Consider the following 1,153,433-nt stretch of genomic DNA (forward strand, 5'->3'; position numbering starts at 1 on the left):
ACCCTCCGGCAATGGGCAATGTGCACCCAGGTGGCACGCTCCGCGACCTTCACGGCGGTGTGAGTCGTCAGCAGAACCTGAAATGGCCCCTCCCACCGTCTCGCCTTCCAGGATTTCCTCCTCAGGTTTTTCACCAACCCGAAATCTCCTGGTTTGATGTTGTGCAAAGGTCCCTCTGCGGGGCATGGTAGTGCTGCTTTAACCTGTTTTGAGATATTTTGAAGGATAGAAGACATAGAAATACAATACTGCAACATGTCATTTTCATTTCGAAGGGTATCACCTGTCGCCCTGTGTGGTTCCCACCCCATATGTGGGAGTCTTCCAAAAAGTATTTCAAAAGGGGACAATTTTGTTCGGTCTCTGACCCTCATTCTCATGTACATGAGTACCAGTGGTAAGCACTGAACCCAATTCAATTTTGTTTCTTCACACATTTTGCTTAGTTTTGCCTTGATGGTGCCATTCTCTTTTTCCACTGCACCTCCACTTTGTGGGTGGTAGGCGCAGTGATTGGTCAAATTGATTTGCAAAAATGTACCCACATCTTTCACCACCTGAGCAGTGAAGTGTGCTCCATTATCACTGGAAATTTTGTTTGGGATTCCCCATCTGGGAATAATGTCTTTCAACAACATTTTTGTCACTGCCTTGTCAAGCACTGTCTGCATGTTTGGTGGGCGTGGCTTCAGTCCACTTCGAAAACATGTCTGTCATCACCAAACAGTAACGTTTACCTTCTGCTGGTGTCAATTCAATGTAATCCATCATTACATGTGTGAATGGTCCCTCAGGAAATGGGATGCCCCACAGGTGCGGTTTTTACCCCTCTTGCAACATTATTACCCAGACATATATGACAGTTTTCACAATGTCTCTGTGCTACAGGAGAAAAACCCTTTGTGAACCAATTTTGTGCCATGGCTGTCAGCATTCCTCCTTTGGACACATGGTCTAAGCCATGTGTCAACCTAGCAAAATGGGAATAAAAGTGTTTAGGTAAGCAAGGTTTTTGATTTGGACCCATCCAAATCCCTTCAGGAGTTTTGGTAGCTCCACACGATTTCCATAGAGCTATTTCTGTTGGGAGAGAAAATGTTTGCATGCTTATTGGTGACTCCTGTGCTGTTTCAGCTTCCTTTTCCTGGGAAATCTGTGTAAGAGAAAAATCAACGTTAGTAGAAATGAGAGATGCCTGCTTTGCCGCTGCGTCCGCGCGTGCATTGCCTCTCGAGGCCACGTCCTGTTCCTTGGTGTGTGCTTTGCATTTACACACAGCTATTTGAGAAAGGAGTACAATTTCCTCTAAAAGAGAAACAAGCAGTCAATGTAAATGGTTATAGATTGATTAGTAGCAATTTTACAAGCTTGTGTTATTGCATGCAATTCAGCCACCTGTGCAGATTTGTGAGGTGGTAAGCATCCGGATTCTACAACTTCAAAGTCAGACACAACCGCCCACCCCACCCTGTTTATACCTCTATCATCTCTGGAAGAGGACCCATCCACATAGTATGTGAGGGTGCAATTAGGTATGGGTGTGTCAGCCAGGTCAGGCCTTGGTGTACATACTTCCCGTAGAGCAGACAAACAACAGTGTGGTGTACCTTCATCAGGTGTAGGTAACAATGTCGCCGGGTTCAGAACTGTACATCTTTCAACTGTGACATTAGACATTTGTAACAATGCACAGGAATAACGCAGCCACCTTGCTGCAGACAAGTGAGATGTGCGCTGTTCAAGCAGTATATGAGACACAGAGTGAGGGACCAGCAGCCGCGGCTGGCGTAACCCACAAACTCACTGCTGGCTTGTACAGCTTTCTCTGCAGGTGCCACTGCCCTGAGACATCCTGGTAGGCCCCTGGCCACCGCATCAAGGCGACCTGAAAAATATGCAACTGGTCTCAACTTGTCACCATGTTCTTGCAACAAAACAGATGTCATACAGCCATTTCTTTCATCCACAGTTTGAATAAAAGGCTTTTTTTTTTTTTCTTCTGGCAATCCTAAAGTGGGTGCCTGCTGTAATGTCTGTTTCAGTTCCATAAATGCCCTTTCAGCCTCCTCTGTCCATTGTACCTTTTCTGATGGTGCTAAAGGTTTTTCATAAATCATGTCATGCAATGGTTGTTGCATCTCAGAATAATTAGCAATAAAAGTCCTGCAATAAGATGTCATACCCAAAAATGACATTACTTGTTTCTTTGTAATGGGTTTTGGTATGTTAGCTATCGCCTCTATTCTCTTTGGAGAGAGAGACTTACCCATTGGTGTAATTTCGTGTCCTAGAAAGGTTACTTTCTGGACAGAGCACTGTACCTTCTTGGGGTTGACCTTGTGGCCCTCCTCAGCTAGATGAGTGAGCAACCGTATGGTGTTGTCTGTGCACGACTGCTGAGTCGGTGCCGCCACCAAGAGGTCATCCACGTACTGCAATAAAGCAACATCATCATCCAACACAAGTTTCTGTAATGAACAATGCAATGCAAAGTTGTAAATCGTGGGGCTCTCGCTGTACCCCTCAAATGTAAAAGTAAACGAAAACTGGCTATCAGGATGGACAGGAAACACTGAAAGATGCATTTGAAATATCCACTACAGAAAACCACTGGCCGTCAGCTGGTATCTGTGAGAGAATTGTGTAAGGGTTCGGCACGTTTGGTGCCCTTACCTGCACCGCAGCATTTACTGCTTGGAGGTCTTGAACAAACCTCCACTCTGTGGGCTGACCTGCATCTCTGACCTTTTGTACAGGAAAAATGGGTGTTCTCACAGGTGAGTTTGGGCAGGGAACAATTATCCCTTTCTCCAATAAGGCCTCAAATACTGGCCTTGTTCCCTCAAGCGCCTCCCTTTTCAGAGGGTATTGAGGTTTGCATGGTCTGTAATCAATCTTTGGGGTGATAACTACTGGTTCACACCCTTTAATCAAACCCACATCATATTTATCTTTAGCCCACAGGTAGTCAGGTACTTTGTCAAGAACCTCTTGCGGTAAATCAATGCTAGCACACGTCATGTGTGCTGGCAAATGTTTTGTAAATTTGAATCTGCAGAAACAGCTTTCTGTATTACAACGCTCTCTCTCTCAGCAATGAAAAAAGAAACACAACTTCTCCTGTGTGCCGTTATCTGCTCTGAGAACTGCACGTTATCTGACAACATTTCCCAATCAACAGCCTCGCTACAGGCCTTTGGAAATTCACCTGCTTTTTCCCATGGCTGACTGGTATTTTTTTTTGCAATGGAAACATGGGGTACCGAATTTTCAACATCAAAAATTTGTTCTTGCTTTTCTGTCAATTTGAACGAGTGCCACACACCACGAGTCATTCCAGCATTTACGGGTTATAGTCAAACCTTCTGTTTTTACAGAGAACCATTTCTATGAGCTGTGCAATGCATGTTATCAGCTGGAATGACCTCGCTGGCTTGTGGCAATCTTATCTTCCGTTCAGCATGCAACTCTTCACTCATACACAGGCCCATTCATACACATACAACATAGACACACACATAGATGACATTCTGGGATCCCAACAAGAAATATCCAGGCCTTGGTTGTTACGTAAGATGCTAGCATTAATTTTACACATCAAATCCCTCCCCATGAGGTTTACCGGACACGCGTCAGATAAGAGGAACATATGCATAAACTCGTTACCGTCATGCATACAACAGAGTGGAGCAGTAAATTCTTCCCTCACTATATGCCCCGTAGCACTCATAGATGAGTTAAACTGCCCACTCAAGGTGACAAATGGGAATTCATCTTTGCGTATGACAGAGTTAGTTGCATCCAGAGTCTACCATAAAACAACAAACGCCTGTCCCTCAACCATTATTTCTTCGAGAGGCAATTTAGCGTATGCCTCTCGGTCAATTTCAAGCAAAGCAAGTCCTTCATTGCACAGAGCATTTCTTTCCCTATCACACACATCAGAAAAATCAGAATCAGCAAGCAGATAATATGGCATTTGAACCGCAGAAAAAACAAGACTGGACTTACCCGCCTCCGTACGATGCTCCCCTTCCCCCTCCTGGCTTCAGTCGCCCCTTTCTTTACACACCGGCAGGTTTCCCGCGCTCCCTTGGGATTCCGGTGTCCCTTTAGTTTTCAGGAAATGGAAACATTAGTTTTTCAAATGTCCTTTCTGTCCGCAATACCAGCAAACATTTTCTTTCGGATCTCCTCTCCTCTTCTCTCATTCTCTCTGCTGCCCGTTCTCTCAGGAGCGTTGTCCTTGCGAAGAGAAATTGCGTTGTTATGTTGTGGCTGTGCCCATTCTCCTATCTTGGCAAAAGCTGAAGATAGCTGTTTCTCTGGTGAACGGCTTCTCTGCTGTTTCCTTAGGCCTTGCCTCCCGTTCCGTCTTTATCTGAACATCATCTTTGTCCTCTTCAAAAGTGCTGTCAAGGATGTGGATGATCTCTGATTCTGGTCCACGTGGCAGTTCTTGCATCGGCGGTGGCGGGGGTGGAGAAGGTGGTGCTTGTCATGCTGGCTGTTGTATCTGTGCGATTTGTTGAGCAGGTGGTGGTGGAGGGCGACGTTGTGGAGGGGGTTGGAGGTCATCGTCCAGAAGCGGTACCCTTGTGAATTGGAAAATGTACCCCAGGTGGGGTACGTGCAGGTGCATAGGGAGGAGGAAAAAAAACAGAAAGTTAGGTTCATCATGTAATGAATCTGATGTAGGAAAACATTTGCTTAATGTTTAGCTCTGACTTAGTCTGAGTCAGTTCGTCCTTGGTCTTTATCTTACTCTGTGCTCTCATTTCTCTGCCATCCGCAATGATTTTTCCCTTAATAAAATGAGTGCTTTTACACTCAGTGTTCCTTTAGGAGGAAAATCATACCTTTTCTCCCAGATTTTACGCTTTCCAACGCCCCCGTGCCCTTTGATTTGATCACTCGAGCATACACACCATTTTCCAGATCCATTGACTTTGTACTCCCTTTCGAATTACCCTGACCCATGGTCATGAACGAAATAACGCTTACCGTATTATCTATTCAGATGCCACCACAACGGTTCTTTTCCAGATTCCGTCAGCTTTGACTCCAGAAATGGTTGAGACTCTCCCTTCCCTTAGGCCTGGGGTACGGAGCCCGAGACCTCTCGTCTCAGGGGTGATCAGTCAGTCTCTCCCAAACCTTCTGGAGTCTTCAGCTGTGGAATCCCATCCTCGTCGCCATTATTGTCGTGGAATTTTAGCCGCATCAAATAATACTCACTAAGAGTCAAAGTCAAGGATCACACAGACACACTGTCGACAGAATTTTCTTTGTCTGAATTTTATATATTCTGCAGAATAGGCTCTCACTCCCTGGTGCTAGAAGTCTAAACCCAAGAGCCCCGATCACAAGGTTGAACACACATTTATAGTAAGATGCTGAAATACGTACAATCATCCGTTTCTACGTCATTTAGAAGATAGCCTTCAGCTGTCAGTGATTAAGAACATAAACAGTTAAACACAAATCTAGTGAAATCATAAAACGTATGTCTTGTTCTCAGTACATGATGTTTAAGTCCTTGGACATTGTACTTTGCTCAAAAGACAGAAAGAGCATAATTCTGTACGTTAGCAGAAAAACATGATCTTCATATGAATCACAATTTATGAGCTTATGATTGTAATTAAAAAATGAAAAATAGGATGAATAATATGAAAATAAAAGCATAATAAAAGTCCTCCACTACACAACCCTGTTCAAACCAGCAGAAACAAAGCTAATGTAATCTCAATGAATCATGTTCAATAAGAGATTAACAAAAACCACTGGCAATATGATTTAGCATTGTTAGCAAGGAAAAGTTTATTTATTTTGCACATTTCATACACAAAAGATGATTCAAAGTGTTTAACATAGAAATGATTTACAAAGAAAAAGGATATTAAGTGAACATTACAGTAAAATAAGCGATATTTAAAATTCAAAAAATTTAAATGAATTCATAAAAAACTTATAGAAATAAAGTGGAAATAAAGTTAGAGATGCCTCTCTTTCAGATGTGAAATCTATAAATCAAAAATCTTGAAATTACGCACTGCTGAAAAGTTTCAAATCTCTGCCTTTAAATGATGCCTTAATTAATGTAAAACATGTAAAATAGCCCACCAATTTTTAAATCCATTACAAGCAGCAAGAATTGCTTTTATTTAAAAAAACCTGCAGCACTCAAACAAGAGAAAGTGCTTACATCTGTTCAGACCCAGATGAAGTGCTAAGCTCTTTTCCATGTCAAAGACAGATAACTATGGATTAATTTTAATAAGGATAAATATGAACGTTGCCGTGGTTTTGTGCATACACACACTCTACAATCAAATTTGTACATACACACGCTTAATAAAATTTCTTCTGGAAGTTGATTTCAGCTATGAGTTGTCTTGTAAAACCTTGTCTTTCGCTGCAATTGAGGAGTTATCTCGTCAATCAAGAGAAAACGCTTCCCTGCCAATGACGAGTTTTTCTTGCTTTCCACAATACCGCTCTTCCACAAGTTATAAAACCCGGAAGTATCGCCGTAGGGCAAACAGCTGTATGTCCATGTAAGTTTTGAGGATCGCTCTGAATCTGATCTCTATTAAAAGTCCTTCACAAAATTGGAATTATCTCAGCTTTTTTGCTCAAAATGTATTGTTTTGTAGAACAAATGAAAGTAGGATGAAACTTTTTTTAAAGCAGAGGGTCTGTTCTTTCATTTGATGCATTGTTTATATATTTAAAGAAGAAAATTTTCTGTGAGGCATTAAACTTTTGTGAAAATCCTAAAAAATGCTTTAACTTGTGTATATTCGGCAGTTTTGCAACAACGGACCGAATAGCTTTACTCACGTCTTTCACCGCTGCCATTACTGAACTACAACTCAAACTGACCCATAACATCAACATCATCGTTCTCAGCCACTCCCTCTGTTCGCTGATTGGTACAAAAATTTGATTTCTCGAAACACTAGAATAGACTGAAATCCCAGAGGTAGCACTGAAGGAAAATGAAATTGAGCGGAAGTGTGTAGGAGGCCGCAGCCAGGCTAGGGAACACTGAGATACAAAGACATTTTGCCAGTTTCTTAAAGCAGAATTAAAAAAAAAAAACATTTTACTGTCAACATTGATGTAACAGAGAAAATTTGATTAAATTGGTCACATAACTAAAATGAGAACCATATACTACTGACAAATTAAGTAGGCTATTTTTTACTAAACTACTTTAAACATCCATGCAAGAAAAGAAAAAAGAATGAGGTTGACTGACACTGGTTTCAGTAAAGAACAGTTCCTCAGATGTGTCTGAACAGAGGTGGTAAGTTAAAATGAATAAAGTGTGGATAGTCGGGAGTGAACTATTCCCAGAATTCTGACTGCTAGTCTTTTATTTAATAAAAGACAACAGAATTTGAAAATGGCATCTACTCCACTAAATGTTTTTTCCAGGGTGCGAAAACATTGTTTTTTTGCTTCCAATCCCCATATGATAATCATGTACAGGTTGGCTTGATGGTGAGTACATGATGGTTTAATTTTATGTAAGGCATATTTCACCTGAATTTTTTCAATGCACATTTGGGATCTTGTATTAAATCATGGATGAGTTTGACTCCTGATTTTCCAGGATCATTTCCACTGAGATCCAGCTCTATCAGATGTGATGGGTTTGATCTCACAGCTGAACATAAAGCAACATAACCTTCTTCTCCAATACTACAGTCTGAAAGTCTCGAAAATAAAAAAATGGTTTGTCATTAGCCATGGAATTGGTAAAGAAACCTTTTTCCCAACCCTAAAGTTCAAAAGTTATAAATACAAACATAAGTAACACTTTAAAGTGTTGTTGGCACTCGAGGAGTTTAAGATCTCTGGTGTTAATCAAACTGACTCTTCATCTGTGTGCCACATTTCAGCATTTTTTTTTAATTAAGTGGTTGCAAAAGCAGTGGATACAACAGAGGTCAAAACCTGAATTAAATCTTTTCACAAAGTCAGAATGTGCCAATAGTCAAATAAGAATGAAAATGTTGCATCAACATCAACAGACTTTTTTTCTCATTAAAATTATTATAATGAATTAGATATTTGCACATTTATATAAAAAGCAGTACCTGAGTTTCTGTAGTTTGCATTGTGGATTGGTCAACAGATGAGAGATCTTCTTTATTCCTGAGTCTTCAAGTTTATTTCCACTCAGATCCAGATGTCTTATATGTAAAGGATTTAAAATAAAACCTGACATCAGATCAGCACAACCCTCAGATGTTATACAGCTTTTATTCAACCTAAAGAGAAAGAAAACAAATGACAAAATAAACATCTACTGATCACAGTCAACTAAAGCCCTATTTGGACGGGATTAGTTTTTGTAATGATCAGTCTTGTCTTGTGTTTCTCCTGTCCATGTGTCTCATTTTGAAGATTCTGTTTTGTCACCCATGTTTGTAGTTCTGTTTTTATTGGCCCTTGACCTTAATTGTTTCTCTGTGATTTCAGTCCCATATGAATGCGTCATGTCAGTAATCATTACGGACAATGTCAGTAAAGCTTTCTTCGACTTTTACCTTCTAAAGAAAGGTCCGGAGGTATTACAGCAGGTAATACTAATCCCATGCGAAAAGACCAGCTGTAAATATTCATGTAAATATCAGTCTAAACAGAAGAAACATCATCATCATCATCATCATCTACTAATACATCTGTTTGTACTATACTGTACTGTATGAAGAGTCAACTCACATGATTTTCTTCACTTTACACAAGCTTCTTCTGCAGCATCACTCTTCTATAATCTACAGACACAACAACATCACTTTACATCTCAAAATCATAACGATATTGTGTTATAGTCTATCTATTGGTACAGTGGTGTATAAAGTTAAATGGTTCAAGTGTTATTACAGTAAATGTGTTAATTAAAGTAAAATACGACATTGAAATGATTTACTTTTACAGAAGATAAGTTTTGTGATTTATAGAGAGTCTGATAGCAGATCGATCTCTGCTCTGTCAATTAAAATACTTACAGTATGGGGATGTGTGAGGTAAAGCATTAACAAAATTAATCAACTAATTTCTTTTTTAATAATATTAAAGTCTGTGCAAAGTCCAATATTAAATGTGTTTTCAGTTTGTCACACTACAATAATAATAAGTTATTAACCACCCAGACAAATCTGAATGACAAAAAGACAAGTAAATAACATAAGTTTTTATTTAAAACCCTGGAAAAATTTGCAGAATTCTATGCTCTATCACTGGGAAGGGTGTCCACTGTTCGTGCTGAAACCACACCCACTTACTGGAAAGCTGCCGTCTTACTCAACTTTCACATTTTAAATGTGCTCAGGTGCATCATCAACTTCAAGCCACCCTTTAAGCCCTACACAAACAATCCTTAACTGAGAAATGAATAAAACTGTTTAACAATGTAAAACCACAATTCAGTACATAGTTCACAGTCTTTGTAGTGTGTTTCAGCAAGACATTTCTAACATTTATAATACTAACATAAATCATGACATAAGTTTTTATGTTGTATAAGTGAAATTCTTCTGTTCTTTGAATTCAGTAAATTCATTCATCACTCCATTTAAAGGGCACCTATAATGCAAAATCCACCTTTACAAGGTCTTTGGACATGTGTGTTGGCAGTGTGTGAACAGATCCACCCCAATTAAATTTATTTCGGTTTATTTATTTATTTATTCTCTCTTCTTTCTCGGCGTACATGCTTACATGAAAATAGTGAGACTGCTCATGTGAAAAGGATACCCACTAATGCCTAAAACCCTGCACTTACAAATTATTGTTTAAAAGCTCACCACTGTGTTGAAAATTTAAATGTTTTGTTTGTTGTTGTTTTCTCTCTTTCATATTATTAAAAAATTATTAAGAAAGTTAATAGTATCTTAATCTGTTGGTTGTTTTTTCTTACAAATATTAATTTTTTATTGTATGTATCTGGTGGCTTTTTAAAAACTTAAAACTTTAAGTATGCTGGTCATTAGTGTGACTGCAAGTATACTGAAGTATATCAAAATTAAATATATTTAGCATACTATTTTTTCACCAGAGATAAAAAACACAATGATGACCAATTATGAGATGTTAGAAGGCGTAAAGATCTGCTTCACAAGTAAACTTAAAATTAAAATAACTGGCGCAAGGTCTTGATCTATGACTGTCAGGAGTTAAATTACTTCAAAAGTAATTTTTAAATGCTGTAAATGTCTATATTAATGTCTTAGAAAATAAAATAATAATTAGTCATCAACAATGTCCACCAACTTGTTTTTATTAAAAAATGGTAAATATCAAAAATATAATCATCTTAAATATTTACTGTAAATAGGGAACGTTTTGCGGACAGGGTTTAAATTAATCCAGGACTAGCCCTTAGTTATATTAAAGGTTTTTACAAACATACCTGAAAAAAAAATACTGCATGTTGAAACAATGGCACCGATATATGTTAAGATATACAGTAGTTTTTTTTTTTTTATTAAGGCAGGTCAAACATGCATTTTAGTTTAGAGCTAGGATAAGCCCTGTCCGGAAAAACGTCCCATAGTGTTGTAATGGTAATAAATATTTAGACATAACAGTTGAGAAAAAAGACCCTAGTCTCTCCATCAAAGAGTCGTCTGGTTATGTAAACAGTACCCTCCCCTCACCTTTTAAAGGCACTTTTTTATACATGATGATATATGAGGGATACAAATCTGAAAAACCTATAATGAGTATTACACATGATAAGATTTTTTTTTTGTGATTTCCATTCTTCACCACTATCTAATTAGCTATAAAAGTTAAACAGTTAGATATGTAACAGATAAAACATTTTAGGAACTGATAGAATAAGTCACTTTTCACAACAAAGTTGTTTAACATCTGGAACAACATGATGGCAGAAAATTCAACTTTTGGATGAAGTGCTCCTTTCATTCCACAAGATTAAAACTTGCTCAGTACAGTTAAGATATTATACGAGTCAAGCAGTTTCTTTTGTAGCTCTCACCATGAGCACTCAATGAGATCAGGTCAGATGCAACCGAAATACAAATGCATTTACATGAAGATATAGTGAATCAACAAATGTGAACTGTCCATTACTGGAAAAAGCTACTTAGTAAATGTTAGTATGTATAAATCTAGTGGTAATACATACAAATTCTTTTGATTGTGTGAAATATAAACAGCTCTCAGTACACATAATTCAGCACAAACACAAAACTTTAAAATAATTCATTAAAAATATAAATGTTATAATAGCAAAAAAAAAACTACTATAGGCAGTGGACTTTCTAGAAACAATAAGTTATCAGATGAGATCCCCGATACAATTAATTTAAAGCTGTGTCATCAGCAAGTCTTTTTACATCATGATTTAGTGGTACACATACTAGCATATGTAACAAGCAGTTTCCCAGACAGGGTTTAGGTCAATTCAGGACTAGGTCTTAGTTATTTTGGGACATTTACAAACATTACAAAAAAAACAAACAAAACAATAGCACTGATATATGTTATTATATGTCAGAGTAAGCTGTTTTTAAACACTCTAAAATTCTGCTGGGTTATTTTTAATTTCCAATACTGGAAATTTTTGGATAATAATAAACCTATGCTCGGTTGTTTCAACTCGTGGTTATTTATAACCCAACATGTGTTTTGTCCAATATTTACCCAGGTTAAAAATAACCCAGCAGAATTTCGAGTGAATTAAGGCAGCTCAAACATGCATTTTAGTCTGGGATTAGGATAAACCCTGTCCAGGAAACCTCAACATAAAATGTTAAAAGTGGCATATAATGCAAAGCTGTATTTACATAGGAATAGATGAATAATAAGTTATGTACATGGTAATAACATATCGTGAGCCTCAAACACGATTGTTTCCTCTTTCTTATGTAAACCTTGTCCACACAAAAGATCGCTGGAAAACAGACCAATCTCAACATAACACCAACTGTAAAGTTACAGTCCAGATATACACCCCAACATTAAATTACACATTAAATTAATTACAATGTTATTACAATGCTAAAAACAAAGTTGTGACTGCTGAGTTAGCGCTATATGCTAGTTTATGCTACATGCTAGTTAATGCTATATGCTAACATTTAAGCTGAAGTTCTACTATTGACGTTACAGTTACGTTTTGCAGATTTATATTGAAAAAAAACCACAAACTTACCACTCAGAAACGTCCATTAACAATCTCCAAACAATTGATTACTCCTCAAAATCTGATAGAGACTCAAACATAAGATCTGTTTACACACACAGAGCTACTGAAGGAGAAACAGCCAATCAGAGCAGAGCTCAACATTATTATTCATGACCCTTTCAAATAAGGTAACAATAGACCATTTCATTATAAAGACAAATCCTAGAGTTGTAAATGGACATGAAAAACTGACTCTGGATCATTTTTGCACTTAATAAAGCCACAAACCTTCTGTGTAGATATCAGAGAACAATGTTCTTTGGAACCTTTAAAGCATTATTTTTTATCTTTATCTTTACTGACAGAAGCACTGAAGCTGAATAAGACCTCATGAGAATGATCCACAAAACTGTTTGATAGAAACTATTAACACAGATAAGAGTTCACAATCACTGCCAAAGATGTGCTGATCTGATTTTGACAATAAACACATTTTAAATCTTTTTAAAGTTCAAAAAAAGTTTTTTTCATTTTAAAGGCTTTGGGAACTCTCTGTTATGTGTCGTATGTGAGGAAGAAATAATAAATATATTGAAATTGTGAAAACAGCGAGGAGTGTAATCTTTTCAAGACTTTATGATACTTCAGTCCCCTCCTGACCAGGGTCTGTAGGCACAAAGACAAACAAAATTAAAATCTTTATGAATACCATACTAACAGTATTAACTATTTAATATCAATCAATCATGTGTACATTTGTGTTTTACCAAAGAGATTAGGGCCAAGCTAAAATAAGAAAAATAAAACCATTTCGAAATTAAAGTCATTAAAATTACAAGCATAAAGGAATTATTTAATGAGAATAAAGTCATTATTTAACGAGAATAAAGTCGTAAAATCTCGAGAATAAAGTCAATATAAAATGAGAATTTTCGGTTTTAAACTCTGAAAGCTAAATACACTAAATTCACTAAACACTATAATATATTATTAATAAGCATCAATCAATCAATCAATCAATCAAGCACTTTATTGTCACATGATACAAGTACCAGTGAAATTATCCATCAACCTGTCCATACATACAATACATAAACTGACAAGGGGTAGACAGAACAGGTTGACAGGGCATTAGGAAGAAATACAGCATTACATGAGGGAGGGTAGGTTAAAAAAACAAAACCCCCAGACTATGCTCCAGAGGGAGTACAGTCTGGGAACAGGGAAAAAACACCTCAGCAACATAAGCACATAGTACACTTACAACATGAACAACACACAAAACTTGCAACACGTTAGGTAAGGAATGGGGTTGGAGATAGCCCAGCAAGGCCAGCAGCCATCCGGTCCTGCAGCCATGTTAGGCGCTGGTCACAGACCCGTCTGTCCCGCTGAGGGGTGCAAAGCTGCGAAGGCGAGGGATTTGGGTACTGGGTGGTGATTGCATGTATATATATATATGTGTGTGTGTAAGAGTTCGTGTGTGTGTAGGCCTTGAGAGAGTCGCTTTGCCCGGCATCCCAAGTCTCGGTGCCTCAGTCCGCAGGTTGTTAAAGCGTTAACACAGCAATTGCCATGGAGACAACCTTGATTAGGTCCAAACAGAGTCAACAATCATCAGGTGTCTGTGGGAGAGGGGGTAGGTAATGCAAGAGATGTCTCGCTGCAGTGCTCTTCTGAGGGAGTTGTTGTTCCAGCAGCGGCCTTGGCCGAGGCCAGTGCTGGATAAGGGAGGCCGAAAGCAGATAAGATTGCAATTATTTGGTCTTGGGGCGAGTAGCTGCATTCCTTTACACAACTACTCTCTTAGTCCATTCTGGTCCATCAGTCTTTTCAAATCCATTAACATCTCCTTGATGTTTTTCAAATCCGTTTGCATCTCCCTGATGGTATCCATATTGCGGGTCATTTCCAAGTTGTTATCCAAAATGCGGTTAATAGTCCCAGCCTGAGCGCTGACCGCTCTGCCCACCGCTTCAATCATCCCGGGCAGCTTTTTTGGACTTTTTGCAGCTGTCACCGTCTTCTTAATTTCTCGATAAACCAGGGCAAAGCACAATCCATTCAGCAAACCCCAGGTTATCATGATTCCGAATAGATAGATATCTTCAACGTCCTCCACGGAAAGAGCCGCCAGACACACGACCCGCCACTTCTCCCATGCGTCCATCGTGTAGCCAGCAGCGAACGTTCCAGCAGGGCAGACAGGTTCCCCCGAACCCAAACTTCTCGTCGAGAATATGGTGTCAATTGCGTTGAGAGACCAGTTGATCAAATCCATGATTTTAGTTTTCAAGAGCAGTGCGGAGAGAGTCTCTCAAAGTTAAGACACAAACTATACAACACGATAGGAGCAAAGCAGGGAAGGTTACGGGGAGGAGAGGAGATAAAATGCGACCGCCTTCGCTGAGAGCCAAACGAGAACCTAAGCATGTATTAATAAGCATGTATGGTCAAACAGAAAAGCCCAGAATGTGCTTGTTTTCATTGAAACGCCCTTTAGCGTTTTGTGTTCTTATTATGGGATCTTCTGCTTGCCTGTACACAGAATATTTTATTAATAAAATGTTTGCTTTACTTTGTGTTTTAATATTACTGTGTAGATGCATTAAGCCACATTCAATGTTGTCTTTTAGGGTCTATAAGAGTTTGCACTTATCGTAAAGCTTGTAAGATTAAAAATATAGGAATGTATTACTTCATCACAACTTGTCACAACCCCCATTTCCATCCTGTACCATCTGCATTCCTGTGCTTACTGATAGTGATCAAAGACTATTGTCACAGCTGATTATCCAATACAGTGGGGGTTAAAGGTGATCTTCTGATTGGTCAGTTTGAATGTATGATGTTAGGTTTAGTCACATGGTCAAGGGATAGAGAATAAAGGTCTTGGTTTTCATGAGCTTTGGGTTTTTTGCCTTTTGCATTGGCCTTTTTCCTTTGCTTTTCTTCTTCACCTGAGTTCTTGGGTTTAGGCCTTTAGGCCGAGATTTCAGTTCTCAAGGGTGAATATCGTTCTTCTAAACTTTCTTTCTTTCTCTGTTCTCTATACTATCAGGTAATATCTCACATACATTGGAAACAGTTAATTGTGCTACGTATTATTGACCATTTCATGCATTTATAGTGTAACCATTTCAATTGTAACTTTAAGTCAGTACTGTTATTAAACCTTTTCATTTACAAATCTGTTGTTTAGTTTTGATTTAGTGTTAATACTTAAACGGTACATATTGCAATTCAATATATTTATATTCTAGCTATGCTCTCCCACATAGTTTCCTATTATAACTGCACTTATTTCCGTCGTTGGTTTAGGTTGCAGAAGGGTGATAATTGACCAGAAATACACAATTTTACACCATCTTGATGTTAACATTTCTCAGTCATTTCGGCATTCCTACAGATTGAACCACTGTAGTGAATCCACCCTTACAAACTTTTATATTGTTGCTTTCATAAGAACACGCCAAAAGTGAACCATAGCCTACTTGTTGCATTTTAACGGCGGGACCGAGCAACAGAGACGAAGATACCAGGATGTCCATTAAACAATACTTTATTTCAATATTAAAAACAAACAGCATAATATAAAACAGACAACCCCCCCTTTATCCCTTTGTGCAAACTGCAGGCAGGCAGGTGGTCTATAATAAGAGAGGCACAGTTGGTGCTCAGTCCAGGAGCAAAGTCGATCCGCCAAACGTGTCGTAATCGCAGTCCAATGTCACAGCTCCTGACCAGCTCTACAGCCGGTGTCATTAACAATTCTGTCCCCCCTGGCAATTCTGCCCCCTTAGGACCCACTTGTGATTCCTACAAAATCGTGTTATGATTTATGTAGTTAGATTGTTGTTAAAATTACAATTGATGTCTTTTAAATGATATGTTTCATATAGTAGTATAAATGAGGCTATAGGTGGGAGATCTACACATTGCTTGTGTCATTTTATTATTTAGATTATTATACTGTACCATTTCCGCTTTTTTACTGTGTAAAGTTAATAAATTACTTATACAAAACATGATTACTACATAGTTGAATCACACATTAAAATTAAATTTATAAGCCATGACACTTTTACTATTAAAAAAATATGTTCCGTTAATAATGTTAATAATTTACAAAAATTAAAATATTGTTTATGTAAAGCAGATGATGACACAAAAGTACTGACATGTCTGCAACATGAATATTCGTTTATTATATTATTATTATGCTAAATTTTATTTTAAAAAAATGTTATGCTTTTATTTTCTACAACGTAATTAGCTTGCTAGACTGCTAACGCAGATGATGTGTTACTGTGGAGTCTCTAACGTCATCACCTGGCGGCCATCTTACCTCAGACAGCTCGCTCACTCATAGCATTGTGTTTAATGGTGCAGGTACTTTTAAATGATAATTTTTCTACCAATTTTCAAACAGTTTGGTTTCTTAGGGCGTTTTCACACCTGTAATTCGGTTCATTTGGTCCGGACCAAAAGCAAAAAATTATACATTGTAACTTTTTTAGCAGATTTGGTTCCATTTCACACCACACTGATTGCTCTGATCCGCACCAATTGAAACGAACCAAAATTCTGTCATGTGATAAGATCAACATCACTCATTGGCCACATGTATTTGAACGCATTTCCTAAACGGCTTCACGATTGGTCAGAATCAACGTGCGGCAAATTCCAACGGAACCCCGGAAGTAAACAAAAGAAGGATAATACAGCAGACACCATGGACAGACGGCTGTGCGCTGTAATTATGTCTCCGTGGTTGTTATACATAGTTTGTATACAGCACTCTAGACAAACTGTTCATTTTCAGAATGAATCGCGGATGCGGCTTGTAATCAACGGTTTAATGCACTACAAACGGCGAACACAAAAAATTTCCTCGCAACTCCAGGTATGTCCGCGATTTGTCATTGTGCTAATATTGCTAATAGAAACGGTCAACAAACACTTCCTCATCCGATATTGCACTGCGCAGTTGACTACGGCAGCTGGTTTAGTTCAAAATGCGCAGTACTTTTGCAGTTACGTCGGTTCGATCTCGGATCGTGTTCTCACCACAAACGAACCGCTCTAGAGTTCGTTTGAAAGCGTACCGATACCACCTCTGCAAGCTGGTCTCGGTCCGCTTGTTTGGTCCGCTTTTGGTGCGCACCAGAGTTCGATTGCTGCATTCTCACCTGCCCAAACGAACTGCACCAACTGAGCAATCGAACTCTGGTACGATTCAATCGAACTAAACAAGGCAGGTGTGAAAACCCCCTTACAAACGTTATTAATGTGGCTATAATTCTGGATGCTTTAACATGATTCATGAAAATTATTCATTAAGTATGCAGTGTTATAGGTACATCTTTGATGTTTATAACAAACCAAACCGTTTAAAAATTGGTAGAAAATTAAGGAATTAATGGTCATTCAAAAGTACATGCTCCATTAGAACACAATGCTACGAGTGAGCGAACTGCCTGTTGTAAGATGGCCGCCAAATGCGGACGTTCCCCTCAATTGGCCAGCAGCACGGGCGAGACATCTAGCCTTTATTATACATATCTATGGGGGGGACCGAATTGCTCATGACACCGGCAGAATAAATGCGAGTGAGAGGCACAGTATCAGCTAGTGATGGCGAAGTGAAGCTTTCTTGAGGCAGTGAAGCTTTCAACCCAATTGTATCGGAAAAAGGTTCATTATTCGAAGCTTTTCAAATCAGACCTCGATGAGGACTTCTGCTGGTGAAAGCGCTGTATCACAGAATGTTCCACAACCAAACAATGTATTAATTTAAGAAGCAAGAATCAATATATTAAATACATGACCAAAGCATGTTTCATAGCATACCCACTCTAAACAAAAATTTATTAAAGATAACTGTCTTATTTGTAAGTGTAAGCTCTAGAAATGGACATTATAAGTATTCTTGAATGAGTGATGCTTAAAGTTCAAATGACAGATGAAAATGAGAGTGATATTGCTTGAAGAAATGCATACATCAAATGTAAGCTCGCTATACAGTAATCGATTCAGTGTAACGGAATACTCCAATACAACCCACAAGGGCATGCCACGCATTGCACAATTTTAAACCTTTGAATCAGATAAAGAAGCAGTCACGTGGGTGTATGTGAAACAAGGCTTCAGACCTTCAGAAAGGCATTGATCACATGATTTTGCCAGAACAAATCAAGCTTCTATACAAAGTTTCGATGAAAATCGTTTAATTTTTTTGACACACGCCTTGAAGCTTCGGTGTCACTGGTAACATCACTAGTATCAGCCAGCAAAAGGATTGCGTGACCTAATATCGTTAGTTCACAAAAGCCGCAGAGTCTTTCCATTCCTCCCATTCCTTAACAAAACCCTTTATTCATCACGATTTTCTGTTCATTGCATGCCTGTTTTATTAGTGTACCTAATTTAGTTTGTTCGCAATAGCTCCCCCATATTACTATTTATATGAGAGAGATTCCTTAAAATTGCCTTTTTAAAATCATTCATTGCTCACTCAGAAATGGATGGCTACTACAAGGAGGAAGCTTTCAAAGTTTAAAATCTTGTTAAATGATGACTTTATTCTTGTTAAATAATGATTTTTTTTCTCGTTAAATAACGACTTTATTCTTGTTAAATAACGACTTTATTCTCGTTAAATAATTACTTTATTCTTGTTAAAAACGACTTTATTCTCGTTAAATAACGACTTTATTCTCATTAAATAATGATTTTATTCTCGTTAAATAATGATTTTATTCTCCAAATTATATTTATTCTGACTTTATTCTCATTAAATAATGACTTTATTCTCGCATTTCAATGCCTTTAATCTCAAGATGGTTTTATTTTTTATTTTAGCTTGGCCCTAAATCCTCCTTGGTAGTGTTTATATTAAGGCTGTGTGTTTTTAATTTTATGAATAATCTTCGAGTCTATTACAAGTAGTATAGTTACTAATAATTATTAAATAATGCAATGTTACTTGAAGCTGTTTAAACTATAAATGTGCACTGTAAAAAATGTCTGTAGAAATTACAGTATTACTGCACTGTAAAAAAATTCTGTAGAAATTACAGTATTACTTGGTATTACTGGCAACTAGCTGCCAGTAACTTACTGTAGATTTTACATTTATGTTATTTACTGGCAACAGTTTGTTTAAAGTTAAATGAACATGAAACATTTTCATTCTTTATCTTTTACAGTAAGTTACTGGGAACCAGCTGCATAATTACAGCATTTTTTTACAGTGTGGGTATTACTGGCAACTAGCTGCCAGTAACTTACTGTAGATTTTACATTTAATTAGTCGCAACAGTTTGTTCAAAGTTAAATGAACATGAAACATTTCAGTCTTTATCTTCTACAGTAAGTTACTGCCAACCAGCTAAATAATTACAGCAATTTTTTACAGTGTGGATAAACAAAAATTGTAATAGCTGTAGATTTTTAAGAGACTGAATTCAAGACAAATTACTGTAAAACTGAGGGTCCTCATCTTGTGACTTTGGGTTTTCCGGTTTTCTTGTAGACCTCCGGTCCCAGAATTTAATCCACGACCACATACTGACATTTCCCAGTCTGTATGCAAAAATGTAAAACAACATACAATATAAGCCCAGATCTCTTTACCCATTATATCCTTGCATATATTCTCTTCTTATTACATGCAAAGAGTTAATTCTACTTTAATAGTATAACAGTAACATTTTCATACGTACTATTACTGTATATGTTTAAAATGCTGCAGTGACTAGTCTTTTAATACCTGTAAAGCATCAGTTAATATGTATAAACATGTCTAAACATTATCAAAAAACAATAAATCAAAGACCAATTCTGACAACACTACAACTTTGTCATAGACCTCTGTTTGTTAAGCTCTTTCAGCAAGTAACAGATAAAAAAGGCAAGTACTTTTTTGTGAATAAATCTGAAATTACAACTGTGTCACTACCATACAAATACACAATTGTTAAATACCATTCCAGGTACAAGTTGTGAACGTGGACCTATGGACAATACCTCCTGTTTATTTAAGATGCATTATCTTGGACATAACCAGGATGTCATGCTGCACCAAAATCCATTGACATTATAACACTTTCTGACAAAAATGTACTTACGCTTTTATTTAAAGGGATAGTTCAGCAAAAAATTAAAACAGTCCCATGATTTACTCATCCTCAAGCCATCTGAGATACACACGTCCATCATGTTTCAGATGAACACAATTGGAGTTTATTCTTTCTTAAAAAATATCCATATTTGAAACTTTATAAAATATAATAACTAGCCTATCAGACAAGCCTATCAATAAAAAAATTATCACGAGAGTAAATTGCCAGCGTATGATGTAGGATGTAGTGTACTGGGCATAAGATCAGGTGAGAATGACTTATGAGAACCGTGCTTTGTGAGTCGTTTTAGCTACAGCCTCACTAAACCCAATATCCTCTTGTTTATATCGTAATCCTCCATCATCTCATTAAAATCTTTAGTTTAGATAACTTTATATTTGTGACTGACGTTTTGTTTTTGTCTCTCCTCTGCGCCTTCGCATCCGCCACTACACATCGTATGATGCCCACACACTGAAAACCTCACTCTCGTCAAAGAGTATAGAAGCCTTGTGACTATCTCTTGGCCGTTACCGATGCTAGTTATTATAGTTTTAAATATTGGAATTTTTCTAAATTGCATTGATTATCCTGAGAAGTCCTTTATAAACACCCTGGAGTCTTGTGCATTACTTCTGTGAGGATGGATGCACCTTTTTGGGCTTTTAAGTCAGAAGTTGTTCCCTGATCCCTGTTTACCATTATAAAGCTTGGAAGGACATTTTGTAATAAAACTCTGATTGTGATAATATGCACATCAACAATGGCTTGAGGGTGAGTAAATCATGGAGTAATTTTCAATTTTTGTCTAATCTAACCTCTCTTTATACACTTTTAGTCCCACGTTTGTCACCATTATAGCACAAAGGGTTTTTTGTTTCCTCACCTCAGGTTACAGCTTGAGTTTTGTAGTACATCACGAAGCTTCTTCTCTGATGAGGGTTTTATATCATTGTTCCTCAAATCAAGAATATTAAAAGACCTCACTGCTCTTGCCTCAGCCAAAGAAGATACATCTGTAATGTTACAGTTACTCAGGCTAGAAAAAAAGACAAGCACAGAGAGACCTTAAATCCACCAGATCACAAAACATTTATACAAATAATTGCACCTGAGACAGTAAACATAATATGTCTTGCTTTAAAATGTTGAAATGTTTTTCAACATTTTGTAAAGGTCAACACGCCACGGATCTACTGACCCGTCCCTCAAACGTGATGCCTGCAAAACGACCACTGGCTGAACCCGTCTAATCTCCTTAGCCGTTAACATATATTTATATATCTTCCAACTTTTTCCTCCTAGGACTTTCCCCATTGGGTTTTTCTCCTAGGTTTTTTTCCCATCCCTGGGATTCAGACGACTTTGGCTTAACGTAGCACCCCCTTCTATATATATTACTATGCTTGCTTGTTCAGTTTAATCTTAGCTGTTGTATTTTGCTACTATTTCAGTGTTTCCCCTGCTTCTATTAATGTAAAGCTGCTTTGAAACAATTAGTTAATGCATTAGTTAACATGAACTAACAATGAACATTACTTCTGCATCATTTATTAATCTTAGTTGATGTTAATTTCAGCATTAATAATAGACTCTTTTACTGTTTGTAAACAATGATGACGTGGCAGCATATGCGCCCATTTTGGCAACGGAAGTATGGCAAGAATCAGCAGTGAAGCAACATAGACAGAGAAAGTTATTTTAATAAGTTGACTTTATCAACATTTTCAACACAGCTACCAGATCCGTGTACTATAGTGAAGTGGATAAAAGACGTTAGCAGATGGCCAAATATAAAGTGGCCAGATACATATAAGTATATTACTATATTATATTAGTACAACCAAACGCAACAACCAGACATTTTGATGCTGGGAAACCGTTTTCTGGGTTGCTAACATGCTAGAACCGATGGGGAATAACACCACTTCTGTTGCCTAAATGCGTGCGCAGGCTATTTGATCACTTGGGCTGTAAAAGGCTCTATACATTTCAAAATAATAAGTTGTACACTATCTGTTAACATTAGTTTTTGCACAATGAACTGTATTGACATTAATTAACATTAACAAAGATTTATAAATGCTAAAAAAGCTTAATTGCTCATTGTTAGTTCATGTTAGCAAATACATTTATAAATTTTAACAAATACAACCTTATTGTAATGTATTACCAAAATCTTTCATAAAGCTGATTTTAAAATGACAAAATCATTCAGAACTTTTTCTTGTTTTTATATTTAGTATTTGAGTGACTCACTTCAGTTTCACCAGTCTGCAGTGTGAATGATTCAGTAGATCACATAAGTGTTTCACACCATCATCCATTATTTTATTTTCGCTCAGGTTCAGCTGTGTCAGGTGTGATGGGTTTGAATTCATAACTGAAGTAAAAGCAAAACATCCTACATCTGTCAAACCACATGCTTTTAACCTACAGTAAGAGTGAGATAGAGAGGGAAAAAGTGAGTGAGAGAATATGAAAGTTAAAGAATTACATCAAAACATCAGTTAGATGAAGGTTTTTCATTCTAAAATAAAGTTTACTCACTCTAGTTTCTCCATTTTGCAATCTAAATGTTTCAGTAGATTACACACGTGTTTCACTCCTAAGTCTGTAAGTGTATTCTCACTGAGGTTCAGCTCTCTCAGATGTGAAGGGTTTAAACACAGAGCTGAAATCAGTTTATCACACATTGTCTCTGTAATACTGCATCCACACAACCTGCAGAGAAATCAATTATGGTAATTCTTTACTGACAGAATTAAATTACAAAAGTGCTTTCAACCATCTGTATGCTTGAAGCTATTGATATGTTTAAAATATAAACCAAACATTCACTTAATACATAACAGATTTTATGTGCGTGAATTCTGGTCAAAACAAATATTTTAAAAACTGTATTTCTGTCTATGTGTGTATATCTCATGGGTTGAGCACTCCCATGCCTGTGTGCATGCTTCAGATCAGTCAGTCAGCGCGAGAAAGATTGTTTTCATGTCTTATCCCTCTTAATAAATCTTTTAACATCAATCAAGTCCCAAATTTTATCTCTCTTAATAACTCTTCAGGCAAGTACTGCACTTTATTTACTAATTCCTGCATGTTTTAAAACCAAAATGTCAGTCATGCATGTGGATGGAGACGCATCTTTGCATTAGATTAAGCATTTAAAGGAAAGTACATCTCTCAGAAAACATACAAATAATTTTAGATGATAATGACTATTTAGAGCATTTGGGATCGCTAGATGAGGGCTTAATGTACTTATGAAAACCTCAATTTTAGCCATAATCAACATTTATACTTTCTTTTCTTTCTAGCTTTCTTTTCTTATTCTTTCTAGAATAAATGGTACTTTAACCTTGAAAATAGTGTTCTTTTACTCCCACCCAAATAGGGCATTTTATGCAAATGTTTTGGGAGTGACTACCAATGAGTGAAGCAGTGGAGCTCACATCATCATTCTCCCATCAGTTACTGGAGTGGACGGTACTCATTTGTTTATGACAACCAGATTTAAAAACACCTCATAGAAAGTCTTGCCAGTTTAAGTTGAGACATTCATACACTGTTAATCTTGAGTCCAGCTGTGACCCCAACCCAGTATTATCCCATAATGCTACTCTAACCCAAAGTTAACTAGCAGATGCAAAATAATCATTATATAAACCAGTAACTGCTAAGCTTGTTTTAACACAATGTGTTCAATAGTATGTTACTAACTTGAGTGTTTCCAGCTTGAATTGTGAATTTCTCAGTAGATCACAGAGGTTTTCAACTATTGAGAGTTCTAGTTCATTTTCACTCAGGTTCAGCTCTCTCAGGTATAATGAGTGTGAATTCAGAGCCGAAGTCAGTGCAGAAAAACATCCACGTGTCAAATCACATGCTCTTAACCTACATTGAGAGAGAGAGAGAAGTATACAATATAAAAGTAAAAGCATGAATCAGAGCTAATCTTACATTCGCCAGACGACAAAACACCAGTAAGATGATTTTTCTTTGCTGTAATTGAATTTGACTCACTTTAATTTCTCCAGTCTGCAATGTGTATTTCTGAGTAGATCAGACAATTTTTTCACTCCTGACTCTCTTATTTCATTTTCACTGATGTTCAGCTCTCTTAAATGTGAAGGGTTTGAACTGAGAGCTGAAATCAGTTGTACACACTGTTTCTCTGTAATACTGCAACAACACAACCTGCAGAGAGAAAGAGAGGATTAAATAAGTTATGTCTATGAAATACATTGTACTTTTTTATTTAAATGTAAATTTTCAGTGAAAAACATCTTGAACCACTTTTGTCCATTGCTGCATTTATACATTTGACAGATGGTTTTATCCAAAGTGATATACTGCTAAAATGTTTATCTGTGGGGATTTTGAGCCTATAATCTTTGTGCTGCTTACGCAATATCTACCAATTGAGCTACATGAACGTTAACCCTGGAGAACCCAGGAAAATTCAAAAGCCCATTTATTCTAACGAACAAATTTGAACCCGTGGGTTCTCCAGGGTTATACACAGTAAACACCTCTGTATGGGCAAACTAGGGTATTTCACATGACACAAAAGCATCAGTGAAACCTGATGTTCAGCGATAACATGATTTATCTCAAAGATGATCAACAAGCTATCAGTAGTGGATCATGTGGGTTTCTTTTACACCAGACTTATTCATTCTTAGTAAACCACTTCCTTAATTTACATTTACATGTAGTAATTTAGTAGACCCCTTTGTCCAAAGCGACTAACATATGTGGTAACAGTAGAAATTATAGCAACACAAGAACAGCAATAGTGCACTAGAACTAGTCACATCAAGTCTAACACAGTATACATAGATGAGGGTTGGTTTGTATTTTTTTTAAAGAATGTATGTAAGAATGTAGAGATAAAGGAAAAAAGAAGAAAGTAGAGAAAGATAGTAAGCCCTATGAGGTAGGAAGATATTGGCGGAAGAAATGGTTCTTTAACTGATTCTTAAAGACAGCTATAAAGTCAGCAGATTGTGTCGTGACCAGCAGATCATTCCGCAGATGTGGAACAGCTCCAGAGAAGATACGCGAAAATATTTTTTTGAGTTGGCACCACAAGCCGTCGCTCGTTGACAGAGCGCACTGACTTATCTTTCTGTAAAGGGGCCATTTTTTTACTGAGATAACAAAAAAATGAAAAGATACTAACTTGAGTGTTTCCAGCTTGAATTGTGCATTTTTTAGTAGATCACAAAGGTTTTCAACTCCTGAGAGTTCTAGTTTATTTTCACTCAGGTCCAGCTCTCTCAGGTGTGATGGGTTTGAATTCAGAGCTGAAGTCAGAACAGAACAACCTTCATGTGTCAGACCACATGCTCTTAACCTACAAAACAAAAATACAGAGAAAAGCTGTAACACTAATGTGGCTTAATATACGATTTTCCCTGTTTTCACAGGAATCAGTTTTTTTACTGAAAGCAGTAGCTTATTTGCATGTAAAGTTAAGTTACACATATGAAAACAGCACTTTTGGACATGCTATAATAAATGATCTGCGGGGTATTTTGAGCTGAAACTTCACAGAAACATTCTAGGCACACCTGAGACTTATATTGTAAAAATGGCCATAATAAACTCAAAAAATGGCTGGGTTGACCCACAATGGGTAAATATTTGACAGAACACAACACTGGGTTAATAATTACCCAATGCTGGTTTAAATATGACCCAATGTTGGGTTGGTTTGTGCAACCATGGGTAATAATAACCCAGCAGTTGGGTTAAAACAATCAAGCATTTGGTCAATGTTAACCCAGCAGTGTGTTCTGTCCATTATGGGTCAAAAATAATCCAGCTATTTTAGAGTGTATGGGACCTTTAATTTTTTATTTAATTTAATTTATTCTTCTCCTGCCCTAAACTCAGCAGTTGGTTATTCTCCTGAATATTTCGGTCATAGCACTGCAACTGAATCAAATTAATACTGACCGTAGTTTCTGCAGTTTACAATCTGAATTCTTCAGTAGAGCCCCAAGCTGCTTTATTCCGTCATAACTAAGTTTATTGTCACTCAGATCCAGATCTCTCAGATGTGAACCGACTGAAGACAGTGCTGATATCAAGACATTACTGTATTCCTGTGTAATGTGGCATCCAGAAAACCTGTAGATATAGTGAGAGTCATAACAGATCAAAGGTCACATAACACACAGTTTCTGCAAATCTCATGTTAATCTTGAGTACCTATATAAGACCTATAAAAGACAGATCAGCTGTACCGCTTCTTTCTGAAATCAGCAGAGCTCCTGGAGGGGTACTGTGGGCGGGGCTAAAGAGTCATAAGTACGACATGCACACAATATACCTTTGCATTATCCCTTCATAACTTTTGATTCATTATACATTTGTGTTGTTTGCCAACAAAACACATATATTTGATCTGATGTATTTTATTTCAGTTTCACTTTAAAAGGAAATTCAGCATCGAACTGGGGCCTTGTTAATAAAAAAATATGTCACAACAAACACAAAGTTATCTTTCCCTCACAAACAAAAACACACTTCCTTGGTGACAGTAATTTCGTGATATCTAAAAAACAACAAAACTGTCTTGATCAAGTCCTGTGCAGCAGTTTTGGCTAGAGGGAATACAGCAAACGCCCAAATCTCACAAGATGTTTGGTTTAGGGGTAGGTTTGGGGGTAAGACTAGGATAAAAAGTAATCCAGCGAGATTTCAGCATTTGCTGTATCCCCTCTAGCCACTTTGATAAGTGCGCTCTTGGCTCTCCTCTTGTTGATATGTGTGTGCACTCTTCCGGGATAAGTGCCTATACAAGGACTTCCACAGTACTTCCACCAATCTGGAGATGGTCCTCACTGCGGAACACAACATCCAGGGGGCGGGGTTGGATCTAGATCTTAAGTCCAACAGTTTTTTTTATACTTTGCCTATGTTTAGCATGAGAATCCAACTCTTTAACTGTCAGAATGAGTAAGTCAGAATGAAAAATGGCATTAGACCCCCCAACAAATAATTAGTTTTTCCTATTAATAATGTAAAGCTAACACTTTTAAAAATGTGTTTTCATTAACATTAGCTGTTACACGGCTCTCTGGAATACTCGATCCTGATTGGTCAGTGGCAACCAAGGGACCACCTTTCGGTCTCTAAAGTTAAGCCAACACAGAAGTGACTTAAACTGCAATTCATCGAATGGCCGCTAGAGGCACCAAAAGGGAGTCAATTCCCATAGACCTCCATGTTAAAATGACCAACTAATCACACCTGAAATTGTTAACCCTGGGTTATCTGAATCCTGGGTTATCTTTTTCATGTTTCACACTGTTCAAACTTAACAAGTGGTTAAGAGATAACCCCAGATATTCATAATCTGACATTTTACACTGTGCATTCCTAAACCCTAGGTCAGTAGTCTCCAACACACCTGTCTGTAACTATCAAACAACCCTGAACACCTTGATTAGCTGCTTTTCCTGTGTTTAATTAAAGTCATTACATTCTAACCCTGCTTCATTTCACACTGCATGCGTTTGGCAGAACAATGCAGTGTTAACCCCACAAAATCACTGAAGTTGTGGTTTGTGATCAAGCCATAAGAGTGTTAGGAGATCTTCCCCCTGATAGTGGTAAACATCTCTGGCTTGAGTTAACTGCTACAGAATCAGAACAGGTCCAGAGTCTTTTAACTTGCTTTTGTTCAGTGTTTAGTAAGGATAAGGGAGATCTTATTTAGTTCCACATGAATTAACTGTTTTTGAAAATGCCCCCATTTACAGCGCTATCTTCATCTCAATATGAGCAAGTAAAAGCACATATTAATGAACTGCTAAGGAATAGACCGTCCCAGTTGCAGTACATATTCCTCACCTATAGTTTTTGTACAGAAAAAGGATGGTGAAATATAACTCTGTGTTAATTATAGGCCACTTAATGCCAAGACGCGAAAGAATGCTTATCCGTTGTCACAGATCAAAGAATAATTGGATGCTTTAAATTGTGCTCAGTGCTTTACGTGGAGCCTTTAAGTGGATATAATCAAGTTCCCGTTGCCCAGAAGGACAAAGAGAAAGCGCCATTCTTTACACCTTTTGGCCTTTCGAGTACAATCGATTGCCCTTTGGGCTTTGTAATACACCAAGTACTTTTTAACAACTGATGGAGAGAACTTTTGGCGACCAGCGTTTTCAGTCTTATTTAGACAATGTTGTAATTTGTTCCAGTTCTGTTGAGCAACATTTTTAGAGATGGTACTTAGTCATATTTAACAATAGAATTTGAAATTCAAATTCAAATAATGTAATTTTTTCCAGCAGCAAGTCAAATATTTAGGCCATGTTATTTCTCCCCAAGGAGTATCTACAGATCCAGATAAAATGAATACAGTGGTTGAATAGAGACGTTAGACTACTGTATATGAGGTGCATTGTTTTCTTGGTTTTGCTTTCTACTATTGCAGGTTTGTAAAAGGCTTTGCTAAATATGCTGCTCCTCTACATAAACTTGTAAAAGATCTTCAAGGAAAGGGGAAGAAGCGAAGCTGTACTACTGTACTACTATACCATTTTTTATTAACAATTTAATGTTGGTTAAACAAACTATGTGCAAAGTTAGATACTAGTACTACATTACTTTCAGAGATATTCTGTGTCAAAGCAACAAAAACATCTCAGCTCAAAAAACGCTGCACCTTAAGTAGAAAAGTGCCTTGCATATCAGCAGCATTTATAAAGCTTTAGTGGACATAGAACCTAAAGGGAGTAAGAATGTGACAACTTAAAATCCTCACCTGAGTGTATTGAGTCTACAGTGTTTATCCTTCAGTAGATCACAGATCTGTTTCACTCTTGTGTTGTCTAGTTTATGATCACTCAGATTCAGTTCTCTCTGGAGTAAAGGATTTATATCAAGAGTTTCACTCAGATACTTGAAGACTTCAACTGCAGAAGAACTTTTCAATAACCTGAAGAAAACAAAGTTACAAAACTTAGATTCAAGTAAACTAAACTTGATGTAAAAAATATAGAAAATGTTGCTGATGCTGAAGATTACTAGGGGAGAGCGGGGGCGAAAGTTAAATTTTTCAGTAAAACTGAATTTTAAAAGATAATGTTTTAGACGGAGATATATATTTTGATGTGGTTAGTAACTCGCAAGTGTGGTCTATCAATACCAGGTGGAATTTTGAACCAATGTAAAAGGACTTCAGTATAATTTCACTTTGAACATAAGTAGCGTATTGTAACACAACAGAACAAGATAGATTTTTGTGTAACACTTGTTTTTAGTAAATATATGGGACTTTGACCTTGTTAACACTCTGGGGTCGACTGCGGCGCGGGCGCCACAAGCTCTTTATTTTTCATTCACTCCGCAAAGAGACTTAGATAACTCTGCTGATTTTGGACATACAGATATGATTTATACATCATTTAAAACGTTAAAGTGTCTAGTTTTTTTCTGTCCACTCCCAATAAAAACAGAATGTTGTGCTTTTCGCAAAATTAAGAAAATAAACATGATGCGCGTTTTGTTCTCTGTCCCTCAATGAAGTCCTTTCTCAAACGCATCAGAAAAATAAACTGTAACTTAACAAATACATGTCATAGAAACAAAAGATAAATGTCTACATAATGCTTGGAATGTCAGCTTTTAAATGATGTAAGTGAGATAATAAACATATATTGTCATTCGGTGTAAACTGTATGAGAAGGAGGAGAAGTACCGTCTCTCTCTTGTTACATGATTATCTGTAATGAGGTGAGATCGCCACACCCCCGCGCCATTGAAGTGAATGAGCAGAGACATCCATATGCATAACTCGTGCATCCTGCAGTAAATGGATACGCAACCCACAACCCAGTCTCTCCATTCCTTGTCGTTTCATCCGAATGCACCAAACACGACATCTAAATCCTTATTTACTTGCGTATGTGTGTCACTATCTCCAGACGCGAGTGTTTCTTTGTTCTTCCGTCAAATATTTCACGCGAGGGGAACACGCATAAACAAACACACGAGTCAGGAAACTCGACACGGATTTTGGTATTCTTATAAAATATGCGATTGCAAACAATACAATCTTTATTTAGTTGCGTCTAAGCGCATATTGCCGCACAGCAAGTTTATTAAACACAGGATCACTCGCGTGTGCACGCATACTCTGTTTACTACAGAGAAAGTTATATTCCTCTTGAACATCCCCACAAGGCTCATTATGTGGCTCATTATGCAACCCTTTTGTCTCTTAGCTGTCAATCACTGATTATTCAGGAGCTATCCCGCCTCCACGCATACAGCCTTTCCCAAGCAAAAGTGTCTTAGAACTTGTAAATCAATATATTGCTTTATGTGAATGAGTAGGCCGAATGATTTTCACATTATTTTGAAGAAAAAACTCTAGACTACTAGATCCTGTTTTGAAAAGTCTTGGGAAAACATGTTTAGAATTAGTTTTGTGGACTTATATCAGTGACTTAAAAATTTAGCTTTTTCAAAAACCACGCATAAACAGGGCCCTAAAGACTGCAAACATATTCTGTCATTTTTCTTTGTAAAAAATAATGAAATTACACTTTCATTTTAAATTTCAGTTTTATTAAATGTTTCAAAAGCAACCAACGGTACTAGTACTAGTACAGTATTAGCAGTGGGACAAAAGTAACAAGTGATATTTTCATCCTGACATGATCTCCTCACATTTAAACCCGATTAACTTTTATTTTGAAAAACTCTGAGAGGTCAAACTTTAGGATATCTTACAGCAATAAATAACCTGTAGATTGATCAGTACTGTAACACATGAAACCAGAAACACAATGTGTTACAAGAAAAAATGACTGCTTTAGCAATTTACTTATCATGGTTGAGAACAGCTTTCTGGTTCTACATGGGGAAAACGGTGAGTAAATAACGTGATATTTGTCAGCTCTGTCAAGGGTTTGCGTGCTAAAGATATGGTCATAGTTTGGGATGCAAATTTTATCAGGGCTCGGAGAAAATCGCTTTATTACTTTCATCCCGCATTACTTTTGCCACTGTTCTCCCCTATATATATATATGTGTGTGTGTGTGTGTGTGTGTGTGTGTGTGTGTGTGTGTGTGTGTGTGTGTGTGTGTGTGTGTGTGTGTGTGTGTGTGTGTGTGTGTGTGTGTGTGTGTGTGTGTTTGTGTACCTGGTAATTATCACGTTGTGGGGACCAATTGTCCCCACAAAGATAGGAATACCAGTATTTTTGTGACCTTGTGGGGACATTTTGATGTCCCCATGAGGAAAAAAGCTTATAAATCAAACAAAATGATTTTTTTTTGAAAATGTGAAGTAGGAGAAAGGTTTCTGTGATGGTTGGGGTTAGGGAATGGGGTAGGTTAGGGGAATAGAATAAAGCAATAAACCCCGAGAAGCAGTGGGTTACCAGTGCATTTTATAACAGCTAAGGGGCGTTGTTAGGCACGACGCGAAGCGGAGTGCCTAAACCCCCTTAGCTGTTATAAAATGCACTGGTAACCCAATGCTTCGAGGTAACCCAATCGACGAGATGACTCAACAATATTTATTGACATTCATCTGGATATCGCCATTAATTGTGCAATTGTAGACAAATTAAAAATATGATTAAAGACTGTGGTGTTTATTTTCATAAATCAATACGCAGCAACAGTGGCGCAGTGATACTTATGTAATGTGGTCTGAACCGTGAGGTTACCGGTGTATTTTATCACGGCTTAGAACGCGTTTCAACCAATCAGAATGAAGAACCAGAACTGCCCGTTTTATAATATACAGTTTGTATGGTATAAAATGCATTACGTCTATGGAATGTCCCCACAAAACATGGAAACCAGAATGTGTGTGTGTGTGTGTTTGTGTGTGTGTGTGTGTGTGTGTGTGTGTGTGTGTGTGTGTGTGTGTGTGTGTGTGTGTGTGTGTGTGTGTGTGTGTGTGTGTATGATTTATTTTGTATTTTTTTAGCACAGCTCACCTCACTGTCTTGAGAGCACAGTTTTGATCTTGTATTAAATCATAGATGAGTTTGACTCCTGATTCTCCAGGATCATTTCCACTGAGATCCAGCTCTATCAGATGTGATGGGTTTGATCTCACAGCTGAACATAAAGCAACATAACCTTCTTCTCCAATACTGCACTTGGACAATCTAGTGAAGAGTACAAAACACATAGTATTTTTACAATTAGCATAACTGCAAAAAAATCAATTGCTGTAGAAGCAGGATAGATCATGCTTTTCACAAAACATGACAAGATTTTATTACAGAGCTAACATGCTTTAGTGCTTGCATTTATGCTTAAGTAGGAGTATAGAAGATGATGTGATAGATGTTTTCTTACTTGAGTATCTGTAGTTGACATTGACGTTTCTTGAGTTCATCACAGATCTGTTTAACTCCTGAATCCATCAGACGACTGTTGTTCATCTCAATCTCTTTCACACAGAAGAGAAGAGCAGCTACAGCTGAACATTGTTTCTCTGTCAGCTCACAATCATTCAGTCTAAACAGAAGAAACAACATCATCATCATCATCATCTGACAGTCTGTACTATACTGTACTGTATGAAGAGTCAACTCACATGATTTTCTTCACTTTACTATGAGAGTCCATCAATAGAGCTGAGAGTTTCTTTCCATCCAGATCTCCCAGTTTATTATCACTCAGATTCAGTTCTTTTAACAGTAATGGATCAACATCAAGAACTTCATTCAGATAAACACAAGCTTCTTCTGCAGCACGATTCTTCAATAATCTACAGACACAACAACATCACTTTACATCTCAACATCATATTGTTTTTGTGTTAAAATAATTATTGCGGTTCACATCCTTCTTACAGGTTCAGTATAGTTTTGGGTTAAATTATGACAACTCAAGTGCTACTGCAGTAAATGCGGAAATAGAGAAATTTCTTATATACTACTGTAACTGATAGATTCAGTTTAAAAAGTGTCTAACAAACCCGGTGATAACAGCATGATTTCTTGTGTGTTAGAGACATTGGGTCAGTTTCCCGGTCAGGGTATCCAGAACTAGGCCTTAGTTATATTAGGACATGAAAGTAGTTTTTACAAACATATCTTACAAAAACATTAATGATGTGCATCTTGAGAAAAAACAATGGCACTGATATATATAACTGATATAACCATTATATTTGGTTATGTGTACAGTAAAACAGTCTTCTGCATTATTCTAAACTAAATCTGTCAAAATAAGCTACAAAATTGTAATTATAGTTTAAATTTAATAAACTAGTACAACGGCTGTAAATTTAGTTTTTGATACATATTTAATTTTTGATAATAGTACTAATACCTCAAATTACATGCTCTGCATCAGCTTATTGGTCTGATATATTCACTGTAGTTTAATACACTTTATATCTTTACATCTGTGTCTGGTGTGTTAATATTTTAAAGTTGTAATCACCTGACTTTCTTCAGTGCACATTTGGGATCTTGTATTAAATCATGGATGAGTTTAACTCCTGATTCTCCAGGATCATTTCCACTGAGATCCAGCTCTATCAGATGTGATGGGTTTGATCTCACAGCTGAATATAAAGCAACATAACCTTCTTCTCCAATACTACAGTCTGAGAGACTAGAGAAAGAAAAGTGTGTCAATGTCTGTACAAAAGTAGAAGAGGTATGCTTTGTCATTTAATTAGAAAAAAGTAAATTAGGTAGTGACATCATGCATGCAATTTGTTTTGTTGAGCACAGATGTATGATTTGTACAGATCATAATTTTGTAATTGAATAACAGAAATTTAACAAACCAGAGTTTACTTAAGTTCCTGTCCTTAAACATGGATATATATATATATATATATATATATATATATATATATATATATATATATATATATATATATGAAGAGTTTGGTTCCAAAACGCGATAAACGCCATTTTTGAAAAAAATGAGTTACTGCCAAAATCAGTATTATATCAGGTCATTAGTTAAAAGTAAATTCTTAATTTTACGCAAAATCCAATATCCGCCGTGTTATTCTGTCATCTTTTCTCCCTTTTTTCCCAAAATGCGACAAACGCCACTCCTCCTTTTTTACAGAACGCAATAAATCCATTCCTGATATTACAGCCCACCAGTCACGCAATGTAAACAAACAATGGCCGCGCGCTGAGTACATGGAGTCCTAGTTTTCCTCATCTACTTTGTACTTCGTGATCAACAAACAAAACAAAATAATACTTTAATTGCATCGCTAAACCTGTGATGGTTTTCTGTGACGGGAAAGAAACGTAAGCCATCAACATCTAATAATTTCCGCGAGAGGCACTCGGTTGCTTGTTCTCCAGACAGTATCAAGCTTCTCATGCTAAAACATTGACCCCAGGGGATCTTATGAAAACTTTAAATTATTTTACTCAAAGTCAACGAAAATCGAGCGGGACCAAAACATTTTACAGCTGATCGCTGTGAAAATGTAAAGAGACTACGTCAAGTATAACCGCAGCAATGTGTTCTTAATATAACAAAGTAAGTGTTTTGGTTAATGCCATTAATGTTTATTTTTTAATCATTGTATACCACTAGTCAACTAAATAAATATAAAATGGTAAAGATGAATGCACATTTATACATTGATTTAATAGATTTATAGCATTTTGAAATAAAAAATTGTAATGGATTTATTGCATTTTGTGGAATAAAATGTTTTCATAATAAATCTTTGAAAATCAAGTTATGGATTTGAATTTTTTATGTTTATATTACCTAAAGATGCTATGTGAAAGTTTGTAACAGAAAATAGTGGTTTTCATCTTGTCACTTTCTTGGTATAGAAAACACGTTTTTACCGAAATTTGTCAAAATGGATTTATTGCATTTTGGAACCAAACTCTTCATATATATACAGGATTAATAGTCTGATTAAACTAGAGATAACATGACAGGTTTAAGACCTTTCTTTATATAGAACTATTTTTTGTAAAACCACCTACTTCAGTATCTCTAATTCACACGTTGTGTTCTTCAGTCCATCACAAAGCAGCTTGACTCCTGAATCCTTCAGTATATTATTGCTCACGTTGAGCTCTTTCACATTGCTGTCTGATCCCAGAACATTAGCCAGAGCTGAACAACTCTTCTCTGTTAGATTACAATCATTTAGCCTACAAGAAAACATGTCAGAAAACGGCATTATTGATATTCCATGGGTCTGTTGAATGCTTTATTCTGATTAGTTGAAAAAAGTTCCACAGGTGTTGATTATTTTTTCTGTAAATGCACACCTTACCTGTTAAATGTCTTAAAATAACCACCAGAGGAATATTTCTTGTAACCGCAGTATAAGCAGAAAAACTGACTTGTCCTTTGAGTTATTTGAAAATTATGCACACCCATAGTGTGTAATATTTACACTAACACAATGAAGACGATAGACTATTATATAAAAACACACTGGAGATTTATTGAACACTGACGACGAAGAGTAAGTATCACAACATACAGGAACAAAAACAGATAAAGACAGGAACACACGAGGGCAATACAGAGGAACACAGGTGAGGGAAATTAAAGGCGGAAGGCACAATGTTTGAAAGCCAATGTTGATATTTGAATTCACCTAAACATACACGCCCCTACCCCAATAGAATCTGGACCTTCTTTTGATAGACCCGCCCCACACATACGCAACCCCGGCAAGGACGTCGGTTAGTAGACACGCCCCTTACTGCTGATTGGCTACAAGTGTGTTTTGGTAGTCGGCCCGACTCCCTTTTCCAAAGCGTTTTTCAAACATTGTGCACTCCGCCTTTAAAGGTGACATAGAATGATCGAATGGGGTATGTATCCTTGTTCTGTGATGTGACATGTAGGCAACAACATTTTGTTTGGGTCTGTAATGCCTTAAAAGCTTCCTAAAAACCTCTTTCAGAAAGCTATATTAGGGTGGGGGTTTTTAACGCGTGATTTTTCACCTATGTGGCATCGCTTCGTGCTTAACTGGCAACCTCAATATGAAATTCAAGCACTTGACACGGATTGGCTGCCTTTGATGCCACTCAAAAGAATGTAAACTTTGCCGCAAATTATTTTGAAGGGGAGGGAATTGAATGAGAGTGGGGGTTGAGACGCATTTTATGTAACATGTATCCGTGTTCAGATTGGGTAATTTTCTGGCGGACATTTATAAAGGAGGAAGTTCTATGAGAGGGAGATGTCATAATGTCTAGCACTTTTCATATGTTCGTGAATGCGGGTAGACTACCATTATTGAAGAAATGGTAAAAAGTGTTTTCATTCTCTGTCACCTTTAACTATAATTAACAACACACAGGTGAAAATAAGGCATTTCAGTTACTATTACCTTTTCATTAGCATTAAACTGAAATAACTAAACCTAAACATAACAGCCTGATAAAAAAAATGCTAATTTACAAGAAAAGATGTCAGTCGCACATAGAGGGTTTTGCATCTAAAATATTAATTTGTAAAACTGTTTAGAACAGAGGAAAATTTTTTTATCCCATTATGTAGGGCGCTGTAAAGGTTTAAATCACTTAAATTTTAGCATTGTACCACAGTGTTTGCCAGAAACATATATTTAGCATGTTCATGTAAATGCACTTTTCATATAAGAGCAAAAACTGATTTTACTACTTACAGAGCTCGTTTGGCGGTTTTGATAACTGGTGATAGTCTAATGAGACATTCATCTGATTTCTTGAATTTCTGAAGCTCAAAGACCTCCAGATCTTTTTCTGATGTCAGCAACACAAAGACCAGAGCAGACCACTGAGCAGGTGAAAGATCAGCAGATGAGAGACTTCCTTTTCTAAGATGCTTTTGAATCTCCTTCACCAGAGATTGATCATTCAGTTCATTCAGACAGAAAAACAGATTGATGGATCTCTCTGCTGATGAATTATCTTCAAATTTCTGCTTGATGTACTCCACTATTTCCTTGTTGCTTTGTTCATTACTCTCTTCTTGTGTTAAGAGACCTCGTAAAAGTGGCCGATTGGACTTAAGCGTCAGACCGAGAAGGAAGCGAAGGAAAAGATCCAGATGTCCATTTTCACTCTCAAGTGCTTTATCCACTGCAGTCTTTAGTAAACCCATCATTGTTTCATTGTTTTCCTGTCCTGTGTGATCTTGAGCAAACACATTTTTCTTTGAGATGTCCAGTAATAGATGTGCATACAGAGCTGCAGTAAACTCCTGAATGCTCAAGTGAACAAAACAGTAAACACTACCAGTAATGATCCCTGTTTCCTGTTTAAAGATCTGTGTGCACATCCCTGAGTAAACTGATGCCTTAGTTATATCAATGCCACAGACCTCCAAGTCTGTGTCATAGAAGATCAAGTTGCTTCCTTCCAGCTGTTGAAATGCCAGTTTTCCCAGTGAAAGGATTGAATCTTTATCCCAGCAAATATCAGGTGAATATTCTCCTTCATACTTTCTTCTGCTCTGTTGAATCTGAAAGCGAAAGAAATGTGTGTACATTTGTGTCAGAGTTTTAGGAGTATCTTCAGATGTTGTGGTTGTGTCATCAGACTGATCGTTTCTCTTCTTCTCCAGAATGTTCTGAAGGACAGTGGCTGAAATCCAGCAGAAGACTGGGATGTGACACATGATGAAGAGACTCTTTGATTTTTTAACATGATCAATGATGGTGTTGGCCATATTCTCATCAGTAAATCTTTTTCTGAAGTACTCCACCTTCTGTGCATCATTGAATCCTCGAACCTCTGTCACCCGGTCAATACATTCAGGTGGTATCTTACCGGCTGCTGCTGGTCTGGTGGTTATCCAGATGAGAGCAGAAGGAAACAGATTTCCTTTGATGAGGTTTGTTAGGAGAACATCCAGAGAAGCAGGAGAAGTGACATCACACAACATCTCATTACTGTCAAACTTCAGAGGAAGACGACATTCATCCAATCCATCAAAGATGAACAGCACTTTTTTGTTATTTCTTGTAAGGTTCAGTCCTTTAACCTCTGGAAAAAACTGACTTATAAGGTCCATCAGACTTACTCTTTCTTTATCCTTTAAGTTCATCTCTCTGAAGGGTAGAGGGAATATGAAGCTGATATCTTTATTTTCCTTTCCCTCTGCCCAGTCCAGAACAAACTTTTGAACAGAGACAGATTTTCCAATGCCAGCAACTCCTTTTGTTAACACAATTCTGATGTTCTGGTCTTGTTCAAGGGGGTTAAACATATTATTGAATTCTATTTGTGTCTCTGATGTTTCTAGATTCCTCGAAGTGACTTCAATCTGTCTTATCTCATGTTCAGTATTGATTTGTTGACCTCCACCCTGAGTGATGTAAAGATCTGTGTAGATCTTATTTAGAAGTGTGGAGTCACCATGATTTGTAATTCCTTCAAATACACGTTGATACCTCTTCTCCAGGTTTGATTTCAGTTGACAGATGTAGACCAGCTCATCTACAACACAGGAAATAAAAAGTGATTCATACATGTCTCCCCTACATTTTATAAGTAACAATATGACAAATTATGATGTCTTGAGCTTCTTACCTTCCAGCTTATCAGCATGTTCATCTTGTTTCAAACATCTAAGAAAGTGGAGTGTGATATCAAGAAATGCTTCTCTGATTTGGTTTCTGTCCTTATAGTCTTTTACCAAGTCTTGTAACATTTCATTTCTTAATATCTTCTGAAACCTTTCCAGCTCTTTCTTCTGAAATGTGTTTATTTCATACTCAAGATCCTAAACAAAAAAGTCATTTTAATACATAGAAAGTGCTGCATAAAGCTTGAATTGGAGACTATACTGATTCTGTCACTGACACCTGTGCTGTTTGTCACAAAACATAAACTGTGTTTACCTTGGCCTCTTGTGACTGTCCCATAGACTGCAGTTTAATTTTCACAATAAAGCCCAGAAAAGAATGAAAGACATCACCCAAAAGGTTCATGTGCCAACAGTCGTTCAATAATAATATTATGAAGCAAAATGGTGCTTCAGTGCTGCTAACATGACCTGTTGACATAGTTTCCAGTGAATTCTGTGTCTTTACGCTGGTAACTATGTCAGCAGGTCAACAGCACTGAAGCACCAAGGAGGAGAACAAATTGTAACTTGTGCACGTATACAGGCTGTATAAGTATTGTTTAAAATGTTTGCATATTGGCTTAAATAAAAAAGAAAACAAAATAATTTGCAACTACGTCAGCAGGTCACATCAGCAGTATGCGCTGTAGTCTGGTCATGAATGCGCACTTAAGAACAGAGGAGAACAAATTATTGAATAATATCATTCATTTTGTTTTCTTTGCACACACAAGTGTTCTCTCCACTTTATAATATTATTATTGAACGACTGAGGGCACATGGACCTTTTGGGCAATGTCTTTCATTATTTTTGGACTTGATTGGGAAAATTAAACTGCAGTCTATGAGACATTGAGCATAAATCACTACTGTGCTTATGGTTATTTATTTATTTTATTATTTATTCATTTCAAAATGTACATGTACAAACAACAAGGCACCAAAGCTTAATCTACAATACACCTTCACATTACATTGTAGGGAACAGGCGCATACTTCAAGTAGAAGGAAAACAAAACAAAAACAATATGGTTATTTATTTAGCTTGTTATCAGCAATAATCAGTGTTGGGCAAGTTACTGAAAATTAGTAATAAGTTACAGTTACTAGTTACTTCTTTTAAAAGTAATTGAATTACTCTACCAGTTACTGTATATCAAGTAATTAAGTGACTTTTATGTCTGCTTTTTAAATGTAAATATGAACAGTACTGAACAGTCAAACAATAAAATTATATGGGTGGGTTATTTTACACATAAGACTCTAATATATCACATACTGTAGGAGCCTATTTTGTTTTAGATTCAGCCGTTGAATATTTTGTTAGAAATTATCATAATATGTAAGTTTAGTTTATTTATGTATATCATTTAAACCATTTAGACAAATATTCTGTATGTTTACTAAGGCTGTGAAGGTGATTATATAACCGTGAGACCGACGGTTATATTTGAACACCGTCATTAGAACTCTTTAACCGCTAAAACCGTGTTATTAAAAAAAGGGGAAAAAAATGTATCATAGAGAACCGTGTTATTAAAAAAAAGGGGAAAAAATGTATCATAGAGAATGTTTAAATACTGATTAAAAACAATTAACAGTCTGTGTTATTAATGGTCTACATCGTTTCCAACTGTATTTGATTCTTTGAAAAACGGCATAAGTGAGATGACTCATAAACATAGAGAATATATCAGGTCAATTGACCGTTCGCAAAGACCAAACTCCCTTAATTACTGCCGCTATGTCCGAAAAGATACGCCGCTCTCACACCCCACCATGTTCTCACACAAAATACATTGCGGAGCAGAGAGGACACTGACAACGCACTGACAGACATGACAGACCAGGTTACTTTTGATATTAACTCTTTCCCCGCCATTGACGAGATATCTCGTCAATTAAGAGAAAACGCTTCCCCGCCAATGACGAGATTTTCCGTCTTTCCGCAACTTTTTAAAACCGGAAGTATTGCCCTATGACAAGCTGCTGCATGTCCGTGTCTGTTTTAAAGATCGCTCTGAATGGGATCTCTATGAAAAGTCTGTCACAAAAATGGAATTATCTCTGCTTTTTGCTCAAAATGTGGTGTTTTTGCAGAAACCTACCCATATTCAAACGCTGATTACAAAAGAACCACTGAAGGTAGGAAGAAACGTTTTTTTTGTTGTTGTTTGAAAGCAGAGGATCTGTTCTTTCATTTGGTATATTGTATGTTTATATATTCAAAGAAGAACATTTTCTGGAAGGCATTGAACTTTGGTGAAAATCATGAAAAACGCTGGCGCTGGCTGGCAACTTTTTTTAAAAACGCTAGCGGTGAAAGAGTTAAACAAAGTCTCACCTTTCTTTTAATTTATAGCATCATGAATGATCATAAGATGGAATGGTGTTTTAACCGCGGAAAGGCGTCAGTACACTCCACTTTTCAAGTTCAAATCCTCTCATGTTAATGTAGCGTTACTAACTCTCCTGACTGCTTTGGATGGCGAAGAAGTATGATTGGTCAGATCACCTGTCAAGGTTTTAGATGATGGGTTAGAGGTGGGGATCGTTCGGTGAAAGGACATTCACCGCTAAATGTCTTTGCTGTTAGTTTAAACGTAGAGCAAGAAGGGCCCTATAAATTCCGTTTTATTTTTCCCCAAATTCCGTTTTATTTTTTCCCAATTTCCGTTTTCTCCGTTTAAATTTTTGCTAAGTCCGTTTTATCTGTTTAATTTTTTTACCCTTTACTGTTATTTTAGTCATAAAAAGAGTGTGCCTTTAATGTTGATGATTAAAATGTAAATGATTTGGGGAAAAACGGGATAACACGATTACTTAATGACTGTAAAACATGCATTTACACACGGACATGCACACGCACACGCGCACACCCACAACTCAATTCAATGCATTGTTTAGTGTTGTTGGCAGGAGGCTACAACAAGGTGTCAAAGCAGTGGTGCCTTCAGAAGTGCCTTAAACACATCAATCCAGCGGAACGCGATCCATATTTTATACACAATCGCTTGAAATGCATATAACTTTACAAACATACACAGGATAGTGATCTGACTTAGGACAGCATGAGCATGCAGCTCTTTGCACGTGCGAGCGAAAGCGAGACAGAGAGCGGCGCCATGATGCAGATGATTATATTTTCAATGCGAGGGATAGTTAGTTTGCCTCAGCTCGCTTGAAATGCATAAAACTGAACAAATACATGAGGATTTGTGTTCGCACTTCGGACAGATGCCTGAGCGCGTGCACGTGAGAGGTACAGTGAGACAGACATGGATGAGAGAGTGCATGTATCTTTGCGCTCACAGTGAACAGAATGTTGACAAAACGTACAAAATAACAGTACTCCGGTCACATAAAAGTCATGTGAGAACTGCTTGGAACTAAGTGCCTAGCGTCAAATTGCTTAATTTTTCGCTGACGAAAGCAGAGTCGTGGAGAGCCGCTTCGCCATGGTTTCAGTGTTTTGAAGGGGGTCTGATACGACGGGAGGGGGTGTGTCGCCAAGATTTACTTCCCCCAGTCTGCATTTCCCCCAGACATACGTTCGCCTCCCACACAAAAACATTATTTTATTCAAAATATTAAAAATTCCGCGTTAATACTAGATTCCGTGTTAATTTGCCAATTCCGCGATTCCGTCCGCAATTCTGTGATCGCGGAAATAATAGGGCCCTAAGCAAGTTGCTAATCAGTTTCTGCTCATTTATTCAAACTAGTTGTCCCATAACAGACGAATGTCACAACGCGCAACCCCCCCATGACGGTTATGTTACGAACTGTCACATTTGCCTCACGTCATAACAGTCATCACCAATTCTGAAACCGGCACACCCCTAAAGTTTACATTGAAAATATATAATGTGTTAAAATTGTGTACTGTCTCTTTAAGAATTTGGAGACAATTGTGTCAATGTGTCATATTTTCTAAAATAAATTATCATTGTTCTGTTAATAAGTTAAAAAACGTCTCCGCTGTGTCCTGCTGACAGGCCCGGTCTGGGCGTGCAGCAGCTGGCGCAAATTATGGGTCCTCCAAACGTTAGACCGTCTCATTTCAGTTCTCTTCGCGAACTTCTGAGGCTGCACCTTGAAAGACAGAGTGCTCAACTCTTTATGCCGCATGCTTAGCAGGGCACAGCCCTTGAATCGGGACACAGCTTGTGGCGGGTAGTGTGCTGTTTGGTCATATATTGTTTGTATATTTTTTATGTTTGTTTTAAACGATACTCAGGATTAAAAGAAGATATTTAATCAGAAAACGGAGTACGTGGATTGCTTTGTCGCACATACTATGGAGTTTGAACAGTTGTACAGCCCAGTGTGAATATTTTTCTGGAAACAACAATCGCGGATCATTCTCTTCCATGAAGGCCGATGTAAACATCTAAGATATATGTTAACATTTCTCAGATTTATTGCTTTTGTGGACTACAAATCCAAGTTGATGTCAAACTGGGATTGCTTGACAAAGATAATTTACAAACATGAGACCGGATGGATTATGACTTGCGCACAATTTTTAAACAAAGGTATGTTGTCCCGTTTAGATTTTTCATGTTCATTCTATATGCACTGTCAGCCATGATGAAGTTTAATGATTCATTGCGCCGCCCACCACGATCATGCGACGTTAGATCAGAAATGTATTTTCTGCAGGTGTTATTTTTTTACAAAATAGAGTAACGCGAGTAACAAACTCATTTATATTTCAGTAATTGAAATTGCGTTACTTGATTTTAAAAAATACTTTGTTACATGCGTGTTACTGATAAAAGTAGTGGAATTACAGTAACTGGCAATAATCTACTCAAGAGCGACTCTGTTGTTATTGATTATACGGTATGCGGAAGTCTACCAGAAGATACATTTGGGCCACAAAAGAATGGTTAATGAAACACAACAAAAAAATAAACAAACAACATTTGTAAATAAGACATTTTGAATTGATCACAAATTCTGTGCAATCAAACATCAGTAAAAAATGCTTTGTAAAAAAGTTTTGTAAAATGTTTTCTGTTGTGGTTTAATTTTGGGGGGGCCCAAAGAGATGGGTCATACACAAAAGGTCTGAAAAATGTAATCATTTAAATTATTACAACTTTAGACAAAATAAAAGTGGGGCCCTGGCCCCAGTGTAGAAATGATAGAGAATTTAATTAAAAACAACTTATTTAATGATAAAACCCCTAGTTTTGGGCTTGTTTTATTGTATGGACTCTGGGAGAAGAATTAAACATTCTGTCGAGTGCTTTACTTCGTATAGTCTGTAAAACTTTGTTTAATAATCAATGTGTTGTATTAATTAAAATCATTTTTCTATACCTTGAAGATCCAGGGAAGATCGTCTTCACAATTCTGAATATCTGCCTCTGATGTCTCATACTGAAGCCTGTTTGAAAAAGCATTAGATTATTAGATTATTATTAATAATGTTATTATTTCATGTGCATACAGTATGTGTTTTATTTTTCACATAAGCCACACATTTTACAAGAGCCACAATTTAAACTGAGACACAACTATCTGAAAGTTGTGTACTCACCTGTTGATCAGAAAAGTTGCCAGTTCCTCATCACTCTTTATTCCTCGCTGTTCTTTTAATGCTTTCCATCGGTTAATTTCTGAACCAATATTTACTGAGGTCACCGGTCTCTGGTTACTTATAAAAAATGCAAACATAAACAAATAAATCACATGGAAACTAATGCAGCTTAAGCTTAGTCTTTAGTGTAATATCATGGTTGTGGTGGTCAAAAGTGTATACACCACCTTTTTTTAAATAAGGTTTGTTTTTATTTAGTACTGCCAATTAAAGTGGAGGAAGGGCGGGACAAATACCACACTAACCCTACACTCTAAATTATTTTGGGTTATTTATGCTGGGTAAATATAATAAACATGTTTATAAATATACAGACTGATTGCGTCACAGCAGCGCAACTTGAGGTTAGTAAGGCTGTCCTAATTCAAAGGATGCTTAGAATGAAGCCTCAAAATGCGTCCTTATTTCTCAGCACTGTTAAGGATAGAACGAATGGATCCTTAACAGGCGAGGCTATCCCAAGAGTCATTGCGCGCCTGCAACGACTGCATATAATGGCTTGATATTCTAAAATAAACTATTAAAACCTTTATAAAATAAAAGTGTGTATTTATCAGAAAAAAAATTTTATTGTCACAGTTTAAGTATTATAAGTTATGTTTTGTGTTAATATCATTCTTCTTATGTTACGTATATGCGTATATTTCTAAGGTTGATTACTTTAATATACTGTTGAATAGTTTATTCCACATCAACGTGTCATATTTTCTAAAATAAATTTAATATTTTTCTGATTTCATATTTATTTTAAAAAGTCAGAAATGTCTCCGCTGTGTCCTGCTGACAGGCGCGTGCAGCAGGTGACGCCAATTATGGGTCCTCCGAAGGTTAGAACGTCTCATATCATTTCTCTTTGCGGACTTCTGAGGCTGCCACCTTGAAAGACCAAGTGCTCACCTTTTAAGGTCTCTTAAATTGGGACACAGCTATAGACATTCGTCTGCCACCTATTGGTCATTAATGATCCAGCAACATTTGATTATTTTTGATCCGGTACGAGTGACTTTGTGTTCAACTACTGATCCAATAACATTTAAAAAACGAAAATGAAAGTTATGTTATCCTAAACTTTATTTCGTTTTAGTTCGTTTTGCAGGTCCACATTATAGTAGTAGTTTAGTTTTCGCTTTTTTAGTTATTTTATTTCAGTTAACGAAAATATTTTTTCACTAATAGTTTCAGTTTTAGTGATAGTTTTCGTTTACGACAATAACCCTGAATGTCAGTATAAATCCAAGCAATTTTTGGAAAATTACGTAATGTTTTTTTTACCAGGACAGTGCATATTAACAACAGTACACCTGTAACATGCCAGATTTAGCCAAAATTTTCAATTTTCATTCACTGTAGTCCTAATTGCCAGTTGTACATTGGCACCCTAGGAAAAAGTATGTTTTTGCACTGTAATTGTAACAAGTTAAAATAAAAAGATAAAGACATTAAATGTTAAATTGGTTAAAAATAAGTTTTAACATCATTTACAAGTCCTTACAGTAATACAGTAATTGCAGTTTACATCACACAAAACATTCACAACTGTAACACAAACGAGCAACAGCAGAACTTTTAGTGTTGATTACAAATAAGCCAACGTTTCAGATGTGATCGAAAGAGGCTGTACAGGGTATCTGCACATTTTTAACAGCAAATTTAATGACTTTTAAGACCTTTTTAAGTCCTCTAAAATAAAAATTTAAGACTTTATCAAAAAAAAACAGGAAAATGTTCAGCGCGACACGACACAGAATTGTGTGTTGAAGCATAGCACGGCACAGCTCGCCTGAGCCACACTCAAGACACATCACAGGGAAACAACAACTTTTATACTAAGTGCTAATGCGCCTAACAATTCTGACATGGTTGACTGTGTATGTAAAAATCTGCCTTTAAGGTACTTCAGTTAATTTCAAAATTCTGGCCCCTCTTAGCATTTTGAAAAAGACATGGAGGACAGCCCAGAACATTACAAAATAGGGGTGTGACGGATCACAAAACTCATGGTTCAGATCACATTACAGTTTTTGAGGCACAGATCTGATCATTTTTCAGATCAGCAAAAAAGGGGTGGGAAAAATTTAGTAACAAATTAAGAAATTACAAACATTTATAAAAAAGAACAAAGTTGCACATTAGGTAAAGTCTTTGTATAAATTAAATATGATTATTTTTTAGAGCTACAGAAGGGATTTTCTCTTTGTCTTGGGTTGTTTGATTAACATTAATGACACAGACTTAAGTAGGTTAATTGAGTTATATTGTATTTTAACACAACTGGTCAGGAGAGGGGTACTACAATATATGGTGTAAAAACGTGCTGCCCTCTTCAGGTTGAACGGTGGCTTTTGCAGTTGAATTTTCCTATTGGATGTTGGGTCCAAAAAATAACTCGTGATGTAAGCAGGTTCAAGCTCACCACGCCCTTGTTACGATCTCACCACACACTTGGTATGAGATTAGTTCGTCCCCTCTATCTCCGTTGGGATCTGCCCACTTTTCTCACATTTTTCAAATATTGCCAGTGGGTGGAGTCAGGCTCTGAACAGTGGTTAAGTTACGCTTTAATTTTACCTAATGTTTAGTAAAAAAACCGTTAATGGGCCACATTGAATATCATATTATACTTTATCCTACTATGGAAGAGAATGGGGCTCATTAAAGGTTTGCTTACAAACATTCCTCAAAATATCTTCCTTTGTGTTTTTTAGAACAAAAAATTTATACAGGTTTGTAAAAACGTGAGAGTGAGAAAAGTATGACAGTATTGTTATTTTTGGTTGAACTATCCCTTTAAAGTGCCCTATTTTCACAAAATAGTTTTGTACATAATACAAAGTTTCTACTTTAGTACTTAAGATAATCTTAAAAACATCTAAGTGTCATACTCAGTGTTATTTTGAGATTACATTAATATGAACTGAAATGCATTTAACATATCTCGTATTGCAAAAATGTTTACCACTTGAAGTTAACGTGTACTCATCTTTCATACAAAGATGGGTTCAAATTTATTTCAAGTGGTACCTAAATACATTTTTAAATTACATTTTAGCATATTTCATATTAATGTACTAAAGAACAAAAAAAATGTAGGCTATATTAAGTACAACATTAGTACATAAAAATAGAGCACATTAAGTGGATTATGGAATTGTACTCTTTTAACTTGAGCTTACTGTACACATACAGTATTGCAGAACATTTAATAATGAAAGGGCAATAATAATGAAATGCATCTCTATTACATTTTATGTATTTCAGGAAGCCTCTAGTACTTTTCTTAATTTCAGGTAACTAAAGCTTCTGGTTGCAAAGCTGTTGGGAGTTTTTGACTGAATCAATAATAATTTAGCACAAATTTGGCTTTATTCCCCAATATTAGCTTTCATTGTCTTTGATCAAAGGCAATGATTTCGTCCAGGAATCGTAAAATCAAAATGCTTAAAAAATGGGTTATATCTACCGCATTCATCGGATCTTGCTCATCTAACTTCCACTCCGTTAAATCCATGTTAGTAATGAACTTGCTAGCAGCGGGATAACATCACCAGAAACAACTTCTCGTTTATTGCCTGGTAGGATGCATTGTGTGAACGACTTCATTAGGCGCTGCAAAAAAACGACAAGTGGATGACATCAGAGTAACGCGAGAGCGATTTGAAATCAGCCTCCTTCGCAGGATTTCTCGCGGTACCCTGATGTCATCTGCGTGTCGGTTTTGTGGCGCTGCGTAAAGTTGAAAGCACATTTACAAAACTCGAAGGAAGCAGCTGAACTCAACCGAACTGCCATGCGCCTCGTCCATTTATTGAATATAGCAGGACAATTTATTTCTTACTTCTCAGCGTGAGAAATACAAGGTGTGGCGTGTGAACTGACTGAAATGCGTGTGTCTCACGGTCAATGCGTGAGACTTGAGAGCCTGTGTATATAAATAGGGTTACTGACTAAAAAAATTGTGACTAAACACGACCCAATAACACGACCCTCGTGTTTAATCCAACCACTTTACTTACTGCTTAAATCCTGATTTATAGCTAAACTCTTCTGACAAGATCACCATATATTTACATTTAAGACAGTGGCGGATGCAGAACGTGACATATGGGTGGGCATGGATTAAGTCCGGGTGGGCCTGAATCTATGGGTGTCACTTTTGAATAAGAAACTATAACAAGTCTATAAAATTCGTCAAAACTTCAGAACACTAATTTAAACAGCATACACACACACCCGAACTGCACGTCACATTTTTGACATTATTGATACTTTAAATTGTAATGCAACGTGACATTTATTAAGCCTTTTTGGTAAAAAAATATTGGGCTCTCATAGCCTACAAAAAAGAACCTGCACACAGTGACAGGAAATATAAATGAACCTAAAAAAACCTTATACTTTTTTAAATAACCTATTAAAGTGTTTAAATAAATACGGCTACTAAATGCTTAAAATGAAGCTTCTAACATCATATTCTCTTCATGCAAATCACTAAAAATATATTTTCGTTCTCACATATTTAAGTTAACTTACTAAATAAAGAAAGAAAAAGGGAATTGCTAGAATAATGTTAGACTCTGGGGTTAAACGAAATGACAAATAAATAAACATTTAATATACTTTTTGATGAGCACAAGAGCAAGCCTAATCGTGAAGAGCGGAGCCGAGGAGCGCACATATCAGACGTGAACGAAAGGAATAATGGATTTAATGCTTTCACTTCATTTTCTGACAGTTTCACTTGTTAGTGAGGATAGTAATGGCTAACAAGATGACGCCGAATTACATACAACATAATTACCTAACTAAATCTGAGAGAATGCAAACACATTACAATATTTTTTCCTCCGCCCGACGGCCAAGGCGCATCATTTTTTTTTAGCCCGACAGGAATTCGCCATAGCCCGTAATGGACGTCGGGCAAGCGATTTTGCGAGGTTTGTTTTGTAGAAAGACTTTCTTTAAAGTGAATTTCGTTTTGTATAAATTGTATCTTAATATTAATCAATGTTTGATCAAACAATTGCCTCGATTTAATAAATAAGAAGCAAACCAAGAACGTCTGTGGTGTGGATTGAAGTGAACCCACTATATTTCCGCAGCCTACGTCTTTCTGCTTTAATGCATTTCTTAAATGAATGTCTCAATTACACAGTAGGCTTATAGGTTGTTATGATAGGCTATTTGTTGCTTAAAAGCAATAGGCTATATTGTATAAAGTGTAGCAATAAACGTGGCGTGACTTATAGTGCTGCTATATCGCTATATCAAACAACATCACTATGATCAGATGTTTTCTTTCTATTTTTTACCCCGCTGTCATATTTGTTGTGTGTTTATGTTATTGAGAGGAAAGCGCGCAGCACATATTTATAACGTGTTGTTATTCAAAATACGTTTTCTACTTGCTTGCAAAAAAAGTTCTCAAAGTGATCATGGCTGAAAGCTGCTCGGGAATATTTCATTATAACGCAACATTCAACTGCTTTAATAGTTTTTAAATAGTTATCAGGCTTACTTATAATTTTACTGTTTTTAACATACACATGCAATAGATAAATTACACCACATAAAGTAGTATACATGTCTAACTATACAGAGTAGTATTTTTTACATTTCTGATTGGGCGGGCCAGCTGTCAATCTGGGCCCGCCCCGGCCCGCCCATAGCTCCGCGCCTGATTTAAGAGCTGATATAACATTATGAGGTTTATCTTTGTATAATCAGGACGAGAGCACATAAGGGAGTGGGGTAAAAGTGACAAGACACTGGGAACATGTGGCCAAAGCATACAAAGATACTCCACATGTCCCCACACAAAACACAGTACTGCCAGGATCTTGCCCTATGAAATCAGACCTGAATCTAACACAGAAGGTCTGACAAGACCATGACAGTGACAAGACACTGGGAACACGTAGAAACCACACACACAATGTGACTCCACGTGTCCCCACACAGAACATAATACTGCTGTAACAGATGGCTCGGAGTCAGATCGAGGCCATTGGGCATCTGGATTGCAACAGCCCTAAAATTGTGATAATTAGATAACCCTGTCTCCTTTGTTGACAATCGTCGAGATCTCTTATCACCTATCAAGGCTGTAAAGTGGGCGACAATTAAAACAAATGCCATCGTAAAAGGAGGTTCAAAGGAATTCCACCATTCTGACCATCGCCAGAGACACAGCAAGGGGCACAGACTATATGCCTGTGATGAAACCACATTTAATGATCACAATGAGCTGTTTAAATGTATATATATATATATATATATATATATATATATATATATATATATGTTATATCCCTTTACTGCATGATCATGTATGTGTGATGTAACTGTGTGTTAACACTTTAGTTAGATTTTGTTCACTGTAGCATGATTCATATCTTAGGTATGAAATTATTATTCAACGTGATCTTAAACCCATGTCTTGTCTAGTATCAAATTAATCTACTCTTTATTTCCCAATCATTTCTATGTATCATATTACCATAAGCCGCATCAATGTCATTTAATATCGATTTGAAGAGTTATGGAAACAAACTTTTATCATTATGCAATTACGCAAATGTGATGTCTGAAAGTACAAAGGCTTGTTTCCCCGCCCGATCAAACACTTCACACATTGGTCATTCACCTAAAATGGGTCAAAACGGCCTATCGCCCAAGCCCAATCGCGCAGTTCGCTCAATCTCTCAATCGGTTAATCGCTCACTATCTCAGTCAGTGGCTTAGTTCACTCATGAGCGCTCAGTCGCCGGGTTACTTAGGTAACCCGCCAGCACAGTTTGGAAACTCGCTGAGACTCACCCAGAATCCCTCGGATTCATCATCTTTTCTCTGAGCCCTGTCCTACTCTTCGGGACAGTCCTTCCTGGCTTTGTGCTAGAGTTCGGAAAACCACGCGGACCAATCCGCCCTACGAAACAACTTAACGGACTCCTTCATCTTACACGAACGCACCTGGACTCTCTCTCTCTCTCCTTGCTCGCACCGCGCGCAACAGAAACTTCGCAACGCATCACAAAGAGCCAAATGCAAGTATAAACTTTACTCGCTGATGTTTAAGCTTTACCCCTTATAAAATTAAGGTGCTCCTTAGAGATTTTCCGATGGTTTGTGCAGATGTTAAAGGAATAGTCTACTCATTTTCAATATTAAAATATGTTATTACCTTAACTAAGAACTGCTGAATCATCCCTCTATCATCTGTGTGTGTGCACGTAAGCGCTGGAGCGCGCTGCGACGCTTCGATAGCATTTAGCTTAGCCCCATTCATTCAATGCTGCCATTTAGAGATAAAGTTAGAAGTGACCAAACACATCAACGTTTTTCCTATTTAAAACGAGTAGTTATACGAGCAAGTTTGGTGGTACAAAATAAAACGTAGCGCTTTTCTAAGCAGATTTAAAAGAGGAACTATATTTTATGGCGTAATAGCACTTTTGGGAGTACTTCGACTCGCCTGAAAAGTCCGCTCCCCTTCTCACTCTCATAATGGGAGAGGGAGGGTGTTACTGCGCCGAGTCGAAGTACTCACAAAAGTGCTATTACGCCATAAAATATAGTTACTCTTTTAAATCCGCTTAGAAAAGCGATACGTTTTATTTTGTACCACCAAACTTGCTCGTATAACTACTCGTCTTAAATAGGAAAAACGTTGATGTGTTTGGTCACTTCTAACTTTATCTCTAAATGGTACCATTGAATGAATGGGGCTAAGCTAAATGCTATCGTAGCGTCGCAGCGCGCTCCAGCGCTTACGTGCACACACACAGATGATAGAGGGATGTATCAACAGTTCTTAGTTAAGGTAATAACATATTTTAATATTGAAAATGAGTAGACTATTCCTTTAAGTAATAGTGCGATTGCCAATCTTTTACTCTCTCTAGCTATTTCCAATCTTTTCTTTCTCATCTATGTTTTATGTTATTGTATGTGTGTATGTTTAGTTAGTCGTTATGTGTACTTCGTTTTATAGTTAATAAACCGGTTTTGCATTTTCACAATTGAATTGTTTCTGTGTTCAATGCTCATGAAATTAAAGTCACTATTTCTGCCTTTTGATCCAGCTACACGCTGCGAGTAGCACTGTATATCAGTGAGAAGGTTAATTTTAAAGGCCATGAAATTAACATTTCTTAGACGTTAATATACGATTATGGATATATGTCTTCGGTGGACGAACATATTAATTAATTGTTATTATTAATTCTGCTACGCCAGGTAAAACCTGATAAACTTGTATAATTAATTACAGTTAATTATACATAATATTCCCTTTTGAGCTAAAATCTAAGATTCCCTTGGGAATCCCCGTAGTGTTTCGGTTGGAGGTTCATAGTGTTTCAAATAACGTTATTTCCCTCCTCCCGCTAATTCGCTACACTGCCATGATCTTGCCATATGAACTCAGACCTGAATCTAGGTCTGGCAAGACCATGACATTGACATACAGCAGCCTGGCTAAATTTAAAATTTGCAGTTAAAATATATTCCAGTACTTCCTAGCACAGTCCAAGTGTGCCAAGCAATAAGAAACACATGAAATACCTTTTAGTAGCTGTTGGTGTTTCCTCACTGAAGTTTGGTAAATCACCTTTGGAGTGGTCACTCTTTATAGACACAGAGCTGAATACAGGTGATCCTGGTCTGTCTCTAAAGATGCAAAAACAAACAGAAATAAAAAAATGTACTATATAATAATCTGTGAACAGACATTATAAGCAGACAATAGTGCTTGTGTAAGGGATTAACTACAGACAAACGGTGGACACTACAGCAACACTTTCTCATGTCAATCTCCGTTCAAAACTCTGCTTTAGGTGAGACTTCACAAAAATTAAAGCACAGCTGAATCTTAACACAGTCTAAATGTGACAGACAATAAGAAACACATGAAATACCTTTTAGTAGCTGTTGGTTTGTCCTCACTGAAGTTTGGTAAATCACCTTTGGAGTGGTCACTCTTTATAGACACAGAGCTGGATACACATGATCCTGATCTGTCACTAATAACACAATAAACCAAAAGAAATACAAATATTTTACTACATAATAATCTGTTGAGCAGGCATTATAACCAGACAACAGTTCATGTGTAAGAGATTGACTGCAGACAGACGGTGGACAATAGCCTGACGTTGTCATACTCAATTCTAGTCAGAATTTGAGTCTGATACCGCTCCATTGGGGTATGATTATGGGGCATCTCAACAAAAAAATGCCTCTGCACTCAATTGGATAGACCTACAACCAATCAGAGCAATGGAGTGTGTGATGTATGTTGAAATGGCGTCTTTTGCAGCCTGACGAACTGCTGGTTATTTCGCTACAATGACACTAACATTGTGATTATACTTAGTCTGAGTTAGCGAATATACATCAACACCTACTATGTTTACAACATTTCATTTATATCACAACATTAAGTCTTACAGTAAGACTATCTCTTACCATTTGTACATTAGTTGAACTTCATCCACGACGATACCCATTACGTTTGCTTGAAAAATATCGGAGCCTAGCATGTCCCTCCACTTATTCAGAAGCCACGATTCCGGGCTTCCGAAAAGAAGCTGGCAACGACCGCTAATTATATCCATCAGGTCGTGCACGCAGAGTTGCATTGCCGTGATACCCATTTCAGTTGCTTCTTTAAATTGGTCCTCCATAAGTGCGACCGACTTTTGCCGAATCCCGTAGGAAGGACGGCAAAAACATCTTTCCGATCAACAAATGCCCTGCTCGAGTTTCTCTGTTCCTCTTTTTAAATCAATGCTCTGTCGATATCTTTTACAACAGACTCAATGTCAGAATCCACACATCTGAATTCTACAGTGCCAGCCGTTTCGTTGTAAATAGATTCAACACGCGCGCTCTTTGGTGATGTGGTTGATTACGTTACTGTTGATCATCTGTCCATCATCGTATAAAGCCCGCCCTGACAATTTGATTGGTTCGACCAGCTTTGGGTCTCGCATAGGCTGTTTCTCAATATGCATTCTTCAGCGATCTTGGGTCCTTGTGTCCTCTCTCTACGTCATCATTAACAGTCGAAGTTCAATTCCAATTCTCAAGAACACAAGTACAGAGGATGCATGAAAATACCCGGATGTGTTCTTGATATCGAGGATGCATCGAGTGCAGACTTGCGCGTTGAAATCTGGGGAGGTCACGTAACCAGCATGAAGGTCGCACCCATCTCAATTCTCACAAGTGCGTTCTGTGTTCTCGCAACCTTCTGAGTTCGTTCTACCACGGTCGCCTTGCAAAACCAGTCTCCATGAGAACGCAAGTCCGTTCTTTGCGTTCTTAGAATTGAGAAACAGCCATAGTAGCTCCTCAACGGAGAAACCCTAGACCGATCTTCCCGTCTTTTAAAATGTTGTGGGCGGGGCTAAAATCGGCTGGCACCCAGGCTAGGTGGACAGTACAGCAAAACTAGACTTTAGGGCGCACTCACATTATCCAAAACAAACCAAACCATGCAGCAGCGCGATTGTCCCCACTCCCTGTCCCCCCAGATGCACGCACTCACACAGTACACTGCAAAAAATGACTTTCTTACTTAGTATTTTTGTCTTGTTTTCAGTAGAAATATCTACAAATTCTTAAATCAAGATGTATTTTCTTGATGAGCAAAATGACCTAAGTAAATAAGTCTAGTTTTAGGACAAATTAATATACAATTTAAGTGAAATTGTCCTTAAAACAAGCAAAATTAACTGCCAATGGGGTGAGAAAAAAAATTGTGAAATAAGATTTCTTTTTTCTTAAACACTTAATTCAAGTAAAATTTTCTCACCCCATTGGCAGATATTTTTGCTTGTTTTAAGCACGAATTCACTTAAATTGTATGTGTTTTGTCTAAAAACTAGTATTATTTACTTAGGTCATTTTGCTCATTAAGAAAATACATCTTGATATAAGAATTTTTAGATATTTCTACTGAAAACAAGACAAAAATACTAAGTAAGAAAGTCATTTTTTGCAGTGTACTTTTATCGATCTGAGCCCTGGCGTGCTTTCGTCATTAGGATGTGATTGTTTTGAACAAAGCAGGAAGTAAAGTGGTCTCTTAAGACTGGAAACCATCGTTATGTTAACTCTGTGTTTTATTCGGGGTCGTTTGGTGCGCAATGACACACAGCCCTCTCACACGTCTATCATATTGCTCAGTTGATCTGTCACGTGTGGACAGTAACCCTGCTGCGTGAATCATAAGGTTTTTACGGAGGCAGATGAAGGTGAGTGGTCGCGCAATTGACGTCTCTCCTTTTGAAACACGCACCGGTGTGATTGCGCTCACACCATAGCATTCCACACCTGAGCTCAAGTAAACCATGCTCCAGCCCACCTCTGCAAGCTGGCCAGGGCACAATTAAACAATCCGCACCTGGGCGCAGTACAGAGCAATCACACTAACCAAACGAATCAGGCTTTGGGGTCAAACGCGCCTGAGCACAGTTTGGATGTGAGTACACCCTTACGGCGCATTCACATGAGGCGTAAGCTTTAACGCTTAACGGAAGGCTTGTCTGAAGCGTGGCCAACAGCCAATCACAGTGGCCGCTACACATGCTCCGTTCGTCCATAAACGTAATTGGCTGGCTCTGTCTAGGTTGTTTGCATAAGTTGATCTGATTGGCTGACGCACGCGTTGCCGCTTGAAAAGTTAAGAAATGTTCAACTTCTGTCACGAGCAACGGCACTGACGCGGCGCCGACGGATCCACAATTCAGTTCGGCAACGCATGACGTCACTCAGTAAAAGTGAATGGGAAGCGTTAACGCTGACCCCCGTGTGAATGCGCCATTAGAGACAAGGACTCAGCCTTCAAAGCTGTAAAGTTTGCATCTTTCAAAGGATTTAGACTTCATGCAGCAACACTCTTACCTCTGTTTCTCTGTTTCACTCATCTTAGGTGAAGTTCAGCACTGATATATGTGTTGATGAAAACAGTCATGACCTGGAGATCACAATGTGTGTGTGTTAAATACAAAAACACTTCACAATGATAAATGCTGCTAACAAGGGAAATGAGCCACAGATAAGAAACAGAAAATCTAAATTATTTAAAAATATGAAAATGCTAAAACTATATTGGCCTGCAGATTAACCAAACTCTGTCTTCCCTTCAGATCATTTATTTATTTCAGTTATACAGTAGCACACTCTTTGGTTTAATAAAAAAAAGACTGTGATTCTTATAGATACAATTCATCTTTTACCATTTACAGATATAGTTTAAAGATAATATATTATGATAGAAACTTCAGGTACTGTAATGCAGGGTTAATGTTTATATTAATTCATCCCACAATAAAAGACAGTAGGCTACTCACGTGATTCGCATATCTTTACTGTTAAACAGTTTTTGTTTTCTGACTGATTTGTTTGCTGTTGAAGAGCTAACGTTACTTTACTTTTCAACGAACCTGCGCGTCGAAACATTTTACTTTAAATCATAGTGTGAAAGGGTCCGCTTATTGCATCTTCCTACACATTATATAAAACTATAGCGCTAAATGTTAAGTTAAGCCAGTTGTATTGATTATAGAAAAAAAATGAGAACACGCTGAGTGACAGTCATCCGCTTCAGCTCGTGCGGAAGCGCGAGGAGTGTTTTATATTGCGGAGTGATATGGTTATAAGACAAAAACAAAAAGCCTTCAAATAGTCCCGTTGTGTTCTCTACTGATCTTTGTTCTTTAATTTAACCTAAATGAGTTTCCCTATAAAGCAGTTTTTATCTTATTTTATTGTCATTCCATGTAACGTTAGCAGAGGTCTATTGATTACCTTCAGAAAAGACCTCCCACAAAAATGACTTGATATATATGAACACAAACATATTTTACAGCCATATTACCTTTAATAACATTATTTTTAACATTAACCAAAGCTGTTCATTAAATCACTTACATGTTGAAATGGTTTTGTCTTCGTGTGGCAGAAAGTGTAATGTTTGCGAATACTTTCGGTTTCACTTTAACACAACGACATTATTTCACAGTCAAAAATAAACAAAAATGAGCGATTTAAACTGTACATTTGTAATAATTTTGTTTTACCTTTGTGGGGTTTGTTCAAAATTATAACAGCTTTGTCGCCTGCAGGTTAATTAAACTTATTTTAAACCATAAACACGAGAAATCCAGTTTCTTACCGACGCCACTCGTCCCACGTTAAAAGAAGAGGTGCTTCCGCATAGGCAGCTTAACTTTTAAGAGGGACCGTGCTTTTCTCTTATTCGCGCTGTTGTGAGGGATCTTTGTTGTGTTTCTTTAGTTTTTGTGAGAGTGAAAGTATACAATAAAAAATAAACAGAATAACAGAGTTATGAGAGAAAACAGAGAGTTAAAATGTAAAGGTATTCCTAAAGTATTTAGTCTTTTTCCTTTTTCATTAGCCTACACATTCTGCCACAGGAAGACAAAACCATTTCAATGTATAAGTAGCCTAAATGTCTTTAATGACCAGCTTTGGTTAATTGTAAAGTTTATGTTATAAAGGTAATGGGGCAATAAACAATATTTGGGTTCATACATTGTAACTAATTTTTATAAGAGGGCTTTTTCTAAAGTTCATAAATAGACCGTTACTACATTTTGACAGCAAATAAAGATAAAAACTGAAATATAGAGAAATAAATAGCGTTAGTAACTGCGAATATGAAGCTGTATTCAGACTTAAGTTTGAATTCGATTAAACCTGATCATATTTGCAGATTTGTATTCAAATCAAACTTAGCATATAGAAAACTGTTATTGTCACACTTTAGCCTAAATCACGATTGCACATCTCTTAAATTACTACAACTTTTTTTACCTTTTTGGTCTTTTGAGCTTAGAATTTTTTTTTCTGAAAGCAGATCAGTCCGTTCACCCAACAAGTGAGGCCAAAATAACACAGTCTGCCCTTGTGGACTTTTACCCTTGTAAACATTACTTTGTCAGTAAATAAATACCGCTGTGGGGGGTACATGTCCCCATCTGAGGGTTGCCCCCTAAAAATATAATTAAAACCAGGAATGTTATAAATAATATGGAGATATATAATTTAAGCAATTGTGTAGTAAAACAAATGCATGATTTCCACCTATAGTTTATTTCATCAACACAGAGAGAGAAGTTCAGTAGTTACAGTGAAACTCCAGTAAGTAGACTGTGAAAGTAATTTATTAACTTTGAACATCATTCTCTTTGCTGATTCATTAATAAATTGGTCAATACATGAATAGTCTTTTATAGATAACTGTTATTCTGTACTTTCCACAACAACAACAACAACTTGTACCTGCCTTAAAATGTTTAACACGTGGTTTTGCATAATTTCAAATTAAGTTTTAACACAAATGCAATCCATTGGTGAACTTGATAAAAAAGAAAAGTAATGGGGAAAACATGTTTGATAACTGTAGTGCTTAAATTATTTCTTACAGGGTTGGAAAAATTATCAAAAAAATTCTCACATTCTCCTGAAAATTAGAGGTTTGTGAGGGGCCTCCAACATAAATTTGGCCTAGGGTTTCCAAATATCTAGAACCGGCCCTGGGTGGTCATAATGTTATGGCTGATCGGTGTATATGTCCCCACAAAGTTAGGAATACCAATAAATGTATGATCTTGAAAGGACATTTTGAAACAATCTTATAAATCAAACAGAATGATTTTTATTGAAAATCTAAAGTACAAAATAGTTTTCTGTGATGTTGTGTGTGTGTGTGTGTGTGTGTATGTGTGTGTGTGTGTGTGTGTGTGTGTGTGTGTGTGTGTGTGTGTGTGTGTGTGTGTGTGTGTGTACATTTTAGACAGCATTTGATCTAGCTTCGCAAAGTGATCCACCTTGAAGTTATTAAAACACCTTCGCGACACCTGCTTGTGAAAAAAGATAAAAAAATAAAACAATGATTTTTTTTACAAAACATAGTTTTCTTATATGTAATGTTTTGTTGAATAAATCATAAACTATGAAAATGCTGAGCTCTGCTGTGTGTTTCAGAAACTTGATAACTCTCAGTGAACTTGCTGATATAATGGCTAGTTATTTATCCATATTCATGGATGCCCATCTGTAAGATGAGTTTTTCATTCCCTCCAATCATCTTTTCTTGTTTTGTATTTTTCAGCATGTGTTCTTCAATGAATGTTTTGTATAAAGTACACACGCTGGGTCAAGTTTCTTTACAAACATCCCAAATCTCTCATCCTCCACCACCACTAAAAACAGTCGTGAATCCTTCACATCAGAATCTGATGAATTGTATTATATAAACACTGCTGGTGTAGAGTATGAGTTTAATCCACAGGTTATATAACTTTACCAGCAGTGTACATTAACTACTGATGTACTGATTAACACTGATGTGTGATGATCATGTCCATTAAAGTCTAATCAATGTACTTTTGTTGCAAAATAAAAATATATACTTTTTGAAATTAATTTATTGTTATTTGTTGTGTGCAGTGCACACAATCAATAGACCTTGTTTTTATTTTTATTTTCTAATTGTTTTTGTTGAGTTAATAACTACATGACTGTCTGGGGATCTCCAGGGACATGGTTTGGATTAACATGGTTCTTCTCCTGCCCCTTATTAAATAAAATCACATAATGACATAATAAATTAATAAATTCTTATATTTTCTATTTAAAAGAACATAATACTACAACTTTCTATAATAAATACCATCTTCTGTCTCACATCTACTGCAGTTTCCTCATCTCACCACTAGAGGTCACAATCACACAATCATATGACTGCTTGCAAAGAAATTACACTTAAAAGTGTAGTTGTATTTAATGTAATGAATATATAATGAAATCTAAATTATAACATTGATTTTGATGCCCTTTAACGTTAATCCATCTGAACAAACTAGCATGTTTTTTAGTTGATTAGTTGAGTGAGGTTAGCTAATTAGTTATTTGCGTTAATAAGCAACTGGAAAGTTGTACCTAATAAAGTGACCGGTCAGTGTATATCTTCTGAATACGCTTATGAAAAATAACCATGGTTTAACTACATTTTAAAAAATATGTTTACTGTAGTAAAACCATGGTTTTGCTAGGAATCAATACACAAAAAAAAAACGGTTACTACACTTTTAACACTATAAAACCATGGTTAATTTTCATAAAATAGAAACAATATACAAATACAAAATATAAAATCAATTAAACATAACATAAGTAAAGAATTATTGACGACGGGCGTTGAATTATAAGAAAATAAGGCACACCCAAGGTGGTAATGTAGCACGAGGCGAAGCAGAGTCAATTATTTCACTTATACCACGGTTACCACAAACATTGCTCTGGTGCCTATTTTTAAGACATTTGACAATTTAGGTGTGCATTTTTCAGAAAATAATAATGCATACCCATGAAACATTTCTCAGCCAATCAGAATACAGCATTTAACAGGCAGTGGTATAAAATAAAAAAGTTCAACACTGTGTACACAGAAAAACATTTTTCATTTCTTTAAAAGTGTGTCTTATTTTGTTAAAGGGATGTACACCAGTGTTGGGGAAAGTTACTTTTAAAAGTAATGCATTACAATATAAGTTACTCCTAAAAAAAAGTAACTAATTGCATTACTCAGTTATTTTTCATGGACAGTAATGCTTACATTACTTTTTAGTTACTTTTGCGTTACTTTTTCTTGGCTGAGGTTTGATCTCTTTCAGGCCTTGCAGGTGTTTTTATGACTGAAAAGTTCTGCATTCATTGCATATTTCATCACAAAAATGTTGAGCTCTGGCCTGCCATCTCAGTTTCTGACTCTAACTGTTCCCACACAGGCGTGTACGCATAGAGTGCATAATGTGACTATCTTCAGTTTAATTCAGTACCTATTTTTTATCAAATTAATTAAACTAAAAAGTAACTTGTATTACTTTAAAAAAGTAACTTAAATATTAATGTGTACATTTAAAAAGTAATGCGTTACTTAGGTTACTTCAGAAAATTAATATTATTATGTAATGCACGTTACTTGTAATGTGTTACACCCAACACTGATGTACACAGTGTTTAACTGATGAATATACAGTACTGTAAGAGAAAGTGTTGATCTGATTGATGTATTTCTGTGAATATTCTCTATATAAGCTCTGATTAATGTGAATGTGAGGTCTGAACACAATATGTTTGTATAAGACATATGAAATGATGCTGTTCTAAACCTCATGTACAGAAGATTGTGTAGATTATTCAGGCTTTATGTACAGAAAACAATGAGTTTGAGTCTGTATGAGATTCAGGTTTCCAAGTCCCTTTATACAGTATTGTTCAAAATAATAGCAGTACAATGTGACTAACCAGAATAATCAAGGTTTTTAGTATATTTTTTATTGCTACGTGGCAAACAAGTTACCAGTAGGTTCAGTAGATTCTCAGAAAACAAATGAGACCCAGCATTCATGATATGCACGCTCTTAAGGCTGTGCAATTGGGCAATTAGTTGAATTAGTTGAAAGGGGTGTGTTCAAAAAAATAGCAGTGTGGCATTCAATCACTGAGGTCATCAATTTTGTGAAGAAACAGGTGTGAATCAGGTGGCCCCTATTTAAGGATGAAGCCAACACTTGTTGAACATGCATTTGAAAGCTGAGGAAAATGGGTCGTTCAAGACATTGTTCAGAAGAACGGCGTACTTTGATTAAAGAGTTGATTGGAGAGGGGAAAACATATAAAGAGGTGCAAAAAATGATAGGCTGTTCAGCTAAAATGATCTACAATGCCTTAAAATGGAGAGCAAAACCAGAGAGACGTGGAAGAAAACGGAAGACAACCATCAAAATGGATAGAAGAATAACCAGAATGGCAAAGGCTCAGCCAATGATCACCTCCAGGATGATGAAAGACAGTCTGGTGTTACCTGTAAGTACTGTGACAGTTAGAAGACGTCTGTGTGAAGCTAATCTATTTTCAAGAATCCCCCGCAAAGTCCCTCTGTTAAAAAAAAGGCATGTGCAGAAGAGGTTACAATTTGCCAAAGAACACATCAACTGGCCTAAAGAGAAATGGAGGAACATTTTGTGGACTGATGAGAGTAAAATTGTTCTTTTTGGGTCCAAGGGCCACAGGCAGTTTGTGAGACGACCCCCAAACTCTGAATTCAAGCCACAGTACACAGTGAAGACAGTGAAGCATGGAGGTGCAAGCATCATGATATGGGCATGTTTCTCCTACTATGGTGTTGGGCCTATTTATCGCATACCAGGGATCATGGATCAGTTTGCATATGTTAAAATACTTGAAGAGGTCATGTTGCCCTATGCTGAAGAGGACATCCCCTTGAAATGGTAGTTTCAACAAGACAATGACCCAAAACACACTAGTAAACGGGAAAAGTCTTGGTTCCAAACCAACAAAATTAATGTTATGGAGTGGCCAGCCCAATCTCCAGACCTTAATCCAATTGAGAACTTGTGGGGTGATATCAAAAATGCTGTTTCTGAAGCAAAACCAAGAAATGTGAATGAATTGTGGAATGTTGTTAAAGAATCATGGAGTGGAATAACAGCTGAGAGGTGCCACAAGTTGGTTGACTCCATGCCACACAGATGTCAAGCAGTTTTAAAAAACTGTGGTCATACAACTAAATATTAGTTTAGTGATTCACAGGATTGCTAAATCCCAGAAAAAAAAAATGTTTGTACAAAATAGTTTTGAGTTTGTACAGTCAAAGGTAGACACTGCTATTTTTTTTGAACACACCCCTTTCAACTAATACCCCAATTGCACAGCCTTAAGAGCGTGCATATCATGAATGCTGGGTCTCGTTTGTTTTCTGAGAATCTACTGAACCTACTGGTAACTTGTTTGCCACGTAGCAATAAAAAATATACTAAAAACTTTGATTATTCTGGTTAGTCACATTGTACTGCTATTATTTTGAACAATACTGTATAAAAGTGTCTGAATAAATATAAATTGTTTCTTTTTTTCTTTCCTGTAAAGTCACATAATGTTTTTATCACAACATGTTTAATGTATTATTTGCCTTCATGATGCCAGAATAAATCTCTCAGAATTATAAAAAGCAGTCTGATAGTGTTGTGTTTAAAGTTAATCTGATAGTTTGTCGTGTAATCAGATGTAAATATAAATCTTAAATGAGCTTTTAATTCAGATGTGACACTGTATTCTGTATTAACACCACTGTTTTATATAGAGTCTTACTGAACACGCAAGGTTTATTTCTATACTACACAATACATGTGAATGGGTTCAGTATCAACTAATAAACACTGCCTTGTGTCATGATTTACTGGTATCCATTTTGACGAGAGGTTTTTAAATAACAATACATATTTAGAAAATTACTGTCATGAGATTAAGACTTTAAAAGGAAAGAATTTGTTGAAACTAAAAACTAAATACACGAAATCAGTGAATTAATGTCTTATGTGATATTTGTTTTAATATTTTGAGATTGAAAGCAGATGAAAAACTCCCTGATGAAGAACCTTCTGTTAAAATGTACAGTCCGATTTGCACCCTTTTCGTCAGAAAAGGGTCATGGCCGATTAGTGCTTTACAGAAGCAGATTTTTTTGTCCAGCAAAACCTCTGGTGTGTGTGATGTCATTGCGATTATTTTGCCTCCCCGATCCCAACATATTTGATATTGACGACTCTTGATCAGGCTGGCTCCTCCTCCTCCGACAGCTGCAGTATCCAATGAGAGTGTGCAAGATTCAACCAAATTGTATAAAGAAATAACATTGACTTGCTTTTATAAAGTCTCATGCAAGAACTACCACAACATTTGTAGATCTTATATTAAACCAGTTTATAACACAGAATATTCAGTAAACCCTGAATGATAAATGAATGTGAGTCACTTCAAATGTATTAAAAAACAACAACAGTCTGTAATTTTTTTTAAACAGTCATTCAGACTTTCATCACAACCACCTCAGAGATAATTGTACTTTTTATATTTAAATATTGAATTTCAGACAATTGATCTCCAAGATAGTAGATGATATGCGCTTAAATCTGATTCAGAGAAGATAGTAGTGCTGCTATTATTAAAAAGATTCCCACTTTGAGTCTCAAGGTCGACAGGTTGTGACTAAGACACCCTTGAGCAAGGCACATAAACCCTCCTGGTGATATCTGCAGTTAAAATTACTTAATGCTCAAGGTGCGTGTGTTTACTACTCACTGAGATGAGTTAAATGCAAAGGTCACATTACGAGTATGGGCTACCAATCTTGAAAAATCACGTCACTTTCACTTTAAATCTCAGTAACATCACCCTATACGCATTATTAATGAATCACACTGGACAGCTTTGTAGGGCTCTCTGGATTGGTCCTCGCAGATAACCTGAGTGGACATTTATGATTTGTGGAGTCCCACAAGGCTCAGTTCTTGTACCACTTCTGTTTAATTTGTATATGTTTCCACTTGCCAATGATGAAAAAGAATAAATTTGCTAACCACAGCTATGCAGATGACACCCAGATTAACTTAACCCAATCACCCAGCCAGATAGACTTTAGGGCGGATCTGTTCTGAACTCAACAGTGTGGATCTCTGTGGAGTATATATTGATATCTGGGCAATGATTGCAGCATCACTGACTCCCTATTTCAGTGCATAGATGTGCAGTTGTGTCAAAACTTACACCAGTTAAAGACTTACATATCAGCTACAGGTGCTAGTTTATCACATGTATGACCTTTTAAGAAATGACAGTAAGATCAAATTAATTCAATTAAATTTTATTTATAAGGCTCTCTACTACATTTTTGTCAACACACAGCAAAAGTAACACTAAAACACACAAACTGTGTATATCAAATCAAATTTAATACAAATCTTTTTTTTTAAATGTATGTGAATGAACTCAACTCTCCATTAATGTCTGTACAAGACAAGTATTCAGTGTGCATGGTTTGTTTTAGCTGTAATGACAGCAGTAACTCTCTACCTGTTGAAGAGTCAGGTAATCCAGAGGATCTCAGAATGTTAATGAAGATAATGTAATTATTTACACAGACTCAGTGTCACAGATCTTTATACTGTAGGTTTATTGATTAGCAACTTAAGCAATAGGAATGTTCTTAAAATTTATGCATATGTAACGGGGTGCTTTAATGAAAGCGAGTGAGAGGTGAATCCATCCAAGGTGGTTTATTGTAAAATCCCAATAGGGCCAGCAAACAAATCCAGAAAGGGTATATCCAAACAATCGTAATCCAAATAACAGGCTAAGGTTCAGGGCAGGCAGCAAAGCAATCAAAATCCAAAATACAGGCAATGGTCAAACACAGGAACAGATGCAAAACAGGATACAGATAAACAGATAAACAGATGAACAGATTACAGGCAGACAGGCTGTGCATACAACTGTAATAATCAGCCGTGAACAGGTCTACAGGAAGTGCTTAAATACAAAAACAGACAGGAAGTGTGAAATGTGACATGGCATGATGCATTTCAAAATAAAAGCCGGAACAGAACAGAGTATCAAAATAAAAGTCCTAATAACAAAAATACACAGAACACAACCAGGGGCCTCATTTATAAACGTTGCGTACGCACAAAAGAAGGCGTACGCCACTCTCTACGCAATAGTTGTTATTTATAAAAAGCAAACTTGACGGGAAAATGTGCTGTCCGTCACGCAAGCTCTGACACAGGCGTACGCACAAAAACGGGTGAAATGAGAAATGGCGACACCGACGGCAGATGGAAGAAACACGTGAAAGTAAAAATGACAACACTACCTCTCATAAATAACATGAAGACTTCACAAAGCAAGTCTTACAATTAACAGCCTACACGAACACCCGTTTGATCGATCAGCAGTGAAACAAAATAAAGAAATAAATAAATCGAAAATTACAACAAAAATTCAAATGAACACATATTTGCTAAAAGAAAAGTGAAATATGTTCTGCAATAATATTGGCATGTTGTGCAATTCATCCTCATAAAGAATATAGTTAACAGAACGAAATAATGTACAAAACTGATATTCTCGTCAATGTGTCCGTCTGGCGGAGCAGATATAGATGCAATTACATAGACAGATAGATAGATAATTAAGGAGATATATAGATAGATAGATAAATAAATAGATAGATGTATTAATTGTCCACTGGGGAAAGTTGTTTTCATAGTAAACCATATCTTCATAATCTACGGAATTATGGTATTCATGCATATGCCTTTAGTGTGTTTTATTTTTGATAAAACAATGTATGGCGTATGTCTCAAACATTCAGGAAGCAACAAGAAATTACATTTGCGCTGAACAATGTCCCATTTCCAGGTCGATTATTACCGACATCTGTAGCTTGTCAGATGCAATTAAATGAATGGAAATAAAATGCCCCATCACAATGCGTAATGCCCACACTGTGCCCTCCAAACAACGTTTTTCTCCTCTTTTCCCCCTCGCCAACGATAACTTCTACTTCACATTGAGTGAATTTACGTTTTTTTTATGTCCTCTATGTGTTTGCCATGATTTCGCAATCAATGCATATTAACTTGTGGGCGTTTCACGGACTATTTATGGGCAACTATGGGCGTGTCATGAAGCCGCAAAAGCTGCGCTACATTTAGAATTTATTGTGATTTATTAAGGAAAAAAAGCGTAGGATGTGCGTGCGCACGGTTTTATAAATCCGAATATTTCTGTTCCGTACGCCACTTCTGACGCAAATCCTACGCAAAGTTTTATAAATGAGGCCCCAGAACACAGAATAAAACCTTACAGCATAATACTTTTATAATAACATTTAAAAAATATTGCTTAATAATATTACATACTGTAGAAATTCTTGTAACATTTGTTTATTTTTTATAAAATGTAATTTATAATAGCTGTAGATTATTGAGTGTTTGTATTCAAGTACTATTTTCAGATGAAGTGTCCTCCTCATCTGATGATGACCAGAACACGGGCATTTTGATTCTTCATTAACAATCTTTACTTTGTAGTCTGTAAGGAGAAACAGAAACAAAATAAAACATTACAACAATAGCAATGAACAGACAGGAGGTTTATTTAAATATTACATTTTGATCAATCACAAGTATAACAGTAATAACTTTTATTAAACAGTATTGTGGTCATGTGCTGATGTTATAAAGTACAGAATGGCACATGATGAAGAAAACAGTGTTGATGTGTTGTGTATAAGTGATCATTCAAGTATACAGTACTGGGTGTTAAGAGGTCATTAATTTGAAGGTCACAGCAAATATAGCAGGGCTGTATGTTACATTTTTTGCACATAGTACTAGTGAGATGCAAAAACATTGCCATCTTAGTCGCGTTCACATTCAGGATGAGAGCTTATGCAGTTTACGGAGGTTACTCTGCTGCTGTTCTGTGCCCCTGCCTTCCGAATTTGTCACAAAAAAAGGGCATACACTCCACTGATACTCTCTCCAGAAGAGGAGTCTAAGATGGCGGCGCTACCGGAAGGTAGTTATTTTCATTTATAAAGTTTATAAAGTGGATATTTCTACAACAACACCAAGCGCATTACCCTCAAAAGACCTTTATTTATCACACTGGAGCCATTTTGGATTTATTTTGCGAAGGATGGAGGCCATTTTTTTTTGGACTTGAAGGAGTGGACCCCATAACTTTACATTTGATTAACTGAAAAATTTAAAACATTTTCCAAATAACTGAAAATGTGTTCGTCTGAAAAACGATGGACATATGCAACTCAGACAGCTTTGGGGTGAGTAAATCATGGGTTTAATATTATTTTTGACCAAACTATCCCTTAAGCTTCACTTCACAAACCTATGGGTGACGTCAAGGACACTACGTCCATTTGTTTTACAGTCTATGTATTTATTTAACTTGCATTATCCCCATCAACACGCTTAACTAGCAGCGGTGTAGAAATTATGGGCACGTTACTTAGGAATTGTGGGAAATGTAGTTGTAGGAAATAACTCAATGTAACACAGACGCGGGTTTTAAATGCACAATAAACTAGAACTAAAATGTATAATAACAGTGCGCCGTCAATATCACACAAGAACAAACACAAGGAGATCACTAAACACTATTAAGTGGCTCTGGCAAAATTTGCAAAACTGTACTTTCACATGCGTGCTACAATAGAAAATGTTTTCAACACACAGACCAGTTTTTATAGCACATGCGACATTTATATAATAGCTGTCCAGAGCACTCTGCTTTGACTCCACTGTGCAATACCCTGAAAGGAAGAATAATCCTCACCCCAGGTCAGTATTAAATGCACACAGGAGGTTATCCCCTACCATAGCACCACTTTTTGACAAGCATTTTGCATCACTTTTTAAGGCTTGGGCTTCCCCCTTTCACATCATTTTTTGATATGCAAAATAATTTCAGTTGTTTGACTTATTCACTGCATGTGTAGAAGTAGAAATCAGGGGCGTTGCTAGACATAAAGCTCTACTGGGGCACGGGCCCCCCATTTTTTTTTTTTTTACTTTTTCTTGAAAGCCTGCGGTGTGCAAGATACAATTTCCTTTGCTTAACCCACTATTCCAATATTGCAACAAGTACTGGGAAAGACAAACATTTATTTAAAAATATTTAAGTATCATCTTCATATATACATATATACAACCAGGGGCGATTCTAGGGTTTTCATTTTAGGGGGGCTCAGCCCCCAGTAAGGGTATGATTAAAAAATATTATTTAACTATTAGGTTGTATACTACTAACCTTATTGCAATCCACTATTCCATTGTATTCCCTGTGTGTCATATATGGAACTAGAAAATTTTCATTTAGGAATGGAGATTTTTTTACAATGAAGACTTCCTGATTCATTATTCACTGTGCAAATACACATACACATTTCCAGTACAAACACATCATTTTATTGTTTGCATTTCTATGCTCACATAGAAACCTTAGCCAAGGATTTTTTTGACAAAATAAACTTTTAACCAGAAAATAAGATAAATGTGTGTGTTAACATAAATGTAAACATAAACCGGATTTGCTAATCTTATAGGTTAATATTATTAGTTGATAGCCACTGTGTTAATCTGGGAATTATACAGATCTAAAATATAGAAAAGGGGAATGACCAACAAGTGATCTACCTTAATACTGAGTTGTCAAGATGCATTATGATGTGGTTTTCAGGACAGGGTTTAGATTAAGCCAGGACAAGGCCTTAGTTATATTAGGATGTTTATGTAGTTTTTACAAGCATACCTTACAAAAATATTACAGGTGTGCATCTTGAGACAAAACAATGTGACTGATGTATTTTAAGATATGTTAGTGCAAGCTACATTTAGTTAAGAACTAAAACTCAAACAGGCATTTTAGTCTTGAACTAGACTTAAGCCCTGTTTGGGAAACAGCCCCTATGTCTATACTGTAGGTCAGGGGTCTCCAACCTTTTTATAAGCAAGGGGTACCACAATGGATAAAACTCTGGATGGGTACTTACTTACTTCTTTCTGATATAGTTTAATCAAAACTTTTTTCTTTTACTTGTTGTTTTATTTTCTTTTACTTGTTGATACGTTTTAGTATTGTTTAAAATGTTAAGATAGGTAAACCAAGCCAAGCTAATATTAAAAATACCATGTTGAACCCTCAAAAACTTAATACACAATGCCAAAGACAAATACACAAGTGCCTTACACTTTTTAAAAGGAAGGAGTTCAAATGTTGAAATATTAATATTTTAAATGAAATGAATTAACATATTTAATAAGCTATAGGCTACTTTACTTATATTGTTAGATTTTAAAAAAGTTATTTTACTGCAAATATATGGTGAAATGCCCATTAAAAGCTCGATTTGCACGTTTGATCCAGTTTTTCCACACAAAAAATAACTAGTTTTATAAAAGGATACACTTCACAATAACCTGGTATTTCGCTGCATGCAATTATCTGCCTGATGCGTTCAGTACAACAACTGTAAAGCAATGCATCACGCCAGCACCTGACTTTAAAACATGTAACGTTAATAAGCAATATAGATGCGTGCTTTTACTGGTAACTTGACTGACCTTCTTGGCTAATATTTCTGTGATTGATTTTGCAGCATCTCGCTGCGTCTGTCTCTCTCTGCGTCTCCTTTGCGCTGCATATTTGTTAGATAAAGCCAAAAAGCAGTGGGTTGCCGCCGTTTGGTCATGTGGTGGCATTTTCTCACCGCGATTGACTGACTCGTAGATTTTAAGAGGTCCGTCATTCATTCATATCATATTATTTCACGTCAACCTGAGCTGACTGCATGGCAGGTTAGAACAGCCGCCAGGTCAAGATGGCCAGTCCGCCCTGTACTACTGATGTTCGCTCTGCTCGGCCCCCCTGCGGATTGAAAAACGCGCTAAATCCATGCTGACTCAGATCAGGGGAGGAGCCGAAACTTGACGCAGCATGCCGCCTTTTCTAAAGAGTTTTTATAGGGGACTGAAGCGATCACAAATTAATGAATCAAATATTTTTTTAGGGGGGCTGGACAGAATTTTAGGGGGGCTGAAGCCCCCCTAAAATGAGCCTAGTGACGCCCCTGTATACAACATTATTAACATGTTTAAAGGCATAAAATGTTTATAATAATGGCAGGAGAGAAAATATTTTTATGCACATTTGCATTTTACATAACAATGATTAATAACTTTCTTTTTTCATTTTATGACTGCTACTAAAAAATCTATCTTAGTTACTGCTAACTATTTATGTAATGACCTAGAGCTAGTGAACTAAATATTAATTTCATATCTGAAAATACAGAACACAGTTTTTGTATGTGAACAATGCAATTTTATAGACATTGACAGAGGTTTTTCTGTGATTTTCCCTCTAATGTTTGAGCCCTGACAGGGTAAGATGTTATGTGTCTTTACTCCCTTAAATTCATCATCTCTCATTTTTGCTTCCCTTTTCCTGCTTTGCACAAAACATTTCTGATGTCCATCACATGCGTCAATGATCGGGTGAAAATAAGATTTTCATTATTATTTAGAAACTTACTTTATTCTCGTCATGTTTTCATAAACCAACTCAAGCGCGTGTACTTTGTATGCGGCTGCGCACGGCAAAACAGTCGCGTGCACGCCTCAATTCATGTCCGCGTCCGCGCACCAATTCATGTCCGTGCGCGGACGCGTCAGTGCAACTGCTGCGTCGCTTTTTCAAACGTGAATTGGGTAACTACATTGCATATAGATCCGTTTTGCCGCGATTGTCTTTGTAAATGAATAAACTAGTTAACTGCTAAAATGTAAACTTGAGATTTACACAGGGGCACAAAAGATTTACACTGGGGCACGTGCCCCAGTAAAAGGGGTCTAGCGACGCCCCTGGTAGAAATCATTTTTTAATAAAGGCGACAAAATTTTTTATAGATCACTACAGTTTTGTCTTTTATAATCATGTCTACATGTTATCATTTCAGTTCAGTGTCTGTTGACTTCCAACAGTGAACCTCAGGAGTGATAAAGTCAACACAACAGCAATGTACAAGACTGAGAGCATAAAAGGACTCATGAAAGATGTTTTTAAAAATCAGGGTTGTTTAATCAAATATTCACTTTTGAATTGTTCCTAAAATAAATATGAAAACATTGGCAATGTGTTGTTAAAAATGAATTTAAATAAAAATGATTTTAAAAATGATTTTCTTTTTTGCAGTAAGCCTAATCAAAATCTGAATCTTTTTATTTATTTTGACTCATTTTTTTCTATTTCAATTTTCAGTAAATAAATGCAAATAAAAATATTATTTTTATTAGGAATTTGGCAAAAATGTTTTTTGTTAGTTGATAGAATGAAACAAATAATTATAATTTTTACTGAAACACATAGCTATAGTACATTTAGATAAACTGAAAACTTCAAATTGTCTCTTATGTTTTTCTGCTGCTGTATATTTTACCTTTAAAGATATAACTTTCAAAACTATTACCCTTAAAGGTGCAGTGTGTAAATTTTTGCGACATAGTGTTGAGATTACGCATTGCAACCAACGGCTCAGTCCACTGCTCACCCCTTGCTTTTGAAATGCATAGAGAAGCTACGGTAGCTGCCACCGGACAAACATGTCATTGTCAGAGGCAACTTAGTAAAAAAAATGTGTCCCTTAAGCAGGGGCGTCATGCACAAAGGGGGCACAGTGTGCAAAGCTCACAGAAATTTGTGCAAACACATACATCAAACGAATTATATTATAGAGCTTTCAGTCTTTTCCATGGCACTTACATTTCTAACATTCTAAACGCCTCTGCCATAGTGCAAAAAACTCCAAAATAAAAGTGTTGACTAACTTTCATATCAAATACTAATCAATCAGATTAATGACTTATTGGCATCATATTTACATCTGAAACGGTATGTGTTCTATTTACGTTTTGTTTAATGACTTGTTTAATTCTGTCATTAATGCATTTTGCACAACATCTGCATTATCCCATGAAATTAATGTAATTTACATCCATAACATATATAAACAACGGAAATGCCATAAGCTATAGCCACGTGATTGATTTTAATGTTCAATAATGATTTAAAAAAATATGTTTAGATAAAATTATTAGAGGAACGGATTTTTGCATTAAATTTTACCTTATATGTGAACATGTGATTCCACGCCCCTGTGAACTCTGGCGTTGTGCCAAGAAGATGAATCTAGAAATCTCTACTAATCAGTGGCGGCGTTTCACGAAAACCTAGGCTAGGGTTTATTCGTACAAGAAGGCCATTCTCAAATAACTAACCTATAAAACCACATATGTGTACATACTCCACCAACCTCCCTTACGAAAAAGAAGTTTATTCAAGTGTGCTGTAAGTATACTTATTTTAAACTTAAAAAAAGAAAGTATACATTTTTATGTACTTCTCTAAAATGTACTTTAGGTACTTCTCAGAAATATACTTAAATTGTACTAAAGTATACTTGACCTATACTGACAGAAATGTCTAAGTATATTTGGCCTATACTTGTTTACTGACATATACTTAAAAGTATAAAGTAAAAATGCAACAATGAAAGCTACATCAAGAAAGCTGCAAAAAGCCATATGAATAGCCCTGGTGAAAAATAAATATACTTTATTGTATTTCAAGTATATTTAACTTTGCAATAGTACATTACAAATATACTTAGAAAGAAATGTACCATCTTTAAATATAGTGAAAGTATGCTTACAACATATTTGCTTACAATTAAACTTTTAACATATTTCAAAATAATTATAATTTAGTATATTTTCTAAAAGTATACTTTAAAAAATAAACTTGGAGTTAAAGTTCTGTGCAATTTTTTTAAGTATTTGAACTTATTTTAAAGTTTATTTTAGGTATACTTTATCTGTTAAAGTTATCATCATAATAATGCACTGACAGCATATTTATAAAATACATTATTTAGCATAATTTAGAAACAGTATATTTTAAGTAAATTTTGAAAGTATATGTAGTGTACAAATGTATATTATCTTTATGGAGAATCTTTAGTGTTAAACTAGTAAGTTATTAATTTTGTGCTGCAGGTATACTTGCAAGTATTCTTTTACTATACTTTTAGTTAACTAGTGTACTCATACTGAAAGTGTACATGCAAGTGTTCTGTTAGTGTACTCTTAGTAAACTAGTAAGTTACTAATTGTGTGCTGCAGGTATACTTGCAAGTTTTCTTTTACTATACTTTTAGTTAACTAGTAGTTTACTACTCAACTTTACTTTAAGTGAACTTAACATCATACTATAAATATATAGTTGCAAATTGGTCCTTTAGTTGTTCCTTATATGTACATTTAACTTTTATACTCTTATTGCTACCTGTCCCAACTTTTTTGGGAATGTGTAGCTCTCATAAAACCCAAATTGAGCCAATATTTGGCATGACATTTCAAAATATCTTACTTTCAACATTTGATATGTTATCTATATTCTATTGTGAATAAAATATAAGTTTATGAGATTTGTAAATTATTCCATTTCTTTTTTACTCACAATTTCTACAGTGTCCCAACTTTTTCTGATTTGAGGTTGTATATATATATCTATATATATATATATGGCTGAATCCCCTGAATATTAACTTTTGTTCTGGACTCCATTTCCCACAATCCCTCATACCTGGACTGATTACTCTGCCACCTGAAACTCATTGGACAGCCTATATAAACTCTCTGGAAACATTCAGTCATGATTTGTACCGGCTGTATTTATTGATCTTAATCTGTTTTACCCGGTTTATGAGTATGTTTGTTGACTGCCCGGACCCTTTTGCCTGTTTCATGACTACGAGATTTGCCTGCCCTACATTGCTGTGTTTGCTGTTGTTTGACCTTGCCTGTTGGAATATGTGTGTTTAATAAAACCTGCAGATGGATCCTCAGTGTCAAAGTGCTTTGTTACACAAGCAGTATACAATAAGTAACCTACTAGTTTACTAAGAGTACACTAACAGAACACTTGCATGTACACTTTCAGTATATGACTAATAAACTACTAGTTAACTGAAAGTATATTAAAAGAACACTTGGAAGTATACCTGCAGCACACAATAAGTAACCTACTAGTTTACTAAGAGTACACTAACAGAACACTTGCATGTACACTTGAAGTATAAGTCAAGAAAACTACTAGTATACTCATGAGTTCACTTGCAGTTAAGGGTGTCACGATTTCGATTTTAAATCGAAATCGATCGAAATTAAGTCACAACCTCGAACTTCGAATTAAAAAATTGGATCGTCGATGCTGCCACGCCCCCATGTCACGTCCGGTCGGCTTGCCAAGCGGGGGAAAATAAACTCTCAGAAGTGCCTTTAAAAACATCCATCCAGCGGAACGCGATTTATATTTTAAACACGAGGGATGTATTGCTCCTTGAAATGCATATCATAAACAGGAATACTACCTAGTGATCTGCCTTCGGACAGAGCGCAGCTCTCTGCACGTGCACGAGAGAGCCGCCAAGATGCAGCGGGTTTACTTTTAAACAAAAGGTATAGTTTACCTCAGCTCGCATGAAACGCATAAAACTGAACAAATACGTAAGGATTATTACTTTAGTTTATGTTTAGACTTTGGACAGATGCGAGATGCGCATGCACGTGAGACAGAGAGAAGCGCAGCTGCTTATGACGCACCGGTTTTAGTTCAGATAATAGGAGTCCAAGACGCGCGCATTAAGTCTATCTGCGTGCAAGAAGGAATTCTCTCTCTACAAGCTCTCTCGCGTAAAGTAAAGCCCACAAACCCCCATGCGAGGAAAAGCACGCAATGTGCATGTTAATGTGAAACTATAATAATAATAATAATAAAGGCATATAATTTTTTGTCTTAAAAAAATCATTTAAAAATCGAGAATCGAATTGAATCGTGACATCAGAATCGAAAATGTAATCGAATCGAGGATTTGGAGAATCGTGACACCCCTACTTGCAGTACAAATGAAGAACTAATTGTGCACTAGTTGTACACTTAAAGTTGACTACTCTTACACTTATAGTACACTTAGAAGTATACTTTTATATTATAAAAGTGGGCCAATTTAGTCCCAAGAGGTATTCAACCAGTACACTTACTAGAACATAAATGTTAGTACACTTACTACATAAAGTATACTTAAAGCTATACTCCAACATGACTTAAGTATACCTAATAAAATGAACTTGAAGTATACTTCTTTTTTGTAAGGGCTGTACAAAATCATACTACGATTGCACTGATGTACACTTACTGACAACAATACGGAAGCAATACAAATGAAAAACAACAATAATAGAACAATAGAAATCATGGTTATTTAAAATGTTTTTCAAATAATTCTTAACTAAGTACAACTCCAGCAACAGATAAACTAAAACAAGATAATATCAAAACAAAACATACTGTGACATCCCTTCACAAATCTTGTCACAACAACCGGCAAAACCACTTATAAACACACAATAAAGACTTTTAAATGATGTGATAGAGCACACATAGTTATCCAACACTAAATAAAACTCTTAGTAAAACAGAGCTAAATGCAAAAACAAGTCTTACCTTTTGTCGTTGTGCAGTTTTTATTCCACAAGTGGCCATGTTCAAAAATGCGTGCAAATAATTAATTCAATTCACTTCGACTGCGCTACATTGTCCCAGTGGAAGAGAACATGTTTATTTATCCACAGAGCAAATCATATTACTTCTGGAATAATGTTTGCAATATGCAAAGCGCCATTAGTTTGTTTAAATGTTAAAACAAAAAAGGATTTTACTTGCGAAAATAAAGATTATAAAAGCAGCGGTCATCATGAGACCTCCTGCAGCGTGAACCCCACTGTAGAATGTGTTCGACTTCAACTATGCTGCAAGAACGACAGGCTAATGACGTCAAAGTACCGCGAGGGTGAGTCAAGAAATCATCGGAAGAGTTTGATTTCAAACCGCTGTCGCGGCACGTTGATGTCATCCGCTTGTCGGTTCCAGTGTTATAGCATAAAGTCGAACACACGTGTAAATGATCCTTATTAGTGATGTACCAATGTTTAGATATGTCCTACTGAAAATATTTAAAATTATCTTTAATGAGCATCATTATAGCCTGTTGATTTCTGGTGTTTTGTCTGAATGCTAGGGTATGGCAACTGCCATACACAAACGCCGCCCCTGCTAGCAACAGCTAAGCTCGTGAGCGCGCTCAGACGCTGACGTCTGCGGTAGTGATGCGCGGGTCGTCTCGTAACCCGCGGGCCCCGCGGGTAACCCGCGGGTCGGGTTGGGGCGGGTAAAGAAATTGTAGGGGAGACCGGGGTTGGTTGTCACAATTTTTACTCATGCATGAATTGCTCATCTTCAAAAAATCTTTCAGCAGTAATTCCTACATGAAATGAAACTTTGGAGTCTTGGCTTTAAATTTGTATACTTTTTACTTTTCGATTGTATTGTAACAGGAAGTAATTAACCATCAAAGACACTCTGACACAATGTGACAACCAACCCCATCACGGGGTTGGTTGTCACAGGGTATGGGGTTGGTTGTCCCTATAGAGGTTCAATAGGATTTCAATGATAAATTGGCATCTGAAAAGATAATGTGTAACTTTTTAGTTTTTTAAGCTAGAAACTGCAAATAAGTTTTAATATGAATACCACCCCGATGATAGTTGTTATTAATGCCCCTTATGTTTAAACAATGGAATTAAAGTGGGTGATCAGTTACTTGAATAGGCTTTATGCCCAGCTGCACTATGAACTTCAGCCAGCTCCTTGTTTCCTGTCTGCCTTTAATGGACAAACTGATTAATCCAGGTGTGTCTGAATATTGTTATTGTGACTACTGTGGTCAGGCACACCTGGATTAATCAGTTTGTCCAATAATGGCAGACAGGAAACAAGAAGCTGGCTGAAGTTCAGGAAGTAGTGCAGCTGGGCATAAAGCCTATTGTCTACTGTGTTGAGAAATAAAATGATATAATTTTTAGCGTTAAAACCTCTTTATTTAATGCTTTACTTTATTTTAACAGCAAACAAAAACAAACAAACAGACAAACAGTCTTAAAAGGTCTATATGTCCAATATTCTTATGTGACAACCAACCCCGCAAGCTATGTGACAACCATCCCCAACTGACTTCTTGACAAACATGCTAAGCTAGCTGCCACACGGCTTTAACTTGATCGCTAAAAGATGACTCAAATAAAGCTAATACTTTTGGCTTTTTAATGAGTGTTTTGTTTTTGAATGACTAATATCATACAAGATCTCAACACAAAAACAACACCAACATAAAAATTTACTCTAACCCATAAAAATAAAAAATTGTCTCCTAACATCAATGTTTTCCCACTGAGCAAAGCGTCTTAAAAAGACGTCATTTCAACGTCCCATGAGGAGCCAGAATGAAAGTTTTTATGACGTCTTTTTATGACCTGTTCTAAACATCCAAGATTGATGTCAAGGGGACCTCCACGCAAAGTAAAACTATTTAAAATGTGGCCTTTTTAAACATTATATGTGTATATATAATCTTTATATATGAATAAATGTTACAAAATTTTGCTTATGGATAATTCCCAAATATACCAGTTCCACCTTAACTGTCTGCGTCTGCAATCTTGCTCTCTCTCTCTCTCTCTCTCTCTCTCTCTCTCTCTCTCTCTCTCTATCGTTCAATAATTGAAGTGAAGTGACGTGAACTTCACTCTTCCTCCCACACTTGCTCTCGCTGGATAATTGTTACATGTACATTCTCTAAAACAATGTCATCACCATTACAAAAAGTTTTTTAACAAAGCATTGTTTTGAAGTAGGACCATACTGACTAAACAAACCAAATTCACTCTATTTTTTGTCATTTCTACCTGCTCGTTTTTGAGAATTTACAAGATTCTGATGTTTTATTGAACATGTTTTGTCACCATCATGGTGATCAGTGTTTCCTTTAGTTGGGTAGTTTGACTCTTTGTTTTTATATTGTAGTGTGTGTGCTTGATGATGGTGTTTTTTAAAACACATTATTATTGCACCAAGTGTTTGTTACCAATGCAACTTACTTGTGGCTTCACATTAATTACATTGATGGTCAGAAGTGATGATATAATGTAACGTAACTGAACTAACAACACAGATAAGGCATCATAAATTTAGTTTAGAAGTAAACCTCTATCTCAGTTTTGTTTGAAGCTGCAATGAACATACTTCTGTGCATACTGCTGCCTACTGAAAATGAAACCTCGTGGCTGTAATCAAAAATGTAAAGTCTAGATTTTTTTGACACAGATGCAGACATCAAGAATCAGCTCATGAATCACAACGATGGTGAGTTTTCTAAATGTTGCAGTGCATTGCACCAGCGTATTATAAAACTCATGAGTCCAGAGAGTGTCACCACTGTTGTGATTCATGGGCTGATTCTTGATGTCTGCATATGTGACAATGAAATCTGGACTTTTAATTGTATATAAGCGCTTCCCAGTGGTGGTATGAACCTAAATAATAAGTTGTGACACCTCAAATCATCTGAGAAATTGAGACAATACTACATGGTTTACAAAATGAATTTACAGAGTTTACATATGTGGTATTACTCTTGGTAAACTTTGAATGAAGTTGTAAGATCCACATGTGACTTTTGTTTAAACAAATTTTCTTTGCAGCAAATAACATGCTTTAGCAAACACTCTTACAAAGACCAAACACTACTATGAAAAGTCAAAGAGTCAAACTACCCAACTAAAGGAATCACTGATCGTCATTATGGTGACAAAACATTTTCAATAAAACGTCAGCATATACATCTCTGTTAATTAAAGAGAGAGAGAGAGAGAGAGAGAGAGAGAGAGAGAGAAAGAGTGAGAGAGAGAGAGAGAGAGAGAGAGAGAGAGAGAGAGAGAGAGAGAGAGAGAGAGAGAATTTAAGGTGGAACTTTATCTATGAGCAGTCCTATGTTTTTGAACACTCATTCATATATAAAGATTACATTATTTTATCAGCTTAACAAAATTTTTCTACAAAAATACACGTGATGTTTATGTTTTTTGACTCAGAACTCATAGACCACATTTGTATAAAATGTTTTTGTATTGATTTCCCGAACCCCTTTTGGACGTCTACCTGACGTCCAAGAGGGGTCATAGTCAGACGTCCAGATACTGTACCAGATCTGCACGTTGTATAGACATACAGATAAGGGCCTGGACCAACCGACCTAATATAGACATGATCTGCACGTCGGGGAGACGTCTCATGTTTGGTGGGTTGTGTCTGCTCAGCAAAATTACAAGTGCAAATGAGTAAGCTATTAAAGGCTAACAAATTGATATCAAAATTGTACCACAGTGCCATGTAGTATGTCTGGAATAAGCAATGTGACAACCAACCCGTGAGACAACCAGCCCCGGTCTCCCCTAACTTTAATGCGGTGCGGGTCATTAAAAACAAAATTAAAAAACTGATATGTTGCGTCTAATTCCCTGTAGCATATATATTAAATATTTGGGAATATATATTTTTACATTTAATTACATTCTTTGATAAGGTTAAATTACGTAGGCCTATGTGGCAACGTAACTTCCGCAACGTAACTTGCGCAACGTAACTTGATATCCCCAAACCTTTGACGTCACGGAAGCGCCAAGTAGCTCCCGCTGCCAGCCACAACAACAAAACAAACGGAGAATTAAAAGATGAAAGACGATCTGCAGGAGAAATTAAGGTAGGGAATTTGTGAATAGATAATACAAATGCGGCTTTTTTGTGTGGTGATCTACTTTTAAAATGATAAAGCCGACAAGTTCTACATGCTAAAAACACCTTAAATGCGTGGATTGTACTGCATATATCTCTACATTGGATTTAGGGATGTCACCATTACTCTATTTTCTTGAGGAGTTAAAAAAATCCTGGAGCACATGTCGAGTACGGTTTAAAATAGCGGAGATTTAGTGAAACAAACTTGAAAGAAAATTACAATAGTATCAGAAGCATATATCAGCACAACGCTGCCTCTCTCTCTCCCTCGTTCGCTCGCTCTCGCGTGCTTCAGCTCGTGCATGAAAGCAAGAAGAATGCGATGCAATTGCATGCTTGTAAATTTCGGAAGTTTACACGACTGAGCTGCAGCGGCAGGCATAAGATTTATAAAAACACATATGAGAAGAAAGGCACAGCAACTCAAAAAGACTTAAGTGTTTCACAATTACTCATAATGCCAATTTTCCCGTGGAGGCATGGAGCAGCATGAGAATACACAGTTAACTTATGTGCGATCTACCGGCATTGCCTTTGCGATCGATGTATTGGACACCCCTGGTTTATCATTATCCTATCTCTATATTAATATGACCATGCTGGTTTCTATGGCTCATTGGTGTTGCCAGTTTACAGGGCGATGTAATCTAATGGCTGTTTCCAAGCACTCTTAGGCTGAAATAAAGCCTCTTTTTATTTACATTAAAAATGCCTAATATGTCTATTTTAATGGTCGCGGGCGCGGGGCGGTGCGGGTTGTAAAAATAGATACAGTGTTGCGGTGCGGGTTGGGGCGGGCCAAATATTTCATAAAAGCGGGACCCGCGGGTTGGAAAAAACGCCGACCCGCGCATCACTAGTCTGCGGCTGTGCCGACTGCCGCCAGAATAAAGTAATGTACACGATCAAAACACTATCAAAACTCTGAAAAGTGACACGGATGCAGCACAAAATTGATAATTTGGGCATTTTAAACAGATTAAAAGATTAATGGACGCTTTTTTGATTTTTGAGGTTGCCTGCAAAATCCATTTGGCTCAAAAATCCGAGAGGGCACATGCCCCCTCAGTTTCAATGGGCATGACGCCTCTGCCCTTAATGCCTTCTATAGAAACATGGCTTCACAAAATGTTGACTTCCGTGTAAGTGGACCCTCGTAGTATGTAGATAAAACATCTCATTCTAAGGTTATAAAAACATAACAGTCTATTATGAAAGGTGTCTATACACCCCTGATCATAGAGTTTTGTATATTATTTTGCATTTATGTGAAGAGATCCTTCTAAAAATTACACACTGCACCTTTAAGTGTAACGGTTCAAATTACTCACGGTTCCGTGCGTATCACAGTTCTAGGGTCACGGTTTCGGTACACTTTGGTCACAACAGGCTTATTTACAAAAATTAAAACCTTAGCAGTTTTTAACCTCTGCCAAAAAATTTATTTTCTTGATTTTGTCTTAAATTGTCTTAAGAGTGCTACTTTTAATCATTTTATTTTATTAATTTGTTGCACTATGTACAGCACTTTGGTCAGCGCAAGCTGTGTTTTAGATGTGCTATATAAATAAATTTTACTTACTTACTTACTATTCCATGTTAAGGTGGAACACGACAATGCTGATGGTATGTTTTTAAAAACATTGCCTATTTAGTAGTAATAGCATCCTGGTAATGCAGTTATCAATACCAATATATATTAGCCTTCTATATTAGGGTCACTTTTGTAATGTCACAATTAATCAGTGTTTTATATGTTTGCTATATTTTCTATTGTAATCATAATCATGTTACCTTTAATTGTTAAATTATTATTGCTGCTTATATAATATTACAGCATTTGGGTATTATTTTAGGAATCTATGCAGCAAAAAATACATAATTTCAAATCCTGGCCATAGGATGTGTAAAGCCCAGTTGTGGCTTTTAATTTTTAATAAAATAAATCTATTAACTTATACATTGTAGTTGTGGTGCTTCATAATTTTTGGATGAGTGCGCCTAAATTTTTGCGCACTCATCCAAAGCACCAGTGTTACCAAATAAATAAAAGTTAATTTTGAGCCCTGCTGGTATCAGACACTCTTCTTCAGGCAGGGGGAGGGGCGGGGCTGTGTGCTCCACCCTCCACCACCACTTTCAGAGTGTGCTTGTAGCAGCTAGGAGGCTGCTCAGGTTGCAGCAACAGTACAATTTGTCCAGTTAAAAGTTGTTCTATCACTGAAATAATTTTAGAGACATTATTTAAAGGTAAAAAAACTACATAGTGTTGCTTTAAACACAGAAAACAATGTGTGCTGTTTCAGTCTGACCTGCGATCGCGTGCTATCAACAACACCCTAGTGATGACGGCGCAACAAGCAACTCGTCATATTATTAGATGAATTGCCTTGAGCATACGGCAATCCCGAATTTTACAGTTTTGTCCACGTTTTCTTGAGCATCGCTGCTGCAGTAGACTTAAATGAAGCTGGCAGTTCCTCTATAAGCGGCTTTTCTCCTTCGCTTGCTGCGCTAAACGGTCCACAACACACACACACCAACACCTGAGGAGGAACTTTGAGGATGGCAACAGATTTGCATATTACGAGTTGATTTGACAGGTACTCTCACCTAAACACATGCAGAGCTTATTCAGAACCATACACCATACATTAGCAGTTGTATGCGTTGTTTTTTCATCAAACTATATTAGAAATGCGTGGTCGAATCAAACACTGTGCACCGTGGTGCACGTGCGTCCCGAACCGTGGGAGGAGACCGGGACATTTCGATTCTTTACAGAGAACCATTACACCCACTAATAAAGATAAAGTCTAAAGTAAACTTTAAATTTTTTTTTTTGCTCAAAATGACACCTGTATGTGGTTTGGGTTTTCCATTTGAAGCAATAATATTCCTCGTTCATCTACGGGGTACCAGCAGTGGGCAGCTGCATAAACTTTAAAGACTGGTCTTAAAATTTAGTCATGTATTTTTTCTTCAAGACCGATCATAACTAAGTTAAGTATGTTACACAAAAAGGTACATTGGTCTAATTTAAATCCAAATAGTTATTCTGCGTTGATACTCTAATGTTTAGAAAAGTGATCCTCTGGATATTTTAAACAGTCATTGGTGGGCTGTAAGATCCAAATGGTTGAGAGCCCCTGATCTATAGGAGACCTCTGACATTTGGTTGAATTTGTTTTCCTGTAAACACACTGCTGGCATTGAACTTTTTTCATATAGGTTTGCAGATTGCTTTGTATGAAACCTCATAACAGTTTAACTCAATATCAACTTTTGTTAGTTTTTGATGATTTGTATGGAACGATATTCCGGACAATATTAAAAAGGAATTGCAAATTGTATTTGCAATTGCGTTTCCTACTTGTGGGTGTAAAAACTGTGACTTAATTCAAACGCAAATGCAAACTGTTTGCATTTCCGTTTACGCGAACGTACAATATATGCCAAATTTCCAATGTAAAATCAAAGTCCATTTGCAATTGAATTTCCTATGTCTTTCGAGTTATGACCCTGCCATATTTCAATCTCAATTGCAATTCATCATTTGCTATTTCACTTCCTCTAGCGTCGCATACTGATCTTGCCAAAACTCAAATGAAATCGCAATCCTCTTTGCATTTGCATTTCCAATGCCTGTACTTAAACTTGTCAATCACAGTGTTGGGGGTGGGGTTATATTATAGGGTGTGTTTGGAAGCGACGTCACTCACAGTCGACCACGCTTCACTGTGCTTAAACGGCCACAAGGGGGAGCACAAGAAAAGCTAAAATAATAACGCAGAAAATATTTTATACATTAATTTATATATTACCTCAGTTATATTTCAGCAATTAATCAAATAAGCTTTAGCACTGTTTATTAACTTGCATAAACTTGCATTAACTTGCTAGTAAAGAAAGATGCCATTTTAAAGCATTTTAATAAAAAAAGAGCTCATTCTGTGTTAATCAGATGTGATATGAGCTAGTGAAGTATCAAGTAAATGTGGGTACATTACTTTAATTCATGCTAATAACATTTTATTTGAATAGTGATTGGTTATGGAAGGACGGGGATGACTGGCTTAATGCGTTTTAACTGAGAACAAAAAACACCCGCTTCTTGCGTTCTCCTTCAATAAATAATCTTTCTTCAGGGTTCTAGAGCATCAGTCCACATACATTTCTCTCACCCTCTCCAGAAAGATCGCATTTGCAGCTTTTATCCTGTTTCCCCACGACGATAAATGACGAGAAACATCTCATGCTGAACCTGACCCTTACGAAAATTAACCATGGTTTTACTACATTTAAAAAACATGGTTTTGACAGCCATGGTTTTTAAAAATCATAGTTAAACCATGGTTTTGCTGATAGTAATCAATACACAAAAACCATGGTTACTACACTTTTACCACAATAAAACCATGGTTAATTTTCGTAAGGGGAACTTTGGGACCGCTCGTCTTCCGACTCACTGTCACTCGTTGCTGACTCCGTTGAGCCACCGACCACTCTTTGTTTTGTCAGACAGATTAACATTTTTATATTGTTTTACTAAAAATACCAAGGTTACAAAATATTTGTTAACCTTTTGAAGAAATGTAGGTTATATGATATTTTGATACATAATAGACTGCATTAATTTTATAATACATTTAGTCAATAAGTCAGCTAAATGTTCATATATTATTTTTCTGATCGAAATATTATTTAGCATACTTCATTGACTGATTTATAAAAGAATACCTTTTCTAATAAAACACAAGTGTTTAAAATAATGCACTTGATGATACACTTCTAATAATACACTTATAGCGTTTGACATGAGATATTGTCAAAACATTCTGCCATATTATTACTGACAAAATCAATTGAAGGTCAATAATCAATTAATGAAGATGCGTTCATTTAATTCATAAAACTCACACTTTTGAAACGGTGCTTATCAGGTTAATAACTGCTGCAATATAACTGAGGTAATATATAATTTAATGTATAAAAATTTGTCTGCGTTATCATTTTAGCTTTTCTTGTGCTCCCCCTTGTGGCCGTTTAAGCGCAGTGCGTGGTCGACTGTGAGTGACGTCGCTTGCAAACACGCCCTATAATATAACCCCACCCCAACACTGTGATTGACAAGTTTAAGTACAGGCATTGGAAACGCAAATGCAAAGAGGATTGCGATTTCATTTGAGTTTTGGCAAGATCAGTATGCGACGCTAGAGGAAGTGAAATAGCAAATTATGAATTGCAATTGAGATTGAAATATGGCAGGGTCATTACTTGAAAGACATAGGAAATTCAATTGCAAATGGACTTTGATTTTACATTTGAAATTTGGCATATATTGTAAGTTCGCGTAAACGGAAATGCAAACAGTTTGCATTTGCGTTTGAATTAAGTCACAGTTTTTACACCCACAAGTAGGAAACGCAATTGCAAATACAATTTGCAATTCCTTTTTAATATTGTCCGGAATATCATTCCATAGATTTGAATATGATCTTGAAGTTTGTAAAATATCTCTTTTAATAATAAAAAGACTTGAAAGAGGTAAATTATGCCTTATAATAAACATCACAATAATAAACTTTTACTCACATGAGTTCACAGTTTGATCTCTTCAGTACTTCACGAAGCTGATTCAATGATGAGTCGTTTATATCATTGTTACTCAGATCAAGTAACCTCAATGATGTTGTTGTTGTTGTTGTATCAGCCAAAGTTTTAGCTAAAGAAGCAACATTTGTAATTTCACATTTGTTTAGGCTAGAGAGAAACAAACAGAGATTATTTTAATTTTAATAGACCATAAATAACATTTCAATAATGTTTCACAAATATAAATCTGCATTCTGCCAAGCATAAAGTGATTTTATCTCCAAAAACAAATCTTCTCTTACACATCTGTCAATTAAACATATTTGTTTTACTCACTATAGTTTCTCCAGGCTGCAGTGTGGATTTTTCAGTAGATTACATAAATGATTTACTCCTGTGTCCTTTATTTGATTCTGACTGAGGTTCAGCTCTCTCAGATGTGAAGGGTTTGAACACAGAGCTGACATCAGTTTAACACAATGTTTCTCTGTAATCCTGCATCTACATAGCCTGCAGAGAGAGAGAGAAAGAGAGACTTTTTGACTTTTAACATGTTTTATTGAACCATCTGCAAAACACTGCATTATCAGAACAAATGTATGAATATGAAGAAAAAAAAGGAAAGAAATAAAATGTTAAAATTATATATATATATATATATATATATATATATATATATATATATATATATATATATATATATATATATATATATATATATATATATATATATATATATATATATATATATATATATATATATATTAGGGCTGTGAAAATAACGCATTAATTCGATTAATTAATCTGAGAAAAAATAACGCGTTAAAAAAAATAACGCAGATTAATCCATTCCGTATTGAACCTGGATACATTCTAGCCACCATTTGACTGTAAAATAAAGGAGGTAGACGAGAATGCGCTGGCGGTGACTGGATCATTGACTGGAACATTTACTTATAAAAAAACGGCCTGATGGAAGTGATGATAAAAATAAAGTATGCAACGTCTGCAGCAAAGAATTTGCATATCATAGAGTTCGTCCACTCTAAAGTACCACATCATACAAAGCACATGGATTAAAGTTCTCCGTCCTTACACGGATTTCCGTCAATTGCAAAATTATTAAATTAACTTTTCATAAATACGACGTGTATTCAGCTTTTTAAGTGGGATGTGATCAAAGCCTGGAGTGGAGCAAAATCACGTTCCTCTCCCCACTGTAAGCTTTCTGTAATCACTACGCACCGGATCCACTCCGGGTTTTCTGGCTGTAGCGCGTAAGATGAGGTAAAACTTTATTTCAGCTAGCATGGTCAAACTTATAATGCAGGAAGGCTCCGATGTTTTGGAGATCGATAAAGGTGTAAAAGACCAATGGAGATTGACTTGGCTTAGCGGAATGATGAAGATTGGGATCAGAAAACCAAATATAGCACAGTATAGGTGTCCTGTATTTTGTGGGTAAACGATTTCTCTCGTACGTGATTACTCGCATCCCGTTTTTGACTGCTACGTTGATCTAACCAGTGGCTGATAAAACGGGTTTGTTAAACTAGTGAGTACACTTTATGTGGCGCCACAAGAACCAAGAAGCAGATGACATCCAAATCCCGTGAGAGCAGTTCGAGAAATCATAACAGAAGACTGCTTCCTAAATGCTCTCGCGGTACTTTGATGTCATCCACCTGTCGGGTTCTTTATTTAAGGTTTATGTTCAATTGCACAAAAAAGCCCTGCAATTGCTATTGCACTGTTAAACTTTTGGTAAATAATCTTCCTGAAGCACTTTATTTCCTTAGCATATTACTTTTTGTTGATTGTTATAGCCATTATTTGAACAGTGAAAATACTGTAATAATAAAAGAGTTTTTGAGCTTCATTGTCACTAATGCTGATTATTCACTGATTTATTTAAAAATAAATATTTAATACTTTCACAGCAAAAATTATGTAGGCGATTAATTTAGATTAATTAATCACAGAGTATGTAATTAATTAGATTAAAAATTTTAATCGATTCACAGCCCTAATATATATATATATATATATATATATATATATATATATATATATATATATATATATATATATATATATATATATATATATTAAGCAATATCGCTCAAGTAGGAGGGTGATATAGCTCTATATCCGGCTCTATATATAGAGCTATATCACACGACTCCGAGAGCGATATTGCTTTTATACAACAGTTCGACGGCACACGTTTGAAAAAAGAAAACTAGAAAACAACAACTGAGTTTGTTGAGTCAATGAGTTTATTATAAAAGCGCAATCTTAGCCTATACTACTGCAAAGGGTTTTATTAGCCACTCTCTTATAAAACAGTAGTAACGCATTTGAGAAGAAACACGACAAAGATTTGCATGTGAAAAGTGTATGTCTAGAGAAGAGATACAGCTACTTCAAACTATATCTGTCACATTAATAATCTGATTTCTATTAAATAGTATTAAGTCTGACTGCATGTTTATACATATATTCATAAATGTAGAATAATGAGAGACAAGAGTAAGGCACCATCTTTGTAAAACTGCTTTTAAAATTGGTATTTTAAATATTTCTAATAGCTAATAAATGAATGGCAAAAACACAACTGTTAAAACACTGCTTATTCAGTGTACAATAAACAGATAATACTAAAAATAATAATAATAATGTTACTAAATTCTGAACGAAAATGTAATTCAAAATAGTCTTGTATCGGGATACGTATCATATCGGGGAATTGTTGGCGATATACAGCCCTAATGTATATACATATATACACAAATACACATATACACACCCATATGTTCATACACACATATACACAAATAACACCACCCACACACAAAAAAAAGAAAAAGCAATACATGAAATAACATCTATTTTAAGATGTAGAATAGACATCACCAGTTAAAGGTTATTTCATCATCTTCACCAAGTAACAAAAGAGCTCAATTAACAGACCATTGTTTTGAAATCAAATTCAAGTAAGTTTCCAGTCATCTGAAAGAATCTGTGCTCCACTCTAAACTCTAGATTCAACCAGAGCAGTGAAAACCTTTAAAATATTCAGATTTCGACCTTCAGCAGCCGAAATAGCTAACTTGGCTTGTCCAATTATAAAATTAGCCACCGTACACTGTTGTCTGTGCGCTCTTGAGTATTTGCATCCAAACACAAAAAAGTGGTTCATCAAACACAAACCTCAAATCTCCAAGTATTTTCCCTAGCAAAACAAATAATGGAAACAATCTGGAGCACTCAGTAAAAGCATGAAACACTGATTCAGGGTTGTTAGTTGGCAATACACAATGTAGTAATCTCCACTGTTAAATCCCCTGATCGTTTAGATAAAGGACTCTTATAAAAAAGCCTCCAGGAAGCCGAGAGTCCAGCAAAAACCATTAAAAAATCTCTCCATTTTGTGTCACATCTTTTGTTAATGTCTTCAAAATAATCTGTTTTAACACAAATTTGATAGAGTTCATTTTTTCCGGTCTCCTGGAAAACAAGTTTATGCAACCTTTTAACTCTTTCACCGCCATTGACGAGATATCTCGTCAATTAAGAGAAAACACTTCCCGGCCAATGACGAGATTTTCCGTCTTTCCGCAATACCGCTATTATCCACAAGGTGGCACCTTCCACCACTTTTTAAACTCGGTAGTATTGCCCTATGGCGAGGGCTGCATGTCCGTGTATGTTTTAAAGATCGCCCTAAATGGGATCTCTATGAAAAGTCAAAAATGGAATTATCTCTGCTTTTTGCTCAAAATGTGGTGTTTTTGCAGAAACCTACCCATATTCAAAAGCTGATTACAAAATAACCACTGAAGGTAGGATGAAACTTTTTTTGTTTGAAAGCAGAGGGTCTGTTCTTTCATTTGGTATATTGTATGTTTATATATTTAAAGAAGAACATTTTCTGGAAGGCATTAAACTTTGGTGAAAATCATGAAAAACGCTGGCGCTGGCTGACAACTTTTTTTTTAAAACGCTGGCAGTGAAAGAGTTAAATGTCAGCAGTTTCCTCACACTCATCCTCAGGAAAAGCTTTAGGAGACACAAGTAACTTAGGAAATTAACATTTATCAGAACCTTCAGCAAGGAAAGAGTTAAGAAAACAGAGGAGTGGGAAGGGAAGAGCTTCCTTCAACCCTGCTATAATCTGCTCTATGATCCTAACCGATCTGAAACCAGACTGCTTACAGATGTCCATCACTGACCTCCATGTTTTAGAGCAGGGGTGTCAAACTCAATTTCATCCCGGGCCACATCAGCATTACGGTTACTCTCACAGGGCCGGTTGTATTTGTATGACTATATGAATGTATCAACTCTTTTATTACTATACATTGCATAATTCTCTCTGCATTTGATTAATATTGGTTTTGTTAATAACTAAATTAATACCTAGCTTTGAAAGTAGAACTGCGGGCAAATAATGACAAAGTGTATAGAGTACAACCATTCTACAGATTATTTTAAAAATAATTGTGGTGACAAAAGAACATGTTACACTCAAAATGTTCTGTTATCCTTCATTGTGCAGGACAGGTAAGAAAATGAGAGGCATTTTTAGATAAAGAGTTTTATAATCTCCACCACAATATGCATTTATTAGACACATATACTCTCGCTTGTCATTTCTTGCCCTCTTTACAAAAAAGCTGTGATTTTTTTTACCTGGCTTTGAGTGTCTGATTGACTGACGTCTCATGAGTTCAGTGTTGTAGGCTACAGATCGTTTTAATCGTTTATTAAAAAGTAATCGGCTCAGATGAGTCATTAGTTCGCGTGTTTAGCGGGAATATGCGTTGTAAACTAATCCTAGCGCGAAACATTTCTGTAAACGAGACGGAAAACATTTTCTCGCTGATCCGCGTGAGCGTGCGTGAGAGAGGGGAGAAAGAACGAGCAGATACTGTCCGTTTCCATATGCGGAGGTCGCATATTCAGCGTCATCAAGCCTGGTTTATATAAGTTAACTGAGCATTACACTGAAAAAAAAGATTATGGCCCCAATTAAATGAAGCATAATTCAATTTAGCTAGTTTTAATTATTTTATTTAAGTTTTTGATTTTAATTAGTATATATTAATAGGTTTTAAGCAAATTACGTGTGCTTTAAATCCAAGTCATTTTAATTAATTAAATTCAGTTTAAAAAAATAGTTTGGTTCTTTGCGCATGCGCACAAATGCACATTTTCCCTGACGCTATAAGGAGTTTCCAGTCAGGTTCACGGTGGGAAAGGAAGACGGGATATTTTAGCCCCGGAGTTTTGCTCAGTCGGTCTATTTGCACAGTAAGTAATATTTCATGTAATACAACACCTATTTTTTACAGTGAATATTTGTATATACTTAAAATACGCCGTTTATAAGATAGCTCCTCCAGGCCGAGTGCCGGAGGCAATCACAGCCGTGATGATATAAGTTAAACAAATACCACACGACTCCGAGAGCGAAATTGCTTTTATACAACAGTTCGACGGCACACGTTTGAAAAACGAAAACTAGAAAACAACAACGGAGTTATTTTAAAAGCCTCTTTGTTTGGGAACTACTTTCTTCCGCCACAGATTTCACTCGGCTGTTTTGAATCTCATAACAAGCCGTTTCTTAATATTACCATTTCTTTGTCACAAGATGTAGTTTTAAGATTAGTTCAGTCGAGAATATATATGTATAATATTCAAATATGCAGTCGATTAGTTAAGATAGCGCCTGTTTGAACGTTTGCTTAAGGAAGCTTCGGTACGTGAGAACTAGAGAGCGGACGTCAGTGTTTACTCGCCCCGTTGACCACCGCCCTCTCTGGGCTACATCTCTGACAGGGATTCCCTGGCTCTGATGTTGGCCTTGTCTGTTGTTTTTTTTTTATGGTCAAAATTGAGATCAAATCAGCAGTATTTGCTGTCATGAAACTATTACTTGTTTTCTTATTCATATTTAGTGTCTTTTGTGTTGTTATTGTTTTGGCGCGCGGTTTTATTAACAACTATACTTATATAATGTTACTATTGGTTTACCATTTACTCTTAACGCGCTACGAGCACTAGCTTATTATTAGACTTTGTGCTTGTCAGTACTATATTAAAGTTTTTTAAAAGTGTCAGAGAGATGTTTTTGCATGCTGCTTATAAATATATCAGTGGCGATATCTCATAACGTGTTTTAATATTCACATCACGATAAATTCGTTATCAATTGTCCAAATTTAAAAGCTGCAGTGCTTACCTGCAGTTCCACTATGTTTTCGCTTTCTCTGAGTTGCTTATACAAACACACACACACACACACACACACACACACACACACACACACACACACACACACACACACACACACACACACACACACACACACACACACACATATATACACACACACAAAGTGCCCTTCATAAATATTGGGATATGTTATTATATATGTAAAAATGTATTTCAGTGTATTTCAGGTCCAAATATAATGGGACAGTTCGCTTAAAAGCTATTTTATGGACATTAATTGTGTACATGATGTGTGTTCACAGCCACAGCGTCCAAATGCCAAACTTCAACTTCAGCCCACAACATGCTTCATATATGAGGAAATTATTTAACAAATACAAAATTGATGTCCATTAAACCGCTTTTAAATCAACTGTCCCATTACGTTTGGCCCATTTAAACGACTGTAATTTCTAAATCCTAAAGACAAATTGGAATTTGTGAATACCCTCTAAATACAGCTCAAAGTGTGCACTCTGTCCCAATATTAATGGAGGGCACTGTATAATATATGGGCAACAGGGGTGTCATAGTTTTTGTTATTACTCTTGCCTGTAGACTTGTCAAAGTGTTATGAATCAGAACAATCTCTAATAACAGCGTATTTTTATTTAAATGTAGGACAGTCAACAAGATGACTTATTGAAAGACCCAGAAAACATCACCATGGGCATATGTGTAATCAAAAAGAAAGAAGGTGTTCTTGGCGACTATGACGATGTTGGAATCATTGTTGGAGTGATGATTCTTGAGCAGCTCAAATCTGTGGCACAAGCCTGCATTGATGCTGGGTACAATCTATGTGCTTAATTTGGCGTACCCCAAAGAACTAAAATACTACTATGAATTTTTAGAAATTCATTATGCAGAGCACTTGTTTTAAACACTAAAGAAATTGTTATTGAACATGCACTACATTTGCTGACATTAAAAAATAACATTAAACTTACCACTTGGTGTATTTGCAAAGCCATTTAAGGGTCATTTTTATATATTGTTTTAAAGGTTAGTGATTGCAAACAATTTCCTAAAATATGTTGAAAGTTAGTCAATGAAATGTGTTCATTTAAATGTAGCTAAAATAAATTGATTGCAACCACTCACCTTAAAAAAATTAGTAAATTCAATTAATAATTTTTCATCAGTCATAAATAAATAATATACGAGAATGTAGCATAATTAAATAGGGCTGAAATTACTAAACTTTTTTATACTAGGGTAACTAAATAAAATTGATTAAGTTCAACAATTTTTTTTGTTTAATGTAGCTTAAATAAATTGATTGCAACCGCTTACCTTAAAAAATTGATTAAATTGAATGAATCTTTTTTTCAGTGTACATTCGCAAGTCATACGCATATTACAACATTTACTATAAACAAAGAATAATATTTTACTTTATAATTGTTAATATTCTGAAACAAGACAGTCTTGATGACGTATGCAGCCTGGAAATGCGACCTCCGGACGCTGCAGCCTTCGCATTAAGACAGGGCCACTCTTGCAGTGCGCGCGTGCGGAGCACTGCTCGTTCTCTCATGCAATCATTAACATTATGACTATAATTACATTACAAAAAGACTTTGGCGGGACAAACATTTGTTTTGGTGGCTGCTAAAAAAATCAATGTAGGAAATAACCTGCATAAAAAAACTTAAAAAAAAAATCTGTAAACTCTCACGGGCCACATAATTAACATAATTTGTAAACTCTTGCGGGCCAGATGAAATGAGGGGGCGGGCCGGATTTGCCCTGTGGGCCTTGAGTTTGACACCCTGTTTTAGGGGAAAAATCAATTAAATGAGAGACCTTGGTTAACCCTTTTCCCATAAAGGTTCTCACAATGATGTACAAGAAATGCCACCTAAAAAGGAATTATAAAACAGAGGTCCACCAAGCCCATAATGATCATTATCATTCCTAAGCAGTTTAAAAATTGTCCAGGACCTTAAACAGAAACATAAAATTTTGCATCAGCCAAAGAAACCCTATCATCAAAGGACATTAAAAACAGTTGCCTATCAAAACCGAACCCACTGAAGGTTCTAAGCAAGGCAATGCCAAACGAAACCCAAGGCCTAACTTCCATGGGGTAAAGCAGGCTTTGGGCAGTTCTCAACCTCATGGCCTTAATCTTTGCTGCTAGATCAATTAACCCCTGACCTCCTTCAATAACTGGCAAATAAAGAACTGCAGGGGGAAGCCAGTGATAACCATCCCAGAAAAAGTTGACAAAAACCTTTTGCAAACGTTAAATCAATTATTTTGGTGGGTCAAGCACATTCAAACGATGCCACATCACAGAAACTTCTAACAATGAGGACCCTTCCACTATATGATAACTGAGGTAGAATCCATTTCTGTAAGCGACCAGAAACTTTTTCAAAAACACCCTTCCAATTTTTCTGCATATAGTGATCCGTTCCAAGAAAAACTCCCAGCACTTTAAAAACTTCCAAACTCCAGGTACAGCGCTAAGGAAGATCTGGATGGCCTCTGTCTTCCCATTCACCAAGCAGAAAAGAAGCACTTTTTTGCCAGTTGATTCGAGATGATGAGGCTTTCTGATAAGTCTCAAGGGATTCCTTTCAGTTCTTAACATCCTCATTGCCTCATTATAATAACAGTAACATCATCCGTGTAGGCAGCAAGCCTGACAGTTTCCAAATCCGTAGTGGACGGACACACTGTTGATATGCCACAGAGCTTGTTTCTTAAAACTACCAGAAGTGGTTCAATAGCAATAGCATATAAAATCCCAGAAAGACCACACCCTTGACGTATGCCCCTGCTTACTTTAAAAGGTCTAGCGAGGGAGCCGTTGATTTTTAACATGCTATGAACATCCGTATAAAGCAGTTTAACATGATCAATCAAAGAAGGACCAAAACCCAATGCCTCCAGGTGATCAAAGGTCTTCTCCTGATCCGAAGAATTCAATTAAAAAATCTTTCCTCACTTATCTTATTTAAATACAAAAACACTTAAATCCATTAATTAAAATACTGTATGTTTGACTCACATCAGTTTCTCCAGTCTGCAGTCTGAATGTTTTAGTAGATCACACAAGTGTTTCACTCCTGAGTCTTTAGGTTTATTTTCACTGAGGTTCAGCTCTCTCAGGTGTGAAGGGTTTGAACGCTGAGTTGAAATCAGTTTTACACAGTATTTCTCTGCAATCCTGCAACCAGACAACCTGCAGAGAGAGAGAGAGACAGAGAGAGAGGGAGAGAGAGAGAGAAAAATCAAGTCTGGGCCAAACACTGCCTATAAATAAACATTATAAATAAATAAACATCTGACATTAATTTAAACAATGTATATGGACTAAAATGATGCTTTGAATAATTAGGATAAGAAAATCACAAACTGAACTTTTAATCCAGTTTAATCCACTGATAAAGTAACTCTGTGGCTTAAGAAGATATATAAACAAACAATCCGCAAAAAATGCTAATATTATTTTGAAATTATACTCACCTCAGATTCACAGCTGACAATCCTGACTACCTTTTAACTTTTTTTGAAGTTTTATAAACAGAAATTATTGTTGGCCAGCCAGCTCTCCAGACTCATTCTTCCCAATGAAACTTTATAAGTTGGTCGCATTGACTTCTAATTTAATCGCACCTTTTTATATTTATCATAATGACTTTACATAATATACAAAATATTTAAATCTGATAATTTTCTGTGTAAATGCGCTCCAGATGGACGTGTTTGACCATACGCTTGCGTTTCGCGTCTTTTGCAGCATTTTGCACAATTAATAATAATAATATTATCTTTATTTTGTAGCGCCTTTAAAACTCATTTTTCAAAGTGCTTAACATAAGTAAAAAAGTAAGATATATAAAATATACATGGTGATAAAAACACATAACATAAATATAAAACAGTGGAAGTAAAAATTAATGGGAAGAATAAATAAAAGTAATAAAAAAACAATGAATAGTAACACTTAGAAACCATAAAATAAACACTTAAGATACAACCATAAAAACCACAAGAGACACTATATCACCCAAATGCTTCCTTAAAATAATGAGTAGTAAGGGATGTTTTAAACCTTTTCAGAGAAGCTGCATTTCTGATCTCAGAAGGCAAAGAGTTCCATAACTTTGGGGCAACAGATGAAAACGCCCTATCACCCATTGTTCTTAACTGTGTTACCGGAACAACTAAAAGACCAGCATCAGCCGAGCGAAGATCACGTGCCGGAATGTAGGGTTTTAAAAGCTCCAAAAATATTGAGGAGCAAGGCCATTTAGTGCCTTGTAAGTCAAGGCTGACAGCAAATGCTCCGCAACATAGGCTGCCAATGCAGCGGAGGAAGAACAATTCAAACCATTACGCATTTTTGTTCTGAAGGCCTTCCATACTGCCACTGCTATGGAGCATCAGTCGGAGGCTGCAAGCCGACTTGCGAGTCTGCTCTCCGTGCTCTCCCTGGAGAGGAAAGAACACGAGAGGATACATGCTCGATACGAACACTTTAAAATCTTAATGAACGTATTAGGTGTCGCCCAACCAGCAGCTCTGCAGATGTCTGTTAGCGAGGAACCACGAGCGAGAGCCCAAAATGAGGCAACACTCCGTGTGGAGTGCGCTCTCAAATTAAATGGACAAGGAATACCCTGCAGATTATAAGCCAGGGCGATAGTATCAACTATCCAAAGAGACATCCTCTGCTTAGTGACAGCTTCCCCTTTCTGCTGACCACCATAACAGACAAAGAGCTGGTCTGAGGTCCTGAGGCTTTGCGTGCGATCCACAAAGAGTTCGCAGTGCGCGTACGGGGCACAAAAAAACATGGTTGGGTCTGCCTCCTCCGGGGGCAGCGCTTGCAAGCTCACCACCTGATCTCTGAAGGGAGTGGTGGGAACTTTGGGCATGTAGCCTGGTCTGGGTCTAAGTGTAACCCTCGAGACAGCAGGACCAAACTGAAGGCATGAATCGTCAACAGAGAATGCATGTAAATCCCCTACTCTCTTCACAGAGGCCAATGCTAGCAGGGTCAGGGTTTTCATTGACAAAAACTTCAGACTCACAGACTGCAAAGGCTCGAACGGAGGTCCCTGCAGGGCTTTCAGCACCATGGACAGGTCCCAGGGAGGAATAGAGGGATCCTACGAGCACCTCTTAAAAACCTAATAACTAAATCATACTGGCCAACTGATCTGCCGTTGATAAGTGAGTGATGAGCAGAAATAGCGGCGATATTAACTTTAATGGTGGAGGGTGACAGCCTACCATCTAACCTATGTTGAAGATATAAAATCACAATGTTAATGGGGCATTCTCTGGGGTCCTCGTGTTGCGAAGAGCACCAAGTGATGAAAAGATTCCATTTAAACACGTAAGCCCGTCTTGTGGACGGTGCTCGTGCCGTGTTGATGGTGTTAGATACCGCTTGCGATAAATCATCTAAATGACTCAATGACCATACATGGAGATCCCACAGGTCGGGGCACGGGTGCCATAATGTGCCCCCTCCTTGAGAAAGAAGGTCCTTCCTGAGGGGAATCCGCCAGGGAGGGGCTGTCGCGAGGAGCATTAACTCTGGAAACCAATTCCTGGTCGTCCAGTATGGGGCAACCAATAAAAGGCTCTCCTCGTCCTGCCTGACTTTGCACAGTGTCTGTGCGATTAAGCTCACTGGAGGGAATGCGTATTTGTGCATCCCCCAAATACGGCCAGCTGTGTGCCAACGCATCCACGCCGAGGCTGCCCTCGGTTAGTGAATAAAATAGGTGACAGTGGGTATCGTCCGGTGACGCAAACAGATCTATCTGCGCACGACCGAACTTCTTACAAATTAGCTGAACCGTCTGGGGGTTGAGTCGCCATTTGCCGGGGCGCGCAGCTCGGGAAAGCGTGTCTGCCGCTGTATTGGGCGAACCCGGGATGTAAATGGCACGAAGGGACCTCAGATGCTTGCAAAGTTGACGGTGCCGTCTAATACATCCTTCCCTCGCATCTCCATAGCGGAGCGTACAAGTCCCAGATATACAGCCCAATGCTTGCGGCAGTTGGGGTGCTATGCACACCCCTGAGACTGCAAGGCCGTCATACGTGGCTGCTCATCCCATGCTGGGGGCATCGTATGTGCTACAGAATGCCAGGAGACCCCTCAGGGGCATATCTTGCCCTCAGAAATGCTGGGTCTGACCACGGGGTAAAATTTAAATGACACGCAGGTGTAATGGTTACACAGTGTATGCCGGTGCGCCACGCTCTCCTCGAGACTCGATCGTAAAGCCAACGCTGAAGCGGTCTCATATGAAGCAGCTCGAGCAGTGTCACAGCCACAGCTGCTGCCATATACCCCAGGAGCTTCTGAAATTGTTTCAGAGGGGCTGCGTTCTTCCCTCGAACAGAACCGAGGCAAGTCAGAATTGACTGTATGCGCGCTTCTGTAAAACACGCCGATAAATCGAGTCTATTTCCATACTGAGAAAAAGGATCCTCTGCACGGGGCAAAGTACTCTTTTCCCAGTTGACCTGACGACTTAAACGAGTGAGATGCCGAAGCATTAACTCTCTGTGTTTGCGCACGTCTGCCAAGAACAAGCTATTATAAGTCGACGTAAATATAAGCAGAATGCGAACAACGCTCTCTCTCTGAGGGTTTTAATGCTGTGACTAGCACTTTTATGGAGACACGGGGAGAGAGAGACAGCTCGAATGGTTGTACTTAGTATTAATATGCTCACCCCACGAACGCAGAGCGAAGAAAGGTCTGAGGCGAGATGGACACATGAAGCACACGTCTACAGGTCTAAGGCTGCAAACTGATCTGAACACTGAAATACGTGCCTCTGCGTTATCATCCTGAAGGATCTCATTTATAGAGCCGGTGCGTAAATCAATCGGTCGTAATCCGCCGCGTATTTTGGTACTATGAGATAAAGCTGGTGTGTGCCCGCTCACGGCTCTCTCGATCCTCTGGAGACCTGGAGAGGGAAGAGGAATGCACTCTTAAATGTGGTTAAGTGGGTACCGGACAGCCGGTAGAACACATGTAAAGCCAAGGATTTTCCACCCGACCCTCTTACGGGGGAAGGAGCGGATCTCCGTCTCCTGAAGAGTGATCCTCTCCAACTCCGGGTCACCCGTCTCGGCCACTTAAACTCCCGATTGTCACGGGAAGCGGCTGAGCGGGCGGGGCGAGCTGCTGACAACCGGTTCCCCTGCGCTGCCGAGATGGGGTCCGAGGAGGGGAACAGAGGTGGCCGCTGCAGTGCTATGCATTTTTCGGAAGCCAGTTTGAAGAAGCTCAAAAAGATTATTTGCAGAGAGATGGGAGAGCAATTGTGCAGCAACAATACGTTCCAAAATTTTAGCAATGAAAATGGAGATTTGAAATTGGACGGAAATTATTTAAATTCTCAAGGTCAAAGCTATTTGTTTTTGGAACAGGGGTTACAGCTGCAATTTTAAGTGCAGATGGCACCATACCAGAAAGCAAAGAATCATTTATAATACTCAAAGTAGCAGGACACAAGGAAGAAAAACATGACTGAAACAATTTAGTAGGTATGGGATCAACTATCGAGGTGGTAGCTTTCATTTTTAAAACCACATTACACAGATATTGGGAATCTAATGTGGAGAATTTTGAGAGTGTAACGCCAGAGAATTCTGTGTTATTTACTATAGAACTAACAGATGCATGTGACATAGCAATCTGATCTCTAATCACCTCTTATTGCTGAAGTACACAAGAAACCTGTTACATAAATAAACAGAAGAAGAAACATTAGACATGTTATTTCTGTTTTAAAGTGTGTTGATTGTAGGAAGCAGTTTTTTTTAATTATCTTGATTACTTGCAAAAATCTGAAAGAAATGAGCAGAACATGTTGATGCAATTTCAGACCTATATTCACACAAGCTTTCTTTCCAGGCCTGATGATACACAGTTAAACCCGTGAAGCGCCACATGCGCTCCATTTTGCGATACTGGGTTTTCATTGCATGCAGATCATCAGTATACCAGGGGGCAGATCGTTTAAAAGAAACAGTTTGTGTCTTCGAAGGAGCCTTTCGTGTCTTCAAAGGAGCCAAAGTAACTTTGTCATCCAATGTACCAGTTGGTAAAATACAGCTTGTAGCAGAGTCAATAAAGTCAGAGAAGTCACTGGGCGCAATAGATCTTCAGTTGCGGTAGATGTTAATACGGGATGTGGAAAAAATATCAGGTAGCTCCAGATTAAATAGTTTGGCTAGCCCAAAATCAGAATGTGCCATTTTGAATCACAAGGTCTAACATATGGCCTTTGTTGTGTGTGGGACAGTTCACAACTTGGTGAACCTCAAAGCACTCTAATGAAGATGTAAAGTCTTTTGTGGTTGCAGTTTCTTTCTTGTCCATGTGAATGTTAAAATCACCAAGAATAAGAATTCTCTCAATTCTCCAAACCAACACAGACAATAACTCAGCAAAGTCAGATGTAAATTCTTTTTGTTACTCTTGGGAGGCCTGCACACAGTCACAATGACAGTAGGTAATGAGGCAGAAACTCTTAAGGGGAGGCATTCAAAAGAAGCAAACAGAGGGATATCCACAGAACATAGTCCATAGAGCTGTTTAAACGGCACAATGATACCACCTCCTCGCCCCTTTGAACGTGGGAGATCGCATAATCCATAACCCCCAGGGGTCAGTTCATTAAAAAGCAGAATCTTTGTGCCAGGTTTCTGTTAAACAAATAATAATCCAAGTTGTAGTCTGTAATTAAATCAGATATGGACAGGGCTTTGTTGTTTACAGAGCGCACGTTTATCAGCGCAGATTTTAACACTCACAGCGGAGCGGCCAAGCCCGGTGCAACCTCTTTATGCACGGCTGCCAAGTTATTAAGCCCCCGTTGGTCTCAAAGTTGACTTAAACGGTTTGCACAGGGCAACTGGATAAAATATTTTTTGATATGAGCAAAGATACCAACAGTGTGATGATCGATGTAGATAGTGTTAAGAACAAAGAATTCCATAGGTGTTTGCGAGTGCGCGTGGTCAGTCCCCAAAGCATAATTCCCATTTAGGTTCAGCAGCTGGCGAGAAGTGTACCTTATTATAGCCATGCGATTCCACATCACGAAGCAACACAACAATAGATAAAATATGAACAGACTTGTTTCCTCTGTCAAATATCTGGGAATTTGGCTTGATTCAGAATTAAATTTTAAAGTGCCCATCTTATGATTGCTTTTCCACAAGTTAAATAGGTGTATGAGTTCCATAAAGCATGTTTCAAAAGTTGTTTGCTCGAAATAGCTTGTAGGAAAAGATTGTTACCCATCTCTAGGAGCCTCTGTTTCAGTGCATTTCAGATTGTGCCATTTTGAGCTAGTCATTACATATTTATGAGCTGCTGCTCCTTTGATCATGCCCCACTACTAACGTCATGTGCGCGTGCATAGTGATATCGTGAGCAGTACAGACCATTCTGTGTTATTATTTATATATATTATTATTATTAACGGTTTATGTTGCCAACAGACAAATCATGCAGAAAAGTATCACTAATAAGTACACTACAGGAGAAGAAACTCATGACACACAATGATTCCAGAGTAAATTGTGATGTAGCAGTCTCAACAATACACTCGTTTTCCCTGGACAATACTAACATATTCCCGTTATAAACATTTACAAACGCATTATTTTCGCAAATGACAGAAATTAACTCTTTCACCGCCATTGACGAGATATCTCGTCAATTAACAGAAAACACTTCCCCGCCAATGACGAGATTTTCCGTCTTTCCACAATACCGCTATTATCAACAAGGTGGCGCCCTTCCGCAACTTTTTAAACCCGGAAGTATTGCCCTATGGCAAGCGGCTGCATGTCCGTAGCTGTGTCTGAAACCGTTCCCTCGTTCACTCATTCAATATTCCCTATATGGGGAATGACAGTTAAGTTCACTATATGGGGAAGAAGCAAATGAAAATGAGTGAGCGATTTCGGACACTGACGTAAATATCATGCGTCAGAGCTGTCGCAGAGATTCATCATAAACACCTGTGTGGCTTTTGATTGTGCTGCGAAATGGTAAAGTTTACTTTCTTATTGTTTTTCACATTTGTCATGTTTATTCTATTAGTTGACCATAAAGAGAGCAAACAACTGGTTATAATATTTATTTCTGCTGATTTTTGATTGTTTAATAAAAAAATTTATTAGATTTTAAATAAAAGATAACGCAATTATTTTTAATTTGTTTATTTTCAAAAAGCAGAAAATAACTGACAAATTATAAACCTAAATGTTTGGTGTTTACTGTCAGTATCCTTCAGCTGATTCAAGTTACGCATTCGTCTCCCGTTGCATCATGGGAAATATGAGTGAACGAGTGTACATCGAATGTACCCTCAAAATCAGAGTGCATTGTGGGTAAAAAGTAGTGAATGAATGTAGGGAATGAAGTTGTTCACTCAGGTTTCGGACGCCACTACAAAATGGCCGACACCCGAAATAGTGCACTATATAGTGGATAGGAAGCGGTTTCAGACACAGCTCGTGTCTGTTTTAAAGATCGCTCTGAATGGGATCTCTATGAGAAGTCCGTCACAAAAATGGAATTATCTCTGCTTTTTGCTCAAAATGTGGTGTTTTTGCAGAAACCTACCCATATTCAAAAGCTGATTACAAAAGAACTACTAAAGGTAGGATGAAACGTTTTCTTTTTGTTTGAAAGCAGAGGGTCTGTTCTTTCATTTGGTATATTGTATGTTTATATATTTAAAGAAGAACATTTTCTGGAAGGCATTAAACTTTGGTGAAAATCATGAAAAACGCTGGCGGGCAACTTTTTTAAAAAACGCTGGTGGTGAAAGAGTTAAGACCCGGCGGGGGATATATACTACTTGTGGGTCGCGTGCTAATTGCTAGAAGCTAGCGAGAGGTCCGGACCATAAAGTTAATAGACTCGGGGGTATGTTGGCCTCGTCAGAAAAGCCGGATCGGTAAGGCCCGGTCTCGGTTAACTTAGTTTGGCAAAACACTTTTAGTTTGGCAAAGCACTATTACTTATAATAAAGCCGTTAAATTTTTTTTTTACTTTCGAAACCACGCTGCAAACTATCTAGCCTGCAAAAAAATATCTATATATCCTACTTTATACAAACATTAAAGGAACAGTATGTAGGATTGTGGCCAAAACTGGTATTGCAATAACAAAACTTGTGGCTAAAACTGGTACTGCAATCACACAACTGATGGCCAATACACAACATGACAACATAAACATCAGTTAAGGGCTGCAACTCCACTTTTTAAATGCCAATATCCTGGCCAGACCACTGTTGTCAGTGATATAAGTATTTGAAATAAAAATGATTTCTTAATGTTTAGTGACATATCAGGGCCCTTTTATGATTAATTGATATAAATTTCTTACATACTGTTCCTTTAACATATATATAAAAGGTATAATTTACGGGATTAGCATCAATGTATGACCTCTGTTTCGAGATACAGATGCAAATGTAGTATTTTGTGACAGAAGATGACAACATGCAAAATATAACGTGACTTCTTACCGTTTGTGTTGATATAGCGATCGCGAATCGAATCCAGTCTGTTTCAGATGTGTGAATAATCCATGAAAGTCCAATAAAATACATCCAATGACCATTTTTGTCCACAAATGCGTATAATCCATGAAAGCTACATAGTCTGTTGTTTACATCAGATTTCGCATGAACGTCTTATCGCCGTTACAATCTGAGGACAATTTGCGTTGTAACACACTGTATATGAGATCACATTTTAGGTGTAAATAAACACGAGTTTAAACTTTGTTTTTAAAAGTAGGCGGGAATATAATCCATAATATCCAAATAGTGCTGTTATTTCCGTGAGCCATGATAACAGTATAGAGGATATAAGCGAAGTGACTTCTCGCTCTGTGCTCTCTCTAGCTCCTGGTGGGTGGAGACCTGCGAGTGGGGTGGTGGGTGGGAAAATTCAAACATAATGTGACGAAACGGCTAGTTACATCACAACGGAGCTGAGTTTGAACTTGCGCAATCTGAGACTCAAGGCAGAGGACATTCAGAAACGTGTATCTCACTCAAAACAGCATGGATGGATTTTTTCTAAGTTTGTATGCGTGTGGAAGCATCAGAGACACAAAATAACACCCCAAAACCCAGAAAAAGTGAGTTTTTCATAATATGGCCACTTTAAACAACACGTTGATTACATAATAAAACGAACATACTCTTGTTTAATGCCTCTATACAGGTCATCAGATTGTTTTACATCTAGAGTACTGTAAGATAATTTCCTGAATAAATATAGCACCTCCCCAAAGGACACTGCATTGGGGCAAAGTGAGTGCCCAGGAAGGCAACCCTCTACGATTCACAGTGGATTTCCGACACATTTGGGTTTCAAGACACACCTTTAGGGTGTCATACATTTGTATTCTTATTCTCTCATCTACCATTTGTATGGAGATGTGATGTTTGACAATCAAGAGTATCTATCTGTATGCAGATCTACCATTTGTATGGAGATGTGATGTTTGACAATCAAGGGTAGCTCTTTTCTATTGAAATGTCTCAGTGCAAGTGGTTACAATGGTCTCACTCATGTAACAACAGAATTCAATGTTAAAGTATGTGAAATTTCATTCAATGTTGATAGACACCTCCCATTCTAAGCATAAACCAATCACCCACTGTATACAAATTAAGGACAGCCTTTAGTTTGACAACAACCAATCAGTACCAAATTCCTATATGCTTTGTTCTCTGGTTATTTAAGGAGGTGTGTAGAAGATTTAGACGGGACTTTCGATATCTAGAAATGCACCCCCATGATGCTGTATCTTTGATACAGCATCATGTTTCTTTTTATTTTATTTTGAGGAATCTGTAACCAGATCTTCATCTCCTTACCAGGTATGCAATGGTTTTTCGTTTGTTTCGTATTTGAATTGGAATGTAAATTGGCTTCTGAATTATGTGCTACCTACCTGGTTAATAAATTGTTATGTTTGCATTCATTCTAATTTGCTCTGTATTATTGACTCTTCTAAGTTACTATAAAGTATTAAGATATCCTTTGTTACCACATATCTTTGATCGGGGTTAATTCATGTTAATTAAGTTCTACCTCTAAGTAAGTTGTTACGCAGTCTTGTTTATATGTGGGCCATCAGGGTGATGAGTCATAACCTCTAATCATTGCCTTTACTTTGATTAAGTTGTATATAGTAATATGATTTAACTATATTCGGCTAGACGGTGCTATGCCCAAACCTCTGGTCATTGTAGAGCTTGAATTAAGTTGTATATAACAGGTTGTGTGAGGCTATATGGATACGTTTTAATGAGAGTCCGTACACATGAAGCGGTATTGTTAAAATTGCTTTAGTCATGAACCTCTAGTTATTGCATGGTAGATTAATTATTTAACTTTCACTAAGTTGTTGGGTAATCGTATTTGTATGTGGGCTATCGGAGTGATAAGTCATAACCGCTGGTCATTATTTCTGCTATAATTAAGTTGTATATAGTAATATGATTTAACTATATTCGGCTAGACGGTGCTATGCCCAAACCTCTGGTCATTGTAGAGCTTGAATTAAGTTGTATAGCAGATTGTGTGAGGCTATATGGATACGTTTTAATGAGAGTCCGTACACATGAAGCGGTATTGTTAAAATTGCTTTAGTCATGAACCTCTAGTTATTGCATTGTAGATTAATTATTTAACTTTCACTAAGTTGTTGGGTAATCGTATTTGTATGTGGGCTATCGGAGTGATAAGTCATAACCGCTGGTCATTATTTCTGCTATAATTAAGTTGTATATAGTAATATGATTTAACTATATTCGGCTAGATGGTGCTAAGCCTGAACCTCTGGTTATAGTGTGAAATTTGTACTAAGTTGTATACAAACGATTGCATGAGGCTATATGTGGACTTTTAGCAAGATATCGCGGGAGCGGCATTGTTAAATTGTGTTAGTCATAACTTCTAGTACGGTCAGATATGTGTTCGGAATCTGCATAACGGCCGATGTGGACTGATACGACATGGGTAATCGAATGAATGAGTTAAATATTATTTTGAGTCAAAGAGAATGATCAAACGTTTATCCAAATTCCAAAATTACATCCATTTTAATGTTATGTTTTATATCCTTGGAGTCAGATGTAAAGTTGTGTAACGTTAATTTGTCTTTATAAGCGCCGGAAAAGACCGAACGCGCTATAACCCTTCGTTTGGATTCCGTCGTTGGGCCAAACGGATGGATGGGGTCATATTTGGTCCCCCTACAGTACGAAAAAGATAATTACCCACTTAATCTTAACAATTATTGATTATGCTGATATAATTTATCAAAGCATGTACAATGTATATCTGAAACCACTAGATGTTCTATTTAATAATCTGTGTAGGTTCATTTTAAAGTACCCATATAGAATTCATCATTGCCAATTATATAATCAGCTTAACTGGTTGTTGCCTGATTAAAGACGACAGTATTACTGGTTTCGATTTATTTTTAAATGCATCTATTTGAACTTACCATCATATTTGAAAAGTGTTTTTTTACAATATACTACAACTAATTTTCTTCGACACTCTCAATGTTTGACCTTTACTACCCCTGTTATGTGCAAAGTAGTTGGTCGGAGGTCCTTCTGTTTTAAGGTTCCTTCACACTACAGACTTCAGACTGCCTCCATCTGTGAGATCTAATACTACTTTATGCTTCTTTAGAACATCTTTGTTAACCTATTTGAAAAATGATTGTAAATGCTTTTAATTGTAATGGCTCCTTGAAATATTTTGTTCTTGATTGTCAGTTTTTGTAATTGCTATGGTTCCTGAAACAACCGTCTTTGTAAACACTTGTATAATGCAGACTTTTAAATGGCCCTGGGAGGAGACGGGGATTTGTGAGAAGAATTGTCTAGTAATGTTTTGTTTGTATTGTATTGAATGTATTGTATTTGTTGTATGTTTTTGGTCCCCCTTGAAAACGAGATGCTGCATCTCTCAAGGGGTTTTCCAACAACAACTTTCTTTACAGGAGGAAGGTGCGGCAGCCAAACGCGCCACATGCCCTTTCAACCAGAAGTTCCGAATTATTAATTTAACTTTTACTGCAGCTCATCAGTGTCATTTTACAGCTGAAGTCAGAAGTCACAACACAAACTCCTTTTCTACAAGTGATGCTCAATTCAACCTCCTGTGTTTACCTGCGCAGACATTAAAAGCACAACTGGGTTGAAACTTGTATGATGTGTTGATTGAGTACGCTGTGTTTCCTGCAAGATCTGTCGACTGGACCATCAAGGAATAATATTTTGATGTGATTATTTATATAATGAGGTTTGGGCAATTCATAGTACAGGGGCTTCCCAGGAGAAATAACAAAAACAGGAGGGGGTGAGAGACGGGTGCAAAATATGGGAGACTTCTAAAAATATATGGATGACATACTTTGATCTACATCATGTATGTTACTAACCCAAGTGTTTCCAGCTTGAATTGTGGATTTCTCTGTAGAAAACAGAGAGATTCAACATCAGTGTCTGATTGTTTTTTTCCACTCAGGTCCAGATGTGAAGGATTAAAATTTAGAGCTGAGGTCAGAGCAGAAACACTTTCATCTTTCAAACCACACTGTCTTCAAGGTTCAATTTATTGCCATATAGTGTAAAACACAATTGGAATTCTTTACAGCCAGTCATGCATGGATGTTATGTGGCAGACAAAACATTAAGACAGAACAGGATATAACAATACACAGTGCAATAGTGCTTAAGCAGAATGGAAGGTGCTAAAAGTAATAATAATACTTATACTAATACTGAATGATATTAGTAGGAGTAATAGAAACAATAAAGTGCAAACAGTGCGTTCAGTCCTGAAGAGGAATTAAACTGTTGTTGAGCAGCCTGGTGGCCGTGGGAAAGAAGCTCAGGCGATGCAGGGATTTTGCAGTTCTCAGGAGCTGAAGCCTTTTACCTGAAGGGAGCAATTGAAACATGGCACAACCTGGATGAAAAGGGTCAGACTCAGCCATAATTTTTCTTGCCATTCTCACAGCCCTGATGTTGTGAAGGGATTCAAGAAAAGGTAGAGAGGTGTTGATCACTCTCTCTGCTGAGCAGATCACCCGCTGCAGCTTGGCCTTGTCCTTGGCTGCTGCAGCAGGGAACCATGTAATTATTGATGGTGTAATAATGGATTCAATGATGGCAGAATAAAACCGGATTAATATTGACCTGGGCAGCCTGAATTTTTTCAGATGCCGTAGAAGGAACAACCGTTTGTGGGCCTTTTTCATGAGGGCCGTGGTGTTCTGGCTCCATTTAAGATCACGGGAGATGGTCAGCCCAAGGAAACGGCAGGACTTCACAATAGTCACAAAAACCTTGGCCTTCTTGGGTATAGGGATGATGGTCGCAGCCTTGAAGCACGCTGGGACACGACACAGCTCCAGTGAGATGTTGAAGATGTGGGTAAACACCGGTGTGAGTTGATCAGCACAGTACTTCAGGGCAGACAGTGAGACAGAGTCAGGGCCGGGTGCTCTCTGGGAGTCCTGGCTCCTGAGCAGTCGTATCACCTGGCTCTCAGTGACAAGGAAAGGAGTGATGGGCTGGTGAGGAGGGGGATGGGGGAAGTGGAGAACGGAGAGGGAGGGGACAGGAAATGAGTGACAGGAGGGTGAAGCCATGATTGTGGCCCGGGGGTCTAGAGAAAGGGGCGGGGGGCTCTGTCTCGAACCTGCAATAGAAATCATTGAGTTTGTTGGTGAGGGGCAGGCTGATGGGTGTCGGTGGGGACTTGGGTCTGTAGTTGGTAAGTTTCTTCAAGCCCTTCCAGACAGAGGAGGGGTTGCCATCGAACAGCTGCTGCTGCAGCCTGTCTGTGTAGTATTGTTTGCCTCTCTTACTGCTTTAGCAAATCTGTACTTAGCCCGTTTAAACAGATCGCCTTTCCACTATGTCTGGCCGCCTACTTTCCCTTCCTCAGCCACTTAAACAGAGGGGATAACCAGGGCTTATCGTTTTTACAGATTTCTGGAGCGGAGAGGGACACAAACTTCCTCACAGAAGCCGATGAATTATGTCACGGTATCAGTGTATTCATCCAGATTGTTGTCAGCTTCTGGGCCTGCCCACTCGAAGGCCTGGTCACAGCCCGCCCACTCAAGGCAAGTGCAAAGTCACTCTTGTTCTTCACTGGACCACACTCTGAACTGACTCACTACAGGTTTAGAGTGTTTTAATTTCTACCTGTAATTGGGTATCAGATGGATGAGGTTGTAATCACTGTTGCCCAGCGCCGCACGTTGGACCGAATGATAAGCCTGCCTAATTGTGCAATAACAGTGGTTGAAAGTATTCACTCCCTGAGTGTTGCATGTGACTTGTTGCCTGTACCTAGGAAGCGACCAGCTAAGATTTGCCCCGTTAAAGTCGCCCACAACTATAACAAAGCTGTCTAGGTGCTGGCATTCCACACTCATTATTTGCTCAGCCAGTGTGTCTACCGTGCGGTGACGTCAGCAGATGGTGGAATGTAAACACACACGAGTTTTGACTTTTGGGCTAGTGTGTTTTTTTTTTATAGTTTTAGCCCGACACAGTTGTCATTTACACGTCCAGCTTCATGTTGTTTACAGTAAATAGCAAATGTATTTGCGCCCAATTTTGTACCCATGGGCGTTCTGGTCTAAAAACGAGGTGTGTTCAGGCGCATTGCCAATTTGAGGCAACTAAAATAAACTACGCCATTGACCAACAAAAACCTGCTCTAAAGTCAACTGCACAATATTGCTTTTGTTATTTAATGAGCGCGTTAGAAATATGCACCTATAAACGGGACGACAACACGCATTTGCTTATCACATACATGAATAAGCATGTAAAAATTGAAGGATTAAAATGTAAAATATTATTATTGAGTCTCTTGGACATAATGAGGAGAGTTTACAGGACTTTAGAAGGCATGAAGTTGAGATCAGCAGGCAGAATAGCTGCTTCACATGTAGTCTGTAAGTAAACAGATATTTTTTAATGCTACCCCACGAATTTATTGTATGATGACTTTGTATCTTTGGATATGATATGATGAGATCAGTACCAGTGCTAAAGCGCCTCTCTACACGTTTTTTCATTCTTCATCTCCTGTTTGTTACAAATAAAGTATTTTTCTAATCTTGCCTCATACTTTAACAGCAATTAAAATACGGCTTATTTTACTTATTACTTCATTACTAAAATAACAACGTTTAAAGAGTAACAACACTTTATTTACAAAAACAACCATTTCAATGAATAAAACACAACCCAATTTTTCTAACATCAACCTTAAGCTGGTGGTCTTCTTCCTCTGCTTACAGTTTTTCATTTTACAAACTCCACCATGTAAATGGGGAATTCGCCTTTTAAAGGGGATGAGAGATGAGACTCTCATTGGTTTATTGCATGTTACGCCCAAAACACTCCCATTACTCATTACAAGAATAGGAACAACCCTTTTAGACTGTGTGCCAGGTACATAAACCCTTTCTCCCATCATTAAACTAGTAAAAGTGAATTCAGACACACCCGTTTAGACCGTGCATTGTGCGCTTTAGACAATGCACTCAGATCATTAAAATAGAGCCCCATGTATTTCATAAACCTCATTTACACACTGATTTCAGAAAAGTCCCATAAAGTTGCCAGTGTGCCTTCTGTGTGAATGCAAACACGTCCCGTAATTGTTTATGGGATGCCTGTACAGTAAAATAACTTTTTTTATCAGCTCTACAAAAGAGTTTATTTTGCGTTTATTTATTTATTCTTCACGCCATTCCAGCATCTATGGCTATATTTTAATCCTTGCATATGTTGATCAAAGTAAACCCACACTAACACATGTAGAACATGCAGACTTCACAGAGAAAGGCCACCTGATAGCCAGGACTTGAACTGAGGATCTTCTTGATGTGAGGCAACAGTGCTACCCACTGAGCCGTATTTTGTGTTTAAAACACTAAATGAGTCGGTATAATGTACAGTAACTCCCTGAGGAGATAATAAATGCTGTTGGAACTGAAATTTTCTTTTCTGTCTGTCGAAAAAAAAAATTACATTTGCAATTTGTTGCTTTTTCTGTTGAACTGAACCATGATGCCAAAACCGAGTTACATACAGAATCATGACTTCTGTGTACCATAACACCAGAACTTGAGTTGATTTAACCACAACTGAACTCACTGCCTTTTCAGACAACTTTAAAAAGAAACTTACATTTTAAGACAACAAAACATTGTGGCTCTGAATGTGTGTGAAAGTGTGATCATTAAAAATCCTCACCTGAGTGTGTTGAGTCTACAGTGTTTATCCTCCAGTAGATCACAGATCTGTATCAGTCTTGTGTTGTCTAGTTTATGATCATTCAGATTCAGTTCTCTCTGGAGTAGAGGATTTTTACCAAGAGTTTCACTCAGATACTTGAAGACTTCAACTGCAGAAGAGCTTTTCAAAAACCTGAAGAAAACAGAAATTCAAATTCGACTGAAAGTTGTCGGCCATGGTCAAAGATTTTCAAATAAATGTACTGCAGCCCCGTTATGCATTAAAATGAAAAAAATATAAATCTGTGACTCCGTTATTTTATACTCTGCGAAGCCTGTACCGGGTCCAAAATTACTTTAATATTGATTTATTCTTTAATATTCTGCCATGAGCCTAGAACCCCAAATGTGATATTGTTTTAAGCTTAGAATTTCTATTTTCTGCAGATATGCATCACTTTGATTATGGGTCGGGTAATATATATATATATATATATATATAAGCATGGCTGTTTTATATGACAAAGATGGTCTAATGTATCTAAAATTAACAAGATTAAATTTAACTTTTGATATGATTTTTAAAAGACAGTGTAGAATCTAACACAATGCCGAGGTATTTGAATTCATTTACCAATTGTAATTCTTCTGGATTTAAAAAAACATTAGAACAAGTAATTTCAGTCTGTCGCTTAGAAAACATTAAACGGACAGTTTTTTTTGGGATTCAAGAGTAGACATGATTCAGTTAACCATTCCTGTACACGACTCAGTGCAGATGTCAGTGACTGAGAGGCTTGTTGTACAGTTTTTGTATGTGTAAAAATTACGGCGTCATCTGCATACATGCCCTTTTCAGATCCAAAAAAAACAGCACCCACAACAGAATGAGTGTCTAGCGATTGTTTGACCTTTTCGATAAAAACAGTAACTGCCGTTTCAGTTGAATGGTGGGCGCGAAAGCCAAAACACTTAGGATGCGGAGAAGATGTACATATATTTAAGTGCGTTATTAATTTTTTAGCTACTCACTTTCAAAAACTTTAGATATGACCGGTAAAATGCTGATAGGTCTATAATTGAAGAGTTTCGTTGCAAAACGAGATAAATCCATTTTTTAACATTTTTGTCAAAACATGTTTATTATTATGTTATCATGTTATTATTTTGTTTTATAGTACTACTTAGCTGTATTTTTAAGTTATAAAGGTTTAAATCAAAACAAACCAACTGCAGTTGAATTGAAATTAATTGTAATGCACAACCAAAAAAAACGAGATTTCTGAACAATTTAAAAAACGGTGGTTATCTCGTTTTGCAACAAAACTCTTCAATTATTAATATCCAATTTACTCCCTTTTTTAAAAATGTGTATAATTGTGGCCATCTTCCAGTCGGGTGGAACAACAGATTATCTTATTGACAGATTAATCATATGTGTAATAGGACATATTAAAGACTCTTTATGCAATTTAATAAAATTGGTGTCCAAACCCATCCTTGCTTTTGGAATTATTACATTGACATTAAGTACTGTTATGATATTCAAAAAAAGTTTATTTCCCCACTCTTCAGTTGAATAAGAATAATTTTTGCATACTACATGATAAAGAAAAAATAAATTTTGGTCCTGTTTACTGTCACCTGCTGGTAACAACCAGAACTGTCTCCAGTCTGCTAGAGCACTTCTGATATCACTCATTAGCCACATGTCTTTGAACGCATTTTCTAAACGGCTTTTCGATTGGTCAGAATCAACATGTGGGAAATTCCAATGGAACCCTGGAAGTAAACAGAAAGGAGGAAAATACAGCAGACACCATAGACAGACGGCTGTACGCTGTAATTATGTTTGTGGTTGTTATACATATTTTGTATACAGCACTCTAGACAAACTCTTCATTTCCAGTATGAAGTGTGAATGTGGCTTGAAAACAACGCTTTAATGCACTGCAAATAGTTTGTCTTGGATTCTTGCTCGGACCTGAATGCGCACAGCATAGCAGGACACCTGTTAGCACCTGAACTAGTAATCCACTCAGTCTGACATTTCCTTGCAGGTTGTTAGGCGCGCAGAGAATAAATAAATGTGTAAACTACTGCCATGGTCCTGATACAATCGTGAATCGCCAATCTCACAGACTGACGATAGGATGATCTCAAAATGGGGCATATCGACCAACACTAGCAGGGTTCCCCAAATCTCACCCTCAAGGGCCGAAGCACTACAGAGTTTAGCTCCAACCCTAATTAAACTTACCCACTTGTGATTTTTTAGTGATCATGAAGACATTGATTAGCTTGCTCAGGTGTGTTTGATCAGGGTAGGAGCTAAACTCTACAGTGCTCCGGCCCTCCAGGGTAAGATCTGGGGAACCCTGCTGTACAGTGTTAGAGACAGTAATTTACTTTCGTATGCTTCATGGCAACTTTAAATAAAGCTGCATTGCAGGATCTTTTAAGTGTGTGCTGTAATATGATTCCATATATTGTTTTCATGCTTGTTTACAAACGAGGACGCGTGATCTCACGTAATGGCGGATATCTGTTACATGCTATACAGTGTTATGCTGCGTTCCAGACAACCTGTAACCCATAAATCACAACTTCAAAACCATGACTCCCGACTCTGAACTGGGAGTACATCGATCTAGTACGAGTTCACAGGTGGGAAGTCACGGGTTTGACTGCCGTTCCAGTCCACTTTCACTGGTAGAAGGTTGTAAAAACACGAGTTACAGGCAAACAAGAACCCATACTCCCAGTTTAGAGTCGCAAGTCGTGGTTTTGAAGTCGCAATTCACATGTTCAAAAACCTGCCTGAAACGCAGCATTAGACACAGTAATTTACTTTCGTATCCTTCATGGAAACTTTCAGTTAGGCTGCACTGCAGGATCTTTTAAGTGTGTGCTGTAATATGATTCCATATATTGTTAACATGCAATGCAATTCCATACAATGTGCTTTACACGCGAGACCGTTTTTTATGAGCGCCGCATTGTTTACGCAGAGAGGCGAGCTCGCGCACGTGGTCGCCATATGCAATGTGTTTTTAAAGTTCATGCTCGCTTACAGAAACGCGTTAAAAACAGAAACTATACGATCAGGCGATGGGCATCTGAAACAGCTTTTTATAAAACTAATCACTGCAGATGACTATCTAAGATGTTCTGAATTTAGTTTATGTACATGATAGTTTATCTGAATGTAGTGCTATCAGTGATATTTACCCATTAGTTATATATGTAAGGGTATTTCTGTGGACAATTTATGCTAACCGCTGTTTATAACTCTCTTACAGGTCTGCATCCCTCTCATCAGTACAAAACAGAGGTGTATAATACTTAAGTTTTTAGTTACATTTTCCAAGCATCTATGCTTTATCAGAGTGTTTGTCTTTGGAAAAAATGTACTTTTCTTTACTAAAAAATGTTCACTAAATTCTAAAGCATAAAATCATACTGTGTATTCATTATATATTGCATATTCAAATTGATTTAATGCCTAATTACATAAAAATTGTGTACTTTTACTTTCTTGAGTAAAAGTACGAAAAATTACTAGATGTTTAATGTACTTAAATATTAAATATAAACTCAAAACTTGAAATTATGAAATGTGGTGGAGTAAAAATTATGATAATATGTTTTGGAATGTTTGTTTTCCAAAGAAAAACACTAATAAAATACGAATAATTGAAAATGTACTTTTATGTAGAAAGTAAAAATACTTAAGTACTATACAACTCTGGTACAAAACTATGAAGTGGAAAAACACTTTTTGGACATGAAGTTAAATGGTAACATGAGGCACATGAGCAGCTCTGTTAGGTATCAGTTTCTCAGTTTATACAAGTTAAGTTTTTGAATAGAGTTTGTTTCCAAATAAACTTAAAATGTCCTACTAACCATCATTTCTATTTGGATTATATTGTTAACTTCTTAATAAACCACAAACAAACATGTATACATTTGTCCTCACATTCTTTACTGTAGTTTTCTCTTACATTCCTGCCTCATTATGCAGCTCATTATGCAGCTCATTGTTTGCTAGCTGTCAATCAATCCTTCTCGCATACGGCCCCTCTAAACAAAAAGTGTCTTACAATTTCTAAATCAATATATTGGTTTATGTGAATGAGTAAGCAGAATGATTTTCACATCATTTTAAAGAAAAAACTCTAGACTACTAGATTCTGTTTAGGAACGTCTTGTTATATCATGTTTAGTATGGGTTTTGTGGAATTATATCAGTGATTTAAAAATTGTGCTTTTTCAAAAACCATGCATAAACATTTTTCTCTCAAAAATACAAACATGTACATACATGTAGCTCATATAATATTTTATATGCGGAAAACACGGACAGCATCGCAAAATGCATACAAATGGAATTAACTGCACAACGCGGAATGTCATGAAGTTGGCAGATTTTGGATTCAGTCATTTTAAAAACCCATTATAACTCATTAACCGGCAAATGAAAGGACAGAAATGCGCGAAAACATTTCCCTTTTGTGTAATGTTGGACTTAAAGAAAGGTGTATATACGTCCGTTTCTCGTCATGCATCGCAAACAATGACAAGCGCCTCATCAGACTATAAGCAGGTTTCATTAAAGCCCGGAACACAGCAGACGAAAGAGGTACATTATGCTTTCTTGCACGCGCACATCTGCACCGCTTTGAATATTTACAGACACGAGGGTTGATGAAGCGCGCACACAGAGAGCAGTCAGCACAGCTCTTTTATTATATACTAATGAATCGCAATTTTGATCAGGAAAAAAAAAATCGCAATTCGATTTTTTCTCTGAATCGTGCAGCCCTACTGAACGCAGTGGTATGAGACACTTGCCATTATTATGTTTTAAAGCAACTGAAAAAAGACCAAATGTAAGAGCATGTCACAACCTCTGACAGTGTCCCAAAATGGTCAGACCCCAGAGGCTTAACGGCACTGATACCCCTGTGGTGGTTTTCTGTGACGGGAAAGAAACATTAAGCCGTCAACATCTAATCATTTACGCGAGAGGCACTCGGGAGCCGGTTGCTTGTTCTACCGACAGCATCAAGTTTCTGTCATGCTAACCCATTACCATTACACATTACCAACTTACGATAATATTAATTAAAGTCAACGAAAATCGAGAAGAACCAAAACATCTTACAGCTGATATATATATATATAGGGATGGGCAGTATTTCAAATACATTTATTTAAAATACGTATTTGAAATACAAAATAGTATTTTGTATTTTAAAGCCTTTAAAAAAAATGAAATGTAATTTGTATTTAAATACATTTAAGATGAGTATTTTTGTATTTTTAAAATTTTTAAAATACTTCGGGGTGCTGTTTTCATGCATCAACTAGTTCAGACCAGACACCAGAGTTCAGGTAAGCAAATATATCTGTGCAGCTTTTAGTGGGCAATAATTGAAATGTTGGAGTGGGAAAAAAGCAAGGGCAATTTAATTATTAGTTGTGATGTGATTTGTGTTATTATAACTGTCGCGAAAGGAAATTCAAATTCACACTTGCACGTTGCAGTTGCACGACTGAGACAGAGTGTGGAACGCTGACAAATAGGCCTACACTTTTGACTTAAAGGAAAACCACCATTTTTTTATATTTTACTATGTTCTTACCTCAACTTAGACAAATTAATACATAACTATCTATTTTCAATGCATGGAGGAAGAGCACTTAGTTTGCAGCATTTCGACTTCAGCGCGCAGTAACATCTTGACAGGAGTGATGATGTTACTGCGCCAGAGGTCGAAGTGCTGCAAACTAAGTGCTCTTCTGCCATACAATATAGTTCTCCTTTTTTATTCACTTAAAAATCACGTTTTATTTTTTGCCACCATACTTACTCGTCATGTAACAGTCTTTGAATGGGGAAAACATGGAAGTGTTTGGTGGCTTCTAAATTCTTCCCTGTTTGGATCCTAAGGAATAAATGGGACTAGGCTAAATGCTAACACATTCATGACACGCTGTGCAAAGATGAAGTGCACATATTGAAAAAAGATAGTTTTATAACAGCATCATGAATATTCTTCAGTTCATAATGTTTATTTGACCGAGTATTAATAATATTTGACATAGTATTAACACTTAATGACATAAATCACAGTTTAATGTAATGTTAACCCACAAAGAAGTTTCTTAAGTTTGATAATTATTGTTTATGATATATAACAAGTTGTGTTGTATTGGTTTATGTGTCAAGTTGTCATAAAGATATCTCAAACAATGTCATCTTTGCATTAAAAATGACATAATTGAGTAAATGACACTTAATGACAGTTGTCATAAATGTGCATAAAATCTTCTTCATGTTCATGACACATGCCATGTTATGATTATGAATGTGTCATGTCAGTCTTATGCACACCCCTTCAAGTAAAGTGTTACCAAGGTTTTTTCTAGTTTTTTATTTCCTACAGGGCAGGGGAAAGCAAGAGGAATGTAAAATAAAACAAACGTTACTAAGCAGTTGCTTTTTGGCATTCAGAAACAGACCCAGACAGATTTAAGCCTAATAGGGATACTTGCACTGAATCACCAATTTCACATGTATTTTGTGTATTTTCAAAATACATTTTTCGACACGGTATTTGTATTTGAAATACATTTACATGTATTTATGCCCATCTCTGTATATATATATATATATATATAACAGCATATGACAGTAAGCAATGACTATATGACAAAGTAAGTGTTTTGGTTGATGCCATTAAAGGAACAGTATGTAAGAAATTTAAATCAATTAATCATAAAATGGCCCTGATATATCACTAGACATTAAGAAATCATTTTCCTTTCAAATACTTATATCACTGACAACAGTGGTCCGGCCAGGATATTGTCATTTAAAAAGTGGAGTTGCAGCCCTCGACTGATGTTTATGTTGTCATGTTGTGTATTGGCCACCAGTTGTGTGATTGCAGTACCAGTTTTAGCCACAAGTTTTGTTATTGCAGTACCAGTTTTGGCCACAATCCTACATACTGTTCCTTTAATGTTTATTTTTTTAATCAGTGTATACCACGAGTCAACCGAATGAATATAACATGGCAAAGATGCATGCACATGTATATATTGATTCAATAGATTTATAGCATTTTGTGGAAAAAATAATTCGTTTTTATAATAAATCTTTGAAAATCAAGTTATGGATTTGAATTTTTTTTATGTTTTTATAACCTAAAGATTCTATGTAAAAGTTTGTAACAGGAAATAGTGTTTTTCATCTTGTCACTTTCTTGGTATAGAAAACACGCTTTTACCGAAATTTATTCCACCATATGTGGGGATGGGGACACTTCAAATTTGGGTAGCCAAGTACGACTCAGAATAATTTATAAGATGCTCACATTTGTTTTTAAAGCCTTGCACAATTTAGTTCCTGTATATCTGTCCAGTATGGTGGTACTTTATACCCCCTTTTGATTCTTTAGATCAGAGAATCAACATCTGCCCTGCTCTACTAGGACAAAATATAAGTATAGAGGCGACAGAGTCTTCTAACAAGCAGGTCCTAAATTGTGGAATGCCCAACCTCAATTTATTCCATCTGCCAAATCCGTATCCATGTTTAACGGTATGTTAAAACTTTAATTAAATTAAAATCTTTTAATTACGAATGGGGAGCCATTTAAATTGGGTAAACTGTTTATCTGTGTTTTTTTGTGATTTGGGTGTTTATATTATTGTTATGTTTTCTGTGGTTTTTTAGTTCCTGATTGTGAAGCATTTTGAGCCACGCAAGTTGTACTAAATCGTGCTATATAAATTAATAAAACAAAAACAAACAAATAGACTTAGTGCATAGATCGCGTACACGTCTGAAACTTTGTACCTGCACATACTGTATATTGTTTTTTTTTTTATCTGAACAATAATCTATAAAAATTATTATCCTGTATTTTGTATCATTTCAACAGAGCTCACCTGACTTTCTTCAGTGCACAGTTTTGATCTTGTATTAAATCATAGATGTGTTTGACTCCTGAGTCTCCAGGATCATTTCCTCTGAGATCCAGCTCTGTCAGATGTGAAGGATTTGATCTTATAGCTCTAGACAAAGCAACATAACCTTCTTCTCCAATACTACAGTCTGAGAGACTAGAGAAAAAAAGTTTGTTAATGTCTGTAAAAAAGTAAAAGAGATGTAATTTTTAATGTCATTTAGACATATACACAGGTGCTATTTGTTTTGTTGATTTGAGCTTTTTTTAGATCTGATTTGTCCAGAATTAAAAGAAGAAAGTAAAGTCAAAGGACATTAATGTCATCTTGCAATATTCTCCACTGTCAATGTTTGTCAGTGGTTTAAAGTTTATGTTTAAAACATTTGTAAAATATTTAAGTATATGTATAGTCTGACCTCAAGATCTCTAATTCACAGTTTGTGTTCTTCAGTCCATCACAGAGCAGCTTGACTCCTTCATCCTTCAGTTTATTATTGCTCATGTTGAGCTCTGTCAGACAGCTTTCTGACCCCAGAACTTTAGCCAGAGCTGAACAACTCTTCTCTGTTAGATTACAATCATTTAACCTACAAAAAAAACATTTCAGCATTAGATTATATTGAAAATAACATGAACAGACACTGGGTCTTATTCACTAATAATTGCGTACGTTTTTCATATTTATACGCACACTTGAACTTCTCATAAAATCTTTCCGCCTAATTCACAACACGTGTGTACACACATGAATTTGTTCTTATACTTGTTCTTACGAATTTGGAGTGTTCTGCATGAGTGGCCACGTGCACGAGGTCGGTAATTTGCATAAAACACACCCAAACCAGCTCCATGTAAGGGCTTTTTGCCTCAGCGGTCCATAGAAAATTTTTAAGCAGTTTGTCACTAAAGCAAAATAGCTCGAAAAGAAATCCACAATCATATTTATTATCGGCAAAGTTCCGTTTTGATTTGCATTTCTTATTTGGGAGGTTTTGCTGTCGCTGGAGGACGCCAGTGCTGTCTAATGGTAGCCTAGAAATCTAGACGCACCCTAGCGGCCGCAAAATATATTTGCTGCCAGGGTTTAGTCTAGGCACTCACAATACACTTAACAGCTCCAAAAACCAAAATTTGGTCAGGCCAATCACATCGTGTGTAGCGTCTGTGGGGCGGGCTTAACATGATGACGACAGAGCTACGACGGTTCCTACTTGAAAACAAAGAATGGCTGCTGCTGCTGGCGAACAGCTTTCTTTTGAAGCGGCTTTGGCCGCGACTCTGGAGGACTTAGACTTATGTTTTTCTTTGAGAGAAGAGCACATAACCCTACTGAAGTCCTTTTTAAGCAAGAAAGATTTGTTTGGAGTTTTGCCGACTGGTTACGGTAAAAGTTTGATATACCAATTAGCTCCACTGGTGGGGAAACGCATGGGACTCATACGTCACCTTCTTCTTTGCTCTGATTGGTCATAGCGCTATCCTATTGCGTGCAGAGGCATTTTGAGGGACAACCTTATATCCCGCCCCTTGCATTGAGCCGTTTGTGTGAAGAGTTGCCAGACCTCACATCTTGATGTAGGTCTGGCTAACCAGGCTAGTCTAATGGAGTAACATTACATAAGTATTGGATGCATTAACAAATATGACAGACAGAAACGTGCATCTGTATCTAAAATAAAACAGACAGGAGATCAACTTAACTTGTCTCTGATATGATAATGTGTGTTTTATGTTTGGATGTGGTTGAACCATGTGTTTTTATTCTAGCTGCTGCCTGTCTTGGCCAGGTCTACCTTGTAAAAAAGGTTTATAATCTCAATGGGACTTTAACCTTGTTAAATAAAGGTTAAATAAAAAATAAATTCATTTGAGAAGCGAATATGACCTCATCAGGATCTGAAAAGTAGAAGAGTGGAAAACTGCTTTTGTGGCCCCTACTGGACACTTTAAATATATAGTCATGCCATATGGATTAGTTAAAGGTGCAATTTGTAAGATATTTGCAGTAAAATCTCCAAAAACCACTAGGCCAGTGTTATATATTTTGTCCAGCTGATTACTATCAATATTTGTAATGTTTTCTACTACTTGTAAATCGTGAGAAAATTTCCATTCAAAACATTGACACGGGGCAGTGCAGTCTCCTATCAATGACGTTAATATCCATGTGACCCTTTGTCACCGCCTTAATTGACGTAACCCACATGAGAACACTGGTCGAGCTCGAAAAAATAAAATGGCGGCCAAGGAAGCGGCTGGAGCACAAATTTAGTGAAAATAAACGTATATTTTCACTTTTTAAGCATTTTAATTTCATTTCTAGCGAGAAATTAGTATTGTAGTTTTCAAATATGTGATTAGTTATCACAAAGGCGCTCTCTGTTTTTATTTCAAACACGCTGCCTTTGAAGTGCGTCGGAAAGCCTTTCTCTGAGCGGCCTTCAGGCCTCCGAGTCCGAAGTCATGTCCTCATGAGGCAGCGAGGCCACAAGTCCTCACAGTACTCACTGCCTTGAGTTTTCGGACGCAGCCAACTCCCACTACAGTAAAAGAACTTCAGAAATTCCTTAGTTTTGCCAATTTCTATCATCACTTCATCAACAACTTCAGTATTAATGTTTCCCTCTCATCATGCAGTTAAGAGTTAAACCCAAAACCTTGTCATGGACTCCCAAATCAGATCAGGCTTTTTAAAACTTAATAACTGCTTTCTGAATGGCTCCCATTCTAGTCCACCATGATGCAAACAAGCCATTTTTAGTTAAAGTCAACGTATCCCATACTGGCAGAGGTTGTCCACCTCAGTGCCGGAACTAGAGGTCGACTGACATGGCTTTTTCTCTGGCCGATGCCGATATTTAGAAATCAGGGCAGCCGATGGCCGATATGTTTGGCCAATTTTCTATAAGTACATAATAATCAAAATGTTCTCATCATTAGCAGATATTTTAAATGTAAAAATGTCACTATTTAAGTCATCACTTCACAGACATCAAGGAAGTCAACGCCGCCCCGGAAGATGCCTTGGATCGGAGCAAGTGGAAGAGAATATGCCGGAAAGCGGACCCCGCGCCAAGACGGGACAAACGCTAGGAAAGAAGAAGTCACTATTTAAGTCAAAGTATTTAAAAAAAATATGACTGGTCTTTCTGAAGAGTTTTACAACCTCCTCTGCACCATGCATTTATCAGACACAGATATTACCTGACACTCTTCTGTCATCATCTTTGATCAGTTTTTAACCTTGACTGTTATTGCGTTGTAGGATAAAATCCTCATTTGTTAGACCTGATAAATTATTTATTCATCATAAAGTTAACATAGTAAATGTCTATGTTTTTTTTAGTTGAGACTGTTATTTAGGGCAAATCTTTCTAAACACATTTACATTCTCATTTCTGAGGCGCTATAAGTGACTGATTGTGCTGACAGTGACGTCTTGTGAGTTTAATGGTGGGACAGATCTTTTGTTTCAACCGTTCATTCAAATGAATCCGTTCAAAGGAGTCAGTTCGTGAATCGAACGCACTATGTTGTAATCCAGGCTGAGCTGTGCAAAACTGTAAACAAAGTGTTACTGTTACAACACAAAAAACATTTCCTCTGTGGATATGATTTGGTCTTCCGACCTTTCGCAATCGAGTCAGTTTTGCTTTGAGTAATAAAAGCAGGGAGACAGTTTAAAGACAGAAAGCGTGCGCGCGCGGCTCTGCTCTCTCTGTCACGCAAACAAAACTCATCATCACTCATTAATAACATAAAATGAGCCTACCTGTAACCTTTGCACCGACAGTGCACCGTGAGACATAAGCCCGTTGCGCTGTTGTACTGGCTGCTTAATTCGCGTGATCCCACCATCATTTAGTAAAGCTGTTTGTGAACAAGGCACGGCTGCACACACACGGGAGCGATCTGTTTGCAGCAAGAGGCAGCGGCACGAGTTCTACAACAGCGCTTAGGTGCCCGCAGATGCGCCTGCCTATTAATCGGCCTAATTTTGCAGCAAAATCGGCCAGCCGATAAATCGGTCGACCTCTAGCCGGAAGTCCCAACCCCACTCAGATGTAGACCGTGGGGTGTCTTGTTATGGATTCGCCAGGTTCTTTACTCACTCTTCCTCAATGATCCACATCACCTGAATTTGAATCACCGTCACCTAGGGGTGGGCGGTATGAGCAAAAATTCATATCAAGGTATTTTTCACTCTTCAGCCGGTATAACGGTATTACGGTATGTCGCCATATGAGATAAAACAATTTGGAGTCACACTGTAGTAAACCTTAGTTAAATTACAGACAAAATTTGTATTTTTAACCTTATGTTACTAATAAGTGAGGGATTGGACATAGACATAATTTTTTATCTTTTCCCATTTTTTCCTTTCAAAGCGCCATTGTGTGGATGGGTGGACTAATCTTCTTATGCGTATTGTCACTAATATGGAAAGTATGAAAATATGGTCATTTGCTGGTAGGCTATGTGCCTTATTACAATGTTTTACGCTACGTCCAACAACTTTAAAGCTGTGTGCTGTATATCTTGTGTCTGTTTGATTTATAAATATACAAAGAACGATTTTCTTTTTGTTGTTAATATGAACATCTGATGGGAGATGCCATCTCACTTTAAATTATTATTAATCCCTGACTGCATTAATGAATGCATTAATGATTGCATTTAATTGCATTTGATTTAATTAACCAGCAGATTCACATTGCCAAAAACACTCCACTCATACGTTTTTATGCGTAAATATGCACTATGTATTGTTTAATAGCCTCTCTAATTAATAAATCTGCATTAAGAAAACGAAATTTACCATTAAAGGCTGTTTTTAATGTGTTTGGTACGTTGCTTACGTTGTCCGCTAAAGCACTCTGAAAGCGCTATTCATTTAACCGTAACTCCTCAACCATTTGCGCTATCAAAAAAGGAATGGTTCCTAAAAGAAGATAAATTGCACTTTTTGGCAAATTATGGTTTATTACGGTAATTTCTAGTCATCCAATCGCTTACCTGGAGAGCGCGTGCAGGGCGCAGTAGAGAGAGCAGATCTGAGTGAAAAGGGAGTAACACCGTTAAACGCCTTTGAAGCAGTGAGGTAAAAAAAGCCTCCTAAATGTATAACACTGTTGACGCGCTGTTGGTGCCTTGGGACTTGACAGTCCGACTGTTTAAGTTGATTTTCAATAAAGCAGTGTTGATTTTGTTCGCTTCTGGGTCCTGTTATGTTTCAGAACCTGGTAATGCTTAGGTAAACCACGGGCTTGTTTCTCGCCAAACTCGCTGAAATATAGTCTTTGGCAGGATTTGCGCGCACTATTATGTGCATCCTCTTAAAAAAAATGATGATTAAAAATGGATTGAAGTGCGGTCGGAGCTTTTCGTTATGTGTTTCTGTGGACAGCGCATCTCGGGAACGGAGGTATGACTTTTAAGACTTGGGTAAACTCCCGCGGGGTCTTAAAAAAATAACATTCATAAAGTTAAATTTAAGTCCTAGAATGAAGATCTGGGCGTTTTAAGGCCATAGATATAACTTTCTGAAGGTTAGTTTTTTGTAACAACCCGCAGGAACCCTGATAAGTGCAAAAATAGAATTTAAAATATGTAACGCCGGTATCAACGGTTTTGCGAAATCCATATCATGGCGTGACACAATACCGGTAATAACTATCATACCGGTTTATTGCCCACCCCTACCGTCACCTGTTCCCAATCACCTGCCTTCCCTACAAAAGATTCTCACTCACTCTGTCACCTTCCAGTCTTGTTGCTACATACGTCTTCCAAGAGTGTACTGGATTTCAACAGTGTTTTATAAAATTAAGTTATGTAGGGAGAGTAATTGATTAATTTATGAAGAGAGTGTGCCTCAAAACATTTATCTCCTGCTAAATGTCACTGTCCCACCAGCAGGACACCTCCCTGCTGAAAAAAAACAGCATCAAACCAGCATGAACCAGGCTTGGGAATTATGCTGGTTTAGCTGGTGGTCACCAGCATACCAGCACCAAAACACAACATATGCTGGTCTTGCTGGTATGCTGTTTTTTTCAACAGGGCTACGTTTACTTAAGTGTTTTGCATGTGAATTCTTATCTAAATATGCCCAACATGTATATTGTTTGAATGCTCCAAGAGTGTAGATTTAGGGTGGGGTGATGCCTAAGGGGTTAATCAAGTTAAGGAAAGTCTTTATTGTTGCCTGTAGCTGTCAGGGGTGTTTGTGTGGAGTTGGTATCTGTTATCATTAGCAATGCTTACTGTTGTCATCATTCGTTCTTTTTTATACTACCATATCATCTGATCTGATCTGCCTGTTTTGTGTTGTGTGTATCAATAAATGTCTGTGGTTTTACTTACTGTGGTCATATCCCTCTGTCTACCATAACAGTTCTACTTCTTAATCTGATGAACTATCTGACTGCTTAAAAGTGTAAAACTGTTAAGAACTATTGAGGAAATTCAAAAACAATTGTTCTATTATGTAGGGCACTGCAAATGTTTAAATCACTTTAATTTTAGCATTGTACCACAGTGTTCAGCACAAACAAATCTACAATGTGCTCAAGAATTACATAATTAACTAATTAATCATTTTTTAGACGAAAGCAAACACAGACTTTTACTTACAGAGCTTTTTTAGAAGTTTTGACAACTGGTGATAATCTAATGAGACATTCATCTGATTTCTTGAATTTCTGAAGCTCAAACTCCTCCAGTTCTTCTTCTGATGTCAGCAACACAAAGACCAGAGCAGACCATTGAGCAGGTGAAAGGTCAGCAGATGAGAGACTTCCTTCACTAAGATGCTTTTGAATCTCCTTCACCAGAGATTGATCATTCAGTTCATTCAGACAGTAAAACAGATTGATGGATCTCTCTGCTGATGAATTGTCATCAAATTTCTGCTTGATGTACTCCACTATTATCTTGTTGCTTTGTTCATTACTCTCTTCTTGTGTTAAGAGACCTCGTAAGAGCGGCCGATTAGACTCGAGCGACAGACCGAGAAGGAAGCGAAGGAAAAGATCCAGATGTCCATTGTCACTCTCAAGTGCTTTATCTACTGCAGTCTTTAGTAAACCAATCATTGTTTCATTGTTGTTTATCTGTTCATTGTCCTCTTGAACAAAAGCATTTTTCTTTGTGGTGTCCAAAAACAGATGCGCATACAGAGCTGCAATAAACTCCTGAATGCTTAAATGAACAAAACAGTACATGGTACCAGTAATGATCCCTGTTTCCTGTTTAAAGATCTGTGTGCACATCCCTGAGTAAACTGATGCTTTAGTTATATCAATGCCACAGGCCTCCAAGTCTGAGTCATAGAAGATCAAGTTGCTTTCTTCCAGCTGTTGAAATGCCAGTTTTCCCAGTGAAAGGATAACATCTTTATCCCAGAAAATATCAGGTGAATATTCTCCTTCATACTTTCTTCTGCTCTGTTGAATCTGAAAACGAAAGAAGTGTGTGTACATTTGTGTCAGAGTTTTAGGAGTATCTTCAGTATTTAATTCATCAGGTGTTGTGGTTGTTTCATCAGACTGATCGTTTCTCTTCTTCTCCAGAATGTTCTGAAGGACAGTGGCTGATATCCAGCAGAAGACTGGGATGTGACACATGATGAAGAGACTCTTTGATTTTTTAACATGATCAATGATGGTGTTGGCCAGATTCTCATCAGTGAATCTTTTTCTGAAGTACTCCACCTTCTGTGCATCATTGAATCCTCGTACCTCTGTCACCCGGTCAATACATTCAGGTGGTATCTTACCGGCTGCTGCTGGTCTGGTGGTTATCCAGATGAGAGCAGAAGGAAACAGATTTCCTTTGATGAGGTTTGTTAGGAGAACATCCAGAGAAGCAGGAGATGTGACATCACACAACATCTCATTACTGTCAAACTTCAGAGGAAGACGACATTCATCCAATCCATCAAAGATGAACAGCACTTTTTTTCTTGTAAGGTTCAGTCCTTCAACCTCTGGAAAAAACTGAATTATAAGGTCCTTCAGACTTACTCTTTCTTTATCCTTTAAGTTCAACTCTCGAAACGGAAGAGGAAATATGAAGCTGATATCTTGATTTTCCTTTCCTTCGGCCCAGTCCAGAACAAACTTTTGAACGGAGACAGATTTTCCAATGCCAGCAACTCCTTTTGTTAGCACAGTTCTGATGTTCTGGTCTTGTTCAAGGGAGTTAAACATATTACTGAATTCAATCTGTGTCTCTGATTTTTCTAGATTTCTCGAAGTGACTTCAATCTGTCTTATCTCATGTTCAGTATTGATTTGTTGACCTCCACCCTGAGTGATGTAGAGATCTGTGTAGATCTTATTTAAAAGTGTGGAGTCACCATGATTTGTAATTCCTTCAAATACACGTTGATACCTCTTCTCCAGGTTAGATTTCAGTTGACAGATGTAGACCAGCTCATCTACAACACAGGAAATAAAAAGTGATTCATACATGTCTCCCCTACATTTTATAAGTGACAATATGATAAATGATGATGTCTTGAGCTTCTTACCTTCCAGCTTATCAGCATGTTCATCTTGTTTCAAACATCTAAGAAAGTGGAGTGTGATATCAAGAAATGCGTCTCTGATTTGGTTTCTGTCCTTATAGTCTTTCACCAAGTCTTGTAACATTTCATTTCTTAATATCTTCTGAAACCTTTCCAGCTCTTTCTTCTGAAATGTGTTTATTTCATACTCAAGATTCTAAACAAAAAAGTCATTTTTAATACATAGAAAGTGATGCATAAAGGTTGAATTGGAGACTATACTGGTTCTGTCACTGACACCTGTGCTGTTTGTCTTGAACATAAACTGTGTTTACATTGGCCTCTTGACTGCAGTTTAATTTTCACAATCAAGACCAGAAATGAATGAAAGACATCACCCAAAAGGTTCATGTGCCATCAGTCGTTCAATAATAATATTATGAAGCAAAATGGTGCTTCAGTGCTGCTAGCAAGACCTGCTGATGTAGTTTCCAGTGTATTCTGTGTCTTTACGCTGGTAACTATGTCAGCAGGTCAACAGCACTGAAGCACCAAGGAGAACAAATTGTAACTTGTGCACGTATACAGGCTGTTTAAGTATTGTTTAAAATGTTTACATATTGGCTTAAATAAAAAAGAAAAATAATCGGCAACTACGTCAGCAGGTCACATCAGCAGTATGCGCTGTAGTCTGGTCATGAATGCGCACTGAAGGATCAAAGAGGAGAACAAATTGTTGAATAATATCGTTCATTTTGTTTTCTTTGCCCACACAAGTGTTTTCTCCGCTTCATAATATTATTATTGAATGACTGATGGCACATGGACCTTTTGGGCAATGTCTTTCATTATTTTTGGACTTGATTGGGAAAATTAAAGTGCAGTGGTTATGGTTATTATTTATTTATTTTTTAATTATTTATTCATTTCAAAATGTACATGTACAAACAACAAGGCACCAAAGTTCAATGTACAATACAACTTCACATTACATTGTAGGGAACAGGCGCATACTTCAAAAACAATATGGTTATTTATTTAGCTTGATATCAGAAATAATCTACTCAAGAGTGACTCTGTTGTTATTGATTCTAAGTCTAGCAGACGTGTATTCCAGAAAGCAGGGTTAATTTACCATCAGATTAACTCTAAACTTTGGGTTGATCAACCCAAACTTGCTTACTCGGGGTATGTCGGTTCCAAAACACAGTTTAAGAGTTAGTTCAATCAACTCGCTGAAAGTAACCCAGAGTTAATGTGCGCTCACGGTAACAACATAAAGGCATTGTCAATGGATCGCAGATTTCACGAGTCACCATGGAAACGTCAGAGAACTTAAAAGTTTTTTAAATGAGAAATAACATTATAAACCAATACTTTGTCAAAATCAACGTTTTATAATCACCTTAAGTGTGCGTGATTACAAAACAGATAAAATGAATGAAATAAATTATTAATACGAACCTATTTTACCCCATTTAAGTCCAATATTATGTGTGTCTCAACGAAAATACACACAATCTATTTTAATATTATTTAAAGCCTGTGAAAATAATCATAGATTTTATATATGATTTAAAACATATGAATTATGAATATCTTATTAATAATAAAGGGTTTTACTACAGTTAAAACCATGGTAACCACAAAATAACCATGGTTTTCCAAAACCATAGTTAAACCATGGTTAGTGTAGTAAAACCATGGTTTTATTGATATTAATCAATGCACCAAAAAACATGGTTACTACAACTTTACACCAATAAAACCATGATTAATTTTCGTAAGTGTTGTGGCACATAAAGTGCATAAATCTGTCATAAGGCTTATTTTTACAGTTTTTTTTTTAAAGATATGATTGTATTGTGTAGGCATAAAATGCACTATGATAATATTCACTATATTGTACTTATTTCACTTCTGCTCCTTTGGGTGACCCTGTTTAGTTTTTGCACTTTCTATTGTATGACACTGTATCACCATCCTTTTTAACATTTACTTGATAGCTGATAAATGAACCCTCTTAATTGTAAAACTTCCTTACAGTCCTTACAGATTTTCAATAATGTTGTGTAATGCTTTTCATTACACTACACTGTAATGCTTTTCATTACACTTCATTTGCATTGGACGATTAGTATCTGCTGTGACAGAAGTGGAGAATAGAAATGTTACATTAGTGTCAATAGTAACATGTTGTAATATGTCCTGTATCATCTAATATAACCAAATATCTCAATTTCCCTTTGGCTCAAAAATGATAGCTCAGGAAAGCACAAAATGCCCATTTTAAAAAAAGAAAAGGTGATTTAGAAAGACACCAACAATAGATCAAATGTAGAGAGGGGGCTACAGATCTGAAGTGCTTGTTTAAGAAATAAATATAATACTATGGAATATATATTTATAATTTCATTTCATTGTGTACATGATCTAACTGATAATAAAAAATCTCTGACCACTCTGCCGTGTCTGTGATTCAATGGCATCTGTGTCATTCTGTGGGTCAGTGTTAAATCATGCCTGTGCTTCATGGGTGTCATTCTGTGGGCCAAGTCAGATGCACATGCCTATCAGAGACTGCAGGCAGGGGTAACTTCTGTCCCTCAGTAATTATTATCATGATATGCATCATGTGTTTTTATTTGTTATTCCCATTTACCACTGTTACTTAATTGCCACTTAAGTAACATATGTTAAGATTTCTGTCTCAATAATGACAATGTATTTGCACCAAGCGTTCCGCACAAGCCCTGAAAAGTGAAGCCAAAATGTCTCGATCGCTCCCCAGTGACTGATCCCAGTATAGGTCATAAAGCCCGCCTCCCCATGTTATTCAATGGGACTTGAGACCAACTAAAAAATTTAATTACACTTCAATAATCTTTTTTTCGAAGCTGGTTTCTGTCATTTACTGTAGTTTTTATCACACTGATGTTAATTCAAATGTTTGTTTTTAAAATAAGTTTGTTTTTAGTTAGTTATTTAATGATATAAAAACGGTGGTGTCACGTCATGATTGACAGCTGTGATATCGTGTGATATACGCATTCTCCGAGAGCGAGGGTGGGGTCTTTTTTGCGCCATTACTTCCTGCTGTGCTCACTACTGCGCATGACTGGTCACAAAATCGCTACTGCGCAGACTCAAGACCCAAGATGTTAGCGCCATATCGGGACACTGATGGCTTCACTTTTCAACAATGGAAGAGAGCGAACAGGCTTCGTTAGTGATGCAACGAAATGAAAATTCTTGGCCGAAACCGAAAACAGGAAACCAAGGCCGAAAAACCGAAACACCGAAATAAAGTATTATGCCAACTATTAGTACAATTGCATTTAAGGCTATCACTGTGTACTAACTTTACTAGGGGTGTGTGACGGATAAAAAAAACTCACAGTTCGGATCACATTACAGTTTTTGAGGCAAAGATCAGATTATTTTTCGGATCAGCAAAAAGCAGATGGGAAAAATCTAATAAACAATAAAGAAATTGCAAACATTTATAAAAAAAGAACAAAGTTGTACATTAATAAGGTCTGAAATTAGCATTATGTACAGAAATCAAATTAAATGAATCATAACACAATAAATTAAATATATTATTATTTTTTAAAGCTATTTGTCTCTTTGTCATGGGTTGTTTGATCAACATTAATGACACAGACTTAAGTAGGTTAATCTGACTGACACACACAGAGACCGAGGGTGAATCCCAAACAGCGCAACAGTCGCTCCACATAAAAACGTTACATTGTTTTTCATTGCTTTATTCGCCAAATGTATGTTAATGGATTGCAGTACGAGACACATTAGGCGTTGCTAAACATTAAGCTCTACTGGGGCACAGGCCCCCCATTTTTTGCTGACTTTTTTTGTGCAACACTTCTATACAATGTCCTTTGCTTAACCCACTATTCTACAGTGCAAAAGATACACATATAGTAAGTAATCTTCATCATACCTAACATTATTAACATGTTTGGAGGCATAAATGGCATAACATGTTTGGAAATAATAATAGCAATGATTAATAACTTATTTTTTCAAGAATATTTTTACAAGAATATTTTAAGAAACCAGTCATTTAATGACTCCTATACTAAATAATATCAGTCATAGTTACTGCTAACTGTTTATGTAAGTTAGTGTCCTAGTTAAACATTAGTAAACTAAATATTAATTTCATATCTGAAAATACAGAACAGTATAACACATACATCTGTTGATTTTCTCAGCAACAATGCAATTCTATAGACTTGACAAGAGGTTTTCCTGAGATTTTTCCTCTAATGTTTGAGACCTGACAGGGTGAAGAAGATGTAGTTTGTCTTACCTCCCTTATAAACTCATCATCTCTCCTTTCTGCTTCCCTTTCCCTGCTTTGCACAAAACATTTCTGATGTACATCTACAGTACAGAAGCCAATAATGATCGAATGATCAAAATAAGATTATCATTATTATTTACAAACTTACTTTAGTCTCGTCATGTTTTCATAAGCTAGCTCACCCGCGTGGCGTCACCTTTTGAATGCGGTTGTGCGCGGATAAAAGCAAAGACGCGCGCAGACATGGATACTTGCGTGCACGCGTCAGTGCGGCTGCTTCGTCGCTTTTACAAGCGTACATTGGGTAACTACATTGCATTTAGATCCGTTTTTGCCGCGATTGTCTTTGTAAAGAATTGCACTAGTTGCACTGAGATTTACACCGGGGCACAAAAGATTTACACTGGGGCACGTGCCCCAGTAAAAGGGGTCTAGCGACGCCCCTGCTCGGACTCTCTCTAAAGTTTACACATCAAGACATGCTTAAATCTTTGCAGACGCGTGCAAACAGCTAGACCGTGAGTGAAACCTGCTTGAGCACGAAGGGGAGGGGTGGGAGACGACTGATCACCATGAGTGAAACCCAAGCGCTAGCGCACGGATGGGAGGGGCGCGGTTGACATTCATTTTCGGCTGGATTTTTTATTTCGGCCCGAAACCGATAATGCCATTTTCGGCCGAAATGTTCGGCGACCGAAATTTCGGTGCACCTCTAGGTGTCGTCCATCTTTTTTACAGCCTATGATTTGCACACACATTTATTATAACTTTAGATTCATCTAAAATTATCTAGTAAGTGAAAGAGAGTGATTATGTTATTTATGAATTGACAAAATTGATATGGAAATGTACTTTATTGTTAACATTAATTAACTGATGGAAATGTGTTTCATACATCCCCTGATATTTGGAGATATATTAATAATGAACATATTAAAGGTATAGTATTTAGTCCAAACACAAATATGGATACATTTAATTATGTCCATTATTAATAAAAATGTATCGTAATTAGTCCAATCACAAATATCAATCCATGTTATTAAAAAAAAATGTTTCTTTAAAGAAAATATCATAAATATTTTAAGACAGCAATAAATATTCGCGACTATAAATGTATTAAAATAAATGCTTTAACATTGTAATATTATGCAAAATATATGCTTCCACGCCTGCTGCACGCTCATCATAAGTACACACATGCGCAGACATCCTCCGGAGCCTCGTTTCATTAACTAAAATGAGAGTCAGTTGCTATGGTTACTTACATAACCCGAAAGTAACCTCCGTTTTTGGAACCGAAAGCAGAGGTTATCCGCTTTCTTACTCCTAAACTTACCCGGGTAAGTCACATAACCTGCTTTCTGGAATACACCCCAGAAGATACGTTTGGGCCACAAAAGAATGGTTAACGAAACACGACAAAAAACAAACAAATGACATTTGTAAATAAGACATTTTTAATTGATCACATATTCTGTGCAATCAAACATCAGTAAAAAAGCTACCAACTTAAAACTTTGTAAAATATTTTCTGTTTTGGTGTAATTAAAATTCTAAAAGATTAAGATTGCTTTGCATCTTGAATTTTCTTTGGGGGGGACACAAAGGGATGGATCATACACCAAAGGTCTGAAATATGTAATTATTTAAATTATTACAACTTTAGACAAAATAAAAGTGGGCCCCTGGCCCCAGTGTGGTAATGATATAGAATTAACAATTAAAAACAACTTATTAAATAATATAACCTAGTTTTGGGCTCTTGTTTTACTGTATGGGCTCTGTGAGAAGAATTAAAGATTCTGTTGAGTGCTTTACTTCTGTAAGTCTGTGAAACTTAATAATCAATGTGTTGTATTAATGGAAATATTTTTTCTATACCTTGAAGATCCATTCAGAGTTCTGAATGTCTGCCTCTGATGTCTCATACTGATGCCTGTTTAAAAAAGCATTAGATTATTAGAGAAATCTTAGTATTATCTCATTATTAATAATGTTATTATTTCATGTGCATACAGTATGTGTTTTTTCCACATAAGCCACAACATTTATAAGAGACACAATTTAAACTGAGACACAACTATCTGAAAGTTGTGTACTCACCTGTTGATCAGAAAAGTTGCCAGTTCCTCATCACTCTTTATTCCTCGCTGTTCTTTTAATGCTTTCCATCGGTTAATTTCTGAACCAATATTTACTGAGGTCACCGGTCTCTGGTTACTTCTAAAAATACAAACATAAACAAATAAATTACATGGAAAATAATGCAGCTTAAATCAACTTCATAATTCAAACAATACATGATCAAATTTGCTGCTTATCTGAAGCCAAGTGCTGTTCATAGTAAAACCTTTATTCATTACATGGATTTCTACAAATAATTCATCAGTAATGAACAATAAATTTTTGCTAGTGAAGAAACAATACAATTCTTAATAAAATAAATAATATCTGCAGCTGTTCTGCGTGTTTTAATACTTTACAGATAAAACTTATATCTAGACAAAACACTGACACAACGATATATGATATGATGCTGTATTTGTCAGTAATACCATTATTTTTGAGTAAAATGTAAATAATTATTGCAGGATTTAAGATGCCCCTCAATTTTCTGCTAAATTTCATAAATTTCCAAATCTGATTTTAGCTCACTGCCTACATTGTGTATCACAACTTTTCAGATACGATCTGTGCGTCCTGTAGCGTTGTGCCATGTTCTGGATTATCTGCACTGTTTCTGTAGCAATGGCGTTGCACTGGCACGACAATCTGCCTCAACGTCCAAGTGTTTCCATCAATAAGAAACACGTGAAATACCTTTTAGTAGCTGTTGGTTTGTTCTCACTGAAGTTTGGTCCATTATCTTTGGAGTTGTCACTCTTCATAGACACAGAGCTGAATACAGGTGATCCTGATCTGTTATTAATGACACAAAAAACAAAGATCTCTGGAGCAGACATTATAACCAGACAACAGTGCATGAGTAAGGGATTGACTGCAGACAGACGGTGGACACTACAGCAACACTTTCTCATGTCAATCCACACTTATACAAACTGACATGGTAGAAAAATTGTTCAGTAAAGTTTTTTTCACACAAACAATAAGTTCAGCTGACCTTTAACACAGTGACCAACAATAAGAAACATGTGAAATACCTTTTAGTAGCTGTTGGTGTTTCCTCACTGAAGTTTGGTCCATTATCTTTGGAGATGTCACTCTTCATAGACACAGAGCTGAATACAGGTACAAACAAAGTTCAGCTGACCTTTAACACAGTCTAAATGTGACCATCAATAAGAAACACATGAAATACCTTTTAGTAGCTGTTGGTGTTTTCTCACTGAAGTTTGGTCTAACACCGAAGGAGTTATCACTCTTCATAGACACAGAGCTGAATACAGGTGATCCTGATCTGTTATTAATGACACAAAAAACAAAGATCTTTGGAGCAGACATTATAACCAGACAACAGTGCATGTGTAAGGGATTGACTGCAGACAGACGGTGGACACTACAGAATAGGGATGCACCGGTTGACCGGCCAGAGATCGGAACCGGCCGGTTTTTGCGCGATCGGCAACCGGACGTTTTTTGTAATTTTTTTTCGGACGATTTTTCCGGAAGTGTCCCCGCGTGCACAGACTACATTTTTATCATTCGCAAACATGTCTTTTGTGTAAAAGCATTTCGAAATCTGTGCGCAGGACATTAAGATTGCAAGCTGCAATGTCTGTAAAGGACAAGTTTATTGCGTAGAAACAACAGTACATTCGCATGGCTCTCAAGTCTCACGCATTCACTGTGAGAGACACGCATTTCAGTCAGTTTACACACTCACTCCTTGAATTTCTAAGAGACTAAGTTTTCCTGCTATATACAATTAATGGACGAGGCGCAGGGAAGTTATCTGTCGAGTTTAGCTGTCTCGAGTTTTTCTCGCAGTCCTCTGATGTCAATCACGTGGATGCGCGGCGCGTGCACGCACAGAGTGCAAGTTAGAAGAGCAAGATCCGATAAATGCTGTAAATAACGTAGGTTTCTTGAATATAGCCAAATACGTGTTCAATTATGCTTGATTTATTAAAAAACTCTCCAAATGCTTTGCAATCAGAAGCTTTAGCTTACCTGAAACTAACGTAGAGGCTTCCTGAAATTAATGAAAGGACTGAAGATGCATTTCATTATTATTGCCATGTAGTACTGAACATGTAACCTTATCTCTCTCTTAAACACAGCTTAAAATACACGCTGATGGCAAGTGCTGCAATCCTACTGTATATAATACAGATTTCATTTGAATTTTGATACATTTGTATTTTTTAATATGTAGAGCAATTTCTTTAATTTGGATAAATTTGTCTGTCTTTTATCAGACTTACCAATTGTTATCATTAATATTTGTGCTGGTCAGTTATGAATAAAGGTAACATTGAACTGCTAGCAAAACTTGAGAATTTGGTGGGGCAGAGGGGCTCCTCCCCTAACAGATGTTATCTCACTCCAAACTTTTAAATAAAACCTGAGAGCCCTGCATTCACCACAACAAACTTGGTCAGACATTTAAGTTCATCACCTGATAGAACACAATAAGTATGAAAAGTCTGTTCATAATGCAAAACAGGCAAGACCATCAACCCTCACTCAACCATCCATGTCATGGTCTCATTTAACCACTTATGTTTGTATTGAATGTAGCCTACCGCACAGTTACTGCTGTTAATTTTAGATGATTACACTCAGGGCTTCAAATTAACACCCGCCAATCTGCCAAATGCTGGTAGCTTTCGGCTGTGGCGGGTAAGACAGCCAATCCCACTAGCCACTTTGGCAGGTTGAATTAAATTTTTTAATTGTAGTTTTCTTAAAAGTTATGCGAAATGATAAACAATGCGCAATGTGAAACTGGAAACTACAACTCCCCTGAGCACTCTGCACCCAGCGTAGGGTGACCAGACGTCCCGAAATCTAAGCTGCCGTCCCGAATTCTGCTCTAATTGTCCCGAAAATTATACTGAAGCAAAATCTTAATTCCGAAACCTGCTCTAATTTTCCCGAAAATTGTACTGATGCAAAATCTTGAGTAATTGTCTGATAAAACATGCGCGAGGAGTTTGAGTCATCCTGCAGCCAGCCCCCACTGGCTGCAGCATCTTTGTTTTTTATATAGGCTGATAAGGCACGGGAGTGCTGGCCGCAGTTAAAACCTCCGATGGCGTCGAGCCTCCACAACCTCGGTAGGCTATAGCTCAAGGTTGAATTTGAAGTTGTATTGTTTCTATTAATTTATCTAATTCGTCTATATGCACAGAGACAATATGACCTTTTTGTTTTATAGAGTAGATTAAGACAGAAAGTGAAAGTTACAGCAGCCGCGAGGACAGTTGAAAGTGCAGGCAGTAACAGCCAGTCGCGTGAAGGAGTCAGATTGGTCGAGGGCGAGGCACTGTGTTAAAAAAAACTACTTCTATAAGTATTATATAAATGTACACTGTAAAACCTAAAAGTTAACTCAACTCATACCATTTAAGTAAACCGGTTGCATTAGTTTTAAAAGACATACACTTGAGTACTGTGAACTTAAACAAATTGAGTCATATGCAGTTATGCACTTATATTTAAGTTCACACTACTTAAATATAAGTGCATAATTGCACATGACTCAAGTTCACAGTACTTAAATGTATGGGTTTTAAAACTTAAATGGTCTAATGCAACTGGTTTACTTAAATGGTTTGAGTTAAGTTAACTGTTTTACAGTGTATGCATATGTTCTTATATAATAATAAAAATATGATTGGTTCAGTAACTTCAGTTTGAAATTCATTGTCTTTTATAAGTACATTAAATAAAGAAAACTATTGGATTATCTAGCTATTATTGTATTAAGTATAATACTTCTATAGCCTACGTATTATATAAATTTATTTATATGCATATGTACTTATTAATATGATTGGTTCAGTTTGAAATTCATTATCTTTTATTATTAAATAAATAAATAAATAAATAAATAAATAAATAATACTATTACTGGATGATCCGCAAACTGGGAAAGATAAAACAATTGCATGGAAGTGATTGAAGACATATAAATTGCGTGCACACTTTCAGGGCAAGAGCGGATAGAAATTCCACGCATACCTGGATGCACATGAAGTCAAAGGAAACCCGCCAGCTGAGAGGTTCACGCATCATTTTAATGTATGCTAATTTGGGCAACAATAATGCCCTCTTGACATTTGTCATTAAAAGTCTTAAAACACTTTTAACAGAAACCACAATCAAGCTTATAAAATACAATCTGCATAAAAGAAGTTGACAGTAAAATTCATGTCCATTTCTTGACAGTATTTACTGCTGTTGTTAATAAATATTTAAAGTGGTTGTCGAGGGGTTTTGTGTCTATCTTTTCAGTTAATCTTCACTACCCCTGCTCCACTTTTAATATATTCATTCAAAGTTAATCTATTTATGTCTTACTAGCATATTTTTCATGCACCTAAATATATGATATGATCTATACTGATATACCTGCTATATACCAGCTAATAAATGTTGTCTTAATTTGGGTGGTCAGACTGAATTTGAAATTCAATCAGCATCTAATTTAGCTAAACCAAGTAAATTTGCTCGTATTAAAGTCATTTTAGGATGCCAAAGTCAAGTTTAATCATATAAAATGTATTTTACCAGCAACAAAATTGTGGCCAGTGAAAATGCTGAGTGGCTAGTAACTTTGGAAAACAACTAGCCACTTCGGCTGGTGAGCAAAAAAGTTAATGTAAAGCCCTGGTTACAGTTATTGTTTTAAATAGCCAAACCAAGTTTAGCCTGTTAAATACCAAATAAACATATTGTTTATGTATACTTTCATTCTTTCTTGTTTGTTGCTTGATAAGAAAAAAAAAACGGAAATCGAATCCGAATTGGCCAATTTGCTTGTTAAGAAAATCGGTGTAAAAACCGTCCATGAAAAATCAAGATCATGCATCCCTACTACAGAAACATTAGACTTTAAAGACAACAACAATAATAATAATAATAATAATAATAATAATAATAATAATAATAATAATAATAAGTTTAATTTATATAGCGCCTTTCCCAAGCTCAAGGTCGCTTCACACATTACAGAATTTCAACAAAAGTACACAATACAAATTCATATTCGTCGGACATTTGCCCAGGACGAGAGTCACATGCAGCTGCATGAGAGAACAGTAGAAAACAGATATACATATACAAACCACAAAACAATCAGTACAAGTGATAGGACTCTACATAGATGACAGTACATAAACCACAGACTCAACATTGCAGTTAGCATAAGTGACAAGGACTCAGACTTAAAGCTGTAGCTTCATGCATCTTTCAAAGGACTTCATGTAGCAACTCTTACCTCAGTTTCTCAGTTTCTCTCATCTTAAAGGTGAAGTTCAGCACTGATGTGTTGATGAAAACAGTCATAACCTGGAGATCACAATGTGTGTGTTAAATATCCAAAGAAAATGAGCCACAGATAAGCTATAGAAATCTAATTTCTTTTTAAATATGCTATAGTTGCCTAAATGCTAAAACTATATTGGCATGCAGATTAACCAAACTCTGTATTCCTTTCAGATCATTTATTTATTTCAGTTATACAGTAGCACACTCTTTACTTTAACAAAAAAGACACAATTTATCTTTCATCATTTACAGATACAGATTAAAAATAATATATTATGATAGAAACTTCAGGTACTGTAATGCAGGGTTGACGTTTGTATTTAATTCATCCCACAATAAAAGACAGCACTCGCATGATTCGCATACCTTTACTGTTAAACAGTTTTTGTTTCCTGACTAATTACTGTTGAAGAGCTCACTCTTTTCAAAGAACTTTCGTTTACAATATACAAAACTATAGCGCTGAATGTTAAGTTTAACCAGTTTTCTTGATTATGGCAACAAAATGAGAACACGCTGAGTGACAGTCATCCGCGTCAGCTTGTGCGGAAGCTCGAGTAGTGTTTGATATTGCGGAGTGACATGGATATAAGGCAAAAAGCCCTCAAATAGTCCCGGTGTGTTCTCTACGGATCTTTGCTAAATGAGTTTCTCTATATTGTAGTTTTTATCTTATTTTATTGTCACTTCACTTAGTAACGGTCTATTTAAGACCTCCCACAAAATGACTTAAAATATATGAACACAGATATATTTTACAGCCATATTACCTCTAATAACATTCATTTTAACATTAACCAAAGCTGTTCATTAAATCACTTACATGTTGAAATGGTTTTGTCTTCCTGTAGCAGAAAGTGTAATGTTTGCGAATACTTTCGGTTTCACTTTAACACAAATCACAGTCAAAAATAAACAAAAATTAGCGATTTAAACTCCACATCTGTATTAATTTTGTTTTACCTTTGTGTGGTTTTTTCAAAATTATGACAGCTTTGTCGCCTGTAAGTTCATTAAACGTATTTTAGAAGAAAAATCCAGCTTCTTACTGACGCCATGCTTCCCACTTTAAAAGAAGCGGTTAAAAGAAGCGGTGCTTCCTCATAGGCAGCCCAACTTTTAGGGAGGGGCCGCGCTCTTCTCTTTTTCGGACTAATGTGTGATGGATCTTTATTGTGTTTCTTTAGTTTCTGTGAGAATGATATACAATCAAAATAAACTGAAAAACAGAGTTATGAGAGAAAACGGAGTGTTAAAAAATGTATTCCTAAAGTAGTTTCTCAGCAAACATTAGCCTACACATTCTGCCACAGGAAGACAAAACCATTCAAATGTAGGCCTTAGTACGTCTTTTATGAGCAGCTTTGGTTAATGGTAAAATTTATGTTATAAAATGTATTATGTTGCTTACTAATGAATGTATATAAAACAATTTTATCGTAACACATTGAGCAACACTCACGCTGTTTGAAGATTCACTCACTTCTTCTACTTTATTCTAGAGATGCTGCCGCGAAACTAACGTTTCGACACTCTGTCGAGATCCCGAAGCGTAGATGTTTCGAAACACGTGCTCCGAAATGTGATTCGAAACACAAATGTCACGTGATGAAGTAATTCGAAACACCAAAGTTTATTCAGTACAGAACTCACCCAAATACAGAACACTGTTTCCCCCTAGTGGTAACTCTTCATATAGCACAACATTTAGCTATATATATAACAAAAGGTAATATGGCTGTAAAGAATATTTGGGTTCATACATTTTAACTAATTTTGTGGGAGGTCTTTTTCTAAAGTAAAAAAAGACCAGAACTACATGAAGTGACAATAAATAAAGATAAAATCTACAATACAGAGAAAATAATAGTGTCAATAAAAAACTGCGAATTTACAAAGCTGGATTCAGCCTTGTCCGAAAAACCCTTAAGTTTAAATTCCATTAAACGCCATAATATTTGCAGATTTATACAATTTAAATCACACTTACATATAGAAAACTGTAATTGTCACACTTTAGCATAAATCACGATTGCACATCTCTAATTATTAAATCACTACAACTTTTCTTTTGAGCTGGGTTTTCAATTTTGAAAGCAGATCAATGTGTTCAGTATGGAGCGAATTTTGTGCCATAATTATACAAACAAATACAGCATTTTGCAAACAAAGTCAATCTGCTTTGCAAAGGGAAATCTCAACTCGCAAAACAACAGAAAACGCTTTGCAAATAATAAAGGCAATTTGAGAGAAAATGCAGAGGTGGTACTGTGTTTTGTAAATGTGATCATGGTTTTTTCACAAATGTGACCATGATTTTCTCACAAATGTGGCCATAATTTTCTCACAAATTTGGCCATAACTTTCTCACAAATGTGACCATGCAATTCAAAACAGCAGATGGCGCTGTTTCAACTTTTTCAGGCATTTTCAACTAGTCTCCCTGAAAAGGCCCTGCATTTTAACTTACATATCACTCCTGGCAGTGCCAGCAACTGAATAAAGACATATTTAACTTGCTGGGCTTCATTCTGTTAATCTCATTGAATTTATTGAAAGTGTTAATAATAATAAATGTTTGTTAATAGTAAACAAATTCTGTGTGTCAAGACATTGAATTCAACTTACAATGCTTATCAAAAGATGCAGGATAACAAATAAAACTCTTTGGAGCAAGAGTGTGGTAGGGACACAATAAACCCAACATCGGCTGTCTGGACAGAGTGGCCGGTTCAAGCAACAGTAACCAACCAACCAGGATCATAGTTGGTCTTAGCTTGTCAGGCTAGGAGGACCAGTTTAAAGGAACACGCCCACATTTTGGGAATTTAGCTTATTCACCGTATCCCCCAGAGTTAGATAAGTCCATACATACCTCTCTCATCTCCGTGCGTGCTGTAACTCTGTCTGACGCAGCCCCCGCTAGCTTAGCTTAGCACAAAGACTGGAAGTGGGTGGCTTTAGCTAGCATACTGCTCCCAATAAGTGACAAAATAACGCGATCATTTTCCTATTTATGTGTTGTGATTTGTATAGTCAAACCGTGTACAAATAACAAGGTGATATGAGACACAGCGATCTTTTAACAGTATACATACTGAGAACTATATTCTCTGAAGACGAAGCACTGCCGCATGGGCGGAGTGATCTGCTCGCAGCACACGAGAAGCCCCTGGTGAGGAGCAGAGAGTTCGGTCAGAATTGTGCAAATCACTCCGCCCATGCGGCAGTGCTTCGTCTTCAGAGAATATAGTTCTCAGTATGTATACTGTTATTGCTGTGTCTCATATCACCTTGTTATTTGTACACGGTTTGACTATACAAATCACAACACATAAATAGGAAAATGATCGCGTTATTTTGTCACTTATTGGGAGCAGTATGCTAGCTAAAGCCACCCACTTCCAGTCTTTGTGCTAAGCTAAGCTAGCGGGGGCTGCGTCAGACAGAGTTACAGCACGCACGGAGATGAGAGAGGTATGTATGGACTTATCTAACTCTGGGGGATACGGTGAATAAGCTAAATTCCCAAAATGTGGGCGTGTTCCTTTAAACCTGCTACTTTCACCCTAGCCAAGCTGGCAAAGCTTCCAGCCTAGTCAAGCTGGTTTTGGCTGCTGTGATCACATTTACAAAACACAGTACATATTTGTAACACCTCTGCATTTTCTCTCAAATTGCCTTTATTATTTGCAAAGCGTTTTCTGTTTGTTTGCGAGTCGAGTTTTCCCTTTGCAAAGCAGATTGAGTTTGTTTGCAAAATGCTGTATTTGTTTGTATAATTATGGCACAATATTCGCTCCATAGTTCAGGCCCCATCTGAGGGTTGCCCCCTAACACAAAGAATGTTATATAAATAATATGAAGATATACTTAAAGCAACTGTGTAAAACAAATGCAAACAGGGTGTAGCAGGGTGACTGAATTCGTTAGTGAGGATATCATTCACCTGTGCTTTATTTAAGCCCCCGCCCCTTTCTTGGTTGATATGTGTGTTTGTCATATGGCATGCGTCTTGGGCTGTTTCTCAATTCCAAGAACGCAAAGAACGGACTTGCGTCCTCGTGGAGATCGGTCTTGCCAGGTGACCTGGGAAGAACGAACTCGGAAGTTTTGCCGCAATGACTTCTGGGGCGTAAAGCGATTTCAGCAAGGCTGCACTCGATGCATCCTCGATATCAAGAACACATCCGGGTATTTTCATGCGTCCTCTGTCCTTGCGTTCTTGAGAATTGGAATGAACTTCGACCGTTAATGATGACGTAGAGCGAGGACACGAGGACGCAAGATCGCTGAAGAACGCATATTGAGAAACAGCCTTGGTATCGGCCTTGTGGCGTCATCCGTGGTTGCCGCAGGCTTGGACTGTAAGCTGGCTTCCTCGTCTGCTGTGTGTTGGCTGCATACGCCACACAGGTATGAGTAGCCGGTTTTCTTTATAGCAAAAAAATTGACCGTGGCCAATAATTTACATTTTTGTTTTCGGTGGCATTGATAGCATGTCATTGACAGCATGGTGTTCATTACTGAACTGTTGCACTGCAAGATGATGCGCGACTGCAAAGCGGTTTGTGCGGCGGGATCATTCTGCGGTATGTACCCTTATAGATTCGTGTGTTACTAATTTGTTTCTGTTTTTAATATTATCTTTCTGCTCAGCAGGACTTCCCTGCATAACTGAGAGCCTTTGGGCTATTCGCCAGAGCGTGCCAATGCTGAACTGTGACAGTGTATAATTGCGACTGCGTCGCTGTTTTGCCTCGACGTTCATCCCCTTAGCAACCGTTGTGACTCGACTGCACGTTGCTATCGGGTATTGTGCCCGCTATTCCTCTGACTGTGCAAACTGGTTGGGTGTTTCATCTGGCCCCAGTCTATTTAACTCCATTGGTTTGAAGCTCTTCGTATGTATGTTTAATTGTTTTAATGTCAATTTGTTTTGTGGTATTGGGTCCTAATTATGTAAAGTGGTTAGACCCTTGAATTATTTGATTTGTTTAATTTTTTTTGATTGTATTCATGTTTTGTGTGCTCAGTTTTTGTCTTGTTACAGGAGCTAGGGGGTTTCTGGAGGATGCAAGCATCGCGGCCATTGGTGTGGTGTATTCACACTTAGTGCTGTGTGTCTTCTACCATTTTAACCCTTCACGTGTGGGTATTTGTAGTGGATTATTTGGGGGAGTTTTCCAAATTTGGCGGCGGCCTGGACCTCCAGATACCTCTGCTCTTGAGTTTCTTAAAATTGAGAATTGTTGTGTTTGTGTCTTGAGTAGCTTCTTATTGATGTTGTTGATCATGTTTATAATGCCAGTCTAAATTTTAAAGGGAAATTTCCAACTATTTATTGAAAACTGACGAATAAAGCTTTTCTACTTTTTCTATACCTGCCTCATGTCCTCTCAAACACCCACTCAGAACGAACCTGTGTGCCCTTAGGGCTATTTCCCTGGGTTTCCAGGGTGGCGTAGTCGATCGTATATTGTCATCTGGTAAAAGTGTGGTAAATCTTAATCAATTCTAGTACCCACTCGGTGCCGTACTGCTACAAGGGCAAAAATGCTTTTTAAGTTCATTCTTATCTCACATGGGTTTGGTCCGCTGCATGATTTCCTCCTTTTTTTCCTCTACAAATGAAATTCCAGAAACACCAGTAAGTTTACTGTAAAGCTATTTATTAATAATTATTATAACTTAGACTTATATAGCGTAGGACAGGTGGACAAGTTTTGTTTTTGGAGCTGGACCATAAAACAATAAACACATTCTGTGTCTATTTTTGAGAGACCTGTTGTCTCTCTCCGCAGGGGTCACAGATACCCAGGAACTGATCTGTATTTCACCCCCTCTCTCTTCTCCCTTAAGGTTTTGGTTACTGGAAATATACTAAAAACATGTAACATTGGGTATATCATATGTTTTGATGCTACAAAGGTTTCATCTTCATGTTTGGTGTTGTTTTAAAGGTGATGGTGCAATGGTTAATAATTAGTTACATTTATATAGCGCTTTTCTCAGTGCTCAAAGCGCTTTACATATGAATGGGGGAATCTCCTCAACCACCACCAATGTGCAGCATCCACCTGGATGATGCGACGGCAGCCATATTGCGCCAGAACGCTCACCACACACCAGCTTATTAGTGGAGAGGAGACAGAGTGATATAGACAATTAGTATGAGGGATGATTAGTAGGCCAATGGGCAAGTTTGGCCAGGATGCTGGGCCACAGCCCTACTCTTTTTCGAAGGACTTCCTGGGATTTTTAATGACCACAGAGAGTCAGGACCTCGGTTAAAAAGGTCTAATTTCTATAATGTTAAGAGAAAGTATATCAAAGTTTAAAACTTAAAGACATAATCTGTACTCCTGTGATGGGTGTCAACTCATGAGGAGATCTAGATCACAGATGGTTAACAGTCCCATTTGGTGCTCCTTTAGGTCACGAGAACCGACCAACCAAATCCTGTTTTGAGATGTTATTATTCTTTGTCTCATTCTGTGTATATAAGGTGGCTTGGCAAGAGACTCTGGGAAGTATTCTTTAGCAAGAATCTTCCCCACACTTTGGGTGTGTGTATTCAAACATCATGGAAGAAATCTTTAACAAGAATCTTTCTAGACCACTTTATGTGTCTTTAATTGTCAGGTATGAATTGTATTTTGTGAAACGTTCATTTTTCTATGCTGATCTTTTAGTGAATGTTTTGATATATTTGTAATTGATTGATTTGAATAACCAAATTATTGATTTAAGTGTAACCTGCCTGGCAAAATAAATTGTTAATCTTTACTCAGTTTAAACTTGTCAAGTCTTTTCTTGTATTCTAAGTATTTAAAAGAAAGATACCGAAGGGGGCCTAGATTAGGAAAATTACCTCTATTAAAAATATGATGTGTATAATTGCCTCACTTTATAGGTTGGATGGAGAAATGCCTCAACCTAAACTATAGATGGATCCTCTTATTTTCAATGTGTTTTGGAGAAACCTCTACTTTTAATTTAAGTAAGAAGGAGAATGCCTCTACGCCCAGCTGTATGGAACTGCCTTAGCACCTTCAGGATTATAACTTATTCTCTATGTATATTTAAATAATTAAGAGAATGAAAACATAATAATAATAAATATAAATTATGATCAGCATCAGAATAATATTGATAATTTATGAATTGGAGTCAGATTATAATTTAACTACCAAGGTAAAATAAATCAATTGAAACCTAATAAATGGAATTATTATTGTAGAAGCTCTGAGGAAGGAATGAACACGAGACCCCTTCACCCACTCCACTTGCATCCGTCGTTGGGCTTGTGGGTGGTACCTTACAATAGCGCCTTTCATGGTACCCAAGGTCGCTTAACTTATTAACTTTGAACATCAGATGCACTGATTACATTCTCTTTAATTCAGTTAATGCTGATTTATTGTGTCATTACACTTTAACATGTGTTAAACACATACACATTCCGCCAACTCTGTGTTATTATTGAAACAACACATTTTGTGTTACTTTCAACAAAAAAAATCAACAGAAAATTGCACATAATGTGTTAAAGCTCCCATATTACTAAGCTTTCTAGAGTTTTATTTTAGGTAATGATGTACTTAATAATATATATTTGCAGTTTAAGTACCAAAAAAATTCTGTATATATTTTTACAGCTCCTCTTTCAGGAGCTCTGCTAAGAACAGGTGGTTTTGACCTTTAATAAGTTATATTCATGAACCTCTCTTCTGATAGGACTGTTGTTTTATAAGTGAAATACGAAGTTAAAATAAAGCTACCTATGGAAGTACACTAAGTGTTAGTTTCTATACACTAAATGTTAGGTTAGTAAACCAACAGACACAGAGAGACTAAAAGTCTAACTAAAAAACAGTAGTAGAACACAAACTTAGCTTTAAATGTCATTTCATTACTTGTAATATCTGTATTTTTTAAAATATAAGGATGCATTTTCTGTAATGCAGCTTTAAAACAATATGCATTCATGTGTAAAGCACTATACCAATGCTCAAACATGGTGAACACAAACTCCCGCCTTCTTTTATTTTATTGTTGGAATTCTGCTCAGCTCTATAATGTGATTGGTTGGAATTGGTGTTTCGTCTTAAGAAACACCCAACTTCTTTCATTTGATTAGTTCTTGCTTGGCCGTTTAATTTGATTGGCCATGAACAGAATTCAACTCCTGCCTTCTTTAATTTAGATTTTTTTTTAAATGTTGACACTGATGTGCGCTGTTAGACCGCTGCACTAAGCGACTCTGTGTTTTAAAGGAGGTAGCAACGACAGCATTGAGTTACAATGGGTCCAGAGAAAAACACTGTAATGGATGACTAGCAGTTAAATCGAGGTCATTCACTCATTTGGATTGTATATGAAGAGTTTGGTTCCAAAACGCGATAAACTGCATTTTTGAAAAAAATTAGTTACAGCTAAAATCAGTATTATATCAGGTCAGTAGTTAAAAGTAAATTCTTAATTTTACGCAAAATCCAATATCTGCCGTGTTATTCTGTCATCTTTTCTCCCTTTTTTCCCAAAATGCGATAAACGCCACTCCCCCTTTTTTACAGAACGCAATAAATCCATTCCAGAAATTACAGCGCACCATTCCCGGCAATGTAAACAAACAATGGCGGCGCGCTGAGTACACGCATAAACATTAATAGCACAAACATTTAAATGAACTGAACTGACGGTTCTGACAGTTTTTAGCTTGAATGCCAGCAACAGCAACGCTCAACCTGTTGAAGACTCATGTAATCTGTATGAAATTTATGTCAGTATCCATCTTATGATGTTTTCAGTAAAAACAATAATATCTAACTATTTACACAGGCTTAGTGTCAGAAATGTGCTTGTTTGAACTGTGACAGTTGTATGAATGTATCTTTAGTTTTATATTAGTTTATATTGCTCCGATCAGCTTCTGCTTCATGCTTTGGTGTAACTGTAAAGTACAACATGATGTTTTCAGTCAATGCATGTAGAGTCAATATGACTATAAAGTGCTTTTGCTGTCCTCATCAGAGTCATCATAAATATAATCCAAAATAATGAATGTCTGCGGTTTTATTAAATGGCCAAACATTTGCACACATACAAGTACAATGATAAGTCTCTTGAAATATGTTTTTCCCAATTTATACCATTTTCTTTGATTGGATTAATGCGATTTTTGCATGTCCCGGACACTGCCCAGCTAACTGTAAAAAGTGAATAAATTCCAAAACTTTTAGATTTTTCTTATTATCATCAACAAGATAAACAAAACATTTTAATAATTTATATTCAATTTTCATAATAATATTAAGCATTTTGCATGTGTACCCGAAATTGCTGTCCATCCTGTCATTGTAAAATAATAACATAATAACATTAATATATTAATATTGATTTTACATTGAATTAGCATGACAGGGTGGACATATTTAGAAGTTCATTTGTATGGTATCTGCTTGCAGTTAATTTATAAAAAGTGCTGGAGCTTGACCAATATGCTTATACTTAATGCAAAACATATGAAGTTCAATGGAAAATTTTAGATTTTGGGGAGTGGATTAACAGTCTCAAAGGCACTTTATAGTGATATTAACCCATGTTTGAGTGCCTTCATTTAAAAATATCTTGCATTGAGATATATATATATAGACGGTTTCATCGGACGCACGTAATACACGTCTGGATCTGAACCTTACTTCCGGTTTCGTTTTTTTTAATGGTCTGACTAGTTGCTAAACTGATCTCTTGAACAAATGCCTCGTCGAAAATAACAAATGTTTTGGTTTCCTAGGTAATCTATGTGGGTTTTTTTTGCTTGTTATATAAATAAACTACGTTTAAAGAACTTTGTTATTTATTCTTAGCGGACTTTACCGGAAGTTACGTGCAAACCGCGACAGGCGCTTGTTTATGTTGTTACTGCTGAAACCGTCTGTATGTGTGTATGTTTTTGTAAGTTTTTTTTGTAAAAAAAATACTTCAATGTCCGAATACCTAGGCCTAGTTCTGGATTAGTCTAAACCCTGTTTGTTTTGTAGACACAGCAGGGCTGGTTTTAGATATTTGGAGGCCCTAGGAAAAATTTATATTGGAGACCCCTGGCATCCCTCTAATTTTCAGAATAATGCTGAGAGAAAATGTCAAAAAAGTGTTTTTCCTACCCTATAAGAAATAATTTAAGCATTAAAGTTATCATACATGTTTTACCCATTACTTTAAATTTTTATAAAGTTAACAAATTAATTAAATTTATGTTAAAAATTTGAAATGATGCAAAACCACATGTGTGTTAAACATTTTAAGGCAGGTAAAATCCACAATTTTTCAGATAACACAGGATAACAGATTTGCATTCCCCAAAGTAAAATTAAAAAGACACTATAAAACCCTAACCATAAAAAACTATAGATGAACACATCCTATTATTTTTACAATACCTTATATACACTTTAATAATTATACAAATTATACAAATCAGCTGCTACTGGAAGTTAAACAGACAAACTACTAATCAGAATAATTAAATTGTTGAATAATTTTTCAATAAATATATATCATGATTTTATGATTTGAAAACTAAAAAAATGTGTAAAGGACTTACAAGATATACAGTTTAATTTAGGTACTTTAATAACGGCAGTTTTGTTTGCTGTTTGACTTTAAATACAAACCTTTTTAACTTGACTATTTTGATAGTCAGCAATGCTATCATGCACATGCATTTAAAGTGTCTAAACAGAGTCAGCAGCGCTCAGGTTTGATCTTTCCTGAAATTATGTTGATACATAGAACAAAGCCAAGTTTATTTTAACAATGCATTACAATCATTTAAAATACATGCATCATGTGCTGCACTGTCTTTCCATGCCGGTTCGCTTAGCAGGAAACAAAAGAATGTGATAGCTGCTTTCAGTGTCACTTAAAGTCAGTCAGCTGCAGAGATCTGAATACTGTTCATCATATAGGCTAGGCTCCTTCGACTTCATGCGACGCTTCAAGAACCGACAGGTGAATGACATCAAAGTACCACAAAAGATATTCAAGAAATCATATCGTTCTCGCGTTACTTGGATGTCATCTGCCTGCGGTTCTAGCGGGTCCACATAAAGTCAAACTCACCTTAAAACTTTATTTGTTGCTGTCAGTTGTGATTGTCGGACTAGCATACATGGATTTAATGGTTATGGAGGCCCTGCGAGCTTGAGGCTCTAGGCATTTGCCTACTCCGCCTATATGTAGCGTCAGCCTTGAGACACAGCGCTTATTTAACGGGGTAAAGTTAGTTTTGTTTTGGACATTCGTGACACATTCAGTACTGAACGGCAATGAGCCCAAAATAAAACATATTTATAAAAAGAGCAAAGCTGATAATGTTTCACAACCTTCATTAACAATGGTTTCTGTCGATATAATAACCACTGACCCGCAGAAGCCGTCACAATCTCAATTGTGCTGGAGAAGCGCTCTATTTGTGGAGCCGCAAATAAGGGGCCGTGGGGAAAGTGCAGGTTTTCTTGTTTTTTTCTTAACTTGATGTTTTTGTAATAGCTTTTTTGTAAAATGTCCTATGAACAACAAACCAGTGTCATTCAGTACAGGGGGACAGGGGACAGCTTTCACAACTTCTATTTTAACCCCTACTGGTGAAAAATGGAATTGCATGTCTAACATTAACACTCTTTTTGTAATAGCGTTGTCCATCGGGGAGACAGACACATCAAACAAGTGTCATTCAGTACAGAGGAACAGGGGACAGCTTTCACAATATCTCTTTTTAACCCCTACTGGTGAAAAGCGGAACTGCATGTCTAACATTAACACTCTTTTTGTAATAACTTTGTCCATCGGGGAGACAGAGACATCAAACAAGTGTCGTTCAGTACAGAGGGACAGGGGACAGCTTTCACAACTTCTATTTTAACCCCTACTGGTGAAAATTGGAATTGCATGTCAAACATTAACACTCTTTTTGTAATAGCGTTGTCCATTGGCGAGACAGACACATCAAACAAGTGTCATTCAGTACAGGGGGACAGGGGACAGCTTTCACAACTTCTATTTTAACCCCTACTGGTGAAAAATGGAACTGCATGTCTAACATTAACACTCTTTTTGTAATAACTTTGTCCATCGGGGAGACAGAGACATCAAACAAGTGTCGTTCAGTACAGAGGGACAGGGGACAGCTTTCACAACTTCTATTTTAACCCCTACTGGTGAAAAATGGAACTGCATGTCTAACATTAACACTCTTTTTGTAATAGCGTTGTCCATTGGCGAGACAGACACATCAAACAAGTGTCATTCAGTACAGGGGGACAGGGGACAGCTTTCACAACTTCTATTTTAACCCCTACTGGTGAAAAATGGAATTGCAAGTCTAACATTAACACTCTTTTTGTAATAGCGTTGTCCATCGGCAGGGCCGCCTTAACCTAATGTGAGGCCCCGGGGCTAAGAGGTTTTGTAGGCCCCCCTTCCCCTCGATTTATAGTCTCTTTTTTAAGTGTATTATCTAGGTAATCTACATCACAAAATGCATTAGTTTCTTTCGAGACATACAACAGTGAGTTTTCCCTCTTTGAGCCAGAAAACACCATAATATTGTCATTAACATATCACTGAGTCCACTTGAGCATAAACACAAGACACTTTATTTAACAACCACACACACAACTTGTGATGATAATAAAACCAAAATGTGTGAAAGTTTATATGTTTATAAGCTTCATGTTTATATAGTTTTTGGAATATAATTTGCAGAAAATTGCCACTCACTAACTAAATGCTCACCACAGTTTTAAAAATATAATAAGTTAAAGTTAGTTTTAAAGTGAAAATGCATTAATGATAAGAAAAGATAAGTCTTTATAGACAGAATCTTGTTAAATGCATTAATGATAACAAAAGATAAGTCTTTATAGACAGAATCTTGTTTTTTAATCAGTTGTTTATTTTGTAGGCTATTGAAGATGCATTGTATTTAGTATTTATGCATACATAAGCATGTAAAACGACCAAGTATGAATATGCACAAGACAGACAGGGAACATACCTGTATATAAGATCTTAAGATAAGGAGATTATAAATATGACTGGTGCTATCAGGGGATGATCATTTGAGATGGTCTTGTCGCTCTTTACTTTCTTAGACTTGCACCTTTACCGTTGCGTCTCTTTCTCGTCTTTCTACCAACAGATGTGTGTACTGTGAGCTGACGTCGCGTCAAACTACATCGCTCCAGCTGCGCACGCGTCACTGATATAAACGCGAGTAAACTTAAACTTTATAACAACTAACAGCATTATATGCGGGAACTCCTTTCTTAATTTAGCGGCACAGTTTCTTGTGCACGGGTCAGAGACTTCTGCATGCCAGAGAGCTGAACAAGCACAGAGAGAGCGAACGAGCGAGCGCGCGCACGAAAGAGAGAGAGAGAGAGAGACCTGCACCTCACTAGTGCTTATTATGAAATTTCAGAAATGACTCTTTCATTTGTTGGTGGATTATTTCCCGTTTCTCTGTCACACTCAGTCTAACGTGCAGGAATGTCAAGTTGACAACGCGCACTTAATTACATTACGCGGAATAAAAAATATGTTACGTCTGACATTTTATTTCACGTTAAGTTACAACGGACCAATCAGCAGCCATGTAACGTGCAATTAGAGTGATTGACAGAAAACCCGACAAGTTACAAAACAATATGACATTTTCAGCTCGTCATGAACGCAAACTTGGGAGGCCCTTGAACTTGGGAGGCCCCTGGGCTTCAGCCCAGGTAAGCCCGTGCATTAAGGCGGCCTTGTCCATCGGTGAGACAGGCACATCAAACAAGTGTCATTCAGTACAGGGGCACAGGGGACAGCTTTCACAACTTCTATTTTAACCCCTACTGGTGAAAAATGGAATTGCAAGTCTAACATTAACACTATTTTTGTAATAGCATTGTCCATCGGTGAGACAGACACATCAAACAAGTGTCATTCAGTACAGGGGGACAGGGGACATCTTTCACAACTTCTATTTTAACCCCTACTGGTGAAAAATGGAATTGCATGTCTAACATTAACACTCTTTTTGTAATAGTGTTGTCCATTGGCAAGACAGAGACATCAAACAAGTGTCAGTCAGTACAGGGGGACAGGGGACAGCTTTCACAACTTCTATTTTAGCCCCTACTGGTGAAAAATGGAACTGCATGTCTAACATTAACACTCTTTTTGTAATAACTTTGTCCATCGGGGAGACAGACACATCAAACAAGTGTCATTCAGTACAGGGGGACAGGGGACAGCTTTCACAACTTCTATTTTAACCCCTACTGGTGAAAAATGGAATTGCATGTCTAACATTAACACTCTTTTTGTAATAGTGTTGTCCATCGGCGAGACAGAGACATCAAACAAGTGTCGTTCAGTACAGAGGGACAGGGGACATTTTTCACAACTTCTATTTTAACCCCTACTGGTGAAAAATGGAACTGCATGTCTAACATTAACACTCTTTTTGTATTAACTTTGTCCATCGGGGAGACAGACACATCAAACAAGTGTCGTTCAGTACAGAGGGACAGGGGACAGCTTTCACAATATCTCTTTTTAATCCCTACTGGTGAAAAATGGAACTGCATGTCTAACATTAACACTCTTTTTGTAATAGCGTTGTCCATCGGCGAGACAGACACATCAAACAAGTGTCATTCAGTACAGGGGGACAGGGGACAGCTTTCACAACTTCTATTTTAACCCCTACTGGTGAAAAATGGAATTGCATGTCTAACATTAACACTCTTTTTGTAATAGTGTTGTCCATCGGCGAGACAGAGACATCAAACAAGTGTCGTTCAGTACAGAGGGACAGGGGACATTTTTCACAACTTCTATTTTAACCCCTACTGGTGAAAAATGGAAATGCATGTCTAACATTAACATTCTATTTGTAATAACTTTGTCTATCGGGGAGACAGACACATCAAACAAGTGTCGGTCAGTACAGAGAGACAGGGGACATCTTTCACAATCTTTTTTTAACCCCTACTGGTGAAAAATGGAATGCATGTCTAACATTAACACTCTTTTAGTAATAGCGTTGTCCATCGGCGAGACAGACACATCAAACAAATATCATTCAGTTACAAAAAGAGTGTTAATGTTAGACATGCAATTCCATTTTTCACCAGTAGGGGTTAAAATAGAAGTTGTGAAAGCTGTCCCCTGTCCCCCTGTACTGAATGACACTTGTTTGATGTCTCTGTCTCGCAGATGGACACCGCTATTACAAAAAGAGCGTTAATGTTAGACACGCAGTTCCTCTTTTTACCAGTAGGGGTTAAAATAGAAGTTGTGAAAGCTGTCCCCTCTTCCTCTGTACTGAACAACACTGTTTGATGTGTCTGTCTCCCTAACGGACGAAGCTATTAGAAAAAGAGTGTAAATGTAAGACATGCAGTTCCAAAAAAAGAGTGTTAATGTTAGTGTAACCCACCTTAAAGTTTGGTTACTAAGACCATAACTTTAATATTAGATTGGTCAATAACTATATAAATATATACAAATTAATACACAGAATAAATATAAATATAGCAAGAACAAAAAGTTGTTTACATTATATTTTATATAAACATTATATTGAAAGTGTTTAATAAAAGACTTTAATTTTGTTATAGTCAACTCCTAGGTGACTGGTTTGTTTTTGAATATATTTGAAAAGACTGTTATTTTGGTGCAGTTATCTCCTAGGGGACGGGTTTGTTTGTCATTCTGGAGACTCCACTTGAAATGTAATTAGAAGTTATTGACAACCCTTTTAAGAAAAATTATACTTTTGTAATATAATCTAACTATTTTTCTAAATCTGAATCATCTTACCATTCCTTGTTGTACATATTTTGTCTACATATTGTTGAGGCTAGAAGACTTCTGTTGTTTTATCCCAAATTCCGATTGTTTTTTTTATTGAGCTGGAACACTGAGCTGGAACACTGGATGGCAAGTCAGTTCTTTTAATCATTTTATTGAAAAGCTTTTATTTGAAACTTTGGGAAAAGAGCTCTTATTTATTTATTTTATTATTTATTTATGTGTATTTATTATTATTATATATTTCTCAATATTTAACTGTGGTTATCTCTTTTGTGATCAGAATGAAATATTTTAAATAATTTATTGCTGTAATAAAGCTACTGCATTTTTCTTCCACTCTTACACATTGTCCTTGTCAATTTACTCCCCCCTCAATGCTGAACCTAGAACTAGCCTAAACCTAATCATAACCTATAGAGGCACCTCCTTTTATTTTAAAGCAATACATTTTTATTCTAGTTAAGTAGAGCAGAGAGGTGCTACATTAGACATGCAGTTCCTCTTTTCACCAGTAGGGGTTAAAATAGAAGTTGTGAAAGCTGTCCCCTGTCCCCCTGTACTGAATGACACTTGTTTGATGTGTCTGTCTCACAGATGGACAACGCTATTACAAAAATAGTGTTAATGTTAGACATGCAATTCCATTTTTCACCAATAGGGATTAAAATAGAAGTTGTGAAAGATGTCCCCTGTCCCCCTGTACTGAACAACACTTGTTTGATGTCTCTGTCTCGCCGATGGACAACGCTTTTACAAAAAGATTGTTTATGTTAGACATGTAATTCCATTTTTCACCAGTAGGGGTTAAAAAGAGATATTGTGAACGCTGTCCCCTGTCCCCCTGTACTGAATGACACTTGTTTGATTTGTCTGTCTCCCTGATGGACAAAGTTATTACAAAAAGAGTGTTAATGTTAGACATGCAGTTCATCTTTTCACCAGTAGGGGTTAAATAGAGACATTGTGAAAGCTGTCCCCTGTTCCCCTGTACTGAATGACACTTGTTTGATGTGTCTGTCTCGCCGATGGACAACGCTATTACAAAAAGAGTGTTAATGTAAGAACTACAGTTCCATTTTTCACCAGTAGGGGTTAAAATAGAAGTTGAGAAAGATGTCCCCTGTCCCTCTGTACTGAACGACACTTGTTTGATGTCTCTGTCTCGGCGATGGACAAAGTTATTACAAAAAGAGTGTTAATGTTAGACATGCAGTTCCATTTTTCACCAGTAGGGGCTAAAATAGAAGTTGTGAAAGCTGTCCCTTGTCCCTCTGTACTGAATGACACTTGTTTGATGTGTCTTTCCTGCCGATAGACAACGCTATTACAAAAAGAGTGTTAATGTTAGACATGCAGTTCCTCTTTTCACCAGTAGGGGTTAAAAAGAGATATTGTGAAAGCTGTCCCTCTGTACTGAACGACACTTGTTTGATGTGTCTTTCCTGCCGATAGACAACGCTATTACAAAAAGAGTGTTAATGTTAGACATGCAGTTCCTCTTTTCACCAGTAGGGGTTAAAAAGAGACATTGTGAAAGCTGTCCCCCTGTACTGAACGACACTTGTTTGATGTCTCTGTCTTGCCGATGGACAACGCTATTAGAAAAAGAGTGTAAATGTAAGACATGCAGTTCCATTTTTCACCAGTAGGGGTTAAAAAGAGACATTGTGAAAGCTGTCCCCTGTCCCTCTGTACTGAATGACACTTGTTTGATGTGTCTGTCCCGCCGATAGACAACGCTATTAACTTCAACTTCAACTTATTTATTTATAAAGCACATTTTTCTGCAACTATGTTGCCCAAAGTGCTGTACACAATTTAAAAAAGAAAATCATAGACACACTTTATATAGCACACACTAACTAATCGACGTAAAAACATTAAACCCATAACAAGTACAAGGAATAAAACATTTTAAACACATAATACATTTACAGACTACCCAATAAAAACCAGCAATCACTCCTCTTCAAAGGCCAAACTAAAAAAAATAGTTTTTTAGCTGGGATTTAAAGATCACTAATGATGGTCCCTGACGGATGTACATTGGTAGACTATTCCACATTTTGGGGGCTATAACGGAGAATGCCCGATCCCCTTTTGCCTTCTTTTTGGATTTTGGAACAGTCAACATCAACTGGTTTGCAGATCTTAAAGGCCTTGCTTGTGTGTACAACTCTAAGAGGTTAGAAATATATTTAGGGGACATACCGTGTAGTGGTTTAAAAACCATGGTTAAAATTTTAAACTCAATTCGAAACTTAACTGGTAGCCAGTGTAGTGACGATAAAACCGGTGTGATGTGCTCTCTCTTTTTTTTCCCCGTCAGTAGTCTAGCGGCAGAATTTTGTACTAGCTGTAACCGTTGTAATTGCCGTTGACCGATTCCTACATACAACGCATTACAGTAATCCAGTTTAGAAGTAATAAAAGCATGGACCACTACCTCTAGATCTTTAAAACTCAAAATAGATTTTAATTTTGAGATCATTCTTAGTTGATAAAAACTACTCCTTACCACCAGATTTATTTGTTTCTCAAAGCTAAAAACAGAATCAAAAACGACACCAAGATTTCTCACCGTCTCCTTTACAGTCATGTCTAAAGGGGCTAGGGCTTTTGTTAATTCCTCTTTCACATTCTTTGGGCCAAAAATTAGGATCTCCGACTTCCCTTCATTTAGCTGTAAAAAGTTATTTGCCAGCCAGGATTTTATCTCCTCTATACATGTCAGGAGGGACTGTAAAGCTGATTCCTCCCCAATTTTCAGCGGAAAGTATAGCTGAGTGTCATCTGCATACATGTGATATGATATATCGTGACGCTGACATATAAGGCCCAAAGGGCGCATATATAAAGCAAATAGTGAGGGACTTAAAATAGAGCCCTGGGGGAGGCCATATTGTACAGAAGCCACGGACGATGGGACATTTCCGACATTTACATAGAAAGATCTATTTTCGAAATATGACTGGAACCATTTCAAAACAACGCCACCGAACCCCACTTCCCTCTCAAGCCGATTTAAAAGAGTATGGTGGTCCACAGTGTCGAAAGCGGCACTGAGGTCCAGCATAATTAACACTGAAGCCATACCGGAGTCTGCTGCTACTAACAGGTCGTTTAAGACCCTTACCAGTGCAGACTCTGTGCTATGACCAGTTCTGAACCCTGACTGGAAGTCATCTAGCAGATTATTCTCCTTTAAAAAGGGTATGATTTGAGTTAAAACAGCCTTTTCTATCACCTTAGAAAGAAAGGGGAGCTTGGAAATCGGACGGAAATTCTTTAATTCTAAGGGGTCTAAACCAGGTTTTTTAATTAAGGGGGACACCACTGCCTGTTTAAGACATGAGGGAACCCAACCAGTTGTTAGAGAGCTGTTTACGATAGCTAAGATAGAGGGCCCCAGGATGCTGAACATCTCCTTTAAAAACCGTGGAGGGATAGGATCAAGTGGAGTAGAGGAGGGTTTTAGCTGTTTTACATGATCTGCCAGAGCTGGAAGAGAGATCAAATCAAAGCTCTCCAGTTTACATGAAGCTAGCATCAGGACTTCCAGATAGACATTTGTGGTAGAAATACCTTCTCTGATCAGTTCAATTTTTTTAACAAAGAAACTCAGAAAATGATTACTGGTAAATGGGTTCAGACATGACGAAGAATCTATATCCGGGTTTAGCACTGTGTTTATAGTGCTAAACAAGGTTTTTGGATTTTGATGCGATCTGTTTATCAAGTCTGAGAAGTATTTACCTCTTGATGATTTCACAGCACACTGATAGTTGTTTAATGAGGTTTTAAATATTTCATGAGATATTTGCAGTTTATCTCTCCTCCATCTACGTTCGGCTTTCCTACAGTTTTGCCTAAGAGCACGGGTGTCATTATTAAACCATGGCTGGGGTTGCAATTTCACATTTTTGATCCTGTAGGGGGCAATTTTGTCCATAATATTTACACATGTTTCATTAAAAACAGTAGTTAGCTTCTCTGTATCAAGGGTGGATTCATAATCCTCCATAATAGCCAATCCAGGGCTTACAGCATAAGCATCCGCAAAAAGCTGAGCAATGCTGTCATTTACAGAACGAACATAGCGAACAGCAGGTGCACAGTTTGAGATCCCTGATGGCAAATCAAGATTGAACATTACAGTTGCATGGTCAGATATACAGTTGTCCGCAATAGATAAATTTGTAATACACAAGCCCATGGATATAACTAGGTCTAGGATGTGACCATGTTTATGGGTGGGCTCTTCCACTAGCTGTGTTAAATTGAAAGAATCCACGAGGTCCAGAAACTGTTTTGCCAGTATAGTAGATGGACAACACACATGAATGTTAAAATCACCAATAATAAGAAGATTGTCAGTGGCTGGCACAATGATTGATAAAAAGTCAGCAAAGTCCTGTATAAAATTGTTATCATATCTGGGCGGGCGATAGACAAGAACACAGTATGTAGACAAATCCATTTTGAATGTCTGAAATTCAAAGCTTGTGTATTTTCCTATTTGTAACTGGACACATTTAAAACTGTTTTTATACACTGTGGCAATACCTCCACCCCGACCTGTAGATCTCGGGGTATTTAGAACACAGTAGTTCATTGGCACCAGTTCAGAAAATAAACTATGATCCCCCTGCTCCAGCCAAGTCTCGGTTAAAAACAGAAAGTCCAGATTTTGGGAAACAATAAGATCTTGAAGTATAAAAGATTTATTTCCCACTGACCTCGCGTTTAAAAGAGCTGCTTTTACCGAGGGACGTTCAATGGGCTGTGGAAGTCCTGCCGGGGAGTAGCGTAGTTCTTTCAGAAGTCCGTGATTTTGTTTTCTATTCCGAGGGTGTTTCATAAATAGCTGGCGGGATAATAGCGGCGATTGGTCTGGATATACCGATCGGAGCCACACGCGTTGTGGCCGCCTATCGACACGGCCCTCGCGTGCCTTCCTCGCCAATCTTCCACCACGCAAACCCCGTCTTTTTTGCCGCTTCCTCTTAGGAATCCAACCTCCGTAGAACCGCGATATCTCCGGCGGAATAGACCATGGGTATTTGGGGAAATTGAAGTTGTCACTATCTGCATTTACCAGGCAATCTCCGCTGACAATGACTGATTTAATGTCCAAAAGTGTTGCGTAGTCGTACCTCAGCACAGATAAAGCAGGGCTCATCCACAAAGACATTAACATTAAAATCCATACAATCACACACAAACTTTCGGGAAGTCGACGAATCGCCGTGCAACACGCTGGCGCCATCTTGTGCTAGTGTGCTCAACATAGGAACGGTCCTCTTTCAACACACTTGTAAACACTATTACAAAAAGAGTGTTAATGTTAGACATGCAATTCCATTTTTCACCAGTAGGGGTTAAAATAGAAGTTGTGAAAGCTGTCCCCTGTCCCTCTGTACTGACTGACACTTGTTTGATGTCTCTGTCTTGCCGATGGACACCGTTATTACAAAAAGAGTGTTAATGTAAGACATGCAATTCCATTTTTCACCAGTAGGGGTTAAAATAGAAGTTGTGAAAGCTGTCCCCTGTCCCCCTGTACTGAATGACACTTGTTTGATGTCTCTGTCTTGCCGATGGACACCGTTATTACAAAAAGAGTGTTAATGTTAGACATGCAGTTCCATTTTTCACCAGTAGGGGTTAAAAAGAGATATTGTGAACGCTGTCCCTCTGTACTAAACGACACTTGTTTGATGTGTCTGTCTCCCTGATGGACAAAGTTATTACAAAAAGAGTGTTAATGTTAGACATGCAGTTCCATTTTTCACCAGTAGGGGTTAAAAAGAGACATTGTGAAAGCTGTCCCCTGTCCCCCTGTACTGAATGACACTTGTTTGATGTCTCTGTCTCCCTGATGGACAAAGTTATTACAAAAAGAGTGTTAATGTTAGACATGAAGTTCCTCTTTTCACCAGTAGGGGTTAAAAAGAGATATTGTGAAAGCTGTCCCCTGTCCCTCTGTACTGAATGACACTTGTTTGATGTGTCTGTCCCGCCGATAGACAACGCTATTACAAAAAGAGTGTTAATGTTAGACATGAAGTTCCTCTTTTCCCCAGTAGGGGTTAAAAAGAGATATTGTGAAAGCTGTCCCCTGTCCCTCTGTACTGAATGACACTTGTTTGATGTGTCTGTCCCGCCGATAGACAATGCTATTACAAAAAGAGTGTTAATGTTAGACATGCAGTTCCTCTTTTCACCAGTAGGGGTTAAAAAGAGACATTGTGAAAGCTGTCCCCTGTTCCCCTTTACTGAATGACACTTGTTTGATGTGTCTGTCCCACCGATGGACAACACTATTACAAAAAGAGTGTTAATGTTAGAACTGCAGTTCCATTTTTCACCAGTAGGGGTTAAAATAGAAGTTGTGAAAGCCGTCCCCTGTCCCTCTGTACTGAACAACACTTGTTTGATGTCTCTGTCTCGCCGATGGACAACGCTATTACAAAAAGATTGTTTATGTTAGACATGCAATTCCATTTTTCACCAGTAGGGGTTAAAACGAGATATTGTGAAAGCTGTCCCTCTGTACTGAATGACACTTGTTTGATGTCTCTGTCTCCCTGATGGACAAAGTTATTACAAAAAGAGTGTTAATGTTAGACATGAAGTTCCTCTTTTCACCAGTAGGGGTTAAAAAGAGATATTGTGAAAGCTGTCCCCTGTCCCTCTGTACTGAATGACACTTGTTTGATGTCTCTGTCTCGCCGATGGACAACGCTATTACAAAAAAGAGTGTTAATGTTAGACATGCAGTTCCTCTTTTCACCAGTAGGGGTTAAAATACAAGTTGTGAAAGCTTTCCCCTGTCCCCCTGTACTGAATGACACTTGTTTGATGTCTCTGTCTCGCCGATGGACAACGCTATTACAAAAAGATTGTTTATGTTAGACATGCAATTCCATTTTTCACCAGTAGGGGTTAAAACGAGATATTGTGAAAGCTGTCCCTCTGTACTGAATGACACTTGTTTGATGTCTCTGTCTCCCTGATGGACAAAGTTATTACAAAAAGAGTGTTAATGTTAGACATGAAGTTCCTCTTTTCACCAGTAGGGGTTAAAAAGAGATATTGTGAAAGCTGTCCCCTGTCCCTCTGTACTGAATGACACTTGTTTGATGTCTCTGTCTCGCCGATGGACAACGCTATTACAAAAAAGAGTGTTAATGTTAGACATGCAGTTCCTCTTTTCACCAGTAGGGGTTAAAATACAAGTTGTGAAAGCTTTCCCCTGTCCTCCAGTACTGAATGACACTGGTTTGTTGTTCATAGGACATTTTACAAAAAAACCTGCACTTTCCCCACGATCCCTTACTTGCGGTTCCGCCAAGAGAGCGCTTTTCCAGCACAATTGAGATTGCGACGGCTTCTGCGACGGCTTCTGCGGGTCAGTGGTTATTATATCGACAGAAACCATTGTTAATGAAGGTTGTGAAACATTATCAGCTTTGCTCTTTTTATAAATATTTTTTTATTTTGGGCTCATTGCCGTTCAGTACCGAATGTGTCACGAATATCCAAAACAAAACTAACTTTACCCCGCTAAAGGAGCGTATTTTAACGATCTGAAACGCAAGTGCTTTTCTTATGAAAACATTTTATTATTTACATAAACGTAATACAGCCACACAACAAACTTATGAAAATATTGTAATCATTATTTGCATGATAATTTTTTAACGCAGCCAAACAAAATAAATAAAAACTATCAGCACAATGCTCACCACAATGATTTCCCTTATCTCATGTGTTACTATTTTTTTATTGTAACAATTTATGATTTAATGATTTCCCTTATCTCATGTATTAATATTTTTTATTGTAACAATTTATGATTTGCAAAAATAACTGTTGCATCTGTGTAGATTAGATAAGCAAAGTGTGTGCGCGTTGTGCACGCTATACATTATGGTCAAGCATGCGCCCTTAAAATAGCATAATGAACCACGCGCAACGCGCCACTGACTTTAGACTAGTTTTTTCTGGTCAGTGGCGCAATTGTTTTTTGAAACTTCAAAATAGCATCAGGTATGGTTTGCGCCGGAACACGCCTCCTTTTTTGCGCTGAACCGCCCAGGGAGCGCAAGTTCATTCCCTAGTTTGCCGACGTGTGTCTGTGGAGGGAAAACCCCGCTGTGCGCCGCTGCAAAATACGAATGATACATGCGTCACTGACAAAGTCAATTGCGCTGGGTGCAAGATAGGGCCCTATGTGTTCTACTCTTCTTGATGAGATCATGATTGTCCAAACCAAAACGAGAAGAATTTAGACAGAAAACCTTGACTCTCTGGCCTGTAAAGAGAAACAGAAACAAAACAAAAATTTTAACAGCACCAATATAAGGACCATTGAAATATTGATCCATTACAAGTTTAACAACAGCATTGTGGTCATGTGCAGATGTTATGAATGAAAGGAGGACACATGATGAGGAAAACAGTGATGATGTGTAGTGTAAAAGTAAGAGTTAAACTAATCATGTATAATGTTATGAGCGTTAATGTGAAAAACAAAAAATTCATTTGTTAGACTTGTTAATATCATTGCTGGAACTGAACTGATGTGTCTCTGTATTGATTTCTGTGCATTTAAAGGTTGTCCATGATGTTAATTTTCCTCTTAATCCTGAAAGTTTCTTTTGTTAAATAATAATAATAATAATAATAATGCATTTTATTTCATGGCGCCTTTCAGAACACCCAAGGTCACCTTACAAAAAGAAAAAATAATAAAAATATACAAGTACTGCATAAGACAAAACACACATCAAAGAAACAGCATAAATTAACTTCTAATGTTTTTTGTTACTTTGTATATGCCTAATATCAAATAATAGTTTAAACCAGCATTTCTCAGCAGGGGCGGTACTGCCCCTTAGGGTGCATTTAGAGGGTAACAGGGGGTGCTCAAAGCAAGATTGAAAGGTGACGTTCAGGTGTTCTTGGGGGGCGTTTTTGAGTGTACACCAAAAATCAAGACAAGACTTTATTAAACTTTAAATAATGTCTGCAACAATGTGCAAAGCAACCGCAGGCCATGGACTGGATAACACGTACCAGACCACACACTGCCACCATTCTCGTTTATGTTCTCTGATTTGTTACTTACATTTGAGTTAACTAACATTCACCCAATCAACACATATCATGCAATTCAATCTGTTTATTCACTGCCATTTTTATGATCAGTAAATTATAGGGCTCTATCTTATACCCGGCGCAATGCAGTGCAATGTGCGACGCAAGTGTCTTTTGCTAGTTTCCACCCTGTGCAATTATCATTTTCACGTTTAGTGCCACGTTGTTTAAATAGCAAATGCATTTGCTCCCCCTTTTGCGCCCATGGGCCTTCTGGTCTGAAAACGAGGTGTGTTCAGGCACATTGTTGGCGTGTTGCTATTTTGAGGCAACTAACATAGACACGCCATTGACCAAAAAAAAACCTGCTCTAAAGTCTAAAGTCAATGGTGCAATATGTTTTTTGTTATTTAAAGAGTACATTAGTAATATGCGCCTATAAACGGGAGGACAATGCAGGTTTGCTTATCACATAGTAGCTACATGAATGCGCAGCAGCACAAAAATGCTTTTGAATATGAAAGATTAAAGGATTGAATGTAAAAGATTATTATTGAGTCTCTAAGACATAAATGAGGACTAATTATGAGACATTAGAAGGCGTAAAGAGCTGCTTCACCTGTAGCCTGGTAAATAAATAAATGCTTTGTTTTAAACAAATGCATCTGTTTTTAAATATTTTTTTAAAATGCTACCTTACAGATTTATTGTGTATGATGACTCTGTACCTGCGGATATGATGAGATGAGAAACATTTTAAGTAATGCTTTTTAAAAATCCCATGGCGCTGTTCTAGTGCTGAAACGCTTCGGCTCTCCACACGTTTGTAAATTCTTTATCTCTTGTTTGTATTTTTAGAGTACAAACCTTTTCTTGCATATTTGCAAATTATTTTATGAGATTACAATGATTATGTAGGATATCAATACATGTACAGCAATTAAAAGCCTGCTATTTGTACTTCTATGACTGAAAGAAAAAGGCTTTTAAAATGTATAATCCAAAAAATTTAAATTTCAACAAAAATGAAAAAAAAAAACCCAAATTTTTTAACATTAATCTTAAACTGGGGGTCTTCTTCCTCTGCTTAGTTTTTCAGTTTACAAAGTCCGTCATCTAAATAGGGATTAGACATAGCGCCAGCTGAGAGTCTCATTGGTTTATTGCACGTTACGCCCAAAACACACTCATTACTCATTAGGTGAATATGAACAACCCTTTTTGACCCTGCGCTCGGCGCACAAACCATTTTTCCTGTCATTAAATTAGCAAAAGTGGCATTAGACACGCCTGTTTAGACCGTGCACTCTGCACTTTTGACAATGCGCTTAGATCGTTAAAATAGAGCCCTTAATTTCCATATTAGTTATTATGGGACGAGGGGAAGCGGTAGGTTTGTCCCCGTATTTATATTAATTTATATTTGTAATAAAAATAAATGCTGCATCCTGTACTGTATCAAATCAATCTACTAAAGTCAGGAGGAGGCCAAGCCTTTGCTGTGGCTGCACCAAGACTCTAAAATAGTTTACCCATTTTAATTAGAACTCCCTCTACAATACTGTATATGAGTTTGAAACAAAACTCAAAACCCATTTCTTTTCTCTTGGTTTTAATTGCTGATGATGTGTGCTATGTCTGGTTTGTCCTGCTATGAAATGTTCTTATATTTGTTTATTATAGCTACTGTGGAGCATCTTGGTCAACAATTGTTATTTTATTGGTGCTATATAAATAAAGGTGAGTTAAGTTGAGAATTAATCAGCATATATTCAGCAAAGATATTTATACATTTTTTTGGTGGGGGTTGGTAAGGGACTTGGTAAATGGATAGGGGGCACTGGCCAAAAAAAGGTTGAGAACCACTGGTTTAAACTATGTAAAGTTTTGTCGTGTTCTGTCATGTTTTGTCTGTTGTACTTTTATTTTGATACCCTGTTCTGTTCTGACTTTTATTTTGATACCATGCCATGTCACACTTTACATCCCACTTCCTGTTTGTTAGTATAAAGCCACTTCCTTTTGTTCATGTCTCTGTGGATTATTACTCTGTATGTCCAGCCTGTTTAACCTGTTTACCTGTATCCTGTTTTCTGTCTGCCTGTTTTTGACCTTACCTGATTCTTGGATATTGTTTGTTTTGCTGCCTGCCCTGACCTTTTGCCTGTCTTTGGATTACGATTTGGATTGCCCTTTATTGGATGTGTTTGCTGGCCCTTTTTGGGATTTACCCAATAAACCTCTTTTTGCACATGGACTCTACTCTCTTTCGCTTTCTTTAAAGCACCCCAACATTACAAACTAATATTTATAAAAACTAAAAATTATTAATAAAAATTATAAGAACCTTTCAATAATTAAAAGATATACTAAAGGTGAATTATGCCCTATACTAAACACCATAATAATAATAATAATAATAATAAACATTATGATGTTAATGGTGTTATAATAAACATCATAATCTTTCCTTACCTGAGTTTACAGTTTGAGCCCTTCAATACTTCAGAGAGCTGATTCAGTGATGAGTCGTTTATATTATTGTTACCCAGATCAAGAAGCATCAATGTTGTTGTTGTATCAGCAAAAGTTTTAGCTAAACAAGCAATATCTGTGATTCCACACATAGTTAGGCTAGATGAAGACAAACACAAATTATTTTACTTTCACAAAACCATAAATAACATTTCAATAAACTGAAGAATTATCCACAAACATAAATACAATCAGCCTTTATCTTAACAAGCAAAAAGTGATTTCCTTTTAAAAAAAATCTTATTCAGCTGTCAATCAAAGTTTTTTGTTTTAATCACCTCAGTTTCTCCAGTTTGCAGTCTGAATGTGTCAATAGATCACATAAATGTTTTACTCCTGAGTCCTTGATTTTATTACGACTGAGGTTCAGCTCTCTCAGGTGTGAAGGGTTTGAACACAGAGCTGAAATTATTTTATCACACCGCGTCTCTGTAATACCGCATTTACACAACCTGCAGGGAGAAAATAAAACTAGTCATGTAGTTACAGTAAATTTTCACCCATGAGATATGCACAATACAATTCACAGTCTGCTTTAAACCTGACAACATTAACTTTGTGTACTGGAAGCCATTATTGTGTATTTTTTGTCTCTCTGAAATATTTCTACAAGATTTATTAGAAGAACATTCTTTGTTAGAAGATATAGTTATAACATGGATTTACTGGATAAAATATAAAATGAAGAAATGTCAAATGAATACACTTAATATAAAGCACACAATAACTCTTGTAACCTTGTGTGTTGTTGGGGATGTTTTCATCCACTAGAAGGGTTTTTAACTCTTAATTTGGCCACAACTTTCTCTGTTTTACCAAATTGAATGATTTTGGTGACAAATCTTATATTTACATATATTTTTTACAAAATGCTTTGAAATTTTTCAAAAACTCAACCATAAACCATGGACAAATTTACTACCCTTTCGTGTTGTTAGTGGATTAATTTTTTTTTTCATAAATCTGTTAATCAACCTCAGTACTAATCAAAACTACCTTTTTTGAAATCTTCACAAAAATTCCATGATTTTAACTCTTTAATTGCCAAGTTCATAAGTGGTGTCACCGATTTAGGAAAAAACACACACTGTAAACTGGTGTAAATGATTGTAAAGTGGATTTTTGTTTACCTTTTTCACAGTCTTGGGCATGTCAAAGATTGGTAAAATATTGGCTTTGAAGAATTTTTAGTTTTTGTGTAGCATCAGTTTTTATTTTTCTCCCTTATTTATTGTTAGTGGCTTTTTTGATTGCAGAGCTATGGCACCTTTTTATCATGCATTTTTGAATTTTGGTGTTTTTTCCTTTTGCTAAGAGGTCAAATTTGTCATTTTTACTGTTGATCATCATGTGGCACTATTAACCCTTTAGTAGCCCTGTGCAAAAGCAAAGCTTGATTTGTGGCTTGTACATTGTGTTTTATGGAGTATAACTCCATAATAAAAGCATATTAGGATAGGGCTATACGTCCGGGTTTTATAAGTTGCGGAAGATAATAGCTGTATTGCGGAAAGCAGGAAAAACATTGGCAGGAAAGCATTTTCTCTTAATTGACGCATTAACTCGTCAATGGCGGCAAGAGTTAAGACCAATACAAAGAAAGGATTTTTAGAAATCTTGGCCAACTGAAAGTATGATCATAAAAAGTATGAGCATGTACAGCACTGAATACTTAGTTGGGGCTCCTTTTGCCTGAATAACTGCAGCAATGTGGCGTGGCATGGAGTCGATCAGTCTGTGGCACTGCTCAGGTGTTATGAGATCCCAGGTTGCTCTGATAGTGGCCTTCAGCTATTCTGCATTGTTGGGTCTTCCTCTTCAAAATACCCCATAGATTTTCCATGGTCCTTAAAGCAAGTACTGGTAGCTTGTGTGCAGGTGCCAAGTCCTGTAGGAAAATGAAATCTGCATCTCCATAAAGTTGGTCAGCAGCAGGAAGCATGAAGTGCTCTAAAACTTCCTGGTATACGGCTGTGTTGACCTTGAGCCTCAGAAAACACAGTGAACCAACACCAGCAGATGACATGGCAACCCAAACCATCACTGACTGTGGAAACTTTACACTTGACCTCAAGCAACGTGGATTGTATGCCTCTCCTCTCTTCCTCCAGACTCTGGGACCGTGATTTCCAAAGGAAATGCAAAATTTACTTTCATCAGAGAACATAACTTTGGTCCACTCAGCAGCAGTCCAGTCCTTTTGGTCTTTGAGACCCTTCTGACGCTGTCTGTTGTTCAAGAGTGGCTTGACACAAGGAATGCGACAGCTGAAACCCAGGTCTTGCATACGTCTGTGCGTAGAGGTTCTTGAAGCACTGACTCCAGCTGCAGTCCACTCTTTGTGAATCTCCCCCACATTTTTGAATGGGTTTTGTTTCACAATCTTCTCCAGGGTGCGGTTATCTCTATTGCGTGTACACTTTTGGCTACCACATCTTTTCCTTCCCTTCGCCTCTCTATTAATGTGCTTGGACACAGAGTGTGAACAGCCAGCTTCTTTTGCAATGACCTTTTGTGTCTTGCCCTCCTTGTGTAAGGTGTCAAAGGTCGTCTTTTGGACAACTGTCAAATCATCAGTCTTCACCATTATTGTGTAGCCTACAGAACTAGACTGAGAGACCATTGAAATGCCTTTGCAGGTGTTTTGAGTTAATTAGCTGATGAGAGTGTGGCACCAGGTGTCTTCAAAATTGAACCTTTTGACAATATTCTAATTTTCTGAGATACTGAATTTAGGATTTTCCTTAGTTGTCAGTTATAATCGTCAAAATTAAAAAAAATAAACATTTGAAATATATCAGTCGTGTAATGAATGAGTATAATATACAAGTTTTACTTTTTGAATGGAATTAGTGAAATAAACTTTTTGATGATAATCTAATTATTAGGGGTGTCACGATTCTCCAAATCCTCGCTTCAATAACATTTTTCAATTCTGATGTCACGATTCAATTCGATTCTCGATTTTTTAATGAATTTTTTAAGACAAAAAATGATATGCCTTTATTATTATTATTATAGTTTCACATTAACATGCACATTGCGTGCTTTTCCTTGCATGGGGGTTTGTGGGCTTTACTTTACACAGGAGAGCAGCATCGACGATCCCATTTTTTAATTCGAAGTTCGAGGTTTTAACTTAATTTCGATCGATTTCGATTTAAAATTGAAATCGTGACACCCTTACTAATTATATGACCAGCACCTGTATATATAACTGAATATATTTACTACAAACATCTATGAATATTATAGTGTTTATTTGTGATGTTGTGGATGTTTTTATTTTATGCGACAGACTAACACTGATACAGTAACTCTGTGCCTGAAGAAGATATATGAACAAATAATCCCCTAAATATGCAAATCTAGATTGTTTTTGAATTTACACTCATACTCACCTCAAACTTACTGGCTACCTTTACTTTATTTGAAGTTTTTATAAACAACAATATAAACAACAATTTTTGTTGGCCATCCAGGTCTCTAGACTCATCCGTCCCAAATAAAACTTTCTCGGTTTGTTACACAGACACTGACAATTTAGTCACCCATTTTTATATATTATTCGTAAGGACCTTACAGAATATACAAAATATTCTGATCATTTTATGTGTAGATCCGCTTCAAATGGATGTGCTTGACCATACCTCTGCATCTTTTGTCTTTTGCACATTAAAGAATTTAATGTTTATGTGCAGCTAATCAATGTCATTTTACAGCAGTGGACCAATCAGAAGTCCCTGATTCGTTTTCTTTTGTCTGTTCTAAACTTTGTTTGTGATAGTAGATCTGGGGCCAGTATCTAAAAGGAGGTTCACTCTGGGTTAAAACTTGAACTCTGAGTTGATTTACTCTGAGATGGTAAAGTTTTTGGTTGCAGAACAGCTGATCTGAGTTAGTTCAATCGACTCTGAGTAGGTTGACTCTGAGTTAAGCACGTGCACAACAACTATGAAAATATAAGGATATTTATATATCTAAAATGACTGCAAAGAAAAGTCATACCACTCACATAAATGCAAGTGGATGACAAAAGTCACTTCCTACAAATGAATGCAACATCATCATCTACAGCAGGGGTCTCCAACACGTCGCTCAGCTCGCGTCTTAATTGCAGGTAGCTCGCTCGCGGGTTTATTTATTTATTTATTTTCTGTGGTTATGGCGCATTTGGATGTCTGGTTAGTGTTACAAGCGCTACAAGCGCCTGTGGTAGTAAAGACTGGGTACGTGTTTGACGTCGCGTTTAGCTGTGTAGACCGGCGTATCATATGATATCAGTAATTTAACATGTATGATTAAAAAACAAACAGATAAGTCCGCGCACCCGCACCGGACAATCTCCGCAACGCTGTGAAGCCCGCGCCGGGGCAACCGGACGATCCGCGCAACGCTGTGAAGCCCGCGCCGGGGCAACCGGACAATCCGCGCACATCTCGAGTCGAGGCACATGGTTAAAATGGATGCCGTCATTTTCGGATTCATTTTTGATAAAACGAAAATACAATCGTCGTCACAGGTTCAATGAGTTATCATCTCATATTTAAACATCAAATGTCAAGAGATACAAGAGAGCCATACGTGACATACATGCAGATCCCTATTATGAATCCAAAAGCAGTAAATACTCTATGTTTGGATCATCTTTCTAAATCTGATCTTTAATAATTGATTTTTTTTATTCAAAATGTGGTATTTTTGGAAGAATCCTACAAGAGGTGATAAAAAAGTATAAAGACAACATGAAGGTTTTTTTTCTTTTGTATATTTATCGTATGTTTATGTTTAAAGAAAAGCATTTTCTGGAAGGTATTACAATTTTGTGAAAACTAAAAAAAATGCTTGCACTGGCTGGCAACTTAAAAAAAAAATGCTGGCAGGAAAGAGTTCAAATCACAGTGAGTTAATAGACCGGTGTCTATTAACTCACAAATTGAGGTATAACGTGACACAAGTAGCTCTCGACCACTTTTATTTTTTAGAAAGTAGCTCTCCAATGAAAAAAGGTTGGAGACCCCTGATCTACAGGATCCTCTATAATAGCACATGACATTTTAGTCATTAGACGGTCTCTGGACATAAGTATATCATATTAGATTTACAAGTCATTTTAATTTACTGTTAAAAATGTTAGTGTAAAAAATATAAAGTAGTTGTTAGGGTTTGTAGGACGAACCCAAATGCAGACAGCAGGTGGATATACACAAAAGACTTTTATTATAACAAAACAGAAAACAAAAGCCCACGTGGGGGCAAAACAACATAAACAAGATACTAATACACTGTGTCGAGATCCCGAAGCGTAAATGTTTCGAAACACTGCTCCGAAATGTGATTCGAAACACCCATGTCACGTGATGAAGTGATTCGAAACACCAAAGTCACGTGACTATGGCTAAACGAAGCAATGCATTTCACAAGTGTTTCGAAAGGTGGCGTATCTGTCGAATCTGCGTCGAATCTTAAACTAACAGGGTAGGAAACAATCTAACAATACCTCATAAATGCCTTTTTGGCAAGATCAAATACTATAAATTACTGAAAAGAAGTAATTTTTCCTCATAGGTATGTAACACTTACAAAAAAATACATGTCGGCAACAAGTGTCCCTTGTGTGAGAATGTTTTCAAAGGCTGGAGAAATTATATGTAAAAAAAGAAGCTGAATGAGTTTATCAACACAGAACAATTTATATATTTGAATAAAGATATTTATATGTAAACCATGTGGCATATTATGGCTTGATATATTTTATGAATCTCTTATTATTTATTTGGTATATCTCTATTCTATTTTTTTTATTAAATAGACCCGAATAGCCTATAGTTATCGACAATTGTGAGCCTAAAAGCTCATGTAGTTGTCAAACAGATGTTAAAACAACAACAACAACAAGCATTTTATTATGATGACTTAGCGCATGCATTTCCCGGGTTCGATCCTAAGATCTTTACATGGGAGTCGAGAACACTATCCACTCTCCCATTCTATCACTTGTGTGTCAACCAAATAACATGTGGGATACAATTTGTCAGCGCTCGTCTAAAATCTTGTCAAGGCTGCTTCATGTAAAGACATGCAAACGACCGCTAGGTGTCACTGTGGAGGCGGTTTCGGATTGATGTTTCGAAGCCTCGAAACATACGGCACAATTGATTCAACTGTTTCAGTGTTTCACGAAGCCTCGCTCTGCCCACCACTAATACAGAGGATAAGAACACTGAACAGGACAAGATCTTAACTACACTTAACAGTAAACAGGATAACACTAACCAATGAACTTGACAAACACTAAATATCTAACACACTTGACTTAACTAGACTAGACTCTTTAAACAGCGTAGTCACAGGAATAAGGGACAATGCACAAGCACAGGACAATGAATACAAGAGGATTAAATAGGGGAGCAAATCAAGAGGGGAACAGGTGATATAAATCAAACAATAATGAGGAGAGGATGGCAAGGGAGCGGGGCAAAAGTGACAAAACACGTGGTCTAATGCTGCGTTCCAGGCAGGTTTTTAAACCCGTGAGTTACGACTTCAAAACCACGACTCACGACCCTATGCGTTCCAGGCAGCCTGTAACTCGTGTTTTTACAACCTTCTACCGGTGAAAGTGCACTGGAACGGCAGTCAAATCCGTGACTTCCCACTCGTGAACTCGTACTAGATCGATGTACTCCCAGTTCAGAGTCATGAGTCGTGGTTTTGAAGTTGTGAGTTACGGGTTACAGGTTGCCTGGAATGCAGCATAATATAACAATACTAAGACCACGCATTCCCACACAAAACATTGTACTGTCAGAACCCTGCCATACTGAACTAGATATTAACAGAGGTGGGTAGTAACGAATTACATTTACTTCGTTACATTTACTTGAGTACATTTTTCGGGTAACTAGTACTTTTAGAATAAATTTAAGGATGGGTACTTTTACTCTTACTCAAGTACATTTCTAGTGAAAAAACTGTACTTTTACTTCGCTACATTCGGCGGCGTTACTGCGCTACTGTCAAATGGTAATAATTAATGAATATACATATATTTTTTAAGTTTATAGGGCGTGTTCGAAAGTTGCGCGAAGAAGGCTGCGTCACCCTTTAGCGCGCGACCGCGAGGTCACCCTTTTAGCGCGCGCGACCGCGCGGCCGCGTAGATGATAGGAGAAGCAGATGAGGGCGCGTGTGCGTCGTGTGAGTTATCGGAGGCAGATCATGCGTGGCTTCAAGTTCGGTCTATGTTTTCACTCCAAGAGGTCAAAAAGAATAGTTTCATAATGTGATGCGTGCTTTGTTCAATAAACGAGCTGACATCTCAGCGAACAGGAATTCAAGATCCAGCCTGAAGTAAGTGTCACAGTATTGTCTATTTGAACAGTATTAATGGTCATTTCACACACTGTCCGAGTTTTTTTGCCATATGCACTCTTGTGCAAGCGATTACAAATCCTAATGTAAGTTAAACCATAAACAGCAGGTTCACATCTGCACATTTCCATATCATTTCCCCACAACTAAACAAACTTAACAGCATAATGTAATGACTGCATTTATTACTAATGTGTAGAAAATACATTCAAATAAAAACGGGATTGTATTTATTTAAATCCTTCCTAAAGAATGAATTAATAAAAATAAAAGAATAAAGATTGATTTGAAAGTATAATAAATGTAGAGTTAATTTGCACAAACAGATAAGTTCCATATGAAATTCTAAAATGATCATTTTTATTAAGCTCCTGTTTATGTTCAGTAATTGCACTTTATTGGCAATGAAAATAACCTATGCATATAAAAGCATGATAACAAACAGACACACACGTTCTTATTTGTTTACTGTTTGCATGTTTAAAGGCAGAACCTGACAAGTTTGTGTTTTGAACATGAAAATAAATACAGAGTTAATCGTCAGAAAAACATCTGTGTGTGTGTGTGTTTGAGATTTTTTCTCAAATGACACGTTATGTGATGTTAATGTCCCATTGCAGGACTGAGATAGGCTGCTTTACTTGTATATAAGCAGAACAATGAGACTTTTAAGGAGAGGTTTGTGAAAACCCTCCAAGTAGTCTGAAATTCAGTGCTTTTGCGCTTACTTCTCTATCAGATCGGAAGTAACGAGTAACTAACTACTTGAGTAGTTTTTTCATCTAATACTTTTTTACTCTTACTCAAGTAAATAATTAGATTGATACTTTTACTTTTACTTGAGTACATTTTTGTATAAGTACTTGTACTTTTACTTGAGTACAGATTTTGGGTACTCTACCCACCTCTGGATATTAATACCAAACAAGACTCTGGCAAAATCCTGACAGTAGTAAGTTAAAATTGCACTGGAAATTTTATTATACTTAAAGACAGCTAAAAAATGTTTTACAGTGTACATAATAAAAGACTATGCAATGATAAATGTACTAAATGAACTAACGAGATAGCTAACCACCGCTACTCATTTAAAAAGGGAGGAGACAGCCAGAAACACAGAGTTTACAGAATAAAACCAGGGGTTCGTTCGTGGATTACTCGGTTAGCTGGATTTGATTGTTGATGATTTGGTTTGATTTTGGATTATTTGGTACTTCGATGCTCATCCTAGAGTTGCTGTTATAGCAATGGGTCCGTAAGCCTAAATCTGCTCGGGACAGACTTATTTCATGTAAACAAGATTAGTTTGCACCTTTTTTAAGATGAGGTTATGCGTAAAGTCTGACGTGGTCATGTATTCTCCATTATAAGAGCATAAGATGCCCGATTAATATGAAGAGCTTTTCAAATTCAACACGTAATAAAAAAGATAGATTTAATCTTTTAGCGATGTTATTTAAAAATATATAAGATAAAAAACATAATGTGTATGTACAGTAGTTGTGCATCTTGTTTTTGTTTAACAGATTTGATTATTATTCTTAAATGAATGACAAGACAAGTATGCTTATGATCACATTCATTTAAAATTTATTTTAACTTTCCTTTATAAAAACAGCAATTATTAATTTTTAACCAGCAGTAATACTGTAGGTGTGATCTACAATAAAGAATATTATCCGGTGTGAAATAAGTTTCCTTTTAATAAACTCATCTCTGATTTTAGTTTTGTCTTTAGATTGTCATTGACAATGTCATGCATGAAAGGTTTGCTTAGTAATTTGTTCTTTACAACTCTGTCTACAAAGATGTTGCCCTGTTCCTTCCTGTGACAAAAATGCCAATAACCAAATAAGTTTTTTTGCAAATTTTTTCACATATCTTTATCTTCTTTACTACACTTTTCTGTGTAGACTCTGCAGATGCAGGACTTTTAGTTAATGTGGACTACTAGTATCGTTGTAGTTAGAAATCAGTTATATAAGAATATTGCAATTTAAGTAAACTTATTTAGTTCATTGAAGATAAATGGCTATTTAAAGAGTTGCACTTTATAATCTTTTGATGTAGAATAACATTTACATTCCCTTACTGCATATTTTACTTCATTTAACACATTATTGGGAACTACTGAAAGTGTTGGTGTATTATCTACAACTGCACAAAAGAGAGGAAAAACACCATCTTATAATAAACTACAATTCAAAGTTTATTTATCAGAAATCAAATTGTTAATATATAAAGAGGGGAAAAATATATTCAATTCTATTTCACCAAACTCATTTTTAAAGTGCAATGTACGGCCAGTTAATACTTCACAATACTAACACTGATTTACTTTGCTATTAGTGTCAACTGATAGTAACATACTGAATAAAACAAAATCACTCTTTATGACACATTATACTTCAATAGCCATCACAAAACACATGGCATTATTTACTTAATTTTGTCAGTGAAATGAATTTATATTGGTAGGGACATGTGATCAAACACTGAGTGCTGCTCCATTTTGCATCTTGTCTCGTCATTGCTTATCTCCTGTGCTTATCCCCCAAACCGGAAAAATGTATATTTATTATGAATAATGTAAAAAATAGAAGATTTACAAAATTGTGAACATCATACTGCCATAGTGTGAATAAAATGTAATCATGTAATCCATAAAAAAGTAACAGTACTGATTACAAGTATTTTGAAATGTAGTTTAATCTAATTGCAAGTACTTCATTTTTGGAATCTGATTAAGTAATCCAGATTACATGTAATCTGTTACTACCCAGCTCTGTCAATCAGTTTAGAGACATCACTCCTGCCAGCACATTACATCTGTGTTTACCAATCCTGGTCCTCGAGGCCCCCCTGCCAGAAAGTTTTAGATGTCTCCTTAATCAACACACCTGATTTAACTCATCAGCTCGTTAGGGAAACATGTTTACCATTTTTGAAGGAGATTGATAAGTTGAATCAGGTGTTTTAAATAAGGAGACATCTAAAACTTCCTGTCAGGGGGGCCTCGAGGACCAAGATTGGGAAACATTGCATTACATTAAGATGCAGGACCACCACCTGTTTTGAACAATATCAGAGAATTTCTTTTGATGTGATGGGTACAGGGGCAGCGGCGGCGGCAGAAACGGCTGCACCCGCACCCATCACATCAAAAGAAATGCTCTGATATTGTTCAAAAAGTTTTTCTCTTACGCTTTCTCTTATGTTTTCGATTTACAAGTTGAAAACATTAGAGATAGTGATAGTAATCAGCTGAGCAAAATATATAAAACTGGCCTAGTGGTTTTTGGATATTTTACTGCAAATATCTTACAAATTGCACCTTTAATAAGAAGCAAAGCTTTATTTACAAAAATAATCATTTTAATAAATAAAACACAATGTGTTTATGTTAACATTAATCTTAAACTGGTGGTCTTCTTCCTCTGCTTACAGTTTTTCCGTGTACAAATTCCACCATGTAAATAGACAATCTGCCTTGGCGTGAGTGCAACTGGCTTTGAAAAGGGATGAGAGATGACTTTCTCATTGGTTTGTTGCACGTTACGCCCAAAACACACACATTACTCATTACGAGAATAGGAACAAGCCTTTAAGAATGTGTACCAGGCTCATGGACCATTTTCCCCCATCATTAAACTGGCAAAAGTGGATTTGGACATGCCTTAAGTGCACTTGCGGCGTGCGCTTTAGACAATGCACTTAGATCTTAAAAATCATTCACACAGCACAATGATCCTGGAAAAGTCTCTTAAAATTGCCAGTGTGCCTTCTGCGTGAATGCAAACACATCCTGTAATTGTTTATGGGATGCATGTACATGTCATATAACTTGTGTTTTTATCAGCTCTACAAAAGAGTGTATTTTGTGCTTTTTATTTATTCTTCACGTTATTCCAGCATCTACGGTTATCAGGGTTTGAACCAGATTTTTTCCCCAATTGGTTCGTTCCAAACAGAAACAGTATTTTCCGGTTTTCAGTTCAACTCTAAAATTGACTTTCTTGAACCGGTTAGAACAAAAAATAAAGTTCCTGAACCGGTTAATAATGTTCCATGTCAGCTGTGGGACATACAAATAAGTAGGCTGATCATTAGGACATTAAACTTAAATTCACAAGTTTGCATTAAATGTATTCGTTGGGAGTGAGATAAAGCATTTTTGGTGTGCTGTCCAAGGAGAGGGCTCCAAGCTTGGAATTTTATCCCGAACCCAGAGTACTCCCCTCTCTTTAACTGTGATAAATGAATCGAGATGAGAGTGAGGTGATGGGGTGGAGGAGGGATGCTGCAAAAAATCTGTCACAGGACAGAGGTGAGGGACTGCTATTTATAGGCACCTCTTTACACTGATTGCTTGGATCACATGACCATGCTCCTCCAGAACTTAGTTAAATAAACTTCATTTATTAGTCTACATAATTTTCCTTAAGTCTCGATCTTGTCATCAAACATTAAAAAGAGTTACATTATGTAAGTGGCATAACTGTAATTCTGACATGCCTAGCCTATATTTGTTGAATGCACTTAAACACGAGCACACACAGGAGAAAGAATTGCAAACAGCGCTTCAGGAAGAAGATGTAGCATAAACAGTTGCTCCACATAAAGTGAAAATTATGTTGTTTTTCAGTGCTTTATTCACCAGATGTATTTTAATGGACTACAGTATGAGACACAGTAGCACAACTCTCTCTCAAGTTTATACATATATAAGAGTTCTGATCTTTGAACGGCATAGAGATAATCACGTTTGATTTGGACCAGACACATTTAACCGCATGTGTGTCTGAGCGTACAGAAAATTTTCACTTTAGCATCTTTTTGTGGTTAAATTGTTTAAAATCACTTAAGTGTTAACATTTGCAAGCCTTTGAAACACGTGCAAATGATCAACTTTCATCCTATTTAAATTTGTATATTAATCCGCGAATCGCATGCGAGCCGAACCGTGGGTCGTGATCTGTACGGATCAACTGCGATCCGTTACACCACTAAGGCTATGTCCACACGAAGCCGGTGCATTCCCTATCCGATCATTTTTTTTCCTTGCTTTAAAAAAATAATCCGTAAACACGAAACCACTGAAACCGACTGAAAGCGGTGTAGTATATATGCCGGACCAGTATGGGGCGCTGTAATTCTGCCACAGATATACACTATACACGGAGAAGAAGACTTTGAGCATGCGCATAACCAACGTATGGTGTTGTCCATTATCGCTTGTTGGTCACCACAATTGCATAGAAGCAATAGATTTTGCTGTAATAAAGCTAGTAGGCTTTAGTTGCTTCTGTAGCACGAACACAATCACGTAGTCCGCCGTTATTATTGTTGCTGTTACGTGTGACGCTTCCGACACGTGATGTGATGACGTTTTCGCTTCACAAAATATACGGATTGGCTGTACAGACGAAACCGCAAGGGTGTCGGTTTCAGATTTATCCACTTTAGGACCCGGTTTCAAAAAATAGCGGATTCAGTCTCCCAAAACGCCGGATCCGTGTGGATGAAACGCCAATACGATAACAAATTTATACGTATACAGTGATACGCGTCTCCGTGTGGACAGCCCCTAATTAGTATTAAAATAACAAACATCTTGAGATACTTTGTACATATTTGTACATATACTTTGATACTTTGTACATATACTTTGTACTTTGTACATTGAGCATTAGAGCCTTGGGCTTGAGTAGGCTACTTGCTGGTGTCAAGCTTCTCATTTCTCTGATCAATGACGACCGGTAGTGAACGTCACCAAGTCATATTGCACAGAAATCTTAAAATAAGAGTATTAACCGGTTACCATTATTTTCAATAAACGTTTCTGTTCCGGAACATATATTTTTTGAAACTTTCTGGTTTCGATTCTGTTCCTTGCAAAATATCAAAAGTTTCTGGTTTTGTTTTCGTTCCGTGAACCGGTTCAAAGCCTTGATCAGAACAAACACATTTATACAGGTTTGCAACAACATAAGAGGGAGAAAATGATGACAGATTTTTTATTTTTTGTGTGAACTATCACTGTAAATACAGTATTATTGCTTAGAATGTGTGTGAAAGTGTGATTATTTAAAATCCTCACATGAGTGTGTTGAGTCTACAGTGTTTATCCTTCAGTAGATCAGAGATCTGTTTCAGTCTTGTGTTGTTTAGTTTATGATCATTCAGATTCAGATCTCTCTGTAGTAAAGGATTTATACCAAGAATTTCACTCAGATACTCAACAGCTTTCAATGCAGAAGAGCTTTTTAAAAACCTAAAGGAAAGAATAAGTGAAATTAAATGAAACTCAACTTGATATGCATGACAGTCATAGAAAACACGCCAGATGAAAGCTATTAAAACATTTTTTTTTTTTTTAGAGCCTGAGCACTGAAAGTTGTTGATCATGGGCAAAGGTTGTCAAATGAAAAGGACAGGATGTCTTGCAGCCTTTTTATTCGTTAAATAGACTTATAGATCGCACACACGCCCAAAACTTGGTACGTGTACATACTCTATATCAGTGGTTCTCAACTCCAGTCCTCAGCCCCCCCTCCCAGAATGTTTTAGATGTCTCCTTATATGAAACACCTGATTCCAATAATTAGGCTCCTTCCAGAATGTTTGAAACTTTTCCTTAATTAACACACTTACAAGCTGATGAACTGAATCAGGTGTTTTATATAGGGAGACATCTTCAATGTTCTGGGAGGGGGGTCCCCGAGGACTGGATTTGAGAACCACTGCTCTATATTGTTCTTTTTAACCTGAACAACAATCTATAAAAATGATTATCCTGTATTTTGTATTATTTTAATTCACAGCTCACCTGACTTTCTTGAGTGCACAGTTTTGATCTTGTTTTAAATCATAGATGTGTTTGACTCCTGATTCTCCAGGATCATTTCCACTGAGATCCAGCTCTGTCAGATGTGATGGGTTTGATCTTACAGCTGAACATAAAGCAACATAACCTTCTTCTCCAATACTACAGTCTGAAAGTCTAGAGAAGACAAGTTTTATTAATATTCACATCCATTGTCATGTTTTCATTTGTTCACTGTCTGTGTCGTGACTTTGGTTTTTGTGACTGCTGTATTTTTGTTTCTTTGTTCATGTTTCTGTGTTGACTGTTTCACACATGCGCGGCTCTGTCACGGGTGTCATTAGTGTCATTTCTTTCACCTGCGTCTCTCACCTGATATTCATTTGATGCCCAATCGGTTTAGTATTTAATCCGTGTGTGTGTGTTTGTTCTTTGCAAGTTCGTCTGTGTATGTTCTCGCCATTACTAGCATCGCTAGTTTCTAGTCTTGTCCTGTGTTCGTTTCTAGTTTGGATTATTTTTTTCTTTAATTTGTGCTCTCTGCTGTCCAGGAAGTTTCGCTGGGATTTTGTTTATACCTTCAGCTCACTGGACTGTTTCTCTGCTGCCTGTTACGGACTGTCTTCAACCTCAGTTGGATTAATAGACTGGTCAATCACTTGTTACTGCGGTCGCTCATTGCGGCTTAGTTGCTGTCCACTGGAGGAGTCCTTCATCTCTGGAGCTGTCCAGCTTCTCTCGTCAGCACCACTAACGCTCTCTCTCTCTCTCTGCCCGCCGCAGGATTTCCCTCTACCACCTGTCTCGTGAGCCAGCTGTCGGGTTGACTTCGACTCTCCCTGCGTGAGGTGTTCTGGCCATATTTATACTCTCTCCCACCGTTTGTTGTCAGGCCGGAGCCCGAACGTGTGTGGTTCATCGCCCCAGTGCCCGTGTGTGCTCCCCACTCCCAGCCGTCTGCCTTGGTGTGGCTTTGAGCCCAGACGTGCTTCTGTCATTTTACACACATTATTGTTTAAATAAATCTTCTGTTATCCGCACTGGGATCTTCTGTTTTCATTGTGTGACACAACGAACTTGCCATCATGGATCCCGCAGATGCAGATTCCGTTCGTTCAGCGATCGCTCAGCAAGGGGCTTGGCTGGGTAGACACACCGATCAGCTCACTACAACAGCCCGGGAAATGGAGGATTTGTCCGCTCGTTTTAATGAGTTTTCGTCACGTCTTGACCGGACTCATCATTCCCGAGATTCGGAGCCCATGCCGCCAACCCTCCACCTTACGACGGTGACCCCTCCTCCTGTCGGGCGTTCCTGTCCCAGTGTTCACTGGTATTTGCCCTCCAGCCTCGTCGCTATGCGACTGAGCGCACTCGGATCGCCTATGTTATCACCCTGTTGGTTGGGAGAGCACGCCAGTGGGGCACCGCTGTTTGGGACGCCCAGGATCCTTGCTGCCATTCTTTTGAGGAGTTCCGTGAGGAGATGGTGAAGCTCTTTGACCGTTCGGCTCGCGGAGATGCCGCCGCTGCCCGGCTGGCCTGCCTCACGCAGGGAGCTAGCTCCGTCACTGACTATTCCATCCAGTTTAACACCTTGGCAGCAGCCTGCAGCTGGAACGAGCCGGCACTCTGGGCACAATTTCTTGAGGGTCTCAGAGACAACATTCAGGATGAGATTGCAACCCACGATTTGCCCCACACTCTTGACGGCATCATCGAGTTAGCACTGAGGGTGGAAGCTCGGATGCTGTTTCGCGATCAACGCCACACACTGCGTCATCGTGTCCATCAGAGTGAGATCTCTCAGTCCAGTCAGAGCAGTGTTCCTTTAACTACGGAGACTGAGCCCATGCAGTTGGGTAGAATGCGACTTTTGCAGAGAGAGAGAGAGCGTCGCCTTCAGAACTCCCTGTGTCTTTATTGCGGCAAGCCGGGACACTTTGCCATAGCCTGTCCGGTAAAAGGGACCGCCCATCAGTGAACCGGGGAGTCCAGGTGGGCGCCACTTCAAGGAAATCCTCCCCGACTTCATGCACTCAGCTTCCTGTCACCCTGTCTTTTGCTGGCCTCGATCATTCCACTACTGTGTTGCTCGATTCGGGCGCTGAGGGCAACTTTATTAGTGAGGAATTGGCTCGCGAGTGCGGCATTCCTGCTGTTCCTTTAAAGGTTCCACTGGATGTCTGGTCCATCAGAGGTCAGCAGATGGCACAGATCACGCACTGCACTCCTTCTGTAAGTCTTTTTATTTCTGGCAATCATCGTGAGGAGATTGTGTTGTACATCCTTCATGCCTCGCTCTCACCCATTATTTTAGGGCATGCATGGTTGGCACAACACAATCCCCACGTTGATTGGCAACTCAATGTCATTTTAGCTTGGTCTCAGTCGTGTCATGTGTCTTGTCTTGGTTCTGCTGCTTCGGGTTCTGTTTCTTCTCTCCCTCAGGTTTCGGCGGTTGATTTGACCGGGGTTCCGGCGGAATATGCCGATATCGGTCAGGTGTTCAGTAAAGCCCGGGCCACCTCCCTTCCTCCCCACCGGTCATACGACTGTTCTATTGAACTTCTCCCAGACACTTCTCCGCCTAAAGGTAGACTTTATTCTTTGTCTGGTCCGGAGAGAGAGGCTATGGACCGTTATATTAGTGATGCCCTTCGTGCTGGTCTCATCCGTCCCTCCACCTGTCCCGCAGGGGCGGGGGTTTTTTTTGTTTAAAAAAAGGATGGCTCCCTACGTCCCTGTATTGATTATAGGGGTTTGAATGACATTACTGTTAAGAATAGGTACCCTCTTCCTTTAATGTCTTCTGCTTTTGAGCGTTTGCAGGGAGCGCGGTTCTTCACTAAGCTAGATTTGCGCAACGCCTATCTTTTATTGCGCATAAGAGAGGGCGATGAGTGGAAGACAGCATTTAATACCCCTACTGGTCACTTTGAGTACTGCGTTATCCCTTTCGGGCTTTGTAACGCTCCGTCTGTCTTCCAGACTTTGGTTAATGATGTGCTGAGAGACATGATTAACAAGTTTGTCTTTGTGTACATTGATGATATTCTCATCTTTTCTTCCTCCATGCAGGAACACACTCAGCATGTCCGCCGAGTCTTACGCCGCTTGCTTGAGAACAAGTTATATGTGAAGGCGGAGAAGTGCGAGTTTCATAAGAGGTCGGTTTCGTTTCTGGGTTTCGTGATAGCCGAGGGTGAGATTCGTCCCGATCCAGATAAAGTCAGAACGGTGGCTAAGTGGCCTGTCCCCGACTCTCGTAAGGCATTACTGCGTTTCTTAGGGTTCGCCAATTTTTACCGGCGATTCATTAGAAACTTTGGTCGAATTGCTCAAATCCTTACGGCTCTCACCTCCACTAAGGAGAGGTTTGTCTGGGGTAAGGAGGCTCAGGAAGCCTTTGATAATTTAAAGTACCGGTTTATCACTGCTCCTGTTCTTTCTATTCCAGATCCTACCTCCCAGTTCATTGTTGAGGTGGATGCTTCAGATGTTGGGGTTGGTGCCGTTCTGTCTCAGCGATCACGTAAGGATGGCAAGGTGCATCCTTGCGCTTTCTTCTCACACCGGCTTAACCCTGCGGAACGGAACTATGACATAGGTAATCGGGAGCTGCTGGCCGTCAGATTGGCTTTGGGTGAGTGGCGTCACAGGTTGGAGGGGACCTCGGAACCCTTTCTGGTCTGGACGGATCATAAAAATTTAGAGTATATCCGTTCAGCCAGAAGGTTAACGTCTCGCCAGGCTCGCTGGGCACTTTTCTTTGACCGGTTTAACTTCGTCCTCTCGTACCGGCCTGGTTCAAAGAACACTAAACCCGATGCTCTCTCTCGCTTGTTCGATGTTTCCGATTCTGTCAGAGACGAAACCATTCTTCCGGAAGGGCGAGTGGTGGGCGCTCTGCGTTGGGGCATCGAACAGCGGGTGAGAGAGGCCGGACGAGAGGGGGAAGTGCCAGAGGGGTGCCCAGCGGGTCTGCTTTGGGTTCCTAAATCGCTCCGTTCCGAGGTCATCCGGTGGGGTCACGAATCCAAGTTAGTCTGTCATCCTGGGGTTCGGAGATCGCTGGCTGCCGTCCGTCAGCGATTTTGGTGGCCCTCTATGAGTTCCGATGTCAGACAGTTTGTGTTAGCCTGTCAGGTTTGTGCTCGCAATAAGGCTTCTCATCAAGCCCCAGTAGGTCTGCTTAAGCCCTTATCTGTCCCTTCCCGTCCCTGGTCTCACATAGCCATTGATTTTGTTACCAATTTACCCAGTTCTAGAAGTAACACTGTAATTTTGACCATTGTCGATCGCTTCTCTAAGGCAGCGCATTTTGTCCCTCTGCCCAAGCTTCCTTCTGCCAAGGAGACGGCTCAGATTATGATAGAACACGTCTTTCGCTTACATGGTCTGCCTTCTGACGTAGTTTCTGATAGGGGTCCTCAATTTATCTCCCGTTTTTGGCAAGAGTTCTGTAGACAGATCGGCTCCACAGCCAGCTTGTCTTCAGGTTATCATCCACAGACCAACGGGCAATGTGAACGGGCTAACCAGGATCTTGGTCGTGCGCTCCGCTGTCTGACATCTCAATATCCGAGCTCTTGGTGCCAACAGTTACCCTGGGTAGAATATGCACATAACTCTCTTCCTGTTTCTTCCCATAAGATGTCTCCGTTTGAGGCTTCCATGGGGTTTCAGCCCCCTCTTTTCCCAGATCAGGAACTCGATGCGGTGGTCCCGTCTGCGCTAGCCTTTGTTCGATGTTGCAGACGCACCTGGAGGAGGGCTAGAAATACATTACTCAGGACCTCCAGACGGACCAAAGCCGCGGCTGATCGTCACCGTAGACCCGCGCCCCGTTTTATCTGTGGGCAGAAGGTATGGCTTTCTTCCAAGGATCTGTCTCTCCGAGGGCCATCCCGTAAGCTGGCACCTCGATTCCTTGGGCCATACAGTATTGAAAAGGTTATTAACCCGGTGACGGTTAAGCTCAGATTGCCTCCTGCTCTCGGTCGGGGTTCATCCAGTTTTTCATGTGTCAAAACTGAAGCCTGTTTTCTTTTCTCCCCTTAACCCTGTCCCTTCTGCTCCCACCCCTCCCACCCCGCAGCTTCTGGACGATGCCCCAGTTTTTACTGTTAGATCCCTTTTAGATGTGCGTCGGCGGGGCAGGGGTTTTCAGTATTTAGTGGATTGGGAGGGCTATGGTCCGGAGGACAGGTGTTGGGTACCGGCCCGGGACATCTTGGACCCTGACCTGATTGTGGACTTCCGTCGGCGACGAGGTGAGCCCTCCCATGGACCGCCTGGGGGCGGTCGTGGGGGGGGGGGTCCTGTCGTGACTTTGGTTTTTGTGACTGCTGTATTTTTGTTTCTCTGTTCATGTTTCTGTGTTGACTGTTTCACACGGCTCTGTCACGGGTGTCATTAGTGTCATTTCTTTCACGTGCGTCTCTCACCTGATATTCATTTGATGCCCAATCGGTTTAGTATTTAATCCGTGTGTGTGTGTTTGTTCTTTGCAAGTTCGTCTGTGTATGTTCTCGCCATTACTAGCATCGCTAGTTTCTAGTCTTGTCCTGTGTTCGTTTCTAGTTTGGATTATTTTTTTCTTTAATTTGTGCTCTCTGCTGTCCAGGAAGTTTCGCTGGGATTTTGTTTATACCTTCGGCTCACTGGACTGTTTCTCTGCTGCCTGTTACGGACTGTCTTCAACCTCAGTTGGATTAATAGACTGGTCAATCACTTGTTACTGCGGTCGCTCATTGCAGCTTAGTTGCTGTCCACTGGAGGAGTCCTTCATCTCTGGAGCTGTCCAGCTTCTCTCGTCAGCACCACTAACGCTCTCTCTCTCTCTGCCCGCCACAGGATTTCCCTCTACCACCTGTCTCGTGAGCCAGCTGCCGGGTTGACTTCGACTCTCCCTGCGTGAGGTGTTCTGGCCATATTTATACTCTCTCCCACCGTTCGTTGTCTGGCCGGAGCCCGAACGTGTGTGGTTCATCGCCCCAGTGCCCGTGTGTGCTCCCCACTCCCAGCCGTCTGCCTTGGTGTGGCTTTGAGCCCAGACGTGCTTCTGTCATTTTACACACATTATTGTTTAAATAAATCTTCTGTTATCCGCACTGGGATCTTCTGTTTTCATTGTGTGACAGTCTGTATATATTGCCCTCATGTATCCATTGTCTTCTGTTGGTTATTGCATGTAGTTGTATGTGCTGTCTTAATGTCAAGGCCATGAATGTCATCATACCATGTATTATGTTTATTGGATTATATTTAACATCACTATCTGCACTTAGATCATGTCTCATCTCATGTTTGGACAGACAGTAATTTACATTGATTTAATTGTAAAAAACAGAAAGTTTTTCATCTTTTAAAGGACAAGTTGGGTATTTTACACTTAAAGCCCTGTTTTCAGATTGTTTATGATGAAATAAAACGGTTTTGACCGAAATTTCGACATATGCGGCTGCCCCGAGAATTTTCGGGTGTTTGTTGTTTCACCTCCCACCTCTACAATGGGTTTATAGGTGCACTGGAACAATCCTTCCTAAAATGCATTAAACTTTCTTTTACAAAGACGTGAAACTCACCGAGTGGTCAGGGGTGTTTCACTGATATGCTCACACAAAAATCGCTGCAAAAGATGCTTTCCAACAGCTGTTTTAGCATTCGTTGTTAACTTGTGGACCTATTTTTCCAAACGCCTCACACCCGTACATTCTTCCGCTTAGAGCTTGAATAATAGACACTCCAGCCCAGTTAGTGGCGCTAATTCACCTTTGCCAATTGCAAGAATACAAACAAAGTTCCCAGCGTGGAGTAATACCGTACCTCACAGCACATCTAATACAAGTCAATGGAGTTGGACAAAAACTACGATAAAACCTGTTGGAATGCGTATTTTGCAGCGATTTTTGTGTGAGCATACCAGTGAACACCCCTGACCACTCGCTGAGTTTCACGTCTTTGTAAATGAAAGTTCAATGCATTTAAGGAAGGATTAGGAAGGCCGCATATGTCCAAATTTCAGTCAAAACCGTTCTATTTCATCATAAACAATCTGAAAACAGGGCTTTAAGTGTGAAATACCCAACTTGTCCTTTAAAATCTTTAATAATCCCACACAGAGTAATTTCTTGATGTAATGTTGTTACCTGAGTTTGTGTAGTTGACAGTTTGTATTTTGTAATCCGTTGTGAAGTTTAATGACTCCGGAATCCTGTAGTTTATTGTTGCTCATGTCGAGCTCTTTTAGACCGGACTTTGATCTTAAAACTGAAGCTAAAGCTGAACAACTTTCTTCTGTAAGACCACAACCACTCAATCTGAAATATTACACAACACAAACATCATTTACACACAACACTTTTATAATGGGTGTGTATTATTTACTTCATTCATAAACTTATTTCAATACAACACAAACATAATTTACAAACACACAACACTCTTATCATGGGTCTGTATTATAAGACTGATTTGATTAATTCATGAACTCATTTCAATACAAGACAAATAATAAAACATCACAACAATAATACACTTCAATTCATCATTTCCTCTTCATTCAAACCCATAATATTAAATGATGTCCTCTTTGTATGTCACATATTTGCCAGGTTCTCCCCTCACTCAGCACAACAGGGGCCTCATTTGTAAAACTGTGCGTACGATCCTTAATTGTATAAATCACAGATCACCTGAAATTACCGGCTGTTGACATGGTAATTAACAGACGAGCAGTTCAAACCATAACAACACAAAGCATAAAGTTAGATCAGATTTACAGACTTTACTGCATGTTTGGATGATAAACTTTATACACACATGTGAGGAATATCTTCATTAATGTCTGGACATTGAGGAAGAGAAGCGTTTATCTTTAACGTTACCTTAGAAGAAGAACAATGGAATACGCACTGGATGAGGATATATACTTGAAGTAATTTATCCTCATTTATATTTGCTATCATGTAATATGCTTATGGTTTGTGCAGTTCAGCCTACATAAGCGACCTCAGCAGAATGGTAGATAACTGTTACATGTCGTACAGTGTTAAACACAGTTATTCACTTTCGTATCCTTCATGGCAACTTTCAGTGAGCCTGCACTGCAAGATCTTTTAAGTGTGTGCTGTAATATGATTCCATATATTGTTTACATGCAACGCAATTCCATACATTGCGCTTTACACGCGACACCGTTTTTTATGAGCGGCGCATTGTTTACTCGGAGACGGGAGTACTCACCACATGGTCGCCATATGGGATGTATTTTTAAAGTTCATATGTGCTTATAGAAATGCGTTAAAAACCGAAACTAGACGATCAGGCGATGGACATCTGAAACAGCTTTTTATAAAACTAATCACTGCAGAAGTTTTATCTGAGATGTTCTGAATTTAGTTTATGTACATGATAGTTTATCTGAATGTAGTGCTATCAGTGATATTTGCCCATCAGTTGAACAAAGCCCTTTTTCTTTTGGATCCTCTTAAAGTAAAGCTGAATGGACTGTCAGTATTTTATCAGAACCTTTTCAAGGTATAGAGTTTACTTGATCTAAAGAGAGATGGAACGACTTTTTCCCTTCAATGGCTTTTGGAAGAACCTTTAGTCAATGGAGCTCGTTTTGACATTTCAAGGGACAATCATACTTTTCATGGTCTGGACATTGTCTTACGAAACGAATGCATTGTTACACTCGGACATCTAATTTGTGTGACTGGAATAGACTTTAAAAGAACTGAACAAGTGGTTTACATTTTGAAAGTCAAATCCTCACGAATAGTTGGACTAATGATGAGAGGATGGAAATCATTATTGCAACATAAGGAAAAATGTTATTGGTGGAACATAAAAGAAATATGTACAATGTTCAGTTCGATGGATGATTTTCCCATCTCTGATTTTTCCCCTAGGTTGGACGACTGTAATGTTTTTTGTTAAATCATGAAGAATTTGTATGTTGAAATTTTTATGCTGCCACTAGAAAAGATTTTTATAAAGCTTGTGTTAAGGTTTTCAATAAAAAAGTTTAAATGGTAGAATTGATACGCTGTGGCCAGTGATGCCAAGTCCGCTTATTATACGTGACTTTGGGCTTATTTTTCTGTAAGTCACTTACAAATATTGGTAGTCGTAGGTTTTTTTTGGGTCTTGTTTCTTAAGTGTACTTGCTTATTTGGGCTTGATCCCAGCTCCATAATAAGTTGTCAATCGGATATTTTCTATATGTTATTTAAACGTAGGAGTCTGTCTAGCCTGTTCTCTCTGTTCCTCCCCTTTCCCCATACACACAGGAGTTTTTTCCCACCCATATCCTGCTTCTAATTGGCTCTGACCCAGATGGCAACGAGTACTAGCCAATCGGAGGCAGAGCAGTTGCGACTGATGGGACTTTAGGAGAGTTTTTGGAGGAACAAATGCCTGGGACAAAGTGGGCGAAATATGGGAAAAATATAACAAAGAAGAAAGAACTGGGAGAAAGAGAAGGGAGTAAAAGAATGGATTCAACCAGTCATGTGGGATGACTCAAAAGCACTGTGCAGAGTATCAGCAGAGGTGGACACTACTTAAAGTAAATTTTCCAAGCATCTGTGCTTTATAAGAGTGTTTGTCTTGGGAAAAAAATTACTTTACATTACTAAAAAAATGTTGTATCATACTGTGTATTCCTTTTATATTGCATATTAAAATTGATTTAATACCTAATTACATAAAAATGGTGTACTTTTACTTAATTGAGTAAAAGTACAAAATAACTTTTACTTAAGTAAAAGTAAAAAAATACTAGATGTACTTAAATATTAAATATAAACCAAAAACTTGAAATTGTGAAATGTAGTGGAGTAAAAATTATGATAATATGCTTTGGAATGTAGGTTTTTCAAAGAAAAACATGAATAAAATACAAATACTTAAATATTTACTTTTATGTAGAAATTAAAAATACATAAGTAGTGTTCACGTCTGAGTATTAGTTAAGTGTGAAATATGTGCACACCATGCGGACCTCGTACAACATGCTAGAGAAACATGAAGAAATGCAGCACCGTTCTCCTCAATGAGGCTTACAGACATGGTGGGGGGGGGGGGGGCGTAGAAAAGTCGCTAGTTTTGGGCTTGTTTTCGCAGACCTGGTTGCTTATTTGTCTCGCGAGATCTGGCAGCACTGGCCATAGCATAAATTTCTTAATACTGAGGAGAGTGTAAAACCTGAGTGGAAGACCCTGTATAAGCCCCCGTTGTCCAAAAGGGCTGGGGATTTACAATGAAAGGTACTGCACTGTGCGATTGGGGTAAATGCTTTATTTTAGTTATTAATTCTGGTTTTAGTGATGAGTATCCTTTTTGTTTTAAAAGAGAACCCGTTTTTCATGCTTTTAAAGAATGTGACAGGTTGAGATCTTTGTTTTCTTCTTTCAATAGAATGTTCACAATGTTGATTTTAATTTTTGGTTTTCAGTTTGTGCAGAGTAAAATCTTTACCTGTCAGCTGTTCATCTTAGGTCAAGCCAAACTGGCTATTTACATAAGCAGGAACATTTACATTTAGCAGATGCTTTTGTCCAAAGCGACTTACAAATGAGGTAAACAACAGAAATAATTATAGCAACACAAGAACAGCAACACATAAGTGCACTTCACTATTGCACTATTCTAATTTTGTTTTTTAATTTGGTTAAATCTCGTATTTTTGTTGACTTTTTTGCATTACATGTGAACGGCCCCTACGCTAATAGGATTCTGTTTCTCTCTCCCTGTCTCGTCCTCGACCCCGAGGACAATGAGACAAACAGACCCAGTTCCTGCAGCTGTGAAGGTCATCACACCACTGATCTACTGACTGTCCTTCAATGTGATGCCCAGCCGATGCCTGACCAACGACCACCGGCTGAACCAGTTTAATCCGCTTAGCTGTTCACATACCCCAGTAGTATTTATATATATAAATATATATGTATCTTTCTCAGGGGTTTTTCTCCTCCTAGGAGTTTTCCCCCTGGATTAGCCATGAAGGTTTTTCTCCTAGGGGTTTTTTCATCCCCTGCAGAGTCCGCCATCTTTGGCTTAATTTAATACTTTACTGTATACGTCACATTATTACAACGCTTTATTTTCGCTTTATCGCTTTTTTACGCTTTTCCTATCTATTAATGTAAAGCTGCTTTAACTCTTTCCCCGCCATTGACGAGATATCTCGTCAATCAAGAGAAAACGCTTCCCCGCCAATGACGAGAATTTCCGTCTTTCCGCAATACCGCTATTATCCACTAGGTGGCTAACTTTTTAAACTTTTTAAAGTTTCTGCAAAGTTCTGCAACTTGTCATATAATGTAGTGTGTACTGTAACATGAGCCACGTTAATAAAAGGCTTTTAAATTCTCTAATTTCTTTCTCTCTCTCTCTCTCTCTCTCTCTCTCTCTCTCTCTCTCTCTCTCTCTCTCTCTCTCTCTCTCAAGTTTCAAGTTTGTATTTATTTATTTAGCACATTAAAAAACAGCAACCAGGGATGGCCAAGGGGCTGGACAATATAGACAATAAAAAGAAAAACAGAAATAAAAGGCAATTCCATAGCAAGCGATCACATTGAGTTAAAAGCTAAAGAGAAAAAATAAGTTTTAAGAGAGGATTTAAAAACATTTAAAGATTTAGCTGTTCTAATGTAAATGGGGAGACTGTTCCACAGCCTAGGCCCGGTAACCGCAAAAGATCTATCTCCTCTTTTCTTTAACCGTGCCCTAGGGGCAGACAAAAGGCCCTGATATCCAGACCTCAGGTTTCGTGAGGGATTATGAGGACAGAGAAGGTCAGACAAATATGTCGGTGCCAGATTGTGAATGTATTTAAAAACAAATACAAGAATTTTAAACTGAATTCTAAAATGTACCGGTAACCAATGCAATGATTTTAGGATTGGTGAAACATGATCAAACTTAAGTTTTTTTTGAGGAACTTTGCAGCAGCATTCTGTACTAATTGGAGACGAACAATAGAATGTTTGGATATGCCATAGTAGAGGGAGTTGCAATAATCCAACCTCGATGTAATGAGGGCATGGACAGCGATCTCTAAGGTTTTCTCAGAGAGAGAGGATCTGACCTTAGAGAGAAGACGTAGCTGGAAAAAACAGGAGCTAATCAATGCATTTATTTGTTTATCAAATTTGAGGTTGTGGTCCCAGAGAACACCTCAGTTCTTAATGCAAGAAGAAAATGGAGGAGGATAGTCCAGATCAATGCTACTGCAATTAAAATTATCATGGGGACCAGTGTTGGGTGTAACTAGTTACTAAGTAATTAGTTACTGTAATTAAATTACTTTTCCCTTGAAAAAGTAAAGTAAGGGATTACTCTTATTTTTCTTGTAATCTAATTACAGTTACTTCTGATGTAACTAAATACTGTGTATGGACTCTAAAACTATTATGTTAACTGTAATACAAAGGTGGATTTAACATGGTTTAAGTTTAAAATTCTCACTATTTACGGGTTGATTATTAGCATTAATATTATTGAGATGCTGGCTGTTTATTAATGCTTAGCACATATCTGATTCTGCAAAACCTTATTCTACGTCCTTTACCCTCCCCATTTCTACCAATACTTAAAATTAACAACTTCTTTAGTATTAATAAGCAGTATTTGGAGTATATTGAGGCAAAAGTAGTTAATAGTTAGTAAATGGAGATAATTGGACCCTAAAGTGGGACCAGAATAATTGATGTACTTTTATATATTATTTTTTTGAGCCATTTCAAGCCTATCCTTGTATCATGTACTAAATAGGATTTAGAAAGTAATTAGTAATAAGTAATTAAATACTTTTTGGATAGAGTAATTTGTAAAGTAATCTAATTACATTATTAAAGATGTAATTAGTAACTAGTAATTAATTACTTTTTTTGAGTAACTTACCCAACACTGATGGGGACCAAAGACAATAACCTCGGTTTTGGATTCATTCAAAAATAAGAAATTTTGAGAGAACCACATTTTTACTTCCTCTAGGCATGCAGAAAGAGAATTAACAGCAGAGTCTTTGTTGCGTTTCAGAGGAAAATAAATTTGAGTATCATCTGCATAACAGTGAAATGATACACCATGTTTTCTGAAAATGGAGCCGAGAGGAAGTAAATATAGAGAAAAGAGAATAGGAGTCAGAATAGATCCCTGCGGCACTCCACATGAGAGTTGGATTGGCGAGGAAGAAAAATTACAGAGTTTAACGGAAAAACTTCTATTTGTTAAATAGGACCTAAACCAACTAAGGACAGTTCCCTGGATGCCCACATTAAATTCTAGTCGAGCTAAGAGGGTTTTATGATCAACTGTATCGAAAGCCGAGGTTAAGTCTAAGAGTATTAGGATCACAGGGTCACCACCAGCATCAGTCGCTAACAGAATATCATTAGACACTTTTAATAAAGCAGGCTCCGTGCTGTGCAGAGGTTTAAAACCAGACTGAAAAGTGTCAAAAATCTGAGTTGAGTTAAGAAAAGTTTGAAGTTGATTAAGAACCGTTTTCTCCAACATTTTTGTAATAAAAGGAAGTGTTGAAATAGGTCGAAAATTATTGAAATCTTTATCATCAAGTGAAGTTTTCTCTCTCCCCACAGGTTTCCTGTCATCACCGTCGTTGTCTGATGGATATTTGGATTCCTTGGTTTACAGTCTGACCCGGAGTGTGTGTGCACTCTAAAAAATGCAACCCACCATTTTTTAGAGTGTGTGTGTGTTTGTGTTTATTGTTAATAAAGATGAAATCTTCACCTGAGTGTGTTGAGTCTACAGTGTGTATCCTTCAGAAGATCACAGATCTGTTTCACTCTTTTCTTGTTTAGTTTATGATCATTCAGATTCAGATCTCTCTGGAGTAAAGGATTTATACCAAGAGTTTCATTCAGATACTGATGAGCTTCTTCTGCTGAAGGACTCTGTAATAATCTGGAGACAGAAGTTTATATTATCAGTTTAATAATCATTTACTCTAACAACATTATATAACACGATTTTAAAGATTCAAAAAAGATTTGAACATTACACATTTAAAAGCTTTTAAAAAAGCTTCTTGTAGATTAATAGTAAGGAAAAACAAACTGATTTAAATCAAATAAACGTCTCGGTTACGGATGTAACCCTCGTTCCCTGAAGGAGGGAACGGAGACGTCACGTCGTGACCGACGAATTGGGAACTCGCTTAGAGAGACCAATCTGCTTCGAATACTACAAAAAACGCCAATGAACTTGGCATTGAGATATTTGCATAATGCTGGCGCCGCCCCGCCAGGTGCGTATATAAGGCGCACGTGCAAATAAGGAAATCAGCTTCTGTTCGCTGAGAAAGCCGGAAGGTGACCGGCCTAAACAGCAGGTGGCAGCACCTGTGGCGACGGGACGTGACGTCTCCGTTCCCTCCTTCAGGGAACGAGGGTTACATCCGTAACCGAGACGTTCCCTTTCAGTCGGTCACTACGACGTCACGTCGTGACCGACGAATTGGGAATCCCTACCAAAACGCCACTAGGGGCTGACCTCTTCCAGTGTCTGCGTAAAGCCCTCCGGTTCCACTTAAGGATAAGGAGAATTAGGTTTTAAGGCAGAAGGCCGGGCACTAGATGTTCCTTTAACCCACAGTAGTGCCAGCGACTGGGAAGCGCCCTATCTGAGCGGTATAGGGACGCTGCGGAAGCCACCGCCCCGTTAAGGGCTATTGGTGGGCGAAAGTCAACCGTAGTTGAGGTCTAAATGACAGCCGTGGCTGTGTAAGCAAAGCAGTGCTCTGCTAAGGGAAACGTGGGCTAGTAGGATTAACCCCACGGAATAATACTCACAAAGGAACCCGTTGGGACGCAATGTGGGGCCCTGGCCAAACACGTAGGTTCGTAAGAATACAACTAGTGAAAGGCTGACAGCCAATGCTCCGCAACAAAGGCTGTCAAGGCAGTGGAGGGAGCAAATCAAACCATTACGCATTTTTGCTCTGTTAGCCTTCCATACTGAAACTCAATTTGGAGCCTCAGTCGGAGGCTGCAAGCCGACTTGCGAGTCTGCTCTCCGTGCCCTCCCTGGTGAGGAAAGAACACGAGAGGATACAGGCTCGATACGAACATTGTAAAATCTAATGAACGTATTAGGTGTCGCCCAACCAGCAGCTCTACAGATGTCTGTTAGCGAGGAACCACGAGCTAAAGCCCAAGATGAGGCAACACTCCGTGTGGAATGCGCTCTCAAATTAAAGGGCAAGGAATGCCCTGCAAATTGTAAGCTAGGGCGATAGTATGAACTATCCAATGAGACATCCTCTGCTTAGTGACAGCTTTCCCTTTCTGCTGGCCACCATAACAAACAAAGAGCTGGTCTGAGGTCCTGAAGCTTTGCGTGCGGACCACGTAGAATCGCAGTGCGCGTACGGGGCACAACAAAGCCTCGGTTGGGTTTGCCTGCTCCAAAGGCAACACTTGCAAGCTCACCACCTTATCTCTGAAGGGAGTGGTGGGAACTTTGGGCACGTAGCCTGGTCTGGGTCTTCAGTGAGACAGCAGGACCAAAAGCTAAAGGCACGAATCGTCAACAGAGAATGCATGTAAATCTCCTACTCTCTTCATGGAGGCCAATGCTAGCAGGGTCAGAGTTTTCATTGATAAAAACTTAGACTCGCACACTGCAAAGGCTAAATCGGAGACCTGAAGGCTTCAGCACCATGGACAGGTCTCAGGAAAAAAGAGGGAGGGCGCGAGGGGTTTAGCCTGCGAGCGCCTCTTTAAAATGTAATAATTAAATCATGCTGGCCAACTGATCTGCCGTAGATAAGTGAGTGATGAGCAGAAATAGCGGCGATATCAATTTTAATGGCGGAGGGACAGCCTACCATCTAACCCATGTTAAAGATATAAAGCATCATGTTAAAGGGCATTCTCTGGGTCCTCGCGTTGCGAAGAGCACCGGGTGACGAGAAGGATTCATTAAGCGCGTAAGCCCGTCTTGTGGACGGTGCTCGGACCGCGTCGATGGTGTTAGATACCGCTTGCGATAAATCACCTAAACCTTGCGCGCGCTCAACGACCGTACATGGATATCCACAGGTCGGGGCGCAAGTGCCAAATGTGCCCCTTCCTAAGAAAGAAAGTCCTTCCTCAGGGGAATCCGCCAGGGAGGGCTGTCGCGAGGAGCATTAACTATGAAAACCAATTCTTGGTCGTCCAGTACGGACGATTAATAAAAGGCTCTCCTCGTCCTGCCTGACTTTGCACAGTGTCTGCGCAATAAAGCTCACTGGAAGGAATGCGTATTTACGCACCCCCCGCGGTCAGCTGTGTGCCAACGCATCCACGCCGAGGCTGCCCTCGGTTAGTGAATAAAATAGGCGACAGTGGGTATCGTCCGGCGACGCAAACAAATCTATCTACGCACAACCGAACTTCTTCCAAATTAGCTGGACCGTCTGGGGGTGGAGTCGCCATTCGCCGGGGGCGCAGCTCGGAAGCGCGTACCGCTGTATTGAGCGATCCCGGGATGTAAATGGCACGAAGGGACCTCAGATGCTTCTGACTCCAAAGGAGGAGATGACGAGCGAGATGCGACAGGTGACGAGAGCGCAAAACCGCCTTAACGGTAAATAACGCAACAGTCGCAAAGTTATCGGTGTCGACAAATACATCCTTCCCTCGCATCTCCATAGCGGAGCGTACAAGTCCCAGATATACAGCGCACCGCTCGCGGCAGTTGGGGTGCTATGCACACCCCAGACTGCAGGCCCGTCATACGTGGCTGAACATCCCGTGCTTAGGGCATCGCATGCTACAGAATGCCAGGAGACCCCTCAGAGGCATATCTTGCTATCAGAAATGCTGGGTCTACTACGGGGAAATTTAAATGACACGCAGGTGTAGTGTTTACACAATGTATGCCGGTGCGCCACGCTCTCCTCGAGACTCGATCGTAAAGCCAACGCTGAAGCGGTCTCATATGACGCAGCTCGAACAGTGTCACGGCTGCAGCATGCTGTCATATGTCCAGGAGCTTCTGAAATTGTATCAGAGGGACCGCGTACTTCCCTCGAATTAAACCGAGGCAAGTCAGAACTGACTAGTTGCGCGCTCTTGTAAAACACGCCAATTAGTTGATCGAGTCTAATTCCATACTGAGAAAAAGGATCCTCTGCACGGGGCAAAGTTGCTCTTTCCCAGTCGACCTGATGACTTAAACGAGCGAGATGCCGAAGCATTAACTCTCTGTGTTCGCGCACGTCTGCCAAGAACGGGCTATTATAAGTCAACGTAAATAAAAGCAGAATGCAAACAACGCTCTCTCTCTGATATTTTAATGTCGTGACTAGCACTTTCATGGAGACACGGAGAGAGAGAGACAGCTCGAATGATGTACTTAATATTAATATGCCCACCCCACGACGCAGAGCGAAAAACGGTCTAAGGCGAGGGAGATGGACACAAAAAGTACACGTCTTACAGGTCTAAGGCTGCAAACCGATCTGAATATTGAAATACGAGCCTCGGCGTTATCATCCAAAAAAGACCACCTTTGTGGAGCCGGTGCGTAAATCAAATCGATCGTAACCCACCGCGTATTTTGGGTACTATGAGACAAAGGCTGGAAAAACCCTATCATCATATCATCATCTCGGTAAGAGGGACCGGCTCGATAATCCTTCGCCAGCAGGACATCGACTTATGCACGCAGTACATGTGCATCGGACACTTTCACTATAGTGAAAACGAAAGCCCGAGAATTTCGGGGTTGTGCCGGTAATTGTATTTCGTAACCGAGGCGGATCGTGCGTAAAACCCAACGAAACGGGCTGGGAACTGAAGCCAAGCACCCAGGCACCGTACGAGGAGAATTAACGACACTACCAAAGTACCCGCGGTGGGGCAGCGAAGCGAGACAGGTGAGACTGCCGGTGCGTCTGCCGTGACAGCATAAGCATCACAGTATGTGTGTGTGTGACACTGACCTGAGCCCGCTGAGGGAAACGGTCGTCCGGTCTCCTCAGCTGAGGACGCAGACACCGAAGGGGTTGCTGGTGATCCGGTCTCCTGAGTGGAGGGCTCGGACTCCTCAGAACACCCGCTGGCGATAGAGGAGAGGTAGGGTGAGCTGGTGTGTGCCCGCTCACGGCTCTCTCGATCCTCTGGAGACCTGGAGAGGGAAGAGGAATGCACTCTATGTGTGGTTAAGTGGGTACCGGCTAAAAGCCGGTGGAACATATGCAAACCAAGAATTTTCCACCCGACCCTCTATCGGGGGAAGGAGCGAATCACCGTCTCCTGAAGAGTGATCCTCTGCCAATCCGGGTCGCCCGCTTACTGGCCACTTAAACTCCCGATTTCACGGGAAGCGGCTAAGCGGGCGGGGCGAGCTGCTGACGACCGGTTCCACCGCGCTGCCGAGATGGGGTCCGAGGAGGGGAACGAAGGTGGTCGCCGCAGCACGCCGACGGCGAGAGGCAGACTGAGGAGCCGGCGTGGTGGTTTTTACCAAGGGCAGCTCTCCTTCGCCGGGCATGACCTAAGAGATCGCCTCAGTCTGCGCAGTGGAGCTGTACGACTCCACGGCCTCGCCGAAGAGGCCGGTCTGTGAGACAGGAGCATTCAAGAAGTTGTTCTCGCCTGCGTCCGTCAGCCAGACACAGCCAAAGGTGGCGATCTTGAACCACTGTGGTGAACATCGCACGACTGAAGGTCGCGGCTTCCCTCGTAAATCCTTGGTGAACCTGTAGCAACGTTATTGCGTGCAGGGCTGAAGCCGCCTCTCCGCATGCCTGACAGACAGCGCCCGTAACCGGACGACTGTCTACAAACACGGGAGGGAAGGGTTGGGTGGTCCCTCCAGGAACGCAGCTGCATCGCAACCCCCCGCTCCACTGAAGGGGTCCCCGCCCTTAGCGGCTCCCCTGGTGAGGGAGATGAGGGGTGAAAGCTGAAGCTGAACGACCGGATGGCCGCAAATCACGTCAGCTCTTCGTGCCGTCGGGAAGAAAGGCACAGGAGCAGAGGACTGAGAGGCCCGAGCAGCTCCGAAATACCAATCACGTGGGCAGTACGGTTCGGGCGGAGAGGGGTTAACCTCTCCAACTCTACCGTTTCCGCCGCTCGAGCGGGCACGGCCGCCATCTCCGGAACGACTCCACTTCGGAGGAAATTGGACACCCCTCTGATGCTGCAGAAGTGAACGGGACCAGAAGGAGGTCCAATGGATCGGCAGAAATCGTAGAACACGACTCTGCCGTCTCCACCGGAGCCTCAACCGGCTGAGGATGAAAGGCCGGTAGGTGGAGGACGTATCCTCCGTCCTACTCAGCGTAGTGATGCGAAGAGCGTCATGCGAGCGCTTGACAGCCGCACCATGGCGGTGTCAGCACTGCAAAGGCGCGGACAGCATTCCCGTAGAAACGTCAGTCGTCTCCGCAATCCAAGAGGGTTATGCTCTCACAGAGAGAACAAAAACTCCCCACGAGCGCAGCCTCAGAGTGCTTGATGCCCAAGCATGAAGACAGCGCTCGTGACCGACACTGGAACCCTTATACCTCTCACATCCAAGATCGCACGGACGAAAAGCAATCCTGAAAAGGACGCCGATCTCCGAATATACGAGAGAGTGGCTGTCTTTAAAAAGACACAGAGCTCTCACGTATCACTCTTTAGGGAAATCACTCTTTAGGTGCTCAGCTGATGATGCGCACAGGGAAAGGCAACGCACACACTAAACTCAAAACAAAAAATATGCAGAGCAGTGGAATACTGCGAGCGTCCGCTGTGTTAGTACTGCTTGTCAATCAACTTCAGCAACCGTTCCCAGAAGAGCAGAGAGTAGCTTCTCAGTCAGATAAAGCCGGCTTTCGAAGCGAAAAAAGCTGATTTCCTTATTTGCACGTGCGCCTTATATACGCACCTGGCGGGGCGGCGCCAGCATTATGCAAATATCTCAATGCCAAGTTCATTGGCGTTTTTTGTAGTATTCGAAGCAGATTGGTCTCTCTAAGCGAGTTCCCAATTCGTCGGTCACGACGTGACGTCGTAGTGACCGACTGAAAGGGAACTACATATTATTGAGAATCCTCACCTGACTTTCTTCAGTGCACAGTCTTGATCTTGTATTAATTCATAGATGTGTTTAACTCCTGATTCTCCAGGATCATTTCCTCTGAGATCCAGCTCTGTCAGATGTGATGGGTTTGATTTCACAGCTTTAGACAAAGCAACATAACCTTCTTCTCCAATACTACAGCATGAGAGTCTAGAAATAAATAATAAAACTTTTGATTAGTTAGTTCATTTATTTACTTTTCATTCCAAAATTAAGATTATAAAAACTGGAATCAAAACCCAAATAGAAAAAAAAGATGTAATGTAGAGTACTAAAATTTTTGCATTGTTATTATTTAAATACTACATTAAAGCTGCCAATATTAAACTTCAACCACATAGTATCTTAAAAAGATTTGTGCATGAATGATTTAATAAGTTCATTATAATGGAAAAACATACATCAATATAAATATCTACCTGAGTGTCTGTAGTTTGCATTGTGGATTTGTCAACAGATCAGAGATCTTCTTCATTCCTGAGTCTTCAAGTTTATTTCCACTCAGATCCAGATGTATTATATGTGAAAGATTTAAAATAAAACCTGATATCAGATCAGCACAACCTTCTGCTGTAATACAGCTGTTATTCAACCTAAAGAGAAAGAAAACAAAATAAAGTTTCTCTGTTTAATTCAGACACAACAAATATCTACATGACCAGAAGAACTAACAACTACACATTTACTGATCCCAGTCCTCTAAATCTTTTTCATGAGAGTCTTCATGAGAATCAGATGTCACACAATGTTAGATAAAATGTAAAAGAGTATTGTAATCCTCACATGAGTGTGTTGAGTCTACAGTGTTTATCCTTCAGTAGATCACAGATCTGTTTCACTCTTGTGTTGTTTAGTTTATGATCATTCAGATTCAGATCTCTCTGGAGTAAAGGATTTATACCAAGAGTTTCACTCAGATACTTGAAGCCTTCAACTGCAGAAGAGCTTTTCAATAACCTGAAGAAAACAGAAAGTCAAATTCAATTAAATTTGATGTGTAGGAAAAATACAAATCTTGATAAATATTGTAAATGCTGGAAACACCTGATATACAATACACAAGCAAGGTTTATGGAGTATGCAGGGGAAACAGATGGAAAAATAAAAATCATTATCTTATTTTTTATAACTTAGATCATGTATATTTCCAAATAATGTATAGGCCCACATTGTGTCAAAAAAGAACCAATATATAAATTTCAAAAACTGTCAAAATGTACTTTTAGTTGAGAAAACACATTCATATATAACTTCCAATAAACTGATGAGTTTTCCACCAGAAATATTTGTTTTACTTTTGCAAATAGACCATTTATTGTTACATCCGTTGAATTATCAGAAAATAATGATTGACTCCAGTCCTTTGAATTATTTGAAAATAATGCACACCCACAGTACAACGGCACTCCATGAGGCAGTGCATTATTTTCAAATAATTCAAAGGACTGGAGTCAATTATTCAGCTTATACTATGGTTACCACAAACATTGCTCTGGTGCCAATTTTTAAGACATTTGACAAGTTAGTTGTGCGCTTTACAGAAAAATAATCAACAACCATGGTACATTTTTCAGCCAACCAGAATAAAGCATTTAACAGACCTGTGGTATAACTGTTGTTAAACTATGATCAGCAGTATTATTATTATTATTATTTAAAATAGGAGTCAGATTACGAAACAGAGACAATTGAACAAAACACGCTGATACCTTCACCCACGCCATTGGATACTGTCGTTGGGCCGATGAGTGGTTCCTTACAGTATCAAGTCTCACTTAAGTTTATTTTTAAATCTAGACTCGCGGCAAGCCCACTGAAATATAGACGCGTCTGAAACAAAACTCGTGTTCACAGGCAAGCTATGCAAGCAGTGTTTAATGGACACTAATGCAAGAATTCTTCCAATAAGTGGTCGGGACTCTGGACCCAATCAACTTGGGCATAAAGCAGTGAGAACATCTCCCATCCCCTAATTACGCGAGTCGGGCTGAATACTGTATGTGCTGGCAGGCTAGGGACAGCAAACTTTCAACCCGGTGGCATGACAACACCGGCCCTCGTAGCTAAAAAAAACAGACCGGCCCACCAGGAATTCTCCCGGTCCTCCCTATGGCAAGTACAATTTTGGTTGTGTTATTTGTGTCACTTTCTAAAATTGCTCTTTAGAAATTTATGTTTATTGTCCCCCCAACTGTTAGATTAAATTTATGTCCATGATTGGGACATTATAATACTAAAAGAATATCTATATGAATAATTATCCTGTGTATAATTAATTTAATATTTTTTCAACATGACTCACCTGACAGTCTTCAGTGCACATTTGTGATCTTGTATTAAATCATAGATGAGTGTGACTCCTGATTCTCCAGGATCATTTCCACTGAGATCCAGCTCTGTCAGATGTGATGGGTTTGATGTCATAGCTTTAGACAAAGCTTCATAACCTTCTTCTCCAATACTGCAGTCTGAGAGTCTAGAGAAGAAAAGTTTTCATTAATATTCACATATATTTTATACCACAGGTTTGTTGAAAGCTTTATTCTGATTGGTTGAGAAATGTTCATAAACGCACATCTAACCTTTCAAATATTTTAAATGACAATCAAATAACAATCAGAGCTGTCTGTGGTAACCGTGGTATGTAAGGGATCAGGGGTGAAAAGTAGTAACGAATTCAATTTCCTCCCGTTAATGTAATTGAGTAGTTTTTTGTGTACTTTTACTTTTTTTAGTAGTTTTTAAAATCTGTACTTTTACTTTTACTTAAGTATGTTTTGTTTAAAGTATTGTACTTCGCTACATTTTAAATCATATCTGTTACTGAGTAAAAAATAAATAAAAAAGCAAAGTGAAAGAAGTGCCACGGATGATTGATTGATGGGCGGGCAGGGGAACGCGCAAAAAGAACCATGGAGAGGGACGAGACAGGCGCGGGCTAATGCAGACCCTCAATTCAATTTGTATGAAAGAATCCCCTGGCCATTGAGGCGAAGCAGTTGTTTAATTCAGGTAGGATTCATGCTCTTGAGTACGGAATTGCCAACCGGGTTTTTACCGCTAATTTGCACAACACGTTTTTAATACATGCGTATTTTCTTCCGAGCGTCAAGTCAAACACAACTTAAGAACGTCCTCGAGAATTCGCAGGTCATTATACATTGCAGAGAGAAAGAGCGAGAGAGATTGAAAGACATCAGGTACAAGGTCTGGGAATCTAGAATACAATAAACGTGTAAAGGATAAAAGTACACTGTAAAAAAATTCCATAGAAATTGTAGATTTACATTTATGTTATTTACTGGCAAGAGTTTGTTCAAAGTTAAATAAACATTAAACATTTACAAGTCTTTGTCTTTACAGAGTAAAACTAAAAAAAACAGCATCAAGCATAACATTCTGGGAAACCAAATCGGTAACACTTTATTATAATGTTCATGATTTAACATTAGTTAATGTATTAACTAACATGAACAAACCATGAGCAATACATTTGTTACAGTATTTATTCATCTTTGTTAATGTTAGTTAATTGAAATAAAGCTGTTCATTGTTTGTTCATGTTAGTTCACGGTGCATTAACTAACGTTGACCAAATTTTAATAAAGTATTAGTAATTGTTGAAATTAACATTAATAAAGATTAATAAATGCTGCACAAGTGCAGTTCAGCATTAGTTCATGTTAACTAATGTAGTTAACTAATGTTAATTAATGAACATTATAATAAAGTGTTACCACAAAATCTGAAGCAAAAACAGAAAAAGGTTGATGATGATTTCTGGTTCCCAGAATGCTTTGCATGAGGCTGTTATTGTATAGTTTTATTCTGTAAAGATAAAGAGTTGTTAATATTTAAAATTGATTTAACTTTGAACAAACAAGTAAATAACATAAATGTAAATCTACGGTAAATTACCGGCAACCCAGCTGCAATAACATTGTAATTTCTACCGAATTTTTTTACAGTGTACACTGCAAAAAATGATGTGTTCTGTTTTTACACATTTTGTGTGTCATGCCATTTAAGGCGTTATTTCATGTTAAAATAAATGAAAGGGCCAACACAAGTTGTGTTAAAAACAGTGACGGGAGTAACGCGTTACAAAGTAATTCCGTCACTGTAATTCCAGTACTTTTAGCAGTAACGAGCATGTAATGAAGTAGTTACAATTACTGAAATTTAAATGAGTTGGTTAATTGTGTACTCTATTTTGTGATAAATGAACACTTGCAGACAAGACATTTCTAATCTAATGTTGCAGGACCGTGGTGGGGGCACAATGAATAATAACACAGGAGGTGCGTTAGTATAGGGACAACACATTAATAATGCAGTACAGTAACACATTTACAGTAACGGAATTACTTTGTAACACGTTACTCCCATCACTGTTTTAACACAACTTGTGTTGTCCCTTTCATTTATTTTAACATGAAATAACGCCTTAAATGGCATGACACCCACAACTATAAACTATTTGACTGGCCAATCAGAATCTAGCATTTTAGAGAGCCGTGTAATAAGAGTAGAATAATTGACTCTGGTCCTTTGAATTATTTGAAAATAATGCACACCAGCGGTGTAACTCCACTTTGCGTCGTGCTGCATTACCACCTTGGGTGTGCATTATTTAAAATATTCACCTGCCTGTCGTCAATTATATCTTACTTAAAGGCAGGATAGACAGGAATAAAGTAAAACCTTTTTTACAAATTTGTTTAAACTGTCTTTATATACCAATACATAAGTAAAATGTAAGTACTCTGAAAAAAAGAGTATAAATGTTTTTCCATTCACTTCACCCCCTCCCTTCTGGGTTTCTTCTAAAGCCACGCCCCCAAAACACATGAACGTGCGACGCTGACCGGCTCTGCTGGGAGAAGCATTTACCTCAGACAGGCGGAGAGGAAGGAGCGTGGTGCATGTAGTAACATCATGTCACAATCACATGTAATAATACACCTAACTTTATCACTATGAATATAAACAAATAGGATGGCTTTTAGTACTCACTATTAAGCCAGTGTTTTGCATGGAAGAGTTTTTGTGATGAAAGGATTGTTGACTGATGAGGACTACACTCCGGAGACAACGCATGTGTGGGCAGATCCCGTAGCAACAGGGGTGGTGCAATGGTCGCGCGAGAGAGTGATAGTCGCGCAAGCCAATCATTTGTTTTGTCCCGAATGGAAATAATTAGCTGTGTTAAAACAATGGTGAGAGGTCTACAGACACTCGAGTTTTATACTCTCTTTTTCAGAGTACTTACATTTTAATTATGCATTGGTATATAAAGACAGTTTAAACAAATTTGTAAAAAAGTTTTTTAGATAATGCCTGCCTATCCTGCCTTTAAATGTATTTTCTTTATATTTTGGTAAGTGAAAAATAAAACAATTTACTTGTAATTTACAATGATTTATTTGTTAAGAAAAGAGAAAGTTTTTCATCTTTTAAAATCTTTAATAATCCCACACAGAGTAATTTCTTGATGTAATGTTGTTACCTGAGTTTGTGTAGTTGACAGTTTGTATTTTCTAATCCGTTGTGAAGTTTCTTGACTCCTGAATCCTGTAGATTATTGTTGCTCATGTCGAGATCTTTTAGACCGGACTTTGATCTTAAAACTGAAGCTAAAGCTGAACAACTTTCTTCTGTAAGACCACAACCACTCAATCTGAAATATTACACAACACAAACATCATTTATACACAACACTCGTATCATGGGTGTACTGTATTACTTTACTTCATTCATAAACTCATTTCAATACAACACAAACATAATTTACAAACACACAACTCTCTTATCATGTGTTTGTATTAAAAGACTGATTTACTTTATTCATAAACTCATTTCGATACAAAAACACAATAATACACTTCAATTCATCATTTCCTCTTCATTCAAACTCATGATATTAAATGATGTTGTGTTTGTTAAGAGACTTTAAATAAAGATGAAATCCTCACATGAGTGTGTTGAGTCTACAGTGTTTATCCTTCAGTAAATCACAGATCTGTAACAGTATTGAATCTTGTAGTTTATGATCATTCAGATTCAGTTCTCTCTGGAGTAAAATCTCTTTATCAACAACTTTATTCAGATACTGATGAGCTTCTTCTGCTGAAGGACTCTGTAATAATCTGAAGACAGAAGTTTATATTACCTGAAATTATCTGTTTAATAATTATTTACTGTCAAAACACTATATTGCAAAAATTAAATATTTGCATTTTAATAACTAAGATCTGAAAATCTGAAACCTTAAAAGCACACATTTAAAGGCTTTTTTAAAATGTTTTGTAGATTCAACCATAAGTATAAACAAATTGATTTAAAACAATTTAAAAAAACATAACTATACTGTTATGAGAATACTCACCTGACTTTCTTCAGTGCACAGTTTTGATCTTGTATTAAATCACAGATGAGTTTAACTCCTGATTCTCCAGGATCATTTCCACTGAGATCCAGCTCTATCAGATGTGATGGGTTTGATCTTATAGCTCTAGACAAAGCAACATAACCTTCTCCTCCAATACTACAGTCTGAGAGCCTAGAAAAGAGAAAAGTTTGTTCATATCTGTACAAATGTAACAAAATAGATGCATTTTAAATGTAATTTAGGTTACATCATAGTCAGGGTCAGAGTGAGACTCATTTTCAGCCCTGGAAGTTGTCGGCCCACTTTAGTTCACGACTGACTATATTAAAGTAATATAATTAAATACTCAGTAGTATATAAGTATGCAAAAGTGCACTGTTCTCTGAAGCCTTGCAATTCATTGTATTTTTCAAATATATCATTTACTGTACAATTCAATGCAAATACAGTAGCCTAAACAATTATGATTTTTGCCATGCATGCCCTACCATAAGTTTTTTTTTATATTATTCAATTAAACTTATTCAAAAACTACTCAAAGGGAACAAATGTGTTTGTGTTTTCTCCTATATTTCTATTTTCTTATAAAATAGTGGGTCTTGAGATTACCTGTTGGTTGAAAAAGCTTGGAAGCCACTGATATACAATACACAAGCAAGATTTATCAAGTATGCAGGGAAAGCAGATGGAAAAATAAAATCTTTATTTTAATTTTCTAGTATTTAGATCATGTGTATTGTTGAATAACGTAAGATAGACCTAGTTAGTGTCAAAAATATATATATAGATTTTCAACATTTTGTTTTACTTGAAAAAACATCATATTCATATGAAGCTTACTTTTATCCAATAAACTTAGAGGAGTTTTGCATAAAATAGAATTTTGTTTCTTGTAATAGAGGATGAATAGGCAAATACTTATTAATAGACGATTCATTGTTACACCAATGACTTAGATTTTTAAAAAATACGATTTGTAGATAATTTTCTTTTTAGAGGTCATTCATATGAAGTCGCGTTCAAGTTTATTTTAAATCTAGACACGCGGAAAGCGCACTCAAAAAAAAAAAAAAAAAAAAACGCGTCTGAAACTAAACTCGTGTTCACATGCGAGCGCTTTTAAACGTGACACGTCCTGCGGTTTCTATGCAGATGTTAATGAACCCTAATGCAAGAATTCTTCCAATAAGTGGTCGGGACTCGGGACACAATCAACTTTGGCATAAAGCGGTGGGGACATCTTTTACCTGCAAATTACACGAGTGGGGCTGCTGTGAGTACTGGCAACATAGTGACAGCAGCAACCTTCAACCCGTGGCATGACAGTGCAAAGAACAGATTTACTACAGCTCCTGTCCTTAAACTTTAACTTTATGTCTAGCAACATCCTGAGTAACTGAATGATTCTCAAATGATGCAGCTTATTCCATGTTTTATCTTTGTTTTGTATGTTTTACTTGAGAATATTGTAATATGACAGAGTTAGGTAACACCGAGTTAGGTTTAAAACATTTGTCAAATATTACAAAGTATATTATGTTTAGTCTGACCTCAGGATCTCTAATTCACAGTTTGTGTTCTTCAGTCCATCACAGAGCAGCTTGACTCCTTCATCCTTCAGTTTATTATTGCTCATGTTCAGCTCTTTCAGACAGCTTTCTGACCCCAGAACTTTAGCCAGAGCTGAACATCCTTTATCTGTTAGATTACAATCATTTAACCTACAAAGAAAACATTTCAGCATTAGACTCTATTGAAAATAACATGAACAGAAAATATCCTTCTGTATGAGGACTGTATGCTTCAGAACAGGATGTTGTGCTTCCTGCTCTGCTAACTAAATAAACATGGCTTATTACTGCACATGAGGGGTGTAACAGCAAAGTGCATTTCAAACTCTGTTGTTTACATGTTATAATGTAAATGGAAAATCAATAGTATGCCAAAACAATAACAACACAAACAACTCTAAATATGAATAAAAGAAACTAGCAATAGATTCATTAGACCACATACTGCTGCTTTGATCAACCTAAAACAAATAAAATCTTAATTTTGAACATCAAACACAGATACAACAGAGCCAGTGGAAAACAATAAGGGCCCTATCATACACCAGGCGCAATGCAGCGCAATGTGCAACACAAGTGGCTTTTGAGTTTCAACATGGTGCAAATATCATTTTCAAGTTTACCACCACGTTGCTTAAATAGCAAGTGCATTTGCGCCCAATTTTGCCCCCATGGACATTCTGGTCTGAAAACGAGGTGTGTTCAGGCGCAATGTTGTCGTGTTGCTATTTTGAGGCGTGAAGATCGGGCTGCCTGTGAGTGCCTTGGATAGGGCTAGAACAGCAGCAGCACCCGCTGCTTGTTGAGAAGAGAGAATGCTTTCACACCAGTCTCTAAAAGTCTCCAACCACATCAGAAAAGGTCGCTAGATTTGTCCTAGTTGCTTTTTTAAAAATAAAGTCGCTAAAGGGGTCTAGAAAGTTGGTAAATCCAGCGACAAAGTTAGCAACACTGCTCAGACTTCTTTTACACTGTTTAAACTGCTCGGACTGACTGTGCGTGTGCTTGTGTATGAACTCTGCCTTTGATTGGCTAACAATGGTCTACAGACACACTAAAATTAAGCCAATCATCATCAGCTATGTGGTTGTCCCACCCCCAACACACACACACTCACACACACACACACACACACACACACACACACACACACACACACACACTCACTTAGAAAAACATTGCCTGTCTGGCTGAGAGAGAGCACCTACTCACTGAAAATCGCTTCTTCAGTGAGATTAATTATAGTAACATGCAGCATTTTAATGTCAGTAACGATAACAGCGTTACAACGGGAAAAACAGTAATTTACTCATTACTAAAAAATTATGCACTTAGTAACACCGATTACTTTTAACACCGTTATTCCCATCACTGTCAAGAATTAACTAAGTTACCTATTGAATGTATTGCTTTTTCAGATGAAAGCAAAAATTTACTATTACTTACAGAGCTTGTTTAGAAGTTTTGACAACTGGTGATAATCTAATGAGACATTCATCTGATTTCTTGAATTTCTGAAGCTCAAAGACCTCCAGTTCTTCTTCTGATGTCAGCAACACAAAGACCAGAGCAGACCACTGAGCAGGTGAAAGGTCAGCAGATGAGAGACTTCCTTCTCTAAGATGCTTTTGAATCTCCTTCACCAGAGATTGATCATTCAGTTCATTCAGACAGTAAAACAGATTGATGGATCTCTCTGCTGATGAATTATCATCAAATTTCTGCTTGATATACTCAACTATCATCTTGTTGCTCTGTTCATTACTCTTTTCTTGTGTTAAGAGACCTCGTAAAAGCGTCCGATTGGACTCAAGTGTGAGACCGAGAAGAAAGCGAAGGAAAAGATCAAGATGTCCATTGTCACTGTCAAGTGCTTTATCCACTGAAGTCTTCAGTAAACCAATCATTGTTTCATTGTTGTTTTCTGTGTGCTCTTGAACAAACACATTTTTCTTGTTGATGTCTAAACACAGATGCGCATACAGAGCTGCAGTAAACTCCTGAATGCTCAAATGAACAAAACAGTAAACACTACCAAGAATCATTCCTGTTTCCTGTTTAAAGATCTGTGTGCACATCCCTGAGTAAACTGATGCCTTAGTTATATCAATGCCACAGACCTCCAAGTCTGAGTCATAGAAGATCAAATTGCTTTTCTCCAGGTTTTGAAATGCCAGTTTTCCCAGTGAAAGGATTGACTCTTTATCCCAGCAAATATCAGGTGAATATTCTCCTTCATACTTTCTTCTGCTCTGCTGAATCTGAAAGCGAAAGAAATGTGTGTACATTTGTGTCAGAGTTTTAGGAGTATCTTCAGACGTTGTGTCATCAGACTGATCGTTTTTCTTCTCCTCCAGAATGTTCTGAAGGACAGTGGCTGAAATCCAGCAGAAGACTGGGATGTGACACATGATGAAGAGACTCTTTGATTTTTTAACATGATCAATGATTGCATTGGCCATATTCTCATCAGTGAATCTTTTTCTGAAGTACTCCTCCTTCTGCGTGTCATTGAATCCTCGTACCTCTGTCACCCGGTCAATACATTCAGGTGGTATCTTACCGGCCGCTGCTGGTCTGGTGGTTATCCAGATGAGAGCAGAAGGAAACAGATTTCCTTTGATGAGGTTTGTTAGGAGAACATCCAGAGAAGCAGGAGATGTGACATCACACAACATCTCATTACTGTCAAACTTCAGAGGAAGACGACATTCATCCAATCCATCAAAGATGAACAGAACATTTTTGTTATTTCTTGTAAGGTTCAGTCCTTTAACCTCTGGAAAAAACTGAATTATAAGGTCCATCAGACTTACTCTTTCTTTATCCTTTAAGTTTAACTCTCTGAAGGGTAGAGGGAATATGAAGCTGATATCTTTATTTTCCTTTCCTTCAGCCCAGTCCAGAACAAACTTTTGAACAGAGACAGATTTTCCAATGCCAGCAACTCCTTTTGTTAACACAGTTCTGATGTTCTGGTCTCGCTCGAGGGGGTTAAACATATTGTTGAATTCAATCTGTGTCTCTGATGTTTCTCGATGCCTGGAAGTGACCTCAATCTGTCTTATCTCATGTTCAGTATTGATTTGTTCACCTCCACCCTGAGTGATGTAGAGATCTGTGTAGATCTTATTTAGAAGTGTGGAGTCACCATGATTTGCAATTCCTTCAAAGACACGTTGATACCTCTTCTCCAGGTTTGATTTCAGTTGACAGATGTAGATCAGCTCATCTAAAACACAGAAAATAAAAAGTGTCCATGATTCATAAATTTCTCCCCTACATTTTATAAGTGACAATATGACAAATGATGATGTCTTGAGCTTCTTACCTTCCAGCTTATCAGCATGTTCATCTTGTTTCAAACATCTGAGAAAGTGGAGTGTGATATCCAGAAATGCTTCTCTGATTTGGTTTCTGTCTTTATAGTCTTTCACTAAGTCTTGTATGTTTTCATTTCTCAATATCTTCTGAAACCTTTCCAACTCTTTCTTCTGTAATGTGTTTATTTCACATTCAAGATCCTAACAAAAAAACTCATTTTTAATACCTAGGATCTGCATAAAGGTAAAAATTGATACTGTACTGATACTGACACCATGCTTTTTGTCTTGAACATAAACTGTGTTTACATTGGCCTCTTGACTGCAGTTTAATTTTCACAATCAAGTCCAGAAATGAATGAAAGACATCACCCAAAAGGTCCATGTGCCATCAGTCGTTCAATAATAATATTATGAAGCAAAATGGTGCTTCAGTGCTGCTAACATGACCTGCTGACGTAGTTTCCAGTGTATTCTGTGTCTTCACACTGGCAACTACGTCAGCAGGTCACGTCAGCAGCACTGAAGAACCAAGGAGGAGAACAAATTGTTGAATAATATCATTCATTTTGTTTTCTTTGCACACAAAAGTGTTCTCTTCACTTCATAATATTACTATTGAACGACTAATGGCACATGGACTTTTTGGGCGATGTCTTTCATTCTTTTTGGGCTTGATTGTGAAAATGAAACTGCAGTCCATGAGGCACCAAACATAAATCACTGCTGTGTGCACATGAGGTTTGGCACTTTGGCAGCCAGGCAAATAATTCAAGGATCTGTCGCTAACATTATATACACAATAACGTTAGCTTTGTGTAATAGTTGATACGCTTTAGCTATGATTTGAACTATGGTATATAGTTATGGTTATTTATTTTGCTTGTTATCAGAAATAATCTACTCAAGAGCGACTCTGTTGTTATTGATTTTATCCAGAAGTCTACCACACTAAAAAAAATTATTCATTGGATTTAATCATTTTTTTTAAGGTAAGTGGTTGCAATCAATTTATTTAAGCTACATTTAAACAAGAAAGATTAGTAACGTAAAATAAAATATAAAACTTTTGTTTAAACGTAGCTTAAATAAATTGATTGCAACCACTAACCTTAAAAAATTATTAAATTCAATTAATCATTTTTTTCAGTGCAGAATAAAGCAATAAACCCCAAGAAGCAGTGGGTTACCAGTGCATTTTATAACAGCTAAGGGCGTTGTTAGGCACGACGCGAAGCGGAAACCCCCTTAGCTGTTATTAAATGCACTGTAACCCCACTGCTTCGAGGGGGTTTATTGCATTTATAAAACGGTTGCTTCATATGCATAACGTTAGAAGGATTTTATAAAATAAAACACAAATAAGTTGTAATTATATTAGTACAAATATTACTCTTCCGCCAAACAAAGTAGTTTCTCAAAATCAAGTGTGACTGAAACAGAGCGCAGTTCACAAACAACACAGACGCAGCAAAGACACAATCAAAATGTGATTAAAGACTGTGGTGTTTATTTTATAAATCAACATTCATCTAATTTATACATTAACATTTATATTGTGCAACTGTTGAAGTGATGATCAAATATGCTTGGAAGCATGCTCTCTTTCCCCGTCAGTGTTTTTTTTTTAAGTTGCCACCCAGTTTTAGTTTAATGCCTTGCAGAAAAATTATCTTCTTTAAATAAACTTATAACACGGGTCTGTTGAATGCTGCATTCTCATTGACTGAGAAATGTTCTATGGGTGTTGATAATTTTTCTGTAAACCGCACACCTAACTTGTCAAATAATGCACACTCCGCTTCGCGTCGTGCCGCAATACCACCTTGGTGTGCATTATTTTCTTATAATTCAATGGCCCGTCGTCAATTATTCCTTACATAAAATATCAAATGAAATATCAAATGAAAGAACAGACCATCCGCTGTCAAACAAAAACAGACAAAAAAAAAACATTTCATCCTACCTTCATTTGTTCTCTTATCACCTCTAAAATTTTTTAGCTAAAAGCGGAGATAATTCCATTTTTGTGAATAACTTTTGTAAGAGATCAGATTCACAGCCATGAACAGTACTACACGGTGTTGAGTGAATGCGTCAGTGATTAAGTTGGGTAAGATCGGCATCTAGTGGATAATAGCGGACGTATGAAGTTGAGTTATAAACTCCTTCAGACAATGTTTTCTCTTTATCGATGAGATGACTCAACAATATTTATTGACAGTTATCTGGATATCGTCATTAATTGTGCAATTGTAGACAAATTAAAAATATGATTAAAGACTGTGGTGTTTATTTTCATAAATCAGTACGCAGCAACAGTGGCGCAGTGATACTTATGTAATGTGGTCTGAACCGTGAGGTTACCGGTGTATTTTATCACGGCTTAGAACGCGTTTCAATGAAGAAAGAAGAACCAGAACTGCCCGTTTTATAAGATACATTTGGGCCACAAAAGAATGGTTAATAAAACAAGATAAAAAACCAAATGACATTTGTAAATAAAACATTTTGTATTGATTACAAATTCTGCGCAAACAAACATCAGTGTAAGGTGCTTCAAACTTAAAAATTTGTAAAATGTTTTCTGTTTTGGTTTAATTAAAATTCTAAAAGATTAAGATTGAAATTTGTTTGGGGGGACACAAAGGGATGGGCCATACACAAAAGGTCTAAAATATGTAATTATTTAAATACTGTGAAAATGATATAGAATTAACAATAATTAAAAACAACTTATTAAATAATATAACCTAGTTTTGGGCTCTTGTTTTACTGTATGGGCTCTGTGAGAAGAATTAAAGATTCTGTTGAGTGCTTTACTTCTGTAAGTCTGTGAAACTTAATAATCAATGTGTTGTATTAATGGAAATATTTTTTCTATACCTTGAAGATCCGGGGAAGATCGTCTTCAGAGTTCTGAATGTCTGCCTCTGATGTCTCATACTGAAGCCTGTTTGAAAAATCATTAGATTATTAGAGATATCTTATCATTAATAATGTTATTATTTCATGTGCATACAGTATGTGTTTTTTTCACATAAGCCACAAAATTTATAAGAGCCACAATTTAAACTGAGACACAACTATCTGAAAGTTGTGTACTCAGTTTATCAGAAAAGTTGGCAGTTCCTCATCACTCTTTATTCCTCTCTGTTCTTTTAATGCTTTCCATCGGTTAATTTCTGAACCAATATTTACTGAGGTCTCCGGTCTCTGGTTACTTATAAAAATGCAAACATAAACAAATAAATCACATAGAAACTACTGCAGCATAAACCATATTCATTATTTAATCAATACATGATCATATATAATGATTAAATAATTAATCAGTAATGAACAATAAATCCTTGCTAGTGAAGAAAAATACAGTTCTCAATAAAATAAATAACATCTGCAGCCCTCATAGCTGTTCAGCATGTTTTTAATACTTTACAGATAAAACTTATATCTAGACAAAACACTGACACAACGATATATGATATGATGCTGTATTTGTCAGTAATACCGTTATTTTGGAGTAAAATGTAAATAATTATTGCAGGATTTAAGGATGCCCCTCAATTTTTAGTCAGGAGCTACAGTGCTACTCTCACATTAAAGAAAGTTATTCTGGAGCCCTGAAATAGCATTTTAACTGATCCATTCAGAGTTTTTGAAAAGCCCAGTCTCAGAGAAAAACAAAATACAGAGAAAAGATAAAAATAGGAGACATACAGACTAAATTTAGCCTGGCAAAATTTAAAATGTGTTTGTTTCTCAAATTAGCAGTTTATATATTTAGTATATATTTTCGGTACTTCCTAGCATGACCAAGTGTGACCAGTAATAAGAAACACATGAAATACCTTTTGAGAGTTGTTGGTGTTTCCTTACTGAAGTTTGGTAAATCACCCTTGGAGTGATCACTCTTCATAGACACAGAGCTGAATACAGGTGATCCTGATCTGTCACTAATGACACAATAAACAAAAATAAAAATATTTTACTACATTATAAACTGTGAGCAGACATTATAACCAGACAACAGTGGATGTATAAGAGATTGAATGAAGACAGATGGTGGACACTACAGCAGCACTTTCTCATGTCAATCCACAAACAACTGATACTGTACACAACTCTTCTTCTGTACTGTAAGTGAGATAAATAAAGTAAATAGAAAAAAGATCTGCACACTGTTATGTTCCCTTTATTTCAGAAAGTTAAAAAGCAGCAACGTTTCAAAGACCTTCGTAAGACAAACTTACACACAAGCATGGAACTTTGTTCATCAACTAGGCTACCCACAGGTTTAAACAATTTCAATTACTGACACCTGTCAGTCAAGTGAGCAGCTCTAATAAAATCATATTAAGACACCACCTCAAAAATCTTGGGATAACTCCTAAACATTCCCCCATCTCTCTTCCTAGATACAGTCAGGAAAGTATTTGAACACCCTGCTATTTTGCAAGTTCTCCCACTTAGAAATCATGGAGGGGTCTGAAATTGTCATCGTAAGTGCATGTCCACTGTGAGAGACATAATCTAAAAAAAAAACAGTAATCACAATGTATGATTTTTAACTATTTATTTGTATGATACAGCTGCAAATAAGTATTTAAACACCTGTCTATCAGCTACAATTCTGACCCTCAAAGACCTGTTAAGCCCGGAATACACTGCAGGATTTTTGCTGTCTTAAAGATCATATGCTTATCACACTGTGCGACATGAATCGTTGAAACTCGGGTACAACAGGCATGTAGACTGTACAAAGATGACACGGAAGCTTCGGCGGCAGCGTCACACATTGCGCAACGTCACCAGCATGTGCTAGTGGGAAACAAATAACAGTACGCAGGTCGTAGCAACAAACACACTTTGTGGTGATCATGCTGAATTTTTGACAATGTCAGAACCTTTGCATCTTTGGATGCAAGACCAGGCGGCCGTCTTTGAACCACTTTCACTGTACAACATAGGATCACCGATGAAGAGCCACGATAACATCGCGGCGATGGTTTCACGATTGCAATCTTTCGTCTGGGACAGCCAATTATCGTGCAGTGTATCCCGGGATTTAGTCTGCCTTTAAAATGTTCACCTCCCCTCCATTTATTATCCTAAATTAGATGCACCTGTTTGAGGACGTTAGCTGCATGAAGACACCTGTCAAGCCCATACAATCAGTAAGAATCCAACTACTAACATGACCAAGAGCAAAGAGCTGTTCAAAGACACTACAGACAAAATTGTACACCTCCACAAGGCTGGAAAGAGCTACGGGGAAATTGCCAAGCAGCTTGGTGAAAAAAGGTCCACTGTTGGAGCAATCATTAGAAAATTGAAGAAGCTAAACATGACAATCTCCCTAGGACTGGGGCTCCATGCAAGATCTCACCTCGTGGGGTCTCAATGATCCTAAGAAAGGTGAGAAATCAGCTCTGAAAAGAGCTGGGACCACCGTTTCCAAGGTTACTGTTGGTAATAGACTAAGACGCCATGGTTTGAAATCATGCATGGCACAGAAGGTTCCCCTGCTTAAACCAACACATGTCCAGGGCCGTCTTAAGTTTGCAAATTATCATTTGGATGATCCAGAGGAGTCATGGGAGAAAGTCATGTGGTAAGATGAGACCAAAATAGAACTTTTTGGTCATAATTCCACTAAACGTGTTTGGAGGAAGAAGAATGATGAGTACCAGCCCAAGAACACCATTCCTACTGTGAAGCATGGGGGTGGTAGCATCATGCTTTGGGGGTGTTTTTCTGCACATGGGACAGGGTGACTGCACTGTATTAAGGAGAGGATGACCGGGGCCATGTATCGCGAGATATTGGGGAATAACCTCCTTCCCTCAGTTAGAGCATTGAAGATGGGTCGAGGCTGGGTCTTCCAACATGACAATGACCCGAAGCACACAGCCAGGATAACCAAGGAGTGGCTCTGTAAGAAGCATATTAAGGTTCTGGCGTGGCCTAGCCAGTCTCCAGACCTAAACCCAATAGAGTATCTTTGGAGGGAGCTAAAACTCTGCGTTTCTCAGCAACAGGCCTGAAACCTGACTGATCTAGAGAAGATCTGTGTGGAGGAGTGGGCCAAAATTCCTCCTGCAGTGTGTGCAAACCTGCTGAAAAACTACAGGAAACGTTTGACGTCTGTAATTGCAAAGAAAGGCTACTGTACCAAATATTAACATTGATTTTCTCAGGTGTTCAAATACTTATTTGCAGCTGTATCATACCAATAAATAGTTAAAAAATCATACATTGTGATTTCTGTTTTTTTTTTTTTTTAGATTATGTCTCTCACAGTGGACATGCACATACGATGTCAATTTCAGACCACTCCATGATTTCTAAGTGGGAGAACTTGCAAAATAGCAGGGTGTTCAAATACTTATATGTTTAGGAGTTATCCGATGATGTTTTGAGGTGATGTCTTAATATGATTTTATTAGAGCTGCTCACTTGACTGACAGGTGTCAGTAATTGAAATTGTTAAAACCTGTGAGTAGCCTACTTGATGAACAATGTTTCATGCTTGTGTGTAAGTTTGTCTGATAAAAAACTTTGACCGAAACGTTGCTGCTTTTTAACTTTTTGAAATAAAGGGAACATAACAGTGTGAGATCTTTTTTAAAAAATGTTATTTGTCCTTTGATCTTGCACCTGGTTAAGACTGTTTTGGATGTGTGTATTTTGATCCTTCCTTATACAGGACGCATAACCCTTAAAGGTCGAATACGTAGTATTTTTACCACTAGATGGCGCCAAAACACAATAACATCAAATGATGTTGTTTAATGATGCTCTGAAGCAGCGTGGAATCATGGGATTTTTAGTCTTTAAGTCAACCGCTGATGGCCATCAATCAGACGAGAACGAGAAATCACGTTGACGGATAAGATAATCAAGTCTTATAAATGACATTGTTTATTTCATTATGTAAGTTTATATGTGATGTTCAAAACTAAATTGTTAGTCATAGATATCACAGTATTAGTCCAAATTCAATGGTTAACGCAGCACAGAATTAAGTTTTCAATTTACAATCTACAATGATTTTTCACATAATGTATTGACAGTACAAATCTTATTGTGAAGTGTCTTAAAATGACCATTTATATTGCTGTACAATACCTTTTGATGTGCATATCCTCCGCGGGAAGACACGCTGATTACAGTCTACACACTAATGATGTGATCAATATAATAGCATACGTTTTTTGAAGGGTTACGAATCAAAACAACTCACCCATCGCGTAAAACACAAGCAGGATCAGAATCTCTGTCTAGTTTAATGTTGTCGTGAAGCTCTCTCCATCCAGATAATGCAACAACAAATTGATCCTCTCTCGTTTTGTTCCAAACTCTTCTTGGGTCGTTTGGTTGACCTGTACGTTTACGGGAGCTGTCTTTGCTGACACAATCAGCCGCAGACAGTAAAAAGTAATCCATAAGTCCATAAGCAAGCGCGTAGCCCGACAGGCGCTAACACATAGTTCCGCATTTGTCCACAACACTGGCTGCGTCCAAAAGACTTGTTGCATCGCTGCCTCATGAGGCCATGACTTCGGAGGCATGAAGGCAGCGAAGGCATGAAGGCAGCGTGTTTGAAATATAAACAGAGAGCGCCTTTGTGATAACTAATCACATATTTGAAAACTACAATACTAATTTCTTTCTAGAAATGCAATTAAAATGTCTAAAAAGTGAAAATATACATTTATTTACACTAAATTTGTGCTCCAGTCGCTTCCTTAGCCGCCATTTAATTTATTTTTTCGAACTCGACCACTGTTGTCATGTGGTTTACGTCAGTAAAGGCGTTGACAAAGGGTCACATGGATATTAACGTCATTGACAGGAGACTGCACTGCCCCGTGTCAATGTTTTGAATGGCAATTTTCTCACGATTTACAAGTAGTTGAAAACATTACAAATATTGATAGTAATCAGCTGGACAAAATATATAACACTGGCCTAGTGGTTTTTGACATTTTACTGCAAATATTTTACAAATTGCACCTTTAACACAGTCTAAATATGATCAGCAATAAGAAACACATGAAATACCTTTCAGGAGTTGTTGGTGTTTTCTTCCTGAAGTTTGGTAAATCACCCTTGGAGTGATCACTCTTCACAGACACAGAGCTGGATACAGGTGATCCTGATCTATCACTGACACAAACAACAAAAATAAAAATATTTTACTACATTATAAACTGTGAGCAGACATTATAACCAGACAACAATGCATGTGGAATGGATTGACTACAGACAAACGGTGGACACCACAGCAACACTTTCTCATGTCAATCCACAAACAACTGATACTCTACACCAGGGGTCTTCAACGTTTTTTGGGTCGGGGACCCCTTAGATGAGAGAGGCATGGAGCAGGGACCCCCTGATACTAAATGTGTAAAACTGATATATTTAAGTAATCAGTAAGGTACGAGAGGCTGCCTTTTCGTATTAGGCACAACGCAAAGTACAACTATTGACCAATCAGAATCAAGGACTGGAACTGTTTTATAAATAGAAACAAACCATATTGTCACACAGCCATACTATATTAAGACAGTACATTGGCACTATTATGCTGTTGTTGTACATGCATAATTTTTTTGTTAAAGTAGATTTAGTTTTTATATGAATATAATAATAATAATAATAATAATAATAATAATAATATAATATAATAAAAATAATATAATATTATTTTAAGGTATTTGCAGTGTAATATATTTTCATTTTACTGTGAATTTACCTGAACCTGGGCTTTCAGTTTATAAAGATGACTGATCATGGTGAATGGCACAAAGAGACTCTCTATTCTGGTGGGGATAGAGGTTGGGCTACTTTATAATTAAGAGGTTTGTTGTCTTTCTCATGTATCGTCATTGTCACGAGTTTGAGTAACGCAGGTTTATTTTCTGCATAGCTTCATATCAGACTCAGGAGAACAACATGCATTGAGTCCGCGCGCATCTCTTTGGGACAACTTTTTGAGAGGCGGATTTCAACCTGACTATGAATCTTGCACAAAGCACCATTACGGTGCGCGTTTCATACATTTTTAAATGCGATCGATAGTTTTGTCAAAGTTTATAATGCAGACGCGGTCTGGCGTCATTTGCCTTTTGAGTTAGTGCTTTAAATCTGAACCGCGTGAAACAGCCGTCCAAGTTCAGAAATATAACTTCGATGAGACAATGTCGCACTGATCCTAAAATAACTTTCTGAAAGAAAGACACACATGCCTATAAGATTTACCTGTTATATGATGCGTTTTCTGTCGCTACTGCTGCTTCCTGAGTGAACATTTATAATCTTCAGATATTTTATTTTGGTCCGCTTGTTAAACTGAACGCGCGCCTTCGCGGCCACGCACGTGCACAACTTAAAGGGGACATGTAACGGTTTTTTTTACATATATTTTATGTTTTTAGCAAAAAATAGCTTGTGGTCAAACATCATTTGGCGGACCCCCTGCAGTTCCGTCGCGGACCCCCTGGGGGCCGCGGACCCCCGGTTGAAGACCCATGCTCTACACAACTCTTCTTTCTGTCTTTTCTTTTAAACGCCATATCAGCTTCTAAGGCTATATTCATATTAAAGATGTTTAAAATGTATTTCCTCTAGAAATCTTAAAACCATGTTTGGATTCACTTGATTAAAAACCATTTTAAAAGTATCAACAGAGTAAAAAAGGTTTTTCACATGGACAGATGAAATACAATCTGGAAGGATATGTATAATGGACAATAGATTTTGACAAGATGAACATTTTGGATGATTTTCTCCCGAGAGTAAAAATTGATGTGTCATTTTTTAATGTCCTATTCTGCATCTTGTATAAATTCCAATTCCAACATTTATCAAATTCCAACATTTATCAAAACAGGAATCATGTTGTTTCCTCACATCAGGATTTATTTAATGCAACTTATTATTTAGACATTGATCCCATTCTGATTGCCATTTATTTCTGATGTATAAATTTTTCGTTTGTTTTAAATCTGTAAAAGGTATATAACACTTTTGTAACACCCGCCATTCATTCATCCATCACCCAGAGGGCGCCATCGCCCGAAAATTAACTGTGCTCTTAGGCTAAGTTTACACGTGAGCGGCTATTTTCATAAACGGACATTTCAACCTCTCCGGTTTCAAAAATAATATTGTGCACACATGTCAGTTTTCAGAAAAGTGTTTATTTGCACGTCCCCGTGCATTTATGCCATCAAGAGAAGCTCAAGCCCACGTAAGCCAATCACCGGCAGCGCTGGTGGTGACGCGAACTGGTTCTTCATGTTGGAGGGAGGAGTTGTTGCAGTAGGTGATCGATGACGTCAAAGTACAGCGAGAGCGAGTTGAGTAATCACACGTAGAGGTCTAATTTCGAATCGCTCTCGCGGTACTTTGACATCATCCGTCTGTCGGTTCTTGCAGCGCCGCATGAAGTCAAACACGCGTAAAATTGCTGACCTCCGAGCACTCGTCTCTGCTCCTCAACATAATGGAGCAGCTGTATTTGCAAATACAAACACACAAAACGAGTTTGCACGAACATAAATGTGATCATGGTAGCATTCAGAGTAGCAGTCACATGTAAACATAGGTCGCACTATTGACGTAGGTGCGAGCTCTGGCGCATACTCTGTGACGTTGCCTGCTTAAACATCCGTTTGTCTCACTTTACATGCAATCGTGCAACCAAAGATTTTCAAGATCTCCACTCAGGCTGGAGTTTTTAGAAACAATCGGTTTCAGAGGCGAGTTCTCCGTTTGCGTGTAAACGAGGGGCACAAACGAAGGTAAATCTCTCAGTTTTTAAAAATAACCATGTACCATACTTACGGTGTTTCACTGTCTTAAGCCCCCGTTTAAGACTAAGATGGTGCAAAGTATTGCCAGCTCACCACCGTCTCTACCAAGCGTTTTTCTCATTGCCTTCATTGTTTGCTACGTGTATGATTACTGCCTGTTTTTGACCTTGTTCTCTTGGATTGTGTTTTGGACTTGTTTGTTATACGGATTGCCTGTTTGTTATCGAACCACTGCCTGCCTTATCGACCACGATTCACTTCTTACCCTTTGTTTATACTGTGTTTGTCTCAATAAACCTTTGCATATGGATTCTACTACTCCTCCGAGTTGTTCTACAAACTTTATTGATTCTGTGAATAGCCCTTCTTTTGCTGCATTGTCCACTTTCCCATTTCCAGCAATTACTGAGTGTCCAGGTACCCTACAAAAAGTAGACGTTAAAAGCCTTTGATTTCAGCATTGATAATTTAACGAAGATCTTGACTCAATGCCTCAACTACACCATTAGCTTGCCTGCAAAATATCAAATTTTTATGAAAAATTCACATAAATTATTATCTAAATTTGATTTAAATTGTTTTTGGATATTGATCTAGATGTTATGTGTTGAAAAAAACTGTTTTATGGTTACAGTTTAGGAAATACATAATTTTGACCAGCAGATGCCCATAGAGACCCATTCATTTCACTGGATGTGGCCAACTGCTCAACATCAATACTTTAGTGATACATTTTGTGAATTTATGTTTATATAAACATCAGAAAGGTCATTAAAAATTAATATTATTTCAAATAGTATAATTTTTGTAGTTTTTGATGCATTTTGAAATGTCTGTTTTTACAAATTGCCACAGAAATTTGACTAAATGTAAGGGTGTTTGTTTGTCTGTGTGTGTGTGTGTGTGTGTGTGTGTGTGTGTGTGTGTGTGTGTGTGTGTGTGTGTGTGTGTGTGTGTGTGTGTGTGTGTGTGTGTGTGTGTGTGTGCGTGTGCGTGCGTGTGTGCGTGCGTGTGTGTGTGTGTGTGTGTGTGTGCGTGTGTGTGTGCGTGCGTTTGTGACTTTTTGTGTGTGTCTGTGTCTTTTTGTGTGTAAGTTTTACTGCGTCTTTGTTCGTGTGTGTGAGAGTCTGTGTTTGTGTGTGTTTGTTCGTGTGTGTGTGTATGTGTGTGGGCACGCACACACCTGTGTGATCATTTTACATCTTTGTTTTACATCTGTGGGTGTTTTTGCCAAATTCTGTAAAAAAATCTCTCTGTGGCAGTCATACCTTTGTGTGTTTGTGTGTGTCTGTTTGTGATTGAGCATGTCTTTTCTATATTGAATTTGTGCTTTAGTACCAGGCCTACCTTTTGGTGTCAAAATTTTCAGATTTATTCTGGATCCATTGATTTTAATTGATGAATAACAAGAAAAAATGATTATTTTTTTTGCATTTCCCATTCATTTCAATTGAGGTCATTTTTAGCCCCAAAGGGCCTCTTCTGGTGAATTTTTTTTACACCTCTTTAGAAAGACCGAATCAAGCCCAGTTTTTTATATGAATCTTGAAAGATAATCTGGAAAAGTCAGAAAATCTTAGTCCACTGTGATGAAGGGAACTATGTTTTTTAACTAAATAAAAGTGGCTTGGGGGTAAGATTGACCCCAAGGGACTTATTAGGGTTAATCGTCTGTTTTCCAAGAAAGGTTCATTAGCTTCTACATATAGACTTTGAATTGGTGATGTTCTATAAGCTCCCAAAGCTAGCCGTATGCCTTGATGATGTATAGTATCCAAGGATTGTATGTATGATTTCCTGGCAGATCCATAAACAATATTTCCATATTCCAACTTTGATCGAATCAGAGTTCTATATAAGTTCATAAGTGATGTCATATCTGCTCTCCATTTAGTTTTGGACAAAACCTTTTAAATGTTCATGTCTTTAGAACGCTTCTTTTTAAGCATTTTAATATTTGGAATAAAGGACAGCTTATTGTCGAAATTTTGCCATGGAATTTAGTCTCCTTTGCGGAGTTCCACCCAAAAATTATTCGGGTTCATTGTGCAATGAACAAAGCTGACAAAAATGCATACAGACAGATTTTGTTTATAAAATTTAAACCCATTTGTACTGACCATGAGAGCATTTTATTTATTTTTAGTTGGATTTTTTGTTCAATAATGTTAATATGCTTGCTTCTATAGCAAATGCATATATCATCTACGTATAAACTACAAAGAACATCAGAACCAATAACTTGAGCAATACTGTCAATTTTAATACTAAAAAGAGTTACTTATAGAATACTTCCTTGAGGTACTCAAAGTTCTTGTTTATCCGGTTCGGATACAGTATTGTTTACCTTGACTCTAAAATTCTATTCCAAAGAAATCTTCCAATAAAAATTGGCAGATGTCCTCTAAAATGTAGTTGATACAGATACTTTTAGATTCTATGCTTCCAGATGGTATCATAGGCTTTTCCAAGTAAAAAAAACAGCTACAGCATGTTCTTTTTTAATAAAAGCATCACGGATATAGCTTTCAAGACTGACATGGTGTTCTGTTGTGCTTCGACCTTTCCTAAAACCACATTGAGCCTTACTTATAAGTTGTTTGGATTTCAGAAACCAGACTAGACAATCATTTACCATCCTGTTGTTACAACCTTGTTGTAGTTCTTGTTTTCTTTTTGTGGGAAATGTTTTGTGTTATCTCTGTTCTGTCCAGGAGAAACCTTATTGATTGACACCAGTTGATTGCTAAACCCTGTTATTAGACCCTTGCCTGATTATTGACTGTGAGTTTTGCCTAACCCTTTTGATTTGTTAGCCCCATTTAATGTACATATTTTAAATAATTGAGAAGTAGGGAGTTTGACGCCACCAATCACTTATCTCCGTTTAAACACTGTTTTTCTTGTTAAGGAGTTAGGGAAGCAGACTGTATTTTTGTTTGTTTTAAAGACTGTATTATTTTAAGTTAGTTTGAAGAACTTTATTGTTTAGTTATTTTTAATTATTTGTTCTTTTGGCATATGTCAACTCCTGAAGAGATTCTCTTTTTTTTCTTATATTCTTATATTTCACAAGTTCTACTATGCTTCGCCTTTTACCCATAGACTGGGCGTAACATAGAAATTGGGGGCTCGTCCTAAGAAAGGCTCGTCCTTAGTAGTTGTTAGGGTTGTATCTAGGGCTGACTTCTTATAGTCGAGGATTCTACAATTCGATTTGGAGAGGTCTGATTCGACTATGACCCTCATAGTCGAATAGTAGGGAAGTGTTATGTAACCAATGAGCAGCAGCACTGAGAAGCTTAACCGCATGGATGACAAGTAACCGCAACAACCACGCTTTTTACGTTAAATTCATATATAGCTATGCCCTTCTTGTTTTCCACATCATATGTACAATAAAGGCAAAATAGAAAGAGTTAAGAGAGTAACTTGTTTTTCATACATTTCTATTCAAAATGTAATACTGTGCAAAAGTGAAACTAAGATGACAGAATAACTGTAGCGTAAATTAAATTACTTTAACTGATCAACACAAATACAAAGCGCCATAATATAACCGATTGCTTACCAGCATTAAAACCACTTAAAATAAAAACTATTAGGATAGTTTTTTTTCTTTGTATACAGCATCCGCTCCGTGAGCTGCAGCCAAAAACGCTGGTTGCTTTATTATTAACTGACTGAACACTTGACTCTTACCTGGACATTTAGATATGAAAGTTTTTCATCAACAGTATCTACGTAAAACATTATAAACCTTGAAAATCACCTGCGACCGACTATTCCAGCACGTCAACTATGTTGCAGAGAGTCCGCTTAATTAATGGCTTTTCGTTCAGTCCGTGTGAGTTAACATTTATGTTCTGTAATTTTTTACTCACATAGGCTATATTTCTACATACACTGAAAAAAATGATTCATTGAATTTAATCAATTTTTTTAAGGTAAGTGGTTGCAATCAATTTGTTTAAGCTACATTTAAACAAAAGTTTTATATTATATTATACGTTACTAATCTTTTTTGTTTAAATGTAGCTTAAATAAATTGATTGCAACCACTTACCTTAAAAAAATTGATTAAATTCAATGAATCATTTTTTTCAGTGTATAAGTAACATTCGGATATAATGTAAGCTGTTTTGTTATGCAAGTTCATTTTAAGTTGTTCTGAAATGATGACAAATCTTTCTGACTAAAAAGGATCTATCCAGCTTAATTTAGCCAAAATAATGATTTATTCGTTTTCATATTTTATAGATACACATAAATTTATCTACTAATATACTATTGAAAATGCCATAAATAAATATTCATTGCCTTCTGTACAGGGTGCATAAATACTGTCTTAATTTTAATTTCTGTTAGACACTGCTTTGTTCTGTATTTAAATTCCTTCACCGCGACAGCCCTAGCTGCTATCTAAAAAAAAAAAGGTTAGACTATCAGTCGACTATGGCAAAATCTAACGAATCAGATTTGAGTATGAAAATCCTTAGTCGAAAACAGCCCTAGGTGTATCTCCCTTATCCTTGGTAATGATTTAGCGAGGAGCAAAGTTAACAGGTTACCTGAAGTTACTGATGTACCCGTTGAATTTGGGAAAGATGATGTGTTATTGGAAGAATTTCCAGATGTATTTCAGTCATGTGTAGTCACTCGTGCACAGTCCCGTAAACGTGAGGATGAAATGTGTGTTGATGTCAATGCTAGTGTCAATTCTGAAGTTAAGTCTGATGTCCAGAATGAGAGTGTACAGAAGGTGATCATCGAACCAAGCTTTAATTTTCCTTTTGTCAGAGCACAGTTAACGTTGCTCAAAATGCTGATGAAACACTGAAGATAAGCATTTCTTCAGTAATTAATAAATTGCCGCCACCAATCACTTATCCCCGTTTAAACACTGTTTTTCTTGTTAAGGAGTTAGGGAAGCAGACTGTATTTTTGTTTGGATATTTAACCCTAGGTAAGTTAGTTTGAAGAACTTTATTGCTCAGTTAATTTTAATTATTTGTTCTTTTGGCATATGTCAAGTCCTGAAGAGATTCCCTTTATTTTTCTTATATTCTGAGTTTTCTATTAAAATACATTTATTTATTCCAAGAGTTTTGCCGTCATTTCATAAATTCTACTACACTGAAAAAAATGATTCATTGAATTTAATCAATTTTTTTAAGGTAAGTGGTTGCAATCAATTTATTTAAGCTACATTTAAACAAAAGTTTTATATTTTATTTTACGTTACTAATCTTTTTTGTTTAAATGTAGCTTAAATAAATTGATTGCAACCACTTACCTTAAAAAAATTTATTAAATTCAATGAATCATTTTTTTCAGTGTATGCTTCGCCTTTTACCTCTAGACTGGGCGTAACACTCTCCATAGTTTTACATAAACAACTGGTTAAAGCTAAAGGTCAATAATTTATTGGATCTCTATGGTCTTTTCCTGGTTTTGGGATAGAAATAATTTCAGCTTCAAGCCAAGAAGATGGGATATTTCCTGATCCAAATAGAGTTACAAGTTCCCAGAAGCTTCTTCATAAAGAGGTGAGGTTAGTTCTTTATAAATTGATAATGAACTTTATCTGGTCCAACCGCTGTATGTACACAACTCTTCTGTAAGTGAGATGTCAGAAAAAATAAAGTACACCTGACCCTTAACACAGTCTAAATGTGACCAGCAATAAGAAACAAATGAAATACCTTTTGAGAGTTGTTGGTGTTTCCTCAATGAAGTTTTGATCACCAATGGAGTGATCACTTGTCATAGACACAGAGCTGAAAACAGGTGATCCTGATCTGTTACTAATGACACAAACAATAAACAAAAATAAAAATATTTTACTACATTATAATCTGTGATCAGAAATTATAACCAGACAACAGTGCATGTGTAGGGGATTGAATGCAGACAGATGGTGGACACCAGTGGCGGAGTGGCAACCGGGAGAGTCAGGACTTTTCCTGGTGGGCTGGTAGGGTTTTGAGGCCGCGAGGGCTGGTCTGATAATAGCCGTGCTTTCAGTCTTTAGTCATGCACTCCCACCACACTAAAAACTATTTATCATATATTTAATATCCTGCAGAGCTCAAAATGTACCGTGTCTGGCCACACCGTTCTCTCTATCAAGCCCGTCTCCCCTGGAGTTCTAGTTGAACATGCCACTTATCAGCCAATAAAAAAAGAAAGAGGCCACACAACAGCCAATCAGAAAATAGCACTGTTGTATCTGGGTAAGATTTAATGCAACAACCAATAAAAAAGCATAGCCTCGCACACCCACAGAGGAACGGAGCTCTGAGTGTCATTGAGCAGCACAGAGTAAGTCTGATCTCCTGTTTTAATGTTACAACAAATGCACAACTTTGACACAAACAATGACAACTTGACTGCTGTTAGAGAATGTTTCCCAGATCAGTTTTTCCCAAGTGTATGCAACTTAGCCAACAGTTTACAGCCTGTTCACTGACAACACCTGCTCAGAACATGCAAGTTAGTCTAAGCCTTGTTATATTTCCGTTATCACATGATGACTGACATTTTGTCACATTAAACATCTCTCTCCAAACAGGCTTAATAATTTTATAAGCAACTTCTTTGCAACCAAATGAAGCTTTAGCTAACCTAAAACTAGGGAACTGTTGACTTTAAGATCTTTTAAATAATAATTATTACACCTGGTTTTCATGTTGTTGTGCAGTCATGTTATTGTAATTTTAGATATCAGCATTTGCTTATTTACAGGGAACCATTTTCTTTTTTTTTCTTTTTGACCACAGAGGGCTGGTGGTCTATGAAATTTCCCGGTAGATTGTTGGGTCCCACTCCGCCCCTGGTGGACACTACAGCAACACTTTCTCATGTCAATCTACACACAACTGATACTGTACACAACTTTTCTGTAAGTGAGATGTCACAAAAATAAAGCACAGCTGACTCTTAACACAGTCTAAATGTTATCAGCAATAAGAAACACATGAAATACCTTTTGAGAGTTGTTGGTGTTTTCTCATTGAAGTCTGGTCCATCATCTTTGGAGCGGTCACTCTTTATAGACACAGAGCTGGATACACATGATCCTGATCTCTCACTAAAAACACAATACACAAACAGAAATATAAATATTTTACTACATTATAATCTGTGAGCAGACATTATAAGACAACAGTTCATGTGTAAGAGATTGAATGAAGACAGATGGTGGACACTACAGCAACACTTTCTCATGTGAATCTACACACAACTGATACTGTATACAACTCTTCTGTAAGTGAGATGTCACAAAAAATAAAGTACACCTGACCCTTAACACAGTCAAGATGTGATTAGCAATAAGAAACACATGAAATACCTTTCGGTAGTTGTTGGTGTTTCCTCACTGAAGTTTGGTCCATCACCAATGGAGTGATCACTCTTCATAGACACAGAGCTGAATACAGGTGATCCTGATCTAATGACCCAAAAAAAACCAGAGAAAATATTTTACAACATAATAATCTGTGAGCAGAGAGCCGTCAGTATAACCAGACATAAATGCATGTGTAATGGTTTGACTACAGATAGAGGGCAACATTAGACTTCAGAGTTCAAAGCTGTAGCCTCATGCATCTATCGAAGCATCCAGACTTCATGCAGTATCACTCTTACCTCTGTTTCTCTGTTTTACTCATCTTAGGTGAAGTTCAGCACTGATCTATGTGTTGATGAAAATAGTCATGACCTGAAGATCACAATGTGTGTGTTAAATACAAAAACACTTCACAATGATAAATGCTGTGGACCAAGAATCTAAAAAGACACTTCATTCTGGTGAGAAACTAAAAAGATCTCATCAAGCTCATATATATCTCAAAGACAATCACCCTTTGTTATAACACAGAGGATCAAAAAAGATCTAATCAAATTTACATCTACCCCCAAAACAGCTACCCCACTGTGCGGAGACAGAAGTCTCACACCTCACCAACCTTATCTCCCCCTCTCCTCATTCTCTTATTGTCTTAGGACAAACTGTATCTGTCTTGACACAGCATGATCTTCATCCTTTCCAGGTATGCAATGATTTTTCATTTGATTGTTTCATATTTGAACTGGAATGTAAATTGGCTTCTGAATTATGGTTTTCCTACCTGGTTAATAAATTGTTATGTTTGACTTCATTCTAATTTGCTCTGTATTATTATTGACTCTTCGAAGTTACTATAAATTATTACGATATCCTTTGTCACCATAAATCTATGATCAGGGTTAATTCATGCAAATTAGGATCTGCCTTTTAACTAAGTTGTTGTGCAGTTGTATGGGCTATCACGGTGATAGTCCTAATTATTTATATTATAATCAAGTTGTTATATAAAAGGGGGGGGGGCTATGTGAGCAAAATAATATTATGCCTAAAATACATCTTTATTTGATGTAATAAAGATGTCATCGTCGATTGTGTTTTGGCTCATTTTTGCCCAAAACCTGTAATCAGTTCCTTCTTACTATCATGTGCACCGCTACCTGATTTCCCAAGCCATTCCCCTCAGAATGGTTGTTATTAAGGCTCTTGTAAAATGTTTCTCTACTTTTGGTAGAGAGGTCCCGGGTTCAAATCCCGGACGAGCCCCCACGTAATGTTACGACCCCAGATGGTAATCAAGGGGAAAAGGGGGTCGGAAACATATATTATTTATGAAAGGTGTGGAGGAAAAAAACAACCAACAATATTGATGCGGTGCAAATCAAGCAATATGTTTATTTACAGTATTTACTGTAAAATGTTTAGATGCAAAAATGTGGAAAGTATTTACAATATAATCGCCATAAACATATACATGTATATAATATAAAAAACACATAAAGGAAGGAGGGGAGAGAAGGGACGTGGACGGCAGCCAAAGGAAAGAAATAACAAAACCCGTCTGACTTTGATTTACCCTTCTACACTGATTATACAAAGAAAATAAAGAGAGGTTCCTTCAGCGTCCAAGACGCCCTGTCTAATCTACACTCTCTAACAAAAATACAGTGGTTGGTGCTCGCCCCTTTTCTAGTGTGTCTAATACAGTAATAGTAGAAAACAGACTGCTTGGGCACGGTGTATGTCGTGTGACGTTCTTACCTGTCCACTTTAAAATTACGACTATAAAAATGATAAACATTTAAACTACAAGAATTCCTGCTTAGGCGCAAAAATACAGTTTCTACCGGAGCAGCAGGAGTCTCTCACAACCGTTACACGTTGCCTTTATTGGTTATCAGTTTTAATAAAATATATAATTTTAAAAATATGTGTATGGTTAATTACAATGGAACCATTAAAAGTATAATTACATAATAAGGGACCAGTGCATTATATTCTGGGTCCTGATAAATAACATGTGGGCTTCATTAGGTGGGGGCAAGTTGCCCAGCTGGGCCCCACATAAGCCCCACTCAGTTTCTATATCAAATTCACATGGGCTAACACTGGTGTGTTATATAGGATCCATATATACTATGTTATTACCTCAACCTAGACGAATTAATACATATCTATCTTTTTTCAATGCGTGCACTGTACAGCGCGTTGTGAATCTGTTAGCATTTAGCCTAGCCCCATTCATTCCTATGGTACCAAAAAAAGTTTTATTTTGTGGCACCATACTTACATGTATAACTCCTTATATAACAGTCTTTAAATAGGGAAAACACGGATGTGTTTGGTGGCTTCCCTGTAGGAATGAATGGGTCTAGGCTAAATGCTAACACATTCACGACGCACTGTACAGTGCACGCATTGAAAAAAGATAGATATGTATTAATTCGTCTAAGTTGAGGTAATAACATAGTTTAATATGGCAAAAGGGTAGACTATTCCTTTAAGCCCATATTGGTAAAAAGGAAAGTTGGAAAGTAAAAATTGGAAAGTAACATTCTTGTTGAACATTCCTACAAGGCTCATTATGTGGCTCATTATGCATTCTTTTGTTTCTCAGCTGTCAATCATTGATTATTCAGGAGCTTTCCCGCCTCCACGCATACGGCCTTTCCTAAGCAAAAGTGTCTTAGAAATTGTAAATCAATATATTGTTTTATGTGAATGAGTAGGCCGAATGATTTTCATATCATTTTGAAGAAAAAACTCTAGACTATTAGATCCTGTTTTGAAGGTCTTGGGAAATCATGTTTAGAATGAGTTTTGTGGAGTTATATCAGTCACTTAAACATTTTGCTTTTTCAAAAACCATGCATAAACATTTTTCTCTCAAAAATACAAACATGTACATACATGTTGATCATATAATATTGTAGCCCAGTTTGTGCTGAACGCAGTGTTATGAGACTTTTGCCATTATTATGTTTTTAAGCTGAAAAAAGCACAAATATCAGTGCATGTCAAAACTTCCACAGGGCCCTAAATACTCCTTAGACCCCAGAGGGTTAACTCTAAATTACTAAAAAACAAAAATGAATAAATAGACCATTACTGCATAAGGTGACCGAGACATCAAAATAAAAAACTACAATACAGAGAAAATAATAGCGTCAATAAGGTTCTGCGGATACGAATTCAGCCTTTTTTTCAGGAAAAAAACCCATTTAACATTTAATTCAATTAAACGTAATCATATTTGCAGATATCCTGTGTAAATTCAAATCACACTTAGATATAGAAAACTGTAATTGTCACACTTTAGCCTAAATCACGATTGCACATCTCTAATTATTAAATTACTACAACTTACTTTTTAGTAGTAGCACCTGACGATCTTTCGAGCTTAGAAAATGTTTTTCAATTCTGAAAGCAGATCCTTATCAGTGCGTTCAGGCAACCTGTGAGACCAAAACAACACCTTCAGGCCAAAACAACACCGTCTGTCCATGTGGACTTTCACCCTTGTAATCATTACTTTGCCAGTAATATAAAACAATAGGCGTACATACCAGTGTGTGGAGGGGGTCTATGGATACAGGCAGACATGGGGACTTGTGACTTGGTGACTTGGACTCGAGTCGACTCGAGTCGCTATTTTTGTGACTTGTGACTTGACTTGACAAAAAATAAAATACTTGAGACTTGACTCGGACTTGGAAGTTAAAGACTCGGGACTTGACTTGACTTGAGACACGATGACTTGAATGACTTGAGTGTTAATCACATCATGTTTTTAGTTTGAATATAAAATATATAAATCATTTTAAAAAATAAAGTTGACGCAGCTGGAGCGCAGGCTAAGAATGGCGTTGTCATGACTGAATCACGACACTATTATCAGCTCTCGTACCTTACGCACGCCACGCCCATATCAACATGTCAGCCGGAGGGGTACCGAGGGTCATCGCTTTCGGCTTCAACAAGATGTCAAAAGACGAACAGTGCATTGCAAGACATGCAACATTAAAATCACGGGCAGCCACGTGACAACCTCCAATTTTGTCCGTCATTTGAAGAGCCATAGTAAGTGCTTGTCATTTTTTTAATGTCTGGTTAGTTGGTAGATAGCTAATGTAATAATCGCTAAAGTAGCCATTAACCCTCATCAAAGATGAGTCATTATACCGTGTTGGGGACAAATGTGGGCAAAATAATGTAGATTTTTTTTAAATACTTCCCTTGATCCGAGCAGTATGAAACTTGGCTACTTTTTCTAAGTTTGTAAGCGTCTTATGCGCGCTCAAGTTCGTTATTTCAAATGTAGGTGCACGAACGGAAGAGACGCGCACCGCGGTGCGACGCGCTCGTTTTTCTGGGCGAAGCCTTGAGCATTCAGAGCATTACACAAGTGTGTGTGTGAGAGAGAGAGAGAGGAGAGAGAGAGAGAGAGAGAGAGAGAGAGAGAGAGAGAGTTTGTGTGTGTGTGTGTGTGTGTGTGTGTGTGTGTGTGTGTGTGTGTGAGAGAGAGAGAGAGAGAGAGAGAGAGAGAGAGAGAGTGTGTGTGTGTGTGTGTGTCAGAGAGAGAGAGAGTTTGTGTGTGTGTGTGTGTGTGTGTGTGTGTGTGTGTGTGTGAGAGAGAGAGAGAGAGAGAGAGAGAGAGAGAGAGAGAGTGTGTGTGTGTTGTGTGTGTGTTAACTATGTTTGAGAGAGAGAGAGAGAGAGAGAGAGAGAGAGAGAGAGAGAGAGAGAGAGAGAGAGAGAGAGATGTTCAGAGAGGAGTCTGTTGGATGTTAAGCTGTTATTTGTTTTATGGACTCAATGTTGAAAATTTCAAACATTTCAAACACAGTTGGCAGAAGTGAAAAATAAATAATTTATGAAGTTACAATTTTGTTTGATTCCATGATGTATTTTACTGAACATGAGTATTTACAATGCAAATCCAAATTATTGTAATTAACTGTTAGTTACTTACTGTATATCTTGTCTTTTCACTTTATTAAGATCAGATTCTGCAGGTAAAATTACAATAATAAGGTGACTTGACTTGGACTTGACTTGACCTACTACAGGACTTGACTTGACTTGACTTGATATAGCCTGTGACTTGACTTGACTTGACTTGCCCAAGACAAAAAATACTTGGGACTTACTTGAGACTTGAAGGTTCAGACTTGAGACTTACTTGAGACTTGCACATGTGTGACTTGGTCCCATCTCTGGATACAGGTTTCCATCTGAGGGTTGCCCCATAAAAATATCATTTAAACCAGGCATGTTATAAATAATATGAAGATATACTTAAAACAACTGTGTAGTAAAACAAATGCAAACAGGGCAAAAATGGATTTTAAGTTTATTTGGCTGATGCATGATTTCCTCCTACACAGAGAGAGGACAAAGCAAGTAGAAAAGTAATTTATTAACTTTGAACATTAGATACAGTGAATACATTCTCTTCAATTCAGTTAATGCTGAATACACACTAACTGATGTGTTAAAAACAACACATTTGTGTTGATTCTGGGACAACACACTAAATGCTTTGTCCAAGAATCCACCATCTCGGTGTTATTACTGAAACACATTTTGTGTTACTTTTAACACGAAATCAACAGAAAATTAAACATAATGTGTTAAAGCTCCCATATTTCTAAGCTTTCTAGAGTTTTATTTTAGGTTATGATGTCCTCAAGAATATATATTTTCAGTTTAAGTACCAAAAACAATCTCTAGATATTAGATATATTACAGATCCTCTTTCAGGAGCTCTGCAGGTGGTCTGGGCCTGTAATAAGTAATATTCATGAGCCTCTCTTCTGATAGGCCTGTTGTTTTATGAGTGAAATACACAGTTGAAATAACATTACCGATGGAAGTACACTAAGTGTTAGTTTCTGTACACTAAGGGGCGGTTTCCCGGACAGGGATTAGACTAGTCCTAGAGTTAAACACTTTTAAGAGCTCTCCAAACTGAAAACAACTTGCACTAACATATCTTAAAATACATCAGTGCCCTTTGTTTTACCTCAAAATGCACACAGGTAATGTTTTTAGTAAGGCATTTTTGTTCAAACTAGTTATATTTCCTAATTAAACTAAGGCCTAGTCCTGGATTAAGCTAATCCTGGTCCGGGAAACCATAAATGTTAGGTTAGTAAACCAACAGACACAGAGACTAAAACAACATCTAACAAAAAAAAACAGTAGCTCTAATAACACAAACTTAGACTTAAATGTAATTTCATTACTTGTAATATCTGTATTTTTTAAATGTAAGGATGCATTTTCTGTAATGCAGCTTTCAAACAATATGCATTCATGTGTAAAGCACTATACAAACGCTCAAACATGGTGAACACAAACGCCCGCCTTCTTTCATTTTATTGGTTGGAATTCTGCTCAGCTCTGTACACTGAAAAAAATGATTCATTGAATTTAATAAATTTTTTTAAGGTAAGTGGTTGCAATCAATTTATTTAAGCTACATTTAAACAAAAAAGATTAGTAATGTAAAATAAAATATAAAACTTTTGTTTAAATGTAGCTTAAATAAATTGATTGCAACCACTTACCTTAAAAAATTGATTAAATTCAATGAATCATTTTTTTCAGTGTAATGTGATTGGTTGGAATTGGTGTTTTGTCTTAAGAAATACCCAACTTCTTTCATTTGATTAGTTCTTGCTTGGCCGTGTAATTCAATTGGCTGGAAGTCATTTACAAAAGCCGTGATTTCAATTTCAAAAACAAATCTTCTCTTATTCAGCTGTCAGTCAAAGGTTTGTTTTACTCACCAGAGTTTCTTCGGTTTACATTCTGAATCATTCAAGAGATTCACTCCCATGTCTTTGATTTTATTCCTACTGAGGTTCAGCTCTTTCAGGTGTGAAGGGTTTGAACACAGAGCTGAAATCAGTTTATAATACCTTGTAAGATTAATACTGCATTTACACAACCTACAAAGAGAGAACACTAGTCATGTAGATACCTGTTGTTAGATACCTGTCTACACTGAAAAAAATAAAGGCTGGATTTACTTGAAAATATAGTGCATCATTTTTGCATCCACTTTATTCAGTAAGTTTTACATGGAATTTTAAGCAATTGCTTAAATTGTGCCCCACTCTCCTCTACACACTTTATTAGTTAGTTACATATAACATAGATTTACTGCATAATGGATATAATATCAAATGAAGACACTTTGTGGACCCTGTACAGGGTCCAAAATGGTACAAAATGACTTTTAACGAAATATTCCTTTAAAGGGACTGTAAGTAGGATTTTAAGTGTTTTATTAATCAAAATCATTGTCTTTATTCATAAATATGTCCTCATTCACTCTGCCAGTGATCTGACTTTTCTTTGTAAGCTTAGAATTTCTTCTCTTTAATTACATTGAAGTCCAAGGAGGTTCCATGTCGTTCCGGCGTATTGATAAACTATAATAGCAGAGAGGGACAAAAAGCACTAACCTACCAAAGCGTTTCCACAACACATTTTCATTCAGAACACGTGAACCAGCTGAAAAAGACAAGCAGATCAGTGATTAAATAACGGCTACCGTAGTTGCAACACTCATTTGGAAAAGCGAGGCGCTAGAGAGCACTGTTCGTTTAAATGCAAAATAAAATTTCACCACTAGATGGGGGTAAATCCTACTTATTGTCCCTTTAATATTTAATGGTCTGTCACGGACACTGTTTGAAAGCTTAGAATCACTTTGACATATATTTTACTGTAAGAAAGTTAATTACACTTAATTTACACTATTCCCCCCAATTTGTATACTGTTTAATATTCATATTTTTCAAATATGACACACATGTGCAAGTATCAAATTAAAGCTCTCATTCCCAGGAATAAGGTTCCATTGTTATTTTTGTTCTATTATCATCAGATATCCAACAATCGTCAAATGAATAATGAGGTAGGAACTGGTCTTTTGTGAACTTACAAGTGAAACTTGAGCGTCAGTTGTCTCAGATATCACAGATAGCCACAAATGCTACACCATCTTTTATCTTTGGCCCAACTCTACAAAATGAGTCCATTCACAGCATTTTCTTTTGGTTGTGTGCATGAATAATCCCTTACTATTTATTATATGTGCAAAACACAACAAATGACTGTTATGATATTCAAAAAGAAAAAACTATTTCCCCACCCTTCAGTTGAATAAGATTAACTCTTGCATACTACACGATTAAGACTCAGTTCTTTTTCAGGCATTTACTGCCACTCGCTGGTAACAACCAGAACTGTCTGCAGTCTGCTAGAGCACAGAGAGCCTGAGATATCCACTTTCAAAGACAGTGTTTAGAACACAAAAAATATTTTTGGTGTTTCATCATATAAAAAACAACATAAATAAGAATATTTGTCACAATCAGCAGCTTTTTCTGTAACTTCAAAGGGTTTTCTTTAAAATGATATAAAGATATTGCATTTATTCTACTGTATGTGGTTATGGGAGCACTTCAAATGTTTTAGGTGGAAATTAAATACAAAAAGGGTATTATTCCTCCCTTCAGTTGGAGTAAAATAACTTTTGCATAGATTAAGATTAAGATTAAAAATCATTTTTCCTCTGTAAGCTGACAAGTTCTGGAATCAAACAAAACTGTCTGCAGGTTTTGTTCCCACTCAGGGCCAGAGTTATACACTTTTAAATACAGACTTTAAAAAAAAAAACAAAAAAAAAGTGCCTATTTATTTTTGTGTTTATTAGAGGACTGACAACACATACAACCATGTTTATCTTTTTCTACATAATAACTAACTCTATCAAAACACATCAAACCTGATTTAAAATCAAGTGATTTGGTCAAAACATTAGCACTTGTTTTCTATCCAACAAGAACATATAGTCAATCATTGCGCATAGACTAAATGAAAATGTTAACAATTAGTGGCATTACAAAAACTGCATTACTTGTCATGGTTCTGTTTCACCTGTACAATATGAAATTAATAAAAAAAAAAAATTCAGTCAGCTTTAAACACTCTAAATTTTTGTGATGTGTGTACTAATTTTGGATCGTTACACTTGTACAACATAGTGAATGAGCCATCAGATTCTAAGACAGCACACCACACACAAACAGATTTTCAACCAGAGTCTCGACTGTGAACACAGGAAATCCCACAAAATCTCGCGAGACTTCAGAATAAGCATGGCAGACGATATGCAGGAAGACATTTCAATGATAGTGCTTGGAATAATTTTTACAAGACACATTGTATAAACATTCGTGCTGTTGCCACAAATCAACAAGATGATCATCCATCTCTGCTGTCCACGTCAAATTCACTTTGGCCGTTTCTCAATCCAAAGGTTATAGCCTGTGGAGGTCGCATATGCAGGCTGCATATGTCATAAAACCTGGTTTATTCAAGTTAAATAAGCATTACATTGGCAAGTAATAAGTATATTACAACAATATACGATAATGTAATGTCTGAGCAAGATCAGACACACAATAACTTATTATATTTCATAAATATAAGTGCAGACCCAACAAGCAGGCCAGGCACCGGGGGTCTGTAACACTAACCCCAAACTGCTTTTAACACTTCAAAGCAGAACAGATCTCTCGTGACTACGGCAACACATCAAGATTAAAGTTTTATGACCACAAAAGAATGTGAGTGATTTTGAGACAGACAAAGAAACTTTCTATTTAGTCATGCATGTATTCACTTATAAATGTATAAGGGAAATGTTTTAATCAACTATTTCTAATCTCATCATGGATTATGTCTTGGTGTTAATGTTATATCAGTATATTAACCCAAAATATATTTAGACCTTGTTTTTTTGATTTCCTGAATGATAATATGCATTATGTTTAAGAAACTCTTCTTCATAATAATATTATGAAACACTTTAACATTTCCACCTCAACACCCAATTGAATTCCATATGCAAAGCAACATGTTGGAAGACAAAGACAGTTATTGGGTCAGACACCTCTTTAAGGCCCTGTTTACATTAGAGCATTTGAGTTTTAAAACGAATTAAAAATAATCTTCATCCACACTATACACGACCATAAATGCATGAAACATGACCAATCACGTAACTGGGCATGCGCATAAAAGTGTAAAATAACATTACTCTAATAATAGCTTACCTTTGCGCATTTATGCAGCCTAGGGGTGGATATTGACAAAAATTCATACCTGCATCCTTTGCCGGCAACTACAACAGACACTATTTTTGAATCTATAAAAATGCGTTTGGGAAAGTCTTCAGCTCCCCTTACAACATATTAATATGATTAATAGGTTAATTTTGATGTTATAAACCAAACAGAATTCTTTATGATTTAAAAAGGGAGCATTCAGTACTAAACAGTAGCGAACTTGAAGCAAAAATTCATTTCAGCAAATGCAAACTTAAATCAAACATAATAAGAGGTAAACACCAAATAACTTATCTTCCCTTACCTGTCGCTGTTCAGTGTGCAATTAATTAATAAAAATTAATATGACGATGTTTTTAAAAGTATGCGAGGTCAATGCACGTCCTCCGCTAGCAACACAGAAATAGCAAAAAGCGCAATCGGCTAAACGAGCATTAAATATGAATATGACGTTGATTTTATTGTTTTTATTCATTTATATTCACAAAACTTATCAACAAAACATCAATTAAAATTAAGAGACAAATGATATGAAACGAAATTAATTTTAAAGTAGAAAACAAAACTTAAATTAAACTCGAAAATAATGTCTGACCCATTACAATTCTCACTTTATATTGGCCTTTACAACGCCCTATATGGCGTTTAAAATTACAGTCTGTCTTTCGTAATAAGCTAACTAAATTTAAACAAAACATAAACAACATCACAACAATATTCAAACCCAACAATACTCAAACATAAATATAAAACAGACATTATCTATAAGGATACATGTTAAAACAATCTGATATAGCGTGTATAATAGCTGGTTGGTATAGATGTTTACTATTTTTGGCAAAACCTCTGTTGCAAACCTCCATTTACCTGAATAAAATAATTTTTACTTTGAAAATAATGCGCTGTCACGTTAACATCAGCTGTTCGTTTACATAAGACTCCGTCTACGTTCATTTACACTCAGAGCAACGTCTGAGTTCTCAAACTAAAACAGGGTCTGCAGCGTTTGCGAACGAATCCGTTTATGAGGGTCGAAAACGGTGGTGTAGTGTAGATGAAAGACGTAAACGTAGCAAAAGTAACGCGTTATAAAGGATAAACGCATTAATGTAAACATAGCCTAAGACAGATTAAAGACCCCTGCCTAAGAACACAGACAGAGTTAAGGAGTTCTCTTTTCTTCAGTGATCATCGCCTCATCTCTTCTACAAGTGAGTTCTTCCAGCAACCTCCGCCCCCCTGGGGGAGGGCAATTAGGCCTAGAAGCCTTTCTTTTGTTCTGTGAGTTTTAGGCCAAACTCACCTGAGTTTGTGACCAAGAATGGATTTTTAACAATTAGAAAACCACCAATTCACATCTAAACCTTTCTGAACAACTGTTCAAATGGACTGGACGCTCGGTTCACACACCGACAACCTGGTCTGTTCTTCCAGCATAAAACTGTTGCAATTGGACACTGTCTTGAGATTCTTCAAGAACCTGCAAAGCCATCTTGTTCCATCTAAACCTAAAGGCCAATTTATACTTTTGCGCTAGGTGCGCGTTATAGGTACGCCGTAACATACGCATAGACGCGAACCCTGTCGCCGTAGCCTTCGCAGTACCTGACGTGCACCTCCTCAAAAATGTAACTACACGTCGAAACGACGCGGACCGCAAGATCTGTGATTGGTCGGCGTGAATGCATTATGTTTCCTCCTACGCATTTCGGCGGTGTAACTGCAGAGCAACACAAACGCAGAAGTATAAATGCTCATGACGGCGTTGCCTACGTGCGTAGCGTCTGGCGTACCCTACGGCGTTACCCTGACGCAAAAGTATAAATTGGCTTTAAGACTTTCAAATGCCTTCAACTGCACAGACATGCAAGTATCCGAGAATTATTCTAGATCTTAGAATATAGCTGCATTTAAGTCGGTTAAGTAAGGTGAATGTTGGTTTATGCAACTCTCTCTCTCTCTCTTTGTTAAATGTTGTTTGTCTAAAGTCAGTTATGTCTCATATAATCCCAGTAGAGTAGTCAATAAATATATATGCATATTCATCCATGGATGCCTCTGAGTTCTGATTAAATTCAAAGTCACTTTAACTTTCGATAAATGCTACCTCACGCTCAAGGTTCCTCAGAATTGATGTACAAGTATGGATATGTTCACTGGACGAATTAATTAATTGTTATGATTCATCATAACAATCCTACAAAATATATATGTGACCTGATCCAGCAAAATGAGTCACAGTGATCCAAATTTCAAAATTGAGATTTTGGTATACATAAGCTTTCAAATGATATCCTAGTCAAAGTCATACCTTGAATGGTTTTAAAGATATAGACAATTGAATTAAGGTTGTTTGTCCTCTTTTTCCAACTGAAAACCTGAGAAAAACACCTTTAAAGTTTTTGGGGATATCTTTCAAAATCCATTGCATTTTTAAAGGGATAAACAATTTATTTTACAGCTTAATTTGACAAAAGACATTAATATAAATGCTATTACAGTAAACCAAGAAACAAGCATATAAATCAAACAGAATGATGTTTATTGAAAATGTGAAGTTACAGAAAGGTTTCTGTGATGGTTGGGGTTTGAGTTAGGGGAAGGGAATAGAATATACAGTTTGTACAGTATAAAAACATTACGTCTATGGAATGTCCCCACAAAACATGGAAACCAGAATGAGTGTTTGTTTGTGTGTGTGTGTGTGTGTGTGTGTGCGCGCGTGTGTGTGTTGCGAGAAATTGAGAGAGGAAGAGAGACAAGCAAAAAGAAAACAAATAATGTTTGCCTATGCAGTCATATCTTTGTGTAGGTTAGTTGACAATAACACTGTAAACAATTCAAAAAGGAGTTAAATAGGAGAGGAGAGTGCTTTGAGTATGACAGGAGGATGGCTGGACCAATCGGTTTCCCATTGACAAATGATCAGCGTTTATGAAGATTTCTTATTGGCTCTAAAACAACATGTAACACCAAATTGGGGAGATAGTGACGTTTCAGGGGATACCCGGGAAATGCTCGGAGGTGACGAGAGGATTTGAGAGAAGCAATGTTCATTTCCCGCAAATTTAGTAAAACTGTTTCAACTTTAATAGTCATATAAACACCTTTACTCAATTATTTGGACTACGAAACTTTGGGAGATTATTTTTTAATGTCTGTTCTTTGAAATTAGCTAAAAATATTTTTAAAACGGAACGTTGTGACTTCCGACTCATTTTGCCAGAGCGGGTCACATATAGTTAATGACGATTAATTGTATGTACGGTATTTGCATTTGAGCTAAATCAACAATTCCCTGAATTGGAATAGTGATAAACAATAATTTCCCTTAACAGGGTGGTGGAGAAATGTGATAACTTCAACTTAATGACAGCATTGTAACATTTATGTGGCCACACACACAAAGTCACCAGTGAAAGGAGTGCTATCGGTCTGACGATGAGAAAGCAGCAGGTACACTCTTAAAAAGTATGTGTTAATCTTTTACACATCTTTTTGTGTTAAGCTTTTAACAAATTATGTGTAATTTTAACACATCATGTGTCATTTTGTGTTGATTTTGTGTTAAAATAAAACAAGTTGTGTTAAAAGTAACACAAAATGTGTTGTTTCAAAAATCGTTTTGAAAGCGTGTGAAAGTTGCGCGATCCTATTTCATCAATTGCGCTGAAAATTCAGAGAAAGCTCTTACAAACAAACATACAAAACTCTGTGCAGCATGTTTACTTGCTAAACAAGCAGTGGACTCGGACATAATATAAGTTTGCGTCCATATAAACTTATCATTACTCCCGCTCGCGTTTGAATGACAGCAGAGAGACTCGCCCACCGTCTCACAGACCACCCCCTCACAGTATTCAGCACAGAAGCGGTCGAAAGTGGACAAAAGAAACGGATTTAAATACCAGGTGTAAACGTAATGTGTCTCTCTGATCGATCCGATCGATGAAAACACATCTTAATACGAAGTGTAAACAGCCCCTGAGTGTGTTGTCCCAGAATCAACCCTAATGTGTTGTTTTTAACACATCCATTCTAAGAGTGTAAGATGCTAACATTAGCTACTAGTTTAGGGTGACCAAACGTCCTGTTTTCCCAGGACATGTCCTGGCTGTTTTTTATAAAGTGATGAAAATGTCCTGGTTTTCATTATTTTCATTGGGCCATTAAGCCTGTAGCCTACTTTAAATATATGCTTGCCTTTGCACACAAAACATATGAAACAGGCTTCGCCCCGTCTTGTTATAATTAGGGCTGTGACGGTGTCAGTTTTTTACCACCGCGATGGTAATGCATTGCGGTGGTTATAGATTGTGTGTGTGTGTGTGTGTGGGGGGGGGGGGGTGCGTGCATGTGCATATAGGTCTTATACATAATGCATACATATATTTTGAAATATAAAAATGTAAACGAGGATCAGATATACAAACGTGCGTGTTCATAGGCACCAAACTCTTTCTCCGCTGGTGGGTGTTCGTCACAGTGTCAAGCAATGCTTAGATTACTTCGCAACGAAAGACGCTCTGAAGCGCCCAAGCGCTTTGAAGAGGAGGAAAGCGGCACGGTCACGTTTTCCGCGTGGTTTTAGACGCGACATGTGAAGTAAATGTAAAGCAACTGTGCGTATATGCTTGGCCATTTTGGTGGCTTCTCGAGCCGAGCCCCGGAGCACCCAGGGGATCGGCACATATCTGTGTGTTTATTGTAGCACTTCCACTCATGAAACAACAAGTTATAAACCTTTTTGGGGTTATAATGTTTCCAGCCACACTGAAAATGCGGTCTGATGGTGTACTGGCAGCGCAGATTGATACTTTTTCGCAACTTTGACCATGAGAGAACAGCGTTTTTTTTCAATCGGAAGGCTGCACCCTCCTGAGGTCGCATATGCAGGCTGTATGTCATCAAGCCTGGTTTATTTTTTTCAGGCATTTGCAAGTCATAAGCATATTGCAACAATGTATGATTAACAAAGAATAGTCAACTTTATAATGGTTAATGTTATGAAAGTCTTGATGACGTATGCAGCTTGAAAATGCGACCTTCGGAGGCTACACTCTTCAGAATGAGAAACGGCCAATATCTTGCCTCATTGTTCCGCCCCCAAGCCAGCGGGTCATCACTGATATCAGTTGCCTTCCCTTGCAAATAGCGCATTAACTCCGCGTCTGCTGGCTGTTTGCATTAACCTGAAGACATCTGAAGACATTTCACTGGCCGAGATTGTAGTTTATATTTTTCATAATTTGTGACGTGCACACTACCGCAGGTACTTCCCTTCTGTACTTTTCTGTTCTCTCTGTAATTGTTGTTGTGGTGCCTTAATTCCCCCATTAAAAATAAATTACACTATCTTATCTTGGCTAGTAACTAACACTTTATTATCTTTCTTTTTTGTTGCATAATACAAGTAGTGTGTAGTAAAATACAGGCATGTTGGGTGGGTTAGAGTCCCCTCTAGTTCCTTCATCCTGTTTGACTTCAGGTGAGTGCTCTCTGCTTGCCGCTGCAGATTGAGTGCTGATTATAAAAAGAGACGGGGTGAAGCCAGTTTCATATGTTTTGTGTGCAAAGGCAAGCATATATTTAAAGTAGGCTACATGCTTAATGGCCCAATGAAAATAATGAAAACCAGAACATTTTCATTACTTTATAAAAAACAGCCAGGACATGTCCTGGGAAAACAGGACGTTTGGTCACACTAAACTAGTAGTTAATGCTGTCATTAAGTTGAAGTTATCACATTATAAAGTACAGTCCTCGCACCGCCCTGCTCACTCGCTGTTTGGTTTCATTACAGTGTACTTAGTACTGGGAGCTCCCTCTGCTTTCCATAAGGTGCCTCTGCGCAACAGCCATTTCAAACCCAGCCTCCAGTATATTGGCCACGCCTCCTTATTTGCATACACTCCTCAATCCTCAAATGCCCAATCCTAAATCCTCAATAGCTAAATGACCAATTGCCCGATCCTAAATACAAAATGCCGAATCCTAAATACAAAATGCCCAATCCTAAATACCAAATTCATTTTCGACTTTGAGCAAATATTGTCTTAGTTTTTTTAGCAAATGTTGTCTTAGTTTTCTGAAATTAAATAACAATCTGAACTCAAAATAACTCCATATTGATTGGTCTGGCTCTGGCTCTGGCTCTGGCTCTGAAACTATTGATTTTGTATATAAAATATAAATAGTATACAAAATATAAAAGTACAACACTAAAAACAAAAAATGTATTATGATAAAGAGATCTAAATAGTCTTTCTGATGTGTACTTGATGTGTCTCCGCCCTGAGCGGGCCTTGAGCCTCCTTTGCTCTGAGTGGCACTTGTTCCATCTCCGCCCTGAGCGGCACTTGATCCTTTGCTGCTTTGACCAATTTTTGTTTTATCCTTTGGTTCAGCTGCAAATACACCAGATTACATTACAATTAATGTAATTCCCATACCAACTTAATTAAATCTTCAATAACACCCATGAAAAGGTAAAAGACTCTGCCCAGCCCTTACTATATATATATATAATCCTGCTAATATATAATTTTTTTTGTAAAAATAAATAAATACTACTACATATTGTGTCGTTTTTTTAATTAAATAGTCTTTAAATTAAACTGGACACATATAAACACACATACAATTTATAACAGCTGTAGGTTATTGAGTGTTTGTATTGAAGACATTACTGTTTTGAGATGAAGTGTTCTTATCTTCTTCTTCTGATGAAGACTGTTCAGCCCTCCATGAGCTCAATGAGAACCATGAGAAAAAACCTTTACTTTCTAATCTGTAAGGAGGAACAGAAAAAAATAAAAAATTACAACAACAATAAAAATAAACAGACGATTAATTTAAATATTGACCAATCACAAGTTTAACAGTTGTACCAAGCAGAATTGTGTTCAAGTGCTGATGTTGTGAAGTACAGAAGGACACATCATGAAAAAAACAGTGATGAAACAGTTATGATGTGTAGTGTATAAAAGTGACAATTCTTATAATACTGTATAATGTAGTGGGCAGTAAAGTCCACATGAAATCAAAATTAAACTTTTACCTTTTAGTATAAATGTGTTAGGCTTAAGGATATAGTTATATATTCCTTATTCCACATACACTGAACAAAAATATAAGTCAACACTTTCGTTTTTGCCCTAATTTTTCATGAGCTGAATTCAAAGATTAAAGACATTTTCTTTGTACAGAAAAGGTCTACTTCTCTGAAATATTGTTCACAAATCTGTCTAAAACTGTGTTAGTAAGCACAGAGATAATCCATCCACCTCACAGGTGTGGCATATTAAAATACTGATTAGACATGCACTGGTGTTCTTTAGGCTGGACACAATAAAAGGCCACTCTAAAATGTGCAATATAATTTTGTTCACTGTATATATAATCAGGTATGCAGGGCTCGCAAAATTTTAAAATCCCTGGTAGCCCTTCAGGCAGGCACTTTTTAATTTTTGGTAGCCCGAAATTAATATAAGTAGCCTGAATAAAAAATACATTGTTTAATGTAGAATATTAATAAATCCTGGATTTCCATGTAAGCCAACTATTCCTGCCCATCCCCAGCTTTGGTTCCCAAAACGTTCCCCTAACATTAGTTTTTGGTTTCTAGAACGTTATTTTACAAGGTTTTTGGTTAGCCAGGAATGCTTCCCTTAAGACAATAAACATTCCCCTAATGTTATTTTTAGGTTCCATAGATTTCCATAGTAGGAATAAAAAAATACGATGGAATGGAATGGTCAACTGTTTGCTTATTATACATATATATTCTCGACTGAACTAATCTTAAAACTACACTTTGTGACCAAAAACCGGTAAAATTAAGAAACGGCTATTCCGTCTATTGAGTTATTATGAGATTCAAAGAACCAACCTATTTTTTTAAACTAAATTTAATTAATTGACATGACTTGAATTTAAAACATATGTAATTCGCTTAAAACCTATTAATATATATTAATTAAAATCAAAAACTTAAATTAGTAGTTACAATTTTAAAAGTTAAAACTAGCTAAATTGAATTATGCTTCATTTAATTGGGGCCATAATCATTTTTTTCAGTGTACATACTGTATATTGTTCTTTTTAACCTAAACATCTATAAAATATTATCTTGCATATGATTTATTGTGTATTATATAAATTGACAGCTCACCTGACAGTCTTCAGAGCACATTTTTGATCTTGTATTAAATCATGGATGAGTTTGACTCCTGATTCTCCAGGATCATTTCCACTGAGATCCAGCTCTATCAGATGTGATGGGTTTGATCTCACAGCTGAACATAAAGCAACAAAGCCTTCTTCTCCAATACTACAGCATGAGAGTCTAGAGAAGAGAAATCAAGAATCACAAGCTTTTTGAAAAATTCCAATCTGGCTTTAAATCAAAACACATCACTGAAACTGCACTGTTAAAAGTTTCAAATTACATCTTTCTTGAAACAAATAAAGGGAACACGGTGGCCCTAGTGTTGCTAGATCTCAGCTCAGCTTTTGATATGATTGATCATAAAATCTTACTCTCTAGACTTGAAAACACTTTAGGATTACAAGGTACTGTGTTGAACTGGTTTAATTTGTTTCCGAGTAACAGATTGTTGTGTCTATTGATAAATTTAGCTCCCCAGCACATCCTCTCCCATGTGGGGTACCCCTTTCTAGCTCCTATTCTCTTTTCTATTTTTATGCTTCAGATGGGTGCCATTTTTGAGAAATATGGTGTATCATTCCACTTATATGCTGATGACACCCAACTTTCCTTTCCTTTACAGCATAAACATAAGAAATCTGTTGAGCCTCTACTAACCTATCTACATGAGCTACACTCATGGCTAAAACAGAACTCCCCCCCCCCCCCCCCCCTTAACAATTTGCTCCCTATGTTACATTGTGTGCAAAAATCTTGATGTGGCATTTGACTGTAACCTAAATTTTGATATAAAAAGACAATTGTAATTCTCTTTATGTTAGGATGAGTCAATCTTTTATTGCAAGGCTACAACTTGTTCAAAATGCAGCTGCCAGACTTCTTACAGGTAGACGATGGTCTGAACACATCTCCCCCACTTTAACCATGTTATATTGACTACCCATCAATTCCAGAATCGTTAATAAAATTTTAACATTCGTTTCTAAATCGGTTCATAATCTGGCACCATCATATCTCACCGATGAACTTACTGTCCACAACCCCAGCAGAACCCTCAGGTGAAGTAATCTAAACTTTCTGTCTGTACCCACATCAAATCCAAGATTTGTTGTTGCGAGCCCAAAACTTTGGAACAATTTACCTCTACCTATTAGGACTGCTCCGTAACTCTCTGATTATGTTGGCTTGACAAAGCCAACATACTGTTCTTCGATCTAAGCTTATTAGTGGTGCTTGCATTTATGCAAGGCATCACTATTATTATTGCTCATACTTATTATTATTCTTATGTCTGGACACTTTTTCGGCGCGTAACTCGTCCCGCACGGTTTGTTGTAGTCCCACGAAAGAGGGCTCAAATTGACCGGATTATTGAGGAGAGGTGTGCTATGACTTTTATAAGCGATCGGGTGCAGGATTTTAGAAAGGGGGGCGAAAAACCACCCGAAAAATCCCATTGACTTAACATTGCGCCCAACTTTGACGAGTCATAGCTCCGCTTGAGGATATTGTAGGAACATGTGGGTTACATTATTTGAAGAGGTTGGTAGACTCTGTAAGAACATACATCACATTGGGGTGTAAGTTGTACCCCTGGGGTGTAAGAGGCACCCGAAAATTCCCATTGACTTATAATGGGGCAGGAAACATGCCCATATAAGGGAATACAAACATTTTCAGATGGGATATCTTCGCTTTACAATGTCGTAGATACAAGGGGGTGGGCTCATTTTACTCAGACATCCAATCAGTCTATCAGGGTAGTCCCAGAGCTATTAGGCCACGCCCCTAGCAACCATTTTAGGCACCCTAGCAACATCTCCCATAGACTGCCATTATAAAATGTCCAGATGGATATCTTTGCAGCACAGTGTCATAGAGACATGGGGGTGGGCTCATTTTACTCAGGCATCCAATCAATCTCTCAGGATCCTTACATAGGTATTAAGCCACACCCCTAGCAACCACTTTTGAGCACCCTAGCAACATAAAATTCAAACGGTTATATCTCAGCATCAGAACATTGTAGAGACACGGGGGTTGGACCGTTTGACTCGTGACTCAGAGTGTAATCACTATGGGATGCCATTTTTTCCCCTAGCAACCAAATACAGTACCCTAGCAACAGAGTAAACAAAGCCTTATATCTCCCCATCAGAACATCGTAGAGACACGGGGGTTGGACCGTTTGACTCGTGACTCAGAGTGTAATCACTATGGGATGCCAATTTTTTCCCTAGCAACCAAATACAGTACCCTAGCAACAGAGTAAACAAAGCCTTATATCTCCGCATCAGAACATCGTAGAGACATGGGGGTTGGACCGTTTGACTCGTGACCCGGAGTGTAATCACTATTGGATGTCAAATTTTCCCCTAGCAACCAAATACAGTACCCTAGCAACCAAATAAACAAAGCCTCATAACTCCGCATCAGAACATCGTAGAGACACGGGGGTTGGACCGTTTGACTCGTGACTCGGAGGGTAATCACTAGTGGATGCCAATTTTTTCCCTAGCAACCAAATACAGTACCCTAGCAACAGAGTAAACAAAGCCTTATATCTCCGCATCAGAACATCGTAGAGACACGGGGGTTGGACCGTTTGACTCGTGACTCGGAGGGTAATCACTAGTGGATGGCAATTTTTTCCCTAGCAACCAAATACAGTACCCTAGCAACAGAGTAAACAAAGCCTTATATCTCCGCATCAGAACATCGTAGAGACATGGGGGTTGGACCGTTTGACTCGTGACTCAGAATGTAATCACTATGGGATGCCAAATTTTTCCCTAGCAACCAAATACAGTACCCTAGCAACAGAGTAAACAAAGCCTTATATCTCTGCATCAGAACATCGTAGAGACACGGGGGTTGAACCGTTTGACTCGTGACTCAGAATGTAATCACTATGGGATGCCAAATTTTTCCCTAGCAACCAAATACAGTACCCTAGCAACAGAGTAAACAAAGCCTTATATCTCCGCATCAGAACATCGTAGAGACACGGGGGTTGGACCGTTTGACTCGTGACTCGGAGTGTAATCACTATGGGATGCCACATTTTTCCCTAGCAACCAAATACAGTACCCTAGCAACAGAGTAAACAAAGCCTTATATCTCGGCATCAGAACATCGTAGAGACACAGGGGTTGGACCGTTTGACTTGTGACTCAGAGTGTAATCACTATGGGATGCCAATTTTTTCCCTAGCAACCAAATACAGTACCCTAGCAACAGAGTAAACAAAGCCTTATATCTCTGCATCAGAACATCGTAGAGACACGGGGGTTCGACCGTTTGACTCGTGACTTGGAGGGTAATCACTATTGGATGCCATTTTCCCCCTAGCAACCAAATACAGAACCCTAGCAACAGAGTAAACAAAGCTTTATATCTCCGCATCAGAACATCGTAGAAACACGGGCTTTGAAACGTTTTACTCGTGACTGGAAGTATAATCATATACTGTCGCCCGAAATTTGCCACGGCAAGCACCACTTCACATTTTCTTCAGGAAATGTACCTATCTAGTTATTATTATTAGTGGTGCTTGCATTTATGCAAGGCATCACTATTACTATTGCTCATACTTATTATTATTATGTTGGCTTGACAAAGCCAACATACTGTTCTTCGATCTAAGCTTATTATTAGTGGTGCTTGCATTTATGCAAGGCATCACTATTATTATTCCCCATACTTATTATGTTGGCTTGACAAAGCCAACATACTGTTATTGCTTTTAAACTTATTATTATTATTATTATTATTTTTCTTCTGAGACTAAATTTCTGCAATTAATGCGGCCTACAGCTTTCAAGCTACATCCACCAAATTTTCCACGGACATTCTGACTAGTCTGAAGAAGTGTGCTATGACTTTTTGAAGGAATCCGACTTACAGAATTCCTAAAACGGGACATTAAAATTCCGAAAGTCCCATTGACTTAACATTGGACAAACTTTGACGGGTCATAGCTGCAAGCGAGAAATTTGTAAAAACTTGTGGGTTACCACATTTGAAGAGGCTGGCAGGCTGTGTAAGAACATACATCACATTGGGGTATAAGTTTCACCCCTGGGGTGTAAGAGGCACCCAAATTTCCCCATTGACTTATAATGGGGCAGGGAACATGCCCATATAAGGGAATAAAAGCGTCCCAGACGGAATATCTTTGCTTTACAGTGTCGTAGAGACATGGGGGTGGGCTCATTTTACTCAGGCATCCAATCAGTCTCTCAGGATCGTCCCATATCTATTAAGCCACACCCCTAGCAACCATTTTTGGGCACCCTAGCAACATATCCCATAGACTGCCATTATAAAATGCCCAGATGGATATCTTTGCAGCACAGTGTCACAGAGACATAGGGGTGGGCTCATTTTACTCAGGCATCCAATCAGTCTCTGAGGATTCTTATCAAGGTATTAAGCCACGCCCCTAGCAACCAAATATGAGCACCCTAGCAACATAATAAACAAAGCCTTATATCTCTGGATCCGAACATCATAGAGACATGGGGGTTGGGTCTTTTGGTCATGTTAGCTTCATGCTAGCTTCAAGCTAAGTCATACTAGCTTCATGCTAGTTTCATGCTAGCTTTATGCTAATTTCATAATCAATCTTGCTAACTTCATGCTTATTCATGTTAGCATCATGCTAGCTTCATGCTAATTCATGTTAGCATCATGCTAGCTTCATGTTAATTCATGTTAACATCATGCTAGCTTCATGCTAATTCATGTTAGCATCATGCTAGCTTCATGCTAATTCATGTTAGCATCATGCTAGCTTCATGCTAATTCATGTTAGCATCATGCTAGCGTCATGTTAATTCATGTTAGCATCATGCTAGCTTCATGCTAATTCATGTTAGCATCATGCTAACTTCATGCTAATTCATGTTAGCATCATGCTAGCTTCATGCTAATTCATGTTAGCATCATGCTAGCTTCATGTTAATTCATGTTAGCATCATGCTAGCTTCATGCTAATTCATGTTAGCATCATGCTAGCTTCATGCTAATTCATGTTAGCATCATGCTAGCTTCATGCTAACTTCATGCTAATTCATGTTAGCATCATGCTAGCTTCATGCTAATTCATGTTAGCATCATGCTAGCGTCATGTTAATTCATGTTAGCATCACGCTAGCTTCATGCTAATTCATGTTAGCATCATGCTAACTTCATGCTAATTCATGTTAGCATCATGCTAGCTTCATGCTAATTCATGTTAGCATCATGCTAGCTTCATGTTAATTCATGTTAGCATCATGCTAGCTTCATGCTAATTCATGTTAGCATCATGCTAGCTTCATGCTAATTCATGTTAGCTTAATGCTAGCTTCATGCTAATTCATGTTAGCATCATGCAGGCTTCATGATAATTCATGTTAGCATCATACTAGCTTCATGCTAATTCATGTTAGCATCATGCTAGCTTCATGCTAACTTCATGCTAATTCATGTTAGCATCATGCTAGCTTCATGCTAATTCATGTTAGCATCATGCTAGCTTCATGCTAATTCATGTTAGCATCATGCTAGCTTCATGCTAATTCATGTTAGCATCATGCTAGCTTCATGCTAACTTCATGCTAATTCATGTTAGCATCATGCTAGCTTCATGCTAATCATGCTAACTTGATGCTAGCTTCATGCTAATCATGTTAGCTTCATGCTAGCTTCATGCTAATTCATGTTAGCATCATGCTAGCTTCATGCTATTTCATGTTAGCATCATGCTAGCTTCATGCTAATCATGTTAACTTGATGCTAGCTTCATGCTAATCATGTTAGCTTCATGCTAATCATGTTAGCTTCATGCTAGCTTCAGGCTAATCATGCTAACTTTATGTTAAATCAGGCTAGCTTCATACTTAAACATACTAACAGCCAGATAGCCTACTAAACTAAACTTCTGTCAAACCGTTTTTAACGTTCAGGCCAGGCTTTGTCAAGCCAACATAAAGTTTGTCAACAAACTTTTCTATCTAGTTATTATTATTCTTCTTTTTCTGGACACTTTTTCGGCGCGTAACTAGTCCTGCACGGTTTAACGTAGTCCCATGAAAGAGGGCTCAAATCGACCGGATTATTGAGGAGAGGTGTGCTATGACTTTTATAAGCGATCGGGTGCAGGATTTCTGAAAGGGGGGCGAAAAACCACCCGAAAAATCCCATTGACTTAACATTGCGCCCAACTTTGACGAGTCATAGCTCCGCTCGAGGATTTTATAGAAACATGTGGGTTACAACATTTGAAGAGGGTGGTAGGCTCTGTAAGAACATGGATCACAATGGGGTGTAAGTTGTACCCCTGGGGTGTAGGAGGTGCCCAAAAATGCCCAATGAAAAGTCAATGGGGCAAAATCCCATAGACTTACCATTGCAAAAACTTTGACGGGTCATAGGTACGAGCGAGGATTTTGTAGAAACATGTGGGTTACTAAATTTGAAGAGGGTGCTAGGCTATGTAAGAACATACATGACATTGGGGTGTAAGTTGTACCCCTGGGGTTAAAGAGGCACCCGAAAATTCCCATTGACTTATAATGGGGCAGGAAACATGCCCATATAAGGGAATAAAACAGTTCCAGATGGGATATCTTTGCTTTACAGTGTCGTAGAGATAAGTGGGTGGGCTCATTTCACTCGGGCATCCAATCAGTCTCTCAGGATTATCTCAGAGCTATTAAGCCACGCCCCTAGCAACAATTTTGGGCACCCTAGCAACATCTCCCATAGACTGCCATTATAAAATGCCCAGTTGGATATCTTTGCACCACAGTGTCATAGAGACATGGGGGTGGGCTCATTTTACTCAGGCATCCAATCAGTCTCTCAGGATCCTTACATAGGTATTAAGCCACGCCCCTAGCAACCACTTTTGAGCACCCTAGCAACATAAAATTCAAACAGTTATATCTCCGCATCAGAACATCGTAGAGACACGGGGGTTGGACCGTTTGACTCGTGACTCGGGGTGTAATCATTATGGGATGCCAATTTTTTCCCTAGCAACCAAATACAGTACCCTAGCAACAGAGTAAACAAAGCCTTATATCTCCGCATCAGAACATCGTAGAGACACGGGGGTTGGACCGTTTGACTCGTGACTCAGAGTGTAATCATTATGGGATGCCAATTTTTTCCCTAGCAACCAAATACAGTACCCTAGCAACAGAGTAAACAAAGCCTTATATCTCCGCATCAGAACATCGTAGAAACACGGGGGTTGGACCGTTTGACTCGTGACTCGGAGTGTAATCATTATGGGATGCCAATTTTTTCCCTAGCAACCAAATACAGTACCCTAGCAACAGAGTAAACAAAGCCTTATATCTCCGCATCAGAACATCGTAGAGACACGGGGGTTGGACCGTTTGACTCGTGAATCAGAGTATAATCACTATTGGATGTCAAATTTTTCCCTAGCAACCAAATACAGTACCCTAGCAACAGAGTAAACAAAGCCTTATATCTCCGCATCAGAACATCGTAGAGACACGGGGGTTGGACCGTTTGACTCGTGACTCAGAGTGTAATCATTATGGGATGGCATTTTTTCCCTAGCAACCAAATACAGTACCCTAGCAACAGAGTAAACAAAGCCTTATATCTCCGCATCAGAACATCGTAGAGACACGGGGGTTGGACCGTTTGACTAGTGACTCAGAGTGTAATCATTATGGGATGCCAATTTTTTCCCTAGCAACCAAATACAGTACCCTAGCAACAGAGTAAACAAAGCCTTATATCTCCGCATCAGAACATCGTAGAGACATGGGGGTTTGACCGTTTGACTCGTGACTCGGAGTGTAATCATTATTGGATGCCATTTTTTTCCTAGCAACCAAATACAGTACCCTAGCAACAGAGTAAACAAAGCCTTATATCTCCGCATCAGAACATCGTAGAGACACGGGGGTTGGACCGTTTGACTCGTGACTCAGAGTGTAATCATTATGGGATGCCATTTTTTCCCTAGCAACCAAATACAGTACCCTAGCAACAGAGTAAACAAAGCCTTTTATCTCCGCATCAGAACATCGTAGAGACACGGTGGTTGGACCGTTTGACTCGTGACTTAGAGTATAATCATATATTGTTCCCCGAAATTTGCCACGGCAAGCACCACTTCACATTTTCTTCAGGAAATGTACCTATCTAGTTATTATTATTCTTCTGGTCCACACTTTTTCGAACTGTAACTCCTCCTAGAGCTTTCAAGCTACACCCACAAAACTTTACAAAACTTTTAAGACTGGTACGTAGATTTATGCTATGACTTTTCTAACTGATGGGACCTACCGAATTCCTAAACGGGGCGCTCAAACACCCCAAAATTTCCATTGACTTAACATTACGACCAACTTTGACGGGTCATATCTGCGAACGAGAAATTTGTAGAAACTTGTGGGTTATCACAGTTGAAGAGGCTGGTAGGCTGTGTAAGAACATAAATCACATTGGGGTGTAAGCTGTACCCCTGGGGTGTAAGAGGCACCCAAATTTCCCCATTGACTTATAATGGGGCAGGAAACATGCCCATATAAGGGAATAAAAGTGTCCCAGATGGAATATCTTCATTTTAGAGTGTCGTAGAGACATGGGGGTGGGCTCATTTTACTCAGGCATCCAATCAGTCTCTCAAGATCGTCCCATAGCTATTAAGCCACGCCCCTAGCAACCATTTTTGGGCACCCTAGCAACTTATTCCATAGACTGCCATTATAAATTGCGCAGATGGATATCTTTGCAGCACAGTGTCGCAGAGACATGGGGGTGGGCTCATTTTACTCAGGCATCCAATCAGTCTCTGAGGATTCTTATCGAGGTATTAAGCCACGCCCCTAGCAACCAAATATGAGCACCCTAGCAACATAATAAACAAAGCCTTATATCTCTGGATCCGAACATCATAGAGGCATGGGGGTTGGGTCTTTTGGTCATGTTAGCCTTATGCTAGCTTCATGCTAAGTCATACTAGCTTCATGCTAGTTTCATGCTAGCTTTATGCTAATTTCATAATAAATCTTGCTAACTTCATGCTTATTCATGTTAGCATCATGTTAGCTTCATGCTAATTCATGTTAACATCATGTTAGCTTCATGCTAATTCATGTTAGTATCATGCTAGCTTCATGCTAATTTATGTTAGCATCATGCTAGCTTTATGCTAATTCATGTTAGCATCATGCTAGCTTCATGCTAATTCATGTTAGCATCATGCTAGCTTCATGCTAATTCATGTTAGCATCATGCTAGCTTCATGCTAATTCATGTTAGCATCATTCTAACTTCATGCTAATTCATGTTAGCATCATGCTAGCTTCATGCTAATTCATGTTAGCATCATGCTAGCTTCATGCTAATTCATGTTAGCATCATGCTAGCTTCATGCTAATTCATGTTAGCATCATGCTAGCTTCATGCTAATTCGTGTTAGCATCATGCTAGCTTCATGCTAATTCATGTTAGCATCATGCTAGCTTCATGCTAATTCATGTTAGCATCACGCTAGCTTCATGCTAACTTCATGCTAATTCATGTTAGCATCATGCTAGCGTCATGCTAATTAATGTTAGCATCATGCTAGCTTCATGCTAACTTCATGTTAATTCATGTTAACATCATGCTAACTTCATGCTAATTCATGTTAGCATCGTGCTAGCTTTATGCTAATTCATATTAGCATCATGCTAGCTTCATGCTAATTAATGTTAGCATCATGCTAGCTTCATGCTAACTTCATGCTAATTCATGTTAGCATCATGCTAACTTCATGCTAATTCATGTTAGCATCATGCTAGCCTCATGCTAATTCATATTAGCATCATGCTAGCTTCATGCTAATTAATGTTAGCATCATCCTAGCTTCATGCTAATTCATGTTAGCATCATAATAGCTTCATGCTAATTCATGTTAACATCAAGCTAGCTTCATGCTAATTTATGTTAGCATCATGCTAGCTTCATGCTAACTTCATTCTAATTCATGTTAGCATCATGCTAACTTCATGCTAATTCATGTTAACATCATGTTAGCTTCATGCTAATTCATGTTAACATCATGTTAGCTTCATGCTAATTCATGTTAACGTCATGCTAGCTTCATGCTAATTCATGTTAGCATCATGCTAGCTTCATGTTAATTCATTTTAGCATCATGCTAACTTCATGCTAATTCATGTTAGCATCATGCTAGCTTCATGCTAATTCATGTTAGCATCATGCTAGCTTCATGCTAATTCATGTTAGCATCATGCTAGCTTCATGCTATTTCATGTTAGCATCATGCTAGCTTCATGCTATTTCATGTAAGCATCATGCTAGCTTCATGCTAATCATGTGAGCTTCATGCTTGCTTCAGGCTAATCATGCTAACTTCATGATAAATCAGGCTAGCTATATACTTAAACATACTAACAGCCAGATAGCCTACTAAACTAAACATCTGTCAAACCGTTTTAAACGTACAGGCTACGCTTTGTCAAGCCAACATAAAGTTTGTCAACAAACTTTTCTATCTAGTTATATCTTATTCTTATGTCTGCACACTTTTTCGGCGCGTAATTCGTCCCGCACGCTTTGCCGTAGTCCCATGAAAGCGGGCTCAAATCGACCGGTTTATTGAGGAGAGGTGTGCTATGACTTTTATAAGCGATCGGGTGCAGGATTTCCGATAGGGGGGCGAAAAACCACCCGAAAAATCCCATTGACTTAACATTGCGCCCAACTTTGACGAGTCATAGCTCCGCTCGAGGATTTTGTAGAAACATGTGGGTTACAACATTTGAAGAGGGTGGTAGGCTCTGTAAGAACATACATCACATTGGGGTGTAAGTTGTACCCCTGGGGTGTAAGAGGCACCCAAAAGTGCCCCATTGACTTATAATGGGGCAGGAAACATGCCCATATAAGGAAATAAAAAAGTTCCAGCTGGGATATCTTCGCTTTACAATGTCCTACAGACAAGTGGGTGGGCTCATTTCACTCGGGCATCCAATCAGTCTCTCAGGATCATCTCAGAGCTATTAAGCCACGCCCCTAGCAACAATTTTGGGCACCCTAGCAACATCTCCCATAGACTGCCATTATAAAATGCCCAGATGGATATCTTTGCACCAGAGTGTCATAGAGACATGGGGGTGGGCTCATTTTACTCAGGCATCCAATCAGTTTCTCAGGATCCTTAAAGACTTACTAAGCCACGCCCCTAGCAACCACTTTTCAGCACCCTAGCAACATAAAATTCAAACAGTTATATCTCAGCATCCGAACATCGTAGAGACACGGGGGTTGGACCGTTTGACTCGTGACTCAGAGTGTAATCATTATGGGATGCCATTTTTTTCCCTAGCAACCAAATACAGTACCCTAGCAACAGAGTAAACAAAGCCTTATATCTCCGAATCGGAACATCGTAGAGACACGGGGGTTGGACCGTTTGACTCGTGACTCGGCGTGTAATCATTATGGGATGCCAATTTTTTCCCTAGCAACCAAATACAGTACCCTAGCAACAGAGTAAACAAAGCCTTATATCTCCGCATCAGAACATCGTAGAGACACGGGGGTTGGACCGTTTGACTCGTGACTCGGCGTGTAATCACTAGTGGATGTCATTTTTTTCCCTAGCAACCAAATACAGTACCCTAGCAACAGTGTAAACAAAGCCTTATATCTCCGCATCAGAACATCGTAGAGACACGGGGGTTGGACCGTTTGACTCGTGACTCGGCGGGTAATCACTATGGGATGTCAAATTTTTCCCTAGCAACCAAATACAGTACCCTAGCAACAGAGTAAACAAAGCCTTATATCTCCGCATCAGAACATCGTAGAGACACGGGGGTTGGACCGTTTGACTCGTGACTCGGCGGGTAATCACTATGGGATGTCAAATTTTTCCCTAGCAACCAAATACAGTACCCTAGCAACAGAGTAAACAAAGCCTTATATCTCCGCATGAGAACATCATAGAGACACGGGGGTTGGACCGTTTGACTCGTGACTCGGCATGTAATCACTAGTGGATGCCAATTTTTTCCCTAGCAACCAAATACAGTACCCTAGCAACAGTGTAAACAAAGCCTTATATCTCCGCATCAGAACATCGTAGAGACACGGGGGTTGGACCGTTTTACTCGTGACTCGGCGTGTAATCACTAGTGGATGTCATTTTTTTCCCTAGCAACCAAATACAGTACCCTAGCAACAGAGTAAACAAAGCCTTATATCTCCGCATGAGAACATCATAGAGACACGGGGGTTGGACCGTTTGACTCGTGACTCGGCATGTAATCACTAGTGGATGCCAATTTTTTCCCTAGCAACCAAATACAGTACCCTAGCAACAGTGTAAACAAAGCCTTATATCTCCGCATCAGAACATCGTAGAGACACGGGGGTTGGACCGTTTTACTCGTGACTCGGCGTGTAATCACTAGTGGATGTCATTTTTTTCCCTAGCAACCAAATACAGTACCCTAGCAACAGTGTAAACAAAGCCTTATAACTCCGTATCAGAACATCGTAGAGACACGGGGGTTGGATTGTTTTACTTGTGGTATGGAGTATAAACATATACTGTCCCCCGAAATTTGCCACGGCAAGCACCACTTCACATTTTCTTCAGGAAATGTACCTATCTAGTTATTATTATTCTTCTGGTCCACACTTTTTCTAACAGTAACTCCTCCTATAGCTTTCAAGCTACACCCACAAAACTTTACAAAACTTTTAAGACTGGTACGTAGATTTATGCTATATCTTTTCTAACTGATGGGACCTACCGAATTCCTAAACGGGGCGCTCAAACACCCCAAATTTTCCATTGACTTAACATTGCGACAAACTTTGACGGGTCATAGCTGCAAGCGAGAAATTTGTAGAAACTTGTGGGTTACCACATTTGAAGAGGCTGGCAGGCTCTGTAAGAACATACATCACATTGGGGTGTAAGTCTCACCCCTGGGGTGTAAGAGGCACCCAAATTTCCCCATTGACTTATAATGGGGCAAGGAACGTGCCCATATAAGGGAATAAAAGCGTCCCAGATGGAATATCTTCACTTTAGAGTGTCGTAGAGACATGGGGGTGGGCTCATTTTACTCAGGCATCCAATCAGTCTCTCTGGATCGTCTCATAGCTGTTAAGCCACGCCCCTAGCAACCATTTTTGGGTACCCTAGCAACATCTCCTATAGACTGCCATTATAAAATGCCCAGATGGATATCTTTGCAGCACAGTGTCACAGAGACATGGGGGTGGGCTCATTTTACTCAGGCATCCAATCAGTCTCTAAGGATTCTTATTGAGGTATTAAGCCACGCCCCTAGCAACCAAATATGAGCACCCTAGCAACATAATAAACAAAGCCTTATATCTCTGGATCCGAACATCATAGAGACATGGGGGTTGGGTCTTTTGGTCATGTTAGCCTTATGCTAGTTTCATGCTAAGTCATACTAGCTAGTTTCATGCTAGCTTCATGCTTATTTCATAATAAATCTTGCTAACTTCATGCTTATTCATGTTAGCATCATGTTAGCTTCATGCAAATTCATGTTAGCATCATGCTAACTTCATGCTAATTCATGTTAGCATCATGCTAGCTTCATGCTAATTTATGTTAGCATCATGCTAGCTTAATGCTAATTCATGTTAGCATCATGTTAGCTTCATGCTAATTAATGTTAGCAACATGCTAACTTCATGCTAATTCATGTTAGCATCATGCTAGCTTCATGCTAATTCACATTAGCATCATGCTAATTCATGTTAGCAGAATGCTAGCTTCATGCTAATTCATGTTAACATCATGTTAGCTTCATGTTAGCATCACGTTAGCTTCATGTTAATTCATGTTAGCATCATGCTAGCTTCATGCTAATTCATGTTAGCATCATGCTAGCTTCATGCTAATTCATGTTAGCATCATGCTACCTTCATGCTAATTCATATTAGCATCATGCTAGCTTCATGCTAATTCATGTTAGCATCATGTTAGCTTCATGCTATTTCATGTTAGCATCATGCTAGCTTCATGCTAATTCATGTTAGCATCATGCTAGCTTCATGCTAATTAATGTTAGCATCATGCTAGCTTCATGCTAATTAATGTTTACATCATGCTAGCTTCATGCTAATTCATGTTAGCATCATGCTAGCTTCATGCTAATTAATATTAGCATCATGCTAACTTCATGTTAATTCATATTAGCATCATGCTAGCTTCATGCTAATTCATGTTAGCATCATGTTAGCTTCATGCAAATTCATGTTAGCATCATGCTAGCTTCATGCTAATTCATGTTAGCATCATGCTAGCTTCATGCTAATTCATGTTAGCATCATGCTAGCTTCATGCTAATTCATGTTAGCATCATGCTAGCTTCATGCTAATTCATGTTAGCATCATGCTAGCTTCATGCTAATTCATGTTAGCATCATGCTAGCTTCATGCTAATTCATGTTAGCATCATGCTAGCTTCATGCTAATTCATGTTAGCTTCATGCTAATTTATGTTAGCATCATGCTAGCTTCATTCTAATTCATGTTAGCATCATGCTAGCTTCATGCTAATTCATGTTAGCATCATGCTAGCTTCATGCTAATTCATGTTAGCATCATGTTAGCTTCATGCTAATTCATGTTAACATCATGCTAGCTTCATGCTATTTCATGTTAGCATCATGCTATCTTCATGCTAATCATGCTAACTTGATGCTAAATCAGGCTAACTTCATACTTAAACATACTAACAGCCAGATAGCCTACTAAACTATACATCTGTCAAACCTTTTTAAACGTACAGGCTACGCTTTGTCAAGCCAACATAAAGTTTGTCAACAAACTTTTCTATCTAGTTTCAAATTCCAACTTAAAAGACACTTACTAAGGGCCATCTGACCTCTAACTGAGGCTGTTGAATTTGGACTTTTCTTATTGGTTTTTCTTAATTATGTAAGTTTTGTGCTATGTAAGTGCGTTACAAACAAAGGAAAGGAAAACATCTATTATACGTCTATTAAATGTATTACTAAACTGATTTACAGTGATTTAACTGTTAATTTTTTTTTTAACTGTTTAATAATCCCACAGAGACATTTCTTGATGTAATGTTGTTACCTGAGTTTGTGTAGTTGACAGTTTGTATTTTCTAATCCGTTGTGAAGTTTCTTGACTCCAGAATCTTGTAGGTTATTGTTGCTCATGTCGAGCTCTTTTAGACTGAAGCTGTTTGATCTTAAAACTGAAGCTAAAGCTGAACAACTTTCTTCTGTTAGACCACAACCACTCAATCTGAAATATTACACAACACAAACATTATTTACAAACACACACAACACTCTTATCATGGGTGTATTGTTATTATTTCACATGATTCACATGTTTTAGACAACAGGCCTGTGACGACATCCATGACCACGGAGTTACACACAACAAGTTTGTAAAACTGTTAGGTCCATTCTTTGATTCTGATAGGTCAATGTCTAAGTTTAATTTATGATTGATGAAGTTGTATACAGGTATATAACAGTAAGTGCTGAGAAACATCTTGTTTTATAGCCTTGTTTTATAACTTGCTGTAGATTATTTTATTTATAGGATTTATGCTACACAGATTTTCAAACAGCATACAGTGTATGTTTCTGTTAGATCAAAAAACAAATCTGAATCAGTTACAAGTGATCTACGGTGTGTGAATTTATGACCTTTTAATAGTAAATCACATGATGTTTGACCCACATCATTGTTAATGTACATAATGACATATCATCTGCAGCATGATACATAGATTTGTTTGAAAGGAAGGCATAAAAAAGCCTTCTTAGTATAAATAAATAACAGACAGTACTATAAAATACTTGTAGCATATAAATATCAGAGAGCCTACAAGAAAACAGTGACTGATACCCATGAAATATACAGTCACATGTTTTTCTGTAAACATTTTGATAAAAGAAAATAAAGTTAAACCAGGCCCATCCTAGATCAGAAGCAGATATTAAACTTAGTTTCATGCATGCAGAGTGTGTGCATAAGGTGAGTGATATAATTCACTTGTCCTTGGTTGCAGTGGGTTGTTTTACTTTGACATAACAGATCAGTGTCTTACTTATTTTGTTATATTTCAAAATAATTCAAATCTTAAATCAAAACTTGACCGCTTGAAAATTAACAATGATTTTATTATAGTATAAAGTACTATTCAAACAGGATTCATATTATAGGGACCTTGTGTGATTTAGAAATTCCCTTCCTACATCTGAGTTTTGTGTGCCCAGTTTGCACGGGATAAGCAAACATTCTGAATATTAATCATTAAACAGTCTCAGGAGAGACTGATGGACATTTAAAATCAGAAATATATAATAATTCCCTCAACTTTCCCCTGTATGTGTGCTCCTCAGCTTCAGTGTGAGGGGCGCAGAAACAGAGAAAAACCTAATAAAAAAGGCACACAGGTAATATTAGCACTAAAAAATGATATATGACCCATCCAAATCCTGGTCAAATTACAGAGATGTCAATTTGCACGGGACTAATATTATCACAGGACCTTGGTGTTCTGCAAAATATAGTAATGAAGGTCATTTGCGGGGGAATAAGAGTAAGAATAAGAATCGCATGGGATAAGATCACAGACAACCTCCGCAATTATTACAAATCACTAGAGGTCAGCAGGTGATACTAATCCTGTGTAAATAGGGCTAATGTATCGTATAAATGTATTTGACTCTATTGATCATTACCACAGCTTTAGTACACATATTATGGTTACACTATGATGACTGTATTGGGACAATGGTAAATTTGTTTATCTTCAGATTCCATAGATTGTTTTTGTAACGGTGCACAGCATTTTCAGCAGCTCATGGTAGACTGCCATATGTGGCAGGTGCTGACATGAAACTAAATTAATTAAATCCTGTTTGTAAGGAAAACATTTAGAATTTTTAGCTGTTGACTGTCAAATGCACATGTGTTTTTTTTTTGTTTACATGTATTTCATTGGGCATTATGGTTTATTACCAAGACTGTGAGAAGGAAATGATATTTGATGTATAATTGAAAGATATTCTGTCATCATGCTGTTAACTAATAATGCATTTCAAACAATAACATTCTAATATTAAATGATGTCTTCTTTGTTAAGAGACTTTAAATAAAGATGAAATCCTCACCTGAGTGTGTTGAGTCTACAGTGTTTATCCTTCAGTAGATCACAGATCTGTTTCAGTCTTGTGTTGTTTAGTTTATGATCATTCAGATTCAGTTTTCTCTGGAGTAAAGGATTTATACCAAGAGTTTCACTCAGATACTTGAAGCCTTCAACTGCAGAAGAACTTTTCAATAACCTGAAGAAAGAGATTTTCTGTCAGAAAACTTGTCTTGTTGTAGAACAAACCAAACTACTTGCTAACATGTCTGAAAAACTCAAAAAGAAGTAAAAAAAACAGTTTATATTATTTGTTTAAAAATAATTTATTGTGACATAGTATCATAAAGAAATTTAATGAGGAAAAAGAAATCAAATAATTTCATTGCAGAGCTCACCTGACAGTCTTGAGTGCACAGTTTTGATCTTGTATTAAATCATGGATGTGTTTGACTCCTGTTTCTCCAGGATTATTTCCACTGAGATCCAGCTCTATCAGATGTGAAGGGTTTGATCTCACAGCTTTAGACAAAGCAACATAACCTTCTTCTCCAATACTACAGTCTGATAGTCTAGAGAAGAGAAATTAAATAGGTCATTACAACATAAATGTACAGTAACAGTTATGAACAGATTTTTATTTAAGAACTCTTTTAATTTAGGATTCGTCTTACAAATTTTTTTCGCAAATGGAGTGAAAGTCGCAATGAAATTGAAATGAAAAACTATATATATTTTTTAATATTGTGGTATTATAACCAAATGACTTATCTGTGAGCTTCATTATTTTTAAAAAATTTGTGTGTGCTCATAATCTTTAATCAAAAATGCAAATCTCCTCCCCTCCTCAAAACAATCTCTCTTCACTTCCGGTCATAAGTATGGCAGGTGGGCGGGGTCCGGGAGAAAATCGCAGCGATTAGCAATTAGCAACACGACCCAACTTCAAACGATCCAATCAGATCTCGATGGACAAATTCAAATCCAGCCCTGCCTTATTTAATCTCAAAAGCCTTTTCATTCGGATATACGTCACCACGGGGAAAATAAGGCAATCGCTACTTCCGTTTCATGGCGACTTTAAGACAATCCTAACAATTTAATTAATCCCCCTAACCTGTATATTTTAGCATCACTTAACCTGCATGTTGGTAGGTGTCAGTATAAACAAGTACTACTGTGGGCGGCGACTGTAAGAAATAAATTATCTAAATGTTGTATTACTTAGTATTAAACAACAATAAACCTACAGTGTGGAGTGTGAAGGAATGTATTAACTAACATGAACAAACCATGTGCAATACATTTGTGACAGTATTAATTAATCTTTGTTAATGTTAGTTAATAGAAATAAAGCTTTTAATGGTTTGTTCATGTTAGTTCACACAGTGTATTAACTAACATTAACAAGATTTTAATAAAGTATTAGTAATTGTTGAAATGAATATTAACAAAGATGAATAAATGTTGTATAAGTGCAGTTCATTATTAGTTTATGTTAACTAATGTAGTTAAGGTTCATTAGTTAACATTAGTTAACTACATTAGTTAACTAATGTTAACTAATGAACCTTATTGTAAAGTGTTACCGTATATTTATTTGATGCATTTGAACAAATTATGACAAAAACAAACCCAAAACAGCTCTAAAATGCCCCAAAAGGACTCATGTAATGCCGTTCTTCATCTCCACTTTCTACCAATTGAAACGCGTATCAGGTACAAGTCGCTACTACTTACTTACAAAACTTTCACTGGGATCACAACGGCATACTTTCACACCTTTATAAATACCTAACATTATGTTCAGCAAATAAGCGCCACCTTCAGGGGTTAAAGCAAAAAAAAATCCTGAGCCTGAACTTTTTCCAGGGGGTGGGGATGGACACATTTTTGAAAACATTGTTGACACTAACTAGTAACGTATCTGCCATTAACACTACAGATTATGATGGGCTATTTGAAACAGCAATACAAAGAAATGTTACTCAAAATGTAATTCACTAAAATATGGTGCAAACACAAATTTTTTTAAACTTTTTTGTCATCATTTACTATATGCCCCAAAGTAAACCATCAGACTGAACAAAATCAGTCACTTTGTGCATTTAAAGGTAAATACATTAATGCGGTGCATTATAAGAGTAAAAATAAGTCGCTAGATCTATGAGGAATTTTATGTTCTTATAAACAATTTTGTGCTCTATTAGTAAAATCTTTGGTTGCAAATGTATGGTAATAATAGGGCACATAAGCCACATATGTTAAATGAGATTCATTGTGGGTCAAAACATGTTTAATGTTTATATAATAATTAGAGTGAGCATTTAATAAATATTTATTAGTGGTGTGACGAGACACGAGATTGGGTTTATGAGAACGAGACGAGATTTTTAAACTTTTTAAGAAATCCTCAGTGATTAAATAAATGTGAAAAACTGAAATCACATTTGAATTCATTTGAATCTTTAATATTTGTCCAATTCTTTACACTAGAAATGGTACACTCACTGTCATTCTTGAACAAGAGCATGCAGAGATTAAATCATGTAAACTCAGATAAGGGTTTAATCTCCTGACTGAGACAGAAACATGTATGATCAACAGACAATCAGTCTCAGTCTTTATACGATCTGGTTTCTCAAACAAACATTATTGGAAACCCAAACAAAAAAGCACATGCACTACAAGACAGAATATAATGCAAGCACTGTAAAATGTTCAAACACAAAGCTGCATCCTCCGGACGTCGCATATGCATGCATGGGTCATCAAGGTTTATATCAGTTAACTGAGCATTGCATTCGCAAGTCATAAGCATATTACAACAACGCGATCAACTATATATATTTAGTAAACTTTATAATTGTTAACATTCTCTAATAAGACACGTCTTTATGACGTATATGCAGTCTACAAATCCGACCGCTGAAGGATGCAGTCTTTAATTTGAGAAACGGCCAGCATTTCACATCCACGAAAAATCTTGTGACTTAATTAATTTCACGAGATCTGGTCACACCCCTAATGTTTATTATTGATCTAATATTTATTACACAATCTTTGCACCCTTCATTTGAAGTGGATAATGTAACATTAAAGTTACTAAATTCAAATGATGTTTCGACTTAAACATTTCTAGGTGTCTGGAAAGCCAGTCAAGTGCACTTATCTTTTGCATCAAGAGCTCCGCATTTCTCTCTCTCTCTCTCTCTCTCTCTCTCTCTCTCTCTCTCTCTCTCTCTCTCTCTCTCTTTCACACACACACACACACACACACACACACACACAAACGCACGCACGCACGCGAATGTGTGTGTTTGTTATCATATTATTCTGTAATCGCATGCACGCCCCAGATTAACTGATTAAAGGAAAGTTTTATTTTGTGGCACAATACTTACTGGTATAACTCCTCATGTAACAGTCTTTAAATAGGGAAAACACGGAAGTGTTTGGTGGCTTCCCTGTTTTGTACCATAGGAATGAATGGGGCTAGGCTAAATGCCAACACATTCACAACACGCTGTACAGTGCACGCATTGAAAAAAGATAGATATGTATTAATTTGTCTAAGTTGAGGTAATAACATAGTTTAATATGGCAAAAGGGTAGACTATTCCTTAAACCATCAAAAGCCGCGAATGTATGCGTGTGTTCGTCAGGATGATGTTTTGCGTGGATGCGTGCGTTAATGCATGTAATTACAGAATTATATAACACAAGCAAAACATTTTGACACAAATGAAACTTTATACTGAAATAGCGAGACCATACGGACTACCGGCACATCCGGGAACTTGACTGTAAATTTCGTCACCGCCCCTTTTTGGGGGATAAAAACCAGACCTTCCATTGACTTCCATTCAAAATAGCGGAACAAAGCAACGTTTTTACACAGCCGGCAGGCGTAAATAATTTATGAAATCACTCAGATTAAAAATGTTGAGTAATCATCTGTACACCCTGCCTGCCATAGAGCCCGAAAGATACATTAACACATTTAATTTGGTCAATATAAAAACATGTCCCTTTCATTCTCATTTTTCTCATTTTGAAGACAAAAAAAACAAATAAAGAAATTATCTAAAAGTACACGGATCAAAATGCTTATGCTACGGCTTTACTCAGAAAATTCCATTCTACAACTAGAAAATGCACTTCCGGAGGAACCGCAAATGTGTGCTTGCTCTGGAGTGGTCAATGACGTGATTTGTGAAATGTAAAATTTTAGAATTTTTTTAATCTAGTGCATCCTTGCATTGGAGTCCCAAGTTCATGTACAAAGTTTGGTTTCAATACGTGAAAGCATTCCTGCGACACACACACACACACACATGTATACAGGCTTGTAACCAGGGGTGTTTCAAGCATTGAAGGACATCCGGGGCTTAGCCCAGACCATTTTATGTAAATACAGGAATCACTAGCCTAGATCATCCGCTCTAGCTAGCCTAGAACCAATTATAACAGCTGTGCTGCAAGTGTTTTCTTATTACAATTTTTTAGAATTGTAATTTAAATAATTAAAATAATTTTTGGGTGAACAATCCCTTTCCCTTTAAAGTGCCCTATTTTCACACACTAGTTTTGTACATAATATACCAAAAATTATTCTTTAGTACTTAAGATAATCTTAAAAACATAGGTGTCCTTATCTGTGTTATTTTGAGATGTCATAATAAGGAACAGAAATGCATTTAACATACTATCTCACATTTCAAAAATGTATACCAGTTGAAGTAAACTTGTTCTAATCTTTCATACAAAGGTGGGTTCCAATTTATTACAAGTGGTACCTAAATACACTTTTAAATTACATTTTAGCATATTTCATATAAATGTACTAAAGAACAAAAAAAGTAGGCTATATTAAGTACAACATTAGTACATGAAAATAGAGCACTTTAAGTAGATTATGGAATTGAGCTAACTGTACACACACAGTATTGCAGAACATTTAATGATGAAAGGGTAGGGGTGTGACGAGACACTTAATCCACGAGACGAGACGAGACACGAGATTGGGTTCACGAGAACGAGACGAGACGATATTTTTACCTCGATGATAAAATAAATGACTGAAATCATGTTCTTTGTAAATGTTTTAACTAATCAAGGACTGGTCCTAACAATTATTTTACTAACTGATAATGAAGTAATTTGTTATTTTTGGGTAATAAAAATAGACCCAAGTGAGCAGTAGCCTTTAAAATGACATAATAACGAAGATGCAATAATAATTGGTTCAAATAAAGTATTAAAACCAAGTTACATTAAACAACATTACATTAACAAACACATTACATTTGTGGTCTATAAATAAAAAGCATTATATATATATTATAACAAATGCCTGTAGGGGGAGATAGTTGACTCCTGACTCTTCACTTTCACTTTAGACGGAGAGAAACGCTTATTTTTTAACCAAACAATGTTTAAATTCATTTGAATATTTAATATACGTCCATTTCTTTACAATAGAAATGAACATGCAGACATTAAATCATGTAAACTCTGTGATGGTTTAATCTGCTGAGACTTCACATCTGACAGTGATCAACAGACAAACACAACACGTCTCAGACTTCATACGAGCTCCCAAACGAACATTATTGGAAACCCAAACAAAAAAGCAAATGCAGTAAAAGACAGAATATAATGCATGCACTGTAAGAGGCTAATTACACCAACCACGCTTTAAACGCTTGGAAACGCAAGGCGCGACGCACTGCCTTTTTTAAAAAAGAGCAGTGCGAGTCGACGCGGCTTTTAATATTGCTAGGCAACCACCTAGTCAGCTGTCTTGTCAATCAAATATTGAAGCGTGCGCTCTTTTGCTGTTAACTGTCACATTAGCAGAAACTTTAAAAAGATGACGCTTGCTCTGTTTGAGGGTAAGAGGTGCACAAACAAGCAGGAGAGAGTGAGCGAGTGGAGTCCGGTTCTTCAAAGCAACTGTAAACTTCCCTCACCACCAGGTGGCAGAGATTTAGAACTGCGATGACAGTAAAATTATATCTTATATCTCTTGATTTTGGTTTGTTTTACAAAGACATTTTGTATGCCATGTTTTGGGTGTGTGATGAAGAGAGGGATAATTTTAGTAATTTAAAATTATTTAATTTATTTCAGTGTGTATTAGCCAGATTCTATCAGATTCTGTCTTGAAGACGTGATTGCATTCAGCCGATATGCTGTAATAGGCATAAGCATAACACACAAGCACGCACACTCACAGCCACATACTGAACGCCGAATGAGTTTATCTATCAGCTTCGCAATGTCTCAAAATATAATTTTGGATTTTTTTCAATCACACAAAGCAAAATTCCCGAGGACTAGTTATTAAGGCATGTATTGCTAATACATTTTTACAATGATTCGCATTGATTTACAATGGTCGCACTATATAAATAACATTTTAGTTGAATAACGGGTAGATGAAACACATATAAAACGAACAAGAATGAACTGTGGAGTGTGGTTGGCCTATATGAGAAGGTCTACTACTCTTAAAATGATTTAACATGGTTTTAGAATATATTTTAATCAAAATATGTTGGCCCATTTTTATATTTTAAACACATTCCGATGGAAAAAAGCTAGGTTCAGTAAACGATTTTCTAGTTCGTCATCTTTTCAAAAATATTTAAAAATATAGCCAAATTGTTTTGTGGTGTTTAACGCACTTGTAAATGTTACAGAAAATGTGCTTTATTGAATGAAAGTATAAACGGTTGAATTAAATTATTAAAACGACGTAAAAGGAACTAAATTATATATGTACAATAAGGAACATGCGAAATTTAAAAGGTATTTCAAAAAAATTATATAAATTATTCCCATGCATCGATTTTAATGTTAAACGTCTATAAATTCAAATGAATCCATTTGGAATATATTCCGACAATTTAGGACATGATTTTGGAATTTTAAAGTCGAAAAATGTCTTATTTTTACACCGCAGGACGCATGGCAAAGTGAAACAAAACTTAAAGACACAAATATTACATTTACGTGTAAAAATAGAATTAAATGAAACCCGTGAATTGAAAGGTCCACTATAATCGCCTTAACTCGAGTAATGTCAATAAAGTTATTATGTTAGAGTTTAGAAATATTAAAAACTTAACCAAAGGACAACAAAAAGGCGTACTACTGGGACCAGTGAGAATGCATGTGTGTACATAAACTGGTTCCATACCTCCGACTTTCCTCCAAACTTGCTCAAAGTTAATTCTCCTGTTTTTCTTTTTTCTTTACATCTTCAAACTCCATGTTGCACTTAACCCTATAACTGCCACTGCCCCTTTTGAGTGGGGGGGTGAAAAGGTGATCTGCACGTTAAAATGACTACTCTGGCATTCTTTGGTTTAGAAGCAAAATCTTGGTCTCTTTTTTAAGAAGACAATTTATAGTTTTACACTGAGGTGTTTGAAGTTGTAAATATTAAATGACAAAAAAGTTATACCCGTTTAAATTTATTTTCAATAATAAAAATAATGCAATAAAGTATATACTCTCTAATTAAATGTATATAAAAATTTAAATGTTTTACTCTCAAAACACCACACCAATAAAGACACAAGTCTCAACTAGTTCTGAACCAAATTTTAGGTGAAAATAACAAAAAATGAAGTTTCTGTCACACTTTTAGTGGTTTTACCAACCAAGGCCACTAGGTGTCAACGGTTAGTTGCAATATCTTGTCAAAAGTTGATAAATTACTGTCTCTGCATTGTGTTTAATGCAAAAAGGTTTTGAAATATGAAAACTACATTCTTAGAGCTTTCCAACGATATATAGTTTGTCAAGATTTTTGAAGATTCATATATTCATTTTGAAGAATATTAGAATTATGAATATATACGAGTTCATATGGACTCCTACTGGGTCAGTGACAAATAACAAAATGACTGTCCCTACTAAATTTCCATCATCAAATGGCCTTGAAATATGAAAACTACATTCCTAGAGCTTTCCAACAATATATAGTTTGTCAAGATTATTTCAAGTTTATAGGGTATTAGTGTTATAAATTTATAATCATTTATATGTATTCCTATGGGGTGAGTAACATTTAACAAAATAACTGTCCCTATACAAATTCTATCATCAAATGGCCTTAAAATATGAAAACTACATTCCCTGAGCTTTCCAACAATATATAGTTTGTCGAGGTTATTTCAGGTTAATGGGATATTTACAAATAAATATGTAATAACATTTTGGGCCCAACTGTTGGTCTGCGACATTTTAGAAAATGACTCTTACTACATACTTTTTTTTTCAAAATGGTGTTGATATATTAAAACTACATTCTTAGAGCTTTCCAACGGTATATAGTTTGTCAAGATTGGTGTAGGTTTAGACTATGTAATTATTGTTTTAAATATGTAATGCCAAACGTCCCACCTGTGGGACAGTGACAGTTATAGGGTTAAGCTCCACCATACCGCACAGCATGCCCCGTGCGTGATGCGTGCCAGAGGAGACTCCGCACCTGACTCGCGTTGCATTTTGTAACTTTTACAAATCATTTTGTAATTTGTAATTTGTGTAACTTTTTGGAGACATTTGTTACTTTGGCCTGAATATAGTATATATCTATAATATTTCTGATTATGGCATAGCTTTTTCCCCAATTGGGCTAATAAAGTAATGATTAAAAATATGCTTATATCGGCTGTAGGCTATGGATGGGAGGGGCGAGTGATTTTTTTAAAAGAAGACATAGGTAGAGTGGTCTGCAGAATACAGAGCTTGTGAACAACATTAGAATTCTATAACTCTATTCTATAACCCCCCCCCCCCCCCCCGCACCCCCTACCGAAAATATCTTCCCGCGCCTCTGCTCACCACAACGTCAGGCCCGCATCTCCCCTCATTCGAGTGGACAATAGAAAGACGCGAATGACGTCGGGCGCTTCTCCGCTCTTGGCGTTCCTTCAAAGGCCGCCGGCAAAAACCGCAAGGCGCTCAGCGCGCATAAACAGCGCGCAAACGCTCCATGCCCATAGAATATCATTTAAAAAAGGCACCTGCAACTGCCATAAACGCCTTTGGTGTAACTGGCCCCTAAAAGGGTCAAACAGAAAGCTGCATCCTCCGGAGGTCGCATATGCAGGCTGCATACGTCATTAAGGTTTATTTCAGATCATTTACTGAGCATAACATTTGCAAGTCGTGAGCATATTACAACAATTTGCGATTAACTAAATTATTAGTAAACTTTATAATTGTTAGTAGTCTCTAATAAGACAGTCTTTATGAAGTAAATGCAGTTTAAAAATGCGACCTCCAAAGGATGCAGTCTTTTATTTGAGAAACGGCCAGAATTTCACCTACACAAGAAATCTCGCGAGACACACTTAATCTCGCGATACATATTTAATCTCGCGAGATCTCGTCGCACGAGATCTCGTCACACCCCTATGAAAGGGCAATAATAACAGGGCTCTACGCTAACCTTTTTCCCAAGGAGTACATGTGCTCCTAAATGAAAAAATTTAGGAGCACACAAAGAAATATAGGAGCACAGTGAAAAAAGTTGATTAAACTGCTCAATTCATAAGGATATTCTATTCCTGCGCTATATGCAGATTTAATGTAGGCCAGAGTTCACGTCACCAAAAGCAGCAGATATAAGCTGCATTTTATTGATCATACGCTCATTTTTAAAATAAGCGATAGGAGAGAGCGACAGCAGCACTGATAGCCTAATATCATTTCATTTCTTTACTATTTATGAATATGATTGTGTATTGAGCGTCCACGACAGGGCTATTCAATTAGTTTGTCATGGGGCAAAAGCACCTCAAATGAGAGGCCAGAGATATATCAATGATGATGACTACATTTTCCTACATTTAAACATACTTATGTTGTATTTTGAAACTGCATAACAACAAAATCAGTGCATTGTACAATAGTTTTTTTTCTACAAACATGTATTTTCAAACTACATACAACAAAACTTGTGCATTGTAATATGACCAAGTAGGCTTGACATGTTTTTTTGAGTCAATTCACAATCATTTAAACCATGCAGCTGTAATAGAGCCGACGCCAAACGATCACTGCTACGCGAGCGAGGACGCGATACTGACGCGTGCGAAACCTACGTGTCTTTACAAACGAATACGTTTACAATGTATTACATTGATGAAAAAGGGAATTAAACTTGTCATGCCACATATCACTGAAATTAAAGAAAGGGTCACTTACAGTCTTTATGCTAAGCTAGCGAGGGCTGCATCAGACAGAGTTACAGCACGCACAGAGATGAGAAAGGTATGTATGGACTTATCTAACTTGGGGGGGATACAGTGAATAAGCTAAAGTCCCAAAATCTGGGCGTGTTCCTTTAACAGGTAGCATCTCTTTAAAAAGCTGAAACATTCACATATTTTTAGCCTCCTAAAGACAAATCGTTTTTTTCCCTAATTTTTTAAATGTAACTTTGGGATAAAAGTGTCTGTTTAATGCCTAAAAGTAAATGTAACCATGTACTCTATGCTACCATGCAAAATCATTTCTGACCCATCACATTTTTCCTTTCTACTAAAAGCAGTATTCATTAATCATTTAACTGTGTATGAATGATTTTGTGTTTAGTTTCACACTTACCTCAGGATCTCTAATTCACACTTTGTGTTCATGAGTCCATTACAGAGAAGCTTGAGTCCTGAATCCTTCAGATTATTATTGCTCATGTTGAGCTGTTTCAGATGGCTATCTGATCCCAGAACTTTAGCCAGAGCTGAACATCCTTTATCTGTTAGATTACAATCATTCAGCCTACAAAGAAAGTCATAAAGAATTGGATTTAATACATACCATGTATTTTTTTTATTTTAGATGCAAAACTCTAAGTGCATCTACAGAACATGATGTTGTGTGTCTTTGCTTAAGAAGCATTTTCACATAACTTTTCAATATAATATTTCATTATAAGCAATACATAAATATAACTCTATAAAAATACTTGCATTACATTTTAATTGCACTTCATTGAGCCCTACATTGTAACTGAACCAATTAAAGTTGAAATAACCTGTAAGACACTTTTAAATTTAGTGTGATTAAAAAAGTTTTGACAAACATTTTTAAAAGGTCACGCTTTTAATCCCATTTTTTTAAACCCTAGATGGTGTGTAATGTTGCTTTAATAGCATGAATAATACCTGTAAAATGATAGAGCTCAAAGTTCACTGCCAGGCGATATATTTTCTTCATTAGAATTCACTTTTCAAAGCCTACAGCGAACGGACGGTTGGACTACAGCCCTTTACTTCCTGCTTTAATGACGTCAATATAGAGAGAGCGCAGCGCGTCATAACCTTAAAACCACACCCATGGGGGGGGGGCAATCCATCCATCTCCATTGACTTTGTATTGCGAGAGGCTGCGTCCTGGATACAGAGTTTTACGGCTCGACAGCTTATAAAAACTTATTTCTGTGTTTTTTGGCTTGTTAGCTGTACATATTGTCACACAGCAGCTTTTAAGGATTATTCAGTTTTTTGTTATAAGCCAGAAATGACAAGGAGGCAGTCTCACGCAATACAAAGTCAATGGAGACAGTTGGATTGATTTCACCCGGTGGGCATGGTTTTCAAATTAAAATAAACATGCTCTGTCTCTTTTGAGTTTTTGACTAAACTCCGCATGCACAGGAATACGTCAGTCGCCAGCTAAGCTCAAACGCCTCTGCTAAGCTAAGCTGCTGTCCAATCACAACACACTAAACAAGCTACACAATCAGAACTCAATACGAACCCTTCTGAAAGAGGGACTTCATAGAACAAGGAAGACATCAGCACATTTAGAGGACAGTGAAAATAGCGCAATACAGATAAGTCAATTGTGTGAAAAATACCACGTTTTTTATAAATGAAACATGAACAAATGATATATTGCGTACTGTAAACACAATCAAAGCTTCAAAAACACAGAAAGAACGGGACCTTTAACATCATCATTTACTAACTCTCATGTCATTTAATACCCATATGGATAACCTTTTCAAAAAGGAGAATTTAACTTACATATCCATCGGGATGAATTTAATACAGTGCACATTATAACAAAACCACCTGACAAGTAACATTAATAGTTAATAGGCCAGATTTATTAAAGATGAGATTCAGTGCTTTTGAATTTTTCAAAGTTTTTAGCTTTGAATATTCACAGGAATTCTGAATTTCAGATAAAACGGGAAAGATCATACACCAGCAAGGAACATAGAACAATAATTTTCTGGTCAGCGATGTATTGCCTCTCTGTCATGATACCACAAGTATCTGTGTATGGTACCACAAGCCTTTACTCATTTAGTGATCACAGGCTTCTGGTAGGGATGTAGACTAAATCTCATCCCATAAATGTGGAATCTGAAAAAAAAAATGCAGTAGAGTCAAATAACTATAACTATGCTTACGCCAGGCCAAGGCAACGACTCATTTGCATTCACATTTCAAAGAACACCATTAACAGACTCATGAAAATGAAACCAATGGAATGAGAAATGTTTGGCACGGCCATAATGTGGTGCTAAAACAATACCCCTTGATGCATCTTATGGTCACATGATGATCTGAGCTCATGTCATGAATATTGTGGCAATTTTACAGTCAGATATGAGTAAAAGCAATCTAAGTATAATCAATTAACTAAACACACATTATACTTTTTACAGGCTTGGAGGTAAATCGGCATGTATTGGCACTGTATTGAATTCACCCAACCAGATATTTGTGAAATTATCTCCCTTTGTGCTCTGCAGGGCATGAAGGTCTTTTATGAAACTTGCAAGTTTAAAATAAAGGTAAATGAATGCTAAAAATGAATAGAAGAAAATAGAAGACTATCAATAAATTTATTTTAAACAATGCAAAATCAATACTTTACACAATAGGAATCGGAAGCAAAAAAGATGCTATTTTGGTTGCTTTCATAGCCTAAATGCTGGCTGTGTTACAGGCGTGCAGCAGGCAAAAGTACTAAAAACACGAGTTTAATTTATATTGACTCTAAATGAGGACGCAGCAGCATGAAAGTCAGGGTTGTAGCTTAAACGTGAAGCAGAGTTTAATTTATTAGAGCATTCCTCTAATGGAATGAATTTGACTGATGGCACTCTGACAAGTGAACAGACATACAGTATAATACTTCTGACACCCATGCTTTACATTAGATTACTTACAAAGCCTTTTTGGCTGTTTTGACAACTGGTGATAATCTAATGAGACATTCATCTGATTTCTTGAATTTCTGAAGCTCAAACTCCTCCATTTCCTCTTCTGATGTCAGCAACACAAAGACCAGAGCAGACCACTGAGCAGGTGAAAGGTCAGCAGATGAGAGACTTCCTTCATTAAGATGCTTTTGAATCTCCTTCACCAGAGATTGATCATTCAGTTCATTCAGACAATAAAACAGATTGATGGATCTCTCTGCTGATGAATTTTCTTCAAATTTCTGCTTGATATACTCCACTATCTTCTTGTTGCTCTGTTCATTGCTCTCTTCTTGTGTTAAGAGACCTCGTAAGAGCGGCCGATTAGACTCAAGCGACAAACCGAGAAGAAAGCGAAGGAAAAGATCCAGGTGTCCATTTTCACACTCAAGAGCTTTATCAACTGCAGTCTTCAGTAAACCAATCATTGTTTCACTGTTTACTCGTCTTGTGTGATCTTGAACAAACACATTTTTCTTGTTGATGTCCAGAATCAGATGTGCATACAGAGCTGCAATGAACTCCTGAATGCTCATGTGAACAAAACAGTACATGGTCCCAAGAATCATCCCTGTTTCCTGTTTAAAGATCTGTGTGCACATCCCTGAGTAAACTGATGCCTTAGTTATATCAATGCCACAGGCCTCCAAGTCTGATTCATAGAAGATCAAATTGCTTTTCTCCAAGTTTTGAAATGCCAGTTTTCCCAGTGAAAGGATTGACTCTTTATCCCAGGAAATATCAGGTGAGTATTCTCCTTCATACTTTCTTCTGCTTTGTTGAATCTGAAAGCGAAAGAAATGTGTGTACATTTGTGTCAGAGTTTTAGGAGTATCTTCAGATTTTTTGTCAGACTGGTTGTTTCTCTTCTTCTCCAGAATGTTCTGGAGCACAGTGGCTGAAATCCAGCAGAAGACTGGGATGTGACACATGATGAAGAGACTCTTTGATTTTTTAACATGATCAATGATGGTGTTGGCCATATTCTCGTCTGTGAATCTTTTTCTGAAGTACTCCACCTTCTGCGTGTCATTGAATCCTCGTACCTCTGTCACCCGGTCAATACATTCAGGTGGTATCTTACCGGCCGCTGCTGGTCTGGTGGTTATCCAGATGAGAGCAGAAGGAAACAGATTTCCTTTGATGAGGTTTGTTAGGAGAACATCCAGAGAAGCAGGAGATGTGACATCACGCAACATCTCATTACTGTCAAACTTCAGAGGAAGACGACATTCATCCAATCCATCAAAGATGAACAGCACTTTTTTTCTTGTAAAGTTCAGTCCTTTAACCTCTGGAAAAAACTGAATTATAAGGTCCATCAGACTTACTCTTTCTTTATCCTTTAAGTTCAACTCTCGAAAAGCAAGAGGAAATATGAAGTTGATATCTTTATTTTCTTTTCCCTCTGCCCAGTCCAGAACAAACTTTTGAACGGAGACAGATTTTCCAATGCCAGCAACTCCTTTTGTTAACACAGTTCTGATGTTCTGGTCTCGTTCAAGGGGGTTAAACATATTGTTGAATTCAATCTGTGTCTCTGATGTTTCTAGATTCCTCGAAGCGACTTCAATCTGTCTTATCTCATGTTCAGTATTGATTTGTTCACCTCCACCCTGAGTGATGTAGAGATCTGTGTAGATCTTATTTAGAAGTGTGGAGTCACCATGATTTGTAATTCCTTCAAATACACATTGACATCTCTTCTCCAGGTTTGATTTCAGTTGACAGATGTAGACCAGCTCATCTACAACACAGAAAATAAAAAGTGTCCATGATTCATACATTTCTCCCCTACATTTTATATGTGAAATACCTTCCATACCTTCCAGCTTATCAGCATGTTCATCTTGTTTCAAACATCTGAGAAAGTGGAGTGTGATATCAAGAAATGCTTCTCTGATTTGGTTTCTGTCCTTATAGTCTTTCACCAAGTCTTTTATGTTTCCATTTCTTAATATCTTCTGAAACCTTTCCAGCTCATTCTTCTGAAATGTGTTTATTTCACATTCAAGATCCTAACAAAAAAGTCATTTTTAATACATAGAAAGTGCTGCATAATGGTTGAATTGGAAACTATACTGGTTCTGTCACTGACACCTGTGCTGCTTGTCACAAACATAAACTGTGTTTACCTTGGCCTCTTGTGATGTCCCATAGACTGCAGTTTAATTTTCACAGTCAAGCCCAGAAAAGAATGAAAGACATCACCAAAAAAGTCCATCAGTACTTCAATAATAATATTATGAAGCAAAGTGGTGCTTCAGAACTGCTGACGTAGTTGCCAGTGTATTCTGAAAATTAAACTGCAGTCTATGGGACATCACTGCTGTGGTTATGGTTATTTATTTTATTATTATTTATTAATTTAAAAAGGTACATGTACAAAGAACAAGGCACCGAATTTCAATGTACAATACACATTCACATTACATTGTAAGAAACAGGTGCATACTTCAAGTAGAAGGAAAACAAAACAAAAACAATATGGTTATTTATTTAGCTTGTTATCAGAAATAATCTACTCAAGAGCGACTCAGTTGTCAGTCACAAATTCTGTGCAATCAAACATCAGTAAAAAAATGCTACCAACTTAAAGATTTTGTAAAATGTTTTCTGTTTTGGTTTAATTAAAATTTTAAAATATTAAGATTGCTTCGCATCTTGAATTGTCTTTGGGGGACACACAAAGGGATGGGTCATACACAAAAGGTCTAAAATATGTAATTATTTAAACTACTATGTCTTTATACAAAATAAAAGTGTGTCCCTGGCCCTACTGTGGAAATGATATAGAATTTACAATAATTAAAAACAACTTATTAAATAATAAATAACCTAGTTTGGGGCTCTTGTTTTACTATATGGACTATGGACTCTGGGACTCTCTTATGTTGAGTGCTTTACTTCTGTAAGTCCGTAAACTGTTTAATAATCAATTTGTTGTATTAATGAAAATAATTTTTCTATACCTTGAAGATCCAGGGAAGCTCGTCTTCAGAGGTGTGAATGTCTGCCTCTGATGTCTCAAACTGATGCCTGTTTGAAAATGCATTAGATTATTAGAGAAATCTTATTATTAGTGTTGTAGTCAAGACCACCTAAACCGAGACCAAGTCATGACCAAGACAGGCCGAGACCAAGTCAAGACCAAGACCAGTGCAAGTCACTGCATTAAAACACTTATGATAAAATGTGTAATATGCTATGATTAGGCACTTCTTGTATGTATGTATGTGTGTGTGTGTGTGTGTGTGTGTGTGTGTGTGTGTGTGTGTGTGTGTGTGTGTGTGTGTGTGTGTGTGTGTGTGTGTGTGTGTGTGTGTGTGTGTGTGTGTGTGTGTGTGCGCGCGTATGTCAGAGAAGTTGATAATCAAAGGCATTGCAGATATGTGGGAATTTATCTTTGTTTATAAGCAAATAAAAGTGAACAAACACTAAAGAGCTGAAATCACCTAAATAATTTATTCTGAACTGTCTTTCCATGGCTTGCCATCCACTTAACACAATGCAGATGTTTTTAGTATTAAAATTAGAAAAACTTAGACAATGCCAACATCATATGCTAAACCTGAATAAACTGCATAAAATTAATGATAAAACATAAATTTGTGATGTGCAATCAGTTGTGGTCTTGACCAGTCTTGAAATAAAATTCTGAGTCCTCTTTGTCTGAGACCGAGACGAGACAGAGTAAAAATGCGGTCGATTCCAAAACGAGACCAAGACCTTTAAAAAGTGGTCTTGAGACCGGTCTTCAGAACTACAACACTACTTATTATTAATAATGTTATTATTTTATGTGCATACAGTATGTGTTTTGTTCCACATAACCCACAAAATTTATAAGAGCCACAATTTAAACTGAGACACAACTATCTGAAAGTTGTGTACTCACCTGTTGATCAGAAAAGTTGGCAGTTCCTCATCACTCTTTATTCCTCTCTGTTCTTTTAATGCTTTCCATCGATTAATTTCTGAACCAATATTTACTGAGGTCACTGGTCTTTGGTATCTTATCAAAATACAAACATAAACAAATACATCAAATGGAAAATACTGCAGCTTAAATCATCTTCATTATTTACACAATACATTATCATATTTACTGCTTATCTGAAGTCAACTGCTGTTAATAGTTTAATCTTTATTCATCACATGGATTTCTACAAATAATTAACAATTATCATTAATTAACAATAATGCTATTGAAGAAAAAATACAATTCTCAATAAAATACATAACATCTGCAGCCTTCATAGCTGTTCTATGTGTTTTTAATACTTTACAGATAAACGTATATCAAGAGAAAACACTGAAACAACCAGGGGCGGAGTGGGACCAAAAAATCTACCGGGAAATTTCGTATACCATCGGCCCTCCATGGTAAAAAAAATGTCTCGTAGCCTATTTGTAGTAAAACTAGGGTAATACAAATCGTAATCAATTTGCCCAAAAAAAAAAACATTTTCATAATATTAATAAAATCATTAAATCATGGATAATTTTCCTAAATGAGTAACTTTACAAAATGATACCTGTTTAAAAGACGGAGATGCGCACCTGTCAATCAGCTATTACATAACAGAGCGAGACCAGAGAAGAATGTGCTCATAAACGGAGTAATATGGAATAATTTGTGCATCTTTGAATAACTGTAAGAATATTTCCTTTAAATATAATTTTTGTCATATAAAGTTTTAAGAGATAATAATGTTTTTCCACGGTTGTTGCTTATTTATTTTAACGTGTTTGGCGCATTACCTCAGAGTTTATTTCAGTAATATTGCTTTTTTACCGCTAATAATAATACAATTTACATGCCTATCCTGCTTCCTTTTCTTTTTATTAATTTCATTATGCTGTAATGTTAATTTATATGTGGATATGAGACGTTTATTGCCGTTATATTATCTCGTCTAATATTAAAATCATATCGGGAATAATGTGTGCATCTTTGAATAACTGTAAGAATACAGTTCATTTGAAAATAATTTTTGTCAAAGTTTTGAGAAATAATAATGTTGTGAGGATATTTATATATTTCAGTTGAATACTCTCGTCTATTAATATGGAAATCTAATAGAAATCTAATAGTAGGAAATATAAAATGTGATACTGCAAAGTTACCCTTCTAAATTTTATTTATTATATATAGCCATATGGAGATAAACCTTTGCAAATGTGCTGATTTTATCCATTCAAGTACTGACCACCAGGCTAGAGATTTTAAACATCCTTAATTCACACTTTCTATCAAATAGTCTCCGCTTGATGGATCAATCCGACCGCGTATGTACTGAAATAAACAGGCATTCGGCGACGCAGCTTTTCACATCAAAGGCCGACAGGCTATGCAATTTGGAGAGGGGCCGTTCAATAATCCCCCTATATTTAAAAAAAATCCTAAACATGGTTGGACCTGCCCAACAGGTTGAGCACTTTTATATAGCCTACTGTGTTGAGCAAAGAGGCTGCACAGTTTGACCAGAGGGAAGTGGCCGCACATCAGGCCGCCAGACGGGGTTGCTATATAACTTGCAATGTATAACTATTATCCATTATCAGACCGGCCCTCGCAGCCTCAAAACACTACCGGCCCACCGGGAAATGTCCCAACCCTCCCTAATGGACTTTAGCTTAATCTAATCTTAATCTAAGCATCACAGCACAGAGGCAGTGCTCATTAAGATAATAAATGATATTCGCTTAAACTCTGATTCAGGTAAAATATCAGTGCTGGTGCTACTAGATCTTAGTGCTGCCTTTGACACAGTAGATCACACCATACTCTTACATACACTGGAAAACTGGGTAGGGCTCTCTGGGATGGTCCTCAAATGGTTTAAATCATACCTACAAGGAAGAGGTTACTATGTGAACATGACATGTGGAGTCCCACAGGGTTCAATTCTTGCACCGCTTCTGTTTAATTTGTATATGCTCCCACTTGGTCAAATAATGAAAAAGAACCAAATTGCTTACCACAGCTATGCAGATGACACCCAGATATACTTAGCCCTGTCACCCAATGACTACAGCCCCATTGACTCTCTATGTAAATGCATTGATGAAATTAACTGTTGGATGCATCAAAACTTCCTCCAGTTAAACAAAGACAAAACTGAAGTCATTGTATTTGGAAATAAAGATGAAACTCTCAAAGTTAACACATACCTTGACTCTAGGGGTCTAAAGACACAAAATAAAGTCAGAAATCTTGGTGTAATTTTAGAGTCTGACCTTAATTTCAGTAGTCATGTGAAAGCGATAAGCAAATCAGCTTACTACCATCTCAGAAATATTGCCAGAATTAGCTGTTTTGTATCAAGACGGGACTTAGAAAAACTTGTTCATGCTTTCATCACCAGCAGGGTGGATTACTGCAATGGACTTCTTACTGGGATCCCCAAAAAGACCATTAGACAGCTGCAGCTAATACAAAACACTGCTGCCAGAATTCTGACCAGAACCAAAAAATCTGAGCACATCACTCCAATCCTCAGGTCCTTACACTGGCTTCCTGTTTCATTTAGAATAGATTTTAAAGTATTGTTACTCGTTTATGAATCACTTCATGGCTTAGTTATTATGCCACCTCTAGCTGGAATCAGCTTCCAGAAGAGATCAGATGTGCTTCAACAGTAAACACTTTTAAATCTAGATTAAAAACACATCTGTTTAACTCTTCATTTACTGAATGAGCACTGTGCTGCTTCACACTGACTGCACTTTTAACTCAAGTCACTTTCACTCCTGTTTTATTCTTTTTAACATTTTAAACTGTTTTTATTAAAATCACATTTATTTTTAGGGGCCAAGCACCGAAGGTGCTGAGGCACCTATTGGAACTGTCAGTATTATTATTCTTCATCTTCTTCCCCAATGGGAGTCTATGGCAGCCCTATGAACCGTACGTAGGAAAATGATGAAATTTGGCACAGTTGTAGAGGTGGTCCTGAACAGTCAAGTGACCAAAAATGGGGTCTCTAGCACTAACTCTATAGCGCCACCAGCAGTGCACAAATTCAATGTTCAAATGGTTATAACTGCTGATCCGCTTGATCTATGAAAATTCTACTTAGTACACGTGATTGCTCTCCTCATGCTTGTTGTTTTTAATACCTTACAGTAAAACTCCACCCATTACAGTAGTGGCCATTTTGAAATGTACAGTATTCTGTTTATTCGCTACTCCTCCTTCAAATTTTGTTCAATTGTTATGAAATTTGGCACAGGTGAACTTCCGAGTGAGCCGCACAGAAATGACCGAACAGAATTTTGATATTTATCTTTGTTCAAAAGTAATAAATGCGCAAACTTAACAAGGTTGACGCAAAAATGGTTCTGAAGCTGTAGCTCGGTCATTCTTTGATCAATTGAAATGAAATTTGGTACACTTCATGTGGACCATGAACTTGGGGTTCATGCCAAATTTGGTGACAGCGCCACCTATGGGTCATGAGATATGAAAATAGGCTATTTTTGCCCATAACTTCTGAACTGTTTGTCAGAAAATTATGATCTTGATGTCTATGGATTGCTTACCTCATGCCGCATCTGTCGATGTGTATTATGCCGGGTTTGACCGAACCGCCTGTCCGCCATTTTGAAATTTCACATTATTTGTTATTTTTTTTAACTATTGGACATATCCGTGCAAAAATTAGTAAGGAGCTTTGACATGATGTCCTGAAGGTACCTAGGAAGTCAGAGTACGGCGCCACCTAGGGGTTATAAACTATAACAGTTCTTATGGAACTGCTTATAACTTCTGAATCCTTTGTCTGATATTAATTTCTTTGTGAAATTGTTTCACTGGTTTATGCCGAATGCAATGATACCTTGTTTGTCATTTTCCAACATTTTGTTCATGTGTTATTGTAAAGCATATGGTAGATGATTTTTTCGCTACTCCTTTTACAAATTTTGTTTATTGCCAGGTACTGTTCGTATAATGTTTGGAGCAATCCGCACAGAAATGACCGAACAGATTTTTGATATTCTGTTCTCTTTCTTAGAAATACCACTCCAAAGTTGACCGTGCCTGTGACGTTGTCTATTTGTCATAGTAAATTAATGTGACTGTATATTACATTGTATAGCATTACTATACAGAATGATCTCCTTGTCTTTCAATCTCACTTGAGCTTTTTGATTCTCATATACATTGTATTTCTGTTAGTTCTGCTCTGCACTGTCAGTTCTGCATCTGTGTTGATTGGCATATGTCAATCCTTGCAGCACCTAAGCTGTTTTTTGCTGCCCTTTGAGCTCTGTTAACTGAGTTGCGCATCTGGTTAACCACATGCCATGAGATTCTGAGGTCATGGGTTCGAATCCCATGTGCAGTGGTATTTTGGTTTGTGATTTTCATACTATACATTGTATTTCAGTTATTTGTGCTCTCTGTTGTCATTTCTGCACTTTTGGTAATTGCTGGATATCAATGTTTACAGCTCTAAATCTCTATTCTAAAGCTTGGACACACCAACTCAGTGGTCTAATCGTTTACTCAGTGGCGCATGCGGTAAAGGCTGTGCTTTGGGAACCTGAGTACATGGGTTCGAATACCAGCTCTTACTTTCACTTATTGAGATTTCCTTTTGTGTTTCCTTTAACACGTTCTTCTCGACCTGTCTGGTTTTCCACACGTGTTATATTTTTGCCATCTTTACTGTTGTTGCTCCGCACTGCAGTGGTTCTGCTCTGCATTTGCTTTGCTTCGGGTTCGGGCTCTGTATTGCGCGCTTTCTGCGCTTTGCACAGTTGCTGCGTCGTGTGGTTTTTGCTGTGCTTTGGGTGCTCATTGCGCTGAAGGTGCTTGGCCCCGCAATTGCTGCTTGCAGCTATATTTCTGCTTCTTCTTCTTCTTCTTAGCCATAGGCGTCTATGGCAGCCCTATGAACCGTACATAGGAAAATGATGAAATTTGACAAAGTTGTACAGGTGGTCCAGAAAAGTCAAGTGACCAAAAATGGGGTCTCTAGCACTAACTCTATAGCGCCACCAGCAGTGCAAAAATTCAATGTTCAAATGGTTATAACTGCTGATCCGCTTGATCTATGAAAATTCTACTTAGTACACGTGATTGCTCTCCTCATGCTTGTTGTTTTTAATACCTTACAGTAAAACTCCACCCATTACAGTAGTGGCCATTTTGGAATGTACAGTATTCCGTTTATTCGCTACTCCTCCTTCAAATTTGGTTCAATTGTTATGAAATTTGGCACAGGTGAACTTTGGAGTGAGCCGCACAGAAATGACTGAACAGAATTTTGATATTTATCTTTGTTCAAAAGTAATAAATGCGCAAACTTAACGAGGTTGATGCAATAATGGTTCTGAAGCTGTAGCTCGGTCATTCTTTGATCAATTGAAATGAAATTTGGTACACTTCATGTGGACCATGAACTTGGGGTCCATGCCAAATCTGGTGACAGCGCCACCTATGGGTCATGAGATAGAAAAATAGGCTATTATTGCCCATAACTTCTGAACTGTTTGTCAGAATATTATGATCTTGATGTCTATGGATTGCTTACCTCATGCCGCATCTGTCGATGTAAATTATGTCGGGTTTGACCGAACCGCCTGTCCGCCATTTTGAAATTTCACATAAATTGTTATATTTTTTGAACTATTGGACATATCCGCGCAAAAAATGGTAAGGAGCTTCGACATGATGTCCTGAAGGTACCTGGGAAGTCAGAGTACAGCGCCACCTAGGGGTTATAAACTATAACAGTTCTTATGGAACTGCTTATAACTTCTGAATACTTTGTCTGATATACATATTCTTTGTGAAATTGTATTCACTGTTTTATGCCGATCGCAACGATACCTCGTTTGTCATTTTCCAACATTATGTTCATGTGTTATTGTAAGGCATATGGTAAATGATTTTTTCCCTACTCATTTTACAAATTTTGTGTATTTTATGTCAGGTTCTGCTCGTATAATGTTTGGAGCAATCCGCACAGATGTGACCGAACAGATTTTTGATATTCTGTTCTCTTTCTTAGAAATACCACTCTAAAGTTGACCGTGCCTGTGACGTTGTCTATTTGTCATAGTAATAAATTAATGTAACTGTATATTACATTGTATAGCATCACTATACAGAATGATCTGCTTGTCTTCAATCTCACTTGAGCTCATGTACATTGTATTTCTGTTATTTCTGCTTCTGCTGTGTCTTTCCTGCATCTTTGGTGATTGACATATGTTAATCTTTTCAGCTCTCTAATCTCTTGTCTGCTGCCTCATGAACTGTGTCAACTGAGTGGCGCATCTAGTTAGACCACATGCATTGAGATTCTGAGTTCCTGGGTTTGAATCCCACCTGAGTCATGACGTTTTGTTCTTCCTCATCAATTCTTCTCAACCTGTCTGTAGTTCACATGTGTTCTATTTTTCCATGTTTGCTGTTGTTGCTCTGCTTTGTGGTGCTTCTGCTGTGTCTTTCCTGCATCTTTGGTGATTGACATATGTTAATCCTTTCAGCTCTCTAATCTCTTGTCTGCTGCCTTATGAACTGTGTCAACTGAGTGGCGCATCTAGTTAAACCACATGCATTGAGGTTCTGAGTTCCTGGGTTCGAATCCCACCTGAGTCATGATGTTTTGCTTTTCCTCATCAATTCTTCTCAACCTGTCTGTAGTTCACATGTGTTCTATTTTTCCATGTTTGCTGTTGTTGCTCTGCATTGTGGTGGTTCTTGCTGTGCTTTGTGTGCTTGCTGTGCTTTGTGTGCTTGCTGTGCTTTGTGTGCTTGCTGTGCTTTGTGTGCTTGCTGTGCTTTGTGTGCTTGCTGTGGTTTGTGTGCCTGCTGTGATTTGTGTGCTTGCTGTGATTTGTGTGCCTGCTGTGCTTTGTGTGCCTGCTGTGCTTTGTGTGCTTGCTGTGCTTTGTGTGCTTGCTGTGCATTGTGAGCTTGCTGTGCTTTGTGTGCATTGCGCCGAAGGTGCTTGACCCCGTGTTGCTGCTTGCAGCTATATTTAGCGGCCAAGCACCTATGGTGCTGTGGCACCTATTGTTATTGTCAGTATTATTAGGGGTCAAGCACCGAAGGTGCTGAGACACCTATTGTTATTGTCAGTATTATTAGGGTTTCGAGCATGAAGTGCTGAAAACCTATTGTATTTGTCTGTTTTATTTTTATTATTAGAGTTTCGAGCACGAAGTGCTGAAAACCTATTGTATTTGTCTGTTTTATTATTAGGGGTTCAAGCCCGTAGGGCTGAAACCCTATTGTATTTGTATGGATTTTTATTAGGGGTTCAAGCCCGTAGGGCTGAAACCCTATTGTATTTGTATGGATTTTTATTGTTAGGGGTTCAAGCCCGTAGGGCTGAAACCCTATTGTATTTGTATGGATTTTTATTATTATTAACTATTTTTATTATTTTTCTTCTGCCGTAAAACGGATCGTGCAGACCAAACTGTAAGGCCTAGAGACTTGAGACTTGGCCAAATGGTAGGTCTCATTCGTGCGCGAAGTTGACAGAGTGTCATCCCAATCGGCCTATGGGGGGCGCTACAGCAAAGGCAAACGCGTTGATGCTCATAACTTCCACAATTCTTGTCTAAATGTCAAGTGTCTTATATCACTGGAATCCTTGCGTCAAGACGAACAAAATGTATATCTCCGATTTCATTTCCGTCATGAAAAATTTTCCGCTATTTTCAATTTTGTCGAAAAAAATAAAAACGAACTAGTCCTAGGTTTTTTGTCCGATCGGAACCGTTCCAGTGCTGTAATATTCCTTGGAGTGTGAATATCAAAAGTTATCAAAAAAAAATTGAACTTTCGACTCACCATCGTAAAGCCACGCCCAAACGCCCCCAATGGGCGGAGCCTCTTGGACTTAAATGGCTATAACTTGGGATTGGAAAGAGGTATTGACACCAAATTTGGTACACATATACAGGGGACTATTCTGGGGTCACGTGTAAAAAATTGCGCCGCTTTACCACTAGTTGGCGCTATAACACCACCTCAACTTTAAAGGTCTGTAACTTCAGAAATATGGGACCGATCAATTTTACATTTGGCATCGGTGCTCCTGGTCGAGGGTACTATCAGTGTCTAAAATGAATTTCGCATACATGGCCGCCATCGGCCAATCAAGAAAAAGCAGCTATTAGACAGGGTTAACGAAGCCCGATCGAAACAAAACGCGGTGGGCCTGTTTGTCTCTTGGCCATGAAGGTCTGTGCAGAGTAAGAAAAAATTCGGCCTCCGGGAGGCGCTATAACGTTTTTGCGGTGTTTAAGTGATTGTGTATTATGCAGTGTTTCAGATATCAACAAGATCTTTATATCATTTAATAGAGGTACTTACAATGAATAACTTTTCCTCAAGAAGCACTTGTCTCAGTCGAATCGTTTAGTAGATATTCATCATTTTCTTTGAAACCTACTTTTGCTAACTAGTCCTAGGTTTTTTGAGCAATCTGAACCAATCAAGTGCTAGAACATTCCTTAGACACTGAATATCAATAATTATCAAAAAAAAGTTGAACTTTGCACTCGTGGTCGCAACACCACGGTCAAAAGTACGAAGAGGCGGGGCCACAAATACTTAAATGGCTATCATTTATGATAGGAATGAGATATCAACACGAAACTTGGTACACCTATGTATAGACCTAGGCCGAGGTCACATGCAAAAAATTGCAGAGATTGTCCACTAGGTGGCGCTATAACCTAAGAACAAAGAACAATGACTATGGCATATGTATACGACACATAAATATTTGTCTGACCTACTTGTTTTTTAAGCACATAACATCTGATTTCAGATTCTTATAAGGGTCTATTATGATAATTACATATCTTAGAAAACATGCCGACCAACAGTCAGCTAGCATTAACCATGTACGAGTCCAGCGTAATGGTGTGCGATTACAACTAAACTGAGGGGCCTGTTTGTCTTATGTTCTCAAGTGTCTGTGAGGATTTTTGGCTCATTATTCCGGAAATATTTGTATCTAGAACAACGGGTGTTACGTTAACTGTCCCCTAGATCAGTGATTCTCAAAATTATTCCTGGAGGCCCACTGCTCTGCACATATACAAAAGTCTTCTATTTTAAACAAATCTACTTTAATCATTAGTAGAGATTTGTATGAACTGAACTGATTGTGTCAGATGAGATAATCATACAAAATGTGCCGAGCATTGGGTCTCGAGAAACTACTGCGTTTCGCTGAGTTGAAAGTACTGCTCTAGATGTTTATGTTTATATGAAAAACAATTTTGTGAATTTGCTGTACTATCTGGGCAAATATCAATATGAAACATAAAATAAACTTTTGCCGTTGTATTCCTAGATTTGATGTGATGTCACATAGTGATGTGGGCACCATTTGTAACCTGTATTCGTTATTTCATTTGTAGCTGCTGTTATGTTCCTTTTGTCCATGGGTTTGCATCTGCATGAAATTTATTATAAGATTCAATGATTTGCAGTCATTTACCTCAAAGACTTGAGGTAATAAATTCAAGCATTTTGAAATGTGACATTTTCAAAATGGACCAGACTAAGTATATCTAACTAATTAACTAGTAATGTGAAGCTTATGACAAAATATTAATAGTTTTATTAAGATCAGACAATATATGTCTTTCCAAGACTAGGGCTGGTTGAATAAACATAAAGTAGCCATTCAGTTAAGACTGTGTTTTAAGGACTAGTCTGAATCTCCACTTCTGTTATCAAATTAAAATATGAATAATTTTAATATGAATAATATTAAAATGAAATAGTTTAAATTAAAACTTGTTTAAAGGTTGAACTGTAGATTAGAGTTAGACCAACATTAAAATCCAAACTTTGACATTTTATCCACTAGATAGCAGTAGAGGATTAATAATTGGGTAGTTGTTAAAAGCTTTTTTTTATTATTCATTTCAAGATCAAAAACATTGCATACATACAAGAGGTTTACAATGTGCTTATTTAACATTCAACATAACAATGGATCAAATAAAATAAAACAAATAATAAATAAATTAACAACAACATGGGGATATTCTACAATAATTCAATAAAAGAAAAGGTTTAAAAAATGTTATATATTTGCTTTGCTTTTTTATTTTTTAGACTTTTAATAGTTTCAAAATAATTTCTTAATTCCGTTCTAAATAAAATGCTATTGGGTTTATTATTTGCCCATTTTTGTTTATGGATGTGAAATTTTCCATATATAATCATTAAGTTGATTAACAAGTCTTTCTCCACACAGTTACTTTTATAATACAAAAATATATCCTTACCAGATAACTGAATTTATATTTTGTGAGTTTAAATATCAAGTATTCCACATCAATCCAAAAAGATTAAGTAATTATACATGGATAAAATAAATATTTTATGGATTCTACTTCCAAATTGCAAAAAATACAAGTAAATTCTATATCTCTTTAGAATCTGAAGACTACTTGTTTCACTGGATAAATTAAATGAATCAATTTATAAGTTATTTCTTTAACCTTATTCATGAGACAGTATTTATGTGATAACCTACAAACCTCTTTCCATACACGTTGACTATATAAGGAGTTCCAGTATGGTTTACATCTAGGCAAATATTCATTTCTACATAGTGTTCTTATAAAAAAGTTATTAATTTTTTTTCTAGAATATTTACTCCATTGATACATAACTGAGTATTATGTAAGGAGTTACAATCATAAGATGTATAACCTTGAAATAGTTGAATAAGTCCACTAGGTATGGCATCAAATACAACTGCAAATTCCTTAGCAGTTACTGGAATCTTATAGTGATTGAGGAATTCACAATAATTAAAGAGGTGACCATCATCTTTAAATAACTGCCTCACTAATATTATTTTATTATCATACAAATTTCTATAAAATAAGGATTTGTTTTTGTATATAATATTCTTGTTATTCCAAATAACAGATCTATGTGGAGAAAAGTTTATATCAAAATTGTATTGTATAAAAATTCCAAACCACCCAATTTCTGAAAAATCATTTCTGGTTTGATGTTCCATATACTACCTTTGCAACTTCATTAACTTTTTATCCACTTATTTAAAAAAAAAAAAACACAGTTAGCAGTATTAAAATCTAGTACATTTTAAACTCCTTCCTCAACTGGATTGCATAGAATTGACTTTTTAATGTAGTGCGGTCTGTTCTTCCATATGAAATTAAACAAAATAATATCCACCTCTTTTATAACTGATTGTGGGACTTCTAAAGCAAGAGCTGTATACACTATAGTTGTTAAAAGCTTTCACTGCTGGGTCCGTTGTTCATACGTAGATTACTCGGTTAGCTGGATTTCATTGTTGACAATTTAGCTTCATGTTGAATTATTTGGTTCTTCGAAGGTCATCCTAGAGTTGTTGTTATAGTAACATGTCCGTAAGGTTAAAACTGCTCAGGATTCAAATTCAACTCGTAATAAAAAATGATACATAATATATTTTAGTAATGTTATTTAAAAAACGATATAATATAAAAAATATAACTAAGACTTTAAGGACTAGTCTGAATAACTAGTAGTTAGTTAGGGCTAATCAGTCTTACTATTTGGATTTAAATATAATTTAAATAATTTAAATATTTTTTCACATGATAATTAAAACAGTGATTTTCAATCAAAAAGGTAAAAATGTATTACTAACTTTGAATACTAGTCTTAGAGATTAATGTTAATGACCATTGGTTTAAGTGTAGCTCCAGACTAAAATTTAGTCTTCAGTTTTAGTTGTCTTACTTGAAAATAGCTTACACTGGCCTACCTTTAAATATATCAGGGCCATAGTTTTGTCTTAAGATGTACACCAGTAATGTTTTTATAAGGTTTGTTTGTAAAAAGTACCTAAATGTTTTTACATAACTAATGGCTAGTCATGCATCCATTTAAACCTGTGGGAAACAACCCAATAAAGTTATAAAGCTTCAAATGTTGTCTTAGAATTCTTAAAATCCTGACGGTATGAAAAAGATTGCTGTAAATATGTGGATCCTTAAAGAACAATTATGGGCCAACATTAGAAATAATAACTAATAATCAAACATAAAGAGAATATATATTTGGTTATCAGTAGCTTTAGTATTCTGATACAATTCGTTGTTTTAAATGTAAATGATTTACTGAAAACTTACTTTAGCACAGCACATGTGTGAACACAAATAAGTGCTTAATAGCCAATCTTACTGACATTTCCTTAATGACACCATATTTGTTATTAACTCAATTTGATATAAACAACACATTTTGATCAGTTATGTATGGGAATAGCCAGTTGTTAAATATAAAAAAATGTAGAGCTTTAGTACTATTTTTAGGCCTACTATAATATGACAGAGGCTGTCATATGAAATACTTATATGTTTGCACATAATATATATGTCAAAGAATATATATGTTCTATAAGAACATATACTTTTGTTAAAAAAAAAATAGTCTAAAAGATTTTAACAAGCAACCATTTAGTAAGACCTAGAGAATAGATCTTTATGAACTAAAATGACTGTTTCAGATGAGAGAAACATACAAAATGTGCAGAGCATGTTTGTGTATATGCTCCTTTTGTCCATAAAAATATATACGGATTAATTACTTGCATACCTCACTTTATTTACCTAATTAAAACAGAAAGCCTTCATGGTACTCGATTAAAGGACATGAACATGACTATACTCAAATTCCCTATTGTGGTTTTTAGGTGCAATTTTCCGTTATGTCCACTAGATGGCAGAAGAGGATCAATCACTGGCTGACATTTGCACTCACAGAAAACACAGAAGATGATTACTCTTTAACTAAGTCTACTATTAATAGAACTCTGTTTACATTTAAATCTGTTCAAATTTTAGAAGGATCTCTTGACAGAAATGCAAAATGATATACAAAACTATATATTTCAGGGGTGTATAAAGACCTTTCATAATGAACCGGTATGTGTTTATTACCTTAGAACGAGACCTTTTTATCTACATACACTGAGGTTCCCCATACATGGAAGTCACCATTTTGTTCCGCCATTTTTCTACAGAAGCCCTTAACGGACAATTTTTTTACTAAGTTGTCTCCGAAGATGAAATGTTTGTCTGGTGGCGGCTCCGTAGCTTCTCTATGTGTTTCAAAAGCGAGGGGTGAGCAGTGTACTAAGCCATTGGTTGCATTTCGTGACCTCACCACTAGATGCCGCTAAAATTTACACACTGCACCTTTAACTTCATGATTTTACTGTGATAACTCAGAACAATTGAAGTGGTAGTCTTTCACTAAATGTAATTTTAATATTATAAGTTTTAACACTCATGTCACTTTATGATAGCTGTGAAACGTGAACATAATTTTGGAGGCACTTACACGACATTTGCAGTAAGACTTTTTTTATTTAAAAAAACTACATACCAAATGAGTGTGTAACCATGTCAATATTAAGTCTTGTTCTTTAACTGTCTTATTTCTCCTTTCTCAGGTAAATGTGTGTGTGTACAATATACAATGCAGAATATCTATATGGCCATGTCCTTAAACGTCTTGTGATCTAAATGGCTTGAACCCCGGTAATCGCTGCTTGCAGCTATATTTATTATTATTTTTCCACGGTAAAACGCGTTGCCCAGCCCAAACCGTAAGTCGTAGAAACTTGCCACTTGGTCAACTGGTTGTATATTAGCAGGCTACTCAGATACAGTGCATCAGCCAAATCGGCCCATAGGTGGCGCTATAGCAATGCCCGACGCGTTGGTGCTCATAACTCCTAAACCGGACATCAGACAGTCAAGTGTTTGGTATCATTGTAATCCCTGGTTCCAAACTTAAAAAATGTATATCTCCGATTTTATTTCCGTCATAAAATTTTTTCTGTATTTTTGATTTTGTCGAAAAAAATAAAAACGAACTAGTCCTAGGTTTTTCGCTCAATCAGAATCGTTCCAGTGCTAAAATGTTCCTTGGAGTTCGAATATCAATAATTATTAAAAAAAAGTTGAACTTTCGACTCACGGTCGATATGCCAAGCCCAAACGTCTGAAGTGTGCGCAGCCAATTGGACTTTTTTGGCTATAACTGGGGACAGAAGTGAAGTATCAACACGACACTTGGTATTTGTGATGACAGTCATGGCCTGAGGTTGCGTGCCTCGTTTCGTCACAGCGCCACCTAGTGGTCAGACGAATCATGTAAATGCTTATAACTTAGGCTGAGTTTGACGTATTTTCATGGGACTTTTTTACTAAGAGTTTTGAGTTGTTGCCGAGTCCAACGATACCAAACATGCCAGGTTTCGCCTCACGGTTAGCCCTGCACAGCAAAATAGCGTTTAAAAAACATGCGCAAATAACTCCGCGAGGGTTATTCCGATCGACTCGAAATAACCATAGGAAGAAATTAACTTGAACTTCTGAACAAAAAGTTCTATTGGTGTTATGTTAAAATTTCCATCAGAAATGGCCGAAAATTGCAAAAAACGAAAAATTACATTCATTTTTTGTGTTTTTTAGATATAAATGCTTATAACTCTGCAACGAAATGACATTTTTTCACCAAATTTGATACGCTGATGTCTGAGCAGAGTCTGAGGCAATACAAAAAAATGGTATTCCTGCACCACTAGTTGGCCTCATAATTGAACAAAACCTTTGACATTGAGTAAGCCCAATGGTCATACAACTGTTTCTTTACTAAACTAAAGTGAATAGCCGTGATTCTAGCTACAAGTAACACAGTCATGACTTGAGAATGCATGCACGAGTCTGTCATAGCGCCAGCTAGTGGTTATTTGTTTTTTTCACTTAAAAATACTGCAAAATTACATCTAAAATCATGAGTCATCATGGATTATGTCTTTCATGGCTTTGAGTATAATCATTGGTGGATTGCAATTCCCTCCCTAGCAACCGATGAGAATACCCTAGCAACCATTTAACAAGAGCTGTATCTCTATATCAGAACATTGTAGAGACATGGGGTTCGGCTCTTTTGACTCATTAACACTATTTTAACATTTTGTGACCCAAGTTTTGCCACTGCAAGCATCACAAACATTTCCTTCAGTGTTCTGTTTGTCAATGTTCCGTGAGAAGAGAGGGAGACATTTCACTGAATGATAACACATTTTTTGCTGACAACTTTAAACACGTGTGTCTGGTAGCTGCGAATGACTTCACATTAAGGACGTGACATGTTTGTCTTATAGGCGCACGTGTGTTTAAGCATACATAGTCTGTGTGAACCGTTTCTGACCACCTCTTTTGTTTTTGTGGATGCTGGATCAGCCTGGTCGGCGATGTCTGACGTTTTTGACGTGCTTTAATGCTCGAAACCCGGTAAATGCTGCTTGCAGTTTTAATTAGGGTTTCGAGCACGAAGTGCTGAAAACCTATTGTATTTGTCTGTTTTATTAGGGGTTCAAGCCCGAAGGGCTGAAACCCTATTGTATTTGTATGGATTTTTATTAGGGTTTCGAGCACGAAGTGCTGAAAACCTATTGTATTTGTCTGTTTTATTATTATTATTATTATTATTATTATTTTTCCGCCATAAAACGCATCGCCCAGCACAAACCGTAAGTCGTAGAAACTTGCCACTTGGTCAACTGGTTGTATATTAGCAGGCTACTCAGATACAGTGAATCAGCCAAATCGGCCCATAGGTGGCGCTATAGCAATGCCCGACGCGTTTGGGCTCATAACTCCTAAACCGGACATCATACACTCAAGTGTTTGGTATCATTGTAATCCCTGGCTCCAAACTTAAAAAATGTATATCTCCGATTTCATTTCCGGTATGCAAATTTTTTCGCTAATTTGCATAATATGCATTTCAAGCCAAAATGAACTAGTCCTAGGTTTTTCGCCCGATCGGAATCGTTCCAATGCAGGAGAAATCTGTGGAGTGAGTAGGTAAATAATTATCGAACAGAATTTGAAATTCCGCTTCAGGGTCACTAGGGGGCACCAAAACTCCATACAGGAAGTAGCCTATCGTCACTGAAATGGCTATAACTCGTGAACGGTTTGAGATATCTTAACGAGGTTTGGTACACATATGTACCAGCTCACTCCGGGATTACAGTAAAAAAGATGCGGATTTTGGGCACTAGGTGGCGCTGTAACAGGCCTGAGATCGGGAATGGCTATTACTACACAACCGTTAGCCCGATACACTTAATATTTGGTATGGTGTGTCTTTGTGCAATGTACCATGAGGGTCTGGAAGGACATTGGCGTATCTCCAAAAACATGGCCGTCATCGGCCAATGAAGGTTGAGGACTGATTTGACAGGGTTAACAAAGGTCGATCGAAACGAAACGCATTGTGCTTCTTCGTGTACTGCTCCTGAAGGCCTGTAAGAATTATGGTGTCATTTGGCCACTAGGGGGCGTAATACCGTATTTCGGTGCCTGTATCACGTGACGTTTGACATACACAAACAAACATGACATCATATGATAGATCGGCTCATGACGAAAAACTTTGCCTCTTGAAGCGTTGCTGTCAATCAAACGGTTCGTTAGTTATTGGCAATAACGTTCAAACCTACTTTTGTGAACTAGTCCTAGGTTTTTCGCCCGATCTGAACCTAACCAAGGCTGATTGATTCTGTGGAGTGTGAATATTAATAATTATCAAAAAAAAGTTGAAATTTGTATTCAAAAACGCAAGGAGTGGCCAAAAACTGAACTGGGCGGAGCTTAAAACATTTAAACGGCCATAACTCGAGAGGTGTTTGAGATATCATCATGGGGCTTGATTTATATGTGTAGGCCATCGGTCTAAGGTCGTGATATAAAAAGCTTGCCGATCGGACACTAGATGGCGCTATAACGGGGAAAATGGCACTAAATACTGTGATTATGCAACGGTTACACGTATATAAGCCTATAACTTTATCTGTGATCAACACATTTTCATGGTCGTTGTTTTTGTATGATCCTGAATTGTTTTCGAATCCTATGATACCAAGCATGACAGGTTTTGAGTTACGGTTCGACCAGAACTGCGTTTTAGCTCATAAAAAACAATCACTAATATCTTCGTAACCGTAAATCCTATCCACTCGAAAACACCATAAGAAGAACCTTACTTTACCTTCTGAACAAAAAGCTTTATTGGCGTTATATTAAAATTTTCATCAGAAATGGTCAAAAAATTCGACAAACCAAAATTTACTTAAAATGTTAATGTATTCAAGGTTGTATCTTCAAAAAACCTATGCGTAATGACACGGTGCTTGGTAATTGTGATGGTAGTCAGGACCTGAAGGAGTATGCACAGTTTCGTTTGCAGCGCCACCTAGTGGTCGGATGCATATTTTACACGCCAATAGTCAATGTATTTTAATGGGACTTGTTTCATAGGAGTCCTGAATTGTTGCAGAGTCCAACGATACGAAACATGCCAAGTTTCGCCTTACACTTAGTCCTGGGGTTACCAGAACACAATTCAGGAGGACATTAAATATGTCAAGCATAATCTTTGCAGCTGTGTTTGCTGTCCACTGTACGTCTTTGTCGTCTGCTGCGCTGCAGAATAACTCATTCTCGTTAACAAAATATCCTCATAACGTCACATTAAGGACGTTACATGTTTGTCCTATAGGTGCACGTGTGTGTAAGCATACATTGTCTGTATGAGCTGTTTTTGACCATCTCTTTTGTTTTGTCTGGAGCGAGGTGGTCTATCAGTCATTGTGGCTGTGTTCAGGTGTAACTCCTCAGCCTGGTCAGCGACGTCTGACGTTTTTGATGTGCTTTTATGCTCGAAACCCGGCAATTGCTGCTTGCAGCTATATTTAGTTATTATTATTCTGCCGTAAAACGGAACGTGCAGACCAAACCGTAAGGCCTAGAGACTTGAAACTTGGCCAAATGGTAGGACCCAATCTGGGAAGAGGTTGATAGAGTCTCAACCCGATTGGCCCATAGGTGGCGCTATAGCGATAACAAACGCGTTGATGGTCGTAACTTCCACAAATCTTATCCTAATGTCAAGTGTCTTATATCCCTGGATTCCTTGCGTCAAGACGAACAAAACGTATATCTCCGATTTCATTTCCGTCATGAAAATTTTTTCACTATTTTCGATTTTGTCGAAAAAAATAAAAATGAACTCGTCCTAGGTTTTTCGTCCGATCGGAACCGTTCCAGTGCCGTAATATTCCTTGGAGTGTGAATATCAAAAGTTATCAAAAAAAAGTTGAATTTTCGACTCGCCGTCGTCAAGCCACGCCCAAACGCCCCCAATGGGCGGAGCCTCTTGGACTTAAATGGCTATAACTTAGGAATGGAAGGAGGTATTGACACCAAATTTGGTACACATATACAGGGTACTATTCCGATGTCAGGTGCAAAAAATTGCGCCGCTTGACCACTAGTTGGCGCTATAACAGTACCTCAACTTTGAAGGGCTGTAACTACCGAAATATGGGACCGATCAACTTGACATTTGGCACGTGTGCTCCTGGTCTGGGGTACTATCTATGTTTAAAAGGAATTTTGCGTAACTCAAAAAACATGGCCGCCATCGGCCAATCAAGAAAAAGCAGCTATTAGACAGGGTTAACTGAGGCCGATCGAAACGAAACGCGGTGGGCCTGTTTGTCTCTTGGCCATGAAGGTCTGTGCAGAGTAAGAAAAAATTCGGCCTCCGGGGGGCGCTATCACGTTTTTTCAGCGTTTAAGTGATTGTGTATTATGCAGTGTTTCAGATATCAACAAGAACTTCATATCATTTAATAGAGGTACTTAAAATGAACAACTTTCCCTCAAGCAGCACTTGTCTCAGTCGAATCGTTAGTTAGATATTCATCATTTTCTTGTAAACTTACTTTTGCGAACTAGTCCTAGGTTTTTTGACCGATCTGAACCGATCCAGTGCTGGAATATTCTTTAGACACTGAATATCAATAACTATCAAAAAAAAGTTGAACTTTGCACTCATTGTCGCAACACCACGGTCAAAAGTACGAAGAAGCGGTGCCACAAATACTACAATGGCTATCATTTATGATAGGAATGAGATATCAACACGAACCTTGGTACACATATGTATAGACCTAGGCCGAGGTCACATGCAAAAAATTTCAGAGATTGTCCACTAGGTGGCGCTATAACCTAAGAACAAATAACGATAACTATAGCATATGTATACAACACATAAATATTTGTCTGGCCTACTTGTTATTTTGTACACAACATCTGCTTTCAGATTCTTATAATGGTCTTTTAGGATAATTACATATCTTAGAAAACATGCCAACCAACAGCCAGCCAGCATTAACCATGTACAAGTCCAGCGTAATGGTGTGCGATTACAACTAAACTGATGGGCCTGTTTGTCTTATGTTCCCAAGTGTCTGTGAGGATTTTTGGCTCATCATTCTGGAAATATTTGCAACTAGAACAACGGGAGTTACGTTAACTGTCTCCTAGATCAGTGGTTCTCAAAATTGTTCCTGAAGGCCCACTGCTCTGCATATATACAAAAGTCTTCTATTTTAAACAAATCTACTTTAATCATCAGTAGAGATTTGTATGAACTGAACTGATTCTGTCAGATGAGAGAAATATACAAAATGTGCTGAGCATTGGGTCTCGAGAAACCACTGCGTTTCACTGAGTTGAAAGTACTGCTCTAGATGTTTATGTTTATATAAAAAAACAATTTGTGAATTTACTGTACTATCTGGGCAAATATCAATATGAAACATAAAATAAACTTTTGCCATTGTATTCCTAGATTTGGTGTAATGTCACATAGTGATGTGGGCACCATTTGTAACCTGTATTCGTTATTTCATTTGTAGCTGCTGTTATGTTCCTTTTGTCCATGGGTTTGCATCTGCAGGAAATTTATTATTAGATTCAATGATTTGCAGTCATTTACCACATTAAAACTAAAAGACTTGAGGTAATCAATTCAAGCATTTTGAAATGTGACATTTTCAAAATGGGCCAGACTAAGTATATCTAACTAATTAACTAGTAATATAAAGCTTATGACAAAATATTAATAGTTTTATTAAGATCAGACAATATATGTCTTTCCAAGACTAGGGCTGGTTGAATAAACATACAGTAGCCATTAAGATAAAACTGTGTTTTAAGGACAAGTCTGAAGAACTAGTAGCTAATTAGGGCTATTCAGTCTTTGTCACGATGCTGCACACAATTGAGTAAGGACAGGAGAGAGTGGATCCAATATGCAGTATTTTATTCAACTTGAAAATATAAACAAAACAAAACACGAGAAACTCTGGGCAACACCGAAACATATGTGGAACACGCAACAATGAACCGTACAAGACAGGGGAAACAGAAGTGAATTTAAACAACACAATGACCAATGGGTAAACGGAAACAATGAACCACCAAGACAACAAACAAGGGGAGGAGCGTAAAAACAAAAATTAATGTTTTTTAAAAGGTTTGTTTGTAAAAAGTACCTAAATGTTTTTACATAACTAATGGCTAGTCATGCATCAATTTAACCTGTGGGAAACAACCCAATATGTTATAAAGCTTCAAATGTTGTCTTGGAATTCTTCAAATCCTAAACATATGAAAAAGATTGCTGTAAATATGTGGATTCTTAAAGAACAGGCCAACATTAGAAATAATAACTAATAATCATACATAAAGAGAATATATATTTGGCTATCAGTAGCTTTAGTATTCTAATCTATTTTCCATGACATAAACACGTCATGCTGTGTCTTATAAAGTTTTTAATAATTGTTTGTAGAATTATTGCAATGAAATTGTAATGTTATGATACAATTGGTTATTTTAAATGTAAATTATTTACTGAAAACTTACTCTAGCACAGCACATGTGTGAACACAAATAAGTGCTTAATAGTAAATCTGACTGACATTTGCTTAATGACATCATATTTGTTATTAACTCCATTTGATATAAACAACACATCTGGATCAGTTATGTATGGACATAGCCAGTTGTTAAATATAAAAAATGTAAAGCTTTAGTACTATTTTTAGGCCTACTATAATATGGCAGAGGCTGTCATCTGAAATACATGTATGTTTGCACATAATATCTATGTCAAAGAACATATGTTCTATAAGAACAATTACTTTTGTTAATAAAAAATAGTCTAAAAGATTTAAACAAGCAACCATTTAGTAAGACCTACAGAATAGATCTCTATGAATTAAAATGACTGTTTCAGATGAGAGAAACATACAAAATGTGCAGAGCATGTTTGTGTATATGTTCCTTTTGTCCATAAAAATATATACGGTTTAATAATTTGCATACCTCACTTTATTTACCTAATTAAAACAGAAAGCCTTCATGGTACTCGATTAAAGGACATGAACATGAATCTGCTAAATGAAATGATATTTGTTATTGACACAATTTAATAACACCATCCACCATTCCAGATAACGTATCTGGTTTTGTTTTATTAAATTGTTTCAGTTCTTACACTCAACAACAGTAAAGCCAGTGCAGTACAATTTTCTCTACACTGTATAATATATATATATCAAATACAAAAACAACTTTGCAGAAGTATAGCTATCACACAGTCATTTTGAAAACGGCCCTGACGAACGGCCCCTAAAGCTTATGACAAAGCATACAAGTATTATTGAGATCAGGCAATATACTCAAATTCCTTATTGGGGTTTTTAGGTGCAATTTTCCGTTATGTCCACTAGATGGCTGAAGAGGATCAATCACTGGCTGACATTTGAACTCACAGAAAACACAGAAGATGATTACTCTTTAACTAAGTCTACTATTAATAGAACTCTGTACACATTTAAAGGTGCAGTGTGTAATTTTTAGAAGGATCTCTTGACGGAAATGCAAAATGATATACGAAACTATATTATCAGGGGTGTATAAAGATCTTTCATAATGAACCAGTATGTGTTTATTACCTTAGAACGAGACCTTTTTATCTACATACACTGAGGGTCCCCTTACATAGAAGTCACCATTTTGTGCCGCCATTTTTCCACAGAAGCCCTTAACAGACACATTTTTTTACTAAGTTGTCTCCGACGATGACATGTTTGTCTGGTGGCGGCTACCGTAGCTTCTCTATGTGTTTCAAAAGCGAGGAGTGAGCAGTGGACTAAGCCATTGGTTGCAATTCGGGACCTCACCACTAGATGCCGCTAAAATGTACACACTGCACCTTTAACTTCATGATTTTACTGTTATAATATTAAAATCACATTTAGTGAAAGACTACCACTTCAATTGTTCTGAGTTATCAATTTTAACACTCATGTCATTTTATGATAGCTGTGAAACGTGAACATAATTTTGGAGGCACTTACACGACATTTGCAGTAAGAATTATATATTTTTTGTTTTTTTATAAAAAAAACTACATACCAAATGAGTGTATAACCATGTCAATATTAAAGGAATAGTCTACTCATTTTCAATATTAAAATATGTTATTACCTTAAAGCTCCACTGTGTACTTCTTTTAGTTAATTCTTAGCAAAAACCCATGTTTTCTTTCAAAAGTATGTGCTCATTCATGTGTAATTACTTCCACCCCACTAATCAAAGTATTCGCGTAAGTGTAGAATCTGCTATTTAAAATACATACCGCCGTATCGCTCTCTGGCGAATCCATGTTGTGCCTCCATCTTTGAAATACATTCGCCGACGAGGGACATTCCTGAAATTCAAGCTTCGCCTTTCGCGCTTTCAGACTACACGTAAACGCTGGTTGCACGGAGGTTGCATGCGTAGGCGGTATACGTCATCAAGACTGCGTAGACTGAATCCTTCGGCAGCACGCCGTGATAAACCTGCGATCTAATGCTCTGATTTGAAAGCCTGTTAAAGACATATTCTCGAGGACATTAAAACAAGTCGCCAAGGAAGCGAAACGGGGATTTTAAACAACAACGCGACAGGAAAAACATCAAGACCAAAGTCAATATTGGAGTTAGTTTTCCAAGATGGGGCCTCAATGGACACTGAAGTTGCTAAGTTATTTTATATCTTCACCACAGGTAATTCAGCATATTCGTTTACATCTATACAGTCTATGTTGTAAACTTGAAGTTTTATAGTTCCTTGGCTAACTATAGCATGGATATGCAGTTAGTGTAAACACGCATGTGGTTTTGTGTGCTGGAACAGCCACACGCCGTCTCTCCGCCCATTTATGTAATCTGAGGTACTGAGATAAATGTTTTTCATATTTTCTGACCTCTAGCACAAACACACGGTGACAGCGCTATTTTTAGCCTTTCATTGATAAAACGCCGCTGATCTGCGCGTCGTTCGTTTCATTTTACAAGCGTGCGAAAGTTGTGCAATCTTATTTCACCAATATCAGAGAAAGCTCTTACATATACACGGACATGTAACGTTTACTTAAAACATAAGCATTGGACTCTGACATATTAGTTTCGCGTCCATTTAAACCTGTGATTACTCTAGCTCATGATTTAATGACAGGAGAGGGTCTCGTCCACAGACCATCTCCTCAGTAATCTGGAAAGAAGCGGTCGAAAATGGACAAAAAGAGACGGATTTAAACACCAAGTGTAAACGTAATGTCTCTCTCTCGTCCACTTGTGATCTGATCGACGAAAACACATCTAAATACCAAGTGTAACAGCCCCTGTGATATTTTTCCTCGCGTGGATGAAAAAGGAGTGTCTAAGCTACGTTTATGGTTGTTTTTTGTATGTGATTTTAAACGGACATATCATGACAATCAGACTTTTTAACATGTTTAACATAAATCTGTGTGCTTTGACGGATCACACGATTGCAAATTGTTCATTTTTTTCATTGCTTTAGCTACTGGAAGCCATGTTAACCTTGACATGACAGGGCCACCGTACTAGTTAAAACGCGTTCCGAATGGTGGGGGCTAGAGCGTATTAATCAGTTGGTTGTCATATAGATTTCTACCGCTAGATGGGAGTAGATCCTACACAGTGGGGCTTTAACTAAGAATTGTTGATACATCCCTCTATCATCTGTGTGCGTGCACGTAAGCGCTGGAGCGCGCTGCGACGCTTCGATAGCATTTAGCTTAGCCCCATTCATTCAATGGTACCATTTAGAGATAAAGTTAGAAGTGACTAAACACATCTACGTTTATCCTATTTAAGACGAGTAGTTATACAAGCAAGTTTGGTGGTACAAAATAAAACGTAGCGCTTTTCTAAGCGGATTTAAAAGAGGAACTTTTTTTTGTTGGTGTAATAGCACATTTAGGAGTACTTCGACTCGGCGCAGTAACACCCTCCCCCTCCCATTATGAGAGTGAGAAGGGGAGCGGACTTTTCAGGCGAGTCGAAGTACTCCCAAGGACTAGTTCGCGCTTACGTGCACGCACACAGATGATAGAGGGATGTATCAACAATTCTTAGTTAAGGTAATAACATATTTTAATATTGAAAATCAGTAGACTATTCCTTTAAGTCTTGTTCTTTAACAGTCTTGTTTCTCCTTTCTCAGGTAAACGTGTGTGTGTACAAAATAGAATGCAGAATATCTATATGGCCATGTCCTTAAACGTCTTGTGATTTAAATGGCTTGAACCCCGATAATCGCTGCTAGCAGCTATATTTAGGGGTTCAAGCCCGTAGGGCTGAAACCCTATTGTATTTGTATGGATTATTATTGTTCTTTTTATTATTTTTCTTCTGCCGTAGAACGGATCGTGCAGACCAAACCGTAAGGCCTAGAGACTTGAGACTTGGCCAAATGGTAGGACCCAATTTGGGGAGAGGTTGATAGAGTATCAACCCGATTGGCCTATAGGTGGCGCTATAGCGATAACAATCGCGTTGATGCTCATAACTCCCACAAATCTTGTCCAAATGTCAAGTGTCTTATATCACTGGAATCCTTGCGTCAAGACGAACAAAACGTATATCTCCGATTTCATTTCCGTCATTAAAATTTTTTCGCTATTTTCGATTTTGTCGAAAAAAATAAAAATGAACTAGTCCTAGGTTTTTTGTCCGATCGGAACCGTTCCAGTACTGTAATATTCCTTGGAGTGTGAATATCAAAAGTTATCAAAAAAAATTGAACTTTATACTCGTCGTCGTCAAGCCACGCCCAAACGCCCCCAATGGGCGGAGCCTCTTGGACTTAAATGGCTATAACTTGGGATTGGAAAGAGGTATCGAAACCAAATTTGGTACACATATACAGCTGACTACTCTGGGGTCACCTGAAAAAAATTGCGCCGCTTGACCACTAGTTGGCGCTATAACACCACCTCAACTTTGAAGGTCTGTAACTACAGAAATATGGGACCGATCAACTTGACATTTGGCACCGGTGCTCCTGGTCTAGGGTACTATCTATGTGTAAAAGGAATTTTGCGTAGCTCAAAAAACATGGCCGCCATCAGCCAATCAAGAAAAAGCAGCTATTAGACAGGGTTAACGGAGGCCGATCCAAACGAAATGTGGTGGGCCTGTTTGTCTCTTGGCCATGAAGGTCTGTGCAGAGTAAGAAAAAATTCGGCCTCCGGGAGGCGCTATCACGTTTTTTCAGTGTTTAAGTGATTGTGTATTATGCAGTGTTTCAGATATCAACAAGATCTTTATATCATTTAATAGAGGTACTTACAATGAACAACTTTCCCTCAAGAAGCACTTGTCTCAGTCGAATCGTTTGATAGATATTCATCATTTTCTTTTAAACCTACTTTTGCGAACTAGTCCTAGGTTTTTTGACCAATCTGAACCAATCCAGTGCTGGAATATTCCTTAGACCCTGATTATCAATAATTATCAAAAAAAAGTTGAACTTTGCACTCGTGGTCGCAACACCACGGTCAAAAGTACGAAGAGGCGGTGCCACAAATACTTAAATGGCTATCATTTATGATAGGAATGAGATATCAACACGAAATTTGGTACACATATGTATAGTCCTAGGCCGAGGTAACATGCAAAAAATTTCAGAGATTGTCCACCAGGTGGCGCTATAACCAAAGAACAAAGAACGATGACTATAGCATATGTATACAACACTTAAATATTTGTCTGACCTACTTGTTATTTTGCACATAACATCTGCTTTCAGATTCTTATAAGCGTCTATTAGGATAATTACATATCTTAGAAAACATGCCGACCAACAGCCAGCCAGCATTAAGCATGTACGAGTCCAGCGTAATGGTCTGCGATTACAACTAAACTGATGGGCCTGTTTGTATTATGTTCTCAAGTGTCTGTGAGGATTTTTGGCTCATCATTCCGGAAATATTTGCATCTAGAACAACGGGTGTTATGTTAACTGTCCCCTAGATCAGTGGTTCTCAAAACTATTCCTGGATGCCCACTGCTCTGCACATATACAAAAGTCTTCTATTTTAAACAAATCCACTTTAATCATCAGTAGAGATTTGTATGAACTGAACTGATTGTGTCAGATGAGAGAATCAAACAAAATGTGCCGAGCATTGGGTCTCGAGAAACCACTGCGGTTCACTGAGTTGAAAATACTGCTCTAGATGTTTATGTTTATATGAAAAGCAATTTTGTGAATTTGCTGTACTATCTGGGCAAATATCAATATGAAACATAAAAAAAATAATTGTTTGCCGTTGTATTCCAAGATTTGATGTGATGTCACATAGTGATGTGTACCATTTGTAACCTGTATTCGTTATTTAATTTGTAGCTGCTGTTATGTTCCTTTTGTCCATGGGTTTGCATCTGCATGAAAATTATTATAAGATTCAATGATTTGCAGTCATTTGCCTCATTAAAACTAAAAGACTTGAGGTAATCAATTCAAGCATTTTGAAATGTGGCATTTTCAAAATGGGCCAGACTAAGTATATCTAACTAATTAACTAGTAATCTCAAGCTTATGACAAAAAATTAATAGTTTTATTAAGATCAGACAATATATGTCTTTCCAAGACTAGGGCTGGTTGATTAAACATACAGTAGCCATTAAGTTAAGACTGTGTTTTTTAGGACTAGTCTGAAGAACTAGTAGTTAGTTAGGGCTAATCAGTCTTACTATTTGGAATTAAATATAATTTAAATAATTTTAATATTTTTTCACATGATACTTAAAGCAGTTATGTTCAATCATGAAGACAAAAATGTATGACTAACTTTTAAGACTAGTCTTAGAGATTAATGTTACTGACCATTGCTTTAAATGTAGTTACAGACAAAAAATTAGGTTTATGTTTTAGTTGTCTTACTTGAAAATAGCTTACACTGGCCTTTCTTTAAATATATCAGGGCCATAGTTTTGTCTTAAGATGTACACCAGTAATGTTTTTTAAAAGGTTTGTTTGTAAAAAGTACCTAAATGTTTTTACATAACTAATGGCTAGTCATGCATCAATTTAAACCTTTGGGAAACAACCCAATAAAATTATAAATTCTTCAAATCCTAAAGGTATGAAAAAGATTGCTGTAAATATGTGGATTCTTAAAGAACAGGCCAACATTAGAAATAATAACTAATAATCATACATAAAGAGAATATATATTTGGTTATCAGTAGCTTTAGTATTCTAATCTATTTTCCATGACATGTCATGATGTGTCTTAAAGTTTTTAATAATTGTTTATAGAATTATTGCAATGAAATTGTAATGTTATGATACAATTGGTTGTTTTAAATGTAAATGATTATCTGAAAACTTACTCTAGCACAGCACATGTGTGAACACAAATAAGTGCCTAATAGCAAATCTGACTGACATTTGCTTAATGACATCATATTTGTTGTTAACTCCATTTGATATAAACAACACATCTGGATCAGTTATGTATGGGCATAGCCAGTGGTTAAATATAAAAATATGCAGAGGTTTAGTGCTATTTTTAGGCCTACTATAATATGACAGAGGCTGTCATCTGAAAAACTTGTACGTTTGCACATAATATCTATGTCAAAGAATATATGTTCTATAAGAACAATTACTTTTGTTAAAAAATAGTCTAATACATTTAAACAAGCAAACATTTAGTAAGACCTACAGAATAGATCTCCATGAACTAAAATGACTGTTTCAGATGAGAAAAACATACAAAATGTGCAGAGCAGTGGTCCTCCAGAAACGGAGTAGAGAACCACTGCTCTGATGCTCTATATGCTCTATATAAAAAACATTTTTGTGAACTAATACTTGGTTTTTCACTCAACAACACTAAAGCCAATGCAATACAATTTCCTGTAGTCTGTGAGCAAATATGAATGCCAATTTGTGATCACCAATTGTACATCTTATTCCTTTAGTTGTTTAACTTTGAATTACAAAAACAACTTTTCAAAACTACTAGAATTTTTTCAGTCAACAACAATAAAATCAGGGCAGTACATTTTTCTGTCCTCTGTGTGTAAAGGTATATCAAATACAAAATGCAATGAATTTGAATACCTGCTGTTGTAAGCATAGATTTCATGTGATGTCACACATTGGTGTAGGTGCCATTTGTACGACTGAATTGCAGCACGTGTGTTTAAAGGAACTCATAAAGATATGGATTAAAGTTTTTCATTATCCCCATTTATTTACATCAGTAGCATTAGGATTCTATTTTACCTTCCATGACATAAACGTGTCCTGACATTATGTATAATACAAAGTTGTTAAATTTTTATATGTTCTTTTTCAAATATTGCACCAAAAATTATCATGTGATAATGCAATTGGTTATTATTCACATAAATGACCTGCTAGAACTCAACTAAATAGCAGCACTTTATGAAATTGAACGCAGACAAATGCTTACCAGCAAATCTTCTGCAAATCTACTAAATAACATGACATTTGTTATTGACATAATTTGATATTGAAAACATATCTGGATCAGTTATTTATTGGCCCAGCCTAAAATCACATGAAAATAATTGCAGAGCTATACCACTATTTGACAATTTAACATGACAGAGCCTAAAAATACTTCTATTAAAATATGTAACTTTGCTTTATTGTTTCCAAATCCAAAAATTTGTATTCTCTTACAATAACACAATAAAAGGATTATATGAAAAATATATACTCTCTGTGTGAAACACAGACCCTCATTAATATACTTAAGAGCATGCTTATCAGGATTTGAGGTAAAAATTTGTCTATCGTTATTTACTTTTCAATATTCAATATTAATTTTATGTTAAATTAATTGTAAAATGAAAAAAAAATTATTTTAGCCAGCAGATGGCAGAAGGTCATCTTCTGCCATCTGCTGGCTAAAATTATTATTTATTATTTAAAGGGGTCATATCGTGAAAATGTTAGCATTGCCACTTTGTAGGTGTGAGCAAAAATAGGTCATTGAAATTTGGCTTTCCTTATGATGTCATAAGGATATCTTATTAGATTAATACCGCCCACTTAATGTGCACTATCCAACCACAGCACTGCCATTCAGGGGCGCGGTAAGTGGGGGTGCTGGGGGTGCTCCAGCACCCCCTGGTGGCAGAGATTTAAAACTGCGATGGCAGTAAAATTATATCTTATAAATATCTCTTGATTTTGGTTTGTTTCTGTACAAAGACATTTTGTATGCCATGTTGGGTGTGTGATGAAGAGAGGGATACTTTTAGTAATTTTAAAATGATTTAATTTATTTCAGTGTGTATTAGCCAGATTCTATCAGATTCTGTCTTGACGACGTGATTGCATTCAGCCGATATGCTGTAATAGGCATAAGCATAACACACAAGCACGCACACTCACAGCCACATACTGAACGCCGAATGAGTTTATCTATCAGCTTCGCAATGTCTCAAAAGAGAATTTTGGATTTTTTTCAATCACACAACGCAAAATTCCCGAGGACTAGTTATTAAGGTATGTATTGCTAATACATTTTTACAATGATTCACATTGATTTACAATGGTCGCACTACATAAATAGCATTTTAGTTTGCATGCGTAAAAAGTGCATGCAACAATGAAACACATATAAAACAAGAATGAACTGTGGAGTGTGGTTGGCCTATATTAGAAGGTCTACTACTCTTAAAATAATTTAACATGGTTTTAGAATATATTTTAATCAAAATATGTTGGCCCATTTTGATATTTTAAACATATTCCGATGGAAAAATGCGTCCAAGCTAAGCTAGGTTCAGTAAACGATTTTCTAGTTCGTCATCTTTTCAAAAATATTTAAAAATATAGCCAAATTGTTTTGCGGTGTTTAACGCACTTGTAAATGTTACAGAACATGTGCTTTATTGAATGAAATGATAAACGGTTAAATTAAATTATTAAAACGACGTAAAAGGAACTAAATTATATATGTACAATAAATAAGGAACATGCATGCTACATTTAAAAGGTATTTCAAAAAAATTATATAAATTATTCCCATGCATCGATTTTAATGTTAAACGTCTATAAATTCAAATGAATCCATTTAGAATATATTCCGACAATTTAGGACATGATTTTGGAATTTTAAAGTCGAAAAATATCTAATTTTTACACCGCAGGAGGCATGGCAAGTGAAACAAAACTTAAAGACACAAATATTACATTTACGTGTAAAAATAGAATTAAATGAAACCCGTGAATTGAAAGGACCACTATAATCGCCTTAACTCGAGTAATGTCAATAAAGTTATTATGTTAGAGTTTAGAAATATTAAAAACTTAACCAAAGGACAACAAAAAGGCGTACTACTGGGACCAGTGAGAATGCATATGTGTACATAAACTGGTTCCATACCTCCGACTTTCCTCCAAACTTGCTCAAAGTTAATTCTCCTGTTTTTCTTTTTTCTTTACATCTTCAAACTCCATGTTGCACTTAAGCTCCACCATATCGCACAGCATGCCCGGTGCGTGATGCGTGCCAGAGGAGACTCCGCACCTGACTCGCGTTGCATTTTGTAACTTTTACAAATCATTTTGTAATTTGTAATTTGTGTAACTTTTTGGAGACATTTGTTACTTTGGCCTAAATATAGTCATAATATTTCTGATTATGGCATACCTTTCTCCCCAATTGGGCTAATAAAGTAATGATTCAAAATATGCTTATATCGGCCCGGCCCGAGGATAGTAGCGGAAAATAACGTCCTGGGCAGAGAATCTCTACTATGTTGCAATAGGCTATATAGTTTGTATGCCCCGTCAGCTCAGCTGTAGGCTACTTTATGGATGGGAGGGGCGAGTGATTTTTTTAAAAGAAGACATAGAGTGGTCTGGAGAATACAGAGCTTGTGAACAACATTAGAATTCTATAACTCTATTCTATACCCCCCCCCCCGCACCCCCTACCGAAAATATCTTCCCGCGCCTCTGCTGCCATTTGTGCAGAGAGAAAGAAAGAGAGAAAAAATAATTGACAGCACAATTGAGTTTGAATTGCATCAAACCACCATCATTGTGATCAGTGTTTGCACTTCATCAGCTCATTTGCATTTTAAAAGACACACCCAAAACGACAAATTTTTGCTCAAACCTACAAAGTGGCAATGCTAACATTTTCACGATATGACCCCTTTAAAATGTATACTCAATAAAATTGTGTTCACAGGTTTCATCAATGGATGCATGATTTAACTTTATGAAGTCAGTATTATTATGTTAAAATAACATTTCGTCAATCATTCTGACGGTATCCGTTTTAACAGTCATGTGACATTCGAACATAGGATAACTCTTGAACTCTTGAAGGACACCAAGCATATGGAGATTGGTCATTTATTTCAAAGTCTTATTTCCTAACCCTGCCATTTCTGCTTCTGTGTGTAAATGCATGTATGTGTTTTAGCTTATTCTTCATCATTGCTGTGTTATAGATTAGCCATGTGAGACCTAAATCTCTATATCAGAGCATCGTAGAGAAATTGCGGTGGGCTGTTTTGTCTCATGCTAACAATTTTTGAAACATTTTGTGTGGCAAATCTTGCCATGGCATGCACCACATCATATTCTCGTCAGAAAATGTACCTAATTGGTAACATGTTAGTATTCCAGATTCTAAGTAGATTTGATAACAATGCAGCAAATCTACACAGGCATGCCCTTAAAGGTCCTAAAGGGGTCATATTATGAGATTTTTTTAAGTGAGTGTGAATGTGAAGTGTTACCTCAAAATATTCCACAGATCATTTATTATAACATGTTAAAATTGACACTTTGTAGACCTGAGCAAAAGTATGCCGTTTTGGGTGTTTCCTTTAAAATGCAAATGAGCTGATGAAATGCAAATTGATCACAATAATGGTGGTTTGTTGTAATTGAAACTCAATTGTGCTGTCAATTATTTTTTTCCTTCTTTCTCTCGCACTAAATGGCAGTGCTGTTGTTGGATAGCGCAGATAAAGGGGGCAGTATTGTTGTAATTCGCTTTGCTACCTACCTCACAAAACAGGCAAAAGTTGAACGACGTAATTTTTTACATGCTTACAGAGAATGGTTTCCCCAAACAAAGTTACTGGGTTGATCTGTTTCACATTTTCTAGGTTGATAGTAGGACTGGGGACTCAATTATAGCACTTAAACATGGAAAAGTCAGATTTTCACGCTATGACCCCTTTAAGGTCCCAGATCGCTTGAACCCCGGTAATCGCTGCTTGCAGCTATATTTATTATTATTATTATTATTTTTCCGCCATAAAACGCGTCACCCAGCACAAACCGTAAGTCGTAGAAACTTGCCACTTGGTCAACTGGTTGTATATTAGCAGGCTACTCAGATACAGTGAATCAGCCAAATCGGCCCATAGGTGGCGCTATAGCAATGCCCGACGCGTTGGGGCTCATAACTCCTAAACCGGACATCCTACACTCTAGTGTTTGGTATCATTGTAATCCTTTGCTCCAAACTTAAAAAATGTATATCTCCGATTTCATTTCCGGTATGCAAATGTTTTCGCTAATTTGCATAATATGCATTTCTAGCCAAAATGAACTAGTCCTAGGTTTTTCGCCCGATCGGAATCGTTCCAACGCAGGAGAAATCTGTGGAGTGAGTAGGTAAATAATTATCGAACAGAATTTGAAATTCCGCTTCAGGGTCACTAAGGGGCGCCAAAACTCCATACAGGAAGTAGCCTATCGTCACTGAAATGGCTATAACTCGTGAACGGTTTGAGATATCTTAACGAGGTTTGGTACACATATGTACCAGCTCACTCCGGGGTCACAGTAAAAAAGATGTGGATTTTGGCCACTAGGTGGCGCTAAAACAGGCTTGAGCTCGGGAATGGCTATTACTACACAACCGTTAGCCTGAAACACTTAATATTTGGTATATGGTGTGTCTTTGTGCAATGTTCCATGAGGGTCTGGAAGGACATTGGCGTATCTCCAAAAACATGGCCGTCATCGGCCAATGAATGTTGAGGACTGATTTGACAGGGTTAACGGAGGTTGATCGGAACGAAACGCATTGTGCTTCTTCGTGTACTGCTCCTGAAGGCCTGTAATAATTATGGTGTCATTTGGCCACTAGGGGGCGTAATACCGTATTTCGGTGCCTGTATCACGTGACGTTTGACATACACAAACAAACATGACATCATATGATAGATCGGCTCATGACGAAAAACTTTGCCTCTTGAAGCGTTGCTGTCAATCAAACGGTTCGTTAGTTATTGGCAATAACGTTCAAACCTACTTTTGCGAACTAGTCCCTGGTTTTTCGCCCGATCTGAACCTAACCAAGGCTGATTGATTCTGTGGAGTGTGAATATGAATAATTATCAAAAAAAAGTTGAAATTTGTATTCAAACACGCAAGGAGTGGCCAAAAACCGAACTGGGCGGAGCTTAAAACATTTAAACGGCCATAACTCGAGAGGTGTTTGAGATATCATCATGGGGCTTGAATTATATGTGTAGGCCATCGGTCTAAGGTCGTGATATAAAAAGCTTGCCGATCGGACACTAGATGGCGCTATAACGGGGAAAATGGCACTAAATACTGTGATTATGCAACGGTTACACGTATATAAGCCTATAACTTTATCTGTGATCAACACATTTTCATGGTCGTTGTTTTTGTATGATCCTGAATTGTTTTCGAATCCTATGATACCAAGCATGACAGGTTTTGAGTTACGGTTCGACCAGAACTGCGTTTTAGCTCATAAAAAACAATCACTAATATCTTCGTAACCGTAAATCCTATCCACTCGAAAACACCATAGGAAGAACCTTACTTTACCTTCTGAACAAAAAGCTTTATTGGCGTTATATTAAAATTTTCATCAGAAATGGTCAAAAAATGCGAAAAACCAAAATTTACTTAAAATGTTAATGTATTCAAGGTTGTATCTTCAAAAAACCAATGCGTAATGACACGGTGCTTGGTAATTGTGATGGTAGTCAGGACCTGAGGGAGTATGCACAGTTTCGTTTGCAGCGCCACCTAGTGGTCGGATGCATATTTTACACGCCAATAGTCAACGTATTTTAATGGGACTTGTTTCATAGGAGTCCTGAATTGTTGCAGAGTCCAACGATACGAAACATGCCAAGTTTCGCCTTACACTTAGTCCTGGGGTTACCAGAACACAATTCAGGAGGACATTAAATATGTCAAGCATAATCTTTGCAGCTGTGTTTGCTGTCCACTGTACGTCTTTGTCGTCTGCTGCGCTGCAGAATAACTCATTCTCGTTAACAAATTATCCTCATAACGTCACATTAAGGACGTTACATGTTTGTCCTGTAGGTGCACGTGTGTGTAAGCATACATTTTCTGTATGATCTGTTTTTGACCATCTCTTTTGTTTTGTCTGGAGCGAGGTGGTCTATCAGTCATTGTGGCTGTGTTCAGGTGTAACTCCTCAGCCTGGTCAGCGACGTCTGACGTTTTTGATGTGCTTTTATGCTCGAAACCCGGCAATTGCTGCTTGCAGCTATATTTATTATTTTTCTTCTGCCGTAAAACGGATCGTGCAGACCAAACCGTAAGGCCTAGAGACTTGAGACTTGGCCAAATGATAGGTCTCACTTGTGCGCGAACTTGACAGAGTATGAACCCAATCGGCCTATGGGGGGCGCTACAGCGATGGCAAACACGTTTATGCTCATAACTCCCACAATTCTTGTCCAAATGTCAAGTGTCCTATATCCCTGGATTCCTTGCATCAAGACAAACAAAATGTATATCTCCGATTTCATTTCCGTCATTAAAAATTTTCCGCTATTTTCGATTTTGTCTAAAAAAATAAAAACAAACTAGTCCAAGGTTTTTCGCCCGATCGGAATCATTCCAGTGCTAAAATGTTCCTTGGAGTGTGAATATGAAAAGTTATCAAAAAAATGTTGAACTTTCGACTCACGGTCGACATGCCACGCCCAAACGTCTGAAGTGTGCGCAGCCACTTGGACTTTATTGGCTATAACTGGGGATAGAAATGAAGTATCAACACAAAACTTGATATTTGTGATTAGAGTCATGGCTTAAGGTTGCGTGCCTCGTTTCGTTACAGCGCCACCTAGTGGTCAGACGAATCATTTAAATGCTTATAACTTAAGCTGAGTTTGACGTATTTTCATGGGACTTTTTTCCTTGGAGTCCTGAATTGTTGCCGAGTCCAACGATACCAAATATGCCAGGTTTTGTCTTACGGTTAGCCCTGCGCAGCAAAATAGCGCTTGAAAAACATGCGCGAATAACTCCGCAAGGGTTATTCCGATCGACTCGAAACGACCATAGGAAGAAATTAACTTTACCTTCTGAACAAAAAACTCTATTGGCGTTATGTTAAAATTTCCATCAGAAGTGGCCGAAAATTGCAAAAAACGAAAAATTACCTCCAAATTTTGTGTTTTTTACACATAAATGGTTATAACTCTGCAACGAAATTACATTTTTCCACCAGTTTTGATACACTGATGTCTGAGCAAAGTCTAAGGTAATACAAAAAAAATTGTATGCCTGCACCACTAGTTGGCCTCATAATTGAACAAAACCTTTGACATTGAGTGAGCCCATTGGTCATACAACTGTTTTTTCACTAAACTAAAGTATAAAGCCATGATACTAGCTAGATGTAAAACTGTCATGACTTATGGTTGCATGCAAGAGTTTGTCATAGCGCCACCTAGTGTTTTTTTATTTTCACATAAAAATACTGCAACCTTACATCTAAAATCAAATGAGTCATCATGGATTTTGCCTTTCATGGCTTTGGGTATAATCCTTGGTGGATTGCAATTCACTCCCTAGCAACCAATGAGAATACCCTAGCAACCATTTAGCAAGAGCTGTATCTCTGTATCAGAACATCGTAGATACATGGGGTTCGGCTCTTTTGACTCATTAACACTATTTTAACATTTTGTGACCCGAGTTTTGCCACTGCAAGCACCACAAACATTTCCTTCAGTGTTCTATTTGTCAATGTTCCGTGAGAAGAGAGGGAAACATTTCACTGAATGAAAGCACCTTTTTTTGCTGATAATTTTGAACACGTGTGTCAGGTAGCTTATTTTTCATTATTTATTTTGTACAATTCACCGAATCTACACAAGCATGCCCTTAAAGGTCTTAATGTCCCAAATCGCTTGAACACCGTTAATCGCTGCTTGCAGCTATATTTAGGGGTTCAAGCCCGTAGGGCTGAAACCCTATTGTATTTGTATGGATTTTTATTATTCTTATTCTATTTATTATTTTTCTTCTGCCGTAAAACGGATCGTGCAGACCAAACCGTAATGCCTAGAGACTTGAGACTTGGCCAAATGGTAGGTCTCATTCGTGCGCGAAGTTGACAGAGTGTCACCCCAATCGGCCTATGGGGGGCGCTACAGCGATGGCAAACGCGTTGATGCTCATAACTTCCAGAATTCTTGTTCAAATGTCAAGTGTCTTATATCCCTGGATTCCTTGCGTCAAGACGAACAAAATGTATATCTCCGATTTCATTTCCGTCATTAAAAATTTTCCGCTATTTTCGATTTTGTCGAAAAAAATGAAAACGAACTAGTCCTAGGTTTTTCGCTCGATCGGAATCGTTCCAGTGCTAAAATGTTCCTTGGAGTTTGAATATCAATAATTATTGAAAAAAAGTCGAACTTTCGACTCACGGTCGACATGCCACGCCCAAACGTCTGAAGTGTGCGCAGCCACTTGGACTTTATTAGCTATAACTGGGGACAGAAATGAAGTATCAACACGATACTTCGTACTTGTGATGAGAGTCATGGCCTGAGGTTGCGTGCCTCGTCTCGTTACAGCGCCACCTAGTGGTCAGACGAATCATTTAAATGCTTATAACTTAGGCTGAGTTTGACGTATTTTCATGCAACTTTTTTCCTTGGAGTCCTGAATTGTTGCCGAGTCCAACGATACCAAACATGCCAGGTTTTGTTTTTTGGTTAGCCCTGTGCAGCAAAATAGCGCTTAAAAAACATGCGCGAATAACTCCGCAAGGGTTATTCCGATCGACTCGAAACAACCATAGGAAGAAACTAACCTTACCTTCTGAACAAAAAGTTCTATTGGCGTTATGTTAAAATTTCCATCAGAAATGGCCGAAAATTGCAAAAAACGAAAAACTACCTTCAAATTTTGTGTTTTTTACACATAAGTGGTTATAACTCTGCAACGAAATTACATTTTTCCACCAGATTTGATACACTGATGTCTGAGCAAAGTCTGAGGCAATACAAAAAAAATGTATGCCTGCACCACTAGTTGGCCTCATAATTGAACAAAACCTTTGACATTGAGCTAGCCCAATGGTCATACAACTGTTTTTTCACTAAACTAAAGTATATAGCCATGATACTAGCTAGATGTAAAACTGTCATGACTAATGGTTGCATGCACGAGTTTGTCATAGCGCCACCTAGTGGTTTTTTATTTTCACATAAAAATACTGCAACCTTACATCTAAAATCATGAGTCATCATGGATTATGCCTTTCATGGCTTTGAGTATAATCCTTGGTGGATTGCAATTCACTCCCTAGCAACCAATGAGAATACCCTAGCAACCATTTAGCAAGAGCTGTATCTCTGTATCAGAACATCGTAGAAATGTGGGGTTCGGCTCTTTTGACTCATTAACACTATTTTAATATTTTGTGAGCCGAGTTTTGCCACTGCAAGCACCACAAACATTTCCTTCATTGTTCTGTTTGTCAATGTTCCGTGAGAAGAGAGGGAGACATTTCACTGAATGATAACACCTCTTTTGCTGATAACTTTGAACACGTGTGTCAGGTAGCTTATTTTTCCTTATTTATTTTGTACAATTCAGCTAATCTACACAGGCATGCCCTTAAAGGTCTTAATGTCCCAAATCGCTTGAACCCCGGTAATCGCTGCTTGCAGCTATATTTATTATTATTATTTTTCCGCCTTAAAACGCGTCGCCCAGCCCAAACCGTAAGTCGTAGAAACTTGCCACTTGGTCAACTGGTTGTATATTAGCAGGCTACTCAGATACAGTGAATCAGCCAAATCGGCCCATAGGTGGCGCTATAGCAATGCCCGACGCGTTGGGCCTCATAACTCCTAAACCGGACATCAGACACTCAAGTGTTTGGTATCATTGTAATCCCTGGCTCCAAACTTAAAAAATGTATATCTCCGATTTCATTTCCGTCATTAAAAATTTTCCGCTATTTCCGATTTTGTCGAAAAAAATAAAAACGAACTAGTCCTAGGTTTTTCGCTCGATCGGAATCATTCCAGTTCTAAAATGTTCCTTGGAGTTCGAATATCAATAATTATTAAAAAAAAGTTGAACTTTCGACTCACGGTCGACATGCCACACCCAAACGTCTGAGGTGTGCGCAGCTAATTGGACTTTTTTTGCTATAACTGGGGACAGAAATGAAGTATCAACACGACACTTGGTATTTGTGATGAGAGTCATGGCCTGAGGTTGCGTGCCTCGTTTCGTCACCGCGCCACCTAGTGGTCAGACGAATCATTTAAATGCTTATAACTTAGGCTGAGTTTGACGTATTTTCATGGGACTTTTTTACTAAGAGTTTTGAATTGTTGCCGAGTCCAACGATACCAAACATGCCAGGTTTCGCCTTTCGCTTAGCCCTGCGCAGCAAAATAGCGCTTAAAAAACATGCGCGAATAACTCCGCGAGGGTTATTCTGATCGACTCGAAACAACCATAGGAAGAAATTTACTTTACCTTCTGAACAAAAAGTTCTATTGGTGTTATGTTAAAATTTCCATCAGAAATGGCCGAAAATTGCAAAAAACGAAAAATTACATTCATTTTTTGTGTTTTTTAGATATAAATGCTTATAACTCTGCAACGAAATGACATTTTTTCACCAAATTTGATACGCTGATGTCTGAGCAGAGTCTGAGGCAATACAAAAAAAATGGTATGCCTGCACCCCTAGTTGGCCTCATAATTGAACAAAACCTTTAACATTGAGTAAGCCCAATGGTCATACAACTGTTGACTGGTGACAACTGTACTAAACTAAAGTGAATAGCCGTGATTCTAGCTACAAGTAACACAATCATGACCTGAGGTTGCATGCACGAGTCTGTCATAGCGCCACCTAGTGGTTATTTGTTTTTTTCACTTAAAAATACTGCAAAATTACATCTAAAATCATGAGTCATCATGGATTATGTCTTTCATGGCTTTGAGTATAATCATTGGTGGATTGCAATTCACTCCCTAGCAACCGATGAGAATACCCTAGCAACCATTTACAAGAACTGTATCTCTGTATCAGAACATCGTAGAGACATGGGGTTCGGCTCTTTTGACTCATTAACACTATTTTAACATTTTGTGACCCAAGTTTTGCCACTGCAAGCACCACTTTCACTGAATGATAACACCTTTTTTGATGACAACTTAGAACACGTGTGTCTGGTAGCTGCGAATGACTTCACATTAAGGACGTGACATGTTTGTCCTATAGGTGCACGTGTGTTTAAGCATACATAGTCTGTATGAACCATTTCTGACCACCTCTTTTGTTTTTGTGGATGCTGGATCAGCCTGGTCGACGATGTCTAACGTATTTGACGTGCTTTAATGGTCGAAACCCGGTAAATGCTGCTTGCAGCTTTAATTATTAGGGTTTCGAGCACGAAGTGCTGAAAACCTATTGTATTTGTCTGTTTTATTAGGGGTTCAAGCCCGTAGGGCTGAAACCCTATTGTATTTGTATGGATTTTTATTATTATTAGGGGTTCAAGCACGAAGTGCTGAAACCCTATTGTAATTGCCAAGGTTTTTATTATTATTAGTTATTATTATTCTGCCGTAAAACGGAACGTGCAGACCAAACCGTAAGGCCTAGAGACTTGAAACTTGGCCAAATGGTAGGACCCAATTTGGGGAGAGGTTGATAGAGTATCAACCCGATTGGCCGATAGGTGGCGCTATAGCGATAACAAACGCGTTGATGGTCATAACTTCCACAAATCTTATCCAAATGTCAAGTGTCTTATATCCCTGGATTCCTTGCGTCAAGACGAACAAAACGTATATCTTCGATTTCATTTCCGTCATGAAAATTTTTTCGCTATTTTCGATTTTGTCGAAAAAAATAAAAACGAACTCGTCCTAGGTTTTTCGTCCGATCGGAACCGTTCCAGTGCCGTAATATTCCTTGGAGTGTGTTTATCAAAAGTTATCAAAAAAAATTTGAACTTTCGACTCGCCGTCGTCAAACCACGCCAAAACGCCCCCAATGGGCGGAGCCTCTTGGACTTAAATGGCTATAACTTAGGAAGGGAAGGAGGTATTGACACCAAATTTGGTACACATATACAGGGGACTATTCTGAGGTCAGGTGCAAAAAATTGCGCCGCTTGACCACTAGTTGGCGCTATAACACCACCTCAACTTTGAAGGGCTGTAACTACCGAAATATGGGACCGATCAACTTGACATTTGACACGTGTGCTCCTGGTCTGGGGTACTATCTATGATTAAAAGGAATTTTGCGTAACTCAAAAAACATGGCCGCCATCGGCCAATCAAGAAAAAGCAGCTATTAGACAGGGTTAACGGAGGCCGATCGAAACGAAACGCGGTGGCCCTGTTTGTCTCTTGGCCATGAAGGTCTGTGCAGAGTAAGAAAAAATTCGGCCTCCGGGGGGCGGTATCACGTTTTTTCAGTGTTTAAGTGATTGTGTATTATGCAGTGTTTCAGATATCAACAAGATCCTCATATCATTTAATAGAGGTACTTAAAATGAACAACTTTTCCTCAAGCAGCACTTGTCTCAGTCGAATTGTTTGTTAGATATTCATAATTTTCTTTTAAACCTACTTTTGCGAACTAGTCCTAGGTTTTTTGACCGATCTGAACCGATCCAGTGCTGGAATATTCCTTAGACACTGATTATCAATAACTATCAAAAAAAAGTTGAACTTTGCACTCGTTGTCGCAACACCACGGTCAAAAGTACGAAGAGGCGGTGCCACAAATACTACAATGGCTATCATTTATGATAGGAATGAGATATCAACACGAAACTTGGTACACATATGTATAGACCCAGGCCGAGGTCACATGCAAAAAATTGCAGAGATTGTCCACTAGGTGGCCCTATAACCCAAGAACAAATAACGATAACTATAGCATATGTATACAACACATAAATATTTGTCTGACCTACTTGTTATTTTGCACATAACATCTACTTTCAGATTCTTATAAGGGTCTTTTAGGATAATTACATATCTTAGAAAACATGCCAACCAACAGCCAGCCAGCATTAACCATGTATGAGTCCAGCGTAATGGTGTGCGATTACAACTAAACTGATGGGCCTGTTTGTCTTATGTTCTCAAGTGTCTTTGATGATTTTTGTCTCATCATTCCGGAAATATTTGCATCTAGAACAACGGGAGTTACGTTAACTGTCCCCTAGATCAATGGTTCTCAAAATTATTCCTGGAGGCCCACTGCTCTGCACATATACGAAAGTCTTCTATTTTAAACAAATCTACTTTAATCATCAGTAGAGATTTGTATGAACTGAACTGATTGTGTCAGATGAGAGAAACATACAAAATGTGCCGAGCATTGGGTCTTGAGAAACCACTGCGGTTCACTGTATTACTAGATTTGATGTGATGTCACATAGTGAGGTGGGCACCATTTGTAACCTGTATTCTTTATTTCATTTGTAGCTGCTGTTATGTTCCTTTTGTCCATGGGTTTGCATCTGCATGAAAATTATTATAAGATTTAATGATTTGCAGTCTTTTACCTCATTAAAACTAAAAGCCTTGAGGTAATCAATTCAAGCATTTTGAAATGTGACATTTTCAAAATGGGCCAGACTAAGTATATCTAACTAATTAACTAGTAATGTGAAGCTTATGACAAAATATTAACAGTTTTATTAAGATCAGACAATATATGTCTTTCCGAGACTAGGGCTGGTTGAATAAACATACAGTAGCCATTAAGTTAAGACTGTGTTTTAAGGACTAGTCTGAAGAACTAGTAGTTAGTTAGGGCTAATCAGTCTTACTATTTGGATTTAAATATAATTTAAATAATTTAAATATTTTTCACATGATACTTAAAGCAGTAATATTTAATCATGAAGACAAAAATGTATGACTAACTTTGAATACTAGTCTTAGAGATTATTGTTACTGACCATTGGTTTAAGTGTAGTTACAGACTAAAATTAAGGCTTAAGTTTTAATTATCTTACTTGAAAATAGCTTACACTGGCCTACCTTTAAATATATCTGGGCCATAGTTTTGTCTTAAGATGTACACCAGTAATGTTTTTTATAAGGTTTGTTTGTAAAAAGTACCTAAATGTTTTTACATAACTAATGGCTAGTCATGCATCAATTTAAACCTGTGGGAAACAACCCTATGAAGTTATAAAGCTTCAAATGTTGTCTTAGAATTCTTCAAATCCTAAAGGTATGAAAAAGATTGCTGTAAATATGTGGATCCTTAAAGAACAAAAATAGGCCAACATTAGAAATAATAACTAATAATTACACATAAAGAGAATATATATTTGGTTATCAATAGCTTTAATATTCTAATCTATTTTACATGACATAAACACGTCATGCTGTGTCTTATAAAGTTTTTAATAATTGTTTATAGAATTATTGCAATGGAATTGTAATGTTATGATACAATTGGTTATTTTAAATGTAAATGATTTACTGAAAACTTACTCTAGCACAGCACATGTGTGAACACAAGGCAAGGCAAGGCAAGTTTATTTGTATAGCACATTTCATACACAGAGGTCATTCAAAGTGCTTTACATAGAAATGAGAAAACAATATATAAAAGAGAAAAAAGAAAATGTAAAAATAATAGATACACAAAAAAACACAAAAAAAAGATACATGAGAATTTAGAATAACAATTAAAGAAAATGAATGTGATTTTAATAAAAACACTTTAAAATGTTAAAAAGAATAAAACAGGAGTAAAAGTGGCTTGAGTTAAAAGTGCAGTCAGTGTGAAGCAGCACAGTGCTCATTCAGTAAATGCAGAGTTAAACAGATGTGTTTTTAATCTAGATTTAAAAGTTAGTATTCTAATCTATTTTCTATTTACAAATAAGTGCTTAATAGCAAATCTGACTGACATTTGCTTAATGACATCATATTTGTTATAAACTCCATTTGATATAAACAACACATCTGGATCAGTTATGTATGGACATAGCCAGTTGTTAAATATAAAAAAATGTACAGCTTTAGTACTATTTTTAGGCCTACTATAATATGACAGAGGCTGTCATCTGAAAAACTTGTATGTTTGCACATAATATCTATGTCAAAGAATATATATGTTCTATAAGAACAATTACTTTTGTTTAAAAAAATAGTCTAAAAGATTTAAACAAGCAAGCATTTAGTAAGACCTAGATCTCTATGAATTAAAATGACTGTTTCAGATGAGAGAAACATACAAAATGTGCAGAGCATGTTTGTGTATATGTTCCTTTTGTCCATAAAGATATATAAGGTTTAATAACTTGCATACCTCACTTTATTTACCTAATTAAAACAGAAAGCCTTCATGGTACTCGATTAAAGGACATGAACATGAATCTGCTAAATGAAATGATATTTGTTATTGACACAATTTAATAACACCATCCACCATTCAGATAACGTATCTGGTTTTGTTTTATTAAATTGTTTCAGTTCTTACACTCAACAACAGTAAAGCCAGTGTAGTACAATTTTCTCTACACTGTATATATATATATATATATATATATATATATATATATATATATATATCAAATACAAAAACAACTTTGCAGAAGTATAGCTATCACACAGTCATTTTGAAAACGGCCCTGACGAATGGCCCTTAAAGCTTATGACAAAGCATACAAGTATTATTGAGATCAGGCAATATACTCAAATTCCTTTTTGTGGTTTTTAGGTGCAATTTTCCGTTATGTCCTCTAGATGGCTGAAGAGGATCAATCACTGGTTGACATTTGCACTCACAGAAAACACAGAAGATGATTACTCTTTAACTAAGTCTACTCTTAATAGAACTCTGTACACATTTAAAGGTGCAGTGTGTAATTTTTAGAAGGATCTCTTGACGGAAATGCAAAATGATATACAAAACTATATTATCAGGGTTGTATAAAGACCTTTCATAATGAACCGGTATGTGTTTATTACCTTAGAACGAGACATTTTTATCTACATACACTGAGGGTGCCCTTACATAGAAATCACCATTTTGTGCCGCCATTTTTCTACAGAAGCCCTTAACGGACACATTTTTTTACTAAGTTATCTCCGACGATGACATGTTTGTCTGGTGGCGGCTACCGTAGCTTCTCTATGTGTTTCAAAAGCGAGGGGTGAGCAGTGGACTAAGCCATTGGTTGCAATTCGTGACCTCACCACTAGGTGCCGCTAAAATGTATACACTGCACCTTTAACTTCATGATTTTACTGTTATAATATTAAAATCACATTTAGTTAAAGACTACCACTTCAATTGTTCTGAGTTATCAGTTTTAACACTCATGTCATTTTATGATTGCTGTGAAACGTGAACATAATTTGGAGGCACTTACACGACATTTGCAGTAAGAATTATATATTTTTTGTTTTTTATAAAAAAACTACATACCAAATGAGTGTATAACCATTTCAATATTAAGTCTTGTTCTTTAACAGTCTTGTTTCTCCTTTCTCAGGTAAACGTGTGTGTGTACAATATACAATGCAGAATATCTATATGCCCATGTCCTTAAACGTCTTGTGTTCTAAATGGCTTGAACCCCGATAATCGCTGCTAGCAGCTATATTTAGGGTTTCGAGCACGAAGTGCTGAAAACCTATTGTATTTGTCTGTTTTATTATTATTATTATTATTATTATTATTATTATTATTATTTTTCCGCCATAAAACGCGTCGCCCAGCACAAACCGTAAGTCGTAGAAACTTGCCACTTGGTCAACTGGTTGTATATCAGCTCGCTACTCAGATACAGTGAATCAGCCAAATCGGCCCATAGGTGGCGCTATAGCAATGCCCGACGCGTTGGGGCTCATAACTCCTAAACCGGACATCAGACACTCAAGTATTTGGTACCATTGTAATCCTTGGCTCCAAACTTAAAAAATGTATATCTCCGATTTCATTTCCGGTATACAAATTTTTCGCTAATTTGCATAATATGCATTTCTAGCCAAAATGAACTAGTCCTAGGTTTTTCGCCCGATCGGAATCGTTCCAACGTAGGAGAAATCTGTGGAGTGAGTAGGTAAATAATTATCGAACAGAATTTGAAATTTCGCTTCAGGGTCACTAAGGGGCGCCAAAACTCCATACAGGAAGTAGTCTATCGTCACTGAAATGGCTATAACTCGTGAACGGTTTGAGATATCTTAACGAGGTTTGGTTCACATGTGTACCAGCTCACTCCGGTGTGACAGTAAAAAAGATGCAGATTTTGGCCACTAGGTGGCGCTATAACAGGCTTTAGCTCGGGAATGGCTATTACTACACAACCGTTAGCCCGATACACTTAATATTTGCTATGGTGTGTCTTTGTGCAATGTACCATGAGGGTCTGGAAGGACATTGGCGTATCTCCAAAACATGGCCGTCATCGGCCAATGAAATTTGAGGACTGATTTGACAGGGTTAACGAAGGTCGATCGGAACGAAACACACTGTGCTTCTTCGTGTACTGCTCATGAAGGTCTGTAAGAATTACGGTGTCATTTGGCCACTAGGGGGCGTAATACCATATTTCGGTGCGTGTATCACGTGACGTTTGACATACACACACAAACATGACATCATATGATAGATCTGCCCATGGTGAACAACTTTGCCTCTTGAAGCGTTGCTGTCAATCAAACGGTTCGTGAGTTATTGGTGATAAACTTCAAATCTTACTTTTGCGAACTACTCCTAGGTTTTTTGCCCGATCGGAATCGTTCCAATGCAGGAGAAATCTGTGGAGTGAGTAGGTAAATAATTATCGAACAGATTTTGAAATTTTGCTTGAGGGTCACTAAAGGGCGCAAAGCTCCATACAGGAAGTAGCCTATTGTCACTAAAATGGATATAACTCGTGAACCGTTTGAGATATCTTAACGAGGTTTTGTACACATATGTACCAGCTCACTCCGGGGACACAGTAAAAAAGATGCGGATTTTGGCCACTAGGTGGCGCTATAACAGGCTTGAGCTCGGGAATGGCTATTACTACACAACCGTTTTCCCGATACTCTCAATATTTGGTATGGTGTGTCTTTTTGCAATGTACCATGAGGGTGTGGAAGGACATTGGCGTATCTCCAAAAACATGGCCGTCATTGGCCAATGAAGGTTGAGGACTGATTTGACAGGGTTAACGAAGGTCGATCGGAACGAAACGCACTGTGCTTCTTCGTGTACTGCTCCTGAAGGTCTGTAAGAATTACGGTGTCATTTGGCCACTAGGGGGCGTAATAACATATTTCAGTGCCTGTATCAAGTGACGTTTGACATACACACACAAACATGACATCATATGATAGATCTGCCCATGGTGAACAACTTTCCTCTTGAAGCGTTGCTGTCAATCAAACGGTTTGTGAGTTATTGGTGATAACCTTCAAAACCTACTTTTGCGAACTAGTCCTAGGTTTTTCGCCCGATCGGAACATAACCAAAGCTGGTTGATTCTGTGGAGTGTGACTATAAATAATTATCAAAAAAAATTTGAAATTTGTATTCATACACGGAAGGAGTGGCCAAAAACATAAATGAGCGGAGCTTAGAACATTTAAATGGCCATAACTCGAGAGGGGTTTGAGATATCATCACGGGGCTTGAATAGTATATGAAGGCCATCGGTCTGAGGTCGTGATATAAAAAGCTTGCCGATCGGACAATAGGTGGCGCTATAACGGAAAAGATGGCATTAAATACTGTGATTATCCAACGGTTACACTTTATAAGCCTATAACTTTATCTGTGATCAACGAATTTCCATGGGAATTGCTTTTATATGATCCTGAATTGTTTTCGAATCCTATGATACCAAACATGCCTCGTTTCGAATTACGTTTTACAACATTAAAAAAAATAACTAATAGCTTCGTAACCGTAACTCCTATCGATTCGAAAACACCATAGGAAGAACAATGCAATAGCTTCTGAACAAAAAACTCTATTGGCATTATATTAAAATCTCCATCAGAAATGGCCGAAAATTGTGAAAAACCAAAATAGTCCTATAGGTGCACGTGTGTTTAAGCATACATAGTCTGTATGAACCGTTTCTGACCATCTCTTTCGTTTTTGTGGATGCTGGATCAGCCTGGTTGATGACGTGTGACGTCTTTGACGTGCCTTAATGCTCGAAACCCGGCAAATGCTGCTTGCAGCTTTAATTCTATTTATTATTTTTCTTCTGCCGTAAAACGGATCGTGCAGACCAAACCGTAAGGCCTAGAGACTTGAGACTTGGCCAAATGGTAGGTCTCATTCGTGCGCGAAGTTGACAGAGTGTCACCCCAATCGGCCTATGGGGGGCGCTACAGCGATGGCAAACGCGTTGATGTTCATAACTTCCAGAATTCTTGTCCAAATGTCAAGTGTCTTATATCCCTGGATTCCTTGCGTCAAGACGAACAAAATGTATATCTCCGATTTCATTTCCGTCATGAAAAATTTTCCGCTATTTTCGATTTTGTCGAAAAAAATAAAAACGAACTAGTCCTAGGTTTTTTGTCCGATCGGAACCGTTCCAGTGCTGTAATATTCCTTGGAGTGTGAATATCAAAAGTTATCAAAAAAAAATTGAACTTTCGACTCACCGTCGTAAAGCCACGCCCAAACGCCCCCAATGGGCGGAGCCTCTTGGACTTAAATGGCTATAACTTGGGATTGGAAAGAGGTATTGACACCAAATTTGGTACACATATACAGGGGACTATTCTGGGGTCACGGGTAAAAAATTGCGCCGCTTGACCACTAGTTGGCGCTATAACACCACCTCAACTTTAAAGGTCTGTAACTTCAGAAATATGGGACCGATCAATTTGACATTTGGCATCGGTCCCCCTGGTCGAGGGTACTATCAGTGTCTAAAATGAATTTCGCGTACATGGCCGCCATCGGCCAATCAAGAAAAAGCAGCTATTAGACAGGGTTAACGAAGCCCGATCGAAACAAAACGCGGTGGGCCTGTTTGTCTCTTGGCCATGAAGGTCTGTGCAGAGTAAGAAAAAATTCGGCCTCCGGGAGGCGCTATAACGTTTTTGCGGTGTTTAAGTGATTGTGTATTATGCAGTGTTTCAGATATCAACAAGACCTTTATATCATTTAATAGAGGTACTTACAATGAATAACTTTCCCTCAAGAAGCACTTGTCTCAGTCGAATCGTTTATTAGATATTCATCATTTTCTTTGAAACCTACTTTTGCGAACTAGTCCTAGGTTTTTTGAGCAATCTGAACCAATCAAGTGCTAGAACATTCCTTAGACACTGAATATCAATAATTATCAAAAAAAAGTTGAACTTTGCACTTGTGGTCGCAACACCACGGTCAAAAGTACGAAGAGGCGGGGCCACAAATACTTAAATGGCTATCATTTATGATAGGAATGAGATATCAACACGAAACTTGATACACCTATGTATAGACCTAGGCCGAAGTCACATGCAAAAAATTGCAGAGATTGTCCACTAGGTGGCGCTATAACCTAAGAACAAAAACAATGACTATGGCATATGTATACGACATATAAATATTTGTCTGACCTACTTGTTTTTTAAGCACATAACATCTGATTTCAGATTCTTATAAGGGTCTATTATGATAATTACATATCTTAGAAAACATGCCGACCAACAGTCAGCTAGCATTAACCATGTACGAGTCCAGCGTAATGGTGTGCGATTACAACTAAACTGAGGGGCCTGTTTGTCTTATGTTCTCAAGTGTCTGTGAGGATTTTTGGCTCATTATTCCGGAAATATTTGTATCTAGAACAACGGGTGTTACGTTAACTGTCCCCTAGATCAGTGATTCTCAAAATGTTTCCTGGAGGCCCACTGCTCTGCACATATACAAAAGTCTTCTATTTTAAACAAATCTACTTTAATCATTAGTAGAGATTTGTATGAACTGAACTGATTGTGTCAGATGAGATAATCATACAAAATGTGCCGAGCATTGGGTCTCGAGAAACCACTGCGTTTCGCTGAGCTGAAAGTACTGCTCTAGATGTTTATGTTTATATGAAAAACAATTTTGTTGTACTATCTGGGCAAATATCAATATGAAACATAAAATAAACTTTTGCCGTTGTATTCCTAGATTTGATGTGATGTCACATAGTGATGTGGGCACCATTTGTAACCTGTATTCGTTATTTCATTTGTAGCTGCTGTTATGTTCCTTTTGTCCATGGGTTTGCATCTGCATGAAATTTATTATAAGATTCAATGATTTGCAGTCATTTACCTCAAAGACTTGAGGTAATAAATTCAACCATTTTGAAATGTGACATATATATAATTATATAATTATTGCAATGAAATTGTAATGTTATGATACAAGTGGTTGTTTTAAATGTAAATGATTTACTGAAAACTTACTCTAGCACAGCACATGTGTGAACACAAATTAATGCTTGATAGCAAATCTGACTGACATTTGCTTAATGACACCATATTTGTTATTAACTCCATTTGATATAAACAACACATCTGGATCAGTTATGTATGTGCATATCCAGTGGTTAAATATAAAAATATGTACTTTAATACTAATTTTAGGCCTACTATAATATGACAGAGTCTGTCATCTGAAATACTTGTACGTTTGCACACAATATCTATGTCAAAGAATATATATTTTCTATAAGAACAATTACTTTTGTTAAAAAATAGTGTAAACGATTTAAACAAGCAAACAATTTTATGTAATTAAGGTGATGTGACATAATGCTTGTGTAGGAATTGACCTTTGCCCTGCTAAAAAACCTTGTTTTGTCTTTGTTGGTCTCTAATGGTATGTATTGGTTTTATTGGTTCTATGTATTGGTTTTGTTGGTTCTATGTATTGTTTCTAATAGAATATGGCCCAAAATACACTATAGTGTAGTGGTTTTAATGGTAAAAGCTAATGGTTCCTATTGGTATTTTAATGGAAACAATTAAAATTTTCTGTAATGGTTTTATTGTTTTTTTTTCAGCAGGGTGGTTTCTTTCTGAAAAGAAATATGAAAACTAAGAAGTAGAAATCTTACTCTAGACTGACTTTACATGTTTTATCATCTATCTTACTTTTATAACCTATCTTATATTTATTTTATTTTATAATCAAATCATCAAAATGTATTAAAACTGTTTTTAAAAAACAACAATAGTATTAAATGACAAATGTGTCTATTAACTTGAAATAAAATCTAATTATCTCCACTTCTGTTATCAAATTAAAATATGAATAATTTTTATATATATATAAATTTTACAAACTCACTACCATAATATTAAAATCAAATAGTTTAAATTAAAACTTGTTTAAAGGTTGAACTGCAGATTAGAGTTAGACCAACATTAAAATCCAAACTTTGACATTTTATCCACTAGATGGCAGTAGAGGATTAATAATTGGGTAGTTGTTAAAAGCTTTTTTTATTATTCATTTCAAGATCAAAAACATTGCATACATACAAGAGGTTTACAATGTGCTTATTTAACATTCAACATAACAATGGATCAAATAAAATAAAACAAATAATAAATAAATTAACAACAACATGGGGATATTCTACAATAATTCAATAAAAGAAAAGGTTTAAAAAATGTTATATATTTGCTTTGCTTTTTTATTTTTTAGACTTTTAATCGTTTCAAAATAATTTCTTAATTCCGTTCTAAATAAAATGCTATTGGGTTTATTATTTGCCCATTTTTGTTTATGGATGTGAAATTTTCCATATATAATCATTAAGTTGATTAACAAGTCTTTCTCCACACAGTTACTTTTATAATACAAAAATATATCCTTACCAGATAACTGAATTTATATTTTGTGAGTTTAAATATCAAGTATTCCACATCAATCCAAAAAGATTAAGTAATTATACATGGATAAAATAAATATTTTATGGATTCTACTTCCAAATTGCAAAAAATACAAGTAAATTCTATATCTCTTTAGAATCTGAAGACTACTTGTTTCACTGGATAAATTAAATGAATCAATTTATAAGTTATTTCTTTAACCTTATTCATGAGACAGTATTTATGTGATAAACTACAAACCTCTTTCCATACACGTTGACTATATAAGGAGTTCCAGTATGGTTTACATCAAGGCAAATATTAATTTCTACATAGTGTTCTTATAAAAAAGTTATACTTTTTTTCTAGAATATTTACTCCATTGATACATAACTGAGTATTATGTAAGGAGTTACAATCATAAGATGTATAACCTTGAAATAGTTGAATAAGTCCACTAGGTATGACATCAAATACAACTGCAAATTCCTTAGCAGTTACTGGAATCTTATAGTGATTGAGGAATTCACAATAATTAAAGAGGTGACCATCATCTTTAAATAACTGCCTCACTACTATTATTTTATTATCATACCAATTTCTATAAAATAAGGATTTGTTTTTGTATATAATATTCTTGTTATTCCAAATAACAGATCTATGTGGAGAAAAGTTTATATCAAAATTGTATTGTATAAAAATTCCAAACCACCCAATTTCTGAAAAATCATTTCTGGTATGATGTTCCATATACTACCTTTGCAACTTCAGTAACTTTTTATCCACTTATTTAAAAAAAAAACACAGTTAGCAGTATTAAAATCTAGTACATTTTAAACTCCTTCCTCAACTGGATTGCATAGAATTGACTTTTTAATGTAGTGCAGTCTGTTCTTCCATATGAAATTAAACAAAATAATATCCACCTCTTTTATAACTGATTGTGGGACTTCTAAAGCAAGAGCTGTATACACTATAGTTGTTAAAAGCTTTCACTGCTGGGTCCGTTGTTCATACGTAGATTACTCGGTTAGCTGGATTTCATTGTTGACAATTTAGCTTCATGTTGAATTATTTGGTTCTTCGAAGGTCATCCTAGAGTTGTTGTTATAGTAACATGTCCGTAAGGTTAAAACTGCTCAGGATTCAAATTCAACTCGTAATAAAAAATGATACATAATATTTTAGTAATGTTATTTAAAAAACTATATAATATAAAAAATATAACTAAGACTTTAAGGACTAGTCTGAATAACTAGTAGTTAGTTAGGGCTAATCAGTCTTACTATTTGGATTTAAATATAATTTAAATAATTTAAATATTTTTTCACATGATAATTAAAACAGTGATTTTCAATCAAAAAGGTAAAAATGTATTACTAACTTTGAATACTAGTCTTAGAGATTAATGTTAATGACCATTGGTTTAAGTGTAGCTCCAGACTAAAATTTAGGCTTCAGTTTTAGTTGTCTTACTTGAAAATAGCTTACACTGGCCTACCTTTAAATATATCAGGGCCATAGTTTTGTCTTAAGATGTACACCAGTAATGTTTTTATAAGGTTTGTTTGTAAAAAGTACCTAAATGTTTTTACATAACTAATGGCTAGTCATGCATCAATTTAAACCTGTGGGAAACAACCCAATAAAGTTATAAAGCTTCAAATGTTGTCTTAGAATTCTTAAAATCCTGACGGTATGAAAAAGATTGCTGTAAATATGTGGATCCTTAAAGAACAATTATAGGCCAACATTAGAAATAATAACTAATAATCAAACATAAAGAGAATATATATTTGGTTATCAGTAGCTTTAGTATTCTGATACAATTCGTTGTTTTAAATGTAAATGATTTACTGAAAACTTACTTTAGCACAGCACATGTGTGAACACTAATAAGTGCTTAATAGCCAATCTTACTGACATTTCCTTAATGACACCATATTTGTTATTAACTCAATTTGATATAAACAACACATTTTGATCAGTTATGTATGGGAATAGCCAGTTGTTAAATATAAAAAAAAATGTAGAGCTTTAGTACTATTTTTAGGCCTACTATAATATGACAGAGGCTGTCATCTGAAATACTTATATGTTTGCACATAATATGTATGTCAAAGAATATATATGTTCTATAAGAACATATACTTTTGTTAAAAAAAAATAGTCTAAAAGATTTTAACAAGCAACCATTTAGTAAGACCTACAGAATAGATCTTTATGAACTAAAATGACTGTTTCAGATGAGAGAAACATACAAAATGTGCAGAGCATGTTTGTGTATATGCTCCTTTTGTCCATAAAAATATATACAGATTAATTACTTGCATACCTCACTTTATTTACCTAATTAAAACAGAAAGCCTTCATGGTACTCGATTAAAGGACATGAACATGACTATACTCAAATTCCTTATTGTGGTTTTTAGGTGCAATTTTCCGTTATGTCCATTAGATGGCAGAAGAGGATCAATCACTGGCTGACATTTGCACTCACAGAAAACACAGAAGATGATTACTCTTTAACTAAGTCTACTATTAATAGAACTCTGTACACATTTAAATCTGTTCAAATTTTAGAAGGATCTCTTGACAGAAATGCAAAATGATATACAAAACTATATATTTCAGGGGTGTATAAAGACCTTTCATAATGAACCGGTATGTGTTTATTACCATAGAACGAGACCTTTTTATCTACATACACCTAGGGTCCCCTTACATGGAAGTCACCATTTTGTTCCGCCATTTTTCTACAGAAGCCCTTAACAGACAATTTTTTTACTAAGTTGTCTCCGAAGATGACATGTTTGTCTGATGGCGGCTCCGTAGCTTCTCTATGTGTTTCAAAAGCAAGGGGTGAGCAGTGTAATAAGCCATTGGTTGCATTTCGTGACCTCACCACTAGATGCCGCTAAAATGTACACACTGCACCTTTAACTTCATGATTTTACTGTGATAACTCAGAACAATTGAAGTGGTAGTCTTTCACTAAATGTAATTTTAATATTATAAGTTTTAACACTCATGTCACTTTATGATAGCTGTGAAACGTGAACATAATTTTGGAGGCACTTACACGACATTTGCAGTAAGACTTTTTTTTATTTAAAAAAACTACATACCAAATGAGTGTGTAACCATGTCAATATTAAGTCTTGTTCTTTAACTGTCTTGTTTCTCCTTTCTCAGGTAAATGTGTGTGTGTACAATATACAATGCAGAATATCTATATGGCCATGTCCTTAAACGTCTTGTGATCCCAAATAGCTTGAACCCCGCTAATCGCTGCTTGCAGCTATATTTAGGGGTTCAAGCCCGTAGGGCTGAAACCCTATTGTAATTGTTAAGATTTTTATTTTTATTAATTATTATTATTTTGCCGTAAAACGGAACGTGCAGCCCAAACCGTAAGGCCTAGAGACTTGAAACTTGGCCAAATGGTAGGACCCAATTTGGGGAGAGGTTGATAGAGTATCAACCCGATTGGCCTATAGGTGGCGCTATAGCGATAACAAACGCGTTGATGATCATAACTCCCACAAATCTTGTCCAAATGTCAAGTGTCTTATATCACTGGAATCCTTGCGTCAAGACGAACAAAACGTATATCTCCGATTTCATTTCCGTCATGAAAATTTTTTCGCTATTTTCGATTTTGTCGAAAAAAATAAAAACGAACTAGTACTAGGTTTTTTGTCCGATCGGAACCGTTCCAGTGCTGTAATATTCCTTGGAGTGTGAATATCAAAAGTTATCAAAAAAAATTTGAACTTTCGACTCACCATCGTAAAGCCACGCCCAAACGCCCCCAATGGGCGGAGCCTCTTGGACTTAAATGGCCATAACTTGGGATTGGAAAGAGGTATCGACACCAAATTTGGTACACATATACAGGGGACTATTCTGGGGTCACTTGCAAAAAATTGCGCCGCTTGACCACTAGTTGGCGCTATAACACCACCTCAACTTTGAAGGTCTGTAACTATAGAAATATGCGACCGATCAACTTGACCTTTGGCACCGGTGCTCCTGGTCTAGGGTACTATCTATGTCTAAAAGGAATTTCGCGTAGCTCCAAAAACATGGCCGCCATCGGCCAATCAAGAAAAAGCAGCTATTAGACAGGGTTAACGGATGCCGATCAAAACGAAACGCGTTGGGCCTGTTTGTCTCTTGGCCATAAAGGTCTGTGCAGAGTAAGAAAAAATTCGGCCTCCGGGAGGCGCTATCACGTTTTTTCAGTGTTTAAGTGATTGTGTATTATGCAGTGTTTCAGATATCAACAAGATCTTCATATCATTTAATAGAGGTACTTATAATGAACAACTTTCCCTCAAGAAGCATTTGTCTCAGTCGAATCGTTTGTTAGATATTCATAATTTTCTTAGAAACCTACTTTTGCGAACTAGTCCTAGGTTTTTTGACCGATCTGAACCAATCCAGTGCTGGAATATTCCTTAGACACTGAATATCAATAATTATCAAAAAAAAGTTGAACTTTGCACTCGTCGTCGCAATACCACGGTCAAAAGTACGAAGAGGCGGTGCCACAAATACTTAAATGGCCATCATTTATGATAGGAATGAGATATCAACACGAAATTTGGTACACATATGTATAGACCTAGGCCGAGGTCACATGCAAAACATTTCAGAGATTGTCCACTAGGTGGCGCTATAACCTAAGAACAAAGAACGATGACTATAGCATATGTATACGACACATAAATATTTGTCTGACCTACTTGTTATTTTGCACTTAACATCTGCTTTCAGATTCTTATAAGGGTCTATTAGGATAATTACATATCTTAGAAAACATGAGACCAACAGCCAGCCAGCATTAACCATGTACGAGTCCAGTGTAATGGTGTGCGATTACAACTAAACTGATGGGCCTGTTTGTCTTATGTTCTCAAGTGTCTGTGAGGATTTTTGGCTCATCATTCCGGAAATATTTGCATCTAGAACAACGGGTGTTACGTTAACTGTCCCCTAGATCAGTGGTTCTCAAAGTTATTCCTGGAGGCCCACTGCACATATACAAAAGTCTTCTATTTTAAACAAATCTACTTTAATCATCAGTAGAGATTTGTATGAACTGAACTGATTGTGTCAGATGAGAGAATCATACAAAATGTGCCGAGCATTTGGTCTCGAGAAACCACTGCGTTTCAATGAGTTGAAAGTACTTCTCTAGATGTTTATGTTTATATGAAAAACTATTTTGTGAATTTACTGTACTATATCTATTTTATTTTATAATCAAATCATCAAAATGTATTAAAACTAATTAAAATCTAATTATCTCCACTTCTGTTTTCAAATTAAAATATGAACAATTTATATATATATATATATATATATATATATATATATATATATATATATATATATATATATATATTAATTTTAGAAACTCATTACTATAATATTACAATCAAATAGTTTAAATTAAAACTTGTTTAAAGGTTGAACTGCAGATTAGTATGGTTTACGTCTAGGCAAATATTCATTTCTACATTCATTTCTGTTCTTATAAAAAAGTTATTAATTTTTTTTCTAGAATATTTACTCTATTAATACATAACTGAGTATTATGTAAGGAGTTACAATCATAAGATGTATAACATTGAAAGAGTTGAATAAGTCCACTAGGTATGGCATCAAATACAACTGCAAATTCCTTAGCAGTTACTGGTATCTTATAGTGATTGAGGAATTCACAATAATTAAAGAGGTGACCATCATCTTTAAATAACTGCCTCACTAATATTATATTATTATCATACCAATTTCTATAAAATAAGGATCTGTTTCTTGTATAGAATATTCTTGTTATTCCAAATAACAGATCTATGTGGAGAAAAGTTATGTTTATATATGAGCATCCAAGAAAAACAAACCTGTTTATGGAAACCTGACAGTTTTATGGGAAACTTGTTTATATCAAAATTGTATCGCAAAAAAAATTCCAAACCACCCAATTTCTTAAAAATAATTTCTGGTATGATGTTCCATATACTACCTTTGCAACTTCAGTAACTTTTTATCCACTTATTTTTAACTCATTCACCGCCATTGACGAGTTATCTCGTCATTTATGAGTTCATATTTAACTAATAAAAATGCCTTTCTGGACGAATTTCAAAGTGAAAGTGTAATACCGCTTTTATCCACCAGATGGCGCCAAAACGAATTTATCAAAAACGGATGTTAAAAAGATTTTAAGATTTATTTTAAATGCCTTTATGTTTGATAGTCATTCTGAGTCTGATCTCTAACATAAATTCCTTTAAAAAAACGCAATTTTTAAGCTTTTTGCTCAAAATGTTGTATTTTTGAAGAGAAATATCCATATTTCAGTGGTTAAATTAAGTGGAAAAAGTAAATATATAATGAAACGTTTTTTTCCCCATTTTGTTTGTTTGTTTGTTTGTTTATTGTTTGTTTGAAAGCAGAGGGTGTGTTCTTTAATTTGATATAATTTGTATGTTTATATATTTATAGAAAATAATTTTTCCTGCAAGGAATTTTGTGAAAATTTTGTTAAAATCACAAAAATGCAGGTGGGCAACTTTTCTCAAAAAGGCTGGTGGTGAATGAGTTAAAAACACAGTTAGCAGTATTAAAATCTAGTGAAAAAAATGTATCCTCCTTTCTCAACTGGATTGCATAGAATTGACTTTTTAATGTAGTGCTTCACTGCTGGGTCTGTCGTTCATACGTGGATTACTCAGTTAGCTGGATTTCATTGTTGACGATTTAGCTTCATGTTGAATTATTTGTTTCTTCGAAGGTCATCCTAGAGTAGTTGTTATAGTAACATGTCCGTAAGGTTAAAACTGCTCGGGATTCAAATTCAACTCGTTATAAAAAATGATACATTTAATATTTTAGTAATGTTATTTAAAAAACTATATAATATAAAAAACATAATTAAGACTGTGTTTTAAGGACTAGTCTGAAGAATTAGTAGTTAGTAAGGGCTAATCAGTCTTACTATTTGGATTTAAATATAATTTAAATAATTTAAAAAAAAATTCACGTGATAATTAAAACAATCAATCGTGTTTAATCGTGAAGATAAAAATGTATGACTAACTTTGAATACTAGTCTTAGAGATTAATGTTACTGACCATTGGTTTAAGTGTAGTTCCAGACTAAAATTTAGGCTTAAGTTTTAGTTGTCTTACTTGAAAATAGCTTACACTGACCTACCTTTAAATATATCTGGGCCATAGTTTTGTCTTAAGATGTACACCAGTAATGTTTTTTATAAGGTTTGTTTGTAAAAAGTACCTAAATGTTTTTACATAACTAATGGCTAGTCATGCATCAATCTAAACCTGTGGGAAACAACCCAATAAAGTTATAAAGCTTCAAATGTTGTCTTAGAATTTTTTAAATCCTAAAGGTATGAAAAAGATTGCTGTAAATATGTGGATCCTTAAAGAACAATAATAGGCCAACATTAGAAATAATAACTAATAATCATACATAAAGAGAATATATATTTGGTTATCAGTAGCTTTAGTATTCTAATCTACTTTCCAGAACATAAACATGTCATGATGTATCTTATAAAGTTTTTAATAATTGTTTATAGAATTATTGCAATGAAATTGTAATGTTATGATACAATTGGTTATTTTAAATGTAAATGATTTGCTGAAAACTTACTCTAGCACAGCACATGTGTGAACACTAATAAGTGCTTAATAGCAAATCTGACTGACATTTGCTTAATGACATCATTTGTTATTAACTCCATTTGATATAAACAACACATCTGTATCAGTTATGTATGGACATAGCCAGTGGTTAAATATAAAAAAATGTAGAGCTTTAGTACTACTTTTAGGCCTACTATAATATGACAGAGGCTGTCATCTGAAATACTTGTATGTTTGCACATAATATCTATGTCAAAGAATATATATGTTCTATAAGAACCATTACTTTTGTTAAAAAAATGTCTAAAAGATTTAAAGGTGCAGTGTGTAATTTTTTGAAGGACCTCTTGACAGAAATGCAAAATAATATACAAAACAATATTATCAGGGGTGCATAAAGACCTTTTTATAATGAACCGTTATGTTTTTATTACCTTAGAATGAGACGTTTTGATCTACATACACAGAGGGTCCCCTTACGTGGAAGTCGCCATTTTGTGCCGCCATGTTTCTACAGAAGCCCTTAACGGACAAACTAAGTTGTCTGTCAATTACATGTTTTTCCGGTGGCGGCTACCATAGCTTCTCTATGCGTTTCACAAGCGAGAGGTGAGCAGTGGACTGAGCCGTTGGTTGCAATTCGCAACCTTACCAGTGGATGCCGCTAAAATTTACATACTGCACCTTTAAACAAGCAACCATTTAGTAAGACCTACAGAATAGATCTCTATGAACTAAAATGACTGTTTAAGATGAGAGAAACATACAAAATGTGCAGAGCATGTTTGTGTATATGTTCCTTTTGTCCATAAAATATAAACGGTTTAATAACTTGCATACCTCACTTTATTTACCTAATTAAAACAGAAAGCCTTCATGGTACTCGATTAATTTTTTTACTAAGTTGTCTTTGACGATGACATGTTTGTCTGGTGGCGGCTACCGTAGCTTCTCTATGTGTTTCAAAAGCGAGGGGTGAGCAGTAGACTAAGCCATTGGTTGCAATTCGTGACCTCACCACTAGATGCCGCTAAAATTTACACACTGCACCTTTAACTTCATGATTTTACTGTTATAATATTAAAATCACATTTAGTGAAAGACTAACACTTCAATTGTTCTGAATTATCAGTTTTAACACTCATGTCACTTTATGATAGCTGTGAAATGTGAACATAATTTTGGAGGCACTTACACGACATTTGCAGTAAGAATGATATTTTTTTGTTTTTTATAAAAAAACTACATTCCAAATGAGTGTGTAACCAAGTCAGTATTAAGTCTTGTTTCTTCTTTCTCAGGTAAACATGTGTGTGTACAATATACAATGCAGAATATCTATATGGCCATGTCCTTAAACGTCTTGTGATCTAAATGGCTTGAACCCCGGTAATCGCTGCTTGCAGCTATATTTATTATTATTTTTCCACGGTAAAACGCGTCGCCCAGCCCAAACCGTAAGTCGTAGAAACTTGCCACTTGGTCAACTGGTTGTATATTAGCAGGCTACTCAGATACAGTGAATCAGCCAAATCGGCCCATAGGTGGCGCTATAGCAATGCCCGACGCGTTGGGCCTCATAACTCCTAAACCGGACATCAGACACTCAAGTGTTTGATATCATTGTAATCCCTGGTTCCAAACTTAAAAAATGTATATCTCCGATTTCATTTCCGTCATTAAAAATTTTCCGCTATTTTCGATTTTGTCGAAAAAAATAAAAACGAACTAGTCCTAGGTTTTTCGCTCGATCGGAATCGTTCCAGTGCTAAAATGTTCCTTGGAGTTCGAATATCAATAATTATTAAAAAAAAGTTGAACTTTCGACTCACGGTCGACATGCCACGCCCAAACGTCTGAAGTGTGCGCAGCCACTTGGACTTTATTGGCTATAACTGGGGACAGAAATGAAGTATCAACACGACACTTGGTATTTGTGATGAGAGTCATGGCCTGAGGTTGCGTGCCTCGTTTCGTCACAGCGCCACCTAGTGGTCAGACGAATCATTTAAATGCTTATAACTTAGGCTAAGTTTGACGTATTTTCATGGGACTTTTTTACTAAGAGTTTTGAATTGTTGCCGAGTCCAACGATACCAAACATGCCAGGTTTCGCCTTACGGTTAGCCCTGCGCAGCAAAATAGCGCTTAAAAAACATGCGCGAATAACTCCGCGAGGGTTATTCTGATCGACTCGAAACAACCATAGGAAGAAATTAACTTTACCTTCTGAACAAAAAGTTCTATTGGTGTTATGTTAAAATTTCCATCAGAAATGGCCGAAAATTGCAAAAAACGAAAAATTACATTCATTTTTTGTGTTTTTTAGATATAAATGCTTATAACTCTGCAACGAAATGACATTTTTTCACCAAATTTGATATGCTGACGTCTGAGCAGAGTCTGAGGCAATACAAAAAAAATGGTATGCCTGCACCACTAGTTGGCCTCATAATTGAACAAAACCTTTGACATTGAGTAAGCCCAATGGTCATACAACTGTTGACTGTTGACAACTGTACTAAACTAAAGTGAATAGCCGTGATACTAGCTAGATGTAACACAGTCATGACCTGAGGTTGCATGCACGAGTCTGTCATAGCGCCACCTAGTGGTTATTTGTTTTTTTCACTTAAAAATTCTGCAACCGTACATCTAAAATCATGAGTCATCATGGATTATGTCTTTCATGGCTTTGAGTATAATCATTGGTGGATTGCAATTCACTCCCTAGCAACCAATGAGAATACCCTAGCAACCATTTAACAAGAGCTGTATCTCTGTATCAGAACATTGTAGAGTCATGTGGTTCGGCTCTTTTGACTCATTAACACTATTTTAACATTTTGTGACCCAAGTTTTGCCACTGCAAGCATCACAAACATTTCCTTCAGTGTTCTGTTTGTCAATGTTCCGTGAGAAGAGAGGGAGACATTTCACTGAATGATAACACCTTTTTTGCTTACAACTTTGAACGTGTGTGGCTGGTAGCTGCGAATGACTTCACAATTTAGGGACGTGACATGTTTGTCTTATAAGCATACATAGTCTGTGTGAACCGTTTCTTACCACCTCTTTTGTTTTTGTGGATGCTGGATCAGCCTGGTCGGCGATGTCTGACGTCTTTGACGTGCTTTAATGCTCGAAACCCGGTAAATGCTGCTTGCAGCTTTAATTAGGGGTTCAAGCCCGTAGGGCTGAAACCCTATTGTATTTGTATGGATTTTTATTATTAGGGGTTCAAGCCCGTAGGGCGTAATAGCACTGTCGGAGTACTTCGAACCGGCGGAGCAAGTTATGTCACGCCTGAAACATCCGCTCCCCTTATCACCCTTCTATAATTTACCATCCAGTACGGCAGGTGGCGATAATGATCCTCATGAGTTATTCGCCATTTAACGAGAAGAAGATGAATCCGCTCCCCCTCTCATTTTTGTCTATAGAACAAACGTGACTTTTACTTCCACCTGTGCTTGATAGTAGCAAACAGCAAGAGATCATTTGCAATGACTGACCTTATAGACGATGACGACTGCTTTGTAGCAGACCCAGAGCCATATCTGTTTGAACCCGAGTACACAGAGGAGGAACTAGCTGCTATGGACCGTGAGAGGGAAGAAAGATCTGAACCAGAACAGACCGGAGCCGGCGAAAGAATACGGGCAAACAGCAATTGGTGGTGCAAGTGTGACTGTTGCGGACAGATGCCGACTGAAATTGAGAGCCTGTGCTGTTTAGAATGGGACCAGGTGTGGCCATCAATGGTGGGGGTCAATGTATATCCAGAGGACCCTGGACACATCGCCTGTGTCGCGGCAAGCGACGCCTTTGCAGCAATGATTCACCCAGCAGTAGTCAACTTTTTCTTTCAACGTGACAAAGTCAATTGGAAGAAACGTCCCACGCCGAGTGGACCAGATGGCAAGCTATCCTCGGAGTAAGTGCTATCTGAAACCATCGAGATATGCCTATGTATCATGTTTTCATAAATAAATGTATGTACTTATTCTATCGATGGAAAAATGTAAAAAAAAAAAAACACAATATAAAAACCAAAAAAAATGTCCTTAATAATAGTACAATAACGTAATAATGTGCCTTCTACACTTACTATGTCAGTATAAGTCCCCTCCTGTGGTTTTTCAATGGCACAGGTTACCTTTCATGTCAGCTGTAAACTAGGGTTACAATGTCGCCGATGGACCTTTGAATCTTGATGTGTGTGATTGTATGACCTCCTCTTTGCTGGGCTTTGGTAGCAATGCAATGTTGGCAGCTAGGCGAGGTACTTTGATATGGGCTGATGAATCTCTGACTCTGACGGTGGGGTCAAGTCTTCTTTGGATCACTCTGTCTATGAGGTCATCTCTGAATTTTTGAGTCGTCTTTACATAGATTGGTTTAGCAATCCACTGCTTCGACTGCTTTTGAAAGACAACATTGTGTCTTTTTTGGCCTGAAATCAAAAATGGTATGAACAAATGGGCTGTAATTATTGTAAATTTATCATTTTATATTTTTGAAGAAATTACACATGTTATGACTATTTTAATAGTAGTCAGTCATATTTGTACCATCACTTATGTGAAGATCACGTTCATGTATAGATGCCACATCAAGAGGTGAAAACAGTGCAATTATAGTAATTTGGATTCCTTTAGTACCCACCAGCTGCTGTTGTTGCCTGTTCCCGCTTTGTGGAGTGATTCTCATTGTGATCCATAATGGCTAGCATAGTGCGTGCCTTCATTGAAGGGTATTGAAAATGAAGTCGCTTTGGACAGTACTTCAAAAGGGCATTGTGGAACACCTCAATTTGTCCTGAAAAATAAATGAAAAGAAAATTATTTTCAATGTAAAAACGAGCATGATAAGTTGTGCGTTTATTGAAAGCACCGTGTCATGAATGGGATGCATAGTAATATTGGTCAAGTCTGGTGTTATACCCCCCCCCCCAATACCATACCTATGGCAAAATACTTTCCCAGAACCCATTTTCACTGAGACAGACATGACTTGAACCATATTACTATTAAACATGTCCAACTTATGTGATACACATACCGGTGTGTTTGAACAGTGTCATCTGTTGTAGGTCTTTTAGAAGACGCTTGTCCATAATCATTGCTTGAAGAGCTTTGAAGGCAGGGGAATTCCCTTTTAGCCACCTCTTCGTTCTTTGTTCCTCTGCTGACAAGTCATTATGGAAACATCTGTATTCCGTTCCGTTTTCTTCCCAGCGATGGACCCCAGTGACGTGGTGTTGGAGAGACATCCATCGTCTGAGCAGCTCCTGACAACAAAGAGGCACACTTTCAACCATCTGTAATACAATACAGTTGTCTTCCATGTTGAAGACCAAAAATTTGCTGTGCATTTAAACCTGCATATAGCATTTGATGAACGTAATAACAAAGAATAACATTTTTATGAGTTGATTCAGTATGCTTGGGTACCTTTGGATCTCCTTTGGAGGTGCAACAGCTCCACCACATGTGGTTACTTACACTCCTGACCCAAGGAGTAAGATCCTTGTTCTCCTTTCTGTTGGATGCTGCAACCAATTTTTTTTTAATCCTGAAAAATGATAGAAAATTATAAGTGGTAATCCCATTCATTGCATAGACTACGGTGACGCAACATTTGAGCTATATTTATTACATACATACTTGTTTTTTAGTTTCTTTTGCATGTCTTTTTCTTTTGCATTAATTTCAATTTCATCAGTTACAATTTAGGTATATTTAGTTCTAGAAACATGTACATGAAATTTTTGTAAAAGCAGAGGAAATGCACAGCACACATTCTACAGACCCCTACAAAGTCCTGTGTGAACAACTGGTAACAAGCAATAACGAAGATAAAATATTTGTGGTTGTTCTCTTGCTCTACAGCTTAGACTAACAGTAGACTAACCTTTGGCGACATGCCACGGATCAAATTGATGAATGATTTGTGGATATTCTTCTCTCATTATTTTTCTTATGGATGGATGCCTGTCTGTGGTGACCACTTTTACATCGATGCCCTCATCCAGGATCTTCTCCAGGCCTTTCTTGAAGGCCAATGGTTCCATTGCGACAGAACTGGAGGCCTGGGAAACCTAGAGAGCACAAATGTATGGACAATGACATCTAAAAACATGTTCGAGAATTGACCATAGACTTGTGGAAATAATTAACAATTTACCTGCATCAGCTCAAACGCCACAATCTGTTTATTGGATTCGTCCATGAAAGAATACGTGTTGTATTTGCTGGAGTATCCGGGGCTGTCACTTCTGCCATCTCCACATAGCTGCACTCCTTCACCGTCTTCAGTTTGGCAAATTAATTTTGCTTTGATTATGTTCTCCTGTTGTGTGTATGCTTCCTCAATCACTGGGAACAGATAGCTTGCTTGTAAGTTGTGGAAATTTGCATGCTTGGGCAACTGCAGGTTTAAAAGTCCAGCCCAGTCAGCTATGTCTGTGTATGTTGATCCAGTAAAGAGAGTGGCAGCTGCTGTGAGAAGATTATTTTCCCCCATTCCACGTATATTGGGACATGATTCCCATTGTCCTATATGACCATTGCTACATTGCCAATTTATATTTATTCTACTGCCGAAATGTGAAATTGTCTGGTTTAGGTCACACATCGGAGCACCACAGGTTGTACATTTCTGAAAGAGTTCCATGAGTTTGGACTCATTAACAATCCACCTCCTCTCCTTCCATCCACTGGGTTGTCCAGAGAGGCTTGAGGAACTTCCTGTGGTGGTGGTGGAGGGGCTTGAAAATGGCACAAAACTGGTGTCTGTGGGATCAACAGCAGGCTCCGAGGTCATGCTAACATCAAACACTGATGTTGCACTTGTATCCATGCCAGTAGCTTCAATGTGGTGTGTTTCCTGTTTTAGACAAATAAAAATGTGCATTGGTTCAGCATACAAGTGACACATACAAGAAAATTCTGAGTAAATAATTACCTGACTTGATAGTAAATAAAGTTTAATGGTTTCCATAAATTACATTATGGATAATCGATAGCAAACACAGAAGTTGGCCACTCACCTCAAATACAATAGTTTTTCTTGAAGTACACCTGGACATGATTGTGGATGAAGATACACATGAACGTGGGTACTAGACATGAAACAGATCACAAAAAATCTAGGTCATATTGTCATCATACAGTAAAAATGTATAAAACATGAAGATTCATTAGCTTACCGATTGCTTTGTCCATGTGGGAGCCAGTGCAACCGCTGGTTTACTTGAACGTGAAGGACTGGTTAGCTGTACAGACAAGGGCACTTGGAATGACGCAGTAGACGCTTCAGCTCTGTGCTTCTGGGGGGTTGAATGAGGTACACCAGCAAAAAAGATTTCTTCTTGTTCTGGCATATCTTCATGCACGTCACTCAACTCTGCCTGTAAAAATAATTGACACAATTATGACAGAAGTTACAATCTCAATAAAATTATTATGAAAAAACTACCATAATTTATAAAACACATTTTTCTATACATTATTCAGAATCTGGAACATATCTTGTGATCAGCACATTGAGTAAATCCGTCAGGGAAAATAATCACGTGATCAATAACTCTGCACACTGGTATTTATTTCTATACAGTTATATGGGTGCACATTTTAGTTCTAGGGAAATGACACTTTGAGTTATCTAAGGACATGTTCTATGACCTAACTACAAACGCTCTGCAGAAGGGCTAAAAGGATATTTCATAATACCTTTCCAGTCTTGGCATATGCAAGCTAAGACTAATGAAAGTTTATCATTGCTTCATTGATCAAACAAGGGTAACAATAAAGAATATACATGGATATATGAAAATATATCAAATATATAAATGTGGGGTGTGGGGAAATAATATTTAGATTCTAACAACTGGAGACAAAAATACACCTCCCACTGCCATTAGTCTAGGTATTATTATTATGGTACACATAACTTTGGAGTCTCATGATACAGAGAATCAGGGATGCGTCTCCCAAAAGCATCGTTGCTAACCTTTTAGCAACTTCGTTGGTTGACAATGAAAAATTAGGCTTATACTTCATTTTTATTTCTGAGCTCAGTGCTCATGCGCATCAAACAGTCAAAAACTCCTTATTGCCTGTCTCTGAAGCACACTACCGGTTTGAACTACACTAAAGTTTGATTAGTAAAGGTTACTGCCACTTCAAGGACAACCAAATACAATGCAAAAGGATACTTACAGTGTTCGGTGATGATCCACTTTGTTGTGTTCGTGATTGAAGTATTGTCGGATAGGCAGTATCCTTTATGCGAAATCCTGTGTCGGAATAGTCATCCGGTATGAAATGATCGGAGCAAACACGACACTTCTTCAAAATCCGCCACGGTGTCGTTGTATCCATGTTTAAAGCAGATAACCATGCTTTTCGCCGATTGGGGGAAGTTGGAAATCTATGAAACATAACGTCACTATGTACATTCGGCTTATTATCACAACCCTTTACGATGCACGTAACAACCATTATTGTTCACAAACTATCTTCCTATAATCTGAAACTCCGTCAACTCTCCTCAAACTAAATACTACTACTGGTGCAGGTGTGCAGGGAGAGGGGGAGCGGATTCATCTTCTTCTCGTTAAATGGCGAATAACTCATGAGGATCATTATCGCCACCTGCCGTACTGGATGGTAAATTATAGAAGGGTGATAAGGGGAGCGGATGTTTCAGGCGTGACATAACTTGCTCCGCCGGTTCGAAGTACTCCGACAGTGCTATTACGCCATACAATATAGTTACCCGTTTAAATCTCCTTAGAAAAGCGCTACGTTTTATTTCGTGCCACCAAACTTCCTCGTATAACTACTCGTCTTAAATAGGAAAAACGTTGATGTGTTTGGTCACTTCTAACTTTATATCTTTTTGGTACCATTGAATGAATGGGGCTAAGCTAAATGCTAACAGAGTGTCGCGGCGCGCTCCAACGCTTACGTGCACGCACACAGATGATAGAGGGATGTATCAACAGTACTTAGTTAAGGTAATAACATATTTTAATATTGAAAATGAGTAGACTATTCCTTTAAGGCTATTGGGTCTATTTGATATTGTTCCACAATAATCAAGCTCATCTTCTCTTAATACAGACGAGATTAAGGCATTAGGCTACTGCTCCCCTCGACTCAAATCTACGTGCGGCTCGGGGCAGGACAGATGTCATGTCAACAAGATGGCCGCGGCTAGCGACTTCTGGTGTTTGCGAATAAGCCCTATACTAATTTTATGTTAAATTAATTGTAAAATGAAAAAAATAATTTTAGCCAGCAGATGGCAGAAGGTCATCTTCTGCCATCTGCTGGCTAAAATTATTATTTATTATTTAAAGGGGTTATATCGTGAAAATGTTAGCATTGCCACTTTGTAGGTGTGAGCAAAAATAGGTCATTGAAATTTGGCTTTCCTTATGATGTCATAAGGATATCTTATTAGATTAATACCGCCCACTTAATGTGCACTATCCAACCACAGCACTGCCATTTGTGCAGAGAGAAAGAAAGAGAGAAAAAATAATTGACAGCACAATTGAGTTTGAATTGCATCAAACCACCATCATTGTGATCAGTGTTTGCACTTCATCAGCTCATTTGCATTTTAAAAGACACACCCAAAACGACACATTTTTGCTCAAACCTACAAAGTGGCAATGCTAACATTTTCACGATATGACCCCTTTAAAATGTATACTCAATAAAATTGTGTTCACAGGTTTCATCAATGGATGCATGATTTAACTTTATGAAGTCAGTATTATTATGTTAAAATAACATTTCGTCAATCATTCTGACGGTAAACGTTTTAACAGTCATGTGACATTCGAACATAGGATAACTCTTGAACTCTTGAAGGACACCAAGCATATGGAGATTGGTCATTTATTTCAAAGTTTTATTTCCTAACCCTGCCATTTCTGCTTCTGTGTGTAAATGCATGTATGTGTTTTAGCTTATTCTTCATCATTGCTGTGTTATAGATTAGCCATGTGAGACCTAAATCTCTATATCAGAGCATCGTAGAGAAATTGCGGTGGGCTGTTTTGTCTCATGCTAACAATTTTTGAAACATTTTGTGTGGCAAATCTTGCCATGGCATGCACCACATCATATTCTCGGCAGAAAATGTACCTAATTGGTAACATGTTAGTATTCCAGATTCTAAGTAGATTTGATAACAATGCAGCAAATCTACACAGGCATGCCCTTAAAGGTCCTAAAGGGGTCATATTATGAGATTTTTTTAAGTGAGTGTGAATGTGAAGTGTTACCTCAAAATATTCCACAGATCATTTATTATAGCATGTTAAAATTGACACTTTGTAGACCTGAGCAAAAGTATGCCGTTTTGGGTGTTTCCTTTAAAATGCAAATGAGCGGATGAAATGCAAATTGATCACAATAATGGTGGTTTGTTGTAATTGAAACTCAATTGTGCTGTCAATTATTTTTTTCCTTCTTTCTCTCGCACTAAATGGCAGTGCTGTGGTTGGATAGCGCAGATAAAGGGGGAAGTATTATTGTAATTCGCTTTGCTACCTACCTCACAAAACAGGCAAAAGTTGAACGACGTAATTTTTTACATGCTTACAGAGAATGGTTTCCCCAAACAAAGTTACTGGGTTGATCTGTTTCACATTTTCTAGGTTGATAGTAGGACTGGGGACCCAATTATAGCACTTAAACATGGAAAAGTCAGATTTTCACGCTATGACCCCTTTAAGGTCCCAGATCGCTTGAACCCCGGTAATCGCTGCTTGCAGCTATATTTAGGGGTCAAGCCCCGAAGGGGCGAAGACCCCTATTGTATTTGTTAGTTTTCTTATTATTATTAGTTATTAGGGGTCAAGCCCCGAAGGGGCGTAGAACCCTATTGTTATTGTTAGTTTTCTTATTATTATTATTATTATTTTTCTTCCTCGTTCTTCCGCCGAAAGTCAATGGCAGCCCATAGAACCGTACATAGGAAAGTTATGAAATTTGGCACACATGTAGAGGACAGTCTCAGAAGTTACTATAGCAACTTTGGTGTGTCTGACTCAAACCCTCTAGCGCCACCAACAGTCCAAAAATCCACTTATGTTCATGCTCATAACTTCTGACCCATGAGTCCTAGAAACTAAATTCTTGTTTCCTCTGAATCCTTGGCTCATGATGATTCAAATGCACACATTGATGTCATTTGTGTTATGCACATCTTTCCGCCATTTTGAATTTTCCGTAAAACCTACTTTTTCGAACTCCTCCTAGAGCGTTTGTCCGATTTGCATGTCCTTTGGTATCTAGCATCTATAGACACCCCTGACAAAAAGTTATCAAAAGCTTTTTGATAGACCAATGCGTTCTTGTATACCGTGACAACATATACGGCGGCGAGCACGCCAAAACGGACGTGAGGCCGTATCTTCGCAACACTTTGGTGTATCGACACGAAAGTTGGTATATGTCATTACAGTCATGACCTGAGGTTGCTTGCAACGTTTCGTCACAGCGCCACCTAGTGGTCACGAGATTCGAAAAATGCCTATTTTCGCTTATAACTACTTCAAACTTGAGTCTAAAATCATGAAGGTGGTCTTGTTAGATTCCTTGAGGCATGCCGAGTCAAACGATACCAAACGGTTTTCGGTCGGCCATTTTGGGTGTCGGCCATTTTGAATTTTCTCATTAAGTTCAGTATTTCACAAACAGAATGGCGTATCGCTACGAAATTTGGCATGGTTCATCAGTGACATGTTCTGAGCGCACCTATAAATCTTTAGGACGGCGCCACCTAGTGGTCAGGATATGTAAATTAATTGTTTAAAATCTTTATTTCATTTGATTATATTGCCACACTGACATGAGACTTCACTCTATTGATTCCTTGGCTCGTGCTGAGTCCGACTGTACCAAATATGTCTGAGTCAAACCTACTTCCTGTCGGCCATTTCGAATTATATTGAACACCTACTTTTTCGAACTCCTCCTAGAGCGCGCGTTTGATTGGCTTGATTTTTGGTAGGCATCATCTAGAGACACTCCAGACAAAAAGTTATCAAAAGCTTTTCGGTAGACCTATCCGTTGTCGTATAACGCATCAAAGAATGCGAGGGCGAGCACGCCAAAATGTGTTTGAGCCTGTATCTTCGCAAAACTTTTGCGTATTGATATGAGACTTGGTATATGTCATAACAGTGATGATGTAAGGGTGCATGCACCGTTTCGTCACAGCGCCCCCTAGTGGTCACGAGATATGAAAATTGACTATTTTTGCTTATAACTACTGCACGCATGTGTGTAAAATTATGAGAGTGGTTTTGTTATATTTCCTGAAGCATGTCGAGTCAAATGATACCAAATGGTTTTGGTCGGCCATTTTGGGTGTCGGCCATTTTGATTTTTTCTTTAAGTCAAGTATTTCATAAACGCAACTGCGTATTGTTATGAAACTTGGTATGGTTCATCAGCAACATGTTCTGAAAGCACTTGTAAACTTTTTGGTGCCCCCTAGTGGTCAAAACGATTTGAGGCTATATCTCTGCATCTCTTTATCGTATTTACACCAAATTTGGTGGGTGTCATCTCAATCAAGACCTGAGTCACAATCTATTGTTTTGGTCAGTGCCCCCTAGTGGTCAAGTCATTTAAGGCTATATCTCCGTATAGCTTTATCGTATTTACACTAAATTTGGTATGTGTCATCACAGTCATGACCTGAGGCACCATCTATTGTTTCAGCACAGTGCCACCTAGTGGTCTCAAGATACAAAAAAATGATATTTTTTTCCTAAAACTAATGCAAACTTAGATCTTAAATCATGACAGTCATCACGTATGAATAATTTTTTGCCATGTTTGGCTTGACCCCGGTATCGCTGCTTGCAGCTATATTTCTTCTTCTTCTTCTTCCGCCATTGCGGTCTATGGCAGCCCATAGAACCGTACGTAGGAAAGTTATGAAATTTGGCACACTGATAAAGGACAGTCCAATGTGTCCCCATAGCAAATTTGGAGTCTCTATGTCTAACCCGCTAGCGCCACCAACAGTCCAAAGTTGCACTTATGTTTTTGCTTATAACTTCTGATCCGTAAGCCCAAGAAACAAAATTCTTGCTTCCTCTGATTCCTTGGCTCAAGACGATTCGATTGGACCCTATGACGTCATTTTCCGTCATGAAAATTTTCTGCCATTTTGAATTATTCGTAAAACCTACTTTTGCGAACTCGTCCTAGACCTTTTGCCCGATTGCCACGAAAATCAGTATGCAGCATCTATAGACACTTAAGGCAAAAAGTTATTAAAAGAATTTTGATAAACCAATCCTTTGTCGTATGGCGCATCAACAAATTTTACGTAGAGTGCAAAAAAACAGGTTTTTGTCTGTATCTTCGCCAAACTTAAGCCTATTGACACAACACTTGGTACTTGTGATGCCAGTCAGGAACTGAGGGTGCATGCACAGTTTCGTCGCAGCGCCACCTAGTGGCCAGACGAATGTTTTATACACCTATAACTTTGGCTGCGATTGACGTATTTTCATGGGACTTGTTTCTTTGGAGTTCTGAATCGTTGCCGAGTCCAACGATACCAAACAGGCCAGATTTCGCCTTACGGTTAACCCTGCGTAGCAAAATAGCGCTTAAAAAACACGCGTGAATATCTCCACGAGCGTTTTTCCGATCGACTCGAAAACACCATAGGAAGAAACTAACTTTACCTTCTGAACAAAAAGTTCTATTGGCGTTATATTAAAATTTTCATCAGAAATGGCCGAAAATTGCAAAAAACGAAAAATTACCTTCAAATTTTGTGTTTTTTACACAAAAATTGTTGTAACTTCATGACGAAAACATATTTTTTCACCAGATTTGATACGCTGATGCATGAGCACATTCTGAGGCTACACAAAAAAAAATTGTATGCTTGCACCACTAGATGGCCTCATAATTGAACAAAACCTTTGATAACAAGCCAGCCTTATGGTCATACAACTGTTTCTTAACTAAACTAAAGTGTATAGTCATAAAACTAGCTAGACGTAACACAATCATGACCTGATGTTGCATGCACAATTTTTTCATTGCGCCACCTACTGGTTTTGAGATAGAATATGGTATTTTTGCCTAAAACTACGGCAACAACACATCTAAAACCATGAGTCATCATGAATTATTCCTTTCATGGCTTTGACTATAATCACTGGTGGTTGCCAATTCACTCCATAGCAACCATTGAGAGTACCTTATCAACCGTTTTTGCAAAAGCTATATCTCTGCATCAGAACATCGTAGAGACACGGGGATGGTCTCTTTTGACTAATTAAACTTGTTGTAACATGATGTGACCCATGTTTTGCCACTGCAAACATCACTCACATGTCCTTCAGTGCTCTAATGTTCCATGATTGTTAATAACAGAAGGACGATTGCAGTAGACAAGAACTTAGATTATTTTTGTTGATAACTTTTTTGTTTTTTCATCTAAATTTATTAGGTTTACCTAGGTTCTTCAATCTGCTTATCCAATCTCAATTTTACATCCTTTTGTGCCCTTTTCGGCTTGACCCCGGCATTGCTGCTTGCAGCTATATTTAGGGGTCAAGCCCCGAAGGGGCGTAGAACCCTATTGTTATTGTTAGTTTTCTTATTATTATTATTATTATTATTAGGGGTCAAGCCCCGAAGGGGCGTAGAACCCTATTGTTATTGTTAGTTTTCTTATTATTATTATGTTTTCTCTTCCGCCATTGAAGTCAATGGCAGCCCATAGAACCGTACGTAGGAAAGTTATGAAATTTGGCATACATGTAGAGGACAGTCTCAGAAGTTACTATAGCAACATTGGTGTGTCTGACTCAAACCCTCTAGCGCCACCAACAGTCCAAAAATCCACTTATGTTCATGCTCATAACTTCTGACCCGTGAGTCCTAGAAACTAGATTCTTGTTTCCTCTGAATCCTTTGCTCATGATGATTCAAATGCACACATTGATGCCATTTGTGTCATGCAAATCTTTCCGCCATTTTGAATTTTCCGTAAAACCTACTTTTTCGAACTCCTCCTAGAGCGTTCGTCCGATTTGCATGTCCTTTGGTATATAGCATCTAGAGACACCCCAGACAAAAAGTTATCAAAAGCTTTTTGATAGATCAATGCGTTCTCGTATACAGTAACAACATACAAGGCGGCGAGCACGCAAAAACGGACGTGAGGCCGTATCTTCGCAAAACTTTAATGTATCGACACGAAACTTGGTATATGTCATTACAGTCATGACCTGAGGGTGCCTGCAACGTTTCGTCACAGCGCCACCTAGTGGTCACGAGATTCGAAAAATGCCTATTTTTGCTTATAACTACTTCAAACTTGAGTCTAAAATCATGAAGGTGGTCTTGTTAGATTCCTTGAGGCATGCCGAGTCAAACGATACCAAACGGTTTTCGGTCGGCCATTTTGGGTGTCGGCCATTTTGAATTTTTTCATTAAGTTCAGTATTTCACAAAGAGAATGGCGTATCGCTACGAAATTTGGCATGGTTCATCAGTGACATGTTCTGAGCGCACCTATAAATCTTTAAGACAGCGCCACCTAGTGGTCAGGATATGTAAATAAATTGTTTAAAATCTTTATTTCATTTGATTAAATTGCCACTATGACATAAGAATTCACTTTATTGATTCCTGGGCTCATGCTGAGTCCGACTGTACCAAATATGTCTGAGTCAAACCTACTTCCTGTCGGCCATTTTGAATTATATTGAACACCTACTTTTTCGAACTCCTCCTAGAGCGCTCGTGTGATTGGCTTGATTTTTGGTAAGCATCGTCTAGAGACATTCTAGACAAAAAGTTATCAAAAGCTTTTCGGTAGACCTATCCGTTGTCGTATAACGCATCAAAGAATGCGAGGGCGAGCACGCCAATATGTGTTTGAGCCTGTATCTTCGCAAAACTTTTAGGTATTAATATGAGACTTGGTATATGTCATAATAGTGATGACCTGAGGGTGCATGCACCATTTCGTCACACTGCCCCCTACTGGTCACAAGATATAAAAAATGTCTATTTTTGTTTATAACTACTGCAAACTTGAATGTAAAATTATGAGACTGGTCTTGTTAGATTTCTTGAGGCATGCCGAGTCAAACGATACCAAATGGTTTTTGGTCGGCCATTTTGTGTGTCGGCCATTTTGAATTTTTTCTTTAAGTTCAAGTATTTCAGAAACGCAATTGCGTATTGTTATGAAACTTGGTATGGTTCATCAGCAACATGTTCTGGGAGGACTTGTAAACTTTTCGGTGCCCCCTAGTGGTCAAGAGATTTGAAGCTATATCTCTGCATCTCTTTATTGTATTTACACCAAATTTGGTGGGTGTCATCACAATCAAGACCTGAATCACAATTTATTTTTTGGTCAGTGCCCCCTAGTGGTCAAGTCATTTAAGGCTATATCTCTGCATCTCTTTATTGTATTTACACCAAATTTGGTGGGTGTCATCACAATCAAGACCTGAGTCACAATTTATTGTTTGGTTAGTGCCCCCTAGTGGTCAAGTCATTTAAGGCTATATCTCTGTATTGCTTTATCGTATTTACACTAAATTGAGTATGTGTCATCACAGTCATGACCTGAGGCACCATCTATTGTTTCGGCTCCGCCCCACCTAGTGGTCTCAAGATACAAAAAATTGCTATTTTTTCATAAAAATATTGCAAACTTAGATGTGAAATCATGACAGTCATCACGTATGAATCATTTTTTGCCATGTTTGGCTTGACCCCGGTATCGCTGCTTGCAGCTATATTTATTATTATTATTATTATTTTTATTATTTTTCTTCTGCCGTAAAACGGATAGTGCAGACCAAACCGTAATGCCTAGAGACTTGAGACTTGGCCAAATGGTAGGTCTCATTCGTGCGCGAAGTTCACAGAGTGTCACCCCAATCGGCCTATGGGGGGCGCTAAAGCGATGGCAAACGCGTTGAAGCTCATAACTTCCAGAATTCTTGTCCAAATGTCAAGTATCTTATATCCCTGGATTCCTTGCGTCAAGACGAACAAAATGTATATCTCCGATTTCATTTCCGTCATTAAAAATTTTCCGCTATTTTCGATTTTGTCGAAAAAAATAAAAACGAACTAGTCCTAGGTTTTTCGCTCGATCGGAATCGTTCCAGTGCTAAAATGTTCCTTGGAGTTCGAATATCAATAATTATTGAAAAAAAGTTGAACTTTCGACTCACGGTCGACATGTCACGCCCAAACGTCTGAAGTGTGCGCAGCCACTTGGACTTTATTGGCTATAACTGGGGACAGAAATTAAGTATCAACACGATACTTCGTACTTGTGATGAGAGTCATGGCATGAGGTTGCGTGCCTCGTCTCGTCACAGCGCCACCTAGTGGTCAGACGAATCATTTAAATGCTTATAACTTAGGCTGAGTTTGACGTATTTTCATGGGACTTTTTTCCTAAGAGTTTTGAATTGTTGCCGAGTCCAACGATACCAAACATGCCAGGTTTCGCCTTACGGTTAGCCCTGCGCAGCAAAATAGCACTTAAAAAACACGCGCGAATAACTCCGCGAGGGTTATTCCAATCGACTCGAAAAGACCATAGGAAGAAATTAACTTTACCTTCTGAACAAAAAACTCTATTGGCGTTATGTTAAAATTTCCATCAGAAATGGCCGAAAATTGCAAAAAACGAAAAATTACCTCCAAATTTTGTGTTTTTTACACATAAATGGTTATAACTCTGCAACGAAATTACATTTTTTTACCAAATTTGATACGCTGATGTCTGAGCAGAGTCTGAGGCAATAAAAAAAAATTGTATGCCTGCACCACTAGTTGGCCTCATAATTGAACAAAACCTTTGACATCGAGTAAGCCCAATGTTCATACAACTGGTTCTTCACTATACTAAAGTGAATAGCCGTGATACTAGCTAAATGTAACACAGTCATGACCTGAGGTTGCATGCACGAGTTTGTCATAGCGCCACCTAGTGGTTATTTGTTATTTTCACTTAAAAATACTGCAACCTTACATCTAAAATCATGAGTCATCATGGATTATGCCTTTCATGGCTTTAAGTATAATAATTGGTGAATTGCAATTCACTTCCTAGCAACCAATGAGAATACCCTAGCAACCATTTATCAAGAGCTGTATCTCTGTATCAGAACATCGCAGAGATATGGGGTTCGGCTCTTTTGACTCATTAACACGATTTTAACATTTTGTGACCCAAGTTTTGCCACTGCAAGCACCACAAACATTTCCTTCATTGTTCTGTTTGTCAATGTTCCGTGAGAAGAGAGGGAGACATTTCACTGAATGATAGCTACTTTTTTGCTGATAACTTTGAACACGTGTGTCTGGTAGCTTATTCCTCATCATTTATTTTGTACAATGCAGCAAATCTACACAGGCATGCCCTTAAAGGTCTTAATGTCCCAAATCGCTTGAACCCCGGCAATCGCTGCTTGCAGCTATATTTCTAGTTATTATTTTTCTTCTGCCGTAGAACGGATCGTGCAGACCAAACCGTAAGGCCTAGAGACTTGAGACTTGGCCAAATGGTAGGACCCAATTTGGGGAGAGGTTGATAGAGTATCAACCCGATTGGCCTATAGGTGGCACTATAGCGATAACAAACGCGTTGATGATCATAACTCCCACAAATCTTGTCCAAATGTCAAGTGTCTTATATCACTGGAATCCTTGCGTCAAGACGAACAAAACGTATATCTCCGATTTCATTTCCGTCATGAATTTTTTTCGCTATTTTCGATTTTGTCGAAAAAAATAAAAACAAACTAGTCCTAGGTTTTTTGTCCGATCGGAACCGTTCCAGTGCTGTAATATTCCTTGGAGTGTGAATATAAAAAGATATAAAAAAAAAATTGAACTTTCGACTCACCATCGTAAACCCACGCCCAAACGCCCCCAATGGGAGGAGCCTCTTGGACTTAAATGACTATAACTTGGGATTGGAAAGAGGTATCGACACCAAATTAGGTACACACATACAGGGGACTATTCTGGGCTCATGTGCAAAAAATTGTTGCTATAACACCACCTCAACTTTGAAGGTCTGTAACTATAGAAATATGCGACCGATCAACTTGACCTTTGGCACCGGTGCTCCTGGTCTAGGGTACTATCTATGTCTAAAAGGAATTTCGCGTAGCTCAAAAAACATGGCCGCCATCGGCCAATCAAGAAAAAGCAGCTATTAGACAGGGTTAACGGAGGCCGATCAAAACGAAACGCGTTGGGCCTGTTTGTCTCTTGGCCATGAAGGTCTATGCAGAGTAAGATAAAATTCGGCCTCCAGGAGGCGCTATCACGTTTTTTCAGTGTTTAAGTGATTGTGTATTATGCAGTGTTTCAGATATCAACAAGATCTTCATATCATTTAATAGAGGTACTTATAATGAACAACTTTCCCTCAAGAAGCATTTGTCTCAGTCGAATCGTTTGTTAGATATTCATAATTTTCTTATAAACCTACTTTTGCGAACTAGTCCTAGGTTTTTTGACCGATCTGAACCAATCCAGTGCTGGAATATTCCTTAGACACTGAATATCAATAATTATCAAAAAAAAGTTGAACTTTGCACTCGTCGTCGCAATACCACGGACAAAAGTACGAAGAGGCGGTGCCACAAATACTTAAATGGCCATCATTTATGATAGGAATGAGATATCAACACGAAATTTGGTACACATATGTATAGACCTAGGCCGAGGTCACATGCAAAACATTTCAGAGATTGTCCACGAGGTGGCGCTATAACCTAAGAACAAAGAACGATGACTATAGCATACGTATACAACACATAAATATTTGTCTGACCTACTTGTTATTTTGCTCTTAACATCTGCTTTCAGATTCTTATAAGGGTCTATTAGGATAATTACATATCTTAGAAAACATGAGACCAACAGCCAGCCAGCATTAACCATGTACGAGTCCAGTGTAATGGTGTGCGATTACAACTAAACTGATGGGCCTGTTTGTCTTATGTTCTCAAGTGTCTGTGAGGATTTTTGGCTCATCATTCCGGAAATATTTGCATCTAGAACAACGGGTGTTACGTTAACTGTCCCCTAGATCAGTGGTTCTCAAAGTTATTCCTGGAGGCCCATTGCTCTGCACATATACAAAAGTCTTCTATTTTAAACAAATCTACTTTAATCATCAGTAGAGATTTGTATGAACTGAACTGATTGTGTCAGATGAGAGAATCATACAAAATGTGCCGAGCATTGGGTCTCGAGAAACCACTGCGTTTCAATGAGTTGAAAGTACTTCTCTAGATGTTTATGTTTATATGAAAAACTATTTTGTGAATGTACTGTACTATATCTATTTTATTTTATAATCAAATCATCAAAATGTATTAAAACTAATTAAAATCTAATTATCTCCACTTCTGTTTTCAAATTAAAATATGAACAATTTATATATATATATATATATATATATATATATATATATATATATATATATATATATATATATATATATATATATATATATATATGAAGAGTTTGGTTCCAAAACGCAATAAATCCATTTTTACAAATTTTGGTAAAAACGTGTTTTCTATACCAAGAAAGTGACAAGATGAAAACAACTATTTTCTGTTACAAACTTTCACACAGCATCTTTAGGTTATAAAAACATAAAAAATTCAAATCCATAAGTTGATTTTCAAAGATTTATTATAAAAACGGATTATTTTTTCCACAAAATGCAATAAATCCATGACAAGTTTTTATTCAAAATGCTATAAATCTATTGAATCAATAGCCTATATAAATGTGCATTCATCTTTGCCATGTTATATTCATTTAGTTGACTAGTTGTACACAACAATTAAAAATATAAACATTAATGTTATTAATCAAAACACTTACTTTGTCATATTAAGAACCCTGTCATTGCGGTTATACCTGACGTCTTCGCTTAACGTCTTTCACAGCGATCAGCTGTAAAATGTTTTTGGTCCTGCTCGATTTTCATTGACTTTGAGTAAAATTATGTAAAGTTTTTCATAAGATCCTCTGGGGTCAATGTGTTAGCATGAGAAGCTTGATGCTGTCGGGAGAACAAGCACCCGTCTCCCGAGTGCCTCTCAGGGAAATTATTAGATGTTGATGGCTTACGTTTCTTTCCCCATCACAGAAAACCATCACAGGTTTATCAATGCAATTAAAGTATTATTTTGTTTTGTTTGTTGATCACAAAGTACAAAGTAGATGAGGAAAACTAGGACTCCATGTACGCAGCGCCCCGCCATGTTTGTTTACATTGCGTGAATGGTGTGCTGTGGGATTTATTGCGTTCTGTAAAAAAGGGGGAGTGGCGTTTATCGCATTTTGGGAAAAAAGGGAGAAAAGATGACAGAATAACACGGCGGATATTGGATTTTGCGTAAAATTAAGAATTTACTTTTAACTACTGACCTGATATAATGCTGATTTTGGCAGTAACTCATTTTTTTCAAAAATGGCGTTTATCGCGTTTTGGAACCAAACTCTTCATATATATATTAATTTTAGAAACTCATTACTATAATATTACAATCAAATAGTTTAAATTAAAACTTGTTTAAAGGTTGAACTGCAGATTAGTATGGTTTACGTCTAGGCAAATATTTATTTCTACATTCATTTCTGTTCTTATAAAAAAGTTATTAATTTTTTCTAGAATATTTACTCTATTAATACATAACTGAGTATTATGTAAGGAGTTACAATCATAAGATGTATAACATTGAAAGAGTTGAATAAGTCCACTAGGTATGGCATCAAATACAACTGCAAATTCCTTAGCAGTTACTGGAATCTTATAGTGATTGAGGAATTCACAATAATTAAAGAGGTGACCATCATCTTTAAATAACTGCCTCACTAATATTATATTATTATCATACCAATTTCTATAAAATAAGGATCTGTTTCTTGTATAGAATATTCTTGTTATTCCAAATAACAGATCTATGTGGAGAAAAGTTATGTTTATATATGAGCATCCAAGAAAAACAAACCTGTTTATGGAAACCTGACAGTTTTATGGGAAACTTGTTTATATCAAAATTGTATCGCAAAAAAAATTCCAAACCACCCAATTTCTTAAAAATCATTTCTGTTATGATGTTCCATATACCACCTTTGCAACTTCAGTTAGCAGTATTAAAATCTAGTGAAAAAAATGTATCCTCCTTTCTCAACTGGATTGCATAGAATTGACTTTTTAATGTAGTGCTTCACTGCTGGGTCTGTCGTTCATACGTGGATTACTCAGTTAGCTGGATTTCATTGTTGACGATTTAGCTTCATGTTGAATTATTTGTTTCTTCGAAGGTCATCCTAGAGTAGTTGTTATAGTAACATGTCCGTAAGGTTAAAACTGCTCGGGATTCAAATTCAACTCGTTATAAAAAATGATACATTTAATATTTTAGTAATGTTATTAAAAAAACTATATAATATAAAAAACATAATTAAGACTGTGTTTTAAGGACTAGTCTGAAGAATTAGTAGTTAGTTAGGGCTAATCAGTCTTACTATTTGTATTTAAATATAATTTAAATAATTTAAAAAAAAATTCATGTGATAATTAAAACAGTTGTGTTCAATCGTGAAGATAAAAATGTATGACTAACTTTGAATACTAGTCTTAGAGATTAATGACCATTGGTTTAAGTGTAGTTCCAGACTAAAATTTAGGCTTAAGTTTTAGTTGTCTTACTTGAAAATAGCTTACACTGGCCTACCTTTAAATATATCTGGGCCATAGTTTTGTCTTAAGATGTACACCAGTAATGTTTTTTATAAGGTTTGTTTGTAAAAAGTACCTAAATGTTTTTACATAACTAATGGCTAGTCATGCATCAATCTAAACCTGTGGGAAACAACCCAATAAAGTTATAAAGCTTCAAATGTTGTCTTAGAATTTTTCAAATCCTAAAGGTATGAAAAAGATTGCTGTAAATATGTGGATCCTTAAAGAACAATAATAGGCCAACATTAGACATAATAACTAATAATCATACATAAAGAGAATATATATTTGGTTATCAGTAGCTTTAGTATTCTAATCTACTTTCCAGAACATAAACATGTCATGATGTATCTTATAAAGTTTTTAATAATTGCTTATAGAATTACTGCAATGAAATTGTAATGTTATGATACAATTGGTTATTTTAAATGTAAATGATTTGCTGAAAACTTACTCTAGCACAGCACATGTGTGAACACTAATAAGTGCTTAATAGCAAATCTGACTGACATTTGCTTAATGACATCATTTGTTCTTAACTCCATTTGATATAAACAACACATCTGTATCAGTTATGTACGGACATAGCCAGTGGTTAAATATAAAAAAAATGTACAACTTTAGTACTACTTTTAGGCCTACTATAATATGACAGAGGCTGTCATCTGAAATACTTGTATGTTTGCACATAATATCTATGTCAAAGAATATATATGTTCTATAAGAACCATTACTTTTGTTAAAAAATGTCTAAAAGATTTAAAGGTGCAGTGTGTAATTTTTTGAAGGACCTCTTGACAGAAATGCTAAATAATATACAAAACAATATTATCAGGGGTGCATAAAGACCTTTTTATAATGAACCGTTATGTTTTTATTACCTTAGAATGAGACGTTTTGATCTACATACACAGAGGGTCCCCTTACGTGGAAGTCGCCATTTTGTGCCGCCATGTCTCTACAGAAGCCCTTAACAGACAAACTAAGTTGTCTGTCAATTACATGTTTTTCCGGTGGCAGCTACCATAGCTTCTCTATGCGTTTCACAAGCGAGAGGTGAGCAGTGGACTGAGCCGTTGGTTGCAATTCGCAACCTCACCAGTGGATGCCGCTAAAATGTACATACTGCACCTTTAAACAAGCAACCATTTAGTAAGACCTACAGAATAGATCTCTATGAACTAAAATGACTGTTTAAGATGAGAGAAACATACAAAATGTGCAGAGCATGTTTGTGTATATGTCCCTTTTGTCCATAAAATATAAACGGTTTAATAACTTGCATTCCTCACTTTATTTACCTAATTAAAACAGAAAGCCTTCATGGTACTCGATTAATTTTTTTACTAAGTTGTCTTTGACGATGACATGTTTGTCAGGTGGCGGCTATCGTAGCATCTCTATGTGTTTTAAAAGCGAGGGGTGAGCAGTAGACTAAGTCATTGGTCGCAATTCGTGACCTCACCACTAGATGCCACTAAAATTTACACACTGCACCTTTAACTTCATGATTTTACTGTTATAATATTAAAATCACATTTAGTGAAAGACTAACACTTCAATTGTTCTGAATTATCAGTTTTAACACTCATGTCACTTTATGATAGCTGTGAAATGTGAACATAATTTTGGAGGCACTTACACAACATTTGCAGTAAGAATTATATTTTTTTGTTTTTTTATAAAAAAACTACATTCCAAATGAGTGTGTAACCATGTCAGTATTAAGTCTTGTTTCTCCTTTCTCAGGTAAACGTGTGTGTACAATGTACAATGCAGAATATCTATATGGCCATGTCCTTAAACGTCTTGTGATCTAAATGGCTTGAACCCCGGTAATCGCTGCTTGCAGGTATATTTAGGGTTTCGAGCACGAAGTGCTGAAAACCTATTGTATTTGTCTGTTTTATTAGGGTTTCGAGCACGAAGTGCTGAAAACCTATTGTATTTGTCTGTTTTATTATTATTATTTTTCCGCCTTAAAACGCATCGCCCAGCCCAAACCGTAAGTCGTAGAAACTTGCCACTTGGTCAACTGGTTGTATATTAGCAGGCTACTCAGATACAGTGAATCAGCCAAATCGGCCCATAGGTGGCGCTATAGCAATGCCCGACGCGTTGGGCATCATAACTCCTAAACCGGACATCAGACACTCAAGTGTTTGGTATCATTGTAATCCCTGGCTCAAAACTTAAAAAATGTATATCTCCGATTTCATTTCCGGTATGCAAATTTTTTCGCTAATTTGCATAATATGCATTTCAAGCCAAAATGAACTTGTCCTAGGTTTTTCGCCCGATCGGAATCGTTCCAATGCAGGAGAAATCTGTGGAGTGAGTAGGTAAATAATTATCGAACAGAATTTGAAATTCCGCTTCAGGGTCACTAGGGGGCGCCAAAACTTAATACAGGAAGTAGCCTATCGTCACTGAAATGGTTATAACTCGTGAACGGTTTGAGATATCTTAACGAGGTTTGGTACACATATGTACCAGCTCACTCCGGGATAACAGTAAAAAAGATGCGGATTTTGGCCACTAGGTGGCGCTGTAACAGGCTTGAGATCGGGAATGGCTATTACTACACAACCGTTAGCCCGATACACCTAATATTTTGTATGGTATGTCTTTGTGCAATGTACCATGAGGGTCTAGAAGGACATTGGTGTATCTTCAAAAACATGGCCGTCGTCGGCTACTGAAGGTTGAGGACTGATTTGACAGGGTTAACAAAGGTCGATCGGAACGAAACGCACTGTGCTTCTTCGTTTACTGCTCCTGAAGGCCTGTAAGAATTTTGGTGTCATTTGGCCACTAGGGGGCGTAATACCATATTTCGGTGCCTGTATCACGTGACGTTTGACGTACACAAACAAACATGACATCATATGATAGATCGGCTCATGACGAAAAACTTTTCCTCTAGAAGCGTTGCTGTCAATCAAATGGTTTTTGAGTTATTGGCGATAACGTTCAAACCTACTTTTGCAAACTAGTCCCTGGTTTTTCGCCCGATCTGAACCTAACCAAGGTTGATTGATTCTGTGGAGTGTGACTATAAATAATTATCAAAAAAAATTGAAATTTACATTCAATCACGCAAGGAGTGGCCAAAAACCGAACTGGGCGGAGCTTAAAACATTTAAACGGCCATAACTCGAGAGTCGTTTGAGATATCATCACGGGGCTGGAATCATATTTGTAGGCCATCGGTCTTAGGCCGTGATATAAAAAGCTTGCCGATCGGACACTAGATGGCGCTATAACGGGGAAAATGGCACTAAATACTGTGCTTATGCAATGGTTACAACTTTCATGCCTATAATTTTATCTGTGGTCAAGAGATTTTCATGGGAGTTGTTTTTTTTATCATCCTGAATTGTTTCCAAGTCCTACGATACCAAACATACCAGGTTTTGCCTTACGGTTAGTTCTGCATTGCAAAAACTGTGCTTACAAAACATGCGTGAATAACACCGCGAGGGTTATTCCGATCGACTCGAAAACACCATAGGAAGAAATTTACTTTACCTTCTGAACAAAAAACTCTATTGGTGTTATGTTAAAATTTCCATCAGAAATGGCCGAAAATTGCAAAAAACGAAAAATTACATTCATTTTTTGTGTTTTCTACACATAAATGGTTATAACTCCGCTATGAAATTACATTTTTTTTACCAGATTTGTTATGCTGATGTCTGAGCAGAGTCTGAGGCAATACAAAAAAAATTGTTTGCCTACACCACTAGTTGGCCTCATAATTGAACAAAACCTTTGACATTGAGTGAGCCCAATGGTCATACAATTGTTTCTTCACTAAACTAAAGTGAATAGCCGTGATTCTAGCTACATGTAACACAGTCATGACCCGAGGTTGCATGCACGAGTTTGTCATAGCCCCACCTAGTGGTTATTTGTTATTTTCACTTAAAAATACTGCAACCTTACATCTAAAATCATGGGTCATCATAGATTGTGCCTTTCATGGCTTTGAGTATAATCATTGGTGGATTGCATTTCACTCCCTAGCAACCAATGAGAATACCCTAGCAACCATTTAGCAAGAGCTGTATCTCTGTATCAGAACATCTTAGAGACATGGGTTCGGCTATTTTGACTCATTAACACTATTTTTACATTTTGTGACCCGAGTTTTGCCACTGCAAGCACCACAAACATATCCTTCAGTGTTCTGTTTGTCAATGTTCCGTGAGAAGAGAGGGAGACATTTCACTGAATGATAGCACCTTTTTTTGCTGACAACTATGAACACGTGTGTGGGGTAGCTTACTTTTCATCATTTATTTTGTACAATGCAGCAAATCTACACAGGCATGCCCTTAAAGCTCTTAAGGTCCCAATTCGCTTGAACCCAAGCGAATGACTTCACATTAAGCAAGTGACATGTTTGTCCTATAGGTGCACGTATGTTTAAGCATACATAGTCTGAATGAACTGTTTCTGACCATCTCTTTCGTTTTTGTGGATGCTGGATCAGCCTGGTCGACGACGTCTGACATCTTTGATGTGCTGTCCACTGTAGGTCTTTGCGGTCTGCTGCGCTGCTGTTTGTGTCGTATATGCACGTCTGCAGTCTGTTTGAACCATTGATGACCATACCATGACTCAATGGCCTTTTAGTTAAACTAAACACAGCCATTTCTGAATTGTATGTTTCCGTATAAATCTGAATAACTAATTCTCGTTAACAAATTATCCTTATAACTTCACATTAAGGACATAATGGGGCGGTTTCCCGGACCAGGATTAGCTTAATCCAGGACTAGGCCTTAGTTTAATTAGGAAATATAACTAGTTTTAACAAACATGCCTTACTAAAACATTACCTGTGTGCATTTTGAGGTAAAACAAAGGGCACTGATGTATTTTAAGATATGTCAGTGCAAGTTGTTTTCAATTTGGAGAGCTCTTAAAAGTGTTTAAGTCTAGGACTAGTCTAATCCCTGTCCGGGAAACCGCCCCTAAATGTTTGTCTTATATGTGCACATGTGTGTAAGCATAAATAGTCTGTATGATCTGTTTTTGACCATCTCTTTCGTTTTTCTGGAGCGAGGTGGTCTATCATTCATTGTGTCTGTATTCGGGTGCAACTCCTCAGCCTGGTAAGCGACGTCTGACGTTTTTGACGTGCTTTAATGCTCGAAACCCGGCAATTGCTGCTTGCAGCTATATTTATTATTATTTTTCCGCCTTAAAACGCATCGCCCAGCCCAAACCGTAAGTCGTAGAAACTTGCCACTTGGTCAACTGGTTGTATATTAGCAGGCTACTCAGATACAGTGAATCAGCCAAATCGGCCCATAGGTGGCGCTATAGCAATGCCCGACGCGTTGGGCATCATAACTCCTAAACCGGACATCAGACACTCAAGTGTTTGGTATCATTGTAATCCCTGGCTCAAAACTTAAAAAATGTATATCTCCGATTTCATTTCCGGTATGCAAATTTTTTCGCTAATTTGCATAATATGCATTTCAAGCCAAAATGAACTAGTCCTAGGTTTTTCCCCGATCAGAATCGTTCCAATGCAGGAGAAATCTGTGGAGTGAGTAGGTAAATAATTATCGAACAGAATTTGAAATTCCGCTTCAGGGTCACTAGGGGGCGCCAAAACTTAATACAGGAAGTAGCCTATCGTCACTGAAATGGCTATAACTCGTGAACGGTTTGAGATATCTTAACGAGGTTTGGTACACATATGTACCAGCTCACTCCGGGATAACAGTAAAAAAGATGCGGATTTTGGCCACTAGGTGGCGCTGTAACAGGCTTGAGATCGGGAATGGCTATTACTACACAACCGTTAGCCCGATACACCTAATATTTTGTATGGTATGTCTTTGTGCAATGTACCATGAAGGTCTAGAAGGACATTGGTGTATCTTCAAAAACATGGCCGTCGTCGGCTACTGAAGGTTGAGGACTGATTTGACAGGGTTAACAAAGGTCGATCGGAACGAAACGCACTGTGCTTCTTCGTGTACTGCTCCTGAAGGCCTGTAAGAATTTTGGTGTCATTTGGCCACTAGGGGGCGTAATACCGTATTTCGGTGCCTGTATCGCGTGACGTTTGACGTACACAAACAAACTTGACATCATATGATAGATCGGCTCATGACGAAAAACTTTGCCTCTGGAAGCGTTGCTGTCAATCAAATGGTTTTTGAGTTATTGGCGATAACGTTCAAACCTACTTTTGCGAACTAGTCCCTGGTTTTTCGTCCGATCTGAACCTAACCAAGGTTGATTGATTCTGTGGAGTGTGACTATAAATAATTATAAAAAAAAATTGAAATTTACATTCAATCACGCAAGGAGTGGCCAAAAACCGAACTGGGCGGAGCTTAAAACATTTAAACTGCCATAACTCGAGAGTCGTTTGAGATATCATCACGGGGCTTGAATCATATTTGTAGGCCATCGGTCTTAGGCCGTGATATAAAAAGCTTGCCGATCGGACACTAGATGGCGCTATAACGGGGAAAATGGCACTAAATACTGTGCTTATGCAATGGTTACAACTTTCACGCCTATAATTTTATCTGTGGTCAAGAGATTTTCATGGGAGTTGTTTTTTTTATCATCCTGAATTGTTTCCAAGTCCTACGATACCAAACATACCAGGTTTTGCCTTACGGTTAGTTCTGCATTGCAAAAACTGTGCTTACAAAACATGCGTGAATAACACCGCGAGGGTTATTCCGATCGACTCGAAAACACCATAGGAAGAAATTTACTTTACCTTCTGAACAAAAAACTCTATTGGCGTTATGTTAAAATTTCCATCTGAAATGGCCGAAAATTGCAAAAAACGAAAAATTACATTCATTTTTTGTGTTTTCTACACATAAATGGTTATAACTCCGCTATGAAATTACATTTTTTTACCAGATTTGTTATGCTGATGTCTGAGCAGAGTCTGAGGCAATACAAAAAAAATTGTTTGCCTACACCACTAGTTGGCCTCATAATTGAACAAAACCTTTGACATTGAGTGAGCCCAATGGTCATACAATTGTTTCTTCACTAAACTAAAGTGAATAGCCGTGATACTAGCTACATGTAACACAGTCATGACCCGAGGTTGCATGCACGAGTTTGTCATAGCGCCACCTAGTGGTTATTTGTTATTTTCACTTAAAAATACTGCAACCTTACATCTAAAATCATGGGTCATCATGGATTGTGCCTTTCATGGCTTTGAGTATAATCATTGGTGGATTGCATTTCACTCCCTAGCAACCAATGAGAATACCCTAGCAACCATTTAGCAAGAGCTGTATCTCTGTATCAGAACATCTTAGAGACATGGGTTCGGCTATTTTAACTCATTAACACTATTTTTACATTTTGTGACCCGAGTTTTGCCACTGCAAGCACCACAAACATATCCTTCAGTGTTCTGTTTGTCAATGTTCCGTGAGAAGAGAGGGAGACATTTCACTGAATGATAGCACCTTTTTTTGCTGACAACTATGAACACGTGTGTCTGGTAGCTTACTTTTCATCATTTATTTTGTACAATGCAGCAAATCTACACAGGCATGCCCTTAAAGCTCTTAAGGTCCCAAATCGCTTGAACCCAAGCGAATGACTTCACATTAAGCAAGTGACATGTTTGTCCTATAGGTGCACGTGTGTTTAAGCATACATAGTCTGAATGAACTGTTTCTGACCATCTCTTTCGTTTTTGTGGATGCTGGATCAGCCTGGTCGACGACGTCTGACATCTTTGATGTGCTGTCCACTGTAGGTCTTTGCGGTCTGCTGCGCTGCTGTTTGTGTCGTATATGCACGTCTGCAGTCTGTTTGAACCATTGATGACCATACCATGACTCAATGGCCTTTTAGTTAAACTAAACACAGCCATTTCTGAATTGTATGTTTCCGTATAAATCTGAATAACTAATTCTCGTTAACAAATTATCCTTATAACTTCACATTAAGGACATTAAATGTTTGTCTTATAGGTGCACATGTGTGTAAGCATAAATAGTCTGTATGATCCGTTTTTGACCATCTCTTTCGTTTTTCTGGAGCGAGGTGGTCTATCATTCATTGTGTCTGTATTCGGGTGCAACTCCTCAGCCTGGTAAGCGACATCTGACGTTTTTGACGTGCTTTAATGCTCGAAACCTGGCAATTGCTGCTTGCAGCTATATTTAGGGTTTCGAGCACGAAGTGCTGAAAACCTATTGTATTTGTCTTTTTTATTAGGGTTTCGAGCACGAAGTGCTGAAAACCTATTGTATTTGTCTGTTTTATTATTATTATTATTTTTCCGCCTTAAAACGCGTCGCCCAGCCCAAACCGTAAGTCGTAGAAACTTGCCACTTGGTCAACTGGTTGTATATTAGCAGGCTACTCAGATACAGTGAATCAGCCAAATCGGCCCATAGGTGGCGCTATAGCAATGCCCGACGCGTTGGACCTCATAACTCCTAAACCAAACATCAGACACTCAAGTGTTTGGTATCATTGTAATCCCTGGCTCCAAACTTAAAAAATGTATATCTCCGATTTCATTTCCGTCATTAAAAATTTTCCGCTATTTCTGATTTTGTCGAAAAAAATAAAAACGAACTAGTCCTAGGTTTTTCGCTCGATCGGAATCGTTCCAGTGCTAAAATGTTCCTTGGAGTTCGAATATCAATAATTATTAAAAAAAAGTTGAACTTTCGACTTACGGTCGACATGCCACGCCGAAACGTCTGAAGTGTGAGCAGCCAATTGGACTTTTTTGGCTATAACTGGGGACAGAAATGAAGTATCAACACGACACTTGGTATTTGTGATGAGAGTCATGGCCTGAGGTTGCGTGCCTCGTTTCGTCACCGCGCCACCTAGTGGTCAGACGAATCATTTAAATGCTTATAACTTAGGCTAAGTTTGACGTATTTTCATGGGACTTTTTTACTAAGAGTTTTGAATTGTTGCCGAGTCCAACGATACCAAACATGCCAGGTTTCGCCTTAGGGTTAGCCCTGCGCAGCAAAATAGCGCTTAAAAAACATGCGCGAATAACTCCGCGAGGGTTATTCTGATCGACTCGAAACAACCATAGGAAGAAATTAACTTTACCTTCTGAACAAAAAGTTCTATTGGTGTTATGTTAAAATTTCCATCAGAAATGGCCGAAAATTGCAAAAAACGAAAAATTACATTCATTTTTTTGTGTTTTTTAGATATAAATGCTTATAACTCTGCAACGAAATGACATTTTTTCACCAAATTTGATACGCTGATGTCTGAGCAGAGTCTGAGGCAATACAAAAAAAATGGTATGCCTGCACCACTAGTTGGCCTCATAATTGAACAAAACCTTTGACATTGAGTAAGCCCAATGGTCATACAACTGTTGACTGGTGACAACTGTACTAAACTAAAGTGAATAGCCGTGATTCTAGCTACAAGTAACACAGTCATGACCTGAGGTTGCATGCACGAGTCTGTCATAGCGCCACCTAGTGGTTATTTGTTTTTTTCACTTAAAAATACTGCAAAATTACATCTAAAATCATGAGTCATCATGGATTATGTCTTTCATGGCTTTGAGTATAATCATTGGTGGATTACAATTCACTCCCTAGCAACCGATGAGAATACCCTAGCAACCATTTACAAGAGCTGTATCTCTGTATCAGAACATCGTAGAGATATGGGGTTCGGCTCTTTTGACTCATTAACACTATTTTAACATTTTGTGACCCAAGTTTTGCCACTGCAAGCACCACTTTCACTGAATGATAACACCTTTTTTGCTGACAACTTAGAACACGTGTGTCTGGTAGCTGCGAATGACTTCACATTAAGGACGTGACATGTTTGTCCTATAGGTGCATGTGTGTTTAAGCATACATAGTCTGTATGAACCGTTTCTGACCACCTCTTTTGTTTTTGTGGATGCTGGATCAGCCTGGTCGACGATGTCTGACGTATTTGACGTGCTTTAATGCTCGAAACCCGGTAAATGCTGCTTGCAGCTTTAATTATTATTATTAGGGTTTCGAGCACGAAGTGCTGAAAACCTATTGTATTTGTCTGTTTTATTATTATTATTATTATTATTATTATTTTTCCGCCATAAAACGCGTCACCCAGCACAAACCGTAAGTCGTAGAAACTTGCCACTTGGTCAACTGGTTGTATATTAGCAGGCTACTCAGATACAGTGAATCAGCCAAATCGGCCCATAGGTGGCGCTATAGCAATGCCCGACGCGTTGGGGCTCATAACTCCTAAACCGGACATCCTACACTCTAGTGTTTGGTATCATTGTAATCCCTGGCTCCAAACTTAAAAAATGTATATCTCCGATTTCATTTCCGGTATGCAAATTTTTTCGCTAATTTGCATAATATGCATTTCTAGCCAAAATGAACTAGTCCTAGGTTTTTCGCCCGATCGGAATCGTTCCAACGCAGGAGAAATCTGTGGAGTGAGTAGGTAAATAATTATCGAACAGAATTTGAAATTCCGCTTCAGGGTCACTAAGGGGCGCCAAAACTCCATACAGGAAGTAGCCTATCGTCACTGAAATGGCTATAACTCGTGAACTGTTTGAGATATCTTAACGAGGTTTGGTACACATATGTACCAGCTCACTCCGGGGTCACAGTAAAAAAGATGTGGATTTTGGCCACTAGGTGGCGCTAAAACAGGCTTGAGCTCGGGAATGGCTATTACTACACAACCGTTAGCCTGATACACTTAATATTTGGTATGGTGTGTCTTTGTGCAATGTTCCATGAGGGTCTGGAAGGACATTGGCGTATCTCCAAAAACATGGCCGTCATCGGCCAATGAAGGTTGAGGACTGATTTGACAGGGTTAACGGAGGTCGATCGGAACGAAACGCATTGTGCTTCTTCGTGTACTGCTCCTGAAGGCCTGTAATAATTATGGTGTCATTTGGCCACTAGGGGGCGTAATACCGTATTTCGGTGCCTGTATCACGTGACGTTTGACATACACAAACAAACATGACATCATATGATAGATCGGCTCATGACGAAAAACTTTGCCTCTTGAAGCGTTGCTGTCAATCAAACGGTTCGTTAGTTATTGGCAATAACGTTCAAACCTACTTTTGCGAACTAGTCCCTGGTTTTTCGCCCGATCTGAACCTAACCAAGGCTGATTGATTCTGTGGAGTGTGAATATGAATAATTATCAAAAAAAAGTTGAAATTTGTATTCAAACACGCAAGGAGTGGCCAAAAACCGAACTGGGCGGAGCTTAAAACATTTAAACGGCCATAACTCGAGAGGTGTTTGAGATATCATCATGGGGCTTGAATTATATGTGTAGGCCATCGGTCTAAGGTCGTGATATAAAAAGCTTGCCGATCGGACACTAGATGGCGCTATAACGGGGAAAATGGCACTAAATACTGTGATTATGCAACGGTTACACGTATATAAGCCTATAACTTTATCTGTGATCAACACATTTTCATGGTCGTTGTTTTTGTATGATCCTGAATTGTTTTCGAATCCTATGATACCAAGCATGACAGGTTTTGAGTTATGGTTCGACCAGAACTGCGTTTTAGCTCATAAAAAACAATCACTAATATCTTCGTAACCGTAAATCCTATCCACTCGAAAACACCATAGGAAGAACCTTACTTTACCTTCTGAACAAAAAGCTTTATTGGCGTTATATTAAAATTTTCATCAGAAATGGTCAAAAAATGCGAAAAACCAAAATTTACTTAAAATGTTAATGTATTCAAGGTTGTATCTTCAAAAAACCTATGCGTAATGACACGGTGCTTGGTAATTGTGATGGTAGTCAGGACCTGAGGGAGTATGCACAGTTTCGTTTGCAGCGCCACCTAGTGGTCGGATGCATATTTTACACGCCAATAGTCAACGTATTTTAATGGGACTTGTTTCATAGGAGTCCTGAATTGTTGCAGAGTCCAACGATACGAAACATGCCAAGTTTCGCCTTACACTTAGTCCTGGGGTTACCAGAACACAATTCAGGAGGACATTAAATATGTCAAGCATAATCTTTGCAGCTGTGTTTGCTGTCCACTGTACGTCTTTGTCGTCTGCTGCGCTGCAGAATAACTCATTCTCGTTAACAAATTATCCTCATAACGTCACATTAAGGACGTTACATGTTTGTCCTGTAGGTGCACGTGTGTGTAAGCATACATTGTCTGTATGATCTGTTTTTGACCATCTTTTTTGTTTTGTCTGGAGCGAGGTGGTCTATCAGTCATTGTGGCTGTGTTCAGGTGTAACTCCTCAGCCTGGTCAGCGACGTCTGACGTTTTTGATGTGCTTTTATGCTCGAAACCCGGCAATTGCTGCTTGCAGCTATATTTATTTATTATTTTTCCGCCTTAAAACGCGTTGCCCAGCCCAAACCGTAAGTCGTAGAAACTTGCCACTTGGTCAACTGGTTGTATCTGGGCAGGCTACTCAGATACATTGAACCAGCCAAATCGGCCCATAGGTGGCGCTATACCAATGCCCGACGCGTTGGGGCTCATAACTCCTAAACCGGACATCATACGCTCAAGTGTTTTATATCATTCTAATCCCTGGCTCCAAACTTAAAAAATGTATATCTCAGATTTCATTTCCGGTATGCAAATTTTTTCGCTAATTTGCATAATATGCATTTCAAGCCAAAATGAACTAGTCCTAGGTTTTTCGCCCGATCGGAATCGTTCCAATGCAGGAGAAATCTGTGGAGTGAGTAGGTAAATAATTATCGAACAGAATTTGAAATTCCGCTTCAGGGTCACTAGGGGGCGCCAAGACTTAATACAGGAAGTAGCCTATCGTCACTGAAATGGCTATAACTCGTGAACGGTTTGAGATATCTTAACGAGGTTTGGTACACATATGTACCAGCTCACTCCGGGATCACAGTAAAAAAGATGCGGATTTTGACCACTAGGTGGCGCTGTAACAGGCTTGAGATCGGGAATGGCTATTACTACACAACCGTTAGCCCGATACACTTAATATTTTGTATTGTATGTCTTTGTGCAATGTACCATGATGGTCTAGAAGGACATTGGCGTATCTTCAAAAACATGGCCGTCGTCGGTCAATGATGGTTGAGGACTGATTTGACAGGGTTAACAAAGGTCTATCGGAACAAAACGCACTGTGCTTCTTCGTGTACTGCTCCTGAAGGCCTGTAAGAATTTTGGTGTCATTTGGCCACTAGGGGGCGTAATACCGTATTTCGGTGCCTGTTTCACGTGACGTTTGACGTACACAAACAAACATGACATCATATGATAGACCGGCTCATGACGAAAAACTTTGCCTCTGGAAGCGTTGCTGTCAATCAAACGGTTTGTGAGTTATTGGCGATAACGTTCAAACCTACTTTTGCGAACTAGTCCGTGGTTTTTCGCCCGATCTGAACCTAACCAAGGCTGATTGATTCTGTGGAGTGTGACTATAAATAATTATCAAAAAAAAATTGAAATTTACATTCAATCACGCAAGGAGTGGCCAAAAACCAAACTGGGCGGAGCTTAAAACATTAAAACGGCCATAACTTGAGAGTCGTTTGAGATATCATCACGGGGCTTGAATCATATTTGTAGGCCATCGGTCTAAGGCCGTGATATAAAAAGCTCGCCGATCGGACACTAGATGGCGCTATAACGGGGAAAATGGCACTAAATACTGTGATTATGCAATGGTTACAACTTTCACGCCTATAATTTTATCTGTGGTCAAGAGATTTTCATGGGAGTTGTTTTTTTAATCATCCTGAATTGTTTCCAAGTCCTACGATACCAAACATACCAGGTTTTGCCTTACGGTTAGTTCTGCACTGCAAAAACTGTGCTTACAAAACATGCGTGAATAATTCCGCGAGGGTTATTCCGATCGACTCGAAAACACCATAGGAAGAAATTAACTTTACCTTCTGAACAAAAAACTCTATTGGCGTTATGTTAAAATTTCCATCAGAAATGGCCGAAAATTGCAAAAAACGAAAAATTACATTCATTTTTTGTGTTTCTACACATAAATGGTTATAACTCCGCTATGAAATGACATTTTTCTACCAGATTTGATATGCTGATGTCTGAGCAGAGTATGAGGCAATACAAAAAAATTGTTTGCCTACACCAGTAGTTGGCCTCATATCTGAACAAAACCTTTGACATTGAGTAAGCCTAATGGTCATACAATTGTTTCTTCACTAAACTAAAGTGAATAGCCGTGATACTAGCTACATGTAACACAGTCATGACCCGAGGTTGCATGCACGAGTTTGACATAGCGCCACCTAGTGGTTATTTGTTATTTTCACTTAAAAATACTGCAACCTTACATCTAAAATCATGAGTCATCATAGATTGTGCCTTTCATGGCTTTGAGTATAATCATTGGTGGATTGCAGTTCACTCCCTAGCAACCAATGAGAATACCCTAGCAACCATTTAGCAAGAGCTGTATCTCAGTATCAGAACATCTTAGAGACATGGGGTTCGGCTATGACGACAACTATGAACAAGTGTGTCTGGTAGCTTACTTTTCATCATTTATTTTGTACAATGCAGCAAATCTACTCAGGCATGCCCTTAAAGGTCATAAGATACCAAATCGCTTGAACCCAAGCGAATGACTTCACATTAAGCACGTGACATGTTTGTCCTATAGGTGCACGTGTGTTTAAGCATACATAGTCTGTATGAACTGTTTCTGACCATCTCTTTCGTTTTTGTGGATGCTGGATCAGCCTGGTCGACGACGTCTGACATCTTTGATGTGCCTAAATGCTCGAAACCCGGCAAATGCTGCTTGCAGCTTTAATTATTATTATTAGGGGTTCAAGCCCGAAGGGCTGAAACCCTATTGTATTTGTATGGATTTTTATTATTAGGGGTTCAAGCCCGTAGGGCTGAAACCCTATTGTATTTGTCCTGATTTTTATTATTATTTTTCTTCTGCCGTAAAACGGATCGTGCAGACCAAACCGTAAGGCCTAGAGACTTGAGACTTGGCCAAATGATAGGTCTCATTCGTGCGCGAACTTGACAGAGTATGAACCCAATCGGCCTATGGGGGGCGCTACAGCGATGGCAAACGCGTTTATGCTCATAACTCCCACAATTCTTGTCCAAATGTCAAGTGTCTTATTTCTCTGGATTCCTTGCGTCAAGACGAACAAAATGTATATCTCTGATTTCATTTTCGTCATTAAAAATTTTCCGCTATTTTCGATTTTGTCGAAAAAAATAAAAACGAACTAGTCCTAGGTTTTTCGCTCAATCGGAATCATTCCAGTGCTAAAATGTTCCTTGGAGTTCGAATATCAATAATTATTGAAAAAAAGTTGAACTTTCGACTCACGGTCGACATGCCACGCCCAAACGTCTGAAGTGTGCGCAGCCTCTTGGACTTTATTGGCTATAACTGGGGACAGAAATGAAGTATCAACACGATACTTGGTACTTGTGATGAGAGTCATGGCCTGAGTTTGCGTGCCTCGTTTCGTCACAGTGCCACCTAGTGGTCAGACGAATCATTTAAATGCTTATAACTTAGGCTGAGTTTGACGTATTTTCATGGGACTTTTTTCCTAAGAGTTTTGAATTGTTGCCGAGTCCAACGATACCAAACATGCCAGGTTTCGCCTTACGGTTAGCCCTGCGCAGCAAATTAGCGCTTAAAAAACACGCGCGAATAACTCCGCGAGGGTTATTTCGATCGACTCGAAACAACCATAGGAAGAAATTTACTTTACCTTCTGAACAAAAAACTCTATTGGCGTTATGTTAAAATTTCCATCAGAAATGGCCGAAAATTGCAAAAAACGAAAAATTACATTCATTTTTTGTGTTTTTTAGATATAAATGCTTATAATTCTACAACAAAATGACATTTTTTCACCAAATTTGATACGCTGATGTCTGAGCAGAGTCTGAGGCAATACAAAAAAATTGTATGCCTGCACCACTAGTTGGCCTCATAATTGAACAAAACCTTTGACATTGAGTGAGCCCAATGGTCACACAACTGTTTCTTCACTATACTAAACTGAATAGCCGTGATACTAGCTAGATGTAACACAGTCATGACCTGAGGTTGCATGCACGAGTTTGTCATAGCGCCACCTAGTGGTTATTTGTTATTTTCACTTAAAAATAGTGCAACCTTACATCTAAAATCATGAGTCATCTTGGATTATGCCTTTCATGGCTTTGAGTATAATCATTGGTGGATTGCAATTCACTTCCTAGCAACCAATGAGAATACCCTAGCAGTCATTTAGCAAGAGCTGTATCTCTGTATCAGAACATCGTAGAGACGTGGGGTTCGGCTCTTTTGACTCATTAACAGTATTTTAACATTTTGTGACCCGAGTTTTGCCAATGCAAGGACCACAAACATTTCCTTCAGTGTTCTGTTTGTCAATGTTCCGTGAGAAGAGAGGGAGACATTTCACTGAATGATAGCAACTTTTTTCCTGATAACTTTGAACACGTGTGTCTGGTAGCTTATTTTTATCATTTATTTTGTACAATGCAGCAAATATACACAGGCATGCCCTTAAAGGTCTTAATGTCCCAAATCGCTTGAACCCCGGTAATCGCTGCTTGCAGCTATATTTCTTATTCTATTTATTATTTTTCTTCTGCCGTAAAACGGATCGTGCAGACCAAACCGTAATGCCTAGAGACTTGAGACTTGGCCAAATGGTAGGTCTCATTCGTGCGCGAACTTGACAGAGTGTCACCCCAATCGGCCTATGGGGGGCGCTACAGCGATGGCAAACGCGTTGATGCTCATAACTTCCAGAATTCTTGTCCAAATGTCAAGTGTCTTATATCCCTGGATTCCTTGCGTCAAGGCGAACAAAATGTATATCTCCGATTTCATTTCCGTCATTAAAAATTTTCCGCTATTTTCGATTTTGTCGAAAAAAATAAAAACGAACTAGTCCTAGGTTTTTCGCTCGATCGGAATCATTCCAGTGCTAAAATGTTCCTTGGAGTTTGAATATCAATAATTATTGAAAAAAAGTCGAACTTTCGACTCACGGTCGGCATGCCACGCCCAAACGTCTGAAGTGTGCTCAGCCACTTGGACTTTATTGGCTATAACTGGGGACAGAAATGAAGTATCAACACGATACTTGGTACTTGTGATGAGAGTCATAGCCTGAGGTTGCGTGCCTCGTCTCGTTACAGCGCCACCTAGTGGTCAGACGAATCATTTAAATGCTTATAACTTAGGCTGAGTTTGACGTATTTTCATGCAAATTTTTTCCTTGAAGTCCTGAATTGCTGCCGAGTCCAACGATACCAAACATGCCAGGTTTTGTCTTTTGGTTAGCCCTGTGCAGCAAAATAGCGCTTAAAAAACATGCGCAAATAACTCCGCAAGGGTTATTCCGATCAACTCGAAACGACCATAGGAAGAAACTAACCTTACCTTCTGAACAAAAAGTTCTATTGGCGTTATGTTAAAATTTCCATCAGAAATGACCGAAAATAGCAAAAAACGAAAAACTACCTCCAAATTTTGTGTTTTTTACACAGAAATGGTTATAACTCTGCAACGAAATTACATTTTTACACCAGATTTGATACACTGATGTCTGAGCAAAGTCTGAGGCAATACAAAAAAAATTGTATGAACGCACCACTAGTTGGCCTCATAATTGAACAAAACCTTTGACATTGAGCTAGCCCAATGGTCATACAACTGTTTTTTCACTAAACTAAAGTATATAGCCATGATACTAGCTAAATGTAAAACTGTCATGATTAATGGTTGCATGCACGAGTTTGTCATAGCGCCACCTAGTGGTTTTTTATTTTCACATAAAAATACTGCAACCTTACATCTAAAATCATGAGTCATCATGGATTATGCCTTTCATGGCTTTGAGTATAATCCTTGGTGGATTGCAATTCACTCCCTAGCAACCAATGAGAATACCCTAGCAACCATTTAGCAAGAGCTGTATCTCTGTATCAGAACATCGTAGAAACGTGGGGTTCGGCTCTTTTGACTCATTAACCCTATTTTAATATTTTGTGAGCTGAGTTTTGCCACTGCAAGCACCAAAAACATTTCCTTCAGTGTTCTATTTGTCAATGTTCCGTGAGAAGAGAGGGAGACATTTCACTGAATGATAGCAACTTTTTTCCTGATAACTTTGAACACGTGTGTCTGGTAGCTTATTTTTCATCATTTATTTTGTACAATGCAGCAAATATACACAGGCATGCCCTTAAAGGTCTTAATGTCCCAAATCGCTTGAACCCCGGTAATCGCTGCTTGCAGCTATATTTAGGGTTTCGAGCACGAAGTGCTGAAAACCTATTGTATTTGTCTGTTTTATTATTATTAGGGTTTCGAGCACGAAGTGCTGAAAACCTATTGTATTTGTCTGTTTTATTATTAGGGTTTCGAGCACGAAGTGCTGAAAACCTATTGTATTTGTCTGTTTTATTATTATTATTATTATTATTATTATTATTATTATTATTTTTCCGCCATAAAACGCGTCGCCCAGCACAAACCGTAAGTCGTACAAACTTGCCACTTGGTCAACTGGTTGTATATCAGCTCGCTACTCAGATACAGTGAATCAGCCAAATCGGCCCATAGGTGGCGCTATAGCAATGCCCAACGCGTTGGGGCTCATAACTCCCAAACCGGACATCAGACACTCAAGTATTTGGTACCATTGTAATCCCTGGCTCCAAACTTAAAAAATGTATATCTCCGATTTCATGTCTGGTATGCAAATTTTTCGCTAATTTGCATAATATGCATTTCTAGCCAAAATGAACTAGTCCTAGGTTTTTCGCCCGATCGGAATCGTTCCAACGCAGGAGAAATCTGTGGAGTGAGTAGTTAAATAATTATCGAACAGAATTTGAAATTTCGCTTCAGGGTCACTAAGGGGCGCCAAAACTCCATACAGGAAGTAGCCTATCGTCAGTAAAATGGCTATAACTTGTGAACGGTTTGAGATATCTTAACGAGGTTTGGTACACATGTGTACCAGCTCATTCTGGGGTCACAGTAAAAAAGATGCGGATTTTGGCCACTAGGTGGCGCTATAACAGGCTTGAGCTCGGGAATGGCTATTACTACATAATCGTTAGCCCGATACACTTAATATTTGGTATGGTGTGTCTTTGTGCAATGTACCATGAGGGTCTGGAAGGACATTGGCGAATCTCCAAAAACATGGCTGTCATCGGCCAATGAAGGTTGAGGACTGATTTGACAGGGTTAACGAAGGTTGATCGGAACGAAACGCACTGTGCTTCTTTGTGTACTGCTCCTGAAGGTCTGTAAGAATTACGGTGTCATTTGGCCACTAGGGGGCGTAATACTATATTTCGGTGCGTGTATTGTGTGACGTTTGACGTACACACACAAACATGACATCATATGATAGATCTGCCCATGGTGAACAACTTTGCCTCTTGAAGCTTTGCTGTCAATCAAACGGTTCGTGAGTTATTGGTGATAACCTTCAAAACCTACTTTTGCGAACTAGTCCTAGGTTTTTCGCCCGATCGGAATCGTTCCAACGCAGGAGAAATCTCTGGAGTGAGTAGGTAAATAATTATCGAACAGATTTTGAAATTTCGCTTCAGGGTCACTAAGGGGCGCCAAAGCTCCATACAGGAAGTAGCCTATCGCCACTGAAATGGCTATAACTCGTGAACGGTTTGAGATATCTTAACGAGGTTTTGTACAAATATGTACTAGCTCACTCCGGGGACACAGTAAAAAAGATGCGGATTTTGGCCACTAGGTGGCACTATAACAGGCTTGAGCTCGGGAATGGCTATTACTACACAACCGTTTGCCCGATACTCTCAATATTTGGTATGGTGTGTCTTTTTGCAATGTACCATGAGGGTCTGGAAGGACATTGGCATATCTCCAAAAACATGGCCGTCATTGGCCAATGAAGGTTGAGGACTGATTTGACAGGGTTAACGAAGGTCGATCGGAACAAACGCACTGTGCTTCTTCATGTACTGCTCCTGAAGGTCTGTAAGAATTAAGGTGTCATTTGGCCACTAGGGGGCGTAATAACATATTTCGGTGCCTGTATCACATGACGTTTGACATACACACACAAACATGACATCATATGATAGATCTGCCCATGGTGAACAACTTTCCTCTTGAAACGTTGCTGTCAATCAAACGGTTCGTAAGTTATTGGTGATAACTCCTATAGGTCCTATAGGTGCACGTGTGTTTAAGCATACATAGTCTGTATGAACCGTTTCTTACCATCTCTTTCGTTTTTGTGGATGCTGGATCAGCCTGGTCGACGACGTGTGACATCTTTGACGTGCCTTAATGCTCGAAACCCGGCAAATGCTGCTTGCAGCTTTAATTATTATTATTATTATTATTATTTTTCCGCCATAAAACGCATCGCCCAGCACAAACCGTAAGTCGTAAAAACTTGCCACTTGGTCAACTGGTTGTATATTAGCAGGCTACTCAGATACAGTGAATCAGCCAAATCGGCCCATAGGTGGCGCTATAGCAATGCCCGACGCGTTTCGGCCCATAACTCCTAAACCGGACATCATACACTCAAGTGTTTGGTATCATTGTAATCCCTGGCTCCAAACTTAAAAAATGTATATCTCCGATTTCATTTCCGGTATGCAAATTTTTTCGCTAATTTGCATAATATGCATTTCAAGCCAAAATGAACTAGTCCTAGGTTTTTCGCCCGATCGGAATCGTTCCAATGCAGGAGAAATCTGTGGAGTGAGTAGGTAAATAATTATCGAACAGAATTTGAAATTCCGCTTCAGGGTCACTAGGGGGCACCAAAACTCCATACAGGAAGTAGCCTATCGTCACTGAAATGGCTATAACTCGAGAACGGTTTGAGATATCTTAACGAGGTTTGGTACACATATGTACCAGCTCACTCCGGGATTACAGTAAAAAAGATGCGGATTATGGGCACTAGGTGGCGCTGTAACAGGCTTGAGATCGGGAATGGCTATTACTACACAACCGTTAGCCCGATACACTTAATATTTGGTATGTTGTGTCTTTGTGCAATGTACCATGAGGGTCTGGAAGAACATTGGCGTATCTCCAAAAACATGGCCGTCATCGGCCAATGAATGTTGAGGACTGATTTGACAGGGTTAACAAAGGTCGATCGAAACGAAACGCATTGTGCTTCTTCGTGTACTGCTCCTGAAGGCCTGTAAGAATTATGGTGTCATTTGGCCACTAGGGGGCGTAATACCGTATTTCGGTGCCTGTATCACGTGACGTTTGACATACACAAACAAACATGACATCATATGATAGATCGGCTCATGACGAAAAACTTTGCCTCTTGAAGCGTTGCTGTCAATCAAACGGTTCGTTAGTTATTGGCAATAACGTTCAAACCTACTTTTGCGAACTAGTCCTAGGTTTTTCGCCCGATCTGAACCTAACCAAGGCTGATTGATTCTGTGGAGTGTGAATATTAATAATTATCAAAAAAAAGTTGAAATTTGTATTCAAACACGCAAGGAGTGGCCAAAAACCGAACTGGGCGGAGCTTAAAACATTTAAACGGCCATAACTCGAGAGGTGTTTGAGATATCATCATGGGGCTTGAATTATATGTGTAGGCCATCGGTCTAAGGTCGTGATATAAAAAGCTTGCCGATCGGACACTAGATGGCGCTATAACGGGGAAAATGGCACTAAATACTGTGATTATGCAACGGTTACACGTATATAAGCCTATAACTTTATCTGTGATCAACACATTTTCATGGTCGTTGTTTTTGTATGATCCTGAATTGTTTTCGAATCCTATGATACCAAGCATGACAGGTTTTGAGTTACCGTTCGACCAGAGCTGCGTTTTAGCTCATAAAAAACAATCACTAATATCTTCGTAACCGTAAATCCTATCCACTCGAAAACACCATAGGAAGAACCTTACTTTACCTTCTGAACAAAAAGCTTTATTGGTGTTATATTAAAATTTTCATCAGAAATGGTCAAAAAATGGGAAAAACCAAAATTTACTTAAAATGTTAATGTATTCAAGGTTGTATCTTCAAAAAACCTATGCGTAATGACACTGTGCTTGGTAATTGTGATGGTAGTCAGGACCTGAGGGAGTATGCACAGTTTCGTTTGCAGCGCCACCTAGTGGTCCGATGCATATTTTACACGCCAATAGTCAACGTATTTTAATGGGACTTGTTTCATAGGAGTCCTGAATTGTTGCAGAGTCCAACGATAAGAAACATGCCAAGTTTCGCCTTACACTTAGTCCTGGGGTTACCAGAACACAATTCAGGAGGACATTAAATATGTCAAGCATAATCTTTGCAGCTGTGTTTGCTGTCCACTGTAGGTCTTTGTGGTCTGCTGCGCTGCAGAATAACTCATTCTCGTTAACAAATTATCCTCATAACGTCACATTAAGGACGTTACATGTTTGTCCTATAGGTGTACGTGTGTGTAAGCATACATTGTCTGTATGATCTGTTTTTGACCATCTCTTTTGTTTTGTCTGGAGCGAGGTGGTCTATCAGTCATTGTGGCTGTGTTCGGGTGTAACTCCTCAGCTGGTCAGCGACGTCTGACGTTTTTGATGTGCTTTTATGCTCGAAACCCGGCAATTGCTGCTTGCAGCTATATTTATTATTATTATTATTATTTTTCCGCCATAAAACGCGTCGCCCAGCACAAACCGTAAGTCGTAGAAACTTGCCACTTGGTCAACTGGTTGTATATTAGCAGGCTACTCAGATACAGTGAATCAGCCAAATCGGCCCATAGGTGGCGCTATAGCAATGCCCGATGCGTTGGGGCTCATAACTCCTAAACCGGACATCCAACACTCAAGTGTTTGGTATCATTGTAATCCCTGGCTCCAAACTTAAAAAATGTATATCTCCGATTTCATTTCCGGTATGCAAATTTTTTCGCTAATTTGCATAATATGCATTTCAAGCCAAAATGAACTAGTCCTAGGTTTTTCGCCCGATCGGAATCGTTCCAATGCAGGAGAAATCTGTGGAGTGAGTAGGTAAATAATTATCGAACAGAATTTGAAATTCCGCTTCAGGGTCACTAGGGGGCACCAAAACTCCATACAGGAAGTAGCCTATCGTCACTGAAATGGCTATAACTCGTGAACGGTTTGAGATATCTTAACGAGGTTTGGTACACATATGTACCAGCTCACTCCGGGATCACAGTAAAAAAGATGCGGATTTTGGCCACTAGGTGGCGCTGTAACAGGCTTGAGATCGGGAATGGCTATTACTACACAACCGTTAGCCCGATACACTTAATATTTTGTATTGTATGTCTTTGTGCAATGTACCATGAGGGTCTAGAAGGACATTGGCGTATCTTCAAAAACATGGCCGTCGTCGGCCAATGAAGGTTGAGGACCGATTTGACAGGGTTAACGAAGGTCGATCGGAACGAAACGCACTGTGCTTCTTTGTGTACTGCTCCTGAAGGTCTGTAAGAATTACGGTGTCATTTGGCCACTAGGGGGCGTAATACCATATTTCGGTGCGTGTATCACATGACGTTTGAAATACACACACAAACATGACATCATATGATAGATCTGCCCCTGGTGAACAACTTTGCCTATTGAAGCGTTGCTGTCAATCAAACGGTTCGTGAGTTATTGGCGATAACCTTCAAAACCTACTTTTGCGAACTAGTACTAGGTTTTTCGCCCGATCCGAACCTAACCAAGGCTGATTGATTCTGTGGAGTGTGAATATGAATAATTATCAAAAAAAAGTTGACATTTGTATTCAAACACGCAAGGAGTGGCCAAGAACCGAACCGGGCGGAGCTTAAAACATTTAAACGGCCATAACTCGAGAGGCGTTTGAGATATCATCATGGGGCTTGAATCATATGTGTAGGCCATCGGTCTAAGGTCGTGATATAAAAAGCTCGCCGATCAGACACTAGATGGCGCTATAGCTGGGAAAATGGCACTAAATACTGTGATTATACAATGGTTACAACTTTCTTGCCTATAACTTTATCTGTGGTGAAGAGATTTTCATGGGAGTTGTTTTTTTAGCATCCTGAATTGTTTCCGAGTCCTACGATACCAATCATGCCAGATTTCGCCTTACCGTTAGTTCTGCACAGCAAAAATAGCGCTTACAAAACACGCGCGAATAACTCCGCGAGGGTTATTCCGATCGACTCGAAACGACCATAGGAAGAAATTAACTTTACCTTCTGAACAAAAAACTCTATTGGCGTTATGTTAAAATTTCCATCAGAAATGGCCAAAAATTGCAAAAAACGAAAAATTATCTCCAAATTATATGTTTTTTACACATAAATGGTTATAACTCCGCAACGAAATGACATTTTTTTTCCAGATTTGATACGCTGATGTCTGAGCAGAGTCTGAGGCAATAAAAAAAAATTGTTTGCCTACACCACTAGTTGGCCTCATAATTGAACAAAACCTTTGACATTGAGTGAGCCCAATGGTCATACAATTGTTTCTTTACTAAAATAAAGTGAATAGCCATGATTCTAGCTACATGTAACACAGTCATGACCCGAGGTTGCATGCACGAGTTTGTCATAGCGCCACCTAGTGGTTATTTGTTATTTTCACTTAAAAATAGTGCAACCTTACATCTAAAATCATGAGTCATCATAGATTGTGCCTTTCATGGTTTTTGAGTATAATCATTGGTGGATTGCAGTTCACTCCCTAGCAACCAAAGAGAATACCCTAGCAACCATTTAGCAAGAGCTGTATCCCTGTATCAGAACATCTTAGAGACATGGGGTTCGGCTATTTTGACTCATTAACACTATTTTAACATTTTGTGACCCGAGTTTTGCCACTGCAAGCACCACAAACATTTCCTTCAGTGTTCTGTTTGTCAATGTTCCGTGAGAAGAGAGGGAGACATTTCACTGAATGATAGCACCTTTTTTGCTGACAACTATGAACACGTGTGTCTGGTAGCTTACTTTTCATCATTTATTTTGTACAATGCAGCAAATCTACACACGCATGCCCTTAAAGCTCTTAAGGTCCCAAATCGCTTGAACCCAAGCGAATGACTTCACATTACGCAAGTGACATGTTTGTCCTATAGGTGCACGTGTGTTTAAGCATACATAGTCTGTATGAACTGTTTCTGACCATCTCTTTCGTTTTTGTGGATGCTGGATTAGCCTGGCCGACGACGTGTAACGTCTTTGACGTGCCTTAATGCTCGAAACCCGGCAAATGCTGCTTGCAGCTTTAATTATTATTATTATTATTATTATTTTTCCGCCATAAAACGCGTCGCCCAGCACAAACCGTAAGTCGTAGAAACTTGCCACTTGGTCAACTGGTTGTATATCAGCTCGCTACTCAGATACAGTGAATCAGCCAAATCGGCCCATAGGTGGCGCTATAGCAATGCCCGACGCGTTGGGGCTCATAACTCCTAAACCGGACATCAGACACTCAAGTATTTGGTACCATTGTAATCCCTGGCTCCAAACTTAAAAAATGTATATCTCCGATTTCATTTCCGGTATGCAAATTTTTCGCTAATTTGCATAATATGCATTTCTAGCCAAAATGAACTAGTCCTAGGTTTTTTCGCCCGATCGGAATCGTTCCAACGCAGGAGAAATCTGTGGAGTGAGTAGGTAAATAATTATCGAACAGAATTTGAAATTTCGCTTCAGGGTCACTAAGGGGCGCCAAAACTCCACACAGGAAGTAGCCTATCGTCACTGAAATGGATATAACTCGTGAACGGTTTGAGATATCTTAACGAGGTTTGGTACACATGTGTACCAGCTCACTCCGGTGTGACAGTAAAAAAGATGCAGATTTTGGCCACTAGGTGGCGCTATAACAGGCTTGAGCTCGGGAATGGCTATTACTACACAACCGTTAGCCCGATACACTTAATATTTGCTATGGTGTGTCTTTGTGCAATGTACCATGAGGGTCTGGAAGGACATTGGCGTATCTCCAAAAACATGGCCGTCATCGGCCAATGAAAGTTGAGGACTGATTTGACAGGGTTAACGAAGGTCGATCGGAACGAAACGCACTGTGCTTCTTCGTGTACTGCTCATGAAGGTCTGTAAGAATTACGGTGTCATTTGGCCACTAGGGGGCGTAATACCATATTTCGGTGCCTGTATCTCGTGACGTTTGACATACACACACAAACATGACATCATATGATAGATCTGCCCATGTTGAACAACTTTGCCTCTTGAAGCGTTGCTGTCAATCAAACGGTTCGTGAGTTATTGGTGATAACCTTCAAATCCTACTTTTGCGAACTACTCCTAGGTTTTTTGCCCGAGCGGAATCGTTCCAATGCAGGAGAAATCTGTGGAGGGAGTAGGTAAATAATTATCGAACAGATTTTGAAATTTCGCTTGAGGGTCACTAAGGGGCGCCAAAGCTCCATACAGGAAGTAGCCTATCGTCACTGAAATGGCTATAACTCGTGAACGGTTTGAGATATCTTAACGAGGTTTTGTAGAAATATGGACCAGCTCACTCCGGGGACACAGTAGAAAAGATGCAGATTTTGGCCACTAGGTGGCACTATAACAGGCTTGAGCTCGGGAATGGCTATTACTACACAACCGTTTGCCCGATACTCTCAATATTTGGTATGGTGTGTCTTTTTGCAATGTACCATGAGGGTCTGAAAGGACATTGGCGTATCTTCAAAAACATGGCCGTCATTGGCCAATGAAGGTTGAGGACTGATTTGACAGGGTTAACGAAGATCGATCGGAACGAAACGCACTGTGCTTCTTCGTGTACTGCTCCTGAAGGTCTGTAAGAATTAAGGTGTCATTTGGCCACTAGGGGGCGTAATAACATATTTCGGTGCCTATATCACGTGACGTTTGACATACACACACAAACATGACATCATATGATAGATCTGCCCATGGTGAACAACTTTCCTCTTGAAGCGTTGCTGTCAATCAAACGGTTCGTGAGTTATTGCTGATAACTCCTATAGGTCCTATAGGTGCACGTGTGTTTAAGCATACATAGTCTGTATGAACCGTTTCTTACCATCTCTTTCGTTTTTGTGGATGCTGGATCAGCCTGGTCGACGACGTGTGACATCTTTGACGTGCCTTAATGCTCGAAACCCGGCAAATGCTGCTTGCAGCTTTAATTAGGGTTTCGAGCACGAAGTGCTGAAAACCTATTGTATTTGTCTGTTTTATTAGGGTTTCGAGCACGAAGTGCTGAAAACCTATTGTATTTGTCTGTTTTATTATTATTATTATTATTTTTCCACGGTAAAACGCGTTGCCCAGCCCAAACCGTAAGTCGTAGCAACTTGCCACTTGGTCAACTGGTTGTATATTAGCAGGCTACTCAGATACAGTGAATCAGCCAAATCGGCCCATAGGTGGCGCTATAGCAATGCCCGACGCGTTATGGCTCATAACTCCTAAACCGGACATCATGCACTCAAGTGTTTGGTATCATTGTAATCCCTGGCTCCAAACTTAAAATATGTATCACCTCTATTTCATTTCCGGTATGCAAATTTTTCCACTAATTTGCATAATATACATTTCAAGCCAAAATGAACTAGTCCTAGGTTTTTCGCCCGATCGGAACGTTTCCAATGCAGGAGAAATCTGTGGAGTGAGTAGGTAAATAATTATCGAACAGAGTTTGAAATTTCTCTTTAGGGTCACTAAGGGGCGCCAAAACTCCATACAGGAAGTAGCCTACCATCACTGAAATGGCTATAACTGGTGAACGGTTTGAGATATCTTAACAAGGTTTGGTACACATGTGTCCCAGCTCACTCCGGGGTCACAGTACAAAAGATGGCGATTTTGGCCACTAGGTGGCGCTATAATCGGCTTGAGTACAGGAATGGCTATTATTACACAACCGTTAGCCCGATACACTTAATATTTGGTATGGTGTGTCTTTGTGCAATGTACCATGAGGGTCTAGAAGGACATTGGCGTATCTCCAAAAACATGGCCGTCATCAGCCAATGAAGGTTGAGGACTGATTTGACAGGGTTAACAAAGGTCGATCGGAACGAAACGTACTGTGCTTCTTTGTTTACTGCTCCTGAAGGCTTGTAAGAATTATGGTGTAATTTGGCCACTAGGGGGGCGTAATACCGTATTTCGGTGCCTGTATCACGGTACGTTTGACATACATACACAAACATGACATCATATGATAGATCGTCTCATGATGAAAAACTTTGCCTCTTGAAGCATTGCTGTCAATCAAACGGTTCGTTAGTTATTGACGATAACATTCAAACATACTTTTGCGAACTAGTCCTAGGTTTTTCGCCCGATCCGAACCTAACCAAGGCTGATTGATTCTGTGGAGTGTGAATATGAATAATTATCAAAAAAAAGTTGAAATTTGTATTCAAACACGCAAGCAGTGGCCAAGAACCGAACTGGGCGGAGCTTAAAACATTTAAACGGCCATAGCTCGAGAGGCGTTTGAGATATCATCATGGGGCTTGAATCATATGTGTAGGCCATCGGTCTAAGGTCGTGATATAAAAAGCTCACCGATCAGACACTAGATGGCGCTATAACTGGGAAAAAGGCACTAAATACTGTGATTATGCAATGGTTACAACTTTCATGCCTATAACTTTATCTGTGGTGAAAAGATTTTCATGGGAGTTGTTTTTTTAGCATCCTGAATTGTTTCCGAGTCCAACGATACCAATCATGCCAGATTTCGCCTTACAGTCAGTTCTGCACAGCAAAAATAGCGCTTACAAAACACGAGCGAATAACTCCGCGAGGGTTATTCCGATCGACTCGAAACGACCATAGGAAGAAATTAACTTTACCTTCTGAACAAAAAACTCTATTGGCATTATGTTAAAATTTCCATCAGAAATGGCCGAAAATTGCAAAAAACGAAAAATTATCTCCAAATTATATGTTTTTACACATAAATGGTTATAACTCCGCAACGAAATGACATTTTTTACCAGATTTTATATGCTGATGTCTGAGCAGAGTCTGAGGCAATACAAAAAAATTGTTTGCCTACACCACTAGTTGACATTGAGTGAGCCCAATGGTCATACAACTGTTTCTTCATAACTAAAGTGAATAGCCGTGATACTAGCTACATGTAACACAGTCATGACCCGAGGTTGCATGCACGAGTTTGTCATAGCGCCACCAAGTGGTTATTTGTTATTTTCACTTAAAAATACTGCAACCTTACATTTAAAATCATGAGTCATCATAGATTTTGCCTTTCATGGCTTTGAGAATAATCATTGGTGGATTGCAGTTCACTCCCTAGCCACCAATGAGAATACCCTAGCAACCATTTAGCAAGAGCTGTATCTCTGTTTCAGAACATCTTAGAGACATGGGGTTCGGCTATTTTGACTCATTAACACTATTTTAACATTTTGTGACCCGAGTTTTGCCACTGCAAGCACCACAAACATTTCTTTCAGTGTTCTGTTTGTCAATGTTCCGTGAGAAGAGAGGGAGACATTTCATTGAATGATAGCACCTTTTTTTGCTGACAACTATGAACACGTGTGTCTGGTAGCTTACTTTTCATCATTTATTTTGTACAATGCAGCAAATCTACACAGGCATGCCCTTAAAGCTCTTAAGGTCCCAAATCGCTTGAACCCAAGCGAATGACTTCACATTAAGCACGTGACATGTTTGTCCTATAGGTGCACGTGTGTTTAAGCATACATAGTCTGTATGAACTGTTTCTGACCATCTCTTTCGTTTTTGTGGATGCTGGATCAGCCTGGTCGACGACTTCTGACATCTTCGATGTGCTGTTCACTGTAAGTATTTGCGGTCTGCTGCGCTGCTGTTTGTGTCGTATATGCACGTCCGCAGTCTGTTTGAACCATTGATGACCAATTGTATGTTTCCGTATAAATCTGAATAACTAATTCTCGTTAACAAATTATCCTTATAACTTCACATTAAGGACATTACATGTTTGTCTTACAGGTGCACATGTGTGTAAGCATAAATAGTCTGTATGATCCGTTTTTGACCATCTCTTTCGTTTTTCTGGAGCAAGGTGGTCTATCATTCATTGTGTCTGTATTCGGGTGCAACTCCTCAGCCTGGTAAGCGACGTCTGACGTTTTTGACGTGCTTTAATGCTCGAAACCCGGCATTTGCTGCTTGCAGCTATATTTATTATTATTATTATTATTATTTTTCCGCCATAAAACACGTTGCCCAGCACAAACCGTAAGTCGTAGAAACTTACCACTTGGTCAACTGGTTGTATATCAGCTCGCTACTCAGATACAGTGAATCAGCCAAATCGGCCCATAGGTGGCGCTATAGCAATACCCGACGCGTTGGGGATCATTACTCTTAAACCGGACATCAGACACTCAAGTGTTTGGTGTCATTGTAATCCTTAGCTCCAAACTTAAAAAATGTATATCTCCGATTTCATTTCTGGTATGCAAATTTTCGCTAATTTGCATATTATACATTTCAAGCCAAAATGAACTAGTCCTAGGTTTTTCACCCGATCGGAACTGTTCCAATGCAGGAGCAATCTGTGGAGTGAGTAGGTAAATAATTATCGAACAGATTTTGAAATTTCGCTTCAGGGTCACTAAGGGGCGCCAAAACTCCATACAGGAAGTAGCCTATCGTCAGTGAAATGGCTATACCCAGCCAACATTTGTATATAGGGCCCATATGGGTATGAACTGGGCTGAAAAATGGGCCCTATATAGGATTGTCCGCGGGTTCCATAATGGCCTCATGCCAGTTGCCCACATGGATTTCATGCAGGATTGCACTTGCTACTAGGTGGGCCCCACCTGGGCAACATGCACGACACCCATATTGGGCCCAGATTTGAGTTTTATATGGGTACTACATAGGGACAACATGGTCATGAAGTATGGGTTGTAAGTGGGATTGTCCACGGGTTCCATATTTGCCCCTTGTCAATTACCCATGTAGGTTATCTGTAGGATTCCACTGGGTGTTTGGTGGGCCCCAATTGGGCAATATGCATAATGCCCATGTTGGGCCCAGATTTGAGTTTTATGTGGGTACTACATAGGGACAACATGGTCATGAAATATGGGTTGTAAGTGGGATTGTCCGCTGGTTCCATGTTTGCCCCTTGTCAATTACCCATGTAGGTTATCTGTAGGATTCCACTGGGTGTTTGGTGGGCCCCAATTGGGCAATATGCATAATGCCCATGTTGGGCCCAGATTTAAGTTTTATGTGGGTACTACATGGGGACAACATGGTCATGAAATATGGGTTGTAAGTGGGATTGTCCACGGGTTCCATATTTGCCCCTTGTCAATTACCCATGTAGGTTATCTGTAGGATTCCACTGGGTGTTTGGTGGGACCCAATTGGGCAATATGCATAATGCCCATGTTGGGCCCAGATTTGAGTTTTATGTGGGTACTACATAGGGACAACATGGTCATGAAATATGGGTTGTAAGTGGGATTGTCCGCGGGTTCCATGTTTGCCCCTTGTCAATTACCCATGTAGGTTATCTGTAGGATTCCACTGGGTGTTTGGTGGGCCCCAATTGGGCAATATGCATAATGCCCATGTTGGGCCCAGATTTGAGTTTTATGTGGGTACTACATGGGGACAACATGGTCATGAAATATGGGTTGTAAGTGGGATTGTCCGCGGGTTCCATGTTTGCCCCTTGTCAATTACCCATGTAGGTTATCTGTAGGATTCCACTGGGTGTTTGGTGGGCCCAAATTGGGCAATATGCATAATGCCCATGTTGGGCCCAGATTTGAGTTTTATGTGGGTACTACATGGGGACAACATGGTCATGAAATATGGGTTGTAAGTGGGATTGTCCGCGGGTTCCATGTTTGCCCCTTGTCAATTACCCATATAGGTTATCTGCAGGATTTCACTGGGTGTTTGGTGGGCCCCAATTGGGCAATATGCATAATGCCCATGTTGGGCCCAGATTTGAGTTTTATGTGGGTACTACATAGGGACAACATGGTCATGAAATATGGGTTGTAAGTGAGATTGTCCGTGGGTTCCATGTTTGCCCCTTGTCAATTGCCCATGTAGGTTATATGCAGGATTTTACTCGGTTTTAAGGTAGTTCCCAAATGTACAACATAAGCAAAACCCATCTGGGACCCATCTTACAGCTCTAAATGGGTGCTACACGAAGACTACCTGATCTAAAATCTGGGTTGCTGGTGGGATTGTATGCGTTTCTGCTACATCTACATGAGTTTCAGCTTTGAAAAGCTGTGGCAGAGGTTAAACCAAAAAAATTAAAATGTTAGTCTGAACTTGCATTAAACTACACAAGAAAAACTTTTTGAGTCTGTTACCATAAATACATTTGTTGCAGAATTGATCAAACTTTCAGAATAGGAAGTTGTGAACCAAAGAATCATACAACCCCCTTGACTATATTTAGACAAAAAATACCCCAAAAGACACAATTCACAACAAAAGGTACAGCAAAATATAGATTTCTTTAAAATTATAACTATAAATCCTAGGTCAGCAGCTAGTAAATACAATAACTATAGTTAGGCTGTAATTAATTTGTTGCAGGTAAATACATTATTTTAGTAAACTGCATATTCAATAAGACATATCCAGTGTTATCCAGTTAGCGTATTGTAATGAGAGGAGTGTGATGACGCCCTGTATTAACAGGGCAGAAAGAAGTAAAGCACACAGTGACACTGAAATCCTTTCAAATTCCATTTTTATTTAACTAACCATCATGCCACATTTGTTACAATGGCACAAAACTATTTTAGAACCTTTTAGAGTCTTGAGTGTTTTGAAAAGAAGTATGTCCTTCAAGAAATACAGTAACAAGATAAAGTATATTAACCTTTTGGAATTTCATAGCTTTCTAAATAAATTTGTCATAAAATGTGATCTGGTCTTCATCAAGTCAAGGGTATTGACAAACATAATGGTTCTAAAAAAACAAAACAATAAAGACATGAAAGAACAGAATTATTTAAGAACAACCTAAAAACTCATAGTGCTTGTGAAAAAAGTATGTGAACTTTTAAGCGAACGAGACCTCGAAAAAGCAAAATGGAGTCAGGTTTTATCACACCTGGAGTCTCTTTAAGATAATGTATTTGGAGGTGTGGACTACAGCTACTTTAAAGTTTACTTTTGGAGTTCATTTTTTTATATGGGCCATGCCTCACCAAAAAGAGCTATCAAAAGAGCTTTAATCAAGAATTGTTGCTTTACATGGAGCTCGAAAGGGTTAAAAGTTATGTCAAAGACTGTAGAAATTCACCAGTCTACAGACATACAATCTACAAATGGAGATGCTTTGGGACTGTTGCTACTCTACCAAGAGATGGACACCCAGTCAAAATGACACTAAGAGCACCACGAAGACTCATTAAAGGAATAGTCTACTCATTTTCAATATTAAAATATGTTATTACCTTAACTAAGAATTGTTGATACATCCCTCTATCATCTGTGTGCGTGCACGTAAGCGCTGGAGCGCGCTGCGACGCTTCGATAGCATTTAGCTTAGCCCCATTCATTCAATGGTACCATTTAGAGATAAAGTTAGAAGTGACCAAACACATCAACGTTTTTCCTATTTAAGAGGAGTAGTTAAACGAGCAAGTTTGGTGGTACAAAATAAAACGTAGCGCTTTTCAAGCGGATTTAAAAGAGGAACTATATTTTATGGCGTAATAGCACTTTTGGGAGTACTTCGACTCGGCGCAGTAACACCCTCCCTCTCCCATTATGAGAGTGAGAAGGGGAGCGGACTTTTCAGGCGAGTCGAAGTACTCCCAAAAGTGCTATTACGCCATAAAATATAGTTCCTCTTTTAAATCCGCTTAGAAAAGCGCTACGTTTTATTTTGTACCACCAAACTTGCTCGTTTAACTACTCCTCTTAAATAGGAAAAACGTTGATGTGTTTGGTCACTTCTAACTTTATCTCTAAATGGTACCATTGAATGAATGGGGCTAAGCTAAATGCTATCGAAGTGTCGCAGCGCGCTCCAGCGCTTACGTGCACGCACACAGATGATAGAGGGATGTATCAACAATTCTTAGTTAAGGTAATAACATATTTTAATATTGAAAATGAGTAGACTATTCCTTTAATGAGGTATAGAAACAACCCAGAATGACAGGCAAAGATTTGAAGGCATTATTGGAACTCTCTGTATTTGAGTCTACAACACGTAAAACACTGAACAAGCAGTGTATTCACGGCAGGACACCAAAGGAAGTCACTAATTACAGTACTAAAAAGAACATTGCTGCACGCCTGAAATTTGCAAAAGAACAAATTGACATTCCAACAGTGGTATTTGGCAAAATGTTTTGTGGACTAATGAAACGAGATTGAACTATTTGGAAAAACACACAGCACTACATCTGGCATAGAAAGGGCACGCAATATCATTATGAAAACATCATCCCAACTGTAAAGTATTATGGAGAAGACCTGTTGATTTGGGCCTGCTTTGCTGCATCAGGGTATGGCCAGCTTGCAATCATTGAGGGGAAGATAAATTCCCAAGTTTATCAGACAATTCTTCAGGATAATGTGTGAATGTCTGTAGGAGGAATGTCTGGGTGATGCAACAGGACAAAGACCCAAAACACCGGAGCAAGTCCAGAGGAGAATGGCTTCAGAAAAACAAAATCCGCCTTTTGGAGTGGCCAAGTCAAAGCCCAGACCTCAACACAATAGAGATTTTATGGATTGACTTGAAGAACGGCATACACATGAGACGTCCAAATATTGAAGCGTGAGCGCTCTTTTGCTGTTAACTGTCATATTAGCAGAAACTTTAAAAAGAGGGCGTTTACTGTGACCTTGTTTGAGGGTGAGAGGTGCACAAACACGCAGGAGAGAGTGAGAGAGTCCGGTTCTTCAAAGCACTGTAAACTTCCCTCACCACACCGTAAGGCCTGCCTCTCCCCTCATTCGATTGGAAAATGGAAAGACGCGAATGACGTCGTGCGCTTTTCCGCTCTCAGCGCTCCTTCAAAAGCGAGTGCTGCGACTGGCAGCAAAAACCGCAAGCCGTTCGGCACGCATAAACGCTCCCTGCCCAAAAAATATCATTCAAAAAAAGGCGCCTGCAACTTCCATAAACACGTTTGATGTGGTTGGCCACTAAGTGTGTTCAATAAAGACATAAAAGATCAGAAGTTGTGTTATTTTTTTAGACACATTATGTTAGATGGAAATCAGATCACATTTTATGAAAAAATTATTTTAAAAAAATGAAAATCTAAAAGATTCACATTTTTCCTTGCCACCATATATAGTATAAGGAGGTATGTACTTTGATAAGTATATTGCGAATACAATTAGAAAAAAAATTATATTTAAAGGGCCCATAGCATGAAAACCTGGTAAAATGTTCGCTGCAAGCATGTCAAAAATAGGTAATATAAATGTGGCTCCCCTTGTGATATCAGAAGGGGATCTTATTATAATAATAACACTCCTTAATCTGCACTATCCAAACATGGCACTGCCATTTAGTGCAGAGAGTGAGAAAAAATAATTGACAGAACAACTGAGTTTCAATTTCAACAAACCACCATCATTGTGATCTGTGTTTGCATTTTAAAGGACACGTTTAAAGGACGCAGTTTTGCTTGGACCTACAAAGTGGCAATTTCAACTTGCTATAACAAATTATCTATATATACGATATTTTGAGCTAGAGTTTCATATATGTACTCTGGAGACACCAAAGATTTATTTTACATCTTAAAGGGGCCATTTCACAAGACCTTTTTAAGATGTCAAATAAATCTTTGGTGTCCCCAGAGCACAAATGTGAAGTTTTAGCTCAAAATACCATATAAATAATTTATTATAGCATGTTAAAATAGCGACTTTGTAGGTGTGTGCAAAAATGTGCTGTTTTGGGTGTGTCCTTTAAAATAGGGGTGCACCGAAATTTCGGTCGCCGAAATTTTCGGTCAAAAATGGCATTATCTGTTTCGGCCGAAATAAAAAATCCAGCCGAAAAAGTCAACCGAAAATGAATGTTAACTGCGCCCCTCCCATCCGTGCACTAGCGCTTAGGTTTCACTCACGGTGATCAGTCGTCTCCCACCCCTCCCCTTCGTGCTCAAGCAGGTTTCACTCACGGTCGAGCTGTTTGCACGTGTCTGCAAAGATTAAGCATGTCTTGATGTGTAAACTTTAGAGAGAGTCGCGCTAATGTGTCTCATACTGTAATCCATTAACATACATTCGGCGAATAAAGCAACGAAACACAACGTAACGTTTTTATGTGGAGCGACTGTTGCGCTGTTTGGGATCCACCCTCGTTCTCTATGTGTGCGCGCGCGTTTAATAGTGCACATACGAGAGAAACGCGTTTAAAAAAAAAAAACAAGCAAACATAAAATCTCTCTGTTATTGACAGGGCACATATAAACAAAATTATCTCCACAGTATTCTTTTTCTAATAAAAACATTTGTTTATGTCTTAAGTGTATGTATAGATTACAGTCAGATTAACCTACTTAAGTCTGTGTCATTAATGTTAATCAAACAACCCATGACAAAGAGACAAATAGCTCTAAAAATAATAATACATTTAATTTATTGTGTTATGATTCATTTAATTTGATTTCTGTACCTAATGCTAATTTCAGACCTTATTAATGTACAACTTTGTTCTTTTTTGTAAATGTTTGCAATTTCTTTATTGTTTATTAGATTTTTTCCCACCTGCTTTTTGCTGATCCGAAAAATAATCTGATCTGTGCCTCAAAAACTGTAATGTGATCCGAACTGTGAGGTTTTTTTATCCATCACACACCCCTAGTAAAGTTAGTACACAGTGATAGCCATAAATGCAATTGTACTTATAATTGGCATAATAATTTCTTTCGGTGTTTCGGTTTTTCGGCCTTGGTTTCCTTTTTTCGGTTTTGGCCAAGAATTTTCATTTCGGTGCATCCCTACTTTAAAATGCAAATGAGCTGATGAAATTCAAACACTGATAACAATGATGGTGGTTTGTTGAAATTGAAACTTAATTGTGCTGTGAATTTTTTTCTCTGTCTCTCCCTCTCTGCACTAAATGGCAGTGCTGTGGTTGGATAGTGCAGATTAAGGTGTGGTATTATTATAATAAGAGCTCCTTCTGACATCATAAGGAGAGCCAAATTTCAACTACCTATTTTTTCACATGCTTGCAGAGAATGGAAGTTACTGGGTTGATCTTTTTCACATTTTCTAGGTTGATAGAAGCACTGGGGACCCAATTGTAGTACTTAAACATGGAAAAAGTCAGATTTTCATGCCATGGCCCCTTTAAAAAATTATTGAAATGGGGCCCTTAAAAGTAAATGAAAGTAAGATAATTACAAACACAGTTTTTCAATATTTTACTATGTTCTTCCATCAACTTAGCCGAATAAATACATATCTCTCTTTTCTCAATGCGTACACTTAAACTTAACTTGATATTTCGCAGAGTCTGCTCAATGTACTAACATTAGTACAGGCATGTTGGTTATGTTGACTGTAGTTTAAGCAAGAGGGGGAGTAGTCAGGAGTGATGATGTTACTGTGCCCAAGGTCGAGTGCTACAAACTAAGTGCTCTTCCGCCATACAATATAGTTATATTTTTTACCATACTTCCTCGTGTAACTACTCATGTAACAGTCTTTGAATAGGGAAAACATGGAAGTGTTTGGTGGCTATTAAATTCATCCCTGTTTGGATCCTAATGAATGAATGGTGCTTGGCTAAATGCTAACACATTCACGCCACACTTTACAACAAATAAAGGCAGGGTGCATGAAAGCCAATGTTGATATTTGAAATCATCTAAACAAACACACCCTTACCCTAATAGAATCTGGACCTTCTTTTGATAGACCCGCCCCACACATACGCAACCCAGGCAACGATGTCATTTAGTAGACATGCTGCTAATTGGCTACAAGTGTGTTTTGATAGTCGGCCTGTCTCCCTTTTCCAAAACGTTTTTTTTTAGAAATTGTGCACCCCACCTTTAAGTGCACACATTGAGAAAAGAGAGGTTTGTATTAATTCATCTAAGTTGAGGGAAGAACATGGTAAATATTGAAAAATGATTGTGTTTTCCTTTAAGAAAAATTAAAGAACTACAACAGTTCAAATCAACAACTGTAGTTTTAACCTTTCTCAAACAGACATCCTTTTCTGCATTCTTGATGCTCTCTGTCCTCCTCTGTCCCTTGCCCCAGTAAACCATTTTGGCAGTGCCTTCTCAGCTTCTTGCTGGTTGACCTTGGACATCAGGGCGTTGTTCTTAAGAGCATCTGCAAAACCAAATAAATTTTTAAGATAAAGAAATATTAAAAATGGCACATTTGTACTTTTTACAATGACAGTCTTTGGCATACAGTGGGTATTAAAGGATGGATCCTCGAACCGAGCCAGCGGGACCCGACGGTACCCGACGGGCCGGGTTCGGATAGATATTTAGAAATTATGTTCGGGTTGGGCTCGGTGCAATAAGGCATTGAACATTTGAAATTTAAAACAGCTTATTATAATATGTAGGCAGCCAATGGGCCTGTTTATAGCGATAGTTCATCTTAAAATGAAACACGCGCATTCACACATCACCTTCTTATTCATCTAATGTTTAATAGCGGGTTGCAAAACAACTTCATAGGTGCATACTGCCACCTACTGTATCGGGTGCACAGAATGAGGGCGTAGGGGCTGCCGTTTCTCTGGGGATAATGTTGTATTAGAGGTAAAAAATTATATAAATACTGTTCGGTTTCTCGCACAAACCGAAGGTTTTGTGTCTTAAGTAGGACACGGATGTGTCGTCACGAGCTGCAGGGTTTTATTTGGATTTGTCTGTGCATGTTTTTTTTCTCTTTCGGTTTTTGTTACCATCCACTTATACAACTGACAGACTGAAACTGTTGGAGTTAAAAATCTACATTTGTGTTCTACTGAAGAAACAAAGTCACCTACCTCTTGGATGGCCTGGGGGTAAGCTGATAAACATAAGTTTCATTTTAAGATGAACTATCGTCATCCATCTTCATGTGTGCGGAAATGTGTTTATGTTGAATAACAGCTACTCAGGATCTGAAAAAAATCCATAAAAATGACAAAATTATATGAGTTAACAGCTACTGTTAAAGTTCACTAACCAAGTCTATACTATACAGTATGTACGCTAAAAAAAAATTCATGTAAAGGTAGGCATAGAAGTCAATAGTCTTGTTATAACGCTGCACCTAATTGCTTCCCTACATCCAAAATGACATTAAAACTTGTAATAGATATCAGTGATCAAACTGAGCAAACAAAATAGTGCTCTTACTAGATGCAGCCAAACGAAAACGTGATTTCCATAGGAGGGGACAGCAGTCAATATTTTACTTGAGTAAAAATACAGTAATTCGTGTTATCTAATATTATCAAACTAATGTGTCACAAAAAGCACTCACATCTGAACAAACATTACTTTTTAGAGCGAATCAGACGCCAATCGTCGATGGATTTTCTTCCTGCTGTGATTCAAGTGAACATTTCTGAAAGCGCGTTAACTTACTTTGTCAGCTCGCGTGCGTTTATCCGGGTCTGACGCACAGGTCGCGCGAGCATTTTCGTCTTCGAATACATTTCCCGCTTCTGTTTCAGTAGATTGATAGTTCACTTGCATCCACTCCTTGGCGTGTTTTTAAGTTTCACGTTACGAGCGAGAAGTGCTGCAGCCTGCAGATGTACAGATGATTCAGATCTTGCAGCACACGGAACAAATCATTCAAACTGATTCAAACCGTTCAATCAATAGCTAGTTTAGAATCGACCCGGTACAAAACAGTAATTCATTTGCAATATTTTGTGAAGAACCGACTCGTTCAAAAGAGTCATTCATTCACAAATCAAATGCTTTGGCAAATTATGAAATAATAATAATAATCTGAAGTTCGCATTTCGTACTGCATCGTGCGTCGTGCAAAACTGAGGGCATGTCAATAGAAATATCATCGAGTTACGAGTAAAAGTAAAAATACCCACCATAACTGTTATCCTAAAGCGCTTCTTAAGTAAATGTTACGTTAACAGAGTAAATGTAATGTTTTAAAACTCTAACAATTTAAACACAAGGTTGATTTTCGCAACCTCGACCGTACGCATTCACCAAACGTTATCCCGGCGAGCTTCGCCACTGATTTAGAATAACATCCAAGAATATTTTAATGTTTGACTACTTGAATATACTTTTTATCAACAGTTTAATGTCATATATTGTAATAAAACAGATCTACTCACCACACTTCGAGCTTGCAGCACTCCAGTGAAGACAGCAATGTACCAGCTCTACGTTAACTGGCTCAGGAGGAGAACAATGCGCATGTCCTTTCTTTCTTGGCGCCGTTTTTTTAAACGAATACAACATAGTGATGATGCAGGACAAATCACTTTTTAGCATTAATACTGCATTTTCTGTAGGATACACATATAATTCGAGTTTATTGCAATACACGTACACACACACACAAACACACACACACACACAATGTCTACGGTTTAGAATTTGTATGGGCCTGTATCTGCATAAATATACCCCAAAACACAATGTGCATATAGCCCTTACGAAAATTTACCATGGTTTTATTGTGGTAAAAGTGTAAACATGTTTTTTTGGTGTATTGGTTACTAGCAAAACCATGGTTCTATTATGTTTTTTGTTTTTGTTTTAACTATAGTAAAACCATGGTTAATTTTCTACATGAAAGTATAATAGCCCATTGAAAAAAGAGACAGCATAGCTAACGAAAATTAAGCATGTTTTTTTGTGGTACAGTAAAATGTTTTTTGGTATTGATTAGGCCTACTATTGGCAAAACCATGGTTTTACTAGAGTATGTTTTTTTTTTTTAAACTGTAGTAAACCATTTAATTTAATTTAATTATTTAATTTTCATAAGGGTATATTTTGGAAAACTGTAGCCCATAGACCCCAAATAAATAAAATCCAGTAGCCATTTACGCAGTGACGGCCGCGTGGTGACTTCTTTATCGAGGGCACATGATGCAAATCTCATCACAACATGTAGCCTGTCATGTGTGTGGCATGAATTTAGTGTAGTGTCTTGCAAGTATTTTGTGAGCGCCTCTTTAATTACAAATCCTTTCGATGTGTGTCCAGCAGGCACGATGCATGATGCACATGGTTCACATGACGCAACAAACACATATTTTGACATGATGAGCAACACACATGACACCCCAAACACAAATTTTTGAATCCTTCACAAGAGAAGTCACCAGCCACCCCTGCACCACACCATAGTTGGTGAAACAAACTGTAAACTTATTTCTGAAATCTGATTGGTTGATTGAAATGTTACCCCCGGGTCAACATAAAGTTGCCCTGAGGACATCAACCACTTGGCAAAATCAGGAGAGCCTAGTTGCTCAATGCTCTTCTCATGGACCTAAACTCATGGACTCAGCATGACTCAGCTTGTCTCAATAACCTCATTCACACAGACCTCTGGTCCCAGAAAATACCCGTAAAATTGCCAGACAAGGGTCTGTGTGAACAAAAACTCGTTCCGTTAATCTTCTGGGATCGTTGCCGGAAAGAGGACCTAGTCAGATACACGGGTAACCCTCTGTGTGAACAGAAGCCGCAACAATGCCATAAAGGGCGTGTCGAAGTGAGGACGCGCGCGTCATCATCACAACGCAAGTTATGGTTCAGCTCCTTACAACGAGAGATAACGTGCATATAAACATTCACCACGAGAAATGTTGCAAACTAGATTGAAGCAGTTATCAGGAAATGATACATGAGATGCATAAACAATGACGCACGTGCCGTAGTGAGGACGCGCGTGTCATGGCAACATGAAGTTGGTTCAACTCTTTAAAATGAGGGATTTACAACATTCACGACGAGAAATAGCAGCAAACTGGACTGAAGCAGATATCATGTAAGTTAGCTTATTACTTACTGTGTTGAAACGGAGATCATTCAGCAGCATAAAAGAATATCGCGTCACGTGCTCATTTGAGCTATAATAAACGAAAATACCCGCACGTCATGCCAACAAGATAATATCGTTCAGCTCCTCAAAATGCGGGTTTTAAATGCATATAAACAATCACGATGAGAAATGTCTGAAAACTGTATCAAAGCAGAAATCAGGGAGCTCGTCAAATACTCGTACATTATACGTCACACCCTCACGTGTCTATACGGGAATTATCCGGGATGTGTCTGAACGCTCACACAGATTCCGGAAAAAGACTGTCTGTGTGAACAAACCAAAATCAAACTAATCCCGCAAAATACCCAGACACGTTTTACGTGTATTTTCCGGAATTACTGTGTGAAATGGGCTAATGTTGGCTAAACATTCTAAACACTTTCAGTATTGAAGGTCTGGCCAGAGCATGATAGAGGCCTTTGGTGTATGGTGATAATTCACTTAGTATCTATCAAAACATAAAATTAGTTCTACATATGAACAAATCCTCTCAGTATAGCAAACATTGGAGACAATGTAAATAAAAGATTTTTGTGCAGTTTTGACTGTTTAATTTATTAAAATTACACTCAGACATCCCACCCTACAAAAACTGATTGGGAAGGAAGCTCACCAACAAGCCCCCGCAAAAAAAAACATACATTTAAAATAATTAAATCATCAATATAAATTATATATTGTGTTATATTGTTTATTAGCCTACTTTAATATGGTTGCTCTTTTAACAGCTATAAAATATATGTACAATTATGAAGGACACCTTAAACTCCTTTGACCCTATATTTATAAAAAACTACACATATTTAAAATAAGATAAAAAGGAACAAATAAAGATAGGATCAAATGTTTTTGTTTTGTTTAAAAGCAGAGGGTTTACACACAGATACACTTTTATGTACTTGAAAAATAAAGTAAATATTGTATTATTTTCCAGTGTTTTTTTTGGACACTCTGTCATTTACTGTACATTGTAAATAAACTACTGTACAGTGGTTTACTGAGCTGAAGAGAGAGGTTGATTGTAAGCCTGCCCACAGTGAAAACTGATTGGTCTAGATATCAGAATACGGTGAATATGGTCTCTTTCTCACTTTTGCTAATTATGTTAGATCGCTTTAGACTTGCAGGAAAATTTTAACCTGAGCCTGAACCTAACTAATTTTTGCAATGTTTTGTCATCATATTACAAATAACATTTTAAATGCACTAATACAAGCTTTGGGTAAAAAATGCAAGGCTTCTGTTACATTGATGCAGCCGTCTTTACTTAGAAGTTATCCTGCAGTCCTTTGGGACTTCATAAACTATTAGGCTACATGTCTTGCTTTTAGCGTCACCATGGTTTGTGAAGTAAGACAGTCTGAAAACATAGGCATAAACCTTTCAGGATCCCTGTTTAAAACAGGGCATGAAATGACAATTACATATGGGGGTCCATGTCGGGAGCTTGTATGGGACTGATTGTGTTTGCCCATTTTGGTCTAATATGATTTGACAGAAAGGGTCCCATAAGTGTTTCCTTATTTAGAATCCATATACTCATGACCTATGTGGGTCCCACTTTGGGCCCATATAAGGAGTCTTTATAGGAATTATTGTGTTTGCCCATGTTGTACCCATATGGTTTGGCCGAAAGGGTCCCAAATGTGTATCCTCATTCAAAACCCATAAACTCATGACCTATGTGGGTCCCACTTCAGACCCATATAAGAAGCCTACATGGGAATAATTGTGTTTGCCCATGTTTTACCCATATGGCTTGGCCCAAAGGGTCCCATATGTGTTTCCTTATTCAAAACACATATACAGGTGACCTATGTGGGTCCCACTTCTAAACCATATAAGAAGCCTATATGGGAATAATTGTGTTTGCCCATGTTGTACCCATATGGTTTGGCCAAAAGGGTCCCATATGTGTTTCCTTATTCAAAACACATATACAGGTGACCTATGTGGGTCCCACTTTTAGCCCATATAAGGAGCCTGTATGGGAATAATTGTGTTTGCCCATGTTGTAACCATATGGTTTGGCCAAAAGTGTCCCATATGTGTTTCCTTATTCAAAAGACATATACAGGTGACCTATGTTGGTCCCACTTTTGGCCCATATAAGGAGCCTATATGGGAATATTTGTGTTTGCCCATGATGTATCCATATGGTTTGTCCAATAGGGTCCCATGTGGGTTTCCTTATTCAAAACACATATACAGGTGACCTATGTGGGTCCCACTTTCAGCCCATATAAAGAGCCTATATGGGAATAATTGTGTTTCCCCATGTTGAACCCATATGGTTTGGCCAAAAGGGTCCCATATGTGTTTCCTTATTCAAAACACATATACAGGTGACCTATGTGGGTCCCACTTTCAGCCCATATAAAGAGCCTATATGGGAATATTTGTGTTTGCCCATGTTGTAACCATATGGTTTGGCCAAAAGTGTCCCATATGTGTTTCCTTATTCAAAAGACATATACAGGTGACCTATGTTGGTCCCACTTTTGGCCCATATAAGGAGCCTATATGGGAATATTTGTGTTTGCCCATGATGTATCCATATGGTTTGTCCAATAGGGTCCCATGTGGGTTTCCTTATTCAAAACACATATACAGGTGACCTATGTGGGTCCCACTTTCAGCCCATATAAAGAGCCTATATGGGAATAATTGTGTTTCCCCATGTTGAACCCATATGGTTTGGCCAAAAGGGTCCCATATGTGTTTCCTTATTCAAAACACATATACAGGTGACCTATGTGGGTCCCACTTTCAGCCCATATAAAGAGCCTATATGGGAATAATTGTGTTTGCCCATGTTGAACCCATATGGTTTGGCCAAAAGGGTCCCATATGTGTTTCCTTATTCAAAACACATATACAGGTGACCTATGTGGGTCCCACTTTGGACCCATATAAGGAATCTATATGGGGATAATTGTGTTTGCCCATGTTGTACCCATATGGTTTGGTTAAAAGGGTCCCATATGTGCTTCCTTATTCAAAACACATATACAGGTGACCTATGTGGGTCCCACTTTCAGCCCATATAAGGAGCCTGTATGGGAATAATTGTGTTTGCCCATGTTGTAACCATATGGTTTGGCCAAAAGTGTCCCATATGTGTTTCCTTATTCAAAAGACATATACAGGTGACCTATGTGGGTCCCACTTTTAGCCCATATAAGGAGCCTGTATGGGAATAATTGTGTTTGCCCATGTTGTAACCATATGGTTTGGCCAAAAGTGTCCCATATGTGTTTCCTTATTCAAAAGACATATACAGGTGACCTATGTGGGTCCCACTTTTAGCCCATATAAGGAGCCTGTATGGGGAATAATTGTGTTTGCCCATGTTGTAACCATATGGTTTGGCCAAAAGTGTCCCATATGTGTTTCCTTATTCAAAAGACATATACAGGTGACCTATGTTGGTCCCACTTTTGGCCCATATAAGGAGCCTATATGGGAATATTTGTGTTTGCCCATGATGTATCCATATGGTTTGTCCAATAGGGTCCCATGTGGGTTTCCTTATTCAAAACACATATACAGGTGACCTATGTGGGTCCCACTTTCAGCCCATATAAAAAGCCTATATGGGAATAATTGTGTTTGCCCATGTTGAACCCATATGGTTTGGCCAAAAGGGTCCCATATGTGTTTCCTTATTCAAAACACATATACAGGTGACCTATGTGGGTCCCACTTTGGACCCATATAAGGAACCTATATGGGAATAATTGTGTTTGACCATGTTGGACACATATGGTTTGGCCAAAAGGGTCCCATATGTGTTTCCTTATTCAAAACACATATACAGGTGACCTATGTGGGTCCCACTTTGGACCCATATAAGGAATCTATATGGGGATAATTGTGTTTGCCCATGTTGTACCCATATGGTTTGGTTAAAAGGGTCCCATATGTGCTTCCTTATTCAAAACACATATACAGGTGACCTATGTGGGTCCCACTTTCAGCCCATATAAGGAGCCTGTATGGGAATAATTGTGTTTGCCCATGTTGTAACCATATGGTTTGGCCAAAAGTGCCCCATATGTGTTTCCTTATTCAAAAGACATATACAGGTGACCTATGTGGGTCCCACTTTTAGCCCATATAAGGAGCCTGTATGGGAATAATTGTGTTTGCCCATGTTGTAACCATATGGTTTGGCCAAAAGTGTCCCATATGTGTTTCCTTATTCAAAAGACATATACAGGTGACCTATGTGGGTCCCACTTTTGGCCCATATAAGGAGCCTATATGGGAATATTTGTGTTTGCCCATGATGTATCCATATGGTTTGTCCAATAGGGTCCCATGTGGGTTTCCTTATTCAAAACACATATACAGGTGACCTATGTGGGTCCCACTTTCAGCCCATATAAAGAGCCTATATGGGAATAATTGTGTTTGCCCATGTTGAACCCATATGGTTTGGCCAAAAGGGTCCCATATGTGTTTCCTTATTCAAAACACATATGCAGGTGACCTATGTTGGTCCCACTTTGGGCCCATATAAGGAGCCTATATGGGGATAATTGTGTTTGCCCATGTTGTACCCATATGGTTTGGCCAAAAGGGTCCCATATGTGTTTCCTTATTCAAAACACATATACAGGTGACCTATGTGGGTCCCACTTTGGGCCCATATAAGGAGCCTATTTGGGAATAATTGTGTTTGCCCATGTTGTACCCATATGGTTCGGCCAAAAGGGTCCCATATGTGTTTCTTATTCAAATACATATACAGGTGACCTATGTGGGTCCCACTTCGGGCCCATATAAGGAGCCTATATGGGAATAATTGTGTTTGCCCATGTTGTACCCATATGGTTTGGCCAAAAGGGTCCCATATGTGTTTCCTTATTCAAAACACATATATAGGTGACCTATGTGGGTCCCACTTTGGACCCATATAAGGAACCTATATGGGAATAATTGTGTTTGCCCATGTTGGACCCATATGGTTTGGCCAAAAGGGTCCCATTTGTGTTTCCTTATTCAAATCACATATACTTATAACCTATGTGGGTCCCACTTTGGACCCATATAAGGAACCTATATGGGAATTATTGTGTTAGCCCATTTAAGACCCATATTGGTTGCCCAAGAGGGCCCCATATGTGTTTCCTATTATGAGCCCATGCCCTCATTTCCCATTAACATCCCAACTAGGACCCATATAGGGAGCCTATGTTTTTTAACCCATGTGGGGCCTACTACACTAACCCAAGTGAGTCCCATATAAGATGCCCATAATAGGACCATGCCCACTTGGTACCCATGTAGCCCAAGTAAAACCCATGTGGGGCCCACATATACATGTTGGCTGGGTAACTCGTGAACGGTTTGAGATATCTAAACGAGGTTCGGTACACATGTGTACCAGCTCACTCCGGTGTCACAGTAAAAAAGATGCGGATTTTGGCCACTAGGTGGCGCTAAAACAGGCTTGAGCTCGGGAATGGCTATTACTACACAACCGTTAGCCTGATACACTTAATATTTGGTAGGGTGTGTCTTTGTGCAATGTACCATGAGGTTCTGGAAGGACATTGGCGTATCTCCAAAAACATGGCCGTCATCGGCCAATGAAGGTTGAGGACCGATTTGACAGGGTTAACGAAGGTCGATCGGAACGAAACGCACTGTGCTTCTTTGTGTACTGCTCCTGAAGGTCTGTAAGAATTACGGTATCATTTGGCCACTAGGGGGCGTAATACCATATTTCGAAGCGTGTATCACGTGACGTTTGAAATACACACACAAACATGACATCATATGATAGATCTGCCCCTGGTGAACAACTTTGCCTCTTGAAGCGTTGCTGTCAATCAAACGGTTCGTGAGTTATTGGCGATAACCTTCAAAACCTACTTTTGCGAACTAGTCCTTGGTTTTTCACCCGATCTAAACCTAACCAAGGCTGATTGATTCTGTGGAGTGTGAATATGAATAATTATCAAAAAAAGTTGACATTTGTATTCAAACACGCAAGGAGTGGCCAAGAACCGAACTGGGCGGAGCTTAAAACATTTAAACGGCCATAACTCGAGAGGCGTTTGAGATATCATCATGGGGCTTGAATCATATGTGTAGGCCATCGGTCTAAGGTCGTGATATAAAAAGCTCACCGATCAGACACTAGATGGCGCTATAACTGGGAAAATGGCACTAAATACTGTGATTATGCAATGGTTACAACTTTCATGCCTATAACTTTATCTGTGGTGAAGAGATTTTCATGGGAGTTGTTTTTTTAGCATCCTGAATTGTTTCCGAGTCCTACAATACCAATCATGCCAGATTTCGCCTTACCGTTAGTTCTGCACAGCAAATATAGCGCTTACAAAACACGCGCGAATAACTCCGCGAGGGTTATTCCGATCGACTCGAAACGACCATAGGAAGAAATTAACTTTACCTTCTGAACAAAAAACTCTATTGGCATTATGTTAAAATTTCCATCAGAAATGGCCAAAAATTGCAAAAAACGAAAAATTATCTCCAAATTATATGTTTTTTACACATAAATGGTTATAACTCCGCAACGAAATGACATTTTTTTACCAGATTTGATACGCTGATGTCTGAGCAGAGTCTGAGGCAATACAAAAAAAATTGTTTGCCTACACCACTAGTTGGCCTCATAATTGAACAAAACCTTTGACATTGAGTGAGCCCAATGGTCATACAATTGTTTCTTCACTAAACTAAAGTGAATAGCCGTGATTCTAGCTACATGTAACACAGTCATGACCCAAGGTTGCATGCACGAGTTTGTCATAGCGCCACCTAGTGGTTATTTGTTATTTTCACTTAAAAATACTGCAACTTCACATCTAAAATCATGAGTCATCATAGATTGTGCCTTTCATGGCTTTGAGTATAATCATTGGTGGATTGCAGTTCACTCCCTAGCAACCAATGAGAATACCCTAGCAACCATTTAGCAAGAGCTGTATCTCTGTATCAGAACATCTTAGAGACATGGGGTTCGGCTATTTTGACTCATTAACACTATTTTAACATTTTGTGACCCGAGTTTTGCCACTGCAAGCACCACAAACATTTCCTTCAGTGTTCTGTTTGTCAATGTTCCGTGAGAAGAGAGGGAGACATTTCACTGAATGATAGCACCTTTTTTTGATGACAACTATGAACACGTGTGTCTGGTAGCTTACTTTTCATCAATTATTTTGTACAATGCAGCAAATCTACACAGGCATGCCCTTAAAGCTCTTAAGGTCCCAAATCGCTTGAACCCAAGCGAATGACTTCACATTAAGCAAGTGACATGTTTGTCCTATAGGTGCACGTGTGTTTAAGCATACATAGTCTGTATGAACTGTTTCTGACCATCTCTTTCGTTTTTATGGATGCTGGATCAGCCTGGTCGACGACGTCTGACATCTTTGATGTGCTGTCCACTGTAGGTCATTGATGACCATACCATGACTCAATGGCCTTTTAGTTAAACTAAACACAGCCATTTCTGAAATGTATGTTTCCGTATAAATCTGAATAACTAATTCTCGTTAACAAATTATCCTTATAACTTCACATTAAGGACATTAAATGTTTGTCTTATAGGTGCACATGTGTGTAAGCATAAATAGTCTGTATGTTCCATTTTTGACCATCTCTTTTGTTTTTCTGGAGCGAGGTGGTCTATCATTCATTGTGTCTGTATTCGGGTGCAACTCCTCAGCCTGGTAATCGACGTCTGACGTTTTTGACGTGCTTTATTGCTCGAAACCCGGCAATTGCTGCTTGCAGCTATATTTAGGGTTTCGAGCACGAAGTGCTGAAAACCTATTGTATTTGTCTGTTTTATTATTATTATTTTTCCGCCTTAAAACGCATCGCCCAGCCCAAAGCGTAAGTCGTAGAAACTTGCCACTTGGTCAACTGGTTGTATATTAGCAGGCTACTCAGATACAGTGAATCAGCCAAATCGGCCCATAGGTGGCGCTATAGCAATGCCCGACGCATTGGGCATCATAACTCCTAAACCGGACATCAGACACTCAAGTGTTTGGTATCCAGTGATGCCGGTAACGCGTTACTTAGTAACGCGTTATTCTAATTTGACCACTTTTTTTAGTAACGAGTAATCTAACGCGTTAATATTTCCAAACCAGTAATCAGATTAAAGTTACTTATCCAAGTCACTGTGCGTTACTATTTTTGAAATTTTCCTTAGTTAAATAAATATATATTTTCTTGTAAATTTCTTCTTGCGTCTCGGGAAGTGAAGTCAGGTGTGCGACAAGTCACGTTTTCAGCACGAGGACAACTCAGGTCCGTGTAAGCGACACAAACGTAAACAACGTACAATAGAGAAAGAAGAGAGATGCAGCTACAAAAACACTACGTCAAATTAAAAAAAAAACATTTGGAGTCGCGGCACGGCACAGACAGTCAAACTTAAGAGCAAGTCCCACCCGGTGGTGAGAAGCAGTGAGCAGGAGTTCATCCACTACCCAAACAACAAAAGCTGGACTTCAGTGCAAAACCAGTAAGTGTGGGAGAGTTGAAGAACGAAAGTATCAAAGCGATTTTCTCCGAGCCTTGATAACATCTGCATCTCACTATGACAGCATATTAGCACATAACCTCTGAAAGAGTTGACAAATATCGCGTTATTTACTCACCGATTTCCACGTGTAGATCCAGAACTGTGTTTTCAACCATGATAAGTATATTCCAAAAGCGGTCTTTTTTTCTTACAACGCGTTGTGTTTCTCGTTTCATGTGTTACAATACTGATAAATCTACAAGGTATTTACTATATAACATCCTGAAGACTTCTCAGTTTTTCAAAATAAAAGTAAGTCGAGTTTAAACTATATTTAAACTTATTTTGTGAGTAGATCTTGTCGGGTCAAAAGTAACACTTGTTAGTTTTTGTCCCGCTGCTAATACTGTGTATAATATGTTAAAAAATTGATATTATTCTAATTTGATTTAATTTTATTTTCATAGTGTTCAAACTATTGCATTTTTTTTTTTGTCTCAGCAATTTAAGTTTGTACTGTTGGTTGCTTTTGAAACATTTGATAAAACTGAAATTTAAAATAAAAATGTAATTTAATTATTTTTTACAAAGATAAATGAAAAAATAAGTTTGCAGTTAGTTACATATTAAAGAGGTCATAATCATATATATTTAATAAAAACAAGTGTAACACAAAAATCTATTGTGTAACAATTCACTACTCTTGTTTAAAGTAAAATTATAAAGAAGTCGTTTTGCATTTGTTCAAAATTCCAGCTGGTTTTGATAGACCACACTTGTGAGTTATTGACCACAGCAAAAATATCTCTCTTTCTAAAACATTAACTTTTAAAATTAAGTTTTTCTGAAAATGGCCCCTGGTCTTCCCTATTTATGTTAAGTGAAGTCAAGAAAGACTCATATATATATATATATATATATATATATATATATATATATATATATATATATATATATATATATTTTTTTTTTTTTAGTTTTTTAAAACACAACAGTTCAACTTACAATGTCAGGAGATACATTGTTTACGTTACTGTTAAAAATGCACTTCCAATAAGGTGAGTGTTGGCAAAACCGGTTGTCATTTTTAATGTTGAGGCAGTGGGGGTGTTGGCAGCTACTGGAATGTAACTAACAAAGTAACTTGTAATCTAACTTAGTTACTTTTAAAATCAAGTAATCTGTAAAGTAACTTAGTTACTTTTTAAAGGAGTAATCAGTAATCAGTAATCAGATTACTTTTTCAAAGTAACTGTGGCATCACTGTTGGTATCATTGTAATCCCTGGCTCAAAACTTAAAAAATGTATATCTCCGATTTCATTTCCGGTATGCAAAGTTTTTTTCGCTAATTTGCATAATATGCATTTCAAGCCAAAATGAACTAGTCCTAGGTTTTTCGCCCGATCAGAATCGTTCCAATGCAGGAGAAATCTGTGGAGTGAGTAGGTAAATAATTATCAAACAGAATTTGAAATTCCGCTTCAGGGTCACTAGGGGGCGCCAAAACTTAATACAGGAAGTAGCCTATCGTCACTGAAATGGCTATAACTCGTGAACGGTTTGAGATATCTTAACGAGGTTTGGTACACATATGTACCAGCTCACTCCGGGATAACAGTAAAAAAGATGCGGATTTTGGCTACTAGGTGGCGCTGTAACAGGCTTGAGATCGGGAATGGCTATTACTACACAACCGTTAGCCCGATACACCTAATATTTTGTATGGTATGTCTTTGTGCAATGTACCATGAGGGTCTAGAAGGACATTGGTGTATCTTCAAAAACATGGCCGTCGTCGGCTACTGAAGGTTGAGGACTGATTTGACAGGGTTAACAAAGGTCGATCGGAACGAAACGCACTGTGCTTCTTCGTGTACTGCTCCTGAAGGCCTGTAAGAATTCTGGTGTCATTTGGCCACTAGGGGGCGTAATACCGTATTTCGGTGCCTGTATCACGTGACGTTTGACGTACACAAACAAACATGACATCATATGATAGATCGGCTCATGACGAAAAACTTTGCCTCTGGAAGCGTTGCTGTCAATCAAATGGTTTTTGAGTTATTGGCGATAACGTTCAAACCTACTTTTGCGAACTAGTCCCTGGTTTTTCGCCCGATCTGAACCTAACCAAGGTTGATTGATTCTGTGGAGTGTGACTATAAATAATTATCAAAAAAAATTGAAATTTACATTCAATCACGCAAGGAGTGGCCAAAAACCGAACTGGGCGGAGCTTAAAACATTTAAACGGCCATAACTCGAGAGTCGTTTGAGATATCATCACGGGGCTTGAATCATATTTGTAGGCCATCGGTCTTAGGCCGTGATATAAAAAGCTTGCCGATCGGACACTAGATGGCGCTATAACGGGGAAAATGGCACTAAATACTGTGCTTATGCAATGGTTACAACTTTCACGCCTATAATTTTATCTGTGGTCAAGAGATTTTCATGGGAGTTGTTTTTTTTATCATCCTGAATTGTTTCCAAGTCCTACGATACCAAACATACCAGGTTTTGCCTTACGGTTAGTTCTGCATTGCAAAAACTGTGCTTACAAAACATGCGTGAATAACACCGCGAGGGTTATTCCGATCGACTCGAAAACACCATAGGAAGAAATTTACTTTACCTTCTGAACAAAAAACTCTATTGGCGTTATGTTAAAATTTCCATCTGAAATGGCCGAAAATTGCAAAAAAACGAAAAATTACATTCATTTTTTGTGTTTTCTACACATAAATGGTTATAACTCCGCTATGAAATTACATTTTTTTACCAGATTTGTTATGCTGATGTCTGAGCAGAGTCTGAGGCAATACAAAAAAATTGTTTGCCTACACCACTAGTTGGCCTCATAATTGAACAAAACCTTTGACATTGAGTGAGCCCAATGGTCATACAATTGTTTCTTCACTAAACTAAAGTGAATAGCCGTGATTCTAGCTACATGTAACACAGTCATGACCCGAGGTTGCATGCACGAGTCTGTCATAGCCCCACCTAGTGGTTATTTGTTATTTTCACTTAAAAATACTGCAACCTTACATCTAAAATCATGGGTCATCATAGATTGTGCCTTTCATGGCTTTGAGTATAATCATTGGTGGATTGCATTTCACTCCCTAGCAACCAATGAGAATACCCTAGCAACCATTTAGCAAGAGCTGTATCTCTGTATCAGAACATCTTAGAGACATGGGTTCGGCAATTTTAACTCATTAACACTATTTTTACATTTTGTGACCCGAGTTTTGCCACTGCAAGCACCACAAACATATCCTTCAGTGTTCTGTTTGTCAATGTTCCGTGAGAAGAGAGGGAGACATTTCACTGAATGATAGCACCTTTTTTTGCTGACAACTATGAACACGTGTGTCTGGTAGCTTACTTTTCATCATTTATTTTGTACAATGCAGCAAATCTACACAGGCATGCCCTTAAAGCTCTTAAGGTCCCAAATCGCTTGAACCCAAGGGAATGACTTCACATTAAGCAAGTGACATGTTTGTCCTATAGGTGCACGTGTGTTTAAGCATACATAGTCTGAATGAACTGTTTCTGACCATCTCTTTCGTTTTTGTGGATGCTGGATCAGCCTGGTCGACGACGTCTGACATCTTTGATGTGCTGTCCACTGTAGGTCTTTGCGGTCTGCTGCGCTGCTGTTTGTGTCGTATATGCACGTCTGCAGTCTGTTTGAACCATTGATGACCATACCATGACTCAATGGCCTTTTAGTTAAACTAAACACAGCCATTTCTGAATTGTATGTTTCCGTATAAATCTGAATAACTAATTCTCGTTAACAAATTATCCTTATAACTTCACATTAAGGACATTAAATGTTTGTCTTATAGGTGCACATGTGTGTAAGCATAAATAGTCTGTATGATCCGTTTTTGACCATCTCTTTCGTTTTTCTGGAGCGAGGTGGTCTATCATTCATTGTGTCTGTATTCGGGTGCAACTCCTCAGCCTGGTAAGCGACATCTGACGTTTTTGACGTGCTTTAATGCTCGAAACCCGGCAATTGCAGCTTGCAGCTATATTTAGGGTTTCGAGCACGAAGTGCTGAAAACCTATTGTATTTGTCTGTTTTATTATTATTATTTTTCCACGGTAAAACGCGTTGCCCAGCCCAAACCGTAAGTCGTAGAAACTTGCCACTTGGTCAACTGGTTGTATATTAGCAGGCTACTCAGATACAGTGAATCAGCCAAATCGGCCCATAGGTGGCGCTATAGCAATGCCCGACGCGTTGGTGCTCATAACTCCTAAACCGGACATCAGACCGTCAAGTGTTTGGTATCATTGTAATCCCTGGTTCCAAACTTAAAAAATGTATATCTCCGATTTTATTTCCGTCATAAAAAACTTTCTGTATTTTTGATTTTGTCGAAAAATATAAAAACGAACTAGTCCTAGGTTTTTCGCTCAATCAGAATCGTTCCAGTGCTAAAATGTTCCTTGGAGTTCGAATATCAATAATTATTAAAAAAAAGTTGAACTTTCGACTCACGGTCGATATGCCAAGCCCAAACGTCTGAAGTGTGCACAGTCAATTGGACTTTTTTGGCTATAACTGGGGACAGAAATGAAGTATCAACACGACACTTGGTATTTGTGATGACAGTCATGGCCTGAGGTTGCGTGCCTCGTTTCGTCACAGCGCCACCTAGTGGTCAGACGAATCATGTAAATGCTTATAACTTAGGCTGAGTTTGACGTATTTTCATGGGACTTTTTTACTAAGAGTTTTGAATTGTTGCCAAGTCCAACGATACCAAACATGCCAGGTTTCGCCTTACGGTTAGCCCTGCACAGCAAAACAGCGCTTAAAAAACATGCGCGAATAACTCCGCGAGGGTTATTCCGATCGACTCGAAATAACCATAGGAAGAAATTAACTTGAACTTCTGAACAAAAAATTCTATTGGTGTTATGTTAAAATTTCCATCAGAAATGGCCGAAAATTGCAAAAAACGAAAAATGACATTCATTTTTTGTGTTTTTTAGATATAAATGCTTATAACTCTGCAACGAAATGAAATTTTTTCACCAAATTTGATACGCTGATGTCTGAGCAGAGTCTGAGGCAATACAAAAAAAATGGTATGCCTGCACCACTAGTTGGCCTCATAATTGAACAAAACCTTTGACATTGAGTAAGCCCAATGGTCATACAACTGTTTCTTTACTAAACTAAAGTGAATAGCCGTGATTCTAGCTACAAGTAACACAGTCATGACTTGAGGTTGCATGCACGAGTCTGTCATAGCGCCACCTAGTGGTTATTTGTTTTTTTCACTTAAAAATAATGCAAAATTACATCTAAAATCATGAGTCATCATGGATAATGTCTTTCATGGCTTTGAGTATAATCATTGGTGGATTGCAATTCACTCACTAGCAACCAATGAGAATACCCTAGCAACCATTTAACAAGAGCTGTATCTCTGTATCAGAACATCATAGAGACATGGGGTTCGGCTCTTTTGGCTCATTAACACTATTTTAACATTTTGTGACCCAAGTTTTACCACTGCAAGCACCACAAACATTTCCTTCAGTGTTCTGTTTGTCAATGTTCCGTGAGAAGAGAGGGAGACATTTCACTGAATGATAACACTTTTTTTGCTGACAACTTTGAACACGTGTGTCTGGTAGCTGCGAATGACTTCACATTAAGGACGTGACATGTTTGTCCTATAGGTGTACGCGTGTTTAAGCATACATAGTCTGTATGAACTGTTTCTGACCACCTCTTTTGTTTTTGTGGATGCTGGATCAGCCTGGTCGACGATGTCTGACGTCTTTGACGTGCTTTAATGCTCGAAACCCGGTAAATGCTGCTTGCAGCTTTAATTAGGGTTTCGAGCACGAAGTGCTGAAAACCTATTGTATTTGTCTGTTTTATTATTATTATTAGGGTTTCGAGCACGAAGTGCTGAAAACCTATTGTATTTGTCTGTTTTATTATTATTATTTTTCCGCCTTAAAACGCGTCGCCCAGCCCAAACCGTAAGTCGTAGAAACTTGCCACTTGGTCAACTGGTTGTATATTAGCAGGCTACTCAGATACAGTGAATCAGCCAAATCGGCCCATAGGTGGCGCTATAGCAATGCCCGACGCGTTTGGGCTCATAACTCCTGAACCGGACATCATACACTCAAGTGTTTGGTATCATTGTAATCCCTGGCTCCAAACTTAAAAAATGTATATCTCCGATTTCATTTCCGGTATGCAAATTTTTTCGCTAATTTGCATAATAATATTTCTTTCCAAAATGAACTAGTCCTAGGTTTTTCGCCCGATCGGAATCGTTCCAATGCAGGAGAAATCTGTGGAGTGAGTAGGTAAATAATTATCGAACAGAATTTGAAATTCCACTTCAGGGTCACTAGGGGGCACCAAAACTCCATACAGGAAGTAGCCTATCGTCACTTAAATGGCTATAACTCGTGAACGGTTTGAGATATCTTAACGAGGTTTGGTACACATATGTACCAGCTCACTCCGGGATCACAGTAAAAAAGATGCGGATTTTGGCCACTAGGTGGCGCTGTAACAGGCTTGAGATCGGGAATGGCTATTACTACACAACCGTTAGCCCGATAAACTTAATATTTTGTATTGTATGTCTTTGTGCAATGTACCATGAGGGTCTAGAAGGACATTGGCGTATCTTCAAAAACATGGCCGTCGTCAGCCAATGAAGGTTGAGGACTGATTTGACAGGGTTAACAAAGGTCGATCGGAACGAAACGCACTGTGCTTCTTCGTGTACTGCTCCTGAAGGCCTGTAAGAATTTTGGTGTCATTTGGCCACTAGGGGGCGTAATACCGTATTTCGGTGCCTGTATCACGTGACGTTTGACGTACACAAACAAACATGACATCATATGATAGATCGGCTCATGACGAAAAACTTTGCCTCTGGAAGCGTTGCTGTCAATCAAACGGTTTGTGAGTTATTGGCGATAACGTTCAAACATACTTTTGCGAACTAGTCCTTGGTTTTTCGCCCGATCTGAACCTAACCAAGGCTGATTGATTCTGTGGAGTGTGACTATAAATAATTATCAAAAAAAATTTGAAATTTACATTCAATCACACAAGGAGTGGCCAAAAACCAAACTGGGTGGAGCTTAAAACATTAAAACGGCCATAACTCGAGAGTCGTTTAACTTGTTTGACTCTGTGGACCCTGTACCGGGTCCAGAATTATCTTATTTTGACTTAATATAAAATATTCCTTTCATTTTTAATGGTCTGTCATGGACCCAGTACCACATATGAGATACTGTTTGAAAGCTTAGACTCTCTACTTTCTGCAGATATGCATCACTTTGAGATATGTTTTACTGTAAGAAAGTTAGTTACACTTAATTTACACTATCACCCCCCCCATATTTTTAAATATCATTTAATATTCACATATTTCATATTTTTTAAGTATGACAAACATGGGCAAGTCTTATATCAAATGAAAGCTCTCATTCTCAGGAATAAAACTGCAGCGTTATTTTTGTCCTATTGTTATCGCACATCCTACAATCGTCGAATGAATAATGAGGTAAAAAATCGTCTTTTGTAAACATATGGGAAACTTGGGTGTGGACTGCCTCAGATAGCACATATAGCCACAAATGATACATCATCTTTTCTCTTAGGTCCTACTCTAAAAAATGAGTACATTCACAGGATTTTCTTTGGTTGTGTGCATAATTAATCCCTTGCTATTTATTATATGTGCAAAACAAAAAATTAATATTTATATGAAAAATGTATTTTCGCACACTTCAGTAAAATGAGAATAACTTTTGAAAGTGACATGCTAAAGAGTTCATTCTTTTTTTGCGTGTTTACTGTCTGCTGCTGGCAACAACCAGAACTGTCTGCAGTCTGCTAGAGCACCCAGAACCAGAGTTATACACTATCAAAGACAGTATTTATGACATAAAAAAATACAATTTGGTGTTTTATCATATGAAAAACCACATAAATAACAATATTTGTCACAAACAGCAGCTTTTTATGTAACTTCAAAAGGTTTTCTTTAAAATGATATAAAGCAATTGAATTTATTCCACTGTATGTGGTTATGGGAGCACTTCAAATGTTTTTAGGCAGAAATATATATACAAAGTATACAAAAAGCGTATTATTCCTCCCATCAGTTGGAGTAAAATAACTTTTGCATTTATAATGATAGAGAAAAAATTCCTTTTTCCTCTGTAAGCTGGCAATTTCTGGAATCAAACAAAACTGTCTGCAGGTTTCGTTCCCACTCTGGGCCAGAGTTATACACTTTTAAATACAGACTTTAGAAAAAAAACACCAAAAAGCGCCTATTTATTTTTGGGTTTATTAGAGGACTGACAACACATACAACCATGTTGAGCACTTTTAACAGTGTTTTATGTAATTTCAGAGGGTTTCCTGTAAAATGATACCAAACTTTTGTATGTGCACCTCTGCTTGTGGGTATGAGAAGCTTTTGAAATTGGGTAGGCCAAATCCAGGCGAAAATCCCCAAAATAGCCTCAGAGTGTAAGAGGTTAAGATATCATCACGGGCTTGAATCATATTTGTAGGCCATCGGTCTAAGGCCGTGATATAAAAAGCTCGCCGATCGGACACTAGATGGCGCTATAATGGGGAAAATGGCACTAAATACTGTGATTATGCAATGGTTACAACTTTCACGCCTATAATTTTATCTGTGGTCAAGAGATTTTCATGGGAGTTGTTTTTTTATCATCCTGAATTGTTTCCAAGTCCTACGATACCAAACATACCAGGTTTTGCCTTACGGTTAGTTCTGCACTGCAAAAACTGTGCTTACAAAACATGCGTGAATAACTCCGCGAGGGTTATTCCGATCGACTCGAAAACGCCATAGGAAGAAATTAACTTTACCTTCTGAACAAAAAACTCTATTGGCGTTATGTTAAAATTTCCATCAGAAATGGCCAAAAATGGCAAAAAACGAAAAATTACATTAATTTTTTGTGTTTTCTACACATAAATGGTTATAACTCCGCTATGAAATGACATTTTTCTACCAGATTTGATATGCTTACGTCTGAGCAGAGTCTGAGGCAATACAAAGAAAATTGTTTGCCTACACCAGTAGTTGGCCTCATAATTGAACAAAACCTTTGACATTGAGTAAGCCTAATGGTCATACAATTGTTTCTTCACTAAACTAAAGTGAATAGCCGTGATACTAGCTACATGTAACACAGTCATGACCCGAGGTTACATGCACGAGTTTGACATAGCGCCACCTAGTGGTTATTTGTTATTTTCACTTAAAAAATACTGCAACCTTACATCTAAAATCATGAGTCATCATAGATTGTGCCTTTCATGGCTTTGAGAATAATCATTGGTGGATTGCAGTTCACTCCCTAGCAACCAATGAGAATACCCTAGCAACCATTTAGCAAGAGCTGTATCTCAGTATCAGAACATCTTAGAGACATGGGGTTCGGCTATGACGACAACTATGAACAAGTGTGTCTGGTAGCTTACTTTTCATCATTTATTTTGTACAATGCAGCAAATCTACTCAGGCATGCCTTTAAAGGTCATAAGATCCCAAATCGCTTGAACCCAAGCGAATGACTTCACATTAAGCACGTGACATGTTTGTCCTTTAGCTGCACGTGTGTTTAAGCATACATAGTCTGTATGAACTGTTTCTGACCATCTCTTTCGTTTTTGTGGATGCTGGATCAGCCTGGTCGACGACGTCTGACATCTTTGATGGGCTGTCCACTGTAAGTCTTTGCGGTCTGCTGCGCTGCTGTTTGTGTCGTATATGCACGTCCGCAGTCTGTTTGAACCATTGATGACCATACCACGACTCAATGGCCTTTTAGTTAAACTAAACACAGCCATTTCTGAATTGTATGTTTCCGTATAAATCTGAATAACTTATTCTCGTTAACAAATTATCCTGATAACTTCACATTAAGGACATTACATGTTTGTCTTATAGGTGTCTGTATGATCCGTTTTTGACCATCTCTTTCGTTTTTCTGGAGCGAGGTGGTCTATCATTCATTGTGTCTGTATTCGGGTGCAACTCCTCAGCCTGGTAATCGACGTCTGACGTTTTTGACGTGCTTTAATGCTCGAAACCCGGCAATTGCTGCTTGCAGCTATATTTATTTATTATTTTTCCACGCTAAAACGCATTGCCCAGCCCAAACCGTAAGTCGTAGAAACTTGCCACTTGGTCATCTGGTTGTATATTAGCAGGCTACTCAGATACAGTGAATCAGCCAAATCGGCCCATAGGTGGCGCTACAGCAATGCCCGACGCGTTGGGCTTCATAACTCCTAAACCGGATATCTGACACTCAAGTGTTTGGTATCATTGTAATCCCTGGCTCCAAACTTAAAAAATGTATATCTCCGATTTCATTTCCGGTATGCTAAATTTTCCGCTAATTTGCATAATATGCATTTCAAGCCAAAACGAACTAGTCCTAGGTTTTTCGCCCGATCGGAATCGTTCCAACGCAGGAGAAATCTGTGGAGTGAGTAGGTAAATAATTATCGAACAGAATTTGAAATTCCGCTTCAGGGTCACTAGGGGGCGCCAAAACTCCATACAGGAAGTAGCCTATCGTCACTGAAATGGCTATAACTCGTGAACGGTTTGAGATATCTTAACGAGGTTTGGTACACATATGTACCAGCTCACTCCGGGATCACAGTAAAAAAGATGCGGATTTTGGCCACTAGGTGGCGCTGTAACAGGCTTGAGATCGGGAATGGCTATTACTACACAACCGTTAGCCCGATACACTTAATATTTTGTATTGTATGTCTTTGTGCAATGTACCATGAGGGTCTAGAAGGACATTGGCGTATCTTCAAAAACATGGCCGTCGTCGGCCAATGAAGGTTGAGGACTGATTTGACAGGGTTAACAAAGGTCGATCGGAACGAAACGCACTGTGCTTCTTTGTGTACTGCTCCTGAAGGCCTGTAAGAATTTTGGTGTCATTTGGCCACTAGGGGGCGTAATACCGTATTTCGGTGCCTGTATCACGTGACGTTTGACGTACACAAACAAACATGACATCATATGATAGATCGGCTCATGACGAAAAACTTTGCCTCTGGAAGCGTTGCTGTCAATCAAACGGTTTGTGAGTTATTGGCGATAACGTTCAAACATACTTTTGCGAACTAGTCCTTGGTTTTTCGCCCGATCTGAACCTAACCAAGGCTGATTGATTCTGTGGAGTGTGACTATAAATAATTATCAAAAAAAATTTGAAATTTACATTCAATCACGCAAGGAGTGGCCAAAAACCAAACTGGGCGGAGCTTAAAACATTAAAACAGCCATAACTCGAGAGTCGTTTGAGATATCATCACGGGGCTTGAATCATATTTGTAGGCCATCGGTCTAAGGCCGTGATATAAAAAGCTCGCCGATCGGACACTAGATGGCGCTATAACGGGGAAAAAGGCACTAAATACTGTGATTATGCAATGGTTACAACTTTCACGCCTATAATTTTATCTGTGGTCAAGAGATTTTCATGGGAGTTGTTTTTTTTATCATCCTGAATTGTTTCCAAGTCCTACGATACCAAACATACCAGGTTTTGCCTTACGGTTAGTTCTGCACTGCAAAATCTGTGCTTACAAAACATGCGTGAATAACTCCGCGAGGGTTATTCCGATCGACTCGAAAACACCATAGGAAGAAATTAACTTTACCTTCTGAACAAAAAACTCTATTGGCGTTATGTTAAAATTTCCATCAGAAATGGCCGAAAATTGCAAAAAACGAAAAATTACATTCATTTTTTGTGTTTTCTACACATAAATGGTTATAACTCCGCTATGAAATGACATTTTTCTACCAGATTTGATATGCTGATGTCTGAGCAGAGTCTGAGGCAATACAAAGAAAATTGTTTGCCTACACCACTAGTTGGCCTCATAATTGAACAAAACCTTTGACATTGAGTAAGACTAATGGTCATACAATTGTTTCTTCACTAAACTAAAGTGAATAGCCATGATACTAGCTACATGTAACACAGTCATGACCCGAGGTTACATGCACGAGTTTGACATAGCGCCACCTAGTGGTTATTTGTTATTTTCACTTAAAAATACTGCAACCTTACATCTAAAATCATGAGTCATCATAGATTGTGCCTTTTATGGCTTTGAGTATAATCATTGGTGGATTGCAGTTCACTCCCTAGCAACCAATGAGAATACCCTAGCAACCATTTAGCAAGAGCTGTATCTCAGTATCAGAACCTCTTAGAGACATGGGGTTCGGCTATGACGACAACTATGAACAAGTGTGTCTGGTAGCTTACTTTTCATCATTTATTTTGTACAATGCAGCAAATCTACTCAGGCATGCCCTTAAAGGTCATAAGATCCCAAATCGCTTGAACCCAGGCGAATGACTTCACATTAAGCACGTGACATGTTTGTCCTATAGGTGCACGTGTGTTTAAGCATACATAGTCTGTATGAACTGTTTCTGACCATCTCTTTCGTTTTTGTGGATGCTGGATCAGCCTGGTCGACGACGTCTGACATCTTTGATGTGCTGTCCACTGTAGGTCTTTGCGGTCTGCTGCGCTGCTGTTTGTGTCGTATATGCACGTCCGCAGTCTGTTTGAACCATTGATGACCATACCACGACTCAATGGCCTTTTAGTTAAACTAAACACAGCCATTTCTGAATTGTATGTTTCCGTATAAATCTGAATAACTTATTCTCGTTAACAAATTATCCTTATAACTTAACATTAAGGACATTAAATGTTTGTCTTATAGGTGCACATTTGTGTAAGTATAAATAGTCTGTATGATCCGTTTTTGACCATCTCTTTCGTTTTTCTGGAGCGAGGTGGTCTATCATTCATTGTGTCTGTATTCGGGTGCAACTCCTCAGCCTGGTAATCGACGTCTGACGTTTTTGACGTGCTTTAATGCTCGAAACCCGGCAATTGCTGCTTGCAGCTATATTTAGGGTTTCGAGCACGAAGTGCTGAAAACCTATTGTATTTGTCTGTTTTATTATTATTATTATTATTATTATTATTTTTCCGCCATAAAACGCGTCGCCCAGCACAAACCGTAAGTCGTAGAAACTTGCCACTTGGTCAACTGGTTGTATATTAGCAGGCTACTCAGATACAGTGAATCAGCCAAATCGGCCCATAGGTGGCGCTATAGCAATGCCCGACGCGTTGGGGCTCATAACTCCTAAACCGGACATCCTACACTCAAGTGTTTGGTATCATTGTAATCCTTGGCTCCAAACTTAAAAAATGTATATCTCCGATTTCATTTCCGGTATGCAAATTTTTTCGCTAATTTGCATAATATTCATTTTTAGCCAAAATGAACTAGTCCTAGGTTTTTCGCCCGATCGTAATCGTTCCAACGCAGGAGAAATCTGTGGAGTGAGTAGGTAAATAATTATCGAACAGAATTTGAAATTCCGCTTCAGGGTCACTAAGGGGCGCCAAAACTCCATACAGGAAGTAGCCTATCGTCACTGAAATGGCTATAACTCGTGAACGGTTTGAGATATCTTAACGAGGTTTGGTACACATATGTACCAGCTCAGTCCGGAGTCACAGTAAAAAATATGCGGATTTTGGGCACTAGGTGGCGCTATAACAGGCTTGAGCTCGGGAATGGCTATTACTACACAACCGTTAGCCCGATAGACTTAATATTTGGTATGGTGTGTCTTTGTGCAATGTACCATAAGGGTCTAGAAGGACATTGGCGTATCTTCAAAAACATGGCCGTCGTCGGCCAATGAAGGTTGAGGACTGATTTGACAGGGTTAACGGAGGTCGATCGGAACGAAACGCATTGTGCTTCTTCGTGTACTGCTCCTGAAGGCCTGTAAGAATTATGGTGTCATTTGGCCACTAGGGGGCGTAATACCGTATTTCGGTGCCTGTATCACGTGACGTTTGACATACACAAACAAACATGACATCATATGATAGATCGGCTCATGACGAAAAACTTTGCCTCTTGAAGCGTTGCTGTCAATCAAACGGTTCGTTAGTTATTGGCAATAACGTTCAAACCTACTTTTGCGAACTAGTCCCTGGTGTTTCGCCCGATCTGAACCTAACCAAGGCTGATTGATTCTGTGGAGTGTGAATATGAATAATTATCAAAAAAAAGTTGAAATTTGTATTCAAACACGCAAGGAGTGGCCAAAAACCGAACTGGGCGGAGCTTAAAACATTTAAACTGCCATAACTCGAGAGGTGTTTGAGATATCATCATGGGGCTTGAATTATAAGTGTAGGCCATCGGTCTAAGGTCGTGATATAAAAAGCTTGCCGATCGGACACTAGATGGCGCTATAACGGGGAAAATGGCACTAAATACTGTGATTATGCAACGGTTACACGTATATAAGCCTATAACTTTATCTGTGATCAACACATTTTCATGGTCGTTGTTTTTGTATGATCCTGAATTGTTTTCGAATCCTATGATACCAAGCATGACAGGTTTTGAGTTACGGTTCGACCAGAACTGCGTTTTAGCTCATAAAAAACAATCACTAATATCTTCGTAACCGTAAATCCTATCCACTCGAAAACACCATAGGAAGAACCTTACTTTACCTTCTGAACAAAAAGCTTTATTGGCGTTATATTAAAATTTTCATCAGAAATTGTCAAAAAATGCGAAAAACCAAAATTTACTTAAAATGTTAATGTATTCAAGGTTGTATCTTCAAAAAACCTATGCGTAATGACACAGTGCTTGGTAATTGTGATGGTAGTCAGGACCTGAGGGAGTATGCACAGTTTCGTTTGCAGCGCCACCTAGTGGTCGGATGCATATTTTACACGCCAATAGTCAACGTATTTTAATGGGATTTGTTTCATAGGAGTCCTGAATTGTTGCAGAGTCCAACGATACGAAACATGCCAAGTTTCGCCTTACACTTAGTCCTGGGGTTACCAGAACACAATTCAGGAGGACATTAAATATGTCAAGCATAATCTTTGCAGCTGTGTTTGCTGTCCACTGTACGTCTTTGTCGTCTGCTGCGCTGCAGAATAACTCATTCTCGTTAACAAATTATCCTCATAACGTCACATTAAGGACGTTACATGTTTGTCCTATAGGTGCACGTGTGTGTAAGCATACATTGTCTGTATGAGCTGTTTTTGACCATCTCTTTTGTTTTGTCTGGAGCGAGGTGGTCTATCAGTCATTGTGGCTGTGTTCAGGTGTAACTCCTCAGCCTGGTCAGCGACGTCTGACGTTTTTGATGTGCTTTTATGCTCGAAACCCGGCAATTGCTGCTTGCAGCTATATTTATTATTAGGGGTTCAAGCCCGAAGGGCTGAAACCCTATTGTATTTGTATGGATTTTTATTATTATTATTATTATTATTTTTATTATTTTTCTTCTGCCGTAAAACGGATCGTGCAGACCAAACCATAAGGCCTAGAGACTTGAGACTTGGCCAAATGGTAGGTCTCATTCGTGCGCGAAGTTGACAGAGTGTCACCCCAATCGGCCTATGGGGGGCGCTACAGCAATGGCAAACGCGTTGATGCTCATAACTTCCAGAATTCTTGTCCAAATGTCAAGTGTCTGATATCCCTGGATTCCTTGCGTCAAGACGAACAAAATGTATATCTCCGATTTCATTTCCGTCATTAAAAATTTTCCGCTATTTTCGATTTTGTCGAAAAAAATAAAAATGAACTAGTCCTAGGTTTTTCGCTCGATCGGAATCGTTCCAGTGCTAAAATGTTCCTTGGAGTTTAATTTTCAATAATCATTGAAAAAAAGTTGAACTTTCGACTCACGGTCGACATGCCACGCCCAAACGTCTGAAGTGTGCGCAGCCACTTGGACTTTATTGGCTATAACTGGGGACAGAAATTAAGTATCAACACGATACTTCGGACTTGTGATGAGAGTCACGGCATGAGGTTGCGTGCCTCGTCTCGTCACAGCGCCACCTAGTGGTCAGACGAATCATTTAAATGCTTATAACTTAGGCTGAGTTTGACGTATTTTCATGGGACTTTTTTCCTTAGAGTTTTGAATTGTTGCCGAGTCCAACGATACCAAACATGCCAGGTTTCGCCTTACGGTTAGCCCTGCGCAGCAAAATAGCGCTTAAAAAACACGCGCGAATAACTCCGCGAGGGTTATTCCGATCGACTCGAAAAGACCATAGGAAGAAATTAACTTTACCTTCTGAACAAAAAACTCTATTTGCGTTATGTTAAAATTTCCATCAGAAATGGCAGAAAATTGCAAAAAACGAAAAATTACCTCCAAATTTTGTGTTTTTTACACATAAACGGTTATAACTCTGCAACGAAATGACATTTTTTCACCAAATTTGATACGCTGATGTCTGAGCAGAGTCTGAGGCAATACAAAAAAAATGGTATGCCTGCACCACTAGTTGGCCTCATAATTGAACAAAACCTTTGACATCGAGTAAGCCCAATGGTCATAAACTGGTTCTTCACTATACTAAAGTGAATAGCCGTGATACTAGCTAGATGTAACACAGTCATGACCTGAGGTTGCATGCACGAGTTTGTCATAGCGCCACCTAGTGGTTATTTGTTTTTTCACTTAAAAATACTGCAACCTTACATCTAAAATCATGAGTCATCATGGATTATGCCTTTCATGGCTTTGAGTATAATAATTGGTGAATTGCAATTCACTTCCTAGCAACCAATGAGAATACCCTAGCAACCATTTATCAAGAGCTGTATCTCTGTATCAGAACATCGCAGAGACATGGGGTTCGGCTCTTTTGACTCATTAACACGATTTTAACATTTTGTGACCCAAGTTTTGCCACTGCAAGCACCACAAACATTTCCTTCATTGTTCTGTTTGTCAATGTTCCGTGAGAAGAGAGGGAGACATTTCACTGAATGATAGCAACTTTTTTGCTGATAACTTTGAACACGTGTGTCTGGTAGCTTATTTTTCATCATTTATTTTGTACAATGCAGCAAATCTACACAGGCATGCCCTTAAATGTCTTAATGTCCCAAATCGCTTGAACCCCGGCAATCGCTGCTTGCAGCTATATTTATTATTATTATTTTTCCGCCATAAAACGCATCGCCCAGCACAAACCGTAAGTCGTAGAAACTTGCCACTTGGTCAACTGGTTGTATATCAGCTCGCTACTCAGATACAGTGAATCAGCCAAATCGGCCCATAGGTGGCGCTATAGCAATGCCCGACGCGTTGGGGCTCATAACTCCTAAGCCGGACATCAGACACTCAAGTATTTGGTACCATTGTAATCCCTGGCTCCAAACTTAAAAAATGTATATCTCCGATTTCATTTCCGGTATGCAATATTTCGATAATTTACATAATATGCATTTTTAGCCAAAATGAACTAGTCCTAGGTTTTTCGCCCGATCGGAATCGTTCCAACGCAGGAGAAATCTGTGGAGTGAGTAGGTAAATAATTATCAAACAGATTTTGAAATTTTCCTTCAGGGTCACTAAGGGGCGCCAAAACTCCATACAGGAAGTAGCCTATCGTCAGTGAAATGGCTATAACTCGTGAACGGTTTGAGATTTCTTAACGAGGTTCGGTACACTTATGTATCAGCTCACTCCGGTGTCACAGTAAAAAAGATGCGGATTTTGGCCACTAGGTGGCGTTAAAACAGGCTTGAGCTCGGGAATGGCTATTACTACACAACCGTTAGCCTGATACACTTAATATTTGGTATGTTGTGTCTTTGTGTAATGTACCATGACGGTCTGGAAGGACATTGGCGTATCTCCAAAAACATGGCCGTCATCGGCCAATGAAGGTTGAGGACCGATTTGACAGGGTTAACGAAGGTCGATCGGAACGAAACGCACTGTGCTTCTTTGTGTACTGCTCCTGAAGGTCTGTAATAATTACGGTGTCATTTGGCCACTAGGGGGCGTAATACCATATTTCGGTGCGTGTATCACGTGACGTTTGAAATACACACACAAACATGACATCATATGATAGATCTGCCCCTGGTGAACAACTTTGCCTATTGAAGCGTTGCTGTCAATCAAACGGTTCGTGAGTTATTGGCGATAACCTTCAAAACCTACTTTTGCGAACTAGTCCTAGGTTTTTTGCCCGATCCGAACCTAACCAAGGCTGATTGATTCTGTGGAGTGTGAATATGAATAATTATCAAAAAAAAGTTGACATTTGTATTCAAACACGCAAGGAGTGGCCAAGAACCGAACTGGGCGGAGCTTAAAACATTTAAACGACCATAACTCGAGAGGCGTTTGAGATATCATCATGGGGCTTGAATCATATGTGTAGGCCATCGGTGTAAGGTCGTGATATAAAAAGCTCGCCGATCAGACACTAGATGGCGCTATAACTGGGAAAATGGCACTAAATACTGTGATTATGCAATTGTTACAACTTTCATGCCTATAACTTTATCTGTGGTGAAGAGATTTTCATGGGAGTTGTTTTTTTAGCATCCTGAATTGTTTCCGAGTCCTACGATACCAATCATGCCAGATTTCGCCTTACCGTTAGTTCTGCACAGCAAAAATAGCGCTTACAAAACACGCGCGAATAACTCCGCGAGGGTTATTCCGATCGACTCGAAACGACCATAGGAAGAAATTAACTTTACCTTCTGAACAAAAAACTCTATTGGCGTTATGTTAAAATTTCCATCAGAAATGGCCAAAAATTGCAAAAAACGAAAAATTATCTCCAAATTATATGTTTTTTTACACATAAATGGTTAAAACTCCGCAACGAAATGACATTTTTTTTACCAGATTTGATACGCTGATGTCTGAGCAGAGTCTGAGGCAATACAAAAAAATTGTATGCCTGCACCACTAGTTGGCCTCATAATTGAACAAAACCTTTGACATTGAGTAAGCCCAATGGTCATACAACTGTTGACTGTTGACAACTGTACTAAACTAAAGTGAATAGCCGTGATACTAGCTAGATGTAACACAGTCATGACCTGAGGTTGCATGCACGAGTCTGTCATAGCGCCACCTAGTGGTTATTTGTTTTTTCACTTAAAAATTCTGCAACCGTACATGAGTCATCATGGATTATGTCTTTCATGGCTTTGAGTATAATCATTGGTGGATTGCAATTCACTCCCTAGCAACCAATGAGAATACCCTAGCAACCATTTAACAAGAGCTGTATCTCTGTATCAGAACATTGTAGAGACATGGGGTTCGGCTCTTTTGACTCATTAACACTATTTTAACATTTTGTGACCCAAGTTTTGCCACTGCAAGCATCACAAACATTTCCTTCAGTGTTCTGTTTGTCAATGTTCCGTGAAAAGAGAGGGAAACATTTCACTGAATGATAACACCTTTTTTGCTGACAACTTTGAACACGTGTGTCTGGTAGCTGCGAATGACTTCACATTAAGGACGTGACATGTTTGTCTTATAGGCGCACGTGTGTTTAAGCATACATAGTCTGTGTGAACCGTTTCTGACCACCTCTTTTGTTTTTGTGGATGCTGGATCAGCCTGGTCGGCGACGTCTGACGTCTTTGACGTGCTTTAATGCTCGAAACCCGGTAAATGCTGCTTGCAGCTTTAATTAGGGGTTCAAGCCCGAAGGGCTGAAACCCTATTGTATTTGTATGGATTTTTATTATTAGGGGTTCAAGCCCGAAGGGCTGAAACCCTATTGTATTTGTATGGATTTTTATTCTTTTTATTATTTTTCTTCTGCCGTAAAACGGATCGTGCAGACCAAACCGTAAGGCCTAGAGACTTGAGACTTGGCCAAATGATAGGTCTCACTCGTGCGCGAACTTGACAGAGTATGAACCCAATCGGCCTATGGGGGGCGCTACAGCGATGGCAAACACGTTTATGCTCATAACTCCCACAATTCTTGTCCAAATGTCAAGTGTCCTATATCCCTGGATTCCTTGCATCAAGACGAACAAAATGTATATCTCCGATTTCATTTCCGTCATAAAAAATTTTCCGCTATTTTCGATTTTGTCTAAAAAAATAAAAACGAACTAGTCCTAGGTTTTTTCGCCCGATCGGAATCATTCCAGTGCTAAAATGTTCCTTGGAGTTTGAATATCAATAATTATTAAAAAAAAGTTGAACTTTCGACTCACGGTCAACATGCCACGCCCAAACGTCTGTAGTGTGCGCAGCCATTTGGACTTTATTGGCTATAACTGGGAACAGGAATGAAGTATCAACACGACACTTGGTACTTGTGATGAGAGTCACAGCCTGAGGTTTCATGCATCGTTTCGTCACAGCGCCACCTAGTGGTCAGACGAATCTAATAATGCTTATAACTAAGGCTGAGTTTAACGTATTTTCATGGGACTTTTTTCCTTAGAGTTTTGAATTGTTGCCGAGTCCAACGATACCAAACATGCCAGTTTTTGCCTAACGGTTAGCCCTGCACAGCAAAATAGCGCTTAAAAAACACGCGCGAATAACTCCGCGAGGGTTATTCCGATCGACTCGAAACAACCATAGGAAGAAATTAACTTTACCTTCTGAACAAAAAACTCTATTGGCGTTATGTTAAAATTTCCATCAGAAATGGCCGAAAATTGCAAAAAACGAAAAATTACCTCCAAATTTGGTGTTTTTTACACATAAATGGTTATAAGTCTGCAACGAAATAACATTTTTTCACCAAATTTGATAAGCTGATGTCTGAGCAGATTCTGAGGCAATACAAAAAAAATTGTATGCCTGCACCACTAGTTGGCCTCATAATTGAACAAAATCTTTGACATTGAGTGAGCCCAATGGTCATACAACTGTTTCTTCACTATACTAAACTGAATAGCCGTGATACTAGCTACAAGTAACACAGTCATGACCTGAGGTTGCATGCACGAGTTTGTCATAGCGCCACCTAGTGGTTATTTGTTATTTTCACTTAAAAATACTGCACCTTACATCTAAAATCATGAGTCATCATGGATTATGCCTTTCATGGCTTTGAGTATAATTATTGGTGGATTGCAATTCACTTCCTAGCAACCAATGAGAATACCCTAGCAATCATTTAGCAAGAGCTGTATCTCTGTATCAGAACATCGTAGAGACATGGGGTTCGGCTCTTTTGACTCATTAACAGTATTTTAACGTTTTGTGACCTGAGTTTTGCCACTGCAAGCACCACAGACATTTCCTTCATTGTTCTGTTTGTCAATGTTCCGAGGGAGACATTTCACTGAATGATAGCAACTTTTTTCCTGATAACTTTGAACACGTGTGTCTGGTAGCTTATTTTTCATCATTTATTTTGTACAATGCAGCAAATATATACATGTATGCCTTTAAAGGTCTTAAGTTCCCAAATCGCTTGAACCCCGGTAATCGCTGCTTGCAGCTATATTTATTATTATTATTTTTCCGCCTTAAAACGCGTCGCCCAGCCCAAACCGTAGGTCGTAGAAACTTGCCACTTGGTCAACTGGTTGTATATTAGCAGGCTACTCAGATACAGTGAATCAGCCAAATCGGCCCATAGGTGGCGCTATAGCAATGCCCGACGCGTTGGGCCTCATAACTCCTAAACCGGAAATCAGACACTCAAGTGTTTGGTATCATTGTAATCCCTGGCTCCAAACTTGAAAAATGTATATCTCCGATTTCATTTCCGTCATTAAAAATTTTCCGCTATTTCCGATTTTGTCGAAAAAAATAAAAACGAACTAGTCCTAGGTTTTTCGCTCGATCGGAATCGTTCCAGTGCTAAAATGTTCCTTGGAGTTTGAATATCAATAATTATTAAAAAAAAGTTGAACTTTCAACTCATGGTCGACATGCCACGCCCAAACGTCTGAAGTGTGCGCAGCCAATTAAACTTTTTTGGCTATAACTGGGGACAGAAATGAAGTATCAACACGACACTTGGTATTTGTGATGAGAGTCATGGCCTGAGGTTGCGTGCCTCGTTTCGTCACCGCGCCACCTAGTGGTCAGACGAATCATTTAAATGCTTATAACTTAGGCTAAGTTTGACGTATTTTCATGGGACTTTTTTACTAAGAGTTTTGAATTGTTGCCGAGTCCAACGATACCAAACATGCCAGGTTTCGCCTTACGGTTAGCCCTGCGCAGCAAAATAGCGCTTAAAAAACATGCGCGAATAACTCCGCGAGGGTTATTCTGATCGACTCGAAACAACCATAGGAAGAAATTAACTTTACCTTCTGAACAAAAAGTTCTATTGGTGTTATGTTAAAATTTCCATCAGAAATGGCCGAAAATTGCAAAAAACTAAAAATTACATTCATTTTTTGTGTTTTTTAGATGTAAATGCTTATAACTCTCCAAGGAAATTACATTTTTTCACCAAATTTGATACGCTGATGTCTGAGCAGAGTCTGAGGCAATACAAAAAAAAATGGTATGCCTGCACCACTAAAAATCTAAAATCATGAGTCATCATGGATTATGTCTTTCATGGCTTTGAGTATAATCATTGGTGGATTGCAATTCACTCCCTAGCAACCAATGAGAATACCCTAGCAACCATTTAACAAGAGCTGTATCTCTGTATCAGAACATCGTAGAGACATGGGGTTCGGCTCTTTTGACTCATTAACACTATTTTAACATTTGTGACCCGAGTTTTGCCACTGCAAGCACCACAAACACTTCCTTCAGTGTTCTGTTTGTCAATGTTCCGTGAGAAGAGAGGGAGACATTTCACTGAATGATAACACCTTTTTTGCTGACAACTTTGAACACGTGTGTCTGGTAGCTGCGAATGACTTCACATTAAGGACGTGACATGTTTGTCTTATAGGTGCACGTGTGTTTAAGCATACATAGTCTGTATGAACCATTTCTGACCACCTCTTTTGTTTTTGTGGATGCTGGATCAGCCTGGTTGGCGATGTCTGACGTCTTTGACGTGCTTTAATGCTCGAAACCCGGTAAATGCTGCTTGCAGCTTTAATTAATTATTATTATTTTGCCGTAAAACGGAACGTGCAGCCCAAACCGTAAGGCCTAGAGACTTGAAACTTGGCCAAATGGTAGGACCCAATTTGGGGAGAGGTTGATAGAGTATCAACCCGATTGGCCTATAGGTGGCGCTATAGCGATAACAAACGCGTTGATGATCATAACTCCCACAAATCTTGTCCAAATGTCAAGTGTCTTATATCACTGGAATCCTTGCGTCAAGTCGAACAAAACGTATATCCCCGATTTCATTTCCGTCATGAAATTTTTTTCGCTATTTTCGATTTTGTCGAAAAAAATAAAAACGAACTAGTCCTAGGTTTTTTGTCCGATCGGAACCGTTCCAGTGCTGTAATATTCCTTGGAGTGTGAATATCAAAAGTTATCAAAAAAAATTTGAACTTTCGACTCACCATCGTAAAGCCACGCCCAAACGCCCCCAATGGGCGGAGCCTCTTGGACTTAAATGGCTATAACTTGGGATTGGAAAGAGGTATCGACACCAAATTTGGTACACATATACAGGGGACTATTCTGGGGTCACCTGCAAAAAATTGCGCCGCTTGACCACTAGTTGGCGCTATAACACCACCTCAAATTTGAAGGTCTGTAACTATAGAAATATGCGACCGATCAACTTGACCTTTGGCACCGGTGCTCCTGGTCTAGGGTACTATCTATGTCTAAAAGGAATTTCGCGTAGCTCAAAAAACATGGCCGCCATCGGCCAATCAAGAAAAAGCAGCTATTAGACAGGGTTAACGGAGGCCGATCAAAACGAAACGCGTTGGGCCTGTTTGTCTCTTGGCCATGAAGGTCTGTGCAGAGTAAGAAAAAATTTGGCCTCCGGGAGGCGCTATCACGTTTTTTCAATGTTTAAGTGATTGTGTATTATGCAGTGTTTCAGATATCAACAAGATCTTCATATCATTTAATAGAGGTACTTATAATGAACAACTTTCCCTCAAGAAGCATTTGTCTCAGTCGAATCGTTTGTTAGATATTCATAATTTTCTTATAAACCTACTTTTGCGAACTAGTCCTAGGTTTTTTGACCGATCTGAACCAATCCAGTGCTGGAATATTCCTTAGACACTGAATATCAATAATTATCAAAAAAAAGTTGAACTTTGCACTCGTCGTCGCAATACCACGGTCAAAAGTACAAAGAGGCGGTGCCACAAATACTTAAATGGCCATCATTTATGATAGGAATGAGATATCAACACGAAATTTGGTACACATATGTATAGACCTAGGCCGAGGTCACATGCAAAACATTTCAGAGATTGTACACGAGGTGGCGCTATAACCTAAGAAGAAAGAACGATGACTATAGCATATGTATACGACACATAAATATTTGTCTGACCTACTTGTTATTTTGCACTTAACATCTGCTTTCAGATTTTTCTAAGGGTCTATTAGGATAATTACATATCTTAGAAAACATGAGACCAACAGCCAGCCAGCATTAACCATGTACGAGTCCAGCGTAATGGTCTGCAATGACAACTAAACTGATGGACCTGTTTGTATTATGTTCTCAAGTGTCTGTGAGGATTTTTGGCTCATCATTCCGGAAATATTTGCATCTAGAACAACGGGTGTTACGTTAACTGTCCCTAGATCAGTGGTTCTCAAAGCTATTCCTGGAGGCCCACTGCTCTGCACATATACAAAAGTCTTCTATTTTAAACAAATCTACTTTAATCATCAGTAGAGCTTTGTATGAACTGAACTGATTGTGTCAGATGAGAGAATCATACAAAATGTGCCGAGCATTGATCTCGAGAAACCACTGCGTTTCAATGAGTTGAATATATATATATATATATTAATTTTAGAAACTCATTACTATAATATTACAATCAAATAGTTTAAATTAAAACTTGTTTAAAGGTTGAACTGCAGATTAGTATGGTTTACGTCTAGGCAAATATTCATTTGTACATTAATTTCTGTTCTTATAAAAAAGTTATTAATTTTTTTTTCTAGAATATTTACTCTATTAATACATAACTGAGTATTATGTAAGGAGTTACAATCATAAGATGTATAACATTGAAAGAGTTGAATAAGTCCACTAGGTATGGCATCAAATACAACTGCAAATTCCTTAGCAGTTACTGGAATCTTATAGTGATTGAGGAATTCACAATAATTAAAGAGGTGACCATCATCTTTAAATAACTGCCTCACTAATATTATATTATTATCATACCAATTTCTATAAAATAAGGATCTGTTTCTTGTATAGAATATTCTTGTTATTCCAAATAACAGATCTATGTGGAGAAAAGTTATGTTTATATATGAGCATCCAAGAAAAACAAACCTGTTTATGGAAACCTGACAGTTTTATGGGAAACTTGTTTATATCAAAATTGTATCGCAAAAAAAATTCCAAACCACCCAATTTCTTAAAAATCATTTCTGGTATGATGTTCCATATACTACCTTTGCAACTTCAGTAACTTTTTATCCACTTATTTTTAAAAACACAGTTAGCAGTATTAAAATCTAGTGAAAAAAATGTATCCTCCTTTCTCAACTGGATTGCATAGAATTGACTTTTTAATGTAGTGCTTCACTGCTGGGTCTGTTGTTCATACGTGGATTACTCAGTTAGCTGGATTTCATTGTTGACGATTTAGCTTCATGTTGAATTATTTGTTTCTTCGAAGGTCATCCTAGAGTAGTTGTTATAATAACATGTCCGTAAGGTTAAAACTGCTCGGGATTCAAATTCAACTCGTTATAAAAAATGATACATTTAATATTTTAGTAATGTTATTTAAAAAACTATATAATATAAAAAACATAATTAAGACTGTGTTTTAAGGACTAGTCTGAAGAATTAGTAGTTAGTTAGGGCTAATCAGTCTTACTATTTGGATTTAAATATAATTTAAATAATTTAAAAAAAAATTCACGTGATAATTAAAACAGTTGTGTTCAATCGTGAAGATAAAAATGTATGACTAACTTTGAATACTAGTCTTAGAGATTAATGTTACTGACCATTGGTTTAAGTGTAGTTCCAGACTAAAATTTAGGCTTAAGTTTTAGTTGTCTTACTTGAAAATAGCTTACACTGGCCTACCTTTAAATATATCTGGGCCATAGTTTTGTCTTAAGATGTACACCAGTAATGTTTTTTATAAGGTTTGTTTGTAAAAAGTACCTAAATGTTTTTACATAACTAATGGCTAGTCATGCATCAATCTAAACCTGTGGGAAACAACCCAATAAAGTTATAAAGCTTCAAATGTTGTCTTAGAATTTTTCAAATCCTAAAGGTATGAAAAAGATTGCTGTAAATATGTGGATCCTTAAAGAACAATAATAGGCCAACATTAGAAATAATAACTAATAATCATACATAAAGAGAATATATATTTGGTTATCAGTAGCTTTAGTATTCTAATCTACTTTCCAGAACATAAACATGTCATGATGTATCTTATAAAGTTTTTAATAAATGTTTATAGAATTATTGCAATGAAATTGTAATGTTATGATACAATTGGTTATTTTAAATGTAAATGATTTGCTGAAAACTTACTCTAGCACAGCACATGTGTGAACACTAATAAGTGCTTAATAGCAAATCTGACTGACATTTGCTTAATGACATCATTTGTTATTAACTCCATTTGATATAAACAACACATCTGTATCAGTTATGTATGGACATAGCCAGCGGTTAAATATAAAAAAATGTAGAGCTTTAGTACTACTTTTAGGCCTACTATAATATGACAGAGGCTGTCATCTTAAATACTTGTATGTTTGCACATAATATCTATGTCAAAGAATATATATGTTCTATAAGAACCATTACTTTTGTTAAAAAAATGTCTAAAAGATTTAAAGGTGCAGTGTGTAATTTTTTGAAGGACCTCTTGACAGAAATGCAAAATAATATACAAAACAATATTATCAGGGGTGCATAAAGACCTTTTTATAATGAATCGTTATGTTTTTATTACCTTAGAATGAGACGTTTTGATCTACATACACAGAGGATCCCCTTACGTGGAAGTCGCCATTTTGTGCCGCCATGTTTCTACAGAAGCCCTTAACGGACAAACTAAGTTGTCTGTCAATTACATGTTTTTCCGGTGGCGGCTACCATAGCTTCTCTATGCGTTTCACAAGCGAGAGGTGAGCAGTGGACTGAGCCGTTGGTTGCAATTCGCAACCTCACCAGTGGATGCCGCTAAAATGTACATACTGCACCTTTAAACAAGCAACCATTTAGTAAGACCTACAGAATAGATCTCTATGAACTAAAATGACTGTTTAAGATGAGAGAAACATACAAAATGTGCAGAGCATGTTTGTGTATATGTTCCTTTTGTCCATAAAATATAAACGGTTTAATAACTTGCATACCTCACTTTATTTACCTAATTAAAACAGAAAGCCTTCATGGTACTCGATTAATTTTTTTACTAAGTTGTCTTTGACGATGACATGTTTGTCTGGTGGTGGCTACCGTAGCTTCTCTATGTGTTTCAAAAGCGAGGGGTGAGCAGTAGACTAAGTCATTGGTTGCAATTCGTGACCTCACCACTAGATGCCGCTAAAATTTACACACTGCACCTTTAACTTCATGATTTTACTGTTATAATATTAAAATCACATTTAGTGAAAGACTAACACTTCAATTGTTCTGAATTATCAGTTTTAACACTCATGTCACTTTATGATAGCTGTGAAATGTGAACATAATTTTGGAGGCACTTACACAACATTTGCAGTAAGAATTATATTTTTTTGTTTTTTATAAAAAAAACTACATTCCAAATGAGTGTGTAACCATGTCAGTATTAAGTCTTGTTTCTCCTTTCTCAGGTAAACATGTGTGTGTACAATATACAATGCAGAATATCTATATGGCCATGTCCTTAAACGTCTTGTGATCTAAATGGCTTGAACCCCGGTAATCGCTGCTTGCAGCTATATTTCTTATTCTATTTATTATTTTTCTTCTGCCGTAAAACGGATCGTGCAGACCAAACCGTAAGGCCTAGAGACTTGAGACTTGGCCAAATGGTAGGTCTCATTCGTGCGCGAAGTTGACAGAGTGTCACCCCAATCGGCCTATGGGGGGCGCTACAGCGATGGCAAACGCGTTGATGCTCATAACTCCCACAATTCTTGTCCAAATGTCAAGTGTCTTATATCCCTGGATTCCTTGCGTCAAGCCGAACAAAATGTATATCTCCGATTTCATTTCCGTCATTAAAAATTTTCCGCTATTTTCGATTTTGTCGAAAAAAATAAAAATGAACTAGTCCTAGGTTTTTCGCTCGATCGGAATCGTTCCAGTGCTAAAATGTTCCTTGGAGTTTGAATATCAATAATCATTGAAAAAAAGTTGAACTTTCGACTCACGGTTGACATGCCACGCCCAAACGTCTGAAGTGTGCGCAGCCACTTGGACTTTATTGGCTATAACTGGGGACAGAAATTAAGTATCAACACGATATCCAATCGACTCGAAAAGACCATAGGAAGAAATTAACTTTACCTTCTGAACAAAAAACTCTATTGGCGTTATGTTAAAATTTCCATCAGAAATGGCTGAAAATTGCAAAAAACGAAAAATTACCTCCAAATTTTGTGTTTTTTACACATAAATGGTTATAACTCTGCAACGAAATGACATTTTTTCACCAAATTCGATACGCTGATGTCTGAGCAGAGTCTGAGGCAATACAATAAAAATTGTATGCCTGCACCACTAGTTGGCCTCATAATTGAACAAAACCTTTGACATCGAGTAAGCCCAATGGTCATAAACTGGTTCTTCACTATACTAAAGTGAATAGCCGTGATACTAGCTAGATGTAACACAGTCATGACCTGAGGTTGCATGCACGAGTTTGTCATAGCGCCACCTAGTGGTTATTTGTTATTTTCACTTAAAAATACTGCAACCTTACATCTAAAATCACGAGTCATCATGGATTATGCCTTTCATGGCTTTGAGTATAATAATTGGTGAATTGCAATTCACTTCCAAGCAACCAATGAGAATACCCTAGCAACCATTTATCAAGAGCTGTATCTCTGCATCAGAACATCGCAGAGACATGGGGTTCGGCTCTTTTGACTCATTAACACGATTTTAACATTTTGTGACCCAAGTTTTGCCACTGCAAGCACCACAAAAATTTCCTTCATTGTTCTGTTTGTCAATGTTCCGTGAGAAGAGAGGGAAACATTTCACTGAATGATAGCAACTTTTTTGCTGATAACTTTGAACACGTGTGTCTGGTAGCTTATTTTTCATCATTTATTTTGTACAATGCAGCAAATCTACACAGGCATGCCCTTAAAGGTCTTAATGTCCCAAATCGCTTGAACCCCGGCAATCGCTGCTTGCAGCTATATTTAGGGTTTCGAGCACGAAGTGCTGAAAACCTATTGTATTTGTCTGTTTTATTAGGGTTTCGAGCACGAAGTGCTGAAAACCTATTGTATTTGTCTGTTTTATTATTATTATTATTATTATTATTATTTTTCCGCCATAAAACGCGTCGCCCAGCACAAACCGTAAGTCGTAGAAACTTGCCACTTGGTCAACTGGTTGTATATTAGCAGGCTACTCAGATACAGTGAATCAGCCAAATCGGCCCATAGGTGGGGCTATAGCAATGCCCGACGCGTTGGGGCTCATAACTCCTAAACCGGACATCCTACACTCAAGTGTTTGGTATCATTGTAATCCTTGGCTCCAAACTTAAAAAATGTATATCTCCGATTTCATTTCCGGTATGCAATTTTTTTCGCTAATTTGCATAATATGCATTTTTAGCCAAAATGAACTAGTCCTAGGTTTTTCGCCCGATCGTAATCGTTCCAACGCAGGAGAAATCTGTGGAGTGAGTAGGTAAATAATTATCGAACAGAATTTGAAATTCCGCTTCAGGGTCACTAAGGGGCGCCAAAACTCCATACAGGAAGTAGCCTATCGTCACTGAAATGGCTATAACTCGTGAACGGTTTGAGATATCTTAACGAGGTTTGGTACACATATGTACCAGCTCAGTCCGGAGTCACAGTAAAAAATATGCGGATTTTGGGCACTAGGTGGCGCTATAACAGGCTTGAGCTCGGGAATGGCTATTACTACACAACCGTTAGCCTGATAGACTTAATATTTGGTATGGTGTGTCTTTGTGCAATGTACCATGAGGGTCTAGAAGGACATTGGCGTATCTTCAAAAACATGGCCGTCGTCGGCCAATGAAGGTTGAGGACTGATTTGACAGGGTTAACGGAGGTCGATCGGAACGAAACGCATTGTGCTTCTTCGTGTACTGCTCCTGAAGGCCTGTAAGAATTATGGTGTCATTTGGCCACTAGGGGGCGTAATACCGTATTTCGGTGCCTGTATCACGTGACGTTTGACATACACAAATAAACATGACATCATATGATAGATCGGCTCATGACGAAAAACTTTGCCTCTTGAAGCGTTGCTGTCAATCAAACGGTTCGTTAGTTATTGGCAATAACGTTCAAACCTACTTTTGCGAACTAGTCCCTGGTTTTTCGCCCGATCTGAACCTAACCAAGGCTGATTGATTCTGTGGAGTGTGAATATGAATAATTATCAAAAAAAAGTTGAAATTTGTATTCAAACACGCAAGGAGTGGACAAAAACCGAACTGGGCGGAGCTTAAAACATTTAAACGGCCATAACTCGAGAGGTGTTTGAGATATCATCATGGGGCTTGAATTATATGTGTATGCCATCGGTCTAAGGTCGTGATATAAAAAGCTTGCCGATCGGACACTAGATGGCGCTATAACGGGGAAAATGGCACTAAATACTGTGATTATGCAACGGTTACACGTATATAAGCCTATAACTTTATCTGTGATCAACACATTTTCATGGTCGTTGTTTTTGTATGATCCTGAATTGTTTTCGAATCCTATGATACCAAGCATGACAGGTTTTGAGTTACGGTTCGACCAGAACTGCGTTTTAGCTCATAAAAAACAATCACTAATATCTTCGTAACCGTAAATCCTATCCACTCGAAAACACCATAGGAAGAACCTTACTTTACCTTCTGAACAAAAAGCTTTATTGGCGTTATATTAAAATTTTCATCAGAAATGGTCAAAAAATGCGAAAAACCAAAATTTACTTAAAATGTTAATGTATTCAAGGTTGTATCTTCAAAAAACCTATGCGTAATGACACAGTGCTTGGTAATTGTGATGGTAGTCAGGACCTGAGGGAGTATGCACAGTTTCGTTTGCAGCGCCACCTAGTGGTCGGATGCATATTTTACACGCCAATAGTCAACGTATTTTAATGGGACTTGTTTCATAGGAGTCCTGAATTGTTGCAGAGTCCAACGATACGAAACATGCCAAGTTTCGCCTTACACTTAGTCCTGGGGTTACCAGAACACAATTCAGGAGGACATTAAATATGTCAAGCATAATCTTTGCAGCTGTGTTTGCTGTCCACTGTAGGTCTTTGTGGTCTGCTGCGCTGCAGAATAACTCATTCTCGTTAACAAATTATCCTCATAACGTCAATTAAGGACGTTACATGTTTGTCCTATAGGTGCACGTGTGTGTAAGCATACATTGTCTGTATGATCTGTTTTTGACCATCTCTTTTGTTTTGTCTGGAGCGAGGTGGTCTATCAGTCATTGTGGCTGTGTTCGGGTGCAACTCCTCAGCCTGGTCAGCGACGTCTGACGTTTTTGATGTGCTTTTATGCTCGAAACCCGGCAATTGCTGCTTGCAGCTATATTTATTATTATTATTATTATTATTATTTTTCCGCCATAAAACGCATCGCCCAGCACAAACCGTAAGTCGTAAAAACTTGCCACTTGGTCAACTGGTTGTATATTAGCAGGCTACTCAGATACAGTGAATCAGCCAAATCGGCCCATAGCAATGCCCGACGCGTTTCGGCCCATAACTCCTAAACCGGACATCATACACTCAAGTGTTTGGTATCATTGTAATCCCTGGCTCCAAACTTAAAAAATGTATATCTCCGATTTCATTTCCGGTATGCAAATTTTTTCGCTAATTTGCATAATATGCATTTCAAGCCAAAATGAACTAGTCCTAGGTTTTTCGCCCGATCGGAATCGTTCCAATGCAGGAGAAATCTGTGGAGTGAGTAGGTAAATAATTATTGAACAGAATTTGAAATTCCGCTTCAGGGTCACTAGGGGGCACCAAAACTCCATACAGGAAGTAGCCTATCGTCACTGAAATGGCTATAACTCGAGAACGGTTTGAGATATCTTAACGAGGTTTGGTACACATATGTACCAGCTCACTCCGGGATTACAGTAAAAAAGATGCGGATTATGGGCACTAGGTGGCGCTGTAACAGGCTTGAGATCGGGAATGGCTATTACTACACAACCGTTAGCCCGATACACTTAATATTTGGTATGTTGTGTCTTTGTGCAATGTACCATGAGGGTCTGGAAGAACATTGGCGTATCTCCAAAAACATGGCCGTCATCGGCCAATGAATGTTGAGGACTGATTTGACAGGGTTAACAAAGGTCGATCGAAACGAAACGCATTGTGCTTCTTCGTGTACTGCTCCTGAAGGCCTGTAAGAATTATGGTGTCATTTGGCCACTAGGGGGCGTAATACCGTATTTCGGTGCCTGTATCACGTGACGTTTGACATACACAAACAAACATGACATCATATGATAGATCGGCTCATGACGAAAAACTTTGCCTCTTGAAGCGTTGCTGTCAATCAAACGGTTCGTTAGTTATTGGCAATAACGTTCAAACCTACTTTTGCGAACTAGTCCTAGGTTTTTCGCCCGATCTGAACCTAACCAAGGCTGATTGATTCTGTGGAGTGTGAATATTAATAATTATCAAAAAAAAGTTGAAATTTGTATTCAAACACGCAAGGAGTGGCCAAAAACCGAACTGGGCGGAGCTTAAAACATTTAAACGGCCATAACTCGAGAGGTGTTTGAGATATCATCATGGGGCTTGAATTATATGTGTAGGCCATCGGTCTAAGGTCGTGATATAAAAAGCTTGCCGATCGGACACTAGATGGCGCTATAACAGGGAAAATGGCACTAAATACTGTGATTATGCAACGGTTACACGTATATAAGCCTATAACTTTATCTGTGATCAACACATTTTCATGGTCGTTGTTTTTGTATGATCCTGAATTGTTTTCGAATCCTATGATACCAAGCATGACAGGTTTTGAGTTACCGTTCGACCAGAGCTGCGTTTTAGCTCATAAAAAACAATCACTAATATCTTCGTAACCGTAAATCCTATCCACTCGAAAACACCATAGGAAGAACCTTACTTTACCTTCTGAACAAAAAGCTTTATTGGCGTTATATTAAAATTTTCATCAGAAATGGTCAAAAAATGGGAAAAACCAAAATTTACTTAAAATGTTAATGTATTCAAGGTTGTATCTTCAAAAAACCTATGCGTAATGACACGGTGCTTGGTAATTGTGATGGTAGTCAGGACCTGAGGGAGTATGCACAGTTTCGTTTGCAGCGCCACCTAGTGGTCCGATGCATATTTTACACGCCAATAGTCAACGTATTTTAATGGGACTTGTTTCATAGGAGTCCTGAATTGTTGCAGAGTCCAACGATAAGAAACATGCCAAGTTTCGCCTTACACTTAGTCCTGGGGTTACCAGAACACAATTCAGGACGACATTAAATATGTCAAGCATAATCTTTGCAGCTGTGTTTGCTGTCCACTGTAGGTCTTTGTGGTCTGCTGCGCTGCAGAATAACTCATTCTCGTTAACAAATTATCCTCATAACGTCACATTAAGGACGTTACATGTTTGTCCTATAGGTGTACGTGTGTGTAAGCATACATTGTCTGTATGATCTGTTTTTGACCATCTCTTTTGTTTTGTCTGGAGCGAGGTGGTCTATCAGTCATTGTGGCTGTGTTCGGGTGTAACTCCTCAGCTGGTCAGCGACGTCTGACGTTTTTGATGTGCTTTTATGCTCGAAACCCGGCAATTGCTGCTTGCAGCTATATTTAGGGTTTCGAGCACGAAGTGCTGAAAACCTATTGTATTTGTCTGTTTTATTATTATTATTATTATTATTATTATTATTTTTCCGCCATAAAACGCGTCGCCCAGCACAAACCGTAAGTCGTAGAAACTTGCCACTTGGTCAACTGGTTGTATATCAGCTCGCTACTCAGATACAGTGAATCAGCCAAATCGGCCCATAGGTGGCGCTATAGCAATGCCCGACGCGTTGGGGCTCATAACTCCTAAACCGGACATCAGACACTCAAGTATTTGGTACCATTGTAATCCTTGGCTCCAAACTTAAAAAATGTATATCTCCAATTTCATTTCCGGTATACAAATTTTTCGCTAATTTGCATAATATGCATTTCTAGCCAAAATGAACTAGTCCTAGGTTTTTCGCCCGATCGGAATCGTTCCAACGTAGGAGAAATCTGTGGAGTGAGTAGGTAAATAATTATCGAACAGAATTTGAAATTTCGCTTCAGGGTCACTAAGGGGCGCCAAAACTCCATACAGGAAGTAGTCTATCGTCACTGAAATGGCTATAACTCGTGAACGGTTTGAGATATCTTAACGAGGTTTGGTACACATGTGTACCAGCTCACTCCGGTGTGACAGTAAAAAAGATGCAGATTTTGGCCACTAGGTGGCGCTATAACAGGCTTTAGCTCGGGAATGGCTATTACTACACAACCGTTAGCCCGATACACTTAATATTTGCTATGGTGTGTCTTTGTGCAATGTACCATGAGGGTCTGGAAGGACATTGGCGTATCTCCAAAAACATGGCCGTCATCGGCCAATGAAAGTTGAGGACTGATTTGACAGGGTTAACGAAGGTCGATCGGAACGAAACACACTGTGCTTCTTCGTGTACTGCTCATGAAGGTCTGTAAGAATTACGGTGTCATTTGGCCACTAGGGGGCGTAATACCATATTTCGGTGCCTGTATCACGTGACGTTTGACATACACACACAAACATGACATCATATGATAGATCTGCCCATGGTGAACAACTTTGCCTCTTGAAGCGTTGCTGTCAATCAAACGGTTCGTGAGTTATTGGTGATAAACTTCAAATCCTACTTTTGCGAACTACTCCTAGGTTTTTTGCCCGATCGGAATCGTTCCAATGCAGGAGAAATCTGTGGAGTGAGTAGGTAAATAATTATCGAACAGATTTTGAAATTTCGCTTGAGGGTCACTAAAGGGCGCAAAGCTCCATACAGGAAGTAGCCTATCGTCACTAAAATGGATATAACTCGTGAACCGTTTGAGATATCTTAACGAGGTTTTGTACACGTATGTACCAGCTCACTCCGGGGACACAGTAAAAAAGATGCGGATTTTGGCCACTAGGTGGCGTTATAACAGGCTTGAGCTCGGGAATGGCTATTACTACACAACCGTTTTCCCGATACTCTCAATATTTGGTATGGTGTGTCTTTTTGCAATGTACCATGAGGGTGTGGAAGGACATTGGCGTATCTCCAAAAACATGGCCGTCATTGGCCAATGAAGGTTGAGGACTGATTTGACAGGGTTAACGAAGGTCGATCGGAACGAAACGCACTGTGCTTCTTCGTGTACTGCTCCTGAAGGTCTGTAAGAATTACGGTGTCATTTGGCCACTAGGGGGCGTAATAACATATTTCAGTGCCTGTATCACGTGACGTTTGACATACACACACAAACATGACATCATATGATAGATCTGCCCCTGGTGAACAACTTTCCTCTTGAAGCGTTGCTGTCAATCAAACGGTTTGTGAGTTATTGGTGATAACCTTCAAAACCTACTTTTGCGAACTAGTCCTAGGTTTTTCGCCCGATCGGAACATAACCAAAGCTGGTTGATTCTGTGGAGTGTGACTATAAATAATTATCAAAAAAAATTTGAAATTTTTGTATTCATACACGGAAGGAGTGGCCAAAAACATAAATGAGCGGAGCTTAGAACATTTAAATGGCCATAACTCGAGAGGGGTTTGAGATATCATCACGGGGCTTGAATAGTATATGAAGGCCATCGGTCTGAGGTCGTGATATAAAAAGCTTGCCGATCGGACAATAGGTGGCGCTATAACGGGAAAGATGGCATTAAATACTGTGATTATCCAACGGTTACACTTTATAAGCCTATAACTTTATCTGTGATCAACGAATTTCCATGGGAATTGCTTTTATATGATCCTGAATTGTTTTCGAATCCTATGATACCAAACATGCCTCGTTTCGAATTACGTTTTACAACATTAAAAAAATAACTAATAGCTTCGTAACCGTAACTCCTATCGATTCGAAAACACCATAGGAAGAACAATGCAATAGCTTCTGAACAAAAAACTCTATTGGCATTATATTAAAATCTCCATCAGAAATGGCCGAAAATTGTGAAAAACCAAAATAGTCCTATAGGTGCACGTGTGTTTAAGCATACATAGTCTGTATGAACCGTTTCTGACCATCTCTTTCGTTTTTGTGGATGCTGGATCAGCCTGGTTGACGACGTGTGACGTCTTTGACGTGCCTTAATGCTCGAAACCCGGCAAATGCTGCTTGCAGCTTTAATTATTATTATTATTATTATTTTTCCGCCATAAAACACATCGCCCAGCACAAACCGTAAGTCGTAGAAACTTGCCACTTGGTCAACTGGTTGTATATCAGCTCGCTACTCAGATACAGTGAATCAGCCAAATCGGCCCATAGGTGGCGCTATAGCAATGCCCGACGCGTTGGGGATCATTACTCTTAAACCGGACATCAGACACTCAAGTGTTTGGTGTCATTGTAATCCTTAGCTCCAAACTTAAAAAATGTATATCTCCGATTTCATTTCTGGTATGCAAATTTTTCGCTAATTTGCATATTATACATTTCAAGCCAAAATGAACTAGTCCTAGGTTTTTCACCCGATCGGAACCGTTCCAATGCAGGAGCAATCTGTGGAGTGAGTAGGTAAATAATTATCGAACAGATTTTGAAATTTCGCTTCAGGGTCACTAAGGGGCGCCAAAACTCCATACAGGAAGTAGCCTATCGTCAGTGAAATGGCTATAACTCGTGAACGGTTTGAGATATCTAAACGAGGTTCGGTACACATATGTACCAGCTCACTCCGGGGTCACAGTAAAAAAGATGCAGATTTTGGCCACTAGGTGGCGCTAAAACAGGCTTGAGCTCGGGAATGGCTATTACTACACAACCGTTAGCCTGATAAACTTAATATTTGGTATGGTGTGTCTTTGTGCAATGTACCATGAGGTTCTGGAAGGACATTGGCGTATCTCCAAAAACATGGGCGTCATCGGCCAATGAAGGTTGAGGACCGATTTGACAGGGTTAATGAAGGTCGATTGGAACGAAACGCACTGTGCTTCTTTGTGTACTGCTCCTGAAGGTCTGTAAGAATTACGGTGTCATTTGGCCACTAGGGGGCGTAATACCATATTTCGGTGCGTGTATCACGTGACGTTTGAAATACACACACAAACATGACATCATATGATAGATCTGCCCCTGGTGAACAACTTTGCCTATTGAAGCGTTGCTGTCAATCAAACGGTTCGTGAGTTATTGGCGATAACCTTCAAAACCTACTTTTGCGAACTAGTCCTAGGTTTTTCGCCCGATCCGAACCTAACCAAGGCTGATTGATTCTGTGGAGTGTGAATATGAATAATTATCAAAAAAAGTTGACATTTGTATTCAAACACGCAAGGAGTGGCCAAGAACCGAACTGGGCGGAGCTTAAAACATTTAAATGGCCATAACTCGAGAGGCGTTTGAGATATCATCATGGGGCTTGAATCATATGTGTAGGCCATCGGTCTAAGGTCGTGATATAAAAAGCTCGCCGATCAGACACTAGATGGCGCTATAACTGGGAAAATGGCACTAAATACTTTGATTATGCAATTGTTACAACTTTCATGCCTATAACTTTATCTGTGGTGAAGAGATTTTCATGCGAGTTGTTTTTTTAGCATCCTGAATTGTTTCCGAGTCCTACGATACCAATCATGCCAGATTTCGCCTTACCGTTAGTTCTGCACAGCAAAAATAGCGCTTACAAAACACGCGCAAATAACTCCGCGAGGGTTATTCCGATCGACTCGAAACGACCATAGGAAGAAATTAACTTTACCTTCTGAACAAAAAACTCTATTGGCGTTATGTTAAAATTTCCATCAGAAATGGCCAAAAATTGCAAAAAAAGAAAAATTATCTCCAAATTATATGTTTTTTACACATAAATGGTTATAACTCCGCAACGAAATGACATTTTTTTACCAGATTTGATACGCTGATGTCTGAGCAGAGTCTGAGGCAATACAAAAAAAAATTGTATGCCTGCACCACTAGTTGGCCTCATAATTGAACAAAACCTTTGACATTGAGTAAGCCCAATGGTCATACAACTGTTGACTGTTGACAACTGTACTAAACTAAAGTGAATAGCCGTGATACTAGCTAGATGTAACACAGTCATGACCTGAGGTTGCATGCACAAGTCTGTCATAGCGCCACCTAATGGTTATTTGTTTTTTCACTTAAAAATTCTGCAACCGTACATCTAAAATCATGAGTCATCATGGATTATGTCTTTCATGCCTTTGAGTATAATCATTGGTGGATTGCAATTCACTCCCTAGCACCCAATGAGAATACCCTAGCAACCATTTATCAAGAGCTGTATCTCTGTATCAGAACATCGTAGAGACATGGGGTTCGGCTCTTTTGACTCATTAACACTATTTTAACATTTTGTGACCCGAGTTTTGCCACTGCAAGCACCACAAACATTTCCTTCAGTGTTCTGTTTGTCAATGTTCCGTGAGAAGAGAGGGAAACATTTCACTGAATGATAGCACCTTTTTTTGCTGACAACTATGAACACGTGTGTCTGGTAGCTTACTTTTCATCATTTATTTTGTACAATGCAGCAAATCTACACACACATGCCCTTAAAGCTCTTAAGGTCCCAAATCGCTTGAACCCAAGCGAATGACTTCACATTACGCAAGTGACATGTTTGTCCTATAGGTGCACGTGTGTTTAAGCATACATAGTCTGTATGAACTGTTTCTGACCATCTCTTTCATTTTTGTGGATGCTGGATCAGCCTGGTCGACGACGTGTGACGTCTTTGACGTGCCTTAATGCTCGAAACCCGGCAAATGCTGCTTGCAGCTTTAATTAGGGTTTCGAGCACGAAGTGCTGAAAACCTATTGTATTTGTCTGTTTTATTATTATTATTTTTCCACGGTAAAACGCGTCGCCCAGCCCAAACCGTAAGTCGTAGAAACTTGCCACTTGGTCAACTGGTTGTATATTAGCAGGCTACTCAGATACAGTGAATCAGCCAAATCGGCCCATAGGTGGCGCTATAGCAATGCCCGACGCGTTGGGCCTCATAACTCCTAAACCGGACATCAGACACTCAAGTGTTTGGTATCATTGTAATCCCTGGTTCCAAACTTAAAAAATGTATATCTCCGATTTCATTTCCGTCATTAAAAATTTTCCGCTATTTTCAATTTTGTCGAAAAAAATAAAAACGAACTAGTCCTAGGTTTTTCGCTCGATCGGAATCGTTCCAGTGCTAAAATGTTCCTTGGAGTTCGAATATCAATAATTATTAAAAAAAAGTTGAACTTTCGACTCACGGTCGACATGCCACGCCGAAACGTCTGAAGTGTGCGCAGCCACTTGGACTTTATTGGCTATAACTGGGGACAGAAATGAAGTATCAACACGACACTTGGTATTTGTGATGAGAGTCATGGCCTGAGGTTGCGTGCCTCGTTTCGTCACAATGCCACCTAGTGGTCAGACGAATCATTTAAAAGCTTATAACTTAGGCTAAGTTTGACGTATTTTCATGGGACTTTTTTACTAAGAGTTTTGAATTGTTGCCGAGTCCAACGATACCAAACATGCCAGGTTTCGCCTTACGGTTAGCCCTGCGCAGCAAAATAGCGCTTAAAAAACATGTGCGAATAACTCCGCGAGGGTTATTCTGATCGACTCGAAACAACCATAGGAAGAAATTAACTTTACCTTCTGAACAAAAAGTTCTATTGGTGTTATGTTAAAATTTCCATCAGAAATGGCCGAAAATTGCAAAAAACGAAAAATTACATTCATTTTTTGTGTTTTTTAGATATAAATGCTTATAACTCTGCAACGAAATGACATTTTTTCACCAAATTTGATATGCTGACGTCTGAGCAGAGTCTGAGGCAATACAAAAAAAAAATGGTATGCCTGCACCACTAGTTGGCCTCATAATTGAACAAAACCTTTGACATTGAGTAAGCCCAATGGTCATACAACTGTTGACTGTTGACAACTGTACTAAACTAAAGTGAATAGCCGTGATACTAGCTAGATGTAACACAGTCATGACCTGAGGTTGCATGCACGAGTCTGTCATAGCGCCACCTAGTGGTTATATGTTTTTTTCACTTAAAAATTCTGCAACCGTACATCTAAAATCATGAGTCATCATGGATTATGTCTTTCATGGCTTTGAGTATAATCATTGGTGGATTGCAATTCACTCCCTAGCAACCAATGAGAATACCCTAGCAACCATTTAACAAGAGCTGTATCTCTGTATCAGAACATTGTAGAGACATGGGGTTCGGCTCTTTTGACTCATTAACACTATTTTAACATTTTGTGACCCAAGTTTTGCCACTGCAAGCATCACAAACATTTCCTTCAGTGTTCTGTTTGTCAATGTTCCGTGAGAAGAGAGGGAGACATTTCACTGAATGATAACACCTTTTTTGCTTACAACTTTGAACACGTGTGTCTGGTAGCTGCGAATGACTTCACATTAAGGACGTGACATGTTTGTCTTATAAGCATACATAGTCTGTGTGAACCGTTTCTTACCACCTCTTTTGTTTTTGTGGATGCTGGATCAGCCTGGTCGGCGATGTCTGACGTCTTTGACGTGCTTTAATGCTCGAAACCCGGTAAATGCTGCTTGCAGCTTTAATTATTATTATTTTTCCACGGTAAAACGCGTTGCCCAGCCCAAACCGTAAGTCGTAGAAACTTGCCACTTGGTCAACTGGTTGTATATTAGCAGGCTACTCAGATACAGTGAATCAGCCAAATCGGCCCATAGGTGGCGCTATAGCAATGCCCGACGCGTTGGTGCTCATAACTCCTAAACCGGACATCAGACAGTCAAGTGTTTGGTATCATTGTAATCCCTGGTTCCAAACTTAAAAAATGTATATCTCCGATTTTATTTACGTCATAAATTTTTTTCTGTATTTTCGATTTTGTCGAAAAAAATAAAAACGAACTAGTCCTAGGTTTTTCGCTCGATCAGAATCGTTCCGGTGGTAAAATGTTCCTTGGAGTTCGAATATCAATAATTATTAAAAAAAGTTGAATTTTCGACTCACGGTCGATATGCCAAGCCCAAACGTCTGAAGTGTGCGCAGCCAATTGGACTTTTTTGGCTATAACTGGGGACAGAAATGAAGTATCAACACGACACTTGGTATTTGTGATGACAGTCATGGCCTGAGGTTGCGTGCCTCGTTTCGTCACAGCGCCACCTAGTGGTCAGACAAATCATGTAAATGCTTATAACTTAGGCTGAGTTTGACGTATTTTCATGGGACTTTTTTACTAAGAGTTTTGAATTGTTGCCGAGTCCAACGATACCAAACATGCCAGGTTTTGCCTTACGGTTAGCCCTGCACAGCAAAATAGCGCTTAAAAAACATGCCCGAATAACTCCGCGAGGGTTATTCCGATCGACTCGAAATAACCATAGGAAGAAATTAACTTGAACTTCTGAACAAAAAGTTCCATTGGTGTTATGTTAAAATTTCCATCAGAAATGGCCGAAAATTGCAAAAAACGAAAAATTACATTCATTTTTTGTGTTTTTTAGATATAAATGCTTATAACTCTGCAACGAAATGACATTTTTTCACCAAATTTGATACGCTGATGTCTGAGCAGAGTCTGAGGCAATACAAAAAAAATGGTATGCCTGCACCACTAGTTGGCCTCATAATTGAACAAAATCTTTGACATTGAGTGAGCCCAATGGTCATACAACTGTTTCTTTACTAAACTAAAGTGAATAGCCGTGATTCTAGCTACAAGTAACACAGTCATGACCTGAGGTTGCATGCACAAGTCTGTCATAGCGCCACCTAGTGGTTATTAGTTTTTTTTCACTTAAAAATACTGCAACCTTACATCTAAAATCATGAGTCATCATGGATAATGTCTTTCATGGCTTTGAGTATAATCATTGGTGGATTGCAATTCAGTCACTAGCAACCAATGAGAATACCCTAGCAACCATTTAACAAGAGCTGTATCTCTGTATCAGAACATCGTAGAGACATGGGGTTCGGCTCTTTTGACTCATTAACACTCTTTTAACATTTTGTGACCCAAGTTTTACCACTGCAAGCACCACAAACATTTCCTTCAGTGTTCTGTTTGTCAATGTTCCGTGAGAAGAGAGGGAGACATTTCACTGAATGATAACACCTTTTTTTGCTGACAACTTTGAACATGTGTGTCTGGTAGCTGCGAATGACTTCACATTAAGGAAGTGACATGTTTGTCCTATAGGTGCACGCGTGTTTAAGCATACATAGTCTGTATGAACCGTTTCTGACCATCTCTTTTGTTTTTGTGGATGCTGGATCAGCCTGGTCGACGATGTCTGACGTCTTTGACGTGCATTAATGCTCGAAACCCGGTAAATGCTGCTTGCAGCTTTAATATTACACTTAGTTTAGTAGATTATTAGAGTAAATTATACATAGCCTAGTTCAGTAGATCATTAGAGTAAATTAGCATATATCTAGTTCTAATACCTATAATACGTAATTATATTATTATATATATAGCCTGTAGTGTTATTATTATATATATGATTGCTGTTATTATTATGATTATTATAAGACTAGACTGTATTAGGGATAGCCTAGAGGGACTGATGATCCATTGGGATATTGGAACAAACAGAAGCTCCAATATCCCAATTTATATAAGCTGGCACTGACCTTCTTATGTTGTCCAGCATCATCAGTGCCCTGTGAAAGGGTGTTTTCTAAGGCTGGAGAGGTGCTTTCTAAAAAGAGAAACCGTCTCAATCCAAATACTGTTAAAAAACTTGTTTCTAAATAAAAACCAGTAAACACTTTTGTTGCAGTTTGCTGTTACACACTTGCAGTCCCATAAGCACTGCATTATTGCACCCCCAGTTCCATAAGCACTGCACTATTGCATTCCCAGTCAGCACTGCACTCACAATAATTTTATTACACTCATTTGGGACATTCACTGTTATCACTAACCCAAAGAACTACTGAATAGTTGAACACAAAGTTGTGTATGTATGAGTTGTGTGTACATAGGTTAACACAAGCAGAGTAAAATACTTTATTTAATACACAGGCAATAGAAAAAGGCCACACCATGACAATTTGGTTGCTCAGGATGAATAGATTTGTGTGCGATACATTGCTTTGCACAGCAGGTGTCACTAGAGAGCACACTGTTTCATGAGGCTTCGGGTAAATGAACCTTTTGGCGAACCTACATTCAAATGGCCACAACTTCTCCAAATCTTATCAGATTTCCATGTGTTACACATCGTTAGAAAGCTTAGAAACTGCACTTTCAGAATATATGAATAACTCAAAATGCCCCAGATCCGACTTGTGTCCCTACTTTCCGTGACTGGTCACAAATATTTCTAGTTTTGGTAAAGAGATGTAAATAGTCTTTCTGATGTGTAGTTTTTATCTCTTGCCTCTTTGTTGTGTAGCTGTACATTAATAATGTTTTATTAAATATACAGTATGATTCTGCTGTTTTCTTATAGATTTCACACAAACCAGACAGAATGAGTCACAGAGTCAAAGCTCTCCTCTGATGAATGATGACAGACAAAACTTTAGTATGGCGACTTTTTAACATCAGCAACATTTAAAGCAAATGTCAAACACAAGCATGAGGCACATGAAAGAAAAGCATGTGCCATGTATTATTTATTATTGATCAATGATAATGTACAGATTATATACAGTACTGAAAAAGAAAGTGTTTCTCTGATTTATGTAATTTGGTGTATATTCTCTGTGTTCTGACCCTACATTAATCTTATATAATGTGTTTGTGTAGGACAGATGAAATAAAGATGCTGTACTGAACCTCATGGAAAAAAGTTTGTGTATGTCCTTCAGACTGTATGTACAGAAAACAATGAAAGAGTCTTGTAGAGACTCAAAATCTGCGATACTTCTGCTGTGACGACTTCATTTTATTTTTACGGCCCCGCCTCCGCCCTGAGCGGCACTTGATGCGTCTCCCCACTGATCTGCACTTGATCCGCCTCCCCACTGAGTGGCACTTGATGCGTCTCCCCACTGATCTGCACTTGATCCGCCTCCCCACTGAGTGGCACTTGATGAGTCTCCCCACTGAGCGGCACTTGATGCGTCTCCCCACTGAGTGGCACCTGATCTGCCTTTGCCCTGAGCGGCACTTGATCCCCCTCTGCCCTGAGCGGCACTTGATCCCCATCCGCCCTGAGCGGCACTTGATCCGCCTCCGCCCTGAGCGGCACTTGATGCGCCTCCGCCCTGAGCGGCACTTGATGCGCCTCCCCACTGAGCGCCACTTGATGCGTCTCCCCACTGAGCAGCACTTGATCCGCCTCCGCCCTGAGCGGCACTTGATGCGTCTCCCCACTGAGCGGCACTTGATCCGCCTCCGCCCTGAGCGGCACTTGATCCGCCTCCGCCCTGAGCGGCACTTGATCAGCCTCCGCCCTGAGCGGCACTTTATCCGCCTCCCCACTGAGCGGCACTTGATGCGTCTCCCCACCGAGCGGCACTTGATGCGTCTCCGCCCTGAGCGTCACTTGATCCGCCTCCGCCCTGAGCGTCACTTGATCCGCCTCCGCACTGAGCGGCACTTGAACCGCCTCCGCCCTGAGCGGCACTTGAACCGCCTCCGCCCTGAGCGGCACTTGAACCGCGTCCGCCCTGAGCGGCACTTGAACCGCGTCCGCCCTGAGCGGCACTTGAACCGCGTCCGCCCTGAGCGTCACTTGAACCAACTCTGCCCTGAGCGTCACTTGATCCGCCTCCGCCCTGAGCGGCACTTGATCTGCCCTGAGCAGCACTTGATCCTTTGCTGCTTTGACCAATTTTATTTTATTCTTTAGTTCAGCTGCAAATACACAAGATAAAAACAAAATAATTCATGTAAATCCCATACCAACATAATTAAATCTTCAATAACACCCATGAAAAGGTGAAAGACTGAGCACAGTCCTTACTATATATATTATCCTGCTAATATAAATAAAATAAATAAATACTACTACATATTGTAAATTAATCTAGTATCATTTCATTTTTTGTTTTATTTCTAATTAAATAGTGTTTAAATTAAACTGGACACATGTATAAACACACATAAAATTTATTACAGCTGTAGGTTATTGAGTGTTTGTATTGAAGACAGTACTGTTTTGAGATGAAGTGTTCTTATCTTCTTCATCTGATGAAGACTGCTCAGACCTCCATGGGCTCAATGAGACAACCCATGAGAATAAGCCTTTAGTTTCTAATCTGTAATGAGGAACATAAACAAAATAAAAAATTACAACAACAATACAAATAAACAGACGATAAATTTAAATATTGACCAATAACAAGTTTAACAGTTATACCAAGCAGTATTGTGTTCAAGTGCTGATGTTGTGAAGTACAGAAAGACAAAAAAACAGTGATGAAACAGTGATGATGTGTAGTGTATAAAAGTGACAAATCTTATAATACTGTATAATGTAGTGGGTGGTAAAGTCCACATGAAATCAAAATTAAACTTATATCTTTTAGTATAAATATGTTAGGCTTGAGGATATAGTTATATAATCCTTATTCCATATACACTGAACAAAAATATAAGTCAATACTTTTGTTTTTGCCCTCATTTTTCATGAGCTGAATTTAAAGATTTAAGACATTTTCTTTGTACAAAAAAGGCCTCTCTCTCTTAAATATTGTTCACAAATCTGTCTAAAACTGTGTTAGTGAGCACAGAGATAACTCATCCACCTCACAGGTGTGGCATATTAAAATGCTGATTAGACAGCATAATTATTGCACTGGTGTTTTAGGCTGGACACAATAAAAGGCCACTCTAAAATGTGCAATATAATTGTGTTCACTGTATATATAATCAGGTATGGTCCAAAATTCACATGTTGAAGATGTAAGCATTCAAAACTTAGGCTGTTTCTCAATTCCAAGAACGCAAAGAATGGACTTCCTTTCAGAAGGTCGCGAGAACACACTTGTGAGAATTGAGATGTGTGCGATTGGTCCTGTTGGTCACCTGACCTCCCCAGATTTAACATTGCAACACTCACAAAGTGATGAACATAACATTATCTGCATTATTATATTAATATATTATAATATATACATATTTTTAATATGTAATTTTGTAATGGCAAATACGTAAATATTTCAGATACCTTGTCAAGAAATAATAATATAATCTAAAATAAGAAACTCAATTAAGATGAGTTGTTCTATGTCAATAAAACATACATTTAAGTATCAATTTAGCATTTTTTATGTATTTAATACTTAAAATGTCTACAAAGAAATGTTTACTTTAACCAGCGTCTCATTCTCGCTCGCTTGCAGTGGGAAACAGTTGTGTGTAGCACTTCCTTCCTGCGCCATTGTTTTGCCGCAATTAATTCTGGGGCATAAAACTTGATGCATCCTTGATATCAAGAACACATCCAGGTATTTTCATGTGTTCTCTGTACGTGAGTCATGTACTGTTCTTGAGAATTGTAATTGAACTTCAACGATTAATGATGCAAGATCACTGAAGAATGCATACTGAGAAACAGCCTTAGTTTGGCACATGTGCTAAAAAGTCTAGAATTTTTATGACATCATCCTACACTAAGCTTCTCATCAAATTTCCTGTCCAATCAAATGCTCTCTAGACAACGAAGTGCCACACCCCCTACACAATGCAGCAACTGCGCTTAAAATCACACGCACCTGAGAAGACACTTGTTAATACATTAACTAGTTTTCATAGCACACTATGAAAGAGTTAAGAAACGATTTGGACCATGTAAATTTGCTTTTCATTGAGGTGAATAAAGTCTGATTTTGCACCAAGTGTCACATGATGAGCAGAGCAGATCGAGAGCAGATCTTGTGAATCTGTGCAGACAACAAAATGCATCTGACCCATTTAAATTTTACACAGATTGAAGAGGAGATTAAACATCACAAACGTTTAGGCAGCTTCAACATTATAAACAGCAGCAACGTTTTTTATTTGTTATATGAAATTCTAACTAGAGATGCACCAATACATCAGCCAATAATCTGTATCAGTCCATAAAAGCTATTTTATTAGCAATAGTCATGATTGATATATCCTGTCAAACAAAAGAAAGCTCAAATTCATAGCATTTTCTTGATCTGTGTATAGAAAATGTAAAGAAACTTCCCTAGTTTAATGTTCAATATTAATGGTCATTATATGATTGACTAACATTCAGAAAATGAAATGTTCAGAATTTAGGTAGTTCAAGCTAATATAACCACAAGATCCATTTTAGTAACCAACAGACTTAGTAAATGATGCCCTATAATAATATTTATAATATTATAATTATAAAAAAATGACAATAATAAATCTTTACTCACCTCAGTTCACGTTTTGGGCTCTTCAGTACTTCATGAAGCTGATTCAGTGATGAGCTGTTTATTTTATTGTTACTCAGATCAAGGATCTTCAATTTTTTTGTTATATCCAAAGTTTCAGCTAAAGAATCAACATCTGTGATTTTACACTTATTTAGGCTGGAAAGAGACAAACAGAAATCATTTTACTTTCACCAGACCATAAAACAACATTTCAATAAACTGAAGAATGATCCACAAATCTAACTTGCTCAGGGAAAGCCTGAATGCACATTGTGTTTTCTTTTAAAAACTTCTAATCCTCTCTCATACAATTAGAATTTTTTTTGTTTTACTCACATCAGTTTCTCCAGTTTGCAGTCTGAATGTTTCAGTAGATCACATAAATGTTTTACTCCTGAGTCCTTTATTTTATTTCCACTGAGGTTCAGCTCTTTCAGGTGTGAAAGGTTTGAACACAGAGCTGAAATCAGTTTATCACGCCTTGTATATTTAATACTGCATTTACACAACCTGCAGAGAGAAAATAAAATGAGTTATGTAGTTAAATGAACCTCTGACATTAAATATATATGCTGGAAGCCATTGTTGTGTAGGGTCATCATGTCTTTAAATAAAAAGCTATAGAGTAAACTTTAAGACTTTAAGCACACAGTAACTCATGTACAATATAGTGTATGTTACTTACTCAAGTGTTTCCAGTTTGAATTGTGAATTTTTCAGTAGATCACAGAGATGATTAACTCCTGAATATCCCAGTTTATTTCCACTCAGGTGCAGATGTGTCAGGTGTGATGGGTTTGAATTAAGGGCTGAAGTCAGAACAGAAAAATCCTCATCTGTGAAACCACACGCTCTTAACCTGATTTAAAGAAAAAAGAGAAAGATGGACAAGGAAAATTGTAAGATTAAAAATGTAGGAATTTTTTTACTTTGTCACAACCCCCATTTTGGTCCTGTACCATCTGCATTCCTGTGCTCATTGATTATTGATAGAGCTGTTTATTCAGTACAGTGGGGTTAAAGGTGATCTTCTGATTGGTCAGTTTGAATGTATCATGTTTAGTTTAGTCACATGGTCAAGGGATAGAGAATTAAAGGACAAGGTTTTCATAAGCTCTGGACGTTTATCTTCTTTGCTGCTGCTTCTTTTCTTCAGGCTGGTCTTCAATGAGCTCTGCTCTTGGACTCGGTTTATTCTCTATGCTTTTCTTCACCTGAGTTCTGGGGTTCAGGCAATTAGGCCAAAATTTCAGTTCTCAATGGGAATTCTCTTTCTTCTAAACTTTCTTTCTTTCTTTCTCTGTTCTCTATCTTATCAGGTAATATCTCACATACATTGGAAATAATTTATTGTTTGTATTATTTTACATGTCATGCATTTATAGTGTAACCATTTCAATTGTAACTTTAAGTCAGTGCTGTTATTAAACCTTTTCATTTATAAATCTGTTGTTTAGTTTTGATTTAATGGTAATACTTAAACGCTACCTATTGCAATACAATATATTCGTACTCTAGCAAAGTTCTCTGACATCTTGTGTACCAAACCAGTTTTGTTTTTTTTCCGAAACCTGAGATCCCTTATAAAATTATTAAAAAAGTTATATCATGAATGCATACTTCTGACTTTGATGAAAGTGATAAAACAATTACATAGAATTCTCCCTCGCTTGAATCTGACATTTTACAACATCACGAGTCTCATCTGACTGTTGAGTATCTGACCATATGTGTCAGGTGCTGACATGAAACTACATTTTAATTAAATCCTGTTTATAAGGAAAACATTTTGATTTTGAAGCTGTTGACTGTCTAATGCACATGTGTTTTCTTTATTCACAAGTATTTCATTGGGCATTATTGTTTATTACCAAGACTGTGAGGAGGAAATGATATTAAATGTATAATTGAAAAATATTCTGTTCACACTTACAACCCATTCCAAACTATGAAATTCTAATATTAAAGATGTCTTCTTTGTTAAGAGACTTTAAATAAAGATGAAATCCTCACATGAGTTTGTTGAGTCTACAGTGTTTATCCTTCAGTAGATCACAGATCTGTATCAGTCTTGAATCTTGTAGTTTATGATCATTCAGATTCAGATCTCTCTGGAGTAAAAGATTTATACCAAGAGTTTCACTTAGATACTTGAAGCCTTCAGCTGCAGAAGAGCTTTTCAAAAACCTGAAGAAGAGAGAAGTTTTAATGTCAGAAAACTTGTCTTGTTGTATAACAAATCAAACCACTTGCTTACATGTCTGAAAAACTCAAAACTCAGTGCAAAAAGTTTATATTATCTGTTTAGTAAAAATTTATTGTGATAACCTTGGAAAAAAATCAAATTATTTCATTGTAGAGCTCACCTGACTTCCTTCAGTGCACAGTTTTGATCTTGTATTAAATCATAGATGAGTTTAACTCCTGATTCTCCAGGATCATTTCCACTGAGATCCAGCTCTATCAGATGTGAAGGGTTTAATCTCACAGCTGAACATAAATCTTTATAACCCTTTTCTGTTATACTGCACTCAGACAATCTAGGGGAAAGTACAAAGATGGGGTTAAAATGAAAGCCTTCATCAATATCAAAAGCTAATATTATGCTGGTTAACTTTATTTATACCACTGGCCTGTTGAATGCTGTATTCTGATTGGCCGAGAAATGTTCCGTGGGTATGCATTAAGTAAGGGATAATGTAGAGGCAGCCGGTAGTTATTGGGAAATAAGCCCCGACAGTGTGATCAGGACCCGACGCGAAGCATTATCCCGCTTATTACACTGATACTTGCCACATAAGAAAAAAACCGGACATGAATATGAATTTGAAACATTTTATTGGCATATTTGTTTTAAATTAACATTTTTATCCTTCCGCGAAACTTAGCACAGATGCATAAAATGATCGTAATACCTTATTAAGATCCTCTGCTTCATACTTGTCTGTCTCCATTTTTTCTCTTTTAGCCAGTCTTTGAGAAGTTTTAATGCCCATTCTGTATTTTTTGAGTGTTGGCTTCGTAGCTGTCATGCTCTATTTTGTCAAGTTCAGTCTCAGTAAGCTCTCTGTGTCTTGTCGTGGTTGTCCAGTGTTTGTCACAAGATGGCGCCAAACAGTAATCTTTATTGATCTTTATTGGCGCGGAGCGATTTTACTCGTGCAAGTAGTCCGGCTATGCGTTATTAATTTGGAGCGGTTATTATTTGAAAAGAACGAACCTGCAAATGTCTCAACTGACCAATCAGAATCAAGCATTCCAGAGAGCCGTGTAATAATTTCTGATAACTGCACACCTTACTTGTCAAATGTCTTAAAAATAGGCACCAGAGCAACGTTTGTGTAAGTATAAGTGAAATAATTGACTCTGCTTCGCGTCGTGCCACATTGCACCTTGGGTGTGCATTATTTTCTTATAATTCAATGGCCCGTCATCAATTATTCCTTACGTACTAAATGTAAAACTACCTATATAACTATAATGATCAGAGGTGGAAAGTAACAAATTATATTTACTCATGTTACTGTAATTGAGTAGTTTTTTTTGTGTAATTCTACTTTAAGTAGTTTTTAAAATCTGTACTTTTACTTAAGTATGTTTTGTTTAAAGTATTGTACTTTGCTACATTTTAAATCATAACCGTTACTATAGAAGGTAGCAGGGGCGTCGCTAGACCCCTTTTACTGGGGCACATGCCCCAGTATAAATCTTTTGTGCCCCAGTGTAAATCTCAAGTTTAGATTTTAGCAGTTATCTAGTGTATTCATTTAGAAAGATAATCGCGGCAAAGACGGATCTACATGCAATGTAGTTTGTTACAATGCAGTGTGTTTTTTATGCAGTTGTGTTAGTCACGCTTGTAAAAGCGCCGCACCAGTCAAAAGTCCAGGTGGCGCCACGCGATTGAAATCCCTTATAAAAACACGACGAAACTAAAGTATTTTTATATAATAATGATAATCTTATTTTGACTCAATCACTATTGGCTCGTGTAGCCTATATAGACATGAATGTTTTGTGCAAAGCAGGGAAAGGGAATCAGAAAGGAGAGATGATGAGTTTAAGGGAGGTAAGACAAACTACATCCTCACCCAGTCAGGTCTCCAACATTAGAGGAAAAATCTCAGGAAACCCTCTGTCAAGTCTATTTAGATGCATTGTTGCTGAGAAAATCAACACATGTATGTGATATAATGTTCTGTATTTTCAGATATGAAATTAATATTTAGTTCACTAGCTTAAGGACACTACATAAACAGTTAGCAGTAACTATGACTGAGATTATTTTAGTAGCAATATTGAAATATTGTTATTGTAAAAATGTTCTTGTAAAAAGTTAATCATTGTAATCACTGTATAATATAAAATGCAAATCTGTGAAAAAAATATTTCTCTGCTGCCATTATTTCCAAATATTTATGCCACCAAACATGTTAAGTATAAGAAGATGATACTAAAATATTTTTAAATAGGCTACATGTTTATCTTTCCCTGTACTTTTTACAGTGTAGGAATAGTCGATTAAGCAAAGAAAATTGTATATAAGTGTTGCACACAGCAGGCTTTCAAAAAAGTCTGAAAAAATAGGGGGCCTGTGCCCCAGTAGAGCTTTATGTCTAGCAACGCCCCTGGAAGGTAGGATTCATCCTCTTGAGTATTGCTGATCGGGTTTTTACCGTTCATTTGCATGACGCGTTTTTAACACCATGCGCATTATCTTCCGAGGTCTAGCAGCTTCACGTCAAGTCAAACACAACTTAAGATCATTCTCGAGAATACGCAGGGTCATTAGACATTACAGAGAGAGAGAGAGAGAGAGAGAGAGAGAGAGAGAGAGAGAGAGAGAGAGAGAGAGAGAGAGAGAGAGAGAGAGAGAGAGAGAGAAGAATAATGATGATAAACATGTAAAGGATATAAGTATATAGCCACAGCACTCATCTCATTAAATGCTCATATAAACTTTACATGTATAGTTTAATAAAATTATGTATGTTACCAGTAATAGATCATTTACAACCTTACTATAGTGATTGTATTTACTAGCTGCCCTCATTTATTTATTTAAAAATCATTAAACAATTCCATAAATGTTTCTTAGTTGTAAAAAAGCTTATTTACTTCTTAACTTCTTTTTGCACTTTAATTGTTAAGGTGTTCCTACAATTAAAAACAACTAGTTTGTGATTTATATTCCCTTGTCGTTTTTGAACTATACTAGAACCCTCCACCTCACACCGCTGTAAAAAGTAACTTTTACTTTGAGTAAAGTTAAAATTACTTTTTACTTCAGTAGATTTTTAGACCAGTAACTTTACTTTTACTTAAGTAGAATATTTATTACTCTTTCCACCTCTGATAATGATTAACATTTAAAAAGTTAAACACAATAATAAAAATTCTTTAATTACAAAGAAGATTAATATTATGATTATCTGACCACTTATCGGACCGATTTCATCACTAACAATATAAATGTGTTGAGACACTTTTACATAATTGTAAAAGATTGTTTATATTGGCCATATTGTATACATACATACATGCATACATGCACATGTGCATATAAAGTCTCAAAATAATCATGTCAAATTATTTGAAACTAAAGATATTATTGCTAATAAAAAAGTTTTTTATGACCCCTAAGCAGATTTTAACTGTAAATGATGATGTGATGCTAGATGTTTCCTCACCTGAGTATCTGTAGTTGACATTGAGGATTGTAGAGTTCATTACAGATCTGTTTGACTCCTGAATCCATCAGACGACTGTTGTTCATCTCAATCTCTTTCACACATGAGAGAAGAGCAGCTACAGCTGAACATTGTTTCTTTGTCAGCGTACAATTATTCAGTCTAAACAGAAGAAACATCATCATAATCATCATCATCATCATCATCATCATCATCATCTACTAATACATCTGACAGTCTGTACTATACTGTACTGTATGAAGAGTCAACTCACATGATTTTCTTCACTTTACTATGAGAGTCCATCAATAGAGCTGAGAGTTTCTTTCCTTCCAGATCTCCCAGTTTATTATCACTCAGATTCAGTTCTTTTACCAGTAATGGATGAACATCAAGAACTTCATTCAGATAAACACAAGCTCCTACTGCAGCTTCACTCTTCACAAATCTAAAGACACAACAACATCACTTTACATCGTAACATATTATTATAATTACTTTATATCTATTTTAAAAGACTAATAATCTAAAAGTTAAAAAGAATAAAAATCTTTTATACTAGTGGGTCATCTTCAATGTAATTATTGTCATAGTCATTCGTTGTTCAGTTTTTGACTAAAATGGCACAATATTATTCAATATAAAACACAATTTTGGTTGATGAGAAATAACACAATTCATCCAAAATATTTCTTCAAATATTAAATGAAATTAAAACACAGGGACACTGTTGTAATAGAAAAAACAATAATGTGAAATAATAAAAATAACTGAAATGGAATTTAGTATTTACATATCTCTACATTCAGTTTCATATACCACACTTCACACCGATGTCTGATGTGTTAATATTTTAAAGCTGTGATCACCTGACTGTCTTCAGTGCACAGTTTTGATCTTGTATTAATTCATAGATGTGTTTGACACCTGATTCTCCAGGATCATTTCCACTGAGATCCAGCTCTATCAGATGTGAAGGGTTTGATCTCACAGCTCCAGACAAAGCAATATAACCTTCTTCTCCAATACTACAGTCTGAGAGGCTAGAAATAAAAATAAAGTTTTTTATGAATTCTTAAACTTAATATAGTTTCAATCATTAAGTTAAGCCTACTAACACCATATAGTCAAATGTTTTTGAGGACAACAACAAGGCTCCAACGTTTTTTATTTTACTACACTACAAAAAAATGGTGCTAAATAGCACTGAAAGTGATTTATTGGCTCATTGAGGAATCACATGGAAACCACTTTAAGTACTATATACACTGTAAAAAAGTTGGTTCAACTTAAAGTAAATTAACTTTAAATTAACTAAAATATTAGTTGACAACAATTTTTACACAACTTTTCTTAGTCAACTAATATTTGTTTAATTAATAATTGAATTAACTCCAAATTTTAAGGTTTTTAAGTTGTACCAACAAATCTTTTTTACAGCGTAGCACCATTTTTTAAAGTGTAGGGGCCCTGTAGCCTTTTATTAGAAAAATTCTAGGGGGACAAACAGAAGACTTAAGTGCACACGTATGAAGGTAAATCAGTAGCAAAACTTGACACCTTGTTTTTACTTGCATATGTGTGTCAGTAAAAGTTATCTCCAGACGCCAGTAATGTCATAGTCCTTCTGTCAAACAATACACATGATGGGCACACACATATACAAACACGAGGCATGAAAGTTGACGTGCTTTGGTATTCTTATAAAAGACGTGATTGCAAACAGCACATCTAAATCCTTTTACCCGTGTCTATGCCTATACTGTATCTCTGCACAGCAAGTTTATAAACACAGGATCACACGCATGTTCATGCATTCCTTTGTGCTGCTTTCAGCATCAACACGCAGGGCTCTCAAGTCTCACGCATTCACCGTGAGACACACGCATTTCAATCAGTTCACACGCTCACACGCCACACCTTGTATTTCTCACGCTGAAAAAATAAGAAAACTTTTCCCACTCTATACAATTAATGAACGAGGCACAGGAGAGAAGTTCTCTGCCGAGTTCATATCTGTCGAGCCGCGGACACGGTCACACTAGACATCCTGATATAATTGTCACCTACCAGCCAATCAGAAATCAGAATTTGTTGTTTCTGAGTAAATTTCGTGATCCTGCTGCAAGCACATTCATTACTAGGCAACATAGATTCTCACGTCACACAGAGGAAGTGGCAGTTGGAAGAGAAGAATCCGATGAAAGCGGTAGGTAACGCATTCTTTTTTATAGCAATTTGATTTTACGATTCTTGGATGACATCACAAAAATGTGATCAAAGATAATAAAAACTGTTGTTGGGAAATATAGCCGAGGTAAATTATTATTGATTAAAAAAATCGAACTGCTTTGCAATCAGAATTAGCTTTAACTTTAGGAAAGTACTAAACACTAGAGGCTACCTGAAACAATCCCAGGTGAAAAATATTATAGGAAATACTATAGTGTTTTTGAACCATACTATAGTAAATTTTAGTATATTATAGTATTTACAACACTTTGTTAATGATTGCTACAGCATACTCTGTATTAACTATAGTAGTGAACTGATAAACTGTTATAAATACTCTAACGTTAGTATTCTTTAGTTTATACTACAGTAATCTGTAGTGTATATTCTAGTATATTATACCCTATAGTTGTAGACAATGTAGTACAGTATTGGATAAAGTAATACGTTTATATTACTATAGTTGTTATGTTATCACAGCAACAATGTATTTAATTTCTATGACTTTGTCTTTAATTAGATTTCCCAACTGTTATAATTTCTATTTGTGCTAATCAATTATAAACAATATATTAAATTTAACTGCTACCAAAAACCTGAGAGAATTGGTTGGGGCCGAGGGGTCGCTGCTGCAAATATTTAAGTGGCTCCTCCCCTAACAGATGAAATCTCACTCCAAACTTTTGATAAAACTTGAGAGCCCTGAACACGTGATAGAGTAATGGCTTCTGTTAACATTTATAAGTTGACCACGCTCATCCCTTGTTTTGTTTGTACTATAATGATAAAAAAAACACAAATAAGATTCCAGACAACAACAGGCAGTTCTCTTTTGAGCTTTTTCCTGCGCAAAAGTAAAACTCTCGCTGGCCAATCAAAAACTAACCCTGTGTTAATTTATACGATGGCCAAACAGTACTTTATCAGGGTTCACTAACAATTCAATACACTACATCCCTTACTGTACAACCATGTACAAAATCATGGTTGCACTTTTTCTGTAGTACTTTTTCTGTAGTATTTACCTCAAAACTATCGTGTTTAGTGTGTATGTCTTATTCCCTCTTTGATGATTTATGTTACAAAGCCATTACATGCATCATACTTTGCATACTTCCTATAACTTGGATTAAAATGTTACACACACGCAATTAGCTCATTAAACATCCAAGAGGTTTGACAGACAATAAGGAGACCGCAACCCAAGCAACAAAACCATTGGTCAAGCTTGACCTCATAGGGCGTGACCTTTCAGAAGGTTTCAAAAAGGGGTTAACCTTGGATACACTTCTTCCCTCTCTTGACTTATTCTTTTGCTAACTCTTGCCAGTTGACCTTTACCCCCTGGGGTCCAAAAACGCGGTGCAGCGTTTTGACGTGTTTTCTCTTTATCATGGTAGAATCAACTTAAAATAATCCATCATAAATAATCATAAACTTACGTGTTTGACATCATTTGAAACTGTGAAGGGTCTTCTTTACCTTGTGTACATTCACAATAACAAGAGATCTTTGTGTTTTTGTCAAATACTTAAAATAAACAGGGTGTGCATCCAGACATTTCTGTCTCCGCCAGCTGTCTCTCAAATCACGTTACAAAAATCAATACTCGTCACACAAACATGATACACATATCCAAAGAAAGCCTGAAATGTCTACTTTTAAACAAGCTAATTATAATCGAAAACAAATAATGCCTGTTTATGTAATCTGCATTGAAGTAAAGAGAGTACCGTTTTTCCTGGGTGAGCTCATTATCTTTAATGCGGTCACGCCCTCAGGCTGTTGACATGGTAATGAAGAGACAAGCAGTTACAACAATAATAAACAAAGCGTAAAGTTTTATCAGATTTTAAGACTTTACCGCATGTTTGGATTATAAACTTTATACACACACGTGAGGAATATTTTCATTTATGTCTGGACATTGAGGAAGAGAAGCGTTTATCTTTAACGTTACCTAAGAAGAAGAACAATGGAAGACGCAATGGAGGAGGATATATTCCTGAAGAAACTGTAAGTCATTTGTCTTCATCTATATTTGCTATCATGTTGTAATATGGTTATGGCTTGTACAGTTCAGCCTACATAAGCGACCTCAGCAGACTGCACGCTTCGGATGGAAAATTTTTCGCATTGTTTACAAACGAGGACGCGTGATCTCACGTAATGGTGCATAACTGTTACATGTCATACAGTGTTAGACACAGTTATTCACTTTCATATCCTCATGGCAACTTTCAGTAAGGCTGCACTGCAGGATCTTTTAAGTGTGTGCTGTAATATGATTCCATATATTGTTTACATGCAACGCAATTCCATACATTGCGCTTTACACGCGACACCGTTTTTTATGAGCGCCGCATTGTTTACGTGGAGACGCGAGTACTCGCGCACATGGACGCCATATGTAATGTGTTTTTAAAGTTCATACACGCTTACAGAAACGAGTTATAAACAGAAGCTAGACGATCAGTCGATGGGCATCTGAAAAAAACTGTCATTTGGAAACAGCTTTTTTATATAATTAATCACTGCAGATGTTTATCTGAGATGTTCTGAATTTAGTTTATGAACATGATAGTTTATTTGAATGTAGTGCTATCAGTGATATTTACCCATCAGTTATGTATGTAACGTTAAGCTTATATGGTATTTCTGTGCACAATTTAGGCCAACAGCTGTTTATAACTCTCTTACAGGTCTGCATCCCTCTCATCAGTACAAAACTATTAAGTGGAAAAACATATTCACACTTTTTGGACATAAAGTTATATGGTAACATGTTTTTTAGATGTGTGTACATCTAAAATATTGTACAGTATGCAGAGTAAATGAAATAGCAGTTACAGTTTATGCAATAAACAGATGCAATGCAATTCCTTCGCACTGAAACATGCATGGAGAGGTCAAGGCTGGATTTGTGCAACGTTTGCTCCTAAAGGATTAATCTGTTCCTACTTTGTTGAAACCTCGCGCTTTAGGATCACAACCAGTATACATTATTATGTGTAGATTTATTAGGTGTGTACGATCGTGATGCTGTGGAAAACATAACAAATAGTTATGTTAAACTGACATCATATATGTGAGTTTTTCACGCGTATTTGCGCCATGTTGTGTGGAGAATTCAGTAAATCATACAAAACAATATAAATGTTACAGTGTAATCATTTCAAATCATGCAGTACAGTGTTACATTGTAAACTTTGCCTTTTTAGAGGACTGTAAAATAGATTGTCTCTTGTCCGTGCACGTTAAATGAAGCCTGTTAAACATACTGTAGCCTACTGTATGTCTAAACTCAACCGCTGTTTAAACCTGTGTAGCTCTAATTCGACAAGCAAATGTATAAACAACGACAATAATATTGTTGGTGTATAAAACAAATGGAGCAGTTCTCATTATACAAACTCATTTGACAAGAGCCGTGCCGCGGTAAAAGTGTAAATCTAAGTAGTAAGTGAAGAGAGACGGAGCTACCTAAAACCTCATAACACCTTACATTTATACTCAGGGCTGCATAGTTCAGCGGCAACCAGTCGGAAGGCAGAAACCAATAGAAGTCTTCTGCTTGAGAGGATTCAAGAGAATGCATTCGGGCGTCAGAGCGTCCACTAATCTTTTTCTATAGCGTCGCTGACAGAGAGCCAGAGCGTTTTTTGAAGCTCTCGTCGGTGGCGGTGTGAACGCACTGATAGGAGAAAAACCCTGTGGGGAAAAAGTCCTAGGTAGGAAAAAACCTTGAGAGACAGCCAGACTAAGCTGATCCTATAGAAAATATTCTATATATGAAATATTGTATTATGAAATTTTATATGAATTTAGAAGGAAAAGTCGATGTTGAAGCAGGCAGGTTAAGATGTATTTCTGTGGAGAATAATAAAGTCTATTGTCTATGAAATCATTCATTTCATTATTTTTCATGTTATAAATAAACGTTTTGAGTATTGTAAATTGAAGGCTTTTAATGGTTATTGTCATTTGTACACTCATGACTACTTTAACGCTCTATATCTCAAAATTAAATTACGTGACTTTAGTCCGGGTTTCACAGATGGTGTCACATTTATATAAGGAAGTAGAAATGTACCTACATTTTATTTACCTAAACAATAAATAATAAATATGTACCTGAGTTTCTGTATTTTGCATTGTGATTTTCTCAATAGATCAGAGATCTTCTTCATTCCTGAGTCATCAAGTTTATTTCCACTCAGATCCAGATGTCTTATATGTGAAGCATTTAAATGAAAACCTAACATCAGATCAGCAAAACCTTCTGCTGTAATAAAACTGTTATTTAACCTAAACAGAAAGAAAACAAAAGAAACATCCACATATTGCTTTACTGGTCTTCATGAGAATCAGATGTCACTCAATGTTAGATGAAACGTAAAAGAATATTGTAATACTTACATGAGTGTGTTGAGTCTACAGTGTTTATCCTTCAGTAGATCACAGATCTGTAGCAGTCTTATCTTGGCTAGGTTACGGTTACTTAGATTCAGTTCTCTCTGGAGTAAAGGATTTATATTAAGAGTTTCACTCAGATACTTGAAGCCTTCAGCTGCAGAAGAGCTTTTTTTAAAAAACCTGAAGAAAACAGAAAGTCAAATTAAATTAAGCTTGGGTGATGATGTGTATGATATACAGAAATTGCATCAGTGTAGCAGAATTAACTCTAACACTATTTTTCAATCTTGAATTTGTCATGGTGTAGAGGTGGATGGAACTCAAACGCAGAAAGCTCATAACTAAAAGACGTTTATTTTAACATAAAAACCCTTAAGGGGGCAAACAATGACAATAACTTAAATGATACTCATGACAAGACAGACAAAACACGCAATGGTATCATACGATACACAATGAACCAGCACTAAGGAAGGGACGGTTAGAAAATTTCATATCATGATTATAGTGACCAAAGTTATCACGGTTATCAGTATTATTATGGTTTTCTTAAATTGAGATGGAAATGTTCAAAAAGAACTGATACACACACTGAAAACATTTTAACAAGTTTTATTTTTTAAAATCAGTAAACAACAAATATTAGCAGCTATATGCACTTTTTAAAGCCTAAACATTAAATCATGGGTGTCCAGCCTTTTTTGTGTGGCAATCTACTTTTGAAATGATAACCCAGCTAGAAATAAAAAGTTCTAAGAACGTTCCCTGAAAGTTCCCGAATGTTCCCAAAAACATTCTGCCAACGTTAAAAGCGGCTAGTTTTTTTTAAGTTCTAGGAACGTTTCTGTTGTCTGAACGTTAGAGTAATGTTACATTTTACCATTTTAAACGTTATGACAATGTCATGTTTTAATGTTCAAACAATGTTTAAAACAACAGCTGTTTATTATATTGACTTGTTTAATTGTTATGTAAATGATAGAGAAACATTGCATTTTATTATTTTATAAAACATTATTTCTGTATGCAGTAAATATATTGCTGTAGAAAACTCAATTCACTTACTAGGTTTAGATGTTGATGTTTGTTTCATTTTAAGTCACCCTTATTGTGATTAGTGTTTGTTTTAGTTGGTCTCTTGACACTTGAATTTTTGCTTTCTAGTTTTTTTCCTGGTTGTGTTAACTTTGTGTTAATGAACCACATTTGTTATGAAAATTAATAGTGTAATTCTGTGGTGTTTGGTACATAATGGTAAAGATCATCACCTAATTCATTTACTAATCAAAACTTTATTATCTGTCAAAAATATAAATGAGATCCAGCACTTTCACAGCAGTTTGTCATTAAAGAGTTTTAGAAACTTTGGACAAAAAATTTCCACTGTATAATTGGGACGCACAAACATCAAGAATCAGAGTATGAATCTCAATCATGGTGACAAATAAAATTGTAAAAAAATCCTTATTTATCCATGCTGCAGTGCATGTTGGGAATCCTGAATGAGATTTGTAATTTGTTAATACCCATCATGCATTGCAGCATGAAGTTTTTCATTTAATTGTCACCATGATTGAGATTCATAGTCTGATTCTTGATGTTTGTGCATCCCAATTATACAGCAGATATTTTTTGTCCAAAGTTTCTAAAACTCCTTAATGACAAACTGCTGTGAAAGAGTTGGATCTAATATACAATATTGGCAGAAAATAAACTTTTGATTAGTAAATGAACTAGGTGATGATCTTTACCATTATGTACCAACAACCACAGAAATACACTAATAACTTTTCATAACAAATGTGGTGCATTACCACAAAGTTAACACAACCAGGAAAAAACTAGTAGGCAAAAAGTCAAGTGTCAAGAGACCAACTAAAACAAGCACAAATCACAATAAGGGTGACTTAAAATGAAACATCAACATCTAAACCTAGTAAGTGAATTGAGTTTTCTACAGCAATATATTTACTGAACATTCAGAAATAATGTTTTATAAAATAATAAAATGCAATCATTCTCTATCATTTACATAACAATCAAACAAGTCAATATAATAAACAGTTGTTGTTTTAAACATTGTGTGAACATTAAAACATGACATTGTCATAACGTTTAAAAATGGTAAAATGTAACATTACTCTAACGTTCAGACAACAGAAACGTTCCTAGAACTTAAAAAAAACTAGCCGCTTTTAACGTTGGCAGAATGTTTTTGGGAACATTCGGGAACTTTCAGGGAACGTTCTTAGAACTTTTTATTTCTAGCTGGGAAAGCCGACAAGACCTACCTGCTAAAAACATTTTTTAACAAAACACTGTTACATTTTTAATAACACTTTAAATGTGTGTTAGGAGGACTATCTCTACGTTGAATTTAGGGCTGTCACCATTACTCCATTCTTTTTGAGGAGTTAAAAAAAATCCTTGAGTACATGCCGAGTACTCCTTATAGCGAATTAGCGGAGATGCGGTTTTGATGAAATAAACTAGAAAATGACAACATTATCAGACGCATCTCTCTCTCTCTCTCTCGTTCGGTTGGTCGATCGATCGCGCGCACATACACCGTACGTGTGGATCAACTCCTGCATGTATGTGCATTTAAATTTCGGAAGTTAGACGACTTAGCTGCAGCAGGCAGGCATAAGATTTATAAAAACACACTTGAGAAGAAATGTGCAACAACACAAAAAGACTTGTTTCTAAGACCATAATGCCAATTTGGCGCTTTGTTTTCCGAAGCTCGTGGAGGAGTGGAGCAGCATACACAGTTATTAACTTATGTGCGATCTACCCGCATTGCATTTGCGATCAACTGGTTGTATTGGACACCCCTGCATTAAATGAACATTAACATAGAGCCCTGAGATGTATGAACCTGTTTTAAAGAACAGTAGCTTAAATAAGAACATCAAATGCACACATAAGATTCAATCTGATTCTGGCTGGACAGGATTTACAGCGAGTTTTCAAAATCACGGTAATCAAACACGGTTGTAATGATAATTACATTTTAAACGATAATACTAACCGTCAGGACAATTTATCATGGTTAATCGTGAAACCGGTAATCGCCCCATCCCTAACCAGAGGCGGCCTTAGCTATGTTTCAACCGTTTCAATTGAAACGGGCCCCACCCTAAAGGAGGGCCCCAGCCTGGCGCAAGAATGTTTGAATGGGGGGCTATGATTCCTGCACGGGGGAGCTCACATTGTCAGTGCCAGTGGATGTTAAGCAATCACATATCTTTCATTGTAAATCAATTAGTTTCTGCTCTTTATTTTCTCTCGGACGTTCATACGCGCTTTAGCCTATAGAAATCAGATTATTAATATGAAATGAGCTGAAATGAATGTATTTTATAAAAAAATTGTAGAACTGCATTAATATTTATTATATGTCATTTAAATTATTTTTAAAAGTCAATTCTTTCATTTTTATAAATCAATGTAGAATCGTTTACAGCAGCATCACAGTGCTTCATAAAAACTCTCAGAAAACGTGCACATGTGGATAATTCTAGAAGTTTAATTATTCTTTAGCATCGGGATCACTAGACGAGAGCTTAATAGCCTTCTTTTTGTGAAAACCGACATTTCTTAATTGTGTTACCTGTCGTAGTTAGCCCGTGCGCATTCATTCCGACAAATTTTCCGTCACAAATGGAGAGAATATCAATTGGAAGTACTCATCGCTATATGCCCTATTTATTCCCTTCGAATATCAGAGCTGTGCAGAGAGTTGCGCAATTGTGTCTCATTGCATGACTGTGACCGCTACTTGGAGAATAGAGCAATGAAAACATTGTCATTTTAATTTGATCTGGAGTGAAAGTTTAAGCGGCTCCCTTCCCGAAGTGCCCTTCAAGGCGCAAAAACGCAGTTTTGAATTCGACCATCTCATCAGGCTTGGCTGTGCAAGTGCGATTCTATGTTTTAAATAATAGTTTTTAGGGGCTGATTTCAATGGTGTTTTTTTTAAATAATATGATTGGATTTTATACTAACCTTAATGCAGTATTTAATTGTATTAAAACATATGTGTATAACATCTGTGTGCATTTACTGACTGCCTTTAATATATTTTGTGCATGACTGCATTTTCCTATAACGCAACATCCACACAATGTTCCATTAAATGAACATAATCACCAAGAACTTTAGATAAATGCACAGTAAAACTCCCAGTGTTAAATTAACACTGCTGGGAGCATATATGGTCCCACTCTACAGGGTGTTAAATTTACACTGAAGCAGTTTTAAAGTTAATGAGGTAATGAAGTGATGATTAAGACATTAATGGTGAACACCTGCTGGTCATTCTGTGTCAAATTAACTTCATTTTAGAATTGTTCCTGTCTCTAAGTTTTTATTTTCTTTTTCTGGAGAAAGTAATACTAAAATGATGAAAAAGGTCAACATATTAAATGCAATAGATATATGAAAACTGCTGAGTGTATATATGAGTCTATCTTACAGAGTTTTAAAAAGTTACACTGAAGCAGAGTAAAAAGCTGCCAATATCATCATCTCTGTTTGAAACCCAATCTTAATTTTGTTGTAGAGCTATTTTGTAGAGGATAAGTTTAACTTCTAAACAACTGTTGTCAGAAAAAATAAAAGTGCTCAACTATTCCAGCATCCACACGTGTGATTTAGTAGACAAATCTTCTTTCTGATATGATGTAATCACAAGTCAAATGGATATTTATCACAAAAATTATCACAATAAATCTCCAGTTTGTGTTTTAGATTTATTTGAAGTCACCATTATTGTGATTAGTGTTTCCTTTAGTTAGGCGTTTGTCCCTTGACCTTCACTAGACTAACTCTCCAATATTAGCAATTGCAACAGTGTTTCAATAAAAGCACTTGTTTGTTGCTTGATGTAGAAAAAATCTTATCAACCCATCTAAAATTGCTTGTTTTAAAAATATTAAGATATGATATGATATGAGAAAGGTAAAGAAAAAAGCATAAAAATGTTTCTCTATGCAAATGACACAGTTTTGGATAAGGGTGTTTTGATTCTATAGTTATTTTTGTTTTTGTTTAAAGAGACTTCATGACTTCGGATACAAATCTCAACAATGGTGAATGTAAATGGTAAGAAAGTTGCACAATTGTGTCATGTTGCAATGCATGATGGGAATTATGAAGGAGTTTTCTACAATCCTGGTACACAGCATGCATTGCGGCATGAAGCTTTATTGTTGATTGTCACCATGATTGTGTTTTGTAGGGTAATTGTTGATGTCATGAAGCTTTGTTGTTTATTGTCACCATGATTGTGTTTTATAGGGTGATTGTTGATGTCTCAGGGTGTCCGACTGAAACCACAGATTAGATTTGTGTAAAAAAAATTAACTCTTAAGGGTATGGATTTAAAGCATAGGAACATCACAGGTTTGACTGAACATAAAAAATGTAACTTACATTTGGTGTTTTTTTTTAGTTTGAGATCAGTGAATCACAATATTTAACAACTACTGTAGCACTCCAACAGTTTATAACTTCAGCTGTGTCACCTCCCTCTGCTCCAACAAATGTGTTTAATGAACACAATGAACAAAAGAAGGCCAACTCTAATCTTCAAGACTCAAGTGCCCAACTAATGGAAACACTAATCGGCACAATGGTGACTCGCTTTATTAACCAGAAATACAGCTGTTGTATAGAGATTCAACTTATCATCCATGTAACTCTACAAGCAAGTTGTAACTTTATGTTTCAAACAGAGATGATGATAGAGAGGCAAAAGTTAAAGATGGCAGCTTTTTACTCTGCTTCAGTGTAACTTTTTAAAACTCTGTAAGATAGAATCATATATACACACAGCAGTTTTTATATATCTATTGCATTTAATATGTTGACCTTTTTCATCATTTTAGTATTACTTTCTCCAGAAAAAGAAAAGAAAAACTTAGAAACAGGAACAATTCTAAAATTAAGTTGATTTGACATGAAATGACCAGCAGGTGTTCACCATTAATGTCTTAATCATCACTTCATTACCTTATTAACTTTAACACTGATTCAGTGTAAATTTAACACCCTGTAGAGTGGGACCATATATGCTCCCAGCAGTGTTAATTTAACACTGGGAGTTTTACTGTGTGAGGGGTGATTTTTTTACTATGGCTTGGAAATCTTTTTTTTTGTTTTGCTCCCGCATAACACTATGTATCTGTTTTTATAATAGCCTATTAAACACAGATCCCGTCAGCTCTCGTTCAGATTTTAATTGAGCACGAGGCGACAAAATTGCTGGACAAAGATGAACTTATCAGGGCATTCTCAGCAGGGCCGCATTAATGCATGGGCTTACCTGGGCTTAAGCCCAGGGCCTCGTGCTGGGAAGGGCCCCGAGATGCCGGAAAAAAATAACAACCGCATTTTATAAAAAGTTGATACTCCCTTTAAAATTATGCTTAATCGCTTTGCTTTGAATGTCCGTGCGTGAATGCAGTTCCTGCGCAAGAAAATCTCTCACTTACTGTAGGCTACCCTGCAATCATTAGTGAGCTTTTTAAAATGTCTGTCTGAAATATCCATTATTGCATTTCTGAAGGCAACACAAAGACAGCTTTCTGATAAAGTGACCACAAGTGCCTTTCAAGTGATGAACAAAGACGAAACTGAGGACGCGTTTTTATCTTAATATGAAAGACAACGTGTATATAACATTCATTAAATGACTCCTCATAACATTTTAAAGCCAATATGTACAGAACAGCACACAAAGATATTACACAAAACATTTTTGATAACTAAATCTAATAAATAACAAATTAGATTCTGTCTCGGAAGCCTATAAGTTCAGCGATCTTATTTCATTTTGAGATTTAGCGGGCAGGGAAATAAAAGACGAGAAATTACATATAATTTGTTACTGTAAATTATAAAAAAAACAAGCTTTATATACAATTCCTTAAACGGTTCATTTATAACCAAAAAACACTGAAATTAATGATTTTATAGACACTATTGCTTTGATCATCTCTGTATTCACTTGAAACACCTGACGACTCTTATAACATTTGTTTCAGGAATCTCTTTTCTATCATTTGAAAGTTAACACCGACCATAATATTAAATCACAAGAGAGACCAACCCGGAGAGACAATTGTGTCAGATATTTTTGGTGTCATCACCAAAAAAAAAAAAAAACTGCTTACCTGTTTTGTAGCTCAACCTTTGACAAGTTAAGCAACCTTTTTAAAAACATTTTAAAACTTATACTTGCCGAAAAAATCCGTTTGTTGATGTTTAGTTTGATAAACCCCTAAATACGATCACGCAGAGCACCTAGCACGTTCGGCTAAATTTAATGTGAAAGCATGCAACAGCGCAACATCGACACAACGGAAAGCAATCCATAACTTACAGAACTTAAATTAGATCAGAATTTACCTTTACATTTAATAAAAAATAAAAACAAAATGAAGTCAGAATCAATAAGGTACAGAACATGGGTGCAAAATGCCTAAATGCGCAGGGGAATAAAACACAAGCCACAAATAGTTTAATCAGATAACACTAAATAATCTATCAATTAAATAAAAACAAGGAAATATTAAAATTAATTTTAAAATAACGAAAGTATAGAATTGCCTGTTGAGTGACATTTTCTACGCGTCCCTTATTTAGAGACGCAAGCTGTTTTGGAAGTAATTTAAAATCTTAAAAAACGCTGCTAATATCAAACTTCTTTAAACCCAGATGTAAAAAATACCCTTTTAGTTTTTTTTCTTTTTATTTAATTACACAAGACCAAAAAAAACTTGATAAAATGTTGCACTCTTATAATAAAATATTCATGAATATCTCCGTGTGACTCCGGTAGATGATCTTTTAATTACTTCTAGTCGAAGCAAGCTTTATGGTCAATCTAGGGAATATAAAATAAATAAGTAAATAGATAAAAATATGAAAATGTAACATTTTAAAAGCTAAATTTAAACTGAAGATTACTATGAAATGAATTGAAATTAAAATAAAGTAAGCAAATAACAACTGAAACATTGGATTAAATCTTTCTAATTACCTTATTGTTTAAAATCATGTTGCTTGTTTTGAACTAAGTCAAAACTGATTTTTAAATAATAGAGAATACTGTAATTGTAAACGAATATCTGATTATTTATTTATTTAGGTAAAGATATTGTAAACGAATATCTGATTATTTATTTATTTAGGTGGAGATTAATGAGAGAGTTTTTTTTTAAACAATTCGATATGTTGGCACAAACGCTGTATGGACATAGATAATAATGAGCTCAGCAAGTTTGTTGTAATGCTTAATATGCTTTTGTAAATTCTTGTCAAAACGGGTGTTTTTGCGTTTCGGATCTATAAGTCAGCGTGAGTCTTGTTGATTTTAATAACTTTTTTACATAAATCAGTTCCCGAACTTTATCTGCCTTAATATCTCTGTAAACATCAAGCAAGTCCTGCATTTTATTTTCAAATTCCTGCATGTTTTTAAACCGAAACCATGTCAGACATGTGGATGTATGAGTAGTATTAGGTTATATTTCACTCTCAGACAACTTACAAATAACGATCATTTTAGATGTTTAATTAGTATATTTATATCGCTAGACGAGGGATTAATGTAGGCTACTTATTTTTTTCTGAAAACATCACACTCATTAAGACAGAATGGGTCTCATGATGGAACTGTGCTGACAGACACAATAAACGTTTAAAGGTGATGTAGCCTACAGTTTTGTCAATGTGCTTTCAAGTTTGTTATTTTAATGCTACAATAGAATGATGCATAGGCACAAGTTGTATGAGGCTTTAAAAATGAGATGTTTGCTTTCCATGCATAATAGTAACGAGAATCAAGTTATTGTCTATTTGATTAAAATTTTGTATTATTATTTTTATTAAATGTTTACAGTTATTTAAGTTATAATTATAATAAAAAGCTAAAATGCGTTTAAAATGACATTTTCATGTAATATGACAAACTTCCGGTTTAAGACCCGCCACTTCCGGTTCCATCAGAATACAAATACAGATACAAATAATTTTAAGACTGTTACAGATACAAATACAGATACAAATACTGACTCCGCTGCACACCCCTAGAATGTAGGCTGCAATTCTGGCGGACGAAGGGCCACACAAAATGGTAAAGCCCAGGGGCCCCTTATAGAGTTAATGCGGCCCTGATTCTCAGCACTCAAAGAAAGAAGGGTGGATTTCTAAAAAGGGCTCAGGTGAAATCTACGCTCGCCGTCAGGTGAGCTGTCTACGGTGCTGAAAAAAACGCGGAGCCCATCGTTATTTGAAGAGTTTCGTTGCAAAACGAGATAAATCCGTTTTTTTTTTTATTGTTTAGAAATCTCGTTTTTTTGGTTATGCATTCCAATTAATATCAACTCAACTGCAGTTGGTTTGTTTTGATTTAAGTAGCACCATGAAACAAAATAATACCATGATAACATAATAATAAACATGTTTAGATAAAAATGTTAAAAAATTGATTTATTTCGTTTTGCAACGAAACTCTTCATTATAAGTTCGGTTCAGTGTCAGTCAGACACTTTTTCTTCTTTGCTTTTGTTAAATAATTCAAGTTGAGGGGATGTTTGAGATGTTTTTTTTAAAGTCAGCCCAGACAGCTGAAAATATACTGCGCAAATCAATTAAGCAGAGAATTTAGCATCCATGATAGGGCGAGGCAACTATAATTGTATAGTTTTAATTAAATAAGGTTGGATCATTTCTGTTGAGCTGCCTGTTCGTGAATCTGAAAGTGCACGTAATAAAATAATATACCATTGATGCAAACCAACAGGAATCCTTGCTTTTTGCTCTATTGTGCTTATGTTTTATGTGGATAGGGCCCCCTATTAGTTATTGAAACGGGCCACCAGATGCTTAAGGCCGGCTCTGTCCCTAACCAGCACAAGACATCAGACACAATGGTATTAAATAGGGAAAACTAAACTAGGGAACAATTACAAACAGCTGTGGTGATAAACTAATCATGAATAATTAACAATTAACAAGGAAACAAGAGGGTGGGGTCAAGACTAAAGACAGGAAAGCACGAGGCACGCATAAAACAACACAGGTCATGTGACTCTCCACACAGACACAAGACAAGTATACAGGGCTGTCAGGACCCTGTCACTAAAAACAAGACTTGCATAAGCATGACTGAAAGGATCCTGACAAAATTTGCTTTATGTTCATTATGATTATATTAAGACTGTAATAAAGTCCGTATATAATTATCCTGCATATCGTCACTGTCCGATGAAAACCACGTATGTCCATTTTGCCGATTTTGAGATTTTTCGACGGATTGAATGTCCAGGTTCATTTCTGTATACAGTATGCTTCACATTTATAAATGGTCAATGAAAAGTTGTGAAATCATGTCATCTGATTTTCACGTTTATCCATTTGGTGTCAAAGCTGTCCATCACGCTGCGTATCTCCCGCCCTGTGGAAGCATCTCGCCGGTCTCATGAAGTTTCATCGAACCTCAGCACTGGATATAGCCGAATAAACATAGGCTGGTGAGACAATGACTTTCCTTCATCGAGCTAAACGTTCCCCCTGACGCCAGACGTACGTCTAGGAGTGACAAAATTACGGTAGGACTGTGCAAACAAAGTATCTGTCTAGCATAGGTGTTATTTACACTGGGGACGCTGGGGACAAGCATTTGGTTAAAATGTTCTGAAAAATCAAGCGATGCTTAAGATTGGTTTTGTGGTCCAGGGTCACATATGTTGCGTTGTATGCTTATGGTGTGTTTTCTTGTACATATGTAATGAATTTCATCGTAATCAGGGTGCGATTTGCCGAGGGGGATGCGTGGGATTTCCCCCTTTCTGGTCAATGTATCCCTGCCTCTGCTTAATTATTTTCATCCCCGGTGGGGATAAATTTATCCCCCCCTCAAAGTGATCAGTGCTACACTAGTGGCGAGACGCATCACAAAACTTATCACAGATCCGTGGTTTGATTAAAGTCAATTTTATTTTAAAATGCGCTACTTTGGCTGGCTCTGATACAGCTGCCGCGCAGCCTCTCTGTATTCACCACTCTGCAGACTTGCTCAATGTCCCTCCCACGGCGCTATCTGATTGGTTACACACCCGGTTACAACTCACGAGTAATAGCCTATCAACACTTGCGAGATGTTTTTGGAGCTGTGTGTCGAAACGAAGGAAGGCAGCATATTCAGCAGCATATTATTCAGCATATTAATAAAGCAGGAATAAACATCACAATCTGATTATCTGTTTATGATGACAAGCAGAGTTAGTGTCCCCGTCACACCACTGAGAATCGCCGAAGTTACACATGTAAGAGGCATTTAGCGAGGTGCGGCCCAGCTAACAGAAAAAAGTTCTAAGAACGTTCCCTGAAAGTTTTTAACATAGATATCATATAGAAGACTAGATGCCCTATTGGCCGCTGGGGACTGAGAAATACGGCGGCCATCTTAAACCGGTCGTACTCCTAGTTTCGTTGCATGGCAGCAGATAAGATGCCAGAGCACTGTGGAGCATTTTCCTGTTCTAATCGGCAGACCATCGCAAATAGAGGCCGGAGGATTATTTTCACAAGTACTTTTTAACATTGCGGTACTATTGGTTGTATTTTGTGAATAGAATATTACCAGAAAATTGAGAAAGAGCCAGGATTATTGATTTTACTGTACTGAAATCGTAGCCAGCTAACGTTCGCTAGGCTATGTTTACTGCACCAGTCGCTGTTCACCCTGCAAGGAGAGGTGGAGTAAAGTAAAGTAATAATTACAAGAGTTTCTCTGTTGTGAGTATTGTGTAAGGCGATATAAATGTGTATTATTATTATTATTATTATTATTATGGTGCTGTGAGCTGCGTGATATGCCGAGCTTTAAAAAGCTAAGATGTCAACAGTCGTGCGGGAGGATCTGGAACAGAGGATGTTTTCCTTCGTAGGGAGGACATTGAGGAGACTCGGTTTGGAATCGACAACTATCAGTCTGACTCGTTGTCATTGGTTGTGTCTGTGTTTTTAAAGATAAGGCTCTACCATGTAACATGGTCCATGTTGCCAAACTCACCTCTCTTGAACTACAGAAAAGTAGCACGGGAAAGATGCTCTGCAAAACAGTCCTCTGTGTGTGTGTGTGTGTGTGTGTGTGTGTGTGTGTGTGTGTGTGTGTGTGTGTGTGTGTGTGTGTGTGTGTGTGTGTGTGTGTGTGTGTGTGTGTGTGTGTGTGTGTGCGTGGGTTTGTGTGCGCGCAGAGAGAGGGGGGGTTACAAATCATTTAAAATTGTTTCTTCGCCTTATTAAAAAGTCTTATTTTACTGCAACTATCTGTTTCTGCATCTTTGTCATATTTATAGTGTGTGATTTATAAAATATTTTATATCCTACACCACATATTTTGATTTCGGACTCACTTAATATCTTATATCACAATATTTTATTACTGTTTAGTGAATATTCATTCATTCCTACTATGAACATTAAGTGGCGCTGTCCACATTAGTGTTTGTAACACTTATATTCTAAACCTAAATCTTGACAAACTATATATTGGAAAGCTCAAAGAGTATAATTTTCATATTTCATTACCATTTGGGGAAAATTATGACATAGTGACAGTCAGTTTCTAAAATGTTACGGGCCCACAGGTAGGCCAAATTTTTTTTGCATATAACACTAAAACCCTACTCTAAACCTAAAAAATCATGACAAGATATATATCATCGGAAAGCTCTCAGAATGTAGTTTTAATATTTCAAAACCTTTTTGCATGAATAATAATGCGGTGACAGTAAATTATTAGTTTGTGAGTATACAAAAGTACAAGAGTATGTGGCAAAATCTAGTGGCAGTTGTAGGTAAAACCATTAAAATTGTGACACAAACATCATTTTTTTGTGATTTTAACTTGAAATTTGGATCACAACTAATTGAGACATATTGCTTCATGTTAACATTATTTATTGTGTGAAACGTGAACTTTTATGTAATTTTATTTATAAATTAATATGTAATACTGCATTATTTTATATATTATAATAAAGGTAAACGGCTATAAAAATATTTATATTTAATATTTTTACTTTCTAACTCATTTGTGGAAAAACCCTAAATTGTCTGCTTTAAAACAAGACCAAGATTAGGTTTCTAGCCCAAATAATCCCAGAGAAATATTCATTTAAAGATGTACATCACATTGTCACCCTCCACTCAAACGGGATTTGCGGCACATAAGGGGTTAAAATACGCCGAACCATGTGTCCTGTATCATAGGTCCATGAATGACCTTTGCAGCAAAAAAACCCGCGTGAAAATCAGTTCGGTATTCACTGAGATATGATTAATTAAATGCGCTGATAGCTCATTCCACCAGTCATACAGATTACACTGAGTGGAGCGGGTGACCGATCTAAGGCTGGGTTTACACTTTGCATTAACATGCGATCTCGGTGATCCGATCACGCAGATCGGATCATCAGTATATCAGGACACGGCGCGTTTACATTTGTCACATCAAAGTGGCTTCTGCACTGCAAAATCCCGGGAGTTAAATTAACACTGCTCAGTGTTTATATAGGTCCACTCCCCAGAGTGTTAAAAAAGTAACACCGGAGAGAGTTAAAAGCAGCAATCTTTGACTTTCTCCTCTCTATCACCATCTCTGTTTGAAACCTAAAATTGCATTTTACATCTTACTTGTAGAGTTATTTTCTTAACTTAGGATTAGATGTTGGCTGTTTCATTTAAAGTCACCATTATTGTGATCAGTGGTTGTTTTAGTTGGACTTGACTCTTGACCATTAGCTGGTTAGTTTTTTCTAACTGCTATATCTTCGTGGGTTTAAAACACGTTGTTATAGCAAAGAAAAGGTTATTGTGTGATTGAATATTGATGGTTAAAACAAAATGTCAAACATAATCATTTAATGAACAGATTTTTTAATGTAGTTTTCCTCCCTGATCAGGAGCATCATTTTCTGTTAATAATAAATCACTACAGTTCAAGGTCCAGAACTCTCATAGCAGTTTGACATTCTGAAGGATTTTGATAGTGTGCACATAAAACATTAACCACTGAACAATGTAGATCCATAGACATCAAGAATTGGAGTATGAATCTCAACAATGGTGACAAAGAAAATGGTAAAAAAGTTCATTATTTATTCATGCCGCAGTGCATTCTGGGAGTTCCGGATGAGATTTGTAATTTGTTAATACCCAGCATGCATTGCAGCATGAAGCTTTTCATTTTACTGTCACCATCATTGTGATTTATACTCTGATTCTTGATGTTTAAGTGTCTACGTTATAAAGCAGTTAATCTGTAAGTGTCCGTTTTTAAAAATGGTTCAGAATGAAAAACTGCTATGTGATGTCTGGATCTCATACTGCAGTATCATATTATTGACAGAAATAAATACTTCCAATACAAAATCCCTAAATAAATTATTTTTTAAGAGTGTTATTTAAAAGTATATCCTAAGAACCATTACAATCATAGAAATGCACTAGTGTCTCCTCTTTGGCCACAACAAACATGTTTTAAACACATGCAATTATAACAGCCAGAAAGAGCTGAAAAGCTGAGACTAAGACTCAAGGGTCCAATTAAAACAACCACTGATCACAATAATGGTGACTTTAAATGAAACAGCCAACATCTAATCCTAAGTTAAGAAAATAACTCTACAAGTAAGAACTAAAATGCAATTTCAGTTTTCAAACAGAGATGGTGATAGAGAGAATAAAGTCACAGATTGCAGGTTTTAACTCTCTCCGGTGTTACTTTTTTAACACTCTGGGGAGTGGACCTATATAAACACTGAGCAGTGTTAATTTAACTCCCGGGATTTTGCAGTGTGTATCTGGATGTGTGATCGGATCCCGTGCGGGGGGAGACGCGCTGGATGTATAGCTGTCAATCAAAATGGCTACAGCTGTCTTTAGCCACATGATTTAGGGTTGTCGCGTTAACCGCAATCCCGCATTGTACAGTGCTTCTGAGAAGCCAACAACATAACAACCCCAATAACCGTGATGTTCACATTTTAAGCGTTATTATTTTTTAGCTTTAAAGGCTTTATCTTTGATTATCTGCAGCGTCCGCACCGCGGATGAACGTTTCAGCCGGTGTATCTTAATGTTACCTGAACTTAAAGGGGTCATATTATGAGATTTTTTTAAGATGTAAGTTAAATCTTTGGTGTCCCAAGAGTGTGAAGGTGAGGATTTAACTGAAAATACCCCACAGATAATTAATTACAGCATGTTAAAATTGCAAATTTGTAGGTCTGAGCAAAAGTGAGCCGTTTTGGGGTGTTTCCTTTAAAATGCAAATGAGCGGATGAAGTCCAAACACTGATCACAATGATGGTGATTTGTTGTAATTGAAACTCAATTGTGCTGTCAAGTTCTTCTTTTCTCCCTCTTACTCTCTGAAATAAATAGCAGTGCTGTGGTTGGATAGTGCAGATAAAGGGGGCGGTATTATTATAATTCGCCATGCTACCTACCTCACAAAACAGGCGAAATCTGAACGACCTAATTTTTCACATGCTTGCAGTAAATGGCTTACCCAAACAAAGTTACTGGGTTGATCTTTATCACATTTTCTAGGTTGATAGAAGCACTGGGGACCCAATTATAGCACTTAAATATGAAAAAAGTCTGATTTTCATCCTATGACCCCTTTAAATTTCACCCGCATGCTTTTCATCAACAACAAAATCCGTGTGAAACATTAGATGACCATAACGAGTCCACTGTTTTAGTCTGCCTTAACAACGGGCTTTTGCTGCCTGAACTTATATATACTTATATTTCTATTTTAACCATAAACTGTTGTTAGTTATGTTTGCTGGAAATTTTAATATGATTTAAATAAAAGAGCTAACAATTTCCTACATTTCCTGTTTATAGTGCGTAAGAAGTTAAGTAATATAATTTACAAACACATTTATAAATAACTTTCTTTGCATTAAACAAACACTGAATAAATGTATTTGGTTAATGTTATTATGGTTTGTACGTGTTTTCAAGTAACTTAAGATGTGTTAAATGAAATAGAAACAGTCGACTGACCAGAAAGAAGCGCAACATTCACGTAATGTCGCCATGGAAACTCAAACATTATAACGATCCATTAAATTCTGCTGTTAAATATTAAATCTCTCCATGAATAGTTGGAACATATTAAACATATGCCTGAATAAGTTTTATACAGTCAGCAGTGTTAAAATGCTTTTTTATATCGATTTATTTCAAGATACTTTCAAGCTTAGCTAGCATTGCTCCACAAATATGAATTTATGCGTCTCTCACCTGCGCTCCATGACCTAACGTCCTTAATTTTTAACAGCTGTCAGTGGGAGGAGATGATAGTGGGCGGGTTTTGTGTGACGTTGACCTGTAAATGCAGATACGATGGCTGGATTGCGTTTACATTACACTGAGATCCGATCACAAAGCTTCCTCGACTACCTCTGCATCAGAGGGCTATTTCATAAAACTAGATTACAGAATAAGCCAGGCTTATTTTGTTAAGTCTGGCTTATTGCCGGTGGATTTCGTTTCATAAAACAAACTTAAACTAGCTCAACCCCGGTTACTATGGAAACTTATGCTTGCAAACTAGCCTGGTCCGGAGCAGGCTAACTGTCAGGCTAAGCCTCAGTTGTTGCTTAACTAGACTTCCACTAACACTGAAATGTAAATGCAATGATATTACAGCTGACTCTTTGACATTTTATTTGACTTTATTAACCACTATTAATCTAACAATTAAAGAAAATCAACTTAACTCAACTTAAATTTTGTTACAATAATAATTAATAAAATATAGACATGTGTTTCATAATATGGTATATAGGCCTATCAAATGTTGAATATAAATGATAATCTTAACTACCTCAATATAAGGATAATAGTTTATTAACAAATTTAAGATGTATCTAAATTCATATAATTGCAACGTATTGATGAAATATATATATATATATATAATTATTATTTTTTTTTTATTTAGATTGTCTGTCACACAAAGAGGAAATTTAATTTAAATATACAACACACAAAAGTCAAGTACAGCCATTTAATTTTTTTATGCTTGGTGTGCATAAAAATGCACATTATTTTAAAGATCTACAGTATTTGTATCTTTCTCTAGTTGTTACATTTTTCTCGAAATTTAAAACAAAATTATGGTGTCTGCATGGCTGAAGGAATACAATAAAATTATGTGATGGTATGCTCTTGGCATTTTGTTGTAATGAGTTAAAATTCTTTTTTATCACAGAGAAGATTGTTAGTGTCCTGCATACAATAATTTTTTAGCTCACAAGGCTTGTACTGTAGACTTACAGTATAATGTGCTTATACCTCAGGCTTTTCTTCAACTGATCCTCACCCTGTAACCATTCATAAAACTCTGTTTATCTATCAACACCTAACACTACACTGTTAAAAAATTATGTAGAACTTACAGTATTACTGTCAGCTGTTTGCCAGTAACTTACTGTAGATTTATATGTATGTTATTTGGCAACAGTTTGTTTAAAGTTAAATGAACATTAAACATTAACAAGTCTTTTTATTTACAGAATAAAACCATCAAATAACAGCCTCATGCAAAGCATTCTGGGAACCAAAATATGAAGGAAACAACAGAAAAAGGTTCATGAGGATTTCTGGTTCACAAAATGCTTTGCATGAGGCTGTTATTTTATAGTTTTATGCTGTAAAATCATAGACTTGTTAATGTTTAATGTTGATTTAACTTTGAACAAACTGTTGCCAGTAAATAATAAACCTTTAAATCTACATACGTTACTGGCAAACAGCTGCATAACTACAGCTAATTTTTTTAACAGTGTGATAATAAACCAGTGGTTTAAAATCTCTCATACTCCCAGGGTTTAACATGATGACTTGTGGCTCTATAACGCACACATAATTTGCCATCAAAAATGTTTTGAGTAACATGTCAAGTAATAATGATCGCTCAAGAATATGTGTAACATATATGATTTTACACAATCATTTCTTGTACTACTGTAAATTCAGAAATGCATATGCTGTTCACCCACCATGCTCTCAGTGACCCCATTTTTTTCTTTCAAGAACAGTTCATCTGCAGGAGTAAAGCTGTGCTGCTGATAGATGACAGTGCTCTCCTCATTGCCAGTCAACATCTTTGGCAGCTAACATTATGAGATTAGACACTTCTTCTAGCATATGATTATGCTTAAATCAACTACACTTCTTATGAACAATATATTTATATTTTATTTTCACCTGTTACTTTATTGTCCACTTAAGTTGCTGCTTTTGAAATGTACCCCCAAATAAAAAAAAAATTTAAGTTACATTTAAAGTTACTGTAAATGTATTAAAATCATTCATCTGCTAAATATGTATTATATAGGTTACTTAGTAAACTACAAATTGTCTTTTAAAAGTTAAGATTTGTGTTATTTTTAAAAAGTACAGTATATAAAAATTAGCAAAGCATAGCCACATAAGCATTGACGGGGATCGAACCCGGATCCCCGCATGCGCTGCTGAGAGCACTAACCACTAGGCCATCATTTCTAACAGTGTTTCATGCTTTCATGCGATCACTTTAAAATAAGACAATATATTTAAATTTAGTTTCTGCATGCAAGGATTTAATCCATAAGGACTTTCCAACTATTTTATGGGTTTCTTTATTGCAGTAGTATTATAATTTTCAGTCAGTAGTACATTTTCATACATTTTTACCAAAAATTACCGCTTTCTCTTTAACTTTGATCGATTTGATCCACGCTCGACCTCTAGGGCTGCTCAAGAATAGCGTGCACGCGCAATTATCTTGACTAGGGAAATCTGGATCACATTAGTTGGATTGCGTAAGGTTCATTTGCCTTTTTTGAAACCGCTTTAGCCTCGCCTCATTTGTTAGGTTAATTCAAGTCGAGTTTGTAACTTTAATCCTCGCTTTTCCAAGCGAGTTTTATGAAATAGCCCTCAGGACACACAGATCGGATAACATTCCGATCACAGACGCGTTTACACTTGTCTTTTCAATGTGTATGTGGACAACATCCGGATACAGGTCGCATGTTAATGCCAAGTGTAAACGCAGCCAAAGATGGCGGCCCCATATCTCGCCGCGCTAGTAGGCAGTAGCGGTCGATAGGGCGTCTACTTATATGATGTCTATGGTTTGTAACGTTCCCAAAAACGTTCTGCCAACGTTAAAAGTGTCCAGTTTTCTTGACGTTCTAAGAACGTTTTTGTGTTGTCTCAACGTTAGAGTAATGTTACATTTTACCATTTTTAAACGTTATGACAATGTCATGTTTTAATGTTCACAGTCACACAATGTTTAAAACAACAACTGTTTATTATATTGACTTCTTTGATTGTTATGTAAATGATAGAGAAACATTGCATTTTATTATATTTATTTTTTATATTTATATTATTTTATTATATTTATTATATATTATATATTTATTATATATTATATATCTATTACATGTAAGTTTAGATGTTGATGTTTTGTTTCATTTTAAGTCACCATTATTGTGATTAGTGTTCGTTTTAGTTGGGCTCTTGAGCCTTGTCTTTTGCTTGCTAGTTTTTTCCCTGGTTGTGTTAACTTTTTGTTAATACACCACATTTGTTATGAACATGTTAAGTTAGTAGTGTAATTCTGTGGTGTGGTGGTTGGTACATAATGGTAAAAAATCATTCCTAATTAATTTACTAATCAAAAGTTTATTTTCTGTCAATAATGTAAATGAGAGCCAGCACTTTCACAGCAGTTTGTCATTAAAGAGTTTTAGAAACTTTGGACAAAAAATATCCGCTATTTAATTGGGACAATCAAACATCAAGAATCAGACTATGAATCTCAACCATGGCAGAACGTTTTTGGGAACGTTAAAAACTTTCAGGGAATGTTCTTGGAACTTTTTTCTGTTAGCTGGGGGGCACGTCCAGTTCATGACTAACACATAATGCATCTGTCTTTTCTATCATTTCACTGTAGCTCAGCATAGCGGTGTAAAGTTAATGTTATTACCTTAAAAGCAGCAGTAAAACTGTTTCTACTGTAATGGTTTAACTTTGCAACCAATCCATTGTTCATATTTATGTTTAAGTTGACACTACGTTGTGCCATATAATTTTGCCATTCAAGATTTAATTCTTGCATGTTTTTTCGTTGTGCATGATCACAGTTCATATGTGTAAGGAAAGAAAAGCTATTAGAGTAAAAATATTGCGTTAGGCTGCTTCATGAGTTAATAAGAAAAAAGATTTTACAATTCCTGCAAATGCAGTGATGAGTTCATGTTCTCATGATTTATTTTTATGAATTAAAATGTTTTGAAATGTGCTGTGGACAGAGAAGCATTCATTCGCGCAGGTTATGTTTGGAAAGATGATGTCCTGCAGGCACAGCCCCACTTTTCAACAGGCCCACCAAAAACTTTTTTTTCCAAAATTTTTTTTTTTACTATATTCTAATTTTGTCAAGAATTATAAACATTTTTTTAGTTTTAAAACCGTTTTAAAAAGCTGTTTGTATTTTGATGTTTCTGCGCAAATTCAGCAGACAGTGAGGTTCGGGTTTGTTCCGATCAGAGCTCGTGAGCTGAGAGCACATGTCTGAATATAAAAAATATTTTAATTAGAAATATTTAAAAAAAATATATATAATGGATTTAAAAAAATATATATATTATAATGGATTTTTGTTAGGTCGGACAATGATTACCAAATTTCTCTCTCATGCTCCTCATAACCACTGAAAACAGTCAAAATTATTATGGACGGAAGTTAAAAGTGGTGGGTACAAAATGACTCATGACGAAATGTCACCGAAATAGACGCCTATGAAAACATCCCCTCTCTGTTTTTTTCACAAATCGCACCCTGATCGTAATCATTGACTAAACACGCTGCTGTTTTCTATGGTATGGTGCTTTGGCACTGTTCGGTTGAGCTGGTGTTGCAGGGACTGTTACATGTGTGCAGTCAACATTGTTAAGTGTTTTATGCTGAGTATTTTCTTGTTGTTGACCGGCCTACGCTATGCCCATTTTTGATGCGCCGTTATTCAATATTTTTCCCGTCCTGCAATAATGTTTTTATCTGATACCCCACCACTTTTCAACACACCCTTGCTGTCTAGCATTACCATGTCAGTGTATTGATTCATTGTCCCTTCATACTGTAGTTTGCAAGAGACATTTAATACATTTATAATTAATATTAAATAAACTAAGCGTATTTAATAAACTAACACGTAGGCTATTTAATAAACTGAGCGTCTTCAATATGAAACGCGACTTGGCCATTCTAATTAATGATCAGAAAAACGCGTATGCACGTATGTCCATATAAACTCAATTTTGGTCAAATGTGGATTATATCATTACACCTTGGTGACATATGTGTTTCATTGGGCAGCGACATGTTGTATTTGCATTACAGCTCACCTGACTTCCTTCAGTGCACAGTTTTGATCTTGTATTAATTCATAGACGAGTTTGACTCCTGATTCTCCAGGATCATTTCCACTGAGATCCAGCTCTATCAGATGTGAAGGGTTTGATCTCACAGCTGAACATAACGTAGCATAACCTTCTGCTCCAATATTACAGTCTGTTAGTCTAGAGAAGAAAACAGGTCATTACAACATACAGTAAAAGTTGTGAACAGATTTTTATTTAAGAACTCTTATGTTTTAGGATTCATCTTTCAAATGGTCTTGTTCAAAATTGTTTAATTTATATGATATTCATACAATTCATTTGCAATGTGGTAGAAGATGTGAGAAACTATTGCTAGTTAAGTGCAGTCAGAAAGTAAACTACTGTCATGAGGAAAATGCTGTTGCTGGTGTAAAATGTTAATGCTACAGCTGACCTCAGTATTTTCAGTCGACATTTAACATTCATCAGTCCATCAGAGAGCAGCTTAACTCCTGAATCCTTTAGATTATTATTGCTCAGATCAAGCTCCTCTAGACTGATGGAGACTGAACTGAGAACTGTAGATAGAGCTGAACAACTTTCCTCTGTCAGCTCACATTTATTCAGCCTGAAAGACAGCAACATATAAATATAACTGTGCTATTATCTATTCCAAATATACATACAGAAGGTAAGCAGATTACCATGAATTAAACAGACTGTAGATGCTCTCAGTGTTTAATTAACTTGTAATTTTTGAGTATACAGTATTTGTCTTTTCCCAACCCACCCCTAATTCCCTGATACTACTTAAAGGACAAGTTGGGTATTTTACATTTAAAGCCCTGTTTTCAGATTGTTTATGATGAAATAGAATGGTTTTGACTGAAATTTGGACATATGCGGCTGCCCCAAGAATTTTTGGGTGTTTGTGTTTCAGCTCCCACCTCTATAATGGGTTTAATGGTGCACAGGAACAATCCTTCCTAAAATGCATTAAACTTTCATTTACAAAGACGTGAAACTCACCGAGTGGTCAGGGGTGTTCACTGATATCCCAGCTAACAGAAAAAAGTTCTAAGAACGTTCCCTGAAAGTTTTTAACGTTCCCAAAAACGTTGTGCCAACGTTAAAAGTGTCCAGTTTTCTTGACGTTCTAAGAACGTTTTTGTGTTGTCTCAACGTTAGAGTAATGTTACATTTTACCATTTTTAAACGTTATGACAATGTCATGTTTTAATGTTCACAGTCACACAATGTTTAAAACAACAACTGTTTATTATATTGACTTCTTTGATTGTTATGTAAATGATAGAGAAACATTGCATTTTATTATATTTATTTTTTATATTTATATTATTTTATTATATTTATTATATATTATATATTTATTTTATATTATATATCTATTATATATAAGTTTAGATGTTGATGTTTTGTTTCATTTTAAGTCACCATTATTGTGATTAGTGTTCGTTTTAGTTGGACTCTTGAGCCTTGTCTTTTGCTTGCTAGTTTTTTCCCTGGTTGTGTTAACTTTTTGTTAATACACCACAATTGTTATGAACATGTTAAGTTAGTAGTGTAATTCTGTGGTGTGGTGGTTGGTACACAATGGTAAAAAATCATTCCTAGTTAATTTACTAATCAAAAGTTTATTTTCTGTCAATAATGTAAATGAGATCCAGCACTTTCAGAGCAGTTTGTCGTTAAGGAGTTTAAGAAACTTTGGACAAAAAATATCTGCTGTATAATTGGGACGCACAAACATCAAGAATCAGACTATGAATCTCAACCATGGTGACAAAGAAAATTGGAAAAAAAATCATTATTTATCCATGCTGCAGTGCATGCTGGGAGTCCTGAATGAGATTTGTAATTTGTTACAGTTTTTCTCAGTCGCTTTGGTACATTTCTCAGATCAGAATTGAAATTCTCAAAACTGCTTGTTCAATTCTCACATCATTGTGTCACTTGTGCACATCAAAAAAGCAGTTTCTCATTTCTTTGAACAAGTTGCAAATGCTTTGGTACATCCATGCAAATGATTATGTACAATTCTCTGCTTTTTCCTACATTATCAGTTGCTTATGTCATGTTGATCAAAATGTATTATAATGATTCTCTGTTGAATAGTCTCACCCCCCACAACATTTAGGCATTAGTTCATAGTATAAGTCTTTACATGCAAAATGGTTGAACATGTTGTCAAAATACAGTATATCTGGTCAAACATATTTCTATACATTTCCATTAGACATTTTTTCTAAATCTGTCCTGAATTGGTAAATTGCTCCCTGGTGAATCTTGACTTTCTCTAACAGACAGAAACGTCCCCAGCAAGCAAAAACCGAGACGTTGAAATGATTGCTAACTATTGACCCAATATAGTCTGGCTATGAGTAACCCACTTCTACCCTAAATAACCTTGAATTTGGTTACATGCCATTTTTGCCAAAATAACTTGAAGATGTATGATATTCTAACATGTAAGCAAAGTGTGTTCAAGGTGTTTGCTTTCATTTCTTTTACATGTTCTAAAAGTATATGCATCATCTATTCTTGGGCTATGGTTAGACATCTTTTAGACATCTATCATGTTCACATTTCTACTTTTGTTTTGTTTTTCTCTTTATGCTATGTAGTGCTTGCAGTGTTGTCTTTATCTTTCTTTATGACAATGACATGGTCTTTCAACGAATTACAGTACAAACAGTAAAAGCGTAAATGTAAATTTTGTCAAGTCTCTTGCAATCAAACTCACACATAACTTATAGTAAGTGTAACTTACAATTTACAATACTTGTGGTCAAAACTTTAGCCATAGTTTACATGCAGAACATCACTTCAGAGTAAACTGTTATATTGACAACATGACTAAACAATTTGACTGTCTTATCCGTACACAATGACACAATGACTTGTTATTCTGATGGCACTGACATGTTCATTGACACAGATATTTAATTTTGAGAGATGAACTAAGTATTTTGAGTAAAAGAGTGGCTTTTGCAGGTTATCCATGATGTTTTGCTATTTGTACAAATTGTTGTGAGAAATGCACTTACTGTTTTGCAAATTGTGAGTATGATTCGAGAAATGTACCAAAGCGACTGAGAAAAACTGTAATACCCAGCATGCATTGCAGCATGAAGTTTTTCATTTAATTGTCACCATGGTTGAGATTCATAGTCTGATTCTTGATGTTTGTACGTCCCAATTAAATATCGGATATTTTTTGTCCAAAGTTTCTAAAACTCTTTAATGACAAACTGCTGTGAAAGTGCTGGCTCTCGTTTACATTATTGACAGAAAATAAACTTTTGATTAGTAAATTAATTAGGAATGATTTTTTACCATTATGTACCAACCACCACACCACAGAATTACACTACTAACTTAACATGTTCATAACAAATGTGGTGTATTAACAAAAAGTTAACACAACCAGGGAAAAAACTAGCAAGCAAAAGACAAGGCTCAAGAGCCCAACTAAAACGAACACTAATCACAATAATGGTGACTTAAAATGAAACAAAACATCAACATCTAAACTTATATATAATAGATATATAATATATAATAAATATAATAAAATAATATAAATATAAAAAATAAATATAATAAAATGCAATGTTTCTCTATCATTTACATAACAATCATATAAGTCAATATAATAAACAGCTGTTGTTTTAAACATTGTGTGACTGTGAACATTAAAACATGACATTGTCATAACGTTTAAAAATGGTAAAATGTAACATTCCTCTAACGTTGAGACAACACAAAAACGTTCTTAGAACGTCAAGAAAACTGGACACTTTTAACGTTGGCAGAATGTTTTTGGGAACGTTAAAAACTTTCAGGGAACGTTCTTAGAACTTTTTTCTGTTAGCTGGGATGCTCACACAAAAATCGCTGCAAAAGACGCTTTCCAACAGCTGTTTAAGCATTCGTTGTTAACTTGTGGACCTATTTTTCCAAACGCCTCACATCCGTACATTCTTCCGCTGAGAGCTTGAATAATAGACACTCCAGCCCAGTTGGTGGCGATAATCCACCTTTGCCAATTGCAAGAATACAAACAACGTTCCCAGCGCGGAGTAATACCGTACCTCACAGCACAACTAATACAAGTCAATGGAGTTGGACAAAAACTACGATAAAACCTGTTGGAATGCGTATTTTGCAGCAATTTTTGTGTGAACATATCAGTGAACACCCCTGACCACCCCTGTTCCTGTGCACTTATATACCCATTATAAAGGTGTGAGCTGATACAACAAACACCCGAAAATTCTCGTGCCAGCATCATATTTCCAAATTTCAGTCAAAACCGTTCAATTTTATCATCTAAAACAGGGCCTTAAGTGTAAAATACTGAACTTGTCTTTTAATTGAATATGTCTGGTTTAGATTTTATGTATTCACATGAGATTTTTTGTAAGGAAAAATATCCCTATTTTAAACTTATTTACTACTCTATTTTAAACTATAATAACTAGCTTCTGTTAATGAACCCATTTTGGACTTCCGTCATTCCATTAGAGAGTTGTAGCGTAGGGAGTTTTTTGAGTACAGGTGTAATAGCAGCAGTCTTAAAGAAATCGGAAGATTAGCAGAAATAAGAGATGTGTTAACAAGATGTGAAATAGGTGCAGAAATGACATTTATACAGTGTTTCAGAAGAAATGTAGGTGCAGGGTCTAACTGGCAAGAAGAGGAATTCGATTTTTTGATTATAAGACTTATTTGAGTGGGGTTTGTCAGTGTAAAGTTGTTCAGCAGATGAATAGGCTGAGCTTGCTCCAAGGAGGACATGGTCGGCTCGATATCAAAAGCGCCGCATAGGGCATCTAACTTATCTTGAAAATGGGTCAGGAAGGAGAAGCACAAGTCATCAGATTCCTGTAGACTGGTGTTATGGATGGGTGAGTTAGTTAACCTGTTAACCATGTTAAACAGGGATTTGGGCCTGTTGTTAGCTTTATTAATGATATTGGAGATGTAGGATGAGTGGGCATCAGCTAAAGCTGCCTTGTAATGGTTAATATATTCGGAAAATACTTGAAAGTGTATGGTTAGGCCCGTTTTCCTATAGAGGCGTTCAAGTTGTCTGCCTCTTGCCTTCATAGCTCGAAGCGCAGGATTAAACCAGGGACAGGGACATATGATGTATGATGTTCAAAGATGAGTTTTAGGTAATAAAATTATCAACTACAGTACTGGATAAAGTTTATGCATTGTTCTGCATTGACAGATCATAGATGAGCATATACAGATGAGAATTCTCAACTAGATTCACCTCCATACATGCAATTCATTTTAAAATATGGAGCCATGTGGAAAGTTACAAAAAACATGAAATGTGCACTGCTCACTCTGTGATGGTGTTATTGTTACCATGCAGATGCCAAACTATATTAATGTTAGTATTGTTATATTTAACAGTGTAGATGATGTGATGCTAGATGTTTCCTTACCTGAGTATCTGTAGTTGACATTGAGGTTTCTTGAGTTCATCACAGATCTGTTTGACTCCTGACTTCTTCAGACGACTGTTGTTCATCTCAATCTCTTTCACACATGAGAGAAGAGCAGCTACAGCTGAACATTGTTTCTCTGTCAGCTCACAATCATTCAGTCTAAACAGAAGAAACAACATCATCATCATCATCATCTGACAGTCTGTACTATACTGTACTGTATGAAGAGTCAACTCACATGATTTTCTTCACTTTACTATGAGAGTCCATCAATAGAGCTGAGAGTTTCTTTCCATCCAGTTCTCCCAGTTTATTATCACTAAGATTCAGTTCTTTTAACAGTAATGGATGAACATCAAGAACTTTACGCAGATGAACACAAGCTTCTTCTGCAGCATCACTCTTTAATAATCTAAAGACACAACAACATCACTTTACATCACGTCATATAATGTATGCCAGATAGACTGTGTTATCTGTCTGCTCCACCAAGTTTCATATAAAAAACTTTACATTTGTGTCTAATGTTATAAATATTTCAAAGCTGTAATCACCTGACTTCCTTCAGTGCACAGTTGTGATCTTGTATTAAATCATAGATGAGTTTGATTCCTGATTCTCCAGGATCATTTCCACTGAGATCCAGCTCTATCAGATGTGATGGGTTTGATCTCACAGCTGAATATAAAGCAACATAACCTTCTGCTCCAATACTACAGTCTGAGAGTCTAGAAATAAAAATAATAAAGATTATCTATTGATTAATTATTTTATTTGTTTAGTTACATACATCAATATAAATATGTACCTGAGTTTCTGTATTTTGCATTGTGATTTTCTCAACAGATCAGAGATCATCTTCATTCCTGAGTCTTCAAGTTTATTTCCACTCAGATCCAGATGTCTTATATGTGAAGGATTTGAATTAAAACCTAACATCAGATCAACACAATCTTCTGCTGTAATACAACTGTTATTCAACCTAAAGAGAAAGAAAACAAAATAGATCTACATGATCAGAAGAAACATCAACATAATGCTTTCCTGATCTTCTTCATAAGAGTCTTCATCAGAATCAGATGTCACACAATGTTAGATGAAATGTAAGAGAGTATTGTAATCCTCACATGAGTGTGTTGAGTCTACAGTGTTTATCCTTCAGTAGATCACAGATCTGTTTCACTCTTGTGTTGTTTAGTTTATGATCATTAAGATTCAGTTCTCTCTGGAGTAAAGGATTTATACCAAGAGTTTCACTCAGATACTTGAAGCCTTCAGCTGAAGAAGAACTTTTCAATAACCTGAAGAAAACAGAAAGTCAAATTAAATTAAACACAGATGATGATATAAATTATAAATGCTGCAGTGCTGTTGAAAACCATTTTTACTGTATTTACTTTCTTAATGGGTTTGTTCATTCAAACTATAAATAATGAATGTATGTCTAGCAATGTTTGTCATTTTAACTATTTTCAAGCCATTGACGAGTTATCTCGTCAATTAAGACAAAACGCGTCCCTGCCAATGACAGTAATTAGTTTTTACGGTAATCTATAATTCTGCTATTATCCACTAGGTGGTGCTTTAACCCAACTTATAAAAAAACTCATTATACTCAACCAGAGGTGGGTAGTAACGAATTACATTTACTTCGTTACATTTACTTGAGTACATTTTTCGGGTAACTAGTACTTTTAGAGTAAATTTAAGGATGGCTACTTTTACTCTTACTCAAGTACATTTCTAGTGAAAAAACTGTACTTTTACTTCGCTACATTCGGCGGCGTTACTGCGCTACTGTCAAATGGTAATAATTCATGAATATATATATACATTTTTTAAAGTTTATAGGGCGTGTTTGAAAGTTGCGCGAAACAGGCTGCGTCACCCCTTAGCGCGTGACCGCGCGCTCACCAAGCGCGCGCGACCGCGCGGCCGCGTAGATGATAGGAGAAGCAGATGAGGGCGCGTGTGCGTTGTGCGAGTTATCGGAGGCAGATCATGCGTGGCTTCAAGTTCGGTCTATCTTTTCACTCCAAGAGGTCAAAAAGAATAGTTTCACAATGTGATGCATGCTTTGTTCAATAAACGAGCTGACATCTCAGCGAACAGGAATTCAAGATCCAACCTGAAGTAAGTGTCACAGTATGTCTATTTGAACACTATTAATGGTCATTTCACACACTGTCCGAGTTTTTTTGCCATATGCACTCTTGTGCAAGCGATTACAAATCCTAATGTTGGAGTGCAAGATGGCGCCGTTGTATGTGGCATGCCGTCTACCTGTTGCGTTGTCTGTCTATGTTTTCACACTTATGCTACTACAAATAACGGGTTTTTTTCAACATACCTCTTCTCTGCTGGTTTATGACCGTTCTCAGCTGTTATCCATCCAAGCTACGGTTGAGACCCTCTTTAAAAAAGATCACAAAGACTCGCATTTTCCTCCACCACCACTGCTAGAGGATATTCCGTGCTGCCTGCGGCGACTTCCCTTCGTCATCAAACGATGTAGACGCGTCAGGAAGCGTGGAAAGCGTGGCGGCATTATTACCAGACTAAAGCGTAGTCTTGGAGCCCAGAACTTCATTAGATCGTCAAGACAAACTACGATTGAAATGAAGGGGCGGAAAATTTTGTGGCGGTCGTGGGAAGCGCTGGGTAGTTGGGTTGTACCGGTTATACCTGACACAGTGGCCGCTCCAGGCCGCGCTGCGATGGTTCGGGTCTACGCGAGAGGGGTTAACCAGAAAAATCTTCGACCATTAACCTGTGAACAGCGGATGTCCAGCGGCGAAACGCAACTGAACATGGCGTTACTAAATGTACAGGCGGTTGGAAGCAAAACCTTTATACTGAACGATTTTATGGCGGAAAACAAGCTGGACTTCTTTTTCTTGGCTGAGACATGGCTGAAGGTAGGAGATATTTCACCAATGTCAGAACTTTTGCCGCAAGACTGTTTGTACTTTAACACGCCGCGAGAAACCGGGCGTGGAGGTGGCATTATGACTATTTTTAAGAACGTTTTTAAATGTCGACAAATAATGTTTGCACCCTACAACAGCTTTGAGCTACAAGTATTTCAAATCATGTCAACAAATCCAATCACTATTGCATTGGTATATCGCCCACCCAAGGCAAACAAAGATTTTATCTCGGAATTCTCGGATCTTGTAGGTAGACTGACAACGCAGTTTGATTACTTTTTAATCCTGGGAGACTTGAATATACATATCTGCTGTGCTAAGGATGCAATCTCAAAGGAGTTTGTGAATGTGATGGATTCGTATGACTTAATACAATGGGTAAACGGGCCTACTCATAGATGTAATGTTTTAATAAAGCTACACTTGTCCAAATGTTTCTACTTTATTAACATCATATATTATGAAACGTACAGGAACATCCAGTGACTACATTCACAGCTCGTGCTTGCATAAGTCCACAACAACTCTTCTTCAGTACTAACACATGCCCACATACTCCACACTCTATTGCCATCTAGTGGACAAGATACACATTTCGTATATAACAGTAACCTGTTTATATCACATCACCCTTCCTTATGAGTTACTTAACATGTAACAGAAAGTACTGTATGAAACAATATAACACTTAACAACTTTTAAATCAAGTCATACAGGATCTAGCTTAACACATTTCTCTATTATGCCATTTTCACTTAACCTCTTTTGCTATTTGTTTTCTTTAGCCATTTACACAAAGTCTTTATACTTCTGTGGAATTAAGACAGATCGTCCAGATCTTGTTTTTACCACGTTTGGTGAATGAACTGTTGCTTGGCTAGAATCAGACTCAGGTAAATTAATGACAGGTTGTTCAACAGACTCTGGAATGTTTGGAACAGCATTAAACTTTTCATTTGCAAAATGGTCAGGACTGTCAATTTCTTGCTGTACTTGAGTTTGTGAAGCTGAAGTAGATGTTTGTCCATTGTCACTGGGTGTAGGCATAAGATGTCGCCGGTTTCGTCTGAGTAATCCAGACTCAGATTGGATAATGTAAGACCGCGGTGACTCACACTTCTCAAGTACTGTTCCAGACCTTATCCATCCTCTCTCATCATCCAATTTCACTGCCACAGAAGCACCAGGTAGGATCTCAGGTAATGTACGAACATTGTTTCTCTTGTTGTAATATTTTTGATAGCTTGCTTTAGCTTTTCGATCCAACTTTCTCACCTGATGAAGATCTGGCCACCCGGGCTGCAGGTTTGACTCTAATGTGGGAACAGTGGTTCTTATCTGTCTACCCATCATAAGCTGTGAGGGACTTACACCTGTAGCCTGAATGGGTGTGGCTCGGTAGCTCATTAGAGCTGCAAATGGGTCTGACTGTTTCAAGATCTTTTTAGCTGTTTGTACAGCTCTTTCAGCCTCACCATTTGATTGTGCATAGTGAGGACTCGAGGTGATATGCTGAAAATCATAGTCCTTTGCAAAGTCTTTAAAAGCTCGTCCACTAAACTGAGGCCCATTGTCCGAAAACAAAACGTTGGGACAGCCCCATCGTGCGAACATGTTCTGCAAACACGCACGTGTTGTTTTTCCTGACAAGTCTGAAAGATGAGCTATGTCAATATACCTCGAGAAATAATCCACAACTATCAAATAATGCTGCTTATCCACTTCACATATATCAGCACCAATTTTCTCCCATGGGCGGTTTGGCAGGGGAGTGGTTAGAAGTGGCTCATTTTTCTGGGTAGGTCTTGTTTCCAGACAGTCTTTGCAGTTATTAACAAGCGACTGGATTTCTTTACTTAAGCCTGGCCACCACACACTACATTTCGCTCTTTCCCTGCATTTCACAATGCCTTGGTGACCGCTATGCAACCTCTGGAGTATGTCTGACCTCATTGTTTGGGGAATTATGATCCTATCATCATAGAGCACAAGGTCCTGGAAAACTGACAGGTGATGACGTGCACTGTAGTATGATTTTAAATCTTGAGGGACATTGGCTGCATATCTAGGCCAGCCATCAGCCACGTACTTCTTCACCATTTGTAGGTCATGATCCAGTCCTGTCTCTCTTTTCACAGAGTCCAGCTTAGGTTGAGAGATTGGCCATGCATCACTGACAACATTCTCGTAAGACTCCACTTCCAGCACTAGTTCAGAGACGTCTGCTGAAATGGTGGGCTGAGGGTGTCGAGACAGCGTGTCGGCGACCACCAGTTGTTTACCTGGTACATACTGAGCCTCTGGGTTGTACCGCATCATTCGCAGTAACAGCCTCTGACATCTGAGGGGAACTGCATCCAAATCCTTTGCATTGATCAACGGAATAAGTGGTTTATGGTCAGTTTGCAACACAAAACTTTCCAGTCCATACAAGAATCGTGAAAATTTCTCACAGGACCACACGGCTGCCAAGCACTCTTTTTCGATCTGGGCATACCGTTTTTCAGCATCTGTCAGCACCCTGGAGCAGTATGCCACTGGTTTTAGCTGTCCGTCGTGGTCTTGCAGCAAGACGCCCCCCAGACCGTAGCTGCTGGCATCTGCGCTGACAACCGTGGGCTTTGTGACATCGTAAAACGCAAGAACAGGAGCTTCTGTGATTACTTGTTTCACGTTATTAAACGCCTCCTCTTGCACATGACCCCAGTACCAGATGACATCACGTTTTAACAGCTCATTGAGAGGTCGAATGATGTCTGAGAGATGAGGAACATACCTGCCCAGGTAGTGAATCATTCCCAGCATTCGCCGTAGTTCTGAGATGTTCTGTGGCTTTTCCAGGTTTGTAATAGCTTCGACTTTGGCTGTATCAGGTCGTATGCCATCCTTGTCTATGACGTGTCCTAAATACTTGAGTTGTTTCTGTCTCAGTAGACACTTTTCCTTATTCAGCTGCAAACCTGCCCGATCAATGGCTGTCAGAGCCCTCTGCAATCGCTGCTCATGTTGCTCAGGAGTGTTGCCATAAACTAAAATATCATCCATGAACACAGCGACTCCTTCTTGGTCGTTGAGGATTGCTGACATTTCACGTTGAAAGATTTCTGGTGCACTAGTTATTCCAAATGGGAGCCTTCGGAAGAAATATCTCCCAAAAGGAGTGATAAATGTGGTTAGTTTTGCACAGTCCATATCAAGTGGCAGTTGCCAGAAACCACTGGCAGCATCTAGGAGTGAGAAAACTTGAGCATGTGCTAACTTAGGAAGAATGTCGTCGATCGTTGGCAGCACAAATTTCTCCCTTTTGACAGCTTTATTCAGTTGCTTTAGATCGACGCAGATTCTGATTTGTCCCGTCTTCTTAGGAACGGCTACCATAGGGGCGCACCATTCAGTAGGTTCTGTGATTTCTTGAATAACACCACATTTAACCATTCTCTCCAGCTCTGCCTTGACTTTTGAAAGTAAAGGTAGGGACACTCGACGTGCAGTGTGTACACTGTAGGGTACTGCATTCTCTTTTAAGCAGATTTTGATAGGTTTGATCTTTACTAAACCAAGTTCAGGTGAGGAAATGGGCTGAAGCTCTTCCAACCTCTTCACTAAGCCCATAGCACTGGCTGCATCTCGCCCAAGAAGATTGTTTATGTGGGGGCCAGCCACGACAAAAGTATCAAAACTGTACTGCTTATCTTTGTAGGCTGTGACGGCTTTAAACTGTCCTTTGCAGTGCAAAGTACCCCCAGGGCTCTCAAGTTTCACTTTTGCATTTTTGAGTTGTGGCTTGTACTGTAGAACAGAGAACGTTTTCTCTGAAATTACACTTATGTCTGCACCTGTGTCGATTTTAAAGTCAATGTCTGTGCCTTGAATTGAAAGTGTGACCATCCATGCTCCATTTACATCATTTATTTGTGTCAACTCACCAAGGAAATGTGTGAGGTTGCTGCCCTCTGGTGGTTTGAAGACTTCATGGACTGCTCGGGTTCTACAAACTGCAGCAAAGTGACCCTTTTTTCTGCATTTGCGACATTCAGCACCTCTTGCTGGGCATATGTCCCCTTTTCCATGATTTCTTCCACATCTTTTACATCTCCGTTCTGTTGCCTGCTCTGTCTGATTCCGTTTTGAGCCAATATGTTGTCTACCTCTTTCATTGTAATGTGGTTTTCCTCGGGCACCAGTCACTTCGCTGATTTGAGTAACACATGCTGCTTGCTCGTTAACGTGTCCACGTACCTGTTCAGACTGTCTCACGAGCTCTATGGCGTGTTTGAGTGTCAAATCGGGCATCAATTGAAGCTTTTCCGACAGTTTTCTGTCTAAAATCCCAATCACAAGCCGATCGCGAATGTTTTCATCCTTTGCTGCCCCGAAGTCACATGTACCGGCTAGCTCATGCAGGCTGCGAATATATTCTTCGGCCATTTCCCCTGGCCTCTGAACTCTCATGTGAAATCGTGCACGCTCATGAATAACATTAACTTTTGGCACAAAGTAGTCATCAAGCTTCTTGATCACGTTATCATAATTCTCTCTTTCTCTCTCACCCTCTCCGAACGTAAATGTCTGATACACTTGTTCCGCTTCTTTTCCCATCGAATAAAGCAGCGTACAGACCTGTACTTCAGCCTCTTCCTTATCCAGTTTAGTGGCTATTCTGTAGCGGTGAAACCTTTGACGCCATTCTGGCCATCTTTCTGGGTGACTGAAGTCAAAATTGTCCGGGGGTTGAAACTTTGCCATCGCGTCAATAGCGCTCCACTTCTGACACCATGTAATGTTTTAATAAAGCTACACTTGTCCAAATGTTTCTACTTTATTAACATCATATATTATGAAACGTACAGGAACATCCAGTGACTACATTCACAGCTCGTGCTTGCATAAGTCCACAACAACTCTTCTTCAGTACTAACACATGCCCACATACTCCACACTCTATTGCCATCTAGTGGACAAGATACACATTTCGTATATAACAGTAACCTGTTTATATCACAATAGATTGGGCCATATGTTAGATCTGGTTTTATCTCATAATTTGCCCATTCAGGACCTAAATGTCGAGGAAGTCCCTTTTTCAGATCACAAATCAGTGGCTTTTAATTTGTGTCTTGCTAAGACCTTAATGAGGCCTCGGATAAAAAAGCGGACTAGAAAAATAACACCAGCGACGAGTGGCGAGTTTGCAGAGCTTTATGATAGAAAGTATGCAACCATATGCTCTGAAAATGCACTTTGCTCTCTAAGGATTGAAGAACATCTAATGCAATTTAAGACAGTCTGCTCTGAAATTCTTGATGTTATTGCTCCTCTCACAGTTAAACATGTTAGTCATATTTCTCCGCCATGGGTAAATGATGACATTCGTAAGCTTAGACGGCTGTCTAGGCAGGCAGAGAGGAGATGGAGAAAATCTAAAATTCAAGTACATTTTGACCTGTTTAGAGAATCTTTGGTTACATTTCAAATGGCCTCAAGGGACGCCAAGCACAAATTTTATTCTGAGACTATTTTAAAGAATGTTAACAATCCCAAAGTGTTATTTGACACAATCAATGCGGCTATAAATCCGATTCAAAATATGCATCCGGACTCCTTAACTATCACCTGTGAAGAGTTTCAAACATTTTTCCAAGGGAAAATTGCAAACCTCCGTGTCCATATACCACAGATGGGAGCTGATGTTTTTTTGCCATCACCATCGACTTCCCCCAGGGACTGGAGTGACTTTTATCCTTTGACTCTGTTTGATTTAGCAGATATAATTACACATTTAAAACCTTCCTCTTCAAAAGATGACATTATGTCACCACGGCTTTTTAAGCAGATCGCGGATACTGTGGTTTTTAATATTATGAACTTAATTAACAAATGCCTTAGCCAGGGCATTTGTCCAGTTGATTTTAAACATGCGATTGTGACACCATTGTTAAAACGGCCAAACCTCTCTATGGACGACCCAAACCACTTTAGGCCAATCTCAAATCTGCCCTTTTTGGCAAAGGTGCTAGAAAGAGCTGTTTTCAATCAACTTCAAGACCACCTACAGTCAAATTCTATAACTGAGGTGTTTCAATCTGGCTTTAAGTCAAAGCATAGCACTGAGACAGCACTGGTGAAGGTGCTTAATGACATTTTCTTATCTCTGGATAAAGGGGAAAATGCTGTATTAATGATTCTTGATCTCAGTGCTGCGTTTGACATGGTGGACCATAATATTTTACTGCAGCGTTTGGAATCCTGGGTTGGCCTGAAGGGGAATGTCCTTAGGTGGTTCAAATCATATCTTGCTGACAGATCTGTATCTGTGTGTGTAAAAGACTGCATGTCCAGGAGGTCCCTGTTATTGTGTGGGGTCCCCCAGGGTTCTATTTTAGCTCCTATTTTATTCGCCTTATACATGCTACCTCTTGGTTCTATTTTTAGGAAACACAACATGTCTTTTCATTGTTACGCAGATGATGTTCAGATGTATGTTTCGGTAAAACGGTCAGATTTTAATGCATTCGGCAACTTATTATCTTGTATTCAGGAGGTGAAAGACTGGCTGGCAGCTAATTTCTTAAAACTAAATGAGGAGAAAACGGAGGTTATAGTTTTCGGTTCCAACTCTCAGTTAGTCTCTGAGCGACTAAAAGAAACCCCCCTGGCAGCTGCGATCTTTGATAAGGTTAAAACCCTTGGATTTATCTTGGACTCTGAGTTAAAAATGGACAAACAAATCAACTCTGTGATTAAATCAAGTTTTTTTCACTTAAAGCTTTTAGCAAAAACCAAACCATTTTTATCTCCGGCAGATTTCGAGAGAGCTATTTCTGCTGTAATTTTCTCTAAAATGGATTACTGCAATTCACTGTATGCTGGGATTGATAAAAAAGCTTTGGCACGCTTGCAAAATATACAAAATGCTGCAGCCAGATTGATCAAGTCAGCCAAAAAAATGGATCACGTTACACCTTTATTGAGATCCTTAAACTGGTTGCCAGTCCAGTATAGAATACACTACAAGATCATTGTTCTGGTTTTTAAAGCACTACACAATTTGGCACCAACATATTTATCTGAGTTATTGTCTGTGTACATCCCGCCCAGGTCACTGAGATCAGAGAATTTGAATCTCTTGGTGACTGTAAGAACAAATTCAAAACGAAAAGGTGACAGAGCGTTTTCTCGAGTTGGTCCCATATTGTGGAATGAACTCCCCTACATGATTAGGTCAGTAAAGTCGCTGGCTGTGTTTAAGTCACTGTTGAAGACACATTTATTAGAGGTAGCATGGGGGCCAGTTGGAAGCGACTTGGCCATTGTGTGAAAGTGTGAAAATCTGTTGTTGTCTCTTGTTTTTTTATGTTGTCTCTTGTTTGTTTATGTTTGCTTAAACTGCATTGTTTGTATCTATGTTTTTTTAAGTGTTTTAGCTTGTCGTTTGTGAAGCACCTTGGGCAACTTCTGTTGTATTATGTGTGCTATATAAATAATAAAACAAACAAACAAACAAACAAACAATAATGTAAGTTAAACCATACAAACAGCACGTTCACATCTGCACATTTACATATCATTTCCCCACACCTAAACAAACTTAACAGCATAATGTAAGGACTGCATTTATACACAAACTACACTAATGTGTAGAAAATACATTCATATAAAAACGGGATTGTATTTTAATTAAATCCTTCCTAAAGAATGAATGAATAAAAATAAAAGAATAAAGATTGATTTGAAAGAAACATGTATTATATATTATAATAAATGTAGAGTTGATTTGCAAAAACAGATAAGTTCCATATGAAATTCTAAAATGATCATTTTTATTAAGCTCCTGTTTATGTTCAGTAATTGCACTTTAATGGCAATGAAAATAACCTATTCATATAAAAACATGATAACAAACAGACACACACGTTCTTATTTGTTTACTGTTTGCATGTTTAAAGGCAGATGCTGACAAGTTTGTGTTGTGAACATGAAAATAAATACAGAGTTAACCGTCAGAAAAACATCTCTGTGTGTGTGTGTGTGTTTGAGATTTTTTCTCAAACGACACATTATGTGATGTTAATGTACCCATTGCAGGACTGAGATAGGCTGCTTTACTTGTATATAAGCAGAACAATGAGACTTTTAAGGAGAGGTTTGTGAAAACCCTCCAAGAAGTCTGAAATTCAGTGCTTTTGCACTACTTCTCTATATCAGATCGGAAGTAACGAGTAACTAACTACTTGAGTAGTTTTTTCATCTAATACTTTTTTACTCTTACTCAAGTAAATAATTAGATTGATACTTTTACTTTTACTTGAGTACATTTTTGTATAAGTACTTGTACTTTTACTTGAGTACAGATTTTGGGTACTCTACCCACCTCTGTACTCAACATAGGAAATGTGTATGTTTTGATCATTGTTCTGAATCTGATCTCTAACAAAAGACCTTTACAAAAAATTATTTCAACTTTTTTCTCAAAATTTTGTATTTTTGATGAATCCTACCCATATTTGAAAGTTGATAAAAGTGAACAAATGAAGATAGGATGAAATATTTTTGTTTATTTATTTTTTGTTTTGTTTGTTTGTAAGCAGAGGGTCTGTTCTTTCATTTGATATATTGTATGTTTATATATTTATAGAAGAAAATTTTCCGGAAGGCATTTTGTTAAACTTTTGTGAAAATGCTGGCAGGCAAATTTTAAAAAATGCTGTCAAGTAGTGAGTTAATATGAAGGTACTTTAATCTATGTTGTCTTTTCTACTTGCAATAATTCAGCTGGTGTCAGTCATCTAATGTTGTATACATGCATCTAGGTTTAACCAGTTGTCTTACTCAAGTTTAATGTGTTTGTCTTATAAAGCAGCAGACTGAGGATGATGTTCATCAGCAAACACACACAGACAACAGCTGTTGAAACATTTCACTTACAAATACATTTAATACTTAATATATATATGTAAAATAAAATACAGAATGGCAATGCTTTTATATTATTAGCTTATATTGATATTGAACTTTATTAATAAAATTGCATGTTATTATTTTTGCATGCTTTTGTGTTTTGGTACCAAGAACCGTGATGTTTTACTGGTATTGGTACTGTGACAACACCATGAGAAGAATAACAGCATGGCCTCCATGCTACACTTGCAATAGTAGTAAGGCTTTCCACTGTGTACACATACAGTATCCTTAAAATAAAATGTTGTCTTTATTGTTTATGTCCCCTTCTAAAATTGCTCTTGAGAAATCTTATGTTTCTTTGTTCATTGTAATGTTGATTTACCCCCAAACTGTTGATTACATGATATGACCATGTTTGGGTCATTATAATACTAAAAGAATAGCTATAAATAGTAAAAAAAAAGGGTAAAATGGACTGCATTTATATACACTCTAAAAAAATAATCCGTAAAAAAACGGATAATGTCCTGGCAGAAAATTACCGGTGCCTTTTCCGTTATGTTTACAGACATTTCCGTTTTTTTCAAAAACTGAACATTCTGTAGATTTATAAAACACTGTCCGTAGATTTACAGAACATTTTCCGTAACCTTTATGGACACTTCAATCCGCCTATGAAACGCAACGATGGTGACAATCAACAACGAAGCTTCATGCCGCAATGCATGCTGGGTACCAGGATTGTAGAAAGCTCTTTCTTAACATTTACTCTCACCATTGTTGAGATTTGTATCCAAAGTGTTGATATCTCTGAAGCAAAAGCCACAGCTGACAAATTTTCAGCCATCTTATTCAATACAGTGTGTTTTTAGATCAGCATACAGTCTCACTCTTATACACTTCAGTTCTTTATTCTTATTTTATCATTTCATATTTAAATGTTAGACAGCATAACATAAAAACAACTAAGCTTATATGACATCACAGACAATTCTCCTTCCTCAAGCAACAAACAAGTTGTAATTGCTACAAGCAAAAACACTGTTGCAATGCCAAAAGAGAAGAGTCAGTTCTGGAAGGTCAAGGGACAAAAGCCTAACTAAAGGGAACACTAATCTCCATAGTGGTGACTTCAAATGAGTCTAAAACAAACACAAACTGGAGATTTAATGTGATAAATTTTGTGGTAAATATTCCTTTGACTTACACGTCACGTCAGAAAGAAGATTTGTCTACTAAATCACATGTGTCGATGCTGGAATAGTTGAGCATTTGTATCTTGTTCTGACAGCATTTGTTTAGAAGTTAAACATCATCCATGTTAGAAAATAACTCTGCAAGCAAGTTGTAATTTTAGGTTTCAAACAGAGATGGTGATAGAGAGGCAAAAGTGAAAGATTGCAGCAGGAGTTGTTGCACCCATAATGCAACATGTTATTTAAAAAACGGATAAATGCCTGTAAAACATAAATACGGAAAATTCCTTCATATTTACACAGTACTTTGTCCGTTTTTTTACGGATTTTTTTTAGAGTGTAGTGCTTTCATAGACCCATGGCCATCCAAAGCGTTTTACATATTGCCTCACATTCACCCATACGTTCATTCATCAACGGCCGTGTCAGCCATGCAAGGCGCCATCCAGCTCATCGGAAGCAGCTGGATTAAGTGTCTTTCACTTGGTCAGGTGGAACCGGGGATTGACAAACCAACCTTCCAATTTGTAGCCAACCTGCATGAACCACTGAACCACTGCTGCCCCATTAAATAATGATCTTTTGTTTGATTTGTTTTGTATTATTTGAATTGACAGCTCACCTGACCTCCTTCAGTGCACATTTAGGATCTCGTATTAATTGATAGATGAGTTTAACTCCTGTTTCTCCAGGATCATTTCCACTGAGATCCAGCTCTGTCAGATGTGAAGGGTTTGATCTCACAGCTGAATATAAAGAAACATAACCTTCTTCTCCAATACTACAGTCTGAGAGTCTAGAGAAGAGAAGTTTCAATTAATAATCACATTTATTACACGGCTCTCTGGAATGCTTGATTCTGATTGGTCAGTTGAGACATTTGCAGGTTCGTTCTTTTCAAATAATAACCGCTCCAAAGTAATAACGCATTGCCGGTACTAATTGTACGATTAAAATCGCTCCGTGCCAATAAAGATTACTGTTTGGCGTCATCTTGTGACAAACACTGGACAACCACCATTAAGAATGGAAAATTTTGACATTAATTTTAACATGTACGGAATAAACAAAACATTTAAACAGTGGATAGAATAACGAACAACGACAAGACACAGAGAGCTTACTGAGACTGAACTTGACAAAATAGAGCATGACAGCTACGAAGCCAACACACAAAAAAATACAGAATGGGCATTAAAACTTCTCAAAGACTGGCTAAAAGAGAAAAAAAATGGAGACAGACAAGTATGAAGCAGAGGATCTTAATAAGGTATTACGATCATTTTATGCATCTGTGCAAAGTTTCGCGGAAGGATAAAAATGTTAATTTAAAACAGATATGCCAATAAAATGTTTCAAATTCATATTCATGTCCAGTTTTTTTTTTCTTATGTGGCAAGTAGCCGTGTAATAAGCGGGATAATGTAGAGGTAGTTATCGGGAAATAAGCCCCTTCAGTGTAGTGTTGTTTTTGGGGGCCTGTTTTAATTTTAGTTTTAGTCTAGTCTTTGTGTCAAGCTGACATTTTAGTTTTTATTAGTTTTAGTCATTTCATACTCTTTTTAGTCTAGTCAAGTTTTAGTCGACTAAAAGTCTGGGCATTTTAGTCTTATTTTAGTCAGAATTATCCTTGACTATTTTTGTATAGTTTTAGTCGACGAAAACTAGTGACATTTTTAGTCTAGTTTTAGTCAATGAAAATTGTATTTTAGTCTCTTTTTAGTAATGCAATTCTATTTAACCCAGTCAATATAGTATAAGTAGCTAGCAGTAGTATAGACAAAACCAAAATTTTCTTTTAGCCAAACCCATTAAAAAAAAGTTATCTTGTTATATTATACCTTATAGATATAAGAATACATCCATTTCAGACATGGAAGATGCTCTGATTGGAATTAACTTGATTTGAAGATGTATATTTTACTATGAGTGAGTGACTTGACTAGGTAAAGAGTCTACATTAAAGTCTACTCTATATAATCCAAACAGAGTAGTCTAAGCAGAAACACACACACAGGGCCACTGCTGGTCAGATGGGTGCCATAAGCGTAAAACTGTTTTCTTTAATCGGGGAAAGCTCATAAACGGCGTAAGCAAAAACCGATCGGCACAGGTAGTTTTTTGCTCATTACGCCGATTTTGCGTGGCATGTAAACACCTTAACCCGCTTTCTCACGGTTTTGTCCATGTGCGCATGTCACCGCGTATGAAAGCTAAAGGGCGATTTATAGTCGTGCGTAGGGAGACAGGGGTAGCTGCAGCTTGGAGCAATGGGCGTGGCAAGAGGTAGGGGCGTGGCAGGAGGTAGGGGCGTGGTAAGAGGTTTCTCATTGGTCAAAGGAGCTTCCTCCTGGCAACTGCGTTGGCCAATCAGCCGTAACCATAGTTATACGTCATTTCCTTTAGCTAAAATGAAATCGTAATTTTCTTTTGATGGAAAGAAGAAGATGGATATAATACATGTGCGATATAATTTGATGGTCTCTTTGCTTGACGTCTTTTCAGCTTCGGGGATTATTTAATTGTTGTTGACAGAAACATTTTGCAGTGCGAAAAATTAATGACTGCATTTGCATCGAAGACATCCGAGTCGGCGATTTATGTCGATGTCCATTCTGTGCTCTCAGTGTTGTTAGACCGTGTGAATATCGCAAGATACAAAGCCATTTGCAAAGCCACAGACTTCACGCGGTTCGCCATGAAGGGCCTGTGTACCTTTTGATAGTTTGTTTTTCAACTTCTAATGAAATAAGCAGAAACGAGAAAACGGCCCCTTTTTTCGTTTTTTTACCGAAAGACGAAAAACGAGATTTCAGGTTGATTTTTTGTTTTTTTTGTTTTTTGGTACAAAACGAATAAACCACTCTAAAATTCGTTGTGACATGTGGGCGGTCGCTAGACGCACCTCTCCGCCAATTGGTCAACCAAAATGTGAATATGTGACATCATCCGTTGTTCCTCAAGTCTGTTCAACAAAATAAAAGTCCTCCGCTGCTGTAGCAATAGGCTACTAATCTTTAAACTTTACAGGTCAGGTATTAAATTGTGCTTTCTTCTGTGTAACTTAACGGGTTTCGGACAAATATTTATTTCATAAATATTAATCTGCACCTGCATGGTTTTATTTTATTACTTTAGATATTTGGTGAAGCCGCGCTACCCTTTATAAACAGCGCAAAGAGGATGTAGTACAGGGCCGGGTTTCCCAAAAGCATCGTAAGGCTAAGTAGATCGTAAAAACCCTTACGAAAATTACGAAACACTAACCATGGTTTAACTATGGTTTTTAAAAACCATAGTTGTCAAAACCATGGTTATTTTGTGGTTACCATGGTTTTACTACAGTAACCATGGTTTTTTGGTTTTAACTGTAGTAAAACCATGGTTAATTTTTGTAAGGGAACGATCGTACGAATCATCTTAGAATTTCCCAAAACCTTCGTAACAAGTAGCACTTGAAAATCATCGTAGATCTACGAGTGGTCTGGAGTAATCGTTAATTCTTAAAGGAATAGTCTACTCATTTTTAATATTAAAATATGTTATTACCTTAACTAAGAATTGTTGATACATCCCTCTATCATCTGTGTGCGTGCACGTAAGCGCTGGAGCGCGCTGTGACGCTTCGATAGCATTTTGCTTAGCCCCATTCATTCAATGGTACCATTTAGAGATAAAGTTAGAAGTGACCAAACACATCAACGTTTTTCCTATTTAAGACGAGTAGTTATACGAGCAAGTTTGGTGGTACAAAATAAAACGTAGCGCTTTTCTAAGCGGATTTAAAAGAGGAACTATATTTTATGGCGTAATAGCACTTTTGGGAGTACTTCGACTCGCCTGAAAAGTCTGCTCCCCTTCTCACTCTCATAATAGGAGAGGGAGGGTGTTACTGCGCCGAGTCGAAGTACTCCCAAAAGTGCTATTACGCCATAAAATATAGTTCCTCTTTTAAATCCGCTTAGAAAAGCGCTACGTTTTATTTTGTACCACCAAACTTGCTTGTATTTACAGCAGTTCTTTAGAAGTTAAACTTATCATCCATGTAACTCTGCAAGCAAGTTGTAATTTTAGTTTTCAAACAGAGATGATGATAGTGTTTATTTAACTGTGGTGATTTCATCTATTGCATTTAATAATTTGGCTTTCTTCCTCATTTTATTATTACTTTCTCCAGAAAAAGAGTCAACAAAATAAAAATTTTAAGACAGGAACAATTCCAAAATTTTGTTGATTTGACACGGAATGACCAGCAGGTGTTCACTATTAATGACTCAATCACTTCATTATCTTATTAACTTTAACACTGCTTCAGTGTTTTTTAACACCAATCTTGGTGTGGATTATATAAACACCGAGCAGTGTTAATTTAACACTGGGGATTTTGCTGTGTATGTTTTATTACTCTGAGTTTGGGAAATAGAATTTGTGGAATTATATGAAAAATATTAAAATATATTTAAATAATAAATATATAATATATAAGTTTACTATATTTAACAATTTTTTGTTATTATTCGAAGGTTTATGGAGAAATATAAAAATGTTGGCCTACTCTCTATTATATCTGCAAGAGTCATATTTGCAGGGGTGGAAATACTGAAAAATCTACTTACGTAAAAGCATTGTTACTTCCCAAACATGCGTGACTGTCCTCAATACAAACAAGCCATTTTAGTCATGTACTCATACAGCCAGTAGCAAATATTGCACTGTGAATATTATTCTGCCTTGCTAAAAACTAGAGATCTGCCCGAAGCCGAATGCATTATTATGTAGGTTATTATATAGGCTATAATATAAAATAGATAAAGAGCTTAAATAGATAAATAAATATTATTATGTACATTTTTATGAGCAAAAATTTAAACTGTAGGCAGTTACTATAGCCCTATTTCAACGAAATTGTTTTCATGAGGATGTCTGTAGAAATATGTATGCATCATTCGTGATAAATCTAGTGCGTTTGGATGAAGATTTTGCGGTGGATATGGGAGTTTATTCGAAACACCCAAATTTTGTGCTGCACATTCATGTTGTTAATGATCATTCACATTGCTTAAAAAAAAGAAAGACACTTTATTCAGTGTAAACGCAAAGCCCGTGACCATACGCTGTTGATCTAAAAGGATGCGCTCTGTACCAAAAATCCTGCAATGTTTGACGGTATGAGCTTGATAATTTTAGCCAAGCCAATGCGGGTGATCTCCGACAATAAAGAAACGTGAAGCTCAATCAGGAGCAGTTCCGCAGAACTGTTTCTGTCTGGATATTTTAAGTTTCTCTGTTTTTAGAAATTGGTTAGTTATTATTTACTATCAGGTCCAAATTATTTTCTTTGTGTGTTTATTAAAATTGTGTACTGTATATAGTAAGAGACTGTAAGATTATGTACACATCAATTATTTATCACATCAAATATAATAAATAATTCCGGACAATCCTGTATTTTATGTGATATGTGGCAACGCTGTTGCTGCAGCATCCATAAAACTTTTCACTTTTACCTCCATGATTTTAAGAAGTTTAAGAAAAGTTATGACTGTATTACACTTGGCTGAACATTTATCTACATCCTCTAGTCGGCGCTGTATATAATGGGAAGCGCGCTTTACCAAACATCTAAAATAAAATAACATAATAACATTAAACAGTCCAGGTGCAGATTAATATTTCTGAAATAAATATTTATTCAAAACTTAGCTTACACAGAAGATAGCTCAATCTAGGACCTGTACATTTAACAGATCAGTAGGCTACAGCAGCGGAGGACTTTTATTTTGTTGAACAGACCTGAGGAACAACGGATGATGTCACATATTCACATTTTGGTTGACCAATTGGCGGAGAGGTGCGTCTAGCGACGGCCCACATGTAACAACGAATTTTAGAGTGGTTTATTTGTTTTGTACCAAAAAACAAAAAAACTAAAAATCAACCCGAAATCTTGTTTCTCGTCTTTCGGTAAAAAACGAAAAAACGAAAAAAGGGGCCGTTTTCTCGTTTCTGCTTATTTCATTTGAAGTTGAAAAACAAACTATCAAAAGGTACACGGACCCACTGTGCGATCTATTTAGATAGAGAGCTTGATGGCTTCTGGGTCCGGGTATCATTCGGGGTCAGTGTATGTTTTGGTCATTTGATATCCTATCTGAAATTAAATAACGAGAAATGAAAAATGGCTCGTGTTTCATTTTTCCGTTTAATTTAACAAACAAAAAACTAGATTACGGCTGAATTGTTCATTTTTTATTTGTGGTATACAAATCAGTTCATGGTTTCTATATTTCATTTACAGCAGTGATTGGCGCTAAAACGCCCCTTTCATCTGATTGGCCAAACCACGGCCTGGATTTTTTCTGTCAGGCAGAATAAGAGTCCGCAGGGTGCTGTCAAGTTCTTTAAGTTTCCGATGTGAAGGAGCATTTAATGTTTAACCCGCATGATAACTGATGCAGAAATATTTCTGAACACATAAGTGCTGCGAAGTGTCGCCTCTACGACATTTGAGAGATCAGAAGCCATGTATGCTGACACATAGTTTCACAGTATCATTTATTATTTCTGTAAAGGAGCATAATTTTTGTGTAGATACTGTAACATTATTACAATGATGTCCATCTCCCACATGTATTTTAGAGAGCTTAAAATTATCTGACTATGTTCTGAAATTTTAGAGTAAAAAGACAGTAGCGGTCGCAGATCCATCGTGGACGGTTTTCAGAGGAGAGACGCTAAATAAACGGTCTTCGAAACATTATTTTGTTAAATAGGCTAGATGTCGGTTAAATAATTTAAAGCTAATTTCACTTAGCACTAAAGTTACAGGCTATTTTTTTTCTTTTCATATTTAGCTAATAATGAGTGAAAGACTGAATTTCATTTTCTGTGACATTTTTCCCTATTCTGTTGACAATGTTAAAATAATTTTCATATTGACACGTCGACAAGCGCAGACCTCTATTCATATCTTAGGTGTGTGTGTCATAACCGAATAAATAATAATAAAAAAGAAATAAAGTTCAAATGTTGGACTGTAAGCGTATGCGACTGATTGCTCTGTCATATTAACACCCTTATTAAAATGGATGTAATCTGTTACACTTAATCTGTTTAAAATGACTTCATTGGCATATGTCTACTAAGGTGGACAGGACTTCAAATGGAAACTGTTTAAAAAACATATAAAAACATTGAGAATATTACATAAATTTGACCTCACAAAGATGTTTATAATTGCTCATACAAAAATACTGCAGGAATTGGAAAACACAAACTTTCTACACATAATTATGCCAGAGCCCTTTGTGATTTCTAGAAGATTACTTGAACCTTGCTAATAATACCAAGCAAAAATTATCACATGAATGTTATAAACATCCAGAACTATTATTTTCATTTAAACTAACACGCATACAGTCTGATTTTTGAACTTCCTTTCTATCTTTTATTATTATTTTTATTCGGGTGTGACACACGCACACCGAGGTTGTGTATTAAATACGAGTGCGAGATATTGTAATATTTCATTTCATTTGACGTAAACTACAAAAATGATACACTGCTCCTAGACACATAATAAATGATACACCAAACTTTGTGGCAGCATACTGTTGGCTTGCGATCTTTTAAATGTGGTACATTAGACGCGAAGCTTTGCAGCAGCACTAATTATGTGTTGAGAAATATATTTCAGCTGTGTGCCGAGTTTAACATTAAATGCTGCTTCACGTCGGAAACTTTAAGAATTTGACAGCACCCTGCGGACTCTTATTCTGCCTGACAGAAAATATACAGGCCGTGGTTTGGCCAATCAGATGAAAGGGGCGTTTTAGCGCCGACCACTGCTGTAAATTAAATATAGAAACCATGAACTGATTTGTATACCACAAATAAAAAATTGAGCCGTAATCTAGTTTTTTGTTTGTTAAATTAAATGGAAAAACGAAACACGAGCCATTTTTCGTTTCTCGTTATTTGATTTCAGATAGGATATCAAATGACCAAAAGATACACTGACCCTTTATACAGCCAAAACATTTGCTGTACCATTTTTATAAAAATAACATTACTTTTAGAGACATTTTTATCTTTAAAATAATAATTTGTTTTTTAATGATTTTTTTTATTTTATTATTTAGTTCAAATACAGACATTTCAAGTATAATGCAATAAAAAACGATGAATACAAAGCATTGTAAATACAGCTCAAAATGTGTAAATCGAAGAATAACAAGTATAAAATGAAAAATACAAATGAATACAAAAATTAAAGTTTATGAATCAAAGTAGTTATAGATATTTTCAAAAACTTTTTGTTTTGTGATCTCATGTTTGAAAGGGTTTCAAAGTATACTGCTAGGTCTTATAAAAGGTAATATAGGAGGGTTTCTTTTATTTGTGTATTATGCATTTAAAACGTCGACAAAATAATTTAATTATATATTTTTTTTCCCAGAAAAATATGGGTTTTGGAAACAAAGTAAAATGTCATGAGGTTCTAAATTCTAATACTGGGAATTTTTTATTTTAGGAATATCTATTTTGAAGTCAGTCCAAAATGAAATAGAAAAAGGGCAATACAAAAATAAATGTTTAATATCTTTAAAGGGATACTTCACCGATTTAGCATTCAGCTTTGTATCTGTAGAAACCCGGCAGTATTACTGAATGACCATGTTTCCCTCCATCATTTCCCCCTGAGAGGAGAGATATCTGCATTTTGGTTCTGCAAAAAAGTCCTCCGATGATGCAAAAATCGTCATATTACATCATCGGAGGACTTTTTTGCAGAACCAAAATGCAGATATCTCTCCTCTCAGGGGGAAATGAGGGAGGGAAACATGGTCATTCAGTAATACTGCCGGGTTTCTACAGATACAAAGCTGAATGCTAAATCGGTGAAGTATCCCTTTAAGTGATGTTTTACAAAAAGGGCATTTATCACAAACATTATGAATGTTTTAAATTATTGATCCTGAAAAAGTTGCGGTGGTGATGACGTCATGTAACCGGCGCCATACAGAAGGTGTCGAAGGTAACGTACTTTTGAATGAATTCTCAACATCATTATTGTTATTTTAACAGTGAAAGAAATGTATTTTGTATAGTGTTATATATGCAGCTAAATGTTGTGCTATATAAAGAGTTGCCATTAGGGGGCAACAGTGTTCTATATTAGAGTGAGTTCAGTACTGAATAAAGCAGTAAAAGAAGTGAGTGAATCAGCAAACAGTGTGTGAGTGTTGCTCTATGTGTTACGATAAAATTGTTTATATACATACATCAGCAAGCAACATAATATATAGTGATTAAGTTTATGGCTCGCTTTTATGCGGATCAGGAAGCTTTTCGCGTCCAATTGAAAAGACCTTACGGCACGCCCCATTCCTCGTGGCACGCCCCATTTCTTTCCGACCTCTTGCCACGCCCATTGCTCCAGCCTGCAGCTACCTCTACTTTTGCGTAGGTCCTACAGCTATGTTTATACTCGACGCGTCCGCACAGGCGCGTTGGTGCGAGCGGCAAAAATGACGTCAACGCGGAGTGGGCGGTCGCGCGCGTTGGGTGCGCGAGACCCCATTTCGCGTGGCGCTGTGCACGGCATTTAGCCTTGTTAGAAATTTTGTGAGGTGCGCGTCAAGCTATGTTTATACTCGACGCGTCCGCACGGGCGCGTTGGTGCGCGCGGCAAAAATGACATCAACGCGGAGTGGGCGGTCGCGCGCGTTGGGTGCGCGAGACCCCATTTCGCGTGGCGCTGTGCACGGCATTTTTTGTAACTTTCCGCGCGGCTCCGCATCCGAAAATGACCGAACTCGAGGCGATTCTGTCCGAGCAGGCAAGCCTGTGACGTATCTCTTTGATCAATCCAAGCAAAACAATGTATATATTTATCTGACACTCTGTAAGTAAAGTATGGAAACTTTGCAGTTTAAAACACGAATTCTTTTACATGATTCAGAATGTTTGGCTTATATTTGTATTGAATGAACCTCTAGACGAGGAATAAAATACAAACCATAAGATATCTGTACTGTTTGTTTAGTAAAAAACGTTAATGAAATGATAATGTTTAATAAATACATATTTAAAAGATTGTTGTTTTATTCATGTTCTCGTATTTATATATCAAACTCTGATGTAAAAAGCACCAGGGTTGTTCCAGCGGACGACTTCTTCTATCCTCTTCTTTGAGTTTGATTTTGACTTTATTGCTCGCGTCGCCCCCTGGTGGTTCAAAAAATAGTGCAACAGCGAGCGCGTCAACTATAAACGCCTCGTCCGTTTGGTGAGACGCGCGCGCGATCCGCGGAGGCTTGCGTTGCGGACCAAAGCGCGAGTATAAACAAAGCTTAAGGCTACGCACAGGCTACGGATAGCCCTACGCACGACTATAAATCGCCCTTAAACGTCACACGTGGAAGTAAGCGCAAAGTAAAGCATTAAAGTCTCCGCTTGACTAAAGCAGTTGGCAGAGAAACTGTGAAAATAGAAGCTTATGTTACATTTACTGGTTCTGTAGACACGAGGAGAGATACAACAGTACAGCTTAAGACAGATATGCCGTTGGCTTTTTGAACGACTATTATGTACTATAGGTGGTGACGTCACTGCCTGCGCGAAAACTGATAATTCTCCAAGTACCATGTAAACGCAGTTGTCTGCATAGCCGGTTTATTGATTTGCATGTAAACGCATGAAAACAGTTTTCTATAATAAGCAGATTTTTGATAGTTATCCGCTTATTCTGTGCATGTAAACGCACTCACTATTAAAATGCTATAGCACTTTTTTAAATGCTATTGTTATCATTTATAATTGTATTTTGACAGCAACACAAACTACAATTATACAAATATGCAATATAGTATATCTGTATTTGTGTAGCTAATGGCACTATAATGTGACAAAGCTAATTTTACGTGTCAGTATAAATCCAAGCAATTTTGGAGAATTACTAAATATCTTTCTTGTAAGTAAATTAAAAGCCAGCTTTAAGAAACATCAGATGTCTATTAACAAAAGCAAAAGTTTGTATGTATGGTTATGTTCTTAATAATACAGCTGTTTGATTGATTTAACACTCAAGCATTCAGTTAAGCAAGTTTAGTTAATTCAAATAATAAATAAGGACACAGACCCTTGTAGTTAGCATATAAGTTATAAAACAACGTCTTTAGCATATATATATTTACCATGCTTCAAAACACAACGCAGCACATGTCATTTAAATGATTGAAGATGCAAACTGGTACATTGTTATATTATTTAAATCACACAGATGAGTTTGCGGTGCCAGCAGTCAACGCTATTCATATTAACAGGCTTGTGAACTCACCTGAAAACGATGCACGGGTTTCATTTTGGACTTTTCGTTTCCATTTGAAGACTTGATGCGGCTAAGTATTCGCGGGCGCAGCTGGCCATCAAACGTGACGTGTTGCGTGTTACTGCGCAAATGGATTGCGTATGATATCAAAGCATCGCGAGAACAGACTGCTCTTCATGCTTTCTAATCGCTCTCGCAATACGTTTACGTATTTTTGCGGATCGATTTGCAGAGCGCCATTGAACACACATGATAATTTGCAGTCAGGTGGCGGGGTGCCAGGAGATGGCTAGACGAAATAACGTTATAACATTTCGTCTCGTCTCGTTTTGGTCAACGAAAATGAAGACACATTTCAGCATAGTTTTTATTTAGTAAACCATATTTAGTCTCGTTTTTATTCGTCAACAATACTGTATTATACATTTTATTATAGTTTTCGTCACATGACCAGCATTTACGTTGCGTCTCATCTCGTTTCCGTCACGTGATAAAGGTTCGTTGACGAGGATATTTCGTCATACTTTTCGTTGACAAAAGCAACACTACTTCAGTGTGATACAAGACCCTCCGCTTTGCGTCAGGTCCTGATCACACTGTCTGGGCTTATTTCCCGATAACTACCGGCTGCCTCTACATTATCCCTTACGTATTATAATCTATTATACAACAGTTCTTTCTGGTTCTCAAATCTTCCCAGGCATGCGATATTGTCTTGATAACATAACAGTAACCGCTTCACCGTTTGTATCATTCCACCACCTACTGCTTATTTTATTATTAGTGATTGGGGCTTCTTTAAACACTGAGCCATTCGCTCATCTCTGACTAGAAAAAAGCTGCTACCAAAGCAGGTGGTCACACGGACACACGCGCTGTTTTTAAACACTCTCTGTGTGTCTCAATAAGTTCCCTAGCTTGTGAATAAGTCTGTGAATCCCAATCAGAAGTGATTATCCCTATGCCCATCGAAGATCAGCACTCTTGGATGTAAACTTAAGTGCAATAATGTAACATTGTGTGGACGATAAACATACACTTGGAATAAAGCAATGAAAACAATCATTTTCTCTTGAGTGATCTGTTTGTGCAGTATCTCTCCCCCCATCAAAAGGACGCAAAACACCGTTTGGAACTGCAGATAAGGATACTGATTTATTTTCACGTGATGTGACTATTAAAGAGCACCTATTATGAGATACACGTTTTTAAACATCCTTTTGTGTGTAAGTGTGTATTAGTACATGCTAACGATATTCAAAAAGTACATACCTCAAAGAAAACGATGACGCGAGTTATCGTCTCTAACGTTCGAGGACTACAAAAAACACTCGGATTGTAGGCAACAGTTTACTTCCTGGGATTAGTGACGTAGAGAAGACCAACATTATCATAGTTCAGCCCTCTCTGCTTTGCTTGGGTACGCCCTCAAAGACGGGTGTGGGGAGCGCCGAGTCAGAAGAGAGCTAAAATGGCGGAGGTTGGGAGTCCCTGCTTTGACTCTGTTTGCAAAATCTTGTTTCATCGTTTAAGCGATTAAATCTCTCGAGTAGACGCTGTCTCTTTAGATGCGAGGGCAAAATAGCACTTTATGGACTTCCACAGAGGACATCATGTTTAATACGGTTCCGGAAAAATCCAGTCAGAAGTTGTTCACAATAACTGCTTCTCATGAACCGAAGCTGGATTTGCGCGACGTCTCCTATAATTGACTCCGTTCCTTTGAATTATTTAAAAATAATGCACACCCACTGTATAACTCAAAACTTCGCATTATGGTGCATTACCACCTTGGGTGTGCATTATTTTCGAATAATTGAACAGCCCATCGTCAATTATTCCTTACCTAAATGTATTTTTCTTTATACTGGTAAGTGAAAAATAACAATTTATTATAACTGAATCCAAATCTTCTTTTTACTACATTGTTTAAATTGTTAAGAAAAGAGAAAGTTTTCTATCTTTAAAAATCTTTAATAATCCCACACAGTTATTTCTTGATGTAAGGTTGTTACCTGAGTTTGTGTAGTTGACAGTTTGTATTTTGTAATCCGTTGTGAAGTTTCTTGACTCCTGAATCCTGTAGATTATTGTTGCTCATGTCGAGCTCTTCTAGACCGGGCTTTGATCTTAAAACTGAAGCTAAAGCTGAACAACTTTCTTCTGTTAGACCACAACCACTTAATCTGAAATATTACACAACACAAACATCATTTACAAACACACACAACACAACACTGTGTATTATTTACTTAATTCATCAACCTTCTATACAAAAACATTACAACAATAATACACTTCAATTCATCATTTCCTCTTCATTCAAACTCATGATATTAAATGATGTTGTGTTTGTTAAGAAACTTTAAATAAAGATGAAATCCTCACATGAGTTTGTTGAGTCTACAGTGTTTATCCTTCAGTAGATCACAGATCTGTAGCAGTATTGAATCTTGTAGTTTATGATCATTCAGATTCAGATCTCTCTGGAGTAAAATCTCTTTATCAACAACTTTATTCAGATACTGATGAGCTTCTTCTGCTGAACGACTTTGTAATAATCTGGAGACAGAAGTTTATATTATCTGATTATTATTCCTTTACTGTCACAACATTATATTGCAAAATTAGAAAAATATCTACATATTAGAAAGCTTAAAAGAACACATTTAATGTCTTTTTGTAAATTACATAGGAAAAACAAACTGATTTAAAACAATTAAACTACATATCATTGAGAATGCTCACCTGACTGTCTTCAGTGCACATTTGTGATCTTGTATTAAATCATGGATGTGTTTGACTCCTGATTCTCCAGGATCATTTCCACTGAGATCCAGCTCTGTCAGATGTGAAGGGTTTGATCTCACAGCTGAATATAAAGCAACATAACCTTCTTCTCCAATACTGCAGTCTGAGAGTCTAGAAAGGAGAGAAGTCAAACAGGTCATTATAATGTACAGTAAACATTAAGAACAGAACTTTTTATTTAAGAACTATTTTGATGTAGGATTTGTTTTTTCAAATTGTGTCATCTTAAATTGTTGAATTTATACAATATTTATACAGTTGCAAAATGGTACAAGTGGTACAGTCAGAAAGCAAACCACTGTCATGATAACAAACAAGTTATATTAGAAATATAAGTTAAGATTTTATGTGAAAAAAGTTCCAAGTTGTTCTAAGACAAGTATGGATATTAGTTATTGGTTTTAAGAAGGCTTTAATGAAAGGTTTCGATCCACTTCAAATGTTAACTAGTGCAGATTGGTGTAAAATGTTAATGCTACAGTTCACCTCAGTATTTTCAGTCCACATTTAACATTCATCAGTCCATCAGAGAGCAGCTTAACTCCTGAATCCTGTAGATTATTATTGCTAAGATCAAGCTCCTTTAGACTGATGGAGTCTAAACTGAGAACTGTAGATAGAGCTGAACAACTTTCCTCTGTTAGCTCACATTTATTCAGCCTGAAAATAAAATAAGTTAGAGCACATTCTGAACCCTGTGGTCATCGGATGAATGACGCTTGTGTTACTAAAGGAAACAAAATCACTTTCCTATTCATTCAGCTTCACTGTTATTTACTGGTTTAATGACCTTTTAAACTTTGTCGGGTTATTTGCATCCCTCACAACATTTATAAAAAACAAGACAGTACTTGACAGAATCTTACTAACTGCTCGGCTTACATGAAAAAACTCTTTTTTCTCCCTTAACAGGTAACATTTGTATAAAAAGCTGAAAGTAACTTTGTATAGCACTTCTCAAATTATTTGCCATATTATCTTGTGTTTTTCTCATTTTTGAAAGTAACTTTAGGATAAAGTGTTTGCAAAATGCCTAAGAGTACACGTATATCATACAAAACCATATCTGACCCAGCACATTTATACTTTCTGCTAAAGGCAGCATTTATAAATAATTTTACTGTGTATGATTATTGTGACACACCTACCCTAGGATCTTTAATTCACACTTTGTGTTCATGAGTCCATCACAGAGCAGCTTAACTCCTGAATCCTTCAGTTTATTATCGCTCATATTGACCTCTGTCAGATGGCTATCTGACCCCAGAACTTTAGCTATAGCTGAACAACCTTTATCTGTTAGATTACAATCATTTAGCCTACAAAAACAGACATAACAAAGAATTTGATTTAATACATTCCATATATTTTAAAAATATATATGTTTTCCAATAATATCTACAGAACATGATGTGTCTGACTAGACAAAATAAGGAAAAACAAAGCTATGCAGTCAGCCACCATTTTATCCAATAATACAACAGAATGCCACATGAACAACTTGAGTCATTCAAAGCCATTACACTGGAGGAGCTCTTGACACTAATAAAATCATCCAAATGTGTCAGAAGCAGCACATAATATAATTAACTCGTCGTTGGAATTAGGAAACATTCATACAGCCTTCAATATGTTAGTTATCAAGTTCAAGTTCAACTTTATTTATATAGCACCTTTCTTTAAAACCACATGGCTGACCAAAGTGCTTCACAGTGCATCTAACATTTCACACACAAAAAGATACACACATACACAGTTCAATACATTCACAGCTAAAATAACAATTCTTTAAGAAAATATAAAATAAAATATGAAAAAAATAAACAATGTATTCATTGAAATGTTTTCATTCATTGAGCAGATATGAACCCCTGGGCAGTCATGAAAAGGCTTGAGAGAAAAGGAGGGTCTTCAACAATGACTTAAAACTAGAGATGGAAGGTGCCATCCTAATTTCTAAAGGCAGAGCGTTCCATAAGCGAGGACGGCCACAGAAAAGGCACGCTCTCCTCTGCGCTTGAGTCGTACATGAGGGATCAATAACATAGCCTGGTCAGATGAGCGAAGATTTCTGAGAGGAGAGTAGAGATGTAGAAGTTCAGATAGATATAGGGGAGCGGTATTATGAAGAGACTTATAAACAAAGAGTAGAATTTTAAAATCTATTCTCTGTGAAATCGGCAACCAGTGTAAAGATTAGAGAATCGGAGTAATGTGTTCATATTTGCGGGAACTAGAAAGAAATCTGGCAGCGACATTTTGAACTAGCTGAAGGCGCTTGATCTGAAATTTAGATATACCACAATATAAAGAGTTGCAGTAATCTAAGCGCGAGGTTACAAATGCATGAACAGCCATTTCTAGAGTCTTAGGAGAGAGAAAGTGTTTAATTTTGGAGAGAAGCCGTAATTGGTAAAAGCTAGACCCAATTACTGAAGAGATACGTTTGTCAAATTTTAAGTGTTGATCAATGAAGATGCCAAGATTCTGCACTCGTGAAGATCTAAATACCGATAAACTCTCTAGAATAATGTTTAAAGACTGAGGGTTCTCATTTGTGTTGAATACTATAACCTCAGTCTTTCCTTCATTTAAGAACAGAACATTTTGTGTTAGCCATAATTTGACCTCTTCCAAGCATTGAAGAAGAGATGAAATTGCAGTCGGATTATTTTTCCTGATTGGTAAATAGATTTGTGTGTTGTCCGCATAGAAATGGAAGGATACACCATGTTTCCTGAGAATCGAGCCCAGCGGAAACATATATACCGAGAATAGAGAAGGAGCTAGAATCCCAGCTAACAGAAAAAAGTTCTAAGAACGTTCCCTGAAAGTTCTTTACGTTCCCAAAAACGTTCTGCCAATGTTAAAAGTGTCCAGTTTTCTTGACGTTCTAAGAACGTTTTTGTGTTGTCTCAACATTAGAGGAATGTTACATTTTACCATTTTTAAACGTTATGACAATGTCATGTTTTAATGTTCACAGTCACACAATGTTTAAAACAACAACTGTTTATTATATTGACTTCTTTGATTGTTATGTAAATGATAGAGAAACATTGCATTTTATTATATTTATTTTTTATATTTATATTATTTTATTATATTTATTATATATTATATATTTATTATATATTATATATCTATTATATGTAAGTTTAGATGTTGATGTTTTGTTTCATTTTAAGTCACCATTATTGTGATTAGTGTTCGTTTTAGTTGGGCTCTTGAGCCTTGTCTTTTGCTTGCTAGTTTTTTCCCTGGTTGTGTTAACTTTTTGTTAATACACCACATTTGTTATGAACATGTTAAGTTAGTAGTGTAATTCTGTGGTGTGGTGGTTGGTACATAATGGTAAAAAATCATTCCTAATTAATTTACTAATCAAAAGTTTTTTTTCTGTCAATAATGTAAATGAGATCCAGCTCTTTCACAGCAGTTTGTCATTAAAGAGTTTTAGAAACTTTGGACAAAAAATATCCGCTATTTAATTGGGATGCACAAACATCAAGAATCAGAGTATGAATCTCAACCATGGTGACAATTAAATGAAAAACTTCATGCTGCAATGCATGCTGGGTATTAACAAATTACAAATCTCATTCAGGACTCCCAGCATGCACTGCAGCATGGATAAATAATGATTTTTTTCCAATTTTCTTTGTCACCATGGTTGAGATTCATAGTCTGATTCTTGATGTTTGTGCGTCCCAATTATACAGCAGATATTTTTTGTCCAAAGTTTCTTAAACTCCTTAATGACAAACTGCTGTGAAAGTGCTGGATCTCATTTACATCATTGACAGAAAATAAACTTTTGATTAGTAAATTAATTAGGAATGATTTTTTACCATTATGTACCAACCACCACTCCACAGAATTACACTACTAACTTAACATGTTCATAACACATGTGGTGTATTAACAAAAAGTTAACACAACCAGGGAAAAAACTAGCAAGCAAAAGACAAGGCTCAAGAGCCCAACTAAAACGAACACTAATCACAATAATGGTGACTTAAAATGAAATAAAACATCAACATCTAAACTTATATATAATAGATATATAATATATAATAAATATATAATATATAATAAATATAATAAAATAATATAAATATAAAAAATAAATATAATAAAATGCAATGTTTCTCTATCATTTACATAACAATCATATAAGTCAATATAATAAACAGTTGTTGTTTTAAACATTGTGTGAACATTAAAAAATGACATTGTCATAACGTTTAAAAATGGTAAAATGTAACATTCCTCTAACGTTGAGACAACACAAAAACGTTCTTAGAACGTCAAGAAAACTGGACACTTTTAACGTTGGCAGAACGTTTTTGGGAACGTAAAGAACTTTCAGGGAACGTTCTTAGAACTTTTTTCTGTTAGCTGGGATAGAGCCTTGTTGAAGGCCACAGGATAGCAAGGCAGGTGAGGATATAAAGTTACCCAGTTTCATTATGAACTTTATGTCGGTTAGGTATGACCGAAACCAGCTCAAAACATTTTCTTTTAGACCTACCCAGGTCTCAAGCCTTGATAATAAAAGACAGTGGTCTATAGTATCAAATACAGCTGATAAATCAAGAAGAATGAGAATCACAGAGTCAGTAGAAAGATAAATATAATTTAAAACTTGCAGAAGGGCAGTCTCAGTACTGTGAGCAGATTTAAAGCCTGATTGAAAAATCTCATAAATACAATTTGTATTCAAAAAACTTTGAAGTTGATTTAACACAACTTTCTCCAAGATTTTAGACATGAAAGGCAGGACAGAGATAGGTCGAAAGTTTTTTTGGGGAGTGAGGGGTCTAGTGACGGCTTCTTGAGTAAAGGGGTAACAGTGGCAATTTTAAGATTGGCAGAAACTGAGCCAGTTTGCGGGCACTTGTTTATCAAAGACATCAGGCCTAGACAACTACGCAGTAGTGGCTAGACAACTACGCACATTCTTATTAAATAACGTATTAAAAAATTCCAATCAGGATTCAGGCCCCACCAGAGACAGCACTGGTTAGAGTAAAAAAAAAACTCATTTCCGTTCATGGTGCATTCCCGCTTCTTATATTAGTAGACCTTCCGTAGCTTTTGACACAATAGTCCCTTTCACACATACAGTCTTTACTGGTAATTTATTGGTAAATTGCAGTTAACATGTCACGTGTGAACAGAACCTTTCCGGTAAATCAGTGCTCCCAATTTACCAGTGAAACCCCATTCACACAGACCTCTGGTCCCAGAAAATACCCGTAAAATTGCCAGACAAGCGTCTGTGTGAACAAAAACTCGTTCCGTTAATCTTCTGGGATCGTTGCCGGAAAGAGGACCTAGTAAGATACGCGGGTAACCCTCTGTGTGAACAAGAATGCCGTAAAGGGCGTGTCGAGGTGAGGACGTGCGCCATCATCACAACACAAGTTATGGTTCAGCTCCTTACAACGAGAGATAACATGCATATTAACATTCACCACGAGAAATGTTGCAAACTAGATTGAAGCAGTTATCAGGAAATGATATATGAGAGGCATAAACAATGACGCACGTGCCGTAGCGAGGACGCGCGTGTCATGGCAACATGAAGTTGGTTCAACTCTTTAAAATGAGGGATTTACAACATTCACTACGAGAAATGTCAGCATACTGGACTGAAGCAGATATCAGGTAAGTTAGCTCGTTACTTACTGCGTTGAAACGGAGATCATTCAGCAGCATAAAAGAATATCGCGTCACGTGCTCATTTGAGCTATAATAAACGAAAATACCCGCATGTCATCCCAACGAGATATATCGTTCAGCTTCTCAAAACGCGGGTTTTAAATGCATGTAAACAATCACGATGAGAAATGTCTGAAAACTGTATCAAAGCAGAAATCAGGGAGCTCGTCAAATATCCACTCTGAAGCTGAGATCATTCACCAGAATAGAACTGTGCGTTCACGCGCTCCTTTGTATCATAAACAAAAATGCACGCGAGTTGTTTCTGGAGAGAGAAATAATATATAATATGCAAACTTCAGACGCTGCGTAGAAGAGAGGGCGGGACTTTCAATAGGTCGCGTGTCTTTCCGGGACCGTCACATGCCGGATAAACTTGGCAGTGTGAATGAAAAAAAATCTAACTATTCCGGAAAAATCCAGGATGCATTTGTATTTTCCGGAATGTCTGTGTGAAAAGGGCTTAAGACAGGTTGTAAGATTACCAGTAATTTACCGGTAAGCGCTATGTGTGAACGAAAAATATAGGATTACCGGCATTTAGAACGGACGACGTCAGACCGCGCTGACAGATCGGGCCAATCAGAACGTTTTTAAACAGATGATGCGTGCACCAGCGCGCTGTTAACATTCATTTCCACACCCATGCTGCTTAAAAGTCGAGCACAACTGAAGTTAACATCCACATTTCTTCAAAGTTGTTTAAAACAGCTTACCATATATTTGCCAAATTGCGGACGTCCTTAGCACACCCTCGGTGAAGCCTAATGTGCAAACACAGGTTCCGTTTGACGCCGCCTAACGCAATGTTGTTTGGTCACGAGCAACTTCACGACCGTTTGCCACAGACGTAAAAACAACAAAATACGGACCGACGATATTAAGTCATAACCCGCCATTGTGTACAAATACGACACGGAGCTCGCGGCCGTGTGCCACAGGTAACTTCCGCTTTCTCTCAGAGTTTACCGGTATTTTGATACTAATGTGTGAATGATGTCTTACTGGTAAAAAGACGGAACGTCACTGCATGTGTGAACAGCACATTTTTATATTTACTGGTAAATTCATTCTGGTAAATTCATGGTAATTTACTAGAATTACTGTGTGAAAGAGGCTACTATCTCATACAACTCTAACTGACGGACTAGAAACTATGTTGGCATTTATGAGCAGGTGTTAGCCTGGTTTAGGTCCTAGCTGTAAGAATTTATAGTCTGCCATGACACAGATTCCACTCTAACTTAGCTGTTGAAACACACTCATCGCTCTAAAAGTATTGATGATCATAAAGGTAATCTCAGATCAAGCAATACAATAATATAACCTGAAGTGATATTTTTTTAATAGTAGTATGGGAGCCAAAGTGAGACTTTGAGAACCAACACAGGTCGAAGGGGGTCTAGAATAATAAAATACATCTGTATAAACATTATTCAATCAGTTGGGTGAGCACACAGTTGGGTACCAAGATAGTCTGATACTATAAATCCGATGACCCGTTTGGGCACACAGTTGGGGATAGGGGTCATTTCTGGTACTAGTCTTAATTCCCTTATTATCATCCGGGATGGGAAAACAGGTTCAAACAGTTGAAACTAGTTCAATCTGACTCCGCTGGACCCAAAGTAGGATGTGCTTTGTCACTGCTACCACAATAAACTACTATTATCAAGATTTTTTATATCCTAATCATTTTTTCTTATATAATGGACTACTATCACTTTGTTTACGTAAATGAGGAAAAATCATGTTACATATTAAAAATGGCATACCGCAGGGGTCAGTTCTAGGCCTTATCCCTTTCTTGTTACACATGCTACCTCTAGGAGATGTTATCAGGAAACATCAGTTTTTGTTGATGATTTCAATTATAATAAAGCATTTAACAGCTCTGTGGTACAAAAAAAGGTAAATTATTGATCAAAATTAAAGTAAGGGGAAAGGCAGAGGACTATTAATAAATGTATTTAAAGGCACACCGCGGAACTTTTTGGCCACAAGGGGGCGCTAGACATGTATTTTTCACACCTAGCGCCCCTAGAGGCCACAAGCGCCGCAGCACTGTCGCAAAGGAAAAGAACTGGCCAACCTTAAAACTTAAAACTAAACTAAAAACTAAACCTTTAAAACACTTAACGATCAACATTTTGAGGCATCAGGGAGAAACGCAGACATGTTACAACTTTCTGATGAGAAACTCGTGGCAGAAGCCATTTTTCAATCTGCAGCCTCCGGATGTCGTATTTCTAAGCTGCATACGTCATCAAGACTGTCTTATTTCACAATATTAACAATTATAAAGTTGACTATTATACTTAGTTAATCGTAAATTGTTGCAGTATGCTTATGACTTGCGAATGTAATGCTCAGTTTACCTTAATAAACCAGGCTTGATGACGTATGCAGCCTGCATATTTGACCTCCGGAGGCTGCAGGCTTCCAATTGAGAAACGACCAGAAGTATTTCCTTGCCTTTTTCCAAACAAATATTGTTGCATCGTCCCTCTATCCCTGGCCACCAGGATTTTCCGCAATGGCCCTGGTTCTTCCTCTCTTTTGTGTGAAAATTGTCACTCCAAATCCAAGTAAACCGATGTGTTTAGGTCTGCCGCTTTGTAATACGTCACGCGAGTGACAGCGGAACGCAGCAAATAGGGAAGAGAGAAATGCTTGGATCTGATTGGTGAATGAATAGGGTTTGGTTTTACACTGTGTGAGTTTGAGCTGTTTGACTGCTATAGCCTCCTGGATTGTAATGTAAATACCATAGACAGTAAAAGAAAGGTAAATACATAAACACGTGAATGCAGCATCTGAATACAGGTAACTATATGCAAGATAATCGCCGTCATTTATAAAGAAGATCGCATTTATGTATGAATCAAGATTGTGAGTTTATATAAAAAAATTGCCTTAAAGGGGAATAGAACCCGGGTCGTAACACGGTGCCACAGAGTCACATAATAGAAGTTGCTCTCTACACTCCTTAAGTAGCCTCCAGCAAAAATCACGTAAAAAAAATGTGTTGAGGAAGTGGAGGAAGTGACGTATGCTGTAAAGCAGTCGATTTTGTAGTTTTTTTGTGCTCTGGTTACTACCCGAAACCCTAAGTGTTAAAGTACGAGTCAAAGCGATACAGACCCCCTCAGGCTATGGTAGACATGTCATTCAACCTATTTAAAGTCAATGTACTATCACAAGGGTCTTGAAAATGTATTATGAAGGTTGAAAAACTACATGGTGTCGCTTAAAAAAAAACTTTGAAAACAATATTTTACATTTTAATACTTACAAAGCCTTTTTGGCTGTTTTGACAACTGTTGATAATCTAATGAGACATTCATCTGATTTCTTGAATTTCTGAAGCTCAAAGACCTCCAGTTCCACTTCTGATGTCAGCAACACAAAGGCCAGAGCAGACCACTGAGCAGGTGAAAGGTCAGCAGATGAGAGACTTCCTTCATTAAGATGCTTTTGAACCTCCTTCACCAGAGATTGATCATTCAGTTCATTCAGACAGTAAAACAGATTGATGGATCTCTCTGCTGATGAATTATCTTCAAATTTCTGCTTGATGTACTCCACTATTTCTTTGTTGCTCTGTTCATTGCTCTCTTCTTGTGTTAAGAGACCTCGTAAGAGCGAACGATTAGACTCAAGTGACAGACCAAGGAGGAAGCGAAGGAAAAGATCCAGATGTCCATTTTCACTCTCAAGTGCTTTATCCACTGCAGTCTTTAGTAAACCAATTATTGCTTCATTGTTATTTTCCTGTTCTGTGTGCTCCTGAACAAACACATTTTTCTTGTTGATGTCTAGAAACAGATGCGCATACAGAGCTGCAGTAAACTCCTGAATGCTCAAGTGAACAAAACAGTACATGGTACCAGTAATGATCCCTGTTTCCTGTCTAAATATCTGTGTGCACATCCCTGAGTAAACTGATGCTTTAGTTATATCAATGCCACAGGCCTCCAAGTCTGAGTCATAGAAGATCAAATAGCTTTTTTCCAGGTTTTGAAATGCCAGTTTTCCCAGTGAATGGATAACATCTTTATCCCAGAAAATATCTGGTAAATATTCTCCTTCATACTTTCTTCTGCTTTGTTGAATCTGAAAGCGAAAGAAATGTGTGTACATTTGTGTCAGAGTTCTAGGAGTATCTTCAGATGTTGTGTCATCAGACTGATTTCTCTTCTTCTCCAGAATGTTCTGAAGCACAGTGGCTGAAATCCAGCAGAATACTGGGATATGACACATGATGAAAAGACTCTTTGATTTTTTAACATGATCAATGATGGTGTTGGCCAGATTCTCATCAGTGAATCTTTTTCTGAAGTACTCCACCTTCTGTGCGTCATTGAATCCTCGTACCTCTGTCACCCGGTCAATACATTCAGGTGGTATCTTACTGGCTGCTGCTGGTCTGGTGGTCATCCAGATGAGAGCAGAAGGAAACAGATTTCCTTTGATGAGGTTTGTTAGGAGAACATCCAGAGAAGCAGGAGATGTGATATCCCGTAACATCTCATTACTGTTAAACTTCAGAGAAAGACGACATTCATCCAATCCATCAAAGATGAACAGAACATTTTTGTTATTTCTTGTAAGGTTCAGTCCTTTAACCTCTGGAAAAAACTGAATTATAAGGTCCATCAGACTTACTCTTTCTTTATCCTTTAAGTTTAACTCTCTGAAGGGTAGAGGAAATATGAAGCTGATATCTTTATTTTCCTTTCCTTCGGCCCAGTCCAGAACAAATTTTTGAACAGAGACAGATTTCCCAATGCCAGCAACTCCTTTTGTTAACACAGTTCTGATGTTCTGATCTCCGTCAATGTGGTTAAACATATTACTGAATTCAATCTGTGTCTCTGGTGTTTCTAGATGCCTGGAAGTGACTTCAATATGTCTTATCTCATGTTCAGTATTGATTTGTTCACCTCCACCCTGAGTGATGTAGAGATCTGTGTAGATCTTATTTAGAAGTGTGGAGTCACCATGATTTGCAATTCCTTCAAATACACGTTGATACCTCTTCTCCTGGTTTGATTTCAGTTGACAGATGTAGACCAGCTCATCTAAAACACAGGAATAAAAAGTGTCCATGATTCATACATTTCTCCCCTACATTTTATAAGTGACAATATGACAAATGATGATGTCTTGAGCTTCTTACCTTCCAGCTTATCAGCATGTTCATCTTGTTTCAAACATCTGAGAAAGTGGAGTGTGATATCAAGAAATGCTTCTCTGATTTGGTTTCTGTCTTTATAGTCTTTCACTAAGTCTTGTATGTTTTCATTTCTCAATATCTTCTGAAACCTTTCCAACTCTTTCTTCTGTAATGTGTTTATTTCACATCCAAGATCCTAACAAAAAAACTCATTTTTAATACCTAGGTTCTGCATAAAGGTAAAAATTGATACTGTACTGATACTGACACCTATGCTTTTTGTCTTGAACATAAACTGTGTTTACATTGGCCTCTTGACTGCAGTTTAATTTTCACAATCAAGTCCAGAAATGAATGAAAGACATCACCCAAAAGGTCTATGTGCCAACAGTCTTTCAATAATAATGTTATGAAGCAAAATGGTGCTTCAGTGCTGCTAACATGACCTGCTGACGTAGTTTCCAGTGTATTCTGTGTCTTCACACTGGCAACTACGTCAGCAGGTCATGTTAGCAGCACTGAAGCATCAAGGAGGAGAACAAATTGTTGAATAATATCATTCATTTTGTTTTCTTTGCACACAAAAGTGTTCTCTTCACTTCATAATATTACTATTGAACGACTAATGGCACATGGACCTTTTGGGCGATGTCTTTCATTCTTTTTGGGCCTGATTGTGAAAATGAAACTGCAGTCCATGAGGCAGCGAGCATAAATCACTGCTGTGTGCACATGAGGTTTGGCACTTTGGCAGCCAGGCAAATAATTCAAGGATCTGTCGCTACACTGTAAAAAATGTCTGTAAATTAAACAGTAAAATACCGTATAAGTGATACAGAATAAAACCGTATTTCACAAAACATGTGATAACCGTAGGATTCACTGTGAAAAACTTTAATTAGTTTTACAGACTAAGACCTTACATTTAACAGTAAAAAACATATAAAAATATGGTTTATTGCAGTAAAATTAACAAGATACTGTATTACCATAAAAATGAAAAAAAAAATCTTGATCAATATCAGTGTAATAGATATGGCATTATGCGTTATTGATGTAACATTAAAACTTTTAGAGAATATATTTGTTACCAATATACTGAACCATCTGTTTATATTTTACTAAATCCTTGTTGATAGAGTTTAAAAATTAGAATAATATCAGTCTGCACTATAGTGGTCATCATGCAGGCATTTGTCATCAAGTTCCTAATTTTATCACACTAAAATTACTTTTAAACATAAAATTACAATTATTTTCTAAACATGGACGATAAGTTTACAACTGCTGTCAAAACAAGATACAAGTCCTCAACTATTCCAGCATCCACACGTGATTTAGCAGACAAATATTCTTTCTGACGTGATGTAATCACAAGTCAAATGGATATTTTCCACCAAATTTATCCCATTAAATCTCCAGTTTGTGGTTGTTTAAGATTCATTTGAAGTCACCATTATTGTAATTAGTGTTTCCTTTAGTTAGGCATTTGTCCTTGTAACCTTCATTGACCTAACTCTCCTCTTTTAGCAATTGCAACAGTGCTTTATTAAGACCACTTGTTTATTGCTAGAGGAAGTAGAAAAAACTATCATGTGATCTATTGATTGCTTGTATGTCATGCATATAATTTTATATGCATAAAATCTTATAAATATTTTATGAACATGAAATGATAAAAGAACAATAAAGATATAAAGCACAAAAAAGTGATGCTCTATGCAAATGACACTGTTTTGAACAAGACTGCTGTAATGCTTTAGTTAGTTTCTTTTTTTAGTTTCTGTAGACATCAACACTTTGGATACAAATCTCAACGATGGTGACAGTAAATGGTAAGAAAGTTGCACAATTTTGTCATGTCACAATGCATGATGGGAGTTATGAATGAGTTTTCTACAATCCTGGTACCCAGCATGCATTGCAGCATAAAGCTTTGTTGATGAATGTCACCATTGTTGCGTTTCATAGGCGGATTAAAGTGTCTGTAAAGACTACGGAGAATTTACTGTAAATCTACAGTATTTTAAAGGAATTAAAGGAAATGTCTATAAACATAATGGAAATAGTACTGGTAATCTATTTTACTGATTTTTTTACAGTGTAGCATTTAAATTAGACAGTTCTGAGCTGTAAAATAGATGGTACTGAACCGTCATTTGTACAACATAAACCTTTACAATAAATAGTTTTGAGCTGTAAAAAATGGTAATGAACCATAAGTATTACAATGTTAACCCTTGAATTTGACAGATATAAACTGTTTTAGCAACATAAACATGTTAAATAGACAGTTATAAACTGTAAAAAAAACATTTAAAATAACCAATAACATTGCTACCGTATTTTTGACGGTAAAGATCTGGCAACCACAGCTGCCGGTTTTCTACCGTAAAATGTACGGTTTATTTTTAACAGTGTAACATTATATACACAATAACGTTAGCTTTGTGTAATAGTTGATACGCTTTAGCTATGATTTGAACTATGGTATATAGTTATGGTTATTTATTTTGATTGTTATCAGAAATAATCTACTCCAGAGCGACTCTGTTGTTATTGATTTTATCCAGAAGTCTACCACACTAAAAAAATTATTCATTGGATTTAATCAATTTTTTAAGGTAAGTGGTTGCAATCAATTTATTTAAGCTACATTTAAACAAAAAAGATTAGTAACGTAAAATAAAATATAAAACTTTTGTTTAAACGTAGCTTAAATAAATTGATTGCAACCACTAACCTTAAAAAATTATTAAATTCAATTAATAATTTTTTTCAGTGCAGAATAAAGCAATAAACCCCAAGAAGCAGTGGTTTACCAGTGCATTTTATAACAGCTAAGGGGCGTTGTTAGGGACGACGTGAAGCAGAAACCCCCTTAGCTGTTATAAAATGCACTGTAACCCCACTGCTTCGAGGGGGTTTATTGCGTTTATAAAACGGTTACTTCATATGCATAACGTTAGAGGGATTTTATAAAATAAAACACAAATAAGTTGTAATTATATTAGTACAAATATTACTCTTCCGCCAAACAAAGTAGTTCCTCAGAATCAAGTGTGACTGAAACAGAGCGCAGATCCCAACCAACACAGATGCAGCAAAGACACAATGAAAATATGATTAAAGACTGTGGTGTTTATTTTATAAATCACCATTCATCTAATTTATACATTAACATTTATATTAATCTATAAATTTGATGCAACTGTTGAAGTGATGATCAAATATGCTTGGAAGCATGCTGAACTCTTTCCCCGTCAGTGATTTTTTTTTTAAGTTGCCCGACCCAGTTTTAGTTTAATGCCTAACAGAAAAACTATCTTCTTTAAATAAACATAAAATGTCAAATGAAAGAACAGACCATCCGCTTTCAAACAAAAACAAACAAAAAAACATTTCATCCTACCTTCATTTGTTCTCTTATCACCTCTCAAATTTTTTAGCTAAAAGCGGAGATAATTCCATTTTTGTGAAGAACTTTTGTAAGAGATCAGATTCAAAGCCATCAAAACGTACACGCTGTGTTTTCAGTGTTAAGTGAATGCGTCGGTGTTTAAGTTGGGTAGGATCGACATCTAGTGGATAATAGCAGACGTATGAACTTGAGTTATAAACTCCTCAGACAACGGTTTCTCTTTAACGACGAGATGACTCAACAATATTTATTGACATTTATCTGGATATCGCCATTAATTGTGCAATTGTAGACAACTTAAAAATATGATTAAAGACACTGTTGTTTATTTTCAAAAATCAGTACGCAGCAACAGTGGGGCAGTGATACTTATGTGGTCTGAACCGTGAGGTTACCGGTGTATTTTATCACGGCTTATTACACGGCTCTCTAGAATGCTTGATTCTGATTGGTCAGTTGAGACATTTGCAGGTTCGTTCTTTTCAAATAATAACCGCTCCAAAATAATAACGCATAGCCGGACTACTTGCACGAGTAAAATCGCTCCGCGCCAATAAAGATCAATAAAGATTACTGTCTGTTTGGCGCCATCTTGTGACAAACACTCGACAACCACGACAAGACACAGACAGCTTACTGAGACTGAACTTGACAAAATAGAGCATGACAGCTACGAAGCCAACACACAAAAAAATACAGAATGGGCATTAAAACTTCTCAAAGACTGGCTAAAAGAGAAAAAATGAAGCGGAGGATCTTAATAAGGTATTACGATCATTTTATGCATCTGTGCAAAGTTTCGCGGAAGGATAAAAATGTTAATTTAAAACAAATATGCCAATAAAATGTTTCAAATTCATATTCATGTCCAGTTTTTTTTCTTATGTGGCAAGTAGCCGTGTAATAAGCGGGATAATGTAGAGGCAGCCGGTAGTTATTGGGAAATAAGCCCCTTCAGTGTGATACAAGACCCTCCCCAGCTAGCAATAAAAAGTTCTAAGAACGTTCCCTGAAAGTTCCCAATGTTCCCAAAAACATTCTGCCAACGTTAACAGCGACTAGTTTTTTTTAAGTTCTAGGAACGTTTCTGTTGTCTGAACGTTAGAGTAATGTTACATTTTACCATTTTTAAACGTTATGACAATGTCATGTTTTAATGTTCACACAATGTTTAAAACAACAACTGTTTATTATATTGACTTGTTTAATTGTTATGTAAATGATAGAGAAACATTGCATTTTATTATTTTATAAAACATTATTTCTGAATGTTCAGTAAATATATTGCTGTAGAAAACTCAATTCACTTATTAGGTTTAGATGTTGATGTTTTGTTTCATTTTAAGTCACCCTTATTGTGATTAGTGTTTGTTTTAGTTGGTCTCTTGACACTTGACTTTTTGCCTGCTAGTTTTTTTCCTGGTTGTGTTAACTTTGTGTTAATGCACCACATTTGTTATGAAAAGTTAATAGTGTAATTCTGTGGTTGTTGGTACATAATGGTAAAGATCATCACCTAATTAATTTACTAATCAAAAGTTTATTTTCTGCCAATAATGTAAATGAGATCCAGTGCTTTCACAGCAGTTTGTCATTAAGCAGTTTTAGAAACTTTGGACAAAAAATATCCGCTTTATAATTGGGATGCACAAACATCAAGAATCAGACTATGAATCTCAATCATGGTGACAATTAAATGAAAAACTTCATGCTGCAATGCATGCTGGATATTAACAAATTACAAATCACATTCAGGACTCCCAGCATGCACTGCAGCATGGATAAATAAGGATTTTTTAACAATTTTAATTGTCACCATGATTGAGATTCATAGTCTGATTCTTGATGTTTGTGCATCCCAATTATACAGCGGATATTTTTTGTCCAAAGTTTCTAAAACTCCTTAATGACAAACTGCTGTGAAAGAGCTGGATCTAATATACATTTTTGACAGAAAATAAACTTTTGATTAGTAAATTAATTAGGTGATGATCTTTACCATTATGTACCAACAACCACAGAATTACACTATTAACTTTTCATAACAAATGTGGTGCATTAACACAAAGTTAACACAACCAGGAAAAAACTAGCAGGCAAAAAGGCAAGTGTCAAGAGACCAACTAAAACAAACACTAATCACAATAAGGGTGACTTAAAATGAAACAAAACATCAACATCTAAACCTAGTAAGTGAATTGAGTTTTCTACAGCAATATATTTACTGAACATTCAGAAATAATGTTTTATAAAATAATAAAATGCAATGTTTCTCTATCATTTACATAACAATTAAACAAGTCAATATAATAAACAGTTGTTGTTTTAAACATTGTGTGAACATTAAAACATGACATTGTCATAACGTTTAAAAATGGTAAAATGTAACATTACTCTAACGTTCAGACAACAGAAACGTTCCTAGAACTTAAAAAAAACTAGTCGCTGTTAACGTTGGCAGAATGTTTTTGGGAACATTGGGAACTTTCAGGGAACGTTCTTAGAACTTTTTATTGCTAGCTGGGCTCCGCTTCGCGTCGGGTCCTGATCACACTGTCGGGGCTTATTTCCCAATAACTACCGGCTGCCTCTACATTATCCCTTACTTAGAACGCGTTTCAACCAATCAGAATGAAGAACCAGAACCGCCCGTTTTATAAGATACATTTGGGCCACAAAAGAATGGTTAATAAAACAAGATAAAAAACCAAATGACATTTGTAAATAAAACATTTTGTATTGATTACAAATTCTGTGCAAACAAACATAAGTGTAAGGTGCTTCAAACTTAAAAATTTATAAAATGTTTTCTGTTTTGGTTTAATTAAAATTCTAAAAGATTAAGATTGAAATTTGTTTGGGGGGACACAAAGGGATGGGCCATACACAAAAGGTCTAAAATATGTAATTATTTAAATACTGTGGAAATGATATAGAATTTACAATAATTAAAAACAACTTATTAAATAATATAACCTAGTTTTGGGCTCTTGTTTTACTGTATGGGCTCTGGGAGAAAAATTTAAGATTCTGTTGAGTGCTTTTTCTGTAAGTCTGTGAAACTTAATAATCAATGTGTTGTATTAATGGAAATATTTTTTCTATACCTTGAAGATCCGGGGAAGCTCGTCTTCAGAGTTATGAATGTCGGCCTCTGATGCCTCATACTGATGCCTGTTTGAAAAAGCATTAGATTATTAGAGAAATCTTATCATTAATAATGTTATTATTTAATGTGCATACAGTATGTGTTTTTTCCACATAAGCCACAAAATTTATAAGAGCCACAATTTAAACTGAGACACAACTATCTGAAAGTTGTGTACTCACCTGTTGATCAGAAAAGTTGCCAGTTCCTCATCACTCTTTATTCCTCTCTGTTCTTTTAGTGCTTTCCATCGGTTAATTTCTGAACCAATATTTACTGAGGTTTCCGGTCTCTGGTTACTTATAAAAATGCTAACATAAACAAATAAATCACATAGAAACTACTGCAGCATAAACCATATTCATTATTTAATCAATACATGATCATATATAATGATTAAATAATTAATCAGTAATGAACAATAAATCCTTGCTAGTGAAGAAAAATACAGTTCTCAATAAAATAAATAACATCTGCAGCCCTCCCCAGCCAACATTGCTTTGTGGGGCCAATGTAGGCCCCATATGGGCTTGCAATATGGGCCCCAAGTTGGTTTGTCCACGGGTTCCATGCTGGCCCCATCTGACTTAGCCCACATGAACCATCTGTAGAAACTGAAGCCAATGTGGACTAAACCAAAGTCAAGTATGGGTGTGGTTGGGTTGAAGAAGTGATGAAGTTAATTAGATAATGAAGAGATGAATGAAGGGATGATTGACCATTAATGATAAACGCCTGCTGTTAATAAACAGAATCACTAAAGAAAGATGAACAAGAAGAGAATAAAGAGAAAAGACCAGCAGAAACACAACAACTACAAACATTCTATAAAAATTATTGGTGGAGCTAATGTAGACTGCAAAATCCCCAGTGTTAAATTAATGCTGTTCAGTGTTTATTAAGGTCCACACAAATGAAATAGTGTGGAGTTAATCTGTGACTTTATCTTTTTTTTCACCATGTCTGTTTGATTTTTCTGTTTTTGATCTCTTTGATTTATTTAAAGTCACCATCATGGTGATCATTGTTTGTTTTAGTTGGACTCTTGACTCTTGGGTTTCAGCTTGTTTGTTAATTTCTGGCTGCTATAACTTTGTGTTTATATTTGTTATGGCAAAGAAGAGACCATGTTGCACTACTGTTATGGTGGTTGATACATAATATTCAACATTATCATCTAGAAAATGATTTTTATTAATTTAGTGTTTACTCATTTAGCAAATGTATCGTTTTCTCTCAGTAATGTGATAATACAGTGTGATATCTGGCACTCTCAAAGCGGTTTGTCTTTCTGAAGATTTTGAAACAATGTGTACTTAAAAATTAACCATGGTGTAATTTTTTACACACAAACATCAAGTCTCAGAGTATGAATCTCAACAATGGTGACAAAGAAAAATGGCAAAGTGTTCATGATTTTTTCATGCCGCAGTGCATTCTGGGAGTTCTGGATAAGATTTATTGATACCCAGAATGCATTGCAGCATGAAGCTTTTCATTTTATGGTCACCATTATTGAGATCCATACTCAGATTCTTTATGTTTGGGTGTCTAAAATAAAGAACAGTTAATTTTGAACTGTACAGTGTTACAACTTTCTTTAAAATGACAAACTTATATGAGAGTGCCAGATTTCATACTTCAGTATCACTTTATTGACATAAAAAATATTTATAACACTCAGTTTTTTTACATGACAATATTTCCCACTATATCCTAACCACCACCATAGAATCACACTTGACACTTTTATCTCTTTTGTTGCCATAACAAACATGTTTTAAACACAAAAAGTTATAGCAACCAGAAAATAATAAATAATTTAAAAAACAGAGTCAAGAGTCCAACCAAAACAACCACTGATCACAATAATGGTGACTTTAAATGAAACATCTAAACCTAAGTTAAAGGCGGAGTCCACAATGTTTGAAAGCCAATGTTGATATTTGAAATCACCTAAACAAACACGCCCCTACCCCAATAGAATCTGGACCTTCTGTTGATAGACCCGCCCCACACATACGCAACCCGGCATTTGATTTGATTTGATTGGCTCTAAGTGTGTTTTGGTAGTCGGCCCGTCTCCTTTCCAAACCGTTTTTCAAACATCGTGGACTCCGCCTTTAATAAATAACTCTACAAGTAAGATGTAAGATGTAAAATGCTTCAAGTGTTACTTTTTAACAATCTGTAGTGTGGATCTATATAAACATTAAGCAGTGTTAATGTTAATTTAACACTGGGGATTTTGCAGTCTACATTAGCTCCACCAAGAAATGTTTATTTATTTTTTTGTAGTTGTTGTGTTTCTGCTGGTCTTTTGTCTTTATTCTCTTCTTGTTCATCTTTCTTTAGTGATTCTGTTTATTAACAGCAGGTGTTTATCATTACTGGTCAATCATCACTTCATTCATCTCTTCATTATCTAATTAACTTCATCACTTCTTAAACCCAACCACACCCATACTTGACTTTGGTTTAGTCCACATTGACTTTAGTTTCTACAGAAGGTTCATGTGGGCTAAGTCAGATGGGGCCAGCATGGAACCCGTGGACAAACCAACTTGGGGCCCATATTGCAAGCCCATATGGGGCCTACATTGGCCCCACCAAGCGATGTTGGCTGGGGATCATAGCTGTTCAGCATGTTTTTAATACTTTACAGATAAAACTTATATCTAGACAAAACACTGACACAACGATATATGATATGATGCTGTATTTGTCAGTAATACCATTATTTTTGAGTAAAATGTAAATAATTATTGCAGGAGTTAAGATGCCCCGCAATTTTTAGTCAGGAGCTACAGTGCTACTCTCACATTAAAGAAAGTTATTCTGGAGCCCTGAAATAGTATTTTAATTGATCCATTCAGAGTTTTTGAAAAGCCCAGTCTCAGAGAAAAACAAAATACAGAGAAAAGATAAAAATAGGAGACATACAGGCTAAATTTAGCCTGGCAAAATTTAAAATGTGTTTGTTTCTCAAATTAGCAGTTTATATATTTAGTATATATTTTCGGTACTTCCTAGCATGACCAAGTGTGACCAGTAATGAGAAACACATGAAATACCTTTTGAGAGTTGTTGGTGTTTTCTTCCTGAAGTTTGGTAAATCACCCTTGGAGTGATCACTCTTCATAGACGCAGAGCTGAATACAGGTGATCCTGATCTGTCACTAATGACACAAACAACAAACAAAAATAAAAATATTTTACTACATTATAATCTGTGATCAGACATTATAACCAGACAACAGATCGTGTTTAAAGGATTAAATGAAGACAGATGGTGGACACTACAGCAACACTTTCTCATGTCAATCTACACACAACTGATACTGTACACAACTCTTCTGTACTGTAAGTTAGATGTCACAAAAAATAAAGTAAATAGAAAAAAGATCTGCACACTGTTATGTTACCTTTATTTCAGAAAGTTAAAAAGCAGCAACGTTTCAGTCAAAGACCTTCGTAAGACAAACTTACACACAAGCATGGAACTTTGTTCATCAAGTGGGCTACTCACAGGTTTAAACAATTTCAATTACTGACACCTGTCAGTCAAGTGAGCAGCTCTAATAAAATCATATTAAGACACCACCTCAAAAATCGTGGGATAACTCCTAAACATTCCCCCATCTCTCTTCCTAGATACAGTGAGGAAAGTAAGTATTTGAAAACACTGCTATTTTGCAAGTTCTCCCACTTAGAAATCATGGAAGGGTCTGAAATTGTCATCGTAAGTGCATGTCCACTGTGAGAGACATAATCTAAAAAAAAAAACAGTAATCACAATGTATGATTTTTAACTATTTATTTGTATGATACAGCTGCAAATAAGTATTTAAACACCTGTCTATCAGCTAAAATTCTGACCCTCAAAGACCTGTTAAGCCCGGAATACACTGCAGGATTTTTGCTGTCTTAAAGATCATATGCTTATCACACTGCCCTGCTGAAAAAAACAGCATCAAACCAGCATGGACCAGCATGGGAATTATGCTGGTCTATGCTGGTTTAGCTGGTGGTCACCAGCATACCAGCACCAAAACACAACATATGCTGGTATGACCAGCATGGGATGCTGGTGCTAATGTTGGTTTAGCTGGTGCTAATGCTGGTTTAGCTGGTGCTAATGCTGGTTTGATGCTGGTTTAGCTGGTGCTAATGCTGGTGCTGATGCTGGTTTAGCTGGTGTTCACTAGCAAACCAGCACCAAAACACAACATATGCTGGTCTTGCTGGTATGCTGGTTTTTTCAGCAGGGTGTGCGACATGAATCGTTGAAACTCGGGTACAACAGGCATGTAGACTGTACAAAGATGACACGGAAGCTTTGGCGGCAGCGTCACACATTGCGCAACGTCACCAGTATGTGCTAGTAGTCAACAAATAACAGTACGCAGGTCGTAGCAACAAACACACTTTGTGGTGATCATGCTGAATTTTTGACAATGTCAGAACCTTTGCATCTTTGGATCCAAGACCAGGCGGCCGTCTTTGAACCACTTTCACTGTACAACATAGGATCACCGATGAAGAGCCACGATAACATCACGGCGATGGTTCACGATTGCAATCTTTCGTCTGGGACAGCCAATTATCATGCAGTGTATCCCGGGCTTTAGTCTGCCTTTAAAATGTTCACCTCCCCTCCATTTATTATCCTAAATTAGATGCACCTGTTTGAGGACGTTAGCTGCATGAAGACACCTGTCCAGCCCATACAATCAGTAAGAATCCAACTACTAACATGACCAAGAGCAAAGAGCTGTTCAAAGACACTACAGACAAAATTGTACACCTCCACAAGGCTGGAAAGAGCTACGGGGAAATTGCCAAGCAGCTTGGTGAAAAAAGGTCCACTGTTGGAGCAATCATTAGAAAATTGAAGAAGCTAAACATGACAATCTCCCTAGGACTGGGGCTCCATGCAAGATCTCACCTCGTGGGGTCTCAATGATCCTAAGAAAGGTGAGAAATCAGCTCTGAAAAGAGCTGGGACCACCGTTTCCAAGGTTACTGTTGGTAATAGACTAAGACGCCATGGTTTGAAATCATGCATGGCACAGAAGGTTCCCCTGCTTAAACCAACACATGTCCAGGGCTGTCTTAAGTTTGCAAATTATCAGGGGAGAAAGTCATGTGGTAAGATGAGACCAAAATAGAACTTTTGGTCATAATTCCACTAAACGGGTTTGGAGGAACCCAGCTAGAAATAAAAAGTTCTAAGAACGTTCCCTGAAAGTTCCCGAATGTTCCCAAAAACATTCTGCCAACGTTAAAAGCGGCTAGTTTTTTTAAGTTCTAGGAACGTTTCTGTTGTCTGAACGTTAGAATAATGTTACATTTTACCATTTTAAACGTTATGACAATGTCATGTTTTAATGTTCACACAATGTTTAAAACAACAACTGTTTATTATATTGACTTGTTTAATTGTTATGTAAATGATAGAGAAACGTTGCATTTTATTATTTTAGAAAACATTATTTCTGAATGCAGTAAATATATTGCTGTAGAAAACTAAATTCACTTACTAGGTTTAGATGTTGATGTTTGTTTCATTTTAAGTCACCCTTATTGTGATTAGTGTTTGTTTTAGTTGGTCTCTTGACACTTGACTTTTTGCTTGCCAGTTTTTTCCTGGTTGTGTTAACTTTGTGTTAATGCACCACATTTGTTATGAACATGCCAAGTTAATAGTGTTATTCTGTGGTTGTTGGTACATAATGGTAAAGATCATCACCTAATTCATTTACTAATCAAAAGTTTATTTTCTGTCAAAAATGTAAATGAGATCCAGCACTTTCACAGCATTTTGTCATTAAGGAGTTTTAGAAACTTTGGACAAAAAATATCTGCTGTATAACTGGGATGCACAAACATCAAGAATCAGACTATGAATCTCAATCATGGTGACAATTAAATGAAAAACTTCATGCTGCAATGCATGCTGGGTATTAACAAATTACAAACCTCATTCAGGACTCCCAGCATGCACTGCAGCATGGATAAATAAGGATTTTTTTTAACAATTTTAATTGTCACCATGGTTGAGATTCATAGTCTGATTCTTGATGTTTGGGCATCCCAACTATACAGCGGATATTTTTTGTCCAAAGTTTCTAAAACTCCTTAATGACAAACTGCTGTGAAAGAGTTGGATCTAATATACATTATTGGCAGAAAATAAACTTTTGATTAGTAAATGAACTAGGTGATGATCTTTACCATTATGTACCAACAACCACAGAACTACACTATTAACTTTTCATAACAAATGTGGTGCATTACCACAAAGTTAACACAACCAGGAAAAAACTAGTAGGCAAAAAGTTAAGTGTCAAGAGACCAACTAAAACAAACACGAATCACAATAAGGGTGACTTAAAATGAAACATCAACATCTAAACCTAGTAAGTGAATTTAGTTTTCTACATCAATATATTTACTGAACATTCAGAAATAATGTTTTATAAAATAATAAAATGCAATGTTTCCCTATCATTTACATAACAATCAAACAAGTCAATATAATAAACAGTTGTTGTTTTAAACATTGTGTGAACATTAAAACATGACATTGTCATAACGTTTAAAAATGGTAAAATGTAACATTACTCTAACGTTCAGACAACAGAAACGTTCCTAGAACTTAAAAAAAACTAGCCGCTTTTAACGTTGGCAGAATGTTTTTGGGAACATTCGGGAACTTTCAGGGAACGTTCTTAGAACTTTTTATTTCTAGCTGGGAAGAAGAATGATGAGTACCAGCCCAAGAACACCATTCCTACTGTGAAGCATGGGGGTGGTAGCATCATGCTTTGGGGGTGTTTTTCTGCACATGGGACAGGGTGACTGCACTGTATTAAGGAGAGGATGACCGGGCCATGTATCGCGAGATATTGGGGAATAACCTCCTTCCCTCAGTTAGAGCATTGAAGGGTTGAGGCTGGGTCTTCCAACATGACAATGACCCGAAGCACACAGCCAGGATAACCAAGGAGTGGCTCTGTAAGAAGCGTATTAAGGTTCTGGCGTGGCCTAGCCAGTCTCCAGACCTAAACCCAATAGAGAATCTTTGGAGGGAGCTCAAACTCTGCGTTTCTCAGCAACAGGCCTGAAACCTGACTGATCTAGAGAAGATCTGTGTGGAGGAGTGGGCCAAAATTCCTCCTGCAGTGTGTGCAAACCTGGTGAAAAACTGCAGGAAACGTTTGACCTCTGTAATTGCAAACAAAGGCTACTGTACCAAATATTAACATTGATTTTCTCAGGTGTTCAAATACTTATTTGCAGCTGTATCATACCAATAAATAGTTAAAAAATCATACATTGTGATTTCTGTTTTTTATTTTATTTTTATTGTGTCTCTCACAGTGGACATGCACATACGATGTCAATTTCAGACCACTCCATGATTTCTAAGTGGGAGAACTTGCAAAATAGCAGGGTGTTCAAATACTTATATGTTTAGGAGTTATCCGATGATGTTTTGAGGTGATGTCTTAATATGATTTTATTAGAGCTGCTTACTTGACTGACAGGTGTCAGTAATTGAAATTGTTAAAACCTGTGAGTAGCCCACTTGATGAACAATGTTTCATGCTTGTGTGTAAGTTTGTCTGATAAAAAACTTTCGCATAAAACACAAGTAGGATCAGAATCTCTGTCTAGTTAAATGATGTCTTGAAGCTCTCTCCATCCAGATAATGCAACAACAAATTGATCCTCATTCTTTCTCTCGTTTTGTTCCAAACTCTTCTAGGGTCGTTTGGTTGGCCCGTACGTTTACGGGAGCTGTCTTTGCTGACACAATCAGCCGCAGACAGTAAAAAGTAATCCATAAGTCCATAAGCAAGCGCGTAGCCCGACAGGCGCTAACACATAGTTCCGCATTTGTCCACAACACTGGCTGCGTCCAAAAGACTTGTTGCATCGCTGCCTCATGAGGCCATGACTTCGGAGGCATGAAGGCAGCGTGTTTGAAATATAAACAGAGAGCGCCTTTGTGATAACTAATCACATATTTGAAAACTACAATACTATTTTCTTTCTAGAAATGCAATTAAAATGTCTAAAAAGTGAAAATATACATTTATTTACACTAAATTTGTGCTCCAGTTGCTTCCTTAGCCGCCATTTTATTTTTTCAAAATCAACCACTGTTGTCATGTGGTTTTTACGTCAGTAAAGGTGGTGACAAAGGGTCACATGGATATTAACGTCATTGACAGGAGACTGCACTGCCCTGTGTCAATGTTTTGAATGGAAATTTTCTCACGATTTACAAGTAGTTGAAAACATTACAAATATTGATAGTAATCAGCTGGACAAAATATATATAACACTGGCCTAGTGGTTTTTGGACATTTTACTGCAAATATCTTACAAATTGCACCTTTAACACAGTCTAAATGTGATCAGCAATAAGAAACACATGAAATACCTTTTGAGAGTTGTTGGTGTTTTCTCACTGAAGTTTGGTAAATCACCCTTGGAGTGATCACTCTTCATAGACACAGAGCTGAATACAGGCGATCCTGATCTGTTACTAACACAAACAACAAACAAAAATATTTTACTACATTATAAACTGTGAGCAGACATTATAACCAGACAACAGTGCATAGGGGATTGAATGCAGACAGACAGTGGACACTACAGTAACACTTTCTCATGTCAATTCACACACAACTGATACTGTACACAACTCTTCTGTAAGTGGGATGTCAGAAAAAAATAAAGTACACCTGACCCTTAACACAATCTAAATGTGACCAGCAATAAGAAACAAATGAAATACCTTTCGGGAGTTGTTGGTGTTTCCTCACTGAAGTTTGGTAAATCACCCTTGGAGTGATCACTCTTCACAGACACAGAGCTGGATACAGGTGATCCTGATCTGTTACTAATGACACAAACAACAAACAAAAATAAAAATATTTTACTACATTATAAACTGTGAGCAGACATTATAAGCAGACAACAGTGCATGTGGAATGGATTGACTACAGACAGACGGTGGACACTACATTAACACTTTCTCATGTCAATCCACAAACAACTGATACTGTACACAACTCTTCTTTCTGTCTTTTCTTTTAAACGCCATATCAGCTTCTGAGGCTATATTCATATTAAAGATGTTTAAAATGTATTTCCTCTAGAAATCTTAAAACCATGTTTGGATTCACTTGATTAAAAACCATTTTAAAAGTATCAACAAGAGTAAAAAAGGTTTTTCACATGGGCAGATGAAATACAATCTAGAAGGATATGTTTAATGGACAATAGATTTTGACAAGATGAACATTTTGGATGATTTTCTCCCGAGAGTAAAAATTGATGTGTCATTTTTTAATGTCCTATTTTGCATCTTGTATAAATTCCAACATTTATCAAAACAGGAATCATATTTTTTTCCTCACATCAGGATATATTTAATGCAACTTATTATTTAGACATTGATCCCATTCTGATTGCCATTTATTTCTGATGTTTTAATTTTTCGTTTGTTTTAAGTCTGTAAAAGGTATATAACACTTTTGTAACACCCGCCATTCATTCATCCATCACCCAGAGGGCGCCATTGCCCGAAAATCAACTGTGCTCTTACTCTCTCCATACTTACGGTGTTTCACTGTCTTAAGCCCTCGTTTGAGACTAAGATGGTGCGAAGTATTGCCAGCTCACCACTGTCTCTACCAAGCGTTTTACTCATTGCCTTCATTGATTGCTACGTGTATGATTACTGCCTGTTTTTGACCTTGTTCTCTTGGATTGTGTTTGTTATACGGATTGCCTGTTTGTTATTGAACCACTGCGTGCCTTATCGACCACGATTCACTCCTTACCCTTTGTTTATACTGTGTTTGTCTCAATAAACCTCTGCATATGGATTCTACTACTCCGAGTTGTTCTACAAACTTTATTGATTCTGTGAATAGCCCTTCTTTTGCTGCACTGTCCGCTTTCTCATTTCCAGCAATTACTGAGTGTCCAGGTACCCTACAAAAAGTAGACATTAAAAGCCTTTGATTTCCGCATTGATAATTTAAAGAAGATCTTGACTTACCGCAACTACACCATTAGCTTGCCTGCAAAATATCAAATTTTTATGAAAAATTCACATAAATTATGATCTAAATTTGATTTAAATTGTTTTTGGATATTGATCTAGATGTTATGTATTGAAAAAAACCTGTTACATTTCACTGGACGTGGCCAACTGCTCAACATCAATACTTTAGTGAAACATTTTGTGAATTTATGTTTATATAAACATCAGAAAGGTCATTACAAATAAAAATTATTTCAAATAGTATAATTTTTGTAGTTTTTGATGCATTTTGAAATGTCTGTTTTTACAAATTGCCACAGAAATTTGACTAAATGTAAGGGTGTTTGTTTGTCTGTGTGTGTGTGTGTGTGTGTGTGTGTGTGTGTGTGTGTGTGTGTGTGTGTGTGTGTGCGTGTGCGCGCGTGCGTGCATGTGCGTGCGTGCGCGTGTGTGTGCGTCTGTGTGCGTGTGTGTGTGTGTGTGTGTGTGTGTGCGTGCGTTTGTGACTTTTTGTGTGTGTCTGTGTCTTTTTGTGTGTAAGTTTTACTGCGTCTTTGTGCGTGTGTGTGAGAGTCTGTGTTTGTGTGTGTTTGTGCGTGTGTGTGTATGTGTGTATGTGTGTGGGCACGCACACACCTGTATGAGCATTTTACATCTTTGTTTTACATCTGTGGGTGTTTTTGCCAAATTCTGTAAAAAAAATCTCTCTGTGGCAGTCATACCCACTGAGCAAAGCGTCTTAAAAAGACGTCATTTCGACGTCCCATGAGGAGCCAGAATGAAAGTTTTTATGACGTCTTTTTATGACCTGTTCTGAACATCCAAGATTGATGTCAAGGGGACCTCCACGCAAAGTAAAACTATTTAAAATGTGGCCTTTTTAAACATTATATGTGTATATATAATCTTTATATATGAATAAATGTTAAAAAATATTGCTTATAGATAATTCCCAAATATACCAGTTCCACCTTAACTGTCTGCGTCTGCAATCTTGCTCTCTCTCTCTCTCTCTCTCTCTCTCTCTTTCTTACTCTCTCTCTCTCTCTCTCTCTCTCTCTCTCTCTCTCTCTCTCTCTCTCTCTCTCTCTCTCTCTCTCTCTCTCTCTCTATCGTTCAATAATTGAAGTGAAGTGACGTGAACTTCACTCTCCCTCCCACACTTGCTCTCGCTGGATAATTGTTACATGTACATTCTCTAAAACAATGTCATCACCATTACAAAAAGTTTTTTAACAAAGCATTGTTTTGAAGTAGGACCATACTGGCTAGACTAACCAAATTCACTCTATTTTTTGTCATTTCTACCTGCTCGTTTTTGAGAATTTACAAGATTCTGATGTTTTATTGAACATGTTTTGTCACCATCATGGTGATCAGTGTTTCCTTTAGTTGGGTAGTTTGACTCTTTGTTTTCATATTGTAGTGTGTGTGCTTGATGATGGGTTTTTTTAAAACACATTATTATTGCACCAAGTGTTTGTTACCAATGCAACTTACTTGTGGATTCACATTAATTACAGTGATGGTCAGAAGTGATGATATAATTTAACTGAACTAACAACACCAATAAAACATCATAAATTTCGTTTAAAAGTAAACTTAGGTCTAATTTTTGTTTGGAGCTGCAATAAACATACTTCGGGGCATACTGCTGCTTACTGTAACTGAAAATGAAACATCGTGGCTGTAATCAAAAATGTAAAGTCTAGAATTTTTTTGACACAGATGCAGACATCAAGAATCAGCTCATGAATCACAACGATGGTGAGTTTTCTACATGTTGCAATGCATTGCACCAGCGTATTATAAAACTCATGAGTCCAGAGATTGTCACCACTGTTGTGATTCATGGGGTGATTCTTGATGTCTGCATATGTGACAATGAAATCTGGACTTTTAATTGTATATAAGCGCTTCCCAGTGGTGGTATGAACCTAAATAATAAGTTGGATGTGACACCTCAAATCAACAGAGAAATTGAGACAATACTGCATGGTTTACAAAATTAATTTACAGACTTTACATATGTGGTATAAATCTTGGTAAACTTTCAATGAAGTTGTAAGATCCACATGTGAGTTTTGTTTATAACAAATTTTCTTTGCAACAAATAATATGCTTTAGCAAACACTCTTACAAAGACCAAACACTACTGTGAAAAGTCAAAGAGTCAAACTACCCAACTAAAGGAATCACTGATCGTCATTATGGTGACAAAACATTTTCAATAAAACGTCAGCATATACATCTCTGTTACTTAAAAAGAGAGAGAGAGAGAGAGAGAGAGAGAGCATTTAAGGTGGAACTTTATCTATGAGCAGTGCTATGTTTTTGAACACACATTCATATATAAAGATTACAGTATTTTATCAGCTTAACAAAATTTTTCTACAAAAATACACGTGATTTTTATGTTTTTTGACTCAGAACTCATAGACCACATTTGTATAAATATTTTTGTTTTGATTTCCCGAACCCCTTTTGGACGTCTACCTGACGTCAAAGAGGGGTCATAGTCAGACGTCCAGATACTGTACCTGATCTGCACGTTGTAGAGACGTACAGATAAGGGCCTGGACCAACCGACCTAATATAGACATGATCTGCACGTCGGGGAGACGTCTCATGTTTGGTGGGTACCTTTGTGTGTTTGTGTGTGTCTGTTTGTGATTGAGCATGTCTTTTCTATATTGCATTTGTGCTTTAGTACCAGGCCTACCTTTTGGTGTCAACATTTTCAGATTTATTCTGGATCCATTGATTTTATTTGATGAATAACAAGAAAAAATATTTTTTTTGCATTTCCCATTCATTTCAATTGGGGTCATTTTTAGCCCCAAAGGGCCTCTTTTGGTGAATTTTTTACACCTCTTTAGAAAGACCGAATCAAGTCCAGTTTTTTTATATGAATCTTGACAGATAATCTGGAAAAGTCACAAAATCTTAGTCCACTGTGATGAAGGGAACTATGTTTTTTAATTAAATAAAAGTGGCTTGGGGGTAAGATTGACCCCAAGGGACTTATTAGGGTTAATAGTCTGTTTTCCAAGGAAGGTTCATTAGCTTCTACATATAGACTTTGAATTGGTGATGTTCTATAAGCTCCCAAAGCTAGCCGTATGCCTTGATGATGTATAGTATCCAAGGATTGAATGTATGATTTCCTGGCAGATCCATAAACAATACTTCCATATTCCAACTTTGATCGGATCAGAGTTCTATATAAGTTCATAAGTGATGTCATATCTGCTCCCTATTTAGTTTTGGACAAAACCTTTAAAATGTTCATGTCTTTAGAACACTTATATTTAAGCATTTTAATATTTGGAATAAAGGACAGCTTATTGTTGAAATTTTGCCATGGAATTTAGTCTCCTTTGCGGAGTTCCACTCAAAAATAATTCAGGTTCATTGTGCAATGAACAAAGCTGACAAAAATGCATACAGGCAGATTATGTTTATGAAAATTTAAAGCCATTTGTTCTGACCATGAGAGCATTTTATTTATTTTTAGTTGGATTTTTTGTTCAATAATGTTAATATGCTTGCTTCTATAGCAAATGCATATATCATCTACGTATAAACTACAAAGAACATCAGAACCAATAACTTGAGCAATACTGTCAATTTTAATACTAAAAAGAGTTACTTATAGAATACACACTTGAGGTACTACAAGTTCTTGTTTATGTGGGTCGGACACAGTATTGTTTACCTTGACTCTAAAATTCTATTCCAAAGAAATCCAAGTAAAAAAACAGCTACAGCATGTTCTTTTTTAATAAAAGCATCACAGATATAGCTTTCAAGTCTGACATGGTGGTCTGTTGTGCTTGGACCTTTCCTAAAACCACATTGAGCCTTACTTATAAGTTGTTTGGATTTCAGGAACCAGACTAGACAATCATTTACCATCCTCTTGTTACAACCTTGTTGTAGTTCCTGTTTTCTTTTTGTGGGAAATGTTTTGTGTTGTCTCTGTTCTGTCCAGGAGAAACCTTATTGACTGACACCAGTTGATTGCTCTGACTTTTCGATTGGACATCCTGCCATCTGCCGCCCTTAAAAGGACTTCCTGTTCACGTCCTCGGGAGCAAGCTGGGTTGCTCATTGCTGTTGTGCGTTTAATTACTACATTGTTGTTCTCAATAGACTTTGATTCGTAAACCCTGTTATTAGACCCTTGCCTGATTATTGACTGTGAGTTTTGCCTAACCCTTCTGATTTGTTAGCCCCATTTAATGTACATATTGTAAATAATTGGGAAGTAGGGAGTTTGACGCCACCAATCACTTATCCCCGTTTAAACACTGTTTTTCTTGTTAAGGAGTTAGGGAAGCATGTTTGGATATTTAACCCTAAGTTAGTTTGAAGAACTTTATTGTTTAGTTATTTTTTAATTATTTGTTATTTTGGCATATGTCAACTCCTGAAGAGATTCCCTTTATTTTTCTTATATTCTGAGTTTTCTATTAAAATACATTTATTTATTCCAAGAGTTTTGCCATCATTTCACAAGTTCTACTATGCTTTGCCTTTTACTCATAGACTGGGCGTAACATAGAAATTGGGGGCTCGACCTAAGAAAGGCTCGTCCTTAGTAGTTGTTAGGGTTGTATCTAGGGCTGACTTCTTATAGTTGAGGATTCTACAATTCGATTCGGAGAGGTTTGATTCGACTATGAACCTCATATTTGAATAGGAGGGAAGTGTTATGTAACCAATGAGCAGCAGCACTGAAGAGCTTAACCTCATGGATGACAAGTAACCGCAACAACCGCACTTTTCACATTAAATTCATATATAGCTATGCCCTTCTTATTTTTCACATCATGTACAATAAAGGCAAAATAGAAAGAGTTAAGAGAGTAACTTGTTTTTCGTACATTTCTATTCAAAATGTAATACTGCGCAAAAGTGAAACTAAGAAGACAGAATAACTGTAGCATAAATTAAATTACTTTAATTTAACTGATCAACACAAATACAAAGCGCCATAATATAACTGATTGCTTACCAGCATTAAAAACACTTAAAATAAAAACCTTTATAGGTTTTTTCGTTGTATACAGCGTCCGCTCCTTGAATAGCTGCAGCCAAAAACGCTGGTTGCTTTATTATTAACTGACTAAACACTTGACTCTTACCTGGACATTAAGATATGAACGTTTTTCATCAACAGTATCTGCGTAAAACATTATAAACATTGAAAATCACCTGCGACCAACTATTCCAGCAGGTCCACTATGTTGCAGAGAGTCCCTTTAATGAACGGCTTTTCGTTCAGTCCGCGTGAGCTAAACAATTATGTTCTGTAATTTTTTACTCGCATTGGCTATATTTCTACATATTTTTGACCAAGTAACACTCCGATATAATGTAAGTTGTTTTGTAATGCAAGTTCATTTTAACTTGTTCTGAAATGATGACAAATCTTTCTGACTAAAAAGGATCTATCCAGCTTAATTTAGCCAAAATAATGATTTATTCGTTTTCATATTTTATAGATACACATTAATTAATCTACTAATATACTATTGAAAATGCCATAAATAAATATTCATTGCTGTAAGGTTTTGTTCTGTGTTTTCTTGTATTCTGTGTAATTTTGTTATTTGTACTTGTATTTTGATTCTCTGCTCTGTTTGGACTTTTATTTTGAAACTCATCATGCCATGTCACGCTTCACACTTCCTGTTTGTTTTTGTATTTAAGTCACTTCCTGTACACCTGTTCCCTGCTGTATATTACACTCGTATGCCCAGCCTGTTATCTGTTATCACGTTCTGTTATCTGTTATCTTGTATTCTGTATCTGTATCTGCCTGTTATCTGACCCACGCCTGTTTTATTGGATTATTTGCCTGTCTGCCGCCTGCCTTGATCTATCGCCTGTTTATCTGGATTTATGATTGTGACTCTGCCTGCCTTGACCTCTCGCTTGTTTTTGGATAACGTTTACTGGATTTACCCTGTTTGGATTTGGTTGCTGGCCCTTTATGGGATTTTACTAATAAACACCTTTCGCACATGGATTCACTTCTCACTCGCTTTCTTTAAAGCCTCCATTACAGAATATACAGCCTACACCGGAATCCAGCGAAGGTCAGTAATCTCCCACCAGCAATATGAAACCCGTCTACACCCTGCTTGCACTTCGTCAGAACCACCGCCGCATTGAGGATTATGTTCAGGACTTTTTGGATTTAAGCTATCAGGTACATTTCGACAACACCACGCTCAAGAATCTATTTTACAATGCTTTGGACGAACACTTACGTTTACTTATGCCACGGGATATGTCTGTTTGGTCACTTGAGGAGTATATTGACTTTGCACTGTTGTTATGTGGCTCACCTTTCACTGTGGGTGTTGGGGATACACCTCCGGTGAGCACACATAACACTCCAAGCCATGATCTGCCTGTTCTGCCCAAGTCAGTAGATACCATGCCTGTTCATAAAATGGCCGCCATCCTGCCTAGTCCCAAAATGGCTGCCATCCTGCCTGTCTCTGCACCTGCACCTGTTTATATGGAAACCACCGTCATCCCAGCACCTGTTATTCAGAGGGCCATTGCCACCACCACACCTGCACTTAGGAGAGCTATTATTCACCCTGCACCTGTCGTGAAGATGGCCGCCATGCCTGAATCTACCGCTGAGGTATGTCTACTGGACTATAGACTCTCAGAATTTGCCATAGCCCTGTGGTGCTTTTGGTCTGCTGTTTGCTCTGGTATTTCCCATGTTTCTCAAGGCCCTGAACCCGAACCCCTGGACTCATCTGATCTGCCTGATTCATCCGACTCATCCGATTCATCTGATTCATCCGACTGCTCTGATTCACTCGACTCCTATGATTCATCTGATCTGCCCGCCTCATCTGATCTGCCAGCCTCATCTGATCTGCCCGCCTCATCTGATCTGCCTGCCTCATCTGATCTGCCCGCCTCATCTGATCTGCCCGCCTCATCTGATCTGCCCGCCTCATCTGATCTGCCCGACTCATCTGATCTGCCCGACTCATCTGATCTGCCCGACTCATCGGATTTGTCTGTCCTGCCTGATTCACCGGTCCCGTCCAATTCATCCGATTCACCTGGCTCAAAGGACTCATCTGGTTCACCATCTGGGACATCGCCACCTTGTAAGTGGAAGCTTTCCCAAGTTTTTTTTGGGGGGGGGTAGTACCCGGACACAGGAAGGAGGCAGAGGACACCAAGGCGGAGGCCGAAGTGTCCTCGGACCCTTCCTCTCCTTGTGTTCCAGGTCTATTCATGCCCTATGATATAGCTCCATGTCTGCCTAATGATCCTGCTCCTAGCCTGCCCCATGACCCAGGTCCAAGCCTGCCCCATGACCCGGGTCCAAGCCTGCCCCATGACCCGGGTCCAAGCCTGCCCCATGACCCGGGTCCTAGCCTGCCCCATGACCCGGGCCCGCATCTGCCCCATGACCCGGGCCCGCATCTGCCCCATGACCCGGGCCCGCATCTGCCCCATGACCCGGGCCCGCATCTGCCCCATGACCCGGGCCCGCATCTGCCCCATGACCCGGGCCCGCATCTGCCCCATGACCCGGGCCCGCATCTGCCCCATGACCCAGGACCATGCTGGCCCCACGACCCTGGACCATCCTGGCCTTATGACCCAGGACCTCTCCTGAACTGCCCTGCCTTGCCAAGAGGTCCTGGCAGTTACTGATGTACCCGTTGAATTTGGGAAAGATGATGTGTTATTGGAAGAATTTCCAGATGTATTTCAGTCATGTGTAGTCACTCATGCACAGTCCCGTAAACGTGAGAATGAAATGGCTATTGATGACTCTTTTATGTGTGTTGATGTCAATGCTAGTGTCAATTCTGAGAGTGTACAGAAGGTGATCATCGAACCAAGCTTTAATTTTCCTTTTGTCAGAGCACAGTTAACGTTGCTCAAAATGCTGATGAAACACTGAAGATAAGCATTTCTTCAGTAATTAATAAATTACCGCCACCAATCACTTATCCCCGTTTAAACACTGTTTTTCTTGTTAAGGAGTTAGGGAAGCAGACTGTATTTTTGTTTGGATATTTAACCCTAGGTAAGTTAGTTTGAAGAACTTTATTGTTCAGTTATTTTTAATTATTTGTTCTTTTGGCGTATGTCAACTCCTGAAGAGATTCCCTTAATTTTTCTGATATTCTGAGTTTTCTATTAAAATACATTTATTTATTCCAAGAGTTTTGCCGTCATTTCATAAATTCTACTATGCTTCGCCTTTTACCTCTAGACTGGGCGTAACACTCTCCATAGTTTTACATAAACAACTGGTTAAAGCTAAAGGTCAATAATTTATAGGATCCCAGCTAGAAATAAAAAGTTCTAAGAACGTTCCCTGAAAGTTCCCGAATGTTCCCAAAAACATTCTGCCAACGTTAAAAGCGGACAGTTTTTTTTAAGTTCTAGGAACGTTTCTGTTGTCTGAACGTTAGAGTAATGTTACATTTTACCATTTTTAAACGTTATGACAATGTCATGTTTTAATGTTCACACAATGTTTAAAACAACAACTGTTTATTATATTGATTGTTTAATTGTTCTGTAAATGATAGAGAAACATTGCATTTTATTATTTTATAAAACATTATTTCTGTATGTTCAGTAAATATATTGCTGTAGAAAACTCAATTCACTTACTAGGTTTAGATGTTGATGTTTGTTTCATTTTAAGTCACCCTTATTGTGATTAGTGTTTGTTTTAGTTGGGCTCTTGACACTTGACTTTTTGCTTGCTAGTTTTTTCCTGGTTGTGTTAACTTTGTGTTAATGCACCACATTTGTTATGAACATGCCAAGTTAATAGTGTTATTCTGCTGTTGTTGGTACATAATGGTAAAGATCATCACCTAATTCATTTACTAATCAAAAGTTTATATTCTGCCAATAATGTATATTAGATCCAACTCTTTCACAGCAGTTTGTCATTAAGGAGTTTTAGAAACTTTGGACAAAAAATATCCGCTGTATTGTTGGGATGCCCAAACATCAAGAATCAGACTATGAATGAAATGACAACTAAATGAAAAACTTCATGCTGCAATGCATGCTGGGTATTAACAAATTACAAATCTCATTCAGGACTCCCAGCATGCACTGCAGCATGGATAAATAAGGATTTTTTTAACAATTTTATTTGTCACCATGGTTGAGATTCATAGTCTGATTCTTGATGTTTGTGCATCCCAACTATACAGCGGATATTTTTTGTCCAAAGTTTCTAAAACTCCTTAATGACAAACTGCTGTGAAAGAGGTGGATCTAATATACATTATTGGCAGAAAATAAACTTTTGATTAGTAAATGAATTAGGTGATGATCTTTACCATTATGTACCAACAACCACAGAAATACACTAATAACTTTTCATAACAAATGTGGTGCATTAACACAAAGTTAACACAACCAGGAAAAAACTAGCAGGCAAAAAGTCAAGTGTCAAGAGACCAACTAAAACAAACACTAATCACAATAAGGGTGACTTAAAATGAAACAAAACATCAACATCTAAACCTAGTAAGTGAATTGAGTTTTCTACAGCAATATATTTACTGAACATTCAGAAATAATGTTTTATAAAATAATTAAATGCAATGTTTCTCTATCATTTACATAACAATTAAACAAGTCAATATAATAAACAGCTGTTGTTTTAAACATTGTGTGAACATTAAAACATGACATTGTCATAACGTTTAAAAATGGTAAAATGTAATATTACTCTAACGTTCAGACAACAGAAACGTTCCTAGAACTTAAAAAAACTGGCCGCTTTTAACGTTGGCAGAATGTTTTTGGGAACATTGGGAACCTTTAGGGAACGTTCTTAGAACTTTTTATTTCTAGCTGGGATCTCTATGGTCTTTTCCTGGTTTTGGGATAGAAATAATTTCAGCTTCAAGCCAAGAAGATGGGATATTTCCTGATCCAAATAGAGTTACAAGTTCCCAGAAGCTTCTTCATTAAAATGTGAGGTTAGTTCTTTATAAATTGGTAATGAACTTTATCTGGTCCAACCGCTGTATGTACACAACTCTTCTGTAAGTAAGATGTCAGAAAAAATAAAGTACACCTGTTCGTGTGTAAGAGATTGAATGAAGACATATGGTGGACACTACAGCAACACTTTCTCATGTGAATCTACACACAACTAATACTGTATACAACTCTTCTGTAAGTGAGATGTCAGAAAAAATAAAGTACACCTGACCCTTAACACAGTCAAGATGTGATTAGCAACAAGAAACACATGAAATACCTTTCGGTAGTTGTTGGTGTTTCCTCACTGAAGTTTGGTCCATCACCAATGGAGTGATCATTCGTCATAGACACCGAGCTGGATACAAGTGATCCTGATCTATCACTAATGACCCAAAAAAACAGAGAAAATATTTTACAACATAATAATCTGTGAGCAGAGAGCAGTCAGTATAACCAGACATAAATGCATGTGTAATGGTTTGACTACAGATAGAGGGCAACATTAGACTTCAGAGTTCAAAGCTGTAGCCTCATGCATCTATCGAAGCATCCAGACTTCATGCAGAATCACTCTTACCTCTGTTTCTCTTTTTCACTCATCTTAAATGTGAAGTTCAGCACTGATACATGTGTTGATGAAAACAGTCATGACCTGGAGATCACAATGTTTGTGTGTTAAATACAAAAACACTTCACAATGATAAACGCTGCGGACCGAGAAAATGAGCCACAGATAAGCAACAGAAAATCTAAAAAGACACTTCATTCTGGTGAGAAACTAAAAAGATCCCATCAAGCTCATATCTACCTCAAAGACAATCACCCTTTTTTATAACACAGAGTATCTAAAAAGAGCTAATCAAATTTACATCTACCCCCAAAACAGCTACCCCACTGTGCGGAGACAGAAGTCTCACACCTCACCAACCTTATCTCCCCCTCTCCTCATTCTCTCATTGTCTTAGGACAAACTGTATCTGTCTTGACACAGCATGATCTTCATCCTTTCCAGGTATGCAATGAATTTTCATTTGTTTGTTTTGTATTTGAACTGGAATGTAAATTGGCTTCTGAATTATGGTTTTCCTACCTGGTTAATAAATTGTTATGTTTGCATTCATTCTAATTTGCTCTGTATTATTATTGACTCTTCGAAGTTACTATAAATTATTACGATATCCTTTGTCACCATAAATCTATGATCAGGGTTAATTCATGCTAATTAGGATCTGCCTTTTAACTAAGTTGTTGTACAGTTGTATGTGCTATCACGGTGATAGTCCTAATTATTTATATTATAATCAAGTTGTTATATAAAAGGGGGGGGGGCTATGTGAGCAAAATAATATCATGCTTAAAATACATCTTTATTTGATGTAATAAAGATGTCATCGTCGATTGTGTTTTGGCCCATTATTGCCCAAAACCTGTAATCAGTTCCTTCTTACTATCATGTGCACCGCTACCCGATTTCCCGAAGCCATTCCCCTCAGAAGAATTACCGCTCCGGTTGTTATTAAGGCTCTTGTAAAATTTTTCTCTATCTTTGGTAGAGAGGTCCCGGGTTCAAATCCCGGACAAGCCCCCACGTAATGTTACGACCCCAGATGGTAGTCAAGGGGAAAAGGGGGTCGGAAACATTATATATGATTTATGAAAGGTGTGGAGGAAAAAAAACAAGCCAACAATATTGATGCGGTGCAAATCAAGCAATGTGTTTATTTACAGTATTTACTGTAAAATGTTTAGATGCAAAAATGTGGAAAGTATTTACAATATAATCGCCATAAACATATACATGTATATAATATAAAAAACACATAAAGGAAGGAGGGGAGAGAAGGGACATGGACGGCAGCCAACGGAAAGAAAATAACAAAACCCGTCTGACTTTGATTTACCCTTCTACACCGATTATACAAAGAAAATAAAGAGAGGTTTCTTCAGCGTCCAAGACGCCCTGTCTAATCTACACTCTCTAACAAAAATACAGTGGTTGGTGCTCGCCCCTTTCCTAGTGTGTCTAATACAGTAATAGTAGAAAACAGACTGCTTGGGCACGGTATATGTCGTGTGACGTTCTTACCTGTCCACTTTAAAATTACGACTATAAAAATGATAAACATTTAAACTACAAGAATTCCTGCTTAGGCGCAAAAATACAGTTTCTACTGGAGCAGCAGGAGTCTGTCACAACTGTTACACTTGTAATTTATTTCCAGCTGTGTTTTTAGAAAATGTAATAGTACGGTACAAGTTCACGGACTGCACAGCAATTAATCAAAGCAAACGTGCAAGGACATTTAATGAGTTTGGCTGTGGATGCTTTGGAAGTTCTTCATAAAACTGTTCACCAAATTAGAATTAAGACCATCTCCAGAACAGTGAGCAATGTTTGTGCTGTTTTTAAATCCCAAGTATTTTAAGAGTTGTACCGATGTTTGTTGTACTGTTTTTTATGTGGCAATTTTCTAAGAACAACACAATGGCCCTCATTTATCATTCTTGCGTAGAAACGGGCGTATCCCTTACAAAAAATAACTGCAGTACACTGAAGTACAACTACAGTGAACCTGCAGTACAAAGTAGTACAACTGCAATAAAATGAAATACAGCAGTAGGTTTGCAATCTTTTGAAGTACAACTGCAGTGAACCTGCAGTACAAAAGTAGTACAACTGCAGTAAAATTGCAGAACAAAGTAATATAACTGCAGTATAACTAAGCACACCTGTAGATTTGCAGTATCATGAAGTACAGTAGGCTATAGTTGCAGTACATTTAAATTCAACAGCAGTAAAGTGCAATAGAAAAAAACTGTAGGTTTCCAATATAATGAGGTATAAATACAGTACAACTGCAGTCCACTAATGTTGCACTGAAATGCATGTATACGCCTACCAAGCATACTGCGTTACTGCAGGCATGCTGTGCCTGTATTTTTTTAAGTGACAATGTGTCAACAGATCATTTGGGAAGGAATCATCCTGTTATTTAAAGTTAACAAAGAGGAACTGTCATGATACTGTCAGCCCTGTATGTATTTTCCTTGTTTAATGTGACAGGATTATGGCAGCCCTTATTGTTGTCTTGTTTTGTTGGGAGTCCTGTCTTAAGTCTTGACCCTGCCCTTGACCCTGGGTTATATATAAAGACATAACAATGCATATAAATTTATATAAATGCTTTGGAGTTTAAATGTCATGTAAATAAGTTAAAACTAGTAATTCGTAAAGTTCATAAACTGTTTAAAATTTGTATCTTGTAAAAATGATGAGCGTTTGTTCTGACCAATCAGACCGTAAGTAATAGGCTCCGCCCACCTGCTTCACGTGCTGTTGCATTCAGATTGCGCAATACCAGAGAGGAGAGAAGACCGGAGGAGAAATTCAACTTTAGTAGTGGATGTATTTGAGTAAAAAAGTTGAAAATAATCTTAAATATACTTAAAGTTAAACATAATACGAAGAGATTGAGTGGATTCAGCTTTTATTTTGTTTCGATGGGTTAATTATTCCGTTGAGTTGCTGAAACATACAATTTGGACGTGGTGAGTTCATTAAATGCAAATATAAATGTTTAAATGATGAATCGACACCAGTTGTTGTAAAAACAAATGTTTATTATGTTATTTTGGTTGTACAACTGCTATATTTTATATCTTTGAGTAATATAAATCGATGTTGAGCTGGTTGCATGTGCAGTAACCCACATAGCAATGTTGTTCCGGCCCAGCTCCGGCCCACACAACCAGTTTTCCTCGGGCCACATACAACGAAGAATGACGGCCCTTCAATGGCCCAGTTCTGGATTACAGACAATAGCACATAACTGGCCCAGACCTGGGCCCGAACAGGCCCTACAAACAAGCCTACCATGGCCATTGCAGCCCTTTCTTAGCCCCCAGGAAGTCCTCATGCAGAAAAATCCCCAGAGTTAAATAAACACTGCTGGATGTATATATTGTCCCAATCTTACAGAGTGTTAAAAAGTAACAATGAAGCAGAATTAAAAGCTCTGTTATCCTCTCTCTCACCATCTCTGTCTGAAACCTAAAATTGCATTTCACATCTTACTTGTAGAGTCATTTTCTTACTTTATGTTTAGATTTTGTTCCTTTTAAAGTCACCCTTATTGTGATTAGTGTTATTTTAGTTGGACTTGACTCTTGCCTCTTCCCTTATTTAGTTTTTTGACTGCTTTAACTCTGTGTTTTAAGACATGTTGTTTACAGCAGGGAAAAGACAATGGAGCAATTCTTTGATGGTGGTTAGCACTGTTAATAAAGTCTAAACATCATCAACTTGGAAACGTACGTATTAATTTAATGTTTGAATGCTTATCGGAAGCATCTTTCTCTGACAATTATGTGATACTACAGTATGAGATCCAGCTCTCTCATAGCAGTTTGTTATTTTGAAGAATTTTGAAACACTGACACAAAAAATTAACCAGTTTGTTATGTAGGCACACAAACATCAAGAATCAGAGTATGAATCACAACGATGGTGACAAAGAAAATAGTAAAAAGTTCATTATTTATCCATGCTGCAGTGCATGATGGGCAGGGCCGGAGTGGGACTCATTTTCAGCCCTGGAGTTTCATGCCTTAGACCAGCCCACTTTAGTTCACGACTGACTATTAAAATAATATCTTTAAACCCTCAGTAGTATAAGTCTGCAGTAGTGCACTGTTCTCTGCAGCCTTGCAATTCACTGTATTTTTCAAATATATAATTTCATATTCCGTGCAAATGCAGTAAACAATTATAATTTTTGCCATAATCATGCAGCCCTACCATAAGACCATAATATTACTAAAGTAAACTTATTCAAAAACTAAAGGAAACAAATGTGTTTGTGTTTTCCTCTATATTTCTATTTCTAAAAAATGGTGAGTCTTGAGATTAACTGTTGGGTTGATAACGTTTGGAAACCCCTGATATACAATACACAAGCAAGATTTATTAAGTATGCATTGGAAACAAATGGAAAAAATCTGTATCTTTTTTTAGAACTTAGATCATGTCTATTGCTAAATAACGTAGGCCTACATTGTGTTAAAAAAAGGAAACATCATGGATATACTTTTGAAACTACTTTTTTAAAATAAACTAACGAGTTTTGCATCAAATAGATTTTTGTTCCTCTTGCAATAAACGATGAATAATGACTATTCATAGAGAATTCATCTATGACTTGGATAAAAAATACGTTTTGTAAATTCTTTTCCTTTTAGAGGCCAGCCCGTTTGTATTAAGACGCGCTCAAGTTTTTTTTAAATATAATAGACGTGCGGCCGGACACGCTCAAGTTTATTAAAAATATAGACGCGCGGCCGGCAAGCGCACTCAAAAGACGCGCTCAAGTTTATTTAAAATATAATAGACGCGCGGCCGGCAAGTGCACTCAAAAGACGCGCTCAAGTTTATTTAAAATATAATAGACGCGCGGCCGGCAAGTGCACTCAAAAGACGCGCTCAAGTTTATTTAAAATATAATAGACGCGCGGCCGGCAAGTGCACTCAAAAGACGCGCTCAAGTTTATTTAAAATATAATAGACGTGCGGCCGGCAAGCGCACTCAAAAGACGCGCTCAAGTTTATTTTAAATATAGACGCGCGGCCGGCAAGCGCACTCAATATAGACGCGTCTGAAACAAAACTCGTGTTCAAGTAAGCGCTTTGAAAACCAGAAGACAGCGGCACGTCCTGCGTTTCCCATGCGTTTTAGATGTCAATGAACCCTAATGCAAGAATTCTTCCAATAAGTGGTCGGGACTCGGGACACAATCAACTTGTGCATAAAGCGGCGAGGACATCTCTCACCCGCAAATACGCATCATCCCGGTGGCATGACAACACCGGCCCTCGTGGCCAAAAAAAACAGACTAGCCCACCGGGAATCCTCCCGGTTCTCCCTATGGCCAATCCGGGCCTGATGATGGGAGTCCTGGATGAGATTTGTAATTTGCTGATACCCAGCATGCATTGCAGCATGAAGTTTTTCATTTTATTGTCACCATCATTGTGATTCATACTCTGATTCTTGATGTTTGTGTGTCTACATAACAAACCGGTTAATTTTAAGTGTCAGTGTTTTAAAATTCTTCAGAATAACAAACTGCTATGAGAGAGCTGGATTTCATCCTGTAGTATCACTTTATTGTCAGAGAAAGATGCTTCTGATAAGTGTTCAAACATTAAATTAATACATACGTTTTCTAGTTGATAGTGTTTAGACTTTATTAACAGTGCTACCACCATCAAAGAATTGCTCCATTGTCTTTTCTCTGCTGTAAACAACATGTCTTAAAACACAGAGTTAAAGCAGTCAAAAAACTAAATAAGGGAAGAGTCAAGAGTCAAGTTTAACTAAAACAAACACTGATCACAATAAGGGTGACTTTAAATGGAACGAAATCTAAACCTAAAGTAAGAAAATGACTCTACAAGTAAGATGTGAAATGCAATTTTAGGTTTCAGACAGAGATGGTGAGAGAGAGGATAACAGAGCTTTTAATTCTGCTTCATTGTTACTTTTTAACACTCTGTAAGATTGGGACAATATATACATCCAGCAGTGTTTATTTAACTCTGGGGATTTTGCTGCATGAGGGCTTCCTGGGGGCTAAGTAAGGGCTGCAAGGGCCATGGTAGGCTTGTTTGTAGGGCCTGTTCTGGCCCAGGTCTGGGCCAGTTATGTGCTATTGTCTGTAATCCAGAACTGGGCCATTGAAGGGCCGTCATTCTTCGTTGTATGTGGCCCGAGGAAAACTGGTTGTGTGGGCCGGAGCTGGGCCGGAACAACATTGCTATGTGGGAATCTAGCTCATGCACGTGTAGCTGTAACACACGTGTCTGCAAAAGTAAAATGCAATATTGTTAATGCTGAAACAAATATTTTAAATTTATTTACTAAACTGTAAAGTTATACTTACCAAAGGTATGTTTGTAAAATGTTTTGATATAATATGCATAAAAGTGTATGTATGTAAACAAAACTTTATTGTTGAAGATTTATATTTGTTTATATTAATGTTATCTACTGGATTGTAGTGACATGTGAAAAATGACTGTTTACTAAATGCTCTCATGCATTTCTGACCATTTAAACAGGTCAGGTTTTTTTTGTTGGAGTTAAAAGGGTCATTGATGGCGAGTCAACCCAGTCGAATTCTAGAAAGGGAGAAGAGGAAATTCATCTAATCCATTCAAGGGAGTACCTTGTGTTTTGTTTATATCTTACTCAAAGTAGATAGCACTTTGAGTCTTCAACTGCTCTACACGTAAGTGGACAACAGTAAATACTTACCTCTGGAACTGAGAACTGGGCCCGTATGTATAAAACATCTCAGAAATGCTCTTAAGAATAGTCTTAAGCTATGACTTAAGCACACCCGTCGCTATGGGCGGGCCTTAGGGGGCCGGGCCCGCCCTCAAGGACGCTTGTGCCCCCCCAGTATTTAAAAAAATACTGTCATTTTAAATTATTAATGTTGCTAATTTTGTGTTGCATTAATGTTGTATTCTTTATAATTAAAACATTAAAAATATAAAAAACAATGGTGTGATTTTGTTTGATTGATGGGAATCTAGCTACACTGCAACAGCCTATCACGAGGCTACGTACGACACGTACGTGACGTAACCTACGTCAGTGTAGCCGCTCAACAGTTACCGCACTTTTTTTAAACTGGATGAGTTTTCGCTTAGTTATACTGCTTTAAGATGGATATTATCCGCAAATGGTTAAAAGCCCAACAACAGTCTCCAAAAGACGCGCAGCAGTCAGACAGAAAGAAACTCCGGTGGCCTTGCAACCAATTTGGCGAGCTGCTCCATTGGTTTTACTTTGTTATCTGACGACGACACCAACGTAACCGCTAAAATGTAAATTTATAATTGACTGACATGTTTGTCTCAACGACAATGAACCTTCCGACAACCACACAATGTCGCAGGCGCTCTTGGCAAACAGATGAGAGGTTTGAAAAGGAGATTGACGCACACAGGCGAGAGAGTTCGGGTCTTCTCGGGTCCGTTCAGAAAAAACACATTCATTTTTAAATTACCCGAGACCCGATGCCGCTATTGTCGTACCCGACCCGTGTCCGAGGCACTTGTGAAACTTTTAGACCCGAACCCGATCGGGTCTCGGGTCGGAACTGGGGTTTTCGGATCTAAGTGGACCCGTGAAGACCTCTACCGAGGAGCCCGACCCCGGGCCTAACAGACTACTACATTCAGAAGATATGGACTTGTTCACTGCGGTGATTCAGCTTGCTTCTGAAAAGGACCTCACTCACAAGTTTAATTCCGAGTGGACACTTTATTAATGAGGAGCTTCTGCTCGGAGAAACGCCGCCTGCCGCTGTACTGACAGGAGGGAAGGGAGAGACGACAGCGCTGCCTCCACAGTACCGTAGGTTCAAAGTCTGCGTGCGTATGTGTGTGTGTGTGCACGTGTCTCATGGCAATGCATATCCCTCTGTTGACTGCTTTAAAATGCAATGTTTGAGAGATGTCTCTGGTGCAGGTGCGGCGTTTGCGTATGGCAGGGTATGGCAGTTGCCATACCCTAGCATTCAGACAAAACACCAGAAATTAACAGGCTATAATGAAGCTCATTAAAAATAATGTTAAATATTTTCAGTAGAACATTTCTGAACATTGGTATATCACTAATATGGATAATTTACGCGTGTGCTCGACTTCATGCTATAATACAGGAACCGACATGTGGATGACATCAACGTGCCGCGAGAGCGGTCTGAAAGCAAACTCTTCCGATGATTTCTCGCCTCATCCTCGCGGTACTTTGATGTCATCAACCTGTCGTTCTTGCAGCGCAGCTTGAATTGTGCAGGAGGTTTCATGATGACCGCTGTTGTTATAATCTTTATTTTAAACAGACTCACGGTTCTCCCCCACACTCGCGCAATGCATATTGCATACATTATTCCAGAAGTAAAATGATTTGTTCTCTGTGGATAAATAAACATGTTCTCTTACACTGGGAAATTGTAGCGCAGTCGAAGTGAATGGTATTAATTATTTGCGCGCGTTTTTGAATATGGCGACTTGTGGAATAAAAACTGCACGACGACAAAAGGTAAGACTTGTTTTTGCATTTAGCCCTGTTTTACTAAGAGTTTTATTTAGTGTTTTAGTCTTAGTTGGTTAGCTGGTTGGGTTAACTACGTGTGCTCTATCACATCATTAAAAGTCTTTATTGTGTTTTTATAAGTGTTTATTGGCGGCTGTCATGACAAGATTTGTGAAGGGATGTTACAGTATGTTTTGATATTATCTTGTTTTAGTTTATCTGTTGCTGGAGTTGCACTTGACAACATTTGAAAACCATTTTAAACAACCATGATTTCTATTTTTGTTTTTCATTTGTATTGCTTCCGTATTGTTGTCAGTAAGTGTACATCCGTGCAATCATAGTATGATTTTATACAGGTTGATGGAGTATGTACACATATGGATATAATGTGGTTTCATAGATTCGTTATTTGAATGGCCTTCTTGTACGAAGAATTTTTGCCATACCCTAGGTTTTCGTGAAACGCCGCCACTGCTCTGGTGTTACATGTAATATGTTGTATAGATTTATGGATATTCATAAAATTGTTTCTATATGTAATGTGGTGTGTAGGCTATAGGCTCATATTGCTAATGGTTGTTTAACGTGGTGATTACGTGCTGCGCGAATAGAGTATATATTATTATAAGTATACGTACTGTAGGCTAATAATAAGTGTGCCCTCCCATGCATTTCATATGCCCCCCTTAAGACTGAGGTCTGGCGACGGGTCTGGACTTAAGTGTCAAAAAATTCTTAGTAAGGACTGGAGTAGGACCAGTCTGAGATTAGGAGACGTTTATAAAGAAGCTGAAAGCAACTTTCAGTAAAGTGTAAGACTCATTCTTAAGTGCTGACTTAAGTGCCGCAAACTGAGAACTACAATGATTTCAACCTAAAATGGCCACCCTTAACCTCTGAATCAGCCAATAGAAAGCCGGAAATGTTATACAGTCACAGCAGCATGTGACACCATACATTTATGAATCATGAAGACATTCAAATTATATTAGTATTTAAATATTTAAATTTAAATTTGCTTCACGAAATGTTTAACAATATTACAAATAAGTACACGCATTTATTTTACACAATTTTGCACCATTTTGATTAAGTTTCAACATGTTAATGAAATAGACAAACAAACGTAATGCTATTTAAAAAAATAAAGATGATGAATCATTTTGATTTCACTCACAAGCTGTTTATAAAGAATAGACCAAAGTTTGCAAACACTTAGATAAAAATACTTTGATCAAGCCTGAACAAGATTATCAAGCTAAGTTGGATTTCTACACTTAAACACATTATTGTAATTTTTGCCATCTTTGTCACTTTCACCTTTTGCTTGCTCACTGCTAACATTGCTAACATCATGTTTTGGGTCAGGGTTGTATACTCTATTAATATCACTTTACATGTAATAGTGTCACTGCAATCTTGTAGATACTTCACATTTTTTATTGTAGATTTTATTTACATTTTATGGTATTTTATTTACCTATCATAAACTATAAAATGTAAAGCGGCTCTACTTAAAAACTTACTTTAATTGGTAACACCTAATATTTAAACATTTTTAACTTTAATTATTTCACTTAAACTGAAAAATTTAAGTTGAAAAACATTACATTTTTAGGCATTATCAATAATTTGATTCAACTTTAACTTTTTACAGTGTATTTTATTCAAATTTATATATCATTTAAGTATATACCATTGCTGTCTTGATAATCCCATAAAAATTCTTGGTACTGTGCAAGCACTTGAATAAGTTTCACTAATATACATCTAATACTGTATATTATATTTTGTAATATAATATACATTGTATAAAAAACCTTATACTCTTTATATTTCATGTTATATTAATTTCAATCTACTGTCTATATACTACTAACATGTATTTATTGTTTTTCTGCTCTGCAACAATGCAACAATAATTTTTTTCAAAAGTGCTACAGAAATACATTTGAATTAAAGTAATTCTAGCACATTCTTTGTGCATGATCTCCGCCTCTCTGCTGCCCTCTTGTTACTCTTAACTAGGTTAAGAGACCTCTCCAGCTCTCTTAAATAATTTAGGAGCTGAGACCTAGTCTTAACACTTAGGATGCTTTATAAATCAAACGTATTCTTAAGTCTAAGAATAAGAGTAAAATGACGTCATTCTTAGAATTTTGACACACTTAAGACTAAAATTTTACTCTGAGCGGCTTTATACATACGGGCCCTGATCAGTATTGAACTGCCTTAGCTGGAACTGAACTGGACGGTATTTTACTGTTGCTGTTCTAACCAGTTTTACACTGAAAAAAGGATCTGATATCAGTCAAATTTGAAAAAAAGTCTAATTGTCTATTTGTCTGTGTTTTGTCATATGTTTTGTTAAGGGTAGTGATTTGAGGCCACTGATGTTAAAACATATTGTTTATTTTACATCAGATGATGTAATTGATTTGTTGTTTTGTTTAATGTAGTTTTGTAATTTTCTTTTAAAGGAAAAGGCCTATAACAAACAAAGGAGGGGAAAAGTTTATAAACATCTTACTTACTTTACAAGCAGTATCTTGTCATTCATCAGTATTAACCCCTACCTCCCTAGACGAACTAAGTATCTTCTGAATCCATTGCCAGCGAATCAGTCTTTATCTTCTTATTAATCTATAAGAGTACACTTTATATGTTATGTATCACTTAAGGCCCTGTTACATTACGTCAAGTTATGTTATTTATTTAGATTATTGTCTTTGTTTGCCCCCCTCAAGGGTGTTTTTGTTATATAATAAAAGTATTCTTGTTCAAGAGCTGTCTGCAATTGGGTTCTGTCTTCCCCACACATGACAGGAACATTTGTTTGTTTTTTTTTTGTTTTTTTTTGGCCCGCCACCACCCCCCCCCCCTCTTCGGAGGACAACTTTTTTTTTTTTTTTAATCTAAAGTACATTTTTTTTACAGTACGGAAAATAGGAATACTTATTTACAGTGCACATAAGGGGAGGGGGATTAAGCACCACGTAAAAGTGTAACACATAACATACATACAACAAAATAACAGACAAATTACAAAAGGACAATACAGTTGCAGTGAGACATTATTATTGCTGGTTGAATAGAATGATCTTGAGGTTCACGTTCGTTAGTCACAGTTAGAGTATTTAAGCAGAAATGGGTTTAAAAAGGGTTGGAAAAACATGTTATGCATGAGTTTAAATAGTGTGTGCCTATAGAGATAAAATAAATAAAATTACATAATAGAAGAGAGAGATGTGTGATTGGTAATGTGATTGGTAATGTACACGGCTTGTAGCTATGTTTTTGTGTTAAGAAATGATAGAAATGGGGACCAGATGTCTTCAAAGGCTGATATCTGCTTCCATCTGCGTGCATTATATTTCTCTATTGAAATGTGTTCAGAAATTAAATTTATCCAATGATTGATGTTGCAAGATTTCTTTGATTTCCAGTTTTGGAGAACTACTTTCTTAGCGACAGCTAGAGAGACGAGCAATGGATTCCTGTATTTTTGGGGGATATGGATTTCAGAAATGTCGCCAATGAGACAGGGTGTTGGAGATAATGGGATTCTGTGACTCCGGACGGTGGATAATGTCTCAGTGACTGTAACCCAAAATAATTGAACTGGTTGGCATTGCCACATGGCGTGTAAATAATCATCTATCCTACCTAAAGTGCATTGTGAACAAATATTGGTGTTGTGTAGGCCCATTTTAAACATTTTACTTTGGGTGATGTGAGTTCTGTGAATGACTTTATATTGTATAAGCTGCAGGTTTGTGTTATTGGTCATGAAAAATGTGTTCCTGCAGATTTGTTCCCAGTACTCAGGCTTGGAAGATAAGGCCAAGTCAGCTTCCCATTTGGTTGTTGGGAGTGTTATTGTTGTGTTTTGGTGGGAAATCAGTGTGTATAGTTGGGAGGTTAATTTTTTGAAGGTATTAATTCTCATAAGTTCTTCTATAAGTTGAGATGGTTGTAATGTGTTGTTGATAAATCTGGTTTTGTGTTTAATTCTAAGTCTAAGTTGTTGATATTGAATAAATTGTTCTTTCCCAACCCCATATTTCTGTGTGAGTGTGTCAAATGACATGAAGTGGTGGTTCTCAAATACATGGTGAAGATGTGTGATTCCTTTTTGTGCCCATGTCGGGAAAAAAAGAGGTTTATTTTGAATCTTGAATTCTGGGTTGTGCCAAAGTGGGGTAAACTTATTTAATTCTAGTGATGATTTTGTGATTTGATTTGTTTTCCACCAGGCTGTCAGAGTTGATTGTATAGTAATGCTTTGGAAGAGGTTGAATTTCTTAATTGATTGTGAGAGGAAGGGGAGATCTGAAATTGGGATATTTATGCATTGGTTTTGTTCCAGTTCTAGCCATGGGTAATTATGCTTGTGTATATTGATCCATTTAACTAAATACTGTAATTGATTCGCCAGGAAGTAATGATGGAAGTTTGGAGTCTCAAGCCCCCCATGTGATTTTTTATTTTGTAGTGTTGAGAGTGAAATTCTGGGTTTTTTATTTTTCCAATAAAATTGTGTTGTTAAAGAATTAAGAGTTTTGAACCATTTATCTGTAGGAGTGACGGGGATCATAGAAAAAAAAAAAACAGGAACATTTGTGTTGCGTTACAGTTTGAGAAATTCACTGTTTGTTCCCAGCTAACAGAAAAAAGTTCTAAGAACGTTCCCTGAAAGTTTTTAACGTTCCCAAAAACGTTCTGCCAACGTTAAAAGTGTCCAGTTTTCTTGACGTTCTAAGAACGTTTTTGTGTTGTCTCAACGTTAGAGGAATGTTACATTTTACCATTTTTAAACGTTATGACAATGTCATGTTTTAATGTTCACAGTCACACAATGTTTAAAACAACAACTGTTTATTATATTGACTTCTTTGATTGTTATGTAAATGATAGAGAAACATTGCATTTTATTATATTTATTTTTTATATTTATATATTATTTTATTATATTTATTATATATAATATATATTTCTTATATATTATATATCTATTATATGTAAGTTTAGATGTTGATGTTTTGTTTCATTTTAAGTCACCATTATTGTGATTAGTGTTCGTTTTAGTTGGGCTCTTGAGCCTTGTCCTTTGCTTGCAAGTTTTTTCCCTGGTTGTGTTAACTTTGTGTTAATGCACCACATTTGTTATGAACATGTTAAGTTAGTAGTGTAATTCTGTGGTGTGGTGGTTGGTACATAATGGTAAAAAATCATTCCTAATTAATTTACTAATCAAAAGTTTATTTTCTGTCAATAATGTAAATGAGATCCAGCACTTTCAGAGCAGTTTGTCATTAAGGAGTTTAAGAAACTTTGGACAAAAAATATCTGCTGTATAATTGGGACGCACAAACATCAAGAATCAGACTATGAATCTCAACCATGGTGACAAAGAAAATTGGAAAACAAATCTTTATTTATCCATGCTGCAGTGCATGCTGGGAGTCCTGAATGAGATTTGTAATTTGTTAATACCCAGCATGCATTGCAGCATGAAGTTTTTCATTTAATTGTCACCATGGTTGAGATTCATAGTCTGATTCTTGATGTTTGTACGTCCCAATTAAATAGCGGATATTTTTTGTCCAAAGTTTCTAAAACTCTTTAATGACAAACTGCTGTGAAAGCACTGGATCTCATTTACATTTTTGACAGAAAATAAACTTTTGATTAGTAAATTAATTAGGAATGACTGTTTACCATTATGTACCAACCACCACACCACAGAATTACACTACTAACTTAACATGTTCATAACAAATGTGGTGTATTAACAAAAAGTTAACACAACCAGGGAAAAAACTAGCAAGCAAAGGACAAGGCTCAAGAGCCCAACTAAAACGAACACTAATCACAATAATGGTGACTTAAAATGAAACAAAACATCAACATCTAAACTTACATATAATAGATATATAATATATAAGAAATATATAATAAATATAATAAAATAATATAAATATAAAAAATAAATATAATAAAATGCAATGTTTCTCTATCATTTACATAACAATCAAAGAAGTCAATATAATAAACAGTTTTTGTTTTAAACATTGTGTGACTGTGAACATTAAAACATGACATTGTCATAACGTTTAAAAATGGTAAAATGTAACATTCCTCTAACGTTGAGACAACACAAAAACGTTCTTAGAACGTCAAGAAAACTGGACACTTTTAACGTTGGCAGAACGTTTTTGGGAACGTTAAAAACTTTCAGGGAACGTTCTTAGAACTTTTTTCTGTTAGCTGGGTTGAACCTTTATTCATCATATATTGTAGAAATGCAATAAAAGTATTACTTAATAAACAATATTGAATAAAAGTTGCTGTTCTGCATAGTCCACCTTTATTTGTACTGCATTTTAATAACATTCCACTTTGGTAGTATTGTATTTTAGTTGTATTATGTATTGCTGTATAATGTTAGTACTACTACAGCTGTATTGCAGCAGTACTGCAGTTCTAGTGCAGTTGTACTTCAGTAACGCTTCAGCTGTACTGCAGTTGTACTTCAGTAATACTTCAGCAATTCTAGTGCAGTTGTACTCCAGTAATACTTCAGCTGTTCTAGTGCAGTTGTACTCCAGTAATACTTCAGCAGTTCTAGTGCAGTTGTACTCCAGTAATACTTCAGCAGTTCTAGTGCAGTTGTACTTCAGTAATACTTCAGCAATTCTAGTGCAGTTGTACTCCAGTAATACTTCAGCAGTTCTAGTGCAGTTGTACTCCAGTAATACTTCAGCAGTTCTAGTGGAGTTGTACTCCAGTAATACTTTAGCAATTCTAGTGGAGTTGTACTCCAGTAATACTTTAGCAATTCTAGTGCAGTTGTACTCCAGTAATACTTCAGCAGTTCTAGTGCAGTTGTACTCCAGTAATACTTCAGCAGTTCTAGTGCAGTTGTACTCCAGTAATACTTCAGCAGTTCTAGTGCAGTTGTACTCCAGTAATACTTCAGCAGTTCTAGTGCAGTTGTACTCCAGTAATACTTCAGCAGTTCTAGTGCAGTTGTACTCCAGTAATACTTCAGCAGTTCTAGTGCAGTTGTACTCCAGTAATACTTCAGCAGTTCTAGTGCACTTGTACTCCAGTAATACTTCAGCAGTTCTAGTGCAGTTGTACTCCAGTAATACTTCAGCAGTTCTAGTGCAGTTGTACTCCAGTAATACTTCAGCAGTTCTAGTGCAGTTGTACTCCAGTAATACTTCAGCAGTTCTAGTGCAGTTGTACTCCAGTAATACTTTAGCAATTCTAGTGGAGTTGTACTCCAGTAATACTTTAGCAATTCTAGTGCAGTTGTACTCCAGTAATACTTCAGCAGTTCTAGTGCAGTTGTACTCCAGTAATACTTCAGCAGTTCTAGTGCAGTTGTACTCCAGTAATACTTCAGCAGTTCTAGTGCAGTTGTACTCCAGTAATACTTCAGCAGTTCTAGTGCAGTTGTACTCCAGTAATACTTCAGCAGTTCTAGTGCAGTTGTACTCCAGTAATACTTCAGCAGTTCTAGTGCAGTTGTACTTCAGTAATACTTCAGCAGTTCTAGTGCAGTTGTACTCCAGTAATACTTTAGCAATTCTAGTGGAGTTGTACTCCAGTAATACTTCAGCAGTTCTAGTGCAGTTGTACTTCAGTAATACTTCAGCAATTCTAGTGCAGTTGTACTTCAGTAATACTTCAGCAATTCTCAATTCTAGTGCAGTTGTACTTCAGTAATACTTCAGCAGTTCTAGTGCAGTTGTACTTCAGTAATACTTCAGCAATTCTAGTGCAGTTGTACTTCAGTAATACTTCAGCAGTTCTAGTGCAGTTGTACTTCAGTAATACTTCAGCAATTCTAGTGCAGTTGTACTTCAGTAATACTTCAGCAATTCTCAATTCTAGTGCAGTTGTACTTCAGTAATACTTCAGCAGTTCTAGTGCAGTTGTACTTCAGTAATACTTCAGCAATTCTAGTGCAGTTGTACTCCAGTAATACTTTAGCAATTCTAGTGGAGTTGTACTCCAGTAATACTTCAGCAGTTCTAGTGCAGTTGTACTCCAGTAATACTTCAGCAGTTCTAGTGCAGTTGTACTTCAGTAATACTTCAGCAATTCTAGTGCAGTTGTACTCCAGTAATACTTCAGCAGTTCTAGTGCAGTTGTACTTCAGTAATACTTCAGCAATTCTAGTGCAGTTGTACTCCAGTAATACTTCAGCAGTTCTAGTGCAGTTGTACTTCAGTAATACTTCAGCAATTCTAGTGCAGTTGTACTTCAGTAATACTTCAGCAGTTCTAGTGCAGTTGTACTTCAGTAATACTTCAGCAATTCTAGTGCAGTTGTACTCCAGTAATACTTCAGCAATTCTAGTGCAGTTGTACTCCAGTAATACTTCAGCAGTTCTAGTGCAGTTGTACTCCAGTAATACTTCAGCAGTTCTAGTGCAGTTGTACTTCAGTAATACTTCAGCAATTCTAGTGCAGTTGTACTTCAGTAATACTTCAGCAATTCTAGTGCAGTTGTACTTCAGTAATACTTCAGCAGTTCTAGTGCAGTTGTACTTCAGTAATACTTCAGCAATTCTAGTGCAGTTGTACTCCAGTAATACTTTAGCAATTCTAGTGGAGTTGTACTCCAGTAATACTTTAGCAATTCTAGTGCAGTTGTACTCCAGTAATACTTCAGCAGTTCTAGTGCAGTTGTACTCCAGTAATACTTCAGCAGTTCTAGTGCAGTTGTACTTCAGTAATACTTCAGCAGTTCTAGTGCAGTTGTACTCCAGTAATACTTCAGCAGTTCTAGTGCAGTTGTACTCCAGTAATACTTCAGCAATTCTAGTGCAGTTGTACTTCAGTAATACTTCAGCAATTCTCAATTCTAGTGCAGTTGTACTTCAGTAATACTTCAGCAATTCTCAATTCTAGTGCAGTTGTACTCCAGTAATACTTTAGCAATTCTAGTGGAGTTGTACTCCAGTAATACTTTAGCAATTCTAGTGCAGTTGTACTCCAGTAATACTTCAGCAGTTCTAGTGCAGTTGTACTCCAGTAATACTTCAGCAGTTCTAGTGCAGTTGTACTCCAGTAATACTTCAGCAGTTCTAGTGCAGTTGTACTTCAGTAATACTTCAGCAATTCTAGTGCAGTTGTACTTAAGTAATACTTAAGCAATTCTAGTGCAGATGTACTCCAGTAATACTTCAGCAGTTCTAGTGCAGTTGTACTTCAGTAATACTTCAGCAATTCTAGTGCAGTTGTACTTAAGTAATACTTAAGCAATTCTAGTGCAGATGTACTTCAGTAATACTTCAGCAGTTCTAGTGCAGTTGTACTTAAGTAATACTTCAGCTCTACTGCAGCTGTATTTTAACTATACTGCAATATTGCAGTTTTTTCGTGTCCAAAAAACTGCATTTTTCTACATTGTACAAAAACTGTAGTATTACTTTTAAAAAACTGCAGTATTTTTTTGTAAGGGATATGTTGGCGTAAGATTATGCTTACACTCCTCTCACCGCCTGATTTATGAAACTGTGCGTACCGTTGATATTCAGGTGTACGCAATATCTGCCCTTCATAAATGCTGCGGCTGAAAACGATCGTCATTAGAATAATATGCCCATATAAATTCAAGTCTCCGCCTCCCCCACGCCCTCATTTTACGCCATTGACACACGAAAGACGGCAAAGAAGAGAATCCGGGGAAGTGAAAAGAAACAAAATTGTTTTATTTGGGAGTTTAAAGAGTGGGATTAAAGACACATTCATAATTGGATGACAATTTGTAATATTCTTATTATTATTTTTATTATTAATTGATATTTAGAAGAATAATTATTTATTATTATTATTATTTACTGTTGCCTACATCTAAATTCTATGTCTGCTTAATGGTTCAGTTAATTTTTTTTAAATAATATTTTAAAAAGATGTTGTTTGTTAGCTGTATCTTTGATCCAGTTTGATACGGAGCTCCGGATATAATTCAAATTAACAATTTGTTTCCACGACATCCACATGTTTTACTAGGCTAATTCATAATTTGAAGTAATAATAATTGTAATAGTAATTACGAAATATTATAATAATTAATTCCAAGGAACAAACTGTTGAATATTGGGAACAAATTCTAAATTTATGGCCATACTTTAGACTAAATAAGAAAAAGAAGTGTCCATAATGTAGCATAAAAAATAATTTGTGGCCATAATTTTGTCCGCATGTCATCATGATCGGATTTACGGCTCCATTCAACACAAGCATTTTACCTTACCTCATCTGTATTTATTTATCATCGAATGGTACGTAACTATCTTACCTTTTATTGCATTACCATGTTTTCGTAGCACATCCTTGTGCTTTCTTGCAATGTGCCGCTTCAGATTCCAGGAAGAATATTTGCTAACTCTTTACAGTCTCTCCGCAGTCCCTTTCAATTTTTTCTTCCTGCTCAATCTTAACTTTGATTTTTACTTTACATTTATGTATAAGGCTTGAATTCCATAACTTATTGCTAGACGTTTTTACAGATTCTCGAACTAGCAAATTATCAAAGGGCGTTCTGGGTTCAACGAGTGGTGCTGAGGGAGCGGAATTTTTGGAAAGGCGCTTTGATGGTAATATTACCGCACCGCTCAACGCTCCGCTCCCACTAAGCTCCGTTCACATGCTCGCTCTGAAACGTCAGGTAAAGCGCACAGGCTCTCAACTGAAGGAATACATATGCATACAAATCAAATGCTTTGGTAAAGTCTCACAAATTAAACATTGAACATTGTTGCATAAAAATAAACACTGAAGTTTATAATTACTATGTTTTTTACAGTGGGTCATAATATATCATATATTTTAGTTTGTCAGTGGGTTTTGTGGTGTTAGGAAGTGTTTGCGCATTTCTGCACTAACTCAAAATGTGCGTACACCACCTCCTGAGCTGGCGTAGGATTTGAGCGTGCCGTACGCCAACGTCCATATTGATAAATCTCAAAGTCACCGTGGTTTTGGGTGTACGCAAGGTGTACGCTGGAAATTTGGTGTACGCACTTTTGATAAATGAGGGCCATTGAGACTAATAAACATATCAGCATCTTTATTTTTAAAAACTTCAACACATATTATGAAAAAAACAAATAATTCTTATGTGCTTATCATCACAAATTTTCAAAGCCCAAATTTCACAGTGTCCAATAACCTCCAAAGGGCAAAACCACGGACGTAATGCATGTCATTTTTACCTGCCTGTCACAAAGTGCTAAAGAAATTGCAGACAACAAGACAATCAAATTTGTCATAAAGTACGTCACGTGAGGTATCAGTCTTTGATATAGGGGTATTTTTACGAGTACATGTACATGGGCTTGGTATCGGGCCCAATTCCAATATTGGTATCGGTGCAGTAGTTATTTTAGTGTTGAAAGTGTAATAAAATAGTTTGATATACTGAACCTCTACAGTTTTTTTATTAGATTTTTCATATTGCACCTCCTTCATGTTTCGTGATATTATAGATTAATGAACAGTTAGAATGAACAGAATGATGAAAACTAATATTTACCAAACTGAAATTATGTTGCCTTTATTGGTTATCAGTTTTAATAACATATATACTTTTAAAAATATATGTATGGTTCATTACAATGGAACCATTAAAAGTATAATTACATAATAAGGGACCAGTGCATTATATTCTGGGTCCTGATAAATAACATGTGGGCTTCATTAGGTGGGGGCAAGTTGCCCAGCTGGGCCCCACATAAGCCCCACTCAGTTTCTATATCAAATTCACATAGGCTAACACTGGTGTGTTATATAGGACCCATATATACTATGTTATTACCTCAACCTAGACATCATGAGCCTTGTAGGAATGTTCAACAAGAATGTTACTTTCCGATTTTTACTTTCCAACTTTTCTTTTTACCAATATGGGCTTAAAGGAATAGTCTACCCTTTTGCCATATTAAACTATGTTATTACCTCAACTTAGACGAATTAATACATACCTATCTTTTTTCAATGCGTGCATTGTACACCGCGTTGTGAATGTGTTAGCATTTAGCCTAGCCCCATTCATTCCTATGGTACCAAAAAAAGTTTTATTTTGTGGCACCATACTTACATGTATAACTCCTCATATAACAGTCTTTAAATAGGGAAAACACGGAAGTGTTTGGTAGCTTCCCTGTAGGAATGAATAGGGCTAGGCTAAATGCTAACACATTCACGACGCGCTGTAAAATGCCGCATTGAAAAAAGATAGATATGTATTAATTCGTCTAAGTTAAGGTAATAACATAGTTTAATATGGCAAAAGGGTAGACTATTCCTTTAAGCCCATATTGGTAAAAAGGAAAGTTGGAAAGTAAAAATCGGAAAGTAACATTCTTGTTGAACATTCCTCCAAGGCTCATGATGTGGCTCATTATACATTCTTTCGTTTCTCAGCTGTCAATCAATGATTATTCAGGAGCTTTCCCGCTTCCACGCATACGGCCTTTTCCAGGAAAAAGTGTCTTAGAACTTTAAATCAATATATTGTTTTATGTGAATGAGTAGGCCGAATTATTTTCTTATCATTTTGAAGAAAAAACTCTAGACTATTAGATCATGTTTTGAAAAGTCTTGGGAAAACATGTTTAGAATTAGTTTTGTGGACTTATATCAGTCACTTAAACATTTAGCTTTTTCAAAAACCACGCATAAACATTTTTCTCTCAAAAATACAAACATGTACATGTTGTTCATATAATATTGTAGCCCAGTTTGTGCTGAACGCAGTTTTATGAGACTTTTGCCATTATTATGTTTTTAAGCTGAAAAAAGCACAAATATCAGTGCATGTCAAAACTTCCCCAGGGCCCTAAATACTCCTTAGACCCCAGAGGGTTAACTCTAAATTACTTAAAAACTAAAATTAATAAATAGACCGTTACTGCATAAGGTGACCGAGACATCAAAATAAAAAAACTACAATACAGAGAAAATAATAGCGTCAATAAGGAACTGAGGATACGAATTCAGCCTTTTTTTTCAGAATTTTTTTTTTAACTTTTAATTCAATTAAACGTAATCATATTTGCAGATCTCATGTGTAAATTCAAATCACACTTAGATAAAGAAAACTGTAATTGTCACACTTTAGCCTAAATCACGATTGCACATTTCTAATTATTAAATTACTACAACTTACTTTTTAGTAGTAGCACCTGACGATCTTTCAAGCTTAGAAAATGTTTTTTCAATTCTGAAAGCAGATCCTTATCAGTGCGTTCAGGCAACCTGTGAGGCCAAAACAACACCGTCAGGCCAAAACAACACCGTCTGTCCATGTGGACTTTCACCCTTGTAATCATTACTTTGCCAGTAATAAAAAACAATAGGCGCACATACCATTGAGTGGAGGGGGTCTATGGATACAGGTCCCCATCTGAGGGTTGCCCCATAAAAATATAATTGAAACCAGGCATGTTATAAATAATATGAAGATATACTTAAAACAACTGTGTAGTAAAACAAATGCAAAAGGGGCAAAAATGGATTTTAAGTTTATTTGGCCGATGCATGATTTCCTCCTACACAGAGAGAGGACAAAGTTCAGTAGTTTTACTGAAACTCCAGTAAGTAGAAAAGTCATTTATTAACTTTGAACATTAGATACAGTGAATACATTCTCTTTAATTCAGTTAATGCTAAATACACACTAACTGATGTGTTAAAAACAACACACTAAATGCTTTGTCCCAGAATCCACCATCTCGGTGTTATTACTGAAACTCATTTTGTGTTACTTTTAACACGAAATCAACAGAAAATTACACATAATGTGTTAAAGCTCCCATATTTCTAAGCTTTCTAAAGTTTTATTTTAGGCTATGATGTACTTAAGAATATATATTTTCAGTTTAAGTACCAAAAACAATCTCTAGATATTAGATATATTACAGCTCCTCTTTCAGGCGCTCTGCTAAGAACAGGTGGTTTTGGCCTGTAATAAGTAAGATTCATGAGCCTCTCTTCTGATAGGCCTGTTGTTTTATGAGTAAAATACACAGTTGAAATAACATTACCCATGGAAGTACAAAGTGTTAGTTTCTGTACACTAAGGGGCGGTTTCCCGGACAGGGATTAGACTAGTCCTGGAGTTAAACACTTTTAAGAGCTCTCCAAACTGAAAACAACTTGCACTAAGATATCTTAAAATACATCAGTGCCCTTTGTTTTACCTCAAAATGCACACAAGTAATGTTTTTAGTAAGGCATTTTTGGTCAAACTAGTTATATTTCCTAATTAAACTAAGGCCTAGTCCTGGATTAAGCTAATCCTGGTCAGGGAAACCACCCCTAAATGTTAGGTTAGTAAACCAACAGACACAGAGACTAAAAAAACATCTAACAAAAAAAACAGTAGTAGCTCTAATAACACAAACTTAGACTTAATGTAATTTCATTACTTGTAATATCTGTATTTTTTAAATATAAGGATGCATTTTCTGTAATGCAGCTTTCAAACAATATGCATTCATGTGTAAAGCACTATACAAACGCTCAAACATGGTGAACAAAAACTCCCGCCTTCCTTCATTTTATTGGTTGGAATTCTGCTCAGCTCTGTACACTGAAAAAAATGATTCATTGAATTTAATACATTTTTTAAGGTAAGTGGTTGCAATCAATTTATTTAAGCTACATTTAAACAAAAAAGATTAGTAACGTAAAATAAAATATAAAACTTTTGTTTAAATGTAGCTTAAATAAATTGATTGCAACCACTTATCTTAAAAAATTGATTAAATTCAATGAATCATTTTTTTCAGTTGTAATGTGATTGGTTGGAATTGGTGTTTTGTCTTAAGAAATACCCAACTTCTTTCATTTGATTAGTTCTTGCTTGGCCGTGTAATTCAATTGGCTGGAAGTCATTTACAAAAGCCGTGAATAGAATTCAACTCCCACCTTCTTTAATTTTCAACATTTTGACACTGATGTGCGCTGTTAGACGGCTGCACTAAGCGACTGTATGTTTTGAAGGAGGCAGCAACGACAGCATTGAGTTACAATAAATCCAAAGAAAAACACTGTAATGGATGACTAGCAGTCAATTCGAGGTCATTCGCTTATCTGGATTGTATATAGTGTGATTTTGCTGTTTTCTTATAGATTCTACACAAATCAACCTAAAAAGCAAGAGAGTCAAACAAACCAGACTGAAGAAGAGGGGTCAATATCTTCCTTAGTAACACCTTAGTATTCAGTGTGTTTATATCCGCAACACTTAAAGCAAATGTTGAACATATATGCTTTGCTTTCATGTGATTCATGTTTAATTTTTCATTTAAAAAAAATAGAGCAGCTCTTGACAATGATAAATGAGAATACATATTATATACAGTACTGTAAGATGCATTTCTGTAAATATTCTCTATACTTTTATAAGCTCTGATTAATGTGAATGTAAGGTCAGAACACAATGTGTTTGTATGAGACAGATGAAAAACAGATGCTGTATTAAACCTCATGTTGAAGATTGTGACGATCATTCAGACTGTATGTACAGAAAACAGAGTTTAAGTCAAGTTGAATACATGTCTGTATGATATACTGCTGTTCTATACGCTCTTACTGGACATGCTTTGCTTATTTCTATACACAACATTCATGTGAACAAGTCAAACATTAATAAACACTGCCTTAAGAAGTCAGTTTAGTGTCTTTGTGTTGATTTATTTTATTAAATTTTGACCAGACAGTGTGTTTTAAATAACAATATTTAGAAAATGACTGTCATGCGTTCAAGACTATAAAAAGAAGGAATTTGTAGCTTCGCCAAATCAGTCACTAATAACCACTAACAAGTGTGAATTAATGTCTTATGTGACATCTTGAGATTTTGATAAGGTTGATGCTTTGAAAAACTCCCCGATAAAGAACTTTTTGGGTTTCCAACTGAAACGTAAACATAGTGTTTGGCTTAAATAAAATGTAAGCAGTTGAGAAACTAAACGCATAGTAGCCTATTGGATCCGTGCACATCTTCTCAAAGTAAAAGTTAATGAAGCAATGACCAAAGTAAAAAAGCATGCATTATCTTGACTGATTAACTTTTATAACTGCAAAAAGGTTTAATCTTTACTTAATTTAAACAACGCAGTATAACACATGCAGTACTATTTTACATTTGACCAACATGAAAAACATAAAAGCACTGTGTGGACAATAGCTCATCATTTGTTATATTATTTATATTATTTGTTTACTGAACATTTATTTGTCTATATATATATGCAGTCAAACCAAAATGTAATCATAAACCTTCAACATTTCACAATGTGCATTTTATTTGCAGAACAAATTAATCTTGAATTAAAGAAAAAAAAAACACTTGGTCAGGTCAAAGTGTTTGAATAATTTTTGGTCCTAAAATTTTATACATTTTAGTGGACAACTGTATAAGAAATTTGTTCGGCCTAATGTCAGTTTACTTTATTTTGCTTTACTATACACATATACAAGTCCTTGTCCCCCTCACTTTTAGGATGTCGGCTGAAAGTACACATATATACACATTCAAATTTAATTCAAATACTATTTTTCTTAAAGGAAAATAAACAGCTTATGTGAGAGGCAATATAAATACTTGAGCCTTAGTTTAACATTTAAATGAAATGAACTGACCTTTAATGTCAATTAAAGTAGTAGATCAATATCCAGAATTCATGGTTTTTAGCTTGAATGGCAGCAGCAGTAATCCTTAACCGGTAATCCAGAAGCATGTCAGAATCCACCTTATAGTGTTTTCAGTAAAAACAATAATATATCTATCTATTTACACAGGCTTAGTGTCAGACATGTGTTTGTTTCAACTGTGACAGTTATGAAGGGTATGAATATATCTTTATAGTTTTATATTAGCAGGTTACTTTCTTTAAATTTGTCAAGGCATTGGATTTGCATTATATTTTAGCTCTGAATTCTCTGTTCTTTGATCAGCTTCTGCTTCATCCTTTGATGTAACTGTAAAGTACAACAGAGAAAACTAAAATGATAATTTATCTGAATCCTATAACAAATTAATTCAATTTTCAACATTATCCTTGTGTACACGTGTGTTCCTATTAATTCCTAAATCTGTTTATTGATGTCTGCATATACTGTAAAGATTGTCCATGTTGTTAATTTTCCTCCTCATCTTTAAAGTTTCTTTTGAAATTCTAACATTTGTGTGATGATGTTCTGTGGATGCAATTAAAAAGCTGATATTATTTTTTAAAGAACTTTCTTGCTTTGTGTAAAACCTCATATCAAATAATAGTTTAAACCGGTGTTTCTCAAAGGGGGGCGGTACCGCCCCCCCAGGTGCATTCAGAGGGAATCAGGGGGTGCTTAAAGCAAGATTTGAAAGGGGGGCATTCAGGTGTTCTAGGGGGTGTTTACGAGTTTACACCAAAAATCAAGACCAGAATATATTAAATTTAAATACTGCAAGCATGTGCGTAACAACTGCAGGGGACCGGAGAACCACTGTTGGTACTTTTGCATCCAGATAATTTAATAATTACATGATGACGTATTACGTGAGGTCACACTGGCGTGTTACACAGAGGAAGACGAGAAGTTGTGGTTTAAAAATGCATATTTTTATTGCCAAAAATGACATTAATTTCGCTAGATAAGACCCTTATGCCTTGTTTGGGATCATTTAGAGCCATTTGAAGCTGCATTGAAACTGCAATTTTAAACTCCAATAAAACTGTAAAGTGTTGGGGTCCAATATAGTTTATTATAATGAGAAAAATCCTGGAATGTCTTCCTCAAAAAACTTCATTTCTTAAACATTTTGGATGATATGGGGTTGAGTAAATTATCTGGATTTTTTTTAAGAAAATGGACCAATGCTTTATGTAGACTAGAAAGAGACAAACAAAGATTATTTTACTTTCACCAGACCATAAATAACATTTTAAAAAACTGAAGAATGTTTAACAAATATAATTTTGCATTCATGCTTCACATAAGCAACAAGTGGTTTCAATTTCAAAAACAAATATTTTCTTATTCAGCTGTCAGTCAAAGGTTTACTCACCAGTGTTACTAAAGTTTACAATCTGAATCATTCAGTAGATTACACAAGAGATTCACTCCTATGTCCTTGATTTTATTCCTACTGAGGTTCAGTAGGAATAATCAGTTTATAATACCTTTAAGTTTAATACAGTTTAAAACTAGTCATGTATCCTGTATCCAGATACCTGTTGTTAGATACCTGTCTACACTGAAAAAAATAAAGGCTGGATTTACTTGAAAATATAGTGCATCATTTTTGCATCCACTTTATTCAGTAAGTTTTACATGGAATTTTAAGCAATTGCTTAAATTGTGCCCCACTCTCCTCTACACACTTTGTTAGTTACATATAACATAGATTTACTGCATAATGGATATAATATCAAATGAAGACACTCTGTGGACCCTGTACAGGGTCCAAAATGGTACAAAATGACCTTTAACGAAATATTACAACCAGAACTGTCTGCAGTCTGCTAGAGCACAGAGAGCCTGAGATATCCACTTTCAAAGACAGTGTTTAGAACACAAAAAATATTTTTGGTGTTTCATCATATAAAAAACAACATAAATAAGAATATTTGTCACAAACAGCAGCTTTTTCTGTAACTTCAAAGGGTTTTCTTTAAAATGAGTTAAAGATATTGCATTTATGCTACTGTATGTGGTTATGGGAGCACTTCAAATGTTTTAGGTGGAAATTAAATACAAAAAGGGTATTATTCCTCCCTTCAGTTGGAGTAAAATAACTTTTGCATAGATTAAGATAGAGAAAAAATTCATTTTTCCTCTGTAAGCTGACAAGTTCTGGAATCAAACAAAACTGTCTGCAGGTTTCGTTACCACTCAGGGCCAGAGTTATACACTTTTAAATACCGACTTTAAAAAAAAACCATCAAAAAGTGCCTATTTATTTTTGTGTTTATTAGAGGACTGACAACACATACAACCATGTTTATCTTTTTCTACATAATAACTAACTCTATCAAAACACATCAAACCTGATTCAAAATCAAGTGATTTGGTCAAAATATTAGCAGTTGTTTTCTATCCAACAAGAACATATAGTCAATCATTGCGCATAAACTGTCAAAATGTTAACAATTAGTGGCATTACAAAAACTGCATTACTTGTCATGGTTCACCTGTACAATATGAAATTAATAATAAAAAACAAATTTAGTCAGCTTTAAACACCCTAAATTTTTGTGATGTGTGAATGTGTGGACTAATTTTGGATCGTTACACTTGTACAACATAGTGAATGAGCCATCAGATTCTAAGACAGCACACCACACACAAACAGATTTTCAACCAGAGTCGCGACTGTCAACACAGGAAATCCCACAAAATCTCGTGAGACTTCAAAATAAGCATGGCAGACGATATGCAGGAAGACATTTCTATGATAGTGCTTGGAATAATTTTTACAAGACACGTTGTATAAACATTTGTGCTGTTGCCACAAATCAACAAGCTGATCCTCCATCTCTGCTGTCCACATCAACTTCACTTTGGCCGTTTCTCAATCCGAAGGTTGTAGCCTGTGGAGGTCGCATATGCAGCCTGCATACGTCATAAAACCTGGTTTATTCAAGTTAACTGAGCATTACATTCGCAAGTCATAAGTAAATTACAACAATATACCATAATGTAATGTCTGAGCAAGATCAGACACACAATAACTTCTTATATTTCATAAATATAAGTGCAGACCCAACAAGCAGGCCAGGCACCGGGGGTCTGTAACACTAACCCCAAACTGCTTTTAACACTTCAAAGCAAAACACATGACACGTGACTACGGCAACACATCAAGATTAAAGTTTTATGACCACAAAAGAATGTGAGTGATTTTGAGACAGACAGAGAAACTTTCTATTTAGTCATGCATGTATTCACTTATAAATGTATAAGGGAAATGTTTTAATCAACTATTTCTAATCTCATCATGGATTATGTCTTGGTGTTAATGTTATATCAGTATATTAACCCAAAATTTATTTAGACCTTGTTTGGTATCTGTGTATTCCATTTTTGATTTCCTGAATGATAATATGCATTATGTTTAGGAAACTCTTCTTCATAATAATATTATGAAACACTTTAACATTTCCACCTCAACATCCAATTGAATTCCATATGCAAAGCAGCATGTTGGAAGACAAAGACAGTTATTGGGTCAGACACCTCTTTAAGGCCCTGTTTACATTAGAGCATTTGCGTTTTAAAACGAATAAAAAATAATCTTCATCCACACTATACACAACCATAAATGCATGAAACATGACCAATCATGTAACTGGGCATGCGCATTAAAGTGTAAAATAACTTATTACTCTAATAATAGCTTACCTTTGCGCATTTATGCAGCCTAGGGGTGGATATTGACAAAAATTCATACCTGCATCCTTTGCCGGCAACTACAACAGACACTATTTTTGAACCTATAAAAATGCATTCGGGAAAGTCTTCAGCTCCCCTTACAACATATTAATATGATTAATAGGTTAATTTTGATGTTATAAACCAAACAGAAAGTTCTTTATGATTTAAAAAAGAAGCATTCAAGTGAACAGTACTAAACAGTAGCGAACTTGAAGCAAAAATTCATTTCAGCAAATGCAAACTTAAATCAAACATAATAAGTGGTAAACACCAAATAACTTATCTTCCCTTACCTGTCGCTGTTCAGTGTGCAATTAATTAATAAAAATTAATATGACGATGTTTTTAAAAGTATGCGAGGTCAATGCACGTCCTCCGCTAGCAACACAGAAATAGCAAAAAGCGCAATCGGCTAAACGAGCATTAAATATGAATATGACGTTGATTTTATTGTTTTTATTCATTTATATTCACAAAACTTATCAACAAAACATCAATTAAAATTAAGAGACAAATGATATGAAACGAAATTAATTTTAAAGTAGAAAACAAAACTTAAATTAAACTCGAAAATAATGTCTGACCCATTACAATTCTCACTTTATATTGGCCTTTACAACGCCCTATATGGCGTTTAAAATTACAGTCTGTCTTTCGTAATAAGCTAACTAAATTTAAACAAAACATAAACAACATCACAACAATATTCAAACCCAACAATACTCAAACATAAATATAAAACAGACATTATCTATAAGGATACATGTTAAAACAATCTGATATAGCGTGTATAATAGCTGGTTGGTATAGATGTTTACTATTTTTGGCAAAACCTCTGTTGCAAACCTCCATTTACCTGAATAAAATAATTTTTACTTTGAAAATAATGCGCTGTCACGTTAACATCAGCTGTTCGTTTACATAAGACTCCGTCTACGTTCATTTACACTCAGAGCAACGTCTGAGTTCTCAAACTAAAACAGGGTCTGCAGCGTTTGCGAACGAATCCGTTTATGAGGGTCGAAAACGGTGGTGTAGTGTAGATGAAAGACGTAAACGTAGCAAAAGTAACGCGTTATAAAGGATAAACGCATTAATGTAAACATAGCCTAAGACAGATTAAAGACCCCTGCCTAAGAACACAGACAGAGTTAAGGAGTTCTCTTTTCTTCAGTGATCATCGCCTCATCTCTTCTACAAGTGAGTTCTTCCAGCAACCTCCGCCCCCCTGGGGGAGGGCAATTAGGCCTAGAAGCCTTTCTTTTGTTCTGTGAGTTTTAGGCCAAACTCACCTGAGTTTGTGACCAAGAATGGATTTTTAACAATTAGAAAACCACCAATTCACATCTAAACCTTTCTGAACAACTGTTCAAATGGACTGGACGCTCGGTTCACACACCGACAACCTGGTCTGTTCTTCCAGCATAAAACTGTTGCAATTGGACACTGTCTTGAGATTCTTCAAGAACCTGCAAAGCCATCTTGTTCCATCTAAACCTAAGACTTTCAAATGCCTTCAACTGCACAGACATGCAAGTATCCGAGAATTATTCTAGATCTTAGAATATAGCTGCATTTAAGTCGGTTAAGTAAGGTGAATGTTGGTTTATGCAACTCTCTCTCTCTCTCTTTGTTAAATGTTGTTTGTCTAAAGTCAGTTATGTCTCATATAATCCCAGTAGAGTAGTCAATAAATATATATGCATATTTATCCATGGATGCCTCTGAGTTCTGATTAAATTCAAAGTCACTTTAACTTTCGATCCATGCTTCCTCACGCTCAAGGTTCCTCAGAATTGAGGTACAATTATGGATATATTCACTGGACGAATTAATTAATTGTTATGATTCATCATAACAATCCTACAATATATATATGTGACCTGATCCAGCAAAATGAGTCACAGTGACCCAAATTTCAAAATTGAGATTTTGGTATACATAAGCTTTCAAATGATATCCTAGTCAAAGTCATACCTTGAATGGTTTTAAAGATGTAGACATTTGAATTAAGGTTGTTGTCCTCTTTTTCCAACTGAAAACCTGAGAAAAATGCCTTTAAAGTTTTTTGCCCATTTTTGGAGATATCTTTCAAAATCCAAAATTTTCAAAATTTAAAGGGATAAACGATTTATTTTACAGCTTAATTTGACAAAAGACATTAATATAAATGCTATTACAGTAAACCAGGAAACAAGCTTATAAATCAAACAGAATGATGTTTATTGAAAATGTGAAGATACAAAAGGGTTTCTGTGATGGTTGGGGTTTGAGTTAGGGGAAGGGAATAGAATATACAGTTTGTACAGTATAAAAACATTACGTCTATGGAATGTCCCCACAAAACATGGAAATTGAGAGAGGAAGAGAGACAAGCAAAAAGAAAACAAATAATGTTTGCCTATGCAATCATATCTTTGTGTAGGCTAGTTGACAATAACACTGTAAACAATTCAAAAAGGAGTTAAATAGGAGAGGAGAGTGCTGTGAGTATGACAGGAGGATGGCTGGACCAATCGCGTGCCCCGGGGTTTCCTATTGACAAATGATCAGCCTTTATGAAGATTTCTGATTGGCTCTAAAACAGCGTGTAACACCAAATTGGGGAGATAGTGACGTTTCAGGGGATACCCGGGAAATGCTCGGAGGTGACGAGAGGATTTGAGAAAAGCAATGTTCATTTCCCGCAAATTTAGTAAAACTGTTTCAACTTAAATAGTCATATAAACACCTTTAATCAATTATTTGGACTACGAAACTTTGGGAGATTATTTTTTAATGTCTGTTCTTTGAAATTAGCTAAAAATATTTTTTTTGATAATTTCTGTGTTTTTCCACATTATCCGCTCATATCTTAAAACGGAACGTTGCGACTTCCGACTCATTTTGCCAGAGCGGGTCACATATAGTTAATGACGATTAATTGTATGTATTTGCATTTGAGCTAAATCAACAATTCCCTGAATTGGAATAGTGATAAACAATAATTTCCCTTAACAGGGTGGTGGAGAAATGTGATAACTTCAACTTAATGACAGCATTGTAACATTTATGTGGCCACACACACAAAGTCACCAGTGAAAGGAGTGCTATCGGTCTGACGATGAGAAAGCAGCAGGTACACTCTTAAAAAGTATGTGTTAATGTTTTACACATCTTTTTGTGTTAAGCTTTTAACAAATTATGTGTAATTTGAACACATCATGTGTCATTTTGTGTTGATTTTGTGTTAAAATAAAACAAGTTGTGTTAAAAGTAACACAAAATGTGTTGTTTCAAAAATCGTTTTGAAAGCGTGTGAAAGTTGCACGATCCTATTTCATCAATTGCGCTGAAAATTCAGAGAAAGCTCTTACAAACAAACATACAAAACTCTGTGCAGCATGTTTACTTGCTAAACAAGCAGTGGACTCCGACATAATATTAGTTTGCGTCCATATAAACTTATCATTACTCCCGCTCGCGTTTGAATGACAGCAGAGAGACTCGCCCACCGTCTCACAGACCACCCCCTCATAGTATTCAGCACAGAAGCGGTCGAAAGTGGACAAAAGAAACGGATTTAAATACCAGGTGTAAACGTGATGTGTCTCTCTGATCGATCCGATCGATGAAAACACATCTTAATACGAAGTGTAAACAGCCCCTGAGTGTGTTGTCCCAGAATCAACCCTAATGTGTTGTTTTTAACACATCCATTCTAAGAGTGTAAGATGCTAACATTAGCTACTAGTTTAGGGTGACCAAACGTCCTGTTTTCCCAGGACATGTCCTGACTGTTTTTTATAAAGTGATGAAAATGTCCTGGTTTTCATTATTTTCATTGGGCCATTAAGCCTGTAGCCTACTTTAAATATATGCTTGCCTTTGCACACAAAACATATGAAACTGGCTTCGCCCCGTCTTGTTATAATTAGGGCTGTGACGGTGTCAGTTTTTTACCACCGCGATGGTAATGGATTGCGGTGGTTATAGATTGTGTGTGTGTGGTGGGGGTGCATGCATGTGCATATAGGTCTTATACATAATGCATACATATATTTTGAAATATAAAAATGTAAACGAGGATCAGATATACAAACGTGCGTGTTCATAGGCACCAAACTCTTTCTCCGCTGGTGAGTGTTCGTCACAGTGTCAAGCAATGCTTAGATTACTTCGCAACGAAAGACGCTCTGAAGCGCCCACGCGCTTTGAAGAGGAGGAAAGCGGCGCGGTCACGTTTTCCGCGTAGTTTTAGACGCGACATGTGAAGTAAATGTAAAGCAACTGTGCGTATATGCTTGGCCATTTTGGTGGCTACTCGAGCCGAGCCCCGGAGCACCCAGGGGATCGGCACATATCTGTGTGTTTATTGTAGCACTTCCACTCATGAAACAACAAGTTATAAACCTTTTTGGGGTTATAATCTTTCCAGCCACACTGAAAATGCGGTCTGATGGTGTACTGGCAGCGCAGATTGATACTTTTTCGCAACTTTGACCATGAGAGAACAGCGTTTTTTTTCAATCGGAAGGCTTCAGCCTCCTGAGGTCGCATATGCAGGCTGTATGTCATCAAGCCTGGTTTATTTTTTTCAGGCATTTGCAAGTCATAAGCATATTGCAACAATGTATGATTAACAAAGAATAGTCAACTTTATAATGGTTAATGTTATGAAATAAGACAGTCTTGATGACGTATGCAGCTTGAAAATGCGACCTCCGGAGGCTACAGTCTTCAGATTGAGAAACGGCCAATATCTTGCCTCATTGTTCCGCCCCCAAGCCAGCGGGTCATCAGTGATATCAGTTGCCTTCCCTTGCAAATAGCGCATTAACTCCACGTCTGCTGGCTGTTTGCATTAACCTGAAGACACCTGAAGACATTTCACTGGCCGAGATTGTAGTTTATATTTTTCATAATTTGTGACGTGCACACTACCGCAGGTACATCCCTTCTGTACTTTTCTGTTCTCTCTGTAATTGTTGTTGTGGTGCCTTAATTCCCCCATTAAAAATAAATTACACTCTCTTATCTTGGCTAGTAACTAACACTTTATTATCTTTCTTTTTTGTTGCATAATACAAGTAGTGTGTAGTAAAATACAGGCATGTTGGGTGGGTTAGAGTCCCCTCTAGTTCCTTCATCCTGTTTGACTTCAGGTGAGTGCTCTCTGCTTGCCGCTGCAGATTGAGTGCTGATTATAAAAAGAGACGGGGTGAAGCCAGTTTCATATGTTTTGTGTGCAAAGGCAAGCATATATTTAAAGTAGGCTACATGCTTAATGGCCCAATGAAATAATGAAAACCAGGACATTTTCATTACTTTATAAAAAACAGCCAGGACATGGTCACCCTAAACTAGTAGCTATTGCTGTCATTAAGTTGAAGTTATCACATTATAAAGTACAGTCCTCGCTCCGCCCTGCTCACTCGCTGTTTGGTTTCATTACAGTGTACTTAGTACTGGGAGCTCCCTCTGCTTTCCATAAGGTGCCTCTGCGCAACAGCCATTTCAAACCCAGCCTCCAGTATATTGGCCACGCCTCCTTATTTGCATACACTCCTCAATCCTCAAATGCCCAATCCTAAATGGCTAAATGATTAAATGCCCAATCCTAAATCCCTAAATGCCAATCCTAAATCCTCAATAGCTAAATGACCAATTGCCCGATCCTAAATACAAAATGCAGAATCCTAAATACAAAATGCCCAATCCTAAATACCAAATTCATTTTCGACTTCGACTTTTAGTTTTCGACTTCAACTTTTCGTTTCAAATTTAGACTTTTAGTTTTCGTTTAAGACTTTTAGTTTTAGACTTTTAGTTTAAAATATGAACTTAAACACCTCCATATTGATTGCTCTGGCTCTGGCTCTGGCTCTAAAACTATTGATTTTGTATATAAAAAATAAATAGTATACAAAATATAAAAGTACAACACTAAAAAATAAAAATGTATTATGATAAAGAGATCTAAATAGGCTTTCTGATGTGTACTTGATGTGTCTCCGCCCTGAGTGGGCCTTGAACCTCCTTTGCTCTGAGTGGCACTTGTTCCATCTCCGCCCTGAGCAGCACTTGATCCTTTGCTGCTTTGACCAATTTTTGTTTTATCCTTTGGTTCAGCTGCAAATACACCAGATTACATTACAATTAATGTAATTCCCATACCAACTTAATTAAATCTTCAATAACACCCATGAAAAGGTAAAAGACTGAGCCCAGCCCTTACTATATATATATATATATATATATATATATATATATATATATATATATATATATATATATATATATATATATATATATATATAATCCTGCTAATATATAATTTTTTTGTAAAAATAAATAAATAGTACTACATATTGTAAATTAATCTAGTATAATTTCATTTTTTTTATTAAATAGTGTTTAAATTAAACTGGACACATATAAACACACATAAAATGTATTACAGCTGTAGGTTATTGAGTGTTTGTATTGAAGACAGTACTGTTTTGAGATGAAGTGTTCTTATCTTCTTCTTCTGATGATGACTGTTCAGCCCTCCATGAGCTCAATGAGAACCATGAGAAAAAACCTTTACTTTCTAATCTGTAAGGAGGAACAGAAAAAAATTAAAAATTACAACAACAATAAAAATAAACAGACGATTAATTTAAATATTGACCAATATCAAGTTAAACAGTTATACCAATCAATATTGTGTTCAAGTGCTGATGTTGTGAAGTACAAAAAGACAAAAAAACAGTGATGAAACAGTGATGATGTGTAGAGTATAAAAGTGACAATTCTTATAATACTGTATAATTTAGTGGGTGGTAAAGTCCACATGAAATCAACTTTTACCTTTTATTATAAATGTGTTAGGCTTAAGGATATAGTTATATATTCCTTATTCCACATACAATGAACAAAAATATAAGTCAACACTTTCGTTTTTGCCCTAATTTTTCATGAGCTGAATTCAAAGATTAAAGACATTTTCTTTGTACAGAAAACTACTTAAAAAAATACTAAGAAAAATACTACTTCTCTGAAATATTGTTCACAAATCTGTCTAAAACTGTGTTAGTATGCACAGAGATAATCCATCCACCTCACAGGTGTGGCATATTAAAATGCTGATTAGACAGCATAATTATTGCACTGGTGTGCTTTAGGCTGGACACAATAAAAGGCCACTCTAAAATGTGCAATATAATTTTGTTCAGGTAATAATCAGGTATGCAGGGCTCGCAAAATTTTAAAATCCCTGGTAGCCCTTCAGGCAGGCACTTTTTAATTTTTGGTAGCTCGAAATTAATATAAGTAGCCTGAATAAAAAATACATTGTTTAATGTAGAATATTAATAAATCCTGGATTTCCATGTAAGCCAACTATTCCTGCCCATCCCCAGCTTTGGTTCCCAAAACGTTCCCCTAACATTAGTTTTTGGTCTCTAGAACGTTATTTTACAAGGTTTTTGGTTAGCCAGGAATGCTTCCCTTAAGACAATAAACATTCCCCTAATGTTATTTTTAGGTTCCATAGACTTCCATAGTAGGAATAAAAAAATACGATGGAATGGAATGGTCAACTGTTTGCTTATTATACATATATATTCTCGACTGAACTAATCTTAAAACTACACTTTGTGACCAAAAACCGGTAAAATTAAGAAACGGCTATTCCGTCTATTGAGTTATTATGAGATTCAAAGAACCAACCTATTTTTTTAAACTAAATTTAATTAATTGACATGACTTGAATTTAAAACATATGTAATTCGCTTAAAACCTATTAATATATATTAATTAAAATGAAAAACTTAAATTAGTAGTTACAATTTTAAAAGTTAAAACTAGCTAAATTGAATTATGCTTCATTTAATTGGGGCCATAATCATTTGTTTCAGTGTACATACTGTATATTGTTCTTTTTAACCTAAACATCTATAAAATATTATCTTGCATATGATTTATTGTGTATTATATAAATTGACAGCTCACCTGACAGTCTTCAGAGCACATTTTTGATCTTGTATTAAATCATGGATGAGTTTGACTCCTGATTCTCCAGGATCATTCCCACTGAGATCCAGCTCTATCAGATGTGATGGGTTTGATCTCACAGCTGAACATAAAGCAACAAAACCTTCTTCTCCAATACTACAGCATGAGAGTCTAGAGATGAGAAATCAAGAATCACAAGCTTTTTGAAAAATTCCAATCTGGCTTTAAATCAAAACACATCACTGAAACTGCACTGTTAAAAGTTTCAAATTACATCTTTCTTGAAACAAATAAAGGGAACACGGTGGCCCTAGTGTTGCTAGATCTCAGCTCAGCTTTTGATATGATTGATCATAAAATCTTACTCTCTAGACTTGAAAACACTTTAGGATTACAAGGTACTGTGTTGAACTGGTTTAATTTGTTTCCGAGTAACAGATTGTTGTGTCTATTGATCAATTTAGCTCCCCAGCTCATCCTCTCCCATGTGGGGTACCCCTTTCTAGCTCCTATTCTCTTTTCTATTTTTATGCTTCAGATGGGTGCCATTTTTGAGAAATATGGTGTATCATTCCACTTATATGCTGATGACACCCAACTTTCCTTTCCTTTACAACATAAACATAAGAAATCTGTTGAGCCTCTACTATCCTGTCTACATGAGCTACACTCATGGCTAAAACAGAACTTTCTAGTATTGAATGAATCCAAGACTGAAATCTTTCTGTTTGGGGTAAAGCCGTGTGAAGATCTAACAAAGACATTTACTGAGGGCCATCTGACCTCTAACTGAGGCTGTTGAATTTGGACTTTTCTTACTGGTTTTTCATAATTATGGAAGTTTTGTGCTATGTAAGTGCGTTATAAACAAAGGAAAGGAAAACATCTATTATACGTCTATTAAATGTATTACTAAACTGATTTACAGTGATTTAACTGTTAAATTTTTTTTAACTGTTTAATAATCCCACACAGAGTATTTCTTGATGAAATGTTGTTACCTGAGTTTGTGTAGTTGACAGTTTGTATTTTCTAATCCGTTGTGAAGTTTCTTGACTCCAGAATCTTGTAGATTATTGTTGCTTATGTCGAGCTCTTTTAGACTGAAGCTGTTTGATCTTAAAACTGAAGCTAAAGCTGAACAACTTTCTTCTGTTAGACCACAACCACTCAATCTGAAATATTACACAACACAAACATTATTTACAAACACACACAACAATCTTATCATGGGTGTATTGTTATTATTTCACATGATTCACATGTTTTAGACAACAGGCCTGTGACGACATCCATGACCACGGAGTTACACACAACAAGTTTGTAAAACTGTTAGGTCCATTCTTTGATTCTGATAGGTCAATGGCTAAGTTTCATTTATGATAAGTTGTATACAGGTATATAACAGTAAGTGCTGAGAAACATCTTGTTTTATAATTTGCTTTAGATTATTTTATTTATAGGATTTATGCTACACAGATTTTCAAACAGCATACAGTGTATGTTTCTGTTAGATCAAAAAACAAATCTGAATCAGTTACAAGTGATCTACGTTGTGTGAATTTATGACCTTTTAATAGTAAATCACATGATGTTTGACCCACATCATTGTTATTGTACATAATGACATATCATCTGCAGCATGATACATAGATTTTTTTGAAAGGAAGGCATAAAAAAGCCTTCTTAGTATAAATAAATAACAGACAGTACTATAAAATACTTGTAGCATATAAATATCAGATAGCCTTCAAGAAAACAGTGACTGATACCCATGAAATATACAGTCACATGTTTTTCTGTAAACATTTTGATAAAAGAAAAAACCAGGCCCATCCTACATCAGAAGCAGATATTAAACTTAATTTCATGCATCCAGAGTGTGTGCATAAGGTGAGTGATATAATTCACTTGTCCTTGGTTGCAGTGGGTTGTTTTACTTTAACATAACAGATCAGTGTCTTACTTATTTTGTTATATTTCAAAATAATTCAAATCTTAATTCAAAACTTGACCGCTTGAAAATTAACAATGATTTTATTATAGTATAAAACAGGATTCATATTATCTAGGGACCTTGTGTGATTTAGAAATTCCCTTCCTACATCTGAGTTTTGTGTGCCCAGTTTGCACGGGATAAGCAAACATTCTGAATATTAATCATCAAACAGTCTCAGGAGAGACTGATGGACATTTAAAATCAGAAATATATAATAATTCCCTCAACTTTCCCCTGTATGTGTGCTCCTCAGCTTCAGTGTGAGGGGCGCAGAAACAGAGAAAAACCTAATAAAAAAGGCACACAGGTAATATTAGCACTAAAAAATGATATATGACCCATCCAAATCCTGGTCAAATTACAGAGATGTCAATTTGCACGGGACTAATATTATCACAGGACCTTGGTGCTCTGCAAAATATAGTAATGAAGGTCATTTGCGGGGGAATAAGAGTAAGAATAAGAATCGCATGGGATAAGATCACAGACAACCTCCGCAATTATTACAAATCACTAGAGGTCAGCAAGTGATACTAATCCTGTGTGAATAGGGCTAATGTATCGTATAAATGTATTTGATTCTAGTGATCATTACCACAGCTTTAGTACACATATTATGGTTACACTATGACGACTGTATTGGGACAATGGTAAATTTGTTTATTTTCAGATTCCATAGTTTGTTTTTGTAACGGTGCACAGCATTTTCAGCAGCTCATGGTAGACTGTCATATGTGGCAGGTGCTGACATGAAACTACATTTTAATTAAATCCTGTTTGTAAGGAAAACATTTAGAATTTTTGCTGTTGACTGTCAAATGCACATGTGTTTTTTTTGTTTACATGTATTTCATTGGGCATTATGGTTTATTACCAAGACTGTGAGAAGGAAATGATATTTGATGTATAATTGAAAGATATTCTGTCATCATGCTGTTAACTAATAATGCATTTCAAACAATAACATTCTAATATTAAATTATGTCTTCTTTGTTAAGAGACTTTAAATAAAGATGAAATCCTCACATGAGTGTGTTGAGTCTACAGTGTTTATCCTTCAGTAGATCACAGATCTGTTTCAGTCTTGTGTTGTTTAGTTTATGATCATTCAGATTCAGATCTCTCTGGAGTAAAGGATTTATACCAAGAGTTTCACTCAGATACTTGAAGCCTTCAACTGCAGAAGAACTTTTCAATAACCTGAAGAAAGAGATTTTCTGTCAGAAAACTTGTCTTGTTGTAGAACAAACCAAACTACTTGCTAACATGTCTGAAAAACTCAAAAAGAAGTAAAAAAAAACAGTTTATATTATTTGTTTAATAATAATTTATTGTGACATAGTATCATAAAGAAATTTAATGAGGAAAAAGAAATCAAATAATTTCATTGCAGAGCTCACCTGACTTTCTTCAGTGCACAGTTTTGATCTTGTATTAAATCATAGATGTGTTTGACTCCTGTTTCTCCAGGATTATTTCCACTGAGATCCAGCTCTATCAGATGTGATGGGTTTGATCTCACAGCTCTAGACAAAGCAACATAACCTTCTTCTGCAATACTACAGTCTGATAGTCTAGAGAAGAGAAATGAAATAGGTCATTACAACATAAATGTACAGTAACAGTTATGAACAGATTTTTATTTAAGAACTCTTTTAATTTAGGATTCGTCTTACAAATTTTTTTCACAAATGGAGTGAAAGTCGCAATGAAATTGAAATGAAAAACTATATATATATTTTTTTTTTTAAATATTGTGGTATTATTACCAAATGACTTATCTGTGAGCTTGTCAATTTGCACGGGACTAATATTATCACAGGACCTTGGTGCTCTGCAAAATATAGTAATGAAGGTCATTTGCGGGGGAATAAGAGTAAGAATAAGAATCGCATGGGATAAGATCACAGACAACCTCCGCAATTATTACAAATCACTAGAGGTCAGCAGGTGATACTAATCCTGTGTGAATAGGGCTAATGTATCGTATAAATGTATTTGACTCTAGTGATCATTACCACAGCTTTAGTACACATATTATGGTTACACTATGACGACTGTATTGGGACAATGGTAAATTTGTTTATTTTCAGATTCCATAGTTTGTTTTTGTAACGGTGCACAGCATTTTCAGCAGCTCATGGTAGACTGTCATATGTGGCAGGTGCTGACATGAAACTACATTTTAATTAAATCCTGTTTGTAAGGAAAACATTTAGAATTTTTGCTGTTGACTGTCAAATGCACATGTGTTTTTTTTGTTTACATGTATTTCATTGGGCATTATGGTTTATTACCAAGACTGTGAGAAGGAAATGATATTTGATGTATAATTGAAAGATATTCTGTCATCATGCTGTTAACTAATAATGCATTTCAAACAATAACATTCTAATATTAAATTATGTCTTCTTTGTTAAGAGACTTTAAATAAAGATGAAATCCTCACATGAGTGTGTTGAGTCTACAGTGTTTATCCTTCAGTAGATCACAGATCTGTAGCAGTATTGAATCTTGTAGTTTATGATCATTCAGATTCAGTTTTCTCTGGAGTAAAGGATTTATACCAAGAGTTTCACTCAGATACTTGAAGCCTTTAACTGCAGAAGAACTTTTCAATAACCTGAAGAAAGAGATTTTCTGTCAGAAAACTTGTCTTGTAGAACAAACCAAACTACTTGCTAACATGTCTGAAAAACTCAAAAAGAAGTAAAAAAAAAAACAGTTTATATTATTTGTTTAATAATAATTTATTGTGACATAGTATCATAAAGAAATTTAATGAGGAAAAAGAAATCAAATAATTTCATTGCAGAGCTCACCTGACAGTCTTGAGTGCACAGTTTTGATCTTGTATTAAATCATAGATGTGTTTGACTCCTGTTTCTCCAGGATTATTTCCACTGAGATCCAGCTCTATCAGATGTGAAGGGTTTGATCTTATAGCTGAACATAAAGCAACATAACCTTCTTCTCCAATACTACAGCATGAGAGTCTAGAGAAGAGAAATGAAATAGGTCATTACAACATAAATGTACAGTAACAGTTATGAACAGATTTTTATTTAAGAACTCTTTTAATTTAGGATTCGTCTTACAATTTTTTTTCGCAAATGGAGTGAAAGTCGCAATGAAATTGAAATGAAAAACTATATATATATATATTTATACAACAGTTCTTTCTGGTTCTCGAATCTGATTGGCTAAGAGCCATACGATATTGTGCTGATAACAGCACTGTAACCGCTTCACCTTTTGTATTATTCCGCCACCTAGTGAATGGAGGTCCTAAGCAGGCTCATCTCTGAATGGAAAAACACAGACGCGCTGTTTGAATCACGCTCCGTGTGTCTCATTAGTTGGCTCATAAATCAGTCTGAATCCCCAATCAGAAGTATTATTCCGTCAAAGATCAGCGCTCTTGGATGTTACGTTACAGTTAATGGGAGTAATGTCTTGTCACATCGTGTGGATTATTAACACTTGGAAAGAGGAATATAAACACTCGTTTTTTTCTGGAGCTATATTTCTTATCAGAACGCGAAAACACCGTGGAACTGCAGGTAAGCACCGCAGCTTTTAAATGTGGACATTGATCATTTACTTTATCGTGACCTGACTATTAAAACATGTTATGAGATATCGCCACTGGTATATTTATAAGCAGCATGCAAAAACATATCTCTGACACTTATAAAAAACAGTTTTATATAGTACTGACAAGAACAAAGTTTAATAATAATAATCGAGTGCTCGTATCACGTTAAGAATAAATGAGAACGCAATAGTAACGTTATACAAATAGTTTTATTAACTTTTACCTCGCGCCAAAACAATAACAACACAAAAGACACTAAATATGAATTAAAAAACAAGTAATAGTTTGATCATGACACCAAATACTGCTGATTTGATCTCATTTTGACGATCATAAACAAACAAGGCCAACATGAGAGCCAGGGTATCCCTGTCAGAGGTGTAGCCCAGAGAGGGCGGTGGTCAGCGGGGCGAGTGAACACTGACGTCCGCTCATGCTTTGGTTCTCATTCGTACCGAATCTCACTAAGCAAACGTTCAAACAGGCGCTATCTTTACTAATCGACTGCAGATTTAAATATAATACATATACATTCTCGACTGAACTAATCTTAAAACTACACTTTGTGACCAAGAAACGGTAATATAAAGTAACGGCTTTTCTGTCCATTGAGTTGTTATGAGCTTCAAATCAGCCGAAAGTTTTACCTGTCATTCTGGCCGCCCTCAAATCCGTGGCGGAAGAAGTAGTTCTCAAACAAAGAGGCTTTTAAAATAACTCCGTTGTTGTTTTCTAGTTTTCGTTTTTCAAACGTGTGCCGTCGAACTGTTGTATAAAAGCAATATCGCTCTCGGAGTCGTGTGATATAGCTCTATATCATCACGGCTGGATTGCCTCCGGCACTCGGCCTGCGGCCTCGTGCCTCTGGCCTAATCACAGCCGTGATGATATAGAGCTATATCACACTCCTACTCGAGCGATATTGCTTAAATATATATATATATATATATATATATATATATATATATATATATATATATATATATATATATATATATATATATATATATATATTTTTTTTTTTATATATTGTGGTATTATTACCAAATGACTTATCTGTGAGCTTCATTATTTTTAAAAAATTTGTGTGTGCTCATAATCTTTAATCAAAAATGCAAATCTCCTCCCCTCCTCAAAACAATCTCTCGTCACTTCCGGTCATAAGTATGGCAGGTGGGCGGGGTCCGGGAGAGGATCGCAGCGATTAGCAATTAGCAACACGACCCAACTTCAAACGATCCAATCAGATCTCGATGGACAAATTCAAATCCAGCCCTGCCTTATTTAATCTCAAAAGCCTTTTCATTCGGATATACGTCACCCACAGGGAAAATAAGGCAATCGCTACTTCCGTTTCATGGCGACTTTAAGACAATCCTAACAATTTAATTAATCCCCCTAACCTGTATATTTTAGCATCACGTAACCTGCATGTTGGTAGGTGTCAGTATAAACAAGTACTACTGTGGGCGGCGACTGTAAGAAATAAATGATCTAAATGTTGTATTAATTAGTATTAAACAACAATAAACCTACAGTGTGGAGAAGCCTAGAGGCTGTTTCTACTATAAAGTTGGCTTCAAGCCTGTATTACTTATTATTATAGTATAGGTCTATTGTATAGTATATACTGTGTTATTATTATAGTAATAAATGTACACCCTGTACTACATGCTCTAGTAGGCAGCTTCTCCGTCGCTCCCTAAAGTGTACTGCGGCAGACCGTTCTCCTTAAGATGCTATATAATGTTAATATTTATAATGCTACTGCTCGTAACTGCTCAGAACAAGAGGCTAAACTTCAGGTGGACCAAAACACACTTTGATCACAAAATTATTTTTGTTTTGCTTTTATTGTATATTTGGTAACACTTTACAGGTTCATTAGTTAACATTAGTTAATGTATTAACTAACATGAACAAACCATGTGCAATACATTTGTGACAGTATTAATTAATCTTTGTTAATGTTAGTTAATAGAAATAAAGCTTTTAATGGTTTGTTCATGTTAGTTCACACAGTGTATTAACTAACATTAACAAGATTTTAATAAAGTATTAGTAATTGTTGAAATGAACATTAACAAAGATTAATAAATGTTGTATAAGTGCAGTTCATTATTAGTTTATGTTAACTAATGTAGTTAACTAATGTTAACTAATGAACCTTATTTTAAAGTGTTACCGTATATTTATTTGATGCATTTGAACAAATTCTGACAAAAACAAACCCAAAACAGCTCTAAAATGCCCCAAAAGGACTCATGTAATGCCGTTCTTCATCTCCACTTTCTACCAATTGAAACGCGTATCAGGTACAAGTCGCTACTACTTACTTACAAAACTTTCACTGGGATCACAACGGCATACTTTCACACCTTTATAAATACCGAACATTATGTTCAGCAAATAAGCGCCACCTTCAGGGGTTAAAGCAAAAAAAAAATCCTGAGCCTGAACTTTTTCCAGGGGGTGGGGATGGACACATTTTTGAAAACATTGTTGACACTAACTAGTAGCGTATCTGCCATTAACACTACAGATTATGATGGGCTATTTGAAACAGCAATACAAAGAAATGTTACTCAAAATGTAATTCACTAAAATATGGTGCAAACACAAAAAATTTTAAACTTTTTTGTCATCATTTACTATATGCCCCAAAGTAAACCATCAGACTGAACAAAATCAGTCACTTTGTGCATTTAAAGTTAAATACATTAATGCGGTGCATTATAAGAGTAAAAATAAGTCGCTAGATCTATGAGGAATTTTATGTTCTTATAAACAATTTTGTGCTCTATTAGTAAAATCTTTGGTTGCAAATGTATGGTAATAATAGGGCACATAAGCCACATATGTTAAATGAGATTCATTGTGGGTCAAAACATGTTTAATGTTTATATAATAATTAGAGTGAGCATTTAATAAATATTTATTAGTGGTGTGACGAGACACGAGATTGGGTTTATGAGAACGAGACGAGATTTTTAAACTTTTTAAGAAATCCTCAGTGATTAAATAAATGTGAAAAACTGAAATCACATTTGAATTCATTTGAATCTTTAATATTTGTCCAATTCTTTACACTAGAAATGGTACACTCACTGTCATTCTTGAACAAGAGCATGCAGAGATTAAATCATGTAAACTCAGATAAGGGTTTAATCTCCTGACTGAGACAGAAACATGTATGATCAACAGACAATCAGTCTCAGTCTTTATACGATCTGGTTTCCCAAACGAACATTATTGGAAACCCAAACAAAAAAGCACATGCACTACAAGACAGAATATAATGCAAGCACTGTAAAATGTTCAAACACAAAGCTGCATCCTCCGGACGTCGCATATGCATGCATACGTCATCAAGGTTTATATCAGTAAACTGAGCATTGCATTCGCAAGTCATAAGCATATTACAACAATGCGATCAACTATATATATTTAGTAAACTTTATAATTGTTAACATTCTCTAATAAGACACGTCTTTATGACGTATATGCAGTCTACAAATCCGACCGCTGAAGGATGCAGTCTTTAATTTGAGAAACGGCCAGCATTTCACATCCACGAAAAATCTTGTGACTTAATTAATTTCGCGAGATCTGGTCACACCCCTAATGTTTATTATTGATCTAATATTTATTACACAATCTTTGCACCCTTCATTTGAAGTGGATAATGTAACATTAAAGTTACTAAATTCAAATGATGTTTCGACTTAAACATTTCTAGGTGTCTGGAAAGCCAGTCAAGTGCACTTATCTTTTGCATCAAGAGCTCCGCATTTCTCTCTCTCTCTCTCTCACACACACACACACACACACACAAACGCACGCATGCACGCGAATGTGTGTTTGTTATCATATTATTCTGTAATCGCATGCACGCCCCAGATTAACTGATTAAAGGAAAGTTTTATTTTGTGGCACAATACTTACTGGTATAACTCCTCATGTAACAGTCTTTAAATAGGGAAAACACGGAAGTGTTTGGTGGCTTCCCTGTTTTGTACCATAGGAATGAATGGGGCTAGGCTAAATGCCAACACATTCACAACACGCTGTACAGTGCACGCATTGAAAAAAGATAGATATGTATTAATTTGTCTAAGTTGAGGTAATAACATAGTTTAATATGGCAAAAGGGTAGACTATTCCTTAAACCATCAAAAGCCGCGAATGTATGTGTGTGTTCGTCAGGATGATGTTTTGCGTGGATGCGTGCGTTAATGCATGTAATTACAGAATTATATAACACAAGCAAAACATTTTGACACAAATGAAACTTTATACTGAAATAGTGAGACCATACGGACTACCGGCACATCCGGGAACTTGACTGTAAATTTCGTCACCGCCCCTTTTTGGGGGATAAAAACCAGACCTTCCATTGACTTCCATTCAAAATAGCGGAACAAAGCAACGTTTTTACACAGCCGGCAGGCGTAAATAATTTATGAAATCACTCAGATTAAAAATGTTGAGTAATTATCTGTACACCCTGCCTGCCATAGAGCGCGAAAGATACATTAACACATTTAATTTGGTCAATATAAAAACATGTCCCTTTCATTCTCACAGCGTCAAATTTGTGTAACAACGCCATCCAGTGATTGCTGGAAATATCGCTAAGCCAGTTAGTTGTATGCCTCGACGGAAAAGTGCACTCATTACTCTAAATATAAAGACATAATATATAAATACGAAGTAACTTTCAAATACGAAGTAAAATCATTCACTTGCTTCCCTGTTGACTCGATGAGGTACGAGTTTAATGTCCGGGTAAGACACCTCTGGCCAATAGGGAGCGTTGTTACACAAATTTGACGCTCTGAGAATGAAAGGGAAATGTTTTTATATTGACCAAATTAAATATGTTAACTCTTTCACCGCCATTGACGAGATATCTCGTCAATCAAGAGAAAACGCTTCCCCGCCAATGACGAGTATTTCCGTCTTTCCGCAATACCGCCATTCCGCAACTTTTTAAACCCGGAACTATTGCTCTATGGCAAGCAGCTGCATGTCCGTGTCTGTTTTAAAGATCGCTCTGAATGGGATCTCCGTCAAAAGTCCGTCACAAAAATGGAATTATCTCTGCTTTTTGCTCAAAATATGGTGTTTTTGCAGAAACCTACCCATATTCAAAAGCTGATTACAAAAGAACTATTGAAGGTAGGATGAAACGTTTTTTTTGTTTGAAAGCAGAGGGTCTGTTCTTTCATTTGGTATATTGTATGTTTATATATTTAAAGAAGAACATTTTCTGGAAGGCATTAAACTTTTGTGAAAATCATGAAAAACGCTGGCGCTGGCTGGCAACTTTTTTTTAAAAACGCTGGCGGGGAAAGAGTTAATTTATCTTTCGCGCTCTATGGCAGGCAAGGTGGACAGATAATTACTCAACATGTTTAATCTGAGTGATTTCATAAGTTATTTACGCCTGCCGGCTGTGTACGAACGTTGCTTTGTTCCGCTATTTTGAATGGAAGTCAATGGAAGGTCTAGTCTGTTTTCCCCCAAAAGTGGGCGTCAACCTGTTCAGAGACATTCTATGACGTTGCGCCGGTTGTGCGTATTTCAACTCGACGAGAATTTCTGTGACGCTTTTATACACCCCTGATATTTACATAAAGCAGCACGCACATGATTCTTCTACGTCTTCGGTCTCCGCTCGGCATCTGCAGCTGGCTCTCAACCACACTTCAAAGACCCGCCCCATTCTACTTCTGATTGGCTAGTTTGTTAGAGTGAAAGATGTGTTGTGTTCCTCTCATACTATTTGTAGGCGAACACATGAACTTAAAACTGATACATTTTTTTTACATTCGCTCCCAAAGCTGCACACCGGAGATCAGTGTTACTCATGTAGCCCCCATCTCAATTTTGCTCATGTGTGTTAACATTATTGCTGCCATTGTTATATTTATTTGCACTACCATTAGTATCACATTATATTGCACTCCATGTCAGTCTTTGCACATTTATTAATGTTATTGCTGCTATAAATACCTAGGTTACTGTTGTATTGTTATCATTGCCAAATTATATTTGCAAATATTAGATCCTACTCCATACTTATTACTGCACTACTGTTTCTCTTGCACATAAATTAAAACCTCAAACTGTTAAATCGTTAATACTGTACATTTGCACATCTTGTATATAGTCCATATTTCTAACTCTACATTTCCTATAGTTACAAAAGAACATAGTATTAAAGGAATAGTCTACTCATTTTCAATATTAAAATATGTTATTACCTTAACTAAGAACTGTTGAATCATCCCTCTATCATCTGTGTGTGTGCACGTAAGCGCTGGAGCGCGCTGCGACGCTACAATAGCATTTAGCTTAGCCCCATTCATTCAATGGTACCATTTAGAGATAAAGTTAGAAGTGACCAAACACATCAACGTTTTTCCTATTTAAGACGAGTAGTTATACGAGCAAGTTTGGTGGTACAAAATAAAACATAGCGCTTTTCTAACCGGATTTAAAAGAGTAACTATATTTTATGGCGTAATAGCACTTTTGGGAGTACTTGGACTCGCCTGAAAAGTCCGCTCCCCTTCTCACTCTCATAAAGGGAGAGGGAGGGTGTTACTGCGCCGAGTCGAAGTACTCCCAAAAGTGCTATTACGCCATAAAATATAGTTACTCTTTTAAATCCGCTTAGAAAAGCGCTATGTTTTATTTTGTACCACCAAACTTGCTTGTATAACTACTCGTCTTAAATAGGAAAAACGTTGATGTGTTTGGTCACTTCTAACTTTATCTCTAAATGGTACCATTGAATGAATGGGGCTAAGCTAAATGCTATCGAAGCGTCGCAGCGCGCTCCAGCGCTTACGTGCACACACACAGATGATAGAAGGATGATTCAACAGTTCTTAGTTAAGGTAATAACATATTTTAATATTGAAAATGAGTAGACTATTCCTTTAAGTATATATATATATAATTTTTTTCTTCTTCTATATGTTCATACATTGTATATGTGTATGTATCCGTGTAAAGTTTGTGTATGTATGTACAGTCCTGGCATTCTCTGTGGACAGCAAAGTAAGAATTTCATTGCTCAGGGAAACCAGCTTTCCTTTAGCCTGGTTCAACCAGACTCTCGTACATTAATTTAATTTGTACAGAGAGTCTGGCCACGCTCCATTGCAAACTGTTACTTCCATTAAGGAGGGTCCTCTGTTGAAGTTTAAAACTATTGGATCTGCCCAGAGTCACTCTAAATCTGCCATAACCAATCGCTAACGTTTGGTCGTGACGTATGTCACTCAGTCTGGCGCACAACCTCAACGTCATAGTTCTTAGCCACCCCCCTCTGTTCGCTGATTGGACCTGCAGATTTTTGCCGGAGAAAACGAAACTCTACAGAGCAGTCCCAGACGTTGTGCTGAAGCGAAATTAAAATTAAGCGGAAGCACGTAGGAGGGCGGAGCCAGGCTAGCTTTCCTTACTGGGTACATGACAATAAACGCTTTGAATCTTGAATCCAGCACGGTGCCGGAAAACTTAAAGCCCTCTGGTGTTGACTTTACAAAGGGGCACTAAATCATATTTTTGCTAATTTTCCTTCACTTCTCCCTGCTGGAGGAATAATCTCCTATTGCAGTCCTGTTCACCACATCTCTTGCAACATTCAAAAAACATTTAAAGACCCATCTCTTACAAAAATACTTGACATAGATATTGACCGCATTTCTCGCTTTTCAGTAAAAAAAACCCACTAACTTCTTTTTTAACAGACATTGTTTGGGAATAGTGAAAACTTGTATCCTGTTATAAGCATCTATTGTACTATTTCCTCCCTATGAGACATCACTTTTATTGTTTCTTAACCTAAGTTGTTTTGGATGAAAGCGTTTGCTGCCTAAATGTAAATGTAAAACTAGTTTTTATATTCACGAGTAGAGTGGAATATGTGATAAATTAATGTTCTTTTTTTAGTTTTTCTCATTTTGAAGACAAAAAAAAACAAATAAAGAAATTATCTAAAAGTACACGGATCAAAATGCTTATGCTACGGCTTTACTCAGAAAATTCCATTCTACAACTAGAAAATGCACTTCCGGAGGAACCGCAAATGTGTGCTTGCTCTGGAGTGGTCAATGACGTGATTTGTGAAATGTAAAATTTTAGAATTTTGTTAATCTAGTGCATCCTTGCATTGGAGTCCCAAGTTCATGTACAAAGTTTGGTTTCAATACGTGAAAGCATTCCTGCGACACACACACACACACACACACACACACACACACACACACACACACACACACACACACACACACACACACACACACACGTATACAGGCTTGTAACCAGGGGTGTTTCAAGCATTGAAGGACATCCGGGGCTTAGCCCAGACCATTTTATGTAAATACAGGAATCACTAGCCTAGATCATCCGCTCTAGCTAGCCTAGAACCAATTATAACAGCTGTGCTGCAAGTGTTTTCTTATTACAATTTTTTAGAATTGAAATTTAAATAATTAAAATAATTTTTGGGTGAACAATCCCTTTCCCTTTAAAGTGCCCTATTTTCACACAGTAGTTTTGTACATAATATACCAAAAATTATTCTTTAGTACTTAAGATAATCTTAAAAACATAGGTGTCCTTATCTGTGTTATTTTGAGATGTCATAATAAGGAACAGAAATGCATTTTACATACTATCTCACATTTCAAAAATGTATACCAGTTGAAGTAAACTTGTTCTAATCTTTCATACAAAGGTGGGTTCAAATTACAAGTGGTACCTAAATACACTTTTAAATTACATTTTAGCATATTTCATATAAATGTACTAAAGAACAAAAAAAGTAGGCTATATTAAGTACAACATTAGTACATGAAAATAGAGCACTTTAAGTAGATTATGGAATTGAGCTAACTGTACACACACAGTATTGCAGAACATTTAATGATGAAAGGGCAATAATAACAGGGCTCTATGCTAACCTTTTTCCCAAGGAGTACATGTGCTCCTAAATGAAAAAATTTAGGAGCACACAAAGAAATATTAGCCTGACGTTGTCATACTCAATTCTAGTCAGAATTTGAGTCTGATACCGCTCCATTGGGCTATAATTATGAGGCGTGTCTCAACCGAAAAATGCCTCTGCACTCAATTGGATAGACCTACGACCAATCAGAGCAACGGAGTGTGTGACATATGTTGAAATGACGTCTTTGCAGCCTGACCGAACTGCTAGTTATTTCCCTACAATGACACTAACATTGTGATTATACTGAGTTAGCGTATGTACATCAACACCTACTATGTTTACAACATTTCGTTTATATCACAACATGAAGTATTTACTAAGTCATAAAGTAAGACTATCTCTTACCATTTGTACGTTAGGTGAACTTCAATCACGACGATACCCATTACGTTGGCTTGAAAATATTGGAGCCTAGCATGTCTCTCCACTTATTCAGCAACCACGATTCCGGGCTTCCGAAAAGAAGCTGGCAACGACCGCTAACTTAATTATATCCATCTCGTCGTGCACGCTGAGTTGCATCACCGTGATAACGTTACCCATTTCAGTTGCGACCAACTTTTGCCGAATCCCGTGGGAAGGACAGCAAAAACATCAACAAATGCCCTGCTCGCGTTTCTCTGTTCCTCTTTTAAAATCAATGCTCTGTCGATATCTTTTAGAACAGACTCCATGTCAGAATCCACACATCTGAACTCTACAGCGCAGCCATTCAACACACGCGCTCTTTGGTGACGTGGTTCATTACGTTACTGTTGATTATCTGTCCATCATCGTATAAAGCCTGCCCTGACAATTTGATTGGTTCGACCAGCTCTAGTCCTAGCATAGCAGCTCCTCAACGGAAAAACGCCAGACCGATCTTCCCGTTTTTAAACTCTTGTGGGCGGGGCTAAGATCGGCTGGCACCCAGGCTAAAGAAATATAGGAGCACAGAGAAAAAAGTTGATTAAACTGCTCAATTCATAAGGATATTCTATTCCTGCGCTATATGCAGATTTAATGTAGGCCAGAGTTCACGTCACCAAAAGCAGCAGATATAAGCTGCATTTTATTGATCATAGGCTCATTTTTAAAATAAGCGATAGGAGAGAGCGACAGCAGCACTGATAGCCTAATATCATTTAATTTCATTACTATTTATGAATATGATTGTGTATTGAGCGTCCACGACAGGGCTATTCAATCAGTTTGTCATGGGGCAAAAGCACCTCAAATGAGAGGCCAGAGATATATCAGTGATGATGACTACATTTTCCTACATTTAAACATACTTATGTTGTATTTTGAAACTGCATAACAACAAAATCAGTGCATTGTACAATAGTTTTTTTTCTACAAACATGTATTTTCAAACTACATACAACAAAACTTGTGCATTGTAATATGACCAAGTAGGCTTTATATACATCCAGACATGTTTTTTTGAGTCAATTCACAATCATTTAAACCATGTAGCTGTAATAGAGCCGACGCCAAACGATCACTGCTACGCGAGCGAGGACGCGATACTGACGCGTGCGAAACCTACATGTCTTTACAAACGAATACGTTTACAATGTATTACATTGATGAAAAAGGGAATTAAACTTGTCATGCCACATATCACTGAAATTAAAGAAAGGGTCACTTACAGTCTTTATGCTAAGCTAGCGAGGGCTGCATCAGACAGAGTTACAGCACGCACAGAGATGAGAAAGGTATGTATGGACTTATCTAACTCGGGGGGGGGGGATACAGTGAATAAGCTAAAGTCCCAAAATCTGGGCGTGTTCCTTTAACAGGTAGCATCTCTTTAAAAAGCTGAAACATTCACATATTTTTAGCCTCCTAAAGACAAATCGTTTTTTCCCCTAATTTTTTAAATGGGATGAAAGTATCTGTTTAATGCCTAAAAGTAAATGTAACTATGTACTCTATGCTACCATGCAAAATCATTTCTGACCCATCACATTTTTCCTTTCTACTAAAAGCAGTATTCATTAATCATTTAACTGTGTATGAATGATTTTGTGTTTAGTTTCACACTTACCTCAGGATCTCTAATTCACACTTTGTGTTCATGAGTCCATTACAGAGAAGCTTGAGTCCTGAATCCTTCAGATTATTATTGCTCATGTTGAGCTGTTTCAGATGGCTATCTGATCCCAGAACTTTAGCCAGAGCTGAACATCCTTTCTCTGTTAGATTACAATCATTCAGCCTACAAAGAAAGTCATAAAGAATTGGATTTAATACATACCATGTATTTTTTTATTTTAGATGCAAAACTCTAAGTGCATCTACAGAACATGATGTTGTGTGTCTTTGCTTAAGAAGCATTTTCACATAACTTTTCAATAAAATATTTCATTATAAGCAATACATAAATATAACTCTATAAAAATACTTGCATTACATTTTAATTGCACTTCATTGAGCCCTACATTGTAACTGAACCAATTAAAGTTGAAATAACCTGTAAGACACTTTTAAATTTAGTGTGATTAAAAAAGTTTTGACAAACATTTTTAAAAGGTCCTGATCCCATTTTTTTAATCCCATTTTTTTTAAACCCTAGATGGTGTGTAATGTTGCTTTAATAGCATGAATAATACCTGTAAAATGATAGAGCTCAAAGTTCACTGCCAGGCGATATATTTTCTTCATTAGAATTCACTTTTCAAAGCCTACAGCGAACGGACGGTTGGACTACAGCCCTTTACTTCCTGCTTTAATGACGTCAATAGAGACAGAGCGTCATAACCTTAAAACCACATCCATGGGGGGGGGGGGGGGGGGGGGCAATCCATCCATCTCCATTGACTTTGTATTGCGAGAGGCTGCGTCCTGGATACAGAGTTTTACGGCTCGACAGCTTATAAAAACTTATTTCTGTGTTTTTTGGCTTGTTAGCTGTACATATTGTCACACAGCAGCTTTTAGGCATTATTCAGTTTTTTGTTATAAGACAGAAATGACAAGGAGGCAGTCTCACGCAATACAAAGTCAATGGAGACGGTTGGATTGTTTTCCCCCCGGTGGGCATGGTTTTCAAATTAAAATAAACATGCTCTGTCTCTTTTGAGTTTTTGACTAAACTCCGCATGCACAGGAATACGTCAGTCGCCACCTAAGCTCAAACGCCTCTGCTAAGCTAAGCTGCTGTCCAATCACAACACACAAAACAAGCTACACAATCAAAACTCGATACGAACCCTTCTGAAAGAGGGACTTCATAGAACAAGGAAGACATCAGCACATTTAGAGGACAGTGAAAATAGCGCAATACAGATAAGTCAATTGTGTGAAAAATACCACGTTTTTTATAAATGAAACATGAACAAATGATATATTGCGTACTGTAAACACAATCAAAGCTTCAAAAACACAGAAAGAACGGGACCTTTAACATCATCATTTACTAACTCTCATGTCATTTAATACCCATATGGATAACCTTTTCAAAAAGGAGAATTTAACTTACATATCCATCGGGATGAATTTAATACAGTGCACATTATAACAAAACCACCTGACAAGTAACATTAATAGTTAATAGGCCAGATTTATTAAAGATGAGATTCAGTGCTTTTGAATTTTTCAAAGTTTTAAGCTTTGAATATTCACAGGAATTCTGAATTTCAGATAAAATGGGAAAGATCATACACCAGCAAGGAACATAGAACAATAATTTTCTGGTCAGCGATGTATTGCCTCTCTGTGATGATACCACCTCTCTGTGATGATACCACAAGTATCTGTGTATGGTACCACAAGCCTTTACTCATTTAGTGATCACAGGCTTCTGGTAGGGATGTAGACTAAATCTCATCCCATAAATGTGGAATCTGAAAAAAAAACTACTACAAATGCAGTAGAGTCAAATAACTATAACTATGCTTACGCCAGGCCAAGGCAACGACTCATTTGCATTCACATTTCAAAGAACGCCATTAACAGACTCATGAAAATCAAACCAATGGAATGAGAAATGTTTGGCACGGCCATAATGTGGTGCTAAAACAATACCCCTTGATGCATCTTATGGTCACATGATGATCTGAGCTCATGTCATGAATATTGTGGCAATTTTACAGTCAGATATGAGTAAAAGCAATCTAAGTATAATCAATTAACTAAACACACATTATACTTTTTACAGGCTTGGAGGTAAATCAGCATGTATTGGCACTGTATTGAATTCACCCAACCAGATATTTGTGAAATTATCTCCCTTTGTGCTCTGCAGGGCATGAAGGTCTTTTATGAAACTTGCAAGTTTAAAATAAAGGTAAATGAATGCTAAAAATGAATAGAAGAAAATAGAAGACTATCAATAAATTTATTTTAAACAATGCAAAATCAATACTTTACACAATAGGAATCGGAAGCAAAAAAGATGCTATTTTCTTATATTTTGGTTGCTTTCATAGCCTAAATGCTGGCTGTGTTACAGGCGTGCAGCAGGCAAAAGTACTAAAAACACGAGTTTAATTTATATTGACTCTAAATGAGGACTCAGCAGCATGAAAGTCAGGGTTGTAGCTTAAACGTGAAGCAGAGTTTAATTTATTAGAGCATTCCTCTAATGGAATGAATTTGACTGATGGCGCTCTGACAAGTGAACAGACATACAGTATAATACTTCTGACACCCATGCTTTACATTAGATTACTTACAAAGCCTTTTTGGCTGTTTTGACAACTGGTGATAATCTAATGAGACATTCATCTGATTTCTTGAATTTCTGAAGCTCAAACTCCTCCATTTCCTCTTCTGATGTCAGCAACACAAAGACCAGAGCAGACCACTGAGCAGGTGAAAGGTCAGCAGATGAGAGACTTCCTTCATTAAGATGCTTTTGAATCTCCTTCACCAGAGATTGATCATTCAGTTCATTCAGACAGTAAAACAGATTGATGGATCTCTCTGCTGATGAATTTTCTTCAAATTTCTGCTTGATGTACTCCACTATCTCCTTGTTGCTCTGTTCATTGCTCTCTTCTTGTTTTAAGAGACCTCGTAAGAGCGGCCGATTAGACTCAAGCGACAAACCGAGAAGAAAGCGAAGGAAAAGATCCAGATGTCCATTTTCACACTCAAGAGCTTTATCAACTGCAGTCTTCAGTAAACCAATCATTGTTTCAGTGTTGTTTACTCGTCTTGTGTGATCTTGAACAAACACATTTTTCTTGTTGATGTCCAGAAACAGATGTGCATACAGAGCTGCAATGAACTCCTGAATGCTCATGTGAACAAAACAGTACATGGTACCAGTAATGATCCCTGTTTCCTGTTTAAAGATCTGTGTGCACAAGCCTGAGACTGATGCCTTAGTTATATCAATGCCACAGGCCTCCAAGTCTGAGTCATAGAAGATCAAATTGCTTTTTTCCAGGTTTTGAAATGCCAGTTTTCCCAGAGAAAGGATAACATCTTTATCCCAGAAAATATCTGGTGAATATTCCTTCATTTCTTCATACTTTCTTCTGCTTTGTTGAATCTGAAAGCGAAAGAAATGTGTGTACATTTGTGTCAGAGTTTTAGGAGTATCTTCAGATTTTTTGTCAGACTGGTCGTTTCTCTTCTTCTCCAGAATGTTCTGAAGGACAGTGGCTGAAATCCAGCAGAAGACTGGGATGTGACACATGATAAAGAGGCTCTTTGATTTTTTAACATGATCAATTATTGTGTTTGCCATTTTCTCATCAGTGAATCTTTTTCTGAAGTACTCCACCTTCTGTGCATCATTGAATCCTCGTACCTCTGTCACCCGGTCAATACATTCAGGTGGTATCTTACCGGCCGCTGCTGGTCTGGTGGTTATCCAGATGAGAGCAGAAGGAAACAGATTTCCTTTGATGAGGTTTGTTAGGAGAACATCCAGAGAAGCAGGAGATGTGACATCACGCAGTATCTCATTACTGTCAAACTTCAGAGGAAGACGACATTCATCCAATCCATCAAAGATTAGCAGCACTTTTTTTCTTGTAAGGTTCAGTCCTTTAACCTCTGGAAAAAACTGAATTATAAGGTCCATCAGACTTACTCTTTCTTTATCCTTTAAGTTCAACTCTCTGAAGGGTAGAGGAAATATGATGTTGATATCTTTATTTTCTTTTCCCTCTGCCCAGTCCAGAACAAACTTTTGAACGGAGACAGATTTTCCAATGCCAGCAACTCCTTTTGTTAACACAGTTCTGATGTTCTGGTCTTGTTCAAGGGGGTTAAACATATTATTGAATTCAATTTGTGTCTCTGATGTTTCTAGATTCCTCGAAGCGACTTCAATCTGTCTTATCTCATGTTCAGTGTTGATTTGTTCACCTCCACCCTGAGTGATGTAGAGATCTGTGTAGATCTTATTTAGAAGTGTGGAGTCACCATGATTTGCAATTCCTTCAAATACACATTGACATCTCTTCTCCAGGTTTGATTTCAGTTGACAGATGTAGACCAGCTCATCTACAACACAGAAAATAAAAAGTGTCAATGATTCATACATTTCTCCCCTACATTTTATATGTGAAAATATGACAAATGACGATCTCTCGAGCTTCTTACCTTCCAGCTTCTCAACATGTTCATCTTGTTTCAAACATCTGAGAAAGTGGAGTGTGATATCAAGAAATGCTTCTCTGATTTGGTTTCTGTCCTTATAGTCTTTCACCAAGTCTTGTATGTTTTCATTTCTTAATATCTTCTGAAACCTTTCCAACTCTTTCTTCTGAAATGTGTTTATTTCACATTCAAGATCCTAACAAAAAAGTCATTTTTAATACATAGAAAGTGCTGCATAAAGGTTGAATTGGATACTATACTGGTTCTGTCACTGACACCTGTGCTGCTTGTCATGAACATAAACTGTGTTTACCTTGGCCTCTTGTGACTGTCCCATAGACTAAAGTTTAATTTTCACAATCAAGACCAGAAAAGAATGAAAGACATCACCAAAAAAGTCCATCAGTAGTTCAATAATAATATTATGAAGCAAAGTGGTGCTTCAGAACTGCTGACGTAGTTGCCAGTGTATTCTGAAAATTAAACTGCAGTCTATGGGACATCACTGCTGTGGTTATGGTTATTTATTTTATTATTATTTATTAATTTAAAAAGGTACATGTACAAAGAACAAGGCACCGAATTTCAATGTACAATACACATTCACATTACATTGTAGGGAACAGGTGCATACTTCAAGTAGAAGGAAAACAAAACAAAAACAATATGGTTATTTATTTAGCTTGTTATCAGAAATAATCTACTCAAGAGCGACTCAGTTGTCAGTCACAAATTCTGTGCAATCAAACATCAGTAAAAAAATGCTACCAACTTAAAGATTTTGTAAAATGTTTTCTGTTTTGGTTTAATTAAAATTTTAAAATATTAAGATTGCTTCGCATCTTGAATTGTCTTTGGGGGACACACAAAGGGATGGGTCATACACAAAAGGTCTAAAATATGTAATTATTTAAACTACTACATCTTTATACAAAATAAAAGTGTGTCCCTGGCCCTACTGTGGAAATGATATAGAATTTACAATAATTAAAAACAACTTATTAAATAATAAATAACCTAGTTTGGGGCTCTTGTTTTACTGTATGGACTATTGACTCTGGGACTCTCTTATGTTGAGTCCTTTACTTCTGTAAGTCCGTAAACTGTTTAATAATCAATTTGTTGTATTAATGAAAATAATTTTTCTATACCTTGAAGATCCAGGGAAGCTCGTCTTCAGAGGTGTGAATGTCTGCCTCTGATGTCTCAAACTGATGCCTGTTTGAAAATGCATTAGATTATTAGAGAAATATCATTATTAGTGTTGTAGTCAAGACCACCTAAACCGAGACCAAGTCATGACCAAGACCAGTGCAAGTCACTGCATTAAAACACTTATGATAAAATGTGGAATATACTATGATTAGGCACTTCTTGTATGTATGTGTGTGTGTGTATGCCAGAGAAGTTGATAATCAAAGGCATTGCAGATATGTGGGAATTTATCTTTGTTTATAAGCAAATAAAAGTGAACAAACACTAAAGAGCTGAAATCACCTAAATAATTTATTCTCTAGTCTTTCCATGGCTTGCCATCCACTTAAAGGATAATTCCGGTATTTAACACTTTGAGTCTCATTTCTGGTTTGTTTTGGATGAACTACAGTGATGGACACAGAAATTTTGACAATGGGTCGTGTCTTGAGTTTTTGACTCGTTTAGAAGCGTCTCTTGACTGCTTCAGAATGGAAGTCAATGGCCATGCACAAACATGTCATTAAAACAACACTTAACGTTCATTTTCAAAACTGTGCTACTCACCGAGTGGTTCGTGGTGTTCGTTGATGATTAAAAACAAGTTGTGTAGCGAAATACCGTTTCTGTCGTGTTTTATTTGGCATTTTGTAAAATTCCATTGACTTCCCTTGGAAGACGCATTGCTCGCTGATATATCACTCCGCCGCCGGGAAACAGAAAAGGGTCTGTTTACTTTCAGAAGAAATATTTGTAGGGCTGACATTCGATTCGTGGGTTGACATTCGATTTTCAGTTTTGAGATTCGAATATATATATATATATATATATATATATATATATATATATATATATATATATATATATATATATATATATATATATTATATATATATATATATATATATATATATATATATATATATATATATATATATATATATATATATATATATATATATATATATATATATATATATATATAAATATTTTACAGCGTTAATGCAGAGCTTTTGCCAAGCAGGAAGTGCGCTTCACGCTCCCGCTCTATAGGTGGCGCAGAGAGACCAACATCCATAGCCAACAGCACTAGTGTGGAAGAGATCACCTCAAACGGAAAGCACGCTTCCTGCTTGGCATTCACGCTAATAGTGTTGTAAATAATGTTCAGTTTCTTGCAAAAACTGATTGATTTGCTTCACAAGACGTCAATATGTCACACGGAGTTATGGGGGATTACTGTTGTATTGGATATATATGCTTTAGCTCTTAAAGTGTGCGGATCTGTTGACTTGTATGACGGAGCACTGGGGTTTCTGCAAAATATCTTCTTTATTGTTTTGCTGATGAAAAAACATATTGGATGGTGTAAGTGTTTTAAATAAACTTGATTTTGAAAGTATGCTACCGTTTTATTACAGTTTGTTGGACTACGTTCATTCATGCTTCAGACTCAAATATAGAGCGGAAGTATATACGCGGTTGTGAGGTATCTGAAAAAATAGTTCCACTATAGCAAATAACACGGATTGAAATCATACATTGCGCCAATATATTTGTTTTTAATCATCAACGAACACCACGAACCACTCGGTGAGTAGTACAGTTTTGAAAATGAACGTTAAGTGTTGTTTTAATGACATGTTTGTGCATGGCCATTGACTTCCATTCTGAAGCTGTCAAGAGACGCTTCTAAATGAGTCGAAAAGTCAGGACACGGCCTATTGTCAAAATTTCTGTGTCCATCACTGTAGTTCATCCAAAACAAACCAGAAATGAGACTCAAAGTGTTAAATACCGGAATTATCCTTTAACACAATGCAGGTGTTTTTAGTATTAAAATTAGAAAAACTTAGACAATGCCAACATCATATGCTAAACCTGAATAAACTGCATAAAATTAATGATAAAACATAAATTTGTGATGTGCCATCAGTTGTGGTCTTGACCAGTCTTGAAATAAAATTCTGAGTCCTCTTTGTCTGAGACCGAGACGAGACAGAGTAAAAATGCGGTCGATTCCAAAACGAGACCAAGACCTTTAAAAAGTGGTCTTGAGACCGGTCTTCAGAACTACAACACTACTTATTATTAATAATGTTATTATTTCATGTGCATACAGTATGTGTTTTGTTCCACATAAGCCACAAAATTTATAAGAGCCACAATTTAAACTGAGACACAACTATCTGAAAGTTGTGTACTCACCTGTTGATCAGAAAAGTTGCCAGTTCCTCATCACTCTTTATTCCTCTCTGTTCTTTTAATGCTTTCCATCGGTTAATTTCTGAACCAATATTTACTGAGGTCTCTGGTCTCTGGTAACTTATCAACATACAAAAAAAAATAAATTGCATGAAAACTAATGCAGCTTAAACCATCTTTATTATTTAAACAATACATGATCAAATTTGCTGCTTATCTGAAGTCAAGTGCTGTTAATAGTTTAATCTTTATTCATAACAAGGATTTCTACAAATAATTCACAATTGTCATTAATTAACAATTAATCATTGCTACTAAGAAAAAATACAATTCTCAATAAAATGCATAACATCTGCAGCCTTCATAGCTGTTCTGTATGTTTTTAATACTTTTCAGATAAACTTATATCTAGACTAAACACAGACATAACAATATATGATAAGCAGGGCCGCTGCTGGCCAAATGGGTGGCCTAAGCAGACTTTTACGGTAGTGCTCCATATAGTTAAAAAAATAAACTACAATCATACAAATATGCAATTATATATTACACTCTAAAAACAAACGGTGCTATATAGCACCAAAAGTGGTTTCATTGTTCGTAATCAAAGAAGAACCACTTTTGGTGCTATATAGCACCGTTTGTTTTTAGAGTGTATAGTTTATATCTCTGCATCTGTACCTGTGTGGCTAATGGACTTTGGCTTAATCTAATGTGACAAAGCTAATCCTACATGTCAGTATAAATCCAAGCAATTTGGGAGAATTACTTAATGTTTTTCTTGTAAGTAAATTTTTTTTTCAGTTTTAAGAAAACAGCAGATGTCTATTAACTCTTTCACCGCCATTGACGAGATTTTCTGTCTTTCCGCAATACCGCCATTATCCAGGTGGCGCACTTCCGCAACTTATACAACCCGGAAGTAGTGCCTCACGTGAAAGAGAAAGAACTCTGTGTATATTTGAAAGATCGCTCTGCATCTGATCTCTATCAAAAGTCCTTCACAAAAATTGAATTATCATCAGCTTTTTGCTCAAAATTGGGTGTTTTTGAAGAAACCTACCCATGTTTGGGAGGTGATTACAAGAGAACTAATGAAGGTAGGATGAAACGTTTTTTTTTTCTTTGAAAGCAGAGGGTCTGTTCTTTCATCTGATATATTGTTTGTTTATATATTTAAAGAAGAACATTTTCTGGAAGGCATTAAACTTTTGTGAAAATCATGAAAAATGCTGGCGCTGGCTGGCAACTTTTTAAAAAAAATGCTGGCGGGGAAAGAGTTAACAAAAGCAAAAGTTGGTATGTACGGTTATGTTTTTTTGCGGATCGATCTGCACAGGGCCATTGAACACACATGATCTTCTGCAGTCAGGTGGCGGGGATATCACGTCATCTGCTTTCTCACTCCAAAATGCTGCATATAAAGTCATGTAGTTTGTTTGTATATTGTTGCGATTCATATTTATGCAGAGAGAAAGGTTTTAATTTTCTGAGCAAACGAGATAGTACCCCCCGGGGGAGTTGGTGCCCTACGCAGAATCCATACTCTGCATATAGGGAGCGGCGCTACTGATGATTTGATGCCGTATTTGCCAGTATTTTGGGGTAAAATGTGAATAATTATTGCAGGATTTAGGGTCGCCCCAAATTTTCTGCCTTGCCTTCCTAAAATTTTCATTTCTCCTAGTAAAGAAGGTTATAATGGAGCCCTGAAAATGTATTTAAATTTATCCATTCAGACAGTTTTTGAAAAGCTCAGTCTCAGAGTACAATGAAAGCCAAAATACAGAGAAAAGATAAAAACAGTAGACATACAGCAGCCGGTCTACATTCAAAATTTAGAGTTTAACTCTCAAATTTGCAGTTAAAATATATTCCAGGACTTCCAAGCACAGTCCAAGTGTGACAAGCAATAAGAAACACATGAAATACCTTTTAGTAGCTGTTGGTGTTTCCTCACTGAAGTTTGGTCCATCACCTTTGGAGCGGTCACTCTTTATAGACACAGAGCTGAATACAGGTGATCCTGGTCTGTCTCTAAAGACGCAAAAAACAAAGACAAAAATATTTTTCTACATAATTTGTGAACAGACATTATAAGCAGACAACAGTGCATGTGTAAGGGATTGAATGCAGACAGATGGTGGATACTACAGCAACACTTTCTCATATCAATCTACGTTCAACTGATACACAACTCTGCTTTAGGTGAGACGTCACAAAAAATAAAGTACACCTGACCCTTAACACAGTCTAAATGTGACTAGTAATAAGAAACACATGAAATACCTTTTAGTAGTTGTTGGTGTTTCCTTACTGAAGTTTGGTCCATCTTCTTTGGAGTTATCACTCTTTATAGACACAGAGCTGAATACAGGTGATCCTGATCTCTCACTAATGACACAATAAACAAACAGAGACAAAAATATTTTACTACATAATAATCTGTGATTATAACCAGACAACAGTTCATGTGTAAGAGATTGACAGCTGACAGACGGTGGACAGCAACACTAAACTTTAGAGCGCACTCACATTTTCCAAAACAAACCAAACCATGCCCCAATGCAATTGTCACCCCTCCCTACTCCCCCAGATGCACGCACTCACACTCTACTTATATCAATCTGAGCCCTGGTGCGCTTTCATCATTAGGACAAAGAGTATAGAAGCCCAAGAGGCGAAACTCTGTTGTGTTATGGGTAACAGTCTGTAGATGGCGCTGCGGAGCCACACCCGCCATTATGGACTGTAAGCTGCTGAAATCGTTAGAGCGCCTCACAACTGTAAAGATGAGCAAGTGGTTAAAACGCAAGCAGTGTTCTGCAATAAATTGCAAAAATTATCAGTCCACCAGAAACTTGTTAATATTTTTGTGATATTCTATGTAAAAGATTAACTCTTAAGAAATGTTCATTTATAATTTTATTTATTTATTTTTCCAAATCATATATATAGGGATGTTCACTCATTTCAAAATCAACATTTGAATAAATATCTTATTACTGTGTGTCTGCCTATATATTATTTCATGAATTTCTGTTATTCATATAACAAGGAAAATGCATAATAGAACATAAATATTGATTGATTAAAGGTTTGCAGTAATTTTATAATTGTATCTTTGCAAACCGTAAGTGGTAGGCTAATGAAGCCGATTCGGTGGGGGACATACCCTTACGAAAATGTACTATAGGAATCTTATAGTATTTTTGGACAAAATAGTATAGTAATCTTATAGGAATACTATAGTAATTTGGGACATACTATAGAAGTACGATAAGACTACTATAGAAATACTATAGCAGCTTTAAAATATTATAGAGGTATTAGAACATCACAGAAGTATGTTATGTTCTGTAATACCTCTATAATATCCTAGAGCCGCTATAGTATTTCTATAGTAGTCTTATCGTACTTTTATAGTAATATTTTGTCCCAAAATACTATTTTCCTAAGGATAATTAGGCCATGCATAACCACGTTGTTTTCGTATTTAGATATGACGACCAGAAAAAAAAATAAGTTATGCCTAGTTTTTGTTATGTTAAGTTGGTTCAGTGCCATTGACTCTCATTATTTTTCGGCGTTTTCCTTCAGTTTTCAGTCCATAATGGCGGCCGCGCCGTCACGTCATGGGGGCAAATGTTGCTATGGAGCGTTCTATTGAGTTTCGCCTCTTGGGCTTCTATACTCTTTGATTAGGACGCGATTAGGATTGTTTTGAACGAAGCAGGAAGTAAAGCACTTTAACACTGGAAACCATCGTAATGTTGAGTTGTTCTTTTAAATATAAAAGCACTTAAAGAAGCATTTTTGCGTTCTAGATGGAGAAACAAGTCAGTTTCAAGTGAGTTTCTGAAATAAAACACGACACAAACTTTAAAAAAAAAATGGCAAATTTACTTCTCAGAGGCACGGAACTGTTAATTAAACTGACGTTCTCCCCAAACTGAAATTAATCACAGTGTTTCGCGTTTTCCTTGTCTGTGTCATGTTGTTTGCACATCTGATATCAAGAAGCAAGGTAACGTGCACGTGAAGACGAGAGGTGACGCGCTGCACAAACGAGTTACCCCTCCCACTTCTGAATGTTTTACAGAGATTTCTAATTCAGTCCGAATTGACCATTAATAGGTGTGTTCGACATCGGCTGTGGCTGGATGTAACCGATCGGCGAGATTAGCGGCGTGCAGGTGGGGAGGAGCTGAAAACGGAGACGTGAAGTCGGACGCGCTGTGCTTCCCGTAGTTGGCGGCATTTACGTCAGGCATGGCTGATCACGTGCCGTATGCTTGCTTTATCGCAATAAACATGATTTGTAAGATGTAAACTACATAAAAAGTGAATTATACTGTTTTGAATGTCCGTGTATGAGCATGAGTGGAACTGAAGATGCTTACATCATCTGTTTTTACAATAATAAAGTTCAAAATAAGCATAAATTATTTAAATACCAATGAAGTGGGGTCTACGTTTTTTCATTTCTATTTCCATTTTATTTTGATGAAGATGACACAATATAACATCACGACTACATGAAAATAGCTTTAACTGTTATAAAAATACAGATTTGTGAGCATTTGTGGAACTGAGGGTGTGAAAAAAAACACGAAATACACGTGATTGTTGTCATGTGGTGAATCCGACCAATCTTGAAACAGCTGTGTCATCATTACAGCCCGTGCAGCTCCTCTTCGCGAACTGCGCTGGCTAACTCAGGCGGCTGATCTCGAACCGCTCTCGCGGTACTTAAAAACCATATGACACGATCACGTGCCTGCAGCGCCAGCTTAAGTCGGACAAAAGTACTAACCGGAATGCACTGCTTCAAGTCAGCCGCCGATCGGTCTGCGCAGCGCCGCATGAAGTCGAACACACCTAATATTACCGACGTCCAGAGGCGGACTTACCCATTAGGCAAAGGTCGGCAATTGCCTTGGGCCCCGCCTTACCAAGGGGCCCCAAAATGCAGGGGTGTACTTGGTGAGCTGCCACTTTTTGCCCGTGGTTATAATCAAGATTCCCAGAAGACTATCATAATTTTGTTTAATAAGGAATTCTATTTAAACATATTTTGTGTTTTTCAGTATATTTCCCTAAAAGGTGTGAACGTTATTACATCTGCACGAATCCGCCCCCCATTATAGTTTAAAGTGGATCATTCCATGAACTACCGCATATTAGCGCGTAGCTCAAATCAACAAAGCGAGCAGAGCTGCAGGCAGCAGCGAGTGAGTATGATACATTAAAAGAGCGAAGCTGCAAGAAAATAAAATAACAGTAAAACGTAGCTACACCAATGGAGCAGAAAAAATCTCACAAAAATAAAGCCAAAGTCTCCGCTTTTCTTCACACCACACAAACACCACCACGGTCAGCAACCTATTTTCCGTCAGACACAGCTCTCTGTCGGCCACGGACACTGATAGTGTGCCGGTGAGTAACTTATGCTCCGCACAGGTTCTACAGTTTATATAATATTAGCGTGTAATCTCAGGTACAGTAGCATTTAGGTAAGCTTTAGTCCGCCGAAATGTCTGCCCACTAAAGATTGTAATTCCTTCCACAATCTGCACACGACTTTGTGATCGCTTCAGTCTCATTTAAATCTCATATGAAAACGGTAACTTTTAGCATGCATCGGCTTTGCCCTGTGTTTCACTAGCAAACGTCAAAGTACAAGATGTGTACATTAACTGATAGATGACATCTGTTTAGTTCATTAATATAAAAACTGTTTACATAATGTAATGCAGAAGCAATACATGACGCTTTACCATCCACTGTATAAAGTCAAATTTCACCCCTTGTTTATCTTATCTTGAGTTCTTAAAGAGTAACTAAACCCTAAACCAACGTTTTTAGTTAATGATCTGTAAGAATGATGCTTTATTAGCGCTGTTCATTGAATTTAGTAAGTTTTTTTTTTTTGACATTTGGAAAGTGTTTCAATGCTACTGCAATATATGGTGTAAAAAACGTCTGAGTGCTGCCCTCTTCAGGTTGAACGGTGGCTACTGCAGTTGAATTTTCCTATAGGATGTTGGGTCCTTAACACCTATGATTGCATTTTAAAACCATATTGTTTCTTCTCATTGTATTATGTTCATTTGAATACAAAGTACTTTAATTTAAAGTATATTGTAGATGTAATGTGGCATTAAATGAAAATATATTAAAGAAATTCAGTACACAAAGTAAAATAAAAAAGTACAGAAATGTTATACACATCTTTTTACCATGTAGTACTGTGGTTAGTATAAAATCCAATCATAATACTGTGTATATATACTGTTATATATATTTATTACACGGCTCTCTGGAATGCTTGATTCTGATTGGTCAGTTGAGACATTTGCAGGTTCGTTCTTTTCGAATAATAACCGCTCCAAAATAATAACGTATAGCCGGACTACTTGCACGAGTAATATCGCTCCGCGCCAATAAAGATCAATAAAGATTACCGTCTGTGTGGCGCCATCTTGTGACAAACACTCGACAACCACGACAAGAGACAGACAGCTTACTGAGACTGAACTTGACAAAATAGAGCATGACAGCTACGAAGCCAACACACAAAAAAATACAGAATGGGGATTAAAACTTCTCAAAGAGAAAAAATGGAGACAAGTATGAAGCAGAGGATCTTTATAAGGTATTACGATCATTTTATGCATCTGTGCAAAGTTTCGCGGAAGGATAAAAATGTTAATTTAAAACAAATATGCCAATAAAATGTTTCAAATTCATATTCATGTCCAGTTTTTTTTTCTTATGTGGCAAGTAGCCGTGTAATAAGCGGGATAATGTAGAGGCAGCCGGTAGTTATTGGGAAATAAGCCCCTTCAGTGTGATACAAGACCCTCCGCTTCGCGTCGGGTCCTGATCACACTGTCGGGGCTTATTTCCCAATAACTACCGGCTGCCTCTACATTATCCCTTACATATATATATATATATATATATATATATATATATATATATATATATATATATATATATATATATATATATATATATATATATATATATATATATATATATATATATATATATATATATACACAATATATATTAATCTTAACCTCATTGGGGGCTGAAGCATCTTCCTCGAGAAAAAAAGAGATAGAGATAGCAATGAGAAAGAGATAGAAAAATACAGTAAAGGGTGCATAGTTAGGGCCCCGACACACATGGTTTTGCCTTGGGCCCCCAAATCACTAAATCCGCCCCTGCCGACGTCCTGTGGTAAAATTACATTACGCCATCTACCCCTGTAAAACTAATCCCGTCCGAATAGGGCTTTACTCAGACTTCAAAGCAATAAAGTTTATCTGTAAAGACTTCATAAAGCAACACTCTTACCTCTCTTTCTCTGTTTCACTCATCTTAGATGAAGTTCAGCACTGATATATGTGTTAATGAAGACACTCATGACCTGCAGATCACAATGTGTGTGCGTGTTAAATAGAAGAAAGAAAATGAGCCACAGATAAGCAACAGAAAATCTAAATTATTTAAAAATATGCTATAGTAGCCTAAATGCTACAACTATATTGGCCTGCAGCTTAACCAAACTCTGTTTTCCCTTCAGATCATTTATTTATTTCAGTTATACAGTAGCACACTCTTTACTTTAACAAAAAAGACTTATAGACACAATTCATCTTTTATAATTTACAGATACAGTTTAAAGATAATATGTTTTGATAGAAATTGCAGGTACTGTAATGCAGGGGTAATGTTTATATTTAATTCATCCCACAATAAAAGACAGTACTCACGTGATTCGGATACCTTTACTGTTAAACAGTTTTTGTTTTCTGACTGATTTGTTTGCTGTTGAAGAGCTACTTCACTTTTCAACGAACTTTCCCGTCGAAATTTTTTACCTTAAATCTGTCCATAGTGTGAAAGGGTCCGCTTATTGCATCTTCCTACACATTATATAAAACTATAGCGCTAAATGTTAAGTTAAACCAGTTTTCTTGATTATAGCAAAAAAAAGAGAGAACACGCTGAGTGACCGTTATCCGCGTCACCTGTGCGGAAGCTCGAGAATTGTTTGTTATTGCGGAGTGACATGAATATAAGACAAAAAGCCCTCAAATAGTCCCGGTGTGTTCTCTACTGATCTTTGCTCTTTAATTTAACCTAAATGAGTTTCTCTATATTGTAGTTTTTATCTTATTTTATTGTCATTCCATGTAGTAGAGGTCTATTGATAACCTTCAGGAAAGACCTCCCCCAATTAAAATTAATAAATGAATTAAAATTTATGAACACAAATACATTTTACAGCCATATTACCTTCAATATAACATTCATTTTAACGTTAACCAAAGCTGCTCATTAAATCACTTACATGTTGAAATGATTGTGTCTTCCTGTGGCAGAAAGTACAATGTTTGCGAATACTTTCGGTTTCACTTTAACACAATGACATTATTTTACGATCACTGTCAAAAATAAACAAAAATAAGCGATTTATTCTCCACATTTGTATTAACTTTGTTTTACCTTTGGGGGGGGGGTTCGAAATTATGACAGCTTAGTCGACTGTAAGTTAATTAACCTTATTTTTGAATAAAAATTCAGCTTCTTACTGACGCCATGCTTCCCACGTGAAAAGAAGCGGTGCTTCCGCATAGGCAGCCCAACTTTTAGGGACCGCGCGTTACTCTTATTCGTGCTGATGTGAGGGATCTTTGTTGTGTTTCTTTAGTTTCTGTGAGAATGATATACAATCAAAATAAACTGAATAACAGAGTTATGAGAGAAAACGGAGTGTTAAAAAAAGGTATTCCTAAAGTAGTACTTTTCTCAGCAAACATAGGCTACACATTCTGCCACAGGAAGACAAAACCATTCCAATGTATAAGTACATGTCTTTGATGAGCAGCTTTTTTATGGTAAAATTTATGTTATAAAAGGTATTATGTTGCTTACTAATGTATGTATATAAAACAATTTTATCGTAACACATAGAGCAACACTCACGCTGTTTCTTCTTCTTCTTCTTCTTTGGTTTTTAACGGCAGCTTGCATCCGGTTTGTTGCACTACTGCCATCTTCTGTTCATATTTGTCTCCTCTTAAATTCTCTTATCCAGTCCAGTTTCTTTTAGATAGTCAAAAAAAACTTGCTCCTTGTCCCTTTTCCGCTAAATATAAAATATTTTTAACATTTAGATCTATTTGCTCAATACTCTGTAGCTGTGCCATCATTTCTTGCCTTTCCTGATTATATTTCCCACATGATATAAGGATATGCTCCACAGTCTCCTTTTCTTGACAATAATCACACAAACCTGTTGGATGTTTTCCTATAATATGAAGAGTGCTATTTAGGTTGCTATGTCCCAATCTTAATCTACTTAAAATGACTTGCTCTTTCCTGTTTCTCCCCTTACTTCTAATGCCACCTACACTACTTTGTATGGAATAACAGTGTCTTCCCTTTGTTTCATTACTCCATTGCTGCTGCCATTTCTCCATTGTTTCACTCCAAACTATACTCTTACCTTCTGATTTAGCTAATTTGATATGCAATTCAACATCTTCCTTTTTTTACTGCCTTTTTTGCTAGCTTGTTACCTTCCTCGTTTCCTTTAATACCTGAATGTGCCGGAACCCACATGAAAGCAACATTTTTCCCCTGTCTGATTGCTATTGTATAATTAAATAAAATCTCATAAAGTAGGCCCTGATGACTTTTAGCTGCACCCGCCTCAATGCTCATAAGCGTCGATACAGAATCACTGCATACAACAAAATCTTGATTATTATTCTCTACAATCCACTGCACTGCCATCATGATAGCACACATTTCTACAGCATATACACTCAAATGATCAGATGTTCTTTTATACATTTCTATCTTATACTTAGGCACAGTCATTCCTAAACCCGTTATGTTTCCCTCTTTTGATCCATCCGTAAAAATCTGAATATATGTCTTATATATGCATTCCCTCCTCCTGTAATACTCTGCTACTGTATCTGATGGCTCACCACTCTGTCTTGTATTTAGTAGCTCTTTATCTACTTTTGGATAGTAGCCATACTGGTCTATTTGGCCATATATTACTTTCTTCAAATTCTATATTATTTATTCTCATATCGGCTGCTATTTGATCTCCAGTCCATCCAAAGCTTTTTATGTTTCCTTTCTCCTTCTCCCAGCTTGCTTGTAATACCTTTTTTGTTGGGTGGCTGTCACTATGCCTTCTCAAATTGATCCAGTAGTTAGCTGTTAATTGATTTCGGCGTAACTCTAATGGCATCTTCCCAGCTTCTACCTGCATTGCACATACTGGTGTGGTTCTTACTGCTCCAATACAAATTCTTAAAGCTCGAGCTTGAATTATATCTAGTTCTCTTAATGCAGTCTTCGATGCTGACCCATAGGCTATACATCCATAATCTAATCTCGATCTTATTAGTGCTATGTAAATATACCTCAGAGCTGTAATACTAGCTCCCCACTGTAGTCCTGAAAGGCATCTCATGATGTTTATAACTTTCTTACATTTGTCAACAACCGGTCTTATATGATTCTTCTATGTTAACTTAGCATCAAATAAAACACCAAGAAAGCGAAAACACTCCACCTTTTCTAGGTTGTTCCCATACAGTTTTAACTGGTATTCTCCTACCTTTTTCCTTGTGAAAAATACTACCTTAGTCTTTTCAACTGAGAATTTAAAGCCCCATTCATCACCCCATTTTTCCACTTGGCTAATACCATCTTGCAACTTCCTAATTACATGTTCAATATTTCTTCCTCTCTTCCATAGCGCTCCATCATCAGCAAACAAAGACCTACCCATATCTCTTGGTGTACTTGTAAATACATCATTTATCATAATGGAGAACAGCGTTGGGCTTAATACGCTTCCTTTTTCCACCACATGCTGCTTGGATATCTCTATTCCTATTCTCACTTGAATCATTCTTCCCTCTAGAAAGTTTTTAATCCAATTAAAAATTTTCCCCCCAATACCCAATAAATGCATTTTGATTAAGAGGCCCTCCCTCCACATCATATCATACGCTTTTTCCACATCAAAAAATACTGCCACCACTATTTCTTTGTTTATTTGCACTGTAAAAAAATTCCGTAGAAATTTGCAGCTGGGTTGCCGGTAACTTACCGTAGATTTAAATTTATGTTATTACTGGCAACATTTTGTTCAAAGTTAAATGAAAATTAAACATTTACAAGTATTTGTCTTTACAGAATAAAACTAAAAAAACATCATCTGCTTGAAACATTCTGGGAAACAAAATCTGAAGCAAAAAACAGAAAAAGTTTGATAATGATTTCTGGTTCCCAGAATGCTTTGCATGAGGCTGTTATTGTATAGTTTTATATAAAGACTTGTTAATGTAAATATAAAGACTTGTTAATATTTAAAATGTATTCAACTTTGAACAAACTCTTGCCAGTAAATAACATAATTTTAAATCTACGGTAATTTACCGGCAACCCAGCTGCAATACCACTGTAATTTCTACAGATTTTTTTACAGTGTGAGCTTTCACCACTTCATCCTCAAAGCATATTATTGCCTCCATTGTACCTCTTCCTTTCCTAAAACCACTTTGACACGTAGCTATTAAACTCCTGGATTCCAGAAAATGTATTAACCTTTCATTTATCATACGCTCCATTATTTTACATACATGCGACGTCTTCATATAGCACAACCTTTAACTAACAAAAGGTAATATGGCTATAAAGAATATTTGGGTTCATATATTTTAACTCATTTTTGTGGGAGGTCTTTTTCTAAAGTTAATAAATAGACCCTTACTACATTAGCCTAAGTGACAATAAATAAAGATAAAATCTACAATACAGGGAAAACAAAAAACCCTTGAGTTGAAATTCGATTAAACGTCAACATATTTACAGATTTGTAAATTCAAATCACACTTACATATAGAAAACTGTAATTGTCACACTTTAGCCTAAATCATGATTGCATTCTCTAATTATTAAATTACTACAACTTAATTTTTAGTAGTAGCACCTGACGATCTTTCAAGCGTAGAAAATGTTTTTTTAATTCTGAAAGCAGATCCTTATCAGTGCGTTCAGGCAACCTGTGAGGCCAAAACAACACCGTCTGCCCATATGGACTTTCACCCTTGTAAACATTACTTTACAGTAATATGAAACAATATGCGTAAATACCGTATATGGGGGGGCTATGGATACAGGTCCCCATTCTGGGGTTGCCCCCTAAAAATATCATTAAAACCAGGCATGTTATAAATAATATGCAGATATACTTAAAACAACTGTGTAGTAAAACAAATGCAAAAGGGGCAAAAAAATGCTTTTAAGATTAATAGATTAATCTTATACAAAATAAAAGTAATTTTTTGCATAATATATGAGTTTGTGCTGTGCATAAATATTATGTATATTTAATCACACACATATACATTTAAAAAATGTTTTATTTATATAGTTTATTTATTTATATATAATATAGAATATATAAAAATATAAATAAATAAATATTATATATACATAATAATTACACAAAAAATGTATATGTTATGCAAAAAATACTTTTTTTATTAGATTTATCTAGATTAATCTATGCCCAGCATTAATTTTAAGTTTATCCTTATCTCACAGTTGTTTGGTCCGCTGCATGATTTCCTCCTATAGTTTATTTCCCCTACACAGAGAGAGAACAAAGTTCAGTAGTTCTAGTGAAACTCCAGTAAGAAGACTGTAAAGGTCATTTATTAACTTTGAACATTAGATAAACTGATTACATTCTCTTTAATTCAGTTTATGCCAGGGCCGCTGGAAGTCATTTTGAACAGGGGGTGCTGTAATTTCTTTTTTTTTTACAAAAAAACCTATGAGCCTATAGGCCCATTTAAAATACATTTTAAAAATAAATACATTGAGTTTCACACTACTTTATTGTCATATACACTTTAGTGCTAACAAGCCAGGGTCTACACACAGACATCAGATTAATATATGCACTATTAATAATCAGAAGCAGAAATACTTATAACAATTCCAGGGGAAATTACTTTCGTTACAACTTCAGACATACATTACATATATATATATATTTACATACAACATATAACATTTAATAAACTTCAAAATGTTCAATGTCCAGACGAACATATTTTACTTTCGTTTTTAAGTTAGGATCACACGTCGATTAACAGTGGTAAAATATTCTCACAATTACATACCTTATATAGACCTTTTTTTTACTAAATAGTACTATCGCTGGCTTTTTTTAACTTATAAATAATTCATACATTGAACAAAAATAATAATGGGTTTAGTTCTGATATTGTATACTTTTATAAAGAAATACATGCTGTATAATTACATTTTTAGGATATATTAGGCTTTATATAAGGTTTGTACTCTAAAAATACTTTATTTGTTACAAACAAGAGATAAAGAATTTACAAACGTTCTCATTTCACCATATCCACAGGTGAAGAGTCATTATACAATACATTTGTGGGAAAGCATTTAAAAAACATTTAAAAATAGATGTATTTGTTTAAAAGCAAAGCATTTATTTAGATGAAGCAGCTACTTTGCGCCTTCTACGGTCTCATAATCGGCCATCATTTATGTCCAAGAGACTCAATAATAATATTTTACATTTTAATCCTTTAAAAAGGCGTGTTTGTGCTGCTCCATGTATGTGATAACAAACCCGCGTTGTCATCCCGTTAATACTGTATGCGCATATTATCAACGCGCTCTTTACTCTAGCAAAAGACACTCGCGTCGCGCATTGCGCCGGTTGTAAAGTCCAAAGTCTCTCATGAGGGGACTAATGCCCAGGGAGTTCAGAATTTATGTGTGGACATGCATCAGCCAAAGGTGTGTGAGTCTTTTCTGGGTCCTGGTGAGTGCGTACCCATACAAAAGACGCAAGGCGGAGAAGTGCGCTCGGATGAGGCCACGGAGATGGGTAGGCACATGAAATTAAAATCCAAAATACACGTAATAACCTACGTGTGTCAAAAATAATTTCCTAATATATTCATAAGTAAAATATAGACGGGGTTGCCGGTTTACAAACATTACAGGGTGCGTGAGCATCCAGGAGGCAGAAAGCCCGATTGGTGAGCTGATCCGCTACTGCAACAAGTTATTATTGAAGCGTCCTTTATTGTTTGTATATAAATAAAACTTGGTTTTAGTTGGAACTGTTTTTCTGTCTTTATTTTTGCAGTGTTACTGTGATACATGTATGAATTATAATGTTAGGCTAGCAATGTAGTCGCATTTACTGGTATGTTAACATCAGGCACCCAGCACTGACTCTGTTGGTACTATTTTCCACGCAACAACTCCTTTGCATTTTGACTTACAGACACAGCTAGCCTACAACACAAGGCACGTCTCTTCTTTCTGCTTCTCGCAACCAGTAAATGACGTCGCCAAGCAACCCATCTATAAATTGTGCAAAAATGTTTACTTAAAAAAATCTCCCTCTCGCCAACAGGGGGTGCTGCAGCACCCGCAGCACCCCCACTTCCCGCGGCCATGGTTAATGCTGATTCATTCAGTCATAACACTCTAACGGATGTGTTAAAAACCACACATTTGTGTTGATTCTGGGACAACACACTTAATGTGTTGTCCCAGAATCCACCATCTCTGTGTTATTATTGAAACACATTTTTTGTGTTACTTTTAACACAAAATCAACAGAAAATTTTAAAGTTAAAGCTCCCATATTTCTAAGCTTTCTCGAGTTTTATTTGAGGTTATGATGTACTTAAGAATATATATTTGTAGTTTAAGTACCAAAAACAATTTCTATATGAACAGGTGGTTTTGGCCTGTAAGTAATACTCATGAACCTCTTTTCTGAAAGGCCTGTTGTTTTATGAGTGAAATACGCAGTTGAAATAACGTTCCCCATGGATACACTAAGTGTTAGTTTCTGTACATACACAGACACTAAGAAAAAGTCTAACAAAAAAAAAACAGTAGTAGCTTTAATAACACAAACTTAGCCTTAAATATAATTTCATTACTTGTAATATCTGTATTTTTTAAATATAAGGATGCATTTTCTGTAATGCAGCTTTAAAACAATATGCATTCATGTGTAAAGCACTATACAAACACTCAAACATGGTGAACACAAACTCTCGCCTTCTTTCATTTTATTGGTTGGAATTCTGCTCAGCTCTGTAATGTGATTGGTTGGAATTTGTGTTTTTCATCTTAAGAAACACCCAACTTCTTTCATTTGATTGGTTCTTGCTTGACCGTTTAATTTGATTGTCTGGAAGTCGTTTCCAAAAGCCGTGAACAGAATTCAACTCCCGCCTTCTTTAATTTTGATTTTTTTCAACATTTTGACACTGATGTGCGACCGCTGCACTAAGCGACTCTGTGTTTTAAAGGAGGCAGCAACGACAGCAGTGAGTTACAATAGGTCCAAATAAAAACACTGTAATGGATGACTAGCAGTTAAATCGAGGTCATTCGCTCTTCCGGATAGTTACAGCTTCAAACTGTGACCTTAGATAGAGGGGGCAAGGGTCTTCTGATAACAGATCTTGTCACCTACCGACTCCTCTGCCGGATCGTAAATTAGTGACAGTCTAAACAAATTCAAACAAGCTTCAAATGAATTCCATCATAGAAACTTGAGATCTGATAATTGGGTGACAATTGTCAGAGGCCGAAAGAAGGACGACACTATGAGATTGTGTGTCTGTAGTTAAGATCCCAGTTAAAGATCACAATAAGCTGTTTAAAATGTATATATCCTTGTATTGCATGTTCGTATTTGTGATGTATCACTTTCTGGTAAAACTAGAGTGATGTTTGCTTTACCTTATTATGTCTTATAATTCAAAGTTATGAAATTATTAGTTGAAATTATTACAGAACTGACATTGACGAGCGGAGCTTTTCACACAAAGTTTAATATTTTTCAATTTAAAAACATGCACTGGTCGCGGACGTAAAAAGTTTGGTGTGCACGCCCCCTTAGTCTTGTGTGTTTTTTGTAGTGTAATGTTAGTTAACATTTCACAAGTGGATTGTTTCTGTCTTCAATGCTCATCGAAATTAATGTCGCTTTATCTGCCTTTGATCTTGTGACATGCTTTGAAGTAGTACTTAATTACAATGTACAAGTAAGTTAATGTACAATTATGGGCATATTCGCTGGACGAATGCATTAATTAATTGTGCTTGAAAAAGGGAGTCGGGCCGACTACCAAAACACACATGTAGCCAATTAGCAGTAAGGGGTGTGTCTACGTGTCTAGCATAATAGATGTCTAATGTATATAATTTAAAAATGGTTAATAATTACAAAGTCAGCCTAGGTCAGACATAAGTACACTATAGTGTGAGTTATTCATATACATTGATTGTAAATTGAGTATAGTTTATTGGTGCAGAGAGTAGAGTATATGCATGCATTAGATCAAATGCTAGTAAATAGTTTGTTCACTATTGTGTTGTTTACAATTCACACGCAGTTCAATCAGTCTAAATATTATAAACTAGACAGTTCTGAATTAAATGAACACATGCATGCTTGCTTTCTTTAACTATTTATTTCTTATAGATATATGGAGAATTCACAGTCTTCAATTCAATAAAGAAAATACAATTCAAATACCTGGCAAAATCACATCCAAACACTGGAAATATGTCATGCAAACTGGCGCAAGTGACAGGATGAGACCAAAAAACTTTTATCAACAGTTAAGATTTAGATTCATTCTTGATTGGCCACAGAAAATTTGTTTCCACAGATGTGATACACATAATACCAAATACAGACTATACAGTAACAGTATTATTATTGTAATGATAGAGGTCATTGCAAAGCTAAGCTACATGACGACGACTGAGGTTGTTTCAAAGGAACAGGTTATTTGAAATCTAACTTTAGCAGGGTTTGCCAACCCTAGGCATTTGGCAAGAGACAAACGCTCTTAGGCTGTATCTGTCCAAATAAACCTCATGCCAAAATTGCTTGTGTTAGAATGGAGTTAAAATGTTATGATTAAACTCCACACGTTCTTAACTGGACAAGTTTGAAGCAACTATAAATAGTGCGCGCGCTTATCATTGCGGTAATATGCGCACCATTAAATAAATTAAAGTTATTATTTATACATGAGAAATCTGGTGATATGTTTACAATCTTTTTAAGCCATTATTTTATGTAGATGTGATATAGAATTATGTTATTTGCAAAAAAATTTAAATTGTGCTACTGTGACAATGTAGCCTACTGTGCAAAAGTCTTAGGGCACTACCTGCCTAGTTGTTTTAGCTAAGTTTATATGTTCATCTCTTTATTAAGATACGAAGAAAATATATATGTACACAAGATGTAAAAAACAAAAATGTTCTGAATAAAATGTTGTCTTCAGGAAAAAGTCAGTATTTTGTTTTGTCCTCTCTTGGCACTAAACACATCTTGAACTCTTTTGAGGAGACTGAAGTCATTGAATTAGAATTTAAAATAATCCTTGATATCATATCCAGTTGCTGCCACATACACAAGTGGCCGCGGCTTAAGACTTTGGCATATAGCAATGTACAAAGCCACTTCAATGCATTACTACTGTGAGGTTCAACATGTTTACTGGAAATAAAGACCAAAATAAATTCACATCCAGTTAATAAAAAGCAAGACAATTATCTTGTCAGTGTGTATTCAGAAACATGATATGAATCAATGCAATGATAGGTTTATAAGATTGTTGACATCTGTTGAGCAAACACATATCAAACAAAAGACATCCATAAAAAACAACATGTTGTTCTGAGGGGATTCATGGATGTCTTTTGGTTGATATGTCCATGTCAGAATCTAGAGCTGACATGAAGAAAGACGTCTGTAAATGCATGTCATTTTACAGAAATGTCTAAATAGTCACAGCATACTTCTGTTATCACTAAACTGTACCGTGTATATAAGCACTACAATGCTACAAGCAATGTGCAAAAGTTCATTGGTATAACTCCAGGGTAACACACATGATAATGAGAAATGCTTGAATGCAGTATTGTAACCCACACTGACCCAGGATCGCAAAATGGACCACGGATGGCAAAGACATGAGTTACTCTGGACAAAGTTGTGTATGGAAACAGCACGGGAGATCAGTGCATGGTGGGGTATCCTTACATGTGAAGATATATAACTACTTAAAATAAATTATTATGTTTATGTACTGACCTTCATCACAAAGAGATCTTTAATTTTTGAACATGGACATCCAAGTCAGGGTATATAATACTAATATTTATCAAATAACTTTAATATTTGATATTTTAAATATTAAAGCTGTACCTTTGGCCCCAAATGAGTTGCTTTTGTAATTATGTTAACATTTTGTCCAACTCGTGTATATGTGCATGTACATATATCTTCTAAATAAAAATAGAAACAATATACATTATACAAAATATTATGTGAAGTAAACATAACATACAAAAGTATAAAAGAGTATAGAGCACATCAAAACACATTTAATTTTATAAAACATTTTTATTGTTTTGTTAGAGACAGCTCACAGTTGCAGTAAGATTCTGATGTATAATTTAATATTGTGTAGCTGTACATTAATAATGTTGTATTATATATTATGATTCTGCTGTTTTCTGACACAAAGATAAGTGATGGAAAATTTCAGTATGGCGTCTGTTTAACATCAGCAAGATTTGAAGTGCATGTCAAACATATGCATTGCTTTCATGTGCCTAATGCTTATATTATTTATTATTAAAACAGAGCAGCTCTTGACAATTATTTATCCGACTTACAAATGGAACAATCAAGTCATCATATAGTCAATGTGGCTGAGACCACCTAAGCTAGGGCCACACCAAAACATTTTTTAAATCTTATAAGATTTTCAAAACATGAGAGACCACAAACATGATGAAAAAAATTAAGATTTTAACATGTTTGTTCCTATAGTCTGTGGAGTGCCAGCGCCGCTATGTGGTCACACCATGCATCATCAGATTAACTTCACAAACAACGCAAGTCTGAGATCTTACGATGTTTCTTGCAGCCCAACGTGACTTTACATTAAACAAACATGGCAAACAATGGGAGTAAAGAAATGGCAATAACCTCCTAAGACCCGAGCTTTGGTTTGGCTTGCATTGTAGAATTTAGAGAGCTATTTGGGGTTTGGAAGAACCAATAAATATAACAACCAAATATTTTTCTTTGAATATGAAGCAGTATACTGCCCTACAAAGCGAAAGCGCAGTAACTACGCATTTGGTCAAAATTGAGTTAAGGGATAAAATGGGCTTTGTGAGATCTGTTGTGTCTTGTGACAAAGTCTCCTGGTTAAATTTTGTCCCATTTCAGAGAAATGTGTGTGCCAAAATTGCAGTAACATGTTTGACTGGCTGATGTAAAAAACTTTAAAGCCATTTTTCTCAGTTTCAGTGTTTGCGTAGATACTGCACTTAGCCTTTGGAGGGCAGTATAAGCGTCCACGTTTGTGTACAATATGTTCCAGTTACACAGAATTAAGTATTAAGGTGCAAACAACAAATAATGCGTATTTATAATACGTATATGGACACACATTGGTACTCATTTATAAAACTGTGCACACGATCCTTACTAAACGTTTACGTGCGCCAAAACCACAAAATGGGGTATGCCAAGAAATATTAAGACTTATAAAACAATGCAATGTTCCTTTTATAAATCACAGATTACCTGCAAGTGTGCATACATGAATCTTCTTCAGATCCCATCCTGCAAGTTTGTTTTTATAGATCACAACTTTTGCATGGGAACTGCCGTATGCACAAATCAGGGCTTGTGTACCCCCGGTTCCCACGCAAAGGTTGTGACCTATAAAAAACAAACTTGATGGGAGAATGGGCTTGCAGGTTGGGATCTGAGGATGATTCATGTACGCACATTTATGAACGCTTTATAAATGAGAGCCCAGGTCTTAGGAGGTTAATACAATGGACTGCTTTTTTACATCTCTGATGTCCATCTCATTTTGGATTGTGCCTGCTACGCCATGACTGTAGTTGTTATGGTTTCATCTTTCATCAGCTCGCTTTCTGATCTGGGTATTGTTTCGTTTCACGTAACAATCTACAGTGTGTGTGTTTTTGTCCATTGGGTTTCAGATCGTAAATATTCAACATGTTAAATATTCGCAATTGGAACGGTCCCGACGTGCTCCCTAGCAGATTCAGACACTCTTAGTCTTAACACACCACGTACCACAGGAAAATCTGATCAGATCATCGGTGCAACCACAAAGACGATCAGGACTTTACCAAGGATTGTCGTAAGGACTAATTCAAATTCAACCCGATTATCTTCTGGTGTGTACACGGCTTAAGATGAATACACGTTTTCATGCAAGTGAAAGCCTCATGTGAAATGTCACATGACTTTTTTGTCTTATCCCGTATCACACTGGGAAAACCCTTATGAATAATTAAACACGTTTTTGTCGTAAAAGGATTACTATTAGCAAAACTATGGTTTTATTATAGTTACCATGGTTTAATTACGGTTTTTGAATTTCACGGTTTTCAAAACCATAATTATTTTGTGGCAACCATGCTTGATCTAACTTACAATAACCATGTATTTGTTTTAACTGTAGCTCTATAGTCCCTTTGACTGTTTGTACACAATTATTACGTGTCAAGATATGCGTGCGGAAGTATGGCAAGAATCAGCAGTGAAGCAACACAGACAGAGAAAGTTATTATAAAAAGTTGACTTATCAACTTTTTCAACACAGCTACCAGATCCGTGTGCTATAGTGGAGTGGATAGAAGACGTTAGCAGATGCCCAAATATAAAGTGTCCAGATACATATTTGTATATTAGTATATATTAGTGCAACCAAATGCAACAACCAGACATTTTGATGCTGGGAACCCGTTTTAATAAACTTTCTGAGTTGCTAACACGTTTGAACCAATGGGGAATAACACCACTTCTGTTGCCAAGAGCACACGCAGACTATTTGATCACATGGGCTGTAAAAGGGTCTATATACTGCCCATGTCCAGCCCTATTATCATGTCATCTAATATCTGATCTCATGAGAGATTAATATGCCTTACAAGTCTGCTCTAAAAGTTTGGTGTTGAGTTTCTATCACCTGAGAGTTTAGAGGTCCTTTTATAGCATCTGAATATTCAACCTCCAAATCAGGAGCTTCTGATAAACCCTAAAACACAAATAAATAAATGACATCACTTTAATAAACACAACTGATGTGAATAACATGTCAATCATCACAATCTGCAAATATGAAGAAACAAGATTTTAACTTATACCTGATAGTAATATAATCTAATACTAGTGGTTATCATCATACAGCACAGCTTTTGGGCATATTTTATTAGTAAATATACCCTTATGAAAATTAACCATAGTTTTATTGTAGTAAAAGTGTAGTAACCATGGTTTTTCAGTGTATTGATTACTAACAGCAAAACTATGGTTTTACACCACTAACCATGGTTTAGTTATGGTTTCTGAAAACCATGTTTATTTTGTGGTTACCATTATGTTGCTAACTTCGCTGACTTTTTGGTTTCGCTCAACGAAACTCAAGATTTCCTCAGGCCGCGCGCAGTGTTGTGGAAAATAATGCTTCTGTTGGTTTGTTGATGTAAATTTTTTTTGTTAACATCACCGGAAGAAGCATAGGTACATTCTCGTTTTCGGTCACCAATTTTCATGTTTAATTTCTGGCCGCCAAAGTCTGTTGTTTGTAAAATTGTCGTTGTTTTTGCAGAAGTTGAGTAAAGACATTCTTGAAATTGTAATGGACATTTAGTTTAATTGCTAAACTACAAGTGAACGAAATTTTTATAAATTTGAACGACGACCACGGGAGTTTTACCACCCCCAAAATCTGCTTGAATGGACAAAGAATGTGAAGCAGACATATAGCCATGTAGTAGATGTCTGTATATATTAGAGTTTGTGCGGAATGTAATGTAAAACAATAAAATAGTTATGATTTGAATATTTTTGTTTTTAATCTAAAACTTTTAAAGGAGTTACGAAACCCTTTGGTTAAAACAAATGAGATCTTGGAGCCAATCTTGGGGTTATTAGCGATATTCTGAATAAAGATTGCTATTTGGTGTAATTAGTGGTTTGTTTTTCAGAAGTAGAATATGTAGAGAAGATGGCAAACAGCTTAAAAGATCCAGGTCAATATCTCAAAAATGTAAAAAGTTATGGCAAAAAAAACTTTATAATTTTCATGATTCGGTCACATTTTCTTGAATTTTAATGGAAAACATGGGACAAAATAAAGTGATGATTTTCGAGTTTCAAATGGCCAGAATTTTGTTATTCTTGAACCCTTAAATATGATCTTGGTCTCATTTAAAAGCTTTTTTCAAGCTCTTTTTATCTGAACAACTAGTTTTAGTATTTAACCATTATGAAAATTTTAGCAACATGCCCATTACCATGGTTTTACTACAGTAACCATGTTTTTTGGGTTTTAACTGTAGAAAAAACATTGTTAATTTTCGTAAGGATAACGTTAGTGCAGTTCATAATTTTATATAAAATCTTTTTGATTATTATACATCTTTTTGTACATCTGTCACTGTACATGTTTAACATCAGCTTCATATTCAGTCAGTAACACTGATGGCTTAATAAAAAATAACGTAAATTTCACTCAAATGAAAAAACTTTGTCTGTGTTTATAATTTCCTCAGATCATATTGAATGCTAACAGCCGCTGAAACGCTTTAAAACTAAAAACACGTGACATTAACTGATATAAACACACAGGTTTGAGTCTCACCTCTGAATCTTTCCTCATGTTTCTAGTAAATTCTCCTCTTATCTTATTTAGCAGCATTTGTTTCGGTTTCTGTTGCTTGTTATTAGCACTTAAACCGACACCGTCCATCTTCTCAAGTCCCGCGGGCTCACAGACTCACTTCTCGCGATACTCGGACAGCGAGATATCACACTGCAGGCGCGTGCATCAGTCCGTGATGTATGGGGTCAGATTTGTTTCGTATTTCTGAATAAATATACTATGATCCACAAATAAATATAGAGAGTTTCATAAATATTTTTTAAATCCACAAATGCACAATAAGCGAACCATAAATATATGTTAGACATTTCATAAAAAGGAAGGAAATTCACAAATAAATAAAATGGGATTTGCACATGAAAAAATATTTATAAATATATATTTTTATTTTATTTATATGTGAATGGCTTCCTGCGCATTTGTGGATCGCTTTCTGTGCATTTGTGAATCGCTGCACACATTTGTGGATCGCTTTCTGTGCATTTGTGAATTGCTGCACTCATTTGTGGATCGCGTTCTGTGCATTTGTGGATTTGAAACATTTCTAACGTCAAGACGTGCACAAGAATCCACAAATAGGTGGACTCCGCCCACCGTCTACTCCAGCCAATCAGACAACAAGCACACTGTGCTGACCAATCGTGGCATGATTTCCCTTCAACCAATCACAGAGTCTTTTCTAGAAACATTGTGCAAAAGACCCAGACGGAGGAGGACTTTTATTATGACAGCGAGTATCGCTCACTCAAAGCAATGGCGGAAGAGCGCTAGTTTTGTACAAGTGTCTCGCTGTGTGAGGCATGAATCGTGTTGTTGTGGAGACAATAGCACCAGATTGTTACGCGGTGTGTTCATGTGCGTCATTAGAGTGAGTACAGTTAGATTTGCATGTTTTTTTTTGTTAAAATTTCCGTTATTAATAGCGCTAACATGTTATTAGCTAAATTGTGAATCTACTACGCTGTAACGCTATATAAATCACTTTCTTTTGCTGTTCATCAATCTGTTTATCCTGTAATAATGTCAGTTATATTACATACGTTGTGTAAACACTGCTAATGGTGTAAAATGTGTCATTTGAGACACGTCTGTTTATGTTATTTTAATAACGTATGAGGGGAGAAGCTGTAAAGTAGGCTAATTTGTCAATGTTATGTATGTTTATTAGCATTAGTGTTACTTTGGGAATCCTGTTGTTATCTGTTGCAGGGAAACCACATCTCCACCTGCCTATGATCTGGCTAAGCTCTCAAATATAGCCAGGCACTCATGCATCTTCATTCACATGCCATGCAACCAAGCTCATAAATACAGCTCTGGCCTAATCTCTCTTAAAGGAGCATACCCTCATCCTGTGCAGAGCTTCATTAAAGGACTACTACCAATATTCACCATTACCTTCATCAACGACTGCTCTGCTATCTAAGTTGTGCCTCTCATTCAGAGTTCTGTGCGGTGTGTGCTACCTCATAAATACTGAATGCTGGCTCTCTCCCATCTAATGTATGTTCTCTTGTGTGCCTAATAAACAGCTGAAGTTGGTTCAACGCTCTCTATTGTGTTCTGACAGACACCCTGGTACACTGCTATATTCATTCATAACTAGCCCCCTACACTTCAGAGTAGTCTTCGCTACCATTATAGTTATGTAGTGACATTTGCTTACAGATAGTTTGTATCTAACGTGGTACATTTTATTATGACATGACAAAACAAATGTGTTTTACCTCGTCTCCTACTACAGAACTGATCATTTAATTACACATTATGCATTATGGTATCTTTTAAATGAACAAGAAATTCCTGTGGTGTCTACATCTTAATGTTAAGAAGGTTTAATATGTCAAAGCTGTTAGATAGTCTTACAGTGTTGTTTTTATTTTCCCTCTATGCTCTGAACAAGCTTATGCTCTTACTGTCATTAACAGTAAAATTCATAGACGTAAGATGGATTTTTACACTAGTATGCAATCAAACAACTGGTATGTTATTTGTTTTTTATTGTGTGTGTTTTTTAGTAGTGGGGGTGCATTCAGCTGATGTAGATGTTTGCCTAAAAGGGATATGTCAGACGCTACATATCATTTCATGTGATTTTTATATGTTTTACGACTTGCATCTTTACTTGACCAGGTGTTACAGATGATCAACAAAATGCCCTCTGGAAGGTCCTGAGTGGGGAATTCTCTGAAGTAAAGGATGAATTTGTGTTCATATTTCAAGTTCAAGAGGATATTGAATTTTTTTGTCATACTGTGTTAATGAACCTGAAGGTCAATGCCATGTTTCTCAATCAGCAATTGCAGTAGACAGGAGTGAATGAATGAAATGTGTAATGAACTAATTTATTTATGAATCAATAATTTGAAGGAATAAATAAATAAGCTAATCCTTTGTGTAAGCTTAGATGCAGACATTTGTTAGAGTGTGCTGAAATAAGTAGTACAGATTTATATAGAACACAATATCTTATCTTAAGTAAATTAAATATTAAATGTAAACAAACACACACACACATCTGTAATTTCTAAATGGGGTGTAAATTTAATTTTAAATTAAGCCACGCCAGATTTATTTATATAGTGTTTTTTTTTACAAAGTTGCATTGCTTCAAAACAGCTTTACAAGAAAGAAGAAAAACCAGGGAAATTACTAAATTAATAGTAAATATAATGGGTTATATAGTATTATTCCAAACTATAGATTATAATCTAATAAAACAGTATTTTGTTCTTCAACTATTGATAATTTAGTCAAATAATATAAATAATCAGGAACAGACCAAACTATACAAGCCTTTCCAATTTCCACCTCACATTAAAATGGAACATTACCTGAGAACAGGAGTTTGATATTACATAAGGGATTAGCAAAATTGAAACCAAGACGTCTTTAAGATTGTAGCCGGATTTTTTCAAGAAAGGCTATATGCTATATTAACAGAATTTACAAAATGCTAAACTTAGTTACTGTGAGCCAGGAAACAAACCAACACGGCAACAGAAGGACCCAAAAAGCCACGTGTGGAGTAAGCTACTGCTAAAAACCGGTTTTAATCAATTTAATTTGACAAATATTAACCTTGACATACCTTACCACAAAGTGTATTAAGAGAATCCCTAGTAAAGAATTATTGACAACTGTCAACAGTGCCCGTTCCTCAATCGGAAGGCTGCAGCCTCCGGAGGTCGCATATGCAGGCTGCATAAGTCATCACGTCTGGTTAATTTAAGTTAACTGAGCATTACATCCGCAAATCATAAGCATTTTACAACAATTAACGACTAACTGAGAATAATAGTCAACTTTATAATAGTTAATTTTCTAAAATAAGACAGTCTTGATGATGTATGCAGCCTACAAAAGATTGCCTGATGAAATTCAACTGTGTTCCCGACCTAACAGTAAAACAAAATGTGATTGGTTGGAGGGAAATCTTGCCACGATTGGTCAGCACAGTGTGCTTGTTGTCTGATTGGCTGGAGTAGACGGTGGGCGGAGTCCACCTATTTGTGGATTCTTGTGCACGTCTTGACGTTAGAAATGTTTCAAATCCACAAATGCACAGAACGCGATCCACAAATGAGTGCAGCAATTCACAAATGCACAGAAAGCAATCCACAAATGCGCAGGAAGCCATTCACATATAAATAAAATAAAAATATATATTTATAAATATTTTTTCATTTGCAAATCCCATTTTATTTATTTGTGAATTTCCTTCCTTTTTATGAAATGTCTAACATATATTTATGGTTCGCTTATTGTGCATTTGTGGATTTTAAAAATATTTATGAAACTCTCTATATTTATTTGTGGATTATAGTATATTTATTCAGAAATACGAAACAAATCTGACCCCATAGTGATGCGATTGTACTTGCCAAGGCTAAATTCATAGATTTTATAAGTTTGATTTTATCTTTTGTACACTATACATACATATTACATATTATTTTGAAATACTTCTGTTTAATTTTATATTACTTAAAATTGTACATGATTGGCAATGGGAAAATAAGCACAATACAAATAACAACAGTTGGTGTAAGGAAAAAGTTATGTTAAAATTTAGTCAACATTAATGATATATATTTTAGATAAAAGCGTTTAACCCTATAAAGTTACATTTTGTAAGTACGTGATCATATCAATCAAATAAACGATGAATATTACAAGTTAACGCGAAAGCGTACGCCACGTTACAGATAAACATATATATTTAGAAATTGACATCAAGGGCAAAGAAATAAAACGCATTAATAAGGAAATGTTCTTCATCCAATCAAGTTTAAAGCTTCTATTTGTGGATTTGGGCTTCATGTAGAAAGATCAAAGTTCATAAAAAACACGCCTTTCCATTTTTGGCAAGTGTGAAAGATGCTTAAAGTGACACTGGAGATCTCTGTCACAGCTGCACGTCTCTACATCAAAAACACGCGCATTAAAACACACACCCATATATAAAACACACACACACACATAAAGCACTCAACATCACGCGATGAAGCCTTTCTTTCGGCTATTATCACGTTACATATGCATATACATACATGCATTTGGTTAAAGTAACAACTGTTGAGTGATATATTGTTGAAACGTCTCAGAACATTTCCTGGAAGATCCGCATTCAAGATTTTATCATCAGGAAACTATGTGACCGATTAAGAATCTGACACCATAGACATCCAAAAGAGAGAGAGCTGGAACAACAAGAAAGAGCTGAATATAAAACAGAGATGCCTATTAATACTTATATATTTATTGTGTAGAAATAAATAAAGATGCTTTTACGTGCTCATTTCTGAATCATTTATTTGCTGTCATTTTACAGTGAACAATGCATACATGTCTAAATATATGCCGTTTGAGTCCTCTTGTGTTTTATAACAGAGTAGGGCTGGAAATGGCAGAAATTCACTTGGGGGACTCAAGTAGTTGGGAGGGGGTAATCTTAGATGTCTTCTTAGGTGGGTTTAAAATAACTAATAACATTGCCATTTTTATATTCATTGCTCTTATGTAAGTTTTCTTAAGAATTTCAGTCAAAAACTTTTAACAATACATTTGTTGTTAGCTTAAAGAAAACTTGTAAAGTGTGAAAATTTGTATATTTAGTTAATATTTTAAATAAGAGGTAAAATTTGAAATGGAAACTGATACATCAGTCATACGGCACCACTGTGACTGAAGTGTCATGCGATGATGCTTGATGATGTATTATAAAATAATAGCTGCAATAAAAAAATACCCATCATGGGGAGTTGTTTTCAAATGCTGTTAAGATGCTTTTCAATTGCACCATTTAAAAAATTCTAACCAGTTTAATGTGAAACCGCCTCGAAAATCACTCCCTGAACTTCATCCCCTCGCGCTCCCCCCATTTCCAGCCCAGAGTATGAGAGAGTTCATGTTAGAATTTGACCAGGAAAATAAAAACAACAGATTCATTCAACATGAATGTGATGTTTAAAATAATCTTTATACTGTGTGCATCAACACTGAGATACCTAGATATCTAAAAATAAGTAAAACGCATCAAAACAATGCAAATCCAAATATTGAGTGTTTAGGTACAGCAGAACATTTACTGAAAACACAAACAGTATTACATTTTAAAAAAATAGTTGATTCATAGATATAAACAAATCTTACATCCTGACTGAATGGACTGATCAGTGAAAAATTATACAATGCTTGTGAATGTAAGTTATTTAATGTTTCTAATAATCTTGTCATATGAAATGAGTCATGAAGATGGAAATAAATGATATCATTATCAAATACGAATCTATAAATGGGAAATGGCAAGTGTCGCCACCCTTTACAGTGATTTAACATGACCATATAGAGCCGGTGGATTCTGCTGAGTACACAGCAGCATCTCTATAAAAGAATCAGTTTTCCCACTTCAACAAGACCTCACACAGACCCATCCACGGTAAGATTATTTAATACACCTGTATCTGCTATAGGTATTATTTGAATTCCAGTATTCTTTTATACTGTACTGTACTGTATTATACAATGATATACTATATTGTACTGGCGTATACTATGCTGCACTATACTATACTACACTATACTGTATATATACACTTTACTAACAACATACTATACTGTGCTGTACTGCACTATTCTATACTGTATATATGCGCTATCCTATACTGCACTGTACTGCACTACACTATACTGTATACACGCTATTCTATACCACACTATACTGCACTATATTATACTGTATATGAGCTATGCTATACTATACCACACTCTACTGACCTATGCTATACAGTCCTATACTATACTGGACTATGCTATACGGTATATAAGGGCTGTTCTATAATGTACTGCACTATGCTATACGGTATATAAGGGCTGTTCTATACTATACTGCACTATGCTATACGATCTATAAGGGCTGTTCTATACTATGCTACACTATGCTATACGGTATATAAGGGCTGTTCTATACTGTACTGCACTATGCTATACGGTATATAAGGGCTGTTCTATACTATGCTACACCATGCTATACAGTATATAAGGGCTGTTCTATACTATACTGCACTATGTGGTATATAAGGGATGTTCTATACTGCACTGTACTATACCATACTATACTATATGTGACTGTATATAAAGTAATGTGTAATTATTATAACAGATATTTGACAGCTATCTTATATGTGTTCAGGGAACAAGACCCTGGCCATCATTTCTCTGAACTGGTTGTGAAAAAGGTAAAACAAAAGTTTCTGTTTGTATAATTTTATGTAAAACATGCATGTAGAGTTCAGACTCAGTAGAAAACATGGCACTGATTTAATGTGATTCAGAAATCAAACATCTGAACACAACTGACTGAACGCTCCCTAAGCTACGAATCCTTGAAATGCTCATTTAAGCCTTCATACAGTACAAATGTCTGTAATGTAAGCTAAACATGGCGATCCTTAACCTGTCTGACATGTTTTGCTCACTTCCAACACATTTAATTTGTGTTATTTAATGTTATTTATGTAAACTACATAGTGATTTTTTTATTTATATAATACTTCAGCACAAGTCATCATGGGAGACGGTGAGATGGAGTGTTTTGGCCCGGCGGCCGTATTCCTCCGCAAGCCAGAGAGAGAGAGGATCGAGGCGCAGAATGCCCCGTTTGATGCCAAAACAGCCTTCTATGTATCTGATGCAGATGAGATGTACCTGAAGGGTACTCTTGTTAGTAAAGAGGGTGGCAAAGCTACTGTCAAAACTCATAGTGGGAAGGTACGTTCACAACTAGAAACTGTGATGTTGAGAAACTATTTATTGTTATTAATATCTTAAGTCATGTCTAACTCATCCTGATAACTGTTGTTGTTTATTATCAGACTGTAACCGTCAAAGACGATCAAATCTTTCCCATGAATCCACCCAAGTTCGACAAAATTGAGGACATGGCCATGATGACCCACCTCAATGAGGCCACTGTGCTGTATAATCTCAAAGAGCGTTACGCAGCATGGATGATCTATGTAAGTCTAACAACATCACTTTTAATACCTGCGATGAGGTTGATGTTGAACACACGTCTCTGTTTCAGACCTACTCTGGTTTGTTTTGCGTCACCGTCAATCCATACAAATGGCTGCCGGTGTACGATGCAATTGTTGTGAATGGATACAGGGGCAAGAAAAGAGTTGAAGCCCCTCCCCACATCTTCTCCATCTCTGACAACGCCTACCAGTTCATGCTCACCGGTCAGACACTCTTTAAAAAGTTTTAAAGTTTTTATTAAGTTTTCCAAAGAACATGAAACTAAAACTAACAACTTTTAACACTTTTTAACACAGATCGTGAGAACCAGTCTATCCTAATTACGTGAGTTTAGATCTTTTCTAACTGTACTTTGTATAAACTTTATACTATTGTATTTTTTAATGTAAAGTGTCTTACATTTTCGTTTTCCCACTACAGCGGAGAATCCGGCGCAGGAAAGACCGTCAACACCAAACGTGTCATCCAGTACTTTGCGACAATCGCTGTGTCTGGACAGAAGAAGGCAGAACCTGTTGCGGGAAAAATGCAGGTTAGCAAACACACAATACTGTAAAAATAAACAAAGTTTAGTGCTACAACTGTTCTACATGATGAAATTACTTGTATACGCCACAGGGATCGCTGGAGGATCAAATCATTGCAGCCAACCCCCTGCTGGAGGCTTATGGTAATGCCAAGACTATAAGGAACGACAACTCGTCTCGTTTTGTAAGTTAAAGTCTGATGAAATGCATTATCATTTGTGTTATACCATCCCAAGATGGCAGACATTCAAAGGTGTCCTAAATAATGTTTCAGGGTAAATTCATCAGGATTCACTTTGGGACAACTGGGAAACTGGCGTCAGCTGATATTGAAACTTGTAAGTAGCACCGTTTTAAAACCAAAACATGTTTTATTGTTAAATAAGCATGAATATTAGTCATCTGAAGCCTATGTACTCCTTTAAAGATCTGCTGGAAAAGTCAAGAGTAACATTCCAGCTGTCTGCTGAGAGGAGCTACCACATCTTCTACCAGCTCATGACTGGACACAAACCAGAACTGATCGGTGAGAAATCTACAGTAGTGTGTGATTCATAAAATTAAATGTTTAAGAGCAGTGTTAATAAAGTGCACATGAATTGTTTACAGAGGCGCTGCTCATCACCACCAATCCTTATGACTATCCAATGATCAGCCAGGGTGAAATCACTGTCAAGAGTATCGATGATGTGGAAGAGTTCATTGCCACAGATGTACGTGGTGGACAACAATGTTATTATTCATTTGCATGAGTAAAACTTATGCTACCGTATGAGATGATGTAGAATAAATCACCTTACTTGTCTCCAAAAGACTGCTATCGACATTCTGGGCTTCACTGCTGAGGAGAAAATGAGCATCTTCAAGCTGACAGGTGCTGTGATGCATCATGGCAGCATGAAGTTCAAGCAGAAGCAGAGAGAGGAGCAGGCTGAACCTGATGGCACTGAGGGTGAGAGATGGACTATCTGAAGAGAGATGATACTCTTTTTAAATGTACAAGCATTCATTTACTGACCATTTTATGGAAAACTCTCCTCCTTTAGTGGCTGATAAAATCGCCTACCTCTTGGGCCTGAACTCTGCAGACATGCTGAAAGCTCTGTGTTACCCCAGAGTCAAGGTCGGAAATGAGTTTGTGACCAAAGGCCAAACTGTACCACAGGTGATGATGAGTAACACAATCAATGTCTAAAATCTAAAATTATCTTAGATCAAATTCATGACCTCTGTACACTCTTTCACAGGTGAATAACTCAGTCAGCGCTCTCAGCAAGTCAATTTATGAGAAAATGTTCTTGTGGATGGTCGTCCGTATCAATGAGATGTTGGACACAAAGCAAGCCAGACAGTTCTTCATTGGTGTGCTGGACATTGCTGGATTTGAGATCTTTGATGTGAGAATAATTTACTAATATGTTTCTAAGAATCAAAATATAAATGTAATGATATAAGACTGAGAATTTGCTTGTGTTGCAATTTCAGTACAACAGCTTGGAGCAGCTCTGCATCAACTTCACCAACGAGAAACTGCAACAGTTTTTCAACCATCACATGTTTGTGCTGGAGCAAGAGGAGTACAAGAAAGAAGGCATTGAATGGGAGTTCATTGACTTTGGAATGGACTTAGCTGCCTGCATTGAGCTTATTGAGAAGGTAAAAATAAAGACTTGACAGAACAATGTTTATATTATGTACTTGTGCTTAAGCTTGAGTATTTCTCCACCAGCCAATGGGCATCTTCTCCATCCTTGAAGAGGAGTGCATGTTCCCCAAAGCCACAGACGTGAGCTTCAAAAACAAGCTGTATGATCAACATCTTGGCAAAAGCGCAGCTTTTCAGAAGCCCAAACCTGTCAAAGGCAAGGCAGAGGCTCACTTCTCTCTGGTGCACTATGCCGGCACTGTTGACTATAACATTACTGGCTGGTTGGACAAGAACAAGGATCCACTGAATGACTCTGTTGTGCAACTCTATCAGAAGTCATCAGTCAAACTGCTGTCACTCCTGTATGCTGCTCATGCAGGTGCTGAAGGTAAGAATGACAGAACAAGTGGTGACAATACAATAATTATGAGATTAATTATAATATTAAATATTCATTAACTTGTTTCGCCTTCACACAAAACAGCTGAAGGTGGTGGAAAAAAGGGAGGCAAGAAGAAGGGTGGTTCATTCCAGACTGTGTCTGCATTGTTTAGGGTATGTTTTGCTCAACAGCAGGTAAAATGTTGTATTTCAAGTTAGATTACTGTCCAAGTCAACACACAACAATATTGATTCTACAGGAGAACTTGGGCAAGCTGATGACAAACCTGAGGAGCACTCACCCTCACTTTGTGCGCTGCCTGATTCCCAACGAGTCCAAGACTCCAGGTAAAGACTCCTGAGTCAAATGTGCAATGATTGTTTAAGTTACTTAGAGAACTCATGGTCATCTCTGTTTTAGGTCTGATGGAGAACCCCTTGGTTATCCATCAGCTGAGGTGTAATGGTGTGCTGGAAGGTATCAGAATCTGCAGAAAGGGTTTCCCCAGCAGAATCCTCTATGGTGATTTCAAGCAGAGGTATTCTGTTTAAACTATCACAGTGTAACACATTAATATCACTACAAATACAATCAAGGCCTATCATTAATGTTTTAAAACACTTAATTTTAGATACAAAGTATTGAATGCTAGTGTCATCCCTGAGGGACAGTTCATTGACAACAAGAAAGCTTCAGAGAAACTCTTGGGCTCTATTGACGTCGACCACACTCAGTATAAATTTGGACACACCAAAGTATGTGATAGAAGTTTAGTTGAAATCTTGAAGTCATTTTACGTGGACAGAGACAATAGGTTTGCTACCAGTTCAAATAAATTCTGTGGTGGGATTGCAGGTGTTCTTCAAAGCTGGTTTGCTGGGTACTCTTGAAGAGATGAGAGATGATAAACTAGCAATACTGGTAACCATGACTCAGGCTTTGTGCCGTGGATTCGTCATGAGGAAGGAGTTTGTCAAGATGATGGAGAGGAGGTACAATGCACTTACAAAACTGCCTAGTAAAAAAAATAATTAAATGAACTGGTTTCAAAGAGTAACTGGTAATATTTTACACAGAGAAGCAATTTTTTCCATCCAATACAACATCCGCTCATTCATGAATGTGAAACACTGGCCATGGATGAAGCTTTACTTCAAGATCAAACCTCTTCTGAAGACTGCAGAGACAGAGAAAGAAATGGCAGCAATGAAGGAGAATTACGAGAAAATGAAGGAGGATCTAGCCAAGGCACTAGCAAAAAAGAAGGAGCTTGAGGAGAAAATGGTGTCACTCCTGCAAGAGAAAAATGATCTTCAACTGCAAGTAGCATCTGTGAGTGCTTCAGTGCTTATACCCACATTTATAGATTTTAAAAGGTTCAAGAAATTAACCTTGTCCTTATCTCAATGAATAGGAAGCTGACAATCTCAGTGATGCTGAGGAGAGATGTGAAGGTCTTATTAAAAGCAAGATCCAGCTCGAGGCCAAACTCAAAGAAACAACCGAGAGACTGGAAGATGAGGAGGAGGTCAATGCTGAACTGACTGCAAAGAAGAGGAAACTGGAAGATGAGTGCTCTGAACTGAAGAAAGATATCGATGACCTGGAGCTCACCTTGGCCAAAGTGGAAAAGGAGAAACATGCAACAGAAAATAAGGTTCACATTTAAACACATCTTCTTAACGTGGCTCATGTGTTTATACATGAGAAGAAAAACACTAAACTATGCTTGCATTTAGGTGAAAAACCTGACTGAGGAGATGGCCTCTCAGGATGAGACCATTGCCAAGCTGACCAAAGAGAAGAAAGCCCTCCAAGAGGCACACCAGCAAACCCTTGATGACCTTCAGGCAGAGGAAGACAAAGTCAACACTCTGACAAAAGCCAAGACAAAACTTGAGCAGCAAGTGGATGATGTAAGATGTTTGACATGAGAATGAGACCATAAATCAGTGAAAGACATTTATCTGAATGTAGGAAATTCTAATGTACTGGCTTTTGGGAACAGCTCGAGGGTTCACTGGAGCAAGAGAAGAAACTTCGTATGGACCTCGAGAGAGCCAAGAGAAAGCTCGAGGGTGATCTGAAACTGGCCCAGGAATCACTAATGGACCTGGAGAATGACAAACAACAAGCAGACGAAAAGATCAAAAAGTGAGTTGAAGATAGAACAATTGTAAATCTAAACAATGCACATTTTACAAAACATTAATTTTCTTAAAACAGGAAGGACTTTGAGATAAGTCAACTGCTCAGCAAGATTGAAGATGAACAGTCTTTGGGAGCACAGCTTCAGAAGAAGATCAAAGAACTTCAGGTAATGTCTTTCATATGTTAAACTAAAGTACATAACTGGGGAATTCACACTACTGTATGAAAAGCTAAGTAAACATTTTAAAATTAGGCCCGTATTGAAGAGCTGGAAGAGGAAATTGAGGCAGAGCGAGCTGCTCGTGCTAAAGTGGAGAAGCAGAGGGCTGATCTCTCCAGGGAACTTGAAGAGATCAGCGAGAGGCTTGAGGAAGCTGGTGGTGCCACTTCTGCCCAGATTGAGATGAACAAGAAGCGTGAAGCAGAATTCCAGAAGTTGCGTCGTGATCTGGAAGAGTCCACCTTGCAACATGAGGCTACAGCAGCCGCTCTCCGAAAGAAGCAGGCAGACAGCGTGGCCGAACTGGGAGAACAGATTGACAATCTTCAGCGTGTTAAGCAAAAGCTGGAGAAGGAGAAGAGTGAGTACAAGATGGAGATTGATGACCTATCAAGCAACATGGAGGCAGTGGCCAAATCAAAGGTAATCACAACTAGATAATCATTAATTAAAAATGTACAATTAGACAGCATGTGTAAAACATTGTATTTTGTTAGACTAACTTAGAAAAGATGTGCCGCACTCTTGAAGACCAACTGAGTGAAATCAAGTCCAAGAATGATGAAAATGTTCGCCAGCTCAATGACACGAGTGCCCAAAAAGCAAGACTTGCCACTGAGAATGGTTAGTGCACAACCAAAAATGTTTTCTTAATAAAACTGTTCAATAGAATGATTAACACAAAGCGGATGCACAGGTGAACTGGCTCGCCAGCTGGAGGAGAAAGAAGCTCTTGTTTCTCAGCTGACCAGAGGAAAACAGGCTTTCACTCAACAGATTGAAGAACTCAAGAGACACATTGAGGAGGAACTTAAGGTATATCACAACATAGTGAAATGTATTTCCATTTCAAGAAAACCATGGAGACCAAGACTTCAATTGCAAATTAAATATGTCCGATTTTAGGCCAAGAACGCTCTGGCTCATGCTGTCCAGTCTGCCCGCCATGATTGTGATCTGCTCAGAGAGCAGTATGAAGAGGAGCAAGAGGCAAAAGGTGAACTTCAGCGTGGAATGTCTAAGGCCAACAGTGAGGTGGCTCAGTGGAGAACCAAATATGAGACTGATGCAATCCAGCGCACTGAGGAACTTGAGGAAGCCAAGTATGCGCAAATGCACAACATTTAAGTAAATTAAACATCTGATAGACCAAGACATGATATCATTCAATTTTCCACAGGAAAAAGCTGGCCCAGCGTCTCCAGGATGCTGAAGAATCTATTGAGGCTGTAAACTCCAAGTGTGCTTCTCTGGAAAAGACCAAGCAGAGATTGCTGGGTGAAGTCGAGGACCTCATGATTGATGTGGAGAGAGCAAACGCATTGGCTGCCAACTTGGACAAGAAACAGAGAAACTTTGACAAGGTAAGGAAAACATGACATCTAAAAATCTAAACTTCATAAAATTAACAACTTAATGATTAATTGAAATATAACTACGTTTCTATTATTGTCAGGTCTTGGCAGAGTGGAAACAGAAGTATGAGGAAGGCCAGGCTGAACTAGAAGGTGCTCAGAAAGAAGCTCGTTCCCTCAGCACTGAGCTCTTCAAGATGAAGAACTCTTATGAAGAAGCTCTTGATCAACTGGAGACTCTGAAGAGGGAGAACAAGAATTTGCAACGTAAATGGCACTTTTATTTATACATCATGAAAAAGAAACATTGAAACTATAATTCTTATAATTGTATTTTGCACCCTTAGAGGAGATTTCTGACCTCACTGAGCAGCTTGGAGAGACTGGTAAGAGCATTCATGAATTAGAGAAAGCCAAGAAGGCAGTGGAGGCTGAGAAATCAGAGATCCAGACTGCACTGGAGGAAGCTGAGGTAAATCAACATTAAAATTATGCAAGAATCTATTACTCACCCTTTCTCACTTTTCAAGTTTGTTAATAAAACCTCACTACTGTTTGTCAGGGCACTCTGGAACATGAAGAAACCAAGATTGTCCGTATCCAGCTTGAGCTGACCCAGGTCAAGAGTGAGATTGACAGAAAGATTGCTGAGAAAGATGAGGAGATTGAGCAGATCAAGAGGAACAGCCAAAGAGTGATTGATTCCATGCAAAGCACTTTGGACTCTGAGGTCAGGAGCAGAAATGATGCCCTGAGGGTCAAGAAGAAGATGGAGGGAGATCTCAATGAGATGGAGATCCAGCTGAGCCATGCAAACCGTCAGGCTGCTGAGGCCCAGAAACAGCTTAGGAACGTCCAAGGTCAACTCAAGGTAACCTTTCCTTTGTAAAATGTCTTCACAAAACATTTACTTGTCTGAATAAGAATCAAAGCATGAATATTGACACCGTAAATCTGCCACAGGATGCCCAATTGCACCTTGATGAAGCCATCAGAGGACAGGAAGACATGAAGGAACAGGTTGCCATGGTGGAGCGCAGGAATAACCTGATGCAAGCTGAGATTGAGGAGCTGAGAGTTGCACTGGAGCAAGCTGAGAGAGGCCGCAAAGTGGCCGAGCAGGAGCTTGTGGACGCCAGTGAGCGTGTGGGACTGCTGCACTCTCAGGTACTATAATTGTACAATAACACTAAACTTGAGAACAGCTGTTTGAAGCTAACAGTGAGGTTTCTGACTGAAGCGGTTTATGTCTCACAGAATACAAGTCTTATTAACACCAAGAAGAAGCTTGAGACTGATCTAGTCCAGGTTCAAGGTGAGGTGGATGATGCGGTCCAGGAGGCCAGAAATGCAGAGGAGAAAGCCAAGAAAGCCATCACTGATGTGAGTGTTTGCTACAGTCTACTTTTAATGCAGAAATTCTTCTGAAGAGCATGTGCAACCATGTCATTTTGCAAATGCAGTTTTGATATGTCTTTCTCCTATAGCTTAGTCAATGATATTTTGCTCTCAATTCCAGGCTGCCATGATGGCTGAGGAGCTGAAGAAGGAGCAGGACACCAGTGCTCACCTGGAGAGGATGAAGAAGAACATGGAAATTACAGTCAAAGACCTGCAGCACCGTCTGGATGAGGCTGAGAGTCTGGCCATGAAAGGTGGAAAGAAACAGCTCCAGAAACTGGAGGCCAGGGTAGGTTTTGAATGTTTAGGTGCTCAGAAGAATTTATTCTCACAAGTCCTAACCATGGCGAAGATATGTTAAAGAGTGAGAAGTTCTTGTGGTGTCGCTTGTGTAGTAAAGTAAATTAACCAAAACTTTCTGTATAATACTTCTTTACTGAAGGTGCGTGAGCTGGAGTCTGAAGTTGAGTCTGAACAGAGACGTAGTGCTGAAGCTATTAAAGGAGTGCGCAAATATGAGAGGAGAGTGAAGGAACTCACATACCAGGTACTTACCATCTGTACAGCAATAACAACAAATCAGTCAATCTACAATGCTGGATAGTGATTTAACCTCTTTGACCTCTACAGACTGAAGAAGATAAGAAGAATGTGACCCGACTGCAGGATCTGGTGGACAAGCTGCAGATGAAAGTCAAGTCCTACAAGCGCCAGGCTGAGGAAGCTGTGAGTGATGGTTTTGTGTTAGAACATTGTAAGATCTTGAGGGATCTTCTTAAAAGTTCATGAATCAAACAAGAAGATCCAAAGTGACTAACAACATACATCTCAATGTACAGGAGGAGCAGGCCAACACTCACCTGTCCAGATACAGGAAGGTGCAGCACGAGATGGAGGAGGCTCAGGAACGCGCTGATATTGCAGAGTCCCAGGTCAACAAGCTGAGAGCCAAGAGCCGTGAAATTGGAAAGGTGAGCTCCACCTGCTGGAATAAACACATACATACATGCATACATTTGGGTTATAAAGTCTGAGACAACACAATTAATTTTAAAATTGAAAAAATGGAAATAAACAAATATTAATTTTGTAAAATGCACAATAGCATACATTTACTAATGGTGTAAGATTTTGTAGCTTACTGTATAAAGAATCATTTAGTAAAATGTATGCATTTTTTATCTTTTTTTTAAAGGGAAAAGATATGGAAGAGTAAAACCTGAAGCTTTGAAGAATCACAACAGAAAGTAATCATAAAATATGAATTACTTGTAAATAATAAAAAGTTGTTGTGTTCTACAATTGTGTTATTGTAGTTTTTAAAACAATTGTAAAGTCAAAACAAACTAAAAAACCCCAGGTTGACATGAAAAATATACATTTCTTTATCTCACAAATTCTTTCTAACATTTTCCAGAAATAATACACACAATGATACAAAGTTAGCCTTTCTTGATAAAGCTGTGCCATCTGTACATGTAGTGTAATAAAGTGATCCCTTTTACATCGTCTATAGAACTACAAATAAAATCCAGAATTGAAATTTCGCATCAATAAACTCATGGCAACACATAGATTTGTTTATAAACACAATGATATAAATACTCCTTTTTGCATTAAATAAAACTGATAGCTCAAACACAAACATTTAAAGATTATTTAAAGATATGCTATAAAGGGACACAAGGCAGCATTTGTATGTTAACATATTTTAAAATATTGTTTAAGCCATTACGATAGAAAACATCAAGCCAATGCCTTTTTGGTCCAAACGCGAGCTGGTCTGATCAGTGCTTAATGGTCTGAAGGGCGACCAATGCGAAATAGGGGAGAGCGGGGTATGTTGTCACACTTTTCACACTGTCTAACATTTACTGAGCACCATACATCAAAATGGTATAAATCTCATACCAAATGAAAGAAGGAAGTCTTGGGCACATATGTTGTATTCATAACATCTTTATATCTTATCTCATTACAGAGTTGTAGACTGTTGAATAGTGACTGTGCACTTGTGACAATTTGCCCCATCGGAGGGTAAGTTGTCACACTAGGGCGGGTAAGTTGTCACACTAGATTATCTAAAAATAAGAACACAACTACTTAATTGTGAATATTGATTTTAATTTTTAAACTCAAACCAAACTGGAAATATAAACATCCGTGCCTGGAGAATCTGGAAAAACAATTATTTCAATCCAAATAATGCACATTTCAATTAAGTGGCAAGACCACTTTACTTTGAACTTTGGTTCAAATGTTCTATGGCTTTCACATAAAACCAGATAACTGAATGGAACGCTGCAGATAACTTGCTTAACTTAACATGTTTAACCTCTGAACAAAACAGATGCCCTGTATGACTAATAGGACTCATCTCCAGAATCACAATTCTGACACACATAAATTGCCTGGCCTGAGGTGCAAGCATCATGGGCCCAATTGTTGCATTTTACACATTTTACCCAGGTCTCCTTTGGACGACTCTTTGAAAATGGCTCTACACAGACGAGGCAGAAGCACTCTTCATCATCTGATGATGACTCTTGCATGATTTTTCTTCTTTTAGCTGCCTTGTTTTTCATAGGTCCAGATTTCTGCTTCCCTTTCTTTTGAAACAGCTTTTTGCTAGATTGAGGCTTATTCTTTTCTATATCATGTTTTCTGAGCATGTTCGATGTGTTTGTTTGTACAGGGGCAAGTTGTCAGATGTGACGACTTGCCCCAAAGTCATTGAGACAACTTGCCCCATACTTACTTGTGTGCTAATGTTGTCTAAATCTCAAGTTTAGCTCATCATATCACTTTAGCTAAAGTATCAAAAGACACTTTACGGTCTCCTCTATTTTGTGCAAAATAATCATTTTAAACATTCACACCTAACAAAGTTGTATTGCATAAAATGTAAAGTGATTTTTTTTTACTTTTTAAGCAGAAAAATAAGAAAATTGTGCTAACCTCAGATTACAGTGATCTTGACCACATGTGAACAGGAAGTTGACTATAGAAGAAGAAGTCACATAAAGTGGCTATTTGATTTTTGAGATAGAGCCTCTAGTGTTGGAGTTATTAACAGTGTGACAACTTACCCGTGTGACAACTTACCCCGCTCTCCCCTACCTTTAAAATACTTACGATCACTAAAAAGCAATAAAACATTTGTATTTAAAAACCAAAACATTTTCAAAACAAGTTTGTTGATGAAACAGATAGCAATCTTTCAATATGAACTTAATAAGATGAAATCGGTCAAACTGAAACAAACAATTTGAGATCTGTCAGTAAAGCAGTAAATGTCCTGATATAAGCAGATTTAATGGCAGGTATTATTTCCCAGCATGCAGCGAGACAGCAAAGCATTAGCTTGCATTCAATTCCATTAAAGGCGCTCTAAGCGAATCTGCGAGACGTCACTTTTTGTTGATGTTTGAACTGTTTTCAAACAAACGGAGCGTAGCTAACTCCTCCCCCTCCCTTCCATGCTTTCATGAACGCGCCCAACCCCCACCCCCAAATCCTTCTTGTCGTTTATTGGCTGGAACACTTTGTTTTGTTTCGTGGTGCAGGTTTGGCCACTGTGTTTATATTAAAGTTTGTAGAGCCGGGGCTGTCTACAGAGATCGCGTTTTTTACAGTTTTATCAGCGGACAGGCATCAAGCAGATAGTGAGGAGATGTTTTATGGTCTAAAACGCGTGAATTCGCTTAGAGCGCCTTTAACTAGGATTGTCGTAAGGGGGAAAATCGGCCCAAATTCAGTCCGATTTGTGTGTACCGGGCTGGTACGCAGGTCGTAGCAGCAAACACACTGTGCGTTGATCAAGCTGAATTTCTGACACTGTCAGAAAACTATTGTAGGTTATCTTTAGACGCAACACTGGGAAAACAGTCTTTGAAGATCTCTCACTGTACGACATAGGACCACCGATGAAGAGCCACGATCAGAGAAATCGCCACGTTTTTCAAGATGGCAATCTTTCGTCTGGGACAGCCAATAATCGTGTAGTGTATCCTGGGCTTTACTTGTTTATATTGAAATATGTATTTATTGTCTATAACTTTTTACTCTATGCCTCACTACATTGTCCATACTTGTGAGAGCTGCTAAACAATATTTTGTTGTTTTTAAAACAATGACATAAAGATCTGTTATTATCTTATGTATAGCTCAGTGGTAAAGCATTGCATTAGAAGTGCAAAAGGTCATAGGTTTGAACCCAGGAAACGCACATACTGATCAAAAAAATGTGTACGTACTGTTGCTTTTAATTAAAGCATCTGCCAAATGCATAAATGTATTTTCTTATAGCCAAATATAAAGATCTGGGATGAGAACTAAAGTTTACATTTCTGTTTGTGTGCTATAGTCTCACTTTTAATGTCACACTAAATAAACTATTTTGAATCACTTTCAGTTCCAGACACTTTTTTGTTTCAGCACACAAAAACTGACCCCGTAATGTTTTTGCTGTGGGTGAAGAGAGATGCCAACATAGTATAGGCTACTAGTCTTTGACAAAAGTCAATAAATAACAAGTAAACTCTTATAGAAAGTAACCATGGTTTTACAGTTAAAATGAAAACCAGTTTGGGAGGCTATATAAGACCAGCAAACCCCTTTAGTAACACAGTTAGATGTTTGTTTTCTCCACAGGATGGTCTTCTTTAAATTAATCTGGTTCTTCTGTTTTTAGGATCATATCCCACATGAAAAAAATACTGTAGTATACTTTAGTACTATTTACTATAGTTAACTGTAGTAAATTATAGTATTTACTAGAGAAATTTTACGTTTCCTTCGTTGGAACTGGCTTTTATTTTGGAAAAAATATATTACCGTAATATGTAGTGTATGCACCCACAACAATACATCGTGCTGTTTTTCTGTATTTACCTGATGGATCGTTTATTCTTCTTCTGTTTTGTATTGCTCCTGGATGGTGAGTAAGATATGAGTTTAGAGATATAACTTAATGATGGTTAAATGTGTTACAAAAGTGCTTTCAATGTGCTCCACTGGTGGCTTAAGGATTTGTATGTGTTTACGAAGTCTTTGTGTTTGGATTGGTTTTGAGAACTTCTCTATCTTTATTCAGTCAGATAATGAACTCAACATAAATATATACAAGCTATAAACACATACGTGTCAATAATATATAACTATTTAAGTGTTTGTTCTTTCTTACCGTACACAATAAGTCCATATAACGGTTTATTAATTCAAAACTTTCGGTATTAAAGTCACATTATCCAGGAGAACAAGACATGAGTGTTTAGGCTTGTTCGAAAAGAACTGACATGCGGATGACGTCAAAGTACCGCGAGGGCGATCTGAAAAATCATACGGAGAAGTCTCATTCGATCCGCTCTCGCGGTACTTTGACGTCATCATCATGTCAGTAAAGAGAGAGAGAGAGAGGACAGTAAAAAAGCTCTCAAAATCCAAAAAATCTTAAGTTAAATGATTACTAAATAAATAAACTGAATAACTATAATAATATGTATTAAAAAATACTGTAAACATTTTACGAGCACAATGATAGAGCTGTGAATAAATTATCATTACATCACTTGATAAACTACAGATATATATACAGATAATACAGTGTTTATATGTAAGTTGATGTTTAATTGAATAAAGAGTTTGTGTTTGTGTCTGCAGGTGTGTTTGATGCTGATGTTGTAGTGATGTCAGTGATGAAGAGAGATGATGTCACTCTGCCTGTTGCTTGGCGTTTAAAGGGTGATGAGCGGCTGCTGTGGAAGTTTAATGACAAGGATATAGCAGCTATTCATTTAGACATGATACCTAGCCAAACAAATTACCCTGATGAGAGATTCACAAACAGACTTTTTATGGACCCTAAGAGTGGATCTCTTACCATCAACAACATCAGAACTGAAGACACCGGAGAATATCAGCTGAAGATCAAAGGCATCATAGATAAAAACTACTATCCATTAAAGACATTCAATGTTACTGTCACTGGTGAGTAGTCCACAGTAAGATGGACATCAGAGATGCAAAAATCAATCCACAGTATTAATGACATTTCTTTATGTTCGTCCATCGTGTTTGTTTACTGTAAAGTCATGTTTGACAGCGAAAGACATCGCAAGATTTCTACATGATTTCCTGTGTTCTTCGTCAAGAGTTCTTGCAACTATCCTGTATTTTTTTAAAAAATTCTAGGGCTGTCACAATGATTAAATAATCATCTCATTGCGATTGTTTGACCTCATCGCGATGGTTTCATATCACCGCGATGATTGCACATCTCTTTAAAAAACACAAGGGGGAGCTGCAGCCCCTGTATAAACGAGACAGTATGTAATGGCACTCCTTGACTGACAGTGTAATGCGATACATTGCAAAGCCATTTAATACAGTGGAAAAAAACTGCATTTAAAGAAATGCTGCAAAACTTTGATAAGCAGTATAAACACACATTTTCAGAACAGCAATTGCAAATTTAGGGAAGTGAAGGATGCTATTCTTAAGGATCTGTAAGGAATTGATGTTTTGCAGCCACTACTACACACATGTGGTCCAGTACTAATATGACCTTAGTAGGTTTGGCTACTATTTAAGGCCTGTTCTGCTATAGTCAGTTTATTTTGATTGCATTTTTATTTTTATTAAATTTTTAGTTATTTTTGTATTTCTTATGAAGAATTTTCAGTTTTTGAAATATATTCATTAAATAATTACTTTTAAATATGTGTATTAATATTTACTTCCAGTTAAACCTTGCAAAAGATTTAATTTAAATGATCACAACAATGTGTAAAAAATATTTCATGAACAAACAAAAAAAGATCTATGAGAATAAACAGTCAATTAATCGTCATAATCATCACAATTTATTAGGCAATTAACCGTCAGCCAAATGTCATAACCGTGACAGCCGTAATTCTATCCCGCCATCATCCGTTTAAATAATATCCCGTATTTTTTTGTGGAGCTTTGTGGATTACTTCTTTGAAAGATGAATGCACTTCTTTGGAGTTTAAAGCCATAAAGCCATCGGCGTTACATTGGCTGCAGCTCCCTCATCCATGGGGCGGACGCTGTTGATACACAAAGAAAAAACCTATAAAGAATATAAACAAGAAGGACATAGCTTTATATACTTAAAGGTGTAGCGGAGGATTTACTCGAATTTTAGAAAAGAACCGCCTTCTCCACTTTTTTAAAAAATGCAATTGCGCAACACTCCTGATTGATCTTGATGATCCACTCGGAAAAAGAAAATCTTTCGCTATACCTTTAACCTGAAAAGCGTGGTTGTTGTGGTTGCTTGTCATTAGCACGTTTCTAACGGATTGCGGTTATATAGCAGCTAAGCTGCCAGCTATTTACTGTTAATTTACAGTTATACTACTGTTACTTTGCTATATTTAATGGTATGTTACCATATTAATACCATGGAACCTTATTTCATTTGGGAAACCAGTCGCCTTGAACCATATAAGTTTAGGATGTAAATTTCTATAGTATTTGATTACAGCATTTTCCTGTAGAATCTGGCTGTTTTACATCAGTTTTTACAATGTAGATTCCACTGATGCTTGATGCAGCGGCTTTGCGACGTGACTGACTAGGACACCAAATCTGATTAATATGGTAAAGGTAGAATACTTTTTACAGCGTGTCGCAGTGTTGCATGTATAGGACAAGGTGTTTCGCAAAGCCTCAACATCATATCTGGGAGAAAAGTCAGTAAATTTAAATAAAATCACAGGCTTTGCTTATCCCGCGTGAACCAGCCACGAAACTCAGATTTAGGGAGGGAGGTCATTTCTAAATCAGATTTGGGTCAGCACACATTTAACAATACAATGTTTATATGTATATTTAAGTTGATTTTTTATTAAATAAAGTGTTTGTGTTTGTGTCTGCAGGTGTGTCTGGTGATGATGACGTTACAGTGATGTTAGTGATGAAGGGAGATTCGGTTACTTTACCTATTAATGCTAGTGAAATAAAGGGAGATGAATGGCTGCTGTGGAAATTTAAAAACGCATATATAGCACTTATTGATTTAGGAACTAGCCAACCAAATTACATTGATGAGAGATTCACAAACAGATTGAATCTGGACCTTCAAACTGGATCTCTCACCGTCAACAACATCACAACTAAAGACGCTGGAGAATATCAGGTGAAGATCAAAGACAGACAAGATACAAACTACAAACCATTAAAGACATTCAATGTTACTGTCACTGGTGAGTAGTTTAAGTGATTATCTGGATTCAATGTTTGTAAATAATCTATAATAATCACAAGATTTATCTTTATGTTTTATAATTTTTTATGTTTTATTTGTTGAAAGACTTCAAAGGTATTTAACATTAAAGAGCACCTATAGTCCGATTCTCGTTTTTTCATTTCCTTTGGTGTTTAAGTGTGTATTAGTACATGTTAACACTATGGAAAAGGTACAAACCCCAAAGTAAATGGTGACGCAAGTTATCATCTCCAACGTAAATCTCTTTTTTTTTTGGACCACAACAAACAAACGGATTGTAGGCAACAGTTTACTTCAATATGTCCTTGAGATGAGAGTAAATATGTGACAGTTTGTTAGAAAATACATTTAAATAAAGTTTTGTTTCATATGTTATTTACTTCTATGTTTTCATTTATTGTGATAGTTTTATTCATTCATTTTTTTATTCATGTTTCCTGTTGTTTTCAGTAAATAAAAGGAAATTGCATTAACTCATGAATTAATAATTTCTTAACTGAAAAAAATTGCCACTAGATGTCGTAGTTGCACTGTTTATTATTTTACTTTCGCTTTCTCCGCCATTTTGTTCTGGTGTTGATGTGCGTGAATGAATGCACGTTTTTCTTAAATAAAATAACGCCTGATGTTACACATTTAAATGTATTCAATCACCTGCATTTGTCTAGTTTGTATTTAAGCACAGCTGTCATCTGACAATACACATTAAATTACAGTTTGCTTGTTTTACTCATTTTTGTCCACTAAAAATGTGTAATATAATAAAGTATTGGTCATAACATATTCTGGTATGATATCTTAGAGATATCTTAAGTATTAAGTATTTTTCCTAGTATGAAACCAGCAGGCAGGTGACATCAAAGTACCGCGAGAGCGATTCGAGAAATCATACAGAAAAGTCATATTTTAAGATATGTCAGTGCAAGCTGTTTTCAGTAAGGACAACTTAAACAAGCCTTTTAGTTTTGCCCTGTCCGGTAAACTTCCCCATACTGTTTTAAATTCAAGACGAAGCATTGTTTTGAAACTTTTATTATTTGCCGCTAGATGTCGTAGTTGCACTGTTTAGTATTTTACTTTCGCTTTCACCGCCATTTTCTTCTGGTGCTGATGTGCGTGAATGAATGCAAGTTTTCTTAAATAATATAACGTTTGATGTCAACACATTTCAATGTTAGCTGATATGCATTTAATATGCTCCGTGGTTTAAATGCACAAGCTGTTATTGTTTATGTTATCTGACCTACATTTATGTATATTTTGTTCTGTTTATTGCAAGAAAACCAAATTAATATTTTGTAGTCATGTGTTTAAATTGTTTAATGCTATGGATAACTATACTCAAATATGAGTACAATAAAGAGTTGAACTGTTGCCTGTCTCCTGCGCTTCTTATCAGGAACCAGTGGTGGATGAACATTAAAGGAACACGCCCACATTTTGGGGATTCCAACTCTGTGGGAAACGGTGAGCAACATTCCCAACATGTGGGCGTGTTCCTTTGACCTAAACCTGTTAATATGGGTTACTATGGGATGTGATCAGTCATGCATTCAGAAACACTACAGAATACTTTTGGCAGAGGTTTTGTGTTTTTTGCGTAATTCAGCCTGAGGGTGGCTCTCTAGTGTTGCTTGTAAGGCTCTATACAAAGCTATCTTATACATGAATAATGTATCATTATCTTTTACATGCAACTTAAGAGTAATCTTCATGTCTGCAGTAGATTTGCATTGCACTTCACCCGTCACACACATGTTGACCTGATCTTTTTTTTACCAGAGGATATGGTTTGGTTTCAAAAAGGAAATAAGAGGTTGCTAAGATGGTTGCAATGGGGTGTGGACAGTTTCAGTTCATTTAACCTCTGAGTTTTCTTAGAACATGAAGCAGAAATATTTTTCTTAAAACATGAAGCAGTGTATTTGTTTGTGTACAACAGGTTTTAGTTATACGAATTAAGTAGTATGGTGCAAACAACAAAAAATGTGATGTCCACACTGTAATTTGCTGTAATTATGCAGCTAGTTGCCAGTAACTTACTGTAGAAGATAAAGACTGAAAAGTTTTAATGTTCATTTAACTTTGAACAAACTGTTGCCAGAAAATAACATAAATGTAAAATCTACAGTAAGTTACTGGCAGCTAGTTGCCAGTAATACCCAGTAATACTGTAATTTATACAGAATTGTTTACAGTGCACGTATGTCTTAGGAGGAAAGAGCAGAGTGAGGTTTTATTAAATTAATTTCCCTGTTTTCTTTAAAAAAAATATGCAGCATGAAGTTAATACAACTTGGTTTTGACTTGTGCTAAGTTGACAATAAGTTGAAATTGTTTGTTAAGTCTGTGTGGCACCACTCCCATCCTTCCTAATGACTTAAATAGACCAGAAGTGCGTATTTGGCTCCACATCTAAATCAAAGGACCGAACAGTCTCACTATCTTGTCATAACATTTTGAGTGATTTAATCAGTTATTAATCCGTTATGTTCTGTAATTACAATAATCTGAATTCATTTTATGTTCGTAAGATCAAAGTAATATTAATGTAAGGTGTCCTTTGCAAGTAATATTGTGTTTCTTCTCTTTGTCATGACCTTTGAAATAACACAAAATATGTTTGTGGATCTGTATAAATATTCAGCAGCACTTCCAAAACAAAACTATCAGGACCTTTAGTTTAGTAAGGGAGTGCTTAGCACAGCGGCTTGTGAAATGACTAAACGGAAATAAACTGCATTTCACTTCCTGTTAGAGGCAGTATTTGTAAAATGTTTGCTAATAACCCTACTGAAAAATCCAGCAAAGACCAGCATAAGCTGCTAGCTTGTTTTAGCTGGATTTTTCAGAATAAAAATGCTGATGGGTGTATGTGCATTTACATTTATGTATTTGGCAGATGCTTTTATCCAAAGTGACTCAAAATAGTAAATGGTTTATGCTTTCACTAACTTTGGCCCATGATGTTTAGTGTTAGCAAAATGGTTTTAAAAAGGAAATGAATGGCTAGAGCTAAGATGGATGCCAAGGGTTATATACAGATTCTGTTCATTTTAACAAAGAGAGAGTGAGGTTTTATTAAATTAATTTTCATGTTTTTATCTGTGTGAAGGGTACAGTGGTCATTGAGAGGATTTGGGCCGTTTGTTAAATGCATGGTGACCTTTTATTATTGTGATACAACAGAGGAGAGTGTTGAATTAAGAGTTTATCTGTTTACCACATAAAAATTGATAAATCAGTCATGTTAACCATCCGTACAGTATAAGAGACAGGCCGACCATGAACAAATACACTGCCAGTCATATTGATATATATGAGAATGAGGAAATGAACAAGAATGCCAGGTCATCATTTTAAATGAGAATTGGTTCTCAATTGATTTACCAGGTTAAATAAAGGTTAATAATAATTTAACATAAGCTCATTTGAAATTGTGTTTGTCAGGTCAGCATGTATGGAAGTGAATTGAAATATTGCAGTATTGTTGAACTTTGTCTGTTGTTCTCACACAAATCTTTCAACAAGTAAATGAAACATTGCCAAAAATCCTAACAAATTTAGTACTAACAGTTTTTTCTGAGTTCAAATTTGTTACAACGAAAAATCTCATAGTAATGATTCTGCCCTATTGAAAGTTATAAATAACAAGCTGGATACGGATGGAAATGCAACACAACTTCCCGTGAGACTGTGTTGGTTGTTCCGGTCATTTTATACCTTCACTCAGCATTTGATATTTCACTAGGGATCCATCCTTGCTCCTAAACAACACTTTAGTCCATTAAAACTCATTTATTTAACAACTTGGATTAGACATTAAACATTTCCCATAATAGGTGTGGTGATTGTTGAAACAATACTACAAATATATTGGCAATCTAACAATGCAAACATTCTAAGAAATCCTAAGGATCCTTATAATCCTAAAATAAAATACTTGTTAAAGAGTGGTTTCCTGGATAGGGATTAAAACTTTTCCTAGACTAGAAACCTTTGTAGACTGCATCATCAAGACTCATTTTAAGAATATTGACGATTATAAAGTTGACTAATATTCTTAGTTAATTGTAAATTGTTGTAATATGCGTATGACTTGTGAATGTAATACTCAGTTAACTTAAATAAACCAGACTTGATGACGTATGCAGCCTCAGCCTGCATATGCAACCTATGGAGTTCCTGTCCAGGAAGCCACTCCTTAACAAGTTAACAGTTTAATGTTAGCAAAACCGTTATTTTTAAGCCATATCATCCATGACTAATTTCCCACTGAAGCTAAGTAGGGTTAAGCCTGGTCAGTATTGGATGGGAGACCTCTTGGGAAAATCAGGTTACTGCTGGTAGAGGTGAGCTCACCCTGTGGTCTGTGTGGGTCCTAACACCCCAGTATAGTGATGGGGACACTACACTGTCATAAAACACTGGCCAAACTTATCAATTGGCCTACTAATCATCCCCATACAATATATAATAATTGGTGATATTACTCCATTACTATTATCATTATTATTATTATTTAGTTAGTTAAATACTTAACTTGCTTGTGAAATGGTAAATTAATGCATTTAAAATACTTGACAGCATACTGAAAATTCTTTTCTATTACTGTTGTGAAAAACCTGTCACGATGTCTGATTGTTGACCACTAGAGGTCTCTTCCACACACGGTCACGTTCATCAAGAACTGCATTTCCCATCATCCTGTCTGTGTCTTTATGTACCATTGCACTCAGCTGTTCCCACTCACCTTAGTGTTTTAGTGTATATATATATACCCTAGGTCAGGGTTCCCCAGATCTTACCCTGGAGAGCCGGAGCACCGCAGAGATTAGCTCCAACCCTGATCAAACACATCTGAGCAAGCTAATCAAGGTCTTCATGAGCACTAGACAATCACAGGTGGGTAAGTTTGATTAGGGTTGGACCTAAAGTCAGAATTTCGAGGATGTTACATCATTGACATCTGTCGAAGGACTGTTCCATTGTCGAGGATCCTCGGAATTTAAGAACTGAGTCCTTTATTCGAGAAATATCTCATATACAGAAAGGACCCACAGTCCTATGCGCACAGTGCTGAAAGCACACCTTTTTACTGACGTAATGACGTGCACTTGCTAGCCTATTTCATTCACGTGTTCTCCGCATGCTATAGAGGAGCCTCTTACTGTATAGCGTCTGAAGGAAGTGACTTGTAAGGACTAGTCCTGCTAAGAAAGTATCCTTGACATTGAGAAACCGCTCCTGTCTGTTCAGTTCTTGTTATGAAGTCCTTGTTATATGTCACACCACTTTCTTGTATAGTTTTCTTGTTTGTTTTATGTTCTGGACTGTTTATTTGGATTTTGACCCTTTGCCTGGCTGGATACAATTTTGGATTACCCTAAAAAAACTGCACTTGGATCCTACCTCTTTCTGTGTGTGTATGTGCCGTGTCAAAAACCTGTATTTAATCTCAGATGATCCTTTAAAGATAATTAACATGTCAAGGAGACTTGATTTTATTTTTGCAAGAAGATCACCCAACACAGAAAAGCTTTTCAGAAGGAGCTTGCAGACATTCTTTTATATGAGGTCTGATGTGGGTTTGGGTCAGCATAAAAAACAGGAAACATCTTGAACATTTTGATCCATACTGTAAAAAAATGCAGCATTAAATTAAAACAACTTGGTTTTGCAAATCAATTCAACCTACTATTTTAAGTTTTGACCTGTGATAAGTCTACCCCTTCTCACCCAGATGCGTACAAAAGACACGCTGTGATTATCGTGCAATAGATACACCAAATTCCGATTTTGCGTGCATATGATACGGCAGTCCTTCCCATTCACTTATATGGCGAATCGTTTCGTGTCGTTTTATTTATTGTTTTCTCATTTGTTTTCTGTTTTTTTCCCCATTGTCGCTTGGGTTTAGGGTTAGAAAAACTTTTTGTTATATAAAAATTACATCCTAACCCAAACCCCATCTCTAACCCCAACTCCAAGCGACCATGGCTTAAATATAGACAAAAGCATAGAGAAACCTGTATATTAAATCTTCTGCTTAAACAAATGTGAAATCTAACCCTGAACCCAAGCGACAATGGGAAATAAACAGAAAACAAATGAGGACTGGCGTATCATATGCAAGTTAACATAACTAAGCAAGTTGAAATTGTTTAACTTACTGTAATTTTTAAAGTTAAAAGTTAAAGTAACATTAAAATGTATGTTTATATGACAAAAATGCTGCATTTATTTTACAGTGCAACAATCAGTTTTTTCTAGTCCTAACCCAGACATATTGAGTCATATTGAGTATGAACTGACCTGAGGAGACCAATGATATGAATGTAGATTTGTGATGTCATCAGCTCCAGATTCTGACATGGAGAAAGAAAAAAGAAAGCAAATAGCTAACATCTGGTAATGTTCAGTATTGTGCTTTAAAATAAAAACTGTCAGAAATGTTGGTTCATTTAAAATAATATATATATATTATTTGTTCTCATTTTACTCATTGTTAAACAATACTTATAGTTATATATGATACTAAGATATTTAAACTAGATTTTCACATGATTTTTTTACATGAATAGACCTGAGTGAATGTGTTAAATGTTCTGGCACGGGGTCACTCCAGTGACGTCAGCAGGACAACAATACAAACATTATCACCCCACACTCACATACATCACATCAACAGCCATACAGATAATACATACAGTGTTGTGTCTGTGTGTGCTTGATAACGATTCCCAAAACATTCATTCAGGGTATTAAAAACATTTCTTTTTTAACTTTATATAATCGAAAAAGAAGTATTTTCCATAACAACTAATCTTTTGTAAAACAGAATGATAATTTAACTGTTCTTATATATAATATATGTCTCATTTTTGTTTTTTGGGTTCACTTCAGGATGTGTGACGCAATTCTCAGCATCTTTTCTTCACAGATATCACGTGACTTGAAGAGACCGTTACTAGTGCAGCTTTATCTCTATTCTCTAATCCTCACACAAACTGAGTGCAGATCAGACATAAACATGACGAGGCTTTTAGTAGTCTGCTGTTTTTCATTGCTACTGGCTGGTGAGTGAGATTTATTTTATTGCTTTTACAGATTATGGTTTGATTTAACAAATGCATATTTTTCATTTATTGCCATACAGACTATTTTCTTCAAACATTAATGATAATAATATTAGACATCAGCATGTTTATCCTAAGAGGTGATGGTGTGATGTGCATGCGTGTGTATTTTAACCGCAGCTCAACAGGGGCCGCTGAAAGCTTCGAGCGTCTAAAGAAAACGTTGCGCATTTCTTGTTTGTCTATCGTGAAGAATTGCCACACAAACTTATATGTCGCTGTTTTAGCTGTATAAAAATAATAATTAACAACAACCACAAATGCTTCTATTGTCTATGGTGGTGTAAAGAGGTTTTATGAATGTTTTTCACAGACTGTGATATTTGGGTGCGGCTCACTTTCATATAAGACAAATAAGACTTCTATAAGCAGATCTTGTTCAATACATTAATACTCAACATTAATATTTTAGGACACTTTCATATATATCGATATATTTTAAACGGGGTTTGTATAATATTGGTTGCGTATGGTAGGCTATTTTACACTTTCGGTTTCGTTCTGCGCCGGAAACGCAATTGCATTACAGAAAAACACATTTTGATCCTGAATGTCTTAAAATGCTGACCTTTCTATATTTAAAGGGCATCCTATTATACAGAAGAGTAAAATATGTGCAAGAGATTAGGTTTGGAAATATTGGCCTTTTCTCCGTCCGAAGGCTGCAACCTGCGGAGGTCGCATATGTAGTCTGCATACGTCATCAAGCCTGGTTTATTTAAGTTAACTAAGCATTACATTCGCAAGTCAAAAGCATATTACAACAATTTACGATTAACCAAGAATAATAGTCAACTTTATAATTGTTAATATTCTGAAATAAGATATTTTGAAGACGCATGCAGCCTACATATGCAACCTCCGGATGCTGCAGCGGTGCAGTGTTCTGAGAAACGGCCATTTTAGTACTGTTAAACACCCTTTAAGGAAGTCACGCCACAAATGACGTATTATTGTATGCCAACCCTGAAAGTTAACAGGACACTGGTTCCCTCATAGGCCTATTCTAGTGAAAAACAATAAGCTGTGTTTAACAAAAGTTTATGACCCTAAAACGTTTTGTCCAACAAGATAATCTTAACACACAAATGTAACCAACCAGACCTGGCCGGTATTTAAATATATAAGTTAAATGCCACAGACGGTAATAGCAATGATCATTTTTACAAGCAGTTTTATTTATAATACAAAACTTCTAATTCCACATAGTATTTTAAATATTTTATCATGTTATGGCAAACCTCATGATGTAGAAAAAATATTTATACTCTCATGACAAAATCACAGGGCTCCTTAAAAGGCACCACTGGAATTGTGAAGGATATACAACCACTGCAATGCAACCCCACTTCAACACAGCAATCACAGCACACAATAAAAGGTGCCACGTCACAAGAATATCCCACCACCGCACCAGTGCCAGTCACACCCACAAGGGAAGCCCCTGTGCTGCCGAGAGTCAGAAAGGATGAAAACTACAAAAAGAGGAAACAAAATTAATCATACATTTCACAAAAATAAAATAAAAATAATAATGAATCATTACACAAATACTAATAATAATCATAAATCACTTATATAATGAGAAAGGGGAAATTCACCACAAAAATCAAAATATAAAATAGTAACAATAGTCGTGCTCGACCTGTAAAACAAACACTAAATATGAATTCCTTAAATCAACCCTTAAATTAAATTAAGAGGTTTTACCAAATTAAGAAAATACCTTAAAATATATATCTGGATCTGTAAAAGACAGAATTAAAACCAACCGGTTGTTTCTTCTATTAAAAAGGAACCTACAAAACAACCTTAATGAGCAAAAACTTCTTTTAGCATATAAACAGAAAGACTTATTAATACTCATTACCTCTAACAAGCATTTCGCTCATACATCACTCATACTCTTTGAAGACTCTGTCGTCAGGCCAATCACCATTAAAGGAACACGCCCACATTTTGGGAATTTAGCTTATTCACCGTATCCCCCAGAGTTAGATAAGTCCATACATACCTCTCTCATCTCCGTGCGTGCTGTAACTCTGTCTGACGCAGCCCCCGCTAGCTTAGCTTAGCACAAAGACTGGAAATGCATGGCTCCAGCTAGTATACTGCTCCCAATAAGTGACAAAATAACGCGATCATTTTCCTATTTATGTGTTGTGATTTGTATAGTCAAACCGTGTACAAATAACAAGGTGATATGAGACACAGCGATCTTTTAACAGTATACATACTGAGAACTATATTCTCTGAAGACGAAGCACTGCCGCATGGGCGGAGTGATTTGCACAACTCTGACCGAATTCTCTGCTCCTCACCAGGGGCTTCTCGTGTGCTGCGAGCAGATCACTCCGCCCATGCGGCGGTGCTTCGTCTTCAGAGAATATAGTTCTCAGTATGTATACTGTTAAAAGATCGCTGTGTCTCATATCACCTTGTTATTTGTACACGGTTTGACTATACAAATCACAACACATAAATAGGAAAATGATCGCGTTATTTTGTCACTTATTTGGGAGCAGTATACTAGCTGGAGCCATGCATTTCCAGTCTTTGTGCTAAGCTAAGCTAGCGGGGGCTGCGTCAGACAGAGTTACAGCACGCACGGAGATGAGAGAGGTATGTATGGACTTATCTAACTCTGGGGGATACGGTGAATAAGCTAAATTCCCAAAATGTGGGCGTGTTCCTTTAACACGCACGGTTTTCTGAAAGATGACATCATAAAACACTTTTCTTTCTACCCCTTTAACCTACTAATTTCTTTATAAATTCTCATTACCTTAACAATAAAATCCGTACATGAAGATGCCTTATACCCGCATTAAATTAAATGAACAGTAACCTATAAACACACAAACAATTCTAAACATAAGCGATCAACTACTTGGCATTAATTAGCTGGCGTACTTAAAATATACCCTTCCATAGTCATAGAGACCCATTACCTGAAGATCGACAAGCTTGTTTGTAGACCCGACAAATGAGGTGAAAGCAATCCACACTACTATGAGTCTATTTATAGTACCTACAGACAGCGTGAAGCGCAAATCACTTAGTAAGCAAATACTTGTATACATCATCAATGCATAAACGAAACGAGAGCGTGTTATGCTACTGCACACCCCATATAATTACACAAGCAAACACAATCAAGCACAAATACCTTATAATAATGTTTGCTTGTTGGCAGAATCAATGAATGAAAGAGGAGGACACGCTATGCTACCGTGCGTCTATTTATAGTGCGTGCTGACGTAAACATTACGCTACTGCATAGCCTTATGGGAAATGCAGTCTCGAACTCATATCACCCCGTTACACAAAGGACCATTTGAATTCATGTCAATGCAGCAGCACTGTGCAAATCATATTTTGTGCATAATTCTTAATTGCCTCAAAAACAGTTCTGGGTAAATCTATAAATAAATAAACTAAATAAATAAAAAATAAAAAACCTTATGAAACTGACAAATGTAAGAATGTGTAGTATATATTGTGGTCTCACATGTCTGACATATATTTTCTTGGATATTGATATGGAAATAAAGATTATTGTGCAGCAGGCATTTATTTTACAGGCACTGGCAAAAAAAGGTCAATGTTGTGCAGTGCTTGACTCATTTAAATATTTTAGTTCTCATCTGCTCTCTTTAGAAAAAAACTCGTGAGGAATTGTTTTCCCTAATTTTTTTTCTTTTCTCTCCTCCATCTCCTTTATTTTCTGATAGACAAATGTTTGTCCACCACACATTCTTTACTCTTCCTCACAGACAGTGCATGCTTTGAATTTTCACACAGATTGCACAGATATAAAATAATAACATTACTAATAATTAATAATTTTGACAAAGCATGTAAGTGGTTGGCCTACAAACGTCCGGGATTGGGGTACAAAAATACGTCATCCCTGCGGCACTCTAGGCGGTCATACAGTAGCCTGTATTTGCAGCCCCAGAACATTTATTTTAGTTGGGCAAGACTAACTCCTATCTACTTGAATAGGGAAAGACAAATATCTGATAGAGCAGACCTTTCAAAAATTTCAACATTGAAATGAATTACTGACTCATGTGTTACAATACTCTTACATTCAATCTAAAATATACAACTATTTACAGAAATCGTATTATTCTACAGTATAAAGCTGTACTCTCTTGATCTATTTACAAATAATGCTTCATTAAGTTCAGTGAATAACCAAATACGTAAATATGTTTTTAAAAATACAGTAAACCCAACATAGTGATAGAGCTGTGAATCAGACAGTGGTACATTACTGAAGAAATTGCAAATATAATAATTCACAGTATTTTACAGCACACATTTAAAGAGACAGTAAGTAGGATTTTAAGTGTTTTATTAATCAAAATCAGTGTCTTTATTTATAAATATGTCCTTATTGGTGTCAAATGACCTCTGCCAGTGACCACCGACTTTTCTTTGTAAGCTTAGAATTTCTTCTCTTTACTTACATTGAACGGGTTCCATGTCTTCCATGTCGTTCTGCCATGCTGATAAACTATAATAGCAGAGAGGGACAAAAAGCACTAGCCAGGGCCGGAGTGGGGCCACTTTTCAGCCCAGGAGTTTCAGGCCCAAGACCCGCCCACTTTTTCCATAGTGTAATTCCAAATTAGCACTTTTTGCAAATAAATAAAGCAACAGTTAAGCTCTTACTATAGTTTTTATTAATATCATGGTTAAACAAATAAGGTAAAGGTTACATATTATTTCACTAAAGATGAGAAGTTAACAAAAATATTCCACTATTCCACAAGGAAAGGTTGATAAATTATTAGCATTGCTAATGCTATGAGGCTTATGATTAATCAGATGCAAATAGAAATATAAAACCCATTCCAAATTGAAAGAAAACAATTTGACAAAGACAAAAAGATTGAATCCAATATTGGGGTAAAATAAAGTGATTATTAGCTGTTTTTAGGACGGCCATTTTTGACTGGGAACACAAAAGTGTTTTACGGTTCTGAACACAACCTGAGGGTTAAATAACTTTAATTCATATTGTTTACTCATGGCCTCCTCTTTTTCAGTGGGGGACTGGCTTACATGCTGCTCAGAAACTGCTTGCATAATATTTGCAAAGTCTATAAATCTCCATGTATTGGGTGAAAAACAAAAGGCTAATATTTAATAAAAAAAATGTTGGCTTGTTAATAGGTTGATAACTGTATTAGCCGAATAATTACGTTGCTAATGCTAATCATAGGCGTACCCTTACGAAAATTAACCACAAAATGATAACCATGGTTTTGACAACCATGGTTTTCAAAAACCATAGTTAAACCATGGTTAGTATAGTAAAACTATATGGTTTTGCTCATAGTAATCAGTACACCAAAAAAAACATGGTTACTACACTTTTACCCCAATAAAACCATGGTTAATTTTTGTAAGGGTATTTCTTTTTAAGTTACCTGTTGCCACTTTTGTTTGTCCTATTGAAAAAAATCGGTAAGTTTGGCAAATTTTTATGAAACAGAGAGATTATGCTCTTAAATTAGCTTTAAATTCAAAGATGGAATGTGATTAATTAAGGCGTTCAATTACTACACTAAGAAATAAGGTTGTGAGGGAGCTTAGAAAGGCAAAAGCAATTTTTTTCATTAAAGCTATTAAAGGTGCAGTGTGTAAATTTTAGCGGCATCTAGTGGTGAGGTTGCAAATTGCAACCAACAGCCAAGTTCACAGCTCACCCCTTGCTTTTGAAACGCATAGAGAAGCTACGGTAGCCGACACAGGACAAACATGTCATTGTTAGAGACAACTTAATAAAAAAGTTTGTCCGTTAAGAGCTTCGGTAGAAACATGGTGGCACAAAATGGCATCTTCCATGTAAGGGGACCCTCTCTGTACACTCTAAAAACAAACGGTGCTATATAGCACCAAAAGTGGTTCTTTGCTCGTAATCATAGAAGAACCGTTTTTAGTGCCATATAGCACCGGTGAAGCACCAGTGAAGCACCTGTGTAGAACCAAATAGGGGCCATATAGCACCACATATGGTTCTACATAGCACTATTTGGTTCTACACAGGTGCTTCACTGTTGCTTCACTGGTGCTATATGGCACTAAAAACGGTTCTTCTATGATTACGAGCAAAGAACCACTTTTGGTGCTATATAGCACCGTTTGTTTTTAGAGTGTATGTAGATAAAATGTCTCATTCTAAGGTAATTAAAACATAACGGTTCATTATAAAAAGGTCTTTATACACCCCTGATAATATAGTTTTGTATATTATTTTGCATTTCTGTCGAGAGATCCTTCTAAAAATTACACATTGCACCTTTAAGGAGGCTAGAGGAAATACAAAAGAAATATGGCAAAATTTAAAGAAACTAACTGGAAGCAGTAATAAATCATATAAAGCAATAAAATAAATATTGAAGGAATAATGATTAATGATCCATTAACGGTGGCAGAAGCCTTTAACAACTATTTTATTAATTGTACTAATAACTTGGCTCCAAAGATCGCAGATCTAAATGTTGTATCTGTTGAAATACCTAACATGAATCAAAATTGTCCTCTTTTAAATTTTAAAGAAATGAGTGATATTAAGTTACAAAAGATTTTGTCCTCTATTAAATGTACTAGGGCAAAGGATATATATGGGATGGATGCTATATTTTTTAAAACTTACAAGGACATGTTTGCACCTCACATTTTAAAAATTATAAACTGATCCATAAATGAATGTGTGTTCCCAAATGCGTGGAGATGCGTGTTTTTAAAGCAGCAGACCAGTCGGTTTTTAATAATTATAGACAAATTAGCATCCTCCCAGTAGTATCTAAAATTTTGGAAAAATGGATCTCAGAACAAATCATGACACACTTGAATAATACTGCCCTACAAAGGCAAAAGACCTTAACTCACTAGAGTGAAGAACTGAGAAAAATGACTTTAAAGTTTAGACTTTTATTGACTTTAGTTATCAGTTATTTTCTTCTTGATTTTTTTTCCCAAAAAAACAACATTGACTCAAGATATCCACATGATAAAGGAGGTCTTGAATTTCCCAAAAATATCAATAACTAATTTTCGAGCAAAAACAAAGCTACTGCCTTTTGCCTTTGTAGGGCAGAATACTACACCTACACTGCATGAGTTAGAAAAAAATAATTCAACAGAAACAGCAAACTGCTACCTTTTAGAAAATATAAAATATATTTTGGATAAAGGTGGTGTTGTGGGAGCTGTCTTTTTGGATTTTAGGAAAGCATTTGACACAGTAAATCACAAGGTTTTAATTAATAGGCTATTAAATTATGATTTTTCACCAGGGGCAATTGCATGGATAAAATCTTACCTTACCGGTAGAGAACAGTGTGTACGTGTTCAAGATAAGATCTCTCGAATAGTTAGCAATACTACTGGTGTACCTCAAGGTTCAACTCTGGGCCCTTTGTTATTTAGTTTATATAGTAATGATTGGCCAAAAGTTTGTTCATCTAAAGTAAAGTGTCAAATGTATGCTGATGATACGGTTATATATCTGTATGCAAAAGTTAAAAGTGAAGCTGCAAGAGAATTATCAGCCATATTGGTTAATGTTTCTAAATGGCTGTCAAATTCATGTTTGCCCATTAATGTAGTAAGACTGTATGTATGTTTTTTCAAAGTCTGTTAACAGAGAACCAGACCCGCATGTTATAGTAGAGAACATTGGAAGTAGTGCAAGAATATAAATATTTGGGTATTATATTAGATTCACAGCTTACATTCAAAAAACAAGTTCAAAAAGTTGGTAACAGAATTAAATTTAATCTTGCAATTTTCAGATATATAAGGAATAATTTAACAATTGAGGCATCAAAGTTGTATGTAAACACAATGATATTTTCACATATTAATTATTGTCTGACTAACTTGGTGCAGACAAAAAAACACATTAATATCAATAAAACGACTTTACAAACAATCTTTAAAAATATTAGATAAAAAGTCAAATTTGTATCATCATTGCAATATTTGGGAAAATGTGATCAAATATGCAGATATTTTACTTGTTTATAAAATTTTACATGGCTTAGCTCCACCTCCACTCAAGGAGTTTATTAAGCGGAGTCAAACTGCAATTACAAGAGCCACTGTTAGAGGGGATTGTACAGTACCATTTAGGAGGAGTTCGTTTGGCCAATCAGCCTTTTCCTATAGAGCTATACATGTTTGGAATTGAATTGAGATAAGAGATATTGTTCCTTTTATTTATTTTTCAACATCTGTAAAACAGTGGCTATTAGATAATCAAAAGTGTACTCATGACTTGGTGTAATGTGTGTTTTGTTGGTTATAATTATGCTGTTTGGAAAATGTATGATATGGTTATTTTTATTAGAATTTAGCCTTTTAATTGTAATTGTGTTATTTAACATCTGCCTGCCTGGGACTACAAATGAAAATTAGCCTGTATGGCTAAATTTGGCATATTTTCATGCTTTATGTGTTGTGTGGCTATGAATGTGCATTGTCCCATTTCTTAAATAAATAAACTCAAACTCAAATTTGGCACCATCCTACTCCAAGGGTTTTTTTCTTTAACCTGTTTTTTTACACCCTCTTGGCCTCTTCCTCTCGGACATGTACCGTTATGGTAGGGCTGGTGTAGCAGCCAATCCTGTTCGCCTCGGAATGTCTGTTCCCCTTCTTGGTTTTTGCTGTTTTTTATATTTATTTGATAGTTTTACTGGTTGTAAGCTTTATTAGTTTGTACAAACTCTGTAAATATGCTATACCATACTAAAAAATGTAACAAATAAAAAACACACAGATATTCTTAGGTGCATGCGTTGTCAGCAGAAACGCTTTATCGCCTCGGGTGGGAATAGACATTCCGAGGGGCACAGGATCGGCTGCTACACCGGCCCAGCCTACCTGAGAAAAGTTTTGTAAAAGACGCGCTGGACCGAACCAACTCTATGGTAGGGGAGAACTCCCTCACATGGTACAACCCATGCAGAGGCTGCACGCTGCGGTGTCAGAATACAGAACGTGTGTAGTGTTATTTAAGAGAAGATAGACTCACTTATGACAAATGTAAAAAAACCTCGACATGTAAAAAAAAACTTGACCGGGCCCAAAGTGAAGCCACCCATCGGGAATTTTCCTAGTTCTCCCGATTACCCCCTGGGGCCTCATGTATAAAGCATGCGTACGCACAAAACAGGGCTGGAAACGTGCATACGCCAGTTCCCACGCAAAGGTTGTGATTTATAAAAAAACAAACTTGATGGGAGAATGGGCTTGCAGGGTGGGATATTAGCATGATTCATGTACGCACACTTGCAGGTGATCTGTGATTTATAAAGGGAACATTGCTTTGTTTTATAAGTCTTCATAATTTTGGGTGTATGCCATTTTTGGCTTTTGTGCGTACGTAGACTTTTAGTAAGAATCCTACGCACAGTTTTATACATGAGGCCCCAGGCCTGGCACTAGCCTACCAATGTGTTTCCACAACGCATTTTCATTCAGAACACGTGAACCAGCTGAAACGTACAAGGAGATCAGTGATTACATAACAGCTACCATAGTTGCAACACACATTTGGAAAAGCGAAGCGCTAGAGAGCACTATTCGTTTGAATGCAAAATACAATTTCACCACTAGATCAGGGGTACATCCTACTTATTGTCCCTTTAACAATAAGCTAGAGTATTTATCTAAGTTGATCTTTTATTAATAGACAGTTTGTGTTTGTGTCTGCAGGTGTGTTTGGTGCTGATGTCACAGTGACAGTGATGAAGGGAGATTCTGTTACTCTGCTCATTGATCATGAGGAAATAAAGGGAGCTGAAAAATTGCTGTGGACGTTTAATGACAAAAATATAGCAACTATTGATTTAGAAGAGAAAAACAGCCTACCAAAATACAATTATATTGAGAGATTCAGCAGCAGACTGAATCTGGAGCGTAACACTGGATATCTCACCATCAACAACTTCACAACTGAAGACAATGGAGAATATAAGCTGGAGATCAGGAGCAGTGGGAAGTCAAAATACAAGACATTCAGTGTTAATGTCAGTGGTGAGTACTTCAAGTCTTTTATTGTGAATGTGATCATCATCTGGATTCAATGTCTGTGAACAATTTATATAGTCTGAAATAATCACAAGGAAATAACCGCAAGATTGATCTTTAATCAATAAATAAATGTTTATTTATAAAGCATATTTTAAAAATAGCATACTTAGTAGACAACACATCTCAAAGGCCAAGGAAAAGAAATTGAATGTGGACGAGTTGAATGTGTCAATAGAAGGGGCTAACCTGATATATAAATCTCTATGAATCATCAGAACATATTAAATCAAAAAACAAACAACAGAAGCACTGAGATTTTAATGTTGATTTACTCACAGAGAGCCTTCAGTTCGTTTATGTTCAAAGTTTAGAAACAAACCTTTCTTTATGCTCACAAGACCACCTGCTGTTCAATCATAATATTACAACAACAAACCATTAAACACATTAAACTGTCTGGATTTACAGAAGAGAAATTAAATCTCTTTGTGTTGTGTTTGAATTGACTGTCACAAACATTGTGTTGTAAATTATTTGGTGTTTACAGTAATGGACAGACAGATGAATTCAAAGAATTCAAACAATCACCGTAATTTTAGTTTAGGTACAACTTAAATTTAAAGTATAAGTTGAGTTTCAGAATGTTTAAATATTTGATCTTTTACTCTTCAGCTTTAATGACAGCAGCACCGATGATCTAAACCTGATGATCCATGTTTAATTTAAATCAAAATATTAAACTTTATATTTTGTATGAAGATTTACATTTTCTGTGTCAACCTTGGACTTCACAGTACACATTCGATATTGTTTAGTTGTGTGGAAATTACTGACAGCATTATTACAAGTTTAAATTTTGTTTTAAACTATTTTTGTGTTTGTTCTTTGTGTGTTTTCTTGTATTGGTGAGACAGATGAACCAAGCACATTGTCAGTGATAAAGGGAGATCCTGTAATTTTACCAACTGGTGTTAAAATACGGCCAGATGATGTGCAGTGGAAGTTTAAGGGCAACTTCATTGCTAACTTAACCAGTTAACATCCACCCAACTAGTTAGGCTTAGACTCAAATATGATGTATTTATATTAAATTAATTCCTGTTCATGAACCGTTTGGACTACATGCATAATTTTAGTCTCGTTTGAAAGTGAAGAGCTGAGTCTATGTTGTTCAAGTGTCAATATTAATTTAAGCATTACAGAAAAAGAGCAATATGAGTTTAAATATTAAATAAAAGTAATAATAAATGTATTTGAATAAAGAACTTTAACAAAATTATTATAATTACACCTAACCAAAGCACTGATAAAACAATAATGTCAAAGCCACACATCTGACCAAGTTCTGAATCAAATTTTAAGAAAATACCACTTATAATAATCTTCCTATAAATGTTTTATTTACAGAATATTAAAATAGTAGAAAATGGTACTTGAGCTTCCAAAAAATGTATATGGTGATAATAAGATGAAACATACTAACATTATTAATTATTTATTATAAATAAGCACAATTGTTGTAGCTGTAAATTATAAAGATTAAAACAATGTGACTTTTTGTGAAAAAGTCTTGCCTTTTTTTCTAAAACCGTAAAGTTTTTTTTTAAAGAACAGAATTAAAGTATATAAAGTTAAACATGATAAAAGGTTTTTGGTTGTCGTGGTAGTCTGTCATATCTGAACATATAGGGTTATTCTCAAAGGTTTATCTGATTATGTCAGATCTGTGGTATCACACTCTTCTCTTTCACACTTCTGCACTATAGTACTGATAAACAGTAAAGTAAATTCTCTGACATTCATCCTCTCGGTGTCTGCTGCTTACATTATGTGTTTCTGTCTGCACTGATATCATTAACAAACCTGATTTTCTGCTGTCTAACCCCTCAGCATTTTGCTCTCTATAGTCTGCACACATGTCTGTTCTCTCTTTAATTCTGTTTATAAATGAATCTAACTCATCAATACCTTTATATCCAGTCTGCATACATTGACTTCTTCATATTAATCTCAGTGTTCAAAAGAGCACACAAGTCCAATCTAATCTAAACAATAATGACTGCAACAAAAATAACATTGTGTTGACTGAAAGCAAGTGCAGATAAGACATGTAACCCCAAGTTAATATTATAACACTTCTCATTACTGCATGGAGCTTTAACATCTTCTTTTCAAACAGTTATTTATGCATAGCTTTAGAAACTCACGTTGATGTCTGACTTTATTTTGGTTTGAAACCTTTGGCTTTCTTACCATTTAGTCAATTTTCAGATGTACAAAAATATGTTTTTTCCTACATGTTTTCTTGTTGAATATTATATTTAACATATATTAAATGTGACATATTAGTAAGTAATGTGGGTGCAGTTTAATATTGAGTATTAGTCATATAGTTTTTTTAAATAATCATTCTGAAATGCGTTTTTCTCCTATGTTAATATAAAGAGAATATTATTAGGTCACAAATTTTCTCAAAAAATGTAAACACAGGCATCTTTAAAACGTGTATCTGTTTACAGTAACCTGACAAGAACAACATAACAACATTAGCTCAACTACTGAGTCTAAGAAAGACTATCTGATTCTACAACCTATAGATAAGATGATGATAAAATGTTTAGGAAAACTCTTTAAAAAAAAAGGTTTTTTATTTGTGTAATGGTGATGCTATTGGTGCAGAAATAAGCTTACACATTGCGTCTTTAATTAGAGTAAAAATATTATGAGATTCCTTAAAACAAATTCCTACGCTTGAACACCTACACGAAGCTAATTCTGAAATGTTACTAATCCATACATTACAATCTCTTTAATCATCTACTTATTGGCTTCATTTTCCGTTCATCAAAACATCAAGTGCTTTACGCTGGTTGAGTGCGCGCAGTGGAAAATAAAACTTGTGCTTTTTATGACGTACCACACGCTGCTGGCGCAGTTTCAATGTTTGATCGTCTGACCAATCAGCGCTCAGCTTGGGATGATGTGGACATTACTCTTAAGACTCTAATGATAACACGATAACGTGACGTTTCGCTATCTAAACACTAATAGTGTGCAAAGTTTTACGAGAAAATTAAAGATACGTTCTTTCTTACGAAATATTACATAAACAGATCAGACTTTAATGGAATTTCTTAATTTTTTTCCAACTTTATGGAGGAAATTTCTATTTGATTTCGTGTTCTGAATCATTGGCATGAAATCTCTGATGAAGTTTGCGGGATCGCTCTGAGTTCTGCGTCGTCAGTCATTTAAAGGTTACGAACTGCACGTGTTGATGTTGAGTGATTTAATGTGAACTCACGATCTAATGATATGAAAATATCAAAAATATGTTTACATTAAAACTTAATAATCGTAAATGTCGAATCATGACCCTCTGACCTTTCGAATGACATATTGTTAGTCAATATTAATGCAAATATAGATGGTCGAATGATGCGGTAAATGTAAATAAACTAACGTCTGAACCGGTTACGGTATATATAGGGTTAATATATTAACTCACTCGACGATGACAAACATGGATGTGAATCATCAGACCGGAGAGCTGAAAATCACAAACATCAAACCCGATCAGTCTGGAGAATATGAAGTGAAAGTCAACACCAAAGATATCCTTTTAACGTTACCCAAGAGATTCAGCGTTTACGTCAGTGGTGAGTGATAATTAAGACATGGTTGTAAACAATGTTGTTCACGCTTAATTTTACATTTAAAACTATTACAACATCTCTTATACTGCGGGTCTGTTGAATGCTTGATTCTGATTGTTGATTCAACAATGTTGAGAAATGTTCTAGATGTAGTTTTTTTCTGTAAAACGCACAATAACCACCAGAGAACACGTTTAGATGGATCCTCATAATGCGATTATAATGGGATTTTTGGCAACATTGCGATTATGTTTACCCCATGTAAACACAATACTTAGAGAAAAATAAGTATAATCGCATATTCGTACGTACATCGTTAACCGCAGTATGCGTCCACACTTTAATCGCATCTATAGACCCCTTAAAGAGTAACTAAACCCTAAACCAACTTTTTTTAGTTAATGATCTGTAAGAATGATGCTTTATTAGTGCTGTTCATTGATTTTAGTAAGTTTTTTGATATTTGGATATAAAGTGTTTCAATACTGCAATATATGGTGTAAAAACGTCGGCAAAGAATGGGAAGCAGCCATATAGCCATGTAGTAGATGTCTGTATATATAGACTGAATAAAGAGTGTTATTTGGTGTAATTAGTGGTTTGTTTTTTATATATCTGACTTTTCAGAAGTAGAATATGTAGAGGATATATCAAACAGTTTATCCTGAAAGATTCAGGTCAATATCTCAAAATTTTAAAAAGTTATAGCTAAAAATTCATAATTTTCATGATTCGGTCACACATTTTCTTGAATTTTAATGGAAAACATGGAACAAAATAAAGTGATGATTTTCGAGTTTCAAATGGCCAGTATTTTGTTATTCTTTAACCCATATACATGATCTTGGTCTCATTTAAAAGCTTTTTTCAAGCTCTTTCTATCTAAGCAACTCGTTTTAGCATTTAACCATTTTGAATATTTTAGCAACATACCTACTATAACGTCACCGCTCTAGCTGGAGGCAAAAAATAAGTTGGAACTCATAGCCAGCGCGCTAATAGGTTGAGTTTTTGACTTTAATATGTCATCTTGTTGTGTTTTTGGCTGCCAGATTAGAAGGAGCAGCACTTTTGGTTAAAAAAAAAGTTTTACCGCATCCCGGCAGACATTTCTTCACAGAAATCAAGAAGACAATTGTGGTTGAATGCAATACGGTGTACAGACTAGACGGAGACGATCATAAATAATGCTTGTGTTTGCAGTGCACACTTTATATCAGGTCAAATAATCTATGCATATGTACTGTTGTGTTGGTTTTATCTAGTACAAATCAGCAAGTTTCTGTTTTATAGGTGAAAAGTCGCCAACCGCGTTATTGTTTAGCTTAAATGTTAAACAAACATACAAGATGTGTATGCCATCGTTTGAATAGTCAATTAAAATAATCCACATTGCTAATCATAGTTAGCCCAGTGATTGGTTACATAAGACAGTAAGCCTAGACAAAATTACCCAAACCACCTGAAAGTAATTCATATGTTGTCTAGAAAATAAGAAAATATCTAAAACCTGGTTAAAATCGCAAGAGTTAATTTACAAATATACCTGTCACGGTCCCACAGAATCAGTGACTGTACATATTCGGACACTTCCAAAACAAATCTTGTCAATGTAGCGCCCCCTGCCCTACTTAGTTGTGTCAAGACTAAGATCTTTAGGGTGGAGCGACGGGTTCTTTAACTGGGGTCTCTCGACTATATTACTCTCACTACTCTGATACCTTAACTCTTAAAAACACAATAAACAGAAACCTTTTAGAAAAAAAAACCCAATGTCAAGTATTTATTTTTTGTAATATGGAATAGATTTAGATATGAATTATAGACTATATATATTTAATATTAAGTTGGAAATATGTATAACAATATATAGGTATGAATAACAATATATAGGTATGAATAACAATATATAGGTATGAATCACAATAATCAATATATATAATATAATAACCAAATGAGCACTTATTCAATTCAATTTCACTCACTTACTGAGAAAACTCAATATAAACAGTTCAAATGTATCACACTGTAATACACAGTAATACCCAGCAATGAATAATTTCAAATGAAGTATCTACACACTTACACTTTTAAGAATTGTTGTAACTGTGCAACTGTAAACTCTAAACAACCATTAAAGTACACAAAGTTTAAATGTGAACACAAAATATTAGTGGGCCCACTCACACACGTAAACAATCACACCCACAACCCCACCCGATGCAGGCCTGTGTTGTTGCTTGTGTGCGTTGTGGCCTTTGAAACGTGAAAATGGCCTCTTCACTCAAATGAGCCAAAACAAATTAAATAACAGCAGGTACCTGTGCTCCAGTGATCACTCAAACCACAACCGGAGACATCACACGATCCTCAGTGAATCTCGGTCCTTTCCTCGCGACCCAAGGCAAACTGAACAGTCTTGATGATGCGAGTTGTCCACGGAGTTCGTTTCACTCACGCGATCACTTGTTTACACGACTGTAACTGATCTCTCGAAGTGTCCCACGCAAAGTAATAGATAGCACAACACACTGCAATACACTGAATGCAGTATATTAGTCACTGCAGTCCGTAACAACGCGAACAGGAGAATGCAGTCTGTATTTAAATGCTAAAACGGCTCATCAACTGCTGATAAGACGAATAAAGTGGTTTGTTAACCCATCTGCTGTGTTAACATAAAGGCATAAACAAACAAAACACTTTCACATAAAACAAAACCTATATAACACGCGTTTAGCGGTTATCGCAACTCTTCTCTCTAGCGCGAGCGTATCTGCCCCCGCTCTCTCTCAAACGCAGTTCGTCTCTCCTCTCTCATTTTGATTGACTCAATTAACCACCAATCACATTACACTCTCATATGCATGGGTGGGTTTAAAATAATAAGCATCCAATCACATAAAATACAATCAAACTAGACAGTAACCCGCACATGTTTTCCAAGTGCATTTAAACCAAACTTTAGCGTTTACACAGGGTTTCTTAAAGGGATACACACACATTTTCAGCTCACTTTAAAATGTGAATCTTTGTAAACAAAACACAGTTTAATGAATAGTTTTCTTAAACCTTATTATAAAACAAGCTGATATATATGAATTAGGACAGTTATTTAAAATGAACTTCTAAATAAGAGTAACTATAGCTTTTAAATAAACATATTACTAGTATTATAAACATGACTAGTAAGAGGGTTACACACTCCCCCTTCTAAATCCTCATGCCCTCATGAGGCTGAATTTTTCTACATCTGAACTACTGTTCTGACAGCAGGGCAAGGGTTTGAAAGGACACACTGGGGACACTGGGCCAGGGGATGGCACCATACAGTGTTGCAAACTTTCTTCTTTACCTTAACGGCATCTTCAATGTGTATGACCATTCCTCGATGAATAACTATTAATGGTTTATCTGAGGGTCGGCCTAATTCATCATAGGTCAGTTTAATCAAAGGCTTTACTTCTCTTTGAGATTTACGGCACACTAAAGGTTCTGCCTCATGGTGTGAGACATTCACAAGACCATTGTCTCCCCCTTCTAAGTCATGACCCTCTGCAATTTGCACAAACTGATCAGGAAGTATTTCTGGGTCATTTTCTGGCAGACAATCTCTCATCACGTACTCCTGGTTTTGAAACTGATCATTGTCCTGACGGACAGTTTCTTTTTCCACTGTAAGCTGAGAAGATGGCTGCCTACTTTGTATGCTTACTGGTTCTGGGCGGTAGTACCAAAGATCATCATCATCACTCTCTGAAGTATCCACTTTCTCACATTCAGTAAGAGAAACACTTTCCTTTTCCAGTCTGTTTTGTCTCTTTTTAACTGTTTGTGCTCTGGTTACAGGTGGCGGCATGTTTTTGTTCGAGTCATCCGACCTAAACAATCTTACATTGTCTCCGATGGGTAACAGGTGATCTCTGTGAATAGTCCTTTCACCTCCCATTCCACTCTCAGGCCGTAGTCTGTAAACAGGTAAGTCCTTGAATTTTTTAGTGACAACATAGGGTAAGGAATTCCATCTGTCGTGGAGTTTGTGCTTTCCTGTGAAGGCAAGGTTTTTGATGAGCACTCTATCTCCTACGGTAAGTATTTGGTGTTTCACTTTTTGGTCATAGAGTCGTTTGTTTCGCTGGTGACTTTTCAGGGCAGTACCAGATGCTAACTGATATGCTTTCTGGAGTTCAGACTTCATTTTCTCAACGTATTGTTGGTGCTTAATTTCTCTCTCACCATCTGCAGGTATACCAAAACACACGTCGATGGGCAACCGAGCCTCTCGTCCGAAGAGCAGGTAATAAGGGGAGTAACCAGTTGCCTCGTTCTTCGTACAGTTGTATGCATGTACAAGCAAACTGATATGTTGACTCCACTTACTCTTTTTATTTGGATCCAGTGTTCCAAGCATGGAGAGAAGGGTTCTGTTAAAGCGTTCTGGTTGTGGGTCACCTTGCGGATGGTAAGGTGTTGTCCGTGATTTGCGGATTCCTAACATTCCTAGGAGCTCTCGTATCAGTCGGCTTTCGAAGTCCCGTCCCTGATCTGAATGAATACGGGAGGGTAAACCATAGTGAACGAAGAACTTCTCCACAAGGACTTTAGCCACCGTCACTGCTCGCTGGTCTCTGGTTGGGAAGGCTTGAGCATAGCGGGTGAAGTGATCAGTTATCACAAGCACATTGGAAATGCCCTTGGAGTCAGGTTCTAGGGACAAGAAGTCAATGCACACTAGGTCTAGCGGACCATTGCTGGTAATATGGTTCAATGGGGCAGACTTAGTAGGGAGGGTCTTCCTGGTAATGCAGCGACCACAGTTTTTGATGTATTGTTCTATGTCAATGGTCATGCGCGGCCAATAGAAGCGATCTCTTAGTAGCTCAGTGGTCCGCTCCACTCCAAGATGGCCTGACTCATCGTGTAAAGACTGTATGACTACCAGGCGGTACTTTTCAGGTAGAACAAGCTGTAGTTTTTCTTTCCCACACTGGCGTTTACTGACTCTGTACAGTAGATTGTTCTTAATGACCAGTTTTGGACACTGACGCTGTAGAAGTGTAAGGTTTGGGTCTGAACCTTTTACAAAGGTAGGTGCTCTGCCCTGCTCAATGTCTTGTTTAACTACACTGATGATGGGATCTTGTTCTTGTGCCTTCTTCAGGTCTCCATTGGACAACTGCTCCATCTGTCCCATTTCCAGCTGAGCAGGATAGGAGTATGCAGGTGGGATGCTACTTGGTGGAACACCTAGCTGGTCTACAAGCCTGGTGGATTCATCATCCCAAGGAAGACTGGCTAACTGACAGATAGCTTTGACGCCAGATTGTGGAATCTCAGTCCAAGACGTAGGAACATCGTCACTGGCAGGGTAACGGGATAGCACATCAGCATCAATGTTATGTTTACCTGGTTTGTACTGGAGACTGAAATTATAAGTTGCTAAAGCTGCTAGCCAGCGGTGACCAGTTGCATTCAGCTTTGCACTCGACAGCACGTAGGTAAGAGGATTATTGTCAGTCCGGACAACAAACTGGGCACCATACAAGTAATCATGATATTTATCTACGACCGCCCACTTCAATGCCAGGAACTCTAGTTGGTGGATTGGGTAACGCTCTTCTGAGGAACTCAGCTTTCTGCTCGCAAAAGCCACGGGACGAAGACCTTCAGGATGTTCTTGATTTAAGACAGCACCCAGACCACTCAGACTAGCATCAACATGGAGGACATAAGGCAGGGTTGGATCAGCAAAGGCAAGTACCGGTGCATGCGTTAGACAATGTATGATTTTCTTGAAGGCATCTGTGCACTCTTTATCCCATCGCTCACCAAACAGTTCTCTCTCATTGTAGTATCTCTTTCCTTCCAGCTTGCCTCGTCCTTTTGCAGGTGGATAGCCTTTTGTGAGCTCCGTTAAAGGTCTTACAATGGAGGAGTAACTCTTTATGAAGCGACGATAGAACCCACAGAAGCCCAGGAATGACCGCAAGGATTTCAAGTCGGTAGGTGTCTTCCAGTGAGTTACAGCGGATACTTTCTCTGGGTCCGGGGCTACACCTGCTGCTGAGACAATGTGCCCCACGTACTTCACTTGTGGCTGGCAAAACTGGCATTTGTCTATAGATACTTTTAGACCAAATTCCTCTAGTCGGTCAAGAACTTTCATCAGTCGCTCCTCGTGCTCCTCGAGTGTGCGGCCAAATATAATGAGGTCATCAAGGTAGACAATCACTTGCAGGAGATGCATATCACCAACCACTCACTCCATAAGCCTCTGAAATGTGGCTGGTGCCCCAGTAATGCCTTGTGGCATGCGTTCAAACTGGTAGAATCCCAGCGGGCAAATGAAGGCAGTCTTTTCTTTGTCTTCTTCAGACATGGCTATCTGATAGTAGCCGCTACGTAGATCCAAGACGGAGAACCACTTGCTGCCAGACAAACAGTCTAAAGCATCATCGATCCTGGGTGTGGTGTATTGGTCAGGGATAGTGCGGCTGTTCAAGGTCCTGTAATCAATGCACATTCTTATAGCTCCACTCTTTTTTCGAGCTATCACTATGGGAGAGGCATAAGGGCTTCTTGACTCTTTGATAATGCCAGCGGCTAGGAGATCTTTAAGATGGCGTCGTACATCATCAATATCAGCTGGTGCGATACGGCGAGATCGTTCTCTGAAAGGCCGGGAATCACTTAATCTGATCTGATGATTAACATCTTTTGCTAGACCTACATCCCATTCTTCGAGTGAGAACACATTACTTCGCTCAGCCAACTTCAGCCGTAATCTCTCTTCCCATGCTGCAGGTATGGTCGATCCACCAAAGTTAAACAAATCTGGATCAATAGGCTTTGAATTTTGGACTCCAGGAGCCACAGTAACTGTGTCAGTAGGGAATACATGTGCAATTATAGTGCCAGCAGGAATGGACAGATCTTTGCTTGTTTCATTGTGGACTAATACTCTGAAATTATTCACATCTACAGCAGAGGATGGTAATACCACTGGGGGAATGAACAGTCCAGCGGGAAGTGGATCAGCTGATGGAGCTTCAATTATGAAGATATCATCTTTTAATGGCTTTCTGGACTCCACTTTGCATGTAGCATAAAGCTCACCCCGGGACGGGACAGTAAAAGTTCCTGGGCCGACCCATTTCACTTTTCCTTCTGGCAGATCAGGATCAGAGGTTTTAAAGCTCTGGAGTGTATGGCAGGCTGGATGGGTCTGAATTCGTAGGGTGTGGGCAGTATTTGTTTCACTTGTGGGCTTGTTAAGAGCTGTTAGTCTCTGGAAGAAACTGGCGTTTGTTCCGATAATTACTGGAAACTGTGGAGGACCTTTGGGGTCTGGGCAGACTAAAGCAAGGATGGATACTGACTCTTCTACACCAGTGAGAGACACAGGAAATGAAACATCTACAACAATGTAGCCTTTATAGGGATAACTGGACGAGCCAAGTCCCCAAATGGACAATCCAGTAAGAGGATGGATGGGCACATCTGGTAGGTTTTGGGAATACCATGTGTCAAACACAAGAGTGACCTGAGAACCACTGTCCAAAAGAGCTTCACATGACTGTCCACAAATCTTCACATTAACCGTCGAAGTGGGTCCCACTAAACCCTTTGGTAGACCATTTGGCTCATAGGTGTGGATGTGGCTATTTTTTGAAAAACAGGCACGATCTCCAGAACGGTTATTGTAGTTTGAATCATTTCTCACTTCTCTAGCCTTCCTTAGAGAGCGGACTAGCTTATTGATCACTTGAGTGGAGTTTTCAGGTGATTGACATTTTGTAGCAATGTGTCCGTCCTCTCCACACCGATAGCAAAAGTAATCATCCTTGTTCCTGACAGGCTTTTGTCTAGGAGGATCTGGGAAAGGCTGTGGCAAGGACTGGGCATGACTCATTGGCTGACTGTGGCCAACACTCATAACAGCTAGCTGTTGTTGTAACTGCTGGACTTGTTTTTTCAAGGCTTGGACTTCTGAATCATTCTTTGTCTCGTGCTTGTCTGTGGTATTTGTGTGTCTTAGCTTTGTCTTGGGCTCTACCATCATGGATGAAGCAGGTAAAGTGTTTGGACATTCACCTTTCAGCTGAGCCCTGAGTTCTTGAAGTTCTACTTTGAGCTCCCGTACAACTGCTGGACTAATTTTTTCTTCTCCCTGCAGGTGTATGGGCTTTGCAGTGGCAGTGATCTTACGTCGAGTGGCTTCGCTCTCCTCAGCCTCACGGATTTCGTTCAGTAAGTTCAGGAAAGTAGGTGGTCGCTCTTTTCTCTCCCTTAACCGCAACTGCAGGAGCATCATGTCTGATTCAACGGCTCCTCGGATCAGCTGTTCTACTCTTGCTCTGTCAACATTGGCTGGAGACAAACCTCCTCTTTGAACAACTTTGGTCAGAGATTTCTCCATCCGTCTCAAGAAATCAGATAATGACTCTCCAGGAGACTGCCGTATTAGTCGAAAAGCAAAATACAAGTCTTCTCCAGACTCGGAGGATCCAAACGTGCTTTCCAGCGCTTCCAGGTACTGCAGGGCACTGGCATCAGGGCTAGACAGACGAACAGCTTTTATGATATCAAGTGCTGGTCCCTTTAAACTTTCTACAACTCTCCGACGTTTTTCTTTCTCAGAGCAGTCACATTCTGTTATCATTATTCTGGCCTGCTCGATCCAATGTTCCATGGTTTCCTCTCCTGCGGGGGTGGGAACAGTACCAGAGAAGGTACGTAAACGACGGTAAGCATTGCTGTCACTTTGTGGTTTCACTGTTTTTTCTAGGATCTCACCCACTGCACGAATAATTGACTCAGGGGAACTGGTATTGGAACCAAGAGAAGGAAACAGAGCTTGTAAATCAGTTATAGACTTTCCCTCATCCATGAGAAACTTTGACAGCTTATCTGTGAATCCTACAGGGGCAACAGGTGGTGAGTCACTTTCAGTGGAAACAACTATCTCCCAGGCCTCCTCACCATCTCCAAGCATAAGTTTAGTAGGACAACGTGTGGCGTCTATGACTTCTCGACACTCACACAAAACGAATAGAGTAGTTGAGGTGGGTCCATGTCTGTTATCTCGAACACGCACTCTTCCAAAGGCTTTTACACTTTGTGCCGCTTCCTCAATTTGTGCCACTTCAGTAGTTGCTGGTACTCCAGTCAGCAGCAGTGCATGACTCGGGTCAATCCCTACCTCACTACACCAGCTGGCAAGTTCAGTTTGAAGGAGAGGGTTATTTCTGAAAGACATGCTTCAAGAGGTTACAAGTAAGTGCAAGAAAGGGTTAAATTTTCTTCTCCAATATCAACTTGAGGGTATTAACACATATTTATGTCAGTCTTCTTTTAGGGTACCAGAGGAAAGAAGAGATTCCCCGTACGGGCCACCATTTTGTGTAGCGCCCCCTGCCCTACTTAGTTGTGTCAAGACTAAGATCTTTAGGGTGGAGCGACGGGTTCTTTAACTGGGGTCTCTCGACTATATTACTCTCACTACTCTGATACCTTAACTCTTAAAAACACAATAAACAGAAACCTTTTAGAAAAAAAAACCCAATGTCAAGTATTTATTTTTTGTAATATGGAATAGATTTAGATATGAATTATAGACTATATATATTTAATATTAAGTTGGAAATATGTATAACAATATATAGGTATGAATAACAATATATAGGTATGAATAACAATATATAGGTATGAATCACAATAATCAATATATATAATATAATAACCAAATGAGCACTTATTCAATTCAATTTCACTCACTTACTGAGAAAACTCAATATAAACAGTTCAAATGTATCACACTGTAATACACAGTAATACCCAGCAATGAATAATTTCAAATGAAGTATCTACACACTTACACTTTTAAGAATTGTTGTAACTGTGCAACTGTAAACTCTAAACAACCATTAAAGTACACAAAGTTTAAATGTGAACACAAAATATTAGTGGGCCCACTCACACACGTAAACAATCACACCCACAACCCCACCCGATGCAGGCCTGTGTTGTTGCTTGTGTGCGTTGTGGCCTTTGAAACGTGAAAATGGCCTCTTCACTCAAATGAGCCAAAACAAATTAAATAACAGCAGGTACCTGTGCTCCAGTGATCACTCAAACCACAACCGGAGACATCACACGATCCTCAGTGAATCTCGGTCCTTTCCTCGCGACCCAAGGCAAACTGAACAGTCTTGATGATGCGAGTTGTCCACGGAGTTCGTTTCACTCACGCGATCACTTGTTTACACGACTGTAACTGATCTCTCGAAGTGTCCCACGCAAAGTAATAGATAGCACAACACACTGCAATACACTGAATGCAGTATATTAGTCACTGCAGTCCGTAACAACGCGAACAGGAGAATGCAGTCTGTATTTAAATGCTAAAACGGCTCATCAACTGCTGATAAGACGAATAAAGTGGTTTGTTAACCCATCTGCTGTGTTAACATAAAGGCATAAACAAACAAAACACTTTCACATAAAACAAAACCTATATAACACGCGTTTAGCGGTTATCGCAACTCTTCTCTCTAGCGCGAGCGTATCTGCCCCCGCTCTCTCTCAAACGCAGTTCGTCTCTCCTCTCTCATTTTGATTGACTCAATTAACCACCAATCACATTACACTCTCATATGCATGGGTGGGTTTAAAATAATAAGCATCCAATCACATAAAATACAATCAAACTAGACAGTAACCCGCACATGTTTTCCAAGTGCATTTAAACCAAACTTTAGCGTTTACACAGGGTTTCTTAAAGGGATACACACACATTTTCAGCTCACTTTAAAATGTGAATCTTTGTAAACAAAACACAGTTTAATGAATAGTTTTCTTAAACCTTATTATAAAACAAGCTGATATATATGAATTAGGACAGTTATTTAAAATGAACTTCTAAATAAGAGTAACTATAGCTTTTAAATAAACATATTACTAGTATTATAAACATGACTAGTAAGAGGGTTACATCAACATTGCCTCTGCGGCTCTTTTTGCCTCCAGCTAAGCCCCGCCCACACAAATACGTCACAATATTTACCAACTGTAAAAGGGTCTATAGACCTTTTGCGAGTCGAAATCACAGTTACGTCACGCGCGCATGTGGTTGCAGAAAAACAGTGGAAATGAATGAGACACGAGTGAAACGAACAATATAACTGACTAGAAAATGTTTTGTTGTGCTGTTGAGTGTCAGAATAGGAATGCCAAAATAGATGACCTTCATTTTTATAGTATACCATCGTCAAAGACATCATTTGAAGATAAACGTAGGTGTTTATGGTTGCAATAAAAGCCCTCAACCGGACAGACTGGAGTGATGAAATAATCTGAAATTTTTTTAATAATTTGAATAGAAAATAATTAGAGAAGATATCTGGTGTTCTGTCGAAGTCTGGTCACTCTATGTGTTTCTTATAGCGTTTTCATCACGTTACCTTTATAATTTATTTAGAAAGATTAAATATTATGAATTATAATGTTAGGCTAGTAACGTAAAAGGCTACTGGTAAGTTAACATCAGGCACCCAGCACTGACTCTGTTGGTACTATTTTCCACGCAACAACTCCTTGGCATTTTGACTTACATACACAGCTACTAGCATACAACACAATGCACTTCTCTTCTTTCTGCCTCTCGGTTGCTCGCGCAACCAGTTAATTACGTCGCCTTGCAACCCGTCTATTACAACAGCTCTTATGTTGAATGCTATTCTGATTCATGACCTGGTGTAAATCTCAAGTTTAAATTTGATCATTTAACACCAAAAAGGATTAGGCCTAAATCTTACTGCACTACTGTTAAAGGGATAGTTCACCCAAAAATGAAAATTTTGTCATCATTTACTCAATCTCATGTTAATACAAACTCGCATAAATTTCTTTGTTTTGATGAAAACGAAGGAAGATATTTTGAGAAATGTTTGTAACCAAACTGTTTGTGGACCCCATTCACATACATAGTAGAAAAAATATATACTTTGGAAGTAAATGGGGTCCACGAACGATTTGGTTACAAACATTTCTTAAAATATCTTCCCTTTGTGTTAATCAGAAAAATGAAATGTATACAGGTTTGTAACAACATGACAGTGAGGAGATAATGACACAATTTTCATTTTTGGGAGAACTATCCCTTTAAGTCCAACATCATTATATGTAGAAACAAAAAATGCGTTCCTCAATCAAGATTACTGGTGGGATTTACCTTAGCATCATGCGAATTCTCTTCTTGAGTTGAACTTTTTCAACTTTAAGGTAAATCACGTTTGTTTGTGTCATTTGCATTGCCCCACGCGAATTTGCGTCCTTACATTGATGTTGTATGTTATCTACTCGCGTTATCAAATACTTAATCCACAACACAGATTTAAGACAGTGGTGCTCCCTATTTTTGTTGTCGGATTATCTGCTCGTGATCACCAGTGTTGCCAGAAAGAGTTGATGGTTTCCAGCCCAAAACTGTTCCAAAACCCGCCCAAACGCACAAAAAAACGCCCAAAATGTTTAAATCAACATTTTGGTTTAATTTGGTTAGCATTTATTTAGTTATTTTAACTTCCACATGAATGCACCATACTATAGCTAGCGACACCAGAACAGAACCACACACTAAAATGACATAACTTGTTCACAACAGCTACATTATGTCCCCTCGCCCACACAGACAATGCACTTTTACAGCGTATATTTAAGTGGTTTTATGATTATTCAAATACCCAATTCGTTAATAACAATTTCAACAATGTCTGTTTTTTATCTATTTATATTATTATTAATAATGTATTTTTACTCCTGATAAATAGGTGTGTGTGAGAGAGAGAGATCGCAAATAGGCTTATCTTATGCAGTAAATGCAGAACAATAATAGGCTGTTGGTTGAACTTGCTGAAGAACACTATTAACATCTGATCTTTTCAGAACTATATACAGTCTGGCTGAAGTTCATGGTGCCAGAATTGACTTAATGACAGCCGAACATTTGGTTTTGTTCACCTGAAATGCTCCGATAATTCATCCACGGCTCAACCACATGTAATTGATGTCCGTTTCTCAATCCGGCTGCAGCCTGCGGAGGTCTCATATGCAGGGTGCATGCCTCATCAAGCCTGGTTTATTTTAGTTAACTGACCATTACATTCGCAAGTTATAAGCATATTACAACAATTTACTATTAACTAAGAATAAGGGTCAACTTTTTAATTGTTCATATTCTGAAACAAGACAGTTTTGATGATGTAAATGCGACCTCTGGAGGCTGCAGCATTCGCATTGACGAATTTGCAGTGCTATTTTCCGATTTTAAAAGGCATTATCCATTGCTTCAGGCCCGGGTCACTCTCCCACTCCTATCTGTAACTTTTTATACAGTTTCCCACTTCGACATCTTGATTTCCCGCTGAGACTAAAGCCGTTTCTCAATACCAAGTACGCCAAACTCGGACTTGTGTCCTTCGTAGTTCGAACTTGCAAGTTCAGACTCGGAAGAACGAACTCCTGACGCGAAATGCATTCTGGGAAACTTTGCGTTCATAAGTCCACACAAGTCTCCTCTGACGCATCCTCGATAAAATTGGCGGATCAAGAACACATCCGGGGATTTTATGTGAACTTGCGCTTGATGCGAACTTTGACGCTGCGTCCGAAAACCCAAGGCAGTGACTCGTTGCCTCGCTGCCTCATGAGGAAATGACTTCGGATGCATGAAGGCAGCTCAGAGAAAGACTTTCGGACGCACTTCAAAGGCAGCGTGTTTGAAATATAAACAGAGAGCGCCTTTGTGATAACTAATCACATATTTGAAAACTATAAAACTAATTTCTCGCTAGAAATGCAATTAAAAGGTGTAAAAAGTGAACATCTACCTTTATTTACACTAAATTGGTGGTCCAGTCACGTCCTTGGCCGCCATTTAATTTTTTCAAACTCGACCTTGCTTGACCAATCACATTCTTATTGTACGCCCACGCATAGGTATCTTAGGAGACAGGAAGTAAACCAAACATTGAATTCGGACATGCCTTGATGCTTTCCTGCCTTGGAAAGCTGCCTCAGAAGGCAGCAATTTAGAGTTTTCGGACGCAGCCTGAATTGGAGTAGTACTTGGGCCGCGACCTATGACGTTGCACAAGTCCACAAGAACGCAAGTACAGACAAGAACGCATATTGAGAAACGGCTTGAGAGAGCTGTCTGGCTGCTATCACTTGTGATTGGCTAAACGCGGACTCGTCATCGGCGTGGCGTCAACACAAACACATGCAGTGGGCGTGTGTTTAGTAACGTCAGATGAAATACATGCACACTTGTTTTTTTTGTTAAAATATTTGCCTATAAAATGCACGTTTCAAACCCGCCCAACTGATCCCAAACCAGCCCAATTTTTGCACACCCGCCCAAGCCATTTTTTACCCGCACAATCAAATTCAAAACCGCCCAATTTGGCAACACTGGTGATCACCATGTTGTGTGTGTGTGCGAATGAAATCATACCCCTGCATTGCAAACAGAGTTAAACGTAAGCTAGCGCATAGTGACTGGATATACCAGTGAGCAGCGCAGATTATGCGGGCGCGCACACAGCATCCAAAGTGCAGCGAATATAAAACGGATAGATTTGGATGGATTAACCGAACGACCGCAATTCACTTGCGCGTATTGGACCGTGGGGGTCGAACCGAACGGTTCAATATTATATTGAGAATTGTGGCATCCCTAGTACCAATGTTTTTTATCTGTTGGTGTACAAAAGAAAATACAAACATATGCGACCGTTCACATGACATTAACTGTTTCTAAAAGCAATGCAATGGTGATTAAATTTGTAAACTAATTTTCTGCTTTTTGAACGATCTAATAGGCTTTTTGCCCAGCTGCACTACTTCCTGAACATCAGCCAGCTCCTTGTTTCCTGTCTGCCATTATTGGACAATATGATTAATCTTGGTGTGTCTGACCTCAGTAATCACAACAACAATAATCAGACACATCTAGATTAATCAGATTGTCCAATAATGGCAGACAGGAAACAAGGAGCTGGCTGAAGTTCAGGAAGTAGTGCAGCTGGGCATAAAGCCAATTTGTGTAATATTCCTTGTTTTCATCTGAAATATGTGACTACTATTACATTCGCAAGTCATAAGCATGTTACAACAATTTACAATTAACTAAGACTAATAGGAATAATATAATGAACTTAATAATTGTTAAAATTCTGAAATAAGCCTCCAGCCGCCTTTACACTGTACATGACAAATGCCCGGAAGTCATTCATTCCTTATGGAGAGTCACAAAGGGGCTGCGTAAGGTGACAATCATCTTTTATTGTGAACAGATATTTGATGAATTGAATGGAATAAATGCTTTTTTATTGATCATTTAAAATATAAATTTTTTTTAAATGACTTATTCTCATGTTATGTGTTTATTTATACTGGAAATATTTAGTAAGACTATAGACGCGAATCTGGACCAGAGCAGACAGAAATGCAAGAACTGCATTAAAAATGAGTGGACTTATTAAAAAGAATCTCCTGAAAGTCTGATATTTGTAGTTTAATATCTGTGTTTTGTTTTTTTCTTTCTGTTTGTCTCTGTAACAGAAGTGGAGTTAGTACGGTTAGTACGGACAAAGGATGAATCTATCTATCTGAATACTACTACAGAACCACAAGCAGATGATGTGATAGAGTGGAAGTTTAACAACACTGTCTTAACTAAAGTGAACAAAAAAGAACAACCCCGCTCAGCACCTGTCTTTATAGAGAGATTCAAAGATAGACTATATTTGGATTTGTTTGGTTCTCTCATCATTACAAACATCAAAACTGGAGACTCTGGACTTTATGATGTACACATCACTAACAACAAACACATCATTCACAAGAGATTCAATGTTACTGTCACTGGTGAGTAGTTTGTTTTTCATATCACTGTCTTTGAATCTGTGCTTTATTTGAACTATATGAAATATGAAATCATCACACATTTTAAACACTCTTATTACACGGCTCTCTGGAATGCTTGATTCTGATTGGTCAGTTGAGACATTTGCAGGTTCGTTCTTTTCAAATAATAACCGCTCCAAATTAATAACGCATAGCCGGACTACTTGCACGAGTAAAATCGCTCCGCGCCAATAAAGATCAATAAAGATTACTGTCTGTATGGCGCCATCTTGTGACAAACACTCGACAACCACGACAAGAGACAGACAGCTTACTGAGACTGAACTTGACAAAATAGAGCATGACAGCTACGAAGCCAACAAAAAAATACAGAATGGGCATTAAAACTGGCTAAAAGAGAAAAAATGGAGACAGACAAGTATGAAGCAGAGGATCTTAATAAGGTTTTACGATCATTTTATGCATCTGTGCAAAGTTTCGCGGAAGGATAAAAATGTTAATTTAAAACAAATATGCCAATAAAATGTTTCAAATTCATATTCATATCCAGTTTTTTTTCTTATGTGGCAAGTAGCCGTGTAATAAGCGGGATAATGTAGAGGCAGCCGGTAGTTGGAAATAAGCCCCTTCAGTGTGATACAAGACCCTCCGCTTCGCGTCGGGTCCTGATCACACTGTCGGGGCTTATTTCCCAATAACTACCGGCTGCCTCTACATTATCCCTTACTTATATTGATGCATACAACCGGAAAGTAAAGGGCTGTAGTCCAAACCGGCCATTCGCTGTAGGCTTTGAAAGGCGAATTATGTTAAAGAAAATATATTGCCTGGCAGTATCATTTTACAGGTATTATTTATGCTATTATAGCAACATTACACACTAACTAGGGTGTAAAAAAATTCAAGAGACCATTCAAGATGTATGTGACTTTGTTTCTTCAGTAAAACACAAATGTAGATTTTTATGTCCAACCGTTTCAGTCAAAAAAGAAAAAAAAAAGAAAAAAAACACAGAGCCGTAGTTCACTGACAATCAGGGCAATTTTGCATTAATTATCGTGGATGTATCGCCTGCGATATGGCCCAAGCTTGTCAGTGAACTACGGCTCTGTGTAGTAAATGCTGCTCCATCTGAAAGCAACTGATGGCCATTTGTTACTAATCAAGGAACCAGCATTACTGACAAGATGCACATGATATCGCATGCGATTTATTGTGCAACCCTAATTTTTATCCTCTAATCAATACAACACTATCTCCAAAGCAATATGCACATGCACAGCACCTTCTAGAGTATGTGTTAGAAAATAGAGTAAGCAGTTTACCAACACAATGATGGAGATGTGCATCTGATGATTACCGAAGAAACTGCAGATATAATTAGTGATAGGCCAATATATTGCAGAGGCCGATATTTAGATTTTATTTATCACATCGGACGATAAATCTTTTCAATCTGCCACTAGATATAACAAGACTGTATTTTACAGCACACTTTTAACAATAAGCCACATTGTTTATCTAAGTTTATCTTTAATAGACAATTTGTGTTTGTGTCTGCAGGTGTGTTTAGTGCTGATGTTACATTGATAGTGATGAAGGGAGATAATGTTACTCTGCTCATTAATCCTGATGAAATAAAGGGAGCTGAACGTTTGTTCTGGAAGTTTAACAACAAAAATATAGCAACTATTGATTTAGAAGAGAAAAATGGCCAAGTAAAATACAATTATAATGAGGCATTCGGTGGCAGACTGAATCTGGACCGTAACACTGGATATCTCACCATCAACAACATCAGAACTAATGACACTGGAGAATATAAGCTGGAGATCAGGGGCTGGAAGATAAAATACAATTCATTCAGTGTTACTGTCAATGGTGAGTAATTCATGTCTTTTATTGTCATCATCATCTGGATTAAATGTCTGTGAACAATTTATTTAAGAAATAATAAAATGTATCTTTAATCTCTATAAAACATCAGAACATATTAAATCAAGAAACTAACAACAGCAGCACTGAGAGATTTTAATGGTTATTTACTCACATAGAAGTTTGTTGACTGTGATTTATGTTTATTTCAGTGTTTAACCTTCAGTTTGTTTATGTACAGAGTTTAGGAATTTCACAAAGTTCACCAGTCAACAAACTTATGATCACAACACCACCTGCGGTGCAATCATAATATTACAACAAATTATTAAAAATAATGAAAATCATTAAACGCATTAAACGAGTAAAAACTTATTTTTTACTCTTTAGTTTTAATGACAGCAACACCGGAGCTACATGATCTCAACCTGTTCATTAGGGGTGTCAACAATAATCGATTCGGCAATGCATCGCAATGCGCGCATGCACGATTCAGCATCGATGCAGCAAAGTGCCATAATCGATTATGTCACTGTTTATTTTCTGGAGAGAGATGACCGTGATAGACGGGTAAATAAAAACGCACCCTTTTCCATGGAAAGTGGACATATGGGCACATTTCGGATTCTATGAAGACAAGACAAATTTCTCATCTCAGGCAGGGCTCTTAAAATCGCTAGCCCGACGTCTTGGGGCTATTGTGAATTCCTGTCGGGCTACCAAAATGTATCTCCACCTGCCTGTCGGGCTATCTTGGGGAGGAAATAATATTTTAATGTTTTTGCTTTGTCTCAGATTTAGTTAGGTAATTATATTGTATGTATTTCGGCGTCCTCTTATCAGTCATTATCCTCACGTAACAAGTGAAACTGTCAGGAAATGAAGTGAAAGCATAAATAAACCCATCCTGTAATGTGCACGTCTGATATGCGCGCGACTAGTGATAGACCGATATATCGGCCGGCCGATATATCGGGCCGATATTTGCGAGTTTTATGTGTATCGGCATCGGCCGATACATGGCTGCCGTGTTTGCAGATTTTTCCGGTATAATTTACAGACAGAGTGCTGGAACCCGCAAGCGATTGCAGGTCATGTGACTAAAAACAACCAACCTTTCCACGACAACATTTAAAGCTCGGCTTAACAGCTGATCATAGCTGAACAAAGTGGGGTTTTTTCATATATGGGGCTGTTTCCTGGACAGGGATTAGACTAGTCCTAGACTAAAATAAATGTAAGAACTGTGCAAACTAATAACATCTCTTTTTAACAACATGCCATTTTTTTACATAATTTGTATGATGTAAATTGAGTGAGCAAAACCAGTATCGGCTCCAAATATCGGCTCAAGAAAATCGTTAGCCCGTATCGGTCATTGGCTAAGGCTGATGAAACAAAAATCAGTATCGGCATCGGCACTGAAAAATCCATATCGGTCGATCCCTACGCGCAACCCTCTGCACGCGCTTCTCCCAGCTAGGCTCTTCACGAGCACGTGCTTGCGCGAACTCAAGTCATTTAATAAAATAACGTCATTTCATTTTTACCTCATAGACTAACATTGTTATAGCGTTTATTTTTTCTTTCTTCAGTTAGTAACTTGTGAGAAGGAAAATATGTTTGAGTGATTTCCGATCGATTTGACACGTCTAGGCTATCGGGAGTATATTGTTACAAGCTGTTAAAATAATCTAAAAATAACATTAGAGGAATGTTTATTTTCTTAAAGAAAACATTCCTGGCTAACCAAAAACCTTGGAAAATAGGGGAACGTTTTGGGAACCAAATTGTTAGCTGGGGATGTGCAGGAATAGTTGGCTTACATGGAATTCCAGGTTGTATCAATATTCTACATTAAACAGTGTATTTTTTATTCAGGCTACTTATATTCATTTCGGGCTTCCAAAAATTAAAGAGTGTCTGCCCAAAGGGCTACCAGGGATTTAAAAATTTAGCGAGCTCAGGTATATAATTGTCATTGTCTTAAAGCTGCTTGTCTTTTGTTTTTATTGAGAATAGTTGCACTTGACTTTACTACTTGACTTATTAAAAATTTGCCTTGTTGTGTACAGTAGAATTCTGATGAATCGAATCGTTACCTGGTGAATCGTAATTGAATTGAATTGTGAGGGCAGTGCCAATGCACACCCCTACTGTTCATACGTTTCATTTTAAATCAAAATATTACAACTTTGTATTTTGTATGAAGATTTAAATTTTCTGTGTTGACCTAAAATCTACTGTGTGTGAAGTCCAAGATCTGTTTAATTGTGTGGAAATTACTGACAGCAGTTAAAGTTGAAGATATATTTGGAGCAGTTCCAAATCCTTTGCCTCATTCCCCTTCTCGCCCCCAGAAGTCGGTCCCACTGCCAGATTTAGTTTACACCTTTAATTTTTTAATTCTTTCAACAGGGGCATTGTTAGACATAAAGCTTTACTGGGGCACAGCCCCTCTATTTTTGCTGACTTTTTTTGAAAGCCTGCTGTGTGCAAGATGTGTGCAACACTTCTATACAATGTCCTTTCCTTAACCCACTATTCTACACTGCAACAGGTACTGTGAATAATAAATATGCATTTAAAAATATTTAAGTATCATCTTCATCTTACCTAACATTAGTAACATGTTTGGAGGCATAAATGGCATAAAATGTTTGAAAATAATGACAGCAGAGAAATATTTTCTACATTATACAATGATAGCAACAGGGACGGCCCGTCCAACAGGCAATACAGGTGAATACAGGGCCCTCCATGAATAAAAAATATTTTGTCGTTGCACAATTCTCAGACGCGATCAGCAGGCATAACGAGCTTCATGCGCAGGGAATAGAGATCACAAAGACTGAAAAAACCACAAGGATTGAACAACAGGATAAATTCCCCACACAAAAATCTTCAGTAAAATGATAATAAATACAAAACCTTAGTAAAAGTAAAGACATAAAACATTACAAAATAGGAACAGAGTTGGCTAATTTGCATAATGTTAATGACACGATGGCGCTTGCGGAGGTGTGTCTCATTGCACATGCTTGGAAATTAAATGTTTTGGATTATGGGTAATGTAGTATCGTATAACAACGCAATGTTTATGTTACACCTTTTAATAAAGATAAAAACAAGACTTATTTTAGTAAGGTTGCAGTGGTAGGCTTTGGCAAACTATGACATTAAAACGATACCTTTTAGGAGCTAAAGAGAAAAAGAGAAAAGCAGAGAAAGAAAAGCAATCACAAGGTAAAGGTAAGCCTATTTTCTGCTTTACATTGTTTATGCCTATGCTAATTTAAAAACATTAGAAAAATGTCCATCACCCTTTCTAAATTAACCCACATGAAAAAAGACTATTATACTATATAATTTACTGCAGTAACCTGTAAAGTAAAATTCTGCCTTGTGTGTGTACGCAAACTTTAAGGATGGAATCTACGCAAAGTGTTATACATGAGGCCCCACGCTAAGGTTGTGATCTATAAAGAAGAACTTGACCGCAGAATATGCGCACCTGTATATCACTCTATATCATACGTTAGATCCATGTTATCATGATGATGAAATCCAGCAGTGTTATTTGTGCTTGTACTGAGTGATAATTGTTTTATATACATCTTGTAAAATTCAATCTTAAATCAAAAATCATTGTTAATATTTCATCAGTGCTGTCTAAGGGTTACAATGTCCACTGCGAGAGCGCGAGATGGACCGACAGATGGATAGCATCAAATATACATTGGATAACCGCAGAACACGTTAATTACTGTGCATTTTTGTCATCAAAGTGTGGAAATACAGCCATCAAGCTCCCGGACAAGCTCAGTTTCTCTCTATAGTTATCGATATAACAGTCATAATTATGATGTGATGTTCATAACAAAACCTGCATGAAGAAACATGTTCGCCTATTACACTAAAATAAATATTTACTCTCATGTGTACAAGTTAATGCAAGTCTGTTAGGTAAAAGGAATTACTATTTATGTTTTTAAATTTAAATTATTATTTTTTTATGTCTGCTTTTTGTATAGCAGAGGAGAATGCTTGTGCTGCTGCTGCTGGAGAACGGTCCGCATATATAAGAGGCGTGCACAAAAGGAACAGAAAACACATATCTATGTGAGTCACGGGAGTCACATAAGTGTGCGTACGTGAATCTGCCTTGTATCATGCCCTATACACACCCATTTTTAACCATAAATAAAGTAGATGGCCTTACATCTGCCTCTCTAAATATTTTAAAAGGGGTGCCTCAAGGCTCAATCCTTGGGCCTCTTCTTTTTATTATTTATACAAACGATCTCTGCTATAATATAAATAACATAAACTATCATTATTATGCTGATGACACTGTTCTCTGTTGGTCTGGGTCTACAGTAGGTCAAGCTATCACAAATTTGCAATCTGCTTTTAACATTTTGCAACAAAATCTGGCTATTTTAAAATTGGTATTAAATTTAAAAAAAACTAAACTCATGACTTTCACTCGTGGACAATTAATTAAAAACATTGGCCCTCATTTATCAAAAGTGCGTACACCAAATTTCCAGCATACACCTGGCGTACACCCAAAACCACGGTGACTTTGAGATTTATCAATATGGACGTTGGCGTACGGCACGCTCAAATCCTACGCTACGCCTGCTCAGGAGGTGGTGTACGCACATTTTGAGTTAGTGCAGAAATGCGCAAACACTTCCTAACACCACAAAACGCACTGACAAACTAAAATATATGATATATTATGACCCACTGTAAAAAAACTAAACATAGTAATTATAAACTTCAGTGTTTATTTTTATGCAACATGAACTTCAATGTTTAATTTATGTGACTTTACCAAAGCATTTGATTTGTATGCATATGTATTCCTTACGTTGCGAGCCGTTTCAGGGCAGAGCACGTGAGCGGATCGGAGGGTTGAGCGGTGCGGTAATACCATCAGAGCGCCTTTTTCCGAAAATTCCGCTCGCTCAGGACCGCTCGTTGAACCCAGAACGCCCTTTGATAATTTGCTAGTTCGAGAATCTGTAAAAAACGTCTAGCAATAAGTTATGGAATTCAAGCCTTATACATAAATGTAAAGTAAAAATCAAAGTTAAGATTGGACAGGAAGAAAACATTAAAAGGAAGTGCGGAGAGATTGTAAAAGTTTAGCAATCCTGGAATCTGAAGCGGCACATTGCAAGAAAGCACAAGGATCTGCTACGAAAACATCGTAATAATGCATCAAAAAGTAAGCTAGTTACATAGCATTCGATGATAAATAAATAGCTACACATGAATAGGTAAGGTAAAATGCTTGTATTGAGTGGAGCCATAACTCCGATCATGATGACATGCGGACAAAATCATGGCCACGAATTATCTTTTATACATTATGGACACTTCCTTTTCTTATTTAGTCTAAAGTATGGCCATAAATATAAAATTTGTTCCCAATATTCAACAGTTTGTTCCTTGGAATTAATTATTATAATATTTCATAATTACTATTACAATTATTATTACTTCAAATATGAATTAGCCTAGTAAAACATGTGGATGTCGTGGAAACAAATTGTTAATTTGAATTATATCCGGAGCTCCGTATCAAACTGGATCTAAGATACAGCTAACAAACAACTGTATGTAAATACAGAACAACACACTACAAAAGTTACTACATCATTTTAAAATATTATTTAAAAAAAAATTAACTGAACCATTAAGCAGACATAGAATTTAGATGTAGGCAACAGTAAATAATAATAATAATAATAATAAATAATTATTCTTCTAAATATCAATTAAGTGTCATTAATAATAAAAATAATAATACAAATATTAAAGCTGCAAGCAGCGATGGAAGGGCCCTCGCACGCATGTGCACCGCCACCCTATGGCATTAGTTAAGCAGTGAACCAGGGGGATATGAATTAAAGTGGGTAAATATAGGTGGATATTCAAAGGACAAAAAATGTGCCACACCGCCTGTGCAGCAGGTGGCGCTATGACTGTACCTGATTATTGTTATATTGACGTGTTCAGGCCGGGACCCTTAACAAACTTGTGAAGTCGGGGGCAGATCGGATAATGTATGCCTGAATTACAACAGCTTCCTGTTTCATGGTGAAATATCACACTTTGCCAGGCTGCCACGGACACGCACTTCAACGAAAAGTCAAGATCTTCGCAATTTATCACGGCAAAGGGCTTAACATCAGTCTGACCAAATATGATGATGATTTGATTAAATCTCTAAGAGCAGTAAATCACAGCGTAAAACATGGCATTTCCTGCTACCTCTAGGTGGCGCTATGACTGAAGCTGAATATTGGCATTAAAATGTGTTCAGGTCAAGACCCTTATCAAACATGTGAAGTGTGGGGCAGATTGGACATTGTATGCCTGAGTTAGAACAACTTCCTGTTTCATGGCGAAAATGCCTAACTTTGTCAGGCCGCCACGGACACACCCTCCAACGAAAAGTCAAGATCACCGCAATTTAGCATCGCAAAGGCCTTTAGATGAGACTGACCAAATATGATAATGATCGGATTAAATCGCTAGGAGGAGTTCGTTAAAGTGCGACGCTTGGAAATGTCAAAAAATGACAGAGAAAATTCAAAATGGCCGACTTCCTGTGGGGTTTAGAGTTTCGCTCCAAGAGACTTTTTTGTAGGTCTTGGAGTGCTAGATGACCCTTCCAAATTTCATATCTGTACGCTTTTCGTAGTGGGGGGGCTGTTCTCTTGAAATTTTGCAGGTGGCGCTATCGAGCCATTTCTACACGCCCACTTCTGATGCCTATACTACATGTAAATTTTCGCCACTTCTGACGTGTGTGCAAATTTTCATTAGTTTTCGGGTATGTTTAGGCCCTCAAAAATGCGATCCATTTCGAAGAAGAAGAAGAAGAAGAAGAAGAAGAAGAAGAAGAAGAAGAAGAAGAAGAAGAAGAAGAAGAAGAAGAAGAAGAAGAAGAAGAAGAAAAATAATAATAAACGGAGCAAAAACAATAGGGTCCTCACTAGGGGTGTAACGGTTCGTGTATTCGTATCGGACCGTTTCGGTTCAGGGCTTTCGGCACGGTGCACACGTGCACCGAAAGGCCGAATGCAATCTTTTATGTGCGCCTGTGCGGAACATAATACGTGGGTTTCCACACGAACATATTAAGTGGCGGAAGTCTCCGTGTTCAGCGCAAGTCTTCTGTCAAACATATAACATAAATCGGCCCACAGAAAGATTTTTATTTACTTAGTTGTATATCCGTTTGATTATTGATGTAAACGTTTACGTGTCGTGTCTAAAAGCGCATGTTAAACGCGTGTCAACGCGCTGTTTTGTTCTTTCAAAAGTGCGTGAGAGGTTGCGCGTCTTTCGTTGCTACGCAATCATGAGACTCGCTTTCTGTGACAGCGAGAATAAGGAATGCGTGATCAGATTTTTCATCTGCATATCACGTCAATCATATCATTGTCACAATGCGATCAGCTGGTCGGGACACGGAAGAGCTGTAACCCGGGCTTACTCAGCTGTTACTCAGCTGCGGAGGGGTTCGTAAGTAAAGTCACAGCTTACATTGATGACACAAGCAAAGATTAGGAGAAACGTGCAAAAGATCAAAGATGGCTATGTATGCAGCTCACTAATCTCAAAATGAGTGTATAATAAGTATATCATCATGTTGCTTCCTATGCAGTTACACATAGAGCAGTAATATTATTTTTATACAGAGATGGTACATAGCCAATTCAATACTGAGTTAAACAATCCAAAATAAATCAAAACAGAAAATTTTTGGTGGCAAAAATGTAGGCTAATAGTTCATAAATGTATTCAGGAATTGAATTTGTTAGTTTAGTGCAAGGTTTAAGTAGAAAAAGTTTAAGAGAAGGTTAAGAAAAGAGTTACCTACTGTTATAAAATGTAATGTAAAAAAGAACTTTGCAGTAGTATTTTATTTATTTTTTTTTTTTTTTAAAGTTTATAGTAATAAACAACCTGCAGTTTAATGTTTGCATTTTTCCCTTACTGTACCGAAAATGAACCGAACCGTGGCCTCAAAACCGGGGTACGCACCGAACCGTGATTTTTGCGTACCGTTACACCCCTAGTCCTCACACCCTGGTGTGCTCGGGCCCTAATTACAAAATGTCATGCAATTATTAATGTCTTTAATCCCGCTCTTTAAACTCCTAAATAAAACAATTTTGTTTCTTTCCACTTCCCCGGTTTGTCTTCTTTGCCGTCTTCCATGTGTCAATGTCATAAAATGAGGGCGTGGGGGAGGCGGGGACTTGAATTTATATGGGCTTGTTATTCTAATGACGATCGTTTTCAGCCACGGCATTTATGAAGGGCAGATATTGCGTACACCTAAATATCAACGGTACGCACAGTTTCATAAATCAGGCGGTGATAGGAGTGTAAGCATAATCTTACGCCAACATATACGTCCGTTTCTACGCAAGAATGATAAATGAGGGCCAATGTTCCAGCCATTTACACACTTTCTGGAACAGAAATTGAAGAAGTGTCACATTACAGATACTTGGGCATTACTATTGATCAATCATTGTCTTTTACATTGCATATCCAAGATTTGGTTAAAAAACTGAGATTGAAATTAGTTTTTTTTTAGAATGAAGTCTTGTTTATCTTTTGATGCAAAAAAGAACTTGTAAATGCAACATTCCTATCTGTCTTGGATTATGGTGATATTTTATACATGCGTTCATCCTCCCAGTGTCTTCATGCTTTGGACACGGCATTTCATGGAGCCTTAAGATTTATCACCAATTTAAAATCTCTTACTCATCACTGTTTGTTATATTCTCGGGTCGAGTGGTTCTCCTTGTCCATTCAGCGTTGGATGCATTGGCATCTTTTTATTTATAAAGCAGTTTTAGGACTACTTCTTCCTTATCTGAACACTTATATTCTCCCGAGATCTGCTGGGTCATACCATCTGCATTCACAGGATCTGTTTTTATTGATAGTTCCTAAAGCACTGATTTTGGCAAAAAGGCGTTTAGTTATGCAGCAGCATCTGCTTGGAATCAGCTTCAGAATGAGTTACATTTGAAAGAGTTGGTTTCACTAAATTCTTTTAAGGGCTTTTTAAAGGACCTTGCAGAGAGGCAGTCTGTCTGTCATTGTTTTTAAATTGAATTAGGTCCCAGGTATTTTTAATGATGACATTTGTGCTGTTTGTGTATGATGAGTGAAAGTGTGTTTTTGTATTTACCTGTAAATGTTTTTGTATATGCTTTATTTTTAAGGCGTGTACTGAATTTTGTCTTTTAATATGACTGTCTTAATGCCTTATGCCTACCCAGTGCAACGCATGCATTGTCTTTATAATGTATTGTTATGGGAAACACTTAACACAATTTTGTTGCATTAATACTGGGCTCATCAACTTGCATATAGTACATAGTTGTCACAGTCCTGTTGTCATTTTCCTCCACTCTTTTTTTCCAGCCCTCTTTTATTTTAAATGTGAGTTTTATTGTATATCGCATATAGCCAGACAATTCGGTGCAAATGCAGAAATATAAGAAAATACACTGTAACTGTTATACAGAGTTATAAAACACTTACTCTGTCAGTAACAGGCATGAAAACGGGTCAGGGGTAAAAAAAGGTGAGAAGTGTGTTCGAGGGGCGACGTGGCCTCTGATGGAGCCACAAGGTGGGGGGACTCCCCCAGAATAAATATTATGGCCTCATTAGGGGACATGCTGTAACATTTAGATTTATTTGTAATTATTTGTAAATTTACAATGTAAACATTTGACTAGTAACCGAAACCATGTTTAATTAAATGGGTTGATAAATGTGGATAGCTGTAACAAGTAGCATTCCCTTACTATTTTACATTTGCAATAATTTTATTTTGGCATAATCTGATCATCAGTCGCAAGGCCATAACATTTTAAGTTGGCCTTGGAATAGGGTGGACCTGAAGGCCTACATCTAATTTAAAATGACTTAATTTAACAAATATAGTACTGGTTAAATGAATTGCATTATGGTTTTTGAGTCATGGGTTGAATCATTTTCAGATCAGCAGAAAAGTGATGTGGGAAAATAAAATAAGAACAAATCAAGAAATGACAAGCATATAAAATAGAAAAAGAACAAAGTTACAAATAAAGTAAGATCTAACAGTATTGATTAGGTAGAGAAACAATATCAAATTAATATAACACTGTTTTCATTCTATAAGTTAAATATAATTGATCTTTTTAAAGCTATAAATGTGATTTTCCTTTTGTCTTCTGTAGTTTGATTAACATGACGACTCAAACATAAGCATTTCTTATAAGAGGAACTGTCCCTTTAACACCGGTGGAGAAGCGCTGATCTATACACTGACCATATGATCAACTCCTCACTTATAATAAACGACTGAGAATACTTGCAGAGACTGTGGTATTACAAGATAATTTGTGCGTAAATCTCCTGTCAAGCCCAAAGAAATTATGTGTTCGCCTGATTTTTTAAACGCGTTTTTCAGTGCATGAGCTTTTGAGTTTGTGTGCGTATGCACACTGAAAACAGTTCACTTTAGGATCTTTGTTGCTCCAATAGTGTAAAATCGCTTAAATGTTACTGTAAACGATAAACTTTCTTATTAACCGTATTAGTAGCAGAATGTTCTTATTAACAGCATTTCATGCTTTCAGGTCACTTTGCAGTGTCAGTCTGTGTAGATATGTTGTTTTAATTGCTTGATGCCTCAGAATTCGACAATTATAGTTTTACAGTGTTTTGTGTTGACTTTACGTCCCGAAGGCAGTCGCTCTACGCATCTTCAACAAGCATGTGAAGCATATGACGAAGTACACAGAAAAGGCGGATGACAACAGTAGCGCGAGAGCGGTTCTAAAGCAGAGTCCTTATGACTTCTTAAATTCACTCTCGTGGTACGTGTCACCTGCCTGTCGGTTTTTGCAGCGTGGCATGAACTCAAACAAATCCAATGTCTGGGATACATGTTGGATGACAGCGAAGGGCACGTCAACAAACAACACGTGCATACCCCACCTAACCCCCCAAAAATGTCTTATCAAATCTACACGATTCACGTGGGTCAATTGTGACTATTGACATTTACGCAAAAAAAGGAATACAGAGGAACGGACATTGAGAACACCGCCACCTTTTTACTGTTATGTGAGAGAGGAGCACGCACTGCACACAACATGAGAGAGAAAAAGAGGGGGAGGCGCGCTGCACCCATAATACTTACTATTGTGACATATTTCTAAGTAAAATATAATATTCAACAACAACAACAACAAAAAAACATGTGGAATGAATTTCATATTTGATAAAATACATATTTTCATACATCTAGTCTGCTTCACCAGTGGATTAAGCCAGTTGTGAGTACAGAGTTTCCGTTGACTAACCCTAATATGTGTTTTTCCTTCATATGAAGCTATTGAGTGTATTAAGAAGACTTTGATTATAGTGCATAAAAATGTTTATGGTGCTTTATAATACTTTGTCATTTTAATCACTTGTCAGTAACAACCATTGGTAACGCACATTATCAGAATTGGATCAGCCTTTTTAGTCCGATATCCGATCCAGCAAAAAAGTCTGGATCGGCCCGAAACTGATCTAGAATATCGGATCGGTGCATCCCTAGATGTGATCTATAAAAAAAGTTGACAAAATGTGTGCACCTGTAAGCAAACTGTGACTCATGTGTACGCACATTCTGGAGACAATTAATGGGAAATTGCAACACAGATGGCTAGAAAGTGAACTGAAATCAGATTGAAGAAAGTTAATAAGACAAGAACAATTATAAGTAGATTATTAATGCAACACACATTTAATTTCACTCTATATCATATGTCATCAACATCTAATAATTTACGTGAGAGGCACTCGGGAGCCGGTTGCTTGTTCTCCCGACAGCATCAAGCTTCTCATACTAACACATTGACCCCAGGGATCTTATGAAAAACTTTACATTATTTTACTCAAAGTCAACAAGGAATGGAGCAGGACCAAAACATTTGAAAGCTGATCGCTGTGAAAAATGTTAAGCGACGACGTCAAGTATAACCGCAGCAATGACAGTGTTCTTAATATAAAGTGTTTTGATTAATGCCTTTAATGTTTATTTTTTTAATCGGTGTATACCACTAGTCAACTAAATGAATATAACTTGGCAAAAATGAATGCACATTTATATATTGATTGAATAGATTTAATGCATTTTTTTACTTGGATTTATTGCATTTTGTGGAAAAAAATTAATCAGTTTTTATAATAAATCTTTGAAAATCAAGTTATGGATTTGAATTTTTATGTTATTTTAACCTAAAGATGCTATGTGAAAGCTTGTAACAGAAAATAGTGGTTTTCATTTTGTCACTTTCTTGTTATAGAAAACACGTTTTTACCAAAATTAGTCAAAATGGATTTATTGCGTTTTGGAACCAAACTCTTCAAATGTTTACTCACATGTGTACAAGTTTATACAAGTCTGTTACTATTTATGTTTTTAAATTTGAATTATGATTTTTTTTTTATATCTGCTGTTTGTAGAACAGTCCCAGGGCTTAAAGTGAAAAAAAAAATCCAGAGCCTGAACTTTCTGTGGCTCAACCAGGACTTTTACCAAGCCCGTTTTTTCTATTAACCAATTCTATGAGAAACAGCACAGTCATATTTTTAATGCATTAACAACTTATTGTGCCAAAAAAACCTGCAAAAACAAGCTCCAGGTTTCAGAAGTTTACTTCACCAAGTGACTAAAGCAGGGGTCTCAAACTGGCTTTGGGCCATTTCTGAGATGGACATCTTGTCGGAGGGCTGTAGAGCTATTTTAACATAAAAAATACAATATTTCTGTATATAAACTGAATATTAAACATATAAATAAAGTATAAAATAGATTGAAAGAACTTTTTATATTTTTTATGTATTATTATAAGAGTAAGAAAAACTTTTCTAAACTTTATCTTAAATTAATAAATATAATAATAATAATAATAGCAATAATAATAAATACAAACTTTTTCTATTAAAACCTTGCACTAAACTAACAAATTAAATTCCTTAATACATTTATGAACTATTATAGCCTATACGTTTTTGGCACCCAAAATACATTTCTGTTTAGATTTTTTTACTTGAATATGTTCTATCTTTGTAAAAATGTAGATGCGACATGCGAACGGCCCCTTAAAAGTTTACATCAATAATTAAACCAATAGAAACACTCTAAAAACCGTTGGGTTATTTGTTTTACCCAATAGGTGGGTTAAACATATTGGGTTGTTGTGTTGGGTTATTCCTAGCTTGTATTGGGTTATTTCCATAACAACCCAGAGAGTTGGGTTAAAATCGGGCTCACGTCACGCATTTTGAATTTCAACGGTCGAAGGGTGCCACTGCTGAGTGGGGACACCCACATGAAAAAATACTGTAGTATACTTTAGTATTTACTATAGTAAACTGTAGTAAACTGTAGTAAATTATAGTATATTATAGTATTTACTACACATACCATAGTATTAACTATAGTAAACTGATAATCTGTAGTAAAGACCATAGTATACTTTAGTTCTTACTACAGTAAACTATAGTGTATTGTAGTATACTATAGTATATAATAGTATTTACTATACATACCATAGTATTGACTATAGTAAAGTGATAAACTGTAGTAAACTTTAGTTCTTACTACAGTAAACTATAGTGTATTGTAGTAAATTATAGTATACCATAGTATTAACTAAACTGATAAACTGTAGTAAGCACCATATACTTTAGTTCTTACTACAGTAAACTATAGTGTATTGTAGTATACTATACACTGTAAAACCTGACAGTATAAGCCACTAAACGAAATGAGTTTATTTAACTTATCCCATAACTAACAGCTTCTGGTCTGAGATACATAATTGGCTGTCATGTAAGGTGGATAATATCCCTACTATCAAACTGTAACACGTTTTTGACAATATAGATTCATCAATATCAGATTTGGTCAATATGATTATTCTTATGGGTAAATATCATATTCATTACTGTAAGTGGAGGTGTTCTAAGCCTTCCTTTGTCTGGTTTATAAATTACTTTAAATATTTTTTTTCTTCACTAAAAAAGAACCAATCTACTAAAATGTGTAGTGACATAGGAAATTACTATTTTGATGAATCTCTCCTATAGCCTACTGCTCTTAATATTATGCTTATATAACTTTTTTTATTTTCACTTAATAGAAACTGTGATATGAACTCAAAAACTGCAAATGATTTACCATAACTTATTACCAAATAATTAATACATTAAAACTTAAAGGGATACTTCACCGATTTAGCATTCAGCTTTGTATCTGTAGAAACCCGGCAGTATTACTGAATGACCATGTTTCCCTCCCTCATTTCCCCCTGAGAGGAGAGATATCTGCATTTTGGTTCTGCAAAAAAGTCCTCCGATGATGTAATATGACGATTTTTGCATCATCGGAGGACTTTTTTGCAGAACCAAAATGCAGATATCTCTCCTCTCAGGGGGAAATGATGGAGGGAAACATGGTCATTCAGTAATACTGCCGGGTTTCTACAGATACAAAGCTGAATGCTAAATCGGTGAAGTATCCCTTTAACTTAAACTGTACTGAATAACTGAAACACACACACTCTCTCCAACACACCTGAAGTAAATAATGCGCTTTAATTTGACACTCGCCCCTCCCCCACATCTCTCACGGAGTTTCACAGAGCAGCAGTCAGAACACAGACGCTAACAGGTAAGCACTGCAAACTCATTCATCCTCTTTAAAGCATCTTTAAACTTTAAAAACATGCTGTTTGTCGTGTTTGTCTTCATTTTAATACTGACTCGGTTACAGTAATTTGTGTAATGTTGGACATACGACAAGACAACGTGACATTGACACAGCAATATTGCCTGAGACTCATTTTTATCAGCAGATTAATGTACACCACAGTTCTGTAAGTGGAAAATTAATTCATATTTATGTGTGTTTCTTTCTCTGTAAGGACTAACTTTAAAGGAACAGTATGTAAGAAATTTATATCAATTAATCATAAAATGGCCCTCAACTGATGTTTATGTTGTCATGTTGTGTATTGGCCACCAGTTGTGTGATTGCAGTACCAGTTTTAGCCACAAGTTTTGTGATTGCAATACCAGTTTTGGCCACAATCAACCAAACGGCCATTCAAGACCTTAAGGCAGTGTTCTTCACTCCCAATCCTGGAGAGCCGGTGTCCTGCAGAGTTTAGCTCCAACCTTAATCAAACACACCTACCTGTGATTTTCTAGTGATCATGAAGACATTGATTAGCTTGCTCAGGTGTGTTTGATTAAGGTTGGAGCTAAACTCTGCAGGACACCGGCTCTCCAGGGCTGGGAGTGAAGAACACTGCCTTAAGGTAATGTTACCACATTTATTCATTCATTCATTATGTTTTGAGTACACCACAGTTGTAGACAATTTATTAATATTTGTGTGTTTTCTCACTGTTTAGCACAAACGTTTCCCGTGCAAGTTTGAATCTCTCTCAGTAAGGACTAACTGACTGGCTTTCTGTTCTCAACCAAATGGTCATTCCTACTTGTAAAAACCTTTTAAAGGTAATGTTACCACATTTATTTATTCATTTGTTATGTTGTGAGTACACCACAGTTCTTTCAATGGAAATTTAATTAATATTTGTGTGTGTTTTCTTACTGTTTAGCACAAACGTTTCCTGCGCAAGTTTGAATTTCTCTCAGTGAGTACATCCGGCCCTTTACTCATAAAATGTTACCACATTTATTCATTTATTTATTATGTTGTGAGTATACTACAGTTCTGTAAGTGAAAAGTAATTCATATTTTGTGTGTTTACTTCCAGGTTAATTATGGATCTTTACCATTGAGGAGACTGGCTGACTGACTGTTCTCAACCAACCATCATTAACTAACAAAAACTTTAAAGGTACCACATTTATTTATTATGTTGTTAGTATACCACAGTTCTGTTAGAGGAACATTTATTAATATTTTTGTTTTTTCTCACAGGTAAGTATGAACGCGTCTAGAGTTTTCAATCTTTACCATTGAGGAGGCTGACTGACTATAATCTATTACTACAAGTGGACCTATTCATTTACTCATTATGCTGTGAGTACACCACAGTTTTATCAGTAAAACAATAATGTTTGTTGTTTTCACTGCTTGGCATAGACAAATGTGACCCTGTGTAATTTGGAAATGTCTTGGGAAAAGTGTACATCTTAATGTTTAAATGTCGTTTGAATTAAGTAACAGTACACTGATTTATTAAAAGTGTACTATACAAATCTAAATATAATAATGTAAAATAGTGTAAATCTAATATTAGTTTTAATGTGAATTTGGACTGAACCGCACACTTTTGTTTTATGTCTAAAACAATGTTTGTAAAATAAATGATTGTTCAATAAACTGTAATAATTTTACCATTTTCTGTCATTTTTTATACTAATGTTTTACTGAAATTTTACATTTCCTATAGTAAGTTTACCATAAATTGCTGTAGTATTTTAATACAGTTTACTTTATTATAGAATGGTTAAAAAAAACTATAGTATTTGCTAGAGTAATTTTACTTCATTTCCTACAGTTAGTTTACTATAAATTACAATAGTACTTTTAATACAGTTTACTGTAGTACATTTACTATAGTAAGGTTCAAAAACACTATAGTATTTACTAGAGTAATTTTACTTCATTTTTTATAGTTAGATAACTATAAATTACTATAGTACTTTTAATACAGTTTACTTTATAGTATGGTTCAAAAACAGTATAGTATTTACTAGAGTAATTTTACTTCATTTTTTATAGTTAGATTACTATAAATTACTATTGTACTTTTAATACAGTTTACTGTAGTACATTTACTATAGTAAGGTTCAAAAACACTATAGTATTTACTAGAGTAATTTTACTACATTTTTCTATGGTAATTTTACTATAATACACTATAGTATTTTTTCATGTGGGCAGACACGAGAGGTACGTAATATATATCTCTGTGTAATGTTTTATTTAGCTACAAGTGTCTTTAAGCTCTAACACACAATAAACTATCTGTCACGTTTAAATAGTGTACAAAAACGCTGTTGTCTAGTTTTTGTCCGTTACACCTGTTCCATTGATTAACTTACCGATGCCAACACGCGTTTTTAAGCCATCATAAACGTAGAGAGTCATCGCAATTTATTTTAATACTAAACAGCACCAACAGCATGATCCCTTACGAAAATGAATAATTTCTTATTTTAGTAGGATAAAGTTAGTTTCATGGTGTATTGATTGCCATATTGCTTTAACCATGCTTTCTGTAACAGACAATGTTTTTTTGTTTAAAGTGTAGTAAAAACTGTTTTTTAACTTTTGTAAGGGATGCAAGCGGCTGTTTTTTGCTACACATATTTTTGTAGCCGGTCTGTTATAGAAACAGAGCTGTAATATAAATGTGCTTCTGAATGAAAATGTCTTTAGAAATGACTCGATGGCATTTTATTGTCATTTTACCTCAGTATAATCCCCTGATAAAGCGCTGTTTAATCCTGCACGTCTATTACTGTTTACGGTTACCCCGGTAACGGTTTAATTTGCAATTCAACGCCATCTACTGTCAAAGTAGAGTATTTATTCAGTGTGCCAGATGTGTTTGCTTTGAGATTTAATACATTATTATTTTCTTTAAATGTAGACATTCTTGGAGATGTTGCATTTAAAACCCTACAAAATGGCCAGCAAGATGATTCAGCCTTCCTACAGTACCAAGAGCCAAAGCATACATTTATTAATTTTCAACATGTAAGTATCATTTATGACACTTTTTATCCTGTTTATGTGTGCATATTTATGTGTGAATTAAAATTCTTGGGAATATTAAAGCATGTTTTCACAATGTAAATATGCACACATAAACAGGTTTAAAAAAAACAAGTGTCATGAATGATACTTACATGTTGAAAATGAATAAATGTATGCTTTGGCTCTTGGTACTGTAGGAAGGCTGAACCATCTTGCTGGCCATTTTGTAGGTTTTAAAGGCAACATCTCCAAGAATGTCTACATTTAAAGAAAAGAATAATGTATTAAATCTCAAAGCAAACACATCTGGCACGCTGAATAAATACTCTACATTGACAGTAGATGGCGCTGAATTGCAAATTAAACCGTTACCGGGGTTACAGTAAACAGTAGTATACGTGCAGGATTAAACAGCGCTTTATCAGGGGATTATACTGAGGTAAAACGACAATAAAATGCCATCGAGTCATTTCTTAAGACATTTACATTCAGAATGACATTTATATTACAGCTCTGTTTCTATAACACAGACCGGCTAAAAAAATATTTGGAGCAAAAAACAGCCGGTTGCATCCCTTACAAAAGTTAAAAAACAGTTTTTACTACACTTTAAACAAAAAAGCATTGTCTGTTACAGAAAGCATGGTTAAAGCAATATGGCAATCAATACGCCATGAAACTAACGTTATACTACTAAAAAGACATGATTCATTTTCGTATGGGATCATGTTGTTGGTGCTGTTTAGTATTAAAATAATTTGCGATGTTTTCCTACCTTTATGATGGCTTAAAAACGCGTGTTGGCATCGGTAACAGTTAATGAATGGAACAGGTGTAACGGACAAAAACTAGACAACAGCGTTTTTGTACAAGTATTTGTAGAAAACGTGGCTGATAGTTTACTGTGTGTAGAGCTTAAAGACACTTTGTAGCAAATAAAACATTACACAGAGATATATATTTTAAAACGTACCTCTCGTGTCTGTCCGCACTCAGCAGTGGCACCTGTTGACCATTGAAATTGTGACGTGAGCCCGATTTTAACCCATCTGTCTGGGTTGTTATAGAAATAACCAGTGCTTTAAAGAGTAACTAAACCCTAATCCAACTTTTTTTAGTTACTGATCTGTAAGAATGACGGTTTATTAGTGCTGTTCATTGATTTAAGTAAGTTTTTTGACATTTGGATATAAAGTGTTTCAATACTACAATATATGGTGTAAAAACGTCTGAGTGCTGCCCTCTTCAGGTTGAACGGTGGCTACTGCAGTTGAATTTTCCTATTGGATGTTGGGTCCAAAAAATGACTCGTGACGTAAGCAGGTTCAAGCTTACCACGCCCTTCTTACGATCTCACCACACACTTGGTACAAGCTTAGTTCGTCCCCTCTATCTCTGTTGGGATCTGCCTACTTTTCTTGCATTTTTCAAATATTGCCAGTGGGTGGAGTCAGGCTCTGACCAGGGGTTTAGTTACGCTTTAAAGGCAGAATAGGCAGGAATTATCTAAAAAAACTTTTTTACAAATTTGTTTAAACTGACTTTATATATCAATACATAAGTAAAATGTAAGTACTCTGAAAAAGAGAGTATAAAAATCGAGTGTCTGTATACCTCTCAGCACTGTTTTAAACACAGCTAACTTTTCCATTCACTCCACCCCCTCCCTTCTGGGTTTCTTCTTAAGCCACGCCCCCAAAACACATGAACGCGCGAATTACCTCAGACAAGCGGAGAGGAAGGAGCGCGGTGCATGTAATAACATCAAGTCACAATCACATGTAATAATACACCTAACTTTATCACTAGGAATATAAACAGATGGCTTTTATAAACGGATGGCTTTTAGTACTCACTCAGCCAGTGTTTTGCATGGAAGAGTTTCTGTGATGAAAGCATTGTTGACTCTGACGAGGACTACACTCCGCAGACAATACCGCTACCGCATCATCGACTCGAGGAAAAGCCACGCGATATTTCCTCTCGTTTGATTGCTTCATTTATTCCTTTTTTGCCTTCGCTGACTGGATATGCAGGTACTGTAAGATGTGAATGCAGTTTCTGTGAGTTGTTAGTGCTATTTCTCTGCTGTACTATTGCTCTTCCTATTGCCTCGTGCACGTTCAAATCAATCGGGTGTGCGCATGTCTGGGCAGATCCCATAGCAACGGGTGGAGCCATAGTCGCGAGAGAGAGTGATATTTGAGCAAGCTAATCATATGTTTCGTCCCGGATGGAAATAATTAACTGTGTTTAACACAGTCGTGAGAGGTCTACAGACACTCGAGTTTTATACTCTCTTTTTTAGAGTACTTACATTTTAATTATGCATTTGTATATAAAGACAGTTTAGACAAACTTGTAAAAAAGTTTTTTAGATAATTCCTGCCTACCCTGCCTTTAAGTGGCCCAAAAGAGGTGCCGGTACTCATATATATATATATATATATATAATCTTTTTTTTTTTTTTTTTTTCCTATATTGAAGGGGTTTTATATTCAGCAGTCAACAGACGACCTTGTAAAAAATAATAAATCCTTTTATAAGTTTCTGGATTTGCTTGAGCTAGAAATAGCCACTGAACATAAATAAAATGTGCAAAAGGATTTTGAAAAAATATACCATTAGAAAGAGCTACTGTAGAGCTTTTGAACATAATATAAAATGTGCAAAAGGTAGATATGTGAGTAACATTTTCAGCATGGTTAAATGCTAAAACTAGTTGTTCAGATAGAAAGAGCTTAACATTTTTTTTTTTAAATGACACCAAGACCATGTCTATGGGTTCAAGAATAACAAAATACTGGCCATTTTAAACTCGAAGTCGAGGGGAACCAAACTAACAGCCGCGACAGCGGAGATTATCACGTACCTACAAGGCTTGCGTCTGACCTGCAGCTATCATTCTGGCTTGGTGGGATGTCAGCCAGCGAGTCCCCTGATTCTGACCGTGTTCTTTTACTACTCAGAGTCTAAAACAAGGAGGGCATATTAAGTGTTCATTGTATTTTCATTTTAACCGAGCAGCTATGGTTGCGCGTTTCACACACCTCTCCAGAGCACGTTGACACTGCTGACTAGTGATGGTCGTTTTCGAAGCACTGCTTCATGAGGCTTCGAAACATTTACGAATCTTTTGTTTCGAATCAGTGGTTCGGAGCTTGTTTCAAACTGGCCCAAGTCACGTGATTTTAGCAAACGAGGCTTCATTACGTCATAACTGTTTCGAAACGTTTCGAAAATCCGATGGTTCACCACTAGGGGGAGTTGATCACATGACCAGTGTCTAATGTGTTTAGGTGAACTCGGGTCAGTTTTATTATGAAAGTTCATAAAACATTTATCCTTCTGACTAATAACACTGCCATTTTGTCTACTTTTGTCTATAGACAGATTTAATGACAAAAATGTGCATAATTAAAAGGGTAGTTCGTTTTAATGATTTGTTTGCCCTAAATTAAACTAAAAACACATAATAAACTTTTAACTATGTCTTAATTAAGTTAAATAATTTTTAAACATATTTTAATACAAATCTTGCTACTATTTTGTTAAAAAAAGTGTAAAATGTTTGTGCATATCTGCCTTTACACTATTTTGACCAGCAGGGGTCGCCAGCGTGTGTGGTGTTTCGAACTGCTTCGAAAAACTGAATCAATTTTCGAAGCAATTGGTTCAATTGATTCGAAGCTTCGAAAAGCTTAATTTCTCCCATCACTACTGCTGACCGTCCGACGCATGCGCTTTTAACTTGTAAACGCAAGGGTGTATGGGTAATGTAGTCTCTGCTCTCGGTGGGACGAATTAGGAAGCGTACATTAAGGGCGCCCTGAAAAGCCGCAGCGCAGCAAAGGATTCAATTAAACCTCTGATTTTTAAACAGATGTGCAAATGTGCGTTCCGGTACGCTAAAAGCACGTTCTGGGCGCACGGAGAGGTGGTGGTACGCTCAAGAGCTATTTTTAGAAGTGGCGGTACTGAGTACCGGGGCGTTCCGGCCCACTTAAAGCACTGGAAATAACCCAATAAAAGCTACGAATAACCCAACACAACAACCCAATATGTTTAACCCACCTGTTGGGTAAAACAAATAACCCAACGATTTTTAGAGTGCATTTACAGGCAAGCTGATGAGACCAGAATATAAAAAACAAAGAGCTTAAATATGTTAAGTGTTTTCGTAAACCCGACTTGTAAGAACGTTTCTCTATATTAGGCTACATTATAATAAAATAGGCTATATTATAAAATGTCCTTGTACATCACATTATTTTTCATCATCTTACACTTTATTGTAGCGATGTAGGGACATTTCGCCTAACTACACTGCAAAAAATGATTTTCAAGAAAAATTATTATTAGTATTTTTGTCTTGTTTTCAGTAAAAATATCTAAAAAAGATGCTTTTTCTTTATGAGCAAAACGACCAAAGAAAATAAGTCTAGTTTTTAGACCAAAAATATCAAATTTAAGTGATTTTGTGCATGAAACAAGCAAAAAAATCTGCCAATGGGGTAAGCACACTTCATTTATTTTCATTTCTCATTATCTCCAAAGTTGTGCTGCCGACTTGTGTCACTTGTATAAAGTATTTTTATATGAAAAATGTATTTTCACACCCTTCAGTAAAATAAGAATAACTTTTGAATGCTAAAGAGTTCATTCTTTTTTTGGTTGTTTACTGTCTGCTGCTGGTAACAACCAGGGCCCGGTTCCCCGATAACGTTAACTCTTAGCGCGCTAAGAATACTCAAAAAGATATATCTTACCAAAGTTGTTTGTGTTCCTAAGTGTGTTCCCCGAAGTGTCTCTTAGGAAGCTTCTTAACACGCTGCCTCTAAGTACGACGTTACAATGTCGCTGTCCCAAGTGAAGGTGCTGAATTATTTGCGATCGATCTTTCAGGGATCGATTTTCCACTCTTCACGTGAAGGTGCATTACGGCGTTAAGAAAGACAACACGTTCTATACAAATGGAACATTACTCAAATTATTCCAGTAACATTTATTTTAACATAGTTTAGTTATCCGTAAAATATAGACTATTAATTAAATGATCAAATTGTTAGTAATACGGGTAGACGAACCGGGTATCCCTCGCTATTTATCCACCCACCTTATCCCGTTGTGCCACTTGTGCCACTTCTTGGCATGGGTTTTGACTTTAAAAAAATATGTAATACACTTTTATACGAATGTTAAGGTACTTAATCAGAACTGATTGGCAAGCAGCTGCAGAATTTCTGTTTAATGCGGTATTGCTTACCATTAATGTTTTCAATAAAAAGCAACCTAGTTAGATAGAGAATATGGTCTGAGAAGATCTAGCAGCTCCATAATGAGTTGTCTTGGAAGGCGATTTATTTTATTTAGCCACGTCAGGCAAAATGTCAAAAGGTTTAAGGGTTGACAAATAAAAATATTGGCATGGACTAAACAGTTACGCGGCCGGTGTTGTGTGGAAGTCTGTTCCCCCTATGTTTCCCTTTCGTGCAGTGTTTTTATAGCATTTTTATCACATTATACGTTTATTCTTTATATACATTGAAAGTTTTAATGGCTACTATATATGTTTATGTAATGTATCTTGATTCTTGATTGTAAGTCAATTATTTTTACAGTATGAATCATATTATATGCATTTATTTATTTTTGTTATGTTTGGAAACATAACAGTTTTAAAACCAACAGTAGAGAAAAAAAAGAAAAGAAAAAGACAGGCTATATGTTAAAAGACATAAAACTGTCAAATATGAAATATTTAATAAATTGTATAATAGAATACATGATATTATTGCTTTTTAGTATAACCAATTGAAATCTTTAATCTTTCTAAATAAATTATAAATGTAACGTGATGAAAACGCTATAAACATATAGAGAACAGACTTCAATGAGGAACAAACACAGGCGCCGTCTTTGATTCATTAGTTCTGATACCAAATAAAGTCAACTGCATAAATAGTCCTGTATCCATTGCAAACATATTTTATTATAAGTCTTAAAAATGTCCATAACATAAAATCATTGTCAGCATACCATAGTTTGACTTGTACTGCGCTGCGCTGATTTCTAAAGACTGCGGCGATAGCGTTTTGCGCTCAAACAACGCTAAGAGAGAGCTTACGAATGGTCCAGACCAACCTTACGAAAGTGTGACTTACAGAAGATATACTTAACGTACGAACGTTTTGGGAACCGTTCCATAGAGTTAAGAGAGAGGTTAAGGAATAGGTTAAGAACTACTTAGCGATAAGAACGTTTTGGGGAACCGGGCCCAGAACTGTCTGCAGTCTGCTAGAGCACCCAGAACCAGAGTTATACACTATCAGAGACAGTGTTTACAACATAAAAAAAGAAAATTTGGTGTTTCATCACATGAAAAACAACATAAATAACACTATTTGTCACAAACAGCAGCTTTTTATGTAACTTCAAAGGGTTTTCTGTAAAATGATTGCAAAAAGATATTGCATTTATTCCACTGTATGTGGTTATGGGGACACTTCAAATATTTTTAAGTGGAAATTGTATACAAAAAGGGTATTATTCCTCCCATCAGTTGGACTATATTTTTGCACAGATTATGATAGAGAAAAAAATCCCTTTTCCTCTATAAGCTGACATTAGCTAGATGTCTGCAGGCTGCTGGAGCACTCAGGGTCAGAGTTATACACTTTTAAATACAGACTTTAGAAAAAAACATTAAAAAGCGCCTTTTTATTTTTGTGTTTATTAGAGGACTGACAACACATACAATAATGTTTAGCACTTTCAACAGTGTTTTATGTAATTTCAAAGGGTTTCCTATAAAATGATATCAAACTTTTGTATGTACACCTCTGCATGTGGGTAAAAAAATTAGGTAAAATCCAGGTGGAAATCCACAAAATAGCCTCTGTGCTTAAGAGGTTAAAGTTTTTTTTCTTAAAGAAAAAATGCATATGTTTGATTATAGTAAAATCATCTGCTATCAGTACTTTTTAGACATTGAGCTGTAGGACCAGTATCACATAAAGAACAGGTTTGAGTTCAAACAGGAATATTTATAAAATAACTAAGTACCCATTCACAACTCTGAAATGAGTCTCGTCATGAGAAAATCTGTCATGAGTCTTGAGTTAAAAGTAACATTCATCTGAATAGTAATTTTCAGTTGTAAACACAGTTATTGAAATAAATACAAAAAATAAACACATCAGCACATGATCAATATGTTTCCACAGACAGATTTACTGATGATCAGATTATATGTTGTCTATTATATGTTTATTTATTCTGGAAATATTCAGTAAGACTTTAAATGTGACCAAAATAGAGAAATGCAGTATCAATTAGTGTAGAGATCAAAATTAATCAGTTAAGTTACTTGTTAAGTTTAATTTTTGTGGTTTTGATTTGTTCTTTGTGTGTTTGTCTCTGTAACAGAAGTGGAGTTAGTATTACAGACAAAGGATAAATCTATCTATCTGGATACTGCTACAGAACCACAAGCAGATGATGTGATAGAGTGGAAGTTTGAAAACACTGTCTTAACTAAAGTGGACAAAACAGAACATCCCCGCTCAGCACCTGTCTTTATAGAGAGATTCAAAGATAGAATATATGTGGTTGGTTCTCTCATCATTACAAACATCAAAACTGAAGACTCTGGACTTTATGATGTACACATCACTAACAACAAACACATCATTCACAAGAGATTCAAGGTTACTGTCACTGGTGAGTAGTTTGTTTTTCATATCACTGTCTTTGAATCTATGCTTTACATTTGAAATACATGATCAGATGAACTCAGATTTGTATTTGATTTAATTAAATTAAGTGTAACTATTGCTAAGATATTAAACTGTCTCTAGGTTCTGTCTCTCAGATGTCCAACTGCTCTTTGACATGACCATCATCTCTCAGCAATTAACAAACATCATTAGACCAGTAAAAATCTAAGTAATTGAAATAGAAACTATTGTAGAAATATAAACTAGCTTAAACAGAGTAATGCTATTGTATTACATCTCAAGAGCAGTTAATTCAATTATTTTTTTACTACTACAGAATCCAGTTCAGGGTCACACCAGGAAAGAAATGGTCCAGGATTATTTGTAGTGGTGATCATGCTGTTGACAACCCTGGTTATGCCTGTTACAGGAGACGTAAGTAACAAATGACTTCATTACATAAGTACAGTACATTTATTTATACACACACTGCATATAATTTTTGAAGTGAACATGTACCAGTAGCCACAGAAAAATTAGAGATTCCCAACAACCTCTGTAGTCCCATGTAACAACACTCTTTATAAGACAGATAAAAGCTATAAAAAGTCATGAGTTGGGTGGGGTATTACTTGTGTGTTTTATTTCAAACAATAAAAGTGAAAATATGTTAAACCAAGATCTTATTTAAGGCATATAATCAGAAACCCATAAAAAAATCAGAAATGCTACTCGTTTCATCCCTGCATGTTGTCAGGATTTCGAAACGAGGAAGAACCCAAATGCGGACGTGATGAAACACAGGACTTTATTAAACAAACAGGGTAGAAAATAGAAAACAAAAACCCAGGAGGGGGCAAACAGAACAGGGCAAACACAAATCAAACAAGAAAGACTACACTGAACACTATTACTAAAACAAAACACTAAACATAAACTGGAACATAAGATAACTATACTGCAAGACTTACTGTAAGACACTTTGACCAACCGAGTAACACAGACGAACCCGCACTGGACAACAAACACAAAGGCTGAATCCGAAATCGCATACTTACTGTGTAGGTACTGAATTTCACTGGGTACCTACTTAACGTGCGCTAAGACAGTACCTACAATCGCGTTAAGTATGGACAGCATCCGCCATGTTGACGTTATCATGTGACATATGATGTAGTAGACTTGTTCGAGTTCATGCGGAACCACAAGAATGGGCAGGAGATTGACATCACAATACCGCGAGAGCAACACGAAATCAGACTTCTCCGTATGATTTCTGGAATCGCTCTCACGGTACTTTGATGTCATCCACCTGTTGGTTCTTACAGTGGTGCATAAACTCGAACAAACCTAATAAAAGACATGAAAACGTATGCGTGTGTATGAGGGACAGGTGCACTAACACCTGATTGCATCAGTAACTTCACAACTCTACTACGGTCTCTGTCAGTGTTACAGATATATTACATAATTTTGTAGTGGACAAAAATAAGTAAAACAAGCAGATTGTAATTTAATATCTATTGTCAGATGACAGCTGTGCTTGAATACAAACAATGCAGGCAATGTGATTATATACATTTTTATTGTATTTACTTAAAACAACAGGAAACATGAATAAAAAATGAATGAATAAAACCATCACAATAAATGAAAACGTATAGAAGTGAATCCCATATCAAACAAAACTTTATTCAAATGTAATTTTTCTAACAAACCCTCACATATTTACTGTCATCTCAACACAGCTGTGATAATTCTACAGCTTTATTTTCATGAATCAGCTGAGCACTTTGTGGCATATCCTGGCCGGTCTGTGCGTGAAGTCAGGGTGCTGAGGAACAGTCCTGTGTAACGTATCGAAATCACCCGATTGGCTGGTCTCCGGTCGATTGCTTTGCTTTCCCGTGGCATTTTGGGAAAGTGTCCATCCGATGCACGCTTCAGAATCTGGGCGGACTCAGTAGGGCATCCGGGGATTTCTCGCCTACTGATTTTATGGATACTGAGGATTCGGACGTACTACTCTGTTCACGTGCTGTTTCCCCTACTACATTTTCAGTGAGTATGCGGTTTCGGACGATACTTAAGTACACGTGCCTCTGAATCTCGCGAGAAATAGTCCAAAATCCTGCAAATTCTCGCCTACCCTTTTACGCATACTGAGGTTTCGGACATACTATTCGTTCGCCTACTGCTTTTTGCCTACTATATAGTATGGCAGTATGCGGTTTCGGATTCAGCCAAATACATTTAAATAGGGAGAACGTCTCGGTTACGTATGTAACCCTCGTTCCCTGAAGGAAGGGAACGGAGACGTCACGTCGTGACCGACGAATTGGGAACCGCTTCGCGGGTGACCTATCTACTTCGAGAACTATCAAAAACGCCAATGAACTTGGCATGCAGGTATTTGCATAATGCCGGCGCCGCCCCGCCAGGTGCGTATATAAGACGCAGGTGCATAATACCAAATCAGCTATATTATTGCTGAGAAGCCGAGCAACAGTGCCCGGCCTGAACAGCAATGGAACAGCAAACTGTGGCGACGGGATGTGACGTCTCCGTTCCCTTCCTTCAGGGAACGAGGGTTACATACGTAATCGAGACGTTCCCTTTCAGTCGGTCACTACGACGTCACGTCGTGACCGACGAATTGGGAATCCCTACCAAAACGCCACTGCAGCTGAACCCTTCCAGTGCCTGCAAAAGCCCTCCGCCCTCCACATAAGGGGCGGAACCTAAGGCAAATGCAGAAGGCCGGTCACTACCTGTTCCTTAACCCACGATAGTGAAGCAGCGAACTGGGGAAGCGTCTAAACTGAGCGGAGCTAGAACACTGCGGAAGCCATCCCCTAAGAAGGTTAAATGGAGGACATAAAAATATATGAAACAACCGACAGGTTGCTCAAAATAAGTCTCTGAACAATACATGGTATGTTGAGAGATGCAGAGCAGGCTCTGCTAAGGAAAAACGTGGAGGATTAGAACCCCACGGACTATACACACAAATGAACCCCACGTAGGGGACAAATGTGGACGCCTAGCCTACACAGGTTTACAGAGAATACATCAGTGATAGGTTGACAGCGGATGCTCCGCAACACCAGCTATCAGGGCGGTGGAGGAGAGGCAAAAACAGTTTTTGTGACGTTTTTGCCCCGACGGCCTTCCATATTGGTGCAACTGTACAGCACCAAAATAGAGGCTCCAAGCCGACACACGAGCCGACCCTCGGCATTCTTAACTAGTTAGTAGAAAGAACCCGAGTGGAAACCGGTTCGACACTAACACTATAGAATCTTGTGAACGTATTAGGTGTCGCCCAGCCTGCAGCTCTACAAATATCTGTTAGCGAGGAACCGCGAGCCAGTGCCCAAGATGATGCCACACTGCGTGTAGAGTGGGCACGTAAATTAAATGGACAAGGCACATTCTGCTTTTGATATGCAAGGGCTATAGTATCCACAATCCAATGGGACATCCTCTGCTTGGTGACAGCTTTTCCTTTCTGCTGACCACCGTAACAGACAAAGAGCTGATCTGAGGTCCTAAAACTTTGCGTCCTGTCTATATACACACGTAGTGCACAAACAGGGCATAACAAAGCCATGGCTGGGTCTGCCCCCTCCAAAGGCAGCGCTTGGAGATTCACCACTTGATCTCTAAAAGGAGTTGTGGGAACTTTGGGCACAAAGCCGGGCCGGGGTCTCAGTGTTACGCTGGATGCAGCCGGCCCGAACTGAAGGCACGATTCATCGACCGAAAATGCATGAATATCCCCTATCCTCTTAACAGAAGCCAAAGCAAGGAGAGTTAATGTTTTCATTGTAAGAAATTTAACACTCACACTAAGCAGAGGCTCAAATGGGGCTTCCTGGAGTGATTTCAGCACCAAGGACAGGTCCCAAGGAGGAATAGAGGGAGGACGCGAAGGATTCAGTCTTCGAGCGCCTCTGAGAAATCTAATGACTAGGTCGTGCTGACCCACTGTTCTACCGTTTACGGGTGAATGATGAGCTGATATCGCAGCGATATCGACCTTAATAGTGGATGGTGACAGCCTATTCTCCAAACGACGCTGGAGATATAAAAGCACAACACTAATCGGGCATTCTCGGGGGTTTTCACTTTGGGAAGAACACCAGTCGACAAACAGGTTCCATTTAAGCGCGTAAGCCTGTCTCGTAGACGGCGCTCGCGCAGCAGCAATAGTGTTAGATACCTCTTGCGGTAAATCACTCATATCCTCCGTGCCCCGTCCAGAGACCACACATGGAGGTTCCACAGGTCGGGGCGCGGGTGCCATAATGTGCCCTCTTGTTGAGAAAGAAGGTCCTTCCTCAGGGGAATCTTCCACGGAGGGGCTGTCGCAAGGAGAGAGAGTTCTGGAAACCAACTCCTGGTTGTCCAATACGGTGCCACCAACAGCACGCTCTCCTCGTCCTCCCGGATTTTGCATAGGGTTTGCGCAATGAGGCTCACCGGAGGGAACGCGTATTTGCGCATGTTTCGCGGCCAGCTGTGTGCCAATGCATCCACGCCGAGCGAGTCGTCGGCTAGTGAATAGAACAGGCGACAATGGGTCGTCTCTGGGGAAGCAAACAGATTTATCTGCGCTTTGCCGAAACGTCTCCAAATTTGCTGAACCGCAATGGGGTGGAGTCGCCATTCGCCGGGACGCGCAGCCCGAGAGAGCGCATCCGCCTCTACATTGAGCGTGCCCGGGATGTAAATGGCACGAAGAGACCTCAAATTCTTCCGACTCCAAGTGAGGAGGTGACGGGCGAGATGCGACAGGTGACGCGAGCGTAAACCGCCTTGACGATTGATGTACGCCACGGTCGCAGTGTTGTCTGTTCGAACTAATACATCTTTGCCCCGTAACTCGTTGCTGAAACGGACGAGCGCAAGATATACAGCCCACATTTCCCGGCAGTTTATGTGCCAATGCAGCTGGGGTGTCGTCCAGACCCCCGAAGCCGCAAGCCCATCGTACGTGGCCCCCCACCCCGTGTCTGACGCATCTGTGCATACTATCGCATGCCTGGAGACCTGTCTCAGAGGCACGGTCTAACCACGGAGTGAAAGTGCGACGACACGCAGGTGTAATGATAACACGGTGAATGCCGCGCAGCCACGCTCTCCTCGGGACTCGATCGTGAAGCCAATGCTGAAGCGGTCGCATATGAAGCAGTCCGAGCGGAGTTACAGCTGCGGCTGCTGCCATATGTCCCAAAAGCTTCTGAAATTGTTTCAGCGGGACCGCGCTCTTGCTCTTGAATGTATTCAGGCAAGTCAGAATCGACTGTACACGCGCCTCTGTTAGACGAGCTGTCAAATCGATCGAGTCCAGTTCCATACCGAGAAAAGAGATTCTCTGCACGGGGCAAAGCTTGCTCTTTTCCCAGTTGACCCGAAGACCCAAACGAGCGAGGTGTTTTAAAGTTAAATCTCTGTGATCGCACAGCGTCTGACGTGTTTGAGCTATTATTAGCCAATCGTCCAAATACGCGAGAATGCGCACACCTCTCTCTCTCTCAGGGGTTTCAAAGCCCCCTCCACTACTTTGGTGAATACACGGGGCGACAGAGAGAGCCCGAATGGGAGGACTTTGTACTGGTATGCTCGCCCCTCGAACGCAAAGCGGAGAAACGGCCTGTGCTGGGGGAGAATCGATACGTGGAAGTACGCGTCCTTCAGGTCGATAGATGCGAACCAATCGTTTGGACGAATGCATGGAAATATGCGTTTGGGCGTCAGCATTTTGAACGGCATTCTGTGAAGTGCACGGTTCAGCGAACGCAGGTCCAGGATCAGTCGCAAACCGCCGCTTTTCTTGGGTACAATAAAGTAAGGGCTGTAAAACCCCGACCTCATCTCGGCTGGAGGGACCGGCTGGATCGCGTCTTTCGCCAATAAGACAGCGATCTCCGCACGGAGGACGTGCGCATCGGCAGCTCTCACCGTAGTGAAACGAACGCCGGAGAATTTGTGGGGACGCCGGGCAAATTGGATCGCATAGCCGAGACGAATCGTGCGTAAAAGCCAACGCGACGGGCTGGGAAGCTGTTCCCACGCCCCCAGATACCGTGCGAGGGGGACTAAAGGCACGATCGGTGTACCCGCGGCGGGCGCAACGGAGGTGATCGCCGGTGTGCGCGTAATGGCCGCACCGACAGCAGTGTTGTGTGTGATAACACTCACCTGAATCCGTCGCTGGGTGGATGAGTAAGGGAGGCTCTGAAGACACCTCACACCACTCGATGCACCCTCTGGCGAAGGAGGAGGGAGACGATGGGTTATGAGCCCGTAGCTGTCTCCTACCGCCTGAGAAGTTGGAGAGCGCGGTGGGGTTATGAGCCCGTGCGCCGCTCTCGTTCTCCTCTGATGAGTCGGAGAACGAGGGGGGGTTATGAGCCCGCTCGTGTCTCCGGCGCTCATCTGAAGACCTAGAGATGGAAGTGTAATTCGCTCTTTTTGTGGATTTGTGGGTGCCGACTGAAAAGTCGGCGGAACAGAAAAATGAAACAAAAGATTCCCCAACCGGCCCTCCTCCGGTGGGGGGAGTGGTGCCTTCACCATCTCCCGAAGAGCGATCCCCTCCATCTCTAGGTCGCCCGTCTCAGGGCTGCTTAGATCTTCTTTTACCACCCTTTGAAGCGGGCTGAGCGGGCGGGGCGGGCTGCTGACGACCGGTTCCTCGCTTCTTAGAAGAGCCCCGGGGAGGAACGGAGGCGGCCGCCGCAGGACACCCTCGGCGAGGAGCAGGCTGAGGTGCCGACGTGGATGGGGCGGGCGCAGGACGCTTCCGACGTGGCATGATCTGAGCGATGGCCTCAGTCTGCTTCTTGGCCGCGGAGAATTGCTGCGCAAACTCCTCGACCGTCTCGCCGAACAGGCTGGTCTGGAAAACCGGAGCATTCAGGAGCCGGGTTTTATCGGCGTCCTTCATGTCCGCCAGACACAGCCAGAGATGGCGTTCCTGGACTACCAGGGTAGACATCGCACGCCCGACGGCGCGTGCGGTGACCTTGGTCGCACGAAGCGCCAGATCTGTGGCCGCACGTTGTTCAGAGAACTCCGCCGAGTCGTGACCTCCCGCGTGCAGGTCCCTCAGAGCCTTAGCCTGGTGAACCTGCAGCAATGCCATGGCATGCAGGGCAGAGGCTGCCTCCCCACAAGCCTTGTAAGCAGCACCTGACAGCGCCGAAGACTGCTTACAGGCCCGTGAGGGGAGAGTAGGCTGGTCCCGCCAGGAGGAAGCGACACACCGGCCGGACACAACTGCATCGCGACCGGGCGCTCCACTGACGGGATACCAGTGTACCCCTTGGCATCCCCACCCTCGAGAGAGGTGAGAGGTGAAGGCTGATACGGCCGGTTCCGGGCGGAAAACGGGGTTTTCCACGACCGCGTCAGCTCTTCATGCACCTCGGGGAAGAAAGGCACCGGGGGCGAGGACTGAGAAGCCCTGGCACCCCCGAAGAACCAATCATCGAGGCGGGACGGTTCAGGTGGGGGAGGTTTAGTCCACTCCAAGCCGACCGCCTCCGCCGCCCGAGCGAGCATGGCTGCCATCTCAGGGTCGAACGCAGGACCCGCAACCTGGCCCGAAGGCGGGAGCGGATCCGGATCGACGTCCGAGGCTGACAACCCCCCCTCCGACGTTACGGTGGACATCGCGTCAGGTGGAGGCTCGACAGAGCGCGAGGACACCGTAGAACACGGGCCGCTCGTCTCCATCGGGACCTCCGCTGGCAACGGATCAGGGCGCTGGGAGCTGCTGGACGAACCAGCAGACCGACCCAGCACCGTTATACGGAGATCATCCTTCGCCAATTTGGTAGCTGCGCCCTTAGCAGCACCAGACTGGGAAGGCGGGAGCCGTTGCCGGAGGAACGACACCCGTCTCCGCAAATCCGCCATAGTCATGCCCTCGCAGATGGGGCATGAGCTATCACGCAACGCTGCCTCTGCGTGCTGGAGCCCCAGACACGAAAGACAACGCTTGTGACCATCCTGGGGGGCGATGAACACACCGCATCCAGAAACGGAGCACGGACGGAAATCCATCTTTAAAAAGACGACCCCGACCGTGACACGAATGAGTGGCTGTCTTTAAAAAGACACAAAGCTCAAACGTGCTGCTCTTTTAGGAAATCACTCTTTGTGCAAGCTGGTGGAACACACAGGGAGAGGCAACGCACTCACTCGAACTCAAGTCCTAAATTAAAGAGACAGAGAGAGAGAGAAAGGGTGGAGAAAAAACACTGCGAGCCTCCGCTGAGGTGTCTTTGCCCAACCAACTTCAGCAAGCTGAGATCTTTTTCTTCCCACAGAACAGGATCTACGAAGATCAGTTTCAGAAAATAGCTTCTCGTGAGCAGATGTCTGCCGGCTTCGAAGCAATAAAGCTGATTTGGTATTATGCACCTGCGTCTTATATACGCACCTGGCGGGGCGGCGCCGGCATTATGCAAATACCTGCATGCCAAGTTCATTGGCGTTTTTGATAGTTCTCGAAGTAGATAGGTCACCCGCGAAGCGGTTCCCAATTCGTCGGTCACGACGTGACGTCGTAGTGACCGACTGAAAGGGAAAGTAAATTACAAACACCTGGAAATAATCACAAGTAAGGGATCGGGGAAAAAGTGATGAGACCCGGGAAATGCGTGGTCAGAATAAACCAATACTAAAACCATGAATCTCCCACATAAAACATTGTACTGTTAGAACCCTGCCATGATGACTAGATATAAATACAAACAAGGATCTGGCAGGATTCTGACACATGTCTCTATATCATATGATAGCACAGATAGTGATATGGATTCTTTGGACATGGAAACATCTTTGTCATATTGTGTTAATGAATAAGTCTATAAGGTCAATTCCATGTTCCTCTATTAGCAATTAAAGTAGAAAAATGACAGAGTGAGTGAGAGAACAACTGAGGGAGTGCATACATGCAAGATGGAAGGAAATGTAACACTTTACAATAATGTAAATGTAACAGAATTAGTTAACAATTAGTTAATGCATTAAGCTAGCATGAACTAACAATGAGCAATACTTCTACTGCATTTATTAAACTTAGTTCATGTTATTTTCCACAATTACTAATATATTATTTGTAGGAGCCATTTGGTTATGTTGGGTTTGTAGTTTTCTTTCACGCCAATAGAGGGCGCTTAATGTATATATGGTGTTGAATTACCACAGCCAGGTGTGCGTGAAGGAACTAGGTCAAACTAACTTTTTGACCATCACAGTCTTCATGGAATCTGAACTTGAGTAATTAGGTGTTTCATTTATTTTCTTTAGTGTTTATTGCGGATCAAAAGGGGACATAATAAATTAATTGGAATATCCAATTGTATTTTTTAAGTTATGCACATTATGTTTAACTATTTTCAAGTTCAAACGACACGTCAGAACAAAGACCTTAAAATGGACAATCATGCACCTACATTATTAAAAGCAAAAGTTGTAACTGTAACAATAAACAACTGTATTGGCATTTACTATCATTAACAAAAAAATATTAACTCTTTTCCCCACAAGCGTTTTTTAAAAAAAAGTTGCCAGTCAGTGCCTCAAATATGTGCAGGTTTCTTCAAAAATGCCACCTAGTGGATAGTACCGGAAATATGGATTGGCGTAAAAACTCGTCATTGGCAGGGAGGTTTTTTTCTTAATTGACGAGATAATTTGTCAATGGTGGGGAAAGAGTTAAATGCTATTTATTTATTGTTAGTCCATATTAGATAATGCATTTACTAATGTTTATTGTAAGTGTTACCTAATGAACAAATCAATTTATGAAAAAATAAATTGTGTATTTGTAAATAAATAAACAAATAACGTTTGTGTTTCTCAAATGCAGACATTTGTAAAGTGTGATGAAAAAAGTAGAACAGATAAGTTGAAGATAGAAAAGGACATATTCAATATACAGTGGTGTGAAAAAGTGTTGGCCCCTTCCAGATTTATTTGCATGTTTGTCACAGTTTAATGTTTCAGATCATCAAACAAATTTAAATATTAATCAAAGAGAACACAAGTAAACACAATATGCAGTTTTTAAATGAAGCTATGAAGAAAAAAAATACAAACCCCCATGGCCCTGGGCATAACATGGCCCAACATAACTGTGGTTTATTACACCTGAGTTCGGTTTCAATAGCCACACCCAGGCCTGATTACTGCCACAACTGTTCACAATCAAGAAATCACTTAAATAGGACCTGCCTGACAAAGTGTAGTAGACCAAAATATCCTCAAAGCTACACATCATGTTGAGATCCACAGAAATGAGTAAGAAAGTAATTCAGATCTATCAGTCTGGAAAAGGTTATGAAGTCATTTCTAAAGTGTTGGGACTTCAGCGAACCACAGTGAGAGCATTTATCCACAAATGGCGGAAACATGGAACAGTGGTGAACCTCCACAGGAGTGGCCAGCTGACCAAAATTACCCCAAGAGCGCAGTGATGACTCATCTAAGAGGTCACAAAAGACCCCACAACAACATAAAGGCTTTTCTCCGTTTCGCCGGAAAACATCTTGATGATCCCCAAGACCTTTGGTGAAAAAGTTGAACTTTTTGGAAGGTGTGTGTCCCATTACATCTGGCGTAAAAGTAACAGCATTTTAGAAAGAGAACATCATACCAACAGTAAAATATCGTGGTTGTAGGAGCATATTTTGCTTAGATTCAGCTGTTAAGCAATAATTATCCACTGCATAAAGTTTGCAGAAGACCTACTACTTCCGGCAAGATTTTGGAGTGTGCATTCATTAGACACTGTTCGCAGCACACAACTATTAAACATCATCATTAAGTAATAATAAAACAACTGGTATGCCAATGGAGGGATAGAGAAAGAGAGTAGGGTGAGGAGGATTTCCTCGCTCCTCTTAAAAACCTAATTACCAGGACATCATGTCCCACTCACCTGCAGTTTATCAGGGCATGGTGAGTGGATTTAGCGGCAATGTACACTTTGATTTTTGACTGTTGTTGCAGGAAAGAAAGCACGATGCTGATCGGGCATTCTCAGGGGTTCTCTCGCTAAGAGGAACAGGTAAACCAGTTCCATTAGAGCGCATAGGCGCATCTCGTGGACCGTGGTCGAGCTGAAGTGATGGTATTAGCTACCCCTCAGGGTAACCCGGTTAGAACCTCTGCATCCTGTTCAGAGACCATAAGGGGAGGTTCCACAGGTCGGGAAGAGGGTGCCATATTCTGCCCCCTCTCTGAGAAAGAAGATCCTTTCTCAAAGGAATCCAACAGGGGGGCTCTTGCGAGGAGCATGAGTTCCGGGAACCATGTCCTGGTGGGCCAGTAAGAAGCCACAAGTAAGATGGTGGGACTCCGAAGCGGGGTAACCAAGCTCCCTGACACACCTGCTGGAGATAGAGGAAGGGGAGGATGGGCAGTTTTGCGGCCGTTCGTAGCTTCTGAATTCCTAAGAAACCTGAAGAGGGGAGGGGAAGTCGCTCTATTTGACGTGTGAGTAGGGTTGTCACAATGATGAAATAATCATCTCCTCATGATTGTTTAACCTTATTGCGATGATTTCAGATCACCGCAATGATTGCACATCTCTCTAAAAAACACAAGGGGAGCTGCAGCACCTGTATAAATGAGACCATATTAGATGTCGCTCCCTCACTGACAATACATTGCAAAGCCAGAATACATACATTTCCAAAACAGCAATTCCAAATTTAGGGAAGTAGATTATGCTATTCTTTAGTGATCGACCGATATATCGGCCGGCCGATACATCGGGCCGATTTTAGCAGGTTTTAGGTGTATCGGCATCGGCCGATTCGCGGCTTGCGTTCGCCGATAGCTTTTCCCCGGCATTAATTACAGACAGGCGCCCACAGGCAGCTCTGTGTTGCTGGAGGCTGCCTGCAGCCCGTGCATTGCCCCTCCCCCCACTAGCAGAGCGGAGCGCTCCAAGCCTGCTCTGGTAAGCTTTAAACTTCAAAGCATCTTTTAAAAGCATCGTTTGACTGAAATATTGCCATATACTTTGAAAGTGTTAACACGTTGCTCTATATGTGCGTGCAATCATAGCTAAGAAAGTTTGGTGGTCATAATGGAAAACGCGAATGCCTATAAAACTGCTTGCCATTGTATTTAGGGAGCTTCAAATAGCCTTTAGGCTAACCGTATGCATACGGCAGCTGTTACGAACATCATATGATTAAATAATGCTGACGTTGTTCCGTGATTTCGTGGTATTTATAGGAGTTTTATTCAGCGACCACCAGTCTGACGTTTGGACGCGACGCGTGCTCATAATGCCGCAAGCGAACGCAGGTCATCAGCCGAACAGCTGATCATAGCTGGACATGCTGGGTTTTTAATTTTCATCTCCATAAATATATGTAGTAGTAAAAGGCTAAAAATTAATATCCATTGCTGATAGTTTCTCGTCATTGTGGAGAGCGCAGTTCATGGTTGCATACGTTTATGGTTGTTGACACGGAGTTTCGCGGAATTTGTCAGCGGAAAAAAATAAGAAATATGACCCAAAGCACTTAGTTCCAAACAGTTCCCACATGACTTTTATGTGACCGGAGAAGTGTTTTTTTTGTAAGTTTTGTCAACATTTCTGTTCACTGGGAGCGCAAAGATACATGCACTCTCTCATCCACGTCTCACTGCACCTCTCCCACGTGCACGCGCGCTCTACTATCTGACCGAAGTCCGTACACAAATCCTCATGTATTTGTTCAGTTTTATGCGTTTTAAGCGAGCTGAGGCAAACTAACTATCCCTCGCATTTATTATAGGGCAAGAGGGTGTGTGAGGTACAGAAGTGGGGCAATTGGCATGTTATTCAGAATTCTTTTTAAGTTGTTTTTTGATCAGTATTGCTGTTTACATTTTCCTTGTCTTCTTATTAAAGACATTTGCTCTACAAGAGATTAAGTTAAGTGCACTAAAACTTAGACCTAAGCATTAAATAGGTTGTAAATAGTTGGTTACTTTCATGGATAAAGTAAAGTGTTCCCCTTGTTATGCTGCTTGGTTGTTGCTACTGTGTGCAATGGTGTAATTATTATTTTATTTATGTATTTTAAGCAGCACTGAATTTTCTTACTTGTTCTACCTCACCTTACTATTTGTTAAATGTAGTTCAATAAATTTTCCTTTTTTAAATTAAGAGCTGTAACATTTGGTTTTATCATTGTGTCATTTTTATGATATAAACTGAATGAGGAAAAGCAGTATCGGCTCCAAATATCGGCTAAAGAAAATCGGCAGCCTGTATCGGTCATCGGCTAAAGCTGATGGGAAAAAATCGGTATCGGCATCGGCACAAAAAAATCCATATCGGTCGATCCCTACTATTCTTAAAGATTTTTTGTAGCCACTACAGACATGTGGTCCAGTACTAATATGACCTTAGTAGCATTGGCTACTATTTAAGGCCTGTTCTGGTATAGTCAGTTTATTTTGGTTGCATTTTTATTCATTGTGTTTATTTCTTATGAAGAATTTTAAGTTTTTGAAAGTTATATTCATTAAATAATTATTTTTAAATATGTGTTATGTGTATTTATTTTTACTGCCAGGTAAACTTAGCAAAATATTTAATTTAAATTATGACAACAATGTATGAGAATTCACACATTCATGAACAACAAAAAAGAGAATTAAATGTCAAACCAATAATACAGACAATTAATCATCAAAGCCCTAAACAGTCAATTAACCGTCATAATCGTTAGAATTTACTAGACAATGAACTGTCAGCCAAATTTCATAACCGAGAAAGCCCTAAGTGTGGATGCCTTCTGAAAAAAATGTCATAACTTAACAAAGGCTTATGAAGAGCGGTCCCCTCTGTCTCCAGGTCGCCCGACCCAGGGGTGCTTACACTTCTTTTTCGTGTAGCGGGCTGGATGGAGAAATTAAGGTGGCTGTAGCAGGATGCTCTCAGCGAGAAGCAGGCTGACTGCTCTTGTCGACCTCCTTCATGTCCGTAAGACACAGCCAAGGATGGCGGTCCTGGACCACCAACATGGACATTGCATGGCTTGGTTGCATGGAGCCCCAAGTCGGTAGCCGCACAAAGGTCTGTATAGAGAGCTGAGTCATGACCTCCCTCGTGCAGATCCATCAGAGCCTTGGTCTGATGAACCTGCAGTAATGCCATAGTGTTAAATACAGAGGCCGCCTCCCAGCAGGCGAAGGTTAAGTCAACTGTGGGCTGCACTACCCGGCCTGAAGGTGGAAGTGGATCCACGCTGGTGTCAGAGAATAACAACCCCCCCTCCAATGCTGCAACAGACAGGAGAGCTGACGAATACCGGAGGCATCGTAGAACATGACCCAGCCATCTCCACCAGCACCTCTACTGGCAGTCGATTTGAGTGCTAAGAGCCGGAGGAAATACCAACTGGCCTAGTCAGCCCGGTGACGCGGTGATCGATCGTCCCTCCGGAGTTTTGGAACCGCCATCTTGATGGTGCGCGGCGATTGGGGGGTGCTCCTGCAATGGGAACATGACGCCTCATTGAACACAACCTCAGCGTGTGAATGCCCAAGCACAAGAGACAGTGGTCATGACCATCTGTGAGACCCATGTAATTGCCACACCTGGAACTGCAAGGACGAAATTACATCTTTAAAAAGACACAATCTGCTGTGACGTGAGAGAATGGCACAAATTAAATTAAATTAAATTAGCACCTTAAAGATTTGCATGCACAGAATAAAATTTGTGAGATTTTATGTGACATTGCAAGCGTAAAATAAATTTGCATGCGCAAAAACAGTTTTGTAAAGGTGTGAATCAAGTTGCAAGCGTAAGAAAACAAGTTTTGCATCATTGTACTAATAATCGTAAGTGTACTTTATGTCTTGTAAACTGAAACTTCATATTTACACTAAATAAGTATGAACTGTATGCATCTGACCTCAGTTTTTCCGTGCTTACACTTTTGGAAAACACTGATTTTCTGATTGGTTCAATAACTGCAATAGTTGTCTCAGTATCGTCCATGAGGCTGCAGGAATACTACTATAATGCACACAGACAAATGTAGGTTTCAGTGTACAAGACATAAATTACACTTACGATTAACATTACAAGGTTGCAAAATAGGGCTGTGCAAAAAATTGCATACGATTCTCATGTGTAAATCTGTCACGATAATCCGTGACATGTTTTGCATTTGTTCCGATTGTTGTCACCTGGACATTCATTGACTGATTACTTGCCTCATCACACCTGTATGTCATTTAGTCTGTCTATTTAAGCCCTTGTTTGTGTTATGTTCACTGCCGGATCATTGTCGCTATTCCACGTCTGTTCCTGTTCCTTATATTGCGTGTTCCTGTTTTATTTATCTGTCCGTTGTTTTGCTCCTCGTGTTTTGTTTCATATTTTGTAAATAAATGTTATATATTTATGAACTCTGCACTTGCGTCCTAACTCTTGTTAACCGTTCGTGACAAAATCATTAGTAGTAAATCACCATCAGCTGCTTTCAGATGGAGCGCATCAGAAGGAGCGGCATTTACTACACAGATCCGTATTTCACAGAGAATCACGTTTTTAGTAGAGGAAAATTGACTTCAATAATCTATGCAATTATTCCGAGCTTCTTGGTGAACTACGGCTCTCTGTAGTAAATGCCGCTCCTTCTGAAAGAGCGTGATGGCGATTTGCGGCTAATCAAAGAACTGGCTTTACTGATGAAACACGAATGAGAATTGCAGGCGATTTTTTTTTTTGCACAGCCCTATTGCAAAACTTGTTTTCTTACACTTGCAACTGATTTACACATTTACAAAACTGTTTTTGTGCATGCACATTTATTTTAAGCTTGCAATGTCAAGTATATTCTTACAAATTTTATCCTGCACATGCAAATCTTTTAGGCGCTAATTTACCTTTATAGATAACACTCATTTTTGGTGGCGAAGTGATGAAGCACGCAGGGGAGGCAGCACACACACTCCATCTCAATAGAGAAGCCGGCTTTTGAAGTGAAAAAGCTGGTTTGGTATTTTAAATGTTTTTATTTCTGTTTTTTGTTTTATTTACAATTTTTATTATTTTCATAAACATTATGTTTGAACAGGTCATGTTCTCAGGGTCTAAGCCCCTGAGAACCCTAGCAACACCCCTGCATGACCTATTAACACCTGTGATACTTTGTTTTCTTACAGTACTGAAAGCAGCCCTCCAACAGCAATGGTCCATAGTCACTGAATGCAGTATATAACAAAAGTGAAGACTTCAAACACAGCTACACAACGTTTGACAACTAAAAATCAATTGTTAAGTTGTGAAACAACTTTGTGTAACAAAAATTCATTTGCTTTTGTGTAAATAGACAAACATGTCCTCATTATTTAATGTGACATAATAGTTTTTGCATTATGTATGTAGTAGGTAGGGATGCACCAATACCACTTTTTCCATCTCCGATTCTGATACCCGAATTCTGAATATCGGCCTATACCAATACCTGCTGATCGGATACTACTGTATTTTTTTAACAATTTAATACACACATTTTAATATTTTATTTGTGTTCACATTTTACAATAAATTTCATTGAACACAAACAATCTTAGATACAAGCATTGTAATCCAATAATCATTGCCTCTGGTCTCAGTTTATGGGTACAAATAGCAACGCCTTCTCCATATGTGCCGACTACCAATTATTGCTGAAATTGAACAAAATTTTGCAAGAGCTTTTGCTCTTGGCTTAGGGAGACCAGCAATTTGCAGACCTCTGACCACTTGTCTGTGGACATTACCTAAGCTTCCAAATATATATACCAAAAACTTACATTTGTACCCCAGCTGCGCAACAATGTCTTTAAGTGGCTGGTATTTTAAGAGCTTAGTAAGGTAGGCTTCTTCCAGACTGTAATCAAATGTACAACCTACTTCAAGAATGGTCACTTCTCTGCTGTTCTCATCAACAACAACAACATCTGGTTTTTTTGCAGTAACATTTGAAAACACATTATTTACACTATTACAGAGTTTGAACATGCAAGGTGAGACACATACATTCTTATGGATTTTTGTAGACTGTGAAACACATGGAATTATATTTTCAACCAGTAAGTCAACGATTCTGTCATGTCTGGCAACATACATTCCCTTATATGCATAACATCCATTCAAAACATGAGACAGGGATTCAATGATTAACTGGTTATCATGGTGCAAACAGTGTGAAGAAAATGAATTAGGGTACCAAAGGGAAAGATTGAGTCTAGTTGGAAGGACTTGCAATCTGGCTTTGATTGCAAAAGTCATTATGTCTTCATCAACCACAGAGTTTCTGAGTATTGAGTGAGAAACAGAATGGTCTGCAGTAAGAATACAAGCAATCTTTCCCTGTAGTTTAAGACCAATCCAGTGTTGCTGCTGTCGTTGTTGTTGTAGCCTTACAAGGTACCTTCGTGCATTGTCTGGTGATAGGTGAAATCCTGTATCCACAACAATAGCCCTTGCTGAGGTTAAACGATCGGTTATAAGATCTTCAGAAACAATTATGGTGTCTATATCAGGTTTCACCCAGTCCAGGGATACTCCAAGTTTTACACAAAGGTCATTAAGGTCAGGCCAATCTGACCAGACCCCGAAACCAGCACTATGTGTCTCCATCTTACAATTAGATTTTCTCTTAAAACCCAGAAAGCTTGACTCTCCCTCTCCTGCCCAAGGGACTTTGCGTCTTTTCATGTCCAGAAGCAGAGAGGATCTAGCAAGCTCTCTGACAGTATTGTCATCATTGTTTAACATTTTAATAAGATGTGACAATCTTGTTGCATTGTATATCCACTCCACATTTGGAACACCAAGACCACCGTCTTGTTTAGACTGGAAAATTATGTCTCTAGTAGTATGAGTGTTCAATCCAAACCACTTTCTTACTAAAGAAACCGTTTTATCATTCAATTGACTCAGGGTCTTACTCATAAGGTGGACATTGGCAAAGAGATGTTGTATTCTAGACAGGGCAATCTGTCTAATGGCCTCCAGCTTCATGAGCAAAGGAAGTGGTGAGGCATCAATTAAGTCCATCCTGGAAATATACTCAGTAACAATGTACTCAACCTGCTCCTTCCACTCCCCTGCTATATTAAATTTATGACCCAAATAGGTGTACGTCTCATGCAGGTCATACACACGAATCGGTTCTGTGTTGATAGTAAACTCAGGTATTCGATCAGCTTTGGATTTGTACCAACGGTTTCCCCCGCTTCGTCTCTGGTAGAAAACAGCACATTTTGAATGCTTAATTTGCAGACCTGACCAGTTCGTAAATAAGTCTGTTCTGACAAGCATGTTCTTAATAACACTCTCTTCCCGAGAGGCCAATTGGATGTCATCAGCATAGGCTTGTACAGGGTTAGGGGAAAACACGTTGGGTGGAGCACAATCACACAACCACTTAATCCACCCATTAGTGGCGAGTACAAAATTCACAGCACTCCATGGGCAGCCTGTTTTTATGCCGACTTGGAGAGGTATTGGATCTGTTAGCTGTTTTCCACAGATAACCTGTATAAAGGATGAACTATATACATCCTTTACTATTTCAGTGAACACCTGAGGTAGTTGGATTTCCTCAAGAGCCTTAGTCATAACATTGTGATTTAAAGTTCCAAAAGCATCACGAAAATCCAAAAAGACAGAATAAAATTTACAAGATTCATGTTTAAAATCGTCTATTCCAGTTTTAAGACAAAATACATGTTCATTCATTCCTTGTCTATTAATATAGGCTTTCTGTTTTGGTGACAAGATGCTATTATTAACCAGCCAGGGAAGCACGCGAGACAGGACACACTTCATGAACACTTTATAGATTGTAGGTAAGAGAGAAATATCCCTCCATGTTGATGGATCCTTAGGTATATTGTCTTTTTTTGGAATACGATAAATCATTGCTCCTTTCCAGGACTCAGGCACTCTCCTATTTTCCAGGCAGACATTAAAAATGGATGTTAACGTGTTACAAATTTGTGCAGTTTTTAGGTTTTCATATGTAACTCCATCTATACCACATGCCTTGTTGTTTGGTAAACTATGTAAAACAGTCTCTACTTCAGTTGTTGAAAAGTACATTGAGTTTGGAAAGTCAGTGGGACTTACATATTGCAAACTATTATTCCAAGGTGGAGATGGAAGAGGGTCGTTGCTTGATGTTTGCCTTAAACATTTATTTTTATAGTAACTCGTTATCAATGTAGTATCACAAGGACAGGTGAGTGGCTCAATATACTCACTACTATTCAGGATGATCTGAATCGCCTTTGATTTCCTATGCTGCCACAAATAAGCAAGCTTATTTCTACTCACTCGTTTCTGACGTTTATGGGCTGTGATGGGTCCTAGCTGTGGTTGAATCACATCGCGGATAAAACGCAGTTGCGTCTCAATCCAGTCTGCGATGGTAGACGTTGTCAAGGTTTCCAACGTTTGTTGTTCAAGGGGAAACTTTTTTAAAATCCGCGTCACATATTTCAGCAGCGGAAATCCAAGTTGCTTTTCTCCGCGAGTCACAGTTTGGAAAATGCCGTTCCTAAAAAACACTCCAATTAGCAGCTTTATTAAACGTATCCATTCTTTTGGATCTCCAGAGGTAGTAAAGCGTCTCTTTTCTGGTCTGGTGTTCAGCCTCGCTCTGAAGGCCCTCTCACTATCCTGGAAGTCTATCCATTGTTGTTGTGACAAGGGATGTTGATACTCAGCAAAATCCGTATCCGATGTTAACTTCTCCGGTAGATGTTCTAATACTGGAGCGGCATTTTGCTCTTTAACGCAATAAACTCTCCCACTTAGCAACGCCTCTTTAAAAGCGAGCCTCAGTGCGGCGACCAGGCACATAATCCATATAAGTTTTCCAAACAATGCTTGCATCTTCTACATTAACGATGGCAGTTACAACGGGTGTGTGCCGTGCGGTAGGATGTTTAAATAGAGAAATATATGGATTTAGATGTATAAATGTTAGCACCAAAAGCACCACCAAACAATTTCCATGTGCGACTTTTCGCGCAGCCGCACACACACACACACACACACACACACACACACACACACACACACACACACAGGGCCCTATTTTAACGATCTGAAACGCAAGTGCGTAGCGCAAAGCGCAAGTGACTTTGTGGGCAGATCTTGGGCGCTGTTGCTATTTTCTCGGCGGGAGAAATAAGTCTTGCGCCGGGCGCAAATCAATAAGGGGTTGGTCTGAAGTAGGTTCATTATTCATAGGTGTGGTTTGGGCGTAACCACGCGCAACGCGCCACTGACTTTAGACTAGTTTTTTTTTTTGTTAGTAGCGCAATTGTTTTTTGAAACTGCAAAATAGCATCAGGGATGGTTTGCGCCGGAGCACGCCTCCTTTTTTGCGCTGAACCGCCCAGGGAGCGCAAGTTCATTCCCTAGTTTGCCGACGTGCGTCTGTGGAGGGAAAAACCCGCTGTGCGCCGGTGCAAAATACGAAATGATACATGCGTCACTGACAAAGTCAATTGCGCTGGGTGGAAGATAGGGCCCACAATGTGCTTTCAGCTACATCTAGTATAATTTTAAATGTAAAAAAACAATAATTTAAAATGATTTACAAGTTACAAGAACATTAATAATTATTAACCATGGCAGTGTTTAGGAGAAAATAAAATAGGCACGTTTGACCAAATAAGTATGCTAAATATATATTCCTTAATTGTGCAAGAATGTCACGGTATAAAAGCTTTAGTGTGCAGATGGGTATTTTGGGAATTATGCACTTAACCTGACCTTTTATGCACATCGCAGGTGCGTAAAGAAAAAAAACACACAAAGAGAATAGATGCATCATGTGCTCACCATGAATTGCATCCATACAACTGTTAACTGAGACTTTATAAAACAGGGGCCGTATTCACAAAGAATTTTAAGGCTAAAAGTAGCTCCTCACTGGCGAATTTAGGAGCATCTCCTAAAAATAATGAGCGTGTCACTCCTAACTTTAAGACTCCTAATTTTTTTCACTAAGAGTAATTCACGGAGCATTTTAGCCCTAAAAGTAGCACCTAAGTCTGGGACAGCTTAAAATAAGTTGAGAGGACTCCTAACTCACAAAGACCTATTCACAAAGGAACGTAAAAGGGCTTAGGTGCTGATCCCATGTCTCACACTTAGATTTGCTTGATATCTCAGTGCCAAATTTCCCTTTTATTATGTTTTTTTTCCAGCACCAACTGGGCCAGCAGCAGTATTTGATCCTGCGTCCAGTTGGGCTTTCTTTTCCATTTTGCCGAGTTCATAATCCACCGTCAATTAACTATTACATTAGGCTATTTCAATAGGAGCAACATTTCCTTGCTTTAAGTAGTCTATTTAGGCTAATAGGATGTCTTTGAATTAATTATTGTGTGTTGAATGACACGTTGCATCCGTCCGCTTCACCAGTGGATTAACTCAGTTTTCGAGTAAGTTACAGTGTTTCTGTGTAAATGTCTTTAAATGTGCATTTTTTCCTTCACATGAAGCTATCAAGTGAATTAATATGACTTTGATTATAGTGCATAAAAACGTTTATGGTGCCTTTATAATACTTTGTCCTTTTAATCGCTTGTCAGAAACACCACAGGTAACACACAGTATCGGAGTTGGATCAGTCCTGTTATTCTAATATCCGATCCAGCAAAAAAGGCCGGATTGGCCCCGATACCTATCCAGAATATCGGATCGGTGCATCCCTAGTAACAGGGCTGCAATGGAGCACAAAATTCATGTTTTGAATCAGAAACAACTTGGAATTAACCTACTTGTTTTTCAATTATTGTTCTTAAATATGAGATACAACTCATGTTTTTAAAGTTTCAGATCTAGTGTTAAGTCTCAGGCTTAAATATGGAAATCAGGGCTGGTTTCCTGGTCTGGGTTTAGATTAATCTAGGACTAGGCCTTAAATATATTAGGACATTTTTACAAAGTTTTTACAAGCATTACTTGTGTGCATCTTGAGGCAAAACAATGGCACTGGTATATTTTAAGATATGTCAGTGCAGGCTGTTTTCAGTTAAGACCGCTCAAACATGCATTTTAATCTGGGACTAGATTTAAACCCTGCCCAGCAAACTGACCCTTGGTCTGGTCAGATATACCCACACTCATTTGTCTTCAGTGTTGCCATTCGGTGTTGATCTGAGATCAAAAACATCAATGTTTAAGGGGTTCAGTTCCAATGTGGGTCTGTTGTAACACTTTTTATTGTTATTTATTTCACATTCATTAACAAGAATTAATTAACATTCATTGGTGTGTCAATTGTAACATTTTCAAATGATGGCTTATTTGGTTCTTGGGATTTCCCTAGAATGTGAACTATTTCATTTCATCAATATCCTGTAACTTGAATCTGCGACATTTTAACATCTGATCCAGTGTATTCTATTCTCTTTCTGTGTTTTTTTGTCTTATTTTAGTTTTCCATATGTGTTGTACTATCTGTCTCAATTTTGTACTATGTTAAAGCATTTGTTTAAAGTTATGTTTTTTTCTTAACAACTTGCCAGTATTTTTAGTATGTTAAATGTAAGCTGAGGTCAGAAACTCACTCTTATGTTGGCCAACACCAGAGAATACAGAATGAGGGGGGCCTCCATGTTTCACTGGGGGCTACTTCGTTTACCTTATTATTTTATTATTATTAGTAGTAGTTTATTATTATTATTAATACTACATCATGGCATTCTAAAATACTTGGTTATGATTGGCCAGTCGCAACATTCCAAAGTATTTTATTCTGATGTGGCTCATGGCTCATCTGTGATCTGTATAAACATTATTTAGACAGATAATGAGTTCTCATGCATGGTGATGGAAGACCCGAACGTGACAGCAACTTTCAGTGCTGACAAAACACTGAGAATAGCTTTAAGAACTTTGTGTTGTTCAAGTAGTGGCTGGCTGCGTGTATGTAGTTGACTATGTTAGCATTGCATTATGGGTTAGTCTTTAATTTTTAATTATACTTAATATATACTTACTTTTAACGAGTATTCATTGTATAACCAAATTAATTTGCCACACACTTTTTTAAATGATCAAGTTCATTATTATTTTGAGAAGTAAGGGGCACAGTGACTTAAGTGGCCGGGCCACGCCTCCCAGGGCCCCTCCTGGTGCAGGTTGTGTATATAAATGAGGATTGATGTTCTGCTGTATGTGATGATTCTGTTTTATTTAATCTTGCTGGTAAACAAAAACATTACTGCCATTTAGTGAAGAAACACTGGAATGAATTGCATTAACGTTAAAAAGTTAAAACAACAAAAATCTATTTTAAACAAATTAAATCCACATGCTGAGTAAGTTATCTGTAATAAAACCAAGCTTGTGCTATAACTTTGTCTGCAGTCAATTTATTAAAAGGGACATATCATGAAAATCTGGCCTTGTCCATGTTTAAGTGCTATAATTGTGTCCCCAGTGCTTCTATCATCCTAGAAAATGTGAAAAAGATCAACCAAGTAACTTCGTTTTTGTATCCCATTCTCTGCAAGCATGTGAAAAAATGGCTCATTGTAATTTCTTCATCTGTAATTTCCTTATTATAATGGGGTGTTAAAAATGTGAAATACTCATCTTACAGGGTCTACGTGCATTTAGAAAAACTGATTTATAATCAAAAACAAAGTTCAACAACAGGAGGTAAAAAAAATAAAGCTCAAAGGCTAGAGAGAAAATAAATTTGGATAAGAGAAGTACGAGGTTCTGCTGGGTCCCTTGCTAATCTCTATGTGGGAGTAGAAGCTAGCCAGGGCACCCAGAAAACCTAGCAGCAAATCTGGGCATAATAATAATTATAATAATACAGGCATAATAATACAGAATTTCTATGCACATGTACACTGTGAGAAGTGATGCACACAGAGTCAGCATGAGTGCTGGTTATTACACAGCTTTCTGGAATACCTGATTCTGATTGGCCAGTCGTGATTTTTCAAGGTCTGTGCCACAGACTTTAGCATTTATAGTACGGGCTACATTAATAAAAACAGCTAATAGGGCTGATTTGGCGTCAGAATCATAACACAAAACAGGGAATGTAAATCACCTTGTTTTTTTAACTGGGGTGAACAGAGCGAAGACTTTACAGTGGAAAGAATTGAAAACTGCATTGCTCCAGTGTCACATTATGTACTTTTGTGGCTGGGTCCCCCAAAAGTTCATGGGCCCTTAGAATCATCCTAAGCCTCCCCCCTTACGGTGCCCCAGTTTAGCCTATGGGGGGAGTTGCATAACTTGCTGTTCCCACCCACTATGCTTGTCAGTGGGACACAACAGCTGAGACATATCTGACTTAGAAAAATAAATATGGAGGCAGATATTTTTTATTTTATTTTATTAAACTACCCAACAGTAAAATTTACCAAACTTAGAAATATACAAATTTAAAACACAACATGCACAATATTGCAGCAATAATAATAATTCACCTCCTTAAAACATTTGTAATAGTAAAACACATTTAATTTGCAAAATATACACTTTTATATAACTAAAGTTCTTCAAAATACCCAGACGTCACAGGCGTGCATTGAATCTTTGGTTAGCCAAGGCTGTAAAGGATCCATCTATGGATCTTGGGATTCAGGGGAAAGAAAGGCTGCATTTGGAGGCTGCATGTGAAGGAGCCTTCAAATTGGGACAGCCTTTGTTGCGGCCCGGTGACATCATTGGCCTTCAAATATGGCCTTGGAATGCTGCAGCCCCTGAATTGGGATGCACCCAAAGGTTGCCCTCAAAGCATCCTTCAGATTAAGATGGCAGTGATGTGTGATAAATACCCCAAAACTGCTCAAAACTATAAACACATAGGGACAGTTTCCCAGACAAAGTTTAGATTAATCCAGGTCTAGGCCTTAGTTATATTAGGACTTTTAATTAGTTTTTACAAACATACTTTACAAAAATACTGGTTTGTATCTCAAGTAAAAACAATAGCACTGATATATGTTATGATATACAGTATGTTTTTATTAATTAAGGCAGCTCAAATATGTATTTTAGTCTGGGACTATAAACCCTGTCCAGGAAACCACCTCATAGCCATTTTGACCACTACTACTTGTTTGTTTAATATCACTCCACTCAACAAATGCTATCCCAGGTGAAAAAAGTGCAATTAAATAAAATACACACTTAGTAAATGTACTATTTTCGTGCACTCATTTTGTGGCTTACAGTGTCGCCGCCAGAGAATACAGAATGAGGGGGCCTCCTGTTTCACTGGGGGGGCACCTGGTTCATCTTATTATTTTATTATTATTATTACTACATGGCACTGTAAAATGCTCGGTACTGATTGGCCAGTCGCAACATTCAAAGGTATTTTATTCCTTGAACAACCACCTGAAACACAGCTTCACCCGGGTACTGCGAGTGCGAGCGAGTCACGTTAACAGGGACAGTTTAATACCTACGAATTAATACAGAATACATATGCATAATTAATAACGTATATGAGATTTTATTTACAATGTTTAAACCGAATGTTCGTATTTTGACTTTTAACTTGTTTTAATGCGTCTGGAAACGTTTTCCCAGAAGGTTTGTATTTCTTAAAAATAAGCTATAAAAGACATCAAATCAAAATGTTATGTCTATATATTTACTCATTAAGCAACTAGCCGTGAAATTAGCGGGATTGTTACAGACAGCCAAGTTGTTGTCGCAAATAAATCCCTCACTATAGTAAAACCATAACTTATAATGACAAGTTAAAGTGCAAGACTGGATAACTCACGCAAATGATAAAGACCAGTACATAACCAAATAACAGCAAAAGAAAACAATGTTACTGACATATCTAACACCAGAATGAACTATGCGTTTTACCTTCAGAAGAGCTGCAGGTGACGAGAGGACTTTTTAAAACTTTTTAAGAAGGTCCTTTAATTTGTCGCGAAATTTCTTCGTCTTGCTTAAATGCCAAGACTTACAAGTGTACATTATTTAGACAGAGATTGAGTTCTCACGCATGGCGATTGAGACCCCGAACGTGACAGTAACTTTCAGTGCAAACAAAACACTGGGGATAGCTTTAAGAGTGTTGTTCAAATGTAGTGGCTACGCATGTAACTGGCTGACTATAGCTACGTTTACATGGACACATTTTGCCTCCATCGGATTAAAATCCTTCCGATTAATAAATCCTATTATAGCGTTTACATGAACACTTAATAATGTGATCGGATTGATGTGCGTGTTTATATGACACAAGATTTACATCAGATTTGATCATTTGACATGCGCACATTGCACAAATATAGTTTCACGCTGTTTCAAGATTTGCTTTGTGCCTCACTGATTATAAAGCAGCAGCAAAAACACCCAATCACGTGTGCCCAAAAAGCGTATTTTACTTCACGCGCTGCTGCAGAGACCGTTCGCGAGAGCGAGTCCAAACACACGCGTTTGTGAATCAGAGAATAAATCATGGACTGACCGGACAACGCTGTCTGTCTTGTATCACTTCATGGGGAATTGGAAGGATAATAGGAACAAGATTAACAAGACAATCACTTCTTGTGACTCTCTTCAACAAAAGAAACTCGAGTTATTTGCGTCTCATGTCATTATACGGCAAGTCTACGTCATTGCACGTGTGCATATGCTCCACACTCCCGTCCTGTAGGTGGCGGAAATGCACCTTTCAGTGGGTTTACCAACCGCCATTAAAAAAAGAAAAGATGGCACATGCGCAGAGCATCCCAGTTTCAGTTATCCATCCGATCAAGTGTATACATGTCATTTTGAGCGGATTACAAACGGTATAAACCACCCCTAACAAGCGGATTAGATTTTTAATCAGATTGGCAATTTTTAGTCCGATTCAGGTGTTTACATGGAGCATTTTTATTCAGATTGATCATTTAAACGGATTACAAATGTCCATGTAAACGCAGCTTATGTTAGCATTGCATTGTGGGTAAGTATTTTAATTATTATTTTTTATTAATTATACTCAGAATTTTAATCAGTATTCATTGTATAACCAAATGTATTTGCAGCACATTTTTTTATTTATTAAGTTCATTGTTATTTTGAGAAGTAAGGGGGCACAGTGACTCAAGTGGCCGGGCCATGCCCCCTATAGGGCCTGCTCGTGGTGCCGACACTGGTGGCTTATATATCACATTTGTTTTTGGTACTTCTTAAAATTAAGTTAAGAACATCTAAGTGTTATTTTGAGACATCATTTATTTCAATAAAAATCCAATTGGTACTGGTATTCTTACTTTTTCAGGTAAACTGAAGTACTGCTCAAGTAGAACTTTACTTTTAATAAGTATATTTGTAGCATAACTTTACATAACTTACAAATTTACTGGCTAGTATTTAAGTGGTTTATGGACTGGGACTGCTGGATTATTTATTACTTCTTCATGTAACAATGTTTATTTTTTTAATCATTTTAATAAGCAATATTATATAAAACAAAAACGTTACAAGATTTTAAACAAGAACTTGTTTAGTCCTCTTATTGTTTTCAGCACGACTTTGTTAAAGGTTAACTTCTAAATTAAATGAAATAACAGAATTCTTAATGCTTATGTTTTGTTGAGATTAGCTTTACCATTTTAAGGTCTTTTACGCAATACATGTTTTAACATATTTGGCATATTTTATTTAAACCCAATTAGCCTTTCGCCGAGCCCCGCCCCCCTTAGTTACTGTTGCTACTTCCGACAAACAAATGACCAGCGTGACAGATTGCCATGACGGAAAGCGATATACCCGTGCGTGTCAGTGACATTTTTTTGAGCAATACCGCCGCGATTTCCCGAGGCAAAAGGGGTTACAGTATGCAGTGGAGGGATATATTCAAAATATAAAAATATGCAATGAAGGAGACACGACTACTATCGAGGCTAATGCTTACCGGTCTCACGCAAGAAATGAGAAACCACATAACCTGTAACTCAAATGCAATCAGCACAGCCTTGTGGACCAGTCATGCTCTTGCACTGCCGAGTAAGTTATCTTTCATATGGTATCTATTAATGTCTATTGCGAGTAGCTATTTTGTTAAAATACAAGGATATGTTGGCTAGCTAAACCTACGTGTGTTTCAAAGCCATTCAAAGCTAACTAACATTTCTCTGTCTGTTGTTTTGAGGATAGCCGTTTTGAGAATCATAATGTTTTATTTATGGTGATAGATTTCACAAATAGGAAATTATTTTGTCTTAAAAGTTGCAGGACAGATAATATAATAAATAAAACGTATAATATAATAAAATTGCACAGCATTTACTGGATTGGGAAACTCAGGGGTAGGTTTTCCGTTCATAAAATGCTACATGAAAGATAAAAACAAATTATTTAAAGTTGATTGTTAAGGGCGCTATGTTCGACTTTGTCGTAAACTGACGAAAAATAAAGTTGGGGAGCTGAAAGTCCCAACACAACAGCAGCTAATGTAGCTAGCGTTAGCTAACATGTTAACTAATGTTGGCAAAATAACTCATTAAATTTAGCATAGAGAGTAGGTTAACATTCTGGCAATTATATTCATGGTAATCATAACTTTGGTCCAATTTGTGTTCTTGCCTCTAGTTAGTAGATCTAGACCACACTGTAACTAGTTAGCTGTAAGCCTTACCTTTGTGCAGATGTATTTATGTTTCGTAAATGTTCGACACATTTAACTGAATGGGGCAGTCCACAATGTTTTATCCATTGAATGCACCGCTCACAAACGCTGCGGGCGTGAATGTTTGTCGGAGGTGCTCGCATAGTAACGGTTGCTGTGATGTGTGATTGGACAATGGCCGTTTTGGGGGAGGAGCTGGCGAAAGGTCAATTCTTCTACATCTTTTTTACCAGAGTTATTTTCTGTTTTTTGATAGTGTTGTTGATACTCTTACAGACACAATTATGATGATTACTGCTTTTATCTTAATGTAGTATCAACAATAACCTGCTCACGCTGAATGATGCGTCTTATTTGATAACTTTCAGCTTCCATGTTGCCAGATATTAGTACGAAAAACAAGCAAAAATACTTGGCCTTAAAAAACAAAGTTCGTCCAAACCTTGTATTTCAGAAATAAATCAGAGAAATCGCTAATACTAACCTTCACCTAACAATCACTTGATAGATAATGTCAAGGTGTCACATTAATTGCTAAAACACTGCGTCTAAAGAGGAGTTTTAACAATGGGATCTGGCAACACTGCAAATTCTGTACCCGCACTGTCGCACCTTAAGCCAATCTTCGTCATTTTACACTAAACTATACAGTAAACTGTCAAAACTTAATTATATATGCAGATTCTTTTTGAAAAACTAATTAGTCATTCAGAGAACTTAAAATTTTATTTTTTATATGAAAAAATTACCGAGGTCCGGACCTCTGTGACCTCATAGCTGGCTACGGCAATGCCAGTGAGTTGAGTCAGCTTTGCGTTGAGTCTGGATCACACTGTCTGAGTGTGGGGTATTCTGCAATAACAGTCAGCTGCCAGTACATGATCCCTTACATTGAGTCCTTCATGATGTGATGATAGGATACAGGTGATTAGTCCATCAAGGTGAATGTGACAATGATGATCATGAGGATTTGATTGTTGTTTTAGAAGCTCATTCATCAGATGTTGCTGAGGATGTTTGTGATTTTCTCTTCTGTTTATCTCTTCTGGATTTGATTTCCCAACCCAAAACAATCAAAGAAAGCACAAAAAAAACAACACCTGGCAGAACAGTGACAACTGATCTTACCAAATAATAATAATATGAACACGGCTGACAGAAATGAGTGATGTTGATTTGTTGAGTCCTGTTGCTGACTGGATTGGACACCACACAGCTGTATGTGTTGTTGTCCTGATATTCAACCTCCAGAGGTAGAGAGAGTCTGATGTTGTGATCAGACACACTGATGATGGACAATAAACTGTTTCCTTTGTACCAGGACAGACTCACATCTCTTACATTCATCACTGAACACAACAAGGGACATTTTGAACTTAAACACTGAAATTTGACCCTGGTAATGCTAGGAATTGGCAACAAAGCTGCAAAATAAGAAAACAAGAAATATAACCTTTTTAAGATGCACTTTATATTCTTATTTCTGTATTATTTACAGGGTGTGATTTGTGAAAAATTTCAGGGGGGATGTTTTTCAAATATTTTTATTTATGAAAATAAATTATGAACGGGCTTGTATTGATTATGCAGGGTATTAAGTGATTTCTTGTAACTGTTAAATAAAATATGTAGAAATGAAATCAGTCCTACTCGCACCCACGAGATTCAAACCGCTTCGGTCCCGCATGAGAGTCGGATGTTTTAAAGTGCACCTATTTCATTGCTAAAAACGTTATTTTATGGTATAATAAAATGTGTTTGCGTGGTTTATGGTTAAAAAACACATTATTTTTCACATACTGTACATTTTTTGTATCTCCAGATTTCACTCTCTTCCTAAAACTCTTTGATTTTGTACAAAACTCATCGATTTGAAAAGCTCGGTCTCCCTGATTGGCCAGCTAATCTGTACGTTGTGATTGGTCTGAATACCTCTGACATCAGCCGGAAATGTGACGCTCCTAACCATGTTTGAAAGATTCGTGCTAACAGGAGTTAACTTACAGGCTGTGAGTCTGAAGCGAGAGGAATTATGATAATGTCGGTCTTCACTACATCACCAATCCCAGGAAGTAAACTGTTGCCTACAATCCGTGTGTTTGTTGTAGTCCAAGAAAAGAGATTTACATTGGAAATGATAACTCCTTGTTTGCCTATTTTGAAATGTTAAAATATAGGGCTATTACGATGCAAAAAGGTGTCCATAGGTTCAGGAAACGATTTTCTAGTTCATAATCTTTTCAAAAAATATTTAAAAATTGTTTTGCATTGTTTAACACACATATAAATGTTACAGAACATATGCTTTATTGAATGAAAGTAAAAACTTCCAACTACACACAACATTTAAAAGTGGTGGGTATTTCAAAAATTAATATAAATTATGCATCGATTTTAATGTTAAATCCAAATCCAAATGAATCCATATGGAATATATTCCGACAAATTAGGATACTTTTAATACACAAATATTACGTTTATGTGTAAAAAAAAAAATTTAAATGAAACCCAAGAATGGAAAGGTCCACTAATAATCACCTTAACTCGAGTGATGTCAATAAAGTTTCCATGTTAGAATTTAGAAATATTAAAAACTTAAGCAAACGACAACAAAGATGTTTTTTGACCACTCACCACTGTAGCAGTCAGAGAATTTGGCCTTTGATAATTTAATATTTATATGCCAATGAATTAAATTAGGGGCGTTTACAAAGTGGAGTTTTAAGAGCATTCAGCTGCACACAATTTCAAGATCATTTCTGATTTATTAACCGCACATCTGGAAAAGAGGCGTACGCTTCTTTTCTCTGAATCACACGTACGATCATGTTTTAATTTTGTTTAAATAAATTATAACTTCACTAACAGTGAAATAGTATAGCCAAATGATTTTATTTTGCATCAATTTGCACTATATATTTAACTTTTTGGTAACATGTTAAAGTAGCTTCATTTCTGGCCAACTTTAAAGCGTAACTAAACCCCTGGTCAAAGCCTGACTCCACCAACAAGGGCGTGGTGAGCTTAAACCTGCTTACGTCACAAGTCATTTTTTGGACCCAACATCCAATAGGAAAATTCAACTGCAGTAGCCACCGTTCAACCTGAAGAGGGCAGCACTTAGACGTTTTTACACCATATATTGCAGTATTGAAACACTTTATATCTTAATGTCAAAAAACTTACTAAAATCAATGAACAGCACTAATAAAGCATCATTCTTACAGATCATTAACTAAAAAAAGTTGGTTTAGGGTTTAGTTACTCTTTAAGGGGGCGGCGCCCCAGCGCCCCCTACTGACCAGCCCCCACTGCGTTTGGGCCCTCTTTCTGCTTGTGTTCAAACTGATGTTAGAAAATTTGGTGTTGTATTTGATTCTTCGTTAAACTTTGAAAAACAAAAAAGCACTGTAGTGAAGGGAAGTTTTTACCATTTGAGAATGATTGCAAAAATAAAAAAAATCCTGTCTTATAAAGATTTGGAAACCTTAATCCATGCCTTTACAACTTCGGCGCTTTGATTATTGCAACTCCCTCTATAGCGGCTTGCCTAAAGCCATGATCTCCCGATTACAAATTGTGCAAAACGCGGCTGCGAGGCTTCTCACCGGTACTCACCGGTACAGTACAGCTTAGGATCAATTTTAAAATAGTTGTTCTTGTATACAAGGCTTTGTCTGGCAAAGCTCCTAAATACATCTGCAATCTTTTGATTCCTTACTCTCCTCAAAGGAATCTGAGATTGAGTAGTCAGTCTCTTTTAAATGTCCCTCGTTGTCGCTACAAAACAAAAGGTGGATGGGCTTTTTTCTGCCATAGCTCCCAGACTTTGGAATAGCCTGCCTATATTAATGTGAGGCTTGCTCCTTCGCTGACATGTTTTAAATCTGCCCCTTAAATTTTATTTTTATTTTTTAGCAATTCCTTAAGAGTTGTTGTGTTGTTTGAATTATGTTGCTTGTTTTGTTTTAAATGTACAGCACTCACTTCCTGAGTCCAATTTATTCAGATATGGATGTTTTTTACATTCAGTGAAATAAAATAATGAAATCAAGATGAGCTGAAATCAAACACTGTTAAGACTGGCCACTATCAGTATAAGGTAAACTCAACCTTATTTTGTTCAACTTCGGAATGGTAATGTTGATTAATAAAGATAATAAATTGTTATTAATCATTATTTCTTTATTTCTTTGGGTTTATAATAAGCAGACAGTTATATAAAACACATAGGCTACTTTAGTAGGATTTGTATATTTTATTTTTATTTGTTAAAATTAAATTAATAAATTACATGTTCTGTAATAATTTTAAATTTAAAGCAAAATATTAAACATTACAAACACGCGTATCCAGAGCACGTGCTCTTCTGCAACGCCCAAATGCATGAAACAGACACTCTCATCTCTGGAATAGCCTGAGAATTTTAATCCCGTCTGAATCGGTACATAAAATCACAGACGTCCTGAGGGACATGTTGAAACTCAAACGTCGTTTGGAAAACTAATCCCGTCCGAATAGTGACAGCTTTTTTGAGACATGTTTATGTGTATTTTTCTGTTAACAAAAAAGATACTAACATGAACTCATTTAGGTCTGTGCACGTGCGATTGTAGGGTAGGAAGCACCTAACCATGCGCGTCGCATTTTCAAGTTCAAGATGGCAGCCAACACAGTTGATCTCATCATCATACAGTAATACAGTAGAAAGATCAGTAAAAGAGATCACTTAAAAAATAAAAACATTCTGCTGTAAAACAGTACAACTAGAAAAAGAAAGCCCAATCTATTAGCATAGACTTGATTCAGTACACAAAAAGACTATGCACCCTAATCCAGCCTACGATGAAATCATTAGGCCTATGTAAAATTTGCAACGTACGTTAATATTTTCTTAATATTAGTTTTTAACAATGTGTTGTGCTGCGTCAATTAAAAGAATTATTTGAGGGAGTAAAAGTAGCACATTAAATTTGGACACATCGGACACCCTTTTAGCTCCGCCACCTTATTGGAGTATTCAACTGTATTGCATAGATGGGCTGAACGTGCTGAAAGTCAGAGAGGGGAAAGATATAAAGATATGTTTTTTTAAGGGGGCTGAGAAGAATGGGGGGGGGGGCTCTAAAAATGGCCTACTGATGTCCCTGCTAGGAGTTCCCCTTGATTCTAACCAAGGTAGTTTCTGCTTTCTCATTCTCAATGGTAATATATCTTGGATCTGTTTTGTGACGGTCCTGCAAAATACAATAACAGTCCTGTCTTGTGTTTGCCCTGTCCATGTCTCTTATTTTGAGGTCATTGTCTGCCATGTTCCCAGCTAACAGAAAACGTTCTAAGAACGTTCCCTGAAAGGTCCCAATATTCCCAAAAACGTTCTGCCAAAGGAAAAAGTGTCCAGTTTTCTTGATGTTCTAAGAACGTTTTTGTATTGTCTGAACGTTAGAGGAATGTTACATTCTACCATTTTTAAAGTTATGACAATGTCATGTTTTAATGTTCACACAATGTTTAAAACAACAACTGTTTATTATATTGACTTGTTTGACTGTTATGTAAATGATAGAGAAACATTGCTTTTTATTCTTTTATAAAACATTATTTCTGAATATTCAGTAAATATATTGCTGAAGAGAAAACACAATTCACTTATTAGGTTTAGATGTTGATGTTTTGTTTCATTTTAAGTCACAATTATTGTGAATAGTGTTTGTTTAAGTCAGACTCTTGACACTTGACTCTTTCTTGCTAGTTTTTCCCTGGTTGTGTTAACTTTGTGTTAATGCACCACGTTTGTTATGTAAGGGATAATGTAGAGGCAGCCGGTAGTTATTGGGAAATAAGCCCCGACAGTGTGATCAGGACCCGACACGAAGCGGAGGGTCTTGTATCACACTGAAGGGGCTTATTTCCCAATAACTACCGGCTGCCTCTACATTATCCCGCTTATTACAAGGCTACTTGCCACATAAGAAAAAAACTGGACATGAATATGAATTTGAAACATTTTATTGGCATATTTGTTTTAAATTAACATTTTTATCCTTCCGCGAAACTTTGCACAGATGCATAAAATGATCGTAATACCTTATTAAGATCCTCTGCTTCATACTTGTCTGTCTCCATTTTTTTCTCTTTTACCCAGTCTTTGAGAAGTTTTAATGCCCAAACTGTATTTTTGTGTGTGTTGGCTTCGTAGCTGTCATGCTCTATTTTGTAATAGTGTAATTCTGTGGTGTGGTTGTTGGTACATAATGGTAAAGATCATCACCTAATTCATTTACTAATCAAAAGTTTATTTTCTGTCAAAAATGTAAATGAGATCCAGTGCTTTCACAGCAGTTTGTCATTAAGGAGTTTTAGAAACTTTGGACAAAAATATCCACTGTATTATTGGGACGTACAAACATCAAGAATCAGACTATGAATCTCAACCATGGTGACAAATAAAATTGTAAAAAAAATATTTATCCATGCTGCAGTACATGCTGGGAGTCCTGAATGAGATTTGTAATTTGTTAATACCCAGCATGCATTGCAGCATGAAGTTTTTCATTTAATTGTCACCATGGTTGAGATTCATACTCTGATTCTTGATGTTTGTGCATCCCAATTATACAGCGGATATTTCTAAAACTCCTTAATGACTGTGAAAGAGCTGGACCTCATATACATTATTGACAGAAAAAAAACTTTTGATTAGTAAATGAATTAGGTGATGATCTTTACCATTATGTACCAACCACCACATAATTACACTATAAACTTTACACGTTTATAACAAATGTGGTGTATTAACACAAAGTTAACACAACCAGGAAAAAACTATCAAGCAAAAAGTCAAGGGTCAAGAGTCCAACTAAAACAAACACTAATCACAATAATGGTGACCTAAAAATAAACTAAACGTCAACATCTAAACCTAATAAGTGAATTGTGTTTTCTACAGCAATACTGAACATTCAGAAATAATGTTTTATAACAGTTTTAAAATAATAAAATGCAACGTTTAACATGAACATTAAAACATGACTTTGTCATAACGTTTAAAAATGGTAAATTGTAACATTCCTCTAACGTTCAGACAACACAAAAACGTTCTTAGAACGTCAAGAAAAGTACTTTTTACATTGGCAGAACGTTTTTGAGAACTTTCAGGGAACGTTCTTAGAACTTTTTTCTGTTAGCTGGGTTTTCAGTATTTTGTAATTCTTTTGTTCTATTGGTCCTTGTCTGATTATCTTCTTAGTAGGGGTGGAACGGTACACAGAAGTCCCGGTTCAGTTTGTACCTCGGTTCAGGCGCCACGGTTCGATTCACTCTCGATACAATGGAGGGAAAAGCAAAACAAAAATGAAGAAGGCATTTTTTTAGTACTTATGATAATCTTAAAGGGGACATTCCATGAAAATCAGACTTTTTCCATGTTTAAGTGCTATAATAGGGTCCCCAGTGCTTCTACCAACCCAGAAAACATGAAAAATAGCAACCCTGTAACTTTGTTTTGGTAAGGCTCTCTCTGCAAGCATGTGAATAAATAGGTCATGCGGATTTCGCTCCCCCCATGACGTAGGTAAGGGCTCAAATTATAATGATACCGCCCCTTCAACTGCGCTATCCAACCATGAGGCTACCTCGAGTGCGATAGACAGAGAGAAAAAATGACTGACAGCACGACGCGTTTGTATTCCATCAAACACAAACAGGAGCCTACAATCTTATAACTTGTAGTTTTAATAATATTTCTAAAGATTGAATTAACGTTCTAAAGGATTAACGTTACCTTAGTGCAAGAGAGAGAGAGCGAGTGAGCGAACGAACGAGAGAGAGAGCAACGCGACGGTTCGCTTTCAAGCAAGTTATGCTGTTTAATATGTTTCTCTGAAGTTTATATAAATGAACACGAGGATTAATGCACTGCACGAGACAGAGTGAGTGAACAACGCGTATTCACTATCATACACAACAAGTAAATATGTTGTTTAATGTTTCTCTGAAGTTTCAAATGAATATGAGGAGTTACAAAATAGACCAGAGACTGACAGAAACGCGAATGTGTTCAATATGTGTGCACAATAAACTTAAACATGTCATTTGATCTGTTTCTCTAAAGTTTAAGCATTAAACGTGTTGTTTTATTACATATCATTTAAATGTGCTCGTGTGGTTTGGTCAAAAAGCAAACTTCTGAGTGTTTGTGGACGTGTATTTTATTGTAACATGCTGAAACTCATTATGCCTGTTTAAAACAAGGGCAACATGAGACCTTAAGTCTTTATTTTTATTCCACAATGTTCCCCATCTACTGATAAACATGTATTTAGTATGCATAAAACAGATAATTGACTTTTTAAACTTGTTCATGCTTAACATCGCTCACTAACTTCTTTCGTGAGAGAATCTCCCTCGATGCTCTGTCAGCTCTACAGCGGGAGCGCTTGAGACTCCGCCCACCTGAGCAGCTCGTTTGGATTTAAAGGGATACACACAAAAACGGTGCATTTTTGCTCAGCCCCATAAATTGCCTATTTTAACATGCCACAATAAATTACCTATATGGTATTTTGAGCTAAAACTTCACATATGTACTCTGGGGACATCAAAGATTTATTTAATATCTTAAAAACGTCTTCTGGAATGTCCCCTTTAAAAACATAGGTGTCCTTATCAGTGATATTTTGAGATGCATGAATTTCATATTCATGCATCTCAAAATATCACTGATAAAGACACGTATGTTTGCATTTAACATACAATCTCGTATTTCAAAAATGTATACCTCTTTAAGTAATCTTGTACTCATCTTTCATACAAATATGGGTTCAAATGTATTACAAGTGTTACCTAAATACATTTTAAAATTACATTTTGACCTTATTTCATATTAATGTACTAAAGAACAAAAAAATAGGCTTGTAGGATGAATTAATAGGTGTGTACGACTTCACGAGGCGCTGCAAGAAACAACAAATGGATGACGTCAGAGTAACGCGAGAGCGATTTGAAATCAGCCTCCTCCGCAAGATTTCTCGCGGTACTATAATCTGGACTGGAAAACTGAAGTTTTGCCAAACTTGCGATCTTAAAGAGGCTGGAACACCACTTGCCATCCTCGCTATCGCTGCTCACTAACTGACTGGACCGGCGGCGACCTGACAAAAAACTGCAGAGTGCCAGAATGTAGACGGGCTCTGATAGAGCGCATACATAGGCGGAGCTCGGCTACATCAGCGCCAATCAGAGCTTCAGAGCTAAAGCGGGGCAACAGATTAGCTGTCCATAAAGAACCTGCATATCTAACAGTAGTTCAGCATTACATTAATTATTTTGCACGCAAGTTTTTTTTATTTTCATACCGTGTATTCTCCGTTTAAATTCATGCACCGAACCCTGACCCCCGTACCGATTCGGTTCGAAACGAATAAATGTACCGTTCCACCCCTACTTCTTAGGTGTGTCTTTTTACCTTGTTAGACCAGGTGTATATATTTCTCTTGTGTTTCAGTTGTCCTTGGTTGAGTATTGTTGTTTTTTCTGTGATGTTGGCCCTGTTCCTTGTTCTGTGTGCCACATCTGTATGGATATCTTGTTTTATTTTGTTATATTCAAAACCTTACCTGCATTTGGACCTTTCTCATTCATTACAAATATGATGATATGCTGCTTGAAATCCTTTCATTTATTATTTGGCTGTTTTCGTGCTGACTATTGGTGCTTGGCGACATTTGGAAAATCCGGGCATAAACTATTAAAGGATTATGACATAACCTAGACGCACCGTCACCTATTGCCACAGGAGCGAATATTTGATGACCATTTTTCATGGGGGGGGGGGGTAAATTTATCAAACTAATTAATCCGAGCCATGGATATAAAGAACAGATGGGGATAATCCCATCCCCCCAGCAAATCTCACCCTGACTATTTACAACATGAACATTTTATTTGAAAAAAAAAATGAAGCAAGCAGGTCAAGTTTTTCAGTAATACTCTACTCACCATAAGCTGTGAGATGGAAACTCTTGACTGCTTTATCTGCAATAAAAAGTTGATAAAGTCCAGTGTGTTCAGATCTGATGTTTGTGATGGTGAGATCTCCAGTCTGATTGTTCATCTTCAGTCTGTCTTTGAATCTCTGAGTTTCATCATTATCTTCATATATAGGATTGATGTTGACTGATCTCTTGATTCTGGCAATGCGGATTTCTTTAAACCTCCACTCGATCTCATCACCTCTCTGTAGTTTAGTAGGAAGAGTAGCACAATCTCCCTCCATCACTGACACTGACTTCACTTCATCACCAAACACACCTGACAAAATATAAAAGTGAATCTAAAATTTAAATATCAGATTTATTTTCAAAACATTAACAATGCAATATTTGTCTTGTACATACAATAACTTGTTAAAGGGCAACATTCAAACTTTAACTGAACCCTCTGAATTTTGCTGAACAAAGTTTAATCTTAAGAGAGAACTTTATTAAGCAGTAAAAGCACACAAAATTAAAATTAGGAAAACATAGAAACTCACCCATCAGAAGACAAAAACACATCAAAATAAACATATGACTCATATTTGTTCAGATTTAAATTCAAACAGAAGAAAAAGGAATCACTAAAGACATTTAATGAAGTTTTATCTTCACTGTCTCATGTGTCAACTGAGCGTTTGACTGAGAGTCAGAATTAGTCATTCTGAGAGCCTGCGCGCTTCTGTCATTGTGCACACACCCTGCGCTCTAATTAGTCACGCGTTGAACTGTTTATGCTACTATTAACATTAACTCTAACTGACAAACAACACTTGTGATTATCCATGTCGGTGACTTGTCATTTTTTTGGATGTCTGAGACCCTGTAAAATAATAAATGCTGTGTACTAATGTACACTTGTTCATGGTGCCCACTATCCAGAATGCATTGCGAACGTGGTTTGCCAGAGCACATTCATGTGGATCACTTCAGCACATTGATCTGAGTTCTGATACTGTCATTTTGTAATTCTGTCAATGAGATCTGTACTTTCTATTCTCTTATAGATATCTTGTTATAAACTTTAATTAACAACAGACCAGAGACTCAGTTTTTATTTGACTGTTTTGTGTAGAGATAAAATCAGACCGTGATATTGATGTTACACAGGAACAGACGCCCTTCATACACAGTAAACACATACAGACTCACACATACTATACTTCACACATATAATTGTGATGTTGCGTGTGTGCATGCTCAGTATTTTCCCTTCTTCATTTTGCTACCATTTAGTATTCATTTAATATTTATTCTGAGTTTCAGTGGTCCAAACTAAGCAAACCTATGATAAAAGTTTCTAAGATTGAGATCAACATTTGTTCTTCAATATACTGTAAATATGAAGTTTGTTCTTTTTTCAGGTTCAAAGATTTTGGGCCTGCACCATGAAGATGGTTAAACAAACTCAGGGTTGATTAGTTTCGAGTTGACAAATCTAAACCAGTGCAATCATGTTGGTACCATGAAGCAGCTTATAAACTTTCTCTGTCAACTCAGGTTTAGATCTGAAACGATTAGACCGCCAGCGTGTGCACATGAAAGGGTGATGTTGGCAGAGTGTGAATTGTTGTATTTGTATTTGTTTAAATGTTTACCATCTTTATAGTTGTAATTTTAAAAGTCTGTCTATTTTAGCAAAGATTATATAAAATGCGATATTATATTATGTGAAAAAAAATCACAATTAAAAACCCAGTAGCAGGACTACTTTGTCAAGCATAATGTGTCGTAGCAGTGAGCAGATCGTAATGAGGTCTCCTTGAAACACCTGACTCCACTAATCAAGCTCCTTCCAGAATGTTTGAAACATTTCTTTAACTAACACACTAACAAACCAATGAACTTTGTCATTTCTTATTTTCACTCATTCTCAGCGGTGCAAAAATAAAATTAATGTTTGATAAATTCATAGGCAGGTAAACATTATAAATATTACAATTAAATTTAAAAAATATTGCATTTTTATTTAAAATGTTTTATACTGATCAAATCATATCTGTTATACTATTTGCACTCTGATTAAAAGTGACAATCAACCAAAAGTTATTATTTCAAGTTTTTAAATGTATAAAGATGTATTTCAAGCATAAAATTATTTTGCCCACATAGGTGCCATGAGGGCCCCGCCATTATCATCCCGCATGGGCAAACCTATATGGGACCCACATATATTGACCATGTGAAGCCCATGTCCACATGGAACCCATGCTGCCCAGATAGATGTTGGCTGGGGCGCAACTGGCTTTTAAACAGAAACGTCTCAGTTATGTATGTAACCCTCGTTCACTGAAGGAAGGGAATGGAGACGTCACTTTGTTACAGACAAATTGGGAACTCGCTAGAGAGGCCAATCTAGTTCGAGAACTACTAAACGCCAATGAACTTGGCATGCAGGTAGTTGCATTTGAGGTGCTTCCCGCCAGGTGCGTATATAAGCAGCAGGTGCACAATACCAAATTAGCTATTTTCGCTGAGAAAGCCGAGCATCAGTGCCCGGCTAATAATCAGCAGTGGAACAGCAAACTGTGGCGATGTGACGTGACGTCTCTGTTCCCTTCCTTCATGGTTACATACATTCCCTTTCAGTTGGTCACTACCACTAAACGAATTGGGAATCCCTACTAAAGCGCCACTGAAGCTGACCCTTCCAGTGCCTATGTAAAACCCTCCAAATCCACTAAGGAGACGGAGAAAGAGGTTTTAACAGAGAAGGCAGGTCACTACTTGTTCCTTATCCCTCCAATAGTGAACCAACAACTGGGAAGCAACCTGACTGAGCGGAGTAGGAATGTTGCGGAAGCCACGGGTGGGGAAATCGGTTGGTACATGATATGAACAACCGATGGTTGACATAAATAGCAGTAATAAGACATACTGGGGAGACGCAGTGCTCTGCTGAGGCTCTGCTGAGGGAAAACGTGGGTTGATGGGATTGACCAAATGGAAAATACTCACAAGGGAACCAATGGACGCAATGTGGACAATGTGGAGGGCACAGAGGATGCACTTAGTGAGAGGCTAACAGACGATGCTCCCCAACATCAGTTGCCAGTGCAGAGGAGGACGGTCAAAGAAAACATTTACGCATTTTGACCAAATGGCCTTCCTTGCTAGTACTATGGTGTAGCGGCAATACGGGCTGCAAGCCGACATGCGAGACGGCACTCCGTGTTCTACCAGATGAGGAGAGAACACGAGACAAGACCGGCTTGACACAAACACTATAGAACCTAGCGAACATGTTAGGTGTCCCCCAACCAGCAGCTCTGCAGATGTCTGTCAGCGAGGAACCATGAGCGACTGCCCAAGATGAGGCAACACTTCTGGTAGAATGCAATCTCAAATGAAAGGGGCATAGGGTGCCCTGCAGTTTATGAGGAAGGGCGATAGTGTTGTCATGATCCTGCCAGTCTGTCATAGTATTCATAGTTGTTCATGGTCATGTGGCAGGATCATGGCGGTACCCATGTTTTGTGTGGCAGCAGATGGCCTTTTGTTTGGGTAGTGTGCTGCTGTGTCTTGTCTCTGTCCCTGCCCCCTTGTCTCCTTGTTAATTATTCATTATTGGTTAACTCCCCTCACCTGACCCTCCCTCGTTATCTTGTTTAGTTTTCCTATTTTAGGCCCCAGTGTGTGTCCTGGGCTGAATCGTTTTGTATGTTTGGTTTGTCTCCGTGTTAATTGTATTGGAGAATTTTCATAACCAGGTCTAGTCTTGTAAGTCTAGTTCAGTGTGTTGTCTTGTTAGCTAGCTGGTTATTGTTTCCTGTTTATGTCTTGTCTTTTGCCCCCACGTGGGCTGTTTTAGTTATTAATAAACCCTGTTTGAGTTCACCCGTTACCTTGCACTTGGGTCCCGTTCCTTGAGAGTCATGACAGAACAATTCAGCCAGTCAGGGACCCAGCAGGTATTGGTGGACTCACCATTGACTCTTGTGGACAGACTACTTTTGGAGGTACACCTCCTGCGAGTCTGGTTTTCAAAGCCACAGCTCCTGCAGTCTGCCCAGCCGCAGTCACAGCTCCTGCAGTCTGCCAAGCCACAGCCACAGCTCCTGCAGTCTGCCCAGCCACAGCTCCCGCACAGAGTAGTAATGGGATTGTTTTACTATTATTGCTTCCACTGTTATTCCCAGATAATGGTCAGCAATCTCTTTTCCATTGTTTGTTTCATGTAGGTTGGAATTGTGGCCATGGAAAGCAAGGTTTCATTCTGCAAGATGACAGACTATGGCAATTAACCTTTTCATGATGTCGTTCCACTGCCTTTTTTTCAACATTTGTATTTCTTAATAGGTATTGTCAATGGTACTGTTCCTTTTTTTGCACTTCTCCAGCTCATGCCAGCTGTCCATATTGGCATGGTGTGTATTCAATTTTTCAAGATCCTGGAGTGTGAGAGTGGGTCGTTTCCATATTCTGAAACCTCTGTGAGTGAGGCTCTGTTTACACGTACATGGTTATTTTTAAAAACTGAGAGATTTACCTTCGTTTGTGCCCCTCGTTTACACGCAAACGGAGAACTCGCCTCTGAAACCGATTGTTTCTAAAAACTCCAGCCAGAGTGGAGATCTTGAAAATCTTCGGTTGCACGGTTGCATGTAAAGTGAGACAAACGGATGTTTAAGCAGGCAACGTCACAGAGTATGCGCCAGAGCTCGCACCTACGTCAAAGGTGCGACCCATGTTTACATGTGACTGCTACTCTGAATGCTTCCAAGATCACATTTATGTTCGTGCAAACTCGTTTGGTGTGTTTGTATTTGCAAATACAGCTGCTCCATAATGTCGTGGAGCAGAGACGAGCGCTCGGAGGTCAGCAATTTTACGCGTGTTTGACTTCATGCAGCGCTGCAAGAACCGACGGACGGATGATGTCAAAGTACCGCGAGAGTGATTCGAAATTAGACCTCTACGTGTGATTCCTCAACTCGCTCTCGCGGTACGTTGACGTCATCAATCACCTACTGCAACAACTCCTCCCTCCAACATGAAGAACCATTTCACGTCACCACCAGCGCTGCCGGTGATTGGCTTACGTGGGCTTGAGCTTCTCTTGACAGCATATATGCACGGGTACGTGTAAATAAACACTTTTCTGAAAACTGACATGGGTGCACGATATTATTTTTGAAACCGGAGAGATTGAAATGTCCGTTTATGAAAATAGCCGTCCACGTGTAAACATAGCCTGAGACTACTCGTCTGCTTGCCAAATAAGGTACAGCAGAAACAGAAGACTGAATCAGATAATTTTGAGTACACTAACCTGCATATCTTTTCTCCATTTGTCATCTTCATGAAATATCTGTCCTTGGTAAAACGGCACTGTGATTGGCTTTGTGGGTAGTTAAACTCCTCTATCTGAATGGGACCGCTCCTAACAATATCAATTCGTTGGTCATCGGCAATATGCTCTGGCCAGCACCCTGGGTCTGTCTCTGTAAACGGGGCTTTCTCCCTGGCATCTCCCTCACCTGTCTCAGTGGTAGGAACTTCAACGTCATGTTCTGGTTCTGCTAATGTTTGGTCATCATTACTGCCAACATTACCCCAGATAGCATGCAACCATTGAAACAATGTTAAAAATCGTTGATTTGTCAATGTTAATACCATTGAATCAATATCAGGTTTGCACCCTCCGTTAATATTGAAAAAATATTGAAATTTCAACAAATCACCATTTTCGTGATCAGTGTTTACTTTAGTTGGGCCCTTGACTCTTGTGTTTTAATGTCAAGTTTTCTTTGCCTGTTGAAGCAGTGTTTAAAAGTACATCTGCTATTGCAAAGAATACAAAGATCTAATGTTATCAAGTAGTTTAATTCTTGTAGACATATCTAAATTTTATTAATGAAATAAAGTTTTGCAAAAGTTGTTATTATGGTACTAGTTGGAAACAGTGGCAGGTCTGTTATTTTGAGGATTATAAAAACACTTTTAAAAAGTTAAACTACTATCTATCTCTGACATCATGAATCGGTCTATGAATCTCATCAATGGTGATGATCAACAAAAGAAAGCTTCATGCTGCAATGCATGCTGGGTATCATGGTAGTACTAAACTAATTTGTAATTCCCAGCATGCATTGCAGTTGATCGTTTTATATGAATTTGTTTGATGATTGTCACCATTATTGAGATTAGTAGGATGAGTAATGATATCTGAATGTGTCCGCAGTTTTTCTGCTTATCTTGTCACAGTGGATTTACAAACCAGAACAATTATAATAGTCAAAAATAGATCAACATAATCATATAAAGCAGCTTAATTTTATATCATCTTGACATCTTCAAAGAAAGCAATCAATTTCTATCTAACTTTGAAACACATCTTTCATTTCCGATGCACATGTGTTACTACACAAACGAGTCGGAGAAAAGAAAGATATAACTTGAATATCCAGAGTCAAGGACCCAACTAAAGCAAACACTGATCACAATAACGGTGATTTGTTGAAATTTCAATATTTTTCCAATATTAATGGAGGGTGCAAACCTGATATTGATTCAATGCAATTAACATTGACAAATCAACTGTTTTTAACATTGTTTCAATGGTTTGCATGCTATCTGGGTACTGCTCCTGTAATTCCATTATGACATTTTTAATACTACAATTGACCATATTCACCAACAATTAGCACCCCAGTTTTCAACCCTCAAACCATCCTCTGATTTTCAAATATTTTCTTGTCATCCCCCCTCCCCTCTTCTGTTGAAATAGCTAATCTTGTCCACAAATCAAAACCATCAACCTGCCAACTTGATCTTTCGACTATATGTCACCCGGTGACGATTTTAAGGGGCAGAACTATTTGATAGGGAAGATTAGTTCCGCCCGGAAGGTTTCCCACCCGGACGATGAAACGGAGACACCGGAACTTCCGGTAAGCGACGCGGGGCGAAATCAAGTCTAATCTAACACAGGTGTGAGTAATGAATGCAGCGATCAGTGATTGGAGGATACACAGAAGAAGAGGGATATATAAAGGAGCGTTAAACACAAAGACAGCGTTGAGTTGTTCAGAGTTCAGTTGTTGTTGTTGCTCTGCTTTGCAGTCCGGTCAGCGCAGGAGTTCGCTGTGTGTTTGGTAATGGCTGGGATTTCGTTTCTGGTTCGCTCTGGTGTCATCGAGGGAAGAATTTGGCTGAGTCACGCTGGTAACGGAAGGATTTTACAGTTGCTGGAATTAAGAGTGAGAGGAAGAGAAAGACACAGGCTGAGTATATGATGCATTTAAGGCTCTTTGGGAAACGAGTCGCTTTGTGTACGTTGTTGATGTGTGTGTGCTGTTGCTAGCAGCCGACTCACCGTGAGTGTACTGAGGAGAATGGCAGATGTGGATTTACATCAGGGTGAAGAGGAAAGCATCTGACCTACGGAGGTAAACAAAGAAAAAGGATCGTCAATATTGTGAGTACTCAGCATCTAAATTAGTGTGATATTGTGGAATGCTGTTTCAACGTGCATTGTGAGCCTTTAGTGAGCGAGACTACGGCCCTACCACGGAGCAAGGCGGTGGGGTGAGCCCCAGTGTTTGAACATTGAACTGTTCTGGTGTTTCTTTCTGCCTCCAGGAGACAAGGAGGGCGCCACGGGATCAACAAAACAAGGCGGAGGAGCCTTACCTGTCCACTCCCCCCACAGTGTCCTGGATCCTGGATGCTTGGCCCCTGGTCCCCTCCCCCCTTTCTTGTGTCACGGGCCCACCTGGAGGGCAGAACAGAGGCCTTTAGTTTTAATCTCCCCCTTTCCCATCCCTATACCCTTATTTTAAATAACTTAAATAAAATTATATTTTTATACTTACCTGTACTTGTGTTGTCTGGTCATTGGGTTGGCTTTGGGACCTCCTCGAGGTGGAAACTAAGAAGGGGCGTGGCTTGTTTACACTAGTGGCCAGCCCCGACTTGTGACATATACTGGTTAACATACAGACTTTACTGGCTTGCATTCACTCCCTGACCCCTCTTTTAACGGCAATTATCCATTCTTCCCTTATCACTGGTATTGTTCCGTCACCTCTTAAATCAGCTGTAATAACCCCCATTCTTAAGAAACCAGGAGCTGATTCTATTAACCTCAAAAATGTATGCCCGATTTCAAACCTCCCCTTCCTTTCAAAAAAGTTGCCTCTCAGATTCATGACCACCTTTCTCAAAATAGTGTCTAAGAACAGTTCCAATCAGGTTTCTTTTCGCTTCATAGTACCGAAACAGCCCTAGATAAAATAACAAATTACCTCCTCATGGCTGCGGACTCTGGATTTTTAACTATCCTCATTCTGCTAGACCTAAGTGCGGTTTGTGACACCATTTCTCATACCATCCTCATCAACCGATTAGTCACCCTTTGGATTTTCTGATACACCCCTGCACTGGATTAAATAATATCTTTCTGGCCGTACTCAGTTTGTTCAACTCAAATCTTTCAGATCTCACTCCTCCCCCCTCTCTTCTGGAGTTCCCCAAGGTTCTGTCATTGGACCTCTTCTGTTTATTATCTACCTTCTCCCTCTTGGTCATATTTTTTGTAAATATAATAATCAGTTCCATTGCTAAGCAAATGACACCCAGCTGTACGTATCCACTAAACCCACCCCACTTCTCTACCTAAATGTATTCAGGAAATCAGATCCTGGTTCTCCCTAAACTCTCTCAAGCTTAACAATGACAAAACTGAACTCCTTCTTATTGGCACCAAATCAATTCTCGGGGGGGGGGGGGGGCGCTCAAGATGGTGACATGAGAAAAGAGTCCACCTAATTTTAGCTTAAACCAATCTTCAGCAGTTTTGAAAAACTAATTAGTTATTCAGAGAACTTCAAAATAATTTTTTTTTAGGGCTGTCAATAGATAAATTTTTTTTATCTAGATTAATCGCATGATTTCATGAGTTAACTCGCGATTAATCGCAAATTAATCGCACATTTTTATCCGTTCTACATTTACCCTAATTTAACACTTTTCAGGTTTTTAATACTCTGATCATATATACATATATAGATGCTTTATGCAAATGTATGTTAACAACAGCCTGTTTACATTTTTAACAGAACCATCAAGCCATTGTTTTGTATATGCATTTTCCTTTAAGAAGAATTTTCTTTCTCCATTTTTATTTGATACTGCATCATTTGTGACATGTGCTGTCAAATTTAGTCGAAATTAGCAAATTTTCAAAAAAACAGTTGTTCATATTTTGACATTCTCTATTAAAACATAAAACAATGCATGATTTGGTGGAATATAACAAAATATGACAGAACTACATCTGTTTGAAGTTGAAAGAGTCAGCAAAGTTAAATTACCAGAAAAATTACCACATCCATTCATTAAAGGCGGAGTCCATGATGTTTGAAAAATGCGTTGGAAAAGGAGACGGGCTGACTACCAAAACACACTTATAGCCAATCAAATCAAATCAAATGCCGGGTTGCGTATGTGTGGGGCGGGTCTATCAACAGAAGGTCCAGATTCTATTGGGGTAGGGGCGTGTTTGTTTAGGTGATTTCAAATATCAACACTGGCTTTCAAACATCATGGACTCCGCCTTTAAATTACCACATCAATACCTTAAAATCACTGATAAAACTATAAGATTTAGCACACACAAAGCAAAAACATAATCAATATATGTTAAACTTTTTTTCTTTTGTTTGATTGACATTGTGACAGACTGCTTAAAATCTAAGTGATCTAATATAATGTTACACATCAGATATTTTTACCCAACAGTTAACCAAACATTTACTTAAGACATAACAGATTATAGATCCTACCTGCGTGAATTCTTATCAAAGCAGATATTTGTAAAACTTAAATTTTGTGTAGATGTCTATATATCCGGGTCACGCACTCGCGCGTCTGTGTGCACGCGCTTCAGATGTCAGTCAGTCAGCGTGAGAAGATCGCTTTTGAGTCTTGTCGCTCTTAATAACTCTTTAACAATAATCAGGTACCGAACTTTATCTCTCTTAATGACTCTTTTAACATCAAGCAAGTCCTGCAGTCTATTTTATAAGTCATGCATAAAAGCGAAACCAAAATGAATTGAGACGCATCTTTGCATTAGATTAAGCATTAGGAGGACGGGAACTTTACACCTCAGACGTATAAATATAGATCATTTCAGATGTCCAACGAGCATTTAGAGCATTGGATTTGCTAGACGATTTGGTTAATGTTCTTATTTCTATGAAAACCTTTGAATCATTTAGACAGGGTCACATTTGTCTGCGTCTCTGTTCATTCAACTATGGGCTGGACCAAGGGTCAAACAGAAATTGCGCGTTGCGTTAATCGGCGTTAATAAAATTAGTTGCGTTAAAATGAATTTGCGACAACGCGTTATTAACGCGTTAATTTTGACAGCCCTAATTTTTTTATATGAAAAAATTACCAAGGTCTGGACCTCTGTGACCTCATAGCTGGCTATGGCCATGTAGGTAACAAGTTGTAGTTATGGCAAAGAATTGTTTGGATTCCGCCAGATGGCATAGCACTGTTAAAAAGACGTTATATGGAAGGGTTGCAACAGAAAAAATATACTAAGAACCTAGGTTTATGTTTTGTACGTTAAAAGAATAACTTGAATTGTAAATTGGTTAAGTTGAATGTCTATTTCAGTTGTATCTATAAATGCCAGGGGTTTACGTAATTTGTTGAAGAGAAAATCTTTATTTTTGTATTGTAAAGGAAAGGGTGTTGATTTTTTTTTGTACAAGAAACACATTGTAAAGATGACGAAAAGTTCTGGAGGAGTCTGTGGGGAAATTATTTATGGTTTTCACATGGTAGTACTAGATCTGCAGGTGTCGCTATACTAAAAGGTAATTTCAAAGGTCAGATCCTCAGCCATGAGAGTGATTGTTCAGGAAGAATATTACATATTTTTATCGATCATACTCATTACACTCTTGCTAACTCATCATATGCCACCAATGATAAACAGCTTAATTATACTTTTTATATAAATATTGAAACTAAATTAAAACATATTAAAAACAAATTCCTATTGACAAAGATATTATGGAGAGGTGACTTTAATAGTGTGTTTGATGAGGACTTAGATCGGTGGCCATCAAGAAATAGAGACATTCACAGTGTAATTAAAGATGTATGTACCCGAGTAGGCTTAATTGATATTTGGCGACTTAGAAATCCAGATAAAAGAATGTACACATGGAATAATATTCACAACCGTCACGCATTGATTTTTTCTTAATATCTGATGATTTAGAAAAGTTTGTCCAATTAATTTCTATAGACCCATCTGTTTTGACTGACTATAAGGCTATAAACATTTCCGTTAATTTACGTGATACTGCTGAATCTAAATTCAAAAAAGGTTATTGGAAACTGAATACAAAATTATTTGATGATGATCATTTTAAAAGAATGGTAACAAGCTAATTGACAAACACTGGTCTCAGGCTAAATTAAACAAGGTTTACTGGGAACAATAGGAGATAATGAATTATGAAATCAAAAAGTTGGCTATTTCATTGCCTTAAAGATATAAAGAAAATGAAGTTATTAAAAAAAGAATGTACTTATATAGTAAAGGTTCAGGATTTAACAGATTTATCATCATTACAAGTTCATTGGATACAATTTATGAAGAAGAGGCAGAAGGTGCATTTATTAGATCAAAATATAAGTGGATAGAGCAAGGAGAAAACATCAAGTATTTTTTTTATTTGGAAAAAATAAATGGTGAAATGAAGTCTATTAGTAAATGATTAATTAATAATGTGGTTGAAGAAGATTCAAAAAAGATATCACAGCTTGTTACTCAGTTTTACGGACAGAAAGACAGAAATGAAATCTTTAAAGCAGTGAATTGTATAAAATAAGTCTCCACTGTTTTATTTCCTTTGAAAGATTGTTTGGTAAACCAAATATGTCATATTCCAATTGAAAATCAAGTAGTGTATCTTGGAGTGGTGATTTGTAAAGATGAACATTAATAGAATAATTTAAATTTTAACCCAATTATTGATAAAATTAGTAAGAGGTTTAATATTTGGATGCAAAGGGACTTGTCAATTCAGGGACGGGTATTATTGTCAAAAGCCGAAGGGGTTTCTAGGTCAGTGTATACATCTTTTGTCATTGGATGTTCCTCCCAAAGTCACAAAAAAATTAGATCAAATGCTTTTTCAATTTATTTGGAGGAATAAACCACATCTGAAAAAAGAAATCTTATGTAATTCCAAAGATCACGGTGGCTTAGAAGTACTGAGTTATGACACATTAACCGAGGTATTTAAAATAAATTGAATTATTCAATATCTAAAGAATAAGGATAGTATATGGCATTCGTTTCCAAATTATTTGTTTAAGCAAATAGGTGACCTTGCATTTTTGTTAAAATGTAATTATTCAATTAAAAAATACCAGTTAAACTTGCTTATTTTCATAAACAAGCTCTCTTAGCTTGGACTCTGGCCTATGAATACAACTTTTCTCCAAGGAGATTTATATTTTTATACAGCATATCTTTGGAACAACAAAGATATGCTGTATAAAAATAAAACACTTTTTTATACGAAAATAATATTGTACTAGTTAGTCAGTTTCTAAATAAAGATGGAAATGTATTAACTTATAAGGAATTTTTGGATAGATTTAAGATACTAATTAAACCCAAGGAATTTGCTGTAGTGATGGATGCGGTTCCCAAAAAGGTATTGACTCTTTTTAGAAATGCATCGCAGGATGGATATGTCATGGTTCTGCCATCTTGTACTTTGTTTAATCTAGTCTTGTGGCAGAATTATGACAGACCCATGTTTTGTGTGGGTTTGTAGGAAAAAAATATAGGAATTTATTACTTCGTCACAACCCCCTTTTCCATACTGTACCATCTGGATTCCTGTGCCTACTGATAGTGATAACAGACTATTGTCACAGCTGTTTATTCAATACAGTGAGGGTTAAAGGTGTGGTCTTCTGATTGGTCAGTTTGAATGTATGATGTTGGATTTAGTCACATGGTCAAGGGAAAGAGAATATAGGTCTTGGTTTTCATGAGATCTGGGCTTTTGCCTTTTGGCATTTGCCATTTGCTTTCTGCCCTCTGCTTTTCTTCTTTACCTGAGTTCTTGGGTTCAGGCCTTTAGGCCTAGATTCCAGTTCTTAATGGTGATTCTCTTTCTTCTAAACTTTATTTCTTTCTCTATCTTATCAGGTAATATCTCACATACATTGGAAACAGTTAATTGTTTGTATTAAGTACCATTTCATGCATCTAAAGTATAACCATTTCAATTGTAACTTTAAGTCAGTACTGTTATTAACCCTTTTCATTTACAAATCTGTTGTTTAGTTTTGATTTAATGTTAATACTTAAACGCTACATATTGCAATTCAATATATTTCTATTCTAGCAATGCTCTCCCACATATTTTGCTATTATAACTGCACTTATTTCCGTCGTTGGTATAGGTTGCAGAAGGGTGATAATTGACCAGAAATACACAGTTTTATAAAATCTTGCTGTTAACATTTCTCAGTCATTTCGGCGTTCCTACAGACTGAACCACTGTAGTGAATCCACCCTTACAGGTTCACGTGGTCTTAGTATTGGTTTACTAGACCACGTGTTCCCTGTGTCTTGTCTCTTTTACCCCGCTCCCTTGTCATCCTCCTCATTATTGTTTGATTTATATCACCTGTTCCCCTCTTGATTTGTTCCCCTATTTAATCCTCTTGTATTCATTATCCTGTGCTTGTGCATTGTTTCCATACCTGTGAGTACGCTGTCATCGAAGTCTTGTCTAGTAGTGTTATATATATATATTAAGTGTTTTGTCAAGTTTATTGTTATGTGTACCCTGTTAAGTGTAGTTATTGTCTAGTCTTGTTTAGTGTTCACTTCCTGTGTTAGTATCTTGTTTATATTGTTTTGCCCCCTCGTGGGTTTTGCTTTCTGTTTTGTTTATAATAAAAGTCTTCTGTCAGTACCTCCTGTCTGCTTTTGGGTTCATCCTTCACCCATATAACAGAATGCACAAGCCAGTTAAGAATCCAGCGGACTGGATGTACCGTTACTGTCCGAGGAGAGGCCGCAGTATCTCTGTAGTTCTTGAACCGGGTCCCACCTGGTACGATCCTCTCCTGTTTGGACCCGGGGTCAATTCTAGGAGGGAGCCAGCCAGAACCTCTGGTCCCATCCCGTTGACTGCCATCCCGGAGGATCGAGCCATGGGAGGTATTGTCTTTGGCGACCCGAGTCATCATCCTCCAGCCCCAGAGAGCTCCTCCCCACCCAAGTCGCTTTGTGGAAAGCGCGAGCAGAGAATCTCATGGGATTCGGCGTCCGAGGGGTCCTCCACAGACCTTGCCACTCCCACCACGGCGCTCATCCCACCTGTCCTGTTCACCGCACCACGCCCGCGCAGGAGGAGGAGAGGGGTTGGTGACCCTCAGCCCCTGCCGTCTGCGCAGCCACCGCTGCAGCCCCTGCCGTCTGCGCAGCCACCTCTGCAGCCCCTGCCGTCTGCACAGCCACCGCTGCAGCCCCTGCCGTCTGCGCAGCCAACAGCAGATCCCCCGCTGCAAGACGCAGCGCCCCCTGTCACGGTCCCTGTCTCGTCTCCGCTGCCGGACTCAGCGCCCCCTGTCACGGTCCCTGTCTCGTCTCCGCTGCCGGACTCAGCGCCCCCTGTCACGGTCCCTGTCTCGTCTCCGCTGCCGGACTCAGCGCCCCCTGTCACGGTCCCTGTCTCGTCTCCGCTGCCGGACTCAGCGCCCCCTGTCACGGTCCCTGTCTCGTCTCCGCTGCCGGACGCAGCGCCCCCTGTCACGGTCCCTGTCTCGTCTCCGCTGCCGGACGCAGCGCCCCCTGTCACGGTCCCTGTCTCGTCTCCGCTGCTGGACTCAGCGCCCCCTGTCACGGTCCCTGTCTTGTCTCCGCTGCCGGACTCAGCGCCCCCTGTCACGGTCCCTGTCTCGTCTCCGCTGCCGGACTCAGCGCCCCCTGTCACGGTCCCTGTCTCGTCTCCGCTGCCGGACGCAGCGCCCCCTGTCACGGTCCCTGTCTCGTCTCCGCTGCCGGACGCAGCGCCCCCTGTCACGGTCCCTGTCTCGTCTCCGCTGCCGGACTCAGCGCCCCCTGTCACGGTCCCTGTCTCGTCTCCGCTGCCTGCCGCAGCGGCCCCTGTCACAGTCCCTGTCTCGTCTCCGCTGCCGGACGCAGCGCCCCCTGTCACGGTCCCTGTCTCGTCTCCGCTGCCGGACGCAGCGCCCCCTGTCACGGTCCCTGTCTCGTCTCCCCTGCCAGCCACAGCGCCCCCTGTCTCACCAGTTCCTTCTGTTGCTTCCTCCCCTGCCACTGTCTCCATGTACTCCCTTGACCCTGTGAGTCCTGGCTCGCCCCCATCTGCTCCCTTGTCTACCCCTACCACGCCCTTGAACCCTACCTTGCCTCCTTTTGTTCCCCTTACCCAGTCTGCATCCCCAAGCAAGTCTGTTCCCTCCAAGAGCCCCACCAAGCCTGCCCGGACTCCTCGTCCCAAGCCCTCTACTACCCCTGAACCCAAGACCCCTTGCCCACCCAGCTCCACCCTACCTGGACTTCCTTTTGTGAACTCTGTTTTGCCTCCGCCCCCCCCTCCCTTGTTTGTGGTTTTTATTGTCACCCCAACCCTCTTGTATTGTATTCTTGTCTCCCATTGATGTTACTTGTCATGTTTTCTTGGTGTCTGTCTTGTCCCGTTTCTAGTGTTCCCCTGGGGAGCGTCTGGAAGCCGCTCCTTTAGGGGGGGATTCTGTCATGGTTCTGCCATCTTGTCCTTTGTTTAATCTAGTCTTGTGGCAGAATCATGACAGACCCATGTTTTGTGTGGGTTCACGTGGTCTTAGTATTGGTTTACTAGACCACGTGTTCCCTGTGTCTTGTCTCTTTTACCCCGCTCCCTTGTCATCCTCCTCATTATTGTTTGATTTATATCACCTGTTCCCCTCTTGATTTGTTCCCCTATTTAATCCTCTTGTATTCATTGTCCTGTGCTTGTGCATTGTGTCCATACCTGTGAGTACGCTGTCATCGAAGTCTTGTCTAGTAGTGTTATATATACTGTATATATATAAAGTGTTTTGTCAAGTTTATTGTTATGTGTACCCTGTTAAGTGTAGTTATTGTCTAGTCTTGTTTAGTGTTCACTTCTTGTGTTAGTATCTTGTTTATATTGTTTTGCCCCCTCGTGGGTTTTATTTTCTGTTTTTGTCATAATAAAAGTCTTTAGTGTTCATCATATCTGTCTGCACTTGGGTTCATCCTTCATCCACATAACAGGATATCCAAACCTTATTGTGTTACAAATTCTCCCAGTCTAGGGTTGGAAGAGAGTAACAAAATTGAATAATAAAAAAAAAACTAAATTAATTAAAACGATCGTGGAGGATCCCCTTCAATCCCCTGCCCCAGAAATGCATACCAACAACCAGTCATGAACTTAATTATATTTATTGTTATTAAACAAGCAAAAATGGGGATATTCAATCTTCAGGAGAAGGTCACCAAAACAACAAACATAAGAAACTTACTAATGGGGGATAAACTAAATGACCTACCCAAGTAAAAAGAAATAAATAAACAACATATGCTACCCTCTACTCCCTACCTACAGAAAAACAGGAATTAACTTAAAATAAAAAAGGTAACTCAATCTCCCTACGACTCCCCATTTCAAATTAAGTGAATATGTGAATAAGAATTCAGTACAATACCTTTTAATACCAAACAAAATAAAGAAAAGAAGAAATCATTATGTGTACAAATGTTACATGCTACCTTTAACACCTGATCACAGACACATTGCAAGGAACCAAATCAATTCACATTTAGCAACACAACTACAGATGTCTGGTGCAGGGGAGAAGGGAACCCTACCAAGCACTGTTCACTCTGCTCTCTTATAGCGTGGCTGTGCAACACTCCTAACAAACCTCAGGTGTGGCAAATCAACTGCAAGGCAATCAGAGTGAAGGAGACAGCCAGAGCACATAACAAAAACAACTTAACAAAGTGACATAAACATTAAACAATTTATATAATACGTCCACAGGACGTAACAATTGACATAAAGAGCAAAATATTTATTGGAGATATAAATATATTGCAAAACAGAGTCACAAATAACTATATTAGAAACAAATTTAATAGAATTGTTAATCCTCCAGCTTGTTTTTTTTTTTTGGACTTCTGTTTTTGGGAATGTGAATTGGCCGAACGCTTGGCGAATGGTGGATAAAGGTGGATAAAGTAAAAGAAGTCTCTTTTAAAATAATTCATGTTCAAATGTTGGAATTGGAAAGGTTTAAATTGAATATTTATTAAGTAAATCCCAAAAGGGCAAGCAAACACATCCAAAAAGGGCAATCCAAAACGTAATCCAATAACGGGCAATAGGTCAGGGCAGGCAGCAAAACAAACAATATGCAAATGACAGGCATGGGTCAAAAAAAAACAGGCAAACACAAAACAGGATTCAGGAAAACAGGTAAACAGGCTAACAAACAGGCTGGACATACTAAGTAGGCTACAGGCTAAGCAATAATCAGCCGTGATGGAACAGATCTGAAGTGGCTTTATACAAAACAAACAGGAAGTGGGAAGTGAAGCATGGCATGATGAATTTCAAAATAAAAGCCAGAACAGAACAGCGTCTCAAAAAAACTACAGAACACAACAGAACATGACAAAACCCTTAAGGTTGTTTTTGTCAAGGTGAAAAGGGAAACCATTTTTTTATTTATTTGTCCATTGCACACAAAGATTTTGTGGGTTGAATTGGAAAGATTTATTATGAAAAATCTTAACCCTGTTTTACAGCTAACTGGACTGGAAATATTAATATACTTTAATGATCAAACACTTGATAAAGAAAAGGAATATCTTATTTAAATGTTGATTTTACTGGGGAAATTGTAAAATGTAAAATGTCCTGACTCCAAACCAGTAAAGTAAGTAAACCAAACTTTGCTCACTTAAAAAATGAGCTCAAGAATTTCTGTACTATGCTAAAGAACTGTAACAGTAAAAAAATCAGAGCTCACAAGATTACATGCAAATATGACATTGCTATTTAAATGACACTTTTTTTCTCTCTCTCTTTGTTAATTTATTTATTTTACTCTGGCTTGTTGATTGTATAATAATTGTATACTTTTGTTTAAGTGCATGTTTCTAATTGTACTGTTGTTGTATTGCAAATTTAAAAAAAATAATAATTCATCAATATATAATAATAATCTTGCCCCTCAGTATCTCACCGAGCTCATACTGTACATATTAAGACACCCACCCGTTCTCTTCTTCCTCTATCCAGCTCATTCTCCCACCTGCTCGTCTGGTTACTATTTGGGTCTAGAGCTTTCAGTCGCTCATCCCCCTACCTTTGGAACTCTCTGCCCCACTACATTCAACACTTCACGTCAATAGTCACTTTCAAATCTCACTTAAAAACTCCTCTTTTCAGACAGGCTCTCTTCATTTTTTTTTGCCCCAACTGTAATGACCCCACCCATTCTTCACTTGTTTTTATTTTAATAGTATTATGTTATTTGTTTTATGGTATGAAAATCTTTACCTTTTGCCTATTCTTTCTGTTCAAGGTAGACAAGATAGTTGAATCTGCAACCATCCATAAGTATACCAATCACATTACCTTAAGTAAAATAATACTCTAAGATTAGATCATACTCGCATATAATTGTCAGAAGACTTCCCTGTGGTTGATTATTTGAGCTAAGTTCACAAAACCAGACTTCTTCTTGTCTTTTATAAAATGTATTAATACAATTTAGTTGTTTGCGATTACAAGTTTTGCTGAATATAAAGAAAAGAAAAAAAATATCAAATTGGATAAAAATGAATAATAATGAAACAAAAATACAGAGTCTAAAATATATTAAGTCTGGAGCACACAAGATTTCAGGCAGTGAGACAACGGAGATGCTGAAAACAGCGTGAAAGTTCTACAGCAGCATTCATTTATAGGCAAGGTCTCAATTTCCAAATTGATTCATGTTCAAGGCCTCATGACACGCCTTCGATCTTTACATTAACTGTGGAATTCCCCTATCATCTTTTATCTACGACAAAGTCTCTTTGTTCTCCTTTTCCAAGCTCTTCTGCACTTTCTCTGATGAAGACAGGTCTTTAAATTATGCTTTAAAGCATAATTTATCTCCTATGCTTGGTTCTATCTAATACATGTATAAATCTCTCTTCTTTACTCTTAATAAACTAGTTAATACAAAATCCTATATGTGTCATTTTGTTAAACATGCAATTTAAGAGCTGTCATTCATATATTTCCAACTCAGTGATTATATACTTTATATTAAAGCAACACTTGGCGTATAAAGTGACATAAAGGGCTCTGTCTTACACCCGGCGCAATGCAGCGCAATGCGCGACGCAAGTGTCTTTTGCTAGTTTCCACCCTGTGCAATTATAATTTTCACGTTTAGCACCGCGTTGTTTAAATGGCAAATGCATTTGTGCCCCCTTTTGCGCCCATGGGCGTTCTGGTCTGAAAAACGAGGTGTGTTCAGGCGCATTGTTGGCGCGTTGCTATTTTGAGGCAACTAAAATAGACTACACCATTGACCAACAAAAACCTGCTCTATGTTTTATGTTATTTAAAGAGCGCATTAGTAATATGCGCCTATAAACGGGAGGACAACGCGGGTTTGCTTATCACAAAGTACATGAATGCGCAGCAGCACAAAAATGCTTTTAAATATGAAAGATTAAAGGATTGAATGTAAAAGATTATTATTGAGTCTCTTGGACATAAATGAGGACTAATTATGAGACGTTAGAAGGCGCAAAGAGCTGCTTCACCTGCAGCCTGGTAAGTAAACAAATGCTTTGCTTTAAACTAATGCATCTGTTTATAAATGGGTTTTTTTTATGCTACCTCACGGATTTATTGTATATGATGACTCTGTACCTGCGGATATGATGAGATGAGAAACATTTTTAAGTAATGCTTAAAAAAACTGACGCTGTCCAAGTTATCTCCTGTTTGTTACAAATAAAGTATTTTTAGAGTACAAACCTTATCTTACATACTTGTAATTTTTTTATGATATTAGATAACCATACATTTACAGCAATTTACCATACATTTTGTTTTTTTACTTCAATGACTAAAAGAAAATGGGTTTTAGAGGTTTTAATAAAAAAAAAACAATTTCAATTCAAGTGAAAAACAACACAATTATTTAACATTAATCTTAAACTAGGGATCTTCTTCCTCCGCTTAGTTTTTCAGTTTACAAAGTTCGTCATCTAAATAGGGATTAGACATAGCGCCAGCACAACTGGCTTTTATTGGTTTACTGCACGTTACGCCCAAAATACTCATTAAAAAAATAGGACCAATCCTTTTCGACCATTTTTCCCGTCGTTAAATTAGCAAAAGTGGATTCGGACACACCCATTTAGACGTTGCACTGTGCTCTTTAGACAATGCGCTTAGATCGTTAAAATAGGGCCCAAAGAGTTTAAAACAACAAAAGCAAAAGGAGTATAAAATAACAAACCACATGTTTCTATTCTTCCCAAGAATTACATATAAAATTAGGTGTAATATTTGGCTTATAAAGGTTGGATAATTTGGATATTACACAACATATTTTATTGACTGTGTTTTTTGCTGATTGTTTGTTGGAATGAGTGTTTTATTGTTGATTTTGTAAGGTGATTGTTGAGAACGGCGGCCATAAATAAAATGCATTATTATTATTATTAATAACATTAAGTAAAACTGAAAATTATAGAAACATTATTTATGTAAGACAGAATCAGAGCCAGTTGATCAACTTCTGATGACATCTGCATAGACCACATCATCTTCATCTTTAACTCTCTGTCAGAGAAACAAAACAAGATAATATAGACATAATATAACAGTTTAAAAACAACAGAACAATTATTGAATGATTCAGTTAGTTTAACTTGTTGAGTTTTGATCAAAAAAGCTAATTTTAGCCGCACACTAGCAAAAGTACATTCATAAATTTTTTGTGTCACATTATTTCTGTAATGATTCCACTGCAAGGCGAGTTAAGTGAGAACCAAAATGCAGTTTAATAAAACACATAAAAAAAGAACAACACAAACGCATGGCGTGCCAATGAAAACTCATGATAGCAGAACGTTTAGGTTACTCACGTAACCATGGTTTCCCGAAATAACGGGAACAAGCATTGCATCAGTTGCTGATGCTATGGGGGGAAACTCCTGTTTACTCCGTGACTGAAGCCTATTGGTTAACGTCTGTAAAAATTACAGACCAATGGTGTTTGAACCCGCAAAAGGGCAGGCTTACGCTCTAAATATGTGGGTAGAACACTATTTCGCTTACCTTATTTGACTGAAAAGCGAAGCCGAATAAAGAGACGCCAAACGGGGCCCGATTTTCAGTCTATGGGTGATTCTCAAGAAACCATTGAAACACCACAGCACTAATGATTTTAGCTATAAAATGTGTAATATAGTAATATTAAAAAGCACCAGAATTAACACAATACTGTGTTCTACCTCTTTTACAATGTGTGATTTTAACATAAGAATTTATAATTTGTCAATTTTATCTCATTTTCTGATGAAATTCTCATTACCGCAATGCGTCCAGCTGTGTTTGAACATGCGTTATGTTGTAATTTAAACAAATTAACACAAAAATATAAAAATAAAAATAAATGGATGTTTTGCTAGACTACTTTAGATGACAGAAAAATAATTTACTGAATATTCGTGTATAATAATAATGAAGAGAAATTAGGAAAATTATGTGTCCATGCCTGATGTTCTCATCCTCTGCAACACTTTTTGAGAACAGTTTAAGCACACTTACAGAATTTTAATAGTTTGATTTTAAGTGACCAAGCACATGGACCAGTTACTTCAAGATGTCTACCAGGTAAGATCATCTCTTTATATCTTTCCAGTTAAAATTGAAATATTCTCCTGTCAGAATGCAATGTTTTACAGATCGCAAACAATTTGTTGTGTTGGGTGGCTGTAGGTCTGAGGTTGGTGTGATAAAATATGGTGTTCCCCAGGGTTCAATTTTAGGCCCTCTACTTTTTAGTCTCTATATTTTCCCTCTTGGCCAACTTTTGAGATCTCTTGGTCTTGACTTTCATTTTTATGCTGATGACACTCAGATATACATTCACTCAAAGCCTGATGTTAATGCTGCTCTTTCGTTTCTTTCTGACTGTATCACAGAAATCAAAAAATGGATGTCTGATAATTTCCTATGTCTAAACAGTAATAAGACTGAAGTGATGCTTATTGGTTCGCCCCACCAGTTACGCAGAGTGAAACCTGTAGCTTTTCATGTGGATGGCTCCGTCATTCAGTTCCAAAACAAACTAAAAAACTTGGGAGTAATTTTCGATGCTAATTTAACATTTGATCTTCACGTACAGAATACTGTTAAAGTTTCAGTTTTCATCTTAGAAATATATCCAGATTACGTCCCATGCTGAGTTTTCCGGTGGCTGACAAATTAGTTAATACCCTGGTCTTCTCTAGACTTGATTATTGTAATGCATTGCTAGCAGGAGCTTCAAAATCTACATTGAATAAACTACAGTGGGTTCAAAACTCTGCAGCGCGTATTTTGATGAGGCAAGGCAAAGAGATCATATAACACCCATTTTAGAGACCCTGCATTGGCTCGCTGTCAAATTCCGTGTTGATTTTAAAATTCTGATGTTGACTTACAAGGCACTAAATGGCCTTGCTCCTCAATATTTTTCGGAGCTTTTAAAACACTACGTTCCGGCACGTTATCTTCGCTCGGCTGATGCTGGTCTTTTAGTTGTTCCAGGTACACGGTTAAGAACAATGGGTGATAAGGCGTTTTCATCGGTTGCCCCAAAGTTATTGAACTCTTTGCCTTCTGAGATCATAAATGCAGCTTCCCTGAAAAGGTTTAAAACATCACTTAAAACTCATTATTTTAAGGAAGCATTTGGATGATATAGGGCTCTATCTTACACCCGGCGCAATGCAGCGCAATGCGCGACGCAAGTGTCTTTCGCTAGTTTCCACCCTAATTTTCACGTTTAGCGCCGCGTTGTTGAAATAGCAAATGCATTTGCGCCCCCTTTGCGCCCATGGGCGTTCTGGTCTGATAATGAGGTGTGTTCAGGCGCATTGTTGGCGCGTTGCTATTTTGAGGCAACTAAAATAGACTACGCCATTGACCAACAAAAACCTGGTCTAAAGTCTAAAGTCAATGGCACAATATGTTTTATGTTATTTAAAGAGCGCATTAGTAATATGCGCCTATAAACGGGAGGACAACGCGGGTTTGCTTATCACAAAGTACATGAATGCGCAGCAGCACAAAAATGCTTTTAAATATGAAAGATTAAAGGATTGAATGTAAAAGATTATTATTAAGTCTCTTGGACATAAATGAGGACTGATTATGAGACGTTAGAAGGCGCAAAGAGCTGCTTCACCTGTTAGCCTGGTAAGTAAATAAATGCTTTGCTTTGAACAAATGCGTCTGTTTTTAAATGTTTTTTTTTTTAATGCTATCTCACGGATTTATTGTATATGATGTACCTGTGGATATGGCGAGATGAGAAATATTTGTAAGTAATGCTTAAAAAAACTCTTTGCTAAAAAAACGCTGTCCAAAGTGCTGAAACGTGAGGAGAGCCGTTTGTAAATTCTTTATCTCCTGTTTGTTACAAATAAAGTATTTTTAGAGTACAAACCTTATCTTACATACTTGTAAATTATGTTTTGATGATATTGGATAGCCATACATTTAAAGCAATTAAAAGCCTGCTTTTTACTTCCATGACTAAAAGAAAACTGGTTTTAAAGGTTTTAATAAAAAAATAACAATTTCAATACAAGTGAAAAACAACACAATTATTTAACATTAATCTTAAACTGGGGATCTTCTACCTCCGCTTAGTTTTTCAGTTTACAAAGTCCGTCATCTAAATAGGGATTAGACATAGCGCCAGCGCAACTTGCTTTTAAAGGGGATGAGAGCTGTGACTCTCATTGGTTTACTGCACGTTACGCCCAAAATACTCCCATTACAATAGGACCTACCCTTTTCGACCATGCGTTCGGCGCAAAAACCATTTTTCCCGTCGTTAAATTAGCAAAAGTGGATTCGGACACGCCCATTTAGACGTTGCGTTGTGCGCTTTAGACAATGCGCTTAGATCGTTAAAATAGGGCCCATAGTGTCTCTTGTGTTTTTTATGGTTGTATCCTAAGTGTTTATTTTATGGCTTCTAAGTGTTACTTTTAGTTTTTTTATTTACTTTTATTTATTCTTTCTTTAAATTTTTTACTTCCATTGTTTTATACCTACGTTATGTGTTTTTTTAATCACCATGTCTATTTTATATATCTAACTTTTTACTTAAGTGTGTACAAAAGTGTGTTAAGTGTGTTAAGTGTGTACAAAAAGGTCAGACAAAGGTCTGCCTCAAGTGGCTCACTAGCGTCCCGTTTGCCTAAAATGTGAGGCTTCTTTTACCTACAGTCCCCAAATGTGTCAGTAACAACATTTAATAGCCCACTGATATTTACCCACTTGATGCCCTTACCCACCGTGCATCGTTTTCTCTGAGGCACCGTATAGCGATGAAAAAAAACATGCGAGGGCCGCCATCGCTGCTTGCAGCTATATTTAGGGCCCGAGCACCGTAGGTTTGATTTGATTTAATGGTTTATTTAAAACGGGACAGCGCAATTTCATAAAACACATGTACAAACATGGTTAAAAAAGCCAGAATTATCCAAAAGGCTATTTTTCATCTGTAGTACCCTGGCCAAGATGTAAAAAAAACATTAAAATACAAACAAGAAAATACATTACAAATCTATGGGAAATTGACTAACTACAATATAAATGACACTATAAAGTAACATACGGTACACTGTATCTATTACAGTAGTAAGACACATGAAACACACATTTTCAAAAAAAAACTATAGTATTTCAAATATGTAATACAGCTCAATGGGCTCGGCTTTTAATGTTGACAGACATAATTGTTAATAAGCCAGATTTTCAATTGTTTTGTAAAGGCCTTATAAGTGTTGAGCTGTCTAACCTCCTCAGGTATAAAATTCCATTCAGTGGCGCCCCTCACTGACCAGGCCGAGCGACTGAAAGCGCTCCTGCGCAGAGGGATGACACAGTCCCCTCTGGCAGAGCCTCGAGTAATGCACTCAGAGCTGTTTCTTTGGCTGATGAACTCAGCCAGAAGAGCTGGAGCCAAATCATGTGTCACTTTATATATACGATTCAAAGTTAAAAACTTATGAATACTGTCCCAGTTTAAAAGGCTGTATTTTTCTAAAATTGCACAGTGATGATAGTTCCTTGGTTTTTTGTCCATAATTTTAATGGTTGTTTGTATAATGATTCCAAGGGTCTTTCTGCGCTCTGACTTGCTTGAGACCAACTTTTAAAGCAATAATTAAAATGGCTGAAAATCATGGAATGTAAAAAGATTAGTGCAGAACATACCTACGTTTTTTTGAAATATTTACCTGCAGGCAGTTCTCCTGCAGCCAAGATGTAACACAAGTCATTGCTTTTGTAAGTTTATCTGCAACAATGTCTTTAGAGCGACCATGAACAAATAGACGCAAGAGTTATTTCTCCCGCCGGGAAAATAGCAACAGCGCCCAAGATCCGCCCACATAGTCACTTGCGCTTTGCGCTTCGCACTTGCGTTTCAGATCGTTAAAATAGGGCCCCTAAGTGTTCTTTTTTGTTTTATTATAAAAATCGTAGAAATTTCTGCCACCGATTTAATAAAATAGCTGTTAAAAGCATCAGCTAATACCTTGGGTTCTACCAAAATGTCTCCATTTAATTCAATTTGCATTTGTTTTGTCTTATTTTTGCGGGCTCACCTGTCAGTTTTTTTGTATAATGCCAGGCCATTTTAGAATTTCCATGTGCACTTTTCAAAGTAGTTATAAAGAAGTCAGCTATAGATCTCCTTATTTCTCTCACTACTCTATTTCTTAAAGAGATAAAATCAGCCTGATCTCACAAAATACGTGAAATAGTCACTCATTATTTTGCTCAGTTTTGCGTGACATTCTCACGTATTTCCACCATATTACGTGCCCCTGACACGACTTTCTTTTCCGTGACAGTTTCACGTATTGGTTACTCAACTGTTTTTCCTATTTTCTTACAATTGACGCTTCGTTTTGGGGTTAGAACAACTTTCTGTTACATAAAATGACATCCTTACCCAAACCCAACTCTAACCCCAACGTCTGGCGACGATGGTTTAAAAAGCATACAAATGTTTTTTTTATAAACCAATACATTAAGTGACATCCTAACGCAAACAGCAAATCTAACCCCAAACCGAAGCGACAATTGTTTTAAAATAGGAAAAACAGTTGAGTAACCAATACGTGAAACTGTCACGGAAAAGAGAGTTGTGTCAGGGGCACGTAATATGGTGGAAATATGTGAGAATGTCACGCAAAACTGAGCAAAATAATGCGTGACTATTTCACAGAAATTTGTGAGATCATGTTGGATAAAATGATGCCTATTAGGGATGGGCATTCGACTAAATTTTTTTAGTCGATTGTCGGGAGAATTAACGATCGACTATCGATTAATCATTAATATTTTTATAATAAAAATAATTATTTAACTTTTATAATTCAAAAATGTTGAATACAAAAATACAGCCTGTTTTCCTCCATGAGACCTCTATTACAAGATCAACTTGTGGCAAAAAGTTAAACTACATTTAGTTAGACAAACTGAACATACATGCGCTTGAATATGCGGTGCTCCAAAGCAGCGGAACCTGCAGCTGCGAACCGCATTCTTAAACAGAGACCTAATTTGTTCCAAAAAATCATGACCTCTTCATGATTCTTTTTTTAAAATCAAAACGGAAGGTCACAGATAACGGAGTATGGTATCAAATATTGCACCCTGGTGGTAAAATGTTGAATTGCTGCCACACAGTGAAATTCATTTAATTGCTTCAAGACACACGCTACGCTAGGCGACGCAACCTGCATTAGATAAAAAAGTATTTGATTAATCAATAACAAATTAACGTCATCGACTAAATTCTTAACAATCAATTATCGATCGTCAATTAATCATGCCCATCCCTAATGCCTATTTTCGATGGTTGCAAATAGAACGGCGTCACCTGAAATGGCTTTGGAACTATCTTCCCCTCAACTAAGATCTTTAAAAGGATCTTTTCGTCTGCCTCCGGACACCTACAACTGGTGTGCACAACTAGGAATCTTACGCAAACCCCGTTACATTCATCGCTCACGGAAGAAACCTCGGACTTATTACTGCTCGTCTCCCACTAGTATCCCGGTTATTTGTCCAAATACCCGTGCTGTTAGAAAAATATGTCAGGAAAAGCGCGTAATCGTCTCTGGAACATTGAAACCACTACGCTTCGATCCCGTCTATGGTAACTGTGATCCCGCTATGTCGGTCATGCGCTGTGCGTTACTGAACGTCCGTTCCCTAACAGATAAAGCATTGGTCTTAAATAGGGCTGAAACGATTCATCGAGTTACTCGATTTACTCGATTCAAAAAATTCCTCGAGGCAAAAATTCTGCATCGAAGCCTCGTTAAATTCCTATGACGCGCACTACACGCGCCAAAATCTGATTCACACGGACCGTTGTTCAATGTTCAGGAAGCACATCATAGCGCGTGGTACATTTTGAATTTAGTTGGCGCGATGGCGGAGCGAATATGTCCATAAACGGCAGAGAGAGACTGTCTTAAGTTTGGGATCATTACATTCAGCATCTGAACTGAAAACATCCACTGTTGTTTCACCAAGCGTCGATGAAACAAGGTAACGTAGCTTCCGCTGATTTTAATCCCATACTGTATTTGTAGCGATGTCGTTATGCGGTTTGACTAGATGTGATGTTTAGCTTTGATGTTTTTAAGTAGTAAACGTATTCACGTTCAATTGCAGGACAGTATTAAAAAAGAACCCCTGCCTTGACACACACGCATGCACTACAGGTGTGTGTACCAAAAACGGCACCACAGTGCAATCATATAGGGGCAACTTGTAATCTGACATAATCTCTGTTTTATTGGAGTTTAGCATAAGGAAGTTATTCTCTCTCACGCGAGTCAGACCGATCGCGCAATGCATCACATATGCTTAAACTTTTATGTAGCCACGCAACAATAATTTCAGCATGCATTCACTGTATACAGCGGGACGTGCTGTTGTGATTTTTCGAACGGATTCTTAACCTAAAATGCACCGCAATGCAAGTGATGCAAACCAAATCCAGCGTTCTATTGAAAAGTAATGTATGTTTTTCTGCAGTACCAAAATGCAGTGAAGCAACTGAACGTCTGACTAGGGTGTCCTCACGCACAGAACGCGTGCACACACACAAACACAAGTGCACGTGCGCGCATACACACAGGTTGTTACCATAGCAAATAGGCTCACCCCAGAAATGATATATTATTATATGTTAGTAGCCTAATGGTAAATGCTGCAGGTGTAGAAATGTACATAAACCAGATATTTACTTTGATGTCAGGGCTAGATTACAGCATGAAACCTGTTGTGCATATTAATAAATTAAAGTGTTTAATTGTTGGCACTGGCACTTATAAACACTAAATGGGTAAAAAATTGAAATAAATAGGCTTATTTCTTGGAGCCAAATACCTCTGTTTTTTTTAGAAATTAAAGCCAAATGCTTGAACATTTTACAGCCAAGTCATTTTCGTTATGCATTATTTGTTTTGGTTGTTTAAAAACACACAAAAAATTATCCGATTACTCGATTAATCGATCGATTCAGTGCTAGATTAATCGATTACAAAAAGAATCGATAGCTGCAGCCCTAGTCTTAAATGACATTATCACTGATGCAAATCTGGACATGCTATTTCTGACTGAAACCTGGCAGATATCTGATGACTATTTCCATTTAAATCTCCTAACGCCACCTGGCTATTGTTTTATCTCCCAACCTCGCCTCCATAGTAGAGGTGGAGGACTGGCTGTAGTCTATCGGCAGAGTATCAGTATATCTAGGATTGAGTTTCATAGTATTGCTTCTTTTGAGTATCTTACACTGAAAATGTCTGGCAAAAAAAAATTGGCTATTATTCTAATTTACCGTCCTCCTAAACCTCACTCTGGTTTTCTATCTGAGGTTAGCGAGCTCCTCACTCTTGTAGGTGCTAGTTATTCATCTGTAATCTTTCTTGGTGATTTCAATATCCATGAAAATACTGTACAATGTGATGAACTGATGTCTGTTCTGGACTGCTTTTGTTTAACTCAGCATGTAAACTTTGCTACTCACTCTAGGGGTCATACACTTGACCTAATATGTACATCGGGCTTGAATAATATTTGTGTTGCTGGATCTGATTTTGCTTTATCTGATCACAAACTTGTATCTTTCAATTTTGGGTTTCCAATACCTAGACCAGTTGAGAAAAAAAAGCTCACATACCGTAAAATCTGCTCTGTTGACATATCTGCCCTCTCTGCTGCAATAACAGACTCAGCTTTGACTGACTGCTTATTAGCCAACTGCCCATCTGAAATAACCACTACCTATAACAACACCCTCACCAATATACTTGACACTCTAGCTCCTGTTAAAACTAGACTTGTGCCGTCTGCCCATGTGTCACCTTGGTTTACTCCTGAACTTCGAGCAATGAAGGCCATTGGTCGCAGACTGGAAAGGCTACATAAGAAAACTGGACTCACTGTTCACTTTTTAACCCTGAAAGAACATTTGCTGAATTACCGTTGTGCTCTTACTGCGGCTAGATCTTCTTACCTTTCCACCACCATTAATAATGCCACATCCAGGCCAAAATCTCTGTTTACCATGGTTAACAATCTCACTAATCCATCACAATTGTTTTTATCAGGCTCTGAGTTATTGGTGAAAAATTTTTCTAAACACTTCTCGGACAAACTTAAGTCAGTCACTAATTCTTTCTCTGTAGATACTGCAAACATGGTTGAAACTAATGTTATCCTGAAGTCAGCCAAAAATCCTCTCTCTTCGTTTAATCTCACTACATCTGCTGCTATTTCTGACCTTATCACGAAGTCTAACTCCACTTCCTGCCAGATTGACCCTATACCTACTGTCTTGTTAAAGTCATGTCTACGGGTAGTCGTACCAGTTATAACGCACATGATAAATTGTAGTTTGGTCTCTGCCACTGTTCCAGAAGACCTAAAAACAGCTGCTGTGACCCCCATACTTAAAAAACCAGCCCTTGACCATCACGATCTAAACAACTACAGACCCATCTCTAACTTACCATTTCTAAGTAAAATCCTTGAAAAGGTTGTTGCTGCACAATTAAGATCGTTTTTAAATGCAAATGACCTCTTTGAACCCTTTCAGTCAGGCTTTCGTCCTCTACATAGCACTGAAACGGCACTCCTTCGTGTGGTGAATGACATCCTGCAATGTATGGACTCAGGATCAAAATGCATCTTAATTCTTCTTGATTTAAGCTCTGCTTTTGACACAGTCTCACATAAGCTTCTTATTTCACGTCTCTCTGACTTTGGTATCTCTGGTTTAGCTCTGTCCTGGTTTATCTCTTACATTACTGACAGAAGGTACTATATCACCATACAGGGGTTTAAATCTGATATAGCTCCGGTTTCACATGGTGTTCCCCAGGGTTCGGTCCTTGGACCACTGCTGTTTATCATATACATTTATCCACTTGGTGAAATACTACGCAGGCATGGATTTCATTTTCATTGCTATGCTGATGATATCCAAATCTATCTAACTATCAATCCCTATCACCCACACCTTCCTGACTCACTTACATCCTGTATTAGGGACATCAAGCACTGGCTGTCTTTGAACTTCCTCAAATTAAATGACAACAAGACTGAAATATTGCTGATTAGCTCTGACAAAGCGGTAAATAGGTCGGATTTGTCCTTTAAAGTTGACGATGTTCATGTAAAGTCATCCAACTCTGTACGTAACCTTGGTGTCTTATTTGACTCATCTCTCTCTTTTGCCCCTCACATCTCTGCTGTTGTTAAAACCTGTTTTTTTCATCTTCGAAATATTGCACGTCTTCGACCTTCTCTAACTCAAACTGATACTGAAATCCTTATTCATGCCTTAATCACATCACGCCTGGATTACTGTAACGCTCTTTTCACTGGTCTCCACAAAAAAAGTATTGCGAGGCTACAATACGTTCAAAACTCGGCAGCTAGGGTTCTCACGTCCACCAAGCGCACAGACCACATAACACCTTTGCTACGTGAACTTCATTGGTTACCAGTCGCTTCTCGTATACAGTTCAAGATACTGCTACTTACTTTTAAGGCACTGAATGGTCTAGCACCATCTTATCTTGCTGAATTACTCCACAACTACTCTCCTGCAAGATCCCTTAGATCAGCTGAACAGGGTCTTTTGTCTGTCCCCCGTTACCGGCTGTCTACTGTAGGCGGCCGGTCTTTCAGCATAGCTGCCCCCAAACTGTGGAACTCATTACCTTTGACATTACGTAAACAGTCATCTCTGTCATCTTTTAAGACACAACTGAAAACATACCTCTTTAGCCTACATTTCGGACAAACTCTGTAATATTGTAAACTTTTGGTGTTTTTGTGTTGTATGAAATGTATGTATATTTCTGTAGTTGTTAATTCTTGATGTATTGTTATGTAAAGCGACCTTGAGCTTTGGAAAGGCGCTATATAAATTAAACTTCTTCTTCTTCTTCTTCTTCTTATATCCTGATTTTACAGCCAGCTTCAAAGAATGATCTCGTACTTTCATCAATTTCAGAACAGATTCATTTAGCCATGGAATGACATTTTTTTTAGCTCGTAATCAAATTTTCCTTGTAAATTGATTAACAATTTGCTGTATTTTATTAGAAAAAAGACAACAATCCTTTTCCAAATTTATGCCATGTAATTCATCCCAATTTACATCATCAATTGAATCTATGAAATTTTGCAAATCCCTATTGTTTTCCTTAGGATTATTTGAGGAGCAGGCCAGAATGGCCTGCACCGAAAGGTGCGAAGCCCTATTGTTTTTTCTTGAATTATTATTAGGGCCCGAGCACCGAGCCTGCACCGTGGGTGCACAGCCCTATTGTTTTTGCTCCATTTCTTCTTCTTCTCCGAAATGAATCGCATTTTTCAGGGCCTAAACATGCTCGAAAACTCATGAAACTTCGCACATGTGTCAGAAGTGACGAAAATGTACATGTGGTATAGGCATCAGAAGTGGGCGTGTAGAAATGACTCGAATGCACCACCTGCAAAATTTCAAAAAAACAACCCTCCTGCCACGAAAAACGTACAGATACGCAATTTGGTAGGAATATCTATCACCTCAAGATCTACAAAAAAGTCCCTTGGTACCAAACTCTGAACCCCACAGGAAATCGACCATTTTGAATATTCGCTGTGATTTCTGTGCAAATTTTGCACTTTAACAAACTCCTCCTAGAGATTTTGTCAGATCATCATCATATTTGGTCAGTATTATCTAAAGGCCTTTGCGATGCTAAATTGCGGAGATCTTGACTTTTCGTTGGAGGGTGAGTCTGTCTCGACCTGCCAAAATTCTGTGTTTCGCAATGAAACAGGAAGTTGTTCTAACCCAGGCTTAAAATGACCCACGCTTCACATGTTTGATAAGTGTCCTGGCCTGAACACATCAACATGGCAATATTCAGTAAAAGTTATAGCACCACCTGCTGGCAGCAGGAAATGGCATGTTTTACACTGTGATTTACTGCTCATAAAAATGTATTCATGTATTCAAATGTATCATCATATTTGGTCAGTCTGAACTTAAGGACTTCACAATGATAAATTAAATAATTAAAATAGTTACTGATCATGCACCTTGCTAAGTCAGGTGATAGACATAAATCATCTGCCCCATGCTCCATTCAACATCAAAACACCAGTTGTCTGATCTTATCCTGACAGAATAATTTTGTGGTAATACCAGACTCCTTCTAATCCACTGGAAATAACAATTTCTGAAGAATTAAATGAATCAATAATAACAATTTCTTTTGCCAGGCAGGTTACACTTAAATCAATCATTTAGTTATTCACATTAATCGATCATAAATATTAACATTTACATTAAAAATAACATTTAACTTAAAAGACCAACATAGAAAATACAAAGTCAAAATCATACCTGGCAATCAAAGACACTCAGTAGTGTGGGAAGTTCTGAATACAGATGCTTCCATAATGTTAAATACACACACACAGACTGTTAGGGAGCTTCTTGCTAAAGAATTGCTTCATGATGTTTTAATACACACACCCAAAGTGTGGGGAAGATTCTTGCTAATGAATGCTTCCCCAAATATTTTGCCAGGCCACCTTTTATACACAATGAAAATCTAAGTCCCACATCAGGATATGGTTGGTCAGGATCTTGTGACCTGGGGCACCAAATGGGATTGTTAGCCTATCTCCTTAGGAAGACAGGAGTTCAGATAATGCTTGAAGTTCTTAACTTTGGTACACTTTGGGGTGGTTTCCCGGACAGGGATTAGTGTAAAACAGGACTTGGCCTTAGTTTAATGAAATATAACTAGTTTTAACAAATATGCCTTACTACAAAACAAAGGGCACTGATGTATTTTAAGATATGTCAGTGCAAGTTGTTTTCAGTTTGGACAGATCTTACTTTTATTTTAGTCTAGGACTAATCTAATCCCTGTCCGGGAAACCGCCCCTTTATCTTAGAATAACAGAAATTAGACCTTATTACGCATCGAACCATGACCTTTAAAATAATACCACACATGAATATAAAGTTGTCATCTTAGACCCACATATTAAATAAGAACATATATTTTCAACAGTTACTCACTGATGCGAGTCTTAAGGCTACGAGACTGTTGAAACCCTTTGAGATCATGAGAAAAAAATCTTAAAACAGTGTTTAAACCCATGTGGACCGAACAAGAAAACAGATCTTCTTTATTTAGTTTTACATATTTTTATTTATATGCACTTAATAATACCATAAGATCATAATCACTGTAAAAAATGATTCAGTGGCTTTGTAAATATATCTTTAATAAATGATTAAAGTAACTTAATAAAGTCTCTTAATGTCAGTTATGTGATTTTGTTTTTAGTTGGACAAGCCAAAAATAGAACAGATATTTTGTTTAAAATGTACATATTTTATTTGATGTATACACCTTAATAATATAAGAATTAAATGTACAGTTATATATTTAAGTTTTTAAAACTGTAATAATTTCAAATTAATATTTTTTGTATTTAACATTAACTTAAAAAATTGAGTAAGTTGAACATGAACTATGATTTACTTAATATTTTTACATTGATATTATTTGAGTAAATGTATAGGCAAAAAAATAAAATAAAAGAATAATAAGTAGAATAAATGTTAATTTAAAAAAATCCCATAGCCAACGGGTTTTAATCAGCATCAAAGAAACTGCGCCTTTTGCCGATGACAAACGCCTCAGAAACACCTCGTATTTATTAAAATGTACTCTCACAATATGATTTTATTTCCTTACTACAAAAGTATAACATACTATACAAATTCTCAGTGAAATGTATTAATAACCATTGCATACTTTATATCGTGTTTCATACCATGTAAAGAAAAAAAAACATGATAATATAAAAAGTAGCCTACTGTTCAGTAATGCAGAAAAGCGCAACACAACCATGTTAAAGCTATTAAAACGTTCAGATGCAAAAATGAACTAAATGTAATATTAGATAAACTAGTTAATGATTTTGTGCAAATGCTCTCGGTCTCTTAAAAGGTCTTCGCAAATTATTTTATTATAAGACTCCGTTTATTATACATCATGTCTCTTCTACTGTCAGTACACAAATAAGACAAATGATGCGCGTTTGAGTCGGCTTTTTAAGAAGAACATGTGACTGCTTATGTAACTGGCAAAAGAAAACTTTGCCAACGAAGTGTTTGCCAAAAAGCGTGCATGTGTTTACGCACCGAGAATCCATGTAATGTTACTTCAATATCATATAGTATGCTCAGCATAAAGTCAAGCACACATATTGTCGTCAGTATGGCCTACATGAAACACGACTGCCATCTACAGGTTTCAGTATTTCTTGCGTCCCCCACCGAACCCCTCCTACTGCAGGATCCCACAGAAATTTGGAAGTGCTCGCAGCATTCTGCTCTCTAAGATGCGCATTTTTAAAGGCCACATCTGTATGAATTTTTTAAATACACTGTTTACATATGCTGAGCGTTATAATCATTTATAATTTTGCTCCCTAAATAATTTGAACTAAGCCTACATCATGTATTATTCTACCCTATCTCACGGAAAGTTGTGTTATAGTCACGAAATATTTGATTAATTTATTTTGTGTTATTGAAACAATTTCAGCTTTTTTTCGTGCCACTGAGCACTAATGTCTTTATATTGTCACTCAGCACAAATTTCTATAAACAGTTTTTCATGTCTGTTGCACGACTTTCGTGTCATTTTACATTTTGTTTTCTCATTGTTTTTGTCTGTTTTTAAATCATTGTCGCTTGGGGTTTGGGTTTGGATGTAATTTTATGTATTGATCTTTACATGTTTTTCTTCTGCTTTTAAAATGATTGTTGCTTGGGGTTGGGGTTAGATTTGGTGTTTGGGTTAGGATGTCTCAAATGTGACAGAAAGTGATTCTAACCCCAAGTGACAATGATTTAAAAATAAGCAAAAACAATGAAAACACTAAATATAAAATGACACGATAAAGAAAGTCGTGCCACTGACAAAGAAAAACAATTTCTAGAAATTCATTCTAAGTAACACAAAAAAGACTGAAAAATGTGTAAAGAACACAAATAAAATATTTTCAATAACACGACTTTCCAGGAGACTGGGTTGCTATTATTAGTTGACTTGTTTCTATCATGTTTCATGCTATAAAGTTCACACTGGCTATGTTTACATGCACAAAATTGTATCAATCTGATTGAATTTAATCTGATTGAAAGTTACAACATTACAGTTTACATGCAACCTAAACATTACAATCTAATTAAAATGTTCGTTTACATGTACTTGTATATAATCCGAACGAACGTCTGCAGAAGCACAAAGCCATGCTTGCCAGATAATCAAATCCAACCTAAAGGACATTGAAACTAGCCCATAACATTCCAATGTCTGTTCAAAGCCCAAATACTAATAACTAATAAATGAAAATCCTTTCCTCATTAACCTGCAGAAAACCCACAGACACAGTTTAAACAGTAGCTCAAATCTGAACTTGAAAAAAAAACAGAGGACTTGGCAACACCACCCAGTGCACAGCATCTCTTGTTGAGTTCACGTTTTATCTCTGGATAAATATACAAAGCTGAGTTGGAGAAATTTGTTCCTAAGAAGTTTTCAGATATAGGCAACGGAAACACAATTTTCAAAAGGCAAGACGCTATTTTATTGCTTCATGTAGCGTAATGCTATTAAGTAAACATGAACGCACAGCGCGTGACCTAATGCGTGTTGCTGTTGCCTTGCTGTTGCATGTTTCTGTGACGAGAATCATGTGATACGTAAATATGAGGTAAATATAAGACGTAAACTTGAGCAGAAATGTTCTGTGCATGTGCCAGTGGCGAAGCTACGAGTGGGCCTGGGCCGGCACTTTGAGTTGTGGCCCATCCAATCAGAAGGCCATTTTCCAGACAAATGTGTAAATAATTTAACAAAAATAAATAATAGTACTACGAATAGACGTCTTATCACAATATAATTTCATATATGTAATAAAATTATAAATATAATTAAAGTATAAAATATAAGTGCAAGTTTGCATGTTCAGGCAGTTTCGCAGTTTTCTTTTACCCTATTGGTGCACACGCTTGTCAACATGAAACATTGAATATGATTCGTCAGTCATTGTTAGTTCCGCCTACGCGCGATTGAACTGAATTTGAAAATAGCGAGTTTTTGAAAATTTTGAAAATAGTGCCGCTACGGGCGTAAAAACTTTGTTGTGCATGCCCCCAGTTTATGTACATTCTATGCTTTGCCCACCCTGTTTTATAAAGGCCCACCCACTTTAACATTTCTGGCTTCGCCACTGGCATGTGCACAATGGATTTTTGCACCCGATTAAGGAAAGAGTAAAATTAAAGAATTAAACCTCAGAGAGAAGTTAAAACGTAAGTGGTGAAAACTTTTAAGTGATCTACCAGTGAAAAGATTAAAAATTTTAAAGAATATATTTCTAAATTTACATAAGAAGATCTCAGAATGGGTGGTGAATCGTGGGTTTTCACTCAGTTCAGACTCTGAGTATTACAATGTTTATCTAAACACAGCAGGCGCCAAACTGTACTGAAACTGTGAAACCAAGATACAAACTGAACCATGAGCAATTTTAAACTTTACACCATTTATAAAGACCTGCTATGATAGATTATTATACACGCAGTAAATCTGACTTACTGCTGGAAATGAAAGAAATCATTATTTTACCTTTGTCGGTGCTTTATGTTTGTAGACTATTGAATTCTCGTAAGGATCTTGACCTTTACTGCTCTGATCTGTAACAATAATAACTAATTACAATTTGAACAACACAACTCTCATTCATCATTAAAGGACAAAGCAAGCAAGATTTTGACTGATATTTTAACTGCAGGACCATCACTAAACAGTCTTAATCCTTTACCGTGTTGATGTGTGTTTTTGTGTTTCCAGTAGATCCAGAAGATCACTACTGAAGCTACAATCATCAGAGATCCAACAACAGCAGCAGCAACACAAGGGATTACAACTGTATGATTTGACTTTACTCCTCCTGATGGAGTATAAACAACAACAACAACAACAACACATCTGTAAGAGTTTATTCAGTTTAAAGATGAACAAGAGAAAACTCATCTTCATTATGTTGATGCTTTTCATGTTTGTTTAGAAAATCTAAAGAGCACAAACACTAACACATGAATTTTGATTTTAGCCCACAATATATGCTTAGCTGTTTTTATTTAAGTGTTATTGATTGATGCTTTTTAACAAATCTCTGAATAAAGACAGAAAATGATAGATCTTTATCTGCTGGTCAATTTGGGTGTGAATGTTACACAACATAAATACATTGTTCATACCTGATGGATTTTGTGGAGATTCTGTGATACAGACAGTAGAAGAGACTGAAAAAAGAAATCACAGAAATGTGAATAAATCAACTGTTAATAAAAATGTTGTTATGTTTGTCAGTTTGAGATGTGAGAGTTTATTGTGATTGTGAAAACAAAAAATAAAGTCATATTATAAGTAAAAGAGTTTGGTATTTAATTAAAACACCGAACACAAACACTTGAGGTCAAATCTTTCATCAATTCTGCTGCTGCACTCACCATAAACATTAAAAGATTTCTTGACTTCTTCTTCTTTATTTCCTATATAAATCTTTAGTGTATAAAGTCCAGTGTGTTCAGATCTGATGTTTGTGATGATGAGATCTCCAGTCTGATTGTTCATCTTCAGTCTGTCTCTGAATCTTTGAGTTTCATCATTATTTTCATATGTAGGATTGATGTTGACTGATCTCTTGATTCTGGCGATGCGGATTTCTTTAAACCACCACTCAATCTCATCTTTAATCTGTATTTCATTAATATTAGTGTGTAGAGTAACAGAATCTCCCTCCATCCCTGACACTAAAGTCACTTCAGCACCAAACACACCTGAAGAACACAAACACAGACAGTTCTGTATATACAATAACAAAGTTTAAATATTAACTTTTAAAAGCAGTGTAATCTGAACTGTTAACTGTTAAGATTAGTTAACATGAAGAATTGCATTTATTTACAATAACTCACATGAATAAAGATTAATACACACAATAAATCCTGAAGTTTATGTTAACTAAAGCATTTTCTTATGTTAACAAAAACAACATTAAAGTGTTACCAATGAGATCTTATTGCCAACTTATCACAAGACAAAACTTAAAACAGTGGGTTGAATTGACTTGCAAAACCATGATGTTTTAACTTCATGTAGTGTTTTAACTTTACAGTGTAGGGTTTTTAATTACCGACTTCAGTCACAGATTAACATTTGATTACTTCCCAACTAGTCAATGTTTTTATTCACCATTAGTTCCTCTACACAATATTAAGTTATTAATATTTTATGTTTTGAAAATAATATTTTACCTAAAATAAAGAAATGAATGATGATTTAAATAAATACAAAAACAAAGTTAACTTACCAATCAGAGTCCACAAACAGAATACAAGAAATGTGTAAAACATTTTCTCAATATGGTTAAAAAACAGTACGCATTAGAAAAGACTAAAACTGACTTCAAATACGTAATGTTTAATCTCAATGTTGTATAGCTTGACTAAAGTTGACTGGAGTTAGAAAGGCGTGGTTTCAAGCGGGTTGTCACATCCACCACAAAAAAAACCATGAAGAGTAAGAGACACAATCTACAGTATATGACAGCTTTTAATGAATGTAAAACATAAAGCAATGAGCAAAGATGCAGGAGTGTGACACAAACATATACAGATGACATATAAACCTAAACAATAACTGATAACTAAAAGAAACAAAAGTTAAAGGCATTCCATGCAGTTTGACGTTTTTGTCAAACAGCGACCCCTAGAGTCACTGGGGAAAACTTGCAACTGTCGTAATTTCGCACGCCCACTCTGTACGTAATTGTAAGGATAGTGTTGGGCGTGAGATGGACTCCGAAGATAATGACCAGGGAATGTTTCACAATTTCATACAAATATTAGGCTACTGCATGTCTACTAAACTACAGATGATGGTAATAGGATAATAAGAAGTTTATGCCAAGTGTAGAGTAGGCATATAATAATAAAGTAGCCTACACTGCAAAATCCCGGGAGTTAAATTAACACTGCTCAGTGTTTATATAGGTCCACTCCCCAGAGTGTTAATAAAGTAACACCGGAGAGAGTTAAAAGCAGCAATCTGTAACTTTATCCTCTCTATCACCATCTCTGTTTGAAACGTAAAATTGCATTTTACATCTTACTTGTAGAGTTATTTTCTTAACTTAGAATTAGATGTTGGCTGTGTCATTTAAAGTCACCATTATTGTGATAAGTGGTTGTTTTAGTTGGACTTGACTCTTGACTATTAGCTTGTTAGCTTTTTCTAACCGCTGTATCTTAGTGTGTTTAAAACACATTGTTATAGCAAAGAAAAGGTTACTGTGTGATTGAATAAAACAAAATGTCAAACATAATCATTTAATGAACAGATTTATTAATATAGTTTTTCCTCCCTCATCAAAAGCATCATTTTCTATTAATAATAAATTACTACATTTCAAGGTCCAGAACTCTCATAGCAGTTTATCATTCTGAAGGATTTTGGTAGTGTGCACAAAAACATTAACCGCCGAGCGATGTAGATACAAAGACATCAAGAATCGGAGTATGAATCTCAATAATGGTGACAAAGAAAATGGTAAAAAAGTTTATTATTTATTCATGCCGCAGTGCATTCTGGGAGTTCTTAATGATATTTGTAATTTGTTAATACCCAGCATGCATTGCAGCATGAAGCTTTTCATTTTATTGTCACCATCATTGTGATTCATACTCTGATTCTTGATGTTTAAGTGTCTACATTATATTGCAGTTAATCTGTAAGTGTCAGTGTTTAAAAATGGTTCAGAATGAAAAACTGCTATGAGATGGCTGGACCTCATGCTACAATATCATATTATTGACAGAAATATACACACCTTGAAAGAAGTCACTAAATAAATTAGTTTTTAAGAATGTTATTTGAAAGTATATCCTAACAACCATTATAATCATGGAAATGCACTAGTGTCTCCTCTTTAGCCACAAAACACATGTTTTTAACACATGCAATTACAACAGCCAAAAAAGAGCTGAAAAGCTAAGACTAAGCATCAAGAGTCCAATTAAAACAACCACTGATCACAATAATGGTGACTTTAAATGAAACAGACAACATCTAATCCTAAGTTAAGGAAATAACTCTACAAGTAAGATCAAAAATGCAATTTTAGGTTTCAAACAGAGATGGTGATAGAGAGGATAAAGTCACAGATTGCTGCTTTTAACTCTCTCCGGTGTTACTTTTTTAACACTCTGGAGAGTGGACCTATATAAACACTGAGCAGTGTTAATTTAACTCCCGGGATTTTGCAGTGTACCGCGTTTGCTGGCTTATTACGTTTTTACAAGACTGCAGCTTAATCAAAAGTAAACAGTCTATAGTCTAACGTTATGTCTACTGTATAATTTCATTTGTTTTTTAATTGTAATGTAAACATTACAAAATGCATTGACAAAGTTAATTGTATACGTTGCATTATTTCATAACATTGGCCGTTATTCGTTGGCCATAAGAAATTGAAATTAGACAAATGACTACGTACACATCACAACACAACACTTGAGTTTAGATGGCCAAAAAAAACATGTAAGAGAAACGAGTGTTTGTTAGCAAGTCTGCTAAATGCTCTTATGATCGTAAGCTAGCTAGACCCATGTTGAAGTTATTTTACTGGTCTAATTATCAACACTGGATGAATGAACAGCATAGTAAAAAAATACACACTACAAGCAAGCGCAACCACATACAACATAGACCGCAAACAAATTTACAAATAAGAGATTTACTTACTTGTCCATCAACAAGATCGCCAGATCAGCATCCCTTTTGCATCCTGTGCTGTCTATTAGCTCACGCCAACGAGTAAAAACCTGACCGAGTGGGACTCTTGTCCGGTTCCTAACTCGGTCAGATTCTCTTTTTCGCTTTCTACTCTCTTCCGAACGGGTTTTCTTAGCTGTTTCCCTCATCGAGCATCACGTCTCAAATGCGCGCGTGCAGTTGTTGTTACAGGCTTGTTTGACTTCATGCAGCGCTGCAGGAACCGACAGCCGGATGATGTCAAAGTGCCGTCTCAGATCATTCTCGCGGTACTTTTACGTCATCCGACTGCCGGTTCTTGCAGCGCTGCACGAAGTCGAACAAGCCTAACGCGTGTGACGTCGTTGCCGTAAAGCAAGTCGTGATTCTCGCGAGATTTGTCAGGGGCGGTTCTCTCAAGCTTGCATTGCTGGTTTTGGTAGCAGCGTCCTTCCCGAGCTTCAACAGGGGGATGATTCGCCATACTATGACTTCGTTTACCGTCGAAATGACTTTGAAGCTGTTATATTAAGGTAAAATAACTGCATAGTGTGTCTTTAACAAACACGACTGGACAAAACCGCAGAACTCCAAAATCACAACAGGAAGTGTCATCAAAATACAAAATGAATGACAAAGCACAAACCATACACACAGGGTTTAGGCAATAAGACTGAAAGACTGGCAAAAATACATGTGTGTTTGACGCATGCAGGCCGATCAGAGTATGACATCAAAATACTTCAAGAGCTGTCAATAACACATACAGTATAGTGCTGATGGTGAATTTTATTGGTGTAAATCTCACAGACACATGTGTGACCAGGACAGCATAAAGAATGAAACACATCCAACAGAAATAATGATCAACACCAGATGAAGCTTTCTGACAGAGACCTGCGGGTACTAACCTGGATTGTATCCAAAATAACATAAAACCACATCTTCACACACAGGGGCGAACTGGGACTAAAAATGGCCCTGGACTTTCTCAGGGTGTACTCACACTATCCAAACCGCGTTCGGGCACGTTTGACCCCCAAAGGCTGGTTCGTTTGACAAGTGTGATTGCTCTGTACCAGATTGGTTAACTTGGGCTCAGGCTTGGAAGGCATGTGGCGGCTCGTGACTGCTCATCCGAGGATGCAGTAATTCAAAATAAGTGTTCCGATTGTCATGTGTGTGGTTCCCTTTTCAAAATATGTGTCCTGCGTGTCAAAAGACCATGTGTGCATCACGTGTTTTGTCAAAATAAGTGCCTGCTGCACACGCGTCAAAACCATTTATGAAAAAAGAGACGCTCACGTTCCCAAAATACACACTAGACACTCCCTTAACATTAAACTCTGATTACGCATGAGATTATGCGAGTATCTGCCAAATGTGAGCGTCTCTTTTATCATAAACCCTTTAGACGCGTCACGCATCTGCAGCAGGCACTTATTTTGGCATGACACGTAATGCACATAGGATCACTCGACACGCAGAACACATCACTCGACAAGCAGAACACATATACGCTAATTGTAAAGTGCTTTGGATGGCCATCGGTCTGTTAAAAGCGCTATATAAATGCCGTCCATTTACCATCGAGCACCCTTAAAAAAGGAAGTCACCAGCCGCCACTGGTATACAGTCATATACAGTGTTGGGGGTAACGCATTACAAGTAACGTGCATTACGTAATAATATTACTTTTCTGAAGTAACGAGTAAAGTAACACAAAGCGATCAAGCCTCAGCCAAGTAAGAAAAAGTAACGCAAAAGTAACTTAAAAGTAATGTAAGCATTACTTTCCATGAAAAGTAACTAAATAAGGCAATTAATTATTTTTGGGGGGAGTAACTTAATATTGTAATGCATTACTTTTAAAAGTAACTTTCCCCAACATTGGTCATATATATATAAGTGTGAATAAATGTTGTTTATATGGAGATGTTGTACTGAGATCAGGTGACTGTGATGTTTGTAGATCTCAGAGAAACACTGATCACTAATCCACAGACATCAATCTGCTCCTGACTGTTAAAGAAAACACAACAAAAAACGAATGCACCTAAAAACTGAACCAGAAGTCAAACAGACCACAGAAGATGTTAAAATGAAGATGAAGAGATGTCAGATAAAGATCAGATGAAGATATTAGTGGAACATTAACTGAAGGACTGAGACGACTGAACCTCTCACCTTGATCTTAGTTTATAGGTTTGTGGTGTGATCAGGTTTTTTTATCCCCACAGCTAAACCCTCTTGTTGTTTTGTTTCTCACTGAATGTTGTTATCACTCCTGCATGTTTTCTTGTAAATGTTAAACTGTGACTTTTATCACTATAAACACTTTGTGCTTTCATGAGTTAAATGTTGTTTGAATCATTAAATATAAATGACAGGAAAATAAAAATAATATGAATAAAATGAAAAATAATATGAATTTTGTGATACTAAAGACTTTTACAGCATCTTTTTCTTTAATGAAGCTAATAATTGTGTACAGTTATAATATAGTCAGATACAATACAGATTCTCAAGTATTTTTTTGTAAGTTTGTTGAATAAATTATAGTTTTGTAGTTTATCATACAAGAGCTTCAACACCTGCAATATCACACTGTCCATCATTTAAATTAATGCATTTGACAGAAAGTGACTTACAGTTAAAGCTATACATGTTTTATTAGTAGTTTTGTGTGTTTCCTGTCAATCAAAACCATGACCTTTGCTAACACAATGCTTCACCACAGGAACACCTGAAACACAATCTTTAGATTCTTAATCATAAGAGTTTCTGTTTCTCAAAAATGTTCATCGGGTTTTAATTTGTTATACAGCACAGCTGATCACAGTAAACACTTTTTATTCTTCAAGAGTAACAAAGTAAAACACAGAATTGTAGCTATAAGAATATACTGTATGCCTTTAGTGCTGACAGCTAGCTCACACTTACAAATAAGTCAGATAGAATTAATGATATGCGTATTTGGCTTGCTGTCCGAGGAGAGGGCTCTGAGCTCTGAGCACTCCCCCACAAAGAGAGGGCTCTGGGGTCTGTATTAGGCCCGAACCCAGAACACCCCCCAAATCGCAAACTAGTGTCGGACAGCAGCCAGAGGTTGTATTGGTAGCCTCATAAAAACTTACAGAAAGTTGGAAAAAATAAATTTTTGTTGGAGGCAGAGCTCCTGTGGGAGCAGAGGAAATATCAGCGTTGCGACAATAGATAAATTATGTGAAATCAACCCCCCAAAACGTAAAGGGCATGAGAAGGTATTTGCAAAATCAAGCGTTCAACCGAGAGGGCTCTCACAGCATCCGACACGGCTTAATGCTCACTTGGGGATCAAGTTTAGCCATTCGACTGGGAGGGCCCTCTCAGCGTCCAAAACGAGCTTTGGAAGAAATAGCTTGCAGCATTGGACGAGTAGGCCATGCCTGCAGTCGAACTGAGGGTGCCCACTGAATTCTGTCTGAAGGGTTCGCCCTACGCTTCAAAGGGGCTGGGACATGGGAAAAGCGCCTGGCCTCCTACGAATGGGGAACCCACACCAACATGAATGTGAGCGTTCGGTGACATGCAAATCAGCACGAGTGGTGGAAATTAATACCTTAGTGTGCATACACTGTTGGACTATGATACTGGAATAAAGAAATTCATCATATTGCAGTTGTGCTGTGTAGCACATGAATGAATAAAAATGTGCCAATGCAGATGTCACCAAGTGACGATCTGTGAGGGCGGAACCAAAAGTGTGTAAGATCGGTTCCGCCCGGCGATGGTTCCGTCAGGACGACTGAGGCAAAACACCGGAATTCCCGGGGCTTCCCCAAAACTCTAAATCAAGCCTGATATCGTTCAGGTGAGAGCGATCAACACAGCGATCGCTGATAGGCTGAAGAGGAGAGAAGGGTGAGGATATAAAGAGCTTTGAAGGTGTCAGATGTTGTTGTTGGTGGCACTTTGTGCATACGTTGCTTGTGCTCGTTGTTACGGTGCACTCTAAAAAAATAATCCGTAAAAAAACGGATAATGTCCTGGCAGAAAATTACCGGCACCTTTTCCGTTATGTTTACAAAATTTCCGTTTATTTAAAAACTGAACATTCTGTAGATTTATAGAACACTTTCCGTAGATTTACAGAACATTTTCCGTAGCCTTAAGGGACACTTCAATCTGCCTATGAAACGCAACAATGGTGACAATCAACCACAAAGCTTCATGCCGCAATGCATGCTGGGTACCAGGATTGTAGAAAACTCTCTTAACATTTACTCTCACCATTGTTGAGATTTGTATCCAAAGTGTTGATATCTCTGAAGCAAAACCCACAGCTGACACATTTTCAGCCATCTTATTTAATACAGTGTGTTTTAAGATCAGCATAGAATGTCACTCTTATACATTTCAGTTCTTTAATCTTATTTATCATTTCATTTTTAAAAGTTAGGCAGCATAACATAAAAACAAACAAGCTTATTTGACATCATAGACAATTCTCCTTTCTCAAGCAACAAACAGGTTGTAATTGCTACGAGCAATAACACTGTTGCAATGCTAAAAGAGCAGAGTCAGTTCTGGAAGGTCAAGGGACAAAAGCCTAACTAAAGGGAACACTAATCACCATAGTGGTGACTTCAAATGAATCTAAAACAAACACAAACTGTAGATTTAATGTGATAAATGTTGTGGTAAATATCCATTTGACTTACACGTCACATCAGAAAGAAGATTTGTCTACTAAATCACATGTGTCGATGCTGGAATAGTTTAACACTTGTATCTTGTTCTGACAGCATTTGTTTAGAAGTTAAACATCATCCATGTTAGAAAATTACTCTGCAAGCAAGTTGTAATTTTAGGTTTCAAACAGAGATGGTGATAGAGAGGCAAAAGTGAAAGATTGCAGCAGGTGTTATTGCACCCATAATGCAACATGTTATTAAAAAAACGGATAAATGCCTGTAAAACATAAATACGGATAATTCCTTCATATTTACACAGCACTTTGTCCGTTTTTTAACAGATTTTTTTTAGAGTGTGGAGATCGGCTGGGTTGACTCACACTTATCCCTCAGGGAAGACGAGAGGTTGGTGACGTTGGAATTAGGAAGTAGTCATGTGATTTGGATGTGGAGAAGCAAACACGACGCTGGTGGATGTATATTGGGAAATCGGTTGGACAACCAAGCGTGAGTAAACAATCACAACGAAACGCTCTGTGTTATCCAGAAGAGGAGATACTATTATCTTTTTGGGGATGTTGAAGGTTACCGGCCCTGCGGAGGTTGAATGCGTAGGCGAGCCGAAGAAGTAACCGGAAGACATAGAGGGGCGTTGTGAATATATTTACCTGTGAAATCTTTTCTCTTTCTCTGGCGTGTACAACGCCCAACCCGCCTCTCGAGCAGCCAAGACCTAGGCGGCCAAGCCTTAAACTTTATGTGGAGTGCGTGTGTAGAGTGCTGTGGTAAGTGTGGCTTTTACCGTGTGTTTCACTAAGCTTGCTGTGTGTGTGCTGTATTGACAGTAAACGAAGCCGCCCGGGCCCTGTGCAGATTGTGCGAAGAAAATAGCATGTTGAGGCCTGAGCCAGAGGAGAGAAACTGTATTAAAGGTCCAGTAGTGTGAGTAACCTACCTGTGCAGTATATCACTTACCTGTGTTTACAGCAACGCCTCGAAGAGGACCAAGCAGTGTCAGTAGTGAGAAACCCTTTACCTCTGTCTCCACGGATGCTTTGGAGTATATTAAAGGTCCAGAAGTGTGAGTAACCTACCTGTGCAGTATATCACTTACCTGTGTTTACAGCAATGCCTCGAAGAGGACCAAGCAGTGTCAGTAGTGAGAAACCCTTTACCTCTGTCTCCACGGATGCTTTGGAGTATATTAAAGGTCCAGTAGTGTGAGTAACCTACCTGTGCAGTATATCACTTACCTGTGTTTGCAGCAACGCCTCGAAGAGGACCAAGCAGTGTCAGTAGTGAGAAAACCCTTTACCTCTGTCTCCACGGATGCTTTGGAGTGTATTAAAGGCCTAGTGTTGTGAGTAACCTACCTGTACAGAGTGCAACTTACCTGTGTCTGCAGCCGTGCCTTGTGGTGGATCCCCTGCGTCCAGTGAGGTCAAGACGGAGTGACCGGAGGGTGAGAGAGACAGAAACAACGGTCAGATAAGTTGTGACTCGGTGCTGGACCAACGTTAATTGTGTTTTCCTTATTTTGCCTCCAGGAGGCAGCGGAGGGCGCCACGAGTTCAAGAACACCACAGAAGGAGACTCCTGGCCCCCGTCCCCTGGTCCAACTCGCCCTGGAGGCGAAAAGAAGATTGTTTTTAGGCTGCCCCTCCCCTTTTTCCCTTACCTTTTAAATATTTAATAAAGATACCTTTTAACTGTAGTATACTCGTCTGTCTGGTCATTGGGGTGGTCTTGGGAACCTCCTCGAGGTGGAAAGTAGAGAGGGGCGTGGCCTGTTAGCTACCTTGGGTCCGCCCCGGCCGTGACACATACATTTATTGTGAATGTTAAAGACTTTTTTGGTAATGTGAAAAGGTTTTTGAGGGAGAGAACCACAAGCAACATAACTTGTTTTGGATATATTGTTTTGAATTTATTGCACCAGTGTGTAATACTAAGTTGTAGTGTGTGTGTGTTTGAAAGCTTGTGTGTGTTGTCTGGGGGAAATGTTGGTTTTTCAGTAAGAGTGAATGGTTTTGAGTTTAGAGCTTCATTTTGACCTGAAAATATGATGTTTGGAGTATTGTGTGAGGCGTTATGATATTGTGTTTACTGTTTTGAGAATATGAGGCATAGTTTCAAGAAATATGTTTAAGCAACTGAGAAAACTGTAAAGAGATTATTAATTTACCACCACGTTGTCCAACTGCAGCTGGGAGATGACATCGTAGCCGCTACTGTACGCGGTTAATGGGATTTGGGTTGAGGATCTGTCTTGACAGTCTTTTGATTTTTAATTTGCTTGCAAATACCTTGAAATGATAGCCGGGTGCATCAGTTCAGTGTGCCGTTTCAGGTTTCAGGTGTGCTGCGATTTTTTTTTTTTTAAAGCTGGCGGGCAAAGTTTTCACAGAAATGTAAGATTTTTCCCCTCCTCACCGACCTTGTCATAAAACTTGTTGCTGCTTTGTTGCCTACATACTGCTTTTTGTTTTGATAACACATGCGGTGTTGCGACACTGACTGGTGGCTGGTGTTGCCAGATCGTTTTTTTCTTGCTACATATTAAGACCTGTTTATGTTGTGTTTGAGTCGGGTTTTTGCCTTGAAGGCTCTATAGAAATCTGGCACTCTATTGAACGAAGTTGAACGAGAGAATGAACGAGTTCACAGTAACGTTCATTAGGGAGAGGCAGTACGTTCAGTCCACGTTTGCCCAAAATATGAACGAGTTCATGAACTATCGTTCAATGAACACGTTCAGGCACAACACTGGCAATAGGTCAATAATTGTCAATACTGTTAAGCTTACTGACCTTATCTTTCAGCACAGGCACTAGCAAGATAGACATAATAACATTAGGCCGGACACCATGAACGAGACAACCATTAAAACACATGGAAAGCTTGATATTTTAAATGCTCTGCAGTAATTATGGTAGTGCTCATGCCAAAGCTCAGCTATTTTTCTGGGCTAACACTTCAATGTCAGACATTAGGGGTGTTTTATTCATTATTTTAACCTCCTTCCAGAAGTCAGTAAGGTTATTGTTTTGTACCTTTCTGGCAAGCGAGTCAGCTCTCATTTTGTTTTCACTTTCCTTAATAAAGCTGAGTTCATACTTGAATTTAGCATTTGTGTGTTTTTTCATATCCAGCAATACCCCATGTCTAGGCCTACCTGCCCCATACCAGAGCCTGAAGGCCTCTCTTGCCTTAGCATACTGCTCAGCCACAAACTCATTCCACCCAGGTCTAGTGTTGGGTAACTTATATTTATTTTTCCAAACAGGTTCACTAGAAGCATTGAGACATTTCACAATATCATCATACATGTTACAGAGGATTTCAGCATGTTGCATGTCCTTACAATTCATATCTGAGCACATACGGGCCACTTGAGGCAGTGCAATGTTATTTAAAAGACCGTCCGTTCACAGTGAGTACCCAGCCACATCATCACTGTTTTGACCAGTCCAGTTTACATGATCAAAATTACAGCATAATTTACTCACCCTCAAGCAATCCAAGATACATATGTCCATCATCTTTCAGACATGCACATTTGGAGTTATTTTAGTAAATGTCTTCGCTCTTCCAAACTTATAATGGGAGAAAATCCCAAAAAGTGCATTCATCCTTCACGGAAGTAATCCACATGGCTTCAAGGGGTTAATAAAGGTCTTCTGTAGGTGATCAATGCGATATTGTAAGCCAAAAAATACACATTTTAAACTTAATAAACTGTAATAAGCTTTCGGAAATGGCACCATTTTGGACTCACAGGATCAATGGGAAAACACAATATAACCTTGGTTTTAAAAAACCATAAGCAGTCCCGGCGCCATGGGCGGGCTTTAGGGGGCCGGGCCCGCCCTGTGAGTCACTAGTGCCCGCCCTGGACGAACCTGCGGTCTCCCTTCACCTGTTCACCAGCTCCATGTTTTTATCAATAGGCCACTGTTATTAATTAAAAGTTATTGTTTTGTACATATATAACTCATGAATAAAAATAAAAATGTGTTTGGTCTGATTTAAAAAAATATATATTTTAAACGAATTTGATTGGTTTGTCAGTAGTGAGCGCGGAAATGTTTGGTTTTTTGCTAAGCGCGCCACCGCTTAATGTTAAGACACGATTGAGTGCTGCCTGCAGTGAGACTGACACGTTACGGTTCTGCTGTTATCTTTCACTATTTTCGCTGCTGAAACAACAAAAACAGTCAACATTGCGTCTAAAATGTAAGTGGCTTAATATTAATTACTTGTAGTGAACTGTCATTAAATCTGTCACATTTTCAACCGTGATGTGATGCTGCTTAACTGTATCATGTTATTAAAAAATCCACATTTTTACCGCAGTATGTTTAACCCACTTTCTTAACACACTTTGTGTTTGCTGTGCTTATTTGTTTAACTTTGCGTTTTTACATTATGCACTTTCGGTCGCCATTGATTAAAGGATGCAGAATCATTATCGTGTTTTGGTGATTGTTATTGGCGTTTTTTTAATCAGACTAGCTTGTTCGGTCGAGCAAGTAAAATTCTCTTTCACTTAGTTGGCCTTTTAAAAAATCCACTTGTCTCTGATATTAACCGGACATGCGTTAGCGATGTCGAGCCCTGCGACGTGTTTTATTTGCGTTTAGATTGCTTCAGTAAGCTACCCAGCTAGAAATAAAAAGTTCTAAGAACGTTCCCTGAAAGTTCCCGAATGTTCCCAAAAACATTCTGCAAACGTTAAAAGCGGCTAGTTTTTTTTAAGTTCTAGGAACGTTTCTGTTGTCTGAATGTTAGAGTAATGTTACATTTTACCATTTTAAACGTTATGACAATGTCATGTTTTAATGTTCACACAACAGCTGTTTATTATATTGACTTGTTTGATTGTTATGTAAATGATAGAGAAACATTGCATTTTATTATTTTATAAAACATTATTTCTGAATGTTCAGTAAATATATTGCTGTAGAAAACTCAATTCACTTACTAGGTTTAGATGTTGATGTTTCATTTTAAGTCACCCTTATTGTGATTCGTGTTTGTTTTAGTTGGTCTCTTGACACTTGACTTTTTGCCTACTAGTTTTTTCTGGTTGTGGTAACTTTGTGTTAATGCACCACATTTGTTATGAAAAGTTATTAGTGTATTTCTGTGGCTGTTGGTACATAATGGTAAAGATCATCACCTAATTCATTTACTAATCAAAAGTTTATTTTCTGTCAACAATGTAAATGAGATACAGCACTTTCACAGCAGTTTGTCATTAAGGAGTTTTAGAATATTTGGACAAAAAATATCCGCTGTATAGTTGGGATGCCCAAACATCAAGAATCAGACTATGAATCTCAACCATGGTGACAATTAAAATTGTTAAAAAAAATCCTTATTTATCCATGCTGCAGTGCATGCTGGGAGTCCTGAATGAGGTTTGTAATTTGTTAATACCCAGCATGCATTGCAGCATGAAGTTTGTCATTTAATTGTCACCATGATTGAGATTCATAGTCTGATTCTTGATGTTTGTGCATCCCAGTTATACAGCAGATATTTTTTGTCCAAAGTTTCTAAAACTCCTTAATGACAAAATGCTGTGAAAGTGCTGGATCTCATTTACATTTTTGACAGAAAATAAAGTTTTGATTAGTAAATGAATTAGGTGATGATCTTTACCATTATGTACCAACAACCACAGAATAACACTATTAACTTGGCATGTTCATAACAAATGTGGTGCATTAACACAAAGTTAACACAACCAGGAAAAAACTAGCAAGCAAAAAGTGTCAAGAGACCAACTAAAACAAACACTAATCACACTAAGGGTGACTTAAAATGAAACAAACATCAACATCTAAACCTAGTAAGTGAATTGAGTTTTCTACAGCAATATATTTACTGCATACAGAAATAATGTTTTATAAAATAATAAAATGCAATGTTTCTATATCATTTACATAACAATTAAACAAGTCAATATAATAAACAGCTGTTGTTTTAAACATTGTTTGAACATTAAAACATGACATTGTCATAACGTTTAAAATGGTAAAATGTAACATTACTCTAACGTTCAGACAACAGAAACGTTCCTAGAACTTAAAAAAAACTAGCCGCTTTTAATGTTGGCAGAATGTTTTTGGGAACATTCGGGAACTTTCAGGGAACGTTCTTAGAACTTTTTATTTCTAGCTGGGTAGGTCCAATCTTTACGACTTCTCCGTATTGCGTTAATGGAGAAGTATGTTAGTTCTTCCTCGCTTTTTTGTCCACTTAATGCATAACTAATGATATTATGCATTGCAGTGACGTTGCTCTCATTTGTGCCCCCCCTAAAAAATGAAATGCCCGTCCGTGAATTTATGTCTGGCGCCGGGTCTGACCATAAGTGTAGTAAAACCAGGGTTTTGCTGATAGTTATCAATACTTTTACCACAATAAACCATGGTTTATTTTCGTAAGGGGTAGATATTGTATTCCAAAATGTGAAATGACTAAAAACATCATTGTTTCAGTTTGCAAAATATGAGCAATCAATCTTGAATTATAAAAGTAGTAACTAAAATTAGCTAATTTAACAAATTTTCTTATATTTGCAGACATTAATGCACTTATTGGCAATCAAAAAAAAAAACTTCTATTATGATCTTCTATGCTAAATATTTTGATGAAAAAGTGATTTTGGGTGTATTTAGAGCCAGATATTTTACCTTCCAATGGGCTTCAGGAAGGGGAAGCTACATCAGTCACTCGGGATTAAGAGAAAATTACTTTGTTTTTTATTGCTCTGTATTTTAATTAACCACAATATGAAACACATTGTGCAAGTCGCTTTAGAGTTTATACATTGTATTGATCTTTGGAAGGGATAGGGCATATGGATAAGTTCTTCCAAATGGAAATCAGGGTTTAAGTTTTGCCGCTACAGTATCTCAGGGTGATGTGCAGCACACAGCCGCTCGCGCTCTAATACTCCACTGGTGACGTACGGCCTCCACTCATGCACAGAACAGCAAAACAAGTTAAACAGCTCAAATTGCTTATTTTTTTATATTTTATTTTTCCTGAATATATTATTTTCAAAATAAGATTGTACTTTTAAAATATATTTGATAAAGTTGCTAGTTAGGGGGTTTAAGATGCCATATAGGTGGGATGAAGCCCCCCCCCTGAAAAGGTTTAGAACCGTCCCTGCACTCATGTATATTGTGTTTATATGCGAATAAATGTTGTTAATATGAGATGTTAAACTGAGATCAGGTGACTGAGATGCTTAGATGAAGTTTGGTTTGTAGATCTCAGAGAAGCATTGACCTGACTTGAACCTGCTTTTAACGGTAAAAGAAAACACACACTTGAGAGACAGAAGACAGGAATCTCATGAACTTTGGTAGATAAACAGCTGTGAGGTTAAGATCAAATGAAGAACAGAGATGACTGAAACTCTCGTCTTTTTTTAGTCTATAGGTTTGTGGTTGTGGTCAGTTTAGTCTTCACAGCTCTTCTGGTGTCTTGTTTCACACTCAATGTTTAAGGTCTAGCGTATTTTCTTAGTAACTGTTAAACTGTGACTTTACCACCACGAAAACTCTGTGCCATGATGGGTTTATTGTTGTTTGATTTACTGAATATAAATGACAGATTTATAAAATAATATTTAGACTTAAAGATCTTGAAATCTCTATATTTATTTATATTTATTTATTCATCAGACACTTTTACTCAAAGTGATTTACAAATAAAGATCTGTACAAGCAGTTTATCACATAAGAGCTTAAACACCTGCAGTATCAATCATTACATTTAATTTAATATTGAGAGAATCTGACTGATTTTACCCCAGAATTAAACCCACAGTCTTTGCACTGCTAACACAAAGCTCCTCTGACAGGTTTTAATCTGACACACATCAGAACTGATCACAACAAACACTGTTTATGTTTATCCTCAAAGGCTCAAAGAGTAAAAACAGAGATTCACATTAAAAGTGAAGAATATGAAAACATAGCTTTATTCTTGGATCACAACAAGAGCAAATATAGTTTTGTTAAAGAAGCAGGCAAAGCTTTATACTCAAGGCCCACGTCAGTTTTTTTTTTAATCTAAGTGAAGTTCAACACACAATGTGCATGCAAGCATTCAAAATCACCACTCAGCTATTACTGTAGATATACATGGACATGCAGTTTATTGCAATATTTACACTGTTTTATATTAAAAAGGAAAATAAAAGTTTCCTGTATTTTTACATTCATGGATTGGATATACATAAGATTATAAACAGATGTGTACAGTATATTTCTAAATACGAATTATTATTATAATATAATATGAGTGAAACATTTGCCCCAGAGTAAGTATTTTACAGTATGTATGGTGAGACATAATTATCATATTATCTGTATTTACCCTTAAATTAACTTTAGTAAATGGTTTTATAATAGTAAAAGTGTAGTAGTGAACTGAATGCATCACACTACTGGTGCCATCTATTGGATTTTGTTTGTATAGCATCACATTAGTAGTGTGCTACAGATTATGGCAGGGGTGGGCATCCTGGAGGGCCACAGTCCTGCAGAATTTAGCTCCAACTCTAATCAACCACACCTGAATGTTATTTACAAGCAATCCAGAAGACTTTAATTAGATTTTTCAGATGTGTTTGATGAGGGTTGAAGCTAAACTCTGCAGGGCTGAGTCTCCAGAACCAGAATTGGCCACCCCTGGTTTAGGGCCATGCAATTTTAATAACAGCGACACCTACAGTACCAAACTGAGTGACCATGAACTGCATTTCTATATTTATTCAAGCAGACGACATGAATTCATCATTTAAAGTGTGTGTACTAAACATGAAGTACGTTTTATTTACTGTTTTTCTTAATTGCTAAAACACTATAACCAGGCTATTGAACTAAAATTTCAAATCCATAACACCATTTTTCAAGAAGCACAATCATTTTGCTGAACTATAAACAGTACTCCCCTGCTTTAACACATGAGTTAGATTTGGTGAACTGTTACTTCAAAACTTTACACACAAATTCCTACATTTCTCAGTGCTTACACCATCTGGTCATATGGAAAGCACTAGCATTCAATACTGTTCACTCAAGTCAGCACAACTTAGCAAACAATTACCAAGCTGGAAACACTAAGGGGCGGTTTCCCGGACAGGGATTAGACTAGTCCTAGACTTAAACACTTTTAAGAGCTCTCCAAACTGAAAACAACTTGCACTTACATATCTTAAAACACATCAGGGCCCTTTGTTTTACCTCAAAAAGCACACAGGTAATGTTTTTAGTAAGGCATGTTTGTTAAAACTAGTTATATTTCCTAATTAAACTAAGGCCTAGTCCTGGATTAAGCTAAACCTGGTCCTGGCCCCTAAGAGTTTGGAACAATGGACCCACAGAGAAATGAAGGAATAGGTCAAGGAGAAGGAGGAGGAAAAGGAGGAGGGAGAGGACTTGATGAGATAGTAGGAAGAGGAGGAGGCAGAGGAGGAGGGAAAGAAGGAGGACATGGTGAAGGAGGAGGAAGAGGATGAGGACGTAGTGAAAGAGGAGGAGTGAGACGAAAGGCAAGGTGACAACAAGGAGTCTCAGATGAAATTGGAGCCACTCTAGTTGATCATGTCCTTGTTCATTGTATGACTATAACCCTGCAAGTAAGCTTACGATGGGCCTGTATGGGCATAGCCTAAGGGCCCCGCACAGGTTTGCTCACTGGCGAAACGTTGGCCCCTTAGCGCTGGCCCTGCATTGGCAGCCCTCACTTAGCCCCCAGGAAGCCCTCACATAGAGAAATCCCCAGAGTTAAATGAACACTGCTGGATGTATATATTGTCCCATCTTACAGAGTGTTAAAAAGTAACAATGAAGCAGAATTAAAACCGCTGTTATCCTCTCTCTCACCTTCTCTGTCTGAAATCTAAAATTGCATTTTACATCTTATTTGTAGAGTCATTTTCTTACTTTAGGTTGAGATTTTGTTTCATTTAAAGTCACCACTATTGTGATCAGTGTTTGATTTAGTTAAACTTGACTCTTGACTCTTGCATTGTTCAGTCTTTTGATTGCTATAACTTTGTGTGTTTAAAACATGTTTGTTATGGCAGCATGTGATCCTTTGGTGGTGGTCAGTTCAGTAAATAAAGTCTGAACATCATCATATAAAAACTTATGTATTCATTTATTGTTTGCACGCTTAACAGAAGGATCTTTCTCTGACAATGTGATACTATAGTATGAGATTGAGCTCTCTCTTAGCAGTTTGTCTTTCAGAAGAATTTTAAAACATTCAAAATTAACCGCTCTACAATGTAGACACACAAACATCAAGAATCAGAGTATGAATCACAATGATGGTGACAATAAAATGAAAAGCTTCATGCTGCAATGCATCCTGGGTATCAACAAATTACAAATCTCATCCAGAACTCCCAGAATGCACTGCGGCATGAATAAATAATGACATTTTTTACCATTTTCTTTGTCACCATTGTTGAGATTCATACTCTGATTCTTGATGTCTGTGCATCTACGTTGTGCAGTGGTTAATGTTTATGTGCAAACTATCAAAATCCTTCAGAATGATAAACTGCTATGAGAGTTCTGGACCTTACACTGCAGTATTTCATTATTAATAGAAAATTATGCTTCTGATGAGGGGGGAACACTATATTAATAAATCTGTTCATTAAATGATTATGTTTGACAATGTTTATGTATCAACCATCAATATTCAACTACAATTGCCTTTTCTTTGCTATAACATGTGTTTTAAACACACTTAGATATAGCAGTTAGAAAACACTAACAAGCCAACGGTCAAGAGTCAAAGTCCAATTAAAACAACCACTGATCACAATTATGGTGACTTTAAATGAAACAGCCAACATCTTAACATAAGTTAAGAAAATGACTCTACAAGTAAGATGTAAAATGCAATTTTATATTTCAGACAGAGATGTTGAGAAAGAGGACAACAGAGCTTTTAATTCTGCTTCATTGTTACTTTTTAACACTCTGTAAGATGGGACAATATATACATCCAGCAGTGTTTATTTAACTCTGGGGATTTTTCTGTATGAGGGCTTCCTGGGGGCTAAGTGAGGGCTGCCTGCGCAGGGCCAGCGCTAAAGGGCCAACGTTTTGCCAATGAGCAAACCTGTGCGGGGCCCTTAGACTAGCCCTAAGTGGGCCCATAAAGGGCCATTGTAGGCTTACTTGCAGGGAAGGGAGGCTGAGCAACGAGTAAAGCCTAATTTGACTCGTTCACTGTTGCCTCCATCTTCAGAGTCTTTAGGGAGGAAAACAGATAGATGTACTTACAGTAAGACTGCTCTGTACAGTAACTTTAGTGTGCATACACTGTTGGACTATGCTACTGGAATAAAGAAATGCATACAATTGCCTTCCATAGAGTTAGACATATCAGTAGATGAATGCAAGGGGTGGTCAGGCAAGAGGATTTTAACCTCACTGTTTGGCTAGGGCCAATATAGTCTGTGATGTGGATGAGATTTTCTGGCCTGACCTTGAACAAAGACGAGATGTTGAGGCGGAAATTTAAAAAAATGTTTTACAGTTGTGCTGTGTAGCACATGAATGAATAAAATGCTAATGCATACATTGATTGTGTCTTTTTTGGTCATATGAAAAGGTTTTTGAGGGGGAGAACCACAAGCAACTTACCAGTTTTGGATATATTGTTTTGATTTGATTGCACCAGTGTGTAATGTTGTAGGGTGTGTATTTTTAATGCTTGTGATGTCTGGGGGAAAATGTTGGTTTTTCAGTAAGAGTGAATGGTTTTGAGTGTAGAGCTTCATTTTGACCTGAAAATATGATGTTTGGAGTATTGGGTGAGATGTTATGCAATTGTGTTTACTGTTTTGAGAATATGAGGCATAGTTTCAATGTGTTTAAGCAACCGAAAACAAAAACTATAACATAATTGACTGCACTGCCACGTGTCGCTGTTTAGAATGGCAATTTCTCATAATTTACAAGTAGTTGAAAACATTAGAGATATTGTGGCCTAGTGGTTTTGGGATATTTTACTGCAAATATCTTACAAATTGTACCTTTAAAGTGTAGTAGGCCTAATCTTTGCAGCAGTGAACTGAACCCACTGCATTACTGGCGGTCTGGCGCCATCTATTGGATTTTGTTTTAGTGACAGTGCCACCTACAGTATTAAACTTTAATTTTATTTTAAAGCAGATGACGTGGATTCAATATTTAAAGTAGGATCCTCTTGAAAATGAGATGATACATCTCAAGAGGCTATCCAAAATAAAATAAAATAAAAAATAAAAGAAAGTGTAAGTACTGAACATGAATCAAGTTTTATTTTATAGCCGAAGTTGCTAACTCTTTAGAGTCATATGTGTTATATTTTCATGATATCATAATTATTAGTTATCTTAAGCTGCTAACAAACTGTTAACTATTTGTTTATTTGTTAAATAAAACTACAGTGTGTTTAATTTAGTCAGGGCAGCACATTAATTACACTTATTACACATATTTACTATAATAAACTGTACTAAAGTGTATTATACTGTAGTGCATTATAATTTTCTGTGGTATTAGTAAATTGATAGACGGTACTATAGTCTATCTTTTAATATTTACAGCTTGTTAGTATTAAATAAAATCACAATGCCATAATTAAATAATTTATCAATTTTCATGTAGATTTTATTTAAACAATACTACACCTTAATATAATAAATATCACCTTCTGATGTCTCACATCTAAAGTTTCCCCATATCACCTCTAAAGGTCAAAATCACAGCATACTAAAGGCTTGTTTGAGATGCAGCTTGCATTGCCTGAAATTTAGACTAACGGCTGCAAGGAGGGAAGGAGTGAAAAAGAGCTTATAAATCAGACACTTCTCACAGTCCAGTCGACCACAAACGTCTGAACTGCAACTGCAAGTGAAATGCCAGCATACATTTACTTACATGAATATGTTTATGAGGAGAATCAACAAAGGTGAACTGCATTAGCCTACCGGAAAAGGCTATTTAGTAAATGCTCTGATGTAGGCTATAAATCTAAGTCTAGTGGTAATTAATACAAATTATTTTCAGCTCTTATACTTTTCTACTTCTCATGTCAAAGTTGCACAAAGATGAGTGGTATTTGTGATCCTGTGTAGTGGGCCGGTCTGGACCAAAGTGCCTGGTTTGATTTTTTGTCCCAGTACAGCCCTGTGTGTTTCTGAACGGACTTATCTTCCTGATCTTCGTTTCTGTAGCTTAATTGGTTAAGCATTGCTTTAACAACACAAAGGTCATTGGTTTGGAACAGAGACAATCCTACATCTAAAAAGTAAGTAGCCTGATATTTATTTAATCTGTTAGATTTAACACCATTGTGGTACTTTGTGCTGCTACATGTTTATTTTTACCCTTAAGTATTACTCGGTGCACACAGAATCTTAATTGTAAGTCATTATCAATATAAGCATGTTAGATAATATCGATTTACCACAGCCCTGTCAGGCCTATTGAATGCTGTATTCTGATTGGTTGAGAAATGTTCCATGGAGGGTGTTGATTATTTTTCTGTAAACTGTGCACCTTACTTGTCAAATGTCTTAAAATAATTTCAGCGGCCCTTCGTCAATTATTAATTAATAAGGTAAATACACATCTTGCTTGCAAAATGGTAAATGAACAGTATTAAACAGCCACAAACTGTTTTACAGTTTTTTACGATTGCTTAAGCACAATTTTGAAAACAGGACCCGGTTTGTCAAAACACTACACACAATTAACACAACCCGACCAAAGTAGCACAACATTTCAGATCATTTGCAAAATGGAACACTTTTATCAAAACTATACACAACTTTATAAAAACAATATTTTGTTACCATAAGAAACACACACATTTCACAAGAATTCAATTTTTTTTTAACCAGTTACACACTGCTGCTGCTAACCTAAAACACTTTTAGCAAGTCTAATTCTTATTGATTAGACTACTGCAAATGAAATACAAAGAGAAAGTGCTATAAATATAATTGATTTCTCTCCATACCCAAATCAGTCAACATGGAGAATCACAACAAAACATGTCCCAGTTGTCATGCTACTACAGTAGTGTGCATAACACTGTTAGCTCAGCAAACAACAGACAAATGTAAAATACTGTATCCAGTACAGGTTACAATTACAGTAAATAACAACAACAAACATAAAAAATAATCTGAAAAAACTGACAATATTGTAAAGAAAATACTACGGTCATCCCTGCTGGAAAACCAGCATACCAGCAAATTGGGTTTTGGTGCTGACCACCAGCATTCCCATGCTGGTCCATGCTGGTTTGGTGCTGGTTTAGCTGGTGGTCATCAGCATACCAGCACCAGCATCCCATGCTGGTCATACCAGCAAGACCAGTATATAATGTGTTTTTGTGTTGGTATGGTGGTGACCACCAGCTAAACCAGCATGGACCAGCATGGGAATGTTGCTGGTCTATGCTGTTTTTTTCAGCAGGGATACTATACATTCTCTCTTCGCCTAGCTGGATCTGGCCAGAGAATTTCATCAACATCACAAGCAATATCCTCATTAGCAAGACAACGCGGGAAGAACCGTCTTGAATGTTGAAGCCATCCTTGCACAGCTACGGTGTCAACTTGGTCACAGGCGTCCTCCATGGCCTGAATGAGGGGTACCTGAGCCTGGAGATCCTAAACCTTCCACCGCCATGCCGAGAAAAACTCTTCGATAGGGTTTTGAAACGGAGAGTATGGTGGAAGGTATAGTACTGTCAACTGTGGATGGTGTTGAAACCAGTTCTTGACCAAAGCAGAGTGGTGGAATGACACATTGTCCCAGATGACAGTGTATTGTATCTGGTGCATTTCATACTTGCTGTGACAATGTGGTGCAATGGGTCCAAAAATTAGAGAATGTGAAGTGTGTTCTAAGGGTCCATTTTGGCATGATGAAGGAGAACCGCATGCTGTGAAATACTTTCACGTTGCCCTGGGACATTGATAATAGCCCGGTGCCCAATGATAATTCTGCCTCTTCTTCTTGCTTTTGTGATTTTGAACGCTGTCTCATCAATACATATGAATTCATGCAGGACCTGCTGCATTTTTATAGTGCTTAAACCTGATTGGTGTGTGTACAATTTAGCAGTCATGTGTTTGTGCTTTGGAATTGCAAAGAAGTGACATCCTGATAGACTTCTGTGTTTAATGTATACAAGTGTGTTTAGTGTTTTGCAAATCACTGTGTGTAATGTTTTGCAAATAGTGTGAAGCTGACAATGTGCTCACAGTTGTGCAAATCCAGCCTTGTGTTTTGCTCCTTGAGTGTTAGGTTTTGCTAATTGTGGGAAAATTTTAATTATAGTGTGTAAGCAATCGTAAAAAACTGTAAACTCAAGACACACTATTATTTTAGTATTTTATTATTTACCGCTAGATGTCGTAGTTGCACTGCTTTTTTTACTTTCGCTTTCTCTGCCATTTGCTTTGGGTGCTGATGTGCGTGAATGGATGTAAGTTTTTCTGTAATAATATAACGCCTGATATCAACACATTGCTGTCATTTGAATATTTAGCTGATATGCATGTAAATATGCTGTAACAGGCGAGGTATGTTTAGGTTTAAATGCGCCTGCTTACTGTCAACTGTATTGAGAGTGAAGAGCTGTCGTCATGGTACAGAGCTCCTCCCCCTTTCCGCCATGTTGGCAGGATTCCGGCGGCAGAACATGATTGTTTACGTGTGTTCTTAGCTCCGTAGTAGAGTAGTTTTTCGCAATTCTACACTGCTTTACCATGCCTCGCAGTTACTGCTGCGTTAAAAACTGCTCCAGTACCTCACATGATACATATGGAAAACATACGAACAATGGAATACAGTTTTTTAGGTTACCGAAATAAAGACACCATTATGCATAACAAAGACATCTCAAGCAATGGCATATTTGCATTAAAAATTTCATAATTGAACGAACGACACTTGCAATTGTCATAAACATGCATAAAACATCCTTTATATTCATGACATGTGTCATGTCATAAATAATTATGAAGGTTTTATGTCAGTCTTATGCACACCCCTTCTTTTTTTTTTTTTTTTTTTCTTTTTTTTTGCCCAACCAAATTTTATGCGCTATGGTTTCTTCAGTCAAAATGAGTTCTGTGATTAGGTTAGTCCAATGGTTGATATGACAAGATGATTTAGATTTCCAGTTTTGAAAGACTATTTTCTTAGCGACAGCTAGAGAGACAAGGACTGGGGTTTTATATTTGGGAGGGATGGGTGTATCAGAAATAACTCCTAGAAGACAGAGTGTAGGAGACAGTGGGACTCTGCAGTCCAGAATTGAAGACAGTATGTTGGTTACTGTAGTCCAGAAGGAGTGAACGGGCTGGCAGAACCAGGTGGCATGGAGGTAGGTGTCTGTGTTGCCAGAGGTGCACTGTGAGCAGGTATCTGTGTCAGATAGTCTCATTTTAAATAGTTTGCTCTGAGTGATGTGGGTTCTGTGGATGGTTTTATATTGTATGAGTTGTAGATTGGTGTTGGTGGTCATGTTGAAGATGTTTCCACAGTTCTGTGTCCACAAATCCGGGTCTGAAGGTATGGTCATTATTCCATTTTTCCTTAGGCAGGCTAATTGTGGGATTAGATGAAGTGATGAGTCTGTAAAGTTTAGATATGAGTTTTCTTGGGTGGTTGGCTATTTCCATTAACTGTTCACTAGTTCTAGATGGCTGTAAAGTATTAGTTAAGGTTATTTTGCTTTTGAGTAAAGATTTAAGCTGTTGGTAGTGGAGAAATTGGTCTCTCTCGATCTCGAATTTCTGGATAATTGAGGTGAATGGCATAAATTTGTGGTTTTCAAATATGTGGTGAAGATGGGTGATGCCCTTTTGCTGCCATTTAGGAAAGTGGATTGGTTCATTGTGAAGACGGAAGTCAGGGTTGTGCCAAATTGGGGTGTATCTACATGGTGCTAATAGTGATTTTGTAATTTTATTGGTTTTCCACCACGCTGCCAGAGTTGTTGATATTGTAATGTTATTATAAAGCTCTAGTTTTTTGATTGACTGTGGTAAGAAGGGGAGGTCTGCGATTGAGTTCGGGGAGCACAGATGTTGCTCAAGATCCAGCCATGCGTTGGAGTATGTATGTGGTTGAGTCCATTTGTATAAGTACTGTAGTTGGTTTGCCAGGAAGTAGTGCAAGAAATTTGGTGCTTCAAGTCCGCCTAACTGTTTTGAGTTTTGGAGTGTTGTAAGTGCTATCCTCGGTTTTTTATCTTTCCAATAGAATTGAGTGGTGAGAGAGTCTAGTTTTTTGAACCAATGTTCTGTTGGAGTAGTCGGAATCATTGAGAATAGATAATTAATCTGTGGGAGAGTCTTCATTTTTACTGTTGCTATACGGCCTATGAGTGTAAGTGGGAGCTTGTTCCATCGTTTATAATCATCTTCTATTCTCTTGAGTAGTGGTGCATAATTGAGGTTGTATAATTCTGTCATCTTGGGTGAGATTGAGATACCTAAGTACTTAATGTTGCCTATATTGAGGGGGAGGGAAGGATTATGAGTTGCTGAGTCCACACCATCTCCTGATAGCGGAAGTATAGTTGATTTGTTCCAATTGATTGTATAATGAGAGACTTTGGAGAATTTATTAATGACATTGAATGTTTCGCTGAGTGATTGGGATGGAGTTTGTAAGTATAACAATAAATCATCTGCATATAGACTAATTTTGTGTTGAGATTTATTGACTTGGATTCCTTTAATTTTTTTATTTTGGCGTATTGCTACTGCAAGTGGTTCTATGAATAGGGCAAAAAGAGATGGAGAGAGTGGACATCCTTGTCTAGTTCCTTGGCACACCCCTTCAAGTAAAGTGTTACCCACACTGTTAATGGCTTTAATCTTTAATCATTTACATCTTGCAATCACACATATAACGACCATAGGCACTTTGCAGCCCCCAACACAAAAACCTGGTAAAGTTACAACAGTGGCATTGGGCTAAAATCAAATTACAACTAAATACCTAAATATTCTACATCACAACACGTTGGAAACGTTTGTGTACATTGGACATCTCGTGTTTAGAAACCGTCGCAGTTAATTACTTTGTCATTTTGGTCAAGAAGTGTCGGCTAAATGCAATGTAATTACAATACACAAACGCGTGTGAAGAAACTTAAGTTACCTTTGCCAGTACAACGCTGTTTGTGAGCTTGTTCCTGTAAGGTCCCTTTCTTTCGCCTTATCTTTTTGCATTGCTTTATTCCTTTTTCTTTATCGTATTTGTAGATCGTCTCTGTCCTGCCGAAATAATAAATTAAGAGCTTTGGAAGTCGCGCCTCTGTGAAGTTGCCTCTGGCAACCGACAGCGTCTCCTACCATCATGGCCGACCGGCCCAGACTCCGCCCAAATCGGCACGTGACTCCTCACTCTCAATTAGTCAGGAAGTCCCGTATTTTCAGCATAATTAATTTGTCACGTACGGGACCCCATCCCGTTTTTTGACTGCTACGCTGATCTAACCAGTGACTGAACAGGCTTGTTAGACTTCATGTGGTGCCACAAGAACCAAGAGGCAGATAACATAAAAAAATCCTGCAAGAGCGATTTGAGAAATCATACAGAGGAGACTGCTATGGCAATGCTCTCGCGGTACTTTGATGTCGTCCAATCACAGTGGAGGAGGGGCGGGACAAATATCACAACAACCAACCGGCACATCGTTCAATGACTGATAAACAAAGCAGAAGTATCATAGCAACCAAAGTGCTTAGTTGAAAAAAAGCTGGCAATTGTTTATGTTATCAGACTTACATGTATGTGTATTTTTTATTTATTGCAAGAAAACCACATTAATACTTTGTGGTCATGTGTTTAAATTGTGTGATGTTATGGATAACAATACTCAAATTTGCTAAATAAAGAGTTGAACTGTTACCTGTCTCCTGACACGCTTTTTAGCAGGACAGTTGTGGATGAACATTAACCTAAATCTGTAAATCAATCATGCAGTCAGAAACACAAAATAATATTTTTGGCAGAGATTTTGTGTCTTTGCATAATTCAGCCTGAGGGTGGCGCTCTAGTGTTGCTTGTCAGGCTCTATATAGAAAGCCATCTTATAGGCTACACATTATATTCTAATATAATGATATTTGAATGTTACTTTCAAATGATATGATTTGTGAAAAATATGAGATGAAAACATAATCAAATAACTGAGTACATGAGGAACTTGGTTATTAAACTAAATCATTTATTAATTTATGAATTTATTTATTTTGTGTGTGTGGCCAAAGGAGGCCAATGTCCTTTCAGCTGGCACTCTTAACAAACAATTTACCTATAAAAATAAAGTCCTCTATGATTGTTCATCATTACTGTTGGCATGTTGGCTAGAAATGATGATGTAGAGTCAATACAGGCCTCAGATCAAACGATAAAAGAAGTATTTGAGGTGTGAAGATGACTATGCATATCTGATCTGGGTTAACTTACTGGGGATTTAATGTTAGATATGTAATGGTGAAATATTTTATGCACATCAGTGTAAATTTGGTGACATTCAGTTTTGTGAGGATTATCTTTCACATGCAACCCAAGAGTAATCTTCATGTCTGCAGTAGATTTGCATTGCACTTCACACCTCACACACATTCCTGATCTTTTTTTAACAGAGGATATGGTTTGGTTTCAAAAAGGAAATAAGAGGTTGCTAAGATGGTTGCTATGGGTTGTGGACAGTTTCAGTCAGCAGAGTAAGGTTTTATTAAATTAATTTACATACTTAAAAAAAAATGCAGCATGAAGTTCCTTTGATCACATTTTGAGTGATTTAATCAGTTATTAATTTGTTATGTTCTGTAATTATAATAATCTGAATTCATTTTATGTTTGTAAGATCAAAGTAATATTCATGTAAGTGTCAGGATTCTGCCGGAGTCTTGTTGGGTTTTAATATCTAGTTCAGTATGGCAGGGTTCTGACAGTACAATGTTTTGTGTGGGAAAACGTGGTCTTAGTATTGTTATATTAGACCACGTTTTTGCCGTGTCTCGTCACTTTTACCCCGCTCCCTTGTCATCCTCCTCTTTATTGTTTAACCCATGTCACCTGTCGTCCTCATTAGTTCTCCCCTATTTAAAGTCCTTTGCTGCGTCCGAAACCGCCTACTACATACTATATAGTACGCGAAAAGCAGTAGGCGAGGCGAGTAGTATGTCCGAATACATAGTATTCGAAAAACAGTATGCAAAAAGTACCCGGATGACCTACTACTTCCGGTTAGATTTTGCAGTGTGCATACCATAGATATAAAGGCTAGATGGCTCAAGGCGGAGTCCCTAACGGCATCACCTGGCGGCCATCTTAGGACAGGGCGCTCGCTCACTCGTAGCATTGAGTTTAATGGTGCAGGTACTTTTAAATGACCATAACTTGCTCAATTTTCTACCGATTTTCAAACGGTTTGGGTTTTTACAAACGTTATTAACGTGGCTATAATTCTGGATGCTTTAACATGTTTCATGAATTTATTTTTTATTTTTAGTATAGGTATGCAGTGTCATAGGTACATCTTTGACGTTTATAACAAACCAAACCGTTTGAAAATCGGTAAAAAATTAAGCAAGTTATGGTCATTTAAAAGTACCTGCATCATTAAAACTCAATGCTACGAGTGAGCGAGCGCCCTGTTCTAAGATGGCCGCCAAAATGCGGACGTTGCACTCAATTGGCCAGCAGCGCGGACGAGCCATCTAGCCTTTATATCTATGGTGCATACGATGGACGCTTCACTATCCCATGATGCCCCGGGAGAGGAGTTATCCAACGAAGAAGACGAGGCATGCGGTTGTTTTCGCGCTGAAATGACATGACGTGATGACGACGTATGTCACGTGATGTAGCAACATGGCGGATGTAGTACGTCCGAATCTCATTCATACTACCGGGATTCATACTATACAGTACCTACTGTTTTAATGCCAAGTAAGTAGGTACTTCATCTAATTCAGTACCTACTATACAGTATGCGGTTTCGGACGCAGCCCTTGTGTTTGATGTTCTTTACACGTGCGTTTGTTTCTCTCCTGTTCCAGTCCTGTTTCCTGTGAGTTAAATCAAATAGTATTTTTGTGCATTGTGTAATCTTGTCTTGTTTATGGTGTAGTTTAGTGTATATATATATCTTGTCTAGTTCAGTGTCAGTTTAGAGTCTTGTTCATATTGTTCTGTTTTACCCCCTCGTGGGTTTTTGTTTTCTTGTTTATTTGTTAAATAAATTATCTGTTATCCTCATCTGCTGTCTGCGTCTGGGTTCATCTGGTACCAAACCCTAACAGTAAGGTGTCCTTTGCACAGAATATTGTGTTTTTTTCTTGTCATGATGACCTTAGTAATAACACAAAACATGTTTTTTGATCTGTATAAAATTCAGCAGCACTTCTAAAACAAAACTACCAGGACCTTTAGTTTAGTAAGGGAATGCATAGCACAGCGGCTTGTGAAATGACTAAACAGAAAAGAGCATTTCACTTCCTGTTGAAAACAGAGTTTCTAAAATGTTTGGTAATAAGTGCTGATGGGTGTTTGCATTTACATTTTTGCATTTGGCAGACGCTTTTATCCAAAGTGATTTACAGTGCAAAAATAGTAAATGGTTTATGCTTTCAATAACTTTGGCCCAATGATGTTTCATGTAAGCAAAATGGATGCTATGGCCTGTAAACAGATTCTGTTCATTTAAACAAAGAGCAAAGTAAGGTTTTATTAAATTAATTTCCCTGTGTTTATCTGTGTAAAAGGGGCAGTGATCAATGGCAAGATTTGGGTCTGTTTGTTAAATGCATGTTGACCTTTTATTAATGTGATACAACAGAGGAGAGCGTTGAATTCAAACCGAGTTCATTTGTTTCCTGTTAAAAATCTATCAACCAGCCATGTTAACCATCCATACAGTATAAGAGACAGGTTGACCATGAACAAAAATACTGTCAGTGGTATTGATGTATATGATAATGAGGAAATGAACATGATCTAATGTAAGCCCATTTTTAAAAAAAGTACAGGTCAGCATATATGGAAGTGGATTGAAATATTGCAGTATTGTTGAACTTTGTTTTTCTCACAGGTAAATGAAACATACCAAAATCCTGGAAAATGTAGTAGGCCTATACTCAGATTTGTTATTTGAAACTTTCCAGTCAGGATTTAAAAAACCCATAGACTATAATGAATCTGCCCTATTGAAAGTTAAATAACCTGGAAATGCTGTGGCTCCAGTCGTTTTATATCTTAGCTCAGCATTTAATATTACACTTTAGCCCATTAAAATTCATTTAGTCCCATTATTTCCACAATTTATTTAAAAACTTGGAGTAGACATTAAACATTGCCCATAACTGCTGTGGTTGTAGCTACCCAGTCTCACAAAGTTTCGTGATATAGCCACGTTTTTTTTATTCTCTTTTCGTGCTAATATCACAAATTTTCGCGTTTTTTCGTGATCGTATAACGAATTCCTGTTTTCGTGTGATTATCACGTATTGGTTACTCAACTGCTTTTCCTATTTTTAACCCATTGTTGCTTCAGTTTAGGGTTAGATTTGGTGCTTGCATTAGAATGTCACTTTATATATTGGTTTATACTATTTTTCTGTTTTATTTTTTTATATGTCGCCTGGCGTTGGGGTTAGAGTTGGGTTTGGGTAGGGATGACATTTTTTTGTAAATCTAACCCTAAACCGAAGCGACAATGGTAACAAAATATGAAAAAAAAAACAGTTGAGTAACCAATACGTGATAAAATACGTGACTATATAACGAAATTTCGTGAGACTGGGCTGGGTTATTGTTAGATTGATTGTTCGGATAAAACATTTACAAAATAGAAACAACACAATACAAATATATTAGCAAACACTAACTTTTATTTTCTACAGCCCTTTAAATGTTCAAAATAAACGTACTATACTTGAAAACACTCAAATTAAACATGCAAATTAAGGATTGAAATTTACAGTCAGTCAACATTCCAAACAACATCTGAGTATTGGAGAGCTTACATGTTACCACACAGGCTTTCATAACCCTATTTTTGGGGAAAAAAATCTGTGCCGTTCACCTCCCTCGGATCGGTACATGTATAAGCCATGCTTGAACAAAGTGTTCTCATGGATCAGACAATCATAGATAACAGAATTGAGGATTCACGTCAGTGAAAAGTAAGTTTCAACTGAAAGAAAAAAAATTCAAACAGTAATAATAATGAACAGCACTGACTGTATTGAGTGTATTGGATTTTTCATCAAGTAGATCCTTTCATTATGAACTGAAGTGTTTCTCATGAACATAAAGACTCAGATGACACAGATTGTTTGTACAGTGAAGGTCATGAATAGTTATTACTGTCAGTCATTTGTTAATCATCTCTTTTCTCTCTATTCATGTACAGTGTTCAGAACCCTGATGTCTAGACTTGCCTTCAATCAAACGTGAGACATATAAATGTTTACCACAGCAAATACAGTACAGGATAGTACTTGCATAAAAGAAAATAAATCATCTAAGTGTCTGTAGTTTTACGTTGTCAGTATCAAAAACATGTAATGAAATTCTGGTCTTGTTTTCCATATGAAAGAAAAAATAAGATTCAGTTCCTCTACCCACCAGTGTTACTGATATACAGACAAATGATCTGATTCTTTGGAGGTTTAAAGGTAAAATTCCTCCTTGGTATTAAACTCTTATCAACCTAATTGACTACAGAGAAAAAAAGCTTACAAGAATCCATCACAATCAGTACAATATATACTTAAAGCTCCCGTTCTTCCTGTGATGTTGAAGCTTTGCTTGTGTTTATAGCTTGCAATATAACATGTATTCATGTATTAGCAGAGCCGTTTGAGCCAAAGCTGGTAACTGACGTATTCCTGTGGGCGGAGTTTAGTCAACGAACTGTTTTACTGACGTCATTAAAGAAGGAAATAGAGGGTTGTAGTCCAAACCGGCCGTTTGTTGTAGGCTTTGAAAGAGGAATTCTATTGAAGAAAATATATCGCCTGGCAGTGAACTTTGAGCTTTATCATTTTACAGCTATTATTTATGCTATTATAGCAACATTACACAATAGGGTTTAAAAAATGGCATCAGGAAGAACGTGACCTTTAAGATATATAATATAACTGTTTAGCCTCACTCGGTAAGGAAAAATCAGGATTACAAAGTAAACAGTGAAAGTGTTGTGTTTGCCAATACAAAAACCTGAGTGTGAATGTGTTACTTATTGTGTCACTAGGGGGCTTCAGTGACGTCATCTGCAACAGGAGAACAGTCAGCACCAACATCTTCATCTACTGCCAGCCACACAGATAAAATACATACATTGTTGTGCTTGATTATGCAACAGAAGCCCTTAATAAAACAGAAACGGTGAACAAATTTAGTGAACAGAAATACATTTAAAAGTTTTAAAACGACAAACTTTAACATACTGAATAATGGTAATATTTTTTCTTTTGAGGGTTTTAGAGAAGTTTCTGTGTTTGGTCTTCATCATTGATTATTGATTATTTAATATAACAGTGAGGTACACTTTTAAAAATGAAGGTGCTACAAAAGGTTGTGAAGCATTGTGAATGTTATGTTTAAAATGATCACATTAGCCACACCTTATGACATTTTTGTTCTCAGGGTTTATTTAAGGACACTTTCAAATTAGAGTGACGCAACTCAGCCTCCTTCAGAGAGGTCACGTGACTGCTTGATTTGTACAGTGCAGCATTATCACTGATCCACAGACAAACTGAGTGCAGAATAGACAAACGTCAACATGTCGGATTGTTTGTTAGGCCTACTCTTCAGTTTTTCATTGCTCCTGGCTGGTAAGATGTATTTTATTGCTTACACATTACAGATTGATTTGTCAAATGCACGTTTCACTTTTATCGCCATGCAAACTATTATTATTATTATTTGCAAACGGTGATGAGTAATATTATGCAGCATGTTTATCCTGTAAGGGTGTTGTTTTGGATGCTGTGCATGTGTGTATTTTAACAGCTCAGTAGGGGCCGCTGAGTCTCTTGCGTCTGAAGGAAAACGTTGCGCATCTCTTTTATTGTCTCCCGTGAGCGCATTTAAAACACATATCTATGTGTGTCGCTGTTTTATCAGTAACTTATAAATCATAAAAAAGAATAACAACTAAACGTTATTCTGTTTAAAAGTCTATGGTGGTGGAGTGAGTGTTTTTTAAAGTCTGTGGGTTTTGGGTGCGGCTTTCATTTAACGGACCATGATCCTCAACTTCCAACAGCCTTCTCTCAACTTTATTTTCAGATATTGATAAACTCCACAATAATATAAATACATACATATATATATATATATATTGATAAACTTTATAACGTATTTTGTTCTTTTCCTCGTGCACGATTAATGCACGTATTATGTTATGAACACTTTCGGTTTCGTTCATTCACCGGAAACGCATAAAAACACAAATTTAGGCTACAGAAAAACACTTCAATGTCTTAATTGCTGACATATTTATCTTTAAAAACCCATAATTTATATACAGAACAAAAGAATATGTAAAATTTGTTGCATTTTTGTATTGCAACAACGCTGTTCGACCGACCAAAGACCGGAATTGGCAGATTTTACACATGATCCGCCGGACCGCTAACCTGTCATTGTAATGTACATTGCATGTAAAAGACTGCTTTTGTTGAAGTGTTTGAGTTCTCTGTTGTTTAATTTAGGGTGACCATACGTGCAATTTTTCCCGGAAGCGTCCTGTCCATGATTTCGGTGCGTCTTCCGGTCGTATTTGTTGACCGCATACGCCATTCAGTTAAAAAAAAATAAGGCATACAATCGTAGTTTCATTCTTACCTTAAGTTAAAATGTAACGGTTGCGTTTCTGAAATAACAAAAATACTCTATGACGTATGCGGTAGTGATGGTCGTTTTCGAAGCACTGCTTCATGAGGCTTCGAAACATTTACGAATCTTTTGTTTCGAATCAGTGGTTCGGAGCTTGTTTCAAACTGGCCCAAGTAACATTTTAGCAAACGAGGCTTCATTACTGTTTCGAAACGTTTCGAAAATCCGATGGTTCACCACTAGGGGGAGTTGATCACATGAACAGTGTCTAATATGTTAAGGTGAACTCGGGTCAGTTTTATTATGAAAGTTCATAAAACATTTATCCTTCTGACTAATAACACTGCCATTTTGTCTACTTTTTGTTTATAGACAGATTTAATGACAAAAATGTGCATAATTAAAAAGGTATTTAGTTTTAATGATTTGTTTGCCCTAAATAAAACTAAAAACACATAATATTAATGAAGTTAATTTTTTACATATTGTAATACAAATCTTGCTATTACTTTGTTTAAAAAAAGTGTAAAATGTTTGGACATATCTGCTTTTACACTATTTTGACCAGCAGGGGTCGCCAGCGTGTATGGTGTTTCGAACTGCTTCGAAAAACTGAATCAATTTTCGAAGCAATTGGTTCAATTGATTCGAAGCTTCGAAACGCTTCATTTCTCCCATCACTAGTATACGGTCGAAAAATACGACTTCCTGTTTCTCTACCTCCCAGCGACTCCTCAGGGTCTTAAAGCTCGTTACTTGCCTTGCGCACATGCGCAGTTTTTAAACTAAAAGACACGAGATGGACTTTCTATTTATCTAGAATGACGGTTACCGGTATATAATGCACTGCATGTTGTTTGCTTATTTTGTATGATCAATCCAAGTCTAAACGGCATATTAACTACGAACTATGCTTTTACAGCTGTCCAACTGATATTTGGACATTAGTTTGAGATCTGTTCAAATAAAACGAGAAAATGGAATTTAATGCAGTTTGGGTGAAAGTACAATGTTTAATCATTTCTTAAAAATAAAAATAAAATAAAAAAATTGTTTAAGAAAAGTGAATTTTTGTTTGTAGCCTATGCTGTCAATTGTAGTTCTTAAAAAGAAAATCAGTATCAGCAGGTCACACATACATAAAAATCTGTCAAGAAAATTGCAGTCGGTTCATCTCTACTTTAAGAATAAAGATTTAACATTGCTGATAGTAGTTACGAAACAGATAATGTTTACATGAGATGAACTATTTACTGAATGCATAAGGTATGTATAAGTAGAAAGTGTGTAGCTTTACATGAGCCCAGTGTCCAAAAAACAAGAGATAGAGTGGGAGCCCAGCTAGAAATAAAAAGTTCTAAGAACGTTCCCTGAAAGTTCCCGAATGTTCCCAAAAACATTCTGCCAACGTTAAAAGCGGCCAGTTTTTTTAAGTTCTAGGAACGTTTCTGTTGTCTGAACGTTAGAGTAATGTTACATTTTACCATTTTTAAACGTTATGACAATGTCATGTTTTAATGTTCACACAATGTTTAAAACAACAGCTGTTTATTATATTGACTTGTTTGACTGTTATGTAAATGATAGAGAAACATTGCATTTTATTATTTTAGAAAACATTATTTCTGAATGTTCAGTAAATATATTGCTGTAGAAAACTCAATTCACTTACTAGGTTTAGATGTTGATGTTTGTTTCATTTTAAGTCACCCTTATTGTGATTAGTGTTTGTTTTAGTTGGTCTCTTGACACTTGACTTTTTGCCTGCTAGTTTTTTCTGGTTGTGTTAACTTTGTGTTAATGCACCACATTTGTTATGAACATGGCAAGTTAATAGTGTTATTCTGCGGTTGTTGGTACATAATGGTAAAGATCATCACCTAATTCATTTACTAATCAAAAGTTTATTTTCTGTCAAAAATGTAAATGAGATCCAGCACTTTCACAGCAGTTTGTCATTAAGGAGTTTTAGAAACTTTGGACAAAAAATATCCGCTATATAATTGGAATGCACAAACATCAAGAATCAGACTATGAATCTCAATCATGGTGACAATTAAATGAAAAACTTCATGCTGCAATGCATGCTGGGTATTAACAAATTACAAATCTCATTCAGGACTCCCAGCATGCACTGCAGCATGGATAAATAAGGATTTTTTTAGCAATTTTAATTGTCACCATGGTTGAGATTCATAGTCTGATTCTTGATGTTTGTGCATCCCAACTGTACAGCGGATATTTTTTGTCCAAAGTTTCTAAAACTCCTTAATGACAAACTGCTGTGAAAGAGTTGGATCTAATATACATTATTGGCAGAAAATAAACTTTTGATTAGTAAATGAATTAGGTGATGATCTTTACCATTATGTACCAACAACCACAGAAATACACTATTAACTTTTCAAAACAAATGTGGTGCATTAACACAAAGTTAACACAACCAAGAAAAAACTAGCAGGCAAAAAGTCAAGTGTCAAGAGACCAACTAAAACAAACACTAATCACAATAAGGGTGACTTAAAATGAAACAAAACATCAACATCTAAACCTAGTAAGTGAATTGTGTTTTCTACAGCAATATATTTACTGAACATTCAGAAATAATGTTTTCTAAATAAAATGCAATGTTTCTCTATCATTTACATAACAATTAAACAAGTCAATATAATAAACAGCTGTTGTTTTAAACATTGTTTGAACATTAAAACATGACATTGTCATAACGTTTAAAAATGGTAAAATGTAACATTACTCTAACGTTCAGACAACAGAAACGTTCCTAGAACTTAAAAAAAACTGGCCGCTTTTAACGTTGGCAGAATGTTTTTGGGAACATTCGGGAACTTTCAGGGAACGTTCTTAGAACTTTTTATTTCTAGCTGGGAGAGGGGGTGGTGGCATTGTTTTATGGGCTGGTTTTTGATCTGATTACGATATCTGTGAAGAAGAGAAGATTAACAAACAGAATGAACACATTGACAATTTTTTAACAATCTTTACTGATCATTTGATGAACTAACACATTTAGGGGCAGTTTCCTGGACAGGGTTTACATTAATCCAGTATTAGGCCTTAGTTATATTAGGACATTTAAGTAGTTTTTACAAATAAACCTTACAAAAAAACAAAAAAAACAATACTGGTGTGCATCTTGATAGAACACTGATGTAGGCTATGTTAAGATATGTCTGTGCAAGATGTTTTTATATTAAAGGTAGGGTTTCAGTAGAAAAGTTTGCTGTTCTCCCTGTTTACAGACAGGAGGTGAGCGCGCGTGAATGTATAGTGTCTGCGTGGACTCGCTCGGTGGGCATTCAAATTACGCTTACACTGAAAAAAATTATTCATTGAATTTAATCAATTTTTTTAGCTTACACTGGAAAAAATTATTCATTGAATTTAATAATTTTTTTTAGATAAGTGGTTGCAATCAATGTTGCAATCAATTTATTTAGGCTACATTTAAACAAAAAAGATTAGTAAAGTAAAATAAAATATAAAACTTTTGTTAAAATGTAGCTTAAATAACTTGATTGCAACCACTTACCTTAAAAAAGTTGATTAAATTCAATGAATAATTTTTTTCAGTGTACGTATGAGGGACAAAAAAAGGAAACGTCCGTTCGGACCGAAATCTATGATTGGTTGAATATTTTTGGTCTTACGCCTTTCACAGATTACATAAATTTCTACAAATACATTTAAACAACTTAACAGTGATTGCTATCAGGATGTGAGGAGACTTTTGCAGCATAACTAAAATGTTTCTGGATCAAATCTGTTACCCTACCTTTAAGACAGGTTAAACATGCATTTAAGTCTGGGACTATGATAAGACCTGTCTGGGAAACCACCCCTTAATGAGCCATTTAAAATTAATCATATGACCCCTTTATACTGATATGCTGACATTTAGTAAAACCTTAGATAATCTCAGACAGGCTTCAGTTACCATTAGCTTATCTGATTCAGAAATATAATTCATTCATTTCTGGCCTGTAGATGAGGGTTTGACACTTAATTGTCAGTCTGAGTTTAACTTTAACAGAGATGAATTGCTGACTACTGTGTTACAATACTATTACAGTCTACACATATTATCTATTATCAATGTACAAATAGTTACAGTAATGCAAACAGTTTAATATTTAACAGTATAATGTTGTGCTCTCTTGATTTATATACACTTATTACACGGCTCTCTGGAATGCTTGATTCTGATTGGTCAGTTGAGACATTTGCAGGTTCGTTCTTTTCAAATAATAACCGCTCCAAAATAACGCATAGCCGGTACTACTTGTACGAGTAAAATCGCTCAGCGCCATATAAAGATCAATAAAGATGACTGTTTGGCGCCATCTTGTGACAAACACTGGAACATTTTGACATTCATTTTAACATGTACGGAAAAAACAAAACATTTAAACAGTGGATAGAAGAACGAACAACGACAAGACAGAGAGAGCTTACTGAGACTGAACTTGACAAAATAGAGCATGACAGCTACGAAGCCAACCCCAAAAAAAAAATACAGATGGGCATTAAAACTTCTCAAAGACAATGGAGACAGACAAGTATGAAGCAGAGGATCTTAATAAGGTATTACGATCATTTTATGCATCTGTGCAAAGTTTCGCGGAAGGATAAAAATGTTAATTTAAAACAAATATGCCAATAAAATGTTTCAAATTCATATTCATGTCCAGTTTTTTTCTTAAGTGGCAAGTAGCCGTGTAATAATCGGGTCCTGATCACACTGTCGGGGCTTATTTCCCAATAACTACCGGCTGCCTCTACATTATCCCTTACTTAATGCTGCATTAAGTTACATGATTTCTGTATGTAGCAGACAGAGCGGTGCTAGAGAGAGAACATGAGCCTAAGATTTTAAGGAACTCCGACTACGCCACCCCGGGAATTGCACCCGGGGAAATCTCAAATTACCCCCAAAATGATGGGTGAAGGACACAGGTTCGGTCCCTTATAATAAAGTAGGCAGGAGACATGGGTATCATACAAAATATTACAAGATTTATTGATACATTATTTAAAACACTAGATTAAAAGACACTAAGTACTCGTACTCCTTCCAAAGAAAGAGGAAGACACAATATTAATTATAACAAAAAGGTAGAATCAAAACAAATAAAGAAAAGAGAAATGTTACCAGCAGGGCTGAGGCTCCCAACGGCAGAGGACAGAGTTTAGTTCGAGCAGAGCACACTTCCACACAACCACACACACCAAAGTGCACTCAAACCACACTACGAAACACACCAGATGTTACACAGCACACGATGAGAAGCACCACCACCGTAGAAATTCCTGTCACCCGTGGGACCCCAGCTCCTGCGATAAACCAAAAATAAAAAAGGTTAAAGACACTGAAGAACATAAACTATAAACACATTTAATAAATGGTTTAACTATCTCACATGCACGCTCTCCAACTCCTCTATAGTGACCATTAATACGATACACAAACATCAGAGACAATAAAACATTAGGAGGGTTAATTACACATACCACTCCCCTCTGTCACAGTGTATTATTCGGGCCACAGACACAAGGGCACATTACAAATACGAGGAGTCACGTGCAGCAACAAATTATATACACAAAATAACAAACTCAAAAGAATGAAAGAAACACAAGATTAATACATCGGACAGGGGATCAACAAGGCATCATTTAATCCTTAAAACATAAGATGTTCATGTCCCCAACACATAAATGTTAACCCAGCTAGAAATAAAAAGTTCTAAGAACGTTCCCTGAAAGTTCGCAAATGTTCCCAAAAACATTCTGCCAACGTTAAAAGCGGCTAGTTTTTTTTAAGTTCTAGGAACGTTTCTGTTGTCTGAACGTTAGAGTAATGTTACATTTTACCATTTTTAAACGTTATGACATTGTCATGTTTTAATGTTAACACAATGTTTAAAACAACAGCTGTTTATTATATTGACTTGTTTAATTGTTATGTAAATGATAGAGAAACATTGCATTTTATTATTTTATAAAACATTATTTCTGAATGTTCAGTAAATATATTGCTGTAGAAAACACAATTCACTTATTAGGTTTAGATGTTGATGTTTTGTTTCATTTTAAGTCACCCTTATTTTGGTTAGTGTTTGTTTTAGTTGGGCTCTTGACCCTTGACTCATTGCTTGCCATTTTTTTCCTGGTTGTGTTAACTTTGTGTTAATGCACCACATTTGTTATGAAAAGTTAATAGTGTAGTTCTGTGGTGCTTGGTACATTATGGTAAAGATCATCACCTAATTCAATAACCAAAAGTTTATTTTGTCAAAAATGTAAATGAGATCCAGCACTTTCACAGCAGTTTGTCATTAAGGAGTTTTAGAAACTTTGGACAAAAAATATCCGCTGTATAACTGGGATGCACAAACATCAAGAATCAGACTATGAATCTCAATCATGGTGACAATTAAATGAAAAACGTCATGCTGCAATGCATGCTGGGTATTAACAAATTACAAATCTCATTCAGGACTCCCAGCATGCACTGCAGCATGGATAAATAAGGATTTTTTTTTTAACAATTTTATTTGTCACCATGGTTGAGATTCATAGTCTGATTCTTGATGTTTGTGCATCCCAATTATACAGCGGATATTTTTTGTCCAAAGTTTCTAAAACTCCTTAATGACAAACTGCTGTGAAAGAGTTGGATCTAATATACATTATTGGCAGAAAATAAACTTTTGATTAGTAAATTAATTAGGTGATGATCTTTAAATTATACCAACTACCACAGAAATACACTATTAACTTTACATGTACATAACAAATGTGGTGCATTAACACAAAGATAACACAACCAGGGAAAAAACTAGCAAGCAATGAGTCAAGGGTCAAGAGCCCAACTAAAACAAACACTAATCACAATAAGGGTGACTTAAAATGAAACAAAACATCAACATCTAAACCTAATAAGTGAATTGTGTTTTCTACAGCAATATATTTACTGAACATTCAGAAATAATGTTTTATAAAATAATAAAATGCAATGTTTCTCTATCATTTATATAACAATTAAACAAGTCAATATAATAAACAGCTGTTGTTTTAAACATTGTGTTAACATTAAAACATGACATTGTCATCATAACGTTTAAAAATGGTAAAATGTAACATTACTCTAACGTTCAGACAACAGAAACGTTCCTAGAACTTAAAAAAAACCGGACACTTTTAACATTGGCAGAATGTTTTTGGGAACATTTGGGAACTTTCAGGGAACGTTCTTAGAACTTTTTATTTCTAGCTGGGAAGTCTAGTACTACGGTGCGTTGTTAAAGGGGTCATATGATGAAAATGTTAGCATTGCCACTTTGTAGGTGTGAGCAAAAACAGGTCATTGAAATTTGGCTTTCATTATGATGTCATAAGGATATCTTATTAGAATAATACCGCCTCCTTAATCTGAACTCTGAAAGAGAGAGAAAAGAAGGACTTGACAGCACAATTGAGTTTGAATTACAACAAACAACCATCATTGTGATCAGTGTTTGCACTTTATCCGCTCATTTGCATTTTAAAAAACACACCCAAAACGAAACATTTTTGGACTTGACAGCACAATAGAGTTTCAATTACAACAAACCACCATCATTGTGATCAGTGTTTGCACTTCATCCGCTCATTTGCATTTTAAAAAACACACCCAAAACGACACATTTTTGGACTTGACAGCACAATAGAGTTTAATTACAACAAACCACCATCATTGTGATCAGTGTTTGCACTTCATCCGCTCATTTGCATTTTAAAAAACACACCCAAAACGACACATTTTTGCTCAAACCTACAAAGTGGCAATGCTAACATTTTCATCATATGACCCCTTTAAAAGATCGACCAGACACCAGCAGCACCCTTTAATAATGGCGACCCGTCCACACAGCAATGGCAGCGCTAAAACAGCGCGAAGAGGTAAATGGCAGACCTAATCATGGCCCGGAACGAGAGGGAGAATGCTAAAGCGAACACAGATGTAAACATTATGACTACACATTACTACTCTCACTTAAAGTTGCGGGTTGCACACTTACCGCTTCTTACGCCAGGCACGACACCTTACGGACACCGGCATACAGCTGTCATGGCAGCCACCAGTGCCCTGGCATACAGGAAGTCAACCTGAGAGGCTAGCACTCTTACAATCCATGGAACAGTGCTAACAGGCACCAGCATCGGAGCCAACACACACTAGAATTCACATTTAGTTTTAAAATCACACACACAACACATTAAAATAGCCATATGGTAAGAGCTAGCACGATTACCTGTAACGACCGTAAACAGACACGGGGGGGGGGGGGGGGATCAGACATGACACATACAAGGCGTCAACCAATCAGCCCTTAAGTAGGGAGCCCTACTCTCCGATAGGTGAACACAGCTGTCAATCACCTCGTCCCACTACATGTACATACAGTAAATACTTTATCAACACAATGATAGAGCTGTAAACAAAATTAATACATTCCTGGAGAAACTGTCGTTATTAATAAACTGTTCTTTACATTACACATTTAATAATAGAATGTTTATCTAAGTTGATATTTTAATAAATAAAGACTTTGTGTTTTTGTCTGCAGGTGTGTTTGGTGCTGATGATGTTACGGTGTCAGTGATGATGGGAGAATCTGTTACTCTACCCATTAAACCTGGTGAAATAAATGAAAGGCTGCAGTGGAAGTATAAAAACAGTATTATTGCATCTTTTAATGTACGAAATAAAGATATCCCAGCAGTCTACCCTAATGAGAGATTCACAAACAGACTGAATGTGGACCCTCAAACTGGATCTCTCACCGTCAAAAACATCGGAACTGAAGACACTGGAGAATATCAGCTGGAGATCAAAACCAGCAATACGCCAGACTACAAGCTATTCAGGACATTCAGTGTTACTGTTAATGGTGAGTAGAATGGCTATTTTTCTTTATTATCAATTATTTTTGAGGTTTTATTTGTTGAAAGCCTTCAAATGTATTTTACATTAAACTCTTAAAATCATATTCACACTTGTATACTCACATACTTAAAATAATAAATACAAATAAAACATCAGCAGCATTATTTAATAACATAGAGTCTGTTGACTGTGATTTATGACTTCAAGTAAAATTTAGTTTCACTCTTTAACCATCATTTTGTACAAACAGAGTTTAAGAATTTCTGTAAAGACAATCTTTCATCCTCTCCTAAAAACCAGCAGTTATGCCCACAGCGCCACCTGGTGTGCAACCATGAAAATAAATCATCAAATTATCAAAAACAAAGCTTTAAACATTAAATTGCCCAGGTTTACAGAAGATAAATTTACTGCCACAAACATTACATTGTGTTTGACTCTTTAGCTTTAATGACAGCAGCACTGCAGCTACATGACATGTTTATTTGTTCGCAATTTTACAACTTTGTATTTTGTATGTATATTTAGATTGCCCATGTTATTTTAGCTCTTGGATCTAACAGTAAATAATTTAATTACACCCTACTTACAGCATTATAAGCAAATTTCTGTTTTGAAACTTTTTTGTGTTTGTTGTTGACACAGATCAAGAGATCACGGTGTCTGCGATGAAGGGAGATAATTTGTCTCTACCAACTGATGTTAAAATAAAGCCAGATAAAGTGAAGTGGAAGATTAATGACACTGATTTAACTGACAAGGGATTCGACAACATTGACGTGAATCTTCAGACCGGACAGCTATACATCAGAAACATCAGACCCGAGCAATCTGGAAAGTATGACGTGCAAATCAACAGCAGAGATTTAATTTTACACAGAATATTCCGCGTTAACGTCAATGGTGAGTATTAAAAAATAATTTGTACCTATTATTCAACTCTTAATCTTAAGTGTAATTCATGTCTTGTAAAACTGAAACTTAATTTTTACGATAAATAAGTATGAATTTAGGCTTGTTGCGATAGTCGGTGCTTAGATCACTTGCCCACCGCGACACCGTCTTTCACCGTCGTTTTGATATTTTCTTGTAATTAAATAATTTAGTTTCGTTAGAGAGAGCAAACACTACAGTAGCAACCGAATGTGTCTGTTGCGTGAATTCCGCAGAGCTGAACGCGCATCACATCACAGAGCAGCAGGTGTCAGAGAGTGTGCGAGGCAAACTGACTAACCAGGCGACGCCAGAAGACGCGTGCTTACTCTTTGTATTATTATATATAATGTTTTAATATAAGCGAGATCGTTTTGTTGATGTGTTTTTCATTAATAATTATCTATTTTCAAAAAACGGACATTTCAACCTCTCCGTTTTCAGAAATAATTTCGTGCACACATGTTTTCAGAAAAGTCTTCATTGACATGTACCCGTGTATATATAGTCCAACGAGAAGCTCAAGCCCACTTAACCCTTCCGAAAATTAGCCATGGTTTTATTGTGGTAAAAGTGTAGTAGTCATGTTTTTTGGTGTATTGATTACTATCATTAAAACTATTTAACTACACTAACCATGGTTTAACTATGATTTTTAAAAAAAAACTTTTTTGTAAATCATGGTTGTCAAAACCATGGTTATTTTGTGGTTACTATGGTTTTACTGCAGTAACCATGTTTTTTAATTTTTTTAACTGAAGTAAAACCATGGTTAATTTTTGTAAGGGAAGCCAACCAGAATACCGAAAACAGCAACAAATGGGACGAAAGGGAAATGTCTCAGTTTTTTTAAAAATAACCATGTACATGTAAACAAGGCCTGACTCAAGCACTTAATTAAACCAGCTGTTGTGTCATGTTGCACGCAGATTCATAAGCAATTTAACACAGCGTACGCAATCGCTGCATTTAACCTGTTAAACTCTGAGCCATTTTTCTGAATTTCCACCTGAATGTGGCATGCCCAAATTTAAAAGCCCCTCATAACCACATACAGTAGAGTAAATGTAAATTTTTTATGTCATTTTTCAGGAAACCACTCCAAATTTTATAAAACACTGTTGAAAATGCTGAACATGGTTGTATGTGTTGTCAGTCCTCTAAAAAACACAAAAATAAATAGGTGCTTTTTGATTTTTTTTCCCCTAAAGTCTGTATTGAAAGTGTGTAACTCTGGCCCTGAGTAGTCTTGAAACCCGCAGACAGTTTTGTTTGATTCCAGCTAATGTCAGCTTGTAGAAGAAAAATAATTTGATCTCTATCATAATCTGTGCAAAAGTTATTTTACTTCAACTGAAGGGAGGAATAATACCCCTTTTGGATTAATTTTTCGCCTAAAAATATTTGAAGTGCTCCCATAACCACATACAGTGGAATAAATGCAATATTTTGATATCATTTTACAGAAAACCATTTGAAGTTACATAAAAAGCTGTTTGTGACAAATATTGTTATTTATTTTGTTTTTCATATGATAAACCACCAGTGTTCTAAACACTGTTGGTTTATGGGTATATCTCAGGTTCTCTGTGCTCTAGCAGACAAGGCAAGGCAAGGCAGGTTTATTTGTATAGCACATTTCATACACAGAGGTCATTCAAAGTGCTTTACATAGAAATGAGAAAACAATATATAAAAGAGAAAAAAAGAAAATGTAAAAATAATAGATAGACAATAAAATCACAATAAAAACAAAGATACACGAGAATTTAAAATAACAATTAAAGAAAATAAATGTGATTTTAATAAAACAGTTTAAAATGTTAAAAAGAATACAACAGAAGTAAAAGTGACTTGAGTTAAAAGTGCAGTCAGTGTGAAGCAGCACAGTGCTCATTCAGTAAATGCAGAGTTAAACAGATGTGTTTTTAATCTAGATTTAAAAGTGTTTACTGTTGAAGCACATCTGATCTCTTCTGGAAGCTGATTCCAGCTAGAGGTGGCATAATAACTAAATGCTGACGCACCTTGTTTTGAGTGAACCCTTGGGATTTCTAACTGACCGGATCCTAATGATCTGAGTAATCTTTTAGGTTTATATTCAGACCCCTAGAGTCAAGGTATGTGTTAACCTTGAGAGTTTCATATTTATTTCCAAATACAATGACTTCAGTTTTGTCTTTGTTTAACTGGAGGAAGTTTTGACGCATCCAACAGTTAATTTCATCAATGCATTTACATAGAGAGTCAATGGGGCTGTAGTCATTGGGTGACAGGGCTAAGTATATCTGGGTGTCATCTGCATAGCTGTGGTAAGCAATTTGGTTCTTTTTCATTATTTGACCAAGTGGGAGCATATACAAATTAAACAGAAGCGGTGCAAGAATTGAACCCTGTGGGACTCCACATGTCATGGATGTCCACTCAGATTTATCAGGGGTGCAAACTTGTCACCTTTTGGCGAAATTCTCCGTTTTTTGATCTAAAATAGGTAATTCTTGTGATTCGTCTAGATCCGATGAGTTTTTGAAAATGAGGGGTGAGGGGGGTCTGCGACATGGTAGCAGTAAATGAAATTATGAAAATCATGTCCAGCTATTGTGGTAACGATGTCAAATTACTAGCCAGTTTGGTGGGTTATGTTTTACAATTTATAGCCACCTCATTAGCTGCCGAAGTTTAAGCAGTCTGCAGATTGAGTGCACACACTTAACTCATAGTATTTTCTCATTTGAGGTTACGCGCCCACATCACGTTGCTGTGCGCGTGGTCATAAAGTTTAACATTTGTTCATGCACCGCAGTTTTAAGTTGTGATTTTAAGCCGTTGAAACACAAACAACAGTGTTATATGCGCTATATACCTGTTTCTGTTTAAGAGGAGCGTGCAAGCCGCGTATCCGCTTCTCATTAAGCTCGTGAGTATTTTGCCGTTGTATTAGCCTTAAATGCATACACGCGTCAAAATTCCCATCTTTTGCAAGTATCCTCATAAAAGAGAAAATCTCTCACTGCTCTTAATTAAATCAATTTTCTACCTTTAATAAGATTTGTACGTCAAATTGTACACAAGTTTGATTTAAGTTGCTCGTTCAGGGTTTATATTAATATACTGTATTATTAGAGCTATGACTGTGATCAGAACAAACCCTGAATTATGTTTATGTCTACTACTAAATAATAATAAAAATAAACATTTCTGTAGCACTGTTGAGTTGTGCTACACTGCTGATGGCAGCTTGCGATGCATTCGGAAGTAAATGATGATGGAGATTAATCTTAAAGTATATTTATTAACTTGCTGCTGTTGATACATCATTCTCACGGTCAGAGCAGCTCTACATACATGCAGAGATGAACACACACACACACTGATCTACCGTAACCCACAGGGGACAAACATTAACGCAAACGCGTTTTACATAGCTTACACTTTGGTGCCCTCTTGTGACCACTCACATGCACAACACAGAACAACTGAGGACATTATAAACATGTTTAACAAACACTTTACAAAAAGGTTGTATTTGTTCACATTAGTAAATGCATTATGAACAAAAAATGAACATTATATTGTATATAAGCATTCATTAATTCTTGTTTATGTAATTACATTAATTGATGTTAGTAATTGATGTTGCATTAACTATGTTAACAGGTTCAAATTTGATTTAAATTAAAATGCTAAAACCATATTTAAATGCTATATATATATATATATATATATATATATATATATATATATATATATATATATATATATATATATATATATGAAGAGTTTGGTTCCAAAACGCAATAAATGCCATTTTTGAAAAAAATTAGTTACTGCCTGAATCAGTATTATATCAGGTCAGTATTAAAAAGTTAATTCTTAATTTAACGCAAAATCCAATATCCGCCGTGTTATTCTGTCATCTTTTCTCCCTTTTTTCCCAAAATGCAATAAACGCCACTCCTCCTTTTTTACAGAATGCCATAAATCCACTCCACAGATTACAGCGCACCATTCATGCAATGTAAACAAATGATGGCGGGCGTTGAGTACACGGAATCCTAGTTTTCCTCAACTACTATGTACTTCGTGATCAACAAACAAACAAAAACAAAATAATACTTTAATAGCATTGATAAACCTGTGATGGTTTTCTGTGACGGGAAAGAAACGTAAGCCATTAAAATCTAATAATTTACACAGAGGCACTCGGGAGACGGGTGCTTGTTTGCGTGGGCCAACAGCATCAAGTTTCTGTTATGCTAGCACATTGACCCCAGGGGATCTTATGAAAAACTTTCCATAATTTTATTCAAAGTCAACGAAAATAGAGCAGGACCAAAACATTTTACAGCTGATCGTCAAGTATACAGCGACGACGTCATGTATAACCGCAGCAATGACATTGTTCTTAATATCACAAAGTAAGTGTTTTGATTAATGACATTAATGTTTATATTTTTAATCAGTGTGTACAACTAGTCAACTACATGAATATAAAATGGCAAAGATGAATGCACATTTATATAGGCGATTGATTTAATAGATTTATAGCATTTTGAATAAAAACTTGCCATGGATTTATTGCATTTTGTGGAAAAAATAATCAGTTTTTATAATAAATCTTTGAAAATCAAGTTATGGATTTGAATTTTTTATGTTTTTATAACCTAAAGATGCTATGTGAAAGTTTGTAACAGAAAATAGTGGTTTTCATCTTGTCACTTTCTTGGTATAGAAAACACGTTTTTACCGAAATTTGTCAAAATGATTTTATTGCGTTTTGGAACCAAACTCTTCATATATATATTCTGATATTACTAATCTTCTCAGAGAAAAAGGTTGCAAACTCATTGCATTTGTTGTCAGAGAGCATTTCACTAGGAACTTGATTTGGGGGGTTTGTTAGTCTCTCTGCAGTAGCAAAAAGAGTGTGAGTGTGGTTTATGTTGTTGTTTATAATGTTTGAAAAGAAGGTCTGTCTAGCTGTGCCTAGTTCTACATTGAAAGCACGAAGACTGTCCTTATAGATGTTATAATGTACTTCAAGTTTTGTTTTCCGCCACATACGTTCAGCTTTTCTGCATGTTCTTTTCATGTGCTGTACTGCTGTTGTGTTTCTCCAGGGTGCTTTACGTCTGCCAGTGATCACCCTGACCTTTACTGGAGCTATACCATCAATGGCATTTTTAACTTTTATGTTAAAGTTTTCAAGGAGAACATCAACAGAGTCTGCCGATATGTTTGGCAACATTGATATAGCATTCATAAATACCTCACTGGTGTTCTCAGTTCTGGTTTGTTCTGACAGTTCTGGTTGTTACCAGCAAATGGCAGTAATCACTCAAAAAAGATATCTTTGTTGTATGCCAGAGTTATTCTAATTCAACTGAAGGAAAATACTTTTTTGATTGAGTATCATAAAAGTACTTTGTTGTGTTTTGCACATACAATAAATAGCAAGGGATTATTAATGCACACAACCAAAAGAAAAAGTTTTAAATTTTGTAGAGGAGAACCTAAGGTAAAAGATGATGTAGATTTTGTGACTATCTGTGCTATCTGAGGCAGCTCAGGCTCAAGTTTCAAATACGTTTACAAAAGACAATTTTTTACCTCATTATTCATTTGACGATTGTTGGATATGTGATGATAATAGAGCAAAAAATAGTGAGAGAGTGAGAGCTTTCATTTGATATAAGACTAGCCCATGTTTGTCATATTTGAAAAATATTAAATATGTGAATATGAAATAATATAAAAAAATTGGGGGGTGATAGTGTAAATTAAGTGTAAATAAATAAATAAATAAATCTGCAGAAAGTAGAGATTCTAAGCTTTCAAACAGTATCTCATATGGGGTACTGGGTCCAAGACGGACCATTAAAAATTAAAGGAATATTTTATATTAAGTCATTTTGGACCCTGTGTCCGCCGAGTTAAACTTCATCTAATTCAAAAGTGAAAGTAAAATGTGCACGTCTGCATGTGCATTCATAAGACCCTCCCACACGGTGAAACTGGTATAGGTTTGTCACGCCCTGATTAACTGCGGGGAAAATTCTGTCACCGTAACATCCCTAAAGCATCTGACCTCAGTTTTTCTACGCTTACACTTTTGGTACGTTTTTTTTAGACACCCCTAGCTGCCTGCAGCGCGATGATGTATTTGATTAATCTAACAGAGGGTATGCAATGACATCACCTTTCCACGTGACCACGCCGGAGCTTGCCCTGTTGAGTGGGAAAACATTCATCAAAATGGCGGGTTTTATAGTGGCTTTTGCGAAAACGTCAGTAAAATGGACTATTATCATCTTAAATTGAATTTAGTTGGCCTTAACAGTGACCCTAACAACTTGCCAAACAACCAACCAGTTGTCTGTGGACATTGGCATATGGCCAGACATTGCTTTTCCTGACATATATGTTTGTCTTGTCGAACACTATTAAACTATCCCACCTTTGTAGAACACAAGGCTAATGTAGCAATGCTGACATCACGGTTATGCACGTCAAAATTCTTTGTCAAAAATCTGTTTCGGCATGCGTGGTACTGTTACAATGTGTGTCATGATATATATCTTTTATCTTGGTACTGACGAAATTTCATCAAAATCTATGGTGGCGAATGTATTTAAATAAATTTCGGAAATTTGGTAGTCACATTTCTGGTAATAGACTAAAGCGAACATCCTGTCAAAACATCTACTGCAGGCATCGTCCTAAAACCATGGGTCTGAGTCTGAATGACAAACTAATTCCAACTAAATGGCCCAATACAACTAAAACAGTAAATGTTCATGAATTTATTTGAAAGAACTAACACAATTCTACATTCTGTTCAAATTTCATGCAAATATCTTATAAAATGAGAAAGTTACAAGCAAAAACATGTCACACACCTTCCATTGACATCAATATAACTTTTTTCCTCTGATTTTTTAATATTAAAAATATCATAACTTTCTCAATCCTCAATGGATTTTTACAGTCCATGTATCTTTGTAAAGGGAATTGTGAATGACTAGTGTCATAAATTTTGAGCTTAGGGGTGTTTGAAAATTTTGTCATCATACCTACATAATACTAATAGAGGTTTTTTAATGAAGGGTCACTGACAAAACTTTGCAGTTACACAGAATAAGAGTTTTCAGTATAGGATCCCCCCCCCCAAAATTTGACATATGGCTACTGCTACTCCCTGGTGAAAAAATAGTATGCTAAATATATTTAATTTTGATATACTTAAGTATACTTGCAGTCACACTAATGACCAGTATACTTAAAGTGTGCTATTGATTAGTTTATTTAAAGAGTGCTATTTTGGAACAACTAATTTTGTACTTAATATATTTTAGTTGTATATTAATTGTAACAAAGTACAACTTTAAGTGTATTTAGTGTACTTTTGTGTGCTAAAGTGGAACAACTTTAAGTGTATTTAGTTCAATTTAAGTACATGACTGTTTTTGTGCTAAATTCATGCTTGATAAGTGGATTTAGAGTGTGTTTTATTTATGTTAGGAGTACATTACAAATGTATTATGAGTGTCTTGCAAACATACAATCAGTATACCTTAAATAGACTGTTTGCGTACATTCTATATATTTTTGGCCAATCCAAAATTCTAAAAACTGCCCTGGTGAAAAATGAATATGCCAAGTACATTACATTTTGTATACTTTTACATACCTGCAGCTAGATTAGTAATGAGTATACTTCAAGTGCGTTAATAATTAGTTAACTTAAAGAGTGCTATTTTGGGAATAGATTACTTTAGCTGGTAACATAACCAAAATAATTTTTTCCAAATAAATAAAAGCTGATTAAAACAGTCAAAAACAATTCATTTTAAATATATTTAAAATATAGTTTTATTCACAGCATTCAAAGTGTACAGTATTTGCCTAAAAATTGAACAATTACTCATTGAAGAATGTCAAGATGATTGAGTTTACAATGTCTTTCTCTCCCAAATCAACTTTAGTCTGGCAGGTTTTGGTTCAGCCTAAGGAAATCTGAAAAAGAGAGACAATAAGCTCAATTAAAAATTGTTTAATATTAAAACATTACATTTATTTAAGACTTACTGTATTAAATCTATAGTTTACTGGCAGAGATTGTATAGCAGATATATTTTTACCTAAACTATAGCTTGACTTAAATGTCATCATATATATTAAGGGGCGGTTTCCCAGACAGGAATTAGACTAGTCCTAGACTAAAATAAATGTAAGAGCTGTCCAAACTGAAAACAACTTGCTCTGACATATCTTAAAATACATCAGTGCCCTTTGTTTTACATCGTAATGCACATAAGTAATGTTTTTAGTAAGGCATGTTTGTTAAAACTATTCTAATTAAACTAAGGTCTAGTCCTGGATAAAGCTATTCCCTGTCCGGGAAACCACCCCTAAGAGTTTTCATTATAATGACTTGCCTATATGGGCTGCAAAATCCTCCTTACATAAAATACTTCAGCTCCTAAAGAAAGATTTTATTGTATTAAATTTAAATGTAAAACTTGTCAGAAAGAAAATGCAACAAGCAGACAATTGGGTGGTTTCCTGGAATGGGTTATCTTAAAACAGGACTAGGCCTTAGTTTAATTAAGAAATATAACTAGTTTCAAAAAACATGCCTTAATAAAAACATTACCTGTGTGCATTTTGAGGCAAAACAAAGGACATTGGTGTATTTTAAGATATGTCAGTGCAAGTTGTTTTCAGTTTGGACAGCTCTTACATTTATTTTAGTCTAGGACTAATCTAATCCCTGTCCGGGAAACCGCCTCAATATGTATATAACGTTATATAATCTAAACTGAAGCTTGATTTACTACTACGAATGAATTATTATATCTTAAGAGTTTAAAATGACTTACCACTAGCTGCAAAGTCCTCCCTACAAATGTCTTTGAAAAACTTTAGCTTCTGAGGAAAGAATGCAGCATCATTAATACTACATACAGTTAAGTTAGGTAAAAGCCTTACAACATCTAAACAGTCAATAAATGGTTAACTTTCACGCTACATTAAAAAAACAGATTTTCTGACGCTACCTTTTTTCATTAACATATACATACACACCAATACATATATTTCACAAAACAATCGGGTGTACTAATTCGATATAACAGGCTAACAGTGCTATCTTTCAAACCTTTAACATTAGCTATAAGCTAAGCTAAGCTACACAGCAGCTTATCACTAATAGCGAGTTAGACACCGCGTTATTGACAACATTTCGCGTTCGAAATATGATAGTCTACTGATAAACTTCAGAATGGTCAAACGATAATCAAATATAATTAATTTTAAGATATTTTAACGTACCTTGGGACTGAATCCGTCCGTCTTGAACGACTGGTAAAAATCAAAATACGTGCGTCGTGACGTCATCACATACGTCAGATGCATTATTCAAATCTCAGAATTCACTTTTCTCTGAAATGCATTTACGAAAACTGGTTAAGTTAATTAATGTGTACAGCTAAAAGCGGTATGCAATTGACTCAAAAACTACAAAAAAACGAACGTTTTTTTTGTGGTAAAAGTTTAGTAACCATGTTTTTTTTTTGGTGTATTGATTATTATTAGCAAAACCATGGTTATTTTGTGGTAAAACACAGTTAATTGGTTTATCCAATGCTTGACTATAGTGAAGTAAAAGTGTACCTTATTATGTTAATAGTATATTACAAATGTATACATCTACAATATAAAATGTAACTGAACATACTGCTCTCTCGTAATTTTAAGCCCACGTTATTTCTCCATAAAATAATATACATTTGTACACCCCATATACTTTCAAAATGTACTTAAAATATACTGTTTCTAAAGAATACTAAATAATGTATTTTAGAAATATACTGTCAGTGCATTATTATAATGATAACTTTAAGCATACCAATAAAGTATACCTAAAATACATTTTAAAATAAGTTTAAATTTAGTATACTTTAAAAATTGCACAAAACTTTAACTTTAAGTATATTTTTCTAAAGTATACTTTTAGAAAATATACTAAAGTATAATTATTTTGAAGTATGTTAAAAGTTTAATTGTAAAAAATACGCGCAAATATGTTGTAAGCATACTTTAAATATGTTTAAAGAAAGTACATTCCTTTGTAAGTATATTTGTAATGTACTATTGCAAAGTTAAATATACTTGAAATACAATAAAGTATATTTGTTTTTCACCAGGGCTGATTTACTTCTACTTTGAGTGTTTTTTGCAGTCTGAAAAAAGACTGCTCTAAATTTTTGCTGAATCTGTTAGCACAGTCGATTACACAACTACTTTTCCCATTTTAGGTGCGTTTTTTGTAATATACCTAGGTGAAAAAGAAATATATTTAAATAGTATTTTTTTGGGACATACTTAATATATTTAAATGCTACTATACTAAATGCATATTAAATGTATTATATTGAAACAACTTCAAATATATTAAATGCATTTCAAGATATATTTAGAGTAAATTTTAATCTATTTGCATTATATTTAAACTATTGAAATTGTGTTAAATTGGAACAACTTTAAATATATTAAAGTATTTATTAGTTATACAGTGGAAATTAGTAGACATGTGAATATTTGGTTAGCATGTTGATTTACCGTGTGTGCCCCTAAATTTTCTGGTGGCCCCCTAAAATTTTCAGTTGCGGGCCACTCTGCTCCTGGTAAAAAAAGTTAGTCTGGAGCCCTGCGAAATGGTATATGCAAAGATGACTAGGCCAAGTCCCTTACAGCTTTACAATAAAAAAAAAATGGTTTTTACATAAATAACTCAACAGGACAGAAATTAGCCACCTGGAATGGATGTGTTGCAAACGTTTTTCTTCTGAATCACTCCACATTTGTCCCAATTCAAAAATCTCAATAGCAGTTGATCTGAAAAACAACAGGCAGGTAAATGATGATTAATGATTTGTTTTCTTTTTAAGAATTACTTACCCCGAGTACAATACCTTTAAGACAATATAATATAATCAAACCCAGCCTCGGCAGTTTTACAATCTCTCATAAAAGTATCCCTTCTTACAATGTCATTTTTGTGTCCATATGTTATTAGAAATACATTTAAAAATAAACAAAAAGACAATAAGGTTGTCAAGATTGAACTGCTATACATTAGCCATTGAACGTTATAATAACCATATGGTCATATCATGGTATTTTCAGGTAAGACAGCTCAAACATTCATTTTAAACTAACGTTAGCATTGCAAGAGAAGCAATAGAAAAACTTAAACGTGAACTTAATGTTATTATTAACAAACTTACCACCAAGAATAAGTATTTCTATGGGCTGTATCTTCATTTGTTCCTGTCTACTTTGCTCTGGTTGGTCATATTTATGTCACTGTGCTAAAAAAATGAAAGGTTTTAATGATTTCTGAAATGCCTAGTCACACAATAGCGATGTTCCAATTACCACACGAAACACCGACATAACGTTACATAAAGAAGCTGGGTTAAAATAAGGACAACTGTAGTATTTTACTTATTTGATAGTTAACTTAATAAAGAAATGCAAAAATCGGTCATCACTTACCCCCTCGTGTTGTCTCGTTCATCTCCAAACAAAAAGCGAAATACTTTTTCCCTCGACGTCAGATCCACTAAAACTGCTTACATTTTAAATCAAGTTGTTTTATCTAAGTCCTCTGGTGAAACATGATCACCGATTAATTTAGTTTATACGTTTAATGAAAGCAACCGCATGCACGTTGTGAACTTACTGAACAACAGCTTTTAGATAGCACCGTGACGTGTTACTATGACAACAACCAATCAGGTTTAGTCACGTGTGTCACGTGTGTTGTTTGAAAATAAACACTAAACGTATATAGATTTAAAGCAAATCTTTGAAAATTTTGTTTATTATGCAATCGGAATGATATAATGTTGAAATGCTTGAGGAAATTTCAATGTTAGTTTATTACAATTAATAAATCATGTTTTGAAAAAATAAAAAAAGCATATTTCTTAAAAGTGTAATTATGCATATATTTATTACCAGCATACTTCTAGTACACTTAATATTAATACATTAAAAGTATTCTTAAGTTTAGCATATTTCTTTAAAATGTAATAAAGCATATATTTATTACCAATGTACTTCTAGTACACTTAATATAAATATATTAAAAATATTCTTAAGTTTAGCATATTTCTTTAAAATGTAATAAAGCATATATTTATTACCAATGTACTTCTAGTACACTTAATATAAATATATAAAAAATATTCTTAAGTTTAGCATATTTCTTTAAAATGTAATAAAGCATATATTTATTACCAGCATACTTCTAGTACACTTAATATAAATATATAAAAAATATTCTTAAGTTTAGCATATTTCTTAAAAATGTAATAAAGCATATATTTATTACCAGCATACTTCTAGAACACTTAATATAAATACATTAAAAATATTCTTAAGTTTAGCATATTTCCTTAAAATGTAATTAAGTATATATTTATTACTAATGTACTTCTAGTACACTTAATATAAATACATTAAAAATATTCTTATGTTTAGCATATTTCTTAAAAAATGTAATTAAGTATATATTTATTACCAGTGTACTTCTAGTATACTTTTAAAAAGTATGTTTAAATGCAATTTAACGTATTTTTAATACACTTCAAATAAGTATGTTGGAAATACAAATGTATTATAAACATACTATTTGTATTTTAAGTATATTTTTAATACATTAAATACTACGTCTTTTTGACCTGGGTATATCAAAAGCCAGTCAGCGCTAACGGGTTAATGCGCATGTGCAGTTTCAAATGTGCCTCCGGTTTCTATGGCGATAATAAACTGGCTTTTGTTTAAAAAGTCACGATCACGCACTGCACTTTCTTTCTCGAGCATTAGTTTAGTTTGAAGTTTGTAGCACATATTATTTGTCTAGAGTCTTTAATATGTTGTTCAATTTTAAATACATTTTCAGTAGCTTATTTATTTATTGTTATTTATTGGAACAGTTTAACATAGCACTTTATTTTATTTCAGAGATTGTTTCTACTCATTATGTTGCACATATTGAATATTAAAGTTCAGGGTTTTGGAATGATTGCATGATTTAAGGTACTTTAGAATATGCGCTATGTATGTGGTCTGCTCCTGAAATTAAATTCAGAAAGATGTAGGCCTAATAATGCATTGTTTTTGTTAATATGACTCATCTTGTGTGAAAGGAGAGTGCTGACACAGAATCTGATGCAAGTAAAACAGTTAATTTAAAGGAACAGGGAAAAGCAGCGAAAGGCGCAACCCAATCACTAAACAGTCCCGACTCTCTTGAAACTCCAAAATATACACTGTCAATGAGCAATAAATAAAATGTCAAAAAGCTCTACATGTTTTAGTTGAAATCTTTAGTTCAGTAACGGTTTAGTGAAATGACTGAGATTAAGTTTATGATGTTTAATTTCTATGGATTTGTGTTGATTTTCTGTGTGTTTGTCTCTGTAGCAAATGAAGGAATGCCAGTATCAAAGATGGAGGGAGAAACTCTTACTCTAAGCCCTGATACAAAAACACAGGAAGATGATGTGATAAAGTGGATGTTTGAAGAGACTCTCATAGCTAAAATGGACAGAAGAATCCATCCTCAGCCAGATCCTGTCCTTGATAAGAGATTCAGTGGCAGACTGCATATGGATTCACGTGGTTATCTCTACATTTCACACATCAAAACTAATGAGTCTGGAATTTATGATGTAAACATCACTAACAGCAATCACATCGTTCAGAAGAGATTCAGAGTTACTGTCACTGGTGAGTGTCTTGTTTGTCATATCTGTGTCTTTCAATCTTTGATCTACATCTGAACTACATGATATGAAATCAATCAACCCACATTTACATTTAATTTAATTTAACTATTACTGAGAAAATACACTGAGGTTCTGTGTCTGAGATGTTTGTCACATGTGAAGATGTATAACTGCTCTTTGACATGAACATGATCTCTCAGTAGTAAAACATCATCTGACCCAATAAAGATCTGAATAACTATGGTAGAAACTATAAAAAAATTATAGTGCAGAACACAACATGAGGTTTATTATTCTGTATACTGAAATCTTTAATACCCCTGAGATCTTTAAGTTCTGCTTTACAAAAATTGAACTGATCACAGAAGTCAGAGTATAATACAGGGGTTCCAAGAGTTGGTCCTGGAGGGACGTTATCCTAGCTCCAGCCCTAATCAAACACACCTGAAGCAGCCAATTAAGGTCTTACTAAGCAGAAGGTGTTTCTCAATAGCCTCTTTCACACAGTAATTCTGGTAAATTACCATGAATTTACCAGAATGAATTTACCAGTAAATACAAAAATGTGCTGTTCACACACGCAGTGGCGTTCCGTTATTTTACCAGTAAGACATCATTCACACATCAGTATCAAAATACCGGTAAATTCGTTGAGAAAGCGGAAGTACCTGTAGCACGCGGCGAGCTCAGTGTTGTATTTGTAAACAATCCACGTAGTTCATATCCACGGTCCGTATTTTGTTGTTTTCACGTCTGTGGTAAACAGTCGCGAAGTTGCTCATGACCAAACAACATTGACGTCAAACCGAAAATGCGTTTTTAATAGGGATGCACCGAATCCAGGATTCGGTTTCGGATTCGGCCGAATACTGGGCTTTTTGGCGGGGTTCGGGTTCGGCCGAATCCTAGATTTTTTTTCCACCGAACCGAACCCTAGGCTTGCGCTACGCTGGTCGACGTCACGCAGCCGTTGATTACACACATCGGGTGCTGACGTGGAGATGAGCTTTTTCTTTCGGTCAGCTGGACACACCAAAACTTTTAAACACAGCTGAAAACGCCTTGAGGACCCCAAATGCCAGCTGTTTTTCAGCCGAGCGCTTGGTAGCTGTGATGCTTCAGCTGTGAGCCGGTTGGTTGCTGTGGTAATGTCCTGCCCCTCCTCCACTGTGATTGGACGGCCGTGTGAAGACTGACATTGACGAGCGGAGCTTCTCACTCAAAGTTAAATATAAGCAAGCAGCTCCGCGCTGAAAACTATTGGAAAAACGAGCGTGTCGCAACGCATCGCTTTCATTATGCATAGGCTTATGGTAATTGTCAAAATAGTTTTTCCAACTTGTCATCCTGGCATAATGTACAGTTAAAATTAAATAAAATGAAAAATACACTGCTGTGGACGTTTTTTACTTCATTAATGTGTTTTACTGTGTTGGAATAAGGATGCGAGTAGGATTCGGTATTCGGTTTCGGATTCGGCCGAATCTTAAACGGTGGATTCGGGATTCGGCCGAACCTAAAAAAATCTGGATTCGGTGCATCCCTAGTTTTTAACAACAGTACTGTTTGCACTTTAGGCTTCACAGAGGGCGTGCTAAGGACGTCGGCAATTCGGCGGTAAGCTGTTTTAAACAACTTTGGTGAAGAAATGTGGACGTAAACTTCAGGTGTGCTCAACTTTCAAGCAGCATGTGTGTGGAAACGTCCGTAAACAGTGCGGGGGTAAACGCGTCATCTGTATTAAAACGCTATGATTGGCCCAAAGCTGTCAGCACGGTCTGACGTCGTCCATTCTAAATGCCGGTAATCCTATAATTTTCGTTCACTGTAAATTACTGGTAATCTTACAACCTGTCTTACTGGTAAATTGGGAGCACTGATTTACCGGAAAGGTTCTGTTCACACATGATCTGTTAACTGCAATTTACCAGTAAATTACCAGTTAAGACTGTATGTGTGAAAGGGACTAATGTCAAGTCACTTCCTTCGAATGCTAAAGAGGAGCCTCGCCTAGCCCCTGAAAAACACAAATGGAACAGGCTAGCAAGTGCCCATCATTACATCAGTGAAAAGGTGTGCGTTCGGTGCTGCGTGCATAGGATTGTGGGTGATTTCAGAGTGCGAAGGCTACACATATGCATCCTTTCCTGTATATGGGATATTTCTTGAACAAAGGACTCAGTTGAACAATCAGTAGACGGCTCAAGTGCAGGCAGGGACACAGAGATAACAGTAAATGATCACTTGGGCAGGACCACAGAGCCAGATGACAAACAGCAGTCCAGACCCCCTGTGAAACAAAATTAAATGCAAGACAAGTGGCTGATGAAATGACCAGGGCAGAGGTGTACAGTCCTGGGCAGGTCCCGGGAAGAGACTGCTTCAGATGAGCAGCACAGGGTCCAAGAAGAGATCTGGGTGGAAAGATTATCAGGATCAAGAGTTACAGGGGCTTTCCAGGAACAAAAAAAAACTAACAAGAGAGGAAGCAGGAATCAGGTTTGGGGAATGAACCAATGAGAGAATCATTAATTAGGAAACAAGGAGGTTGGATCAAGACAAGACAGTAGAGCACATGACATCTAGAAACAAAGAAGACAAAAAGTAACACGAGCACAAAAACAGTATAGAAGACAGATTTGCCACAGTCCTGGCACAGAAAAGAAGAAAAACAAACATGATTTTAACTTGTGAATTCTGGAAATATATTTAGTAAATTAAGATCTGTTCTACAGTGATATTTACACGGAATAACATTTACACCATGTTTTGAAGAGCAGTTAGACTAACTCATATCCTTCATCATTGTAGGATCCAGTTCAAGGTCCCACCAGGTGATGATTGGTCCTGGATTATTTGTACTAGTGATCATGTCGGTGATAGTCCTGGTTTAGCCTGCTACAGGAGGTGTAAGTAATATATCACATGACATGACATGACAGCAGTTTAATAACAGTCTTTTGTTGTGGAGTTGTGTTAAATATTTATTAAAAATACTTATATTTAATTTTCTAATGCATAAATGGGTGGTTTCCTGGACAGGGATTAGACAAGTCTTAGACAGTGTTGGGAGTAACGCATTACAAAATATAATATATTACAGTAATATATTTGTTTTTGCTGTAACGCAGTAATATAACACATTACTGATAAAAAAATTGGTAATATTTTACTCAAATATATTTACAAATAGGAAACAGGAAAAACAGGAAAAATCTGCTGTGTAGAATAACGTTCGTATTTCTGTTTCCGAGTGCTGTATGCAGCATGTTAATTTTTACTTTCATTTTGTATTTGAACTGCGATTTGGACAAGATGCGTGTCAAATATACACGCGTTTCTTAAAAAGAGCCGAATCTGGGAAGTCCGCGGCTGTACAAACATTGACTAAAGTGGTCGCAATCAGGTCCGGTAGCGCAGCACACGCATAATTCTGCGAGTGAGAGAACTTAGTAAAAGCAACAGAAAGTTTCTATCGGTCTCCTGTGCTGCCTGAACCTCAGAAGTAACGAGACTTTTAAAAAGCCTGCCAGTAAAATCCATATCAACAGCAGCAATGACAAGTTAAGTTAACGTTGGTATGGTTACAGTCCATATACATAGTATACATAATAGATTGCTAGGCTACTCCTATGCTATCTACAGTTTTATTACAAACAGCAACCTAAACTACAACATAACATTAGTGTAGACTTAAACATGGTTATCTAAATAGTACATTTAAACATCACTGTTTAAAGTTTTTACCAGCCTTTGTATGGGAACCTATATTCATTGTTTGGCAAAAAGCAGTGTTCCTCTGTTTGTCTATTTTATTAAGCAATTATATTTTAGCCTACATGTAATCCCTATATTGGACTGAAATGAGCTGTATTCCTTGAGGCCTGATCCTCCAATAGCACTTTTTGATAAGTTGTGTCAATCCAGTGCATGCCAGGTTTGTGCTGTGAATCTGAATTAAAAGTGAATTAAAGAATAGAAATGAAAAGAGGTTGCGTGTCTTGCCATGTTATTAGGCTATAGGTTGCATTATAGTGGGTTCTATTGTGTTTGGTATGTGTACCATAATTTACCAGACTTTTACCAGATCATTTGTCTATGTTTTTGATTCTGACAGTGACTGTTACTGTATTTTGCCATAAATCTTCACTTTGCCTATTCAAAGCTCGAGGGCCAACACATAACTTCTAGATTTATAAGCAGCAACAAACTACATTTTAACATTTTATAATGCCTAGTCATACTTCTGTTATTTTTATGAAAGTAACTCAAAAGTAACGCAAAAGTAGTGTAACTCATTACAGTTCAGAGACAGTAATATTGTAATATAACTTATTACTTTCAAATGACAGTAATTTGTTATATATAATGTATTACAATTTGGAAGTAACTTTCTCAACACTAGTCCTAGTAGACTAAAATAAAATAAATGTACGAGCTGTCCAAACTCAAAACAACTTGTACTGTCATATCTTAAAATACATCAGTGCCCTTCGTTTTGACTCAGAATGCACACAATTTAGTAAGGGATGTTTGTTAAAACTAGTTATATTTCCTAATTAAACTAAGGCCTAATCCTGATTTAAGATAATCACTGTCCGCGAAACCACCTCAAAATGTTTGGTCATAAAATATATGAGCAGTATTAAAGTTTGATTTCACTCATTGATTTTAATATTTGTCATGATCTTACTCAGTCAATATTAAATATATTAAGGTTATATTTTCACACAATGTTCTTTACGTTATGTAGGTTGAGTTTATTTAGAAAACAATAAATCACAAAAAAATTATATAGCTGGATTTTCACATGCAATGATTTACACTACTGTATGAATTTTACTTTAGGCCAACCATGGATCTCTTTACATTGTAATCTCTTGGATTTTAAAATGACTTATGTGTTAAAGCAACACTAAAGAGTTTTTTTTTCTGTAAAATAACTTTTCCAAAAAAGTTTCAATCGTTCATCCACTTGAAACAGGGTGTAATGGACAATTACGCTTCTAACCTGTAGGGGGAGCAGAGAGCAAAAACGTGTCAGGTTACGTATGTAACCCTGGTTCCCTGAGAAGGGAACGAGACGCTGCGTCGCCATAGCAACGCTTTGGGGAATGCCTCGGCATGACTGATCTGAAGCACGTGTAACACATAATCAATAATTTGATGATTGGATATAGGCTGGATGCCGTGCGGACCAGGGGTATAAGAAGGCATCCCACACAAACACACTCGCTACCAAGTGCCGAAGCAAGTGCCTGCAGGGATGCAGGGAGTATTGCATGGAGACGCAGCGTCTCTTTCCCTTCTCAGGGAACCAGGGTTACATACGTAACCTGAGACGTTCCCTTTCGAGGAACTTGAGCTGCGTCGCCATAGCAACGCTTTGGGGAACGAGATGCCCACGCTTCCATACTACCAAATGCCTGCAGCGTGTATAACTGAACACAGTCAAGGCAAAAGAACCTGGGACCCTAAAGAGGTCCTTTATAAGCCAGTGAGATAGCATCCACTATCCATCTGCTCGGAGTCTGCTTGGTCACCGGTAAACCTTTTCTGGGTGAACTAAAGCACACAAATAGCTGCTCGGACTTCCTCCACTGAGCAGTCCTGTGAACATATGTATCCAGTGCTCACACAGGACACACCAAATTCAGCTTTTCCTGGTCCGCACTCCTGAATGGGGGAGGACAAAGGGCCTGCAGAACAATGGGCCTCGGCACATTGTTCAGCACCTTAGGAACATAACCTGGCCTTGGGTGTAGAAAAGCCTTAGCCATCCCTGGTGCAAACTCAAGACATGTCGGGGATACCGACAGGGCCTGAAGGTCCCCCACTCGCTCTAAAGAAGTAATAGCCAGAAGGAACACAGTCTTAAAGGCCAGAAACCTATCTAGCGAAGTCTCAAGTGGCTCGAACGGAGCCAACGAGAGCCCTTCCAGCACGACCGCTAGGTCCCAAGTAGGCACCCTAGTAGGGCTGTTGAAACGAATTTCAGTAATCGAACATAATTCGAATATTAAAAAAAATAATACTAATCGAATGTTAAAACTACTATTCGAATGGGATTTAAAAAAAAAATAGATTTAAAAATATTTTTTTATGTGTTCACTATCTAACGCATTTATGCTGTTAAATACCGCTAGCTACCTCGACCCGCATTTCCATCGGCTAATTCATTTGAAACAAGACCAGCAGCAGAAGGTACGTGAGAAAGAGAAAGCGGAGCTGATAGCGATTGCGGAGGAAGGTTATGAGGAAGACGAGAACTGAGCAGCCAAGGTGAAGAGGACAGTGTCAGGAGAAAACCGCTCTCAGTCCGTCTCCGACCGTTTTGGGAATGTCTTTAATGCTAATTTGTTTGGATACGTTTGTCTTTTCGACCAGTGACAAAATACTTGTTCAAGATCACACTTCCTCTAAGGTGTGTTTAAATGAAAAAAGAATAGAGAAATTGGAGGCCAGGGGATGTGTGTGCTGTGTGTAAGTATTGTATAACTAATGATGCGATCTACGCAGCCCTCATACGTGAACAAAGAGAACTGCGTTGATAATGAAATTTTTCATTAAAGTTGACAACTTTGTTAATTTTGTGTCTAAGCTTAATCATTAATTAGCAAGAAAGATATCACCTGTTATTAAATAATTACATGTTTATTAGTAATACTGCAATGTCTTCTAGTGGACATAATTTAAAGCAAGTCAACTATACGAGCTCATAGTGGCATTGGCAATGCATAAGCCCGTTTTTACACTGTGTGTAGATAGGTATAGTAAATATTAACAAGTCAAATTTGAGCATTAAATAATCGATTATAAATTGAATATTAAAAAAAATAATGAATGAAATTCGAATGGGATAATAGAGGAAGATTGACGGCCCTACACCCTAGTGCGGCTAACAGGTCGCAACCTGCGAGTGCAACAAAGCGAGCCACTTATGGGTGTCTACCCACTGATGAGCCTTCCACAGGAGTATGGTAGGCAGAAACTGCTGCCACATAAACCTTAAGGGTGGAAGGAGTTAATCCATCAGAGAAACGCTCCTGCAGAAACCTCAGAACTACGTCGACAGGACAGTAAACTGGGTCTGTCAGATGAGCTGAACACCAAGAGGTGAAAATTTCCCACTTAAGGGAATAAAGTTTCCCCGTGGAGGGATAAACACAACCAGGGGAAAGGCATACAGACATAGCCTCGGCCACGCCTGTACCATGGAAACCACAGTGGGCAAACTGTGGTGTCCTGGGATGCAAACAGATCTACCTCTGCGCGTCCAAACCTTTTCCAGATGTGGTTCACCACATCTAGATGAAGTCTCCACTCCCACTGGAGATGTCTGTTGGCATCTGCCACATTCAGGTGGCCTGGTATGTAGACTGCCCTCAGAGAGTCCAGAAGTGTATGGTAGGCAGAAACTGCTGCCACCTATACCTTAACCCTCTGGGGTCCGACCATTTTGGGACACTGTCAGAGGTTCTGACATGCTCTTACATTTGGTCTTTTTTCAGTTGCTTTAAAACATAATAATGGCAAGTGTCTCATACCACTGTGTTCAGCACAAACTGAGCTATAATATTATATGAGCTACATGTATGTACATGTTTATATTTTTCAGAGAAAAAGGTTTATGCGTGTTTTTTAAAAAAGCAAAAATTTTAAGTCACTGATATAAGTTCACAAAACCCATACTAAACATGTTTTAACAAGACTTTCCTAAACAGAATCTAGTAGCCTAGAGTTTTTTCTTTAAAATGATGTGAAAATCATCCCGCCTACTTATTCACATAAAACAATGTATTGATTTAGAAATTGTAAGACACTTTTTGTTTAGAGTGGCCGTATGCGAGAAGGATTGATTGACAGCTAGCAAACAAAGGCTCGCATAATGAGCTGCATAATGAGGCAGGAGGGAACTACAGTAAAGAATGTGAGGACAAATGTACACGTTTGTTTGAGGTTTATTAAGAAGTTAACAATATAATCAAAATAGAAATGAAGGTCAGTAGGACATTTTCAGTTTATTTGGAAACAAACCCTATTAAAAACCTTAACTTGTATAAGAAACTGATAAACAACAGAGCTGTAAACTTCATGTGGCTCATGTTACCATATAACTTTATGTCCAAAGAGTGTGAATATGTTTTTCCACTTCATAGTTTTGTACTGATGAGAGGGATGCAGACCTCTAAGAGAGTTATAAACAGCTGTTAGCATAAGTTGTCCACAGAAATACCCTTACATACATAACTGATGGGTAAATGATAGCACTACATTCAGATAAACTATCATAAACTAAATTAGTATCTCAGATAAACATCTGCAATAATTAGTTATATAAAAAGCTGTTTTCAGATGACTGTTTTCAGATGCCCATCCCCTTATCGTCTAGCTTCTGTTTTAAACGCGTTTCTGTAAGCGAGTATGAACTTTAAAAACACATCGCAAATGGATGTGCGCGAGCTCGCGTCTCCGTGTAAACAACGCGGAGCTCATAAAAACGGTGTCGCGTGTAAAGCGCAATGTATGGAATTACCTTGCATGTAAACAATATGGAATCATTTTACAGCAAATCCCGCAGTGCAGCATTTACTCAAAGTTGCCATGACAGATACGAAAGTGAATAACTGTGTCTTAACACTGTACAACATGTAACAGATATCCGCCATTACGGGAGGTCACGCGGATTTGTTTGTAAATAAGCATGTAAACATGGAATCATATTACAGCACACACTTAAAAGATACAGCAGTTCAGGCTTACTGAAAGTTTCCATGAAGGATATAAGTGAATAACTGTGTTTAACACTGTTACAGCATGTAACAGATATCCGCCATTACGGGAGGTCACGCGGATTTGTTTGTAAATAAGCATGTAAACATGGAATCATATTACAGCACACACTTAAAAGATACAGCAGTTCAGGCTTACTGAAAGTTTCCATGAAGGATATAAGTGAATAACTGTGTTTAACACTGTTACAGCATGTAACAGATATCCGCCATTACGGGAGGTCACGCGGATTTGTTTGTAAATAAGCATGTAAACATGGAATCATATTACAGCACACACTTAAAAGATACAGCAGTTCAGGCTTACTGAAAGTTTCCATGAAGGATATAAGTGAATAACTGTGTTTAACACTGTTACAGCATGAAACAGTGAAATCCGCCATTACGTGAGATCGCGTCCGTTTGTAAACAACGAAAGTTTTTCAATCCGAAGCGTGTAGTCTGCTAAGGTTGCTTAACGTTACTGTATGTAGGCTGAACTGCACAAGCCATGAGCATATTAAGTTACATGATAGCAAATATAAATGGTATAAATTAACTGTTAACGTTGCTTACTTCTAATCCAGCAGTGCGTTCTCCATTGTTCTTCTAAGGTAACGTTAAAGATAAATGCTTCTCTTCCTCAATGTCCAGACATAAATGAAGATATTCCTCACGTGTGTGAATAAAGTTTATAATCCAAACATGCGGTAAAAAGTCTTTAAATCTGATCAAACTTTACGCTTTGCTTGTTATGGTTGAACGGCTCGTGTCTTCATTACCATGTCAACAGCTGTGGGCGTGACCAAATTAAAGATAATGAAGTCAGCCAGGAAAAACGGTACTCTCTTTACTTCAATGCAGATTACATAAACAGGCAATATTTGTTTTTGATTATATTTAGCTTGTTTAAAAGTAGACATTTCAGGCTTTCTTTGGATGTGTGTATCATGCTTGTGTGACGAGTATTCGCGGAGTTTCAATTGATTTTTGTAACGTGTTTTGAGAGACAGCTGGCGGAGACAGAAATGTCTGGATGCACACCCTGTTTATTTTCTTTATTTGACAAAAACACAAAGATCTGTTGTTATTGTGAATGAACACATATTAAAGAAGACCCTTTACCATTTCAAATGATGTCAAACACGTAAGTGTATGATTATTAATGATGGAGTATTTTAAGTTGATTCTGCCATGATAAGGAAAAAACACGTCAAAATGCGGCCCCGCGTTTTTGGACCCCAGGGGGTTAAAGGTGGAGTAATGATATGGCCTTCACAACCTCAGTTGGTAGCATGACATTCTTCCAAAGGAGTATGGTAGGCAGAGACTGCTGCCACCTAAACCTTAGGGCGGAAGGAGTTAACCCAGCAGAGAATTGCTCCTGCAGAAACCTCAGTACCACATCAAGGGGCAGTTGACTGGGTCTGTCAGGTGAGCTGAACACCGAAAGGTGAAGTTTCTCTACTTTAGGGCATAAGCTTCTTCGTTGAGGGAGCTCTGAAGTGATCATCTGGTTCACACAACCTCATTCGGGAGCATGAGGTCCTTCCAAAGGAGCATGGTAGGCAGAGACTGCTGCCACCTAGACCTTAAGGGTGGAAGGAGTTAAGCCAGCAGAGAATTGCTGCTGCAGAAACCTCAGTACTACATAAACAGGCCAGTTGACTGGGTTTGTAAGGGGAGTTAAACACCAATAGGTGAAATATTCTCCACTTAAGGGCATAAAGCTCTCTCGAGGGGTTGTCCAGACGAGATATGAGGTCCTTCCAGAAGGAGTATGGTAGGCAGAAACCGCTGCCACCTAAGCCTTAATAAGGGAAGGAATTAAGCCAACAGAGAATTGCTCCTGCAGAAACCTCAGTACCACATAAACAGGGCAGTTAACTGGGTTTGTCAGGAGTAAAGTATGGTCTCCACAACCTCAGTTGGGAGACATGAGCCTACGAGCCTGGCCCCCTAAGAAGCCAAACCAACAGGCCATATCTCTGGCAAGCTTCCTCCAGAACTTCTGTGGCAGAGTGATTGGGGAAAAGAGAAAGCCACATTAGGCATCACTGAAAGATTCCCCTCCTTTTGGAACAATAAAGTAAAGGCTGTAAGCTGTCATTTCTCATGTGGAGGTTCTACAGCCTCCTGCACAAGAATGTAGCCATGCTGCACTACTGGAGCCAGCTGTATGCAGGTGAAGGTTAATGTCGGCTGCCTGTCGTACTACGCACCAAAGGGAAGCAGGCACCATGAATGAGGTGTGAGCTGCTTTGCTTCAATAAGAAAGTGAGTGCCACGAACGAAGACGTCACCCGCCTCAGCAGATGAGGGTCTCGAATCGTAACACACAAAATCATTATCTGACTTATGACGCACCAGCGGCCGATCAGGAGAATAAATGCTGTGCACAGCTGTACAAGCAACACACAGCATAGACACAAAATCACTGTTTGACTCATCAAACAATGACAAACAGCTCATGCAGGCTGTGACAGGCAGATGCACATACATAGCCTACACATACAGGTGTAAAACGTATGTATATATAATACCTTCATACTGTTAAAAGAGTTGGCTTCACGTGGAAACGGCACGTTTAGCCTTAAACAGTAGGCGGATTATGAAGAGGATCCATCTCTCCGGAGATAGACAGCTCTCACGCAGGGCGCCTTCCCGATCCAGCGAGAGAGAGAGAGGGACTTCACGTGCAGGCGGAGATACCGCCGCCTGCACGAAATCATATTGCGACTCCCACGAGGGCAACCGCAGCTGAAAAGCGAGCTTCCTAGAGAGCGAGAGACAGATGTCACGGGTGTAGGCGGGGATACCGCCACCTGCACACACGAGTGCAGTCACCGCTCTGCCTCGACAGAAGCGGGACCGGATCCATGAGGGAGCGAGCCCGAGATATCCTTTTCTAAGCACGAAGCTGGAGCGCAACACATGCACGGGAATTCTCACAGTGCACACAGTCAGTTTCCTCAAAAGCCAACTGTGCATGCTGCGCTCTAAGACACATATACATGTGTATCCTTGTCTGTGATATCGCACCGACAGGGAGATACACAAACTTGAACTTCTTAAACATACTTCAGATTTATGCAAACGTACACGCAGTCACTTGCTGAGGCACTAAAAGCGAGTGTGTTTGTGTGGGATGCCGCCTTATACCCCTGGTCAGTACGGCATCCAGCCTATATCCAATCATCAAATTATTGATTATGTGTTACACATGCTTCAGATCAGTCACGCCGAGGCGTTCCCGAAAGCGTTGCTATGGCGACCCAGCTCGAGTTCCTCGAAAGGGAACTCTTTAGTGTTGCTTTAAATAATGTCTGTGGCAGTAAAAAAAAAGAGACATTGATGTTTAGTTTTACAACACAAACTCAACACAGTCATATATCAAATGTTAAAACTGATGATCATATGATCTGTTAACACCTGTGATTCTTTCTGTGTTTTCTTTGTAGGAATGAGTAAAAATGAAAATAATGCGAACAGTGACCATCTAAACACACAGACCTCCAACAGCAGTGATCCATAGTCACTGAATATGATATATAACAAAAGTATTAAGTTCAAAGACAGTCATATAATGTTAAAAATGTAATGTCTATATAACACATTAAAATTATCTGTGAAACTTAGCAAGTGTTAAAAGCTTTAATTTGCTTTGGTGTAAGCAAGCAAGCTCATAAAATGTAATATAAAAGTTTGCTTTTTTTCACTGCCTATGTAGGCTACAACTGACTCTGTTTATTCATATCTTAAAGCCAGTAGTAAAGAGTCAGCTATAACAACAAGCAAAGCTTTAAATAAATAAATTGGTGCATCATTTCCTCACATGGTGGCTTATTTGCTTCTTAATATTTTCCTTGAACTGTGAAATGTTTAATTTTATTCATTTCTTGTATCTACTGTATGACAGATTTCAACATCTCAGTCTGTGCAATATGTCCACTGCTGTACTTTTTCTGTTTTGAAGGTTTTTGCAACACTTACAGCAAAACAGTTTTACTATTTATTATTTTTCCATTTATTGTTTTATACTTTCTGCCTATGCTAAACATCTTTTTTTATTTTTGTATATTTCTTAATATTTTACACCTCATGCTTGACTACTGTGCCAGTATTTTCAGCAATGTGATAAACAGACATGAATGAACATTTTAAAAGTTAATGCCTGGTTTCACAGACAAGGCTTGGCTTAAACCAAGACTATGCATTAGTTAAATGAGGATATTTAAGTTGAATGCCTTAGAAAAAACATAACTATTGTGATATTGAGACAAAACAATGAGACTGACTTTTTTTTTAATAAAGTTAAGAAAAAAGTTATTCTTAATTAAGAAAGCTACATTTATTTTAGTCTGGGCTAGCCTTAGCCTTCTCTGTGAAACCAGGCACAAGTAGGTTAAGATTTAACTTTAAACAAACTGTTGCCAGTAAATAACAAATGTAAAATCTACAGTAAGTTACTGGCAACTAGTTGTAATTTCTACATTTTTTTACAGTGTGCATACTGCTAAACACAAGCGGCAACAATCAATTGCAAGTATCATCACACATGTCATTGATTTAACCTGTTTCAAATGATGTGACACAACCAATATAAGCCAGTTCCCTGTTGTATACAGTAGTAGAGTGCATTTTAGACTGTATACTGAACAATAAACAAATTGTATGTCCCTGAACATTGTGCTTTCCTTTTGTTAGTACTGACTGCTTTACAGTTTTACAGTATCACAGAAACAAATGACAAGTTTGTGAGATGCAGGGTACAGTACTGTAAAAATATGGGTAAAAATCATCACTCAAAAGTGAACTTTTACATCAGTGAACATGTCAGTCCCATCAAAATGGCAAGTCCATGTGTCATTGTTCATGAACAAGATGTTGCAAAAAATGTTGCCATGTTGTCAATATACAACATAATTGTACACAATTGTATGTTCATGAAAATTTAATTGAAAATGGAGGGAACGGCAGACAATTGTACTTATTACACGGCTCTCTGGAATGCTTGATTCTGATTGGTTCAGTTGAGACATTTGCAGGTTCGTTCTTTTCAAATAATAACCGCTCCAATTCATGTCTTATTTTTTTCTTATGTGGCAAGTAGCCGTGTAATAAGCGGGATAATGTACAGGCAGCCTGTAGTTATCGCGAAATAAGCCCCTTCAGTGTGATACACTGTCGGGGCTTATTTCCCGATAACTACCAGCTGCCTCTACATTATCCCTTACTTAATCATCTGCTTGATTGTATCAATGCATTTGCAATTTGTCCAGTCAATGACAATGAATCTGTAAAAATGTGCTTCTCCATTAAAACTATGTTTTGAACCATGTGTTTTCTATTTTTTTGGTGTAGTGTTTACTCACTGTTTGGTAGTGTATATCATTATGATCCCTTTGTTTATGGATTGAGAGCAGTGTTTGATTTTGAATAAACAGGTAGAACTGTTTTGGGGCGAAAGTTTCATTTTGCAAGTCAGAGGTTTTGCAAATAGTGCTTGAAGATGAGGTTTTGTGTTTAATGTTTTCAGAAAAAGGAGCAAGGTTTCAGAAATTGTGTTTTAGCAATTGAGAAAAACTGTAACACTTTGTCTCTCTTTTTATCAGTTTATCTAAATGTGTGTGCCATTTACTCTATATACCAAGATAATTAAAAACTTTCCAATAAAAATAATGACACAAGTTTCATTGAAAGATTTCTGAGCACAAACAAAAATGAAGAAACATCAACTTCAATGCGGCAGTGCACAGACCATTAGTGGCGGCTGGTGACTGCTCTTTGGAGGGTTGGGAATTCACAATATGTGTTCGGAGTGGGTTTGCTCGTGTTTTCAAAACATGTGTTTTGTCAAAATAAGTGTCTGCTGCACACGTGTCAAAACCAATTATGATAAGAGATGCTCACGTTCACAAAATACTCACAAGACATTAACACCACCCTTAAAAAAAAAATATATATATATATATTACTTGAAATATATTGGAATATATTGGAAAATATAAATATTAAATCCCATATATGGGAATATGTTGTCTAATATATTACATTATATTTTCCAATATACTGCAATATATTTTTGTTTCGTATGGTACACTCTGATTATGCATGAGATTAAGCGAGTATAAACGCAAGTGTCTCTTTTATCATAAACCCTTTAGATGCATGTGCAGCAGACACTTATTTTGACAAGAAATGATGCACATAGTTTCAGTTGACGCACCAAACAAATTTTGAATGAGGAACCACACACGACAGGCTAAATAAACATGTCGTGACAAGCTTCTCATTGGGCACAACTTACTTCCCCATTTCTGTTAAACTGAGACAGCCTCAGGTTAACAGAAATGGGAAAGTAAGTTGTGCCCTATGAGAAGCTTGTCACGACATGTACATTTAGTCTGAAACCGCCTACTTTCATACTATAGACGAAAAACAGTAGATAAGGCAAGTAGTATGTAACGTCATTCCAGTTATCAACTAACTTGTTGTTATGACGACGTATGTCACGTGATGTATCAATATGGCGTATGTAGTATGTCCGAATTCATTACTATCCATATTCATACTATATACTATTTTAACTGTCATTGAGTAGGTACTTAAAGGAACAGTATGTAGGATTGTGGCCAAAACTGATACTGCAATCCCAAAACTTGTGGCTAAAACTGGTACTGCAATCACACAACTGGTGGCCAATACACAACATGACAACAATGGTGCTGTTTTCATACATAAAGCCTTCAGGAGCTATTAAAGACGAGAATAACCAATTTCTATGCTTGTTAATATTTTAAACCTAAGTAAAAGAAAATGTACTAACTTTTTCTTTATACGTTATAGCTTTTGACAAAGGCATTTTCTTTTCACATACATTCAGATATTAGAATAAAAAAGAACATAACACAAATAATAATACCTGGCAGCAACCAGAAGCGATCAACCCAGTTTTCCGGTTTGGTCACATGACATTCGACATATACCCTATTGTGTGCCCTCGAAAAAGAAGTCACCAGATGCAGGCCGCGACTGTTAAGCATACAACATCGCAGCATGATTCAAGAACACAGATGCGAATGATCTTGTGATACTTTGATGTCTTACACACAAGGGTCTGTGTATCACTGGATGAAGTCCAACACCCTTTTTGGTTTTCAAAGCGATCAAACCCCGTCCAATGAGAAGATATAGTTGTGTTTATTTTTTTTAATGACCCATGCACAAACTTAGAATGAGACAAAATGTGAATTTAAAAGCAGGCTTTATTTAACAAAACATTTCTCAACCAATCAGAATAAAGCATTCAAGCAGGCCCATGGTATAAATCTTTATAATGCATTTTATTATGTACCTGTATAGGGGATTTAGTTTTACCTTTATTGTCATTGCATGTACACAACGAAATTTGACATCTCTCATAAAAAAAGGCACTGTATTCATCCATAATATCTACATTAAAAAATAATTTAAAAAACAATAAAAGTAACTTAAAAATGTCTTATGTGAATTAACTTTACATATTGCATACATGCTCATTCGGGATCATTAAAGCAGTTGTGAGAGGATAGGGACACAGGAAAGAGAATTAAGTTCTAGAATAGCAGTTGGATAAAAACTATTTCTGAATCTTGAAGTCAGAGTCTTTAGAGCTCTGTAGCGTCTTCCAGACGGTAGTAGTGCAAACAGATTACAAGAGGGGTGAGTGCTGTCCTTAATGATAATTGATGCTCTTTTGCAACAGCGACGCCTGTAGATCTCATCAAGGGGGGGGGGGGCAGTGAAAGTCCGATAATTTTTTGTGATGTTTTTATAACCCTCTGTAATGTAGCTTTTTAAGCCGTTGAACAATTCCCATACCAGGCTGTAATACAGTAAGTTATTGCGCTTTCTACACAGATAGGACCCATAGCTTTCTTACAGATAGGACTCATAGATCGGTAGCCTGGTCCAACCAGACTCTCATAGATTCATTTCATTTGTACAGAGAGTCTAGCCACGCTCCATTGCAAAGCGTTACTTCTGTTAAGGAGGGTCCTCTGTTGAAGTTTAAAACTATTGGATCTGCCTAGAGTCACTCTGAATCTGCCATAACCAATCGCTAACGTGTGGTCGGGACATATATCATGCACCGAAAGTCAGAATAATCAGACAAACAAAACTTAGCAAACCTGGTTCTTGCTCCGGCTTTAACTTGTGTATATTCTGCAGTTTTGCAACAACGGACCGAATAGCTTTTCTCACGTCTTTCTCCGCTGCCATTACTGAACTACAACTCAAACTGACACACGACCTCAACGTCATCGTTCTTAGCCACCCCCATCTGTTCTCTGATTGGACCTGCAGATTTTTGCAGGAGAAAACGAAACTCTACACAGCAGACCCAGACGTAGTACTGAAGCGAAATGAAAATTAAGCGGAAGCACGTAGGAGGGCGGAGCCAGGCTAATAGATCGGTACTGATAAATGGAATCTTGGGTTATCTGTTTCACGTTTCACACTGTTCATACTTAATGAGGGGTTAGGAGATAACCCTGGATATTTATAATGTGACGTTTTACACTGTGAATTCCTGAACCGTACTCTGGTTTCCTCCTACAGGCTAAAAACATATCAAAAAGATATCAAATTGCCCCTCCCCCGACCTGTGTATGGATTAACTTGTCTGGATCAACTGTTTATGGATTAACCTGTTCTCACCATGAATGTAGCCATAGATGCTAGATTGGTGTAAAAAGAAAGAAAGAATTCCTAAACCCTAGGTTAACATTTTTTTATTTGCATATTTTCTATGTCAACAGTCATGATTGGAAAAAAAGCAATGTCAACTGTTGTTTCACATTGCATGCATTTGGCACCGCAATGTGGGGGTAACCCTGCTTCTGGGTGAGTTTTATAACCCTGGGCTAATTTCATGGATAACCAAGCTTTTAAATTACAAGTGTGAATCCTTAACAGGGTTATAAAGATAACCCATATTTAAGTGCAGTGTAAAAAAGAAGGGATTTTCAAACTGCACTTAATCATGGGTTATCTTCATTCTAAACCCTGCTTTCAACCCTAGGTTAAGGAGCGTTTCACACTTGTATTTTAGAAGCTGGGTTATCCATGAAATTAACCCAGGGTTATGAAACCCGTTAAATTGGGGTTTAGAAAACCGGGGGTTAAATATTTCAAGTGTGAAAAGCCCTAGAGATTTTGTGATAACTGACAGAAGGCAGCATTTTAGACCTTCCGGATGCAGCCTATATTGAGTCCTTAATGATAAAATAATAATAAACAGGTGCAGTCCTTGGGCTACATGGGCTGCATCCAAAATCTCTAAAATGCTGCCTTTGGAGTGCATGGGCATGCTCAGGGAATGTGATTAGCTGAGTTAGGGGGCCACATTTATAAAGCGTTTTTATGCACAGATTTGATCTTAGACCATGTGTACGCTCAATTCCACTACAACGCTCAGATTTATAAAACTCGTCTTTGACGTGGAAAAGTACTTAACTCCATGCAGGTTCCGACTTGACGTATGCATGTTTCCTTGTGGCAATATTGCAGTATTGCAGGTTGGCATATTCAAAACTTTTACAGCATCAACATCATCTGTATTAGAGTTTAGATTGGGCCCAAAAAACCAATCCCGACCCTACCAAAGCCCCTGCACGTTGTGTCCGAGCCCGGCCCGACCAACAGATTAACTGTAATTATGAGCCTGAGCCCAATTTAAACCAGATAATGTTTTAATAGTGTGCTGTGATGTTCTCAACTACAATTCAGGGTTGTTTGAACTACAGAAATCTGTTCAGAATGATCTTGAACTAATGCAACAAGGACGAAGCATGTAAACTGCGCTGTTTGTTTATTCAGAATGGAAACGTAATAAAAAACATGCAAAAATTATGCACACAGAAAATGAACAAGAATGAACTGTGGATGGCCTATAGGAGAAGGCAAGGTTTTAGAATAAATTTTAAACAAAATATGTTAGCCTATTTTGATATTTTAAAATGTAGACCTATTCCGATGCAAAAAGGTGGTGCCCAAGCTATAGGTTCAGGAAACGATTTTCTAGTTTGTCATCTTTTCATAAAATATTTAAAATATAGCAAAAATGTTTAGTGGTGTTAAACACACATGTAATGTTACAGAACATATGCTTTACTGTATGAAAGTTAAAACGACGGAATTTAATGATTAAAACGAAGTTAAAGGAACTAAACTGTAAAGCCTTGATGTACAATAAGGGACATGCGACATTTAAGAGTGGAGGGTATTTCAAAAATTTATATAAATTATTCCCATGCATTGATTTTAATGTTAATCATCTGTAAATCCAAATGAATCCATATGGAATATTTCGACAGTTTAGGATATGATCTTTGAATTTTAAAGTTGAAATATCTTATTTTTACATCGCCGCGCAGGAGGCATGGCAAACTGAAACAGAACTTTAAAGACACAAATATTATGTCTACGTGAAAAACTATATTTGAATGAAACCCGTGAATTGAAAGGTCAACTAATAATTGCCTTAACTCGAGTGATGTCAATAAAGTTTCCATGTTAGAATTTAGAAATATTAAAAACTTAAGCAAACGACAACATATATGTTTTCGTACCACTCACCATTGTAGCAGATAATTTGGCGGAAATCTAATGCTACGTTCACACCAAACGCGGGGCATCGCGTTACTCGCTCTAGATTACTTGCAAGATTTTACTTTGTGTCATGCAAAAATTTTCGCTTGAGTTGAATATTTTCACCCCATGCGAGGACGCGTCTGTTCCCATCTTTGCATTGACTTTGTATGTAATCTACTCACGCAAATTGTTGAACTCGCATCTGGCGTGAACCCACAATAAGAGCATTCAAAATTTTAAGATCATTTGTGATTTATAAACTGCACATCTGGAAAAGAGGCGTATGCACATTTTTTTGTGAGTACGCTCCTTTTGTCTGAATCACACGTACAATCATTTCAGAAATGTAGGATAGTTCCTACGTTGCACTTTTATAAATGAGGCCCCTGGTCAAGTTGAAAAACATAAAATGACACCATCTGGATCACAAATTGAGTGCAAATAAAGTTATATTTTCACTTTTTTGACCTTTTGATTGCATTTCTAGCGATAAATTAGTATTGTAGTTTTAAATATGTGATTCATTTTCACAAACACACTCTCCGTTTATGTTTCAAACAGAATTCCATTATGCTGCCCATAGGGTAGCTGACTTGTTGCCTCACTTTCTTATGAGGCAATGACTTCGGAGGCATGAAAGTAGCTCTGTGAAATATAAACAGAGAGCGCCTTTGTAATAACTAATCCCATATTTAAAAAACTAAAAATTAAAACTGAAAACTCTCAAAACAGAAGGAAGCTAATAAACATGAATAAAGTTAACTGTTATTTAGGAATCTAATTCTTTAGATGTCGTTGGTGTTTGTTTTCTCTTCTGTTCAGCTCTTCTGGATTTGATGTCATAACCAAGAACAATCACAGCAGCCAGAGCAGCCATGCCTGTTGCAGCAAGGACAGCCAATTGGAGCCTCAGCACTATGACAACATCTGAGAAAATAAATAAAAAGTGATTTGGGTTATTTCGGGATAGGTATATTTCTTTGGACCATAGAAGACCTCTACCTCTAGATCAGGTGTTCACTTTTGTTTCGAACACCCCTACAAATGGCGTCCCATTCGCGAAGGGCACTTTAAGGGTGCATAAATGCAGTTTGGGTATACCATACTTTACAATGTGTGCAAGAGTGAAATTCATTGCCACAGGTGGGATTAAGAGTAATCGACTTGTCACTCATGGCCCGGTTCCCCGGTTGCACGCTAAGAAGACTCAAAAGATACATCTTACCAAAGTTGTTTATGTTCCTAAGTGTGTTCCCCGAAGATGCAGATTTCATTTTCCAACAGGACATGGCACCTGCACATAGTGGCAAAGCTACCAGTACCTGGTTTAAGGTCCATGGTATCCCTGTTCTAAATTGGCCAGCAAACTTGTTGTGAAGAGGAAGATTCGATATGCCAGACCCAACAATGCAGAAGAGCTGAAGGCCACTATCAGAATAACCTCTCATAACACCACAGACTGATCGACTAAGTATTGAGTGCTGTACATGCTCATACTTTTCATGTTCATACTTTTCAGATAGCCAAGATTTCTAAAAATCATTTCTTTGTATTTGTCTTAAGTATTATTCAAATTTTCTGAGATACTGAATTTGGGATTTTCCTAATGCCGAGTTCAGACTGCACGATTTTTGCCCTGATTTTGGCGCACATGCAATTTGTATGGTAGCTTCTTTAAAGCTACCATTTTTAATAATAATCCCAGCCTCACGTGAGAACTGCGGTGTTGCTTGCGTGACCTTGCGTTGTTTCTTTCGCATCACTTCTCATGTGCGTTTGGTTTTGAGACATAGTTTGCGGACTGGGAGAAAGTTGTCTGCGATTCTTCCTACAGTAAAGTCATGCAGTGTGAAAACCCCTGTCGCCAATCCATCATGCAATCTGAAACAGCAGCAACTGAACGCTACCCCAGAACGCTACCCCAGATAATCACACAGTTTATGGTATATAGTATTTTAATTATGGCATGTTTCTTCAAACTAGTTATATTAAAAACAAGGCCTAGTCCTATCTTAAGCTAATCCCTGCTGCGAAACCACCCCTAAAAGTATAGTTTATAAGGTAAAATGAACATCTTTCAGCTGACCTGAACACAGCCAACAAATATCCTTGATGTTGAGATGTTGAGTTCGGTTTGTGATGGGATTGTTGAGTACACAGCTGTATGTGTTGTTATCTTGTGTTTCAACCTCCAGAGGTAGAGAAAGACTGATCTTGAAATCAGACACATTGATGCTGGACAATAAACTGTTTCCTTTATACCAGGACAGACTCACATCTCTCACATTCAACACTGAACACAATAAGGCACAATGCGAAATTGAACACTGTGATAAGTCGTTGGTAATAACAGGGTTCGCCAATGGAGCTACACAATAAGAAAACAGAAGAAATATAGCAATAAATAAAGTGCATTTTTAAAAGGTTCTGTACTATTGACATTACAACATAAAAATTATACAGGCATATTAATTAAGTAATACTGGACTCACCATAAGCTGTGAGACTGAAATCCTTGACTTTTTGATTATTTCCTATAAAAATATTTAGACGATAAAGTCCAGAGTCTTCAGTTCTGATGTCTGTGATGGTGAGATCTCCAGTCTGATTGTTCAGCTTTAGTCTTAATCTCTGAGTCTTATCATTTTCATCATATATAGGATTAATATCTTCTGACCTCTTGATTTTGGCGATGCAGGTGTTTTTAAACCACCACTCAATCTCTTTATCTCTCTGTATTTCAGTAAGATCAGTGTGTAGAGTAACAGAATCTCCCTCAAACACTAACTTCACTTCTGTTTCACCAAAAACACCTGAAAAACAAGTTTACATAACTGTTACCTTTATGCTTAATACATAGGCTACATGACATGTCATGATAGTGTCATGATATTTTAAAACAAAATATAAAATAGAATCTAAACAGATTTAATTATAAAACATACACTTTTTTTTAATTTAACTTGAAACTAACAATATTCATCATTGTATATCATATATGTAACACACATAAAAATATATTTAATATACAAAAATATATAACACTTACCCACCAGAAGACAAAAACACACCAAATTAAACGCGTTAATCATGTTCAACAGTTAAAACATAGAATGAAGAAACATGTTTTATCATTGCTATGTGTCAACTGAGGTTATGGCTGAAAAAAGGATAAGGTTAATACAAGAGTAGCGTGCTTCCGCATCTGTAAATGTGCAGTGCTGTGCGTGAACGCCCATTACCTTCTAGTCAAGTGTTTGCACAATGAGAGCTTGTAAAATAATGTTGCAAGAGATATAACTGCAAGCTTTTATGCATATATGAAGGGATTTTACAAAGCTACTGTCCACAAAACAGAGACTCACATGCATTCATATTTACAAGAAAAACAAAGAGGTTTTCTTTAACACAATATAATAAAAAGACCACAACAACATTCATACAATATACTGTATGCAGAAATGAGTTTGCACAGTGTTTGCTTCCATTTTTTCCCAGCACTGGACATCTGCTGGTTGGTTATAATTGACAACAGACTTTTTGTGTAGATATAAAATCAGACTGTGAGATTAATGTTAACAGACACAGACACCTTTTATACACATACAGAGTCACACATACTAAACTTCACACATCTATTTGTGATGGTGCATGCTCAGTATTTTTTCACTTCTTCATTTGCAACCAAGCTCATTAAATATTTGTTCTAGTGGTCCAAACCACCCAGAACAGTAATAATAATATTTTAAGGTATAAAAGATTGTAGATAAAGAAAAGAAAGATAAAGATTCTGCATCAACTAAATGTTTTAGCTGCTACAGCAGGGATGGGCAACTTCGGTCCTGGAGGGCCGGTGTCCTGCAGAGTTTAGCTCCAACTTGCCTCAGCACACCTGCCTAAAAGTTTCTAGTATGCCTAGTAAGACCGTAATTGGCTGCCTCAGCACACCTGCCTAAAAGTTTCTAGTATGCGGTTGGAGCTAAAACTCTGCAGGACACCGGCCCTCCAGGATTGAAGTTGCCCATCCCTGTGCTACACTGTAGCTCCATTATGGAATGCCGTTAGTGACAAAATGCCTACATAAAAGATAAAAGGGTTTTTTGGTACTCCTCCACCGCCTTGGCGGCCGATGTTGCAGTGCAAGTTTCGCTAGGCAGGTTCGCTTCCTAGTTTGCCTAGTTCACTATCATGGGTTGAGGAACAAATACTGACCAACCTTCTGCAGTACCTTTCACACTTTCATTCATAATTTGACATCTGAATCACTAACCATTAGCATGTTCCACTTGCTTCTTTGGCAGGTTGAACCTTATATACAGTTGGCTATATACAGTATTTGGTGTATTTGACTTCATGCGGCACTGCGCAATCCAATCACCATATGAAATCAAATTACAAAGTATGGGGTGCCGTTTGTAAAATAAAATGCGTAAGAAAAAGGGGGACAAATTTTGTTAGATTTAGCTTCCAAAACAGATATTTTTGCAAGATTTAGCTAAATAACCTTTATAAAACAGGCAGTTCTGGTCCTTCATTCACTCTCTTTATATACCAATACATAAGTAAAATGTAAGTACAAAAAGTATACAAATTGAGTGTCTGTAGAACTCTCACGGCTGTTTTAAACACAGCTCATTTTTCCATTCACTCCACCCCCTCCCTTCTGGGTTTCTTCTAAAGCCACGCCCCAAAACACATGAATGTGACACCGACCGCTTTGCTGGGAGAAGGATTTACCTGAGACGAGCGGAGAGGAAGGAGCGCGGTGCATGTAGTAACATCATGTCACAATCACATGTAATAATACACCTAACTTTATCACTATGAATATAAACAAATTTGATAGCTTTAAGTACTCACTATTAAGCTAGCATATCGATACTGGTAAAGTTTAAAATATATTTTGTTTGATTCGGTAACAAACAAGCTAGTTATATTTATAAGACAAAGCTAAAAACAGATTGCATTGATACAAGTTTTATCATTACCATCAGTTACTGTAATGATGCACCGTGAGGCTGAGGATCCATTTGCAGTCTTTATTGTCTCTCAATATAAAACAGAACAGGTTAAACACCAACAGTTTAATTCAAGGGACAGGCAAACTCGTAGTCGTAATACAGGCAGGAAATCAGGGCAGGCAGCAATCACTCGTAATAATGGGTAAACAGATCAAAGTCACAAACCAGAATATAAATAGGGATGGCTCCCGCGAAACTGACGTTTCGACACTGTGTCGAGATCCCGAAGCGTAAATGTTTCGAAACACTGCTCCGAAATGTGATTCGAAACACCCATGTCACGTGATGAAGTGATTCGAAACACCAAGCGGTGCATTTCACAAGTGTTTCGAAAGGTGGCGTACCTGTCGAATCTGCGTCGAATCTTAAACTGACAGGGTAGGAAACAAATCTGACAATACATCATAGATGCGTTTTTGGCAAGATCAAATACTATAATTTACTGAAAAGAAGTCATTTTTCCTCATATGTGTATGTAACTGTCACGGCCGGGGCGGACCCAAGATAACTAAAGGGTCACGCCCCTCTCTAGTTCCCACCTCGAGGAGGTTCCCAAGACCACCCCAATGACCAGACAGACACGTGGATCACCACAAAACTGAGTTTTTATTAAATAATTAAAACATAAGGGGAAAGGGGAAGGGCAGTTTAAAACAATCTTCCTCTTCTCGCCTCCAGGGCATACGTTGGGGCAGGGGTAGGAGGTTCTTACTACTGACACTGTTGGGTCCTCTTCGAGGCATTGCTGCAAACACAGGTAAGTGATATACTGCACAGGTAGGTTACTCACAACACTGGGGCCTTGGGTTCTCTCCAAAGCATTCGTGGAGACAGAGGTAAAGAGTCTCTCACTACTGACACTGTTAAATCCTCTTCGAGGCGTTGCTGCAGACACAAGTAAGTGATATACTGCACAGGTAGGTTACTCACAACACTGGGGCCTTTAATATACTCCAAAGCATTTGTGGAGACAGAGGTAAAGGGTTTCTCACTGCTGACACTGCTGGGTCCTCTTCGAGGCGTTGCTGCAAACACAGGTAAGTGATACACTGCTCAGGTAATGTTACTCACAACACTGGGGCCTTTGGTTCCTTCCAAGCATTCGTGGAGACAGAGGTAATGGGTTCTCACTACTGACACTGTTTGATCCTCTTCGAGGCGTTGCTGCAAACACAGGTAAGTGATACACTGCTCAGGTAATGTTACTCACAACACTGGGGCCTTTGGTTCCTTCCAAGCATTCGTGGAGACAGAGGTAATGGATTCTCACTACTGACACTGTTTGATCTTCTTCGAGGCGTTACAGCAAACACAGGTAATGGTTGGGTTCTCTCCTCTGGCTCGGGCCTCAACGTGCTATTTCTTTGCACAATCCGCACGGGGCCCGATTTCACAGGTAAATATGTTCCACAACGCCCCTCTATATCTCCTAGTTACCTCTTCGGCTCACCTACGCATTCAATCTCCGCAGGGCCGGTAACGCTTGGTTGTCCAACCGATTTCCCAATATACATCCAACAGCGTCGTGTTTGCTTCTCCACATCCAAATCACTCGATAACTTCCTTGCTCCTACGTCTTCAACCTCTCGTCTTCCCTGAGGGATAAATGTGAGTCAACCCAGACGATCTCCACCGTAACCACGAGCACAAGCAACGTATGCACAAAGTGCCACCAACAACACGCTCCGGTGTAGTGCTCCTTTAATTTCCACCGCTCCGTCCTTCTCGCTTTTCTGGGCTGCCGCACTCTTTCCTCGCGCTATAAGCGCTTCCGTGGATCAACGGCGCCCTCCGGCTCCTCTAAGGACGGAGCGTGTGAACAGGTCTGCCCTAGGCAATAACAGGAGCTCGTGCCCGAAACAACTCTCCCCCTCGTGCATCTTTTGGCCCTTTTTATGTGTCTTGCCTTTTCCCTCTCCTCCAATCATGGATTGCCAGCTTCATTCGCCACACCTGTTGCTCGTTTCCTCATAATCTGTGTTGCTAGGGAGACTAGAAAGTGAAAGGTGCTTTAAAAATCGGGCCCGGGCGGAAACCATCTTCAGGCGGAACCCTTCTCCGCCACTTTTGGTTCTGCCCCATCATAGTCACCCGGTGACATAACACTCCCTTGTGTGAGAATGTTTTCAAAGGCTGGAGAAATTATATGTAAAAAAGAAGCTGGTTGAGTTTATCAACACAGAACAATTTATATATTTGAATAAAGATCTTTATATGTAAACAATGTGGCATATTATGGCTTGATATATTTTATGAATCTCTTATTCCATTTTTTTTATTAAATAGACCCGAATAGCCTAGTTATCGACAATTGTGAGCCTAAAAGCTCATGTAGTTGTCAAACAGATGTTAAAACAACAACAAAAAGCCTTTTATTATGATGACGTAACGCATGCATTTCCCGGGTTCGATCCTAAGATCTACGCATGAGAGTCGAGAGCACTATCCACTCTCCCATCCTATCACTTGTGTGTCAATCAAACAACATGTGGCATACAATTTGTCACCAGAACGTGTTTTGCGTACCTGTAATGCCAGGATGACCGATGCTGGGTGATGAGTGAATCTGTTCTATAAGGGTTGGTCGAAGACCCTCGGGGACATACGTTTTCGTTGGTGGACAATCGTCAGGAGGAGGAGAAAGAGCATTGGCTTGATTGATTTTGGTGATGATATCCCACTGAATGGGAACAATGATATGGGTTTCAGGAATGATGGGTTCTGTGGCGGTATGTTCATTGGGTTCAGGGTAGAGATGAGATAGAGCATCTGCCTTGGTATTCTTGGAGCCTGGTCTGTAAGTGACGGTGAATTGGAATCGTGTAAAGAACATTGCCCACCTTGCCTGTTGGGTGTTCATACGTTTGGAGGAGCATAGATATTCTAAGTTCTTGTGATCTGTGAGTACTGTAAAAGGATGTTGTGCGCCCTCCAACCAATGTCGCCATTCCTCGTTCTGTTGGAGACAATTTGCGTGAGAAGTAAGCACATGGAAACATTTTATTACTTGGACCTTGACGTTGAGACAAGACGGCTCCGATTCCTGTGTTGGATGCGTCAACTTCCACAGCAAAAGGTTGAGTGGGATCAGGATGGTGAAGTATAGGTGCTGTGGTGAAATATTCTTTGAGTCGTTAAAAAGCCATTAGAGCCGTAGGGGACCAGGACAGGCGGGAAGAACCCTTCTTCGTCATGGAGGTTAGAGGTGCGGCAATGGTACTGAAGTCTCTGATGAATCGTCGATAAAAGTTCGCGAAACCAAGGAAACGTTGGAGCTCTTTAATGGTTTTAGGTTGAGGCCAGGTGAGAACTGCGCGTACCTTAGTGTCATCCATAGCTACCCCTTCTGCAGAGATGATGTATCCTAAAAAGGAACTAGATGTTTGGTGGAACTCACATTTTTCCGCCTTGGCGTAGAGTTGGTATTGGATCAGACGTTTCTAGACTGCCCTCACATGTTTAATGTGTTCTTCAAGGGTTTCTGAATGGATGAGAATGTCGTCGATATACACAATGACCCAGCGATCTAGCATATCCCGGAAAACATCGTTTATGAAGGATTGAAACACTGACGGACTGTTAGATAGCCCAAAGGGCATCACTAAGTATTCATAGTGTCCAGACTGTGTAGAGAAAGCTGTCTTCCACTCATCACCCTCCTTGATGCGAATGAGATTGTAAGCGTTTCGAAGATCTAATTTGGTGAAGTATCTCGCCTTTCTGAGTTGCTCCAGGGCTGATGGTACAAGAGGTAAAAGATATCGAAACTTAACTGTAATTTCGTTCAAAGCCTGGTAATCAATGCACGGACGTAGTCCACCGTCCTTCTTCTTTACAAAAAAGAAGCCAGATGAAGCAGGTGAAACAGAGTGTTGAATGAATCCCTTCTCCAGCTCTTCCTCAATGTATTTTTTCATAGCTTCGGATTCTGGTTGTGATAAGGGGAAAATTCGACCCTTGGGTGGCGTAGTGTTGGGCAGGAGTTTGATGGAGCAGTCATTAGGACAATGTGGTGGTAAACTGGTAGCTTTAGCTTTGCTGAATGCTTCAGATAGATCATGATAAACTTCAGGGAGACCAGGTATTTCAGAAGGCTGTGGGGTCGTTATGGTGGAATATATTTGGAGTGGTACCTCAGTGGGTTGGCAGCGTAGAGAGCAGGAACTATCCTAGTGAACAATCTGATGATCCTTCCAGGAGATTACAGGATTGTGAAGCTGTAGCCAGGGCAGACCCAGAATGAGAGAGTGATGTGGAGAGGAGATAATATGGAATCGAATTACTTCTTGGTGATCCGAACCTATCCGTAAACTGATGTCATCTGTGGTGAACTGAATTTTCGCCTCCACTGCCAAGTGAGAAAGACATTCGGTTAATGGAACATCATGCGGCTTAGCGAACTGTTCAGACATTAAATTTCCTGCTGCACCAGAGTCAATGAGAGCCAGAGTCTCAATCGTTCTCCCCTGTGTCATTAATTGTACATGGATTTGCACAGTATTTTGAGAACGTGGAGTGAAAATGTTGGAACTCACCAAAGTATTTCGTTTGTTGGGTGGTCGGTTGGGGATGTATTGGTGAACGCCGGGTTCTGAGTAAATTATCAATCTGAATGGACAGGTCTGCAAGCCAGCTCTGATTGTCCAAATGTCCAGGTTTACCACAGTACAAGCAGAGTTGGTTGTGAATTCGGCGCTCTCTCTCTTCAGGAGTGAGATGGGTATATCAAAGTTGCATAGGTTCGGTAGATTCTGTCGGTTGGGGATGGGTTCATGATGATATACAGGTGGAGTGTAATCAGTCCCGGTATGTGGAATCATGGGAAATGAAGTCCGAAATGAGCATTAAAACTCGGGGGATGGCTCCCTCTTGTGGCGATCGGAGGAAAAGGCGGGCGCCTCGTTCATCACAGTTACACTGCATATGTAGGTACTGTGAGTTACACTGTGATGAAGGTGAATTTCATGGAAGATTCATAACATATACGGTGTTTCCATGGAAGAGTTTCCGTGATGAAATCATTGTTGACTCTGATGAGGACTACATTCCGGAGACAATACCGCTACCGCATTGTTGACTCGAGGAAAAGCCACGTGATATTTACTCTCGTTTGATTTCTTCATGTATTCCTTTTTTTATCCTTGTTTGCCTTTGCTGACTGCATATGTAGGTACTGTGAATTTTGAATGTTCAACTTATACTAATAAGACCCGTACTCCATGCCCCCCAAAATCACGAGCCTCCCCATACCAAGCTTTCAAACAAATGAAAAGGACGAGCAGAGACAAAAATCACAGACTACAAATGTATTTATCAATTAGTTACTAAAACCACTTTGACCTCAACATTAATAATAAAAAGACCCTTTGGACCAATGGGAATATGTCACAGGTCGGGGCGGACCACAGAATGTAGCGGGCCACGCCCCTTCCTATTTTCCACCTCGAGGAGGTCCCAAAGCCACCCCAATGACCAGACACACAAGGAATAAATTATAATTAAAACAAGTCTTTATTAAATTACTTAAAATCAACGGGGGGAAGGTGAAAGGGCAATTTAAAATAATAGTTCCTTTGCGCCTCCAGGCGGGGCTTCCATGGGGGCAGGGGGACAGAGTCCTTGGGGTTTGCTCTCTTGAACCCGTGGCGCTCCCCTTCTCCTGGAGGCAAAATCAGAGAAAGTGATTACTACACTGTATACCAATACTAATGCCAGCCTTCTCCTTTCTCCTACAGGTTCGTGTTGCGAGCAGAGACGCGTACTACAAGGCTGGGACGTTTCTTCCTTTTTCCAGGTTCATGCTGTAAGCAAAGGTAAGTGTTACACAAGACTGGACTTTTTCTTCCTTTTCTAGGTTCGTGCTGTAAGCAAAGGTAAGTGTTACACAAGACTGGGGCTTTTTCTTCCTTTTCTAGGTATGTGCTGTAAGCAAAGGTAAGCATTACACAAGACTGGGGCTTTTTCTTCCTTTTCTAGTTTCTTGCTGTAAGCAAAGGTAAGTGTTACACAAGACTGGGGCTTTTTCTTCCTTTTCTAGGTATGTGCTGTAAGCAAAGGTAAGTGTTACACAAGACTGGACTTTTTCTTCCTTTTCTAGGTACGTGCTGTAAGCAAAGGTAAGTGTTACACAAGACTGGGGCTTTTTCTTCCTTTTCTAGTTTCTTGCTGTAAGCAAAGGTAAGTGTTACACAAGACTGGGGCTTTTTCTTCCTTTTCTAGGTATGTGCTGTAAGCAAAGGTAAGTGTTACACAAGACTGGACTTTTTCTTCCTTTTCTAGGTACGTGCTGTAAGCAAAGGTAAGTGTTACACAAGACTGGGGCTGTTTCTTCCTTTTCTAGGACGTACACAAGACTGGGGCTTTTTCTTCCTTTTCTAGGTATGTGCTGTAAGCAAAGGTAAGTGTTACACAAGACTGGACTTTTTCTTCCTTTTCTAGGTACGTGCTGTAAGCAAAGGTAAGTGTTACACAAGACTGGGGCTGTTTCTTCCTTTTCTAGGACGTACACAAGACTGGGGCTTTTTCTTCCTCTTCTAGGTTCGTGCTGTAAGCAAAGGTAAGTGTTACACAAGACTGGGGCTTTTTCTTCCTCTTTACTCGAGGGCATTGGACTTAACAACGTGGAGGATTGCACAATGTGCTTCGACTTACGGCCTCCAACAGGGCAGGGAAGGGGGACGTCGGGGACAATGGTTTAGAGCCCAACGCTTCCCTTGTTCTTCCTTCGCTCACAGTATCGGGGACACGGAACAGGGGCGAACCTTTGAAGAGGCTCCACACAAAGATGGTTATTTCTCACAGTCGTCAGCACAACAACCCCTCGTCGCAAGCATTGATCACAAATTGGTCTACTCACTTCAACCGCCCAGATACTTCACCACTGCCCATCCACTCGTCAAGGAAAGGCTTTGTCGCCCCAAACTCAAGGAAATCCCAATTTACAATTTTCTTCAACCCACACTCCACCAACCTCAACAGCTAGAATCTCCTCACGACTCCTCTGGCCTCGAAGTGGCTTCTGTCGACATGAGCACAGCACAACACTGCAAGCTGTTTGGTGTACACACACAAATGAAGACAAAGACTCACCCACGGCACTACACACACACTTCGTGAATTACAGACGGAGCCAAAACTCGACCCGGGCCCGCCGTGTGGTTGGTTGGGTGGTTCTTCTTGGTGGAGGGGAAGAAGTGAATAGGAGATGGAAGCAGGACCCCCTGCAGTGATTACTGATGCTCCTCGGCTCACCCACGTTCCGCTCCTCCAGTGGGGCCGCAACACTACGTGGTAAACTCACAACACAGGATCAGGTAATACTTTGGGTTCACAATACACAATACAAACTTCAATGCCACTCACGTGTGTTCTCTACTTCCAGTGTAGCTCCCCGGCTCGCCCACACTTCTCTCTCTCCAGTGGGGCCGCAACGCTACGTGATAACTCTCAACACAATATCAGGTAATACTTTTGTGTTCACAATCCACAATACAAACTTCAATGCTACTCACGTATGTTCTCTACTTCCAGTGTGGCTCCACGGCTCGCCCACGCTTCTCTCTCCAGTGGGGCCGCAACGCTATGTGGTAATACACAGTGTAGCGGCAGCCTATAGCCGCTGAGAGGCTAAGCAGCAGGAAAGATCCGTGACGCGTTTCGTTGCATTTAAAATCCAAGGACGTTTATTAAGACATAACATTCATGTAGGAACATTGGCTGGTAAAAATGCATCCTACTGCATGAACATGAAAGTAAACGTAAACTTAAACGAAAACGGTCAACAGAAAGTGAACACTCCTGGCTACTCACCCCCTCTCTACACACACACCTAAACACTTGCTAAACAAAACAGGAAATGCCACCAGGTAAATACCCATGATAGTCATGTGACCAAACCACCTGGAAACATCCGTGCAAAATACAAAATAAAAGACCCAGGTTTTCTGCACCTACACACAGGATCAGGTAATACTCTTTTCTTAATTACTCCCAATGGTTGAGTTCGTTTACTCACACTTGCTGAGGCTTCCCGGCTATCCGCATCAAAAACAGCAACTGTCTTCAGCTTAGCCGACCTAATAACTCGTTTTAGCGATGCTTCTTCACCCAGTTTATCCAACTCCGATTCCTCCATGGCAACAACAGCACAGCACAACACGACACCGCCAACAGAACACAACGCCCCAAACTGTGTTTCCAGAGTTCCTTTTATCCTCCTTCCTTCCTCCTCTTCAGCCAATCGCTAACCGCTGTGTTGATTTTCCGCACCTGTGTCCCATCAGGCTGAATTTGTCCTTGGAAAACTACAGGAAGTTCCGGTGTTTCGGGTAAGTCGTCCGGGTGGAAACCATCTTCGGGCAGAACTAACCTTCCAAATCTTAGTTCCGCCTATGCAAAAAGTCACACGGTGACAAATAGATCAACCAAATGGGGTTCGTTGTGGTTGGCTCACACAGACCGTCAACCATAGACTGGCTCCGCCCTCCTATGTGCTTCCGCTTAATTTTCATTTCGCTACAGTACTACCTCTGGGACTGCTCTGTAGAGTTTCGTTTTCTCCTGCAAAAATCTGCAGGTCCAATCAGCGAACAGAGGGGGCGTGGCTAAGAACGATGACGTTGAGGTCGTGGATCAGTTTGAGTCGCAAAAGAGGGGGGGTGGCTAAGAACGATGACGTTGAGGTCGTGCGTCAGTTTGAGTTGTAGTTCAGTAATGGCAGCGGAGAAAGAAAAGCTATTCGGTCCGTTGTTGCAAGACTGCCGAAGTGACCTAATATATATTATATGAACAAAATTAAGAGCATTAAGAAATTCTTTCACTGGAAGTGATTGGAACACCTAAATTCAATGATTTGGAGGGGTGTCCCAAAACTTTTGGCAATATTGTGTATGCCAAATCATTAAATTCAGGTGATCCAATAATTTCCAGTGAAATAAACTCTTAATGCTTCATCATACCAAGACACTTTGGATAATTTTATACTCCCAACTTTGTGGGAAGAGTTTGGGGATGGCCCTTTCCTGTTCCAACATGACTGTACACCAGTGCACAAAGCAAGGTCCATAAAGATATGGATGAGCGAGTTTGGTGTAGAGGAACTTGACTGGCCTGAACAGAGTCCTGACCTCACACCAATAGAAAATCTTTGGGATGAATTAGAGCCGAGACTCCGAGCAAGTCCTTCTCATCCAACATCAGTGTCTGACCATATAAATGTGGTTTTAGAAGAATAGTCAAAAATTCCCATAAACACACTCTTAAACCTCATAGAAAGTCTTCCAAGAAGAGTTGAAGCTGTTAGAGCTGCAAAGGGTGCAGGACCAACTCCTTATTAAACCATATGGATTAAGAATGGGATGTCATTCAGGTTCATGTGCAAATAAAGGCAGGTGTCCCAAAACTTTTGGCAATATAGTGTATATTCCCTCTTTTATGTTGTTGCTTGGGGGTGACGGGTCTTCAATGCACAACTATAATAGCAGAGGCATACCAGTATCTGTACAATGTAAAGTGTTTGGTCAGTCAAGTGTTTGTACATTGAATAGATGTAACGGGTGTGCTTTAAAGAAAGCGAATGAGAGATGAATCCATGTGCTAAAGGTTTATTTAAGTAAATCCCAAAAAGGGCCAGCAAACACATCCAATAAGGGCAAATCCACAAAATGTAATCCAAATACAGGCAATGTGTCAGGGCAGGCAGAGTACAATCATAAAATCCAAAAACAGGCACAGGTCAGAAACAGGCAGACAGAAAAAAAGACACAGATAAACAGGTTAACGGGCAAACTAACACGCTAGACTTACAAATGTAATAATCAGCAATGATATGGTGTACAAGAAGTGGTTATATACAAAACAGACAGGAAGTGTGAAGCGTGACATGGCAAGATGAATATCAAAATAAAAGCCGGAACAGAACAGGATGTCAAAATAAAAGTCCAAAACACAACCAGAACACATAACAAAACCTTAAAATATACCAAGAAGTTGTGGTTTTAACCTTTTCAGGTGATGGTTTAAAATGTCACAACTGTCCCTGAGTTTTTATGGTGATGCATCAAGCTTCACGCCGTCCGACCAGGGCCGTGCATAGACCTTTGGAGGGGCAGGTGCTCAAAGTATATAAAAGGGCACATTCCTCACTGACACGCAAGCACACAATTAAAAACAAATAATAAAGAAAAACAAAATAGAAAAAAACACATTTTTCCTTATTTCTCTTGCAAATAGAGTGAGACAGAAAAATCTATATAGACAGAGTTTTATATTTTTATTTTATACATTTGGCAGACGCTTTTATCCAAAGCGACTTACAAGTAGTTTATGTCGTATATATTCTGTACTGTAATCACAGTTTTGTAATAATATATAGCAGCAGAATAAATAAACCAGCTAAATCAGCATATTTTTATCAGCATGCTATTAGTTGTTTTTAAACAATTATTGTATTTATTGTTTACTGGCAGTTCTATGAAAGGTTTTACTGATGGATGTGTGGATACAGATCATGGGTGCTGTAATAAACTCAAACTGAGCAGCGTAAACAACACACAACTTTACTTGTACTTTGCAATGCACTGACGTCACACACAGTACAGGCTTTTCCTCTTAAAGGGGAAATGTTTACATTAACTCACAGGAACTCTTAAATGAACACTACATTAAATCACTTTATAACAGGTGCACGTGCGCCACATTCAGTTCTTGTGCTTGGATTATGGTTAAAACGAATGTTTTATAGAGATTTACTGCACTTGTATCAGCTATTATGGCAACCCCATAACTGCACAAACTATGCTGGTCTTCTGGGATTTCATAATAAACATTAAAAAGCCAGTCAAAACGACACACTCGTGTCCCTCGCAATACGACTATCATTAGCATTAGTGGCTCACCGGAAGTCTTACACAAAAGAGCTAAAAGATGGCGGACACCACATTTATGTCAAAAATAAGGTGGATAACGATACTTAAAATGGCGGTCCAGAGTGATCTGTCTGGGACCATAGAGCATGTTGTAAAAGCAGCGTTAAGGGGTTTCAGAGAAGCTGCAATATCACCTTGGACATCCAGAGCCACTTCAACTCCAGTCTGATCAGTAAGTGCTTTTTTAAACGTTTTTAAGGTAATTTAATTTGCTTGAGATGGAAATATGCATAATTCAGATGCCTCATATTGCATTTGATTGGTAATAAAAAGGCAAACAATTTGACAAAAAGTCTCGACAGCACTCAAATGGGAACAAATGCATTTGCTATTTAAACAACTGGACATGACATGAAAATGATAACTGCGCCATGCTAAAAAACACTTGCGTTGCGAATTGCTCCCCTTGTCTTTAGGAAACCAAAACATTTGTTATTTTTGACAAGGTATTTGTTCCAGAGCACTTGTGTCCTCTGAAACATCTACATATAAAAATTGGGTTGGTTGGAATTCTTGTTAAAACTGAGGAAAATCTCCTGCTGCTTTAAATCGTTATTTCACCCTTGCACACTATTAATACTAAGTGCCATCAAATGAAACATTACTGTTAAGCTTTTTCTGTTGTTTAAAATGAAATTTTAAAAGGCACAACTGTACAGTTTAGGTAGAATAAACATTTTTAAAAATCTATGTTTTTATAAAATGATTTCTACATAAATAATGCAACTTTTGCAGATAAATAAAGGAAATATCGCCAGGAAACAGACATTTACGCATTGGTCTAAAAAAAATTACAATTTAGTTAAAATGACACAATGAATAAAATAAAGGAAATCACTTATTCAGAAAAAAACAAACAAAAATCATTCAATAAAATTAAACCAATATTTAACAAAATCATAATCATAATAAAAACATTTAAGATCAACGTCTGGTGACAACGCCTGCATACACCACATCATCTTCTTCTACTCTCTGTGAGAAACACAAACACACAAGATATTAAAGACGAGAAATCGATTAAGTGTGAGATGGTTAGTTTAGTTTGTTGTATTTTGAACTAAAAAGCTGATTTTAGCCGTACACTATCAGAAATAGTTAAATTATAGCTTGTCTGTCACATTACTTTGACAAGTCCATGTTTTAATCAGTAACAGTAAACCATGTAAACCTGCTACATAGAAATGACTTTCTGCTTTGGGACCTATTTATGAATGTAGTGGAGTCAAAAGTATGATATCTGCCTTTTAAATGTAAAATAGAAGTAAATAAAATATTATTCTTAAGAAAAGTACAGATACTCAAAAAGAGTAAAACAACTGAAGTTGACCAAAGTGCTGCACTTAAGTACAGCACTCAAGTAAATTTACTTTGTTACTGTCCACCCCTGGTTCTGTTTTATATTATAAAACAAATATTATATGTATATTATTGTGTACATGTGACTATATTTTATACGCTCAAAAGTACTGGTGCTAAATAGCACTAAAAGCTGGTTATCATAGGGGAACCACTTTAAGTGCTATATAGCTCCTGTTTAGAACCATAAGTTGTGCTATAGTGCTACAACTGTATATCATAACAAATGGATCCCTTTCAGTCAGTTACTACGTCGTCACTCTACTTCAATCTACTTCGAGAAACTTGTAAAACTCCAATGAACTTGGCATGCAGGTATTTGCATCCGCAGGCATCGCCCTGTCGCGCAAGTATAAAACAAGCCATTGAGTCATTAACAAAAGCAACACTAATTGTATGTTTATATATTTAAAGGCATTGAACTTTTGTGAAAATCATGAAAAATGCTGGCGCTGGCAGGAACTTGGAGCAGAGGTCAGCTGCATCTGAGGGTTTAGCGGCATCAGTGAAGAAGACAGTTGATGGTGGAAAAGAGCAGTTTGGGGTGATTTTGTTGGTTACTGATTAATGTGGAATAATAACTTGTTTTTGCCTGAGAAAGGGCAGCTTTGTAGTTGTTGACATGTTCCTTTAATGCTTCACGACTTTGCTGTGATCGACATATTCTCACGGGACTTGAGTCCAATTATACCAAACATGCCAGAATTTGACTTACGGTCAGCCCTGCGCAGCAAAATAGCACTTAAAAAACATGCACGAAAATCTCCGCGAGCGTTATTCCGATTGACTCGAAAACACCATAGGAAGAACATTACATTATCTTCTGAACAAAAAACTCTCTTAGCGTTGTATTAAATTTTCCATCAGAAATGGCCGAAAATTGCAAAAAATTGAAAATTACCTTTAAATTTTGTGTTTTTAACACATAATTTGTTACCCTGCAACGAAAGGTGAATTTTTTTCACCAGATTTGAGATGCTGATGTATGAACAGAGTCTAAGGCTACACAAAATCATTGTATGCTTGTACCACTAGTTGGCCTCATTATTGAACAAAACCTTTGATATCAAGCAAACCCTATCATACAACTGTATCTTTGTTAAACTAAAGTGTATAGTCATAACACTAACTAGATGCAACACAGTTATGATCTGAGGGTGGATCCACAATTAAGTCATTTCGCCACCTAGTGGTTTTGAGACAGAAAAATAGTATTTTATGCCTAAACTACTGATACAGTACAACTAAAACCTTGAGTCATCATGAAAGAATCCTTTAATGGCTTGGATTATATTTATTGGTTCATGCCAATTCACTCCTTAGCAACCAATGAGAATACCTTATCAACCGTTTTTGAAAGAGCTATATCTGTGCATCAGAAGAACATCATAGTGACATGGGGGTGGGCTTTTTTGCTGATAACTGTTATATTATTTTGTTTAAAATCAAGAAATTTTCCTAGGTTCTTTAACCCTTTAACTGCCGCACCAAGAAAAAGGCATTTGAAAAATTTTTTGTTTGCATTTCTTATCTCCTTATGTCACCACTTAACACAATCAATGTATTTTTTTTCAACACATCCCATCATTTTTTTAAATCGGCCTCTACCAAACGGTTGATATGTCACTTAAAGGAATTCAAACACATACTATGGAAATTTGAAAATATGAACTATAATACTAATTTTTTACAAACATAATCAAAATAAAATGGTTTTGTATATTAAATCTTCTTTATTTATTGAAGTATAACATATTAAAATATTTCAGGTTTTCATTTTAACACAGGAAATGAAATGTTTTCATGTTTTTTGCAATAAAAATGACCAAAAGTTACAAAAATAAGGACTTTCTGCATTTAAACCCTAAAATAAAAGAAGGCCAAAGATAGTAATACAATGGCATTTTAGTCTTTTATGATTTAAGAAGCACACTGTCAAGTTTGTTAGTGCAACATCATTTTTTTAGATAAATTAAAGGGGTCATGGCATGAAATTCTGAGATTTTCCATGTTTAAGTGCTATGACTGGGTCCCCAGTGCTTCTATCAACCTAGAAAATGTGAATAAGATCAACCCAGTAACTTAGTTTTGGTAAACCATTCTCTGTAAGCATGTGAAAAAATAGGTAATTGAAATTTGGCTCCCCTTGTGATGTCAGAAGGAGCTCTTATTATAATAATACCACCCCTTAATTTGCACTTTCCAACCACAGCACTGCCATTTCCAGTGTTTTAATCCAGAGAGGGAGAGACAGAGAAAATAATTCACAGCACAACTAAGTTTCATTGTGATCGGTGTTTGCACTTTATCCGCACATTTGCATTTTAAAGGACACACCCAAAACTGCTAATTTTTGCTGGAATTTTAACATGCTATAATAAATTATTTATATGAAATTTTGAGCTAAAACATCACATATGTGCTCTAGGGACACCAAAAATGTATTTGACATCTTAAAAAAGTCTGGTGACATGGCCCCTTTAATATTTCTTTGTAAACCAGCAATGCTGTGTAGAGTAAGCCAACGTTACAAACAATCCTTCAAACAATTTAAAACATCATTTAAGAAGTAATTATTGATTAATTAATGAGTAATTATAATTTCCATACATTAATTATATAAATTCATTATAGTTATTTAAAAAAAAATCCAGAAGTGTCAAAAATACATACTTAAGAAATGATCTCAATATATTAAATAAGAAATAACAATAGCTGTGTCATGTTCATAGCTGTGAATGATCAGAAATGTATATTTTATAGCAAATAGTACACTCTGACTGCAGAAATGGATGATCTGAAAACATTACCCTAGCTTTTCTTACTTTTACCATTAAGTGACAAATCAACCGTTTGGTTGAGCATGTTTTTGAAAAATTATTAAAAACATACGAAAGTTTTTTCATGGCACCAAGTAACATAATTTTGTAAAGTTAGGGCTCTTACAGTGTAATATGTCAAAAAAATATGGTTTCCTTGCAAAATTTCACCAAGAACAGTTCATATAACAGAAGTGATTTTTTTTCTTTCTAAAATCCACATAACAAGATGTGTTGTGACAAGTGCTGTTGATTGATACATTGATATCTAGTGGATTTTTTTGACAAAACATATCTTACACAAATAGTAGAGATGGCTCAATCAGCTTGAGTTAAGTTAGGTACTCCTCTCAATAAAATATAGGGACTCAAAATGTGCTCAACCGTTTGGTTGAGCTGGCAGTTAAAGGGCTGCTCATCTGAAATCAACTTTACTTTCTTTTGTGCCCTTTTTGGCTTGACCCCAGTAATTGCTGCTTGCAGCTATATTTAAAAATGGTTACAAAATTAAAATGGTTGTAATATGTTATTGCAATGGTAATAGATCTATTAAAGTGATTTCTTTGATAATGTACACATCAAAATCCCCGGTGTTAAATAAACACTGTGGGTGTATATATAATCCACTCCCAGATGGGTGTGTATAAAGACTGGTGTTAAAATTTAACACTGAAGCAGTGTTAAAGTTAATGAGATAATGAAGTGATGATTAAGACATTAATGGTGAACACCTGCTGGCCATTCTGTGTCAAATTAACCAAATTTTCCTGGATTTTTTTTTTGGAGAAAGTAATACTAAAATTATGAAGAAAGACAAAATGCAATAGATGAATACAGTGAAATCCCCAGTATTAAATGAACATTGTTGGGTGTATGACTCCAAAAGCTGCAATCTTTCACGTTTGCCTCTCTATCATCATCTCTGTTAAAAAAACTAAAATTATAACTTGCAGCGTTATTTTCTAAACCGGGATGATAAGTTTAACTTCTAAACAGCTGTCAGAACAAAATACAAGCATCCACACACATGATTTAGTAGACAAATCTTCTTTCTGACGTGATGTAATCACAGAATGTATCACATTAAATCTTAAGTTTGTGTTTGTTATGAGTTCATTTGAAGTCACCATTATTGTGATTAACGTTTCCTTTAGTTAGGCATTCTTCCTTTAACCTTCACTAAACTGATTTTCCACTTTTAGCAATTGTAACATTGTTTTATTAAGACTGTTTGTTCATTGCTTGATGTAGAGGGAAAACTTTTCATAGCATCTGAGATTGGTTATTTATTTTATTCTTTACCAATCAATAAAACATTTGAGCATAAATAAGTAATAAAGACAACAATGCAAATACAAACATGCTCTATGAAAGACACTGTTCTGTAAGACTGCTGTAATGCTTTAGTTTTTTTTTTTTTTTTAGTTTTTTTTTGCTTAAGAGAGACATCATAACTTCTGATACAAATCTCAACAAGGGTGACAGTAAATGGTAAGAAATTTGCACAATTTTGTCATGTCACAATGCATGATGGGAGTTATGAATGAGTTTTATACAATCCTGGTACCCAGCATGCATTGCGGCATGAAGCTTTGTTGTTGATTGTCACCATGATTGTGTTTTATAGGCTGATTGTTGATGTCTCAGTGTGTCTGACTGAAAGCACAGATTAGATTTCGGTGAAAAATATTAACTCTTAAGGCTATATGGATTTCATGGGGTGGACCAAATATAAAATTATACACTTATATACAGTGATTATTTTTTTGTATGTGAACATTGAATCACAACACTTATGTTTTCATCATAATTAACATAGTAACAGTTTAAGACTTTATTTATCTCATCTTCCTCTGCTCTAACAGAAGTGTTTAATTAACACACTGCCACAATGAGCAGAAAAAAACTATCAATAAACTTTAAGACCCAAGTACCCAACTAAAGGAAACACTAATCGGAGCAATGGTGACTAACTTTATTAACCAGATTTACAGCAGTTGTATCGAAGTTAAACTAATCATCCATGTAACTCTGCAAGCAAGTTGTAATTTTAGTTTTCAAACAGAGATGATGATAGTGTTTATTTAACTGTGGGGATTTCATCTATTACATTGAAATATTTTGTTATTCTGCATTATTTTAGTATGACTTTATCCAGAAAAAGAGTCATCAAAATAAAAAAATTAAAGACAGGGAAAATTCTTAAATCAAGGTTGATTTGACACAGAATGGCCAGCAGGTGTTCACCATTAATGTTTTAATCATCACTTCATTATCTCATTAACTTTAACACTGATTCAGTGTTACATTTTAACACCAGTCTTTATACACACCCATCTGGGAGTGGATTATATATACACCCACAGTGTTTATTTAACACCGGGGATTTTGCTGTGTATATGTCTTTTGTTAAGTGTTAAGGTATCCTTTATTAAATAAAATGTCTAATGTATATGTATAAATTTATAAGGAAAATGCTATTTTAAAATGCAATCTTGCTTGCCTATTTTACCTGCTTGTAATTTGGCATTAAAATGTTTATCTGAACATAGCAATACTGAACCATACCAAAAAAAAAAAAAAAAAAACAAGATACAAACTAAACAGTGCTCAATTTTTACTCCTAATAAACACATGGTGCCTTTATAAATATCTAATGATAGATTTTAATACACATGTAAATCAGATTCATTGCTGAAAAGTAAATTAACAAATCATAATTTTACCTTAGTCTTTGTGTTTCGTTTGTAGAATGTTGGATCAGCGTAAGTGATTTCATCTTCACAGGTTTGATCTGTATCAATAATGACAGATTACAAATAAAACAATAAAGCTCTTATTCTCCATTTGAAGTCTTTACAAACATTTAACTGATCAAAGATGTCAAAAAGTTTTAGCTGCAAGGCCGTCACTTGAAATCACTGAGCAACTATTTTATGAGACAATAACACTATTCAGTTGTAGTTGATATTTACCCTGTTGTTGTGTGTTTTTGTGTTTCCTGTAGATCCAGAAGATCAAAACTGAAGCTACAATCATCAGACATCCAACAACAGCACAACAGATGACAACCATATGAACTGACTGCAGTCTTCCTGATGGAGTATAAACAACAACAACAACAACAACACATCTGTAAGAGTTCAGTTCAATTATTTTAAAGATGAAAACTCTCTCACCTTCATCATGATGGAATTCATGTTGGTTCAGAAAGTCTAAACAATCATTAAAACAGACACAAATAAATTTTGATTCACACTATATGTAGGTGTATATGTACTATATGTTTTAGATTTATGCTTTTTGATGCACAAATTATTTTGTGGTTATATTGGATGTCAAGTGTTACACAACATGAAGACATTGTTTATACCTGATGTATTTTGTGTTGACTCAGTGATACTGACAGTAGGAGAAACTTAAAATATAAAGAAAATCACAGAAAGTGAATAAATCAACTGTTTAATATAAGTTCAATTCAATTCAATTCAATTTTTTTTCAATTCAATTTTATTTATATAGCGCTTTTCACAATACTCAATTGTTTCAAAGCAGCTTTACATTAATAAAAGCAGTAAAAGCACAGAAAAACGACAGATAGCATAACATAATACACAATAGCATAAGCAGTCAAATTTGCTGCGGCTATGACGCGACATTATGAGCGAGCATATTACTAATGTAACGTCTAGAAGAAGAAGCTAAGTTAAGCCCAAGCAGGCTACCTCCCCGGGGTAAAAAACCCCCTAGGAGAAAAAAAACAAAAACCCCGGGTTGTTTAGTCGAGGAAATAAAAATAAAAGTCCTAGGAGGGAAAAACCCTTTGAAATTTAATTGTTTAATATAAGTGTTGTTATGTTTGTCAGTGTAAGATGTGAGAGTTTATTATGATCGTGAAGAACAATGAATTAATTTGTAGTAAAATATTATTATTGTAGTTTAGTATTTCATTTAAAAACTCAATACAAACAGCACAGGTCTATTTTCAGTAATACTGTACTCACCATTAACAGTAACATTAAAAAATCTTTTGACTTGCGGATTATTTCCAATAAGAATATTTAGTTGATAAAGTCCAGAGTCTTCAGTTCTGATGTTTGTGATGGTGAGATCTCCAGTCTGATTGTTTATCTTCACTCTGCCTCTGAATATTTGAGTCTCATTAATATCTTTATATGTAAGATTGATGTCTGATTTCTCAATTCTGGTTATGCTGATGTTTCCAAACCACCACTCGATCTCATCACCTCTCTTTATTTCAGTAATATTAGTGTTTAGAGTAACAGAATGTCCCTCCATCACTGACACTGACTTCACATCATCACCAAACACACCTGAACACACAAACACAGTGTTCAGAGAATGATTAAAGTTCATTGTTACATAAAATAACAAAGTTTAAATATATATATATATATATATATATATATATATATATATATATTTTCTTTTTTCTTTTTTAACTTTTAAAAACAATGTAATCTGAACATTGAGGGACACAGTTAGTCAGGGTGTTTAAAATGAGATGGTAACACTTTACAGTCGACTTGTTTTTATAACTTAACAGAAGACAAAACTTAAAACAGTAGGTGATTATTATCTACATGATTATTATTTGTTCTCTCTGTAGTAAAAGGTTGCTGATTTACAATATTATTATTTTTATGTTTTGAGATGAATATTTTACATGAAATATAGCAGTTAATGTTGATTTAAATAAGTAAAGAAAGAAAGTGAACTTACCAACCAGAGTCCACAAACACAACACAAGAGATGTGTAAAACATTTTATGGAAAATGTTAAATTATCAATCCACACGAGAATATACTAGACGTGACTTTAAAAAACGTAATGTTGAAACTTGTGTTGTGTCTCTCGACTAACGTTGACTGGAGTTGGAGAGGCGGGTTTCAAACGGGTTGTCACATCCACCACAAAAAAACATGCAGTGAAGAGACACAATCTACTGTATATGACAGCTTTAAATAAATGTAAAACATAAAGGAATGAGCAAACATTCAGGAGTGTGACACAAACATATAAACCTAAACAATAACTGATAACTAAACGAAACAAACGTTAACAAGACACAACTGGACAAAGACACAACAGGAAGTGCCATCAAAATACAAAATGAAAGACAAAACCACAAACCATATACACAATGATTGGGCAATGAGACTGAAACACTGACAAAAGAGGCAAATAAAATGTGTGTTTGACTTCATGCAGGCAACACATACATTATAGTGCTGATGATGGTAAATTTTGTTGGTGTGAATCTCACAGACACATGTGTGACCAGGACAGCATAAAGAATGAACCACAGCCAAAAAAAGTATCAACATGAGATGAAGCTTTCTGAAATAGATATCCAGGTACTAACCAAAATAACATAAAACCACAGCTTCATAAATCACTTCAGAATTAAATGTGCACCACTCGCATACTCTCATTTTTTCACATAAATATAGGGTAACATGCCATTAATGTAAAACAAATATTACACATTATCTACATAATGTACTGTTGACACATTACAAAATGATGTTTATATGAAGAGTGAACACAAACACAGATGTTTAATAAAGGTGAATGAGATGAAGGAAGGATCATACATGTTTATCTATATCACATGACTCTCATCTAAGAGCTGTAAATGTGGCCCTGTCCCATATAGCACCCTAAAGATGAAGATCTGAGGGTAACCTTAGCTGAAGAACTGAGATGACTGAACCTCTCATCTTTATTTTAGTTTATAGGTTTGTGTGATCAGTTTCAGTTTCAGCTTCTTAAAGTTGCATCTCATATCATATTTACAATGCAAGAGCAAAACCTTTAGGTCTACCACACCTCTTTTGACCAACAACAGTTCCAAATATAACAGCCCTAAAAATCACACACACACACACACACACACACACACACACACACACACACACACACACACACACACACACACACACACACACACACACACACACACACACACACACACACTCAACAACAATAATAAACACAATAATAAATTATGATAAACACAATAGTAACACAGTATAAAACACAATACATTACATTACCATATAAATAATAAAAAGTACAGTCTATTTATCATTAAGAAACCTAATAGCTTGATGAAAGAATGAGTCTCTAAGGGTTCAGTCACACCAAAAACGCTTTACAGTTTTTTTTATTCGCTTTGGTACTATTTTCACAAGTAAGGTGTACATTTTCAAAACTCTTAGTACAAAAATCCAAACTGATCACACTTGTAACGCAGCTAGTCATTGTTTCAAAACCTGATGTAATGCTTTCAGTAAGTTGCACATGTGTTCAGTCCACATAGTCATTGTTTCAAATACAAGATTATTGTAATATGTAATGAGAACATTTGGTTTAATCACCGAAACACAATGGTATGATCTTCTTTCAGTTTAGTACTTTTAACAATCAGTTCATCCAACAGCAAACAATGCAAGATATATGTTTCAAATCAGCCTGTTTCAAAAGTGCTGAAATTAATATGCTACAGTACTAAAAAATACATATTACACAGTTTCACATTAGGCAATACACTTACATTACTTATATAATCTATAATTTCCAAAATATCCATCCTATGTGTTATCAAGTGAAGGATCAATGAAGACATCCTTTACGTACAATCATTTGAGCAAATTACAGTAGTTTTTATTTTTCAGATATAATTGTACAACATAGCTATACTTTCTGTAATGTAACTGAATGAGAACATAACATTTAGTGCACGCATAACATTACTGTAATTTGTATCAAGCCTGTCTTGAGCATTTGGCCGTAGATTTTTGTCCACCTCTTTGACCTCTCTGTGGGTGCCCATGCCCACCTCCCTGACGGATCCCTTGTCCACAAGATCTTCTTGCTGTCTGTCCTGCTCCATGTTGAAAGAAATTGCCAGTGTTTACACCCCCACTTTTACAGTATATCTACTGTAATGACCAACTCTGGTTACCACTATGTAAAATCAATTAGCAATAAAGAGTATTTTATCATGTGTGGATACACATAATTTATATGTTTGTACAAACACACATTTTATTTCTGTAGTTCTGAAAATCCATATACTGTATATTGCCTAAATGAAAATGCATACGTTTACCAAATGGTTCAGTGATTAACCATTAAGATCAGTTGGATTTAGTGCTGGTCAAATGTATTTACGCAAATGAGATGAGAAGCATATCAAAAGTATTGTGAGCATTGTATTGTGAAAGACAATTACTTCAAATGAAATGTATTTCTTTGATGACACAATGATTAAGTGTGGTGAAAAAGTGAGTGTATCATTTTGTGTGTCGTACTAAGTCAATTGAAAATGTGATTACATGTTTGAAAAAACTGACTTTTTGATGATCTGCTGTGAGTTTTGTACTAACAGTTGTGAAGTTTTACCACATACTTGTGAAAATAGTACCAAAGCGAATAAAAAAAACTGTAAACGCTTGCAAACGCAAGGTGCGACGCACTGCCTTTTTTAAAAAAAGAGCAGTGCGACGTGGCTTTTCATATTGCTAAGCAACCACCGAGTCAGCTGTCTTGTCAATCAAATATTGAAGCGTGAGCGCTCTTTTGCTGTTAACTGTCATATTAGCAGAAACTTTAAAAAGAGGGCGCTTGCTCTGACCTTGTTTGAGGGTGAGAGGTACACAAACACGCAGGAGAGAGTGAGCGAGTGGTGTCCGGTTCTTCAAAGCAACTGTAAACTTCCCTCACCACAACGTAAGGCCCGCCTCTCCCCTCATTCGATTGGACGATGGAAAGCTGCGAATGACGTCGGGCGCTTTTCCGCTCTCAGCGCTCCTTCAAAAACGCGTGCGCGGCAGGCGGCAAAAAACCGCAAGGCGCTCGGCGCGCATAAACAGCCCGCAAACGCGCCCTGCCCATAGAATATCATTCAAAAAAGGCGCCTGCAACTGCCATAAACGCTTTTGGTGTGACTGGCCCCTTAGTCTGCAAGTTTTTGCTCGCAGACTACAGTATCGCTTGCTCGAGGGTAGCAGCTGGAAGAGGTTACTATTAGGGTGGCTAGGGTCCTTGACAATCCTTCGGGCCTTTTTCTTACACCTCTCTTGATACAGGTCTGCTATAGATACAAGCTCACACTCTGAGAAGTTTTAACCACTTTTTGTAGTGCTCTGTGGCTGTTTGCCATACCAAGAAGTAATGGCCTGTCTAGAGGGAATTATTGTATTGAATGCAGAGCTACAGTATAATCCATCAGTTTTTTTTAATCCCCACAGCTCTTGTTGTCTTGTTTATCACAGAATATTTTTATCTGAAGTCTTGCAGGTTTTCTCAGTATAGGGGAGAGCAGGGGCGAAAGTACAATTTTTCAGAAAAACTTAATTTTAAAAGCTGTCGTCAGTAACTCACAAGTGCAGTCTATCACTACCAGGTTTAATTTTGAACAAATCTAAAATGACTTCAGTATAATTTAACTTTGAACTTAAGTAGGGCAATGTTACTTTTGACCCTAACAGATGGGATGAAAGTAACACAACAGAACAAGTTTTTTGTGTTACACTTGTTTTTATTAAATATACTTGACTATGACCTTGTTAATATGTATGCAAACATATTTCATCGTTTATATTTGCAAAAAAAATAGTGAAGTTACATTTTCATTTTAAATTTCTGTTTTATCAAATGTTTAATAAGCAACCAACAGTACAAACTTAAATTGTTGAGAATAAAACATTTTTTAAACAGTTTGAACATGAAATGAAACAATTAAATGCATGAACATGAAATTAAATCAAATTAAAATAATATAAGTTTTTAACATAATGCAACAGTATTAGCAGCGGGACAAAAGTAACAAGTGTTAGGGTGTTTTCACATATATAGTTCTTTAAAAGTAATTTTAAAAGAACCAAACCCAGTTGACTTAAAGGAACACGCCCAGATTTTGGGAATTAAGCTTATTCACCGTATCCCCCAGAGTTAGATAAGTCCATACCAGTGGGGAACCTTCAGGGCCTTCTACGCCTTCAGAGAAGGCCTAAAAAAATTAATAAAAATATTTTTTATAATAATACTAATAAATAATAAAGTATTCAATAAAAATATGTTTTTACATGTTTAAATTTATATTTAATTTAATTTAATACATGTAATATATTTTCTCTCATCTATGTTCTAACGTTAAGCTTACTGTCAGGTTCATATCCAATCAGAATCGTCTGTCTCTATTAAGGCCCGGTAAACTGGCTCATTCATTGGTTAGGACTTCAAGAATCCCAAGGAAGGCCAAGCTATGTGTTTTGGTGTGGAGAGTGACGGGCAAATCGACCAATCACGCTTTGATTTCAAGTGGGCGGGTAAAAAACAAAGCATTGTAAGCCTTCATGAAGTCCTAATCATGCAACAAGCTGGATGCGAGCTGCCGTAAAACACCAAAGAAGAAGAAGTTCTAATCATAGACGGTCTAATGGCCCGAATCTCTGCGGTGAGAGTGGTTGAGGTAAATGGCAGAAAACGTGATTGACGTTGTGGCTAGTTTGATAGGGCTGAGGTAAAAACGAAATTACTTAAGCGGGTACTCGTGAAGAGCACAGCCGAGAGATGCGCGTGCAGCTGCGCTGCGCATATCAGACGTGAACACGAGAAAAATAATGGGTTTAATAATATACTTTCACTTCCTGACAGTTTTACTTGAGGATAGTAATGACTGCAGGCGACGCCGAATTACATACAATATAATTACCTAACTAAATCTCAGAGAATGCAAAAACATTCACCGGGGCTCGGGCTAGGGATTTTGCGAGCCCGCAAAATATAACAGTTATAAGCCACAAGGAGGTGCACTGAGAACGCAGGGTGCTATATTTCCCCTTATGAAAAAAGACTAACAAGCTATCCTACAGCTAAATATATATTTACAAAAAACAAAAATTAAATGCAAATTTACAGAGCAGCAGAGTCTGTATTTGTGTTTATCAGTTAGATTAAAGTAATTTAAAACTTTGAAACTGCATTTAAAGGCAAACGATGCCTATTCTGTAATTTAACTTTGCGTGCTCAGAATTTGTACACGTTCACTGTATGATTAAACGAAATACGAATAGCCTAGTATTATATTCTGAATTTTAAAATTTATGAAAAACAAACTACTCTCAATTTATTTTGGTGTTTTTTCCCCCATGCTCACTTGTCTCCATTTTCCTGTTTTTAAGAATTAAGGCGGTGTAGTACGTAGAACCTATCCATTAAATTTGTGACTTTCATTTATTGCGCCATGCGTAATTGCGCATGGAGAGGCATTTGCACTTCATTGCATATTTTGAAGGCCCAGCTGAAGTACTCACGGTTCGCCACTGGTCCATACATACCTTTCTCATCTCTGTGCGTGCTGTAACTCTGTTTGACGCAGCCCCCGCTAGCTTAGCTTAGCACAAAGTCTGGAAGTGAATGGCTTCAGCTAGCAAACTGCTCCCAATAAGTGACAAAATAACGCAATTTTTTTCCTATTTATGTGTTGTGGTTTGTATAGTCACACTGTGTACAAATAACAAGGTGATTTGAGACACAGCCATCTTTTAACAACAACTCTCTGCTCCTCACCAGGGGGCTTCTCGGGTGCTACGAGCAAATCACTCCGCCCAAGTAGCAGTGCTTCACCTTCTGAGAATATAGTTCCCAGTATACTGTTAAAAGATGACAACCCAGTCTCACCCCATGGCGTCAATATTTGACGACACTTGACCATGCGTCAATATGTTGACGCGGAGACTTCAATACTATTAAGTCCGTTGCATTCTCTTTCCTATTTTCTTACCATTTGCTACCATTTTCGCGTCGGTTTAGGGTAAGATTTACATAATGACATCCCTACCCAAACCTAACCCTAACCCCAATGCCAGGTGACAACTGTTTAATTTCACGTACCTAATAGTATTGAAGTCCCCAGTTCGTCAAAAAATGACGCGAAAGGTATACCCTCCGCGTCAACATATTGACGCATGGTCAAGTGTCGTCAAATATTGACGCCATGGGTGTGAGACTGTGTTAAAGATGAATGTGTCTCATATCACATTGTTATATGTACACAGTGTGACTATACAAATCACAACACACAAATAGGAGAATGTTTGCGTTATTTTGTCACATTGGGAGCAGTATGCTAGCTGAAGCCATTCACTTCCAGTCTTTGTGCTAAGCTAAGCTAGCGGGAGCTGCGTCAGACAGAGTTACAGCACGCACAGAGATGAGAAAGGTATGTATGGACTTATCTAACTCTGAGGGATACAGTGAATAAGCTAAATTCCCAAAATCTGGGCGTGTTCCTTGAAAGTGAACAAGAAAAGGATCCAGCCGAATGTGACCTCAGTCCTTTTGGTGTTCACAATATAGTGGACTCAAAAGAGGACCCAGTTCTTTTTTTTGATCCTCTTCAGAACTGAAGTAATCTCAGACCCTTTCTTGTTCACATCACAACTTCATAAGAACTCAGACCCCAGCTTTCTGTGCAGCAGTTGATTTGATGTCAAAACCACACGTGGACCCGGACCTCATTGCTTTCACATTGGACCACAAAAGAAATCAAACCACAAAAGAACACAAAAGCGAGCTGTACTTAGACCACCTCCAGATGTGGTTCACTTTTGGGTCCTTTTAGGGGGGTCTGAGATCACTTGGTTTGTTCACATATGAAGTGTTTCGTTGCAAAACGAGATAACTCCGTTTTTTTTATTTTTCAGAAATCTTGTTTTTTGGTTGTGCATTCCAATTCATTTCAATTCAACTGCAGTTGGTTTGTTTTGATTTAAACCTTCATAACTTAAAAAATACAGCTAAGTAGCACCACAAAACAAAATAATAACATGATATTTAAACCCAATTTACTTTTTTTTTTAACGCAGGTTTTTGAGCACATAAATCACAACTTCAAACCACGACTCACAAATTTGTAGCGTTCCAGGCAAGTCAAGCCAAACTAACTGAGCGCAAGGAATTTTGGTAGCTATGTCACCTTAACATTTCCATGTCCTTTTATAAAGACCTGCTGTGATCAATAATTATACACACACGTACATCTGATTCACTGAAATGATACAAACACATCATCATTATTTTACCTTAATCTGTGTGTTTAGTTTGTGAAATGTTGTATCAGCATTAGTGTCTTCATCTTCAGCGCTCTGATCTGTAATAATGATGACAAATAACACATTAAACAACACAACTTTTATTCATCATTAAAAGACTAGCAAGCAAGAGATTGACTGATGTTTAACTGCAGAACCATCACTAAACAGTCCTGACCAGCTGTAGTTGATATTTACCCTGTTGACGTTTGTTTGTGTGTTTATTGTAGAAGATCATAACTGAAGCTACAATCATCAGAGATACAACAGCAGCACAACAGATCACAACTGTATCATTTATGTGTAGTCCTCCTGATGGAGTATAAACAACAACAACACATCTGTAAGATGTGTTTGTCATTCAGTTTAACTCTTTCGCCGCCATTGATGAGATATCTCGTCAATCAAGAGAAAACGCTTCCCCGCCAATGACGAGTATTTCTGGCTTTCCGCAATACCGCTATTATCCAACGGGTCCGCAACTTTTTAAACCCGGAAGTATTGCCCTATGGCAAGCTGCTGCATGTCTGTGTCTGTTTTAAAGATCGCTCTGAATGGGATCTCTATGAAAAGTCCGTCACAAAAATTGAATTTCTGCTTTTTGGTCAAAATGTGGTGTTTTTGCAGAAACCTACCCATATTCAAAAGCTGATTACAAAACAATTAAAAGAACAAAAGAACTACTGAAGGTAGGATGAAACAGGTTTTTTTTTAAAGCAGATGGTCTGTCATTTCATTTGGTATATTGTATGTATATCTGAAGAAAAACTTTTCTGGAAGGCATTAAACTTTTGTGAAAATCATAAAAAACGCTGGCGCTGGCTGGCAACTTTAAAAAAAAAACGCATGGCGACGAAAGAGTTAAAGATGATTATGTTATTATGTTAATGGTTTTCATGTTTGTTCAGAAAATCTAAACAGCACAAAAGCTTCAAATCATTAAAACAGACATGAAAACTGACACATGAATTTAGATTTTAACCCACAGTATAATAATCTTAGTTATTTTAGATGTTTTTGATTGATGCTTTTGACCCTTAAACATTTTAAGGTCAGAAAAACAACAGGGCTGAAACATCTTTAGTTATAACATGAAGACATTGTTTATACCTGATGGATTTTGTGTTGACTCAGTGATGCTGACAGTAGAAGAAACTAACAAATATAAAGAGAAACACAGAAATATAAATAAATCAACAATGAATAAAAGTGTTGTTTTATTAATCAGTATGAGATGCAGATGGATTTTGTGAAGACTCACCGATACTAACAGTAGAAACAGCTGACAAATATAAAGAGAAACACAGAAATTTAAATAAATCAACAGTTAATAAAAGTGATGTTATGTTTGTCAGTGTGAGATGTGAGAGTTTATTGTGATTGTGAAAAACAAAAATAAAAACATTATTAGTTTTAGTTATGACAGAGTTTAGTATTTAATTAAAAACTGAACACAAATAACAAAGATCAGTATTATTGTAATATTGTTTCAGTAATAATGTACTCACCATTAACAGTAACATTGAATCTCTTGTCTGTCTCTTGATTTCCTATAAGGATATCTAGTTGATAAAGTCCAGTGTGTTGAGTTGTGATGTTTGTGATGGTGAGATCTCCAGTCTGATTGTTCATATTCAGTCTGTCTCTGAATCTCTGAGTCTCTTCAGTATCTTCATAAATAGGATTGATGTTGCGTGATCTCTTGATTCTGGCGATGCGTTTTTTTTCAAACCACCACTCCATCTCATCTTTACTCTGTATTTTAGTAATATTACTGTATAAAGTAACAGAATCTCCCTCCATCACTGACACTGACTTCACCTCATCACCAAACACACCTGAACACACAAACACAGTTTATTAGAGAAACATTCAAGTTATTGACACAAAATAATAATGTTTAAATATACTTTTTTTTTTTACTTTTAATGGAATTCATGTTAACTAATTCATTTAGTAATGTTAACAAAATACAACCTTATTGTAAAGTGTTACCAATGACAACTCATTCAAATATAACCTTATAACATGAGCGCAAATAATCATATTCTGGACTAATAGCTAAAACAGTATCTGTTTTCTCATAAGTTTTTTTCTGACTCACCGATGAAGTGTCAGAAACATCTTATTACTCATGTTTTTATTCACCATAAGTTAATCTATTCACCATAAGTTTGTTTGTTTGTTTGTTTGTTTGTTTGTTTGTTTGTTTGTTTGCTTGCATTTGTTTGCACTGACTAATTTACTAAGTTGTTTTTATCTTGGTTTGTACATCACTGTGGTCAACAACTGTTGTATTAATATGTGCTCTAGAAATAAAGTGAACATTAAACATCAACATGATTGTTATTTGTGCTCTCTGTAGTAAAAGTTTGCTGATTTTACAATATTAGGATTTTATGTTTTGAGATGAATATTTTACATGTTACTAAGCAGTTAATGTTGATTTAAATAAATACAGAAACAAAGTTAACTTACCAACCAGAGTCCACAAACACAACACAAGAGATGTGTAAAACATTTTATGAATATTGTTGACTTCAAACATGAAACATGTTTTCATAAAACTTGATGTTGAAACTTAATGTTGAATATCTGGACTAAAGTTGACTGGAGTTGGAAAGGCGTGGTTTCAAACGGGTTGTCACATCTACCACAAAAAAATCATGAAGTAGAGACACGATCTACAGTATATGACAGCTTTTAATGAATGTAAAACATAAAACAATGAGCAAAGATACAGGAGTGTGACACAAACAAATACAGATGGTATATGTAAGGGATAATGTATAGGCAGCCGGTAGTTATTGGGAAATAAGCCCCGACAGTGTGATCAGGACCCGACGCGAAGCGTAGGGTCTTGTATCACACTGAAGGGTCTTATTTACCGGATAACTACCGGCTGCCTCTACATTATCCCGCTTATTACACGGCTACTTGCCACATAAGAAAAAAAACTGGACATGAATATGAATTTGAAACATTTTATTGGCATATTTGTTTTAAATTAACATTTTTATCCTTCCGCGAAACTTTGCACAGATGCATATAATGATCGTAATACCTTATTAAGATCCTCTGCTTCATACTTGTCTGTCTCCATTTTTTTCTCTTTTAGCCAGTCTTTGAGAAGTTTTAATGCCCATTCTGTATTTTTTTTTTTGTGTTGGCTTCGTACCTGTCATGCTCTATTTTGTCAAGTTCAGTCTCAGTAAGCTCTCTGTGTCTTGTCGTTGTTCTTTCTTCTATCCGCTGTTTAAATGTTTTGTTTTTTTTCGTACATGTTAAAATCAATGTCAAAATTTTCCATTCTTAATTGTGGTTGTCCAGTGTTTGTCACAAGATGGCGCCAAACAGTAATCTTTGTTGGCGCAGAGGGATTTAAAACATACAAGTAGCACCGGCTATGCGTTATTACTTTGGAGCGGTTATTATTTGAAAAGAACGAACCTGCAAATGTCTCAGAATCAAGCATTCCAGAGAGCCGTGTAATAAAAATTATTAATGAAACTAAAAGAAACAAATGAAACAAACATTAACAAGACACAACTGGACACAATTGCAGAACTCAAATGACACAACAGGAAGTGCCATCAAAATACAAAATGAAAGACAAAACCACAAACCATACACACAAGTGCCACTTCTCAATACCAAGTATGCCAAACTCTGACTTGTGTCCTTCGTAGTTCGAACTTGCAAGTTCAGACTCGGAAGAACGAACTTCTGACGGGAAATGCATTCTGGGAAACTTCGCTGTCATAAGTCCACACAAGTCTCCTCTGATGCATCCTTGATAAAATGGGCGGATCAAGAACACATCCGGGGATTTTATGTGAACTTTGGCTTGATGCAAACTTTGAATTGGAACAGTACTTGGGCCGCGACTGATGACGTTTCACAAGTCCACAAGAACGCAAGTACAAACAAGAACGCATATTGAGAAACGGCTAAGGTTTGGGCAATGAGACTGAAATACTTGCAAAAAATTATGTTTTTGACTTCATGCAGGCTGATAAGAGTTTGGTATGAGCACCATTTTTAAACCTAAAGTTTAATTACATTTTATTTAAATAGCACTTTTCACAATTGTTTAATTGTTTACCATAGGATGTGTGAAACAAGCCGCAAGTCAAATGAAGCCCATTTTCCAAACACCATTTATGCACAATTGATGGGCTCTTCAGTCGCTTCATATTAAGAGTACATTAAGTTTTTTCTAGTTCAGTTCGCCAAGTGTATTTCGGCCAAAGTATGAGACAATTGTGCATCTCTTTCTATAGTTTGCACATCAAGAGTTATGATCTTCTAAGGGAATGGGGCATAGGGCAATAGTGTGCCATTTGGGTCGCACTAAAGTACTAAAGATTCAGCTTTCTGACCTTGATAATAATTCGACTCCGACTCTCATAGCCCCTTAAAACTACCCATGGTTGTTTTTATAGAATAAGGTAAAGTAACCTTTGGGCATCAGGGATGAGTTTGTCCTATTTGATTATACAGTCATTTATAAATGTGAATAAATGTTGTTTATATGGAGATGTTGGACTGAGTTCAGATGACTGTGATGTTTGTAATATAATCACAGATAATTAGTGGTGATCATCTTGGTTCTAAACCAGAAAGCAACCACTTGGTGACAACCCAAAAAAATTTTCCTAGCACTGAGAACAGTCGACAACTGCATAGCAACACACTTTAAATTAACTTGATATTATTTGAGTATACAGCCATGTATAAGATATGTGTTAAATGATGTTGTATAGAGATGTTGGACTGAGATCAGGTGAATGTGATCTTAGAAAACATTGATCACTAAACCACAGACATCAATCTGTGTTAAAGAAAACACAACAAAAAACAAATGAATAAAAAAACTGAACCAGAAATCAAACAAACCACAGTAGATGTAAAAATAAAGATGAAGAGATGTGAGATCAGGTGAAGATCTGAGTGGAACATTGACTGATGAACTGAGATGACTAAACCTCTCATCTTTATTTTAGTTTATAGGTTTGTGGTCATGGTCAGTTTATTTTTAATCCCCACAGCTCTTGTTGTTTTGTTTTTCACTGAATGTTGTTATCACTCCTGCATGTTTTCTCAGTAACTGTTAAACTTTGACTTTTAAACACATTGTGCCATCCTGAGTTTAATGTTGTTTGACATAATGAATATAGATAATGACAAGAATGTACGAATAATATTTTGTTTTTGTGACCCTGAAGACTTTTAAAGGATCTTTATCTTCAATGAAACTAATAATAATTGTTTTCAGTTATAGTCAGATATGGAGATTCTCAAGTAAGTTTGTTAAATTAATTGTAGTTTAGTTTACCAAACCCTAAGAGCTTCAACACTGTCAATCATTTACATGAATACATTTGACAGAAAGTGACTTACAGTTAAAAGTGTACATGTTTTTATTAGTAGACTGTGTGTGTTTCCTGTCAATCAAACCAATGACCTTTACTAACACAATGCTTTACCACAGGAACACATGAAACACAATGATCAGAGTTTGTGTTTCTTAAAAGTGTTGATCAGGTTTTAATTTGTTTTCATTGTTTTCATTATTATTCTTCAAGAGTAACAAACTGAAAACATAATCATAGCTATAAGAATATGTTTAATATCACACATCAAGTTTTTACATCTAGGTAAGGGTTGATGCCTTTATTACTGATTCAAAATCAATACTTCATACAATACTCAATATATATATACATACATAGACCATATAAACACACATTTATATTTTGAATGAATACTGCATTAAACATGTCACCGATCATTAAAAAGATGTTCTAAAAAAAATAAACATTATAATATTACAATCTGAGTTGAAACATTTGCCACATTTGTCTCACTACACTCTAAAAAAAATCCGTAAAAAAACGGACAAAGTACTGTGTAAATATGAAGGAATTTTCCGTATTTATGTTTTACAGGCATTTATCTGTTTTTTTAATAACATGTTGCATTATGGGTGCAATAACCCCTGCTGCAATCTTTCACTTTTGCCTCTCTATCACCATCTCTGTTTGAAACCTAAAATTACAACTTGCTTGCAGAGTTATTGTCTAACATGGATGATGTTTAACTTCTAAACAAATGCTGTCAGAACAAGATACAAGTGTTCAACTATTCCAACCAGGGGCGCCGTTAGGGGGGGTTCAGAGTATGCCAGGCATATGGGCCCATGAGTACGCTAGGGGGCCCCACCGTCAGCACTTGTCCATTTTTTTTATTGTACATGTTTAGTTATTAACACTGTAGTAAAATGTAAAGTAAATTAATATAAAACTACTGTAAATGACTTTGTGTTAAGTACAATTAAGACACTTTAAAAAAAACAGCGTGCAAACATGACCTAGTAGATGCAATTACATATTTTGCGGTTCTGGTGGTTTTTAATTTGATTGTGCGGGTATGGATTTGGGTGGGTAGTCAACATTTTGGTTTGGGATCAGTTTGGTGGGTTTGCTATGCAAAGTTACCACAAATAATCGACAGCCCTACAGTTTGCCATTTCAAGGTAAGATCTCACATGCCACTAAAAACCGTTCATGCTGATCCTTAAACTGTATGTTTTATGAAAAATGAAAAATATTTGTGTTAATACAAAAGGTAAGCAAGGGCTTTATTTAAGGAAATATTAGCATAGCGACCGCTGACAACTATTGCATTTCTAAGACGGACAATAACTTAATAGGCGTAGTTAAAAATATTATTTTCTAAATAAACATGAAATAGGAGAATTGTCTAAGCCATAAATGAGTTAAATTTTAAATCACTAAGAGCTGAATTTAATGTGACAGCGCATCATTTTCAAAGTGAAAGTGATTTATTTTTATTCAGGTTTGCAACGGAGGTTTATAATAGTAAACGTAGTGCAGCAATTATAAACGCTATATCAGATTGTTTTTAACATGAATCCTAATAGAGAATGTCTGTTTTATATTTATGTTTGAGTATTGTTGTGCTTAAATATTGTTGTAATGTTCTTAATTGTTTCAATTTAATTAGATTAGACTGTAATTTTAAACGCCATATATTGTAATGGATTGAAGGCTAATATGACGGTACAAATGGAGTGAGTCATATGACATAATTTTCGAGTTTAAATTAAGTTTTGTTTGCTTCAAATGTTTGCTTAAAATGAATTTCGTTTAATATAATTTGTCTCTTTATTTTAATCAATGTTTTGTTAATAAGTGTTGTGAATATTAAAGAAAAAGAACATTAAAAAGAACACCGTGGATCTCATTACGTAACAAATATAAACTACTGCAATATGCTACCAAATGCCAAAACATGCAGTATTATCTTTGTAATGATATAGCTGTTGTTAGATGTGCAAAATCATATTATGGAATATATCACTTTAATCACTTTTCAAAAAACAGCCTTCAGTGCACAGAAATTAAATTTGCATGTCCATCAGCAGCAAATTTGATTGCGGCATGCTTTTGACTTTTAAAAATCAACATTATATTTAAAACTTTAGCCGATTGTGCTTTTTGCAATTTCTGTGACATTGGCGAAGGGCGTGTGCGGGAGAAGCGCACACTAAAGATCAACGTAATATTATTTTTTTAATACTTTTGCCGGCCACCCTTTTTGTCATGAGCGGAGGACATAACACATACCACACGCACAGAGAACATCGACATAAAGATAGTGTGTACAGTAAGTTCCTAAGAACATTTTTAAATGGACTATAAGATCATCAATATGAACCCTGAAGAATGAACTATTTTAGGCTAAACCTAATTGTACACATTTCGCTTCTAAAACCGCGCAGAAACCTTGACTGCCGCGACTTTCAAAGCGCCTTCCGTAGATTTCCATAGATTCAGAAATGCATCTCCATGCATTATTATTCTTTTAGTGATCTATTTAAAATCAGTCACGTGAATGTTTTCTGCCTTTCCAGATTAAAATGGTAGGCTAGCCTATTAGTTTTTCGAATAAATTTATTTATTTATTGCTTCATGGATTTACTTTTAGTTGCAAATGCGACCTGTAAAATTAAATAAACGCACTCAACTGAGTAATTTTATATAGCTACACATTATGGTTTGAAGATCAAACAATCATCTAAAGGAAGGGGCCCAAAATTCTGTCTTGCATACCCCCCTTGAAACTGTTCATTGCGCCCCTGATTCCAACATCGACACATGTGATTTAGTAGACAAATCTTCTTTCTGACGTGATGTGTAAGTCAAATGGATATTTACCACAACATTTATCACATTAAATCTACAGTTTGTGTTTGTTTTAGAATCATTTGAAGTCACCACTATGGTGATTAGTGTTCCCTTTAGTTAGGCTTTTGTCCCTTGACCTTCTAGAACTGACTCTGCTCTTTTAACATTGCAACAGTGTTTTGCTTGTAGCAATTACAACTTGTTATGTTGCTTGAGGAAGTAGAATTGTCTATGATGTCAAATAAGCTTAGTTGTTTTTATGTTTTACTACCTAACATTTAAATATGAAATAAATGAAATAGTAAAATAAGATTAAAGAATTGAAATGTTTAAGAGTGATACTCTATGCTGATCTAAAACACACTGTATTGAATAAGATGGCTGAAAATTTGTCAGCTGTCATTTTTGCTTCAGAGACATCATCACTTTGGATACAAATCTCAACAATGGTGAGAGTAAACATTAAGAGTTTTCTACAATCCTGGTACCCAGCATGCATTGCGGCATGAAGCTTTGTTGTTGATTGTCACCATTGTTGCGTTTCATAGGCAGATTGAAGTGTCCCTAAAGGTTACGGAAAATGTTCTGTAAATCTACGGACAGTGTTCTATAAATCTACAGAATGTTCAGTTTGTGAATAAACGGAAATGTCTGTAAACATAACGGAAAAGGTACCGGTAATTTTCTGCCAGGACATTATCCGTTTTTTTACGGATTATTTTTTTAGAGTGTACTGACTCATGTTAAACATCTGAAAGTCTTCACAATCCTAACTACTTTAACTATCTGAGGTGAAACTATTAAATATAATCACAATGGCATAATTAAATCAATTTTAATATAGTTTTATTTGAAATAACATAATACTACACCATAATATAATAAATAATATAATCTTCTGTCTCACATCCACTGCAGTTTCCTCATATCACCACTAGACGTCACATCACACAATTAATCATGTGACTGTTTGTAATGAAATTACTGCAGAGTTTTATGATATCAAATGTTAATTAATATAAAATAAAATAAATAAACAAATGCCACTGATGTCTTTGTTCTTGAAATTGTTGAATTATACGCACTAATGCTCTTGTGTCTGAAAGAGATCAAATCTCTGTAGTCGTTTCAGCTTTACTGTATATCATTTACAGTCTTTATAAACATCTACTGAAGTTACAAGAAGAGTAAAAACAGCAAACTGAGAAACTATTAACAATTTATGACCACAGATTTAAGCACATTAACATTCATCACAACAAAATCAACAAAAAACAGAAATTATATAATAACACAGTACAGTTCATTATTAGTAAGGTAAGAGAGGAGTTAGATCTGTTTTAATGTAAAATGTGTAAACCACTTCAGTTACTTCAGATTTCTGTAAGGAAACACAAAAGAGAAAAACTCAATCATGATAATTATGGGCATTTAAAACACAGAGATAAAAACAGAGCAAGCCAGATAACATGATAATAAACTGCTAACTTTCACTGTAACTATACAAAGTATTGACTGACAACAGTCCAGTACCAGTTAATAAGACTTTGTTTAATCATTTATTCACTGTTAATAAAAAAATAACACCTTGTGTGTGATTATCTGTGCCCACTGTATACAGTTTTTAACTGGTTTGTTTAAACAGATCATCTGAAGCTGTCTATCATGCACACATCTGACTTTATCTGACAATATTAGGATATTGGGCCCTATTTTAACGATCTAAGCGCATTGTCTAAAGCGCACAGCGCAACGTCTAAATGGGCGTGTCCGAATCCACTTTTGCTAATTTATTGACGGGAAAAATGGTTTGTGCGCCGAGCGCATGGTCAAAAAGGGTTGGTCCTATTTTTTAATGATTAATGGGAGTATTTTGGGCGTAACGTGCAATAAACCAATGAGAGTCTCAAATCTCATCCCCTTTAAAAGCCGCGCTGGCACTATGTCTAATCCCTATTTAGATGACAGACTTTGTAAACTGAAGAAGATCCCCAGTTTAAGATTAATGTTAAATAATTGTGTTGTTTTTCACTTGTATTGAAATTGTTATTTTTTTATTAAAACCTTTAAAACCCATTTTCATTTAGTCATGGAAGTAAAAAATCAGGCTTTTAATTGCTTTAAATGTATGGCTATCCAATATCATCAAAACATAATTTACAAGTATGTAAGATAAGGTTTGCACTGTAAAAATACTTTATTTGTAACAAACAGGAGATAAAGAATTCACAAACGGCTCTCCGCACGTTTCAGCACTTGGACAGCGTCAGTTTTTTTAAGCATTCCTTAAAAATGTTTCTCATCTCACCATATCCGCAGGTAGAGTCATCATATACAATAAATCCGTGAGGTGGCATTTAAAAACATTTAAAAACAGATGCATTTGTTTAAAGCAAAGCATTTATTTACTTACCAGGCTACATGTGAAGCAGCTCTTTGCGCCTTCTAACGTCTCATAATTAGTCCTCATTTATGTCCAAGAGACTCAATAATAATCTTTTACATTCAATCCTTTAATCTTTCATTTTTAAAAGCGTCTTTGTGCTGCTGCGCATTCATGTACTTTGTGATAAGCAAACCCGCGTTGTCCTCCCGTTTATAGGCGCATATTACTAATGCGCTCTTTAAATAACAAAAAAACATATTGCGTCATAGACTTTAGAGCAGGTTTTTGTTGGTCAATGGTGTAGTCTATTTTAGTTGCCTCAAAATAACAATGCGCCAACAATGCGCCTGAACACATCTCGTTTTCAGACCAGAATGCCCCTGGGCGCAAAAGGGGGCGCAAATGCATTTGCTATTTAAACAACGCGCAATTTTGGGACCTATGAAAGAATATGAGGTTGGGCCCTCTACCACACCCATGTTAATACTAATATAAATGAACTTTGGGGCCCCAATAGTGGGTGGGCCCTTAGAATTGACATAACACCCTCCCCACCCCCCGTGATTAAAAGCATCCTCAGTGTCCTGCACAGAAAGGGTCATCTATCACAACAACATCCTCAGATCTCTGACAAAACCATGGTTTTGTTATATCGATTACCATTCATAATTCCATGGTTACTGTAGTAAAACTATGGTTAATGATCCTAGTAGAGCACAGTGACCCCTATCTTTATAAACAGATATAACGGTCAATGTGTTCAACAGTGTTCTGCTCATCATACATTTCATTTGATTTTCAGAAATATTACTATAACATATTTACTGAAATGTACAATAATGTGGTTATATTTTCATGTCAATGTTCTTACAGGGGTTCATCAGAGTCATTGTGTTTAGGAATCAACATGACAAATTATTAACATTTATTAGATGTGCTGTTTTCATCTTACAATTGTCAAATAGTTTTGAACCTTTAATTTTAGGATTAATTTTTAGATATACTGTTGTTTTTCTCTACACATTCACACATTAATATCAGTAGTAAAAATCTGTCGAAGTGTTTGTCACGTTGAGTTTCTGTACGTCTCAGTTTTCAGTGAGCTAATTTTTCAGTGTTTATTTTAGCAGACAGACGTTAAACACATTAGCCACAAGTAAGCAGAAGTTCCTCTTTCTTTGCTGCATTTGTATTTCTTGATAAAGAAAGACTGTATAAGAATCTAAAGACTGTATACATGTCACAGGGAGGAGCGGACCACAGACTGTGTGCGCCTCACTCCTTCCCATGTTCCACCTCGAGGAGGTCCCAAAAGCACCCCAATGACCAAACAACAAGAGATAAGTACTTTTAAAACAATCAACTTCATTTAAATTAATTAAAACCAAAGTGGGAAATGGGAAAGGGAATCTAAAAAAAAGTCGCGCTTCTCGCCCTCAGGGGGAATACTACGGGGCCAGGGACGTTGGAGGGGAGAAGCCTTTTCTGTGGGGCCAAGAACAATACGGCAAGGACCGGGCGGAGCTCCTTCATCCACGGCCCACCTCCTGCGTGTGAGGACTTCCCGTGGCGCGCCTCGTTCCTCCTGAGGGCAGAATAAACAACAATTAAGTTCTCCGTTGGATGGTTCTCACTACGCCTTCTCCCTGGATGCCTGTAACCGCGCTAGGTAAGTGGTTTCCCTTCGTTGCAGGTTTCCTAGGGCCAGGGGTCGTTACTGGGTAAGTTAAAGGCGGAGTCCACGATGTTTGAAAGCCAATGTTGATATTTGAAATCACCCAAACAAACACGCCCCTACCCCAATAGAATCTGGACCTTCTGTTGATAGACCCGCCCCACACATACGCAACCCGGCATTTGATTTGATTTGATTGGCTATAAGTGTGTTTTGGTAGTCGGCCTGTCTCCTTTTCCAACGCGTTTTTCAAACATCGTGGACTCCGCCTTTAACGTAGGTAAGGTAAGTATCGTCTTCGCTTTGCAGGTTCTCTAGAGCTGTGGGTCGTTACTGGGTAAGTTAGCTTTAGCTACTGTGAAGGTAAGTATCGTCTTCGCTTTGCTGGTTCTCTAGGGCTGTGAGTCGTTACTGGGTAAGTTAGCTTTAGCTAGTGTGAAGGTAAGTATCTTCTTCGCTTTGCAGGTTCTCTAGGGCGGTGAGTCGTTACTGGGTAAGTTAGCTTTAGCTAGTGTAAAGGTAAGTATCAGAATTTAAATCCGGTTCCTCACTGTACCTCACTCTGTGTTTCTACGTGACTCCTACTGGACACCGCTACAGAGCGTAACTGAGTTGGTTGGGCACTCACCGTCGCGGTGGCCCCCGATGGCATCCACAAAGGTCCAACCCCTCCTAAGGTGAGTACGAACAACAAGGACACAGCACAACACTTCAAGAAAGCTTTGTGTACTCACGTCAGATTAAATCACTCACTCGTTGCACAGCACACACTCCAGTGGATAAGTTAGGGTCCGTACTCCTCTCCTGGTGGGCCTGTGCCTGGGTAGCCGGGTAGAATGGTATGGGCCACACAGTACAGCGCCTCAACCTGATGGTGAAACTCTCACTGTCCAGAATTAGTCAATACACACACCCCTTGGCTCGCCCACCTACTACACACGTCTAGTGGGGCCGTCTAGGAGTGGGTTACACTCTCCTTTAACAGGTAAGCTCTCAATATTAATCACTGAATTACTGTTACTCACAGTTGGCGGTCTCCAATCGATCTCTCTCTCTCAATACACACACCCCTCGGCTCGCCCACCTACTGCACACATCTAGTGGGGTCGCTTAGAAATGGGTTACACTCTCCTTTAAACATGTAAGCATTCAATATTAGTTGCTGGCTTTCCGTTACTCACAGTTGGCGGGTTTCCAATCGATCCTCTCTTCCCTCAGGGCGTCTCCAATATAAACAACGCCGTGGATGCAGAGCTTCCAGTCCCTTGTGAGGACAACAACACACCAAAGGTGCCAATGGGTACGTTTCAATTTCAAGAGGCTCTTACTTGACTTTTGAACGATGTTTTCTTCTCTCTTCACAGATCCCAGACGTAGCAAAGCAACGTATTCCAGCACCCAAGCTACTCACGACCCAGCCGGTATCCACAGCGTACATCCAACGCGATCAAACTTCACCTCGTGACTCATATTCTCTCCGTTTATATCCCTCTCCTTGGGGTTACTCACGCAGCTGTGCCATGTTGTGGTGATTGCGGGGGATCCCCGGGAAACCCGGAAGTGTCGGTGTTCGTGCAAACCGGCCCGGGCGGAACTTCTTCACTCTACTTTTGGTTCCGCCCGATCTAGTCACTCCGTGACATACAGATCAGTTGTGTGGTGAATGTATTAAAAAAGATTCGAATATAAATGTACCCTCAATTTCTATTTGACATTCAGCATTAGGGTGACACATTTAATAGCTTTAGTGTTCACATATATCCTGGTTTGGTTTGTTTGACTCGTGTTTGTTCATGAGCAGATTAAAGCATTCACCATATTCCTTTTGAATTTGTTTATTATCAGTGTGCAACATAGTCTGTGAAAATATAATCTTGGTATATTTAATATTGAATGAGATCATGTTAAAGATTTGTGAAATCAAACTTTGATGCTCTTTTTTTGCGACTTTACAGATAACATTTTGTTGAACATTTATAATTGTGCTCCTCTTTATTCAATTAAAACAAGGTAACGGTCAATGATTAAAGTACTTAGTGTCACCTAACGGTATGTTATATGTGCACCCTCTTGTGTTCTGAAAGAGAATTACACAAATAATAATGGGGAGCCGTCTAGAAGGGAGACCAGGTTTGAAAACCACACTCGGGACAGCCAACACGGTTCTACGAGGAACAGCTGCACCTATGCCGCTGGACCCTCTCCAGAACTCCCGGGAGCAGAGCAATTAGGGAAAAACACACCGGAGACCCTCAGGCCCTTTCTGTGTCGGGCATCTAGCCCGAGAGGGACTGGGTGAAAGAGAGAAAACCAAAGAGTACAATGTGAATTCCCCTGAATTGAAAACAGCTCAGCTTTTGCTTGGCTGAACCTGCAAAGTCTTCATTCCTAGAGCTCAACGCCTGCCTCAACAGAACGTCTGCTCCATGTGGACTTACATAGATTTTGACCTTATAGTCTTCCATAGCCACTTCCCAGCCTTAGAGGGATGCATCCGTCGTAAGCCTGATGTGATGACCCTGGGCCCAAATATTGGCTTTCTTGGGAAAGGAACCATGGTTTCTTGAATAATACTAAGGCACAAATCATCTGCGTGTGACTTTGATCATGAGAACGAGTAGGAGACAACCGTGCCTGCAGTCCTTGAAATCATAGAAACACTGATCATTAATCCACAGACCTCAATCTGCTCCTGACTGTTAAAGAAAACACCACAAAAACTAATGAACCAAAAAACTGAACCGGTCAAACGTACCAAAGCAGATGTTAAAATGAGGATAAAGAGATGTGAGAGAAAGGTCAGATGAAGATCTGGGTGGAACATTAACTGAAAAACTGAGACGACTGAACCTCTCACCTTTATTTTAGTTTATATGTTTGTGGTCAATGTCAGTTTTTTAATCTCCACAGATCTTGTCGTGTTGTTTCTCACTGAATATTTTATCACTCTGAGTCCTGCATGTTTTCTCAGTAATTGTGAAACTGTGACTTTTATCACTATAAACACTTCGTGCCACCATGAGTTTAATCATTAAATATAAATGACAGGTTTATAAAAATTATACTTTGTCTTTGTGATCATAAAGACTTTTACAGCATCTTTATCTTTAATGAAACTAATAATTGTGTTCAGTTATAATACAGTCAGATATGTTTAATTCTCAAGTATTTCTCTAAGTTTGTTGTACTTTAGTAGTTTATCATACAAGAGCTTTAACACATGCAATATCACACTGTCAATCATTTACATGAATACATTTGACAGAAAGGTCAATCTGAAGGCTGCATCTGTCACGATGGGTTACAGGAATCAGGACGCACACGCAGGGTTCACATGAAATAAATAACATTTAATATAAAACAGGAAACAAAACACAAGTAACATCCAACACAGGAAGAGTCAGTGAAGTAATGACAATGATCCGGCAAGTGCACATATAACAGGCAGGGGTATATATACAAACAGACTAACGATACACAGGTGTGATGAGGCAGGTAATTAATCAATGCCAGTCCAGGTGACAACAATTGGAACAGAGACAAGACATGACACTGATTAACCGTGACAGCATCCTCCGGAGGTCACATGAAGGCTGCATACATCATCACGCCTGGTTTATTTAAGTTGACTGAGCATTACATTTGCAAGTTATAAGAATATAACAGCAATTTACCATTAATTAAGAATAATAATAAACTTTATAATTGTTAATATTCTGAAATAAGACAAGTCTTGATGATGTATGTGACCTAGAACCTCCAGAGGCTGCAGTCTTCGGATTGAGAAATGGCCATAGTTCATTTAAATATTCATTTGTGTCAAAGCATCAGTGAAGTGAAACCACACTACTGGATTTACCGACATCTACTGGATTGTGTTTGTATTGAAACAAATCGTCATTTTGGCAGTAGGGTGGCTTCAGGACCCTGACAGCGCCCAACCTACATTAGACCTAAATTTGTTTTATTAACTATATCAGGGCCAGCTGGTGCTTTTTTAAAAGGTTGTCTACTTATAAATAAAAAAAAGGTTTGATGAGATATCTAATGATTAAATATACTGAAGATCACAGTAACACAATTCTCTTTAGAGGACACATGTTTGCTTCTCAAGATCAGTCTGTCTCACTCCTGTCTCATGTCAATCATCTGAAGGTCTTCTGAACTGTAGATATCTGAGGTGAAACTTTCTTATACAAAAAAGCTGCACTGAATTAAATAAAAACACATAATGAAATCAATAATCTTGTTGCTTTATTTAAAACAGCAGAATACTAAACTTTAATATAATAAATATCATCTGTTCTGATGTCTCACATTCAATGCAGTTTCCTCATCTCACCACTAGAGGCCACAATCACATAATTAATCACGTGACTGCTTATACTGAAATTACACTTTATATCAACTGTAAAGTTTTATGATATTAAATGTAATTAATATAAAATAATAAACAAATGCCACTGATGTCTTTGTTCTTAAAAGTGTTTATTTTATCTGTATATCACCGATGCTCTTGTGTCTAAAATGAGAGTAAATCTCTACACAGTTCATTATTAGTAAGGTAAGAGAGGAGTTTGATCTGTGTTAAAGGGGTCATATGATGAAAATGTTAGCATTGCCACTTTGTAGGTGTGAGCAAAAACAGGTCATTGAAATTTGGCTTTCATTATGATGTCATAAGGATATCTTATTAGAATAATACCGCCTCCTTAATCTGAACTCTGATAGAGAGAGAAAAGAAGGACTTGACAGCACAATTGAGTTTGAATTACAACAAACCACCATCATTGTGATCAGTGGTTGCACTTTATCCGCTCATTTGCATTTTAAAAAACACACCCAAAACGACACATTTTTGGACTTGACAGCACAATAGAGTTTCAATTACAACAAACCACCATCATTGTGATCAGTGTTTGCACTTCATCCGCTCATTTGCATTTTAAAAAACACACCCAAAACGACACATTTTTGCTCAAACCTACAAAGTGGCAATGCTAACATTTTCATCATATGACCCCTTTAATGTTGTAAAATGTGTAAACCACCTCTGTTATTTCAGATTTCTGTAAGAAAACACAAAAGAGAAAAACTGGATTATGTGGATTATGATCCTTCAAAACACAGAGATAAAAACAGATGAACACAGATGATGAATTAAATTGAATATTAAGAATGTTTTTATATCTATAAAAACTGTAAACACAAACTGATTCACAGAAATAAAAAAAACAGATCATCATTATTTTACCCAGCTAGAAATAAAAAGTTCTAAGAACGTTCCCTGAAAGTTCCCGAATGTTCCCAAAAACATTCTGCCAACGTTAAAAGCGGCCAGTTTTTTTTTAAATTCTAGGAACGTTTCTGTTGTCTGAACGTTAGAGTAATGTTACATTTTACCATTTTTAAACGTTATGACAATGTCATGTTTTAATGTTCACACAATGTTTAAAACAACAGCTGTTTATTATATTGACTTGTTTGACTGTTATGTAAATGATAGAGAAACATTGCATTTTATTATTTTATAAAACATTATTTCTGAATGTTCAGTAAATATATTGCTGTAGAAAACTCAATTCACTTACTAGGTTTAGATGTTGATGTTTTGTTTAATTTTAAGTCACCCTTATTGTGATTCGTGTTTGTTTTAGTTGGTCTCTTGACACTTGACTTTTTGCCTGCTAGTTTTTTCCTGGTTGTGTTAACTTTGTGTTAATGCACCAAATTTGTTATGAACATGCCAAGTTAATAGTGTTATTCTGCAGTTGTTGGTACATAATGGTTAAGATCATCACCTAATTCATTTACTAATCAAAACTTTATTTTCTGTCAAAAATGTAAATGGGATCCAGCACTTTCACAGCATTTTATCATTAAGGAGTTTTAGAAACTTTGGTCAAAAAATATCCGCTGTATAGTTGGGATGCCCAAACATCAAGAATCAGACTATGAATCTCAACCATGGTGACAATTAAAATTGTTAAAAAAATCCTTATTTATCCATGCTGCAGTGCATGCTGGGAGTCCTGAATGAGATTTGTAATTTGTTAATACCCAGCATGCATTGCAGCATGAAGTTTTTCATTTAATTGTCACCATGATTGAGATTCATAGTCTGATTCTTGATGTTTGTGCATCCCAGTTATACAGCAGATATTTTTTGTCCAAAGTTTCTAAAACTCCTTAATGACAAACTGCTGTGAAAGTGCTGGATCTCATTTACATTTTTGACAGGAAACAAACTTTTGATTAGTAAATGAACTAGGTGATGATCTTTACTATTATGTACCAAACACCACAGAATTACACTATTAACTTTCATAACAAATGTGGCGCATTAACACAAAGTTAACACAACCAGGAAAAAACTAGAAAGCAAAAAGTCAAGTGTCAAGAGACCAACTAAAACAAACACTAATCACAATAAGGGTGACTTAAAATGAAACAAAACATCAACATCTAAACCTAATAAGTGAATTGAGTTTTCTACAGCAATATATTTACTGCATACAGAAATAATGTTTTATAAAATAATAAAATGCAATGTTTCTCTATCATTTACATAACAATTAAACAAGTCAATATAATAAACAGCTGTTGTTTTAAACATTGTGTGAACATTAAAACATGACATTGTCATAACGTTTAAAATGGTAAAATGTAACATTACTCTAACGTTCAGACAACAGAAACGTTCCTAGAACTTAAAAAAAACTGGCCGCTTTTAACGTTGGCAGAATGTTTTTGGGAACATTCGGGAACTTTCAGGGAACGTTCTTAGAACTTTTTATTTCTAGCTGGGTACCTTAATCTGTGTGTTTAGTTTGTGAAATGTTGTATTAGCTTAAGTGTCTTCATCTTCAGCGGTCTGATTTGTAACAATAATGACAAATTACAAATAAAACAACACAACTCTCATTCATCATTAAAAGACTAAGCAAGCAAGAGTTTGACTGATATTTAACTGGTGTCACTAAACAATCTTGATCATTTACCCTCTTGTTGTTTGTTTTTGTGTTTATTGTAGGAGATCATAATTGAAGTAACAATCATCAGAGATACAATAGCAGCACAACAGATCACGGGCCCGTACCATGAAAATGGTTAAACAAACTCAGGGTTACAGGATTAGTTTCAGGTTGACAAAACCAAGCCAATGTGCAGGCCTTGTTGGTAAAAGCTATTTTCATGGTACCCAAAACCCAGAATTTGCACAAACTAATCCTAAACAAAGCTGGCTAACCAACTAAACCAGCTTCATGGTATAGGCCCCACAACTGCAGTTTGAAGATCTTCTGATATAACAACAATAACAACAAAACATGTTTAAAAGTTAAGGGCAGGAGCTTGTTTCAGAAAGGTGGTTGAGTGCAAACTCTGAGTTTGTTAACCCTGAAATGAGGGAAACTCTGAGTTTCTGTTTCAAAATGGGAGGTACGTTAAACCTGAGACAGTGGGGTAAGTCAAGCCTGTTTCAGAAGGAGAGGTAACTTATACTCAGAGTCTGTTTCCGGAGTAACTAACCTGATCGGGAGCAGATTTTATTCTGTAAACTCCTGCCCTTTTTAAATGAGTAACTATCTTATTAGTTGATTTAGTAAATTCATTCATTGCGCACATTTGCATTATGTACAATGTAAAAAAAATGTTTGTCTTTACCCACTGAGCAATGCGTCTTAAAAAGACGTCATTTCGACGTCCCATGAGGAGCCAGAATGAAAGTTTTTATGACGTCTTTTTATGACGTGTTCTGAACATCCAATATTGATGTCAAGGGGACCTCCACGCAAATTAAAACTATTTAAAATGTGGCCATTTTAGACATCAGATGTGTATATATAATCTTTATATATGAATAAATGTTCAAAAAATATTGCTTATAGATAATTCCCAAATATTCCAGTTCCACCTTAACTATCTGTGTCTGCAATCTCTCTCTCTCTCTCTCTCTCTCTCTCTCTCTCTCTCTCTCTCTCTCTCTCTCTCTCTCTCTCTCTCTCTCTCTATCGTTCAATAATTGAAGTGAAGTGACGTGAACTTCACTCTCCCTCCCACACTTGCTCTCGCTGGATAATTGTTAAATGTACATTCTCTAAAACAATGTCATCACCATTATAAAAAGTTGTTTTAACAAAGCATTGTTTTGAAGTAGGCCCATACTGACTAAACAAACCAAATTCACTCTATTTTTTGTCATTTATACGGCATGTTTTTAAGAATTTACAAGATTCTGATGTTTTATTGAACATGTTTTGTCACCATCATGGTGATCAGTGTTTCCTTTAGTTGGGTAGTTTGACTCTTTGTTTCTATATTGTAGTGTGTGCTTGATGATGGTGTTTTTGAAAACACATTATTATTGTACCAAGTGTTTGTTACCAATGCAACTTACTTGTGGCTTCACGTTAAGTACATTGATGATCAGAAGTGGTGGTATGATATAACTGAACTAACAATACAAATAAAATATTATATTTTTTTTAAAAGTAAACTTCTATCTCAGTTTTGTTTGGAGCTGCTATAAACATACTTCTGTGCGTACTGCTGCCTACTGTAACAAAACATGGAACCTCGTGGCTGTAATCAAAAATCTAAAGTCTAGATTTTTTTGACACAGATGCAGACATCAAGAATCAGCTCATGAATCACAATGATGGTGAGTTTTCTAAATTGCAATGCATTGCACCAGCGTATTATAAAACTCATGAGTCCAGAGAGTGTCACCACTGTTGTGATTCATGGGCTGATTCTTGATGTCTGCATATGTGACAATAACATCTGGACTTTTAATTTTATATAAATGCTTCCCAGTGGTGGTATAAACCTAAACAATAAGTTGGATGTGACACCTCAAATCAACTGAGAAATTGAGACAATACTACATGGTTTACAAAAATAATTTATAGACTTTACATATGTGGTTTTACTGTTGGTAAACGTTCAGTGAAGTTGTAAGATCCACATGTGAGTTTTGTTTATAACAAATTTTCTTTGTAGTAAATAACATGCTTCAGTAAACTCTCTCACAAAGACCAAACACTACTATGAAAAGTCAAAGAGTCAAACTACCCAACTAAAGGAATCACTGATCGTCATTATGGTGACAAAACATTTTCAATAAAACGTCAGCATATACATCTCTGTTAATTAAAGAGAGAGAGAGAGAGAGAGAGAGAGAGAGAGCGCAAGAGAGAGAGAGCGCAAGAGAGAGAGAGAGAGAGAGAGAGAGAGAGAGAGAGAGAGAGAGCATTTAAGGTGGAACTTTATCTATGAGCAGTGCTATGTTTTTGAACACACATTCATATATAAAGATTACATTATTTTAACAGCTTAACAAAATATTCTTCAAAAATACACGTGATGTTTATGTTTTTTGACTCAGAACTCATAGACCACATTTGTATAAAAATTTTTGTTTTGATTTCCCGAACCCCTTTTGGACGTCTACCTGACGTCCAAGAGGGGTCATAGTCAGACGTCCAGATACTGTACCAGATCTGCACGTTGTATAGACATACAGATAAGGGCCTGGACCAACCGACCTAATATAGACATGATCTGCACGTTGGGGAGACGTCTCATGTTTAGTGGGTAAGTTATAATCAAATTAATTTACTACTTTATATATTTTATATATTACACTATAGTTTCAACAAAAAATTTAAAACTGTAAACTGAAATAACTAAAGCTAATATGAAATACTTAGGTGCAAAAAAGTGACTAAAATTTCATGTACTTTTATAGAGGATCCTGTAGATGATGATGTTGCATTCATAAGTACATTTATGTCCGGAGAGGATTATGAGACCCAGAATTAATTTTTGTCTTCTTTTTATTAATTTTTGATATATTTAAATACTTATCCTTAGATTACTAGCTTTTGTGGCTGTGGGCTACATCTGAACAGTTGTGTTTTTTTATAAATTCCCTCATCAGATCCGCTGGTCTAGTAGGTAGTGCAGTGGTCAGGGCAGACCTACTTTCGTTGACCTGAGTTCAAATACCGGCTTGGCATTTTTGTTATTAATGTCAAACATTTGTAAAGTTTGTAGCCTTTTATTATGCCTAATTTCATTTTTAGCTGAGCTGCTGTCATATTTTTGTCCACAGGATTGCAGGCATAAAAATGAGTATAACAACAGTCCTCAGTTTATTTACTTCTGATATTTTAACCGTGATGAAAAATTAAATGTACGCATTTACTCAAGTAGCAATTTACTAAAACAACTCTTTTCTTTAAAATATATGCTTGTAGTTACTGTACACTTGCAGTAACACTTTCAGTTTTAGTAGTAAAAAGATTTAGACCTCTTTGTCACGTGCTGTTGCCATGGTAAATCGTAATATCTGAGCTCCATTGATGATGGCTTTTCACAGTAGTTGTGCACGCGCTTAACTCAGAGTCAACCTACTCAGAGTCGATTGAACTAACTCAGATCAGCTGTTCTGTAACCAGTTTACTATCTCAGAGTAAGTCAACTCAGCGTTCAAGTTTAAACTCTGAGTTGGTTGAACCTCCTTATTGAAACAGGCCCCTGATCATTTAGTTTAAAGATAACCAAGAGAAAACACTCTCATCTTTTTCATGTTGATGGATTTTATGTTTGTTCAGAAAATCTAAACAATCATTTAAACAAACACAAATACATTTTGATTCTAGCCCACACTATATTTAGTGTTTTTAATTGATGCTTTTTGATGCTCATTTTTTCTTACACTGTCAGAAATAAAGGTACAAAACTGTACCTTTTCTGTCACTGGGGCTGTACCCTTTACAGGAATACAAAACAGAATTAAATTTTGGGTACAGTAGATTATCGTACCTTTAGGACCTACATTGTTGGAAATATGTACCCTAGCTTTCAGTGGAGCAGCACCCTTTAAAAAGGTAATTGTATGGACCATTAGGTTCAGATATGTAAACATTTAGTACCAATATGTACCTTTGAGATACTAATATGTATTACTAATAAGCTCTCTTTGGTCCCAGTATGTACCTCTGAGGTACTAAAATGAAATCCTTAGGTGCAAAGCTTTACTTTTAGAAAGGGTACACCCCCAGTGACAGAAAAGGTACAGTTTGTGTACATTTATTTCTGAGAGAATATCTTGGGTCTGAAGTGTTACACAACATGTTTATACCTGATGGATTTTGCGTTGACTCAGTGATGCTGACTGTAGGAGAAACTGAAAATAAAGAGAATCACAAACATGTAAATAAATGAACTGTTCTTAAAAGTGTTTTGTTTGTCAGAATGAGATGTGAGAGTTTTTATGATTGTGAAAAACAATAAATTAAGTCAATGGTTAAATATTAGTAGTTGTAGTTATAAGAGTTTAATATTTATTCAAAGCTCAATACAAATAGTACAGGCCAAGTAAAACTGCACTCACCATTAACAGTAACATTAAAAAATCTTTTGACTAGCGGATTATTTCCAATAAGAATATATAGTTGATAAAGTCCAGTGTGTTGAGTTGTAATGTTTGTGATGGTGAGATCTCCAGTTTGATTGTTCAGCTTCACTCTGTTTCTAAATCTTTGAGTCTCATGAATATCTTCATATATAAGATTGATGTCTGATTTCTCAATTCTGGTTATGCTGATGTTTCCAAACCACCACTCCATCTCATCACCTCTCTTTATTTCAGTAATATTAGTGTTTAGAGTAACAGAATCTTCCTCCATCACTGACACTGACTTCACATCATCACCAAACACACCTGAACACACAAACACAGACAGAGAGTTTATCAGAGAAACATTCAAGTTCATTTTTATATAAAATAACAAAGTTTAAGTATATACTTAAATACTAATACTTTTTTGGTTTTTAACTTTTAAAAGCAATGTAATCTGAAAATTCAATGACACCGTTCATCAGGGTGTTACAGGTGGTAAACTTTACAATAGATTTTATTTGTTAACATCAGTTTATGCATTAAGCTAACATGAATTAACAATGAACAACACTTTTACAACATTATTATCTTAATTATTTTCAACATTTGCAACACTTTTAAACTCAAAAGTTGCAACTGTAAAAATTAGTTAAGATTAGTTAATGCACAATGAATTAACATAAGCAATTGCATTTATTTACAATAACTAACATAAACAAAGATTAATAAATCATGAAGTTCATGTTAACTAAAGCATTTACAATAGTTAACAAATACAACCTTAGTAAAATAAGAAAAGTCCTGCACACTAACTACTTGCAAATGAATACAAAATGTTTTATTGCAACGTTTCAGTCATTCAATCTTCTTTAGGCATTGATGCCTGAAGAAGATCGAATGATCGAAACGTTGCAATAAAACTTTTTGTATTCATTTGTAGACAGTGTGCAGGACTTTTCTAATCTTACAGATATCGGGACCACATTGTCCTGCTTACCTACGCACCTATCACACACACAGATGTGCGACGTTGTTGTGACTGAACAAATACAAACTTAAAGTGGTACCAATGAGATCTTATAGAAATATAACTTTACAATTAAAGAATAAAACATTATATACGAATGCCTGAACTAACCATTTTCATCACGGCTGTTACTTTAACATAACAAATTAAGTTAAACAATGTCTTTGTTTAGAAGTTATGTCAACTTATCGCAAGACAAAACTTGCAAGTTGTTTTAACTTCATCCTGCATTTTTAATGCCCTTAATTATGCAGACGTTTAAGGCGTAATATAATTGAAACGTATGAGTTGCAAAAAAATCACCCCCTCACATTGTCATGAAGGGCAAAATTTTTGTACCAGGCTGTAAACATTATTTTCTACTGTAACGTTGTGCAACACAGTCTCACGGGAAGTCGTGTTATAGTAACGAAAATTTTTGATTAATTTATTCGTGTTTGATGACACGAATTTCCGCTGTTTTTCGTGTCTCTGGAGACGAATGTCTTTTTCGTCCTTCCCAGCACGAATTTCTATCAATGGCTGTTTGTGTCTGTGGCACGACTTTCTTTATCGCGTCATTTTATATTTTGTTTTCTCATCGTTGTTTCCTATTTTTAAATCATTGTCGCTTGGGGTTTGATCCGGGGTTTGCGTTAGGATGTTATATTTTGCATTGGTTTCTACATGTTTTTCGTCCACTTTTAAAACTATTCTCGCCTGGAGTTGGGGTTAGAGGTGGGGTTTGGGTTAGGAAGTCGCAGAAAGTTATTCTAACCCAAACCCCAAGCGACAATGGTCAAAAAATAGAAAACAACGATGAGAAAAAAAATATAAAATGACACGATAAAGAAAGTCGTGCCACAGACACGAACAGCCATTCGTCTCCAGAGACACGAAAAAAAGTGGAAATTCGTGTCATCAAACACGAATAAATTAATCAAAATTTTCGTTACTATAACACGACTTGCCGTGAGACTGGGTTGCACGTTGGGCATTTTAACATGGAGGTCTATGGGAATTGACTCCCTTTTGGAGCCTCTAGTTGCCAGTCAATGAATTGCAGTTTAAATCACTTCCATTTTGGTTTTATCAGAGAGATCGGAAGGTTGCCCCTCGGTTTGATTATTATTTGTGCTTTCTGTAGTAACATGTTGCTGATTTTGCTATATGTTTTGAGACTAATATTTTACATGAAATAAAGCAGATAATGATTATTTAAATAAATACAGAAACAAAGTTAACTTACCAACCAGAGTCCACAAACACAACACAAGAGATGTGTAAAACATTTTATAAAAATTGTTAAATTATCAATCCACTCGAGAAAAGACTAAAAGTGACTTTAAAAAACTTAATGTTGAAACTTGTGTTGTATCTCTCGACTAACATTGACTGAAGTTGGAGAGGCGTGGTTTCAAACGGGTTCTCACATCCACCACAAAAAAACATGAAGTGAAGAGACACAATCTACAGTATATGACAGCTTTTAATGAATTTAAAACATAAAACAATGTGCAAAGATACAGGAGTGTGACACAAACATATACAAATGACATATATATCTAAAGAATAACTGATAACTAAACGAAACAAACGTTAACAAACACGACTGGACAAACCCAGCTAACAGAAAAAAGTTCTAAGAACGTTCCCTGAAAGTTCTTTACGTTCCCAAAAACGTTCTGCCAACGTTAAAAGTGTCCAGTTTTCTTGACGTTCTAAGAACGTTTTTGTGTTGTCTCAACGTTAGAGGAATGTTACATTTTACCATTTTTAAACGTTATGACAATGTCATGTTTTAATGTTCACACAATGTTTAAAACAACAACTGTTTATTATATTGACTTGTTTGATTGTTATGTAAATGATAGAGAAACATTGCATTTTATTATATTTATTTTTTATATTTATATTATTTTATTATATTTATTATATATTTATTATATATTATATATCTATTATATATAAGTTTAGATGTTGATGTTTTGTTTCATTTTAAGTCACCATTATTGTGATTAGTGTTCGTTTTAGTTGGGCTCTTGAGCCTTGTCTTTTGCTTGCTATTATTTTCCCTGGTTGTGTTAACTTTTTGTTAATACACCACATTTGTTATGAACATGTTAAGTTAGTAGTGTAATTCTGTGGTGTGGTGGTTGGTACATAATGGTAAAAAATCATTCCTAATTAATTTACTAATCAAAAGTTTATTTTCTGTCAATAATGTAAATGAGATCCAGCACTTTCAGAGCAGTTTGTCATTAAAGAGTTTTAGAAACTTTGGACAAAAAATATCCGCTATTTAATTGGGATGCACAAACATCAAGAATCAGACTATGAATCTCAATCATGGTGACAATTAAATGAAAAACTTCATGCTGCAATGCATGCTGGGTATTAACAAATTACAAATCTCATTCAGGACTCCCAGCATGCACTGCAGCATGGATAAATAAAGATTTTTTTCCAATTTTCTTTGTCACCATGGTTGAGATTCATAGTCTGATTCTTGATGTTTGTGCGTCCCAACTATACAGCAGACATTTTTTGTCCAAAGTTTCTTAAACTCCTTAATGACAAACTGCTCTGAAAGTGCTGGATCTCATTTACATTATTGACAGAAAATAAACTTTTGATTAGTAAATTAATTAGGGATGATTTTTTTCCATTATGTACCAACCACCACACCACATAATTACACTACTAACTTAACATGTTCATAACAAATGTGGTGTATTAACAAAAAGTTAACACAACCAGGGAAAAAACTAGCAAGCAAACGACAAGGCTCAGGAGCCCAACTAAAACGAACACTAATCACAATAATGGTGACTTAAAATGAAACAAAACATCAACATCTTAACTTATATATAATAGATATATAATATATAATAAATATATAATATATAATAAATATAATAAAATAATATAAATATAAAAAATAAATATAATAAAATGCAATGTTTCTCTATAATTTACATAACAATTAAACAAGTCAATATAATAAACAGTTGTTGTTTTAAACATTGTGTGAACATTAAAACATGACATTGGCATAACGTTTAAAAATGGTAAAATGTAACATTCCTCTAACGTTGAGACAACACAAAAACGTTCTTAGAACGTCAAGAAAACTGGACACTTTTAACGTTGGCAGAACGTTTTTGGGAACGTAAAGAACTTTCAGGGAACGTTCTTAGAACTTTTTTTTGTTAGCTGGGAAGACACAATAGGAAGTGCCATCAAAATACAAAATGAAAGACAAAACCACAAACCATACACACAGGGCTTGGGCAATGAGACTGAAACAGACACTGGCAAAAGAGGCAAATAAAATGTGTGTTTGACTTCATGCAGGCCGATCAGAGTATCAGAATACAAGAGCTTTCAAAAACAGTATAGTGCTGATGATGGTAAATTTTGTTGGTGTGAATCTCGCAGACACATGTGTGACCAGGACAGCATAAAGAATGAAACACATCCAACAAAAGTATAAATGATCAACATGAGATTAAGCTTTCTGAAAGAGATATCCAGGTACTAACTCTATCCAAAATAACAAAAACCCACAGCTTCACAAATCACTTCAGAATTCAACCTGATCTCACAAAATATGTGTTATAGTCACTGAATATTTTGCTTCAATAATCTAAAAGTTTTATTTAAAATACTATTATTATACTACACCTTAAAGCAACACTATGTAGTTTTTTTACCTTTAAATAATGTCTCTAAAATTATTTCAGTGATAGAACAACGTTTAACTGGACAAATTGTACTGTTGTTGCAACCTGAGCAGCCTCCTAGCTGCTACAAGCACACTCTGAAAGTGGCGGTGGAGGGTAGAGCACACAGCCCCGCCCCTCCCCCTGCCTGCAGAAGAGTGTCTGATACCAGGCACTGTTGCACTTTTCAACCACATGGGGGAGCTGTAAGTCATTTTTACATGGAAACTACATAGTGTTGCTTTAATATAATAAATATCATCTTCTGATCTCACATCCACTGCAGTTTCCTCATCTCACCACTAGAGGCCACAATCACACAACACACAATTAATCACATGACTGATTGTACTGAAAATACACTTAAACTGTAGAGTTTCTTAATATAAATCTTAATTAATATAAAATAAAATAAAAACACATGCCACTTATCTCTTTACTCTTAAAAGTGTTGCATTATTCACTGCTGCTCTTTTGTCTGAATGAGATTAAATACACAACTAAATTTTAGATTTGAAATTAAATACACAACTAGCACATACAGGTGGTTACAGGACAAAATTTATAATATATATTAACATTCAAGATCACAACAAACTCAACACAATACAGAAATTAAATAACACAGTTCATTATTAGTAATACAAGAGATGAGTTTGATCGGTTTTAATGGAGTAAAATGTGTAAACCACTTCTGTTATTTCAGATTTCTGTAAGAAAACACAAAAGAGAAAAACTCAATCATGAGAATTATGAGCATTTAAAACACAGAGATAAAAACGCTGCTGAAAAAAACAGCATCAAACCAGCATGGACCATCATGGGAATGATGCTGGTCTATGCTGGTTTAGCTGGTGGTCACCAGTATACCAGCACCAAAACACAACATATGCTGGTCTTGCTGGTATATCCAGCATGGGATGCTGGTGCTAATGCTGGTTTGGTGCTGGTTTAGCTAGTGTTCACTTGCAAACCAGCACCAAAACACAATATATGCCAAAATAAACAGTGCAACGACCCTTTCAGACCCTTTGCCTCCTGCAGCTGTTTGCATCTCATGGTTAAGCAGTAAAGTTACCGATGTTCATTTGGGTTTTTGTTCTTTGCTGATCTAGGCAATTTTTTCTGTTGTTGTTGTTTTAAAAGATGTCTTTGGTTTTGTGGCTCCTGTGCAAGTTGTCAATTCAGCAGGAAAGTTTGGCATTATCCCCTGTTTACAGACAGGAGGTAAGGGCACGTGAACGCATCGATGACGTATGGTGTCTGCGTGAACAGGCTGCATGATGGCATTCAAATTACGCTTATGTATGAGGGACAAAAAGGAAACGTCCGTTCGGACTGAGATCTATGATTGGTTGAACATTTTTTGGTCCTACGCCTTTCACAGATGACATAAATACACCTAACATAGTGATTGCTATCAGGATGTGAGGAGACTTTTAACCAGCATAACTAAAAATCAGAATCAAAGTAGATACCCTACCTTTAAAAAAACATTAACAGCTAGATCTGTGTATTTCAATTCAATGACATCTCTTCTGTGACTTATACCAACAACAGATATAAGCTCAGTTATTATACACTGTAAAAAGTCATTCTGCAGGCTTGTAGATTTGATGAAATTGAATATGTAAACTTTATTTAATAAAATTAATTTCATGTAGTTTGGTATTTTTTTGTGTTAAAATTCTTTAAAAATGACTGGAATAAAAACAACTTATTGTTTTTGTGAATGATTTAGCTATTCTTATTGTGTATCTGCGCATGTAGCGAATACTGAATAAATCCAACGTAATATTAATCAGCTGTTTTAAATTAAAAACCATTCCGGGTTGATATGCAGGTCGTGAGCACTGAGCAGACGGATTTAGGAAATATTTCTGTTATTGTGCCAAAATTCAAAGTTTTGAAAGCATTTCAGTCGAGAATGTATGTTTTTTAAACAAGAATCTGCAGTAGGTTCATAAAGATATCGCCTATTTAAACATTTCCTTCGAGTTTTTGGCGATGGGAGCTCCAGATAATCAGCGGGCGCTCCTCGCGTATATATACGGGACAACGGCATCTCACCTCGGCCAGTCTCTCTGAAAATCTCCGCTGGCTGTGACGTCAATGTAGTGTTTAAACTGTGGATAAAATTCATTTCGGGTAAATTTAAGGTGCAGTCTTTGGTCTTATAAGTCTATAAGAAGTGTTTCTTTGTATAATTTGTTTGTTATTTGTAAATATTAATTACAATAAGGATTAATATGAACTGGGTTTGGACGTAACTTCAGCATTAGGACCCAGGAGGTCGCATATCTAGGATGCATTCGTCGATTCGCATGCTGCTATTGGTGGTCTAGATGCAACTCATTTTGAGTGACAGAAAAACTGACCAATCATACTGTTCCTCTGAATGGGTGGGTTCTCTTATCACTAACTCTCATAGATATGTAATATGTATCTATTATTCTGCTCGCTTATGGAGCGAGATATGTTTCTTTATTACATGCGATAAATTAAATGATCTGAGAGAAATAAAACTATTTGAAAGAAAAAGTTATCACACTGATAGCAAAGAAGCATTTCATGAGAAAAAAAAGAATATTTGAGAGAAAAAGTTTTCATACCAATAGCAAAAAATAATAATATTTGAGACTAAAAAAAGTTTTGAGAGAAAGTATTTTCTCATGACAGAACATAAAAAATATAAATTTGAATTTTTTAAAATTATTTCTGAGAAAAAAAATCTCTCAAGTATATGTTTTTTGCTATTAGTGTGAAAACATTTTCTCTCTAAAAAAAAAGTGTTTCTATCAAAACGCTTTTCTTTGCTCTCGATGCAATTTCTTGCTCTCGTGTCCAGTGTTGCCAGATTGGGCGGGTTCCCGCCCAATTGGGCGGTTTTGAATTTGATTGTGCGGGCAAAAATTGGCTTGGGCGGTTGTGCAAAAATTGGGCTGGTTTGGGATCAGTTGGGCGGGTTTGAAACGTGCATTTTATAGGCTTATTATTTAACAAAAAACCCAAATGTGCATGTATTTCATGACGTTACTAAACACACGCCCACTGCATGTGTTTGTGTTGACGCCACGCGCCGATGATGAGTCCGCGTTTAGCCAATCACAAGTGATAGCAGCCAGCCAGCTCTCTCAGCGGGAAATCAAGATGTTACAGATAGGAGTTGGAGAGTGACCCGTGCCTGAAGCAAATGGATAATGCCTTTTAAATCGGAAAATAGCACTGCAAATCTGCAACACGGACTCCGGATTGCAACGTATAAGTTGCTTGTCACACATCGGCCGTGTCTCAATGCGAATGCTGCAGCCTCCGGAGGTCGCATTTCTAGGCTCCATATACGTCATCGACTGTCTTGTTTTAGAATATTAACAGTTATAAAGTTGACTTTTATTCTTAGTTAATAGTAAATTGTTGTAATATGCTTATACCTTGCGAATGTAATGGTCAGTTAAATAAAATAAACCAGGCTTGATGACGTATGCACCCTGCATACGCGACCTCCGCAGGCTGCAGCTGGAGTGAGAAACGGACATCAATTACACGTGTTTGAGCCGTGGATGAATTATCGGAGCATTTCAGGTGAACAGAACCAAATGTTCGGCTGTCATTTAGTCAATTGTGGAACCATGAACTTCAGCTAGACTGTACATAGTTCTGAAAAGTTCAGATGTTCACAGTGTTCTTCAGCTTCCTTGCAAGTTAACGCACAACCAACAGCCCATTATTATTGTTCTGCATTTACTGCTTAAGGTAAGCCTATTTACGATCTCTCTCTCACACACACCTATTTATCAAGAGTAAAAATACATTATTAATAATAATATAAATAGATAAAAAACGTTATTAACGAATTGGGTATTTGAATAATCATAAAACACTTAAATATACGCTGTAAAAGTGCATTGTGCGTGTGGGCGAGGGAGCATAATGTAGCTGTTAACAAGTTATGTCATTTTGCTAGTGTGGTTCTGTTCTGGTGTCGCTAGCTATAGTATGTTGCATTAAGTGTGTAAGTTAAAATAACTAAATGCTAATCAAATTAAACCAAAATGTTGACTTTAATATTTTGGGCGTTTTTTTGTGCGTTTGGGCGGGTTTTGGAACACTTTTGGGCTGGAAACCATCAACTCTATCTGGCAACACTGCTCGTGTCAGGATTTTGCTTTCTCTGTGAAAAGTGTGTCATGGGCGGGGCCACGTTCCTATTGGCCAGTCGGGTAAGCATCGTATTGTCTTGGGAATCGAACTGAATCATTACACCGTTGTTCGGTTCACCTAGATAGATGCCGTCTCTGCTTTTAGTTGAGCACGGACACTCTAATGTTTGAGTAAGATGATGACACACAACTCGATGGATAGCTGGCTGAGCAAGTTCACAGCACTGAAGATTAAACATTAAAAAATGAAATGGTACTCTTATTCATGAATGAATGTGTATTATATTATTAGCTTGCTAATCGCTAATTAGCCATCATGCTAGGTAAACTTGCAAATGCCAAATGAATGTTTTGATTCACTCCTTATTTAGTGAGTAGTGATCTAGTTTCTACCTTTGCACTTGCTAGCCTCAAAGCACCTGAAGAGTAACTGCTTGTTCATCATATACAACCTCCTGTACAACTTTCAACCAACGTTAGTGTGCATGGTAGGTGGCAATGCCACCCGTCCCGTGAAACACGTAATCGATTTGTCCCGTATTTTACATACACTCTTAAAACGAATGTGTTAAATAGAGATATCTTTCTTATAAGGACAACACATCTAGTGTTTTATTTACATGAACTCAAAATCAATACGAAATAACACATAATGTGTTGAATAGTTTAACACAAAACAATGTGTTAAAATTAACACACCCAGTGTTGTTCCAAACATAACACAATGATGTGTTAAATTGTGACAAGTGACAATGTGACAAGAATTACACTTATTAAAAAAAAAGTAGGTCTGACATGCTCCAATAGTCATCTCTAGAAATGCGTGTGTCTCACTGTGAATGCGTGAGACTCGAGTATTTTTCCCCCAATACTTTTTTGAGTATCAAAGCATATGTTTAATCTATAATTACTAAGTTATGGATCTGTTAATTTAATAAGTTAATAAAAATATGGTTCACATCTCACAAGTTCCTCCAAAGCTTATTTTTTTGTGGTGGTGGTTGAGGAGATTCCCCCTTTTATATGTAAAGCGCTTTGAGTGTTGCAGAAAAGCGCTAAATTATTATTATTTTTTATTATTAAATCTTTATTAAGGACACAAAATCCTGGTCCATAGTATTAAAAAGAAAAGCTTACAAAACAAGTATAAGAATTTACACAAAAGTAGAAAAATAGAAAAATACTATACATTCTTTATACATATAAAGAGGAACGCCAGTGCTTCCAAATTCTTGAAGTAAACCTGATTGAACTTTTCTTCGGGCATACCAGGGCTTGAACAATACAGTTTGACTGATTCTGAATTCTGCACATAAATGTATAGATACAATGTCTAATGTTAGCTGCACAAGATCTTATATCACTGTTAGCAAACATCTCACTCGCACTGTTGTTCCGCGGTTCTTTCAATAGCATTCTAAAGGAATCATTATATGCCACCACCAAAGCCTGCATGCTCTTCTTTTTGTAGTTGCGCCAGAGGTGCGCAGCATACAAAGGCGAGCAAAAGCTTTTGAATAATACAGTTTTAACATTAGTGGAGCACATGTGAAACTTACGTGCCAAGACATTAGCCTGACCATACAGCTTACATCTCTGCCTGAACAAGTCTCTGTCATCCGTGAGATCATTTACAATATAGTGTCCCAGGTATTTAACCTCATCTGTTTCTTTTAAAATATTTCCACATAGATAAAAGTCTGGGAACCTTAACTTCTGGTCCTCTTTCGTTTTCACAATCACTATATTACTTTTTAAAGCATTATACTTAATATCAAATGCATCACCATAGTAAGAGCAGATGTTCATAAGCTTTTGCATGCCTGCACTATAAGGGCTTATCAATATCAAGTCATCTGCATACATCAAATGATTACACAATACGTCACCAACAAGACATCCAGTCTTACATTCATTAAGTTTAACAGACAGTTCATCAATATATAAGTTGAACAGATGTGGAGATAAAATTCCACCCTGACGTACTCCATTACACATTTTAAAATCATCTGATATGGTACCGCCCCATTTCACCCTCAGAGTCTGGCAAGAGTACCAGAACAAAAGAATTCTTGTAAGGTATCCTGGGACACCTCTTCCTACTAATTTATCAAATAATTTGCCATGATTAATCCGATCGAAGGCTTTAGAGGCATCTAAAAAACACATGAATATTGTAGACCCCCGGCTGTTGTATTTATCCAATAATTCCTTAAGTGCAAAAATGCACATGTCAGTTCCATGTCTATGCTTAAATCCAAATTGATTAGCTGTGGTGTACAAGTATGGTTTAAGTCTCGACAATAGAATCCTTTCAAGCACGTTTGACACAGAACTTGCCAGGGCTATAGGCCTATAGTTATTTATGTCACTAAGTTTGCCAGTCTTATCCTTAATCACAGGGACCAGTACAGTCAGCATTAGTGACTGGGGCAAAAGACCATGTACCAAGAAGCCTGTGAAACAAATGGCCAGTAAAGGATAGAGTCTTGTACTTGCATATTTCAAATGTTCAGATGTAATATTATCTGGTCCACACGATTTCTTATTCTTCAGCTTTAAAACTGCATCGTACACCTCTTGAGGAGTAACAATCACTCCTACCTGGCTTTCTATAGCCCCGCCCCTTTTCACAGCACCCTTAACACAGTTATACAGATCATAAAAATGCTTTTTCCAAAGCTGACATATATTCTCAGTCCCCGTCACCCCATTGATATTGGATGAGATAAAGCTTCTACTAATATTAATCATTCTGACTTCTTTCCAGAAATCTTTATAGCTATTTTGCAAATTAGATGCTAGGGAGTCTGCCCTTAAAGTATTCTCATTCCTCTTGATGTACCGAAGAGCATATTTAAACTCAGCATTAGTCCTTTTCTTATGTTCAAACACAGATCCCGATCTTGGCTTCCCTGCTACCATCCAGGCCTTATATGCCTGCCGTGCCTCAGTGTGTACTTCTTCTACAAAAGTATTCCATCCAGGTTTGCCAACATAAACATTCTTTTTTGTTTTACATAGGGGCCTGCCTGATCTAATTATACTATTCAGAATGTTATCATATAGGCTAAGTAGCTGTGCGGCATGGTCTTGTTTGGAGCAGTTCACATCACGACATAGTATGGAATCTTTTGGGAGCTCTATGCCCTTCAGATAGTGATCACTTATCTGCGTGTATATATGAATTTCTTCCCTTGTGAGACTAGACCAGTCCGGTTTCTCTCCATTTAACTGATTTACAGTGGCTTTGCAGGTATCATATTTAGGAATACCATCCAGATTACAGCTCACAATAAGAGGTATGTGATCAGATGTGGCCATATTATGATCTATCTTCATACCATTAATACAGGTATGTCCATCTACAGTACTCAAACAGTGATCAAGCCAAGATGTAGTATGCCATGCATCACTGACATACGTATGACTTTCCGCTGGCAGTATAACCTGACTGGACAGTACTAAACCACTCTCATGACAGAATTGCTTCAAAAGTTTACCAAAGGAGGATCTAGTGTCAGAGATATCAGCATTCATATCTCCAACTACCTGTATGCAAGTGCAATCAGCATCTTGTATAAATGTCTTAATACAGGCTAGTCTATTTATATATTCATCTTCATTATCATGGCATTCATAGGGCATATACACATTTAAAACAATAAGTTTAGAATCATTACAATGGACTTCAATCCCAATAGCCCAGTCCACCCCAAGTCTCAATACTTTGATCAGACTGTCATAGTTTTTCCTCCAAAAGATAGCGACACCACCCGGTATCCTACCTTTAGTCAATTTAGTGTTCAAATCTGTGGTGGACTCCCCAACACCATGAAAATCCTTATGTAATCCATTGAGCTTATGGAGGTCTTGTTTCGCTAAAAAAGTTTCTTGTATACACAGCACGTCACACTTTTCAAAGAGTTTATCCACAATACAGCGTTGTGCTTTATCCCCATCACAATGACCCACATTTAGTCCGCGGACATTATAAGACACAACGGTGAGAGACATTGGCAGTCATTTAATCTTAGCTACTGCTCTCATCTGTCATGCCCTCTTCCACCCGGGTAGCTCTTTGTATACCCCGGGTCTGGTCAGCAACACGACTATGATGCTGATGCATGCTTCTGGGTTGACGCGTCTCATAGTATCGACGTACGTAAGCCCCCACTGGCCAAAGATCCGGGTTATACATTACGGCAATATCATTACATTCAGCCGTGACATGGAACGAGCTAAATCGGCTATAGTCACTTGCGATCTTCATGCATGTAACTGTGGTATTGTTTAGTTTCTCTGCAAGATAATCCCTTAGCGTGTCAGCCTCAAGTACAGGATCAAATCGAGAAGCAAAGAGACTCACCCGCTTAGTTGTAACCACCTGAATACTGCTGGCAGTGCCAGTACCAGTAATGCCCATAGCTTTCTTCCTTTCCCGCCGCACTGGAGGACGGTCAGATCCGCTTCTGTGAGGCACAGCTTGTGGCACATGCTTTACTTGCCGGCCCCCCTTCACAACCGTAGACCATTCGGGCGCGCATGCCTGTGTTCCATCTGGCACATACTCCAGCTGATTCGGTGTCTCTACGGACATCAAGGTACTTGTTTTTCCCGTCGCCCCTTCCGAAGGCACATGCTCTTCCATACGCCCTTCTAGTGGAGTCCCTCTTAGCTCGATCATAGCAACCCGGCGTTCAATGGTGCCTGTTGTTAGCCGCAGATTTTTGTTTACATCGGCTTGTTCTCGCAGCGTCTCCCTCACTGCTTGTAAATCTCTGCTAAGTTGCTCCACTCTACTAAGTAGTGCCGATGCATCTAGACTTCCAAACCCAATTACCGGCAGATCATCCAAATAGTATGATACAAACCGCGGTATATTATCACCACATTCATTTATTACTTTCAGGCATGCTCTGATGTTATTAGCGTCCTTTTGTGGCCCCTTATGCGTAATGTTACGCTGTGTTGTCTTGGGGCACACCTCGAATATAATCCTCTTCGATTCCTCGATACGTTCCGAAGAAAAGTTGTTTAAGGCCAGCAGGACAATCTCATCTTGAGTTAAAGTATGCAATTTAACAACCAAGAAGTTTAAGAGTTCATCCTCGACGATCACTCTACCATTAGTCAATGTATATATCTCTGGCTTTTCACGCCGTGCAGCTGCTCGACCAGCAGCACCCACCGGGTGCGCCATCTTGCTATTTTGTTTCAAGTGTAACAAATTATTATTATTATTACTTTGTTGCCCTATTTATTATTGTCATAGCTGTGTATTCAATATGACCACTTAAGTTGTGATATTGAGAGACTGAGTGCATCTGTTCACACTGATTTCAATAGCAGCTATCTTATTATAATGGTTTCAATGTTAATATTTTTATAAAAACAAAAAAACACATTTAAGTTATGATATACCACCACTGGCACGTACGACATCGGGACTGTGGTCACCGTAGCCCCGACGTGTGTGGCCCCCCGCGCTGCGGCAGCTAGGCGTCCCTTATTTTTCTGTACTTCCTCCATGCACACTAACGTTGGTTGAAAGTTGTACAGGAGGTTGTATATGATGAACAAGCAGTTACTCTTCAGGTGCTTTGAGGCTAGCAAGTGCAAAGGTAGAAACTAGATCACTACTCACTAAAAAAGGAGTGAATCAAAACATTTATTTGGCATTTGCAAGTTTACCTAGCATGATGGCTAATTAGCGATTAGCAAGCTAATAATATAATACACATTCATTCATGAATAAGAGTACCATTTCATTTTTTAATGTTTAATCTTCAGTGCTGTGAACTTGCTCAGCCAGCTATCCATCGAGTTGTGTGTCATCATCTTACTCAAACAAACATTAGAGTGTCCGTGCTCAACTAAAAGCAGAGACGGCATCTATTTAGGTGAACCGAACAACGGTGTAATGATTCAGTTCGATTCCCAAGACAATACGATGCTTACCCGACTGGCCAATAGGAACGTGGCCCCGCCCATGACACAATTTTCACAGAGAAAGCAAAATCCTGACACGAGAGCAAGAAATTGCATCGAGAGCAAAGAAAAGCGTTTTGATAGAAACACTTTTTTTTTAGAGAAAATGTTTTCACACTAATAGCAAAAAAACATATACTTGAGATATTTTTTTTCTCAGAAATAATTTTAAAAAATTCAAATTTATATTTTTTATGTTCTATCATGAGAAAATACTTTCTCTCAAAACTTTTTTTAGTCTCAAATATTATTATTTTTTGCTATTGGTATGAAAACTTTTTCTCTCAAATATTATTTTTTTTCTCATGAAATGCTTCTTTGCTATCAGTGTGATAACTTTTTCTTTCAAATAGTTTTATTTCTCTCAGATCATTTAATTTATCGCATGTAATAAAGAAACATATCTCGCTCCATACTCGCTCGCTCGCTTGGTTCGTGTTTTAAAGATAAATGTGACTTTACTGCGGTCTTTTTCGGTTTATTTAGTTTTGTGTTAATTATATCCACAAAGTATTCCAATACATTGGTAATGTAAAACTATTCTCCGCTGTAAATTAATTGTGTGCTCAATTGCGACGCCCTGTGTTGAATTTTCCCGCGGAAAACATGAACCATTTCTGACTGAATTGTTTGACAATGGCGTCTTACTGGAGTACAGTATCATTACTGAGGGGAAATATAACATTATTCATTTAATTCCACAAAAGGTGAGTAAGATATTAAATGTATAAGTTGTCTTTTTAAAATGTTTAAGCTTTCTATAATGTAAATTAAACATTTATTATTATTATTATTATTAATTTCGCGACCTATTATCTAAATTGTGTGTTCATGAAGGCCTGTAACGTACTGCGGCTTCCTGGAACGTGAAACATTGCTGAGGGAGAACTTTATTCACAACAAAAGGTGAGGAATATTATTAAATAAATATATTGTACATATTATATTGTGTGTTAGTGTATGTGTGTGTATATACACATGTGAGTAACTTGGTTAACAAATAAATATGTGACTTTATCCTATCGTGTGACAGAAAAAAATGTAGGGAAAAGATTTGCCCTAATTATTAATATAGATTATATATCTTTTCAAACATTTTTTGATATTATTTGTAATTCCAATGAGAATTTATTATCAGTTTTCGATATTACTGCACATTTCAAACACACCTAATAAGCCACAAACTCAGATGAACTCCATTATACAAGTTTAATGTGTGGATTATTTCAATATTCAAGCTGTATACATTTATAAAGGTTCTAAGACATAATTGCTGTTTAATGTTGCAGGATAATGATGAAGAGGCGGGACTTGGGCAGCTTGTGATGGCTGTAATTGTAAAGAATGGATCTTCAAGGAGTGGAAGCCCAAAGGATGCTGGAATTGTTATCGAGGCCTTAAAGGTGTTCCCAGGGCAGGCTTTATACTCATTGGATTGGATTGGATCTATGCATTGAATCTCCAGTATCCCAGGCATCTTTTCAGGTGTTTCAGAAACTTTTCTTGGAGCTGGATTCTTCAAAGTTTATGAACTGATTACAGTACAGTAAGTCTAAACTGCTGTCTGATGTTCTGGGTGTGAATCAATGTAACAGAACACAAACATGGAACCTTTCGTCGGGAAATGTGGACAGTTTTCTTTAAAGACTGTAAAATACTTTTTGAAGTGTACACTGTTACAAATACACCATTAAAAATGAGATGCTTTCCTGTTCTTTTGACTGCAATAAAATAAGAATTGATTAATCTTTGTCTGTCATTCTGAAATCAGATATAATACTCATTACTAATAATAATATTAATGGATGATGTTAAATTAAAATAGTATAATTGAATAGTATTTATTGTATAGTGCTAGGTCTTTGTCTTGTATACCCAATATTTTGTTTAAATTTAAATTAATTTCTAATTGCAAATTGCAGTTAACCTTTTTGAATTGGTTACTATTAAGGAGTTTATGGAGTGATTCTAACTCCATTTTTATTTCTTGAATTTAATTAATGATATTGCTTGTAATCTGTTGCCACACTTTTATTGAGTAGATATGGCATAATATTTTTTATTGTATAGTGCTAGATCTTTGTCTAGTATACCCAATATTTTTGTTTAAATTTCAATAAAATTTTTAATTGCAAATTGCAGTTTGGCTTTTTGAATATGTTAATATTAAGGAGTTTATAGAGTAAATCTAAATCAATTTTGATTTGTTGAATGTAATTAATGATATTGCTTGTAATCTGTTGCCACAATTTTATTGAGTAGATAGGGCATATAATTTTTTACAGTGTAGCAAAGTATGTGGGAGGGCATTGCTAAAAATATGAAGATATGGTATTGCAATAGATGCACTTAAGTATTAACATTAAATCAAACTAAACAACAGATTCATAAGTGAAGAGGTTTAATAACAGTACTGACTTAAAGTTACAATTGAAAGATTTTCACTATAAATGCATGAAATGGTCAATAGTATGTGTACCCAGGTGAAAAATAAATATATTTAAATAGTATTTTTGGGACATACTTAATATATTTATATGCTACTATACTAAATGCATATTAAATGTATTATATTGAAACCACTTCAATTATATTAATAACACGCACCGGCCCGGCGGCGGGCCCTAGGGGGCGTTTTTACGTGTTTTTGTACTTTGTTTAACATCAAATATTCAATCAACAATCATAAACTTTGCATTATTTGAAAGTTTAAACACTCTAAATTCATGTTCTGAGCTTATTTTTGCAATCAATACACTGGTGTGGAAAAGATTAAATGAAATGCAGACGGAATGCATATAAAAAATTTTGTGGGTACTCACATGTCTTGCCATATGGTTCTGATAATTTCTGACAATTCCCAAAAACTTCAACGTACATTGCAAGGTAAGGGTCCACTCTTCAAAAAGCATCCCACGTTTTAATCCAAAACAATGAAAAATAGTGAGAAATCCAGCAATATCCTCCTTTGTTTACATCCGCGCGTCCGCTAAGTATGATCGATCATGTTTATTTTCTATCAAATATCGATTTTTTATCAGTGAAAATCCATCTCTTCCTGCTTCGTTAGACTGTTCCGATAAATATCCCGCCCTATTTTTCTGTTTTGTCCAATCAGAAAAGGTTTGACAACTCAAAATCTCATGCGAGCAATGATTTGCCTAGATAGATGTCCTTCAGCTCACCATAGGCTTTTGACTGGATTACACCAAAACAAAGCCAGCCAATGCATAGCCATCAAAGCTTTGATTGACAGAGGTAGTAACCAATCATGAAACGATTACAAGGATTCAACTTACGTCAGTAAAGTGTACTTCTGCGCAAATCTACAGAAGCGCATGGAGAGAAATGCCCACGCCCCCTCTGTGCGCGTTTGTTTGTTTGGGTAGCATAGCAGCCGGCTAGGCTCTCAGGAGCCGCTGAGAAACCTCTTCAAATGTTAGATATAACATCTCCATTGTGGATCGTGGACTGCAGATGACTTTTTTGTGTTGAAAGTGTTTTGGAGAAGTTGATAAAGAGCATGATCGCGGATCAACAATGCAAGACTGGATATAAACAAAGCGCGTCGTCGAGGAGAGATGGACCGGACTATGAGCTCAGCTGCTCTCGCTTGGATAAAGTAAGTGGATTCTTTTGTTGATTATTTATTTTACGTTACATTTCTTGTTTCATGTTAGCTGTTTTGATTATAAAGTAACACTGGAGATGACTAATATACGAGTTTTACATGGTTTCATTTTTCTATGACGTTATATAAATGCATCATATTTATAGCTATATGAATCCAATGCACAGAATATACAAACTAAAAACTAGAAAATAAGATATGTGGTGGAAAATATGAGTATTACCAGCTGAGAAATATAGGTTATTTGGCAAACATAAGACATTTGTAATTATAAATAAATATATTCATGTAATGTGTGTGTGTGTTTGTGTATATGTATTATGTTCATGTATATTACATCATAGTTTCTCATACAAATAGTTGTATGTCTCTAACTTTTGACTCAAACTAAAATCCTCTCTTGCTTTGTGTGTGTTGTAACAGGGCTTTTAGCTGAGACAGAGAGGAGGACTGGAATCTGGAGTGCATTCATGAGCGACCACATTCAAAATAGCAAGTATTTTGTTATAATGTGCAAATGTTTTTTTCTGAAATAGTTTTTTCTATGTGCTTTGGTGGGCAGAGAAGTTCTGAATTGATATACATAATGTAATATGTAGTCCTGACTCATTTTCTTTTTATAATCATGTCATTTTGTTATCATGTGTATATTTGGAGTTTCCAAGTGCACTTTTTCTGAAAGGACGCCTGGACTTTTTTTAAATAAAAGCTCACAGAAACAACATTTTTTGGAGTATCACTCTCAAATTTTAATCACAGCATGGTCAGACATTCAGTTCACCTATATGGTGTCCCCAGGTGTCTCACATGACCATTTCATACCTTTTTTGCTAAGTGAATGTTATTTAAAGAAAAACGGAAGTCATTTAATGTATATTTTACCTTGTTTTACTCTGTTTCTTTACTACTCTGAGTTGTTATGACTATTAGGCAACAATATGTCAAGTGTCTAGTTTCAAACAAGACCAGAATTATGAATATAGACCATAGGGTTTAAGAGCTGCAGATGTTTTAGTTTGGAGTTGTCGTTTTTCAGAAAATGCTCAAAAATAGAAGTGCTGGCTAACAGGTTAAATGCATTTCAAGATATATTTAAAGTAAATTTTAATCCATTTGCATTATATTTAATATATTGAAATTGTGTTAAATTGGAACAACTTCAAATATATTTAGTGCAATTTAAGTGTACTTCTTTAAAATTCATTTGAAATGCACTTCTCATACACTTTAAAATACAGTTAGAATAAATTTAAAGCTTAATTTAACTGTGCTTTAAGAACACTTTAATAGTACTTCAGCATATTAGAAATATACTAGCATTACATTAATAGAAATGTATTAGTATTACACTACTATTTTATTATAAAGCTGTTTTTAATATTTAAAATGTTATATTAAAATCATTAAATATTAAGACACATACAAAGATTTTGAATACATAACAATTTAATATACTTCATATTGTGTTGTGTACATTACAAAAATATCTAAAGTACATTAATCAAGCACAGAGACATACATAATCTATTGACCAAAGAGAAACAATATAAAACAAATATTAGAGAAATGCAATTACAGAGCTTCTTCTATCAAATTGTACAACATTAACATTAAATGTATTAATGAAAAGTACACTATGAATATGCAATTGTCACCAGGTGACGATCTGTGAGGGCGGAACCAAAAGTGTGCAAGATCGGTTCCGCCCGGCGATGGTTCCGCCCGGACGACTGACTCCGAACACCGGAATTTCCGGGATTTCCCCGAACACCAAATCAAGCCCGATATCGTACAGGTGAGGGCGATTAACACAGCGATTGCTGATAGGCCGATACAAAGAGAAGACTGAGTATAAAAAGACCTTTGAAGACATCAGAGCAGTGCTGTTTTGTGTACTTTGTGAGTACGTTGGTTGCGCTTTGTTGCTACGGTGTAGATCGGCTGGGTTAACTCACATTGATCCCTTAGGGAAGAGAAGAGGTTGGAGACGTCTGGGTGAGGAAGATATTGTGTGACTTGGATGTTAAGAAGAGAACATGAAGACATTGGATGTATAGATGGGGAGACTTTTTGACAACAAAGCGTGAGTAGCAATCAACGTAAATTTGTACGCTATTCAGAAGAAGAGTTGCCTGGTGTTTTTGTGAGTGTTTTGAAGGTTACCGGCCCCACTACGAGGGGAAGCGTGGGCGTGCCGTACGTGTATCGTGGAACACAAACTGGGAGATCCGTTGGTGAAACTCTCCATCATTCACGGCCCTGGCCCTGCGGATAGAGGAAACGTAGGTGAGCCGAAGAGGTAATCAGGAGACATATAGGGGTGTTGCTGAACATAATCACGTGTCAAACCTTTTCTCTCTCTGGCAAGTACAACGCCCAACCCGCCTCACGAGGAGCCGAGGCCTAGTCGGCCAAGTCCTAAATTCACGCGGAGTGTGTATACAGAGTGCTGTGGTGAGTTGTGACTTTCATCGTGTGTGTTTTCACTAAAGTTGCTGTGTGTGTGCTGTGCTTACAGTAACCGAAGCCGCCCCGGCCGTGACAGATTTGGCGTAGTCGGCAGGGTTCCACCTCGAGTTGAGCGACCAAGGCCCTCCAATGGCCGATGACGAGTTGCCCGAAGCCCCACCCCGTGTAGTGCCCGAGAGGCCTGAAGCCCCACCCCGTGTGGTACCTGAGAGGCCTGAAGCCCCACCCCGTGCCATGCCCATATTCCTAGGGAATCCCTGGGTGCAGAAGTATGGCGGAGCCGAGTCCGAGGTCCGCCTGGCTGAGTGGAGGGCCCAGATTGAGTACCTGGCTGGCCTCCAAGGGCTGAGTGCCACCCAGCAACAACAATTGGTGTTGAACTCATTAGAAGGAGAGGCCCGGCGGGAAGTACAAGCCGCCCCCGAAGCCGTTTGAGCCACCGCCCAGTCCATATTCCAATTCCTCGCCGACCAATACGGCGATACCACCCCTGTAGCCGTCCTACGGGCACAGTTCTTTAACTGTAAACAGGGCCCCCACCAGTCCATCCGAGCCTTCGCCTTGAAACTTCGCGAGCAGTACGCTCGCCTGCAACGGCGTCAAGACCATGGGTTGGGAGACAAAGAGACCCTGTTGAGAGATCAGTTTCTGCTAGGGCTAAGAGAGGGCCCCGTGCATCAGAACCTAAGGGTACAATTCCGAAGAGACCCCGACCTTACGTTCGACGATCTGAAGAAGGAAGCAATGGCCCTGGAAGGTGACCAGGCGGAAATGAAGGAGGCCCCTGTATGCGCAGCCGTGAGTGGCCCTGCGGTGACGGCCCCCGAAGTAATGGACTGGAAGCAAGCATTAAAAATGGAGCTCCTGAAGGATGTGCGGGACCAGATGGCTGAGTTGACTAAAACCCTGGTAGGAGAGCTGCGCCTAGGGCCGGGAAGGAGAGAAGAAGGCCCCACCCCTCGAGACCGGGTGTACTCTGAACGAGGCCGAGACACGACGAGGCGGCCCTACCAGGCTAATCGGCCCAGGTTCGAGTGGGACGAGCAGGGGAGACCGATCTGCAACCGCTGTGGGACCGCTGGCCATGTGAGCCGGCAATGCGGCCCACGAAGAGCCTCCGAGGGGGGTTTTTAGGACGACCGGCCACAGTGGGTCATGTGGTCGGAGCCCCCCAAATAGACCCCCCGAGAAGAATGGAGTCCAGGGACAGGATGGTCGGGCTTAGCCCGACAGTGGAGGTGCAAGTGTGTGGATTATTATTGTTCAGGATCACTGCCTCGGCCGTCATCGAGCCCTCATAGGTATGAATGTTCTCTCGGAGTGCTGGGAGGAGCTATTTCGGGCTAGGCCCGTGCAGAAAATACAGAGGGCCGAACGGCCGGGCTGGGAACGTGTAGTGGCCGACTGCCGCCGAGTACAGATGGCCAAGATCCAAGGCAGTTGCGAAGAAGTCGGGCGAGTAGCATGCCGGTTTGCACTATCCGTGCCAGCAAGGAGCGAAGCCATAGTGTGGGCCAGAGTCCCCCAGTGGCGTCAGAGACCTGGGAGCTGGGTGTTGGTCGAACCCCATGGAGACTGCACACAGGTGGGCGTAGCCCGAGGATTGGCGGTGGTCCAACGAGGCCGAGTACCGGTAAAGGTCTGCAACGAGAACCCCTATCCGGTACACTTGCACAAACACCAACGGCTGGTGACGGTGACCACGGTTGAGGGCCATCAGGTACGGGATGGAGAAGACGTGAGTTTCCGCCAGGTACGCCCCGCAGTGGTCGAAGTGCCTTTAACACAGGCCGAGGGAGCATCTAGGACAAAGGAGAAGAGGATGCCGAGCCACTTGACGGGCGACTCCTTACAAGGGGAGGACCTAGAGCGAGTACAGACGGAGAAGCTACAAGAACTCCTTAGGAGATGGCAACATGTATTTTCCACCCACGACGAAGATTATGGGTGCACTACGGTGGTAAGACACAGTATCCCCACGGGAGAAGCCGGACCAATTCGGGAGCGGTATCGTCCGATACCCCCCACCTAATACACGGAAGTGAGAACCCTGTTGCAAGGTATGTTGGAGCAAAGGATCGTACGGGAGAGTAGCAGCCCATGGGCGGCCCCTATAGTGTTGGTCCAAAAGAAGACAGGGGCATGGAGGTTCTGCGTGGACTACCGGAAGCTGAACCAATTGACCAAAAAGGACGCGTTCCCCCTGCCTCGGATCGAAGACTCACTGGCAAGCTTGACCAAGTCCGCTTGGTACTCCACTCTAGACTTGGCCAGTGGGTATTGGCAGGTCCAAGTTGAAGAACGGGACCGGGAGAAGACGGCCTTCACCACGCCCTTTGGTCTATTCGAGTGTGACCGGATGCCCTTCGGGCTTTGCAACGCTCCCGCAACCTTCCAGAGGCTGATGCAACGATGTCTTGGAGGTCAGTTAATGGAGTCTGTACTAGTGTACCTTGACGATGTAATTGTGTATTCCCCAGACTTTGAAACCCACCTCCAGCACCTGGAGAAGGTGTTCCGAGAAATGGAGAGGTATGGCTTGAAACTACAGCCCGAGAAGTGCCACCTACTGGGCCGTGAGGTGAAGTTCCTGGGCCATGTGGTGAGTGCATCTGGAGTGGCCGTAGACCCCGATAAGGTGTCTGCAGTGCGGGACTGGGAGGCTCCCAAAACCGTAAGGCAAGTAAGATCATTTCTGGGCTTTGTGGGATACTATCGGCGATTTATAAAGGGGTTCTCGAAGATCGCCAAACCCCTGAACCAACTGCTGGTCGGAACAGGGCGACCACGGGGGCGGGGATCCCCAACAGTAGAGTGGACCGCAGAGTGTGAAGCTGCCTTCAGGGCGCTAAAGCAAGAACTTTTACAAGCCCAGACTCTAGCATATGCTGATTTTTCTCAACCTTTTCTGCTGTATACAGATGCAAGCAATCTGGGCCTGGGGGCCGTACTCGCACAGAAGCAGGAGGGAGTGGAGCGAGTGATTGCTTATGCTAGCCGGAGCCTTCACCCCGCCGAAAGGAACGATGCAAACTACAGTTCCTTCAAACTCGAGCTGCTGGCCTTAAAGTGGGCGTTAAGTGAAAGATTCAAGGACTATCTCTGGGGAGCCAAGGTAACGGTGGTCACGGACAACAATCCCTTGGTACACCTACAGATGGCCCGGCTAGGAGCAGTGGAGCAACGGTGGGTGGCACAGTTAGCCAACTATGATTATCAGCTGCAATATCGCCCTGGGCGGGAGCACACCAACGCCGATGCATTATCCCGACTGCCGGTGAGGGGAGGCCCGAGGGGCCCGACACAACGAGAGGAAGAATTGGAAGAGGAGGAATTGACGGTCGGGGTAGTGGAAGCCCCTGGAAGTCAACAGGAGGCGGTACCTGCAAGCTGGGGATGGGACCCCCACCGGTGGAGGACCCGGCAGCATGAGGACCGTGAGCTGCGGAGCCTGGGTGAGTGGCTTGGACGAGGCCGACGACCAACCCCTGCGGAGCGACAAGGGCAAACAGAGGTGAGCCGTAAGATATTGGGGCAGTGGGAAAGATTAAAACTCTGCGAAGGTGTGTGGTGCAGGACCGTTCGAGACCCAGGGACGGGGGAGGAGACCAGTCAGATCGTGGTACCCCCAAGCCAGGTACGGGCGCTGATGACGGCATATCACAACCAGATGGGGCACCAAGGACAGGAACGGACGTTGTCCCTGCTACGTAGACACTTTTACTGGCCAGGAATGGAGGCGTCTGTGAGTTCATTTGTTCAAGCTTGTCCCAGATGCATTCTGTTTAAGTCTCGACAGGAGGCCCGAGCACCAATGGTCCCCATTCACGCTAAAGCCCCCCTCCATATTGTCGCAATGGACTACCTGACTTTGGGTCGCCCCACGGACCGCTTCCAGAACATCTTGGTCGTGACCGACCTATTCACCAAGTACGCCTGGGCCATCCCCACCTTGGACCAGACGGCGAGTACTACAGCTACCGCATTGTGGAAAGCGGTCTTCCAATCATTTGGGCGCCCAGAGTTCCTCCACTCGGACCAAGGACCCAACTTTGAGTCACGGATCATCAGGGAACTATGCCAGCTGTATGGCTGCACGAAGACCCACATGACTTCCTACCACCCCCAAGGGAACGAGGATGCTAGCGGTTCAATCAAACCTTGCTGGGCTTGTTGGGGACCCTGGACCGGACACGCCAAGACAACTGGGTGAGTGCTCTGCCGAATCTATTACAAGCTTACAATAATAGTGTACATAGCACTACGGGGTACGCTCCCACTTACCTGATGTTTGGTAGACACATCCGCCTGCCCACAGATCTGTTGTTAGGGACGGCTGGGAGTGAAGGGGAAGAGAACGTGATCGAATGGGTAGGACGAAACCACCACCGCCTCTGCTTTGCCTACGAGCAGGTCAACAAAAGGATCCAGGAAGCAGGAGTTAAGAACAAGAGGCTGTATGACAGGACGGCGCGGGAAGCCCCCTTGCTCCCGGGGGAGAGGGTCCTCGTGCGAGACAACCGGCGGCCAGGAAAGGGTAAGCTGAGTGACCGGTGGGAGGCCAGGCCCTACGTCGTCCAGAGTCAACAGAGGCCAGGGCAGCCGGTGTATACAATCCGGCCGGAAGGGAAGTCCGGGCCCGATCGTGTAGTCCATCGGAACATGATCCGCCCCTGTCTAAACTACCCCCCACTACCCACCGAAGTGGCTCCTAAGGAGCCGGCACCCGTTACTCCTTGGATTGAAGGATGGGTTGTAGTCCCAGGAGGTCCGGTGGATGTACCGGTTCGGGCGGCCCCAGGGGAACCCGAGCCCTTACCCGCCGTAGTAGACCCGGCGAACGAACCGATCCAGGAGGCTCCAAGGGAGCCGGAAGACTTATCCGCCGAGGTAGACCCAGTGTCCCCCCCACGGCGGCCCCAGCGGGAGAACCGGGGACGACCACCAACCCGGTACGGAGAATGGGTTACAGGAAGCGGTTCTAGGCACTAGAACCATTCCAGCGGGGGAGGATGTCACCAGGTGACGATCTGTGAGGGCGGAACCAAAAGTGTGCAAGATCGGTTCCGCCCGGACGACTGACTCCGAACACCAAAATTTCCGGGGTTTCCCCGAACACCAAATCAAGCCCGATATCGTACAGGTGAGGGCGATTAACACAGCGATTGCTGATAGGCCGATACGAAGAGAAGGCTGAGTATAAAAATACCTTTGAAGACATCAGAGCAGTGCTGTTTTGTGTACTTTGTGAGTACGTTGGTTGCGCTTTGTTGCTACGGTGTAGATCGGCTGGGTTAACTCACATTGATCCCTTAGGGAAGAGAAGAGGTTGGAGACGTCTGGGTGAGGAAGATATTGTGTGACTTGGATGTTAAGAAGAGAACACGAAGACATTGGATGTATAGATGGGGAGACTTTTTGACAACAAAGCGTGAGTAGCAATCAACGTAAATTTGTACGCTATTCAGAAGAAGAGTTGCCTGGTGTATTTGTGAATGTGTTGAAGGTTACCGGCCCCACTACGAGGGGAAGCGTGGGCGTGCCGTACGTGTATCGTGGAACACAAACTGGGAGATCCGTTGGCGAAACTCTCCATCATTCACGGCCCTGGCCCTGCGGATAGAGGAAACGTAGGTGAGCCGAAGAGGTAATCAGGAGACATATAGGGGTGTTGCTGAACATAATCACGTGTCAAACCTTTTCTTTCTCTGGCAAGTTCAACGCCCAACCCGCCTCACGAGGAGCCGAGGCCTAGTCGGCCAAGTCCTAAATTCACGCGGAGTGTGTATACAGAGTGCTGTGGTGAGTTGTGACTTTCATTGTGTGTGTTTTCACTAAAGTTGCTGTGTGTGTGCTGTGCTTACAGTAACCGAAGCCGCCCTGGCCCCGTGCAGATTGTGAGAAGTAACAGCACGTTGAGGCCCGAGCCATATGAGAGGAAACTAACTACTACTATAACCCCCTGAGTGTTGGCTAGAGCTCACGTCCACCTGGAAAGCGGGCAGCGGTGTAACCCAACTGTACATCAGGTGAATAACGGCCGAGGTACATTGTACGGATTGAGGGTCGCAGTTGTGTCTGTCTAAAAGAACCCGGTGTGTGCGCGGAGCCTCGTCGAGTGTTCGCCCCAGCTGAAGACCCCCTGTCATTGACAAGGAGGGGGAGCTTGGGAAGCGTTCGGCTCTGCGTCGCCCGACCCTGCAGTCCCCACGACACCTACGAAGCTTTGGCAGACGGGTGAAGGCATACAGTGTGCGGCCGTTGTGGTGAAAGTCCGCTGCCTGGAGGAGTGAACCAAAAGCCCAAGTCTTGTGAGTAACCTACCTGTGTAGTGTATAACCTACCTGTGTTTGCAGCAACGCCTCGAAGAGGACCGAACAGTGTCAGTAGTGAGAACCCCTTACCTCTGTCTCCACGTATGCCTTGGAGTGAACCAAAAGCCCAAGTCTTGTGAGTAACCTACCTGTGTAGTGTATAACCTACCTGTGTTTGCAGCAACGCCTCGAAGAGGACGGAACAGTGTCAGTAGTGGGAACCCCTTACCTCTGTCTCCACGTATGCCTTGGAGTGAACCAAAAGCCCAAGTCTTGTGAGTAACCTACCTGTGTAGTGTATAACCTACCTGTGTTTGCAGCAACGCCTCGAAGAGGACGGAACAGTGTCAGTAGTGAGAACCCCTTACCTCTGTCTCCACGTATGCCTTGGAGTGAACCAAAAGCCCAAGTCTTGTGAGTAACCTACCTGTGTAGTGTATAACCTACCTGTGTTTGCAGCAACGCCTCGAAGAGGACCGAACGGTGTCAGTAGTGAGAACCCCTTACCTCTGTCTCCACGTATGCCTTGGAGTGAACCAAAAGCCCAAGTTTTGTGAGTAACCTACCTGTGTAGTGTATAACCTACCTGTGTTTGCAGCAACGCCTCGAAGAGGACCGAACAGTGTCAGTAGTGAGAACCCCTTACCTTGGGCTCCACGTATGCCTTGGAATGAACCAAACGCCCAAGTCTTGTGAGTAACCTACCTGTGTAGTGTATAACCTACCTGTGTTTGCAGCAACGCCTCGAAGAGGACCGAACAGTGTCAGTAGTGAGAACCCCTTACCTCTGTCTCCACGTATGCCTTGGAGTGAACCAAAAGCCCAAGTTTTGTGAGTAACCTACCTGTGTAGTGTATAACCTACCTGTGTTTGCAGCAACGCCTCGAAGAGGACCGAACAGTGTCAGTAGTGAGAACCCCTTACCTCTGTCTCCACGTATGCCTTGGAGTGAACCAAAAGCCCAAGTCCTGTGAGTAACCTAGCCGTGTAGTGTGTAACCTACCTGTGTTTGCAGCCACGCCTCGTGGTGGATCCTCAGTGTCCAGCGAGGTCGAGACGGAGTGACCTGAGGGCGAGAGAGACAGAAACAACGGTCAGACAAGTTGCGACTCAGTGCTGGACCAAGCATTAATTTTGTTCTCCCTGTTTTGCCTCCAGGAGGAAGCGAAGGGCGCCACGGATTTAAGAACAACATAGGAGAAGATTCCTGGCCCCCGTCCCCTGGTCCAACTCGTCCTGGAGGCGAAAAGAAGATTGTTTTAAACTGCCCTTCCCCTTTTTCCCTTTTCTTTTAAATATTTAATAAAGATACATTTTAATTGTAGTATACTCGTCTGTCTGGTCATTGGGGTGGTCTTGGGAACCTCCTCGAGGTGGAAAGTAGAGAGGGGCGTGGCCTGTTAGCTATCTTGGGTCCGCCCCGGCCGTGACACAATCACTAAATATGCATAAGCAATGATTATACAATAATCATAATTTAATTCTCAGCATATAAAGTTACTGAAACAAAAATGCCTAAGTGCAATTTAAAGGCGGAGTGCACAATGTTTGAAAAACGCTTTGGAAAAGTGATTTGGGCCGACTACCAAAAAACACTTGTAGCCAACCAGCAGTAAGGGGCGTGTCTACTAACCGACATCCTTGCCGGGGTTGCGTATGTGTGTGGCGGGTCTATCAAAAGAAGGTTCAGATTCTATTGGGGTAGAGGCATATTTGTTTAGGTAATTTCAAATGTTAACATTGGCTTTCAAAAATTGTGCACTCCGCCTTTAACCAACTTAAGATAAACCTGTAAAAAGCTGAACCAAAACACAAAACATTTTAGATGTCACATGTTTAAGTGGAGGGTCACTTCTTCTTGCAATTCAGACACCGTAGTAATTGAAGACTGCTTTATCGCACGGTCTGTGAAAAGGAAACAGAATATACCAATTAACCAATAATGAATGAACATTTGGCTATCCATGTTTAAAATAAATTGGCATAGATATGCATGTATGGAAGTTTTGTTAACTTCTCAGTTTACCTTTTAAAGCTTTGACTGTGTCCTCATCAAGCGTGTCAGTTTTATCTGTCACAGCACTCTACAAGTGGGAATGAAGATAGGATTAGAACAGGCTCATGATATAAAGCAACCTGTGTGTATTACAGGATATGTTTTACATTGGTCGTGTTTTATTTGAACCTGGATCATTTTCCATTGTTTATCTATTGTGGTCTTGCAAACTTAAGGTTCACCTCTGTTTAAGGAGATTTAAGGAAATCAGAAATGATGCCAAACAGGGCTCCAGACTGCCATCAAATGGTGGCATTTTGCCACCTAAATTTGAGAATGTGCCACTGAATTTTACATCCAGTCCCACATGTGCAACCAGCAAATTTGACCTTTTTTTTGATATGACACTGAATTTGAAACAGCACATTGTACTTTCTGAATCTATAATTAAAGTATTTATTAGTAATACAGTGGAAATTAGTAGACATGTGAATATTTGGTTAGCATGTTGATTTACCGTGTGTGCCCCTAAATTTTCTGGTTGCGCCCCTAAAATTTTCAGTTGTGGGCCACTGTGCTCCTAGTAAAAAAAGTTAGTCTGGAGCCCTGCCAAATGGTATATGCAAGGATGACTAGGCCAAGTCCCTTACAGCTTTACAATAAAAAAACAGGTTTTTACATGAATAACGCAAAAGGACAAAATTTGCCACCTGGAATGGATGTGTTGCAAACGTTTTTCTTCCGAATCACTCCACATTTGTCCCGATTCAAAAATCTCAATAGCAGTTGATCTGAAAAACAACAGGCAGGTAAATGATGATTAATGATTTGTTTTCTTTTTAAGAATTACTTACCCCGAGTACAATACCTTTAAGACAATATAATATAATCAAACCCAGCCTCGACAGTTTTACAATCTCTCATAAAAGTATCCCTTCTTACAATGTCATTTTTGTGTCCATATGTAATTAGAAATACATTTAAAAATAAACAAAAAGACAATAAGGTTGTCAAGATTGAACTGCTATACATTAGCCATTGAACATTACTGGAGTTATAATAACCATATGGTAATATCATGGTATTTTCAGGTAAGACAGCTCAAACATTCATTTTAAACTAACGTTAGCATTGCAAGAGAAACATTAGAAAAACTTAAACGTGAACTTAATGTTATTCAAATAGCAACAACAAACTTACCACCAAGAATAAGTATTTCTGGGCTTTATCTTCATTTGTTCCTGTCTACTTGGCTCTGGTTGGTCATATTTATGTCGCTGTGCTAAAAAAATGAAAGGTTTTAATGATTTCTGAAATGCTTAAGAGCAAGGCCGCGGGCCCCAAACACTAGGGGGCCTCCGAGACAATTCTATTTTGAGTTTTTAAAAACATTTTGATTGACGTAATTATGCGTAAGTGCTACCTAGAGCAGAGGCCCCCAACCACTGGGTCGCAAGAATGTTCTGAAAAAAAAAATTGTATAATAGCTACGTAATAGCTTATGGGATATTTTGTCCTTTAAGAGTCGACTTCAAATAACATCGATGATCATATCGCCGCGGTCTCTCTCTCTCTCTCTCTCTCTCTCTCTCTCTCTCAGCGCATCGGCAATCACATTGCTGTCTTTAGAGTTTGAGTATACAGTACTTCTAAAATACAGAGTTATTATTTATGAATCGTTTGCAAATGTACCTCGCAAATCATGTATACGTGAAGACGTTCAACCTTGTAACATCGCAAATGACTGAAAAGTAATTTCAGAATTATCCAGATCAAACCATGATCAAAATAAACTCTTTAACTGCAGTAATAATATTTTAACGGGTACACTTTTAACGTAGGTTTAGGAACCTAAACAGTCCTGTGGCAATCATCATTAAAATCATATCGTAAACGGGAGTCTCTGTGGCTCCGCGCCCGGCCGCAATTCTTCTGGCATCTCTCCTCATTATCTCCTCCTTCACTTAAACTTGGGGCTCGAACGCGACCTAAGGTCGAGCTGCCTTCAAAAACAGCAAGCCAAGTTCGTTTACTGTTAATTATTATGACTAAATAGGCAGGGAATCTCGTGAAACAATGAAAGTAAACATCCGCCAAAATATGATTTAACTTGATTTTGATGATTTAGTCGAGGAATTCTCTTTAAAGAAGAGCAGAAAGAAGCACTTTAAGTTGCTTAATAAATGTTATTTTCTGTGCTGTTCTGATTGTAAAATTATTACTTGTTATACCACGGGTCTGTTGAATGCTGCATTCTGATTGGCTGAGAAATGTTCTATGGGTGTTGATTATTTTTCTGTAAACCGCACACACTGTTAAAAATAAACCGTACATTTTACGGTAGAAAACCGGCAGCTGTGGTTGCCAGATCTTTACCGTCAAAAATACGGTAGCAATGTTATTGGTTTTACGGGATTGCACCCATTGTACTGTATATTTTACAAATTTTAAATGTTTTCTTTACAGTTTATAACTGTCTATTTAACATGTTTATGTTGCTAAAACAGTTTATATCTGTCAAATTCAAGGGTTAACATTGTAATACTTATGGTTCATTACCATTTTTTACAGCTCAAAACTATTTATTGTAAAGGTTTATGTTGTACAAATGACGGTTCAGTACCATCTATTTTACAGCTCAGAACTGTCTAATTTAAATGCTACACTGTAAAAAAATCAGTAAAATAGATTACCAGTACTATTTCCATTATGTTTACAGACATTTCCTTTAATTCCTTTAAAATACTGTAGATTTACAGTAAATTCTCCGTAGTCTTTACAGACACTTTAATCCGCCTATGAAACGCAACAATGGTGACATTCATCAACAAAGCTTCATGCTGCAATGCATGCTGGGTACCAGGATTGTAGAAAACTCATTCATAACTCCCATCATGCATTGTGACATGACAAAATTGTGCAACTTTCTTACCATTTACTGTCACCATCGTTGAGATTTGTATCCAAAGTGTTGATGTCTAAAGAAACTAAAAAAAGAAACTAACTAAAGCATTACAGTAGTCTTGTTCAAAACAGTGTCATTTGCATAGAGCATCACTTTTTTGTACTTTATATCTTTATTGTTCTTTTATCATTTCATGTTCATAAAATATTTATAAAATGTTATGCATATAAAATTATATGCATGACATACAAGCAATCAATAGATCACATGATAGTTTTTCCTACTCCCTCTAGCAATAAACAAGTGGTCTTAATAAAGCACTGTTGCAATTGCTAAAAGAGGAGAGTTAGGTCAATAAAGGGCACAAGGACAAATGCCTAACTAAAGGAAACACTAATTACAATAATGGTGACTTCAAATGAATCTTAAACAACCACAAACTGGAGATTTAATGGGATAAATTTGGTGGAAAATATCCATTTGACTTGTGATTACATCACGTCAGAAAGAATATTTGTCTACTAAATCACGTGTGGATGCTGGAATAGTTGAGGACTTGTATCTTGTTTTGACAGCAGTTGTAAACTTATCGTCCATGTTTAGAAAATAATTGTAATTTTATGTTTAAAAGTAATTTTAGTGTGATAAAATTAGGAACTTGATGACAAATGCCTGCATGATGACCACTATAGTGCAGACTGATATTATTCTAATTTTTAAACTCTATCAACAAGGATTTAGTAAAATATAAACAGATGGTTCAGAATATTGGTAACAAATATTCTCTAAAAGGTTTAATGTTACACCAATAACGCATAATGCCATATCTATTACGCTGATATTGATCAAGAATTTTTTTTTTCATTTTTATGGTAATACAGTATCTTGTTAATTTTACTGCAATAAACCATATTTTTATATGTTTTTTACTGTTAAATGTAAGGTCTTAGTCTGTAAAACTAATTAAAGTTTTTCACAGTGAATCCTACGGTTATCACATGTTTTGTGAAATACGGTTTTATTCTGTATCACTTATACGGTATTTTACTGTTTAATTTACAGACATTTTTTACAGTGCACCTAACTTTTCAAATGTCTTAAAAATAGGCACCAGAGCAATGTTTGTGGTAACCGTGGTATAAGCGGAATAATTGACTCCGGTCCTTTGAATTATTTGAAATTAATGCACACCTGCGGTGTAACGGCACTCCGCTTCGCGTCGTACCGCATTACCACCTTGGTGTGCATTATTTTCTTATAATTCAATGGCCCGTCGTCAATTATTCCTTACATAATTTTGTTTAATTTGTTTAAATAATTTTAGTCTACTTTTTAGAGACCTGCATTTCAGCCCGAGCCCGACGGGGCCCGACCTGTTTACGCCCTTCGGGTTTCGGGCCAATTTTAACGTCACAGCAGATACACGGGCTGGACCTCTGGCTTATTTAGGCTTCTCCATCTTTTTATTTTTTCAATTTAATTAAAAGAACCTTTGACAGACATTGATGATTGCAAAACAAACATAGGAAGACGTTTAACCTATCGCATGAGTCCGCTACGCACAGCCACACATTTACAATGCAGCTGTTGCGTATTTAACAGCAGGACCTTCAGCGCACCAGGAAAAATTATAAATGGAGTACTAGATTAAAACCATGGATACTGTACATAACCCATGTAGACAGCATCCAAGACATAATCTATTAAAGACTTCTCCCTGTATTAATTTTCGTGTAAGAAGGCTGTGTCTTTATTTCTTGTTTGTGTATGGATCGACTTTTTTCTTAGTTTAAGGTTGCACTGTTGGATGGATAGCCATGTTCTGTGTTAAGTCCTTACATTAAGAATTTATATGCAAAAGCGAAGTTGTAAGATAAGGCAACATGCATGATTATTCTGTTTCATGTTTATTTCGTTTCGTTTTGTATAGCTTTTTTTTGTATAACTACTTTTGCGTCAACTTGATTTTAATGATTTAATTGAAGAACACTCTTTAAAGAAGAGCAGAAAGATGCACTTTTTGTTGTAAGTTTTATTAAATAAATGTTATTTTCTGGGCTATTTCTGATTGTAAAATTATTTGATAATATTGTTTAATTTATTTAAATAATTTTAGCCATTTAATGATTTAATTGAAGAACACTCTTTAAAGAAGAGCAGAAAGATGCACTTTTTGTTGTAAGTTTTATTAAATAAATGTTATTTTCTGGGCTATTTCTGATTGTAAAATTATTTGATAATATTGTTTAATTTATTTAAATAATTTTAGCCATTTAATGTTGCACATACGCTGTAAAAAAAAACACTGGATTTACTAAAAAAATTAGACCGTGCATCGTTTTTGCATCCCTTTTTTTAGTAAGTTTTACTAAAAAAATGTATGCAATGGGGCACTTAGTAAATCCAGCCTTTATTTTTTTCAGTGTATATTGGGGGGGCCACAAACCAGAGTTAGCCCAGGCCCTCACAAAGGCTTAACCCGGCACTGCTTAAGAGAAATGCTTAGTCACACAATAACGACGTTCTAATTACCACACGTGACACCGACATAACGTTACATAAAGAAGCTGGGTTAAAATAAGGACAACTGTAATATTTTACTTATTTAATAGTTAACTAAATAAAGAAATGCGAAAATCTGTCATCACTTACCCTCATGTTGTCTCGTTCATCTCCAAACAAAAAGCAAAATACTTTTTCCCTCGACGTCAGATGCACTAAAACTGCTCACATTTTAAATCGAGTTGTTTTATCTTAGTCCTCTTGGTGAAACATGATCACCGATTAATTTAGTTTATACGTTTAGTGCAGAGTCGCCATCTAATTTAATAGTTTATACGTTTAATGCAAGCAACCGCATGCACGTTGTGAACTTACTGACAACAGCTTTTAGATAGCACCGTGACGTGTTACTATGACAACAACCAATCAGGTTTAGTCACGTGTGTCACGTGTGTTGTTTGAAAATAAACACTAGCGTATATAGATTTTAAGCAAATCTTTGAAAAATTTGTTTATTATGCAATCGGAATGATAAAATGTTGAAATGCTTGAGGAAATTTCAATGTTAGTTTATTACAATTAATGAATCATGTTTTGAAAAAAGTATGTTTATCCAAATAAACTTCACTAGAAGTACATTTGTGTTTAGCATATTTCTTAAAAGTGTAATTACGCACATTTATTACCAGCATACTTCTAGTACACTTAATATAAATACATTAAAAATATTCTTAAGTTTAGCATATTTCTTTAAAATGTAATAAAGCATATATTTATTACCAGCATACTTACTTAATATAAATACATTAAAAATATTCTTAAGTTTAGCATATTTCTTAAAAATGTAATCAAGTATATATTTATTACTAATGTACTTCTAGAACACTTAATATAAATATATAAAAAATATTCTTAAGTTTAGCATATTTCTTAAAAATGTAATCAAGTATATATTTATTACTAATGTACTTCTAGTATACTATACATATTCAAAAAAAATACAAAAAAATATGTTTAAATGCAATTTAACATATTTTTAATACACTTGAAATAAGTATGTTGGAAATACAAATGTATTATAAACATACTATTTGTATTTAAGTATATTTTTAATACATTAAATACTACGTCTTTTTGACCTGGGTTGCTACATCCATTGCACGCTGTGTAAATGAAATTGCAATCCCAAGTTTCCCACCCGTAAATGTAAATGCATTAGGGAAAATTACATTTAAACGATCATTTTGCTACAGTTTTTGCTTGTCAATGTGAAACACATTATATCAGTTCGGGTAATACATTTCCATTTTAATTTTGCAACTTCTAAAGCATTAAAATGTGTATTTAAAACAGGGCTGTAGAAAATGGAAAATGTAAATTAAAGTAGTACATTTTCATTTCTATTTTGCACCAAGGATTGCACATACAAGCATGGAAAATGTAAACTTAAATACAGAAATGCATTGTCATTTTACATATTGCATTGTCATATTGCATATTACATTCTAAATTGAATTTAGCTACCCATATGCTTCCATAATGTCAGTGGTAAGCAGTTCAAGCCTTTATATTGTGTAAATTCTTTGTGGTGTTTACAATAGTGATAGTTTCAAAAATTTCTGTTTTGAAACTATTTTGTTTGTTCTCTGTGTGTTTCAAGAGATCACAGTGTCTGTGATGCATGGAGATTATTTCACTCTACCCACTGGTGTTCAAATACAGCCAGACTTAACTGACTCGACGATCAAACATGATCACGGCCGATCAGTTTGGAGACTATAAAGTGGAAATCAGCTGCAGTGGTTTTATTTTACAGAGGACAATCAGCGTTAACCTCAATCTTTTGTAAAACACAATGAACTGTTATATAGTACCTTGTAGTTTAAAGGGAGTAATGTTGTTTAAAAGGGTCGTTTTAGCGACACCTTATGTCTCATTTTTGTTTTTGGGTTCACTTCAGGACACTTTCAATGTGTGACGCAATTCTCAGCATCATCACGTGACTTGAAGAGACCGTTCCCAGTGCAGCTCATAGATATGTATAAAGGCTAGATGGCTCAAGGCGGAGTCCCTAACGGCATCACCTGGTGGCCATCTTACGACAGGGCGCTCGCTCACTCGTAGCATTGAGTTTAATGGTGCAGGTACTTTTAAATGACCATAACTTGCTCAATTTTCTACCGATTTTCAAACGGTTTGGGTTTTTACAAACGTTATTAACGTGGCTATAATTCTTGAATGCTTTAACATGTTTCATGAATTTATTTTTTATTTTTAGTATAGGTATGCAGTGTCATAGGTACATCTTTGACGTTTATAACAAACCAAACCGTTTGAAAATCGGTAAAAAATTAAGCAAGTTATGGTCATTTAAAAGTACCTGCATCATTAAAACTCAATGCTACGAGTGAGCGAGCGCCCTGTCGTAAGATGGCCGCCAAAATGCGGACGTTGCACTCAATTGGCCAGCAGCGCGGACGAGCCATCTAGCCTTTATATACATATCTATGGTGCAGCTTATCTCTATTCTTTAATCCTCAAACAAACTGAGTGCAGATCAGACATAAACATGACGAGTCTTTTAGTACTCTGCTGTTTTTCATTGCTGCTGGCTGGTGAGTAAGATTTATTTTATTGCGTTTACAGATTATAGTTTGATTTAACAACATTTTAATGTATTGCCATACAGACTATTTTCTTCAAACATTAATGATAATAATATTAGACATCAGCATGTTTATCCTAAGAGGTGATGGTGTGATGTGCATGTGTGTGTATTTTAACCGCAGCTCAATAGGGGCCGCTGAAAGCTGAGCGTCTAAAGAAAACGTTGCGCATTTCTTGTTTGTCTATCGTGAAGAATTGCAACACAAACTTATATGTTGCTGTTTTAGCGGTATAAAAATAATAATTAACAACAACAACCACAAATGCTTCTATTGTCTATGGTGGTGTAAAGAGGTTTTATGAATGTGTTTCGTCTTTGGGATTTGGGTGCGGCTCACTTTCATAAGACAAATAAGACGCCTCTGATCAGATCTTGTTCAATACATTAATACTCAACATTAATATTTTAGGACACTTTCATATATATCGATATATTTTAAACGGGGTTTGTTATTTTACCCGTACACGGTTACCAGGGCCGCATTAAGAGCTCACTGGGCCCCCCCAGCTAGAAATAAAAAGTTCTAAGAACGTTCCCTGAAAGTTCCCAATGTTCCCAAAAACATTCTGCCAACGTTAAAAGCGGCCAGTTTTTTTAAGTTCTAGGAACGTTTCTGTTGTCTGAACGTTAGAGTAATGTTACATTTTACCATTTTAAACGTTATGACAATGTCATGTTTTAATGTTCACACAATGTTTAAAACAACAACTGTTTATTATATTGACTTGTTTAATTGTTATGTAAATGATAGAGAAACATTGCATTTTATTATTTTATAAAACATTATTTCTGAATGTTCAGTAAATATATTGCTGTAGAAAACTCAATTCACTTACTAGGTTTAGATGTTGATGTTTGTTTCATTTTAAGTCACCCTTATTGTGATTCGTGTTTGTTTTAGTTGGTCTCTTGACACTTGACTTTTTGCCTACTAGTTTTTTCCTGGTTGTGTTAACTTTGTGGTAATGCACCACATTTGTTATGAAAAGTTATTAGTGTATTTCTGTGGGTGTTGGTACATAATGGTAAAGATCATCACCCAATTCATTTACTAATCAAAAGTTTATTTTCTGCCAATAATGTATATTAGATCCAACTCTTTCACAGCAGTTTGTCATTAAGGAGTTTTAGAAACTTTGGACAAAAAATATCCGCTGTATAGTTGGGATGCCCAAACATCAAGAATCAGACTATGAATCTCAACCATGGTGACAATTAAAATTGTTTAAAAAATCCTTATTTATCCATGCCGCAGTGCATGCTGGGCGTCCTGAATGAGGTTTGTAATTTGTTAATACCAGCATGCATTGCAGCATGAAGTTTTTCATTTAATTGTCACCATGATTGAGATTCATAGTCTGATTCTTGATGTTTGTGCATCCCAATTATACATCGGATATTTTTATCCAAAGTTTCTAAAACTCCTTAATGACAAACTGCTGTGAAAGAGCTTTATCTCATTTACATTTTTGACAGAAAATAAAGTTTTGATTAGTAAATGAATTAGGTGATGATCTTTACCATTATGTACCAACAACCACAGAATAACACTATTAACTTGGCATGTTCATAACAAATGTGGTGCATTAACACAAAGTTAACACAACCAGGAAAAAACTAGCAAGCAAAAAGTCAAGTGTCAAGAGACCAACTAAAACAAACACTAATCACAATAAGGGTGACTTAAAATGAAACAAACATCAACATCTAAACCTAGTAAGTGAATTGAGTTTTCTACAGCAATATATTTACTGCATACAGAAATAATGTTTTATAAAATAATAAAATGCAATGTTTCTCTATCATTTACATAACAATTAAACAAGTCAATATAATAAACAGCTGTTGTTTTAAACATTGTGTGAACATTAAAACATGACATTGTCATAACGTTTAAAATGGTAAAATGTAACATTACTCTAACGTTCAGACAACAGAAACGTTCCTAGAACTTAAAAAAAACTAGCCGCTTTTAACGTTTGCAGAATGTTTTTGGGAACATTCGGGAACTTTCAGGGAACGTTCTTAGAACTTTTTATTTCTAGCTGGGTAATATAGGGTTTTTGACACTTTCGGTTTCGTTCTGCGCCGGAAACGCAAACAGAAAAACACATTTTGATCATAAACGTCTTAAACTGCTGATATCTCTATATTTAAAACGCATCCTTTTATACAGAACAGTAAAATATGTTCAAGAGATTAGGTTAGCATAAATTGGCCGTTCTCATATCCGAAGAATTCAACCTGCGGAGGTCGCATAGCTGCATACGTTATCAAATCTGGTTTAGTTAAGTTAACTAAGCATTACATTCGCAAGTCATATGCATATTACAACAATTTACCATTAACCAAGAATAATAGTCAACTTTATAATTGTTAATATTCTGAAATAAGACCTTTTGAAGAGTAGCCTATGCAGCTTACAAATGCAACCTCCGGATGCTGCAGCGGTTAGCGTTCTGCTTGGGAAACGGCCATTTTAGTACTGCCAAAGTCACGCCACAGATGACGTATTTTTGTAGGCCAACCCTGAAAGTTAACAGGATACATGGTTCCTAGAAAGCCTGTTCATTCCCCACAAACTTTTGGAATATTGCAAAAACAATAAGCTGTGTTTAACAAAAGTGTATGACACTAAACGTTTTGTCCAACAAGATAATCTTCACAGATTCACGAGCAGGGGTGTAGCACAGGATCATGGTCCCTATGCAAAAACTGTGTGTGGGGCCCCAATATCACTTTTTTAAAGAATAATGTAAAATGAATAGTAATTTTTAGTATATTAAAGTTTATATTGCTAAACACATATGATTCACTGATATAGTAACCACTTCTGAATTACTGCCTTACAGCACTTGTTTATGGAAATAGAGACTATAGAGGGTTTTCACCGACGTCATGTTCTGGGCGGTAACCCGGATGCGCGGCCATTGTGGAGGCACTCGGTGTAAAGAGGGGAGTACAATGGATTATTGTGCGCTTTGGCTACTTTAAGTAAGGGATAATGTAGAGGCAGCCGGTAGTTATCGGGAAATAAGCCCCGACAGTGTGATCAGGACCCGACGCTTATTACACGGCTACTTGTCACATAAGAAAAAAACCTGGACATGAATATGAATTTGAAACATTTTATTGGCATATTTGTTTTAAATCATAATTTTTATCCTTTCGCGAAACTTTGCACAGATGCATAAAATGATCGTAATACCTTATTAAGATCCTCTGTTTCATACTTGTCTGTTTCCATTTTTTCTCTTTTAGCCAGTCTTTGAGAAGTTTTAATCCCCATTCTGTATTTTTGTGTGTGTTGGCTTAGTAGCTGTCATGCTCTATTTTGTCAAGTTCAGTCTCAGTAAGCTCTCTGTGTCTTGTCGTGGTTGTCCAGTGTTTGTCACAAGATGGCACCAAACAAACAGTAATCTTTATTGATCTTTACCCACTGAGCAACGCGTCTTAAAAAGACGTCATTTCGACGTCCCATGAGGAGCCAGAATGAAAGTTTTTATGACGTCTTTTTATGACGTGTTCTGAACATCCAATATTGATGTCAAGGGGACCTCCACGCAAATTAAAACTATTTAAAATGTGGCCATTTTAGACATCAGATGTGTATATATAATCTTTATATATGAATAAATGTTCAAAAAATATTGCTTATAGATAATTCCCAAATATTCCAGTTCCACCTTAACTATCTGTGTCTGCAATCTCTCTCTCTCTCTCTCTCTCTCTCTCTCTCTCTCTCTCTCTCTCTCTCTCTCTCTCTCTCTCTCTCTCTATCGTTCAATAATTGAAGTGAAGTGACGTGAACTTCACTCTCCCTCCCACACTTGCTCTCGCTGGATAATTGTTAAATGTACATTCTCTAAAACAATGTCATCACCATTATAAAAAGTTGTTTTAACAAAGCATTGTTTTGAAGTAGGACCATACTGACTAAACAAACCAAATTCACTCTATTTTTTGTCATTTATATGGCTTGTTTTTAAAGGGGACATATTATGAGATTTTTTTTAAGATGTAAACTAAGTCTAAAATAGGTCTGAGCAAAAGTGTGCCGTTTTGGGTGTGTCATTTAAAATGCAAATGAGCGGATGAAGTGCAACCACTGATCACAATGATGGTGGTTTGTTGCAATTGAAACTCAATTGTGCTGTGAAATATTTTATCTCTCTCTTTCTCTCCCTACTAAATGGTTGTGCTGTGGTTGGATAGTGCAGATAAAGGGGGCTGTATTACCTTATTCTGACATCACAATAAGGGCCAAATTACAATGACCTATTTTTCACATGCTTGCAGAAAATGGTTTACCAAAACTAAGTTATTGGGTTGATCTTTTTAACATTTTCTAGGTTGATAGAAGCACTGGGGACACAATTATAGCACTTAAACATGGAAAAAGTCTGATTTTCATAATATGTCCCCTTTAAGAATTTACAAGATTCTGATGTTTTATTGAACATGTTTTGTCACCATCATGGTGATCAGTGTTTCCTTTAGTTGGGTAGTTTGACTCTTTGTTTCTATATTGTAGTGTGTGCTTGATGATGGTGTTATTGAAAACACATTATTATTGTACCAAGTGTTTGTTACCAATGCAACTTACTTGTGGCTTCACGTTAAGTACATTGATGATCAGAAGTGGTGGTATGATATAACTGAACTAACAGTACAAATAAAATATTATATTTTTTTAAAAGTAAACTTCTATCTCAGTTTTGTTTGGAGCTGCTATAAACATACTTCTGTGCATACTGCTGCCTACTGTAACAAAACATGGAACCTCGTGGCTGTAATCAGAAATCTAAAGTCCAGAATTTTTTGACACAGATGCAGACATCAAGAATCAGCTCATGAATCACAATGATGGTGAGTTTTCTAAATGTTGCAATGCATTGCACCAGCGTATTATAAAAACTCATGAGTCCAGAGAGTGTCACCACTGTTGTGATTCATGGGCTGATTCTTGATGTCTGCATATGTGACAATAACATCTGCACTTTTAATTTTATATAAATGCTTCCCAGTGGTGGTATAAACCTAAACAATAAGTTGGATGTGACACCTCAAATCAACTGAGAAATTGAGACAATACTACATGGTTTACAAAAATAATTTACAGACTTTACATATGTGGTATTACTGTTGGTAAACGTTCAGTGAAGTTGTAAGATCCACATGTGAGTTTTGTTTATAACAAATTTTCTTTGCAGTAAATAACATGCTTCAGTAAACACTCTCACAAAGACCAAACACTACTATGAAAAGTCAAAGAGTCAAACTACCCAACTAAAGGAATCACTGATCGTCATTATGGTGACAAAACATTTTCAATAAAACGTCAGCATATACATCTCTGTTAATTAAAGAGAGAGAGAGAGAGAGAGAGAGAGAGAGAGAGAGAGAGAGAGAGCGCAAGAGAGAGAGAGAGAGAGAGAGAGAGCATTTAAGGTGGAACTTTATCTATGAGCAGCGCTATGTTTTTGAACACACATTCATATATAAAGATTACATTATTTTAACAGCTTAACAAAATATTCTTCAAAAATACACGTGATGTTTATGTTTTTTGACTCAGAACTCATAGACCACATTTGTATAAAAAATTTTGTTTTGATTTCCCGAACCCCTTTTGGACGTCTACCTGACGTCCAAGAGGGGTCATAGTCAGACGTCCAGATACTGTACCAGATCTGCACGTTGTATAGACATACAGATAAGGGCCTGGACCAACCGACCTAATATAGACATGATCTGCACGTTGGGGAGACGTCTCATGTTTAGTGGGTTATTGGCGCGGAGCGATTTTACTCGTAAAAGTAGTACCGGCTATGCGTTATTACTTTGGAGCGGTTATTATTTGAAAAGAACGAACCTGCAAATGTCTCAACTGACCAATCAGAATCAAGCATTCCAGAGAGCCGTGTAATAAGTGAATTTAGACATGTCTAAACAACTGATAATGCATCCAAGAGGCAAAGGCATATAGGGAAGGACTTGGACCACAAGAAACAGCACGATATTTTGAGAAATTACAATTTATAGGAGGTGCAGATCCTTACGAGTTAGCTCCCTCTTCTTGGATCCGTGACGACCCGGCGATTCTTCCTTCAGTTGCATATCCCGGTATAATCAACTACCTGGTTTTCATGCCGAGCCCAAATGTCAATGTCAGCTTTATTTATATAGCAAATTTAAAATAGCCAGTGTCCTACCAAAGTGCTTTACAGTAAAATAAGCACACAGTAAAACAATAAAAGCAATAATTGTTTTTACCATTTACTATTAAAAATATTATCATTAATAGAAAATTTGTTATGAGCAATTAAGCACACTGGCATTAAGGCATTGCAGCGCAAATGTTAGTAGTGTTTAAGTACATTTTGTGCATACACTTAAAGTATACTTTGAAAAAGTACATAATAAATACTCTTTAAATAAAGCACAACAAGTAGAAGCATAATTGTTTAATACTTTATGTACTTCAATCATATTTCTAATACAATAGTATCTTTTCTTGAGCTTTGCCGACCACAAGCGCCTCCTCTGATAATTTCTTGCATTCCTTTCCCTGTTTTTTTTATAACTTTTGGAAGTCGATAATATTCCAAATGTTTTTCTCAAACTGTCCTAATGGCAATAATTAACCATTTTCCTTGATGATGTTCGGGATATACTTCAGTGCCTGTGCTCTGTTGTGAAGCGAAGTGCCTCCAATATGGCGACTACCACTTTGATGACGCGTCGTGAAAACCCTCTATTGTGCAGAAAGCATTTATTTTACAGGCTAGCACTGCTTAAACAGATTGACGCTGTGCAGTGCTTGACTCATTCAAATACTTTAGTTCTCATCTGCTCTCTTTAGAAAGAAACTCGTGAGGAGTTGTTTTCCCTCATTTTGTTTTCTTTTCTCTCCTCCCTCTGCTTTATTTCCTGATAGCCAATAATATGATAGCCATTTTTGCTTTGACATCATCAGCGGCGGCACAAGTATTTGTGTCTCTCAACAGCAGAACACTGACAAATTCCCCTGTTTAGTCTCGCGTAGCCAGACCTTCAATACTAATACTGAAGGTCTGGTGTTTTTCGCTGCTTTTTCTGGACAAAGCCCGCCCACGAGCTGTTTGACCGACATGTCTAACAACCAATCACAGTTTGTTTCGTCTAGCACCACGTTTCGGGCTCCCCACAATAACGAGCCGGCTGGCAACAAGTCAGTTATTGAAATCGAATAGTATCTAAATAAACAACATTACTCACCATAGAATAACATTGTGCACTTCATCAACAGCCACACCAGTGAGTGTTTAGCTGATCATCATAACTGGTCATTATTATCCACGTGAACACGACTGAATCTCTTCCTCAACGGAACGTCAGAGCTTTGTTTTCCAGGGACCAAAACTAATCGCGACACTCGCGTCTTGTGGAAATCCGGTTTATTTCAACCAATCAAAACGACTTCGACATTTTCACAAGGTTTCCAGAAAAGTGTACGAAAAACATCAGACGTTCAGCCAACAGTTTGTGGACGTGACGTCTGAGGCTGAGACTATTCCCTGTTCAATCCACAGAGTCCACTCACTCTTTACTCTTCCTCACAGCCAATGCGCGCTTTGCATCATTTCTAGACAACCAATAAAATGATGTCTGTCCATCACTACATGCTGCGCTTGTCGTGGTGGGTGTCTAAGTCTAGATATGTGTCAAACGAGCAGAGAACTGGAAGTAGTGGGACTGTCACACAGATTGCACAGATATAAAATAATAATATTAAAAATAATTCAACATGATCTCACAAAGTTCCGTGGGATAGTCACGGAATTTTTTGCTCATTTTTCCTTGGCATTCTCACGGATCTCCGCATATTTCCGTGGCCCTGCCACGGACTTTCTTTTCCGTGGCATTCTCACGGATTGGTTACTCAACTGCTTCTTCCTATTTTCAAACCATTGTCGCTTCGGTTTAGGGTTAGATTTGGTGCTTGCGTTAGTATGTCACTTTAAGTATTGGTTTATACTATTTTTTCAGATTTATTCTTTTATATTTTCTAAACTTTAATCAATTGTTGCCTGGCGTTGGGGTTAGAGTTGGGTTTGGGTAAGGATGTCATTTTATGTAAATCTAACCCTAAACTGAAGCGACAATGGTAAGAAAATAGGACAAAACAGTTGAGTAACCAATCCGTGAGAATGCCACGGAAAAGAAAGTCCGTGGCAGGGCCACGAAAATATGCGGAGATCCGTGACTATCCCTGCAAGTAAGCTTACGATGGGCCTGTATGGGCATAGCCTAAGGGCCCCGCACAGGTTTGCTCACTGGCGAAACGTTGGCCCCTTAGCGCTGGCCCTGCATGGGCAGCCCTCACTTAGCCCCCAGGAAGCCCTCACATAGAGAAATCCCCAGAGTTAAATGAACACTGCTGGATGTATATATTGTCCCATCTTACAGAGTGTTAAAAAGTAACAATGAAGCAGAATTAAAACCGCTGTTATCCTCTCTCTCACCATCTCTGTCTGAAACCTAAAATTGCATTTCACATTTTACTTGTAGAGTCATTTTCTTACTTTAGGTTGAGATTTTGTTTCATTTAAAGTCACCACTATTGTGATCAGTGTTTGATTTAGTTAAACTTGACTCTTGACTCTTGCCTTGTTCAGTCTTTTGATTGCTATAACTTTGTGTGTTTAAAACATGTTTGTTATGGCAGCATGTGATCCTTTGGTGGTGGTCAGTTCAGTAAATAAAGTCTAAACATCATCATGTAAAAACTTATGTATTCATTTATTGTTTGCACGCTTAACAGAAGGATCTTTCTCTGACAATGTGATACTATAGTATGAGATTGAGCTCTCTCTTAGCAGTTTGTCTTTCTGAAGAATTTTGAAACATTGACACTTAAAATTAACTGCTCTACAATGTAGACACACAAATATCAAGAATCAGAGTATGAATCACAATGATGGTGACAATAAAACAAAAAGCTTCATGCTGCAATGCATGCTGGGTATCAACAAATTACAAATCTCATCCAGAACTCCCAGAATGCACTGCGGCATGAATACATAATGACCTTTTTTTACCATTTTCTTTGTCACCATTGTTGAGATTCATACTCTGATTCTTGATGTCTGTGCATCTACATTGTTCAGCGGTTAATGTTTATGTGCAAACTATCAAAATCCTTCAGAATGATAAACTGTTATGAGAGTTCTGGACCTTACACTGTAGTATTTCATTATTAACAGAAAATGAAGCTTCTGATGAGGGGGGAAAACTATATTAATAAATCTGTTCATTAAATGATTATGTTTGACAAAGTTTATGTATCAACCAGCAATATTCAACTACTACTGCCTTTTCTTTGCTATAACATGTGTTTTAAACACACTTAGATATAGCAGTTAGAAAACACTAACAAGCCAACGGTCAAGAGTCAAAGTCCAATTAAAACAACCACTGATCACAATTATGGTGACTTTAAATGAAACAGCCAACATCTTAACATAAGTTAAGAAAATGACTCTACAAGTAAGATGTAAAATGCAATTTTATATTTCAGACAGAGATGTTGAGAAAGAGGACAACAGAGCTTTTAATTCTGCTTCATTGTTACTTTTTAACACTCTGTAAGATGGGACAGTATATACATCCAGCAGTGTTTATTTAACTCTGGGGATTTTTCTGTATGAGGGCTTCCTGGCGGCTAAGTGAGGGCTGCCTGCGCAGGGCCAGCGCTAAAGGGCCAACGTTTTGCCAATGAGCAAACCTGCGCGGGGCCCTTAGACTAGCCCTAAGTGGGCCCATAAAGGGCCATTGTAGGCTTACTTGCAGGGATGCCACGGAAATTCGTGAGATCAGGTTGAAATAATTATAAAACGATCGTCGAGGGCCCTTCAAATGCCAGGGCCCTATGTACTCAGTCACCCATTCCCCCTCACCTACGATGCCCCGGCAGATGAGCACAACTTTTATGATTTTTAAAGTCTAATTTTTTTCTAGTAAACCCTACTGAAAAATCCAGCTAAGACCAGCATAAGCTGGTGAGCTGGTTTTAGCTGGTCTTCCAGCTTGGTTTTAGGTGGTATTGCTGGTGTAGCAAGCTGGTCTGTGTTTTGGACACTTTTTAAGCTGGTCTAGCTGGTGGGCTTGACCAGCTTTGCCAGGCTGGAAGGACCAGCTTAAACTAGCTACTGCCACCTTAAACTAGCTAAAACCAGCTACCAGCTTATGCTGGATTTTTCAGTATGGCAGGGATTCCCCAGGGTCTTAAAGCTCATAGTCTGCCTACATGAGCAGTTTTCAAACTAAAATACATGATGGACTTTGTATATATTTAGAATGATGGTTATATAATGCACTGCATGTTGTTTGCTTATTTTGTATGATCAATCTAAGTCTACAAGGGATACTAACTAGGAACTATGCTTCTAATGATATTTGGACATCTAAAATAATGTGAGTGAACCTGACGTTTGAGACAGTTTGAGATCTGTACAAATGAAAGGAGATCATGTTATTTAATGCATTATGTTTTAAATGGTTACAGATAAACTATTACTGAATGCATATGCTATGTACGTAGAGAAAGAGTAGAGGTGGCATTGTTTTATGGGCTGGTTTTTGATCTGTAACACACTGACAATTTTTTATAATCTTTACTGATCATTTGATGAAATAAAACATTTAGGGACAGTTTCATGGACGGGTAAAGATTAATCCAGTACCAGGCCTTAGTTATATTAGGACATTAAAGTAGTTTTTACAAACAAACCTTACAAAAAGCAATACTGGTGTGCATCTTGATAGAACACTGATGTATGTTAAGTGTCCGTGCAAGCTGTTTTTAAATTAGGACAGCTCAAATATGCATTTTAGAATCATATGACCCCATTATACTGATATCATGACATTTAGTAAAACCTTAGATAATCTCTATCAGACTTCAGTTACCATTAGCTTCTCTGTATGCTGATTCAGAAATATAATTCATTCATTTCTGGCTTGTAGATGACGGTTTGACATTTAAAGCAACACAAAAGAGTTTTTTTTACCTTAAAATAACGTTTCCAAAAAGTTTCAGTGGTTCATCCACTCAAAACAGGGTTAATGGCACTTTCACATTCGCTTTGCAGCCCTCTATCGGCCAAAACCGCACTAAAGAAGTTTGCAACCGTCGGGTAGTGGTCCTGTAGTTCGAGTGAAAATTACAAAAACTTGCTTTACGGCAGACCTACAATCCAATCAGAGCCAGCTATGCTGCAGTATTTACGACAGTGGTAATGAACAATTACACTTCTAACCTGTAGGGGGAGCAAAGAGCAATAAGTCTTTAGTGTTGCTTTAAAAGTCAGTCTGAGTTAACATGGAGATGAATTGTTGACTACTGTGTTACATTTCTATTACAGTCTAGAAATATGATATATTATCAATCTACAAATGTACAAATATTTAATGCAAACAGTTTATTTTTTAACAGTATAATGTTGTGCTCTCTTGATACACATAATGCTGTATTAAGTTACACGATTACTGTACATACAGTAAACACTTTACCAACCCAATGATAAGAGCTGTAAACAAAAAATGATACATTACTGGAGAAACTGTCGTTATTAATAAACTGTATTTTACATTTAATAATAGAATGTTTATCTAAGTTGATATTTTAATAAATAAAGACTTTGTGTTTTTGTCTGCAGGTGTGTTTGGTGCTGATGATGTTACCGTGTCAGTGATGATGGGAGAATCTGTTACTCTACCCATTAAACCTGGTGAAATAAATAAAAGGCTGCAGTGGAAGTATAAAAACAGTATTATTGCATCTTTTAATTTACAATATAAAGATATCCCAGCAGTCTACCCTAATGAGAGATTCACAAACAGACTGAATGTGGACCCTCAAACTGGATCTCTCACCGTCAAAAACATCAGATCTGAAGACACTGGAGAATATCAGCTGGGCCCAGTTTTTCAAAAGTAATCCACTAGGATTTTGGATAACGGATTGGATCAAATCTTGAAAATGGGTTTTTCAAAAGAAAAAACGGATTACATAATCGGATTAGATCACGTAATCCAATCTTGGCTTTGATCCAGATCAAACCTTTAGTTTGGGTTTTTCAGAACTTTTTTGTAGGATTTGGATCACTTTGATCCAAAAAATCTGGATTAAACTGATCCCATCAGAAGGGTGGATTCAGCGTGGATTTCATGCCCAAAATGTAATGAAAACTTTAAAAATGTAGCAAATAATACTATATTTGGATCTTGCAGTATCTTACAAGATAACCTATTTATTCATAAGGTTTTAATTTTTTTTGTTCATCTGTCAGGCTACAGTGATTAGGTAGGCTTTACCATATTCAGCCATTCAGTATAGGCCTACAGCAAAGTAGAAAGAGTTTGACCTCATAAAATAATAAAATTATCATGGAGTATTTAACATTAAGTCTTTTTTTATTCAATACATCTATATTTGACTTGTTATAAATATCCTCAGTGTTTGTGTTGTAGGTCTCAGATAAGCGGACTGCTGGAAGAGGATGGGGTGGGTTTTTTTTAGTTTTTTTTTTTTTTAAACGTGTGTTTTCATTTTAAATAAAAATAAACTTATATTGACCCCACACTGGCTATTCTACTTGTTGCTCTTTACATATCTATAGTTCTATATTGTGATTTCCTATCCTGTTTGAGCACAGGTAATCCAGATTTAGTGATCCTGAAAATATCCTATCCGGATCAGATTGATCCAATCTGATGTTGCTTTGAAAAACTGGCTCAAAAGTAAACTGGATTTCGTGATCACGGATCGCAAAAAAAAGGATTATTAAATCCGGATCAATTTTATCCGGATTAAGCCTTTTGAAAAACCGGGCCCTGGAGATCAAAACCAGCAATACGCCAGACTACAAGCTATTCAGGACATTCAGTGTTACTGTTAATGGTGAGTAGAATGGTGATTTTTCTTTATTATCAATTATTTTTGAGGTTTTATTTGTTGAAAGCCTTCAAATGTATTTTACATTAAACTCTTAAAATCCTATTCACAGTCGTATACTCACATACTTAACATAATAAATACAAATAAAACATCAGCACTTCAGCAGCATTATTTAATAACATAGAGTCTGTTGACTGTGATTTATGACTTCAAGTTAAATTTAGTTTCACTCTTTAAACATCATTTTGTACGAACAGAGTTTAAGAATTTCTGTAAAGAGAAATCTTTCCTCCTATCCTAAAAACCAGCAGTTATGCCCACAGCGCCACCTGGTGTGCAAACATGAAATTAAATTAAATTATCAAAAACAAAGCATTAAACATTAACCCAGGTTAACAGAAGAGAAATGTACTGCCACAAACATTACATTGTGTTTAACTCTTTAGCTTTAATGACAGCAGCACTGCAGCTACATGACATGTTTATTTGTTCGCAATTTTACAACTTTGTATTTTGTATAAATATTTAGATTTCCCATGTTAATTTAGCTCTTGGATCTCACAGTAATTAATTCAATTATGTGGAAATCAGCCTGTACTGACAGCTTTAGAAGTATAATTTATGTTTTGAAGCTTTTTTGTGTTTGTTGTTGACACAGATGAAGAGATCACAGTGTCTGTGATGAAGGGACATAATTTCTCTCTACCAACTGGTGTTAAAATACAGCCAGATGAAGTGAAGTGGAACATTAATGACACTGATTTAACTGCCACGAAAATCGAAAACATGAAGGTGAATCTTCAGACCGGACAGCTACACATCGGAAACATCAGACCCGAGCAATCTGGAAAGTATGACGTGCAAATCTACAGCAGAGATTCAATTTTGCAAAGAACATTCCGTGTTAACGTCAATGGTGAGTATTAATAAATAATTTGCACTCAATGTTGTTCACGCTTAATGAAATATAATTTGTACTGCTGTAAATTATGGACTGACTTTTTGCCAAGAAGTCATATTGTCTGAAACAGAACTTAAAAAGTACCTATTATTGTACTGTTAATTGTAAGTGTAATTCATGTCTTGTAAAACTGAAACTTACGCTAAATAGATATGAATTTAGGCTTGTTGCGATTGTCGGTAACCGGTGATACACAGTGCTTAGATCACCCACCGCGACACTGTCTTCAGTGCCGGTCCTAGATGCTGGGGGGCCCTAAGCAAAGCTTTGTGAGGGGCCCTCTGTTAGTGTGCATTCAGTCCCTGATAGCACACATACATCTCGGAGACGTCTATTTGATGTCTGCGTTTACATCTGCAAGATGTCTTATTTAGATTGTTTTCTCATCTGCAATACGTCTGTGAGACGTCTCCCAAAAGATGTCATATAGACATATTGAAGATGTTTGCAAGACGTTTTTGATTTAGAATGTATGTAAAGCAGCTCTTTTCTTTTATAAGATGTTTTTACACACCAGATGTATTCCAGATCTCCAGATCTTTACCAGACATCTCACAGACGTACCTGTGCTATCTGGGTAAAACCCAGTCAATCTTGCTTTTAGTAGTTGTTAACTAACCACATAGTGTATTATCTTATAGCTGTATAATATTCCCATATGCACATTACTTTGAAACCCTGACTGATAAACTTGCTGATTATAACATGAAACATGTATTTGCTGTAAAGTTGTTTTGATTTAAAATGTGTTGTGAGAAGCACTAAAAAATTTACCTGATCTAAATGAATGTAATGAATCAAATTAAATTAAATATAAATACATGCTGTTAATACACAGGGGTTATATTGGGATTTGTTATGTGGGTGGAGGGCTCTGTGGGGAGGGGTACTTTGAGGGGTAACATGTTTAATACTGATGACAGCAAAGCCACTGGTGTGTTTCAATGACATTCTGGACCTCTGATAGGATTTAATAAGTTTCAGCTTTAAAAGAGCATTTCACCCATAGAAACATTAATCTTTATTGAAAGTGTGTCATATTTGACCGAGAAAAGGGGTGTTTGTAGTCTTACTCCCTCAACAAAGACAAAATTATGATTTTTACATCATTGAAAGAAGGAAGTGCAACACTGAAATCTGTATTTCTCCTGTTTCAGCGGCAACTGAGAAAATTATGCATGACCATTCAAAAAACATGACTGGGGTTCTAACGATACAAAGCTTAATGCAAATGGGTGAAGTGTCCCTTTAAAGCTGTCCCAGAGGTTGACCCCAAATATTTTTAAAAGAGTGTCTGATTTTAAATATTGCAAATCTATGAGTTTGACACCCTATATCCATTTGTTGCACATGTCATTATGCACAATTGACCAAACTTTAAAGGAAGTTAAAAGAATCAACCTCCTTGAATAATTCTAGGCATAAGATGCCCAAAAAGACTCAATTAACAAGAAAAGGTACAACACACAGTACTGTATCAGCAACATGTCTTAGAAATTAGCCATAGAGATTCCCTATGCTGGTCAGCAGCTAAAACAATCATATAGTTAGGTTTGATTTGTGTAATCAAAATACATTATTGTACTGTAATTACTGTAATTAAACGAGGGACATATACTTTAATCCTTTACAAATTTCAAGTCTTCTATTAAGTTTTCTCGACGTGGGCACCATTCTTACCTCTCTGTTTTTACCTGACTGTAATCTGCTTGCGCAAATCCTTTATCTTGTTCCCTTGCTTCACGTTTTCCCCTTTATTCTGCCCCAGACGGATAGCTTCGTTTTAAAGCAATGGTGGGCATATAATATGCACATTGTTACCACATCACTCTTCTGCGTCATGCACGCGGCCGTTTCTAAATTTGAAGGCTGCAACCTCCGGATGTCGCATATGCGCGCTGCATACGTCATCAAGCCTGATTTATTTAAGTTAAATAAGCATTTCATTTGCAAGTCATAAGCATAATATAACAATTAACCATTAACTAAGAATAATAGTCAACATTATAATTGTTAATATTCTGAAATACGTTTTTATGACGCATATGCAGCCTACAAATGTGACCCCTGAAGGCTGCAGCCTTCGGATTGAGAAACTGCCTGCATGTTGTCCGAGTATATCAGTGATTTAAGAAATCATTAAGTTTTTTTAAAAACCCGCATAAATTGGGAAGTTTGCAAATTATTTCAATTATAGCGACTTGTTTTCATTAAACATAATAATAATTTTTATTTGGTATAATAATTTTAAATAATTCTGAGATCAAGGGGGCCCCCTAGTGGTGCGGGGCCCTATGCAAATTGCGTAATTTGCGTATAGGAAGGACCGGCACTGACTGTCTTTCACCGTCGTTTTATGTTTTGAAGCTTTTTTGTGTTTGTTGTTGACACAGATGAAGAGATCTCAGTGTCTGTGATGAAGGGACATAATTTCTCTCTACCAACTGGTGTTAAAATACAGCCAGATGAAGTGAAGTGGAACATTAATGACACTGATTTAACTGCCACGAAAATCGAAAACATGAAGGTGAATCTTCAGACCGGACAGCTACACATCGGAAACATCAGACCCGAGCAATCTGGAAAGTATGACGTGCAAATCTACAGCAGAGATTCAATTTTGCAAAGAACATTCCGTGTTAACGTCAATGGTGAGTATTAATAAATAATTTGCACTCAATGTTGTTCACGCTTAATGAAATATAATTTGTACTGCTGTAAATTATGGACTGACTTTTTGCCAAGAAGTCATATTGTCTGAAACAGAACTTAAAAAGTACCTATTATTGTACTGTTAATTGTAAGTGTAATTCATGTCTTGTAAAACTGAAACTTACGCTAAATAGATATGAATTTAGGCTTGTTGCGATTGTCGGTAACCGGTGATACACAGTGCTTAGATCACCCACCGCGACACTGTCTTTCACCGTCGTTTTGATAATTTCTTGTAATTAAATCATTTAGTTTCGTTAGAGAGAGAAAACACTAGCAACTGAATGTGTCTGCGGCCTGAATTCAGCGGAGCTGAACGCGCATCACATCACAGAGCAGCAGGTGTCAGATTTCATTTATTCCTGAGTGTGCGAGACTGAACAGACTGAACAGACGACGCCAGAAGAAGCGTGCTTACTCTTTTTGTTATAATATACATATATAATGTTTAATATAAGCGAGATTGTTTTGTTGGTGTGTTTTTCATTAATAATTATCTATTTTCATAAACGGACATTTCAACCTCTCCGGTTTCAAAAATAACTTCGTGCACATGTCAGTTTTCAGAAAAGCGTTCATTGACATGTACCCGTGTATATATAGCGCAACGAGAAGCTCAAGCCCACGTAACCCTTACGAAAATTAACCATGGTTTAATGTGGTAAAAGTGTAGTTGCCATGTTTTTTGGTGTATTGATTATTATCATTAAAACTATGGTTTTACTACACTAACCATGGTTTAACTATGGTTTTTGTAAACCATGGTTGTCAAAACCATGGTTATTTTGTGGTTACCATGGTTTTACTTCAGTAACCATGTTTTTTTGGTTTTAACTGTATTGCTTCCCCTACGAAAATTAACCATGGTTTTACCTCAGAGAAAACAGCAACAAATCACTTCCTGTTCCTCTTTTGAACAAGGTCGCACTTTTGACATAGCTCTGACGCATACTGTGACGTTGGCTGCCTAAACATCCGTTTGTCTCAGTTTATATGCAACCTTGCAACCGAAGATTTTCAAGATCTCCACTCTGGCCGGAGTTTTTTTTTTAAAAGAATCGGTTACAAAGGCGAGTTCTCCGCATGTAAACGAAGGGCACCAACGAAAGGGAATGTCTCAGTTTTTTAAAATAACCATGTACGTGTAAACAGGGCCTGACTCAAGGACTTAATTAAACCAGCTGGTATGTCATGTTGCACGCAGATTCATAAGCAATTTAACGCAGCGACCGCAATCGCTGCATTTAACCTGTTAAACTCTGAGCCATTTTTCTGAATTTCCACCTGAATGTGGCATGCCCAAATTTAAAAGCCCCCATAACCACATACAGTAGAGTAAATGTACATTTTTTATGTCATTTTTCAGGAAACCCCTCCAAATTTTATAAAACACTGTTGAAAATGCTGAACATGGTTGTACTGTATGTGTTGTCAGGCCTCTAAAAAACACAAAAATAAATAGGTGCTTTTTGATTTTTTTTCCCCTAAAGTCTGTATTTGAAAGTGTGTAACTCTGGCCCTGAGTAGTCTTGAAACCTGCAGACAGTTTTGTTGGATTCCAGCTAATGTCAGCTTGTAGAAAAAAGGAATTTTATCTCTATCATAATCTGTGCAAAAGTTATTTTACTCCAACTGAAGGGAGGAATAATACCCATTTTGGATACATTTTTCGCCTAAAAATATTTGAAGTGCTTGCATAACCACATACAGTGGAATAAATGCAATATCTTTATATAATTTTACAGAAAACCCTTTGAAGTAACATAAAAAGCTGCTGTTTGTGACAAATATTGTTATTTATTTTGTTTTTCATATGATAAACCACCAGTGTTCTGAGTATATCTCATGCTCTCTGTGCTCTAGCAGACTCCAGACAGTTCTGGTTGTTACCAGGAAAATGGGAGTAATCACTCAAAAAAAAGAATGATCTCTTTAGCTTGTTGTATGCTAAAGTTATTCTAATTCAACTGAAGGAAAATACTTTTTTGATTGAATATCAAGGTAAAGATGATGTAGATTTTGTGACTAGCTGTGCTATCTGAGGCAGCTCAGGCTCAAGTTTCAAATACGTTTACAAAAGACATTTTTTTTACCTCATTATTCATTCGACGATTGTTGGATATGTGATGATAATGGAGCAAAAATAGTGAGAGAGTGAGAGCTTTCATTTGATATAAGACTTACTGTGGTAGAAGATCTACCCGTTGTTAATCTTCTACGATGTTATTCCCGGAATGAGTTGGTTGGCGCGTTAAACTTTAATTACCGTTAAGAAGAGCTCAAGCGTTGTCCTTGCTTTAGAGTGCAATCCATTTATTCCAAAACATTAAAACAGCATGACAAACACATCTATACGGTAGAACGGTCAAAAACCTTTTGCCCTTCCGGGTTAACACCTTGACCTCAACAATATGTTTCCTATCTATATACCTGATGTATTTACAGATACACAGCGACACCTAGTGCAATAAAGAAGACATAGCATCTCAATAGCAGCAGTAAATTTGGCTGCTACATACCAGCCCCTATTTGTTAAGGCCATACAGACATAACAAATGATTAAACCTCATGCACCAAACACAACTTTGTTATAGGTCTTTGAATTATACTGGACTTGGTCTGTAACCTCACAGAGCGTACATGACCTGATCATGAGGCCCAAACACTCCAGGTGGTAAAGCTGGTTGACCCTTCAGAAACAAAAGATGGTTGGGAGTGAGTGGCTACAAATCATTTGGATTATCTGAAAGCTGGGTGATTGGACGATCATTTAAAATGGCTTCCACTTCACAGAGCACTGTATGCAACCCATCATCATCCAGTCTCTGTTGTCGTAGCACGGAGCTTAGAACCCTTCTTATCAGGCGGATCATTCACTCCCACACCCCTCCATGATGTGAGCCTGCTGGCGGATTAAAATTCCAGCGAATTCCAACTTGAGAAAGTTTTCCTTGAATTTGGACATGGTTCAAAGCAGCAACAGCCTCCCTCAGTTCTCTTTCTGCTCCAATGAAGTTGGTGCCGTTATCAGACCTTAGTTGTAACACTTGTCCTCTTCTGCTGATGAAACGTCGCAAAGCATTAATACAAGCATCTGTGTCCAATGACCCTGCTACTTCTATATGGACAGCCCTGCTTGCCATACAGCTAAATATAACTCCATATCGCTTGCAGGTCGATCTTCCCCTCTTTACTTCAATTGGACCAAAATAATCCACTCCCGTATTAGTGAATGGTGGTAAATCAGGGAGGACTCTCTCCTTTGGAAGGTCTGCCATCTTTTGTTCCATTGGTCTACCATTATAGCGTTTACAAAAGCTACATTCAGTTATGACCTTACGTACAGCAGAATTAGCATTTGTAATCCAGAACCTTTTTCTCACTGTAGACAATGTGTGTGCGCGTCCACTATGGCCCAAACTCTGGTGCACATACTTGAGAATGAGAAAAGAAACATGCTGATCCTTTGAGAGAATGAACGGATGTTTGGCCTCCTCAGGCATTGCTCCTTTACTCAATCTCCCTCCAACTCTCAAGAGTCCATTATCCAGAACTGGGTCCAACCTGTATAAAGGACTCTGACGCCTAATGGTAGCTTGGGCTGATAGTGCGGCAATCTCTTCGTTGAATCGTTGTTGCTGGCAATAGCGAATGATAGCCACCTCTGCTCCTGACAGCTCATCCAGCGTTAAAATCCCGTGCCAGGATGTCATCTTGTTTTGTTTGCTTGTCCTCAGTTTACCAGTCGCAGAAGTCTCCAACCGCTTTCTTAAGCGACTCTGTTCCAACAACATAGACTTTATTCTGAGAAACCAAGCAACTGTGGTCTTAAGCCGCCTCCAGTCAGAAAAATATATCATGAGGTAGTCCGTAGGCTTCAACTCATCACACACATTAATAGCATTTACAGTCGCCTCCCTTCTAATCTCCACGTCACTGGGGTCCACACAGGTGTCTAGTACAACCTTAGGCCAGTCCTCCTCATTCTTCCAGAGAAACGCAGGCCCTTCCAGCCACCTGTCATTCTTCAATAAATCTGTCACCTTAAGTCCCCTTGACGCATCGTCTGCTGGATTATCTTGGGTAGGAACATGTCGCCACTGTGATGGCTCAGATGCATCCCTGATAGCTGCAATTCTATTTGCAACGAATGTATGAAAACGCCTATCCTCATTGTTGATGTACTTTAACACTGAAGTACTATCAGTCCAGAAAACAGAATGACTCAATTGAAGTTTCAGCTCTGCTCTTAACATTGAATCCACTCTGACAGCAAGAACCGCAGCTGTCAACTCCAGCCGGGGAATAGTTACGGCCTTTAGTGGAGTCACTCTGGCCTTGCCCAACAGAAAGGAAACCTGAATGTCGCCCAATGGGTTTAACATGCGAATATATGTTGCAGTTCCATAACCACCTTCGCTTGCATCCGCAAAGTGATGTAATTGGGCAAACATAATCGTCCCAAAATTTGCCGGCTTAATGCACCTAGTCACATTAAATGTTGCCAGCAAATCCAGATCCTCCAACCATCCTTTCCATTGATGCAGAATACCAGGTGGCAAATCATCATCCCATCCACATCTCCTCCTACAAAGTTCTTGCTGTAACATTTTGGCAAGTAAGGTGACTGGTGCCAGGAAGCCTATAGGATCATAAACTGAACTGGTGATTGACAGCATGCTACGTCTAGTAAGAGGCTGTTTCTTCATCTCCATCTTGAACTTAAAGGTATCAGTCTCCACGCACCACTGTAGGCCTAAAGCCCTTTCCACTGGAAGCTTATCTCGATCTAGGTCCAACTCCTTTAGGTCTTGGGCCCTTTGATCTTCGCCGATGGCTTGTAAAACAACACGACTGTTGCTAATCCACTTTTCCAAGAGGAAGCCTCCCTTTAAACATAAAGCAGTTAATTCTTTAATCATCTGGATAGCTTCCTGAGCCGTGGCAGAACTCTTCAGACAATCATCGACATAGACATTTTGATTGATAGATCGAACTGCTTCCACTGAACACTTGGACTGGTTATCATCAGCAGTTTTTTTTAGTGCAAAGGCAGCACAACTGGGAGAAGATACTGCGCCAAACAAATGCACAGTCATCCTATATTCCACTAGATCTTTAGTGATATCTCCATTTGGCCACCAGAGAAATCGAAGAAAATCTCTGTCCTCTTCAGCGACCTTTACTTGGTGGAACATGGCTTGAATGTCACCCATGAATGCCACAGTTTCTTCTCTAAACCGGGTAAGGACTCCAAACAATGAGCTAGTTAGGTTAGGACCCTGTAACAGCTCGTTGTTTAAGCATGCTCCTTGGAAGGTAACCCCACAATCGAACACCACTCGAAGTGAGCCCTTTTTTGGATGGTGGACTGCATGATGGGGAATGTACCATACCTTCCCACTTTGGCCGGGTAGCTGTTGTTGCGATACTTGTTCTGCATAGGTTTTACTGATGAGATTATTCATATACTCTGCATATTCCTGATGCAAGTCCTTGTTGTTCAGAAACCTTCGTTTTAAACCCTGCATCCTTTGCTTGGCCACTGTAAAGTTGTTTGGCAATGAGACTTGTTTACTTCTTAATGGGAGTTTCAAACAATACCTTCCTTCCTGAAGATTAGTTGAATGTTCCATTATTTCCAGAAATGTATGGTCTTCTCTTGACATTTCCTTCTCCTCGCTGAATTTCTCACAGAAATCATGGTTATACTGAGCATTCAGCATGTTTTCTAACTTACACAGAGAGACCCTGTTCACTGTAGCAGAAGGGAGTTGCCTCTCTGAGGTTCCACCATTTTCAGTCAACGGTCCATTACCTAGCCAGCAGTGCTTGGTGGGGCAAATGTAGGCCCCATATGGGCTTGCAATATGGGCCCCAAGCTGGGCTTGCACCCGGGTTTCATGCTGGCCCCATCTGACTTAGCCCACATGAACCTTCTGTAGAAACTAAAGCCAATGTGGACTAAACCAAAGTCAAGTATGGGTGTGGTTGGGTTGAAGAAGTGATGAAGTTAATTAGATAATGAAGAGTTGTACGAAGTGATGATTGACCATTAATGATAAACACCTGCTGTTAATAAACAGAATCACTAAAGAAAAATGAACAAGAAGAGAATAAAGAGAAAATACCAGCAGAACCACAACAACTACAAAAAATAAATAAACATTTCTTGGTGGAGCTAATTTGTAGACTGCAAAATCCCCAGTGTTAAATTAACATTAACACTGCTTAATGTTTATATAGATCCACACTACAGAGTGTTAAAAAAGTAACACTTGAAGCATTTTACATCTTACATCTTACTTGTAGAGATATTTATTAACTTAGGTTTAGATGTTTCATTTAAAGTCACCATTATTGTGATCATTGGTTGTTTTAGTTGGACTCTTGACTCTTTGTTTATATTTTCTGCCTGCTATAACTTTGTGTGTTATATTTGTTATGGAACAGAAGAGACCATGTTGCAATTCTGTTATTGTGTTTGATATGTAATGTTGAACATCTAGAAAATGTATTTTTTCATTTGGTGTTTGCTCATTTAGCAGATGTATTGGTCTCTCTCAGTAATGTGATGCTACAGTATGATATCTGGCACTCTCAAAGCGGTTTGTCATTCTGAAGATTTTGAAACAATGTGTACTTAGATTAACCATGCTGTAACTTAAAGGGGACATATTATGAAAATCTGACTTTTTCCATGTTTAAGTGCTATAATTGTGTCCCCAGTGCTTCTATCAACCTAGAAAATGTTAAAAAGATCAACCCAATAACTTAGTTTTGGTAAACCATTTTCTGCAAGCATGTGAAAAAATAGGTCATTGTAATTTGGCCCTTATTGTGATGTCAGAATAAGGTAATACCGCCCCCTTTATCTGCACTATCCAACCACAGCACAACCATTTAGTAGGGAGAGAAAGAGAGAGATAAATTATTTCAAAGCACAATTGAGTTTCAATTGCAACAAACCACCATCATTGTGATCAGTGGTTGCACTTCATCCGCTCATTTGCATTTTAAATGACACACCCAAAACGGCACACTTTTGCTCAGACCTATTTTAGACTTAGTTTACATCTTTAAAAAAATCTCATAATATGTCCCCTTTAAACACACGAACATCAAGTCTCACAGTATGGGTGACAAAGAAAAATGCCAAAATGTTCATGATTTTTTTTCATGCCGCAGTGCATTCTGGGAGTTCTGGATAAGATTTATTGATACCCAGAATGCATTGCAGCATGAAGCTTTTCATTTTATGGTCACCATTATTGAGATCCATACTCAGATTCTTTATATTTGGGTGTCTAAATTGGATAACAGTTAATTTTGAACTATACAGTATTTCAACTTTCTTTAAACAATAAACTGATATGAGAGGGCCAGATGTCATACTCCAGTATCACATTACTGACAGAAAAAATATTTTTGGTAAGCAAACTAAAATAGCATATCAGTTTTTTTACATGACAACCAACACTAAATCCTAACCCCCAGCACCGCCGCCGCCATAGAATCACACTGGACACTTTTGTCTCTTTCATTGCCACAACAAACAGGTTTTAAACACACCAAGTTACAGCAACCAGAAAACACCAAGTGTAAAAACAGAGTGAAGAGTCCAACTAAAACTACCACTGATCACAATAATGGTGACTTTTAATGAAACAGGCAACATCTAGACCTAAGTTAATAAATAACTCTACAAGTAAGATGAAAATGCCTCAGTGTTACTTTTTTAACACCCTGTAGTGTGGATCTATATAAACATTAAGCAGTGTTAATGTTAATTGAACACTGGGGATTTTGCAGTCTACAAATTAGCTCCACCAAGAAATGTTTATTTATTTTTTGTAGTTGTTGTGGTTCTGCTGGTATTTTGTCTTTATTCTCTTCTTGTTTATCTTTCTTTAGTGATTCTGTTTATTAACAGCAGGTGTTTATCATTAATGGTCAATCATCACGTCGTTCATCTCTTCATTATCTAATTAACTTCATCACTTCTTCAACCCAACCACACCCATACTTGACTTTGGTTTAGTCCACATTGGCTTTTGTTTCTACAGAAGGTTCATGTGGGCTAAGTCAGATGGGGCCAGCATGAAACCCGGGTGCAAGCCCAGCTTGGGGCCCATATTGCAAGCCCATATGGGGCCTACATTTGCCCCACCAAGCACTGCTGGCTGGGTAATGACCCATCCCAACTTCGTCCTAACAGCATATGGACCTTGCCCATGGCTGTTGATGACCTCCCAAGGTTCTAGTATCTTGGGTGCATTGGTTCCTATTAGCAGCTCCACATTTGCCTTTGTACTTGGGATGTGCACCTTTGGCAGGTATGGCCATTTAAAGGGGTCATATGATGAAAATGTTAGCATTGCCACTTTGTAGGTTTGAGCAAAAATGTGTCGTTTTGGGTGTGTTTTTTAAAATGCAAATGAGCGGATGAAGTGCAAACACTGATCACAATGATGGTGGTTTATTGTAATTGAAACTCTATTGTGCTGTCAAGTCCAAAAATGTGTCGTTTTGGGTGTGTTTTTTAAAATGCAAATGAGCGGATAAAGTGCAAACACTGATCACAATGATGGTGGTTTGTTGTAATTCAAACTCAATTGTGCTGTCAAGTCCTTCTTTTCTCTCTCTTTCAGAGTTCAGATTAAGGAGGTGGTATTATTCTAATAAGATATCCTTATGACATCATAATGAAAGCCAAATTTCAATGACCTGTTTTTGCTCACACCTACAAAGTGGCAATGCTAACATTTTCATCATATGACCCCTTTAAAGGGGACATATTATGAGATTTTTTTTAAGATATAAACTAAGTCTAAAATAGGTCTGAGCAAAAGTGTGCCGTTTTGGGTGTGTCATTTAAAATGCAAATGAGCGGATGAAGTGCAACCACTGATCACAATGATGGTGGTTTGTTGCAATTGAAACTCAATTGTGCTGTGAAATATTTTATCTCTCTCTTTCTCTCCATACTAAATGGTTGTGCTGTGGTTGGATAGTGCAGATAAAGTGGGCGGTATTACCTTATTCTGACATCACAATAAGGGCCAAATTACAATGACCTATTTTTCACATGCTTGCAGAAAATGGTTTACCAAAACTAAGTTATTGGGTTGATCTTTTTAACATTTTCTAGGTTGATAGAAGCACTGGGGACACAATTATAGCACTTAAACATGGAAAAAGTCAGATTTTCATAATATGTCCCCTTTAAGTAAATCTGCAGATGTTACCATGTCATTAACAGTGACAGGCATTTCTTTCTGTGTTAGAACCTCTTGAAGGATGTGAAATTCATCACTATTCGGATCGGATATCTCTAAACCAGTCAAAGAGTAAGCTGGAACAATCTTTTCTTGCCCCATAGTCCTCAACAGGAAGTTAGTTCTCCTGCCTGTTATATTCAGCTTTTGCATTAGACTTTCTGAGCAAAATGTAGCTGAGCTACCAGCATCTAAGAAGGCATATGTTCTTATAATGCGATTCCCTTTTGTAGATTTCACCTTTACGGGTAAAATGGACAGAGCACATCGGTCTTCTCCGGCCCTAGTACGGCCACATGTTTTAAACAAGGTTGACTGGCTATTAAAAGATCCCTCTACTTGCTCCAACACTGCAGCTTGGCCTTTAATATGAAGCACGGTAGGGTGGCTTCGACCACACACTTTACATGTCAAGCGCTGTTCACAATCTCGGCTTATATGACCAAAACATAGACATGCAAAGCATATTCCTTTCTCCCTTAAATAGCTAATCTTTTCTTTGTGCGCCTTTCTCTGGAACTGGTTGCATTCCTCCAGGGTATGATTACGTGTATAGCAAAAAGGACACTCTGCTTTCTCCAAAATCTCTGAATCTAAAATTGTGTCAGACACTCCTTCAGGCAAATCCATAGATGTTACTGTAGTGGCAACGACATTTCCCTTTACTCTATCCCTGGGCTGTGGTCTAGACCTGGTGAGACCCTTCATCCCTGTAGCACCCGATAATGGGTCCTGTATGTCACCAAACAGAGGATCTGAAAGAATTTTGACCCACCGTTCAATGAATATGGTTAAATCCTTAAAATGAGCTCGGTGACCGTTTTTTTCCATAATGTCGTGTGCGTTGGTCCTCCACTGCTCCCTCATCTTAAAGGGTAACTTTGCAATGATAGTTCTCTTATTCACTGGCATATCTAATTCCTGTATATACGGGAGCTCCTCCATTACATTACAGCAACCATGCAAAAATAGGGAATAAGCTTGAAGTGACTTAATGTCCTCAGATTTTATTGTTTCCCATGCCAAAGCCCTTTCCAAGTAAGCGGTTGCAATTTTATAAGGATTTCCAAAGTGTTCCTGTAAAAGATCCTTTGCCACTGTATAACCACGATCTGGAGCCATATGTTGACAACTACGCATCAATTCTCGTGGTTGTCCTCTTGTAAACTGCTCCAAATAGTATAAGCAGTCTGCCTTTTTATCCGTTTTATCCTCTACTCCTTGCTCGAAGGCCTTAATGAATGCTCTATACTGAAGTGGATCGCCTTCAAAAGTTGGAATTTCTCGAGGTGGCAGAGATGATAATTGCTGCTGTCGTACCAACGCCGCAGTTATATCATTTTGCCGGTGCATGATGGTAAGGAGGTCCCTGGATGAATCTTGACCGCTTCGATAGTATGAGACTTGCCTTTGCTCATCCTCCAATGGTGCTATTATTGACTGGTGATGAACATGCTGAGATGTTCCCATCATATTACTTTCCTGTTGCTGTTCTTTGTGGTTATACCACTGCCTTGACGTGGCTTCGCACCACCGCTCTGTTTCCTTTCTCCGTACATCTAATGATAATGGGTCAATAGATGGTAGCAATTCCTTTGACGACTCAATATTTTGCGTTGGTTTCCTGGATCCAGGTTTATACTTCTGTACTGTAGGGTTCAAGATATTAGATTGCGCTTTCCGTTTTTCCCTTTCCAAGTAGGAATTCATGCCATCAGAGGGTGCTTGGAGAGAATCTTTCAGGTCTGCGGCTTGTAATATGGCCAACTTGGCAGTAGATGCAGCCAATTCAGTTTCTAAATCCAGCTCTTCCCTTCTTCTCCTAAGCAGTTGCTCCTGTTCCTCCAAAGCATGTTTTTCCTTCAAAGCCCCTGCACGAGCTATAAGCGCAGCTCTTTCTGCTTCAGCTTTTACCCTTGCTGAAGATGTGGTACTTACTCCACTCATACCACTCCTTCGACTTGAACATTTACTACCAGTGTCAACATTGGAAATACTATCATTTGGATTAACATCATCCTTGTCATTAATTAAATCAAAATTCTGAATTGGATGAACATACCCACAATCCATATCATAGTGAGAAACCCACAACTTTGCATTAGTAATACATTCATCATTAAACATCATTTTTGCTTTAAACCATGTTATATGTTTGTCCCTTTCAACATCTGGTAACAGTTCCAACAGAGATTCATGTATACACTGTATTTCATTACACAATTCAATCAATTCTTTAAGGGCTTTCTCAACCTGTGTTTTATCATTTGTTACCATTAAATCTTGAATTAACTTCCTTATGAGGCTTGCCTTATTTAGCTTGGCCTTTCTATCAGTTTGTAACTTGTCCAGTTTCCAAGCAAAAGCCTTTGCAGTGAGCTTAATTTCTCGTTTTGGAGTCGGTATTTTAGCATCGCTAGTTACGTTAGATGTACTAGCAGTTTGTACATTAATTTCCATGATAATCAGTCAATCAACGATAGTCCGTAGCAACGATTTTCAACGCAACAGTCAATTTAAATGTTCGGCTACCAATGCATTGGATTTACTCTTTATGTGTGCACACAGTTAATGGCCATTAAACAGTATAGCGCTACATTACCTTTGCTCGTTGGGCGCCGTGTAATCCAGTTTCATTAGATCTTATCATCCAAGCGATTTCCAACAGCACTCGTAATTCCAATGTGTAGACGATCCAAAGATAAATTAGCCGACACAGTCCCAACTGCTGGCAGGTTTTTGACTAATGTGGTAGAAGATCTACCCGTTGTTAATCTTCTACGATGTTATTCCCGGAATGAGTTGGTTGACGTGTTAAACTTTAATTACCGTTAAGAAGAGCTCAAGCGTTGTCCTTGCTTTAGAGTGCAATCCATTTATTCCAAAACATTAAAACAGCATGACAAACACATCTATACGGTAAAACGGTCAAAAACCTTTTGCCCTTCCGGGTTAACACCTTGACCTCAACAATATGTTTCCTATCTATATACCTGATGTATTTACAGATACACAGCGACACCTAGTGCAATAAAGAAGACATATAGCATCTCAATAGCAGCAGTAAATTTGGCTGCTACACTTACCTTGTTATTTTTGAAAAATATTAAATATGTGAATATGAAATAGTATAAAAAAATTTGGGGGGTGATAGTGTAAATTAAGTGTAAATAAATAAATAAATCTGCAGAAAGTAGAGATTCTAAGCTTTTAAACTGTATTTCATATGGGGTACTGGGTCCAAGAAAGACCATTATAAATTAAAGGAATATTTTATATTAAGTCATTTTTGACCCTGTGTCTGCAGAGTTAAACTGCATCTAATTCAAAAGTGAAAGTAAAATGTGCACGTCTGCATCTGCATTTATAAGACCCTCCCACACAGTGATACTGGTATCACTGGGTTTGTCACGCCCTGATTAACCGGTGGGAAAATTCTGTCACCGCAACATCCCTAAAGCATCTGACCACAGTTTTTCCACGCTTATACTTTTGGCACGTTTTTTGAGACACCCCTAGCTGCCTGCAGCATGATGATGTCCTTGATTAATCTAATAGAGGGTATGCAATGATGTCACCTTTCCACCGGACCACGCCGGAGCTCGCCCTGTTAAGTGGAAAACATTCATCAAAATGGCGGGTTTTATAGGGGCTTTTGCGAAAACGTCAGTAAAACTGACTATTATCATCTTAAATTGAATTTAGTTGGCCTTAACAGTGACCCTAACAACTTGCCAAACAACCAACCAGTAGTCTGTGAACATTGGCATATGAACAGACATTGCTTTTTCTGACATATATGACATATATGTCTTGCCGAACACTATTAAACCATCCCACTTGGTAGAACACAAGGCTCATCAATGCTGACATCACGGGTATGCACATCAAAATTCTTTGTCAAAAATCTGTTTCAGCCTGCGTGGTACTGTTACAATGTGTGTCATGATATATATATTTTATCTTTGGACTGATGAAATTTCATCAAAATCTATGGCTAGTAGCGAATGTATTTAAATAAATTGCCGAAATTTGGTAGTCACATTTCTGGTAATAGACTATAGCGAACATCCTGTCAGAACTTCTACTGCAGGCATCGTCCTAAAACCATGGGTCTGAGTCTGAATATGACAAACTAATTCCAACTAAATGGCCCAAAACATTAAATGTTCATTTGAAAGAACTAACACAATTCTACATTCTGATAAAATTTCATGCAAATATCTGATCAAATGAGAAAGTTACAAGCAAAAACATGTGAATCAGCAGCATTTTCGGTCACACAGCTTCCATTGACATCAATATAACTTTTTTCCTCTGATTTCTAATATTAAAAATATCATAACTTTCTCAATCCTCAATGGATTTTTACAGTCCATGTATCTTTGTGAAGGGAATTGTGAATGACTAGTGTCATAAATATTGAGCTTAGGGGTGTTTGAAAATTTTATCATCATACCTACTTTTTTTAATGAAGGGTGACTGACAAAACTTTGCAATTACACAGAGTAAGAGTTTTCAGTATAGGATTTCCCCCCCAAAATTTGACATATGGCTACTGCTACTGATTTACTTCTACTTTGAGTGTTTTTTGCAGTCTGAAAAAAGACTGCTCTAAATTTTTGTTGAATCTGTTAGCACAGTCGATTACACAACTACTTTTCTCATTTTAGGTGCGTTTTTTGTAATATATATCAAAAGTCAGTCAGCGCTAACGGGTTAATGCGCATGTGCAGTTTCAAATGTGCCTCCGGTTTCTATGGCGATAATAAACTGGCTCTTGTTTAAAAAGTCACAATTAAGCACTGCACTTTCTTTCTCGAGCATTAGTTTAGTTTGAAGTTTGTAGCACATATTATTTGTCTTTAATATGTTGTTTAATTTTAAATACATTTTCAGTACCTTATTTATTTATTGTTATTTATTGGAACAGTTTAACATAGCACTTTATTTTATTTCTTGTTTGTACTCATTATGTTGCACATAATGAATATTAAAGTTCAGGGTTTTGGAATGATTGTATGATTTAAACTTTAGAAAATGCGCTATGTGTGTGGTCTGCTCCTGAAATTAAATTCAGAAAGATGTAGGCCTAATAATGCATTGTTTTTGTTAATATGACTCATATTGTGAGAAAGGAGAGTGCTGACACAGAATCTGATGCAAGTAAAACAGTTTATTTAAAGGAACAGGGAAAAGCAGTGGAAGGTGCAACCCAATCACTAAACAGTCCCGACTCTCTTGAAACTCCAAAATATACACTGTCAATGAGCAATAAATAAAATGTCAATAAAGCTCTACATGTTTTAGTTGAAATCTTTAGTTCAGTAACTGTTTAGTGAAATGACTGAGATGAAGTTTATGATGTCTAATTTCTATGGATTTGTGTTGATTTTCTGTGTGTTTGTCTCTGGAGCAGATGAAGAAATGCCAGTATCAAAGATGGAGGGAGAAACTCTTATTCTAAACCCTGATACAAAAACACAGGAAGATGATGTGATCGAGTGGACGTTTAAAGAGCCTCTCATAGCTACATTGGACAGAAGAATCCTTCCCCAGCCAGATCCTGTCCGTGGTGAGAGATTCAGTGGCAGACTGCATGTGGATTTACGTGGTTCTCTCATCATTACACACATCAAAACTGATGACTCTGGACTTTATGATGTGAGCATCACTAACAGCAAACACATCATTCAGAAGAGATTCAGAGTTACTGTCACTGGTGAGTGTCTTGTTTGTCATATCAGTGCCTTTCAATCTTTGATCTACAGCTGAACTACATGATGTAACAGGCTAGCAAGTGGCCATTATTACATCAGTGAAAAGGTGTGCGTTCGGTGCTGCGTGCATAGGATTGTGGGTGATTTCAGAGTGCGAATGACCAGGGCAAAGGTGTAGAGTCTAGCACAGGTCCCGGGAAGAGACTGCTTCAGATGAGCAGCACAGGGTCGAAGAAGAGATCTGGGTGGAAAGATTGTCAGGATCAAGGGGTACAGGGGCTTTCCAGGAACAAAAAAAATCAACAAGAGAGGCAGCAGGAATCAGGTGTGGGGAATGAACCAATGAGAGAATCATTAATTAGGAAACAAGGAGGTTGGATCAAGACAAGACAGTAGAGCACATGACATCTAGAAACAAAGAAGACAAATAGTAACACGAGCACCAAAACAGTACAGAAGACAGGTTTGCCACAGTCCTGGCACAGAAAAGAAGAAAAACAAACATGATTTTAACTTGTGAATTCTGGAAATGTATTTAGTAAATTAAGATCTGTTCTACAGTGATATTACACGGAATAACATTTACACCATGTTTTGAAGAGCAGTTAGACTAACTCATATCCTTCATCATTGCACCATCCAGTTCAAGGTCCCACCAGGTGATGATTGGTCCTGGATTATTTGTAGTGATCATGTCAGTGATAGTCCTGGTTTAGCCTGCTACAGGAGGTGTAAGTAATATATCACAAGACATGACATGACAGCAGTTTAATAACAGTGTTTTGTTGTGGAGTTGTGTTAAATATTTATTAAAAATACTTATATTTAATATTCTAATGCATAAATGGGTGGTTTCCTGGACAGGGATTAGACTAGTCCTAGACAGTGTTGGGACTAACGCATTACAAACTATAATATATTCCAGTAATATATTTGTTTTTGCTGTAACGCAGTAATATAACGCATTACTGATAAAAAATTGGTAATATTTTACTCGTTACAGTCTTAGTAACGAGCGCGTTACAACAATGCATTTTAAAAATAGACCGTGTTTTTTTTATTTTTGACCAATGCGCGCGACCAGCATCCACAAAGGAAAAATCTGCGGGTAAAATAATGTTCGTATTTCTGTTTCCGGGTGCTGTATTCAGCATGTTCATTTTTACTTTCATTTTGTATTTGAACTGTGATTTGGACGAGGTGCGCTTAAAATATAGACGCGTTTCTTAAAAAGAGTTGAATCTGGGAAGTCCGCGACTGTACAAACATTGACTAAAGTGGTCGCAATCAGGTCCGGTAGCGCAGCACACGCATAATTCTGCGAGTGAGAGAACTTAGTAAAAGCAACAGAAAGTTTCTATCGGTCTCCTGTGCTGCTTGAACCTCAGAAGTAAATAGACTTTTAAAAAGCTTGCCAGTAAAATCCATATCAACAGCAGCAATGACAAGGCAAGCTAACGTTGCTATGGTTACAGTCCAGATACATAGTATACATAATAGATTGGTACCCAGCTAGAAATAAAAAGTTCTAAGAACGTTCCCTGAAAGTTCCCGAATGTTCCCAAAAACATTCTGCCAACGTTAAAAGCGGCTAGTTTTTTTAAGTTCTAGGAACGTTTCTGTTGTCTGAACGTTAGAGTAATGTTACATTTTACCATTTTTAAACGTTATGACAATGTCATATTTTAATGTTCAAACAATGTTTAAAACAACAACTGTTTATTATATTGACTTGTTTAATTGTTATGTAAATGATAGAGAAACATTGCATTTTATTATTTTATAAAACATTATTTCTGTATCCAGTAAATATATTGCTGTAGAAAACACAATTCACTTACTAGGTTTAGATGTTGATGTTTGTTTCATTTTAAGTCACCCTTATTGTGATTAGTGTTTGTTTTAGTTGGTCTCTTGACACTTGACTTTTTGCTTGCTAGTTTTTTCCTGGTTGTTTTAACTTTGTGTTAATGCACCACATTTGTTATGAAAAGTTATTAATGTATTTCTGTGGTTGTTGGTACATAATGGTAAAGATCATCACCTAATTCAGTTACTAATCAAAAGTTTATTTTCTGTCAAAAATGTAAATGAGATCCAGCACTTTCTCAGCATTTTGTCATTAAGGAGTTTTAGAAACTTTGGACAAAAAATATCTGCTGTATAACTGGGATGCACAAACATCAAGAATCAGACTATGAATCTCAATCATGGTGACAATTAAATGAAAAACTTCATGCTGCAATGCATGCTGGGTATTAACAAATTACAAACCTCATTCAGGACTCCCAGCATGCACTGCAGCATGGATAAATAAGGATTTTTTTAACAATTTTAATTGTCACCATGGTTGAGATTCATAGTCTGATTCTTGATGTTTGGGCATCCCAACTATACAGCGGATATTTTTTGTCCAAAGTTTCTAAAACTCCTTAATGACAAACTGCTGTGAAAGAGTTGAATCTAATATACAATATTGGCAGAAAATAAACTTTTGATTAGTAAATGAACTAGGTGATGATCTTCACCATTATGTTAGCCTGACGTTGTCATACTCAATTCTAGTCAGAATTTGAGTCTGATACCGCTCCATTGAGCTATAATTATGAGGCGTGTCTCAACCGAAAAATGCCTGTGCACTCAATTGGATAGACCTACGACCAATCAGAGCAACGGAGTGTGTGACGTACGTTACGTCTTTTACAGCCTGACCGAACTGCTAGTTATTTCGCAACAATGACACTAACATTGTGATTATACTGAGTTAGCGAATGTACATCAACACCTATTATGTTTACAACATTTCGTTTATATCACAACATGAAGTATTTACTAAGTCATAGAGTAAGACTATCTCTTACCATTTGTACGTTAGGTGAACTTCATCCACGACAATACCCATTACGTTTGCTTGAAAATATTGGAGCCTAGCATGTCCCTCGACTTATTCAGCAACCACGATTCCGGGCTTCCGAAAAGAAGCTGGCAACGACCGCTAATTATATCCATCTCGTCGTGCACGCTGAGCTGCATCGCCGTGATAACGTTAGCCATTTCAGTTGCGACCAACTTTTGCCGAATAGGAAGGACGGCAAAAACATCAACAAATGCCCTGCTCGCGTTTCTCTGTTCCTCTTTTAAAATCAATGCTCTGTCGATATCTTTTAGAACAGACTCAATGTCAGAATCCACACATCTGAACTCTACAGCAGCAGCCATTCAACACACGCGCTCTTTGGTGACGTGGTTCATTACGTTACTGTTGATTATCTGTCCATCATCGTATAAAGCCCGCCCTCACAATTTGATTGGTTCGACCAGCATTTGTCCAAGCATAGTAGCTCCTCAACGGAGAAACGCCAGACCGATCTTCCCGTTTTCACATTCTTGTGGGCGGGGCTAAGATCGGCTGGCACCCAGGCTACCATTATGTACCAACAACCACAGAAATACACTAATAACTTTTCATAACAAATGTGGTGCATTACCACAAAGTTAACACAACCAGGAAAAAACTATTAGGCAAAAAGTCAAGTGTCAAGAGACCAACTAAAACAAACACGAATCACAATAAGGGTGACTTAAAATGAAACATCAACATCTAAACCTAGTAAGTGAATTGAGTTTTCTACAGCAATATATTTACTGCATACAGAAATAATGTTTTATAAAATAATAAAATGCAATGTTTCTCTATCAATTACATAACAATTAAACAAGTCAGTATAATAAACAGCTGTTGTTTTAAACATTGTGTGAACATTAAAACATGACATTGTCATAACGTTTAAAAATGGTAAAATGTAACATTACTCTAACGTTCAGACAACAGAAACGTTCCTAGAACTTAAAAAAAACTAGCCGCTTTTAACGTTGGCAGAATGTTTTTGGGAACATTCGGGAACTTTCAGGGAACGTTCTTAGAACTTTTTATTTCTAGCTGGGTAGGCTGTTCCTATATGCTATTTACAGTTTAATTACAAACAGCAACCTAAACTACAATGTAACATTAGTGTAGACTTAAACATGGTTATCTAAATAGTACATTTAAACATCACTGTTTAAAGTTTTTACCAGCCTTTGTATGATAGCCTATATTCATTGTTTGGCTAAAAGCAGTATTCCTCTGTTTGTCTGTGTTTTATATGTTAGCCTACATGTAATCCTTAAATTGTACTGACATGAGCTGTATTCCTTGAGGTCTGATCCTCCAATAGCACTTTTTGATAAGTTGTGTCAACCCAGTGCATGCCAGGTTTGTGCTGTGAATCTGAATTAAAAGTGAATTAAAGAATAGAAATGAAAAGAGGTTGCATGTCTTGCCATGATGTTATGTATGACACAGTCATACATAACATGTTAAAACTGATGATCATATGATCTTGTAATTGACTTTTGTGATGTTTAGGTAGGTTAATGCTCATCCATTACGGGGCTCCGGTAAGAAGTGTGACAGGAGACAGGCAACAGTTAACTCTTTATGTAGCACTTTGAGTATTATTCATAGCAGCATACAAACATGGCCACAAGGTATTAATGTGGTTTTCCTGAAATACACAGAGGAATTATAAATCAATTTAAGTCAACTAACATAACATTGTTGTCAGATAATACAAATAAACATGATATATACATCGTGTGGAGTGAAATTGGTAATATAACATAAAAGTTTTAACCATAATATATATAACTGGCCTTTTACATCTTAATTAACATTTATATTAGTAATAGAAACGGATTACTCAAAGTACAGCATTGCTAAGAAGTATTAATGTTAATCATTATTGTTTAAGGAGAACTTACATACATTAGCACCCAAAGAAAATGGGGGAGTGAGCGTCTGTGAAAGTGAAACTAAGGCCCTGTCCCAAATGGCGCACTTCATGTGGACTTTCGGTCTCGTGGCCTTAAATTGCGTGGCTCGCTTAGTCCACGAGTCCATAGGGTGTCCCATCTGTCATTTTTACGCTTTGAAGTGTGCTCATCAGCGCCTCCTTTGCCCCCTTGATGCGGTCTTCAGCGAATCCCGCACTGCAGCAGGCTTCGCGCACTTTACCAACCCAGAAGTCCTTGCGAAAGAGCAATCAGACCAATCAGACGACGGAAGGGAGGAGCTCACACTGACGGGCAACTTCTCTACCTATTTCCGGTGTGACGCTCGAGTGTGTCCCAAAATACGACTCCGTTGCACCCACGTGGACTCGCATTAAGGGTCCCTAAAGTCTGGACTACGTGATGTCATCAAAGTGTGGACTCTGAGGAGGACCACAAGTCCGGAGTGTGCCATTTGGGACAGGACCAAAGATGAACCGCAATAGCGGAACTACGCCATCTAGCGGCATATAATAAAAGTCTCAAATTAAAGTTTCATAACCTACTCATAGGGAATTTAGAACAGATCTGTTAACACCTGTGATTCTTTCTGTGTTTTCTTTTTAGGAATGAGTAAAAATTAAAAGAATGCAAACAGTGACCATCTAAAGACACAGACCTCCAACAGCAGTGATCCATAGTCCCTGAATATGATATATAACAAAATGATTAAGTTCAAAGACAGTCATGTAATGCAACGGCTATATAACACATTAAAAATAACTGTGAAACTTAACAAGTGTTAAAAGCTTTAATTTGCTTTGGTGTAAGCAAAAAAAGGTCATAAAATGTAATATAAAAGTTCGCTTTTTTACTGCTTATGTAGGCTACAACTTACTCTGTTTACTCATATCTTAAGGCAAATGGTAAAGAGTCAGCTATAACAACAAGCAAAGCTTTAAATAAATAAATTGGTGCATCATTTCCTCACATGGTGGCTTATTTGATTCTTGTTATTTTCCTTGAACTGTGAAATGTTTAATTTTATTCATTTCTTGTATCTACTGTATGACAGATTTCAACATCTCAGTCTGTGCAATATGTCCACTGCTGTACTTTTTCTGTTTTGAAGGTTGTTGCAACACTTACAGCAAAACAGTTTTACTATTTGTTATGTTTCCATTTATTGTTTTATACTTTCTGCCTATGCTAAACATCTTTTTTATTTTTGTATATTTCTTAATATTTTACACCTCATGCTTGACTACTGTGCTAGTATTTTCAGCATGTTAAATATAAAATGAGGTCATTGACTCTGATGCTGTGTTACAGTTTTTTACGATTGCTTACACATAAAATATTTTCATGTCACACGATTTTTGAAACCTCACACACAGTGCAAAACTACATGCCAAATCTTCAAAAGCATAAGCTATTTCTCAGCCTTTGACTCAGTTTTCAATTGCATAAAACACTTTTTTCAAAACACTACACACAATTCTCTACCTAAAACACAAATATCTATGAGGAAGTCACTTGCTTTCCTTTTCCAAACACAACCAATCAAAATTATTCACCAGGTCACACAGACACACTCCTCACATGTGCGAACACTAAATGCTTACAGTTTTTTACGATTGGTTACACACAAAATCTTTTCGTGTCACACGATTTTTGAAAGCTCTCACTCAAAGTGCAAAACTACATGCCAAATCATCAAAAGCATAAGCTATTTCTCATAGGGATGCACCGATCCGATATTCTGGATCGGTATCGGGGCCGATCCGGCATTTTTTGCTGGATCGGATATCGGACTAACAGGACCGATCCAATTCCGATACTGCGTGTTACCCATGGTTGTCACTGACAAGCGATTAAAACGTCAAAGTATTATAAAAGCACCATAAACGTTTTTATGCACTATAATCAAAGTCATCTTACACTCAATAGCTTCATGTGAAGGAACAAACGCACATTTAAAAATATTCATGTTCACAGAAACACTGTAACTTACTTGCAAACTGAGTTAATCCACTGATGAGAAGCGGACGGATAAAAACGCGTCATTCAACACAGGCACACACACAATAACACACACAATAACTGTAACGTTAGGCTTTATTAAAGATCTGATTTCATAAAGTCTCAGTAAGCTGTTGGATGGATGCATTTCACTATGTGCTGAGGATTCACAGGTGACCCAGCTAGAAATAAAAAGTTCTAAGAACGTTCCCTGAAAGTTCCCAATGTTCCCAAAAACATTCTGCCAACGTTAAAAGCGGCCAGTTTTTTTTAGTTCTAGGAACGTTTCTGTTGTCTGAACGTTAGAGTAATGTTACATTTTACCATTTTTAAACGTTATGACAATGTCATGTTTTAATGTTCACACAATGTTTAAAACAACAGCTGTTTATTATATTGACTTGTTTAATTGTTATGTAAATGATAGAGAAACATTGCATTTTATTATTTTATAAAACATTATTTCTGTATGCAGTAAATATATTGCTGTAGAAAACTCAATTCACTTACTAGGTTTAGATGTTGATGTTTCATTTTAAGTCACCCTTATTGTGATTCGTGTTTGTTTTAGTTGGTCTCTTGACACTTGACTTTTTGCCTACTAGGTATTTCCTGGTTGTGTTAACTTTGTGTTAATGCACCACATTTGTTATGAAAAGTTATTAGTGTATTTCTGTGGTTGTTGGTACATAATGGTAAAGATCATCACCTAGTTCATTTACTAATCAAAAGTTTATTTTCTGCCAATATTGTATATTAGATCCAGCTCTTTCACAGCAGTTTGTTATTAAGGAGTTTTAGAAACTTTGGACAAAAAATATCCGCTGTATAGTTGGGATGCCCAAACATCAAGAATCAGACTATGAATCTCAACCATGGTGACAATTAAAATTGTTAAAAAAATCCTTATTTATCCATGCTGCAGTGCATGCTGGGAGTCCTGAATGAGGTTTGTAATTTGTTAATACCCAGCATGCATTGCAGCATGAAGTTTTTCATTTAATTGTCACCATGATTGAGATTCATAGTCTGATTCTTGATGTTTGTGCATCCCAGTTATACAGCAGATATTTTTTGTCCAAAGTTTCTAAAACTCCTTAATGACAAAATGCTGTGAAAGTGCTGGATCTCATTTACATTTTTGACAGAAAATAAAGTTTTGATTAGTAAATGAATTAGGTGATGATCTTTACCATTATGTACCAACAACCACAGAATAACACTATTAACTTGGCATGTTCATAACAAATGTGGTGCATTAACACAAAGTTAACACAACCAGGAAAAAACTAGCAAGCAAAAAGTCAAGTGTCAAGAGACCAACTAAAACAAACACTAATCACAATAAGGGTGACTTAAAATGAAACAAACATCAACATCTAAACCTAGTAAGTGAATTGAGTTTTCTACAGCAATATATTTACTGCATACAGAAATAATGTTTTATAAAATAATAAAATGCAATGTTTCTCTATCATTTACATAACAATTAAACAAGTCAATATAATAAACAGCTGTTGTTTTAAACATTGTGTGAACATTAAAACATGACATTGTCATAACGTTTAAAATGGTAAAATGTAACATTACTCTAACGTTCAGAAAACAGAAACGTTCCTAGAACTTAAAAAAAACTAGCCGCTTTTAACGTTGGCAGAATGTTTTTGGGAACATTCGGGAACTTTCAGGGAACGTTCTTAGAACTTTTTATTTCTAGCTGGGGAAGCGGACGGATGAAACGCGTCATTCAACACACGAACCCTCAATAACTGTAGGCTGTTTTAAAGATCTGATTTTATAAAGTCTCAGTAAGTTGTTGGATGGATGCAATTCAGTATGTGCTGAGCACACGATGCATCAAATCTCTTTGTGCTTTAATAGTTATGAACTTAGCTTTCCATTGCGGAGCGAGGATTCCCATGCGAGTGTGAGGACGCTTCTAGAGCATCAATGCTGCACAGTATTGCGCAGAATGCGCACTCAATATGATTTAGGCGCATCAATTCTGCACCCGAAATGTGCATAAAAGGTCCGGTTAAGTGCATAATTCCCAAAATAACCATCTGCACACTAAAGCTTTTTTACTGTGACTTTTTGCGCAATTAAGGAAAATATATTTAGCATACTTATTTGATCAAACGTGCCTATTTTATTTTCTCCTAAACACTGCCATGGTTAATAATTTTAATTTAATTTTAATGATTTGTAAATCATTTTAAATTATTGGTTTTTAATTTAAAAGTATAATTATATATAATATAATTATATTATGCTAGATTTAGACATTTATATAGTGTGTGTGTGTGTGTGTGTGTGTGTGTGTGTGTGTGTGTCTGTGTGCGTGTGTCTGTGTGCGTGTCTGTCTGTAATTTAAATTGCTCAAGAAAAATACAGTAGTATCGGATCGGCAGGTATCGGAATCGGCCGATACTCAGAATTCGGGTATCGGAATCGGATCGGAGATGGAAAAAGTGGTATCGGTGCATCCCTAATTTCTCAGCCTTTGACTCAGTTTTAATTGCATAAAACACTTTTTTCAAAACACAACACACAATTCTCTACCTAAAACACAAAGATCTATGAGGAAGTCACTTGCTTTCTTTTTCCAAACACAATCAATCAAAATGTTACACTTATTCACCAGGTCACACAGACACACTCCTCACATATGCAAACACTACAGTTTTTTACAATCACTTTGCTACTATTTTCAAAACCTTGATGTCATTTTTCACAACTCTAGATACAAAACTCAAAACGGTAATCACTTGTAACACAGGATGTCTAGTGTTTAAAACATTGCATTGTGCATTCTTTAAAGACATCTTGCACTTGCACAATCATTGTTTCAAAACACAAATTTACTGTGAAATACCATTGAAACATAACTATAGATCACCCACACACAAGCAACTGATAGTTTCACTAAGTCATTGTTTGTACAATCATTAAGTATTGTAGAACAAAATTGGTGATACAGATTTCATTATGGTACATGTAGAGCAAATACATATCTGTAAAAGTTCTGCAGTAGTAGAGAGAATACGACAGACACATTGGAATCATTGAACAAAGTTTGTAATGTATTGATGAAAACACTACAGTACAATCACAACATAGGTCACATCATTTCACAATCTGCACTCAATCATCAGTAACAAGTTGGCAGAATTGGACAAGCAATTACAAGGGCCTGCATCTATACAGTACAGTGATAATTGGTTCATGCTCCATGCTTACTGGTTACAATGAACCTCATTATCTTGAAACTTTCATGATTTTCAGTAAACATGGAAGATTCTTTGTCTGTTTTCATACAACTATTACGAATAATGCAACAGTTACTTATCATTTTGGGCAGTTGTATTGATTGATAGTTAGATCATTGTAAGAAAATGAATAGACACTTATTTGAAATGTGATGTGTGAATAGCCTTTTGAAACAGTAGTACTTTGATGTTAAGTTGTGTCATATTGAACATGTGATTTTGGTTGAATGAACAAATGATCCAAGTTTTATGTGTATTGTATCCAAGCAATTGAGAAAAGAGTTAAGAGTTTTGAAAAATGTGCATTTTGATCTTTGGTTGTGAGTTTTGTATCTAGAGTTGTGAAAAATGACATCAAGGTTCTGAAAATAGTAGCAAAGTGATTGTAAAAAACTGTAATTGCTTAACTGATCACTTACCAATCACTGCTTTACTTTACAATAGTATAAATAGGCCTATAAATAGGTCAAAGGTCAGATTACCTGTTTTGGCAATCTGCACCCCCCCCCCCCCGCCACTTCCTGGGCCGGGACCCCACACACAATTTACTGTATTCTACTGTAAAGAATATACTTTTGGTTTACATGTTTATAGTTTTGTTGTATGCTGATGTATACAACAGTAATGTTTGGCATAATAAATATTTTCTGTTTCTACATCCCAGCTAGAAATAAAAAGTTCTAAGAACGTTCCCTGAAAGTTCCCGAATGTTCCCAAAAACATTCTGCCAACGTTAAAAGCGGCTAGTTTTTTTTAAGTTCTTAACGTTTCTGTTGTCTGAACGTTAGAGTAATGTTACATTTTACCATTTTAAACGTTATGACAATGTCATGTTTTAATGTTCACACAATGTTTAAAACAACAGCTGTTTATTATATTGACTTGTTTGATTGTTATGTAAATGATAGAGAATGATTGCATTTTATTATTTTATAAAACATTATTTCTGAATGTTCAGTAAATATATTGCTGTAGAAAACTCAATTCACTTACTAGGTTTAGATGTTGATGTTTTGTTTAATTTTAAGTCACCCTTATTGTGATTCGTGTTTGTTTTAGTTGGTCTCTTGACACTTGACTTTTTGCCTACTAGTTTTTTCCTGGTTGTGTTAACTTTGTGGTCATGCACCACATTTGTTATGAAAAGTTATAAGTGTATTTCTGTGGTTGTTGGTACATAATGGTAAAGATAATCACCTAGTTCATTTACTAATCAAAAGTTTATTTTCTGCCAATATTGCACTGTAAAAAATTTGCTGTAATTTTGCAGCTGGTTGCCAGTAACTTACTGTAGAAGATAAAGTCTGAAAATGTTTCATGTTCATTTAACTTTGAACGAAATGTTGCCAGTAAATAACATAAATGTAAAATCTACAGTAAGTTACTGGCAGCTAGTTGCCAGTAATACCCAGTAATACTGTAATTTCTACAGACATTTTTTACAGTGTGTATATTAGATCCAACTCTTTCACAGCAGTTTGTCATTAAGGAGTTTTAGAAACTTTGGACAAAAAATATCCGCTGTATAATTGGGATGCACAAACATCAAGAATCAGACTATGAATCTCAACCATGGTGACAATTAAAATTGTTAAAAAATGTTATCCATGCTGCAGTGCATGCTGGGAGTCCTGAATGAGGTTTGTAATTTGTTAATACCCAGCATGCATTGCAGCATGAAGTTTTTCATTTAATTGTCACCATGATTGAGATTCATAGTCTGATTCTTGATGTTTGTGCATCCCAGTTATACAGCAGATATTTTTTGTCCAAAGTTTCTAAAACTCCTTAATGACAAAATGCTGTGACAGTGCTGGATCTCATTTACATTTTTGACAGAAAATAAAGTTTTGATTAGTAAATGAATTAGGTGATGATCTTTACCATTATGTACCAACAACCACAGAATAACACTATTAACTTGGCATGTTCGTAACAAATGTGGTGCATTAACACAAAGTTAACACAACCAGGAAAAAACTAGCAAGCAAAAAGTCAAGTGTCAAGAGACCAACTAAAACAAACACTAATCACAATAAGGGTGACTTAAAATGAAACAAACATTAACATCTAAACCTAATAAGTGAATTGAGTTTTCTACAGCAATATATTTACTGCATACAGAAATAATGTTTTCTAAAATAATAAAATGCAATGTTTCTCTATCATTTACATAACAATTAAACAAGTCAATATAATAAACAGCTGTTGTTTTAAACATTGTGTGAACATTAAAACATGACATTGTCATAACGTTTAAAATGGTAAAATGTAACATTACTCTAACGTTCAGACAACAGAAACGTTCCTAGAACTTAAAAAAAACTAGCCGCTTTTAACGTTGGCAGAATGTTTTTGGGAACATTCGGGAACTTTCAGGGAACGTTCTTAGAACTTTTTATTTCTAGCTGGGATTGCATTGGCGTCTCCGGTGTACTTGTTACCCCTCTCAGCAGTTTACTTTCACTCTAGAACATTGTATTGAAATGTAGATATAAGCCCATGAAAGACCAAAGAGCTTTAGATTTAGAACAGCAGTGTTTAGATGGTATATCCAAAAATGTGTTATTATGAAAGTAGTGTTTGCCATTTGATGCAAATGCTTGATTCTGACATGTGTTTGTGGCATTTTGAATGCAGTGTTGCATTTTGAAGGAGATGTGAGCTACTTTGCATTTTGTGTGTGCAGTCTTGAGAATTGTGTGTAGGTTTAACTTTAAACAAACTGTTGCCAGTACTGTAATTTCTACAATTTTTTTACAGTGTGCATACTGCTAAACACAAGCGGCAACAATCAATTGCAAATATCATCACACATGTCATTGATTAAACACAACCACTCAAAATGGATTTAACCTGTTTTAAATGATGTGAAACAACCAATATAAGCCAGTTCACTGTTGTATACAGAAGTACAGTGCATTTTAGACTGTATACTGAACAATAAACATATTGTATCAGGGACGTGCACAGACATTTTGAGGGGCAGGGGCTCAAGTGAAATAAAGGGCACTTCTCATAATTATGTATATATATTTTTTTTTTTAAACAAAAAGTATATATATTAACGCAATTCTGACTTCCTTTTTAAAACATATTAAAAAAGTTAATTAATTTTATCTTCCTCAAACTCAAGCAATTGTTTAATTTTCAAAAGATGTCTACAAAATAATCAGTTGTTCACACAGACACCATGGTCTCCTTAGTAGTCTAGGTTTATAGAGCAGCAAAGGAAGCCATTACACAATGTGCATGTTTTGAAAACATTAAATTACACATTAATTACAAATTTGTTAAAATGCTAAAAAAAAAGTTGTGACTGCCGAGTTAGCGCTACATGCCAATAAATGCTATATCATATGCTAGCGTTAAGCTGATTAGTTCTTACTCAAAATGTATTTTTGTCTGATAAGGGCTCAAAATATAAGGTCTGTTTACGAATGTGAGCTTCTGGCATGAGCATCAGAGCAGAGCAATCAGAGCAGAGCTCAACATTATTATTCATGACCCTTTCAAATAGGGCAAAAATAGACCATTTAATTAAAATGACAAATTCTAGGGTTGTAAATAGACATGTAAAAACGTTTCTGGATAATTTTTGCACTTAATAAAGCAACATACCTTCTATGTAATTGTCAAAGAACAATTTTACATATTATGGCAACACATCCTATGGCACCTTTAATCTTAGGTTTCATATTTATTAGGGTTACACATGTCAGAAACAACAAATATAGATTAGTCCTATTTTATTTGTATTTTATATTTTACTTTTTTGTGATGTCAGGGAAAATTCAGACTGGGCAAGTAAAATACTGAACCATCAGATTTCTTCCCAATCTACTCCAGCACTCCAGTATAACACATTATACTTTTTTAACAGCCATTACAAAAAACGCAAAAAAAAGCTTACTACTGCAGTTAGCAATTATTTTATTGTTTGTGTTTTATTATTTTCTGAGCAGTCTGTTTAAACTACATACACTACACTGTTACAAGTTTGCAGCTCTTCAGGTTAATATGGGATTGTCGTGGAAAACAATGTCCCTGAATCGTTATGTGTAACAACGTGTCCCATATTTTATGCATAAAACTGTTAATATGGTAAGAATGCTTTCTTCCTCACACACTTACCGGTAGCTGCCTTCACAATCATGCACATGATCGCGTCTCGCTTTGGGGCATGGCGCTTGAAGCGCAAATGATGCAGCACGAGTGTAGACAGACCAATCATAACGCGAAGAAAGTTACAGAGGCGGGACTAAGGAAAGGTAAAGCCAATCATATTAGCGATTTGAATTTTGGAGGCGGGACTCATCTGTTAACCGTTTGTGTGCCACAAATAGCGCTATTTTTCTTTATATAAGAGTTTAAATCTCATTTAAATGATTTCTGAATAAATTCATGTTAAATTAAATAAGCAACAAGTAAAAACAAAAGAAACAGACAGACATCAGTTGTTATATGAATAAAGGTCATATTATATATTTTTTTTAAAAAGCACCCCAGAAAAAAAGGGCACTTTCTCTCCAGGAATAAAAAGGGCAGGTGCTCAAGCCCCCTTTGATGTCTATGTGTGCACGTGCCTGTATTGTATGACCCTGAACATTGTGCTTTCATTTTGTTAACAGTACTGACTGCTTTACAGTTTTACAGTATCACAGAAACAAATGACAAGTTTGTGAGATGCAGGGTACAGTACTGTAAAAATGGGGTAAAAATCCTCACTCAAAAGTAAATTTTTAGATCAGTGAACATGTCAGTCCCATCAAAATGGCAAGTCCATGTGTCATTGTTCATGAACAAGATGTTGCAAAAAATGTTGCCATGTTGTCAATATACCAAGGGTACACAATTATAGTGGCGGCACTATAATTACACAGACCATTAGTGGCGGCTGGTGACTGCTCTTTGGAGGGTTGGGAATTCACAATATGTGTTCGGAGTGGGTTTGCTCGTGTTTTCAAAACATGTGTTTTGTCAAAATAAGTGTCTGTTGCACACGTGTCAAAACCAATTATGATAAGAGATGCTCACGTTCACAAAATACTCACAAGACATTAACACTACCCTTAAAAATAAATAAAAAATTACCAATATATTACTTGAAATATATTGGAATATATTGGAAAATATAAATATTAAATCCCATATATGGGAATATGTTGTCTAATATATTACATTATATTTTCCAATATACTGCAATATATTTTTGTTTCGTATGGTACACTCTGATTACGCATGAGATTAAGCGAGTATCTGGTAAACGCGAGTGTCTCTTTTATCATAAACCCTTTAGATGCATGTGCAGCAGACACTTATTTTGACAAGAAATGATGCACATAGTTTCAGTTGACCCACCAAACAAATTTTGAATGAGGAACCACACACGACAGGCTAAATAAACGTGTCGTGACAAGCTTCTCATTGGGCACAACTTACTTCCCCATTTCTGTTAAACTGAGACAGCCTCAGGTTAACAGAAATGGGGAAGTAAGTTGTGCCCTATGAGAAGCTTGTCACGACATGTACATTTAGTCTGAAACCGCCTACTTTCATACTATAGACGAAAAACAGTAGATAAGGCAAGTAGTATGTAACGTCATTCCAGTTATCAACTAACTTGTTGTTATGACGACGTATGTCACGTGATGTATCAATATGGCGTATGTAGTATATCCGAATTCATTACTATCCATATTCATACTATATACTATTTTAACTGTCATTGAGTAGGTATTTAAAGGAACAGTATGTAGGATTGTGGCCAAAACTGGTACTGCAATCCCAAAACTTGTGGCTAAAACTGGTACTGCAATCACACAACTGGTGGTCAATACACAACATGACAACAATGGTGCTGTTTTCATACATAAAGCCTTCAGGAGCTATTAAAGACGAGAATAACCAATTTCTATGCTTGTTAATATTTTAAACCTAAGTAAAAGAAAATGTACTAACTTTTTCTTTATACGTTATAGCTTTTGACAAAGGCATTTTCTTTTCACATACATTCAGATATTAGAATAAAAAAGAACATTACACAAATAATAATACCTGGCAGCAACCAGAAGCAATCAACCCAGTTTTCTGGTTTGGTCACACGACATTCGACATATACCCTATTGTGTGCCCTCGAAAAAGAAGTCACCAGATGCAGGTCGCCACTGTTAAGCATACAACATCGCAGCATGATTCAAGAACACAGATGCGAATGATCTTGTGATACTTTGATGTCTTACACACAAGGGTATGTGTATCACTGGATGAAGTCCAACACCCTTTTTGGTTTTCAAAGCGATCAAACCCCGTCCAATGAGAAGATATAGTTGTGTTTATTTGTTTAATGACCCATGCACAAACTTAGAATGAGACAAAATGTGAATTTAAAAGCAGGCTTTATTTAACAAAATTTTTCTCAACCAATCAGAATAAAGCATTCAAGCAGGCCCATGGTGTAAATCCTTATAATGCATTTTATTATGTACCTGTATAGGGGATTTACAGATAGGACCCATAGATTGGTAGCCTGGTCCAACCAGACTCTCGTAGATTCATTTCATTTGTACAGAGAGTCTGGCCACGCTGCACCCCCATCTGTTCTCTGATTGGACCTGCAGATTTTGCAGGAGAAAACGAAACTCTACAGAGCAGACCCAGATGTAGTACTGAAGCGAAATTAAAATTAAGTGGAAGCACATCGGAGAGCGGAGCCAGGCTAATAGATCGGTACTGATAAATGGAATCTTGGGTTATCTGTTTCACGTTTCACACTGTTCATACTTAATGAGGGGTTAGGAGATAACCTGGATATTTATAATCTGATGTTCCACACTGTGAATTCCTGAACCGTACTCTGGTTTCCTCCTACAGGCTAAAAACATATCAAAAAGATATCAAATTGCCCCTCCCCCGACCTGTGTATGGATTAACTTGTCTGGATCAACTGTTTATGGATTAACCTGTTCTCGCCATGAATGTAGCCATAGATGCTAGATTGGTGTAAAAAGAAAGAAAGAATTCCTAAACCCTAGGTTAACATTTTTTTATTTGCATATTTTCTATGTCAACAGTCATGATTGGAAAAAAAGCAATGTCAACTGTTGTTTCACATTGCATGCATTTGGCACCGCAATGGGGGGGTAACCCTCCCAGCCAGCAGTGCTTGGTGGGGCAAATGTGGGCCCCATATGGGCTTGCAATATGAGCCCAAGCTGGTCTTGCACCGGGGTTTCATGCTGGCCCCATCTGACTTAGCCCACATGAACCTTCTGTAGAAACTAAAGTCAATGTGGACTAAACCAAAGTCAAGTATGGGTGTGGTTGGGTTGAAGAAGTGATGAAGTTAATTAGATAATGAAGAGATGGACGAAGTGATGATTGACCATTAATGATAAACACCTGCTGTTAATAAACAGAATCACTAAAGAAAGATAAACAAGAAGAGAATAAAGACAAAATACCAGCAGAACCACAATAACTACAAAAAATAAATCAACATTTCTTGGTGGAGCTAATGTAGACTGCAAAATCCCCAGTGTTAAATTAACATTAACACTGCTTAATGTTTATATAGATCCACACTACAGGGTGTTAAAAAAGTAACACTGAGGCATTTTCATCTTACTTGTAGAGTTATTTATTAACTTAGGTCTAGATGTTGGCTGTTTCATTAAAAGTCACCATTATTGTGATCAGTGGTAGTTTTAGTTGGACTATTTGCTGTTTTTGACTTGTTGTTTTCTGGTTGCTGTAACTTGGTGTTTAAAACCTGTTTGTTATGGCAACGAAAGAGACCCAAGTGTCCAGTGTGATTCTATGGTGGTGGTGGTGGTTAGGATATAGTGTTGATTGTCATGTAAAAAAACTGATATGCTATTTTAGTTTGCTTACCAAAAATATTTTTTCTGTCAGTAGTGTGATAGTGAAGTATGACATCTGGCACTCTCACATCAGTTTATTGTTTAAAGAAAGTTGAAATACTGTATAGTTCAAAATTAACTGCTGTCCAATTTAGACACCCAAATATAAAGAATCTGAGTATGAATCTCAATAATGGTGACCATAAAATGAAAAGCTTCATGCCGCAGTGCATTCTGGGAGTTCTGGATAAGATTTGTTGATACCCAGAATGCATTGCAGCATGAAGCTTTTCATTTTATGGTCACCATTATTGAGATCCATACTCAGATTCTTTATATTTGGGCTGCTTCTGGGTGAGTTTTATAACCCTGGGCTAATTTTATGGATAACCAAGCTTTTAAATTACAAGTGTGAATCCTTCAACGTGATGCCCAGCTGATGCCTGACCAACGATCACCTGCAGGACCCGCTTAATCTCCGCTTAATCTCCTTATCCGTTTATATGTGTTTGTATATACATATATATCTCCCAAGGGTTTTTCCCTCCTAGGACTTTTTTTATTATTTCCTCGGCTAAACAACCCGGGGTTTTTGTTTTTTTTTCTCCTACCCACTAAACATGAGACGTCTCCCCAACGTGCAGATCATGTCTATATTAGGTCGGTTGGTCCAGGCCCTTATCTGTATGTCTATTCACCTTATTTTTCACGACAACAAGGGCGGCGCCATTTCGCTCATTTTGTCAACGTTCTTCCGGCCGCATAGACGATGAGCAGCTGAGGCAGTGACTGAAGGCGACGCGTTAAGCTTAAAAAGCTCACTCGAGCGCCTTTATGTTTCTTTCTTACCAATTTTAAGCAAACTGAGGAACACCCTTATCCCAAGTATTGGTTCGACTACGATGTTCCGGAAACTTTAAACCACGCCGGGTGTTGAAAAGGTGGCCAGTTTCAGGTAAGCTATCGTAGCTAACTTTGTGCTCGTTCGCCTAAAGATTTGTGAAGTCCGTTCTACAAATACACTTAAGATCAGTAACGTTAGTTTATAAAATGCAACTATTTGAATGGTTTTAATTGTCCACCTATATTTTTATATTTACGATAGTACAACGAGATATTATAGTACATTGCATTCTTAGCCCACGTGATTCCTACAAGTTACTGAGATTTCAGATGCTAGAATGTCAGTTCATTTCTCATTCAGATATTGATAATGACCTATTAAACAACGTATTGTTTAACACTGAAGTTAAAGGTTGTGTGTATAATGTTACTGTCTCTGTTTAATGCATCTCTCTCTTACACACTGTTCTGTTTAAGTATGGGTGCCATTAAATATTAATTCTCATGATGCAAGTTTCTTTTAAATGCTAACATAAAAATGTTTATGGTTATATTGTTTTCACAGATGCATTGATGTGTAGTGAAGCAGAGGACAACTGTGAGGATGATACAATCAACATGTTCCTAAACTGTGATGCAGAAACACAATGGGAGGATCCATCCGTCTCTGACCACAACTACACTTTAAAATCACAACTCAACCTGAAGCAACCTACATCTGATATGGGAAAACAATGGTGCAGTTTCCCTGACAGGGCTTATGCTGGTCCCAGGCTAAAATGCATATTTGAGCTACAATAATTTAAAAACACCTTTTACTGACATACCTCAACATATATGAGTGCCATTGTTTTGTCACAAGATGCGCACCAGTCTTGTTTTTTGTAAGGTTTGTTTGTAAAAACTAAAATGTCCTAATATAATTAAATCCTAGTCCTGTAAACCCTGTCCGAGAAACTGCTCCTATGTGTTGAGCTGGCACAAATGTACATATCTCTGCTGAGAAACAACCATCTTTGTGTCAGCTTTACACAGGGTTGATGTTGCATCCATTACACAGTCGCCAAGCACTTTACCAGTACATACACCAACAGCTTTCAGATAAACACTTGGGATCAGCTCCTGATGACTCCGATAAAGCTGTGTCTTAATTTATTGCAGGGTGGTCTTGCTTTACCCTTTGTAAAGTTACATTAAACCTTCATATGTGATCAGATGTCATGCAGTGATATTAAACATTTACAGTGTGATCAGATGTTGTGTATTTATATTAAACCTTTACAATGTGATCAGATGTTGTGCAGTTATATTAAACATTCACAGTGTGATCAGATGTTGTGCATTTATATTAAACCTTTACAATGTGATCAGATGTTGTGCATTTATATTAAACCTTTACAATGTGATCAGATGTTGTGCAGTTATATTAAACATTTACTATGTGATCAGATGTAACCTGCCATGCAGTTATATAAACCTTTACAGTGTGATCAGATATTATCTGTAAGGAATTTCTTAAACCATATGTGAGCTTTGTAGATTCCACTTAAAAGGATTTAAGTCTCCTGATTTGAAGGAATAAGTGTTGGCAAGTTTGCAAATGAATTCTATCATGGTACCACATAAAAACGAAATAGTTATTGGACTGGCTAAGGTGCACATTTGCTTTAAAAAAGACGAAATCACTGTGTAAATATTGGTAGGCATAAGTACTTTAATAATTTTCAATGCTGCTCCATCAACTCCTGACAGGACGAGGTAATATGTCCCATAAGTTACTTGCCGCGGCGGCTTCATATCGTCTAACCACGAGACGATTGATGGGACGATATAAGACTATCCGAGCGTCTTATGAAGTTTTCTCCGTGCTCCTAATTTATAACATTAACAGCAGTAGCGATATTTGTCATTTGGCTAAAGTTATAGTGAACTACAAACAATCTTCTAACCCCCAAACTAACCACCGAATGCACTGTGCCATATTAGCAGCGGAAGTCGGTTGACAAAATGCGGAAGAGCGAAGAATTAAAAAGGGGCGTGGCGGAATAAGGTGAATACAACGTGCAGATCTGGTACAGTATCTGGACGTCTGACTATGACCCCTCTTGGACGTCAGGTAGACGTCCAAAAGGGGTTCGGGAAATCAAAACAAAAATTTTTATACAAATGTGGTCTATGAGTTCTGAGTCAAAAAACATAAACATCACGTGTATTTGTGACCAGTCACGGAAACTAGGGACACAAGTCGGCAGCGCAAGTTTCGAGATAATGAGCAACAAAGTGTTTGTTTTCAAAATTTGTGATTTTCGTTTTATTGCAGAATCTGTTAGTTGAGATCACGAAGAAGCCTCTCTATGTTTGAGATAGCAGTTTTTGTATATTTAAAAGCGTAAATTTTTCGGTTGAAATAGGCTTGTTTTTCCGGAGATTCTAGCGTGCAGCGGGGGGCGTCATTGTCTGTGTGTATTTACATACTGTATAAGCAGCTTGGTTTTCGCTCCCGCCCGCAAAGGGAACAGCGTGACTACTAAATAAGGATAGTTTGCCCAAAAATGAAAATAATGTAAGTAATGACTTACCCTTATGTCGTTCTAAACTCAAAAGACCTCCGTTCATCTTCGGAACACAGTTTAAGATGTTTTAACGTGATTTAGTCCGAGAGCTTTATGTCTCCTCCATTTAAAATCTATGTACGGTTTCCATGTCCAGAAAGGTAATAAAAACATCATCAACGTAGTCCATGTGACATCAGTGGGTCAGTAAGAATGTGTTAAAGCATCGAGAATACAGTTTGGTCCAAAAATAGCAAGAATTACAACTTTATTCAGCATTGTTTTCCCTTTCGGTTCGAGCGTGAAGTCACGTGACTGTAGTTCCGCGTCACTGACTTTATGCGGCGCCGCAGTCGGATGACGTCAAAGTACCTCGAGAGCTCTTTAAGAAATCTTATGGAGTAGTTTAATTCGACTCGCTCTCGCGGTACTTTGACGTCAGTTCTTGCATCACAACATGAAGACTAACACATACACTGAAGGTGCGTTCCATTCGACCGTAAGTGGACTGCGAAGTGGACTTCACAGGGTATTCCGCCATCTTAAGTGAGATTCCAATCCGAAGGGAGCGAACATGTTCAGTTCGAAGGGCACTGCGCACGGCATAGGGAATCAGGGAACATCGATACATCACTTCACAGGAAGTGGAGAGCGATAATCACCCAACTGTCATTGCGCGCATCACGTGATCACCAGTCAGAACGGTCAGACCGCTATGCAATTATATGACAATCGTTTAAAAACACATATATACACATAATTAACCAAATAAAAGTTTACTTTCATATTTGCATGACAGTTACAGCAGGGCTTCAATTCTGTTAATAGTCAAGTAATAGCAGCAGTAGTCAATTAAAGTGTATAATAAACATACGTTTTTCATTACGTAGTACTCAATGTTTTTTTATTGTATAGTGTACATATTTTAAATGTGATAGTAAATAAAAATTAAAATATGAAATTTAGTCCTATATAAATTTATGTTATATCAATCTGCGCGACCCCGTCGTTGACTTCTTTGATGACGTTTGCAGGCCGTTCCAAATGAGCGGTTATTGTCCGTGAAGTCCACTTCAACTGATATACCGTGCTCAGGGAGTAGGGAGCAGTGAACACTCCGCAGGGACCCTGTCGAATGGAACGCACCTAAAAAGTCACACAGACATTGTTGAATACGTTATATAATTGGCTACATGTTATGTCTATCAATATTTTCAATGAAGTCATTGGCTGCTGGAGGAACGAGCGAGCGATTGGTTTCATTAAAGTGTAATATTATATACAGTGCTACATTTTGCTGTTGAAAACGGGTTGTTTTTCCTGAGATTCTAGCGTGCAGCGCGGGGGGGGGGGGGCGTCATTGTCTGTGTTTATTTACATGGACCCGCCCCCCAAGGGAACAGCGTGGCTACTTAAGCAGCACTCTGACAGGCTCAATCTGATATCATTGAAATCACAGTGCAAACTTCGGAAATGATAACATCCACAAAGACACCGACAAAGAGAGGTGTGCCCGAGCCCCGAACAACTTATTTCATTGGAGGGAACAAGATCTGCAAGAACAGTTTTCTGTTTCTTATGGGGTGAGTTTCCATAAACATTAAAGTTTGTTGTTTTTTGTTCATTGTAAGAACACGTACACGTAGCCCTAAACATTTAGTGCAATTGTTATTAGCTAGCTCAGGTTTCGATTGCCAAAACCCAAAGTTATTGTTAACTCAGGACTGTGGTTTCGATTGCCAAAACCCTTATTGTTATTAGATAGCTTAGGACTGTGGTTTCGATTGCCAAAACCCGAAGTTATTGTTAGGTCAGGACTTGGTTTTGATTGCCCCCATTACTATAATGAGCTTTTAGATGGCAATGTGAGCATCTGCTATTTGAATAATGCCTGAATTGACTGATGTTAATGACTTAGCTCACGTATGAAGTATGTGTAGCCGTTAAATGTGCATTATAAGTCACAACTTAAAATATTTTTACGTTTTTTTTAATCAGACTTAAACCAGGTCTAACCACAAACTTTTACAGTGAATTAAAAGTAAAAGGTATTGGTCAAAATTTACATGGGGGATCTTTACAGAGGGTATGGCTTATCTCAATGAGATGTAAATGAGCCCTATTGTCCCTCCCAGCAGCTGAGAGAGGTGAAAAGGCACAAACTTTAAAAGCCGTTTTCTCAGCATTAAGAATTTTGGAGTGCCTACCTTCAAATGGCCACAACTTCTCCAAATCTTATCAGATTTCCATGTGTTACACATCGTTGAAAAGCTTAGAATCTGCACTTTCAGGATCTGTGAATAACTCAAAATGTCCCAGATCCGACTTGTGTCCCTACTTTCCGTGACTGGTCACATTTTTGAAGAATATTTTGTTAAGCTGTTAAAATAATGTAATCTTTATATATGAATGTGTGTTCAAAAACATAGCACTGCTCATAGATAAAGTTCCACCTTAAATGCTCTCTCTCTCTCTCTCTCTCTCTCTCTCTCTCTCTCTCTCTCTTGCGCTCTCTCTCTCTTGCGCTCTCTCTCTCTCTCTCTCTCTCTCTCTCTCTTTAATTAACAGAGATGTATATGCTGACGTTTTATTGAAAATGTTTTGTCACCATAATGACGATCAGTGATTCCTTTAGTTGGGTAGTTTGACTCTTTGACTTTTCATAGTAGTGTTTGGTCTTTGTGAGAGTGTTTACTGAAGCATGTTATTTACTGCAAAGAAAATTTGTTATAAACAAAACTCACATGTGGATCTTACAACTTCACTGAACGTTTACCAACAGTAATACCACATATGTAAAGTCTATAAATTATTTTTGTAAACCATGTAGTATTGTCTCAATTTCTCAGTTGATTTGAGGTGTCACATCCAACTTATTGTTTAGGTTTATACCACCACTGGGAAGCATTTATATAAAATTAAAAGTCCAGATGTTATTGTCACATATGCAGACATCAAGAATCAGCCCATGAATCACAACAGTGGTGACACTCTCTGGACTCATGAGTTTTATAATACGCTGGTGCAATGCATTGCAACATTTAGAAAACTCACCATCATTGTGATTCATGAGCTGATTCTTGATGTCTGCATCTGTGTCAAAAAATTCTGGACTTTAGATTTTTGATTACAGCCACGAGGTTCCATGTTTTGTTACAGTAGGCAGCAGTACGCACAGAAGTATGTTTATAGCAGCTCCAAACAAAACTGAGATAGAAGTTTACTTTTAAAAAAAATATAATATTTTATTTGTATTGTTAGTTCAGTTATATCATACCACCACTTCTGATCATCAATGTACTTAACGTGAAGCCACAAGTAAGTTGCATTGGTAACAAACACTTGGTACAATAATAATGTGTTTTCAAAAACACCATCATCAAGCACACACACTACAATATAAAAACAAAGAGTCAAACTACCCAACTAAAGGAAACACTGATCACCATGATGGTGACAAAACATGTTCAATAAAACATCAGAATCTTGTAAATTCTTAAAAACAAGCCGTATAAATGACAAAAAATAGAGTGAATTTGGTTTGTTTAGTCAGTATGGGCCTACTTCAAAACAATGCTTTGTTAAAACAACTTTTTATAATGGTGATGACATTGTTTTGTTTTAGAGAATGTACATTTAACAATTATCCAGCGAGAGCAAGTGTGGGAGGGAGAGTGAAGTTCACGTCACTTCACTTCAATTATTGAACGATAGAGAGAGAGAGAGAGAGAGAGAGAGAGAGAGAGAGAGAGAGAGAGAGAGAGAGAGAGAGAGAGAGAGAGATTGCAGACACAGATAGTTAAGGTGGAACTGGAATATTTGGGAATTATCTATAAGCAATATTTTTTGAACATTTATTCATATATAAAGATTATATATACACATCTGATGTCTAAAATGGCCACATTTTAAATAGTTTTAATTTGCGTGGAGGTCCCCTTGACATCAATATTGGATGTTCAGAACACGTCATAAAAAGACGTCATAAAAACTTTCATTCTGGCTCCTCATGGGACGTCGAAATGACGTCTTTTTAAGACGCATTGCTCAGTGGGTAGGGGGTTTTTTACCCCGGGGAGGTAGCCTGCTTGGGCTTAATTTAGCTTCTTCTTCTAGATGTTACATTAGTAATACGCTCGCTCATAATGTTGAGTCATAGCCGCAGCAAATTTGACTGCTTATGCTATTGTGTATTATGTTGTGCTATCTGTCGTTTTTCTGTGCTTTTACTGCTTCTATTAATGTAAAGCTGCTTTGAAACAATTAAGTATTGTGAAAAGCGCTATATAAATAATATTGAATTGAATTGAAATTGAATTGAATTAACAGGGTTATAAAGATAACCCATATTTAAGTGCAGTGTGAAAAAGAAGGGCTTTTCAAACTGCACGTAATCATGGGTTATCTTCATTCTAAACCCTGCTTTCAACCCTAGGTTAAAGGGGACATATTATGAGATTTTTTTTTAAGATATAAACTAAGTCTAAAATAGGTCTGAGCAAAAGTGTGCCGTTTTGGGTGTGTCATTTAAAATGCAAATGAGCGGATGAAGTGCAACCACTGATCACAATGATGGTGGTTTGTTGCAATTGAAACTCAATTGTGCTGTGAAATATTTTATCTCTCTCTTTCTCTCCATACTAAATGGTTGTGCTGTGGTTGGATAGTGCAGATAAAGTGGGCGGTATTACCTTATTCTGACATCACAATAAGGGCCAAATTACAATGACCTATTTTTCACATGCTTGCAGAAAATGGTTTACCAAAACTAAGTTATTGGGTTGATCTTTTTAACATTTTCTAGGTTGATAGAAGCACTGGGGACACAATTATAGCACTTAAACATAATATGTCCCCTTTAAGGAGCGTTTCACACTTGTATTTTAGAAGCTGGGTTATCCATGAAATTAACCCAGGGTTATGAAACCCGTTAACTTGGGGTTTAGAAAACCGGGGGTTAAATATTTCAAGTGTGAAAAGCCCTAGAGATTTTGTGATAACTGACAGAAGGCAGCATTTTAGACCTTCCGGATGCAGCCTATATTGAGTCCTTAATGACAAAATAATAATAAACAGGTGCAGTCCTTGGGCTACATGGGCTGCATCCAAAATCTCTAAAATGCTGCCTTTGGAGTGCATGGGCATGCTCAGGGAATGTGATTAGTTGAGTCAGGGGCCTCATTTATAAAGCGTTTTTATGCACAGATTTGATCTTAAACCATGTGTACGCTCAATTCCACTACAACGCTCAGATTTTTTAAACTCGTCTTTGACGTGGAAAAGTACTTACCTCCACGTCAGGTTCCGACTTAGGCCGGTGACACACTGGATGCGTGGCGTAAGCGTCTCAGCTGCGTGGTGTGTCCGTTTTTAATTCGGCTTCCATGTTAACAGGTTAGAGCTTGCAGACTGCCTGCATGAGACGCGCGTCTCAGGCGCGGCTCGAGCCGCGCGGAAAACGCGTGCTTGCTAGAAATAGAACCGACGCCTATTTTTCACGCGAGACGCAAGTGTGTTGGAAGCGTTTCCAGGCAAAATATACGTCACCAATAGCAACAGCAGCGCGGCGGCGCTGCGTCAGGCAGGCTTCTGGTATGTACAGACACAGAAAACGCGACGCAGCCGCCACGCAACTGACATGCAACAGAAACGCCACGCAGCCAGTGTGTCACCGGCCTTAACGTATGCATGTTTCCTTGTGGCAATATTGCAGTATTGCAGGTTGGCATATTCAAAACTTTTACAGCATCAACATCATCTGTATTAGAGTTTAGATTGGGCCCAAAAAAACAATCCCGACCCTACCCACTGAGCAATGCGTCTTAAAAAGACGTCATTTCGACGTCCCATGAGGAGCCAGAATGAAAGTTTTTATGACGTCTTTTTATGACGTGTTCTGAACATCCAATATTGATGTCAAGGGGACCTCCACGCAAATTAAAACTATTTAAAATGTGGCCATTTTAGACATCAGATGTGTATATATAATCTTTATATATGAATAAATGTTCAAAAAATATTGCTTATAGATAATTCCCAAATATTCCAGTTCCACCTTAACTATCTGTGTCTGCAATCTCTCTCTCTCTCTCTCTCTCTCTCTCTCTCTCTCTCTCTCTCTATCGTTCAATAATTGAAGTGAAGTGACGTGAACTTCACTCTCCCTCCCACACTTGCTCTCGCTGGATAATTGTTAAATGTACATTCTCTAAAACAATGTCATCACCATTATAAAAAGTTGTTTTAACAAAGCATTGTTTTGAAGTAGGCCCATACTGACTAAACAAACCAAATTCACTCTATTTTTTGTCATTTATACGGCTTGTTTTTAAGAATTTACAAGATTCTGATGTTTTATTGAACATGTTTTGTCACCCTCATGGTGATCAGTGTTTCCTTTAGTTGGGTAGTTTGACTCTTTGTTTTTATATTGTAGTGTGTGTGCTTGATGATGGTGTTTTTGAAAACACATTATTATTGTACCAAGTGTTTGTTACCAATGCAACTTACTTGTGGCTTCACGTTAAGTACATTGATGATCAGAAGTGGTGGTATGATATAACTGAACTAACAATACAAATAAAATATTATATTTTTTTTAAAAGTAAACTTCTATCTCAGTTTTGTTTGGAGCTGCTATAAACATACTTCTGTGCGTACTGCTGCCTACTGTAACAAAACATGGAACCTCGTGGCTGTAATCAAAAATCTAAAGTCTAGATATTTTTGACACAGATGCAGACATCAAGAATCAGCTCATGAATCACAATGATGGTGAGTTTTCTAAATGTTGCAATGCATTGCACCAGCGTATTATAAAACTCATGAGTCCAGAGAGTGTCACCACTGTTGTGATTCATGGGCTGATTCTTGATGTCTGCATATGTGACAATAACATCTGGACTTTTAATTTTATATAAATGCTTCCCAGTGGTGGTATAAACCTAAACAATAAGTTGGATGTGACACCTCAAATCAACTGAGAAATTGAGACAATACTACATGGTTTACAAAAATAATTTATAGACTTTACATATGTGGTATTACTGTTGGTAAACGTTCAGTGAAGTTGTAAGATCCACATGTGAGTTTTGTTTATAACAAATTTTCTTTGCAGTAAATAACATGCTTCAGTAAACACTCTCACAAAGACCAAACACTACTATGAAAAGTCAAAGAGTCAAACTACCCAACTAAAGGAATCACTGATCGTCATTATGGTGACAAAACATTTTCAATAAAACGTCAGCATATACATCTCTGTTAATTAAAGAGAGAGAGAGAGAGAGAGAGAGAGAGAGAGAGAGCGCAAGAGAGAGAGAGCGCAAGAGAGAGAGAGAGAGAGAGAGAGAGAGAGAGCATTTAAGGTGGAACTTTATCTATGAGCAGCGCTATGTTTTTGAACACACATTCATATATAAAGATTACATTATTTTAACAGCTTAACAAAATATTCTTCAAAAATACACGTGATGTTTATGTTTTTTGACTCAGAACTCATAGACCACATTTGTATAAAAATTTTTGTTTTGATTTCCCGAACCCCTTTTGGACGTCTACCTGACGTCCAAGAGGGGTCATAGTCAGACGTCCAGATACTGTACCAGATCTGCACGTTGTATAGACATACAGATAAGGGCCTGGACCAACCGACCTAATATAGACATGATCTGCACGTTGGGGAGACGTCTCATGTTTAGTGGGTACCAAAGCCCCTGCACGTTGTGTCCGAGCCCGGCCCGACCAACAGATTAACTGTAATTATGAGCCTGAGCCCAATTTAAACCAGAGAATGTTTTAATAGTGTGCTGTGATGTTCTCAACTACAAATCAGGGTTGTTTGAACTACAGAAATCTGTTCAGAATGATCTTGAACTAATGCAACAAGGACGAAGCATGTAAACTGTGCTGTTTGTTTATTCAGAATGGAAACGTAATAAAAAACATGCAAAAATTATGCACACAGAAAATGAACAAGAATGAACTGTGGATGGCCTATAGGAGAAGGCAAGGTTTTAGAATACATTTTAAACAAAATATGTTAGCCTATTTTGATATTTTAAAATGTAGACCTATTCCGATGCAAAAAGGTGGTGCCCAAGCTATAGGTTCAGGAAACGATTTTCTAGTTTGTCATCTTTTCATAAAATATTTAAAATATAGCAAAATTGTTTCGTGGTGTTAAACACACATGTAATGTTACAGAACATGTGCTTTACTGAATGAAAGTTAAAACGACGGAATTTAATGATTAAAACGAAGTGAAAGGAACTAAACTGTAAAGCCTTGATCTACAATAAGGGACATGCAACATTTAAGAGTGGAGGGTATTTCAAAAATTTATATAAATTATTCCCATGCATTGATTTTAATGTTAATCATCTGTAAATCCAAATGAATCCATATGGAATATTTCGATAGTTTAGGATACGATCTTTGAATTTTAAAGTTGAAATATCTTATTTTTACATCGCCGCGCAGGAGGCATGGCAAACTGAAACAAAACTTTAAAGACACAAATATTATGTCTACATGAAAAACTATATTTGAATGAAACCCGTGAATTGAAAGGTCCACTAATAATTGCCTTAACTCGAGTGATGTCAATAAAGTTTCCATGTTAGAATTTAGAAATATTAAAAACTTAAGCAAACGACAACATATATGTTTTCGTACCACTCACCATTGTAGCAGATAATTTGGCGGAGTTCTAATGCTACGTACACACCAAACGCGGGGCATCGCGTTACTCGCTCTAGATTACTTGCAAGATTTTACTTTGTGTCATGCAAATTTTTCGCTTGAGTTGAATATTTTCACCCCACGCGAGGATGCGTCTGTTCCCATCTTTGCATTGACTTTGTATGTAATCTACTCACGCAAATCGTTGAACTCGCATCTGGCGTGAACCCACAGTAAGAGCATTCAGCTGCGCAAAATTTTAAGATCATTTGTGATTTATAAACTGCACATCTGGAAAAGAGGCGTATGCACATTTTTTTGTGAGTACGCTCCTTTTGTCTGAATCACATGTACAATCATTTCAGAAATGTAGGATAGTTCCTACGTTGCACTTTTATAAATGAGGCCCCTGGTCAAGTTGGAAAACATAAAATGACACCATCTGGATCACAAATTGAGTGCAAATAAAGTTATATTTTCACTTTTTTGACCTTTTGATTGCATTTCTAGCGATAAATTAGTATTGTAGTTTAAAATATGCGATTCATTTTCACAGAATTCCATTATGCTGCCAACCCTGGAGGTCCGGACCTCCAGGGGGAGAGAGCCTGACCCCGTGGCCAGGAAGGGAGAGCCTCGCCTGGGTAGGCTCGCGCGAGATTGAAGGGTTGGCTCTAGAGGACCCCTTCCCTATATACCCGATGGCACCTGTTCGGTCGGCCCGGACGAGAGGGTCGGGGGCCTGGTGGTGCGCAGGCCGCCCGGATTTCTTCCAGGAGGGAGGGCGGCCCTGTCCCGCCCCGCCTCGGAGGCCTCCCCTCAGGCAGGGGAGGCAGGGTCGTGGGCCCTGGAGGTCCCCGACTTCCAGGAGGGAGGGCGGCCCTGTCCCGACTCGGCGTCCGCTCCTGAGTCACCTCGTCGGGCAAGGCATGCAGGGTCTGGGACCCTGGAGGTCCCCGACTTCCAGGAGGTAGGGCGGCCCTGTCCCGCACGCCTCTGAGGCCTCCTCTCGGGCATTGGAGGCAGGGTCGTGGGCCCTGGAGGTCCCCGACTTCCAGGAGGGAGGGCGGCCTTGTCCCGACCCGGCGTCCGCTCCTGAGTCACCTCGTCGGGCTGGGTAGGCTGGGTCATGGGCCCTGGAGGTCCCCCACTTCCCGGAGGGAGGGCGGCCCTGTCCCGACCCGGCGTCCGCTCCTGAGTTACCTCGTCGGGCATGGGCATAGGGTAGCTGACTTGTTGCCTCACTTTCTTATGAGGCAATGACTTCGGAGGCATGAAAGTAGCTCCGTGAAATATAAACAGAGAGCGCCTTTGTAATAACTAATCCCATATTTAAAAAACTAAAAATTAAAACTGAAAACTCTCAAAACAGAAGAAAGCTAATAAACATGAATAAAGTTAACTGTTATTTAGGAATCTAATTCTATAGATGTAGTTGGTGTTTGTTTTCTCTTCTGTTCAGCTCTTCTGGATTTGATGTCATAACCAAGAACAATCACAGCAGCCAGAGCAGCCATGCCTGTTGCAGCAAGGACAGCCAATTGGAGCCTCAGCACTATGACAACATCTGAGAAAATAAATAAAAAGTGATTTGGGTTATTTCGGGATAGGTATATTTCTTTGGACCCTAGAAGACCTCTACCTCTAGATCAGGTGTTCACTTTTGTTTCGAACACCCCTACAAATGGCCTCCCATTCGCGAAGGGCACTTTAGGGGTGCATAAATGCAGTTTGGGTATACCATACTTTACAATGTGTGCAAGAGTGAAATTCATTGCCACAGGTGGGATTAAGAGTAATCGACTTGTCACTCATGGCCCAGTTCCCCGGTTGCACGCTAAGAAGACTCAAAAGATACATCTTACCAAAGTTGTTTATGTTCCTAAGTGTGTTCCCGAAGATTCAGGTTTCATTTTCCAACAGGACATGGCACCTGCACATAGTGGCAAAACTACCAGTACCTGGTTTAAGGTCCATGGTATCCCTGTTCTAAATTGGCCAGCAAACTTGTTGTGAAGAGGATTCAATATGCCAGACCCAACAATGCAGAAGAGCTGAAGGCCACTACCAGAATAACCTGGGCTCTCATAATGCTAGTATCTGAACCTTTCAGCGATTCAAAATCATGCAGTGTGAAATGTGTTTTGACGGAAAATAACACTGGCGAACCTTTATTTCTGCTGCAAATGAGCACCAATGCAATTTGTATGGTACACAGCAAAATCCCCGGTGTTAAATACACACTGTGGGTGTATATATAATCCACTCCCAGATGGGTGTGTATAAAGACCGGTGTTAAAGTTTAACACTGAAGCAGTGTTAAAGTTAATGAGATAATGAAGTGATGATTAAGACATTAATGGTGAACACCTGCTGGTCATTCTGTGTCAAATCAACTTCAATCAATTTTCCCTGGCTTTAATGTTTTATTTTGATGACTCTTTTTCTGGATAAAGTAATACTAAAATAATGCAGAAAGACAAAATATTTAAATGTAATAGATGAAATCCCCATAGTTAAATAAACACTATCATCATCTCTGTTTGAAAACTAAAATTACAACTTGCTTGCAGAGTTACATGGATAACTTCGATACAACTGCTGTAAATCTGGTTAATAAAGTTAGTCACCATTGCTCCGATTAGTGTTTCCTTTAGTTGGGTACTTGGGTCTTAAAGTTTATTGTTAGTTTTTTTCTGCTCATTGTGGAAGTGTGTTAATTAAACACTTCTGTTAGAGCAGAGAAAGATGAGAGAAGTGAAGTCTAGAACTGTTACAATGTTAAGTATTATGAAAACATAAGTGTTGTGATTCAATGTTCTCATACAAAAAAATAATCACTGTATATAAGTGTAGAATTTTATATTCGGTCCACCCCATGAAATCCATATAGCCTTAAGAGTTAATATTTTTCACCGAAATCTAATCTGTGGTGTCAGTCAGACACACTGAGACATCAACAATCAGCCTATAAAACACAATCATGGTGACAATCAACAACAAAGCTTCATGCCGCAATGCATGCTGGGTACCAGGATTGTAGAAAACTCATTTATAAATCCCATCATGCATTGTGACATGACAAAATTGTGCAAATTTCTTACCATTTACTGTCACCCATGTTGAGATTTGTATCAGAAGTTATGATGTCTCTCTTAAGCAAAAAAAAAAAAAAAAAAAACTAAAGCATAACAGCAGTCTTACAGAACAGTGTCTTTCATAGAGCATGTTTGTATTTGCATTGTTGTCTTTGTCATTTATTTATGATGAAATGTTTTAATGATTGGTAAAAAATAAAATAAATAACCAAACTCAGATGCTATGAAAAGTTTTCCCTCTACATCAAGCAATGAACAAACAGTCTTAATAAAACAATGTTACAATTGCTAAAAGAGGAAAATTAGTTTAGTGAAGGTTAAAGGAAGAATGCCTAACTAAAGGAAACGTTAATCACAATAATGGTGACTTCAAATGAACTCATAACAAACACAAACTTAAGATTTAATGTGATACATTCTGTGATTACATCACGTCAGAAAGAAGATTTGTCTACTAAATCATGTGTGTGGATGCTTGTATTTTGTTCTGACAGCTATTTAGAAGTTAAACTTATCATCCCGGTTTAGAAAATAACGCTGCAAGTTATAATTTTAGTTTTTTTAACAGAGATGATGATAGAGAGGCAAACGTGAAAGATTGCAGCTTTTGGAGTCATACACCCAACAAGTTTCATTTAATACTGGGGATTTCGCTGTATTCTTCTATTGCATTTTGTCTTTCTTCATAATTTTAGTATTACTTTCTCCAAAAAAAAAATCCAGGAAAATTTAGTTAATTTGACACAGAATGACCAGCAGGTGTTCACCATCAATGTCTTAATCATCACTTCATTATCTCATTAACTTCAACACTGCTTCAGTGTTAAACTTTAACACCGGTCTTTATACACACCCATCTGGGAGTGGATTATATATACACCCACAGTGTGTATTTAACACCGGGGATTTTGCTGTGTAGCATTTTTAAAGCTACCATTTTTAATAATAATCCCAGCCTCACATGAGAACTGCGGTGTTGCTTGCGTGACCTTGCGTTGTTTCATTCGCATCACTGCTCGCGTGAGTTTGGTTTTGAGACATAGTTTGCAGGCCGGGACAAAGTTGTCGGCGATTCTTCCTACAGTAAAGTCATGCAGTGTGAAAACCCCTGTCGCCAATCCATCATGCAATCTGAAACAGCAGCAACTGAACGCTAGATAATCACGCAGTTTATGGTATATATATATATATATATATATATATGTATATATATATATATATATATATATATATATATATATATATATATATATATATATATATTAGGGGTGGAACGGTACACAGAAGTCACGGTTCGGTTCGTACCTCGGTTCAGACGTCACGGTTCGGTTTAAATTTCGGTACAATGGAGGGAAAAGCTAAACAAAAATGCAGAAGGCAAATTTTTTTAGTACTTAAGATAATCTAAAAAACATAGGTGTTCTTATCTGTGTTATTGTGAGATGTCATGAATATTATGAACTGAAATGCATTTAACATATTTATAAACTTGTACTCATCTTTTATACAAAGATGGGTTTCAAATGTATTACAAGTTACCTAAATACATTTTTAAATTACATTTTAGCACATTTATTTCATATTAATTTACTAAAGAACAAAAAAATGTAGGCTTGTAGGATGCATTAATAGGTGTGTACGACTTCATCAGGTGCTGCAAGAAACGACAAGTGGATGACGTCAGAGTAACGCGAGAGCGATTTAAATCAGCCTCCTCCGCAAGATTTCTCGCGGTAGTCTGACGCTGATGGCGCTGCGTGAAGTTCAGCACACTTAAAAAACTGAAAGCAGCTGAACTCGACAGAACTGCTCTGCGTATGCCTGCGCGTTGTCCATTAATTATAAAAATAGAAAAAAATATAAATAGCAGGACAATTTATCTCCCACTTCTCAGCGTGAGAAATACAAGGTGTAGCGTGTGAACTGTCTGAAATGCGTGTGTCTCATGGTGAATGCGGGTGACTTGAGAGCCCTGATTTGATGTATTTCCACTCACATACCCAAAAACTGCTGACAACGCCGACACGCACTCCTCGTCTTTTCCACCACTCTCTCGCCTTTACTACTGACTGGAAAACTAAAGTTTTCCCAAACTTGCGATCTTAAAGAGGCCGGCAGATCCTCACCACCATTTGCCATACTCGGTGTCGCTGCTTTCTGACTGACTCACTCACTCACTCGACCGTCAACCTGACAAAAAACTGCAGAGTGCCAGAGAATGTAAACGGGCTCTGATAGAGCGCATACACAGGCGGAGCTCGGCTGCATCGGCGCCAATCAGAGCTTCAGCCCTCAGAGCTTAAGCGGGGCTACAGATTAGCTGTCCCTAAAGAACCCGCGTATCTAACATTAGTTCCGCATTACATTAATTATATTGCACGCAAGTTTTTACCGTGTATTCTCCGTTTAAATTCGTGCACCGAACCGTGACCCTCGTACCGATTCGGTTCGAAACGAATACATGCATCGTTCCACCCCTAATATATATATATATATATACACCATAAACCATATTCCATAAACTTTTTTCATGGTGACTTTAAAACTACTGTCCCCTGTACATGGTAAAAATGTACTGTAGCATGTGGACTTAACTTTAAGCGGCAGTTTCCCAGATAGGGATTAGATTAGTCATAGACTAAAATAAAAGTAAGAGCTGTCCAAACTGAAAATAACTTGCACTGACATATCTTAAAATACATCAGTGCCCTTTGTTTTCCCTCAAAATGCCCACAAGTAATGTTTTAATTATGGCATGTTTGATCAAACTAATTATATTTCCTAATAAAACAAGGCCTACACACAAAAATGGTTCTTCAAAGGTTCTGAAATGATGGTAAAGGTTCTATATAGAACTATAGCTTACTGAAGAACCCTTTTTTCCCGAAATGGTTCTTGTCTTGACAAAAAGGTTCTTTATTTCCCTCCTTTTTTATTTTAAATTTAGTCAGTTATTTTCAAGCTGTCTCCTGATTATTTTCACCTGTAATAGCTCTGAACTGCCTGCAGACTAACATTACAAACAGGTAAGAGAGTAAAATAATCATCATTTACTGTTAAAAACTTTTTGAAAATTGAAGTTTTGTGTGTTCTTATTGTAATTTATTTATTTTATAAGAGGTAAACTTTATACTGTTAACTTCATTCCCTTTAAAGCAGGTAAGCTTCATACTGTTTTAAATGATAGGAGACTCTGCTTTAACAATGACTTAATGATTTGTTAAAGTGTTAAAAAGCTAATACATGTATATTCTACATTAAGTTTATTAAAATAATTATGAAAAGAATGTGGTACAACATGTGTTTAGTTTTTTTATTGATATTTCAGAGTTTTCGTATGTGAGGTAATCTTACTGGGAGTGAAGGCAGTGCATATGACTGCTTGATATGAAAGACACATCCTGTTTTTAAAGGTAATTATATGCATGTTTCTTTCAATGCTGGCATTAAAAAATAGTTATTTACTGTTTAAAGATTTTGGAGATTGTGTGTGTGATCTTGTGGCACATTTACATGTAATAGCAGAAATACTTATTATTTTTGTCTATCTGTGGTAGGTGGATCATGAGTGAAGCTCTGCAGGTCGATGATAACAGTGGTTTATGTGAATTGAGTGAATTCAATTTATGAATAAATCTCTCGCCAACCATTCACCTATTTACTGACCAAACAGGTATCTTGAGCAGAATCATATTAAAACTTCTGTCAAATCATGTTTTACATACAGTATGTAAGCAAACTTCAGGCTAATATTAACTTGTTTTGTCTCTATGTCTTATCCTTTCATTTCCATCAGATCCAAATCTTGTTCAGCCTGATGCTCAACCTTGTATGATGATGACCATAGCCAGGTGATGGGAATCTGTGGTAATCACAGCCTGCGTCTCAAGATCAACATGACAACAGCAGATCATCTATTATCTTACTCTCATCTGACTTAATGTTCAACCTCATTGCCACAAAACAAAGAACATTGGATGGAGTACACTCTAAAAAAATAATCCGTAAAAAAACGGATAATGTCCTGGCAGAAAATTACCGGTACCTTTTCCGTTATGTTTACAGACATTTCGGTTTATTCAAAAACTGAACATTCTGTAGATTTATAGAACACTGTCCGTAAATTTACAGAACATTGTCCGTAACCTTTAGGGACACATCAATCCGCCTATGAAACGCAACAATGGTGACAATCAACAACAAAGCTTCATGCCACAATGCATGCTGGGTACCAGGATTGTAGAAAACTCTTAACGTTTACTCTCACCATTGTTGAGATTTGTATCCAAAGTGTTGATGTCTCTGAAGCAAAAATCACAGCTGACAAATTTCCAGCCATCTTATTCAATACAGTGTGTTTTTAGATCAGCATAGAGTGTTACTCTTATACATTTCAATTTTTTAATCTTATTTTACTAATTCATATTTAAATGTTAGGTTATAAAACATTAAAACAACTAAGCTTATATGACATCATAGACAATTCTCCTTCCTCACGCAACAAACAAGTTGTAATTGCTTCAAGCAAAAACACTGTTGCAATGTTAAAAGAGCAGAGTCAGTTATGTGAAGGTAAAGGGACAAAAGCCTAACTAAAGGGAACACTAATCTCAATAGTGGTGACTTCAAATGAATCTAAAAGAAACACAAACTGGAGATTTAATGTGATAAATGTTGTGGTAAATATCCATTTGACTTACACGTCACGTCAGAAAGAAGATTTGTCTACTAAATCACATGTGTAGATGCTGGAATAGTTGAACACTTGTATCTTGTTCTGACAGCATTTGTTTAGAAGTTAAACATCATCCATGTTAGAAAATAACTCAGCAAGCAAGTTGTAATTTTAGGTTTCAAACAGAGATGGTGATAGAGAGGCAAAAGTGAGATTGCAGCAGGAGTTTTGCACCCATAATGCAACATGTTATTAAAAAAACAGATAAATGCCTGTAAAACATAAATACGGAAAATTCCTTCATATTTACACAGTACTTTGTCCGTTTTTTTACGGATTTTTTTTAGAGTGTATGTACTGTACAATGATCCAGCAAACAAAATAATATGGACTTTTTTGTTAGATTCTACAAACATTGACACAATCTTATTGACTTTTATTTTTACAGTTATTAATGTATTATTAACATCCCATTAATTTGTATTCTATGCCATCTATCTGTTTGTGCTAAAGTGTACATCTGAATGTAATGTCACAATATGTTAATATTTAGGATTTATTATCATTTGCATGTTTTGATGTTGCATTTGTCATGATTTTATTGATTTCATGTTATTGTTGTCTATTTAGAATGATTGTCTTTGCTAAATTTTATTGTTAATTTATTTAATATTGAAGCTGTTATTTAACATCCATATCTTATTTGAGTAATGATTTGTTATATTTGCATAATAATTCATATATTTATTTTGATGTATATTTTTGAACTTAATGTAATTTTAATGCACATATTTATCATTGCACTCTAAAAAAATAATCCGTAAAAAAACGGATAATGTCCTGGCAGAAAATTACCGGCACCTTTTCCGTTATGTTTACAGAATTTCCCTTTATTCAAAAACAGAACATTCTGTAGATTTACAGAACATTGTCCGTAGATTTACAGAACATTTTCCGTAGTCTTTCTATATGGGGAGGCTGCAGACCTGGAGCCGGTAGATCTACGCCCCTGACAGTTTTACGCCCCTGGCAGTTTTGCGCCCCTGTTGCTTCTCATGCGTTCAGTAGGGGGAGAGGGAAATACAACTACGATACTAGCCTATTTAAACAACCGTTTATGAGAACTATTGATTAATTTTACACATTTAAACGAAAATTGTATAAACTTACAGTGTACACTGCAGTCTGCACACTACGGAAAAATCCATATAGTCCAGGTCTGGTCATCTTGGTTTTTTATTATTGGAGATAAAAATAAGGATCATGGTTTAAATAATTTTGCATCATGATACGAGTGTATATTAGCGTGTTTTCCTGTGGCATTTGAAATCAATTGAACCCGGAAGCGGCGCATGATGACGTCACACTTAACTATTTATATTTATTTATAAACTGTTTTTATATACAAGAGACTGGCTGATATGATGTTGTGATTTTTTATTAAGTTACATTTAGATATTAACCATATTTAGGCCATTAGACATAAAGTACTGTAATCATATGGATCCTAAATGCTGTACAATTCACAATAGGTCGTCATACAGCTACAAAACATGTCCTACATAGCATTTTATGAAGACAAACACAATGTAACTTTTCTAAAATTCCAAGGGTCATTTAAAAGAAAGAGACAATATTGTGGTTCACAAATTTTTTTATTAACACCATGACTTGGTTATTTCTTAATGACTCCTGTAGATGACTCTCCTATGGTTTGCCACTCTTTGAATGTTTTTTTTATCCTGCTATCAAAGTGCTCTCGCTCACTTATAAAAATAAATAAAGCAAAGGTTGAATAGGGTTAGAAACAATGGTTACTTATAATTAATGGCAGTATATCGCATCAATCGTTTATAAATAATAAATGTATCATTATAATACAACAATAACTTTAGCAGATTATTTAACATACCTCAATTCGTATCGCTTCAAGAAGGTCTGCTGCTATCATACGGTCTGCTGTTTTGATATATGACTAGGCTCATATACTAATATACAGCCTCCCCCTACTGGACGCATGAGGAACAACAGGGGCGTAAAACTGTCAGGGGCGTAAAACTGTCAGGGGCGTAGATCTACCGGCTCCAGGTCTGCAGCCTCCCCCTACTCTAGTCTTTAGGGACACTTCAATCCGCCTATGAAACGCAACGATGGTGACAATCAACAACAAAGCTTCATGCCGCAATGCATGCTGGGTACCAGGATTGTAGAACACTCTTTCTTAACATTTACTCTCACCATTGTTGAGATTTGTATCCAAAGTGATGATGTCTCTGAAGCAAAAATCACAGCTGACACATTTTCAGCCATCTTATTCAATACATTGTGTTTTTAAGATCAGCATACAGTGTCACTCTTATACATTTCAGTTCATTATTCTTATTTTATCATTTCATATTTAAATACTAGGCAGCATAACATAAAAACAACTAAGCTTATATGACATCATACCGTAGTCAATTCTCCTTCCTCAAGCAACAAGCAAGTTGTAATTGCTACAAGCAAAAACACTATTGCAATGCTAAAAGAGCAGAGTTAGTTTAGTGAAGGTCAAGAGACAAAAGCCTAACTAAAGGGAACACTAATCACCATAGTGGTGACTTCAAATGAATCTAAAAGAAACACAAACTTTAGATTTAATGTGATAAATGTTGTGGTAAATATACATTTGACTTACACGTCACATCAGAAAGAAGATTTGTCTACTAAATCACATATTTGTATCTTGTTCTGACAGCATTTGTTTAGAAGTTAAACATCATCCATGTTAGAAAATAACTCTGCAAGCAAGTTGTAATTTTAGGTTTTAAACAGAGATGGTGATAGAGAGGCAAAAGTGAAAGATTGCAGCAGGAGTTATTGCACCCATAATGCAACATGTTTTTAAAAAGAAACGGATAAATGCCTGTAAAACATAAATACGGAAAATTCCTTCATATTTACACAGTACTTTGTCCGTTTTTTTACGGATTTTTTTTAGAGTGTATGATATCTTATGTAATGAAAAAGTGAAAATTAAAGTATTTTTCTGATGTCTTGCAGTTCTGTTTTTAAACTGTTAAACTTTATAAAGTGCTATAAATAAAAACAAAACAAAAATATAAACAAAAATAATCCTCCTGACTGCTGATAAATGAAAGGGTTCTTTATAGCACCACTGTGGTTCTATGTAGCACTTTTCAAGGCAAAGTTCTATATAGAACCATCTAAAAAAGGGTTCTAGGGTGCTGCTATTGTTACAAGCTGAAGAACCCTTATTTGGTACTATATAGAACCATTTTTCTTAATCCCTGCTGTGAAACCACCCCTAAAAGTATAGTTTATAAGGTAAAATGAACATCTTTCAGCTGACCTGAACACAGCCAACAAATATCCTTGATGTTGAGATGTTGAGTTCGGTTTGTGATGGGATTGTTGAGTACACAGCTGTATGTGTTGTTATCTTGTGTTTCCACCTCCAGAGGTAGAGAAAGACTGATCTTGAAATCAGACACATTGATGCTGGACAATAAACTGTTTCCTTTGTACCAGGACAGACTCACATCTCTCACATTCAACACTGAACACAATAAGGCACAATGCGAAATTGAACACTGTGATAAGTCGTTGGTAATAACAGGGTTCACCAATGGAGCTACACAATAAGAAAACAGAAGAAATATAGCAATAAATAAAGTGCATTTTTAAAAGGTTCTGTACTATTGACATTACAACATAAAAATTATACAGGCATATTAATTAAGTAATACTGGACTCACCATAAGCTGTGAGACTGAAATCTTTGACTTTTTGATTATTTCCTATAAAAATATTTAGACGATAAAGTCCAGAGTCTTCAGTTCTGATGTCTGTGATGGTGAGATCTCCAGTCTGATTGTTCAGCTTTAGTCTTAATCTCTGAGTCTTATCATTTACATCATATATAGGATTAATATCTTCTGACCTCTTGATTTTGGCGATGCAGGTGTTTTTAAACCACCACTCAATCTCTTTATCTTTCTGTATTTCAGTAAGATCAGTGTTTAGAGTAACAGAATCTCCCTCAAACACTAACTTCACTTCTGTTTCACCAAAAACACCTGAAAAACAAGTTTACATAACTGTTACCTTTATGCTTAATACATAGGCTACATGACATGTCATGATAGTGTCATGATATTTTAAAACAAAATATAAAATAGAATCTAAACAGATTTAATTATAAAACATTAACATTTTTTTTATTTAACTTGAAACTAACAATATTCATCATTGTATATCATATATGTAACACACATAAAAATATATTTAATATACAAACATATATAACACTTACCCACCAGAAGACAAAAACACACCAAATTAAACGCGTTAAACATGTTCAACAGTTAAAACATAGAATGAAGAAACATGTTTTATCATTGCTATGTGTCAACTGAGGTTATGGCTTAAAAAAGGATAAGGTTAATACAAGAGTCAGCGTGCTTCCGCATCTGTAAATGTGCATTGCTCTGCGTGGACGCCCATTACCCTCTAGTCTAGTGTTTGCACAATAAGAGCTTGTAAAATAATGTTGCAAGAGATATAACTGCAACCTTTTATGCATATATGAAGAGATTTTACAAAGCTATTGTCCACTTAACATAGACTAACATGCAAGAAAAACAAAAATGTTTTCTTTAACACAATACAATACATGGACCACAACAACATTCATACAATATACTGTATGTAGAAATGAGATTGCACAGTGTTTGCTTGCATTTTTCCCCAGGAATGGACATCTTGTGGTTGATTATAATTGACAACAGACCTTTTTGTGTAGATATAAAATCAGACTGTGAGATTAATGTTACCAGACACAGACCCAGCTAGAAATAAAAAGTTCTAAGAACGTTCCCTGAAAGTTCCCGAATGTTCCCAAAAACATTCTGCCAACGTTAAAAGCGGCTAGTTTTTTTTAAGTTCTAGGAACGTTTCTGTTGTCTGAACGTTAGAGTGATGTTACATTTTACCATTTTTAAACGTTATGACAATGTCATGATTTAATGTTCACACAATGTTTAAAACAACAGCTGTTTATTATATTAGACTTGTTTGATTGTTATGTAAATGATAGAGAAACATTGCATTTTATTATTTTATAAAACATTATTTCTGAATGTTCAGTAAATATATTGCTGTAGAAAACTCAATTCACTTACTAGGTTTAGATGTTGATGTTTCATTTTAAGTCACCCTTATTGTGATTCGTGTTTGTTTTAGTTGGTCTCTTGACACTTGACTTTTTGCCTACTAGTTTTTTCCTGGTTGTGTTAACTTTGTGGTAATGCACCACATTTGTTATGAAAAGTTATTAGTGTATTTCTGGGGTTGTTGGTACATAATGGTAAAGATCATCACCTAGTTCATTTACTTATCAAAAGTTTATTTTCTGCCAATATTGTATATTAGATCCAACTCTTTCACAGCAGTTTGTCATTAAGGAGTTTCAGAAACTTTGGACAAAAAATATCCGCTGTATAGTTGGGATGCCCAAACATCAAGAATCAGACTATGAATCTCAACCATGGTGACAATTAAAATTGTTAAAAAAATCCTTATTTATCCATGCTGCAGTGCATGCTGGGAGTCCTGAATGAGGTTTGTAATTTGTTAATACCCAGCATGCATTGCAGCATGAAGTTTTTCATTTAATTGTCACCATGATTGAGATTCATAGTCTGATTCTTGATGTTTGTGCATCCCAGTTATACAGCAGATATTTTTTGTCCAAAGTTTCAAAAACTCCTTAATGACAAACTGCTGTGAAAGAGCTGGATCTCATTTACATTTTTGACAGAAAATAAAGTTTTGATTAGTAAATGAATTAGGTGATGATCTTTACCATTATGTACCAACAACCACAGAACTACACTATTAACTTGGCACGTTCATAACAAACGTGGTGCATTAACACAAAGTTAACACAACCAGGAAAAAACTAGCAAGCAAAAAGTCAAGTGTCAAGAGACCAACTAAAACAAACACGAATCACAATAAGGGTGACTTAAAATGAAACAAACATCAACATCTAAACCTAGTAAGTGAATTGAGTTTTCTACAGCAATATATTTACTGCATACAGAAATAATGTTTTATAAAATAATAAAATGCAATGTTTCTCTATCATTTACATAACAATTAAACAAGTCAATATAATAAACAGCTGTTGTTTTAAACATTGTTTGAACATTAAAACATGACATTGTCATAACGTTTAAAATGGTAAAATGTAACATTACTCTAACGTTCAGACAACAGAAACGTTCCTAGAACTTAAAAAAAACTAGCCGCTTTTAACGTTGGCAGAATGTTTTTGGGAACATTCGGGAACTTTCAGGGAACGTTCTTAGAACTTTTTATTTCTAGCTGGGGACACCCTTCATACACATACAGAGTCACACATACTAAACTTCACACATCTATTTGTGATGGTGCGTGTGTGCTTGATCAGTATTTTTTCACTTCTTCATTTGCAACCAAGGTCATTAAATATTTGTTCTAGTGGTCCAACCTAGTAATATTTTATGGTATAAAAGATTCTAGATAAAGAAAAGAAAGATAAAGATTCTGTATAAACTAAATTCAAGATATTTAAAATGATGTGTAATCTCTGATATAAATATATTGTTTTTATATTGTCTTGTTTTTATATGGTCTACCCGTATGAAAATGAACCATGTTTTTTTGTGGTAAAAGTGTAGTAACCATGGCTTTTTGTTGTATTGATTACTATCAGCAAAACCATGGTTTTACTACATTAACCACAGTTCCCTTTCAGTTGGTCACTCCGACATCACATCAGTGACCAATGATTTGGGAACGCGCTTTGCGGGACCAATCTACTTTGAGAACCTTCTAAAACACCAATGAACTTGGCATGCAGGTATTTGCATCTGCCGGCGCCGCCCCACTACGTGTGTATATAACTTTTTTCGCTTCGAAAGCCTGCAGATCATCTGCACACGAGAAGCTCTCTCTTACCTGATTAGAAAACTCAGTGTGTCTAAAGTTGGTTGCGGACAGCACCACAGTGGAGACTCGCAATTTATTTCCACCTCTTTATTTTGCTCATTTATTTTAAGTTGAGTGTATGCATTGCCTCCCCCCTAAGTGCTTCATCAGCTCAGCACAATGTCAAAAGAGTGATTTCCTTAAAGAGGAGCACGAGTTGAATATGTGTCTTTTTAATGTGTCCCCCTCCACCCTAACCCTATGTCCAAGGTTCCCACCACTCTTTTAGAGATCAGGTTGTGAACCTGCAAGCGCTGCCACAGGAGGAGGCAGACTCAGCCATGGCTTTGTAATGTCCCGTACGCGCACAGCGTCTGTACATGGAACGAACTCAAAGCTTTAGGAGCTCAGACCAGCTTGTCTGTTACGGTGGTCAGCAGAAAGGCAAAGCGGTCACGAAGCAGAGGATGTCCTATTGGATAGTGTATACAATCACCCTTGCCTATCAGGAGCAGGGCATCCCATGCCTTTTTAATTTGAAAGCTCACTCTATGCGAAGTGTTGCATCATCTCGAGAAGTGTGGCATTAGCTCATAGTTCCTTGCTGACAGACATCTGTAGAGCTGCTGGTTGGGCAACACCTAATGGCTGGTTCACACGGCAGGATAATTAGGCCGATTTTAGCCCCGATTCACCCCTTCCGACAATCTTAAGGATGCTCCGATAATCGTAAAATAAACTGATCAAACGCAATTTTCGGTTAAAAACAAACTGCAAACTATCGCCACTGCATCCTCTTCGTCCGCCATGATTGTTTACTCTGAAATCACGTTTGATCGCGAGAGATTTTGCGAGATTTCCCGTCTGACCTGGGACTGCTCGGGAGTCAAATCGGTTCGTGTGTGATGTGTTGATTTTGCCATGTGGCAGCGCACCACTAACTGTACGACCAAAACTGTTAGACCCGCGATGTTTTATCGCCGTGTGTGGGGTCTCTCAGGGTTGGAAAATCGGCCGACGATTTTAAAGTCGTACCGTCTGTACCAGCCTTAACACATTCACTAGATTCTATAGTGTTTGTGTCGAGCCGGTATCCTCTCGGGTCCCCCCCTCAAATCATTGAAAACACAGAAGGTCGGCTCATGTGTCGGCTTGCCGTGCTGTTTTAGCTGCTACAGCTGGGATGGGCAACTTCGGTCCTGGAGGGCTGGTGTCCTGCAGAGTTTAGCTCCAACTTGACTCAGCACACCTGCCTAAAAGTTTCTAGAATGCCTTATAAGACCTTAATTGGCTGCTTCAGGTGTATTTAATTATGGTTGGAGCTAAAACTCTGCAGGACACCAGCCCTCCAGGACCGAAGTTGCCCATCTCAGCTGTAGCTAAAACAGCACGGCAAGCCGACACATGAGCCAACCTTCTGTGTTTTCAATGATTTGAGGGGGGGACCCGAGAGGATAGAAGAGAAGATTTGTATGCCACGTCAGAAAGAAGATTTGTATGCTGGAATAGTTGAGCACTTGTACTTTGTTCTGACAGCTGTTTAGAAGTTAAACTTATCCATTTAGAAAATAACTCTGCAAGTTATAATTTTATTTTTCAAACAGAGATGCTGATAGAGAGGCAAATGTGAAAGATTGCAGCTTTTGGAGGCATACACCCAACAGTATTCATCTATTGCATTTAATAATTTGTCTTTCTTTATTATTTTAGTATTTTCTCCAGAAAACGAGTCATCAAAATAAAAATGTAGAGACAGGAAAATGTCCAAAATGTAGTTATGAATTTGAATGACCAGCAGGTGTTCACCATTAATGTCTTAATCATCACTTCATTATCTCATTAACTTTAACACTGATTCAGAGTTATATTTTTAACACCAGTCTTTTTTAACACCGATCTTGGTGTGGATTATATAAACACCAAATAGTGTTGATTTAACACTGGTAGAGTTAATTTAACACTGGGGATTTTCCTGTGTGAGTTAAAATAAAATAAAAATTGGAATAAATTGATTAATTCTAAATGAACACATTATTGAGTAAATTCAACTTAATTTTATTATGTATAATAAATTTAAATTTGTAAGAAAGAAATTAACTTAATAATTTTGTGTTAATACTACATTAATTATTTTAGTAAACACAACTAACTAGGCAGTGGACTTGCAGTTCCCAGCATGCTTTGCATGGGACTGCATTTGGAGAGTGAAATTTGAATTGAAACTTTTTTGTTTTGTTTTTAACTAAAAAGAAAGACTTGTTAGTGTTTAATGTTCATTTATCTTCGATATTTGGAAGAGTTTCTGTTTCTTCTTTGAGTTTTGTACTTACCATTGTTCAGAAGACTGGTGCTTGTGCATAGACTGCATACTGAAGTATGTCGCGCTTTACAGCTGCCCAAAACAAAACTGAGTGGGTCAGTTCGCTATTTATCATCACAAAAGGTCTTGAGATTAGACTGATGAAATATGTTGTTGATATGGTTAAATCTCTAAGAGCAGTAAGTCACAGCATAAAACATGGTATTTCCTGCTGCCTCTAGGTGGCGCTATGACTGTTACTGAATTATGCCATGTTGATGTGTTCAGGCCTGGACCCTTATCAAATGTGTGAAGTTGGGGGCAGATCAAACAATGTATGCCTGAATTACAACAGCTTCCTGTTTCATGGTGAAACATCACACTTTGCCAGGCTGCCACGGACACGCCCTTCAACGAAAAGTCAAGATCTTCCCAATTTATCATCGCAAAGGGCTTAAGATCAGTCTGACCAGATATGATGATGATTTTATTAAATCTCTAAGAGCAGTAAATCACAGCGTAAAACATGGCATTTCCTGCTACCTCTAGGTGGCGCTATGACTGAAGCTGAATATTGGCATTGAAATGTGTTCAGGCCAAGAGTCTTATCAAACGTGTTAAGTGTGTGGCAGATTGGACATTGTATGCCTGAGTTAGAACAACTTCCTGTTTCATGGTAGGTCTAATTCATGTGGGTTTTATTACATAAATGTTGTGGTGATGGTTGACATGATTCGTTTTCCCCTGTTGTAGAGTGATAGGGGCATGCAGTGACGTCACCGCTGTCTTGTTCCTGGTTAAATATTCGTGTTGCTCGAGAATCCCATTTTAGTTAAGAGCATAGTATGGGAGAAAATAAATCAAATGTGGAAGGTAAGGTGGGATAGAGAGGAGAGGGGGAGACAGTTATATCAAATTCAGAATAGTGTCAAAGGAAATAGGTTGGAAGTTGGTAATCGAAGAGAGGAAATAGTGATAACAAGGTTAAGGTTGGGTCATTGTATGTTAAATAAAACTCTTAAGATGATAGGCAAACATCAAACAGGATTGTGTGATGAATGTGGAGTGGAGGAATCAGTAGAACATATATTATTAGACTGTCAGAGATATATAGAGCAAAGAGACTAAATGAGTAGTGAATTTAGGGAGATAGGAGAACAGGAGTTCACTTTAAAAAGTTTACTGGGTGATAATGATAGGGCACAGGTTAGGGTACTGATGACTTTTCTGAAGGAGACAGGGCTATATAATAGGATTTGAGATAGTTATAATGGGAAAGGAGGGAGGTAATGTAGGATTGGAAATGTTTTTTTTTTTTTTATGTGTGTGTATATATATGTCATTGAAAAGTAGAGAGTAGACCTATTATCAGGTCCATATTCCGGAACAGAGGGGGCGGTAATGCTCCATTAAGCTGGTTGCCAACCGCCGGTAAAAAAGAAAGAAGAAGAAGAAGAATCCCATTTTAACCCGGTTGTGAATCCGCTAATGCGGTGGGAGTGCTCTTTTGCACTTATGGTCCAGTTATGTTTTCATTTGATTTACTTGTTGTTTTGGGTTAATTTTTGTATTATTGCCAGTGTACTGGCGTGAGCATTTATGTTTTCTTTCTGTTTGTTTCAGCGAGAATTGGTTTTGTTTCTTTATTCTTTAATTTGATTTAATTTGCTTAATTTTGTTATTGTGTGGTTGACGGGCATTAAGTGTCAGCTGTGTTGCCTGCCTAAATTTTGTAAATCCTGTTTGTTTGAGGTGTGTGTGTGTGCTGTTATTTTGTTTTACAGGAGCTGCAGACATTTTATGAAGAGCAGGGCTAAAGTCTTTCTTGAGGTGGTGATGGTGTTTCCTCACGGAGTGCTGTGATTTGTCGTGTGCACTGGGGCTTTTGGAGTGGTGTGAGTTTGCAGTGTACGTAGAGTAAAGGCCTGTACGGCCGGTCATTTAGTCGAGGCTGCAGCTCCTTTTGTCGTCTTTCTGGACCCTTTTTGTGATTGTGGTCCCATTTTATGCATCTTAAGTGAATGCATTTTAAATCTCTTCTGTCATTGAATTCAAAATAAATATCCTATTTTGGTACCAGTACCTCTGTCTTCATTGTCTATTTGCCACAAAGTGGGGAACCTGTGCATATTGTTGTCAATAAATTCCTTGGGTGAGATTCCCAGGGTGGCGTAGTCAGGCATTGTTAACCCTTTGGGTTCTTAATTCATTTAAATTTATTTAATTCATACCTTCCCTCTGCCATCTGGCCACACAAGCAAACGGCATGTGATCAGCCATGCTTGACGTAAATGCCGCAAACTACGGGAACCACAGCGTGTCCGACTTCACGTCTCCGTTTTCAGCTCCTCCCCGCTTGCACACAGCTAATCTCGCCGATCGGTTACATCCAGCCACAACCGATGTCGAACACACCTAAAGTGTTTCATCTGGGCTGCGTTCAGCCCCGACAAAACGTTGCACAACGTTTATTAAACAGAAACGGTGATGCACTGAACACTCTGTTGTGATGACGCAAGAGTTGCAACTACGGTAGCTGAGAGGCCATTCTTTGTGTTCATTTTTAAATGTTTCTGAAGCCTGATGAAATCGTTATAAGTGTGTGTTTAATACTGTAAAAGACCCTCAATGTTACAGTCACTGACCTTGCCGTCCAGAATGAAAGACAACATTCCAACTTGAACCCATTGAGCGAGCTGTCTCTTTACTATCGAGTGGTTTTATACATCTTGCCGCTGATTGGGCCGACATTTCTGACACACCCACCAAACAAGAGAAAACGCTTCTAAAACCTGTTGCATTCCGTTGCACACCGTTTCAAGGAAACATGACGTTCAACCCGGAAACCGTAGCAAAACGTTGCGCACCGGTGTGAGATTGAACGTGCCCCAGGTGTGGTCTGCCTAATCAGCGTCTGATTGGCATGGTTGGGAACAGACAACACAATCGCACATCTGTATAAAAGTGAAATAAACGCATATTGACCTTGTGGGTTTTTGTGAGAGGAGTTGTTTAAAGGCTGGAGAAATAATCTGTAAAAAAGTATTTTATTAATTTCTTATTGTTTATGTGCGTATTACGGAAGCCGAGAGAGGACATGCACTATTATTATTTTTGCTTGCTTGTTTTCTCGTGATCACGAGAAATTACAAGTTGTTTTTTCGTGATCACGACTTAATTTTCTCATGATCTCGAGAAAACAAAAGTTGTTTTCTCGTTATCCTGACATGATAATCCAAATGTCATAATGTAATTTCCTGTCAATATAATATTTAGTGTATTTTGAAGTGGACTGCTAATGTATATGAGCTGGGGTCTTCGCCGTAACCACACGTGTAGCTAATGTGTATACTTAATAAATAAATAAAGTTGGACGGTTCATGTTCGTGAATTTAGGGACCATCTCTAAAGTAATACTGTACACGTTTCTATCTTCAATAGTATTTAACAGTTTATTTAAATAAATATCAACAATCTAAAAAGTGTGCATTATAGCTGACAACCACATAAACACGTTGGTTTTGTGACTGTTTGTTGACTTTCAGTCATTCCATTTAAATGCTGTTAAAAGTAGAAACGTGTCTTGAGTAACTTAAAGACGGTCCCTAAATTCACCACTGTAAAATTGTAAATATTGACAAATCTATTTCATCCAGTCTAATTTAGCAAAATATGGTTTTGCTGTTTACAAACAAAACATCGAGTACACGTAAGCTTTAATCACATCACAAAAATACAACTTTTGTTATGTCGAGATCACGAGAAAACAACTTTTGTTATCTCGAGATAACGAGAAATTAAGTCGTGATCACGAGAAAACAAGCAAGCAAAAATAATAATAGTGCATGGCCTCTCTCGGCTTCCGTAGTGTATTTATCTCTATTCAATTTATTTATTAAATAGACCAGCTTAGTTATTGACAATTAGTGATGGGCAGAGCGAGGCTTCGTGAAACATTGAAACTGTTGACTCAATTGTTCGAAACATCGATCGAAATCGCCTCCACAGTGACACCTAGTGGTCATTTACACGTTTTGCCATAGAGCAGCCTTGACAAGGTTTTAGACGAGCGCTGACAAATTGTATCCCACATGTTGCTTGAGTGAATCAAGGAGAGGTATCCAGCTGCAGCCCCGCAGACTCACTTCTTGCTAGACACCAGTGGCTGGACACCAGTGGATGGACAGTTGACGTCATTTCCGTATCGTCATTCACTTTTCAAATTTGACGCGCGCATACACATGTCGGCGGTAAGAAAAAAATAATAAACTGTCGATGATTTATTGGTCATGTCAGAATTCAAATGCACAAACTAGTGTCACGGCCGGGGCGGACCCAAGATGACTAAAGGGTCACGCCCCTCTCTAGTTCCCACCTCGAGGAGGTTCCCAAGACCACCCCAATGACCAGACAGACACGTGAATTATCACAAAACTGAGTTTTTATTAAATAATTAAAACATAAGGGGAAAGGGGAAGGGCAGTTTAAAACAATATTCCTCTTCTCGCCTCCAGGCCATACGTTGGGGCAGAGGTAGGAGGTTCTTACTACTGACACTGTTCGGTCCTCTTCGAGGCATTGCTGCAAACACAGGTAAGTGATATACTGCACAGGTAGGTTACTCACAACACTGGGGCCTTGGGTTCTCTCCAAAGCATTCGTGGAGACAGAGGTAAAGAGTTTCTCACTACTGACACTGCTTGGTCCTCTTCGAGGCGTTGCTGCAAACACAGGTAAGTGATATACTGCACAGGTAGGTTACTCACACTACTGGACCTTTAATATACTCCAAAGCATCCGTGGAGACAGAGGTAAAGGGTTTCTCACTACTGACACTGCTTGGTCCTCTTCGAGGCGTTGCTGTAAACACAGGTAAGTGATATACTGCACGGGTAGGTTACTCACACTACTGGACCTTTAATATACTCCAAAGCATCCGTGGAGACAGAGGTAAAGGGTTTCTCACTGCTGACACTGCTTGGTCCTCTTCGAGGCTTTGCTGCAAACACAGGTAAGTGATACACTGCACAGGTAATGTTACTCACAACACTGGGGCCTTTGGTTCCTTCCAAGCATTCGTGGAGACAGAGGTAATGGGTTCTCACTACTGACACTGTTTGATCCTCTTCGAGGTGTTACTGCAAACACAGGTAAGTGATACACTGCTCAGGTAATGTTACTCACAACACTGGGGCCTTTGGTTCCTTCCAAGCATTCGTGGAGACAGAGGTAATGGGTTCTCACTACTGACACTGCTTGATCCTCTTCGAGGTGTTACTGCAAACACAGGTAAGTGATACACTGCTCAGGTAATGTTACTCACAACACTGGGGCCTTTGGTTCCTTCCAAGCATTCGTGGAGACAGAGGTAATGGGTTCTCACTACTGACACTGTTTGATCCTCTTCGAGGTGTTACTGCAAACACAGGTAAGTGATACACTGCTCAGGTAATGTTACTCACAACACTGGGGCCTTTGGTTCCTTCCAAGCATTCGTGGAGACAGAGGTACTGGGTTCTCACTACTGACACTGTTTAATCCTCTTCGAGGCGTTACTGCGAACATAGGTAATGGTTGGGTTCTCTCCTCTGGCTCGGGCCTCAACGTGCTATTTCTTCGCACAATCTGCACGGGGCCCGGGCGGCTTCAGTTACTGTCAATACAGCACACACACAGCAAGCTTAGTGAAACACACGGTAAAAGTCACACTCACCACAGCACTCTGCACACGCACTCCACGTGAAGTTAAGGCTTGGCCGCCTAGGTCTTGGCTGCTTGAGAGGCGGGTTGGGCGTTGTACACGCCAGAGAAAGAGAAAAGATTTCACAGGTAAATATGTTCCACAACGCCCCTCTATATCTCCTAGTTACCTCTTCGGCTCACCTACGCATTCAGTCTCCGCAGGGCCGGTAACACTTGGTTGTCCAACCGATTTCCCAATATACATCCAACAGCGTCGTGTTTGCTTCTCCACATCCAAATCACTCGATAACTTCCGTATTCCAACGTCTTCAACCTCTCGTCTTCCCTGAGGGATAAATGTGAGTCAACCCAGCCGATCTCCACCGTAGCAACGAGCACAAGCAACGTATGCACAAAGTGCCACCAACCACACGCTCCGGTGTAGTGCTCCTTTAATTTCCACCGCTCCGTCCTTCTCGCTTTTCTGGGCTGCCGCACTCTTTCCTCGCGCTATAAGCGCTTCCGTGGATCAACAGCGCCCTCCGGCTCCTCTAAGGACGGAGCGTGTGAACAGGTCTGCCCTAGGCAGTAAAAAGGAGCTCGTGCCCGAAACAACGCTTTTCTTCGTGCATCTTTTGGCCTCTTTATATGTCTTGCCTTTTCCCTCTCTTCCAATCATGGATTGCCAGCTTCATTCGCCACACCTGTTGCTCGTTTCCTCATAATCTGTGTTGCTAGGGAGACTAAAAAGTGAAAGGTGCTTTAAAAATCGGGCCCGGGCGGAAACCATCTTCAGGCGGAACCCTTCTCCGCCACTTTTGGTTCCGCCCTATCGTAGTCACCTGGGCTGCGTTCAGCCCCGACAAAACGTTGCACAACGTTTATTAAACAGAAACGGTGATGCGTTGAACGCCCTGTTGTGATGACGTAAGAGTTCCAACTACGGTAGCTGAGAGGCCGTTCTTTGTGTTCTTTTTTAAATGTTTCTGAAGCCTGATGAAATCGTTATAAATGTGTGTTTAATACTGTAAAAGACCCTCAATGTTACAGTCACTGACCTTGCCGTCCAGAATGAAAGACAACATTCCAACTTGAACCCATTGAGCGAGCTGTCTCTTTACTACCCCGTGGTTTTATACATCTTGCCGCTGATTGGGCCGACATTTCTGACACACCCACCAAACAAGAGAAAACGCTTCTAAAACTTGTTGCATTCCGTTGCACACCGTTTCCAGGAAACGTGTCGTTCAACCCGGAAACCGTAGCAAAACGTTGTGCACCGTTGTGAGATTGAACGTGCCCCTGGTGACACTAGCTAAGTTAGCCAGTTTTAGGGGGAAGGAAGGTTGTGTGCACACACAGTGTGCAATCGTTTTTTTGGAACTGTACATGTTTTATTTTCTCTTGAAATCGGGACTTCCCCCACAACCTTACGGGCCTGACTGTTGCATCTTCATTCTGATGGTCAGATTTGTCTAATTTTACTAAGATGTGTGTAATTTCCAATTAATATTGCAAAACCACGAAGTGTTAATTTGATCTGGATTGTTTGGTAAATTGTCTGATCGTGTGAATCTACGTATATTTTAAAAACAGAAGTGGGTTACATTTACAAAAAAAACTGTGGTCAATTAACATGTAAGTCTGTTGTAATGACAAAACGTTATAGTCCATTGATCTAGACTGAATTTAAGTCACAAAAAAATTGAAATGATCTGAACAATATATATTTTCAAGGTGGTTCTTGTGAATGCAGTTTGCATGAATTATTGATGTTATATTAAGCATATTAAGCATATTATTGAGAATTTTTTATGTAAAGAGATATGATAAATATCATATTTCAATTTGCATACAGATTTTATATTATATATTTTAAGTCATTAAAGTAAAATGACAATACGGAAAAGACGTGTGCAATTAAGCCTGCAAAGAATGTCTATGCACTGGTAAAAATATAAAAAAAATATGCTGTCTATCCAGAGGTGAAAATATGAAAAAATATGCTGTCTATCAAGATGTGAAAATATGAAATAAAATTGCTGTTCATCCAGCGGTGAAAACGGAAATTAGCGGCGAAACGGAAATGACGTAGGCTGTCTATCCACTGGTGTCCAGCCACTGGTGTCTAGCCGGAGGTGAGTCTGCGGGGCTGCAGCTGGATGCTATTGGAATCAAGTGATCAGGTGGGAGAGTGGATAGTGTCCTTGACTCTCATGCAAAAACCCATTGGATCGAACCCCTGAAAAACCAATTACTATTACCGTCGTCGTCACAATGAAGTTACATAACTTTTTGTTGTTTTAACATCTGTTTGACAACTACATGAGCTTTTAGGCTCACAATTGTCTATAACTATAGGCTATTCGGGTCTATTTAATAATAAAAAAAAGGAATAGAGATATACCAAATAAATAAGAGATTCATAAAATATATCAAGCCATAATATGCCACATTGTTTACATATAAAGATCTTTATTCAAATATATAAATTTTCTTGTTGATAAACTCAACCAGCTTCTTTTTTACATATAATTTCTCCAGCCTTTGAAAAAATTCTCACACAAGACACTTAATAATAATAGTAATAATAATTTGTTACATTTATATAGCGCTTTTCTGCAGACCTCAAAGCGCTTTGCATATGAATGGGGGAATCTCCTCAACCACCACTAATGTGCAGCATCCACCTGGATGCAAGCGTGCCGCACAAGCCCTGAAAAGTAAAGCCAAAACGTCTCGATCGCCCCCCAGTGACTGGTCCCAGTATAGGTCATAAAGCCCGCCTCCCCATGTTATTCAATGGGACTTGAGACCAACTAAAAAAATTAATTACACTTCAATTATTTTTTTTCCAAAGCTGGTTTCTGTCATTTACTGTAGTTTTTATCATGCTGATGTAAATTCAAATGTTTGTTTTTAAAATAGGTTTGTGTTTAGTTAGTTATTTAATGATATAAAAACGGTGGTGTCACGTCATGATTGACAGCTGTGAAATCGTGTGATATGCGCATTCTACGAGAGCGAGGGCGGGGTTTTGACTTCGCGCCTTCCCTTCCTGCTCACTACTGCGCATGACTGGTCCCGAAATCGCTATTGCGCAGACTCAAGACCCAAGATGTCAGCGCCATATCGGGCAACTGGAGGCTTCACTTTTCACCAATGGAAGAGAGCGAACAGGCGTCGTCCATCTTTTTTACAGTCTGGATGATGCGACGGCAGCCATATTGCGCCAGAATGCCCACCACACACCTGGGGCACGTTCAATCTCACACCGGTGCGCAACGTTTTGCTACGGTTTCCGGGTTGAACGACATGTTTCCTTTAAACGGTGTGCAACGGAATGCAACAGGTTTTAGAAGCGTTTTCTCTTGTTTGGTGGGTGTGTCAGAAATGTCGGCCCAATCAGCGGCAGGATGTATAAAACCACGCGGTAGTAAAGAGACAGCTCGCTCAATGGGTTCAAGTTGGAATGTTGCCTTTCATTCTGGACAGCAAGGTCAGTGACTGTAACATTGAGGGTCTTTTACAGTATTAAACACACATTTATAACGATTTCATCAGGCTTCAGAAACATTTAAAAAAGAACACAAAGAATGGCCTCTCAGCTACCGTAGTTGCAACTCTTACGTCATCACAACAGGGCGTTCAACGCATCACCGTTTCTGTTTAATAAACGTTGTGCAACGTTTTGTCGGGGCTGAACGCAGCCCAGCTTATTAGTGGAGAGGAACATCGAAACATCTACGCTTTGGGATCTCGACAGTCACAGTGTCGAAACGTCAGTTTCGCGGGAGCCATCCGTACTCACTGTACGCTAGCACCAGATTCAATTGGAGTTAACGGAAACTATGCCCGTATTTTGTGCAGCTTACGGTTGCAATTACTGGCGCAGTATTTATTCCAGATCACATTGGATTACATTTCACAAACAGCCACTAGATGGCGCTTCAGTAGCGCGGCCGCTATTTGGAATAAAAATTCTCACAGCCAATTTATTCATATTAAAATTAATTAAATACCTAATTACATAAAATGTGTGTACTTTTACTTTTCTTGAGTAAAAGTACTAAAGTACTTTTTAAGTAAAAGTAAAAAAAGTAGATGTTTAATGTACTTAAATATAAACCAAAAACTTGAAATTATGAAATGTAGTGGAGTAAAAATTATGGTGAAAATTGTGGAGTGCGTATTTTGCAGCGATTTTTGTGTGAGCATATCAGTGAACACCCCTGACCACTCGGTGAGTTTCTCGTCTTTGTAAACGAAAGTTTAATGCATTTTAGGAAGGATTGTTCCAGTGCACCTATATACCCATTGTAGAGGTGGGAGGTGAAACAACAAATACCCGAAAATTCTCGGGGTATTTGTTGTCGAAATTTCAGTCAAAACCTTTCTATTTCATCATAAACAATCTGAAAACAGGGCTTTAAGTGTAAAATATCCAACTTGTCCTTTAACAATATAATCGATAACCACAAATATATGTATTAATCTGTGAGTCAGGGGCATTTATTCGGGTAGCTGTGGTTTGGGCGGTTAATGCCTTATATTTTAAATACAAAGTGCCGCCACGCGGGGGCGCTGCACGGCTCACAGACGCAAACTCTCTATGTGGAGCATTTCATCTGTCAGCCATGCTTAAAACTATTGTAGATAAGAAATTATCATTATTTAAACGTATTAATATCCCTCAATACCGTTCTTACTTTACTATAAAATGTTCACTACATTCTAAAGCATAGGATCATACTGTGTAATCCTTTTATATTGCAATATATTTTATATTATTAAACTTAAAATAGTATTGACTTGCAAAACCAACTTCACGCCGCATTTTTTTTTTTACAATAAAACAACTCGAGACAAAATATTTCCTGCAGTTAAACAAATAAATAAATTAAATTACTGCACTGTAAAAAATCACCACGATTTACGAATATTTTCAACATACTAATTTTATCTTGACTGGAGATGAATTGTTGTTATAACTTATAAAATATAGTTAAAAAGTCAACTTCATTTTATAAGTTCACTCTAAAACAAATGGTGCTAAATAGGACTAAAAATCTAGAGGCGGACACTACTTGAGTACTTTGAGTAAATTTTCCAAGTGTTTGTCTTGTGAAAAAATTTACTTTACTAAAAAATGTTCACTACATTCTAAAGCATAGAATCATACGGTGTAATCCTTTTATGTTGCATATTAAAATTTATTTAATACATAATTACATAAAATTGTGTACTTTTACTTTCTAGTAAAAGTACAAAAACCTAAATGTTTACTTAAATATTAAATATACTCCAAAAACCTGAAATTATGAAATGTAGTGAAATAAAAATTATGATAATATGCTTTGGAATTTATATTTTCCAGAATAAAAATGATAAAATACGAATACTTAAATTTACTTAGTGCTAAACCGCACCTTAACCCTGTATCACGAAATTATGTACCTATAGTCACGTAATTTAGTCTTTTCCGTGACACTGACACGTTTTTGTTACTCTGTTTTGTCCTATTGTCAAACCATTGTCACTTCGGTTTAGGGTTAGTTTGAGTTAGTAAGTCACTTTAAGTATTGGTTTTAGGGATGGGCGATTGCTCGAGTACTCTAACGTGGCATCGATGATCGTTCACGAAAACGATGATCACTTGGGTTTATTTATTTATTGTGGTTATGGCGGCATATGGGTGTCTTAGTGTTACAGGCACCTGTGGCAGTAAAGACTGGGTCTAGAGATGCGTGTTTGACGTCGTGTTGAGCTACGCAGACCGGCGTATGACATAACCATGCATGATTAAAAAACAAACAGATAATTCCGCGCACCGGCCACGCGGCAACCCGCGGATCCACGCAATGGGCGGCAACCCGCCGATCTTGCAGATCCCGTGAAGTCGGCCACACCTCACATCACTGAGGCACTATGCACAGCAAAATCCCCGGTGTTAAATTAACACCGGCTCGGTGTTTATATGGGTACCACCAGCAGGGTGTTAAAAGTAACACCGAAGCAGTGTTAGAGTTAATTAGATAATTAAGCAATCATTTGAGTGATTATTTGATTATTGAAGACACCTGATGATAATGAGCTGAACTACAACTACAACTTCCAGTCACTGCCTTAGATAAAATCAACTGAAAAGACATCTCTCTTATTACAAACCAGACTGACTTTTGTCTACTTTGAAATTGTTTGGTCACCATTATGGTGATCAGTGGTGCCTTTAATTGGGTGGGTTGACTCTTGTTTCTGTCTTCGAGGTCTTTGCAACAGTGTTTACTGAACACATTATTTGTTGTAAAGGTTGTTAAAGCAAAGTTTATATAGTTTTTATAACAGTGATTATAGATTTTAGTAAGTTGTTTACACAGTCAAAAAATTCAGTGTTCATAGAAAATTAGATGTTGATCAAATATATATTCTCTATTGGACTTCAGTAACATAGCTTTCCTCAGATCAAGCTTCTCAAATTTTATTGTTAAATACTTGCTGGAAATACTTTTTCGCCTCACGTGCAGATATCATGAATCACCCCACTAATCGGAATCATGGTGACAAACATAATGTTGCAAAGCATGCTGGGATCCACCATAGTATAAAACTCATGACTCCCATCATGCATTGCAACATAAATTATGTCACCCTTGTTGCGATTAATGAGGTGATTCATGATATCTGCACATGAGGCACAATACAAACTTTCCGGAAAGTATTGTTAACAATAAAATTTGAAAAGCTCTGTAAGTTAAAACCATTAGAGCACATATATTTGGTCAACATTTTATTTTCCATGAATACCGAATTTTTTGACTGTGTAAACAATTTACTTCAATCTACAATCTCTGTTATAAAAACTTAATAAACTTTGCTTTAACAACCTTTACAACAAATAATGTGTTCAGTAAACACTGTTGCAAAGACATCAAAAAGAAAACAAGAGTCAAACTGCCCAACTAAAGGAACCACTGATCACCATAATGGTGACCAAACAATTTCAAAGTAGACAAAAGTCAGTCTGGTTTGTAATAAGAGAGATGTCTTTTCAGTTGATTTTATCTAAGGCAGTGACTGGAAGTTGTAGATGTAGTTCAGCTCATTATCATCAGGTGTCTTCAATAATCAAATAATCACTCAAATGATTGCTTAATTATCTAATTAACTCTAACACTGCTTCGGTGTTACTTTTAACACCCTGCTGGTGGTACCCATATAAACACCGAGCCGGTGTTAATTTAACACCGGGGATTTTGCTGTGTGGTTTAAAAGGATGCCGTGATTTTCGGAAATACAGACGGTCAGGTGCAAAATGTACAGCGCCGTCAAAAGTTCGATGGGTTATCATCTTATATTTAAACATCAAATGCCAAGAGATACCAGAGAGCCATACAAGCATTAACATTACATCTTGACTGAGAACAGGTAAGGGGATGACACGACACAGCTAAGTGACAAGCGCTAAAATGATAGCAAAAGACTTAAAGCTGCTTAATATTATGAAGCTTTGACTGGACGTGTTTAAAGCGCGCTGTAAATAGTGCACATCCACAACGGGAGTTAAACTTTCTGTACATAACTTAGTTGAAAACTTAGTAGAAGTCCTGCATTTTGTGCAGATATATGTTGTATAATCCATTTATGTTGTATAAAGGCTTAATATTATGTAGAGTGCGTCATATAGAAAGCGCTTCAGTTTGTATTTATTAACCCTTTAGTTTCACTTCATCACGCAGCTTTTCCTGTTAGAGGTTTCTGTTAAAAACATTTAATTAATTAAGAATCTAGTATTTGTTCATTGTTCCGTCATAGATTCTTCAAAATTAAGATTTATTTGAGTGTTTTTAATAAAAATATTTTCATTTTCACCATGACATATACGCCCCGCCCCTTTGATTGCCCCGCCCCCAGTTAATCGAGTACTCGTTCTTCAGACCTATGGATTAATCGAAATGAAAAAATGACACATCCCTAATTGGTTTATACCTTTTACATGATTTATTTTTTATAATTTATGATTTTTAAACCATTGTCGTCTGGCATTTGGGTTAGAGTTGGGTTTTGGTAAGCATGCCATTTTATGTAAATCTAACCCTAAACCGAAGCGACAATGGTTTGAAAATAGGACAAAACAGTTTAGTAACAAATACATGACAGTGACACGTAAACAAATATGTGACATGTTCACGCAAAAAGGTGGAAAAACATGTCAGTGTCACGGAAAAGACAAATTTATGTGACTATAGGTACATAATTTTGAAATACTGGGTTGAGCACCTATTGTATATAGCACCTATGAAGAACCATATGGCGTGATATAGCACCACTTTAGCACCACATGGTTCTACATAGGTGCTATATGGCACTTAAAATGGTTCCCGTATGCTTATGAGCCTATTTAGCACCGTTTGTTTTTAGAGTGTTGTAGCAACTCATCTCTTACACTCTGAGGCTATTTTGGGGATTTTCGCCTGGATTTGGCCTACCCAATTTCAAAAGCTTCTCATACCCACAAGCAGAGGTGCACATACAAAAATTTGGTATCATTTTACAGGAAACCCTTTGAAATTACATAAAACGCTGTTAAAAGTGCTCAACATGGTTGTATGTGTTGTCAGTCCTCTAATAAACACAAAAATAAATAGGCGCTTTTTGGTGTTTTTTTTTTCTAAAGTCTGTATTTAAAAATGTATAACTCTGGCCCTGAGTGGGAACGAAACCTGCAGACAGTTTTGTTTGATTCCAGCAATTGCCAGCTTATAGAGGAAAAAGGAATTTTTTCTCTATCATTATAAATGCAAAAGTTATTTTACTCCAACTGATGGGAGGAATAATACGCTTTTTGTATACAATTTCTGCCTAAAAACATTTGAAGTGCTCCCATAACCACATACAGTGGAATAAATGCAATATCATTTTAAAGAAAACCCTTTGAAGTTACAGAAAAATCTGCTGTTTGTGACAAATATTGTTATTTATGTGGTTTACATATGATAAAACACCAAATTTTCTTTTTTTATGTCATAAATACTGTCTCTGATAGTGTATAACTCTGGTTCTGGGTGCTCTAGCACAGTGGTTTTCAAACTGGGGGCCGGGGCTCCCAGGGGGGCCGTGAGATGTTGCCAGGGGGGCCCCAGTTTTATGACATATTATGAAATACATTAAGTTATCATGAAGTTTGTGTAATTAAACCTAAAAAAATAAAGCTACTAACCAAAAGCACTACTTTTTTGAAAAATGTAATGTTTGTTTTTATTAAAATGTTGAGTTTTAGAACAGTTTTTTGTCACAAATTTCTTTGGGGGGCCGCGAAGGAATGCACCATACACAAGGGGGGCCGCATACTGAAAAAGTTTGGGAACCACTGATCTAGCAGACAGCAGACAGTTCTGGTTGTTAGCAGCAGCAGACAGTAAACACCCAAAAAAAGAATGAACTCTTTAGCATGTCGCATTCAAAAGTTATTCTCATTTTACTGAAGGGTGCGAAAATACATTTTTCATATAAATATTAATTTTTTTTGTTTTGCACATATAATAAATAGCAAGGGATTAATTATGCACACAACCAAAGAAAATGCTGTGAATGGACTCATTGTTTAGAGTAGGACCTAAGAGAAAAGATGGTGTATCATTTGTGGCTATCTGTGCTATCTGAGGCAGTCCACACTCAAGTTTCCCATATGTTTACAAAAGACGATTTTTTACCTTATTATTCATTCGACAATTGTTGGATATGTGTTAATAATAGGACAAAAATAATGCTGTAGCCTTATTCCTGAGAATGAGAGCTTTCATTTGATATAAGACTTGCCCATGTTTGTCATACTTGAAAAATATGAAATATGTGAATATTAAATCATATAAAAAAATATGGGGGGGGGGGTGATAGTGTAAATTAAGTCTAACTAACTTTCTTACAGTAAAACATATCTCAAAGTAATGCATATCTGCAGAAAGTAGAGAGTCTAAGCTTTCAAACTGTATCTCATATGTGGTACTGGGTCCATTACAGACCATTAAAAATTAAAGGAATATTTTATATTATGTCAAAATAAGATAATTCTGGACTCGGTACAGGGTCCCAGAGTTAAAGAAGTTAAGAAAAATAATAGTAAGTTGACATGTAAATCTGAGCTGATTCAACAAAAAATTCTTACAGTGTGTCTTAAGATCTCAATAATAAGTTCACAGTATATTGTAAATGTTTTTATAGAGGATGGTTTCACCGAAACTATATAAACAGCATCAAGAAACCTTGACCGTCTTTACACTTTAAACGTTTGCTCGTATCGGTCCATGATAAAGCAGAGATCCTTAATGCAAAATATCATTAACATTTCTAATAATCATTTAAGATTTTATTTATTAATTTGTATCATCTAAAAAAGTGAAATATAAAAGCAATAACTTACCAGTGAAGTACAAACAGCAGAAAACAAACTTAAGAGACATCTTCATATTGGAGATACAGTGATAATGTGTTATTAATACAGGTCACAGCTGTCCTTAAATCTTTGTCGCTGCTGATGTTGTTGTGGTTTCGTCCGTCCACTATCTCATGAGCTTTGCAGTAATGCACAGTTTTCTGTGCATGCACGTGTTGCACTTGCACTCCTGACGTCTTTGTGCTTTATAACAGGGTTCAGTATATGTAGCTTAAAATACTGCAATGTTTATGAATATGCAACGTATATAATACTGCAAGAAATAATCACTGAATTTAAAAAAAAAAATTGGTTTTGACAGAGAGTGTTTTTAAGATTCACGCCTGATACCTCTGGCTTTCTTGGGGTTGGAAAAATGATGTCTGAGGTTCACAGAAACATTCGTTGAAACTTGTGGTTAACACATTTAAGCATAATAATGTCCTACTGAGAAAGAAGCAACTTATCCATCGAAGTCATCACTGCAAAACAGATGATAAATGGTTACAAAACTGTGATGTTCAGCTGTAATGGTCACATTATCAAAAAGATTATCTCACAAATAAGCAGAGGCGTGGAAAGATATTTTCGGTAGGGGGTGCGGATGCAGCGAGGGGGGGGGGGGGTTGTATAGAGTTATAGAATTCTAAAGTTGTTCACAAGCTTTTTATTCTGCAGACCACTCTACCTATGTTTTCTTTTAAAAACTCACTTGCACCTCCCATCCATAATGTAAAGCTGAGCTGACGGTGCATACATACAAACTATATAGCCTATTGCAACATTTTAGAGTTTAGATTCTCTGCCAGGGTCCTTATTTTCTGCTACTATCCTCTGGCCGGGCCGGACGGTTGATTAAGCATATTCTTTATCATTACTTTATTAGCCTCATTGGGTGGGGAGAAAACTATGCCATATAATCAGAAATATTATATATAGACTATATTTAGGCCAAAGTAACAAATGTGTCCAAAAAGTTACACAAATTACAAAATGATTTGTAAAAGTTACAAAATGCAACGTGAGTCATGTGCGGAGTCTCCTTTGGCACCCGTCACGCTGCTGTTCTGTATGATGAAGCTTAAGTGCAACATGGAGTTTGAAGATGTAAAGAAAAAAAGAAAAACAGGAGAATTCACTTTAAGCAAGTTTGGAGGAAAGTCGGAGGAATGGAACCAGTTATACATTCTCACTCGTGCCATAGCCTATGCCGCCTTTGTTTTCATTTGCTTTTTTAAGTTTTAATATTTATAAATTTTAACATGGAAACTTTATTGACATCACTCGAGCTAAGGCAATTAGTGGACCTTTCAATTCACGGGTTTCATTTTATTCTATTTTTTAAACGTAAATGTAATATTTTTGTCTTAAGTTTTGTTTCAGTTTGCCATATCCTGCACGGCGGTGTAAAAAGAAGATTTTTTTCGACCTTAAAATTCAAACCAAATCATATCCTAAATTGTTGGAATATATTCCATATGTATTCATTTGGATTTATAGATGTTTAACATTAAAATCGATGCATAATTTCGGGAATAATTTATATTAATTTTTTAAATACCCACCACTCTTAAATGCACATGTTCCTTATTGTACATCGAGGCTTTACAATTTAGTTCCTTTCATGTGGTTTTAATAATTTAATTCAATCTTTTTTACTTTAAATGTTTACTTTAAATGTTCTGTTACATTTACATGTGCGTTAAACACCGCGAAACAATTTGGCTATATTTTTAAATAGTTTTTGAAAAAATTACCTTTTTCTGATATGCAGGATAAGGAGTCATTTGGAGAAATAATGCTAGTTCTCGGGACTTTTGGGCTGTGTGATTGAAAAATACAAAAATTCTCTTCTGAGACATTGCAAAGCTGATAGATAGGCTACAGATAGTAATTCGTTCTATGTGGCTGTGAGTGTGTGTGCTTGTGTGTTATGCTTACGTATACACAGCTTATCAGCTGAATCGCAATCACGTCGTCAAAACAAATTTGATTTGCTAATACACACTGAAATAAATTAAATCATTTTAAAATTACTAAATTAATAATTCTCTCTTCATCACACTGCCCAAACATGACATACAAAATGTCTTGGAAGAGTAAAAAACAACAATCAGAGATATTTAAGCTATCATTTTATGGTCATTCCAGTTTTAAATCTTTGCCACCAGGGGGTGCTGCAGCACCTGAAGCACCCCCACTGTAGTATTCTTAGGCTTTGCTAAGAGCCAATCATATGTTACTGTTTTGAGATACTGTGTTCCTATTGGCTACGGCATATGTCAATCACTGGAAGTAAAGGAGTGTTTAGGAAGTCTAGTGTGTGCACTGATGCTGGGAGAGTACCGGCAATATTGTTTCCTGCAATAAGTTAATAAAAATCCTCATCTAGATCAAATACCGTGTGTCGGATCAATATATAAAGAATAACACAACACCCACTTCCCGCGCCCATGCAAATAAGTAACAGTGATGACAAAAACAATAAATGCAAAGCCTTGAATAAACTCCAGCATTCTTCATTTTCTGTCAGCTACATTATTTATAATCATCTGGTTACAAATGATAAATATCATAATGCACACTTTGTGTTGGGGGCCTTAAATGTGTCTAGTCTGAATCACTAGTGGTTTCTTATCTGTTTGTTTGTATAAAGGGCAAAAAACTGTGAAATGTGAAGATCTGAAAAAAAACGTGGTTGAAAAGAAATGTGGTTTCGTTCTGATGGATGTGTGTGTGCGTGCGTGTGTGTGTGTGTGTGTGTGTGTGTGTGTTTGTGTGTGTCTGCAGGTGGTTCTTCCTGTCCTGCTTACATGCACCACAAAATGACTTCTTTTTACATAACAAACATTTATTGTTTAATGACTATCAAAAGATATCACATGAAAAACTCCCAAGTCTTTAGAAATGTAACCTTTATTCATAATGGTTTTAATATGGTTTTGAAAAACATACAAATAAATTATTTGTATGCAATTATTTGTTGTGGGGAGTGGGTGGGAAGCAGCTCATCAATATGATCTTTAGTTTTTATCCATTTGAGAGAAAGGTCATGCGTTGACACATAACAGTTTTGTACTCGTCACAACGCTCCAAGTGATACGTGTTCACCGCACTTGACCTTTGCCTTGCAGTGACCTGCGAAATATCATCTGCATATGAAACCCAAGGCAGCTGACTTGTTGCTTTACTGCCTCATGAAGCAATGAATTTGGAGGAATAAAGGCAGCTCCGGGTAACGCATTCAGACAGCCTTCATAGGCAGCGTAAAGTAATTCGGTTTGAAATATAGACGGTTTCATCTGACGCATGTGCGGTTACGCGTAGAACATGCGGTCGGAACTTTACTGCCAGTTTCTATTTGTTTACTTGCTAAACTGAACTCTTGAACAAATACTTCATCGAAAATAACAAATGTTTTGGTTTTCTAGGTAATCTACGTGTTGTTTATTTGCTTGTCATAAACCGAAAGGCAGATAACATCAAAAAAATCCTGCAGTGATTCGAGAAATACAACTCTCAACAATAAACAAGCATTATAACTCTGATATGTAATTAAGCAATATCGCTCGAGTAGGAGTGTGATATAGCTCTATATCATCACGGCTGTGATTAGGCCAGAGACACGAGGCTTCTTGGGGTTTATTGCTTTAATGACTATCAAAAGATATCACATGAAAAACTCGCAAGTCTTTAGAAATGTAACCTTTATTCATAATGGTTTTAATATGGTTTTGAAAAACATACAAATAAATTATTGAACAGTTCGACGGCACACGTTTGAAAAACGAAAACTAGAAAACAACAACGGAGTTATTTTAAAAGCCTCTTTGTTTGAGAACTACTTCTTCCGCCACGGATTTGAGGGCGGCCAGAATGACAGGTAAAACTTTCGGCTGCTTTGAAGCTCATAACAACTCAATGGATGGAAAAGCCGTTACTTTATATTACCGTTTCGTGGTCACAAAGTGTAGTTTTAAGATTAGTTCAGTCGAGAATGTATATGTATTATATTTAAATCTGCAGTCGATTAGTAAAGATAGCGCCTGTTTGAACGTTTGCTTAGTGAGATTCGGTACGGATGAGAACCAAAGCATGAGCGGACATCAGTGTTCACTCGCCCCGCTGACCACCGCCCTCTCTGGGCTACATCTCTGAAAGAGATACCCTGGCTCTCATGTTGGCCTTGTTTGTTTATGATCGTCAAAATGAGATCAAATCAGCAGTATTTGGTGTCATGATCAAACTAGTACTTGTTTTTTTATTCATATTTAGTGTCTTTTGTGTTGTTATTGTTTTGGCGCGAGGTAAAAGTTAATAAAACTATACTTGTATAACGTTACTATTGCTTTCTCATTTATTCTTAACGTGATACGAGCACTCGATTATTATTATTAGACTTTGTTCTTGTCAGTACTATATAAAACGTTTTTTTTATAAGTGCCAGAGAGATGTTTTTGCATGCTGCTTATAAATATATCAGTGGCGATATCTCATAACATGTTTTAATAGTCACGTCGCGATAAAGTAAATGATCAATGTCCACATTTAAAAGCTGCGGTGCTTACCTGCTGTTTCACGGTGTTTTCGCGTTCTGATAAGACATATAGCTCCAGAAAAAAAACGAGTGTTTATATTCCTCTTTCCAAGTGTTAATGGTCCACACGATGTGACAAGACATTTCTCCCATTAACTTTAACGTAACATCCAAGAGCGCTGATCTTTGACGGAATAATACTTCTGATTGGGGATTCACAGACTGATTTATGAGCTAGTGAACTAATGAGACAAACGGAGAGTGTTTAAAAACAGGGCGTCTGTGTTTTTCCATTCAGAGATGAGCCTGCTTAGGACCTCCATTCACTAGGTGGCGGAATGATACGAAAGGTGAAGCGGTTACAGTGCCGATATCAGCACAATATCGCATAGGTCTTAGCCAATCAGATTCGAGAACCAGAAAGAACTGTTGTATAATTTCTGATATGTATTATTTACTCAGATTCCTTAGTCAAATTAGTGCATTTTGTAATCTCTAAATCGGGAAGGCATTTTAACGTCCCTTCCTGATCTTGTGATGATGTTTGGTTTGATTTGTCCTTCATTTGAACAATCTTGATGTGTATATTTCACCACAACAGTTTGTCTGGATTTATTACTCTCTCCAGAGTTGCACTTGCGTTTGACTCTGTTTCAAAGTCATCTTGATCATTTGTTGAAGGAAACTCTTGTTCTTTTGTCTTTAACGGATGTTTTCTGTTTCTTCTATACATTTTTCCATAAGATATGCAAAGAACATACAATCTTGGTAAGTCATGTTTCCTTAAAACAGTTGCAGGATTCGATATTTGTCCTTGCTGAACATTCACTTTGTCTCCTGGTGATATCTCAGGCAGCTGTTTGGTGTTTTGTCATGGTACAATTTTTGCTTTAACCGTCTCTGTTTAAGTTGTTTTTGAACTTTCTTACTTCCTTTTGGAGACAACAATTTGCTTGAAGTTGGCAGTTTGGTTTTCAACCTTATTATTCCCATTAGAAGTTGTGCCGGTGGACTAACAATGACATCTAGTGAAGTATAGCCGTATTTCAGCAATGCAATATAGACCATTTACTGTTTGTACACAATGATGACGTGTCAGCATATGCGCGCGCAGTTTGGCAATGGAAGTATGGCAAGAATCAGCAGTGAAGTAACACAGAGAAAGTTATTTTAAAAAGTTGACATCAACATTTTCAACACAGCTACCAGATCCGTGTACTAATAGTGGAGTGGATAGAAGACCTTAGCAGATGACCAAAAATAAAGTGGCCAGATACATATATATTTATATTAGTATATTATATTAGTGCAACCAAATGCAACAACCATACATTTCTGGAATATTTCTGGAATTTTCCGGCACGAGGCCATAGGCCTCTGGCCTAATCACAGCCGTGATGATATAGAGCTATATCACACTCCTACTCCAGCGATATTGCTTAATCATCCCTAGTGCTTGACATGTGGATCTTACTAGGATTGCAGGTGCATCTCTTTCTGGACAATCTGAAACTGAATCTTGTGTTTTTTTTTACTTTGTACTCACATGTTAGTTGTTTCTATCCCAATGGCGACATCTGGTGTCCAGAGTACGTAAGTAACTTGCAGTTAGATTCAATCAGCTTCTCAGTTATGCCCAGCATATTGTCGTTTTTTAACGAGATTACATTACATTCTGTACCAGTGTCCAACTTGAATTTCACATGCATGTCACTAATCTTGAGCACCATTTTTCTTTATCTACATTTCCGTGGTGAGAGCTTGAATGTTTTTCAATTTGTTTTTCTGAACTTCAACCGTGCCAAGGACTTTTGTCATGTTCTTCTGTCTGTTCAAGGGTGTGCTTTTTTCTCGGTTGTTTATGTACAATTCGACACATTTTTGCAAAATGGTTCTTTTTGTTGCACAATCTGCATGTTTGTCCATAGGCAGGACTCTTTCTCTGTTCATGTTTGTACCCACATCTGTTGCATTTTGTGTTGTCACTAGAGTCATGTTGCATTTCTCTTGGTATATTCTTAATTTTCTGTTTGAATTTTACTGCTTTCATTTTATGCATGTCGGATGTGAAATGTGACGGATGTAAGGTAGGTTTTTTCTTGGTTCACAGTAGTCTTTGAAGTTTTGTTTGAGAACGTTGATTATGTCTTTTTCATCATCATTCAATTCAAAAGTATTGAAAACTTGTATTGCCTCCTCACCCGTGACATTTAGAAATGTGGCGCACTGCACTTTTTGTGATTTTTTTTCTCCCGCTATAGTACTAGCCGTTAGGAACAGGTTTTAAAACCATATCTTCCAGTTTTCGGCTAGGTTTCCTTGTAGACATAGGTTCGATGGTGGCTGTAACTGTGCCATTCTTCTTTCTTTGCATTTACGACTTCTGACGCCATATAATAATTCAAACTGCAACAGATGACAACTGAACACATGTGCTTTATTGCATAGCCCGTTCACGTGTCCCCCCCCACGTACTGCTTACATCACGTAATGCCCACGTCACTACGTATTACAGATATAACATACATTACAGTTTTGATTCGATTTGGACAATATGGGGTGGAGAGTGACATCACTGCTACCGAAAATAATTTTTTTGTATCTCACGAACGGAAGTTATTACAGCACGGCACAAACTGGCACAAATCGAGCACAAACGAACGCCACCGTTTTCCAATGAGATTTTCATTGGAACCGATAACTCTTTGTTTACTCATTCTTTACGTATATCGTTAACATGTAGGGGAGAGCGGGGTAAGTTGTCACACGGGTAAGTTGTCACACTGTTAATAACTCCAACACTAGAGGCTATATCTCAAAAATCAAATAGCCACTTTATGTGACTTCTTCTTCTATAGTCAACTTCCTGTTCACATGTGGTCAAGATCACTGTAATCTGAGGTTAGCACAATTTTCTTATTTTTCTGCTTAAAAAGTAAAAAAAATCACTTTACATTTTATGCAATACAACTTTGTTAGGTGTGAATGTTTAAAATGATTATTTTGCACAAAATAGAGGAGACCGTAAAGTGTCTTTTGATACTTTAGCTAAAGTGATATGATGAGCTAAACTTGAGATTTAGACAACATTAGCACACAAGTAAGTATGGGGCAAGTTGTCTCAATGACTTTGGGGCAAGTCGTCACATCTGACAACTTGCCCCTGTACAAACAAACACATCGAACATGCTCAGAAAACATGATATAGAAAAGAATAAGCCTCAATCTAGCAAAAAGCTGTTTCAAAAGAAAGGGAAGCAGAAATCTGGACCTATGAAAAACAAGGCAGCTAAAAGAAGAAAAATCATGCAAGAGTCATCATCAGATGATGAAGAGTGCTTCTGCCTCGTCTGTGTAGAGCCATTTTCAAAGAGTCGTCCAAAGGAGACCTGGGTAAAATGTGTAAAATGCAACAATTGGGCCCATGATGCTTGCACCTCAGGCCAGGCAATTTATGTGTGTCAGAATTGTGATTCTGGAGATGAGTCCTATTAGTCATACAGGGCATCTGTTTTGTTCAGAGGTTAAACATGTTAAGTTAAGCAAGTTATCTGCAGCGTTCCATTCAGTTATCTGGTTTTATGTGAAAGCCATAGAACATTTGAACCAAAGTTCAAAGTAAAGTGGTCTTGCCACTTAATTGAAATGTGCATTATTTGGATTGAAATAATTGTTTTTCCAGATTCTCCAGGCACGGATGTTTATATTTCCAGTTTGGTTTGAGTTTAAAAATTAAAATCAATATTCACAATTAAGTAGTTGTGTTCTTATTTTTAGATAATCTAGTGTGACAACTTACCCGCCCTAGTGTGACAACTTACCCTCCGATGGGGCAAATTGTCACAAGTGCACAGTCACTATTCAACAGTCTACAACTCTGTAATGAGATAAGATATAAAGATGTTATGAATACAACATATGTGCCCAAGACTTCCTTCTTTCATTTGGTATGAGATTTATACCATTTTGATGTATGGTGCTCAGTAAATGTTAGACAGTGTGAAAAGTGTGACAACATACCCCGCTCTCCCCTACTAATACACACTTACACATCAAAGGAAATGTAAAATCATGATTCAGACAATAGGTGCTCTTTTACAAAAATACAATAAAAAGGCAGGGCTAGCAAACATTATTGTACAAACATGTGTCGAGACACAGGAGTATTTTCTATTAGTTTCTAAATAAAGAATGTGACTTTATTGCTATAGGAGAAATCACACATTTAGAGAAACACAATAAACAGAATGTATTTTAAAAGATTATATATTATTCAAACATTATATTAAAATGTAACATTATATTAAAACTCAAATAAAATCATATGTTATAGAACACTTGGTAAAACAGAATGAAAATAACTGTGATTAAAACATAATTTATATTAAACAGAATAAGAGAGAGTTGATCAGGATCTGGTGTTGACAGTGGCATATATCACCTCACTTTCATCTTTGACATTCTGTGTGAAACACAAAGACAGAAGATAATAAAGAATAAGAAATAATAGAAATCTATAGTTATACAACAGGGCTTATAAATTATTTGTTTTCATTGGTTGAGAAACGCTCAAAGGCTGCGCAATGTTTTCAGTCAATGCACACCTATGAAGTAGTTCCAGGTCTGTTGACTGCATTGCAGTTCCATATCACTACGCCAAGTTTGACTGAAATAATGGATTTATTTCATTTCAACAAATAAAGCATATAAATATATGTGTGGTAGCTTAATAAACACATGAAAAGTCATTAAAAAGAAACAAATGAATACAACAAACACTGATTGCCTGCTTGTTCAGTTTTGTTTTTACTTCATTCCTGAAAATATAAAACTAGAACAAATTGCACATAAATACTAAAGAAAAAAATGTATATATAGTCCTATAAATATTATTGTCTCCCTCCCTTGCTCTCTCTTTTTCTCTTGCTTGCTGTAAAATTACGTTTTAGAACAGAGTGTTTAGATTAGATGCAATGTCCAAATGAAATTAATTGTTTTATTTTACTATTTTTTTTTGGTAATTTTATATGGTTTATTCAAATAGATTGTGTTAAAAATAAGCCTTAAAAAGTTTTGTAAGAATATTACACATAGGTTTTAAGTAAATGCTGCACGTTATACAGTGTAGTATTTACACAATACAGTATTTACAGATAATTTGTTTTTGTTTTTTTGCAAAATGACACGTAGCCAAATTCAGGTTTATTTTGGCTAGAAGTGGGTTACTCATAACTGGACTCTATCAGGTCTATACTGCCCTCCAAAGGCTAAGTGCAGTATCTACGCAAACACTGAAACTGAGAAAAATGGCTTTAAAGTTTTTTACACCAGCCAGTCAAACATGTTACTGCAATTTTGGCACACACATTTCTCTGAAATGGGACAAAATTTAACCAGGAGACTTTCTCACAAGACACAACAGATCTCACAAAGCCCATTTTAACCCTTAACTCAATTTTGACCAAATGCGTAGTTACTGCGCTTTCGCTTTGTAGGGCAGTATAGTCAGGTCTATACTTGACAAGTTTGTCACTTTCACTTTCTAAAGTTACGTGTAAGGGATTAGTGCCCTCTAGCAGCCAGCGTAACCTGTGGTTACATTTTAAGGTTTTTGCCTTATATATCAGATTACACGCATTTAATTTTATGAATTTATAAATGTACAAAGTAGTTTCATAAATATATTTTGGAGTTCCTATAGCAAGTAGAGCATGTAGAGTCACAGGTATTTATCACAATTGACCAATATAAACAACAGTATAAAAGTACTACAAACAATTTGCGTTGCATCAAACAGAAGAGACTATAAATATTTGGAGATGTAATGATTGTTGGTAAAGAGTAGATTAATAAAAAGACATAAAAAGTAATTACATCTCCTATCATGCTGCAATTAGATTACTGTACAAATTACTCTCTCCAAAATGTATTTAATTACTTATTACTAATTACTTTCTAAATCCAATTTAGTAAATGATACAAAGATAGGCTTGAAACGGCTCAAATAAATCATAGAAAAGTACATTATTTATTCTGGTCACACTTTTTAAGGTCCAATTCTCACTATTAACTACTTTTGCCTTAATCCCTTACTTTACTTTTTCCATGTAAAAATTAATTAAATTATAGTAACAAATTACCTAGTACTAGTTGCACCCAACACTGCACAGCATTCTGAAACGGTGACCATAAAATTAAGATACAAACTCAAGCACATTCTCTTTCGAGGGGCATGAATTCACAATATGTGTTCATTGTATCATGTTGTAAGGAGGTCCAAATGTGACCCCATCCATCCGTTTGGCCCAACGACGGAATCCAAACGGCATGGCCAGGATAGCGCGCTCTGTCTTTTCCGGCGCTTGCAGGTGACGTTTTGTCATTTATGCAATTTTGTATTATTATCTGACTCCAAGATAAAGTTAATATAAATCGGATTGATTTTACTTTTAACAGTTACAGAATTTGGGTGGATGTTTGGTTATACTTGTTTAGCCCTACTTGTTATTGCATCCGTTCATTCTGCTACTCATGTCGCTTTGGACTCACGCACCGGCCGTTTATTAATATTTAATAATCATGCGGGCCCACGATCACAACCGAATCAGGCTTGGTCACTGCTAGAGGTTAGACCATATGTTCAGAAGGCCGCCTTTTATGCGTGCTCATCTCTGAACATACTTCATTTAGTCCCCATAGAGGTGCAACTTAAAGCTGCGGTCAGCAACTTATTTTATCATATTTTTTGATCATATTCACTGAAACCAACACTATGCTCCGATAGAACAACATCAACTAGACTGTTTAAGAAAAACCCCGCGCTTCTAGCTCCACCTGGAGCCTGTTATTTGTTTTGCAAAAATCCACCGCTCCCGGTTCATTTGGTCCAATCAGTGCAGGGCTGTGTAAAATCTGCCTGTCAATCACAGTACCTGCACGCGCCACAGATCCCCATCCCCCTCGCGCGCGTTACAATATCACGTGCATCCGCCTGAATTCATAGTTGTTTTGGTTTGAACAGCGTGATGGCGGAGAGAACTTTCAGTAACAAACTTCCGATTTCTCGGTTAACAACTAGAGCTAGGAAAACAACCAATGAAAAGAAGGAAACAAAGATAGAAAGCGACTGTGACCGTATTAAAACTAGGATCAATATCGGACCGGCATTTAAAAGGAATCTACGAGATTTCAAGCTGGATGCAGAGCTTGCCACATTTCTTCTCAACAGGTAATTGTGCTTTATCAACCATTGATTGTATTTCGGAGTGTTATGTAAGTAATCTAAGTATTCTTGCTAAGTATGCGTTCACAATAATACTTTTGCACACGCGCTGACGAGAACGAGCTCTGAGGGAGGTTGCTCGGAGGTAGTGGGGGAGGGACATGAAATTGTAAACATTTGGAAACTGCTCAATCCTCCAGAGTTGCCGACGGCAGCTTTAATTATTACAATATTTATTTCTAACCAGAGGCTCACGACCACTATCATAAAACAAACTGACCGTCTTCTCCAATGATAGCTTTGTATAATCGTGACATAACTTAATATGCAACTTAGATAGATTAATATTGAAATAACCAGAGGCTGAGGCTCATCTGATTTAGAGTGGTCAGACAACACACTGCAAAATCCCCGGTGTTAAATTAACACCGGCTCGGTGTTTATATGGGTACCACCAGCAGGGTGTTAAAAGTAACACCGAAGCAGTGTTAGAGTTAATTAGATAATTAAGCAATCATTTGAGTGATTATTTGATTATTGAAGACACCTGGTGATAATGAGCAGAACTACAACTACAACTTCCAGTCACTGCCTTAGATAAAATCAACTGAAAAGACATCTCTCTTATTACAAACCAGACTGACTTTTGTCTACTTTGAAATTGTTTGGTCACCATTATGGTGATCTGTGGTTCCTTTAGTTGGGCAGTTTGACTCTTGTTTTCTTTTTGAGGTCTTTGCAACAGTGTTTACTGAACACATTATTTGTTGTAAAGGTTGTTAAAGCAAAGTTTATGAAGATTTATAACAGAGATTGTAGATTGAATTAAATTGTTTACACAGTCAAAAAATTCAGTATTCATGGAAAATAAAATGTTGATCAAATATATATTCTCTATTGGTTTTAACTTAGAGCTTTTCAAATTTTATTGTTAACAATACTTGCCGGAAAGTTTATATTGTGCCTCATGTGCAGATATCATGAATCACCCCATTAATCGCAACAAGGGTGACATAATTTATGTTGCAATGCATGATGGGAGTCATGAGTTTTATACTATGGTGGATCCCAGCATGCTTTGCAACATTATGTTTGTCACCATGATTCCGATTAGTGGGGTGATTCATGATATCTGCACGTGAGGTAAAAAAGTTAGTGATGGGATTTATGGCTCTTTTAGGGGATCCGGATCTTGGCGATCCGTTCCTTTCAAAGAGCCGTTCAAAAGAACGGCTCATTTGGCTCTTTTTAAATATTTAGTCAGTTTTAAGAAGCCAGCTTGGGGCATCTCAGTTTGTCCTGTAAAACTGTAAATAATCACTGGGAGGAATGATGAGGTTAGATTTGTAGTCAAATCATTAAAACTCAGATATCACACACCAATATCTGAGTTTGAATTATTCTGAAATATTGATCATTACCTCGTTTGTCATGTGTAGACTATATTCCATAGGGTTGCACAACATTAGACAGTGACATTACTATTTTGGATTTACCTTTAGTACAAAGTGTGTGTATGTGTAAAGTTAGGTTGACTTATGTTATTCATACAATACCTACTCACAAATAAATATCAAAAACAAAGCCAGCTGAAATGAATTTCTGTGCAAAATAGCTACAAACACTTCCACAATTTAGAATAAATAAAATGGAAATGTCTACATACAGTCCAATATTACTACTATAACTAATGTAAACTTTGCAAATAGGACATCAGCCCCTTCAAGTCTTAAATGAACAACCCCTGCGCTGGGTGCGCCCCTCCCCCTATAACTGTCCTGTCTCACAGATGAGCTAATTTGTGTGCATCTGTGTGAAACACGCATAGGAAAAAAGAACGACAGAAAGAACGGCTCCCCTCCAGCCGCGACTCGGCTCCCATCGTTCATGTTTGTGAGCCGTTCAAAAGAATCGGTTCGTTCGCGAACGTCACAACTCTAAAAAAAGTATTCCCAGCAGGTATTTAACAATAAAATTTGAAAAGCTTGATCTGAGGAAGGCTATGTTACTGAAGTCCAATAGAGAATATATATTTGATCAACATCTAATTTTCTATGAATACTGAATTTTTTGACTGTGTAAACAACTTACTTAAACCTACAATCTCTGTTATAAAAACTTTATAAACTTTGCTTTAACAACCTTTACAACAAATAATGTGTTCAGTAAACACTGTTGCAAAGACCTCGAATACAGAAACAAGAGTCAACCCACCCAATTAAAGGCACCACTGATCACCATAATGGTGACCAAACAATTTCAATGTAGACAAAAGTCAGTCTGGTTTGTAATAAGAGAGATGTCTTTTCAGTTGATTTTATATAAGGCAGTGACTGGAAGTTGTAGTTGTAGTTCAGCTCATTATCATCAGGTGTCTTCAATAATCAAATAATCACTCAAATGATTGCTTAATTATCTAATTAACTCTAACACTGCTTCGGTGTTACTTTTAACACCCTGCTGGTGGTACCCATATAAACACCGAGCCGGTGTTAATTTAACACCGGGGATTTTGCTGTGCATTTACTTGTTACTCTGAACAGGAAATTAGCCTCCACGCATCTAATTTAACTTAAACTAACACCAAGTGCTAGTCGGATCTCCAAAATCCTCCGCTGATGTACTACTATGCCATCTAGTCTGGGATTTTGGTCCGTAATACTAGCCTGATTTTTCAGACAATGCGGTAACAAGGATACATCGTAATTTACTAATCATGTCAATAACTTTCGTAGCAACACAGAATAATCCAAACACAATTTATTAAACAGGTAGGTAAAACATAATTCAGAAGCCAATTTACATTCCAATTCAAATACGAAAATAAACAAAAACCATTGCATACCTGGTAAGGAGATGAAGATCTGGTTACAGATTCCTCAAAGTAAAATGAAATACATGATGCTATATCAAGGATACAGCATCATGGGGGTGCATTTCTAGATATTGAAAGTCCCGCCTAAATCTTCTACACATCTCCTTAAATAACCAGAGAACAAAGCATATAGGAATTTGGTACTGACTGGTTGTTGTAAAATCAGGGGTGTAGCCTAACATACATACAGTGGGTGATTAACATGTCTAAGTTAGGAGTTGTCTCCCAACATTAGGTTAAGTTTACTTATTTATTGTCACAGATTAACATTGAATCCTGTTGTCATATTAACAAACCCAAATGTACCACTTGCATTAAAACACTTCATATAACACCAAACAAGACCAGTTTCAGATACTTTGTGTATACAGAATGTAGCATTCCATATACAGTTTCCTTGAGATTGAGAACATGAGGAGAGGGGGACGAGAAAGTGTGGTAGGGTGTCCCACACCATGGGGTAACTGTATTGGGGGGTAGATGTGAATTCTTTGAGAAAGGTTTCAGATGATAATTCAACAGGAATTAGGAAGTGATTCCCTGTGGATTCAGCCATTTGCTGCTGGTTTCAGGAAATACCTTTTGTCAGAGCTTGGCACCACCTTACAATGTGAACTGCATCATGCATCATGCGTCATGTCAAAATATGTGCCTGGTGCACACCTGTCGAAAGGGTTTATGATAAAAGAGACACTCACATTCACATACTCGCAAGAGACTAACTTAAAGGCAGGGTAGGCAGGAATTATCTAAAAAACTTTTTTACAAATTTGTTTAAACTGTCTTTATATACAAATACATAATTAAAATGTAAGTACTCTGAAAAAGAGAGTATAAAACTCAAGTGTCTGTAGACCTCTCACCACTGTTTTAAACACAGTTAATTATTTCCATTCGGGACGAAACATATGATTAGCTTGCTCAATTATCACTCTCTCTCGCGACCATGGCTCCACCCGTTGCTATGGGATCTGCCCAGACATGCGCTCACCCGATTGATTTGAACGTGCACGAGGCACTCTAGAAAGAGCACAAGCATGGCAGAGAAAGTGCATTCAGAACTCCCAGAAAGTGAATTCAGAAGTCACAGTACCTGCATATCCAGTCAGCGAAGGCAAACAAGGCAAAAAGGGAATAAACGAAGCAATCAAATGAGAGTAAATATCACGTGGCTTTTCCTCGAGTCGATGATGCGGTAGCGGTGTTGTTTGCGGAGTGTAGTCCTCATCAGAGTCAACAATGCTTTCATCAACGAAACTCTTCCATGCAAAACACCGGCTTAATAGTGAGTACTAGAAGGCATCCTATCTGTTTATATTCCTAGTGATAAAGTTAGGTGTATTATTACATGTGATTGTGACATGATGTTACTACAGTACATGCACCGCGCTCCTTCCTCTCCGCTTGTCTGAGGTAAATCCTCCTCCCAGCAAAGCTGTCAGTGTTGCGCGTTCATGTGTTTTGGGGGCGTGGCTTTAGAAGAAACCCAGAAGGGAGGGGGTGGAGTGAATGGAAAAAATGAGCTGTGTTTAAAACAGTGGTGAGAGGTCTACAGACACTCGATTTGTATACTCTCTTTTTCAGAGTACTTACATTTTACTTATGTATTGATATATAAAGACAGTTTAAACTAATTTGTAAAAAAGTTTTTTTTAGATAATTCCTGCCTATCCTGCCTTTAACACTAAACTCTGATTACATTTGAGATTAAGTGAAACGTGAGCGTTTCTTTATTCAAAAACGCTTTGAAGCGTCTGCAGCAGGCTCGTATTTTGACATTACACGTGATGCACCGAACACTTTTTTTGACATGACAAGCCACACACATGACTATGACAGGCTGCATACATGTTGTGACGAGCTTCACATTTTCACACTCGAAAAAGAAGTTACCGGCAGCCACTGGTCAAGCATGAGCTTTTTTTAACATTACACCCCTAATAAAAACATCTAGGGCCCTATCTTGCACCCAGCGCAATTGACTTTGTCAGTGACGCATGTATCATTTCGTATTTTGCACCGGCGCACAGCGGGGTTTTCCCTCCACAGACGCACGTCGGCAAACTAGGGAATGAACTTGCGCTCCCTTGGCGGTTCAGCGCAAAAAAGGAGGCGTGTTCCGGCGCAAACCATCTCTTATGCTATTTTGCAGTTTCAAAAAACAATTGCGCTACTAACAAAAAAAAACTAGTCTAAAGTCAGTGGCGCGTTGGGCGTAGTTCATTATGCTATTTTAAGGGCGCATGCTTGACCATAATGTATAGCGTCCACAACGCGCATTGCTTATCTAATCTACACAGATGCAACAGTTATTTTTGCAAATCATAAACTGTTACAATAAAAAATATTAACACATGAGATAAGGGAAATCATTGTGGTGAGCATTGTGGTGATAGTTTTTATTTATTTTGTGTGGCTGCGTTAAAAAATTCTCATGCAAATAACAATAAAAATATTTTCATAAGATTGTTGTGTGGCTGTATTACGTTTATTTTATGTAAATAATAATTAAAATGTTTTCATAAGAAACCTTAATGTATATGAACTTGATTTGTAAGTGTACTTTGGGGTTGGACTGCTTGCGTTTCTTGGGTCCGATTTCAAAGCCCCCAAACCCTTTCAGCGGTGAGGGTGCACACAGCGATGTCCTCTGCTGGCGTCAGGTCCTGTGTAAAGACAGATCCACCTCCCGTTACACGGAGTGTCCGATTTATGCTGGCAAGCTTGGGATTCCCCCGTCTCCTGACATCATTGTACCGCTTGCGGCGCAACGTCCTGGGGAAGCCAGCTGATGAGACAATTGTGGCTATATTTCCTCTCACGCCTGTTTAACCGACGCTGATTTGGGCGGGTTTCTCCTATCCCCATACAAAACAACTTCTCTGTCTTTGACTGCTCTTACAAGAACGTCGGTCTCATCGGCTGTGAACCGCTCCTGGCGTGCGCCTGGTAAATCCGTCATAATAATAGCAACCCGCCATGGAACTTGCGCCCTTGCGTTTAAAGGGAATGTTGGATAGCGTTCTGATTGGTTTATTTGACGTTACCCCCAAACCACACCTATGAATAATGAACCTACTTCAGACCAACCCCTTATTGATTTGCGCCTGGCGCAAGAGTTATTTCTCCCGCCGGGAAAATAGCAACAGCGCCCAAGATCCGCCCACAAAGTCGCTTGCGCTTCGCACTTGCGTTTCAGATCGTTAAAATAGGGCCCAAAGTGCTTTTATAAATATCTGCTGATAGATTATAACACACACACATTTTGGTTTCCATGTTTTGTGGGAACATTCCATAGACTTAATGCATTTTATACTGTACAAACTGTATATTGTAAAACGAGCAGTTCTGGTTCTTCATTCTGATTGGTTGAAATGCGTTCTAAGCCGTAATAAAATACCCCGGTAACCCCACGGTTCAGACCGCATTACAGAAGTACTGCGCCACTGTTGCTGCGTACTGATTTATAAAATAAACACCTCAGTCTTTTATCATATTTTCATTGTGTCTTTGCTGCGTCTGTGTTGGTTGTGAACTGCGCTCTGTTTCAGTCACACTTGATTCTGAGGAACTACTTTGTTTGGTTGAAGAGTAATATTTGTACTAATATAATTACAACTTATTTGTGTTTTATTTAGCTGTTATAAAATAGTATTTTTTTATTGATATTTTTGTTTGTTGTTACTTCTGATATTATTGTTACTGTTGCTTCTTGTTGTACGGTGACCTTGAATGGTTTGAAAGGCGCCTTAAATAAAATGCATTATTATTATTTTATAAAATCCCTCTAACGTTATGCATATGAAGTAACGGTTTTATAAACGCAATAACCCCCGCGAAGCAGTGTGGTTACAGTGCATTTTATAACAGCTAAGGGGGTTATAAAAAATCAGCTTCGCGTCATGCCTAACAACGCTCCTTAGCTGTTATAAAATGCACTGGTAACCCACTGCTTCGCGGGGCTTATTGCTTTATTCTACCCCTTTATTCTACTATTTTTAGGGGTAAAAATGGTTAGGGATTGAGGGTATTTTTTTTATTAAAATGATCCAGGACCAACAACATTTTTTTGATTTTACCTTACCTGTGTGTTTCGTTTGCGGAATTTTGGATCAGCGTTTGCAATCTCATCTTCACATGTCTGATCTGTAACAATAATGACAGATTACAAATAAAACAACACAACTCTCATTCGTCAAAAATAGTTTGACTGATGTTTTAGCTGCAGGGCCGTCACTTGAAATCACTGAGACTAAAAAAAAGTTATGAGACAACAACACTGATCATCTGTAGTTGATATTTACCCTGTTGATGTGTTTTTGTGTGTTTACTGTAGATACAGAAGATCAAAACTGATGTCATAAATCCAACAACAGCAGCAGCAGCAGCAGTACAGGAGATCAGAAGTTTATAATCTGGGATTTTCTCTTGAGTTAGATTGTTTGCTGCAACAACAACATATTTGTAAGAGTTTAGCTCATTCAGCTAAACAAGAGAAATCTCTCTCACATTTGTCAAAATCCAAACAGCACAAAATACTTACACATTCATTTTACAGTTATAGAAAAGCCACATGAATGTCACATGTTTTCTACATCAAATGCACATCTGAAACATTTTTGTGTGAATCCCGCGTGTTAGATCTGGTCTCCACACCACAGACAAAATAAAAAACGATCCAGCCCCAGACACCAGATCACATCAGAAAATATAAGTTTACTTGTTTAACAGGCTTCTGTCAGTTAAAAGGTTTATCAATCTTAGAGAAGAGCACAAGCAGAGGACATGAGACGAAGGTTTAGATGTTAAAATAGAGTTTTATTGATGGACAGCTTCAGTTGCATAATCTCAATGTTCAAACCTCATTCAACCCTCGTCTAACAAGAATGAATTCAACATGCACTATTATACCAAAATGCTTAATCGCAACATCCCACAAACCTTCCATAAACATTCTCTTTATCTATCTCTGTTTATAGAGACAGGACAGCTCGTGAAACTTCACAAATGTGAGACAACTATAAGACTGAACAATGAAATCAATAAGACATATGAAACATAGAAATATAATCAATCAATGAATGAATATTATAATAAAATATAGAAATATAATAATGTATGTAAATAAATGAAAATTAATGATAAAATGATAATAATGAAATGAATAATAATAAAAATTATATTGAATAATCAAATAAACAATTATATGGATAACTAATGATTATAAAATGATTATGTAAATAAATGATTAGGAATAAAACTAAAAAAACACAATAATAAAAACATTCTGCATGTAAGGATGTAAGGTAGGATCCTTCACAAGTGAAAACCTTGTCACCATATTATACTCATGTTTCACATGTGAATTTGATGTTTTTCACCTGTAATTACACGTGAAAAACATGACATTTGTTTGGTATTTCTATAAGAGAGCACATACTTAAATATTTAGTTCTTTTTCTTTTAGGATTTTTGATTGGTGCTTTTTGATATTTCGGGCAATCAAAGGCAGAAATGGCCTATGAATAAACACAACAGAGCTGAAACATCTTTAGCTGTTAACAACTGTTCATAATGGGTTTGAAGTGTTACTAAACAAGTACTTTATGATGGAGTTTGTGGACACTCACCATTCGTGGTAATAGGAGAAGCTGGAAAATATAAAGCAAGAAATATTAGAGAATCACAGAAGTAAAATTCAATTTTATTTATATAGCGCTTTTCACAATTGTTAATTGTTGCAAAGCAGCTTTACATGAGTAGATGTAAAGGAGAACACAGAATAATCAATAGATAATATAAGATGTAGAATAAAGCGGCTAAGATAAACCGTACATGCGAGCGTATTAATAATTAGGGATTCGGCCGAATCCAGATTTTTTAGGTTCGGCCGAATCCCGAATCCACCGTTTAAGATTCGGCCGAAACCGAATACCGAATCCTACTCGCATCCTTATTCCATTAACACAGTAAAGCACATTAATGAAGTAAACAACGTCCACAGCAGTGTATTTTTCATTTTATAATTTTAACTGTACATTATGCCAGGATGACAAGTTGGAAAACTATTTTGACAATTACCATAAGCCTATGCATAATGAAAGCGATGCGTTGCGACACGCTCGTTTTTCCAATAAGCAAGCAGCTCCGCGCTGAAAACTATATACTTTGAGTTAGAAGCTCCGCTCGTCAATGTCACAGTCTTCACACGGCCGTCCAATTAAAGTGGAGGAGGGGCGGGACATTACCACAGCAACCAACCGGCTCACAGCTGAAGCATCACAGCTACCAAGCGCTCGGCTGAAAAACAGCTGGCATTTGGCGTCCTCAAGGCGTTTTCAGCCGTGTTTAAAAGTTTTGGTGTGTCCAGCCCCTAAGGCTCACCGAAAGAAAAAGCTCATCTCCACGTCAGCACCCGATGTGTGTAATCAACGGCCGCGTGACGTCGACCAGCGTAGAGCAAGCCTAGGGTTCGGTTCGGTGGAAAAAAAATCTAGGATTCGGCCGAACCCGAACCCCGTCAAAAAGCCCAGTATTCGGCCGAATCCGAATCCGAATCCTGGATTCGGTGCATCCCTATTAATAATGTAACATATTGTCAGAATTTAATTGTTGTTCCCCCACACCCCACATTTATATATTTGATATATTTTCATAGAACCTTGTATATTTCTTTATTGTTATACTCGGATGATTAATGAAGCAATGATACGGTTCATTTATCTTGCATTTACTAAGTTGAGATTGAGTTGTGACATTTTCCCTTGACTATGCACAAAAGCTAGACATGGGCTGGTCAGTCCAGGTCATGAAGTACGACCAGACTTCCCTGTTCTAATCTCCCTTTCCCCGTTTACACAATACAACTGTCTAAGCATTATTATTTATGTATCCGTATCCAGACGTTCCTGTGAAGGGACCAATCATGTGATTGTTCTCCAGACATGTTTGCTCAATAACTGCCCACATGATTCTTCTAGACATTATCAAATGTTTATCAGGTGACCAGTGCTTCCTTTCTGTACACTATATAAGCTGAAGCCTGTCTAATAAACTTTGGTCTATGTTTGAACTGCATCTCGGTGTCAGTGTCTTTCATGGCCCCTGATATATATCAGAACTCTCTGCTGCTCACCTCAGACCTCGTCTCTTTACTACAGATTCAACGAAAACTTCATACCTCTAGACCTGCTTAGAATTAGATTCTAACAGTTGGGGGCTCGTCCGGCGACAGGGGGGTGAGCCTCCTCCCGACAGAACCAGAGACCGAAATTTGAACACCGCAGATCGGGGAGGACCTACAGAAAGGGGTAAGTGTCGTGATATTTCTAATAAATTTGAAATACAGCGCTTACCCCTGTAGAGTCCCAGTAGGACCCATATCTTGTGCTCGAGACAAGATCGGTCATTTTCACTCGGCCCACGTGGGGCAGGTGGCCCAAAAATCGCCACCGTTGGCTAATTGATTTACGAATTAATTGCTAGTAATGAAGTGATAGTCGCTCACGAGTAAAAGAAATAAATAAATTGACAACGAGTGATTTCTTGTCAATTAAATTTCACGGGTGCGGTAATCGAGATTACCAGCACATGCAGCATTGACTGCGTACGGAGCGAGGTCAAGTATACAGTTAGAGCTCACTGTATATTTGAGATCGCGGTGTTATTGTTATTCGTTATTGTTGAGTAATCATCAACGAAACGTTGAATTGAATATAAAACGAGCATTGCCCACTATCAAAGAAATTTATTAAAACTATATGAATAACATTTATGACATTTTATGAAAACTGGATTTTTGCAAATTTCAAATAATTTGCCAAACTAATATATAACTTCTAAAGAACGAAACGATACGTAAATGTATTGAGGCTGAGTAGAGGAGCACAGAAAACCCGGGTGTTTGTCAATTGCTTATTTGTGCTTATTGCTGTTTGCTTGTTATTGCTGCTATTATTTGTTTACATTGTGTTGAAGATGGGTGATTCTGCCACGGCCAGGCAAAAGCCTGATGAATTTATGTATACAAATAATAAAGGTTTTTATGTTGAACTGTACGTCACTTAGCGGTTAGTAATATAATAACTTTGCATTGAAAACCCCCAACGCAAGATGCGCTGCCATATTTTATGTCGAATAGTACCAGCCGAAGTTTATCGTCCCCACAAATTGCTGTAAAATACGTGAATGTTTTGCAATCTCACAAAAGGTATGCACACGTCACAGGGGCAGATTTGTGCTATTTTGTTGAAAATTGGAGAGCGATGTAAAAAAAAAAAAAAAAAAAAAACATAACTGATAAGTGCCGCTGTCTGATTCGGGAAAACCATGTGACTGGAGGTGAGGGGACTGCAGCCTCTCGCAATCCACTCACACGGGAAGATCATGAATATCATGATATGCTTTTTTGATCAGCTGCGCGTTTTTCTAGATAAACGGTTTGGCATTTGCCAGTATTTATCATTTGCATTAAACGGAAAGATAAAGCCAAATGAAACTGCCTCTGAATTTTGCACACGTTTTAAAGTATTATGAGTTTATTCTAGATTACCGATTGACAAAGTCTGAGTGCGCTGTTACAAATATGCTGTTGAACAATATGAATCGTAAGTAAAATCTGTTGAATATGAATGTGAATAGACTGATTTGTGAGTCTGATGCATCTGGTGAACATGCTATGTTTTCAGTGCAAGTCTCATCGAACAGGAAAAAGCTTGCTTAAGCTTTTTCCCGTTTTTTCCCGTATTATGAGTTTATTCTAGATTACCGATTGACAAAGTCTGAGTGCGCTGTTACAAATATGCTGTTGAACAATATGAATCGTAAGTAAAATCTGTTGAATATGAATGTGAATAGACTGATTTGTGAGTCTGATGCATCTGGTGAACATGCTATGTTTTCAGTGCAAGTCTCATCGAACGGGAAAAAGCTTGCTTAAGCACCGGAAAGGAAACTGAGATTTGATATAATGTGTTATTATGTGGACAAAGGGGCCACATGAAATGTGACTGTCGTTCAAAAGGGGGTGCAATTTTATTCCAAGGGCGCCACCACGTAGACAGTCAATGCAACAGCCAAAGCAAGTGCATCAGAAACTATCTGACAGTAATTACCAGACAAACTGGCATAACAAAACACAATGAAATGTTCTGACCCATTACACCACCTCTGGAGACATACAGTGATCCTCTGCCTATGGGGGGAGGAAGTGAGAAGGCCGACCAAGACCCAGTAGCCGCCCGCATACCACATGATGTAGACACCTTGATTAACCCATGCCTATGAACTCAGTCAAACAATGATACAGGTTTCATTGATATGAAACCATACAAAGTTAAACTTAAACCTGTGTACACCAAACAATATCCTTTGTCAAAAGAAAAGGAAGATGGCATTAAACCTATTATTCACCATTTTGTTTAACAGGGTGTCCTCGTACCTACTCGCCATACAACACACCGATTAACCCGGTGGTGAATGCTGATGGAAAGACATAATGTCTTACACAAGATTTAAGAGCACTCAATAAACTGATAATTCCTCTGTCTCTGATTGTTCCAGATGTGCCGACTGTTATAAATTTTATACCATGCACACATAAGTATTTCTGTCATTGATTTGTGTGCTGCTTTTGTTTCTCTGTTCCAGTGCATCCAGACACACAGCCACTGCTAGCCTTATAGGATAGGCGGTGCAAAAAAAAAACTAAGAAGGGTATGTTGACTCACCATCCGTCCTCTCCGCTGCGGTGAAAAAAAAAGACATTGAGAAAAAAAAAAGATCAACTTGCTGTTTTCGGGTTTGCTGTCTGCTGTATGCCGATGACCTCATGGTCTCTGCTCTGACTGAAAAGAACTGTGAGGAAGCCTCCATTATCGTCTGCAATATTTTGGTGGACCTGGTTTCAAAGCATCAAAAGAAAAGTTCGGTGGGTCAAGCAAAAGTTCTCGTACCTGGGTCACGTCATAATGCCAGGTGTTCGAAAAAAAACCTCCACAGATCAGGTTGAACTGATCCGGAAGATGAAATTCCCACAAACTGTGTAACAGCTCCAAAGTTTTCTGGGGTTAATAAACTGTTGTCGCTCATGGAAACCTGAGTGTGCTGCCCATGACGGACATTTGCGGAGCACGATTGATCACAAGGCATCGCCTGCATCACTGATATGCTGGACTGATGAAGCAGAGACTCATTTCATGGCACTGAAACACGCCATTACTACGGCCCCAACTCTGGGCCATCCGAACTATGCAAAAACTTTTTACCTGCATGCGTGAGAGGCGAAGGGTGTGGCTCTGGGTATCCTTTGGCAACAACAAGGTTGCACTTATAGGCCAGTGGCATATCTGTCTAGAAAACTAGATAATGTAGTAACAGGTATGCCTAAAATGTCTTTATGCAGTGGCTGCTGATGTTCTGTTTGTACAGGTGGCTGAGAGAACGGTGCTGTCACAGTCAATGACTCTACACATCACATCAAGTTGGTGCATTTTTACACAACACAGGACGGCACAGAGGCGATATGGGTATGAGGCTACGCTGTTGGCAACCAAAAATGTAACGATCCAGCCCACTTCTACCATTAATTCCACAGTTTTGGGACTGGTAGACATGACTGAGCACGATCTAAAACATGATTGCATTGTTGGATTGACTACTTCCTGTTCCTCTAGGGCCGATTTAATGGAATCGCCCCTAGATGGGGGGGTCAGATCTATGTGGATGGCTCATATACAAAGCCATCGGACGGTGTCTACCTGTGTGGTTATGCTGTGGTGTCAGATACTGGTGAGGTTATTGAACCCTTTGCTCTAAATTACAACTCAGCATAAGCTGCAGAATTGGTAACTCTAATACGAGTTTGTGAGCTAATGAAAGAAAGAAAAAAGCCACAATCTACGCGACTCTAAATATCTGTACCACAAATTTTAAAAACATGGGAAGCCCGAGATTTTGAGACAACAGATGGTAAGCTTATAGCTCATTCATATTTGGTAGGACGGTTGACAAAAGCAGTACAGCTACCGTCTGAAATGGCAATAGTGAAAGTAAAAGATCATGGATCAGGAAATGATGACTAGGCTGTGGGAAACAAGAAGAGCAGATGAGGCTGCCAAGGAAGCAGCTCAAGCTCACATTAAATGACTATTTAAGTATGATGTCAAAACAGACCTTGCTATGGCTGTGCAAGTGATTAACATGATCAGATTGACTTCATTCGCATACTGCCGATTGGAAATTATGAAATATCTTTTTTATCACAAAGAGGATGCGCAAACTGTAGTTAAAATTTTGACAATTGAAAATTATTCCTCGTTTTAGCATACCGAAAACAATTGAATCCGACGACGAGACACCTTTTGTGTCTAAAGTAACTAGCTCTTTGCTAAAGCGCTGTCTATTGATTGGCATTTTAATATTAAACGTGAAAATTAAACATAGGATAACCAAAGCTGCGTTAGAAACGGAAAGAAATGGGTAGATTTGCTACCTGCTTTATTATACGAAATAAGAATGACTCCATCTTCAACCAAACAATTGTCTTCATTTGAAATACTAATGGGTAGGCCATTCCCCACCCTGTGGGTCAAAGGCTGCGCAGGCATTTCTTCCCCAGGTGACTGGAGGTGATACAAGAAGACTATGTGGTGTCCATAATTGAGAAATTGAACTCTATCTGTGCTAATTTTCTTTGTCTCTCCCCTCAGAAAAGTCAACTTACATTTTTGCTCCAGGACAGGTTGTTCTAAATAGGAGCCTGAAGCCCACGAGGGTATGAGAGCCAAAATACCTCGGCCCAGACAAGGTGATGGCTGTGACAAAGATGGGAGTTCTGATTGACAACCAGCTACAGTGAATTCACGCCTCAGGGTTGAAGCACCACTCTGCCACGGATCAGGACACCAGAGACGAACCCAAACAACGACTACTAGTAATGGAAAACAACGGAGAACAACGAGTGAGATATCTTGATGGAAGCTCCACTGCCGAGAGGATTCGAACCATGTATAGTGACCAAAGCTTTCATCATCTTCAGCGAGCACATTGTGGAAGCAGAGCAAAGAGTATTGGAAGACAACGAACCATCACACAACTGGCCCTGCGAAAGCGATTCATAGATCATATGCTGTGGTATATGTGTTTATTTTGAATGATAGTGATCTGAAAGTCTATAGAAAAAAATAATAATAATAAAGGTATTGGTTTCTTGAAAATAAGGGTTATTTAGGAAATTGCTATTTAATAAACTAATTGTAACTATTTGATTTCTGCAATTAGGAAAAGTATTTTCTTAAAGTATATGAAACCAGTGCTTTCCAGATGTGGACCCATAACCCTGTTATATGTCATAAATAATGTATCTGGAGTAAATGGATTAGTGATAACTCGATGTATAGAAGGTGGACCCAAACGACCTGTGATGCAAAATTTTATTTTCAAACACAAGGGAATTTTTCTTTTTGATATGGGTGTGTGGGATCAGATGTGATCCACTGACGTGTCTCAAAGGGGCCATTGTCAGAATTTAATTGTTGTTCCCCCACACCCCACATTTATATATTTGATATATTTTCATAGAACCTTGTATATTTCTTTATTGTTATACTCGGATGATTAATGAAGCAATGATACGGTTCATTTATCTTGCATTTACTAAGTTGAGATTGAGTTGTGACATTTTCCCTTGACTATGCACAAAAGCTAGACATGGGCTGGTCAGTCCAGGTCATGAAGTACGACCAGACTTCCCTGTTCTAATCTCCCTTTCCCCGTTTACACAATACAACTGTCTAAGCATTATTATTTATGTATCCGTATCCAGACGTTCCTGTGAAGGGACCAATCATGTGATTGTTCTCCAGACATGTTTGCTCAATAACTGCCCACATGATTCTTCTAGACATTATCAAATGTTTATCAGGTGACCAGTGCTTCCTTTCTGTACACTATATAAGCTGAAGCCTGTCTAATAAACTTTGGTCTATGTTTGAACTGCATCTCGGTGTCAGTGTCTTTCATGGCCCCTGATATATATCAGAACTCTCTGCTGCTCACCTCAGACCTCGTCTCTTTACTACAGATTCAACGAAAACTTCATACCTCTAGACCTGCTTAGAATTAGATTCTAACACATATACAGTAAAGTGCTAAGTAAAGCCAAAGTTGGCTGACTCTCCCGGGGACGAAAAAACCCCCCTAGGAGAAAACCCGGTGGGAAAAACTCCTAGAAGGACAAAGACCTTGGGAGAAATTAATATATTTATATATATAAACACGGTAGGGATAGAAAGCGGGTAAGTGGAATAAACTGGTTCAGCCGGTGGTCATTGATCGTGTATTGGCTGGGCATCACGTTGAAGGACAGCCAGTAGTGGTGTGATGACCATCACAGCAACAACTGTGTTGTTTTATTTTTTAATGTAAAAGTTTATTGTGATTGTAAAAAACAAAAATCAAGTCATGATGAAATATAATTAGTTGTAACTATGACAAAGAGATTCAAAACCTGAATACTGTAGGTAAGATTTTTTACAAATACTCTATACACAGATATCACACTTAGGCTATCTATTGTACTGCATGGCCTTTAAACATGTGAACGGCCTCTACGGGTACCAGAGGACACCTAACATCAAAAGAACCAGTTTCAGTTTGATCTGATGTTCATCCCAGTTCTGGTTCTTGTTCTCAGTTTTTCTCCACACGTGGAGTTTTGTTTTCTTGCTGCTGTCATTGCGTTGATGTTTTTTACATGTTTTTTTGCTATTCATGTTATTATTGCTATCGTGTTAATCTTCTTTTAAGGGCCATTTCCATGTAAGATGGAAATTCATGTCTAGTTTAATATGACGCATGTTATTTAACAAATTAATTGCCTATAGTCTTATAGTCAATGGAAAGTATATACCATAAATTATAATTTATTTATAAGAACAATACAATTTGAAATATTATAAATTTGGTTCTAGACTACTGTTTACATTTAACAATTCTCCCGTTTTTTCTGGTTTTGATTCATGTAAAGTTGCTTGAAACAATGCAACATTGTAAAAAAGTGTAATACAAAAAAATTACTACTCACCATAAACTGTGAGATTAAATTTCTTGATTGTTTTTTCTGCATTTATTAAAAGTTCATAATTTCCAGTGTGTTCAGATCTGAGGTTTGTGATGGTGAGATCTGCAGTCTGATTGTTTATCTTCAGTCTGTCTCTGAATCTCTGAGTCTTATCATTATCATCATATATAGGATTGATATCATCTGATCTCGTGATTCTGGCGATGCGGATTTCTTCAAACCACCACTCGACCAGATCATCTCTCTGTATTTCAGTAATATCAGTGTGTAGAGTAAGAGAATCTCCCTCCATCACTGACACTGACTTCACTTCAGCACCAAACACACCTGCAGAGAAAGATTCATCTCCTTAACATAAATGTATAATACTTGTCTAAATATTTTTTTAAAGGAATTTTATAAAGCATCATTGCTTAAATTGTAAAATTGTTAGGTAAACAAGATCTTATTGAAATAAAAACTTAAAAACATGTTGCTGATTTTGCGATATCAGGATGCTATCCCTTACGAAAAGTAACGGTTTACTACAGTTAAAATAAAAAAGAAACATGGTTAGTGTAGTAAAACCATGGTTTTGCTAATTGTAATCAGCACCAAAAAAACCATAGTTACTACACTTTTACTAAAATTAAACCATGTTTATTTTTCGTAAAGGAAATTAATTGTCATTTAAATAAAAACAGAAACAAAGTTAACTTACCAACCAGAGTCCACAAACACAATACAAGAGATGTGTAAAACATTTTCTGAATATTGCTAAAAAAAAGTGACTTCAAAAAACTCAATGTTGAAACTTAATGTTGTATATCGTGTCTAAAGTTGACTGTAGTTGGAAAGGTGTGGTTTCAAACGGGTTGTCACATCCACCACAAAGAAAAACATGAAGTGAAGAGACACAACCTACTGTATATGACAGCTTTTAATGAATTTAAAACATAAAGCAATGAGCAAAGATACAGGAGTGTGACACAAACATATATACAGATGGCATATAAACAAACAGTAATTGATAACAGAAACAAACATTAACAAGACAAAGAACTGCAAACACACAACAGGAAGTGTCAAAATACAAATCAAAATCCAAAATGAAAGACAAAAACACAAACCACACACACAGGGTTTGGGCAATGAGATGGAAACACTGACAAAAAATGTCTGACAGAGATGTGCGGGGTATAAACCTTGATTGTATCCAAAATAACATCAAACATTTCCGTTATGGATGTAAACCTTGTTACCTTTAGGAAGGGAACGAAGATGTCACATCGTGACCAACGAATTGGGAACTCGCTTAGAGCGACCAATCTACTTCTGTCACGGCAGGTTTGGTGAAGAGAACCCAAGTGCAGACAAACCTAAAATAAACTGAAGATTTATTACACGACTCAACACAAAACACCCACGAGGGACTAAAACAGGTAACAAGATGATGAGACTAAACTAACAAAGAAACAACACTAACTACTAAATAACACAGATAATGAAGACTAGAGACAGGCAACACGGAAGATGTGAACTAGGCACACTGTATCTTAACGAACATACGAGCACAAGACAGAGAACGAGAGGGAATTATAAAGACAAACACTCAAATGGGGAACAGGTGCAAATCATTAAATAATTAAAACGGGAGCACACAAGGGAGTGGGGTAAAAGTGACTGGGAACACATGGCCACAACACACAATGTGACTCCACATGTCCCCACACAAAACACAGTACTGCCATGATCTTGCCATATGAACTCAGACCTGAATCTAACACAAAGGTCTGGCAAGACCATGAACTTCGAGAAACTTTTAAACTGCCAAATAACTTGGCATGCTGGTATTTGCATCTGCCGGCGCCGCCCCGCAGCTCAAGTATATAAGCAGCAGGTGCACATTACCTAATTAGCTATTTTCGCGGAGAAAGCTGAGCACAGAGCCCGGCCATAATCAGCAGTGAAACAGCAAACGGTGGCAACAGGACGTGATGTCTCAGTTCTAGAGGTCTTCTCGGGTCCAAAGAAATGTACCCGACCCGAAATGACCCGAATCACTTTTTACCCGAACCCGACATGCATAAATATTTTTTTTTCAAAAGAAAGACCCGACCCGAGACAAACCCGAGAAAATTAGACCCGAGTCCGACCCGAACTAGTGACATTTTTTTTTAACCCGACTGGAACCGAATGTAAACGGCACTGACGCGTGTGCATTCTGCAGACCCACGCGCAGCAGTCAGACAGAAAGAAACTCCGGTGGCCTTGCAACCAATTTGGCGAGCTGCTCCATTCGTTTTACTTTGTTATCTGACGACGACACCAACGTAACCGCTAAAATTTACATTTTAAATTGATTGACATGTCTGTCTCAACGAAAATGAACCTTCCGACAACCACACAATATCGCAAGCGCTCTTGGCAAACAGATGAGAGGTTTGAAAAGGACATTGACGCACACACGGGAGAGAGTTTGGGTTTTCTCGGGTCAGTTCAGCAAAAACACATTCATTTTAAATTTCCCGAGACCCGATGCCGCTATTATTGTACCCGACCTGTGTCCGAGGCACATGTGAAACTTTTAGACCCGAACCCGATCGGGTCTCGGGTCGGACGTCGGGTTTTCGGATCTAAGTGGACCCGTGAAGACCTCTACTCTGTTCCCTACCTTCAGGGAACGAGGGTTACATCCATAACCAAGGTGTTCCCTTTCAGTTGGTCACTATGACGTCACGTCGTGACCGACGAATTGGGAATCCCTACCAAAGCACCACTGGCGGTCACTGCTTGTTCCTTAACCGACGATAGTGAACTAGCAAACTGGGAAGCAACCTGACTGAGCGGAGTAGGAACGATGCGGAAGCCATCCCCTGGTGGGGTAAATGGGTGATTAAATGGGTGGTACATGGTATGAACAACCAAAGGGTTGACATAGATAGACAGTAATAAGACATACTGGGGAGACACAGAGCGGGCTCTGCTAAGGGAAAACGTGGGCTAGTAGGATTAACCTCTGAGCACTGAGGCGAGACAAACGAGTGCCAGATATACAGCCCACAGCTTGCGACAGTTGATATGCCAGTGCAGCTGGGGTTGTGTCCACACCCCTGAAACTGCAAGCCCGTCGTACATGGACCCCCACCTCGTGTTGGAGGCATCTGTGTGTAAACCTGTTACCGCTAGATCACTAACCCCAGTCCTCAATCTGCTTTTGACAGCTTAAGAAATCACAAAAAAAAAAACTAATGCACAAAAAAAACTGAGCCAGAAACCTAACGAACCAAAGTAGATGTTGAAATAAAGATGAAGAAGTGTGAGATAAAGATCAGATGAAGATATTAGTGGAACATTAACTGAAGAACTGAGATGACTGAACCTCTCACCTTGATTTTAGTGTATAGGTTTGTGGTCACAATCAGTTTTTTTATCCCCACAGCTCTTGTCTTGTTTGTCACTGAATATTTTATCACTCTGAAGTCCTGCATGTTTTCTCAGTAACTGTTGAACTGTGACTTTTATCACTATAAACACTTTGTGCCGTCCTCAGTTTAATGTTGTTTTAATCATTAAAAATATATGACAGGAAAATAAAAATAACATTTTGTCTTTGGGATCCTAAAGACTTATAGAGGATATTTATCTGCAATTAAACTTACAATTGTGTTCAGTTATTATATAGTCAGCCAAGGTGTAAAGTACTTGAGTAATTTAACTTGATTATTTTGGGGTATTTTTACTTTTTTGAGTACAATTAAAAATCAATACTTTTATGTTTACTTAATTACATTTTTTTAAGAAAAAAGTACTTTTTACCCCTCACAATTCTATTTACAGACAAAAAGTACTTATTTTTTAAAAGATCACTTTGTTCTATTTTCCCTTGCTCCAATTTTGTGTTATTTATTCTGCCAATGAGATTTGTTTTCACACTCCATGAAATTGATCAATCATGTTCATTGGACCTACCTTGGAGGTGACGTCATGTTGCATCAATTACCACAATTCCAAGCACGAAAATGTGTTTCTGCTACAAAACTTGGATTACCAAAAATCATGTTGTATTGTCAAAACTAATGTAATGAAATCAATTCACCCTGTCATGTCAGCCTTACAATTTGTTTTTGTCAATATAAAAAAAAAAAATCATGTTTGATAGTCACTAAATGCTACTCTTCTTCTAAAATCAGTAATTATTTAACATTATAAAGTGTGCGAATGTACAGAGCATAATTGTAATTTGTGCATAAATGTGTAATTGTTACATTTATATTACATACAATATAAAGACTTATTTTTAAAAATATATCTGTTGTTTTTTTTACAGTGCTTTTTAATACTCAAGTACAATTTTAATGTTGTATTTTTTACTTTTACTCAAGTATGATTCTGGCCAGTTACTTTTAATTGAGTAAAATTTACACTCAGTACTTGTACTTTCACTTGAGTAACATTTTTGAGTACTTTTTACATCTCTGATAGTCAGCTACAGTTCACAAGTATTTTTGCAATTTTGTTTAAACAATTGTACTTTAGTATTTTATCATACAGAAGCTTCAACACCTGCAATATCCCACTGTCAATCAGTTACATCGAATACATTTGACAGAAAGTGACTTACAGTTAAAGCTGTAAATTTTTTTGTATGTAGACTGTGTGTGTTTCCTGTGAATCAAACCCATGACATTTGCTAACACAGTGCTTTATTCCACAGGAACACATTAAACACAATAAATCATAAGACAGAGTTTGTGTTTTTTAAAAAGTGTTCATCAGGTTTTCTCACAAAATGTAGGTTTTAGGGTTAGGTTCAGAGGTGTAATGATTCTGCTTCTCTACAAAATGTCTCACTCCTGTCTCATGTTAAACCTCTGAAGGTCTTCACAACCATAACTACTCTAGATATCTGAGGCAAAACTTTTCTGATACAGAGAAAGACGTACCAGACTGAATAAAAACACAATGGCATAATGAAATCAATAATCTTATAGTTTTATTTAAAATAAAATAATACTACACCTTAACTGATTTATCTTTAGTTGAATAAAGCAGCAGAGAAGAAAGAGGAGGAGCTGTCACTATTTGTGGTTAATGTGCTGAGCATCTATCTGCTGAAAAAAACACTGAACAATGAGTTCACGGAAAACTGAAGCCTACAGAAACCCAACGTGACAAAAGCTTTGACCGATCTTTTCTACTGGTATAAATGTGTGAGACAGTCAAGTCAAGTCAACCTTTATATTTTTAGCACATTTTAAAACAACAGAGGTTGAGCCAAAGTGCTTTACAAATGAATACAAATTTTAAAAACAGTTAAAAAACAACACCACATAATTCTATCAACATCAACACATAATTTATAATCTATTCAAAGGCTACAGAGAACAGATATGTCTTCAAGGACGACTTAAAAATGCCTAAAGATGAAGATGACCTCACATAGAGAGGAAGACTATTCCACAATTTTGGACCCCTCACCGAAAAAGCGTGGTCACCCTTAGATTTATAGCGGCAGCGAGGAACCGTCAGGAACAGTTGGTCAGAGGACCTTAGTGCTCTAGTCGGAGGATGTAAGAGATCACTGATGTACTTGGGAGCGAGGCCAGATAATGTTTTGTAAACAAACATCAAAAATTTGAAATCCAACCTATATTTGACCGGGAGCCAGTGTAAGATTCTCAGAGCTGGGGTAATGTGATCCCTTTTCCTTAAACCAAGTAACAGTCTGGCTGCAGCATTCTGAACAAGTTGTAAACGAGATAATGTATTTGGGGCAAGCCATTGTACAGTGAATTACAATAATCTAACCTAGATGTAATAAATGAATGGATTACAATTTCCAAGTTAGAAGGGGAAAGCAAGGATTTAATTTTAGCAATTTGTCTCAGTTGGTAAAAACTGCTTTTTACAACGGCACTAATCTGCTTGTTGAAAAGAAGGGAAGAGTCAAAAATTAATCCAAGGTTCCTCACAGGGTCTTGTATATTCGATGCTAACGGGCCTAGTTCGACGGCTAGTCCAGGTTGACTGGACAAGGAGGATCCAAGAATAAGGACTTCCGTTTTGCTCTCATTTAATTCTAAAAAGTTATTTGCCAGCCACTGTTTTATATCTTTAAAACAATTTAATGCATTGTTAGATGCACGGTTCTTGTTTATACTCACAGGAAAATAAATTTAGGAGTCGTCGGCGTAGCAGTGATAGGATATACTATACTTCTGAAAGATGGAACTCAGGGGAAGCATGTACAATGAAAATAACAGGGGTCCCAAAATTGACCCCTGAGGGACACCACATTTTAACTGGGATGAAGCAGAAGAGAAATTGGCCATGTTCACAGAGAAAGTCCTTTCTTTAAAATAGGAAGAAAACCACTGAAGGGTTGTCCCATGGATGCCCACCATGCATTCTAAATGTTTCAGAAGAATATCATGATCAATTGTATCAAATGCAGCACTGAGATCTAACAAAACTAGGACCACTGGTGAACCTGAATCCATACAGTAGATAATAAGATATCATTTGTGACCCTCAGTGCTGTGCAAACATCTGAAACCAGACTGAAATGTATCCAAAATATTAAATGCATTTAAAGAGCTGAGAGTAGACGACTCTCTCCAAAATCTATGACATAAAAGGCAATTTGGAGATCGGTCTGTAATTATCATGTATTGCCGGATCCAGATAAGCTTTCTTTAAAAAGGGGATGTATAATAGCATGCTTAAAGCTACTGGGCACAATGCCACTTGCTAATAAGCTGTTGACTATAGCTGTCACATTGGCATTAAGTGTCATAAAAACTTCTTTAAAAAGAAGTGTAGGAAGTGAATCCAATTATAGCTTGAACACTTTAACTTAGCGACTATGTCTGCTATTTGTTTTGATGTAACTAGTTCGAAATTAGTCAGAGAACTGGTAACTGGAGTAGTTTGAGGTTGATCAAATGGAACAGGTATAATTCCACATTTTATTTGCTCAATTTTATGAGTAAAAGAGTGTATAAATAATTCACAGTTCTCTTTTGAAGCTTCCAGAACAATGTTTTCTGTTGGATTTAAAACCGAATTAATTGTCTTAAACAAAACTTTCGGTCTATTTGCATTTTCAGAGATCACTGTAAAAAAATAGTTGGCTTTTGCATCCTTAACAGCTTTCTGATAAGTTGTCAAACATTCTTTTAGGATGCCATAAGAGACTTGAAGCTTATCTCGTTTCCGTTTTCGCTCAGCTATTCTGCACTCTTCCTGATCTTCCTGATTTTAAATGGAGCAACATTATCAAGTGTGAATGTACAAGACTCATTAAAAGCTTCTACCAAAGATTCTGTATCAAGCCCAATTGATACATCATTCGAAAAATGCATTTGATAGATGTCACAAGGTGACGATCTTTCTAGGGGCGGAACCAAAGTTGGGAAAGTTTGGTTCCGCCCGGAACATTTCCGCCCGGACCGGAAAGGAAGAACACCGGAACTTCTGGTAGCGCCGCAAGAGGGAAAATCGGCGAATTGGATACAGCTGTGCCTAGTTAACAGGAGCTGCTGACGATTGGAGGACACGCTGAACAGGGCAGTATTTAAGATCAGCTTAAATCACAGTTTGGAGCTTGTTGTTGGTGTTGTGTTGAAGTGCTGCGTTGTGCTCATCTGGTGCGCTGCTGGTGGCTGTCTAGCTCTCTTTCTCAGGCTGAAGCTTGCATGGTTGGAAGGACATCGTGAACCTTAAGGGTCGAAGAGTGAACGGAAAACGTTGTAAATCAAGACACAACAAGAGGAGAAGAAACTGAGTATATGTGAGTACATACCTGTAGGTAAATTGTGGAAATACCGGAAGTTGTGGTGAAACCCTGTTGGGGGAAGAGATGCTCCGTTTTGCGGGGTTAGAGTCGACTGTTTGTGTGAATCAGAACAAAGGACAGTGGGACAACGAGTTCGCAGCACTCGTGAGTAACAATATTCTGTTGAAGATGCTTTGTATACTAACCTGTCTTTCTAGTCGGATACCTCCAGGAGAAGGAGGGCGGCCCTACCCCTAAGATAGCATGGTGGGTGAGCCGAAGGAACATTTGGCTGAAGCTGGTCACAGCGACGAAACCATCAACTAGGCTGCATTATTCATCACCATTCGGACCTGGGCAAAGTGGAAGAAGACGGGCGTCCTTTGTGTACACTTGAGTGTGGTGGGTGAGTCTTGGTGCTGTGGAAACTTTCACTTTGACGTGGTGCCGTGTATTGCTGTGTATTTGCTGTGTGTCTCGTCAGGCAAACCCCCGCCTTCGTACATTTCGTCAAGGTAAGACGAAGAGGTTGCTGGTCCTAGTGAAAATTAACTTACTATATGCTGTGAACATGCTTCAGGCCTAAAGCAACGGTGTGGTGTCCCGGAACGATCTCCTGTCTAGACATTTGGGGTGGTTTTTGAAGAACGGCGGTGAAGAGCTGGAGGATTGGTGGATGTGTGAGTACAACTAGGGGTCGCCGTTGTTGATGCTTTTGTCCATGTAATATTTACCGTTGCAGAGAGAGAGGTGTAGGAATTCCGCCTGTCCCGAGGTCTCTACAAAGGGGCGCCCCTGTCCGGTGTTTGATCACCCAACGGTAGCGAGGAAAGGGCAGCGCTCGGCCCGGTGTGACGGTGCAACGTTTCCACCCCTCTGCAACCATCGAGCTCGTCGAGACGCTACATAGGAACGGCTTGACCCATCTGCCCCATTGAGAAAAACCATTTGTCGTAAGTCCGCCACCCGGTTGTATTGAATTAAACACCTTTAAGTCTGTTGATTGACAGAGACCGAGAACGTGCCGTACAGAGACGGCACGCAAGGAGTACCCCGAGAGGAACTACTGTGTGTAAAGCCCGTACTTACTGTACGTCGCACCCAGCAAAGAGGTGAGAGCAAACCAAGTCCAATTAACTGTGTCTCTGTGTCCTAGCTGTCGCCTGAGGAGAGAGAGAGAGAAAGAGTGAGCACCACGAAAGCGAACTGTGTGATACCTGTACTTACTGTACGTCGCACCCAGCAAAGAGGTGAGAGCAAACCAAGTCCAGTTAACTGTGCCTCTGTGTTCCAGCCGCTGCCTGTGGAGAAAGAGAGAGAAAGAGTGAGCACCACGAAAGCAAACTGTGTGAAACCTGTACTTACTGTACGTCGCACCCAGCAAAGAGGTGAGAGCAAACCAAGTCCAATTAACTGTGCCTCTGTGTCCCAGCCGCTGCCTGTGGAGAAAGAGAGAGAAAGAGTGAGCACCACGAAAGCGAACTGTGTGAAACCTGTACTTACTGTACGTCGCACCCAGCCAAGAGGTGAGAGCAAACCAAGTCCAATTAACTGTGCCTCTGTGTCCCAGCTGCTGCCTGTGGAGAAAGAGAGAGAAAGAGTGAGCACCACGAAAGCGAACTGTGTGAAACCTGTACTTACTGTACGTCGCACCCAGCAAAGAGGTGAGAGCAAACCAAGTCCAATTAACTGTGCCTCTGTGTCCCAGCCGCTGCCTGTGGAGAAAGAGAGAGAGAGAGTGAGCATCACAAAAACGAACCGTGTGGATCCTGTACTTACCGTGAGCTGTAGCCAGCGAAGAGGGGGGAGCAAACCAAGTCCAATTGATTGTGCCTCTGTGTCCTAGTTGTTGCTTGTGGAGGAAGAGAGAGGAAGAGTGAGCAACACGAAGAGGAACCGTGTACAACCTGTACTTACCATACGCTGTATCCAGCAGAGAGGTGAGAGTGAACCAAGCCTAATTAACTGTGCCTCTGTGCCCCAGCCGCTGTCTGTGGAGAAAGAGAGGGGAAGAGTGAGCGACACGACAAGGAACTGTGTGAGCACGTGCGGTGAAGTCCCCGTAAGAGGAATAAAGGTACACAGAAAGGACATTAACCTAAACACTCATCTTGATTTTAATTCTGCCTCCAGGAGGAAAAGGAGGGCGCCACAGACAGCAAGGACCAGGCAGGAGCCTGAGCCCCACGTCCCCTGGTCTATAGTGCCCTGGACCCCCGTTGCCCCACCCTCTTCCGGTTACTCCCTTGGCCGCAGCCTACCTGGAGGGCAGAGCCAGAGACTTTAGTTTTAATTGCCCCTTCCCCATTCCCCCAAGTTCATTTTAAATATTTAAATAAATAAAGATTTGTTTTATACTTACCTGTCCTCGTTGTTGTCTGGTCATTGGGTTGGCTTTGGGGACCTCCTTGAGGTGGAAGTTGGAAAGGGGCGTGGCTTTAGCCAAACAGTAGCCAGCCCCGGGGTGTGACAGAATTCTGAGAAAAGATTGGCAGTAGACGAGTGGATAGACCTTAATTTACATGAAGGCTGAACGTATGTAGGGCGGGGTCAGGTAAACACAGACTCAAATATTAATGAATAATGGTCAGAAATTCCTGAATCTAAAATCTCCAAATTGAACAGAGAAACCATATGAAAAAATACAAGGTCTAAAGTGTGACCCTTGTTGTGAGTAGGATCAGTAACATATTGTACAAGATTTAATGACTCAGTGAGCAAAAGAAAATCATTTACCAAGTGTTTTGATGGACAGCATACATGGATATTAAAGTCCCCAATAATAAGGAGTCTGTCACCACGAGATACCAGTCCAAAGAGGAAATCCGAAAATTGTTGTATGAAATCCTTATTAAATTTAGGTGGTCTGTAAACAAGTACGCAGAAAACAGGGATCATCATTTCAATTTTTAACAGCTGGGCCTCAAAGCTGGAATACGTATCCATAGGCAGTCTTTTACATTTAAAAGAGTTTTTAAAAACAGTAGCAACACCACCTCCATGTCCTGAAGTTTGTGGGGAATTTAGAAAGTTGCAGCCTGGTGGTGTCAGATCCCCCAAGGCCATTTGTTCACCAGGATTAACCCACATCTCAGTGATAAATAAAAAGTCCAAGGATTGTGATATTAAAAAGTTGTTGAGAATAAAAGACTTGTTCGCTATTGAACGAGTATTAATAAGAGCCATTTTAATGTTGATGCTATCCGTGTTTTCCTGAGGAAGAGATGTACGTTTTAGTACGCAGATGTTGCCATGGTCCCGCTTCAAACTTCTGTCACAGAAGCGCCGGTATGATGACCAGATGACTGGTATTTCGTTGTTATCACACTGGTCTGTCTGCCGGCTGCAAAAATATAGATGCTTTGACCCTCGATGAATATAACGGCGACGCACGATTCCAAGTGCAGCGCAATGATTGTATATTTCATCTGACAAACGATCCGAAACTCTGAAAATGAGTAAGATCGGACCATATCAGAGAAACAAAGAGATCTCTGTTGAGAGTGGCGAGAACAAGTAGTAATATTCCAAAGGGCCAAAAGAAGCAGTAGGAGACAGATCATTCTCACCGTATCCTCCAGAAAGTCGCACTTAAATTCCACACACGCCGGTCCCACGATGATGTTCACAATAAAACATACGGCCTAGATTCATGTCACGATGAGTGCAGCGATGTTAATCTCCTTTAAGCAATCCAATCCAATGTGAGGTATGACATAAATTTTGGCACATTTAAAAGCCACTAATCCACGAAGATAAATCTGTAGAAACTATATTAAAATTTCATCTTAAGGACCCAAAGAGCAGCGGCAGTCAAACACGCCAGTGTTCTCTCTCTCTCAATCAGACAGAGAAATCCATCTTAATCAAGGTGTAGCGCCCCCTACCCTATTTGATGTGTATGACTCAAATTTCTTTAGAGTGGGCGACGGGTTCTATATGTTTGTCTCTCGACTAAAAAAATAAACATCCTACTCTGATACCCTTAAAGCTGCTTTTTGGACTTAAATAACCCAAACAGTTTGAAAAAAAACACTTTAAGTGGATTTATTTGAACAAAATATAGAAAAATATGAATATGGATGCAATAAAATATATATTTGTGTTTAAAGAATAGAATTTTATAAGAAAAGAATATATCAAAATTTGTAGCTCACACCCCCTTTAAGTGTGATCAGCAAACACCAGTTACATGCACTGAAATGCACTCTTATTATTACAGTTATCACACAGAATAACACACTATAGAAAAAAACCTGCAAAGCCCCAAAAACACTTAAAAATGCACACTGGTATGCAAAATATCAAAAGGTAAAAGGGCAAATTTGTATGCTCAAAAACACATGAGAACCTTTAGCTTATTATTATCCATCACTATAACACAGGATGTAATTTTCACAGATTTCTCACAGTATCAAAGTAAACAAATGATAACAAATAGTAACGGGTCAATTAATAACCAACAACAATATACAGAATGGGCCCACTCACACAAACAACAGTACTCACACACCCCAACCCCGATGCAGGCCTGTGTAACTTTAGTTGCTTGAGATCGTAGAGGCCTTTGAAACTTTAAAATGGCCGCTTCGCTCGTGTGAGCAAATAAACAAAACAAACACGGTACCTGTGCTCCTTAACCAGCAGCAATAGATCCTGTACCGGGCAACCGCGTCCACTCGCGACAATGCTCACCGTCACTCGTAACCGTAGGAACGCCAGACAGCGTCCGTTGCTACGGGCAATAGCTGGATGTCCGGATGTCGCTTCACAATATGGATGTAAACAAGTCCGTCCTTTTGGGCTCAATAGGCGATCTTAATCGTCTCTTACGCTCAAACGGGATGGCAAATCAGTAGAAAAAACAACATAGATAGACAGAAATAACACTCAATGTGTCTCTCTTGTCCAAACGAACAGCGTGAGCTGGCTCGTAGATATATCAAAGTCCGGAACCTTTGAAACAAACGCAAATAAATAAAAACTTAAACTCAGATGTTGAGTCAAAGATTATTTTGCGTACTCACAAGAAATACTCGGTGTTAACACAAAAACAACGCTTTTCTCACATATAGCAAGTTGTTCACTCACTGACGACAACTCTCATCTGTGTAAAACTCGTATCTCCTCTCTCTAGTCACTCACTCGTTATCACCCAATAACATTACAGGAACCCACATAGGAGGCGGGTTTTACCCTTTTACATCCAATAAATATCAAATAGCAAACTTGGTTACACACGCCTCGTGTTTAACAAGTACATTTCAACCCAACGTTATGTAGGATGACGTAATGAACATTACACGTAATAATATAAAACATATTGAAATAAATTAGCTTTTTATCTCTGAATAAGAAATAAATACCAGATGTTTGTACAGATGAAAAACAAACAGGAAAAAAAGATATAAAATAAATGTTTTTACCCAGCTGCTCTGTACTAAAGCTAAAGGGAATGTTAAGCCGTTTCTCAATATGCTTTCTTGTCTGTACTTGCGTTCTTGTGGACTTGTGAAACGTCATCAGTCGCGGCCCAAGTACTGTTCCAAATCAAAGTTCGCATCAAGCCCAAGTTCACATAAAATCCCCGGATGTGTTCTTGATCCGCCCATTTTATCGAGGATGCATCAGAGGAGACTTGTGTGGACTTATGACAGCGAAGTTTCCCAGAATGCATTTCGCGTCAGGAGTTCGTTTTTCTGAGTCTGAACTTGCAAGTTCGAACTATGAAGGACACAAGTCCGAGTTTGGCGTACTTGAAATTGAGAAACGGCTCTCATGTACGTCACCGCAGTGTTGCATTATGGGACGTGGTCGCCATGTTTAGAGGCACCGCCGACCGCTATGCCATTTAATTGTGCGTGTGTTAATCTAAAACTAGGTAAAATTGAAGAAGAACGGAAGAAATCGAGAAGTTGAAAGAAAAAGAGAAGGGACCCTATCGGGAGAAACTAAATGCTACTGCCAAAAAACTTTATTTGGACAAATAAACAACATAGATCCATGATTTAGCAGCCCAAGACTGGATTACGGATCCAGACGCACTACCTCCGCTTACATATCTGGTCAATTACCTTGTTTTAGCAGGACTTTATCTACACTTTGCAGGAGTTTAAGAGCTATAAATCCCTTCAAGCTTCTTTTGGAGTTGTATGACGGTTGGCAAACCAGCTATTTACTGACAATGTGTTAATACCTACGTATCTTAATGATTCTATAAAATAATTTCTCTGTTGTATTCTGTGCGATGAATCAACACATGTTCATAAGATGGCACTTCTGTTTTGGCCAAGTTATTAAAATAAACAAAATGCTAAATATTTAGCTAACGTTGTTATTTAAAGAGTCACAAGCAGTGGGTTTGAGCAGTTGCATTTAATAAAAAATATGTGTTACAATCGTCAAAATTGTCTAAATATTTATTTTTATAACTCATGTGTTTAGGGTGATCAGAAATGAATGAATGAATCAATCAATAACTTACATTTACAAGTTAGTTTGACAGTGTTAGCATAAAAACAAGACAATTTAAGTGGTTCTGCTTTTATTAATCACAAATTACTGAATGACTGAAAATCCCGGGAGTTAAATTAACACTGCTCAGTGTTTATATAGGTCCACTCTCCAGAGTGTTAAAAAAGTAACACCGGAGAGAGTTAAAAGCTACAATCTGTGACTTTATTCTCTCTATCACCATCTCTGTTTGAAAACTGAAATTGCATTTTAGATCTTACTTGTTATTTTCTTAATTTAGGTTTAGATGTTGGTTGTTTCATTTAAAGTCGCCATTATTGTGATCAGTGGTTGTTTTAATTGGACTCTTGAGTCTTAGTTTTAGCTTTTCAGCTTTTTTTGGCTGTTATAATTGCATGTGTTAAAAACATGTTTTTTGTGGCCAAAGAGGAGACACTAGTGCATTTCTATGATTATAATGGTTGTTAGGATATACTTTCAAATAACACTCTTAAAAAAATATTTTATTTAGTGATTTCTTACTAGAAGTATTTATTTCTGTCAATAATATGATACTGTAGTATGAGATCCAGCCATCTCATAGCAGTTTTTCATTCTGAACTATTTTTAAGCACTGACACTTACAGATTAACTGCAATATAATGTAGACACTTAAACATCAAGAATCAGAGTATGAATCACAATGATGGTGACAATAAAATGAAAAGCTTCATGCTGCAATGCATGCTGGGTATTAACAAATTACAAACCTCATCCAGAACTCCCAGAATGCACTGCGGCATGAATAAATAATGAACTTTTTTACCATTTTCTTTGTCACCATTGTTGAGATTCATACTCCGATTCTTGATGTCTTTGTATCTAAATTGTTCAGCGGTTAATGTTTTTGTTCACACTATCAAAATCCTTCAGAATGTCAAACTGCTATGAGAGTTCTGGACCTTGAACTGTAGTAACTTATTATTAATTGAAAATGATGTTTCTGATGAGGGAGGAAAACTACATTTATAAATCTGTTCATTAAATGATTATGCTTGACATTTTGTTTTAACCATCAATAATCAATCACACAATAAACTTTTCGTTGCTATAACAATGTGTTTTAAACACACTAAGATATAGCAGTTAGAAAAAACTAACAAGCTAATAGTCAAGAGTCAAGTCCAACTAAAACAACAACTGATCACAATAATGGTGACTTTAAATGAAACAGCCAACATCTAATCCTAAGTTAAGAAAATAGCTCTACAAGTAAGATGTAAAATGCAATTTCAGTTTTCAAACAGACATGGTGATAGAGAGGATAAAGTCATAGATTGCTGCTTTTAACTCTCTCCGGTGTTACTTTTTTAACTCTCTGGAGAGTGGACCTATATAAACACTGAGAAATGTTAATTTAACTCCCGGGATTTTGCAGTGCACAGTCACCAGATCTCAACCCAATAGAGCATCTTTGGGATGTGGTGGAACGGGAGCTTCATGCCCTGGATGTGCATCCCACAAATCTCCATCAACTGCAAGATGCTAAGGCAACATTTGTAAAGAATGCTTTCATCACCTTGTTGAATCAATGCTACGTAGAATTAAGGCAGTTCTGAAAGCAAAAGTGGGTCAAACACAGTTTTAGTATGGCGTTCCTAATAATCCTTTAGGTTAGTGTATATATTAATTTTACAGCACTTTTAAGAATGTCTTTATTTTAATGTAGAAAGGATATGAACTATAACTCATATAAATAAGTATGTATTTAACTTTATTTTACTAAATATTTGGGGTTTTTAATCCACTTGATAATTTAATAACAGAGAATAAACACTATAAAGAGAGTAAGTAAAGAGGATTTCATTTCACTTAATTCATAGTTCCGACAGGCCAATTAATGTCATGTGACCTCCCCGGAGACGCCATCTTTGATGGCATAAGCTGCTTTACAAAGTTTTACAAGCAAATTTCCGCGATTTTGACCTGATGTTTCGATAAATGGTGAGCAAACAGCTGATATTTCCAGGCGTAAAGAGCCTTTTATTTAAGTTACAGATCTTTTACAGTGCAGATCTTTTTACAGAAGCAATGCTCTGTTTGTGAACATTGTTTTGGCCCAACATAGAACTATTATTATCTATTTAATACACATGTGCGTTACTATGTATTTAATAGATGTACTATTATTATCTATTTAATAGATGTGCCAAGAAGAGCCTCGGCTCGGACGTGACGACACCGATCTCCCTCGTAATAAAGTAATCAAAATAATAAAAAAACGTACAAGTTACCCGCTACCAGCATACACAAGATAGTAAATTACGTCTGTCAACACATTATAAGGTATGTCCCTGACACAAAGTGCTCTGAGCTGTTCTTGCGTGTTTTGAGGGTAGTTTCTTTCATGTTTATCCTCGCCAGCCATAACCTCCGTCTTTGTTCTGACAAAAGTCTAGTCTTCTCACATTCATGAGGTCTAATGACAGGTATACTGTAAAATCCAAATTTAACTGAACCTCCAGCACGATTTCAACATCCATTGACCCAGCAGGAGATGACCATTTTCACCTTTTATCACAAAATTAACTTGTTTCGGCTTCTTCTTCTTCTTCTAATGTTCTGCCCACAGCATGCCCACAGAAATGGTGTTGGGTCGGTAAATGCCTGTATGTTGTGATGTCATGTAGGAACTATGTATATTTCGTCTCCTTTGCCTCGCTTGCATCCTAGGAGGGTGGATCTAAGACACAAGGAAAGGAAGCAAGGAAAGGAAACGAGGATGTACAAATAAGAATTGAGATGCACCTATAAGAATTGAGAAGCTAAGTGTTTTGAAAAGTTTATTGTTGGTTTTATGTTAAGTTTAGTTTTGCCCCCTCTTGGGTTTTGTTTTTCCTGTTTTTGTTTAATACATTCATTGTTATCGTCTACGTCTGGCTTCGTGTCTTCTTTAAACCGTGACATAGCCATGATACTGATACTGGCAGTCATGACCTGAGGTTGCATGCACGAGTTTGTCATAGCGCCACCTAGTGGTTATTTGTTATTTTCACTTAAAAATACTGCAGCCTTACATCTAAAATCATGAGTCATCGTGGATTATTTCTTTCATGCCTTTGAGTATAATCATTGGTGGATTGCAATTCATTCCCTAGCAACCAATGAGAAGACCCTAGCAACCATTTTGCAAGAGCTATATTTCTGTATCAGAACATCATAGAGACATGGGGTTCGGCTCTTTTGACTCATTAAGACTATTCTAACATTTTGTGACCTGAGTGTTGGCACTGCAAGCACCACTCACATTTCCTTCAGTGTTCTATTTGTCAATGTTCCATGAGAAGAGAGGGAGACATTTCACTGAATGGGGGTAGCTTTTTTGTGGAGCTGTTTATCGTGTATGAAGGGCATCTGTTCCTGTTAACTTCATAGTCTGATTTCCTCTCCGGTCTTATCTATTGTAAATTATAGCCTTGTAGTCAATCACAAGATGTCCATTGGTATAAGAAAATGGAAAATACAGATCTGTATCTGTGTTGTTGTCACGTTGAGCGCGCGCTGTTGTTTTGACAGCTCGCCATGTGCTCGTTGTCCGCGTGTTTCTCCCCTCCCATCTCGTAATCGTATTCATTATCCTTTAGTCCACTGCCCACACCTGTTCCTCATTAAGCTCTCATAGTTTATCTTTACATCAGCTCTTTATAAAACCCCTCAATGTTGCAGTTCTCTTACATTGATTATATTGTTTGCAACATTCGATTATTTTCTTATATAAACGAATTCCCTAAAGTGAAGACGATGTCACTAAAAGAAATAGGAATGTTAGCGAAGTATTTGGCAGCCTAGTTCACGTGACTCTGAGCGCAGGGCGCGTTCACAGTCACGGAAGCGCGCAGGCGGTGCGACCTTTTCCGCCTCTTTCCGATAGAACTAAATTACTTTCGTTCTTCCTTTTTCTTCTCTTTTTTATTTGACATCTATTGAATATGAATCACGCGTTTATTCTGACGTGTTTTTGTCTTCTGGTGGGTGAGTATGCATTGCAAGTATTTCATTGACCTCACTTAGGCTTTATATATGTATGCAGTAGTTACAGACCAAAAGTTTGGACACACTCACTTGTTTTTTAATTAATATATTTTTCCACATAACAGAATAATAATAAACTCGTCCAAATTATGGCATAACACAAATGCAACTGTGGGAATTATGTTGGTGACAAAAAGCATCCCAAATATTTAAAAACTGTCTTATTTTAGTCTTATTTTATCATCTGAAGTGCAGTCACCCTTTGCCAGAAATTGCTAAACCATACTCGTGTAATACTCGTGTAATTTTATATAAAAGCTTCTTGAAGTTATATATTATATATATTAGATGTAGAGTTTTTTTTTACGATATTTAACTGATGTTATACAATTCCTATGTTTTACAATTCCTATTATATACAATTCCTATTTTTTTGTGTGTGTGCTTTTACTGCTTGAGTTCTCTCTTTAGATTTGACTTTGTTCAGTTACATTTTTGACCGACAGACCTATTCATTTAAAATAATTAAAATACAGAAAGTTCAGTTATATTAAGCGTGTTTTTTCCAGAGGGGTTTACCAATTTTCTTTCGCCGTCACGGCCACTGCAGTCAGGGCCGTGCACAGGGGGACTAACATATGTATGAATTAAATTGTGTGTCCCATTTAAAAATGCCTGTCTGAAATCGATTCTGAATAACTATGATTCTGTGTTGTATGCACAGCTTGTGCGTGTACTATGGCATTTGGTAAGTAGGAAGTCCTTATCAATCTAAAATTATTATGAGTCGGAGTCGTTTATAACGTGCATTTAAAAAAGCAACACTCGTTAAACACAATCATTCAAAATATTCTTTATTATCATGAAAATACCTGAAACAATCTGAAGAACAAATATAAATATTCCTGTAGACGGGTGAATGACAATAAGGATTTAAAATGTGAAAAAATATAAAACTGGCAAAAAATAAAATTTTTAGGACTTTCTATACTTATTAGAGTGCTGTGTATGTAATGCAATGACATGTACACAATTTAAAAATGTAATTAACCTTTTTTGGGATGGGGAATCTGATCTTTTTCCCCATGAAAATGTATTTCCTGGGTAACGCAATGAATTTCTAAATTAGTTAAATTTCATATACAAATTGGCATATATATATGTACTGATATCCATAATTGGAGCTCAACAAACAATTATTGCTTGGAAAACCACATTTTAATCACAATGAGTATAATAATTTGGGATTTCATATAGACATGGGCTCATTTTTCGCTGCTGATAACTCAAAATTCAGAAAAAAATTTTTAAAGCTGGAAAATGTTTAAAAATGTTTTCCAAAAAAGTAAATAAGACTTTTTATCATTGTGACAGAGCCAGATAGGTGACTCTAAGGCTATGTTCATTCTGCACGGCTTAATGCTCAATTTTTTTTTTTTTTTTTTTTTATATTATTTTTTTATGTTTTAATGTTGTGTTTAAATGTAGTGTGTTATGGAAATGTGTTTTTGGCAATGTTTTTGGAAACAGTTTTTAATAAATAGCTTTTATAAACTCTAGTGATGGTCATTAATTATTAATTAATCATTAGCTAATGGTTTGCAAATATATCATGTTGTGACTTTACTTGTTGAGGCACATCATTATTAACTCATTATTTAGTAATAGTATTAATTAACACACTACTAATGCTGTAATTAATAATGTATTCATGCATATTAGTTTACCTGTATTATCTGGAAGTTGAAATATAAGGCTTTGGCTCATTGTGGTAATTAACAAGTTAATTAACACTCTTAGTTCATAAAAGAAGTGATGATGGAATTAATCCACAATTACATATTTAATAAATAACAATTCATATATGAACTAATATATTAACCAGACAGACTCTTCATTAGTTGCTAATGAGGCAATCATTAATAAATAGCTAATGAATAGCTTAGATAATCATTGGTAATACATTAATTCAGTATTATCTGTGCATTAGTTAAGCATGAATTCATGATTATTTGTGCACCCTTATTGTAAAGTGTTACCAAAGTTATTTTCCGAGTTATTTCCGAGTAAGTAATTTTTTTTGTCGAATCTTTCCATAGTCGACCGATAGTAAAATCATCTATGGTTGTGTGCATGGGTTGGGAGGGGGCCAGACCAGGTACAAATTGGTCACGTCGTGACCGACGAATTGGGAACCGCTTCGCGGGTGACCTATCTGCTTCGAGAAACCTTTAAAACGCCAATGAACTTGGCATGCAGATAATTGCATCTGCCGGCGCCGCCCCGCCGCACAGGTATTTAATGAGCTGCAGGTGCAGTTATCAAATCAGCTTTTTAGCTTCGAAAGCTGGCAGACTGACTGCTCACGAGAAGCTACTCTCTGCTCTTTGGAGAACTCTGCTTGTTCTATTTGGTTGGGCAAAGGCATTTCAGCGGAGGCTCATGGGTGTTCCACCTCTCTTTTTAATTTTTTGACTTTTTCTCACTCTTAGTTGAGTGTGTGCGTAGCCGTTCCCCTGTGTGCTTCATCAACATCAGCACATTAAAAGAGTGTTTCCTCTAAAAGAGTATTGCGGTGTTCTGCGTCTTTTTAAAGACAGCATTTCATTTGCACTGAGGCGGGAGCGTCTTTTTAAAGATGTCTTTCCGTCCGTGTTTCTGGATGCGGCAAATGTATGGGTCCCCGGGTGGCCACGATCGTTTTCTCTCGTGCGCAAGAGTGCATGCTGAGGCTGCGTTCGTGGAGGGTTCATACTCCTAAGAGAGCATAAACCTCTTGGATGGCGGAGACGGGTTTCATACCTCCGGGAACGTCACCCCCGTTTCCGTTGCGGAGCCCCGTTAAAGGTGCGGTGGCAAAACTCCGGAAATCTTATCTCCGTATAAACGGTGCTGAATCGGTTAGCTGGTTCGTCCAGTGACTCTCAGCACCCCCATCCACAGCCAGAGGTGCCGTAAGAGATGGGTGGCGCGTGTTCTACGCGCTCTCGTCCTCTTTCAGTCCTCACGAGGATTCTATGTCTGTCACAGCATCGGAGAGGGGGTCGTCTATTTGGTCGCCGACTCGGACCCACTCCCGCCTTCGGGTTGGGTAGGGGCTCCCATGCTCGACCCCGAGTGGTGGCCATGTACTCCATGAGACCAGCCTCCCTCCCCTCACAGACCCACGGGCTTGTGAGAGGCGGCCTCTGCTGTGCGCTCCATGGCGTGATGCAGGTCCGCCAGGCTAAGGCACAGGCGAGGTCACGGTCCTGCAACTAAAGAGTCCTGTGTGGCTCTGACCTGGCGCTACGAGCGACTGGGTTCACCCCACAGGCCGCCGGACGTGCTATGCCCACCCCCGGTGGTCCAGGAATGCCATCTCTGGTTGTGTTTTACGGGCATTAAGTAGGTCGTTAATAATCGTCCTAATGTTCCATTTTAGACCAGCCATTTCGGCGACACGGCTGAGAGTGTCCAACAATGATCGTCCGCTTTAGAGCAGACTGAGGCATCTTGCCATGTCGGAGCCTTGCTGCCCCCTCCGTTACGTCAGTATATTGGTCTGCTTTTCGCCGAGGGCGTCCTGCTATGGTTTTTTCGTTCCTTCATCCCGGCAGCTCTGAGGAACCTGTCGTAGCAGTTCACCCGCCCACTCAGCCCGCTACAGAGGTGGAGAATGAAACTCAGCGGCTCTGATTTGGGCAACATGAAGACGGAGAGGATCGCTCTTCAGGAGATGGTGAAAACATCACTCTCCCTCCCACCCCGGAGGAGGGCCGGATTTCCTCTCGCTCGGTATCTGGGGGCCTGGGAAGAGCTTCCCAGCCCGTCGCGTTGGCTTTTACACACGATCCATCTTGGTTATGCATTCAATTTGCCCGGCTACCTCCCAAATATTCAGGCATGCGCTTCACCACGGTGAAGGCTGCCAATGCGCACATACTGCGTGCGGAAGATTGCTGTCCTATTGGCAAAGGACGCGATCGAGCCGGTCCCTTCAGCCGAGATAAAGTCGGGGCTTCACAGCCCTTACTATAATGTACCCAAGAAAAGCGGCGGGTTGCGTCCGATCCTAGATCTGCGCCTACTGAATCGAGAATTCACAGAATTCACATTCACAGAATGCTGTTCAAAATGTTTACGCAGAGAAGCATCCGCCCACAGGATTGGTTTGCAGCCTTCAACCTGAAGGACGCGTACTTTCATGTCTCCATACTCCCCCGACACAGGCCGTTTCTCCGCTTTGTGTTCGAGGGGAGGGCATATCAGTACAAAGTCTCACCGTTCGGGCTTTCTCTCTCTCTCTCCCTGTGTCTTCACGAAAGTTGCGGAGGGCGCACTGCAGCCTGTGAGAGAAAGGGCGGTGTTTGCGTTTTGGCGTATTGGCTCATAATAGCTCAGTTTCGTCAGATGCTGTGCACACACATAGATCGTGTACTTAAACACCTCGCTCGTCTCGGTCTTCAGGTCAGCTGGGGAAAGAGTAAACTTTGCCCCGTGCAGAGGATCTCTTTTCTCGCAATGTAACGGGATTTGGTCGATTTAACAACACGTCTCATAGAAGCGCGTGTTCAGTCAATTCTGGCTTGCCTCAACATTTAAAGGCAGGGTTGCGGTTCCACTGAAATAATTTTAGAAACTTCTGGGGCATATGGCAGCAGCTGCGGCCGTGACACCGCTCGGGCTGCTCCATATGAGACCGCTTCAGTGTTGGCTTTATGACCGAGTCCCGAGGAGAGCGTGGCTCACCGGCTTTCACAGTATTATAATTACATCGAGATGCCTTCACACTTTCACCCCGTGGTCAGACCCAGCATTTCTCAGGGTGCGGATGCCACTGAGATAGGTATCCAGGCATGCTATTGTTGGCAAAGATGCCTCTACCACGGGGTGGGGAGCCACGTACGGTGGGCTCATCGCTTCGGGGGTCTGGTCGACATTCCAGCGACATTGGCATAAATTGCCTCGAGCTGTGCACTGTATATCTTGCGCTCGTCCGTTTCATGAACGTGATTTGATGCTTAAGATGTAGTGCGCACCTACAACACTGCGGCTGTAGTGTATATCTATCACAAAGGCGATCTGTGCTCTCGTCACCTTTCGCATCTCACCCGTCTCTCCTCTTCTGAACACAGCGGCAGATGCGCTCTCACGAGCAGCGCGCCCCGGAGATTGGCGACTCCACCCCCCCCCCCCCCCGGTCGGTTCAGCTGATTTGGAAATGTTTCGTCAGAGCGCAATTAGATCTGTTTGCTGTTTCAGAGACAACCCATTGTCGCCTGTTTTATTCATTTTCCGAGGGAACACTCGGCGTGAATGCACTGGCACACAGCTTGCCGCGGGGTTTCCCCCCCAGTAAGCTTTATTGCGCAGACACTGTGCAAGTCAGGGAGGACGAGGAGCACATTCTATTAGTTGCGCCGTATCGGACAACTAGGAATTGGTTTTACAGAGTTCATTCTTCTCGCGTCAGTCCCTCCCTGGCTGATTCCCTGGCACATTATGGCACTCGCGCCCCGATCTGTGGAACCGCCATGTGTGGTCTCTGGACGGGGCGCGGAGGTTTTAGGTGATTTACCACACTCGGTATTTATCACCATCTTTGCAGCGCGAGCGCCGTCTACGAGACAGGCGTACTCGCTAAAATGGAATCTGTTCGTTGATTGGTGTGCTTCTCACGACATCCGAGAATGCTCGATCAGACTCTTGCTTATTTATCTCTTTTGCTTGGACAGAAGGCTGTCTCCCTATATCATTAAAATAGATCTCACTGCGATATCCGCGCACCACGCTCCGATAAACAGTAGGACAGTGGGTCAGCACGACCTGGTTGTTAAGTTTTTGAGAGGTGCATGAAGGCTGCATCCTTCTCGTCCTCCCTCTATTCCTCCTTGGGACCTGTCCGTGGTGCTGAAAGCTTACAGGACATCCTCTTTGAGCCTCTGCATTCTGTGAGTGTAAAGTTTCTAACTTTTAAAACTTTAACACTCCTTGCTTTGGCTTCGACAAAAATGATAGGGGATCTTCATGCATTTTCGGTCAACGATTCGTGCCTACAGTTCGGGCACGCTGAATCAATTTTCGAAGCAATTGGTTCAATTGATTCGAAGCTTCGAAAAGCTTCATTTCTCCCATCACTAAGTGTAGTAACTGAATGCAGAGTTTTGACAGCAACACTCAGAACATACTAACAAAAATAAATGAATCAATAAACGCATCAAACTCCCTTAAATACTACCATTTAAACAAAGACCTATGTGCAAAGACCCCGACAGAGGACTTTTATTATGATAGTGATAATTGCTCATACGGCGCACTGGCGAAGAGCACTAGTTCTAAACGGTTCTGAATATCAATGCCTGTTTGTCTTGCTGTGTTAAGCATTATGGACACATGAATCGGGTTGCTGTGGAGACAAGCACCAGATTGTGATGTGGTGTGTTCATGTGCGTGATCTGAAGAAACCACATCTCCACCTGCATTAATCTGGCAAAACTCTCAAATACAGCCACTCTTTCATCTCCATTACTACATGCAACAAAGCCCATGAATACAGCTCTGACTTACCTTTATTAAAGGAGCATCCCTCAGCCTGTGCACAGCTCCATTAAAGCAGTGGTTCTCAAACTGGGGTTTTGACCCACCCAGCCGCGGGTGACGCAATGAGGAAAAATAGCTCAACGGCACTCCCTACTGACCCTACTACATCATTAACTCAACAAAAAACAGAATTGTGTAATTAAACATACAAATATGTGTTCAATTAATTGCCTGTGTCATTGTTAGCCAGAATGACATGCTGTTAGACGGACAGACATTCTGCAATTTTTTTTAGGATTACAATAAAAACCATCTTCAGTATCATTTTTCTTTCCAACACTCAAACTTAAAACAAAGTAAAAGACACTGACAAGTACACACAATAATAATGAGTATTAGATGCAGGTTGTAATCACACCGATTTCCTTACAATCATATTTTCTAAATATTATACAGTAAATCTGTAAAATTAAAAGCTTCATAAACAATGTGCCCCTCTCCAGTAATAGTAAATAATAATGATTGTTATTATAAATATTATAATGAATAACAATACGCGTCTATATACAACTGCAACTTACATTAATAATACAAAAATTATATAAATATGTTTTATCCTTTGGCGGAGGTGGAGCGGTAGGCGGAGTTTCCTTTGCAGCACGCACTACGTAGCAGTAGCAGCCGCGAGTCTTCAAAAATAGCTACACGAGCAGCAGGTAAGCTAATAGATAAACTATACATTTATCCTACATGCTGCTACTGTAAAGGTTGCGACAGCATGTGAGTTATGCTTAACTAATCAGTAAAACTAGATTCCAGCTGTTTTCTAAAAATGTTCAATTTGTTTTCATCCAAGGCCAATGTAACATTACATCCTCATGTTATTAGTTTGGAGAAATTCATCTAGTGCAATGAAATCTAAGACCATGTCCATCTCTAAATTGTAAGGAATGTATCTTTGATTTCATGGTAATGCTTTGCTCAAGCATTTGTATTTGACCTTTATTTTATTTTTAAAAATTTAGAGACAATAATGACACACCCCTTACTGCTGATTGGCTACAATCCGCTGCTCGTTGAGAAGAGAGAGCGATACATGCTCTCGCGTCAGTCTCCAACCACACCAGAAAAGATTGCTAGATTTGTCCTAGTGGCTTTTTTTAAAGGCGCTAAAGGGGTTTAGAAAGCTGCTAAATCTAGCGACAAAGTCACCAAGTTGACATGCACAGTCTGAGCAGCAGTGCAGTGTTGTGTTTGTGTATGAACTCTGCCTGCCTCTGGTTGGCTGACGATAGAAATTTAGCCAATCATCATCGGTTATGTGGTTGTCCCACCCCCTCTAACACACAGAGACAAATCATCATCAGTTATGTGTCTCTCACCCTTTAACCACGCTCACACACATAAACACACACTAGAGAAAACATTGCTTGTCTGGATGAGAGCTTACTCGCTTCAGTGAGATTAATTATAGTAACGCGCAGCATTTTAATGTCAGTAACGGTAACAGCGTTATAACGGGGGAAACAGTAATTTATTTGATTACTCGTTACTGAAAAAAATAATGCCATTAGTAACGCTGTTTATTTATAACGCCATTATTACCATCACTGGAAGCGTGTTCCCAATACATCGGTGACAAAGTTCTGCATAATTAAGGGCATGACGGGTGAACTGCCACTGCTGTCACTACCGTCGAGCTAGGTGGGTGTGGTTTCAGCAACCAGGATCCCCAACTTCACCTAAGCCCCGCCTCTTAACCCATTTTCTGTTATCTTCGAGTGATGCGCGGTGATGCGTAAGCCGACATTCATAGGATGTAGTGTATTATGTGTAGTGAGGTGTGACGAACGCATAGACAGAGGAGAGACCAAAAAACGTCAGACATGATCGAGCCAAACTCAGGATTTTAAAGAAAATGGGAGAGGATTTTGATATAAGACAATTAAATGTTTTTTCCAATTTTATTTATGTAGCGCTATAGAAGCATATAGAAGCAGGAGAAAACACAGATAAATCGATGGACAACATAAGCAGCAGAATACAGTGGCTATCATTGAACCGTACTAGCGAACATAGTAGTAATGTAAGGCATATGGTAAATGGACTGCATTTATATAGCGCTTTTAACAGACCTATGGTCATCCAAAGCGCTGTACATGTTGCCTCACATTCACCCACACACATTCATACACCGACGGCGGTGTCAGCCATGCAAGGCGCCATCCAGCTCGTCGGGAGCAACTGGGGTTAGGTGTCTTGCTCAAGGACACCTCGACACTTGGTCCGGTGGAGCCGGGGATCGAACCACCAACCTTCCGGTTTGTAGACAACCTACATGAACCACTGAGCCACTGCCGCCCGCGTACAAGCGGGTGCTAAATTAAGCCAATGTCAGCTGACTCGATCTCCAGGGGTTGAAAAACCCCTAGGAGAAAAACCTTGGGGGAAAAGTCCTAGGAGGGAAAAAAATTTGTGAGAGAGAGTGTGTGTGTTTATATATATAAACACACACATATATATATATATATATATATATATATATATATATATATATATATATATATATATATATATACATACACACATACACACGGATAAGTAGATTAAATGGGGCAGTTGGTGGTCATTGGTCAGACATCGGCTGGGCATCACGTTGCAGAAAGGCCAGTACATCAGTGGTGTGATGATCTTCACGTCAGCAGAAACTGGGTCTGTTTGTCTCATTGTCCTTGGGATTGAGGACGAGACAGGGAGAGAGAAAACAAATCCTAATAGTGTAGGGGCCGTTCTCATGTAATACAAGCGTCATACAGTAGTGTGGTTTAATTTGTGCTCGGTTCTGGACAAGCTAACTACTAGACAAATCATATGAATGCTTTGTTAAAGAGAAATGTCTTTACAGTAGTTTAGACTTAAATTGATCGACTGTGTCTGATTCTCGAACATTTTTCGGTAAATCATTCCAGAGCTTAGGGGCTAAGTAGGAAAAGGAACAACCACCTTTAGATATTTTTGATATTCTAGGGATAAATAAGTGACCAGAATTTTTACACCACAGTGTACGGATGCTAGGTCTGGGGTGGCAGTGGTTCAGTGGTTCGTGTAGGTTGTCTACAAATCGGAAGGTTGGTGGTTCAATCCCCAGCTCCACCTGACCAAGTTTCGAGGTGTCCTTGAGCAAGACACCTAACCCCAGCTGCTCCCGACAAGCTGGATGGTGCCTTGCAATGGCTGGCATCCCTGTCGGTGTGTAAATGTGAGACAACTTGTAAACCGCTTTGGATGGCCATTGGTCTATGAAAGAGCTATATAAATGCAGTCCATTTACCATTTAAGGCTTTGTAGGTGATTAGTAATATTTAAAATGATGCAATATTTGACTGGTAGCCAGTGTAACGACGCCAAAATTGGATTTATGTGGTCATACTTTTTAGATAGAGTAAGCACTCTAGCAGTTTTGAACTAGCTGAAGCTTGTTTACATGATTTGCGTGACATCCCCTGAGTAGCGAGTTACAATAGTCTATTCTAAAGGTTATAAAAGCATGGATAAGCTTTTCTGCATCTGATGCAGACAGCATATGAGTATTTTTGAGATATTTCAAAGGTGGAAGAATGCTGCGGCAGAGTTGGAGATATGGCTATCAAAGGATAAATTGCTGTCGAACATCACACCTAAGTTCTTAACCGTGGAAGATGGCACCACCGTGCAGCCATCTATGGGCAACTTGTAATCTGACATATCATTGAACTGAATCGCTCCAAACAAAATAAGTATTTGTAATTTGTAATTTATTTATTTATGGATAGCCCCTTGAGATGCAACATCTCATTTTCAAGAGGGTCCAATACACATAACATAAAACAACAACAACAACAGCAACAACAACAGCAAAAACACAATTGCTCAAATAAATTACTAGGCAGCCTACACCAACACCCTGAACCTATAACACAGCATAACCCTGACATGTTTTAACTATCACAATAAACACATCACCTTTACCTCAATACTCAATTGCCACAGTACACAAATAGACCACATACTACATGGGAAAAAAAAAAAAAAAAAAAAAAAAAAAAAAAGAAGGAGGCTCCACAAAAGAAAGCCCAAGATTAAGTCCACCCAAGTTATTTAGGTGAATAAAACAGCTGCATAAAAAAATAATAATAGAGTAAAAATAAAAAGAGTTATAAGCACCTATTCATTCTAACTTTAATAACATGCACACACATTGTTTAGGTATTGAAATAAAGACAGCTTAAATCTACGGAAAGATGAAATGGACCTCAAGAACATAGGAAGATTATTCCAATCACTGGAAGCTTTATAATGAAAAGCTTTACGACCTGCTGCTGAAAAAATACCTGGTACGTTAAAGATAACGGACTGCATATCTCTAAGAGGATATGAAGAGCTACGCGGTACCAAGAGTTCACTCAAGTATGGAGGACAGTCAAAATACACACATTTAAAAATAAAAATTAACCAATGTAAATCCCTTCTTGCGTACGGCTGAAGCCAATTTAATGCAGAATACATTATGCAATGATGTGTTTTAAAAGGACATCTAAGAATAAATCTACATAAAGAGTTAAAAACAACATTAAGTGGCTTAAGAACAGCATCTCTAGTGGTCATATAAATGATGTCAGCATAGTCAATAATGGGCAGAATCAATTGAAAAATTAACTTCTTTCTGACTTCAAGTGTAAAGCAGTTTACAGATCTATAAAGTGTTCTAAGACAACCATATATTCTCTTAGTAATATAGTCAATGTGAGGTTTAAAAGTCAGCTCAGAATCCATCCACAGTCCAAGATATTTAAATTTGTCCAATATGACCATAGAAGAACCATCAGCAAAATACAGTTGTAAGTTAAGTGCACATGGTCTTCTGTGCCTCGTCCCAAAGAGCATACAGCAAGACTTTTCCATATTTAACATTAGGTTGTTCCTATGAAGCCATTTTTGAATTATGAAAAAGTCAGTTTGCAAACTCTTCTGGATCAGATGAATATCAGAGTCAGCAGTATAAATAACGGTATCATCCGCATATAGATGTATATTACACATGGTGCAAATATTTGATAAATCATTGATAAAAATCGAGAACAAAAGGGGTCCTAAAGTGGAGCCTTGAGGAACACCCTTATCAACCAAAAAATAATCTGACAATAAACCTTTAAAAGCAACACACTGCCGTCTATTATGAAGATAAGAATTAAACCACAATAAAGCATTTTGATTCAAACCTATTGCCTGAAGCTTATCTAGAAGAATATAGTGATCAACCATGTCAAAGGCTTTTGAGAGATCAATAAAAATAGCACCAGTTAGATATCCCTTATCACAGGCAGAGAAAATATCATTGGTGAACTTTAATAAGGCTGTGGTGGTAGAAAAATTGGGCCTAAAGCCAGATTGAAATGGACATAAGATATTATTCCTAATAATAAATTTTGATAATTGATTAAAAATAATTTTCTCAAATATTTTGGCAATGGTACAGATAATAGAAATAGGACGGTAATTATTCATAATAGAAACATCGCCAGATTTAAATAAAGGGATAACTTTTGCACATTTCCAGGTACCAGGAACAGTACAAGTATTCAAAGACAGATTAAACAGGTCCGCAAGTGGAAAAATCAATACATGAGCAGCGAGTTTAATATACCTAGCCTCAATCCCATCCGGACCAGCACTACTATATTCCTTTAGATTAGCTATAGCATTAAATACGTCATCGGGCATGATTTTGTTAAATGTAAATGAGCCAGGTGTAAAAGAGAAAGTTGAGGCATGATCGTTAATAGGAGAAGTAACATGATTAGAATCACCAATTTCAGTAAAATGCTGATTGAAAGCATGTATCTCTGTCTTATTGGAGTATTTATAAAGGAGGTCATTTGTAACTCTAAGCAGCGCTGTCTCTATGCTATGGTGGAGCCTGAATCCTGATTGGAACTTTTCATACAGACTATTATTCACTAAAAATGTGCATAGCTGACTTGCCACTACTTTTTCTAATATTCTAGAAAGAAAGGGGAGATTTGAGATTGGTCTAAAATTATTAAGATCTCCCTGGTGGAGGTGCGTTTTTTTTAATTAGCGGTCTTATAACTGCTAGTTTAAAAGCTGTTGGAATATATCCTAGTTCTAGCAATGAGTTAAACATATTTAATACTGGGTCTGACACTACAGGGAATACCTCTTTAAGTAGTTTTGTGGGAACAGGGTCTAATATAAATGACAATGATTTGGATGATGTTACTAATTAAGAGAGCTCTTCGATGGTAGTAGTTTTGAATGACTCAAATTGTTCATGTGGTAATCCAGTGTTCAATGTGCTATTGGGTAAAATGGTGTCTGTTTTCGTAGCTTTGATGTTTTCCCTAATAACCATAATTTTCTTAGTGATGAAGTTCATGAAGTCATTGGAGTTAAGTATCTGGCTCCCGGTATACATTCAACTTTGGTGGCTGGTGCCTCAATGTTTACGTTCCTGAGAATTGAATCGCCAATAACCAGGGCACTTTTAATAGGCATCTCAGCTGGAGAGTCTGTTAGATATAATCACAGCAGCATGTGGTGGGTGCCGAATATGACTATGTCGCCTGACAGTCACCCAGTTAGTCAGCTGCTTTGACTCTGTTGTCGGAACGGAGCCATGTGCATTACCCTTAACACTAGGCGCATCCGAAACCGTGTTTGTAACAGTAACATTGGCAGTCTTACTGTCCTCAACTAGCGTTCAGATGCGCTGTGCAGCACGCTGGATCTACGATACCCAGGCAGCAGCTCCTTCACAGCTTCCAGCTCTAGTGAGAACAGGTCTGAAAAACATACATTGGATGAATCCGCCATTAGATCAGCAGGGAAGGCAGATTCACAGTAACAGACGGTAAACAAATGCTAATGTTAGCCGGCACCGTTTGGTGACGCTAGCAGGCTATATGGTAAGGCTGGGTGTTACTACTAATACTTTTCAATAACGTCAAGATAAAGTATTCCTGAGATAAACTTATAAGTTTTATTAAATAGATAGGAACAAGATGGTATAAAAAAGGCTTTAGACGATAAACGATGAACTCAACAGAGCTCCAAGCTTAGATCATGAGGATATTGACTTATCACATCTGTAGATAAATAACGCATAATACACAGTTCACAATGCGCATTGGCCGCTAATGGAAGCTATATAGTTTTTGTAGTTTATAAAGTCTTACATTTGGTCTTTTTTCAGTTGCTTTAAACATAATAATGGCAAGTGTCTCATACCACTGCGTTCAGCACAAACTGGGCTAAAATATTATATGAGCTACATGTATGTACATGTTTGTATTTTTGAGAGAAAAATGTTTATGCGTGGTTTTTAAAATAGCTAAAATTTTAAGTCACTGATATAAGTCCACAAAACCCATACTAAACATGTTTTAACAAGACTTTCCTAAACATAATCTAGTAGTCTAGAGTTTTTTCTTTAAAATGATGTGAAAATCATCCTGCCTACTTATTCACATAAAACAATATATTGATTTAGAAATTGTAAGACACTTTGACAGCTAGCAAACAAAGGCTTGCATAATGAGCTGCATAATGAGGCAGGAATGTTGGGAACTACAGTAAAGAATGTGAGGACAAATGTATACATGTTTGTTTGAGGTTTATTAAGTTAACAATATAATCAAAATAGAAATGAAGGTCAGGACATTTTATTTGGAAACAAACACTATTCAAAAACTTAACTTGTATAAGAAACTGATAAACAACAGAGCTGTAAACTTCATGTGGCTCATGTTACCATATAACTTTATGTCCAAAGAGTGTGAATATGTTTTTCCACTTCATAGTTTTGTACTGATGAGAGAGATGCAGACCTCTAAGAGAGTTATAAACAGCTGTTAGCATAAATTGTTCACAGAATACCCTTACATATATAACTGATGGGTAAATATCACTGATAGTACATTCATATAAACTATCATGCACATAAACTAAATTCAGAACATCTCAGATAAACATCTGCAGTGATTAGTTAGATAAAAAGCTGTTGTCAAATTATTGTTTTCAGATGCCATCCCCTTATCGTCTAGCTTCTGTTTTAAACGTGTTTCTGTAAGTGCGTATGAACTTTAAAAACACATTGCATATGGCGTCCATGTGAGCGAGCTCGCGTCTCTGTGTAACGCGGCACTCATAAAAACGGTGTCGCGTGTAAAGCGCAATGTATGGAATTGCCTTGCATGTAAACAATATGGAATCATTTTACAGCAAATCCCGCAGTGCAGCATTACTCAAAGATGCCATGAAGGATACGAAAGTGAATAACTGTGTCTAACAAAAACAGATATCCGCCATTACGGGAGGTCACGCTTATTCATTTGTAAATAAGCATGTAAACATGGAATCATATTACAGCACACACTTAAAAGATACAGCAGTTCAGGCTTACTGAAAGTTTCCATGAAGGATATAAGTGAATAACTGTGTTTAACACTGTACAGCATGTAACAGTGAAATCCGCCATTACGTGAGATTGCGTCCGTTTGTAAACAATGCAAATCTTTTTCAATCCGAAGCGTGCAGTCTGCTAAGGTTGCTTAACGTTACTGTATGTAGGCTGAACTGCACAAGCCATGAGCATATTACATGACAGCAAATATAAATGGTATAAATTAACTGTTACTTACTTCAAATATCCTCCTCCCCAGTGCGTCCTCCATTGTTCTTCTAAGGTAACGTTAAAGATAAATGCTTCTCTTCCTCCATGTCCAGACATAAATGAAGATTTTCCTCACGTGTGTGAATAAAGTTTATAATCCAAACATCCGGTAAAAAGTCTTTAAATCTGATCAACTTTACGCTTTGCTTGTTATGGTTGAACAGCTCGTGTCTTCATTACCATGTCAACAGCTGTGGGCGTGACCGCATTAAACATAATGAAGTCAGCCAGGAAAAACAGTACTCTCTTTACTTCAATGCAGATTATATAAACAGGAAATATTTGTCTTCGATTATAATAAGCTTGTTTAAAAGTAGACATTTCAGGCTTTCTTTGGATATGTGTATCATGCTTGTGTGACGAGTGTTCGCGGAGTTTCAACTTATTTTTGTAACGTGTTTTGAGAGACAACTGGCGGAGACAGAAATTTTTATTTTCTTTATTTGACAAAAACACAAAGATCTGTTGTTATTGTGAATAAACACATATTAAAGAAGACCCTTTACCATTTCAAATGATGTCAAACTCGTAAGTGTATGAATATTAATGATGGAGTATTTTAAGTTGATTTTGCCATGATAAGGAGAAAACACGTCAAAACGCGGTGCCGCGTTTTTGGACCCCAGGGGGTTAACTTCCGCTGTTATTGTAACATGAAGTCTGGCTCGCTCCACAACGTCTGTTTAGCTTAGCTTAGCATAAAGATGGCGGCTGATCGTTTTTTTTCTGTCTGTGTTCATATATTTTCGTAAGTCCCACCCACTGATCTGTAATAGGTCTTTAGCGTGAGTGGGTCAGATATCAGATATACTTTATATCATGACACTATTTTATAATGTATTTATTCAGTATTTAAAGTCCCCCTGAACCAGAAGTCGCAATCAACTTTAATTCTGTGTTGTAATGTATTTCCCAGTGAAACTTAATAGTGGCCGTGGCTTGTGTTTTCAACTGTGCTTTGATTGAAAATAGAAAAGTAGGAGTTTTATTCAAAAATGTAACTGACAGCAGACTGACAGTTGGAGGGGGCGGGGTTAACGGATGCTCCCGCCCACCCCCGTTAACTGATGTCATCAGAGAATGATCGCCACAAGGGGGCAGAAGTACATTTTGATTGAAGTTTATGAGGGCACATGATTTTTTTTTATGATCCACACGAATAAATTGTTCATAATAAAAACTGCAATATTACATAAAAAAAAGGAATAGTCACTTTTGATTTCATTGAGATTTTAAGCATATAGGTTATTTAATTTTGTGTCTGCAGGTGTGTTTGGTGATGAAGTTGAGTCTGAGACATTGTCAGTGATGGAGGGTGAATCTGTTACTCTACACACTGATATTACTAAACTACAGAGAACTGATTATCTTGAGTGGTGGTTTGAAGTCACCCGCATTGCCATGTTCAAGAGTTCAGATATCAATCCTAAATATGATGATAATGGTAAGACTGAAAGATTCAGAGACAGACTGAAGATGAACAATCAGACTGCAGTTCTCACCATCACAAACCTCAGATCTGAACACACTGGAAATTATGAACTTTTAATAAATGCAGAAAAAACAGTCAAGAAATTTTATCTCACAGTTTATGGTAAGTAAAGTATTTATAAAAATATGTTTTATATATTTTATGTAAACGGTACAGATCCATTTCAAGATGCACTTTTTTCTTATTTATTTATATAATTCTTGTTTTCTTATTTTACAGCTCCTCTGCCGGTTCCTGTCATCACCTGTGACAAATCACACTGCGCAATCTCTGATTGTTCATTATTGTGTTCAGTGATGAATATGAGAGATGTGAGTCTGTCCTGGTACAAAGGAAACAGTTTATTGTCCAGCATCAGTGTGTCTGATCACAACAACAGACTCTCTCTACCTCTGGAGGTTGAATATCAGGATAACAACACATACAGCTGTGTGGTGAACAATCCCATCACAAACAAAACTCAGCATTACTGCCTTTCTGATCTCTGTCAACCGTGTTCAGGTCAGCAGTGTATTGTTTGTTTTATCTCAGTAAAATGTGCTACGCAAGTTTAGTTCACATGCTGCTTACAGTACAGTATGCATGATCACTATGGCGTTTAATCAGACCCAAAAGTCGCGCGCACAAAAACCACGCGCGAGCGAGAGATACAAGTGCGCAGAACACTATTTTACTAAACACATTTACTAAACATAGAGCCCAAAGCCATTTTTTTTTTTTTTGAATAATGGCTGGCTGATGAAGTTATTGGCTAGCTATAGCCGGCTCAGCGAAAAACCTAAATGGCTGCTGCAGCCGCCAAACTTTTCATAGCTGCAAATTGCTGAAGCTGCCACTACATGTCTACAGATGTATATGTTATACTGATTAAGTTAACTAGATCTCAATCTTTTCAAGCAATGTAGAAACTGTGGTTTGTTACTGCAGTAATATCACGTTCAGTGCTATAAGTCTCTCCGTTCCAGAATATTTGGTTCATAACATCAATCTTTGATTCAGTGTTTGTGCAACCGTGCCCTGAAGATTTAACAAAAATCTGGGTAGGTCTAAGTTATAAAAAAATTAAGTAGGAATTAGGAAAGTATGTGAGAAGTGAGATCAAAAATACCTTGCTTGCTTCTTTCCCCCATTTCACCTCAGTGCGAGAAAAAAATCCATCGCTTCTTTTGTACGGAAAACGAGCAATTTTAATTTGTCAATTCACTGGAGTCTCTGGCCGTTTCCCAACCTGAAGACTGCAGCCTCTGGAGGTCGCATTTTTACGCTGCATACGTCATCAAGACTGTCATATTTCAAAATATTAACAATTATAAAGTTTATTCTTATTCTTAGTTAATCGTAAATTGTTGTAATATGGGTATGGCTTGCGAATGTAATGCTCAGTTAACTTAAAGGGCCATTTCACCGATAGGAACATTAATCTTTATGGAAAGTGAGTCATATTTGTAGTCAAAATGTAACATAAATGTAGAATTTTGTGCCTATTTGACAGAGAAAAGACAAAATGTGACTTTAGAGCACATTTGTATGAAAAACTACAACTGCCACTATGCACCACAATGCACAGCTCTGCAAGCCACTCCCATTACTCGGAACACGGCTCAGACATGCTATTATGTACATAAATGCCACGTCAGTAAAACAAAGAAAATAGCCACCACCACTGTGTCTGACAGACACCAATCATGATTTACTTTTAAACGTGATGTTACATTGTGTTACACACAATAACACTCTGGTCTGGTGTGTAGCAAAGTCTTATTCAAACAGTAACGTGCGGTTTCAGATCCGCAGTACAAATGTCTCTCCAAGTACTTAAAAAAAGTGTATACATTTTAAATGTTTATTTAGTTTTACCAATTTTCTTTTTGTCTCTTGTTTACTGTAATTACATTTGTGTTATTATTGGCCTCACTGCTCTCACAATATAGACATATAAAACACCGCTCAGATATGCTATTGTGTACATAAATGCCACGTTAGTATAACAAAGAAAATAGAAACACTCAATTTAGTTAGACGTCCGTTTATCCCTGCATCCTCCACACAAACGCGTCCCCTGCATAATATCTCCACAGACGCGCTGCCTCAGCTCTTGGAGCTTGTGCTCGTAAACCGAAACACGTCTTTGAAATAAGCACGCGACCAGAAACATTCACAAAACAAACGGTCATATCCTTATCTGATCCAGAAATGTTAAACCGAAAGCAAACGGCGCGAGTCCGTCCAAGCTTATATACTCCGCAGCGCGTCTGCTCGTAAACCGAAACATGTCCGTGAAATAAACGTTCCAAACGCGTGCAAACTTCCTCTCTTGCATAGAAACCTTCACCAAACAAACGTCCATATCCTTATCTGATGCAGAAATGTTATAAAGAAGCCACACAGCGAGAGAACAGGCAAGCTTCTCTACGCAGCAGAGGCCGATGGTTGCTGCTGCGTCTTCACCGGGCTCCTCTACCCAGCTTCTCCTCGGGCTTCTGTTCCTCCATCTGCCTCAGCTCTTTGCTGTATTGTGGCTCATAAAGGTGCAATGAACAGCGGATTAGAGCATCACGCTTGTGAAATCACCCTCTTCCATGTTATATTGATTAACTTCCACTGTTATTGTAACATGAATTCTGGCTCGCTCCACAACTTCTGTTTAGCTTAGCTTAGCATAAAGATGGCGGCTGATCGTTTTTTCCCGTCTGTGTTCGTATATTTTCGTAAGTCCCACCCACTGATCTGTAATTGGTCTGAAGCGTGAGTGGGTCCCACCCATAGCCCCCACCTTGGAAAAATGAGGAATGAGTGTCTGTAGTCTTTCACACTCAATAGAGATACAGGATTTCCTTCTTTCAATGACGCAAAATGACGATTTTTACATCATTGAAAGAAGGAAGTGCCTCACTGAAATCAGTATTTCTCCCCTCTCAGGGGAAACTGAGGGAATGGTGCACGACCATTCAAAAACATGACTGGGGTTCTAACGGTACAAAGCTTAATGCAAATGGGTGAAGTTTCCCTTTAAATAAACCAGGCTTGATGACGTATGCAGCCTGCATATGCGACCTAGATCTCATGTATTGTTTATATATTTTGTGTGTGTATGTCTCTATGTGATAGAATTATTATTTGATGCAAATAATTCTAGCCGGCTCAGCCAAACTTTATCAGATGGTGGCTCAATTTGGCTTAGGAAATTATTGGCTGGCAGCGTCTGAAATTCTAAATGGCGCAAATGGCGGCGCCTGGCGGCGGCTTCGGTGTCTTACTAAACAGCATTTATGCACCTTTGAAGGGCCCTTCGCGAAGGGGACCCCATATAAACATTCATATAAAGAGAAAAATATGTTTTTCATTGCTCTGTTCACCAATTTTATCAGCCACAGTATGATGCACAACTCCCTCTAGAGTTTACACGTCAAGAATTGTGATTTTCAAAAGGGAATAGGGCATAGGGATTATCACTTCCAATTGGAAAACGCCCTAAATATGTCCATTTCCTGGGAAGCATCTACTCATAACCCTATTGTTGCTGGTGTTCTGCTTTACCAGCTGAGCTATGATAGGTTTAAAGTACAACCCCAAAACAGAAAAAGTTGGGACACAGTAGAAATTGTGAGTAAAAAAGGAATGGAATAATTTACAAATCTCATAAACTTATATTTTATTCACAGTAGAATATAGATAACATATCAAATGTTGAAAGTAAGATATTTTGGAATGTCATGCCAAATATTGGCTCATTTTGGATTTCATGAGAGCTACACATTCCAAAAAAAGTTGGGACAGGTAGCAATAAGAGGCCAGAAAAGTTAAATGTACATATAAGGAACAGCTGGAAGAGGACCAATGTTTAGGAATAGGAATGTTGTCCTATTCTTGTCTAATACAGGCTTCTAGTTGCTCAACTTTCTTAGGTCTTCTTTGTCACATCTTCCTCTTTATGATGCACCAAATCTTTTCTGTGGGTGACAGATCTGGACTGCAGGCTGGCCATTTCAGTACTCAGATCCTTCTTCTATGCAGTCTTGATGTTGTAATTGATGCAGTATGTGATCTGGCATTTTCATGTTGGAAAATGCAAGGTCTTCCCTGAAAGAGACGACGTCTGAATGGGATCATATGTATCTAGAACTTGGATAAACCTTTCAGCATTGATGGTGCCTTTTCAGATGTGTAAGCTGCCCATGACACACGCACTCATGCAACCCCAAACCATCAGAGATGCAAGTTTCTGAAATGAGCGCTAATAACAACTTGGGTTGTCATTGTCCTCTATTGTCCGGATGAAATGGCATCCCAGTTTTTCAAAAATAACTTCAAATTTTGATTCGTTGGACCACAGAACAGTTTTCCACTTTGCCAAAGTCCATTTTAAATGAGCCTTGCCCAGGGAAAACGCCTGTGCTTCTGGATCATATTTAGATATGGCTTCTTTTTTGACCTACAGAGTTTTAGCTGGCAACAGCGAATGACACGGTGGATTGTGTTCACTGACAATGTTTTCTGGAAGTATTCCTGCACTCTAAAAAAAATCCGTAAAAAAATGGACAAAGTACTGTGTAAATATGAAGGAATTTTCCGTGTTTATGTTTTACAGGCATTTATTCGTTTTTTAAAAAAACATGTTGCATTATGGGTGCAACAACTCCTGCTGCAATCTTTCACTTTTGCCTCTCTATCACCATCTCTGTTTGAAACCTAAAATTACAACTTGCTTGCAGAGTTCTTTTCTAACATGGATGATGTTTAACTTCTAAACAAATGCTGTCAGAACAAGATACAAATGCTCAACTATTCCAACATCGACACATGTGATTTAGTAAACAAATCTTCTTTCTGACGTGACGTGTAAGTCAAATGGATATTTACCACAACATTTATCACATTAAATCTCCAGTTTGTGTTTGTTTTAGACTCATTTGAAGTCACCACTATGGTGATTAGTGTTCCCTTTAGTTAGGCTTTTGTCCCTTGACCCTCACAGAACTTACTCTGCTCTTTTAGCATTGCAATAGTGTTTTTGCTTATAGCAATTACAACTTGTTTGTTGCTTGAGGAAGGAGAATTGTCTATGATGTCAAATAAGCTTAGTTGTTTTATGTTATGCTGCCTAACATTTAAATATGAATTGATAAAATAAGAATAAAGAACTGAAATGTATAAGTGTGACACTTTATGCTGATCTAAAAGCACACTGTATTGAATAATATTGCTGCAAATGTGTCAGCTGTGGTTTTTGCTTCAGAGACATCAACACTTTGGATACAAATCTCAACAATGGTGAGAATAAATGTTAAGAGAGTTTTCTACAATCCTGGTACCCAGCATGCATTGTGGCATGAAGCTTTGTTGTTGTTCTCACCATTGTTGCGTTTCATAGGCAGATTGTCCCTAAAGGCTACGGAAAATGTTCTGTAAATCTATGGACATTTTTCTGTAAATCTACAGAATGTTCAGTTTTTGAATAAACAGAAATTCTGTAAACATAACGGAAAAAGTGCCGGTAATTTTCTGCCAGGACATTATCCGTTTTTTTACGGATTATTTTTTTAGAGTGTGAGCCCATGTTATGATTTTCATTACAGTAGCATTCCTGTATGTGATGCAGTGCCGTCTAAGAGCCTGAAGATCACGGGCATCAAGTATGGTTTTCCGGTCTTGACCCTTACGCACAGAGATTGTGCCAGATTCTCTGAATCTTTGAATGGTATTATGCACTGTAGATGATGATAACTTCAATCTCATTGCATTTTTTCTCTGAGAAACTCAGAAAACTATTTCCTCTGCAGCATTGGGGGAATTGGTGATTCTCTGCCCATCTTGACCTCTGAGAGACACTGCCACTCTGAGAGGCTCTTTTTATACCCAATCATGTTGCCAATTGACCTAATAAGTTGCAAATTGGTCTTTCAACTGTTCCTTATATGTACATTTTAATTTAACATATTTGTTTACAATTAAACTTTTAACATATTTCAAAATAATTATAATTTAGTATATTTTCTAAAAGTATACTTTAAAAAAATATATACTTGGAGTTAA

The 1,153,433-nt window shown here is 37.5% G+C and overlaps 15 protein-coding genes and 7 long non-coding RNA genes across 49 annotated transcripts; 7 read left to right on the top strand and 15 right to left on the bottom strand.

Moving 5' to 3' along the window:
- Positions 1-10,271: 10,271 nt before the first annotated feature.
- On the bottom strand, positions 10,272-234,946 carry LOC129452697 (NACHT, LRR and PYD domains-containing protein 3). 10 transcript variants are annotated; one of them, XM_073865353.1, is made up of 24 exons: positions 141,668-141,775; positions 140,156-140,226; positions 136,070-136,168; positions 135,912-135,989; positions 135,571-135,669; positions 134,854-134,973; positions 134,632-134,686; positions 128,442-128,634; positions 126,542-128,348; positions 120,322-120,492; positions 33,745-33,918; positions 32,891-33,064; positions 32,650-32,811; positions 32,283-32,456; positions 29,090-29,263; positions 26,269-26,442; positions 25,490-25,663; positions 24,328-24,501; positions 24,025-24,198; positions 22,849-23,022; positions 22,558-22,731; positions 21,185-21,337; positions 19,656-19,759; positions 10,272-12,838 (listed from the first exon to the last, which is right to left on the bottom strand). In XM_073865353.1, exons 2-24 carry the CDS (start codon positions 140,221-140,223, stop codon positions 12,807-12,809), a joined length of 4,881 nt encoding a protein of 1,626 aa, XP_073721454.1. In that variant the 5' UTR covers positions 140,224-140,226; positions 141,668-141,775; the 3' UTR covers positions 10,272-12,806. The 10 variants fall into 10 exon arrangements, with proteins under 10 accessions (XP_073721454.1, XP_073721457.1, XP_073721458.1 ...); XM_073865356.1 differs by lacking the exons at positions 120,322-120,492; positions 126,542-128,348; positions 128,442-128,634; ... (5 more) ...; positions 140,156-140,226; positions 141,668-141,775 and adding exons at positions 35,283-35,453; positions 36,950-38,744; positions 38,838-39,030; ... (5 more) ...; positions 57,422-57,485; positions 57,571-57,684 and having other exon boundaries at positions 10,273-12,838; XM_073865357.1 differs by lacking the exons at positions 120,322-120,492; positions 126,542-128,348; positions 128,442-128,634; ... (5 more) ...; positions 140,156-140,226; positions 141,668-141,775 and adding exons at positions 35,283-35,453; positions 36,950-38,744; positions 38,838-39,030; ... (4 more) ...; positions 56,393-56,465; positions 234,854-234,946 and having other exon boundaries at positions 10,273-12,838.
- On the bottom strand, positions 65,261-109,307 carry LOC141362953 (ribonuclease inhibitor-like). Its single transcript, XM_073865271.1, has 6 exons — positions 109,002-109,307; positions 96,945-97,039; positions 95,613-95,786; positions 86,645-86,818; positions 86,309-86,476; positions 65,261-67,474 (listed from the first exon to the last, which is right to left on the bottom strand). The coding sequence occupies exons 1-6, from the start codon at positions 109,305-109,307 to the stop codon at positions 67,453-67,455; spliced, it is 939 nt and encodes a 312-aa protein (XP_073721372.1). The 3' UTR covers positions 65,261-67,452.
- Positions 163,392-639,839, bottom strand: LOC129454094 (uncharacterized). Of its 16 annotated transcripts, XM_073865337.1 has the most exons (45): positions 639,815-639,839; positions 638,180-638,252; positions 633,101-633,205; positions 632,744-632,848; positions 630,815-630,931; positions 628,564-628,630; positions 627,416-627,608; positions 625,531-627,316; positions 622,902-623,072; positions 611,066-611,239; positions 610,693-610,866; positions 609,644-609,817; positions 609,270-609,443; positions 607,246-607,419; positions 531,075-531,248; positions 530,715-530,888; positions 530,342-530,512; positions 517,617-517,790; positions 505,095-505,268; positions 504,776-504,949; positions 504,522-504,695; positions 504,206-504,379; positions 503,965-504,126; positions 498,936-499,109; positions 498,506-498,679; positions 477,003-477,179; positions 476,718-476,891; positions 471,221-471,394; positions 470,626-470,799; positions 470,352-470,513; positions 467,028-467,201; positions 466,675-466,848; positions 264,950-265,123; positions 207,537-207,707; positions 204,330-204,503; positions 202,811-202,984; positions 202,447-202,620; positions 202,004-202,177; positions 195,695-195,868; positions 189,073-189,243; positions 181,922-182,095; positions 181,193-181,366; positions 167,997-168,170; positions 167,659-167,817; positions 163,393-164,398 (listed from the first exon to the last, which is right to left on the bottom strand). In XM_073865337.1, exons 2-45 carry the CDS (start codon positions 638,200-638,202, stop codon positions 164,341-164,343), a joined length of 8,670 nt encoding a protein of 2,889 aa, XP_073721438.1. In that variant the 5' UTR covers positions 638,203-638,252; positions 639,815-639,839; the 3' UTR covers positions 163,393-164,340. The 16 variants fall into 16 exon arrangements, with proteins under 16 accessions (XP_073721444.1, XP_073721443.1, XP_073721448.1 ...); XM_073865343.1 differs by lacking the exons at positions 607,246-607,419; positions 609,270-609,443; positions 609,644-609,817; ... (9 more) ...; positions 638,180-638,252; positions 639,815-639,839 and adding exons at positions 531,624-531,797; positions 532,286-532,456; positions 540,160-541,948; ... (8 more) ...; positions 591,006-591,094; positions 591,206-591,334 and having other exon boundaries at positions 163,392-164,398; XM_073865338.1 differs by lacking the exon at positions 630,815-630,931.
- On the bottom strand, positions 208,412-234,978 carry LOC129452686 (protein NLRC3-like). The gene is made up of 8 exons (XM_073865363.1): positions 234,854-234,978; positions 231,789-231,861; positions 231,493-231,591; positions 216,199-216,265; positions 213,321-213,513; positions 211,436-213,221; positions 209,969-210,139; positions 208,412-208,589 (listed from the first exon to the last, which is right to left on the bottom strand). Exons 2-8 carry the CDS (start codon positions 231,809-231,811, stop codon positions 208,412-208,414), a joined length of 2,517 nt encoding a protein of 838 aa, XP_073721464.1. The 5' UTR covers positions 231,812-231,861; positions 234,854-234,978.
- Positions 267,379-315,016, bottom strand: LOC141362954 (protein NLRC3-like). Its single transcript, XM_073865272.1, has 7 exons — positions 314,981-315,016; positions 284,126-284,286; positions 283,200-283,266; positions 282,053-282,245; positions 280,195-281,974; positions 277,617-277,787; positions 267,379-267,556 (listed from the first exon to the last, which is right to left on the bottom strand). Exons 1-7 carry the CDS (start codon positions 315,014-315,016, stop codon positions 267,379-267,381), a joined length of 2,586 nt encoding a protein of 861 aa, XP_073721373.1.
- LOC129450917 (uncharacterized) lies at positions 347,374-352,588 on the bottom strand. Its single transcript, XM_073865370.1, has 9 exons — positions 351,565-352,588; positions 350,553-350,753; positions 350,394-350,465; positions 349,529-350,230; positions 349,256-349,442; positions 348,796-348,916; positions 348,404-348,632; positions 348,008-348,160; positions 347,374-347,795 (listed from the first exon to the last, which is right to left on the bottom strand). The coding sequence occupies exons 1-6, from the start codon at positions 351,844-351,846 to the stop codon at positions 348,843-348,845; spliced, it is 1,518 nt and encodes a 505-aa protein (XP_073721471.1). The 5' UTR covers positions 351,847-352,588; the 3' UTR covers positions 347,374-347,795; positions 348,008-348,160; positions 348,404-348,632; positions 348,796-348,842.
- LOC129443567 (uncharacterized) lies at positions 402,515-406,659 on the bottom strand. The gene is made up of 4 exons (XR_012368506.1): positions 406,532-406,659; positions 405,807-405,970; positions 405,221-405,337; positions 402,515-404,547 (listed from the first exon to the last, which is right to left on the bottom strand). It is a non-coding gene; the product is annotated as an uncharacterized lncRNA (long non-coding RNA).
- Positions 639,840-659,574: 19,735 nt separating the features above from the next.
- LOC129452693 (myosin heavy chain, fast skeletal muscle) lies at positions 659,575-670,213 on the top strand. Its single transcript, XM_055216698.2, has 41 exons — positions 659,575-659,626; positions 660,380-660,425; positions 660,746-660,957; positions 661,062-661,205; positions 661,274-661,430; positions 661,524-661,551; positions 661,648-661,759; positions 661,846-661,938; positions 662,029-662,092; positions 662,182-662,280; positions 662,364-662,467; positions 662,568-662,706; positions 662,801-662,919; positions 663,002-663,151; positions 663,240-663,410; positions 663,484-663,790; positions 663,887-663,957; positions 664,044-664,131; positions 664,205-664,322; positions 664,416-664,539; positions 664,640-664,776; positions 664,861-665,116; positions 665,199-665,441; positions 665,524-665,700; positions 665,793-665,938; positions 666,011-666,101; positions 666,189-666,578; positions 666,653-666,779; positions 666,853-666,971; positions 667,062-667,258; positions 667,336-667,519; positions 667,612-667,777; positions 667,858-667,982; positions 668,073-668,381; positions 668,474-668,677; positions 668,768-668,893; positions 669,030-669,200; positions 669,354-669,458; positions 669,542-669,637; positions 669,751-669,882; positions 670,107-670,213. The coding sequence occupies exons 3-41, from the start codon at positions 660,757-660,759 to the stop codon at positions 670,125-670,127; spliced, it is 5,811 nt and encodes a 1,936-aa protein (XP_055072673.2). The 5' UTR covers positions 659,575-659,626; positions 660,380-660,425; positions 660,746-660,756; the 3' UTR covers positions 670,128-670,213.
- Positions 670,214-673,729: 3,516 nt separating this feature from the next.
- On the top strand, positions 673,730-678,539 carry LOC129452696 (uncharacterized). Its single transcript, XM_055216702.2, has 3 exons — positions 673,730-673,850; positions 674,573-674,899; positions 676,816-678,539. The coding sequence occupies exons 1-3, from the start codon at positions 673,763-673,765 to the stop codon at positions 677,148-677,150; spliced, it is 750 nt and encodes a 249-aa protein (XP_055072677.2). The 5' UTR covers positions 673,730-673,762; the 3' UTR covers positions 677,151-678,539.
- A 5,540-nt stretch (positions 678,540-684,079) lies between these two features.
- Positions 684,080-757,936, top strand: LOC141362996 (uncharacterized). 2 transcript variants are annotated; one of them, XM_073865398.1, is made up of 7 exons: positions 684,080-684,244; positions 694,046-694,366; positions 713,644-713,949; positions 715,513-715,830; positions 741,098-741,391; positions 741,725-741,822; positions 757,594-757,936. In XM_073865398.1, the coding sequence occupies exons 1-7, from the start codon at positions 684,199-684,201 to the stop codon at positions 757,597-757,599; spliced, it is 1,389 nt and encodes a 462-aa protein (XP_073721499.1). In that variant the 5' UTR covers positions 684,080-684,198; the 3' UTR covers positions 757,600-757,936. The 2 variants fall into 2 exon arrangements, with proteins under 2 accessions (XP_073721499.1, XP_073721500.1); XM_073865399.1 differs by lacking the exons at positions 684,080-684,244; positions 694,046-694,366 and adding an exon at positions 697,869-698,022.
- On the bottom strand, positions 704,279-709,013 carry LOC141362984 (uncharacterized). The gene has a single exon (XM_073865375.1). The coding sequence runs from the start codon at positions 707,276-707,278 to the stop codon at positions 704,279-704,281; it is 3,000 nt and encodes a 999-aa protein (XP_073721476.1). The 5' UTR covers positions 707,279-709,013.
- On the top strand, positions 731,203-732,843 carry LOC129441408 (uncharacterized). Its single transcript, XR_012368546.1, has 4 exons — positions 731,203-731,451; positions 731,556-731,591; positions 731,715-731,798; positions 731,882-732,843. It is a non-coding gene; the product is annotated as an uncharacterized lncRNA (long non-coding RNA).
- Positions 757,937-849,510: 91,574 nt separating the features above from the next.
- LOC141363019 (uncharacterized) lies at positions 849,511-854,028 on the bottom strand. Its single transcript, XR_012368530.1, has 2 exons — positions 852,499-854,028; positions 849,511-851,013 (listed from the first exon to the last, which is right to left on the bottom strand). It is a non-coding gene; the product is annotated as an uncharacterized lncRNA (long non-coding RNA).
- Positions 851,328-889,630, top strand: LOC129453364 (uncharacterized). Its single transcript, XM_073865450.1, has 6 exons — positions 851,328-851,483; positions 861,120-861,443; positions 862,085-862,342; positions 875,870-876,175; positions 878,986-879,083; positions 888,407-889,630. The coding sequence occupies exons 1-5, from the start codon at positions 851,432-851,434 to the stop codon at positions 879,066-879,068; spliced, it is 1,023 nt and encodes a 340-aa protein (XP_073721551.1). The 5' UTR covers positions 851,328-851,431; the 3' UTR covers positions 879,069-879,083; positions 888,407-889,630.
- LOC141363035 (uncharacterized) lies at positions 857,502-860,834 on the bottom strand. Of its 2 annotated transcripts, XR_012368544.1 has the most exons (3): positions 860,805-860,834; positions 860,571-860,727; positions 857,502-857,841 (listed from the first exon to the last, which is right to left on the bottom strand). It is a non-coding gene; the product is annotated as an uncharacterized lncRNA (long non-coding RNA). The 2 variants fall into 2 exon arrangements; XR_012368543.1 differs by lacking the exon at positions 860,805-860,834 and having other exon boundaries at positions 860,571-860,798.
- LOC141363018 (uncharacterized) lies at positions 869,574-871,877 on the bottom strand. The gene is made up of 4 exons (XR_012368529.1): positions 871,706-871,877; positions 871,255-871,303; positions 870,811-870,854; positions 869,574-870,388 (listed from the first exon to the last, which is right to left on the bottom strand). It is a non-coding gene; the product is annotated as an uncharacterized lncRNA (long non-coding RNA).
- Positions 889,631-894,098: 4,468 nt separating the features above from the next.
- On the bottom strand, positions 894,099-898,992 carry LOC141363036 (SLAM family member 6-like). Its single transcript, XM_073865488.1, has 4 exons — positions 898,633-898,992; positions 898,076-898,396; positions 897,670-897,951; positions 894,099-896,510 (listed from the first exon to the last, which is right to left on the bottom strand). Exons 1-4 carry the CDS (start codon positions 898,673-898,675, stop codon positions 896,353-896,355), a joined length of 804 nt encoding a protein of 267 aa, XP_073721589.1. The 5' UTR covers positions 898,676-898,992; the 3' UTR covers positions 894,099-896,352.
- Positions 898,993-911,103: 12,111 nt separating this feature from the next.
- Positions 911,104-921,578, bottom strand: LOC129452695 (uncharacterized). Of its 2 annotated transcripts, XM_073865454.1 has the most exons (7): positions 920,451-921,577; positions 919,712-920,041; positions 919,081-919,125; positions 918,887-918,922; positions 918,683-918,802; positions 918,434-918,501; positions 911,104-912,504 (listed from the first exon to the last, which is right to left on the bottom strand). In XM_073865454.1, exons 1-7 carry the CDS (start codon positions 920,491-920,493, stop codon positions 912,454-912,456), a joined length of 693 nt encoding a protein of 230 aa, XP_073721555.1. In that variant the 5' UTR covers positions 920,494-921,577; the 3' UTR covers positions 911,104-912,453. The 2 variants fall into 2 exon arrangements, with proteins under 2 accessions (XP_073721555.1, XP_073721554.1); XM_073865453.1 differs by having other exon boundaries at positions 912,406-912,504; positions 918,683-918,922; positions 920,451-921,578.
- A 58,845-nt stretch (positions 921,579-980,423) lies between these two features.
- On the bottom strand, positions 980,424-982,044 carry LOC141363052 (uncharacterized). Its single transcript, XR_012368562.1, has 4 exons — positions 982,009-982,044; positions 981,519-981,599; positions 980,839-980,896; positions 980,424-980,717 (listed from the first exon to the last, which is right to left on the bottom strand). It is a non-coding gene; the product is annotated as an uncharacterized lncRNA (long non-coding RNA).
- Positions 982,045-988,725: 6,681 nt separating this feature from the next.
- LOC141363017 (uncharacterized) lies at positions 988,726-1,003,017 on the top strand. The gene is made up of 4 exons (XM_073865455.1): positions 988,726-988,830; positions 1,000,586-1,000,842; positions 1,001,763-1,001,829; positions 1,002,485-1,003,017. The coding sequence occupies exons 1-4, from the start codon at positions 988,785-988,787 to the stop codon at positions 1,002,751-1,002,753; spliced, it is 639 nt and encodes a 212-aa protein (XP_073721556.1). The 5' UTR covers positions 988,726-988,784; the 3' UTR covers positions 1,002,754-1,003,017.
- A 36,131-nt stretch (positions 1,003,018-1,039,148) lies between these two features.
- Positions 1,039,149-1,040,633, top strand: LOC141362985 (uncharacterized). Its single transcript, XR_012368510.1, has 2 exons — positions 1,039,149-1,039,417; positions 1,039,871-1,040,633. It is a non-coding gene; the product is annotated as an uncharacterized lncRNA (long non-coding RNA).
- A 10,839-nt stretch (positions 1,040,634-1,051,472) lies between these two features.
- Positions 1,051,473-1,069,769, bottom strand: LOC129453362 (SLAM family member 6-like). Its single transcript, XM_073865292.1, has 4 exons — positions 1,069,670-1,069,769; positions 1,062,071-1,062,391; positions 1,061,665-1,061,946; positions 1,051,473-1,052,106 (listed from the first exon to the last, which is right to left on the bottom strand). Exons 1-4 carry the CDS (start codon positions 1,069,767-1,069,769, stop codon positions 1,051,949-1,051,951), a joined length of 861 nt encoding a protein of 286 aa, XP_073721393.1. The 3' UTR covers positions 1,051,473-1,051,948.
- Between the last annotated feature and the right edge of the window lie 83,664 nt (positions 1,069,770-1,153,433).

Source organism: Misgurnus anguillicaudatus, unplaced genomic scaffold, assembly GCF_027580225.2.
Source record: "Misgurnus anguillicaudatus unplaced genomic scaffold, ASM2758022v2 HiC_scaffold_31, whole genome shotgun sequence".
NCBI lineage: Eukaryota > Metazoa > Chordata > Actinopteri > Cypriniformes > Cobitidae > Misgurnus > Misgurnus anguillicaudatus.

Bases quoted from the DNA above. Each gene is read 5' to 3' on its own strand.
- LOC141363036 (XM_073865488.1), bottom strand. From the start codon at position 898,675: ATGATTAACGCGTTTAATTTGGTGTGTTTTTGTCTTCTGGTGG. The intron at 898,397-898,632 runs GTAAGTGTTATA...CTTGTTTTTCAG, and splicing joins GTGTTTTTGTCTTCTGGTGG to GTGTTTTTGGTGAAACAGAA. The intron at 896,511-897,669 runs GTCAGCTGAAAG...TTATTTTCTCAG, and splicing joins TATTTGTTGGCTGTGTTCAG to ATGTTGTCATAGTGCTGAGG.
- LOC129453362 (XM_073865292.1), bottom strand. From the start codon at position 1,069,769: ATGCCTGACTACGCCACCCTGGGAATCTCACCCAAGGAATTTATTGAC. The intron at 1,062,392-1,069,669 runs GTACTGGTACCA...CTTGTTTTTCAG, and splicing joins AATAGACAATGAAGACAGAG to GTGTTTTTGGTGAAACAGAA. The intron at 1,061,947-1,062,070 runs GTGAGTCCAGTA...CTTATTGTGTAG, and splicing joins TTTCAGTCTCACAGCTTATG to CTCCATTGGTGAACCCTGTT.
- LOC129452693 (XM_055216698.2), top strand. From the start codon at position 660,757: ATGGGAGACGGTGAGATGGAGTGTTTTGGCCCGGCGGCCGTATTCCTC. The intron at 661,431-661,523 runs GTCAGACACTCT...TTTTTAACACAG, and splicing joins CTACCAGTTCATGCTCACCG to ATCGTGAGAACCAGTCTATC. The intron at 665,117-665,198 runs GTGAGTGCTTCA...CTCAATGAATAG, and splicing joins TTCAACTGCAAGTAGCATCT to GAAGCTGACAATCTCAGTGA.
- LOC141362996 (XM_073865398.1), top strand. From the start codon at position 684,199: ATGACGAGGCTTTTAGTAGTCTGCTGTTTTTCATTGCTACTGGCTG. The intron at 715,831-741,097 runs GTGAGTAATTCA...TCTCTGTAACAG, and splicing joins ATTCAGTGTTACTGTCAATG to AAGTGGAGTTAGTATTACAG. The intron at 741,392-741,724 runs GTGAGTAGTTTG...TTACTACTACAG, and splicing joins ATTCAAGGTTACTGTCACTG to AATCCAGTTCAGGGTCACAC.
- LOC129453364 (XM_073865450.1), top strand. From the start codon at position 851,432: ATGTCGGATTGTTTGTTAGGCCTACTCTTCAGTTTTTCATTGCTCCTG. The intron at 851,484-861,119 runs GTAAGATGTATT...TTTTGTCTGCAG, and splicing joins TTTTTCATTGCTCCTGGCTG to GTGTGTTTGGTGCTGATGAT. The intron at 861,444-862,084 runs GTGAGTAGAATG...TTGTTGACACAG, and splicing joins ATTCAGTGTTACTGTTAATG to ATCAAGAGATCACGGTGTCT.
- LOC129452695 (XM_073865453.1), bottom strand. From the start codon at position 920,493: ATGTTTTACACATCTCTTGTGTTGTGTTTGTGGACTCTGGTTG. The intron at 918,502-918,682 runs GTAAATATCAAC...TTATTGATACAG, and splicing joins CAAAAACACACAACAACAGG to ATCAAACCTGTGAAGATGAA. The intron at 912,505-918,433 runs GTAAAATTATGA...TGTTTCTCACAG, and splicing joins AACGAAACACAAAGACTAAG to AGAGTAGAAGAAGATGATGT.
- LOC129450917 (XM_073865370.1), bottom strand. From the start codon at position 351,846: ATGGTTGTTACGTGCATCGTAAAGGGTTGTGATAATAAGCCGAATGTA. The intron at 350,466-350,552 runs GTAAGCTAATGA...TTTCATGTCTAG, and splicing joins CCACATGGACAAAGCAATCG to TACCCACGTTCATGTGTATC. The intron at 349,443-349,528 runs GTAAATTGTTAA...TGTGCTCTCTAG, and splicing joins TGGCGTTTGAGCTGATGCAG to GTTTCCCAGGCCTCCAGTTC.
- LOC141363017 (XM_073865455.1), top strand. From the start codon at position 988,785: ATGACGAGTCTTTTAGTACTCTGCTGTTTTTCATTGCTGCTGGCTG. The intron at 988,831-1,000,585 runs GTGAGTAAGATT...TTTTGTCTGCAG, and splicing joins TTTTTCATTGCTGCTGGCTG to GTGTGTTTGGTGCTGATGAT. The intron at 1,001,830-1,002,484 runs GTGAGTAGAATG...TTGTTGACACAG, and splicing joins ATTCAGTGTTACTGTTAATG to ATGAAGAGATCACAGTGTCT.
- LOC129452686 (XM_073865363.1), bottom strand. From the start codon at position 231,811: ATGAGTAAAACAGAGAAACAGAG. The intron at 216,266-231,492 runs GTATTTCATGTG...TTTTTCAAACAG, and splicing joins ACACCAACAACTACCGAAAG to GCTTCAGTATGAGACATCAG. The intron at 208,590-209,968 runs GTCAGACTAAAC...TCTCTTTTCTAG, and splicing joins TGTGAATTAGAGATCCTGAG to GCTCTCAGACTGTAGTATTG.
- LOC129452696 (XM_055216702.2), top strand. From the start codon at position 673,763: ATGCACCCACAACAATACATCGTGCTGTTTTTCTGTATTTACCTGATG. The intron at 673,851-674,572 runs GTGAGTAAGATA...TTGTGTCTGCAG, and splicing joins TTTTGTATTGCTCCTGGATG to GTGTGTTTGATGCTGATGTT. The intron at 674,900-676,815 runs GTGAGTAGTCCA...TTGTGTCTGCAG, and splicing joins ATTCAATGTTACTGTCACTG to GTGTGTCTGGTGATGATGAC.
- LOC129454094 (XM_073865337.1), bottom strand. From the start codon at position 638,202: ATGAGTGAAACAGAGAAAGAGAG. The intron at 632,849-633,100 runs GTATTTCATGTG...TTGCGTCTTTAG, and splicing joins ACACCAACAACTACTAAAAG to AGACAGACCAGGATCACCTG. The intron at 609,444-609,643 runs GTGAGCTCTGCA...CTCTTTCTTCAG, and splicing joins TGTGCACTGAAGAAAGTCAG to GTTATTGAAAAGTTCTTCTG.
- LOC141362984 (XM_073865375.1), bottom strand. From the start codon at position 707,278: ATGTCTTTCAGAAATAACCCTCTCCTTCAAACTGAACTTGCCAGCTGG.
- LOC141362953 (XM_073865271.1), bottom strand. From the start codon at position 109,307: ATGGCTTCACCCTCCTGTCACTCATTTCCTGTCCCCTCCCTCTCCGTT. The intron at 95,787-96,944 runs GTAATGGTTTGA...CTCTCTCTGCAG, and splicing joins GGCCTTCAGAACAAAAATGC to GTTGTCTGGTTGCAGGATTG. The intron at 86,477-86,644 runs GTGAGTAAAACA...GTTTCTCTCTAG, and splicing joins TGCAGCCTGGAGAAACTATA to CCTAAACAAATGTGAAATTA.
- LOC141362954 (XM_073865272.1), bottom strand. From the start codon at position 315,016: ATGGTGGAGCTTAAGTGCAACATGGAGTTTGAAGAT. The intron at 277,788-280,194 runs GTAAGTAATCTA...CTTTCTTTGTAG, and splicing joins AAAACAGCCAAAAAGGCTTT to GCTGAATGATTGTAATCTAA. The intron at 267,557-277,616 runs GTAAGTGTGAAA...TCTCTTCTCTAG, and splicing joins TGTGAATTAGAGATCCTGAG to ACTATCAGACTGTAGTATTG.
- LOC129452697 (XM_073865353.1), bottom strand. From the start codon at position 140,223: ATGACTGTTTTCATCAACACATCAGTGCTGAACTTCACCTTTAAGATG. The intron at 134,974-135,570 runs GTATTTCACGTG...TTGTATTTTTAG, and splicing joins AAACCAACAGCTACTAAAAG to AAGTAACCAGAGACCGGTGA. The intron at 25,664-26,268 runs GTCAGTATTAAT...TTTGTTTTGTAG, and splicing joins TGTAAACTGCAGAAACTACG to GTTAAGAGCATGTGGTCTGA.